General features: G+C 31.3%; 55 protein-coding genes, 8 long non-coding RNA genes and 1 other non-coding gene across 98 annotated transcripts; 26 read left to right on the plus strand and 38 right to left on the minus strand.

Moving 5' to 3' along the window:
• Positions 1 to 1,934: 1,934 nt before the first annotated feature.
• Positions 1,935 to 6,406, minus strand: LOC113404051 (uncharacterized). Its single transcript, XR_003369364.2, has 3 exons — positions 6,203 to 6,406; positions 4,652 to 4,807; positions 1,935 to 4,573 (listed from the first exon to the last, which is right to left on the minus strand). It is a non-coding gene; the product is annotated as an uncharacterized LOC113404051 (long non-coding RNA).
• A 447-nt stretch (positions 6,407 to 6,853) lies between these two features.
• Positions 6,854 to 289,057, minus strand: LOC113404070 (uncharacterized). The gene is made up of 3 exons (XR_003369367.2): positions 288,952 to 289,057; positions 286,713 to 288,840; positions 6,854 to 6,868 (listed from the first exon to the last, which is right to left on the minus strand). It is a non-coding gene; the product is annotated as an uncharacterized LOC113404070 (long non-coding RNA).
• LOC113404052 (uncharacterized) lies at positions 23,386 to 25,914 on the plus strand. Its single transcript, XR_003369365.2, has 2 exons — positions 23,386 to 23,753; positions 25,611 to 25,914. It is a non-coding gene; the product is annotated as an uncharacterized LOC113404052 (long non-coding RNA).
• On the minus strand, positions 24,476 to 28,016 carry LOC135194659 (MAGUK p55 subfamily member 7-like). The gene is made up of 3 exons (XM_064220402.1): positions 27,734 to 28,016; positions 26,317 to 26,489; positions 24,476 to 26,235 (listed from the first exon to the last, which is right to left on the minus strand). The coding sequence occupies exons 1-3, from the start codon at positions 27,834 to 27,836 to the stop codon at positions 26,059 to 26,061; spliced, it is 453 nt and encodes a 150-aa protein (XP_064076472.1). The 5' UTR covers positions 27,837 to 28,016; the 3' UTR covers positions 24,476 to 26,058.
• LOC113404046 (MAGUK p55 subfamily member 7) lies at positions 41,374 to 46,997 on the minus strand. 2 transcript variants are annotated; one of them, XM_026644788.2, is made up of 8 exons: positions 46,610 to 46,997; positions 46,152 to 46,426; positions 45,932 to 46,063; positions 45,552 to 45,581; positions 44,872 to 45,039; positions 43,777 to 43,973; positions 43,517 to 43,632; positions 41,374 to 41,795 (listed from the first exon to the last, which is right to left on the minus strand). In XM_026644788.2, the coding sequence occupies exons 1-8, from the start codon at positions 46,638 to 46,640 to the stop codon at positions 41,377 to 41,379; spliced, it is 1,368 nt and encodes a 455-aa protein (XP_026500573.2). In that variant the 5' UTR covers positions 46,641 to 46,997; the 3' UTR covers positions 41,374 to 41,376. The 2 variants fall into 2 exon arrangements, with proteins under 2 accessions (XP_026500573.2, XP_026500574.2); XM_026644789.2 differs by lacking the exon at positions 45,552 to 45,581.
• Positions 48,206 to 61,388, plus strand: LOC113404045 (uncharacterized). 3 transcript variants are annotated; one of them, XM_026644786.2, is made up of 10 exons: positions 48,206 to 48,304; positions 52,598 to 52,723; positions 53,194 to 53,370; positions 53,489 to 56,460; positions 56,552 to 56,720; positions 56,826 to 56,897; positions 56,981 to 57,158; positions 57,308 to 57,545; positions 57,948 to 59,102; positions 59,178 to 61,388. In XM_026644786.2, exons 2-10 carry the CDS (start codon positions 52,614 to 52,616, stop codon positions 59,630 to 59,632), a joined length of 5,526 nt encoding a protein of 1,841 aa, XP_026500571.2. In that variant the 5' UTR covers positions 48,206 to 48,304; positions 52,598 to 52,613; the 3' UTR covers positions 59,633 to 61,388. The 3 variants fall into 3 exon arrangements, with proteins under 3 accessions (XP_026500571.2, XP_026500572.2, XP_026500570.2); XM_026644785.2 differs by lacking the exon at positions 48,206 to 48,304 and adding an exon at positions 48,586 to 48,665; XM_026644787.2 differs by lacking the exons at positions 48,206 to 48,304; positions 53,194 to 53,370 and adding an exon at positions 48,344 to 48,665.
• On the minus strand, positions 65,092 to 78,253 carry LOC113404049 (vesicle-associated membrane protein-associated protein B/C). Of its 3 annotated transcripts, none has more exons than XM_026644793.2 (8): positions 78,078 to 78,253; positions 74,915 to 75,079; positions 74,727 to 74,830; positions 74,563 to 74,643; positions 74,107 to 74,193; positions 73,023 to 73,103; positions 71,288 to 71,401; positions 65,092 to 68,776 (listed from the first exon to the last, which is right to left on the minus strand). In XM_026644793.2, exons 1-8 carry the CDS (start codon positions 78,127 to 78,129, stop codon positions 68,612 to 68,614), a joined length of 849 nt encoding a protein of 282 aa, XP_026500578.1. In that variant the 5' UTR covers positions 78,130 to 78,253; the 3' UTR covers positions 65,092 to 68,611. The 3 variants fall into 3 exon arrangements, with proteins under 3 accessions (XP_026500578.1, XP_026500579.1, XP_026500580.1); XM_026644794.2 differs by having other exon boundaries at positions 74,915 to 75,067; positions 78,078 to 78,251; XM_026644795.2 differs by lacking the exon at positions 73,023 to 73,103 and having other exon boundaries at positions 78,078 to 78,252.
• On the plus strand, positions 79,141 to 86,291 carry LOC113404047 (pyruvate dehydrogenase [acetyl-transferring]-phosphatase 1, mitochondrial). The gene is made up of 4 exons (XM_026644791.2): positions 79,141 to 79,603; positions 82,005 to 82,143; positions 84,045 to 84,211; positions 84,293 to 86,291. Exons 1-4 carry the CDS (start codon positions 79,388 to 79,390, stop codon positions 85,277 to 85,279), a joined length of 1,509 nt encoding a protein of 502 aa, XP_026500576.1. The 5' UTR covers positions 79,141 to 79,387; the 3' UTR covers positions 85,280 to 86,291.
• Positions 88,948 to 267,083, minus strand: LOC113404050 (frequenin-2). 2 transcript variants are annotated; one of them, XM_026644796.2, is made up of 9 exons: positions 266,861 to 267,070; positions 190,628 to 190,753; positions 189,306 to 189,476; positions 96,067 to 96,091; positions 95,755 to 95,803; positions 95,293 to 95,382; positions 93,837 to 93,915; positions 93,637 to 93,725; positions 92,675 to 93,067 (listed from the first exon to the last, which is right to left on the minus strand). In XM_026644796.2, exons 3-9 carry the CDS (start codon positions 189,367 to 189,369, stop codon positions 92,900 to 92,902), a joined length of 564 nt encoding a protein of 187 aa, XP_026500581.1. In that variant the 5' UTR covers positions 189,370 to 189,476; positions 190,628 to 190,753; positions 266,861 to 267,070; the 3' UTR covers positions 92,675 to 92,899. The 2 variants fall into 2 exon arrangements, with proteins under 2 accessions (XP_026500582.1, XP_026500581.1); XM_026644797.2 differs by lacking the exon at positions 190,628 to 190,753 and having other exon boundaries at positions 88,948 to 93,067; positions 266,861 to 267,083.
• Positions 120,758 to 121,393, plus strand: LOC135194675 (uncharacterized). The gene has a single exon (XM_064220480.1). The coding sequence runs from the start codon at positions 120,776 to 120,778 to the stop codon at positions 121,391 to 121,393; it is 618 nt and encodes a 205-aa protein (XP_064076550.1). The 5' UTR covers positions 120,758 to 120,775.
• LOC113404048 (keratin, type I cytoskeletal 9) lies at positions 156,237 to 158,530 on the plus strand. The gene is made up of 2 exons (XM_026644792.2): positions 156,237 to 156,368; positions 157,225 to 158,530. Exons 1-2 carry the CDS (start codon positions 156,354 to 156,356, stop codon positions 158,170 to 158,172), a joined length of 963 nt encoding a protein of 320 aa, XP_026500577.2. The 5' UTR covers positions 156,237 to 156,353; the 3' UTR covers positions 158,173 to 158,530.
• A 57-nt stretch (positions 289,058 to 289,114) lies between the features above and the next one.
• LOC135194667 (uncharacterized) lies at positions 289,115 to 290,274 on the minus strand. Its single transcript, XR_010309891.1, has 3 exons — positions 290,047 to 290,274; positions 289,315 to 289,377; positions 289,115 to 289,230 (listed from the first exon to the last, which is right to left on the minus strand). It is a non-coding gene; the product is annotated as an uncharacterized LOC135194667 (long non-coding RNA).
• A 6,546-nt stretch (positions 290,275 to 296,820) lies between these two features.
• On the plus strand, positions 296,821 to 298,307 carry LOC113404069 (uncharacterized). The gene is made up of 6 exons (XM_026644816.2): positions 296,821 to 296,945; positions 297,305 to 297,455; positions 297,537 to 297,614; positions 297,687 to 297,805; positions 297,894 to 297,974; positions 298,053 to 298,307. Exons 2-6 carry the CDS (start codon positions 297,335 to 297,337, stop codon positions 298,116 to 298,118), a joined length of 465 nt encoding a protein of 154 aa, XP_026500601.1. The 5' UTR covers positions 296,821 to 296,945; positions 297,305 to 297,334; the 3' UTR covers positions 298,119 to 298,307.
• Positions 298,308 to 343,871: 45,564 nt separating this feature from the next.
• Positions 343,872 to 345,373, minus strand: LOC113404073 (uncharacterized). The gene is made up of 6 exons (XM_026644821.2): positions 345,222 to 345,373; positions 344,623 to 344,746; positions 344,451 to 344,531; positions 344,243 to 344,367; positions 344,064 to 344,150; positions 343,872 to 343,973 (listed from the first exon to the last, which is right to left on the minus strand). Exons 1-6 carry the CDS (start codon positions 345,258 to 345,260, stop codon positions 343,872 to 343,874), a joined length of 558 nt encoding a protein of 185 aa, XP_026500606.2. The 5' UTR covers positions 345,261 to 345,373.
• A 17,221-nt stretch (positions 345,374 to 362,594) lies between these two features.
• On the plus strand, positions 362,595 to 708,298 carry LOC113403416 (medium-chain specific acyl-CoA dehydrogenase, mitochondrial). Of its 5 annotated transcripts, XM_064220368.1 has the most exons (12): positions 362,595 to 362,609; positions 694,283 to 694,438; positions 697,893 to 697,986; positions 699,471 to 699,638; positions 700,417 to 700,520; positions 704,645 to 704,725; positions 705,798 to 705,928; positions 706,571 to 706,679; positions 706,851 to 706,991; positions 707,214 to 707,403; positions 707,718 to 707,993; positions 708,071 to 708,298. In XM_064220368.1, the coding sequence occupies exons 2-11, from the start codon at positions 694,421 to 694,423 to the stop codon at positions 707,951 to 707,953; spliced, it is 1,272 nt and encodes a 423-aa protein (XP_064076438.1). In that variant the 5' UTR covers positions 362,595 to 362,609; positions 694,283 to 694,420; the 3' UTR covers positions 707,954 to 707,993; positions 708,071 to 708,298. The 5 variants fall into 5 exon arrangements, with proteins under 5 accessions (XP_064076438.1, XP_064076440.1, XP_064076436.1 ...); XM_064220370.1 differs by lacking the exon at positions 700,417 to 700,520 and adding an exon at positions 700,040 to 700,140 and having other exon boundaries at positions 707,718 to 708,298; XM_064220366.1 differs by having other exon boundaries at positions 707,718 to 708,298.
• LOC135194642 (uncharacterized) lies at positions 370,741 to 373,554 on the plus strand. The gene has a single exon (XM_064220293.1). The coding sequence runs from the start codon at positions 370,741 to 370,743 to the stop codon at positions 373,552 to 373,554; it is 2,814 nt and encodes a 937-aa protein (XP_064076363.1).
• Positions 374,763 to 376,627, plus strand: LOC135194643 (uncharacterized). Its single transcript, XM_064220294.1, has 3 exons — positions 374,763 to 374,823; positions 375,158 to 376,338; positions 376,472 to 376,627. The coding sequence occupies exons 1-3, from the start codon at positions 374,763 to 374,765 to the stop codon at positions 376,625 to 376,627; spliced, it is 1,398 nt and encodes a 465-aa protein (XP_064076364.1).
• Positions 378,095 to 385,141, minus strand: LOC135194671 (uncharacterized). The gene is made up of 3 exons (XR_010309897.1): positions 385,016 to 385,141; positions 384,441 to 384,498; positions 378,095 to 378,312 (listed from the first exon to the last, which is right to left on the minus strand). It is a non-coding gene; the product is annotated as an uncharacterized LOC135194671 (long non-coding RNA).
• Positions 411,414 to 425,916, plus strand: LOC113403359 (uncharacterized). The gene is made up of 6 exons (XM_026643883.2): positions 411,414 to 411,531; positions 424,919 to 425,042; positions 425,134 to 425,214; positions 425,291 to 425,415; positions 425,496 to 425,582; positions 425,670 to 425,916. Exons 1-6 carry the CDS (start codon positions 411,493 to 411,495, stop codon positions 425,775 to 425,777), a joined length of 564 nt encoding a protein of 187 aa, XP_026499668.2. The 5' UTR covers positions 411,414 to 411,492; the 3' UTR covers positions 425,778 to 425,916.
• On the plus strand, positions 411,982 to 413,050 carry LOC113403481 (uncharacterized). Its single transcript, XM_026644054.2, has 5 exons — positions 411,982 to 412,128; positions 412,220 to 412,300; positions 412,376 to 412,500; positions 412,593 to 412,679; positions 412,770 to 413,050. The coding sequence occupies exons 1-5, from the start codon at positions 412,047 to 412,049 to the stop codon at positions 412,863 to 412,865; spliced, it is 471 nt and encodes a 156-aa protein (XP_026499839.2). The 5' UTR covers positions 411,982 to 412,046; the 3' UTR covers positions 412,866 to 413,050.
• LOC113403448 (uncharacterized) lies at positions 430,850 to 444,828 on the minus strand. Of its 2 annotated transcripts, none has more exons than XM_064220371.1 (6): positions 444,739 to 444,828; positions 431,594 to 431,717; positions 431,441 to 431,521; positions 431,242 to 431,366; positions 431,073 to 431,159; positions 430,850 to 430,984 (listed from the first exon to the last, which is right to left on the minus strand). In XM_064220371.1, exons 2-6 carry the CDS (start codon positions 431,703 to 431,705, stop codon positions 430,868 to 430,870), a joined length of 522 nt encoding a protein of 173 aa, XP_064076441.1. In that variant the 5' UTR covers positions 431,706 to 431,717; positions 444,739 to 444,828; the 3' UTR covers positions 430,850 to 430,867. The 2 variants fall into 2 exon arrangements, with proteins under 2 accessions (XP_064076441.1, XP_026499784.1); XM_026643999.2 differs by lacking the exon at positions 444,739 to 444,828 and adding an exon at positions 432,230 to 432,369.
• LOC113403464 (uncharacterized) lies at positions 436,232 to 439,127 on the minus strand. The gene is made up of 6 exons (XM_026644025.2): positions 438,972 to 439,127; positions 438,288 to 438,405; positions 438,115 to 438,195; positions 437,906 to 438,030; positions 437,739 to 437,825; positions 436,232 to 437,632 (listed from the first exon to the last, which is right to left on the minus strand). The coding sequence occupies exons 1-6, from the start codon at positions 439,008 to 439,010 to the stop codon at positions 437,534 to 437,536; spliced, it is 549 nt and encodes a 182-aa protein (XP_026499810.2). The 5' UTR covers positions 439,011 to 439,127; the 3' UTR covers positions 436,232 to 437,533.
• Positions 442,800 to 444,074, minus strand: LOC135194652 (uncharacterized). Its single transcript, XM_064220373.1, has 4 exons — positions 444,021 to 444,074; positions 443,800 to 443,939; positions 443,629 to 443,715; positions 442,800 to 443,530 (listed from the first exon to the last, which is right to left on the minus strand). Exons 1-4 carry the CDS (start codon positions 444,067 to 444,069, stop codon positions 443,438 to 443,440), a joined length of 369 nt encoding a protein of 122 aa, XP_064076443.1. The 5' UTR covers positions 444,070 to 444,074; the 3' UTR covers positions 442,800 to 443,437.
• Positions 448,973 to 451,786, minus strand: LOC135194651 (uncharacterized). Its single transcript, XM_064220372.1, has 7 exons — positions 451,526 to 451,786; positions 450,780 to 450,918; positions 450,627 to 450,678; positions 450,479 to 450,544; positions 450,238 to 450,380; positions 450,072 to 450,155; positions 448,973 to 449,969 (listed from the first exon to the last, which is right to left on the minus strand). The coding sequence occupies exons 2-7, from the start codon at positions 450,888 to 450,890 to the stop codon at positions 449,898 to 449,900; spliced, it is 528 nt and encodes a 175-aa protein (XP_064076442.1). The 5' UTR covers positions 450,891 to 450,918; positions 451,526 to 451,786; the 3' UTR covers positions 448,973 to 449,897.
• LOC113403458 (uncharacterized) lies at positions 460,340 to 462,612 on the minus strand. Its single transcript, XM_026644011.2, has 7 exons — positions 462,501 to 462,612; positions 461,596 to 461,754; positions 461,402 to 461,480; positions 461,237 to 461,317; positions 460,908 to 460,999; positions 460,706 to 460,798; positions 460,340 to 460,622 (listed from the first exon to the last, which is right to left on the minus strand). The coding sequence occupies exons 2-7, from the start codon at positions 461,713 to 461,715 to the stop codon at positions 460,536 to 460,538; spliced, it is 552 nt and encodes a 183-aa protein (XP_026499796.1). The 5' UTR covers positions 461,716 to 461,754; positions 462,501 to 462,612; the 3' UTR covers positions 460,340 to 460,535.
• On the plus strand, positions 469,067 to 471,044 carry LOC113403634 (uncharacterized). 3 transcript variants are annotated; one of them, XR_010309875.1, is made up of 5 exons: positions 469,067 to 469,219; positions 469,376 to 469,488; positions 469,726 to 469,836; positions 470,036 to 470,159; positions 470,260 to 471,044. It is a non-coding gene; the product is annotated as an uncharacterized LOC113403634 (long non-coding RNA). The 3 variants fall into 3 exon arrangements; XR_010309876.1 differs by lacking the exon at positions 470,036 to 470,159; XR_010309877.1 differs by lacking the exons at positions 470,036 to 470,159; positions 470,260 to 471,044 and adding an exon at positions 469,965 to 469,985.
• LOC113403380 (uncharacterized) lies at positions 473,267 to 474,048 on the plus strand. Its single transcript, XR_003369302.2, has 3 exons — positions 473,267 to 473,440; positions 473,513 to 473,629; positions 473,786 to 474,048. It is a non-coding gene; the product is annotated as an uncharacterized LOC113403380 (long non-coding RNA).
• On the minus strand, positions 494,075 to 497,423 carry LOC113403628 (uncharacterized). The gene is made up of 4 exons (XM_064220538.1): positions 497,376 to 497,423; positions 495,629 to 495,720; positions 494,367 to 494,462; positions 494,075 to 494,193 (listed from the first exon to the last, which is right to left on the minus strand). The coding sequence occupies exons 1-4, from the start codon at positions 497,398 to 497,400 to the stop codon at positions 494,089 to 494,091; spliced, it is 318 nt and encodes a 105-aa protein (XP_064076608.1). The 5' UTR covers positions 497,401 to 497,423; the 3' UTR covers positions 494,075 to 494,088.
• Positions 506,241 to 507,329, minus strand: LOC135194653 (uncharacterized). Its single transcript, XR_010309878.1, has 4 exons — positions 507,148 to 507,329; positions 506,768 to 506,884; positions 506,485 to 506,577; positions 506,241 to 506,393 (listed from the first exon to the last, which is right to left on the minus strand). It is a non-coding gene; the product is annotated as an uncharacterized LOC135194653 (long non-coding RNA).
• Positions 516,567 to 517,221, minus strand: LOC113403649 (uncharacterized). Its single transcript, XM_026644238.2, has 4 exons — positions 517,172 to 517,221; positions 516,998 to 517,089; positions 516,823 to 516,918; positions 516,567 to 516,741 (listed from the first exon to the last, which is right to left on the minus strand). The coding sequence occupies exons 1-4, from the start codon at positions 517,197 to 517,199 to the stop codon at positions 516,640 to 516,642; spliced, it is 318 nt and encodes a 105-aa protein (XP_026500023.1). The 5' UTR covers positions 517,200 to 517,221; the 3' UTR covers positions 516,567 to 516,639.
• On the minus strand, positions 523,220 to 524,467 carry LOC113403335 (proteoglycan 4-like). The gene is made up of 6 exons (XM_026643848.2): positions 524,350 to 524,467; positions 524,182 to 524,280; positions 524,002 to 524,089; positions 523,792 to 523,895; positions 523,408 to 523,713; positions 523,220 to 523,324 (listed from the first exon to the last, which is right to left on the minus strand). Exons 1-6 carry the CDS (start codon positions 524,413 to 524,415, stop codon positions 523,301 to 523,303), a joined length of 687 nt encoding a protein of 228 aa, XP_026499633.2. The 5' UTR covers positions 524,416 to 524,467; the 3' UTR covers positions 523,220 to 523,300.
• LOC113403373 (uncharacterized) lies at positions 528,671 to 529,571 on the minus strand. The gene is made up of 5 exons (XM_026643909.2): positions 529,411 to 529,571; positions 529,238 to 529,325; positions 529,102 to 529,152; positions 528,925 to 529,028; positions 528,671 to 528,800 (listed from the first exon to the last, which is right to left on the minus strand). The coding sequence occupies exons 1-5, from the start codon at positions 529,507 to 529,509 to the stop codon at positions 528,714 to 528,716; spliced, it is 429 nt and encodes a 142-aa protein (XP_026499694.1). The 5' UTR covers positions 529,510 to 529,571; the 3' UTR covers positions 528,671 to 528,713.
• On the minus strand, positions 558,723 to 561,978 carry LOC113403197 (uncharacterized). 2 transcript variants are annotated; one of them, XM_064220482.1, is made up of 6 exons: positions 561,883 to 561,978; positions 561,270 to 561,377; positions 561,091 to 561,184; positions 560,963 to 561,019; positions 560,784 to 560,887; positions 558,723 to 560,661 (listed from the first exon to the last, which is right to left on the minus strand). In XM_064220482.1, exons 2-6 carry the CDS (start codon positions 561,369 to 561,371, stop codon positions 560,578 to 560,580), a joined length of 441 nt encoding a protein of 146 aa, XP_064076552.1. In that variant the 5' UTR covers positions 561,372 to 561,377; positions 561,883 to 561,978; the 3' UTR covers positions 558,723 to 560,577. The 2 variants fall into 2 exon arrangements, with proteins under 2 accessions (XP_064076552.1, XP_064076551.1); XM_064220481.1 differs by having other exon boundaries at positions 561,872 to 561,935.
• On the minus strand, positions 581,888 to 582,995 carry LOC113403442 (uncharacterized). Its single transcript, XM_026643987.2, has 5 exons — positions 582,884 to 582,995; positions 582,674 to 582,725; positions 582,499 to 582,593; positions 582,329 to 582,424; positions 581,888 to 582,247 (listed from the first exon to the last, which is right to left on the minus strand). Exons 1-5 carry the CDS (start codon positions 582,896 to 582,898, stop codon positions 582,149 to 582,151), a joined length of 357 nt encoding a protein of 118 aa, XP_026499772.2. The 5' UTR covers positions 582,899 to 582,995; the 3' UTR covers positions 581,888 to 582,148.
• LOC113403139 (uncharacterized) lies at positions 587,546 to 605,646 on the minus strand. Its single transcript, XM_064220295.1, has 11 exons — positions 605,548 to 605,646; positions 605,058 to 605,218; positions 604,699 to 604,770; positions 604,488 to 604,600; positions 589,133 to 589,187; positions 588,768 to 588,883; positions 588,617 to 588,694; positions 588,453 to 588,540; positions 588,232 to 588,344; positions 587,977 to 588,117; positions 587,546 to 587,832 (listed from the first exon to the last, which is right to left on the minus strand). The coding sequence occupies exons 2-11, from the start codon at positions 605,206 to 605,208 to the stop codon at positions 587,821 to 587,823; spliced, it is 939 nt and encodes a 312-aa protein (XP_064076365.1). The 5' UTR covers positions 605,209 to 605,218; positions 605,548 to 605,646; the 3' UTR covers positions 587,546 to 587,820.
• On the minus strand, positions 616,135 to 622,497 carry LOC113403507 (GRB2-associated-binding protein 1). 2 transcript variants are annotated; one of them, XM_026644090.2, is made up of 11 exons: positions 622,285 to 622,496; positions 621,993 to 622,121; positions 621,620 to 621,818; positions 620,577 to 620,857; positions 620,295 to 620,502; positions 620,145 to 620,219; positions 619,944 to 620,059; positions 617,889 to 618,017; positions 616,853 to 616,960; positions 616,693 to 616,773; positions 616,135 to 616,599 (listed from the first exon to the last, which is right to left on the minus strand). In XM_026644090.2, the coding sequence occupies exons 1-11, from the start codon at positions 622,351 to 622,353 to the stop codon at positions 616,447 to 616,449; spliced, it is 1,548 nt and encodes a 515-aa protein (XP_026499875.1). In that variant the 5' UTR covers positions 622,354 to 622,496; the 3' UTR covers positions 616,135 to 616,446. The 2 variants fall into 2 exon arrangements, with proteins under 2 accessions (XP_026499875.1, XP_026499883.1); XM_026644098.2 differs by lacking the exon at positions 620,145 to 620,219 and having other exon boundaries at positions 622,285 to 622,497.
• Positions 624,473 to 626,705, plus strand: LOC113403327 (uncharacterized). Its single transcript, XM_026643835.2, has 6 exons — positions 624,473 to 624,557; positions 624,797 to 624,934; positions 625,022 to 625,170; positions 625,609 to 625,712; positions 626,142 to 626,305; positions 626,609 to 626,705. Exons 1-6 carry the CDS (start codon positions 624,496 to 624,498, stop codon positions 626,703 to 626,705), a joined length of 714 nt encoding a protein of 237 aa, XP_026499620.2. The 5' UTR covers positions 624,473 to 624,495.
• On the plus strand, positions 627,946 to 632,134 carry LOC113403318 (uncharacterized). The gene is made up of 3 exons (XM_064220477.1): positions 627,946 to 628,757; positions 628,917 to 629,048; positions 630,514 to 632,134. Exons 1-3 carry the CDS (start codon positions 628,034 to 628,036, stop codon positions 632,121 to 632,123), a joined length of 2,466 nt encoding a protein of 821 aa, XP_064076547.1. The 5' UTR covers positions 627,946 to 628,033; the 3' UTR covers positions 632,124 to 632,134.
• On the plus strand, positions 639,992 to 641,377 carry LOC113403310 (uncharacterized). Its single transcript, XM_026643812.2, has 4 exons — positions 639,992 to 640,118; positions 640,268 to 640,435; positions 640,832 to 641,059; positions 641,142 to 641,377. Exons 1-4 carry the CDS (start codon positions 640,041 to 640,043, stop codon positions 641,307 to 641,309), a joined length of 642 nt encoding a protein of 213 aa, XP_026499597.2. The 5' UTR covers positions 639,992 to 640,040; the 3' UTR covers positions 641,310 to 641,377.
• LOC113402830 (proton-coupled amino acid transporter-like protein pathetic) lies at positions 653,000 to 672,057 on the plus strand. Its single transcript, XM_026643165.2, has 9 exons — positions 653,000 to 653,167; positions 664,701 to 664,743; positions 665,184 to 665,269; positions 665,996 to 666,076; positions 667,115 to 667,265; positions 667,484 to 667,605; positions 668,531 to 668,615; positions 669,659 to 670,146; positions 670,321 to 672,057. Exons 2-9 carry the CDS (start codon positions 664,735 to 664,737, stop codon positions 670,730 to 670,732), a joined length of 1,434 nt encoding a protein of 477 aa, XP_026498950.1. The 5' UTR covers positions 653,000 to 653,167; positions 664,701 to 664,734; the 3' UTR covers positions 670,733 to 672,057.
• LOC113402965 (USP6 N-terminal-like protein) lies at positions 680,074 to 693,458 on the minus strand. 5 transcript variants are annotated; one of them, XR_003369273.2, is made up of 7 exons: positions 692,832 to 693,458; positions 690,336 to 691,164; positions 690,030 to 690,265; positions 689,653 to 689,714; positions 684,553 to 684,748; positions 682,072 to 682,209; positions 680,462 to 680,729 (listed from the first exon to the last, which is right to left on the minus strand). XR_003369273.2 is itself a non-coding variant. In XM_026643377.2 (6 exons), the coding sequence occupies exons 1-6, from the start codon at positions 692,972 to 692,974 to the stop codon at positions 680,357 to 680,359; spliced, it is 1,836 nt and encodes a 611-aa protein (XP_026499162.1). In that variant the 5' UTR covers positions 692,975 to 693,458; the 3' UTR covers positions 680,074 to 680,356. The 5 variants fall into 5 exon arrangements, 3 of the variants coding, with proteins under 3 accessions (XP_026499162.1, XP_026499153.1, XP_026499144.1); XR_003369272.2 differs by having other exon boundaries at positions 684,544 to 684,748; XM_026643377.2 differs by lacking the exon at positions 682,072 to 682,209 and having other exon boundaries at positions 680,074 to 680,729; positions 684,544 to 684,736.
• A 1,680-nt stretch (positions 708,299 to 709,978) lies between the features above and the next one.
• Positions 709,979 to 778,591, plus strand: LOC113403386 (nuclear hormone receptor FTZ-F1). 5 transcript variants are annotated; one of them, XM_026643938.2, is made up of 9 exons: positions 709,979 to 710,373; positions 754,167 to 754,460; positions 765,491 to 766,107; positions 768,910 to 769,168; positions 769,367 to 769,467; positions 769,596 to 769,738; positions 770,171 to 770,230; positions 772,476 to 772,525; positions 773,311 to 778,591. In XM_026643938.2, exons 1-8 carry the CDS (start codon positions 710,196 to 710,198, stop codon positions 772,522 to 772,524), a joined length of 1,701 nt encoding a protein of 566 aa, XP_026499723.1. In that variant the 5' UTR covers positions 709,979 to 710,195; the 3' UTR covers position 772,525; positions 773,311 to 778,591. The 5 variants fall into 5 exon arrangements, with proteins under 5 accessions (XP_026499723.1, XP_026499713.1, XP_026499731.1 ...); XM_026643928.2 differs by lacking the exon at positions 709,979 to 710,373 and having other exon boundaries at positions 753,587 to 754,460; XM_026643946.2 differs by lacking the exons at positions 709,979 to 710,373; positions 772,476 to 772,525 and having other exon boundaries at positions 753,587 to 754,460.
• Positions 778,592 to 779,473: 882 nt separating this feature from the next.
• On the minus strand, positions 779,474 to 781,548 carry LOC113403522 (3-hydroxyacyl-CoA dehydrogenase type-2). The gene is made up of 6 exons (XM_026644108.2): positions 781,315 to 781,548; positions 781,041 to 781,205; positions 780,798 to 780,962; positions 780,525 to 780,653; positions 780,023 to 780,131; positions 779,474 to 779,692 (listed from the first exon to the last, which is right to left on the minus strand). The coding sequence occupies exons 1-6, from the start codon at positions 781,321 to 781,323 to the stop codon at positions 779,502 to 779,504; spliced, it is 768 nt and encodes a 255-aa protein (XP_026499893.1). The 5' UTR covers positions 781,324 to 781,548; the 3' UTR covers positions 779,474 to 779,501.
• Positions 781,549 to 784,586: 3,038 nt separating this feature from the next.
• On the plus strand, positions 784,587 to 791,377 carry LOC113403189 (angiopoietin-related protein 7-like). Its single transcript, XM_064220374.1, has 8 exons — positions 784,587 to 785,109; positions 789,487 to 789,634; positions 789,714 to 789,809; positions 789,972 to 790,128; positions 790,212 to 790,476; positions 790,555 to 790,681; positions 790,920 to 791,079; positions 791,203 to 791,377. The coding sequence occupies exons 1-8, from the start codon at positions 784,668 to 784,670 to the stop codon at positions 791,347 to 791,349; spliced, it is 1,542 nt and encodes a 513-aa protein (XP_064076444.1). The 5' UTR covers positions 784,587 to 784,667; the 3' UTR covers positions 791,350 to 791,377.
• Positions 791,378 to 791,617: 240 nt separating this feature from the next.
• Positions 791,618 to 818,125, minus strand: LOC113402848 (polyhomeotic-proximal chromatin protein-like). Of its 3 annotated transcripts, none has more exons than XM_026643192.2 (28): positions 817,860 to 818,125; positions 815,718 to 816,387; positions 815,407 to 815,595; positions 814,853 to 815,062; positions 813,145 to 813,300; positions 812,201 to 812,326; positions 810,197 to 810,291; positions 809,062 to 809,209; positions 808,544 to 808,634; positions 806,855 to 807,024; positions 806,399 to 806,536; positions 803,970 to 804,171; positions 803,462 to 803,625; positions 802,538 to 802,647; positions 801,836 to 801,944; positions 801,572 to 801,659; positions 801,374 to 801,483; positions 801,090 to 801,197; positions 800,604 to 800,690; positions 798,010 to 798,126; positions 797,314 to 797,458; positions 796,602 to 796,768; positions 795,983 to 796,115; positions 795,730 to 795,821; positions 795,570 to 795,651; positions 795,233 to 795,405; positions 794,728 to 794,947; positions 791,618 to 794,451 (listed from the first exon to the last, which is right to left on the minus strand). In XM_026643192.2, exons 1-27 carry the CDS (start codon positions 817,892 to 817,894, stop codon positions 794,729 to 794,731), a joined length of 4,134 nt encoding a protein of 1,377 aa, XP_026498977.2. In that variant the 5' UTR covers positions 817,895 to 818,125; the 3' UTR covers positions 791,618 to 794,451; position 794,728. The 3 variants fall into 3 exon arrangements, with proteins under 3 accessions (XP_026498977.2, XP_026498969.2, XP_026498987.2); XM_026643184.2 differs by having other exon boundaries at positions 801,572 to 801,662; XM_026643202.2 differs by lacking the exon at positions 817,860 to 818,125 and adding an exon at positions 816,499 to 816,824 and having other exon boundaries at positions 801,572 to 801,662.
• Positions 818,126 to 857,018: 38,893 nt separating this feature from the next.
• On the minus strand, positions 857,019 to 864,488 carry LOC113403298 (uncharacterized). The gene is made up of 7 exons (XM_026643802.2): positions 860,173 to 864,488; positions 859,833 to 859,992; positions 859,540 to 859,718; positions 859,085 to 859,276; positions 857,789 to 857,907; positions 857,369 to 857,495; positions 857,019 to 857,253 (listed from the first exon to the last, which is right to left on the minus strand). The coding sequence occupies exons 1-7, from the start codon at positions 864,486 to 864,488 to the stop codon at positions 857,109 to 857,111; spliced, it is 5,238 nt and encodes a 1,745-aa protein (XP_026499587.2). The 3' UTR covers positions 857,019 to 857,108.
• A 2,320-nt stretch (positions 864,489 to 866,808) lies between these two features.
• LOC113402839 (uncharacterized) lies at positions 866,809 to 875,827 on the minus strand. The gene is made up of 5 exons (XM_026643172.2): positions 873,992 to 875,827; positions 868,778 to 868,883; positions 867,745 to 868,011; positions 867,513 to 867,653; positions 866,809 to 867,067 (listed from the first exon to the last, which is right to left on the minus strand). The coding sequence occupies exons 1-5, from the start codon at positions 875,810 to 875,812 to the stop codon at positions 866,874 to 866,876; spliced, it is 2,529 nt and encodes an 842-aa protein (XP_026498957.2). The 5' UTR covers positions 875,813 to 875,827; the 3' UTR covers positions 866,809 to 866,873.
• A 1,272-nt stretch (positions 875,828 to 877,099) lies between these two features.
• Positions 877,100 to 896,409, minus strand: LOC113403165 (uncharacterized). Of its 2 annotated transcripts, none has more exons than XM_026643631.2 (13): positions 896,194 to 896,409; positions 893,045 to 893,110; positions 889,654 to 890,567; positions 889,447 to 889,563; positions 889,277 to 889,338; positions 887,551 to 887,657; positions 885,099 to 885,224; positions 884,258 to 884,515; positions 882,041 to 882,150; positions 881,600 to 881,729; positions 880,206 to 880,309; positions 879,498 to 879,762; positions 877,100 to 878,168 (listed from the first exon to the last, which is right to left on the minus strand). In XM_026643631.2, exons 1-13 carry the CDS (start codon positions 896,239 to 896,241, stop codon positions 878,007 to 878,009), a joined length of 2,469 nt encoding a protein of 822 aa, XP_026499416.2. In that variant the 5' UTR covers positions 896,242 to 896,409; the 3' UTR covers positions 877,100 to 878,006. The 2 variants fall into 2 exon arrangements, with proteins under 2 accessions (XP_026499416.2, XP_026499423.2); XM_026643638.2 differs by lacking the exon at positions 896,194 to 896,409 and adding an exon at positions 893,338 to 893,453.
• A 1,328-nt stretch (positions 896,410 to 897,737) lies between these two features.
• Positions 897,738 to 910,752, plus strand: LOC113402988 (circadian locomoter output cycles protein kaput). Of its 4 annotated transcripts, none has more exons than XM_064220359.1 (14): positions 897,738 to 898,199; positions 898,938 to 899,086; positions 899,187 to 899,368; positions 899,446 to 899,563; positions 901,122 to 901,217; positions 903,449 to 903,509; positions 905,050 to 905,288; positions 905,456 to 905,603; positions 905,918 to 906,101; positions 906,729 to 906,914; positions 907,132 to 907,293; positions 907,609 to 907,731; positions 909,143 to 909,178; positions 909,383 to 910,752. In XM_064220359.1, exons 1-14 carry the CDS (start codon positions 898,162 to 898,164, stop codon positions 909,563 to 909,565), a joined length of 1,905 nt encoding a protein of 634 aa, XP_064076429.1. In that variant the 5' UTR covers positions 897,738 to 898,161; the 3' UTR covers positions 909,566 to 910,752. The 4 variants fall into 4 exon arrangements, with proteins under 4 accessions (XP_064076429.1, XP_026499198.1, XP_026499205.1 ...); XM_026643413.2 differs by having other exon boundaries at positions 907,615 to 907,731; positions 909,383 to 910,751; XM_026643420.2 differs by lacking the exon at positions 909,143 to 909,178.
• A 4,227-nt stretch (positions 910,753 to 914,979) lies between these two features.
• LOC113403069 (multidrug resistance protein homolog 49-like) lies at positions 914,980 to 928,690 on the minus strand. The gene is made up of 26 exons (XM_026643515.2): positions 928,542 to 928,690; positions 927,948 to 927,996; positions 927,591 to 927,787; positions 927,032 to 927,176; positions 925,814 to 925,914; positions 925,406 to 925,577; positions 924,860 to 924,984; positions 924,268 to 924,463; positions 923,963 to 924,187; positions 923,480 to 923,666; positions 923,207 to 923,349; positions 922,905 to 923,113; positions 922,305 to 922,399; positions 922,046 to 922,222; positions 921,279 to 921,394; positions 920,660 to 920,800; positions 920,385 to 920,567; positions 919,963 to 920,166; positions 919,228 to 919,357; positions 918,935 to 919,130; positions 918,648 to 918,810; positions 918,369 to 918,563; positions 916,921 to 917,130; positions 916,184 to 916,330; positions 915,488 to 915,596; positions 914,980 to 915,202 (listed from the first exon to the last, which is right to left on the minus strand). The coding sequence occupies exons 1-26, from the start codon at positions 928,565 to 928,567 to the stop codon at positions 915,114 to 915,116; spliced, it is 3,930 nt and encodes a 1,309-aa protein (XP_026499300.1). The 5' UTR covers positions 928,568 to 928,690; the 3' UTR covers positions 914,980 to 915,113.
• A 13,336-nt stretch (positions 928,691 to 942,026) lies between these two features.
• Positions 942,027 to 995,538, plus strand: LOC113402943 (dendritic arbor reduction protein 1-like). The gene is made up of 8 exons (XM_026643321.2): positions 942,027 to 942,202; positions 945,443 to 945,514; positions 992,788 to 993,225; positions 993,474 to 993,578; positions 993,720 to 993,876; positions 994,266 to 994,325; positions 994,585 to 994,823; positions 994,944 to 995,538. Exons 1-7 carry the CDS (start codon positions 942,152 to 942,154, stop codon positions 994,773 to 994,775), a joined length of 1,074 nt encoding a protein of 357 aa, XP_026499106.1. The 5' UTR covers positions 942,027 to 942,151; the 3' UTR covers positions 994,776 to 994,823; positions 994,944 to 995,538.
• Positions 958,946 to 960,732, minus strand: LOC135194656 (sodium- and chloride-dependent neutral and basic amino acid transporter B(0+)-like). Its single transcript, XM_064220395.1, has one exon. The coding sequence runs from the start codon at positions 960,724 to 960,726 to the stop codon at positions 958,963 to 958,965; it is 1,764 nt and encodes a 587-aa protein (XP_064076465.1). The 5' UTR covers positions 960,727 to 960,732; the 3' UTR covers positions 958,946 to 958,962.
• Positions 995,539 to 1,002,979: 7,441 nt separating the features above from the next.
• On the plus strand, positions 1,002,980 to 1,006,146 carry LOC113402928 (uncharacterized). Its single transcript, XM_026643295.2, has 7 exons — positions 1,002,980 to 1,003,266; positions 1,003,378 to 1,003,530; positions 1,003,615 to 1,003,745; positions 1,003,851 to 1,004,106; positions 1,004,193 to 1,004,377; positions 1,005,195 to 1,005,396; positions 1,005,945 to 1,006,146. The coding sequence occupies exons 1-7, from the start codon at positions 1,003,125 to 1,003,127 to the stop codon at positions 1,006,064 to 1,006,066; spliced, it is 1,191 nt and encodes a 396-aa protein (XP_026499080.2). The 5' UTR covers positions 1,002,980 to 1,003,124; the 3' UTR covers positions 1,006,067 to 1,006,146.
• A 965-nt stretch (positions 1,006,147 to 1,007,111) lies between these two features.
• On the minus strand, positions 1,007,112 to 1,009,564 carry LOC113402935 (prostaglandin E synthase 2). Its single transcript, XM_026643309.2, has 5 exons — positions 1,009,199 to 1,009,564; positions 1,008,434 to 1,008,643; positions 1,008,155 to 1,008,357; positions 1,007,858 to 1,008,070; positions 1,007,112 to 1,007,712 (listed from the first exon to the last, which is right to left on the minus strand). The coding sequence occupies exons 1-5, from the start codon at positions 1,009,463 to 1,009,465 to the stop codon at positions 1,007,454 to 1,007,456; spliced, it is 1,152 nt and encodes a 383-aa protein (XP_026499094.1). The 5' UTR covers positions 1,009,466 to 1,009,564; the 3' UTR covers positions 1,007,112 to 1,007,453.
• A 6,396-nt stretch (positions 1,009,565 to 1,015,960) lies between these two features.
• On the plus strand, positions 1,015,961 to 1,028,279 carry LOC113402874 (ankyrin repeat domain-containing protein 11). 5 transcript variants are annotated; one of them, XM_026643228.2, is made up of 16 exons: positions 1,015,961 to 1,016,088; positions 1,016,205 to 1,016,361; positions 1,016,439 to 1,016,594; positions 1,018,358 to 1,018,615; positions 1,022,064 to 1,022,246; positions 1,022,478 to 1,022,676; positions 1,022,810 to 1,022,981; positions 1,023,374 to 1,023,593; positions 1,023,674 to 1,023,822; positions 1,025,623 to 1,025,757; positions 1,025,872 to 1,025,932; positions 1,026,200 to 1,026,366; positions 1,026,452 to 1,026,636; positions 1,026,734 to 1,026,842; positions 1,026,983 to 1,027,144; positions 1,027,292 to 1,028,279. In XM_026643228.2, the coding sequence occupies exons 2-16, from the start codon at positions 1,016,226 to 1,016,228 to the stop codon at positions 1,027,463 to 1,027,465; spliced, it is 2,466 nt and encodes an 821-aa protein (XP_026499013.1). In that variant the 5' UTR covers positions 1,015,961 to 1,016,088; positions 1,016,205 to 1,016,225; the 3' UTR covers positions 1,027,466 to 1,028,279. The 5 variants fall into 5 exon arrangements, with proteins under 5 accessions (XP_026499013.1, XP_026499022.1, XP_064076309.1 ...); XM_026643237.2 differs by having other exon boundaries at positions 1,022,825 to 1,022,981; XM_064220239.1 differs by lacking the exon at positions 1,025,872 to 1,025,932 and having other exon boundaries at positions 1,025,623 to 1,025,761.
• Positions 1,028,280 to 1,029,641: 1,362 nt separating this feature from the next.
• Positions 1,029,642 to 1,033,048, minus strand: LOC113402950 (surfeit locus protein 1). Its single transcript, XM_026643334.2, has 5 exons — positions 1,032,750 to 1,033,048; positions 1,032,356 to 1,032,477; positions 1,031,075 to 1,031,272; positions 1,030,362 to 1,030,535; positions 1,029,642 to 1,029,919 (listed from the first exon to the last, which is right to left on the minus strand). The coding sequence occupies exons 1-5, from the start codon at positions 1,032,924 to 1,032,926 to the stop codon at positions 1,029,703 to 1,029,705; spliced, it is 888 nt and encodes a 295-aa protein (XP_026499119.1). The 5' UTR covers positions 1,032,927 to 1,033,048; the 3' UTR covers positions 1,029,642 to 1,029,702.
• Positions 1,033,049 to 1,034,742: 1,694 nt separating this feature from the next.
• LOC113402920 (uncharacterized) lies at positions 1,034,743 to 1,042,220 on the plus strand. Its single transcript, XM_026643284.2, has 8 exons — positions 1,034,743 to 1,034,873; positions 1,038,981 to 1,039,095; positions 1,039,305 to 1,039,475; positions 1,039,556 to 1,039,853; positions 1,039,941 to 1,040,141; positions 1,041,355 to 1,041,520; positions 1,041,695 to 1,041,822; positions 1,042,067 to 1,042,220. The coding sequence occupies exons 1-8, from the start codon at positions 1,034,850 to 1,034,852 to the stop codon at positions 1,042,194 to 1,042,196; spliced, it is 1,233 nt and encodes a 410-aa protein (XP_026499069.1). The 5' UTR covers positions 1,034,743 to 1,034,849; the 3' UTR covers positions 1,042,197 to 1,042,220.
• Positions 1,042,221 to 1,045,324: 3,104 nt separating this feature from the next.
• On the minus strand, positions 1,045,325 to 1,066,706 carry LOC113402909 (acetyl-coenzyme A synthetase). The gene is made up of 9 exons (XM_026643268.2): positions 1,066,312 to 1,066,706; positions 1,062,698 to 1,062,893; positions 1,061,286 to 1,061,522; positions 1,061,040 to 1,061,155; positions 1,058,813 to 1,059,005; positions 1,056,162 to 1,056,295; positions 1,048,662 to 1,048,851; positions 1,048,303 to 1,048,492; positions 1,045,325 to 1,047,946 (listed from the first exon to the last, which is right to left on the minus strand). The coding sequence occupies exons 1-9, from the start codon at positions 1,066,611 to 1,066,613 to the stop codon at positions 1,047,504 to 1,047,506; spliced, it is 2,001 nt and encodes a 666-aa protein (XP_026499053.2). The 5' UTR covers positions 1,066,614 to 1,066,706; the 3' UTR covers positions 1,045,325 to 1,047,503.
• A 1,382-nt stretch (positions 1,066,707 to 1,068,088) lies between these two features.
• LOC113402863 (membrane-bound transcription factor site-1 protease) lies at positions 1,068,089 to 1,084,955 on the minus strand. The gene is made up of 20 exons (XM_026643212.2): positions 1,084,466 to 1,084,955; positions 1,083,094 to 1,083,273; positions 1,082,588 to 1,082,680; positions 1,082,129 to 1,082,225; positions 1,080,521 to 1,080,741; positions 1,079,751 to 1,079,891; positions 1,079,388 to 1,079,546; positions 1,074,955 to 1,075,042; positions 1,074,208 to 1,074,389; positions 1,073,771 to 1,073,935; positions 1,073,306 to 1,073,455; positions 1,072,883 to 1,072,965; positions 1,072,034 to 1,072,239; positions 1,071,667 to 1,071,865; positions 1,071,531 to 1,071,594; positions 1,071,009 to 1,071,149; positions 1,070,746 to 1,070,886; positions 1,069,777 to 1,069,951; positions 1,069,333 to 1,069,521; positions 1,068,089 to 1,068,647 (listed from the first exon to the last, which is right to left on the minus strand). Exons 1-20 carry the CDS (start codon positions 1,084,688 to 1,084,690, stop codon positions 1,068,421 to 1,068,423), a joined length of 3,126 nt encoding a protein of 1,041 aa, XP_026498997.1. The 5' UTR covers positions 1,084,691 to 1,084,955; the 3' UTR covers positions 1,068,089 to 1,068,420.
• Trnay-gua (transfer RNA tyrosine (anticodon GUA)) lies at positions 1,078,001 to 1,078,089 on the minus strand. The gene is given in 2 exon segments: positions 1,078,001 to 1,078,036; positions 1,078,053 to 1,078,089. It is a non-coding gene; the product is annotated as a tRNA-Tyr (tRNA).
• A 1,228-nt stretch (positions 1,084,956 to 1,086,183) lies between the features above and the next one.
• On the plus strand, positions 1,086,184 to 1,089,042 carry LOC113403366 (palmitoyltransferase ZDHHC16). The gene is made up of 5 exons (XM_026643896.2): positions 1,086,184 to 1,086,410; positions 1,087,110 to 1,087,257; positions 1,087,586 to 1,087,777; positions 1,088,039 to 1,088,294; positions 1,088,390 to 1,089,042. The coding sequence occupies exons 1-5, from the start codon at positions 1,086,358 to 1,086,360 to the stop codon at positions 1,088,890 to 1,088,892; spliced, it is 1,152 nt and encodes a 383-aa protein (XP_026499681.2). The 5' UTR covers positions 1,086,184 to 1,086,357; the 3' UTR covers positions 1,088,893 to 1,089,042.
• A 4,553-nt stretch (positions 1,089,043 to 1,093,595) lies between these two features.
• LOC113403607 (T-cell acute lymphocytic leukemia protein 1 homolog) lies at positions 1,093,596 to 1,100,154 on the minus strand. The gene is made up of 6 exons (XM_026644194.2): positions 1,100,044 to 1,100,154; positions 1,099,757 to 1,099,932; positions 1,099,272 to 1,099,377; positions 1,095,089 to 1,095,209; positions 1,094,150 to 1,094,240; positions 1,093,596 to 1,093,965 (listed from the first exon to the last, which is right to left on the minus strand). Exons 1-6 carry the CDS (start codon positions 1,100,094 to 1,100,096, stop codon positions 1,093,847 to 1,093,849), a joined length of 666 nt encoding a protein of 221 aa, XP_026499979.1. The 5' UTR covers positions 1,100,097 to 1,100,154; the 3' UTR covers positions 1,093,596 to 1,093,846.
• A 5,145-nt stretch (positions 1,100,155 to 1,105,299) lies between these two features.
• On the minus strand, positions 1,105,300 to 1,132,868 carry LOC113403558 (peptide transporter family 1). 2 transcript variants are annotated; one of them, XM_026644141.2, is made up of 13 exons: positions 1,132,641 to 1,132,868; positions 1,114,225 to 1,114,303; positions 1,112,197 to 1,112,338; positions 1,111,621 to 1,111,707; positions 1,111,268 to 1,111,542; positions 1,110,559 to 1,110,641; positions 1,110,213 to 1,110,377; positions 1,109,301 to 1,109,426; positions 1,109,030 to 1,109,152; positions 1,108,621 to 1,108,955; positions 1,106,466 to 1,106,685; positions 1,105,674 to 1,105,910; positions 1,105,300 to 1,105,554 (listed from the first exon to the last, which is right to left on the minus strand). In XM_026644141.2, exons 1-13 carry the CDS (start codon positions 1,132,704 to 1,132,706, stop codon positions 1,105,396 to 1,105,398), a joined length of 2,097 nt encoding a protein of 698 aa, XP_026499926.1. In that variant the 5' UTR covers positions 1,132,707 to 1,132,868; the 3' UTR covers positions 1,105,300 to 1,105,395. The 2 variants fall into 2 exon arrangements, with proteins under 2 accessions (XP_026499926.1, XP_026499934.1); XM_026644149.2 differs by lacking the exon at positions 1,132,641 to 1,132,868 and adding an exon at positions 1,128,353 to 1,128,530.
• Positions 1,106,834 to 1,108,540, plus strand: LOC113403573 (esterase E4-like). The gene has a single exon (XM_026644160.2). It carries the CDS (start codon positions 1,106,834 to 1,106,836, stop codon positions 1,108,538 to 1,108,540), a length of 1,707 nt encoding a protein of 568 aa, XP_026499945.2.
• Positions 1,132,869 to 1,137,662: the final 4,794 nt, after the last annotated feature.

Genomic DNA, 1,137,662 nt, shown 5'->3' on the forward strand with positions numbered 1-1,137,662 from the left:
TATAAGCCATCGCATTTAATAGCAATTAAACAATTTGACCATTAAAAAATAAATCGAATTTCGAATTTAAACTATTCGACTACATATTAAGATAATAAAATGCACATAATACCAATAATACTAGTTTACAACTAGTATTATTTGTACTATGTATAATTTGTTTAACAACCTTAACTTTATTAACTAACGTTTTCAAGAAAATGAAATTATCAAAAATGTAATAAACCAGGAAAAGTTTTACCAAAAATTATTAGCCGACTGCAACTTACAGCGGAATTCAATACTCATCGATGGATTAAAAAATTTCTAGTACATCAAAATGAATTAAAAATAATGACCATGGAATCATAATTACGAATATAACCGACATTAAGAAAAAATGTATCAAAAGAATTAAGACGGTAAATATACTAAATCTGAATATATATTAAAAGTGAGTAAAGAATAAAATTTCGTAAATAAAGATAATTAATATTCAATGTAAATGTAAGCAAACAATAGTATAATTTATAATTAATTATAATATTATAACATTACGACTAAGTACTAATACTAATGTCACACTAATTTTTTTTTGGTTTTTATAGTTTTTTTGTTAATTAAATACCTATATCTACTAGATTTTAATGTAATCATGAAATTATTTTAAACATAGGCTACGTAAACGTAACTGTTACACGAGATATAATTATGGCAGTCCCCTTTGAAAAGAATATTTACCAAATATTATTTTTGAACAAAGAAACGAAGAACTCTCAAAACACGTTGTCTTCAGAATTAATTGGAAGCACTAAGATAGACGAACGAACAGAGCGAATGAACAGTTTAAGATAATGTTTTAATAATTTGAATACATAACATGCCAAGTCTGGATCGCAACAGTATTTGCTATCCGTTAATTTATTAAGATCTAAGTTCAAGTATCTAGCTAATATTTTAAAACCTCGGTAAACTGACTGTAATGTAAGTGACACAGACCAAATAACTCCAGACCTGTCTAGCAAAGAGGTTTGAATATGAAAAAGTATAGACAGAATTTATTGTAACATAATATGTAAAAAAATCAAAACTAATATTTGATTCGAAGAGATCGCATATTTCGGCTATATATAGCACGGCAAGGAAGACGTACATATTAACTAAACTTATGTTTTAATACGGTTTGGTGATTCATGAATAATGAGGATGATTATCATGAGAGTTAGCGAATTTAAGATTTTGCATTTTATTAAGTTTTCTTCGTGCTATACTCTCAATGCTCCACGTTTACAGTAAACAACTCCGATATTCCTATAATATAATACTCCGTCGCTGGCTTTCAGGTGGTGCTGTTATAGCGCTAGTTGAATTAACAAAAATAATTGAATTGCTTGATCCAAGTCCCAATTTTAAAAGAAAATTAAGCCCATAATTTAAATAAATCAACTCGTTGAGATATTCTTTTCTTTTTACGCTTTCCTTCATTTTAATACAATCTCAATTACACATACAAGTATTGGGTTAGTATTTTAAAGCCCCGACGAGCTGAATCCAATATAAATGAGTCAGACCATAAACGAACACCCGAGGCTATTTCTAACGAATAAATAAATTAGATTAGGTACGATATGAAAAACTATAGACAATCCAAATATATTTAATTGAAATGAGGTTGTTTCCAGTTTCAACTTTTACCAGTTCAAAATTTTATGTATCAGTGACATTTATACATTGTGGATTATTTCTCAATGAAATGGAATGAAAAAATAATTTGAAACCGTTAAAACAAGAGTGTTTACTGTAGCTACATTATTTTTACTGTATTGGAACAATACTTTTCTGAGATGGTCAGGAAGACGTCGTAAGGAAACCTGCGTGTAACAAATGAGATTCTGGAGAACACGTGTCCACTAAAGAGGGGCGTCTGTAGCTTTGGAACATTTAATTTCCATTACTTTTTTATTTTAGGAAACAACTCAATATTTTATTTTCGGTTTAAATAATAATAAAGTTTCTTATTTTAGTTTCTTAAATTAACATTAACTTCACTCGGATACAACATTTATCTAAATATCAATAATAATATTTAAATAAATGTCCGCAGCAGGTGGAATCCTTGGATATAAAATCCCTATTCTAAGAACTACGTTTTCAAGCAAATGTCGGAAAATTTGTTTTATAATATACATTACTTACCCTAAGATAAAATACTCTTGTACGAACTATGTATTTACAACTACGGTTCCTTTGCCTTTAGCGATAGAGAGTGCGGGGAATATCGATCACCCTTAACACGTTTACATACTAATTACGAAGATTACGATTAAGTAATATAATTACTTACATTACGAGAAATATATTATCTATATATTCTTAAAAGTGGAATATGATTAAATTAATTGAAATTAATGACTTGAATAAAATAAATTGATTATCGATAATATAATATTAATACTAATGCCAGATAATATTATTATATTATAAAGTAATGCAAAAAACTATTTTGTAATTTACTCCGAATATGTGAACCTTAAACTTAACAAAGAAAAATAAAATATATTCAATATGATTGTGGTAAAACAGAGAGAATGAAGTTGAACACTAACTAACAATATTAATTTTAATAAAACCATAAAATTATTTAAATACAAACCCTTGCAATTAAATGTACCCAAAGGATTTTTTTTAATAATACAAATTAAAATTAATTGACAAAACTAAAGTTAAAGTAATGAAAAATAATGGAACTTGATTAGTTATTAAAGGAAATGATTCATTAAATTAATGTAATATAATTAAATTATAAAATTACTAAAATTGAGGTTTTGCCCACAAGCCTCGACGGCATGCGTGAATATGGGGCTTCCTATTATTTATGTGTTCACTTTGTAAATTGCAAGATTCAATGTAATTATGAATCAGTTGTAACATGGTTCAAGGATATCGTACCTATAATACTTACTTTAAAATTAAATTAATCTTAAGAGTTAAACAACATCAACCTCACTCAGATACAGCATTTATCTAAATATCAATAATAATATTTAAATAAATGTCCGCAGCGGTGGAATCCTTGGATATAAAATCCCTATTCTAAGAACTACGTTTCTAAAGCAATTTTAAAAAATATTATTGTAATGTACATTACTTACCCTAAGATAAAATACTCTTGTACGAACTATGTATTTACAACTACGGTTCGTTTGCCTTTAGCGTAAAAGAGTGCGGGGAATATCGATCACCCTTAACACGTTTACATACTAATTACGTTAAAAAATAAATATATTATAAGATTTTTATTAAAGAAACGTATTGGCGCGTCTTTGAAAGATTAAATAGAGGCGCTCTAGTAAACTATAGGGCTTTGAGAGAGGCTCGTAGATTACTTATTACTTCGATTAAGACATTCTACTTTTCAAAAATTTATTCCAATAAATAAAGATCAGAAGGTCGCAAGTCCTACCGCGTGAGAGTACAGTTACCGAGACTAGAAGTAAAAGATACGATACAAGAACTAAGGGCTCTAAGAGTACTGGAACCATCGTGTATCGAGTTCTGATTACTGATAAGAATTGTAATACGAATAGTAAATAAGCTAATAAATATTGCAAACCGATACTACAACATCGTTACCAATACGTTACCTAATGAATATTTGTATATATCCTTAATTCTAGGAAATATATGAAGATTTGTGAAAATAACATACACGCGGTGAGCCAATCATCGGTATATAAAGTACTGGAGACAACTCGAAGAGATTTCGCGACTCAGTTAAAGAAGATTTGATTAAACATTTTGTCACACACATCATTGAGCATATAGCACGGCAAGGAAGACGTACTGATTAACTAAACTTATATTATCATATGGTTTGGTGATTCATGAATAATGAGAATGAGTATCATGTGCATTAGCGAATTTATGAGTTTGCATTTTATTAAGTTTCCTTCGTGCTATACGCTCAATGCTCTACGTGTAGCATTTGTAGTAAATAGGTCGGATATTCCTAGTTAAATGGCGTAACTTGGTCGTTTGTATATTTTATTATATTATCACTGGCTTCCGGTTAGTGTTGTGAGAATGTTAGTTGCATTTACTAACATTTTTATTATTTCCAATATCCAGAAAACCTATAATGAAGTTTATCAAAGAAATACATTTAAAATAAACGAATTACACTTATTACGACAAATATACCTACCGATTACGCCTTAATATACCTAAACAAATACATCTATTCTTATATAGAACATTTAAACAGTAAGTATATACATTTTTACACCAAAACCACAAAATAAAATATTACGAACTAATATGAATTAAAGACAAATTATAATGAATGAATAAGGAAATTAAACGGTAAAGTAAATGAATACGGTAACAAAATCATCTTACAAATATAAAATATAAACTGAAAATATAATAATAAATTGAATTGAACTAACTAGAGAAAATATTACATCCGGATACATCTCACTGCATTCAGACCGGCGACACCCGAAGCCGCCCATACTGCACCCGCCAGGCTGTTTCGACAAACGGTAGCCATCTTTTTCACTTTCTCCTCGTCTAAGTCTCCAATATTCTCTACCTGTTCAAAGTAATACAAAATACGTAACTAAAATTAAATAATAAATAAATTGTACGAAATAATATTTTTATTACCAACCATAAAATCTCTAGAGTACTCCGAGTCAAATATCGAGCGAGCGGTTCAGGTCTCAGCAGTAGCGTTTATTTTGCGTGGTAAAAATCAAAGTTAATTCCCGGAATGCGTAGCAACTTTAAGGCTTGCCAGTGAGAGGGCTCTGAATACAGACACATCCTGAAACAAAGATTCAACATATAACTACTATTATTAGTAACTTGTATTTTCTGATAATATTTAAGTTATGTTGTTTTTAGCTAGTATTGTAACACAATATATTATACCTCGATGTGTATTCCCGATATAATAATTGTCAATTACAAATGTTCTTTCATTAAATGAAATACCCAGCGAGAAAACGTTAAGTTAGAAGCGATTTAGAGTCACATAAAAATGTATTAAATGCTCTTGCGTGAAAAGACTGCGTCATGTACAAAGCGCATGTCGAAAGACTCATCGCTATAATATATAAAGCATATGCATTGACGCAGTGTCGTAGTCTTTAGGCGCATGTGCATTGACGTAGAGTCATAATCCTTAGAGCGCATGTGCATTGACGCAGCGTCATAGTCCTTAGAGCGTATGTGCATTGACGCAGCGTCATAGTCCTTAGAGCGCATGTGCATTGACGCAGAGTCATAGTCCTTAGAGCGCATGTGCATTGACGCAGCGTCATAGTCCTTAGAGCGCATGTGCACTGACGCAGCGTCTCACCTCTAAGGCGCATGTCCACTGACGCAGCGTCTCACCTCTAAGGCGCATGTCCACTGACGCAGCGTCTCACCTCTAAGGCGCATGTGCACTGACGCAGCGTCATTACCTCTAAGGCGCATGTGCAACGACGCAGCGTCATAGTCCTTAGAGCGCATGTGCACTGACGCAGCGTCTCACCTCTAAGGCGCATGTGCACTGACGCAGCGTCATTACCTCTAAGGCGCATGTGCAACGACGCAGCGTCATAGTCCTTAGAGCGCATGTGCACTGACGCAGCGTCTCACCTCTAAGGCGCATGTGCAATGACGCAGCGTCATTACCTCTAAGGCGCATGTGCAACGACGCAGCGTCATAGTCCTTAGAGCGCATGTGCACTGACGCAGCGTCTCACCTCTAAGGCGCATGTGCACTGACGCAGCGTCTCACCTCTAAGGAGCATGTGCAAAACTACATAAACCTGTATTTTCTAATGCGCATGCGCTAAAACGCAGTCTAACGCATGTGCAGTTGCATTTAGACAAACAAACAAACCAGCGCTGCTCATCGATATTTCAATTTATTCATTTATAATTGCCAACTAATACTCAGTTTGTAATGACTTTTTAAATGTTTTACAAGCAATAATGAAATCTGATACGGGTTCTTTGCCAGACACAATATATATAACCAATGCATGAACATTATATATGAAAAGAATCAACCACATTCATATACACTAGAAAATCGTCGCAATGCGCATCGCGTTGGCTTTAAACATTTATTTAATACTTTGCTTCGGGAATTTTATACATATTAATATTATCTACATTTAGTTTACCTTAAAATTATAAGTACATACATAATATGCAAAAAACTTACATGAGTTTACTAGTTTCCTCTCTTGCTGCTGATGTTCCACAGTCAGTCAGAAATTTGAAGGTTTCATTTTAGAATTTTATATAATCACTTTTTATGCACGAGATGTATCTGATAAGCAATGATTTGTAAATAATTACATATAAATTAAAATAATACAAATTAAAATTAAATCTGAAAACAAGTCCGAACTGAAGGAGAACTGAACTAAAAGTGAGCCCTGGGAATATCGGAAACGCATACCTCATGTTTTCGCGCATGCGCTATTTTATTGATTACCACTTTGTCCAATAAGCTGAGTCCACGTCTGATGCACAAAAAGGATGCGTGGGAAGGTACATAATGCATCAGGTATATGTACCTAACATATTACCGGGGAATATAAATGTCAAGAGTAGCATAAATTATAATTTCACACACCTTTCCCAGTCTATATGTCAAATCGACGAACTATGCACATTACTGCGATTGTTTCTCTCTTGGTTTCCATGCATAGGATTTCTCCTCCATTTTATGTCTTTCTTAGTTATCGAAGTGCTTGCTTTACTTATAATTACTTATTTAAATACATCGCTGTATTTAATGACAACATAATTTTACATTAAATCAAATGAGACAAGCAACAGCTTATATTATTATAATATATATAATAATGCTGTGTAATTTTAACTGATAACTTAACTGAAATGTACAGTTTAATTATTTATTAAATAAAATTTTAATTAATATGTCTAAGTTTCCCAAAAATTATTAATTTCTTTTTTTTCTTGTTACATGTTTTACAGATTAGAAAGGTAGATATTTTCTATTTTTACATTGTCAATGTGATTATTACAGCATCTGCCTGTACGCTGAACTGTAGTGTAGTCTTAGGGTTACGTAAAAAATTAACTAAAGTTTAAATGAAAAGACAGACATTAAATAATATTGAAGACATTGTCGTCAGAATTTATCACTGTGAAGCAATAAACATTTATATCTCAACTTTCTTACAGTATCTACTCCAACATTTAAACTTTGATATTCATGCTCTACCCTTGACATTCGTCCTCCCGGTTCTGAAACACGAAATCGATAAAGCATACCCTTCCGCGCATCCTTATTGCGCAATGGGAGTGGTCCTGCTGCAAAGGACCAACTAAGAAGGACAAAATGAAATAAGTCGTGTTTCATAATTAAAAGGGAATATTCTGCTTCACATCATTTGTTAAATTTATATAAGGAGCTTTGATTTAAAAGGATAAAGATCTAAGTCGAAATACAAAATATTTAATAATAGATAGGAAGACGGGGCACAGGTCACAAAAAAATAGTAAAAAAATAATGTATTATGCTTTTATTGTTTATTAATAAACAATGAAAGCATAATAAGCTTAGCCAATATCCTCACGCTTAATAATTAGAAGAGTAAAAATATTTTATTCTATGACCTTTTTACTAAAGACAAGACTGTCTAATAAATACAAATGAATTTGTTAGGAATACAATAATATGGGAATTAGCTGTAATCTTAGAAACCAGAAATGAACAATTGCTTACTGAGCACCGCTAATTTAGTTGGAAAGAACTCTATAACTCTTTATCATAATTTGCTGTTATTATAAAGTATACTTATTTATCCGATGAAGACTAAGAGTCAAGACGGCAAAAAAATATGAATTAAATTATATTTGTTAAATTTATTTTGTTGGAATATGAAGGTAGGAAAGCATGTGCTATTTTATTTGACAAAGGTGCGCCGTTGTTCTTGAGTTGACGGTTAGATGGTAGTACACACCCCATTTTCCGAGAGGATGTATTAATATTATTACCATTGTTTGTCAAAACACTTATATATTTTTCTCTCAAAGGTCATTATTTGCTTAATTATATACATAATAATAACAAAATACGAATAACACGAAACAATTTTATTTGTGGATATTTATGATTTCCTATTTATAATGAATATATTCAAACAATTAGGCTTTGAAAGTCTATTTTTTTTATAAGCAACATTCGCCCGAATAATAATTTATGCTACCCTTGACATTCACCCTCCCGGTTCTGTAATTTAGAAATCGATAAAGCATTATTTATCTTTCCGCGCATCTTATTGCGCAACGGGCGTTGTCTACGTACACAAGGACCAATTTGTACTCAATAAAATATGCTGCCCACTATGACTACCTCGTGCGTTTGTCTAGAGATTAGATATAAGGTCGCAGATTGGTGTTTGAACTCAGGACCTGAACCCCAAGCCGATAAATATCAATCAAATCAATCTCAATTGCTCAGTCTCACACCATCTCAGTCAACAACAACCACATCAAATGAAGCGCTACTTGAGCTTAAAACACCTACAGTTACCTCATAAGTCAATTTTAGGATTTCAATTTTCATGAATGTAATAATGTTCCTTTAACCCCAGGTGGGTTACTTTTATTTATAATTTAGATGTGACATGTAATGTTGCCGAAAAAGACCACTGTGACGTGCATTTGGAGAGGCCTATGTCCAGCAGTGGACGAATGTGGGCTGATGATGATGTAATTTAACTTCTCACATTATAAAACAAAAAGTTAATGAAGCAAAATAATTATATATAATGAGAAATCAGCTAATATTTTTTGCGATAACAATAAAAAACAAGAAAAGGCATATGTATTATTTTTCATAATTTTATTTTCTACCCTTCTCGAACAGTATTCTTTAAGAAAATTCATACAAATTTCGTTCGGAAAATTTTCCAGTATACTATTAGCCCTTAACATTCACCCTCCAGATTGTGGAACTCACAAAATCGATAAAGCATGTCCCTTAACGCGCATCATTATTGCGCAATGGGCTTGGTCTCACTGCAAAGTGGGAATTTATATTTCATAGACAGAATATACAAACGTAATAGACCAAAAAACTTTTCAATGAGATTATTGGATGCCTTTATTACTATTGATCTTTTATTTTTCTCGTAACGATTGGTTTTTTTTGTTACATATTTTTTTATTATATATAAAAAGACATTAAACAGAAAAATACAATTAATATAATCCTACTTTCGTAATGAGTATTTTTGTAGAGGTTTTTTTATAAATATTTATATATACGTGAGTAATATACAGTAGATAAACTATTTTCAATCATATATGATTTTAAATAATTACATGAGATTGTACAAAATTTTACGATATCCATCTTTGTACCACTTCGGACATGTTAACCTTAAGAATCTAATTGTTAGGTAAGGTATTTATGGCGCTTTGTAAGAGATCCATGGAAGGTACTCAGAGGGTTTTAAGCTTAAATATTTTTATGGTGAACAATATATGATGTTGATTACACTAGTAAAAGTTAAACAAAGGATGTATAATGCATGCAGGTATGACATCTGGATCATATTAAATTATAGTCATAAATATTTACACGCAAATATCTGAGACATATCACATCAGAATTTATCGTATATGAAGCAGTAAGATTTAATAATAATTTACTCTAAAAAAGTTCCTCAAACATTAAAGCTTTCAGACTATCTTCTATATTAGTTTCGTTTGAATATTAATTTACGCTATCCTTGACATTCACCCCGGGTCTGTAATTTAGAAATCAATGAAGCATTATGTACCATCCACGCATCCTTATTGCGCAACGGACGCGGTCTCAGTACATAGGCCCAACTGATCAATCAATACATTTGCGCATGTGAAACTTATACCATTAGGGAGGAATGCCACCGAAGGTGCAGTTAATAATTCACAACGGAATTTTTTACGATGTAATTATTACAAACAATAGATACAAAACCGATTTTTTTTATTCATGAAAGTAATAAGGTATTGATTTTTATTATGGTATAGTTTGGCAGAAAAGCCGCCTGATGGTAAGTGGTTCCCACTGCCCATAGACAATGGTACTGTAAGAAATATTAACCATTCCTTACATCGCCAACGCGAACACAAGAATACTGAGTACTGCTGTTTGTCGGTAGAATATCTAATGAGTGGGTGATACCTACCCAGACATACTCGAGCTGGATCGGGTCTTTTCCCTTCGCGCTCTGTCGTCTCCTTACGAGGAGGAGGTTACGGTCCTCTACTTCCAATTCCGCGGAGCAGCGCCGTCACGACTGCTTGCAAGGAGATGTCTCGTCCGTTCCCCGCCACGCTGGTGACAAATCGTCGTCACCCTAACACAGGTTTTCCCAAAACAATCGCGAACGGTTACATTAACAGTTTCAATTGGAAGGTGACTCATCGTTTTTGTTTAAAATTTTATGTGCGAATAATAATGTATGTTATGCCCTTGACATTCACCCTCCCGATTCTACACAAAATCGATAAAGCATTATCTACTAACAGGCATGGCTCAATGCATAGGTCGGATTTGTAATCAAATTTAAAAATGCGAGACAGAAAACGATATTATTTCAAATTTTTCTTTTTCCCTCAAATATGCCTGAAAAACAAAAAAAAATCATTATCAAACTTGTTGTGCGGATTATTTTAAAAACATAATCGTTTACTTAGCTTTCCGAAAATGTATAAAAACTAGAAATTTATTTCTAAGCAACCGAAATAAAATGATCAGTACCCTTAGTACGAGTTTGACAGTTTACTTCAAGTAATTTACTTTCGGTTTTCTTTTCATACAAATCCTATCAGCGCCCCAAGCGTAAACGCAGAGGAACTAAACTCGGTAGTAAGAGTTTTTATAATTAACGTTATCGAGTTTGAAGTCGAAATAACTGGCCGTTTTCGACATTTTGGTAGTACGAGTAACACTTTTGACAGATTTACGCATGTAAATTGACGTTTTCGTTAATTTCTTATCGAGTTTGAACTCACTTGATTTATTTAGGTGAGAGCAAGTGAAACTATATTTTAAAAATTAACTATTAAGCGTGTGAGGCAATATTATGCTTGAAGACTAGCTACAGCCGTTATGGTAGCCTTTTATATCAATAAAAAGCAACGAAATTTAATTCTGCGGTGAAATTTATCTTCAATTAGCCGTATTTTAAACTAACATATTTTCTTGAGAATTGCCTTAGAAAAAAAGTTAATAAGTATTTGTGTTAACACGTGAAGAATGAATAATAAATATTAATTTATTTTAGATATATTTACAAATATGATACAAACGCAAGGTGAGTCTAAATTTAAAATTTATTTTCAAATGGCATCCTAACACGATATTTAATTAGATTGAAAATAAATGATAATTGTATAAAATAATTTAATTTAACTATCATAATGCCATTAAATTGCTTAAAGTGGAGAACAAAATATTAAAATAAAAGATAAAATTGTGATATGTATATTGTTTAAATGAGTATTTTCAAAAACAATAAAAATACTTTTTTTATATTCATTGGTTTATGGCAGTTGAGAATGCTTTGAAGATATGATGGGGATCATGCATAGTATTATTAATTAACTATTATTCTTTAATGTAATCATTTTAAAATAAAATAAATATATTTTTCAGGCTATCGGTGTATCTATCCTTTATTTGGAGCAGATACGCTATTAATGATGATTTGGTGCAGACAACATCCAAAAAACAAGTGACCATGCATTGAACTGCAATTTACATTTCTACATAATTTCCTATTTATTTAATTCAAACAATAAATATACTAAAAAATGGATGTCTCTTTATTGAATATATGGTTCCTGTGATTTTATAAAATGAAATTGAATTAAGAATGATTTAAAAATTTTGCATCATTATATAAGAAACATCTATACATACATATATATAAATACTATTCACTATTGTGATTTGTTATGAATACTCTAATAAATAATCAACTTCAAAAACACTCTTATTGTTTAGTAAAATACTATGTTGTTGTTATTTATACTTTTTCAATAATTGGGTATATTAAAACAGACAAAACTATTAACTCTTTATTGTTTAATTGAAATAAAAAGTTTATGTACATATGTAGTACATTTAATTGTATTTTAGGAATAATAAAACACAAGTTATGAAATAATTATTATTTGTTTTAAATATATTAAACTATATTTTTACAAAGGCTCTTGAAGTTATAGATGTAGTGTCACACTGGAAAATGCAGCATGGATGTATTTGTAGTAGTGTCTAGGTTTGTATTTCTTCTTTGGAACTGTAATCACAAACAATATTTTTTTATTAAAACATTCACAAACATATAAAATAATCATGATCATAGAATAATTATAATCTAATAATAGAAATATTAGGTCTATATATTTAATGATAATTAGATATGCTTATTATTATAATATACTGAAACAATATTAAAAATAATGAAACATAATTGGGGTATTATCAATATAACATAATCATTTAAACATAAGTTTGAATTGGTTCAGTTTGATTTATTATGGAATTTTTCACACAAAAAAAGAGGATATTATCTATAAAATTAATCTATGTATGTTTGTTTAAATTAACACATAAGACACGTGGCAATTAAACGCGAAGTAAGCCACTTAGTTTCAAATTAAACTTTATAAACAAATTAGAACAACAATTTAAATATGTATAAGTATATCAACGTAAAATTGTAAAGAAATTAAATTTACAATACTTGTAGGTTAGGTTAGTTACAGTTTAACTCAAATTCCTCTATATTCAAAACAATATACACTGTTTATAAGTTTTTAAAACATTTATATCTCTATTATAAATTTACGGTCCTTACAATTATTACGGATCGTATTGTATATTAAGCGTAATAATAAATTTATGTTTACAAACTCCGATAAATTAATTTTTAAGCCAATCATGTTTCAATGTAATTTCTTCTTTTTTCACCGCGACTAAAACACTTACACATTAATACATTCACAGTTTTTATTTCTTTTAATAAAATAAACATTGTAAAATAAGATAATATAACCTTCAAAATTTTAGAGACAATACTTTGCGACAGATGTCAAATATAATAAAAATGGGCGAATATTTTTTTCTCATCTTTTTTAGCGCGTGTAAGTGAGATGGAAATATAAATTGTGGTGTAGTCTATTTCGAGTAGCTCGACGGTTATCATGGTTTTAACGCAAACGAGTAATGTCAAACTCATACTACCGAATACAAATACTTCATAAACGTTTTCGAGAAGTCGATACGTTATTAACGCATGAAGTATTGAAACTCGTACTAGGGGTACTGATGCATTTTGAACGCTTTCTGGAATCCTGTTGTAGAAACGTATAAATTGCCGCACAAAAGAGTTACTGACTCTATACAAGTTTGTGTTTGTTCCTTGTACCAATGCTATGAGTATCACATTTTCTCATAAAATCATTAATATTTTTCCGTACACACATAACATTACAGAGTATATATTGAGAACCAACAGTTAACATGTTGATTTCCTTAAATTTTTACCTTAATGATTCTTTAGCTCCTAGGTTACAGATTGCGCGAATACTTAGCCCTTTTCTGCAGCACAAATAAAGCACGGATAGCGGCTGCGTTACCCCAAAGCATAATATCGTAAGACATTACAAATGACATACTGTGAAACTAACTGTAATATACTAAGCGAGCCGTATCAACATCGGTAAATAATCTAATTTTTTTGACCGCAAATGCCGCAGAACTCAGTCTACTCGCCAATCCGTTAATATGGGCAACCCATTGCAACTTGGTATCAAATGTAAAGCCAAGAAATTCAGCTGATTCAACAATCGTAAACATGAATCGATTCCCCATTGATAAGTACATCTTGCACATACATTTTTTACATTTTGCACATTTGGTGTACTAAATTTTACAATTTTTCTTTTTTTATTATTTACGCTAAACCAGTGTACTATATCAGATAACAGCCCGGAGTCTGGAAGTTGATAGTATTTAGACTCCCTTGAAAGATCGTAAGCCGTTGGACCAGCGCCTGAACACTTTCCAGTCGCGTCGGTTTCACCGTCCTATCAGATTATGAAGGTGACGGAATAGTATTTGCGCACACACTGTGCACAGTGCACATTGCACTAATATATGTTCTACGTAATTGCCGCCGTGGTCGAAATCGGTTAGAACGACATCGTCATGACTTAAGGATTATTTAATGTCTTGTACTTATATCGAAATAACGATTGAAATTAAAAATATACATGAGGATTTTATTTATATTTTACAAACTTTTATTACATTAGACAGGTGTCTAAGAAGTAGAATTTTATTTTTAACTGCATTGCATGTACATTACTCTTATACTAATCTCTATCGCGCAAGTCATCGCCGATCTCAGAGCATTCACATGCTCGACGACTGCACGGTCGCCGTTGCTCTTCAAACTCCCCCGGTGCACATCTCCCGGATACGCAGTGTCGACGACGCGATATATTACCCTCGCCGCATGTTACCGAGCATTCACTCCATTTACCCCATCTACTCCATATTTTACGAAATTTTAGCACAAACTCGTCGTTATTCATTTCTAGAAAGTAAAAAACATTACACGTTCAGTTGTAGTATTATTGCATTTGTAAAGTTACAGTAACAGCTACTCGTATATCTCTCTAACTCTTATTTCCTAATAAGCACTCACACTATTTTATATACTTATTACCAGTAGTCGTTGTTTCATCCGGTGACTGTAGGCTTAAATCATTTGTAGGCAAATTTATATATATTTTTGTTGCGTTATTCTTTATTTGTTTGTTACGTACGAGGTTAATAAATTCATCAGGATTTAGCAAAAAGGTATCCTCGCTTTCATCGTATTGATAGCAATCGTAATTATTTATATCAATAGCAAAGATAATATTTAAAATATATATTAGACTACCAAAAATCATCTATGAAGAAAAACCCACTTCGAAAATAACTTGAAATGTCAAGAAAATGTCAGGTGTAATGTAAAAGTCTTCTTTGATGTTTTTTTTTTCAGATATGTAATCATAGTGTTGGAATAGTGTTAATCTTAAACAAATACTCTTTGTTCCTCAAATGTATCGTTAAATGTACACTATTGCCTTCTGACCGACCCGAGGCCGAACTGCATCTTGTATTACAGAACTAAGAAACGACTAGGTGATTGAATTAACATTAGGTACAATATATATTACAAAGGTATGTACAAAACCGCCTCCTGCGTTGAGTGTCATTGCAAATTAACGCAAAAACGCTATAAACTATAGTTTTAACCTTCTTGACCAGGACACCATATCGATGTAGCCAAATGATGCGCGATCAGTAAAATGAGCCGAAATTCTTCGCGGACAAGTTGAGACTATAGTTATTGGAGAAAATCGCTTAGATTTCATTCGTGTTAGTATGTATTGCAATATTTCTGATAGCAGAAATAAGATAATGAAACGAAAGAAAAATATAGAATATTAATTTACTATCGCTTTCGTTTTGAACTGGAGGAGGTCACTGGCGTCTTTTGTTGCGTGACCATGTCTGCGCAAACTTACCATTTATATGACGGTGACTGTCACTGCGAAAATTTGAGTGATTCTGCCCTATAGACCATTCTAGTTGTATAGTACATCTATAGTATGGGATAGCAAGGTGGGAGATTTCTCACTCCTGCAATGAGTGTGTTGTGCAGTGAGATATATTTTCTACCTCAACACAATTTTATTTATAACTAGCTCTTGTTGTCTTCATCCGCGTGAATATTATACTTAAACCCACAGGAGATTCATCAATAATCATATTTTTCCACATCCTTTATATTAAACTATCTTGTGTTCTCCCGGGACTTAAACGATCTCGATATCAAATTTCATTCAAAATTTAGCTCTTATGTGGCGTGCATTTAATAAAGATAAAAAGACACAACTACAATTCGGGTAACATTGAATACTTGTTGAGTTTGTTATTTATTTTATATTATCAGTAAGAGTTGTATGTGTACACAGCAATTTTATGGTTTAATTAGTGTTCTCATTAGCTTGTTTATCATACACAATAGAAAAAAATAATAAAAAAAATGATCATCTTCCGAAAATTTAATCTCAAATCGGGGTTATCAAAGCAACAAAATTCAAAGTTATCACGAATTGAATCATTAATTTTTGGAGACGAAAAATTTTTTATATTATATTATTTTTATAGCTTTAACGATTTTTGCTGTGCTAGACATGTTTTTATATCGTTTAATACGATAATAAATGTATAAGCTATCATATATCAGCTTTTTTTAAATATTTTGTTAGATGCCACATTCGATTTTTTTACCGTTGTAGGGTTTTTACCGTTGTAACAAAAAAATTTGAAATAAATCTGACGTACGTATTATTTTTTAGCACAGACTTGTAAACATATTATTGGTCGTTCCATTTTACGCATTCAAGGAGGAAAAATTTCAAAAAAAGCTTAGAAAAAATATATTAAACAGTCTGTTTCATTTCATTCAAAGTTACCCGAAATGACTGTACCTAATTAGCTCATATGGTTTATTTCAATAACGCATTCTACGCATTGTCTTAATATTGCAGCCTATGTTTTATTCTGATGTATAAGCCATATTATTGACAGTTTCATTAAAATTATTTCAGTAGTTTTTGCATGAAAGAGTAAAAAACATCCATACATCCTCACAAACTATCATACGTATAATTAATAAGAATTAAATATTACTGTATTGCGCAGATATGCCGTACCCCTATTTAAATGGGAGAAAGGCTAACTCGCACAATGATTTTATTCACTATTTCCCATTTTTTGGCCAGCCTAGCCCTTAGACAATGCCCCCAGTTGCCTACTCTGTCTAATAGATAATCCGGCACTGATGGTGCACCACTCTCGTGTGAAGTAGGACGTTTTCTGTACACCGGGAATCCCTCTAACATGTAGGTGGGCCAACTGTCAAAGCTTTACGGTAGCATGCGCAAGCGATCCTGTGATGTCCTCCTAAAACTCGGTATGGATATAGCTGAATAATTACTTATTAATCTGTACTTCATTGAAGTTCTTTGACCGTTTACTAACGGATTCCTTTTTTGGGTACAGGTTGAACATTGGCAGGAATTTTATGACTAGCATCTGAACAAATTTAAGAGAAAGGTGAAACAAGCGTGAACAGTACAAGAAACAACAGAGGCGGGCAATTCTGCGGACCAAATACAGTAATATCGTCAGGATCACTGTTTTAGATATTGCAACATTCTCGGAAGATAATTATTTTATTAAAGGAAAAACGCAAAAGCTCGTATATGTAAATAAAACTATTAATTATTTGTATTACATTTATTAACCGCCTGGTGATATTAGACAAAATGACTTCCATATATGTAACGGTAGTTAACGTTAGCAATTCGACTTTGCAATTGCAGGTAATGCTTCTCTAAATAATATCGTATCAGATCGCTACGTCTATATCAGCCGTTACACATACGGTTACAATTGTTTTTTTTTTATTACAAGAACAATGAATCGTTACAATATTAAATTTTAGAAATGTCAAATTCAGATTGTTTGGAAATAGGACTGATATTCAGTATATGAAATATAATATTCCTTCAATATCTGGACGAAATAAATCAGAGGAACTAAGCAGTAAACTTATTTTCTATTGAAGGTTGTCGATGGTATTCAGCATATTAATGAGGTAAATTCAATTTTTAGTGATATAAAATTTAATTCAGAATTAAGTTCAAATGGCTTGAATATATGTCCTATTGTTTAATTTAAATATTAAAATAAATATTTCATACAAATGTTGCGGATAACATTGTCTCCTTTTCTATAATAAAAAATTAAATCTATTAAAAAGCACATTGTGCGGTGGGAACAAGTTAAACACGACACAGTATCTAGGTGCCGACTGCCGATGAACCGTTGTTACATAACACAGATAAAAAATAAACAATAATTGACCATTAATTTAGGCCACAATAACCAAATCAACTAAATAAATTAACCAGACTATTATTTTATTATAATATAATTTAATTTGATGATAAAACGTCAACTGATACGTCACCAAATATATTGATAAGTTTTAATATTGAATGTTATAATTTTTACCATAAGTTCACCATAAGGAGACTTCTATTGTGCTCACATACCACACACAATAATAATATTATTAAAAAACATTGGGTAAAAGAAACTAGGTACACCTACGCTTATCTAAAACTATTAATAACTAGTTAGACCTCCGTGTTTGTTTTCAATAATAAACAGCATTTAATGCCTTAAAATTTTGTGTGACATTATCCATGTAGTTGCGATATAGTTAAACCTGTCCACAAACGTTGCGATCTTAGAAGTCCCGCGCTAAGTTCACAACATCGTAAAAAGTACCCCTTCTATATTCATTTGATTTTAGTCGTTTTAAGCAGAGGCGTGTTTTCAGCAAAAGATGCGCATTAAATTCTTTCATGGAAATATTGGCTAAATTTTTAGTTCAGACTTTTAAGCAGTAATTAATGTTTTTTTAAATAGAGTATTAAGCTAAATTCCTGTCTTAATTAATTAGATTGCATGTATAAGTAAAGTCAAATAGCAAATGTAGCCTATTAAAAATATCAATGAACAATCTTAGTTTAGTTGAAATATATTAATGTGAAATTATTAATTATGATAAAATAAGATCTTTTTCTCAGGTCATGATCAAAACTAATTTTTAACCTAAAATATTACTTAATATAAAATAGGTACAACGACAAAACCTTATGTTTTTTTTTTAAATTATCATAATTAATATTTAATTGAAATATTTTAAAAAAGCACAATGTCACAGTTAATTTAATTAACGTCATCTACACGACGCTCATGATGTGCACTCAAACATTAATTATTATATGTGAGTGCTAAGAACTGAATTAGCGTTTCTATTTAAATTAACAATTCTAGCAAGTTACAATTCTATATAGACACTACGTAAAATACCAAACTTTTGAGATCTAGATACGCCACGCTTCAAAAACACCACAGAATGTCGAATACAAGCTCCGCCAGAAAATATTTTTCTTGGGGAAGAAAGTGTAGAATGAATAGCATCGTAGGTTGAAAAATTGAAACGAATTTTCCCTTGGTAATTCCAAAAGAAAATAAAATCCTAAATTCATTTTTTTTTGTATGAAGGTCAAACCTAGTACAAAATCGAAGTTTCCAATACTTTGGTATACATAAGGGCCGAATAAAGACATTTTTTATTTAATTTGATTTATATTCATTGCATGCGATAGATATCAATTTAAATATCCATCTCATCCTTTATGGTATATTATATCCGCCGCTACAGTTTAATTCCACCTTTCACATAGAGAAAGTCAACTGAAGCAAACTTTCAGCTAAAGATAAAAGTTGAAATTTTAATATTCTATATAAAAATACACAATAACTAGTCACTCAATCTACGTATAAAGTAAATATCGTAAGAACCTATTCGACAGTCAACAGATGCTAAGTGATAAACAAGTCACAAGACGATAGATTCAGTTATAAGCTTACCTCCAAATACAATTTAATATAATTAGTATTTAACTGATACACGATGGCTCAGAATCGATAGATTACAGATATTTGAGATACGAACTTCCTACTTGTATGATAAAACATTGTCAAAGTTAGTTATTAAAATAATAATAATGATAATAATAATTGCCTTACTTATATTATAAATACGAGAGCGTCTCTGAACATTCGAGCTGTAACGACATTTAAACAACGACGGTGTTCTTCGACGTGACAGCGCTCCGGAATGATAATTTCGGCATCTTAACCTAAACGATATATATATCTACTATAATATTTTTCATATATTTTTGCTAGGTATTTCAAAAATAAGACATGAAACACACCAGCGCCGCTAGCTAACGATAGACTTGAAATCGTAGTCTGCAAGGTGAAAGGACGATAAGGAAGCACGAAAGCACACGAATATGATCACAGCGACAGCGAATCGTTGAGCCGACGACCTGGCTCATTAGGCGTCGGTGACGTAGCGGAATTGGTGTGAATTTGTCTTACCATTTTATCTGTCAGCAAAGGCACGATGTGTTGAGCACGGATGACAAAAAGCGAATTAAATTATTAAATATCAAATATCCGATTGACTTAACGATTTAGTATATTTTTCTGTGATTTCGAGGCTATACTCGTCTGTCGTAGAAGCTAAGATTACACGAAACGCCTTATAAACTAATTTTATATATTTTTATCACTTCGCACACGGTACATGCCAACGGTGCATTCCCGTGGCACTTACGGTTAGCACTAAATCACCCTACTGTGCGGATGCTCTACTTCGACGAATATGGAAAGATTAAACTTATTCTAGGAAAATACAAAGCAAACATTAAATACGTTTAATAATTATCATCTGAGCCTTTAATATATCTTTTTTCTATTTCATATTAAAAATAATAAGTAGATAATATTATTTTTAACTACATTTTACAAATATATCTCTATTACTACTAATCTCCCATATTGCGTTTAGGTTATTTGCGAGCCTCATCAAATCGTTTGTTCCCGCAAACGCGTTAATAAAGATGTAAATAGGTTTCAATAAGAACGGAGAAAGGAAATTTCAAGACAAATTTTAAATCCTACGAAAGAAAAACTCAACATAAGCGCCGAGACACGCGCGAACAAATACTTGACACAGACTCTACCTAATATGTGTAAAGGTTTGCTGGAACAAACTATTTTGAATCCTACTCACTTCTTATCTTATCTATCAAACTGTGTACTAACCTAATACATATTAGAGTCATATAAGAGTGCTGAAAATAATTTTTTTAAATTTCGAACCAAAAACGAAAATAGATACAAACAACTACTAGACATGCTCCAGTATGTCGGGTCACATACTGAAGCGCTGCCATTCCGTGACACCTCTATATTAGTAATACCCCTATTCTGAGATATAGATATAGCTACATTATTATATTCCCACTCGAGTTACACTAGAGACTACGACTAAAAACGGATGTATTGTGACGATCTGAGAAGCCGAAGCGTTCGTATTTACCGATTTCGCTTCGACTATTATTTTCTTATTGTATCTTAAACCGAGACAAACACTTACTCTACAACGGTGTCCATTTGTCCATCGAGTTAGTACGTCTAAATTACTAGTTTTTTTTTTTTTTTTTATACGTTTTCTATAAAAATCGCCATTATTATCTGTCGTTCCACAAGACTAAATTATTGTGACAAAAACAGAATCTACGCGTTAATAAATACCGCACGAAAACGATAAAACAGCCGGAACGATGAAAATCGATAGGAAGAATGCAATGGAAGAATTATAATTAGTGCCTCCGCCTCCGCCACACTAACACAACTTCTAAAAATGTAACCAACGAATCGAATGAAAAATCTTAGATTTTTTTTTTTAAATAAATAAATATTCAAACGAGTTAAACAACTTACACAAGGACAAGAACAGCAAGGAATACCAAAATTAAGCGCATATCAACGTTCCTATTTAAGACGAACGGAAAGTTAATTGTAAAATATTTAAAAAAAAAAAAAAAAAATTTAAACTAGGCAACATTAACGTCAATATACAATCGATAGTTTTACATTATATTGTATGAACTACGAGAGACTCATTTGAGACGAGGTGTCAACGAGATAATAATTTTGTTTAAAAATTTTACAAATACACCGAACATTACAAAGCATACAAGTGCATTATACTCGTATATGTGTATGTAGATTCTAATTATTAGTAGCCCTTAACGTTTTAATATACAAAGTTATGACCGTTGGAAAAATTCTAAAAAACGTGACATTATTTAAGGAAACAATAAATACGTTAAAAAAAATATTATTAATATTATTATAACATAGAATAGGTAAATACCGAAGCAAAAATGAAAACCGTGTATTACTAAAATATATGTTATTAAGAAGCCTTTACCAATTTGGAAACAACAAAAGATATCGCTTACTGAAATGCATCACAGCACGTCGAGAAACACTGGAGAATTACCCCTCATTTGCAATCATTGCAGTTCTAATATATAAAAATATATATTTAAAAAAAACAAGCAAAATTTGATTTTCTCTAAAATAACTGTTTTCATAACTACAATTTATAGTATAATGTTTTAACGTTATATTTGAGTACTCATAACCTATTTCTTCCACATTTATAACACCCAGTTACTTATTACTAATCTGATATATATCGCTGCCAATAAAACTTACTTTAAAAGATTCCTTAATATCAATTATATATATACGATTATGAATACGAAGAAACTTATTTCATATGTTTTTTTTTTTTAAATCTATCACATTATTCTATTCCATGAGATCGCATTGAAAAATAATCTAAATCTATTTGAAAAGAGTGGAGATAATTATCTATGATTATATCTTATTGACTTTCATTGAAATACTACTTTATAAAAAAATTGTAGGCCATGTAAGAACAATATAGATAAGTCTTTATGATAAAAAAAAAAAAATATTAAATTTAAACTAGGCAACATTAACGTCAATATACAATCGATATTTTTTTGTGTCCGTAGCATTTGAAATCACTTTAATATATATTACTATGTATTGAACTAACTGAAAGGGTTGAAATAAACAATGTTAAATTATTTATAGGTTTTAAAATTAAACGGAACTAATAAATAAATGAATGGATAAAATATGTTAAGTACATTACGTTAAATTATTTTAATGAACACCGGAATCGTAACTGCAGATTTGAAATTATAAGAAAATTTAATTATAACCGTAAATATATTCAATACAAATATATTGAATATAGGATACATCATCTAATCTATATGAACCTACATAAGCAGCAGTCCGGCCAAGTTAAAATTAAATTAGTAAAATTAAATGTAAGTATTCCCTAGGGATATTCTAGTAATGGAAGTTACGATTTGACTTTACATACTAATAACGTAATTGTTTTTATTATTTTAATTTTTAAATATTATAATCTATTTATTTTTTTTCCTTTTTTTTAGTTTTATATAAAATCTACTATTTCCTCAGATATTCTTCCCACATTGTATTGTAATAAACAATGTTGTTTTTTTTTCAAATATTTTACCGTAATAAGAGATATAATTATGGAAGTACCTTTCGAATAGAAAATTTACCGAATAATATGAGCAAAGATACAATAAAATTTATTAAAAACATCTCGACTTTAAGAGTTAATTGGAAGAGCTAAGATATACGAACGATATGACGGAGCGAATGAACAGTGCAAAAATGTATAGAATACAAATTAATCAGACCAAATAATATATAACCAATTAACTCCTGACTCTATATATCTAACGAAGATTTCAAAAAGGTCTCAATAAGCGAAGAGTATTCGTGATTCAGGTAAAGAAAAAGTACTTAGTAAATGCATTTTGTCACACACATCATTGAGCATATAGCACGGCAAGGAAGACGTACTTATTAACTAAACTTATGTATTAATACGGTTTGGTGATTTATGAATAATGAGGATGATTATCATGAGAGTTAGCGAATTTAAGATTTTGCACTTTATTAAGTTTCCTTCGTGCTATACGCTCAATGCTCCACGTGTAGCATTTGCGGTAAACAGCTCGGATATTCCTATAATATAATATAATTAAATATAATACTCCGTCGCTGGCTTTCAGGTGGTGCTGTTATAACGTTAGTTGCTAAAATTTTATAATTGCTTGATCGAAAATTTAAAAGAAAATAATGTTAAATAATTTTAATACATCACAACATGCCAAGTCTAGGCAAAAGCTTTATTAACTCGTTGAAAAGTTCTTATTCAACGGCACTTACGCTTTCCGTCAAGTTATTATATTGAGAACTACAGATACACGAATCGGCAATAAATAAATTATGAAATGAACTGAATATAAATGAGTCAGACCAAATGAGACGTATTTATAAATTATAACGTAAAGCATATTTGATCTATCATTGATATTTTGACCACACTTCTTTTCAAAATTAATATGGAATGAAAAAAAAATTTAATCCGTTAAAATAAGGGTTAATTAGTTTTTATTTTTGTTTAGTTTTCGCAATTTTCTTTATTCTCTTACTAATGATAGACCTCAAACGTATTTTTTTTTTAATTAAAAATTTAACGAGTTTTGTTACATGTTTATTGACTCCATTTATTTACTCTGTCCAAAATTTTAAAAATGGTGATCAAACTATTCCCGATTGAATACTAAATTCAAAACTTTATAAAAGAAAATTATTTTATTTTATTTTAGGAGAACCGAGATGGCCCAATGAAGAAAAAGTCGCGAGGAAACCTGCGTGTAACGGATGAGAATCTAGTATAGGTGGATACCACTAAGGCGCTCTAGCCCAACACTGGGACATTTAAACGCCGTATTTTTAAGAAACAACCAAAACTTTTAACTGGCTTTTAAATACAAATGAACTTTCTTATTATAGTTTACTAAAACAACATCAACCTCACTCAGATACAGCATTTATCTAAATATCAATAATAATATTTAAATAAATGTCCGCAGCGGTGGAATCCTTGGATATAAAATCCCTATTCTAAGAACTACGTTTTGAAAGCAATTTTAAAAAATATTATTGTAATGTACATTACTTACCCTAAGATAAAATACTCTTGTACGAACTATGTATTTACAACTACGGTTCGTTTGCCTTTAGCGTAAAAGAGTGCGGGGAATATCGATCACCCTTAACACGTTTACATACTAATTACGTTAAAAAATAAATATATTATAAGATTTTTATTAAAGAAACGTATTGGCGCGTCTTTGAAAGATTAAATAGAGGCGCTCTAGTAAACTATAGGGCTTTGAGAGAGGCTCGTAGATTACTTATTACTTCGATTAAGACATTCTACTTTTCAAAAATTTATTCCAATAAATAAAGATCAGAAGGTCGCAAGTCCTACCGCGTGAGAGTACAGTTACCGAGACTAGAAGTAAAAGATACGATACAAGAACTAAGGGCTCTAAGAGTACTGGAACCATCGTGTATCGAGTTCTGATTACTGATAAGAATTGTAATACGAATAGTAAATAAGCTAATAAATATTGCAAACCGATACTACAACATCGTTACCAATACGTTACCTAATGAATATTTGTATATATCATTAATTCTAGGAAATATATGAAGATTTGTGAAAATAACATACACGCGGTGAGCCAATCATCGGTATATAAAGTACTGGAGACAACTCGAAGAGATTTCGCGACTCAGTTAAAGAAGATTTGATTAAACATTTTGTCACACACATCATTGAGCATATAGCACGGCAAGGAAGACGTACTGATTAACTAAACTTATATTATCATATGGTTTGGTGATTCATGAATAATGAGAATGAGTATCATGTGCATTAGCGAATTTATGAGTTTGCATTTTATTAAGTTTCCTTCGTGCTATACGCTCAATGCTCTACGTGTAGCATTTGTAGTAAATAGGTCGGATATTCCTATAATATAATATAATTTAATGTAATACTCCGTCGCTGGCTTTCAGGTGGTGCTGTTATAAGGTTACTTTTATTAACATTTTACAATCGCCTCGATCCAAATTAACGTATTAATGATCATTTGTCAAAGGAACACATCTAAAATCACGCAGATTGCAGTTACGGGTCTAAAGCATTGGAGTTTTCCTGGGTTTAGAGATTACGCACACATAGGACGATTAATATTTTTTATAAATAAATATATCTATACCTAAAAGGGCACATAAATTGAATACGGAAAACACAAGTATATACATTTTTACATCAAAAGGACAAAAAAAATAGAAATACGAAAGAACGCGAAAATATAATGACTGATATTTTTTTTTGCCAGCGATTACAATAAAAAAAAAATACTAAAAGGTCTATAAATAATTAACAAATATTAACAAAATTATTCTAAAAATCCTAACTGAACAAAAATTTGACTAGAATTGAACTAACTTAAACTAACGTTACAACCGGATACATCTTACTGCACCCAAGCCGCCGGGACCCAAAGCGGCTCGGACTGCACCCGCCAGGCCATTTTCAGAAGCTGTGTGAGTGCGGTAGCCAGATCTTCATTTACTATCTCCTCGTCAAACATGTAGCCATACAGAAAATTTATACGATTCGATGACCTTATAATATCTGCGAACTCCTCTTCCTGTGAAAAGGAGATGTTTGTCAATGGATACGGTAACAAAACTCAAGAGCACTTGAACTTGAGACATAAATAGACACTAACTGTAAAAGCTCTCGAGCTCTCCTTGTCAAATGTCGAGCGCGCATTCGCAGCAGTCCTGGTTTCGGAAAGTGTCTTTAACGACGGTGGTTTTATAAATATAATGTACGGCCGCAGTCTCGGGGTTCGCAGCATCTTCAACGCTTGCCAATGAGGACTCAGAACACATACGCGCCCTAAAATATAATTTACAATTGTTACTAAAAATATATATATTCCATATTATACTATATAATAATAATATATATGTAAAATACATTAAATCAATATATATATTTATACGACGCTATAGAGGCAAGTACTTCTAAGAGACACATATACATACGTAAAATAAGTTACATATATGTTTCTAAGCGACTGATGTTCTGCAACGAATTTTACTGCCGCTTATATATTCTTATGTAATATGACTTAAAATTTCCAATATTGTACTTAATAAACGACATAAATCAAGTAATTTGAAGGATACGTAGCAATTATGGAATTCTAATATTAGAAATATCAAGTATGTGCCTTCGTGAGTAAACAGAACTATACCTCTTAATGTTACCTTTATTAATTTACTATCCAACTGCTTGTTTTTTTTTTCTTGTTTAAATTGAATATTCAATGTGATACAATTTAGAGTGATCAGTGCTATGATATTGTTAAATTACAAGATAGTCGCTCCCCTTTAAAGTTTATATATGTCGCTTAGTAATAGTTGCCTTTCAAGCGTCGATACAGGTATATAGAATATACATATACATATGTGTGTGTATCCACAATATGAAGGTAATTATTCGAATATCTCAATACGCCAGCAAGTAAAAACGAAAACAACCTACTAACGTAATTATAATAGTTTAAGATGTCAACGTGTTTGCGTTAAGGTCGGTTAATATTAGGCGCATTTACAAGACATAGGCGTCATGAATAGGGCGCATGTGCATTGACGCAGTGTCATTTGAAGAGTATATGCAATAACGCAACTTCGTTGTCAAACGCAAAACGCATACCCTTAAACGCAGTCAATCGAAGCGCATGTGCAGGAATACTGCGTCATTCACCAAGCGCATGTGCATCGTGCACCGTCAATGCGTCATTTACAATACGCCTGTGCAAGGTGTTGCGAAGTACATGAAATTAGTTTTACAAGCATGCGCAACTTTGGGAAATCGATATATTGCAATATTATTGATTATTATCGCGATGCACTTCGCAGGGGCTTTAGAAGCGATTCAGATGATTATTTCCAGTATCTAAAAAGTGGGATACTGATATTTTCTATGAAGTGAAAATTGTTTCAAAGTAGCTCAGATTTTAATACAATTTAATAATATAAATAAAACATAGTTCAATATAATTATAATATACTTATAATATATTACGTATACGGTATACATAAAAATAATTTATACATAACTGTTCCAAACCTTACCTGAGTTCACTATAGTTTCCACACTTTCTGCTGATGTTCCATACAGATTCCCTTTGTATTCCCCGTGCTCTATGAACTTCCCTTCCGAAATGTCTTGTTCCATTTTTTCACGCGTGACAAAAACATATTCTTTTCCATTTTGTTCACTGGTTTTTTGAGCACGAGATGTATCTGAGTTGTAAAGTTTGTTAAGTTATTAAACCATAATAACAGATAAATAAAAAAAACAACAAAACACAGGACCGAACTGATAGAGAACTGAACTAAAACTGAGCCCTGGGCCCGGGGAATATTAAAAACGCATTGTCTCAGGTTGCGTAGCACATGCGCAAATGAATTGAGTACAAGATGGTCCCATGCACGTAAGCCACGTCAGGTGCGCAGTAAGGATGCGCGAATGTATAATGGTTTATAGATTTCTTGATTTCAAGACCAACTAAGCTCAATGTCAAGGGTCATATTAATAATGCAAAATTTATGTATGTATTGTAGAACTTCTGATGCATGACGTTAGATTCATTGTTCGACACACACATAAAGTTCATGCTTATACAAAACTGTCGATACAAAATATTACAATTACTTTTTATTATTTATTAGAAAATGTTTATTAAAATATGCCTTTGTTGTGAATGTTCGTTTCAACACATCGCTGTAATACACATCAATTAAAACTGAAATAATTTTATATTTGCTTGAACTATGTTTGCTCATAACCCAAAATCATGAGGAAAGGTATGAAACCAATGCAGTCTTGAGGCCGATTTTGATGAGTATCTTTTTCATGTTTCCAAATTATAATGTAACAAAAATATCATATTCAAACGATTGAGTGTACTATAATAATGTAATATCTCACACGAGGATATTGGCAAGTAAGCTTTTTCTTCAATTACCACCATTTCAAATGATACCTAAAGTCGAGAGGAGAGACTATCACACTAACTATTTTAGTATCGAAAATGTATTACAATTTAGTTTAGAGTAAAATGGCGTGTTAAATGTATACAGAAGAAGCATTGAATCGTTCTATCTCTTCGTAGTTTTGGGAAAATATTATAATACATTTTACATAATTATTCAGCTAAATAGGCATTCTATAATCCGCACACATTGAAGTGCTATATAAACACGAGAATAAGGATATTTTAGAAATATTTAAATAGCTACTGATTACATTTATGAATTTAAAATAAATAAACATTTAAATTAAAACATATAGCATATAGTTCGCACTCACGCCAATTTAAAACATTCATATTTCATACTGTGATACATGTTGTGTCCAAGCGACACACAAATCAATATCTGCACGGTGCATGTATTTCAGTCTCTTTCGCACCTGCAAGACTTCGTATTTACTCTAAATAAGAGCATGCGTATTTGACAGGACCCGGACGAAGCTACAACTCTCTTTGTTTCATGATGTTCTTTGTTTGAAATATATTCGTCTACTTAATAAAATTTTAAAATGACTAATGTACGCATATCCTGAGCCCTATAGGTCTAGCAGAATGAAATTTCTTAACATAGAAGTTGATTTTTGAAAATAAAATTTCACTAATACAGGAATTTTCAAAATGTATCTTCTAAGGGAATGAAAGATTGTATGGAACTCGTAACATTTGATATTAGAAATACACAAATCTGTTTTTAGGCTTAATGAGCTATGAAAGAAGCATTTTTTTTAATTCATCATCTAATTGTGTGAAATTGCAATTGATGAAATATGGAAATTGGTATTAGCCTTCTGTTTATAAGTAAAAGAGAGCTGCCAAAGCGTTTTTGCAAATTTATCAGCCAAATGAATGAAAGGTCAGCGCAGTTCAAATGTTAGCTTAGAAAAAAACATTCCATAAGGCGGTAAATATGGGGTAGAAAGTTCGTATAGAAATTCCTAATTTTTTAATGTTTGAAATATAAAACTTTTATATTTCAAACATTTCTACTTTTAAGTAAAAGACAAACGTTGCTGTGGTTTCCGATGAGTTTTCCATCGGGTCCACATCTAATAAAAAATAAAAATATTTTAATTAATTAATTATTCTTCATTTTATATTCATAGGGTGAATATATATTTTTACTAAAGTGTAAAATAATCGTCTATGTAAAACGTAACGAGTTTTTACGCCGCATTTTGGTTGATCGATAACATTGATAGTCCATTCTAATGGTCACACTAACCACGTCAAATGTTTTTTTTTTTTTTTAAATATAATATATACACACTTAAAAACTTTTAATTGGAATTGAAAAATAGATAAATGACCAAAAGCAGCCTAACCGTAAGGATTGTCTTTTTGCTACTGGAATTATTTGAGCTACATATGTCCAGATAAGAGCGACATTCTATAGAAGAATTAATAACCGGAATTCCTTCATCATAAATCATGTTTTCATATTCCATAATAACAATTATTTGAATATCATCTTCAGAGATAGAAATTTTGAAGCACTGATAATGCCGGATGACATATACTGTACTTAGTGTTTGTTATGGGACAATATATTTTCCTCTACTAGAAATACATACTATTATCAGGAAAATATTTTTTATCTTGCATCTGGAGCACTAATTAAACAATTATTATTCTTGATTTATCTTTAAAATTCATTTGTTCATTCTAAAATCACCTAACGCTTTTCGTGATTGGTTTTGCCATGAGTATCAATAGTCTACAATAAACCACCCAATATAAAATTAATTATATTGTACTGTAGACTATAAATCAAATCATTCTTTTTGTCAAAAAGTAAATTATATAAGAGATACATTTTGGGTCATCAAATCTGTGTCAAACTACAAGGTATATACAATATATACAATTTAAATTGTGTAAAATATTGTATTATATTGTAGTTAAAAGTTTAAGCAATCATAACAAATAATCTCATAGCATATATTGCGTCGTAGTTCATTTCGGGGACATTAATCAATACTTATAGGCTATCCCGCTCATAACCCTTGTCTAGGCCGCCTACAGCGCAACGAGCATGCGCTATTTCGAATGCACTTGTACGCAACGTATACACGCAAGGTGCCTATTGAACGCTGTCAAAGAGCAAAGGTCAAAAGCTTGCAATATCTATATTATAACATCTCTGATGACGCAAATGAAAGAAATTTGTAGACTCTAGAACGTTAAAATAAATTTAATTATCAAAATTAATTATTATTGTTAGAAAATGATTGATAATTTTTTATGGCCAAATTACGAGAATATTTCATGTTTATACCTAAGCATCTCATGTACGATACGCACAAGCGTATCTACTCCCATTTTTCCTGATCTAGAAAAAGCAACATGTAGTTATACGTCCATGATAGTCAAGGATCCATGGTCCATTTTTGTACTTGATTACTATCAAGCTAATATGTCAATTTATTAAGATTTATAAGACATATTTTATTCGTGTTACCTCTGTTACCACAATCGAGAGTTTTCGTACAGGAATTGTTGGGCGTCTCATCAAAATGAAGCTACACACGAAACATTAGCTTGATAGTAATCAAGTGCAAAAATTGTGTATGGCTCCTGAACTATGAGTTAAGCAATCTTCCTTTAAGTCAAGTTCAACATATAAAGTTTATTTTTTTGACCTTGGTATTTCTAGATATTATTGGAAACCCTTAAATATGGAAGATTGATTTTTTTTTCTTCTTGTTTACACGTTATATTCCAGTGATCTTACCTAAAATCCATTACACGGGTTAGGCGGATTTAAATATTGCAAAATATTGAAACAACGACTAATTTTTTAGGTTGTGAGTCTGGTAGAACCGAAATTCTGTAAGCCTTACGATTCGATAAGACTTTAATAAGGGTTTTTGGAGCTTACCCAGTGAGCCCCTTTTTTCTGGAAGATTCTTTCTTTTAACATTTTGGTCAGAAATAGTAAATTTACTGAGTAATTATTTTTTGCTTGCTCAACTCCGAATTTAACTATGGAATCGTAACTCTAAAACCATTTTTTAATTTGGAAGATGACTCAATGTCCAATATTACAATAACATGGTAACCCTGGCCTGATGCTGCGGCATCATCTGGAATCTGCACAAGACTATTTTCCGTGGGCGACTTTGTTTTATTTATCGTCAACGTAGGGAGAGAGATGTTCAAAGTTACATTGAGGAGCGTGTTCTTTTTGGAGACGGTTCGTGTATAGTCTAGAGTACCATTTCAATGATCGGGCACACGGAGCCTGTGTTCATGGTTCGTAAAAACGGTAGAAGAGCTGGTTTACTGCACAACGCTTTATAACAGAGGTTTTTAAAGATCACATGGTACCTTACATGGGATTAATAGACGAAAACTATACTGTCATCCAATATAATGCACGACCCCACGCCACCGCACGAGTTAGACAATATTGCGAAGAAGTACGTACCATGTATTTGCTAGTACGCGGGCCAGATCTTAATCACATTGTGCATGTTTAGGACAGTTTCAAAAAAGTTGTTTATCCGAGAACAGTATGCCCATAACAGCGGCAGTACTAAAAACAGCCATTTCCATTTTACAAGAATGGAACAATATTATAACAGGATATCTAATCAGATCTATGTGGAAACGATTAGAATCTGTAATATGGGCACGTGGAGGCAATACACCTTATTAAAAGAAAAAAAAAACCTGTTTCAACTTTTTTTTTATAAAAACGAATTTATCAATAAACCGACCAATACCAATTTTTGTTTCCAGTAAACTTAAGGATATGATACTATGCTGTTATGAAGTTAACGAACCAAATTATACGTTTTGATTCAAATTTGTATAAAAAGTTTGAATACTTAGTTAAAATGTTTATTTCCAAGGCGTATTGAATATTGATGCAGGCTGAAATAATCTGATCTGAGATTATATCTTAATTAAGCCTGATATTTCTGATTATAAAAATATGTGGATGAAATGTGTGGATTTGACTCCTATTGATGGCCGGATGGAAATAATGTATTGTAATTAAATGCCTACAGATTTCAAATTAATATTGATTTGATTTTCTTTACATTTCTCTTTCACTTTGTTTAAGTAACGGTATTTTACTGCTCCTAACCCAACCTTAGTAACGTGACCCTAGCAAAGATGATTTTATTGTGCAAATATGCTTCTTGTTTCAAATGCTACACATGAGGATGTTTAAGTTGTTGTGACGGTCGTGTTGTAGGAAACCACGTTTGGGTTTTTTTGGCATTTAAAATAACGTCCCTATCGCCTCTACTTGAACATTCATGTAGGCCCTGTACGCGAACAACAGTGCATGTTTCTCGTACTCCTACCATAAATCGTTGCGGCAAAGAAAATGTAGCACCTGCTGGATGTGCCTCAGGAATGTCTTGATAAGTGGAAGATGACCGTCATCGTCAGCAAGAAAGCCGTTCTGCTCATCAAAGCTGCAAGACCTTTGCATCAGCTCACCCTCTGCGGCCAGAAAGTGGATTGGTAGACTTCAGTTTGTTACTTGGGGGTGTCACATTGACCATGGTCCCAACCGTTAATAAAGCGCTGAATCATTATGCGATTCATAGGTCGAAGCTTTACCCTCTTCACATACTGATCGTCGAAGAAGATCAAACTATTCATCTACGGAGCTTACGTCGTTCGTCTGAGTCGTCGTCTCGTTTGTGAATCTCGCTTTGCTTCCGATGATACAGATCCAGCAAAACCGATGCCTGCGAATGGTAGTAGGAGCCCCGAGATATATGCAAAACGATGTCATACATTGTGACACCATGACGCTAACGGTGGAGAAGTTCTTATGCCATCTCCCACGGACGATGTTCGCTTGAGCGAACAAAAGTATGTCCGGACACATTCACGGCATATCAGGCCTAAAGGATTGACGTTAGCCGCGGCTACCAGTGAAGAAAAGTCCGGATAAGTAGGAAATCTTCGAGGTTCGTACTCAGACTGGATTTATTAGACCAGTCATGAGGAACCCTACTGACTGGCTTCTACTTGGATGAGGCAGACGGAGTGATGCGATTTTAAAATTTCTAAAAGAATAATTCTAATCTAATCATTCTAGGAGAATAAAAAATTAAAAGTATTATTTTGAGTTTAGAATTAGATCATTATATAATTTTTAGAAATATTTAATAGGCGAGAGTAATTTTTAATTGTTTATCTTAAGTTTTATTGTTTTTATGTTGTTTGTAATCAGTGCCAGAGAAACGTTAGCAAATGATTCAAATATTAGTTTATTTTTATAAATAAGTTTTAATACAAATAAGCAGCTTCATCATTAATCCCAAGACCAAACTAATATGTTTTGATATAAGCTTTAAGCGATAAATATGATCAAATCACGTCATTGTATAAAACAAAGTCGCTCCCCGTTGTCTGCCTGTTCATATGTATGCTTAGATCTTTAAAACTTCGTAACGGATTTTGCTGCAGTTTTTTTAATAGATAAAGTGATTCAAGAGGAAGTTTAATAAGTGTAATACATGCATAACATAGTAGAGAAACACTGATAATTTCAGAGGTTTCTAATGTTATGTCGTAATTAAACACATTTTTTTGCATTGGAAACGCTGGCTGAACCTTACGAGATAAATCAAAATAATATACCCGCTGGTTGCGGGCTGCTCAAGACCGGGCGTTGTGGCGATCTTTAGAGGAGGCCTATGTCCAGCAGTGGCCGTCCTTCAGCTGAGAGATGAGATGAGATGAATATACTACAGTCCGCGATGGTATGTGTCTTTTTCTTAGGGATAACACAATATCCATTTTTTATCCTTTAATTTTTAAGAGAAATAATGGCTTATTATCGAAGCGATTTCAAACAATACAGCATTAATCCTTATCAAGTTAAATATCTTACATACATTGTATATTTAAAATAGATCAATATGATTCTTAACTGACTGAAAAAGCTGTGAACATTGTATAATAAGACATTCTGTAGTATATTTAGTATCAGCATTGCACCCGTGCGAAGCCGGGGCGGGTCGCTAGTCATATAATAAAATGTATGCTAGAACTCCATTCACTTTTTTTTTAAATAACTTGAATAAAAATTTCGATAGTATATTTCAATTAAATATCGTCAGTTTTCATCGTAGTTTTGTATAATTATTTATGAAAGCAACATTCACTGAAGCCTTTACAGTTGATATTGTAACACTTTTCATGTTCAAATTTGGACAAACGTTTGTATTTGAAATTACTTGTGTTAAAGTTTACATAATTACAAACACAAGAATAATAATACACATATCTATATATTGACTATATAACCAATGGTTGCATACAAGCAATTACCCAGCTCATAATCCTTCTGGCTACAATTACATTGCGTTGGTTTGTACCCATGTAGTTGTTCATGAGTTCAATCTCAACCTGCCGTCGTCGAGCATCGGCTAACACCTCTTAAACTTACATAAAATGGCACGAAACTGAATTACTATGAAGAAAAAACAACCATACCGCAACTACGAGTGAATATCAATGGTTCGAAAAGTGAAAAAGTCAAATATCTCAAAACTTTGAAAGGGAATTTCACTGTTCTTCTCCCTATCGTCGTAATTTTCATCATATAGTGCTGTGCTCGTACATCACCTAATTTGGCAACTGAGTATCTGCTACACCAAAACCTGTGCTTAATCTTACTTTGGAAAAGTATAGGTCATGTTTTTTAAGATACATTCTCCATCGTTTATGTTTAGACTTAGCCTAAAGAACTTTTGCCAAGTACTTCAAATTAATAAGTCTTAATGAATAGGCTTTAAAACAAACTTTATGCTTCCAAGAATATTGCAACAACAAAAGAAACACTTTAGTGCTATCCACGATAATATGAATACTCAAATGGTGTTAAAAGAATTGTTATTTATTAATTGATTCATAACCCGAACCCGTACTTTCTCATAGTTGAAATATCCGTATGTGAAAAGATTCAATGAAAACTAACTTTTACTTGGTGGTAGGATTTTGTGCAAGCCCGTCTGGGTCAGTAATAATCACAATCAGTAATAACCCACTCATCAGATATTCTACCGCCAAACAGCAGTACTCAGTATTGTTACGTTCCGGTTTAAAGGGTGAGTGAGCTAGTGTAACTACAGGGACAAAGGACATAACATCTTAGTTCCCAAGGTTGGTGGCGCATTCGATGCGATGAAAGGTATGGTTAATATTTCTTGCAGCGCCATTATCTATGAGCGATGGTAACCACATACATCGTCAGGTGGCCCATTTGCTCATCCGCCAACATATATCATAAAACAAAAATATGTACTTGTTTTTATAAACTGCTTCTTTGCAGGCAATTACTAGATATAGTGCACAAAAATTCGCCGGTGACAGGATCAGGTTTTTGTCACCATAAAAATACAAGGTTTTAGTAGAAATTGTGACGTCCTTATCATCAATATAATGAACAAGCAATAACATATTCATCAGATACCCGACAACAAACAGTAGATCTTAATTGATTCAATTTAATAGCTTTTACAAGAGAATCCTAGAAACCATTAAAAAAAATACAAGATCAGAAAAAAACATAAGATCAAGAATGTATTGAAGTCAGTGGTAAGCCTTGAAAAATTATTTTTTACACGTAAAAATATATAAAAGCGTGTAACATATGTAACATTAAGTAAACTAAGTAACGGTACCATATCAACAGAAGTTTACAGTTACTGTTCGCTACTTGAAGTCGTAGTGTTGAGTTATATAACATTCCACTACGGGAACGCGACTACGATCTTCGTATCAAAATTTGCGCTTCGAAAAACTAGATATATAAAATTTGTCATAAAAAAGTAAGTAAATTGGAAAGGACATCATTCGACTGCCCGTTTCGCCGCGAAAGATTTCTTTGATATCTGATAGCATTAATTCGAATAGATAGCATTATTTTTTAAATCTACATTAAATAGCCAAGGACAATAATTAATAATGAACGGGAGAAAATGGTTTCGCACATAATCTATATTTTTTATTAATCTATAATAGATAAGTTACAATAAATGTTTCTAAAAATATATGTGCGGATATGACATCGCATACTTTCCTGTAGGTATGCATGTTTAAGACCTCCAATTTCTTAGTACTTTCTTTTGATGTATCTCTTAAGGTTTCGCCAACGTTAGCCATGTATTGAATAAAATTAAGAATCACGAAAAATAAAAATGACAAAAATTTACGGATTTCTTATAAGCCATCATTTTTTAATTATTGGATAAGACTAAATATAAATTAATTAGTAATATAGTCCACTCACATTAGCAAAAATAAGTATCAAACTCGCAATGAAAGATAATATTGAAGTTTTAAATATGGTAAAAATAATGCTCAAAATTCTCATAAAATCATGCGTTCATGTCTTAAGATATTCAAGGTCAAAATTTCCAAAATTATTTTTTTTGTAAATATCATACTTCTTGTGCCTTAAATATGTGATTATTGAGACCTATTTTATTCGGAAACAAAAATACGTGTTCGTCTTCTTTGTGGTAGTAAACCTTGTATTAAAGGGAATTTAGATGAGCATTCTCGAAGGATCATAAGTCACATTAAATCATCATCACGATTTAATACATCACTGGCAGCGGCCCCTTCGCGAAGTCGTCAGGGCGGTAATCAATCTATTAACAACGTATCAAAATAGCACCGACACAAGCTTCAAGTGCATGCATGATACGTTCAAATACAATTTTTATACTGTATTTATTTAGTACATACATACAGTATATACAGACGTTTCAGTTATGCATTCGATTTTTTAATGCAATTTATTGTCGGTAAAATAGTTCAGACACGAAGCATAGCAAATAAACACTTTCGCATTTATAATATGTATTTATATTTCAAGTCCCTATTATGTTTTATGATGTAGCATAGCTTATAATCGGTTAAATGAATAAGATTAAAATATGACAAGCAATTAAATGGTTTGCCGATATTGATTGATTGATTGAAATTGATTTGCGACAAAAACAATCCATTAAATCATTTGGACAGCATTCAGCATACAAAGATTTAGCTTGAAATAAATAAAAATCAGGCTGCCACCGTTATCTGCTAACAATGTTAGACTGTCAACAAATTAACCAATAGGTGTCAGTCCGCTTATATTATAATCTGTCTGCTTAATAAACAGTCGAGCTGCAAAAGTATAGTAAATCTTTGGAGTACGTTTGTTTTAGAGAATAAACAGATATAATAATGCTCGATGGGGAATTTTATGAGGTTAGGTATTTGTTGATAAAACGTGATTCGATCAATGCAACTTATATATTTAATCTGCTGACCAAACTTAATAAAGGCAGTCGAACGTGACAATAAATGATTGATTGAGATATATTTGCTAAACATAAGTTACTAAGCAACTAGCAATTTTGCCAGATTCATAATAGGTTGGGGAAAAAGTAATCCCACTAAAAATATTTTCATATAAAGAAATGAGTACCTTGGCGGCATTTAAGAAATGTGTACGCTCGTTTCTTGAAGGTTCCGAAGTCGTATCGGTTTGGAGAAACCGCCGGCGAAAGCTGGTTCCACAGAGTGATTGTGCGAGGCAGAAAATGTCTTAAAAATCGCGCTGTTGTGGATTTTCGTACATCTAGGTGATGCTGGTGAAACTTGGAATATTGACGAGATATTCGAAGGTGATATTCAGCAGCCGGGATTAATACAAACAATTCCTCGGAACATTCCCCGTCAAAAATGCGGTAGAAGATGCAGAGTGATCCAACATCTCTACGCAAAGCCAAAGGATCAAAAAGAGATCGGAAAGGGCTTGATCGTCGATAATTCAAACTGCTCTGCGTTGGATACGGTCAAATGGAAGAAGCTGGTACTGAGAGCACCCGCCCATATGTGAGAGCAGTATTCCATGTGAGACCGCATTTACGATTTGTATAGTTTTAGGCAATAGGCTGATGTGCAATGCCGTCTGGTCTTGCTGAGCACACCGAGCTTTTTTGATGCCTATTTGGCTTTACCTTCAATTGGCCGCAGAACTGAACGAGGCTAGAAACATCGAAGCCAAGTAACTGTGGCGGCAATGTGAATGTTCTCAAACCGTGGAGATTTTATAGCGGTTAACGCGCAAACTTGTATCTTATTTTTATTCAACTTATTGACAGTGCAAGTCATGTGGTCTCATCTTGGCAACATTTTACATGAAAATGTTTTTGGTGGAATTTCAATTCTTTTTGTAAGTTTCTTTTGACAATTGACCATGTTTTTTTCTGGTGTTGTCTTGCACTTCAGAGGTGCCGTTTTAAAGCCCACTCCCTATCTTTGTGATATATATATATAGTGATAGAGCAGGGCGATAGTTGGCTCTTAAGCGATTATATTCAAATATAGCTGACTACTGTGTATTAATACTACTAAAGTCAATACTTATAAGGTGAACACTTTGCAAATGAATCACTCTAGAGAGTGCTAGAGAGCGTTCTCCTGTAGGCAAGAGAGAATCTGGATGAGCCAATATCAATGAGAGAATTCTTCACTTAGCCCTTGAAAGTTTGTGTATGGTGATATCATACGCGACGATACATATTGGAAGTTTCCACGGTGAAAGAATGCTCTATTAAAAATTTCATAATCGAAATATTCTTCTTCGTACATAGTTTCTATGTACGAAGAATATTTCGATTAAGCGTTTTTTGTGTTATTTATAATGGGTTACACTATTATTTTATAAGATATTTTTATTATTATTTATAATAACAAGGAGTCCTTATATCAATTTTCTCTCAAACTTGCATTCCCTAGTTTAGGGGGGTTTATAATTTTTATATTCTTTACGTACTTATGTGTTGTTTATTTGTTCGATTCCAGAAGGTCATATACACCATATTTTATTTTTTTTACTTCCGAAAAGGAAAAAGTGAAGCACAGGCTCATCGAAAATTGTTGGTTGTTTATGGTGACGAATGCTTAAGTCATGAGGCAACGAATAGCGTAAAAATAACGATAGCGTTCACAAAAAGAATCTTTTTGCACACCCTTGACCACACATCTTTAAAAACGCGCGAAAAATTGTAAAAGTCGCGAAAAGTCATATGTTAAAACGGCACATATATAATTGATTATTGACATTAATATTTAAATAACAAACAAAATGACTTTTTCTTGATCTAAATTATAATATTCTCCAGAGCAAGCAGACACTATATTATAAAGAGGTAAAGTTTGTTTCTTTGCATATTTGTAGAGCATAATCTCCGGAACTAATTAAGCAATTCTAATAACATTTTTCATTGATTGAAAGCTTCATTATTTCTGAGTTCTATAGAGTATACTTTATAATTATATAATTTTCTTTGCTAGAATTTTATATGTTATTATTCAATTAATATTTATGCATATTCTGAGATCCATTAAAACAAAGGTTTTAATTCCGTCTACTATATAGTGGACTTTGCTTGCTAGAAACTTTCATTACAACGTGGTATAAAGATATAAAAAGATACCCCAATATGAGTAAATCTCAAATTTTAGTGGTAATACATAATTGTTATCTCCAAATTGTTATTTAACAGTCGAATAAATAACATTATATAATAAAGAAACGCCAAACCGATTGATATGATTTCGTTTAAAATATATGTATTGGACGACATTCTCAAGTATGGGGACAAACAATAATATATCTATTCTTTTATATTATTATAAAAAATCTTGTTTCAATTTAAATATTATTAAATTCTAACGCAGTACGTGCGCTAACGTTTCCGATTTAAACAGATGTGTGCTTTTGAAAAAAAATAGTGTTATGCTTTTAATGTAACTTATATATAATTAAACATAATAATTCATGTCGTGCTGCTAAAATCTGCATATTCTTGAAGAAATTATAAGATTTATATCCGCGAATCTGCAGAACCATCTTACAATTTTATTTTCAGAACTGGCAACAGCTTCTGCCTCTCAACTTTACATAGAACTGTTCCCTTGCTATTTACTATTACGATAAGGTAGGTAATAGCAACAACATTCACACCGCAAAGCGTTGCAAGCTAATTGCATAGCGAACATAAAAATAAACATTTAAATATTGGATGGTATCAACAATGGGCCTCAAGGCTATTATTTCTATAAATAAAGCCTACGTACAAATGTTTCGCGGGCCACCATGTATATGAAGCCCTATTAATAAAGTATATATGAAAAACAAATCGCAGCATTAACCTTTAGAATTAACAAAGTATATTTCATTTCGTCCAAGGCAAAATAAGCTTACTAACATTATTAAGGCAAAATAACAACACAAGGTACTGGCAATGCAAAACACATATTACTATAAAATTTAAAAACTAAATATAGAATAAGTTTGTTTACTTTTTAAAGTTATGTATGCACATTTATAATATTTTATAATTAAGCTGACGAATTAAAGTATTGTAGATGGTATATTAATTTTAAATGTAAAAATATTAACATAAATGTAAAAATATTGTCTTTTATTTATATGTAATTTTAAAACAATTTTATGTGTATTCCTTGTTTTGTATTATTCAGCAATTATTATTTCTCGACAATTTAACATTCGCTGTTTAATTGTTAGTATATATATATATAATATGGTGTTATGTAGTGGTATCGAACTAATTAGATATGCTATACTTAAATTAATATAATTTTGGTTGTAAAATATTTTAAAGTGATAAACGTATAGTACAGTCACATCACGAAACAAAGAGTACTGTATACAAAGATAAGTGCACAATTTTTGCCATAGTAAAAATAATTCGCAAAATGTATTCGCCTCAAATAATACTTACAAGGTACTGGTGTGACATATTTCTCTGGATCGGTTGCCACCAGCCTCCTTCGCAACTCGTTGCGACCGACACCCGGAGCACCAACCAGCACGATGGGTCTAATGAGGCCTGGTCGTGGATACAATCTAGCGACCTCTTCGTACGTCGGAATCATTTCACGATCGAAATCATCATTTTCTTTTATATCGTATATGATTTTTTTAACTTTGGGCGTAGACTTGCAGGGCAATAGAGCGGTAGCGTTAGGTGTTGGTGAACAAGGAGTTTTGGGTCCACAGTCTGAATTGGCCGCTGATGGACTGCACAGGGCGGCCTTACCTTTAAGAGATAAAATAAATTATGTATGAGTAATTTTATTATGAATACATCAAAGAAAGTTTTATATTCATTTCATATTATCATTATCTTTTAAATCTTATTAATTTACTATAATAATAATAGAGCTACAATTTTCCGATGGAACATAAGATAAGGTCGCAAGTTTCTATTATAACTAATAAACGCAACTCTTATTTATAATAATAGTGATTATTATGCACAGTCTAAGGATTCTGTACCATAGTCTACCCAACCGAAGAAGTAGTAATAAAAAAACCTTAGATTTACATATTCCTTGTGATTTGCTAAATGCTCTATATTATTCATAAGCAATTCTTGACCTAAATATCAACTCAGTTCTCTTTCAAAGGTTTCAATAACAACTTCACCGATATTGAAACGTTATTGAATTAAGAATCACTAATGAATACCATAGATTATTCTTCACCGATAATGAAACGCCTTTGAATTAAGAATCACTAATGAATATCATAGATTATACTAGATATCCGCCAATTATATCACGTCAATTAAATGTCAAATTGTTTTTTTTTTATATACAGTGTACTGTATAAGATAGCTTGATCTTTTTGACAGATGTAAATTTTTCTGATCGACATAACTTTGCAATGACGAACATATTATTTTCTTAATTTAATGATTTTAAAAATTGTAAAAATGTTTAAAAAAATACATATAATACAAAAATTCCTAAAGATTCAAGCGTTATCCGAAAATTTTAAGACTGTTTCTATTATATATTATTGCTTCAAAGTAAAATTTTAATAGAAACACTGAAAATAATTGTACAATGAAAAACGGTCGGACGGTAGGGACGCGAATATCAGGCAGTAACTGCTACAAATATCGATTACAAAAATCCTTATTAATTCCTTCCTTCCTAAAAATCCTTATTAGTTCCTTTTGGTTGGGGTCTCTTTAGCTGGTATATCTCTTTTTAGAAAAATAAGTTAAAAAAATTGAAATCTAATTTGTATTACGCATTCCATCGTTCCATCAACTGTTATATATATGTTATATTTTCTGTTTCTCATCACTAGCCCGTCTGTCAAAAAGATCAAGCTAACTTGAACAGGGTATAGATGAACCATTGGCTTCGGCCAGTGTGTCAGACCATTGGTCTGCAACGCAATCCCACGATAACCATTTCAACTTTTTCAAATAAATATCCGTATTCATTGTAATTCTTCGCTGGCTCTAACGGTGAAGGGAAACGTCATAGGAAGCCTATATAATCCGAGATATTTCGAAAATATGTGAACTTTAAAATTTATATACTAAAATATAACTGTCTGCTTAAGGTTGTTTTAAAAGTATAAATGTTCAATGGTGGAGCCTTTTTATGCTGACATTGTATGGACTTAGATAAACCTGATTTTCTATTATTAAGATAGATAATAAACGATTTTTTTAATAATCAACTTAATATACATATATATGAATATGATAATGTATGTATAGAATGGGTGTTTGCTTTACTATAATATAAATTTTAAAAAAATTGGTAATTTTTTATACAACTTGGACACCTACAAACAAGACAAAGTTTGTTATAATTACACGTATTTTTTAACACTTTGTTATAACTTTCTAAGTAAATAATAGTTTATGTTCTAGTATAATTTATATAGATTTCTAGTTAGAAGACTTTTGACTAAATAATTCATCTCAGAGGCAAATAATAATTAATATATACTAACCATCTAAAGTTTGTGGATCAATTTGACGTTCGTGTATAATTCGCCCCTCTTGAAGAGCCCTTGATGGTATTAGCCCCGCCCTCATGACTCTATCGCCTTCACGACGAGCCTGCCACCTTTAACCATATAATAATTTTAGTAAAAATAACACAACAACGAAATTTAAGCAGTATTTATTATATAATTAAATTAAATAACGGGTTATATGTTATTATTTAAGAGTGGACGAGTAAATATAATAGGTATATCTTATAACTTACCAATAGGCATCGTCTTGAGAGACTATATGCAGGATGTCACCTTTTTTAAAATTAAGACCAGCTTCTTTGCATGGAATATATGGATCTTCAGCAGAATTATAATGGAATAGCGCTCGTACTCTCACTTTACTTTCTCTTGACCCACCTTTGCCAAAAGACGGTACTAACTTGAAAGTTATAGTCCCCTCAGAACTTTGCTGCAAACATTCAAACCTACATTACTTAAGTATTTAGAGAGTATAACTTATAATAATATTAATAAATAAAATAAAATAATTAACATAATTATTATTAATACTTCTAGTCTAAAGAAACTAAAATAACTAAATAAAGTTGTTTTTGTTTGCATCTAGGCACCCAATTAGATTATCTGTTGCACTTGTCAAGGTCCCTGGCATTGCCTAAAATGCTAATTTATAGTACATGGTAGACAGCGGGTAAGTTGTGTAAAGTAATTTATCACAAAAACTTCATTTTAATTGCTACATAATGTAACGCTATATGCTAAGCCAAGTCAAGCCAAGCCGAGGCAAGCCAAGCCAAGCTATGTCAAGCCAAGCCAAGCCTTGGAATTGAATAGCAGACCCATTCTTTTCCGAAAGTTACTCATTAGTTATGCAAAAAAGACTCGCCCATGGCAACCGATAGAACAGAGAAAGAAAAGACGGGCGGTAAAATATACGGAGTGGAAAAAATATAAAAGATTAATAAAAAAAATACATACAACATAGTTGTTGTTATTTCCTTTCGTTTCAATATCAATATTTTTACTACAGAAATTAAAAAAGTTAGCTTTGTTTATGTTGTTAATCTCTTATTGTTTATTTAAAATTCCTTGAATAAAAAAAAATCATTATACTACAAAATATTATATACATATAAATGGTGTAGCAAATATCCATGAGCGGTGATAGTCTCTTTCCATCAATGAGCATACAAGCCGTTTTCCATTCTATCAAACTAAAACAATAAAAACGCCTTAACAAGAGCAACAGATGGAATGGCAGTAGAGAAGCTCCCAGCAAAAAGAGAAGCACCTTTAAGTTTACGGTACAAACATATGAAGCCAAAACATTTTCTTACATTGGATCTTACCAAGATCGAAAGAACATCTGCTGGTGACTTATTCTCAACACTTATTCCATTAACCTCTATAACTTCATCACCCGCGTGAATTAGGCCAGAACGATCAGCGGCACCACCATGCATGACTCTAGCTATAACAATTTTTCCAGTTTCTTCATCTGTTTTTATAGTTGCACCCTGGAAATAATTTTATGTGTGCGATTTTATTAATGTAATGCATAAAATTAATAAATAACGTAAATGGAGTTCGCTTAGCATTTTTAAATTTTTAAACTAAAAAAAAAACAATGTATTACATTGATGTGGAAAATTGGTGATAATCAATTGTTTTTTTTTCATTGTTTTGTTTTAATTCACTTCAAAATCACATTCAAATAAATTTGGAACATACCAGGACCCATGTGGAAAAAAAATAAGGATATACAGGTAACAGTTATGCATTACTTATTACAAAAACATCTAGAGATAGCAGCTAGTAAAAATTGTTTCATAAGGTGAATGATATAAATAATAAAAAGAGTTAAGAATAGGTTTTGTCTAGTCAATCATAATTGCTAGTGTCTTAAATATAGATACTACGAGTCAATAAAATTAGTATGAATTAAGAGAAAAAAATTATACAACATAAAGAAACAATACAACAAATGAAAGCACATTGTTTAATAATAAAATTCAGCTTCTGGACTTACCACTATTGGCTCTGCACTCTGAGCACCACCCTTTTAATAAAAAATGAATAACTTAAATACATACTTCAAAAATACCAATATTAATAATTTATAACCTAACACTTTTTATATGAATAAGTATACAGAGTTCACCCTTTTTGCCTTTCAACTAATAATAAATTTCCTTTTTAATATATTGACTAAAAGGAATATTGGTGGAAGCAATCAGTTATGTGATATGTATATACAATTTACTTATATATAGGCCTAAATTTATACTCCTTAAATGCTATGAATATTTTATTATAATGTAGCTGCTATTTCTAAATGAAGATGTACCTATAAATACAGTTCATGGCTGTTTCAACATTTTGTCAAGCTAAATAAAAAAAATTACATACCAATGGTTCATCACTTTTAACAAGTTGAACAATTTTTACAGTTTCCTCTTCATCATCAGCATCAGCAGGTATGTCTGGTAAGTGAGGATAATAATCTTTTTGGGCCACTGCATCATGTGTACAGAGTATTGCCTATGCATTAAAATTATAAGAAATATTTTAATATTTAGTAAAATTATTTAATTAACTATTTCCAAATTCATTTTAAATAAAATGTTACCTGGAAATGCGGCTTCTGCAGTAATTTCAACAGCTCTTTATATTCATTTGAACTTATCACCACCTCACCAAACATTTCTAACACCTCCAGAGTTACTTGCATTGCATTAGAGAGTAATGGATAAAATTTATCATCTTTACATTGTGCTGCTACAATTTTATTATGTACTTGAACAAGTGCATGTAGCTGCTTAGACTGCAGCAGTTCACTTAAGAAAGCTACATCTTCTCCATCTGATTGAACTTCCTTAAGTGAAGATAAAAGACGAGTAAGAGCTAAAACACAAACATATATTCAGTTATTTCAAACAAAACAAATCCTACATCTACAGCTATGTGTTTGTATATTTATAATTTTTTAAGTAAAAAATTGTAAATATTTACACATGTTGAGATAAGTTTACCAATTAAACTAGTTATTTAATAGAAATGTATGTATATATTCCTTCATCAACATACCAGGGTCCCAATTGTCTGTGGAATTATCCATATTCACATAACATCAAAGTCGCTGATAAACTGCGAATCAAACTTCTCCTAAACCATTGTAATAAATATTTATTATCACTTATATAATAAACCACTTTATAGTACACCCTTGGATAGGTTGCTTTAATTTTATTGTCGTTTACTTACACCTAAGTAAAATAAAACTATACTTCATTTAGAATATAAAATTTACAAGTATCAACGTTTTAATAAAATGAAACAGTGTGTTTTTAAACATAATATTGTGCATTTTGTGAACAAGTGAATGATTTGACAGTAATAGGTAAAAAAAGTGCGCTGGCCGTTGACAGAAATTAGACAGTGAGCTGTGAAACCACCCTTATTCCATGATATAATATATGACATACCTTTAGATCTACAAGATTGACATAGACTGCAGATTTTACAACGCCATCTATGAATCAATTTCAATATTTATATTAACAAGTCTGTATTTATTATGATATTAATTTTGACTTATTATCTTTTTAATGTATTTAAATATTTAAAAAGACTTTTAAAATTATATGTGTCATCTTATTTTAAAGTGTACAAAATATGAAGCGTTACGTATTTCATATATTAGAGCGCCTTTTTTAAATGATACAATTTTATGACTTCATTAAATACTTCGAGGCTATTCTTAGCTATTTTTAAATCAAATAAATCAATAATACTCGTGCGAACAGTTTAAATCCGCGTCAAAAATATGGAAAGATTGAGGACAAAACAATTTAAACTACATGTTGTAGGTATGTTAGGCCTTGAATGAAAAATCAATATCCCTTCGAGTTTAAATATATGTACTGTACATTCTACGCCTGTCTCAAGTTGACGTCATACAATTATAAATACATGCCTTTTAAAGTTGCAATAACCACATAACTCATAAAATAATTAGTGTATAGTAATATGATATGAAAGTAATAATTTATATTTCACGAAAATATTTTATAACGCCTAGATACAATACTCTAGAAGCATTTTTTTTATAATGAAAAGTTAAATAAATGATCAAACAAAAATAAATTTGAATACAATTAAAAATTACACTAAAAATATTGATAAAATTGTGTTATAATGGCGGTGAAGAAATTTATTATTTTAATTATATTTAAAAATATTAAACATTATATGAAGGGAGTAGGCCGTAGGGCGCTCACACAAAGTGAAGAAGCTCAAGTCTATTTATGTGTGCGTCTGTTATTATCTGTATTTTGTAATGTAAACTACAATAATACAATCATATTATATTTAGCATTATTTGTATGCAAAGATATTAAAAAGTTCTTAGCAATTTCCAATTTTATTAAATTTGTAATTATCGTTCACTGAACGGTGCTAGTTCCTACTTTGAAACTACGGAGCCACGGAGAGGTCCACTAAAATACCACGTAGACAATTTCTGTGTTAGCAACTTTTCAAAGTAAACAGTAAATACCTAAACAGCATTGTTATGTATTTGTTACGTTTGTCACCAACGCGTGTTGACAACTTTCAAGTTGCCAATTTTCCTTTTGATGAGCTTTTTAATCTATGCTATGATCCTATTTTCTAATAATTAAATGTACGTAGATGTGCCCAGTACGCAGGCGTAAATACTGCCAAAGAGAAAAGAAAATCTTTGTCTCGTCACATACGTATCGGTTTTAAAAATATTCTAAGGTAAGGCAAAAAAACATACCAAAAATTCAGAATATTATCAAAAGCCAAAGTGACAAGTTTTATTAAACACCCGCTGCCGAGGTTTTATTTACTGGTGACAAATATACACAGATAAATCAAAAATACCGGTCTTGACAATGGCGCTAGTAGCGACTGCCGATCGATCGATAGTTGTGCAGAGGAGATTTTGCGCGTTTAACCACTTCCTAGTTAATTAAAACGTAAAAAAGTAAAAATACGTTTCTATAAAAGTGAACACGGTTGTCTTGTGAAAATAGTTTTCTCTTATTATTGTTATCATTTTCGTGGACTCACCACTCTTTAAAGTCGAAGAATTACTGCACTTATTGGAATCTTTTTGGTATGTCACGAGAATTATCTTGTTCTTTTTATTATCTAGTTAATAAATTATTTGACTTTCTGAGTTATTTTAAATAAATAAAAACTCTTTTTTAGTGTTAAGTTGTTATTATAGGAGACAAACTGGGCTACAAATAAAAAATATTATTGCATTTTTTTTATTTCTCTTGGCCTTTTATCGCTATATAATATGCTTAATCAAATCGCCTTTTTATCTTATATCTATATTTGAGATTTTTTACACTGCTCTTAGTATCCTATAATACTTCACACTGTTATTGTTAGAGTATGATGTCATATATTAGTAGTAGACAATAGAGACATGGTTTGCATTTAAATTTGATTTGAAATTTAATGACTTCATATTAGTGTAAAAAGATTTTTCTGAATAAAGGTATTTATGTAAACAGAATTGTGAAAATATCAAAAATATAAAAATATATATACTACCCTGAGGCAATTAAGATATAGTAACAAATATTCCATTTTTTTTATACAACTAACAAAATTTTACCTGTTTCTGATTGGAATTACTTTAAATAACTAGAAACTGAAAGGGATTTATTGTAACATGTCATATTGTGGTGAATCTTCAAAAGTGTAAAATGATTCCGCATGTAGCTTGAAGTAGGCATTAAAGTTTATATGTCAAAAATTAGATTCGAAATTATGAAGTGGATGATATACTCAGCACAGGATAATTTTCCCCGGGGGAATAGGTTGCAATGCTGATGGCAATTATGGATATTTTATTTAATGTTTATTCTTCATTGAGTATCTGGAGACTTATTAAGCAAAAAGAGCAATCATCTATATAAATAGATGGTTCTTCCCAACACAAGGGTTTACAAACAGTATTTGCATTCCAAACTAAGAGCAGTAGGCTGTTTTTATTTCTTTTATATTTCGTTACAATGCATACAAAACTTATTTAGTAATGTTTTAAAGCATCATCTTTATTCTTATTTTTTTTTTTTATGTATAGAGGAAACTCACTGATACTACTTTTCAGTTAAATATCCAGTTAGACTCATCGATAAATCATTGTTAATCCAAAGGGACGGCAATATGAGACACCATGAGAGTTCAGAGGCACAAGAAAACTTAAAGAAAATTATATATAATATATATTATCTTGTTTTTTAATATATTTTTGAAAATAGGTTATTTTATTAAATGTAATTATAATTTTTCTACCTACATATTCAAGAGCTCACATGTTAAGGTTTTCATGGTATATAAGAGACATTAATTTTTAAACTTTTCCTTGATCTGTTCTCTCATGAAAGCGTGTCTCTGCACAGTGTTCTGTGTGTATGAGTGATGCTCCTAAATGTGTGCTTGTGAGGACTAGTTAAAACAGCATAATAAATAAAAATTAGACTATGTATCTTTGTTTTAAGTTTGTTTTATTAAAAAGTCTTGTAGGTGTCTCCTTTATAACTACTTCAAAAATTTTATCCAACATTAATAAACAATTATGTTCCATTAAAATTAAACTCCAACAACCAACAACCACTCCGAAGGGTGAAAAAATACAGAATTGATTTTTATGGGCTTGATGTTTTTTTATAATTTATATAGATACATATTTTTTTAAGAATAACAGCCTTTTAAGGAATTGTTAATATTCCTATTCAGTATTTAACAATTCTAATTAAAGTAAAAGCACTGGGGACGACAAAAGCCTAAGGTGTTAGGATCTAAGCTGTAACCATTTACTTCGCTAGACAGCCTGTAAACTATTGCACTATTGGTGCTTAATATTAATATCCTCAGAGTATTTATGAAGGTGTTTATTTTATGTTATATATTTATTTATTTTGAGCATATCATATGAAAGGCAACGCAATGTGGGCAAACAGGTACATGTAATCATGTTGAAGAAGTTAAAGTAGAAAGAAAATATAATCAGAAATTAGTTTTGTAGTATTTTACTATTAAAAGAACCTTTTTTGCGTTTGGACCCTAGTGCTCAACACCACTTTACTCAAACTACACCTCTGAGGATGAAATAAACACAATATTTATGTAAAGTTACTCCAGTCATAAACTTTGATGACTGGTAGCTCATCTCAATCACGAACATTGCTTAAAACTATTTACATATATCATACCGCTCATTGATTTTTAAATGGTCATGAAATGACGAGGTCTTAATGAAATAATGATATTAGAATTTAAAAAATATGCAAAGGATGCATTTTAATGGCACAACTTGCCTTTCATCCTTGCTTCTTTGTGTTGTGAAGTTTATAAAGGTTGTTATATAATATGGATGGTGATAGAATTGTGTATTGCTAAAATCAAAAGACAAACTAAATTCGGCAACAAAAAAGTACCAGTAAAAGTAAAAGCAGAATGTGTCACAAAGCAAATAAAAAAAGATTTTAGAAGTGCCTTATAATTTTGGCGGTAGCTGGATATTTATTTTAAAACGTGTCAAACAATATTTATGGAGGCACCACTTAATTTCATTATATTGCTCGCCAGTAGACAATTTTATTATGAAAAAGTTTGTTAGAAAAATAAAAATATGACGAAAAGCGAGTTGATAAAGTGCTTGAAGAATCAGTGAAAGATTTTTTTTTGTGGACTTTCAGCAGATATCAGCGGATGATGCTTTTAAGCCTTCAGATGTCGGCGCTACCTACTGGGTTATTGAATTTAAACGAGGCAGATCGGGCTGTAAAGGTTCGGGTATCAAAGAAGCTATGGTCAAAAAGATGGACAATTTGTTTTTGAAAGATACAAAATTGTTGCGAAAAGCAGATAACATAATAAAAATTTGGCTGTGGATCTTAAACATATAATTTAGTACCATTCAAACTATTTATTATTATTTTTAGCTGTTTTACTGGTATCATGGTATTCGTAAAGTGTCAGTATCAGCGTAATCTCGAAATATTTTAACATGGCTGAAACACGAGTCTACTATTTCAATCTCGATATAAAAAGTATGTCTTGGAAGTGACTACCCCTCCGTTGTTGTCCAAATTGTGCTCTCAGTGTTCTGGGATGGTGAATATACCCTCTTATTGACTACATGCCAAAACAAAGACGATAACTTTAATTTAATTATTATAATGCGTAAAACGATAACAGACAGTCGTAGAAAACTGTAATTGGATGTGTTCTTGCTTAACGATAACGCTTCAGCTCATCGATCGGAGGTTACGCTCTACACAATCTGCAAATATTTTTTGGCAGAGTTTTTTTAACTTTTGTCCATATATGTAGATATAAACACAAAACAATAATTCAACTAATTTGTCAAAGACTATGCGCATGCTAAGTTTTACTTTCTCTGTGTTCTAATAGTTTCGATGATAAATACCTCTGTCGAAGTAGGTAATTAAAAAAAAAAATATTCAAGTTTACAGTTACAGTTAAACTGATATATATCAATTCAACTTTATGTTACGTATGACCGTAAAGTTCTATTCTGTTCGGTTCCGTCTGCCTCATTGAATGTCTTAGTTTTTTATAAGTTCATTTCTCAAAATATTTCCTATTATTTATATGTTTTTCATATTTATTTATTCATTGATAGTAGAAAATCCATACCTATGTTAATTTATAAGCTAAACTAATGATGAAAAGTAGAAAGATCTAGACCATGGGCTTAGAAATTGATTTCATGTAGGTAATTTTTTTTCTACCCATTTTTGTATTTCATAGAAATATTAAATTATCCAATATGTGTTTTTGTAATTATTTATTTACAGTTTTTTTTAAATATCATGAAACTGAACTTCAATGAAATATAAAATATAGTTTTAAAGCGAATTTAAAAAAGTAAAAGAGTGGTTTTTTGACTTCACCGCTTATTTCACCTGTTACATATTTTTGGTATCATTTATTTAAATTAATTAAAAATGTGGTATTTGGCTAAAGTATCGAATTTTAAAATATATATTATTTTCAAACAAGGTGTAAGAAATGCTTAATGCCGGACCCGAGGGTTAAGCCGGTGTCGGCAAGTGAATCATCTGCATCAGACGAAGCGTCAAAATTGGAACTATATCTTCAGAGACAACTTGAAGAGGATGTAGCAAGGTAAGATATTTTTTCTAGTCACAATTTCCACTAGACTACGCCGGCTTTAGTTACTAATAAATGTTAATTTTGCAAAAGTACTTAATAAAAATATTAATAGTTAATGCATCAACTTATCCAAACCTAACCGTATATATCGTACTTTTAAAGGAAATTTTAGGTTTTTATACAGATTTTTATTTATATTTTCAACTAATTTGAACTGCATGTTGCGTTATTCTAAGTCATATTGTTTAATTTTAATTCGTTAATTTGCGTATTATTAACCAGTAAGCTGATATTTTAAAGTATTTTGAGCAGTTTCCCTTTCATTTAAGGACTTTGAACTAGAGCTCCACTTCAACTTTTTGCCAATATTCCCATTTAAAAACAACAAGTTCACATTCTGCTACGGCACAAAAGTACCAGTTATCATAAAATATACAAGACTATATGAAATTATCCAATTACGAGATTTTATCTGTTTACAGAATTTTTGACGAATCGATTTATTCTGATCTAGAAGTGGCGTGTGGGAAACACCACAAAATACTAACTCATTCTTGCATACTAAAAGCACGTACAAACAAATTTTATAGAAAGCTTGAAGCATTTTTGCATGTTAACATCGAAAAAGAAGCTTTTGATGAGATATATTCGTTTATAAGGTAATTTATTGTATGAAATAATAAAATTAAAATTTTTGTTATTAAGTATTAATGAACGATTAGTGATTGAAAGAAATTATAAAAAATGGAATCCGTTCACCTTTTTTTTTGTTTTCAGCGATGCTTATACCGAATGCGATATCACAACCCAAGAAAAAGAGATATTAATTTTTTTGAAAAAAAACGTCTTTACAAAACGTAATTTCATTGAATTAAACAAAACAAAGGATGAAATAGATGATATTGACGTATTTCTAACTCCAAATTGTGCAAGTCCGTACACAGAAAAAAAAGGTCAACAAATATCGTGCCTAAGCCCAAGTACCGAAATAACAAAAGAATATTATGCATTAGTGCACATTGAGGGAAATTTATTGGAACAAGAGCTAATAGAACAAGATGTTTTGTCTAATGCATTTCAGACTATAAAAAAATCACAAGAATCAAACAAAGTTACACAACGCAATAAGCCAACTTCGTTGTCTCTGTTTTCTAGTCACTCTCCCAAGACCTTAAAACATTCCAATGATTGTGATATAAATAATAAATTACCGCATGATCCTGTTGTGTTGAACAATTGTAAATTTCTAAAAAAGACGGTCCGTAACGAATCCTTCTCTGAAAGAAACTTAGATCCAACATATTCTCCAGACAGTTTAATCACAGACGAGCCTAGTTCGTCTTCAGACTACTTGTCTGCTGTGTATACTTGTTCCCCTGCGTTGGGCTCTTCTGGATGCTTGTCTCAATTAAATGCTGAAGACAATAGCTTTAAAATGGAAAACATATTTACGTCATCTGATTCGGGCTTGGAAAATACTGGTTTGTTGGAAAGTCTCAACAGTCATAAAGATGTTACACTAACGGACATATCTTTGTCTGATAGTACTGTACATGACCGAACCGTAGAAGAAGGGTCCAGTCCAGAGGCCGACATAAACCAGGTACAGATGATAAGAATTCCTATAGTTCGCACTACACCGTTATCGATTTGCACTACTTCACAAAGTATAGATTATATAGAACAGAAAAATAGTTCAGAAAAAAAATCAAATGAGAAAGTTTGTGGTAAATCCTCTAAGGAACAGAAACAGCGACAGAATGAAGAAATTGTAATATTAGAGTCATCCTCGGTGTCTTCAGAAACTGGGTCCTGGGAATCAGTTTTTCCACCAAAAGTGACAGATAAGGAAGCTTGTGACAAGTTTATACAAAATGAACGTCAGAATGTTAGTCAAAATGTTGCCATAGTAGAAAAAAATAAGCAGGATAATTTATCGGATTCGGAAAACTTTGCACCCTTTTTAGTCAAAACGACACCTTGTTTTATTGATGCTGCAAGTTTGGTTGACGAAGAACACGTGTCATTAAGCTTACACAGTCAAATTCTGACAAAGAAGGCGAAAGCCAAATCTAAAAATATACCTCTTCCAAGCCAGCCGGTACCTTGTTCTACAATCAAGGGTCATGATATTAGCCCAGGGGATTGGTCCGAAAGTAATGATAATGAAGATTCATTAGAACAAGCAGATAATAAAGAACCTGATTCAATACAAAAGGATTTATCGCCGACTATTTTTGAAATGACTCCTATTACAGAAGATTCTTTAAGTGCAAATGATAATCAAGAATATAAAGAAATTTTTGAAACATGTAAAACTAGTATCATTGCATCCGCTCAACAGTCAACCAGTGCTGTTTATATGGGGACTACGCCACACAATTCTATTATGTCTTTAAAAGGTTCTTCTTTAAAAAATTACGATTCAGAAGAAAGCGAAAGTGATACAATAGTGATGAGTAGGGAAAGTCTTAAAAATTTTAGGTCTAACCGGTATAATGAATCTTCACTTACATCAGATTGTGTTTCTATGGAAAACATCAGTTCGCCTAAATTAGGGACCCAAAATAGTAGTCCATCAATTCGGAAAAAAATAGACAATATCTTCATAACGACGGAGGGGAGCTTGAATGATAATGAAAAGAAAAACTCTTCAAAACCATCAAAATCTGCATCAGCATCTGCCTGGGTGGTTGATATGTCATTAAGTCCTAAAGTAGCTGAAGACAGTAAAAACAATTCCAGTCAAAATGGTAATATAAAAAAACCTAGTGACCGAATGTGTGCAACTTTAAAAAATGAGTCAAAGGTCGGTAGTAATGACAGCTGTAACAAAAGTAGAAGTTCTGTGGACTCTGATAGCTCAGAAAAATCGGGCCATAAATTCTACATTGATTTATCAACTTTACCTGATCCCTTACCTCCAGAAACAACGAACGTTGATAAAAACAGCGAGAAAGGGAACATTTTTTCTATGTACATCGATTTGGGTGAAAAATCCACGCTAAAAGAAATGCCATCTCGACTATCATCTTCACTTAATGCTAAAAAGCAATCCAATGAAAAAAGCTCCACTTCATTAAAACATATTCCAGCTTCCAAAACTCCAAAAAATTCATATATTGAAAAACCTATGCCATGCAGTTCTAAGATTCACGGTCAGTCTGTAACCTTTGAAAGATATGAATCGTTGTGTAATGATCCTAACATCAGTATTTCTGATATAATAGCTATTCCAGAGTCTACCTGTAAAAAATCCAATAAGATATATGAAGCCGAAATTGAAATAAAAAATGACAGAACAACTCGACGTAAAAATGATAAGTCCTTTAAACTAGACTCGAGAGCAGTGATACGTGAGGAGACGACAAAATGTGAGGATACTGATCTATTTGTTAGGTTATCGGATTTGGATAAACCGATGCAAAATTCAGATGATTTCGATAGAGAAATTTTGGATTCAAGAATGACAAGATCTATACCTGATAATAATTGGTCAGAACAAAATAAAGCAGGTACGTCAAGGTCAAGTGAGGTCATAAGTTCATTTCATTCAGAGAATGCATTAAGCTTAAACAGGCTTTTTCCTCATCTGAAGAATGAATTTAGCAAAAGTATGCCCATATCACTTTCTGGACGAACACAATCTCCCTCGAGGCAAGGGTCGAGTGTTTGTGAAGTAGATGAGCATAATTCCGACGTGTCGGAACTCAGCAGTGTGCAAAGTAGTATGTGTCGGTCTGTCATTGGTAAGTCGATTTTTAAATATTTCATCAATTTAACACAACTGAAACAAGTTGTTATGATAAGGATGTTGAAATAATAATACATATTTTTTAGAGAATAGTACAACTGAAGAGACGAGTCAAACCTCCAGTTTAATAGGCAATTGTCAGTCTCGATTAGGTCAAGACTTGTTGCGAATGTTCCTAGAAGAAATAGCGCCTGATGTTATAGTCGAAGTGTCAGGGAAACGTATTAAGGCACACAAATGTATATTATCATCAAGGTATTTCTGAAAATAAATAAATATATATATTAATTAAAAACAATATTCTTTGACAGTTTACTTGCATACTTATAGAACTTCTTATTTAACATAAAAATATTTCAGATGTCAATATTTCGCCGGTATTTTGAGTGGTGGGTGGGTAGAAAGTTCTGGAAATGTTATTGTTTTGCCGCCGTAAGTATTGTAGTATGTTTATTAAAGTTTCAATTATTCCTTTTTGTCAATTACAAATACATTCATACATACTTATTTTAAAGGTTTTCCTTCAACGTTGTACACTTTGCTCTGTGCCATATATATTCAGGCCTTTCTAATATTCCCGATTCAATAAGCATTGTGGAACTGGCAACCATCGCTGATATGCTAGGTCTTGAAGGATTGAAAGAAGCCATAATGTTCACACTAAAAGCCAGATATTGTCATCACTTCCACAGGGTGGGTGTTTATACATTAATAATAATGAATTTAATTAATAAATTAATTTAATCACTTAATTGTATACTATAATTTTTAAAATAATAATATTTTTATTCGATCGAATAATATATATGCTTTAATAATTTGATTGGTATAATTGCTTTTAGCCGTGTCAAGTATGCACAGCTGGTGTGTTGGAATGCTTCCCCCTCTCATCGGTTTATGGATTGGATGATTTGTATCGTAAATGCCTAAGGTGGATAACGAAGTATTTTACAAAAGTGTGGCCTACTAAAGCTTTTGCTACGTTGCCTAAAGAGCTACTGGACAAATGTTATCAAGAGCACATAATTAATTTGACGATTGATAATCTTATCGACACCGTCTATGGATGTGGCATTACAGGTGCGACAACACGTCACTAATAATAAAGCTAATTTATAACATTAAAGATTACTATCGTATAGCGCTATTTCTTAAGACCTTATATAAACTTGTGTTGGGCGAAAGATACCGACATTTTAATTGCTTACTCCTTAATAAAACTAACAACGAAAATAGTAAATAACGTAATTCGTAAAAGATGTTTAAGGTGACTGTAATGAGTTAATTATTATTAATGTAAGACAGATACAGACGTTCTTAAATATTTTAAAGACTTATCGAACTATATACGAATTTGTTAAAAATATTTATATATGAAGTTCTGTGTGATAACAATATCACGACATAATATATTTTTTTAATACTCTTTGAGCTCGTATAGGGGTAGTAAACGGGTTTTTATCAACTAATTTATAATTTTAGTTGCATCACTTCAAAATAGCAGATGGGCAGAGAGTGTGGCGCGCATGTGTCGACGTCTGGTAAATGCTGCAGCGCATTTCGCAGCACCAAGATTATTGGCAGTGCTTGAAATTGTATCTACAGCCCCAGACGCACATCAATCGGCTAAACAAGCCCTCGATGACTGCCTGGCTGCCGCCATCGAATGGGCACCACCAGATGAAACTTGTCGTGTATACGCATTCCTTTCACATTTGGTTAAGGAAATGAAAAATCAAAATTTCACCAATAAAGATTTTATGAGTAATGGCGGTCAAAACTCTAGTGTCCCGGAGCTTTCCAATTTTCTACTTAGTCATGCGAGCTGCTGGCGCTTGCAATGCGAAGGAGCACTCGTAAGGGCTGCGCCTCGAGTTGTGGGCACTCAGGCTTTCAAGGATTTACCTACAGATCTACGCCGGCGGCTGCGAGAACTTGGCTGTATCATGTATGGTCCACAAGCTATTCCTTTGACAAACTCTCCTCTACAAGATAGAAAGAGCAAGAGTACCTATCAAAGTAAACCTCCGAAGACCATTAATTCTGCTACTACTCGCAGTTTAGATATGGAGAAAGTCCGAAACTCTTTCGTTCCTTATAAGCCGAAACCAATTGTGATGGGATCGAAAGATAAATTAATGAGCAGCGCTGAGATTCGAGACATCAAGAAGATCGCTTATAAAGCAAACATGCCCAAAGTCAGAACGACCAAAGCGCAAGAAGAACGTGCGAAATTTAACCAATCTAAAACGTTGACATCTCAAGATCGTTCCATCAACAATAAACCAGGATCAACCCGGATGTTTGAAAATACGAAACCAAGATATTTGGAACCGCGTTTAGCCAAAGAAAAGGAGAAAAAAATGCCAGCAAGAAAACTTGTTAATAAGATGGTTTCATCTAGTGAGTCTTCTCGAAATTCAAGTCCAATACAATCTCGAAACGTAAGGGCCAGTCGTATAACCAGTAACCAAGTATATGAACACAAGACGCACACTATGTCCCAAGACAGTCTCGCCACTTCATCACGGCCACGTACAGCGGAACCATCGACTGATTCGCTGAGCGGATCTCAGAACAGTAACAAATATGCTACATACACAAAAACGAAACATACTAGCAAGGGCTCGGTTGAATGTACGTTACATTTTTTTATATTTCACTTTATTATAATTGTAATTATTAGTCCTAATGATGTGTTTTGTTTTACAGCTGTGATTCCCAAATCCCAGGGTCATTCGACAGCATCTTTGCTACATTCAAAAATCAAGACGAAGATTCCCGTATATTATAATCAAAACTCCGTGTCCTGCAATGGGAACAATAAATCAAATGTCAGCGCTAAATCCTGGCAGGTAAGCAACGCTCTTGTATCGGCTAAGAGTAAGAACAAAACCTGCGAGCGAAAGGTGTCCGGGTCTTTGATGAATGCCACAAAATCAAGTTCAGCAAAAATCGTTCCAAAGGTAACTAAAGAATCACAATCCTCGTCGACTAAATCATGCAAGCAGCAAAAACATGCTACAAAACAAGCGTGCAACAGTATGCAGAGGCGGGAGGATTTCGATCGGGAACAAAACATTCCTGCTATGGAACGTTCGGGAACGTTCTTAAAGGATGAGCCAATGTTCAGTGATAAAAGCGCTGACATGGATAAGGGCCAGTAATTTAGTAAAAATATATTTTCTAATAACTGCAAGACGGTACTGTAATAAATAACCTTACCTTACTCAGTTCACCTAAAATTAATTCTAGGAAGTCTTTGTAGGAGATGTTATTTTATAAGTTCTTAATTTACCCCTTTTTTAATGTATATCATATTTTCTTCAAAATATTAATATACTTTAAAATAGGATTTTATTCTATTTATATACTTATAATTTCCAAAGGTTGTATACAAAAAAGATAATTTATAATGTTGTAAAAGCTTAGGAATATCCCAACTTATCAAAAGGTTTGTTTAAATGAACATGAAGTTGGAAGTGGAAAAGTTATAGATGTTGACGAACACATCGTAGTTATAGAGCCTACGAAGGCAGTGCACGTATCACAAATTTACCCCGAATTTTAAATCTGGATGTTTTAACTGGTATAACCATAATATATGTCGATGCATAATAATATCTTAAGAGTCATCGGTGTCAGCAGTAGCATTTATTCTATAACAATTAAATGTCGTAGATTAAAATTTTATCCCATATGTTTGTGTGCGTCCAGAGTGACGGCGCACCGTGCAACTTAGAAATACTCGAAATGTTTGAACCTGCCGAACTTACTGTCCGTGTCTGAGGTGCTGATTAAAGTCAGAATAACACGAATCGGCTTTAATCTGAACGCCGTTTGGACGCTTATTGCGTCATCGGTTTTGACAGATTTGTGACCATTCTGATTATAGCCAGTCAATCTGTCTCTCGCCAACGTTTCAGAAAATCGATGTTAGTTTTATAAATGTTACTTGCAATTAAACATACAAGTATTCGTTGTGAAGTAGCGGAAATAGTTATAAATGTATTTATTTCAAAACAGTAGTATAAACAAGATAACTTTTAGCGAATAAACAGTTCCAGTTTGGATTTCACTTTTGAAGGGCAAACACTTAATTATGAAACCATTTTCTCTCTCTATGAGCAGTCAAATATTAATATTTTGTTGAAGTATATGTAATTTATAAGTATACTCACCTGAGATTGCTATACTTTGCCACGTGCCAACTTTCATATAAACGTTAAGATGACAAAAGTATGTTCATCAGCGATTCCGTTTGAATTCAGTTGTGAAATCTATTATTGGAACTTGAATCACGCTCAATATATTAGATTTAAATTGCGCCCATGTATTGTGGTGCTGATTATTTAAATCCAAAAAGTAGAATTTCATTCTTAAAGTATACTCTTGTCTTCGTTCTAAGCAATCTCTTACGTTGTTACTTAACAAGGAACACAGGTACTTATCCTGTCTTATTAGATCATCTTGTCCTATATTTTATTTTCAAAAGATTTGTACGAATATAAGTGTTGTGACATATTTAAATATTAAGTATATCGATATTCATTATTTAATTGCTTTCGTAGCGAAATTTATGTTTACTAGTCTTTTATTTAATTTTTACTTGTTAATAAATATAGCCGTTTGTGTAGGAGGTAGAGTTCACGTCGAATTTTGTCCCCTTAGTAAAATTCCATGTAGTATTTAATATATGTGTATAAAAGTAATCATAATTGTCCGCGTTTTATTAACTCATTCATTCATTATAAGCTATAAATTATAGTCTACTATATACTTAGTGTTAAATGTTAATAGTTGGTTTCAATTTAATTTACAAAATATATTCTTGTACAGAGTAGTCTATTCTTATTTGAATGTATATATATATATAACTATATGTGTATATATTATATTTTTATTTTCAAATATTCTAATAATAATAATAATTTATATTTAAAAATGTATTATACATGAATGAGAATAAATAAAGCAAATAATAATAATATCGTTATTTGGGTTGCAACGATTCTTGAAATGCTTAGGTGCAAACGACATGCAGATCCTTTGCGGTAGATGATGGCAAAACTATAAGTTTGTGTCACTCTTTTCGTTCAACGAATTCGATGATATTTAAATGTATTTAATTTCAAGCGTCAATTTCTTTTACTATTTAGGACACAAGTAGCACCGTCTTACAGATAAGGACTTTGCTTTATTCACTATTAACATTTCGTTTGATTTCTCAGATACATGACAGAAATCAAATGAAGTGATTCCATTGCTTGTCACTCAATTGTTTTAACGTCTACCTCTTCATATGCTGTTATGTTCCATCTTTATAATAGATGATTGAATTTTATCAGCTGCGTTTTTCGTCAAGGAACACTAATCTACTATCACTTTTATCTACAGTAGCTTATAATTGACTTTGTACTTAACACGCTAATGGTACGCTATTATATTAGCGCTCGTCATAGCAATTAATTGAGAAAGGTTATCTTATTTCGAGGGTAGTAGCAGGTATGTATTTATTCAAGAATTAATCTTTAATTCGAATACTGTTCTTCCAGAAGTACAGCAAGGCCATACAAAATTTGTTCTTAATTTTATATTCGGTAACGTTACGATGATTTTGTGTTGATTACGTTTCATATTTTGATGTAAAGGTTAAAGACTAGACTCAATTATTTTATTTGTTTGAAGATCCAGACAGGAGGGGTCGGTTGACAAACTGGATAGTTCTCAGACTGAAGTAGGTACTTAAGAGTAGCCTGGACGTAGCGCTCGACTTACGTTCTCGATTCTTTTAGTGATTGTATTAAACTATAATATTACTTAATTCGTTTTTTTTTTTTGCGGTTTGAGATTAATTCTATATATAATTTAACGAAGGAATCTCCTCAGTATTGAATGAATATGATATGTAATATATATTACTACCGACTTTTTTTATCAACAAGTGTTTGTACCCTTTCGTCTAAAGATAAAGTATATATTATACAATTCTATTGTATAAATAAAATAGTGAGTTACTTATAATATCTATACGTGTACACGTACCCTTAATAACTGGGGATAACCCTATGAATGATCTCAATGATGCTCTCAGTATTCAATATTTACATTTCGGGTTTGCATCAGCCATTGTTAATGATAAACGTAAGCCATGATTATTTTTATATTTTGCTATGTTAATTACGTATAATATGTTAAATTAGAATTTGTATACTCAACTGTATTTTAATTTTCAAAAATGGAAAGTATTAAATTAACAAAAATGAAAGCTTCTGTTAATTTATTGCTTTAAATAAATGTAATTAATTGATGATTTTAGTAGTAGGTTTTCATCGCGCTTATAGAAATAAGATTATTATAGGATTCGACCAGGCTACTGATACGTCCATTTATTTTGTAATACCTGTACAAATTTACATATAAATCCTTCCTATGTATTTTTATCGAGATTTGGATAAATAACGTAACATGGAAACAGGCCTGCGAGTATTACATATTATACTTGGTACGCTCATTCCAGATATGTTATTTTTTAAGATATTTTTTTTTAATAATATGTGGGAACATGTCTTAATTGACATTACTATCATAATTAAAAACTATATGGCACTAAACTAATATCTCAAACGATAAATCAATCTCTTAATTTATATAATCACATTAAATGAATTAAATACATTTCTTATGCCAATTTTGGATACATTTTAAAAATTTGTTAAATTTTTTATAACACAGTATTTTATGGAAAACCGTACTTATGTCATTTTTGTTTATGAACTAGGACCTGCTTTGTCTCGAAAAATAGTTAGAAAGTTTTAGTCCCACCGATAATTATGGTGTTTTATTTTTTGTATATGGGTTTTAATCTTTAAGATATAAGTTATTAATTTTTTTGGACAAATAAGACGACTTACGTCATCTTACCTATCATAATAATTGTATTATTATTTGAAATAACGTTTACTTAACAAAAAATAATATTTATGTAATATAAAAGTCCTTAATCCTTTTATCTGTACTTTATTTTCATTACTTATGGTTTAATTTATTGCGTTTTTTTTTTACAATATATCTCTTTCGTTTCTTAAGTTTTGTTTTTATAATAACGTTATATTTTATTTTTAGTATTTTATTAAATAAATAAATGCAAGATATGCTATAATAAAAATAATATTTAAGCGTAAACTTCGAAATCGTTATAATTTTTACAGCACTATAATTTTTATATTATACACTAATAGTAACCCAGTTGATTAACTAAATTTTATAAAATTGAATGTGCTGGACATATTAGTACACAACCAGAATGTTTTGTTACTACTATGCGAATATCGCTACTTTATATAAATTATTCAATTATTATTTTAGAAACCATTCATGAAATGTGTTTGTGCATTCATAAATACATTGTTTGGAATTAATCATTCGGTAGCCTGTATTGTTTTTTAAATTATTGGATCAATTTTATTTAAATATATGCTGTAAATTTTCTTGTATTAAATATTTATGAATAAGTAAAAAAGTTGGTAACGCTTTGTTTTAACAGCTTATCTTCGATGCCTTTACCTTATGATTATATTAAATTCTCGACAAAAAGTAAATATGTATCGATGCTTAAAAATATAAATTGTTATTTGAATATATGAAAAAGAACTTTTTATCGTTTATTAAGAGTTTATTTAAATGTGTATATTGTTGGTAATAATAACTGTATTAGATATTTCCTTAAATAAAGTAATGTGCATTTATTTGGTTCTTTTATTAAACCCATTATTATTGTAAATTTTATGCTCAGCGAAGTTCTTTAAAATTCTTGATGATTATTATTTATTCGTATACAGAGTACATGCACACGAATTTGCAGGATATTAATTTAATTTCGAAAACTATGCCATCATAAACTTTACTAAATATCAGCAACAAATTAAAAGCCAGTGAACCACGATCTGTGGTATATATAGTACATGTGATAAATTTATATAACATACATACCTTGTTTTGCCTAATACAGTACTTTTATAGGCGTTTTGGTGTCGGTATTGTAATAAATATTAACTAACTAAACTATTATTTTTTTACGAACTATATGTAGTTCGTAAACATTATAATTTTATTACAAAATATCTGAATGATTTGCACGACAATGAAGACTTATGAAAATAAATATAGCCTCGCTAAAAATGTCTAAAGAAGTAAATATTGTATTTTTCTTGAAAACTTCTTAATTCAATTCTACTTTCTTGCGTTGTCATCGTCAATAGTGGATTAAATTCAAGCTTAAATTGAGTAGCTTGTTTAGTTAGAAGAATTATCCATAGATTCTAACAGGTGAACTTGTTAAAAATAAAAGAAATTTAAATCACTTTTCTTAACTGATTCATCTGAAAATATGGATTTTTTTAAACTGACAAATAGTTTTAAATAAATAAAAGATCTAGTATTATTGTTCCTATGAACCTGTACTTCGATATATTTTTTTATTTATATAAATATTACAAAGAATTTCCAGCACATCAGTACAGATCTGTATTATTATTTATTACCGTAAGAACTTACCTTCTGGCGTTTAAATAAATAATAGTGAAGTGGAAGAGAAAGGAAGTAGTAATAAACTGCTGACAACACATTCCAAATAAATTAAGTAATTTATTTCGGAAACCGATACAATATAGCATAATAGTTTAATATAACAACAATACCATACGGAAATTTAACTGTATCTATTGTAAAATAAAGCCCTACAGAATTATGCACAAATGGTTATCCCAATACATCATCTCCCATTAAAAATAACTTACATGACACCACCAAAATAAAATGTATATTGATACCACAAGAGGCGCTTATAATACTATTATTATACTTTCAAGCGATTTTTCTCACTGCCTTATTCATTGTGGCCGACGAGAATTACTAATGAAAACTGACAAATGTTTCATTACATAAGTGGATTGAAATATATTACAGTAAAAAATCTATGTCACACTAGAGAACGACACCACATTTAGTAACACTTATACCTTAACAGATCAAAATGTTAAGAGATTATTTCCCAGTAAAAATTTTACGTAAAAAATTAACATTTTTGTGTATAGTTTAGAAAATTTTATGAAATTTTGTTCCGAGTTTTGTTTATGCCTAGACAAAATTATATGAGGCATGGGAAGTCTTTAGGAATAAATACTGAAAAGTTCACGGAAAACGTTTTTTTATGTCTAGTTTTCTCTAGTATATATTTATAACAAGATGTAACCAAATTCGATAAGTGTCAATTTATTTTTAAGTAAACATTTCGAATGTTATAAATAACCAGCGTTCAACCCGGTCATAGGATGTCGGTGTGTGATGCAACTTTTGTGGTTTCATTTTGAAAATAGAGTCACCCATAAACAAAAGTTCTTTGTAATAAATAAACATATACGCCACATACTATCTTCTTATTATATACATACAATACAATACGAAATCCGAAATCAAATATTATCTAGTATTATATTATATTGACTTGCGTATTAGTTTGTAGAATGAATGTCGCATTCATTTGAGATAGTCATCGAGTTAAAAATATGTTTCACGATCATTAACGTCCGGCTAAGAGAAATGTACCTTTGTATAAACCAAGGCAAGGCATTTGATTAACAAAATGTCTATCAGCCAAAAAATCATATAAAAAAAAGTGGGAATTGCCTAATTGTCATACTTGGACAGAAAAGAAAAGCAAGAAAATAATTTTTGGGAGATCCTAGATAGAGATTAGCAAGTGTATAGTGCAACAGATTTTCGTATCAATCTAATAAAACAGGCAAGAATAACGCCTTGGGGCCAGTGACGGATTTATACCACACCATACGACATACATACACGCGTTTTGTTAAAGAAACATCATTAAAGCGATATAGACAGAAAGAAAAATAAATTGGTAATTTGGTGACCTCAATGGTTTTACCGCTTGGTTCTCCACTTGCGTGAAGCCGCAACCGCTAGAGATGAACTCTATCGGGTACGTTACGGAACATATTATAATATCTATTACTATACCTAAACAATATCTAATTCTAATTATGTTTATAACGTACACGTGTTCTAGTCGTGTCCGATATAATGACGGTTGGATACTTGATAATGATCGTGAAACAAAAATGGCATTAAACGCATGGCCTACTACTACCACTAAAGTCATCAATCGTCGCAGGTCATCTGTTTATTGCAAAGTATGTTGAATGAGCATAATGACTATGGCAGTTTCTTCGGTCTAGTAACAATACACACATTCGTGATTATAGCCGAGCACACGCAATCATATTGATACTTTTTTACACTTTAAAATTATAATTTAAAAAAAAATGTATGTATCCTTAATTATTCATTTTTTAAACAGTAACATATCGAAATGAACAAGAAAAGAATACATTGAAAAAAAAAATATCGATGTCAATCAATTACAAGTTGAAATTATTTTAGATTCAAATTTGCATATCGTTCGTGACAAAATAAATGTAATGTAATAATATTGATTACAATTTTTATTAAAAGAAAGTTACACCAAAACATTTAATTATGATATAATTATAAATTATTCTAATATACCTTATATTTAGTCTTTTTATTATTAAATGAACCAAGATTTTATATTTAAAGAACAAAATAGACCCATTGTCTACAGTGGCTCTTTGAAAAACATTGATTAAATAAGTAGGAACAATTAATAGAGTAAGTTGATTTTAGTTTTAAATCTCAAACGACTGCGACACAACGTCATATATTAATAGTAATAGTACAGACACAAATCGCTCAACGTCCATTTCAATAGAATTTGACAACGTACACTACCTGAAAATACTAGAAATATGACACAGACAAAAGAACTTTCATTGTTATAATATGAAAACGCTTGATGAATGATTGTCATAATATAATACGAGTTATTGAATATAGAATATTTCGATGTTGTTAACATTTTACCATACTATTTTCTATTGTTTCAACTGATTTCAATTCTTTGTAACTCACTCCTTACTATAATTATACATTTTGCTGTGGCTGTTTAATGATTCAATTTTATCATTCATTGTAATAAAAAAAAAAACGATTTTGTTTATTTTAGGGGAGGGGCCCAGAAAAGTTATTGAGCATATTTATCGAACTAGTAAGGTAGAGCATTTAATAATTTTGTCTCGTCTATGTGTAAATACTTTCAGAAACGACTGGAACGCTTAAAACCTTGATTATAATAAAATTATCTGAAGGTTTTACCAATCAAATAGATTAGACAGGATACTTATTCCACCCAATGGAGTTCACAGCTGTTAAGCAAACGTCTTAGTTTATTAACAATCGTTATTGGAATAAAAACACTAGACACTATTATATTCTTATAATATATTAAATAAGTAGTACACGTCAAAACAATTAACCGACTATAACTTTTAACCATGCTCTATACAGGCCATAAAAGTGTATTCGTTATATAATTTTGGATTATAAATATCAGATAATTTAATATCAAAATTTCGACATCAATAAATAATCTAAACTAAACGTAACCAATAAATCTGCTAGTCGAAAGTTTCTACAACAATATGATTAACCATTCACACTTGCACAATTTCTATTGTAATGGACTGTACAAGCTTACATCTCGAATCTTAATTATATGAAAGATTTACAAGTGATACAAAATATTGAAAATTTTGATAATAAATACTTGAAAAACAAAAACGATAATTGCATTTGCCTTCTTGCAACAACTTCCGCGCAACGAAAGTTAAAAATAAGATATACATTTTAAATAAAAGACAACATAATAATGACCTTAACCTTAAAGAAATTTCATAAAATAAAAACCTCTAAACAATCCGTTTCCTAACGTTAAGAAATACAAAGGCAGTAAAGTTCGTTCAATAGCTACGGGTAACAGTATAAATAGACTCTAATTAATACATTTCTTGATAGTGATGTGGATATGGGGAAGAAGTTGGATGTCACGATTTCCTAAAAACCGCGAAGGGGGCATCAATGAACGGCGCCCGATCGGAGCGCATCGAAGGTAGAAGTCGCTAGTAAGAAAAACGTTTAAGCTGCCTTGTGTGAGGGATGCGTTGGGAGTGGTGTAACAGCGGCGTCTGTGAGGTGGCGTCGAAGATCATTCACATGATGAACTTGCCGATGATGATGCCGAGCAGTGCCATGCCTATGGCGGTGGCGATCCAGGGCATCAGCGCGATCTGCTCAGTCTTCTCCGGCCCGTAGGAATGGCGGCGCGCCACGCGACCCTCGCCACCCACAGACTGGTGCAGGCGCAGCAGCTCTTCCTGTAAACAACGCCGGAACGTAATCCATCAGTCATCGTCACCACACATCGCATCGCCATTCGCTTGCCCTTATGCCATCTACTTGGAGACCGCCCTGTAACTCTGTCGGAATCAATCAGCGTAACGTCGAAATATAATTGAACTAATCTAAATTTTATAGTAATTTCATTGTCGCACGTGCTCAGAGTTTGGGTCCATTTTTTTTTATTTGTTTTCAATAACATGTTTAGTGTAATTGTCATATTGTGTAACAAATTGCTTAATTTTTTTTTTTTCGTTATGGCAATGTATGTAAATAAAACTTCTTATTAACTGTTACGATATAATGCAGTTAAATATGGCGGGTGTTCCTAATCAAAATAAGAATCTTCAAAACATGCTCCATCAAGAGTTCTGTTAAAAAATATATAAATATTTTAGTTATTTATTTAAAACGAACTAATGTGCTCACTGTATTAAACTTGTTTCGTATACACGTCGAGCAAAAGCTATAAGTTGAAGTTATAACGTGCAAGGTTTTAATATGATGTCTAAGTAGAATATGACTTTCCATATATAAATAATGAAAATATAATTTTGAGTACGAACACCTTGTTAATACAAAATATAATTAAACGAAGCTTAAACATTATGACTCTAAATCATTCGAGTTTAAGTAAGAATTAAATTTGTATCTCACTCGAGAAATGTTATAAAACACTTATATTTATTAAAGTCTATGTCGCATATCATTATAACATTTCGCGATCGTGTGGTGAATTACAGAATATCTCTATAGGTTACATTATATTATCATTTAATTCGTCGATGTTGCGAAAAGTATTACCAAATATCGCACAACGGTTGAATATAGGTCATCGGTTATATAATACAATGCGTATTGGGACCGGAAATAGAAACTGTACATCAATAAATTGTTAAAAAAAAAAACAGCGAAATCGACCTCAACGCATCTGGATTTGTGGACAGAAAGAACACCTAAAAAAGTTTGGAATAAAAAATTCAAACACGAATCCCTAGCGACGCAAACGAGTCACATGAAACTAACGATCGATCGTATAACTCCATGTAGTGTAATTAATTCCGTTAATAATTAATTCGACTAATGATGTTTGCGTAAGCTAGACGACGTCTCTTATACAATCCGATGGGAACATTTTATTACTATTTTATTATTATTGTATTTAATACAATCCATTTAATAAATATACAAATTTCATTTGATATAATACGAAAGACGTATAAGAGTAAAAAAACAACACAACACAGCGCGCAATCATATTAAGTTAAAGAACAGTCGCCGGGCAGAGATTATGTATTTTAAATTTATTTTCATAGCGCTGTCTGAAATTCGTTCGCGTGGACTCTTTATACAAATATGCAACGCGTGATCTGCACACAGAAAAACTATTGTAAATTATTTTGAGCTTTTATGTGGATCGTAGCAATAATTGGCATTGAGTTAATCATGAATTGTCGAAACAAACAAACAACTTGCAAACAGACAGTCTTGTATAGAATTATAAGAAAGAAAATTGTATCAAATTCATAAAACATGAGCGCAAAGCATTTTCGTTTATTATACTAAACATTAAATATTGATTTGTATAGTTTATAAAGATCGATTTTATTTGAATTCAATTCTTGTGTGTGTGTGTGTGTGTGTGTGTGAAACACTAAATTAACAGATTTATAAATACAGCTTAAGAAATTCGCTCATAGATCGATTAACAGCAACAAACAAAATATAATTATTCAGAAAGAAAATACATCTACAAGTTGAGATCTTCACTTCTCAACTATCACAAATAAAACAACGAAATATTATTAAAACATGTTTAAGACAATCTATAGTAATACTATACTCGTATTATACAAACAAACGAATCGTACGGAGATATAACTGATTTCTTTACAAATTAGTTATAAATAAATTCGCTAAGCAATTATCAACCTTAAGTACATAACACTATAGCAGTTCAGTACATATGTAATAATATACATATGTAATAAAGTTTTTCCGATTAATGATATTATAATTTATGAGATCATGTTAATCTTATTTTGTGTCTTCTAAAAACCAAATGTGTATTTTCTGTTTGTATGCGTGTGTGTGCATGTGTGATAGATACCATATAACATTCGAACTACTTGCAAATGCAAATATTTCGTTAAATAACGTTGTAATGTTTCTTCAATAAGCGTCGATGTTTTAGTAAATCCCTTGTTAAAGCTTAATATGTTGTCATACAAATTAACAAAAAATAGTATTTTTAGAAAACATCTTATTTTTAAATGTTTATTTAAAAGATTTTTTATATTGTAGTAGCTATATAATAAGAATTATTATAAAAAAAAAGTTCAGTATTAGTGTAAAGTAAAATATACAGGACAGACAGCACTTGGGTACGTATGGTGTAAGCAAGTAGCAAAAGTCGACACGCATTGCGATTTTATTTGACTCCCCAATCAAAAAGGTATTAAAAATTAAACCCAAAAAGTGGAACTCACTTTTAATCGAAGATTTTCATGTCGTAATTTGCTTTCCTCCTCCCTCAAATGAATCACTTCATTCGTCGCCTTTTGCAAATCGCTTTCGAGGTTCTCAGATTTTGGGAAATTAGTCTGGAAATATAAATAAAAATAAAAAAATCAAATAGATCTTATCTACAGTATTCAGTTTGAATATGCAAATAAAAACGAACATGCATTTGTATAAAGCAACATTTACATTCTACTGAAAATGAGTTGTCTAACAAAATATATAGATATGTATAATAAATATATTAATAATAATATATAATATAGATTCTAACTTTTTATACAAAACGTCAAGAACGGAACCTATTTAATTTACCTGTAAATATATACATACTTTTTTTTTATGTATGGTATAAAAATATCTATAAACCAAATAAAAATTCTGCATGTATTGTATTTCTGCCAATTTCTCGTATTATTGTATTATATTCATAAAAATCAAACAATTACAAGGCATATTTCTGAACGACATAATCTTATTTTCACTCCAAATTAAGCGTAAAGCTTCTGTAAGGAGGACTGAAATCACCAAATATATCTCGAAACAAATTTTGCACGATTACTCAGACACGGAGAACTCTTACACTGTTGAGTCTTTAAAATATAGATAGACATTAAATCATCACACCTTAGACCGTTAACAAATAACACTTACTCTCTGAAAATACATAATGTTATCACGAGTATTGTTATTAAAAATAATAACAATTATTAAAGCTATACGATTTATAAAAGACAATTTTAATTGATGAATCGACCTTCTTTCGTAATTGTGTAGTTTCATTTTATAATGAGAAGGCGGACGTTCAAATGAGCCACTTCACTGTTTGGTGACAATACGTTGGAATTTTCAAAAATTATACCATTCGTCGTCAGTGTCACGTCAATGCTATTATTTAAATTATTAGATAAACATAGTCTATTCCAATGGAAATAGGAAAAAAGATAAACAAACCTCTGATTTACGTATTTCATGCGATTTGCTAAAACTCGGCTATATTGTGCACTAATAAGTGTTTATGATTAACACATCTTTACATATAATACAATACTATAACACTTAACTACTTTAATCCAATTTAATTTTACTTCCAAAATTCCGATAACAATTTCGTCGACGTTCAAAACACCATATTGTCGTCTATAGAGAAATTCATAGATTAATAAAGCTCTCGAATAATGATATCGCGTCAATTTGCTGTCAAATGTTGTTTATTTGGCTTTTCTCCTGTTATGGTTGGAATAGAATATATACTATATTTAAGATGTTATGTGACTTATGCTTGTGATACACTAACTAGCTGACTCTTTAGCGAAATAGCGTGGTGCTTTCAAACAGCTTTGCACTAATCTCTACCAACTTATGTTAAACTAGATATATAAGTTATATTTACATTGAATTTTCACTTAATAATTACACTTTCTTGTTTTAATTTATGCAATCCACTGGTTATTTTTAATATCTGATTATATTCCCAATTCTTGAGGCCTTATGGCATATTATAAATACGTATAAAATTATATATTTATATCGTAAGTAATACATACCTCAGCGATATATGCTTTGATATAATATTTTTATTTATTAATTTATATTATATTAAATAATAATATATTGATGTTGTGTTAGTTGGTTATTTATACATAAGAAAAATGGACGCAGAACGTGTTTAATTTTTTTTAACGGATAATGAAAGCGTGGTACCGTTTTCGCGCTTAACGATCCCGACGTGAGGTCATCATCCTTCCTCTTTGCTTCATTCTGGATAAGACCTTCTACAGCATCCTGGAATATACATTCAACATGCCAAGCTTGGACTTACTCGAAGCCAATTCGTTTGAATCATTTCGATTAGAAGGTAGAATGAAGGTTATCACGAATTATAATACTGCTATAGGAAAATATTTAAGGAAAATATGGAATTTTATAAATCCGTTACATGATTTCAAGTGAATCCATGCTGTGAATGCTGACAAAATGCTGGCTAATGAATGTGTTACTCGTCCGGCACTAAAATAGTTATTATATTGTATATCGAAAATATACATTCCGATTCATGTAAATAAATTCTTATATACCGTGAGATGCGGTTACGACGATATCAAAACATGTAATCCGTTATGAGTAGCGACTTCTCTTGACGGTTCTTAAATGCTAATAAATAATTTCTATAATCACAGTATTGTGTGGATGTGTTTTATGTAATCTAGAAACATTAAGGTAAAGAAACGCTAATTTCTTAATATGTGATTTATGCATTGAACTTAATGTGGTATGTACAATACAATTTGATATAATTCGAGCAAATAAAACCCGAAAAAGCACAGCACAACAATTATTACAGTAGAAGGCAGCGGCAGGAGGAGCAGATATATAAACCACTTTGACTTCGAATTGACATGACGTAATAAAAGTATTCATTAGGTATCCGTAAAAAAATGGCGTTTAGAATGTCGGCGAATTTTTTATCAATACTTTAGAAGTAAAATTGGAACCCGATATGAGTCGTTCAGTGGAATAGCGTTGCGTTTCGAGTAATTCATCAACACGTACATAATATAGCAGAACTATAAGCGAATCGAATATGTGAATCTAAGATTTGTTTATCTCTACTACTCCTGCCATTGAATAGAGTATACAGTTTTATAATGTATCAATTCCATTTAATTCTCCTCGTTCTCTTATGAACTCATGACGAGCTGACCTTCGTAAGTATGTTCATGCCATGTTTGAAAGTTAGTTTTGTAAAAATATGATAATCATAATAATTGGTTATATCTATTATTACCTTTGTTAGTGATTTGACATCATCAGCTGCGGACACTGCGACTCTCTTCTTATTGACTTCGTTCTGGGCCGCGGTATCACCAGCATCCTTTGCAGAAAATTAAATTAAAACAAATGTAATCATAACATTAGTCAAACATATAGGAGTTATTATTATGCAAAACTGAAGAAACATTTGTATTGTTCTCACACATTGTTCGAAATGATGGAAATCGAACATAACACGAGAAAGAACATAGATTATACGTGCTTTCCGAAGCATAGGAGTGTAAGTGCCAATTTCCTGATCCCGTGCTGCCAATTAGAATTCTTGGCAGAAAAACCCAAAAACACTAAGAATAGGAACCAGGGCCTAGGCTCCTAGGCATTATAACCTTAGCAGTAGTCTTTACAGTAAATAATTACATTGAAATATATGGAACAAATTTTTATACGTAGGTAATTTTTTTATACTTACGTTAAGATTAGTTCCTCGAGGTGTCTCAAACACACATTTCAACTTGTAGTCCATAAGCTGATCAGGACTTATTTCCTTCCACTAAAACAATAAGTAATTTTAAATTGTGTCATTACATAATTTTATATGTAATAAGAAGTGAATAAACAAAAATTTTGACATACCACTTGATCTATGTTAGTTTTTCCCTCGGGAGCAATAACACTTTGCACCATAAACTTATGTTTATGTTTTTCATTGGGGTCCACATGGACAGGCTGAGGAGTAACTGGAAATAATTTAATGAAATCTCATCTCAATTTATTCTTTTCTATTAAGAAATAGTACCTATTGTTATCGTTTCGGTACTTACTTGCTATATCGACCTTGGAATTTGGTTCGAGCACCCCAGAGTTGGGACGAACGCAATATTTCTTTGGGGCAGTGGTCTTGATTTTGAACAAGACGGTATGCTCTGATGGATTTGTCAGCCTCATGTACGTTGTGTAGCCCAGTTCAAACAATCCTGAAAAATCAACTAAAATATTCAATAATAACGACTATATCTTTAAGCATAGTCTGCACCGCAAACCTAAGTGCGTGATGTTTATCTCAATATATATATTTCATGATTCAATCACAGGTCGAGAGATTGACATACGTTTTGTCGTATAAGTTAATCCACTCGAGAGTGCTTCGCATTTGTTTACGGTCCTACTGCTCGCGAATGATTTGATAGTTTACGTTAGGGTCTTTATTCGAGTGTTCCTTGTATAATTATAATAAGCTTATCTAGATGTATTTAGATTTTATACGATAATTTTGTGGACGGAGTTACAATTATTGAATTATTATGTCTAATAATAATAGGTACTAATTAAGCTTAGTTTTGGTTCTATTGCAACAAGGCTGGAGTCAATGAGATTATAAAAACTCGGTCAAAATCTATTCTGCGGTCCAGTAAAGGTACAGATTTCTCGAAACTAAGCAGTATCGAAGAAAAAATAACTCTGGAAGACTTAGGGGTATAGCCAAATTGACAACCTTTACAATAAAAAAAAAACGACAAAATGCTGTTAGAACAATTATACTTTTTGACATAATTGTACTATCTACGATCACCACCGATCTGGTGTTGAACAATAGCGCCGTTTAATTAAATCGGTTGTTTAAATATATTCATAATAGTATTATGAGAAGGAAACTTCGAAAGAAGAATTTCAGACTATACGAGCTAATAACAGGGCCACACATTAGCTTAGTTCATGACAATAAAAGACAGAAGACTTTATATGATCATCATAATGTAACACCACGACCACATAAACGTTTTAGTTATAACTATTTAAGATAAACCGTCAGTTATTGGTCTTAAAAGGTCTTAAAAATAAAATATCCCCTTTGATAGGAGCACTACGTAAGATTTCCTTATGTATACCTAATAAAATTCGTCCTATCATTTATAATTCTTTAGTAAAACCTCATATCGAATATCTTATTGAAATATGGGGAACTGCTGCGAAGTCTAACATAAAGTCATTACAAACTTTACAAAATAAAATTATTAAAGTTCTTTATAAATATGATTATATGACGCCATCCGTTGAATTATACAAAAAAACAAAATTTCTTAATATAAATCAATTATATACTTTAAAAACCTGCATGTTGATTAGAAAAATAATAACAAATAAAACACATTCACAATTACACTTTCATAAAAAAACACATACATACCACAGTAGAAAACGTAATAAACTAGAACTTCCAAAAACCAGAACCAACTATGGAAAGAAAAACATTTTATTTGAAGGAGTTCAAATTTATAATAAATTATCAGACTTAATCATTAATAGCAAGAGTTTTCCTATATTCAAAAAACGTGTAATGGAATATGTGCAAAATAATTTATAAGTTAATGTAACACCTACCTAAACATGTTTGTGTAACTACCCGCAACATTTTATTTTACTGTATATAATTCATAAGGCAGACTTTTAAATGTACCCTCAAGCAAAATTATTGTAATTTCTTATTATAAGTGAACTTTTGTGTTCTTTATGAGAAATAAATGTCTTTAAACCGAAACCGAAAAGTTTCGGAGTAGAAATTCATTGTTTGGTCTCATAGACCCATTATTATATCGGTGCACATAAACATAACGGAGATCTAAGACCATGTACTACTACATTTCATCTATATCGAAGTAAATCAATTTATTAATACAATAAGCAAACAAATTCATTATGATAATAGCCACTTCATAAATAATAAATATTTTTATCAACGAAAGCAAACAATTTTCAACACATTAATTGCTCTGTGCACAAAGTAGATATGGTAACGAGAGAAAACTAATTTTGTTTATAATAACTGCTATGTTAATAAATTCAATGACGAATTTGTCGATTCACATACTATCTATCAGACATCGACGAACCTCAAATTATAATGAACTATACTAGAAATTAGCGACAAGACATCAATAACTGTATAAGGTTTCTACTCAAACTGACGAATGAGTTGAGATTGTAAATTACAAGCAAAAACATTTATTTTTATATATACTATAGGTGGGGGTAGTATAGGTAGTATAGGTGGTTACTCTGCCGGCTTAATAAATATTGTTTATAACAATACAAAAATTCTTTCACTGTCCCGGACCACCTTCCATTTTAATAAGCTTTCATTAAACTTTTATGAACTTAAAACAGCATTTTCATATGATTTTACAGATTTATGTTGGTATAATGACAATTAACAATCATTACAGTAGTAATGATTGAATGAATGATAGTAGGTTATAACAAGTTGATTGTTTGCATTCCTAATGAGGCATAATAAAGTATTTTTATTTGACACAAACATGACAAAAATTCGTTATAATGTCTAAATAAATAGAATTCAAAATATGTTGATTGAGTCTCATATCACCATCAATATTTTTACAATTACCTACTAAGTTTTATTATAATCTTATTATTTTAATATGTAGGTAATTTGAGATTCTACATTATATTATAATTTATAGTTACCCTTCCTTTATTCCTAGAACAACTTCATAACTAAAAACAAAATGATTGTCATTTGGGATTTCATCATTGAAAATGTCATGTAAAATGTAGTCAATATGTAAAGCAATCAAAATTTTCTTCAAATAAAGATCAAGATGTAAAATGAAACATACAAAGGACATGTTTTAGAATCACATAGTGACTATACATCTATATATTAGCTTCAATTCACTATTGCTAGATGTTCGGAGAGGAGTACTATCTAATTGATAGATTGAACATATTTTCCGGATCGACAAGTTTATTCTGGTTTTGTACATAATTGCTCATTTTTACTAATATTACTAATCATTGTATCTTGTATTTTGCTATTATTAAAATAGAATATGTAAAACCGCACCCTGACAAAATGCCGATATCTGGAAATAGAAACTCCATTTGTCAGCAGCTAACACGAAGTCTACAGCTCGACTTGTAATGCGGCGGTTGCAGTTTTTGAAGTACAAAACGAAAGGCACTTACCTTTGAACTTCAGTTCATTTTGCGGCTCTATAGTTAGCACTTGGTTCGGCATTTTGTGTTAATTTTGTGTATTTCGTAAGCAAAATTAACGGATCAAGATTATCTTTATAATCGAGATGTCGGCCACAGTAAAGATGAATGACGAATTCGAAATGCGCATTGCGCATGCGTTCTCGTTCTTTTTATCTACAAGTGCCATATTCTGAAACTTTTATGTTGCCATACTAAATAGTAGTTAATGTTCACAATGCATGCTATCGATTAGAATCGTTCTTTATATAAAATCTTGTTTTGTTTTTAGTAAAAAAATAAGTTTAATCAACCTTTTTAGAAATCGATCAACAGTAGATGAGTATATAATAAAAAATACATGCATATGCTTTGAATTCTTATTTAATTCTAGCCGTATATTAGATATGATATCCTATCGGATAACACTGTAACGTTGGGATTTTATTCATAATCAGAAGTCCCTGTTTAAAACCTTGAAAAAAGAATCAAATTTCTATACAAACTTTTCCATATTTACAACTTTCAAAAATTACGAACTTTCACAAAAACATTCTTCCTGAGTCAGTCATTCTATTTAGTTCATAATTATTATTTTTTTAACATCTGTTATTAACTCGTTAACATATGCATAAACCTAATATTCATATTAAGTCTAACATTAGAAATAACGAATTTCCATTAAAATTTTCATCCATTTAATTTGAAGAAACACATCCTACATCTAATTTTGAGAAATCCTCTCTTAGTACTTAAGTTTTTTCATAAGGAACTTGTGTGCAAAATTTCATTCTGTTAAACTCAACGGCATGCAACTCAGATGCTTTATATTTTATTATAAAATTTATTAATTAGATATCTATTATACTGTTATGTTCTGTCAACTAGTCACAATTAGTTTTCAGAACAATAGAAATTTAAAACCACAGTATTCATTTGACAATTATATTGAAAAAAAAATACATGTATTTTCCTTTCGTAATTTGGAATACATATTCTATGGCAGCATATTAATCTGTGGCTGATTAAGTATCTACTATTATGCATTATCTGTAACTTGTGGCTGTATAAAAAATCCCCTGACCATGAAATTGGGAAATTGCGAAAAAAATTATCGACTTATTTATTTTTAGTCGTGATAAAAATTTTAAATGATGAATTGAACATCAATAATATTAAAATTTGTTATTGATAAACAATAAATACACATATTTTTTAAACAAATATTTAATATTCATGTGAATTCAAAAATCGGATATTTGGTGATTGCATAATATGCCCGGCTTATTTCTGTTCTAAATATGAATTATTCTAATATAAATGTAGTCATTAGTACATATTTAAAAGTAGATCGCAGTTTTAAGCAAAAGTTGTCTAATATTTGGTATAAGAGCTGCGCGTTTGACGATCGACGCCAATTTAAATATATTGCCTTGGGATCCAGATTCTTTCACACTTCACATGCAAGAAGACAAGTAAAAAAAGATGGTGTTGAAGTTCTTTTATCTCCACAAGAAGTAAGTTTTAAATGTTAATTCATATTTTATATATATCTCATAATAATCAGATTGCAAACAATTATAATATTATTATTATTTTGAAATTTTCCAATTAAAACTATATTTATATATTATTTGAAATAAAATTGTTATGATTACAGCATGTTATTATTTTCTATACTTATTTCATAAATAAATCCTAATAACATTAAATGTTCTTTAACATTTAAATATTCTTTAAAAAAGACATGAGGAGAAAGTGCAAAGATATGCTTATCAAATTATACTTATAAAATAGTAATTACAATAAAGAACACATTGGAGATGACTAAAAGATTCAGGATAGTGAACCGAGATATCTAGTTGAGAAGTACTGTTTCTAGAAAAGTTTCAAAAAGAAATAATTACATATACCTTAAATATTATAAGCATGTCAGTAATTACATTTCTTACTAAAACTGAATGAAAATTATCACAAACTTTTTTACTTATATTTATTTATTTATTAACATGAGAATTGCTAACAAAAATAATAACATATGACCCATTAAAATATATGCACTTATATACTAATTAAATTTTCAATTATATTAAATTTTGGCTTGCTCTAAAAATGAGTAGGTTATGTAAATATCAAAGATATAATTTTATGATCAATGTCTATCATCCAATTATATAAAAAAATATTAAATGTTTTATTATATTTTAATATATTAAAAATTATTAAAAAATTAGTAAATAAAAAAATATTATTATTATTTTGATTCAATTTATGAGCTGATTTAATGAATTAGAGTTCATAAATTATAATTATTAAATATTTTCAGTAATAATTTTCTTGTACATCTTAATATTGCTTTATTGAGATATCTTAATTGTTATCTGATTGTGAAATGTGTTGAAAGTTTGTAGGGTTGTATTCAATAGTTTTTAGATGGATTTATGTCTTTTGCAATCATTAATTTGTAGCAGTAGCAAGTTATATTTAAATAGGATATTATTAACCAATGACAGCATCAAAATTAAAAAGGATACATGCAACTTTAATGAATAGATAAGAAACCTATAGATAATAGTTTAAATTTTGATGTGAAGCTGTCTTGCTCACCATACAAAAGTGGAGCAAAACTATTCAAACTTAAGGTTGATCCTTAGAGGATTAGTCTATTTAATGGAAATTGAACTTAAATTGTCTGCTTATCTATTATTATGTAAAAAATGTGCAAAGCTCGTAGTAGGTTCATATATAAGCTATGTGTTTTAATAAAAAAATTAGAGCTGACTGCTAGGTTGTGATCTTGAATCAGAGGCCTAAGCAAGCATATCTTGATCGAATTTAGTACCGTATCACTGCCAAATTCTGAACTTATTAGTGTCCCTGAGCAATTTATTGTACAAGATGTCATTGGAGCCACTTGTCTGATACTGATTTCTCAGTAAGCGAAATAAAAAAAATTGTGGCTTTGCCCGTCTTGCACCTAAGAATGAACACTACGACCAAATCAATCAACAGGTCCAAGACAAACTACCAGGTCAGTCGCAGCTATAAAAGCATCGACTCTGTGTGACTGTGTCACAGACGATTTTGCAAAACAAATTCGATACGCAATTGGATTTTTGAACAGCCTTAACGTGTCAGGACTTTATCTCGCAACTTACAATTGAAAATTGGTTCAATTGTCACCCTGCTTCGTAACTTGTACCTGAAGCTAGGCCTTCTGAAGCGTCGTCAATTTCCAGTCAAGTTGGCATTTGCCATGTCGATTAACCAGAGCCAAGGAGAAACTTTGGACATAGTTAGCCTTTATTTGTCAAGCTCCATCTTCTCACGCGGTCAAATACATGTTGCAATATCTCGAATTAGTTCTGAAAACTCACTTAAGATAAATTGTCAACAACTAGCAGCATGGTGTTATTAATGGAGATAGATCATTCTCTAATTCACAGTTCATTGCATTGACCATTTATTAAACAAATTATTATTAAATTAATTTAATTCAAATAAAATATTTTAGCTGTAAATTGTGAAAGTTTATTCTAAATAGAATTAAAGTAAATTGTTATCAATAAACTCTAATTATAGCTATAATAGCGATATTCTCGAAAAATAATATCAGAAATTATGTTCCACATCACAGTATATGTATATGTATCATAAAGTGTTATCAAAAAAAGAAAAGAAGTTTAATGTGTGTTATTATAAAAATTGGGTTAATTATAAAAAATAATATTTTAATATATCAGAGCTCTTTTAAAAAATATTGGTATTTCAGTAAAGTAAACACCTTAAAACCTTGACAACTAAATACTACTACTACAACCTACTTGCAATTCTAAGTAACAAACATGTAATTTAAATAATATAGAGTACATAATTATTTCTTGGTATTGGCCTAACATTGCTTTCTTTTAACTTCAGGTTACAGTAATTCTTCGAAAAAATGAATACAACAAAGATTTTCCATACGGGTCAGTCAAGTCTTATGACTCTAATCAGCTATCTTCCAATGTCCCTATCGAGGATACCAGATGTGAGGCACGGTGCAAAATGACATCAGGTGAACAATTGTTTAATTATTTCCAAGTTAATTTGATTATATTTTTAATACTAAAGAAACCTCTTAGTAGCATCACTAGATAATTAGATATGATTCGACATAGCACAGCTAAAATGGTGTTTTGTCTGATATTTATTTAAATATAATTATTAATGGTATATATTTTAAAATTATAATTATTGGCCAAATTTATATAAATCATGTATATTTTGGTAATAATTATACTTTATGTACCTTATGTATTGTTACATAATATATAGTTAGTTGAATTGCTGCTAAACATGCCATTTTTACATGCTTTACAAGTGACCAACTTAAATTGGATTAGGATCTGCAAATTTACCAGCTACAACTATACAATATAAGAATAGAATGGTATATCTTAAGAATAACTTATATTATTTATATAGAGAAAGCAATGGGGTAAACAATTATATAAAATGAATAAATAATGAATGAACTAGCCAAACCAACCAAAAGCTAGCTAATATTTTATTAATATATAGGAGTACACAAAGTACTGTCACAGTATCTCGCCAAACTTGCACCCTATAGCTATCATCATCAGGTCATAGAATTTATGGTCTTACTTTGTTATGCACTGACAGTAAGAGTTAATTTAAAATTCTTTCATAACATGGCCGGCTATTGATTCTAAAATTAATGCTTTTTTATAGACTGTCTGGATGGAGGCTTAGAGAACACCGTGATAAAAAATTTAATGTATCATTATGGATAAGAAAAATTGAGACTATTTTATACTATTAATAACTATTAATAATAGCTAAGCCTACATCTAGAACTAATCGAATCGCTTGTTGTGTAAAATATTTTCTCTCTTTTAAAAGATGCTACTGTCGAGGGAACTCCAGGGTCAGAATAATATATAAATAAGTTAGTTTTGTATAGTCAATAGTCATATTGAATGAGGTTCTGTTATATCTGTATGTTTTTGTAATTTAGAATGATTAGTGACAGTTTTAGAGTAAACGGAATAAGTGCAAAATTCAATATGTTAGTTGAAAATGTTGTTTATACTCAACAATCATTCTTGACCCTTATCCTTAAAAAAACCTGTCGTCTATACTTTTATTTGTAATTGTGGTAAATATATATTTTTTTAATGAGATATTGGCCTTGATCTTACCTTTGGTTTACTCCCCCCTAACTTATGAAAGTAGTTTTGAATGAGATCTTTCCTAAAAAAAATGATTTTCAATATCGCGATGATATTAAGAATTCGACGAAATAGGACCTCTTTATCTTATTAATCATGTTAATTTCTCTTCACAAGAACAGACCTTAATTAAAAAGTGATATTTATATCAAACGAGATTACATTCACATTATAGTCTAGTCTATCTATAACGATTATATCTTGTAAAACAGTGTATTTATAGTTAAGGTGTATTTCGAATCATTCGTTCAATCTACTAACTTGTAAGTGTCTGGTAATTCGTATTTTTGTAGAAAGTAATTCGTTAGTTAAACCTGAACATTCGAACAAATAGGAACTGGCATCATCTCTCACCCCAATGGTTTGAAATCATTCACGTTGTTTAACGATACTTAAAGCTAAATATTTATTTTCTGTATCTGTAAAGCGAAAAGCGATTTTGCAAGTTATAAATATAATAAAAGGCAATATGACATTGGGAATTTATTCCATATTATTATAAGGGCAGGACGATGATGAATATAAAAGGCAAATAGATTTACTCATAGATAGACCTTAATCATGTAAATTCATTCACCCGAACAAAAATCTAAGGTAAAACCTCCAGGTGCTCCACTATTAATAAATATAATTCGAAAACTTTTTTAGAGATGTAATATTAATTGCATATATTATTATATTGTATATTTGAAGAGATTTTAATTATTTGTAATTTATTTTACAGGTTTTCTCATGGGGGTATTTGATGGTCACGGTGGACCTGCATGTGCGCAAGTAATATCTAAGCGGTTATTTAAATATATTGCTGCTGCACTACTGCCTCTACGTCTCTTGCAAAAATATATTAAACAAGATCCTCGAGAGTTGTTGATAGAAACTTTTAATGATAGAGTAAGTATAATTATATATATTTTTTTTTACATTTTAGTAATAATATATTAAATAATAATAATAATGTATTTCCCATTTCAGGCAGAAATTGTACAGGATCTTAAGTCGATATATGATAACAGTTTTAATAAATTTTTAAACAAACTGTTATTAACTGCCAAGGATGAGATTAATATTGAGGCATCTTTGAAAAATGCAATTATGGAATTAGATAGGGACTTATCCAGAGAAGTGGTAGACCTCTACAAAGAAAATAATACTGTTAATCATAAAACTCTGTCTGTAGCGTTGTCAGGTGCTGTTGCTTGTATGTCCTACATAGATGGTCCACACATGTATGTTGCTAATGTTGGAGACTGCAATGCTGTCGTAGGAACAATGAATGAAGATAATGAATGGTTTGCTCAAAAGATAACCAAAGAACACAATACAGAAAATTTTGATGAACTAAAAAGAATTTGGAATGAGCATCCCGATGAAGAGCGTAAAACTGTTATAAGAAGAGACAGGCTCCTGGGAGAACTAGCTCCTTTACGAAGCTTGGGTGATTATAGATATAAGTGGCCCACTGAAATTTTGTCTGAACTGGTGGTGCCTCTTATAGGACAGAAAGCCATTCCTGCAAATTATTATACACCACCGTATCTAACAGCAAAGCCTGACATATTTTACCATAGACTGACACCAAAGGACAAATTCTTAATAATTGCCTCGGATGGCTTGTGGGATATGATGACTCCACTGCAAGCTGTTAAATTAGTTGGCGAACATATGAAAGGAAAAGTGTTTTTCAATCCCCTTAAGCTTCCTAAAAAGAATATTCAGCTGGGAGATTTAAATGATCTTTTAATGCACAGGAAAGAGAGTTTAAAAAGCAAACCGAAGGATCGAAATGCAGCCACACATCTTATAAGACATGCTATTGGAGGAACAGAGTATGGCGTTGATCACTCTAGACTGGCTCATCTGTTGAGCCTGTCACCTGACGTTAGTCGCATGTTCCGAGATGATATGACTGTCACCGTAGTTTACTTTGATTCAGAATATCTGAGACAGTGTCCAGCTTGAATTTTTTTATGTTATTCTTATTATTGTGAACTATTATTGTGCCTTTCGACTAAACTGTGTACTCTTTGTCTTTTTGAGTAAAAATTACATGTCTGTAAATTTTTATGTTCCTAAAAAGATGAGTGATACGTGTACCTATATACTTACATTGTTGTGACTTTATTTAAATTAATTTTGTCTATTGCAAATGACTTATATAAATTTTAATTTATTTATTTTAATTTAATAGTTATGTTATATTATATTAAATTGGATTGAATTTTAATTATCACTATGAACAATAATTTTATCAGTCCTATATCTAATTGTAATTGTAGATGTATAAATCACTAGTCCACCAGATAAATACGTAATATAATTAATTAAGATTTGTAATGGTTCAGTGACTTATTTTCATTATTTTGTTTGTACTTAAGTGATGGTGTGTCTTATAGTTTGAAACATCAATACTGAAGGCATTTGTATGACGAAATGAAGCGGATGCGACCACGATTAGGGATGGTCTATAGGCATAATTATGGTCATATATATTTTGAATGTAAGAATGATACATACTTCATGGACATGGACCGTAGTTTGATGGACAATCTTGGTCGCATTTTGTTTTATTTCGAATTATATCTTTATCATCTATGTTAATGTACAAATTGACAATGAATAGTTTTTAACATATAATATTTATAACCATATTAACAGTCGCTGGAAATGGTTTTGAGTATATTCAGCCAAACACCAGCTCCGGCACTGGAGCAGCGTTGTGGAATAAGTTCTAAATCCTCTAAAAATTAAGAGAAGCCCTTTGCTCAATTGTGGGATTTGGGCTATTTACATGCTCTTGTTACTTTTCTTAGACTGACAAACATAAACTGATTATCTTTTCCTAAGCCTAACGATAGGAACTTATTGAATAGAATGCAGTATGATGTGAACTGACGCCTGGAAGGAGCGTTAGCAAAGCTAATTTAATTATTTAATTTTCTTTATATTTATTAATGATACATTTAAACCAAATTATAACAATGTGTATTTTGAAATTATTCATAGGCTGCGTTCGTGAGAATTAATTTTGTACAATTTATATCCCACTGATATCTTTCTTTATTAAAACGACCATTAAAAAAAGTACTAATAATTTTAAGATAATCAATTAGGGCCTCCTTTATTTTTATTTTTAACTATGTGTAAAATAGAGGGATCTCTTAATATAATTAAATGATCATATTATAACCAAGTACCTATAGCGTGTTGTGACGTAACTTTGTAGACTGTAGAATAATTGTTTCAATTCCCGGTGTTTTGTATAGTCGTACCAATTGAATGTGTGTTGTCAACTTTATACCTCATATTGTCATATATATACCCTGTATACTCAAATCTGTACCTTGTATTGTAAATTCTATACTTTTTTCTGTCAAATCAACACCTGTGTTGTTAAATCTATATTTTGCTCTGTCAAATCTATACCTTGCATTGTCAAATCTACATCTTGTTTTGTTAAATATATCTATGCCTTGTTTCCTTTCGAGATTAAATATTAGCTAGAAAATTCAATGATTATAATCCTTTTAGAACTCACAATTGATTTTTATTTTAATTGTGGCGTAGTTTAATGTATTTTTATATTAGTTTACAAATATTTTACATTTTCGAGAAAAAATTAGATCGTGATTGAGTATCTTATTATCTTTAATTTATTTTAGTTTTCTTTTAGTATAAACTTTCCACATTGTAGCCTTCCGCGTTATTTAGAGGTATCAACTCAACTTCTAACTATATTGTAGCTATAATATGCCATGTAGTATAAATATGTCAGTTATAAGTTGCTGGAAGTTGAGTTGACAAGGTACAGATAAAACATAAACCCATGAAATGTAAATAATGCACTAAATAGTTTTGTCAATTTTTAGACTGTATTAATTCAATCAATAAATTATTTGTGTATGCACGACGAAACTTAATATTGCTAGCTTTAGTGTGAGTTGCAATAAAGAAAACGAAAGGAACTGGAACTGTTTTTTTTTTATTAGGTTTGTAGGATTTACATTATAATTGCTTACTCGGACGACCGTCGAAGTCCAGAGACGCGCTCCGAATAAGTTAAAATAAATACCTACTGTATTTCGAGTATATTATGCGAAACTGGTAAGCTTATATGGCGTTCACCCTTTGCGCTCTTACAAATCATACGAAATTACAATACGATACTGAGTGTTCGTCATTGGTTGAAAATGCTAATATTTAATTTGCAATTTAATTTCTAAAATATGTTCAACGTTAATGTAACACTTTATTGGCTGAATTAAATTTTTATCAATTTAAAATCGTATTAGTTTTTATTGGTAGAAATGTACGTGTTTTCTTTGGACGAACAAATTGTAAATATACACTGAAATTATCTTATTGGTTAATTGTATTTTAAGTTTTTGTATATATAAAGACAAAGAAATAAATTCATACGGACCGACAAGCAAGTGTTATTTTATTATCAAGAAGAACTACAAGTAAGCTAGGGATCAGTACCCCTACAGGTTAATAATTATTTAATAAATGAAATTACTATTATAATTCAAGTGTTACTTATTACATATTGTTTTTTCAATTTGAGGCGAGATAGTCCAGCTAGAACATCATAATTTAAAACCAATCAATGCCGTGGACGCACATCCGCGACCACCTACTCAAAAGGTAAGAAGGTTTTAACCCAGGAGTAGGATAATTTAGGATGTTACTTTAATTTTTAATTTAGTACATTGTCATTGCGCCACCAACCTTGGCAACTAACGTTAGATGTTAACTTGGGTCTATAAGTACAGTGGCTCACTCAACCTTGGCATAGAACAATATAAAGTGTTTCTGCTCAGTGATAGAATATGTGATGAGTGGGGTACCAAGACGGGCACAAAACAAATACCACCATATAATCCATTACATAAATTATGAAGTAAATTTACTAAAATTATTTGAACACTCCGATGGGCGTCAGATAATATAATGCAAATGTCTCAACACCTACGGGCTACCTTTCAAATGTACGGTAATATGGCGTTACCGCACACACCTATTTTCTTGATGGAATCTAATGAAGATAACAGGATCTTCCGTAATTTTTGTAATCAATTGGGCAAGCCACCTAATTTTGCACACTAGCGATTCAAACTCACTTGTGACAAATAAACGTTTTTAATGTTTTATATGTAAGAACATCAATTTTATAATCTAATTTGTGTGTTTGGTATACCTACATGAACATTTCCTTAGAATAATGTTTTCATGTTTTCAGTATTACAATATATTCCGTGTCAGCTTAACTGTTGTTTAGGAAGACATATACGTATATTATAATCGTTACTTTTGATCAAATAACTACATAGAACAATTAAAGAAGATTGTTTCTTTCTTAATTTAATGGAATGTCTGCATAACTTTTTTCATATTTATTTAAAACATATTTTATATAATACAGAACTTCAATAAATAATAAACATATATGTATCTTTGTCTTAATAAGCTTATAGAATTTAAAAAGCTGTTAACACTTCGACTTCTAGTCGACATTAAACAGTCCCTAAATATACAAAAAACGAACCTGAACTTAATTTAAATAATTAGGTGATTTTAATTTCAAGGGATCTTTTCGTATAGTACCTAAGTACTAATAAAACACACCCTTCATTTCAACTTTGTTTATTATTAATCATTTATATTAAAAGTGAATATTATCATAGTATGTATTAAAGTAGGCGAATAGTACTTATTATTTACATTGAGACAGAGATCTACTTAACATTATTAAACGATTAAGTTTAAGGCAGCGAACTGGAGGAGAAATGAGTAGATAAATTATAATTTGTTCTAATCTTAAAACTATTCTCTGACGTCCTGTCCAAACATAATTTGCCTTTAGATCAATGCTTTTTCTTAATTTTTTTTTTAATAATATAAATAAAAAATAAATTGTTCAGTAAAGTAAACGATACAGTTCGTTACTACGTAACATATAAGGTTATGATTTTTTGAATATTGTAAATACACCGTGTATTCTCGTTTAATCTTTATTGTATTACCACTTCCCATCGTATTTAACATTTAATATTTATATATTTTAATATTTAGAGGATATCTATGGAGCAGATATTATTGTTTTATTTAAGTGGTTGTTCTGATAATGCTAGAGAATTAGATATTTATTCTGGCGATAATACAGCACTCCAACATCACTTCGAATTCGAGGTGTGCAAAATTATGTAAATAATTATGGGTGTTACTTTTGTTCGAGTTTTTAAGCAGATTATGTTTGTCAGACAAAGTGAGAAAATTTATAATTATTATTTATTAATATAATACTAAACATTTATGTAGTTCTGACTTAATATCATGGAACGTGACTCTAACATTTAACTACATCTAATAATAATATGATTAGTGTAAACATCCATCAGAATGTGTGAGCGGAAATGTGAATATGCAGCAACGAGGGCTTACACCTTGGACGACATTGAAGCCTAATCGGTATACAATGATAATCTTATTTCATACTAATATAATATAATTATGTATTGTTAGATTTACATGAAAATATTCAATGTATTGAAACATTAGAAGTAACAGTTAAAGGTCTTTGTAATTATAGAATAACTTGAGGTGCTCTTGATTATTCAGATTCCAGAAAAATATTATGCGGTACGTACGTATAGTTTTCCGCCCTTAACGTAGCACTAAAATTTCTGTAAGTTTAACATTACATAATTAGTTGACTTACTTATCTAAGAGTTGATTAAATAGGTAGATCCTTTTTAAATTATTAAGTTCGCTGCCGCAATAAACAATAGAAGAGTAAAGTTTCCAAAAGTTCCGACAGTTTTTGTTAAATTCTATTGTATCTACGACGATTTACAAAGGCGATTAATTAGAAAATTATTTTTAACTTTTGTGCAATTTAATGATGATTATTTACTTTACTTTTAAACATTTCCAAATTTATTTATATTTAAATATGTTAATCATTTTAAAATTGCATGGCGCGGAAACTTTTTCATTTTTTTGATTGAATTGTTACTATCATTTCTTCAATTGTATTATAAAATAGGTACATTTGTCTTTTTGCTAGTAAATAATATATTACTGGCAATATCTCATTTGGTAATATTAAATAATAAGTCTGGTTGTTTTAATTAATACCTCTGTTTAAAGAATAGTTAATATATAATATTAGTATTATTTTTTTTATATCCGAATGAAACAGTCGCATTGCGTCGCCATCGAATACTTAATTCTATATGAAATACACAGCCCAAATAATTTTTTACTCTATCCCATTTCAAGGACGCATCTTATTTCCTACAAGCCGATACGATAAATTGACTCGCGAAACAACCAGCATACCTACCAAACCGGTTACCATTTAAAATGGATTACATTTTATTCTTTCCATCAAAGTTTTAAGGCACAAAAAAATTATAAAAAATGCCATAGGGAAAAAAAATGTGGACTTGTGAACTATTCTAATAAGTTGGATTTTTTGAAATATTATTTTTTATGTCTATGCGGAACCAACTGATATCAGATGTTTCTAGCTCACAGCTTGGTCGGCGAGGTATAAAGAATTTAACTTCGTCTTAAATCAGAAAAAATATCTCTTTTACTTATTCGTAGTTGTTTCTCGCGCAAAACATTCCACAAACCTTTTGTAACCAAAATTAGCACATTTTATTTTTTTCAAACAGTTTACCAAAGTTAGGTGTTAATATAAATCAACAAACTATAATAACAGGATCACAAATGTACCTAAAACATTTCGAAGCGTTACACCTACGTCGATGAAGAATACTGTAGAAGCCGTAGAGGAAATTAAGTACTCCAATGTTTTAAAAGGCTCCACAATTTGAAGTTAAATGCATCGTTACACGTCACAATAAGCTTAAGAATTATTAAGTTACTTGTAAGAAATAGATAAGAAGTAACAACACTTAGTAATATAAATATTTTTATGTACCTATGATTTGCGAAGGTTATTTAATATTATTTATTGGTTTATTTGTAGTACTATTTTACTAAACTACGTCTTTTTAATAATGACTTTCGATTTTATATAACAACATTGTTTCGTGTTGACAGTAGGTGTCGCACAGTCCTACTCAACATTGCTGCTAAGCACGCCGTCATCATTAAAACATTTTATCAATTAATAACTATGGGGCTGTAAAAACCCAAAACGTTTGTTATAACGCCAAGTTTAATTTATTATAATTTATATCGTCCCAAAATACAATTTAACTTTAATGGGGCCAAGTCTTTAAAACCTATTAATTAATCAACAATCAACAATTTTTACTTTGGAAAATCGTTTAATAACAAAATATTCGTATTATAGATGAATACCTATGTCAGGAGATTATGGTGGTGATATGGATTCTACAGCTTGTGATTATTTGATTGAAATTGTTTATAAGGGGATGCTTTTTGATTTATTGAATTATGAAAATATTCAATTTTCTTCAATGTAGCACAGTCATGTACAGATTTTGATGGGTTCTTTTTCAAAATTCGATTTTTTTATCTGTTGGTGAATCATAATATTATCTCCGTGCTCACGATTTTTTCAGTTAACTTGTTAAGTATGATGGTATATTTTGTCGTGTAGGTAGGTTATATACCACGCAGTAGGCGGTAATGGATTACCGTGCTGCTCTCCTGTCTTGATCGGTTTATTAGAACAAATCGAATGATTTGTGAAATATCAACGTTGGTATTTTTACCAACGGTCACACTCTCGCACGAATTTATCTCATAACTCAAAAAGCGTTAGCTTGAATAAATTTAATTAGATAGATTTAAAGAAAAGGAAAGTTATAGAGATTGACTAGTGAATTTGCCAATACGAAAATTACGGAACCACTAAACGACTTTGCTTATATATTTATTAACCTTCTCTATCATAATTTCGTTATAGCCGCGTAGTTAAGTATTATATTTTTCATGAATATATAAAAAATATAATTTTACTTAAGTGACATTTACATTTATTATAATAAAATACATAATACTTGAATCTCAGCTTTCAAATTTTATCTGGAATCAAATTATACTAAAATTAATCAAATTCATTTCTAAATGATGCCAAAGAAAAATACAAAGTTAATATGAAATATTTTGAAAGTAAAATATCAAGGTTCTTGGCTCGTGCAGATGAAAAGCTAAGAACCGGTTATCCAATTGGCATGGTGCCTAGTATCAGATTTTTTACATTGCCGCAGCTGTATTAATCGACCTATTACTTGGTCAATTATTCTATTCGTCAATTTTTGGCAAGCAATTACGTCAACTTTTAAAAAAATCATAAATTAATGCATATGGATATAATATTCTGAAATATGGGTAGGTATATAATAGGTTAATTCAATATTTATTTTGAAATCTTATTGATTGTCTCATGTGCTTTTTTTATTGGCAAACTCAGAGTTAAATAAATTTGTTAGAAATTTAAAATAGAACATACTTCATTAACAAAACGAGAAGTGAACAAAAGTTAGGCATACAATAAAGTTTTCCGTAAAAAATTAAAGTAAAGACATTTTAATCTTCCGGGAATAATGAGAAATCCGGCGAGAGGATGATCGTCGATTAATCGCCTCCAAGTGAGAGCGCCTGAACAATGCGCGGGTCGGCCTTGCTGCCCTCGCGGAATTCCTCGAGGGTGAGACGGTCATCGTGGTTCTTGTCCATCTGGTCGAAGATTTTGTCGACGCGTTTCTGCGGAGTGTTCTCATCTTCCGGCTGTGGTGTTTGACCCTGAAAATATTATTACATTCCTGTTATATTATAAACAAAAAACAACAAAAGTCGTTAGTTCAGTCCAACTGGTCTGATATCAAGCCAAAAATAAGTTATTGTTTTTTTTTTTCTAAAAATTAATTTAAGATTTAAGTTGTGAGTTGTTTACACTATCTTGTCTTGGAAAGTAGCCTAAGCCAAATGTTAAATTGCCATCCTATCGGATTTTTAGTGTGAGGAACTGTGTTAACTAGTCCTTGAAAAAGGCTGCCGTAGCGGTTCTCATTTTTTTGGAATCACTCTCAGAGCAGGCAAAGTCCCTCCTACCTACTAGTCTGGCTACCAATAATTTTACTATTAACTACGTATTTACTTACTTAGCTTTTGTTTATAATAACTCCCACTCATTGGTGAAGAAAATATCAATAATAAAGAAAATGATTTAATAACTGCGGACACGTAGATTCTAACATGATGGACAGCATATTTAACAGAAAACCCTTGTCAGGTAAATAATGATTATTAAGGATTGTTCATACATTATTCATGTCATTCGTAGGTATAGTTATATTTATTGATTAACTTACAACCATCTGATAGATCGCGTCGACTATGTTGTACATTTCATCTCTTGTTATGTAGCCGTCGTTGTCAACATCGTATAAGCGGAATGCCCCTGTAATATGTTAGAATACTGTTGAAATATCTTCGAAATTAAGCAATTTTTTATAAGTTAAATACGTAAAATATCGTGTAAATAGTTATATAAGATTATTATTGAACTTACAATGTAATTTCTCGTCTAGATTACCGCGTGACGTCACCGATAGAGCTCTAATAAACTCTTCGAACTCGATAGACCCGTCCTAGAATAACAATAAAAACATTTTGACAAGTGGTCATTCTATCGGTAGCAATAATTATTACAATTTTATTAATAGCCCATATATACTGCCTGTAATCTATCTATAGATGTAAGTTTAGGTAGTACAAATATTAGTTTTTGGGTTATCGGAAAGTTAAATGGTAACATATTTAAATTCCTTTTAGTAGGCGTTCTGCAGTAAATATTGAATATATACTTATAATAATTATATTTAATATAAACTTCCTTAAGTTTCTTATTTATTAATGAACTTAAAACGCTATACTGTTTTCGTACAACTTCATACCAAGTTAATTTTCGTCGAAAAAAGGCTACGAACTATGTTGAGAATAAAGTTTTATAAGTAAATATAACAGTATTTTTTGTTCATAATTTACGTAGGTTTAAGTTGATTTAAGATATATTTAGGGGTTGGGGTTGAATTTTCTTGGTGGTAGAGTATTAACCCGTCTGGGGGCATCACCGCCACCGCTAATTCTACCATCAAGCAACCATATTTAGATTTATTGTGTTCTGGTTTGAAAGGATAATCAGCCAGTCTAACTACTTAAAGAACATAACCTACCTATTTTCAGTAATAATATAAAAATATATACTTACGACTAAATAATGTATTTACACATGAACTAAAACAAAATCCTAATTTAATTGACGACTTAATGAAAATTTTAAAGTTTGAATAATGTATCTTTAATGTAAGGTTCCAGGTTCGACTTCCGGGTCGGGCTATAAAAAGGTATTTGTTTTTTTCTTTATTTGTTGTTTGTCTTTAATGGAGCAATAAAGACTGTCTCTATATTTGCTCAGACACTTGAGTACTAAAATATCATCTACACGGTTAGTTAATTCTTGTATATGTAAATATATTTTAAAGTAAGTCATGATTTTTATCGAGGACGAGTTGATGGCATGGGAATATGAATTTATCGTCTAACGAAACATGTAGGGCTGTAGCTAACAGTGATGACATCGTCTTATGAATATTAAGCATACGCAAACTGTTACCTAACAAACTTGACTAATTTCTCTACATTTCGCCTTATTAGTAAATTATTTTGAGTTTACATATTCAGCTGAGCTACAAGTAACACGGATTGTAAAGGATTACAATTTATAAGAACATAACTGGGCTATGACTAAATAATTAAAACGAGATAAATATACGGATATAGAAAACGCATCTTTATTCTTTATTCGTATTTCAAGCAAAATTTTCTTTTATAAAATACTCTGAGACGGCTTGTTCTAATTGACCTACTTTTAAATAAATATAAATGTATGTTTTCAATAAGAGTTTACCTTAATATATAATTGGGTATTTCGTTTGCGAAAAATAAACAACTCCTACCATACTTACATTATTTTCGTCGAAGACCCGAAAGACCAGCGAAGCGAATTTGCTCGGGTCACCTTGAGGGAAGAACTGTTTATAGATCTTAATAAAGCCCTGAAATACAGAACATAAACGATTTGTTATAAATTGCGCTTATTTAGATGGGGATTTTCCCTACGGTTTGTGAACAATATTGCTTCATCGATTTTATCAACTTATTTAATTATTTTAATCAAAGTAAGAATTAAACTTCATCGTATATGTACATACATTACAATGTATCTATTTACCGCAGATTTGACCGAAATAACGATGTAGAAAAATATTTGCAAAAGTTTTTGCCTTCAACAGATAATAATACGGTATAACTTTCGGCATGGTTTTATTTATCGTAGAGCGAATATCGAATACAAATACTTATACATAAAGTAACATTAATTTTATAATCATATTATGTACAATTTTTCAACTACTACAAAAACTCACCTGTTCAGTAAGCAAACCATTCGGGCAGTCCTTTAAGAATCCTTTATGCCTAAAAAAGAATTAAAAATAGTATAGTTATATTTAGTTTATGATTCACCTCGAACTCGTCGATGAAAGAAAATATGATAAAGATAATTTCATGTATCGGATGTCAGTCTGTTACATGTGTATACACTAACACTCATTGGAGTGCGTGGTGGAATAAACCCCAAAAAGTGTTTCTCAAAAGTGTTAGCCTTCTCTTTTTAGACTTTTTTTATATTCGGTTAAATTTCCTTATTTGAATATAATATAAGATAAAGTTCAACTTACCAGAGCCTTATTTCTTTCTCGGTAACTGTAAAAAAAAAATAAAGAACTCATTAAAATAAGAAACTACTTAAAAATTTCTTCGTAAAACTTATAGTTTCTTTAATTAAGTACTTTATTTGGCTTCGAATATTTTCGCATGGCTACGATTTAAAAATGAAGAAAGTGTTTTTTTTTTTTGAGATCAGTAAAATATTTTCAACGAGATAAAAAGTATTTTTAATCCGTAAAGCTGCTGAGGTTAACTAAATTCCAATTAGTTGCTTCCGCATGCAGCTCGTACAGATAAACCAATACTGAAAATCTATTCACAAAATATATAATGCAAAACTGACTAAACGACTATAGATATGTATAAATTTAATTATATATTGAAAGTAACTATACACTGAACTCAATTTGTATCACTACATCTTATAATGTAAAGCTTCTCCACGGCGTCTCTCTGTATATAAATAGACTGCGATATGAAGCTGATTTTTAAATTTTTCGGAAAAATGGAGCGGACTGGGAGCTCTATTGATATGCATTGCCTTATGTGTTAACTAACGCTGTGGAATGAATATTACAGAGTATGTAATGCTATGTGTGTAATACCAAGTTAAATAAAACCCCCACAAACCAATTATTGCTATAAATCAACCACATAATATTTAAATAGGTAATTTGAGAATTTATCATTTTATACAATTAACATATTTTAATAAAGAACATTCGATAATTAAAGATATTTTGTAAAACACAAATATTTAACATAAATATAATAACTATTTATTAATCTACAAAAAATAAAGTTTTAGCCGCATTTATTGCAATTTAGTAAGAAAGTAACGACGCTAAATTCCATCATAAATGGATATTAAACTTACTCACAAATAAAGTGCAACATTGGTTTGCATCAAGCCGTTTACAGGGGAGGCATAAAAGTGTTTTCGATGCTTATTGGATAAGTTAACTAACCATCAACTCAACTCAATGAATTCGATCTCAATGCAAATATTTATTTTTAGCTTTCCTTCTTTCTTTTCTTTAAATTTTATAATATCACAGTAAAATAATTACAACATTTCAAAGAAATTATTTTCTATTACGGATATTAATTCCGTATAGTTACAATATTGAGTGGTGGTTCTGTACCAATTCAACACTTTCCCACTGCGTTCGTCTTGGTACTTCACCTGATCCGGGATGCCTAACGAGAGAGTACAGGACGTCATGCTATTTCACCCATATGAATTTCCCCATTTCCCCATTATAAAACTTATATCAAAATATTCCATTCAGACGGTTGACTCGAACAGTGAATTTACTGTTTACGTAATTCATAAATAAGAAAAAGTAATATGCATACCGTTTTTTAAGGCTAGGCTTTTAAATCTGCATTTTGATCGTTTCCTTCAGAATATTATATTTAAATTATCGACATCGTAATATTAGGGCTGTGTTCCACGTGGATCAATCAGCGCTTAGCGTTATAAAAATAAGCTAAGTTAATATATACAGAATTTATATACCTTTTAAATATTATTCATAGGTTGGTCATGTTAATATTTAATAAATATTGATAAAATAATTATTATGTTGATACATTCATTTATCATACAAAAGCTTAAGAGCCTGGCTAAAATATATACGCAATCAAACAAATGCCGGTAAATTAAATTCGGTTATAGCATGGAAACGCATGCCTTAATGGAAAGTTAATTGCCATCAATCTTATTTACAAATTTTATGGCGAAAGTATTTATATATAGCTAAGGGTTACGTTTACGTTTTAGTTTATTTCGTTGATGAGACTGTCAAGATGTCAAGATGTTTTTAACATATTATGTATAATGGTTAGTAGTTAAAAAATCGTGAACTTAAATATTCTTTAATTTGTTTATATACTAATATAAAATATATTTCATTTTAGGTTTTGAGTATATTTACTTTATTGGAAAGTGTTAGTGTTGGTTATGATTATCCAAAACCAATTGTACCATTCAGACTGCCGAATAATCAGCCAATTTTACAAGATTTTGGAGGTCAAATAGTGCAAGATATTTCCACTCAAAGTGGTCAGAAAACGTCTTATCCCGTACCTTATGGAGATTACTTTTACTCAAAGCTGTACGTGAACAGCGGAAGTGGGAATAATGTAATTCAGTCACCAGGTAGCACAATAAATTCAGAGCACCAAAACCCGAAGATAAGTACCCTTCAAGATCTTACTAGTCTAACGCCGATAACTATCGAGTTGAATGCAAATATTGAAGCCTCTCTTTCAATTCAAAGCTCTGTTGTGCACAGTCCTATCATAAGTGAATCCAAATCAATATACGAGCCTAAATACAGTCTCAGTTAGCAGAAAACAGTTCCACTGATAAATCTTCAAAGTACTGAATCCCAAACATTAAGCTCAGAAAATATACATAACGTTGATTCAAATTTATTGTCATTGTCAAATAATATACCATTGGCATTTGATATTGAAAACAGTAATCCCAACTTATTAAGTATTCAAAACGGTGCCGCATCCTTGTTAAATCCACGTGATCATCTCGCGTCTAATGTTCAAGACAATACGTTTCCGACATTGAATTTAATGTGCAACATTCCGACCGCATAAATGTACAACTCCCTTCATCAACCGTACAAGAAGCTTCAAATTATATACATCCTCTTATAATACACAAAATAGTTTTTCAGATAATAATTTAAATGTAAAAAGGAATCACTTTTATTGGAACATACACAAAGAAAAACCGCAATTATTAGAAACGCAAAATAATCCGGCGCTTGTTTATCAAAGTCAATTCGATAGTATTCGTAGCATTGCAAATCAGATTGAAAACAAACAAAATTCTCCAACGCCGGTGGTAACCAAGCATGTTTATTTTCATGTGCCACCCCCCGATATTGAAGAGGTACCAGTTGTTCAAGATCGACCAACGCCGAAAAAAATTTACAAGCTTTGTTATTTATAACTTTGCCTGCACATAAATCTAAAAATGAGGAGCTGCAAGCTGCTTTGTATAATAAAAGGAATCAGGTAGCATATAATGAAGATAAAACAATTATATATGATTTAGTGAACAATACTGACCCAGCTCAGCTTGTGTTACCTCAACCGAAACTGTCAGAACAAGAAGTTTTATTCGGAAAGTATAGAGATAACCCATCTGCTACTCCAGAAGAAGAAAGTCCATTCATCAAAAACAAACTCTGATGATTCAGATTTAGCAGTCCCATTAGGAGCTGGACGGGTAAACGGAAACCGATAAATGGTAATCTGTTTTACGATTATGCAGAACATTTTTTTTTCATTATAAACTCTTTTGAATTGTATTCGATTACTGCTTTGCGAAAGACGCAATTCCTTTATTTTAAGCATATACTTTACACAAAATATGTTTATGTTAATTCACAGAGATATAATTCTATTAAGTATTTAGCAAAAAGTCAGGTATATGATGTATATCCAAAGATATAGTTCTTTTTTTTTTTTTAATTTACACGTTGTGTTCGTCTTTACATAGTATAAAACAAAGTCGCTTTCTCTGTCCCTATGTCCCTTTGTATGCTTAAATCTTTAAAACTACGCAACGGATTTTGATGCGGTTTTTTTTAATAGATAGAGTGATTCGAGAGAAAGGTTTTGTATATAATACATAGACAATATAGTTAAGTAACACTGATAATTTTAAAAGTTTTCAAGTTGTTGTCGTAAATTTATACATTTTTTGCGCTTACATTGTAAACGCTGGCTGAACCCTACTAGATAGATCAAAATAATGTAGTACAGAATTATACACCTCAAAAATGTCTACAAAAAAGTCCACGATGGTATATGTCTATCTGTAAGTGATAACCCACAATAACATTTTTTTGTTATTTATTTTTTACCACAAATATTGGCTAATTTTCCAAGCGATTTTAACCTATACAGCATTAATCCTTATCCAATGAAACACCTTAAATACATTGTTGATTTAATATTGGTCTATATGGCCCTTTACAGCATATGATTTAAATGAATATTTTCGAAGATATTACAGATTTAAAAATTGCGGAACGTAGCGTTTGCGGTGGTACCGGCCGGCCTCGCGGCCGGGGCGGCGGGAGCGTGCTATAGGCGCGTCGGAGGCCGCGGTTCTCCCTGTAGCACTTTGAATTTAGCAGCGATCGGACGCGATTATCGCAGCTCTCTAGCGAGAGAAATAACAATCCATACTTCAATACTTTAATATTATAAATGCGAAAGTAACTCTGTCTGTCTGTCTGTCTGTCTCGCTTTCACGCCAAAACTACTGGACCGATTTAAATGAAATTTGGTACACAAATAGTCTAGAGCCTGAGAAAGGAGTATATACTTATTTAAGTCTTTCTGAATATTCTACCCCTACGGGGTGATATAAGGGTTGAAAGTTTGTATAGAAGTCCGTCATTTTTAAGATAGAAACATGAAACTTTATTTTTCGGATACTGATCAAAAATGAGTAGATATGTATTTAAGGGTTTCTAGATAATCTACCACTAAGGGGATGGAATTAGGGTTGTAAGTTTTTATGGAAGTCGTCATTTTTTAAGCTAAAAACATGAAACTTTATTTTTGGGATACTGATTAAAAATGATTATATACGTATTTAAGTGTTTCTAGATATTTTACCTCTAAGGGGTTTAATAGGGGTAGTACATTTTTTATACAGGTTAGTCTGGAAATCCGTCATTTTTTAAGTTAGAAGCATGAAACTTTATTTATGGGCTACTGGTTAAAAATGAGTAGATACGTATTTAAGCGTTTCTTGATATTCTACCTCTTAGGGGGTGAAATAAGGGATGAAAGTTTTTATAGAAGTCCGTCATTTTTTAAATTAAAAACAAAAAACAGTTTTTTGGGATACTGATTAAAAATGAATAGATACGTATTTAAGCGATTCTGGATATTTTACGCCTAAGGGGGGAAATAGGGTTAACATTCTGTATACAGGTTAGTCTGGAAGTCCGTCATTTTGAAGTTAGAAGCATGACATTTTATTTTAGGGCTACCGATTAATAATGAGTTGATTCGCATTTAAGCGTTTCTGGATATTCTACCCTAAGGGCTGAAATACACACCAATGTGGAATACAAAGAGGTATTACATTAACGTAACATTTTAAGTTAATTTGTAAATATATTTATAATCTATGCGGGCAAAGCCGCGGGTAACAGCTGGTATCTTAAACAAAAATCTCGTGTGTTTGTATGTAAATTACTTTGGCTTGCTCTGTAGCAGGGTTTAAATAATTTTAAGTAATATTACGAAGTGTTATATATTCTTGTTAGCAGATTTTTTTATCTCAAAATTATCAACTTTATTTTATGAAGAGACTAAATCCTATGTTATAGCCTCAAACTCAGACATGTTGAAATCTGTTTGACGCTACATAAATATCATTCCTCTTTGGAAAAAATCATCTAAAAACTGTAGGACCTTTTGAGTTTTATTCTCATCGAGCTTTTTGTCTAATGTTAAATATTTATTTTTAGTTAAAATGCACAAAAACCATTCTTTTATATTTAAGTTGGAACTATATGTATAAGTATATTTTATACTATTAGTAGTAATGGTAATAATATATATATAAAATAATTATCTTTCCTTTTACGTTTTAAACACGTATGTTCAAGATACGATACCACTGAAAAGCATAAGTACGTACGGGTTCCAAATATACAAGATATCATTGAGAATATAATGAAATAAATATTGTAAAATTATTCACTAACCTATCAACCATCACAAATATGTTAATAAGAACGTTTGAGGCTTTCTTTTGTGTTGTTTTAAGTAATAAAAAAATCACATAAAGTTTAAAAAATATCTACGAATTATATAATAAACATATATACGATATAAAATGTATTAAAATCTCTAAGTCAAAATCGATCGAAATATCAGTTATGAGATAATCGAAAAGTTATATAATTAATATGTTTTTATAGATACTTGATAAATTCCATATTCATAGTATAATTTACCAATAAATTTGGACATTTCGTGCATTTTAGTAGCATCATGCATATATTAAATTTTATATACAACAATTTCTAATTTTAGTATTTTGTGTTTATATCTAACAAAAATTAGTGGACTCTATCAATTAGTGTTATTTAAAGCACAATATTACGTCGTTTATAAAATTCGAAGTCATTTTTCAAATATGTTTGTGATATTCGTAAGATTATAGGTTTTTATTTAATTAATATTAATAAATGTGCTTCAGCGCTAACGATCACGGGTTCGATCCCCACTGTGACCAACTTTGAAGGGTTTAAAATTTGATTTTGTCGCCGTCTTGTCTAGCTCCGGAGTTATTAAAAACCTTAGGATGAAAATATCAGCGTGAAGGCAGTGTGAAACGGTAATATACCTATACTTCGTACGCATTTTATAAATACACTGACGGAATCATAAACTGCATCAATGTTCAAGACGCCTTTGAAATAAACATTTTAACTGACTATTCAAACTTTTTAAACAAATTTAAATTGAAACGTATTGTTTGGTTTGTTAACTTCATAACAGCGTAATATCATATCATTAAGTGTATGTTTGTATACTGGATTCAATCAATGTTTTGATCAAAAACTATAAGTAACAAAATGTTTTGGTTGGTTTATTGAAATATTGGTGTTTATAATAAAAAACAGGTTGAAGCACAGGTATTTTTTTTCTTTTAATAAGGTGTATTGCCTCCACGTACCCGTTAATACAGATTCTAATCGGTTGGGCGTAGATCTGATTAAGGTCATTAAACTTGCGTACCCTTAGGTATACTCTAGAAACCGTAGACTAGTTTAAATTTAAATTTCTAGTAATCGTTCGTTGATCTAAGCCTTCCGAAGTATCTATTAAAAATAATTCGAAAGTAATCTTGGATTTTGACGCAGTTTATGAGCCAGTAAATAAAAAAAAACGAATTAACTTGATCATTATCGCAACCGTAGGTTGTTTTAAGTGTTTTTGGTAATGTTAGAATATAAATAAAATTCCACATTGCTTAAAATACGCACAAAAGTACCGAAAACGGAAATAAATAAGCTTTGTAATAATTAGGAACCAAAGTTCCTGATTAGTCTCGTAAGGTTATTGTTACGTGATTTCGTTTTTTTTTTAACTGACTTGCTCAGGTGAGTTCCTTCGAGTATTTTTTAAGAGTTTTGAGGTTGCAGATATACAGTAACGATTCACACTTGTAATAAATGAATTCTGGAGTGTTCCTTACATAAACCAATTATATCGTTTCAGCAACTAAGGAATTGTATTATATTTTTCTCTAATTAAACGATTGATGTTTTTTATCTAAATGACATTGAAAAAATATATCCTGCATATATATGACAATTACTTTTCAAATCGTCAATTTGATGTGAAATATACAATGAAAGTGATTGATCTTATAACAAACTAGCTGTGCCCGCGACTTCGTGCGCGTTGTTTGAATTTAAGTTATTTGGATATTGTAGCGTGATTTTATTTTTATTCTATATATAATTCTAAAATAAAAGTAGCCTAAGTTACTCCTTATTACATCCGCTATCTGCCAATGAAAGTCCAGTCGAAATCGGTACAGCCGTTCCAGAGATTAGCCGGAACAAACAGACAGACAGACAAAAATTGCAAAAAATGTTATTTTGGTACGTATCTTATTCATATTGTTAAACGATAAAAGAGAAAAGGAATATTTGTATTGAAAATTTAATTTAATAATAACTAGTTTCTTAATCACGCTATCGTTTGATTCTAAATATATCTACGGTATTGACTTAAAAATATAATATTGGCATTTTTGGAATTGTGTTTCAATGTAATTACCACGTAGTGGTAACAAGTGTCAACCGGACTAACGGAAGTGGTTTTTTGGATCATATAGGTAAATATGTGTGTGTCAACAATTGTAGTTTTTATATTTCAGGTTATTGTTATTCGATAATAGTTGTCGCCGGTGGCTTTGACCGCGTTATACGGAGTGGTCGTCAGGTGTTCGGTATAAATTATACAGAACGAGTTACTTTCACATTCATAAAATATAGATTACTATAGATAATGAATTAAAAAAATAAGTGTACCGTAAATTTGGGCTCCACACCGGGTATTATCATAGGACCTATGCTACGCCACTGACCACAGTATCTATATATAAGTAGGCAAGACCAAACAGTTCAGTACAGTTTTCTCCTTTGTTTATCAACAGATTTTAGTTGCTTGGTTTATTCATGTGCTTTTGTGTAATCAATAAAAAATGATACAGTAAAAATAAATTCAACGTCGAAACATACTAATCTCATCTAAATCATGTACCTATATTTTATTCTAATTTTCAATAATGATTTTGGTTGGAATTTCAACCACATTTGAACGCTGGTTATTACGAATGTCTTTGGATTCAAAGTTCTAGTGGAATTCTACTGTTATTAATTACAGGTAGAGTCGACTCCGACACATGTGGTTAAGGAAGTTAGACAATTAATTAACATTGATACTGCTCTTTTAGTACAAGTTTGGTTATTTTCGTTGTATAATATCTTATGTAATATTAGTGTGGAACTTTTTTATGACATGGTGGTCGTGGACGGGCAAATGGGCCACCTGATTGTAGGGGGTCACGGAGACATTGGCACCGTAAGAATTTTTAATCATTCCTTACATCTCGAATGTGCCACCAACCTTGGGTGCTAATTTGTGCCCTTGTACCTGCAGTTACACTGGCTAACAAACCCTTCAAACTGAAACACAACTATATAAAATATTGCTACTTAGCGACAGAATATAGGACGAGTGGGTGGTACCGAATCAGTAGGGCTTTAACAGAGCCGTACCATTGAAACTATGAGTGTAACTGTTTAGATATAAACTTTCTTATAAAACGAGGTACAGTCATTCGGGCGTGTAAAGGGAAGTCAATACGGTAAAAAAAAGTGGTGCTCCTAAAAATATTTTAAGCATTGGTACATTTATCTAAACAACTAAAATTACAGTATCTATACAACTAAATTATTAACATTATGATTTTCGTAATATGGATGAACGGACACAGTTTTGCTGATCAAATGATCAAAGGGACTAGGCTTTTGTAACAGTAGGGCAATTCTGTAAGAACAAAATCAATCGAAAAAAAATATTGTGAAATGTAAAAAATGCCAAGCGACACTGTCTATCGTAATGATGACGTTTTATACGTAATAAAATGGCGTAAATCCATTTAATCTCCACCATTTCATGAGCGAAGTAAGTTTTTAGAGAATGGCACTGCTGCTAATATGTTAATGATGATCCGCATAATATTTATGTAATTTTGTTTTATTAGACACTAAACTATTTGTTTTATTACTTAATAAAGTTTCATAAGATAATAATAAAAAGCTTATATAATATCAAAAATACTTTTTATTTGATTTGCTATGCTTTTGGTTGACGTCGGGTCTGCACGCGGGTCGACACTTTAATAACTTATAAGGCTGTACATTGTACAGCCTTGGCTAGCGTCAAAGCTCAAATCAAGGCCGCGCTTTTGACGATGTCACGTTTGCTCGGCCACACGCCACAGATCCCTTTCAAGTAAGCTCGGGCGACCATATTGCAGCGAGTCTACTATTCCCCAACCCTCATACATGTTTCGCGAAAAACAACTTTTATAAAAATACTTTATTACTGGCTTCGCACATGTAAAATAACGGTCTACATAACAAGATTACATTGAAAGTTCTTATTTGGTCCAGGAAACTTTGCGTTCGCAGTGCTCACCAAAGTGTCATGACAATCGGATGCATGGCTTAGGAACACATAGACAATGTTACTAACATTCATTTTATTTATAAGAGAAAAAGAAAAGACATTTTTTTTTATTTATTATACTATTTATATCATATCATATTTAAATGATAATGCAAATGTGTTTTTTTTTATTTAATTTATCTTATTTCAATTTATAATGCTCAACGCTGAAGCCATCACAAAGCATAAAATAAGTAAGTAATCGTTGTAGAGAATAAACAGATTAACTTCCTCATTTAACTGTAACTTAGAGTATCTGTTTTATGAGCGTCCCATAAAAGAGTCGTTTACTGTAAGTGGTTTTAAGAGTGATACCATAAGATTGGTGGGGAATCATGCGACATTGCAATTGAACATTTGATTGCTGAGTTAATAGCACCCCTTATGTGCCGTTAAAATATGTAATTAAATCTTTTTCAAGGAAAACTTCTTTGTGCGTTAGTTATCGTCAAGGTCAAATTAGAGTGCAAAATTTTTGAATGTAAAGTTCAAGTTATTTGTTTCAGACGCAAAGGTACCGCTTATTTCAAGTGTGATATGTTTTTATAATATAAGAATGAACTAACGTTTTATTTTTGTTTAACAATTTAAGGTTAAACAGAGGTAATAAAAGAAGCATTTTTTAAAAGCAAGTAAGTTATAAGTTACAAGATTAGCTTTAGATCCTAACAACTATGGATTTATTACTTTCTTTGTTTTTTAAGTAAACACGATAAAATACGTTTTAACGACTTAATCAGAAAGTGTTGTACACATCAACACGAATTATAAATATTAAAATGAACGGAAGTGAAGTATGAATAATGGACGATAAACCGCAACAGATAATTAATTATAAAAAAAATATCCTTCTCCTCCAGAATATTATAATTATTTTATAAATATTGTATAAATAAAATACTAGTAAATACTAATATGTCTTTAATAGTAAATGTTATACCATATTAACCTTAGTAACCTTAGTAAAGGTTAAGCTTTTGAAAACGGAGAAAGGAGCCTAAACCCATCATAGACGTAAGTTTTGTGTTAAGCAGATTCATCAGAACCATCAGCACACAGCCAAAATGTTTAGGCGTTACAATACACTATTAAAGGCATATTCCTATAGACTGCATAAGGCAGGTTGGCTGTTAAGTCTTTTGAATATTTTTCTTGTAACGTCAATGAAGACTGAACCGGAACAATTTAAAGCGAATGACAATAACGATGATGGTGAACCTTTAATTAGGAAAGATAATAAAATATATTACAGTATTATATGTAAATAGTTAACAAATAAACTTATTTTTTCTATGGATTGCATTTCGTAAGATTTTTAGGTTATAAAATTGGCAGTATAAAGTTTCAGTAGATGCCAACAGATATTCTTTTCGAAACAGACAATTTTATATTAATTGACTTTAAAAGGGACGAATTTAATTTTAATTCGATTAATTATGTAACAATAAGTCAACAGTAACACGCTCGTCAGCATGAGCACAAGTATTATTACAATTATTGGCAAATTCTACTATATATTATCAAAGTTCAAATTATAGTATGTTCAATATCTGTCTATCTGACAAATCAAAACTTTAAAAAAGTATTCCGAAAGATTAAAGACGAACACGATAAATGAAAAAATATTTCATTTTTAAACTAGACATTGTCACTGTTTTTAAAAAATGTATGGAATATACAAACTATGACATATTTTGCTTCAGCTTTGCCATAAATTTACTTGTCGAAAACTGGCAGCAGACTGCAAGATAAATGGTAAGATCTCTTTCCACTTTTTAATTACGAAACCTTTTATGGAAAATAAAAGGCGTATTACTTCCCGTCCTAATTAAAAATGCAGCGGTTGAGAAAATATATTTAAGAAATTAATTTAAAGATACAATGTTTTTTGTCTATATGATTTACTAGTATTGCGTAACATACATTTATATAACACACACACCTATATAACTTTTAATTGAATCCACATTTTATAATGAATTTTGCATTGTGTAATACGATAACACTTTCTTGATGTATAATAATTTATACTTATTATCCAAATAGACTGCGGAACAGTGTTCTTGTATTAACCGCAGAACTAATACTCAACATATATATTTCGTATTATTCGCATTTCCTTTGTATGAGATCAAGCAGTTTAAAAGGTCAAGGTTACTGATATAACATCGACTAACATAATATCGACTTTTAGAGTATATATCTAATCACATAATACGAACTTTTTGGCAAGCTTAGGCATTATCTGAATGTTTTGGGAGTTGTTATATTCTCAGCTAACGGTAGAGATGACAAAAATATATTAAATATGTATATTTTATTAGAGAAGAAAAACATGATTCTGTTAAAAGTATCGGGAACTAATGAAATTGAATGTCGCGAATGATTTGTTTAGAACAATTTAAAAATTTGATCATAGTACAGAAACCGTAATAATTGTTGCGTTATCTTTATGTATGTGAGCGCATATGGATATATTCATATTATATAGATAACAGCTTCAGAAATCTTAAATAAGATTATGTAGTATAATATTCTAAAAGTCATTTTTAAAATACCAGTTCTGCCTCAACACCATAATGATTGAGAAGCAAAGGAAGAAATTACATAAAAATTAAGCATTTTTCACTCGGTTTTTAAGAGCGCACGGAATGTGACACTTCAGTGAATTTAATTAATGAAAAATGTGGCCGTCACGGCGCCTGACGAAGTGAAACATCGAAATTACAGCAATAAATAACTATGAATAAAAACATGGAGTTTTGTTCATAGAATAAAAACACTTTCCTTGATTTTTATTATAATATATACAACGAAGTGTATAGAATATACGCCATTGCACTCTTTCGGTGGAAGAGAGCAGTTGCTCAGAGTGTATGTAATTATATATACATACATTATTGAAGTATAGTATATTTCGACAATGTAATAAAGTCTAAGATAAACACGTTCACACGTTTTTGTCAATTAACTACCATATCGACTGATTCATCTGAAAAACTATTTTCATTTTGAATAAAATAGTTGCTTTAAAATGGAACAATTTTGTAATCGTATCGTGTAAATCCATGAATCAGAAATATTCAAAGAAATATTGTTAGATACGCCATAGACAACATTATCGTATGTGAAGTTACATAAAATAATTCTGAATAAGGCATATTCTTCGTTCAGATCAAAGCATAGGTGAAAGGCTTTCTAGCCTATACCTTAACGTGGATTTTATTACTTTCTGAAACGTATATTTCAATATTCCATTATTAATATCCTTCAGGTAACGTGTATGAGAAAAATCTTGAAAATAAAAATATCTTATAATCATATTGTAAGTTTTATATACACTACATGTTTAACGATAAATACGAAGGAGAAAATATATTTAGGAAAAATAAACGATAGCAGTGTTTTGTTTTTGTTATCTGTTTATTTTAGAGTCTTAGTACACCAGTGACTAGAACACGTGATACTTAGCCGAAATTTGCTAACCGGAACTTGGAAAGCCACTAGCTTTCGTATGCTCAATTTAGGTTTCATAATCACCATATTACGTAACGGGAGACGAAGGAATAAATTGTGAAGATGTCTGCTGACGTCAGATGCAACTCTGCCACATATGTATCCCCATACCAACATCGGAGCAGCGTGATACAATAATGTCCAAATCTCCTCAAGAGAAGATATCTATACCTAGCTGTGGGATACTTACAGGCAGTTCATTTACTGTAAATTTGCTTTATGATTAATTTTATAAATGAATTATTTTGTATTTGTTTTTACATAGAGGACGTAAAGCATTAATTGCCTGTGATAAAACAGTTATTTTAGTGATAAAACGGATATCTCACGATTTAAATATTATACTTAACGCTGACATCGATTCAGCAATTATCATTTCCCTTTAGATATTAGGTTAGGTCCCATTTTTACAACATCTCATTTCAATCGAATAACACAATGAATAAATTTTGCAGTTTTTTTTTAAATTTACAACTTTTTATAAAGATATATAATATATCTTAATAATAAAGTAAATATTCTATTAGCTTATGTAATGTATATTGTTTTAAATGATCTCGTCAATCAATCCAACATTGGCAGTGGTGGAATAAATATGAAACAATTTCCTACAATCATCCCATCTTTTTGGAGACCGTTGGCCCAGAAGTGGGATATTTATGGCATTACCCATTTTAGATCAACAATGTTAATTTTTAAAGTTTAAATTCTTATATATAATTATCATAATCATCTAATCGAAATCCGTTGGAAATAGGCATTTTTTAGTAGCCTAATGCTCCCGGTTCTGTGCTCTCCGAATTTAGTCGGGTTCCGTTATTATATACAGGTCATCCGTCTGGCGGGACCTAGATTTCGTATTTCGGTTTTCGGTTTTCGGTTTCTATAATTTAAATCGATGTGAACTTTTACCACAAGTGTTTTTTTTTATCTTTGTGTAATTTAACGCTTTCGCTAACTCGCTCCCTGAGGCAAAGTTTTTAAATAATCACTAATAAAGTTAATTTGAATTATTACAATTTTTCATTTCGAAAAATATGATAGTTCAAAGCATTAAGTTATCACGTCCGCGAACTTTAAACGGAGAGATATATTTTTAAACACGTAAATTTCTTACATTTTTGTATGATAATATTAAATGATTGATTTAAAGAGAAAATTAACTTTTTTTTAAATGACATACTGACATACAACGCTCGAAGCATTTAGTGTAACAAGATTAAATTTAGCCTTTTTCTTCTTATCGTATAGAAAAATCTTCTCCTAATGGAGAATCAAAATATGTACAGAAATTCTTCATTATTGGTGTCATAAATATTAAAATCTGTCTTAAGGATTTTTCTTATTAGTAAAAATGTATTTATTAATTAATTATTATTTTAATTATTTGATTTTATTCGCCATGTTCAAGTAGCAATACAATCTCAGTTAATATTTTCATTATATTATAAATAAGTAAATAAATAAATAAATTATATTTCTCGATAACAACATGGAATATTGTATTTCATTTAAGGAGTTTTTTCATTTACATAAAAATAAAGTAGCCGATAAGATATAATGTGTCGTAAACCCTCAGCTAAATAATTTTACCCCATCAGGTTAAGAAAGTATCTGCCTTTTATGTTGGGATATTATTTTTAAGAGCTACGTCTTCTTGCACTCGAAAATATAACGGCCGCGTTTTATTTGCCAAATTTCTGACTGATTCCATCCGATAATGATTAAATGGCTTATTAAAACGTCTTACGTTTAACATACAAATTATAATGTTTAGAGGTACAACTTGTTGCAACGATTTGTTTTGGGAGTAACACAAAAATTACTAATCCGATTGTTTAATTAAAGCACATTGAAAACTTATATTTTCAAGTTGGACTGCGAAATATATAATAGCAAATTTTACAAATTCTTATGGGAATGCACATAGGTATATCAAATCTACTAAAAGGTGGATAGTTTCAACTTTAAAAATCTCGGAAGTATTCCGCATGCTCCATCGGTTTTTCGTTCATATTCTGTTCATAACCTGTTTGTATTATATTAAATTCCGCTTCTTCGCGTGTCCACTAACACCCTTTGGAGTATAGCAGTGCTATGGAATAAGCTCCAAACTCTCCTTAACAAAAGGAGACCTCTGCTTAGTGGGTGATTCACGGGCTACATTCATTGTAATGAAATAAACGATGCAATTATTATTAATAATAATAAATGTTTTTTATAGTTTTAGGGTTATAAGTCATTTTGTATTAAATTGTGTGTGCGTCACACACTGTACAATATACTTCGTTGTTATATATATTAATAATGATATTAACGATGTTTTTATTTATTTTACTACATTAATTTATTTATCGGTATTTGAATTTCAATATATCACATATGACGGGCGTACTGTGTTGTCCAATTTTATTCAAAAGAATTATTAGAAAGCAAAATATTGATTATTCAATCAAATGCATAAATAGCATATTATAATTCAAAAATGCATATTAAATATGGATAATATCTTGTGTATATTGTTTACTTCCATCATACGTGCTTTTACTTAATATGGTCCTGTCTTCCTTCTTTTTGTATTACATTTTATTATGCATAAAACACATTGCGGGAGAGGTTTTGCTAATTAAAGTAAGTCAATTTCATTAAAGCAAATCAGGATACTTGTGATATTGCGGTAAAACTAGAGTAGGCGTAAAACTTGTAGCGTATTGAGTTTTATATTGTTTTAAAATCTAAAAATAAACATAATAGTTCAACAATTGAATGTTACGAGACCTCTACTTTAATAAAAACAAAGCTAAGAAACGTAAAATATCACATATATAAAATATTTATATGGAATAATAAAGAGGTTGCGAGTCGAGAGCCGTCAAGCGTAAATTCTCTCTCAACGGAACGGATTTAAATATCCTTAGTGCCTATATTGAATTGTTAGAGTGTTGGCGGTGGCATGGATTTCGCGTATTACGAGATTTTTCTAACGTGAAAATGTTTTATCTGTACGCTATTCTATAAAGCTAAACAAGCATAAACATACCCTAGGTTTGATGTCGGAATAAATTAAAAACGTGAATAGCTCTAATATAACTACGAAATACTACTACTGCTCAAAATTATACCATTTGCTTATCACCCGGCATAGACTATTTATATATTATTTGTCATGATTAATATAGCTTAGAATTAAAAATAATTTTCCACTCAACATGGTAGATTTTAAAATAACTTTACCTTTTATTTACTTTTTTTAACAAAGTAGGTGAATCGTGAGATACCTATAGGATATTTAAATATCTATTCTAAATTAAAAACGTCAATGGAATATTCTACCAGTAAAGATAGTCTGTTATAAAAAATTCGAAACTCAATGCAGAACGATCGTAAAATGTCAGAAAGAGATATGAGACATTTACTATTATGATAATCATAACTTGTAAGGGATACACGCATCAAATGGCGCATTACCATAAGGCTACTCGAGTAAGATACGTAGTTTTTACAGAATAGCTTGGCAGGCATAATTTTTGTGAGCCACCAGATAATAAATATTTTAATAACAGTTAATAAAACATTATATGGTTTGAAAATATTATATGGATTGAGAAAGACAAAGTATCGATAAGAGTCCTATTGCCCAATATATAAAATAACAACGCCAAAACAATTGTCCCGAGCTATCTTTAATTCATAACGGAAGCTACTTAGCTTAAATCTTATATATTAATAGACTAAGCCGATTTTTGTTCCAGTGATTATGGGCCGATGGCTGCACATAGAAGATCGGATAAGGTCTTATAATGAAGAGGTTTCTTAAATGCAATTTACTTATAGTTACGATTTCACAAATAATTAATTTTAGAGAGAGGAAAGTTACTGGCCGGGTAGAGAGAGGCTTGATTAGTAACAATTTGTCAATATTTCTGTGTACTCTTCTCATTTTGACCGACTTGTAATTTATGGACGAGAAATTTGTATTAACTGAGATTTTTTAATAATTCAAAATTCTTGTACGAGGGTATGTGGTGCCTATATATGTGTGCATTAGGTACTATGTAGAGTCTATCTGTACGCTCAATTTGTTTGTCGCATTTCGTCATAAATATTCGTTTTATGACGCACCGACATCAGTTTTACCATTTTTGAAATTTTTATCTCTCTGTCTGTAAGTCTCGCTATAACTCAAGAAACGTCGAAACGATCTTTATAAAAATTGGTATACAGTTAGAACATGTGATTACGCAAATGATAGATATATAATGCCGGTAAACCTCATGGCAGTTATAACAAAATTAAAAAAAAAATGTGCAAATAATTTTAAAATTTAAAAATTTCAAAATAGAGTTTAATTCTAACCTGACTTAAAAAATTTGAATTCTTAACAAATATTGATATTGAAATGTTCTATAATTTGTTTTTTGGCTAAATTGAAATTATCTTAGTAGTGAATATTCAATTAATTTATAAATATTTATTAATAAAATCAAATCGTTTGCATAATTGTTTTTTTTGAAAATCTCAACTTTCATGGCGGGAAGTTCACAAGTATTCTCAAAAATAAATTCGACTCTTCTGAATTCGATTGCAGATGGTACTTTGTTTTTATTTGTAAACTGAATAATATTCTTTCAGAAAATAAAGGTTCACTATCTGTTTATCTGCCAATCGTAAAAAAATATAATTGAGTCGGCATTACTTTTGTAATATATTTTATAATTTTAGTTATAATTTTTTGCTGCACGTGCGACTTCCTCCTTTTTATCAGCATGGAGCATCTTATTCGTATGTGTTTTCTTGAATTATTATTTCTATCTTCATGTAATTGATAAATTATTTTTAAATTTAATTTTTTAGTGTTTTTGTATTTAGCTTTTCGAAATTTCACATGCCATGTGTTTTTATGGAAACTGTATGGAGCTGGACTACGACATTTCGCCTTTCGACTTCGACATTTCGATTTTCGACGTCGAAAATAATAAAAGAGTGACAGTTGAGGCGGAGTCGGAGGCCGATTAAGTTTGTCTCGAAAATTCAATTTCTTTTTTAATTTGGATTTTCTGTTACTAATTTTATTATATTTAACTATTAATTATTATTTTTTTATCTTATATGTTCAATAAATATATTCAAAATAAAAAAAAGTATGGCTTCCATTTATAATAATAATAATTATTGTTATTATAAATAACTAATTTTAAATAAATTTTAAAACGCCCAGTGGAGGGGGTAGTTAACAGCTAGTCTATAAATAAACTGTTAATAAAGCAACAGCTTCACTTGGTCATTGTATAAAAGGCTCACAAAATTTAAAACACCGGACATAGTAAAAGTCTATTTTTCAGTCGTGTAGAAGGTACAGAATATATTATCATTCCACTACTCAAGAAATAACGGAGGAATCAGTTATTATAGTTAAACCTCTGCTGTACGGCAACATCGGGATTAGTGTATTTATTAAATAGACCTACAAACGCCACCTTATTTTGGAAAACAATGCCATATAATTTGATATTCCTAGAACAACAAAATCATGTTAACGAAAAAAAAACATCATGGTTTTCAAAGAGCTAACCAAAAAACAACGGATGCGATCATTCATTCGATTTCATCACGTGTAAACACAGTTACGGAAGCTGTACTGTAAAAGAAAATAAATCTATATGATAATGTAATGTATAAAAAAATATCTAAAATAAAAATTTTGGAAATATGTTTCATATAATTTGTTTAAAATGTTAAAGAACTAATTTATTACGCATATCGTTAAAAATGCATTTGTTAAATTATACTATATCATGAAATGTATTAATATAATTTGTTAAATTTCAATCAATTAAACACTTTTGCAATGTATTAAACACTTATTGACATATTTTATGAACCGATTGTTAAAACAAGATGACATTGATGGCGGTTGTAAAATTTTATACGCACGCACGTTCACTTGAAACACCGAAGTTTAGTACCTTGTAGCAAGACGTTACAAAAGCTACATTTTGCTAAAGTGTCGTTTAAGTATCTGTCTCTTGAACGACATTGATCCATCCATTAGTTTATGAAAAAAAAAACTCAACATTGATATATTGCAATAGTTTTTACAAAAGTAGATATTCAATCAAAAAATTTCTTTAATGCATGACATACATAACAGTTGTCTGTAAGCGGTGTTCAGGTATAGATATTTGATAAACGTTTGCTAGAGCGGATATTGAATCTGTCTCCTGAATACAAACACCCGATAACGCTCATATGATATGTCATATAGCTGACACACTTCTTAGTTTTTCACATGTACATGTAGTATATATACTATATATAAATGGCGTCACATAATTATGATTTACTGTTGAAACCAGATTTAAATAATTAAACGAAATCAAACAAACAGGGTGTTCGATTCTCATTGCCTCCACGGATGACACGAGGGCTGGTTCATATTTAGTTTGATATTGCGATTGACCAACGAAATGCTGCTATCGTTGTACAGTAATTATTTCTAATCGGAATTTGTAAGTGTAACTTATTAAAGTTCTTGATTTAAAAAACATTACGTAAATAAAAAGTATGTAAAATTTATATAGGTATATAAAAGTGTACATAAGAAGATCTTATTAAAAATATCAATCGATATGGAGAGTCATCTTTGTGAGTGTCGCTTTTAATTATCGTTCGTTATTTTAAATAGTTTTCTCTCTTTAGTTATTTATTTGTGTCAGTTGTGAGATAATTGTGCTTAAATTCACGTAATTACTACTAGCACGTTCTGAGTTTGATCAAATAGAATTTCCGACAGCGTGTAATCCATTGGTAAATTATTAGATTTCTTAATGAATTAAAACTAATTTGATAAATGTAGGCATGTTAAGATATCACATATTACAGTATTATAAAGATGATTAAAAAGCTTGGAATTACTATTTAATTTAATTTAATAAACGTAAGCTTTCAAAATATCAGACGTAAGAGCTAATTAGTGAATTTGATTAATAAAAATGAAAAGTATTTTTGGATAAAAATTGAGTCAAATCTTTTTACCTCATCAGAATTTCGTAAAGCGATTTTTTTTGTTAATTAACGTAAAGAATTAAAATTAAGGGTGCTTAATATTTGACTGAACGGTAATATGCTTAACTTAGCTTAAGAAACATTTTATTGAACATTGTAATTCTTAAGCACATTCAATCTCAAGCAAGCATTGCACTTTAAGTTATCACAAAACTCTTTAATGAATTTTAGCACTAGATATAAAATCAGTCTTAAACATATATTATAATAAGCTAACATTTCAAATTATATAAGCCTTCGCACTTTTGAATTGCGAGTTTTTTTTATTAATTATATTTTCTTTCTTTTAGTTTACCAAGATTTGTAGATTAACAGAAAATTTAAAACGAATAAAATGAAATTAGATATTAAATTGAATAACCAAAAGTTGAATAGTAGCAATTTTTTATTTTTGATTAATTTTCAAGTTAGATAATAAAAAGAAATTGTTCAAATCGCTGTTAATCGATTCGATATCGATCATTCGATTTACGAAACTAATGTTTTTATTTTTTTTATTTATTTATTGGTATCATTTTATCATAACGTAATTCAATAAACATTGATTTAAGGTATCATATATAATTATGTCAGATGTCTAGTGATAGTATATAATATGGTGATTTGTATTTTTAATTCGAACTAATTGTCAGTTTTTATACAGTTCTTTATACATTTAAAGGTCACGCTCGGAAATATGATTAAAATTAAAACAAAAATTTCGAAACATTTAAAAAAACATATTATTTCATTATTATTATTGCAAATGTGTTTTGTTTTTAGATAACATTCTCATATAACCATATTATTATAATATAAAGCTTGAGTCTGTGTGAGTAAGCGCCCCAATATTAAGAATCATCAGTAGAGCTATTCTGGAAGAGTAAACTCGAAACTCAGGACGTGATATGCGACATTCACTATAATATATACAAAAAGCTATACGATACACATATCAAAATGGCGTATTACTGTAAGACGGTCAACAAGAAAAAAATACGTCAGTATTTTTCGAGTAAGATACGAAATTAATTCTTACAGAATCGCACTGCAAATCGATTTAAATATAGTTTGAATTATTCCTATTACGTTAGATGTTCTATCTATCGAGGAAGATTGTAGACTATATAATATATACCTTCACGCAACGACACTAAGTAGCGGAGCAGTAAACATAAACGTCAGCTAATATGACAAATTGAATGAAATATTATACAAATTTAGTTAAGGAAGGAAGGTATGTAATGCTAACAAATGTAATAGGTATATAATTATAATATATGTAAAATATAGTGACTTAGTTCGTTCTGCAATTTATAAACATGTTAAAAAATATTAAATAATTGAAAATATTGCCTGTCGCTCCTCAATACACTATATTTGATAATGTTATGTGAGTTCGCGAAAGGATATTACATAACCAATGACTTTTAGATGATGACACACCTTGAGAATGAAACGATTGCCTGCAGGCCATTTCAAATACAAATATAATTTTATTAACCTTATTTTTAGAGCATAATTTCTTACTTTGACTTTGATAGGGATATGTATGTAGATGTACAATTAAAATTCCACCAACAACAAACCTCTGCTCATAGACATTGGCGTCGTATGAAATTTTAAGTTTTTCTTATAATGGACCTTGGAACTGAGATGTTATGTCCTTTGAGCCTGTTATACTAGTTTATTCATTCTTCAAACCCGAACACAACAAAAATGGGTATAGGTAAGTAAACAATTTTATTTTATATTAATACGTCAGATGCCAAAACATAATTTTTTAATTTCTTAAATGACTGTTACAACAAACTTTCATCCCTCTTTAATTCATTCATTTTTCATCTTTATTTTAAATTAATCTCCTATTTTGAAAAATCCGTTTTTGGGCTCACTTAAATCCCATAAGGAATTTATTTGCAAAATTTCATCCTTGTCTATCAAGTTTTACTTTATTAAGAAGATTTAGGATTCAAACAATCCTACTAAATAAAACTGATGCTTCAAACTTAATATATTATGATATTTAATTAGTTGTGTGTAACATTAACAAAGTAAAGTTATTTTTAAAAAGTTTTTAAAGTCTTGTTTTGTATTTTATAAAACTCGTTAACAAGTCGACGCAGTACTGCTGCATCGAGTTAGTCATAAATAACAGTCTTTTAAGTAGCTCGGAAATTTGCTTAAACGAACATTTAACACTTTGTTTTTTGTTAAATTAGTTTTTTATGACGGTTATACTTCGTTACATATATACGCACTATAATATAATCAAATAATAGATTTATAAACTACAGTTGTATGAATAGATAAAAAATGTAGTATGAACGGTGTGTCTATTTCTATTTAATATATACTAGAAAAGAAATGCTATGAAGTATCTTACAACAGTGGTTGTGCGTAAATGCGTACAAAGACAGCTGACCTGTCTATTCACCTACATTCATAATTCAAAAGTACAACAATCCGATACTTTAATCTGACGCAAAAATAACGGCTGTAGAATTTGAGGCATAACAGTGTAAACATTACCATCTCTGACCACTATTATCCGGGATTTTTCACAGCACACGTTGACACGTTTTGTTATTTATGATCATGTATGTTTTTAGGATTTGACAAACACGACAACCGTCAAGCGCCGGTTATTACCACTGTTTAAAAACAAATAATTTATTAGAATTTATGGTTATTTTCAAATCAGTTCAATAGGTCATTATGGAATTATGTCTAATAATGTGAAATTAAGGAAATAATTTAAAATTCGAGTAATTTCATTTAAGAGTTAATATTTTATTATATTTGTAAAAATCAAGCTAAATTATATCGTTTATTTCCACATTAAGTAACGCTCTATTTTCAAATAAAATCGTACTAATCAAATGAGGAAGAGAAATAAGTACCAAGCCCACCTTTATAAATATAGCCAAATATTCTTATAAATTTAATATAATATATAATTTTTTTTTAGAATAAAACAAAAAAATACAAAAAATTATTCATTTACCTGACCCCGACTTGAGCAAAAATAGATCGAATCAAAAAATTTTGATCGAATTCAAGCATAACGTAAAACAAATTTTCATGAACGGGACATTCTTGGAACGCGTCAAAAATGATTATTTGTTTAAGGTGTGAAATAAATTTTTCGAACTGTACTTACGACGTATTGAGAGTGAGTTACTTCTGAACTAACTATACAACTACCACTTCTATTAAAATGACGTAAAAAATCTTGACATAATCTGGGCATGTATTACAGGGGTATACTATAGGATTAGATTTATCTTTTCCTATACTTTATACGCGGTAATGTAATTCATGTTCTGTCGGAGGAGATTGTGATCCATTTACATCTCATTTTTAGCTAACGAAACAAAAACATTCGTTTTCGATATTTAAACGTGATTATGCTCGAAAATATTTTAAATCTATTTATTTTTCTTCTAATTTAGCTGACATAGCAGAGTGATACACGTGAATTTTAAAAAAAGATTGTAAGTTCAAAGCCAGATATGACACTTCTGATATTTCACATAATTAATTTGTGTTTACAATTCATCTCGTGCTCAGCGGTAAAGGAAAACGTGAAGGTCATATGTCGGATGAAAATTTTCTCCGCCATAGAAGAGGAGGCCTTAACCCAGTTGTGGGATATATAGCTATTACTTTTCATACATAAATACAGTTTCTTTTGTGATAGGTCGTCTGGGTAGGTACCACCCACTCATCATATATTCTAACGCCAAACAGCAGTACCCAGAATAGTTGTGTTCCGTTTTGCACAAGGGACATCACATATTAGTTCCCAAGGTTTCTGGGGCATTAGCGATGTAAGGAATGGTTAATATTTCCTACTGCGCAATTGTTAATGAATGGTGACCACTTACCAATAAGTGGCTCATATACTCGTCCGCCTATTTATATTATAAAAAAAAGAATAGTTTATAGATAAATGACGCTAAACAGTGTAAGAATTTTGTATTTTGGTTTTAATACCAAAATTCTCAACAAGAATACATTTTGTACAATACGGATTGATACTAAAGCAACAGCTACAATTTATGATCCGTTTGAAAACAGTTCCAATTTACGATGATAAGTGTGTTTAATTTTAACATTTGAAACTCTTAAACATCCTTATGCTTTGTCTTTCAAAACAAAACAAACAACTATAGGTAGCCTGCTGTGGAATTTGTTAGTTGATGGTCGACACTTATGAAATATGTCTCCAATTGTAATTCCTTTGAAAGACGTAGGTTTTCTTTATTTTAATATTATATCTTAGTGTTTTCATTTTTATAAAAGAAAATAACTCTTTTTCAGCTCGTACCTTTGTTTTATATAATAATGTTCGCCTTCGCAATACCTATTAATAACGGTTTAATAGTGAAGTTTAACGCTGTCTCAACGAAAGAAGAAAAACAGTCCAAAACGTATGGAGCAGTTTTAACTAAAACTTCACAAGATTTTAAACCCGAAGCGAATAGTGAAATACACTCTCAAGAAATTTACCCACAAGCCACAGAATTTGGAACGGGTAGCACGAATCAAATTGCGAAAATTCTATTTCCCTCAAGAGCTTATAGATTCAATGAATCTAAATCGCAAGCTGACACAAATTTTATCAAAATACCTATTATCGAACAGCACGTTAGAGATTATAAAGTTATTGTGGCTAACGCACCGAAGAACTTTAGAATCGGTAGTGGTCCTGATTCGCTGCCGATTGTTATTTACATCGTTTTTCCAAATGACGAACCCGAGGAACTTTCTTTTGGAATGCCTGCTATCTATTTTGTAAAAAAATTTAATGGATTACCTTTGCATAAAAATGATAATGTTGATCCTTTATTTATAATTGATACCAATCGAACCGTTACTGGATTGAAAAGTACTGAAATATTTAAATATGTAAAGTTCAAAAACCAACTTACAGACCGCATTTATAAAGCGATGCATCGATAAATCCGTGAACGTATTATTATTAATAATAATAATTACAATGGAAATCAAATACTAGTTTATGATCATTTATAGTTTTAAATATAACATTACTATTTTCATTATTAAATTATTTTAATAGATTCAACTTTCGTTTTATTACTATTAATCAGGTAAGTGTTTGGTATCTACGCTAATATACAAAGCCGAAGAGATTGTTTGATTTAAGTTTAACATAGAGTGCGATTTAAAAAATAAAATTGCGTTATGTAGCGAGCATTTATCGAGTTACTATTAAGTATATAACATCACGGGACTAGATGTTCAGCGTGAGTCAAATTGCGTAAAACATCTAGTTTCATTTTATATAAAGCAGGAGTTTAAATGGAATTATATGGTAGTTACTTAACTGATTTGAATAATTATTTCTGTAATCGACGGTACTTTGAGATAGCCTTTATAATTTCACACTACGACCTTAAGCAGTAATCATAAATGATAATAATCAATAAAGTACATTGTTTGAAATAAGCAAGGTGAATGTAATATATCAATTAAACATAGAGAAACAGCTTAGGAATCTGTCTATCTATAACTAATAAATCAAGATGCTTTTGTAATACCTAACTTAAATAACTCTAACCTAACCCCTGCATAAAACTTCAACCAGAAGATGCAGTTCGGAGAAACGTTTTTGTATGTTATATTAATAATAATATAAGCAGCTACGTTTCGCAGTTTCATCCGTTTTACGTTTGAGTTTCAAAAAACTATAGACAACGCAGGTCACCCAAAAACTAATACATAAGAAAATTCGAAGGGTTTCGGGTAGTTATGCACATCAAAATGGATTATAGTGAAAGGTGTATTAGTTATATATCTAGAAAGACTGTCGAAGCGAAGAATGTGTCCCAAAAATAGTGGCCAACGAATGGTTACTAAGTACACGCACACTAGTAAAGTAGTAGTACTATACGTTTGGCGTGTGTCAAGCGTAGTTACGCACACCGATTAAATAAAGTTGCCTCGTTTATTTTCGTTCTTTTGTAGTGCTACACTCAATCTTGATATTTAAAATAGATACCGCCTTACCGATTGTTAAAAAAGGTAACACATATTCCTATGTACGAGTGTGTATGTACTTTTTTAGTAGAAGGCTTTATTATCCACTTTGTTGTAACTCGCTAATAAATGAACATTAACTTCTACATCTACACAGTATAACCGATAGCTATGATGATTAGTATCAGAGGTCACCATGTGCTGGGTTTTGTATGTTATTTACACAATACATGCATTTATAGTCTCATTTTACAATTCAATGATTGGTAGAGTAATTATGTGAGTATTCACTTCGTATCTCACTCGTGAAATGTTGACAGCCGGCTTAAGGTGATACGCCATTTTGATACGGATACACGTATCAAAATTGCGTATACGTTTTATAATTATTACTTATTATAGTCAATGTCGTATCACACTGTGAAATTTCACGAATTTTTGCATTACACAGAATACTTTGATTTCCGAATGGTATACAATAACACCAATGGTATACAAATTGACATAATTTATGAAATATAATCGTGTTATAATTTCAAACGCATTGTATGATTTTTGTTTTGTTACACAATTCGATTGCGCGTCGACAAATCAATTGAACTGTTAATGCATTTTCATTGACTTTCATTTCACAATTTCCACACTTTCGTTAGTATAAAATAACCGGAATATGAAAATGGTCTGTTTCATCCAATAATAATTAAACTAGCACGCGTAACTTAAAGTCACGAGTATAATTTGCAATTTTATTTCGTTTAATAATAATGAATATGGTAATTTTTATTTGCATTTCATTACAGCATACATGACGGACAGTATTATATTATTTATGCCGATTACTATAGGGGCAGTCATTAAATTTGTCAGTTTAAAATATTATTACTTTATATTTTATGAGTTGAGCATGCATTTAATTTTGTGAACTTTGACATGAAGATTTTGCATCCTAACTATATTTTTGGATACTATCGTTTATTGACAGAGGATATTACGATATATTATTATTATTATCTAAGATTTCATACAATTGTTAAATTTGTGTAGTATAAGTTAAATTACACACACATGTTCTCTGTGTATTTGTTCGTGGGTGTTAGTTTGTTTGTGTTATACATAATAATCCATATAATCATGGTATTACACCGGTAAATTTATTTGTGAACATAAATACATAAGCATAAAAATATATTATATTAAATCCACAATAGCCCAAAATAACAAATTACATAAAAAAATTGCATGAAAACATGCTTCAAATAAAAACATAATAATGCTTAACAGCAAAGAAATTGAGATGGAATTTTGAGATATAGCTGAATACACAAGAAGAACTATCAAACACGATTCGTAAACAAAATAATAATACCTATACGTACATACAAATTTATATATATATATATATCAATTAACAGCCGAATAAACAAATTTTTTCCTTTGAAGTCGTTTGAAAATTAAAAAAGATATATTTGTCTATACTCGTATGGAAAGTAACGTAGTAGAATTATTCCGCATGTTACATAAGCAAAGACCCGGCAGAGTTATTAAGTTACGAGCCGATGGTTATAGGTGTTACTCTATACTGATCAGAGGGTCAGATAACAGAGAAATGAAAGGAAAGCGCCCTTGAGCTAAACAAAATGTAAATCCGATAACATTTGCTAAGGATTAAAATTTGCGTTGATTAAAATCAATCAGTTTTGCTTACGAAAACAATCCTAAATTTCAGATATCGATTTTACAGGCGTATCTTTATCTTTATCTTTTAACAATGAAAAAAAAAAGTATTTAATGTTATAAATATAAAGTATCTCTTTCGGTTTGTCTGTCCGTTAGGCTTTCACGGCAATATCACTAAAACAAATTTCATGAAAATTTATATGAAGCAAGCCTGAACATTAAGCAAGCTTTAGCAACTCAGATTAAGCAACCTTAAGCAAACCGACTAATAAAACGTAGCTAAACCCAGAGCGAAAACTATATATGCAGTTTATTTTAATTTCCAAGTTATAAAATATGCCCAGACGACCCTGTTAGTTATAAAATATTTGTATAGATGGTTCAGGCCACTAAATGCCGTCATATTACAACCAATTTAGATCTCCGACAACTTAAAATTGCAGAGTCAGACTTTAAAACGTACAATGGAAATCATTCAGTCAGTCAAGTTATACGAACCGTTTGTTCTTGAGTACGCTCATTTATATACGCACTACTGTATAGATTAACTTTTTCTCTGAGAGATTATTGCACAGCCAATCTTAAGTATTAAAATACGTTCTTTCTTTTTCAAACTAAGAGAATGAATTATGACCTTAATAGCTTTTTATATTTTATAAACGAATGAACTTTCGTTGAGATTTGTTAAGATATAGGAAATATTATTTATTAAAATCTCCAATAAAGTTTATTACCATATAAACTGCATTAAAGCAAACGATAAAGTTTTTGAAGATTATTGCATACGTACAACACAATTCATCGCATACGCTAAAATATATTCATAGCGTGCAATGGCTGCCTTATCGCTTCGATCTTTTCGAGGTAACCTTTGTAACAGAAGTTTTATTAACATATTAAAGAAGAATGTCCTAGTGAAAATAATTAGACTTAAGAAATTAATTTTAAAATAACGATAAAATTTTCATAAAAAATATTAAGTGATTCACTTGGTGGTAGGGCTTTGTGCAAGCTGGCTAGGTACCACCCACTCATCAGATATTCTACCGCCAAATAACAGTACTCTATATTGTTGTGTTCCATTTAGAAGGGTGAGTGAGCCAGTGTAATTACAGGCACAAGAGACATAACATCTTAGTTCCCAAGGTTGGTGGCGCATAGGTGATGTAAGGAATGGTTAATATTTCTTACAGAGCCTTTGTCTATGGGCGCTGGTGTCCACTTACCGTCAGGTGGCCCATATGCTCCTCCGCCAACCAATGCCATAAAAAAAAGGATTCCGTTGCGCTTAATAAAATATTAGGACAAAAGACCTGGTCAGGTGATGATGATTCCTTGGGAGCTACAAACACGATGAGTACATAACATACACGAGTTTTGTAGATAAGTCGACGTTACGATTACTGCTCCGCAAAATTATATAGCATTTCGCGTTGTCTCGTTGTTTTAGTAGCTAACTTATAACATGAGGTTCAAACCTCAGGTTAAACCAATTTAATAGCATTGGGTAGTTCTGTCAATATATTTTCAGTAGTATCCCAAAGATAGGAAAAAAATCGATAGCCGTCGTTTCTGCGCGTAAAGTCTCACCGGTCGTGTCGTATTAACGTCCCATCGTTTTATGTGTCACTACACATTGAAAGAAATATGAAGGACCGGGGCCTGAGAATGTCATAGCGAATTTTATTCTCTAATTTCAAATTTATATTCGTACTACTTGCAATTGAAACATTTGGATCGAGTAACAGGGCCACAATTATACTAACAGATTGACAGTTCATCGCTATCGAATCTACAAACGCAACCACACTGTTGCGGTTCGCTCAAAGTTGGATCGAAATATAACCGGGATAGTAAGTCGAATTGGTCCTCAAATACGTTTAAGTTGAGGTTAATTTTTGTAAAAAAAATAGTGGAAGTCTACTCGGAACAGAATGGAGAATGTATCATTATCGTTAAAAGTTAATAGAATTGGCCCTCAGTACAATAATCATGTAAACCATCTTATTGGCTCCACTAATGAGTCGAAGGCTGGTTCAGGTTTCGTTTAGCGAATTAGAATTGCGATTCAACGGGAAATTCTGATAGTAAGTTTTCCGACATTCCACGGGGAGATGATTTGTACATTTTCTTTTTTATTTCTATCTGTGTCTACTCAATTAAATACTAAATACATGATTATTATTAATATGTGAAATATTTATTAATATATTATAGTCTGTACGAGTATAGTTACAATTATATTTTAAAATGTATAAATATGAAATTGACATAACCTGTAAATACAGAAGTTCTAACTTATTATGTCAAAATGTTTTCATTTTTAAATACAAAATGTAAATTAAGCAAGTGCTCAAAGTTAAAGAAAGTATGTATTTCTTGAGTATTTCACTTTAACTTCAAAGCTTTTTTGTAAAATACACGTTCAACTTGACTTCGACATTGAATGTCTGCTTTATCTAAAAGTACTTTAAAGGGTAAAGTTCTTAATCAAATAAGTTAATCCGTAATCAAAGGATAAATGCAATATTAAACTTTACTAAAATTTATATCTTGGTTACATTTTGAGATATATTTTAAAGTATTAATCAAAGTTTTTTTTATATTTTAAAAGGTGAAATATTTAGATTAAATTTTAAACGACGGCATCAAAAAGATATCGATTTAATTTATTTATCAATATTTAACGGTTCAACGGTAACGGGATTTTACGAGTACGGTCACGTAGTCAACTGTAATTTATTGGATTTTGTTATTCTTTTTCCTTTTCCCATAAAAATAATACTTTCAAATGTTACTTTGTAAATATACAATCACATTTTCCCCCACACACCTTATCTGTATCTTAGAATATTAAAATATTTTTTTAATTAAATGTCGCATAATCAAAACCCAAAAAGTTTTAGAACCTATATCTTTATTCTTATATATTATCTTTATCATTAAATAATTGTGTGATTAAATAATAAACGTGATTGCGAAACCTGTGCCACGGACGAATAGTATTATTATGTTAATTGTATAAATAAATAAACTTTATGTTTAATGAAATTTTAATTTAGTCTTATTTAAATATAATTAAAGGTCATTAGTATAATCTTAATTTCGTTGCCACTAAAGTTTCGTTGCCACTATAACATGTTATATTGAATGACACCACATCCTAAATGTCTATGGAATACTTAACAATTTATTAAAACAAAAATGAATAGTAGGTACATAGACTTTAAAATATACTCGAATTGGGTTTATACTTGGTACATCCATTAATGAAATAAGTTTTGGACGACATCCAATAGAACTTTAGCTGGAATTTCGTACCACAAAAGTAAAAATAACCTACTTATGAGAACGGTCATGTTTAATTTGCTGAGATGAAATTCTATACCGATTTGAGAAAGTTAAATTTATAAGATAAAAATATTTAATTATACGTATTCATACAGACATACTAATTATTTAACCTCATATATATGTGATTACAATATAAGTATGAAGCTTCTTAAGCAAATATATTTTGTTATTGTCATTATTAAGAATAGTTAAATTCACGTGTTCATATTATTCTCAACTTAAAATTGTTATGAATATTTCTTGTTCTATATTTTAATACATTTAACTGAGTTAATAATCGAATAAGTCAAACAATACAGAATATTATGATTTATGTTTTACATATTTTTCAAACGTTTCTTTTGAATATTTTCTTATTTAAATTCGTGTTATCTGAATACAAAACGTTTGATAATTCAAGGTCGTCAGTTGAACGTACTAATTATTCACCGTAATCCAGTTTACCTATTTGCTGCCCCAACAAGATAATGCACTTAATGCTGTTAGTTAACTTGTACCCTTTATCTAGTAAATAGAGCCGATACATCGGGACTCTTGCCCTCATTGCGATCTTTCGACGTTTATAAATAGACTACTTCGCAGGAACTCAATGATTCATCCAATGTTTAAAATCGATAAATTGATTTTACGAAATGTAAAATGAGACATTTTTTTTTTCTTTTACAATAATCGTAACGAGATTCGAAAATAAACCAGTTGTCTTTAAAAATAAAGAAATATTATACAATTCAATTTACTACTTGTTTTTACGTGAAAACTACTATTGAAGCTGTCGAAGTGATCATTAATTAATCATTGCAAGTATTTGACTGGTAATTGGCCTTGTATCATTAACATTGTGTAATCACAGCCCACTTTATAACCAAATTATCTCACAATACAGGTGGGAATCGTTTTTCAATGACATTTCATTTTCGTAAGTTAAAACGAATGGTATTTGCATAAAAAAACCTATCGCTAGGTGATTAAACACATTCGGCTTTATTTATAACTGTTATTTACTGGGCTTAAACAATGCTGTTCCTATTTTTTTTTAAACTGAATGGTGACAGACCAGATGCTTATAGAAATCTGAAAAAAAAAAATTAAGAAGTTGAATCATAGTTTAATCTTTAATATATAATTACATCATGTGATCACGAGCAACGTTACGATGAAGTTATTATAGACCTGAACTTGCATCGAATGTTAATTTTTATATAGCCTTCGTAAAACTAAACACATGGGTTTAACTAATTTTCGAAAGTAATAAGATATATTAATTTCCGATGTTATTAAAAATTATGTAACTTTATTCCGTAATATGTGTATTGCATGCCATTTAGAAATTACGGGAGGTACAAGTTTTAATTGTAGATTACGATAACATCCATCGTTGAATAGTTTGATCACAATTCCGAAATTGATACAATCATGTTAAAGTTTAGTAACTTTTTGAATGTTTTCTATTTTTCGACATTAATTCGAACAAACTTTGTAGGGGTAATAAGAATCTACAAGTTAAACTGTTGAAATATTTTATGTAATATTCATAGTTATAAAATGATTAGACTGCCTCGCTGGTTTAGTTTGGTTATGGAAAAATATATGACGTCTTATCGTCGCCGGCGCATGCAGCTGTCTGGTCAATCGTTGATTTATTTTACTTCCTTCCGACTCACAGTAAACTGTTAACTGATTTTTTTTTTTAAAGTTAATTCTATTAATTTTGAACTTAAAGTAAAATTATTGTTATTTTATATATATTACATCTTTTGATATTAGTATTTTTCTATATTTTTATTTATCTTACGTCGTAATATAGACACATTGTCACAGTCCGTCACAACTAAAAAGGGTACCATTGACAATTAGTGTTAGGTTTTGGAATCCAACTTAGATTTCTCTCCGGTCATATTGTGTCGTCATCACAGTGGGTAAGAAGAGCAAGAGAATAAAGACTACATGTACTGTGTTTGAGTATCAATTTGTATACTTTAATATACTCTTTGTTGACTTTTCTCAGGAGAGCATCATCATTTATGAATGATGAATACTATAGTAACTAAGTAAATAGCAGTATCATAGCACATACGTGGATTTTACGAATGAAAGGGATTGAGAGTTATAAAAGTCAATGCTGATTACAGGGCCGTGAAGCGCAGTAAAGAGATTACGTAATATTGTTGAAACCGCATGGTTGGTAACATATTGACATAGAAAAGGGCTTCTTTTAATACCAAATAATGTTTGCATTAGACGACCATCTGCTCGTTGACCTTGTGCGTTAAACGCTTATTATTAATATATAAAACATAATTCACATATTAAAACTATTTTTATTTAATATGTGCTTTAAGACATTAGCCGTGACATTACCGTTAGTCTGTAACTACACAAATAAAAAATATAAATACAGTAACGCTCATAAATAAAGGTGTAAAATATTTAGTTATATATCTGAAAAATGTAATGTTTGTATTTGATGAATATGATTTACATATTCATCGTAAATACTTAAAAAGAACCTCGTATGTTATTAGAGATTATACTTTAAAATGAGCCTTGAGTTCAATTAGTATACAGAATCACTCGGTGTTTTAGTCAAACTCAATATCTTTATGCAATATGAAAGTATTGCACTCATTTATTGACTGTCAAAATATATCCGCCGGTTAGGTAAGCCAGACCTGAGAAGAACCGGTGTAAGATAATCAACGTGATTACTACAAGCTATTTAACTTGTAATATTTATTACATTGTGTAGGTAAAATCTTGTAATCGTTAGAAGAGGTTAATATTAATCTATGATTCCGAGTTCAAACCCGGAGAAGTAATATAATACCATTGTATTTTTCCTGTGCTTTAAGTGTGTTTATAATTTATCTCTTAACATCATGCAACATCATCATGACATGAGGCAACCTGTAAAACAACATGAGGCAACCTGTAAATCTAATAACATGTATTGGAGTAACGTAGTGAAGTAAGTTTCAAAGCCTGCTCCTCAAAAAGGAGAGTAGGACTTAGGCCAGCCGTGGGAAATTTAGGCTACTACCTATCTTACGGAGTTGTGCATAATGGCTTAGGTGCCACGACGATGCAATTTTATGATGGGCTGATTTTACAATCAGGATTGGTTCTAGACTAAGAAACTCCTCAACGTCAATAGCACAGATATTTTGAATTTTTTTTTAACCGTATCTTGATATTTTTTTATTTATAAATTCAACCTTGCTTGCTATCTGACATTATAAGTCATATCTACAGATAAATAAAACGATTTTATATTATAAATATTAATCGTAAAAATGTAGTCTTCAAACGATGAGAAATATTGGCAGGTATACTAGTAACTTTCCACATTTTATGTCAATTCAGAGTTTTTGTAGGGAAATAATAAAAGTTCTCTCGGCGGAAGAAGATATAAGACGGGTATTTTGAAAATAAATAACACATACTTATGGTTCAAGTGATTCGATAGCAAATGTTACAGACGTATCATTTAGCAGAAGAGACAAATGTCTAGCATTTTCCGCCGTGGATTGCTTTTATTGCTGCGCACATACGTGATACGGCGTTATGTTGCGGCCAATAGAATGGCTCATAAAAGTTACTTTATTTTTAAAATTACGAGTATAGACAGCCGAACAAATGACCTGCCTGATGTGGTTACCTTTGCGCCAGCGCCTGACGCCTGCTCGAAGATGTTTGCCATTTTTAGATTATTAATCCACTCCTTACATCAGCAATGGGCTGTCAAACTGAGATTTTTACCTTAACAATAACCCTAGTCCACTCGTTCTTCTAACTAAAACAAAATACTTTAGTGGTGGAATAATTAAAAATATTGTTAATTAAGAACAATATACATATATACAACAATATCCTTGCGAGAAAAGTGATTAAAATTGACAATCAATTACAAAATGGATGTCAGTGGTTTAAATTTTAAATAATTCTGATCTTGAATTTTATATTAGTTTTAATATCATAAGTTACGGTCACTTCATTCAATGGCGCTCGCAGGTCATAATGATTGAATATTAATGTGAGTATTATGATTAATAAATAAGTAAGACAGACATCGTCTGAATTGAAAGTAAACCTGTTTGTGAATTGTCTGCATCATTTCAATTTGACAATTCGAGAAAGTTGATTTACTTAAGCTTAAATTACTAAAATAATAATTTATTTCTTTATTCTGTATTAAAGTTTATAGTAAAATTGTGAAACGAATTCTGAAAAATTACCGTCACGACAAGATATCTGATGCGAAGTATTATATATAAGATAGTTCGTCTGTAGATGCTTTACTGCATTAGTATAATTATGTAAACTCGTCAATATTAATAATTATTGTTATACTAATTGGTACAAAATATTATTCGTTTATAATATTAATTGTTATGTTGTGTTATGTAAAATACAAGTATGTTCCTAAAGAACGTTTAACAAAACAATTCTAGATATATGTTCAAAAATCATCACAACCGATATTTTATAAATAATTTTATTAGGAGAACTAAAATTCATTAGCTAAAACAACATTAGTACAAAAATATTAAAGGGTATTAAATAAATAATCGAACTGTAAACCGTCGGAGGGATAAAATTAACTAAAAGCCGTATGAAATATAAAAGAGTCCCTCTTAGTATTCAACGCGTAAGGGTCTTACTTTTCGTAGAACACGTGAATTGCGCTATCGTTACATGACCACGACTGATTTATTAAAAATCAATGTACCGTACCCGAATATCTACTATCTACTCCAATGAAAATGTATATTTCCTGAAACGAATTCCTCTAATGGAAAATTTACTACGTTTATTCTGTAATATTGAAATATTTTAAACTAAACTGAGAAAAATACTTGAAATGAAGTTGTTGTACGTGTAAGCGGAGCTAAGAAGCGGTCGGGAATTCTTGGTTAGTTTTTTGGCCCTGTCTTATGCGATCATATTATACGTAATATATTTTGTAAACGTAGTCGGAAAAAGAACAGTACACTTACAGCCGAAAATAGTACATTATACAGTCTGTCAATCACTCAGTGATTACAACTCTGACGAAACTTCGAGCAATTTAAAATTTTATATATTTTTATTATAATATATATGATCATGCTACGAAACCGGATTTAATATTATATAAAATGTAAAATTATTATATCTTATGGTATGAACCATATGTGGATAATTGTAGATAATATATTATAAATTGTAAAAATAAGTGCTCCAAAAAGTGTTTTACTAAATATGATACATATAGTAATGTATGCTCCTGTCTTAGAAAACGTCGGACAATTTTGTTTATTCACTGTACCTAAACATTTTTCATAATTGAAAATTGTTTTATAAGCCTAAACGACGGCCGTCCCTTGTTAATAAATTAGGTACATTTATTATTAGCTGGCAGGGTCCAAAGTCACAAATTTTATTTATAAGCCACGTATATCATGCTAAAGGATAATAATTTGATAAAAAAAAAATACAAACACATTATGAACGGTTAATGCGATTAAATAAAAAAACAAACACAATTTATCTCATTATTGTTAAAAAATACACGGATAATTTTTTTTGTTGAACATTAATAAGATTGACGAGTGCAATCCTTAGCATGATCATCGACTATGTTTGTTCAATTCATTTCTTTGCTCAATATCTTTTATTCGACGTTTTGTTGATGTTATTGAAGTCTTATTATAAAGTTTTACTAAGTAGCGTTGTATTTGTTAACAGCAACACTTTCTGTAATCGCTGAAGTTTTCAACAAAAAATGCCACAGTATTATATGTTGGTATCATTTTGACTTAAATAATGTGTTTAAAATATAACAATATATGAACAATTCATTTAATAGTAAAGTTTATCTATACTTATATTATAAATGCGAAAGTAACTCTGTCTGTTTGTTTGTTTGTCTTTCTGTGTGTCTGTAGCTCTTTCATTGCCAAACCACTGAATCGAATTGTATGAAATGTGGTATGAAGCAAGTTTGTACTCCAACGAAGAACATAGCTCTACTTTTTATGCTTTACGATTAACGTGAGCGAAGTCGTGGACGACAACTTGTATTTCTTAAGGTGCTTTCTCATTTTTTATATCAACCGCCAATGGTTGTAAATTTCTTCCGGTATATATGTTTCACGTATCAATATCAATAAGATACTCGATAACGGCCAATCTAGAGCCTTCGGGTAAAGTTTCCTGTACGATCACAATAGCACTTATCTTCAGTAATTCTTTTGATCAAGCGCTCGTCAAGTTAATGTTAAGAATACAAGCAAACGAAATAAATATAATTTTTTGTTGCGATATCTCAAATGATAAACCAAAAAATACCTTTAATTATTGTCTATATAGACAGTCGAAGCGGAGCGGAGAACGCGTCAAGAAAAAGTAGCGGCCAAATTTTGGCCACTGAGTACACGCACACTAGTAAAGTAGTATGACATTAGCTTGTTGGTTTTAATTCCTTTGTAGTACGATACTCTATCTAGACATAAAAATATCTAAGGTATTAATGACTAGCAATGTTAAGGCACGGTCTCCTCTTGATATAGATGCATTGACGCTTGTGCAACTGTGAAAATTATAATATATACGAATGTCCAGGAACCATGAGAATTTAATCGAACAAATGATTCAATGCTAGAAGGAAATTCCATTATATATAACGGTTCTTTGTTACCTTTGTTTGTGTCATACCATCCGCCAGAACGTTCCGTTATCTGGAAATGCTCTAGCTTGTATGCACCTTAAGGAGATAAGAACCATGTCGGGCGTCTGTTATCACAGAGACAATTGTTAATAGCACTAGTGATTGCTTAGATAACAAACAACATTACCGTCGTAATACAGCTTCGCTATTAATTTAATATTGAATCATAATACAGTATAGTTACTTATAAATGCGGCTTTAAGGCTACAGGTTCAAAACCAGGTCGATCTAGTGAAGAACTAAAGGGTTTTTTCAATCTAGTAATTCTCCGTAGCGTATTCTTGAGGTTAAAATTGTTTACATTTGCGTGCATCGAAAACACGCATACTCCGCATATGTGGCAGTTGTTAGCAATGCGCCTGAACTTCTTCCGATCCCACCGGATTGTCGTCCCGTCGGATTATGAGTCTGGGAATAAAGTTGTGTTTGTAGTTTGCTCGCAACTTAAAGTATAATATGACCTGTTTAGTTAGACTTCTTTTTTACTATTGGCAAGCCTTCCGTACTAATGGGTGGGTTTAAATTATCTTTAAAATATATTTAATAATGACGAATAAACAATATTAGGACAAATTCTGTGTGCGTAAATTGAATATACAGCCATACAAATATACAACCTGTATCATGACATAATCGACTTTATGTCAAATTGAATTACAATTGGTATAGGCGTCGGAGCGCAGGTGAGGGATAACATTAAATTTAATGTAATAAAACTTTTACATTTATAATATTTCTTTTATATTGTTAGCTTATTTGTTGCCAAGTTATAATGGCCAAGTTGTTTGAGGACAAGAATCTTTTTCACTTGGTGGTAGTGCTTTTGTGCGTCTGGGTAGGTACCCTCTCGTCAGATATTCTCCAGCCACACAGAACTTAGTTCGTTTGGAAGGATGAGAAAGCCAGTGTAACTACAGGCACAAGGTACATAACATCTAAGCTCCCAAGGTTGTTGGCACATTGGGGATGTAAGGAATGGTTAATTTTTCTTACCGCGCCAATATAAAGGTGGTGATGACCACTTACTATCAGGTGGATCACTTGATTCAACTATATTCTAAAAAAAATCTTGTGGGTTCGTGCAAGCACTACTAAGCTCTAAGGTGCTTTGTTTCTGTGCATAATTTGGAAGAGTTGCGGAATAAGGTCCAAACATTGGGGCTATTGGAATAATAGTAATAATTACATAACCATTAAATAATTATTACTATGACTTGTGTAATCACTTATTTTGTATCACTATTAGTGACTAGTTTTCGACCGTGGCTTCACTCGCGTTATATGAGCTGGTCATCAGGTGTTACACTTAAAGTAGCCTTTTGCCTTCTTTGGAGTTCAAGCTCGCTTCAGACCAAAGGTCATCAAATTCGGTTCAGTGGTTTGGCTGTGGAAGAGCACAGACAGACAGTTTTGAAATATACAAAGATAATATGTTTTCCAGTTCTAATTAAGCCTGAGTAAGTAATTTCCTTACTAAAGGTTTGAATACTGTCAGCGAATATGAAATTAGGTTTGCGGTCGGTTCCGTTTAAAGTCGAATACAAACCAAGCTAACTTATTTACTGTACTTTGAGTTTTGCTCCTCAAATAAATTTCTTTACCAAGAGACGAAATGTTTTCTCAGCAATGTAATGTAGTTTTATTTTATCACAAAATGTATGTTAATTTATTTTGTAATACAAAACATTCTTAAGCAGTCGTATTGTGTAAAATTCTATTGTGTATATATTTTTAAACGAAGTAAGATGTATAATTCTCATATTCTTATAAATTATAAATACTGTATTTTTTCCGACACTCTTTTTTATTAAATATCCCTTAAATAATACGAAGCTAAAAAATATTAAAATTCCACGTATATTTGTAACTAAAATGTGTTTTTTTATTCATTAATTTGAATATCTTGGTTCTTGTCTTTATGTACTATAAAGAACTACTATAAAGAAAAAGAATTGCATCTATATGCTCCAATATAAGAAATGACCAAGATCTTATATATTAATAGTGTAAGCCGATTTTTGTCCAAGTGATAATGGGACGATGGCTGCATATAAAAATTCGGTTATGGTCTCACTTTGCAGAGTTCCAGCCGTAGATGTGCAGAAATATAAAGAGGATTCTTGATTGCAATTTATTAAATTGTTATGATTTAAGAAGGAACTAATTTTAGGGAGCGGAAAAGTTACCTACTGGCCAGTTAGAGAGCGGTACTATGGCTGTATAAGAAAAAGAAATGAAAAACGTAAACAAAATGAAAGTAAACTGTATTTGATATAAAAGAACATTTAAAAGAGGTTTCATCATTTTGGTGCCCAATGTAGATGAGTGACTTTAAGTTTACAATGAAATTAAATCAAAATAAAACATAAGTCAGCCGTGGGGACAGCAATAGTCCAAGGTGCTGAACCCGTCGTCCCCACCTGCGAACCTGCGACTTTTTATATCGCTGAGCGGCCCTTAAACCATTGCGCTACTGATATTTGTAATGAATACGTGTTACAAAGTTATCATGAAATTGTATAATAAAAATGTCTCATAACACTGTTTAAACGTATAAAAAACAGAATAGATTTTTAATACAGGACTATACAACTATATATACTCTAAATAAGGTTAATGAATAATTTTGGTGTCACATAACCACGAAACTATTTAAACTTTATCTCATTTGCCAAATTATGTTAGGTATTTTAGAATATTTGCGACAACCGATGAAAAATATTTCTACAATTATATTCTCCGCCGTAGTCGGATAAAACGCCATTGGACTCGTGTTAATAACTTAATTAGTTAGACTAAGTTGGCTACAGGCAAAGACATATTTATTTATAATCTAATTAACTGTATATTTAGTTATATAGTTCTTGGTATATTCAAAATAAACAAATTTGTCAGACTGAGTTACAGGGTAACTGTTTTGTTAAAATATAAATAGTAAAATGAACTTTAAAGTTGGGAACGTACGATCGAGTGAATGGACGATTACAACATATCTGAGAAAGGTGAGTCTAATAAGTAAATCTTATAGATATTCTATTAAATTAGTTATTTCAAAATATCATTACAAAATGCTTATCGGTTACGACTTTGTCAAAACACAAAAATTATATTTATCTCAGTCTAACATATGGGAGTTAAAAAGGATAGCAAGTCCTGTCAAAATTTATTTTGAAAATATAAGTACCAGTGTGATTTTAGAATATCGTTCTGTCTATAATCTTAAGACAAACTGTATTGTTATGACATTCACTATAATTTTATCTACTGTCTCCGTCTTCTGACTCGTTAAGTAAGCATATGTATGATAAATATCTAGAACAAAAAAAAAACAGTAGATTAATTAAATATTCAAAGTATTTGAAAACGTTTAAGAAACAATTTACAGCTTTCTTCATATAGTTTTCTAGTGTGAGTAGTAAAGAAATAAAAATGGATAACCTAAAATAATTCGTTAACTCCGTCACTGAAATTCATGCTCTCGCTTTGACATTTATGACATCGGTTTGCAGTTTTATTCGACAAAGGTCGAATGAGATATTTTTGGATCTATCGATCGGCTTACAATGAACACATTATTATGAGTTCTAAATTATTAATTTTATCATGTTTCAATGAGGCTAGAATGGTTTTTTAATCTAAGCAAATATTTAAGGTAGGCAGATTGCCATAATGTTAAGTGTTCACCACCGCCAATAAACATTGTGACCATCCCTCCCATACATCGCCAATGCGTCACCAAACTTGGGAACTTCGATGTTATGTCGGTTTTGCTTGTAATTACTAAACGCTGAATCACACACACACACAACAAAGCTGTGTAGGTTTCGCGGTGGAACATTTGATGTGACATTGAAGTGGTACCTTCCCAGACTGCTTCGTTGGTGGTTAGACTTATGTTCGTTGATCCCGAGGTCATGGGTTCAAGCCCCAGGCAGGGTCGATAAAAAGTTATTGGGTTTTCTATCGAAAGATTTTCAGTAACAGCCCGGAGTAATCCAGAGCCTCGGAAAATACGTAAAGCCGTTGGTCCTGCGCCAGAACTCTTACCGGTCGTGTCGGATTTGCTGTCCCTTCGGATAATGAGAGAGAACAGAGTGTGCACCTAAATCTACACACACGTGTTCACTATAATATATCCTGCGTAGTTAGCTGATCTTTTGGCTACCGTGGCTGAAATCGGTCAGGACGAAATCATCATCATCATCATCTACCGAGAGAAAATAGCACAAAGGTAGGACTTTATTCCTCAAATTGTAGAGCTATGTTGTAAAGTGTTAATGCTATGAAAAGATCCTTAATGAAATTAACTTAAAAACATGTTTGATCGTCACCTTACGCATAGCCTAACCCGGTAAGGCCTAAAGGTGAACCTAACGATATATTTATATAATTTTAGTGTACAAGATAAGTTATTTAAAAAGAATAACTATTTGCTCTATCTACTGTCTGCTTATTAGATAATTATGAATGATAATCAAGAAGAGAAAATAATATTGAAATGTCCCGCTGAAGGAAATATGCAGTAAAAGAGATTGTGCTCTTTTACTTATTACTTAAATATTAGTTAATAAGTTTTTAAAGTTATTTTTATCTATCCTATTTATACAAGAGTCCAAACTAATATAAAATAGTACGATCGTGTTATTATCTATAGACGTTTTATTAAATAGAGATTATTATACTGAATATTTAAGATGTGATTTCAAATTAACATGTGTTTGCTGAACAAATCGGAGGCCGTACCAAATTATTTGGCGTAAAACCATTAGTTACCAATGTAGATGAACTCTTGCAAGTTGAAGATGCAATACTATAATATAATACCGGGGAATACAATTATTGCCGCTCTAATAACAACAATGACTCAGCGAATGTAATAATTTTTTAGTATTCGACGAATTTAAATAAATCCATTCGTATATTTTATTACAAGTTACGAGATTAATGAAATGCATTAATATTTGTTGATTAAATTAATCATTGCGATTGTATCATAAAAGCAAAGTCAATTATCACTAAAAGTTTTCGGTCAAATAGCTAATGGCGAGGATTTCTCGCGTGCCATCTATTTTACTTGAACGGTATTTTGGCAGAAAACTTCACGCGCGTACTAAGTTATACTAAAATAATTAAGAGATTTTTTTATAAAAACTGACATTAATTTTTATTTAATATATAAGATTTAATATTACACTCTTTCACTTTTTTCATTGTACCGAGGTAAAGATCATTATTATGTACAAACAATAAGTAGCGTTTAACGACTTAGTCGTTAGAAACTGTTAATGCGCACAGTTGCTTAAGAAAATTGCAGAACCAGCGACAAATAAGTCAACTACTAACACGATTAACAATTGTTGAACCGTCTACTTCGGATAGATATGCTTTTTTATTTCTACTATTTAACGAAGTAATGTTCTTTAATCGAATATGAATTACTCTATAGTAAAATTGGTAAATATAGGTTTATTGGTCCAGTCGCTGTGTTAAAATTTCCTGTTCTTACAATATGAGAGTATGTTGAAGCAATCGTTCGGTTAGATGTGCATATTTGTTTGCTGTTAGTGAAAGGAATACTATATCTGTATAGATGTTTGCTCTTCTCTTAATTTCGTTAACAATTTAAATAAGTTGCATGTTTGTAATTTTTTAAAAACACAATTTCATTATTTGTATATTTATTTTATGAATGTTTTTGTTAATATGATTATGTATGTGTGTATTAAATAATACACTTACTAATATATATTCCTGAATGATTTATGATTATAATTTATAATAATAATAATACATATAATTCTATTAAAAAAGAAATTTATTTACAGTGCGTGATTAATATTTTTTGATGAAATCTTAAGAATGTAAGCTCTATTACGAAAAAATTATGATTCATTTAGTAGAACTTCTATTCCGAGGTTACTAAATTACTTGTTCATTATGTTATCAGACAGGTTATAAATTAAATTTACTTATAATAAGGCACTTTTTTATATAATTAAATTGTGAAATTTTTATTTTTAAAACAATTTTGCTATTAACTCTGTTTTAATTATAGCTTAGGTTATACGATCTCATACTTCTTGCATAAGAGCATAATATTGCGAATAAATTGATGACATGCAAGTGATCAGTACGAGGCAGTCGAGTGATTGTATCTTCACAGATCACCGCCTTCGATAAATGTTCGCGAAATAGTCCGCCTTAAAATATTTTACATATAATTCAAATCAATATAGGTTTTCAGATTTATTTCTTTTATATAATTTCGCAATTATTATAACTTTCGAAGACATATTCATAATTAAACTGTAAAAGGGGTTTATTTTGTGTCTCCTGCGCCTCCGCTCGCGTTTAAGAGGTCGGTCGTAAGGTTTTAGGTATAAAAAATAGTCTATATCCTTTTTGGGGTTCAAGCTTGCTTCATATCAAATATCATCAAATTTTGTGCAGTGATTTGGCCGTGAAAGAGTAACAGACGAGTTTCTTTCGTATTATGTATATTGATTCTATTATAATCGTTTAATTACGTTCATTTTTTAGAAAGAGAAAGCCCATATATATTTATATTTATTATTATTGCGCAATGTCCTGTTTCTAGATATACGATAGGATTTGATTCCTCCATAAAGTAGTATAATGGAAACCATTCAGAACTAAAATCTTGGGTCTGTTCCAAACATGATCTTATTTGATGATTTGTATACTGTCTAAAGCTTGGCTTGTGTAATCAACTGTATGGTATGACGCGATCCTGTGGGGCCAGAATAATGGCCAGTTTCACGTGCGTGGGCGATCCCGCATTCAATAAATTATTCAGTATCCTTCGCAGTTTATTTTCTTGTATGCTCCTTTTACTTTTGGGGGAGTACAAGTGGTCACGTCCTTGTCGGAGTATTAGTTGTTATGTTTCACGATTGCACATCTAATACGTGGCGAGAAGATAAAATACAATTTATTTAGTTAATAATAAGACATTTTAAATAAATTAGTAAACGCAACGAAAACATACAGACAAGTGAAGTAACGAACTTTTGTAATAGTTTTTTTTTTTTAAATCATACGCAAGCAGACGAAAGAAATGTGACATAAACAGGCATTATTCCAAAAGTGTGTGCAAATCGACGAATTCTCCAACTTGAAAGTCGGAAATAACGTTCTGATGCAAATTAATTTCGAGCGAAGAATAATGATTGATTTTGTCATGACGATGACATGTTGGAACTTCGCCAAATAAAGTCTTACGTTTGAAGGAATGTATCACTTACATAAAACAATAATTTTCGAGAGAATTCTGTGTTTTGTTTTTCAGATTCCGTGAATATATTTAACGTTAATGCGAATACGTTTCAATTCATGTAATTCGCGCTCGGAATTAAGTAAGCTTAAGACATGCCTAAATGAAAGTAAAATATGACCTTTTTTCTTCGGAATGCGGATAAAGTAAAAGGATTGATTTGATATAAACGTGGTATACCTGGTTATGATTATTACGCTTGATTTAAGTCATGGAACATGGCCAAAACTCTGAATAGGGTTAGTGTGTGGTCGTTTCCGAAGAGAGCGAAAGTGGATTTGCCACATGCGGTCATTTTTTGGCCTAGATCGGCAATTCTAGTTAAGGCACCGCCGTTCACCCGAAGAGTACGTCATTCAAACCCGTATTCGTTGCTTTGCGTAACACGCTAACCCACGGTCAGTGAATGAACATAATCCACCAAGGTTGTATATTATTTTATAATGATTAATTTTATATTGTAAAGTTATATTAAACAAGATTTTTTTTTTTTTATTTGAATTTTATTTCGACGTTTACTAATTATAGCGTGATAAAAATTCTGACTAAAGAAGTTATATAATCGTATTATAAAATTATTCTTACGGTTAAAGAAATTCATAGATGTTTTTCATTTCTTTTATTATGTATAACTGGTATATCATTAACATCCATTCAATAATTAAAATAACTGTTAACAAGATTAATAAAAGCACATTAAAAACTGTGTTACGAAATGGAAATCCATGTTTAATTAAAAAATAAATGATAATAAAACTCCGAGCTAATGAAATAACTTCGTTGCTGTTGCTGAGTCAGCTGAGATTAACGCTTTAGAATTTTAAGACGCCTCCAAAGTCATTCAACTTACAATATAATTAAAATAATATACATGTCATATTGAATCGAACAAAATAAGAAGTAAGACTAATTGGGTAGAAAAAAAAGCAACAATTTTACTAAATTCTAAATGAAATAAGAACATTATTTTTTAAATTTTATTTTATTACTGATGTAAGGCTTTGTGAAGACTCGTCTGTGTGTGTTACAACTAATCCGCTATTCTACCGCCAACAAAGTTTGTTGGCTTGACTGTACCTACAGTAGTTATACTCCTTATACTTGACTGTGGTAATATTTCTTCGTGTTCCAGAGTCAATGGGTGAAGGTGATGATTGCTGACCATAAGTGTGACATTTGCTCGTATGCCTATATAATTGTACTAGGTACCCATTTCGGACTTCACACGGATACGATTAGGATCTATAAATCTATCTATTACCTTTGAGATTGTAGGACAGACAAAAAAAGGAAAATTATTGTTTTTTCCGTCTAGGACATTTGAAATTGTCTATTCTCTACTATAATGTGCTTGTATTATACATTTAAACCACACTCTTGAAACACTATTTAATGATGAAAACCACAAAAAATAAAATAAAACGTATAAATAGACAGACGTCAGGAAGCGACTTTGTTTTATACTATGTAGAAATAGTAAATTAAATAATAACAACTCGAGGATGTATTACTTTCAAAAATATGATAGACATTCAATTAACTAACAATATATCTTTGAGCGTGAAATTGAATTATAATAGTCTAATTTATTTGTGTTAAGTGGACTTGAGCACAGTTTAAAATATCAAATTCCTAAACAGTCCGTTTACCTAATCTTATGACATTATAATTACGATGCGAGTCACGTCACCGACTACTGCACGCTGTTTCGAAAGAATCTCTTTGGTCGTTATATACATTACATAGTAATAAATATGTGATTTGTATGTACGATCACAAAGATTTACTTGGTAGAAAATTAACGTTAACGTTAACGTTTTTTGTTAGAAATGAGTAAAGAAGTAAATATTATATTTTGACTGATATGTAAGGCGTGATGTCACTTGGTATGACGCTCTCCACAGCTCTCTATGTATGCGTGCTGTACTATATACTTCGTTTGCTATTTATTATTATTATAATATTAATAAGAAAATTATATAAATTTATTTTGTCCTATAGTCCTTTATTAGTTTACTTTAATAATACATTTATTCAATACGCACGTTTTCGATGTGTCACATCTGCCCGACCGTAACGATATAACATTTTCTCATCAATATATAATAGGTAGTCAGGGTAAGGGCGCCAATTGTTGATCAGTTGTCACCACTGCAAGTATATATTGGCAGAGTAAACACTAATATTGCAATATACAGCCGATACGCCCCTAACGAAGGAGGCTAACGTAATTTAGGCTTCCTACCTTGTATCTCTAATTACACCGCCATAATAACCCTTGAAATTGAAACACTCGACGGTAGAGTAATTGAAAAGTGTGTGGTACCTACATAATTTTTTATTACATTAAATTAATTGTGTTATTTATAAATAAAATTGATTCACTCATATATTACATAATATATATCTGATTTAATTAATTCTTTTGAGTTTTTTTATTACTTATATAAGAACCAATGTTAACATATGTAACGTTACATACCTATATAGTTCTGTGTAATAGTCATATGTTTCGGTAATTAAGCAGAATGGAGCCGTAAACGACCATAAAAAAGTCGTGTAGTATAAAACTTATTCCAAAGAAACTTTGGCAATAACACATAAAACGGATTTCAACCAAGTATATAGATTTCTATTTTAGAAATTTACAAAGTAAATGATTCTAATATATTAATACTATTTAAAGTTTAGTAAATATATCATAATGCTTGGTAACTACGATAAAGAGTTGACTAAGGAAACTTACTATCAATTTCATTTAAAATTATTTATTATACATATAAAAAACCAAAAAAAACAAAAACATTTAAATTTGGAATAAAATAAAATCAGTTAGTTTGGTGTAGAAATGAACGCGTGATCTTCACCGAGTGTCAAACCGTTTCGTCATATTGGAAAGGAACTGCACCTATGGAATATTTGAGACGCATTTTATTTTTGAATTTGTTACGTGAGTACACTATAGGTCACCCGACGGTAAGCGGTCACCTCTACTTATGATCAATGACATTCATTGCCAATGCTAAGCATGGGGGTGAGACTATTTATAAGTTACTTATAAGCGGAAACATGCAATTGGAAAAAAAATCACAATAGTTGAAACAAAATTTGTGGCAAATAACATATAATGTTACCATAAATAAAAATATTCACAAGAACAAAAGAATATTGTTCAAATAAACTGAAAAATGCAAGCGAGGTATTATAATGTTTTTTTTTTTTATAATATATACCCGACAACATATTTTGATTATTACGCTGCACGAGTGTGGAAGATAAGAAACATAAATGCAAAGCTGACTTTGCAGTTTAACGCTTAACGTAACAATTCATTCGCATTTAACGTTTTCGCTATGAAAAATAAAATACCAAAGGATATCCTTTCGAATTTAATTTTTTAAGCACATATATCTTGGTGGCAGAGCTTTGTGTAAGCCCGTCCCGATATGTACCACCCACTCATCACATGGTCTACCTCTAAACATCAATATTTAATATTGCACTGTACCATTTGAAATGGTAAGAGAACTAGTGTAACTAGAGGCACACGGGACATAACATCTCAATTCCCAAGGTCAGTGGCGCATTGGCGATGCAAGGAACGGTTATTATTTGCTAAAGCGGCAGTTTCTATTAGTAACGGTGACGACCTACGAACACGAAGAGCCTAAGAACCTAAAATTAAAAAAAATGTACAACGTCACAAAATCTTGTAATTAATTTATGAATCAAGTTAAGGCGAAAACATCTATAAAGTCAATTATTAAAATTATTAATAAATTAGAATGAATATTTTATTGCAACTAATACTCTTTTTCAGTTCAGTTCTGTATGAAAGCAGAACGAACTAATTGACAGTATCTGTATACGATACTCGATAGAAAATAAAAAATGTTTATTCACGAGTTATTGACAATATTTTCCCGCTAGTTTCGGAATAAAACAAATGACGCGAAGTGCTATTGAGTTTGACATTTGTATTGAAGAAAAATCTAACGTTGACTGCCGGATGACATTTAAAGCTTTATTTTTGCGGAAAACTAGGGCAATTACTTGGACATTTCATAACCTGAACTAAGATTGTTTTATTTGTATTTCTTGGAATAAAAATATTATAATAATAGATCGACTTATCTTTATAACGAATAATAAAACATTAATATTGATTTTGTATTGATTTAGAGGCGAATCTAAATTTAGTTTATTTATATAGATATGTCATTTACAATTTTTAATTTAAAATAAAGAATACGAGAAGTTTTTAAATGAAAAAATACGTATTTTTAGACCATTCATATGAGCAATAATCAACCGGATATAAATTGTAAAAGAAATAATATGATTGCCCGTATGACGTAAGAGATGAAAGATTGCAACATATAAAAAAAATCAGACAAAGGCATAATTCTGCCATTAGCACTAGTCAGAGAATGTTTTAGAAAGGTCGAACCAAGGTTTATCTGAGACGGTTTTATCTCTGTTGAGCAATTAACCTCTGTATTACAAAAACTTTAAGTATAATAATACTGAAATATTGATATAATTTAGTTTATTATTATTATTATTACAATCAACTAATAAGTGCAAACACTGGCATTGCTTTCTATGAGTTAGTAACAACAAAACAGGTTTATATGAATATCTAAATAATTGAAAATATATTTAAATTTAGTGTCGATGCACATAATTATATAAAAAATAAGTTGCTAATAAAATTAAAGATGGACGGTAAATATAGTATTCAAAGAATTTTAGGAGAAATTTAACATATAAAAAGTTAATATCTAATAAATGTGATGTAACTTCGAATAGTTTTGTAATGACGAAATTTGACGTAGAAAATATATAATTAATTCGAAATTAGCTTAAAAGGTCTTATAGATATGACCAATGTATAGCAATTTCGTAAAAGTAAATATTAGTAGGAATGTCAATAAAAAAAAAATATTTTAAAAATATTTCCGAATATACTATTGACCCTGAATCGGAATAGTTCAAGGCGAAAGGCGCTTCAGTAATTGCACAAATCATTAGAGCCTATCGAATTATATGAAATCGTTTTCAATGACATATATTACTTGTTGCGATAACAAGACCGTCACTAACAGCTGACCGTCTACCGTCTACCGTCTGTTGATAATTTTTTTAAAGAATTCATATAAAATTTTACCAACTTACAACGAAATCTTGTAGAACTATAATATATCTATATATTTCAGTTTGATTTAGATTAAATAAATATTTTTATTATTAGTCCTAAAAATATTAATTTAATAATAAATTTTAAAGGCTTCAAAAATATTGTGTCTGAATTAAACGAGCTAAGCAAATACTATCTAAATATTTATACATTATTGACGCATTATCTTTTCACGAGCTGTAAAGAATCTTTATGCATATTAATTTAAACTCATAATCATACTTATATTATATTTAAAAAAAAATGTATCTAATTTCCTTAGTATGAGTTATTTTCAATTTGTAAGAACAGCTTTGACACTTACAATAAACTTCAAAGTGAATAATTAGCTCAATATATTTCTCGTAATTTTTAAACCAAATTTTTTTTAACATTAATTAATTATGTAATGTATGTATCTATTCCTTTACTCTTATAATCCAATTCGACGTCAAATCTGACACGACCGGAAAGAATTTAGGCGCAAATCCAAAGGCTTTAGTGCTCTCCGAGGCACCGGTGTGTACACACTTCTAACTTCCAAATTCCAGGCTGTTACTGAGATTTTTTTTACAGAAATCTTTTATCGTTTTACCCTAGGGCTTGAACTCAGTACCTCAGGATGTCTAGCTTTATTTTATAGAAACACGAGGCAGTATATTTTATATACCTTAAAGATGAACAGAATAAAAAACTAATAGATAGCGAATATTATTATTTAACAAATAAATATACGTAATGAAGATGAGATACAAGGAATTTCATCCATTAAGTAAATGGCGAAAGGTCTTAAGGAATTGTAATCCCTTCGAAGCTTTAAGTTGAATCATGAAAACTTAAGTTGAAGAGCTCAATCGCTTGTTTTACACCGTTCTGTTCGACGAACTACGACGAAACCTTACTCGTTGCTTAAACTAATATGAAAATGATTTATGGAACTATTTTAGTAAATGTTCTCAGCGTGTGCATATTTATGGTATTCATTGATATCGAATACTATATGATAATATAGCGATTCCATTTTCAAAATGTTAGAAGCCGTGACTTCGGTCTGTCTAAATTACGATGTAAATCTAAATGTGTTTGTTTGTATTTTTAATTTCAGTTATGTTAAATAATATCTGTCATATGAGCTTGATGATGATTTAATCCTCCTGACTCATTCTGATCACGTCGGCTCAACGAAAATTAGCAAATCGTAAATATTATAAATATTGCATTTTCCATTCCTTTACTTGTATTAGTCGATAAAATGGAAAAACATCACGAACGGAGAGAGTTCAGGCTCAGGACACAATGGCTTAAGTACATGTTTTCCAAGTCAAGGGAATGTTAGATCGTTCATAGAAAAACAGAATATGGGAACTTAAATACACCCTTGCAAAATAACCTTTCTAATATGAGTAATGTTTTCTTCGTGACGTTTTTCAAATACCCGAAGATTTCGTACTAGATGATCAAACCCACACTCTCGAATGTCTCGTCTCTATTATAGCTAGTCAAAATTTAAATAGTGCGATAAATATAATTTCGATTTTTAAGCAAAACAAATAAAACATCAAAGTAAAGTAAGTTATATTACTAACAGAAAATAAGCTAAATATACAAAAGTATATGATAAAATATAGATCATAAATTTTCAAATGTCTGCAAGTTCTATTAAATTTGTAGATGTAGTAGTAGTTGCGTCTGTATAGCTTAGGTTGTAACGATGAACCTGTCTGAATTTCTTTACTTATAGTAAACATTTTTAAAGTTATCTAATTATTAATTGCTACACATTTTCACAAATGTAAAATATTTCCACGAGAATGGCTTTTAGTAAAATGATAGACGTGACATAAATAGTTGGTGTTAAAATGCTTGCGTTAGTTGAATATTTGGTATGAATTAAATTATTGGCATATTTACGTAAAAGCTTCTGGGACAGTTAAGAGGGTTACCTCGTACCTGACGAGGTTAGGATCTTACGTCTTAGCTATTTTCAGTAAATAATGTTTAAAATTTATGGTGATAACATAACGCGTTTCTTTATGCGGCAACAGCTTAGATTCAGTCGGTAGACTATTAACAATATAATACCGTGCTTAAACTTTTATCGACATAAGTCAGTGAGCTAATAAAATCCGACCTAACAGTTAAATTCTAAGAGAACGCCCGGTAACTTTGTCGTGGCTGATAATTTTATCGCATCACGGATGTGAACAGTCTTTAATACTTTTACGGCACTAGACATCAGTCAAATTTTTTGGTCCTATAAATATGTCGGTCCACATGTATCTTCAAATATGTGAAAGTACTATGTCTTTGAATGATCAATGTGTTTTTATATTCAAGTCTGTGTTAAAGGAAAAAAAAACGTGAGAAAGTATGCACGAAGGCCATTAAACGATGGCACAACCCCAGGTTGTTATGATAATGTATTTTTGTTTATAAAAAGTATGTGGAAATCAGTTCACGTGGCAGATGTTAAACTCCATTTTTGTTGAATATGTTTCGTTTCGCTACACGTTGTACTAAATTCTAGCTTGAAATGATTTTTCTCATTGAATAAATATTGTCCGTAGAAATTTTAATCGAATATAACTCATTATATTTTTAGGAAAGTTATTCTATCTTCATTTTCGGCGTTGATTATTTTATTCATTCATTCTACACCCAGTCTTTATTTTTTTTGTTGGATACTATTTCGTTCCTATCAAAATAAAGAACACGATGTTCAACATTTTCGGTAAAATATATAAAGGAAAATAAAATGCCAAATGGACGCGTGCTGTGGATAGATGACCTTCGCTTGATATACAATGAATTATAAAATTCATTCACATTATTTAAAAAATATGAAAAGGCATATAATACTCTAACTTTACCTATAGAAAAAGACCTTTAATATTTTTAATATGTCATCAAAAATATTTTTAAACTTTCATCAGCTATGAATAATAATAAAATATAAAAACGCAAATTCTCATCTACCACCACAAATATAGTACATATAAATATATTAAATTAAACTTGAGTTTTATGCGAAAGAATTGCAAATGGTTTTCCCAATATCTTCAAGATGGAACGACCAATTTAAATTCTTATGTTGGTGAAGCCCGTATTTTCTAGCGTAGTTGAAGCCAAAGTGAATTAATGAGTCCCCAAACAAAAGAATGGTATTCTCATCGTGCGATGCTGAATTAGCAAACTGTCTCTAATCCTATTTACATTAAGTATGGTTGAAATTTTCATAGATGATCCGAAATGTTTTCGCTATATTACTTTAGGGAGAAACTTACAAATGAGATATATTAACATAAATAAATAACATAAAGAAAAAAGTTTTATAGTGGTATTTTATAGTGGTAGGCTTTATGGAAGCCCGTCTGGGTAGGTACCACCCACTCATCATATACTCTAACGCCATGCAGCAATACTTTGTATTGCCAAATCCCCGTTAGAAGGATGAGTGCGTCAGTGTAACTACAGGTACAAGGGACATAATAACTTAGTATCCAGGGTTGGTAGCGCATTGGAGATATAAGGAATGATTATAATTTCTCACGGTACCAATGTCTATGGGCGATGCTGGCCACTTGGCATCAGGTGGCCCATTTGTCCATCCACCAACCTATCTCATAAAAAAAGTAATGTTCCTCTCCGTTGAAAAAATTCACCAGGTGCTCTCTTACCATGCTGCACCAATGTGAATAGATGCATACAGGTTTCCTCACAATGTTTTATCATTCTTCGAACTCGATATGAACTATAACCACAAATTAAACATGCGAATTCTGACTCCGAGTGGTACTTGCTCTGATTGGAAACACAAATTTTCAGTTAAAATTCGGGTGATCATTGTCAACTCTTTCGGTTTACTAAATACTACTGTTTATAAATATATAAATACGCATTAGGGGACTTATCTTCTGATAAAGAAAAGATTTGCAACTTATTTGCAGCAAAGCACCTCTAGTTACGCCCAAGGGACGACTCTTATGATCGGAATAATATACATACATAAAGGCGAGATATCTTTTGAAAACTTTCATTTTATCTTAGGTCTTGTATTATACATCTTTAAACACAAAAACGGTAAAATTGGATAATTTATTTGAAAATTTCAGTAATGTCTATTTGGAAATAAATCCTTTAGTTAATATAAATTTGATAGATTAAAAACTGGGCCATCTCGTCGCGAATAGTTGAAAAAGATAACTTTGGTTATAAAGGCGACGGGGTTTGGAATTAAGTAATTGATATAGATATTAAGGTCACCATATAAACCAGTAAGAGTAAATAAAATTATACTGTTTACTTTTATTTTCATAAGTAACTCTGACCAATTGCAACCTTGCAGCACATATACAAGCTGCTCCACGCGGTTTTACCCGCGTTAAGCGTGCCTTTTCTGTGGGCGCGTGACCTTTGTCAAGAATTGGGCTTTCAAATCAGTCTGGTTGTTCTAGATATTAGAGCGTTCAAACAATATTCAACTTTATTATATTGTAAAAGTTATAAATGTTAAATTATTTAGTTATTACATATTTTTAAATATATTTTTTTCTATAATATTAGTGGTTAGCTATTTTTCGAATACCTACTGAAGTTCATCTGTTGATACTAAACAATGAGCAAGGCTATATTTTGATTGATTTCATAGAAAAATGTTTACATCTGTTATTATTAAATAAATAAATCACGTTTTGACCTTGTTAATGCCATTAATAGGCGTGTCATCGTTTGCTTGATGTTCGTTCGAATATTTAATAACTCACTTGATATTAATAGTTACGTTCTTTGCCAACATCACATAATCTTGACCTTTACGTGACCAATACTGAATAAAATAATTATAGTTGATAAAAATACATTGTCAATATGTTACTTAAATATAAAGTACCAAGTACAGGGGTTCTCAATTAAGCCATGAAAAGTTAGTTAGTAAAGTTTGAAATCTATATGACCATTTTTAAATATTAAATAAGTAAGCAAATAGGCTGCCTTGGATTCAGCGTCGTAGTAGTACTGTAGGTACTAGTACTGTAGGAATTATAAACCGCTTCGTATAAAGTTAGTGTCGCCAATTACGGATATTAATATGTTTTATATATTTTGCCTGAAATAAAACTTACTCCCTCAGACCGAAACACAGCAGTACCATATTGCTGTTTAACGCTTGAAATTCTGAGTGAGTGGAACTAACTATTATATAAGCAAAATCTTTAAACTGGAAGAAATCTTTTAAGTGGAGATACTTGTATGTAAACATTATTGTGTATTGATTTATAATTCGATAAAATAAAATACAATTGTATTTTTACGGACAGCTTTGTCAGCTTTGTTAAATATTTAATAAATACGAAACATTTAAATTTAGCCGTCTCATCCAAAACATTTTTAGTTTCGTTTAATATTTTGTATTTAGGATAAGATTCGTGATAAATGAATAGATATTTGTTAAAATCATGTTTTCAATACTGTTCTTACAAATATATAATTAAGTTTTATTATTCGCAACTCATCGATCAGTTAAAATATATTTATAGCTTAAATCAGTTCAGCGTGTTTGAATCAGTTGTTATATTTTTCTCGTTACTTTAAATTAGTCTTTCTCGTACAGTTAAGAAGTTTAATCATTTATTAATAAACGCTAACAGTCCCAAGTGAAACTTCTAAGCTAGAGTTAGTAAACGAGCTCAACAGAAACACAAACATCCAGACCTTGACTCCTACTAACGAGTATTTGTCATGAATAGGTACGCAACAAACAGTTGTGTTAAGGTAATTTTAATTGAATTGTCGCCCTCTTGGACCATACTAAACAAAGACAAACTAACTGTGCAGGACATTATATTGCAAAAGTGCATGTTCAAAAACAAGTGTATTTCCCATGCCACGGTCCGAAACGTTCGGAGAATATTTAGTCCTAAAGGTATTTTCAAAGGGAGTACAAACATTCCATTTCTAAACTGCGGATTGCTACTGAAAATGACATGTGAGAAATACAGAAATATAATTTTAATTGCTCAACTCGGTACACGCATTCAAGATAGACAGATTTCAGAATCTCTCTCTTAATATATAATACTATAAAACATACTCTAACGTAATATAAAACATAAAAACATAATATAATCTTAAAATTATATACTATACTATAAAACTGCATATAGAAACTAGACCAATGAGCTAGTCAAAATATATAAATTTTCGACTGAAATTGAATCAAAACATTTTCTGTTTTAATCTGAGTGTACTAGCAGCTTAAAATATTATTCGTTGTAATATAAATGATTAAATTTGGCTATAGTACTTTTTTAGGTTTAGAGGTGATTTACTAAATAAAGATGAAGTTTTTGAAAACGATGAGTGGTATTTAAATAAGATATTTTATAAATGTAAGATTTAGCTAACGTAAGCATCATCATACGTTAATAAAAATAATACGGTATAAATTGTACAAAATATTATTTCAACTAAGCGATACATATAAATAAAATATTTTTAGCTAATCCTGTTTTATTAATAATTAATTATTTTTTAAAGTTAAAATTTAAAATATATAAATAAACAGAATAAGAGTGATGGACTGCGTTCATTATAGAAAAATATCTCACTACACCTATACAGTTTACACAAAACCGTTCCTGCATTGCAGTGATTCAGTTTGCTATTAATATAACATGAGTTTACGTAATTTGAAATAAAATAATTTATTAAATTGGCAACACGCAAACGCTATAATCGAACGTAAAAGTATTATCTTTAATGTAGCGGATTTATTGAGTTAACTAAGGAAGATAGTATAAGAATTTTTGCTTTCGTACCTCTACTACTATTAATCATAATACAAATTTTTATAAATGCGCTGCCGAGTTGACTCTTAAAAGGGTTTTCGTGTTCTACATCATTAGAGGTGATTCAGGTGCTTTTAGTATCATCATTATTATCATAACACAAAAATTTAATTTTAAATTCAACCATTTTATGCTTAGTCTAACATAATAGAAAACTATTTTCATTTAAATGCAACTCGGTTTTTCCCGCAAAGTTAGTTTTTTTTATAGCTTCATGTTCAAAATGAAAATCTCATTTGTTTTTATAAAAATGTACAAAAATCGTAAATTTCTGATGGCAGAAAACCATACATTTGAACTGTTATTTACGTAAAAAGTGTACTTCTAGCGGCGCAAAGCTTTTCAAGTACCTAGTGGTTGTTTGTACTGCAAAGGTAGTGTACGTTAGAGCACAGGTCAAGCCTGGCAAAAGTCAGCCGTAAAAGATATCGAGCCACTTTTGATTTCGTTTTAAGATATGAAAGTTTAATCTCCTTTCACCTAATTCACCTCTTTCGGGAGCTATAGAGATATTGATTGAATAAATGCGAACAATAATATCGAATTTTAAGTTTAGCCCCTTAGGTCTTTATTCAGTTTTGATTTGTTTAATTAGTATTTTATTTAATAAGTATACTAGCGACCTGTCCCGTCTTTGCACGGGTGCAATGCTGATACTGAATATACTACAGAATCTACATATATAAAAATGAAAAACCACTCCACCACTGAGGGGATAAAACGGGGGTGGGAAATTTGTGTTTTATGAAATTCGCGGGGGTAAAGCCGCAGGTTCACTAGTATCTTTATATACAACATTTACAGCTTTTTTGTCATTAGACAATGCAATTTTAAATCTGCAATATATTCGAATATATTGCTTTAATTTAAATTATCAATCAATATTAAATGCTCAATACATTTAAGGTACTTAATTGGTTAATGATTAATGCTTAAAATTGCTTCGTAAATATGCCATTATTTCTCGTAAAAAGTAAAGGATAAAAAATAGTTATTGTGGGTTATCCCTAAAAGTTAGACATATACCATCGCGGACTATTTTGTAGAAATGTTTAAGGTATACCATACTGTAGTAAATTATTTAAAAAATGCAAATAAAAGAAGACAGACAGCGGGAAGCAACTTTGTTTTATACTATCTAGTGATTAGTGTAGCGTTACAAACAAATGTTTACTATCTTCGATACAAGACATTTTTATGAATAAATGAGAAACATCTCCGTACATCGACCCGTACGAATAAATTATAATAAAATACCAAACGAATTGCGAAAACATTTTGTATATTTTATAATAAAAGTACAATTTCTTATTTCATATGTAAAAAATCTTATATAGAATAATTCACCTTTAATGAAGTTTACTGCCAGGGAATTTTGTTAATGTTGCGCTAAAATACAATCATTTTTTTAAATATATAATACTACAAATACGTTTCGTTTTATTATTGACACATTTCAATATATTTGTGTATACACTCGTATTAGTAATAATACATTCGGAACAGAATATCCGACCGACCTTTATTCGAGGTCAAGAATCTAAAATATTTAAAAAATCTAAATCAATAATTAATATCGCTTAAAATATTTAATTTATTATTTATATATAAAATATATCTCATCCGTTTAATCCGTGGATGTATAGTAACATTAAAAAAAACTTTAACATAATAGATTTATTACAAAGGCATTTACAGTTCCAGCAAACGTTTATAATTTTTTTTTTAGCTTGTGATTCATGGTCTTATGTTGAATAAAGTAATTACCTAATTAACTGGATGTATATTATGTATTTACAAATTGTTTTATAATTTTGGAAGCATTTAAAACAGGCAGCAGAATGAAAATTTAAGCATGGTTCCGTTGGTTTATTGTATTTTTATTTTAATATTGTTTAGTACATTTATTTTAAACTTGAATTAATAAGTAGTTTTTCTTATTTTTTTTATTTGATTCTCAGTTCGTTTATGTATCGCTCAGAATGTGAATCGTATTAATATGTTTTCGTTCGCTTTTAATATCATTCTTCATATTGTTTTATAAATATAAAACTACTAACTACTGTTATAGTTGATTTTTTTATGTTTTAAGACGGTATTAAATTTATTAATGTAAGGTATATTATTTTGATACAGTTTTTTAGTATAATGCCGATGTTTAATTGGTATTATGCTTTATGCGTCATGTCGTCGATGGTACAAATATATTCGTAAAAAATAAAAAAATTAAAGCTTAACATGATTTCTTTTGTAAAGAAATGCGTAATGTACATATTTGAATTTATATATTATATACATTCGTTTATTTAACAAGTACTTTATTAACATTATTAAAAATATGCCAAATTCACGTGAATACTGCGTTACAAATTCTATTACCGCTTAACATATTAGAAGGTAAAATACGAACATTCTCTACTATCAAAACAAAAGAGCATCTTTCAGAAAAAAAAAAATATCGATATTTCGTCAGTGTTTTAATACGGTGAATGTGTACGAGCTAATATGAACCGTATCAATGATCAACTACGAGCAAGTCACAGCTTGGAGGCGAGTGGTGGACGCTAAGGCACCGTATCGAATGCGAGCGCGCCAACAAACGAACCTCGTCGAAAAGAAAGGACCGTATACTTGTTAAATAATGACGATAGTTGCACGTTACCAAGTGAAATGCTCGTAGGGATGGAGTGTTCTGACGAGATGAGCAGTTTAGTATTTAAGCGCGGGTCGGTGTGGCGAATGACATCAGTTAACACGAGCTCACTCACAAGGGAACATCTCCAAAAAGTGGGGTTGTTCTTACCAGTGATATTTAAGCCGTAGCAGCGAAGTCCTCCTAAGTCAGAGCCGTTTCAGCCACGCACAATATGCGCGCTTTCGTGGTAAGTTTGCTCGCGTGATCATAATATAAAAATAATATTTTTCTTCTTTTTAGTATTACTCAATACACTTTGGCACATGCGATTTGATATATTTTTCTGTTATTTTATTATAGTCATATATGCATTACAGGTATTATGTGAGTTTTAAGTGCAGTGATCAGTGAATAAACGATAATGGATCATGGATTGTAGTGCCAAATTGTGTTTGGTAACATTTTGTGAATGTGTTCTAGGGAGTGAAATAATGACACTCTTATCTAGAAAAGTGAAAAAGAAATGTCAAATATGTGATAACTGATTGTTGTAACAAGCATTGAACTTTTTTTATTCATAAATTCATCAAGTTCAAGTTTAAGTAGATTAGAAAAATATTTTCACTAAAATAATTTTAAAAAGTATATTCTTTTTAAAAGTAAAAAAATAAATCGTTTTGAAAAGAGTACATTTTATATGTTAATGTAACAACATTGGATGTTTATATTCAGTATCAGTACAATGTTAATTTTACCGAGTCTTTCACTATGTACTCATATTAACACTCAATGTATCACTCGTGGTAGTCTGAATTCTGTGTCTGTTCTTACTAATATTGATCGTTGCGTAATTCGGTTCACTAAAAGCACCGACGTGATGTAACAGTTCCTTATACTATGTATTCGTTTGATGGTTTAGATAAAATCTATAACATTGCCAAATTTATTTTATATTAAATAATTCTTGTCAATTTATTTTGCTCGATTAGCCAAAATGTTGTCCGTTTTGACATTGATTCATTAATCTTCTTACAATTATTAAAGAAGATTGATGAGGATACTTAACATTTTGATATACTTAATTTGTTTTTCTTCTTTTAAAGGTACTCGCCTGTGTGGCGTTGGCCTATGGCCGCCCTGAACCTCCCGTAGGATACAGCTACTCGGCTCCTTCTAGCAGCTATGGAACTCCGTCTCTTGGACTCGGTGGAGGTCATTCAAGCGGGCTTTCCTTAGGAGGTCACTCTTCTGGTGGATTATCATTGGGCGGTGGCCAATCTTCTGGCGGAATCTCGTTCTCCAGTAGCAGCCTGAGCGGTGGATTTAGCGGAGGACTCAGCGGTGGACTTAGCAGCGGATTGAGCAGTGGTTTCGCTGGTGATGCTGGATTCTCAGGAATCTCCGGTGGATTCTCTGGTGCCCCACTCGTACAGAAGCACATTTACGTTCACGTTCCTCCACCAGAACCCCAAGAGCAGAGACTTCCCCGCATCACTCCTGTGGCTCCTCCCCAGAAACACTACAAAATCATCTTTATCAAGGCTCCAACTCCACCCACTCCTGTTGCTCCTATCATTCCTGTTCAACAACAAAACGAAGAGAAAACTCTTGTATACGTTTTGGTTAAGAAGCCCGAAGAACAACCTGATATCGTTATTCCCACACTTGCGCCTACTCAACCTTCCAAACCCGAAGTATACTTCATCAAATACCAGACACAGAAGGAGTCTTCTGGTATTGGCGGTGGTGCTATCGGTGGTGGTGATATCAGCGGCGGTTCTATCGGAGGTGGTTCTATCGGAGGTGGTTCTATCGGAGGTGGTTCTTTCGAAGGTGGTTCACTCAGCGGTGGTATTAGCAGTGCTGATATTAGCGGAAGTTCCGGTATCGATAGCTCATCCTTAATCGGCGCTGGTAGCCATGGTGGAGCTGAAATCTCCTCTGACTTTGGAGCTAGCGGTGGTGATGCAAGCGGATCCATCAGTGGACACGGTGGTGCAACTAGCTCACAATACGGTCCCCCTGGTCACGTTGCTGGTCCCCTTCACTAAGCTATAACGATTAAGTTAGGTGGTAGGATACAACAACTGTTTACTGTATTTATTGCTGAGCGAAAAAAATAATTTAAACAATATTTTAATAATGCTAAAATCAAAAAAACTTATTTGGCCGTCTGCGTTTGAACGTATTGTATATAGTCATCTCTCCGCGTTCATCCGTAGATGATGTAAATGTTCTACCACATAGCTTAAGTAAAATGTTGTTTTGTCTCATTATCGCCTATCATGTTTACTCGTTATTAGTGCACAGTGTTAATGTTGTTCAAATTTAAGTATTTACTGCGACTGTTATGTTTATGTATTATAAATAGCTTTTTATTTTTAATAATAAAAAAATGTATGAAGCAATCTTGTTTGTTTTATAATGCCTAATTTGACACAATGGGAAGTTCGAACGTTGCGTTACGACTGAAAGTAGTCGTAAAAGGTTGTCTTGGCGAGACTGAAGGCGGTCTGTAGAAATTCGAAAGTCGTCTTTCCAGGCCTTGATCGATATTAATATTATCGATGTGTGAATATTGCGTGTAATATTATATTTAAGGCACAGGGAGTTGCATCATTTATTGAAAGCAATGTATTTGGGAGGTGAGAGGCGTATACCGAAGCATTCTCGTAAAACTGGCATTGCGGTTCCAATCAGCGACCGGTTTAATGGATCAAGTCAATAGTATCGTAGCTCTAATAAACCTAATTTTCATACGTAATAGACATATCAATTTACGTGTAGTTTGCTTATTCTTTTATGACCTCAAGTCGTAAAAAATGTTGCGACTATATTGTGATTATTATTGAAATTGGCAGATTAAAATAAACACTAAATATTTGGTATCGATATTATAAGTTAATTTCTACAAAAACAATTTGAGTCTTCGTAACTTCGTAATAAGCAAAAACATCTTCTACTAAAACAAGCATTTTAATCGATAATCGAGCTAATAAAAGCCTATAATTGCTTATATTTTATTTCATGACTTATTATCAGTTAGTTAATTTATATATATTTATTTTATTTAAAATATAAAACTAAGTTTTTAAAATAAATAAATAAACATGACAAGTAAATACTTTCGGACACAAATTCTATATTTGCGGAACAATTCCTGTATGTTCCGTGAAATAAATATCTCATAAAAAATATTTTGTTAAATAGTAGGTAATGTATTATATGAACTCAATTAATGACTTAATTTTATTCGTCGTCAATGTACAATTATTATCATTTATACGCTTTTTCAAACCAAAAACCAACAATATATTCATGTTTCAAGTTTCAATACTAATAATTAATATATATGATACACGAACCAAAAAATATGCACCCATTTTTAATAAATTTACGCGGACGGAGTGCTATGAAATTTGGCTCAGTTAAAGTTTAGAGATATGCATAAGAAATACAATAAAAACGACATTACAGACACTCTGACACACACACACTCACATTCAAAGAGAAACATTAACAATAGAGTTTATGTTCATACTGCTAAAGACAACACACGTCATTATTGTGTAATATCTTTCCTCTGGCATTACTGCTGTGATTTCGTGAAGATTTGATTTGACCAATGAGCGCGGGTGGTACTTGAGTTAGCCGTCAGTTGGTACCATCCTATTTTCGAGAGGATATAATGTTATATATATTATATAATGTTACTTAATACTACGGTGACATATTGGATGTTTCACATCTTATGCGACAAGAGATTGACTTATTTTATTGTAATAAGACAAGATATCATCCAGTTGAGCCTCATTTATCTCACGAATCAATGTATGTTATATTTTTGTTAGCAATGAATGATTGAGACCAACCATTGACCAGAGAAATATAACCTTGTTTAAATGCTTTTTTTATATTTGGACAAGTAATAATTGTATGTTGTCATGACGATGAAGCTCTAAGTAGATAAATCTTATCAAAGAAAGCCGAAGCTATAGATCACTTGTGAAATAATATACATATAAATTGTATTATATATTATCTCTTTCTCGGTCACATATTAACAACAATGTAAAAATATTCCCAAGCTCGTTTCACAGAATATTTATTGCAAATATTCAGGTATTCAATATAAAAAGGTTTATTCATCAAAAACCTTATTATGAACGATTTTATGGTTTTGAATTAAGAAATACATTCAAAGTTACGTAAATTATATATCTTTCATTTGCTTACCTAATACGGTAACACGTTGTAATACTTTATTAAGACTCGTTTGTAAATCATACACTTAATTTTTAAGTAGGTTTTCTTCAACTAAGTAAACACAAATTTGTACACGAATTATTAACGTAATTTATTTCAATAAATAATAAAAAGAGAAACGATGGGTTTACTTTAGCTTCGGGGTTTGATTTCATTGATACAACGACGAGCAAATTGGTCATTTGCTGGTAAGTGGTCACCGTCGGCTATAAAATAAATATTAACTTTTCCTTACGTAGCGAATGATAAAGAGAGCTAAGTCCCTTTTGCCTCTAGTTAGGCTTGCTCACTCACCCTTCAAACGGAAAATCATTCGAATTTTCTTGCTGTTTCGCGGTGGATATCTGATGAGTGGACTTTGTATCTACCCGTCTGGATAGGTACAAAGTCCACTCCCACCGATATTACAAAATATTTATAAATGTATTTTGGCATTACTATGAAATCAAAGTTATCATTGTGAAATGTTCATCAACATTGTTGAGCTTACAATATGATTATCGACAACAATAGTTCAGAGTGGCTAGGATTTCTGTTTTCCCTTGTTAAGTTTGTTCATTTCGCTGGTGCTAACTAAGACTTTAATAACTTCTTGACTTCAATACAAATTCTATTTCACTGGTTGTACTGTCTGACTTTGAAATCCGATTGGAAACTTCAGCTTACATCAACTATCTGCCCATGTACAGGTAATATACTCGATTTTAGCAACAGTTTGTTGAATTACTCTTGAAGTTCTTAGATTTAATTATTGCAGCAATGCAGACTGAATTAATGTATACTCAATTAATTTTTATAGTTATTTATATAACAATCTCATATGTCTGGTATATTCGACATATACTTTAGCACCATTTCAAATATTTCCAACATTTCCTTTCCCTTTGACAATATTTATTGGTAAGTCTCCACATTCTCGTTTATTTATGGCATAGGTTGGCGGACGAGCATATGGGCATATATATTTTTACAGTTAAACGATCTGCCTACAATATACATCTTGAGGGTAAAATCGATTTGTATGCCGTGACGGCAAACGGCATGATGCTCTTATAACTTTTGTTTATTTTAAATAACTATACAAGTTTTTACTGATTATATTTATTATTATTATTTATATTCAACTGTTATCCGATTAATTTAACAGCATGTAGTAAATATGCCATGGGCGATTACAGTTATATAGATGACGTGTTACATAAACCCAAAATGTAATGTTGTTTTACGTCTTTACAGAACGGTAGCGGGGGAAAACAATGAGCCGCTTTAAAGCGCTTAACGATAGAAAACCAAACATGTCCACGTACAGCTGCCGGTTTTCGTTTGTTTTGTGGTCTCATTTTTGCCGACCAGTTAAATGTTTTTACTTTGAAATAAAATACTACATGACAACACATGGCTCGCGTGATTTTTTGTTTATATCAAAAATATCGTAGTACAGAGCAGTATTATGCGAGGTAAATTAAACGATCATAGAATCTTATTATATCAATTGCAACTCAAAGTCAATATATCAAAAATACTATTTTTAAAAATCGATTTTTCATAATCTTAATTTAAAATAAAAAATATAAACTAAAAACTGAGGTTACACTCTAAACAGTATCATAATCGAATAAAGATATATTGAGTATGTACCTATTACATAAAGAAAATATTTTAGTGTTTCATGTATTATTCATCCACACACGCGTGAAATATAAATAGAACACCAGACTCACGTTATATTTGCCAATTGCGAACACACCCTAAACCACGATTCCGTTAAAACACCTGCCTTTGAATATTATTTAGAAACATTTCCAGGGTAAAGTCCTTTTTGTCAGATAATAGGATTGACACGAAAGGACATTAAATGAGCGTTGGTTTCTTTTCACCTAATTCATGTAATAGCGTTTTTACGTTGAAGTCGTGCACCGATTCGTGACAAAAATGTCGATTAACATCGTGACTTGAAAACTGATTAAGATAAAATCGAAAGTTAGTAACTTTATATTATTTTACTCGAGTCTTTTTCAAATACCAAACACTAATCGAATAATAAAATCTACAAATAACGTCTGATATCTCTGGGGGCTAGGAAATAAGTTTTTTATTGTTATGAATTGCACTGTCTAAGTGGGTTATGCTTTTGTAAGTCTAGTGCTCTTACGGATTCGTACAATGAGTCGTAGTGATGTAAAATGTATTTCGAATTTTTATGTTGATCCTGAATATACAACAGGGCGAAATTTGTTCTATCCTTATGTATCCTTACCTATCCTTCATGTAGTTCCGTTGAAAGGACACACCTATATACAAGATACACAGATACAGGGTATTGAAATTATCTAACTGAAATCTTGACACTTCCAAACATCGGACTCCTTAGAACTTTTAAGTAGGAATTTGTTGAAAGTTATAAAATAAATAAATTAAGTTTTCCATATAGAACTGCTTAGTGAATGTAAACAGAGTATCTAAGCTTAAATTAAAAGTAAATTGTCGAAGTCGATTTTTAATTCTGTTTAAAATTTAAATCCTTTGCAACACAGAAACGAATGTTAAGTGTAATAAGATTCCATGAATAAATATTTGTAAATTAATAAAACTAAATTGTATTTACATAATATAAACAGCTTTTTTTCAAATTTAAAGCTCAAATTGAAATAATTATCACTTAAATTTTCAGTCATTAAACATTACAACCAAATTTCGAATTTCATCGTTTGTTAAAGAGGAGATATTAGTTTGGAATTGTGCCTCTGGAGACAGTGACTTATGTTGTATTGAAGTAGTTAACCATCTCTATAAAGATTATTTAATTTCAAATCAAAGTGATAAAGAGATAATTTCAACTAATTTAAGCTTTATCAGCGTTCTGTATATATTTATTATTCAAATGATATTGTAAATCCTACATATATTAAGAGAAACTTAGATATAGTCTACATTCTACAGCTTGATCATTAAATTTGCAACACAAATGTTTTTTTTTAATTAGACAGTAGATTCTGACATAAATGTGTTCGAAGCAACAAATAACCTCTCTTCGCCTTTTTATTATAAGTAAAGTTTGGTGATATGCAGAAAGAAGAACAAAATTCACTCGGTATAAGTCCTTTCTAACTTCGAATGCGCTGAAACACAGTACAAGTTGTTTCGTTACTCGTACAGGTTATGGTAACCCTACGTCAAAGGAACTCAAACAAAGGAGTACAATAATTACTATCAAGGTAGTTGTATCTGCCTTTTGGACAGTTCTGCATTGTAGCCTTTTCAAATGGTAAGGCTACAGTTGCACTGTAAATAAACTATAATACAATTAATGTACGCTCAGATCGAAATCCGACTATAATTAGTATTGAAATTTTGAGTGAAGCATACGATGTGATTTTGCACGTATCGAGCACATTTGTCTTGTATCAATTTTTTTTATGTATAATTAAATTAATCGCTGTCAAATAAAAATAAATTTTCGGTCGACGAAAAAGGAGAAAAAGGCACTGAACTGTTTTGCTTTTGCTTAAATATTTGTATAGAGTATTTATTTTAAACACGCATGGGTTATGATCTTATATTTTATTTTGATAGCATATGTTGGTGGTTGGGAAAATTGACAATCTGATGGTAAGTGGTTACCACTGCCCATAGACATTGGCGATGTAAGAAAAATTTACCATCCCTTATATCGCTAAGGCGTCACCAACCTTGAGAACTGAGATGTTAGGTCCCTCGTGCCTGTAGCTATGATTACTCACTCACACTTCAAAGTTTGCACAACTCCCCAACCAATAAATAGTCTCGAATATACTGCCATATAAAAAATGAGATAGCGATTGTTACTATCTTACTCACCTAGATCTAAATCTAGATGCGTAAGGAAATCTCTAAAGACGGTTAATTATTTAATCCAGAAGTACATTGCAGTAAAATTTAGTCATAATAAATGACCATCCAGTATGGCAAATAGTCGTGATAAAGAAACTCTTGGAAGGCGACTGTCATAAAAACTGTACTCAGTAGATGCTTTTATAGCATAACAAACATACCTGTCATAATTTTAAATCTGTAGCACCCGAACGGAGGGAAATAGGTGATTAATGAGAGACCGTTATTGCTTGCAAGACTAACATTTATATTTACTTCATTGCTATTATTATTTTAAACATAGATAATATAGCACAATTAAAATATCAAAATAGATTTTGTTTTGTTTGTTAATGACGTAATATAACATTTAAAGTTAAGGTATTCTTATTTAACACTGTATAATATGTACTGGTTTTTTTTTTTAGTGGTATGGTTAAGCGAAAATGGTCTAACTGATGGTAAGTGGCTACCAACATTCATAGACATTGGGGCTGAAGAAATATTAACCATTTCTTACGTCGGCATGTATCACCAATCTTGGTAACGAAGATGTTATGTCTCTTGTGTTTGTAGTTACAATGGCTTACTCACCATTCTAACCGGAGAGCAATACTAAGTATTGATGTTTGGCGGTAAAATTACTGCCCAGAATGCCTAAGAGAAACAAGAGATTTCGACAAATTAGTTCGACAAATACATTGAGACACATAATAAAAAAAAATCTTTATACAAGTGAATATCAGATATAAATAAAGTAATAAACTTCAAGTATCGTTTTATTTGCGGTTGAGCAGTTCAGTTTAGTACAAAGCGCATCGTTTTACTTTTCAGAAAAAGCAAATTCATCATGAAACTTCGTCCGCTAAATAGTATTAGTTAGTATATTATCGTAAAAAGATAGAAAATGTTAAAAAGCGACATGATAATCATTTCCGTCTCCTATTCACTTCCAATTGACTGTATGTGCATGTATGGAATGAATGCGGCTTATTGAAGCGAGAAGGCAGTTTCTTGATTGCTCTCTAGGTTAGTTACCTGTTAAACCATTGTGGGCTGTTTGTTCAACACTCGTTAAGCATGGGATGCGGGTTCTGCTACAGCAGTTAAAAGAAATCGGGTCAAGTAACTTGTATTGAACTTAAGATTTGTACATATAAATGTTTATTTTATGATTAGCTTGGAAATTACTTTTACTAAAATTTATGAAGTTTGTGTTAAAGTAGAATAGTTAATGTTGGGGTTGAACTCAGTTTTATCTTCGACTACTGGAAAAAAAATATTTTTTTTATTATTAAATATTTTGTGTTTCTTGTATATTTAGTTAGTTACTTTAGAAATTTTAACTTCTTAGGTTTTGTTGTTATTTATGACATGATATATTTTATATTAAATATAATGAAGTTAATATTACTACTAACTATAAATATTTCAATAATCTACTAACCACCGTGCCTAGCTTTTCTCAATTTTAGAAAGAAAAAAAATCCTTATTTTTTCTAGAAAGTTGATATTCTTGGCTTTTCATACCATAATATGCATGTATTATATATATAAACTTTTATCTTGGTTAACTCTGTTTATTTATGAAAACCGCATTAAATTCCGATGGCTAATTTTAAACGTTTAAGTGTACAGACGATGGGAAGTGACTTTTATTTATACAATGTAAAGCTATTAAAGTATATTTCGGTTAAGACTTAAGATTTATCCAAAGTTATATGAAGTTTACATTTGTAAGTGAGGAAAGGTATTGGCGAAACCGGATACATTTAAAATATTTAGCATACACAAAAACTCGACTGCTATCGTTTAAGTGTTCCAATATTAATAGAACGAAACGACTATTATGTATTGGATCAAATATGAACTAGTTAAAAGTTCTATTTACATAACATAAGTGAGAAAGAAAAGTAATTACAGCATTGATTAAAACAAAGAGAGCAATAGAGCGCCTGTTAGCGTACGTTCGTAGCGTTGTGCCGATCGTTATCTGTTGTTCTAAAGATTTTTTTGTTTGGCGCTAATTATTTACCGCAATCAATATTTTTCGAAAGCAGAATTCCAGAATAGTCTTAAGAATAAAAGCGTTCAGAGGGCCTCTAGGCACGCGTACGTTAAGTGACAATTTAAGAGTCTTAGAAGGATCGCCCTGTTTCTACTTGTGCTCGTGGTTCCCTCTCGGTTATTATATCCTAAGAGCTTATCTGATGAGTTCAAAAGAGGTGATTTAGGGTAAAATATATAGATGTTAAAATGCCGCGGGCAACCACGGACGAAGTATTGGGATTGTAAAATGATACTTGAAAACACGCAAGTCGGTGTATTTGACAGGCGCCTGCCTGTATCTGTTTTATCCTGGCGCCATTTGATTACGAATGTATAGCAGTATTATTATTAATTTATTTATATTGTATCTCCAAGGAGACATTACTGTTGCCATCCAATCAAGTCCATCTTCAAAGTCAGAATCAAGTGTAATTTTATAAATCAATGCACTATATAATAAAAACAATAATGTAAAAAGGAGAATTATGTTCCACTACGGGGCTAACGCTAAATAATCTCGTATCAGCGTGCTCGGAATTGACCCTGTATATTCTACCCAAAAATATTCACGTGTTCTAGTCACTGAGTTATCTTGGCTCATACATAAAATAATCCTTTATAATCAGATACATCCCCTTTTTAAACCACTTTTTTATGATCTTAATTTCATATTAGTCGTAAGCAGTGGGGTTTGAAAGTCGTCCAGTTCGAAATTCTCTCGAATAAAATCATTAAGTAAGTGTTAAATAAAATTTGAGTGTTTGAGGAGTTCGTTGGAGTTGCCAAATTTTATTAAGATAAATAATAATCTCTGTCGTATTTTAACAAGAAGAAATAACTTTATTCAATTAAGGATATAGTTTTTATTACAATAAATAGAACATTTTGCGATTTTGTTTTTTTTCACATTTTAGAAGTTGCTCACAATTGTTCAGAGCGAAAGTTCTAGTAAAACATTTGTGCACACTTCTTATTATTCCCAAAAGTAAAAAGTTCATACACAAACATATTATATGTTACGGTGTTAAGCGTATTATAATTTTATACTAATACTATAATATATTTTACCCTAAACGGACTCCTGATGGTGGACAACACAGTTTATATGCATTGACACTGTAGGAAATATTACTCGTATCATCAATGTGCCACAAAACTTGGAAACTAAGATGTTATGTTCCTTGTGCCTGTAATGACGCTAGCTAACTCTCTTTTCAAAACGGAACACAACAGGACTAAGATTTGGTGTTTATCGGTAGAATGTCTGTATATTAATGGGTGGAAACTTATCCAGAGAGGTATACAAAGCCATCAAGTGAACATTAATTAAAGAATCGGAGTAAATAAGTCCAAGTTACATTTAAATAGGGTTATAATTTCATCCCATCCGTCGGAGTTCGATCCTCTGACGAGGCATATACATGGGATAGTCGATGTGATCTAGTCAACCATTAATTCTCGACGAAACTGATATTAATGGGTAACTGCTGCGCCAAAATGTAAAGGATAGGAGTTACGAACTTTTGGTTACCGTTCTCATAAATTCAATAAAGCAAATACTCATTTATTCATTAATCTTGTACCTCGTAATCTTATATGTCCTTTAGATAACTCAGATTTTTTAAATATTAAACTTATAATAGCTATCTTTGTTTCGTTTATTTCATAGTAACACTATTTTATCTTTATTTATAAATATTCGTCCTACCCTGTCATAAATATATAACAATACATCATAACTTCGTATGTATATTTAAGCTAGTGTAGCGAGAAAAAATTAAAATTCGAAACTTTTAAATAAATTGATGAGTTAGACCAGTGGCTAGAACGCGTGCTTAACCGATGATTGTGGATTCAAACTCAGGTAAGCACCACTGAATTTTCATGTGCTTAATTTGTGTTTATAATTCATCTCGTGCTTAGCGATGGATGGAAATATCGTGAGGAAACCTGCATGTGTTTAATTTCAACGAATTATACCAAATGTGTATCCACCAACCCGCATTGGAGCAGGTGGAATATGCTCCGAACCTGCTTCTCAAAGGGAGAGGAGGCTTTAGCCCAGCAGCGGGAAATTTACAGGCTGTTAATGTCATGTTGTTGTAAATATAAAGGTATAAACATGTACTAATATTTTCAACTACAGGCCAAGCGATTCCCACGAGTTCCTAAGTGGTCTACCTAGAGCTAATACATCCTGTTACATGACCCAAGACTATTTTTGCTAGGGTTATTCAGCAAGGATATGTAAAAATAGCAAGTATTACATACAGATCTAACGTTTAATATGATTAGTACAGAAAAAATATCATAAAACCTTTTATTCAATAGTACAAGGGCTAGTCAAGGTTGACAGAGCACCTTGACGAAGTCACACCTTACAAAACACAACTTTAAAATGCTAGATATCTTTAATATGGAAGTAAATAGAATTTGTACCGCAGGAAAATCATTAAATCGGTGCAGTACACCGGTAGGATGTCTTTTCATGTGTTTAAAAATATTAAAGACGTCGACCTAGAAATTGTGTGATTTCACCTGCCTTTTAATGTTGCGTTTCTTCAAAATGATACGACTCTGAGAAAAAAATCAGAACGACAACTTAATTTCAAGGATATTGTATTTGTACGTGTTCTATACACAGTTTACTGTAACGTAGAAATGACAATTAATGATTGATAATCTTTACGAGACTTTAATTAAAACATGCTTCTAGTTTTAGGTTCGTATTTTAATTATAGATGTCTATATGTATACCTATGTATATTTACATATAAATGTTATGTATAATAAATTAACAGCCTGGTAAATACAGAATTGACAGAATTTGTACACGTATAGATATCAAGTTTTCTTCCTTAGCTTTCCTTCACATATGAACACGAGAATACAGACACAATAGCGCTTGTCTGGATCAAAACTCGTGACCCTCGATTAAGAATCACGTGTTCTATCCACTCATCTCCGTTCTTTGTAATGGTGACATTGAACTTAAAGATCTCGACAAAAGAAGTTTGTCTTTTTGCATACATATCTTAAGTCGTTTTAATATTAAAGTATAATTATCTACATACTATACATCGAATATAAATAATTCACAATAAGGTTTGAAGCTTCGTGTTAATGTGAAATATATTACTTGTATTGTAATAAAAAAGGTTAAAACTTTAAAATATATTCCTAAACTGTTTCTCGAATGATGTTTATTTTGTTTCATTGTTAAGATAAAAGCAATTACAACTTCTAGTTTTTGTTTCTATGCTCGCTTTAGATCTCTACGTGACATGTTTGTTTATTACGACACCCTCGAGGATCGAGTACGCGAAAAACGTTAAAATATTAATATCAAAATATACATACATTTTTGTACCAGTATGTAATTATGATAAGATTATAAATTAAAATATTTTGCAATACATTAATAATGATTTTGATTATCATATATTATCATCCACTTCAAGGTTTTAATATAATGAAAATATTTTTTATAGCTTTATTGGATGTTTAATGCCACTATTATAACTATTTTGTTTTTTTTAATTTAGAATGATAAATGGAAATGGAATTCTTGTTTTTGTTCGTATTCTAAGTGTTCACGTACCGTGCCCGATCGAGTTAAAACTTTGTACAGTTTGTTGGCAATTGCGTGCCGCTTTCTGGCAGAATACCATCACCTAACAGGAGGTGTGGCGCGAGGCTTTGTCGAATTGACATACATGTTAGGTATTAGCTTGTATAAAATAAATTGTCAATCACATATAAAGTGTTCATTAATTAAAAAAATGTTGTCATATCAAAATATACCTGATATAATGAGGTTTTTACGAGCAATTTTGAATGAATATTTCACAAGATTTTTTTTTAATTCACTTACTGTCCCGAATGTAGAGTATCAGTAACTCAGTAATAACTCTTTTTCAAAGATGAAATTGTATAGAGCACTATTACAATCGAATTATTATTTTTCCAGTATGAAAATCAAGAGATACTAACTCCTAATTTTTTTTTGTTATAAATAGTATATTATATTATATTTGGCAAAATATTGACACGGCAACGGATTAATTATGTTTCTATGTATATTGGCTTATAATTGAATTCGTCAGCTTTAATAAACATAGCATTGAAAATGTAGTTAAATACCTTTCGGTATTTTCGTACGCGGAATCATTTTTATCACGTAAATGTTTTCAGACTGATTGGCGACTCCGGTTCTTCTCGGCGAGGACAAATTATTTTGGCACGTTGTCATCAACGTGTTTGTTTTTAATCAAGTGTATTTATCTTTACAAAAGGGCTCTCTTGAGTACTTTTAATTTGTGGTTTGTTAGGTTCAATGTAAGGTCAACCAGTAATGTCAACAAGAATGTAGATTTCCGAGAAAATCCAGCAAGAAACACTTAAGTACAGCAAGAAGTACTTCATACAAATTACATTAATCAATTTTAAAAACGTTGTTAAATGAACAAGTTATATTAACGTAATGTGATCAATATTAAAATAACAACTTGCGTAAAAATTTCGAACGCTTGGAATGGTGGCAAGAAATTCTAGGAGAAAATTAACCCACCTGTGTGTTCAGTGCAGGCAATAGTGTTAATGAATACATTTTATTAATATTACTAGGAGGATATATATTCGTATAGTATAAAATGAGGACGAATAAATTACGAACAGACAGATATGGTATAAACACCACAGTTATCACGCTAAAGTCCAGTAAATTATTTTGCTCCTACTGAATTATTCTGTCTCAAGTGTGGTTCCCAGTAATATGGAAATACAACAGAAATTAAATGTATAAAATATACACTTAGTAATATTGGTTATGTATAAAGAAAAAATATGTTTACACATCAGTTTTATAGTAGCGGCACGCTATGATGGCCGTTTTGACGTTTGCCCGCTCATGAAGTTTCGTATTTAATAAATAATTACATCAAAGGAGCAAATTGTTGTACTTTATTGTCAATAGTGACGTGCAGTTAGTCATAAAATTTATCGAATGTGATTTCTAAACTACAAATATTAGGGTACCGCGAAGATAACTTTTTTTTTTTTTTGCGTAAACGTGTACGTCACACTCTCACACTCGACCTCGTAGTCGGTGTTATATTTGTGTTGACAGTAAATATTTTATCTATTTTATAAATTATTTATATTATTTTATTTTATTTATATATGTTTATTGTAGAAAAAGATAATAGAAATAATATTAGTATTCAGAACAGGCAACAGAACGTACCTACGGTCGTTAGAGTAACCTATTTCTTGTATGTAATGTGTTTATAAAGTTATTCATTCTAATTCCAATTTTTGATTTAAATTGATTTCGTTCGAATATATTACTTTAACTTATTTTATATTTATTTTTATTAAACCTTTTTAATCAGATACTACTTGGAACAAAAACTTGAATTAAATTACTTGCAAAAAAACAAAGATTTGAATATATTATATCGATAATAAATTTACATTTCACATCACTTTTTTAATGTGTCAAAACGGCCATCGTATCTTGCCGCTAGTATAGTTACATTTATAAAGTAATTTCAACTGTAAATATCCTACTGACGGATAATCAAAGTCAATGTCAAAGTCAAAAATCTTTATTCAATATAGAAGTGTTTACACTTGCTCATTGATAGTCAAAAGTCTACCACCGGTTCGGAATTTAACACCTCGGACCTGAGAAGAACCGGCGAAAGAAACTCAGCGGGATATATATATATTTTTTCCATTTTGCATGTACAATAATAATTATATTTTAACTATTTGAAACAGCTTGGATCTCTTGAGAAGAAGGAACGGAGCTTATTAAACCACGCCGGTCTAATGCGGCTCTTTGGATACGTGTGTAGTAGATTATTACTACACAACCACTCTGTGGAACCAGCTTTCGCCGGCGGTTTTTCCGAAACGATACGACTTGGGAACCTTCAAGAAAAGAGCGTACTCTTTCCTGAAAGACCGGCAACGCACCTACAAGCCCCCCGGTGTTGCAGATGTCCATGGGCGGTGGTAGTCACTTTCCATCAGGTGAGCCTCCTGCTCGTTTGCCACGTCTAACATAAAAAAAAATATATATATATATATTTGGAACACGGAATTTTCTTCACAACGAAAACGGTTATTGTGAATTTCATATTATTTATATTCAAATATCATGACTGAGCCTCAAAAACGTTGTTTGTAATGTGTGAAAAAGTAGTTAAACAGTGATTTCTTACTTAATCTCATTATTGTTTTAAGAATCAAAAGAAGAAAATATATCATTACTAAACTAATCACTCACTAATCAAAATGAGTTCGTCTACAGATATCGTAATGAAATTTCATGAACTACATTATTTATGAATAAAGCTAAACGTCATGAAATGTATCTCGTGGTTAGATTGAAGTCCTTATATACTTATATTAATAACGTAATTATTTAACTTAAATTAATCAAAACGGCTACTGATTGCTTATTTATAAGCTTACTTTTTATACATTAGCGTATCAATATTAGGGCTTAAACCTCTTATAATGGCGACCTCTCCTAAATTATTAATTAAAGCTTAACAATCATGGCTCATTTATTTTGTAAGTATTTCTTGAATCGGGACAAGAGAACGAATGTTTTTTGTTGTAATTTGCTTTGAAAATTATTTAAATTATTGGATAAATAATAAAGTTTGGGAGGATATGAGGAGTTTTAATATATTGGTGACGCAGCATAAAGTAGAATATTCAATACATAACTCTTAATTAAAGATTAATAAATTACTCATTTTTATTATAGATAAATATTCCATTTGTAAAATTTAAAATTAAATTGAATTAATAGTAAAACACTATTTTATATACGAGGACTTCGAAAATAAATTCCGCTATTAAAAGATAAATGTTTTGTTTTCCAATATTATTCGCTGAAGTCTTTCACTAGCAGAAATCGTACGTACGAATATTTTATGTTTTGAATAGTAAAAAGGGCAGCCTGTTTTAGGAGAGTCGGGACATCGTAAAATATTTTATCTATGCAGCTCCTAGAGGGGTTCGGTTACGTGTACAAATGGATGACATCATGGTTTTATTATTTACTACTCCGAGGGACTGTATTCTCAATAGAGATTGAGTTGGAAATAAATTTATAAGCAAAACAATATAAGATAAAAATTGTGCCTAGATCATTGACGCAATAGTTTTGACGTGGACGGCTTTAAAACAAAACCTTTATCTATTTTTATAAAATGGTAGGCGGACGGGCAAATATGCCACCTGGTCACCGCTGCACATAGACCTAATGTCTATAAATTTAAACCATTCTTTACACCGAAAATACGCCATATTTGCTTAAAAAAAACATTAAAAAATAAATATGAAATAAATTCAACATTAATTTTCCACGTAAACATTTCAAAGGATGAATTCGAAAATTGCTTATCCTTGTCAAAAAAATACATTAAATAAATAAAAATCACTTAACATTCCTGTTTGTAACTCAATTTAAGTATTCGAGAATATCGAGACTTGACAGATATTGGTAAAGGAGACTCGCGTTATCGTTTATCTTCAAAATGGTTTTAAAATAAGACCATAATGCTTTTAACTTGCCTTTGTGATAAAGTCGGTTTTCGACATTTGTCAAACATACCTAACATACGTTCAATACGTCGAATGAATTCTATTTTATTTTATATCTAAATCACTGCAATTAAAAAAATCGTTTAATATATTTGTACGAATAAATTTCATTTTCCATTAATAATAAATTTTAACTCTACTTGAATCACAGCTACTGCATATTTCTCATTCTGTAAGGTAAGCTGGTATGGTGTGGTTTCGAGACGATCTGTTTCCTTCAAACCTTAAATTATATTCTGAAGTTATTTAAAGTTAGATAGGGTAAGTTAAACGTACACGCCTTGTAAGACTGCAATAATTTTGTCCCGTCTTGTTATGGAAATTGGATTTGTTATTAAATAAATAATAATAAAATTAAAAAAAAGTAATATATTATTTTATAATAATTAGTCAAATTATTATTCATTAAATGTCCGTTACTTTTTATAGATAAATCAGGTAACGTTTAAATTTAATTTCTAATTCATAATTCTCGGTCAGCATTTCAGTTTGAGCCAATATAAAAATAAATCGGTCAAAAAATTATTTTTTTTGTAAGATCTACTGTCGAATGTTAGAACTTTTACGTTTCTTGGCGTCCGGAAAACATGTTTAGTATAGACTAAACATGTTAATATATTATTATAATAATTTAATTTCAGTTGAAGGTAAATCAGACCATAGCGTCTGATTTACCTTCAAATCAAATTAAATTCGATATCATTGGACTCCAAGAGTTTGCGAAATACAGAAAACATCAAAGTATGCGCATAAAATTAGTGCAGAATAACATCATCTACGTAATATATAATCCGCTTAGATGGCCATGACCACGTCATACGAATGAATTCGAATAGTGGGCCAATGCAGTTACAAACTAGTTCCCTCACTTTGGACGACCAGATGAACCGAAAAGATGGCACCTTTGCGTAAAAGATGTGACCAGAAATAGCCTCTGATAGGGTTATGTGAAGCGGCCTTTGCCCAGCTGTGGGTCACATAAGGACTATAAATAATAACAATAATATACCTTGTTTCCGATGAGAAATGATGCGTGACAGAAATGTCAGAATTACATCACCACTAAGTTTGTTCGTTATTAATGTAGGTAAGTCGTATTACTTATAATCACCCTTGTCACTGTCAGATACACGTGAACGCGTGAAAGGTGAGAAAGAGACAAAGCTCGGATCACTGTTGCTCGTTTCGTTTTAAATTTATTAATGGAACGTCTTAATATGGTGAATAATGGCTATGATAAATGAGGCATTTGAATGAAAAATGTTTTATTACATTTGTACTTTATAGTATCAGTTTGGCAGCTTGCATTAATTTCGGGATAAAATTTTCCCGTGATTTATAACGATATAGTTAAAGTTCAGAATAAATAGAAACAGATACGATAGATTATTGTAATATCTATGTATCATATATTTTTCATGGTCAATCGGCGACTCTTAATTAAACAAATAAATAAGTATGTGTCTGCAATTCATTTGTATTTATAAATTCTTTATATTATGATTAAACAAATATTTAATTTTAAGACCCAATCAATAATTTAGTATATAAAACTTATTGAACTTTTTTAATATATATATATATATATATATATAATATGTTACTTATTATCCAATATTGTTTTGTTTGTGTTAGTTATGACTATCGCTTTGATATAAGAAATAAAGAAACATCATAAAATCGTTAAAATATGTTGCACAAAATTCGAGTCAGGTGAAAACTTTACGAGTATTTTTAAATATATTTTCATACAGAAATATACGACGTTCAAAAGCTCTAAAGTTAAAAAGTTTTCTAAATATATTCGGACTAGAAAAAACTGAAACTTTATTAAAAACACGTAGTAAATGCAGCGTTTTTAAGTAAATGGATTCATAGTTATAATACCTAAATAAATGCTGAATAATTTTAGACATGGTTCTATTGCCGAAGGAGATCATATGGCTGCTCTAGATGTGTTTGTGAGTCTCGCTGAATAGGGTAATTGACTATAATGAGAACATTTGCGAGAACGAGACAGTTATATCAGTACTTATTAAGCAGAAAACAATTTTTTAAAACTGAAAAAAGAAAATACTTAAATTTGTATACCACAAAAACCTTATACCGCGATGCAGATGATGCAGAGATGCAGCGAATTTCGGAGAAGACTTTAGGATAAAATCATGTTATATAAGTTACGAGAAATTCCTTAATTTTTTTTTATACGTAACGTTGATAGTCTATGTAAAATATAATTTACTATACATATTTTGTATAATAGGCAGAGAAATCGATAGTAATATTATAAACGCGAAGGTAACTCTGAATGTTTGTCTTACGCTTTTACAGCTAAACCACTCAAGTGATTTTGATGGAAATTATTATGTAGCAAGCTTGGAGTTCTCCATTGAACATAGGCTGCTCTTTATACCTAAAACTAACAACGGCTAACACGCGCGCACAATCGAAAGCAAATACGCGGGCGAATACTAGAAACAAATAAGTGTTTATTGAAATTTAAACAGTATATATATTATATAAAAATTACAAATAATATATATATTACCATAACTATTTATTGGTCTTTTGAGCAAGTCCATCTGGGTAAGCACCACCCACGTATCAAATATTCTACCGCCAAGCAGCCTAAGCTTAGCATTGTTGTGTACCGGTTTGAGGAGTGAGTAAGCCAAAGCACGTGCGAAAGGGACTTATCTTAGTTCCCAAGGTTGGTGGATCATTCGGGATGTAAGCAATAGTAAAACATCGGCCTAGTCACCTTATAATTTAAAAAAGAAAAGTTAGGTGTATAATTAAAATATTGATATAAAAATTAGCTACCGAGTGCATGAGAATTATGTGATGCTGACCTTTTTATACTAGAAATTCATAGAATTTTTAATCTTTGAATCGAGATGATTTGTTCGAGAAATAAATAAAGATAAATCCATATATGTTATCCCGCTCCATTACATAGATTGAATGTTAAGATATTTTTATTACAGTCGAACTAATAAGTCTTCTCTCTTTTATATAAAAGCAGTGTGCGTCATTGACGTCCCGTCTTTAAGGCTTCTTCAATGGCGGGCGACGTGTTTACAAAATAGGTTCACCATGATGCATAGAAATTTAAAAATATTAAGACTTTGGTAGGTGATATAATTGATATTTCTTTGAAATATAAAATTAGCTTAGTAATATTAATTTTGTGGTGTCTTATTTTATCTATTATATTTATAAATACGTAGATTGTAACGTATTTATTTGCATTTAAATATCTAAGTCAAATTTGTCATTGTCCTGGATTAGCTGTTCGTTACTTCGTTAACGCGATCTCTTTTTTTTATTATCGTTACGCGCATTCAATGAATCTGTTCTATATTTAAAAGTATTAAAAAAACACAGATGCTTATGATTACCTCTGATAAGGCCAAATATTTAAAAAGAAAGACAATTAGAATCTTGTTGGAATTTTTATGTTTCTTTTACAAACAAACTCGCAGCTCAGCCAAATCATTTACGCTGTAATAAATATAGAATAGATTATAAACGGTGCATGATTACGTAATCGTTGAAAGTAATGTTATAAATAATATATTGATAACAGGTATTATAAAGTCAGGTTTATATAAGAAATAAAACTTACATTCCACGATTTGGAATATGAAATTGAACGAGGAACCCATTAATCAAATTTATAAATTCAACTCCCAGAAATCGTTTCATAAAAACATCATATCAAATACTTGCATATTTATTTAAAGTTAGACTTCACCGATACTACAGTTTCAGTATCTTAAGCGATCGATTTGTTAAGACGGGGTTGTGGAGTGACAGGGAAATATCGCATTAATAATGAAGGCGTAACCGATGTCGCAGATAATTTTTAAAAAGATTGACCAATAAATGTCTAAATTAATGAAGATTAATGAACTCTTACTCGATCTTATATCAATAAATCCGCCAACTTAATCATTTATCTAGTAATCAATCAAAGATTTATAAGATATAACTAAGCAGGTAGTTCTCAGTTATCTTTAGTAGAATTAAAGGAGTAGTTTTATTTATGCCGTTAAAATACGAGTATCTGTGTAGCTGGAAATTTATGATAACTAGGAATTCTACATAATTCCGAGACAAATTAGTATACTTCCTGTGCAATGTGTTTATTTAGGATACTAGGAAATATATAAAATTAAACAAACCCCGCTCTTTTAACTCTGACTTTATACCTTATCGGTTTTACCCCTAGAGAGTTACTCATGAAACCAAGGCGTGAAGATAGTGCTGAACATCCCGTGGTGCCGAAGGCCACCTAGTTTCGAAATCTCAATACTAAAGCATTATAAAATCGTTAATTTAAGATTTCGAATAGTGACTCAAAATGGAACCCTTTGAAGAATATAACACCTTTTCTGATTGCTATTTAGCAAATGGCAATCGGAAATTAAATTTTTTAAAAATTTTTAATTAGCAAATTTCCTAGGAACTGTGCACAACCCAAAATAATTAATATATTTCCTGTATGTATTTTGAAAATATATACATTTCCTAAGAATCATATACAATGACACTTCTCCGTTAAAATATACACTATTCGATGTTAAAACAAAATTTCACCGTCATTTGAAGTGTCGCTCTCTACACTCATATTTCATGTGCGTAGGAATTGAAGTTCAAATACATATTGATCTGGTCGAGTCCATTAATGTATCAAACCGCTGCGTTTTTGAGGCACCTACAATGTTTTTAATGGTCGTTATAAAAATGTATTTCGGCAAAGTAATTTTGTCATTATATTATTATTATGTTTATTTTTAATCAACGAAATAATCTATTTAATCAATCGGTATCATCGAATGGTTTATACCATAATATATTTTGTAGATATAAATTTTCATAACTACTTCGAATAAGAACGAAATGGATTTTTTTTAAATTGGGATACGCTAGAGGTAACTTAATTAAAAAATATATGTTTTCAATTGCCTTCGGAGTATAAGTTGTCTGCGTCATCGGTTGAGGTTACAACGCTACCATGATAACACGTCATTGTTTCGTATGGTAATTAAAGTTATTAGTAACGTCCGCCTAATATGTGCTTAAGATTTGCTCTACGGCTCCTTTACTCAAATCAATATATGTTATGTTATACCTTTTCAGCGTTACTTGAATACTGAAGCAATTGCTTTGTTTAAGTTTACATTATATTTATATTTATAAAAAAAATTATAGTATAGTTTTGTGGCAGCCTGTCTAGATACAATACACACATCAGATATTCTAACACTAAATAGAAATACTTAGTATTTTTCCGGTTTAGAGAATTAGTGACCCATTGTAATTACAGGCTCATGGATGTGAGGAAAAGTTAATATTTCTTATAACATCAATTTCTGTGGGCGATGGTCACTTACAATAAAAATATATATATTTATGTATATATGTTTGGATGCGATTGGCTCTGCCATCAATCACGCCGTTTGATCTTAGTCCGAAGAGAAAACAATCATCTCTTTAAGTTATCTTATTTAAAAAAAATGATGTTCGTATATGTTTGAAGATTATTAGACTTCGAAACCCGATGACCGATCACAATATTGAAAATATTGACACATATTTATAGACAAGGTGATTGCACGGTCCAATTTTTTATCAATCACAACTAGATGGCGCTGCAGCATATTCAACCGCTCGCTGATAACTGATATCTATAATCACACACGTATACGTGCAGGACAATGAATGAGTTTTGCTTTTAAATAATGGTAACTCGTAAACAGATACTAATTCTTTATTTATTAATCGCATAGAAAGAAAAAATTGGAAACAATATAATTAATTGAACAAAAAATCAATTATTTAATCAATGTATTGAATAAAAAAATCTTTTATACTTTGACGTATAGTGCTTTGCGACTATGCAATTGAATTCTATATTCAAATATCGATCTTATTTTGGAACTACTTAATAGTTAGTAAGAAATCTCAGTGACGGTATATTTCGTTTTTACTAGAAGTCAAAGTGTGTTTTCAAATTACAAAAAATATATGCTGTCACGAAAATATTACAATTTATTTTCCTAAATACATTTAAGTAATGACACTATTTACTGTAAAACTAGCCTATAACACGTAATACAGATATTTTTTTTTTATTTTCGTGACAGCATATGTTCCTTAAAGATGATTTATTGACTCCCAAACTACTTCATATTAAATTTAAGATAGGTAGAATCCTTGTAAGTCGCGTTTGAGAGGAGGCCCTTTTATACAAACGCCAACGATATATTGATGAGGTACTCGTTTTAATATAAAGTATAATCATTAATCCTACTAGCGAATCCTCGCGACTTCGTCGTCATATTTACTTTTGTCAGAAAAAATCACACTTACTTTTTTATTGTCAAATTTAATCATGATCGGCTTAGTGGCTTATAAATTGAGATGACGTAATTTCAATTAAGGTAAATTGAGGTAAATTTAGACGTGACAGTTTACTTTCGAATTCATAATATTAGTTTCATAGTTTATATTGTTACAAAATAACTTTAACTTTACCTAGTAAGATTAATTAAAGTAGTTCTCATTGATTTTTTAAATCAATTTTACTTGCTTGTCCTTAACGGTTATTTTTCATTCGCAGGGTGCAGTCTCTGTATATTTGATGTAAAAACGTTACTTATTTACCACTAAAACTTTAAAAATAGAATAAATTATCTTCTATAATATCGACTTGAATTTCGGCCACATTGGCAAATATGAGAAGGAAAAATAGAAGCTGACTGCGCACGAAATCCAGATCTCACCTTGCTAAAAATTGCTGTTCTCCCTTGCGCTTGCACCCATGTTTTCAATTATTTTTTTAAGTTTGAGTGAACTCTCATTTCCTGTATCACTCCCATAATCTGAAGTGACGAATATTATTTTTTTTTATTCAATTAATCTCTACATAGTACATAAAGTCACTTCCCACCATCTGCAGGCTTAGATCTTTTAAAATACGCAATTGATTTTAATGCGATTCTCATCAATAAACAGAGTGATTCATGTGGGGTACATGCATATTATAGTAGAAAAAAAAGCCGAGAATTTCACCTTTCCCAGACGAAAAAAACAAGATTTTTTCTTTTTACATTCGTGCTTCAGTATATAAATAGTTTATAGAGGCTTATTGTACCCGTGGGAAGCCAGGGCGGGTACAGTAGTATAATAATAAAATAAAAACCATAATATACATATTTTTAAAAAGTTAAAACAAAGCATGCCTAGTTTAAATAGATTTATGACGAGGATCTGGTCCCCCATCATGATTCCATATTATCTGATATTGATTAAAATTGATATTAAAATAACAATATTATTTTATATCGTGTTACATGTAGACAAATTTTTGGGATCGATTTCAAGTTGATTGTATAATTATTTTTATTTATAATAATACAAATTACGCTCTCAATTATCCACATAATAATTGTACTACTGAGATAAACTATATAGTGAGATTATAATCGGGATTATCCTGCTTTCCTGAAGTTACCAAACTCGGAAGTAGTCTTTCCGACTTAGCCTCCGCTAAGTACGATTTATTTAGCAGAAAATTAACCTTTTTTCTGGCTTATTCCCGAATATTATCGTCGTATAATACATAGAGAATACAATTATAATAAATTATTCTACATTGTATTATTGAGTGACGCCTAATACTTAGAATTTAAAAATTATAATACTTTGAACCTGAGAACCAAACCTTTTCCAAGAATTTAGTGAACTGAAACTATTCACAATATTTTGTTATAGAGTTGTGCCCTCTCTCTGAAGCCCTTCTATACTACTGTGGGCGAGGCGTAGGATTCATTCAAACATTAATTTCGACGTAATTAATAATCGGCAGAACAAAATCTGCCATTTTTTTTTTGTTATATATATAACTTAACATGCGCTATATTATCAATGTGCTGGCAAAGGTGGATCCAAAATGTAATGTGTCTTATACCTGAAATATAGCAACACGATATTGACGTTTGGCGTTATCTTAACTTATGAGTTTATACAGCAGTGTAGGCGATGGTGTCATTGATAAACTCCCGTCAACCTTTATTTATGCTGGCATTCGAAATTTGAGTTTCATTGAAATATTTATATAAATATTTTATAAAGAAAATGAATTCTTGTTGCAGGATAAATTAAAAATATATTCGTTCACACATAACTCAACTTTTGTTCATGGATTATAATAATATGGTAAGATTGCATTATATAAGAATACTAAATCGAGTGGTGTTTATGTTTATTTTAGAAGTTCATTCATCTTCTTTCTTTAAATTTCTTTGCTTTCAATAAATAAATCAATTTAAAAAAATTGCGACCACGTCCTACACTACAATATATACCGCGTTTTGAGTTCAGAAAACCCTGTTATCTTTGAAAAAATACATGCATAATATATTCGTATATAATTATTATGACTAACCGTTGACTAAGCTTTTAAGAATTCCATTTGAATGATGTTAGTTTAAAACGAATGTAAGATAATATAAGTCAGCACCTTTTAGCCGTGTAATCCATTTAGTAATCCTGTGCCTGGCGTAGTACGTTATGGTACAAGATACGGTTTAAGAGATATATTTGTTATTTGGTGACGACAATGATTACATGTTAGAAAATATGTAGATTGATTGATCGCAAAGAGATTTTCTAGTTAAATCACGGGCCAATAATGTTAAATAATATAAAATGTATTTAACATTGATAACTTTCCCGAATAGGATTCGATGAAACAATATATTTATTTTCGAATTCAATAATCCTTGAACAGCGCTGCTCAATATGTGATCAAATGAGTGTATCGATTTGCCTGAAAATCGCTATAATTTCCAGCCTAGTTCTACCCGTAGATAATTTTTCTAACAAAATTACAACGCACACTGGTAAAATTTTATAACTGTGAAGTTGATTTAAAAAATACTTAAGTCTCAAAGCTAATCAATTAAAGTTTTAACTATACTTAACTTTTAATTTTATTATAAAGTCAACTATAAAATATTTTTGTATTAATAGAGCATTTATAAAATAATTTACTCAGTAAAATTTGTTTGATTATTATAATAATAACGAAGTACGACCATATTCGATTATATTAAATGAACAGACGGAAAGAATTAAATAAATTTACTGCTTGAAAGCGCTAGTTGGTACCGTGTGACTTATAAGACGATGGGGATTTGGTCTCCAAACGCAAGGGTAATTCAGGGACATATACCCCGCGGCAAAAGAGCGAACTCCACGAAATGTTGTGAACACCTTGCTCCGATTATGCCCCAAGACATCATTGCATTACAGCGCAATTAATCTTTATTTTAGTGTTCAGTGAAGTAAAAAAAAAATCTTTAAAACAATCTCTGTCAGAATATAACTTGTAAAATAATGTTAAAATATCTAAGGATAACTATTCAGAAGAAGTTTGTGTGTAAAGACCTCAAATTGTTGCTTTTGTATTGAGGTTTATTTAAGGGGTTAGTAAGTGTTATCATAACATGCACAAAGGAAATAAAATTATAGACCAAATGGACCAAATTAAGGTTCTTTGAATAAGGAATTTATTGTGGTATATATGCTTAGCATTGAGGTGAACCAATCTATAACTCTAAAAATAATATGATACAGAAGACTATGGGACTAATTCGAACGTAAAAGTCAACAATTTTTTAGTTCACACCGTGTAATCAATTTTATTACGTTATAACGATAACTTTGAAATGAAAACTTGGCAACGACCTGTATTTTGATTCGTCACTCCGTTCATAATGGTGTATTTATTTGTTATTGAAAGTCACGGTAGCATTCTGCTCTTTAAAGTGTCACGCTTTTAAGCCAAACTATAGGAGTAAAATAGGTCAGAGACAAATAAAGGGGTCATTGCTGCTTGCTCAATTGTCAGGCTTTTTTAAAAGGTTAATAACAAAAAGGCAAATGTGACTATATTAAATATAAAGAAAAAGTATTGGGATAACAGAGAAAAAAATAGAGAGATACGATCTTTACACTTCTTGGTTAAATTCTTACACTTCTAAATCACTAAAGGTTCTCTTCTAAATCCAAGAATCCATAAGGACACGACCTTCGTCCATCTTATGAATTGGTATAATTTTCTAATCAATGCGTACTATGATTATGGACAATTAAAAGATTATCATATTATATTATAGTAATTATTTTAAAAGAATCAAAAAACCGATCTTAATAAATATTCTGCATCAGGTATACTGATATCAAAAACATTATCTATAATAATATAATTACTGCGATAGTAAATTTTTCACTTTCGAATTTGACGAAATTTGTAATGAATCAAGCTTGGACTCCAAGGAAGTATGTAAATTTTTAATACCCAAAACTTGACGATCAACCCCTAAAACGCGTGCAATGCCACAAACGACGATTAGTAATAAGTTACGGAGTTCAATTTATTATTTGGTTAACTCAATATCGGTAAACCAAATAATAAATTGAACTCTGTCCAAATATCGAAAAAGTCGAACTTAACAAAAGAATATTTCTTTTGTTTCGTTCAAGAGATAATTTAAAGGTGGATTGGCTCAATTGAAGTAACATGTGAATTTGACTTAATACAGAGACATAACACATTAAGTTTAAAGAACCATTGAAGACTGAAAAGAGTTTTCAGAATGTTGGCAATAGTAAATTTTCAGGGGAGCGAACGCTGCCAAAATTGTACAATATTGCTTCAATGCACGTTTTATTTATTCGTTTGCTAATATGTACTCTGTGAGGCGATTGCAAGGTTGACCTAAATTTACACATACATTTATAAATTTTTCTAATGCTCAAAGTTCATTAGTGAGTCGTAAAGTGTAACTGCGCGATTCATTTAATTAGGTTTGGGATTATTTTAGTTCGTTAAATATTCATATTCATGCGCTAACTTCGTTGATGTTTCTTTGCCAGAAACCTTCATAAATTAAAAAAAAAACTAGCCGGTAAATAATCCCCAGCTGGAATAAGATCTCTTCTCCGTTTGAGGAAAAGATGAGGTGCTTATTCCTCCATACTTCTCCAATCCAGTTCGGTGGATATATGTGGTAGTTTTTTAATTGAAGTTTCCTCTACGCCGAGCACAAAATGAATTATAAACACTAATGAAATTTCAATCATGCTCATTCGGGGTTGAACCCACAACCTTCCGTTAAGATTTACCTGTTCTAACCGCTAGGTCATTCCGAGTACCCGTATGCAAGTATTAAAATAAATATACAATATTCAAATCCAATTCGATTGCAATCGAAACTATTCATTTTTATATAAAAATAAAATATCAAGAGTCTGCCAAAATTCATGATTGGACTTGCTGTGTTAGTTCTCTTCTTTTTTTTTCGAGGGAGAATGGCGGACGATCCAATGGGCCACCTGATGGTAAGTGGTGCCGCCCTTAGAAATATTAACCATTCCTTACATCGCCAATGTGCTACCAACCTTAGAAACCAAGATGTGGTTACACTAGGTCAACCGGAACACAACAACACTGTGTACTGCTGTTTGGCGGTAGAATGTCTGATGAGTGGGTGGTACACAAAGCCCTACAACCAAGTTTATATAAAACTATATTACATTAAATAAATTGAAAAATTTGAAAATAAAATATTACAAAAATTTTTAAGTTTATTATATAGATTATTAATATACTTTATCAGGCCATCATAGTAACTACCATTGTTAATTTTAACCAAATACTATTTATTTTTAGGAGATCCTATCTATTTTTCAGTATACATATCTCATTAAAAATATTGCCAAGATGAGACCATATATCTCGCACTGTCAAAAAGTTTTCAGATGTCAGGTAGAGCCATTATTAATGTTCAGATTTCTAGCGCCAAATTGCGGAAGTCTCATACAATCTTCCATCGCTTAGCTTAAACCCAAGTTATAAGGGTTCAAAAAAACGACGCGCACCTGGCGCCATGGCGGGGCACTGCCGTGCCCCCAGACGTGCTAAACAGGATGAGTGCAAAATATTTTACTAGATTTTGTAATAAATTTAGCGACAAAATATTGACACAAGATTGTAAGCTTCTCATTAAGATATCGAAAATAATATCTTAGGGTGAGATTCAGGGTTCAGTTAAACTAAACGTGGCTCGATGTTTTGTAATTAAATGCCCCGTTTACGATAATTCTTCAGAACAAAATCGAGCTGGAATTATTATAAATAGAATAAATCTAAAATACAGTAGCAATATTATCTTCGACGTGAAACCATTGTAAGCAAGCGAAATTCGTAAGCATACATTGTCGTCGAAAGATGTTTAGAGACAATTACGCTCGGAGATGTTATTGTAACTTCTTTCACCTCGAGAAACTTTCAGCGACATTCATCGTGTTGATACGTTAACATTGTTACAAAGTGAGGGTTCTGTAGGTCACCGCGTCGTTACTTATGTTACGTAGCCGTAGCGGCGCCGACTGACAAACTTCTTTACTAAACTAGTCCATAAAGCTAAGTTTCGAACTCGGAATTACATCAAAATACGAATAGTGCCATTCCTAAATGAACGCTATTAATTGAGATATAAATCTAAATTACATAATTCAATCAGTGTTTATGTAACCATTAGTTAATTGTATTGTAAGCTATACGTAACGCTATTATATTGGCCTTGGGAGAAAATACCTATTATTTATTTATTTGATAAGTTTTATAAAAAGAAACTTATTATTATTTTTTAAAATGAAACTTATAAATTCTGCTTTAAAATCTATTAGAAAAGTAAAATTAGTATCAATAAAATTTAAGCGTAATTTTTAATTGTATATGTGACGGATGTGTTAGATGTGTTTAAGTATGTATAGATATATATACTTTAAGATCAGCAGTGTTATAAGCAAGGACTATCTCACTCGTGATATGAAAAATTCGACTTATGATGACACGCTATGTTGATAGTATTGTAGGTGTGTTTTTAAATTATCTACGAAATAAAAAAAAAACCGATGTAATTCCAATTATTATCTGTACAAAAATGTACATATTTGGAGGAATTCAACATTACTGAAATTGAGAATTTGTGCGGGGAAGCTTTGCTGAGGGAGGCGTGCCTTTCATTTTATTGGTGTTCAGCACGCACAGGCATTTCATGAATCACGGTATTGTCGCTGTTACATTAATTGCTTGACAAAGCAAAATCATAAATTACACCGAGTTTGGGGGAGACGAGCAATACTTCGTTGGAAATTAATTAGTCCATGCAACAACCAACATCGTTATTAATTTCCACACCTATTTTAAAATTCAGATATTTATTTTAAGAATAGAATGTAATTAAGTAAATGTTAATTTAATACATTTAATAAAATATATAATATGAAAATTTTAAACAGAAATATTGGATTAAGATAGTTTTATATGTACTTTGCAACGAATGTGGAAGGCTACGATTTTAATTTATATTTCCAATTTCATAATATCTGAAATACTCCTCAGTAACACCGGTTGGTAAGCGATAAAAAACCGCAGGTACAATCAAGAATTTTTCGGAACATTGTCCTCTTTTCGAAATACAATTCAATTTCGTAGGGTACGATGTGTTATTAAAATATACGAACTTTAACGTGTAAAATGTTATAAAATATTTTAATAAAATAACAGCACGAGCTGAAAAACATTTCAATACATTTTTTAAATAATGTATGAAATTTGTTTATTAATCTGTGTATTTAAATTTTGCAAGTTTACTTTAAATTAATGTAACAATATTATCTTCCACGTTTATTGATTATGACACCTACTGCCAAATGCATAGGTATAAGAGACAAAACTCGCAGCAAAACACGAGCGTGAATTGTCAGAATGAGAGGTGACAATAGACTATAATAATTTGATTATAAAATTTTAGAATACACGATTCAAAATGGCGCACCGTAAGTCGATTTTCAACACTTCACGGGTGAGACGCGAAGTGAATTCTTACAGAATCACGTTACTTCAAAAAAGGGTTTTATATTCGACGCGAATGCTTTTGTTTGCGAATACCCCGCTAGCCTAATATGTAAATGTTCGAAAAAAGTCTTCAAGGACTTGGCACCGAATTCAGACAGCTTCGTTGTACTAATAATACCTTTTACTAAAAAATCCTATTGAGTTTTTTTTCATTTTTAGTTAATCTCCGTTATTATTAAAGTTCGTTTATATTTTTTATAACTCCATTTAAATTGGTTTTCGCTCTGAATTTTTCGATTGGAAGATTGTTGAAATAACTATTCATTTTTTATATTACAGTCAGAATTTTTTCCCGGTAAAAATTACTTCTAACTGGTGACACGCGAAATTGCCTTGACTCATTTTTTTCAAATCTGTAAGCGCGTCATCTAAGAAAAACGCATTAAATGACGAGAATTTAATACTATTTTCTACTAAAATGGATTATCCTACGACAAATTACATACAGACGGCAAATATACATAAATTAAACTTGACAGTTTTGGTGTATTAAGTTAACAATTATTTCGGTCAGAAGTATTTTTGACCATGATAGAATTATGCCTGCCATATAAATAAATAAATATATGTACGTAATATCAATGATAGAATATATATTCTCTTAGTGGCAGGAACGCCTCATTGAGTTACTTTGAGAGTTTTTGTATTTATTTATGTACCAATTTTTGTAATACAATAAATTAATAAAATATTCTAGTTTGTTTTGCGTTCGTGCAATGATGCTGACTTACCAGTTTGCCTGTTAAGAGACAATTAAAAATTGCCTATCATTTACTGCAGTCATTGTAAGGCTCGGGGACAGAGTGACGTGACCAAATTTTTTAATTAAATTCGGAGTAGGGAAATTTTCTTTAACTTTGAAAATTAAAAAAAATTTAAAGCAACATTTTGATAAATAGACATTTTATGATAATTAAAAAAAAAATCGTATATCAGTGAATGTCAGTTTGTTGGTAATGTATGTAAACCTATGATGATTCATTATTAGGTCTTGCAGCTATCTTAATTTAATTTTAAATTAAAAGCGGCAGTTGATGAATCGATTTCCACTTATAATGCCACTTGCCCTAGAGGAGGCTTTAGTCGGTTCAAATGCGCAATTTGCCAAGTCCCCATTCTGCGCTGGCAAATGCTACGCAAACGTAATTTCCACAGGGAGAACTATTTTGTTCCCACTCTAACAATAGGTATTAGATAAAGATAGTCTTTGTCCTATACAAGAAGCCAGCAAGTTTATTACAACTGTTTGTACTAATGATCCTTCAGGAATTTGGGTCGATCCGACTCGTTTATCATCTCTATTGTATTGAGTATAATAAACAAAGAGACGCTTGGAATAATAATAATATTTCTATGAGTACAGCTAATAATAATATTTGTTATGTTTTTACTCACAGTATGTTGCGTTAGTCAGCCTGTCGATCGTGTCTTGTTTTAGTTTTGAGTTCTTCTTGCCCATGGTTTTGGTGGCTTAGGTCAGTCGCTGCCGCTTAGGCGAAGTAATATGTAAGATCACGGTTCAGCGAGTTATTACATATTATTCAGCCGCCTTATGTCTGAGATGACCTGCAAACAGAACGAGTATTATTTTTGATTTCGTATAATTACAAATTTTAGTTTATTTACATATACAATTTGAAAAGTTCCGAATTTGATTGCTATCATTTATCATATTTTTAAATAAAATAGTTACATGTTTACGTTTTCGCTTTATTAGTTAGTTGATGTAATAATTATGTACTTAAAAGGATAACATACGAACACTTAATAAATTAATACATTTTTGTACATCATGTGAGTGTGATAAATATGAAAACAGAACAGAAGCAGTACATTAATAAGCGAATTTATTGTTTTAAACGTTATGACATATATTTTTAAACTAAATAAATACTTTATGAAAATAAATCTACGAGTATCTCGATTTTATTATCGAACAAAAAAAAAAAAAAAACACATTTGTTGTTATGCGTTGTACTTACGTATAACAAAAACATTTCAATTAATTTGCATTATATATTTTACAACAAAACGTTATTAACGACATTATTAAATATATTTTATCACGCCTTAACAATTAATAGCACACACACACATACACACTATTATATAAATTTGATTACAACGAAATTAACGTGGAATACGGAATACAAATGGTAATATGAATCTGGCGTAGATATGTCTGTGTTAGCAGTTAAATCCGTCCTCGCTTCGGCCGATATACTCGTAAATTATAGCTGTTTTCCTTGAGGACATCGTAGGGCGTAAACTGGCGAGAAGTAAACGAAATACTTATTTAGGCATATCTACGGGAAAAACAAGCCATTTGTAAGATGACAACAAATCAATTCTTTATTCCTGTTTAGTCGTTTTATGTTCGAGATACCAATGCAATCGTGAGTCAAATAACGGGGCTACTTCTTTTTATTCTATACATTTATATACTATGCTGAAATGTTAATATTAATGTCATTCAGTTATTTTCAAGATAAAATGTAACATGCGACATAAGACTTATTCCGTTATTTCTAGAAATTTATCTCTCTAATGTTATTAATGTATCTATATTAAACAGTCGAAGTAAAGATAAATATTAAAAAAAAAACCGCTATGGAATATTTTACGGTGCAGTACAATTGTTTTTTTTTTATTTGATCCAAAAGCATTGTCTATTTTGCAAAATACCTCCGTTTTCTAGGAAGAGTTTTGTTTATTACCTTCTCGTGCGACTATTCAGACTACCCTCCAGGATAGAATGCACATGCATACGCCATCACCCTCACAGAAACCACTACGATACGTTTTCACGGTCACACTCCTATTCTTTCACGATCTTTACGTTTCTGAAACGACGAAGAAATTGTCCCAAATCAATCAATCACAAACATCACTATCAAATAAATAAATTCGCTCTGCATTTATTATATCACGTGATATTTATATAGAAATAATAATAATATCTTGTTTATACTTACATTTCATATTTTATCCGTAATTAATAACACTCAAAAATTATGAAGTATTAACTCTATTAACAATATTCGCTGAGCAGAAACGCAAAAGCAATCAATTAAATTATTGCTATAATATCTTGTTATAAATAACTATGCTATATTATTAAATTCCATAAATGTTTGTTACTGAGAGCCAAAGCACTACTATAATAGATCAGTGTATAATCGCTATAGTTCGATTTGTGTCATTAGGTGTAAGTTTTTAAATACAACGTCAGAGCTATGCAAAAAGTATTTAGTTAAAAGTCATTTATAATATGTTTAATTATTTAATTAATAGATGTCACTGTACCGATTTTTATTTTATTTTTTTTATTTTTTTTTTTTTTTATGTTGGTCGTGGGAAACGAGCAGGAGGCTCACCTGATGGAAAGTGACTACCACCGCCCATGGACATCTGCAACACCGGGGGGCTTGCAGGTGCGTTGCCGGCCTTTCAGTAAAGAGTACGCTCTTTTCTTGAAGGTTCCCAAGTCGTATCGGTTCGGAAAAACCACCGACGAAAGCTGGTTCCACAGAGTGGTTGTGCGAGGCAGAAAATGTCTTAAAAATCGCGCTGTTGTGGATTTTCGGACATCTAGGTGGTGTGGGTGATATTTTGAATTTTGGCGAGATGTCCGAAGGTGAAATTCAGCAGCCGGGATTAATCCGAACAATTCATCGGAACATTCCCCGTGATAAATTCTGTAGAAGATGCAGATCTAAAAATCGCGCTAACGTTTGGTATTGTTATAAATACCAATGTTCGAGAAATGTTTGTGCATTCAGTTCAAAAATAATAATGTATACATACGTAAATAATAAAATATCAGTGTAAAAAGTGAAGTGTTTTAATGGTTCCCGAAGTAAGCTTATGTACAACTGTGCGGGTTGTACAATTAGTGATTTAGTTATCCAAATCTAGGTCAGTTAGGAAATAAATCTCAGATAGTGTGCATTTGTAGTAATATATATATGTGTATATATATATATATATATATATAAATGAGCCTCATGAAATAAATTAAGGTTTTTCGAGCGTTTGTTAATGAAAAGCTACGAGATAAGTAAATTTGTTTTATTTCTTTTAGTGTAGTTTAGAATTCAAATGTAAATTAAATGTGTCGTCTAAATTACCTCGACCGGTTTAATTAGGTCTCCTAGGAGTTTCCGTTACGTGATTTTCTTAGTTTGTTCTTATATTTTGACATGAAATGTACTAAAATGTAATAAAATATACTTGGTTTTTGGTTCGTTTGTAGAAACGTTCACAATCGAGCTCCGACTGGAATGACCGAAATTTGACCAAAACGGTAAATATTTTCTAGGATCATAATATATTTTATAAATTAATTATGATTTTAGGATAAGATTTTAAATAAAAATAAATGGTAAACTTAACTTAGAATATTTTTCAGTACGTATTAATACGTCATAATAAGATATTTGTCAATAGATGTGTGTTACGTAATAATCTTGCCGTGTTTTGCACTAAATAAGTCGAGTTTTGATGTTTATTGTTTTCGTACACGCTAAACCTGCAATGGAGATAATTGCAACGAATCGTGTTGTGTAAACGAGATATATCGAGCCGTAAAATATATTGCTATCATTAATAAATATTGATAAGATGGCCCAGTGGCATAGAATCTGTCGATCCAATCGGAAATCGCGAATTCAAACTTGGGCAAGCACCACACTCTTGTCATGTACTTTATAAGTCATGTCATGTCATGCTCAGCTGTGAAGAGTAAAATTATGAGAGAACGAGGTGCAAGAGAGGAGGAAAAGAGACCTTTGCTTCATACTTAGAAATTTGCATGACGTCACATGACTTATTATGTAATACATAATAGTCGTAGCTATATCTAATATATTATATAATATATGCATACATTAATCAAATTAAAAAGTAAACACAATTTATTTTTTTAAAACCTTGTATTAAAAAATATTTTAATTATTCAGCTAGGAGTATTTAAATTGTACCAACACATGACAACATTTAAAAACTGCATACGAATAGTAATTTTTAAATAAATTTCACTATTTAAATTGCTTCTCATACGCTCCGCTTGATATTTAGAGAACGCTTTACGAAATATAATATATTTTTTGTAAATATTTTTATAAGAGTAATAATCAACAAACACTTTTGGTGTATACGTTTGTTTTGGATAATAATATCACTCATAAAAATACTCTAATAAATGTTCCAAAGCTGGCCCAACGTTGGGGCCAAAAGTTGTGGGACAGGGTCACATCTTATTTTACCAATCAGCTCCAGTGTAGATTACTTACGACGTATCTATATGCTATGGTGTATATTATATAGCTATATACCGTAATAATTAGCCCGGCTGAAACTCACGATATATGAGAATATCAATATGTAAATATGATTGTCATATTTAAGTCATGAATAATAATAAATTACTAGATGCTAGGACTATTGAGCAAGCCGGTCTGAGCTAGTACCACACGCTCATCGCATATTCTACCGACAAACAGCATTACGTCGTGTTCTTGTGATTTGGTCCGAAGGGTGAGTGTGCCAGTGTTCCACGGCATAAAGGTCATAACATTTTCGTTCCCAAGGATGTTGGCGCATTGGCGATATAAGGAATGCTTAAAATTTATTTCGGTCAGTCTGTCAGTTTCTTTTGCAAGTTCTACGTCAAGAACATACTTTGTGAAAAAATAAATAAATGGAGGAACAGTTAAGGATTACTTGGCTAAATATATGTTCATAGTTGTATTATAAAAATTGACAAGATCACAAGTTTAAAATATAATATAACCATAATAAAACCAAGAAAGCATTGGACAAATGTTTTTCTCACAAACTTTGAAGGTATTGGAATGTAAAATATTTTCGCATCTAAATCAAGACTATTTTATTAATATATTGTAATGGGCATTATTGTATAATATTTTAAGATTCGAACACTATATAAATTCGTCCGTTGAAGTATTACGTTGGCTTGTGAAACAATCCCAATTTTGTGTTTATACTTTAAAATAAAACATAAATCAAACTCAATTATTATTCATTGTCGAGGAAACTCTATTTGAGCACAGTTTAACAATCGGACCGAGATTCGAACAGGTACTTGAAACATTCTCAGATCTTGAGATCAACACTTTACTTATTCTTCTACTGTTTTTTATTATTATTATTAAATTTTAGAAATGTAAACGAGCATTTGCTCGTTAGGGTCAAAAGATATTTTGAGGTGTTGACACACCTCAAAATATCACCTATAAATACGGAAACGAAGATGTAATTATACTCAACTTTTAAGCCTGTATTAATAAATGGTGTAGATGAGCAGACAGAGAAGTTGTGTTAATGCACAAAGCGCTACCACCAGTTTACATATCTGTATTTGATATTCAAAATATCAAATACAGATATGTAAAGGCTGTTTAGGTTAATGACCTGTGGGGTAGAATGAGTTTAAATTAAGAAAAAAAGTGTACGCATTTATTGTATAACTTGTCACTGTGGGTACATTACTTTACGTTAAAACTCTTTAGAACGGATCATTACCTTAAACCTTGTTTTAAATACTTTCTAATTTACTTACTTACTTTTGATATTTGTATTATTGCAATGCATACAACAATTTTTAGATCCGTTCTCCGTACCATTAATAACTTTCTAATATTGTATCAGGATTATTGATTGAAATACATCTTATTTGCCAAAATAAGCAAATAATTTCCATTAGATTTCAAACTGAATACACCATGAAGTATTATATCTAAGCAGAATAAGAATTTCCAAATTCAATTTAAGAGTAAACTTCAATCTTTGCTGCTACATATCAAGACTAGATTCAAACCTGAACAAGCCGATACGGTCTAGTCGAGTCTTTCGTTGGAGTTTTAATTTCAACTTGCCGTGCTTCTAACGCTAATGTGCAAATACGGCATAGACCGTCTCGTATCTAATACCTATAAGTCTTTCATCAGAGGCCGTTGAAGTGTCACTTGAAAAAGAAGTTATAATCTTTTGACTTCAAGTTACTGGCAAAGAATTTTATAGGTAAGAATGCATAGTAATTTGTACGATGTAAGAGGTGGCTAATATTACTTAGAGTGCTTATGTCGATGGGCGGTGACCATTAACCACCAACGCCAGTCTACATACCGAATTTATATAAATAAAGTTAAATATATATTTTGCTGAAGTATTCCTCAATATACGACATTGTAAATATTTGTACATGTACATATAGTCTTCGGTTCTAATACATAAACACTTGCTTTAAGATAAGTCATTGAATAAATAAAACTTCTCGTTACGATTTTTTAAATGATTATCGCCAATACACTTTCCAAGCGAGCTTGTATATTGGAATAAATTCGGTAAAAGTTGTACAACTCATTAAACACAGCCTCATATTACATTAGGTGGGATTAAGTAATTACTTAATGCGATAAGGGTAAGCATCGAGATGTTTATGGTGATTGCTGGACTCGACGCGTTCATTCAATTTTATGTGACAGACCAATATATAGTAAAAGTATATACAAAAAAACATATTCAGCCGCCAACTACATGCAGTATAAAAATATATCTTAATTATATAGTTTTATTTTATCTGTAATTAAATAAATACTTCATTATAAGTCGGACTAAATTTTTTTGCTAATTTTTTAATTGTTTATTTTTTTTGTGAATTCCAAGTTCCCTTTTATATTTTGATATACACAATGTTATTTTGAACTTTGGATAAACAAAAAGGTTTTATATTTTATGAAACAAACTCGATGGAAAAAAAATATAGGCCTTAGTTATATAACTGTTATATAACAAATGTCGCAGTAATCTTCATGTTTGTATCGTACGTTTAATTTCCGCTTGTAACAGAATTTATTTGGTCCAAACAGAGCTTATTTACGCCTTCTAAATATAAGTTTTCTATTTCTTTCTCCAATTCTATTATTTACAATTAGAATGTATTGAACAAAAATAAACGACAAATATAATTATTTTATAGATATAATTATTGTTTTATGATAATTGATAAAATAAATAGATCAGTAATATACATGTAACATAATTTCGATGTACGATATTAATTATAAACTCAAATCAAACACATGGAATATTAACGGAATCGAACCCGCTGTCTTCGGATAAAAGTCACGTATACTAGCCACTAGGCTATTTCGGCTCAATGAAATCTAACATAAATATTAATTTTACTATATAAGCAATGTGTATTCAAAAATAGACTTTTTCATTTTATAAATCAATAACATTTGTCATGAAGATTGATCAGTAATAGTATCGATATATTGAGTATAATATTGAGTAGGAATACAACGAATAAATATCTTACACGCTGAAGGTCATATTAAGATTTCCAGAGGACATTGGCTTAGGTAAAGTGCCATAAAAACTTAAAAGTAAAAGATACAATGGAGCTTAACGGGTCGCAGTGTCGAGAAGAACACTCGCATTTCGAACTCCACAAAGGCTTCGTGTAAATTGTGAAAAAGCTTAACAATATTATTTATTTGATGCCTCATTAACATTACACTTAACACCAAGATTATAGGATTATTTTTATGTAATACTCTTGTCTGGGAAATGTTTTAATGAAACTAGTTGGTCGTAATAACTTTCAATTCAAAAGAGTTCTTGATACTTTAGTGTCTTGGGAATTGAAGCAATTGCAATTGTGACGTTTTCGCTACTTATTTTTCTTTCTAGTCTATATACAATAGTGGTTCCGTGGATATAACAGTATTTATTCGATATAGAAATGAATACGATATAATAAAATAATATTTATTTTAATTTTATCTATATTAATATTATAAATCCGAAGGTAAATCTGCCCGTCTGTCTGTCTGTTGCTCTTTCACTGCCAAACCAATACACCGAATTTGATATAATATTGTATGAAGAAAACGGGAATTCCAAGGACATACATACTACACAGGCGTTTTTTATGCCTAACACCTAACGACTAACCCCTAAAACGCGTGCGAAGCCACGGGCGACAACTACATAGTTAAAATATATAAAATGTTGACTTGCTGCTTATTGTACACAATAAAATGAGTCATTAGATACAGCTGCGCGGGACATTAAAACTCATTCTTTAATTTTTCTTTGTCTAGTCAAAATTAATAATAATAATCTGTTTCTGTAGTAGAAAGCAATTTAAAAAGCAACTAAAGTAAGTTAAGAATATGTGTTGTCTGACATATCTGTATTTTTTAATTGGAGGTGGCTTTGTGCTAGCCCGTCGGGGTAGCTATATACCACCCACTTATCCGATATTCTACCGCCAAATAGCACAGAACGTACTTAGTATTTTTGTGTTCCGGTTACAAGTGTGAGGGAGCCTGTGTAATGACATAACATCTTAGTTCCCAAATTTAGTGTCGTAATTTCTAGTTGTTTGATTGAAATATATTGTACGATAAAGTAAAAATGTTTCAACAATTTGCAATAGCTAAGAGAGCAATCCGCAGACAAACAATATTAACTTACAATATTCTTAGTTAGAATTATATTTAACATAGAAGTTACGTGAAAATATTTGAACTGGTTATTGAGACATTTTTATTAATGCGACCTCGATTGAAGGCTATTTCTCGCTGTTAAATCTGTTTCATCACTTTTGGATCAAAATTCACAGTTGTACAGCCATACTCAGTATTTGTGAAGGGAGAGAAAATAAAGGCAATACATAACTAAAATGGGATCAGTTTAGTATCGTTAATATAACTTTGTGGAGAAACATTTTATTTTTATTACGTTCCCCGTAGCAGTTCGCTTATCAAACTGGTTTGTTTCGCGGAATTATGTCAGAGTACGGCTTTTAAATCAAAACCTACGTACGACGGTATGTTCATTTTATGATATTTATTTACGGTAGTCTAAATAAATAAGCTTATACGATGAATTGAGGTATTGATGCTTTGCTACGTCCATTAGTAAAATAACGACGTAAAAATGTATGTGACTTGATTTGAAATATTATTTAGAATATGAGGTGATATTCTTTTGTATCTAAGTTTCAACTTTCATGTTACTGAGTGTGTTCGTACGTTATAGAAACATATGCTCTACTTTTCATACTGCTTCTGTAATTAATGTTCAGCGATACCTTAATCAACTTTTATTTATATATAAAATTATACGGATATTTCAAATAATATTTATTATAACATAACATTTCATATTTTTTATTAACATAAGAATTATTAACATTAAGTGCTCAAATATATACAAATATGAATTAAAAATAGTTACTGTATAAATCTCGACCGCGTGGAATGGTGGCAAGAATGCTAGCAGCATTTCTACGTTGAATCGCAATTCCGATCCTCTGGGCTAAAAACGAACCAGCCCTCCTGTCACCAGTGGAGGCAATAAGGCGAGGTGTTACACTTTTGATGAAGCTTTTTGCACCACTACTCCAAGGACCAAGTTTTATTTCAATTGATAAAAATATAACTCAAAGGCCAATAAATTTAAATATAATTTAAGATGAATCGTTGATAAAATAACACTTAAATATTCTTGCGATTGTTATTATTAATATACTAGATGATAACCCGTCTTCGCTCGGGTAAAATAAATAAAACTAAACAAATATAAATATATACTAATGACCGAAATTATTATTTGGAACACACCCGTAAACGTCAAACATGGTCGCCCGTTGAACTGTCATGTCATTGAATTTCATGGAATTAGTATCGAAATATCTCGATTTTACGAATTTTGCGTATATATGTTATTACTAAAAAAATCATTATTTTCTAACCATCTATTAATGTGCATAGGTTTTGACTGGGTATATCGTAGACATGCATGAAATTATTCATATAGATAAGAATATTTCACAATAATGATTCTCGCGGTTTGCGTTCTTACGTAAAGTTAAGCAGTAGCAATTAATTACTTATTAGTAGTTTATGAAACCCATCTTGTCTTAGAGCTAGTTCAGAGCTTACATCGCAAAGGACATTCCAGAAATTACGAATAATACATTTAAAAAAGTTTTTAATAGCATTTAAAGGCTGATTGTTTCGATCAGAGAGATTAAAAAAATATCTTTAAATAAGATGTATTGCGCCTGTTGTATTCACTGCGAAAATATATAAAGTTTTAATTTTTGATATTTGTAATTGGGTGTTTGAATGGTTATTGGTACATCTACATCTAAAATTTGTAATTCTTGTTTGTTTTGGTTATGCGTATTGTTTTTTTCTTGTATTTTGAAAATACGCGGGAGTAAAGTCGCGTATATGAACTAGTTCATAAAAAAAATCAACTCTTTTTAAAATTCCATTCACGCATGACTTTACAGTTTACCGCGCTGTTTTCACTTAACAAATATTGAACATGAAAGGCAAAAATAAATAAAGAATACTGTAATCGTTTAAAAAAATCAAACAATTTCTATTTTAAATATGTAACTAAATAATTAGTAGGTATAATTAAAATTTTTTTTTGATTAAATCACAACTTATTATTTTTAATTAATGAAAACTTTTAAAGTTTTATTGCGACAAATATTGATTTATGGTAGTGAAATAATATGTAATTTAAATTCGAGATTTTTTAGGTTCTATTTTTAGGTCTAAAAATATACAATGTAGAATCTCTTAGGTTTTCAGAATACAGCTTCTCAGTACTGATTGCTATAACGCTATTTGAAAACAAACTTTGTGTTTCTATGTTTTATTGTTTTTCGTGAGTTCGTTGTTGTTCATAGTTGCCTCCATCCTATCTAATTAAAACTTCCTATATAAGCTTCCCTGTATTTCTCGTATACAAATTACATAAAAACAAAGTAATATTACATTTACATAACTGTTCAATAACATTAATTGAATTAAACAGTAGAAATAAATATTGAATTGATATTATCTGATTTATAATTGAAGTATTTCATTTCTTCTTTTTACAGTGGGGGGCACCGGCGAGGCCCACATACCCCACTTCTTCACGTGGGGGAAAAGGGTAATAAAAAACCAGCTTATATTGTACTTACGTAAATAATTTAAGTTATGCTTTATATAAATATTACGACTACGTAGTTTATTTTTTATATTACTAACATATAAAAAAAGTCTGTATACAATTAGACCATTATTGCTCCTCATAAAAATAATATATATTCAGTCGGTGAGTAAGACGCGTGTGCGTAAACACAATTTACTATAAATATGGATGCGCTCCACTCCTTCATTCTCATAATACAATGGGATGGTAATCCGTCACGACCGGAGAGATTACAGCCTTTGAACTCTGCTAACTATCAAATTCTGGGTTGATACAAAGAAACTTTTTATTGGCTCGACCCGGCATTTTAACTCAGAAATTTGAGATCTGCAGCGTTTTAAGCACGTCACTAGACAAAGAAGGAAGTTAGTAAGATTGTATTTATTATTCGAAACAATTCATTCAAAATATGAAGACTTCAAACAACCTGCAAGGAACGCTACAAAATTATATGAAAAATACTTATAAAACCTAAATTGTTTCAGTCGAACGAAATGTATAATTTCAAAGGAAATCTTTTCAAGGCATTTAGATAAAGGTGATCAGATATTTTTGTTGTTTTGCAGTGTGGTGTAACGAATTCGTATTTATGAAATTACAAATATTCGTTCTGATCCAAAATGATCATGACGTTATAAATGACTGTAAAATGTAAAGTGATGCTTTGTGAAAAAGTTACGACGGCGCTTAAAGCTGGATTTCCAATTTTGTAAAACTTTCAGAGCATAATCTCGTATTCAAACATGGCTTTTTGTAAGCTTCGTTAAAAAGCGTTAATTGATTTATTTTGGCGTGCCAATAACAGTTTTACATGCTTAACATTTTGTAGGAGATAATGGATAATTCTGTATAATTGTATTAATAAAATTACTGCAGTAAATCCGAAAGAAACTCAGAATACTTCTTTACTTTCTAGAGTTCAAGCACTAGGCCGATTTTGATAATATTTAATACTTATAAAGCATTAATACAGTTTTAAAAATTAGCATAACAAACAATGCAATAAAAATAATCAATAAAATATACTTATAAAAATTATAAAGAGGAGATTATTTTATTTCCGATTTTTATTATTCTTTCACAATTTGAAGCTAAAGCAATTCAGTACATTATCGATACCGAGCTGTTGCCCGCGGCTTTACTCGCGTGGAAGTTAAATATATTTACAGATTAACTTAAAATATTACATTACTTTAAGACCTCTTTTTATTGTGTGTGTTAATGGATGTATACTCAATAAAACGATCCTACTCACCAAATTTCATAGTTTACGCTCGTCGATGATGAATCAGTTCAGTTCAGTCATATTATTTTATAAGTATAATTAATAATTACATACACAATTTATCTAATCTTATAGGCGCAAAATATGAATTCTACGCGAAGTCGTGTTAATGCCTTGTGGTTTTATAAAAAACTATGTCTCCTACCTAGTATTTAACTGGCGTGCTACATGCGGTACGGGCGATACTACCATGCCAAAAACCATTACGTAGTCGTCTATAACAACTATACAAAGTTGCAACTCAATCGGATGAACTGTGCGTAATCACAAACAGTTCTAATAAAACTTTTTAGATGTTTATATCTAGTTATTAGCACTTACACTTTAATTACTATTTATATTAAATTTAATTTTTATTACCAATTATAATAGTAAAGTATAATTATTTTATTTTTCTTGGGTATTCCTGTATATCCGTAGATTTGTTCACGTTCTTTTGGTGATCTTTATGATATTAATCATCTCAGTATATCAGAAGTTAAAGGTAAGAGCGCTCTTACAAAGAAAAAGATATCTTTGTTTATACTTCAATTTTTTCTTCTATAGTTAAGTTTATTACTCGTAAGATCATTAGTGTATAACACAGAAATTTGCCTCAAAATTTCCTTTAATAAGCTTATTTAAGTAAAGTTTAAATAATAATGACTGACATAGTAATATTTATATTAAATGAAGCTGGTTACGTTATCCTGAGAAAAATCAAGTATAGTATGTCCAGCTATTACGCTTCTTATAAAACAGGGCAACGTATATTTCTGTACTAATCTGGTATCACAACTAGAAGAAGAAATAACAACAAAAAATATTTCGAAATGTGCAAAGCATACAGTTCCACTTTTTCAATGCGCTATTGTGTTACATAGAAGTGACAGTTATTACTTGTGCGAATGCGGCGCTACTTTAAACCGTGCTGGTAAATAAAACTCTTTGAAATACTTGCTTGTTATAACAGCTACATAAGTTAGGCGACACTTTTTATGAATCCGCGCGCTAAAGAATTTTGAGGGAAAACGTTGTTGGTTGGCTTAATGAATTGTCTTAGGTGTTTATATGTAGTGATGCTTTCAAATGTGTGCATGTGAGTGTGTGCGGCTGTGTAGAAGTATTCAAGCGAGTTCGTTTGTTTTAAAAAAATGTTACCCTACATTAGTATAAAGTAGTGAGAATTAAGGGAATGTAAATGCCCTACTACTGGGCTAAAGCTCCTCGAGGAGAAGGTCAGTCCCTTTAGCTACGCTAATGCGGGATGCTGGATACGTTTGTGGCAAATATTCATCACTCTCGTGAGCGTATATGTCCGCCTAGAATGAGATAATTATAAACACAAATTCAGCACATGAATATTAAGGGATGCTGAAAGAGGTTTGTACCCATATGTCTGATTGACTATTAATTAATTGATTGGATAGTAATGAATGATATTGATATATTAAATCGCTTAATTTTTTTGTTTCACGCATGCTCCTATGGATTCCTTCAGAAACCCGGGTCTGTGTGAAGGGGCCCTGGTTACGTGCGATTCTTGACCAATAGAACCACTGCGATCGCCGTCTTTGGCACGAATAGGAGATGCAGTGAGATCATGTCAAATAACTCTCGTGGTTGTCATATTTTGGCCAAGTTTCTCCCCAGGGACGAAGGTGTTCTGATCCTCTGTAATCATCACTCGTTTGTACGGCAACATATGGACATATCTTTGTAGCCGTTCGACCGGTAATTACTTACTTGGTCTGTCTGGCTTGGTACCGTCAAGCATTAATACTTAACACTGTTGTGTTTCAGTTTGAAAACTGGCTGAGCTAGTGAAAATACCAGAACAAGGGACACAGCAAATAAGTTTCCATGTTTGGTGGCGCATTGACGATGTAATGGCTATGGGCATTGGTAACGGTATATAGAAATTCACAATATTATATTAAAAAACTCCTGTCTAATTCATAGTCATCGCTTTCATCACATCTAAGATTCGAAAACTGGTGGATATATCGCTTAGCTATTTCAAGTCGATTCAATACTATCGTAAGTAATTGTATAGTCTCTTCCATTTGGTACTTCATTACCTAATATTAAGGATAATTTAAATTGGGTATAATCAATGTCGAAAATCTCCATTGTAATATAAATCTGGAATGGCAAATTATCATAATTTCATAAGTAGGTAAGTTATGTTCTGGCAAATTCTCAAGTCTCCGTAGCAAGTAATATTTCAAGAATCGAATTAGTAATCTCGTTGCTACCTAATTTCATTGAAGGAAAAATATACCAACTAAAAATGAAATTAATTGGATTAACACGTCTAATCTAAAGCGGTGAACACAGAGTGTTAACTATATAATTTACAAAATGTCAAAATATTTATTGTCTATAGATTTAATAAGTTTGTACGTCTCGTTAAAATTATGTGTCGCACGTAACATCGGCGAAATAATCTGTGCCCTCTCGGCACAAAAAAAGCCAAAATAAAAAAAAAAAATGTGTATGTAGTCGCTTTAGAAGGTTGGGTTTTGTGGTTTTGATACTCTTTCTGAGTACAGTCAAAAATTAAATGTATTCTTACGTCAAAAAGCTCGGCTACAGTAATGCTAATTTTAGTTTCAAGGATTTAGATGTTATATCAGGCTCTAATTCAATGACGTTTATAAAGTATTTGATTTTTAGTAAATATAAATATTGATTAAAATACTTATTAAAAATGCAATTTCCAGTTCAAAATGTTAAATGAATTGTTTTATATGTTAAATTTTTTATCTGTTAAATGTTAAATGAATTGTTTTAAAAAATATTATATATAATTACAGATGATAATTGAAACATAGAATGGTTTTTTTTTGGTTAACAAATAGACATATATCGTTGTTCAACTATTGTTTCACAAATATTTTATTGGAATAGACTTCTACAAGTACTTTCGAAACGTCAAGTGGTTATCAATGCAATGCAATACGGATTCTAATGAAAAGAACACAATAACACCGCAATTATTTTTTCTTTTTTATTAATGAAATAATTATAAATTGCGTGTATCTTGTTAATTACTACACGAGATCAAGCAAACTTCAGTAGATAGATTTTTGCGAAACAGGTATATCTATATACTGATCAAATTAAATAAAATATTTGGAAGGTACACTTAATATTATGCTACTTTATAGAAAGATATGTCTTTAATTATAAATTCACCACGAAAATAACTACTTTCTACACTCATTAACAAAACTGAGAGTTTCCTACTATTAAAATGTTCTCATGACTTGCCTCACACGCATCGTCTTCTTCGGTAGCATAGTTTGTAATATTATATTCCCATAGACTAGTATCATGGTAATTATCATGTTAAAAATTACCACGTGAGTTTCATTTATATAATGAAGTTTGGGTTTGAATTCAATTATTTGGAAAAATTCACAGATAAACATTATACTCTCGGAATACAATGTAAAGATATATTTAGCTAATTAGATCTTGATTAGAAAACGGGACTGTGTTAAATTTATTTCATATATAAATACATAAAGTGAATTATATTAACAACAGTTTTAACTTAATGATTTAAAAAATATATTATAACTTCAATGTAATTTAAAGTAGGAAAAGTAAAACTATGTAAATTTATTTACTAGGTGGTGATGGATTTGTACTAGTCAATCTGGGTGCCATCAACTCATTATATAATCTAAAGTCAAACCGCAATACTTAGCATTGTGACCCAGTGTAACTACAGGCACACGGGATATAACATATTAATTCCCAACGATCGATAAAAGGAATGATTAATAGTTCTTACAGTACCAATGTCTGTGGGTAGCGGTGACCAAACTGCCAGTCTTCCTACCTATGCCATAAAAAATCGTCACAATCATAATTGAATGAATTATACATTTATGACGTGCAGATTATTGTTAAATATTGTTTAATGAATAGCAAAAACATAATTTATAAACAATATTGTGTCAAAAATGACTTTGCATTGCTTTATTTAAAGGCTAAATATAAAACAAAAGCGATGTTTAATTAAATTTACTTCGAAGTTTTGGTTGTGAAAACAGTTAATCTCCGGTTTCCAGACGTGTGGCTTGCAAAAATTAAAATGATATTTAGCAAAATAAATTATTGGTATCAATAATACGAGACAAATAAAACTGATAAATATTTAATTACGATTAAGTGACGTGTATATTATAAATGTTACTTTGAAGGAAACATAATTAAATGAGATTGTAGTTTGTCAATTGTTTATGAAATTTCTAATTTCATCGAATGATTGATAGTCCATTGAAATGTTACAATTTTAGGGCCAATCTGAACATTTGCTAGAGGACGCTATTTTATTTGTGGGACATGTAGGGGGGTCAATACAACCTTAACCACAAGTTTGTGGGGTTGCCGCACTTGTCCCCCGCCCGCCATCTTGAAAAAAGGGGTGGAAACGTATTTTTAACTATTACTCCGAAAATATTAATTGTACGGAAAATTTGTAAAAACATAATTTGTAGCAAATTGTTGTGGCTACAATTATGTTTATGTGGCTTTTACCATGAACTTAAAAGTTAAAAAGTTATAAGAAAAAAGTGAGAAAATTTGCTCAAAAAATTTCTTTTTTGCTTAATAACTTTTTTAGAATGAACTTATAGAGCATGTCTTTTTGAAAATTTTGCTTTATAATTTTTTCATTTTGGTCAATATTAAACGCTGTACAGCGGTCCAAAGTCGACCAGATCCATCAATGCTCATGAAAACTCAGCCAAAACATCATGTTTACCTTACTTTTATGATCTCTAGTTTTCTAGTAACATATTTTCCATTTTTTTTTTTACATATTCTACAATTTTACTTGATCCATAAGGTGGTAATTGGTCCTTTATTCTCCAGCATGGTCAAAGCTTCTTCAAATTTTGTCGTTATCATTTCCAACAAAGGATTATTAATGGATTCTAAGACGTTAGTTCGATCAATATCAGTAATTGCATTATCTAGGAAATCGCGTTCTGCATCAGTGAACTCCATTGAATCCATTATTATATTGCTTATAGATAAGTGCACCAATAAATGTGCACATACAGCTCCACCGTAAGAATGTCCAGATATTATATGCTGAACACAGTTATCTGCATAAATTAGTTTCAATATATCCTCAAGTCCACTGCCAGATATTATATACCCAATTCCACCAATGAAAGACATGAGCAAATGAAACCCACCCAATCGAACGATAACTTTAGAAATATCTGGAGTAGGATCAGCCGCTGCAGTAATATCTCGAGCTTCCCAATATAAAGGTTGATCAAAGGTTACAATGCACGTTCTTTGATTAAAAACTTTACATTTGTCAATCGAAAGAAGAAGTGACGTTAAAATTGTGTCATAATCTGTTGGAGGAGCATTGATAAATTTTCTTAAATTTTTTGCTTATAACTTTTTAAATTTTAAGTTTATGGTAAAAATTTACATAGACATAATTTTAGCCACAACGATTTGCTACAAATTATGTCCTTTCAAATTTTCCGTACAATTAATAGTTTCGGAGATATAGTTAAAAATGTGTTTCCACCCCTTTTTTCAAGATGGCGGGCGGGGGACAAGGGCGCCAACCCCACAAACTTGGGGTTAAAGTTGTATTGACCCCCCCTACATTCCCCATACAAAAAATTGCGTCCTCTAAAAAATGTTCAGTCAATGTAACATTTCAATGGACTTTGAAGACTCTTTACTAATGTATATTGTATTTATTATGGACCCGAGATGGCGCAGTGGTTAGAACACGTGCATCATTAACCGATGATTTCGGGTTCAAACCCAAGCAAGCACCACTGAATTTTCATGTGCTTAATTTGTATTTATAATTCATCTCGTGCTCGGCGGTGAAGGAAAACATCATGAGGAAAACTGCATGTGTCTAATTGCAACGAAATTCTGCCACATGTGTATTCCACCAAGCCGCATTGGAGCAGCGTGGTGGAATATGCTCCAAACTTTATCCTCAAAGGGAGCTCTTAGCCCAGCAGTGGGAAATTTACAGGTTGTTAATATAATGAGAAAACAAATTATTCCTCTTTTATGGTATACAGCCAGTATTATTTATTTTAGTTACCCTTAAAAAAGTGAACAAAAAACCTGTGCTCCACTGCTAGACAAATGCTATCTTCTATGTCCTCTTCTTTAGAGTCGTTGAGCAAATTCTTGGTACTTATTAAACGGATTTGAAGTCACCATATTAGGTATGATTTACATGTTATAACCACTGATCCATCTAGTCTGCCCTTATAATACTTAAAATAATGCCACTATCATTTTAGTAGGTAAAAATATTAGCCTCCATTGTTCAATCGCGTATTAACGATTGAACGAGTTTGAATGACGTTTAATGAACCAAAGTATGTCTTGTGGAAAATCCAATAGCGATAGAACGTCTACATCTCATCGACTGGCTTCCAAACGCAAATGGCTATATCAATTAGTATATTAAAAGTCATTATTGTATGTTAGAGGAGATTTCTTTATAAAATAAGTCGTCGGTAATTACAAATGTATAAGGTACGAATAAGACGGGGAAACCTCAAGGATGATAATAACTCTTGTCAAATTGCGTGGGACGAGGATCGTTGCCACAACCACGCCTTCGAAATTATATTACATCTACGTAGTATAAAGTGCAAGAGACACGAATATAAATAAATATAGGCTATATTTAAAATGTTAAATTTATAATATAGATATTGTACACTCCAAAAAAATAGACTTAGTAACTTTTATTGATATATATGATTTTTTATGTACCTTATAAGTAAGCGGACCGGCAAATGGTCCACCTGATGTTAAGTGGTCACCACCACACATAGACATTGTCGTCGTTAGAAATATTAATCATCCCTTATCAATTAAAAAGTACACAAATTTTAACATGCAAAGTAATTTTAAGAGATATTCTTATTATATAACATACGAATGATATAATGTTTCTTGTAAATTATATTATGTTATTAACTTTTTACCTGTCTAAGGGAAGTTCAAATTAGGGTTTTGATTTTAGCAAAATACTCTATGTTTCTCAAAAAATCATCAGGAGGTGGATAATTATTCGTTTCATAACGCCGTGAGCGTATATCTTCCAAAATAATAGCAGCTGCATCTCTAACCTTCTGGAATCCCTCTTCTTGCGGATCATTTCTTTTATGAGATGATCTTTTATTTCATTCACGATTTTCTACAAATTATGTTTTCACAAATTTCCCGTACAATTAATAGTTTCGGAGATATAGCTAAAAATATGTTTCCACCACTTTATTTAAGATGGCGGGGGGGGGGGACAAGGGCGGCAACCCCACAAACTTGGGGTTAAGGTTGTATTGACACCCCTACATGTCCCACAAACAAAATTGCCTCCTCTAGAAAATGTTCATTTTGACTCTATAATTGTAACATTTCAATGGACTACGTAGAATCTCAGTAGAAACGAATATTATAGAGTGGAAGTTTGTTTATTTGAATGCACTAATACACGATTTATCGATCTGTTTCGAGAAAAGTATGGCAATACATAAACAGTGCTCAGGTTGGTCTGCGCATTGACGACGTACGGAATGGTTAATATTAATGGGCTTTAGTGACCACATCCCATCAGGAGCTCCATTTGCTATGGACCTACCTACCTTTATTAAACAGAAAAACATACATAGTTAATATGTTTCATAGACAAACTATGGCTAACATTATTCTCGAATAAAAGATCTATTATTAATTATAGTATTTACTATTAACACTGGAAATATTTCCAATATAATAATATTTAAAGAGCAGAAATGTAACGAACTTAAAAAGACTACAAATATCGTTGCGTTTCATTGGAACTGTGACGGAACATAGCTATAAAATCATGATATTTGCCAAGCTCAGTTCTCAGTCGTCTGGAGGCAAATGTTGTCCTTACAGATCAAGTTTCAGTATTGTGGTATTTCCTGTATTGCAAAATTGATCGATTTATTTATTTATCTCAAAGCAAATTTGCATTTATATATATTTGAAGATAATAATTTTTTTTTAATATAAAATCGACATTTGAAATGGCTCACTTAGGTAAGTGGACATCATTCAACGGACATCGTAAGATTTATTTACAATTTACATTTGAATTCCTCGCATTGACAGTAAATGCGACTAAGCTGCTATTGTTATTGTGTCTGTACTTACTTTAGCACATATCTTTAAAACAAAATAAACAGCAAAACATGGTATCGGTTTGATAATAAAATATTTTAGTGAGTACCTTAAGAGTTGAGCAAGCAAGGAGCAACCACCACGGACAAAGTCGTAATAATATACATCGAGACTCAATTTTCAAAACTAAAAGTCTATATATAGTTTAAGCTCAGCTTATGCAAGAACTAAAACGCCTCCGTATTCTCTATAAATAACCAACGAAGGAAATATATAATAAGATAATTAAATACCACGGAATATTCGCTATGCGAAACAATGTAAATTATGTAATATTTAATTATATATTTGCTTATAACTTTATTGGTGTTTATTTTGTGAAAATTTAATGAGATATCATGAATAATTAAATTTCTCTGAGCGCCAATTAATCTACTCGCACTATTGAATTCCTATTTGCCGATAAACGGGCCACTAGCGGTCTGAAAGTAACAAGTTTGATCCTAACCCCTGAGGCCAATGTCGTTTCGACTTCTAACATAACCTTAAAGTGACAACTAGTCGCTACGAAGCGTCGGGAGAGGGAAAAATAAAATGTATTTAATCCTTTGAAAAGAAAAGATTATTAAAGAAATATATATTCGCCTTTTAAACATTTTTTTTTCTTAATTCATATATACGAATAATTCAATAAACGAAACGGTTCATCCATTATATTACACGTCAGACGGAATATTTTTTAAATCAATATAAATGATTTCTTCTGAAATATCTGAGTTAAAATAATCGTCTTCAAACACACACGCATTCATTATACATATGAAAACGTCTTTTTAAAAATAACTGAAAGGAAAACTTACTAACTCAAGAGTTACTTATTTTAGAATTTATTTTTGACACATCTCTAACTCTTTAGTTAGATATGTGTCAAAAATAAATTTAGACTATGAACTAGAAATATGACCGTATCATTATTTCCCGAATGACGAGTGGATAAGATATTTTTTTGCTATTTAATTAAGCATAATCAAAATATACAATATTTATTATATACTAACTAAACAGTGTTCTCCTCAACGGGAGAGGAGGCCTTAGCCCAGCAGTGGGAAATTTACAGGCTGATTATGTTATGTATGTAACTAAACAGTTTTATTTTTTATTTAGCAAATAAACTCACGACTTATACGCTTACTTTTCGCATTTAAATACTTTGAGCATCGAATAATTTATTAATATAGTTTTGAACGGATAAAATTAATATTTTTTTATTACTTCAGTTTTATACACTTTGCTTGGTAAGCTTGCATCAGATACATACACAGCTAATGTCAAATATTTATGACGTTCTATCGTTGACAATTGATAGATTTTTTTATTTAATATTAGAATCACCAACAGAAATAATACTAGTACTAATTGTATTTCTTTTTATAGGTAAACACAACATGTATTAAACATTACGTTATTAAACTTTAACTGGTTTCCATAATTCTCAGGATTATTATAGATCATTTTTAGGACGCTTTATTAAGTCTCGGTACTTGACCACGTGTGTAGCTTTGCGTCGTATTGTGTTTAACTTGTACAGGTCCAGTTCTCAGGCTTGAATCACGGGTCAGTAAAATAGTTGATAGCGTTTTTCTATCAACAATTATATAGCCCGGTGTTTGATTTACGACAGGAATATGATAAGCTCGTTAAGCCGTTAGTAATGCGCGTAATCTCTCTCTTCTCGTCGGATTAAGAGTTAACCATTAGAGAGTGCAGCTGTGCTATCCAACGCGAAGAAGGTAGTTTCCTTAGAAAATGACCGTTGTGACCAAATTCTGTAAGGATGATATCGTCACGGATTGCGATACATAATTTGTCCGCCCGTTGGCACCAAATATAAAAATAAACGACTTGCATTGTCAATGTAAGTAATACATTAAAACGATTTCTAGTGGAATAAATACATAACTTTGTCATATCGAACATTTTAAAATGTCACTGTCATCGCTAATTTTATTCAAATCGAATTCAGAAATATTTAGGTTGATACGAAGAATTGGTACAGTTTGGTTCTATTTCGCTACAAAATGGAGCAATTATTTTTAAGTAAAACTTCTAACTGACATTTATATTGTTCGTTTGGTAATTTTAATTTTATAATATAGGTAGGCGGACGAGCAAATGGGTCACCTGGTGGTCACTGCCGCCACTAGCCATTGGCACTGTAAGAAATATTAACCATTTCTTACATAGCCATCAACCTCGGAAACTAAGATATTATATACCTTATACTTGTGATTAAACTGGCAAACAATGAGTTTTTTTATTCGGCGATACAGTATCTGATGTTAGTATCTACTCAGATGGAGTTTCACAAAGCTCTATCACTCAGTGGTTCTTCTCGGTAAAATCAATATTCCGTACCTGTGATACATTAATATTAAAATTAACCTCGCAAAATTAGATTCAAAACGGTTTGTATGAGCCTACTTGAACAATGTATATTTCGATTGTGGTATGATATTTACTGAAATAACGTTTTAATTGAAGAGATATGTCTGCAGTCTAAAAGCTTTCAAATTCAGATTTCACTTCAGACTTATTTAGTTCTCTCGAGGGATGAATGAGGATGACACATGAATGACACATGAATGACAATGAGGATGTTGAATGAGTCCTACTCAGTGGAAGAGTTAATATTGTTTAATTTAATACTTTGATACCGCTAAATAAATGTAAATATAACTTGCTATCCGTTTCAAAAATAATACCTCACACATTTATATCTATATACAAATTTTAGATTAAAGAACATACAAAGAAAGAAAAATTCTTATTTCTTTCCGACTGGGAGAGTTGAAATTCTTGGCTTTTATCTACAGTAATGTGCATATTATATATAAATCGATTCAACCAGTTTTGCTATTGCTGTTTATTGATGAAAACTGCAATATAATCCGTTACCTAGTTTAAAAGATCTGAACATAAAGACGGCGAAATGTTATTTTGTTTTATACTATGTAGAGATGATTTCGAACTCAGGTGAAGTAAACTTATGGATTTGCAAACATTTATTAGGCTGCAGATACGGTGGTTCAAATTCAATTAAGTTTTTGTTACTGTTAAATCTATTACGTTGCTACAGTAATATACGTTCTTGTAAATACTAAAGAGGAATTATTGATTGGGCATATAACTTTTATCATTTACAAATTACTGTGTCAAATATTTCATTTTGTTTTCATTGTTGATTTTATTTCTTACTTGATGTGTGTTCACAAATCCTTTTAACTATATGATATATTATATAATTGGATATTGGAAACAATGAGCAATTTCGATGACTTCTGCCCTGAGTGGACACATCGCACTCAAACACTTCCAGCTATATAATGAAAGAAATACTGAAAATGCTCCTGAGACTGACTCTTCTCAATCCATCAACTCATCGAATTATGAGTGGAATAGAGATTGCACCTAAGTTTGCACACACAAATAATAACTATTGCTGAAATCAGTCATTATTGAAGAATATGTTTATTTGAGACAAGGTAGCCTGATTGCTGCTTAGCTCTCGACAAGTTTAGTATTCAAAACGAAAACCAATTAATTGTAGATATAAGCTAGAAATAATAAAGTACGTACCAACGATGCGCGATCACATATAATACGAACAAAAGAAGTAATATTCCGTAATTAAAAAAATAAAATGAAAGGAAATTTGTTAAACGTAGGTATTATCAGGAATTAAACAGCAACGAATACCGATAGAATGCAGTCATGTTCCGTGGTAGTGTGTGACCTATATTTGCCTTGATTAGCACAATCTTGTATGTGGACTGGAGGGATCAATTGTATCTTTTTTTTATTTGCATTATACTTAACACAAATAGCACATTGTTTGTAAATATTACAAAAAAAATCTCAATCATGTACTTTCATAAAATGTGAATACGTAATACAAAGAGATTAGCGTAAAATGCTTGGTTAATAAGTTTTTCAGTGTTATATGTCAATGATTATCATGATAAACATATAGTTTGCTAAATCAACAATGAATAGTTGAATTTGGAAACCAGAGTTAACGTGTAATGTGGTCTGGATGATGTTATAATTTCTAAATACAGTAAAACCGTAACGAAGCTGCGGCTGTTCCTATATAAGTTTAATGTGTATAATTTTGTTGTATTTTATGAGGTATTTTATTTTTGTGGTCGTTGTCTACCACGGGAAAAATATATTTTGATAAAATTCATGTACATATTTCAGTATACTGCCCTCTTTTATCACAAACAAACGCATATTATGTTAAAGTGAGATAGAACACTTAAATATTAAATGAGGTTTGCGACTTCCAACCTGTTCCAGGTTTTTGGGCTTACTTTGTATTTCTAATCCATCTATAGTTCAGTGGTAAAGAAAGCCTTAGTTAGTAAACCTGTATGAGTAGTCAGATGAATTTCTGCTATTATCCTGCATTGAAAGCAGCGTAATGGAATAAGTTCCAACCCTTATTTTCAAGGGAAGAGGAGACCTTTGCCCAGTTATGAGGCACAGACTGTAACTTATTTTGTTGGATTCTTTTTTTTTTTCACATTCAACGCACACATATAATTCCCATGTAACACACTAGTGTTGCATAATATATACATATTCAAGTTATTACATAGCTAATATTAGGCTGTTCTGTAGTGTAGTGTAAAATTTAAGTTGAATATTTGTTAATTAAAAAATATGTATTCTAAAAAATATATATTGTGACAAATACGTTGGTATAAAATTCTTTACATGCTTTCATTCATCATCAAATGTTACAACTTTATCCCTGTGGTTCATAATTTGATGTGTAACATAGCACTTAGAAGATTAGTCTCTAACTTTTTTTTCTAATTGGCTGTCTATCATAAAAAAGTATTCTTTTTTGCAAATTGGATATAATATCGTTCAAATTAATAAATAAGAAATACTCTTCTACCTTATATTGCTACTTTTTGTCCGTGATTTTGGTCGAAGGCTAAATTTCACGGTTAAGTATTTAAGGCGTGAAAGTGTAACAGGAAAATAAACAAATTCACTTTTACATTTAAATTTATTATAGATATAGTTTACATTTAAATAATATAATATTTTACATTTTAATAACTGTATAATCATTTTCTATAAAGCCGTTGATTACATGAAGGTTCGACTTATACTTTTACGACTCAACGTAAGAACGACCATAATTTTGCTTGACTGCAATTATATAATATTGGATGTAAAAAGAGTTACAAAATTAAAACGCCTAAATTATAACCTAGGTTTTTCTTATATAACATAAAGCTTATATTGTATTGAAAAACAGCAATTAGTATCCAATAAATAAATACCAAATTATTTCAAATTATACTGGCGTTCCAATTTCATTCAAATAAATAAATAAGATAAAATTTATTTAATAAGAATGAAGTAATGAATGTAACATTTCGCACAAGAAACGCCAAGAAACAGATTTACAATGCTGTTAGTCACAATTTGTGTTCAATCAGTCCTGTGATAGAACCCATGCCTAAATCCAGGCGTTATTTTCTAAAAAGTATTCTTTTAAAAATAAACTAGATCTATAATGACTTTAGTATTCACAATTATTGTACGTGATGATTGATTGAGGTTAAATCCAATAGTCTTTAAAAAATTGTATTATTTGAATGAGTAAAAAGATTTTCGAATTAAATGAGCTTTCATGAAAAATTTTAAATTTGTTAAATGGTACATTATGGTAAGCTCGACGAAATGAGCGAGCTTTTGGAAGGAGAATTTTAATCTGTAGTGGGACGTTTTACTTTACTTCGTATATAGATTACTAGTTGACGCCCGCTGCTTCGCTTGCATTTTTGGGGTTTGTCAGGTGTTGAGCATAAAAAAGTAACCTTTGTCCTTCCTTTGAGTACAAGATTGATTCATACTAAATTAAATTAAATTTGATTCAATGGTTTGGCCGTGAAACAGCAACAGACAGACAGAGTGAGAGAAAGACAGACATAGTTACTTTCACATTTATAAAATTAGTATTGATTAGTAAATAATATACTTTCTAAATGTCTCGTATACATAATACAATATATAAGTTTGCCAAAAGTCATTATCTTCGTACAACCTAGTATTCAGAGATGTTATTTTATGTTTTCAGTATAGTATAGTTTTATGTTTATATTTTAATTATCCAGGTCACCCTCGACGCTTTATTAGTAATCCACATTCGTACTTACGTGAATGTAAGGAATGTGTGAAGGTTACATCACTTTACCTCAGCATTTAGTTCATTTTTCATAGAATTCATAAAATGTGATAGTCGTCTTTCATTTTAATAAAAAATATTCAAGTAAATTTTCCTGAAATGTTATCACGATGTACTTTATATTCTTAAACTTTTCAACTTGATATAAATATGCATACTGGCTTGGATGTTGACGTTTTTTACGGAATAGTTTCGGTAATTTTAAATTTTTGAAACGAGATGTTTTAGAACGTATTCTTCTTATTTAAAAAATAATGCCTCAAATCATGAGTCCACAAAATCTCACACTAATGTTATATTCTTAATTCACACAGAAATACTTCCTAAAAGTGTTGAAGTAATTATATTATAATCTACTAGCTGACACCGCGGCTTTCTCTTCTCTCACCCTTACGAGAATTTTAGAACTTAATAGTTTGAATTAATCTGGTTAATTAAAAATTTACAAACATTATTTAAGTCAACGAAAAGTTAAATTATACTGAGTTTCATGTCCCTAATTAAGGAGTGATTGATTCCCCATACAAACTTCCAATCCCTTATTCACACCCTTAAAGGATGATTTAAACTGAAAACTAACCTATATCCTTCGCGGGACTCAAACTATCTCTATAATAAATTTCACCTAAATCGAATTCAGTGATGTAAGCGTGAAAAGGTAACAGACAGAGTTCCTACTCTGGGGTTGGGTACTAAAGGATATTGTTATACAAAAACTTTGGATTTAATTGCAAATTACAAAGTATATTGGTGGGTTTTCCATATTATTATTAGGATTACAGATCCCTAATTAGTTTTACAGTTTTTAAATTTAGTTGCAGATGTTGAGTTATTCTATTACCAAATATTATGACAGCTAGACTCAACGTCACTTGACATAAAATAATCTTTGAAAATGTCAATGTATTGTAAATTAGAAAAAAATATCCTATTTAAAATTAATAAGAAGGCGCCACAGACGATTACATTATATTTAATAATTTAAAACACCATTCGGCAGGTCAGTGTAAGCTAAGTTTATATAAAAATGAACGAGGGTTCTTCACCAAATTTCCGATTACACGTGGATAATGCTAATATTTATAGGAATAGGCATGCCATCCTTGAAGTAGCACCAGCAGGAATCTGGACACACTCGATCAGGAAACTGCAGCCGTTCACATTTAATATTTCAGCTTTTAATTTCGGATTAGAAATTTAAAGCTGGTGCAATACGAAATATTCAGGTTCAATAATTAGGTAAATAACCAAAAGATACCTTTAACGACCGATATAAGCATTCATTTACCTTCTGGAGGTTCAAAGTCCTGCTTACTTCAAATGACGATTTCAACTCCGGAGAATCATTCTAATGGGTCAACAATCACTGTAAACTACAAATTAATCATAACTACAACTGTCTGAATTGCAAACAACGCATTTAAGCAAATGCTAGAAATGCAAATTTTAAAGGTCTTTGGGTAAAAAACTAATTTATAAACTTATTCTGAAAAGATTATTATATTATGCCATTAAAGCACTGAAATACTGATTAATCACATAATAAGAAACACGATTAATAAGGATAATTCACCGATATATTTAGTATATCCACTTTGAAGTTCGAATTCGGTGCTAAACTGATGATATCAAAATGCAAAAAGAACGAATACGAAAGTTCTTGAACCTTTGAGAGGTTTAGGGAGTGTGACCAGTAACACTACCAAAAATACCCGAAATCAATTAGGAATTATATCCATATTTAAATCAAAGAAATAATTATGGAATAATTATTTAAATTAATAAAAGCTAATTATAAGGCAAAATAAATATGTCAATAAATACTCCAGAAATTTTCATACAAATACTAACCCTCATAGTGAATGACAGGTACTTAATTGATCTGAAACGATGCAAAATGACTTCCAACGAATACAGCAATCGTATTAGATAATAAAATCTAATTGTAATAATTAATACATTGAAACCCTTAAAATAAATGTAATTAATTTTATTATTAAAATTTCAAGAAAATGCTAAAACGAAGTATTTAGTTAGTTAGCAGCACCAATATATTGAAAGTAGGAAATGGGTTAAGAGGACAGTCCTTGCGGAACGCCTAAATAGCGCTTACTATTTTCGAAATATCTTAAAACTGGAGCATTGATTATGGATGAAAAAAGACATTCAGTATCTTAATAGATAGATCTCAAGTTTCACCGCGTGATATTTATAAAATTTGTATTAATAACTCAGTAAATTCATCGTCAACATCACTCCAAACACTGAAATCGACCTTTTCTATTAGCGTTTTTTAAGCTATTTAGCTGCTAGTTTATACATGTATTTTTGGTTAAATGGGGACACAAAAGTGTAAATAATAAGTTCACCGTGTTAAATTTCTATTATATCACATAATATTATAGTAATTTTTATTTAAATATTGCTTACTTTTTGGCATTCGTCGTCCATACATTTTAGTATGGAGAAAATAATTTGACGGTTTTGACTTATTATTCGACATCGCTGTCAATAAATTTTCAGTCCCTCCCCAGAGCCCAAGGTGAGAGCACGTCAATTTTTATTTCGAGCCGACTCTTATAATTTCGCAAAACGTCTACGCACACATAGACAAGTTAGCATAAGGGTGGGGCGCGAGTGTCGTGGGACACAATTGTTAATTTTTATGTTGCGGAGCTGAGTCTTCCTGTCAGGGACGATAAATGAGGACTCCACTGAAGTTTGGAATCCAATGCTATAAAAAAAAACCGTAGTATTGGCTACATCAAGACGGTCACTATTTATAGATATATTATAATTTTGCTTTCTAAAATTTGGTAGGGTAAAAACTACACATTTTGTTTTTTGAGTATTCAAAATTAAATTATTTACTGTAAACCAATCGTGTATCTGTGATAATGCACCGTTCACATCGTCATAGTCAGTTTTTTCCTGTCTACCTTAAAAATCAGTGAAGTATCGTCAGCAAACAACATTATATCACAAATACCTTTAACATAGAAAGGAAGATCATTTATATATACTAGAAATAGAAAGGGACCCAAAATTGATCCTTGTGGAACACTCATTTATAACGTAGATCCAGAAAACTTAATGCCATTAATGAAAACTTGCTGGACTCTTTGACTTAAATATGAAGCAATGAGATCAAGAGCTTTACCTTTAATACCGTAGTATTTGAGCTTATAAAGAAGCGTCTCGTGTTCTACACAATCAAATGCTTTAGACAAATCACAGAATACTCCAATAAATAGCATTCTGTGATTTTTGTCAAGCATCGTAAATATGTTTAAGAAGTGCTATTCTCGCATCAGTTGTCGAGCGACCTCTTGTAAAACCGAATTGCTCACTATGAAAAATAGTATTTGTACCGAAATGGACGAGAAGTTGATTTAAAATATTTATTTCGAATATTTTACTTAAAAATAGAGTATTAAAAAAAATTATATTTAACTCCGTTATTTATATTTATAAAATTTAAGAAGTGATTATTTAATGTGTCTTTACTTTAATTTAATTCGGTATATCTACTAACCTTAAAATATCAAGAAAATAATTATTATTATTTAGTTAGACGAAAGCAGTTGAAACAATAAAAATCATAATGAATATTTGGCATCTTAATGCACTCTGACCGCACCCTATGCTAACAAATAATTTATAATTGCGTTTGCGAGTGACAACCTTATAGCTAATACATTACTCGTAATTAAATGTATTTTTATAAATTCTACGTTATGAACGCGCAATGAAAATTTAATTTATTCGTTGCACCGAAAACAAGCAACTAATTATCTCCGGGGATGCGTACGATACACTGCACAATGCAACTGTATTATTGAAAAGTACCTATGTGTGTGTTCTAAAATTAATTCCCACGCTTACAAACTACGCTCTTAACGACACGGATTCAAGTGAATTGACACTTTTGTGACGTTTTAGATAATTTTTAAAAAGTTAAAATTATAAAAATAATTTCTAATGTAACAATATATTAAAATAGTATACTCATAAATATTAATACTACTCACAATGATTGACGATGCAGTGGGCACCATCCACTTACAAATATTAACCGCTAAATAACAATAATTTCTATTGTATTTCATTTTGAGGGTGAGTGCGATGTGCGATGGCTCGCATCGCAATAGGTTTCGAAAATGTAAACTACATTTCCAAAAATGCAGTTATAAAATAATCTAAATGCAATTAACAACGTATTTTACACACACTTCTGAAGCTATCGTATAATGATTTTCATATTAAAGTAAAATAATGTATTTCCTAAGTCGTCGCATTGGTCCAAACGGAGAGACCGTAATGAACTCTGCCAAAGTAAACGCTAGATGAAGATGCGAATTTTCAAATTGAAACTGAAGTCGTCTTTTAAGTATTTCGGTCTTATAAATTACTTCTTTAATTAAAATTATATTACAAAAAAAAATTGATTAATCAAATATGAATAATTTAATATATTTTTTATTTTAATTTATTATTTACTATTTATTTATTTATTTATTTTAAATTATTATTTTGAATCTAAAAATTATTTTTACAACAATAAATACGAAACAGTTTTCTTAAATTCAGGGATTTTTTTTTAAAATGTTTGCTCGTGGAACGTTAGATTCGTTTTCGTATCGATATCCGTGAATGCTTTGATGGTAATATATAGCTGCTACATGAGTCCGATTGGATTGTTTCTATCGTCGAACAATTCATTGTAATTGAGCCTTTAAGTACTGACGTATTACTTAGTACTAAAAATAAATATATATTATGTATTCAATACAAAGAGATTTATGATATAATCAATATTTATACAATATGGAAGCGTTACACTTACTTATTGTTTGTTAAATTAAAATCTACAATCGGTTCGAAAAAGAAAATACCCTAACCCGAAAAGAACCTTAAACAAAAGACCAATTTTTTTTTAAATTTGTTATTGTGATCAAGATATATTCAATTTACTAAAGAAATTAACCATGAGGCGTTCGTTTCATTTCTAATACGAGCTAGCAACCATGAACTCCATTTGAATTTTAATAACCCTTTGAACATAGGCGTTCCATTATTTTATTTTTTTAATTTGGCAAGATCATCGTTTTGAATGTTAACGGAACCCTGTTGTAAAATCATATACATTGCCTCACAAAAGAGTTTACAAATTCATCATCATGGTCATTTACAGGATAAGAAAATATAAAAAAAAAAAAAAAAAATTTAGTAATCCGTTAATTCATAATTCTATTATGTTTTGTTTTTTTGACTCTATGCAGTTGAGTAACAGGAATAGTTCTTTTATTTTAATAGTTGTGTAATTAGTTTGGGTAATAATAGATTTATGGCACGTGAATCAAACTCGGGTATTGCTGAGATGTAATTAATTGTTTATGTCTCCGCATGGAAACATCACGAGGCATCCTGTACATGTTGTATGAACTTCAGAGTTCACATTGGACTATATTACTATTTATACTTATTGAATGCTGTATAATATTGAATTCCGTTTGGTCCATTTTCATTCTCAGCATGTTATTATGAATGAATTCTTATCAATTTTATAAAAAAAAGTTCCTAAACTTTTTCGTACAAAATTATTGACTATTGAAGGAACTTAAACGTATATCCATCGAGTAAACTGAGCTATTAATTAAGCAACATATTACTCATTGATAAATGTATAAATTAAGTAACGAAAAGAAATGAATCTACAGATCTCAATTAAAAATAACTACTGCCTACACAAAATATGAAACGCGTGGAACGATTAAAATAATACTTGAAATATTAGTCTATAATGGGAATCATAGACTAAGAATAAAATTTAAGCTCTTTTCCAATAAATTTAATGCGATCAGAATATAAATATTCATTATATTTTACATAATATTTATAATCTATTTGTATTTTCAAAATACAATAAATCAGATCAATTTGTAAAAGCATTCTGTTTTCTTTCCGTCTAGAAACACTGGTCACGATAAATATAACTATAATGGACGTTCGTAATAAATTATTTCAACAAATATTAAGTTTACTAAAAGATAGACATTGAAATGTCTGTAGTTATTTTTCCACAGATTGATTTTTATGAATTATTTGTTTACAATGGACGGTATTTTTTGGTGGATATATTTTTATGAGGTAGACTACCATATTGATCTCAGTTGTAAATAGGTCACATCGAGCAAACCAATAGAAATAGCCACTACGATTAATATAAAAATTAGACATAAACACAAACTTACTTTATGGTAGGGCTCAGTACAGGCTCGTCTGAGTAGGTACCACCCACTCATCACACATTCTACCACCAAACAGTAAAGGAAGAATGAGTCAGTGTAACTACACGCACAATAGAAATTAAAACTTAATTTCCATGATTGGTGGCGCATTGGCGATGTAATGGATTATTTCTATATATTACAGAGCCTATGTCTTTAGGCGATAGTGTCCATTAACCATCAGGTGACCTATTTGCCTGGCAACCTATATTAATAAAAAACTCATTTAAATAAGGCCATGTTACGTAACAATAGAATTGTTTGGAATATAGTACAAAGGCAAATTCTTGTCGAACTATATTTTTACTTAATACATTTTATACTACGAAAAAAATATTAATGGTATAATATATTCTTTATGTCTTTGTTGGTAATTATTGTGAAAGTAAGTAGAACAAGGGTCGGAAACAAAGCGTTGTTACGGTCACAGATATAATAGAGCCATTGTTTTTTATATCGTTACGAGGGGATATCTACACGACGAATCTATATAATTTATATTTAAATGGTCCTTTAAGCTTCGAGCCACCGAAAGTAAGTCTATGTTAAATCATTGTCACTGATAGGGGGTTTGACTCCCAGCCTCCCTAACCCCCGAACAGTTTATATGTTAATTCAAAACGTTTTTATTGTTTTACTGGCGTCAATGTGGAGTATAAAATGAATACTGCCCTATTGCTATTTCAGAAGATATTGGAAAAGTATAAATTACCTGAGGGCTACATGTTCAATTGATTTAATATACTTAGAAGCTGGAGTAAATAAAAACAAAAAAAAAATGTTTATCGTTAATAAACATAAAACAGATACTGTTTTTACTTGTTTCCGTTGACGATTTAAATAATTTTAAATTATCAAATTAATACAAACACTATTTTTAAAATTTGCATATAATATTAAATCATGAACCTCTTTTACTTCATTCATACCTAAACTGTCGGTATCTCATATAAATAATAATTTCAAATAATCAAAATTATAGTGTAAGTATAAAGATTTATAGTGTAATTATTATCATTTACGTGCAAACATTCCCCTTGCTGTATATTGTTTGAAAGGTAATTAAGCAAAACAACATATGACTGTTTATTTATTACTACTATAAATACTAATTAAAGCATTTAAGTTTTGAATGTTACATTCAGAATATTCTATAACAGAAACCGTATCGAGGTAAGAGTACACGCCCACTCACTTGTTTGTCCCACACGTAAAAGAGTCATGACTTTGAAAGAGTCACTTTGTTCGACTTGTGCCTTTGAACTTGTGTATAAATGTGTAAATTTATATTTATACAATAATTAAATTTCTGTAAGTAAAAAATCTTAGAACTAATATTTAGTTCCATTCGCCTACTGTCCTCATTTAGGTAGGGCTTCGCCCTGGACTTTGTATTGTATTTGTTTGGGTGAGTGAGCCAGTGTAACTACAGGCCAAAGGGAAATAAAATCTTAGTTCCCACGATAGGTGACGCATTGATGACGTAAGGAATGGTTAATATTTCTTAAAGCGCCAATGTCTATGGGCAGTGGTGACCACTTACCAATACCGATATTATGAAAATTTAAATTAAGCCATGTTGGTACATATTGCTTCAGACTTCAGACTTCATTAGAATGAAATACTTAATATTAAATATTATACGAATTATTGCTACAATTATTTTATATATGTTACAGGAGAATATCTGTCACTTTGTATAATAAATCATTATAATATTGTCTTTTTAATCTGGCAACATAAACATTGACATATACTCGTCATGGCGGGAAAGTTGATTGGATTTATATATAATTTTATTGGGCGTCGTGTAAAAAATTAACTATAATTATTATAAAATTACATAAGAATACGTAAGAAACATTGTTTAATTTTCTGAGCTAAGCAAGTTCTTTCGATATGGCGCATGTCCCGGTGCCTTTGTTCATTCGCAGAGCGAGCGCACCGGACATGACCCCGATCAGAATAGTCCAAGGATGAACGAGCTTGGCGAATGCCTGATCGACTGCATGTCGCCCTATAGAAGGTGGTACAAGTACATATATGCTGAGTGATGAAGGTAATTCTTTAATTTAGTGTTAGCATTATTCTCCTAGGGTGAAAAAACACGAGTTTCATCATAATACATAACAAAACTGTATATTTATCTATGTATCGATAATGTTATCAAAACGTGACAAATTATATAAAATTTGATAAAGATCATCTTAGCCCTCAAAATGTTCATATAACTTACGCACTTACTGCTGCATTACTGTCAAGAGACTACTATAAGCATATTACCAAGATCCAAAGGTATAATATACAAAGTTTATAATGACAAGACCTACTGATAATGTATAGGTGAGACTTTCAAGCGGGGGCTAACGACTTTCAGCAATTAGCGTACGTCGTTCGAGCATGCAACAAACCCCAGACGTCTAATTAAATATTCTTCAGCCTTTTGGTAGTCTTTACGTTCCACTCATCATGAATTAAATAGGCTTTCTGCACATTTTTGTCATCCTTACTAAAGCTTCTTTAATATAAACCAGAAGAGATGTAACTATACCAAAAGATGTAACTATACTCACTAGTATAGTTTTTCTAATACATATGATTGTTGGTGATTTTAATAGTTCTGGTTACTTGCAAGCCCGTTTGGGTAGGTACTACTCAGACATCACATACCGTCAAACAGTAATACTTATTATTTATGTTTTCCGGTGCGGGTGAGCCAGTGTAACTATATACAACTACAGACTCAAGAGATATTATTAAGTAATTTTATATTCTATATTAGCAAGGCTGACTACTGATGTATTTTTTTTTATTCATTTATCATAAAGGTACTTATTTTCAAGTAGCAAGGACTGAGGTTACAACGATAACATAATTAAAGTAAATAAAATACGACATTTTGCAAAAAGTATGTATAGCAATTTTATACCCTGATAGAAGTAATGATAGACACTTTATATTCATAATCGTTGGCCATATATTTGTATGCTATGATTTAAATATGGAAGGTATATTTTTTTTTAAATCGCAAGAACGACTTTTGAAGTTCTCGTTATGCCAAGACTATATTTTATTTCAGTTTCCTACTGCTGAAAGGTATGTGGTATGTTAAAGTTTTTATGGAATACATTATAAAATGTTCACTGGTTAAATGTAATATTGATCAGGAGTTTTTATTATTTTATTTAACATAGACTATGTAGGCAGATTGGCAAGTGGTGTCTGCTGGTTCGTGGTCATCACCACCCATGGCTTTGTCACTTACCAGTGGCAAAATATGTACCCTGGTTATTTATCGTTCAGTTTTTCTTTACAATATGAAAAAAGAAAAAGTATTGTATGCACACAAGAAAAAAAAAACGTAACAGGAGATTTAATAAGCACGCATTGATTTATTCGATTTAGGGTGTCCAAAGAGGCCGCATTTGTACAGCCTTAAGTAATCTATCTCTCTTTTTTATCTTTAAGCAATTTATGAGTATTTATGTAAGTATCTTTTTTGTATTAGCCTCACACAGAACCTTCTAATCAGATTTAAGATAGTGGTCACCGTGAGCAGGACTATCTGGCTAAATAAATCTGTGTGAACTCTCTATATCCGTTTCAAATTATTTCTCATTCATTGTTTCCCCCATAATCTTAATTCGCCACACGTACGCTGAAACGACGAACTCGCAAACATTTATATATAAAATATATTCGTCGTGATTGGCGAGTTATTCTGAAGGTTAGGTTACCTTCTAAAGTAAGATGAAATCACTTCTCCCGAGTCTTTCTTGTTCAACAAGCTGACGTTGATTTGTAAAGATTTGTAATGTATTTTAAAAATACTGTAACTTCAAGATATTTTAAAATAATTAATTATATATACTTAATTATGTTAAAGTTTCAAACATTTAATTAATTAATTATGTTATCGGTGCGATAAAGTGGGCCATAAAGTTGTAGGCTAGGCTTGTATCTACACGTACACATACGCACACACACACACACACACACACATATATGTATATACATTTTATAAATAACGAGTCACAGACTAAGTGGTTAGAGGTATTGTTGTTGTAAGAAGTTTATTTATATTGGAAATGGCTTGCCAAATAATGTTTATTTCCCTTAGCTTGTAAAATTACTAGCTAACTTTATTTTAAAACTGAAACATAGCAAAACATTGATGTTTGAAGTAGAATTACTTACAAACGAGTTTCAAGAGTTGTAAATATTTTATTCATGCTTTTCATAAAATCTATTTTAAATGTTTATTAGTTATAAAGACTCCCAGTATTATGGGTTATACATAACCATGTGTGTTTACTTAAATATCGTTTATATTTACTGTATTAAAATTGTAACATTATACGTTTTGTGACATATTATCATCAGATATAACAACACATTGTATTGGTAAAATAAAATCTTATAATGATAATTTTATGTTGTAAAAGCGGTGTTATTTTACAGGTGCCTTTTGTTGTCAGATTTATATAATGGCTATTTTAACGGTAAAATAAAAATCACACCAGCTTTATAGGTGATATGAAATATTTATTGTTAAAATATTCGCCTATCAAAAAAGGATGTACATTACAATAAAATAACTTGTTTTGTAATAATAAGAGTTGGTACTAAATTTTCCTTTAATTCCCGGAAAATATACTAAAAAAGTAAATAGAAGATTAAAATTTCTCACCAATTCGTCAAGTCACGTTGCCAAATATAAATCGTGAAGCATTGCTATTCAGAGCGGCCCACGATGAAATTTCAAAGTTAAGGCACTGGAATGCCGAAAACAAAGAACCAAGACAAAAGTAAAATCAATTTAATAAGTAAATTTAATAACGATTATATTTGAGATGGTTTCATTAGTTTAGAATTTGTAAAAAAAAACATTGTCAAAATACCATTACAAATTATAATAACAACGTCCTCCCGCTGCGTCCGTCTGTACGAGATTAACTTAATAAAAACCGTTCAAATGCGAGTAGGACTCGCACACGAAAGGTTCCGTAACTATAACGACAGAAAAAAAAATCATGTATGTTGTCTGGGAGTGCCTTTAAATATATATTTTTTTTCAAGTAGCTATTCTTATAGCGGCAACAGAAATACATCATCTGTGAAAATTTCAAGTGTCAACTATCACGGTTCATGAGATACAATCTGGTGACAAACGGACAGACGGACAACTGAGTCTTAGTAATAGGGTCCGTTATACTCTTTGGGTACGGAATCCTAGCTATCAAATAAATTATCATACAAATTTCACCAAATATCTGAGTGATTCATTACGAAGATATTTGTGCATAATTAATGAAAATTTTGTTTAAATTGGCCGAAAAATGTCGATGTTAGAAAAATAACATGCCGATTTGGTGACTTACTGGCGTGCGCCGCCTAATTCAATAGTTAGTTATAATATATTTTACGATACATACTTTTTGTGTACGATATATACGCTTATTCAGCTCGTGCGACGCCGGGACAGGTAGCTAGGTTATCTGTAAATTACGAGTGGAATGCTGCCAAGAATGCTAGGCACTTCCTTTGCATGGCAATTCCGATTCTAATTTAAGTTAGCACAACGTAGGTTTGTAAACAACAACTATCACTATGGATATATTTTATTAATATAGACATTGAACGACCTCTAAGAAATATACGAAAAACAACCATTTATATTAGTAATATATTATCAATGTGAATGTAAATTATTACTCTCGAAGAAGAAAACAAGCTAATGAAGTCGATATTATACCGAGTACATGTTTCAATTGGTCGTAGTTGGTTGTAGTTAGTTCAGTGTCCAAGTGTATTCAATGTATTATTTTTCAAGGAATATTCATTCTATTTTCATTTTTGTTAATAGAATAAGCTATACGCTGTTACGTAGGAGTGACATAAGCAGTGGAGACACTGAACCTTTTGTCTGGGTTGCAGTGATGTTCAATAGTAGATTCACTAAAATTCAATTCATACAATATCGCCTCGCATACTTTCCTTAATTTATAAATTCCAAAAAAATATTCTTAAAGGATACTAATGTTATAAAATAATCAAATGCTTCCTTGAATTAGTAGTTTAGACAGTCTGGATAAAATAAATTTATATATTTTTTTCAGATCTCAGATTTAATGTGCACACTAGAAAAGGCTTATTCACTCTTTAAATATACCCGGCTTATACTGATCAGGAAATACAGACGCCGGAAGAGCGTTTCACAGCGTGGCTGTTTGCCTCAGAAATGAGAAAACGAAGAACTACGTGCAATTAAACGATCCTGTCAGTGACGTAGGCAGCGATACTCCCGATGTTCCGAATATAAAATGGTATAGGATTAAATCGTGTAATTCATGTGCTCACTCTCGGTAAAATAAACAATTTGTATTTGCGTTAAATTAGATATTTTTACCATTTATTTTATACGTTCTCATACATACTTACATAAAAAAGGTTACGTAACAATATTATAAGGTAATATATTATACATTAAACCGCGGAAAATAGTCGTCAAGGTTCATGCGCTTCTTTGCGGGAAACATGTATCTTACAATAGTCTCTTTATATTCAAGGATAACAAAAGCCTGAGAACCGGATATATATTTCTTTACAAAATACTTTCATATACATACCTAAGGACACCAAGTTGACAGGATCTAGTATAGAGTCATATCAAGTCAGTTAAGAAGATATCGATATCAGAAATAGTATATAGCTGAATCGTAGCAAATACTTTTGAAGTTTGTAAAAAAGGCTATCACGCCAGATCCGGTCGAAAGCATTCAAGATGTCAAGAGAAAAGGTACCTTGCCAAGTCTCGTTAGAGCTTAACCCAAAGGTACACCTACTTTATCTCTGTAAATATGCCATTTAATCTCCCTTCGATCGATTTTATGTTTACATGAGACAATTTCGAGGTCAGAAAGCTTGTGATTTAATACACACTCTGAAGAACTATAGAGAATGGATCTGATAGTAATTAATCTGCTATTAATTATTATTAATACAGAAGCATCGTGTCGTACAATTATTTTAAATATAAGACGTAATTTTGTAACCTTCTTGACGTTGCTGAAAAATGATTAAGATCGCCTATTTTTCATATTGCGAAGTATTTTAAGAACATTGTTAACATTAGCCTTGGTATATACGAATTTGTTATTACAGAGTCGACTTATCAACTAAATTATGTACCTTCTTACTTTAATGTCTGGACTGGGGTACTGGGTACTGTTGCTAGAAGCAATGCTATGTTACATTATAATTTAGTAGTTGTCACTAAACAGTAACAGTACAGCAATTATCTAAAGAGTCATAAATGAATATTTCAAATATTTTTTATTTTTTTATTTTACAATGTTGAATTATATTTCCAAAAGTAAATCTACCATTCTAACCCCTGATATTAGTGTTACATAACACAACGAACATAGTTACCAAATCGAATATTTCTCCGTTAATTTCAGATAAATTATAAATCTACAATCTGTATATTTAGAACGTGTGTTTAAATAAATTCAACTATTTGTTATTATTTTTTAAATATGTCACATAACTGTCGGTATAAATAAAAAGTTTTAAAAAAACAATAATGGCATTCACATTCTTATTTAAGACATGCTCTTGAAAACCGAAATGCGATACTTAAAGGCTCCACTAGTCTAGTATTTTTCCAAGAACACTTGCATTGTGTTAAGTTTACGTAGACAACAATATGTCTCGAGATCGTCCTTGTAAGTGTCTGCGTTCAGCTTAAGTAAACACGTCTATTAAGCATTAGGAAGACTTCAGACAAGTAGCGCCACGTCCATTAACATTTATAATGCATGTTTTTTATCTAACTTATAAAAAATATACATTGCGAGTGTACGCAGCTTAACAACAAATTATGAACAAGCGTTATTTATTGTTATAAACGTTTTTATATTTATTTCATAATTGCGACCCGGCTTTGATTGCTAAGAATTAAAGTTCGATAAAAATCATTATTTATATAATGGACTGTAAGGTCAACTAGTAAAATTAAATGGTACAAATTTGAAAGTAAGAAATGCAGTAGAAAAGAAAAAAATAAACAAAAGAATCATACACACCTCTTTTATTTAAGTGTTATTGTAAAGCATTTCCAAAGTCGCTCGTATTAAATATATTTTTTTTATCGAGTAAATCATATTAGGTTTTTACTTATTCTGAAAACAATATCAAATATTTTACCTTCGTTACTTATAAATGGTTTTTGTAAATATTTTTAGATGCATATTTGAGATCACCTTTTATATTTAGGGTGCTTGGGAGGATGTTTTTTTCTTGATGTAGATTTATCAAGATAAGATGTAATTAAAAACATATTAATATAAATATTATACTATAGTAAATTTTTAGCTAATGTCAACCTTGAAGATACGGCCCATTGTTATGTATAGTTTCATATTTCTATATTAGTAACTAAATGTTTATGAAAGTAATACGTAACTTAGGTACAATTTACATATGTGCCAGTTAGTTGCTAGCATTCTCATATTTGTAATAACTGCTGTGATTTGAGATTATATAAGAATTTTCATCGAATCCTGAATGATTTTAGATGAACTGTAAATTGCGGTTTTGCGGTAAAATTGACACCAATGCGCCATTTCAGGGTTAAAAGATAAGTTTGTATGAACTCTCCTGGTGATTCCATACACGTTCAATCTATAATAGAGCAACGAACTTGAATATATTCAAATATTCGATGTGACTATAATTTAGAAAAGTCGCGAATATAACATTTATATTTATTTTATAGAATTATATTTTTTTATAGAAATTCATTGAATAAAAAATCACTCTTTGTAGTATTTTAATATATTTTTTTAAACTAACATATTCTCCTTTTGAAGAGAGCTTTTATATTTTTATAAATAATACGTTACATCATGATATTGGCTAGAATTAGGTAATAAACATTTTATCTTTGATTGAACGATTTTGTTCGCCTTTGCTTGAACGATTAAGAGCAAAGAGTCCAGCTTCTTGGGATAGTGGTAGAGAAACCCACCTATAATTCATATCCCTACACTACCTGCTTTATGGGAGAATTCTCACCGCTCGGTTATTTGTCACTATTGTGCCCAAGTCAGTCGCCAAATATTCTGAAAGCTAATTCATTTCTGTGTAATTTAAATATCCCATTAAATTATACTGACTTTATTTTCACGGCCTCTGATCTTACTTAAATTTAAATCAAATCAATAATACGCCTCTTTCAAGAAAGCATTACGATTTAGAATTGTATATATTATATTCATTTATTTATTAATAAAAATTTACTCAGTGTGCTTAAAGCACAACCAAATCGCATACCGAGTCTTAAATGTACACAACATTTAAAAATTATTTAATACTAATGTTAAACAAGTCTTAATAGACTTGTTTAACATTAGTATCAATCAACAATTAAATCATTGAGCAGCGTCAAATTTCGAAAAGGTGGTAATTTTTTTATAAATTTAGAATTTTGTATACCAGTGGCTTGCCCAAATATGAATTCAATGCTTTTTACAATATTATTTTAAATGAATCTAACGTGGATGTGATTTTAAATGAATTTAATTATTATAATAAGTATGAATATTATTAAGACCAATTCAATTTGCAGCCTCTGAATTTTAGATATCTCATAAATACTATCAATTATACCCCCATGTACCTTTGATATTAAAAGCTTGCACTGTAGCTCTAGCAAGTCATGTTGTCAGAACTATCTATATTAGTTTGCTCTTGATATAATTTTCTGCTCCCAAGAGTGTACGATTGAGTCGTATATAATCTTGCTTTTGAGTTTCATAAAAAATATATTGAGGCCGTATATCACTTGAGATCTTCCGCTAGTCTCGAGTAGAGTATTTCACACCGAGAGAGCTATTTAAAGTCTAAGGCTTCCTTTTGAGGTCGTTTCACATATTTAATCTCAGTTGCCTTTAAACTGATTTCACTGTAACAAAATCTATTTAAAAGCCAAAAATACTTAATACCGGATAAAGGTAGCTTTCTAGTTGTATCCATTTACATATTTAATATTATGACAATAAATGATAACAATATAATCTCGCTTACACTGCTCTCAAAGAAGTTGTATATGATTTTGAGACTCCTGACAAATATAGAATTTCTAATAGTAGGTTCAATAATAAATACAAGTGTAAAAGCCACCTCCTTGCAGATGTTCTTAGGCATCGATAGCCATTCACTGTCGAGGAAATCATTTGATTTTTTGCGGACTCAGCAATAAAACAAGAGGAAAGAACTAAAAGTAGTTCAACACTTTTATTCTTTTATGATCAATAAATTACTTTAATAAAAGCTAATCTAATCAGCATTCATCGATCTTAGTTAAAACCTAGTTATTTTTGTGGTATAAATAAAATTGAATCGAAACTATACAAAAGGTTAGGAAATAAACAAGGAATACGACTTAATGTACCCTAAATGTCGGTCAATGTTTGCCCCCTCGTCTTTTGAATTAAATTATATGTTGCGTGTTAGTTTCATTATCAACAACAGCCATTAACTTCAAATTATATGAATCAAATTATACGGATAAAATTATTTTCATCGGTATGTTTATACAGCCTAGTTTAAAGCTCTTAACCTTTAACTAATTCATGGGTAGCATTTGATTGAAATTACAGATTCTGCTTGAGCACATAATGTATTTACTCATATTACAAAGCTACAAACTATTTATCAATAGTAACTTTTCTTACTCACTTACCCTTTAAACCAGAACACAACGGTCCTTATTGCTATACTATCTTGCTGTTTGGCGATAGAATATATATTGTTGGGTGGTACCTACCCAGATGAACTCAAAGAAGCCTTACCACCAGCAATATAAAACACAAAGTTAATACAAGTCACTTTATTTATAAAATATTTTCCATAAAGCTTACAATAAACGATTTGCTTCATTCAAGGCTTTATTTGTTTGTTTTTATTATAAATTGATAGACTATTTCCCGACAATTTCATTTTGCGACAATCAAATAACTTTTTATCAGATCACAATGGCGGGTCAAATCTTGACAATGACCTATTTCTTTTGTAGATCTGAAGGTATTCTGGTTAGTGCTGCGAGTTCAGCTCGACGGGTTTTCGATTAATGATCGTGAAAAACTTTTCCTAACCTTCGTTTTATACTGACAAGCACCATTTGCGATGTAACCGATGTCCATGATCGAATTCTTCTTTTCGAAAGGAAACATGTTTTTAACTGTGAGAAATTCGAAACGAGGCGGTAAATTCAAACATGAAATTTTAGAAACGAACTTCTTTGGCTAGTATGTTCGAATACAATGATTATGACAATTAACGGCACAAAGTACATCGAATCAACATAATATGCGGCCTTCACAATTCGGAATCGAGTTTATTGCCGAAGGAGTTGATTTTTATATAATAACTCTGAAAACGCGTTGAAATAAAGATTCGATTTTTAGTGTGTACATCGGTCGTATACGAACGCTGTAGCAAAAACACGAGTCAGCTTATTGATTCAATCACTGAACGATCTACTTAATTGCTAACAGTTTTAAATTTTTCGATAATTAACAGTTTAACCCTTTCTCGTTCTGTAGAGTCTTAAAAAATATGTTTTAAAACCTGACACGACCCGTTATTCGCTATATTAGTATTTATTACATACGTTATTTTACTGTTAAAACTATATATATTCTGTAGATATAAAATATTACATCATATTTATTGGAAGCGTTATAGTTAGTTAAAATTTAAAGCACGGCTTTGACTTATGTCAATTATTAGTTTATGTATATACAGCTGTATATAAGGTTCACGTTATATAATAGAGATTATATAATTGCATTGTTACAAAATTGATGATTATAATCTATAAAATATATATTTGTTACATAAACCTGAATGGTTTAGATTAAATGCATAACATTAAACTATACTAATACTAGGTATTATTAATATTTAATGCATTCGATAACTACGCAAAGCCTTACTTGTACTTGCATTTAAAAAAAAATATTGAAAACTATGACAGTACGTTCTATATTAAAACTATATATTTGCTATAGGATACGGATATACGGATAAGTGGGATAAGTGGTTACGAATTTGGAAAAAAGAGCTGTCCTATTTTGCTATTGGGTATTTTTTTATTTTTTTTATTTACTTTATAACATCCACGGGCTCACAGTTGCCCGTGCCTTTTTTTACATTTTATTTTTATAAATTGTGCCGTTATTTTATATTTACTGAACATCAGCAGATTGGATGGACTTCGACCTTGTCGTCTTCTTGGAAGCTATTGGGTATCGTACGAGCTGATTTAAGAAATGTTTGACAAATTTATCCATCAATCCAGTATTTTTGCGTCACAGCAATACGTGTATATGGGGGAAGAGTCAATTCACCAACACACCCAAGAACGGTTGGCTTCCGCCAGGCGGGTTACCATAAAAATCAAAACCTTTTATCGTGTAGTTTGCACATGCTCTGTCTCCAGATAAATGGGATAAGAACTAGCGAATGATGATAAAGATATATGTACACGAATGTGTGCACAAGCGTATGCTGCCTTAAGTGACTCTAAGCACTGCAAAGCAAACTGTGAATAAATAAAGCGACTTGAGATGTCCTCGGAAATATCCCAGAAGACTAGACTTAATCTCCGGTTTTTCCATGTCTTTGGAGTGTAGTTTTTTAATTTGACGGGAAACTCAACTTTGCATGTTTTTATTTACAGGAAGCATTATAGTCAAAATTTTAGCAATCCAATTTTGATTGCCTGTTTCTTTATAGACTTTCTTTGATTCTAAAATTTTAAGTACTTTTTAATTTATTCGAGTGATCTAATTATTCTAATCAATAAAGATTAAAATAATTATATTATATATTTTGTCACAAATGTTTTTCGTAAAATAAATACTTGTACGCAAATGCCGAAACATTAATGGTCTACCTCACTATATCTATATAGTCGATAGGAACTAATGTATTTTACAAAAAAAAATATATCGAGATAAGCGAAGTATGCACGTTGTTAAGCGGCTCCCCATAAATCTTTTGAAAACATCTGAGGCGTAGACGGCCTCGTTTTTTAATTGAAAGCAGGTGTAAGTGATCTCAATTTCTTGCTTACCGTTGCACTTTTTTTTCGGAATACGGAAAAATATTTGTATTCTTAAAAAAAGAGTCTATTCAAAGCATTCAATTTTTGTCATGTAAAATGTATGTTTTTTATGTATATAGATACATCAGAAGTAAATTTGCTTCTTTAGGAATAAATGGTGGAATCGTGGATGGAATCGCCAATTGTTCGACCAAGCGTCACGTTCCCGCAACGTCAGCTTCGTAATATTTTGCACCCTAGAGCCCATATCTTTAGGCTTTTCCCTATGAAAATGGCCCTGGGGGTTAGGTCTCTTTTATTTTAAATGTATTATACACAGATATGATATTATATATTGTTACTGTGGGTATATATTACTAGTATATATTGAAAGATTTTTATCAAATTGATTACCAGATTGTATCGATGCAATGATGTAAATAATAATGTAAAAAACATAGACAAAATTGTTCAGTTTGATTGAAAAGACTTCTAGTGATTATATGAAATAAGCATTTATATAATCTTAAAAAAAAAGTTTACGAAGTAACAGTAAAATAATAATTAATCATCAAGAATGACATTCGCTCATAATATTGATTTAAATTTGTCCAATAAAATTGGTTTTTGCTAATACTACTTATAAATATATATATAGTATATATGTATTAAATACATTTAAAGCATTTCATACATTTTAAAAATGCATTAAATAAAGGGATGAAAATTTTAGCTGATAAATATAGTATATTTTTATACGAGGATTACAATCTTTTTATAGACACGCTGTGCTACGTACTTCAGGTTACGGGTTACGTTTTATTTGAACTATACTAGTACAAATAATATAAAATTATATTCCCACGTGTAAACCTAGTCTACCCTTTCGCAATACATCTTCACATAAACTCCGCATCCTTTTTTTTATTTATGCGTTCTTCCAAACATATTTTTATATAAATGACATGAAGCTACGAAACCTTAACAGGAATATATATTTATGACAAATGATCTTACTAAGTAATTTTGTTAAGATAATCATATAGAGAAATGTCTTATAATAGTATTTTTTTTTTAAGAATAGCTCAACATAAGATTGCGGATTTCAATACGGACAAAGATCACTAAGTTTTCATCATTTATATTGTGTTTTTAAATTATTTCGTTAACGTCAAAATTGTGAGCATAACGTAGCCGTCATCTCACAATTCTTCACATCCAGAGTAGTTGAGAACTCTGAATAGCTGAGGATCAGCTCGAGGCTGTTACTATTAACCTTTTTTAAAACTCAGTCGGATCATTTTTCTCAATCAAAAAAAGGTTATAATAGCAAAATATATCGCAAAAATTACACTATATATGATGGAAAATAAATTTAACGTTACGGAACACATTAATACCAATATTAATCGAAATACTAGTTACCTTTTTAAACAAATAATCAAAATCTATAGTTAATATTATGTCGTATATTATAGGTATCGAAAACTTAAAAAGCTTTGATATCTATAGTTTTATAGGTGGTATTAAATCTTTTTTCATATCACTTCTTCCAGTCTACGTATTACCGGTGGCTGGCGCCTCATTTCCTATGAAATCGAATGAATACGCTTCCATTATTGCTAAAGTAGACTAAAATAAATTGAATCTATTACATAGTCTCTAAGTCCATTAAAAAATTATCTTTCATCTATTCATATAATAAAATTGGAGTGTCTGTTTGTAATATTAAAATAACCGCTTTTTACTATAATATATGTATACACGGTACATATACCCAAAATAATTTTTTTTACAATTTTTGTTTGTCTGTCTGTTTGTTCCGGCTAATCGCTGGAACGGCTGGACCAATTTTGACGGAACCTTCAATGGCACTCGCGCATTACACCACTCAAACTAAAATCAAACGCGCACGAAGTCGCGGGCACAGTTAGTTCTTTAATAGAACTCAAATATCTTTACACTTATTAATAAACTATTAACAAAATGATGTATACTATTTTTATTTTTATAAAATATAAGATTTTAAGTTTCCTGTGATTATAGTTCATGTGATTGATACAATATAACATTGACATATACAACAGCTATTGAACTAGCTTGTATATACATCACAAATTATCTATTTATAGGTACATTGATTGGTCTGCGTGATTATTCCATAGATTGCGGGTTCATCAAAGAAAGAAACAGTGTGAGCTTTATTTAAAAAAGTTACGGTTGCTCTTGCCTTTAGATAACACGAAATTCCATCGGTGATGCCCGAACCGTTTCCGGTGTGTTGGTATTCGCCCCATCGGATTATGTGATCGAGGGAACAGAGGGTGAACTTGTGTTTGGTCGTTTGGCTAATCTCTCTTGAGAATGGCTGCCGTGAAATCCGTTACCATTCAAACCGAAACAAAGCAATACAAGGTAATGCTGTTTGGCAAAGTAATGCTATGTACAAAAGTATGTGCCAACCGCATAGTCAAAACCGATTTAAGTCAAATAAAATGCATAATAAATCAACAACCTTCTAATCTACATGAAATTTTATGACGAATGTTTTTTTTATTTATCGTGTTAACTATATACGCTATACGCACTAAGATTTTCATTAAAATCCTTTCACGAAGCGTGTCTTCCAAGAAGGGTGATGATACATTTTTTTTATATACTAAAACCGTTCTAATATCATTTTTAATTTAAGAGTTGCATATGTGATGTTACATTGCTATTGATTTTTTTTTTATATCCTTATCGAAGGACTGTGTAAGAATAGAATTCCAATAAGTTATTCAATTTGTGACCACAACAATAAAACAAAACAGGGGTAAATTAAAAAATATATATTGAGCCTTTTGCGTATTGACGTCTGCCAAATGCTTGATGCTCTCTATTCGCATGTTGTTCATTGGGTTGCTTTATATTGTTATAATAATTAGATAAATATATTTCATATTTATTTATTTTTATTTAATTATAAATTCTTGCAACAACCATCATTTGGGCATATCTCATCTGCTGGGTTTGCCGTAATGGCGACTGTTGTTATATATGTTGACAATTATAGTAGGTACTATTAAATACTATACCAAATTTCCCTTTCACTCGAATTGACTTTATTAAACGTAATGGACTGCTTATATAAGATTTAAAGCCTATTTATGTCACCTTATTGTTAAGATTAATCTAAGAAGAATCACGTATTTCATGTATCGACGTCTTACGTTAGTGTTACTTTAAATATTCATACATTCATTCATTTAAGTACATTCTTAGCTGAAATTGCCTAGTAGCTTAAACAAGATCCCACAATACCCGGTTTCCTCTCGGGTCTGGCTACCTTTCTGAAGTATTCCACTGCGTGAAAAAAAGTTAGCTAAAACAAGATAACTTAAACCTAGGCAAACACCATTTAGTTTAAGTTCATTTGCGTTTATCATTCATTTTACTATCAAGGCCCTTGTCCAGCAGTGGGAAATTTACAGGTTTATGCACAAACGTTACATAATTCTCGAGACAAAAATTATTCGTATGGTATGAATATAAAAAAACGCGGACACCGCAGTCAAAGTTTTCGTGATATTATTTATTACATGACGCAATCGTGAACTTTCGATTTATTTTTTTGTTTGGAATCTCTTTCTTATCTTCGTCCTTATCTGTTTGACCTCGTTCGAATAATTTGTAACTCTTTTAAAATAAATAACATTTACTTCTGTTCATATAAACTAACAAACATTTATAACCACATTCTATCTACTAGCCTATCACTTTAATTAGTTTAAAATATGTTTTGATGTGAATTAATGAATCGACCTTATAGTTACTACGAATAAGGTTCTTTTTCCTAATTTAATTGATACTCTAGATACGATAGAGTACGATTCTGTTCTTCTTATCTAGACTGACAAGTAACTAATTTATAAATGGAAATTGTTGCTCTACATTGAAGTGTAAATTATGAAATAACTTTAAGACCATTTTTACCGAATTATATTATTTTTTGATTTTTATAAGTATTGTTATTAGTATTTATTAGCGGTCTCGAAATGGTAGTTAAAGTTATAAAGACCAGAAAAATAATTACACTGCTTTAGGAAGATTGTAGTAAATGAATCTTGGGTCAAAAGTTAAATGTGAGTCGCTCGACAGTCTAAAGGAGTTAGCAGCGCTATAAAGATCTGGTTCTGGAAGAAAACTATGTATCAAACCGCAACACAATCGTTTTATGGTAAGTCAAGCGTTAAAAATCGCAAATCTTCTCATGTATGGGTGAGAAATGTGCAAATTAGTCTATGGACGGACGGCTTCTAACGGCCAATATACGCAGTCATCTAAATTACACCATGAACATCGAGTTGCCAGGCTTAGCTTTGCTACGAATTGTCCGTAATGGACTCCAGAAAACTGGATATGGTGCTATTCTCCGACGAAGTCAGAATATGTATGGTGAAAACCGACGTCGGCAACTACTATGTAGATGAGAAGAACGCTTTATAGAAGCATTTTTTGAAGTCATCACACCTTTTGATTCATCGATGATCCCATACTGTTTTAGTTTTCATAGAAAACGGCTCACTGACTGAACACCAATCTAACGTACGATCTACATGCAAAGCCCGTATTGACCGCTCTTAGCGAAAGCTCAATTTTTATGAACAACAATGCTCGCGCTCGCTGGTTTGGCGATGTTGAAGCGTATATGCTAGAGTTTGGAATTTGCCGTTTGGATAGGTCAGCTCGAGGTCCCGACCTTAATTCCAAAGAAATTGTCCGGACATTATGAAACGACGTCACGGCTATCGCTATGTGGGAATTCCTTACCCGGACCATCAATCAATTCGTTATTTTTTTTAAATGTTAATTGACTGATAGGCCGTCGATGCATGCTAAAGTACGTATCGTTGTTTCGTTCGATCGTTTTGCATATTTACATAAATGAATAGAGTTTATGCCTTTGTTGAAAATAATATATCGATTTAATTAGATATTTAGTTTAAATTTCGAATTGTCTTATGAGATTTCTTAAGTATGAATTTGTAAAACGTAATCTTTCGTCTGTGCGGTCATTAGATACATTAAAACGATTAAGAGTTCTTTCGAAAACGTTTGTGTGTCTTTGCATCATCAATTTCTTTGTCACAATAGAATAAATACATAAGGCTCATTAAAGTACTTGACTAAATATCGTAATATAATATGTGGGTTCATTTTTTAAGAAGAAAAAAGTTAAATACCTTCTTCGTAGCTATTAAGAGCCGCAACTCCGCTAATTTCAAATTTAGTCCATAAATTCGTTTTATACGACAAGTTAAGTTGTAAGTTTCGAACGGAATAATTTGGCAACTGAGAATTGTATTGAATAATTAATGTATATATCTATGTATATATATATGTATCTGTACTTTTTAATTATACTTTTAAGTGTGATCTGTGATATGTGTGATCTGAGAAACCCTTCGATATCGATATATCGATTTAACATGAAGTAATAAAAGAGTTGGCTATATAAAACAAGAATATCTTGAACTAAATTGACACATGTTTGTCATAGTTGATAGATCTCTAATTAATTCTTACACGAACAAAAAATAAATTTCAATTGAATTAAAATCACTCAAGTACATCTTAGTAAAATAAAAACAAAAGATTTATCTTTTAGTAGATGTGTCCATATCTACAAAATATCAAAACTACCATCAATGCAACTAAATCGAGTTAAAATTCTTATAATATTGGTTTAACCTTAAAGTCAATTTGTCATTACGAATAAATATAAATGTTGCAAGAAAAGTATAAATGTGCTGTGTGATATAATGATGAATTATGTAGTGACTTTGATAGATTACAGTTTTCGTCGTTTTTGACGTGGCAAGAATTGTGTCAAAATTCTAAAAGACCTCACGACACATTGCGTGAAAAAGTCAGTCATTCGATTCAGATATCTTCCATAACAATTAATTATACTTACTGTTTTTGTATTCAAAGCTTTCAAATTTAAAAATCGAAGGCTGACGTCACAGAGAAATATAATATCTTACATATTGTGCTTAAGAAACTAATGAATGTTAAAAACAAATACCGAAGAAATTATCTTTAGAAACAAAGGTTCTTATCGCACTTTACACTCAATACATTTGACCAATGAGATAGAGGTCGACCGCCAAAATAAGTGTAAGGCTTCAACGGTCACGATACTTTTGCTTTAGTACGTGTGTTTTTGGTTTAAGTATATTACTGCAATATAGACGAGTTTTTACAATAAGTTCTTAGTTTCAGTTTTTCTTTAATTATTATTATTTAAAAGAGTGAACGTTAAAATAAATTAAAGGTTCCAAAAATACTGAAATAAATAGGCGAATGACTGAGAGACTAAAATATATTGTAGATGGCAAATTGAAAATACAAATTTGTGTTATTAATCAAGCAAAACGAGCAGCATGTCAATTCTTGCCAACTTTTATGTTCTAACCCAACCATACAATTACACATACCAACATATACAGTAATCGCTAATTTCGTAATAAAGTAAAATTTTGTCGTCTTTTAGTAACGCATTCAACTAATTTTTAGTGATTTATTATTAAATAAATAAATACAGTAAATAAATATTTATTATTATAGAGACTAATATAAGAATTGATAACATTAAGTGCTTAAATATATATACAAATATTAATTAAATATAGTTACTGTATAAATCTTTACCGCGTGGAAAGGTGGCAAGAATGCTAGCAGCATTTCCCCGTTGAATCGCAATTCCGACCATCTGGGCTAAAAACGAACCAGCCCTCCTGTCACCAGTGGAGGCAATAAGGCGAGGTGTTATACTTTTGATGAAGCCTTTTGCATCATTACTCCAAGGGCCAAGTGTTTCGACAGCAAATGGGACAAAAAAGTAATTTGACATAAGACACGAATATTTAGATCTTTTTTTTGCTTCAGCTTTTTCCGTGGCGGCACCGACTCTTAACATTGTTTCTCGGATATGAGACGGAGCCAACGTGTCAACGCATGTAGCGCCCCACACAAGGGCCCGTCCTCGTTCCCAGGGAACCAATGTTAATCCATCAGGTCTCTTACCATCATCACGACTAATTCCACGAGGCTCAGTAAGAGCAGGAACGTCGATGGTGGCAAGGCCCTTTTTATTGTATCATTAAGATAACCGTGGCGGAAAAGCCTGGCTGAACTTCTTGGGCAAGAGAGACCATGTAAACCGAAAGAGTCCACCTCCTTTCCACACGAGCATCTGTGCTAAGAGCACAGAAATAAATATTAATTTCCCAGGTAAAACAATTTTTCACAAAGCAAATTTAACGCCGCTCACTTTAGCATTAAATTACTCATTCAAAATCGGCAATGATTTCTTATTCACTCTATTTATAAAAATTTCCCATTTTTAATAAGCCTTTGTTCACTACGAATTTGTTGGTAAAGACGTCAATTACCACTTTATATTTTATCCAATAGACAAAATATCCACAGAAAACCGTTGACAAGAAACAATCTTGGTAGATTGCTACAGCTGTGATTAAGTGTCTTCTGGCCTTATCATGTTAAAAATACTTAAGCCCTCCAAAATTGGATAAGCAGAATTAAGCCGCTTTATTGTAAATCACCCGTAATAATTCATACTTCAAATTCTTGATGTTTGTTTGAAGAGGTTGCTAAAACATCAACCGAATGAAATTATCTCATTTTCTATAAATTAAATTCTATTTTTAAAATTATTACAATTTTTTTTTAATTCTCCAATCTATATCAATAATCAAACGTCTAATTTATTCAATAACTTAGCTTACTAGTTTAAATGAGTTATGAAACAATAACTATATGTTTATTGTATATAATTTCTTGTTAAAATTTTTATCCCGTTTTACCAGCAAATTATTAAGTTCGATATTTCATTCCCTCGACGTATCGTCGCGCTGTAATAAATTAATATTTCATTAAAAATATGATAATTGTAACGGAATAAAAGATTGGTTTTATAAATAACAGAAATAAAATTCTTTTAATTTTATTTCTTAAAAATAGTTTTCACTATCAATCTTCATAAATACAATTTTGTATTCCAGACGCATAAAAATTCAAGAAATATTTCTGTTTGTAACACAATGCGATTACGGTTAATTCAATCTGCAGAAAAATCCTTTAGGAAATGTTTTATCGTTTATTATTATCTACATTTATTATAAAATATATCATAATTAATTGACTTGGTGGTAGGGTTTTGTGCGAACCCATCTTCGTAGGTACCACTCATTGTATTTCAATATTATTCAGTAATATAATATTATTGTGTTGTGGTTAAGAGGACGAGTAAACCAATGTAACTATAGGCACAAGGGTATTCTTTACCACAGTATACATAGCATATTTAAGGTTGGGTCTCTCTAGTGATACATACTCGTGTCAGAGGGACCACTCTTCCATAACATCATGTGTTATATAAGCAACTGAAGAATAAACAAACTTTTAATTGATATAAATAAAGTTAAAGAGAAAAAATGAAATAAAAATAAAGATAACTGAAATTAATAATTATTACAAAGTGCATTTTCTACCAAAAGTTTAAAATTATTGCAATCAGAATTAATTACGAAAGTAGATATGGTTTTAAAATACTGAACGAGACTAACGGTTTCATAACTTAGTATGTAATAACATAAGCGTTTTATTTAAGGCCAAAGTTTTAGTTGGTCGGTCGTTAGGTATTTTAAAAAAGCAATCCTTCGTTGGAGGTTAAGCTTGTTTCTTAACAAATATCATTAAATTAGGTTTGGCCGTGAAAGAGCAACAGACAGTTACTTGCACATTTATGATATGAGCATATTTTACCTTGATAAATATATGAAGAGTTATTTCGATGAATATTATATCAAGAATTAGTATTTTGTGTCAATGTTGTATTTTTAATCATTAATAAAAAGTGCTTACGACATTTATGTCGATGTTTCTAATTAAGTTTTTGGAAGATATTCAACAAAAATCGATCAGAAAACATTCGAATGTGATTTTTTTTTGGTCAGTCACTTTTGAAAACTTTGGTCATACTGATTTAGATCTTGCTTAGAAAATAAAATATATTGATTTTCTATATTACGTTTTTAAGCATAATCATATTGATTAATAATCTTCTTATTAATCAACAAATAATATACGTATGCTTGTCGTCTATATGTTCCTAAAGTATTAATTCCATTGCGATGAAATTTTGGTGATTAGTCTGCGTAGTCATACGAGTATTCTAGCTTGTCCTTAAGTATAATCGTTTCTCTATTCTTAATGCGGGTTGGTGGAAGCTACGGAGCTATTAAAATAATAAAAATAATTCGTGTGCTAATAATATTAGCAGACGAACTATTATGTTTTAATTATTTTTTTTAACTCGAATGTAACTTGTAAATAAACAATGGAACAGAAATATATCTACAAACTATAAAAGCGAGGTGACATTTATGAAACTAATTGTTATATGAAAAGGATTAACAGTTAAAGCTGTAGTCTGTGCTAGTTTTAAGCACTTCGCATATTTGGCGCGGATTCAGAACGTTACGTATATTCTCGACATCGATTTTCACTATACGAAAAAGTGTTCACTCCAACGCAAATTGTAAATCCGCAAGAGTTCAGAATTAGGTGAATATGAGCATAGAGTACACGTACTCTAAAAGTCATGTCGTTATTGCAATTGGAAAATCCAAGCAACAAAATTGAAAATTGGGTACGGAAATGTAAGGTTGTATTTTACTTTTTTTGTATGTTTTCATTCATATATCATGAGTTATTTCTTTCATACAAGTTTTTTAATTATAATACGAAAATTGTTTAAAATTTGAAAGCATTATCCAATAATTAATATTAAAAAAAAAATTAAATAAGAATACTTTATATTTGCATTAAGGTCTTAATTATATTCTAATAAAAATTAAAAATAGTTACTATACAAATAATTTGGAAATATTCGTTTTATTTTGGATTTATTTAAGCGATCACAATACTAAGGTATCTACACCTGAGTCTGCCTTACACTGAGATTCCATCAAAATCAATCATCATTTAATAACATGGTAAATAAATACAATCTTTACCAATAAATATTACTTAGAGAACACAGCGTCTCCTTCTTTCAATGGCGAAGCAAAGAAGACAGAAAATAATGTTTGTAAGATCGTTAGTCTTGTTATCAATTGACAAAGAATGAAATTGTTTGCATTGGCAAATAATTAATGATAAAATGCATATTAAATCTTGTTTTGTAATATTATTAACTATATTATTTGTTTTAAAAGGAAACTGTGAATAGGAAACTTGTAAGTAACAAAACAATTTTAACAATTTGGCTTGTGAATTAGGTATGTAGCCTATATCTATCTAACACTAAAATTTTATTTCGATCGATATCCAGTACTTCCTGAGATTAGCGCTTTCAACCAAACAAATAAACAAACTATTTAGTTTTATAATATTAGTATAGATTAAGAATTACACTATTTTTGTTAGTCAATTTTATTTTGTATCCGATGAGATTACCGTAAAGCATTTATTTCATTTAAAATAACTGAATTCCTGGATTAGAAACAGGATTAATATAAGATTTATATTATTCTAAGTATTATACGTATCGGTTGACCCACTTACGTTTGTGCTTGTATATGATATTCGTGCCTAAACACATCCCCAGCGTTACCGTTACCCTAAATTAATCAGGGTTATCCAAGAAAATAGAGGCACGTTTGAAAAATATGCTTTCGTATAAATCGCATCGTACCGTCTTATCTTTATTATTTGTTAGAGCTCGCTGGCACAACGCTTGGCAAAAAAATATCTGTGAATACAGTATCAAAACGTAACAGCCTGCTCATTTCCCACTGCTGGGCTAAAGTCTCCTCTCCCTTAGAGGTTTGGAGCTTATTCCACCACGCTGTCTACACATGTGGCATGGCAAAATTTCGTTAAAATAAGACACATGCAGATTTACTCACAATTTTTCCTTTACCACTGAGCACGAGATGAATTAGAAACACAAATTAAGTACATCAAAATTCAGTGGTGCAGTTTGGTTTTGAACGCGCAATCATCGTTTAAGATGTACGCGTTTTAACCACTGGGCAATCTCGGCTCTCAATAGCATACATTACATTATTAGCATACAATACAGTATTAGCCTTATAAAAAAATCACAGTATTTGTAAATATAGCCAACAGGAACATTAACACGATTGTCAAGTCAACAGTCTAAATTTAAAAATCCGTGTAATTGCAAAGAACTGCTTTTATAATCACATTATACACTTAAATCTTCTCCCAAACGCGTTGCATCTTCTTTTATTAAAATGTCAATAAAAAGTGAACAAAGTTTCAACTCAATCGAATAAATTGTTTTAAATGTTAAACAAACAAAGATATGTTACTTTGTTTGTATATTGTATAACTAGCTGAAACTGCGGCATTACCCGCGCGAAATTCATAAACCAATAGCTCACAAACCGTCACCCAAATAGCAGTAGTCTGTGTCCTTCCTCGGGACTCAAACTATCTCCCTTACCAATTTCATCTAAACCGGTTCAACGATTTAAGCGTACAGAGATGAATTTCATCTAAATCGGTTCAACGATTTAAACGTGCAGAGATGACAGACAGAGTTACTTTCGCATGTAGGTATAATATTAGTAGATATCTTTAATAATGTTACAATTGTGTTGCGTGAATTTGTTATATTATAACTATAGAATAGAAGAACCTCTTCTAAAATATATTAAATAAAAGTTGTCAGAGAGTCTGTTTGCTATTTTGTTTTAAGCATAGCTTTAAAATATTTGTCTATTTCATATCACATAACTGGAAAACATTTCGGTTTAATTTCAACTTGTTTTCAGTTTAAATTCTAAAAGTTTCGCTTACACTATAAGCGCTGTTTAATGAAAATATTTTCAGTAGAGTTTTAGCTCGATAGAACAAGCGTAGTAGTGTATATTGCGTTACGATACAAAACGATGTTGACGTGTGATTTTTTTTCATTCTCGTATGGGTCATGGTGATATGTAAATCGACTAGTTTCAAAATCTCTGCGTATGCCGTTAATTTATAAACGCTTCTCATGTATTATCAAATATATATTTATTGAGGAATATTCCATATATTCCTCAATAAATATAAGTCAGACAATCTTGAGTCTTTCCTCATTGCAAAGCTTGCCTTCAATTTATTATCTCTAATAGTGTCTCTGTATAAAGATTTATTTTCCACTGAATATAACGTTATTTTTGAATAATGTCATCATTTGTACATGGAAAAGTGATAACTAAAATTTGTTCTAGTAGCGTGTTATTAGTGAATTCGAAATCACGTCCTCGCATTCATTGTTAATTTTAATATCAATAACAATCCGAAATATCCGCAAAGTGCGACTTATTATCATGAAAAAGTTTTTTACTAAAAATATTTTTATCATTAACTTTAAACCTTATTAAAAGACAAAGGGATGCAATTAGTCTTACTATTGTAGTGACATGTAATAGTTTCTAAAATTAAAATACTACAAGGAAATTTGTAGTTTATCTCGTCATATAAATATTTTACTCAAACGAAGATGAGCCATTTGCCCAACTGTGGGGCATTTACATAATGTAACTTTTATTTTTAAAATTGCATTATATTTCCGATCTGGTTATATATTGTACAGAGTGTCAATTTTTGTAACTTGAGGGCGTATGCGCTCTTGACGTCATTGTATTAAACCATCAAGGCTAGTTCTCATAGTGGATAACTTTTGCGGAATCTATAAACTATCTTGTTTTGTGCATGTTCTATCTGATTAATATTTCTAAGTAGCAATCCGTGCATTTCAACAAGAAGCCTCAGTTCTCTAATAAATTGGATCGTATTGATGAATCGATTGTTATAAACTCTTCATAATGTTTTTATAATAAACGTTCGCACAATATTTTCCATATTAATTCTGAAACATATTGACCGTTCCGTAATCAATACTAATTTTAAATTTAGATTTATGGGATTGCAATGGTAAAAATAAAATTTAAAATGGTCTCAATTATAAAATATCTTTAAAACAGTGTAACGAGAACGTATGTAGGAGGGTAAATGTATATTCGCATTCTAGAACAAATAGAAGCACGTGAAATGAAAGTTTAGTTGACAGCTGCATTGCCCGAGGGTGGCAAGCGAAGAGTAGCCGAAGAGTTTTGCATTCAGATACACAATACAAGTTTGCAAGTAAAAATTTCAAACAGAATAACTTACGCCTTTACAAACTTATGTAAACAAATATTTAGTAATGATATAAAAAATATTTCCAGCTGACTTATCCAAAGTTTTCTCACGATATGTTCGTTCACAACCGAGCACGAGGTAATTAATTATAGAACCAAACTAAGCACGTGAAAGTTCAGTGGTTCTTATCCGGGTTTGAACCCGCAATTTTCGGTTGAATTTCACGTGGTCTAATCACAGGGCTATTTAAAATAGAGAGGTCATATTATTATTTCGAATAAAATACAATTTATTTCAAGTAAAACCAGATACTTAATAAATATTTGCAGTAGGCTTTTTCTTTCACAGATTATCACACCATTCAGGAATGAATGTTGCTCGTGTTTTATTAGATTTTTATTGTATGAACGAATTTGAAGTACAGTCTAATCGATGTCTGTTTTAAACTATTTCCAAATAGTCAGCGTAAGTGGTCTATCAATTTAAAAATTCGCATGCTATTTCTAAAATGTTTTAAAACAAAGATTGTTTATATCGATTTCTGTACCAGAGAAGTGTCACCAACAAAGTTCGTTTTATGTGTGATGTTTCCCTCGCGTTAAACTAATTGCTTGATGTTCACGCACACACGTTTTAGAATTAAACGAAATATTCGTATACCGTCACGTTGTATACCCAATTTACATTTTCAGGAGATGATGATGCACGTTAACATAAATAAATAATCCGTACTAAAAAAGATTGTAGAATGAAATTTTGTGTATACGAATATATTTTTGACTGGAAGTTTTTGGTAAATTCAAAAAAGAAGTCTTTTTGTTTCAAATAACCTTTATTTCACCTTGGTCTCGTTTCACAAAAAGATCATCTTTGTAACGGAAAATAAAGGAGATTAGAAGAAGAGAGATTCAACGTGAACGTTAAATCCCTAAAGCTCACGAAAAGACGCAGCAAACATCATTGTCATTGGTTGATAATATTCTCTGGTATTACATAAGGGAATACAAAGTTCCCTGAGCGTAATTGTCATCATAAATGAAAATATGGAAGAGGCTTAGTAACCTTCGTGACTGTCAAAATCTCAAAAGACGAGACTCTTTCTTTGAAACTGTCGCATTCTTTGAGTGCAACGTTTAGTGTGACGGCTAAAAGACATCCGACTACGGCTCGTTAGACATACGAAGGGAGGTTAAGAACAGATGTCAATGAAAGCAAAGCCCTTTCTCTTGATAAATAGCTTTAAAATGTTATAACAATAACATCAGTGTAAGTCGTGAATTAAAATATATTAAAATAACAAACAATAACATACGTAGTTATATGATATTTTATTATATATTTTTGTAAAAATTGAACTAATATTATTATTATTACAATTAAAAAGATTATTTTTCAAATTTACATACATTACATATATGTTAATATGGCAAATATCAGTAATGAATGTTCCAACATTACAAGCTCTTTGATAGAAAATAAATCTGCGTTGTAATATGTTAATTAAGAAATGGTTCGTCTTAATTACTTGTAATTAGCTTTGTGTATTTTGAAGCGATTTACACTCACGACATTTTATCACGATAATTAATGTCTTAAATTATGTAAAATAAGCGTTAATTTTAATTAACATTTAATTTATTATTTAAAAAAAAAAGATTATATTTAATAAAAAGAATAGCTTTCATATATTTCATCTAAGATTTATTTTGATGCAAACTATAATGACTAAATATATTTGTATAAAAATATTATATTTTATAAAACTTGTTTGATTAGAAAAGATAGAAAACGTACATTTTATTGAACATCGACATAGGTACTTGTGTGACTTACAGTTGAGACTAATTTGTCGGATTCAAAGCGACACTGCAGTAAAATCTCTGAATCAAAGATTAATCTGACTTAATACCGGACTAACCCACATTGGTAAGGCTCAGTATTACCCTGCCTAGTGAATTGGACAGTCGAACAGAAAGCTCAATATACACACGAAGTTTCACACAACTACACGTGTCAATAAGATCACAGCAAAGTCATATTCTGTGATAAATTTAAAGATAACTCATACATTTATTAGATGTAGCATAAGTGATTTATAGTACATTTCTATAGGATGTATGTAGGTATGATTTGCTTACAGAATTGCTCGGACGGGGAATGGTAACTCATGTCATTTCCGAACAATCTCCGCCTTCAAACACTCGGTCTCAGCTGGCGTAATTGATTTGTCGAAGGAGAATGCAAAAACTACAGATTTCTCTAATAATTCCTAAGAATGATTATTTTGGGATTACCTTAGTAACTTTGGTAATTGAAAATTAATTATTAATTGATGAGAGAGAAAAATGAACCTTATAAGTTGAAATATATTCTCGGTAATGTTTTACGGATTCTATAATTTACAAGGTCATTAAATAATACTCTCAATGCGTATCTGGTTGTGAACTTCAAGCTTTCAAAATTAAAATCAAATTCATCATGTTGCAGTGTTGGATAAATATAAAACGACCACCCGTTCGGAAAGCATATTCTACCGGCGAAAAACTCAGTAGTTACTCTATCCCACTATTTTAATTACAAAGTATTCCCGTAAAGTAAAATTAAATATTTTATGTATCCTGCCTAGAAATCAATAAATAATAATTCCACGTTTTTTTATCTTTCATATAAGCTTGTATTGAGTACCTAATATGCCTGATGTTGTTGTTGCCTTGCCTGTATGCCTGAATGTTTTTTTGACATAAGCTTGAAATTTTTTAATAATGCGTATCATCCATTTTATGTAATTTGTTTGTTTTTAACAGCACACGTATTATCTTATGGTCTTAAGATTTCTGTATTCAGTATTCCTCTTTCTGTATTTTAATGCCTTCCATAGAAATATCACGCTCTTCATTATATGACTATGACAAACTTTATTTATTAAAATAAAACAGATTCTCTTGTCTAGACAACTATCGAGGGATGACTTTTTACCAGAATATAGACACGTACATTGTAACACACACACATTGTAATAAATAAAATACGTATTCAAATATATATGGAATCATTTTGTTTTACGGTTCACTAGTGTTGCGTAATCCATCAAAATAACTCAGCGTTCAGCGAAAATACCAATAAGTACTCAATGCTTCTTTTTTATAGGGCTAATCTTTCTGAATCTGATATATTTATATTATATACTAGCGCCTCGGTTTTGCACGGATGTGGATGTGTAATTAAGAAATTAATATGATATCAATATAATTTATATCCTGCAGCACACAGGAATAATTAAGCTACAGGTAAAGAAAAAAGAATTGGATCATTAGTTCCGGAGATAAACCCCTACGTTCAAACAAAACCAAATAAAGAAATAAATATAGTCTTGATTTGATCTTAATTTTGTTTAAAATTTAAATAATTAAATAATTAAATTTGGCAATTGATTTAAGTAATAATTTTGGTACGATATCCAAAATATCAAAAGTGAACATTATTATTATGTAGTAGCTACATAGCCGGGTTCACACGAGCATTCTTGGAAAAAATACTTGTGTTATCTGGGCCTTCAGAACTTTCGCCGATATTCGCAAGAAAACTAACAAAAGTTTCATATCAATCAGACGAATGGTTACGAAACGCATAGAGGACAAACGTAGAAAAAAATATTTATTTTTATTTCATGAAGTTAAAAGATATAATTAATTTTACGACATAATATTTTAGTAGAACAGCGTGGCGGAATATTCTTTAAATAAATCTCATCAAAACTACTGAAAGTCTTAGTCAGTCGAACAGTAGGAAATTTAGAGGCTTTCTGTTACTTTTATTTTTATATTAAATTTATTAGAAGTATTGATGTTAAATTTCGATAGGCAATAAAGAAAATTTCAAATTAAACGAATATATATAACGTTGCCTCTGCACTAAATCGTTAATTATAATATGTTATAGTTCATCGTGTTAAGGGTGTTATTATTTAGACGTTATAACGATAGATAACGCTGGTAATGTTGTCGATTTTTGTGTGTACACTCGCCCTACTATATATAACTAATGACAGCCGTCAAGTGACAACACAACAATGGAGACAACTACTTCCCAACGTAATGGCCTTTGACGTGGACCATGGCATAAGCATCATAACATTTATAAAGCCCTTTCTGTTTTCACAACAAGCATCCGAACGACATGTATAGATAAGTGTCAGTATTCAGTGCTAGAAACATAATATACGTACGATCTATACTAATATAATAAATGCGAACATAACTAAACTTTCTGTTACGCTTCCATGGCTGAACAATGAACCGAATTTGATGAAATTTGATGTAATGCAAGCTTGAACACCAAGAAAGGACATAGGTTACTTTTTTATACCCAACGCCTGACGATTGACCCCTGAAATGCAAGCGAAGCCTCGGGTGACAACTAATATAATACTATCTAGTCTAAACGAACACATAGAAAATATAATTATTTATTGACATAATAATAATAATTAATAATAATATTTGATAGAGAATATCCAGATGCTGTAAAGTAAAATAGACAACTAGAAAAAGTGGCAATAAAGTTAAATAAAAATCAATAAAGAAACAAAATTACTTATCACGTTATAAATACGATAGCTTATAAAACTATAGAAATTGAAGTCTTAAGAAACCATTTAAATACAGAAATAATTACACGTAGTATACCAAGAGCTGAAGTCCAATTCAACTGCTGTGACTTTAATGAAACTATGCAGGGGAGAAGTGGCACGAAAGAGCCAGTTTACTAAACTGACCAAAAATGTATACTCTTAATGAAAATAATGATAATATTTTTCTTCAAATATTATTCATTTATTAAAGAAGGTAATTTAATACGAAACCACCTTAAATACTACGGAAAAATCAACAATATATTCATTTTAAAAAAGGCGTGTTGTTGGGCTCTTTCATAACATATATCGGTATTGAAAGAGCCTCTAAAAGTTATGAAAGAACCAGTTTGTTTTATAAATTATTATTGTTATAACAATGGAAAATAATAAGAGGTGAAAGTTAAAAGAATCTTCTTACAGTTATTTTTTTTAAACTAAGTTGTAACTATACTATAATTAACTTTTTTAAGATTATTTAAATCCTATCAGTCGTTTGATTTATTCAACAATGAAGGTATGATATTAATATACTAACCAGGTAAGCGCTGATAACAATGAAATTTTTTAAATATTACAAGTAATTAAAAAAAAAAGTAAACCAAACTGAACTTTTTTTGTTAGGGACCGTTACTATAGAGTTCCTATACTTTCCATATGCTCTCCCAAACAAAAACAAATAAATAAGGGTAATGAACATAAAAAATACAATGTAATTGATAAACTCATTTTTCTTTGAACTCGCTTAGAAAGGAACTGTGCCAAAACTTACAGAGTTTATCTTTGTATTACTATAATTAAATCAAGTAAGCACAAATTATATTTTACTATAGTTAAGAGCAAGCTCTCGTACTAAAACATGTTTTATAAAATTTGAATATATTTAAATAATTAAAAAAAAAAAAAACGAACTATAATTTACATATCAATACGTTTAATAAATTGATCGTTGTTACATCAGACCGAGTATTACGTCAGAAACACCAATGAAATGATGGGAATATGTACAATATTATATCAGAAGGGGTAGATCGGATCGATTTATTTTTATACGATGGGTATCGCTGAGTCGACGTGCCCGGGTGGCGATTCACCGCCTGCGACCTTCCGACGAGCTTATAACTTTACCCTCTACTCGTTATGAAGCAAGTTTAAGCTTTAAAATATAATATCAGTATATTTATAATTTCATTCCTGTTAAATTATTTCTAATACTAAGTAGAAACTTATATAATTATCAAGTACTCCTGGGTTTACATGCCTTTATTAGGCATACACGTTTAATCCTCATCAAGTTTTTATTATTTCAAATAATAAACATATTAATGTATATAATTTAATATCGACTTATAATTATAAGTTTCATGATATGGTAGCGCTTTGTATAAAGGCAATTGAGTGAGGTGCAATTAATATTAAATGAAATTAACTCTTGACCAAGGTGATATCTTTTTCTGTTCTTCTTCTTCTGATAGTAAGATATTTCACATGCCTCAAAACGTAAAGTTTTATTAAAATTGATTCATTTTTTTTGTGTTCTAGATATGTCAAGTGCAAATTTAAAATTTGTAAAATTTGCATCCATAAAACTCCGTTTGAAAGTTGAGTGGGCCAATGAAATTGCTTAGATGGTTTAGTCGGTTCGCTGTCAGTTGCTTGTCGAAAATCCTTAAACATTTTTGTAAAGATATTGTGAAACTATATTTGAAATTTTTAAATTAAATCGACGGCGAAATTGAAGAGAGAATTTTTTCGTGTTGAAATGAATATTTAGATTATTTGATGATAAAAATATACGACACAATTCAATGTATCCATAATTAATATCCAAAGACATGTCCCTTATTATGAAGCCTATAATATTATTTACCTTTAAAAAAAAAATAGCTGAAACATATGTATTATCATAATCACTCGACTAACATTCATAACCTGCGTCTTTGGTGTCTTTCTACTTTAACAACGTTACTTCCGAATTATCCTAAGCAGTTAATTAATTTTCTAGATAGACAAAACTAATACTATATCTAATCGGATACGTTACCATTAGATTTAAATGGAAATGTGTGCACCTTTCGTGAAATATATCAAAGAACTAGCTCTGCATATCCCCACAATACTTTATGCTGACCCTAAACGATATAAATGGCTTTTTCGAGACAGCTCTCTTCCTAACCCGAATTCCGAAAATTTGTCGCGTACACATTATTCTCACTGTGTTACTAAGTTAATTTCGTTCCAAATGGATTGGACCATATATTTCTTCTTATGTTTAAACATAATACATGATATATATATATATGAACATAATATTATACAAATACTTAACATAAAATAAAATAATGCAAAACACTACAGTACATTTTTCTACTCTGTGAGCCAACTGTGTTTTCTGGTTGTTTACCCTGTGTATAATGTAGGTAACTATAGTGTTGTTAATTTTAAAAAAATAGGACCAAGACTTCCAGTGATATTTTCACATAAAGACGAGTAGATTTTAAAACGGATTTATTTTGTATAAATTTTTGAGCTGACAACACAGTCAGGTAATTGCAACAACATATACCCTTTTGAATCGATAAATACACTGACATATTTAAAAAAATAAAATATAAAAAACTAGATTATTTTGTGGCTTTACCTGCGCGAAATTTATACAATTTTCCCTTAATTTTACCCCTCGAAGCGTCCTTCTCCGGGATTTAAACTATCTTCATACGAAATTTCTTCAACATCGGTTCAGCGGTTTAAGCGTGAAGATGTAACAGACAGAGTTACTTTCTCACATGTAATATTAGTATAGATAAATATTTTTTAAGTGTAACTTATATTTTTTTAATTGTAATAATTAAGTAAAAGTTTTATAAAAAAGTAATATGTGTGTGTGTTACATGATAGCAGGGCTTTGTACAAGGCCGTCTGGGTAGGTACCACCCACTCATCAGATATTCTACCGCCAAACAGCAGTAATTAAGGAATGGTTAATATTTCTTACAGCGCCATTGTCTAAGGGCGGTGGTGACCACTGACCACCAGGTGGCCCATTTGCTCGTCCGCCTACAGATATCATTAAAAAAAAGTGTTAGCGATAATTATGTCATAAGAATGCAAAGCGTGTTAGAGCCGTCAGTATTAGAGTATAAAATGTCGAGTTAATGTGCAGATATGAATTATTTGACGTTTGAGTTTAACAGTGATATAAAGTGAATGATTTAAATTTAGAAGCCGGAATGAATACCTTTGTTTTAGATTTATTGATTTCATTTATCTTAATACATTTTTTTAGGTTAAATTATGCAATTTGGTGCACTAGGAATGTGAATGTGAGATGTGAATTAAACCATATATTTATCGATATTGAAGCAAATATTTTTACTTTACTACGTGAAGTAGAGGCCAAAGTAAGTGATACTAAAAAATCAAGTTTTTAAAATTCATGTTACATTTGAAACTAATGTTTAATATTTTCATAAATTCGATTCTGTTTTATCATTAACAGATTTCTCTAATATGTTCTTGTGACGATTGCTAATTATATGTTGTATGCGTGAAACAATTTTTATTTACACATTTTATTCATTAATAAATTGTTTTAGTTATTTTTAAGGTCGGCGTTCGGAAGGTCGGCAAAGATCTAAGACTGATATGATTCAAATCTAATTGATCAGCCTTCAGATTTTGAAACGCTGCTCAATGTAGAATTAACTAACTACTTTAAACTGAATTATAATTAGTAGGTAGGAGCTGTTTAAGCAATAGGGAACCAATGAGCGTTGAGTGTGTAGCCAGATTACTAAATCTGACTTTGACAAGCGTTTGAGAAACTGGAACTCGATATCGTAAAGATATTTGTAAGTATATATATATAATGAGCTATCAATGTTCCACTACTGGGTTAATGTCTCCTATCCTTACCATTTTCATCTAAGAGATGCGGGTTTCCAACAAACACTAGCAATAACGACTGCAGTTAAAATCTCGTTCGCCTTGTTCGAACTCTTATAAAAACACGACATAAACGTTTTATATATAAAAAGAAAATTTGAGTGGATAAAAATGTCACAAACAAATTCAATCAGTTGATTTCACGTATGGATTAAAAAATACTGATGAAATGCACGGAACAAGTATTAATACAATTTAATTCGTTAGTTATATTTGTAAATCAATTATAAATATGCATTTTAAACTAACTGATACTTGCATTATAGTTAATGACTACACTTTTTATGACTTCCATGACAATTGTTATGAGAATCAGTTTCCTTTGTTCAAGAGTGATTGAGTAACAAAAACCCTGATGGCGGACGGACAATTGGCCCACCTGATGGTAAGTGGTCACCACCGCGTGTAGACAATAGGGCTGTAAGAAATATTAACCATTCCTTATAGCACCAATTTGGCACCAACCTTACGTCTACACTTACTCAGTTACCCTTCAAACCGGATCACAACAATACTATATATTTCTGCTTGGCGGTAAAATATATAATGAGTAATATCCACCCAATAAAATACCACATTTAAAAAGATCTATAATTAATGTTTTATTAATATCTTATTAATACATTTTTATTACTAAGTTCTACATACTACGTAATTGTAGAGGCTAGCTTAAACTTTCTGTAACCTGCACGTTTCTAGGTCCTATGTTCAAATCCCGAGCCCGGCCACTAAAAAGGTATTGGGTGTGCTCAGTTAAGTTATTCTCAGTGGCAGTCTAGAGTTTGAAACTTGGCAGTATTTACACTGCAGCGCTTCGGAAGCACGTAAATCGAAATTGGTCGGGAAATAACGACTATCACTTACTGTTATTATTAAAAAACTTTGTTATCGTCGAAAAAATTGTATAATATTTAATTTTATCAAACAGTATGATTTATATGTTATTCTGAATTTAAAATGCCAACTTTAAAGGTCGTTACGAATCTGTGCGGTAAGTACAAATTGCAAGTTAGCATTTTCAGAATTCTAGGAATAACTTATATTACATCGTTCGTTGCTAAAGTTTACACAAATCAAACTATTGTTGAAGTTTGTTCCGTAATAAGTAACGGATTTAACAAGAAAAGTATCATATTAACACAAATTACTATAGCAAAGTTGTCTAATTAATTTTAATTCACGATCAATATTACACGAGTACGTCAATTTGAGACTCAATAGTTTTGTTATATAATTAGTTTTCAAATAACACATAATGATGTTGTGAAAATAGCATACTCGACTTAACTGAATTATATTTGTTCACGCTTAAAGGGAATTCCGTGAGCAATCGACTGAGCTTACGTTGACACCTATAACACAATTTTCTCATTCGATTTCCTTTCTTTTTGCTCCGAAAAATGAATGATTGCCTCCAATCTTTTTGCTTAAACGAGCTCTTTCTGTACAATCAACACTCAACATTTACGCAACGTTTGATATCATATACGATATTGATGTATAATATCTACATATATTAAGATTCTACCGGATGCCCTCGCTCAGTTTATGTTCTGCCAATTTGGTAATGCCAGCTATCTTTGCAATTCGCTCTATTTTCGACCGTAATGAGAATATAGAAGTTTTTAAGCAGCGGACAAAACGACGCCGAGACCTGTTAAAGCTTCACGTCTATTAATTTGTCGATATTTTCCTATTATAATGTATTGCAAACTAATCACGTAAATGCATTTTAGTTTGTTTATTATTTAAGTTATGATATAATACTACTGATGGACACAAGCTATGTATTACGACAGAATGTTTATGATATTTCCGGAGGCATAATCGAGTTTTAAACAATTTACACTAATTTTAATTTATTTTTTGCAAAGTTGATAAAATTAAAAACCCAACGGGTTTGTTGTTGTTTTTATCTTTGTGTACAGAGAGGCTGATTTTAAGGAAAACGCAATTTGTAGGCGGACAAGTTTTTGCAATAACAAGATAATTCGTATGCAAGGATGTTTGTTTCCGAAGGAACCCTATAAAATCCACGCCACCCTTCCAAAGCAGTCTGTTCTTATTGCAGTCGTACTTTTCAACTCACTACTATTATAATAATTATTTATTTTTCCGAAGCAGTATTAGCATAAACAATAATAATTTAAGCGGTATATATGTAGATTACTACATTAAAATGTTGATATACTATATATTATATTATACTATATATTCATGCGAAATATTATTTGACGGGCCTGGGGGTAAAATCGAATTGTATGCCGTGACGGCGAACGTCATGACGCTCGCTTATGAAGTCAGGTATATCTGACAACGTGTATTCAATTTCATGATCAGTTGAGCACATAAGAGCTGAAAGCATAACATATAAACAAAGTCACTTGACATAGATAGACGAAATATGGTCTTTTTCTGCATAAGTGTAATGTCTAGTAAAATGTCTACTAAAAGTGTAAAGGCTGCGGAGCGGGCGCGTGAGGAGAGTGCCTCCGCGGATTCGCTCTGACGAAGAAGACCGGGGAGAAGGCATCAGCGCTATGCGCACCTTCTCCCCCCGCTGTAAGCGTCGCCGGGAGTAGGGGGGTTCTCTGTCGGCCAACCGTCGGAGCGTCACGGTAGCATGCGCAAGCGATCCCGTGATACCCCCTGTAAAGACGGAGTGGGTACCGCTGGTTTTGTAGTGGGTATTCCGGCGCCTTCAGCGCCGGCGAGCCCTACATACCCCCACATCATCGTGGGGGAAACGCGTCATGCGTTTTAACAGGGAAAAAAATATATATATACGAAATATATTTGAACCTTAAAAAGTTGCACCTTATATATTTGAGTTAAGTTAATAATAAAAATAAATAAATAAAATGAAGTAAAACGAAGAATCATTCAGTAGATAAATAAGCGTCATAAAGAACATTCACTAATAAAATCAACCTAGCGTTTAGACCTATTTTTTCCAGGTGAATGCTCCCCAAGTGATCATCAAAGCTATCTATACATTCTCGTAGGACCAAACACGATGTAACAATATGTATATGTATGTTTAACCCCAGACACAAGAGAGCGCTTTCAGTTTAATAAGATATTTGCAAACTATGCCACAGTAGTTTAATTATTGTACGATGCATTTCAATTAATACATATTTGTCCGCAACATGAGTTTGTTTTAATACAACTAATTCCACGCGGAAAAAAAAAATCTTACTAAACAGTTTTTTTTTTTTTTTTTTTAAATAAGATTATGAGCAAAAGAATCGTTTTGTAAGTTACTCCGTCCATAAACAATGATACTGTTCGAAATCTTAAATACTTTTTTCGAATTTAAATTATTATATAATTTAACCTATAAGCTTAGGCCAGACACCGTTCCATGGAGGATGAGGGGGAAGGCGCGCACTAGGCGCGCTGTCCATGAATATTCAGCCGCCTTACGGCGGCTGCCGCTGGTGGGGTCGCGGTTGCATGGCCTTGGCGATCCCGTGGCCTCACCACTCGGCGGCATGGTGGAAACCCGAGGATGGTTTTAGTGGGTAGGACAGGGCATCTGCCCTGGCACGGGGCATTACGCCCCGGTTGAGTCCCACATACCCGTCCCGGTCCCCCGACCGGGCGGCATGCGTAAATGCATTTCCTCCTCGTTAAACAAAAAAAAAAAAAAAAGGCCAGACACCGTTATACAAAGTAGGTATTGCTGTTTTGCGGTAGAACAGATCCTATACTTACGAGTATGTATGTAACGATGCATAAACATAAGTACTGTTATATACCTATTATATTGTAATTATAATTTGTACAACTCTGATAAAGAATGGAACAGATATTGCTTCAATTTTTAACAATAAATACTTTGATTTTATTAATGTTAGCAGTGATCCAAGGATCAGTATATTTACTTAAATATGATATGATATTTATACCATGATACGAAAACTATACGTCATAAAAAATATGTGTTACTGGCACGCGACGACCAACATCGAAAACGATGTATACAGAAAAAATATAATTAAACTTTAACTTCCAATAAAAACGTATAAAATGTAATAAACAAAAACCTTTATTAAAAGTATAAATCGTCTTATTGCGTCTACTGGTGACAGGTAAGAGTCCAATATACCTACATAAACTAAAACATTGAGTTACCCTAATTCAGGTTTGGTGATAGGGCTTCATGCAAGCCCATCTGGGTAGGTACCACATCATTTATTTTACCTAGCAGCAATACTTGGTACTGCTGTGTTTTATTAGGAAGGGTGAGTAAGCCAGTGTAACTAAAGGCACGAAGGACATCATGTCTTAGTTCCCATGGTTGGTAGTTCCTATGGGCAGTAGCGTCCACTTGCCATCAGGTGGCCCATTTGTAAAACTTCCAAAATCAATGACATAAAAAGATAGACATTTCTTTTTATTGTAATATATTTTAACAGGGTATATGCACCGCGAACGTACAATGAAATAGTGATCGTCGGGAGTTTGACGGCGTAAGACAGTCATGTAATTTGCTGTCAGACACGGATAAAAATAGTGTCAATAATATACACTAAGTATACAACTCAACTGAGCGACTTAATCGGTAACCCGTTGCAGTAAACATCCAAAATAAAAGACTAACGGTAACTTTTGTGTTTTTGCCGTCATCTTACTTAATTGTTGCGAGATATTGATATCGCTCGATTTTTCGGTATCATCATCTTGCATCTTTAAGTTCTACAAATCGGTTGCACAAAGTTTTCCTATATCTGTTATTGATTTGTCAATATTTGTCTGATAAGAGCCCGGTGGATGATTTTTAGATTTAAATAATAAAATATGTTTATAATATATTGATTCCATTTTTATTCAAAATAATAAAATATATTTCTAATAAAAAATAAAATAGATTACCAACAGAAACGGAATTATAATTCAAATATAACTTATGATATACATATACAATAACAATGAGATTAAGATGTGACCACTTTAAACTGAAACTGAACAAAAAATTAACAAAGCTCTCCTTTTTTTGAAGTCGGTTAAAAATTTACTTAAAATTTTTATAATTCTAAAATAAATGATATTCGTAGAAAAACTTGCCAACATTATTTCCATTTGAATTTAAGGATTTAATGGCGTCTCCAAGTCTCTCAAACAGCTATAACGTAAAGTGGGTAAGTAAAGTTCTGAAATATTTACCATAAAGTGAGGGGAAACCTTTGTGCAGTACCAGGAGCATTAAATTTGTTTGCATATGAAGGTAATTTTCATACCTCAAGAATACACCGAAAATTTTAGGGTAATGTCAGCTATGTTATAATATTTATACTTGCGAAAATTCAACCTGTTTTGTGAGTACGTGCTTACTATAATAATTTTTAACTAATAATAATTTAAGTACATAGTTCTGTCCATACTCGCAGTTTTATTATGACACGGTAATCTATAAAAAAATATTTTTTTTAACTGACAAACTCCTATATAAATTTATATAACATAAAGCTAACGATTATTTTCAGAAGTACGACCTGAACGGTCAATGTACAAAATAGGCTTTTGTTCAAATAAAAGTATTTCAAATATGAGCACTTTGATCTTCATATTAAATGACTAAATTGAATGTTAAACTCCTAGCGGTTCAGAAAGTAGATTCCACTTAAAATAATCGACAAGAAATTCAATAGTAACTCTTTTTCTACTGAAATTACGTGAAATATAATAAAATCTATATATCACTAGCTAGTAGTTCAATCTTGCTTCATAACAAGTTTTATCAAATTCGGTTAAGTGATTTCCCGTGAAAGAGCAACAGACGAACAGAAAGACTTAATTTGACATAGTTGCTTTCGCATTTATATTTGGAAAAAAAAACGATACTTATTTTTATATTCTGTAATATGAGATTTAAATTGATTTCTAGGCAAACTTAAAAATATCTGCGTAATTTTATTAAAAAAACGAATATTCCTTGCGCAACGTGGATGTTTTGACTTTACGGATTCGGAAATTCGATGGTATAAGTTTACTTTTACTTTTCTTGTGTATACAATGGTTTGCGATGTTAAAATTATCTATATTATTGTCAACATTAAAAACATTGAAGCCCTACTTTGTAAATAAACCCCGAAAGAGTCTCGAACACTTTGATGATAAACAGACCGCACATTATTGTAGACCGGTATTTTTGTAGAATTAAACCAATTTCAATGTATGTAGCCTGCATAACTAAGGAATGAAAATCTCTTTTTTTAGCGTCGTTGTTTGAAAAATACTAATTGAGCATTATAATAAATAATAATAACAATTAATATCGATTATTATCATATTCGTTGAACAGCCCGTTAAAATAGGTTTTACATAAAGCTATACAATATTTTGGTTAGCTAACTTAACATATAGTTGTATCTAAGCTTCTTGTAGTATTATTTTATTAAATTGAAGGTCGATTAGGTTGTTAAAACAGCTTTGTCAAGAGATTATTGTATGCAAATAAATGAGCATTCTTGGTCGACAGCGCTTGTATTGTTAGTTAACTGAAACCCGTTCGAATCAACTTAAGATGAACGTGTACGTCTTTCGTATCTCGGTAAGAAATAAACGAATTAAAAAAGGATAAGTTGAAAATAGGTATAAGAGAAATTTTAGATGTGTTTCACATTTCGATTGCTTCCTGTTGTATTGCGATCATTGCTCATATGTCATTGTTCCAAAAGACTTTGATTACACGATATTATTCTAAAGTGCAAATACTTTATAATCATTTATAAGGTCATATTCTAAACATTAATATAATATATTGTTTTAACATATGTTTAAATAGCACTTTAATTAGTAACAATACAAAATTAAAAAGAGCTATCGTGGAAACAATGACCTTCTGCGTGACTTTGTTTTAATTGGGTTGATATCTCGATTAAGTTATGACAATATGATTGGGAACTTACGTCAATTAAAGCACTACATCAAACGCGTGTAACAATTATAATCGAATCGAACTTCCTATAGAAAGATTGTGGAATTATCAGTAAAAAAGGTATATTTCTTTTTAATATTTTTATAAATAAACGCAAAGTAATAGCTAAACGTTTACCAGATTGCCGAGCGAAGTAGAAGTCGCGGGTCTAAACCCTTAGGGTATTGTCGTTCCTATTTCTAGCATAAGTTACAATAAACACTAGGAGCAAAAAAATAAATTTTACAAGAGTCTCGAGAACTAGCAGCTCTATCAAATAAAAAAAATATGATAAACGTCGTACTATTTATTTGTCAAAAGTTTTACTTGGTAGTACTTTGTGCAAGCCTGTCTGAGTCGGTACCACTTAAGCATCAGATACTCTTCCGCCAAACATGACTACTCAGTATTGTGGTTTTTTGGTTTGAAAGGTGCCTCAGCCAATGTAACTATATGCACAAGGAACATAACATCTTAGTTTCCAAGGTTAGTGGCGCATTGTAAGAAATATTAGCTATTCCTTATAAGTGGTGATGACCACTTAGCACCAGGCCCATTTGTCCATCAACCAAATATCATTAAAAAAAAAATTGGTGTGTAAACCAGATTAAAAGTTCAGTAATCAATCGATTGTTTAATTAAAGCAAAAAACTGATAGAAAGTATTGAATATTGTAAATGATTATTTGTGGAAAAGTAGGACTGACAGGGGTGTACCCAGTCATAGCTGTCAGGTTTTTTTTGGTAGCGGCGAATCGAGCAGCATCTATATTGAGACCATTTCTTTGATAATTGTTATAAATATTTTTCACTACACTTTGCTTTATTTTGCTTAATCAAATAACTTTATGAAATTTGGCTAAATGTATTTACTTTATTTTATTTCTTAGTTATTATTAATAGAACGCAATGTAAATGAAATGAAAACGTACACTAATTATATTGTACAATTGAAACCTTTTTAGAGATGCAACCCAAACGTTATACAAAGAAAAGTTTAAATTTCTTTAAGATATTTTGAAAACGCGACCTAAAATAAACTGTATGTTATAAAAAACAAAGTCCATTTTAGTAAAATTGAAACCAGTATTTAATATTAACTTGAATTAAAATATTCATTTATTAATTTTGTTAAGCTTTCTTTTAGAACGTTATCCTGGAATATGCTATTTCGACGAAAATTTTCTTGTCTTACACATGAAAAAAATAAAATATAAATATATAGATATTGGCCATATGGAGTTCCCGAAGCATTTGTAAAATATATGTAATCCAACATATTCAACTAAATTCTTCGTTATGTCAAAGTCATATTTTATTAAAAGATTTGATATATTTTTCTACTTAGTAATTTTTAAAATTTTGAATAAAAAACTTTATTATTCTGTATAATATTCATGAATTTAAATCGTTTTGCCGGTATTGCGAACGGGTCGTATTTATAATAAAGGCGCAATTTTTAATGCTTTTTAACAAATTTTCTATTACTTTGCCTTGTTTGTAAAAATTTTAATACTATGGAGTATATAATAAATTCGGTTACACCAACGATAAATGACCCAGGAGTCATACAGACCCATAGTCATCAGCTAATAAGACAAGCAATTTCTAAACTCTCGCTAAAATGGCTTCCGTCTGAAACCTGTAAAATATTCCATACGACTTTGCAGCATCATCAATACTACTGAAAATAAAGGTTAAACTGGAGATAGTGAAAAAGAAAAGTACTTTAATCTTAAAATCTTGGAGGCAATAATCGCAAAAGTTTAAGGAATTTAAAAAAGATTGATTCTTTTCTCTTTTCCTTTATACAATTATGAATTTGAAGTAATGCTTTCAGCACCTATTTAAATAATATTTTGTTCTAATGTTTTCAATTTATTATTTTTTATAACTACAGATAAAAAAAAAAATAGTAAAAATGAAATGAATATAGTTTATACTTATTATACGAATGTGATTCAATGGAATAAAATTGATGTGTTAAGTAAAATATTATAAAATGGATTGATTAATTTTTATTTAATAAATGTCAAAATAAATTTCATTAAATGTCAATCATGAAACGCGTATTCACTAATTTTAAGTTTTCCTGAATAACTTTTTGTTAAAATCAAAACTAATACCCGTTACAATTATTTACGTTTCGATGCCTTAAATAAATATGCATATAATATCCGGTGACAAAGGTCGATACCCTGTACTCCTCTTTTCAAAGCATTAATCGAGGAATGTGAATTTCAAGATGAAGTCGTGCATAAATGATTGGTACTTTATTAGGCATCTACGAGAATACCGACGGTCTACGAACTTACACAGTATCAGAATTTGCTTATTATATGAATATTTAAATAGATAATATTGATGTGTTTAAAAGTATTTATTGAAGTAAAAACATTTATAAATTTACATCAGATAGATTTATATAAATGTTTTTTGAAGTTTGTTATAATTATACAAATTGAAGTCTCAAGACTGCGAAATGATTTGGCCCAAAACACTTTATTCTGTCCAGTTTACTAACATAATTTTATTACACCTAGGTCACAAAACAAATATGTATATTTGTTTCTCTCGATTCAACGCCCGGTTTCACTTAACTTAACCTTTATGTAATATTGGAACAGTGAAAATATCTTTGAACCGAAAAGGCTACGTTACCAACACAGCCTTTTCTGTTATAAATATATTTTCTTTGTTACTTCACCTAATATTTGAAACAAGTTATTCTTTGTTTTTACTGTAAAATAATTTCACATCGAATAGTTAAACTTTCGAAAAAGTAATATCGCGTGCGGTTTCACATTTATCGTATTAAAATTTGATGGATTTATAATACATTGGTATGTTAGTATTAAAAAATAGCTACGTTTTTTTTTTAAATTTTAAATATATATATATTAATATTATAATAATATATAATAATAGCACAATAAGTAAAAAAATAAACAATTCGCACAGCAGATAACATGAAAACAGAAAAACAATGCAATAATGGTTGCAAAAAAAAATGTTATATAATAAATAATCTTGTGAACGCATGATGATATATTAAGTAATCGTAAATTTCGGCTTACCGCCTTCAGCGAAGAGATAACCAACAACTATGTTAAAGTTAAGAGCGTCGGTTTTTCGAACAAAAGCTATTTCGACGACGAAGCGGGGTAGACGCGGCGCGTCGGACGAGCGGTCTCGCGGTTCGCGTTCGGTGGTAATGCGCCGAGGGTGCGATTTCGACAGAGCGTGCGAGGTGACGCTGGGACCGGTCCGTGCGCGAGGGCGACTTGGGTAGGAATCGGCGTCACCCTCCAACAGGGTTACGTAACGCGCGGAGTAGCGCAACGCGGCCCGAACCCCGCTCCCCTCTTTAAGGGAAAAGATGAATGAGTAAAGTTTCCTAACGGACGTTAATCCATGGATCGCGCTTGTTTTCGGATCGGCCCGTGGTTACATAAAGCTACTTTGCACATGCGCGGTATTTTCTTGACACCGCACTATGGCGATGCGACCGTTTTTTTTGAACGCCCGCGCCGATTGTTTCAAATAACTTGCTCATAAGCGGTAGCGTATTAATTAATTCTATGGAGTCTCGGATTTTGTAGACTAGGCTCTAGTGTTGAATAAAATATAAATCTTACACGAGTAGAATGTAAATGCATTTGACGTGCAAGTTAAAGTCATGCTTCACTTTGCACAAACAACCTGTAATTTGTTTACTTAACGTATTCGTGGTGCTAGTTGGTTTGCCCTGACTCCGCAACGCGTCAGGTATGTTCGTCGTGGCGCGCGTATTTTCCTTTTATTCTAAAATGCGAACGGGGTGCACATCCCTATTGCGCAGAGTTCGGATCAGCTTCATTGAAATACTGAAGGTTTTTGCCGGCAAGCTCGATTATCGGTATTTGAACCACTGCAGTGTGGTTCTGACAAATCGGTTTTGACTTATTTTTACAAAGTTATAGTTTAAATGTACCAAAAATTAATACTTACAATGATGATATAAAATACTTTATTATATCATTGTTGTTGTAAAACTATAAACTAGTAAATATAACAAAAAAGTGAAATTGCATTGTAAGCAGAGTTACAAATAGCGTTAGTCTTCGGCTTTAGAGCGGCTTTTAAAATATATTTTCATAGGCTAAAATTTATAACATTTAAATTACAGAAAATAGCAATTTCTATAAAAAAAATATGTATTAATTCACATATTATACTCGATATGATTATAGTTTTGTGACAGTTATACTAGAAGTTTACTTCGTAGTGAGGAAAAATAAAATTCTCATTATAATATGTATTACGGTGTGAAACTGATTTTCTTTTTATTTCATTATAATTTCTTTATCACCTTTTTTCTTTATTTTCGGTCAACATATTTTTTTTTCTTTCATATAAATTTGGGAAAATCCCTTATAATAACTTTATAGTTGCATTCTTTTATTTCTATTATAAAATAAGTATGCATATTTTTTGCTCCATAAAAGTACTAATTCATAAAAAAATATTTTGTCTAGAATTATATGATGTAGTGATTAAAAACTAATACACATTAAAAAGTTTTAACGCTAACTGTTTCGGCCTGGCCACAGGAAAATCGCTACAGTGATATTCGCCCGGTAAACAGCGACGCGTCTTGTGACTGAAACGAGTGTATGAAAATCTACCAAGCATGCCCGTGACTTGAAAGTCGCGCCGCGCGATTTGCCGCTTCCGACATCGCCCGGCTCTTAGCACCGTCCGTTTTAGTACTCAGGCTGATAGACAGACAGAATGACATACAAATCGAAGTCATGTTGATCTACAAATGTGTGTTGCATAACATAATAAGTTTGTTTTATGACGAAGGAATTCGTTGAAAAAGAAAATATTTGTTAATAGTTTAACAAGTCTTGAAATTTTGTATAGAAGTTCGTAATTTTTGGAGTTATGCTTCTGTACAAAACTAATTAAAGTAAGCTATTGTGTAATTAGTTAAATAAGGGTGTTAAACGAGAAATAAATTTTATTGGGAAGTTAATGTGGAAGTTAGTGTTTATGCTTCAGCCTTGAAAGTTAGTCCCCAACATAAGCACTTTTTTACATATTTAATATTTCTTTTATCAAAATATTACAGTTTGAACTGACAAATAATGAACGATTGAACGATAAGAACTAAAGAAGAAGAAATATATTTTTTTTGTAATATACATGTAGTGGCTAGCTCACTAGGTGCCGAAGTCCTGGTTACGAGCCCCAAGCCGGGCCTGTAATAAAAGTCATTGCGTTTTCTGTTTAGCAGTTCACAGTAAATGCCCAAATTTCAGGAGACGGGGTTCAAACTACATTGGTAAGCACATTCGAAGTCGTTGGACTCTCCAATCGTGTCGTATTGCCATCCCATCGTCATTATCGATTTATCTGTGTTTATTGTTCATCCTGATTGGAACTAACAAGTGACTTTAAGTAGATATACATTTTTAATTTATATTCGTTGTGTAGATCTTGATAATGAGATAAAAGAGTATTCCAAACTGTTTTTCCCAGTGTGCTTATGGAATTTGCTTATTTCCGGTTTTCCGATTTATTTACCACGTGTTGTCTCTGCGTTTGGTGTGTCTGTTTTATTATTTGTATTTACGTTGTTTTTTAAAGAGCTGCCATGTTTTTATTTCCAGGCAGTGACACAATTTCTACTCAAATTAATCACCATTAGTGGTTTTTTTACATTTGATATATACGCAACAAGTGGCAAATTCTTTAATTTTACTGTTAGTATTCTCTCTTTAAATTTATACATGAACCCTTGGACAATAATAATAAAAAAAAATAAAATTGAATAATATATATACTAAATAATAATATGCCAATATCAAGGTTACATATAATAAGGGAAAAATAAAAGTTGTCTAAACCAAAACATCTCTTAAAGATATATTTATTTTCAAACAGAAATTGTACCCTAGTTGGCTTCTAAAATATTTTGAAGAAAATTCAAAATTAAAGAAATCAGAAAGTGGTAGGAAGACTTGAAAAGCAGACAGATCGTGAAAGGAATCCTTTGATAGTACACAACCGTACTTTGATACCTCAGTATACATTTACCATTACCTTAGGATACTAACCATATTGAACGTTGCCAATGCGCTACCAATCATGAAAGGTAAATATATACCTTATACCTGTATTATACTAGTTCACTGTAAGAATAAGTCATGGCATATTGCTGGCACCTTTACAAAGCATTTTAAATATATATATAGAACGATATAGTTAAACCTTATAAAGATTCATCACAGTACCACCGTATGACGAAAAAGACACGTGACAACTTTGAGACAAGCGACAAGTTAATTAAAATACAACGCGATGTTAAAACTCACTAACTTCATTCATTACAATGTAACGTAAGTAAGCAACCTTAATATCCCATATTTGGGAAAAAATATTCTGTGTTCTTAAAATGAATGTTTGTTATTCATTCCATTAAGCTGCTTCAATACCGGCTGGCAGATACGCATGTAGCACTATAATATAATATAATAATAACCGAGCTCGGGATTGAACCCAAAATCTTCAAGTGAGATTTACATTGTTCGACCCACTTATCGGCGATTCTAATAATATATTCTACATAAAAGTCTATAATAGGTTTAATTTCCCTGACGTGTGTTTATAAACCTTCCCTTATATATGTAAAGTATGTAGAATTCGCGTGGGTTTTCAAACGACTAGCAATATACACGAATAGAAGGCAATTTATTGACAGTAAAAAAATATTTGTTTAGACGTTTGTTTTATGATTCACTTAAAGCTTCACATCCTGGAGTTCAGTTTAAATCCTGCGTCAGGCAAAAATTATGAGCGTTTTCTGTCAAGAAATTTTAAATAGTAACGAGGAGTAAGAAATTTAGTTGGTAGCACACCGCCGCCGGTGTAATGTAACTATTCAATTCGTTCGTTCATGCAGACGTCCATCGCCGTCGATTTCCTGTACGTCTGAAAAGGAAATCGAAGAAAAATAAACCCATGGTAAAAGTTATCACTTTTATTTAAATAATATATAATATATGAAATAAGTTTTAAGTCTCGAACTATAACACTTTTAAATCTTAAGTAACTATTAGTAAGAGAAAGCAGGAATACTAGGAAACAAAAAATGTTTACAAAAATTTTTTTTTGAAAGATAAGTTACGCGTAACTCGTTTGATGAAGCCTTTGGAAATTAATTTAACTTTTAAATCTAAGCTATTATGTTCATAAAGTTAAATTGAACAATATTCTAACTAAACTTTTAAGACCTGTTGTCGGGATATCGATCCAACCCGACCACAGGTATTTAAGAAGATCAAATAGAAGACAAGAACAAAGTTTTTTAAGAAATATCTCTTAATCATTTTTTATTGTTAAAGTAATGATAAGCAAGCTTTACGTTTGATAAGATTTTAAAAATAATTTAGTTGAAATAATTTACATTTTAAATTGACTTTAATATTAAACACCAGAAAGTTCTAATTAAATATTTTTTCTAAAGACATGTAGCCGTTAACAAAGTGCAAGGTTAAAAATCTTATTTGTTTAATCACGTTTGTTTAAACTGCAAATCTATTTTCTTAGTAAGTATATCTTTTGTGTAGACAAACGATCTGAGATAAGTTTGAAAGACGAAGAAGAGATAGTTTAACAGGATAGCTCTAAGTGTGCTTAAAGTAATTTAGCTTGTCCTTTTTGTAGGCAAAAGTGTATGTTAAGTTTCAATGCGATTCGTCGGACAACAGAGCTGAGGAAACAAGATAAACAAACTTGCTTTGCATTATCTGAATACTAAATTGATTAAATTATATTGATATCTGGGCCTACATCTACTGTGCTCTATTCCAATGGTTATTAATATTTCATGTAAAATCAGGATCATTGACCAGTGAACCATGTAAGGGTCATGTAATGTCAATTGTTATAACAAATATTTCGTTATAGTAGGAATAAGTAATCATACTTACAATATTTTCTATTACATCGTATTACTTGCATGATTTTTGGTACAGTTGACGTTTTATAATATAAGTGTATTTGTCCCTTTTTTCGTTAACATCTTAGCACACGCACTAGTTGGCTTTTGTTCTTTAGGTTTGCTAACATGACCCGATTCAAATATTAAATACATTCAATTATTTATTACCGAATCTTAGGTCTTAAAAAGCAGACTACAGATAGATGAGTCCATAATATCAAATGTTTATCATCTTAATATTTTCAAATAACAGATTCTAAACTTTCGTAAAATTTTGAGCGGTGATTTAAGTTTTCAATTACTTTTCAATTTAATCTTTTGGCTTAATTTATTGATAAAGAAAAATTATATTATTTAAATATTACTACCCAATAACAGTTAGGAATAAAGAAGTTTTCTACTGGAAAAAAAATTAAGAATTAAGAATGGAACGATAACATATTATATTATTTTAAATAGAAAAACTTTTACATTTTGATATATACATTAAGAAATATTTAAAAAAAGGCAGGGGTATGATGTACGTCTGTACAGTGTATGCCTTTTTTATTACACAGGGAAAATCTTATATGGCACCCGGCTCCTTTGGGGAAATCCGGGTTACTTCACTCCTAAAGCCCTGCGATTGCCCTCCTTTGCTCGGACCGGAGGGGCGACGGGGTTGTGTTGACCTAATGCAGGTTGAACACCGTATTTATCCTGGGGGAAGATTAGGATTAAATTTAAATTTGATTACCGTCAAAAACCATGGGTTTCAATACTTGATCGACGGTGAAAATTTCATGTTTTTTACAAAATTTCAAATCATTACTTATCGATTATGTAAGAAATATAAGATATAGTATATACATATATATTTAAGAACAAGATTAGTTAGTGGTTAAAACATAAGAAATCTTCGTTCATAGTTCTTACCGATTAAGAAAAATGTGAGAATACCTGCATTTGTTGAATGAAAATCTATCACATGTGTATCCATTAACCAAGTGTAGAGCAGCCTAGTGTAATATGTGTGGTGGCTCCAAACATTCTCCTCAAAGGGAGGGGAGGCCTTAGTCCAGCAGTGGGAAATTTACAGCCTGTTAATGACTGACCCGGTCAGTTTATCTAAGCGGAGAAAATATAAACGTATACAATCATCAAAACTTATATTTTTTATCATAACGGTAATTTTGAATCATCATAACGTTTTTTACATAAACATAATTAAATAAAATATAAATACTACGTATATTTTATAACGTGATTTCCATTCATAACATCAGGTAACAAACTTCTTAGTAAGCATATTTCAAAAGTGTACGGAAATAGTTTGCATCAAGTAGCACGATTTTAACTTTTAAATACGCTACCCACATTCTAGAAACAAACTTTTATAGTACTATAATCTAATTACTGTTTTAATTCAGACTAGGCTTTAGTTGTGTTTATAAAAGGAGCTTGGTATTTTAAGCTCACTATGCAGTAAGGAACTCGAAAATATTTATTTACTAGACGAAAACCCGGCTTTGCTCGGTAGTCAACTAGGGTTTATACTTAAATTTTCAAATATTATACAACTTTTTCATAAACATTGATCTTTTCATAAGTTTCCATCGAGTCTGTACCCCTGCACGAAATTATTATTTGGAACACACTTTCTGAACGCATCCGCAAACGTCAAACGTGACCGCCCGTTGAACTGTCATGTCATTGAAATTTATGTTGAAATTAGGATAGGATTTAATATTATACGAATTTTGCTGATATATGTTGTCGACTAAAAATCATTATTTTTTAACGATCTATAATTGTGGATAGGTTTCTATATAGATTAGATTAAAAATAATTATTTTGTTCTTTAATGTTTATCTATCGTAGCTTATATTGTTGCGTATAAATATGGAACGTATTATAGCGAACTTAGAGAACGAAACAAGTAATTTTGTTCTAGCCTAGTTAATTATTATTTTAAGGGAAATTATAGAGTAGATGAATTAGAACTCACGTATTAGTTAAGATTAAACAGTATTATTATTAACATCCGAAAACAATGTCATATATTCATGCAGGTGGTCTAACTTGGAGTTCTCCATTTTCAATTAGTATAAATGCGGTATGAACTATATATTTAAAATATAATTTATGTATGTTCTATAAATAGTTTATATATACTTTTTTTTTCACTGTCCGTTCGTTCGCCATCTTGTGCTAAGCTACACATTTTCAATTTTTCCAGTTGTTTAGATAATTTGTTCAAAAATATTTTTAAACATTTGTATTTTTTTCTGTATAGTAAATTACACATCAGATTCAAATAATTTATGCAAGTTTGTTTGATTTCTTATATTTAATTAAAAATATAAATAAAATTAATTAATTAAAAATTTAAATAAAATAAAACCGAACAAGTTTAAAGCTGAAATAAAACAACTAGTTAACATGACCAAACGCGGTACTTTACTTGAGGTAATGTTCACGGATAAATTATAGTACGCTGCAATAGCGCTTCAGAATCCAATATAATTACTTGTCCGCTTTTACAGAATTAGTTTGTGAACCGAATAGCATTAAATCGTTGTTTACGTAATTTACAAGTCCTGTTAGTCCGTTCATCGAAAAGATTTCAGACCGTTTCTGACTTTCGTTAAAATTTTCATAATAATGAATTAATCAATTGTTAATAATTATTGTTATTATTAATCTGTACATAATGTTAGAATAAAAGTATATGAATTATTATTTTAATGGAATTTATTTGTGCCTAGAGGGCATAGATTATTTCGCCAATATTAATTTGCCAAACGTGCAATGGAGTAGACACGATGGAGATTGAACGATACGTTCGAGATTACAGGCTCGATTTTGAATAAATAACTAGATATATATAAACTGTTATTAAAACGAAATATAAAAACATTCACAAAACTATTTACAGTTTCATTTTATTACGTTCGATGTGTTTACATAAAATTGAGTGGACTAAACACAAACATTAACAAACATTCAACATTAATAGGACGAGGAACTTTAGTAGTGGTAGTCGTATATGGAATGGAGGAGTTTGGGGAAGAAAACAGTATATGGGATGAGGAACCTTCGTCTAGGCCACATTCACAAAAAGAGTGACCTCTACTCCTAATTTTACATAGATGTATGGGAGTACACGCATGTCCAGTGCGCAAGCGTCATACTTTGGTGGTGGTGACCCAATAATCAGATTGCCTGTGAAAAAATCCAAGGAGGTCTTGGAACGTTTAGTTGTAGATATGCATATAATCTAACTTACCTAGCCTACCTCTAAATTTTGATAATACTTACCAAACAGAGTTCCAGGATTTATACTGGTGATTTTTTGCTAGAGCGCACAAGTCCTGAGTTGAAATTTTAAAATGTTCAATTGATCCAGTTATTAAAGCAGCTCTAGTGAACGAGTCTGCGGCGTCATTATCGGTTATTCCAGAGTGGTTTGGAATCCAGACAAAAGAAATTTCCAGCCCTTTTTGATAACAAGAAAACAATGCCTCTCTGAAAAGGATTCTCCTTAATTGCCAAAAAACAACTCAAACAGACTGTCAGAATTACCGTCTGTCTTAGGTCGTGGGAGTGGGCTTATAGGATGGCATCTAATGCAATCGGTTTACCGGATAATATGGATGTTTCAGAAGGGGATTTAAATTGAAGGATAATTTTGAATTTGGGGATCCAACAGACTGAACCAACACAGCTATCTAGGTATATTTTAGAGACATCAGTAAAAAGTAGTAGTAAGTAAATATAAGGAGATGATTTGACCAGTTTTTATGAAAAATTCTTTGAAACTTAGAAATTGTATCATCTTTAATAAGACTAAGATCTGTGAAAGTTGGATTTAGTGAATTATAGACAAGAACTGTAAATAGTGTGGAAAAAGAGGATTTGACTGAAACCTTAACGTAGTAGGGCCTTTGGAAAATAAAAAAAAACTGTCTACTAATAAGGATGGACTTTTAGGGTAAGCATAGACTTGGGACAACTCGCTTAAACGGGATCAAAGAGGATGAAAGAATAATTGTAATGATTTTACCATAAAAAGGTCGCATAAAAATTGTCTTCCCAGTTAAAGCGGAGGTTCAATACATACAATCCCGCTGAGTTTCTTTCGCCGGTTCTTCTCAGGTCCGAGGTGCTAAATTCCGAACCGGTGGTAGATTTTTGACAATCAATAAGCAAGTGTAAACACTTCTATATTGAATAAAGATTTTTGATTTGATTTGATTTGATTTGATTCAACTTGCAGGACGTTAGTGAGAGAAGTCATAATTTCCCCTAACAATTTTTAACCCCATCATTTTGTTGCCAATCTTTTGTTAATGAAGGAATTGACCGAAATTAATCGCACGAGATGATTTTTCTGGACCTGGGTCAGCGACTTCTGGAGACACTTGGATAACGAAGGGACTTTTATCATCATCAGAATTAATTTTTAGAGGCGTCGATAAAAGCAAGATAAATATAAACCACTGGATAGATGAATGAGATGTAGTATTATGTACAACTGTTTTCTTCGAAGAGGAATAAGGGGTACAGGAATACTTATCACCCCTTGCGAGAGAAAGATTTCGATCGATTAATTTGTGTTTCTGATCGGGAGGATCGTTATTATTTACTATCTACCGTAATTTAATAACCAATATACTATAACTAATAATAAAATAACACTTACCGAAACCAAATTATGTTAGTATAACTCTAAAACCATAAAAACTAACTCTTTGCACTAAAAAATAATTATATTAAATTCAATAGTTATGGTTAAATAAAGAAACTCGCATAAATTCATAAACCCTAATAACATTAAACTCCGTTTTTGAGCAGTCATGTAAAAATTGATATTTATGATATTTACGAAAAAAAAAAAAAAACAAATAGGGTGCGTCTAAATTGCATGAAGATTACGGATAGTGACTTTTTAAAATTGTATCTATTGGTCGCGCATCGCACAAAAATTACATTCTATATTATTATGTCTTAACATTGATAAAACGATGTATTCTTTAGATAAAACAAGGTATTCTGTAATGCAGTGTCATATTATATTTTTTGTTGTTGTTTTTGTTTGTTATTTGACAAGCTATATTAATAAATGAGAAGACGGTTTTTGTGTTCCCTAGTTGAAAAAAGTACTAAACCAATATACATAAAACTTATACCAAAAGATGCGGGGCATTTTGAAGAATGTTTTAGCATATAATATTACTAGAAGCGCGCCCCGTTTCGCACGGGGGAAATTTATTAATAAAGAAAATGAGAAGTGCTAACCAGAAAATACTAAGTAAGCATATTTATTTTATAAGCCTCTATTTATTTATTTTTACTTGTATGAGTCATAAATGATAGATATGAAGAATCAAGGTCATTGTCATGTGCATGTTCTGACTTAAAATCCGGTGTCCGACAAAGCTACGGATTATTACCTACTCTGTTTCTTGTGCATTCTGCATATTAATTACTTGTTGCAAATCAACAACATACCGTAGACAACTTATACACCGGCTGTGATAATATTTCTCAGGAATAAGTAGACAAAAACCAGAACAAACTTGTGTCTCAAATCTAGACTTTGTTAAACAAACTCTTGGACAAAGCCCGGCCAAGCTTAGTCCAATTCAACCACAAAAAGACACAAGTTAAGGCGTTAACATTTCCCAAAGGCCGGTTACAAGTATCATTGGACGGTGGCAGTCGGTTTCCATCAAGTAAGCCGTTTGCCACCTTTACCATAAAACAGTATGAGTGGACGATATCTTCCCATATGTAATCGCTCAAAGCTTACTACCAAGTAAATTCCAATTTCAATGATATTTTTATATTAAAGGCAGTATTTAATTTTCATCATCTTTCATTTCCTGAAGGATTTCGCAGATTCAATTAAACATACCTAATCATATTATGTTACAAACAGAGATAAACTTTGGATTTTTTTGCAGTTGGAAAACAAAATTGTATTTATAAACCTGGATATCAAAAATTTATAGTTTTGAATTATATTTTTTATAATAATAAAAATAATTAAAATTATTCCAATCTCTTATTCCGTTATGATTATCATATTTTTAATGAAATATAAATTTATTACACAGCCTGACGATACGTCGGGGGAATAAAATGTCGAACTTATTAATTTAATGGTAAAAAGGGATAAAAAAATTTATACAAAAAGTTATTCTTTCGTAACCCACCCCTATTTTTGACCACGCTGGAAAGACGCGTTATGTGTTTCCCCCACATCGAAGGATCTGGGGCCTTGTTGTTGGATGTGAGACTTTCTGATACCAAGGATGCCTAGCACGCCCTAGTACACCAGACTACCCACTGAATAACCATCGATACCCTTTCCATCCAGCACCTCTCACTTCCTTTGCGTGTAACTGCGTATAGGTGTAATATATTCTATTTTATTAATACATTCTAAAGGAGGCAATCTTTTCGTTTATGTAGTGTTTACAGAAATAACTTACAACTTATTATTATAGGTGACACAGCGTTCAATTTAAAGTGAAATGTAGACATTTTTGAAAAAATGCATTTTCAACAAATCATTTTTCAAATATCATTAATGTTTTTTCAAGATTTGTCCTACTTTTTTGTTTGATGCTATTGCCATGCCAAAGCCAAAATATATCCAAATGGTAAACAACAGTTAGAGAGAACAATCTAAGTAGTCGTAACAACCATCAGGCATGAGCAATTTGACACATTGGTGGAAAATTTAATTTTTGTATCGTATTAAAACTAAACAGCGTTAAAAACGTTGTAGTATTAAAAAATATAACTAATTTATTATGAAATCCAAAAATCGACTTAAACGTCGATAATATTTAATTTTATTTGCAAAACAGTTATATTTTATTCAATAACAGTTAAAAGTTTGTCACACATAAAGTATTTTTTAAATTTATTGTAGCGAAAATAAACAAGAAAATATTCACGTATAGTAAATTGAATTGTTACACGTTTGTTTCATTATTTTTAAAGTTATGTTTGTATACGTTCAACGCAGTGTTTTCTGCATTCATAAATACAATGCTTTTTAAACGTTTATGTAGTTTTTTCAATTACGTCAAATACATATTAAATGCATCGTTAAAGGTAGTATTATTTTCGTTACACGGTATCGATTCAAATTTTCTATTATGAGCGGCATCCTTACTTAAGGTTAAGGGTTTTTTATACTAGTCGCCTATAGACGTCATAACAAGTACTCAGCTATTGTGTCTATTGTCCTTACTATCTTTGAGTGTGTCAAGTGTTGACATACTTATTGAAATAGCTCAGCTAAGATAGTAATTAATCTAGGAATAATTTGGTGGTCAAGTATTTAAACGCCACGAATCCAGCACGTCCTGCAAAAATGCTCAATGTATGTGTGAATTTACTAATAAAATAATGAATGATTTGTATTGTATATTAATTAACAATACAACATAAATTTTAATCAGTATTTTCAGATCGTCAATTTTTCACTGTAGCTTTACTTTTGTATATATTATTATATGTTATATCTCAACTTCAAATTCAAAGGTTGGTATTTTCAAAAATCATAGACTATACTTATATTGCTAATAATGGTGATTATAAAATACACCAATGTTTCTAATTTCAGTATTTAAGCAGTCAGTAAGTAGGTACAAACTATTTTATAAGAAAACACTACTGACCCAACAAAAGATATGCGGTTCAAATTGCAATAAATTTGCTTGCGATCTTTTTATAAATTCATGAATACTGTTGAAAATGTGTCAACATAAAAATAGATGAAGACAATCGACAATACACCGCTGAAATGCTGAAAATGTGTGATGTGCTTTGAATGTGGTCGACTGGGAACCGGATAGTTTTACGTCAAATATAAAAAGTGAGTTACGCGAGTATTTTTTTTTTCTGGTGATAAGTCGCAAACGAGCATGAGGCTCACCTGATGGAAAGTGACTACCACCGCCCATGGACATCTGCAACACCGGGGGGATCGCAGATGCATTGCCAGCCTTTAAGGAAGAAGTACGCTCTTTTCTGAAGGTTCCCAAGACGTATCGGGTCGGAAAAACCGCCAAGCGGCGAAAGCTGGTTCCACAGAGTGGTTGAGCGAGGTTGTAGATTATCTGTTATATAGCTGTTGCGGGTGAAACTTAGAATTTTGACGAGATGTCCGAAGGTGAAATTCAGCAGCCGGAATTAATCTAAATAATTCCTAAGATGCAGAGTGATCCAACATCTCTACGCAAAGCCAAAGGATCTAGTAGATCGGAAAGGGCTTGATCGTCGATAATTCGAGCTGCTCTACGTTGGATACGGTCAAATGGGAGGAGCTGGTACTGGGGAGCACCCGCCCAAAATAAGACACAAAACGTTCTATTACATTTGAGATCACAATTAATCTTACGATATTTTATTTATATTTAAATGACGATTGCGCGATATAACTAACCGATCAAAACAAAAAATGGTTTATTTCAATTGTTTGACAATACCATTTTGTTTGCGAACAAGCTACAATAAATCAATTGTATTGACGCATGAATTTTGACTCAGTGATTACCCTAGTGATTTGTTTACTATCATTGCGAATACAAACTGCGCCAGAAAGAGTATGCATTTAAAGCTGAATGACATATCTGGCGGAATTAATAAATGTGTGCTATTAAAACGTCTTTCCTTTAAATAATTACTTCTATGTTGTTGTTCGTTAGAAAGACTACTTAGTTAATATTTCGCATCATTATCATTACATTGTATAAAACAAAGTCGCTTCCCGCTGTCTGTCCCTGTGTATGCTTTGATCTTTAAAATTACACAACGGATTTTGATGCGGTTTTTTTAATAGATAGATTGATTCAAGAGGATGTTTTATATGTTTAATACAATAACAATACAGTAGAGAAACACTGATTTTATTTTAGAGGATTCTAAAGTTTCGTCGTAAATAAACACATTTTGTGCTTACATTGCAAACGCTGCCTGAATCCTACGAGATAGATCAAAATAATTTAGTACAGTATTGTACACCTTAAAAAGGTCTTCAAAAAAGTCCATGATAATCCAGGATAAACCACAATAACCATTTTATATCCTTCACTTTTTACGAGAAATAATGGCTTATTTTCGAAGCGATTTTCAGTAACTAGTGATTAATATTCCGAATTCCCGTTTGAGGTTGCGAGGCGACAACCTAGTTCTGTCGCTACGTTTTAAAAATCCGTTGGACGGGATCAACTGATTCACACATCATCAATTCGTCAACAATTCAACTTTGAATCTAGATTATTGTTTACATCAGTGTTTTATAGAAAAAATTATTTCACAAAAGTTGTTTCATATAAATAGTAATTATATTTTTGAAAAAAAAAAAAACATTATTCTGTTGGATGTCTAAATTGTTAATATATTCTTCGAAACCTCGTTATAAGTTTTGGTAAGTCTAATTAAAGGCGCATTTTTGTCTAAATTTGTTTTTTGTATTGATTGTTCGGAATAAAATTAATTTATATCTTAGAATTCTATATTCTTAATCGTCGTTAGGATGTAGGAACAGTCAATTTTATAATGAAACAATTTGTGCAAAAGATTGCGCCCACTAATTTTCTTTGCATGCCAAAGGATAGTAAACGATAATGACACACATTATGCGTAACCTTCTATGAGAAGCTTAAAACTTTTCTGCGCTCTCTTTCGCTTCTTTCTTCCATAGTATTCACATGTGTTTTGCGTTGAGAATTCCAGACACATAGAGGTTAAGACATTTAGCTTCTAACAAAGGAATTAAAAATAATTATTATATTTAACGGTGCTATATGTAATTCATTCGATTTTCTCGACGCAAATCCAAAGTGAGAAAGTTCAGTAATTTATTCAGGAACGGTTCGATGTTTAGAAAAGATTTCTCTGGACTCGTCCTTTTATAAATCCACGTGCATATGATCTTGATTTGATTTCCTTGACCACTTGGAACCAAAAAAGGGGAACTTCAAACATGCATTAAGTCTATCACAAATTCTATCGCGAAAGTACGAGTGCAATTTAATTCTGCAAGCGAATTCAATGTGAATGCAAATTCAATGTGATCCAATGTTAAGTCTTTCAGATTTTCTTATTTAATATAATCATTACTTGTACTGAAAATGAAGCCAAACAGTCCTGCCGCTCACCGACGAAAATCAATTTGGTTTTATTCATACAGATTAGCAAAACCTGGTACATGTCCGGACTGTGTATGTTTAGAAAAAGAAGTTCTAAAGTACCTTCTACCGGCGAGTTGCAAGAAAGCGTATAGCATAAAATGCGTCTTCTAAAAATGCAAAGTGATCAGTGATGAATTTAAACAGTTATTATATAAAATTTTATATATAGAAAATTTCATACCCTAACCGTTAAAATATCGTTTCAAAATGTTACATATATTCAATATAAATCTTGTAAGGGTAACTCATGACTCATCTTTTCTATTCAATAATATGCAAATAAGTTTTTCATCAGCATCACGAACGCTTCTAATACTTATATGTCAGATGCATTCACTTAGTCTAACGATATATTCATCTATGAGTATATTATATTATTATATTTTATCCTGTTATATATCCTATACTCGTTTATTTGAAAGAGTAATAAAATTATTTCAACTTGAACGGCATGTACACTCACATACATACATGGAATATTTTCATTAAAATATGCCACCGAAATATAATCAGATTTTTAAAATAAAAATATATGTCAACTATTTTCTATTTATAATACAAAGTATAATATAATTATATTCATAAACTAGCAGGTACCCGCGACTCCGTTCGCGTGACTTTAAGCCTCAAAGGTAAGGGTATTATACGGTTGACATATCTGTGTATCTTTGCGTCTGTCGTGGCATTGTAGTTCTCAAATGGATGGACAGACTATGATATATTTTTGATGAGATAACTTATTTGAGTGCTTTGCCATCGATAATCATCAAACCACAAACAACTGAACGTTTTAAATTTATAATGTAATCTTTAATATTTAAAAGTTATGAGGTATTTGTCTAATTGCGTAATGTATATTACACGATATTACACGTAGTGCCATCGGCGATTAAAGTTCAGATTTTTTTGCAGTTGCGAACACGCGACAGAGCCACGTGTGCACCAGAAAACTGGACTCGCTTAAAAGTAAACGATTTTTTTTTAATGAGAAGAATCCGCGGTATAATTATAAAATCATCTTCGCCGTACCATTTAATTATATCTATTTATTTATTTTCAAACACAAAGGGATGATGTAGCACCATTGGAACTTTTTAAAAAGGTTTTTAACCTGTTCAGCCCTTAATGAAACAAATGCTATGTTACCCCAAGGTTACTACAGTAAATCAGTAAAAACCGCATCAAAATCGGTTTAGTCGATTTCGAGATTAGCGGGAACAAACGAACAGATATGTAGACAAACAAACAAACAGGCAAAAATTCTAAAAATCATATATTTGTGATCAATTGTGTACTATTTTTTCTCAAATACTTTCCATGTACAAATTTCGATTAAATACGATTTTTTTATATGTAAAAATAAGATATATCTAATATATAGATATATAAGATATAGACTGTATATAGCGTTCCTATAGAGGATGCATTTCACATTTACAAGCATAATTACATTCATAATAATATTATTGCTTAAAATATTATATGTAATATTAATTTTCGATGATTTGGAAAATAATTTTCCATTTTATCCGTTACGATACTCTTAGAGACATCTTCCGGTCCTCATCGAAATTAAACTTTTGTCCCGCAAAACTGTATTCCGCTCGCATATTATCTCTTATGATTTTATACAGATGGCGCTTAATTTATGATTTTAAATAATTTTATCTATATATTTATATCTTGAAATATTAATATGGAACTTATATATATCACCATAAAAAAGGATATACAGTTAGATTATAATCATACCACACAAAAAAAGCCAAAACCGATGTACCTAAAAGGATACATTTTTGCGCAGGATTAGGACAGAAAATTAATCTCCTTAAGGGATTAAATAATGGGTGAAAGTTTTTATGGGAATCCGTAATTTCTGATATTAGTTAGACATTCAGAAATCGGTATATATACTTATACTTATATATATTTTCGCTACTTGTAAGATATTATGAAATAAATATAAACTGCTGTCTGAGATTTAAAGATGAAAGCTTGCGCTAGTTAACTTTTATCGCCTTCGACCCGCATTAGGCTAGCGTGTTGGACTATAGTCTAATTTTGAAGAGCGACAGCTTAAACAAGATTGATATTATTATTATTATTTAGGTATTTTGTGTCCTTGAAGTTATATTTTATCATTATTTTGCCAGAAATATGAATTAAAACAAATAATTTTGCCAGAAACCCTCATCCCCTAGTTTACTCGAAGAGGACATTAAAAAGAGGTTCAAGCGTAATCAAAAACTTTTTGTTATGGTAAATTGGCAAACAAACAAAATGATCACCTGATGGAAAGTGACTACCACCGACCAAAGACATCCAAAAGACCAAAGACGACCAACACTGGAGCGTTGAGAGTGCGTTGCTGGATTTAAATAAATGTGTAGGCTCTTTTATTGAAGGTTCCAAAATCGTATCGGTTCAGACAAAACCTCCGATGAATGCTGGTTTCACAGGTTGGTCGTGCGAGGCAGAAAATACCTAAAAATGATCGCGCTGTTGTGGATTTTCGGACATCTAGGCGGTGTGATTAATCCAAACAATTCCTCTGAACACTTCCCATGAAAAATGTGGTAGAAGATGTAGATTGATCCAACGTCTTTCCGCAAAGCCAAAGGTTCAAGTAGACATGCATTGAATTCAGTCAAATGGAAGAAGCTGGTACTGAGGAGTTCCCGCCCCGAGGTGAGAGCAGTACTCCACGTGAGCCCGAATTTCGCCCGCGTGTTGCGAGTGGCGATGGCCCGGTGTCAAGTACCGTATTGCCGTGCACACACAAAGCGTTTTAGCTTCACCTTCACCTTCTTAATGACCGAAACGCGACACATCTACGCAGTGTTAAGATACAGACTGTATTTTTAGCGGTTAAAGCTTGTGTCTTAATAGCCTATCGTTAGCCGTGAAAGCATAATGGGTGAAGAATTTTACATATATATATAACACTAGTAAGGTAAAGATTATTATTACATAGGTACTTTTAAAAAAATGTAAATTTTTCTATAGGGACGGCAAATCAGACACGATCGTAAACAGTTAAGGCTTAGGAGTATCCAATGTCTTTACGTGCTTCCCGAGGCACAGGAGTGTACGCACTTCCAACTTCCATAATCCTCGTGGAGATATTTTTGATAGAAAAATAAAACAACTCATACACGATCCATTTATTAACATACATATTGAAACGCAACACAGAGTTCTACTTGATTAAAATGATAGATAAATTAATTATAACAATAATATTCAGTAAGTATAATTTAAATTAAACGGAATCACATAATAAAGTAAAGAAATTATCTTTTAAAGAATATGTTAATTCAAACTCAATATAAATAAAACCTAAGGAACTTCAAAATAATTACGTAGTGAGTACAAATAAATAATAAATAATAATTACGTAGTGAGTACTAATAAATAATAAATAATAATTACGTAGTGAGCACTAATAAATAATAAATAATAATTACGTAGTGAGTACTAATAATTTATGTATGAAAGTGATAAAAGGCGTACTGTGCCTTATATAATACTACATTTAAGCATTTTAATTATATTAAGGTAATCATATATTACAATACAATAATATGATTATATCGATTAGAGATAAAATATATTAGTTGCACGAGTAAGTAAACTGTCTATTCCTTATTATGAAGTAAAAAAATCATGGTTGCTCTGAGCGATTTTTGAATTTTTTTAAGAAAAAAGCTCATGACCGCACTGGCTATGAGTATGACGTGTTGCGCTTGGCCAGCAATAGAAGCCTATAATATAATTGTTATGAATTATGTAAAAAGAGATCTTATGTTCATAATTATAAATAACTATTTGAAAATAATTGTTATTTCATTCCTAGAACTGACTATATTATTTCTATCTTTCTTTTCGACATCCTTGATCGTCATTTCTTGTATGAATGAGTTTCAACTCGTAGATGTAATCAATATTTAAGTAATTCTTTGAACCGTTTTTGTTCTACAATTAAATGATGTTTCATAGAAGGGTTCAAAATAACCGACATCAACCAGATAAGTCCAACTGAGCCGTTTTATCCAAAATTAATCTGTCAGTTCAAGATATAGAATGTATTTCTAGCTCTCGATATACTCTTTAACCTTACTATGTGCCTCCGATTTCATAAGCTAGTAATAGTCTAGCACGGCATCTCCGAAGTTCTTTAGCCTTCTACATAGAAATATCGAAAGTAACCGTCATACGATAACTAAAACATTTACTTTGTAATATGATTTGAAACATGTTGTGTGTTTCGTGCAATATTAAAAACTATATACGTACTATAGGATATCTAAATCGCTAAATGCAAGTTATGTAATATTCTCTTAATGCACTAAAACTTTGAAGTTAAATAAACACAATTATTAAATAAACATGTCCGACTATACAAGCTACCATATGCAAATGCATTTCTCTCTAGACCTGTTTTGGTTTCCTATAAACGAACTACGAGTACATCCCTACGAAGTATATAAATAATATGCATTACAATAAAAAGAAAATTAAAAAAAAAAAATAGTTTAAACTAGATTTAAAAAATATATGATATAAATTAATTTAATAAAGTGATAATTATATTAAATTTAATTCTAAGAATGCTCAATTTGTGTTGACACTTTGATTTACGCATATTATGAACACATTCGTTTGTCCTTGAATATTATCTAATGCTAAAAACGATTTCTACTGCAAATATGTATATCGCCTGTTGACATATTTATTGATAACTAACGCGACAGGAACGACCCGATGCATTCGCTTGGCCGATCTTCAGACAGAAGTATTTCAGAAGTAGCGCGTCCTTAGATTAGTCGTTAGATTGCTAATGCAAGCATGGGTTTGATTCCTGTGGCGTTTGTATATTTCTAATCTTAATCTAAGTAACGTATTTGCGATCTTGTAACTTCATTACTGGTTGTCCAAGTCATTGCCACTTACATAATATAAATCAATGACAGTGAGATTGCATAAATAACGAGAGAAATATTAACTTACATAAACTTTAGTATTAATTGATTTTTTGGTGTATTTTTCATTGATTTTCCATTTAACATAACAATATTACAAATAGCAACAGTTATAAATTTTTTTTAACGTCAACAGTAAACTGAAGTATGTAACATTGTAAATTCTTTTGTTCAAAATTAAAAACATGTTATATAAAAATAGTTTTTAAATATATCTCTCTATTGTCTATATAATCAAATTCAATCAAAAAATCAAATGATCAAATTCAACAGCTAAGTGATTAATTAAAAAAAAAAAGTTAGTGCAAAGTATAATAAAATCACTTAAATTAACACACACGCTTAAATAATACAGATTATTTAAGTTGCTAAGGTTTTTTTTAAAGACGTTGTGAAAATGTTGTTTTCTTAGGAGAATTTTAGAATTCAATAAACATACAAACTTACAATAATAGACATTCAACAGGAATTAAGTTTTTTTTTTATTTAAATTATAAAATAATTAAACTATCAAGAATCATTAAATCTAATTTACTACGTATTTACACACTACTTGAATCAGGCAAATGCTATTTAGGTTTTCTTGAATACCTTAAAAATTTAACGATGTAAAATAATAATAATAAATTAAAAGACTTATAGAAAATTACAAACTAACAGCTTATCTTTCAAACAGCTGCAATTATAAAGTAGCGTTTATATATACTCCAGTCGCCTAAATACTCTAGTAGGTTTTCACCTTTATCACTAAAAAAATAAATGCCGTACTACGCTTACTCCAACCAAATATAATGTATGCTAATCATAATAAAAAGCTAAAAACTAAAATTTTCAAGATATCTCTAGAAGAAACCTCATATTTCACGTCTCAATCAGCTGCATCGTATCTGTTTCGTTTTACGGAACTTGAACAAAATATTCAAAACAAATTTATAGAATATATTCTAATCTAATACAGGAAATATCTTAGAATTCTATAAGAGTTAAAAGTTAAAAATATATCAAATATAAGTGAGAAAATTGACGTTAATCAAGTACAAATAATAAAAAAATAATCTGAAATGAGAAATAAATCTCTAGCTCATCGGATAGACAGCTTCAAATCGATTGCATTTTTTTATATAAAAAGAACTCATAAGAAACTAATAAAATATACCGACTGAGAATTGAACATATCAGACTCCTTCTATTTTATATGTACAAAGACATCTTCTCTCTTACAAAAAATCTACTCATATATTTCTGTTATTACTGTGTTTACTTGAATTTTTTATTATACTTACAATTAATTCTACATTATCCATCCCAGTGTTTACCAATATTAATAAAATTGCAATAATTTATATTAATATTTTATGCCGTATAGCTTAGCTATCTATCTAAATATCGTAAGTTAATATGAAAACATGACAAAGAAGTTATAAATCAAATGGAAGTTTAAATAGGTAATTAAATTATAACAAAAATAGGCAGATGAAATTCATGTCATGTCTGTCTATGAAAATTTGAAAATATATGGAATTGTATTTTGACATAGTCTGTTATTGGGCCTCGATGACTCCTAATGACATTCTTATTTGAAAAGTACTACAATACTCGGTTCGCGAGTTTACCTACTAAGTTGCGATGAAGAGCGAGTTGTACGCACTATCTTACCAGGAAAATCTATTTGTTTTTCTTTTTTTTTTAATATATAACTAACTATAAGTAAATTTATCTAGCGTCGCTGAATGCTTAAGTTCGGGTCGTGTCAATTGTTGTTATAATAATTACTAATAAAATCATTCATTATACGACACAATTCTATGCACGTGTCTGGTGTCTGTTGTCATTGGTGCAAGAGTATCTTCGTCCAGAAATTTTCTTAGTGTCAATGACCGTTTCAGTTTCTGCAATCATGAAAATGGATGTTAAGTGTTCATTTATCCAATATTCTATAACAAATCTGGTATAAATCTTGAGATTGAATTTTCGTTATGGGTGATGGTTTGAATACTTACATCAGAAAAGGCAACAGTTTCGTTTAAGTTACAGTCGTCACAAGGTAGCATTTCTCGCCAGGTGTAAATACTTGTCAGGTAAAATGCGAGTTCTGTAGGTATCTGTAAAGTATTATATTGTAATAAAAAGTATGCAGTGTTAGAATAATATGAATGCATGATAATATTGACAAATTCATACTTGTTCGTGGAAGCTATCTTCTTCGGAAAATATTTCATCTACGTTGATATATGTGGCTGGAACTTCTGACGGAGTCGGATAAGAGGTTGTCGTGGAACCTGAAACGTAGTTTCTATTAGCTATTTATGGTATTCGGTTTGTATGAATAAAATTAATATTAAAATTATGAGATTATATCGTACCCTCTATTGATATATCAATCATTTCCATTTTTTTGTTAGCTTAATTCCGTCCGCTAAGATTTTCTGTAATCGTAAAAGATGAATTTATGTATCATTGTTATTATAATTCATTTTAATAGTCTATCCTAATTAACAATTGTTCAATTATTTAAAATCAATCATTCGCTCAATGTCGCGTACCGTCTAATTAATTGTGCTTTGGTGGTGCTGTGTAAAAATTATTCACGCAAATGCTAACAACAAATTTCGCATATATATATGTATGGACCTGTTTACTTTTGATAAAATTTGCGATATCATTCGAACTGAAAAGTACATTTTTATATAACTGGTAAAACTTAATTTTTGGTAAAGGTATCCAAATTAGTTGCTACTATATATTTATGTAAGAGTTCATAGCGCATGCGCGCGCCGCTTGCAATGGAAGTGCAGGTCGCTCATATCGAACCTTCCCGACTAAGCCCGCCGGGCGGAGGGGAAAGGGGCATGAGGTAAAGGGAGGGTCAGCCGTGCAATCAATTATTCATAATCAACTATGACCTTTTAGCTATAAATTAAGATTTCGTAATGATAGTTCCGTACATATTCGTAAATAAGTAGAAAGCATTATAACACGAGCAAGAATTCGCTTATAAAAAAATCAGCTCAGCTAAATTTTTATACAAAAAAATTAATTAAAAAAAAATAGCATTGAATATCCATAGAATAATAATAATAATAAGGAATACTCACAATATTGAAATGAAACAGCCGTGTTCACTGCACTCAGCTAATCGATAATATTATGGTGCTTAATTAAAGCTACGTTAAAATATGTTTAAATATGAATAATCACTAAATACAAGCAAAAAAAAATATTCCACTTATTTTAAAATGTAGTTCGTAATATGCGTCATCATAGTGTCAACACAAAAAGTGCATTGCCTAGATTTTCAGCTACAGCCGTGTTGAGCTGGCCTGACCGGACCGTTCTGCGCATGTGCAATCAATATCGCCCCCGTTTCCATGGTAAAACTTGGTATGGGTATAGGGTGATATTGGTAGACGCCTACCGGTATCGTGCGTCAACAGATTCTAGACCTACCAAGCGATAACATTTCTATCTAGTTTCGATGCAGCTACAGTTCGGTTGAGATTTATGAGGAATATGTTGTCGAACGTAACTGCATCGTAACAGTATCGCAACTGTTATTGTATAGTATTTCAGTGGGTAACAGAATCGTAACTACATCGTAACTAAACTGTTATCGTTGGAAAGTAGTAGAATAGGGCTACAGGTAATAAAACCAATCAAACCTGAACTATACACGTATTACCATAATCTGTAACAATATTATAAATGCAAAAGTTAGAAGAAGATAAGTCATGGGTGATGTTTGTTGTCAGGTTTTGGCGGCATATACGAAATATATCATAGCCTTCGCAAGTTCTAAGCCTGTTACAAATGAATTATAAACACAAATTAAGCACGCAAAAATTCAATCGTACTTGTCTGGATGTGAACTCGCAATATCTGGTTAAAATTCATGTTTTCTAGTGACTGGACCATCTCAGCTCTTAATGTACGTTAATACTAAATGAGCAATACTGAGTTGTCTTCCATTCTTCTTAGATGTTCTGAGTTATAATTAGTTATTATAAACACAAACTACAATTTGTGTTTATGAACATATAAGAACTAGCCAAGACAGACCTTAGGCAACAATATATTATCCTAAGTTATAAGAAGAAATTACATTTTATGTAGTTATAAATAAATTTTAGGAAGGACCATTGAACTTGGCACCCATTTAGATCTCACTTCTTTTGTCGTTGAAGTCAACAACCAAGGTATATATCATAATATTAGACTTGGCTCTCATTTTTACATTTATGTTTTTGATGGGATTATATACTTTGGCGGACGAGCAAATGGGCCACCTGATGGTAAGCGGTCACCATCGCCCAGAGACAATGGCGCTGTAAGAAATATTAACCATTCCTTACAATACCAATTTGTCACCAACCTTGGGAACTAAGATGTTATGTCTCTTGTGCCTGTAGTTACACTAACTCACTCACTCTTCAAACCTGAACACAACAATACTGAGTACCGCTGTTTGGCGGTAGAATATCTGCCCAGACGGACTAAAAAAGTTAGTTTATAGGATTATAATTTTTGTGTGCTTATATAAAGTGACTATTAGTGGTTAAAGTCCAGCAAGCACCTCTAAGTTTTGTATATGCATATGAATAGCATAAACTAATAAAATTGCTCTACAGTATATTAAATAATCATTCAGTTGACCAGTTGTTACCACACGTGAAGTTGAGGTTATAGTTATACCATGCCTGCAATTTAGTCTATTCCTAAAGTTTTGTATAATTTTGTGGTGGGGTGCAATGTAGGTAGGTGAGGAATCAGTGTGACTGACAACAAAGGAGGCAGACTGGTCAAGCAACCCCTAGGGGTGAACCCCATGATATGCTTTATAAATTTGCATCATGATTGCTAACTGGGTGGCTGATTAATACCTAAGGGAAAGAATTATATTCTAAACAACTATTTAAAATAAAATCAGATATAAGTAGATATGGGACGTTAATATCTCAACATTTTTAAATGGCAATAACGCTCTGAAAATATAGACCACTCCTAAGTACTCCTGTCATTTAGATTTTATTAAATGCCTTTGATGGTCGTATTTATAAGAATATTGTTTTACGATGCAACAAATCGGACAAAGAGGTGAATAAATAAATAGAGCCATTTGTAGGGATAAAACAGAACATCAGAGCAGTTATCATAATGGGTATTAGATATTTGTAATTTTCAATAGTTAAATCTTTGTCATATCTTTACGGGTATACTTTCAGTCGATTCATACATATTAAAAGACTCAGACTCAATTGGTTGTGATGAAATAAGTCGAAAACTGATACTCCTTACCCTTAACAATATTTAACCTACTTTATGCCATATATTTAATTATTCCCTGTCTACTGATACCTTTCCTTCTCTATGGCGCAAAGCCCTGGTAATTCCTATTCCTAAAGTTTCCAATCCCTCTCTACCTTCTCATTTTAGATCTATATTTGTTCTTCCTTTTCTCTCGAAGGAGCTAGAACGTGTAGTTCATTATCAACTCAGCCAATTCCTCTCAACAAACAAAATCCTCTGCCCTTTTCAATCTGGGTTTAGGAAAGGCCGTCTCTCACTAAAGTATGTGACGTCTTGCGCAAATCGTCACTCCAACGTGCCTGAGGACGTCCTACACTAGGTCTCCACTCTAGAACACGTTTTGCCCAACGGTTATTGATTCCACGACAAATATGGCCGGCCCACCAAAAAAAGAAAACATTTCTTACATATGTTTGGTAATCCTTAAATATCTAGTTCTACTGCTATTGATTGGTTCCACTCTTACCAATTTAATCGACAGCAATACATAGCGATAAATAGTAGGTTTTCACCTTATTTGGACATTCCCTCTGGTGTCCCGCAAGGTGTTGTACTCTTATCTCTTCCTCGTATCATCTATATGCTGATGATCTTCAAATATATGCTACCGCTCCCTTAAGCGGTATCGACGAGGCTGTAGCAACTTTGAATAATGTTTTGGCAAAAATCTGTGAATGGAGTAAATCTTACGGTCTCCAAGTGAATCCAAGGAATCCGCAAGTAGCTGTTTTTGGCAGTCTTAAGCTTTCCAATCATGTTTGATGACCACATACTACCGGTACAAGACACTGTTAAAAATCTTGGACTACTTCTGGATGCTTCCTTCTCCTGGGTACCTCAGGTTACAGAAATGAGCCGTTAGATATATGCCATCATTGGTTTTTTAAGGCGATGGAAAAATGTACTACCCATCAAAGCCAATGCTTTCCTTTTTCCAATATTGATTTATGCTGATGCCTGCTATAATGATTTAACTGAAGACTTTATAAATAAATTAGAAGGGCTGTAAAATTTGGCCATTAGATTTATCTTTGGTCTGCTTAAGTTTAATCATGTTTCGCAGTAAAAGTTCGGTCTCAGTTAAAGTGGCTGCCAATCAAGCTTCGAATAAACTTGCATGCCTTATCTCTTCTCTATTCTGTACTATATGTTGAACACTTTAAATTACTTGGGCCTGACAGCATGCACAACCTGCGTTCTAGTGCGGACAACAAACTTGTAACAACCTGCAGCCGAACACAAACCTACACTGTGAAAACTCTCAAACTCTGTAATGCACTACCCAAATACCCATATGCATACCCTAAATAATATGTAGTTTATAATTATGTATATATATTTTGATATATATTATATTTTTTATGTTTGTATTATTGGGATGTAGTTATGTGTAGTTTATTATTATACTTTAGTATAAATATTCTTGTATTATAGTTTTTATCTCTTGTCTCTATCTATTTCTGCACTTACCTGTTTTCTTTCTAAGCTTCTATCACCAAAGGTTGTCAAAGGGTTGCGAGATCGCTATAAGCGATAAGACCGCCTTGGGGAACCAATTAGCTATTTTTTCCAGCTGAGATAGGTAGGATAAATTTCACTCGATGATTGATCGACATCGATCGTCAATGCTCCGCAGATGAGGTGGGATGAAGCCTCCTTCTAGGACACCGTCATCATCTAGAAGGAGACAGCGGAGCGGAAACAGGAAAGTGTTGATTCCCTTCGACGGTGGTAACGAAAACGTCGACACGGCCCTCCCACGGCCTCACCTCACCTTGAAGCTTGTCAACCAAAAAGTGAATGTATTTCATTGTGGTTGTTTTATGGTTTGAAGTATGAGGAAGTGTAAATAAGCACAAACATAATATTTGATCATTTATTGATCATTCAAAGTCGCAATATTGGGAAAAAGCATTGGCTGCCAATCCGACAAGAACGGAAAGAGTTTAGGCGCAGGATTGTTTTACGTGCTTTCCGAGGCATGGCAGTTGGAAGTGTACAAATTTCCATCTTCCAGACTCCAAGCTGCTACTGAGAATTTTAAAGATTTTTTCGACTAAAAACCGTAGTAACTTTTTGTCGGCCTGGGGCTTGAACCCAGGACCTCGGGATCTGCGGCCTTGTATCCACTAGAGCAACAAGGCAGTCTAAAGTCACAAAGAAATAATTATGATCTCAAACATATTACATTAAAATATGCTTGTTCAATGTACATCGCCATAGAGCCGATTCTAAATGTAAAATACCTAGATGTCCTGAAGGTGAACCGGAAGGGCGAGCTCAATACGCATGCCCAGGTTGTTTGCAATCAATACCTTTTGAAATCGGGTGGCAAAGGGTTTCAGAAGCCCGGATTGAGCGTGTGTAGGCGGGAAAATGGATGGAGGCTGAGGGAGTTGATATTATATTATAATGTACCGTTGACAAAACAAACAATATAGTTTGATTTAATTTTAAAATATTTTTAGATGTTTTTCATGTAAGTTATCGAACTTAATTTTTTTTTAGTTGTTGGTTGGTCGACGGGCAAATGAGCCAATGATGGTAAATGGTCACAACCACCCATAGACATTGACGCTGTAAGAAATGATAACCATTCCCTACATTACACCAATGCGCTACCAACGTTAGGAGCTAAGATGTAATGTACCTTGGTAGCTGTAGTTACACTGGCTCACTCACCCTTCAAGCCGGTACACAACAATACTAAGTATTGCTGTTTGGAATATCTGATGAGTGGGTGGTACCTACCCAGACGGGCTTGTACAAAGCCCTGCCACCATTAACTTTTATTAATATATCATAATATAATAATCGATTTATTTTTTATATATTGTACCTTCTTCGAGATGTTTTTAAAAAAGTAGGAATTGTCACTGTTGCGTCACAATATATTTATGTGAATATTATGTATATTCACAGTAGCATTGATCACTTTGATAAAATCAGTGATAATCATTGTATGTGCACAAGAAGTAAGGACAAGCTTAGAACGCCAAGTTTCCGACTCCGCATAGTCAATAAATCATTCTTGGGGCAAGATCCGAAATTATCCGCTTCTATAATAAAATTCCGCAGACATTTTTAACTTTGCCGTTTCATAGATTCAAATCAATTGTAAAAATACATTGGTAAAGAAGGCATATTATTCGATACAAGATTATATTGATGATAAAAAAGCGTGGAGTTCATGCTTGTTAACTTCCAGGCAGGAGACATAATATACATATGTATATAATTGTATTTAACTAACATGACTGTATTTTTAGATATTGAAAAAGAGTAACTACTGAGTTTCTTGCCGGTTCTTCTCGGTAGAATCTACAATCCGAACCAGTGGTAGCTTTACTTTAAATAGTTTGTTAAATATCGATTAAAAAGTGCTTGTAAAAGCCTACTTGAATGAATTATATTTTGATTTGATTTAATAGCACGTTGACAAATATTTGTAGCAAGCTGTTCATATGTATAATCTGTATGTAAATTTACCATTTACTTAAGTAATTGGTAAATTCTATGTACGATAATTAAGTTAATACTCAATAACTGTTCTTTTTCAAATCTAGAAACCCTGTCTCCTCTTAGGAGGTGCTAGACCTACAACGCAGGTATTATAACACTACTCCTAAGCACGATAGGAAATAGTAGCCTTTTTGTACACTTACCGACCCTAGCAAGCCATGTAAGTAAGTAAGTTTGTACATGTGTAAGTGCTACCCATTAATTTTATACCGGTTTGAAGGACAATTAAGCTAGCGTAACAACAAAGACAAGGTACATTACTTAATTATTAAGATCAGTAACACTTTCAATGTAAAATAAAATGTTATTTTCTTTAATTATGTTATGTATTCCGGTTTTAATTCCGGTTTCTTACATTAACAGCCTGTTTTCTAAGCCAATTTCCCACTGCTAGGCTAAGGCCACCTCTCCCTTTGAGGAGAAGGAGCATATTCCACCACACTGCTCCAATGTGAGTTAGTGGATACACATGTGGCGAAATTTCGTTGAAATTTGACACATGTAGGTTTCCTCACGATGTTTTCTTTCACAGCCGAGGTCGGGATGAATTATTAACATAAATTAAACACATTAAAATTCAGTGGTGCTTGCCTGGGTTTGAACCCGCAATCATTGGTTAAGATGCACGCGTTCTAACTACTGGGCCATTTCGGCTCAATGGCTCCGGCTCATTTAATTCCGGTTTCTTAGTAGAACATAATCATCCCAACGTATCGTAATAATCCATATTGGTTATTAACAAATAGAATAACTGATTGTGGATGAATATAATTAATAATTTCCAATAGTTATATTTTTGTAGTAAATTAAATTTGTCTCATATAATATTTATAATATACTCTTTTAATATTTCAATTAAAAAAACATAGAAATACTCAGTAAAAAACACTTCGAAATGTTGTTGCTAATAGTTTTGTAATACTCGTATAAATGTCTATTATAGAGCTCTCAACGCCCCCCGTCCAGGGTTGAACCCCACCCTCATCCCATCTCCAGCTTGCGCAAGCGTACCTGACGCTTGTTAGTCCATCATTGTCGTCATATATTTTTGCATTCCATCTTGTGGCACCGGTAGAGTGACTACGTGTATCGTGCAAAGTTATAGAGAAGTGATTGCTTATTTAAATATTGAGAAACATACGCTGTGTAATTGGATTGACTCCGTATTGTAAGTTTTTTTTTTCTTTAATTAGGATTAAATTAATTGAAGGCATGCAATTATCTAAAAGCGAATTTCTAATATCTATGGTAAATTTTCTGCATTTTTTTCTCGCAGCAATATAGCGAATATATTTTTTTTATTTAAATTATTTTTAAATGATGCGTAATATTATGAATCATTGTTTGATAGACTGAGAGGTCCGAGTGCTAGCTTGTCTCATTTCAAAGGGGTAGTTGAGGTGGGGAGGGGCGTGTGATCGATCATGTTGCTTTGTTTGCGGGAGAGGATGGGAGGGTGAAGCTGCGCGCGCAAGCCTTATTATTGAATATTAATCAGTGGTTGACCAAACTTATTATGTATTTTAGATAAAGAACACAATAAGTGATCCGCAAATAATGATTGACGCGGAGGAATATAATGAAACTGCAGTGCAGCCGGTGGATCACCAATACGCCAAGGCGACTGTAGTAGATAATAATCCTACTATGGATTGCCAAAATGACGAAGAAGAACAGGGTGTGTATTATTTATAACATGTAAATAATAACATTTTGATAATTTATGAACAGTAATTATTGCATATTATCTTTTTAATAGAGCTCGTGGGGCCATTTACTGGAACTCCATACGATGAAGATTACGAAGACGATGAAGAAGAGGAGGAACCAGTGGAGTGTATGTAAATATAAGTTAAAAACAATATTGTTTTATTTGAGAAATATCTACAGTGATGTAATACTTTTACAGGGACTTCTCCGCCGCCCTCTCCAGTGCCACCGCTCGCGTTCGGGATACATGGAGATTTTGATGACGAGACTTATGAAGAAGGAAACGTCACCGATCTCGTTTATGGCCTAGACAACGTAGTAAGTATCCATAGCATTTCATTCTTTTTATTCCTTTTTAATCCCAAAAGTTTTTCTTACTTTTTTAACATAGAGTTTTTTTATGCAGGCCATCGATCAAACAGATGCACAAACAAACAATGAAGTGCATTATCTGGGCTTGTATAAATTTGTCTACTTTCTGTCAAAGGTATTTATGATGCGAATCAAATGCTCATTATTATTATATTAATTTGAACGTAACCTAATCAGTTTTGTCTATTTACAGGCGGAACAGGAATCATCTGACAATAATATGCAAGAGGCAGTAGCTACCGACCAAGATACACAGTAAAGTCGGGAGGAGGGAGAAAAAAATAATCAATCAAAAAATACACTGTTTATACTTTTAATTTAGAACATATAAGTAATCTAAAATGTTTAATCCCTAGACTTAATAAAATGTAATAATAAGTCTCATACGATAAGGTTCCATTTGTGATCCTTCTTAGTACTCTTTTCTACTTTGTCAGAAGAAATAATTTTGTCTTAGTTTATAATAATATTATTTATTAAAAAATTTAATCTACGTATAAAATAATCAATTTTATATTTAACATATCAAAGAAATGGGCTTATCGGGAAAGATAATTTTCATCAAAAATTATAATGTTAATTATATGATTTTAATTTTTTTTTTTTTTATAAAAAATATTTTAATTACTTAGTAATAGCGATTTATATAATCTTTTTAGAACTTAAGCATGTAGCACTAGACTAATATTATTGATAATATGTAAATCTAAGGGAGCGAACAAAAAGGAAATATGTGAGTGTAGTACTTTGATAAATCAAAAGATGTCTTTGTACATATAAAATAGGAGAAGTCGAATATTCTCTTTCATGAATCAGCATTATTTTATTTTACAATTGGAAATTTGTTTTTTATTACAACATAAATATTTTATTGAAAAGTTTTCAAACTATTGATTTAACAGTTGTTTAATTTTGATTATTTTACGAAGCCGTAATGATAAAACTGTGGCAGCTGATTCCATTAAGAAATATAAGGTTTCTTCTAGAGACATCTTCATTTTTAAGTTTTTAGCTTGAAATTATTACTTGCGAAATTTATATTATGTTCTCTTAAATGTAGACAATTTAATTTCCTAAACATAAGTATTGTATTAAGATGTTTATATATTATGTCACCGTGAAATTGTAAGTATCCTGGCAGACCGTCGTCCTTACAATTATACGGAAACATATACACATATGTTTAATTGAATGCTATCAAAAGATAATTTAATTTCATTTAATTTTAAAAACCAACAAATTATAAGACACAAAGAGGATGTATCTGAAAAATCTGATCGCATTTTTGCAATTTATTGTATTTTATTTCCTTATCAACTATACGCCAGATAGCATTCATTTTAATTTTGTTTTTTTTTTTGTTTATGTATCACTCTATCCTAGACATAATGAAAATCACAAACCAAAATACAGACTTTACAGCTGATTTTTAATTTAAAATGTATCCCGCTCATAGAAAAACTTAGTTGAAGTGGGATTAGTATTATTCATAATATTTTTAAATTGGCAAAAATTATATAATATTTTTGGTGCTTAAAATTGAACACTGTACTGTGGTCAGTAAAAAAAATTAAAATATTAGAAATTTTCTATAAGACTGGTCAATGGTTCTAACCTAATCTGGCTCAAAGCCTAAGCCTCGTAATTCAAAGAGGTGGTTATGAAAAACAACTTTTACTCAAATTTATTGTTGTAATATTTTGGGTAGATTTTCTTTTTTACTATTTTGATTTAAAGATTATTTAAGAATCAAATATAGTGAATGAAACCGAGTCAGATAAAAATATTTATAGACGTTTCAAAGGGTCAAATACGAAACCCAAAATTATTTTATGGTGGTTAAACTTGTGACTTAAGATTTTGGTTTAATGCAGGTTGCATTAAAATTCTCCTATTTCGAAATCAAATTTCGGTAAGGAACTGAGTTAGGTAAAGAGTTATACGGAAACGAATATTGAAGTTTTACTAACTGTGATCGTCGGGTTGGCACCTGTGACTTGAAATTTTAACGTGTGGGAACAAACGTATATAAAGATTGAAAAGGTAGAGTAATGAAAAAAAAAAGTTGCAAGTAAGGAAAGTTAATTTTTTAACTATTGTCGATAGATTGGTCTTGCACGTTTTGGGCGGATTGTAAGAGTTTGGAGTAAGATTTTTTATAAAAATAATTTATTTTAAAAATGTATCGTTGTAAGCGGAGTAATAATTCACGTTATTCACTTATTTTGCTCCATTACTTTAATAACATAACAGATATCACTTTAAGATTGTATAACTATAATATATATAATAAAATACTGAAATAATGTTTAGCACTTTTAAAAATGTGTACTGTAATAGATTTTTTTTTTTTTTTTTAATATATCGTATATAAGAATAATTTTGTACATTATCAAACAGATTTCGAATGAACTGGGGTTTACCTCGCCACATTTTATATAACTTACTGCTAAGGTAATTATCTGTTCCTTATTCAAAACGCAAAACAGAGTCATTATATCATTATTTTTTGCTTATTTATTTAATTTATTTTAGGGTATACTTCTAGTGTCATAAGGTTTATAATACTATAATGTGTATTGTATTGAGAATACTTTTACGTGTAGTAGACTATTGTCTTGAATTTACCACATAGTCTACTGCCACTACTTATATAAGGTGATCACGCATATATTGTGAAATTAGTATTAATCAATTGATCTCAGTGTCTATTACTAGCCAAGCTTATTTAATAATAAGCTTATTATTATTAATCATTATCTTATAATTCTACAATATGATATCCCATATACTGTAACCATTATTATAAAATAAAATAAAAACATTTCAATGTGTTTGTTTATATATCAAATGATTATCATAATCATTTGCTCGTCCCAGTTATTTAGGATCGACGGAATGCGCTAAAATATCTCTTGAATAATATTTAAATGTTGCGATGAAAACTAAATAATAATAAATAAATATATACCAGTTCAAATTACTATCACCCTGGTTAAAGTCAACGACGCAGGATTTGCTAATGAGTACTAGAATGTGCGCAAGCGCAGAAGCATTCTCAATACCATCACTATTAAAATCTGATCGGAAGACCAGTAGCGCACAGATCAGAGCTAAAGTCTTATTTAGGAATAAATCTCTTACAATATAAATCAATTCCTTAATAATCTAGCAAGTCTTTTGTTGGTTAAATTAAAATCTATCTACAAAATTGTCAAGAATCAACGATGACTAACTAACATTTAATGAGAGAAAAGCCAAAACTATAACACCCAACAGAGATGTACTTTAATATAGCAACCCTGTGTTCTAAATAAGAGCTGATAATAATGAGAATGATATTTAAAGTATATAAATACAGGTGAAGAAGCATCAGTACTGGCTTTAGGAATACCATTAGCCAATACCAACCTATCAAAAGACTGTTCATGCAACAACATATCTAGCCGCTGTTGTTTTTTTGTCCTATTCGCCTACCGCGAGATGAAATATAAATACTTTTTTATAGCTATAGGAGGTTCACCTTATGGTGTGTAGTCACCGTCGCTGATAACCTGCAGCGTAAGGGATGACCTAAATCGTCTGTTAGTATTGGATCGTAGTTAATTCAAATTGCTTAGCATTGGACGAAATTACGGAGAAGGAGCTTGTATTGTTGTGGTGTGCTAACCCAAAGATGATAACTACCACCCAGAAAAGATTATAAGAATACATGAATATGTGGATGATGATTTATGATAATAATTGGTGGTGAATGACTGCATTTGAACGTGTGTTCTTCGCTTAAGATCCATGTTTTCTATGGACCTAAGCAACACAGCTCTTATACCTTGTTCAAGTTGGCTTGATCTTTTTGACAGACGGGCTAGTGACGAGAAACAGAAAATATAACATATATAACAGTCGATGGAACGATGGAATGAGTAATTCAAATTAGAACTAAATTTTTTTTTTACTTATTTTTTTAAAAAGTGTTATACCAGCTAAAGAGACACCAACCACTAACCAAAAGGACCCCCGTTCGTAACAATAATTTAACAATGATCTTTAATAAGCATTTTTGTTATCGATATTTGTATCAGTTACTGCCTGCTATTCGCGTCCCTACCGTCCGACCAATGAAACATTGTACAAACGTCTATTATTTTCAGTGTTTCTATTTAAATTTTACTTTGAAGCAATAATATATAATAGAAAAAGTCTTAATATTTTCAGATAACGCTTGAATCTCTAGCAACTTTTGTATTATATGTATTTTTTAAAATATTTTTACAATTTTTAAAATCATTAATTTAAGAAAATAATATGTTCGTCATTGCAAAGTTATGTCGATCAGAAAAATTTACATCTGTCAAAAAGATCAAACTATCTTGGACAGGGTATAAAAACTAAATATTTGGCATGATACCAGAGTGAGGATAAATATTAACGCCATAAACAAGGCCCTATACCAAACTGAACTAAACTTAAATTTTGTTTTTCTGAAATTTGTACAAGTACATGGCCAAAAATACACACATATTATATTTATTATTTATATAAAGAGTTGAAGAGTTCTAGTTTTGATTCTAATCGTATTTTACATTTCATTTTTATATACATCCCCGTTTACATCTCACAGAACCTAAATTATTTTTTCACTGTAAACGGGACTCCTTGAAGATCATCATCAATCCCTGAGGGTCGATATAGGCCATTTTGGGTATCATTGATTTAATATACCAGTAATTATTATTAATTATAGAAAAATCTATGAGAGAAAAAAAAGAATTTAGACATTTTGTATTACCGCCAATAATCGAGATAATACAAAATATTTAGATACCTAAGGTAGCTTCATTATTATATCACCAGTTTAATTGTCAAATAAGATGTATTATATTTCAATACTCAATTTTGTATATATTATGTATTTTAAACATGCATTGCATTGTTTCTAGGCAACCTGGCTACCTTCCACCCATTCCAGACATCTCCCTACTCCTTCCGATTTTTGCCATGGAGACGGGACGGTATTGATCTCGATAGCACATGCGCAGATCTGAGCGAGCTACCTCAACCCGGTCGTAGCTGAAAATCTAGGCAATGCACTTTACGTGTTGACACTATGATGACGCATATTATGAAATTTTTTTTAAAATAAGAGCATTATCTTTTTTTTCTATAGTTAGTGCTTAGTATTAAAATTTTAAATATAGTCTAAAAAAAGAGAAAATATGTGCAGTGAACTCAAACACCTTTTGGATTTAAATATCGTGAGTATTTTTTGAATAATTTTATTATTTTTATTGCTATGTGATATATATTTTTTTTGGTATCAATTTTTATTTTTCCTTTGATATATTTTAATTCGTATTTAAATTATAATCATCGTTATATCTAAGCTGAGCTAAATATCGGCTGCGTATATAAAGCGAATTATTTCAAATTAATTAAGCAAAGACTTGCGAATTTTTTATCTGCCTTTTAATAGATGCAATACAATTTTATTGCAAAATGATAGAAATAAAAAAAATAAGCTGATAACTTATTGTATACTAATTATCAGTGGGGGTGGGGTCCTCCTTATTTCCCACACCCCACTCCCGCGGGGTATAATCGATAAACTACAATTTGAACGATATGTGCATCGCTTGTACTTGCACCTGCGATTCTGCAAAGCTGTTATTGTGAAAATTTGTTTATTGCGAATTAACTATTTATTTATAAATCGAACGCTATCAATTACAATACAGTCACTAATTGACAATGCCCGCAACTCCATACAACCTTTTGGAAGTCCAACAATTTTTTGTAGCTTTGTTAATGAGAACTAAAAATATACATTTTATGTATCTTCGGATCCTGAAATTAATGTTTTACTTGTAATTCTAACAATATAGACATATCTAGGTGCTGTCAATTTTTAAATATCTGAGATAATACAACGATATCCTAGGAGGGGTCAACTATAATAGTAATTAACTCAGTAGCTGTATGTTGAAAAAATATCCTTTAACACCCTGTTAATGTATGTAGAAGGAGCAATTTATGCAAAATCATTACGAAATCAGATCAAACAATAAAGAAAATCTATCGTATATTATATTTAAATACACAGAGATTAATTTTATTCATTTATAATAATAAAAACAGATTAATAGCGAATAACGTTTTACAGATACCAACGGTGTCCAGATCAAACCGTAACAACAGGCGAAAATTGCTGCATTGTGAATTTCACAACTTAAAATTAAAATTCGCTCATGTTCTGTAAGTACATATAGGTACATATATGTATTGTATACTATTTTGAGATGAAATTATTACAATATAATTAGTACATATTTGTCATTGCAGAAACTCGAATCGTCAAAAAACTTTGAAGATTTTTTGGAGAGAAAATATTCTGGAAAAGAAATAACCAGACATGGAAAAAAGCTTTGAGACGCACGGTAAAAAAATATTAAGATAAGAATACTATTTATAAGTATAATTTTTAATCTAGCTTAAGAATTTCATTTAAGAAACTATTTTTTATATAAAATAAAAAAAAAAAAACAAAAAAATGCTTAGATAGATAGATATACCACCTGTTCATCGACCCTTTTAATGTTTTACCAATTGTAATGTGGTCAGGTCTTACCGGTAACAGAGACAAGCCTTCACGCTCCACAACTGTCCCCCACTAGAGTAGCTACTCTGTCATTATTTTTAATGCCAAGACAGGAATTGTCTTTTAATTCCATTGGCCTTCTTTGTGAATTTTATTTTCTCATTTCTGAATCTTTATCATAGGTCTCTAGTCTTCTATACAAGTTAAAGTTATATAGTAGCTTAAGGACTAATCTTAATCGTAGTTAGTTGGGAATTGATTAAGTTTAATGAATTAACGGGAAGTTAATAATGAACATTGCGATTATATTGATATTGGATAACATCGGGTTGAATTATTTTAGTATTAAATATACAAAGTATTGAAATCCAAGTAAACACAGTAATAATAAATTAAGTGAGTAGATTTTTTTAAGAAAGAAGATGTCTTTGTACATATAGATATAGAAGAAGTCTGATATTAGCATTTCTCGATCGGCTTGATTCAAAAAACGACAAAGTTTGTCTCATTTTAAAATATTATTTTTAAAGTAATTACAATGAAGGAAGGCAAATAAATGATGCGGTCATCCGGAGAGTTTATGTCATTGTTCAACATTGTCAGTCACATTATTGGATAGAAAACAATTAAAAACAGTTCCTTTTTATTTTTTATAACTCAATTCTTTTGATACAGTTCAGAGAATAGTATCACTTACATCAGAAATAATTTATGTTTAAACATTTCTCTAATTTCTAAAATAAATTCACTTTATTAATTTAAATTGATATTTAGAAAATTTTAAATAATGTTTATGATGGGAGCCGTGTGTGGGTCATGAAATATGAGGTTTCTTCTAGAGATATCTTGGAATTTTGTGTTTTTAGCTTTTTACTATGATTGGCATACATTTCATTATGTTGGAGTAAACGTAGTAATGCATTTTATTTGCTCGTAATAAAGGTGCAAGCCTACTAGATGATAAGCTGCCGCGTTATCTATAAAAGAATACAAATATATTTTTTGAGAATTATTTATAACAATAATATTGTAATAGGATCAAAGTCATTATTTCCATGCATTTCATCTTTAACAATCAATTTGATTTGTTTTTCATTTACGGAACGAACTCAAATCTCATTTGCTCAATAAAAGTTGCAGATTCAAGAGATTGACCGATTTGGTCTATAACTTTGGCATAATTATGAACAAAAGTTATCAATCAAATTATTTATGAAGTTTTAGAAGTGTAATTTACTTTCATCATTAACACTTTAAATCGTTTGTATTTTTTTTTACGGGGACGGACTCAATACTCAATTGCTCAATAAATATTTCGGGTTCCAACTCCATTTCTGTTGAAATAATTTCGTTTCTTAACATTGGTTAAGCACGTTTGTTTTTGTTTCACGTTTATGTTTCACGAACTGAAAACTCAATTGCTCAATAGAAGTTGCGTATTTTCCTGTTCATAATAAGTAAATTTAAATATATTTGCTTATTATAGTGAAGAGTTTATTATAGGTAATAAGATAAACCATAAAATCAAAATAGCAGATCAAAGTAGTAGTTGCAGGTGGAAGTGGTAAGTAAGCATGTAAATAAATGTAAAAATTGCAGTTATTTTTAACGTTTTCTTTAATTTTTTTAAATTTTGTTATTATAGGGCTCGTGAATCTTAAACGAGTTTCAATTTGGTCTATAACTTTGGTAAAATTAAAAAAGAACTGCACGAAGTTCTAAATTAAAATTAAATATTATCCATAATTTTTTAAAATATTTTATATTTTTATTAATATCTATTAGAAACTTCAATTAATGTCATATTTCGTTTTGACAAAAATATTCGACTAAATTGTACTTTATTACGACGTATTGTACGTTTAAAATTCAAATTTCGCTATAAAACTAATTTATTAATATAATTTTTATTCCAACATAATCTTCGCATAGAAATTTGAAACTAAATCTGAAAATCATATTATTCATTTTATTAGAAAATTTGCTCTAAATAGAGATTCCAAACATTAATATTGTTTTAATAATATCAATTAGGTAAATAACAATTTCAGCTAACTGGCTGAAATTTTAATTGAACGTTTTTTCCAAAAACTTTTTTATTATTGACAAGTTTTTTAATACATTTTTTAAAATATTAGGAACCGTTAGACTTTGCTTTACTTTTTTTTTATTTGAAGACTAATTTCGTTGAAAAATGATTTTTATATAGCTTAAAACAAGTTAAAAGATCATCAGTTAGAATATCAGCCAGTATGTCCAAATATGTTACGTAGATTCTTGTTTCCATTTAATTTATTTTATGTAAAAAAAAATATGTTTTATAGCGATATGTTAAGAGTTAAATATTTTTAATTGAAAATAAATTTGCAAATTGTATTATTTAATTCATTATCTTAAAATTACATTGTTTCAATTATTTTTAGTTTGTTAATAATAATTATTTAACAAGTTAATGTTTGATTTCTAATCATATTTGATTAAGCATAGGTATAAGTAAGGTATAAGTGTTATGTTAAAAAGAAAAACAAGAAAAATCCAAAAAGAAAAACATAGAATAGAAATAAAAAACTCGTTATTAAAATTTTGATTTTACAAACTTTATGAATATATTTTATTAGGAAGTGATCGTAAAAAGCCATATTAGAGAAATCTAAACGCACAACTTAGTATAACTTAGAAATATAGGAAAAATAAACACTAATGCGACAGGAACCAAACTCGTCATACTTGCATTAGAATAAGTCTCAAAAACGTGGGTACGAAGATAACCTAAGCGAAGGCATCGGGAAGTTCCTGTCACATCAGTCACTCATAGCATTAATTAGGATTAGTAATTAATCTTATTTCAAATGCTCGTATTTCATAATATGCGTCGGTCATAGTGTCAACAACTAAAGAGCATTCTTAGTAAAACCGAATTTTTGAAACAATTAAAAATTCGAATTAATTATTGGAAAGGAAAAAAAAATCCTTTTGGAAATTAAAATATTTATAAAATTATTAAATAAAAAACATTTTTGGCATTTATATATATGAAATTATTTATGTATGTAATTACGTAGTGATGTAGTTTGTAAATAGGAACTGACAGGTCTAGAGAGAAATGCATTTGCATACAGTAGCATGTTTATTTACGAATTGTATTCATTCAACCTTTGTGGGTTTTAGAGAGTTAAGACAATTAAATAAATGTGTATAGCAATTAAGGCCATTTAAATATTTTGTTTATAATAGGGAACTACACATGTCTCATGTTCTGAAGATCAATTTTGGAATACATTAAAGACCATTCGCAAAGCGTAAGCAATCTTTCGATCAGCTGGTAAAATATTTGATTGTAAAATGTTGCATAAATTGGGCATTGCGCTCGGAGTTATATCGAGTAGAGGATACTCATCGGCCTTTCGTCCGAAATTCACCTGAATTCCTCAAAGCTCTGTTCTGGACGCATTCTGACAACGCTATAAGCCTTGCGTATTAGGAAGAGATACTCTCAGGAGATTGATCTCTCAAAGTTAAGCTAGGCTTCTAACCGTCGACACTAACAAGACCAGAGGACTATTAGCAATAATTTTCTTAAAAAAATGGAGCTCTGACTAGAACACGAATGAACAAAATTCTCGCAGCGTAAAAAATCGCCAAGTTGTGAACCTATGAAAAAGAAGAGATGCAGTGAATTTAAATTGTTGACATAGAAGACGCGCGGTAGCTTACGCATGCAACTTTAGTATTTTATAATGGTCAAGAGATGTGTAGTACCTTACTAATGCCAGGGCATTAAGGAATTATGTTCGATGTAGTCATATTACTGAAGTTAAAAAATCATACATAAATGAAAACTTTTTGATGTCTATTGGAAATATTATAGACGAAAGGGCTCTACTTTGACCCTCTAGATAAGGTTATATTAATTGTCTAAGTATGAACTTGTACCGTATAGCTGAGTCTCCACAAAAATTAGAAACAGGTATTGGTGACAACAATGTCTGTAATCAATTGTCACAAATGTTTAGTCACATACGAATTCTGCACATGTTTGATTGTTCTGTTAGTTCCAAAATTAAAAATACATAAACAGTAATTGAAAATTTTCGACGAATTAATTACATATCACGCGGACAAAACGAAAAATAAATTAGTTGATTTTGGTACGATTCGAAAAAAGTTTCAAGCGTGAATATAAACCATTCTAGTGGAGACTCATTTGAAAGTTATTGAATGCATATTGTTCATTGTACTATTGTAACTACATTAAGCCTCGAATACGCTAGGGAATAAATGGAGCAAAATGCGCAGCGTGACATGCCCTCAAACACCCTGTGGAATGTCCCCGAGACAAATGCCAAGCAACATTTCGTATGCCATACTAGTCAGTGTTTATAGAAATGTTGCCCGAGGAGGCTGTGGTGATGATTAGTACTATGTCCATACTTATTTATGGAGTGAAACCACCATGCGGGGCATATTGATGGGGAAGTTGCGTACCCGACTACATTGGTGACAATGTCGCGAGACTTGTATGTTTGCTGTCAGAGTGGGAGCAAGCAACAAATAATGTTGCAGAACATGTTGCAGGACACAGTGCAACGTTACAGCTTCACGTAGATTGAGTGTTGCGCATCATATTACGGGACAAAATACTCCTTAGTGTATTCGTAGCTTTATGTTAACAAATTAAACATATGCTTACGATGTGTTACGCTTAAAATGTTAGTTAACTAAGTTATATAAATACAATTTCCAAACCATTTATATTATTCCTGGCAATTATATATGTATATATTATTAAATGAGCTCGTTAGGATAGTCCCAGTTTGTAAAACTGTTTCTGTTGACGTTGCTATAGTTAAAATATGATTTCACCAAAGTGGATCAAAAATTATTGTGCCTACTGTTACGGTATTTGGATAAAACTATTTGTAATATAAAGAAAACGTAACATGATCAATTATAAGTGGTATATTATTTTAAATTGTCAGTTCAAAATTCTTGTTATTCTTGACGCTAATATACTGATTATATGTGTTTTGTTTTATTTATTCCATACTGATTTATTTAACATTGGATACATAAGTATTAAATAAATTAAAAACTTAGCTTAGTGTTCAGACCGACTAACTGTTTAGTTCAAGGATGATTTTCTTTAAGAACTAGTTAAATATTTATTTTACCTACCATTAGAGATACACTAAATTTGAAAAAATAATATCCGGCCTATTATCCGTATTTAAAAGTACGTCTGTGAAAACATATTTATGAACGTATCTTCACCACGCTCCGACCAACCCTGCTCCAAACTATGTCCAGAAGTGGACGAATATGGGCTGCTGATGAATGAATGAAATGTTTATTCTTTTATGAAATGATAGTTTCTATAAAATTAAAAGGAAAAGTAAAAATACTTTTCCCTGATTAGTAAAAACGCCTTCAACATAAAATGTAGACTGCAAAAGCTTATTTCATGTACATATCTTAACTTCGAATTAATTTGTGAAAGTATCTTATGAAAATAACCAAACTCTGCTAATCAAGTAGATGGGTACATTTTCGTGAGGACATACTACAACCATTCGCAATTTGATTTTTACCTTTCTAGTATTATGGTTATTAGCCGATATCTAGAACAAATTATCTCCTATCTCAACGTCGTAGACTAATATTAATCATAAATATTTCGATTCAAGTTTAAAAACACCAGTTGATTACTACTTATCAATGTACCCCGCAGCTGGGATGGACTAGAACACCATAATATGTTTTATAATTGTCCGCATTTCGATGTTTAGGGTAGATTTAAATATGCCAAAAAATAGCATTAATTAAAAGGTATTGGAAGTTTCTTCTAGGTTAAGGATTAATTAGGAAAATGCTACTAATATACTTGTGTTCAAAATTTAATTGACTTTGTTATCTTAACCGTATCGGTCAATCTCATTCGTGTCTTCTACATTCTACGTGACATTGGCGAAATAATCTGTGCCCGGTAGGCACAACCGAAAGCCATTAAAACTAAGAATTGAATTGTATTATACGTATTTGAACACTAAATAATATCCAACTTAAATTTGTTTTATACTATGTAATGATAGAAGTTTCTATTTCTTGAAGTATTCTCGTATTATTTTTACTAGGTATATTGTAGTGTTTCCTTGGCTGACACCGACACCAAAACTAACAATAATTGTAACTACATTATATTATCGTAAATCGACTTTTAAGTTTTTTTCATTTCATTTTACGTAGGAGAACTCTAAAAAATATTTTGATTATTGTTTGTTGTTCATAGGTATGTGTTGAGTTAGATTTAAAGTGGGTATGTACCCACCTATCTTCTCGCGTGGTAAACTCATAGATCGTACCTACATATTGATGAGTAGAAAAAGTAAGTTGATTATTAAGTTGTAGAAGAATACGCAATTATTTTTTTTACATTTTAGTGCATATCAATTTGTTTTGGAATAGTGTTTTGTTTATTGAGGATAGGTAGCCTGGGAAATCGGAGTTTCATTTTATTGCCGAATACAACTTTACTGTGTTTAAAATTTTTGCTAAAAGTTTTGTACTATAGAAAGTAGATTTGTATGTTAGAAACTAAAAAAATATCACTTTGAATAATGCTTAAAATCGTTTATTATTTGCAAGTAACTTGTTTGTGTTTTGATTTAGCCATTATATCATCGGTCCTTTTAAATTGACAAGGATCAGTTAAAATTAAGATTTAAAATGAAATGAAACAATATACATAATAGTTTTTATTTTATTTTTTTAGACGATGATAACAATCATTCTGAAACTGTTCCTTACAAGATTCGACGCAGAGTAATCTTTCGAAGTAATTAAATATATTTGTTATATATAAAAAAAAAACCATGGTTGAGAGAGAAAGGAGTTTTTATTTAATTACAAGTTACAAAATATGTACATTGATGAGTTTTACAGATTGTTAGTATATATTCAGATTTTAAATTTATAAATTATAAAGTTTTTAAATTTAGTTACAGTATTTGTTATATTTGAGTTATTCTTTAACTAAACATTATGCTATGCCATTAATTATTATAGATTCAGCGTGGGTCATTTAGGATAAAAGAATGTTTGAAAAATCAATGTACTATAAATTAGAACAATGTATCATATTTCAAATTAATTTAAGCGCCACTGACGATATTTTTTTATTTAATAATTTAGAACACCGTTTGCAAGGCCGGTGTAAATTAAATTTGTGCAATGGATTATATACATTACCAGCTTTTCAGTTACATATGGATAATTCTAATATTTAAGGATATGGCAACTTTCCACACTTAACGTTTCAGCTTTTAACTTCTAATCCATGTGGTATATAAAAAAAACATCCTGCAATACGAAATATACAGGTTCAATAATGATGTAAAATATAAATGCCTACCTTTATCGAGGAATGTAAGTATGATTTACCTTATGGAGATTTAGAGTGTTGCTTAGAATAAATGGCGATCGCGGAGACTTATTCTTATAAGTCAAAAATAACTGTAAACCACAAAATAAACTACGACTTTTTGAATTGCAAGCTAAGGCATCTAAGCGAAAAAAGTAATTAAAGACTTACAATTTTTAAAGATTGGTTTGCATGTTGTAAAAATGTTTATCAAACTTCAAAACTTAAAGCACTGAAACACTATACAATCGTGAATTAAGAAACTCAACTATTCGGATAACTCATCGATATATTCAGTATATCGAATTAGAAGTTTGAATTCGGTGCTAAACCGAAAATGTAAAAATGCAAAAAGAATAAATACAAAAAGTTCTTGAAACGTTGAAAGGTTTAGGGAGTGTGGCCAGTATCACTACCAAAAATACCCTAAATTAAATAGGTATTAAATCCACTTCTAAATCAAAGAAATAATTACTTTATTAAATATAAGCTACTTTTAACGAAAAATAAATGGCAAAATAAATAAAATCATAACAAATAATCCAACAATTTTCATACAAATACTAATTTTTATACTGGATGACAAATAATAAATTGATCTGAAACGATGCAAAATGACTTACAAATTAATACAGCAAGCGACTTATTTAATACAATCTAATTCCAATAATAATTTCACTGAACAGTTAACATAAATGTAATTTATATTATTATTTAAATCATAAGAAAATGACAAAACAAAGAATTGAGTTAGCAACACCAAATATGGATAGTAGGAAACGAGTTAAAGGCACGGATTCCAGCGAATTGACACTTTTATGTAGTTTAAAGGAAAAAAAAAAATAATTACAAATTATTTTTTAATGTAACACATTAGTCAAATTTATAATTCATAACTTACAATAATAATAGTAACTTATTTATGCGCCATAACTTAAAATAGATCGAGGCTGATATCGAGGGATCGCCAACTACATCAGTCTTTTGTTGTTTACACAACCCAGTTCGCGCCGCCTAGCAGATGATCCAGCAGATCTTTCTGCACTTCTTAGCGTTACTGTTACCTCAGATATACGATACTCAGCATTGCAGGTTGGCATACTTAACATGGAAGGATACAACCAAACATAAATAGTCAGTATTGTGAGCCATTAATGGGTGATGGCACAATTGCAAATACAGACTACTATGACTAAATATTGCTCTGTTCAATAAACTAGAATTCTATTACAATAAAAGAATTAGAACTGTAACGGCCAGCTAATATCCCACTTTTTATTATTATTCCCATTATCAAAATTGAACACATCTTAGTAAGCTTATATCAATGCATTAGGTACATGTCGATCGATGCAGCCAGCCCGGGGAGTCGTCCAGGACGCGACACTGGATAGCATTGCGCATGCCCAACACTATCAAATGAAAAATGAATACTTCTCGGAATAGTTCGAATAGAGTAATGTAGGAGTAATTAAAATGATTAAATTATTATATAATAATATTATTCTAAAGTGATATTGGTGTTAGTTTATGGATACTAAAAATGGCTAAATCGCTACTGAAAATTAATTCCTTACAAAGATTAGATTTGGTTTTAATTACAGAATGTGAAAATTTTTCTGTAGGTTACAAAAAAAAACTCATAGTAATTGGGTTCGGTAGGTTTTTGTATAATATTTCCAATAGGATATTCCATCGTGCACACGGCTAGTAACATTATAATTTTATATAGATATTGACTTAAACACTTTTCAATTTCAACTAGCAGTTTTATAAATATTACGAGATAATTAGAAAAACGCTGTTATGGTATAGTTCATTAGACGCTGTTTGATTCATTAGCACAGCAGATGGGCCACCAGGTCGGTTATCGAATGTTTTCGTCTAGAAGTATGAACGTCCCGAGTAGCACAAAGTATGTAATGAACTAAAACTAAATTCTTGTATATTTTTTTATATAATCTTTTTACATAATACATTCTGTTTGGTACCTTTTTCTATAAAATAATATCGATTGTTTAAAATCATTTTAATATTCTGATTAAAATAATTACAATCTCGTCAATTTACGTACATTAGCTGCATATTATACTTTTGTATAGCGGTCTATATTTAGCCGCGTCCAGGTGGGCGGTTCCAGGGCGTCGCTGTATCGATTGATATTCTAGTAGGTACTCACTCGCCATCCCACATAAAACGAATATTATTTCAAAACTTGCATCTCCCCGTATTGAACAGCGGGGCTGAAGTGTGATGAAGTTTTATCAAAAACAAAGTTTTAATACGCATACTTGGCTAATGCTTAACCTTATGAGATAAATATAAAAACATTGTTTTGATTTATTCAAGAAAGTTTTAGGCCTTAATGAGGCCTACAGAAAACAACATGTGTATATATTCTAAGGAATATTCATAATAATTATTTTTATCTATTACAAAGTCAAATTTATCTTATTCATTATTTATTAATTGGGTGTTTCATATACATTAAATTTTAATACATAGACATACCCACACTGGCACACACACACATAAAAATACAATAGCAAATGGCACCAATCACACACCATACCAATTTGTATTATTATTTAAATCATAAGAAAATGACAAAACAAAGAATGGAGTTAGCAACACCAAATATGGAAAGTAGGAAACGAGTTAACGCCACGGATTCCAGCGAAGTGACACTTTTATGACATTTAAAGTATATTAAAAAAATGTATATTTTTTAAGTTATCACTTATCAGTATAAAAAAATGTCGTTAAATTACTATAAACAAAAAAAAGCATTAAAAAGACCTGGAAATCTCCCACATTCTGTATTAGCGAAGAAAAGAGTCAAAGGTCCGTGCAACACAAGGTCTTGTAGTTGTCTTACTAGGCGACAAAGAAGTTGTATCGCGATTAGGTTATTTATTCTTTTTTTTTTTTTTTAATGTATCACATTAGTATCGCAAAGTGTAATAATTAATAATTAATAGTCAGTCGGTCTGGCTTCCTTTTCCCTTATACATTCTTAATTAAAATTTTGATTATGTTATTCTTAAAATTATAATTGTAACTAATTAACTAATGATATAATATATTTTGTAATAAATAAAATATTTTATTAATGAATAACCTTTCCTTGCATTATCATATTAATATTCATAAAATTTAAATAATAACCTTTATTCCCTCAAGTTAAACAATTTCTGTATTGAATGGTTTAACTTAGATTAGTTTAATTTTATATAATATTTCAGCCGTAAAAAAATAAAGTAACCACGACATAGAGAAACTAAATTGTACCATTGTGCATACAATACTAATAATAACGTAAAATAACATCTCTCCTTTTTTTTCATAGACAGGTATTATATAGATTATTTTGTAATAAACGGATAATTGGAGTTTTTCTTTAAATAAGATCCCTTTTTTTGCAAGATTGGGTACTTATAAATTTTCAACGATTCTAATTGAAGTTAAATACTTAGCTTAACATAATGCTAAAATAATAACTGTTCTTATGAATGCTAGTGATTATCAAAATTGAACACATCTTAGTAAGATTATATCAATGCATTAGGGCGTTGCCGATCGATGCAGCCAGCCCGGGGAATCGTCCAGGACGCGACACTGGATAGCTTTGCGCATGCCCAACACTATCAAATGAAAAATCAATACTTCTCGGAATAGTTCGAATAGAGTAGTCTACGAGTAATAAAAATGATTAAATCATATAATATTATGATTCTATAGTGATACGTAAACATTAATTGAATTTTTTACTAAATTTCAAACAAGCCATTGATGTAATACAATTTCACGTTTTATAAGTGGTCTTTAATTCATAATAAAATTAGTGGATATGTAAAAAAATCTCATAGTAATTAGGTTCGGTAGGTTTTTGTATAATATTTAAAATAGGATATTCCAGTATGCACACGGCTAGTAACATTATAATTTTATATAGATATTGACTTAAACATTTTTCAATTTGAACTAGCAGTTTTATAAATTACGAGATAATTAGGAAAACGCTGTTTTTATGGTATAGTTTATTGGACGCTGTTTGATTCATTAGCACAGCAGATGGGCCATCACATCGGTTATCGAATGTAGTAGAGTAGCTCAAATTATGTAATTAACTAAAACTAAATTCTTATATATTTTTTTTACGTAATACATTATGTTTGGTACCGTTTTGTATAAAATAATATCGATTGTTAACATTAATTATTTTAAATCATTTTAATATTCTGATTAAAATAATTACAATCTCGTCAATTTACGTACATTAGCTGCATATTATACTTTTGTATAGCGGTCTATATTTAGCTGCGTCCAGGTGGGCGGTTCCAGGGCGTCGCTGTATCGATTGATATTCTAGTACTTGATTTTTCGTACTAAAACGATATTTTAGTGAAGTAAATAGACATAACAGATTTTACGTATTATTTGAAGGTTGAAGTTATCTGATATGTTTAAAGGTTTATCTGTTGCAAAGCTCATTCAACTTATTATTAGAAATCTGTTTTCGATTTATTTGTAAGTATTATAAGAAAAACTAGTCTTAGTTGTCCGAACACTTATCGATATTACAGTTAAAAAACCCAAGTAAATGTTTATAAAGTACGTTATTTATTTAATTTAATTTAATATTTTTATATATATGTATATATATTATAAACACATTGTTTTGATTTATTCAAGAAAATTTTAGGCCTTAAAAAGGCATACAGAAAACAGCATGTGTTTATATTCTAAGGAATATTCATTTTCAAAGTCAAATTTATCTTATTCATTATTAATTAATTAATTCATATACATTAAAATTGAATACATAAACATACCCACACTTGCAAAACACACGCATACAACTACAATAGCAAATGGCTCCAAGTCTCACACTTATTTCGACCTAGCTCACATTTTCAAAGAAACTTGTTCTAGTTACTTATTCTAATCCGACTTCTTAATTAGACACAATACATTACTACTACACAAACTCTACACTTTACAAATAGAAAATTAAACGTAGAAATTGACTAATATACGAAGAAGCACTGGACAGCGATATGCACTCGACACGAAACACACAACTCAAATTCGCCGATTTACACTGTTCACCCAAACGAGACTTGTTTTATGCAGCGTACATTATTTTAATATCGTATTTTATTTTTAAGATAATTATTTGTTTTTTCTTCCTAAATCAATACAGACCACCGAGAGGTTCGACTTTTCGGATCACAATGACTCTACTTAAGAGAAGCTTTTGATTCTACATATACATATATGTAGGTAGGTACATATATGTTGGTAGGTATAGTAAGTGACGAAGGACAGCATCATTCTGCTGTGCCAAAATGTACAAGTTGTAATGAATATTTTAATAACAAATTACTGGCTTATTCATTGTCTAATTTACATTAAAATGCAGTTGATTGGTTGGTTCGAAATAATTAATTAATAAAGTTTTGTTCAGTTTAATTTATTTGTAAACTTATAAATAAAATTAGTTGATTTAAATTAATTAAATTTATTTATTAAGGTGATGCTTTACTTTCATAAAAATATCTTTTTAGTTTAAAGATAAAACTAATAATGCAGATAGCATTATTTTTGGTATGGTTATATCAATGCATTATGGATCGATGCAGCTAGCCCGGGAAACGTCTAGGACGCGACACTGGATAGCTTTGCGCATGCCCAACAATACCGAATGAAAAATGAAAAATATTTGTATTACTCATATTTGTATTACAATTTATGTACTTTAGTATTTTTGTGTTCCGCTTTGAATTATTTAGTAATTAAAGGCACAAGGGACATAACATATCAGTTCCCAAGGTTTGATAGCAAATTGGTGATCTAAGGAATGTTAAAAATTTCTAACGGCACCCATATTTTTGAGCAGTGGTGACCATTTACTGTCAGGTGGTGGCCAGCGCATGCTATAAAAAGGAAAAACATAAATACTATAGAATCATTTTGAAGATGTAGTCTATACTCAAATATGAAATATAGAATAATATTTTAAAGATATGACAATCAAATTAAAAATAATCTAATTTTAAACTTAACGCAAAAATATAAAAAAACGATGTTTCTATCTTCTATCTTTATAATTATGTGGTATATATATATAATTTATGGATATGAACGTATACGCAAACTTGATTAAAATCTCTTTAAGAACGTCCTTTATACAACATAATCTAGACAGTAAATATTATTTAGCTATATCTATAAAAATATGCAACAAATGAACATACTTATAGCCTATATCTGAAATTAAAGCGATAAATTAAAATAATATGAAAGTTACATATTAATAAAAAGATACATAAAAACGGAAAAAGAGCAATAGAAGTCGATTCCATTATCGTATTAATTATTGCTTAACGTTCTAATATGTATGATGTCGGGGGAATGATACTAGTATCATTATTATCATAAATTGTTACGGGTCTTCATGGTGTCATTCGGGTTGAATTCGAACATGAAATATAGTAGTAATATTTTCGTACCATTTTAATCACTTTACAATTATTACTAATATTAATACTCAACTCAAGAACACAATTATTCATTATGAACTCTCCCAATTTTAAATCCAGTTTGTTGTCATTTCGGTGTTTTCAATCTCGCCACAAACTACATAGCGACTACGTTATTCCCGCCAAAAACTTCAAGATGGCGACTCGACCCCGCTCGGCCTACACTTTACTCGGATTTGTCGTGACGTATGAAGTAATATTCAAAAAGTAACTTTAAATGATTTAGTCATATGTTACACAATAATAAATTTAAATACAAATAATATTTCAGACACTTTTTAAAACATAAATTCTATTCCGTGACTTGCTGCGTTATATTTAAGTATGAGAAAAATAAATGGACCAGACTGGAATGACTAGTCGGATATATTTGTATAGTCTTTTCTCGTATTATAGTTACATAATTAAAATAATTTTAATTTTATTCGGATTCCAAAAATTTTATTATTTTGATCCTCTGCACTCTCTTCTGATTGGCTTAATCTGTGGACGGATTGTAATGTATTGATTGCAAAGAGCTACGCATGCGCACATCGATCTGTTTTAGCTTACACGAAACCAAGACATACTAGTGCTTGTTTTGACACTAGTATCACGTTTATTTTAATTTTAATATTGTGTTTCATTTTTAAAGTAATATTTTTTTTTAATCCATTTTAACAGAACGTGTATAAAAGCAATAACTTATTAAGCATAGTTGTTTGAAAAATAGTAAGTTTATAATTATATTGAAACATTTACATTGCATTATTTTTATTATTATCGTTCGAATTTGTTTTTTGATTGATATGATATGTGATTTTGTAATAGAAATGTCATGTAACTGGTTACATTAGTGAAAAATACATTATTTGTTTCGGATTAAAATTATATTTCGGCAGGGTTTAATCGTATACATTTGTCAACATATTTAAAAATTATTATTGATTTCAGGCTTAGTCCTCCTTTAATATGAGATAAAGACAAAGGAATGTGTGTGAAGCTGCGCAGTTTGAGACTGAGATGACGATACAAATACAATTTTATTTATAAGGTATTTTTTTTTTGTCTTTATACAAACGAATTAAAGATAAAACTAAAATATTCAATTTTAATTTATGAAGTTAATCAAATATATTAATTTTGATCCTCTGCGCTCTCTTCTGATTGGCTTAATATTTTTCTAGAATTTTACTAATGTATTGTATTTTCTCTTTTAAGGTGTTCGATGTCAGCTTCTTCATGACCGGTCTGACGTCCATCTATACGAGTTAGAAGTTATCATCTAATATTTTAAAGACTTTTAAATTAGTATAGTATACGCATTCAAAAAAAGCTAGCCTTAAGTGTAAACCGAAGGAATTACTGGCACAAGGGATCGGCTATTTTATTACCGTGCGTATTGTTATTAATTTAATGCCATTTGTCGTAATAATTATTTAAACCTATTGATTATGTAACTGTATAATATTTTGTAGTGTTAGGTACTTTTATGTATTACCCTACGGTTAGTACTATAAGGACTAGTACTTAGGACTAGACTAGTAGTTATAAAACATGTAATCGTCATCTTCGGTAATATTTGGAAAAAAATATAATAATATGTTTCATATGTATCTTGTTTTATTTAATCCAACTTTTACTGTTGCCCTTGTTAATTTAAAACGACTGTCATAAAATATATTATTATTACTAATAACTTGTTAACTTTTCAAAGTAAGGATCGCATCCTTTTGCCTATAATAAATATAATGTAATATAAAATACGATAAAATTATATCAGATACATAAAAAGATTATTATATAATTAAATCTACATGTAAGGGATGTCAAGTAAGAATATTTGTTGATGTATAGTATTTGAGATTATTGTAACGAAATATATTAAACATTTTAATTACGATGTGGGTTAAATAAAACCCATGTGGAGTGCCAAATGTCCAAGAGTATATTCATTAAAAAATTTACTTAGTATAAGCAAATTATAGTAATATAAAAATAACACTAACCATCTAAACGATAAAGAATATTAAAAGTAAATGCAATATAATACTGTATGTCTTTTGGTTTTAGTATTATAAAAAAAAATAAGAGATATATTTTCTTGCTGATCTAACTGAAGTGACTTTGTTAAGTTTCTTTAAAGCGTAAATATATGTATGTAAAATAAGCTAATTTTTTTTGCATTAAAACTTTTTTTTCCATTTATCGTTAACGAAACAAATTAAGAAAAAGAAAATATAACTTTTCCTCTTCTCTTTAAAAGAAGTAATAGTGATAAAGAAGCAACTCTCTGTTCGTAATTTTTCTGTTTTTGCTCCTAAGCTATATACCATAAGATTATTTTATTGACATCAGCTAAATGAATGAACTCATATAATCACAAATATGATACAGAATAAATGACGAGTGCGAGACGAAATATTGTGTTGAAGGGAGTTGTGATACTTTTTGTAAACACAGCGCTCAGGTGGTGCGACGTCTGGGCGAAATATTCATCGGTAACGCCCAATCGAGCAAGTTTAATGATATAACCTTCCTCGATTATCCTTGCTGTGATATAATGACATATATCCATCTGATCAGGTCAACAATATTACTGTTAGATTAAATATTCATTGAATTAAGTTTACTAAAGAATAACTTAAAAATTACATAAATTAATAATACTTAAATTTTACATAGTATATGGAAATAGAACGAACTTTTCTTCTTTTTGAATAGATATAGTCTTACAAAAGAAATATTTTTTTAGACAGGCATTTAATGACCTTCTACGCTACACCAGCTTACAGCATCACTATCGTGCGTTTTCATGATCTCATTTAGACGACACAAATCAGTTTAAATCAGTGCGTATTCCTAACAATATGTAGATATGCTCTTTAAGAATTTGGAAAGAGGTATTAGTTTCCTTTGTCGATAGTATTTAAACTCCCAGGACATGATTCAAAGTTCTTAATTAAAATAACAAAAATAGCATAATAGCTAAATAGTTAATGGTAGGGCTTTGTGCAAGCCCGCCTGGGAAGGTAGCACACACTCGTCAGATATTCTACCGCCAGGAAGTAACGGCAGTACTGAATATTATTGTTGTATTTCGGTTTGGAGGATGAGTGTGCCCGTGTTACTGTGTTGCTACAAGAGACATGCCCTCTTATTTTGGAACTATGAAGGTTGGTGGCGCATTGGCGATGTAAAGAATGGTTAATATTTCTTACACCACCCTTGTTTATGGGCGGTGATGACCATCCAACATCAGGTGGCCCATTTGCCCGTCCGCCTACAGATATTTAAAAAATACAATACCGTTTTACAGTTACACCGTTACTGTGTCGAAGGTATACATATTTTATTTATTAATATATTTGGTGCTAAAAATATTTTAAGTTAAAATATTAAAAGATTTTATGGCAAAATTCTTACAAATCATCGTGTTTCTGTTGTGACATATGTAACAGGGTTATTGGTAATTCGACGTATTCCCTTTAGGAGGTGATAGGGGTGACTATTTGCGATAATTTTAACTCCCATATGCATACTGCAAAAGTGAACCATTTTTGAGTTATCGCGTTTTTTAGATTTTTTCAAAATAAGTCAAAAATGCAACTTCAAAAATGTATTTAAAAAAAAGTATCAATTAAAATCTATTTTTTTCTTCTGATTTATAAAAACGATGAAACACTGGATATTTTTCAATATTCAAACAATAATTATCGGTCCAAATTTAAAATTGCGAGAGGGAAAACGATATTATTTCAATATTTTTAATTTAGAAAGTATGAAATTGGCCACCAAAATTAGGTAAAAATTATATTTATTTAAATTGACTTTAAAGCTAATTCATGAGTTCGTCTTCTAATACGTTTGTAGAATTGTTTAATTTTATTACATTATTGTAGGTGTTTACATGGATACTTTTATCAAAGTCATTTTACATACAAATAAAGACTTATTTATATTAATTAATTTGGTTTCTTTATAAATATTACTATTTGATGTTAGATACGGGTAGTGAAAAATAATATTAATAAAATATTATTCTTATTATTTTGTGTAGGTAGCTGGATGAAACCTCATAATTTAGTTTTTAGAACTTTAATCCTAAAAACCTAAAATTAAATTTATAATAATTAAATTAATTCAAATGTCTACATTTATTAGGACTTTTGAATCTAACAGATTAGATACTTGTTACCTTATCAAAAGTTTTTAAATAACGTATCGTATTTCACGAAGTATCTACATCATTTAAAAGTTATATAGTGAGCCAAATAGAGACGAAAACTTACTTCTAATAGCCGATAAGCTAGTATATTTTTCTGTAATTTTTTACAGTCCATATACTTCTATATCATAGATTTTAGGTGTTTCGCGTGAAGGAATAGTTATATTTTGTTCTTTCAATAAAAAAAAAACATTTCTTCTAAATGTTGATAATTAAAAATTTAGACTGAAAGCATAAATACTTGCTAAGATCGTGTTAAGCTTGTGTTGTCGAATCATGTATCGATTAATCTAAATAGAATAGATATGCGTGTTCAATTAGTGCGAGTTCATGAATTTTAATATAATTATATAATAGAAAGAGCAACGGGCCTAGCATAGAGCCTTGTGGGACTCCGCAAATAAGTACTGTTCCTCACTTACTACGTTACTTTTATAATAATTTATTTTAACTACTTATAATTAGTTTTTTTTTAATAAGTTTTAAATAATTCTAAGGCACATGTTCTAAGACAGGTGTTAGTTTTGTGACTAACGATTTCAAAAGCTTTTTAAGACTATGAAAAAATGTTTTTACCGTGTATATGAAACTTATTTAAATTTAGTTAATAACAACAATAATTGAATCCATTTTTGCTGCAAAAATGTTTTTTCTCACATTCCAAAATGCCATAAAATAAGTTGTTAGTGTCAAAGTATTTTTCTAATCTCTTATGTAAGATGTTTTCCAGTATCTCGGATAATACAGGCAATACAGATATATGGGTCACTAATTTTTTGGCTCTGTACTTGGTCCCGAATTATGAATCGGTGTAATAGCAATCCTCAGAAAAGAAAAATTCTCCATTGACCAGTAGTTTAATAAAACTGTTACTTAGGCTTCCTGCTATTATTTTTTTACTGTAAATTCCACCTAACCCTATAGATACCATTATTAAGATGGATCTTCTTAAATATTTAGTGTATATACAGTAGATAATGCATAAGCCTTTGAAAATTTCGTTGTAAGGCTTAAGATAACTTATTTAGACAAATATTCAGTATTTCATTGGATATTGAAAGTAATGTACTGAATAACTTATTCCCTTATCCTTTTAAATTGCTCTTCTAAATTATTTTTATCATTTCACTTATAAATAATTCCCTTTCTTTGATTTCAGCGTAATTATTCTTGTTAATCGAGTTTTTGTGGTTGGTTTAAAATGTAAGTTTTAATTATTTTATTTTCGTCATTTGATTTTTATTAAAATATATTAATAAATATAAATGTAAATAAATAGCCTTATTATTTTTTGAAGTTGAAAGTTAGTGAACAATTAGTATCTGCGGCGTTTTATACAACAGCTAATAATACTAATACTAATACGGAAAAAATATGCTCTTGATGTTATATTTGGCCAGTTTTATCCATAATAATTTGTGTTTCTATGTTTTAAGTCTTTGCGAATATATTCTGAGACTCCCTTGGAAGTCTTTTTTTGTGTGAATTACTAGTTTGAAAGTTTTAATCATGATTGATCATGTTTGTGTTAATGAACTCAAGAATATTTATTGTAGGGTAGGGTTATTTCTTATATTTGACGGCGAGCTCACTTTCTTAATTGCTTTAGCTGATATCTTAGGATTTTTAAGCTCTTTTGCTGTGCTGGAGATTGATCAGAAAATATTTTTATATTTAGTGGTAGCTTATCATGGTTGCGTAGAAGTAATTTCACGTATTCTGATGAACTATAGCATGCCTTGATTCGTCGGTTCTTTCCTGGAATGTATTGACCGATTCTATAGACTCTAATGGGTTTCGGAATGTTTTTACAGACCAAAGAAGTAATACTTAATATATCAGCTTCATCTTTCACTAGTCTTTCGTTAGCACCTCGGTAGTTTTGCTCCAATAAGCCCGCAAATATAATATTATTTGCCCTGTTATTGCATTCGTGCACTTCTTTGCATATTTTTTCATTCATACATACCTGTTGCTTCAATTTGGAGGTTGAAGATTGAGGCGTGTTTTTAAGGATGCCATTAGATTGGATGGATGTAGATTCAAGAGTTTCAATTCTATTATCGTCCTGAGTGGTTTGTTTTTCTATGGGTTTCTCGATTATCTTTATATCTTTTTGTTCGTCTGTAATGTTATGTGTAGATACTTTTATTTTGTTAATATGCGAAACATTTTCACGGATCATGTTCAAATTTTGTCCATTAGAAGACTTCAGCATGGTTATTTGTGTTTGGACCTCTTTTACACTTTCCTGCATTTTATTAAGTATTTGCTCGTTAGATCCAACATACTTTTCCAATAATAAGCCGATACGCATCAACTCTGACCGAATTTCTTTGATTTCATTGTTACATCCGCAGGTTTCATTTGTGGTTTGTTTTCTTTTTCTGAAAATGATCTGTGGATCAATTGCAGCCACTAAACTTAGTTTAGATAAGTCTGGATGTGAGCCACCGCTGTATCCAGAAGCTTCAACGGTCGAACGTGGCAACGGTCGTCTTACACTCATAATAACACCAAAGTACAACTACAAGTCCAAACAAATTAAAGTCTGCGAAATAGGCAAGCTGTTATTACTGACAAAGTTGAGTTATACGCCTTACGGCGGAGTCGGTAAGTAAAAGAACTACGAAACAGCAATTGTCTTGCTTCCACGGGGGTGAGGTACAACACAAAGGTGCGCGTTTCACTGTTTATATCGGGTAATATACAAAAGAAAAACAATTTAATTAAAGCAATAAAGAAATTTCACTTCAAATTCAATTGGTCATGTATTAAGAGTCATTTTTAAACGGCACTAATGAGTATATTTTTAATATGAATCGACACACGTCTATTCTTGGTGACTAACGAGCGACGAGTTAGTATTATATTGTTAGGTATTTTCTAACTATATTGATATTTTGCAACTACGGCTTTTTGTTTAAAATCCTTATAAATCGAAAAGTTACTTAGAAGATTATGTGCTATGTATTATTAATTATTATTTTTATAAAACAATATAATTATAAATTTGCTTAAAAATGAATATGATCTTTTTTAAAAATACATTTATTACTTTATTTTAGATTGTGATAATTCAAAACAAAAGTAATCAAAAATATGTAATTATGAATTATAGATAGGGTAAAATCATACACGCTAATTGATTGCTATATTCGCTAATTTATATTGTTTTACTTAGTACATACATATGTATTACTAATTTTATACTTAATCATAATTGAAGATGAAATATTTCATATAGAACTTTTATCAAGATTCTACTTAAACGTCCCTCACATTAATTCCCGTAATATGAGTCATTTCTTTTCTACCAGATTACATAGAACGCAATTAGGAAAAAAATCCATCATATCGAGATTATCATTGTTATATATGATCACAGTCAGTAATCAAGTAAAAGATTTAGACGTATGTCACGATAGTCGCCCTCAGTTCAATCGAAAAATAAAGAATTTAATTTGTGCTGATTTCTAATTTTATGGTATATCTTATTGGTTTTATTAATTACACAATATTTAAAAAATGTATGATACTTCCTATCTCTAATCATTGGTTATATTTAATTTATATTTTTAATACATATTGTGCAATAAGATAGTGCATGATGAGGGTACCTGTAAGTAGTAGACCTTTTGCCTAGATAATTTTTAAACGTAATTTTTATTTTTTATTTTGATGTATCTACTGTTGGTTGTCCTAACGAAAATAAATAAATAAATAAATATAGTACTTGAGTAAAACAAGGTAAAAATCGAAATAAAATTATCGTACAATGAATACTATTACACAATATGATGGTATATTTTATTTTTAGTCGATACTGCGGTAACCTCAATCTTACATTATTATTTCACACTATCATTTAGAAATGTATGTGATGATGTCATCACACGTGTCTCTTTCCCATGCATGTGAATTTAGTTTTCGTTGACAAAATATTGAAAAGTTTGCAGATATATTACCAAACGTTAGTTTTTTAATTATATTAATGTGCAATAACTTTCGTTTCGCTTTCATACAATATGATGGTGTGATTTAGAGTAAAAGGGACGAAAGTGTTTAACAGGTGGTTGGGTTTTGTGCAAGCCCGTCTTTTTAGGTACCACCCACTCATTAGGTATTCTATGCCAAACAGCAAAATCAAACTCAAACTCAAATTCCTTTATTCAATATAGAAGCATTACACTTACGTATTAATAGTCAAATTAAACACTGTCACCGGTTCGGAAAAGATAATACCCTGACCTGAGAAGAGCCGGCGAAAGAAACTCAGCAGGTCTTTTTTTTTGTCAAATTTATTAAATACATATATTGAATATGCATAGAAATAGCCAGGAGGCGATCATTTCATTCCGAAGGTGTGCTGCTATCAATCATAAACTCTATCAATTGTACAATAATAATAACCCTTCGCAAACAAGCGTACCTAACATTTTTTTTAAATTTAAAAGAGAAGCATTTTGAACGCTTTCTGAGATCGTGTTGTAGAACTTTATACATTGCCCCACAAAAGAGTTACTTACTCTATGCAGTCGAGTAACAGGATTAACAAATTTATGTTTGTTCCTTGTACCAATGCTATGAGAATTTTTGCTATCAAATTTTTCTCCTAAAATCATTAATATTTTTCCGTACATACACAACATTACAGAATATATACTGAGAAGCAACAGTTAATATGTTGATGTCTTTAAATTTATAATTTATGATGCTTTAGGTCTTAGGTTTTAGATTGCCCTTTTCTGCAGCACAAATACAGTGTGTAAGATATTATACTGTGAAAGTAACTGAAATATACTAAACGAGCCGTATCAACATGGGTAAATAATCTAATTTTTTTGGCCGCAAATGCCGCAGAACTCAGTCTACTCGCTAATCCGTTAAGATGGGGAACTCATTGCAACTTGGCATCAACAGTAAGGCAAAGAAATTCAGCTGATTCAACTGGATCCATGATACTCGTAAGTACATCAGCTTTTACATTTTTCACATTTGGTGTACAAAATTTTACCATTTTTGTTCTTTTTATTATTTAGCCTAAGATTATTTACGCTAAGCCAGTGTACTATATCAGAGATAGCATTGTTTACATCGTCATATTGGACCTGTTTTCTATTAATTTTAAAAGCTAATGAGGTATCATCAGTAGACAATACTATATCATGTTTGTTCCCAACAAGAAGTTCCCGTTTGAAGGGCAAGTGAGCTATTGTAGTTAAAGGCACAAGGGACATTATATCTTAGTTCCCAAGGTTAGTGACGAATTGGCGATGTAAGGAATGATTAATATTTTTGATAACGCCATTGTCGTTGGGCGGTGGTGACCACTTTACCGGTCCGCAAACTTATTAACACGGGATCTCCTGACATGGCAGCGTCCTCGCGGCCTTTGTCAGGTCTCGACGATGGACGCTGGTCCAGCCAGCGTTTCGTTGTATGGACTTCTCTTCATCCTCCTCGCAACATATGTATCAAACAAAGTAAACATAAAAAATACTATAAATATATTTCGAAACATTTATTGCGAACCCAACTCTCGCTAGTATAGGTTCACAGTCAGAAACCACAGAACCAGAACCACTCAACGGTTATATTTACATTATATTTACATGATAAAAAGGAAGCCGGGGAAGCGCGCACTTTTCCATTTGACCAATGAACGGACGCGGTGACATAGTTGGCCATCCCATTTTCCGAGAGGATGTAATGTTAATGTTACATATTACCGAGATGAGATGTTAGATCATATTATCATCTCATATGCGCCAAATGTAAACTCCCTCATTTTGAAACGTATTATTGCATTGTTTAATTTGTTACGTAACATTAAAAATTTGTTGAAAGTACCTCTAAAGAAATACATAATATCATCGACAAAAATGTAATAATTTTAGTGCATTCAGAAAACTTCAGATAAATACCCGATAAATATTTGCTACTATTTGTATTAGCGACTTTTTGCAATTATTCAAAAAGTCACTAATTCTTTGTACCCATTCTCTAACTAATATAAATCTTCTACCATTTACCTTTATATGTTTTATACCAATACCTTTTTATGTTTTATAATCGAGATAAAGTTTACCGAGTCTGTGTCAAAAATAGGCGTTCCACAAGTATACATCTTTTGACTTTTTTTAATTTTGGTATACATAAATGATCTCCCAAACTACCTTTGTAATATTGTATTATTTGCTGCGAATACTAGACATCGGATTATATGCACTATCAAAATGCCAAAATATGCATGCAAATATTCACTAAAAAATGGTAAAATATGCACAATAAAAAACCATTTATAATTACAATTTGATGTTGACTATTCTAAATATTTTTTTATAAATATACCAATTAAACTACATAGGATATATGTATTGCAAGCTGAATCTACAGCTTTACTTGTGAAGCTTTACATGTAGCTCACAAGCCGTCAAAACGTCATGTTATCACTTCGAGGGATAAATTAAAAAAGTAGCCTTTGTCCTTCCCTTGGACTCAAACTATCTTCATACTAAATTTCATCTAAATCCGTTTAGCTGTTTAAGCGCAAAGAAGTCACAGACACAGACACAGAGTTTCTTTTTCATTTTAAATATTAGTATAGATTATAAAAGAGCTGTGAGTTACTATTCGTTGATTCATTCAACCAGGATATATGTATAATGGTAGTATATTGTATATAATTTTATACATATGTGATCGCTACATCAACATTTTCTTGATTGATTAAAAATAATCACTTATGAAAATAATGACTTGAAGAATCTGCCGAACCAGAAAAAAAAAACAATATATACAATTTTAATAAAAGTATTTTTTTTAATTGCAATGATATTGCATTATGACAGTTCAAAAATTCTTCTAAGACAATTCTTCAATCAAGTAATTTTAATATTTTGATTTATTTTTTATTTTTCATATAATAAGAGCATTCCAATGACTATTTGTAGCTCTCGTATTAATACATTACATATAATTTTTGCATTAAAACGAAACATTTGTCACCAAACATTTTTTCTTTGGGTAATCTCAGCTATACAGTACAAATAAATAGAGACAAAAATATTTTTCTTCAACTTGAGAAAATCTTAATAGACAAATTTTATCAAAAAAATTTTGAGCCAGGCGTTTTTTGTATAACAATTGCGTCGGCAATGCCAAAAGTAGCAATTCTACTATTTTATGTTTCAATTATTAGCTAGTTCCAATACGAGTTCTATGCTTTCCGAATCAATTCCGGTGCCACAACCTTCTTCTCAGTATCGGACCACCTGACTATACGGCGCTCTAAGCTGCATTTGTCGATCTCTGCTCTAGGACTTGTCTGCTAGAATGGCTCAGGTATACGATATATGTAACCAGCTCGCTGCTACTTCAGTCCTCTTATTGTGCAAGTTGTGTTACTCCGATTCTTTTCCCAGAAACCACTTTTCCGATTTTATTCTTAACTGCTTTTGTTAAGTATAAATCAGAAATATTAATGATCAATTTTGTTTGATATTGCGGTATCTACAGACTACTATTGCATTCCGCGAAGTCTATTGTTTATGTTTGTCAAATTGTTACTTTATTTATATGATGCTTTATTTTAATACGAAATACTGCTTAAAAATTATTTATAATAAAAAAATATAAGGTTCCTTTGTTCTTTAGTGCCGACATAAATCAGTACATATAATTTTGTTCGTTCTTCGTAGGTGTATCAGGTATGCAACATCCAATGGAGACCGGTGGAGTGTGGTGGCAACGAAACCCTTTCCCATACCCATACAAAAATAGGGAGATTTAATGGTGATAGGACGCTAAAATCAATACTGCAGTTGTAGGATACACTCGAACTTTCTACGCAATTGCACATAAGTTTGTCTCACTCTCGCCAATTTGGGGTGGTACGCGACGTGATATGCGCTGATTAAAGAGAACAACCAATCGACGTGTAACTCACTAAAATATTTCGGCGCACTAGATGAAGGAGGGGGATGAGGGGGGTGTTGTTAGTGGCACAAGCAATATTGATTTATTTTAAATCTGGGAAAGGTCATTCGGGAATGGCAGGGCGTATAATTTTGCAGAGTACTAACAAATTCTGTGTATTCTATTTTTACATTGACATTTAAAATCCGTACGCCCGCAGCTGTTCACTGTGTTCTTAATGGTAACTAAGATTAAGAATTACGTTATAATAAAGAATCTATATTGCATAATTATTTGTCTATTTTACAAAAGTTTTTCATTGAGTTTAACTTTTCAGTGTTAAACTTTTGGTAAATATTTTGGTATCTATTCAGTACTACCGTCCACATCCATCATTAACAAAAATATAAAATCAATCTTCCAATAATAATAAAATACTATAATGAATGAATGAAGCGAATTTCCTCTGATTTGATGCCCTGGCCACCACTCGCTACTATAAAAGTGATCCTCCAATTAAATACTACTTCGAAGTTACAAAAAAAATTTATATTTGCAAGTGATTTAAAATTATATTTATAAAAAATAAAAATAATATATGTTTATAAAATGAAAAGAACATTTTTTCATGATATAATATGACGATGGTAACGCCCATATGGAAATTTTTTATTCTTATGGGCGTGACCAGTTAAACGCTTTTTACTCATTACTGCGTCACTGGGTTAGACTGACATGCACAATTGTGGCCTGTAATCAATTAATAATAATAATAATACCTCCGACTAATAATAAAATGAGTGACAAAGATGACGTTATTTGAATTGATGTGTTGATAATCACATCTTTCTTATACACTTTGTTTATTTGTATTCGGCGCTGAACATCATAAGGGAAGATGTATGACTTAGGTAGGGTGTCTGGTTATGGTACTCAGCCCACTAATCATAAGCGGTCAAAACCACAATAGACACTGTAAGAAATATAATTGCCATTTAGCTTAAGCCATTTTAAAACATTTGGTAACTGTAAAATTGTATTAAATTTTCGAGGTAACGATTTATACAATGCTGGGCATGCGTAAACTTATCAGTGTTATGTATTAGGTAGTATTAGCTAGTATTAGGTAGTATTAATTTGACAAAAAAAAAGACCCGCTGAGTTTATTTCGCCGGTTCTTCTCAGGTCAGGGTGTTACTTTTTCCGAACCGGTGGTAGTGTTTCATTTGACCATCAATAAGAAAGTGTAATGTTTAATATGTTGAATAAAGGAATTTGAGTTTGAGTTTGAGTGTGAGTGTGTGAGAGAGTATTTAGATGAGCCCTAGATTATTCCCGGGCTCATCTAAAGCTGCATCGATTTTTCTTCCTTTGTTAGTCTATTATTTGTATTCCGCATTTTATGTATCTTTTATATTTTATTTAATGTTCTTGAATGTGTTATTTGGCATATGTTAATGAGGAAACAACTTCCTAACCTAACCACATCTGGAGTGGAGGCAGGTAACGTTCTTTCACCTCAGCTGTTATATCAGTCGCGTCATTTCTTTCTTGTAATGAACATATTTATTATGTCAATAATTTATTTATTTATTAAATGCCGCACTCAATAAAATTATAGTAGAGTATGACACGTCAGATGAACTTTTGAACGATCCGACGCACTGCTATGATGGGCGACACACCAATGGTCAAAAATTAGTGAAGCTGAATTTTTTTTTATCCTCTATGGCTTTGCACTTTAATTACTTAAAATTTAAATGATTAAAATTTAAGGACCATTAGTAATTACATTTTTTGGCCGTTTTTGGTTCTGAGACCTGGAAAATACTTTAAGGTGCTACTTAAAACTAGAATTTCCTTAAAATATATTTCTCTTGTGTCATATATGTATAATTATGTTGATCTTGTACAAGTAGACAAACATAATTAATAATTAAAACATAATTAAATTAATTTCGTACATTCTAATGCTGTTATATGACCTATTTGCTCGTCCGGCTACCGATATCATAAAAAAAATATTATTGGTTTGGCTTATGATTTCGTCTATTTAGTTAGGATCCATATATCGTTGATTTTATGTAATAACCGTGTTTTTTTAGAGCGTCAGAGATTATAAGTTCGATCGACTATAGAGGAGACCAAATAAAACCAAGTTTATCTTTCAAATACCTACGTTTTAATATAAATATTTTGTTTAATTAATTTAAATAATAATAATCGGATGTATGAGATACTGTTCCCATTTCCTTTAACACCTCTTACGAGCTGAAGAATGTCGCACCTTCCCATCTTTATATATTTAACTGTTTTTGAAAAATATAAAATGGGGAGGAGATTGAATTGGCCCCGCGCCCGCCATCAGCTGTAGATTCCAACAATAGGTCGTTGAACCTTCCTCGAGCATGGGATCCATTTTATAGTGTCCCAGCACTTTGTAACATAATATATAAAGTGGAACTAAAGTCCACCAGGTATCACAACCGTAGCTGAAGTTTATAAAAGACTAAAAGTCTTATTACTATAAACAAGACCGTAGTCCAGTAGATAACAAAGTAATAACTGCGGTATTTAAATCGACGCTTAGCTTATCAATAACCCTTAAAACTAGACCGTGATCCAGTGAGTTTCACAGTCATAGCTTTAGTGTTTATAAAGTAGCCGATGCCACAACATAATTATAAAAATAACGGATAGTCCCATAAATGGTCAATCAGTCTTAGCTGAGGAAATCTGTTACCAATGGGTTAAACCCTGGATTATCATAGCATTAAATCACTGTTTCTCATACCAGTTCAAGTGCACAACCGCCATGCGGCCTAATAAAAAAGGTTAATATAACGTCATTCCTTTTATTATCTTTTTTATTCCGTGTATATGTATACATTTACCATGTAATCTAATCAATGTACCTGTATGTATGTATATATGGATGTAAACTCCCCAAAACAATTTGATTAAATTTTAATATGTGCTTAATTGGGTCTACGTGCGGCTTATATTTAACCCGGTAGGTAGCGCTGCGACAGGATTACAATATAAATATATATATAATTTATATATAAGTATATGAAAATAATAATAATTCATTCTCCCGTATAATATTAATCCGTTACAATATTTCTAGAGATACGTCTCATATCTTTGAAAATATACAGTCATTTGACTGAAATACTCCCAGTAGCAATCGTTTCAAATCGAGCAAAATATAATATATCACAAGAAAAACGAAAAGAGCCAAAAAGAAACAGTTTTTCATTTCTTTAGTTTCGCGCTCTATATCTCAATAGTCATTAATGGTAGGTTATTTATAAGACTTCAATTGCAGTGCGTAAATGTAGCAAAAAAAAGTATCTCATTATAAAATATATACATAATTCTCGTATCACGACTCATAGTCCAGTTGTTGCAAAAAAACGAAATTGTACCCTATTCTATTTCTCAAGATGGTCGAGAGCGCGTGTAGGAAATCCAGGTCGACAATTTCAGGTTAACCTTTTAAACCTAACAAATCAACCTTTTCGGTTAATTTGCATTTGTCGGCCTTTTTTCCTATATAAAAACTGAACTAATATTAATTTTCAATTTGTCTTTTGTAATATATTGATTGAAAAACGTTTCGCATGCGCAAACTTATCTTTTTCTCGTTTACGCTGGACCGGGCAGTCCAGATATTCTAGAGCTTGTTTTGATACTAACGTAATAACGTTCATTTCAATATTTTTACTCGTAGTATTTAATTTTAATTACATATTATCATCCCCAATATCTTAAAAATCGTAAGTGTAAATTTATTGATATCATAATAATAATGTTTTGTGATTTAATATAATATGATTTATTTGGAATTAATTAAACAAGTGGTAAAACTATTTAGTAAGACACCGATTATAGTTTGGTGTTATTTTTATTTTGCATGGTGTAATCGAATTAAGAACTCGAGGTATAGTTTTATATTTGTCAAAAATGTTACTATAAAGTTAATAATAGCAACGAATTCATAGCTACATATTTTATATACCCAGATGAAATATTTAGTTTTACAACATATTAAAATTATTTTGCCTAATAATTTCAGTACAAAGGGTCGAACAACGACGTTTTCTACGTTTCGACAAGTAAAGGTATATCAGCTAATTGTCGAGCTGCTGGTTGCTGGGCGGCTGATTGTTGAGCAGCTGGTTGTCAAGTAGCTGATCGAGCACCTTGAACATCGCTGAGTTAGGAGCGTGAGACAAAACCTTCATATTATTTGCGTAGACTGTTCCTGTCGGAAATATGATTGTGATTTTTTTTTTCGATATGTGTTACTTATTAAAGCGTAGTTTAAATAAGAAGTAAATAAAGAAAAAATAATTAGAAAATAGATAATTCTTGATTTCGTCAGTGGAAAATTTTAAAGTTCAGTTATAACCAGTTTCTATGTTATATTATGGACTCTACTCCGTCCACCGACGAAATGAACCATCGCTGACTGAAAGCAGGTCCACAAAATTCGATAGGCAGCAAAGACAAATTATTTTAATGCTTCTTATTTACGATTCACATTTTAATAAAATGGTAAGGCACTTTTTTCTCGTTCTGTTAAACTTAAATTAATACAAAATTAATTGGCAAAACAAAACAGTAAAGTTTGATCACCTAATTTTCTTTTTATTATAATATGATAGCTGTTAAACAGGCTTTAGGGTTATAAATAAAAAAAATGGTATTAGAGTAAAAAAAGGCTAACAACATCCAAACTCATTTGTTTTCCCAAATATCGAACCCTGGGCGAACACTATTGACTTACTAATATAAATCTGAAAACCATTCCTTATTTTATCAGTATCTTGTCGGTGTTGCCAGTAGTAGCAAGTCATTTTCAAATAGGAAATCAATTAGCACGCCCAATATTTATAAGTAGTGTATTATAATAAAAAGCATAAAATATTTCTATTTATTTTAAAGCATTTTTTTTTCATTTTTTTTCCAGATGTTCGGCTTCCTTATCACTGGAGAATTGGGCCTGCTGATCTTCTAGAGGCGACACCGGGCCGTGGAGCACGCGGCAGTTGATCATATTATGCGGCCGTACGAGATCGTCCTTGGTTTCCTACATTTCAAAATTCAGTCTATGCAGTTACTTAGAATAATATAGAACGTTCGTACCAGTTGTTTTTCTTTTGTTGTTCGAATGAGGGTACGAGTCAGAAGGAGCACCGCGGCGGATGCTCGGCTCGCTTGTCGCTGGAAAGTTCGGCTTGCTGAACGTCTCGAGGTGACGCGATCGCCTTGGCATCATCTCGCTACTGCCACGTCAACAACGTCGGTGCCTCATTCGTAGTATCAGTGCCTTGACAGCACCATGTCGGCAGCGTTGGGGCCCCTTCGGCAGCGGCGGCGCCTCGTCAGCAGTGTCAGTGATTCGACGGCAGCGGCGACCTCACCAGCAACTTCGGCGCATGGCACGTCTGGCAAAGTGCATGTTGGCTGACTGGGATCGTTGATGTGTTTTGATCTTACGTACCCATCAATGCACGGCAGGTAACTCTTACAGTAAGGTGAGACAAAAATTACAAAAGAAAATGAAACGGACAGATATCGTACATTTCACCTTTAATGTCCTTCAATGCGTATGGAGCAAAAATATAAGGTTAAGAATATGCTCCAAACCTTCTCCTTAAAAGGAGAGGAGGCCCAGCAGTGGGAAATTTACAGGCTGTTAATGTAATGTAAAAAAAAGAATAATGACATACGCGAAATGGTTATTATTTCAAATACATGTTGCTTTACACATAAGTACAACTGTTTCCGAATATTTAAGCTGCCATAAAGATAAAAAATATGTCACCAATTTAATTTTAAGTGAACCGTTCCATGTTAAGTTATTCAAATAGGATGTTTCAATTAATTGCATAACGCGATCGAGTTACCGACATTAGAATTAAACAGAACTAAAATAGAGTAACAAATAATTACCACGACGACATTATATGTATTTTGTCAACCTTTTAATAAAAAATACAATTAATTTCAGGCTTACCCCTCTTTTAAAATCTGTGGAAAGGCTGTGAGTCGATGCAGTTGCTGGACATGAAGAGATGGTGCAAATAATTCTGATAACTTTGGAAGGTATTTGTAATTTTTTTTTTTTTAATATTTTGATAAAAGTCTTAACCATTGTACTAAGTTTCAATTTATATACCTAATGTGAAAAAACATGTTCTGTTAATATATTATATCTTTCAGGGTTCTTGCTTCTTCGTTCTGTGTGTGGTGGAAATCTGACTCGGTGACTCAACTAGATTAGACCATGGCCCTGATTCTGTATGCCATCGAAAACACAAACCAGCTTATAACGCTCACATCGCGGTATTGGCTAAAAACTACTTTTAGCTAGTATAAGTGTATTATCTATGCTCTCGGGCGTGATCACGACTCCAGTCGACTCAGCCGCAGTTACTGCCGCCGGCTGCAGGATCGCGAAGAAGCGCTGAGGAAAGAACAGAAGCGGGTTCGCCAACTGGAGCTCGAGCTGCAACGAGAACTAGACGTGGAGCAACATCGTCAGCGGAGCGTACGCCGCGGGTCGCCACAAAGGGCGACGCGGGAGAGCCGCAGCCGCGTCCGAAGCCGCAGCCGTGGTCGCAGCCGTGGCCACGAACGCGGCCAACACCGCAGCAGCAGTCGCGTACCCGAGGGGGACTACCGAGGAGATTCTAAAAGGTCACGTAGCCCATCCTTTTTTTCTAAAGACGTACCTCAAATACTTAAGTCTATTAAAGATATCTTTCCGTCACAGCCGAGCCATTGCACACAAATTTCGAATAGAGATAGCAAAAACATCATACCTGAGTTTAACCCTTCGGCGAAAAACCAGCGTATGGATATTTGTTTATATATGTCTCTTGCTAATTTATTGATGATGAATAAATTTTAATTAACGGTTAGTTTATTATAATATATTTGCAAATACAACAAAAATGCTGTAATTATTATAACGAGTACTATAAAAACGAATATTATTTGAATGCCTCGTTCTGCCAAGTGTAAGGTTTTATATGGTTCCACCTGGTGCATGCATGAGGACATGCATGTCATCAGGATGGTCGAGTGTAAGGTTTTCTAATGATTATCCTAAAATTAAAGTAGCTTTACCGAGTAAAATTTTTTTTTTTATCAACTGGGCTCACTGGTGGCCGCTCGGTGGGGCGCGGCATCAAAACGGGGTTTGGGGACCTAGCGCGGGAAGCGTGCGGACATTTTGAAGTTACCTAAATAATTGTATTTCAAGAAATATAGTCCTTGTCAGTTTATTATTTGAGTTCAATTATAACCTTCGTCGACACGTGAGTGATATAAAGGGGATTTATTTTTACACTCGTACCTATATGCAATTAGAAGACTTAAAAATATTTTACTTTAAAAATTAAGTGTGCATTAAAATGCAGGATATAACAATACTTGTTAACTGTTTTATAATCTAAATTGAGTGATTAAAAGAAGAATAATATCAAAACATTAAGAACCTTAAACAATTTAATATCCATTCAAGAATGTAAAGTAACTAAAACTAAAAATGTTTCCAAAAATAATTATGACTGCTTGTAAAGAAGGCACTACGTGTGCAGTCTATTAAACATAAACTATTTTTATAAGAAATGGTGGTGATCCACAGAAAAAAGGAATACAAGTATAGCAACTTTAAAATAACAGCGTAAAATTGAATAAATAATTTAACATTAATCTCATAAAAATGTTTTTAGTTTTAGAAAAAAGTATTTATTTAGGTATTTACTTAGCCAGTTAAGTTATGCCATAATCAAACTAAATAAATTGATAAAAGGTTTTGATCTTTTGAATTTCAATAATAAGATGAAAATAGAGGAATCAGTATAGACTTTCACTCCTTAAAAATAAATTTATGTATACTAGATATTAAGATTAAATTATGTAATATTAAGACTCCAAATGTTATTATTTTCAACACAATTATAATTAAAACTTTCTATATTTAAAATGAGGTGAATATTTTAAATGTATATATAATGTATATACATAATTTAAATTTATAAATAGAAATACTGTATATTACTTATGTATAAATACTTCAAAAAAATACAGTAAATTTAAATTAATGTAAAATCAGCCCGTGCAAATATGAAATAACAGATACTGTGTAACATAGTCTTTCCCTTTAGTTTATAAGATTTTATTACTCAGATAGCAAAACATGTATGTTAGTAATATATTTTGTAATTCTGAATTTCTAATAGATTTATTTATTTTTATCATCTATCAGTTAAATAATATTTTGATAGCAATATAATTATGCAAAAATATCAACAAAGCATTCCTTTATGTTACACTATGTAATTTTATACATTTAAATAAGTATGTGGTAGATGTTATGACTTTCTTTGCTTAATAAAATTCTAACTAAGTTCTGTTTAAAATTATGTAACTAAATTTATTCATTGCTATTTGACATTACTTATTTACCTATTTTATTAAAATATTGAGGGCATAAAATAATTTAAAAACCTACTTTTTTATTTTACCTATAATATAAATATTTAAAATATATTAATGAAAGACTTAAAAGAAATGTCTTTAACTTCAAATATATTTATTTGTTAAAATAATTTTCTCATAATTATTACATTTCTAATCTGATAGCAACATCTAACATTCTCTTTGAATTAGAACTTAATATTGCATAAACAGTACCTACTTACCAGACAGTACTAAGTAATAAGTTCAGTTAAGTTCAATTCTTTAGAAGTTATTTATTTTTTTTAAAAATGCCTCCTTTGAAAATGATTCCATTTTATCCTCATTTTCAGTTGATTTCATACCAAGGTATGAGTAAGGTTGGCACGATACACGGATTATTAGGTATTAGTCCCTTCTTCAACTCTAATTTAGTAGTCAGACTAAGAGCAGCTATCCATCAGTGCCCAATCCATTTTGATAACTATCCTTATCCAGAAAAAATGCTGTATAATTGTATATTTTCTAAAAGAAATGAGCGATATATAGATATGATACTATCGATAGTATTGCCACTATCGATAGTATTGCTCACGGAGAGCTATCGATAGTATCGATAGTATTGATCAATACGATACTATCGATAGTACTATCGATATCCTGAATAGTTTTCGAAGTCAACTATCGATAGTCAAACTATCGATAGTTCTGCAACGCTGCTGTAGATAGTATCGCTAACACCTTAACTACCGCTTGGACTATCACTTGTCTATCGATGTTTTAGTAGAGTCTAATACAATTCGTGACCTGGGAGTAATAATGGATAGTAAATTAAACTTTAATAATCACCTAGACTCCATAATATTGAAGCCATGGAAGATGTTAGGTTTTTTGAAACGCACCGGGCAGGACTTTAAAAATATATCCACTTTACTTTACGTCTATTGTTCCCTTGTACGGTCTCACCTCGAATATGCCTCTTCAATTTGGAACCCCTCTTATAAAATTAATGTCGTAAGGTTAGAACGTATACAGCGTAATTTTACCCGATTTTTAGCTTATAAAGATCGCAGTTGTTCTTATCGGGCTACCTATAATACGAGGCTGGCTCACTTTAAAATTATATCGCTTGAATTGCGCCGTAAAATTACTGACGTCGTTACCTTATACAAACTAATTCATGGTGACATGTCTTCACCTGAATTAATCCAGCATATCAACTTATCAGTTCCTCGTACTATTCCTAGACGTCCAATTAAAAAATATTTTTGTACTCCAACATCTAAAACAAATTTAGGTAAATATGCACCTCTTAACAGACTAATGAATTCGTTTAATGACTTGTTATCTAACGGCGATATTGACATCTTTCATAATAATAAAACTAATTTTGCTAAACATTCCAAAGATCTCATTGTTCGATCTCATACCTTATAAGTAATATATTTAAGTTTTGTTTTTTCTTTTTTCTTTTATAAATCTTCTAATTTGCTTTTATATTCTTCAGTACGGTATTTTTTCTTTGTTATCTTAATTTCAATTATTATTTAGTTTTTAAAATTTAATTTTATATTTTATATAGGTTAGTTTGGCTTATATAGTTTCCTATCAAAAATATTTTTGAAGGTTAATGTTGTTTACACCTTTAAAGACGTATCACTTTGTATGTTATCCAAGTCAGATATTAATTTTAAGTGCTTAGTGATAAGTTGATGGTGTAACTTTTCCAATAAATAAATAAATAAATACTAATTTCAATACGTTCCGAACAACTTACAAAAAATACCTAAATCGTAATTTTTTAAAATATGTGTATCAACTCGAGTAAATTATTTATTTATCACTAGTAGGTATTTATAAATAAACAAGTCTTAGTAATATTTTTATGTTAAAATATTTGGCTTTAATTAAGAAAAAAACAATAAATTTACGTAGAAAAAAAACCGGTGCTAATGTTAAAATATAGGAAATGAATTAGATTGTAGGTACTTCGTGAAATCTCTCAAAAATTGGCCAAGTGCGAGTCAGACTCGCGCACGAAGGGTTCTGTACCATAGACTAGGTAAACAACAGTAGGTACACTAATTTCATACTGTAACCTTTTTTTAGTTTATCTTGTCCCGGTTTCCTCTGTAACCATGGAGTCTGGCTGTAACCAAATCTTAAAAAGTAATATTTGACTCATTACGTGGTTTTTGGCATGAGAAATAATATAAAGTAAGTATATATTAGATAAATAGATATGTAGTAGGACCGCCCAGTTTTGTTTATGACTTTAAATTTAGTGCCTACATAGTTACTTAATTTTCACGCAATTTAGATAATAAAAATGATTCCTCGATTTGAAATTGTATCCATAAAGGGCTACATATATAATTAAACTAATAGTGCTAATATTTGAGTAACACCCATTGTAGTAGCACCACAAGGAAGTTTGAATTTAAACCAATATGGTCAAAATATTTTTTATAAGTGCGTTCTGATTATATTCCAATAAATCTAGATTGAAATTCTCGCATACTATAGTTGGAGTGTATATACTACATTGGCAGTATTCAGAATATTTATTAATTCTAAAAAATTGTTCCAGTTACCAGAGCCGTCTCAAGCTATGCTGGGGCCCTTGGGCACCCATGAATTTGGGGCCCTTTTGGTAGATATTTATTACCATGTACAAATAATTTGCTTATGGTCAAGCCTTAAGTATTTCTTACAAATATATCACTTTCGAAAATATACACAGCAGTCAACGTGAGCACAAACGTGTGAAGGAAATTGTTGGTTCTTTGGGGCCCTCTCAGGATAGGGGCCCTGGGCACGTGCCCTATGTGCCTTATGGTAAAGATGGTAATGCCAGTTACATCAAGGGGATCTATAAATGCCAATAATCCGAACTCTTTTTAAATCAAAAGAAATGGCTTCACTATGCCCTTTCCCACATGATGTTTGTACTACTGTTGCGTTGAATTCCGGGTTATTTATATTTTTTAATGCAATCATACCCGGGGTTTAGTGTATGTATTATTAAATATACCATTGGTACCATTTAATGATATCGAGCAAACGTAGGCAAAAAATGGCGTTTTTGGTAAGGGAGGGATTATTTTGTGTTTAGTATTTGTTGTTATAGCGGCAAAAGAAATAGATAATTTGTGAAAATGTCAACTGTCTAGCTATTGCGGTTCTTGAGATACAGCCTGGTGACAGACAAACAGACGGATATGTCCGTCCAAGCATAGTCAAGCGAAGTATAAATAATAGGCGTTTTAACTCTTTTTTTATGTTATAGGGGACCAAACGAGCAGGAGTCTCACCTGATGGAAAGTGATTACTACTGCCCATGGATATCTGCAACACCGGAGGGCTTGTCTTATGGCATACAGAATACCATTTTAAGAAAACATAAATTGGTATGTTAGGTAAACACGTTTGTTTTTCTTAACGTGTTATGATGTCACTCGTTTGTGTGCCATATATTATAAAGAACTGTTTATGGTGCATACTCGTATAGCTAATATCGAATCGCATGCAAAACGTAAATATCAGGTTTGTTTATTTTTATTAATTATTTGAATTGTGATCCTAGAATTCGATAGCAATGAAATAAACAACGAAAGTTTAATTGATTTTTATTACAAGTCCAATATAATTGATGACCTTATAACTTTAATGAAATACATCTCAGTATTCTAAAACTACTTAATAATAGTTTGATTAACTTTATGATTCTACGAGAGTAGTAAATAGACACGGTATGTTTATTTCTAAGCTACACATAAAACATTCGAGACGAGATAAAAACTCTCTAATGCCGCCTTTTAGCTTATGCTCTTCACACTGGAATGTTTGAAAAGTCATATATATTAGTTCCATAGTGCGATATACATAGTATATAATAAAGATAAGAATAAGAGATAGAAAAACTTTTAGGCGGAAGGTATCTAAACGTAATTTGTTTTATATAAAATTAAAAGATAGTGTAGTTATATAATTACAGTTCATTCCTTACGATTATATATATTTCTTATTTACACACTACCATCTTTATATTTTATATTAATTTCCTTATGTTGCTCCACATATATATGCCTCGCATACAGTAGCCATGTTTGATCTTCCGAATTCAATTCCCTATAATCTTGAGAGCATACATTATCTTTTTCTTATTTCTATAAAACAATTTCATGACTACGATTTACCCGAACATAGTAAAATGCTTGCAAATCAAAGTTACAAGCAAAAACGAATATCGTGAGATATCTCTAGAAGAAACCTCATACTTCTTTATGAAATCAGCTGACACTATCAATATTCAACTACGAGGGTTACTGATTTTAAAATTATTTTTTATCAATAAAAAATATTTTGCAAAATCACATTATTATTTTTATCCTTTAAAATTTTAATATCAAACTATAAATAATATAATAAATAAAATGAATATTTAACTCTTCATTATTGTAGTGCCGCCGATGATCTTTATGTGAATAAATAATATACTCATATATAATTTCCATCATTACTGTGTATATCTGGTTTCGTAAGCCCAATAAATATACCTTCATTTTTAATGCATGAAATATGAAAATTTTGCTGGCATATTTGTATGACAAATTATTAAATAATTAATATTTACTCATGATATAATGTTAAGAAGATTTGAAACTAATTTAAAAAATATATAATCTAAATTATTTTTCGTAGAATACATAATCTACACATATATGTATATAACACTCCAATGTCGCATTGCCCTACTTCCAATTGGCTATACTTGAAAGGGCTTGTAAACAATCCAAAATAATATGGTATCCATTAACAAAAAATAGTTCAAATACATATATATTTTTTTAAATAAGTGCGATGAAGTACTGGTTCTTAATCAGCGGAGGAACAACTTCATCGTAATCAATATCAGCGTCATCGGAGTCATCACAATAAATTTTTTCTTTCTGCACAAAAAAAAAAATTCGTCAATAATATATTTTATAGAAGCCAGTTTGTTTTATAAATTTTAATTTAGATAGTAAATGAAACCTCACCCAAGGAGTTTTGTTCCACAATTTTTCTCGTTCCGGTTCAGTCAAGTGTGGCTTTACATGCGCGTACCAAAGAGGACTGTTTACGACCTGTTGATTATTTTTTGAATTAGTATTCAAATATCAATCGAACATATTTAAATTATAAATAGCCTCGATAAATTACAAATGAAAAACTATACCAGATGATCCAAGCCAGCAATTTCGCTTATGTTGTTATCTATATCAGATTCTTCAGATTCGTCTTCTGCGTAGTTATCAAAAACAAACGGCAGCGGTGGTGGTTGCGAAGAAGACGATGGATTCACTGTAAAAGTTAAATTTAATTTCAACATTGTTCGAACGAATTAATATAGTAATATTTTTTGCGTACAACAGATTTTTACATACAATCATCGTAGTCATCATCTTGGTCCGACTCCACGGCTAGATTATACATGTTGTCCGCTAGTGACTCCGCAGTGTCGTTATCTGTGTAAAAACATAATTCATTTCAAGTTTAATAGAATCTTCCAAATATAGTTAATGAAAATGTAGTCGATGTACTAGTACATTATCTTACCATAATAATATTGATTTAAAGCGTCAGCTGTTGGAGCCGATTCGTCTTCAGATGCCGACTCGCTGCTTGAATCTGGTTGCATGCTGATCTCCTCTTTACTATCGTAGCTCTTTGTTTTGTGGTTCTATAACAAAATTTGTCGCTATTTACTTCCTTACCTGTTCAAATCTGTCAAGTTACAGTTAACATAGGTCAAGCGTAAAATAAATCAATTGGTATGAGAGAAGAAAATATTTTCAGCTCAGTGCGCAGCTGCGAGCTTTCCCCCTTCCCTTACCTCAAACTGCGCGGACACGCCTTCCTCGGGGTAAGGAAAGGTGGGACGAAATCAATAACATATCTTAAAAAGTTTAGCTCAGCTATCTTAGCAGCCTTTTTTATTTCCTTATATATGAGCAAAATCATAAAAATATATAAAAAATTCGCATCAATGTTGTGCAACTTATATCTAAATACCTTATAAAATAGGCTAGCATCAAATTATTCGCAGCGGTTCATATTTATAAATTTATTAATATATTACATTAATTATTGTAATAATATTTAATTCCGACATCTATGACATAATATGTACATAAATAAATATAATCAAAACATACGGTATCCGAGTCGTTCTCTGGATCACAGTATAATAACATTTTCACGAATTATAACTTTTAACACCTTGAATTAAAAACAAACAGACACAATAATTGTGAAATATACGTTATCAATGCCCCGATGCAGGAGCTCCAATGCCTAGATTTTACCCGGGCACAGCAGATAGCTAGATTCCGATAAGTGTGCGCATGTCTGAATTGCACTTATGCACTTACTATTTGTTTATATGAAAAAAATATTAAGAATTTAACAAAATTTTATATAATGTTGCTAAAAAGGTTTAAATAATCTAAACAAATAAATAAATTTGAAGTGTTTGTGTCTAGTATCAAAATAATATAATAATAAAATATGTATATGTGTAAGTAATTAGTAAAACTCTTAATGCTTATATTTGTTAGAAATACTTATTTATACAGTTACATTTATATTATTTATACTTATATTTAATAAACTTAGATTTTGTTATTGTATCCGATTTCATGAAAATAAGTGTCATCGATTTCAAAACGTCATTCAAATTAAAATGGCGTTTTGAATCGTCGTTCAAATTTATTTATTATTATACTCATTTTTACGCAAGTCCATAGTGAATATCATAGATTAATCAATCTCTCGACCAATGATATCGCGTCAATTTGCTATCAAATGTTATTTATGTGGCTTTTTCCTGTTATGGTTGAAAGAGTATATAATATTAATACAAAATGTTTTCCCGCGTAAAAGTAGAAATATTAAATGATGGTCACCAATTTAATGTAAATAGAAGATTTTTGACAATTATCAGTTTATTTTAACCGCAGAATTAGAAGGTTTATAAAATAAAAGAAAATAATTTTCTGTGTAGGTACTGGTGTATTTATTATCAGAAGTGGGATAATTTTTGTTTCAATAATGCCTCGTTCTAAACGACCACGCGATCTTTTTAATGAGCGAAAAAGACAATCTGGTGAAGACGTTGATACTTCTCATAACAAGAAAAATTAAAAGTAGCACAAAGAATTGAAGCTTAGCAACGAAATAATATGGCCTTGGAAGAAGATCGAGCTATTCTGCGACCGGACGAGATATTATTGTGACTTCAAGAGTTTATTCTGCGACTTCGTGTTAACGGCGAAGGTGAGTTCCAGAGTGGAGATTCCTGTCCAGTGTGGATGATACTGAATTACAAGCCCATTTTTCTCCGTAGCCATCGACCTTGCCAAAACGCATGCCATTTAATACATTAGGTGAGTCAGATAATTTGAATTCCTCGAGTGCAATACTTAACTTTAGTGATTTAGCTAAATTGGTTCAAACATTAATAAGGCCTAGTTTACCGCATAATAATAACTTGTTATCGGAATTTGACCCATCTGTAAAGAATCATCATATCGATTTCTGGCTATCAAAGGTAAATGAGTGTGCAAAAATATATGGATGGAGTGAATCTCATATTGTACATTTTGCTTTACCTAAGTTGTTAGGTAATAGGTAATGCCAAAAAATTGTATAATAGTCAAAATACTGTCTTGCATAACTATCAGATTGTAAATATTACTTCGAAAAGCTTTTCCGACCGAAACTAACTTCGGAGTCATTTTAACAGAAATGCTTAAGTGAATGGTTGAAACAATTTTAATAGGCCTATATATAATATTAAATTTAATATAAATAATATTTAAGCAGTATAGCTCTCTATTTGAAAAGCTCCACTGAGCTGTATTTTATGTCATATGTGAGATTATATGGAAACAAAACATTTTATAGGAAATCCATAGGAAGAATAAAATTTAAAAAAATCAAATAATTATTAAAACAGAGATTGAATAAATTATTATCAATTTTGCTTCATAAGATTGTACATAATTTAAATGGTTTAAAACATGAAGACATTAATAATTTGTTATAGCATGTGAGTAAGTGGGTAAGGATAGTTAATTTATTACTATTTCAATCATTATGATTTAAAGTTAAAATAAAAATCTTATGTTTCTATTAATGATTAATTTTAAAATATTATCATAGTTTAATTTCATGTTAATTATTGACTAATTATCAGTAATTAAATTTGACATTGAATAGTTCTTCATAGTTTAGGTTCATAAATGTTGAGTCAAAAAAATATATAATGCATCTACATATTGAATTTATTTATTTCAGCGAGTAGGTATACCATTGCTTTAACCCTTAACCTAATTATAAGGTTATTTATGTTTATACACCACGTGGAAAAATGTAATATTAGCTTTAAATTTAATACAGTAAGTGTAAGTGATGTAATAAGTTCCTTCAGATCACTAGATATTAAGAAAACGGCCGATCTGTGGGGGATCTCTGTCAAGGTAGTCAATTCAATAATTGATGTAATCGCACCCTACCTTGTCACTATATTTAATAAATGTGTCCTTAGTGGCGTGTTTCCTGACCTCATGAAACATAGTAGAGTATTACCAATATTTAAGTCAGGTAGTACATCAGACCCCAACAACTATAGGCCCATCTCTGTACTACCAACTCTTAGCAAGATCTTTGAAAAGTTATTACTAAATCAAATGCTAGTACATTTTAACAATAACAAGTTGCTACACAAGAAACAATTTGGATTTACAAGGGGTCGCTCGACAACTGACGCTGGTGTTGAGCTCGTTAAAAATATTTACAGGGCCTGGGAGGAGTCACAGGATGCCTTACGGATATTTTGTGATTTATCTAAGGCCTTTGATTGCGTGCAACACGAAACTTTGGTCAGGAAGCTACGTCATTATGGAATTAGGGACACTGCACTCAGTCTTCTGATTTCGTATCTGAGCAATCGGATTCAGAGGGTTGATGTAAATGGAAAGAGATCTCCCGGGTCTCCAGTTACTGTGGGGGTCCCTCAAGGATCAATTCTTGGACCATTCCTCTTCCTTGTTTATATAAATGACCTGCCACATCTCCTAGGTGATAAACTCGAGATAGTATTGTTTGCTGATGATACTTCTTTAATTTTTAAAATAAAAAGACGTCTTTCAATATATGACGATGTGAACAATACTCTCTCTGAAATAGTAAATTGGTTTAGTGTTAATAATTTAATGTTAAATAGTAAAAAGACTAAATGTATTAAATTCACTACTCCCAATGTAAGATGTATCAAAACGAGTGTACGCTTAAACGGGGAAGCATTAGATGTTTTAGAATCAACAGAGTTCCTTGGTATGACAATAGACTCTAAGCTCCAATGGGGCCCCCATATAAATAAGTTGGCGAATAGACTCAGCTCTGCAGCCTATGCGGTAAAAAAAATTAGACTTTTGACTGATGTGGATACGGCTCGCCTTGTGTACTTCAGTTATTTCCACAGTATAATGTCGTATGGCATCCTACTCTGGGGTAATGCAGCTGACATTAATACTATTTTTGTACTGCAGAAGAGGGCTATTCGTGCAATTTATAACCTGGGCCCAAAAGATTCGTTAAGAGATAAATTTAAAGAAATTAAAATAATGACTGTCGCTTCTCAATTTGTTTTTGATAATGTTATGTATGTACGCAAAAACATAAACGATTTTCCCAGAAATTGTGACGTACATTCTATTAACACTAGGAACAAGAATAAACTTGTTATTCCAAGTACCCGATTACACAGGGTTAGTAACTCTTTTTTGGGGCAATGTATACGTTTTTACAACAGGATCCCAGAAAACGTTCAAAATTATTCAATTATAAAATTCAAAAGAATCGTTAAAGAGTGTTTGTGTGCTAAAGGATATTACAACACTAATGACTTTTTAGTTGACTGCACACCTTGGGAATGAAATGATCGCCTCCAGGCTGTTTCAAATAACTAAAATATAATTATTATTGTACATGCAAAATGGAAAAAAAAAAAATATCCCGCTGAGTTTCTTTCGCCGGTTCTTCTCAGGTCCGAGGTGTTAAATTCCGAACCGGTGGTAGATTTTTGACAATCAATAAGCAAGTGTAAACACTTCTATATTGAATAAAGATTTTTGATTTGATTTGATTTGATTATAACTTGTGAGCTAAAGCTATTCTTTTACATTCTATTCACCAATCAATGAATAGATATAAAAGTACCTTTTTTAAATTATATTATAAAATGCAACATATGATCAATAAGTCATAATATTTATGAATTGTTGAGATGTAACTTTAAATATGCAATTCATGTTTTCTTTGAGTAAATTAAAGTTTGCTTAATATAGTATATAATAACATATTCACCATGCACATCACATTTACTTGCAAAGACAGATTGGACGGGGTCAATAATAAACACAAATTAAAGGACTTGTGATCATATTTGAATAGCTATTAATGTGTATAGTATTTATATAGTATGTATATTGTGTATACATTAAAAAAAAAAAATATATGAAAAGGCTTTTTTATTGATACTACATATTACTTAAAATATAACAATACAATATGACATCATTAAAAGAAATATGTACTTGGTTTATATTTGCAGTAATTGGAAATATAAAAAAATTTAAAATACAAATTGTTACATTAACAATTGAGTAAAATATTTTAACATTATATTTCACAAATTTTTTAATACATTGTGATAAGTTCATATCATTTATTTGATGTTATGATCTATACTTTCAATGGTACGTGATTTAATGTCAATTATAAAATTTAAAAGCATATTTATTAATAAATAAATAAAGAACAATTAATACAAGATCGACGACCTCCGTGGTCGAGTAGTGTGTACACCGGTTTTCATGGGTACGCTACTTTGAGGTCCCGGGTTCGATTCCCGGCCGAGTCGATGTAGAAAAAGTTCATTAGTTTTCTATGTTGTCTTAGGTCTGGGTGTTTGTGGTACCGTCATTGCTTCTGATTTTCCATAACACAAGTGCTTTAGCTACTTACATTGGGATCAGCGTAATGTATGTGATGTTGTCGAATATTTATTTATATTTATATATATTTATTTATATTTATATAAGATATTATAACTAAATCTTATAGAAAAAGCTATGAATTTTGTGAAAAAAAATTATTAATCAGTCCCTAACTTATTTTTAAGCTTATATAAGCATATTGTAGCTTCATATAAATAATAGTAAATCACACATTAATTTCATTCCCTAAATAATATCCATAAAAATTGTAAAATTATTACGTATTAAACTTGCTCTAATATAGCAAAGGATAATTTTGAAAATAGGAACTTTTTGTGGTAGGATTTTAAAATATTTAAGGTAGCGTTTTAATCATTTTTAACTATGTAAATAGTAGATTATCCAAACAAGTATATTTTCATGAGTTGTTTTCCAACAATTGGAATTCATATAACAATCTCAATTGTAAATTGTTAGTTTATGAAAATCAATGAAGTAATATGTAAATGTTTTATTTTATTAATAATGTTTATAAGTAGTTGAATCTGGAATCGAATGTTCATTTTATTTATCGATTTATTTCTGAATCTTAGGATTTTTTATCTATACAATGAAGAATTTTGTTGACAAAAAATAATCATTCATAACTGGTTAAATTGTAAGTAAAGTGCAATTTATATAAATAGGTACCTATATGTAATATTTTTGTACTTTATAGGTGTATTTTTTATGAATTTATTTTTACTTTTAATTCTATTAACTTATTAGATTTATTTCATTTCATAGACAGAATTATTTCAATAATGAATTCAAGAACCAAGCGAGCAACATCAAATTGCCTTTATGGTTACTACCATAAACAACCATCCCGAAATTGCGAAAATGTACTTGACCAACTAACTCAATGCAATGTCGACTGGAGATGGAAAAGTTGTGGGAGCAGCTTGCATGACATTTCATGCTTTAGGAGGCACCATAAAAAGTATTTCAAAATGGAAACAGGTATTCGTTAACTTTTAAGACACATTCTTATTTTATCCTATTTATTTAATAAAATTATATAATGGTCAATGTACAAATAAATTTTAATGTGTGATTTAAAAATAATATTAAAAAAAAGACAGTTTACAACAAGGCAGAATGCAAAAGCACAAATATAGGGGAAGGTTCTCCAACAATTAAAGAATATTCGAACGTGGATGAGCTAATATGGTCAATTATGGGTCCTGTGGCAATTGATGGGCTAGATGAGATAATGACTACTGAGGTACAGTATATGATATTGGCGTTGCGTAAATAAATTGGTCAATAAACAACGTTAAATAAGAAATTAATCAAAATTATATTTCAAGGAACTCATTTTTCAGATAGAAGAAATAAACGTGGCTAGTAGGGTTACTAGTGCCATAATACCGGCAGACTTATCACATTCAAGGTAAAAAAAAACTGCCTTCTCCTAAAACAACGAAGCGTAAAGTAAACCCCATTTTTTTTTTCTTTCTCGCTGGAAAAACGCCTTGCGCGCTTCCCCCACGTGATGGAAAGTGGGGTGGGGGGACTCCCCGGAGCCCTGGACGCCGAGTGCGCCCATGTACGCCGGGTTTACCCACTAAAAAACCAGCGGTATCCTTTCCGTCTTTCGGCGGGTGCCACGGGATCGCTTGCGCATGCTACCGTGACGTCCTGACGCAAAGTAAACCCCAACCCCAACCCCCAAAAAAGAAGACATATTAAACTAGTTTCGTCGATATGATTCTATGCTGATGCTGATTTGGTCATATTATGCCATAGTAATACAAATAAGTAATTCTTAAACCTTCTAAAAATATTATATTTTAAATATATATATCTTTGTACGTACGTATGTGCGTAGGAACGTGTCTATGTAACTGAACTCCTTTAAAGTTTGGGGTACGGGACGTGCAGCTACATAATCTTTAAAATGCTTGCAAATTTCAGATATCTTTTATGTAAAATTATTAAGATTGGTGGAAGAAAATTTTAAAATTTTATTTTAGGGATGGGGCGGGGGAAGGGCGCTTCAGTAGAAGCTTACCAAGTTTGTGGGGTTACAACCCTTGTCACGCGGCCGCCATCTTAGAAAGACGGGTGAAAACTAGACATCTCAGAAAAAAAAAAATTTTTTTTTAATACGTTCAATGTTTTTTAATAATTGTGAAATAAATAAATAACCAATACACTTTTCATAATATTGAACACATTCCCATAATATAAAACATCCACTATATTTTATATATAGTACACCTATAATTAGTCCATTGAGGTGTTACATTTCACCTTGCGTTTCTCAGAGGACGCAATTTTATTTTAGGGATGTGTGAAGTTTGTCATTATTTTTGGTATTATATTTTTTTTGGCTGATCTTAAATATGAATTTATATAATGTTAATGAATGTAAACTGAAAAAAAACATGGTAATATAATAAGACTTTTATTGTTTGGTTTGTAACAAAATATGATTGTGAATATTATATTTGGTTTTAAAAATAATATATAAAATAAATATAAATAAAATAAAAAGCCTTTTATTTCTTGCATCAGAACAGATTTAAGTTAAGAAACATTGTGCATGCATTATTTATATGTTTAATATATATATTTATTTTTTTAATGTTATTTATTATTGCAAGAACCACTCTCGATGGAAGGTGAAGGCCTCCTCCATATTGTCGAAACTTTTTTTAATTTTTATGTATTTTTTTAAGTGCTTTTTAATAATAAAACCTTCATATAATTCCGGTGTTACTCCAAAGTAGTAGAAAATAAATTGGTCGTGTTCCTCTTTTCTTCCTTCCTTCTGTTGCCGAGTTTTCTTACATCTGAGAGACCAATAATATCGTACTTTATGTTTCCTAAGGATTCTGTTAGTTCCAGTAGACGTGAATAAATCGATAGTTATATATATATATAACTATCGATTAATTTATCGATAGATGATTTCGGGTAGGTCGAAATATCAACAACTAAAAATTTTGCTCTTAAGTTTTTATTTCATTAAAATTACATTTTTCTTTAAATAATAATTTATGAAGTGAAAAAGTTAATATAAGTTCCCACATTACCTGGTCCACAAACAATTCTCAACATTACTACAAGAACAATGGATTTACATAGCCAACTCAGCAAGAATATGGATGACATTGTTAAAATGTTTGAATCCCGTATGGATCAATTCGACAAAATGCTCTCACTGACAACACAAGCACAAGGAAGCACTAAATCACCGTCCACAACCATTGGAGATATTGGTTCTCTTGCCTCCGACTATGCCGTTTTTAAGGAGGTGATTTGGAAGACACTCGGTATGCTTCGTCAGCAATTGCAGCTGCTTTCAGTGGGTTTTGATGTGCAGGAAGCTCGATCTCGTAGCAGAGTACTGCTATTTCATGGTCTGCCGGAGAGTACTGATGAGCAAGTGGAGAGCAGGATTCAATCCGTGTTGCACAATCAATTAAAGCTGATCAGTATCGATTCTTCACACCTGGATATCTGTCATCGTCTTGGTTCAAAGAAAGAAAAACCAAGACCTATACTGGTTCGTTTTATCGCTACAAAGCATAGAAATCTTGTTTGGACTTCTAAAACATCTTTAAAAGGTTCTGGAGTTACTATATCGGAATTTTTGACCAAGCCCCGGCAGGAACTATTTATTGCAGCTCGAAAACACTTCGGTTTGAAAAATTGCTGGACATCTGACGGGGTAATTATTGTCGCGCTTCAAGATAAAAGCCGCAAAAAGGTCATTACGTCTGCCGAATTACAGGATCTTTGCGAAAAGTTTCCTCAAGTTTCCAGTGCATCGGACCAGAAAACGAGATCTCGGCGGGTTAAAATTACTACAAAGTAAAGGTTTCTCATATATGTCCATAATTCCTGTCTACTATCCATTACGTCACTCGTCTTTATATATGTGTCCATATAGTTGGCGTTTCGCTGCCATTTAATAATAAGTTATTTTTATTTTTTCTTATCTGTACGTCGGTAGTTTAAAATCTCTTCAAATTCTTTAAATTGTTGTTAAATTTAAATTTACAGCACCAATTAACCTCAAAGATACGAATGACAGTTTGACAACTGACATTGACGCGCCGGACAGCAGATTAGCGTTCGGATATTTCGTTCAGTAATGTTTATATTTTTAAGTTGATTGGTTTTTTTTTTTATTTTTAGATATCTATAATTTCTCTCGTTGTTATTCGAATATTTTAAAATTATTATATGTACTTATTACAAAGAATTTCATAAAATTTGTGCTGTCTGAGTTGTTTTTCTTTTATTATTGTTAGATATAATTCTTAGATATTGTTGATGGTTTTTGTATGTGACAAACACTGTTATGGTATATTTTCGATGTTTTTAATAAGTTTTGGCCAGATAATGTGGGAGATTAGTTGTATGTCTTAATAGTTTTTTTTTTTTTTTCTTCGTTTGTTATTTTTGTTATTTTCTTGTATTTAGGTTAAGGTATATATATACTTATACATATATATTATATTTATTGTATATCTATATGTCTGACTTAAGTGATGCTTGTATTACTGACGATTTCTTTTCATGCTCCTCTGATGATTTTCATAGTGTTTCCAGCCTTAATCAATCTTTTGAGAGTGAAGTTCCCACCCTCGATTCACAATTAAATTCAATTTTTACCCCCAATTCTAACTGTCTCAATTTTGTACATATAAATGCGCAAAGCATTCCGGCACATTACTCTGATCTTCTCGCATCATTTAGCAACGTGCAGGTCGATGGTATCCTTGTTTCCGAATCATGGTTAAAACCTTCTCTTCCTTCGACTCTTTACTCTTTACCTGATTTCACTCTAATACGTAATGACAGAGTTTCTTATAGAGGGGGAGGTGTATGTATTTTCCTACAAAATAATATACCCTTTCAGATAATAGAACAATCTTCAAACCTTACTCCTAACACCCTTGAATACCTCTTCCTAGAAATTTCTTCCCATCACTCCAAACTCCTCTTAGGTCATCTATTGTCCCTCCTTACATATTAATTACTTTAACGTTTTTGAAGAACTCCTTGAGAAACTATCTCCTTCATACGAACATTTGATCATAATGGGTGACCTTAACACGTGTCTTGTGAAAAATGACCACAGAGCGACAAAACTTAAATCTATTGTATTTTCTTTTAATTTCACTATTCTTCCTCTCTCGGAAACCCATTTCTCACCTAACTGCACTCCGTCTCTCCTTGATGTCATTATTGTTTCCAACTCTCACAATGTGTCAGCTCATGGTCAGCTGACAGCTCCTTTCTCCTTCCACGATTTACCCTTCGTTAGCTATAAGCTCTCCTTCTCAAAACGCAAGATTAAAACAATTTCAAGACGCAATGTGAAAAATATTAATATGGCAAATTTATGTAACGACGTTCTTGGTATTGACTGGTCTGATCTTTATACGCTTACGAATGTTGATGATAAGGTGGCCTTTTTCAACGAAACCGTAACAAAATTATATGACAAACACGCTCCGATAAGGTCAATTAGGGTAAAACACCTACCTGCACCTTGGCTAACTCAAACTATTAAAAATGCTATGGTAAAACGTGACAAAGCCAAGAGAGTCTGTAAAAGGAATCCTACTGACCTCAACATCGCGACGTACAAAAAATTACGAAATCTCTGCAATAGGATGTGTAGAGATGCAAAACGCCGTTTCATCCACTCCTCCGTAGATAAACTGAGTACTTCAGAGATGTGGAGATTTTTTAAATCTTTGGGCGTGGGTAATCACTCAAAATCTTCTCAACATACATTTGATCTCAACTCTCTGAATAAACATTTTTCTACACCCCCTTTAACAATTTCAGACTCAACAAAGGCTGAAACATTGTTAAAGATGGCGAATGCCATCACGCCTGATTGTATCCCTTTTAATTTTCATACAATCACAGAGAGCGAAGTCAAGAGAAGCATCCTATCTATCACTTCCAAAGCTGTTGGTAATGACAACATTAGTCGGGATATGTTAATACCTATCCTCGATTATTTAAACCCTGTTATTACCCACATTTTAAACTTTTCCTTAGAATCCAAGACCATTCCAACAGTTTGGAAGTTAGCACATGTGATTCCTTTACCTAAAATATCAAATCCCACTTCTCTTTCACAATTTCGTCCCATCTCTATTTTGCCTATCCTGTCAAAGATCCTTGAAGACGTTGTACACAAGCAACTGTCCGCATACCTAACACATAAACATCTCCTTAGTCCTTTCCAATCCGGTTTCCGTTCCGGTCACAGTACTTCCACCGCTCTGCTCAAAGTCACTGAAGACATTCGCTATGCAATGGATAAAAGAGAATTTACTATCCTTATTTTGCTTGACTTTAGCAATGCTTTTAACTCAGTTGACTTTGATGTATTGCTTGGTATCCTTCGCTCACTTAACATTGCTCTGCCTGTGATTGATTGGTTCCAATCTTACCTTCGTGGTCGTCGGCAGATGGTAAAGTCTGATGAGGCTTCCTCGGACTGGGCTGATCTATCTGCTGGTGTTCCGCAAGGCGGCGTACTTTCTCCTCTTCTGTTTTCAATTTTCATTAACGAAATTTCCAAAGTTATTTCTTCTCATTACCATCTCTATGCAGACGATTTACAACTTTACAAGCACACCACCTTGTCAAATCTATATTCGGCCATACTTGACGTTAATTATGATCTCGACAGAATTAAGAACTGGGCTGAATCTTTTGGGCTTCTTGTTAATCCCTTGAAGTCAAAGGTTATGATAATAGGTAGCACACAATTACGTAACAAAATTAACTGGGACATTGTACCATCAATTGTCTATGATGGAATTCAAATTGATTATAGTGAGCAAGTAACTAGTTTAGGGTTAATCATAGACTGTAATTTATCGTGGAGAGCTCAGGTTAACGAAGTCAGTAAACGTGTCCACTACTCTGCATTCTTTAAAACGCTTGCAGAATTTTCTTCCTTTCCAAACTAAAATTTTACTTGCAGAATCCCTCCTTCTTCCTATCCTAGACTATGCTGATGTTTGCTATCTTGATGCGAATGAAGAGCTACTTGACAAACTAGATAGACTTCAAAATTTGTGCATTCGTTTCATTTACGGTCTGCGCAAATTTGATCATATTTCTCAATTTCGACGTCAGTTAAAGTGGCTCCCTATCCGTCTTCGCCGGAACTTGCACATATTAACGCTTCTTTTTAACATATTAAACCATAGTAGCCCTGATTACCTACATGAGCGTTTTCTGTTTTGTCCTCCTCGTGAAAGACTAGTACGCGCATGTGTGGCATCGAAAACACTGGAGGTACCTTTTTTTAATACCACGTTCTACGGTAACTCCTTTACTGTTGTTGCCGCTCGTCTCTGGAACTCTCTTCCGGATGATATTTTCCACAATAACGTTACCATAAGATCTTTTAAAAACAGAGTAAAGCAGCACTTCCTTTCTACTTAAGTTAATTTTATTATATATTTATTTTATATGTATGTAGTTGTATGTATGTATATTATAAATATGTATTAATTTATGTATTATTTGTATTTAGTATATAATATAATTAATTATAGTTAAAAGTCTATGTATTTCTTATAAAATGATACTTGATATTGTACCTACACCATAATTATAATTTACAAATAATCTCCAACAGAATCAGGGTTTCTGGAAGAGATCTCTTGTTAGAGATAAGTTATACTTTGTACACGTCTTTTGTCTATGTAATTGTCTATATATTTGTTGGTACATAAATAAATAAATAAATATATATATTAGAAACTAATTTTGAACATGGATATATTGTAGAAAATATAATATAAGGAAAAACTAGTCAAAAATGTATACGTAGAAAAAATATGTTGATTGCTGTGATGCTGAATTATTTCTCGTAGAGAAGTTTCACACGGTCACTCTGATGATGAGGGGCAATTTGAGATAGAAGAGAAAAGATTTTTTATGGGAAGGCACGCCCGGTTGTGATTGCGGGAGTTAGTTAGCACTGGTGGTTGGAAAGGCTCAAATAGTAACAATGTGTTAAAGGTTAGTATTTTACCCCTCGGGTGAGATGCTATCCTTGTGGTGAATTTAATGTAAAGAAACCACCGGTTCGGAAAGTAGATTCTATCGAGAAGAACCGGCAAGAAATCCAGTAGCACTCTTTTTCACCATTTTAATTAAATTGTGTCTCATTGAAGTACAATTATATATATATCCTGCCTATAAATCAATAAATAATAAACTACGCTTTTTTATCTTTCATATTATCGGAGTTAACAAGGTTTCTTTTTTGACATAAGCTTTAATTTTTTTTAATAGGTAAAGTTAAAAAGAACTGTGGTATCTTAGAATAGAAACGAATATCGTGCTTTAGGATGGATGTACTAACTTTACGAATTTGGAAACTAGGTGATATTGACAAAAAAAAAACTATAGACGGATTTTTATTTTCTTTAAGTATAAACAAAACTGCGCGAATTGTAATTGCATATTCTTAGAAATATTAAATCTGTTCTTTCATGTTCATCTGTTTAAAAAGGTAACTGCATTTTTTTAACTTTTATATTTTACAATTATTTGTCCGAGTCTATTTAAAAAAAATCAGTTTTAAGTGTCAAACTTAGTTCAAGTATTTTTTTCCTATTAGTATTGTAAATATTAATAAATATTTTAGAAATATTTATTGGAATATCCTCTTGCGAGTATATAGCCGCTTTCTGAAATTTCTAAAATATATTAAAATTGAGTAAATCACGACTTTAATCTTTAATATATATAATATAATGCTCAAGACGAAAGTTAACGCGTAATAAGTAAAAAATACGCAGTGATATTTAACTTTTAAGAAGTTAGTACGGACAGCTAGTTCAGTTATATTTTAATCCAGGCAGACGGACTGCCGATGGATATTTAAGTTAGTGTAATTAAGTTTATAATTGCTGTTAATACAAATCCCATCAAAACATAAATGTGAAATGAGAGCCAAGTTCAATATTATGAAATAGGCGTTGGTTGTTGACTTCAACGACAAAAGAAGTGAGATCTAAAGGGGTGCCAAATTCAATGGTCAGTCCTGAAATTTATTTGAATGCCCGTTCTTCTTAATGGAAAACTGCCTTTCGCCGGGCGGTACAATGATCGAATTCAATGCTACAATAATATTAAGTTGAGAAATTAATTTTAATACTTTTTAAAATAATTATGTTTAGCTCTTTAATCATTGATATTTTGATAAACTTTACCATGTACATTATATTATATGAATAAAAATGTAACTTTAAGAACTCACGTTTTATGTTAAGTGCAACCTAAGTGCAACATAATATACTTATTTCCTTATTATGTTTGTTTAAGCTCTAGAATAATTTCATATCGTGTTTTGCTTAAGATTAAATGTACTCATCGAATTTTTATTGGGACAATTGTTTTCGAAAGCAAAGCGCTCTTCAATTCTCGATCTGTTTAACTTTTTATTTTATTTATGAGTCACAAAATATACACAAAAAAATACATTCTTAAGATAAAGCATTAACTTGAAACTATATGACAATCTATCACTACATGTAAATTGTTTTGTGCAGAAATATAAGATTTACATAATCTCATCTAAAAATACGGTAACTATTTGCCTCATCCTTTCGTTATTCGGAGAAATAATTTTTTGGAAGGTGCTTTGGAAAGAGACGAAACGGACAAACACAAATTAAAAAAAAAAACTTAATAAATAACAGATATTAATACTTAATATTAACACGCGTCTGCTGCTTGCTGGCAGTGCTGGCAAAAATGTCGGCGGGTGTACTTAATTAGGTATAACTTGGACAAATCAGTTTTAGAATATTGTTTTCCTTTTCGCAAGTCATAAAATTTTGTTTTTTTTTTTTTGATTTTAGTTCACTAGCTGTTTCTAATTTTGTAGTCTGTTTAATTTTTTCATAAATTATTTTTATCTTGGCATGACACGATGCCGCGTTTCCAGATAGGTCGAAGCTGCGTGGACATCGACGTTAAATGTCACCGTCAAATGTATTACCCTATCCTTTCACGAGTGACCTCTCTCTCAGATTTTCATATCATCAATACCCGTGTTCCTAGCGTACTTATTCTCCCTAGTCCCTACCTCTTTATTATGTTATATGTGAGAGAGAGACGAACTTATGTTCAATTACATAGAAATTTCGAGATATCCTATAAGCGTCCACCACCCTCCACCTGATGCACCTACGCAAAACGAATAAAATCAATACAGCTACAGCCGCCTATGTGCTAATTTATATAGATAACTAGCTATTGACCGCGACTTTGCTCGCGTGGAAATTGATTATATTACAGAATAATTTAAAATATTACGTTGATTTAAGACCTAATTTGTGGTTTGACTTTCGTTTGATACACCAGACTGCTTACAGAGCTCTCGCTCGAACAGGCTATTTAGAGCTGTCCATACGAAAAACAGTCTTCTCTTATATCTACTCCGGCCATTTTATATAAATAATATAAAAAAAAATTATATAAATATATAAAAAATGAGGAGCTTCAAGACTAACCTATATACGAAATTTCAACCCCTATTTTAACCCTTAGGGATAGAATATCTAGAAACGCTTAATTACATATCTACTCATTTCTCATCAGTAGCCTAAAAATAAAGATAAATGCTTATAACTTCAAAAATTACGGTTTCCAGTCTAACCTATATATAAAATTTCAACCCCTATTTCAAACCTTAGGGCTAGAATATCCGGAAACGCTTAAATACGTATCTACTCATTTTTAATCAGTATCTTAAAAATGAAGTTTCATGTAAAAAATGACGTACTTCCAAACGTTCAACCCCTATTTCACCCAAATTCATTATTTCACCAAAATTCCTTTCTTAGTGGGTGTTTACTCAATAAAAAGATCCTACTCACCAAATTTCAGGGCCCTAACTTTAATAGTTTACGGTCGGCGATGATGAATCAGTCAGTCAGGATATATAGATAGATAAAATACTCCAATAATATTTACTCGGTCCCCTATCTATTATACGTTAATACTACCCAGACAGATTGTTTTAAATTATTCTGCGTGTATTACGTCGCTCACCTACGAAGCTCGCGAGAGAGACGCAATATGAAATTCCATAGAAAGTTCGAGTAAATCCAACAAGTGCAGATATAGATTTCAGCGTCCTATTTTTTTAAATCTATTTTACATAAGTATTGAAATGAAATTTAATCTTTATTAAATGTCCCTGGTAATTAATATTTTTATCTGAGTAAGGATAAATAATGGATTATGGGTAATTGTTTTGCTTTAGTTATAATAATTTTTAATGGATAAAAATAGTTATTACGGATGTACCTTAAAGGATAGACACATAATATTGCGGACTTTTTGTAGGCCTTTTTAAGACCTTATTTTTATTACTGAATCGCTTCGATGTATTTACTTAGGCTTAGGCAGCGTTAGCTATGTAAGCAAATATAAAAACAGTAATTTTAATAAAATAGTCACAGTACACCCTATTTGTATAACTTATATATATATACGTCGCTTATCGCTCTTTTTATTAGTAAAACCAGAAGAAGTTAGCAGAGTAACATATAGAAACAAAGGGATTTAAAGAAACTCTGAAGTTAAAAGTATTCTAACGATATTCTAACGAGATTCGGTCTGCTTGGCAAACTGAAAGCAATGATAAGAGCTATGCTTTGCTTATTTTATATTTCGCTTTGCGACATAACTGATAAAGAAAATATCAATAATATTAATTCATTATTACAGCAAGAGCCTGGCAACCTCCCACTCTACCATATAAGCACCAATAGGTGAAGCGATGAGAGGAACAACGCGCAGTGCGCATCGCACATGCGCCTCAGACTGCATCTCTTAAATCAATACATATGAAAAATGTAAGCTAACTGCAATTCTGCCACAAATTTTGCGGGCACACGAAAATTAAAGTATGAAAGTAATTTAAGTGTATTTAAGGTGATTGAATGAACCACATTGATGTGCGAATCATGTGTACGCTGATTTATAACGCCGGCAAGTGTAATAAACTATTTTCCTTCTCCTAGCCTACAAAAACTATGACTCATTCCTTGGCCCGTGTTTTTCAGGAAGGCCAAAGGAACGCTGTTACAAATAATGGTGTTTTCATAATTACGAGCTCGGTTTCAGTGATATCACTTACGTGATTTAAACTTACTTTTACTCAGTTTGAATAATCATAAATTATAATCAATTTTAATCTCTAAAAAGTTATTTGTTAAATTTGTTAAAAAAGACATATTATGGACGTAAATGCAATTCCACAGTTAAGTGTAGTGATAGAAACAAAAACTTAAAACTTAAGGTATGCTTGTAGAAAGTGTAGTGCTCTTAAGTCCCAGTTTAAGTGAGAAGTTTCCGGTGAGTAAAGAATTTAATGTTATTTGTACACCATATTACATATACTTTATATTTATACAGTATAAATTCCGACCCAGAGCGTCGCAGGCAAATATTATTTAGACCATCCTTTAACAAGTGTTTCATGTAACCGATAAGTAAAACTACTATATTGTTGCCATTGTTTACATATTTAAGTTTGTACTTGATCGACTTGATGGAGTAGCATTCAATACTAATGTGAGCTTCAAAGCTACCCAATTTTAAAGAAATTGTTGTTGATGAGTTTATGTTTGATAGCACACTTTGGGAATGAAACGATCGCCTCCTGGCTGTTTCTATTCATATACAATTATGTATCTAATTAATTTGACAATAAAAAAAAAGACCCGCTGAGTTTCTTTCGCCGGTTCTTCTCAGGTCAGGGTGTTCCTTTTTCCGAACCGGTGGTAGTGTTTAATTTGACCATCAATAAGTAAGTGTAATGCTTCTATGTTGAATAAAGGAATTTGAGTTTGAGTTTGGACAATATTAGTGAGCATAGCACAATTCAACAATTGTCAACATGAATATCTTGTCCTTTGAACCCCATCCCACCACGGAGTCACTCACTTTAGTATAAACACTCAAGACGCTTTATACACTATACTATAACTAAAACTATACTATTATTAAGTAAAATACAAAACCAAACTATTCACTGTCCGGGAGCGTACACACTAAAAAAATACTTAAACGATTTTAATTTTAAAACGATAATACCACTCCGCAACTCAGACTAGTGTAGAAAGATCTGAGTGGTTAAATCGAAATTAATTCCAACAAAAAAAAAGTTTTAATAAAACGCCTTTCGTTTTTTATAATACTTATTATTTTATGTATTATCCTTTACGTCACTAATAATAGACCAAAAATTGTTAGAAAGTTACTCTGATGTTAACATTCCCCGCGGACTGTTCTTCGCGTGGAATGTTACACTCAGAGCTATGAACTGAAGCAATAAGAAACCAGTTTTCAGTTTTCTAACATTATACTGACTGGCACTCCCTGGCTCGATTAACCACAAAAGTTTTATATTGATGAGACGATCTGCTTATAAAAGTTACAAAGCGACTGATTCTGCTACTGCACACACGCAAACACACGTAAGATACCTGATGGATTAACATTGGTTCCCTGGGAACGAGGACGGGCCCTTGTGTGGGACGCTACATGCGTTGACACGTTGGCTCCGTCTCATATCCGAGAAACAATGTTAAGAGCCGGTGCCGTCGCGGAAAAAGCTGAAGCAAAAAAAAGATCTAAACACTCGTGTCTTATGTCAAATTACTTTTTTGTCCCATTTGCTGTCGAAACACTTGGTCCTTGGAGTAATGGTGCAAAAAGCTTCATCAAAAGTATAAAACCTCGCCTTATTGCCTCCACTGGTTATAGGAGGGCTGGTTCGTTTTTAGCCCAGATGAATTGCGATTCAACGGGGAAATGCTGCTAGCATTCTTTCCACCATTCCACGCGGTCAAGATTTATACAGTAACTATTTTTAATTCATATTCGTATATATTTAAGCATTTGGTTATTAATTCTTATTTTAATAAATGAATATTCTTCGAATTTCGAAATGTGTAAATACGTTTTATTGTGTCCGTTAGTAGCAGTAATCCGAAAGTAGACAACATCAACATAACCACGCTCAGAACTATCGGACAACAAATGAAGCTCAATCAAAGCTGCATCCGTGGATACAAATCGGTTTTTTCTTGAAAAGACTAAAAACGCATTAGTACATTTTAACCACACGCTTTTAAAATCAACCGGTAAAGATTCATCCCATGACAAACCATGCACATATAATTGTTGCATCATACACTTAGCGTCTGTTGATTCCAACGCACACTTAACACTTTATGACACTTTCATCTTCTGCTGCAATAAAATTTATACTAAACTCCTTACCTTGCTCACTTGCGAAGTTCGAAACATCCACTAGAACTAGAAATAAGGCTATGAGTTCATCCTTTAATTATATAATATAATAAACACAGCCAACATAATTCACAAGCCACATACATATTCAAGAATTGTAACTAAGAATATAATATATTTTATAATCAATAAAAGATTTTATTAATAAATAACCTTTCCTTACATTATCATATAAATAGACATAAAATATAAGTTATAACCTAAGCTATTCTTAAGTTAAACAATTTCAATATTAAATAGTTCAAGTTCAGTTGTCACTTCTGTCTGGCGTCCCGAGACGCACACGATTTTTTTAGCCTCGTCCATTAGACCCGAATCCAAATAATCCTTCATAAGATCACAGTATACCTTTCTTAAAGCTAATAAACGTCACAAAGCGATATCCCACGAATTACCTTAGTCGCGTCGATCAGTTTTAAAAGGAAGTCTAATTTTATATAGTTTTTGTCACGAGAATGAATTGAAACTAAATGCTCTTCAAAGCGCTTCTACTCCAGGCTTGATGATGATGGTGATGATGTCCTAATTGACGAATTCGTCAATAGCGAATTTGGTTCGTGTGTTGCGAAGATCCTTGAAACGCCACATTTGGTTTTAAACGTTCTGTGGATGGAATGACAAAACAATTGGCCTTTCTTATTGTACGTGTAGCAATACGTACGTTTGAGATGGATCCTTTTTAATAAGGCGATTGGTATCGAGATCATCCAAACGGTTTCACTCGAATATAGTAAAAATCTTAGTAATAGTATTACTCCACACGGGTCTCTGATTAGCGAGCGTTTCCCAAGAGTTCAGCGGTATATTATAGGCAGTCAGGACTCGCTTTAAAACTTCCTTGTATTGAAGGAATTGGCCTCCAGGTCTACGGTTTCTCTCCTTTAGCTGTGAATAAAACACAGATTTAAGTAGTCTGGAGTCGTTTTTTCGAACAAGGTAACAAACAAACAAACTCTGGCTCTCAGTATACCAAAAGATGCCGACGCCTTTGCAATACAGGAGGAAATTTTTGAATCAAGGCGGTTATCGTCGCAAATAGCTACCCAGGTACCGAAATAATCATACTTCCTCCAAAGTCTTGTCGTCTAAAGATATTGAGGTAGTATCCTGTGTATCGCCACGTGCGGATTGTTTCATTATTTGGGTCCTTAAGGTGCTGATAACAAGTTCAAAACGGTTACTCGATTTATGAAGGCGGTTTATAAGTAGCTGCAGATTGTGAGCGTTGTCAGCTACTAAACAGACGTTGTCTGCGTAGAGAATATCATCAATCGATACGTATGCACCATGCGTTTGGACCTGAATCGTGTCAAGTCAAATGCACTTATCAGATCTTATTTCAAGAGAAATATTTTCTGTACAGTTGAGTCTCGCAGGACTGCAGCAAAATAAAAACCAAAAAGAGTCATCATACAATTTTAAAAAAGTTATAATTATAAAAAATATTTTTTAATGTAACAAAATATATACAAAACGTCATTTATAACCTAATACATATATAATTTTAGTATAAACACAAACACTAGCATATTAATCAGTATAGTTTGCCAGAGAATCCTCAGCTCAATATTAACACCGTTAGTCGAAGCGCTGTGGGGAGCATGCGCCCTTCACCGTATCTCATTAAATAATAGGTAGGTCTAAAATATGAAACTGAAAGTTGTCCTGGCGGTATCGCTCGACGTGGCGAACGCCTTCAATATTTCTATTCCCCTTTCTAGATGATACGGGAGGCACCCCGATACCATGAGTTGCCGATCTATCCTGAGGAGGCTGCTGGAGGCGTACCTCCAGGACAGGGAGATCCTCTGGGCGGAGGTCGATGGGAGGCTGGTCCGGCGTCGTGTAGGCTGCGGCGTTACATAGGGGGTCGGTTCTCGGCCCAATTATCTGGAACGTCGGTTTCGACTGGATCTTGTGAGCACCCGTCCTTTCCGGGACGTTGGGCTGTTGGGGGTGTTGTGCTACGCTGATGACACCTTCGTCACGGCGTCTGGGCGGGACTTTTGGAAGGCGGCTCGCCTCGCCGAGGTCGGAACGGCTCTCACCGTGGACCGCATGGGAATGCTGGGCTTGAGGGTCTCCATATCTAAAACGGAGGCCCTCCTTTTCCACGGTCCACGGAAAAGACCTCCATGAGGGGCGAGTATCATCGTCCAGGGGACGGTGATCAAGGTGCAGGCCCGGATGAAGTATCTGGGCTTGATATAGACGGTCGATGGAGCTTTGTCCATCTCGGCCCGAGGCTCATCAACGTCGCCTCCGCCCTCGGTCGCCTCCTTCCGAACGTGGGAGGGCTAGGGTCATAACGCCGGTTACTCTATGCCGGCGTAGTGAGGTCGATGGCGCTGTACGGTACCCCGATCTGAGTAGACGCCCTCACCGCCGATAATCGGGCCCTGCTGCGGAAGTCGCAGAGATTTTTTATATAAGATTTTTTATATTATTATTCTTATATTATTATCGAATTTGGAGGTATCTTATAAAATGACTTTTTCACTGGATTCCATACTTTTGACAGTTGAAACCAATCTTCAATTTTTCAATTTCAATGGCTTCTCGTACCAGTCGGGGTATGTACATTACATACCCCCCCACCCCCCGAGAAGAAAAAAGTTATGCAAACCCTTGAATAATAATATAAAAAATTCGCGAATCGATACGGTGAGTTTCGTTTGTAAAACACGGGATCGAGTTTCGAGTGTAAATAAAACAAATAGTAGGGCTGAAAGTGACAGTGGTAGTGGTAACCAGTGTTTACGCAGCAAACGTACGAGAAAGGAGGTAGTCCGATATGGACACTTCTAATGCCGTCAACATCTACCCGCAAACGTCAGTCTCGTGAACAAGACACTCGTAGATAATGTCGAAATATCGAGCTCCACCAAATAAAAATAAAAAACATGGTAAATATCCCGTTTTAAATACTGTTAGTAATACATAGGTAGGTAGTTGAATAGTTATTATTATATCCATAAAGTTGATGCAAAAGTCCACAAGAGTGTGTTTCGTACTCCTATTATTATTAAATAGCAGTGGGGCACTATTAATAATAGGAGTACATAGGATAGATACTAAGAATTATTACGTAATCGCATCATTTCCTGGTAAGCACGAGTATCATGAGGATGTTTTAACAGTTTGATAGGGTTTAGTTTGTTTTGTTTTTTGTCTGTTTGTTATTCTGATGCTACCCTCTGTGTTACGATACTCCTTTTTTAGCAGACCTTATCGATAAGGTTCCCCCAATTACATTATCATTCGAATTATGTAAAAAATATAGGTACTTAATTTTTCACCAAATTTCCATAAATTTATATTTCAATAAATTAAGTGTGGACACATTGCCAGCCATGCCGACGCGGGCGGCACGTGCGGTGTGCCACCCGCAACCCCCGCCCCGTAGCTAATTAGGTCAGTAGGGCAAGCGCCACCGTAAGGTTCGTATGTAGGTGTGCATGTTCGCCTAGCGATCGATCTTATGCATATACCTAATCTGTCGTGTGTGAGTTTGGTCCGTCATTAGTAATAAGGTATGTCTTATCAATACATACTACGACATTAAATAGATTAGATACCAAGACTACGACATTTCAGACAATTTAGTATTTCAACACATGCCCAAGGAAAAGTCTCGTGTATGTTACAGAGTATGCAAACAAAGGAGTTGAAATTAAAAATCACCAGGCCTTTTCAAGGAGACTCACTTTGAACATTTGTTAAGTTTAGTGAAGTTATGTAGATAAATACGTAGTTTAATGTTGAAATATCTTGGTATTTTTGCCTGTCCTAAGCCAGGCTTAAAGTATGAAGGGGGATTGGATCATACTTTTTTATCAAAGGTAGCCTGCTACCCTGTTAACAAGTGGGGGCGTTTAGGTAGGTAACCGTGCGATAACTAAACCTACCTACATACTAGTTTTGTCTTGACAGCGCAGCTAGGGTGTCTACACGACGCGTATTTAATTACATAACTATTGATTAACTTTACTTAAAACTTTATTAATATTTATGTTATATGTATTTTTTTTTGTCGTAATATATGATCGTCAAATATCACGTCCTTAAATATCGATAGTATTCAAACAGTCAGTCTGTATAAGTGTCACGATGTTTATCCGGGATGAACTCCGAAACTAATGAACCGATTTAAACTTTTCTTTTTTAAATGTTCCATAATCATAAATGTTCCAACTTAAGGGATAGGTTAGTTTATATCTCAATTTATAATTTAAATATTATTTTATTGGGAATTATTTGCTTGTTATCTGACAGAGTCATAACTTTCTATTAGTTCGATAATATTCTAACAGATGGCGGTATAAGGTAGTTAATTGGTTATTATTGTACAGTCGGGTTAAGAAAAGGTTCGTCACCTTAAGTTCTATTTTCGTGTGTATCGGTGAAGCAGATTATCGCTCAGTATGAGCATCTAGCAAAGTTACTCTTTATAGCGATTAAAAGTTATAATAATAATAAGAAGAAGATAGAGTAAAATAATATATACTCGCATCTAGTAAGCCTCTAATTGTTCCAGTCGGCTGTCGGTCGCCGTCAATCGGGATGATAATTACCAACTTTTCACGAAACCTTCGTGAAAGCTCGTGTAACATCGGAGATTAGGACATTGTCTTATTTCTTATAAAAGAGAGTGCATAATAGTAATCCTACTTCCTACTAATATTATAAACGCGAATGTTTGAAGTTATGGATCTGGCTGATTTCTCTGAGGTATGGATGGATGTTTGTTACTCTTTCACGTAAAAAATATTGAACGGATTTGGATACAATTTGGCACACATATAGAATACGTACTGGAATAACACTTTTTATCCCGGGAAAACATAAACGCGGAACGCGGTTGAAACCGCAGGACGGAAATAGTAAATAAAATAGTAAAAATAAATAGTAATTATGGTAAAATTTATTCATTTTGACAAATGTTATTTATTTTATTAAAAACGAGTATATCCGCCATTCGTATCAATCACAGCTTGTAGTTGCTGTCGCATTGATCCAACAAGGCGAGAGCATATGTCGGTTTCTCTGAAACCCTCCCAAACACTTCGGCAATGTTCTACGACAGCTGCTTTGGTTCCTTCGTTAATCACTCGTCACGTCATTAACTGTCACTCAAAATAACGGCCGAATAATTTTATAAGCGTTTTTATTCTATGATTGCAAGATATTGTAAGAAAGTAGTAGTAGTAGTTATCATACTATGTTAGTTTAATTTTATATGCAGTGGTCTGTTTAGTGCTTTAGTTTCAAAAGGTACTAAGAGTTTACGACTTGATAAAGGAATGAATTTGAAAACTGACGAAGGTTTCCTTACTCTGACTGTACTTACTGTTACAATTACATCAATTACTGGATATTGGAAACGGTATAATCAGACTATATCTAAATACGCAATGTATCCGATTGCCAGACGACTTCTGCTCTATTCTTCATTCAAAAAATGAATTAATTGAGAGTGTATCCTCGGATATTCTTAATAATCATTAGTTCATAATTGACTCTGTCTATGTGATGAATGTTGATGTCGATGAGATTAACTATCAATTACAAAATTTATTGCCAGGCAATCTGATAAATTTTGAGTCAATCGATACCATTGCTGATGAAAACCAGATCTTCAATATCCCAATTGAATTTTTAAATTCTTTGGATTTACCAGGACTGCCGCCACACAATGTTCATGAGAAGAATTAACGGAAATATACTTGAGGCAACGATATTGACTGGAAAGTTTAAAGGCGAAGTCGTCCTGTTACCTCGAATACCTATGATACCATCAGAATCTACAATACCTTTCAAAAGGCTACAATTCCGATATTTGTGGCTTGGAGAATCCGTATTTCTCCCATGGGCAACTGTATGTTGCATGCTCACGTGTTGTAAAACCATCTGTACGGTGAATGACCGTACATTCGCGTCAACTCAGCAACAAAACTATTTATATTAATTACTATCTTAAGCAATTAGTTAGTTCACATATAGTCTCGCAGGTGTGTGGACTCATTAGCATTTATTATCATATTTTATTTAATCAATAAACAGTTTTATCAATTATATTATTTCTTATATCATTGAAAGTTGTGTGGAACACCGTACAACTTTATGGTCCTTCGAGCCACGAGTTATTGCAACTTGTGAGGCGAACACTAAGTGAAACGTGGAACTTACAGTGACACTTACATCTGAAAGCCTTTATTAACATTTATCATAATCAAACAATCAGTGTTTATTTTATCAAGTGTTCCGGTTGTCTTATATCATTTTTGAGCAAAAAATGGAAGATATCATTTCCACGCAATATCAGCTTATGCAAAGCATTGAAAATGTTCACACCAACTTTAAAAAAGATGGTGCTGAACGGAAGACATACTCTAACATCCAGAGGCGTATATCAACTCTAGAAGCATATTGGAACGAATTTAACGGCAATCATATGCAGCTTATTGACTATCAAAACGTTGAACATGACTACTTCAAGCACAACTGCTATCAGAAAACTAATGATTATTATCAAGACTTGGTAAGGTACCTACATCTGTACTCCTTATTTGCGGAAAATCCTTCTGTTAACCAAATGCCCGAGAAACCGCAGTTTGGCAAGTTACAATTATTTGAAACTTATATTCTAAAGCCATCAGCGTCGCCTGCTAGGAGAAGTGGTATAAAAACGTTAGCTACCGCATCGTCAGACAACGACGCCTTGGGAGATGTTCCTGAGATACCAGTACCGCAACTAAGACCACAACAAAGCTCTCGTTCAAAAGAAATGAAAAGCAGCAGCACCTGTAGCAAATTAGACGAAATGCTTCGCAAGCAAAAAAGTAATTTGAAGGCTTTTTCAAGAACGATCGCTAACATCGACTTCAACAGCATCGCTGAAAAATGGGAATTCGAAGACACATTAAAGCACATCGAATCACGCTGGTCAACTATAGACAATTTACACTGGGAAATCGACAGTGAGCTGTATGAAGAAGATAAAGAATATGAGCATTCCTTTAATATTTACGAGCGGGAATATACTGAAATCAAAAAGGCTTTAAATCAAAAAATGTGGTCAGCATCGTTTAGAACACAATCAACTCCAACTATGGACATACCAACCTTCCACGGGGATTATCATAAATGGAATTCGTTTAAGGATCTATTTTTAGAAACTATTCATAAAAACCGTTCCATGTCTAATGCGCAGAAAATGCAGTTCTCGAAAAGCAAGGTCAAAGGAGAAGCTGAAAAACTCATACAACATTTAAACATCAGTATAGAAAACTATCAAATTTGTTGGGACATTCTGAGTCACCGGTTCAACAACAAAAAATTAATATTCAGCTCTCATATCAATACCATATTAAATTTACCAGCAATGTCAATTCAAGCAGCAGCATTTATCAAGAAAATTCACGATACCGCCAATGAATGCTTGAATGCCATAAGGTCGCTTGGAGTCGACATCACTACGTGGGATCCTCTAGTCGTTCATATACTTTCTCAAAAATTAGACCAAGAGACACATCAAGATTACATAGAGTCGTTAAAAAACCCTAGAGAATTACCTACGCTGGCCGAATTTTTCGAGTTTTTAGAAACGAAATTCACCTCTCTAGAAGCTTCGAAACGTAAGCAAGATAGTATTGCGCAAAAATCAACCTCGCAATATTCGTCAGTTAGGGCAAAAAATCATAAGCACAATCAGCAAAATAATTATAATAATTACAATAAATATTTTACTAACAACGCATATCAACCGAACAAACACATTTCGAAATCATTACTTGTTTCGTCAGCAGTGCAATGCCCTCAATACAAAGGGAGACACGGCATTTTCAACTGTAAAGAATTTCTAGAAATGTCAACTGACAACAAGTTAAAGACTGTCTATGGCCTACGACTCTGCGTCAACTGTTTGCATGATCACAAGGGAAGCAAATGCATCTCAACCAGGACATGTAATAAATGTACAAAACAGCATAACACCTTACTGCATAACGCGTTCAGCTATTCGTCACGAGCAGAAGCCGGTCACTCGGACAAAGTCAATGTATCTCAGCAGAAAGCAGCGGGAATCCTTCTTGCAACAGCATTAATCAAAGTTACAGCCGTCGATGGTACGCATCACATCATGCGAGCGCTTATTGATCAAGGATCTCAAATATCTCTCATCACTGAGAACGCAGCGCAGCGACTACTATTGCCCCGTCGTCGTTGCAAAGGCGTAGTACTTGGACTAGGTTCTCAGGGAAATAATAGCAAAGGGTCCATACAAATAACAGCATCAGCAATAAACAGCGAATTCACGTTCAGCACGACAGCAATCATAATGAACACACTTATCAGTAATCTTCCGAATCTGTCATTCCCTAAACCAACATGGTCGCATATAGAGCACATTCAATTAGCGGACCCCGAGTTTTATATTAGTAAACCGATAGACCTGCTACTAGGGGCCGACATTTATTCCCTTATTATGATGGGAGGATTGATTAAGGGAGATAATGAATCACAACCCATTGCGCAACAAACTCAACTTGGCTGGTTGCTATGCGCTAACGTTAAAACTTATCAATGTAATGTGATATTAACAAACACAGAAGATATACAAAGATTTTGGTCAATCGAAGATATCGGGAGTACTTCTGGAATCATTTCATCGGAAGATCATCATTGTATCAAGCATTATAACGAACACACAACACGTCAGCCAGACGGTCGATACATCGTAAAACTCCCTATGAAACCAGACGCCATGGAAAAATTAGGAGAGTCTAAGCAGAGAGCAACAGCACAGTTTCTTCGGTTGGAGAGGAAACTTACAAAGAACAAAAAATTATTACACGAATACTCGGCTTTTATTGACGAGTACATTACGTTAGGTCATATGGAAAAAGTAAGCAGAATCGACAGTAATCAGAAACCGTCGTATTATTTACCGCACCATTGTGTCATTCGCCCCGACTCCGCTACGACAAAACTGCGAGTCGTTTTCAATGCGTCATCACCTACGTCATCGGGACTTAGTCTAAACGACTTAATGTTCAGCGGCCCTAACTTGCAGAGAGACTTATTATCTTTAATTTTAAAATGGATATAGCATTTACAGCAGATATAGAAAAAATGTACAGGCAGATCAAATTACATCCTGAAGATCAAAATTTACACAAAATAATCTGGAGAGAACCAATCGAACAACAACCTCGATACTTCACCGAAAATCCGAATATAAATTATCAACTGTTACTTATGGTACTAAGGCTGCGCCATTTCTGGCTATGATGACGCTGAAACAATTAGCAAAGGATGAAGGTCACAAATACTCAATCAGAGCTAAGCAAGCACTAGAAGAGCACTTCTACATGGATGACTTGTTGTTTGGGAGTGATGACGTCATATCTGCTTCCAAACTGAAAAATGAATTGATAGCACTCCTCAGTTTAGGTGGATTTAACCTTAGGAAGTGGTCCTCCAACAGCAGCAAATTATTGACGGATCCTGTCTCAAAGCAAACATCATTCGACTTCAAGCATCATGAATCAACGAAGGCCCTGGGTTTAAAGTGGATCCCTCAGGACGATGTTTTATCATTCCGATTCGATTTAAGCACTCCCTCTAAATCACTGACTAAGCGGGTACTTTTGTCGGAAATATCCAAAATATTCGACCCGGTAGGATGGCTGTCTCCCGTTACAACTAAGCTGAAACTTTTATTTCAAACAATATGGCTACACGACAGCCAGTGGAATAAAGAATTACCTGAAGAATATAAAAGGGAATGGCACATAATTCGGGATGATTTAGAATCTATCAACGAGATAAAGGTACAAAGATGGCTGAAAACTCACGAATTTGACACGATCGAGCTACATGGGTTTTGTGACGCATCTACCAAAGCGTACGCCTGTGTGGTGTACTACAAAATAAATAATCATCAAGATCAAAGGTGTACAAATAAATCATTTATTGTCATCGGAGCGGCGAAAGCAAGACTAGCACCTGTGAAGAAAAAGTCACACTGCCACGACTCGAATTAATGTCTTGCCTGTTACTATCAAAGTTAATGGATGTTGTCTCACGCATATTAACTGACTATAAAATAAAAATGTTTGGATGGACGGACTCTACCGCAGCATTAGGGTGGATTCAAGGTGATTCAAATCGTTGGAAGTCGTTTGTAGCAAACCGGGTTAAAAAGATCAAAACCGTCATGCCATCAGAATGCTGGCGTTATGTAAAATCACAAGACAACCCAGCGGACTGTGCCAGTAGAGGAATCACTGTGAAGCAACTACAGCAACATCCGCTATGGTGGACTGGGCCATCGTGGTTATCCTCGTTCAATTCAAATTATCAACAGGAACGCGAGGTTTACGTCACAGACCAAGAAACAAAACAATTAAATAAACATCAAACAGCTGTTGCTGTTACCAACCAATGTAATATAATTAATGATATAATAAGCAGACACAGCAATTTCATTCATGCAACTAGAGTACTCGCTTGGATACTACGTGTGGTGTCACGTAACCGAGACTTATCAAATAAACAGTTTTATTTATCAATTAAGGAATTGTTACGATCAAAACATATGATTATAAAATATTATCAACACATCGAGTTTGCGGAGGAAATAAACTGTATTTATAATCAAGAAAAAATCAGTTCGAAAAGTAAAATTATTAACTTAAATCCTTTCTTAGATAAAGAAGGATTATTGAGAGTTGGAAGTAGAATTCAGCATGCGAATATTGAAAGTGATATGAAGACTCCGCTAATCATACCTCACGAAGGTCATTTAACAAACTTGCTAATAGACCAAGCGCATAGAAATACATTTCATGGTGGTACAAGGTTGACTCTATCACGCCTAAGACAGCAGTACTGGGTGTTAGGAGGGAACAGAGCGGTTAAGAAGTATATCCGCAAGTGTGTTACCTGCAGAAAGCATAACCCCGATAAGCAATACCAACTTATGGGTGATTTACCAGCAGCCCGCACCAATCCAACCCGGCCGTTTTACAACTGCGGCGTCGACTTCACTGGCTACGTTGACGTCAAATACAACAAAGGTCGAGGAGCCAAGACGACCAAAGGATACATTGCCGTATTCGTTTGTATGGTGATAAAAGCAGTGCATCTCGAGCTTGTCTCCGATTTATCTTCGTCAGCATTTATATCAGCACTTCGGCGGATGGCAGCTAGACGTGGGGCACCGCGTCATGTATACTGCGACAATGCAACAAACTTTGTAGGCGCCGGTCTCATCTTACAGAAAGAGTTCTTGAACTTGCAACAATTATTAGATCAACAATTTTATCACCAAGTCACTGACATGGAAATAGAATTTCATTTTAACGCGCCATCTTGGCCCAGTGCCGGCGGGCTCTGGGAAGCAGCGGTCAAGAGCCTTAAGCATCACCTTCGAAGAGTACTTGGAGAACAAAAACTCACCTATGAGGAGTATTCTACATTATTAGCACAGATAGAAGCATGTTTGAACACTAGACCTCTGTGTGCTATCATAGAAGATCCCGAAGACATAAATTTTCTCACACCGTCTCACTTCTTATCAAGTGGCCCGACGCTTAGCATCATAGAAACCGAACGAGATGAAAGGACAAGATGGCAGCTAACACAAAAAATCTTTAATGATTTATGGAAACGTTGGCAAAACGAATATCTGTGTCAATTATCAGCTCGCAGTAAGTGGCAGCAGCTCCAGCAGAATCAACAAATAGGCGATTTAGTCATCATTCATGACACGAACTTACCTCCCGGCAAATGGCTACTTGGCAGAGTCGTCGATTTGCACCCTGGAAAGGATGGGCATGTACGGGTCGTAACAGTCAAGACGAAGAATGGCAACATCCAAAGACCAGTCGTAAAGTTATCAACGTTGCCTATTAGTAATAAAGGAAGTTTACTACAACAATCTAAACAATCAACTTCATCGTAACTGGCATCACCCTAGCTTGGCGCAGATACCGTAGCTGGCGCAAAACTCATACCGTCAGTCTATCAGCAGAAGCAGCGTCCGCGCCGAAGAACGCGACAGGAACACCTCTGCGAGCAATGCAGTCAATACACACATCGTCACCGCCGCCATCGCAGGTCCCGCGCGCCGCAGATCGCGTGCGCTCCTCAGCGACATCGGGCAACTCTACCAATGATCATGTTGAAATGAGCGATCTAAGATATGCCCAGATTGCCCATAAAGCGACGTCTCCTAGTTTTATCAATCATTTTACAAAATAATGTGCTGTGTGAAATTTTTAGTAACTCATATTTTTGTTATCATAAGTAACTAAATTTTTGTATTATTTTAACAATATTTTAACATTTTAATTAGCATTATGTTATTTAAGACTTTATCTAAGCGTTTTGTAGCATATAGTTAGTAGTTCATTTTTTTATCCTTAACTATTGTTAACCCTGTTCCGCATCATCCCTTCATCTCCTGTCCCGGAGCATGTACAGTGAATGACCGTACATTCGCGTCAACTCAGCAACAAAACTATTTATATTAATTACTATCTTAAGCAATTAGTTAGTTCACATATAGTCTCGCAGGTGTGTGGACTCATTAGCATTTATTATCATATTTTATTTAATCAATAAACAGTTTTATCAATTATATTATTTCTTATATCATTGAAAGTTGTGTGGAACACCGTACAACTTTATGATTTTTCAGCGATGCTGTTGAAGTCGATGTTAGCGATCGTTCTTGAAAAAGCCTTAAAATTACTTTTTTGCTTGCGAAGCATTTCGTCTAATTTGCTACAGGTGCTGCTGCTTTTCATTTCTTTTGACCGAGAGCTTTGTTGTGGTCTTAGTTGCGGTACTGGTATCTCAGGAACATCCGGCTCGAAGGACCATAAAGTTGTACGGTGTTCCACACAACTTTCAATGATATAAAAAATAATATAATTGTTAAACTGTTTATTGATTAAATAAAATATGATAATAAATGCTAATGAGTCCACACACCTGCGAGACTATATGTGAACTAACTAATTGCTTAAGATAGTAATTAATATAAATAGTTTTGTTGCTGAGTTGACGCGAATGTACGGTCATTCACCGTACACCATCGAATTTATTTATTTTAACGAAAGACAGATTAACAAGAATACAAGTTTATCGCTTAATTCTTGGTTCAATGAAAGTAATGATTATTAAAAATTAAATTAGGTAAAATAATTATCATTTTCAGTGATGAAAATCAGCATTATCTAACTCATTCATTATATTAATAAAACTTAAACATTTTCTATCCGTTGAAACTGAATTTAAACTTTTCATCATTCACCTATCACTTCCTTAATAATACCAATAGTAGGTACGTAATAATTGAATGAAATACAAGAAAATCACAGAAACGCGTGGATGGGTTTGCTAGTAATAAGAAATAATTCTATTTTAAAAATTAAGAATACTTCTATTTTAATTTAATCCATTAAAAACTAAGAAATAAAAATAATTTATTAAAAAATTAATCCGACTTAACGAAGTTAGAAACTTTATTTTTACCAACAATTTGTACCCATGCAAAGCCGGGCGTGTTTTTAGTTAAATTTCAAAATTAAAAAATAAACTTAAAATATTATAATAATTTATTCACTTGCGAATTCATAATTATGATATTCCAAAAATATCTGATTATTAATTAAACTGCTTATAAAATTGAAGGAAGTGTTATAATAATTACCAATTTAATGTATTTTTATCACTCCTTGATCTTTATCAGCTTAAATACATAAAATTACATTATTTTTTAATCTTGTTTGCCGCTATGTTCTGATTGCATCACTGTAGTGCGCCATCTGCGTAGATAGACGCGCGCAGTAAGGGCCTGAAATTAATAAGTCAGGTTAAAATTGATGAGGAAGTATCGTTTTTGAATTAATATAAAAATAATCATACCCATCTCATATAATAAACTCAAAAATGGATTTATAAAATATTAATTATCCTATAAAAAAATATATTGATATATAAGCTAATTATATTCTATGAGATGGCCCAGTGGTTAGAACGCGTGCATCTTAACCGATGATTTCGGGTTCAAACCCAGGCAAGTACCACTGAATTTCATGTGCTTAATTTGTGTTTGTAATTCATCTCGTGTTCAGCGGTCAAGGAAAACATCGTGAGGAAACCATCATGTGTTTAATTTCAACGAAATTCTGCCACATTGTATTCCACCAACCCGCATTGGAGCAGCGTGGTGGAATATGCTTCAAACCTTCTGCTCAAAGGGAGAGGAGGCCTTAGCCCAGCAGTGGAAAATTTAGAGGCTGTTAATGTAAAATGTAAAAATGTAAATTGGACAAATAAACTTTCAAATCGGATGCAAGTTTATTATTGGACATTAATTGTTTATTAATGGCATATTCCTATAAAACATTGTTATCTGACATTGTTTTGCATCGTGTTTGTAGGAAAAAATATTAATTAGTATTCCATTATTAAAATACAACTACCAACAATTTTTGGATGAGAAAAACCGTTGAACCCAGTTGCCAGTTGTAAGTCAACCCTGAACTGGTTCAACAATGCCGCTAAATCGGGCAAGTTATGAGTGTAAGGATTACATGTCTAACACCAGATATAAGACACTAACATCCGCCTTAAGGCTCATGTAGGTGATAATAACATAACAGAACGAAGAAGTTGTTGACTTTTTTTCATTGACTCAGTTGTGGATCAACTATAAAAATGCATCAAATTCAGTGCCCCGTTCAAAGCTCCTAAAAATCCTTGAGCTGCACAAAGTTGACGAATGCATAGGGAATTTATATACAATTTTTATATCCATGGTGAGCTGTTAGCGGCTGCCGATAGCCGAATAAGGGTACGACGACATCGTCGAGGAAAATACATATTTTCCTTTGCTTCCATCCAGGATTGTTTGAATCCGCTTTGGTTTGGTCTATATGTCACAGAACTCGCACAGCTTACTACTAGAAAGTTCAGAAATGGACTTCTTCGTAGAGGAATGACAAAAGTGCTTCCCCTTTTCTACATAGATGACCTCAAAATGCTAGCAGACAACGACACCTACCTTCAAGAATTGCTGAATATCACATCTGAATTCAATGATTCCAGCATGAAAATGAGGCTGGATAAGTATGCAATGTTAGATGTGAAAAGAGGCAGATTACTCATTTGGTTGAGATTAACCTCACGCATTCGAACTTGAGGCTTGAAGCGATTTAAGGCTGAATCATATCGGCATCAATAAAAATAGTTCGTGTAGTGGCGTCCCAGAATATAGTATTCATTTAGCTAGTACATTTGAGTTTTGAAAACAGTAATTCATTTGTTTTTTCCTTATAATTTTTTTCTTTGGCATTGCTCATTACCGCACAACGGAAAACGCAAATCGGGATTGTAAAAAAAACTTAAGCGATGGATACCTCAAGAATTGAGTTAAGCGAACTTATAAACACGCGTTGACTACTGTGTTACTTTGCTCAACCGACACAATAATCAAGGGATTTTAAATCGAATCGTTACTTGTGATGAAAAGTGAATACTTTACGATAATAGGAAGCGCTCGTCGGAACGGCTGAACCCTCGAGACCCAGCCAAATCCTGCCCTAAACGAAAATTGAATCAGAAAAAGTTACTTGTCAGTGTTTGGTGGACTAGCGCTGGTGTCGTTCAGTACAGCTTTCTAAAATCTGGCCAAACGATTACGTCAGATTTCTATTGTCAGCAACTGCAAGCCATAAAGAAAAAACTAGCTGCTAAACAACCCAGATTGGTCAATCGCTCTAGGCCACTGCTGCTTCACGACAACGCAAGACCACACACTTCACAACAAACAACCCCTAAGTTAGATTTGATTGACAATTGGATTGTAGGCGACACCCACCGTACTCCCCGGACCTTGCTCCAACAGATAACCATTTTTTATGGAATTTGGACAACTTCTTACAAGGAAAAAAATCAACTCTAATGCGGCAATCCAAACTGTCTTCAAAGAGTTTATTGATTCTCGCTCACATGGTTTTTTTAGTAAAGGGATCAATGAACTACCTATGAGATGGCAAAAGTGCATAGATAACAACGGTGCATACTTTGATTAATTAAATATATTTTACAAAAAAAAAAACTTTATATTCCTCCCGTACAAAATTTCATATGTATCCTTACATATAAAATTGGCATTCTGTACGGCCGGTCGTCTGTCTTAGGCACCAAAAAGAAGGTAGAAATGAAACTGGGACTCTGTTCTCATTTTTGATTACCGTGTTTTCAACATTTTCTCGATCTGGATACTCATATTGATAAAAGTTTTCATTCTGTATCTTTGCATGAATTTGTAATTAAGATTATTATCGAAGATATTTATTGACGTTTTTAGAATGAATGGAATGCGTGCATCATTCAATAATTTGCTTATTTGTCTTAGTGGACCCATATTGTTCCAAACTAATTGAATATTTAGGCAACTCCCGTAAAATATACGACAGCCATCCCTGAGACTTATTTTTAAAGCAAGTGTATAATCGTTATTTTTGTTTATTACCTTAGTTGCCCTGTCTATTTCACTTGTGATGGGACAGTCGAGGAAGATGCTTTTCTCTTTTGTAATAGGGCTTTGTCGAAAAAAGATCTATCACCTTTCGGAGACGGTTTTTGAATAAGGATAAAAAACCCTTTCAAATGAGCTTGAAGGGCAGATTTTACATAGATAACAGTATAATCAGTTTTTCTACAAACTTTTTGAAAGTAGTTTTAATATAGCTCCTCGTTAAAAACGTGATTTCGAATTTGGAGGTATCTTATAAAATGACATCGCGATGATATTAATCAGGAATTTGACGTAGTACAACAATACAACAGATACGAACACAATTTGTAGCAGAACATCACTCACTTATTTACTTTACTATAAGTGGATTCCTTCGAAAATAAGTTTGTATTATGTTTGACAATTAATGTATCTTTAAAATAATTTGCCCAATATACGAAAGGTTGTAAGTATCTTTAAATTCATCACTAACCTACAGAAGGACATTCCACCAAATAGGAACAATCGGCACCTTAAGTTCAACAAAACCGAGGACTGCTAAAAATTTATACAGCGAAAAGCATACCAATCGTCAAAATTGAATCCTTGTATTATTATTTTTTAGATATTTATGATTAGATTTCGAATATATAGTATATTTGACAGTAGTATCAGATCATATCAGATACATTTAGTTGGTTACTTTATTATGTAGCTTTCTTTTCGCCAGCGTAAACTTAGATCATTTCATCGTATTGATGGGTTAATTTTTCGTTATTAACTTTTATATTATCATTGTTACTTCAGATAAGGCTTTTAAACAAGCAAAAGCTGGCCATTAACGGAGAGTATTAAGAAAAAGCTGATTTAAGACAGAAAGATAGGTGCTTGACTCAAGATGAAATCCGGATATTGAAACAAAACAAATAATATAGATTGTCAGTTTTCTTGTGGTTAAACAAAATTATTTTTATAACAATTTAAAATTAAGGATTATATATTTTAAATAAGGTATTATAGTATGAATAAATTGAAAATTAAAGGATAATGTATTAGTTAAATAAAAGCCTAGGATTTATGTAAGCTTAGAATTTCCAAAAAGGCGTCTTACCCCTTTTCACAGCAATATTAATTTTATATGCTCGTAATATAATCTGATCATATCAATAATATGATATATATATAATAATCTGATCATTGTTTTATCATTTGGGCACTAGGGTCTGTAGAAATGGTTGTTTCAATTTCTCGATACGTTAGATGAGTGATTGATCACATCTCAAGTAATTTTATGTGTTTCGTAAGATCCCATGGTGGGATACCATTCTGCCATTTTTGAAGTGTATTTTTTAAAACTCTGTCCTAAACAAAGTAATTTAACATTTGCCTTCACCTAGTCACTTATCCACACAACCACTGGTACACTCATTCACTTGCTTACTTGTCCTCTTGATCACTCATCCAGTGGCAGTGGCAGAGTCGCCCAGTCACAGACTCATTATCTCACCCATTCACCTAATCGCTTACTGATTCATATAGCACCGATCCACACGTCTACTCACTTGCTCTAACACACATTCACACATCCATAATTTATTGTCACTCGCCTATTCGCAAAATCTACAACTCACTGTCTCACCCAATCACTCAACCGCCCCTCTCAATGAGACTGTGGATAACATACTCACTTGTCTACTTACACTCACCCACTCGCTCACACGCACACTAACTTCCTGGTTCACTCCCTCACCCTTTCCTCCATCCATCGGAATCATGGGGACCCTTACAATGGACCACCAGTACACTCGTTCACACAGACCTTGGCATATGGTACACTGGTTTACACATATGCTGACTCATAGTACATCACGAAGATCACGAAAACCTTGGCATACAGTACACATTCTGGCTCATATAACACTGGGTCATCCATGTGTTGGCTCACAATTAAACCGTATTTTGGATCATTATACACCGGTTCATCTGTATGCTGGCTCACAGTATCCTGGTTTACCCGTACACTGTCTCATATAACAATGGTTTACACGTACACTTGCACACCTGTACACTGGCTCACCCATTCTTATTCCGCTCCCTACACCCTACTTTCGCTCCCCACCCTACTGGCCCTCCTCACCTTACTGGCCCTTCTCCTCCCTATTGTCCCTCCTGTCCCTACTCCCCTTCACAACCTACTGCCCTTTACACCCTACTGCCCTTCACACCCTACTGCCCTTCAGACTCTACTGCCCTTCCCCTCCCTACTCCCCTTCCCCTCCCTACTCCCCTTCCCCTCCATACTCCCCTTCCCCTCCCTACTCCCCTTCCCCTCCCTACTCCCCTTCCCCTCCCTACTCCCCTTCCCCTCCCTACTCCCCTTCCCCTCCCTATTCCCCATAGCCTTCCTACTCCCCTTCCCCTCCCTATTACCCTTCCCCTCCCTGCACCCCTCACCCACCCCACTACCCCTTCCCACCCTTCGCGTCCCTACCTCTTTTCCCGTCCCTATTACGCTTCCCCTCCCTACACCCTCCCCACCGTACTACCCTTCCCCTCCCTGCACCCATTCCCCTCCCTACTCTACTCCCTTCCCTACCCTACTCCCTTCCCTACCCTACTCCCCTCCCCTCCCTACTCCCCTCCCTACCCTACTCCCCTCCCTACCCTACTCCCTTCCCTACCCTACTCCCCTCCCTACCCTACTCCCCTCCCTACCCTACTCCCCTCCCTACCCTACTCCCCTCCCTACCCTACTCCCCTCCCTACCCTACTCCCCTCCCTACCCTACTCCCTTCCCTACCCTACTCCCCTCCCCTCCCTACTCCTCTCCCTACCCTACTCCCCTCCCTACCCTACTCCCCTCCCTACCCTACTCCCCTCCCTACCCTACTCCCCTCCCTACCCTACTCCCCTCCCTACCCTACTCCCCTCCCTACCCTACTTCGCTCCCTACCCTACTCCGCTCCCTAACCTACTCCCCTCCCTACTACCCTCCCTACCCTACTCCCCTCCCTACCCCACTCCCCTCCCCTACCCTACACCCCTCCCCACCCTACACCCCTTCCCCACCCTACTACCCTTCCCCAGCCTACTCCCCTTCCCCACCCTACTCCCCTTCCCCACCCTACTTCCCTCCCCACCCTACTCCCCTCCCCACCCTACTCCCCTCCCCACCCTACTCCCCTCCCCACCCTACTCCCCTCCCCACCCTACTCGCCTGCCCCTCCCTGCACCCCTCCCCTTCCCTACTCCCCTCCCCACCCTACTCCCCTCCCCACCCTACTCCCCTCCCCACCCTACTCACCTGCCCCTCCCTGCACCCCTCCCCTTCCCTACTCCCCTCCCCACCCTACCCCCCTACCCTACTGCCCTTCCCCTCCCTGCATCCCTTCCCCTCCCTACTCCCCTCCTCACCCTACTACCCTAACACCTACCTTTCTACTCCCCGCAACACTTACCTTTAAAAATCCTTCTTCTTCACATTCAGCATCTTCCATCAGGTATAGGGAGTTCCGCCTGAAAACAGTAATTTATGTAATATTAATAGGATATATATGCATGATGAATTAATAAAGAGTTTAAATCGTTTGTAAGTGAGTATGTAGTTACTTTCACTAAAAAGATTAAAACAATTTCGAAAAAAAAGTGTTTATTTGGGTCTGTGATTGGTTCGGACAGGTTCTGTTTAGTTAGGTAGCGCTGCGATCGAGGGGGTAAATATAATTCTCATTTATACCGGACGAAATGAAAACGAATGAAAAAGAAAGAATGGCGTGCCTAATCTGTATCAAAATGTTCATAAATTGTATGGATATCTACCTACAGTACACTAAAAGTCTGCGATGTTTTTTATCGATAAATTAACAAAGTGTATAATTATAGAGCAACCATTAACCACCAACAACTATATTTTATAAAAAACAGTACTTAAAATATAAATAAATCGAAATTCCTAAAAAATATTTTCAAAAAACGCGTAGTTTCGCGGGAGACCCACTAGTATTAATATGAAAGAGATAAAAATAACAATTACCTTCCTTCCTTAGGTCTCTTTGTTGCACCGTCGTCGGCACGCACAGCAGTTCCATAGTGCGTGAATCATACATTCCAAACCACAAAAACACACACAACACAAAGGATATTGTTTTTGTTGTAGTTCAAAATTTGCTTTGATTTAGTTACTTTTAAAATTAAATACTTTCATAAATAATTATAAAAAAAAAGATAGTAACGTTCTGACGGTGCTAAAATCAGTACTAAACTGCCTGAAATCCCGGAGTTCAATGTAAGAAACAGACAGCGCATTGCGCATCTCATTTGCGCATGCGTAGCTTTATTCAATCAATACAATGAAACGTGTACCATCTACAGACTACGCTCGGCGCTAGATTTTATACGAATACACTAATATTATAAATGCAAAAGTAACTATGTCTTTTACGATTTCCCATTTAAACAACTGAACCTAATTCGATGAAATGGGCGTTAACTAATATTTATATAATGCAAAGATAATAATGATATGGAATAACAATATTATTACCGAAAGTAACACTAAAATACTAGTGTACTGTACTGTGATATTGCAGTTCAGATTTAACTATATTCCGTCTTTTTGACGCACTTACGGATGACCTTCCTAAACAGGCTTCCAATACCTAAGGAATTGCCTGGGGTACGGAGTACCCCTTCTTAAAATACGAGTATATTGTTAATAATACTATAAATTTTGTTTTCTAATAAAAAATATAATCAATTAAAGCATGATCAAAGCATGCCAAGTTGCAGGTTTCTTTAAAGGACGCTGGCAAGACACGTCGTATTAATTCCGATCGACGGACTGAGTACAAAAATGGCAGAAAGTATAAAATATTTTTTGAACACCATTCAAAATACGTAAAATTGAATCGGGCCCAGGTGTGATCCTTATTATATGCTCGAAATGATAGACAAAATTGACGCTTCTTAGCTATGTAAGATGTTTGTGGATAATAGGAAAACACGTTCAAATGCTTGTTAATTTATTGCTAAGAAGAATGTTTCCCATAGCAACCCGAATAACAATAAATACGAATACGTGCATTAACCATAGCAACACGTATAATATATCACATTTTCCCCCTTATTCTAAGAACTTAAACTGTTATATAAAAAAAAACAAACAATAGCCGAAATATTCAACTAATTCATATCTGGAAACAACAATCAATACGTTTACTATAATTATTATATATGTATATTGCTATTATAGCAATATACATATACAAAATAAAATTAATCAAACACTATTCCATATCTTTTAAAACCTCTCAAAGGTCTAGGTCTCAATCCAGATCTAGTGACATTTACTTCCAGAACTGTCGGTGCTTCATGAGTGTCATTCGAGCAAGTAGGAATCACATGATCTCTGGCACTTAGTATAAAAAAGTACCTTGTAATGGTAATTTACAGGTAGTAATCCATTTACTTTTTATTTGATCAACATGTCTTTTAATCGGTGAACCGTTCTCTCCTAGCACCTCATAATGCCTTGAACCTATTTCTTTCTCTATCTTCCCTTGCGACCATTTCTTTCCCCCCGTATAATTTCTCGTCCAAACCTTATCACCTAAATTAAAATATCTCATCGCTGCACCTAAGTCATATCCATCCTGCATTGTTTTTTAATTACTCTTTTACACAACTTAAACGCTCCTTCCGCCGCTCCATTTGATGCCGGATGGTATATCGCAATATAGGTTACTTTAATACCGTTGTTATATTGTATAAAATCTTAGTATTCGCTACTTGAAAATGGTGGACCATTATCTGAAACTACTTCTCTTGGTAAACCAAAACGAGCAAATGTCTCTCTTAAAACTTTCACCACTGCTTCTGCTGTAGTTCTTTAAATTTAGAAAATTTCATTAGCAATTTTGAAGTGGAATCTATCAAAACTAAAAAAGTTTTACCATGAAATGGACCTAAAAAATCTAAATGTAATCTAAACCATGGTTCAGATGTATATGGCCACGGCTATATAGCCGCTCGCGATGGTGCTATACTAACTTCAGAGTATGTACTACAACTCCGACATGTACTTTCTATATCCGCGTCTATGCCAAGCCACCACATTATTGCCATTGCTTTCATTTCAAAAATATTCATATGGCTCGAATGTAATTCTTTTAATAAACTATTTTTTTAACGTACTAGTTATAACTACCCTATATCCCCATACGATACAACCCATATCTATATACAATTAATTACGACGGCTAAAATACGGTTTCAAAACATCATCTTTATTTTCATTCGGCCAACCGTTATGAACTTAACTGAAAACTTTACTTAATACCACATCTTTACTGACATGATTTTAAATAACTTCTTTAGTGATAGGAAGAAAATTTTGTATAAAATGAATATACGTTTTTTCTTTTGTGCGATTTTTAACTTTACCAGCGGTAACCTTGACAGCGCGTCAGCTGCATTCTTATCACTACGTATATACTCTACCTCATAACTATAGCCCGAAAATAAAATAGCCCAACGCTGCATTCTACTAGCTGCCATAACTGGTAACCCGATTTACTGCCAAATTGCTACTAACGGCTTGTGATAAGTTCTTAATGTAAATTTTCTACCATAAAGATACTAATAATTTTTTTTTACGCCAATAATATAGCTAGTACTTCACGTTCAATCTGAGAGTAAGATCTCTCGGTTGTGCTCAATACTCGTGATGCAAAAGCAATCGGTCTTTCACCTTCCGAGGTGATGTGTGATATCACTGTACCAAGTCCAACACTACTTGCCTCTGTAGTAATTATTATCGGTAAATCGAGTGAGTGGTGTACAAGAACCATATTTGATATCAACATATTTTTAACTTTGATAAAACTTTCGTTACATTCGTCTGACCAAGTAGAAGGTATTTCTTTTCTTAATAAGCGATATACACTTAAATTCGGTACACATTTTGCGTAATACATAATTAATCCTAAAAAAGATCGTAATTCAGTAATATTACTAGGTATAGGAACGTTTTTAATGACTTTTATTTCGTTTGGACATGACTGTACACCCTGATTGCTAATAACTAATCCTAAATACGTAACTGAGTCTGCGAAAAAAGAACATTTTTCTTTTTTAATTTTTAATCCATACATTTGTAAACGTTTAAAAACTTCATGAAGTGTATTAATATATAATATCGTCTAAAAATACTCCAACTCCAAGCATATCACCGAATAACTGCTTCAGTTTCCTTTGAAAAAATTCCGGACTTGATGCCAATCCATAAATTAAACGATTATACATAAAAGGGCCTTAGTGCGTTGTGATAACTGTAAATTTCTTAGATTCACCTAGGTCAAACTGTGCGTAAGCCTGTGATAAATCTGTTTTAGTAAATTTCTGACCATCATACAACTATTCTAAGTCCTCGGGACGTGGTAAAGGAAAACAAACCACCTCAAGACATTTGTTTAAAATCAATTTAAAATCACCACATGGGTGTTTTTCAGAAAAAATGACCCTGTGACGAACAGGAAATAAAATTTTGGTATAACATGAAAGTATAAAAGTACTTTCTCTGTTATTTAAGCATATAATAAACTAGCTCAATATACCATTAAAATTAAAATTATGTTATGAATATAAGAAATATCCAACTTTTTCTGGTAGCCTATGATGCAAAGCGTTCCTGTACGTCACAAAATATAATCAATCAGAAATAAAACTACCAGGTTTTAAAACAAAATCAATTTATATTAACATAAAGAAGTCCTTAATATCTTTCAAAAAATAACAAAAAGATAGCATATTTCTAACATATTAATAAATAATCAGCGAAATAGTTTCTTGTTCGTCACTTCTTGGACAGATCGCACTAGAAAAATTAACATTATTAATGATACGGGTTTTGAATTCAAAAAGAAAACAAAGAGAGTATTTTTTGGCAAAAGAAAAATACTGTTAGTGACCTAATAAATACTGTAAAATAAATAACATTTATTTTAAAGCGATTTTTGTATCCTTTAGTATATGGGACAGTAACTATTATGAAAATTGCGTGACGAATAGGAATAATTTAAGCACCGTCCATACTGCCGGTTTAAAAAACACAATCATAAAAAAATCGTTAATTTAATATTATTAATGATTCGGCTGCTAGAAGAATAATCATTAACAGACATGATAAACGCGAAATATGACCTGAAACAAAAAAAAATTGTGTCCATGTTTATTTTAATATGATTTAAACATTGATTGTCGTAGTCAAATTGGATAATAAGTAGTATATTATTTACTGAATTCATGAATCACATCGTGCTTTCTTTTTGCAAGTTGCTTTTTTATCCAATGAATCATACAAACAAACAAACAAACCGTGTTTACTTCTTTACAATACCCATTAAAAAATTAGTAAACACGTAGGTATCTCTACTAGGTACATGAAAGGTAAATTAAAATTTTAAAACATTTCATTGTACATTAAGCTTTAACATTCAAGTTCGTCACGATTTTTTCCGGTAGTATGTCACGTGACGCACAGGAGGTGACGATATCATACCATTAAACTTTTAAAATAAAAAATAACTAGTATTTTTTAATCATTACTATTCAAAAATAGGTTAGTTTATTGTTTTATATACAATATAATAAATTAAAGAAGACAATTTTATTTACCTTTTACATTGGTTACTATCCAGAAAACTTTTTCTGCACGCCAAACACACCGACACTTTCGTCTCAGATTTTGTCGCAACTGACGTTCTGATAGCAATGACGGAAGTATGTTACGATCATAATGTTGCCAGGAAGACAGAAAAAAAAAATTAATAGATTTTGTCTTGTGTAAGATATCAAATTTACCGTGACGAAACCGGATACTAGGGTTTTCGTAGGACAACATAAAATAAAAATATTTTTCATAAATAAACTATAAATTTATCATATAATGACTGCAATGACACTTTAAGACATACAGAGACTACGTTAAAACATTTAAACTTACTCAAAAACTAATTTTCTAGAAGTGAGATGTATTTGAAATCCCTGAGAGCGCCGTGGGACACACGAAATGTTCACTTCCTATTTTGCTTTTTTTTAAATATAAAAACATTTATGCGCTTTTTGTGGTAGTTTTTAATTAAAATCGATTTTGAAACGGTTACCTAAATCATACAAAATATCACTTTCATATGTCCTATATAAAAAACTATGCCATCTTTCTTCATAACAGGAACAATTGGTGTCGCCCAGTCCGAAGTACTTACTGGCGTAATAACGTTTTTTACCAATTCATGTAAAGCTTTCTCAACTGGTTCGCGAAAAGCGTAAGCTAACGGACGTGCTCGCATAAATATAGGCCGGGCGCCTGGTCTTAAATTAAAACCAACAGTTCCGCCGGTAAATTTCCCTAGACGATTCGAGAAAACCTTAGAATATCTAAAACTAAAAGATTCCAAATCAAAATTTTCATCTTTAATATTATGACAATTTAGCATAGAATAATTTATTTTTAACTCACTTATCCATTGCCTGCCTAATAAACTAGTTTTACCACTATCTATGATATATAAATCTAACATTTTACTAATATCTTTGTAAGAAACCAAAACATTTCTTTTACCCACCGGCTTAACAGTTTCACCTGTATAATAACGCAACGTTAAATCACATAATTGAATCTTACAATTTACAAAATAATTATTGTAACAAGCCAAACTAATGCATAATATTGCACTTCGTGTATCAATTTCCATATTTAATATAACGTTATTTACACAAATGTCAATAGTATGATGCAAATTTATTAAATTTTTCGGCCAGAAATTACTGACCTCGTCCTTACTGGCTATACTGTCTTCGCTGCTATTCGAGTGTAAATCATTATTTTTATTAAAATGATGAACAACTATTCTCTGGTCTAAATTAGGACACATCTTCCGTAAATGGCCTTTATTATTACACACCCGACAGGCGTACATTTTATATTTACAAGAAACATCTTTATGATGTCCTCCGCAAGCTCTACATTTACTCCACCCATTGTCACCCTTATATTCCGGGTCGACCTGATGAAATAACTTCGCCTTGCTTTGTTCTCTCGTACACTTCACGCATTCCACTTGGACCCGCTTCAGAGTTGTCTAGCCGTCTATCTACTCTAGTACCTCTCGTCTAGCCTGTAGTCGATCCAAATGCGTAATTGCCTCCTTCACTTTCCCGTTACCAATTTATACTACGTTTCTTCCGACGATACTATGTTTCTTCCATTTCGATTCTGCACAAAATCCGCATCAGCTTCTGCCGCCTCCTGATATACTGATTGATAACTTAAACGCAGAATCGAACGTGATATCCTCTTCCGTAAAAAGTATTTGCCTTATACTTTCACTGGCTATACCACAAATAAATTGATCTTTTAAACTCTCTTTCAAATGAGCTGATAAAAAACTACAGTTTGCGGAAGCTTTTTTTAATGCTGTAATGTAATCTACAATGCTTTGCTCGCTTTTTTGTATACACTGCCTAAAATTTAATTCGCTCAGCTAGAACACTAGGTTATGACTGCACGTGATCTTTTATTATAGCGACTAAATCTACGAAGGTTTTTTCTGATGGTTTAATCGGTCTACACAAGTTTACCATAAGCTCATAAGCTTCATTTCCTATTAAAGTGATCAATATCGCGACCTGCCACGCCGACTTAACGTCGTTTACGATAAAAAATTGTTCTAGTCTGTCGATATATATTTCCCAATTACCGCTTGAGATATTAAACGAACCCATTTTACCGACAGACATTTTGGTCGTATATTGTATTCAAATAATATTTATTTTAGTCAGTTGAGAAAAAGGTTTTGAGAATGGATGTGGATGAATATAGAGGTCCTACCTCTATATTCGACGTAGGACGACCAAAGAAACGATGGATGGATTGTGTGAAAGACGATATGGTTAGAAAGAATGTCCGACAGAGAAGCATGGAATAAGGATACATGCTGCGCCGACCCCAAGTAAAATTGGGATAAGGGCAGGAGGATGATGACGATGATGAGTCAGTAAATTAATTTAAATGCAATACGCAATAAACTCGCCTGATTGCTTCTTCGCTTATATTTGGTTTCTAGTGGTTTTTTGTCCTCGTCGCTATTGAGATGTTCGTGGATAATAGAAAAAACACGTTCAATTGCTTGTTAGTTTATTGCTAAGTGGAATATTTCCCATAGCAACCCGAATAACAATAAATACCATAGCAACACGTATAACATATATCACACTATGTAATACAACATTTTACCTGTAAATAGGAGGCTCAGTATTTCAAAAGTATTCTTTGCAGTACGATTTACAGAAGTATTTTGCACGTAATGATTTTGTATATAGTAACATACTATGGCAAGTTTTTCGTGTTTCTATTTGATCTACGGGGCTTCCATGCATTTTACATATTATTCTAAATACTGGTTTTTTTCTTAACGTTTTAATAATTGCCATCCAGTCTATTCATACCAAGATAAACGCCTCGAGCTGTAATGGGCTGGGATGATTTTTTTAATTGCAATAATATTTATTATCACAATTTGAGAGACGTTGAACAATCGGAAAAAATAATAATCCAGTTTATGTTATTCCGTTTTTGCTCTATAATTACGAATTTTCATTGCCTTTAATTATAAAGTTGTATTATTTAAAAGATATTTGACTTAATCTAACAATAGTGCATAGGAACAATTTGTAGCACATAAACATAATTTACTAGCGCATAATTTCGTCCTGGGCACTGAGTGCAAATCTAGTGCGCAATAAGGATGCGCGGAAACGTAGTGTTTATCGATTTTTTGAACAACCAGGAGGGTGATTGTCAAGGTTAGCATAAATTATGATGCGGATGAAAGTTGTATAAAAACCATTATAAAAGTAAAGCTCAAGCTAAATAAACAATAGTAACATTTTTTTTTATTTCCTACAAATCAATATGAAGTGTAAAAATCTGTCAGAAAAGTTACATTTTGAAACATTTTTCATCCTCAATTTCTCGTTCTTGACAATGAACTCTCACGACGTAGAATAATATTGATTGACTACATATGACGTATAGTCCAGGATTCAAGGTCAATTTTTGCACTTGATTGCCATCAAGCTAATTTTTCGTGATTAGTTCCATTTTGTAGAGACGCCCAACAATTTCGTGTACGAAAACTATCGATTGTGGTAGCTAACACAGGTAGCAAGGATAAAATTAATCGATTTGATGCTTCTAAAAACCTTATTATTAATTGTTTTTTTTTATTAATTCTAAAAATTATTATTTAAATTATTTGAAAAAATATTTATAAATAGCCCTTTTAATTACAACATGGCATTTTGACAGTAAAATGTCTAAGATTCCCTTTTAATACTCGCTAAATTTAAAATAATAGACTCAGATAATGATGTTTTTCGTAATTTCTAAATAAATGAATTTTTGAGTTCTTAGAATACGCTGAAGGAGTCATTATTGTTATCTTGTAATGCTGATGTGTTTATACAATTTGTTTTTCAAGATTCGAATAATCATATTATGATTAAGTGGTTTAAATGAGAAAACATATTATGATATAAGTTTCATATCAAAACGGTAAGCATTTGTTTTATATACATTCAAAATTATCAGTTTGTTGCCCGAGTCGATAAAGAATTTTCCAGAACGGAACAAACGTAGATCCAGATGCGCATGTCCGACCTTTCCAATGTCGATCAATACCAAACCCTAGAGCACAGATAGCTAAATGCATCTTTTAATATTTTTCTCTTACACAGACCTACTAAGTAATCTATTTAAGGTAAAAAAAAAACAACTATTGTCGACTAATCGAAGTTGCATAATGAGCTTGATTTTACTTAAAAAGATAAAAATCGAGTACCTAAACTTTGTAATTAATTAATAGTAATTTAACTTATTAAAAAATGCTTAATTAAATATAGCTTCTGTTTGGATTAATAATTATTATTAATGACATTACATTATCAACCTGTAAATTTCCCACTACTGGGCTAAGGCCTCCTCTCCCTTTGTGGAGAAGGTTTGGAACATATTCCAACACGCTGCTCCAATGCGGGTTGGTGGAATACTCATGTGTCAGAATTTCGTTGAAATTAGATACATGCAGGTTTCCTCACGATGTTTTACTTCACCGCCGAACACGAGATTAATTATAAATACAAATTAAGCACATGAAAATTCAATGGTGCTTGCCTGGGCTTGAACCCGAAATCATCGGTTAAGATGCACGCGTTTTAACCACTGGGCCATCTCGGCTCTCAATTAATAATAATGCTTTAGTATAATTATTGCAAGAATCATTTATATATTTTACTGAACTTTGCTCTTAATAATATTTATTATCAATTAATTTATTTTATATTGCTTATATGATAAATTAATATAATGTATTAATTTTAAATGAAATACAATTTGCTAAATTATATTTACATGTTCCTATATTATATATATATTCATAAATTCGAAAGAAACATTGTCTGTATGTTACTCTTTCACGCCCTAATCACTAGGGCGATTTTGATGACATTTAGTACGAAGCCTCAACCCCTATAACGGTCATATGAAATTGGGTTTGAACGGTTATATGCAATCTCTTCAATTTGGAAGTTAATAAAGATATAAATGAGTATGTACTCGTAGACTATTGAAAAAGGTTACAAAATACCTTTATAAGGAGTGATAATAAGGAGATAAAATTAATAGTAAATACTGATTTTGATATTTAGCAACATCATACACCAAACCTCAATGGAACAATGTGTTGGAATATGTTCTAAAAATATAAGACAAATACATCCCTTAAGAGATGACCCGGTCTATATCCAGGTCTATATCCAGGTCTATATCTATATATAATTTGTGAAATTGTGAATTGTCAACATTTTGAGTCTGTATCTTTTGCAAACGGAAATTAGGAACTAAAAGTGTATTTTCATTTCTAGTATTATAAGTAGTAGCAGCGACATATGCAAGTTTTTTTTTTTTTTTTATTTAAAAAGTATCAAGATTAAGATTAGTCGAATATGTGAATATGCAAGACGCGACTATTTAAATCTATACTAATATATAAAGCGGAAGAGTTTGTTTGTTTGTTTGTTTAAACGCGCTAATCTCAGGAACTACTGGTCCGATTTGAAAAATTCTTTTTTTGTTGAATAGTCCATTTATAGAGGAAGGCTTTAGGCTGTATAACATTACGCTGCGACCAATAGGAGCGCAGCGACAGTGAGAAATGTTGCAAAAACGGGGAAAATTATTCACATTTATGGACTTTCGATGCGTGCGCAACATAAACGTTTTAAGTTACTCAAAAAATGTGTATGAAAGATATATTCCTCTTTTAATAATAAAAAAAAAGTCCGTGACACTATATGTCTATTTGTTAAGAGTGTGCTAGCAGGCGGGGCGCGGCGGCGGCTGAGGGGGAGGCGGGTCAGCCCCGCCGCCGCGCTCGCCACTCTCACCCGCGAAGTAGCAATACACATAACGACTTAAAAAAATTAACATTCGTAATAGTTAAATTATTTATCAAAATTAGGTTTTGTTATCAGCTTATTTGCTCATTATTTTTTATCGTTTAAAATCAGTTACATTTAAATCATAATCTGCTGTAGTTTTAACTTACGATATAAGATAAAATTTCAATGAACATTCCTTCGTACTTTGCAAGTAAACAATTCAAACGTTTCACGGTATAAATAAGGTATAAAAATTACATTACACACGTAAAAAAGTTCAAAATGGCGAGCGATACTTTCACCGATGCAGATTAATCATCACTGAGAAAATAAATTATGCAAATAAGCAAATAGGTGAATATCGTTTAAAATGACTACACAAATAAATTAGTAGTTCAATATTTCAAGTAATTTCTATTACGTTCAAGCATATTCAACACGGTTGTACTATAATCACCTTATGAAATAATAACACCAAAGGAGAAACAATCTAAACTTCTTATTGTTCGGTTTGTTTATCTTATTACGTTTAAGTTAATATTGTTTGTTTTCAACCGACTTCAAAAAGGAGGAGGTTATCAATTCGTCTGTATTTTTTTTTTATATGTCTGTTACCTCATAACTTTTCACTGGATTTTGATAATTTTTTTTTGTTTGAAAGGTAGTGCTTCCCGTGGGGCCCCATTTTAATTTTATCCTGTTACGATGATGGTATCCTTATGAAAACGATATAAGTCTTAAATGTGCATTATGTATGTGCGCGATAAATAGGTGAATAACTCAAAATTGTGCCAACCAATTTTAATGATTCTTTTTTTATTATAAAGGATATACTTCAAGGGTACTATGGTGAAAGTTTGGTAAGGTTCTGAGCATAGGATCCATGACAAAGTAACGGTACGGAAGGGAACGGAACAATTCTAAGGAGCACGTTAGCGATACGCGGCCGAATCTTTTAGAAACAAAAATTTTGACAAAAAAAAACCGACTTCAAAAGAGAAAAAAAATAATATGCTCTAAAAAGTAAAAAATAATTGCTTATTATTCTACAACTTAATAATCAAGCAACTTATTCTACTTACCAATATGTAGGTACGTTCTGTGTTTCCACGCAAGGAGATAAGTATGTACCTACCTACTTTAAATCTAACTTAACACAAACCTATGAATAACAAACAATGATCACAATATTTTTTAGATTTATACTATGTAAAATGAAATTAAAAATATTTAGACTATTTAAAAGTCAGCAAAGTTATTACGATAATATATTATAGTTAAAATTATTGTTATTTTTGGAGGCGGTGTCAGCCAAGGTAGGTTTGTAAATATATGATATACTCCAAATTTGTAAATCTGGTCTCTCGATAAATACACTTCTTCTTGATGTTTTTTTAAACCCTATACGTACATAGTGGTCCTATATAATGACAGAAAATTGGAATCAAAATTGAGTGTTTAAGCAAACATGTCTACCGTCAGGTATTACAATTCATGAACTTTTCTCCTAATCCAAGACAAAGAAAAGTCATTCAGATTTACTATTACATTTCCTGTTGAACGTTTTGTTTGTTTTGGCAGAGTATGAATTTTGTTTGTGATTTATTTATTTACAATCGACTTTTTCTTTTGTCTTACATCCAGATGTCGATACACCTGCATCGAATTGTTAACAAAAAAAATATTCGCAATCGTACACTATTGTACAATATTTCTTTTATGTTTAAGAAAAGGGTTGTCATAATTGGCCGTATAACAATAAGCAATAAAAACACAGATGTTGGTAATTTATTTAGACAAACTTTACCGGTAATTTTAAGAGGAACTAGAGCAGACATTGTAAGGTCTTGCCTTAAAAGTTCACCGTTATGGAAATTTGTCCATACCTTAAAACTATCTACGAATATGAGAGCACATTTGGGGGAAGGAAGTACAAATTTTCCTTCAAAGTTACTTTTAATAGGAGATGGAAAAGTACCTCATTCTGAAAACAAAATTGAAATTGATCGCGATTTAGGAGAAAAAGTGACTAGCATAGAGGATTTAATATCAAAAGTTTACCCTAATATCGTCGAAATAGAAAATAAAGATTACCAATGGATGTGTCAAAGGGCAATATTGGCGGCGAGAAATAGTAGCGTTGACGAAATTAACGACCTAATTTTAACCAAACTTCCAGGCGATATAACTACCTACACATCTATTGATAATGTAATGGATCAAGAAGATGCTGTCCATTACCCGCAAGAGTTTCTCAATTCTTTAAACCCGAGCGGCCTTCCACCACATTCCCTGAAGTTAAAAATAGGTGCTGCGATAATTTTACTCAGAAATCTTAAACCACCAAATTTATGTAACGGGACCCGCCTTCAAGTAAAATTCCTTCGCAATAACGTGATCGTTGCAACAGTTTTGACTGGTCCGGCAGTTGGTCAAACAGTGCTTATATCTCGCATCCCAATGATTCCAAATGATTTACCTTTTAATTTTAAAATAATTCAATTTCCCATTAAGTTATCTTTTGCCGTAACCATTAATAAATCACAGGGCCAAACATTTAAACACGTAGGAATCGATTTACGTCAAGACTGCTTTTCACACGGCCAACTATATGTCGCGTTGTCAAGATCGGGTTGCGGGCAAAATCAGTATGTTCTTCTACCACAAGAAAATAAAACTAAAAATATAATCTACGCTAAAGTACTGTAAAATATATTATTAAATCTTATTGACGATTGTAATAACAAAAACCAACGTGAGCAATCAAACGATAATCATGATAGTGTTTCCGACAACTACGCGAACGAAGTCGCGGGCACAGCTAGTATAGAATACATTTATGTACTCTGGAGACGATCTAATAATCTAGAAATAAATACCACCCCGATAAAAATGGTAAATTTTACCAACGTACAATAGTATCCGTTGTACCTCGGATAGTACTAATATTATTAAATAAAAAAGAAACACTATTTTAAGAAACAGTACCTTGCCTTATATTTCTTTTTACCAATAGTACCTACAACAATGGGTTATATTATAAATCTTAAATCTGTAAAGTTTTTGCCTTTAATTTCATTAATTTTAATTTCCAAAAAACAATACGATATATCTACTGTACGAGTGTTTTACAAAAGTCAGGTATATAATAATAATAATTTATAAAAAATTTAGAAAACCATTTTCTATCGAATTAGTATATGTCCAAGTTTGCATTGTGAACACTGAAAATCACTACAATAAACTAGCCTAGCGATGCTTTTGTTTGTATCTGTTGGTTTTTATTTGGTGGTCGGTTTTCTTTGTTCTCGCTCACCGATATAAGCCAGTACATTGCTGGCTACAGTATATTGATTTTATCGGCTTTGCGTAGGTGCATCAGGTAGGCAACACCCTATGGAGGTTGGTGGAGGGTGGTCGAAACAGACCCATTTCTCGAATTAGTATATGTCAAAGTTTGCAATGTGAATACTGAAAATCACTACAATAAATTAGCCTAGCGATGCTTTTGTTGGTGTCTGTCGGTTTGTGACTTTCCGAATTGATTTTATCGCATCAATTAAGCTACTTAGCTTCCCTGCTAAGGCAGATAAATAAAGCTTGGATTCAAGACGAATTCCTAGGAAAAAAATGAAATCCAGAAAATAAAGAATTTGTTCAAGAATAGGGCAGACGAAATTCATTTAACATTTGGCAACGAAAATAACTTTAATTTAGTCTTATATATATTTAGAACAAGAATATATTTCTCAAACAAACATCGTGAAAGCGTCTTCAATCTTCAAACCCCTTTCACTAAGTTAGAAATGTATAAAAATGAATTTAAAACCTTTATTTCCATAGTATCTAAAATTTTCTAAAACACGTCACGTTGAAAACAATTATTTTCAGTCACAAAAAAACTCCAACGGCTTTTTTATGATTTCTTTGATTATTATAATATTTGTCAAGCGAGCAAGATTTTGTCAAATATTTTTTACTTAATTATAATCGAAATTTAAATAATAGGATTGTTTTACCAAATTTCAATAAGTCTTGAAAAACATCAAATTGTATACATTTACTAAAGACTATCTAAATATAGAGCCGAATCTTCAATTTCATTGTTTATAATCTGAACGGATTAGTCCCGTTAATCTCGTTTTGCCTCTCTCTAAAATTGTGATGTCTCAAGTAGTTTTCATCATATTTTGTATTTTTCGTATGTAACGATTGATCTGTTGGAACAAGTTTTAATGTTTTGAAATATTTGTTGGTGAAAGTAATACATTTAGAATTACGGCATATAATGATAATGATAATGATAGACTACTAAATATAAATAATGGTTATGGCCCAGTCTCAAAACTTCGGCCTGGCATTTATTAATCGTGAATAATTCGTTTACGGACACTTAATTTATAGAACTATAAATATATTCAAGTGATATATCAATTGTTAAATTTGTATTTTTGTTTGTATCAAAAGTGAAGTATTCCCCTTTGATTAGTATTGCGAACTTTGTAAATCTTTATTGGAACGTAACGAAGAAATCTCTCATAATAATTTAATATTTGTCAATAGTTAAGTAAGTCGTATTGATTCCAAAACTCCATGTGACATTTTAACATATGCCTAATAAAAGTAAGTTAAGCTTTAACGATTTTTGAAAAAAATTGTAAAATTATTTTCAAATATTTTCTCTTTATATACCTAACATTTGTATAAATTATTCATTTAATTAAATAATGCTTAACGCAATACATTATAAATAGGAATTATAAGTTTTCTTTGTTCTCATTCAACGATATAAGCCAGTACATTGCTGACTACAGTATATTGATTTTATCGGTTTCGCGTAGGTGCATCAGGTAGGCAGCGTCCAAGGGAGGTTGGTGGAGGGTGGTCGAAACAGGCCCGTTTCTCCATACCCATACCAAAATAGGGAGATGTAATTGTGAATATTCAAGTCAATATCAGGATTTGTAGAATGTACTCGACCTTTCTATGCAATTGCATATAAGTTTGTCTCTCTCTCTCGCGAGCTTGTGGTGGGAGTGTGGCGGTAGGGAGGTAGACACATTGATTTATTTGTAATTTGGGTGAGGCTACTCGCGAAAAGTCAGGGTTTGGGAATTCAAAAGCCTTTTTATATAAGTACTTTTTTATATTTAAAATAACAAACAAAATCAAAACAATACTTAGCATTGTTTGAGCCAATATAACTTCAAGTCCAGATGACATAAAATTTTGCTTTCCTAGGTTGGGTTAGTGATGTAACGAATTGTTAATATTTCTTACGATGCCTATGTATATGAGCGGAGATGACTGCTTACCATCAGGTGTCCAATTTGCATGTACGCTTAATTAAAAAAAAAAAACATTTATCACTCAAAAAGATGACGAAACTACACGAAGTCGCTACTCAAAAACTATTTATCAAAGCGTAAGATATCTCGTATACTTTCTACATATTTCAGGATATCATATATAAGAATGATTTCAACACAGAGAAGATAATTTTTGTATAATATTGTTAGATCGAAATGAATACGCCGAGTATATGAATTTAACTAATCATAAATTTTATTTACATAGTAATAAATAACATTCCTTAAATATATACAAATATGAATTAAAAATAGTTATCGTATAAATCTTGACCGCATGGAATAGTGGCAAGAATGCTAGCAACATTTAGCCTATAGAGAGTCAAATAGAAATTTCAGTGTATTAGTATACTATATTTAAAAAAAAATACGATATCAAAAGTATAATGTATGCACGTGGTTAAAGATATAATTATATTTTGTAATTCCTTGTTATTTTTGTGCCTCTTCTCTTTCAAAAGTTGCCCTACAGCGCTTCATTTAAAGATCAGTCTGATCTTTGCTACACGAAAATGTTGTACAAAGTCTTTACCATTGCATTCATTGGTGTTTCTAATCCACAACTCTCCAAGCTTCTGTTTTCCCTTATTTTTGACCATCGTGATGTTTCGAATGTATGTAATTTGAAGAGAGTATTTTCTTTTATCGTGTTAGGATATTGATTAATCTTTGCATGTGGATGAAAATAATTTTAATAATTTTTCCCTATTAATAACTTTAACAAATACCAAAGGTTTATTTTTATGGGATTCCAGCTAACCCCATAAGAATTTTCAAAGTAGGCAATTTAGTTGTTTAAGCATAACATACATAACTATTTTGTAATCAAATTGTATATACGTAGAATGATATACTTCAAAATATTATAATAGACATTCAATATATGTTGAATCAGTAGAAAGTTTCCGAGTCGGCAAGGAATTTTCCAGAATTGAGCGTATGCAGATCGAGAGCGCATGTTTGACCTTTGCAGTATCAATCAATACTAAAGTCCGGAACCGCCTACTCGATGTGTAACATACCTATTAAATATCGTCATGTTTTATTTAAACTGTAACCTTAATTAGGAAATAAAAGTATCTAAATCCCATTGTTAAAATTGATTTGCATTGCTTCGGGAATCATTGATTACCTGATAAATTTATTAGTATCATATGAATAGAATAATACGACTTTACGATTAAAACTTAAACTAAATACGTCACGTCGTACGTGCTGGATCCATAGCATGGATGCACCGCGTAAACAACTGTAGTTAAGTAATATATATTATATTATTATATGTGTATTATTCGGATGTAGTTATGTGTAGTTAAGTGTAGTTAATTATTATACTTTAATATCGATATTCTTAAATTATAGTTATTATATACTCTTTCTATCTATAAACATTTACCTTCTATCATCAAAGGTGAAAGATCGCAATAAAAGTTAAGACCGCCTTTGCGCACCATTTGTTATATATTTTTCGTTTCTCTTATGTACTCAATATTTTTTGTGTAATATATGTCGTGCAATAAAGTATTATAAATAAAAAAGAATTACATTTTAACTATGTTCGTTTTACATCAATAATGGTATAAAATTTGAACCTCGCGCCACGTTCTGATTGGCCGTAACATTCTACAGACGCGTCCATATTTCAATCTAGTGATTGGTAATAACCTACGCATGAGCACTGTGGACCAGACATTCTAGGGCTTCTTCTAGCACTAAAGGCTGTAAAAGTATTTAATTTAAAATGTGCGTAAATCAATAATTTATTGAGCAGTTGCTTTTAAAAATCGTAAGTTTACTTTTATTGATATAATACGAATTATGTGTTATTATTTAATATTATATGAAAGCTTAAAATTGATCAAAATGGTGAAACCTGTTACATCTTCTTAGTAACATTTCAGGTTTCTGTTTATGAGTATAAAATATTCCTTTGTTTTATAAAAGTTATGGCTTAAGGAAATAGTTTGGGTTAGAAATTATTAAGGGAAGTTCAACTTTTACCCAAACTGTTTATTAGTCGATAAGGATTTAGGAATTAGTCCACAGGCAACGTAGGTTACCAAAAATTTCTGTTACTTTAATATATTACGGGGTTTTTGCATAAATTAATTTAATAAATTACTTACGTTTCGTGTTAGAGTTATAAGTAGGAGAGGTTTAATCGTTTATTAAAGTTTGAGTAAAATTTGATACTTTTTTGGAATATATTTGTCAATGTATTTATTAATTATTATCGATTTCAGGATTACCCTTCCCCTCCTTTAATATGAGGTAAGGAGGGGGAGGGGGTAAGGTTGTGCAGTTGTATGCGGCGGAGATGGTGCAACAATGAACATATCTATCAACAATTGTCATATACAATCTATATGACAATTTTTGAAGGTAAAACAAATAATTAAGACCTTTAATGACATTCTGACCTTCATCGATTCCGATTCATGCAGCATCAAAATACATAATATAATTAATTTAATCGTACCCACACACACACACACACACACACACACTCACACACACGCACCACACACACACAGCTTAAAAAAGAAAAATAATGATATTTCGGTACTTTTTGAAAAATATATAAAATTAAATTTCTATTTAATTTTAATATAGGTATATGTTTATTATTTTACACTATATTTTATTTCTAACCATATCAAATTGTATGCACTGCTTGAATTGGACATCACCAAGAATATTTTAAAAATATTTATGGTACTGATACGCGCCCTGACTGTAAAATGCATGTATAAAAAGTATGATACTAAATAAATCAAGAACTTATTGAATATGATAATTATGAAATGATGGCATTAAGTACAGTGATGTTATTATTATTACAGGGTCCCAAGCGGAGCCTCGTTGATTGATATCTCAGGCATCAATAACGGTTCTGATGATGATCCATTTCAAGACGGAAGCTAATCTTCTGCGAGCTAATCACTATTCAAATAATTAGGTATGTTATTTTTTATTTATTTTGTGTAAATTCATATTTTGGTATGTTCTTTTAAATATAAACTCATATAAAAATAGTATTCATTTAGATATTAAAATTGTTTCGAAAGATTTAATATGAGGAATAAAATGAACATCGAATCGATTTTTTTATATCTTGGTCGGTGTTAAGATTAAAATGGGTTTCAATTGATTTCAAATACAATAACCACGCGCTGATTTGTTTCCCTAACTTGACGTCTGCCTGTCACTTGTTTTTATAACAAAAAATGTGTTTTAAATTTATTCATTTTTGTTACAGATCAACAAATGGCCAATGGCCGGCAAAGTGGTTTACATCGACAATAGTAGATACATAATATTATAATGTAAGCTAAGGATTTTAATTTTAAATACTTTTAATAGATTTTATACTCCGAATATTTTATAAAATCTATAAGCAAATTCTTCAAATACACACATGATATTATATTAATTCTAATATTAGCTTATGTAAGTCTAAAAGTGGTAAAACACTAAATGGTAAAGGTCATAATATCAGTAGATTTGTTAAGATGAAAAAAGATATCTCTGTATATATAAAAATAGAAGAAGTCTTATGACTTAATTAAAAAAAAAGATGTATTTTAAATCTGGTTTGTGTGCTTTCGAGAAATATTCCAACCACGATCTATTAAAATAATTTTATAAATAAAATAATTATAAATTTTTTGATAACATTTAGACTTGATTTGATATTGATTCATGAGGTTTCTTCTAGAGATATCTTAATATTATAGTTTTTGCTTAGAGGTTTGATTTATAGGTTTGAGTTATAATATGATTAAATTATCTATCTTAAGATATAATATTATAAGGGAAATTTTACTAGGATAATGTTTAAATAATGTTTTAAGATTATGATTTTCACATATAAACTCATTGCCTTTGTTTAATGAGTTACATTTTCCTTTATAAAATTAAACAAAAAATATATAAGATCTTTCGTACATTATATATTATAATATTGGTATAGCATAGTTAAACTGTAAATTTGAAATTAATTTACTCTAACCATGTTAAATTCTATTAAATTATGATATAATATTTAACATATTTACAAAAATCATTCATAAGGTATTGCCAAATAATTAAGCAAGTTGAACTCATTTTTTACATTTTATGTCAATCCGTCTATTTGCAATTATTCGACTGAGAATAGTAACAGCCTGTAAACACCCTTCTGTTAGGCTGAGGCCTTCTGTCCATTTCGGAAGGCTTGGACCTCATTCCACCAGTGGTGGTGGATGTACATGTGAAATAATTTGAGTGGAATTACACAGATGCGGATTACCTCAAGATGTTTTCCATCACCACCAAGCACGAAACGAACTATAACGCAAATTAAGCACATGAAAATCAGATCAATCTCGCCTTCGGCTGGAAGTTTATGGCAAAACGATCAGCACTAACAATTATTCACGTGAAATCTGTTTCACATTACGACTAGTTCCTTATAAAAAAGTTGTATTCGTTTAAAATATATGTATGTTATGTATTTTAAAATGTCACTGTCGCCGTTCAAGTTGTGATATCACTATGTTTGACGGATAGAAGAGTAGAAATATGGATCGGAGGAAACGTGAATTATATGCGTAAGGGGTTAGATTAATGAAAGGTTAGTAGAAATGCACAAAATGGAATGGTTTCATAATTATGTAAATCTGTGCATGGGCGATGTACAACTGATTGTAGCTAAGACTTTAGTTATCAATATTTTTTCGTGAGAACGCTTGTCAGAAGATTGTAAATAGATGGAAGGCTATGGGCAAGGTCTTAATTGTACGGTATAGATTAAGAATATAAAAACTCATTAGTTACTATACTGTGGGAGATCTCTTTGGGAAAAAAATATGTCATAACAAAAGTAGTTGTAAATTTATATTTAATTATATTATTACATTTATATTAAGGATAGATCTATATTGTTTTATCAGCACTTGCAAGCTTGCGAGTTTTTTTTAATCATAATTACAAAGTTATTAATTAATTTATTGTTATGTATTAAATTATTAATGGTAATCGATTTTTATTTATGGTTGAAACGAAATTAATTTCGATTATATTCTCTTGTAAATTATCCTTTTATCTGTAATTATTATTGTACATTTAGTTAAAACTTATATTATTAATTTTAAATATTTGTGATGTAGTCATATTTTTAAATGAGATAATTCAATATAATTGTCTAACATTTATAAATTACAACTCGAAGCAATGATGTTAAAAAAAACAAAAGTAGTTATTAATATAATCATATATTGTTACTGTATAAAGTTAGAAAATCTAACTGAGTATGTGTGTGTGAGATCTAATTAAGTATGTGTTTGTCAGTTTATTATTGAAATGTAGGTTTCGTCTTATATACTATTTGGATCTTGTTAAGCAGAAATGTACCAACTTACACATGAAAAGTTTCTAACATTTAAAAAAGAAAACTAAAGTAATGTTATTAAAAAAAAAGTAATGAAATGTATTTAACATAAGATAATAGCTATATACATACATAATTTATCAGGATTACCTTCATTCTGAAAGTGGTTCTTTTAAATATTTACAATTTTTATTGGTCCTTTTGATTTAATCTGGTTGGTACATTTCTCAATGAAGTTATAGTCTATGCTATAATTGAGAAATACATGTTTAATATTCAGAATTACGATTCAACTTAGAATTATTTTAATTTCAAAATCACTGCTTATATTGTGTTTTTTAATATTTACACAAATACACTTTATCAAGTGGTTGAATTATGAAAAAATCCAACGTACATCATAAGGAAGGTCAAGTACATTCTACAAATCGAGATATTGACTTGAATATTCACAACATAACAATTACATCTCCCTATTTTGGAGATGTAAATGGTATGGAGGAATGGGCCCGTTTCGACCACCCTCCACCAATCTCCCTTGGATGCTGCCTACCTGATGCACCTATGCAAAACCAATAAAATCAATATACTGTAGTCAGCAATGTATAAAGTCATAACATAATTTTTTTTCATTTTAACTGCTATTTTACAAAATTTATGAATACACTCTCATTTGATATAATGTTCGTAACATGTTCATAACAGGAATACTTTCTAGAAAATAATATTAGAGTACATGTTATAAAATTGAAAATTCAATAATCTTTAAATATATATATTTTTTAAATGTCACATAAATAAATTAAGTTTCACAAGCTCCGAACATATTTGTAATAATAATAAAAATGACAATTCATAATGCAACGAGTATTATTTATTAATTATTGTTTTTTTTTTTTTTTTATATTGAACTAATAAGGTAACCGCATTTGATAACTAAGCGAAGTAGGTAAATCTTCATACATAGTATGTAACGTAATTACATCAAATTATTTATATTCGTACAAACCACTTCCGTATGTATCTGTCTTATGGAAATAATCATTATCGTTGTAGGTATATATTTTTTTAAAACAACTAGCGATCTAAGAAAAGGTCTGGCCAGACTTCAAAATGTCCAGATATGCAAGGTTCTTATACTCAACATTTTTATGTTCAATCTATTATTGTTATTGTATTTCTACTTCAATTAGATTAATAATATAAATCATTTCATTTATAGTATATATATATATATATATATATATATTAGTATAAGATAAGATATGATATGATATATAGTATAAGAATTTTAATTTTAGAATCAATATTATAGAATCGATATATCATGTATTTAGTTTATTAGTCGCATTCAATAAATGTATTTGTTTCGCAATATGAATTTTATTTATTAAAATTTCCGTCTCTAACTGCGAAAGCAGTTGCTTGGATAATTGCAAACCAATAACCACATTTACATATATAAAAAATCGTACGGCAATTCAAGAAATATGGTAACCTGTATCTTGTGTGTCCGTATCTAAAGTAGAAAGTATTGAGCAAATATGTTCCGACTACTTTAACGCCGGCACCATTCGCCATCTTAAAACCTATTTCATAAAAAAGAATATTACTACTTATACTTGTATTAATTATCGCATGACCCCTTTTATAAATCGTAGAAATATTACCAATCTTATATTTCTGCGCATAATAATACGCACAGTGATAGATTGTCAGTTAGAGCTTCAAGTTAATGCTGTATATTTATTGTTATGTATGTATATATTTGTGACTCTTTTTAATTTTTTATTGAATTAAAATTAAAATAAAATATATGGTTGAACAGATCGAATTGAAGAGCGCTTTGCTCTCTAACACAATTGTCCCAATACAAATTCGATAAATACATTTAATCTAAAACAGATATGATATTATTTTAGAGCTCAAAAAAACATAATAAGGAAATCTATTATGTTGCGCTTAGGTTGCACTAAAGAGAAAACATGTATACCTAATTATTCTAAATATATTTAGGCATATTTGTCAACTGCATTATTGTAGCATTTAATTCGATCATTGTACCGCCTGGCAAAAGGCAGTATTCCATTAAAAAGTACGAGCAAGAATCTCAAGGATTGCAACTTTTTGTTAATATTTCTCTGTTAATTCCTTAGTATCACGTGCTTCGACATTTAAGATATTTGTGAAACATTTAGCTGTACTGGGTGCCTGCACTGGGATTTCTAATGGTTCAAAAATCAATGCTTTCTCAATTAGAATTAAAAGGTTTTATTAGAATAATAATAATTATCAAGTTCACTTTAAAATTAGTAAGAACTCAGATGCTTGGGATTGGGGTCCTTATCCCTTGAAAAATTCCATCGTCTCGAGCATCAGATAACTAACGTTGTAGTACAACGAATTCTAGAATGTTACAATTTATTATTTAAAAAAAAAAACACAGTTTTCTTCCGTGGCAAAAATCAAATTTAAGTTGCAAATATAATATCCTCGTGTCCTTTTTTACAATTGTCCATAGTTTTATTAAAGGATTTACATTGACATGTGAATATTATTAATAATCCTTCATTTATTCAAAAGATCATAGAGTTAAGCTGTTACGAAAATATTTGCTGCCGTGATAATATTATATGTAAATGTAGTGCCTTGTAACTTTATAAACATATTATTAGACGCAAGAATAGTCACAATTATTCAAAAACGATATATATATCTGTTTTTAAACTTTTTCTTTCTAAGTAAATCAATGCGTTGCAGTTAAAAGGGAATATAGTATAGTTTTATTATTAAACTTCTCTAAAACTAATCTGTTAACTAATTGAACACGAAGTTGTATTCCTTGTTTCTCAGTCCGATGTGACGACCGCTGAGATCGAAGGCAAGGGCAAGTAATAATGTCAATTCACTAACCTCGAGCTGCTACCGTCTATTTAACCTAACCAGGTACGAGCAAACCAGTAAATAGCTGTTAATAGCTACACGCGTTCTAACCACTGAGATGGTCCAGTGGTTAGAACGCGTGCCTCTTAACCGGTGATTTCGGGTTCAAACCCAGGCAAGCACCACTGAATTTTCATGTGCTTAATTTGTGTTTATAATTCATCTCGTGCTCGGCAGTGAAGAAAAACGACGTGAGGAAACCTGCATGTGTCCAATTTCAACAAAATTCTGCCACATGTGTATTGCACCAACCCGCATTGGAGCAGCGTGGTGGAATATGCTCCGAACCTTCTCCTCAAAGGGAGAGCAGGCCTTAACCCAGCAGTGGGAAATTTACAGGCTGTTTATGTTATGTTATTATGTTATTGCTTATACATGTAAAGTTATTAATAAGATGATATTATTTGAAAACATGATGAAGATGCCGAGGGAACTATCCTTCGCCAGTCCGTCTGCTTGGAACAAAATATAACTTAACTAGCTGTCCGTACTAACTTCTTAAAAGTTAAATATCACCGCGTATTATTATACTTATCACGCGTTTACTTTTCGTCTTGAAGATAAACAGCATTATATTATGGGTAGAAAATTAAAGTCGTGATTTATTCAGCTTAAATATATTTTAGTAATTTCAGAAAGCGGCTAAATCTCTAATGGGAAGAGGATTGAAACGGAAGGTGGTCCAGGACGGCGAAAGAGTTGTTGTATTGTTATAAACAATATTTATTAAGCCGGCAGACTAACCACCCTTTTTTTCTTTTTTTTTCTCGCTGGAAAAACGCGTTACGCTCTTCTTCTACGTGATGGAAGTGAGGGGATATGTGGGACTCGCCGATGTCCAGGGCGTCGAGTGCACTCTGGTCAACGGAATACCCACTAAAAAACCAGCGGTACCCTCTCCGTCTTTCGGCGGGCGCCACGGCATCGCTTACGCATGCTTCCGTGACGCCCTGACGGACGGCCCGCCTATGCGGGCCTCCAAAACCTAAGAGGGATTCCCGGGGTACTGTGACGCCCCATGGTCCCTGCGGCGCCAATTGAGGCGGGGGGAGAAGGTGCGCATATCGCTTCTTTCTCCTCCCCGGTCGTCTTCGGCGGAGCGGGTCTGCAGCGGCATCCTCTTCCCGCTCCCGCTCCGCGGCTTCCTTCTGCGAAATCACGTTCTCGCAGAAGGAGCGCCATCTCCTACCAGCACTTCTCACTGCCGAGCATTTCGTTGACGATGCTCGGCAGCGAGAGGTCTCCGTCCATAGTCGGCGGCAAGGAATGCCTCTGGGGCCCCCACGCAGCACACTCACTCAGGGTGTGGTGCGCCGTGTCAGAGTAACCACCCCTATTGTTTTTTTTTTTCTCGCTGGAAACACGCGTTACGCGCTTCCCCCACGTGATGGAAGGTGGGGGGGTGTGTGGGTGTTAGTTCAACAATAATTGTAATCGTTAATTGTAAATAGAAATACATCGCTATTTATACAAAATTCAAATAATAATTAATGTTGGTAGACGGTAGATGTAAAAATCATATCACAAAATTAAATAACATAGAAACAAAATTTAAAATCAACTAAACTTAAATAAATATAAGGTTCTAAATATAAATACTAAATTATATGCGCGTTGGTCGTAGCGATGATTTTAACAGGATATTAAGATAATATTTTAGAAATATTTATTTCTATTTGAGTTTTTGAAGCGCCTGTCAGCTCATAAGATTAACTTGAAAGTCGCCATACTTATAATAGACCTCCTAAGAAATATAGGCCCACCAAAACTATGTAACGGTACCAGATTAAAAGTGATCAATTTGCAACGTGACAGAAGCAGACATTTTAACAGGGTGTGGCGCAGATGATTTTATGTTTATACCCCGGTTCCTCCTCATTCCAAAAAACTTTTCGTTTACTTTTAAGCGAGTCCAGTTTTATGGTGTATGCTTTTATTTCCGATTGTACTACGTGTAATATCTTGTAATATACATTACGCAGTTAGATAAATACATCATACATTTTTAATATTCCAAGATTAAATTATAAAACTAATTGTTCGGTTGTTTAATTTTTAACATTATTGGGCGAATTATTAAAGCTAATTTTTTTAGCCGTTTCGGAATTTATTACAAACAGACAAACTGAACATTTTTTTTCATATAAACAAATAGTAAATGCATAACTGCAATTCAGACATGCGCACACTTATCGGAATCTAGCTATCTGCTGTGCCCGGGTAAAATCTAGGCATTGGAGCTCCTGCATCGGGGCATTGATAACGTATATTTCACAATTATTGTGTCTGTTTGTTTTTAATTCAAGGTGTTAAAAGTTATAACACGTGAAAATGTTATTATACTGTGATCCAGAGAACGACTCGGATACCGTATGTTTTGATTATATTTATTTATGTACATATTATGTCATAGATGTCGGAATTAAATATTATTACAATAATTAATGTAATATATTAATAAATTTATAAATATGAACCGCTGCGAATAATTTGATGCTAGCCTATTTTATAAGGTATTTAGATATAAGTTGCACAACATTGATGCGAATTTTTTATATATTTTTATGATTTTGCTCATATATAAGGAAATAAAAAAGGCTGCTAAGATAGCTGAGCTAAACTTTTTAAGATATGTTATTGATTTCGTCCCACCTTTCCATACCACCGCTTTCCTTGTCCGCGCAGTTTGAGGTAAGGGAAGGGGGAAAGCTCGCAGCTGCGCACTGAGCTGGAAATATTTTCTTCTCTCATACCAATTGATTGATTTTACGCTTGACCTATGTTAACTGTAACTTGACAGATTTGAACAGGTAAGGAAGTAAAAGCGACAAATTTTGTTATAGAACCACAAAACAAAGAGCGACGAAAGTAAGCAGGAGCTCAGCATGCAACCAGATTCAAGCAGCGAGTCGGCATCTGAAGACGAGTCGGCTCCAATAGCTGACGCTGTAACCCAATGTTATTATGGTAATATAACATATTAGTACATCGACCACATTTTCATCAACTATATTTCGATGATTCTATTAAACTTGAAATGAATTATGTTTTTACACAGATAACGCCATTGCGGAGTCACTAGCGGAGAACATGTATAATCTAGCCGTGGAGTCGGACCAAGATGATGACTACGATGATTGTATGTAACTAACGCAAAAAATATTACTATATTAATTCGTTCCAACAATGTTGAAATTAAATTTAACTTTTACAGTGAATCCATCGTCTTCTTCTCGACCACCACCGCTGCCGTTTGTTTTTGATAACTACGCAGAAGACGATTCTGAAGAATCTGATATCGATAACAAGATAAGCAAAATTGCGGGCTTGGATCATCTGGTATAGTTTTTCATTTGTAATTTGTCGAGGCTATTTATAATTTAAATATGTTCGATTGATATTTGAATACTAATTCAAAAAATAATCAACAGGTTGTGAACAGTGCTCTTTGGTACGAGCATGTAAAGCCACACTTGACTGAACCGGAACGAGAGCAGTTGTGGAACAGGACTCCTTGGGTGAGGTTTCATTTACTAGCTTAACATAAATTTATAAAATAAATTTGCATCGATAAAATATATTATTAACGAATGTTTTTTTTTGTGCAGAAAGAAAAATTTTATTGGGATGACTCCGATGACACTGATACTGATTACGCTGAAGCTGCTCCTCCGCTATTTAAGTACTACATCGCACTTATTTAAAAAAAAAAATGTATTTAAGCTATTTTTTGTTAATGGATATCATATTATTTTGGATTCTTTACAAGCCCTTTCAAGTATAGCCAATTGGAAGTAGGGCAATGCGAAGTTGGAGTGTTATATACATATATGTGTAGATTATGTATTCTACGAAAAATAATTTAGATTATATCTTTTTTAAATTAGTTTCAAATCTTCTTAATAATGTTAAAAATGTTAAAAAAAAATCTGGCATTTTTGTATAACATAAATACCATACTCGTGATATAACTATGTATTAAAAATATATATATAAATATGCATAATTATATATTCGTAAAATCCAAATATACACAGTAGTCATGGAATATATATATGAGTAGAGTATTCGGTAAGCAAGAGATGTCTTTGTGTTTATATAAATGGAAGAAGTCTCATATTCGCATAAAGATCATCGGCGGCACTACAATAATGAAGAGTTAAATATTCATTTTATTTATTATATTATTTAAAGTTTGATATCAAAAATTAAACGATAAAAATATTAATGTGATTTTGCAAAATATTTTTTATTGATAAAAAATAATTTTAAAATCAGTAGTTGAATATTGATAGTGTCAGCTGATTTCATAATGAAGTATGAGGTTTCTACTAGAGATATCTCACGATATTCGTTTTTGCTTGTAACTTTGATTTGCAAGCATTTTACTATGTTCGGGTAAATCGTAGTCATGAAATTGTTTTATAGAAATAAGAAAAAGATAATGTATGCTCTCAAGATTATAGGGAATTGAATTCGGAAGATCAAACATGGCAACTGTATGCGAGGCGTATATATGTGGAGCAACATAAGGAAATTAATATAAAATATAAAGATGGTAGTGTGTAAATAAGAAATATATATAATCGTAAGGAATGAACTGTAATTATATAACTACACTATCTTTTAATTTTATATAAAACAAATTACGTTTAGATACCTTCCGCCTAAAAGTTTTTCTATCTCTTATTCTTATCTTTATTATATACTATGTGTATCGCACTATGGAACTAATATATATGACTTTTCAAACATTCCAATGTGAAGAGCATAAGCTAAAAGGCGGCATTAGAGAGTTTTTACCTCGTCTCGAATGTTTTATGTGTAGCTTAGAAATAAACATACCGTGTCTATTTACTACTCTCGTAGAATCATAAAGTTAATCAAACTATTATTAAGTAGTTTTAGAATACTGATATGTATCTATGGCTATCAATTATATTGGACTTCTAATAAACTATTGTTGTTTATTTCATGTGTATGGGAAAGGATAACAATTCGAAGAAGGAATAAATATAACCAAATCTGAGTTTTACTTATTGCATGCAATTCGATATTAGCTATATGCACACACACACAAACTGTTCTTTATAATATATGGAACTCAAGTTATTCCTTCAAATGTGTCAAAATGTGCCATTTACGTTAAAGTAAATCAAGTCAGTACTACCATTACGAATATGTTATAGTTTCGTTAGTAAAAAAGTATGACTTAATATCTTAGCGCCACGTGGGTAGGATAGTAATAACTATGTTTATACCATAGTTAGATAGTAGGATACTTATAGTTATACAATAGTTCGTTAGATATCTCCTCAGGCCAGAATATACCAAGTATCCGTCAAAGGCATCGAGTTTACGAGGATTTAGATTCTCTATGGCTTTTTCTTTCCTTCAGATCAGTTTTATACCACGTGTCAGTTTTCGTTACAGCCATACAGGTCTTAGTTGCGCGAAGGTAGCCTTGGCCTTCCCTTTTTGGCTACTTCTTTTTGCAGGTCAATCATCTATAATTGCAAATCTGCAAGTTTGTGTCTCGGGGCTTAGCAAAGTAGAAGTATTGAATGCTCCACCACATGTCATTGTTGAAACGATATATAGCCACGGAAGTGTGCGCTATTTGTTTTTACCAATGGGCGCGCATGATGCTACAGTTTGTCGGCAAATACCAGTCTATCGTCCGATCCTTTTTTTCTATAGATATAATTCAATATTTGTAAACACAATTATAATTGATTTTACATAATTTAAATGTTAATTTTTTGAAATGTAAGTTACTTTCTTTTGCTCCCTTTTCCCTTTCAATTTAAAGAAAAATTCCCATTTTTGGTGTAGTGCACACAGATCTATAATAACATATTAATTAGTATTAGATTTATATTTTATATAAATATATAATATCTGTGTATTTATGCATTTGTCACCTCGAGTGACACACATCGCGAAAGCGCAGGAAAATATAAAAATGGGCCTGCGGTGAAGACGGTGTGTGTGCACAGCGAGCTGATATTTTATTATACCTTTATTTCATCATCATGGTAAATCGGCCTTACATGTTAATATTACACTTGGTATTGGTTTTTCTCGCGCTCGTAAATAAAATAATACCATAGCTATGTTATTTATTTTTCAACACGCCTGGCCATCGGGTAGTGTGCATATCGACGGACTTTAGTTTGAGATAAAAATTATCCTAATATTGATTAAATGTATGTCAGGTACAATTACAATACATCACATTAAGTATTGCAATTACTTCCAAATTAGATAAACATAATAATCAATATAATGTACATAATATTCACAAATTGTAACATGTAAACTCATTGTAAAATATTGGAAAAACGAAAGAAAATATTTCATATTTTAAATTGAAGTTTATTTAAAGTTAGTATAATTGATTGATTTAATCAGATTTAATTGATTGGAATTCCGAGATAAGTTTTAATTAAAAATTAAGTATGGCAACCTCTACCAAAAAACAAAACAACATGCTGTCCGTCAGTGTCCGGCCAAATCGGCCATAGTGAGGCATAGTGTTGTTTATTGTTTGTTTTAATGAGTTGATTGTGTTTTACTCTCCCCTCAAGTATATATATGATATAAAATATATTTGTTGCATTAATAAGATTCTAACGTTTTCATTAAATTTAGTTTGTGTTTCCTAATATTTAGTGTGTTTCCTAGTAGATAACTCTTAAGTGGTGTTGTACTGTTTATTGAGTACCTACGGTTAACAACTTAAGAAAAATATCTTAAAAATGATTCGATCAATTAGAAAAGTCGACCTGAAAAAACACTGTATTAACCGTATGTGTGTTTTGATAGGCATCATATATAGGATTTGTAGGTAAAATCGTCAAATGCATTTCTTGGAACAATCGCCTACTCAATTAATAGACGTATTTCCCATAGAGGTAAGCAGATTTCAATTAAGTTCTTAAATGTCTATATACCTGACACCTTTCATAAGACTGTTTTTTTTTTTTAAATAGCATTATTATAGATTTACATTAATATGTATTAATTAGAATGTTGTAAAGGACCTATTAGGAAATAGTAAAAATATCTAAAAAAATCTGTTTATGTTTATTTACTTTTCTTATATAGCTATTACTTAATACAATTATTGCTTATTTTATTTTTCCTTACTAATATTATATTATAGGAATTTAAAATTAAAACATAGTTATCTATTAATGTACCTTATGACAAATATTTTTACTATAAAATTGTGAAAACTAAAAATTAAGTGTATCTATAATTTAAAAAAGGCATTATAAAAGTATTGAAATAAATATTACATATATAATTTTAAAAATATGAATTTACATGAAAATAAAGGATTGAATTTTTTTTGCAGTTGTGTTCAGGAAGCATCATTTTGCAAATCGAGTAAACATAACAAGTGAAGGAAGCATTTTGCATTTGCCTGGTTTTGGACATTGAAGATTTTGATTTCCTCGTTGGACTTCTATTTTACAATGAAGAACATATTATCCTGTTTGTGAAGACCACCAAGAGAAAAATATTTTAGAGAGATTAAAATTGTTTATAATTATTTTATTAATAAATATGTTTGTGTCAAATACACATATTCAAAATCTTTTATTTATACAGGTATTTTAAATCATAAGTAATGCCAAAATAGCTATTTGGATTAATTTTATTATCTATTAATATTATAATATCTGATGAACAAGTTATTTTAAATTGTAATAAATGAATACAATTTTAAAATTTAAAATAGAAAATGACTTATTATTTTAATGAGTTAATTTAATTTAATTGTAAAAACACTCTTATCTACTACACATTATTTAAATTTCATTTATAAAATCATTTATATCATGAATGAAATACTGTTTTAGATTTTTTTTTTATTGCACTTACTTAAATATTACATTTTTATATATTGAATCACATGTCAATTTAGATTGGTTATTAAATGCTTTAGAAATTACTAATAAATTACAATATAACTAAAAAAAATAGTTTCTTCAATAAATATATAAATATTTGTATAAGTTTATTTGAATGAAAAAATGTATTCCAAAGAAAATAATTTCATTAAGTTATATGTTAGCTGAGAAATGACTCATTTACAGCAATTTCAAAATAATATGTATAATAATTTGTTTATGACATATACTTAGGTAACAATGAAATTAAAACTATGATTACACAGTACTTAACTATCACCAATTCATAATATTACAATGTCCAATGGGCTGAATCTACTGGCATATTCACAACTGTTTACAATATGTATGTAAATACCATATATTAAAATATTCTACTCATTTAAAACATGTAAAGACTTATATTTCAAAATAGCAAGTTTACATAAATATTCTTCACAATCATTCAGTCATTCATCAGCCATCAGTCATAAATGTAAAATATAATAACTAAAGTTCCTTGGCTAATAGAACTTAGACATTAGTTAGATACTCGGTTTTATTTAAAGCATCTATTGATTCTCCTATTTTCATATTATTGAATTTCTGAAGTTCAAATGATATAAGTCCTTATGGTAGAAATTGAGTAGCTTTTGCTATAACTATAAGTATAAATACTACTATTTAAAGGTGCTCGTCTTCTATACTCTGTGCACCACCACCATTTATAAAAAAAATATGAGTTTCCATATTGACTACGTTATGTATAGAACTGTTGGCAGTGTGTACTATACGACTGCCCACAGTTCACTTGGAGTGCCTTCAATACGTCTCGTCTAGGCAGTCTTAGGATTGTTATTAGATATGTTTCCAGTCTTCGCTCACTTCACATTATTGAACGAAATACCTATATAATTATTTAACGTTCCTAATGATTTTGGATATTATTCTTCTTTTATATTTTAGAATATAACACGGTTAACATGTATTATATTATCTCCCATATCCACTTTCTAAAGTAAGACGAACGAGCATTTTTTTTAAATAAAGATAGATGTAAAAACTATCAATGTAAGTACTTACTTAAAAAATCACATTAAAACATCTTATGACTTTTAATTATTATGTCAAATGAAATCCACGTTTTCAAAACATGAACCAATGAAAAGCGTGGAATTTTGTCATTTTTATGCGTGGTCGGTATTTTTGTATTATGCGTCGTAACTATAACTTACGATTATGTGCGATGTTTCATATTAAAGTCATATCCTTCTACATCAATAGCTGTATCGAAGCGTAAGAAAACTATTAAGTATTTCTCAGTTTGAACTAATTCTAGCAGGAATAATATAGCATTGAAGGTACCGGTATGTAAAACAATGTTTTTAAACACGCTTTCTTTTGGCGAAAGGAAATTTCAGATACCCGTAGCAAAGTGGTCTCTTGGAGGTGGGTCTATATCTCCTTATCGTCGTGGGGGATTCCGTGCATGCAATAATAGAGAGAAATGAAAGAAATAAACCCATTTATACACCAGAACAATGCTATACTTTAGTTAGACGGTCTTAAATTAATCTACCATATAATAATGTTACTGAAAGGAGTGTAACAGATTTTTATAAATTAAAAGCTTTACTTGTAGTTAAAAACTTGGCCAAAAACTCTAGAAATGAGATAATATCATGGAATAAAATAAAAGTGGTTGTCGTAACATGCCACGAACCACATATACTTAATACTAAATTATCGCTATAATTTTGAAGATGAAAATACAATGCAATTGATTACTCAAAAAATATATTCATTTCGAAGGATGATACATAAATGACAAAACCATAAGAGAACTTGGCTTTAATTAACTTTAAGAATTGTACATAATAAAGTGACATTACATTTGACAAGATAATCGAATACTATAATTTCTTCATAAATTACACGTCATTCACCCCCTCTAACATTTTCTAACACGCAGCTATAATCTTTTAAATAATATGGAGTTCGTCTTGTCCTTTCGGATCTCCTAAGATGTTGATCCTCAGACGTACTCGGCGTCACAGATTGCATCTCCTGAACATCAATATGCTCCGCATTTATATTTCGGTCTTCTGAGTCATAAAAAACATCTACGATATCTTCTTGTTCTTGCTGTCTTTTTGTAGTCGAATTATTTAATTGTTCTTCTAAATTTTGATCTATGTAGTGTTCTATTGGAGTGGGGAGTGGAGCTAAGTTCCGATTTGAAACTGTTGATTCCCGCCCATTTTTATGTTTCACAAAAGAGTAATAGGGGTTACTTTGTAATAGTTCAACTTCTTCAACATATGGATCGTTTTTATTGCGTATATTTTTTTTCATTAGCACAGGTCCAGGAATTAACCAAGAGGGTAACGATTCTCCATGAGGTGATCTACGAGGATGATTAAATAGTCGTTCGTGTGGAGTTGTATTAATTGGTATACAAAGAAGTGAACGAATTGCATGTAAGGACATTGGTAGAAATTGCTCCCAGCTTTCAATTGGCATTTCTCTTGTACGAAGAGCAAGTTGTAATGTTTTCCACAAAGTACCATTGAGACGCTCGACTTGACCATTTCCACGTGGATTATAAGGCGTTGTTCTGCTACATGCAATCCCCAAGGGACTTAGAAATTCTGTAAACTCTTTAGAAATAAAAGCAGATCCTCTATCACTATGAATATAAAGCGGTGTTCCGAAAGTGTAAAATAAATCTTTTAAACATCTTATAACAGTTGCAGTTGTTATTTCCTTACAGGCATATGCAAAAGGAAATCTACTGTATTCGTCGATTATTGTTAATAAATACTTATTTGGAGTATTCGATGGTAAAGGTCCTTTAAAGTCAATGTTTAATCGCTCAAAAGGTGCTGTTGCTTTTATTAATTGACCTTTAGATTTCATAAACCGAGGTTTAATTTCTGCACATATTTGGCAAGACTGTATAAGAGATTTTATATCATTCACCGAATACGGTAAGTTTTTCATGCGAACCCAATGCATCATTCTTACAATGCCAGGGTGACAGAGGGAATTATGCAGTTCACGTAATTTATCGACATTCATATGAGCACACACTCTTGATAAAGCATCAGCAACTGTGTTTTCTTTACCCGGACGATAAATTATGTCATATTTAAAACAAGATAATTCGAGACGCCATCGTTCAAGCTTCTCATTTTTTATTTTACTGAAATGATTTTGGTTAAACATAAATGCAACAGAGCGTTGATCTGTTAAAAGTAAAAAATGTTTACCAATTAAATAATGACGCCATTTGCGAAGACTCTCTACAATAGCGCATGCTTCTTTTTCGATTGACTATTGGCGTTGCTCTGAATCTGAAAGTGTTCTAGAAAAAAAAACTATAGGTCGCCCCTTTTGAGATAGCGACGCAGCAATCGCAAATTCTGATGCATCAGTCTCAACAGTAAGAATATCATTATCATCAATAACGGCTAAAGTTGATTTTTCTATTTCTGATTTTAATGATACAAAGCAATTTTTTGCAGTATCATCAATTGGAAAAGATTTAATGCCAATCAATGGTTTTATTTTTTTTGAAAAATTATTGATCCATTTTGCATAGTGAGCAAATAAACCAAGTGTTCGTTTTAATTCACTGTTATTCGTTGGGGGTGGCAGGTCTAATAATGGTTTTAATCTATTAGAGTCAGGCTTGACAGTATTATCTTTAATATTGTATCCAAGCAGATTAATAGGATTGACACCAAATGTAGATTTTTGTTCATTTAAGGTTAAATTATACTTTTTCACAGCAGCCATAAAACAATTTAAGTTTTGATCATGATCACCTTTATCCATTCCACAAACTGTAACATCATCTAAATAGCAAAATGTACCTTTCAAATGTTCTGTTTTAATTATAAAATGTAAAGCTCGCTGGAATGCTGCTACTCCATTTGTAACTCCAAACGGTATTCTAGTAAATTGATATAGATTGCCAGAAGCTTCAAAAGCAGTAAAAATTTTTTCTTTTTCTAATATTGGGATTTGATGGTAGGCACTTTTTAAATCTATTTGACTGAAATAATTATATTTTGCAACTTCAGATACTACATTTTCTATATTTGGTAAAGGGTATGCATCTAACAATGTAAATCTGTTAATAGTTTGCGAATAGTCTACTACCAAGCGTTTTCTGTGAATTCCTCCTCCAGCAACAAGGACTTGGGCACGCCAAGGTGAAACGCTGGGTTCAATAACTCCGTCTGCTAAAAGCTTCGAAATTTCAGTATTAATAAAATCGCTATCTTCTTTACAATATCGTCTAGATTTTACCGCCACAGGTTTAATATCAGATGATAAGTTAGTAAATAAAGGCACTGGTGGCACAGATGCATTCATAACGTTACATATTTTTAAAGGCCCTCTGTTACCTCCAAATTTAAATTCCAATTTCGAATGATCTTTTAGTATGTCATGGCCAATAATGATATCTGCACAAAGATTGTTAACTATTAGAAGTTGACGTTGTTGATAAATATGATGTTGTAACTTAACTGTAGCATGGCACATTCCTTCTACGAAGGATACATGAGTCAACGATGCTAAAGTAATTGTCTGTTTACAAGGTTTTATTTTTAAATTCATTATTTGTACTAATTTCTTATTGATAAAACTGACGGAGCTTCCTGTATCTATCAAGGCATCAGCGCGTATATTATTTATAAAAATAGGTACGGTAGCATTTTGTAAGCTACTAGGCGATGCAGCTAAGAAACTTTCATGTAAATAATGTAAGCATGTGTCTGTAGTAAGAACATTTACAGTTTGTTGATTACCGCTTCGACAAACCTTAGCAAAATGGCCTTGTTTAGAACACAGTTGACATGTGACTTTAAAAGCAGGACATTTTATTCTTTGATGTATGTTGCCACCGCAAAAGAAACAGCGTCTCCGTTGTGTAGTAGATACAGCCACATTTTGATTAAAATCATTTATATTATTAGAAAATGCATTTAGTTGCGAAGAATTTGTGTTACCAGCAATTATTTCTGAATTTTTTTCTGCCGTTTCTAATGATATAGCTTGATTTAAAGCTTCATCCATAGTAATTGTAATATTTTCTAAAAGACGCTCTCGAATTTTCTGAGAACTTATACCTGCAATAAATGCTCCTCTAATCGTTTGTTGTTCGTGTTCTTCGGCAGTAACATTTCGGAAGATACAGTCATGAGCCAAGAGTTTCAAAGCTCGTGAATATTCGCAAATTGTTTCTTCCGGTCGCTGTTTTCTTGTAATTAGTATGTGCCGTGCTAGAACTTCGTTTCTAGGTTTTATGTAGATACTATCAAGTAATTTAATAGCATCTTCGTAAAATTTACAATCACGAATATATGAAAAAAATGTTGGAGCTAAATGATTTACCAACAACATCAGTTTCATAGAGTCAGGAGTATTAGTGGAGATTTCTTCTGATAAAAAATTTGTAAATGTAAATCGCCAATGAGTCCATTTTAAGTCCGAATTGCTAGAATTCGGTTCTATGTCAAATCTGTCAGGTCGGAGATAGCGAGACATTGTGCCTTGTGAAAATGAATGTGTAGTATCGACAGAATCCTCTTGAGACATGTTAAAGTTAATTAAATTGATACATAAATGACAAAACCATAAGAGAACTTGGCTTTAATTAACTTTAAGAATTGTACATAATAAAGTGACATTACATTTGACAAGATAATCGAATACTATAATTTCTTCATAAATTACACGTCAAAGGAGAGACCACATAAATTTAGAAATTTTAGAGCAAAGTTATTCAAATCATTTACCTTTTACTGCAGCTAAATATAACGATTTATAAACTCTTTGCCAAATGTATCTAGAGTAGACAACGGAGAGAATGAGACACACCTTGATATCGAATCATCATATGAATCTTTAAAAAATATTTACCAATTATTATTATTATTTACATGACTGATGTTTCATTTCACAACGCAAGAACTTTTTTGTAATAGTAAATATAAAAGTTTGTATAAAGTTTACTGATACTACGTTCTTATAATAACTGTCGGTATCTACTTTTTTTAAAAGAAAGTACAAATATTATTATTTTTTTATTTATAGTATTAAGTTACGAGACTGAATGTCTAAAGGTTGATTATTGCAATGCATCTCAATAAAGTTGATTTAAAAAAAAATTGTTTATTTTTCATAGTGAATGTACGACTCCTAATTTAAGTTATATAAAAAATCAGTACACAGCATAAGTCTTATGTCTGAAATACTACCTTATTCGTAATGTAATTGTTCTGTTTTTGATCAGTATAGGTCTTACCAATTAGAGACAATCTTGTGACAATAAGTATAAAGTCGTAAGTTTGCCTGTAGAAGCCTCATTGTACTCTCTTACTTACAATCATAGCTGTTATCCAAAATCAATCACCGACTATATTTGGCGGCTGAGCAATACAAAGGAGAAAGTTAAAAAGCTCTCTCCTGAAAAACCACAAATTTGATCTTACGACCTAATGGGTTGGATGGTGTCGTTATGGTTTTACTTTTGACAAGGTCAAGCGGAATACTATTTATTCAGATTATGTTAAGTTTCTAAGATAACTTCAGAAACTGGGCGCTGATATAAAAATAAAATTTCCTTAAATATATTGGTCGTATAATACAACCTTAAAAACAACTTAGGATTTGATGCAACATAGGGCGGGGTTCCATACTTCAATGTGCATTGTCCTTTGTCATGTGTGCAATGTCAATTTAACTTAAATTATTGCTTTGTAGCCAATGTAAGCGTCATTTAGTAATAAACAACTATAGAGGTACAAGATTAGACTACTACAAGATTAAACTCAAAGCTTATCGCAGAATACGAGCGTGAAATATCAGAATTTAATATGAGACCTTGACTATAATAATTATAAAATTTATAATTATTTATAGCAGATAGCAAAACATATCACGAGTGAGATACGAAATGAATTCTTACTGAATCGCATTGTTGAGTGAATTATTAAAGCTAATTTTTTTTAAGCGGTTTCGGATTTGTTTGTATTAATGTATACATCAATACGTTTGCTAATTATATATTATTTTGATACTAGAACAGACACTTCAAATTTATTAATTTGAATAGGTGAATTAAAATTTTAAAAATCTGTATATTTATTTCATGTAAACAAAACATAAATACGTAAGTGCAATTCAGACATGCGCACTTATCAGAATCTAGCTATCTGCTGGGCCCGGGTAAAATCTAGGCATTGTAGCTCCTGCATCGGGGTTCTGATGACGTACATTTCACATATATCGTGTCTGTTTGTTTTTATATTCATGATATAAAAAAGTTTTAACTCGTGAAGATATTACTGTATTGTGATATTGTGATTCGGAAACCAGCTCAGGTACCGTATGTTTTTGTATATATAAGATTATAAGGTTTATGACATCTGGATTAAATATTATTACCTATAATTAATTGAATACTTTAATAAATTTATAAATATGAACCGCTGCGAATAATTTGATGTTAGCTCTTATAGTTAGATATAAGTTGCATATCATTGATGCGAATTTTTGATATATTTTTATTATTTAGCTCATGTATAAGGAAATAAAAAAGGCTGCTAAGATAGCTGAGCTAAACTTTTTAAGATATGTTATTGATTTCGTCCCACCTTTCCTTACCCCGAAGGAGGCGTGTCCGCGCAGTTTGAGGTAAGGGAAGGGGGAAAGCTCGCAGCTGCGCTGAAAATATTTTCTTCTCTCATACCAATTGATTTATTTTATGCTTGACCTACGTTAACTGTAACTTGTCAGATTTGAACAGGTAAGGAAGTAAAAAGCGACAAATTTTGTTATAGAACCACAAAACAATGAGCGACGAAAGTAAGCAGGAGGTCAGCATGCAACCAGATTCAAGCAGCGAGTCGGCATCTGAAGACGAATCGGCTCCAACATCTGACGCTTTAAACCAAAATTATTATGGTAAGATAATATACTAGTACATCGACCACATTTTCATTAACTATATTTCGAAGATTTTATTAAACTTGAAATGAATTATGTTTTTACACAGATAAAGTCATTGCGGAGTCACTTGCGGAGAACATGTATAATCTAATCGTGGAGTCGGACCAAGATGATGACGACGATGATTGTATGTAACTAACGCAAAAAATATTACTATATTAATTTATTCCTAACAATGTTGAAATTAAATTTAACTTTTACAGTGAATCCATCGCCCTCATCACAACCACCAAATCAGCCGTTTGTATTTGATAACTACGCAGAAGACGACTTTGAAGAATCTGATATCGATCATAAGATAAGCAAAATTGCAGGATTGGAACACTTGGTATAGTATTTCATTTGTAATATGTCGAGGCTATTTATAATTTCAATATGTTGAATACTTATTTACAAAATAACCAACAGATTGTGAACAGTCCTCTTTGGTACGCGCGTGTAAAGCCATACTTGACGCTACCGGAACGAGAAAAATTGTGGAACAGAACTCCTTGGGTGAGGTTTTATTAACTATCTAAATTAAAATTTATAAAAAAAATTGGCTTCGATAAAATATATTATTTGTATGTTTTGTTTGTGCAGAAAGAAAAAATGTATTGGAATTGGGATGACTCCGAAGACTCTGATGCTGACTACGATGAAGTTGCTCCTCTAATATTTAACGACCAGTACTATATCGCATTTATTTAAAAGTTTTTGTTGTAGCTAATTTTGTTACGTAAAATTATGATTTTACTTCTTAAGATACTATGGCGTCTTGTAATTTAAGTTTAAACATATTTTATAAACCCTTAAGTATTAACAACTTGCAAGTGGGGTGATGCGAGATCGGAGTGTTATATAGATTTAGATTATGCTATTTTCTATTAATGGATATCATATTATTTTGGATTGTTTACAAGCCCTTTCAAGTATAGCCAATTGGAAGTAGGGCAATGCGAAGTTGGAGTGTTATATACATATATGTGTAGATTATGTATTCTACGAAAAATAATATAGATTATATATGTTTTTAACTTAGTTTCAAATCTTCTTAACATTATATCATGAGTAGTAATATAAAAGAATTTGTCATACAAACATACTCAAAAGTTTTCAGTTTTTATGTATGAAAAATATGTATATAAACATGCATAATTATATATTGGGCGTAAGCCCTTATGCGTTTTCTTACGAAAACAGATATACACAGTAATGATGGAATATATATATGAGTAGAGTATTCGGTAAGCAAGAGATGTCTTTGTGTTTATATAAATGGAAGAAGTCTCATATTCGCATAAAGATCATCGGCGGCACTACAATAATGAAGAGTTAAATATTCATTTTATTAATATAATATAATAATATTATTTAATGTTTGATATTAAAGCAGTTAAAATATTGATAAAATTTTGAAAAATATTTTTACTAGATAACAAATAATTTTAAAATAAGTAAACCACGTAGTTGATAGTGTCAGCTGATTTCATAATGAAGTATGAGGTTACTTCTAGAGATATCTCACGATAGAAATATATATAATCGTAAGGAATGAACTGTAATTATATAACTACACTATCTTTTAATTTTATATAAAACAAATTACGTTTAGATACCTTCCGCCTAAAAGTTTTTCTATCTCTTATTCTTATCTTTATCATATACTATGTGTGTTGCACAATGGAACTAATATATATGACTTTCCAAACATTCCAGTGTGAAGAGTATAAGCTAAAAGGCGGCATTAGAGAGTTTTTGTCTCTGTTTGTCTGTTTGAAATAGACAAAAATAAAGTTAATCAATCTTTTATTATGTACGTAGTTTTAGAATACTGACATGTATTTCATTACAATTATAAGGACATCAATTATATTGGACTTCTAATAAAAATCAATTAATCTCTTGTTGTTTATTGAAATAATTATTGTGTATCGTATTCTAGGATAATAAATCTAAGAAGGAATAAAGATAGCCAAACCTGAAGAAATCAGCTATGCACTATAAACACTTCTAGATGAATATATGTATATTTATTTATTACGCCACACTTATCCACTTAACTACTTATCTTTTTCAATTTTAAATTTATTTTTAATATTCTAAACCATACATACACAACATAACTTAATCTCTTGACCAATGATAACGCTTCAATTCGATGGAATCGATTATACCGACCTATTAGATCTTAGTTGGCGTTTGAGATAATTTTATTTAATGTCTTATTGTCAAAATGTGACATTTACATGAAAGTAAATCAAGTCAGTACCTATCTGTGCCCTGTGGCACAACTAAAAGCCATTAAACTAAGAATTGAATTGAAGTCAGTACCTTCACGAATGTATCAGTTTTAGTAAAAAAGTAAGTAGTGCAATAGTTCATGAGATATTTCAAGCCACTTCACTTCACTTTCACTTGGTGGTAGGGCTTTGTGCAAGCCCGTTTGGGTAGATAACACCCACTCATCAGATATTCTACCGCCAAATAACAGTACTCTGTATTGTTGTGTTCCGGTTAGAAGGGTGAGTGAGCCAGTGTAATCACAGGTACAAGGGACATAACATCCTAGTTCCCAAGGTTGGTGGCGCATAGGTGATGTAAGGAATGGTTAATATTTCTTACAGCGCTTTTGTCTATGGGCGGTGGTGACCACTTACCATCAGGTGGCCCATATGCTCGTCCACTAATCAATGCCATCGACTTTGGATTCACGAGGAGTTGGATTCTCCATGGCTTTGGTAATTCTTCAAATCAAATCAAATGTATTTATTAAAGTAAAGTGCACAATGAAGCGTTTTTGAATTGTCAATATTTAAACACTACCACCGTTTCGAAAGTAGCCTCCAGCGAGAAGAAACAGCAAGAAACTCGCATTGTTGCTGTTTTCAAATAAACAGATATACAATACTGTTATTCACAATTAGAGTTCAATCAGTACTGTGATGGAACGCGAGCTTAAATCCAGGCCTTTTTTTTCTAAAAAGTATTTTTAATGAATAATAAGGTTTATTGATTAACTTAGTATTAATAAACTTATTAAATTTGTTGAATGGTAAATTGATTATATTTTCCGGAATCTTATCATATATGCGTATATTGGAGTCAAGGGTAATCTCTAAAAAGACCGTCGACTCAACAAATTGGAGTCTTTCATTATTGAAAATAACCGCAGAATTTAACTTGACATTTGGCAGGGAAAATAAAATATATTTATTATTTTTTGCATTTAAGACTAAATTATTTATGTCAAACCAACCAAGAACCTGTGACAGAGTACTGGTTACAATGTCATAGTTCTTTATCTTTCTGTCAAGTTTAAAAACAAGGGATGTATCATCTGCAAACAGTTTAATGTGGCAAGTGTTATTAAAAAAAAGAAGATAAATCATTTGCATATATTAAAAACAGCAGAGGCCCTAAAATGGAACACTGTGGTACCATTTATGCCTTAGCGCCATTTATTTTGCACCGTTAATAACAACCTTCAAAACTCTTTCCTGAAGGTAGGAGGAAATTAATTTTAATGCAGGGCCCTTGATTCCATAATAATTAACTTTTTGTAGAATAATATCATGCCAAACCCAATCGAAAGCTTTGGATAAGTTACAAATAACTCCAATGGCATTTTGTGACCTCTCTCTCCCACGCATCGTAAAAGTGCTCAATAAATGCTACACCCGCATCAGTAGTCGAACGACTTTTAGTAAAACCAAATTTTTGAGAATACGATAGCTTGTTCAAGTTAAAGTATAACTATTGATTAAACATGATACAACATGACGGCAAAATTGGTCTATAGTTGGTTGGGTCATTTTTATCACCGGACTTAAATAATGTTAATTTTAAATCCAAAGGAACTTGGCTACTTCTTTTTGCAGGTCATTCATATTTACTTTCTCAGGCCTTAGAGGTACATGCAAAGTAGAAGTATTGTATGCTCCATCGCATGTCCTTATTAAAACGATATGTTACATAACATATTATGAAAGAAAATAGAACATATTACTATACTAGAAGTAGGTATTAAAGATTCGCAATAACAATCGTTTGTAAATACTTGAATGATTAGGGTATTTTTAAGCTTTTTATATGCTGTGTTTTATGGGCGTTTTTACACCATGCTTTGCTATTTAATTCTACTAATGAATCAAGAGACTCATTATTTATTAAATTTATGAAATACAAGTACTGTTATATGTAAAATATTTTAACTTCTCATTTTCATGGAATGTGTCATTTGATAATTATATAATGTACGTTTAAATTATGGACTAATAAATATATCAACCAAAATCTTTTAAAAAAAAATCACGTTTCTTGTCGGAAAGATTTTTTTTTGTCATGAAGATAATATGTCGATCATTGATGATTACAAAGAAGGTACGGTCATTTGTTAATTATAAAACTTAAAGTGGATTCACATCAATATTACAAAAAATAGTTAGTTACATATAAATGAAATAAACAACAAGGGTTTACTTTATTTTTATTAGAAATCGTTTGATGTTCTTTTATCTTTAATGTGATACATTTCAAAGTTCTAAATCTACTTCATATTATTTGGATTGTCATTGAGATTTGACTAGAGATGTAAATAAACATGTTATGTCAATTTCTACGCTATACATAAAACTTACAACGACATTTATCAAACGAGACAGAAATTCTTTAACGCCGCCATTTTGTTGATGCTCTTCAGACAGGAATGTTTGATGTTTCAAAGCGCGCCAAGTTTACAATATTGATTTCTACTATAAAACGCCATATATATTCATTCCATTGTGCGGTACACAAAACATATAATATAGTTAAGAATGAGAGTTAACGATTTTGTTAAATTAAAATAAAAAAAAACGCATCAAAAATCTAAATTTTTAACATAAGTTTTGTTTATATAAATAAGAATAAAATGTATAAATGTATAGATAGCGAAATTATATAATTAAATTTGATTTCTTAGGATTATATATATTTCTTACTAACAGACTACTTTGATAATATCCTTTCGGATCATCCTCATATTTTAACGATTAATTTACTTAAGTTGATCGTCATATGTTTGACCTTCCAAATTCGATTGCGTATATTCATGGGAGCATAATACATTTTTCTTACCACTATAAGAATGAATATAATATAACCATCAATACACTACGATATACGTGAACGTAATAATTTGCCTGCAAATCAAAATTATAAGCTAAAAACTCATATAATGAGATATCTATAGAAGAAACCTCATATTTCATTTTTAAATCATCTGGCATTGTCGCTATTTTACTACGAGGCATATTGATTTTACAATAACTTGTTATCAAGAACTTCTTTTTAAATACGTCAATATTCTCTCTCCTTTAATTTCTAATATAAAATAATATAATAAATAAAATGATTGCTTAACTGTTCATTACTTTAGTGCCGCCGATGATTATTATGTGAATAATCAGATTTCTTCTATAGTATATTCACAGAGACATCTCTCCGTTACCAAAAACTCTACTCATATATTATTACCATCAATACTATTATTATTCCATACATGAAACATTAGACTTATTCTGATAAATACCATTGATACGTTTCATAAACGTGATATATAATATGAAATAGAACATATACTATTTTGCTTAGAAGGTAAAATCCAAATATATATAAAACTCCAATTTCGCATCACCCTACTTGCAAGCTGTTAATACTTAAGGGTTTATAAAATATATTTAAACTTAATTAAAAGATATCATAGTATCTTAAAAAGTAAAATCATAATTTTACGTAACAAAATTAGCTACAACAAAAACTTAAATAAATGCGATATAAAACTGCTCCTTAAATAGCGGAGGAGCAGCTTCGTCATCATCATCAGCTTCAGCATCAGCATCAGCATCGTCGGAGTCATCCCAATAAAATTTTTCTTTCTGCAGAAAAAAAAACATGGATAAATAATATATTATCGAAGCCAATTAATTATATAATTTTTTATTTAGATAGTAAATTAAAACTCACCCAAGGAGTCCTGTTCCACAGCTTCTCTCGTTCCGGTACAGTCAAGTGTGGCTTCACATGCGCGTACCAAAGAGGACTGTTCACGTCCTGTAATTTTTTAAATTAAATATAGCAATGTGTCAAAAAAACAATAGTTTTATAAATAGCCTAGATAAATGTAAAACTATACCAAGTGTTCCAAGCCCGCAATTTTGCTTATCTTATGATCGATATCAGCTTCATCGAAATCATCTTCTGGATAGTCATCTAACATAAACGGCTGTCGTGGTGGTCGAGAAGAGGGTGATGGGATCACTGTAAAAGTAATTTTAATTAGTAACGTAATAGGAACAAATTAATATAGTAATAATATTGCGTCGGTTACATACAATCCTCGTAGTCGTCATCTTGGTCCGACTCCACTGACAGATTATACATATTCTCCGCAAGTGACTCCGCAATGGCTTTATCTGTGTTAAAAACATTTAATAAATGTTTAAATAAATATAATCTTTCAAAATACGTTAATAAAATGGTATTACCATAATAATATGTGCTTAGAGTGTCAGCTGGTGGAGCCGATTCGTCTTCAGACGACGACTCGCAGCTCGAATCTGGTTGCATGCTGACCTCCTGTTTACTTTCGTCGCTCATTGTTTTGCGATTCTACAACAAAATTTATTAGGTACTATTTATTTTCTTAACAGGTCAATCTGTTAAGTGACATTAAACGTTCATACAGCATAAAATCAATCAATTCGGAACAACAAATATTTCAATAGTAATGCGCAGCTGCAAACCTTCCCCCCTTCCCTTATCACAGAACTGGGTGGAAATTTCCAGGCGTCCTTTGTTATCCTCTCTCCACCCTCCTCGGGTCGAGGAAAGGAGGGACAAAATCAATATCTTCTATTTAAAATGTATATAGCTAAGCATACATAAGCAACTTAATTACGTATTTAGGAAAAAAATTATCAGTAAGAATAAAACATTGCTCATTCACATGATCTGTCATAAAAAATATAAGAATTCGCTTAAATGTCATGAAACCTTGTATATACAAAATACGCTAGCGCCAAGTTATTCGCAGCATAAAATAATCATAAATTAAATCTGTCCTGTATAATGTATATTGATACTTTTATAATATACGCATTAAAGAAAAAAAATGTTCTTACGGTTTCCGAGTCAGTCTCCAGATCACAATATAGTAACATTTTCACGAATTAAAACTTCTTTATAGCAGGAATTTACTGTCACACACAATCAAAGTGAGTTATACGTCAACACAGCCCCAATGCAGGAGCTACAATGCCTGGTTTTTCCGGGTCATAAGTTTGCGCATGTCTGAATTGCACCTACGTATATTTATATGAAACATTGATTCGATGTAGTCCGTCACAAATTAATGTAGATTATAAATTAATAATTTTAACTGTTAAATAATAAATGGTAGAGGAAACATGAAATATTATTTAACATTTTTTTTCTAAGTAGTAACCGCTCATTTGTCGAATTTCCACTCGAATATATTATGAGACCTTGATTCGAAATATAGGAGAAATTAAGCTCAGCTGGACTATACCTTATCATTATTAATATAAAATAAAAAAACAAATGACAAAAAATACTCTTAGATTTTAAACCTTGACAAAATGTATTTTGTCATTAGCAGTATGAACGTAAACTTTGAGTGTTTCATATTAAATATGTATATAACGTGGATGTGTGTGTCAAACGTATGGTAGTGAATGTAATGTTTTTTTTTTATTACTTTAATTTATTTTTAATGCATATTTATAATGTAAAATTACAGCATGGTTTATCTTAATCAAGGTACTTTTATTACTATTTATTCAATTTGTAAAATGCAAATTTATTCAGTGGAATTTTATAAATTGAATAGACTTATAATATAATAAATTTTCAATAATTTTTGTAATGCTATTGATAACCCTAACCTTTTCAATGCCTAATAAATCTATCGACTAGTACCTACCTAGGTCTTAAAAAATAATTTTCAGCTATCTCTACTGATAAGTAATTTTGTTGTTTATTTAATTAGATTCATTACCGATATTGATACGGCTCCCCTAGTTTATTTCAGTTACTTTCACAGTATAATGTCCTACGGTATTATGCTTTGAGGTAAGGCAGCCATACTATATTTATGCTGCAGAAGAGGGCTATTCGCGCAATGAATAACCTAGGAGCCAAGGAATCATTAAGGTATAAATTTAAAGAAATTAAGATATTAACTGTTGCTTCTTAATATATATTCTGTAATGTTTTGTATGTACGGAAAAATATTAATGATTTTATGAGAAAATGTGATACTCATAGCATTGGTACAAGGAACAAACACAATCTTGTTACTCCTGTTACTCGACTGCATAGAGTCAGTAACTCTTTTGTGGGGCAATGTATACGCTTCTACAACAGGATCCCAGAAAGCGTTCAAAATGCTTCTGTTGCCAAATTTAAAAAAATTGTTAAGGAACGCTTGTGTGCTAAAGGTTATTATACAATTAGTGAGTTTATGTTTGATAGCACACCTTGGGAATGAAACGATCGCCTCCTGGCAGTTTCTATTCATATTATGTATGTAATTAATTTGACAAAAAAAAGACCCGCTGAGTTTCTATCGCCGGTTCTTCTCAGGTCAGGGTGTTCCTTTTTCCGAACCGGTGGTAGTGTTTAATTTGACCATCAATAAGAAAGTGTAACGCTTCTATGTTTAATAAAGGAATTTGAGTTTGAGTTTGAGTTTAACTCCTTAGAAAAAAAATTATCTTTACAATATATTAAGATTAATGTATGTAATATTAAGACTCAGAATATTGCAGTTTTTGACACAATGATATTTGCCTTTTTACATGTTTAAATTGAGGAGAATATTTTAAATGCATGTTACATTATACATAATATATAAATAGAAATACTACATAATAGTATAAAATACTCTTAATAATACAGTAAATTTAAAATCATGTAAAATGAGACCATGCAATATTATGAAATGACAGATACTGTGTAATATAGTATTTTCCTTTAGATTATTAATTTTTACTATTCTGATAGTAAAATATGATATTCCTAATAAAATCATTTATTTATATCATCCACCACAATTACACAATTATTTTCTCTGGTTTTTATATTTTGATAGAAATAGTTTTATGCAAAATTTTAAAACAAAACATTTAAAAATAGGACTCCTCTATGTTACACAATCTTATTTTATAAATTTAAATATAATATATGTGGTAGATGTGTGTGTGAGATTCTCTTGATTACTTAAATAAAAATTGATTTTCTATTTTAAATTATGTAACTGAATTTATTCATTGCAATTTGACATTAACTATTTCCCCGTTTTATTTAAATATTCAGAGGTAATATAATAATTTAAAAGAGGTATTAGTATTATTTTACTTTTAATATTGAAAAAATAAAAATTTAATGAAAAATTCTGCATTTGACTTAAAAATATATTTGTCGGATTTGGGCGTTTTCGGATACGATGGTGGGCAACACTGGGGTTTGACAGCGGGCGGTTTTCAAGGATTGATGTGAATTGCACGTATAGCCAACCTACGTCCAACTTCGCCGCGTTTCCGGAAAATACAATGGACAAAGAGCTGAGAGACGAGGATCATTTCTATTTTATTTTGTTTCTATTTTCTAAATATTTATAATACAATATTCCCACGAGTATTACATTCTTAAAACAAATAGATTTTTAGTCTGAAATCAAAAACATCCTCTTTTAAACTCAATTGGAACTTAATATTACATAAAAAAATGCTTGTAATAATTTTACATTACCTACTAAGTAAGCCTTCAATTATTTAGTGGATTATAAGTATTAAAAAAAAAAAAATTGAAACTTATTCCATGTTATCTTTATTGCACAGATCCTCATTCTCAGTTGATTTCACACCAAGGTATGAGTAAGATGGCAAGGATCACTTAGTTTTAGGTTTAGGTTTTAGTGTTTGTACTTTTAGGTTTTAGTGTTAGGTTTTTGTCCATCACCATTCCAACTCATCATCTAATGCTAGTTAGGGAAGATAATCATCAGTGCCCAAACCACGTCGATAATTGGCCTTATCCAGAAAAAAAAAATTGGTGTATATTATATAAAATAAATAAATTATATATTAAGGTTAGATTTAAGATAATCTATAAATCAAATTCTAGTTAAAAATATCACTTACTTAGATAACATTGTTTCTGTTTTGTCTGTATAGTGATGCTTTCATATATACTGGAATATTATTATATTATTATTGTAATGCAGTATCTATAGTGTACAAAGAAGAATTTAATAATTATATCCAATTTACGAAAAGTTTAAAACTTGAAAGTGTGTTACGAATCGACTACGCTTCATTTAAATACATTTCTCGTTCTGATGAATTATAATATAAGAGGAATTTAATATAAGTTATATATAAAAAAATATTTAAGTAAATAAATATGTATTATGACATGTTTACATTTAATGTGTCAAATATTGTTAATAATGACGTCTATCTTCATTTCAATACGTTCCGAACAAATTACAAAAAAAATATATTGTTTTATTTTTTTAAATATTTATATAAATTCGAGTAAATTATGTTTTTATCGATATATTCAAAATATATACATTTATAATATTTTATACAAATTTTAGTAATATTTTCGTTAATTATTAATACGTTTTGTAACTCATTTAATAAAGTGAATAATACTGCTCATTGGCTCGGAAGTTTTGGAAAGATTCCACAAATGAACATATCTGCAAACTGGATCAAACTGAAAACTAAAAAAACTGATTAGAATGTCCTTTCTAGAATTTCCAAAGACGGAGTAATCTTTGCGTAAATAAGACATGCATGGCAGTAAATAATGACGTGTCGAAGAATACTGAAAATATTCAGGTGTAAAGTGAATATTTTTTTGTTATACTGTATTCCGGACTGGACCGGTACTCTGGACTGAGAAGATAACTAAAGAACAGTTATTAGCAACGAAACACCAATAAAACTACAGATTAGGCCGCAAAGAATGCAGTACCGTACTGGTTCTGGTGTACTAGTCTCTTAAGGTTGTTGTTGTTGAAAATTGTTGGCACTCTTGCGCCAACTAAAAAGTATTAAGTAAGTTAAATATATATTAAATAAAAAACAAGGGCTTATTTGATTTTTATTTGAAGTCCAATATTGATGTCCTTATGACTATAATGTTATACATTTGAATACTCTAAAACTACTTATTATAAATTTGGTTAAAGTTAACCACAAGAGAAATAAATAAACATGGTATGTCTAACTCTAAGCTACACATAAGACATTCAATGTACTACAACGTCGTGTACCTAACGAGACAGAAGAGAACCGCTTAGCTGTTAAAGAGAACTAGCGCACCATGTATACAATATTGAATGCTACTATTGAACTTGATATATATTCGTTCCATTGTGCGATACACATATTATATAATATACCTCAGAATGACAGATACGTTTTAGATGGAAGATTTCTGAATTATATGAGGAAAGTTAAATTTAAAAAACGAACCAACAATAATATTAAATAGTAATAAAAAATAAACAAAGTAAATTGTTTGAAGTAGATTACGATAAAATTAGGAGATACAGAAAGTATATCATTATATTTTATATTTACAAACTACCTTCATTTCAGATGAGCTCCTTATTTTTATATTAATAATGTAAATTCACTTATGTTGCTTGTTATCTAACTATTATGTAATCTTCCGAATTCGATTCCGCATATTTGTGGGACCATATTTTCTTTTTCTTATTTCTATAAAACAATTTCGTGACTACGATTTACCCGAACATAATAAAATGCTTGCAAATCAAAGTTATAAGCTAAAAACTCATATTATGAGACGTATCTAGAAGAAACCTCATACTTCATTGTAAAATGAGCTGGCACTGTCAATGTTCAAAAACGAATCTCTTATCTTAGAAACATATTTGCTATCAAGAAAAAAAAATGACTCAAAATAACATCAATATATTAGCATCTAACCGTTCATTTCTAATGTCAGATTTTAAATAGTGTAATAAGTAAAATGAATGTTTAACTCTTCATTATTGAAGTGCCGCCGATGGTTTTAATGTAAATATCAGACTTCTTCTATAATATATTCACAGAGACATCTCTCCCTTACCAAAAACTCTACTCATATATTATTACCATCATTACTGTGTTTATCTGGGTTTTCACGTCCAGTATTTATATCTTATTATATAAATTTTCAATAAATAAATAATGTCAAATTTTTCTGATAAGTTTCATTGACACGTTTCATATAATTTTAAAATATTTACCAATCTAAACATAAATAACACTCCAATTTCGCAACGCTCTGCCTAGAAGTTGCTAAACTTGAGAGGGTATAAAGATTGTTGAAACGAAAATACAAAATACTTTAAATTAAAAGAAAAACTTGATCATAAAGTTTTAAATAACTGCGATATAGTACTGATCCTTAAAAAACGGAGGAGCAGCTTCATCATCAGCATCAGCGTCGTCGGAGTCATCCCAGTAAAATTTTACTGCCTGCAAAGACCAAGTAAACATATTAATAATATATTTTATCCAAGCCCGTTACAGTAATGATATCCTTTTTTTTTAAATTAATTTTTAATAATAAATAAAACCTCACCCAAGGAGTTCTGTTCCACAATTCCTCTCGTTCTAGCTCAGTCAAGTGTGGCTTTACATGCGCGTACCAAAGAGGGCTGTTCACGACCTGTTGATTTTTTTTTAAATTAGTATTCATGATATTTCAATTATAAATAGTCTCGTTAAATTACAAATGAAAAACTATACCAAGTGTTCCAACCCCGCAATTTTGCTTATCTTGTTATAGATATCTGATTCTTCAGAATCATCTTCGGAATAGTTTTCAAACACAAACGGCTGTTTTGGTGGCCGAGAAGAGGGCGATGGATTCACTGTAAAAGTTAAATTTAATTATAATATCGTTAGGAATAAATTAATATATATATATATTAATATTTTTTGCGTTAGTTACATACAATCATCGTAGTCGTCATCATCGTCCGACTCCACTGACAGATTGTACATGTTCTCCGCAAGTGACTCCGCAATGGCTTTATCTGTGTTAAAAATATATAATAAATAAAATCAATATATTAGTATCTAACCATTCATAGTTATCTTTCAAAGAACGTAAATAAAAAAAAATGACCATAATAATATTGAGTGTCATCTGGTGGAGCTGATTCGTCTTCAGACGACGACTCGCTGCTCGAATCTGGTTGCATGCTGACCTCCTGTTTACTTTCGTCACTCGTTGTTTTGCGGTTCTACAACAACATTTATTACATTTTATTTTCTGAACAGGTCAAATCAATAACATCAACAATACGCATAAAATCAATCAACTCGGAATTCGATGTCAAAATGGACGACAGCAAATTAATATTAGTGCGCATAGCTACATATGTATCCCCATCCCTTATCATGAAACTGCGCAGACTCGTCCGTGTGTCCTTTGCTAACCTCTCCCCCCCCCGCTCTTAATTTATTGATCTACTTTCCTCACGCCCTCGGAGTGGGGCAAGTAGATCAAAACTTATTATTTTATGAATTATAATTTGTTTTATTTTATATTTATCTTAACTTGGTTTTCGTAGGTATGAAAAGTTTAATGATAATACATATGAGCGACACATTTTAAATATTTTTTGTTAAAAAAATATATATATAACATTCGCATAAATCAAATTCAACCTTAGATCTATTTCATGAAATATACTGGCGCCAAGTTATTCGCAAATATAAATATGTACCAATCTATTATTTTTTTTTTACAGACATGAGATTTATAATAGCAATACAATGTACATAAAAAAAATAAAAATATACGTACAGTTCCCGAGCCGGTCTCTTGATCACAATATAATAACATTTTCACGACTCAAAACTTTTTAATACCACGAATCTAAAAAATCAGACACAATAGATGTGGAATATACGTCATCAGGGCCCCGACGCAGGAGCTACAATGCCTAGATTTTACCCGGGCCCAGCAAGCAGCTAGAATCCGATACATTGCGCATGTCTGAATTGCACTTACGTCTCTTTATACGACTTTTTTTATTTTCATACATAAAAAAATACTCATTTACGTAATGAATCATAAACATAAATAAAGCTACTTAAATATATATTTGCAATTTATTAGGTAATATATTTTCATCTCGGCTTCACACGGGTCGAATAAAGGTCTACATATAAACTTTCTTATTTTAATAAATATAAATATAAATATATTGACTTAACTAAAGGTAATTAAAGCTTCCGACATCTTGAACAATCGTTTTCATCTTTCAGCCAATTTACACATACTCTTTATAAATTATACACATAGATCTAATGAATCACTTTGTCTTTTGTTTCAAATCGTATGAAAATTCGTAATTTGTGATGTAATTTTTATGTTTATCACATTCAGCCAGATAGGCAGATTGATATATTTGGGGTACTTTATTTCAGAATTTCATATTCATCAGATCGTTTACTCAAGACAGTGTTATGGTGCCATTTTATGTTTGTTTTTCCGGTTTAACGTAAAATATTAATCGTGTTATTAATATGCCAAGTTAATAAAGGAAACAAAGTAAACCCAACGTTCCACAGAATTTTGCTGAGAACCGAATGATTCGAATTCTAGAGTGGCTTCATTTAATTCTATAAAAAATGTTGTAATGCAATTGCTGATATGCGATTTATAGTATGCGTTAACCTTTGTTATTCCTTGATAATCTGAAAATGCCACTCTTATTTGTAAGTTTGCATGTTTAACTATTTTGGCCACTTCTGTATATTCAAATGATTGGATAATACATTCATTTACATTTAGGATCAATTATTATGGTGAGCATTTTTCGGATGCATGCGGATACGCATGTTTGAATTGAATTATTGATATTGATAATATAAATCTTCAGCATTCATAATTTTGCTCATGAATACTGTTATTGTTATTAATGGTGATCCACATCATACATTGGTTTATCAATGGGTGGCGTTACCTTTGTTTATGTAAAAGATCAGCTGAGAGTCTATAGTTTACTACTTCTCTCTTCTTTTTTTTAATGCTATTGTTGGCTAACGGGCACGAAGCTCACCTGATGGAGAGTGACTACCACTGCCCATGGATATCTGGAACAACGAGGGGCTTGCAGGTGCGTTGCCGGCCTTTAAGAAATGTAGTTTATTCTTAAAAGTCTATCTAATCACTCATTTCTTACAATTACCATGAACGGATGAAGGAATGGAGGTTCATTTAACCTCAAGCTAAAGCTCAATGACTTCATTTAACATGATGCTCATATACTGTAATGACTGACAGCTTTTATTGAGCAACGATTTGGCTGGCGCAAAAATTTTCGCGTCCGTCTCCAAATCGGGCACTTCTGTTGAGGGGAATTGCATTTCAGAACTTAACTAACTACCATGTAAAATGAAATGATTTATATGCGCAGCTTATTATGTATATGTTGTTACATTAAAAAAAAAAAAATTTTAACTTTTTTATAATTATCTAAAACGTCACAAAAGTGTAAAATCGCTTAAATACGTGCCATTAACCCATTTCCTACTTTCCATATATTAGTGTTGATAACTCAGTACTTCTAATTGGCTTAAGAAAATGCCATGAAAGAAATTTTAACAATGAAATAAATTACATATATTTTAAGGGTTCAGTGAAATTATTATTCGAATTAGTTTTTTTTTAACTAATAGTTTCGTTTTGCATCATTTCAATAAAATACCTGTCATTCACTATTATAAAGGTTAGTATTTGTATGTAAATTGTTGGAGTATTAATTATGACGCATTTATTTTGCTTTATAAGGCTTCTATTAAATTAAATAAATTTTCCATAATTATTTCTATGATTTAAATATGGATATAATTCCTATTGATTTAGCGTATTTTTGGTGTTGATACTGGCCACACTCCCTTAACCTTTCAAAGTTTCAAGAACTTATGAATTCGTTCTTTTTGCATTTTTATATCATCGGCTTAGGAACGAATTCAAACTTCAAATTCGATATACTGAATATATCGGTGATTTTACCTAATAGTTGAGTTTCTAAATTTGTGATTGATTAGTATTTAAGTGCTTTAACAGCATATATCTTTCCAGAATAAAATAATAAAGGAGTTTTGAGGTTTGATAAAACTTTTACATGTTTTATTTATGATTTACAGTGATTTTTGACCCATTGGAATGATACTCCGAAGTTGAAATCGTCATTTAAAGTAAGAAGGACTTTCCCGTTAAAGCTATTTATTTAATTATTGAAACTGTGTATCTAGCATTGCAGTAGTTTTTTTTAATGCGTACCGCACGTATTAGTAATTTTAAGCTGAAATATTAAGTGTGGACGGCTGCAGTTTCCTGTTTGAGTGTGTCCAGATACCTGCGGGTGCTACTCCAAGGATGGTATGCCTGTTCCCTTTAATATTAGGATTATCCACGCGTAACTGAAAATTTGGCGATGTACACTCTTATATTTTTATAGTTCACACCGGCCTGGCAACGGTGTTCTAAATTTTTAAATATGAAAAGATTTATCGTCAGTGGTGCCGAAATATTATATTTAAATAAGATAAATTATTCTAATTTATAGTAGATTGATTTTTCAAACGTTCTTCTATCCCAAGTGACCCACGCTGAGTAAAGCTGGCATCATTTTTAGTCGTAGAATAACTCAACAACTGTAACTAAATTTAGAAACTATAATACTTATTTAAGCTCTGCCTCGGCCGACAAATGTTGAGGAAAACTTCAAGAATACAACTATGCAGTATTTCTTTGTAACTGGAGTGCTTTAATTTAATTTAGTGTACCAAATTGGCGTATTGCTGTGTCGAGATTGAATATTTGTTTTAAAAAATATATTTTCTTTTTTACTCCCGTACACCGAGTCAGATGTTATTATGTTAGTTACATATGTATAATATAAACAACAAGAATTTCTTTAATTTTATTAGATGTCCAATATTTAGTAAACTATAATGTAATTATGTCAATACATTTCAATATTCTAAAACTATTTTATATCAAATTTATTAACTTTGTAATTCTACGAAAGAAATAAACAAACATGGTCTTAATATTTCTAAGCTACACATAAAACATTCCACGTACTACATCGTCGTTTACCTAACGATACAGAAAATCTCTCCTGCCTCCATATACCTGATGATCTTCGGATTGGAATGTTCAAGATGTAGTGTGCCATGTTAACAATAATGAATACTACTATTAAAGGTTAATTACCTTTTATATTCGTTCCATTGTGCGATACACAAAATATATAATATATCTCAGAATGAGAGATACAACGTTTCAGGCGGAAGATTTCTGAATAATATGAGGAAAGTTAAATAAAGAAATAACCATCAACAAAAGATATATTAAATAATAAGGAAAAATTAAGAGATACAGAAAGTAGTAGAGTAGTAGTAAAGTATATAATTATATTATATTTCTTACAATTATATATATATATATATATATATTTTATGTATACACTAGGTGATATTATAATTTCTAATAATTTTCATATTTTGGCGATTAATTAATTTAATATGTTAATATGTTGCTTATTATAAAAAAATTACCATCAAGGAAAAAAAAAAATAACATCAATATTATATATCTTTCCAAGTTCATTTCTAATGTCAAATTTAAATTTAAAAAATAAAATGAATGTTAAACACTTCCTTTATTGTAGTGCCGCCGATGATTTTTATGTAAATATCTGACTTCTTCTATTATATATCCACAAAGACATCTCTCGTTTACCAAATATTCTACTCATATTATGACCATCATTACTGTGTTAATCTGGTTTTATATTCCAATATACATTTATTATCTTATATTTTCCATACATGAAACATTAGTTATTCTGACAAGTTCCATTGACACGTTCCATCATTTCATTACGATCATAAACAACGTATATTTATCATTCTCTATATTTTCAGTGTTGATTAAAAATTTTAATTAATAAAATACATTTATTTTGAGTTGTGAATGTGCAAGAGTCGTAATTCGATTGATGTACTTATCTACCCACTATTTCGACAAACAATTGTTTTGATAATTCTCATTGACACGTTTCATAAACGTAATACAATATTAAAAATATTTCAAATTCATTTGGGGAAAATTGATTTTTTTAGAAGATAAAATCTTAACATATATTATACATTGCGATTTCGCATCGTCCTTATTTTAAGCTTAACAATACTCGAATATAATAAAATAATATGATTTTAACATTAAACAATATTAGCTAAACAATTTTTTTTTTAAAAAAGGCCCATAGAGTCCTCTTCCGTAAATAAAGGATGATCTGACATCGGACTATCGTCATCGGAGTCATCCCAAAACCATTTCAGAACCTGCGCAAACAAAGTAAAGATGCGATATATTATCGAATCTAATTTCAAAAAACATATCATTTCATTGAATTATATCTTAATGCCAAACAAAACCTCACCCAAGGAGTTTTTTTCCACAAATCTTCTCTTTCTCGTTCTGTCAGGAAATGTCTTATTTGTGCGTACCAAAGTGGATTATCTACGACCTGCAAATTTTTATAAGGCATTTAAAAATATTTAAGCAACAAATAGCCTTAATAAAAATGGTCCTGATAAACAAAAAACAATACCAAGTTGTCATTGTCCTCTATTTCTTGTATAATAATATTATCTTCGGTTTCAGAATCTTCGGAATCATCTTCTGTATCGTCACTTGAATCAAACGGCTGTGGGGATGTGTGACAAGAGTCTGATAGGCTACTGGATAGTGCTGTAAATATAATTTAATATATTTACAAAATTATTGAGAATTCATTAATTTATTATATTTTTTTTTGTGTTGGTTACATACAATCATCGTCGTCGTCATCTGGATCCGAATCCACAGATAGATTGTTCATATTTTCCGCAAATGACCCTCCAATGTCGTTATCTGTGTTAATTGCACAAAAACATTATTATTTTTTTAAATAATAAAATATATGAATTTTTATATAAAAATCATCTTACAATAATAATATCGCATTATAGCGTCAGCTATTTGAGTCGATTCGTCATCTGACGACAACTCGCTGCCCGAATCTGGTTGCATGCTGACCTCCTGTTTACTTTCGTCACTCATTGTTTTGCGGATCTACAACGAAACGTATCTATGTTTATTATTCAGGTAATGGCAGAATATTCTGCTATTATTGCGTTGTTGCAACCCTTCCCTTATCACAAAACTGCGCGGACATGTCCATGTCCGCGCTTCCTTTGTTGACCTTTCCCCCGCCCCCACGTGTTGGTGAAAGGATCAATAACTTCTGTTAAAAATATTTACCTTAGCGACTAATTTTCATTTACTTGAAAAAAAATGCATAAAAAATAGTGCGCATACCAAAATATTAAAAATATGTTCGCATAAATGAAATGCAACCTTTAAAATAGACTCGCGCAGCGGTAAATATTTATTTTTTTCATTTCCAAATGATATTAAATTCAGACATCATATACCATATAAATACTTACATACTTTTTCCTTGCTGGTTACTCGAACAAAATATTTCAACACTTCAACGAGTTAAAACTTCCTTATAAAGTTAACTAAAAAATCAGATTTAATTCATGTGGAATAAACGTAATAAAAGTTCCCATTTAGCAGCTACAATACCAAGATTTTACCCGGGCCGGGTACCGGCTGGTACTGCCGGGCACAGCCAGATTCAGATAAGTTTGCGCATGTCTGAATTGCACCTACGTGTAATCAATACCGTCGAGCCTGGAACTGTGTACTGCAAAACAACGACGCAACTTTTTCTTTAAATTCTAATAGCCATTTTAAATCTAAACAATATTTTTTTTATAACTGCTCTTGCTGAAAATTAACAGATTTTAATTCTTTTTTTTTCGGTCGTATTTAACTCAAGGATTGTTTTAATTCATTTATTTTATACAATATCTAAAATAAGTTATAATCAAGATTTAGATAGTATAATTCACAGTAGAAATTGTATTAATTTTTTTAGGAACTAAAGGACATCGATTTTTTTGGGCAATTGCATATGTAAAGAAAAATAATCTGTACACACTGACGTCATATTGTCAAAGTCACTGAATTATGAAGTATAAGTGGCAACCGTCACATTAAAGGAACCTAAGGTAATTTGAAGAAAACTAAAAAATATAAAGCTCCTAACATAACTTACACAGTTTTTTTTTTCAATATTACTACACCAATGCACATTATTGAAATAAAAAATATTTAAATTATCACAAAACTCGTTTACTTTTTTATTCTCATAATATTGTAATTAATATTATTGTTTCTAGATTGTTTTTGTCTGGCGTCTATAGTCCGTTCACAGGTATTTAACCTCTGGCTATTAAGTTGGCTAACTTGTGCAATGTGTTGCTATAGATAGTTTCCAAAATCCTTTGTATAAAATTAGGAAATTGTGCTAGACAAGGGATTATTCAGTGGTAGTGGCAGAATGATATGAAGCTGCCCTTCATATAACATACCTATTTACTTCTTGTACCAATACTGCTGTACCCTGTATACATAAACATATTATTATAACTATATAATTATTTTTTGGTAATAAATAAAAACAAGTACGGATTGGTCAAAGCTTTTATTTAAAATAAGAATGACCTAAATAGACATCATTAAAAGAGAACGAATAATCAGAACTGGTATCAGACTCAGTATCCGAGTCCTCGATTACTTGTATAATATTTTTTTCAATTTCATCGTCTACGTATTCATCTGTTTGGTAAAATATCTCTTTAATATGATGAACATGTTTACATTGTGTTACCATTCCTCAGTTGTAATTGATTGGAAAGTTGCATCGGTCAGATTTACTGTATTTTCTACTAATTTTTCAAGATGTGGAAGCAGCAATTTCACCTTCTTTAGTAATTAATGGTGCTGATGGTTTTCTCAGACACACCTGAAATTTAAAAAGCCTTAGTTAATAAACCTACAACATTTAATTTACACTTATACATAATTTTCAGCATTAATTTAACGATGTCACTTGTACGCACTTAGAAAATACTTTTACTATATATACTGTATGCCATGAATGGAAGGTGAATAATAGCATGACGCATATTGGTACAAATCTATTCATTTGTAAAAATTGTAATTTTATGTAATAATCAATAATCTTAAATTATAATATTTCACTAAAGTAGAGAATTATTTTTCAAGATACGGGAATTGTTTAATAGCAGGTAACATTATTTTACATACCTGTCATGACAGCTGCCCGTTTAAAACGGAATTACAGAACCTTTACTAACTTTTTCCTTTTCACAAAATTCACGCACAGCTAGCACGATCTTTCTTCCACTAATCTGATTTTTTTTGGCATGATTAAATGTAAATGTAAAAATGTAATCACTGAATTTATCATATAACTCGAGGAGCTCTACAGAATTAGACAGTCAGTAATGCCAACCTAAAGCGCAGCCTCTTTGATAGATGTCAGAGGTAAAATAACTGTGAACGGACTGTAGTTGATCTCTAAATATTCTGTATATGTCAAGAATTAAAGAGATGATACATATCATGAGATTAATCGGGTTAATGTTTTGAAGTGTTTAATGAAGATGAGTAGTAATTGTAATACAACAGTAGATATCTAGAAAAACGTGATAATCAATTCAATCAAGATCAATTTAATTGATTAATTAAAGGTATCGATCACATAAATAAAATAAAAAAAAATTACAATTATAATTTAGTTTATTTATCATAATGTATTTCGTTATATATGTATTGATCAAAAGGGGATAAAATTAATTTCAGAAGTAATTTCATATTTTAATATTAGATAATGGAAGGTCTCCAAAATTGTACGCCTCTTTTATTTAGTCTGGAAACTTAAACAATTAAAAATTACATTATCAATTAAAACTTCATCTTTCATTTCATTAATTTACAAATAAATTATCATTAATTTTGATAAATGAAATGAATAATCTCTTAAACGAAGCCGACATTTTGTAGACGTGTACTTATTAGTAAATTAGTATACTTTGGCACTACGATTCCATGCATTGGATATCTACGTTAGTATAAATATTCACAAACAAAACCAACAACCGAGAAGTTGAAATTGTCGAAACGTTTTGTTTCATTATTGATTTCGTTATAGAGTATAGTAAATCAAAGGAAAGAAACCTATTATCGTGTTGATACTTTATTTGTATTAATAATAATTTGTTACTGTATTTGATAATATAAGCAAATTAAAAATAAATAGAAGTAAAACAAGTGCAGAGCATGATATTGTGTCGTAGTTCTAGTAAAACGAAACGTTCAAAAAAGATAAGATAGGTTTGACGGATCAAGTAATCTGTCATTGGTTAATACTCTTTCTGCGACCGTATATCGGTATCACTATCACTGTATGCATCATAATCTAATATCATTCGAAATAATTCTACGTCACTGTCATCGCTGCTATAATATTCCATAATTAATAGAAATTACTCAGACTTTATTTTAGAAAAACTAACGCTATCGGCTTGTTTTGACAGATAAGCGAATGACGTTACTAGAGATGTTTTCGTTTATTCGAGATACTTTAAACTGTGTTTAAAATGCTTGTGAGCACGATTTGTATGAGCGTTCCTATCTATAGTAAGCTATCCGTCCTCCCGATGACATATGGCTAGTTTCGATAGAAAATGCTAGCCTTTGATAGGTTATTGAAAAGAAAGTAAGGGAAAAAAACACAGATTTGGCTATATTTAATTACTGAAATTAGGGATAGATAAGTTATGGAAAACGGCCGTTAGATGGGTTATATTATCCAAGATAGTGTAAAGCACACTTTGTTCTATTAGAAATGTTTGCAATGTCGTAATACAATGTTATCGGCATGATGTAGCTTTATACACTACTGACTGATTTATCAAGATTTCTTCATTATAATATCCTATTTGACAGCTGTCGCTCTGCTGAGAATATTTTAAGAATGCTTCAAATAGTTTTAACTTAAATTAATTAAATCAATGTTTTTCCAAGATAATATTTTTCCGTTCAATATAAGCGACATCATCGGTATTATTGTTATATACATCATCGGTAGTATTATATTTTTATTCTTTAAATTCGAAAACAAATTCAGGGAATTTTACTAGTTTTGTTCGATTTATAGCCGTTTTACGTCTTTTATTTATACAATTCACATAAACACACTATTATTATTGATATTTCTATCCATAATAATGTCCCCCATTTTTCCTTATCGATTTTAAATTATAATATATAATAATATGTACGTCATCTCCGAGCGGAATCGGCCTTTTCCGCCCTAAGTCCTCCCTCCCTTTCTGCTGTTTCCTTCTGAACTAAGAGGGTCTGATAGAATGAGGCTACGGCCGTCTACGTCAGTTCCCTACAAAGCATCGCCGACAAGATTGCTCGAAGGGAGATGTACAGGAACTGCTTCTCCAAGCTCCACAAGGGGAACGTATTAAGCTAATGCTGGGCCGCAATGGTGCCACACCGTTTCCAAAACAACCGTGATTGGTCATTACCAACTCGTCTCGTGACTCGTCGCTTTCGTCTCATCCAGGCTTTGGAGGACGGCGGGATACCTTCGACAACGTATTATATATACGCGGTAGGTTATATCTGTTTTTTACAGCGTTTTACATTTATATTGGCGGTGATGACCACTTACCATGAGGTGGCCAGACTGTATTAAAATATGAGTAACCTTAAATTAATGAAGGATAAATATACTAGGATAATCTCTTGTGAGGTATTAAATTATGACACAATTAGTTGACACCATTGAAATCCTTTATTTTTATACTCATCATAGAACAAAACTTAATACTATACTACTATATTACTAAATAATACATATTTAATTTTTTGCAGAACATAATAAATATAAGCTTAAGATTGTGAGCGTATCTTTACAAGGAAAACCTGTTGCTTAATTTTTTAATGAGGCAGAATTAAAGACGGATATAAATACAATTATTTTAGGAATAAGTATACAAAATATTTTAAAATTTCCATATTAATAAAATACATAACCAAACGTTTTCGTTTCATATTTTTTATACAAAAGATAGATGTTTAAAAATAGTAGGTACTTAAAATTAGTTTGTCGAAAATTACAATATCAGAAGTTATAAAATAAATGAGTAAAAACAGACTTTTATATTTTTATATAAACATATATTTTTTTCTTTTGTTATTTTTGTATTTCAAACGTTTTTATATCTTAAAAATATGACATAAATATATCCGAAATATAACTTAGTTTCTTAGGATTAGCTAGGGTTTTGTTGGTATGCAAATTATATTCAATTAATTTATTAAGTCAAGTTACGTTCATTTCTTATGAGCTTACTATATCAGAATACATATTAATCTCTGAAACTCATCATTATATTGTAGTAGATGATGATCAAATTTATTTGATAATCTTTACATTTTGAATAGTTATTTAAAGATATTATATTATCTTGGATTGGGCGTACCTCAACACATAGATGAATATATGGCTAGTCTAATCTGAATACCTGAAAAATAAGATGCTTAACTTGATACTTTAAGAAGAGCAGACAATCCACGTTAGTGATCATCTCTGATTATAGACATCGATATTTCTACTACGAGAACCCTTTAATAGGTAGTATTATTTGATATAAATTGAGTATAATTTAATAGACACTGATGAGTAAAATATTCGCTTTTAAAAGCGTCAGTTTAACCAGTAGAATTTGAATTGACTGGATGTTCATGGATGTGATACTCCAAATCCCAAACCAAATCGTTGCTCTGTAAATAGATAAATTATTTTTTAATTAAATTAGTATGTAAAGATTTCACTTAATTCTGATTAAAGATTTTTTTCTAGTAAATAATATTAAAAATACATACCCCTGCCACGAAAGATACATATTTATATATGTTCAGATCAAAGACGGGTATAGGCTCATTTATGAAAGCAGGCTTATTGGTGACCTATAAAATGCACAATATGTTAGTTAAAATCTAAATGATTATAACTATAAAAATGAAATTGTAAAAAGTGCTTAAAACATACAAGGTCATCCAAAACGGTCATCAAATCATTGTAGTCGTCATCATCGATCGGTTCGCTTGTCATTTCTTCTTTTATTTCAAACGTCATCGTGGGAGATGGCGGTGAAGGCGGAGATGGCGGAGATGGCGGTGAAGGCGGTGGCGCTGTGAGATTTATTGGTGTGTTACAGTCGAAAAACATTATTCCAATCAAGTAAAATATGTAAAAAATATAGGAATATTTAAATTAATTATGCTCATACAATTATTTTCCTCCTCGGACTCTTCCATCTCCACATCTATTCCTTGTAATGCGTCCATTTGCCTGTCTGTAAGCAATTAATAAATAAAAAGTAATTATAAAAACAATATTATTCATGTGTTTTATTTTTGTAATATAAAAATATTTACTGTAGTAGGCTTTCAGGAAGTTGGTAGCATCCTTGACTTCTTGTTCGGTGAACTAAAAAATAAAATAAAATGTGATTTAAAATTCTTATTTTTTTTTTTTTTATAAATGTACTTGGGATATTAAACTATTTTGTAGTTTTTTTTAAGACTTACACTTTCGCTGCCTTGCGATGTCTCCGGAGCAAGAAGCCCCTCGTTATTGTCCGAATTATCGTGTTCTTTGGACATAACGATCTTATAATTCGTCTGATATACGAGATGCATCGTTATCGATTTCTTCGTTGTTTTTAAACTAAAAAAAAAAATTGATTTATAAAAAAGCGCTTAGAATATATTCTATTATATTATAATCCTAGAAAGCATTTTTGTATTTCACATTTTATAGAAATCAATAACTTGTGATGATAGTTGGGAGGAGGCAAGCCAGCCGCAGTATCGGAAATGCGCGGACACCTCCTCACCCACTCAATGCAGTCGGGTGGCGGGGGTGGGGTGAGAGGTAAGAGGTGGGGGGTAAGAGGTGGGGGGGTAGGAGGTGGGGGTAAGAGGTGGGGGGTAAGAGGTGGGGGGTAAGAGGTGGGGGCTAAGAGGTGGGGGGGACATCGGATATTATATTGATTAAATTGATATTGAATAAAAAATCCATCAAATTGTGCATAAATAATGATATTGTCATAGAATACAATAGAAACAAAAACAAAATTAACATAATATGGATATCGCTCAACATTAAATATTTAAATATATGTATTTATATATTTACATATTATTCCAAATATTAAATTCAATCAGCTCAAATTTATTATAATAAAGTCTTATCAATAACATTCACATTGCAAAAAAAATATATATTTTATAATTGACTATTTAATTATTCATAGATATTATTAGTTACTTACGATAGCCGAAAACTGCAGACGAAATACTCACCTGACTGACAGTCCCGCTAGTACACGTTGGTTAAGATGAGCTAATATGCAATTGTACCTTTAATATGCACTTTTTACCGAGCAGGCGTGATTCTTGCACCGGTGCAGAGAGCTGAATGCCTAGATTTTCGCCGGGCGGAGCTAGATTCAGGTAAACGCGCATGTCTAGTTTGTCTGAGAGCGGAATTGAGATACAAATGGAAGTGATTTACGGGTTGAAACGAGCAAGGTAGATGATTTAAAAATAAACATGCACCGGGGTCCATTTTCCAGGGAATTTGAGAGAGGGTGGGAGTCCATGTTCGAGATCAATACCGCCATTTAGGTCATAGGTTAAATGATAAAGGTTACTTGTTGACGCATATTCCGCCCACGTCCTGATGCTGGGAAACGAGTGTTAAATATAAAGAATCATGATTGCAGTCCGCCAAGCAACCTTAAAGTTTAATGGGGGTTTCATATTATTAGTATTAGAAATGCTTATAATAAATAATTAAAAAACAGAAGATGTTTATACAAATTAGTTAATACCTATATTTGCATTTGCGAGCTAAGCTAAACCATTGAGCAATCTGCTCTTTTCGTTGTCTCTGTCATTCTCTACATCTTTAGTTAGAGATCGTGTTTGTTATGATTTAATGCACGCAAGTGAAATAATCGGTTATGTGTATTTATTCATTGATATAAATAGGATTAACAGTTGATTTAATTCTATGATTTTTTAAAGTATGTACATTCACAACTGCTACAGAATTGTTTTTTGTAAAATTAAAAATAAATGACTCGTAAATATACCACTACTGGAAAAGGTCTCTGATCTCGTGGTAGAAAAAGTTTTAACCTCCGAAAGGGTTAGCAGGAAATTTGAACTAATCTACCACGTTTCTATAGTGCGGTTCGGTAGATGTACTACATGTAAAATATAAATTGGAAGAATTTCATCAGAAACATGCAAATTTTCAAGGCATTAAGCATGAGGTTAACAATAAATACAATTTATATTAAAAAAAAAGACGCTGTTGTCTACAGTTGTAATCCATCATGGCTCAAGTCTGAAAGATCTTAAGCAATAAAATTATAATACTGGCTGTGTTTTTGGAATCCCTAGGTTGGAATACATCTTGACAATTTATTCAAATTTTCCTACGTATTGAGTATTTGAGCCGAGATGGCCCAGTGGTTAGAACGCGTGCATCTTAACCAATGATTTCAGGTTCAAACCCAGGCAAGCGCCACTGAATATTCATGTGCTTTATTTGTATTTAAAATTCATCTCGTGCTCAGCGGTGTAGGAAAACATCGTAAGGAAACCTGCTTATGTCTGATTTCAACGAAATTCTGCCACATGTGTATTCCACCAACCCGCATTGGAGCAGCGTGGTGGAATATGCTCCAAGACATTCTACTCAAAGTGAGAGGAGGCCTTAGCCAAGCAGTAGCTTTCTGGCACGCAAAATCTTGTGCCGACGAATCAAAAACTTGAAATCTAATTGGCGTAAAATTAAATTTAAAAATATGTCAAGTTATAACATAGTGAATATGATAATAGCAAACGTAACATTACTAATAATTAAATAAAACCTTATTAGTAGTAAGCTCAATCAATTTAATCGAACATCAAATATTCTATTTCTTGCTTAAAACCTTTGTTTATATGTAACTTTTAATAAAAAATTAAGTTAGATCGGGTATATTTGTTTTATGTTGGCGTTTTCGTTTTAGTTTTCATCATCAAGCGTTTTATCTATACGCATTGAAATCCAGACAAATGTAAAAAAAATATAATTAATTTATGTCCCACAATAAAGGTTTTATATATCAAATAATGCTACTGATATTAACTGTCAATAGATTGGAACAATCGCAAATTGAAAGCGGAACAGAGTATATGTTATTGTTTTTAATTTTTTTGTTCGTTTCCTGCCATACTTTACCAACCTTGGGGAATTTGGTAACTAAGACGTTATGCTCTTTATGCGGGTAGTGTCACTCCCCACTCACCCTTCAAACCGAAACGCAATAATAATTAATATTTCTGTTTAGCGGTAAATTATTTGAGCCTTCCCACCATGTAAAATGAGAAGTATAAATTTAATTAATCGAAATATAAACCTTTACTGTCGATAGATTTTAGGTATTTTATTGGCAGTTAACTGTATCCTCTGTTGTAGAAATCACAATGACGAGAATCAATGAACTGTTCGTACGAGTCACTATTATAAATAGCATCTTTTCAAAAGGACTACTTAAGGTGTGACTCGGGAATCCATAATCCACAACACTTACAAATCAGAAGTTATAATATATATATTATAGGAATTCTCATATGGCCAATAGCGATATATAGACTATAGGTTAGGATGAATACCAACCGTCCCAGCCTAGGAATCCCACTATAATCATTACATAAGGAAGACAACTGGCAATAGTGATAATTGCACCTGGTGTCATTTTCAATCCGACTAGATCTAAATAAATATGTTATTTAATTATTATATATTCATAATATTAAAATTATATGAAAATATGGTATTTTCATCAATCCGGTCGATCAATTCAGGATATACCCATTTCTTTTCAAAATAAACACAGTGATTTCACATAGAATATTTACATATATTAAACACGAAATTCCAGAGGTATTTGATTAAAGAGATTCAAATACATAATTAAAATATTTTTAACGTGAATAGTTTAATATTAATTACTCATTAAGCACAATATTAACTTATCAACCCATAAGTGTCCAACGGACACAATATTTATGTTTATAGTAATAGTATGGTATGAAAATGTGGTGGATTTGTGACAGCAAAACCAGTTACCCTCTATTTGGTATACCACATTTGGGGAAAGAAGGACAAAATAGAGAGGATAATTTGGCGTACACTATATAGTCACCCAGTTTATGTGAACCGTATTTTCACAGTAACAGAAACGTTACTGTTGACAATTATTTTACAATCATTGATGCTTGCAAAATCCTTGGCAGAAAATAGTCTAAAAATAGTACTATGTGAAACTGTAACTATGTGAAAAAATTAGGCCTGTATACCTCCAATTTTTCATCCCAACATGACACGTGACATCGAAATTAATATCTTTGGTTTTTCTAAAAATATGATATAGGTATCATTGGTATGTACCAAAGAAAACCCGTGCTGTTATTTTCTTGTCTACAGTGCATCGTACTAAAAAAATAGATGTGAGCAATAAGAATAAATCTGAAATAAAATTGTACTATAACTCCACCTAGGAAAGTGTTGATACACTTGATCAGATGCTTCATGAATATATAGTTCGGCGTAAAACAAACAGATGGCCTGTTGCATTTTTCAAAACATGAAAGACTTTATAGGGATTTAATTCTCTAATTATATATATAACATTGTATCCTACTTGGAACCAACGTAAAAATAACATCCAAAAGTCGCAACTGAGTTAGTGACACCTAATATATAGAGATGAAACAAAAAAGTACTGACGACTTATCACTTAGCAAATATCCAAGAGAGTAAGTATTAGGATCTGATCCTACTAAACAACAACGAGCTGCTCAATCTGAACCTACTGCAAAAAAGAGAAACGTCATATTTGCCCTTCAAAATATCCAGAACATCTAACCAGTGTTGCGACATATGCAATCGCAACGTGTGGGCAGAACACTCTATAAAAGATTTATGTAATATCTGTTCTGATAAACAAATAGATTAAATAGTAAATATGTAAGATACAATTAAAAAACTTTACTAAAATTCACATTTCTCTTTTCTTTCAAATGCCCTCAATTTATTAAAGCATACTGGGTAGTTAATGGTTAATTGATTTACCACATTTTAAGTACTTACTATAGTTTATAGTACGCAAATGTCATGATTTTCATGTTTTATTCGTTTTTTAATTGTAATTATAATTATCTTCAATATAATTTAAAAAGTAGTATTTAATGGAGTGTACACTTTTCCAATCTGTAGATGACATTGAAAATTTGTCTACAAAAAACGAAAAGACTTTTTGCTGACCCGACCCGGGATTTGAACCCAAAATCTATGGCTTTATACCTATCCATTCACTGGACTAATGAATCAGTCGAAATATTATATATTATATCGTCAGTCTGTAAATATGCATTTTATTTATTCTTATAAGCTACATCTTATGCGAAGCGAGGTATTGCGGTTTGTGTGTTGACAAAAGTTGAACTAGTGATGTCCAGCAACAATAAGCCCCACCGAAAGTAGAACAATTATTATAAACACAAATAGTCTATTATTATTTGAAGAGAAAGCTTCCAATAATTATGTAAAGAAAAGCCTACGTTTCGGTCCTTAAGGGGAAAATTAGATTAGAGAATAACTTATATGCTATTCAACGGATCATTGAATAAAAATGCGCATATGGCATGAACATTCGAAACGGATACTTAGAATTTTCACGACGTTCCTAGGCCTTGTTTCTGCTCAGCACCATTACTAACCATTAAATCAATTTATTTGAAAACATTTGCGACAGTGTGATTTTATTAAAATGTATTTTATTATTTTATTTTCAAGGTAACCTTTAAATATAATGAAATCATTCAAATCGACTTTTGTGTTTAAAATTTCTAGGTGTGAGGCATAGAATTATAAGTATGTGCTTTCTTTTCCGCCTTCCTGGTGGTTAAGTATAGTTCCTATCAAATTTCATCAAATAAGTAGCAGTTTGGCTGTGAAAGAGCAACGGACAACCGAGTGTTTTCGACATTTGTGTATTTTTTATGAAAAAAATAGATTTTGGAGTAAGAATAATGAAAGATGACATTGATTCCATTTATTAAAGTTTACATAAAATATATAAGTAAGAACTGTAACACAGTATAACATAGTATTTAAAAACAATCAATATAAAAAATAAACAAGGTAAATATTATCTAATAATGTTAGTAACAGAACTGTTTAAAACTATATCAGCTAAAGATAAAACAGAGTTAACTTTATTTAAAACAAATTGTAACCGAATCTAATAAACTCATTTATTATAAACCAACTAACAAATGATTCATAAACAATTCGAATTCTTACTTCTTAAACATCTATAATAATAATTATGTTAAAATTGAAGTGTAACTTCTGAACTACTACTACACTACTCGTAGTTAACGGCTATAAACTAAACTACATACACCGAGATGAGAGATTAAAATCTAAAGGTCACTCTTCAGAGATGATTATGACACTCCCACGCACACACACAACGATGATCACACGAATATACTTATTATTGACGTAAATCGTAGGGTTGGCCTTGTTTTTTGTTATCATAATCATCTTAGAAGTTTCGTGCGTACTGAAGCGTCGACATCGAGCTAAGCCGGAAACGCCTATGGAAATTATACTACAAGCTGATTCAAAAAATTGATGTAATAAAACATCGATGTAATATTTAAACAAAGTTAGTGATAGAAACAGTTTTGCTAAAACAGATATAACAAAGTGATTTAAGTCAAACTATCGTTTCTAAGTTAATACAAAATATTAGAGCCCATTAAAACAAGATAGAGATGACTGCAGTTATGCAGAGAAAACAAAATTAAATAAAAGCAAGAAAGAAAACTGGCTCTCCCTTTACTCTGTTACCCGATGCTTAAAGCATCTGCTTAGAACAGGTTTTACCAGGAGGGTGGTACTAACCCAGGCGGACTCGAGCGAGCCCTACCACCTATGATGATCTTCAACAAATTCTACACCGCACGGACCAAGGAACCTTCTTAAATCTGTCCCAATATTTACCAGAAGCCCAAAAATTATATAACAATAAGAAAGACTAACTTGACAAATATTCAGCCTCGTCAGACAGTGCGCAAATCAGCCCATTTGCCTAACACTTATATAGAAAAAATATATTCATACTGTCTCCTCCGTTATATATAACAAATTACATAATAAAAATTATATATATTAAATCACAGCTTACATTGGCGTCAAATAATATTATACATAATATTAATTGTAATTTTGAAATTGTTGTGAAACCTTCAAATTCACTCCTTGTAATGTTTTTTTTTTTTTAACATAAATGCCTTAAGAATTATCTGTTCGACATTATGATTCCGCACATTATTTATCTTACATATTTAAATATCTCTAATTATATTCTAAATCTAAATTGGGTAGCTTTGGTTGTAAACTAACGCGACAGAAACTAGTGCCGTGCATAGGCCAATGCTTCTCAAAACGTAAGCTACGATGATCTACAGAATATTTGAAGAGTTGCACTCTTGGACTATTTCGTTTTAAGCAAGACGTATTACCGGTGTGCTACATTTAATCCCTACAGGCCAATGTTAAGAGAAATAATACTTTGGATCTTGTCGCGTATGTATGCGTTTAGTTGAACTTTGCTTGTGCGTTTATTGTACTTTATACAGCTTGAATTTAGTTATAAAATATTATGAAAGTATTTAAAATGATCGACCTTTTCTTATAACCAGTAACTACAACTACAGTAATACGGCCTATAATAAATAAGTACCACGTAGGTACTGACAAACTTTCATTTGATCTAAAAAAATATACATTTTTCTCCTTAACAAATAACATTATAAAATCTTATTTACAAAATAACGAATTATTTATTAAGAATATTATGATTTAGTAGATTTAGTACATTTCGGAATTGTGCATTTATATTATATTATTTTATTGAACAGAAAAATAACATATATTATTAATAATTTTTTTAAGAGATCTCATATTGTGTCCAAAAATTTGGAAGAAATATCTAAGTTTATCAACCATTTTCGTCTCAATTAACGGTATAAAAATATTTAAAGAAAAAAAATTATATATTACAAATTCTTATACAAAATGAAGTTACTTTTTCCTCCTACGATAAAAAACTACTGCAGTATATATCACATAAGGACCAATTATATAAATTCATAATTAAAAATGAAAATTAACAAATTAATAACTATAAAAATATTTAGTATTAGTAATAAACGCGAGAAAAAATGAAATTAATTTTAATTTATAAATAATTCATTTAAAAATCATAATATTTATTTTAAATGCAAATAAGAACATTTTTTTTTTTTGAATAATTTTAAACTTAAACGTCGTTCGATTTATTAATTTTCTGTTGTAATAAATAATTTAATAATTAATCATTGATTTCAGAATGAAAGTAATAAAATATAAATGATACTATAGACCTAATCTATTCTAACTCTAAGTAACTACGTATGTACACGCTACTCGTTTTTGCCTCATGAGTGACTTATTTAATAATCGATAAAACAATTTCAATAAAAAACCAAATATTAGTCTATTCTTATCGTTAGATGCATTAGCAGTATTTAAAGTGTTGGGATGGCCCAGTTTTTAGAATAACTGAATTTCAGCTGAAGGCTACAGTTTTAAATCCGGGCGAGCATACAATTTTATTTTGTTATAAATTTCGTGTTCGGCGTTGAAGGAAAACTTCACGAGGTAACCTTATTTTCGATGAAGGATCTGTTACTTATGTCAATTAATATTAAAATTATTAATAAAATTATGAATTCGTCATAACTTTGCCAAATAAGTAATATACTCAGGGCGTATAAATATACGCTCTTTGAAATATCAACAACATAATAATCTAATATATAAGATCAAATAAATATATAAAGAATAATTATTTATCTGTGCAATTTAAACACTGCTAATGAGCCCCTTATAATAATGTATATCTAAATTGAAATATACCGAGTTATACGAAAAACATGTGGATTATACATTATTTTCTAATAGGATTTCATACGAAAAAATGACACAAAAGTAGTAAGTGGTAACTAAAGGTGGTGGAAAGGAATAATTAACTATCGTTACGTGCTCGCTTTTATTTGTTTCGTTTGTATGGAATTGTCGAAGTGAGTTTTATATTGCAAGAAAAAATATTTGGTAAAATTTGATGCCTCAACCTTTTAGAAAAAGTTTATTATTCTTTCGTCACCATTAGTTGTTAATCTAACAATACAAAAAGATGTGATTAAATGGTGAAATGGAGTAGCTCTATTCTACACATCCCGTAACCATATGGCTGAATGCGAATCCAATTATGAGATACCTACAAAATGTTGTGTCCCATATGCTCTATACAATAATACTGTTCCACCCATTATTTTAATAGAAATACACGATACCAAATTGTGTGTATGTGAATTTTTTTGGTGACCAGATAGCTTTAAGTGTGTGATCAAAATACTACTTCCAATGTATATTCATATAAACTCGGTACATTCTCGTACAATATATTCTTATGTTTAGTTAATTTACTTTCTATTAAAACATTATAAAGGCAAACTATAATTTTAAGCTGTATATTATCTCTAGAAGAAACTTGGAACTTCATATTATGTTTAAAATATTAGAGGATGTTTTTAAATTTCAAAGGTTGTCTCTCTTTTCTATGCAAGTCAAAATTGATCCATCAAGTGTCCATGGGAACAGTATCAAGTTTCGGTTTATTGTAATATCATGTAAACAAATCCAACGATTACTATACGAGAGTAACAAGCTTCTTCTACCATATATATTTACAGAGATATATTTTACTTATCAAAAATCTACTATTTTTTTTTTGAGCAATTCATGGGATTAGGCAATTTTTCATCCCCTAATCTCATGAACAGATAGTTTTATTTTAATTTATAATCTTAAGGTAATCATAATGTCGAACGGATCATTGAGATTTAATATGATTCAAATTGTTATTTTTAAAATCTTACTTTATTACAAATTTTTATTCTTTTTCCGAAAATCACTCAATTTAACTTTATTTTGATATGCCTAAACTGTAAAAAAAAAATCAATATTTTTTTTTAAGAGACTATACATTGAAAGCTTCCAACGATTCTAAGTTTTTATCAACTTACGTCTAAGTAAAAATAATTTAAAAAAATACAAAATATATGTATATAAAATTAATATGTGCTTGGATAGTGGATCGGAAATCCTTAAGGTGCAGGAGCTGCATCGACTTCTGAGGAATTGAAAGATTCTTCACTCAGAAATTCATCGGATTCCCAGGTCCAGTTTTGAACCTGTAATTGATTGCATCGAATTAAAATCACTTCAAGTTTCAAAATTTTATTGTAAAATTATTAACAATGTAAAAAATACTTACATTTGACAATATAGTCTCATATTTAAACATATCGAGATCAAGATAGTCGACAACTCGCGTTGCATCACAGCTTAAGTTGGACTGAGACCTTATCTGCAAATTAAATAAACAATATCTATTATTTATTTCAATGTATAAATAAACAAATACATTTAAAAAAATCTAATAGTCATGTACTATATACTAGTAATATGTCACATACCATGTTATCCAAAACATTAACTAGATCGTGAATGTCCTCAGCGAATGGGTCGTCTTGTGAATCTGAACTTGCTTGCGATGGCGCCGGAGACCCTGAAAAATTAAATCATGTACATGTATGTACTCCATACAGCTTTGCGTGCTAAAGCAATAAAACTAATCACTTCTTAGTTGATTGCACAACTTGGGAATGAGATGATCGCGTTCAGGCTGTTGTAACGAAAATATAGATGTAGTGGTAGATTATTGACCATAAATAAAAAGTGTAATGCTTCAGATTTTTGACATTGGTCTACAATATGTAATTGTTAATATAAAATAGATACTTACAATCCTCTTCTTCATCATCGTCACCCTTCTCCGACTCTGGTGGTAGTTGAAGCAAATGCTCCACCTCAGACCATTCCCTTCCTGTGTCATAATTTGAAATGTTACTTTTATGTTAGCGAGCAACATGACATATGTATGCATATAAGTGATTTTAAATTCACTCACCATGATAGAACTTTATAATGTTGAAGGGTTCGTTTTCATCTGTTTCCGGCAGTCTATTTTCAGGTATATTGTTTCGAGCCTGTCAAAAATATACTGTAACTATCTTGTGATTGACAAATTTGTTATTTAATTATCTACATATTACGTTTTGTTTAAATAAATAATACAATTAATTGTATATATAGTGTACGCACCAAGATGTTGGCATCGTCGTTGCGTTCAATTATGGGACTACGATTCGGAAATCGCCTCGCACGCTCCTGATTATGGTCGTTACCACCCGGTGGCATCTTTTGTACGTTTAAGAATCTCATGTTTCTCTGTTTTTGTTGTAGTCACTCGAATCTTCCTTACTGAAACGGTGTCATCATTATCATGGTGTGATATTGTTTATTAAATTCAATTATATTATTTAGTTCCTAAAATTACGAGCGCACAGATAACTAAAGAGTTTAAATGTAACTACATACATATAAAAGAACAGGCACCCACAATGAAATTAGTAGAAACACACGGCTTGCAAGAATGAACATCTACCTACACATAAATAAATAAGATCGCACAGCTAGCAACACTGTATAAAAGTACCTACACATAAACGCGTAAGGGCGCACACCCAGTCTTAGTGCAATAGCAATAATTAATACGAGCGCACTGGCAATATTGTATGTTTACACTTAGTTATAAATTATATTATGACGGGCGCAGAGCTACGAATAGAGTATACATAAATGTTTCTTCATATAGATAGTTTAGCTTAGCCTGCGCAGAATTAAATTGCGCAGTATTGAACTGCGCAGGTACCTCCTTTTAGCTTAGGAACAAAGAGGTAACACATAAATCGATACAATTTCATCGTCTTCTTTAAAAAATATATATTATTTTTTATTTTTATCCCTTAACCCTAATCTATGATTATGAAGTTAGCTAATTGAAGATAATGTTATCATTTATAATATAAAAAATTTAATTACGCAATACATGCAAAAAGTAGTACAAATATAAGAAAAAACAAGAGTGTTATAATTCGCGCATACCATAAGAAAATAAGTGTACATTTACGTTGAATATGGAGCTAAATAAGAAAAATAACACTTACCGTTTCCACTATAATCACCAAAATTGTTTTTGTTTTCACGGAAAAATTATAATATGCAATAATTTTATTAAATCTTACAATTTTTTTTTGATATTTTGTCACACGTCACCGTTGTTTCAACGCTGGAGGTAGAATGCCTAGATTTTCCGGGCGTAGCTAGATCCAGGTGCGCATGTCTGACCTGAAGCCTCTCAAAGATTCGATCAATACCAATCTCTAGAAGCATCCATTGTTCCGCGAAATATGCATTTATAAGTCTATATAAAAATTATTTTTGTTATGATTCTTTTAACACTTCTTAATTTAATATATATTTAATAAATATTTGGTTTCACTCATAATAATAAGTAACCTGCGCCCTTTATTTTTATTTTTTTAAGATACAACTTAAACTGATCACGCCGGCGTCGTTTGCTAATATCATTCCAAATATCTAAACCTTCACACTTATCAAATAAATCAAAACATTTAAAAAGTACATATAAAATAAAAATAAGTTCAGTTTTAAATATAAAAGATAAAGAATATACGTGAGTTTTGTATGAAATGTTAATAAATAATGTTACAAAGAAGGATATTTTTTTTTCTGTTTATGACAATGCTTAGACAAAATTAAAAGCAATAAAAATTGAATTTTGTAATTTTTATTTTATTTTATTTTCAGTAGGACAACCAACAGTAGATACAATATCACATGAAAAACAAAATTATACTTCAAAATTTTCTTGGAAAATATTGTACTATTTACAAGTAGTCTCACTAATATTCAAAATATAAATTAAACATAATCAATGATTAGAAATGAGATTTATGATACATTATTTTACCTATTATATAATAAATATTAATCAATAAACCCAATAAAATATACCATAAAATTAGGAATGAGGACAAATGTAATTCTTTATTATTCGATTGAACTGTGGGCGGCTATCGTGACATATATCTAAAGCTTTTACTTAACTACTAATGTGTAACAATGTGTAACCTGGTACAAAAGAAGTTACTCATTAGCAGCCTGTAAATTTCCCACTGCTGGGCTAAAGGCCTCCTCTCCCTTTGAGGAGAAGGTTTTGGAGCATATTCCACCACGCTGCTCCAATGCGGGTTGGCGGAATACACATCATCATCATCATCATCCTCCTGCCCTTATCCCAATTTTACTTGGGGTCGGCGCAGCATGTCTTCTTCTTCCATACTTCTCTGTCGGACGTCACCTCACTAGTAACATTCTTTCTAACCATATCGTCTTTCACACAATCCATCCGTTTCTTGGGTCGTCCCCTACCTCTATATCCATCCACATCCATTCTCAAAACCTTTCTCACAACATGGTCGTCATTCCTCCGCATAACATGCCCATACCAAGACAGCCGGTTTCCAGATAGCTTCTCGGTTACCGGTGCCACTTTCAAACTTCCTCTTATGTACTCATTCCTTACTCTATCCATTCGCGTAACAACACACATTCCTCTCAGCATTCTCATCTCCGCCACATGCAATTGTCTTTCAGTCATCCCTTTTATAGCCCAACACTCTGATCCGTATTCGATCCTTTCTTTTCAAAATCAATCCCCTAAGGAGATTAAGATTTGTATTTTAGGGGATGAAAATTTGTATGAATGTTTGTCATTTTTGAAAGTTAGAAATATGGAAATTAGTATGTAGGCCTCTGTTCATGACTAAAAGACAGATTTTAAGCCGCTTCTGGAAATTTATCAACCAGAAAGGTGAAGTTGAGGATAAAAATTTCTAAAGAAGTTTGCCTTTTTTCAATAGTTGAAATATGGAAATCGATATTTAGGTTTTTTTTAAAAGCTTTTATTTAACTTGCAATGTAAATATGTACGTGTACTTGCAACTCAATTTAGTAGCAGATATCTTTAACCGATTGAATTAAAATTTTGTATACACGTTCAGTTTGGATGACAATGCATTGTTAACTATTTGAAGTCATTTTTAAACCCACATGACAGCATACCCAAGATAACGGACAAAATATTTTTAATGCACTCCTACAATATGGGTATGAAATAAAAGGGCTTGATAAGTATAACTCGGAAAATACTGTAAAGTCACTCGTAATTTAATATGGCAGACTTACTTAAAGCTTGAAAATCAATTTTGAAGGAGATATCTTTAATTATTGAGCTGAAATTTTGTATACCCGTATAGTCTCGATAACAAGGCATGGTTTATTGTGCGACGCCATTCTAAATCCTGCATGGCGAAACACCCAAGATGGTGGATAATTTTTTTTAATGCATTCCTATAATATGGGTATCAAATGAACGGACTTACTGAGAATACTAATGCGAGTTTAATTACTTAAAAGTAAAAAATAAATGAAAAGAAAAACACTTTTTCAAAAACAAGATTTTATTTAAATGCAATAAAACGAAAAAAAAAAAACTTTTACTGTTAACTTATAACGTCACAATTAATGTTAATTCGGCCTCACATGGAGTTCTGCTCTCACCTCTGGGCGGGTACTCCCTAGTACCAGATCCTACCATATGGCCGTATCCAACGTAGAGCAACTCGAATTATCTAGACGATCAAGCCCTTTCCCATCTGCTTGATCCTTTGGTTTTGCGTAGAGATGTTGGATCACTCTACATATTCTATCGAATTTTTCACGAGGAATGTTCCGAAGAATTGTTTGGATTCATCCCAGCTGCTGAATTTCACCTTCGCACATCTCGTCAAAATTCTAAATTTCACCCGCACCACCTAGATGTCCGAAAATCCACAACAACGCGATTTTTATGACATTTTCTGCCTCGCACGACCACTCTGTAGAACCAGCTTTCGCCGGCGGTTTTACCGAACCGATACGACTTGGGAACTTTCAAGAAAAGAGCGTACTCCTTCCTTAAAGGCCGGCAACGCACCTGCAAGCCCCGCGGTGTTGCAGATGACCATGGGCGGTGGTAGTCACTTTCCATCAGTGAGCCTCCTGCTCGGTTTCCATCTATCACATAAAAAAAAACGTCATTTCACATTTAACCTTCCTATACCCGCGCACATGTCTGTGAGACCGACGAATATTCATCAATATTTTTTTTCCAAAAACTTTGAGATTTTGCGCGTTCTGCTAGCTGCCTGATTTGGGTCTAGCTTCAAGTTAGTACGCATCAGGCAGCCGTGCGAGTAGGACGTGTAGGTCTACTACGGCCTGATCGGTCTGTGACACCGACGTATATATGGGTGCAAGTCGCCATTTATCGGCAATGGTTTAAAATATTAATAATATAAAATAATAATTATATATTGTCAATTATCATTTTAATGTTTATATTTTATTATGTAAATTTCTAAAACAATATTATTCAATAAGTAAAACTTAATTTGGATTCGTCTTGCAGTGCCACCTGTAATGTGTCATAACGGACTATGTAATAAAAATATTATATTATTTTTTTAAGTAATTCAATTGTAATTAATTAAGAGCTATATTTAATAATAAGAACCAAATAGATATTCATTTTTAATATTAAACTATATTTTAAGAATGAATTTGCAGTAATTGCATTAATTTTATTATAAAAAGTTGTAGTTGTGAATATCCTTTTGATTCATTCGAAGAGGCGCGTTAGAAACGGGCATTGTTATAGCAAGGCCATATTGCATTGACACATTTTGTGAAAAGACAATAAATTGTTAACATAACGAATAAAGATTCTTTAAATTGATTGCGTTTCACTGCGATGGAAGCTGTAAACCCGACTACTTCTCCGACATATACGATCAACTTTTTACGTAAGTTATATGTTTTTGTTTATGAATATTTATATGTTATTTATTTGTTTTTATGTATAGATTTGAACTGCATTTTATTAGTTTACAACTACTACGATTTATGAAATTTTTAGGTTATAAATGCTTCAAAAATGAATGATGAACGTATTCGATTGTTGTTGGAGGAAGAAGGTTCAGACTCTAAATACGATGATGAATTTGATAGCGAACTTGAAGATTGTAGTCCACCCCAAGAAGAAACAGGTGATTCTGAAGATGACATTCAATCTACGGACCGGGAGGATGATTCTCAATCAGAGTCAGAAAATCCTGAAAGTAACAGAGATTATTACATCGGAAAAGACGGGCGGACGCGGTGGAATAAAACTCCTGGGTCAAGCCAGGTTAGGCGCCGTACGAGAAATCTCGTGACACAACTTCCAGGTCCTAAGGGTAAAGCTAGATACACGAAAGAGCCGCTAGAAATATGGAGGTTATTTTTCTCAGAGAGTATTTGTATTCGGATTGTTCAGTCCACGAATAGAGAAATAAACCGCCTAAAAGATATGTTTTCACGAGAAAGGGACTGCGTAGAGACGGATCAAAAAGAAATTGAAGCGTTGTTGTGTCTCTTACTCTTTACAGGAGTCAGGAGAAATAGTCGATTTAATGGCAAAGATTTGTTCTAAACTGACGGGTCTTCCCCGGAAATATTTCGACTAGCTATGAGCTGGAATAAATTCTATTTATTACTACGGTGTCTCCGGTTTGATGACAAGGATACTCGTGCAGAACGCGCAGCAGTGGATAAGCTTGCTCTCTGATGAGAGTTGTTTGAAGAGATTGTAGAATCTTTCAAAAAATATTACAGCTTGTCACAGTATGTTACAATAGACGAAAAGTTGGAAGCTTTTAGAGGTCGCTGTGCTTTCAAGCAATATATCCCATCAAAGCCAAACAAATATGGAATTAAAATTTACGCTTTGACAGACGCTAAGATGTTTTATACAGCAAATATGGAAGTGTATGTAGAAAAACAACCTGAAGACCCCTATAAAATTGATAACTCGGCCTTAGAACTACGAAACACTGGTCGTAACATCACATATGACAATTTTTTCACAAGTATTCCGCTGCTGGATAAGCTCAGTCACGAATATAAGCTGAGCCTGATTGGAACTGTGCGAAAAAATAAAAAGGAACTACCCAAACAGTTTACTGAATTACGAGGTCGATCTGAAAAATCCAGTGTATTTGGACATCGCGGCAACTGCAGCCTTGTATCCTATATACCTAAAAAAGGCAAGAATGTCTTACTTTTGTCCAGCATGCACGATGATGAAAATATTGATGAAGAGACAGGTAAACCCGACATCATCATGGATTACAATGCGACTAAAGGCGGAGTTGACACGGTCGACAAAATGTGCGAGACGTACAATGTCGCTCGAGGCACAAATAGGTGGCCTATGGGGATATTTTACAGTTTCATGAACGTGGCAGGAATAAATTCGTTTGTTTTATATCTTATAAATAACGCTAACAAGAAAATTAGCCGCAGAACGTTTTTGGAAACACTGTCTTACGGCTCGCTAAATCCTCACCTCAGGCGACGAGCTCTCACTCTTTCTCTGCCAAAGACACTGAAGTTTAGACTCATTGAAATATGCAAATTAGATGGCCCTGAATCTGCAGCTGCATCTAACAACAATAAAATTGGTCAATGTGGATATTGCGTATCAAAGAAAAATAGAAGAACGCGGTACAACTGCGCTGCTTGTGCCAAATATTTTTGTTTAGAGCATGCTGTTATGGTGTGTTCTGACTGCTTTGCAAACTTTAATATTTAACTAAATATATGTTACAATGATCTAAAGATATGTGATTTTTAAGATTTAAAAGTTATTATATGTTTGTTTTTAAAATAAAAAGTTTTATGTTTGTTTTTCCTAGACTATAAGAAAAAATGTGACTTTTTTAGGTTGTTGTGGAAAGACTGATAGTCATTAAAGTAATAAGTAGTTCATGCTAATAATTGATATTTTTTGGTTTATTACATCCTATAGTTCCTGTAAAATAAAAATAAAATATACGGTCTTATAGAAAAATAACCAGGTAATAGGAGCCAAAGTTACGGTCTGTCACACCGTGCACGGGTATAGGTGTTAAAACACTTGGCGCGGGTATAGAAAGGTTAACACAATTTATCTAATAATATTCTGAGAATATTTAAAAGCTTGTCGCGAGATTTACTTTTGTAAATAAACAAGAAAATACATTTGAGGTGAATAATTTTATATATTTTCCAATTTTCAAACTATGTAAAAATGAGTACTTAATCTTTCTCATTTTTCCAATGTTTTAATGACACATGGATTTGCCCAGAAACTTTTTTGTAAGATATTGGAAGACGGACGCACAGATAATAATGCTCCTGATATATTGGTATATCTATACACTGGTCACTAATGCCCGTAGATATTGGCGCCATAAGAAATTTTAACCATTTCTTACATCGATGTTACATTGGCCGGTCCACCTTTGTCTTTTTTGAATAAAATGTTTATGTATATTTGAAGAATATATTTTTATCTAAAACTCAAGGTTCAAGATCATACATAGTCAGATTTTTTATAAATTGTGATAAGTTAAATGATGTCGTTTTATTATTTATCGGTACATTACACAAATATTGCATTAATTTAAAGACCGCACCCTATGCTGCCATGTTTTAATTTATTGATTCAATAAGCTACGCATGCGCAAAGCTAACAGGTTTACACTGAGACTGGAAATCTAGACATTCTAGTTCTTGTTCGACACTCAGACTATCAACACGTTTCATTGGACAGTTATTTAAATTTTTTTCATAAATCATTAGTTCTTAAAATAAAAGTGCTTAAAATCCTAGTTTCCTTTACATTTAATTCGGAATGTGTGTAAAAATAATAACCTAGAAGGCAGTTGTTTTAAAAATTGTAAGTGCATTTTTATATGAAACTAAAGATTTTTCTAATAATATTAGATTGCCTAGTCAAAAGTCTGATCCATGGGTACTCAAATTTTAAATGTCAAATTTATGTGATGTAGCTGGGCAGCTCAGTGCGATTTAGCAATGTTGTTATTGATTTCAGGTTTTGCCCTCCCCCTCCTTTAGTCTTATATAAGGAGGGGGAGGGGTGTGAAGCTGCGCATTTGTTGCACTCGGCGAACGGAGTAGAAAAAGTATCTCTGATGATTTTTGAAGGTATTTTATAATTGTTTACACCTTTTAATATTCAAATACTATAGTTATATTTTAAGATTTAACTTGCATAATACTTTAATAGATCAAAATTTATTAAGAAGTCAGAGTTATTTTTAAGACAGAATATAAAACATTGAAAATTGAATAAATTATAAGTACTTTCATATAGTCCTTCATTTTCCTAAAAAAGCATTACATGGCTTTGCGTTTGAAAAAAGCATATTTAATTGATTTCAGGCATCCCCCTTCCCTTTTCGTAAGTCTACGATAAGGAGGGCGTGGGCTGTGGGGCGGTGCATTTGCTGCACAGAGGTTACGCGTACCAAATATTTCTGATGGATTTTGCTGGTATTTATTTTCATTATAATTTACTACTATAACAATATGTATAATATATTGTAACTTGTAACTAATTTATATTTACTTTAATTTAACTAAGTTAATTTTTATTTATATATTATTATTTCTCTTTCTAGGTCCTCGGTGCTTGATTCACGTTTTAAGTCGAGGAGTCATAGAAAATATTAAATATTATTTTATATTCCAGGGTTACTCCCCCCCTCCTTTAAGATGAATTTAGGAGGGGGAGGGAGTATATAATTGAGCAGCTGTGGAGCTCGATGGAGAACGCGTCACAAGTACCTAACAAATGCGTACTTGTCACATAGAAGGTATTTTATTACTTATATTTCTATTTATAATGAAGATAAATATTTCAGTGTATAAAATTGAAAACATCGTGTAATAATGGACTACTTTTTCTCTTTCTAGGTCCTCGGTGCTTGATTCTTCAGCACCTGACGGGCGGTTCTGTGTTCTGTGTTGTGGCGCGTTGGAAGTTTTCACTTGAAGCTTCAGAGACTTTTAAACTAGTATAATACGCGCCATCTAAAGAGACTGGTCTGAAGTTAGCCTCTCTACTATATAACCTTTAAAATATAATAATCAACTAATTTCTGACCGGCCAACTTAGATCGCCCGTATTGTAATTAAGATAAATTAAATGTTGCTTTGTTAAATATGTTCATGTATCTAACAAAACAACCGGTTATTACCACTGTAAGTTACTATTATATATAGTTCAGGGCGGGGACGTATTCACTTGACGATTCCCAGACCTTGACTCTAGTATTATACGTACCAGTTATCGACAAATGTTTGAAATCGACACATTATTAAGCCACTAAACATCAAACATAAATATTGTAATTAAGGTTAACTTAGTGTAAGTTGGCCCCAAGCCAGTACTGCATGTTACTAATGTATGCGGTATTACTAAGGTTTTCCCTGCGCGTAGTAATGTAAGCAATAGCGAAGGTATGCCCCTCGATTTCTTCGCTACTATTGAATGCAACGTATGTTGCAATTAAACCATTAAGTCACTAAACATCAACGTTAAATATTGTAAGGTTCATTTAATGTTGGTTTGTTAAATATAGCCAAATATTTAACAAATCAACCACCATTAACTCTCGCCGTAAGTTACTAACTAACCTAGTATTGTAATCGGTAGGTATGGTATGCCCTTCGATAGGTAATTTAAGGACAAAAAAAATTAAAAATCTTAATAAAATGTAACAAATGTTGTTTCATTTAATTTCACTTAAATCTTAAAAGGAACTGCTGCATTTTTAAATTTAACTTGACTAACATAGAATTTCTGATAATTCAAACTATGAGCTACAATTTTTACACAATTAATTTGCAATATACTTATAAAGTATTCTAGATCAATCTGTAGTAAAATGCCTATACATACTTTAAATTTTGGAATAATGCTTGATTAGTCTCGTTTGGTTACATTCATTAGTTTCATGATACCGATTATATATTTTGGCTAACGTTATAGACGTTTAAACTGTTTTCAATATGTACATATATGTAATTATGTTCAGCTCTCGATAGACCAACTGTCTATTCAATTTTTAATTTTCAAGATCGAGACTCCTTTCGTGATATTTGTAACGAAGTTGGTATTCTTACAGTTGCTACACACAATGTTTACAGTGATATTACATTCGGTATTTTTTAAATATAGGCAGATTATCATGTGGGCCACCTAACTTAAAAGTGTGTGTGCGAGTGCAGGAGCATGACTTTACTAAATCTTTTTTCAACGTTGCTTTTCGCTAGCAATTGAAATATAAGTTTAATTTAAATATGATAAAAAAAATATTATAAGATTTCAAACATGGAAAGGGAATTCAAAAAGGAAATGATATACGCCGTAATTGAAAGGATTTATCCATATCTATCATTGAATTAGAATCAGTAAGTTAGAAATTAGCGTTTCTCATGCTTATTTTTATGTATGTAATTGAAATATTGAAATGAGATAGGTACAGCTTAAACAATAATATGAACTTGAAGAGTATTATTATTTCTCTGTGTTTGAATTTACCTGAAAACAACATATTTTTTATTATTCACCTACTAGGCTAATATATACATTTATATAGATAAAAATATTATTTATGGATATAAAACAAACATTGGTTTCGAATGTTTAAAAGAATAACGATGGTCATGCCAACAATTATAAACATTATTATATTGTCGTAAGCCAATCATTCTTTATAATTTCATCAACGCGATGCTAAAAGATATGTTGCCATCGTTACAATCCACATTGCAAAAAGTTCAGCAGTGGGAAATTTATAGGCTGTTAATGTGTGTTAATGTGCAATTGGTATGTTACTGAGCTATCTGACTTTATAACCGAACCCTTTAGAATATCGTTCTATTACAATATAAAAACCCTAAAATACATCTTAGCTAAAGCTATTTAAACACTGACACCACTTAAATGTCTATATTGTTCTTGGATTTACATGTAAAATATAAATTCCAATTTTCAAAGCATTTACATTGATTATTAGTTCTCCTTAATTAGGCTACAATAAAATGCTATATAGGTATGTATGCTTGTAAAACCTATTTTTCGGATGTGGCAAAGTTTCAGGCATTGACAGTTAGATGATCAAAAGGCTCTCTTTATAAAGTAGGTACAAGTGTAAAAGAAAGTTATTTGTTAATTAACTGTTGCTAGTTATTTGTACGGTGTATTTATATAAGTTATATGTATCACTCTCGAAATTAATTAGTAACAATACAGTAATGTAAGATAATGTTATAACAATGTTCCCGGTTCCAGCGTATCCAGAAAAGAGAGCTTAAATTTCCCGCCAATGTTTTCTTTTTTTTTTAATGTTGCCCGCTTCAAAAATCGTAGCGACAACACAAGATAAAACACTGCGTAACAAACGACAATCTTAAAGAGTTTTTCATATTAAATATTATTTAAATCGCTAGTGTAATTTCAGTAGTTCGGAATGGCAAAATAAAATTGTGTTTTACAATGATGCTCCAATCTCTCTATATTTCTTTACAATCCCTCACAATCATCCAATTGTTTTCCTTATGACAGCTCTATCATTTTTAAAATAAGAAATAGTGTTAAATGCCAGTATTAAATATTATTCCATATAAAATAATATTAACTAAAGTTGTACAAATTATTGATCAATTAATTACAATAATAATTGTATATATTTATAATATGCAATAATAATAATAATGTGATATTATTAATGATATAATTAATTATGATATCCTATGACGTAGCACCGTATTGGAGGCTAGGGCTAGTCTCTAACACTAGGAATTTTAGTGTTCAAATGTAGTTAACTGTGAACGCTCCTTTAGTATATTGATTGAGCTGAACCTACGCATGCGTATAGCTATCTATTTCTAGGTTCCAATGGACCTGGGAGCCCAGACATTCTAGTGCTTGTTTCGTCACTGTTTACACGTTTATTTGCATATTGTTTTTTTTAAATATTTAATAATATATAAGAGTTTAGTTTTAAAAGTAACTATATTATAGTTTTAGTTCATTTCATTAAAAACGTGTATAAAAGCAATAACTTCGGTAGCAGCTCTTTTTTAAATCGTAAGTGATATATTACATAGTTTTATGTCATCGTGAACATGTATATCTTCATTAAAAAAAAATATTTTTTAGGTTTACCACTCCCCCCCCCCCCTCCTTAAGTCTGAAGTAAGGAGGGGGAGGGTTGTGAAGCCGCGCTGCTGCACACGTCCGAGATGGCTCAACAGATACTTCTGACGCTATTAGAAGGTATAAACTTATAATGTTACTTTTTCTTACTTAATACTTTATTTTCAAAATGTAAGTTATCGATGACGATAAAAAAATAGCAACAAATTTTAATATCATATTACTATAATTATAAAGGTGTTGTGTTCTATTAACATGTTACCTTTTCTTTTTAAGGTACTGGTGCCTGCTTCTTCGGCTCCGGGTGGAATGAAATAGAATTTTAACTTAATTCGACAGACTTTTAAGATAGTATAATACGCGCAATCTAAAAAGATTGGTTTGAAATTAGACTGTCCAAGATGGTACTAATTTCTGAACGGTCAACTCAGACGTGCGCGTATTTAATTTAAGTTAAATTTAAGGCAAGAAATTTAGAAATGTCATCGCTTTCTTCGGTAATATTTGCACAAGTATAGACAAAATAAAATAATAAAAATATTACTGTGTTTCATTTTAATTTAAAATATTTTTTTTTATATACTGATCCTTTTTTCAATTTAATTTTAATAAAATATAATTTTTATTAATTTAATTTTTAAAGGAAAGCATTTTAAAAATTCAAAAATTTCAATTCGTGACTCCAGGTGGTCCAAGGATTCAATATTGACAAAAGAATCTTATTTAAATTTTGAAGTTTACATTAAATTGTTAATTTTGTTTCCAAATTCTTTATTCACCGACTTATAGCACACATAATAGCACTTTGTTTTATTTTAAAAAATCATTAAGGCTGTTTCCAATACATATATCGGCGGAAAATCACGTATTTAAGAAAAACTCATGCCCGGAAATTATTGTTTTAATTATTTTTAATAATTGAAAACAGTTTGATTATTAAATTAATAATATTTTGTGAATTTTGAGTTGTTAAATTAGTTTGAAATATTTTACCATCCATAAATAGGTGTTATAATTGAGTGAATAGTTCCCCCACCTATTTTTGATATAAAAGGCCGAACGCTGCCGATATCGAGAGGATCTAGTCCGACACATAGACGTCCTAAGGACGTTCTAAGTGCCCCTGCCGATGCAATCACATCGGCGAATGCTACCCCGGTAGGAAACACAATTAACACACACCGACCCCGCCGGCGGGGTCGAGGTCCCTCCCATCGACCCCCGCCCAGAGGACCTCCCTGTCCTGGAGGTACGCCTCCAGCAGTCTCCTGAGATAGGTCGGCACCCCATGGTATCGGAGTGCCTCCCGTATCGTCTCGAAAGGGAGACTGTTGAAGGCGTTCGCCACGTCGAGCGACACCGCCAGGACGACTTGCCCCCGGGCCAACGGTTCCGTCGTCCGAGTCTTCAGGGCGTCCAGGGTGTCGACCGTCGACCGGCCCGCCCTGAACCCGTACTGAGCCTCTGAAAGACCCGGACCGACCTCCTCGAGGTGCTGAACGAGACGGGCTGCGAGAATCTTCTCGAAGAGTTTGCCCGTCTCGTTCAGCAGCACTGTTGGCCTGTAAGAATATATTAAGCCATCTGGTAAGTCCACTTAACCACCTGAAAATATCATGTAGACTTACCAACTAGGCAAAAAAAAGCTGCTAGAGGTGGAGTTCAAAAAAGCTGGGGAGCTCATACGACAACGACATATTCCAAGTCATCAAAGGGAAAATGTCGAGGTCGTGTATGGCTGCCTACAGCGCTGCGAGAGAATTCGTGGGCTAAGTCAAAATGGAGGGGCGGGAAGACGCACGCCCCAGGTTCTTCACATTGGCAGGAGACCCAGTGGTGGTACTGGTCAGATGCACAAGAAAGCGTCGACGCATCTCTCATGGGCTGGGAACTGCCACAGTTATTGTGAATAATTGGGTACCAGGAAAGACGACTCACAAAGTCAGAAACTTCGATTTAGACAACGAAGTAGTAGTCACCACCACAATCGAAGCCGTCAAAGACCGAAAAAACCACCCCTAAAGCATCGATTTGATGAAAAAGTCAAATTAAGGTTACTGACTATAGCATGCGTTAAACGAATGGGCGCGAAGTATAACCGAGTGACAGACGATAAAACCCTCATGAACCACTTCGGAATCATAGTAATGGTAGCATACTGTCCGGAGTTATCGAGGTGATCCTCATCGGAGACATTAACCAGTTACCTTAAATCGACAGAGAAAATTTGTTCGAATTGAGGCACAGCCGGCCATTCCTGACACCTAACATCCCCGTGAACTGTCATTTACCTTACGAAATCAGAATAAAAAGGAACCTTATATCCACACGCAGGATGAAAAGAAACGCTGATGGACCAGGGATATGGAAAAGGTGAAGGGTCACGCATCATGACCATCCAATAATCCCAGGGAAAGACCTGCAATGCAGAACTCTTCTGCATGGTAACAGAACTCTCATTTAAGAACTCTCATTGATCTGCTGAACAATGATCTGCTAAGTTCACACACATCTGTGAGCCCATGGACGTTGTTTAATAAATAAATAAACTTTTTTTTTGCAGTTTAGTTTTCAGGATAACTTAAAGAAAACTTTTTTACCATAATATAACAAATACTTAGTAAAAATTCCTAAAATAAAATACTTATCAGGTAACCACTTCAGATTTTTATATTAACTGGTATGATATCTAAAAAGAGCATAAAATGGAACTAGTCTGACTGATCGCGCGATTTACTTGTGTAGAAAAACAAATAAATTAAAAAGGAGGAGGTTATCAATTCGTCTGTATTTTTTTTATGTTTGTTAAGTCATCATTTTCCAATGAGTGAACCGACTTTAATGGTTTTTTTTTAAAGCTATGTCCTTATATATATATGCTTATGTCGTTTCAAGGTTGCAGATATTGTCACAGTATATAGTCGTATAAAAGTTAATTTGTAAAAAAATATATTTCTTAAACTATTCTCGTTTTATTTTTGCTAGGTATATTGTAGTGTTTCATTGTGTGACACCGACTCCAAAACTAACAAAAATTGTAACTACATTATATTATCGTAAATCGACTTTTAAGTATTCTAATATTTTTCATTTAATTTGTCTTAGGAGAACTCTAAAAAATATTTTGATCATTGTTCATAGGTATGTGTTGAGTTAGATTTAAAGTGGGTATGTACCCACCTATCTTCTCGCGTGGTAAACTCTATGAGTTTCTATCGTACCTACATATTGATGAGTAGAAAAAGTCAGTCGATTATCAAGTTGTAGAAGAATAAGCAATTATTTTTTTTACGTTTTAGTGCATATTAATGTGTTTTGGAATAGTGTTTTGTGTAAAGTTGTTTTTTTTTTGTTAAAATATTTGTTTATTTTAAAACCTAACATAGAATGCTATTTAACAATGCATTTGTTTAACTATTGGCTTACATTATTGGCAAGTATCATGATACTTATCAATAGTTTAATAAAATGCTATTAAGAGTATTAAGAGACGCAATACTAAACAAGGCTAAGCCCTCTTTTACATGAAATAAATACAAAATTATTTAGCTATTAGGCCTGGATATTTTCTATTGCTGGACTTAAGCCTCCTCTTATCTTAGGGAAAATGTTTTTGATGCTTATTGCACCAAGTGAGGGTTGCAAGTTTCTTATACTTACTTACTGGATACTTTACTTCGCGTGTTTTCCCTTCTCTTTACAATTCGTAAAAATAACCAAAAAAAAAAATTGCATCCCATATCCTTTGGCTAAGACACTGTCAATTGGCCACCTTGAATCCTATAGAATATATTTTTTTAAATGAGGTTGTTAACGAATATTTATTATGAAATAATGGATGCAGATAACTTACCAAATCTAGAACCTAATGCTGAGTGTTCACCGCCGCTCACAGACATTGGGGCTGTCAGAAATAAGTTATTTTTTTAAGTTAAACAGATTTCAAGCTTAAATAAAAAAAATAAAAAAAACTTTTTTTATTGGCTTAACAATTTTATTTTTTTGTATTCTGGCACAATATTAATTTAATATTAAGGAGCAGCAGCAATTCTTTTGCAAGGTCTCCATCCTCGAAGGACGTGGTTCGATACTGACTTTTTATTTATTTATTAACTTTATGAACTCGATAATATTTTATTACCGTTCTGGCTCACGTCTTTGTCATTGAGAGCTTATTTGGTCCCTAAAACGTTAAGGCATGCAGTCACAATTTTGAAGCATGATAGCTTAAGTAACCCTTAAACTTTATTGTCCAAGTAAACGCCTCTATGTACAACGTTTTATTGCAACAAATCGTATTTGAGTTTGTTGGGCACTTAAAATGGCACCCCTCATTTCTAAGATGCTTGCAATTAAGCAAATAATGCGATATGTGATTGAATTAAACAATAACATATGCTTCAAATATATTCTAAATATGAATTATTAGTTTTCTTTGTTCTTTATTACCGACATAAATCACTACATAGCTGACGCTGATGTATTGATTTAATGCGTTTTGCGTAGGTGTTGCAGGCGGACAACGCCCTATGGAGGTTGGCGGGGGATGGTGAAAGCGGACGCTGCCTCCACACCCCTAACTAAATAGGTAGATGCAGTGGGGAATAATAGGACACCTAAAATCAATATCTGCATTTGTAGTATGTACTCGATCATTCTATGCAATTATACATAAGTACCTCTCCCTCTCGCGAGCTTGGGGAGGTGCGCGCTGTGATACACGCAGATTAAATAAAAGCAATCAGCATGTAACTAGGGAGAATATCTAGGTACACTAGACAGGGGGTCCGAGGACCGCTGTATTGATTTATTTAAAATCTGAGAGAGGTCACTCGCGGAAGGGCAGGGCGTGGCATTTTCCACAGCCTTAACAAAGGATTCTGTATTCATGATAAGAGACATTTTTCATACATAAAGATAGGATTGAAGTCAAGATAAGTTCAATGTTAATTTGTTGACTTCTATTTGCACGGATTATATTTAAAAGCATGCCAAAAGTCAATATATAATTTGAACACATGGTTGAAGATCATATCATTCATTCTCTTTTGTGATTTGACTAAGGTTGGTTTAGTCATCGTGCATTGTTACTTTTAAGGTGTAACATAAGCAAGTGGTAGGCATTATTAACAGTGATAATTTACTTGGTGGTAGGGCTTTGTACAAGCCTGGTCGGGTTAGGTACCAACCCCTTATTAGATATTTTAACGGCAAACAGCAATACTTAGTATTGTTCTATTCCGATTTGATGGGTGAGTACGCCGGTGTAAATCAGCCACAAATAACATAACATCTTAGTTCCCAATTTTGTTGGCGCATTGGCGATGTAAGATTTATAAGTACTTTCGAGAGGGAGACCAACAATCCCAAGGTGGCGTTGGGTTTCTGGTTAATAAGTCCCCAGCTGACAACGTTGTGGAAATCTCCAGTGTGTCGAACAGGGTAGCGTACCTCATTGTAAAGCTCACCGAGAGGTACAGCCTCAAGGTGGTGCAAGCGTACGCATTGACCTCGACACACTCGGACGATGAAGTGGAGGAAATGTTCGATGACATATCTAGGGCTTTCTACTTCTCCACGAAAACCCACTACAACGTTGTCATGGGGGACTTCAACGCTAAAGTGGGAGTACAGAATTGTCGGGAATCGGTAGTAGGACCCGATGGATTTGGAAGCCGAAATCATAGGGGGCTAATGATTGTCAACTTCCTTGGACGGGAGGGGCTCTTCTTGATGAACTCTTTCTTCAAGAAGCAGCCCCAAAGGAAGTGGACGTGGCAAAGCCCCGACACTATGACCAAAAATGAGATCGGCTTCATCATGACGGAGGCACATATTCAGAGATGTCTAAAAATAACTAAGGTAGATAAGGCAACTTATTTGCAGTAGCTTTAAAAATTTGAGTTTATTAAGTTTATTGTTCCTTCGAAGTTTAAGAACGCCTGCTATAAATATATTTTTTAGTTTTATTTTTAACATACAGTTAATTTTATATTAAGATTTGATTCCAAAGAAAATACTGAATATTAATGTTAAGATAAACATAATTCTGTTCCATAATAAGGCCAGGGTATGGCCTTATTATGGAACAGTGGTCGGAAAAAGACACGGAAGTCTCCTTAAAAAAAAAGCTTTTAGTTAATAGAAAATATTTTTTTCTGAAACAAAATTATGTTTAATACATTGATTATTAAATAAAATCTTAAACAAACATTTTTTTTTATTTAATAATTCATAGTGTTTTTTTTGTACTAAAAAACAAATAAGGTAGCCTTACATGGGTCACGTACCTTATATCACAAATAGATGATTCCAGGTATTGGATTTATCGATTGCAAAGTTCAGACATGCGCAAGTCTATCTGGACCTAACAGGGCCTGGAAATCTAGGCATTCTAGCCTCAGCGGTCAGTCTATAATCACGTGTGTTGTGCAATTGAGATTTTTGATCCAGTAGAATCAGTGAAAACTTGTAATATTTTAATTTACCAGTGTGTGCGAATCATCCGATTGGATTTCGTAAGTATTTAAAAATATGTATTATTTGTATTTTACTAATTATGCCCCAAGGCGAATGTGATCAAATATTTGTGTAAATAAATAATAATAATCATAATTATAATAATAAATAAAAATATTAATAAAGTAATTTTTACTAGTAAATTTTTACTTAAAAGCGAGCGATACTTTATTTTTATTTTTTTACTTTATTAACATGGATTTGAAGCGAGCTTAATATAATTTATTAAAATAATGCCAATTTAAAAATCACAATAATGATGTATAATTTTATTTTGCTGTCGATTTATTGCCCATGCGATTGATGCTTTGATATTTATAAAAGTATACACCCCACCCTTCTCCCTATGGGAGGAAGTGGGGTATGCGCAGCTGCAATGCAAAGGGAGAGGGGCGAATATTTTGTTCCCATGTGTACGTTTATCTATAAATATGATTTTAATTCGGTGCGAGACGCATGTGAAGTTCCAATAGTTCGAATCCATGTTTATTCCGTATAACAGATCCATGTTGATAAAGAAACATACTTTGCTTAATTCATTTATTTTTATTTAAGGTAGATTTTTATGTTAAGAGAAAGTACTGCTGGTGCTTAGTTCTAATGCAGCGAAATAAATCTTAATACAATAGATTTTGGTTCTTTTATCAGTCGTTTAAGCTGTGTGAGTTTACAATTTACTTATCCGTTAATTAAAGCAGTTTAATTTTAATATTTCCGTCGGAAACAATTAAAAAGAATATTTATATTTCTTTTTAGGTTACGAGATGTATTGACAAGTTCGTAAACAACGCGTTCGTTGGAAATAAATTCTTAATTAATAAAATGTTCAACATCGACGAGCACCTGCTTAACTCTCCGCATATCAGCAGCTTGCGAAGCTTTGCGAAGCCTTGGTACATGCATTTCATGATATCAGTTTTTTGATAGCAAAATAACATTGATTAAGTGCTCAACAAGTAAGAAATAAATATTTGTTTTTACGTCCAGATCTCCACTTTGAGCGATAGTGACGACGATTTGCTGTTTTTCTCGCAACCACGCTCAAAGAAGAAAAGATTCGGTAAATATATTGCAAATTAGTACCATTAATGTACTAAATTATATAAGAAACTAAAGTTGCAAACTATACTTTCAAAGGAAATGCCGGACGCTGCCAATCCTGAGACAGCAGAAGCCGACAGAGAGGGTATATATCAAAATATATTCTTATAAACTTACATTAAACGTTTTCTGTAATCAAATGAGATGTTATATTATTTTCAAAATATCTTTTCAGTATTCTTCCAACAAGCGCCGCGGCAACGAGATGAAGAGGATGGATGCACTTATTGGTATGATTACAAAAATAGGTGACACGGATGAGGTATGAAATCAGCATATATACTAATTATTAATTATATAAGGCTTTTTGTTAAGATTCCTCTCATCTACGTATTTTCTACAATAGTTCATATTTTTCAGGTCGAAGTGATCTGTAAATCATATGAAGACTATGCTTTTGCTAAGCGCATGGCTCTAAGAAAGATAGGTTATTAATACCGACTTTAATGTCTTCTGGAATTTTTCGTAATAAACTGAATATTAAAATTGATATTGGTTTTTTATTATATTTATAAATTTTATAAATCTATGTAAATTGTAAATGATCGAATAAAGTGTGATGTAACAGTAAAAAACATTTTTTTAGTTTCCTAACTAACGCTCGATAAAAGTGTTAATTATCATAAAATGGATGATACGGACGAGGTAATTACATCGAAATATACGCTAATGACATGAATTTCATGAGATTTTTTGTTACTTACCTGCTACGACTTTCCTTATCTACTAAGAATCTACTTTCTATAATATTAATAATTATGTTTTACAGGCTACGGATTTGTTGTGTAAATCCGAAGACTTAATTAATATTAATAAACACAACACTGCAATACATATGAGTAAAGGTAAATTTTATCGGCGAGATTCAAGTAACCTTAAAGGCTAGTTGAATCTCAAGTAACCTTAAAGGCTATTTGAATCTCCCAAATTCTGTTTTTGTTATTTATAAATTTTATTTTATTATTATATGTTAGACGTAAATATACATATATAAATAATTGTATGGAGTCGAATGATATAATATTTTTTCAGATTGTTCGGTACAAATCCTGGCAGATGTTGAAGAGCAGCCAGCGCTTCCTGTAGAACCCTGGTCACCTGCAGTAGCTCCCGAAGATATGCCAGCGATCGAAGCATATTATAAATGGATTGAGCACTACTTCGGTCACTTTTTGGCTAAACAAGAAGAGGCTGCAAATGATGTAATTGTTATCGATTAATTTGTCTTAATCTGAACCGTCACCTGAATACTTTAATTTTAAGAATATACTTTTAACTGAATAACTTTTAACTTAACTTTTTAACTTTAAAATAACTTTTAACTGAAAACTTTTAAGTTATGAATATACTTTGTACAATCTTGTCAATTATAACTCTTCAAGTGTTGACTTTATTCCGTTTATAATGTTTTTGTTTTATTAAAATATGAGAATCACACATTGCTACCAATGGAATAATATTAAAAAATTTGTTAAACTAAATTTAATATGAGTAGATTTATTGCTAAGTACAAGATGTCCCTGTAAATTCAATGTTAGAAGCAGTTTGATGTTTTCATCCTACGAAATTATGTAATTTTTGCATGACATAACATGGTATGACAATTCTTTATGTACGATACATACTCATGGAAAAAATTATGAATGTATATTATTATCAGGATTAGGAAATCTAAGGATTGATAAGTAAACACAGATAAATGAGATGTAAACGGATAGCTGGAAATATTTAGCTCACGAACTAGCGATAAGGTTATATAAGATTCTGATTTGTTTAATAAAACTCTAACCCTTCCCATTTGTTATGTATATTAAATATAAGTAAATTTTCCAAAGACGGCTTGGTAAACATGAGTTATTTACTCACTGTTTCAGTTTGTACCGATTTAGAACATTGTCGTGAAACAAAAGTGAGAGTGAGAAAAGCCGAAAGCATTGTCACTTTTTGAACCCTAAAAATACGTTAATATTTTCCACATATCTTCAACATTACCTTTGTTAGACATTTGTATAATGTAGTATAATTAGTATTTAATGAACTTTTTTTGATATCTCGATGTTTTAACATATCAATGTGGTTGATGCTTATATTATTAGGATTTTTAAATATTAACTTTGATTGTAATGTAGTTTTTTGCTTAGGACAACATTTACCATTATACAAATAGATTAATTAATATTTAAGGAATTTTATTCAAATTATAATCATCTAAATGTATCTTAATGTTGTTCATCTAATTGTCTAGTAATATAATTCCAATATGAATGTTTACATGTGTAATAAATGTATTAAATGTCTATGTTTTTCAATTCCTTTCGAAACTTTTCTTTGGATTACTATAAGCTTGTGAACAAGACATTCGTAGATAATGTCGAAATATCGAACTCCACCAAATAAAAATAAAAAACATGGTATATATCCCGTTTTAAATACTTATAGTAATAAAAATAACCATTAAATAACAAAAATAAAATAAATAAATAAATAAAAATTACCATGTTAATTAAAAAAAATCTTTGGATTTTAAAAATATCTGCTTTAAGCCCATCTCAAGACCATTGCAAAATAATAACAATAAAAATTTAATAATATTCTAAAAGTTGTTTTTATTTTTACCTATTTTCTACGTGTAGAAACATATTGTTAAATTATTGTCAGTACAAATTTAAAAACCATTTAAAATAAATTTGTCTTTTCATATGCACATATTAATGCTTGTTCGAATCCAAAGTTTTAGCGATTCATTCTATTAAACTGAATCTCAGTGGAGTTATTGTTGATTTTGCTTCTGCTTTGCCTGACTTCCATTAACGTATAATAATATACGCTCGAAATATATTTGATGAATGATTTTACTTTAACTGTTATTTGCATTTGCGAAAAACCAATTGCCATTGCGATAAAACAAAAAAATAATTCAAATATTCAAAGATAACTTTATCACTCATTATATTGATATTGCCATTGATTTGATGAGAGGCGACTCATGAATAGCAAACACGAAAACAGACAGGCCTTCAAGACAATCTTCCCTCGAGAGGGAGAGGTAGCCTTAGCCGAGCAATGGAGCATTCACCGGCTGTTACTTTACTTTAAGCAGACAGGCTACTCAAATACTTGCTTTTTCAATTATTTATACATCAAAAACCTATTTTTTTAGATATTTTAGAAAATCTATTAACAACAAAACTAAAAGTTAGTTTGCATGAAACAATTTTAGTGTTTTTACAGATAAACACACATACTAGCCATAATACAAACAAAGTAAATCTCAAATAATTACTTCACAAAAATAGTTATAGCTCTAAAATTTGAAAAGAACTGAAAATAAATCAAAATAAATATGAACAGATCTCGAAAACTACAAAAAATCGCAGAACTTACATGGGGGTCCAATCGATAGGTATTAATGTCCCCAAACCACAGGCCTCCGCTGGAACAGGTTTCCTGGGACACCCTATATATCAAATGTTACTTATGCATTATGTTAAAATAACTTTCCTAGTTTTATTTTATTGTAAAAAACATGAAATTTGATAGCACATTTATGATGTCTTTAGCGACTATAATGGACCACCTAACGTTGAGCCAGTGATGGCAATCAGGTAGCGATAGATGGCGCTAATTCAATCAACAGCATTACATATTTCGAACAAATCTGCTACCTAATTCAAATTCAATAACATAGATTGAAAACATTATCCGAGTTTCATTCGCTCAAGTAAGTAATACAGAGCACGCCATGACATTAGAAAAATTACAAAGCAATTTTAAGATAAGAGCTTAAATATTTTTTTCAATAATTTGCAAATTAATTGTTTATGATTGTGGTTAAAGGCGCATTGTTGGACGAAAATTGTAACTTGGATCAATTAAATTGACTAGTGCAGCGATTACTTAGATATCAGTTCAATTAAATAAAACAACATTTGTTACATTTTATTAAGTTTTTTAATTTTTTTTGTCCTTAAATTACCTATCGAAGGGCATACCATACCTACCGATTACAATACTAGGTTAGTTAGTAACTTACGGCGAGAGTTAATGGTGGTTGATTTGTTAAATATTTGGCTATATTTAACAAACCAACATTAAATGAACCTTACAATATTTAACGTTGATGTTTAGTGACTTAATGGTTTAATTGCAACATACGTTGCATTCAATAGTAGCGAAGAAATCGAGGGGCATACCTTCGCTATTGCTTACATTACTACGCGCAGTGAAAACCTTAGTAATACCGCATACATTAGTAACATGCAGTACTGGCTTGGGGCCAACTTACACTAAGTTAACCTTAATTACAATATTTATGTTTGATGTTTAGTGGCTTAATAATGTGTCGATTTCAAACATTTGTCGATAACTGGTACGTATAATACTAGAGTCAAGGTCTGGGAATCGTCAAGTGAATACGTCCCCGCCCTGAACTATATATAATAGTAACTTACAGTGGTAATAACCGGTTGTTTTGTTAGATACATGAACATATTTAACAAAGCAACATTTAATTTATCTTAATTACAATACGGGCGATCTAAGTTGGCCGGTCAGAAATTAGTTGATTATTATATTTTAAAGGTTATATAGTAGAGAGGCTAACTTCAGACCAGTCTCTTTAGATGGCGCGTATTATACTAGTTTAAAAGTCTCTGAAGCTTCAAGTGAAAACTTCCAACGCGCCACAACACAGAACACAGAACCGCCCGTCAGGTGCTGAAGAATCAAGCACCGAGGACCTAGAAAGAGAAAAAGTAGTCCATTATTACACGATGTTTTCAATTTTATACACTGAAATATTTATCTTCATTATAAATAGAAATATAAGTAATAAAATACCTTCTATGTGACAAGTACGCATTTGTTAGGTACTTGTGACGCGTTCTCCATCGAGCTCCACAGCTGCTCAATTATATACTCCCTCCCCCTCCTAAATTCATCTTAAAGGAGGGGGGAGTAACCCTGGAATATAAAATAATTAAATATATATTTAATATTTTCTATGACCCATCGACTTAAAACGTGGTCTTAATTGGACTATAATTATTTTTATTGATCAAATATTATCGACACTAACTTCAGCCAGCCTTTTCAGATTGCGCGTAATGCACTAGATTCAAAGTCTCTGAATTGAGAACATTCAACGCGCAAGGCACCATCCGGTGCTGAAGAAGCAGCATCGAGGTCCTAGAATGAGAAAATATATATCTACTAAAATGCCTTTATAAATTATAATAATAGTATTATAGAAATTTACAATAAGTCATGAGTTATATTTTTTTCAATAATTTGGTCATTAAAATAATGAAAAAATTAAAATACCTTATACCGTTGTACACAATAGCCGTTGTACGTTCACATACCACCGCGTCCAGCAAATGCGCATCTTACACCCCTCCCCCTCCTCACATGACTGAAGGAGGGGGAGGGTAAACCTGAAATCAAAAATAATTTTAAAAATACTGGTAAAAATAAACCTAGTAATAAGTAATACTAAATATATTTAACAACAGGGCAGGGCTTAGTGCAAGCTCGTCTGATACCACCCACTCATCATATATTTTACCTTGAAACAGCAATACTTATTATTGTTGTATTCCGGTTTGAAGGGTGAATAAGCCAGTGCAAATACAGGCACAAGGGACATGACATATTAGTTTCCAACGTTTGCTGCAAATTGGCTAGGTAAGGAAATATTAACATATTTCTTACAGCGCCAATATCAGGCGGTAATGACCACATACCATCAGATTTCCCATTTGACTCTCCATTTTTACCAATTTTATTTAAAAAAATATATTTATGTATATTCATGAATGTAACAAGTTTGTTCAATTATAAAGCGTCATATTATTGAACACAAAGCGGAAACTAATGAATACAAAATAAATTACATGAAATATATTTTTGACAAAAATGTACGATAAAGCTATTCAATGAAAAATGACACTTACGATTTTTAAAAGGGCTGCTACTGAAGTTGCTACCTTTTTCACTTACTTAATTAATTAAACGAAAAACTATTAATTAAAGATTTAGTTACTTTTCAAAATAAATACCTATTAATTGTGTAATATTGAAAAATAATATCTCAACGTATTAATAGTCTCGAATCAAGTACAAGAATGCCTGGATTCCCGGATTCTGGAATTAGTTAGAGGCTGGCTTGCGCGTGCGTAGCTTTATTTCAATCAATACATTAAAGCAAATCAGCGTTCAGAAACTACGAAGGTAAAACTAAAATGACGCCAGGTCCGAATCTATAAAAAATAACTGACTGAAAAAAAAAGAGCTGAAATAATGCAATCTTATTTTGAAGATAATATCTTAATAATATTTTTATTATAAAAACAAAAATAAACACGTTTTAAAAAAAAATTATTATATATTAATTGTAAAATTAAATTAAATTTTAAATCTTTTTTATTTCCGCAAAAACGCTGTCAGGCATTTTGGCGACGTCACATTGATAAAAACAACAGTTGTGTATGGCACTCATTCAACGTTAACAGTTATAAATATTTGGTGTTTTTTGGGAAAATAATGAATTACAATCGCTATCGTTGGTGTGTAATGTACAAATACTAGCATTAGAACTCCAGAAAAGTTCTTTATCAAAGTGTCAGATGATATTGAAATGACAGTTTTGCCTATATGACGCAACACCATGGCGCCTCCTGTTTTGGGTCACGTGATATACAGACTATAAATTACGGCTTTTAATTTTAATATAATAAAATAATAATGCCCTTTTATGACTCAAAATCAAAATATTTAAGTATATATCTACATATATTTTAATTTTGATCAAATTTCATAATTCCTTTTTACTACCGAATTACAATATAATAATTATATAAATATATTATATAGTATTGTAGTAATATTTAACCTCCTTGTTTTATATAGTGGTAGTGCCACACTGCATACATTTGGGTTGCAGCCGAATGGGCCGGCACGCCCGGGGAAGTACCACTCTCTCACTCAAAATCGGCGTAAAATGGAAGCTATGCTACCGCGTTTCGTCCGGTATCTGAGAGTCCCGGAGGCCCGATCCGCCTCCCCCCCAAAAAAAACATAATGGTTGTGCAGAATTTGGTTTCATTACCCCAGGAGGATACCATCAGTGACTGCGGTGGAGAATCCCTCTCTGGGCATCCATGCTCAGGACGTACACCACCTGAGCAGGGATGCCCAGGCTGCCCTCCGAATTCTGGGGGGGGGGCAATTTTGCGCTCGCCACTGTTCCGGGCAAGCGGAGCAGGCATCATAAGGCAACCCCTACCACCCACACTGTGGACTTCTGCAACATAAGGGGACTCAACTCCAACTTGAACCCCGTTCACTTTCACCTTGAGACGGCGAAGCCGGCCTTGCTCTTTCTTACCGAGACCCAGATATCCTCTGCTGCCGATACGACGTTTCTTTCTTACCCCGGGTACAACTTGGAACATTCCTTTGTATCACGAGCTGGGGTGTGCGTTTACGTCAGAGATGATATCTGCTCTCGACGCCTCGGCAGCCTTGAAGGGCAGGACCTATCGATTATCTGGCTGCGTGTAGACTGCGACGACCATCCGCGAATCTACGCGTGCCTTTATAGGTCCCATAGCGGTAATGCCGAAACCGACCGACTGGTTGAGCACGTCCAAGTGGCTACAGATTCCGTGCTGCAGCAGATCCCATCCGCAGAGATCGTAATTCTTGGCGATTTTAATGCCCACCATGCCGAATGGCTTGGTACACGCACTACCGATCATGCGGGTAGATCTGTTCTCGACTTCGCTTTAGCATACGATGGGATGTGGTCCTTCTTTGCATTCTACCCATGGGGGCAGGTTTGTTTCTCGCCGGATGATTCGAGCGTTGTTGCTGACTCTGTCGCCGACGTGGTACTTCAGGGTATGGAACTGTTCATTCCGTATTCTGCGGTCCCCATCGGTGGCAAGTCCCAGCCCTGGTTTAGTCGTTTATGCAAAACGGCTTCACGCCGAAAATGGGAACACTACCAAGACTGGGCTAACGCATCGGCGTCTCGTGATGTAATTACCAGCGCATTCGGAAAGGAATATAACTCTGCCTCTAGATCCTTCAAAAACGTGATTGCTAAGGCGAAGACGGAGTACATTAGCAGAATTAGCGAGAGACTGGTGCGCCTCCCTTCAGGAACACGTGCGTTCTGGTCTCTCGCTATGGCTGTCTCAGGGAATTTCTGCCAGCCCTCTTTTCCATCTTTGCACAGAGACGGTGAGTCATTACCCCATACCTCGAAGGAAAAAGCTGATCTTTTAGGCTCTCTCTTCACGGCGAACTCGACTCTAGATGACCGAGGAAAGTCACCACCAACAATGCCGGGATGTGATACCGGAGGTTACATTCCGGCAAAGTGCAGTTCGTAAAGCACTTCTTTCCTTGGATATTCATAAGTCGAGTGGACCCGATGGCATCCCTCCAATCGTGCTACGGACTTGTGCTCCCGAGTTGGCACCGGTCTTAACGCATCTTTTCCGGCAATCCTATGCATTCGACGTCGTCCCGAACTCCTGCAAGACTACTTTGGTGCATCCGATTCCTAAAAAGGGCAACCGCTCAGACCCGTCCAATTATAGGCCTATAGCCATCACCTCCTTGTTCTCCAAGGTAATGGAGTCCATTATTAACTGCCAGCTCCTGCGGTACCTAGAGGAGTACCAGCTGATTAGCGACCGCCAGTACAGTTTCCGTCGGGGTCGCTCAGCCGATGATCTTCTAGTTTACCTGGCTCATAAATGGGCGGAAGCAGTTGAGATCAAGGGGGAGGCATTAGCACCCAGTCTGGACATAGCGAAGGCCTTCGATCGCGTGTGGCACAAAGCGCTTCTTTCGAAGCTTCCTTCCTATGGGCTTCCCGGGAAATTATGCAATTGAATTACCAGTTTTTTAGCAGATCGGAGCATCAAAGTTGTTGTCGACGGTGTATGCTCCGACTTAAAATTCGTCAATGCTGGTGTTCCACAAGGCTGCGTTCTATCACCCACTCTGTTTCTTCTGCATATCAATGACTTGTTGCAAATCAGTACCATTCACTGCTATGCAGACGATAGCACCGTAGACACCTCATACACCGGCCATGCTAATATTTCTCGGTAAAACGTCGAAGAAAACCGGAACAAACTTGTGTCTGAAATCGAATCTTCGTTAAACAAAGTTTCGAACTGGGGCCGGCTGAACCTAGTCCATTTCAACCCCAAAAAGACGCAAGTTTGCGCGTTAACTGCTAAAAAAACACCATTTGTCGTATCTCCACTATTTGAGAACATTCCATTAGCCGCCACAGCTAGTATAGGAATACTTGGCGTCGATATTTCAAGCCTCGTTCAGTTCCGCGGTCACTTGGAAGGCAAAGCCAAATTGGCATCAAAAAAGCTCGGTGTGCTCAGCAAAGCAAGACAGTATTTCACGTCGGCCCATCGTCTAAGACTCAACAAGGCACAAATTCGGCCACACATGGAGTACTGCTCTTAACTCTGGACGGGTGCTCCCCAGTACCAGCTCCTTCCATTCGACCGTATCCAACGTAGAGCGGCTCGAATTATCGACGATCAAGCCCTTTCCGATCTGCTTGATGCTATGGCTTTGCGTAGAGATGTTGGATCGCTCTGCATCTTCTACAGAATTTATCACGGGGAATGTTCCGATGAATTATTCGGATTAATCTCGGCTGCTGAATTTCACCTTCGGACATCTCGCCAAAATTCAAAATATCACCTACACCACCTAGATGTCCGAAAATCCACAACAGCGCGATTTTTAAGACATTTTCTGCCTCGCACAATCACTCTGTGGAACCAGCTTTCGCCGGCGGTTTTTCCGAACCGATACGACTTGGGAACCTTCAAGAAAAGAGCGTACTCTTTCCTGAAAGGCCGGCAACCTGCAAGCCTCCCGGTGTTGCAGATGTCCATGGGCGGTGGTAGTCACTTTCCATCAGGTGAGCCTCCTGCTCGTTTGCCACCTCTAATATAAAAAAAAAAAAGTTATAACGAATGTCATATGACACTCTTAAGAATGATGTCCTTTTATTATGTAGGATAAAACCACCTATACGAGGTGTTATCTTATTACAAGTATAAATCATTTGTCTGTACATTACTACAGATTATTTAGGATTTTCTTTCATTACTTATACCTACTTAATACTTACTTACTAAATATTTTTGTGTTAATTTTTATGAAGTCACTGATTAACATTTGATATATATTCTCTTTTCGAAAATCTGTTTAAACGGCAAAACTACTAAGTAACTAGTTTGCTAGTGGAACAATTCTTGGTACTTGATTCTGACGTATTACAGGCTCGTCTGGGTAGTTACCAACCACTCATCAAATATTCTACCACACAACAACAAAATTTAGTATTGTTGTGTTTCCATTTAAAGGGTGAAAGTCAGTTAAATACAGGTACAAAGGAGATTTTAATCTTAGATTTTTGGATAACAACTAACATACTCTTTAAACACAAAAATAGCTCTGCGCTTTATAATTACACTTTATTTCCAAAAGGGCGGGAAGTGAGGAAAAACAAAGTCAGAAATACATCTTTATTTAAAAGAATAAACTTAAACGATTTATAACACATCAAAGACAGTAAGTATTACAATGGATAGCTGCTATGATAGGATATAGATATAGATGACGGGATATTTGCTAAATACATATATCTACTGTAGATATTTTATATAGAACAAATGGAACCTGTCGCCAACTCAAAAACTTATATCTGGTATGTGTTTAGATGAATGTTTACAACAATTTAAAACGATGTATTCCAATATGCTTAAACATAACTTAATTCCTTCCACAAAATGATTCTCGAATACTAGAACTACTACAAGTTATACACCTTATAACATATTGATTACATATTTATTTCATCATTTCCGTGAGCTTCCCTGACAATACATGGGTCATACCCAACCGCGCACGACGAACGATCTGACGGACCGTAGATATAACTATAAGTTGGATTATTATATTTAAATAACAGCCTACGGAACAAACTACAAGCCGATATTAAAACAACAACACGAGCATTAATTTCGAAGAACGAGAAGAATGAAGAACAGATTAATTGGATTAGATAAATAGCTTAAAGGAGAAGACAGAGATATACCGCTCTTAAAAGAGCTGATGAGATGAAGGAGGAAAAAAAAGTTGCGAAAAGGAAATAAGAAAAATGCTCTCCTTATACTCTATTACATAACTATAATGCATCTATTCTCAACTGGTTATTCCCAGGGGGGTTGTTACCCCAGTCGGGCCGAGTGAGCCTTACAACCTTAAATATTCATATGTTGTACAATGCTTCATAGGACGACAAAGTGATATACCTTAAAATTTAATGTTTGTGATTAATTTGCATGCTTTTGTGAATCTTATAATTAACCATATGTAATTAGTTTTATAACGTGTACATTGGCATATTGATACAGTTGAGTAAACATATACATACAAACTACATGAATGCTAACACTAATAGTTATTTTTTTTATTAATTTAAATAAATCAAATTAAACTACGTATGATAGATTACTAAGATAAATGCGTGTACTTTATCCTAGCATATTATTTATCAAGTTTGTAATTAAAGACATATTGAATAAATAAATTAATTGATAAATATTAAATCATTAAGCTTCCCTAACAATATTTCAATCGATGTACATATGTGTGCGTGTTTACTGCGTGGTCTACCCTGTGGGCCGATATAATATGCGCAAGCGCCGTTTATAAATATTTTCCGAAAAACAATATGTGTTTTATAGTTGTTATGTACCAAAATCTTTATATCAAAATCACTATAAATATCTATAAAAATTTAAACAGAATTAATAACCTGACCTTCATCTTTACTTAAGTAATTTTAAATTTATCTTTAAATATAAAGCATATTTAATAAATATACTATATTACAACAAATTATACAATAATATAAAAAATTATATAAAAATACAAAAATATATTTAATTGTCGTTATGTATTACTTACCATGGTTATATTAACACATATCCTATCAACTTAAAATGTAGACGTTAATTTAATAATTTTATCCAAATCTTAATAAATAAACCATATTAACAAACCAGTTAACAGAGTTGAGCAATATACATATTATAATTAATAAGTAAAAGATTAGACATATTATAATTGAATATCTGTACGTTACCTAAGATTCACGTGAATTACAGCTTGTTCGCTAAATATATCCTTATTCAGGTTTTTTTTGTAAACTTTAATACTCCGTTTATACAGGTATTAGAACCCTGCATTTTTTTTTTTAGTGCCTATCCTACAAATATGTAATTTTTAGTTTTTTTAGCACGTTGATATTAAAATGAAGCATTGTCACAAAACCTTATAGCAAAACGAATATTAAGAAATAAGGAAAATAATAATCAAACAGCGTTCTCTCTACATCAGAAATAACACTCATAAGTTTAATAAACTTTGCAAATCAAATATCAAAATAAATAACCAAAACAATGCATTTAACTCATGGAATATAAATAATTTTAAATAACATAGATGTTATGTTAGACAAATAATAAAAAAAAAATGACAATTCCTCATCTATCTAATTTTAAGAAAATTAACATACTTTGGGATCTTTATAACCCAAACATAATAGAATTTGAAAATTATATTTTTTAAAATATAAGTTTACTTAAATTTTAAAACTGAACTTTAAAATAGTGATTAATTGTATCAACAAATCATACGTAAGCATACGTACGTACATACGTAGTTTACAAAACAATAAATATATCTTCTGACGTCATAAACTTTGAATTTGTGTTTGTCATACTTAATTTGAATAAAATAAATTTACAATTTTGTTAATAGAAATGCGTTAAAAAATCGAATTTCCAAATAATATGTGAAGCATAAAAAATATTAAAATGATCTTAAGCACCGAATATTTAATTTGGTTCATCTAGTTCATCTAGACAGTCTTCTCCGGCAGGTTCCTTCGGATCGGCATCTTTAAAATTCTCTTGAAGGTCTTCATAATCCGGCACAGGCGTCTAGAAAACGAGTACATTATATTCGCATTTTTAATAGACTTCAAAAATAAGGAGGTTATCAGTTCGACATTTTTGTATGTAACATTGTTAGAATTGAATTATATTTGAGTATGATGATCAATGTATTCATATTTATAATTGCGTATAGTAAACTTTGACATTTAAGACTGTACCTTTGACGTAACGCTATCCTTGCATGTTTGAGGAGATTGTTCCAGCTTATCCTGCGCAGCTTTGCCGGCTTCGGGAGAGGCGATTATAGATATCACCTGAAGAATACACTTTATGATCAACATTTATGTTCAGAACTAATAATATTATAACAATATTTGAAATACTTATAACAATATTTATAATACTGGTTTCATCTTACTGGGGTTAATTCCCCTGTCTCAAAAATTAAGTAATAAACAGAGACAACAAGTTAATATTTTATTTTATTACTTGGTCGGCTATTGAGTAAAGATGGCTCAGATAATAGATCCTCCCGGGCGCTCCATTAAATTTTCAAGAGCTTAATTTATGTTTACAATTTACCTCGATCTCAGCGATGAAGGAGAACATCGTGAGAAAATCTGTATACGTCAAGTTTTATCAACTGTTTATGAATCTAAATTTAATTTTAAATTTGTATTCAGTAAGTAAGTTAAGTAAATAAGTAAGTATTTTTACATTGGATATTATTTTAAATCAATTTTGTGGGAATTTTAAAGAGCGACCTTTAGTACGAATTCGGTCATGTTCGAATACGAATTTCCACCAGCGTCCTTTCTGAATATTTTATTTCGGTTGCTTTGAAATAAATTCCTAGTTTTTATACATTTTCGGAAATCTAATTAAACGATTATGTTTTTAAAATAATATGCAGAACAAGTTTCATAATTATTTTTTTTCTTTTTCAGGTATATTCCAGGTAAAAAAATAAAAAAAATATTGAAATAATATCTTTTCCGTCTCGCATTTTTAAATTTGGACCGATAAATATTGTTTAAATATTGAAAAATATCTAGTGTTTAATCGTTTTATAAATCAGAAGAAAGAAGTAGATTTTAACTTTTTTTTTAATAAATTTTGAAGTTGCAATTTTGACTTATTTTGAAAAAATCTAAAAAACGTGATAACTCAAAAATGGTTCACTTTTGCATTATGCATATGGGGGTTAAAATTATCGCAAATAGTCACCCCTACCACCTCCTAGCGCGAATACGTCGAATTACCAATAACCCTGTATATATATTATACTATTTAGATAATACAATGTATTATTATTTGTAAAGAGAAGGGATTGTATAATTATGAATATATTTGATACTGTAATCAAACAAACTTTCTATTCAGTTTGTTCTGCATGATGAAAATGAAATAAATAAATATAAAGAAAACTTACATATCATTCTGAGTCCTCATACAAAGAAAGGAAATAAATGAGACATACCGTGGCGTCTACGGCGGCAAACAGCTTTTTAAGTTTCGATAAGCCCTCATTTATTTCATCCTGCTGTGGTGGCTCATCGTCCTCTGAGAACACTGCAAAGATAGAATTAAATCATTTTACCTATTTCATTATTTTTTTTATAAATATTCAGAATCGCTAGAACATGCTATGTAAAGATAAACAATGACGCCATATTCTTCAGTTTTTGACAGTGATCTTTCAAGAATGTGGATTTTTTTTTAAATACTTTTGTAAAGTACATTAGAAAATCGACTAAATTTATCTGGATATAAATCAACTTAATCAGGATTTCTCATTATTAGATACCATAGAATATATATGCATTTGTCCAGTATCAATATTCCTTCTTTTATTTAAGTTCGTGCACAAATCAACGACACAATGTGTGTTAAGAAAAACATTTTAGACATCAGCTCTGATGTCGTGTATTCAGTTATCCTTAGCCATAAAATGAGAATTTAGATTATTCACCTTGTAGTTTCCTTCATTAGAGCTATTTTCGATTCTCAATATAGTACTGTACGTGTCCTACAATAATATTCAACTACATTCCTTATCAAAATAATAATAGTATTTCAGTGCCTTATGTATCAAAAAACGATTCTTCTTATTTCCAAATGAATTCTATGCAATCCGTTGTAATCTTAATATGGCTATTGCTATAGTTGAAATAACGAACGCATATATGGACAACAACTAATCAAAGCGTTAACATTTCTGGGTTTCAGTAATGCATTAAACACTGTAGATTTTGACATTTTACTAGCAATACTATTAACATATCTTCTAAAGTGACTGATTGGTTTCAGTGTTACGGTAACGGGCACATAGTAATTATCGTAACGGAAACTGGTATTTGCTCAGCGGTATCATCGTCGTCTCCTATATCACTAGCCACATTTATTATCTCTACCGATGGTATGTAGACGATTTCCAAACATATTCACAAAACCCATCTTAGCAAGATCTCAGACAATATTGTTTAATAAACAAGGATCTAGTTTGCATAATTCAATGAAGAAAATCATACGGCTTTAAGCTGAATTCTACTAAAACAAAGGTTATATGTTGCCAGAGCCTTTTATGGATTTCCCAAAAAAAGTACCACCAGTTCTTCGTATTTGGCTTTGATGAGGATCATTCTTGGATTCCTCAAATAGATAATAAATATTCGCTGCCATAGGCTAACTAAGAAGGCTGAGTAACTTTCTACCCATTCTAACTAAATTTAAGCTAGCACAATCTCTCTTCTATCCATTATCGACTATGCTGTACTTGTTATGTTTTTCGGGTTCGTCACTCGGAGGAAAATTTTATTATCTCCGTTCATTTAAAATGTTCTTTTTTTTATTCCAAGTCTTTAGCCTCTAGCTATAAGACGCGCTCAGTCACTAGGCGGTTTTAAAAGTATGATTAAATATTATTATTGGTTATTTTTATGTTTCTAAGCAACCGTTATCATTGTTAAAATATTATCGCGTTATTATAATGTATATATTTTATACATTTATTTATTGTCATAGTATATATTAAAATTATTGCACCCTTTCCCAAATATATATTTTATAATCAGCCTTCTGCCCAAAGTTTGCCTGGAATTGCTTGGTCATTAGCGATAAGACCACCTATTACAACACCTCATGCAACTTTTGTTAAATGTATAAATTGGTCTTAGTATTTCTGTGCAAAAAGACTATATAAATAAATTATACTTTTATATACATACATTCCTCATCGAGATCCTTGTCCATGATTTACTTTTTACCGGAGTTTCCTGAAACAATCATACGATTTTATATTTTATACTTGATTTATAATAATAATTTAATTATTATGAGTGACCATGGTTCGACGGCGTCTCATGCAAAATGGCGGTCATTAATACGATGTGAAACTAATATCAAATAATAAGACAAAAGCTGCAGAATAGTGCACTCAAAGGATGAAATAACGTTGATCTAATACTTATTAGTCGTTAGGAGTTAGATTCGGTAAAATGAACGGAATATATATAACAGCTATACTATTGATACTATGTTACAATGGTCCCCCATTTATGCGCAGTAAGCTGTCGCGGTGCAAAATAGCCCTAGCGAAGAGTAAAAAATGAAAAGATTTGATAACAATTTATTCGTCTAAATCGGTGGAGGCGTTTAAAATAATAGTCAAAAAAAAAACTCGCATACATACGTAAAAATCACTCCTTTTTTGGATAGTCGAAGCAGTAGTAAAAATAATGACCGTTGTTTCTCAATACTTTTTGCAATATTTTTAAGAAAAAAAAATAACAATTTTCAATACGATAAATTATGATGAAGATGTGACTAATTCAGCTTATCACGAAATATTTGCCATCATGGAATTTGGACGTTTACCCATTACTTTCATAAAGACAAATTATTTAAGTTATTCAAAGCAGCAATAGTCTAGCATGGAGACTGTTGGACTACCAAGCAAACGTTCGATCCCACGGCACAAACTTCTTTTTTTTCGAACTTATGTCTTGCCTTCACCCAGCACTGCATGGCTTCCCTCTCTCATCGATTACAAGAAACCCGTTCCTAGCAGTGCTAATTATTAAAAATTATAAACAATGACGATACTATCATAATGATTACGTAGGTTATTTTAATATCGTTCCATCGAATTAACGTTTTTTCTATATGTATAATTTTTATATAATAAAGAACGGAATATTTATGATGGTTCAAATTTTAATCCTTTAAAACAACATACTAATATAAGTTAGAATTTTTTTTAATCGTAGTTAGATATTTTCTAGTAGTAGTAAGTATCAAGATATGAGTGTATTGCTTTTATTTATAAAGCATTACTCTTACATCTTGATACTTACATGTTAAATGTATAAATATAAATTTAAACGCCATGCGGTCAAGTACTCAGGAGTTTGTCATACGCTTTGTCTCCGTTTACATTTTATTTCGACAGCGAAGAGGAGACACCGAGAAAAACTCATGAGCCGGAAGAAATTCTGACATGTCACATCATCCTGCCGGAGAGTTTCATATGGATATATATATTTTTTTTAACAATTAATACATACTTATTATTTTTATTTTCATTGTAATTTGTAATAAAAAATATATATATTCATATATATAAAATTTATTAATAGAAATGTCTACTTACGGTTATTTAAGCGACTGCTTTAATACTAATTATTCACATTATAATTGAAAACCAAATTAAACTATTATTACATTAGAATCGAGCACTTATTTGCACAAATAATTCAAAACAGGCACTAGGACGTCTACATTGCCGGCCTCCGGGTAAGCTAGAAACAGATAGGTTTGCGCTTGCTTATATGTATTTATTTCAACCAATACAGTGCAATATGAAAACATCAACAAACTACGACGTTCAAACACCCGATTGGCGCGAGATTCAAAACAGATAGGATATTTGTTACAGGTAGTTAAATTAACATAAATAAGGTAAATACCAGTTCCATCTGCATCGCGATAAAAGTAGTGTTATCGAGATTTAATCGAAATGAATTTAGTAGAGTAAAATAGCTCCGTCGGATAGTGACAATGAATGTAGCCGATTTGAATCGAAAAACAGCTGATGAATTATGCAAAAGGTTTCAAATGATACGAATATAATAATAGAATGTGGTTCAAATAAATTAGTACTTATTGTTTGTAATGAACTTTAACTAAATATGGGTATATTGTTTATTTATTTTCTTTCAGAATACAAAAGTACGTTCACCGAATTTATGAATATGTAAATACTGGTATAAAAATAGAAACCATATTTACATGAAACGTTTTATATATATAATCCTTACTATTCCTTATGTGGATTATAATTCTGACTTTACTTTAATATAATAATTATTATAGTTGATATGGCATTTATGACTTTCTGATATTTATTTCCACGATAGTATTCCTCGATGAGTTTTAAATCTTCTTGTAGAATAGCTGATACATGTTTATCTTTTTTTAGACAAGAGTAATCAAAGGAGGTTCGTTTTTATTTATTAATCTAAAAAAAAAAATTACATTCGTAAGATTTTTATTTATTAATTCTTAGTCATCATGAGTAGCTTTTCAGTCTTGTCTACTAACACCTCATGCCTTTGGCTGGACTCCGAAATTAAGAAAATTACAAATATTTACAATTTACATTGCTTAATATATAAAACAGGAGGTCATTTTATAAATTCTGTTCACCAGGGATGGACGAGGCGCTTTATCGCTTTATTTAGGCGAAGGTCATCCCCTTCTGAGATATTACCGGAACATAACTTACAATTCCAAAGTGAAAAAGATAAAACATAGTTTTTCTAAACAATTTCTACATAGTTGGCGAACACTCTTTTCAAAAGCTAACACCTACATTGAAATTCTTAAACGAAAATGAATAAGATAGGCGTTGGAGTGAGTTTTAGTGATGTAAGATTGCCGTATAAACTTTATCGATATAAATATAATGTTACGTGATGGTAGTATTTTAATTGAGCTTGATTTTTATTAAAAACCTTTCTGTTTACAATTTCATCATACGATGGTACCATTATTTAAATAATTAATCTTAAATTTTAAAATAGTTAAACACTGCTAGTTCAACAAGTATACAATTATTAAAATATTCAAACCCTTCAATTTAATATAAAGATATACTTATTAATAAATATTATATAAACTAGCAAAGTTTTTGTTTTTTTATAATTTGGCATTCTATTCATTGCTCGATACAAGAATTGCTGGCTCTATGCAGTCGAGTAAGAGTTATAACAAGATTGTGATTGTTCCTTGTTAATCCTTCTTATCCCTTATTATTCTTTGCTATTGTTATAATTTTACAAAAAAAAATACATAAAACTTAACTTCTAACAACCTGGTAAAGACTTTTGCAAACTATGTTCTGGAAAAGTACTCAACATGTATTATGTTAAATGTAGAGTACACGTATTTTGCATTTTAAAAAGAATAACTACTGAGATGCTTGCCGGTTCTTCTCAGTAGAATCTACATTACGATCTGGAATTAGTTTTATATTAAAATTCATCATTTAAAGCATATTTACTTTGTGAAACCAACACTGACTGGAATAAATTCTGTAAGAATCATAAATTAATTAGATCATATAATTAAAATGTGTCAGAATTATTGTTGTACGAAACAGATATCTATAAATTTGTTAGTGCAAGCCATAGATTTTTTGTGAGGGGGAGTTCATTCGATGTAAAAATCGCATCCATTTTCGTTTTATAATATCATAGCTGCTCCGCGTGGTGGCACCCGCGTTGAACATTCTTGTTCTGCGTCCTTGGACGCAGTATGATGTTATCATGTTATATAATAACACCATACTCAAGATTTGGACTATCCAATGTTAAAATATTTTTCAAATTCGAATTATAGTTCTTGAGATAAGCGCCGACAAACAAAAAATAACTTTTTATATTAATTATATTAGATATGTGAAGACAAAGATCATGACATTAGTTAAGCTTACCGTAGTTTAGCACACGTTGCTAAACTCGCAACACGACAAGAGCAACGCATTGGTTGGCTGGTACACCAAACTAATTTAGTATTTAATTTTCTTTCTAGATTAATCAGTTTTCCTTACTGTGGAGCGTATCTACCCAAATATAGATTTACAGGAAACCTAAAGGTTATTAACCTGACCAGTTATAAAACATATTATATATACTTTTTTTTTATTTAAATCTCTAAATCTGAAATATAATATGTCAACAGTAAGTTATATTGTATAAGTTAAATAAAACTACATAAATATTTTATAACATTTGAGTTTATTATCTTCGCTTTATAGCAAACATTACGTTAGAAAAAATGTATGTAACTGTAACTTAAATGTAACTCAATTTATACATATAAATAATCAGCCTCCGTGTGTTTGCGCTTGTATTACTCGATCGATTGACCTGAGATTTTATATTTCAATTCGAGCGTATTTACAGTAAATTAAAACCTGTCACAATTTTTCACTAACGCGCATAACTTAATGATAATAACAAAATCATATCTGATAAACTACTACAATTGATGAGTTATTTGAACTTAAGACCAAGAATAGGTTACACAGAGGCGAGCTTACACATTTTTTATCTTTTTATTCTCATATGGTCGAATATTTATACTTTTCAATTAAATATATTCAAACTCAAATGATATTGTCGAAATATTAACAAAGGCTATTCAGCACATTTAATATGTTTGCTATTTTTAAAATGTATGTGATGTAGTGAAAACGTCGCAAATGTGCAGTGGCCCGGGGGCCAATTCTAATCCGATTCTCTTTCCATGCCTACTCATAGACATAGTGGTAGTGTTTAATTTGACTATCAATGAGTAAGTGTGATGCTTCTATGTTGAATAAAGGAATCTTGAGTTTGACTTTGAATTTGATACATATTTGGACGTATAATTATCATTAATTTACCTTTCAACCAGTCACGGTTTACGTATTTTTGCAAATATAACATTTGAATTTATATGGTTACATCTACTGCACTAAGGACAGGACTTGTTAATATAAACCTATTTTTCTTTTACCCATATACCCAACTTTTTTCATCTCATCTCATTCACAACTCCGCTGCGTGCGACGACCCCAGTTCACACCGACTGGTACAATCAATATTTCTTTGTTTGATGCCACAGCGAATCGTCTCTATGGTAGCTGAAATGGTATTTAATATAATATTTTAAAATAATTTCCAAATCGAAATTCGTGATTTTATCGAATTAGGAACCGTACAACGTTTTTAAAGACAAGCGTAGTTTGAAAATTTAAATACATCTTGATTTAAAAACTCTTTCGATTAGTAAAGGGTCTTTCCTATCATAATATATATAACAAAATTTAAAACAAAGAGGTTGTAGTGCCTCGCACCCACCGTTAACTACAGATTGCGACAATATTTCGGGGGACTTTTTTCAAACCTTAACAAATCAAATCAAATCAAAATATACTTTATTCAAGTAGGCTTTTACGAGCACTTTATTTAAAGTAAAGCTACCACCGGTTCGGAATGTAGATTCTACCGAGAAGAACCGGCAAGAAATTCAGTAGTTACTCTTTTTCAACGTCTAAAAATATAGTCATGTTAGTTAAATACAATTATATATGTATGTTATGTCTCCTAATTTTATAACGCAATTTAAAGAATATATCACGTTGGTCTATGATCGAGGTGGTAACCACAGTTGATTATGTGGTTTTTCTAGAGATTGAAGTGTTATCAGTAAATCCATGTACTTTGGAAAATTGTGCAGGGACAGCTCTAGCTGCGGTGTTTATACGCTAGCTTTAGGTCAATTCAAACATCAAATGATTGTCTTACCTGTTACGTGGATGGAATCCAATGAGTGTTCTAAACTTTCCTTCGCGTTTCTGTATTACTATAACCGCTACGTTCAGTAACGCCCTGCAACATTAAGTCGTGATTATGGTACTATTGACTAACGGAAGACATCTGTATGCTGACCTCATCTTAATGTATATATCTATAAAATTAGATAAATATACTATTACTGAAAACCATTTTTTTGTACTGGAAATATTTCTTACATAATTCGGAGATAATTCATCAGGCTGGTGAAAATTAGGACTACAAGTAGCATTATAAACATCATCGAATTTCCTGTTTTGAATTACTATAAAATAGATCAGACCCAGCATCCCAGGAGTAAATCAAGCTGCAGTATGTCTAAATTTAGCGAGAAAACTGCAACAATCTACTCTAAAAGTTAAGGCAGTAAATTTCTAGTCTATAAAAACAAAAATTATACTCGTGCAATAATAATAGAAACGATCAACATTAATCAATGAACATATGCATACATTCACCATATCAAGTCCTGATTTCAATTAAATTATATTTTCAACTCCAGGAAACTACTCAACTAAAATTAAAACAATAAATTTCTAGTTTATAAAATAAATTCATTCTGCAACATAAAATATACTAATTCAATAATAATAAAAATTACCAATAACAAATTACATTTATATATAGGTTACTTACAATAAAATTATTGTTTCAACTCCAGATAATTACTCCACCAGGTGAACATCACTGTAAATAACATTACAAACATGACTACAAAACTCGAAAATTGCAAAATAATACCTTTATGTACAATTTTATATTATCAGTATAAAGTTATTGTATAAATTTGTATAAAAAATTCAATATTCTATAATTTTTAATATATGTCAAAATATCTACTAATAAAACATTAAAATACAAAGACCATTATCTATCTCCCAGATTTAAATTTGGTGGTTCAACGCTGAAATATGTAATAAAGAAAACAGATAGATGCAAATTATGACAGTTTGAACGAATTGAAAGCACAGAACACTTACTCAATTGAACGGTCTATTGAGCACGCTGGGTGACCAACATAAAAATAAAACTCCTGTCCTGTCCTGGAGTTCATTATTTAGAAAATCTCACAAATAGGTAATTTTGCAGTGCTATACGTTCTTAAAATTCTATGATTTTCAAATCACGATTACCTGTCAGTCAGTCCTCGGAGTTAGAGGTTTTTAAACTTGGCGATTCTCTTGCTCAGTCTTTAGATTATATTACATGTAAATTTGGTTTTTAAAGTATACAACAAATGCCGAAAAACAAAATACACCACAAAACATTAAAAAAAAATGTGCCAATGGACTATTGATTTAATATCTAAAAACCAAAAGTATTATTTTTGTAATTGTTTATTCAGTGGAATAAATAATTGCAAATTAAAAGTGTACACAGTAAATTTTTATTTAATGTGTACACTTTTTATTCGCTTAATTTTTAGTTAACTCATTGGTAACTTATATTTTGAATCTGGAAGCATTCACTTTAATATTTATTAAGGCATACATTAAAAAACACTGGTTTTTTAATACATATTTCTCAATATTATGAACGTTTTTTTTTTTTATAAATAAAGATGTTGTGAAAAAATATAATACACATACCACAACACAAGGATAAAAACAGAAAACTTTTACTCCTGTTATTTGACTACACAGAGCCTGGGGACCACGTTTACGATTTTAGAACATGATTTAAGTAATCTGTCTCTATTGCTAAATTTAAAAGAACAGTAAGGAGAATAAGTTCATGGTTTATTATATTAAACACCTTTGGGAATTATTAAGCTGTTGTTTTCTTAACCATATTGAAAATTATAAATACATAATTAGACAAAAAAACAGATTACGGATTTCTTACGGTGGTTCCTTTCAAGTCAGGGTATCTTCTTTTCAGAACCTATAATATTTATTACTTTCATAAAATAAATTTACTTGCGCCTGAGAGGAATCCATAATGCGAATTTACAACGGCAGCTTTGCTTTGTGAAATGTTTATGTTCACTAATAATCATGGCCACTTTGATTATGTACATAATTTGTTTTTTATGTAGACCTTTTCTGCCATGATAACGGTACTCTGCAGTGAAATCTTTTATTTTATAAACTTGTTGCATCTTAAAGGTATTCCGGACGATTGTTTTCAAAACTTGAGTCTATCTTTCGTGTTATTGGAATCAACGGAGATTCGGACAAAACAATCTTCTCGAGATTTGGACTTGCCGTAAGAAATTAATATTAATAATTTAATCATTTACGTACGTCGCTTATATCTCAGTCCACTTAAATTGACAAGTGGGACAGTTAGTTTTAAGATTTAAGTGAAATTAAATGAAACAGCATTTATTACATTTTATTTAGTTTTTTATTTTTTTTGGCCTTAAATTACCTACCGAAGGGCATACCATACCTATCGATTACAATACTAGGTTAGTTAGTAACTTACGGCGAGAGTTAATGGTGGTTGATTTGTTAAATATTTGGCTATATTTAACAAACCAACATTAAATGAACCTTACAATATTTAACGTTGATGTTTAGTGACTTAATGGTTTAATTGCAACATACGTTGCATTCAATAGTAGCGAAGAAATCGAGGGGCATACCTTCGCTATTGCTTACATTACTACGCGCAGGGAAAACCTTAGTAATACCGCATACATTAGTAACATGCAGTACTGGCTTGGGGCCAACTTACACTAAGTTAACCTTAATTACAATATTTATGTTTGATGTTTAGTGGCTTAATGTGTCGATTTCAAACATTTGTCGATAACTGGTACGTATAATACTAGAGTCAAGGTCTGGGAATCGTCAAGTGAATACGTCCCCGCCCTGAACTTTATATATTAGTAACTTACAGTAGTAATAACCGGTTGTTTTGTTAGATACATGAACATATTTAACAAAGCAACATTTAATTTATCTTAATTACAATACGGGCGATCTAAGTTGGCCGGTCAGAAATTAGTTGATTATTATATTTTAAAGGTTATATAGTAGAGAGGCTAACTTCAGACCAGTCTCTTTAGATGGCGCGTATTATACTAGTTTAAAAGTCTCTGAAGCTTCAAGTGAAAACTTCCAACGCGCCACAACACAGAACACAGAACCGCCCGTCAGGTGCTGAAGAATCAAGCACCGAGGACCTAGAAAGAGAAAAGATAAAACGTTATTAACAAGTGGAATATTTTTTTTGCAAATAATTGAAAGAAAATAACACATTCAGTACCTTTAAAAAAGTTTCAAGTACTTATTGTTGGGTACTTTTTACGACATCTTAGTCGCGTTCTGCAGCTGCTGAGATTTAGACACAATCCCTTTAAGTCAGATGATAATAACACGAGGAGCAGAGGTAAACCTGAAATCCAAAATAATTTATAAAAATATCTTTTAACCGACATTATATCTACTAAAATTATCTTCATATTTACTTGCATAGTTTAAACTACCTTATAAAATCGTCAGGAGCATTCATTGTTTTGCCAACTGCTTCAGTCAGGTAAGGAGGGGCCTTACCTGACTGAAGGAGAGGTAGGTTAAACCTGAAATCAATAATAATTTTTAAAATACTGTAAATTGTACACTAAAAAAAAAACTAAACTAATATCAAAATTATCTTTGAACTTTTCCTAAATCAAATTAACATGCAAATCCTTTGGTTTCTAAATCATGATTTCATGATTATTACAAGTTTGACCTCAATTTCTAATTGTCATATTATTATATTCCTACCTTATGAAATCGTCAGGAGCATTCATTGTTCTGCCATCTGCTAGTACTGCTACGCAGAACTGCGCAGCTTAACACCCCTCCCCCTCCTCACCTGACTGAAGGAGGGGGAGGGTAAGCCTGAAATCAATAATATTTTTAAAATACTGTTAATTTTATACTAAAAAAAAACTAAACTAACATAAATTTTGTCTTTGAACTTTTCCTAAAAACAAATTAACAAGAAAATCCTTTCCTTTCTAAATCATGATTTCATGATTATTGCAAGTTTGACCACTTTTACTAAGTATCGTATTATTATATTTATTTATAAATTATTTTTAAATTTTATTTTGATAAAAATACTATTTAAAACACTTCAACAAAAACATATAGGTACTTACGATTTCTTAAAGAACCGCTATAGACGTTTTTGCATTTATACACGTTCTAAATAAAACAGGTGAAAAGTTAAGATTTTGTTACTTTCTAAACTACCATTAAAAAATACAATATATCCAATCCATGTTAATAGTATCGAAACAAGCACAAGAATGAATGGACTCCCGGGTTCAGCTAAAAATTGATAGCTTTGCCCATGCGTAGCTTTTTCAATCAATACATTGAAACAGGAAAGCGTCCAGAAACAACGATGTAAAGGCATGGATACATTTAAAGTCCGCTTATTTGTGTTGCATTAAACATTTTTTTGTCGTAATCTCGATAACGAAATTCAAAAATTGTAGTAAAAAATATATATTACATATAATTTTAAAATGCTTATAACTAACTTTATTAGGGTGACTATGTTTTTGAAATTTAATATTTAAAAAATACTAAATATTAATGAATCAAAATATTATACCTACTATATGTTAAGAAATGAAAAAATATCAAGCAACGATGCTGATGACGATGATGATGACGGGTTTCCATTTGATTTACCCGTCATATGTGTTATGTGTTCATTTAAATGATAAACTTATAACATTTCGCTCAAAATAAATGATTATGTCATGGAAATTAATAAGCAAACCACGTGTTTTCGTAATTATCCCTATTCGCCCCAAACCTACTGATCACAAAACCAAAAGAGACGGTTCTATATAAAAAAAAACGATATTATGTACCTTCCGGAAAACACAGCATTGCTGCGAAGAAGAAGTTGTATACTTATTTTAATCTGTGGTTGATTGTTACTTTAGACAACTTAGCTCACCTGAATGTCACTAGGTGTCGTTAGGTAACCAGCAAGTGCGCGGGAACCGCCGCCATTTCCCTTCATAGCATTGTGTACTTTCACCAAGTGGCCGAAATTCTACAGTGACTTAGTTACAATGAACAATTCATGCATTTTGTGAAATTTTATAAAAAAAATAAATAAAATAACTAACCAAGTGTTTTCGAAATCATAACACATTGTGTAATTTCGACTTTGAGTTGATTTCTTTTCAAATTATGGATCGCAATCCAACTAAACCGCGGAGGTTGGTGATTCGCATGTGCCTATTTCGGATGGTGTTTCTATCGAAAAAAATCAATGTTACCAGGATGACGATACCTCGAATTAAGCAGTTCAAGCGACGATGACGAAATTGAGGATATTCCCAGCAAGAAACATCGGCTGGACTCCCAGGTAACGGTAGATCCAAGAATCGACGCGTTATATGACCAGGTCAGTTTTCTCACAAATTTAATAATGCATCAACAATGTGGACGCCGCCATATTCCTTCATGGTCTTCACCAGGAAGTATTATCTGCAATGCTGTTTGTTTTCCTCTCAGCACATAATATCGGTTTTATATTTATGTAAGATCTTTATATTGATGTGCCTTCCGGAAAACACACAGGATTGCTGTGAAGAAGAGTTTGTTATCAGTTTGTTACACTGGTGAAGTATGTATTGTTTTAAGCACAATGCTATGTATACATCGTATCCCTAGCTATTCCAACTTTTGTGTTAGAGTTAGGACCAATTTCTGGAAATTCATTTTCGAACCCAACAATTCCAAGTGTCTTACGGGTTCCGCAGCCTGAAGATTTTACAAGGTTCGGTCTTGGTGTATCAGAAGGAAGATAGATTAGTACTCAAAAATCTTTCGCACGCAGAGTCTCCGCAACCCAACTGTGATGTGTGTATGTGATGGAAGAGAAAATTTGCGGAACAGAAGCTAGACCGAAAGGCAGACAGGAAAAGTTTTGAAAGTGTTTTGTTATTACATATTTGTTTAGTTCCTGTAGATCAAATATCGGGTGCATCGATCCATTTCTTTTCTTCCAGAGAAATTTTTTTCGAGGTGAATCTTGGAGATTTTGCTCCGACTTCTTCAAGAATATTTTGATCCACTAGTTCGTGAATTACTTGAGTCATGGCAGGTGAAGTTTTTGTTGCATACAGGTCCATTATAGTTCTTGTAGGACAAACAAGGGACGGTTTTTTGAATGGGTATTCACATGATTGTCATCACGATTAATTTGTTTGCCTCCAAAGCCTGCCATTTGGCTTTGAACTGTACAGGGCGACTTTGAATGATTATGTAGGATGGTCATTTTTTTTATCTCTGTTATGAAATGTAAAGTTTTTTGGTATGCCTGTTGTTGTAAGTCTTGCTTTTGTATTTTTGTTTTGTTTTTTATGATTTCTTATCTGAACTTTGATAATAATTGATCCTGGTGGAATTATATCTTAGAGGTGTTGAGGGTTCATTGAGCTTCCTTTTCAGATTGCACTTATCTTTTGGTTTGAATGCTTGTGATTGTGATTGTGACAACCAGTGTTGTAGGCCTCCGAGGGACAGAAGCTTTGTTTTGTCAAAAAGAGATTCTTCGCTGGATGGAATCTTATAAAAAGCAACTTGTTCACTTTTATTAGGTATTTCTGATATGAGTCGTTAACGTCTAATATCTACATATTCCGCTCACTTGCTACAAACGATTTAGTGTGCGTTCCGAACTTTTGTAGGAGGCGATGGTGTAACTCTTTAAGTTGTTTTAACCTAAACTCTTCGACGGGTTTCATGCATTTTTTCTCGTCAAACTCCGTATTGTAATTTCCTAGTTCGATAGTTTTTGTTGGCATCGAAGGGTTGGTTAAAAACGAACTATCATTTTTAACTTGGTCTGAGTTCACGTGACTACTGGATTTGTTGCTATCGGTTCCACATTGCTGCATTATAACATTTATGAGAAAACTGTCCTGGTCATATAATCCGTCGATTCTCGAATCGACGTTTATTTTTTTTATTTACGTTATGTTTTTTCTTTAAAAACACCATCCGAAATACGCACATGCGAATCACTTAGTTATTATTTTTTTTATATATACATATATAAAATTTCACAATGTATATACATGAATTGTTCTTTGTAACTAAATGACTTTAGAAATATCTTTGCGAATTTCGACAACTTGGCGAAAGTACACAACGCTATGAAGAAATACGGCGTCGGTTCCCGCACTATTACTGGTTAACTAATGCCACCTAGTGACATTCAGGTGAACTAAGTTGTCTAAGGTATCAATCGACTACAGATTAAAGTAAGTATACAATTGCTTCTTCATAATAATGTTTTCCGAAAGGCACAACAATAAACTGTGATATTACATTTTAGAAAATATAATAGTAATTAATTTATATTTCGAACCAATTATCATTTATGTTTACTGGAATCGAATTTTCAATTTAGTAATCGATTTATGACCGAACTTCGTCTTTCATTATCTGTGCAAAAATAATGGGTTTGGCGGGCTTTTACAAAAAAAACACACGTATGGTAATAAAAATGGCGTTTACTATTATAGTGTTACTTCATGTGGTAAAGTATTGATAAAATAATAAATTGTTCTCACATTGTTTTAATGATTGAAAATTTCGGTAATTGTGACTTTTTAATCATTATTAAAATAAATTATAAAAGTAACTGAGTGAATGTAAAGTACCTAATGAGATTTTCTTACATATTAGAAGCCTTGATATAAAACTGTGTGTGTGTTAATTTAATAAGAATAAGGTCAGTGGTATTTATTGAATATATAAGTAGTAAAGCGTGCTATATAGTTGTAATATGTTCTGAAATTCAAAATAGCGTTTAATTCAATCATTCATTCAAAACGTTCAATATCCAAATTCAAAGCGTAAACTGCACAGATTGAATTATATGTTAACTATGACAAAACTTTTTTGAAAAATTAATCCTTTGAAGGCACTTTTTGTAATAAGCCAATTTTCAAAATCATAAGTGTACCAAGGGTTTTTGAGCTGATTACAATTCTGCAATAAAATTATAAAATATAAGCCGTCGGTCACAAAATGCGATTTTTAGAAAATACCACTTGTATTTTTTGTAAATTTTAGTTTGAATTGCACAAACAAAAATAAAAATATAGAAAAAACCGTGTGACAAATGGTAGACATAACTAATGTATATAAAAAATATTCTACAAATCCTTAGTAGTAACTACAGATTATGTATAAATTATACTGTAATTGTTAAAAGGTTTTAATACGTGCCGTCTGAATTTGCGCGTCAGAAGTTGATCAAGTAACATTATAGTTAGTCTTTTTTCACGAATATGTCACGCCCTTTTATATAGCATATTGTATTGGTTAACCACTCTCTGAAGCTTAAAAAGATAAATTAAACATCTCTAAAACATCCGTTGATTAAGATGCAGCCTTCGAGAACTTGAAAGAGAAACGATAATTTATTAATAAAACATGATATTTCATGAAACAACAAATTTTATTTTTTTGTTAATTATTTCTTATAATTTGTATATCAAAAAGTATAAAACATCTTTTTTTAAATATTGTAGTGTACAAGAATTTGTTATGCCCTCTGCCGTCAGATGCAGGAACTGAGCATGTACTTATCTTCCTTTAATTACATAGGAGAGGGATAAGCCTGAAATAAATCATTATTATTATAATTAACAAAAATGAGAGTTTTACAAACGTCATATACTGAATTTAATATTTATTGATTATGTAAAAGATTAAAATAGTCATTAATGCTAAAATGTTATCCTTCCATCTGCTTATTTATTTATCCACTATTAACTACGAAACAGATCTTATTAATTGTATTGTTACAGGAAGCATATCAAATTCCCGTTCATTCTATTAAAAGTTTTATCAATTTAAAGTGTCGTATAGATCTATTCGAAGACAAACACGTTGAATTATTCTCGGCGTGTATTAGTATGAATGAATGTCGCTCGAGCTTACAAGATATCTTAGGATACGTAAGACGACTAAGAAAAGTATGAATTAGATAATATGTGTTCAGTTTATTTTATTAAAAAACATTATATTTAATGTGAAGAGGTGCCTTCGTGTGTAAATAAATATATACTGCTTACTGCGATGTTAGGCATATAAGTGCGAATGCCTAACACTATATTCAAGGTTATTGAAAATCCTATGATGGGAAAATTTTACTTGTCTCTGTTAATTTACTTATGTTTTAGTTAGATGACCAACAATATTATCGGAATTATATTAAATACATACAAGAAATAAGTGAATTTAAAATTGGATGTTAGGTAAAATGTAGTCCTTTTATGAAATGGTTACTTATATTTTATATTTACTTATATTTTACAATACTTTGTATTTTTGTGTTTTAGTTTAAAGGGTGAGTGAGCCAGTGTAACAACAGGCACAAGGGACATAACATCTTAGTTCCGAAGGTTGTAGGCGCATTGGTGATGTAAGGTATATTCAATAATTCTTAAATGTCAATAAACGGTGGTAATCACTCACCATCAAGTGGCTCGTAGTCCGTTCTGATTTTCCATAACACAAGTGCTTTAGCTACTTACATTGGGATCAGAGTAATGTATGTGATGTTGTCCAATATTTATAATTTTACATTTCACTTTAAAATTGCTGATTTCACATTATATTTATATCTTAGTACTTTGAAATGGTGGGTAATGAATAAACTAAGTCATAAACACACATTTATTAAGTAGAAAAAACTTCAAACCTTTATCCAAAGTACATAGTAGTTGAAAGTATTATAAAAGTCACCTTAGCAAACATAATATCCACGGAAGATATTTAAAATTAAACAAATAGAACATGTATCTAACTCACAAACACATAACTAACATATTATTAGAGATTTTTTTAAAACAATTGTTAAAATTTAATGGATATAGTAGAATAGTATTTGAATTTAAATAACTTAAATAATATATTAATATTACAAATACGAAAGTAACTCTGTTTGTCTGTCTGTTGGCCTGTCGGTTGACACTTAACAAAATTTGATGGCATTTGGTATGAGGTAGGCTTTAACTCTAAGGAAGGACATAGACTACTTTTTATGACTAATACCTGACGATCAACCATTAGAACGCGAGCGAAGCCGCCGTTGACCACTAGTAACACCTAAACAGTAAACATCGAGAGTATACAGAATACACATAGACATCAATTTAGAAGATTTAAGCGTTGCTTCAATAACTTTTCCAAGACGTTTGAACCTTACTTCCGGCCGCAAAAATATTCTAGAATCCCAGACTAATACTAGTCGTTTCTTAGTTACATCTTCATCCCATCTCGACTGTAAAATTTGAGTAACACACAACCGAGCACGTCGAACAAAGCTGACGGGGCACAGAGGTACCTATAAATTGGATTATTATATCGAAAGATTAGCCTACCGAACAAACTACAAGCCGACTGTAAACATTAATACTGGGACATCGACACAACGTTAAAGTTCGAAGAATGGCAAGACAGAATAAAGAACAGATTAAAATGCACCTTATATTGAGGTTGAAGAAGACATAAGTCACAAGAGATAGGAAGGAGGCAAGGAGGTTTTAAGGGGTTTGGGAGCTTTTAAGGTTTTAAGAGGCAAAACTCACGAAAAGGAAGTATGAAAACTGGCTCTCATTTCACTCTGTCATATGACTCTAAGGCCCTTTTCTCAGACAGGTTTTTCCGGGAGGGTGGTACTACCCCAGGCGGGCCGAGCGAACCCTACCACCTTAAATATGTATTTATCCTAAAATAATGACAATACAAAGAAATCAACTTATAAATCTTATGCATTTTTGAATCCTATAAATAATGAACCATTTATTACTAATTAATTGTATATAAATAGTTTATAAACTACCTTATACATAGGTGATTAACTATATAAACACTATCTTGATCTGCAATAGTGTTTTTTCCTAATTCAAGCTAAACTAAATATGTAGCTTACGCATGTTAGATTACTATAATGAAATACGTGTTCTTTATTCTATCCTACTATTTAGCAACTTTACAATTCAATAGCGAAATAAAAAAAAAAAAATAATGACAACAAATAATTTTACTTTCATAACAATATTCCAATCGATGTTTATGTGCGTGTTTACCGTGAGCTCTACCCTGTGGGGCGATATATGCGCAAGCGCCGATACTAAAAAGTTTTTTATTTTTCAAAAATAATATAATATGTTTTATCGCCGTTAGGTACCAAAAACATTATATCAAAATTACTATAAATACCTAGTTATATATATTTATAAAAATTATAACAGGAATTATAACCTGACTTTGATATACCCTAACGTTAGTTATTTTATATTTTTCTGTAGACCAGACTACTTTTAAAAAATATTCAAACCTAAAATAATATTAATTTATATATAATATTAATACTAGTCAAGTTTTATGTTACTCATTTTATGTAAACACATAATTATGTTATCAATTTGGAAATGCAAAGTTGTCTTATTGATTTTAATCGCCTTTCAATATATAAAACAATATTAATAAACAAGTAAATAATGTTAAACAATATATATATATATATATATATACATACATTTGTATAATTGGTTAGTATAACACCTCACGTGTTGTCACGTCACATTCAATAAAATATTATCATTGATATTTTGAAATTTGACTGTTTTACGTACAATTATACCCTTAATTAGTCACCAAATAACCCTAATATAGTATTATTTTCGTATATTTTAATACTCCGTAGATTAGGTATAGGACCCTGTCCCGAAATTCAATTTTATTATAATTGAATCCTATATTAAATTTTTCCATAAAAAGTCATTTTTTTGAGTACCTACATATAATTTTATTTAGTAGATTTATAGTATAATACAAATCAATTTCTTAATTATTAAGAATTTAAGGACTTCAAAAAATTTTACATAAAAAAATGCGTATAATTATTATAAAATGGATACGCTTGAACAAAGAACAAACTAGGCTGATATGATGTTATTACAGGCAATAATAATTGGTCAAATTGATTGCCCTAGCTTGCTGTCTGATTTTTCCCTGTATATTTCTTCCTTTAGACTGCGAAACAAACAACTAGAATATACCTAAATCAATCATAAACGATGCTGGAAATTCTTTTATAATTATGAGCAAATTAAACGTAGACACAAATCTTGTGCAAAATTTCTAAACTGAATAATTCATACATTTCATGTAACGAAACATATTTTTTTATATATAGTTCTTATTCTAACCAATTAAGTTATTTAACCTAACCTTATCTTAAATAAAACAGAACATACGAGAAATTTAGTAAGCTATAACTAAAATTATAACAAATCTAGAAAATTCAAACTTCTAGACAAGAAGAAATTTCGTACTTAATGACCAAATCAAAATTCAGAGACTAGAATAAAAATTGTAATATACACATAATGTTAATTTTAATTAATGAGTAGATGGAAGTGTAATTCAAAATTTTATCGATTCGAAGACGTTAATGAAGAAAAATATTCGTGTTAATATTTTATAAAGTAGTATGAAAATGTATTTTTATGAGAGATGCGATTATTATCCTATCAAGTATATTCTATGAATCTATTTACGAAGATATCTTTTCTCTTATTCGAACTATTATTTTATTTTCTGAGCTTTTCCAATGATCTAAAAATACTTTGTCACAAAATCATACGATAAAACAATTTTTAGTACTAAGTTAATCACATTATTTTAATTAAACAAGAATAAAGTAAAATATAGAAATAGAAAGAAGAATATACAACTAAAAAGGCTATGAAATAACATTTCTAAACAATTCATACATTCCATAAAAAAAATCATATTAAAAGATATAATGTCCCTGAAAAATCATAATAAAATGTAATAATTCTTATTCTACCTATTTTACTTAATCTTATCTTATTTTATTTTATTATTTTATTTATTTTATTTTTTTATTTTAAATGCTTTATTTTAGGAAAATAAAGCATTTCTGTTACTAATCATAACATAAAATAAGTAAAATTATAAAATATCATTAATTCACAGATTATAATTAAAAGTATTAATAAATAACTAACTCATGTGTTAAAATATTTATATATATTGATTTTAGGCAAGTATAATTAAAAAAAAGTAACATTTTAGGACGTCATTGATAAAAAAAATAGCCGTATCAACGCACTATCAAATAAAATAAATAGATGTAAGATCTGAATATGGTTTAAAACGTTAAGTGTCTTTTCTTAATAATTTAACAAAGACACATTTTACTTAAACAAATTGTACATTTTATTTCATTGATGTAAAACAACCTTTATTTATTTTGTTTTTACTTTTTAATATCCTGGTAATATTAAAATTACATTGTAATTCCTAAAACATTTGAATTTTTAAAAAGATTTGTCAAAATGGTAACTATTCCCACAATTTTCCTGGGTATTTGGTAATTACTTCGAAATAAACATACATACATCATTAAAATAATGACCGAAACATCTATGTAACAATCATATGTGAGACAGTAATTTTGAGTTTACGATAAAAATATTGTTGATTGATATTTGTACGAAATAAAAGTATAATTTTCTTAACCTAAATGCGGTATAAGGTATAAATAATACTTTTCGCTTAAAACCGAATGTTTAATCTGGTTGATCAAAGTCGTCTTCTTCTGTAGGCTCCTTCGAATCAGCATCTTTAAGTGACTGAATATAGTCTTCATATTCCTTCACAGACTCGACTAACTGGAAAAATAAATACACAAATATTAGGTTTTAATATATTAGTCATTCGATTTAATAGAAATTGTTTTTTTAAAAGCGTACCCTTGTCATAACACTATCTTTGCATGTTTGGAGAGTGAGTTCCAAGTTTTCCGGCGTCTCTTTGCCGGCTTCTGGAGTGATCATTATGGATTTCACCTGTAAAGTCCACATGTTTGAATTAACCTATACACAAATTTGAGTACGTACCATATGAACCAAAATAAATGTAACATACTATGGCGTCTATGGCGATGAACAACTTCTTGAGTTTATTTAGGCACTCGTTTATTTCATCCTGCTCCGGTGGCTGAGTGTCGTCTGGGAACACTGCAATAATTAAATATACCATTGAACTTATGGAATCGTATTTTACTATCATTTAATAACACCATAGGTCATAGATACCTACATTGTTCCTCGCTATGATCCTTATCCATGATGCACTTCTTACTGGAGTTTCCTGCAACAATCGTATGTTTGTATTTAGATTTGATTTATTTACAATTATTTATAAGAACGCGATTCAATCGAAATGCAACTCATGATATCTGGGTTCAAATACACATTGAGTCAATAACACTTCGTGGTTATTGTGCTTTATTTGGGTTTAAAGTTTATTTCGAGATAAGTGACGAGGGAAAATGCTAGAAAACACCACGGACCTACAGAAAATCTGATCATGTTCATCAGCCTGCACATGAGAGCTTTGTCAATGAATATATGTCTTCTTATTTCAGTCATTCTTTGCAAAATATGTACCCAAAACTCCCTAATTTCATCTCTTTTTTCTATTAGTAAAAATCCTGTCAAAATCCTTTGAGTGGTTTAGAAGAAGTAAGCAGAGATACAGACAGAAACAGAAGGCAATGTTGTTTATTACTAATTAAAGATTTTTGAATAAGAATATAATATTCGCTATGCATCAAAAAATTCGCCATATTAATATTTTTATTATTTACATAAAAAATATTTACATTGAGGACTAATAAGTATGTTGGATCAGAGTTAGAAAGCCTCAATATAAATAAGGCCCTTTTGGAATGATGGAAAATTCCAGCAGTATTCATAGCAATTCCGATTAGTTTATGTGATATTAACACGTGAAACTAAAAATGTTTACCGCTGTTTATGCATATTGTGCGCACGGGCGAGTGAGATTTGTCATAAGTAAAGTTTACACGGAGAAGCATTGCAGAAAACCAAAATGTATTTATAATATGTATTATAAATATGTAATATTTAAAAAAGTGAAAGACTCATAGTTTACGTTCATACTGCCAACGATAATTTAAGTTTAACAGGTTGACCTGTCAGAATTATCGCGTTTAATAACGCGATAATAAATAAAATTCTTATACACTTATGAACGGTTCAATGAGTTACAGTACTACTAATGACCAATGGACAACCTCTTTTTATTATTAATTAGCATCCATAAGTTACACATAAGGAATTATAAGGACGACGACATATATCTTAAGCGAAAATAAAATGCGCGCGCAAGCTGCAAAATGTGCATAGCGCACGCCACTGCAAGGATTTCCGATTACACCCGCTCCTGCTTACCCGCTCCTACTTACGTAGGATGGCTACCGATAGCAATTATATAGCCGACTATTGACTAACATTTTTTTTATCAACGGAAATTTGTCTCCAGGCCCAAATACGCACAGCCTTAAGTACAAATCGCATAAGTTAACTTCACTAGCTTTGTCAAAAAATTCTAGAATTAAACATTCATTGATTCAGTTAAAATAATATATATAAATTACAATACAAACATAAAATCTAGAAAATTAAATTCCAAAATATTATATTAATGATTTTTAATTACATATAATTAAAAACATTATACATAAGATACTTACTCTGTTTCCAGTAGATTCACACTTCACACCTCACACTAAGTTAATTTCAAAGTCAATTTAAATCACTCTATGCAATTACTTCAAAAGTCGGTACACAAAATATGTCCTCACAACATGAATGCAGAAAATGCAATGCCTAGATTTTTACCGGGTCCAGCGAGCTAGACCCAGATCAGCTATCTGCGCATGTTTATTCTAGAATCAATACACAATAAAGTTGCATATTGGTGTGGGAATAGGGAGAAGTAGGGATGTAGGTGTGTCTACCCCGCACCCTCTTTAGGAACATTTATATGTGTTAATAGTATTATGCATAATTTTATGAGCTGACGAGAACGATTTAAAAAATGAAACGAATATTCAAACGAAACATAAGACATAATTAGTGCATCGATTTTCTAATGATAAGATTGTCTAATTATTTACCTAATACAAAATCAAAAATCTGCCGAACGTGAACTAAGTGAGGCTCAGCATGATAGTTATCGAACATTATTTCATATCCTATTAAAAAGGTCTACGTACATATATGTATAATTGTATAATAATTCAAAGTCTAACACAAATACAACCTAAATATAAATAGATCTTTAATTAATAATACTATAAAATAACATAATTTGGTTACATTTAATATTTCCTATTTTTATACAAGTTGAAGAAACACCGGTCGTATCAAATAGCAAGAAATGTGAAAAATCTATCTAAACGTCTATCTCTATCTATCTAAAGGGATATTATCACATGCCTCGTTCACTTTTTTAACGTCTGTGATTTGACTGATTTTGATTTTAAAATTTAAAAAATAAAGCTATTTTTGTTTTGTTTGATCTGCCCTTGTAAGGGCAATTGTAAATTTCCTCAAGGCAAAGCCACCGAATGGGAAGAGGTGCTTAGGTCCAAAAATATTCATCTAGAGATAACTCTAGAATTTTTTGTACAGAAAGGTCTAAATATATGTCTATTTATGTTTCCGTTTAACATTTAGTCGTCTAAAAGCATTGCAAGATTCCTAAAAAGTGTATATTAGACATAATTTAAATGCCAATTCTCTATCAAAAAATCATTTTAAAAAATGCCAATGCACTGTTAACTTTGGTAGACTGTGTAAAACACGTTTTATATTTTTTGAAACGTGTTTTATACAGTAAAACACGTTTCAAAAAATATATTAACAAATCGATCATTATTTATAGATCGTTCATTAATCAAAATTGAATCATCAACAAGATCAATTCCTTAAAATTCATCAAACACTAAAGATAAGTAATTAGTCTAATTCATGACATAATACCCAACCAAAAGCTGACATTTTGCATACTTGAATAACAAGGATCCACCTTAGTTCAAAGTCGGAGTGCTATTTTTAGCATCAATAATTATAAGTCCTAGAATTGCAGGTACCAAATACCTCGCTAGACTTGCGCATGTCCGACCTATAACTAAATGAAATCGATGAAAACCGACGCTGCCCACCTGGATAAAATATCAAAGGTCATGATAGCGGTGACGGTGATGTATCTAGCCTTCCTAGGCTAGGATTATTTATCTTTATGTGACCACTACTTAACATTATCTACATGATACCACTTAGTTCTTACCTGGATGTATGTCAGTATCGCAATGTATTAACAATTATTTTTTTGGTTATCTACTAAAGAAATATCTATAAATGTAATAAAATGTTTTAATGCATTTTTATGAAGTTTTGCTTAACTGTAATGATAGTGGTTTTAAAAAAATATTTTTTGAAGCTAATAATCGCTAATGTCACGCCTAGATTATGGGTAAATAGAAATAATTATTCATTTTTAATCTTAACAACCAATAGTATCAGCAATACATAAATAAAAAAAAATCGTGATTTTTCGTACCCAGAAATTTTATTCTTTTATGTTTTTGATCAAATATATGAAATTATAATATAAGTCAATGTTATAGATGCAATTTTTCATTTCAAACTATCAACTGGATTCGCACTTACAAAATTAAGTCATAGATTGGCAATTTGCGTTTTACCCGCTCTTAAGAATAGATTTCTTTTTACTTACATTAAATAGTAAACGACTTCCATAATAGGAGATGTAGAGGAAATTTCATAGCAAATTGATTATTATATAAGTAGTTCTAGTAAGCTGTTCTATAACTAACTGAATCAATGGTTTTGCGATGTGGCTTCTAATCTTACCCAATTATGAATATAATATCGGAAAGAAAATACCGTAAGTAAGTTTTGATAGTATCCGACCTAAACTTCGGTTTCGGCTTCGGCCACCTTCGGCCGAAAAATGTTCGATCTAATCTTTTTCAAGGTTTCTAATAATCAACGAAATAAAAATCGTTGCGCGAGAGCGCAATGGTAGAGGTCACGCTTGGGGTCATATTGAGTCACGCATGTCAGATGCCATCCCCAGTAGAGTTAATCAAAATAAAACGTTTGTTTTTTAAAGTTCGTACGCGCTAAGTTACATTGCCTAATATTTTATTTAAAAGTTCTCGAGAAGGCTTAATACAAATATCCTGTAACGAACTTCCTTTAATGTGATCGAATGAAGTTAAATAATTGTAACTGGCAAGAACTGATTATTATTAATAATTACTTTGTAATTATTATTTTAATTTGTAATTTGCTCAATTTACAGAAGATGAATTTTTAATTTTATTGCTTTATAAAAGCAATATTTAGTTTAGTTGTGTTCCGGATTGAGGGGTTAATGAGCCAGTGTAACTAGGGGCACAAAGGATGTAACATCTTGGCTCCCAAGGTTGGTAGCGCATGGGCTATGTAAGGAATGGTTAATATTTCTCACAGAGCCAATTTCATGGGCGGCAGGGCCGGACCGTGAGTTTAGGGGGCCCTGGGCTAATACTAATTAGGGGTCCACCTAAGACACACCTGAACGTAGATTTTAATTAAATTAATGGAATGGATTTGATTAATTGCAGGATTCGCAGGGCTGCAAATACGATTTATGTAATTTAATAAAATTAGGTAATTCTTTCGCATTATCGTCTATTTTTGACTTTGACTTGACTTAGCTGGGGGCTCCTTGATCTAAGGGGCCCTGGGCTGAAGCCCAAAAAGCCATATGGTAGATTCGGCCCTGATGGGCGGTGGTGACACATTATAAAAATAAGTAAGTGGTACTCCATATTTTTAGTGTACATAATGTTACTGTTATCATTTAATATTTATGAATTTCAGTTAATTTATCTTTACATCTAACAATGATTAAAAGTAATACTACCGGTTGGTTATGATGATGTTATAGATGTTATCCATCAAAATAACCAAAACTAGTGTTCGCCTCGTGGTCGAAATTCGATCAAAATCAATATTGAAAATTTGAGGAAATTTGACATGTTTCGAACCTTTTAAAATGAACGCTAAAGTTTATCAATCGCTATCAATCAAAGAAAAGTCGGTTAACAAACAGTATTTAGATTTCGCCTATTTATACATATATACCTAAAAGTAAATAAACATGATGGGAACGTTAATTTACACATTGATGAGATTAAAACCTTTATTATACCCAAAAACATATACATACATATAAAAAGATAAAAATAGAAAGTTTAATAACTAATTTATAAATTTAAAAAAATAACATAATTATATCTTTTTTTTTTGTCATGATATGACATAATTATTTTTTTTACATTTTGTATTTTTTTAAATAAAATCATCTATTAAAATAAATATTATATAAATATATTTGAATAACAATACAGTAAAGGTAGTTTTAATTATTATTAACTATGGTCACCAAGTAACTAGGATGACTAGAGAGTACACATCGAATACAGACATCTATATAATAATTCTTGATTAACAGTCACGTTCTGAAAAGCACTTCGTTTAAGGATTAAAAACAGAATCATTGATTCGCTTAGTAAAATATTAAAACAGCATCTCATATCGCTATAGAACGTTTGAATTAAGCTAAAAGATGCGCTTTTTAATTTTATCTTAATACATATACTATTATTCAATCAATTAGTGTTTTTGCATTTAGATAATAATCTACAATTTAGGTAAATACTCTTCAGAATCTGACCATTAGTCTAACATTGATTTGATTTAATACATTTAGATTTAAATTCAAACTACACTACGGGTAACTAGAATACTAACACCAATAAACATTTAAGAAATATAAATTAACATTAATTAACACGGTAAGTAAATCGCACAAGGTTTCAATTGAAAGATGATTGTCACTAATTTAAATTTGCCAGAAAGAAATACATTACATTGGCACATATTTTGTGTCCGACCAAAACGTTTTTGGCTTCGGCTAAAATTGACAGTAGTTAGGCCTAAGCAAAAGGTTTGTATTCAAAACTAAAAATTAACAAACTGTCACGATATTACGATAGAATACTATTGAGATAAAATTGTAATATATTTTTATAAGAAATTTTATTTTCCATGTTCTAATTAGCTATAATTTTGTAAAGAAATTTATAAAAAAATTCAATGTTATTTATACAATTCAAATATTATATATAAATATTGTAGATTTTTTTTTCACAAAAATATTATTTTTCAGTAGGGTCCTTGATTTCTTTAACTTCCTGAGTAGATAAATAAGTAGATGGTTATTAGAGCGAAGATGTTCCTCGAAAACTTTCCGACCTTTACGAGTTATTCTTGAACACAAAAATTACATCTTCATACCTCTTAGTAACTGTAAAATAAAATAATATAAAAATTCATATGTATTTGTTCATTTGGACGCATAAAGTTAGATGTGTACACATTATACAATACCTTAAATAATTTTTTGTTATAGTCCTGTTCATCGTCTTTTTGTGTGTCTTGCGGTGTATCTTGCGGTGTATCTTGCGGTGTATCTGGCGGTGTATCTTGCGGTGTATCTGGCGGTGTATCTTGCGGTGTATCTTGCGGTGTATCTGGAGGTGTATCTTCCGGTGTGGCTTGAAAAGTGTCTTGCAATGTTGCTCGTGGTGTATAAAGCATCCTGTCAAGCGATGTGCCTCGCGGTGCATCTTGCGCTGTGTCCTGCTCTGTCTCTGGTTCAGAGTCGGTTGGAACCGTAGGTGTTCGCTTACTTAGCTGTAAAACATTGCTAATATTATAAGCTATCTATGTATCTTAATATTTACGCGACAGAAGTTATAATATATGCCATACTATATCGTCCAATTCTTTGAATAATTTGCGAATATTTTCAGTCGCAACTTTTGGGTCCAAGCCATCTTTTATTTCAAACGGAATGGGGCAATCTGGAGTAGGTCCTGAAATAGTAATAATACTTTTTACTTATTATTTTATTATATATATATGCCGTATAATATTTAATTACTTCAATATTAAAAATAAAGTAATAACTATGTTTTTTACTTGGAGCCTCGTATTCTGGATCTCGTACCCAATAGCCATAGGGGCGTAAGAAATAAGATTTCCCCGACGTCAGAAACGGCTTTGGTACCTATAACACCATAAATATATAAACAATATAATATTTACTTCGTAAGTGTTTTATTTACTAAATACAACATTATAATAAATTGAATTCGTTACCTTTGCGACTCCACTTATATATTTGTATCGATGAAAATGGGTAGCCAGATAATATTGCCTATTTCGCAAAATATCAGCTTGCGTTTTTATCGGCTTAATCTTAAAAAAAAAAAACATAATAAATTATCTCATAATCAATGAATAAAAAATTAATAAAAACAAACATACTATTGCTTCCAGAGTTTTGAATATACAGAGAATTCGATGTAAATCTGCTGGATCGTCAATGCCCATTTCATGGAAAGGTGCCTCAGGTGATGACGATGACGCTGACGATGACGCAAAATTTGGGTCTGAAATTGTAATTACATATTTAGTCTACTTATATTTTAGTTAAAAAATATTTATATATAAGCACGTGTATATACCGTTCGGATTTTCAGGCTCCATCTTCAACGCCTAGCCTTATTTGATAGCTTACCCTGAAAGTGGTCCATAACTATCAACATGTTTTATTCTTGAATAGGATAACTTACCTACTTAATTTGTGTGTTGCAATACAAAAGTATAAATATACAATAGGACCCTGAGGTATATTTTGTTTAACGTTTTATATATTTAGTATGTTTGCTACGGCATGTCACATTGTAATAATATTGATGATAAATAAGGAACAAAATAAATCAAATGTTTCATAGAAGTTTAATTTTGCAATGCAATATTTTTTGTTTTTCCATTCTTTGCTTATATAGATATAAAGATTATCTGGTTTTTCTTAGTGTGGTATGTGTTCCACAATGTGCATCGATTTCATCTATCATTACCGATGAAGTGCATTTAAAGTAATTTCTGGTCACTATGCGAGGATAGGAGAGAACTGGATTTTTGATATATTGTTCCTTTGATTTTGACTATTGACATAAATTAAGCAAACACAATTTCCGCAACAAATGACAATGCAGCAATTTCGAAGCAAGAGTTATATTTCTTGATGTTCGATAGGAAATCCTTCGAATCCGCGGAAGATGATGATTTTAAGAAAGTAGCTGGTCCAGAGTAAATACACAAAGGAAAGGACAGCATCAAGTAGTCTTAAGAAAATTAAAGGCCTTTATTAAAATACAAGCTGTTATGACTGAAGAATGTGAAGAAAACAATTATTTCCAAGTATATGTACATATTAGCTTAAAAACTTCTTTTTCTCAATGGAAAATTTTAAATATTTTGTTATATAGGTTGCAAAACATTGCTGTTTTGCTTAACCTGTATAACAAATTATAAAGGCTTATTAACATTTTATTATATCATTATGTAAATAAATCTTTTGTACGTATGTAAATGAACTCCTCCTAAACAGTTGCCGATTTTGATGAATTTTTTATTTTATTTTATTTTGGATATTTAAGTCCTTAGATGGTTAAAATTAGACCTGGTAGGTGGTGCTGCGATTAGGAAGTAAATAAAAGTCTTTGTTCTCCCGGACGACGCTAGCTGGTTCTTATTATACTCACGATATTTAAAATCTGACTGCCACCAAACGTGAAAATAGATAACTGTTATTTATTAAGTGCAGGTATATTAATTTTCACTTTTACAATTTTTAGTAGAGTTTCGTGTGTGCGTCACCGTACTGTAAAACGAGCAATGCCTAGATTTTCCCGGGCTCATCAAGCTAGATCCAGGCCGTCTCTCTGCGCATGTCTAACTTTCAATCAATAAACGAAGGATCAAAACTACTATAAAGTTCTGGCATTTTCCATTGTTTGAAATATGCATATTAAAATACATTTTCCTCAAATTTTCAGCAATGATTAATGATAATCGATTGTGGTCCAATTTCGATCATAGACACAAATTAACTAACCAATAATATAAGTACTGTCTGGCTTCTTAAAATACTCCTTGAAATATTTTTAGACTTTATTAACCATCTTAAATGCTAGGGTAAGCAATCATATACATACATGTTTTATAACATTCTGGTACTATTCATATTAGTTTGTGTGTTTGTCAAGGCAGACGTCGTTGCCTAACTTAAAATTAAATAAAAGTCATTATTCAATATAGAAGCATAGCACCTGGTTCTTGATTGGCGTACTAACGGTGGCTACAAAATAAATTAGCCAGAATATTATGTATATCTATTATTCGATAAAATAATATTAATTATTTTGTACAGACAAACAGGTTAAGATTATAACACCAAGCTTCCATCTCCGCAACTTCAAATTGCGCTTTAATACCTTACTTGATTCTGATGGATGCAGACTGATGAGCAGATGATGGCTGCTAATGCCTCCCCCTTGCTCTCAACTGCTTTCGCGTAACTATGAGTAAGGTAAACTAGAAGATCACCGGCTGAGCGACCCCGATGGAAACCGTAATGGCGGTCGCTTATCAGCTGGTACTCCTCTAGGTACCGCAGGCTGGCAGTTTATAATGGACTCCATTACCTTGGAGAACAAGGAGGTAATGGCTATAGGCCTATAATTAGAAGGGTCTGAGCGGTTGCGCTTTTTAGGGATGGGATGCACCAAAGCAGTCTTCCACAATTCGGAACGACGCCGAATACATTGGATTGCCGAAAAAGATACGTTAAGCCGTTGCCGGAATTTAACCTCCGGCATCGTGGTATCACACCGCGGTATTGTTGGTGGTAGTTTTCCTCGGTTATCCAGATTCGAGTTCGACGAGCCCAGAGGGGGATCGACGATAACCTGGTAGCCATCCGGATGGGAAGTTAGCAGAAGGTCCAACATTGAAGGTGTATGATCCTCCACATCCGCTATTCGCGTTGGTGAGGTGACCTGTTGTTTTATATCATATGCTAAATCGAGAACAGATGTACCTGCATGATTGGTAGTGCGTGATCCAAGCCATTCGGCATGGTGGGCTTTAAAGTGGGCAAGAATTATAATCTCTGCGGAAGGGATCTGCTGCTGCACGGATTCTGTATTTTTACGTGCTCAACCAGTCGGTCAGTATCGGTATTACCGCTGAATATATAAAGCCTCGCCTCATTGTGGTGTAGTGAGGGCTGATTCGTTTTTTGCCCAAAGGATCGGAACTGCTATTCAACGGGGAAATGCTACTAGCAGTCTTTCCAACATTCCAAGCGGTCAAGATTTATGCAGGACCTTACTATTTTTAATTCATATTTGTATATATTTAAGAGCTTAATGTTAATAAATAAAGACTATTTATATAAAGGTGGTAATAATAACAATTTTAAATATAACACATTTATTAAATCTTTAAAATTCTATTCCCTGTCTCCATTCCTTTAATATAGTTAAGTACAAGTTGTAGAATAATAATACAAGATGTAAAATAGTTATTTAAAACAACATTTTAGCAAAATTATACTATTTTGTAACAAATTAAATGAGTATAGTACGTTTTTGTTAAAACAATTCAATTGTCAAAAATTCTATGTAAAAAATAAATATATTCTAATATTTATTCCTAATAATAAAGATATAAAACTTTCTAATAATACGTAGAAGTCTTTCCCATTAATTCTGTCCCCGTCTTTTAATCGTTTCGCTTAAATTGTTATAAATATACATAATAATAATGTAAAACATACATTAGAGCAACATCGAATAAATATGACTTGAAATGTCTTAACTTGCCGACTATAAACTACTAGACGAGTATGAACAGCTATACCTTAATACATCCATACAATCAATTTATCAATCTAATACTAAACCTATGAAGTAAAGTATAATTAGTTGTCTATTTAAAACACATATACATATATTAAAAATCCGTTAATGCAATCAAATATATAAAAAAATTAACCTAAAGGGCTGAAATACGTGAATATGACATTGGTACAGTAGGAGTAGTGATAACTTTTTACTCCGTTACGGCAAATTTAGAGAGCAACCGCGGGAGTAAGTAACTAATCTAAAGGGATCGAGAAAACTCTTTCGCCTGTAATAATAATAGTATTTTAGAAATACAACTCGAATATAAACAAGTCCATAAATAAACTTTGATTTTAACTTATCGCTAGTTAGTAATCGTATTCATTTACACGTTACTCTGTTCCACAAAGTTACCTTCAATTTTTTTTTTTATTTATTACAATCATATGTAATCATATTTTTTGTTAATCAAATGAATGCACAACAAGAGTCATTGTACATTACATCATATTAAACTAAAATGAACGAATCCCAAAACAAAATATTTTTTGCGCTGGTAATTTTGTAGTAAAATTGTGTCTTTATGATTGGAACATTCTATATTATTATACTATTATCCTGTGATTATTATAACATCATTCATACGAAGAATCCTATTACGACCGAACGTGTATGTGAAATATTATTGGAACACCACCAAAAAACAATGCCGTAAGTACAACCGATTCTATAAACATTATAACCAACAACTATGAACATTGATGAAGAAGTTGAATTAGTACATTCAGAATATTTTATAACTTACTGCTAACAATGAGTTTAATATCCTAATAATAGCTCTGTATGTAGACACAAAGAAGTATAATGAAAATTGGTTTTATAATATAAATATTCATAAATCATACTTGATCAAAACGAGTGTTTTCAAGAACGAGCTTAAGGCTTACTATAGGTGTGATCAGTTCCAGTGTGCGGGAAGCGTTTCTCACGTTGAACATCATCGTCCCTCCACCAATCTTCCTTCTGTAAAAAGTAAATATTGTTTATGCAATTAATTTACAATAAGTGGTTTAGTTTATATCACTGTCTCTAATTTTTATTATTAAAATCACATTCTTCTTAAAACTGTGAGTTAAGATTTCATTACCTCTTGTTTGTATTTCTTCTTGGATTTCTTTTCATATAAGAAGTTGCTCTTTTCAAAAGGTCGTGGTGCATTTGGTGGTGCCGGTGAGGAAGGTCCCGAGGACGCTAAACAAAAAATAGAGTTTAATATTACAAACTAATTGCATCTTACACAATGTTTAATGTACAGAACACTTACTGTTGCTCTCGTCTTCCGAGATTTCTATAACAGTAGAACCTGAGCGTTGATCTGAAATCAAAGTTTACAACTTCAGTTATTTACTTTAGTTACCTGACAATTTTATTAGAATAGTAGGCGTTTGTTTTGTTCTTACCATTTCCAGAATTGTTCTTCTTTGGTTTCGATTTTCTTTTTAGCCGGGGTTGCGACGGTCCGTCATTTTTATCAATCAATTTAGCGATCTGCAAAAACCCACATTTGAATATTTCTTAAATTAAGTTACTATTGTTTCTTATCAACTAACAAAAAATCAATAATCGCATATACCAATGCTTTGCAGATAATGTTTGGATCCGAAAGAGGTTTGGGTGACGAACATGGTTCAGCTCCCCCAGCTTCCTCCTTTTGCTCGTCGCTGTTGCTCATTTTTTTGTTTTTATTCTACAAATTGCGAAATTGTATTACACAAATTTGTTTATATTTATTTATTATTTATTCTTATTTTTGTTTCCGATTTCCAATTTAAAGATAAAAATATTTTTTGACGATAACTTATCGATGTGAAATATATTTATTGAATGTCAATAACATGTATATGCGCAAAGCAAATGCAGGTAAATGCAGCTCCCCACCTCGCCAGGTTTTGCATCTGCGCAGATCCCAACATCCTTTTCTACTCTTAAATTATCCTCAAAATCAATAACAGGAAGTCATAATCTGGTAAATACTATACCGGTTCGGTAAATTATCAAATGAAAATATTATGAATAAAAAACTGCTCATTAAAATTAAATTTGAGTCGGGTCATGTTTTTTTAATATATAAAATGACTACAATAATATTTATAAATAATATAATACATACGCAAAAAATAATATTAAGTAAAGAAAATTAGTTATATACTGAGTATTACTCACTTGTACGATTTATTTAAGTCACTGATCACTGCTCAACACGAATTTAGATTATTTTTTCACCATTAATATAAACTATATGTTATATGTTCAAAATATTTACTTGTAAACAAGATATGTCACTCTTGCTTGATTCCAGAATCCAGAATGCTAACATAACAATAATGACTTTTGATTGGGGATGTCGTCTAAAAAAATGTGTCAAAGTTATAAATTCGCGAATAAACAATTTATAAGGATATTTAAATAAAAGTTTAATATAATATTAAGAATTTCGACAGAACTGTATGGTATTTTCATAGAACTTGATTTAACTTTTTAATTCGTAAATAAAAGACCCCATACACTTGACGTGTGATTTTAAATATTAATTCTCAAATTTAAGTTTATGTAGTTATGGAAGCATAAAATATGTATAGTGTTTATAAGAACAGTTTATTTATCTAAAAGATTAAAATGATAAAAATAGAAAAAATATCCGTCCGACAGAAATAATTAATGAAACTAATCTAAGTTGAACTATTTAATATTGAACTCGAGAAAAGCTTAGGTTATTACTTAAATTTTATGTATATAAATATGATAATAAGGAAAGGTTATTTATTTATAAAATCATTTATTGATCATAGGCTGTGAGTTAGAGCTTAATAGAAGGGGAAGCTAGACCGACTGGCGCCGTAACACGCTACGTAACGAGGCGGGTTACCCATCCATGAGAAGTTAGCTCTTCAAATATCATAAACACAAACTGTTTAAAATCATAGGAGCCAAGAAAAATTTTACAATCGGCAACCCTATATCATTTGACATTTTATGACAAATTACTTTGAATGTTGACTCAGATTACAAAATAATGTCTTTACGACATTCTCCCTTCTAAAGTCCCTCGTCCTGAAAATGTTGAATCTTCAATTCAATTTCAATTTTGTTTATTCTTACGTAAATATAATAAAATTAAGCTGTAAATAGTCCAATTGAGTGTCATATTTTATTGTATATAGTTTAGAATACTAAAAAAATAAAATAAAATTAATAAAAATAAAGACTTACAACTTTATTCTAGCTGTTACGACCTTATACCGATAAAAACAGCGAGTTTTTTTATGGCATAGTTTAGCGGACGAGCATATGGGCAAATGGGCCACCTGATGGTAATTGATCATCACCGCCCATTCACATTGACGCTGTAAGAAATATTCACGATTCCTTACATCGCCAATGCGCCACCAACCTTGGAAACTAAGATGTTATGTTCCTTGTGCCTGTAGTTACACTGTCTCACTCACCTTTCGAACCGGAACACAACAATACTAAGTATTGCTGTTTAGCGGTAGAATATCTGATGAGAGGGTAGTACCTACCCAGACGGGCTTGCACAAAGCCCTGCCACCAAATAATTGAGGTTAATAAAGTAGTTCACAAGTCCCACATTCAATAGCAATAGTCCTCTAAATTCCTCTAAATTATTATTTTTTTATAATAAAAGATATCAAAATTACCGTGGGGATGTCTTTCATTATTTTTATCAAAATTAAAACATGGTGTAATTTAACGTCTTTCTTTACTTTAATTTCTCTTTCTTTTGTTTTTAATATCCTTTGCTTCATTTTGTATTTATTCTTCAGTCTTTACATTTTAATTTGCCTTTGTATGTATGACATTCATTACATATGTACATCTTCTGTTCAACGATCAGGAAAAATAAATCCACTTCTAAAAGACCATTTCGTTAATGCTGTCTGAAATGTCGTTTCGCCAATGGAACGCGTGTTTAAAAACATTGTTTTACATTTAACCTTCAAGGGTATATTTTTTCTTAATAGTTTCCTTGCACATATAGAAACAGCTTATATCGGCGTAGAAGTATATTCTTCTCAATTTTGTAAAGAACTGACTTGTGGTGTTGTGGTGAGGTTTCAATGAACTTGAACTTGTGAAATTCATTGTTAACGATGCCATAGGCAATAGATTTACAACATTTATAGATAAGATATAAATATTTTCAAATGTATATATATAAATGTCCTTGCCATGTCTAGTTGCAGCTTTTCATTTATTTCTGTTTCCTAATTTTTCGTCGAATTATCTAGTAGTTGAATTATCTTAACATGCCATCTTAACACTCAAGGAGCAAATACTAAATACTGAACATGACTACTGAAATACTATACTGAGAACCTATACATCAACTATACATTAAAACAATGAAATAAAAGAATTAAAGCAACTGCTTTGTTTTATTTCAGTTGAACGGCTGAAATACATTCTCTTAGACAGTTACATGACAAGTGAAGCGTCGGCCAGTTTAGAGAGTGTTAAGCTTTGATCAACCATACCACGGTGTAAAGCGAGTCAATAACTAATCTAAAGTGATCCAGAAAACTATTTCGACTTTAATAGTAATAGTCCTTTAGAAATACAACTTGAACATAAACAAGTAGGTGCATAGTAACAAACAGGGCCGGATCTACCGTATGGCTCTTTGGGCTTCAGCTCAGGGCCCCGTGGGTTCGAGGGGCCCCCAGCTAAGTCAAGTCAAAGTCAAAAATAGACGATAATGCGAAAGAATCCAACATTTTATTAAATTAAACAGATCGTATTGTTTGCAGCCCTGCGAATCCTGCCATTAATCAAACCCATTCAATTTAATTCAAGTCTACGTTCAGGTGTCTTAAGTGGGGCCCCTAAGTAGCCCAGGGCCCCCTAAACTCACGGTCCGGCCCTGATAACAAACACTGTTTTTGACTTATTTACACTATTCTGCGCCGCACATTTTCTTGTTATGTTTGTTGTTTATAATATTGTTTTAATTATGTATAATCATCTAATGTGGAACACAAATAATATCAAAATAAAGTCATTTTAAAAAATTTCGTACATCCAAATTTAATATAATAATATATTATCCATTACAGCTGTAACCACTGTGAAGCTGATTACTATTATGCCTTTATAATTTTTTTTAATATTAAAAAACCTATATTCTGAATTTGTACATATAATAGTCAAAAACAAACCAACGAAACTTCAACATTAAAATTCCACAAGGAGGTTTTAGATTTTATTCTTATAGAGACATATTTTTTTTAGCAAAAAAATCAACTCATATTTGGTTTTGCTAAACAAAATTTGACAAAAGTTATCGTATAGACATATATATGTAAAAAAATGTAATCCTATAGAAGCATTGATCTATTTCATACAATTAGTAGTTACATACAGTATATGCTACTTAAAACTATACCAACTGCTTCAATAAATATAATGTAGTAGTAGTATAACAAAATAAACTAGATTAATAAAGGTAGATTTACAAAACTTCAGATTCCGATGAAATAATTTCAGCGAATTAAACAAATATCAATATTAAAAACATTTACAAAATTAAAAACTACAAATATAAATACAACCAATTCTATAAAAGATAGAAGTTCTAGTAAATTCAAAATATCTCTTAACTATCCCTTCAATATTATAATAACAACTCTACGTAGACATGAAAACATATAAAATTAACATTAATTTTAAATTTCGACGACCTCCGTGGTCGAGTAGTGTGTACGCCGGTTTTCTTGGGTACACAACTCCCAGGTCTCGGGTTCGAATCCCGGCCGAGTCGATGTAGAAAAAGTTCATTAGTTTTCTATGTTGTCTTGGGTCTGGGTGTTTGTGGTACCGTCGTTACTTCTGATTTTCCATAACACAAGTGCTTTAGCTTCTTACATTGGGGTCAGAGTAATGTATGTGATGTTGTCCAATATTTATTTATTATTTAAACTTAAGATATTCGTAAATCATACTTGATCCCTGACGATAATCGAGTCTTCAAGGTCGACCTTAAGGCTAACAATAGGTGTAATCTGTTTCAGTGTCAGGCAAGCGTTTCTCACGTTAAACTTAGTCACATTATTACCAATATTTTATCTGTAAAAAAATCAAACACTGCTTTGGAATAAAATTAATTTTCCGAAAAATTAATATACCAACTCAATCATTTTCAAATTAACATTACATGTCTCATCATCATGTCATCAAAAAAGGAGTCGCGAGTCAGTGTGAGTTTACAAATGTAAATCTGACGCCACTAAAGAGATAGCGTTACCTCTTGTTTGTATTGCTTTTCTTACAAGGAGTTGATCTTTTCAAAATGTCATGTTGCTGGTGAAGATCGTCCAGATGACACTGGAAAAATAACAAAAGTATAATGTTACAAACTAATTGCACCGAAAACAATATATAACGTACGATATACTTACTGATGTTCTCGTCATAGCAGCCGTAATCTCTATAACAGTAGAATCTGAGAGTTGACCTGAAATCAAAGTTAGAACCTTCAGCTGTTACTTAAATTTGTTATTGTTATTAATTTGTCCAAATTATTTTACTTACCTTGTCCCGAGTTGGCCTTATTTGCGTGTGACTCGATCTACAAAAAATAAACTACATTTGAATACTTCTTACAAAAAGTTAGTATTGATTATGAAAGAATAACTGCATATACCAATATTTTGCTGATTAGACTAGGATCCGGGTGACGAACATGCACCAACATCCTCAGCATCCTGTTACTTTTAGTCATCGTTGTCGCCCATTGCTTTGTTTTCACTCTAAAAATTTTGGATCTTATATGACTATGAAGATAATAATCTGTGTATGCGCCAAGCAACAAGGTTAAGGTAGACCCCATCTCGCCAGGTATTGGTTTCGCAGTTCGTAGTAAACATATTTTTGTATAAATAATGTAATGAATAAAGTAAATACGAATAAGAAGAACATATAATAAAGCATTACTTACGATTTTCATTTAAACACAACAATGTACACTTAATTAAATTAATTTTTCACCTTTTTTACAAACTACACATTAATTTATTTAAATTATTAATTTAACAATTTACGTCACTATGTTAAAAACATAATTTAGAATAAATTACAAACTTATCAATAATAACTATCGATTCGAGGTCTCGTCTAAAATACTTCTGAATAATTGCTCTTGATTATAAATCATAAATTGAGCCAATAGCAATAATGGTATTTGTGAAAATCTAAAATGTTTACAAGACGATGAAAAAATATTATTCAGACGAAAGTTGAACACGAAGTCCATTACCGTTCTCTTTTTCTGTCTGAGAAATTTATAATTCGGTTTATACATTTATGTTAGGATTGACAGTACAAAGAGGAATCTTTATTTGATTTATAAAATAGTGATTATTAACAGATGTATCAATAGAAATGATGATGATGACTCATGATTTTGATAACTATCATAATTATCAAAATCATATGAGTCATCATAACTTAAAAAATTATGAATGGGAATTTTATGAATATTATAGAGCCGTAAACTTGAATAAATTATGACATTCAATATGGATTTTCATCGAATATGTTAAGTGGAATAAAGTTGTATTATAAACAAAGACATAGATCAAGAATTGTTAGTGACGTACAATATCGCTGAGCTATTAGCAAATTGCATAGATAAAATAATCTAAAGTTTGTTTATCTTTCTTTGATTGGAATAGACTATAGTAATTTTAGAACGTTAAAAATGTTTTATCCTTTATTACATTCTTTAACGTTTAACATGTTTAGAAATAATTTTATAAAATAATGGATGCCTGCCATCTAGTCGATAAGTTCTAGATGGACAATGAATGTAACAAACATTGTGAAGTTAATAAATTTGTACCATAGTCATGAATCGATACATTAAAATAAAAGCAGATTATTTCATTGTAATGATTTTTATTTATTTTAAGACATACATTATTTCTAATTTTTTCCTTAGTAACTATTATTTTAGTAATTAGTAACACTAAACAAATTATGTCAATCACATCGCTGCAATCTATTACGGAACAATACCTCATCGTTACCAAAGGCTACATAAATGACACCGAATTTGAAGAAATACGTGAGTTTATGTTCGCGATAATATTACACATTAAAGCACAATTTACAAAAGCAATAGCAAACTCACCGTACAATCATTTAAAAAAAAAATTAAATAGATAAATAGTCACTTCGTAATTATGCATTAATTAAAATCAAGAATGTTAATTATAAAATCGTCTAAAATAATAACTACATAAAAGTATTGCCATACTTAAAATATATTTGTAAAATATTTATTTACTACTGTAGTGTAAGTGAATATTGCCCGCACTGGATATTAATAAAATAGATACATAAATTTGTCAATTATAAAAAAATATCACTTAATTAATAATGAGTTTTATAAACTTAAAGTAACAACCAAGTTGCTTGCAAGTCACAAATACGTTTAATTTATCTGAAATGAAATAATACACCAAAATAAAAACTGACATTTTACATTCACTATGATAAACAGTTTCTATCTGAATTCATTAAAAAAATATATAAAATATATAGAAAATAGTGGTCATAAATAATATGACAGTATCCAAATATTTATGCTGAATTAAGGAATCATTTTTTCGCGCAAATACCAAATCGCCAGTGCGTATACATACATAGCATTGCAAGTCATGGTATCTTTCGCAGTGCGGGCCAGCTCTTATTCTACGGTTTGTATTTAATAAAATACTATAAGCTTGCCATTATTAAAACAATGTAATAATTAAAACATTTATTAAAATTAAATTGACTTTCCCTGTCGCCATTCCATTCATATTAAATTTAATAAGTTCAAACTAGTTTTACAAAAAAAGTTTAGCAAAATAACATTATACTAACAGAATAATTGATTAAAGTTTTCGTTCTAATAAAAACAATATAGTTATTTAAAAACACTAATGACCTCGTAGAACTATATCACTAACAACATAAAAAAATAGGTTCTATGACTTTCCATATCATAACATTTTTGCCAAAAATGGATTTTCCAGTTTTTCTTCTTTTCTCGTGCGTTGTAATTCACGAAAAATAGGATATATAAATTTTCAAGCTCAATGACATTTTTTTCTGTATAATTATCATTAAAATAATTACCTAGATCTTTAACTCTAACATCGTATTTGTTATTGTGTACATTTTTATAGTATTTTTTTATAGTGTAAATTGCGAGAAGTTGTTAATATTCAGAACAATCAATTTTTAATTATGAAAATAAAATAAATCTTTAAGTCATAGAACCAAGATTGTTGCTTATGATGTCAGTAATATGGTCAATTAACCCTGTATACATAATAATTATTAACAAAAAATATAATCCTAAAGAGCACTTATTATAAAAAATAAAGATATACAATACTACAAAAAGAAGTCTTTCCATTTCTCGCTCGATTAATTTCTAAACACAGTCATTTCTCGGGACAAACCTTTATTAAATATTAGTCGGATTATCATACCGTGCGACCAGCCTACGGAACAAAGAAACAAACCGACACTAAATGCATCATCAATACGTAACATCCATTTTATTACTAATGTCAATACCCTACCAATTAATATATACATATAGAGGTCAAGTTAAATAAAAGTATTATATAATAATAGCAATAAAATACGTGAAGATGCTTTTGGTTTGTTGTAGCAAAACAGTCTCTCATGACACGTGAAGCACCGACAAAATCAGAAAACGCGGTCACCGCGCGATAGTAACCAATCCAAATTTGGATCGAGAAAACTCTTATTTAAGAAAAACAATACAAAGATACACTACATCATAAATTACTTTTTATATTAACTTATCACTACTTAGTTAACATCAATACACCAACAATCGTAATGTAAATACATCAATACACCAATTATTATTAAAGTCGATTAACTACATGTTAAAGTGTAATTAGTTGTGTATTTAAATAATAATCATTTAAAACAATGGACCGTTTGAGCTATAAAATAAGTCACCTTAAGGGTCAAATAGGTGAATATACTTTTGGTTTGTAGTAAAAAAGTGACACTCTAACTTTGTTACATGACGCTTGAAGAGTCAACAAGGTTAGAAAGTGTTAACGCGTGAATGACTAATCTAAAAGGGATCGAGAAAACTCTTTCGCCTGTAATAATAATAGTCTTTTTGAAATACAATTCGAATATAAAAAAGTCCATAAATACCCTTTGCTTTTAATTTATCGTTAGTAAACTTTTTATGTACATTCTACTCTGTGCCACATAGTTTCTTATAATGTTTTAATATTTTTATTAAAATCTTGTATAATCATAATATTTGTAGATCAAAAGTTACAGGATTAGTAATTGTAACTAATCCTGAAATAAGCATAATATTTACTCTGGCAATTCTCGATTTAAATTGTGGCATCATACGATATGAAAAATCTGTATGATCATAATGACCTTACATCAAAGTACCTTGTATTAATCCGATTTTATTTTGGTAGATCGTAGAACTTGTGCTACGTTAAACTATTAATGTTATAATTTTCACGAATCAAAAATAGAAGCTACAAACTCGTATGCTAAGGAATAGTAGTAACTTGATCCTTCATCAAACTAGACATGCGATTTTCGCTATGAAATTTATTAATACAATGACGGAGTAGTGTATATATTGATTATAATTTTTTTTTTAACTAGTTACATATCCACTAACACGAGTATAATATCTTATCTTCAAAATAGAGTCCTACATCAAAAATCCACTTAGAGCTTCTTAGAACTTAATATTTAAAGAGACATATTTTACTTGGCAACAATTCTACACTTTTTTTTCAATAGACAAATATTAACCTACTAGTATCTTTGAATCTTTATCAGCTGTAGCTGTGTAATATATGCTACTTAAAAAATACCAAATAATATATAATAATTACTATATAATTATGTATATAAAATAGTTTTAATAACTTAAACCCATATAAACAAAGATTGATTAACGTTATTTTGTATCAAGATTAATAATCCCTATTTGAGCGATTTTATTACGTTAATATATATTGTAAAATTTAAAATGAAAAAAAAATATTCCCTAAATACAACCGATTCTATAGAAATATTGACATAGAAGTTCTAATACACTGAGAATATTTTTTAACTTATAGCTAACAATCAATTTAATACCATTGTAAGATCTTGAACATAAAAGTAAAATTGATTTTAAACTTAAAATATTCATAAATCATACTTAATGAAGGGACGAGCATCGCATCTTCGAAAACAAGTTTAAGCTTGATCATCGTCGTCTTGCTCCGAATCTTCCTTCTGCAATAAATTGTTAAAAATGAACATGAGTTACACAAGTAAATAATATTCATTGTACTGTGAAATTGAAAATAAATTTTATAAGCCGGAGCTTATGACGTAAAGCAAATGTCATTAAAGATTGAAGTACCTTTTGTTTAAATTTATTTTCATACGAAGAGTTACCCTTTTCGATAGTTTGTGAAGCATTCGGTGGTGCCATTCCAGAAGGTCCTGAAGACGCTGGTATAAGATAATAATAAGATAATAATATTACAAACAATATCGTATCACACAAATACTAATGTTAAAGGATGCTTACTCTCATCATCCGAGATTTCTATAACATTTGTATCCGATGGTGGACCTAAAATCAAAGTTTAAAATTTAGTTGTTTTCTGTCTTAGTTGTTAAAACTGTATAAAGTTGTTTTATTGTCCTTACCCTGTGAATTGTCTGGCTCTGTTTCTGTTCTAATATCTGACTGAGACAGTCCATCGCATGAATCGATCAATTTATTGATCTACAAAATGAAAATGACAGATGAAGATTCTTAATTTAGCACAGTATAATTTCCTAACAAAAACATAAACAAGAAACGTATTTACCACTGCTTGAGAGATCACATTTGGTATCAGAGCAGCTTCCTCAGTTTCTTCTTCACTTTCTTCGTTCCTGTTACTTAACCTGTATGTACTCTACAAATTTGAAAAAAATATTATAGTAAGTGCATTTTCTGTTGCAATTGCTTAAAAATATTTAGAGTAAACGAAGAAATTAAAAATGAAGCGTTAAAATAGACATTATGGGTACTTGGACGTTTTGCTACTCAGACTAAGTGATCATAAGCCAACGTTATTACAGGATTAAATTTTGTAATTATCAATTGAATACATATTTATAGTCCATTATGCCGATTTCGAATATCGATCGTGTATCGAATCATTCTTCAATGGTTAATAAAGTTATAAATTTATATTTGATATGAATCAGTTTAATAACATAATAAAACTTTGTAGGCTGATATAACGACACATGAGTGAGTAAAATTTGTCGTATACTTAAAATATTCATACATCATACCTCATCAGTAAAAAAACACATGTTTTTACGAGCGAGCATTAGTTTTAACGTATAGGAGTATAACGTCATTTCATCATTATTCATTCTGTAACAAACGACAAACATTTTTCTATAATAAAATTAATTTATGGTAAACTATTTAACAACAACGTACAACAACGAATTAAAATCAAAAGTAATTCGTTTTCAAATTATTTTACACTTCAAATTAAATTATATTTAAAATTAAAGTCTACATAATACTGTGCAAAATTAGTAACGTAAAACTGACGCCATACGTATTATCGATCGGGCGTTGTGCATTAGTTGATGCCCGAGACGAAGGTCCTGCTGCGGACGCTGAAAAAATTAGAAGATAATATCATTAAATATAATTGAATCTCAGGCGATGTATAGCGCACATTAGACTCACCATTACTCTCCTCATCCGAGATCTCTATAATAGTAGAATCCGAACGCTGATCTGAAATCAAAGTTCACAACTTCAGTTGTTATCTGACTTTGTTAGCAAAATTATAGATTATTGTTTTATTATCCTTACTCTGCCCAGAATTGATGTTATTTGGGAGTGGCCTATTTGTCAGCCAGCATCGTGCTTTGTTAATTTGTTCCGTCAATCTACGGATCTGCAAAATAAAACGTTTGAATGTTTTACTATTATATTTATGTCAACAAAAGACAAAAAAAAAATCAATAATTGCATCTCACGTTTTCATTGGACTGGCGGGTCACGTTTGGATCTGAAACACTAGCCGGCGACGTATGTTGTCCAGCTCTCCCGGTGTCCTCCCTATTCTCGTCGTTGTTATTTATCGTAGATACAGTCTACAATTTTGTAAATGTATTTATAAATATGTTAATAAAATGTGCATCTATGTGTCAATCTATTACATGTAAAATTCCCCCCTGACAGGAATTATCATGTGCTGTTACTATAATAATGTCCGCGAAAGCAATAAAATTAATCACAATAACAGTCACTTAACTCCTATTTACAAAAAATAAATGAACGTAACTTTTATATTATGCTCAATATTCCAAAGTAATTTTAGTGAACTCAATATTAATATTAATGTTTAAGAATATTTGGAAAATTTATTAAGATTTTAATTAAAATAAAATAATACCATCAATACCTACAACAAATTCTACAGAATTATAGTCCTTGAAGGTGTTGCTACATTCCGAAAATTTTATAACTTTCATCCTAATATTCTAATGATAACTCCTTTGGCAGATAAAGTCGTTTTTTTTTTATGGCATTGGTTGGCGGACGTGCATATGGGCCACCTGATGGTAAGTGGTCACCACCGCCCATAGACAAAGGCGTTGTAAGAAATATTAACCATTCCTTACATCGCCTATGCGCCACCAACCTTGGGAACTAAGATGTTATGTCCCTTGTGCCTGTGATTACACTGGCTCACTCACCCTTCTAACCGGAACACAACAATACAGTGTACTGTTATTTGGCGGTAGAATATCTGATGAGTGGGTGGTACCTACCCAGACGGGCTTGCACAAAGCCCTACCACCAAGTAAATATAATTAAAATTAGTTCCCAATTTAAAAAAAAAAACATACCTGATCAGTGACCGTCGAATCTGGTGGAATTAATTTAAATCTTAATTTATAAAGAGTCATAACACCTCCGATCTTCCTTCTGAAAATAAATAAATATTGTTCTAGAAAAAAATTAATTTATGGTAAATTGTGTTAAAATTAACATCAAAATTAATTCGTTTCCAAATTAACATTACAAGACTGCATAAAACTGTGTGTGCTTAGTAAGGGAAAGATGACGACATTAAATATTTCATTACTTTCTTTCGGAGTGTAGTGCTGCATTCGAAGGTCCTGGAAATAAAATAAGAGAAATATATTACATATAATTGCATGTATAACTTTAGACGATGAATTACGAACAAGATACTTACCATTACTTTCCTCATCCGAGATCTCGATAATAGCAGAATCTGAGGGCTCATCTGAAATTAAAGCTTACAACTTCAGTTCGTGACTTGGTTATTAGTATTGGAGATATTATGTTTAGTATGGTCCTTACCATGACCAGTATTGCCTGATTGGCCTGATTGCTCTTCCGTTGTAGATTGCGAGGGGCCGGCACTATTATCGACCTGAAAAAAAAAAATATAACTTACGTTGCAATTACTATTTATAAACAACAAACATATAAATCAATAATTGCATATACATATACCAATGGTTCGATCATGTTTGAATCCGGAACACGACTCGTTGACGAAGATTGTTCGGCTCTTCCATTGTCGTCGTCGTTGGGCGTTATTCTGTTACTAATCTATAAATTAGGAAAATGGGGTGAATTATATTGGATCAATATTAATAACTATATGTAGCGTTCTGTGTGGATATTTCGGTCCACTCTTTCCCATTGTACACGACCATTGGCTCCCTAGAAAGATAACCTATATACTGATCCGTAGTTCATATTGATTGGGCATCCAAGAACATTCGGTTTCTTTCCAACATACTCGCCATTATAAAATCCATAAAGACACGATTTTTGCTGATCATTAACGGTTATTAATACATATGCGTCAAACATCTATCCGTTTTATATTCATAGGCGTGCTACGTCTTCTTGATCAATGTTGATCCGCGCTTGGCACTTGAGCTTAAACTTAGGCACTCAGGCGCGGCGGGCGGCTTGTCAGTGCTTAATGTGGTTGTATTCTTACGTGTGTGTTTTTTTAAGCTACCACGGATAAGCAATTTATTATCTAATGTTGGGAAGTTATTCGAAAATAATTTTTCATGTTAAATTGAATAGTTACAAATATATTACCAGTTACATTTATTATAAAAAAAAATTATTTATTAATGCGTTTATTATCTACCAATGTTACATACAATTGAAAACATTTGTTATCGACTTTATGAGCAAATAGGTATGAATTAATTTTTAATTTACGTATAACGTGTGCTTAGAGATGTTGATAATAGTGATCGATAAATTGGAATTTAATTCGGACAGAATCGCCAGCATCGTCCTACCCGTAAAACATAACCAACTTAAAATTACGTTACCTTAAGTTATGGGGTTGAATTACTCCGTCGCGACGGAAAAAATATTCGCCACAGTTTCGCCTGCAAGGAATTGCGTCGCTGAGACAAACAGGTCCTGAGTAATTATGTGTGGATGAATACATGAGGATGGCTATGGTTGCAAAAAAGCAGTTCAACGCCGGTCGTCTGCTTGTAGAATGGAGCTCGGCCAAAATGTGGGTACCTAGGCACCCAAACCACCACTATGTTACGGACGGCACCAAGTTAAGGAGACAGCAGCCATGTCAAGATTAGTGACGAACTCTTCTTTCTCCAGACCAATAACAACCTTAGTGCAGGGGCTTAGGATCTACTATTGCAGTTCATGGTGGAGTGGAAAATCGATCTGGCTATGGCCTGGTAATCTAGTTATGTTTCTGAATTGAGAGGTCACTTCGATATTTTTCTCGATTCTATCAGAGATCTTATGGCAGTTGCCGAAACCGATGGTTGTTCTCAGTTACTTCAATACTAAATTGTGTGTCTGGGGAAAAGCTGCCAAAAACCCTAGAAAGAGGGCTGCCAAGCGTGGCCACCAGCCTGTCTGTTCCCAACAGCAAAGCAATAAAAGAACATCGTATTTGACGGACCCATAGATGCCCCGTCCTTCCCGGTATAGTGTTATGCTATACGGTGACAGAACATTTCTAAGAGGCGACCCACTAGGCTGGAATCAATCTTCTGCGGAGACTGCAGAGAGTCAAAGGGGTCTGAGCGAAACGAGCTTACCGTACGGCGTCGTGGATGGCGGCAACATTTCTCGCCATTGATCCACCCTGGGAACTACAGGCGGAGGTACTTGCGGAAGTGTAAAAGGAAATGTTAATTTTTCGGTTGGAAATGAAATCAAGCGGTAAACTTTCAGGGTTGGGAAAGGAAGAGCACAGATTAAGCCCTTAATATAATACAATCGAATTGAGAACCAAATTCTGGTCATAGTATTTTATGCTTGTTAACTCAGAACTACTTCATTTATGAATCGATTTATAAAATACTTCTTTTATTGTAAAGGATAGACTATAAATCATATATTTATCCAAGTCTGACGATGGTATTCGTAAGGAACTGAAGGAACCTACAATGTTGTAATCATACGTATAGCAGTTTAGGCATTCTTAACGCAACATTAGGCATTTGCATTTAGAAAGTAAGTGAAATGGAATTGATGATAAGGACCGCAGATGGTCAATGGTGATGATGGACCCTCAATTATGGATTAGTAGGCATTTCAGTGATGTGTAATATAGGCTAAAGTAGCTAAGTGATTATGATGAAACAATACAAATAAATAGTATTCATGGAAAAACTGATCTAATGTCCCTGTACGGGCGCCAGTTTTGAAGTAAGGTCTCGTTCATATAATATAATTGAGTTCAAAATTAATAGGCTTATGACGATATATAATTAGTTTAAGGAGTTTTGTTGGTCACCTATTGGCTGAAGAGTCCAGCAGGAGTAAAGACAAAAACTCAAATAACAAGACATGTTGTCGTCGCTACGAAATTCATTAAAACTGTGACGGTATGAGATATTTTCTTATATTCAGATACCAAATTATCTATAATGTCAATCCAAGTAATATACTATGTATATATATATGTAAAGAAAAAAATGTATTTTTCTTTAATTTTAATTCCGCGCATCAACCGTCATCGAACGCGCAGTGACATGACAACTAAATTTTGTTAGCCATGAAAAATATTATCAATCTCGTAATTGTAAAAAGTAAAGTATAAAGTATCTTGTGATTTAGGAACAGACATTGTTAATAAATAAACATTAAATGTCGTTTCTCTTTTTACAGGTATGTAAATATTATTTTTGTAAAAATTCGTAGGTAAATACAAACTTTTATTTTATTCTTTCTTATTGTAAAATTAAACAAATAAATCTCTTTTTACAGAGAAACTCAATTGTGTTTCATTAACTGTGTCGTCCTAATAAAAAGAATACTAGAAAAAAACTTATATATATATATATACATAGTATATATATATATACATAGTATATTAATCTTATTTCTCAAAAAATATTTCCTATAAAATTGTATAATATCCTTAACTCCTATTTACAAAAATACATGAACGTAATTTTTATATCATGCTCAATAATCCAAAATATTTTTAGTGAACTTAATATTAACGCTATATGTTGAAGAATATTTGAAAATTTATTAAAATTTTAATATAAAAAAATAATACCATCAAATTCTATAGAATTATAGTCATTGATGGTCTTGCTACATTCCGAAAATTTTATAACTTGTATCCTAAAATTCTAATGATAACTCAAAGACAAAGACGTATAATTAAAATTAGTTCCCATTTAAAAAAAATCATACCTGATCAGTGACCGACGAGTCTAGTCCGACTATGTTAAATCGCAATTTGTATACCGTCATTCTCGCAGAATACAACCTCCTGTAAAAAAAAACAAAAAATATTCTAGAATAAAATAAATCTATAGTAAAATGTTTAAAAATTAACATCAAAATTAATTTGTTTCCAAATTAACATTACAAGTCTGCATAAAACTTTGTGAGCTTAATACGGGAAAAATGACGCCATTAAATATTTTATTACTTTCTTTCGGCGGGTAGGGCTGCATTCGAAGGTCCTGAAGATGCTGAAAAAAAAATAGAAATATATTACATAATTATAATTGCATGTATAACTTTTGACGATGAATTACGAACAAGATACTTACCATTACTTTCCTCATCCGAGATCTCGATAATAGCAGAATCTGAGGGCTCATCTGAAATTAAAGTTTACAACTTCAGTTGTTTTCTGACTTTGTAAATAGAATTTAAGATATGTTTAGTAGTTTCCTTACCATGACCAGAATTGTCCTTATCTGGGCATGATTGCTCTTCCGTGGTGGATTGCGACTGGCCGGCATTATTATCGACCTGAAAAAAAAGGTATTTTTTTAACAATTATTATTTATAAACAACAAAGACATAAATCAATAAATGCATATACCACTGATTCGCAGATCATGCTTGAATCCGGACGATATTGGTTGGACGAACATTGTTCATCACTTCCAGTAATCTCCATAATCTCGTCTTTGTCGCTCATGATTTCGTTTTTATTCTACTGAATTAGAAAAAAATATTACGTTAATTTTTAACATATACAATTTATGTTATTTGTTTCAAAGTTGAAATCAAAAAGGTTTTGGTTCTCAAGGTAAAATATATTTTATCGATGTCAATAATATGTACATGCGCAAAGCTACTGCAAGGTTAATGCAGTTCGATGAAGGTGCTACCTTGCCGGGTGTTGCATCTGCGCAGACCACCCCGTCCTTTTTGTACCTATATTATCCTCGACGTCGATAAAATTAACCGTAACCAAATCAATTGCATTATTGGTTTGAATGTTTTAATAGTCGAATGGAAACCTTAATATAGTTATTTAAAGCTCGAGTTACTCAAATAATAAAAACAATAAATATTTCTTTTAATTTATAATATACTGAACTATCTAATAAATATTATTAATAATTAATTGAATTAGAATTGTTTTTAATTTATAATATGAATATATTAAGCAAAACTATATTTGCAAATAACAAAACAAATTAAGTACAAAGACGAATACCAATAACATTAATAATAATAGAAATTTAATAGAAATCAATTACTTACGATCTTATTTAACCACAAACACTTTGTAAATTATATTGTATAAATATATATACAATCAATGAATTATCACCTTTATTTCAAACTGCACTTTACAATGTTCTACGTATTAATTTTACGGGACCTCGCTCAAGACTGAATATGGAACCAGAATGCATATGTTGCACTTATTAAAAATGACTATCGATTTTTAAGGATGTCATATAAAAAAATTAGCTAAATTTATAAAATATCATTCTTTCATAGACAATGTAATAAGATGCCAAAAATAGAGCATTATTTTACCACTTTTTACAAATTATTATTTTGATTTCTATAACAAGATGTAAATTTAAACGTGAACCGATGAAAAAATAAAGCCATTTAAAATAAGCTGATTTAAATTTGATGAAGATATATTATTATTTAGAAACAATTGTAAGCCTTTCCTTCACGTCTCTCTCAATCTGATAATTATTTATTAATATATATATATATTTATTCATATACATTTTTTACTCAAAAATAAAATCAAGAGTCCTCAAAAGAAACGATAAAACAGTGATTATTACCAAAAATATCTAGAATTGATACTAAATGACATCATTTTATGAGTAATAGATCTTGTTAAATCAAGATTAAAACCCTTATATGCAGCTGGGCAAATAATTAAAAAAAGCTCTAATATTATTTGACAAGCAGTGACAAATGACAATTACTGACAGCAAGATTTATGACTTTTTTAGTAGTTCTCACGATACAACAACTTATCAAAAAAACCGTACCGAAGGAAATAAATTATACTATATCAGAAAGAAGAAAAGTAATTTCATGCTGACAAAAAAATTTTAACTCAGTGCCATACTAGAACGGCCATTCTCCTTTATTTTTAAAGTGTTCATTTCATGACATTATGTTTCAGAGACACAATCACTCATGACCGGATTTTCCCGTAGTTCTTGGAAAGAAACAAACGTGATCATACAGGTTACATTACCCGTAAGCATATTATGTAAATCACATCGCTGAAACGGTGTTCTCGTCGTGGCCACGGGCTACAAGGATTTATTGATTCTGAAACGTCATGCGTGCGCACATGTTCCGTTTCACGTTTAAAAATCACCAAATTAAACAAACAAATACAAAAGTGAATGATAATATTTAAAAACTGGGAATTTTAATTATATATAAATCATGTAGAAATTCAGTTAATTGAATAATATCAACGAGGTAAACTATATTTTTCTTTAATTAAACCAAAAATTAAAGACTCATAATAAAAAATAAAACAGCAAATACTTATTATACTTATCCTTCCTTTATTATCAGTAAAATAATCTTACTAGAAAATATTATTATCGTAGAATTTGGTGTGACCTAATGCTATCAATAAATGGCAACGAATAATTTTAATGGTAACTTTTATCACATACATTAAAGGTTTGAATCGAATTCACATCACAAGAGATTGTGATGTCTATTTCATTTGCAAATACTGCTGCTGCTGTACGAAATCATGAGGTTAGTTCGCGCCGCAAAATCTCAAAATCTATATTAATCTCGTTACTGAATTTCACGCTACATGCGCTAGGCATAAAATCCTTTTCAATTTTCGACTGAGACACATCTAAACTGGTCTAAGCTGGACTGTAGAAGTAAAGTCTTATTTTATCTGTTACTGAGATCTTCATCTCAGATAACATACTGAACTCTTAACGACGAGGCCTTTTAAATATATATTTTTTCTTATATTTATATCGCAAAACGGTGCAGCATGCAAATGTGTAGAATATCATGTAGCTGTAAATCTATGTATGCACAATATAGTAAAAAAAATATGTGATAATGAAATCCGCATTTTATCGCATTGTATGGAATCACTTTATTCGTGCAAAAATTAAATCGTCAGTGCGTGTACGTTTTATATTTATAGCATTACAATTAACGGTACTTTTCACAGTGCGAGCTAGGTCATATTCGAAGATCGTTTACAAAAAAATAATGTTTCTAATTTTTTTTTTTTATAATCATTAAAAGCGTTAAATTAATAAAATAATTTTGTATTTAAAACATTTAATTAATTTATATTATTTAAATAAATGCTTCTTTTTCTCATTTCTGTTTCCATTCATGTTATTAAAATGAATTAATTCAAAGTAATTAAATTGTTTTTAAAACTTAAACTAATTTTAAAATATTTTATTTACAATATGCAACATGGAACAAATCGCCAAATTTCCTACTAAAATGTGCGAAATTGATATTTTCTTATATATATAATTTGAATTTAAATATGCAAAATTATGAAAGAAATATATTTTTATATATTGAATGATGATATGTCATGTACATGCTACTTACAAATTATAAAGAAGGAGAGTTCATTCTACATTTATTTCATAGGATTTTTAATCATAGCACTTACTTCGAGAGATACAATTACTCAGAAACGAATACCACCCGAGAGAGCCGAGATGGCACAATGGTTAGAAAGCGTGCATCTTAATCGACGATTGCGGGTTCAAACCCAGGCAAGTAACCTGTCTCTAATTTCAACGAAATTCTGCCACATATGTATCCACCAGCCTGCATTGGAGCAGCGTGGAGGAATATGCTCCAAATCTGCTCCTCAAACGGAGAGGAAGCCTTAGCCCAGCAGTGGTAAATTTACAGGCTGTTAATGTCATCTATATGTATGTTTCTTAGTAAGGAGCGTTTACAATAAGTCTTAATACATATAAGCATATAATCTCAATAAGCCGCTGAAGCTTACTATGCATCTGAGTACCTAATCATTGCCACAAAACAGCAGAATTATTGAACCTGACCCGACAAACAAGCGCAAATGTTCCGTTTTACGATTAATAATATAAATTTAAAAGTAACTAACGGACACAAAAGTAGAACACAATAATTTCATAACCAAATTTCATTCAGATCCGTGTGGCCGCTTTGGCGTGATTGATTAACAAACGTCCATCCATCCTAACTTTCGCATTTTTAATATACCTAATAATAGTAAGATACTTAATACTGACTAAGTACCTATAAGGGTGCGTTATCAAGCGATATCGTGTTCATTTTCGATGTGAATACGAATTGCAATTAATTTACACGATCATACGTAAAATAATACGGGCACAGATATTGGCTGTTTCGTTAGCTAGATATAAGGCCATTGATCTTGAGGTCCTGGTTTCAAACCCCAGGTCGGGCCGATAAAAAGTTATTGGGTTTTTGTGTTGAAAAGTTCTCAATATCGATCCGAAGTCTGAAAATTGGAACTGTTAACATTCCTTGCCTCGAATAGAACGTACAGCCGTTGGTCCTAAGCCCGAATTGTTTCTGGTCGTGGCGTTTTTACCGCCCTGTCGGACTATAATAGTGCACCTATGTTTGCAAACTTGTGCACTACAACAAATCCGGTGGAGTTGACTGGTCGCCCTTGAGAATACTCGTGGTTGAAATTAGTGAGGTCGCACTGTGTAATCACAAGAATTTTATTTGAATCCCTTTCCTGAATTCACTTTACATCATATATTATAATATACTATAAGTACATTATTATTTTTAAAAATAAACATAAAATATACAATATATTCATAACATTTAAAAAAAATCGTATTGCAAACAAGCTCTTTTACAAACACATATAGTCTGGTTATTAGTTAATTTTTGTTTTATATTATTATTATAAGTTTGCAGATATTGAAACAATTTTACATTCAAAACATTTATTAATATTTAATTTCTCGTTCCCTGTTTCCATTCCATTCGATTATACAATAATATTTGATAATATATAAAACAATACTTCATACTAATAATAACAACATATAGGACGAAATTATTAATTCTAGTTAAAACAATTTAAATATCAAAAACCTGATTAAAAATAAATAGTTTCAAATTCGTTCCTAATAATAAATATATATAAAATTATATTATGATTTCTTTTTCCATATCACACTTGCCCTGCAAATGTAATCGTATCCCCTAAATCAGAAACATGTCACATTTTACACATATAAGGTCAACAACAATATCTTAACACATCGATTCATTAATATAATTATAGGCGATTAATTACATGTACACTTAGTTGTTATGTTAAATAAAAATATATTTAAATAACGAACCGGTAAGGAAATAAAATGTGTAAAGTAGATTGATGATATGAATTTATGACAAAAGTTGAAGATTTGTAATAGAAATACTGACACCCTCTTACACCGTTACGGCTAGTTTATAGAGTGTAACCGTGGTAGTAAGTAACTAAACTAAAGGGATCGAGAAAACTCTTTCGCCTGTAGCAATAATATCCTTTATCAATACAACTCGTATATAAACAAGTCCATAAATAACCTTTGATTTTAATTTATCGCTAGTTAACATTTAGACACTACTCCGATCCACATAGTTTCCTTCAATATAGTTTTTTACATATTATTATAATCTTGTATTCATACTTCATACACTTTTCAAATCAAAGTCACAATAATAGTCATTTTATTATAGCGTTTACCATATTTAAAGAAGTGTATTGTACATTAAAACTTTAACTTCTGCAATGATCCACATATATCGTAACATTTACCACAAAAGTTCTCTAAATAAATTGTTGCATCATACTATACGAACAATCTATAATAATCTGTAATCTGATCATAACGTTCATATATAATTATTCACTCAGAAAGGAACTCCCTCCACGTTAAATAATCGGCGTTCATTTTATATATTGATAGCGTAAGCCGATTTTTGTCCCAGTGATTATATTGGACGATAGTTGCACATAAAAGATCGGTTATGGTCTCATTTCGAAGAGCTCCAATCGTAAATGTGCAGAAAATTTAAGAGGATTCTTGATTGCGATTCACTAAATTGTTACGATTTAACAAAGAATTCATTTTAGAGAGCCGAAAAAGTTACAAGCCGGTTAGAGAGCAGAGTACCTACAGCGAATGCATAAGAAATGTACAAAATGAAAGTAAATTGTTTTCGACAAACTCCAATTCTATATGTGTCTGTAACTATTTGACAGTAAAAAATTCATTTAAATAAGGTTTCATAATTTTGGCGCCAAATGTAGATGAAGTCTTACAGTTTACAATGAAATTAAATCAAAATAATCATAGATTACAAAATTTCTAAAAAATCTTTTGAATAATATTTGAAGTTTCGCGGGAGACCCACTAATTAATTATTATTGAGGGACGTTCGTGCTTACAAAGTGTCTAAGTGTACGTGAGACGATTAAAATAAGAGCAAAGACAGCAAGAAAATAAAAAAAGATCATATCTTCGTAATAAACCTTGCTTTTAAGTTTCACGTGTAGTTTAAAGTGGAGGGACTTTCGTTAGTAAATACGATACGAATACGATCGCTTCAAAATATCCAGTATCATTCCGTTCTTACGTATATATAGAAACAAAAGAAGAACCCGAGCTGATAAAGATCGGCTAATCATGCGCTGTTCCCTACGAAATTTCTAAAGATGGTATATGGAATAGTTTTACATTGATAAAAATATGTTCTTTAAATATTACTATCAATATCCACTTGTATACAAAAGTTATCTCCAAAATAGCGAAACTCCAAAATCGACAGAGAGCTCCTAACTTTATACATACACAGACATATTTTTCTTTGTGTAATATTTACTTACACTATTTATACTTCACAACATTTTAAAATTTATCCTATTCAATAATAGTAATATAATATCCTACTTTAAAATATACCAAATAATAATATATATAAAGTATCTATAACAACTTAATTCTATTCAGTGTTAACAAAGTATAGTTTAATAAATATAATAAACAATATTTATAATTTAAAAATTAATACTGAATATAATAATAGAGCTGAGATGGCCTAGTGGTTAGAACGCGTGCATCTAAACCGATGATTTTGAGTTCAAACCCAGACAAGCACCACTGAATTTTCATGTGCTTAATTTGTGTTTATAATTCATCTCGTGCTCGGCGGTGAAGGAAAGCATCGTGAGGAAACCTGCATATGTCTAATTTCAACGAAATTCGGCCACATGTGTATTCCACCAACCAGCGTTGGAGCAGCGTGGTGGAATATGCTCCAAAGGGAGAGGAGGCCTTATCCCAGCAGTGGGAAATTTACAGGCTGTTAACGTAATTTAATAACATTTCGAAACAATTCGAACGAATTAGATACCAATATTAAACAAAAACTCAAAATAATGATGTATATAATAGTACCTATAGATGTATATATATAATAGACCTTATTTTATACAAACGTAGTGATAGAAATTTTAGTACATTCGGAATATTTTAGAACTTACAGCTATCAATCAGTTTAAAATCTCGATAGACAGTTATAAATACGATTTTAAACGAAACTCAGTTTTTAATTATAAATATGCATGATCATACTTGATCAAAGACGAGGATCGAGTCTTCAAGGAGGGACTTATGGCTTATACTTGCGATCTGTTTCAGCGTCAGGCAAACGTTTGTCTCGTTTAATATCATCATCTCTCCACCAATCTTCCTTCTGTAAAGAAACATACATTGTATTTAAATAAAATAACTATCGATAAACTTTTTAAAAGTTAACATCGCAAATAACTCATTTTTAAATTATGTATGAGCTTAGTCATGTAAAGCTGAAGCCATCGCCATTGAATAATTGTTTACCTCTTGTTTGTATTTCTTCTTAGATTTCTTTTCATATAAGAAGTTGCTCTTCTCGAAAGGTCGAGGTGCATTCGCTGATGCCGGTGACGAAGGTTCTGAGGAACCTGGAAAAAATAATACGAAAATACTAACACATACTACAATTGAGCACACACAACCTGCTTATGTACAAGATACTAACAGTTGCTCTCGTCATCAAAGATTTCTGTACTTGATAATTCCAAGAATTTTCGTGAAACCAAAGTAAAAAATTTAATTGTAACGATGTCTTGTTAGCTCACTTTGTTGGTCGAATTATAATTTGTATTATTGCTCTTACCCTGTCCAGAATTTTTCTTCTTTTGGAGGGATTTCAACCGGCACTCCGGCGGTCCGTCACTTTTATCGATCAATTTAGCGATCTGCAAAATAAGATCGATATTTATATATCTCTTACATGAAGCTATAAAATCAATTAAAAATTGCATAAATACCAATGTTTTGCCAATAACGCTTGGGTCTGGAAGTTGTTGGGGTTGTTCAGCGACCCCAGCTTCCTCTTTCTTTTGTTCGTCGTTGGTGCTCATTGTCTTATTTTTATTCTACAAATTATCAAAAATGATTACATTAATCGGTGTTAACTTTTTTGATAATAATTTTTCAGAGCGAAATAAAATTTAGGAAAGTCAATAATATTGTCTTTATGCGCAAGGCAAATGCAGGTGAATGTAGTTCCTCACCTCGCCATTTGCGCAGAACACCTCATCCTTTCTGTTCCTATATTATTCTCAAAGTCAAATAAGTCGTAACTTAATAAATTTCAATACAAGTTTAAACGTTGAATGTAATTTTATTCGAATTACGTGATATTTATATTGATAACTTGAATATAGTTACACGACAATATTAATAAATAAAATATGAACATACGAATAACAAACAAAAACTAAATTGAGTAGAAATATATTACCTACAATTCTTATTTTGATACAAAATTAAACATTAAAATAATATGTTACCTTGTTTATAAACTGCACTTGAAATATGTATGTTAAAAATATATGAATTCACAAGACGTCACTCCAGTCTGAATGCAGGACCCGAATGCATTGTAATATAGGTATCAAAAATGAATATCGATTAGGGATGTCGTCTAAAAATATGAGCAATCTTTTCAAATTGTCTTATAAATTATCGAAAAAAATACTCAAAATTTAGTAATTTTTTCAAATGTTTATTTTTATTTGTAGTAAATGTAAATATGAGCAGACATTATATTAATGTTTATTTATTAGACCGAATTATAGAACGGTGTGACTTTCCCTTCCCTCTCATAATTATTTAAAGATGTATTCATCATGATGTAAATCACAAAGTGGCGGATTCGTTGATAACATTATAATCATTACCAAATATACTTTGTAATAATTACTAAATGACACAGATTGAGATCTTTTTAGGCATGTTTATTTAAAAACCTTTACAACTAAGTCAATCATTTGAAAAAATATATATCTGTATTATTTGACAAGCTATGCCATTTTTTTTTTGACAAATTGACAAATGACAGTTAGTGACAGCAACTTGATTTTAAAAATAATTTACATGTGTGCCCACTGTGTGTGTGTCGGCACAACTAAAAGCCATTAAACTAAGAAATGAATTGAATTGAATAATTTACATGACATTGGCAGCTATTTTGTGGTTAACTAGCAGATAAAAGCCAGAAAGAGAAAAAAAAAGAATTCAGATGATATTTCAACGTTGTCCGAAAATTTGTGTATCGTATGAATACAACAAAGAAATATTCTATAAGGCTCAAAAGCAAACTGTTATAATATATCAATCTTCTATGGGTCAGTACACTTCCTACAATCTTTCCTCACTACCGTCATATCTACATTCTTCCATTTCTTTACAAAGTATTAAAAAGAATTATTCTCCACCATCTGTTCTTGTTCGAAAATAACATTCTCAATATATTCCAGTCAGGCTTTAGGTAGTCATATTAGTAATATGACCACCTAAAGCCTGACTGCCTCGTAACAGTCTGTGACGATATCAATTGATTACTGCCGCGGCGATACTAGACTTTAGTAATGCCTTTAATACTATTGATTTTGATATCCTCTTCGCTGCTTTAATAAACCTCAAAATTACCTCCGGTGGCTTCTGCTGGTTCCATAGCTATTTGGACTAACTTATCGCAGGGAATACAGTTCTGGATCTTTGTACATTGATTAAAAATGTTGGCCTACTTGTTGATAGTACATTCTTTTAGACACCATAAGTTGCCGAAGTGAATAATAAAATATTTGCCACAATAGAATGTTTAATTCGGTGAAAAATTAATGGTGAAAAATTCTTCCTATTAAAACAAAAATACTCTTCCCAGTACTCTTCTCCTTCCTATTATGGACTACGCAGTTATTTTCATTTTGTCTCTTTTCTTCACAAGACTCCTTCTCCTGTATATCTAAAAAACGTTTCTGTCACCTTGGGTCTGATTGTGATTTACACATGAACCGATCCATAAATGGATATCGGATTATGGGAGGAAAATTATTTAGAATTACAATGTTGTAAAACGAATGCTCACCAAAACCCCTCTACGGATAAGTCTGTAAAGCTGAGGAACAGGCTGCAGGAGGAAAATCGTAATACGCAATCCTTACCAATTTTTAAGAGTCATTTACAAATTTATTATTTGTCATTGCAGGCATCGTATTCGTTTATATATTTATGTTGTTGTACTAATTTTACGGTCATTTAATTCAATGTATGAATGTGTTTTCTGTATGTACATTTAAATACAATATATGTATGTTATTATTGTTGTGTTTATTTTCTAATATAGATTTGTCATATACATATGTTTTATAAATGTATTATATCATATATGTACGTATAGTATTTACGCTATCCTGGTTATTTTTTCCTTTGTTAAAGGTTGTCTTTAAGGGATTGTTTAAATCAAAAAGGAATTTTTACACCCTATATCGGATCAATTTATAGTTTATTAACTATTAATAAATGTAATATTTTCCTGTTTTGTTTTTTGTGTGAAATAAATACTTTATTTTTTCCTAATAAGGTGACATAGAATACTAATATGATTTTTTTAAATGAATACCTGTCGTTGAAAAAGCACTAAAAGACAAATGCGTTTTAATAAATAATTTTTAAAATTTCACTATTTATAAGGAATAAATGCACAAGTTTCTTGTGCAGTGTGTTTTGAATAAAATCCCATTTATTGCAAGTTTTCATCTACTTCCCGATCCTGTGGTAACTTTACATAACATTATTATAATGTTTTTATTTTAGACTGAGATAGTTGTCTTAAATTGACAGTAGAACTAAAAACTTAATTTACCTGTAAGAGAATAATCATAAACGGCTAGCGACTTTAAGACCTACTAAGGGATGTATTTATATAAATTATGTAGTGGTTCTTAAAATATATTACATTAATTGTGTGGTACCAATACTATCACAGCGGCAGACAAAAAGCGCGACAACAGTTCGCATCCGCACGTCATTTTTATTTTAGAATACGGTGAGCAACATTCTTATCTACGAAATAGTTTTACGTGGTTTTAACTTAAACCACGTTTGTTCGCCTTTTTCGCGCGAATCGCCAGTGCGTGTACATTCACAACATTGTAAAGGATTGTAATTTTCGCAGTGCAGGCTAGCTCTTATTCTAGGATCGTTTATAAACACGTATTTTATGTATATTTAATATTAAATCAATAATTTATTAAAACTTGAGATTACCGTACGATTTAATAGAATTTTGACAAAATTATATGATTACTAGCAAAATGTATGAGTACAGTATTAATTATAGTCTAAACAATTTAAACGAATATGTAAAGCAGATACCTGGATGGCTCAACTACGGGAACGTACGTACGTATCGTAAATTATGCTATTATCCATGAATTCTTATGGCATAATAAATTTTGTCACATTTAGCAACAGAGCCAACTTGAACGCTTTCCGGTCCACTGTGGTATATATATATGGTATATATTACTAATACCACAAACGATTTACTAACTCTACGTAGTCGAGTAACACTGTTCCTGTAAATTTTTCCTGTTATAAGTTTTTTTTTTATCCTGGTAGTAAACTCTGCAAAAAAAACATTTAGATATATCTTATATTAATTTACTATGATTACTAATTAACTATTAAAAAACAATAATTGTATATGCCAATGTTGGGCAAATAATGTTTGATTTCAGAATCGCTTGTGTGACGAACGAGATGTATCTTCTTCCTTCTTATGCTTTGTTTATAGTATCGATATGAATAAAAAACGTTAACAACGTGTACATTTCTCAAGAATATATATTTTAATACTGCATGAGATTTGAAGCACCAATCGCATCACAGGATTAAACAAATCTACAAATAAAATGGTTTTTTTTCTACATTATTATAAATCAGTTGATTTAATTGAAGTTCGTTCAAATTGAAGATCTTTTAAGATGATATTTGTGAGATGTGGGAAAATTTCACGTTTGGATACATAATTGACCTCAGGTGAGGTATATGGTAACGATAAATATATTATTACATTACATTTTTTAGTATTTTCAAGATTTATTTACTTATATATTTGCTTTTCAAGATTTATTTACTTATATATAAACAGGATTAATGAAATTTATTCAACTTATTTTTGTTTAAGAATATTCTGAATAACATATTATTACATCTACTAAAATATCTTCGTCACTTTAGTGCACTTTTTATAACATAAGTGCTATATAAAGTCGGAATATGTTAAGCCGAGTTAATCAAGGTTTTAGTGAATACTTCCTATCTGCGGGGCTGAGGAGAGGTGTTACGTAATCTATAACCTTTTCTGATCTCCTGATATATGTATACAAAATTACATAATGGTCATTCAAATCGTAGCGTAACAAACCTTTGTATAAACAAACTCATTTCCGCAGTTATATTATTATATATTAGTTAGGATAACATGACACTACTAACATTTCCTTTCAAGCTGAGGCAATGCAAGGCCTGCTTTTAGAAAAACAAGTGTTAGGATACACACCAAACTTCTATCTATTCTGTAATAATATCATGAATTCGTAGTAATTGAAACAGTTTGACATTTAATACATTTATTAAATCCTACATTGACATTCCTTGCGCCACTCCAGTACATATTAAGGTACAAGTTTAAGATAAACTTATAAACAGTTTTTTAAAAGAACATTTTAGCAAAATAATGTGTTTACTAACAAAATATATGAGTATAGTACTCGTTTTAGTTAAAACAATATAAATATCAAAATTCCTAAATTTAAAAACAAATACCTTTAAATATTCCTTCCTAATAATAATAAAGATATAAAGATGTATATATACATATAATATGTATAAGTCTTTCGCTTTTTTTTACTTGACACCTTCATGTATTCGTTTTGAATTGTAACTTAAATTATAACCGTGATACGTGAAGAGTAATCTATCTAAACACATACATCGAAAAGATATGACTTGATCTTACTGTGCGATCTGTCGGAAGAACAAATACTAGAAGACGACACTGAACTCCGATACATTGACACATCAATATGTCAATTAAAGTCAAAGTTTTAAAATATAGATAAAGTTTTCAAAACAAACAACAATATTATAACAATGAATGGTTAAAGATATAAAATATGTTAAGCACATACCTGAAATACGTGATACTTTTGGTTTATAGTAGGAAAACTGACACCCTCTTACTCCGTTACGGCAAGTTTAGAGAGCGACCGCGGGAGTGAGTAACTAATCTAAAGGGATCGAGAAAACTCTTTCGCCTGTAATAATAATAGTATTTTAGAAATACAACTCGAATATAAACAAGTACATAAATAAACTTTGATTTTAACTTATCGCTAGTCAGTTGACGTATTTATTTACACACTACTCATATATGTATTTCATTCCGCTCTTTCGCTTAATTCTTGGATTACTTTAAAATTTTCATTAAAATCCAAACAAAGTTACAGTTATATTAATTTCAATATTTTGCGTTTTCCAAATTTAAAGATATACATACCAACTATAGAAACTGCGAAAATGACTTTTTCAAGTCAATATTTAAATGGAATTTCCCAATATTTACTTATCGATTTTATTTATTCTCTTAAGTAGGCGATTTAGTACCCCGTCGTTGATTTCGCGCACCCTAACGAACCACCTTATCAAAACCTTGTATTATTCCATTCTTAAAGAATCCTCAGATAACGAACTCTACTGACTATACTTAAACAAAGAATATTATTTTTTTTTTGCAAAACTCGAAAGAGAAGCAACATACATAAATATGAAGATATCTTTAAAAGCGACCCGATCGTTCATCTGCTGCAGCTTCGCTGCGCGCTTACAATACAGTGCTCTCATTACTTCAAAATGAAAATATCAGGTCACTTTTAATTTTATATTTACAGAGACATTTGTTACTGGACGATAAATCTACCCACAATATCATAATTTGACGAAAATTGTCAAAAAGTTATTATAGCTAACATAACAGCATTATGAGATATACCAACATAGAAATGCTAGTCAAAAGTATACCAGACTATACAAAGTATATTAAAAATACAAATGTATAAAAAAAATATAATCGTTGTTTTGATATTTGAAGTCTTTTTAAAAAGAGACAATTTAAATAACATACGTATACATAGAATTGTAATTAGTTTCAAATTGTGTAATCAAATGTTAAAACAAATAATTATTCAAATTAAGGTTAATACAACCAATTCCTTAGTAACCTTACAATGTTACAGAAGCTTCTAGTACATTCAGATATTTTAAAAATTACAGCTAAACATTTAAGGTTAATATTTTAATAGACACATGAAATGTATATTTGATCGATCTTATTCAAATATATATGTTATTAGATAAGTCGAGATTTGGTTGATCAGGAAAAGAGAGGTTCATTGCTCCAAGAATTAGCTTAGGGCTGGTATGTGTTTTCCGTTTTAGGTATAGGTAAGCCTTCCTGTTGAAAGTTTTCAGCGTTCCACGAAAATTCCTCCGCCTGTAAAGGTTACAAATAATTTTTGTTTACAAAAATTTTTTTTTTTATATAAAATTTATATTAACTTTGTCACGTAAAAATAAAAGCACGAATTTGTAACTAACGTAAAAATCTTGAATTACCTCTTGTTCTTTTTCTGCATCGGTTTGTTTTTCGTATAAATTATCACTTTTCTCAAACGCCCGTGGTGCCTTCAGCGGTGCCGGAGAAGGAGGTCCAGAAGACCCTGGCCAAAAATGATAAGAGAATAATATAACATACAATTGTATCTCCCATAATGTATAATGAACAAAATACTTACAGTCGCTTTCGTCATCCGCGATCTCCAAATTATCAGAATCCGAGAGTTGATCTGTAACTAAAGTTTAAATCTTCAGATGCTACCTTACTTTTTATTAGAATTATAGGCATTCGTGTCATTGTCCTTACCAGATAAGGAGTGGTCCTTAATTGGTCGTATCGGGATCAGAGGCTTCGGTTGGGACGGCGACGGTTCGTCACTTTTATCGGTCAATTTGGAGACCTACAAAAATCCAATTTGAAACATTGTCTAACTGTAGTTATTAAATCTCTTATCGAGTAATAAAAAAAATCTTAATTTTATATACCAAAGTTTCGCATAATACGTTGGTATCTGGAGGAGGACTATGCGATGAATAAAATCCAGCGCCTACAGGTTTCTCCTTCTTATGATCGTCGTTGTTGATCATTCTGATCTGAAATCAAAATGATTGAAGATGATGAATGATGTTTAGTTTAATCGATGCGAAAAATACGAATATGCGCATAGCTGTTAGAAAATAATGCATTCCCCCTCCACCCCGGGTATTGCAACTGCGCAGTTAACCCATCACTTCCGATTCTAGAATTTTCCTCGAAATCAATAAAAAATTGTTATAAATTAACAATTACGAGTTTCAATGTTGAAATTATCTGATGAAAACATTATTAATTGTATTTCAAATACTTCTCTACGGATACTTCTTGTAAGACAATATTATTGTACGATCAATATAATAATTTGAATGCGGACCAATTTTTTTTTATATTAATTGTAATTTTCATCAAAACAAAACCTTAATCTAATATAAGCAAAATAAAAGATAGATTCAAATAATGAAAATTATAAGAAAATAAACATGCTTAGAGTTACTTACGAATTAAATTTAAAAACAACGACCAACACTAAACCAAATCAATGATTACAAACCCTGTTATTACAAACTGCACTTCAAAATTTTCAAAATCCTAAATTCACAATATACGTTTCTCGATGCTGAATGCAATATCCAGAATGCCTAGATTTCTAGGCACAGCTAGCGCTGCGCATGTCTGACCTTACGGTGAATCAATAAAAGCTGAAATCTAGGTGTACGTATCACGACAAAAGTGATTTCATTGCAAATTTTAAATGCACCTCATTTTATCTTAAGTTTTATTTACGTTATATTATTGTGTTTGTTGTTGAGACTTTCAGGTATAACTTAAACTCATTGGGTAGCCCTAATCTTATTTATAAATTATCTCGTGTGACTTCAACTAAATATATTTTGATTTTAAAATATTGCTTGTGATCCATCCTTTTAAGCTAAAATATTGAAATGAGCCACTCTGAGTAAATAGTTTGTCGAACTCGACTGAAAGACAGGTCATCGTAAGGAAATTTAAAAGAGGTTACGAACCTTTGACTTTCAGCTGCTTTCGAAGTCAACATTATAGTTTGAGAAATTACCTACATTTAATAAGTCTCCTCAAATTTTAGGGTACATAGTAATTTGTTACAAAGTACACAAAGGCATATAGATTATTTAAAAAATATATGAAATCGTACAAAAAGAAATATCTGATCATACTGCCTTGAACGACTTGCATGACATAATTAAATATAACAGAGAGCGAGGTAGATAATTTTGTCTCACTTACAAAAAAAATATTTGTGTTGATATAGTGTTTCCATCTTAGTCTGGTGTAACTCATAGCTGCCAGCCATCTTTCATAACCCATCATAATTCTTCCAAAAGTTATACTAAAATGTATAGTAATGAAATGTAAAGAAATATATTTAAGGCAATAAATATACTTATTAACTATCGTAAGCTTAGCCAGACCAGACCATTATTTTTATTCAACGGTACAATATATGTCTTCACTAATATTGGAATCGGTTCCAAGTTTTTTAAATAAAAAAAAAAATAGATAGCTGGAGTATACTATAACGTACTCAATAAGAATAGTGCACATTATATGCATCTGCTCATTAATACTATTAAACCTACTGCTTAGGATTTTGTTTAATAAACAAGTGACAGAATGTAATCGGACAAATGGATGTTTCAACACGACAATTACAGAGTACAAGGTGACTTATAAACCCATATTTAGTACATTAAAATTCAGAAGGGCTCGCCTCGGTTTGACCCCAATCTTCACATAAGATTTACCCGAGATGGCCTTGTGATAAGGACAGGGACACGAACTTAAATTAAAATTTAAATAAACATAAAGATGTTGTCTTTCTATTGAATAAACCATTGTAGTTGCCTGTGCAGAGTATGAGGCACTATTGTATAAGGAAACAGACCTCCTAGAGGGTTTTATGAATACTTTGGAAAATATTGAACATTTCTGACTTTTATAAATATATTATTGTTTGTGGTGATATCAATAAAAAATAAGGTAAAATAAATGTGAAAATTGTATTCTTATTAAATGCACGTAACCATTTTGATTTAACCTTAGAGCAAATTACAATAGAAAAATTTAATCTATGTATACTACATCTCGGAAAGAATATCAATAATATTTATACCAATCATTAGGTACCATATCAAAAATTGATATATAAGGGTTAGCACGCACTATTTATTGAGACCAATTTCAGCTGAAATCCCCAATGACACTGTTGATCCAAAATTGCAATGGTGTATAGGAACATACTCCACAGATTGCGAAATTTTGGACAATGACACCCTGTGTGATTAACAGAAAGTGTTCCAAGTGATACCATATATCAAGATACAAGAGATCTGATAGCTGACACAACAATGTAATGGGTATTTTATAGTTAGCGATCAGTTATGGATAATGGGCGATTTATAGTTTTGAAAGTCAGAGGACAAGATATTGATGTTGACAATTCTTGGATTGTGCTGTGCTCGCCAACATTGTGATCCAAAGTTTTGAAGCTCACATTATTGTTAAATACTACTTCGTTAAGTCGATCAAATACATGTGTAAATATTTAAATAACATCAACGATATGGCCCTGTTCAAAAATTCTAATGGCGAAATATCTCAGATGAGTCGCTGTGCAACGACACTTCGTTCGGTACATTCGGTACATGGTTTCATTTGCGATTCACGAAAGACACCCTGCTGTAATATATTTGACAGTACATCTGGCACGCAGCGGACAGATCGGCACGGCCATCGTGGACATCTTTCGAATAATGTCAATTTCATAGAAATTAAAAACGTATTTTTCTGCGCTATTTTAAATTGAAAACTTCTTATGGGGAGGGTAAACAGATTCGTTACGTAACGCTTTACGGCGCCAATCTGTTTAGCTTCAATTTACAATTTAAATATTAAATAGTTATATTTATTTAAGTTATAATTTCTAACGGGCATCCAGAGACGCACACAAGTTTTTTTTATCTAAAGTGATCACCATTTTAAATATTTTTAGTGATAGTAACTTTCACAGAGATGGGGTACATTTTCTGTTATATTTATTTAAATATATTTTATATCTAGAAATATTTTCAGGTAGGCAATAAAAAGTGATTAATTACTATATATCATATGCATAGATCGTTAAAAAATATTTATAAAAGTATAACATTTAAAAAAAAACTCCTGATGACCTTATTCATTGACTAATATGAAAGAAAACCCGTCCTAAAAAGATGTGGTCGAAACTCGTTTTTTATAGAATAGACAGACAGCTGGTTAATATAATAGTATAGGGTGAATGATACAGATAATAACCTTGTAATCAATTACAAGGTTAGGTTTGTAAGCCTTGTTTTTAGGGTTCCGTACCCACTGACTCCGCTGTCACCAGGCTATATCTCATGACCCGTGATAGTTAGACACTTGAACTTGTCGTGATGGATATTTCTGTTGCCGCTATAATAAGAAATACTAAAAAACATAATATAATGAATATTTAACGCACGGGTTACATAGAAACATTGTTCAAAAGCATTGCGTCCGACACAATAGTAATTAAAAACTTTATAGATTTACTTTTAGTAATTTATTCATTATCACAGAACAAAAAGTAAGACATCACGGGATGCCCAATACGACGAAATTTAAAGAAAATCATTAAATACATATGTAATAAAATAAATAAAAAGTAGAGTATCGTTAGTAAAATAAATATAATTATCTTATTTATTACATAATATATAACAACGACGTATATATAGTGTGCTCGCCATACAGGGGATTAGAGAGAGGTGGCGGAAAGACGGAATGAAGAATGAGGAAGACGTAAGAAAGCGTGATGCCATTTTTTACGTTTTTATTTACAAATTAGTTAAATTAGTTTAAGAATTTGTTAAAGAATACATTAGTTTACACATGTCTGTTTCTTGAAATAATTTTCAGAGTTAAATTTAATAAATTTCCAGGGCTCATAATATATTCTAGGCTGAACTGAGATTTGTATTGATTTGAACTTTAACGTATCGACATCGTTTGATTTCTCTGAACTTCGAACGACTAACGATTTTTATAAAGAACATATAAAATATTTTTCGATGAAAATTCTATCGTAAAATGTTACCAAGTGATATATTCAAGTAAGGTGCAAAGAAAACAAATATTAATTAAATTGAATTTCGACCTAATTGCTAAATTATCCTTTTTAAGATTCTCAATTATATAAAATTATTTATTATTTAATTTATTGATTAATATGATAATTTATTGCTCTGCTACTGATATTTTATGAAAAAGATAAGTTGGGCACTTAGAGAGGCTCAAACCGAGACTCAAAATTATTTGTAGCAGCGATACATTAAGGTCCTAGACCGACAAGACAATAAAACACTTAAAATTAATCATGAAACTGCATCATATACTATTTCAAAAAGCCATAATCGAATATTTTAATTACATTCAAATACGTAGCTTGCTGACTTCATGATAAAAATAATATCATAAATATTACGATAGTAAGTTAAACACTTTAGTTCGCATTAGCAAACACTTAATTATTTAAATTAAAAATATTTGATAAAGACATTAAGCATCTGCTGTATGACATAGTTATTTTTAATCGGAATATGGCGATGAGGTGAAAATAATATTGACATATATTTAGAAAGTTACTTCGCTTAAAACATTTGTCTATATGCGTACATATACACAGATATATGAACACTCAATTCGTAATAAAGAATACTATACATTAGTTATAATGATTATTTATGGTTAATTTATATTATTATGTAGCTGTTGCTGAAGCTAAAGGGTTGATATATTCATTTGAACGCGCTAATCTCAAGACCTGCTAGTCCAGTATTTATTAAGAAATTTATTATAAAAAATATAAAATAATCCTACGTATAACGCTGTCTGGCAAAAAAATGCAACTACATTAAAATAACATTATAAAAATTAAATATATATATAATAAGGGCACGGAGTCACGGGCAGCACAAAACATAATGCTACGACCCACGGAAGCAGCTGTAGCGTTTAACGCGGGCGAAATCGCGAGGAGGGTTAAATGCGCGAGCAATTTCCGTAATTGTACCTAATCAAAGATTAGCGGATACTTTATACATCCTTAATAAATCGCCTAGAAGGTGGAACTAATTTAGACCACAAATATATATTTTGCAAAAAGAAACAAGTCGTCCTAAACAGTTTTAAGTATTGACAATTCACTACGCGCATAGCGTTAAATGCAAGCTTCATCGTCAAAACCTCGCCTTTCATTTAGCCATATACATAATTATTGTTAAAATAAAAAATAGATTTTGCTTAATATAACATTAATATTTATATAAAAAAAACTAAAAAATACTCACGATGTTCAAATCCCACAATCACTTTACTTTACAGTTACGTTTCAATTTAAGAAAACTTCTTTATTTAATTACAAGCAATTAAATATTATTTTTGCATCTATTAAAACCCAGCGCGTAATGTACGTCTTTCTACTACCAGAGTAGGACAGCAAACTCCACTAAATATGTCAGTCTGCGCATGTCTAGCCTAATATCGATTAAAGTTGCGATTATAAATAAGTTAGCCTCTACTTGTGACCTTAATTGACTTCTATTCCTATGTTTTTAAGACTTTATTTACAAAAAAAGGGGGAATATACATCAGGATCAGCAGGAGATGTTTATTTTTTTATTTCAATAGTCTGATCAATTTAGATATTTTTATTTTGGGACTGCGCATTATCCTCTATTTAAAAACGTCTGTAAAATTAAAAAATATATATATTTATTTAACTAATAAAAGACGTAAAAATATATTTTTATGATTAAAAATTTGATACATGGCAATTCTGATTTATTTATGTTCGGATACCTTTACTGGATTGAACACTTTAATCAAGCTCACTTTATAGTTTCAATATTCAATATTTTAGAAAAACTATTTTGTATTTTGCTTGGACAAAAATAAAGCTGCAAATAATTGTTCATACTATTCACTCACCTAACCTATAACCAATAAAATTTCGATATAATTTGTCAAGTCCTTCAGATAAACACATGCTCTAGTCATCCAGCCAGATGAAGCGACGACCTGAAGAACCCAACCGGACATTTTAAAACTGGAACATCTGCTACCAGTCGTTACTTTGTCAGCTAAGCCTGTTAGTAAATAAAAAAACACGGAAATAAAATATATGGTTCAGTTTCAGTGAATTATAACAATTCAAACTTACGCGTGCATTTATGAATTTACTTGTGCTTTATTTATTTTTAATTCATCTCGTGCTTGGCGTTGAAGGAAAACATCTTGAGAACATCTCCATGTGTTGGCTGTAAATCTGCTGCGGGTGCACCCATTGCATTCGAGACACGTAATGAAGTAATTTCCAAAATTTAACCTCAAAATTTTCAGATTTTTAATTAAAACAGTGTATAGTATGCTGATAGTTAATATTTTATCTTTTATATTATATGATATAAAAGACAAAAAAAATCTTACGATCCAAATCTTTAATCAGACAATTAATAAAATTTAATTAGATTTAAATTTTATCTCTTCAAAATGTCTACGAAAAAGTCAATGAGACTAATTAAAAGTAAAAACTTTTTAAAAAAAAGTACTCGTATTTACTGAGTTTGAAAATATTAATAGATAAAATTATTTACATCAAAATATTTAATTAACATGTTTATCTATACAAGTAAATTAAATCATAGCGTTAAATGTGTCAAATGTGAAATTACGTTATAAGTTAACAGTAAAAGTTTTAGTGTAAAAGTTATTTCTTTTTCTTTTTAAAAAAAATAAAAGCTTGTTTTTAAAAAGGTTTTTTACTTTTAATTAATTTTTTACTTTTTAAACTCGCATTCGTATTCTCAGTAAGTCCTTTCATTTGATGCCCATTTTGTTGGTATTCATTAAAAAAAAATCCGCTTTTTGGGTGTTTTGCCATGCAGGATTTAGAAAGACGTCACACAGTAAACCATGCATTGTTAACCAAATTGAACGTGTATACAAAATTTCAGCTGAATTGGTTTAAGATTTCTTCTTCAAAATTGATTTTCAAGTTTAATAAGTCCGCCATATTGAATTAAGAGTGACGTCACATATTGTAGGACTGCATTGAAAATAATTGGTCCGCATACCTTGCAGCCATGTTAGATAACCATGCATTGTCATCCAAACTGAACGTGTGTACAAAATTTCAGTTTTAATCGGTTAAAGATCTTTGGTTTAAAAAAAATGATATTACATATATCATGAAACGTTTTTACTGATAATCGATAATTACTTAGGTAATAGTAATTATCGATTACCAATATAAACGAAGTCGAGATAATTGGCTAACTATGGACAAGACAATGAGACTTGTTTCTTTGAACTAAAAATGTGTTTTTTTTTTTATTAATCTTAATCTAAATGAATATTTCTATGTAATCTTCGCTTGAAGTTTCTGTTTGTTTAAACAAGAGAACTGAACTGAATATTTTATTAAATATTATAATTTGATCGTTGAATATAAAATCTTATGTAAGCGGTAATAAAAATAAAACAAGAAATACACTCACGATATACAGGGTTATTGGTAATTCGATGGTATTCCCATTAGGAGGTGATAGGGGTGATTATTTGCGATAATTTTAACCCCCATATGCATGATGCAAAAGTAACCCATTTTTGAGTTATCACGTTTTTTCGATTTTTTCAAAAAAATTGCAATTTCAAAAATTTATTAAAAAAAAGTATCAATTAAAATCTATTTTTTTATTCTAATTTATAAAAACGATTAAACACTGGATATTTTTCAATATTTAAACAATAATTATCGGTCCAAATTTAAAAATGCGAGACAGAAAACGATATTATTTCAATTTTTTTTTTTTCCCTCAAATATGCCTGAAATACAAAAAAAATCATTATGAACTTTGTTCTGCAGATTATTTTAAAAACATAATCGTTTACTTAGCTTTCCGAAAATGTATTAAAACTAGGAATATATTTCAAAGCACCCGAAATAAAATGATCAGAAAGGACGCTGGTGGAAATTCGTATTCGAACATGACCGAATTCGTACTAAAGGTCGCTCTTTAAAATTCCCACAAAATTGATTTAAAATAATATCCAATGTAAAAAAAAATTTTTATTTACTTAACTTACTTAAAACAAATTTCAAATAATTCAAATTTGATCTAATTATTTTTAATTAATAGAATTAATATACAAAATATTCAATACATAAATCAATTAAGAGTAACGGCTAGCGCACATCTAGCGCAGCGCAGAGCAATTTCTAGCAATCAATTAACAAAATTTCGCACATAACATAAACCCCTATATAAAGTAAATACACATTCTAAACGAAGTTGAGATTCAATTTTCACTTCATACAATTTTGATTCCCCAGATAGTATTTGGATTTTGTAAAATTACACAATGCAATAACGTGATCTTCACTGCAAGATAGATCTGTCGTCTGCAGAAAATTGTATTCAAGATTAAACAGATACAGTATAGAGTTATTTCTCTTAGAAGATATTCGCAGTTAAATATGTCCTGTTGACATTTATATTGAACATAAATTGATTAATTAAATTCCTATAATAAGACATCTACGTTTACAGAATTATACAAGTGCCTATAGACATTAATGAACTAAAAACTTATGGACTAAGACTAATACAGTAAAAATTTTGACAAAAATATATTGTAAAAGAAAACTACATCTACAGAAGGAATAAGTATGAAATTATTCAAAATAGAGATCAAAATATTCTTTCGGATAGAAGCAAAATGAGTATAATAGGTGTTGCCTTCCTTAGATACTCATTCTACAATTACAGTTTGTCTTATTTCTAAACATGGTATGAAAGCATAATTTTATAACAGAGTCAAATATAATGCAATAAAGACAGAACTACAAGAGACACATTACAAACTAACACTAAACACCGATTATCCTAACATCGATACTGATATTTAATCAGAATAAAGAAAATATAGAATAATTAACAAGACATGAATTTAATAAAGACAACAGAAAAATCGAATGAACCCAATTACTAGTTAGAGAAAGATGCAAGAGGAAATAGAGAAATAGTAAAAATTAAAGTATAAAACTGACACTCCCATTTCTCTGTTGCACTCCACTGAAAGTGAAATTGCCCTTTATTTTTAAATTGACAAAGTACATTACAAAAAAGAAATATTTCGAAAACATTTCAAAATCTTTTACTTTAAGGTGTTAGCCAGAGCTTTCAATTGAGACAAAAAGTCCCAACTTTCATTGGAATTAGTCTTTTACTCATATTTCGGCTTCTTGCAAAGTCGAAATTGAATAAACATTGCTACCGAATTTTCAACGATAAATATCCTCCATAATATTCAAAGCTTCAAAATATTGTAAGAATAACATCATTCAAGTCCTATTCTTACAATATTTGAGTCAATTGTTTCTGTTTGACACTATGATGTTCGCATAATTATTAAAATAAGACTATCTGCCAAACTCAGAGACATTCAATGGATACTTAAGGTGATACCATTCTGCCGCGAGTACGGTACGCCTTCGAACACAGCGCGCCACACTCTCGTGGAATTTGCCACTCGAGAAGCATTAGAGAGCATTGCCCGCTTTTCTGTAGCGGTCATTACCGGTGGAGACCTCTTGCTGCTGAGCATGGACGCAGAATCAGGCCGTGGAGTGGATTCGTGAGGTGAGTGCCACCGCTAACTCGCTCCACCCCAGAAAACCGGAGACAAGGCGACGACGCTATGGGCACCTTCTTCCCCAGCAGTAAGCGTTGCAGGGATCAGAGATTTCTGTTCTGTTGATGATCAGTTTTTCTGTACTCCGGGAACCCCTGGATTGTCCTTGAGTGTGGCAGTAAAATAGATATATAATATGATACTTAACCTACTGTTAATCTATCAAGTAACTAAAGCGAAATAAATCTTAACCTAGAGATCGTTCATCACCGCTTAAAGGCGAGTCGTATTTAGTATACTTTAACGAGCATTTGTCGTAAATATACTAAATACGAGTTTTAACTAACCAACTATTTTTAAAACTATTCTCAACTTACATAAACTCTGCATTAACTAAACTTTTCCGTATGTTATTTTTATTATTTTTAAACTTTTTTATTATTTTTTTGTATGATTTTTTCATTTTTAATTAGATAAATATATTTATTTTCTAAGCTAGAACTATATTATATAATCCATTAATTATTAAGCAAATATACTATTTCGTCCCGTAGAGCGAAACATCGATAATTTTGTGGGCAAAGAAAGATCATTATTTAAAAATTCATACATATTATGGTTTGGGTTGGTTGCGTGATGATATTGATGAAGATATATTTTTTGTTTGGTTTACATGTTTCATAATTTATGATCTTAATATATATTTGTAACAACTTAAATCAAAAAGTTAAAAAAAATTTAGGAGAGTTTTATCACACTTTAACTCAATATTGGAATTCTAGGATTATGTGAATTTTCGCTCTATGGGGATTTGTGGTATAATTGCATTTCAAGAAGCTTATTTACAATAATTATAATAGCAAAAAATGCTTACTGATTCACCTACAAATGATTTTAGGTGGTGATTAGTAAAATATAATTGTCTTCTTCCAATGCATCATTGAAGACATTGAGAGTGAAATCTACGTTTAACTAAGCACCCGCTAAGAAACATTTATAAGTAAAAACATATACGTCAATTACAATTAAACAAGAGATCGATTACAATTTTTAAGAGTGAGTTTCGATTTTCTTCTTACAGAATAGCTCTACAGAGGCAAATGTACCTCTTCATAAAGTACGTGAAATTTAATCAATTAATTTAATACTATTTTTTGATAACAAATAACATTTATTCATAAACAGGTGTGACAACTGTTAAACTCTGAGTATCCCACGAAAATAATTAATAGTACAAAAAAGTTACACTACAGATTCGAAATGCTTCTGATATAACATAAAAGTAATCGATCACTTTGAACAAATCAATAAGGTATTATATACAGAATTAATCTATCACATTTAACTATTTATTTACAGGCTACTCATTCTTGCTAGATCATCCCTTTAGACCTTAGCAGAATTATTAACCTAGGTCATTAAGACTAACTTAATTATTTAATGTAACGCTTACCTAAGTATACTTGATAAACTTAACAATAGAGGTAGTCGATTCAGCCACACAGGAGATACATTTTGATTGTATATATTGCACATAATCGTTAAAGTAACATTATTTTTAGGTAGTTCTTTTGTGATTAAAATAAAGTCACAATTTAAATCATATAAACACATACGAAACTCAAAGATTAAGTAATGTTCATCACGTATATAATGAGTAATTAAACGATAAAACGGAATTGAAATCTGGATATAATGTAACGCGTGAAATAAAAAATCAAAGGATTGACATAAATAAAGCATGTTTATAAACAAGATCTTTAAATATTTAATCGAGATAATTTATTATGTGCAAACTGCAGATGCTTTGTTTTTTAAATATCAGTCTGTGGATCGCTAATATACACTGCAAATACCACCACTGTGCCGCCTACTTTTATTTAAGACTAATCTTAAATGTACCGAGTACACGAGGCATATATTTAAAAACATATTTCCGATATGAAAATGTTGTATACAGTTTGTAACACTTTGAACCCCAAAAATGTGAAAATTCTTTCAAATTTATCTCTTTGTATTTTTGATTTTCATTCAAGTTTATTCCACTAAATTTTTAATCTACAATCACAAACGGAACCCAAAAGTGCCGATGAAACTTCTATCACATACAAAAATATTGTTTTAAAACACATGTCCTCATGACACAACAGTACATTGATCTTAGACTAAAAAAAAAGATACTACGTTTAATATGAATTTAACAGACGATTTGCAAGTTAAGATGTTTATTAATATAATAAGAAGCTAAGAACAAAAAATGTCCAGATTATCTCAGAAGAAGCCTCACATTCTTTGATATAATCAGCATTTAAAATACAACGCAATATTAAACCAAAACTAAAAAAAAAACCGTTTTTCGTTGCTCTAATTGCTGAAATCTACGTAATGACAGAAACAAGTAATCAAACTAACATAAGTGACCACTAATACTGACCAATGATTAGACTTACCGAAACAACTGATTTCAAAGTAAATGTCTGACTTCTCCTTTATCTATATGTACAGAGATATCTTTTTCTTATAAAAATTCTACTCATTAATAGCTAAGTGAACTTTGTTTGGGTTTACGACTAACTTACTCTTTATATCTTATTACTATATTACTATTGTCTTGTGAGACAATAGCAATGTTCATAACAAATAAGCCTCCCAGCCTGTATTATATTATTTCGTTTTTTAATAATCCGGATATCAAATTTCAAACTCAACTATCGTCCTTATTTGTTTGACGTATTAACAAAATTTCTTTTCACCCAATAAATATTATTGTGACAGTATAGAACGTTGTTATAAAATACAATTTAAAATAAGAAATCCTGACAGTATGCTTTTTGTCTTTTTATTCAAAATTATAAGTATTGGGTACAAATATATGCAGGCTAGTAAACTTTTTTGTTTTTTCCTACTAATACTTATCCTACATTATATCAAATGTTGTTTTCGTTCGAAGTTTTATAGATTTCTCGTAGTTCCTGTGATGTATGTGAGATATTCAGTAAACTTCTTGCGAGCTTACCTAATGGCAACTGCATCTAGAAAACACCATTTTTCAATTTATTTATATGTTCATGTAAAAGTTAAAGTATATTATAGGTTTAATCTGCTGTAAACTTTCTTAGTTACCTACCTTTACTGAAATGGTTTCTTTTTTTTCTTTGAAAGTGGAGTAAAGGTGTTGATGTAATTGGGTATTCGGTCTCATGTATGCCCGTTTAAAATCTCTCATCTGTACTGGGTTTTTCGTCCGATACAAAAGAAGGAGCATTTCTCCCCTCATCTCCCTTATATAAAAAGATATATATATATTAGAGTACTTTGTATACAATAAAAATATTTAATTCGATAAATTGATATGGTATGTAGGTTAGATACAATTTGTTAAAAATATTTTGTTCACATAAAGTGAGACTGGTCTAAATATTTGTATGCCCGTTATTGAACAGTGCCAGTCTCGGCATTTCGCTGTAAAATATAATATTAAATATATAAAATGTATATCTTAAATTATTATTACAGCTTTATTATACAGTGTTGTGTGTGTTGCACCTACTACGTTTTCATCCATCCCTCATCACCCATCATTTTATTTTAAGCTAGCAAAGAATTACGCCTCATTAGAAAAAATAAAATAAAAATAAAAATATCCCTAAAAATACATTTAAAAAATACTAGTTGTCGTACGCGCCTTTGTTGCTCAGGTCAGACAGTGTTTGGCATAGGAAAATTGCTATTGTCCTTCCTTTGAATTCATTACATGACTTCATGCCAAATTTAACCAAATTCGATTCATGGTTTGGTTGACAGAGTTACTTTTGCATTTATAATATTAGTAAAGAAAATTGTACGGATAATAAAGTTACAAACGATTTAATTATCATCTATATATTATATATTGAGACTGGTCTAAATATTCCTTTAATGAAAATTGACGTTAAACATAAATACAAAGAAGTACGTCTCGATACAGTATCCTTACATATGCATTCATAAAATATGACCCCATATAACCTAAGGCATACAAAAACCAGACGCCTCATCAAATATGAATAAAATGATACTCACACTAGAACACTTATCGACATACATATTGCCAGACGGAAGGATGAATTCCTAAAATGACAAAATCGTACATTTGAAATATGAGACTTGAAGTAAAAACTTTAAAGCTCATTTCCCAATAGTACAGTTTTGGCGGTTTAGCTTTTCTTCCTTCAAATTGATGATATGTATTTTTAATGAATAAAAAGATTTTATATATATATAAAAATATATATTTTTAAACTATTTAAAATTATTTTAAAAAGTATACTCACGAATTTCACTGATAAACTTTCACACATAGATCACTTCCTTTAAATACTACGTTATTTTATTTTATTTTTATTATTAACACATATTTATTTTTTATTAAAAAATATATATATTATACTTCATCATAGTGTCAACGCAGAAACAAGAATGCCTAGAATTTCAGGTAGGGCTAGCCCAGCTAGACTTGCGCATGTCACGTACCTCCGATACAATCGATGAAACGCTTCCTCCCCAGGGAGGGATATATCAAACTTCATTTAACATGTTTTGATTGGCACAATCTCAGTACACGTGATAGTTAAGCCCCTACAATATATCTTCTTACTTTCAAAGAAATTTTGAAACTTACAATAACTTACTTATTCTTGCCTATTGTATTAATTTTGATTGAAATTTAATACACTATTTTTGGACTTTTTCTGTATTTCAAGGTTTTGTAGGGTTGCTTTTAATTGTATATATTAAGCAACCAACAACAAGTTATAAAATAATAGTATTTAATTGAAATACCTACGTATATTTAATTTCATATCACAAAGGCATACATTTCAGTATTTTTTTGTCCTTTGTTTGTCCAATACCACTCACATTATGTACGCATATTCAACTGAATACGATCAGCAGTCGTGGCCGAGAGGTTAAGGCGCCTGAATTAAACCAGGTTCCCTTTGGGAGCGTAGGTTCGAATCCTACCGACTGCAAAATATGTCCAAGTGCTACTCTTTTTGTTTTTTTTTTTTATCTTTTTAGTTAAATCATTTCCATTACTCCAATGGTAAAAAGTCTACCGTCATTCATTAAATTTAAAAGGTACAGAATTTGATATCCATAAATAGCCGTAAAACAAAACCCTGAAAATTTATCATTGTTACGATAATTCAATCCAAGAAAATTTCTAAAATCTTTTATTGACATTTAAGTCTGATATTCGCATTGTGTCGGTATTGGCGTCACGAACATAAAGTATGAACGTTTTGATTTATTTAGTATAATGTGTTTGTATAATATAAGTTATATATATATAGAAAAATCTCTCATCAGCGCTTCTCCATATAAATTAGGAATAAAGACATGACGACACCTTCACTTTTCTCTTCACGTATCAATATTATACGGTTTAGGCATATTTTTTATATTATCATTTAATAACTTCAAATTTTAATGTTGTTTTCGATCCCACTTTGAAGCCAACTGAGCCACTTTTAACGTTTTGGCCAGTAACTATAAATTTACCAACAATTGATGTAACTAATTAAAACTAGTGTTCGCCCAGTGCTTAAAATTTGACCATAATCATTTCTATTGATATAACGAATACTTTGCTCCGAGTGGAATGATGTGTTGAGTTTATTTTTGTTAATGTTTAGAAAATAATTTATACTAACGTTAATTTATTTAACACTTTATTATATGTACTAGAACAATAAAATACAGATATATAACGAAGGAATATGAGGACCTCGTTATAAGATTCGTAATTAGATGGTCATGAGACAGTGTATCAAACTCAAATAATATTTTACTCTTTTAAAATCGTTTATTCTCTTTTTAAAAATTTGATAATTTCTTTATTTTTTCAATTACATTACATTAAACACATATTAAGCATATTAAGCACATTACACATATTAAGCACATGAAAATTCAGTAGTGCGTGCCTGGATTTGAACCAGAAATCATCGGTTAAGATGCACGCGTTCTAACCACTGGGCCATCTCGGCTCTCATTTTTCAATGACGGCTGACCACCCGTGACCGACGCCCATCCAGTCGCCGCCGCTCCATCTACTTCACTCCAACGTACTAAAGACGATATTGACAATATTTTAAGTGTCAGATAAAGCAATAGATGGCATCTGTGACATATATATATAACATATCAAAGAAAACTTATTATAAGGGGCCTGCTTACCCATTAAAGATTTTTTTTCAATAATACCCAAAAAGGAAATATATACATATAATTTAGTAACAAATTCAGTAATAGTCAGACAAAGTTTATAAAATCTAAATAACAATGTAAGTACATTTGATGGTTCATCAATAGTGATTCAAATCAAATAAATATTTTTGATACAGAATGCCCAGTGCCCATTTTTGCAGTTTTTATGCCCAGTGAAATTCAGTGGCTTAGGAGTTATGTCACAAATAATTAAAATAATAATTATACAAACACATTATACTAAATAAATCAAAACGTTCATACTTTATGTTCGTGACGCCAATATCGACACAATGCGAATATCAGACTTAAATGTCAATAAAAGATTTTAGAAATTTTCTTGGATTGAATTATCGTAACAATGATAAATTTTCAGGGTTTTGTTTTACGGCTATTTATGGATATCAAATTCTGTACCTTTTAAATTTAATGAATGACGGTAGACTTTTTACCATTGGAGTAATGGAAATGATTTAACTAAAAAGATAAAAAAAAAAAACAAAAAGAGTAGCACTTAGACATATTTTGCAGTCGGTAGGATTCGAACCTACGCTCCCAAAGGGAACCTGGTTTAATTCAGGCGCCTTAACCTCTCGGCCACGACTGCTGATCGTATTCAGTTGAATATGCGTACATAATGTGAGTGGTATTGGACAAACAAAGGACAAAAAAATACTGAAATGTTTTGTTTAGGCCTTTGTGATATGAAATTAAATTTACGTAGGTATTTCAATTAAATACTATTATTTTATAACTTGTTGTTGGTTGCTTAATATATATAATTATAAGCAACCCTACAAAACCTTGAAATACAGAAAAAGTCCAAAAAAATGGGTATTAAATTTCAATCAAAATTAATAAAATAGGCAAGAATAAGGAAGTTATTGTAAGTTTCAAAATTTCTTTGAAAGTAAGAAGATATATTGTAGGGGCTTAACTGTCACGTGTACTGATATTGTACCAATCAAAACATGTTAAATGAAAAGCTTTTCTAAGCCCCTCCTACAACATATCCAAAAATCAGCCTTCTCGGCTTATTTATATTTCTCGGCCCGTTTTTTTTTCTATAATGACTGGACTAAAGACTTTGTAGCCACAATAGACGGGGACAAAGACTGCAAAGATCATCAGCTAGGTGGAAGCGGACGCGGCAAAACACAGACAACAAAAATCACGAAGACAGACATGTATTTTGTGATTTTGACTTAAGCGGTTTTTCCTGACATCATTTTCGTAAAATTGAGCGTTTGAATCTTTACGCCTGCATCTGAAATGCATTCTTGATGTCGCTTTAAACATTCAGACTGCACCTGAAATCCATAATGAATGTGGCTTAAAACGTTTATCCAGGATCAAATATTAATTCGAATAAGCCCTTAATACACTTTGATCTTTAATCCATTTTCGTTTTACTTGATGGTATAACTCATTTTCTTAAATCAATTCAATAATCATCTGTCATATCTGACATCACAAAATTGTAAATGGTGGAAGTTCAAACATTTTTCCTATACTTGAATTACGCTTTCAGCTAAGACAGTGTTTTTGGCGACGGCAACTTTAAACAGCGATTCTGTAAGTATCGGAGCGAAAATCAATGAAAATTGATATTTGTTAAGTCACATTTATTTTTTCAAACTTTTGTCGTTCACTGCTGGATAAAAGCCTCCCGATAGAACGCCAACCATACCTATCTTGGGCAGCCCGCATCCATACCGTACCTGCTACCTTTTTTAACTCGTCCGTCAACCTTGCCACAGGGCTTCTTACACTACGTTTACCTAAGCGTGGTCTCCACTCTATCACGTGTCAGCTCCATCGGCTATCAAGGTGCCTGGAGACACCCATGACGCCCTCTCCCGTGCAGTGCTTCGCTCGTGGCTCGGCGAAGCTCTCCTCAGAGGGCGAATTCCCGTACTCCGCATACCTAGTGCATACTGCAGCACGTGACCATCCCTCCTCAGGGTCGTCTTTAATAGGAAACGTGAAGCCCCCATGACCATAACGGTCTCACAGAAGGAGGCTTCGGCTCTCCGCGTCGATACTCTGTGAAGCATCGCGGACACGTTTACTCACAGGAAGAGGTCTCGTCTAACCTCGTGGAATAGGATCTGCCTCACCGCCCCAATACATTTCACCTACCATAACTTACGGTGAAACGTGGATACTAACTGCGGTTATACTTCGAGCTATGCTCGGAAAGCTTTATGAATAAAATCGGATATGCGGTTATCCGAAGAAGAACCAGAGTTACCGACGTAGCTTGCATTATTAGTAGAATGAAGAGGCAATTACTTATTTCGAAATTTGGAGCAACCGAGTCCATGAGTGGAGACCGCGGATCAGCAAAGTTTTCATCATCGGTATGATGATTTGAAGAAGATGGTATGACCCGATTGGAAGAGGCCTATATCAGAAGTGGATTGTGATTTACTGATGTTGTGTGTATTTATATATTTATTTATTCATTTTTACATTTTACTGAAATATATTCGACAGATTTTATAATACTGCAAAATCTATTTATTCTAGACGCCAATCTTTATTATACACACTATTTTACTGTAATTTCAAACAATTCACTTTTATTGTGAAGTGCTAAATAAGTCATTTTGGTCTTTTTTATGATACTTCGGGTGATTAAGCTGATTACCCTGATCCTTTTTTTATATCAATGAATTGTTAACTCATTTATCCTTACACTATAGTACCTAAATGCCACTTAAATCATTATATGTATATTACTTATTATTAAATATTATCCTGAACCAAAAATTTCAATTTATGGATGCTTGAATAATTAAGCCTGTTTCCGAATAAAAGCGAATCGAAGTCATTTTGTATCAAGCAACCGATATTTCAGGTAAAAACCGATGTAATCAAATGAAACCTAGACTAACTGGTTGTGATTTCTTCAAGGAAAACAATATAGAAAAAAATTTAAACATTGTTTTTTATGTTTTATTTTCCAGAAAATGAAACTTTAAAATACTCTTCTGTATATTTACCAAAATGTTGCTTAATCATTCTAATATAATCTCTGGCGAAATTGACCCCACCTGAGTCGCGAAGAGTCACGGCACAGTGACTTTTACTTACACACGATAATAGCCAAACGAGAGGTATCACGCTCATATCTTGGTACATCTGTTGACACGACGTGCCACAGCAGCTCCAGCGCAATTCCTTGGCGCCAAATATTGGTGGAGACCTCGCACTGCCGAGCATGATAATGGCATGCTTAGTAGCGAGAGGTCCTGGAAAGAGGTGATCTGGTTCTTGGATGGTAGAGAGTTTTATTATTGTTTTAATTATTATCAATTGATTTTCATAGGAAAACCTTAATCTCTTGTAAAAAGTATTTTATGTATTTTGCTACTGGCCACTAATACTTACTTCAGTGTATTGTCAATTTAATATTTTCTGCAACAGTCTCTTAAAATATATATATATTTATTCGGTGAAATAAATTCAAATTGATCCGAGCTCGCTCTTTTATTTTATCCTAACCTCCTTATTGACCTACTCCGCCAAAAAGACCAAAGAGAAGGCGTTGGTTCTACGCAATTCTTCTCCCACGCTATGAGCATCGCCGGGGCTAAGGAGATTTTCTGTACCCCGAGTACCGCTTAGATAATGGACTTAACACAGGCGAGTTAACGGTTAACGGGATGTCATGGTAGCATATTCAAGCAATTCTGTGACGACTGTTCCTTGAAGAAACGGAATGGGGTCAACTGGTTCTTTAGTAGGTATTCCCTCATACCAACCAGTCTTCATGTGGTAGAAATGTGTAAACGCATTTTTGAAACTAAATAAAAAAGGGACGCAAAGCAAAGTGAGATACAATATATTAAATAATATCTGACAGAGTAAAGACTTAGTAGAAAATCACTTAACATAAGACTTAGCTTACAAGAGCTTACTAATACTAAATGTTGGTATTTAGATCGATTTTATTGGCTGAGTGATAAGCCGACACTCAACACAATTTGTTGCTAAAATACATATATTTTAGCAGAGAGGTAGAAAAGTAATATCTCTGCTAAAGTATCATATACGGGCAGAAATTTAATTGCCATTAAGAAATCTATAATTGATTATCGTCTTATGCAAAGAGAACATCACGTAATGGGATCAAGGGTAAAAATTGAGACGTAGAGTGTCATGTACATTCGCCAGTAATTCATTTATGGATAAATGTTGATAAATTTAGCACTCTACACTTCTAAGAAAACATTTATTCTATAAAATTCTTGCTCAAAGGTATAGCATGGATAATAAAAACATATTCATCATTCGCCATCGCCGCCTTTTAATAAATCAATAAAACTTCTAAGCTACTCTTTTTTAACTACTCACTACTAATAATAAAACACACTAGGTACTTCAATTTCTAACATTCTTTTTTACAATGATAGTAATTTCCAAATACTTAATAATAAATTTATAAATGTAGTTGTAAATATAAATGATATCGGTGCCTTAATATTTGTTTAAAACATTTTTCGTAAAATTTTATTAATATAATCAAAATTTTGAAAAACTTTTAAAAATATACAGACATAAAAAGTTATATATCTCAGGATTATATAGAAAATCCGAATTCCAAATATTACTATAATTTTTAATGTAATAAAAAAGTATATTTTTTAGAATATCCATCTTGTTGCTAAATTGGCTCAAGATTCACTGTTTACACGGTTATAGAGGTGACAGTTTGAAGACAAACCTAAGAAATTTCTGAATAGTACGAATTACAATTTTACCATCAAAATCCACTTACATCCATTAATTGGAAAATCTTCGTACCTAGTACATTTCTTTTTAAACAAATAAATAATTAAGTATTTATTGTTGATACTGAGCCGGCAGCTTGGTTGGGTGCGCCGGCAGTGCATTCATCACCCGTCACTTGAGACATCTCCATCGCCTTTAATATCTAAAAAAAATACACGTTCAATCAAATTTCTTTTTTTTTTCTTTCTATTACTATAATTTAATTAAAAAGCACATAATATACCTTGCTCATGACATTGTCTTTGCAAATTTGGAGATTAGCGTATAGCCTTTTTTTAGTTTCTTCGTCAGCGTTGGGAGGGATAACGGCTGCCATTACCTATAACATGAAACATATTTTTAAAAAAAACCTATGCCTATTTCATACATTTAACAAAAATAGTTCAGACATACTTCTTCTTCAATAGACTCAAACATCTTGGGGAGATTACTGAGGTATTCATTTATTTTAATTCGATGCAGTATCTCTCCGTCTTTGGCTCCATACCCTGTAACAATTGGTTCAATGTTTTACTGATCTCGTGTATTGACTTATTTTATATAGTTACACTTTTTGGAAGATACTTACCCTCGTCTTTATTTTTACGATCCATGCCCCACTGGGATTGATCGGGAGATTTCTGTAATCATTACAATTTTCTTATTAAATAATTTATGTTATAAGTAATTTATACCTACAACTTAACGATGATCTAATTCATTTGTAAGTAAAATCTATTTCGCTCGCACGCAAATAAAATAATTCCGATAATATGCTATAATATATAATAATACTCACGACGGTGAATTCCATCTCTCAATACACTTTAGGAATTTGGCTTCAAACTGTTTATTGATACGATTATTAGATACCAAGTATAATAATAACACGATCAAAAACGTCGTCAAAGACTCAATGCTGAAAATGTATTGCCTAGATTTTTATAGGTAGTTAGGTTCAGACGGCATAACTGCGCATGCCTAACAAACAATCAATACATTTCGAAGGTCCGATGACATAGGTGTATCATAAATGTGATTTGTTGAACTATGAGGGTTGGCCGATGATGATGATATTGACATCTTTCTTGACATACTTGCATAATTAAAATTATTTTTTCTAAAAATAATAATAATACTATTTTTATAAAATAATAATAATATTTCACTTAAATTTAATAATTTAATATAACATTTCCTATTTCAATTTAATTAAATATAGTATCATTCATTAAGCAACTCATTGTACGAAGTTCATTTAAAGATTGTACCGTATTTCCATCGAAGAAGAAAAAATTATGAACAAACCTTAGATTTACGAATTCTATGAGATTTTCCTATAGCTCTGCTATTTTGCATTACAGACAAATTTTAATTAATGCAAGTTCAGATCTAATGCAACAGTATTCCATTTCACTACTTATAACCACTTCCATTTCACTTTAAAAATACAAAAATTCGATGAAAACTTCGCTGAAATCCAAAACACGTCAAACCTCACGTCAAACATGGTCATTAAAATTACAATACAACACGTACATAGATACAACAGATTTATAATAATTAATTTATAGTGTAAATATGTAATATAATAAAAATGAAACACTTTTTCTATATATTTCTTGACATCGTGGATCTGATCAAGCAAGAATATCAACCATAGAAAGTGCTCTGACGTAAGTTGGTATGTAAATTTGTTTGTTTGTCGAGATTTTTGCGTATCTATAAGATTTTGTATTTCTTGTATGGGTTACTAATCGCTACATGATAATCTTTTTGCCTTTTATTACCATTGTATGTTTTCTTTACTTTGTATGTTTATTATAAACTCATGTATCATATTTTATTAAAGCTTTTATTTTTTTACTTGTTCCTGTATGTCTCTTCTTTTCTCATTCTTCTTCTTCTTCTTCTTCAATCTTCCTTAATATTAATAGTAGTTATCACTCAGTAGTAATCCAAAGGGATTTAGTTTAGGTTTTTCCCGAGATTTGACAGCGTCGCAATAAATGGATTTGGTTTCTTCTGGTGATTCTCTGTCTTTTTCCTAAATAATAAGCTATGAAGCCAACGATTTTGATTTTTACTAATTTGGAATCAATCAAACAATCAAAATATACTTTATTCAAGTAGGCTTTTACAAGCACTTTTGAATCGTAATTTAACAAACTACTTAAAGTAATGCTACCACCGGTTCGGAATGTGGATTTTACCGAGAAGAAACGGCAAGAAACTCAGTAGTTACTCTTTTTCTTTGTGCTCCTCAATCTAATCCCATCCCATAAAATTTTAGCCTTTGTACTTGTTTATTAAATAGTTTACAGTTATGCTATCACTCTGGTTCAATATTAATAAAATAAAAAAATAGCCTACTAGTTGTACAAGTATTCTAAGCCTACGTCAATTATGATGTAAAATATCTGAACACACGACTATGGCTGCAGATCTCAAAAGCCCTTATTCAGAAAGTGCGTTATTGATTCCAAAAGGCCAGTTTACAAAGACAATTGTTTGCTGACAGTTAAAGGCCTTGATGAGTATAAATATGATGTTTCCTGACCGGTTGCTGGAGGACCCAATAATCGACTTTAACTGGCCGACGTAAAGTTTATAATCAGGACCTCAGGATTTGTTAGCCTTATATCAAGTCTATAAACCAGCTAGGTAGAATATCTCATCATAACATCTCTCTGTCGGTAACTTGACTAAAAATGCACCGAATGAAAAATAAAGTGTGTATCAAAGTGTTGTCCTAGAGACAAATTTCTAGATATTTTCTATATGATAACGACACTAGATTATTTGTTAGTAATCTAGATGTACAAGTATGATCAAAAACTATAGTGGTATCTGGTAACAAATAATTCCCCCTTTGTAAACCCCTTTGTTTTGTGTTAGACAAAAAGTATATTCAATCTGTCCATAATGTATCATAAACCAATCAAAAGTCCCCGCCGACGCACACAAGCAAATTACGTATACAATATATCCGACATGTATTCACACATTCAAACACATATTAAGTGTACACATGCATAAATGCATTCGCTGTCCAGGCACCAGTAAAATCAATACTTGCTTGCTACCGTATGTTTATTATATAGTATTTAATAGCTATAGTACATTATAGTTACTGTACATTTGTGTGATTAAATAGAGTCATACTAGAGTTATAGTTTTGAAAACTTGATTATTTTGGTCAAAGTACTTTTCAAAAGAATTGAAAAATACTTTGACAAAATAATCAAGAAGTTCAGAAACTGAAAGTACCACAAACCAGCGCTCTTCGGTTAAGACTTACTCACGGGCTATTCAGCTTTGGAAACTCATTAATATATAAGAAAATGTATAAATCGATAGTTACTACTATCGCGTCCTTGTTTAGAGGTTTTGTTACATTATATGTATATCGTTTTTGTTTATAGATACTGTACATACAATTTCAGCTAATTCTGATATTTATAAAATCAATAACCAATGAAAAAGTCTTGTTTTTCTGAATATTTGTTTGAGAGATTAATTAACCTGATCTATTACCGGCTGATAGGAACCACTGACATAATAAAAGCTAAATTGTTAGATTTAGCTTTATAGCTACATCTAACAATTACCATATTATTAGTGGAAGGATTTCATAATTTATTTGTGTACATCTGGAATCCAAATACATTACAAATTATAAATTGTGATTACAGACATTTTTTTTTATTTTCTTTTTTAATTTTATTTTTTTTATTTTTTTTTTTTTTATTTTGCTAATTTGAACTTTTATTTATGTTATAATTAGACAGACGCCTAAATGGGCCACCTGTTTGTAAGTGGTCATTATCACAGATAGACATTGTCTGAAAGAAATATTAACCATTCCTTACAGCACCAATGCGCTAACAACCTTAGGAGCTAAGGTGTTATGTCACTTGTGCATGTAGACTCGGTTGCTGACTCCCCATTCAAACCAAAACACAAAAGTACTAAGTTGTTTGACGGTAACATATCGGATGAATGGGTGGTACCTACCAACCAACCTACCCGTACTGGCTTGCACAAAGTCCTACCTTTTATTTATAGTTTTTCTAATATTTTATATTTTTATTTCATTATCATAAATTAAAATGTCAAAATAAAACAATTTATGACACTTAGAGATTTAAAAGTTTATTACCTAAAATAGCTTTTAATTATTACAATAAGATACATTTTATAACATAACATAACATAGAACAATGATCAAGAAATAATTATAATTTTCAAATGTTTACAAAGTTATACATATATATTAATATACATTGATCATCAAATAGTAAAAGCTAAGCTTTTAAAAAGGTTTATGCTAGAGGAACATAAAATCATTTTAATGATGTTACTTAATGAAAATACTATGCATGTAGTATTTTTTATACTTATAATTTTGTAATGAGTAAATAGAAATGCACGTAAAGAATAACTTTAAAAAAAAAGTGTACATAAAAGTAGTTACATTTAATACAATATAATATGAATACCCATTTTAAAAGTGAATTAGTAACTAATGACTACACAATATTTGTGCTACATAAACTAATATAATGAGTTTTTGGTGGTTATAGACATTTTTTTTATTTTCTTTTTTTATTTATTTTTTTTTTTTTATTTTCTTTTTTATTTTATTTTTTTATTTTTTTTTTCGTTTTTAATTTTTTTTTTCTTTACATTTCTACTATATTGTAACCTATGTATGCATAACATCAAGTAAACACTACGATACATATTAGAAATCACAAAAACATCCATTATACGAGCTACACTAACATCGAAATGAATACATGAAGTTTAAATAAAGTTACTGGTTTAAAGTGGTTATAACTGAAATACTATATTATTTTAAATCCAAATTACGAAGCCGCCTCCTACATTGCGAGCGCATCTTCAGGTAACAGCGGATTGATGACGAGGCGATATGTCTCCAGTCTGTGAAAAAATATAATATTCAATGTATTGGTTAATTTTAATTGCTTTCATTAAGAGGTGGATATACGTCGTTGATCTTGCTCGATTAGGCGTTACCATCACATCCCGTGGCCTGTAATTGCGGAGAAAAATCCCTTTCAGCACATAGTTTCATCCCACACTGATTGATTAGGCAACTAAGCTGATTGCAAATTGCGCATATCCATTTCGTAAAAAAACATTAAAAAATATAAGTTAAGGTATTCTGCGAAAATAAGCCCAAGTCTACTGTTGTGTAACCTGACACTCCTATGTAAATAAAAACAATTTTCGAGCTTAGGAAAAATGAGAAATACAAATTCAAAGGAAACTTTGCATATTAATTTATTACTTCTAACAGTTTTTATATTTTTGTTGTTGTTTTTATTGTTTTTATATGTTGTTATGTTGGATAATATGAAATGCTAATAATAATAATAATGTAAGTTAGCATATTTATTTTTTTAAGTTTTTCCGATAATATCCAGGAAAAAAAGAGAACAATCTCAAATGTAGAAATTTGACGTATATCCACGACTTAAAACGCTGCGATTTCCAACTCCATTTTGACTGCTATTTATATACATCTTATAGTAACTTACCTTTACAGAGTAAGAAATATGTAGCTTTTAGTTCCTAGAATGTGATTATTTAAAAGAGGGGTCAATTTCAAAATTAAGTATAACCAAAAGTATAATATCTTTGTTGTTGTTTGTTACCGTGCGATGTAGCGAAAACAAACGAGATTAAAAAAATATCCTATTCCGTCGGCTAGCTTGGTGTCTGTAAGAAAAAAAAGATATGATTACTCCTTCTCTACACAAAATCTAGACGAAATAAATATCTTGAATTAATAAGTTGTTACCGATTCCGTAAGTACGTGATGTGTCTATTTAAAGACTTGCATTTAGAACAATGTATAATTACTGACGCAGGAGTAATATTCAGATTTCTCATATCACGTCGAGGGCGAGTCGACGTCGAGGTCGAGGCCGTATTCGAGCCACCGTGACGTGAGCTGAAGTACATCGGAGGGCGATTTATCTTTATGTTGGGCTTACGGTATATCTGTGAAACAAAATTTATACTTGAAATTACAAACAACAACCCTTCGTCTACGTTTTGAAGATATCTAGTAAAATATTAATTGTTGTGCATTAAATTATATGAAAAGATACATACTACATTATCTATGTCCTTCACCAAAGCATAGATCTTGTTGACAGCAGCCTCCCGGTCAGCACTGGTTTTTATGTCACACCCATTTCTTGGCTGCGGAGGAGGTGACGCAGCCTCTGAAAAATTAAGATCTTTTACTAATAATTCATTCAACACAATTTTAATATACTACTGTTTATTTCGTTCTAAAATTAAATATATTTTATAATTTAAGTTTCGTTTACGTCGTCGTGGCTCCCTATATTTGTGGAACCATTCATAGTCGGGGCATTTATTTTGGTATTCTTGATTCTGTCTCGCCCATGCTTCGGCCTGTTAAATAGAAATGGTTTGATTATTTTACATATTTACTTTGAGCAATACAAATAGTAAGCCTATGTATATTTACCCTTGTTTGTGCGATATCGCGATCGGGATCATCGACCATTCCCAAATATTCGCGTGGTTCTGGAGTGTTTGGTTTAACCTTTGAAACATTATTGAAATATTTAAAGTTATTAAAGTATTTTTATGAGCAACTATTATAAAATGAGACGTACGATTTCGTCCAGTTGTTTAAAAACCCTATCCAATCTCTCCATGATCGGAAGGCGGATGTTATCCTTTGTATCATCCGTGTCACTTGATGTTGCGGAAGAATTGGACGTCATCGTAACTTGAATCATATAATTTCATTAGTTTTATAAAACTGTATATATAAACACTGTTAATTGAATATAAGAATGACATGAAATTTTGCGGTCAATTTATATGGACACACTAAATGCTATGCCAAAAAATATTAATAGCCTTAAAGGTCTTGTTTCCAATATTTTTTCAATAAAAAATATGTATACTATATATAGTTACAAATATATTTCTAGTTATGAATACCTTAACATATAAAATGTACTAAAATGCATACCGTAATCATCATCAGGAAGCTCCTGCTTCACCTCTACTATTATTCGCGGCATTTTCTGTAATTAAAAATTAAATCGTCAATTTTACGGAATCGTACATCAATACGAGACATCGCGCAGCCTAGCGTGTTCGCGTAGTGATACCGTTTTGTACCCCATTTACATTACAAATACTTGAATTTAATAAGCAAATAATTAAAATATGCCATATATATTTTGCAATGACAATGAAGAGCTACTAAACGAAGTATGGCAAGTATATTTTTGTTGTTTGTTGTATTCGTGCATATTAAGCAAATATAATAAAGCCGGTAGTATATTATAATATCTCAATCGTCAAACGTGTTGGTTCAAACGTCACAAACATGCTATGTCGTGTAACGTGCCTCTTATATACAAAGACAAACCAAGATTCGCGCAACAAGTACGGAATAATCAATTCTTTCGTCTGCAAATTTTTGATATAAATCTCAAAACGCATACGTACTCTATCTAGGTATATGCAGAAAGATTACCGCTTCAGATTATTATATTAAACAAAGGCATAGCTTAGGTATTCTTATTTATATTAAATAATTTCATCTATATTGACGATTTAATAATAATTCGCAATTTCTAGATCTATCTGAATAGATTTCGCAAAAGGTAATTTCACGAGCCAAAATTATCAAATCGAAAGTCAACGAATATTTTTTTAGTCAGATTGATAAATCTTAGAAAGATAAATCTTTAAAATAGATGTTTATAATAAAGACAAAAATATCAATTTTGTATTTAAAAATATATGTTGTTTTTAAAAATCACAAAGTCAATACTTGCAGTATTTAAATCCAACCGTCGCTAAGCGTCTGCCGAAGATAAAAGCTTATTTGAGGTTCTTTTTACTATTAGGTACTCGATAATGGTATTTATTTTATGCACTAATAAAAACAAGGGAAAATTTAACCACACGTCATCATACTTTGAAGGTCGAATGAGCAATCCCTAGATTTTCACCGGGGCTAGCGAGCTAGACCCAGGTCGTCAGTCTGCGCATGTCTAGCTTTAAATCAATACAATACAAAGCAATCTGAGGGCGGAAAATTGAGATATAGTTACTTATTTGAATGTCATATATAATATTTCATTACGTACTTCTAAATCTGCGAATGCTAAAAACAAATAAAGCTTATCCATCAAGCTTGTATTCTGCGAACAAAAGGCTGCCCTATACTAAAATAGTTTGCGACCGCGGCTTCTCCCGCGTGTGTGGGGTAGGTCAGGTGTTAGGTACCCTGTATCTTCTTTTCTACGCCTAATAAATTTACTTTATTAAGGGTACTAATTATTTTTAAATGATCGGTTGAGTAGTTAACACGTGAAAGTGTAACAAAGTCACTCAAATTTATTAATTTATAATTAGTTAGAATGAGTTCTACAGTGCAGTAAATAGTCGCGGATATTATTGTACTGAGTGTTTAAGGAATATCAAACATTCTACATCTGTGAGTCATTAAAAGGTTAATTAAAATGGATTATAATAAATATTACTGTTTACTACACAATAAAATATGATATATTTAAGACAGTTGTTGAATTTAATATAAGAAAATCGTTAGTTTAGTTTATTTTGTATTGACTCGTCGTCAATAGTAATGAAGCAACAGTTGTATTTTATCACAACAATATATGCTATTATTAATGTTATTTGGTTTGTTGTTGTTGTTGTTTTAAAATTTATAACTTTAAAAACTACGAACAGAACAGCAAAAGACTATTAAGATCAAAATTTCTGTCATTATGAGTACAGATTTTTATACAGATTTTATTACTCAACTACCTGTCTTAAGAACCTTGTCTGATCTTTCTAATTCAAAGTAAACCATTAAATCAGGCAATATAGTTCATCAGTGTACAACAGTACACACTTCTGACCATACTAAGCAAGTCTAAGTAAGTCTTTATACACATTTCCACAAAAATACACAACCTGCTTGAACCTGGGACAGAACGCCGCTGCTCCTTGTTGAATATATAGCTAGAGAACGGTTACTAGGGGGTGCAAGATAACGCGCAGGCGTGAGACGAACCGGCGTGGGACGGGCGAGCGTGGGACGAGCAAGCGTGGGAGGGATTTCACATACTCTGTTGAATATGTTGCTCTGCAATCCGATCCGTGATGAACTCTTAGATGACAAAAAAAAAGTATCTTATAGAGTTAATGTATTTTATATGTCTCTCTCTGCATTATAGTTTAATGATGTCTAAATAGGTGCGGGACGAAAGATATCCAAAGACTATTTTTTAATCAATCCACTATTAGCAAACATTCACGAATAGTTGCACACTAGTGTGTTTCGGTCATTTATGAACTCATCATTTAAATCTTGTAATTTGGATATTTTAGCTAATCTCCTTAACTCGAAAACATACTACTCAACGGAAACTATACTTAATTCCTTAAGGGATATATTTCCAAAGTAACATACACAACTGACAATTATTTATAAATATAAGCCCAAACAATAATTTGCAAACTGTAACTTTTTACTTTTAGCTTCAAAAAACACAAGCTTCTATATTCTTATACTCCAAATTTACCTTCATCAAACCAATCGTTTGATTGTTATGACGAATATGAAAATGGTGATTATTATCGAAAATGTCGAAAATAGGCCGACTGCGAGTTTTACAGGCGTGCGCCGCCTAAACCATAAGAGACATATGTTACGTACTACGAAATAAACGTTTTAGTTAGACCTTTATTCTATCCGTACAAAGTCGGGATGAAAGATAGATTCAGAGTGTATTTGAGAAAGATTGCAAAGCCCAGCTCTTACGCTAAGACATTTACAAGCTGTTATAAGTTAGAAGAGGATAAGTGTATAAAATATTAAGTGTTCCATCCATCCGCTCTTAAGGAAATAATATTTATATATATTTAGTCGTTTGATTATCTCTTTTAATAGTACATAAACTATCATATTTGAAATAATAAAATTATTATTTATTGAGGAGAGCCATCTAGCGGTACATTGCGGAACTGACTATCGGTTTCATAATTTTTTAAACTGGTTTCAGCCCACATTAACTTTCTCGAATTCATATTTAATTATGGCTAAGTAAACAGTGAATTGTCATGTCATTGATTTATACAGTATAGAATCAATAACTAATTATCAAGAAAGACATTTGAATGATTTCAATAACTTGTGACAAATTATCTGTCAACTTCTGAAACGGCATGTGAAAAACTCTCACAGATAAAAAAGCACTACATTAAAAAAACCGTATTGTTAATTCAAGCATTTGTCTTATTTATTACTTTGTGAAAAAAAAATGTTATTTACAATTTGACAGTATGACATAATTAAATCGTGATAGAAAGATAGACTTTATTGCTCATACATCTATAGTCGCGTTAAGATTTGTCAGTGGTCGACCGGTTTATTTATTGTTAATACAAAACCATCGATAGACTTTGGTCTGTTTGATCATGTGTTATATTCTAAAACTTTGTCCGGAATACGCTGCTTGTTCTGTTATAGAAAAGTTTTATTTACATTGGTTTAGTAACCTACTAATGGTGATGTGACTGGTGTGTCAATTAGGCAACACAAAAAAATATCACTCATTTATGTATTCTTACTTTATTGCTTAAAATTCAAATATCACCAGTCATGAAATAAGTAGTGGAGTAGAGTAATAATCCTACCCGGTTGAAATAAAAAAAATAGTATCCGCAGTAAGCTCACAGATTTAATTCCACAACTAATCGTAAGAAATAATTTCCAAATTGTAAAGACGCTGGTAATGATGATCAATCAAGTGATTTTGTTATTTTATTTAATTTAACAGTTAACAATATTTGGTTCAATAGTGTGTGTGTTTGTGTGTGACAAGAACAAACCTGCCAGCACCACTCAAGAACATAACTCGCTCATTTGTAGAACCGTAGAACTACGGGCTACGCCCAAAAAGCGTAGCACTTTGATTTCATTTGACCGTTCTACGGGTCGTAATTAGCGTACTACTCTATAGTATACTCTCAGTTTACTTTTGTATTTACTTTTTTTTAAAGTAATATTCTCTCTTCGAATTGTCCCTAAACACATAATTGTACAAACACGTATAACCATTTTTCCTCTCTCTTGTATTTCAAGTTACTCTCCCGTAATCATCAATGAAGCATTATTTAAATGAGAGTCAAAGTGATTATTTTGTGTGAAAAACTAAAAACATGCGATGTCTTGAGAATTAAACAATTTGTTTGCGGACTATGACAAGTAAGTGTATGTATGTGTGTTTCGTGATGTACTTCGTATTTATTTGATAACGAAATGATGGGCTATAGATGTATAATATATAGATGGAGGATTGAGGATGATATTTACCAAAAAATAATTTAATTGCAATGTTAATGGTAAGGTAATAATTTTTTTTATAATAAAAATATTTTTCCAAAGAATATACTATATTATGTAGTAGTCTTTGGTTATGAGAGTTATCAATTAATAGGTTAATTCGACCATTACTGGGAAAACCACAATAAGTTACCATATGTATTAAAGATATTTGCTTCAAAATTGATTTTCAAGCTTTAGAAGTCCGCTATATTGAATTAAGAATGACGTCACATTATTTTTCGAGTTATACTTAGCAAGCCCTTTTATGTGAAACCCATACTGTAGGAGTGCATTGAAAATAATTGGTCCGCCTTCTGTGGTATGCCGCCATGTTGCATTTAGAATGACGTTACAGACTTAACCATTCATGTCATCCAAACTGAACGTGTATACAAAATTTCAGCTCAATCGATCAGTTATAGAGATGCTACTAAATTGAGTTGCAAGGTTTCACCGGTACATACAAGTTATTAAAAGCATTGCAAGTTAAATAAAAGATTGTAATATAAAATCTGATATTTTGATGAAATAAAATTACATTTACTGTTACTGATTAAATAAAGTCCATCTTTTTGTTTTCCTGTATTTTTTTTTGATTCAAAGACACGTATAATGAAATATATTAATACTAAAGTAAGAAATCGATTTGATCTTGAAAAGGTGATAGCCACATCTAGTTTTAAGATGAAAAAGTATTATTTTATCACTTCACCGCAATATCATGATTTGAAAATGGAATTACTAGAAAACACATGATAATCAGAAGTCAATATGATTATCATATCAAGACCAATCAATCATATGTTGAGCAAAATATTTTTTCTCGCCCTCGAGATAAAATAAATAAAGCTAAAAGATATTACAACTTAAAAAAATCCTATAACTGGTGTGCGGTTTCCAAAGGAAATTTGAATAAAACAACTGAATATATTAGTAGGTATTTTTGTTCTTTTTGTCATTTAATATCATTTCAACAGAAGTACAAATGTATAACACATATTTTTTTTAAACAAGAAATATTCCTACTTAGAAGGAAACAATAGAATAAAGCGAATTACAATAATAATTAATAAGTTAAACATAATTCTTCATTCCTACGTAATAATACAAATTAGAATACATTAATCCTTAAAATCAAACAAATCATTTTATTTATTAATGTCAATCATTCCAAAGACGTTATCGAGGATATGGAATTTCCATCACGATATACTTACGAGTAATACAGCTCGTATTTAAATTAATTATTTAAAATGTAATTGATAAAGTTCCTATACTATTTCTTATAAACTACCAGTATCATAATGTTACTGATTTTGTAATATATACGTTAATGACACAAAAACAACGATACCGATGATATATTCACTATAAATACTAGTACCACAAGGTGACATTCATAGGCCTTTAGAACGTGTACATCCTAGCTTGCGGTATGAGCCGATCGAAGGAAAATATTTCGTGAATACGAAGAAAATGTATACTTACTAGAAATTGAATAAGTGCGCGTGGGTTATATAATTATAGGTATATAATAAGTTAAATGTCACACAGATTACTGTAAGATTCGTTTATTTTATTAATTATATCTAATACATACATATAGACATTGATCGATTAATACTTTAATAGATACAATTATATTTTATAATGTAAATACCCACCAAATAGTATTATTTACATCCTTTCACGTTTGAATGTTTTATAACAAATTATAATTATTCATACAATATTAGATACAAATTGTTTTATAATAATTAAATAAAAAAATTGTGTCTCAAATTTCCATTTTCAACATACGTTATACGAAATAAATATATATATTATACATATAATTCAATTCATTACGGTGCTATAGCGACCGTATTTATAATACTCAAATAATACATTTTTAAAAATTCATCTAGAAACATTTGATAACTACATAAAATCCTATATACACTATTACAAAATTTATGTTATAATTGTAAAATTCGTATACAAATACATTTTATGTAATCAAATATCGGGTAACATGTTAATAAAAACACACACGATCATTTTATTTTAATTAATTAAACATTTAACTTAGATCTTTTAATTTTAAAAAGTCTTCAGATTTAATTAAATTATATAATATAAAAAATTCAAGAATTTAACCATTCGTTTTGATTGTACACTAACACAATATTAAGAGTTTAGATTAGCGATGAGTGAGCTCTGCTAAAACGAAACTTATCAAGTTACGATTTAAAGTTAGGACATTTCATTGCAATTTAGTTATAAGAGGTACTTTAATTGCGAAAAACATATAAGTTATTATCAGAATTCAGTGAAATTAATAAAAGTTGCATAATAAACCTTATACATTCCTCATTTTTATTATCAATGTGGTTATTGTTTTTATTATCATATCACGTATACAAAAATATATTTCAAGTAGGAAAAACGAATACGAAGGACGTAATACATATTTTGATTTTACGTAGTAATCTTAATGTCTTACCGTTTCCGTCCATAGACATATTATAATAAGTTTGATCTGAATAATTTCGCATACCAAAGTTACTTTGACGATTTCTATAATATTTCCATTAACGATTCGATTATAAAGTCAGTTTCAGCTGTTTCTATTATAATATTTTTAATTTCACTTGTGTTACAAGATCATACAGTTTAAATTTTACAGTGCGAATATCAACGGGCGGGTGTGTCCTCTTACCATCAGGCGGCCCATTTGCATGTCCTACCTATTTTATAATAAATAATATATGAAAAACATATCAGAGTTAAGGAGGAATATATTTAAAAGGAAAGGTTAATGTTTCCTCATGTTAGGTAATATTTCGAAACAATAATTTAACACAATTTTAAATATCAAAGACAAAAGTTCCCGAGGAAGTTTTCTTTATTACCATCTATTTTCTATCACTAAATAAATATACTCGATGAATATCGATATCGATTTTTTTTTGTTTTTTTTTTTTTTCAATGTTCGAAGAAGTACGAATGTTGCCAGTCCTTATACACACTATCACAAGTTTTATATGTAAAACTTTTGATAGGAGTACAGACGAAAATAACTTGAAAAGTGTGGATCAAACCAGCGACATCACCACAAAAAGGGTCATCGACATCATCACTCAAACTTATTTCATAATTAGACTCAGCGAGTGAGTAACTACACAACTCCACAGAGACCAAACAGTTACTTTAAGGATTTACATTAGAGACAGGAGACTTCAGTGTAAATGATTACTTCTGTCTTTATAGATTTCTAACATCAATACATTCCATTTGTGGTGTGTTTCAGGTGTAAGATATATTATATAGCACCATTAATATAAAAAGCTGGTTTTATTCATCATTAATCAACACAAGCGGCAAGATATATAATCATAATTATAAGCTAACAATACAAATTTAGATATATCTATAATAAATACTAAGATGTTAAGTGAAATAGTACCTGTAACCATATTGGCTCACTCAACATCACTCCACAAAGACACATAGTGTGATTGTGTATGGAATAAATCATATTCAGTGAAGGATACCTCTACCCAGACAGGCCTTTAAAGTACTCTAAAACCGAAAATCCCTTGTTTTTTATCGTTGTTGTTATATTTAAATATATTTTAAAATAATTACGGCAAAAATATTAAGTAAAGACAATTTTCAAAACAAAGGAACATCTCACATATTATTTCCACTGATAAACTGTTGTTCATGTTTACGTTTATGTGTAGTACACACATGTTCTTGTATCTTGTATCATAGTGGCTCAGTTACCATAACATGACCTGCTTGTGAGTGATTAGATCCAGAACAATTAGATAGAGACTATTTACCTGCAATATAAGATACAACGCGTGATGTTGCGAACGAGTGAATTCCACAGATTTACCGGCGCCTGGACCGCTTTTGATAAAATTTACTTCGTGTTTTATGACATCCGCGGTTTGGAGATTTGGTGCCTCCATTTTGCAAAAAACACAACGTACTCAATGATGTATTTAGTTTCCATGGACGTAACGATTATTTCGAAGATATATTTACTATACTACATGACCTCTAAAATGTGACTAACTACATTGTACCTGTGATTAAACTGGTTCACTCGCTAAGTTTAAGATGTTATTTATTTATGAGAGTGCTAATAAAGACGACATATACGGAATTCTGAGTCATATTACCACAAACAAGAAATAAATAACCAACAGAACCACTAATACTCCACGAACTCCGAAATCCGTCCATGGTATTTCCGAAGGACGATAAATGGAATTCTTCTTCAAAAAGCTTTTCTCTATGACGTTTGAGACGTTGAGTGGCTTGTGTTTATGCAATATCAATACCCAAACTTGAATTAGTAATAAACAGTTAGTAGACATACAATACGTCCCGTCAGTATAAGTTAGATAGATAGTTCTTACAATCGACTTATTGGTCTTGTCTGCAGTGCCTGTAATTATACTTAACGGGCCCATTCATGATTTCGGATTGAAAAAATACAAACACATTCTTGTGTAATGTGTATATTTAATTAATATAAATATATGAATCTTCGCACAACTTGCATAAACATAAACAGATAACATCGATGCCATGATTACTTTGAAACATATTTTCGTTATTAAGTCTCACTCGATCGTATAATCAAAATTTAACTTGATAAGCGGTACTTACTAGTCGCCTAAGTCATAAAATCTTATAATAAGGAAATAATATATAACGATATACCTTTAAAAATACAACACGTTTCATCCTCTCATAACAACGACTTACTTTAACTATATACTATACGCGTGAATAGCGTTTTAATACTTAACTCGAATTCACTGCTAATCGTGAGTAGTGAGTGGTGGGAATAACACACTCACTTCCTACTATTTATGCTAAATTACGGGAGATTCTATTAATCTTGACTTACAATGTGGTTGAACAATGATCACAAAACGTATGACATTATACCCAAAGATGAGATTTTTCTAGAAATACTACATCAATGAGAACTCTGATCTAAATTGATTGCATATGGACAGTTGAAACTAAGCGAGAACGAAGGTAGGCAGATTTTACATCCCCTAAGCCGTTCACAACCGCATTCGGACATCACCTCTAAACGTCAAACTGGTATAGACGTCGTCAGTAATATTAAGAACAGAGTTTATAGATAATTGCAGTGCATTGCTTTGCATTGATAAATATGCGCTTATATACTAAATTCCCATACGTTTTCTATACTTTGTATTGCTTGTTGTTCGACGGTACATAAATGTAAGCTGGTGGTACCTACCCAAGCAGGTTTCCTCGAAAACCTATCGGGTTTTTATTGCTCTAAAATATATCTCTTTTAATTTAACAACATATATTAGTTTCTCTAGTTACGAACTACAACGCAAATAACTTATACCAAAGTAATGAAAGTCGAATAAAACTTCAGGATTTCAATATAAATATAAACGAAAAGAACAAATAAAAGTATTATTAAATAAATAATTTATTTTAAAATTAAATTAAATAATTGTCTTTATCAACCGTAGCAACCGTAACTATTGGAGCGCCCAATCATCTGCTTTAGCTGTACTATGCTTAGATCATAATTAAGCCACTATGGGTTTCCATAGACTGCGCATGTTACAATGGTAAAATGGAACGAAATCAGTTAAAGAACGGAGATTTCCGGAGACAATATTAAAATTTTCAAAAATAGTTATTTTAAGTTCAAAACCTTTAGAAAATTTTGGTTCAAATGTTCTGCTTATATCTGATTGCGTATATCTAACTGATGTTTAAAGGTTTTTTAGCTGTTAACCAAAGTAGCTCGCTTACTCGGGTGTTTAAAGTAGAGTGTGTAATGACACAGATGGTGAGCGTCGAGTTCCGTTAGGATTATAGAAAGACTATTTCAGTGATGAAAGTTAAAATAAGTTGAGGTAATACTAATAAATGCACTGGGGACAGAGCATTGACCTTTGTCAGGGGTAAAATTTAAAAATGATTAAAACATGATTAACTACCTACAACTATTTATTATATATAATTACCTATCTTTTCTTATCGCTAATTTAAAAAATATACATGCAATTATTTTGCAAATATACTTTCATAGAAAGACTAGCCTGAATATTATTTTGATGTCACTGTGAGAGGCGTTATGCAGTCTCTCGTGGTCGAGTCACATCAATGCACGATATTGCTCGACTCGACAGTACATTATCCGATAATCTGGTGGGACCCACCGGGGCAGTTCTTCAGAAAGCCCCACCACGAGTAGTTATAACACGTTCTCATATATATCTACTATTTAGTGTTCCGTTTTTGTTTTCATTATAAGTATTTATGAAATAGTAATTATACTACTTCGTAAGTACTTACTTCACTACCGCTTATAATAAGAATATAATTAAATGGCAACACGTTTTGGCGGGTGGTATATCCTCAGGTCAAATCGATTTAGCTTAATTTATTTCTACTGTATTCATCTTAATCTTGATATCTAGTAATGAAGAAATTTTCGAGGATGAAATTGCCAAACAAGAATAGTCATTGTCAGGTTGGGTGCCTGTATATATATATATATGACGAAGAAAATTTAAATACCCTTTTATTACTGGATCAATGTTTGCCTTACGCAGTGGAGTCCAAAAATTTGTGTAAAAGTTTTCTTGTAACATAACAATTCGCAATCTTAATTTCCTATTTTTGATGATATAGTTTTGATTTTTTTTTATTTTATCCGCATAAGGCGAAATCGACTTATTTTCGAGTGTCGGATTATTTTATTTGGTGTTTATCACATGTTTGTGCATGTGCATGTTTCGTAATAAATCTTTTTTTAATACAGCTGTAGACAATCGATTGGGACATTAGAGATAAGGAAAAACTTCTCAACTTCTCTTCGGAAATAGATTGCCCGCCGTCGTGATAAACCGACGTATGGTGTGTGCTTACATTAACATTAACAGCATGTAAATTTCCCACTGGCTGGCTGGGCTAAGGACTGCTCTCCCTTAGAGGAAAAGGCTTGGAGCATGAATTTCGTTGAAATTAGACATATACAGGTTTCGTCACGATGTTTTTCTTCACCGCCGAGCACGAGATGAATTATAAACACAAATTAAGCACATGAAAATTCAGTGGTGCTTACCTGGCTTTGAACCCGTAATCATCAGTTAAGATGCACGCGTTCTAACCACTGGGCAATCTCGGCTCACAGGGCCATCTCGGCTCAAATTTGTCCTAATATAAAAGTAGATTAAAACAAAAACAAATATTTTAGTGACTATCTATACTAATATTAAAAATGCAAAAGTAACTTTGTTACCTCTTCCCGCTTAAACTACTGAACCGATATAAGTGATATTTGGTATGGAGCTTGTTTGAGTCCCGGGGAAGGGCATAGACTACTTTTTGATTCACATCTCGAGGAGCCACATGAGGGTGACGGTTTGTGTGTTATTAGTAATAACTGATACAAAATAAAACATAGAACATAAAGTTTTATGAATTTCGCACGGGTAAAGACGCAGGCTCAGCTAGTATAAATGAAGGCACTTCCAATAACTTGATTCACCCTCGTACAAACTCACACACTCAGACTTCTGTAACTGCATGATCTTATTAATATTATAATAACTATGTACTACATATTTATTGTATATTTTTAATTTTTGTATTTTGTATTTTTTATTTTGTTTTTTTTTTTTTTATATAAAAATTATTGATAATTATAACTACTTAGCTAAAAGGTTAAGCTAAATATACAATAATATAATACACCCATAATCGTAAGTGGTAATTGTATTAAGTATGTTAATTACATACTATGCTGAATCTCAATTCATTTTTCTTTACGTTATTGAAACATATTATATGATAGACATTAATCCCTATCTGTTATAAGGTTCGTTGCCTATATTACTTTTAAAACAATATTTTTTTAAATTAAAGTTATTGGATTGTTAGATCGATCGTATTCGTAAAGACGTACTCATAATCCTAGATCCTTCGGGACGTTTTTCATCGTTGACTGTGAAAAATCTTTCAATATAATTAGAAACTAGCACTGCTGGTTAGTGCTGGTTGAAAAGTATAAAATTAAAAACATAAATATATCGACTTACTATTCTACAATAAATCGTCCAAATGTAAAAAGATTATGTTCAATCTTTATTCAATTGTCTTGTCGGTAATAAAGAGGATACGTGTATATAACTGTTCTTGAGGTACTTGATATGTACGCTTAATGTCAATGAAAGAGCAAATTAAATAGTACTTAAGACGAAATTATGAAAGCAAAGGGGCCACCTTAATGTTGGGGGACTGTCTATCCAATAGGAAGATAATGCTACTAATAGTAATATGTTTAGTTTAGCCAACAACTCGTTAAATAAAAATTACAGAACTTCGATTCAATTGCAAATATTCAATATGAAATGAATTCGAAATATAAAAATGAATGATTGTAAAATGTCTGTCGGATATTAACAATAATCCAATCAGATTTATATACAATATATGGATCGTCTTAGATAACATAAAAATATAATTATTGTAGACAAATATCTACAGTATGAAAAACATATCAGAATATAATATTTAATATGCATCTTGAATTCACTTTGACGTTCGATGTTTTCAATATTTAAAAAAGTACGTATACATAATGCATAAACCAAGATACGCGTTTGCGCACCGCGCGTGCGCAGATAACCGTGACTTGACGTAAGAATATTGTCATGACCAGCTAAAACTACAAACAATAAATTCTAATTGAATGGTTTTCAAATTAAGAATACACCCGTATTGTCATTTCAAACTGATATCGCTGTCATTCATATGATCGAAAAGTCGAAAGTAACTTTGGTACGCATGTATAGTATATTCAGAGTATATTTATAGTTTACGTTACATAGTACCTACTACATTTGTATTACACTGAGGTCAGTTGTTGCAAATTTTACTTATACATTTTCCGCATAAGTATATATTCAGTAATATTTAAGAGTAACATCATAATTGCAATAGTCATTAATCTCCAGTTTAATACAATTTAAGTACATCAATATGTTACTAAGCTCTATTAGTCTTATACCTATTGATAAATATACAAATACACGAAGAAAACTAAAGATGTTAACTGATTAACACATCATTAATTACAAATATAATCCATTGAAGTAATTACTTATCTGCTTTGAATGAACTATTAAACAAAGCTGTAGTTTAAGATGCTGTGTTATATCTTTTGTAGTTTGGTTCTTCCATTGAAAGTATTTAGAAGATCTGTTTTTTATTTAATTAAATTGCGCTGATTTCTTTCGCCAAATTCCTTTCTGGGTATCCTTTTCAAGCCGGTCGGTTTTATTAATCTACAAACGAATTTATTTACTGCTTAGACATAAGAAGTTATATATCTGTTTTTATTTCAAATATAATTCTGAAGAGTCAATGAATGAATTAACAAAAACCCACAGATAGTTACAAACATCATTATTTTTTAAATGTTCGTGATATTCAATCATAACTCCTAAATATCCTAATATAATAAATGTGAAAGTGACGCTGTCTTTCTGTCTGTTTGTTCCGCGCGGCCAAGGCACTGAACCGAATTTGATGAAATTTAATTAAATGTAATCAATTAACGTAACAGATTTTTTTCTATTTCACATATATCATCGGCTCAAATCATATACCTTTGATGATTGATTAAATAAAACCATCGCTGCGTATGCGCATCTAGGCATCATCATAAAAAAATATGCTTGTCACGTCAAAATTGAAAGCGGAAACTGCTAAGTTTAGCAGCTTATAGAACGATATTATATACGTATTGATATTGATTTGATATTATATACGTATCTTATATATATTTGTTTTTATTTATCTTCTGGTCAAAAAAAATATAATTTTAAATGTTAGTTAGGCTTTAGAAAAAAACTTCTCCTTATTTATTGCTACAGATTGATACTTCTTAAGGCGCGTTGATTGTATATTTACGGCGAATCTGACGTATCGCAGATCGCAATGTGAAATGACGTCAAAAAAGACACCACGATAATACATAAATATGACGTAAAAAACCGAATTTCTTTATAATTACCTAAACTCGTACTACGAAGAACTTTTAACGCATATACACGCACCTTATTATTTAAATATGCGAATATTTTTTTCTTATTGATTTTTATTATTATTGATTACAAAAAAAAACCCTGTACTGCGTGCTGCGATTTTGTTATTATCGAATATAACAAACATGAAAAATATAACAGCGAAATCGTTCATTGACTCCAATCATAATGATAGCTAGTTGGTGCGCTAATATTGATTAGATAGAATTAAAAACGTCCAGCTAAAAAAATACTTTCACCAACGAATATATTTTCAGAATTTCTCGTGGAGAACTGGTGATTCTATTAAAAAAAAGGGATAACGGAGGCAGTAAGTATAAATACCTTGTATCCTAATTCGTGGAGGCGCAGACCGCAGACTTAATGTTTGGGCGCGTAGATTGCCGCAGTACCTTAAATTATATAATTTGTTAAGTATTTAACATTAAAACAACTACTATGAATAAAAGGCACTTTATTTACTATTTATGTATTGTTGCCAAATGGTAAACTAGAACGAATAATTACAAATATATTTATTTCTGGCCTAACAACGTTGTCGAGGACGCTTTTCGGTGTCGCCACGCATTGCACGCCAATAAAACCATTGTCTCCAAATTTAATTTATTAATATAAATTTATATTTGTTATCTTAAAAGATATCTTGTTCAGTACTTGTAACGAAATACTCAATGTACTATATTCTATGGTTTTCATTTTCAAGACCCCTGCAGGTACAGATGGATGGATGATCAAGAGATGACGGTTGACGAAAGACATATACTGTCTTAGCAGCTCGATAATCCATTATGTATATATATATGTGTGTGAGTGGGTGTCTAAGTGTATGTGTGTATGTGTACAATACGACTTACTATATTGTCAAAAGCCGTGACGAGATCATTGACTTTTCCTTCGACAATTAGGTGATGATTGTAAGCAGCCATGCTGTATATTTGCCGTGCGGGATAAGGGGATGTCGAAGATGCTGTAAGAATTACCATTTTAAGTAAAATTGTCTATTTTTTTTTGTTTTTGAAATAATAATAATAACATTCATAATATTCGTCCTCTAAATATACATACATGGAATTTCACCATCATGAGCACTCCATTCCATAGCCAATTGGTTGAAATGCTGACTTGCAATCGCTTTCCCTGAAATAGATAGATGTTTTTATATTCTGCGCAAAATCAGTGAGTGATCACTGAATGTTGAAAACTTTGAACTACTTTACTCAATGATGATGAATTGATGGCCTTTATTCCATGAAAATATTGCAATGTAAACTTATTTTGCAATATCAGCCCAGAGATGTATTTATAGATACATGACACGCGCATGCGCATACGTGTACTGTAAACTGACAGGTGTGTGACCCTAAGGATATACGCATGCGCGCTTGTCTCTGTATTATATATATATATATTACAACGATTTATACCTTCGCTATTCCTCTGGTATTCCATTATCTGCTGATAGCTGACCAACATTCGGTTAAAGTCGGCGGTGCCAGTATACATAGTATGGGTTATATTTCGCTTAGCGGGAATGATCAGTTTTTTGACAGGTTTCTGTTTTCTATAAACTGTCATTTTTCTCGACCTAAAAATGAAACGATTGTTAATAGCGACCGTCTAAGGACGAATAGTGGTGACAAGAAATAAACGATCAAAGCAAAATAATACTAAACTACATTTGTAACTGGCTTCGCTATAATTACAGGCGTTTGTATTGTAACGGGTTCCGTCTGTGTCAACTTAAATTATTAACTTTTTGACATGAAAATATATTCGCTAGAGCGGCGTAATCTCAAAAACACAGCAAGCTATTAATTCGCAAGATTTAATGCACCCAGCTTATATCGAATAAGCAACAGCAAAAGGAATTTAAATATAACTTAATTAAATTATATTTTAAACAAAAATACTTACGATATCCTAAACCAATTATCACTGAACTTCAGTACACTTATTTGTTGAATTTACACCATGTAATATCCAATATTTTAAACAATTACACGTCAGCACTTTGTGAATCAGATACGTAGAATGTCTAGATTTAACCCGGGCATAGGTAGGTCCAGACATGCGCAAGTCTAGCAGAGCGCATTATATAAGTGGGCGGAAGGCGATTGGGATGGAAGTGGGGTCGGGTGGATTCGACTGTGGGTGGATGGCGAACAGGGTGAAAATGGGGATTTGATATAAATACAAATATCAATACTCATCTGTTACTGGGCCCATGGTTATACGATAAAATATTGAAAATTAAATAGAAAACTCAGTACACGAAATATTGCTCTAAGTAGAAAACATTTTGAAAAAGTTCCTATGTCTTGTAGGTTTTGGATCCACCAAATTATTGTAGTTGGAAAGAACGCAATAGGTGAAGTAAGAACAGTTTTTACTTATAAAAAGTATCAAATAGATGACACTTAAATATTCATTAAATGCGTGAACGATAACTTTAGCTTGATGTTTGAAAATAGCCATGGATTTGGTTTACATATATTTTACATAAAAATGACACAAAAATCCTTGAAATATTGCTTATGACACATATGTACATGCTACATTTGAAGAATAAATATTGTTCTAGCTGCGGAATTGGTAATATTTAGTTTAAACACAAAGCAAAGGCGAAATCAAATTCAAGTTAAATAAATATGCTAAAAAACAAGAGACGCTCTAATTAACTCAACCTTCGGACGAAATTTAAAAATGTCAGGCAGAAATTTCGCTTCCACTTTTCAATTGAAGTTAATTTTTGCCAGCTCCATAAATAGCATAAATCAAAGTCACTTTCTGTCCCTCTCTGTTTCTGCATCTAACTTCTTCTCTACGCTTACGCTGGCTCTCAATCTTAGGTGATACCTCAAAACGATGTAGTAATAAATGCAGGTCTGTAAAAGATCGATAGAAAAGTCGCCTGGATAGCAGAAAAATAGCATGGAACCATTTTTTCAAGGTACAATCTTAATAGCAATTTTTATTATAAATTAGTAAAATCTATAGGTTATTTTTTCTTTAATTTATTATTAATTGTTGTTGAGATAAATATTAGGAACCTTTGACAGTTAATATAGATTAAAATTGTTTTCTACATTTAACATTTTTCGAATGAATACTTTATAGTAGACTGGTCACGTATGGCGTAAATGTAGGATGCCCCACCCAGGTAACCGATGACCTGAAGAAGGTGGCGGGACCCGACTGGATGCGGAAGAATTGGGAGCTTTGGCGCACTTTGGGAGAGGCCTATGTCAAGCAATGATTTGTGATTGGCTAATACAGACGTTAGATTTTTCAGAAGACACCATTTCAGTAATAAAAATGTTGTCCTTGATCAGTGTTTCACAACAAAATAACAACTCGAACTATTCGTTACATGATGTGTATTTCATATAACACATTACGACATACATAAGCCGATAAATAAATAAACGTTTTAAATAATCACACCAAAGCACTTCATATTCTCTTACTAAATGCACTTCTCATTTACTTTATTAATGAATTGCAATTGCAATTTGGGTCGAGCCGGTGGTATTCAATAAATTAGAACTGTATAAAATTCTAATTCTAGCGGATGAATTCTAGATGTGAAGTTGCCTTTTTAGGTATTAGACCATATTTGAAAATATGGTCTCTGAAAGATTATCATGGTAATTCAAACATCAAATCGTAATAGGAAGAACTTCAAGAATTTCAAAAATTTCTACCAAAATTAAAATATTAATCACTCTAATTCTTCTCATACTGGAATAAAATAGCAATATACGGAATCAACAGTATTATGTCCACATCAATAGATTAGAAAAAGTTTAAAAACGCTTTCTTTACCATCTCTCTTTCAGCGAAGTACAGACTAAAAAAATCACGAGTTAATACGACGGACTTAAATATTATCACATGACCTCTTTCAGAAATTGTAGAAACATTACAGATCTTATATTTCTGCGCGAAATAATACATGGTGTCATAAATTGTAGTAATCTGCTATAAAAGTTAATGCTCCTTCTCGCATGCCCTGTATAAAAGCATATAACCTATTTAATATTCCTACATTTCTATTAATATAGAATATAACGCTGCTGTTCCAAGGCCCTGTAGACAATATAACATGCTTTCTAGTTAAAGCTTGTCCAAATTCAGAGTGTGTCTCACTAAACTTTTAACCTAAAACAAGAATAAACGTTTAATTAAAAAGCTTATTCTTAATTTTAAGGTTCTAATTTATAATTGAATTTTACTGCTATATATTTGTTTACTTTTTATCTTAATTGTATTAAAATATTTTTTGCTTCATAGTGCATTCTGTGGTCTCCTATAAATGAAGGAACACACAACTTGTAATCCTTATATTGTTTAATTTTAAGAATATGTATTAAGTGTGTATCTTTTATTTATTTATTTAATTGGAGAACATACAGCCGTCGATAAACAAAAATAACAAATACTTAATCAATATTGGGCCAATAAAAGGTCTCACATATAACTTTAAAGAGACTGAGAATAGGAAAATAAAAGAAAAAAAAAACAAAAATGATAACAACAATACATATAAAACTAAGTGTCTGTAATAAAAAAGCCAGGGAGACCACAAGTTAAAAAGTTAAAAATTACTATGTCATTGCAAACATTTCTGTCATGTATTGCTTAACATTATTATGCCTTCTGCAGAAAACATCAAAATCTTCACAAACTTCGACAAGCTCATTAAGACTAGCAGACGCTCTTATCAGAAAAGAATAAGTAAATAAATTTATACCAGAATATACAGGATGTTTCGGAGAAGTATATAATATTATTTTATACGTAAATTATGTTTAAATTTAGACTATCGTCGTAACAATCGCCATGTATTATAAAATAAAACAACTTTTCACACTACAATATTTATTTCAAGGATAATTATTCACTTTGAATGGTACATAATAAACAAGTCAATTTCACTTACAATATATATATATTATATAATAATAAACAATTATAATTATAAAGCTCAATAACAAAGTACAACTTAAATCATAAAAATGTGTGGTCCAACTTACTTATAACTAATTACAATTCGAAATAAATCCGCGCTCAAATAAAATTAATTAATACAATTCTTGCCCTTATACTAATCGAACATATAATTAATAATAATTAATTAATAAATAAACAATACCAACATTTAATAGTTTGCTAATCACCTAAACTACTTCATTAAACAAATATTTTGCTATCGAACAACATTAGAATTTAGGCTGCTGAAAATCTGTTTTTTTTTTTTTAATTAGACAACAAAATATATGCTTACGTATTACATACTAAAAATAAATAATTACAAAAATGCAAGTCAATTTTAATGAAATAAAATATACAGTTGACGTTTTCAAAACTAAACTAGGTCGAAATAAAATAATATTAAATAGATATTGTTATTGCGGCATCAATAAGTGCTAGTCACATCAAATACATCGAAAATCACATTTATAATATAATTTGAATTACATATAATAAGAAACAGTAAGCATCACCTAGACCTCTTAATGAGAACATTTAAAACACGCAAATTAAATTTTCATAAACGATTATGGAAGATATGGACATACTTTAATAGTCAATACTATAGACATTTTCAGAATTATTACTAAATAATAATAATACGCGAAGTATTTTTAACATATAATACGAAGAGTGAAGATTAAAGGGTCAAGAATTTATGTTACTGTAAGAGCTCTAACTACGTAAATTCCTAAGATTTTCCAGTAAAACCTAAGATTTACCAATTCTTGATGATAAATGTCGAAAACGGTTTCGGATTCGAACTTTTACCACCAATCACTTGGTAAATCTCAGGATTTACATCAAAGGCACGCTAAATGTTGAAAAAAAAAGTACTATCGTTTGATACCCATATAATAATAAGTACCTAAGGTTTTGACGAATAGTTAATTGAAATAAATGATTAAGAATTACTCTTTTTATTCCTAAAACCAACATCTAAAAGCTGAGAGCGGTGAAACCTAGTACATACTGAATTCGAAGCGTAAAAGCCCGAAAAAATCATCCTATTTTCAGAAATACTTACATTTACCAAGTCATGTCGGTAAATCCTAAGACTTAATCTTAAATCTTGAGATTTACCGTAGTTCGAGCTTTTACAGTAACATATATACTAAATAGAGTAAGTCCTAACAGGATATATTTTTCTATATCAAACAGCGAACCACAAATATTAGATATTGCACAACAACTTATTGGACTACTAAGATTACGATTGTTTATAATCAATTTATTCACGTAATTTATTAAACTTATGCAACGGTATGTATCGTCTGGAATCCCTGTTTATCGCTTGTCTATTTAGACGATACGAATTTAACGATATTGCAATGATTTGAGCGAATTATAACAATCTTATGTCGTTATTATAATGTCTCACGTGGTATTATTCATATACGTTTATCCAATGAAGAATCATTAAAATTTTACACTGGTAATCGTTTATTAAAAAAAAAAACTTTTTATTTTAATATTTCGAAACGTATTACTTTTTTTATTGAATTATATTCATTTATATTTATGTTCCAAACATGACATGATAATATATTAATTCCGATGAAATTATTAATTTTCATTTTTTATTTAAAGTCGTAAAGCTGAAGTAAAGCTGCTATTCATGGGACATGTTATATTCACAAAAGCATATACATATATTATATTTAATTATTAAACAGTTGCACCGTTAGTTCCGGAACGAACGCCTATTATTAAATATTTTTCTAATATTATTAACATTATAATAAATAATACAAGTTCTAAAGTTTAACAACTAACCCATCCAACGAAAATGTCATGATGTTTTAAAAAAATTAAGTATTAATGCTACAAGCCCCATGGTACAATTAACCAATTAATTTTACTAGATTTCAAAAGACTAATACTACACACACATAGTATATTAGTAAATAAGTATTATGGGAGACGTTGTAACGTGTCTCACACAATATTAAAAATATCTTAAGATTGTGCGTAAAAAAATCGATTCTAGTCTCTTTAAAAAACTCGAAAAAAAAATTATGGTATATCTGTACCGCGTAACAAATTTTTCTAAATTAATTTTCAATTTCAATAGCCAAAGATCCATAAGATCACTCGTAAGTACCGAAAAACTGACTGAGACTGCTTCATAGATTCTAATTATCCTGCATTTTTTTTAAATAACTTGTATTTTTTGTTTAAAATACCAGAAACAAGGTAATTAAACAGTCAATTCATAACGAACCTAAAATATATGTAATACGAGAATAACTCGTAACCGTTGAAAAAGTTTGTTAATAAAAATATAAGATACATTTATTCGAAAGAAAAAAATGAGGCTCAGTTACACGATACCTTTTCAATATTATAATTTAAAAAAAAAAGAAATGTCAAAAAACGCGTTATTGATTTTTAAGTTTAACATAAACTATTAATATTTTAGTTCATTAAGTATTATATCACACATAAAAACGTTTTAGTTTTCTGAACAGCTTTTCCCTATACATTTTAACTATAGTAAATTACACACACCTCTGTGCACACAATTTGATTAAAAAGTGATACAAAGTTCATCACGTAAATAGATTTGTCGACTTATAGTTCTTAACGTTTAAATGTTCTATTGTGAAATAGTCAATTTGGAGTAATACTGGAGTAATACTTATATACAAAAGTATAAATAGAGTTTAGGCATATTTTTATGATAAGTGAATACTTGAACATACATATATTATGTGTAAAAGGTGAAATATCAGATATATACGATATAGCAACGTTGTGCATGCCAGCGATTGGCATTCGCAGTTAACCTAGACGAACTTATGTTTCGTTCACCTAATTCTGTGTGTATTTATTAATTTTAGACTAATATTAGTTACAGTTTATATACAATACATCACGTATTCATTTCATTCGACTTTTTAGTTCATCTTTATTAAATTAATCGCATATCATACAATACAACACGCACTCGACAAAATAATATATTGATTACCTAATATATAACGCGACGATGATAGTTTGCATAAATCTGTTACGTGTTTTTCGCAGCGTATAATTTAAGACAAATGTACACGCGCTATGCGATCGCGGTTCACACGAAGACACTACAAATTGACGTACATAAATTGCAGTTTACGCTTTACAATAATTGTACGTATACTCGACAAACGTAACTTATTTTATTTTACATCTTTTAATCAACATGAAGAAATACATATACTATATGGTATATTACAGTATTATTTTTTTATTCTGAATTTTAGACAGAACTATGTATTGCGGCCTACGAAACTATTGTACGCTATAAGTCAAGTCTACTATTTCAGAATAACATAGACATACAAATATTTTTAAGTACTATAGAATTGTTGCTCATCCTCATTTCTATCATTAAAATTGTAAATTTAAATGTTATATATACGATATAAGATTTAAGATTACTCGAGATGATCAACTGGAGTCTGTACTACTGGTGCTCCCTTCTCTTCAATAATTTTATTTTACGTTCTCTACTAGAGATGAATACTCGTATCGTTTTCGACGACCCTACATACGCATCGTTTGGGATTAAAAAGTTAAAATCATCGGTCAAGAATCCGTATAGAATAAATAAACCGAGATAGACTCGTTAATGATCGGGGGCATATCTGATATATGCTATCAAAACCTACCCGCTTTCGGACTTAACAACTTCGAATACTAAGTTTTTAATCGTGTAGGACATCATTTATGTACGTTCTACAAAACTATCCCTAATTTATATTTTAAACTTACTATACACACTATTCGAATTAATTTGGTAGAACGGTTGTATAGTTTTCGTCGATATTATTAATATTATAACTTTTACACATCTGTTACTCAAATACAACATTTTCACTTTTTCATTTATATTTACATAAATATAAACTATAATAAGAGCGGTGTATTAAATTTACAATAGATAGAAATGATACTAACATACCTAAGGCACAACAATGCCATATAAACCGTGACATTATTTTAAGATAATGATTAGTACCTATACATTTATAATATACTGTTATATATGAATCTATTTATTAATTAGATATAACATGAATAATAATAGATTCGATAGTATTATTATTAATAATGTAATAAATATTAACTACATATAATATATAAGTTTAAAGTCTGACCATAAACATCGTGTGAAAACGAAAAACTTAGTGAAGCAACAAAAATATCTGATCAAGTATTTTGTTTCATTTCGGAGTTATTGGGATTTTAATAAAAATAAACTATAAGGAATATATGTGAAAAACTCCAATCTTTAAGAACTTACATTTATAAATTGCACATGTTTTCGAATTTCACGACATTAAATAAAATCGTGTTGGCCTTTTCCAAAATCCATTTTGTCATAATATTATGTATTGAATGTTATTATTTATTTTATTTTAGTCACCTGTATCCTGAACCTAAAAATGTATAATAAGCCGATTGTTAAATATATAACGTCATTATACATCTACACAATAATTTCAGATATATTTTAATACCGTCAAAAATCGCTTTTCAACGTAATATGAACGTAATTATATATCATATACATAGATCGATTCAATCACAAAGGCGCTCCTCTCCACGTTAAATTTGTATCGGCGTGCGTTATACAAAGAGGTATTCGTGTGCGTGAGACGACTTAAACGTAAAGACAGCAAAAAAGTACAAATTAGATTATATTTGTTAAGTTTATTTTATTAAAAAATAACAATTAAACGTGGACCGGCGAGCTTCTGGAGTGATTAGATCTATATATATAATATATATTGTCCTATGATATTAGCGCTTTAATATTAATTACAGTATATAAGTATACAGACATATAAGAATATTCAATTATTTAGTAACACACGAATTATGAACTACAACATTTATAATACAATATTTCATATAATTTATATAATAATATAATGATTTAAATGTGTATTTTTGTTGTACAAGTATAGTTTAAAAGACTTTCAAAGCGACAAATATATAACTGCGAGTAGGTATATAGGTAAAAATAGAGTGTATATACTGTACTAATAAAATATGTATAATGTTTCAATGTTTGTTTAAACATAAAAGGAACGTCACTGGCAACACCTTGTCTCACAGATACATAATGATTTTAATTTAAGAACGTTGCCATCAAACCATTCAAATGCGATGAAAATAAAAAAACGCTAGCCGAATTTTGTATAAATATCAACTAACTTTTTGTATAAATATCATTGTCAAATAACGTTTTTTAAAAGATTATTCTTATCGTCCGAAGTCATTTAAACCCGAGGACTGACTGACTGAAATGACAGTTTAAGTTTAAATATCGATTCAACCTAAATCTCAGAATATAAATCAAAATAAAATTATATAGGAGTTGGTAGTGTCAAATGTACTGATATATAATAATTATGTTATTGTTAGATTGTAATCTATCTCGCGAGATTGTAAACTGTCGAATGATTGGGAACCGTAACCTACTGCTTACTAATTTACGAATCATTTTTAGTATATTATAATCCACCGAAGTGAATTAGATTTTAAAAACTCTAACCTAACCAAAAGGTGTCGTATAACGACAACAGCTATCGAAATTGTGTACGTTTTATTGTAAGCTAAATCATCGTTCATAAACTTTTGATAGTTCACAATCTCGCGAGTTAGATTATAATCTAACAATATTTACAATTTTACGGTGAAATATACACATGAAAATATAAAAAAGTAACTGATAATTAAATATTTTTACAATATTATTATATATTTAAAGTACATGCGCTTGTTATTTTCTTTAAAATACTGAGAAATCGAAGTGAATATCATTGTTTTATCTGAGTAAGTCTTTCTGTGGTCTGATCCTAAAAGGGCCGATATCAATCTACCCTTACTTTAGTGTTATCAGAACAAAATAAATGTCTGTCCATTGATTTTATTCTGATAACTATGTTGGTTGTTTACATAACTTAATGCGTAATATAGTTGTTATTAGTAATGTTTTGGTTATGCCATATAAGCATAAATATATGCATTATCCTTCAAATGATTTGGCAAATGGAAATATGTGTTTTAAATGTTACACAGAAATATACTTTGGCCCTTTTAACATGAGGCTACTGATTTGTAAATTATTTTACCTCTGTAAAGGCAAAATTAAACTAGTTTTTATTAATTTACTTCGGGCGCATGAACAGTACCAATGCAATAAAAACGCATAGATCGATACGAACATTTTATTAGTTGCTCGAAACAATATTATACAACTACCGGAGGAGTCACTTCAGCTACCACGTTAAAAAGTGAAGAGACCAAAGTCATATAAGATCATTTTATATAATACTGAAACATTTTCTTTTGCATAGAATTATTATCGATGGTGTAAATAAACAAAAATCGTCATCAGTTTTCTATTAAAATGGGATAGTTGCTGGAAAAAAATGTCCGAACGTAAAAAACAGGCCCAATGTTTTAATATGTTTTTTTTTTAGAAACTTAATTTTGTGGAATCGATTTTAATTAATACGATTACGCGAGCTCGAGATAAGAAAATGAAGTAGATTTTAGATCGATGTTGTTGCAGTCCAAGCGTTCGGAGTTCATTCAATTATGTAAAACGTTTTTTTGCACAATCGCCATTTCGTGTTTGAATAATAGATTTAAAACCTTGTTCCGTTTTAACTAGAATCTATTTTTATTCAGTCTGTTTGTTTTGTATTCAATGATTTGATAAAATAATTTGTTAGTGAAATTGTCTTGTAAAATATTTAACATATCACGAGAACATAAGGATCTGGATGAATATCCTGCCAGCTACAATACAATTTGAACAAAGAGAAAGTTTATAATAAAAACTGGGAATTGCTAATGAAGAGACCGTTAAAAGCATTTCTTGTATTCAGCGAGTAGAAGCCAGAACTGAAGTTGCCCATTAAACGATGTTAAATACGCCATCGTTTATCTTCCACGGAATATAAAAGCATAAATCATTTTCAGTTTTGAATTTAAATATCGTTATTTGATAATAAAGAATGTTTTAACATTAAAAATTATTACTTAAGAATCTTCAACAGATCTAAATAAATATGATGCTATACTACAATGACACGAAACTCATTATCCGTTCTTTAATTTACACTCAGTCAAATTGTCATTGAACTAAAAGTGCTTAATATCGAAGTGAAATATCAACATGTCCGAATATGTAGAGAGAAAGAGAGAGCACAGATGACGTCATAAATACGCACTAATAACAATTTGCCCAAACGAGAATCAAAGACCGCGTTCGCAGTATAAAATTATAGCCGAGTAACAACTGAATTTCGGAAAAACAAATGAGGAACATAATCCAAGCACATATTACAAGTAGTATAACACGTACCTGATACAATTTCGTATTGTAACAGACAAAATATCACGGAAACAAAAACCAAACGTGTCGCTTATAAATGACAACATATATTTCGTTAAAATACATTCTGTGTAAAATAAAGTCGACCAGATTCTCGATCTTTGAATATCATAATGGACAAAACGCAATTAGTGCTGTCCTAAACTATGCATGTCGATAAACATTTACACACATGTAAAATAATACTTTAAGGTATCTCGTCGGTATAATAAAACATAAAACTTACAGTTGCGATCGTTTCCTCGCGTTCGGTCATATCCTATATTTACACAACACAAGTCCAAGAGTTCGTCTCATAGTCAGAGAGCGTCCATCTCTTAACGTATGAACAAGTCATTAGGGTTTATCACTAGTTTATAGATCCTACCCATGTCAGGGCTCAATCATTGTTGCACGCTCCGAGAAGCTTCAGCATCCTGACGTGTGATGTTGAACGCCTCTGTCTTCAAGAAGTCCACGGTTTTATACGCAGAATCCGCATCAGCAGAGGAATGCGATTTTCCGTGTATAATGCTTAATTTCTTGAAGTCTTGCGACTAATCAAAATAAAAGATAATATCAGTAAGTTTCGAGTGTATAAAAGAGTTAATAAACTTCATAAACGTTTTTCTCATGTTATAATTACTTACATTAGACGAAGGAGGTGTAGACGTATGAAGATCGAGATCTAAATACTGCAATACGTCCGGTTTCGATTCGTCACATATTCCCTGTAAAAGCAACTCCGATTACTTGTTGGGTTCAAACTATATTTTCCCAAAAAAAAAAAATTAAAAATATAAACATTACCAATCCAGAGAAGTTGTACATATTGCCGATGCTGTGACTTGAATGACGAGGTTTTAACGCCCTATCGACAGCCGGCGGTAGCGTCGAAAGATTACAGTACTGCATTGACTGCAAAGATATACCTATGTCAGTAAACCTTAACGAATAAGGCACACGCAAAACTGAAAATATACTGAATAACCAAGTGCTTCTGTCAGCGGCATCAAAACCACTGCAAATCCAACACAAATGCTCAAAAACCCACAGGCTTACAGAAACACACGTAAAAATACGATACACAATAAAAATACAGTACATTTTATATATAGAACCAAAAGATGAGTAAAGTCAAATAAACAACTTTGACATCGAATCGACGCGATCGACATCTTAAATAATGGATAATATTTATCGGGGATGTTACGGATATATGTATATGAATAATATTTTTCCGGTTTCAGATACGGTTTCGGGCAGCTCTAGTTACAAGATTATTTAGAAATTGTTAAAGAGAAAATTCCAAAGCAACAATTTCACTTTATTTGTAGGCTACTATTTGGTATTACGTATAACAACAAAACAATACAAATAGCCTTTAGAAACAATTACTACAACAATATTCAAAACATATATTTTTTTTATAATAAACAGTATTTTTATCTCATTCGATTTTGGATAGATTTTTATTTCGTATATCCCTGGTTTTCGAAAAACTTACGTTCAGAACGTCGGCGATGTTGCTATCGGAATTTTGGAGACAAAATTAAAGTGGATATAAGGATTTAAGGGGAATTGTTGTAATATAAATAGAGAATAGATTAAGATACATTGATCAAGAACTGTTTGTAATGCATAATATAGGAGAACTATTAGCAAATCCAATGAAATATTTAAATCTTGCATTTATCTAAACGCCTTCGTCGTCGTGGAATATAGAATATACATAATATATGCACATGACGCATTGAGCACTTCGTGTTACCACCATCGATGCAGTGCTAAAGACTCTTCATTTTATCAAAAACCAACTTTTAATAATAATAATATAACAACTCACATGTCCCATAGCGGCATCATCTTCATCATCCGTGGTCCGGACGCAGTGGCTGATGACGGAACGGCCGGGAGACGACGGCGCCGTGTTGTGGTGCGTTTGACGTGGCAAGCAAATCCAGGGGAATGGAGACTAAGGGATGACCATCGTTGTTAAGACTGACATTACGATTAATTAAAAAAATATTCTTTAAAGATTATCCAATTGTTTGGAGATTGGCTTTGTCTAAGCTGAATGAGAAGTATTTGATGAACTTACACGGTGATTGAGAGGACTAGTGCTAATGGTATTGAAATCAAATTCAGAGAAATCACGATCCGATTATCGGACCAAATTATATTAGTTAGACTTGTTGACGTGTTAGCAATAATCGATTTTTTTTTATACTCATCAGTTATAAGTATTTCATTGATCTCCAGAAACTAACGTTTAGATTTTAACGAATATTGAAAAATAATCTAGGATTTAGAAACAACAATAAGAACTTAATAAAGATAAGGACAATTCATTGACCATTGAGTATTCTCCGCGAGAAAAGGAACCGCATTTTGCTAGAATTAAAACAGCAATCGAAACCGAATCGATTAATTTAGTCGATTCCTAAAAGACATATATTATTCAAATTATTACCACTATAGAGTATTTGAAAACATTCTGCTATTCGCCCGAAATAAAGTAAATTCGATTATTATTAAGCTACGAAGACTTATGTATTTAATTTGGTGAAATTGAAATAACACTAAAGTAACACAAAAAAAGAACGAATAGAGGACAAATGTGACATTTGTTCTCTTCTTATTCGCTGAACACAGCTAAGCTTTCAATTACGTTCCGAAGAACGAAAAATCAAATTTTAAACGTTTATATACATTACAAATTCTAAAAAGAAATATTAGGGGGACTAGTGAAACTTACCTAACCCTAGCTTAGTTAACTTATAGCATCCTAATTATTACATCGCATATTCGAAAACCGAATCCTAAACACGTGAATAACATAAACCAATGACGAACTAATAAAAATAAAAAATAACTATCTATCGATATCGATAAACTTAAAATACAATCAGATATATAAGAAAACAATGTTGAGCGAAAAATAATTCAACAAAAACCGACCACGACTATGAATTCTAGCTAGAAATGAAACTCGACGTAGCGCTGAGTAACGTCACGTCGAGTTTTATTTCAAAATGAATTTCTCGAACTGCCTGCATCTTTACATATACAGAAAAAAAACACACAACACCATTTATTATACCATTAATCAATATTGTTATAACGAGATCTCCGTGTTGGGCAAGGGAAGACATTTTTAATGAACCACTTATTTACAATAGTGCCTATTATTTTCAACGTGACAGTTTCGTTGCAACGCATTTATTGAATTATAGCACAACGACATGAAAATACTACATTAGGAAAGGGGCAAATAATAACATTTATACAAAATAACTAAATATATATAGTTTAATATGAATTTAGCCGAAGTAATATATTTTTTTTAAGATAAATAACTATCATGGTCTGTAAAATTAAAGTACGATTTTTAGTTATATAGAAGCAATATCGAGAGTCGGTAAATACAATTAAATTTTACCTTAATTTATGACATTTTCTTTCAATAATTAAATTATAAACAATAATTTTCGATCCAGGCACCTTCACTGAATCTAGTTTCCGAACGAACTGTGTTAATCTTACCGCTCGTAAGCCTCATTATGCATTTATTCAAATATCTTGTTATGTCATAAATACTGACCCAAATCAGAAAATATATATGACAATATTTTAAAGCAAAACTCTTAAAAATTATATGTCATTTACAAGGACAATTTGGAAAGTTTTCATACCAATTTTGGTGTAAACATACATTTAGGCTTTTTCTCAATGAATATAAATAATAGACATACACAAATACTGCAATCTGTCATAATGGGAAAGTTCGATTTATAAACATCATCGATTGGATAAGCAGGTTTAAATTGAATCCAAAAAAAAAACAATCGAATTTTCTCTCTTTAATATTAATACTGAAGGTATACAAGTTACTACTTACAGTATTTTCTTGAAATTCGATTGGTTCTTGAACTTTCGGTCCATGGAAAGATTCACGATGCGCTAAATCTTTGTTCAATGAGAACGTTTTCGGTGGACGCGGAGGTACCGGCGGTCCTGTCAGAGATCATTCGTAATGTAATGCAACTCATAAATCTCACTGAACTATAATTTTCTTTACATTATTAGCTAAATAATATACCATCATCACCAGTTCCATTATTGCGTTGTGAATTTATGTTCAACCTTGTGAAACTTTTCGCCACCGTTACCTCTCCTAGAAAAATTCATATAATTATAAAACTGGCAATGATATTAAAATAATATGGATTTGTATTGAGTTTTTTCTTACCTATGTTATATTGACTAGCGTTCAGTGATCTACATTCGTCCTCACTGTTAGAATCGTTTTCCGATTCAACTGCAACATTGTTAATGCGTATCTGAGGTGTGCCGTGATACGAATATGTTTTGAATTTGTTGCTAGCGTCAGACTTATCAAAGGTCTTTGTGCTGGTTACAATATTTTTAGGATCAAATGTGAATGCTCTTTGAGTATCCTATAAAAAAATTTTATCTTACTATCAAGAAAATAATTTATAGATATCCAATAATGAAATAAAAATTTATTTACCGGAGCCCGAACACCTGTAATGCATTCCGATATTGGTATATATGGTCCAGTGCTTTCACCACAATCATATTGATCATTTGCGAGGGCAATGGCAATTTCTTGATCATTAGATACCAAGGAATTATGTTGGTCATTCGTGGCTACGGCACTGTAGTGAACATTATTTACAGCAGGTGATGAGCTAGCCTGACCATTAACAGCGGGTGTTGCAAAATTTGAATTACTTCTTGACCTTGCATGCGGGTGATTGTCTACAGCCACTGCATGGTTTTGGTATATGCCTAAAAATATTCATTTTCACTTCTTATTCACATTTGGCTAGTAATAAACAATAATAACAAGCTTTATAATAACATTTCAAATTCCATACTATAAATTTAATTCGCATCAAGCCAAAAAGTTCACCATGAATCATATTGAACATGTTTTTAAATCTATTTCTTAAATTCAGACACACTGTATTCATTTAAGATATGCAATAGCAGAGTTATGCATCTTTATCTTCAAATATACACATATTTTGAAAGAGCAACAAGTATTTGTTTAATATAGAACATAAAATAAGGTTAGTAACTTTATTCACTTGCAACAAATAATATTTCATCCATATAGTTTGATGTAAAAGTCGCAGTAGCATATCTTAAAATATAAAATTGTCAGATAGCTATTAACTATACATTATTTACATTTTGTAAAGAACAACTTACTTTGCAAATAAATTAAGTTTTATATTCAATCCATTTTTATTTTATTCCAACTTTTCCATTGATATTTTAAAAACAAATCAGCAAAAATCATCAAAGCACGCACATTAAATATGAATATGTTTTATTTAATAGTAACCAAACCAATATTGTTGTAAAGCTCAATTACTTTATAAAAGTTTTATGTTGTTCATGTAAAAAAACCAAGCCTGATACTGTACATATTACGTTTAGTTCAATATTGTTTTACTAATAAACACTTCTAAAACAGAATTATAGACACTTCTTTATATAAAATAACAAATCTTGAATAGAAGAAATTAATATATTATAACTTACCAGAGAAACTTGGCATTTCATCAGTTGCACGTAAACCACATACACTACAGATTGCATCGACCCATTTTTCCATTTCGGATTCACAATCAGCTTCAAGATGGTATGTTCGTGTTTGCGTTTGAATTGTGAATACAGAGCCACGTAGCTTTGGGTCTGGTGCTCCTTGATTTGTACGTTCCATATGCAATCCAGCATCCACCTACAATAACATTGTATAGTAAACAACTTTATTCAGATAATATGATTTCCATATACTAAAGTCATGAATAAATTCTGAATAAATAAGTATTCTTGCTGAAAATTTATGCACTAAGCATGAACTATATAGCTACTCATACTTAAGTTTAAATGTGTACTGGTTACTGATAAGTACCTGCTCACAGAAATCTAAGTTGATCGTACCCTTGAGCCGTCTGCAATTACGGTCGGCATAATAATCTAGGAAATATTGCCCTGGGAGCTCACCCGACTGTCGCAAGGCAAACCACCTTCTCCGCCATTTCTGATTCAACAAAAAATGTATTAACATGTAAATTTACGTAAAAAAATACTTTTTTTTTTAAATAATAACTTTTTCCTAAAATGTAAATTACCGCAAGTAACCAACTAAATTCCAATCTGTCAACAAAGTAAAACATAAAAAGAAGTGTATTAAAATTACTTACAGTTCTCCAAATACGTTTCGAAGGTGGTGATTTCGTAAGCCAACCCTCGAACACAATGTTTTTAGACATTTTTTTTTTAAAAAAGCCTATCCCGAATTTATGAGTCAGAGAATAAAATTTATTTACGTACAGTATGATAACGCACACCAATGAATGGATTTCCTTTTACTCACGAATCTAGACACCGACTGAATTTAACACAGATAATTATAAACTTTCCTACTTAAAACGCAGGCACGTTACAGGCAACATAGTCTAATGTCAACTTTTAACTACCGAATCAATAATAGAATAACCGGTAAAATCTAAATTTATTAACAAAAGTTTAGTGATGTGGTATATTAAAAATTATTTACGATTAATTGAATTTAAGACAGCATTTTTTTTATTATTATGTTGTTTTATAATTCTCTTTTAGCAATATTAAGTAAGTATACTTGTCCTAACATTATAAAACAATATGTTTAAAATAATAACTATACATATTATAATAGTGTCAATTTTTAGTACTAGTAATAGAAAATTAACGTGTAATAAATTTACACTATAAACTGAGCGCGAATGGTTTTGTAGGTTTTTATAATATCCCATCACTACAAGATATTGCTATAAGACCATTCAATCTCTTAATTCCAAATACTTAAACTTTCGCTACTTAAGCTGGTTATTTTATATATTTCATTATTGTTTCTTTCATGGTACTTAAATAATATAATTTGTTATTTTTTCAGGCACCTCAAAAAGTGTGGGTTTTTAATTAATAGCTTTCGTTAAGATACTTCCTTAATATAATTTATTACATTTGTTAGCATTAAGTACAGAGGATTTTATTTAAGTTTAACAAGAACTTCTTCTACTACAATTTTATTATGGATATCTATAGATTCACGAGAAAAGGATGAATCACACTCTCACAAAATGAGGATTTAGTAAAATTACATATTTATTCTATATTGCTAATCAGCGAGCATAGATATTAAATTCACAGTGTAGCTTTTATTTATATAATCGATTTATTTTACATATTAAGTATTGTTGTAATGTCAATATAATTAAATAGTCATTAAAATACGCTGTGTGTCAATGTCACAACTCCACAGCAGGTCACATAGCGAATCACAATATGATATGAGGTCGTTAATTATGTGCTTCGGGCACTCTTCAAAATAATTATAATTTTAAATTTATACCGCTTGACAGGAATGAAACAATACCTACTACTGTATAAAAAGTAGGTCCAGGAAACATCCAGGAAAGGTAATGGCAGTGCGTACATCCGTACGATACGACAAGCCCTTATTAGTAGTTGAATAGTGACAGTAGCGTACATTTTAAAGCATAATGTTAAACTTTTTATAAGTTTTTGATTAGATTTTATTTTTTTATTAGTTTATTTTAATAAAATTTTATTGGTTATTTTTTTTAAAATCTCACATGGTAATTAAAGACTACATCGGTTTCCGATATCGATATTTAATTAGTATTATCTGTATTATTCAACTGCAATTTTTCGGTTTAAACTTCAAATTTTTAATTTCAGATAACATTACTTCTAAAAAAATTTATTTTAACTTTGTAGCATGTGATATCTCACGTTACGGTGCAATAAAATATTTCCTTTTTAAATATACTTGGGCTAAAATCGTACCGATCGAATTTCTGACAAATTCGAGTACCTTTTTTTTGTTCCAGACGCCATAAGCTAATAAAACTGCTTCTAATGACTGGAGACCAACATATAGAAAGTTGTACCAATCCGCTGGTATCGGCAACGATCAACAATCGGTAAAATTTGATCGGTACAATCATACCCCATTGATAGTCGTACTCCAAACCCAATTAATCCTACTCTTTTTATTTGTATGGAGCTTAATTTAAATTCGTGTCAATTGATCTACAAATAAAATAATTATAGAAAAATGATGAGCATTTAGTTATTCAGTAATTATCAAAATAGGATCATTTGTTAGGATTGTTGAGTAGGTACATAACGTTCATAAAAGTCTTAACACAGACAAAACATAGTCAGTTAAAATACTTTAATAACTTAACGTTGTCTTTATTAAATTTGCTTTCGTAATTCAGTTATATTGCGTTAAAACAATGTTAAAATATAATTGTAATATCCAATTTATACATGTATAACATATATTTTAAATTTAATTTTAATTTTTTAATGGTCAAGTATAATTAGGTATTGAAATCTCAACAATGTCACATCCAAGTTGTCCTCGCAGCAATGTATCGAAGTTTAAAGCTTATCATCCAGAAAAGTAAGTATAACTTAGCTTTATGCATACAATTCAACCATATTTGTGAAAATTGTTTATGCTAACCTGCCTAGCAAATAATTACAAATTTAAAATAAACAATATTTTTGTGTTAATAACGTAAGATCATAAATATATCGTACGCATTTTATTAAAAAAAAAAAGTTAAAACTAATCGACGCGCGCTACTAAAGCGCACAGTATTATTAATATTAACTAATAATATAATAACAATACCACAGATATGTTATTGATGATGTTTCACCAACCTTGTGTACTGATGAGAGCTTGACTCCGAACCAACCTCCGTCGTTGACTCAGCGCACCATCGGAAAATTTCTGCAGCCTTTAACTAGAGAACTGGTAGAGATACCACCAAGGTTTATATTATATTTAAATAAGTATTTGTGTCTGCTTTAACTGTATTCTTACATAGAAAATTAAATTATAAAACAAAAAAAAAACAGACCAACCATAGACGAGCTGCCCGATGCAGTAATTGAAAATATGGTAAAGAAAGACAAAGCATTTTGGGTTGATAAACCTGGTGCCAATGCATACAATCTTCACGATGCCTATTACAATTATGGTATGACCAGTGAAAAGGAGTCGACTCGTAAGTATTGCAGGAACCATTTCTATATTATATAATTTGGACAATATTAATAATTCTTTAGAGTACAAACAACATAGAATGAAAGAGCAAGCTCCATTTTGTATAGGCCAAAAACTTCGTTATGATGATTCGAATGTACTCACCCTACAATCAGTTTTCCAGTCTCATTTCTCTTTAATCCAAAACTCTTTTACTTGATCAAAAAAAATGAAAGTAGTTGAAATAGGTGTTTATATTAGGTACATAAATAATGTATCAATGTTAAACATATTATAAGCTAAAATGTAACGTTAATTTTAATGCTTCATCTAAATATGTACTTAGGTAATACAATATGAAATGGTAACTAACTGTACACTATATTATACAATTAAATAATTATTTCCTTCCTTAATCCTATGAGGTTTTCAAATTGTCGTCACAATTATTATTTAACAGCTCATCAGGACGTCTTTCCTCATTCTTATCAGTATGACCTTGACTGCGTTAAGTATAGACGTAAGCACGCTTGTGATGGATTGAAGCAGGCACAGGGAGTACAGGTTTTTACATATTCTATTGAACTTAATGTTAAGATAAATAAATTAGTTTCTTATTTTAATAAATTTTGTTTACGCTAGCATTCTGTAGGTAAATAGTTTGTTGTATTGTTTCTAGAAAAATGTGAATCGCTTTTTATTTTTGAAAATTACTTCGTAAATCCATCCAAAGCCAAAAAATATTGCAGCTGATAAATACAAAGGTACATTACCTACATACGAAATGTTATTCAACTTTTTTGCGTTATAGTTAGACGGATTAGGAATTAGTCACTACTGCCATATGCACTGGTAGTTTAAGCAACATTAGTTATCAATGGAATATATATTTCATGCCATTAATTAAATTCTGCGCCGGATGGAAAACTTCACCAACAAACTTGACTTAAATATTTAGTAAGTAGGTAGTGAATATAGTAGGGTATATTACAGAAGCAAGCCGCTGCATATTGTCGGGAATGTGATAAAAAGATTGACATTAAAATAGCACCATCTCCAGCGTCCACTTCAGGCTCAACGCAGAAGCGATGGAGATATTATCCAGACCTGACGAAAACATTATCATCTAAGGAAATTCGAGAGCTGATGATGAATGAGTATGACCAAAATTATCGAGAATTAACAAATGTTTGATTTCATACTGTAAAAAATAAGCTAAGGTTTTCTTTAATTAATTTGTATGGTCTTTTTTATTTCCTTGTTATTGATAAGAATAATTTTGGCTTATTTTTGCTGGTACGGATTGTAAAATAATTTTATAGGTTTTATTAAAATTAATAAATATGATGGAGCACAGTTCATATTTAAAGTAACTATACTTATTCAAACTAAATGCTTTTATTTAACAAAAACTAAAAAAAAATATTTAATATCTAAATTGCTTACGTATATTTTTTCAGGGTTGGCAGACCGTTTAAGAATGAAGCTTGTAATTGGTACAATCAAAATTATCCCTCAGTAAAATATGATTGTATAATACGTAAATTTTCTAAATAAAAATAAAGCTATACTTACGCGCGTAATTTTTCATTTCTTAAATAACTTTTACTCCTAATTTATTTTTCAGTTCTTTGAATTTCTTTGGTTGGAAAAGAAAACTATAAGTAGTACAATTCTGTCATATGAAATATTGGAAACTCCATGGGTTACGATGTTGAAATTTTATAAGGTTATGATGTTATATTCTTGAATTAAAATTGCGCTAGGCCTGACTAGGTTCAATAATACGATACATTTAATATAATTACTCTACATACATACAACTAAATAAAAAACGGATAAGCTGAGCCTTTATTGCAACACGACACGATGACGTCTTCAGCTAACTATTGCCGTAGGTTGAATTTATTTTTTATATATATTTTTTAATTTTTGCCGACCCCAAATTGGGATAAGGGCAGGAGATGATAATTAATTTAATGATCATATGAAATAGATAAAAATAGACACCACTCATGACGAATAACAAAATAAACTGTGCCGTGTTTAATGAAATTGCTGATCAAATGTCGAAGTGCAATCTAATAAGTTGTCACCACTACCCGTGTAGTCATTGTAAGCACTTGCGTCTAACAATATTAGAGCTTGTATATTTTATACAATATAATTTAATATGATATTAGTGTAATTGACATACATTTATTGGATAATGTCCTAATTAAAAACATTTAAGAGTTATTTTTATCAAAGTGAGCGACCATTCTGATGTCAACTAAAGGTCACTTTTGCTTAACATACTTTAAAGTACATTTATTAAAAAGTTTAGTAAAATTACGTATATTTATTCAGAATAGTCAGATACCATTACTGGGAACTGCTGCTATATATTGGGGAAAAAATATGAGGGTTTATCAGATTCTTTATTCAAAGCAGACAAGAAAATCTTACAACTAATATTCGAGACTTTGGTATAGTCAACAAGCTTTGGTGAATAACATTCTAAACTGGCAACTATATAAATTTCAATCAATTGCAAACACTAAATAATAAAATATAATAATATTTAATATCTAATAATATTTAAGGGAAAGCGCTCCGATTTCTGATTCCGTCCTAACTTTTAAGTGCGACTTAAAGATAAATATTAAATTAATAATATTAAGATATAGGTATGTGAATACCTAACTGCACCTAAGCATATGCAACCTTAAGTTTCATTTACGATAGAACAATATATAACATTAGAAGAAATGAAATTAAAAACAATGTACGTGACGTACTATTCTTTTGTTTAACTATCAATTTCAAAATTTTAAGTATGTCTATAAACATATATTAATAAATCAAATAAAATATAAGATCCCATCCCCAAAATAAAACCGAAAATGACGAAACAGAACGATGGACTTTTCCTCTTAGAGGTCCTTATTGATAAAATAATTTTCATTAAAAGTCCATGTTTTTCTGATAAGGATTTTAGGACATGTATTAATATCAAATGTCCGGGAGTTGAACCACTAGAGATCTGTGACGACGAACCAGGAGTTTGCTTAGTGAAGAATACCGGCCCATTTATCAAATCCTTTAACAATGGGAAATCATGCCTTTTTTCTCTAAATGAATCTGAAATCACTACTGCTATGACTAAATATCCCATAAATGTTTGTGTGTACAAGTCTCTCCCGTGTGGATGTTTGCCGACAAAAATAATAATGGGGGAATGTGAAATTGATTTGACAAAAGAATTTGTTGAAGCACGCAAAACTTTTTTGGAAGATCCAACCACTGTCAGCTACCAAGCTCTTAAAGATTCATTTCGAATCGTTGGACCTGATGGTTCTGAGACCGGAGAAATCGTAATGTTTTTACGTATATCCTGTTTTGGAAAATTAATTATTACTAGATTTCAGGGCCCGGGTGGCCCACCAAGTTTAGCAGCCGGTAAAAATTCAGCAATCGTAGACAGATCATGCACTCCTACAAGAGAATTTCAAAGCATCCAAGATCCATGCGCGTGCGGAGCAGCACGAGGCAATATTAATAGTGGAGTTGCAGGTAGCGCAGGAGCACCCTGTAATGTTGGTGGAGGAAGTGGTATATGCCCACCAGGTAAGAGTGAATTATGAATATAAATAACATATTTGAAATGATTTATTTAACCATATAAACATTGATTATATTTAAAAAAAAATGCATATTCTTTTATATCTTAACACAAAAAAAATATTAGTTTTAAAAAGTTTATTTTAACTATGTGTACTATTACAGCTAAAGACCCTTATAATAGTATGCCGTGTACGGACCTTGACGACCCTTGTTACTGTTCTGGACCTAAACCGCAACCAAAACAACCGATGGTTTGCAGAAATACTGATCAATATTGTTTACACGTACCTAAAGGTGAGCATAAATAATTAAGTTATAAGATATTGTTAATAGGATATTTAGGTATGAAAATCTTTTGATGACCAGGTCGCAGTAAGCAATTCGAAGAAATAGGTACAAACCTTGGTGGCAACGAGCTTAAGATAAAAGTCCCTGCTAGTGCTTCTATTATAAAAAAAATAAGTCAGACACATTGCTCTATGCAATGTCCTTATTCCAAAAACACAGACACTGGACCTTGTGAACCACCATGTGGGAAAAACCAAATAAGTTTAGCATTGCCTTGTGAAGCCATTTGTTGTGAAGGCGCACAACCTACTGGCACACAATTCACCTGTTTAACTGAAGGTTGCCTTCAAGCGTCAAAACACGGTCAACAAGCAGCTTTGACTCGTGGAGATGTCAAGCAACATGAATTAGCTAACCGGGATGTTTTTGTATTAAAAGTAGCCAAGACAGCCGTTCTAAATGAAAAGAAATGCAAATTTGAACTGGAACTAGCAACTCCAAAAGGACCAGATAAAAAAGCACCGATAACGAAAATTAATACGTGTCTACAGTCCGACCTTGATTGTGAATGTTGTGTTCGAAGATTAAAAAAGCCAAAAGGAAAAAAAAAGCGATAATTTCATAGGATTACCATATAGTTTATTTTTAGCTACCGAATGAAGTTGAACAAAAAATGTATTAAACAGTAGGGAATATGCATATGTCATTCTCTAAACCTTTATATTTATTACACTAATAAAATAGCAGTGGTCAGCTCGATATCTGACACTTAATATTTGTAGCAAAATATAGCTTAATTTTTTTGTAATCGTTCACATGGACCGTGATGGAGTTAAAATGGAGTTAAAATTTACCTATCTATCTTTTTAAAAAATACTTTAAAATAGTAAAATGAATTGCTTGTAAATTGTAAGTATAATTTATTTTTATTTAAATTATAAAATGCATGCATATTCCCTGTTGTACAGATTGCTGTCCGACTGGAAACAAGGTTGTTTTTCAATTGCCTTCGGATTCGTGTGACCTCGGCCACAAACAAAGAGCGCACTTCAAGTTCACTTCAGATGGAGTAGGTGACTTAGCCAGAGATGAGCCAGGTCAACTTACCTCAACAACTTCAGAACACTACCCAGGAGTTGTATATGATTTCCCTAGACAAATAATAAAAATGAGAATCGGCAAGACGATTGAAATGCCGGGAAGGAAGTCAAAACTTGAATATCAATTTATAACACCAGTGATAACACATGAAAAGATAGTGCCAGTAAGAGAGGCGCGAACAGCGCAGTGTGCACAAGCGTGTACTAACTGTTGCTCCTTTAATACTAGAAATTAAAAATTCCTTAATGCATTCACGTTTCTTATTGTATTTTTTGTAAGAAATGTTTGCTAAATTAATAAATTATATTTTTATGGTTGTGGTTTTATGACTTGTTTATTTTAACTAATGGTTTTTATTAATTTATCGTAGGTAATCTACAAAACATGCTGGAACAGACAAAGGAAGTCGGCGAGTTTTCATCGAGGAAAATAAAATCTATCATTTATGATTTTGAAGTTTTCAGTAAACAATCTTTTTCATCAAACTCGACAAATAATGCTTCGGTGAAAACTAAAATATCTGAAACGCATACTGATATATTTTTTAACAACGTTAAAAGTACTTGGAAATCGTGGGGTTCTTTAAAGGATCTAAAGGAGACTGCCTTATTTGGAGTAAAAGACACGTCTGTTTACATGTCTCTTTCTCATAATTATGGCCGTCTTCAAACATTAGGTACACAAGCTACCGCTTCCATTAATAAATCTTTTCAAGTTTCTGAAGAATGGAACACATCATTTAAAAGCGAGACTGAGACTACTTCAAATTACTGTTCAACCTGCTCATTATCGACTGTTCCTTTTCGTAAATATAGAGATCGAGTATCTGGAAATTTACTTCATCCTGAAATTTATTTTTTTGGAAGGAAGAAAGAACGCTCTGATAAAACGGGGATGGGATCAAAGGAGTCCTACGCAAAATTACATAAAACAAGTCAGACTTCAGGTACTGCTGTAAAGAGTGGTTCAAAATCAAGTGTTCAATCCAGTTCAAATACTAGTATTAAAAGGCGTAATAGTTCTGCCGTAAAGTCTAAGTTCACACCAAAAACTTCAAAAGGAGCAACAACCGCTTCATGTAATTCTAAGTCCGTTACAATAAAAGACGAAAAATCTCAAAAACCTTGTCCAGCATTGGGAGGAACTACAAAGGGGGATATGACGGCTACTGTTTCGCATATAAAAATTGGACCTAAAGAAACATGTCCCGTGCATGGAAATGATCCTTGTCAAGGTCCTAAGTGTGTATTGGCTTCTTCGGGAAAAGAACAGGGATTAGTGAAGGTTACTAATATAAATAATCCTAGGAAAGGTGTCTTTGAAATCGTCATTCGAAAACTTACAGGGGCACCTTTAGCAAAAAATGAATTAATGCTAGAATGGACGCCGCCGCCGTCTCGTACAGCGCCGTGTAATGTGCCTTGTCCAATATCTTATATCCCATCTCGATCTTGTCGCCATTCAAAATGCAAATTAATAGTATGCCGACCTTCACCCTGTAGACCTAAATGTTCCAGAAAAAAGCCATGTGGACAGACAAGTTGTCGAATACTTCCATGTAAAAGTTGTTGCAAATCTACATGCTGTGGGAGCCCCTGTCGCCCGTGTAAGCCATGTCCTCCACAACCACCATCGTGTTGTCCAGTCTCACCGTGTAGTCAATGCGTTCAACCTTGTAAGACGCCTTGTGCTATACCTTGCAAAAGTTCACCATGCTTGAAACCTTGCCCGATTGGGCGTAAACGTCCCCGTAAATCACGAAGTCAGCCAAAGATTAAATCTCATCGTAAGAAACTTTCTCCCTGTTATAATCGTGTAAAGGCCTGTCCTGTTGTTCGATGTCGCAGTATACCTGGGCCGTGTACTATGTACTGTGGTATTCCTCCATTTTGCTTACCACGAAGCTGCAGTAAAGCTCTTCCCTGTAAATTCCCGAGTCTAGAATGTTCTTTAAAGAGCTGTTCTTCCTGTTGTGGCTAAATAAATAATTTTCTGCTCAACCCTTACCCTTTTATTATTTATTGCAATTAGATCAACTATCACTTTTATTAAAATTAAGGTTACAGTAATGCTACCAAATGCTTGATTTTATCACAATTCACAAAGTTGTCATAAAACTGCTACGTAAAAAATAAAACAGGATAGATAAAAAATAGTTCATACATAAAATAACATAACATAATCAGCCTGTGAATTTCCCACTGCTGGGCTAAGGCCTCCTCTCCTGTTGAGGAGAAGGTATGGAGCATATTCCACCACGCTGCTCCAATGCGGGTTGGTGGAATACACATGTGGCAGAATTTCGTTGAAATTAGACACATGCAGGTTTCCTCACGATGTTTTCCTTCACCGCCGAGCACGAGATGAATTATAAACAAATTAAGCACATGTAAATTCAGTGGTGCCTGCCTGGGTTTGAACCCGAAATCATCGGTTAAGATGCACGCGTTCTAACCACTGGGCCATCTCGGCTCAAAAAATAGTTCTCGTTAATAGGCTCGGATAAAAAATAGTTCATACATACATGCATATTTATAAATAAATAAATAAAATGTTCTACTTCTGAGAGGCAAAGGAACGCAAGGACGCAAATTAAAGGTTTTATAATGTGCGAAGTAGTTTTTTTGATTTTTTTCTTAATTATTAGAAAGATAGAAGTTAGAATCGCAAGTTTATTGACTTGAAATTAAAAACTAGTCAGCAGTAGATTCAATTCGTATCTCGTGAAAAAGTGACAATGGACTTAAGGTGATAGATGCGCCTATACATTTTATAATTATATTTGTCGGGTATCACATTCTGGAATTTTCCGCTCGTTTTCTTCAATAAGTTTCTTCTTATACATAATACCTCTCCAGTTCGGATACTATATTATTGGCATCGTGTAACAAAAGACAAATAAACAACATTTGACGGCGAAATGACGCGAGATTCTTCGAGAGCTCAAATAAACAACGATATTCATCGTGGATTAGTGGCTTTTTAAACGTTGACAAAGTTGTTAGCGAAACTTTGAAAGTAAAATTAAAGTCCGAGTACGTTGTTATAACGCTATCTTGTTTATATTGTCCTTTTATTTATATATAAAGGGGGCAATTTGAGAAGTAATAAACTTTTTTTTTTTGTTTTATTTGAATATATATTGCAGTCAGCGTCAAATAATTAGAGATGCTCAGGGTATTCAAATAAATAGACGCAACCAAAAAGTCAATAATATCGGTACAAACAAAGTTTCCTTATTGTTGTCAACAATATATGCGCTCAAAAGGTCGAGACTTTTAAAATGTCATATAGATCGTTTCAGTCAAACCGCCATAAATATGGTTACAGTCATCTCGCCATTGGTATCCAAGGATTCTAAGTGTTCAAAAATACGGAACAGATTAGAAAAATAAACTTTACTGCTATATATTTTAAATATAATTTCTCACATCAATTAATATTAAAATATTTATGCAGAAAATGAAAGGGATAGAAACTACTGCAATCCTTTTCATTTTAAGCGCGAGGTCATAAATATGTCTTGTTTTTAAAAAAAAATCGTGCTTAGTCGTTTACGATACTTAATTCGCAAACTAGCCAAATCTATATGAGTAAAATTTTCAGGAGGCACTTTAAACATCATAATATTTTTAATAGGGATTGTTTAATATTAAAAAAATACGAAATGCTATTTACGCACGGAATTCTGATAATTCTGGAATTGTTATTTTGCGAATATCTAAATAATAATCTGAAAATGATGCTGGAGCGAATCATTATATCTATATCTACCCCATCAGTATTATACCATACAGTTCACAGTTATTGTATACTAGATAACTGCAGAAGTAACTAAAAAAATCTTGGAGATTATTCAGAGCAACATTTTGCCTTATTAAGACATATAATATTTATAATAGGTTCGACTGTATATATGTCTATATTGTATATGTCACTGTATTAAATAGTTATTAGCTCCAACAAGTGGCAAATCTTTAATGTCATCATCGATTTTTAGTTAAAGTACCACTCTGAATCACATACTCTCGTTAATGTGATGTAACTTACTTAAATAGATATGCACCTAATGAAAACTTCTTCAATAATCAATACTTAATTGAGTAAATTGAATTATCCGGTCGGAAGTAAGAGGTTGAACTGGGTCAAAATGATGAACCTAAATCAAAAGATAATTATACTATTATCTTAAATTATGGTTGTATATTAAATTTTATTAAATAAAATGCATTAAAAAATGATCAAATAAAAGAACTAATGGTAGCCCATTGTTCGAAATTCGACCGTAATTAAAAACATAAAAAATATTAGATGCATTGATTCGAAAGATAAGTCGGAAAAATGAGGCGTTACTGGACGATACCTTGACACTACTAAAATAAAAAAAATCAAATGTGAAAAAATGTCATTGATTTTCATCTTTGACATGACGTGGGTTGTCATTAGTATGAAAGTAAACTATAATATATATATGTATATGAATGTTTCATATCAAATATTTTGTATTTATTTTTATTTATTTATTGGAAAAGTTACACCATCAACATATCACTAAGCACTTAAAATTAATATCTGTTGGGTAACATACAAAATGATACGTCTTAAAGGTGTAAACAACATTAACTAATTGTAGATAAACATGTTGTGTTAAACGTATCGTAGTGTGTGTAAAGCTTCTTTTATTATTTAAATGTATTTCTAACGCTAATTTTATAAAAAGAGTAGCTTTCTGCAATCCTCTCCACATAAAGTACCGAATTTCATACACCTCCGTCCGCGTCTTTTTGGTAAATTAGGGCTACAAAGTTATTGCTTCACGTATTTATATATAGATATATGTTGTTACTATAATATTAACATCATAATTATCATATTAGAGGAGCAAAATGCAAATGCAAAATGCATTGATATTTTGAGGATTTTCATAACATTTTCATACCTGATAACATTGCTAAAGTTGTAAAATTTTTATGCATTTTGCGTGGGAAATCTGCGGAACTGATGGACTCAGCATTGAGCATATAGTTTATGCCAGTGATGAAGTATATCGGGTCCAACCCATAAAGATATTTTTGAGGCATAGCTACCTACCAAAAGACCTGAGTACTGTTGTTGGAAAAATACTGGAAAGGCTCTTGCAACCCGAATTGATCATGGCCAGTTTGGCTTTCGACCCGGCCTGTCTACGGATTCAGCTATTTTCAGTCTCAAACATACTGTAAGTTATATTATGTTAATAGAGAAACGTCAGTATATGCATGCTTTCTCGAAATCAGCCTAGATTGTGACCTTGTCTATTACAACATCCTATGTAGTAATCTTTCTCGATATATACCCAAGGTACTAGTAGAGATTTTGGTACGAAATCCAAGCTAAATATGTGAAATGGGGTGACGCACTATCTAATTAATATATATTAGACTGTGGCGTACGCCTAGGAGGGCTGACATCACCGGACCTTTTTAACCTTGAGAGAAATTGAGAGGTACCAAAGTGGGTTGTCATATCAGTAACGTGTGCGTTAACAATATGAGCTACGCTGACGACGATAATTCGAAGTCCTATTGACTTCGAAAACTGCTTAGTATTTGTGACTCAAATACAATGAAGCGAAAACAGAAACACTCGTTTATAAAGCTGTTAGGAATCCAGTGACGGTTCCGCCAGTATTTTTGAATGCATCGTCAGTTCGGATTATCTGAAATACCTAGGTCATATTCTGACGGATGATTTAAAGGATGACAGAAACATAGAGAGGGAGCACGGGGCAGGGCTCAGGGCGCAGGGCTCTCTCAGTACGGGTGGGGCTCGCATGGGCACCCAGTTTGACGATATCAATAATCCTTATATGCAGTATTTTTCAAAATTGCGTCCTTATAATGCAATTATAAATTACATTTTATTTTTAGGCAAAAGTAAACACGTTTTCTGCATATATCCTATAACAACAACCTTAAATACAATTCAACAATTATATCTTCCAAAAGTAGATGAAGTTGATGTTGAAAAAGCTGAATCAGAAGATGACGAGTAGATTAATCACATATCAAAGCCAAAACACATCAAGTCGGCACAGTTCAATACTGAAAAACGCATCACTTGAATCACAGTTAAACACCGAGATTACCGCCTGTGACAGTGGTTTAGAAGGCAAAGATATAAATCAAAAGATAAAACACAAATATCTAATTTAGAAACGGAGAAGAGAAAACTGCTTTCGCATAAACGATATACTGTGTACCAATCCAAATATAGGAAAAAAATAAAAATTTTGCTGACAAAGATTTCTACACAGGATCCAAATGTTACAAAAAAAGTAACTATCCGATTATTTAATTATTTATTTGTTCAAAATTTACACAGTCAGTCCTGGCCGACCAAGACTCGAAGAGGATCGATCTGAAATTATTAGTGCTATTCACATACAAAGCATTCAAATCGCACTCTTGGTCTATGGCCTACATCGAGCTCTTCTTAAAGAAGGATTCGAATTATCTTAAAGTGCCACCTATCTTCGTTTGCAACCCCACAATTCACGAACAAATGAAGGAAAAAAAATATGTAAAAACGACTTTTGTAAGACTTAGAGCGACAAGAGATCTACTAAATACACAAATCATAAATGCAGTGGCAAATTCGCTTTCTGAGTTGGTTCTGAGCCCCTGGACTGAGAATATTATGTAGTGATAATATCTAATACTTAAAATGATTCCATCCCACAGGATTGTAAGCGTTCCTGAAAATTGCTACTTTCAATAATCATTAAACAAGGGGGTTAGCCTATTCTTATATTTTCTTATTTAGGAGGAGATGGTTAGTAAAAATATTTACCGTGTAAATAAAACAACTGACTATAAATTTTATTAATACTCAGCGCGTGCTGAGGTCAGCAACTGACCCAACGTAAGCCTTCATTTAAGTTACTTAGGTTAGTATGGCTCAGTAGACATAGTTGAACTTACCCATAGATTAGCACATCAGGTTCGTTTTTGTTGCGGAAAAAAGAAATTTGTTGCTCACAATTTTTCTCCAATATGAAGAGTTCCTTACATAAATATGTAACATTTTGTATTTTGTGGAAGGATATTAGGATAAAACATTCAGTGTTGTGTCAAAAATAGACTAATAATAGTTCTTTATTCGATGTGTAATTGCCTATTGAACAATTGATTAATTATTTTTACTATATTTGAGTCGGCTGACATTTATAAGAGTAGTTTAGATTCTTTAAATTCATTAATCTGTGGTAAAGAATTCTCATATTCGTCGACAGTTTTGTTTATATTTCTACAGAGTAAAAAATTCAAACAAATATTCTCCTTGATGATATCAATTTGACATTTGGCAGAAAATTTAACACACAGGCATGGGCTAACACACGCAACTTAAAAAAATGTTATTTGATTACTGTCTTGTCTTCTAGAAATAACAAAATTTAGTAGTGTCAGTTTTTTATTCACAATTATTACCATCCCTCCTACTAACACAATCTTGAACTGTTGTATCAAAATTTAAGCAATGAGCGCTAAGGGTACCCAAGTCCAAGCCAAAGTCAAGCAATCTTCAACTAAACCTGGACTATGTCCGTTCTTATGTAACCTAGTTCCCAAAAATGTACCTGGCCCTGGAGTAGCACAGTCCGTCTTGCACCCGAGAAAGGATGTATTTCTATTAAAGGTAACCAATGTAAATGATTATTCATTGCTTTTATAATTTGTTCAACGATTCTCAAGATTTGTTGTTTTATAAGGTAGCAAAAGTGGGCCCTAATGGTGACCGTCGATGCAAGATGGAGCTGGAACTGGTGACACCCAAAGGTCCCGATAAGAGTAGCCCATATCGTTACGATACTCGGGAGACTCAATGCGAACCGGAATCGACGCCTTGCTGCTGTGTAAAACAAAAGAAGAAGAAAAAATTATAAAAGATTAAGTAACAAAAGTAATATATAATACGAGACAATTTTATTAAATTATTTGCGCTATTTTCATTCATTTTCATATTTAATTTCGTAAGGGTTTTGTTATGATTAACTTTATAAGTCCGTCTCAGTCTGGCTTCAGTTGATCGATAAAAATTCTACCTACACAGTCTGTCTATTACAATGTTCAACAATAAACATAGGATAATCCTAAAATAACAATGTTCTATTTTCTTCCTGTTATGTTTTCTGTAATAGACATTATGTATCGTATTAATAATATTCGAGTTGATTTGTCACTCGTAACTTTGCGATGAGTGGTTTGATTACAAATATATTTATATAATAGTAATAGTTTTATTCCTAATATAACTGGACCGTTTTATGTAGAAAAAGTACCAACCTACTAAAGCAATAATAAAAGTTTTTAGATCTGTGGTGAATTCTACACGAAACGGCGATTAACAAATAAAATTAAAACTCCTGAATGAGTTTTATTCAACGAATATATATATTTTGTTTAAAATAGGAAAGCGAATGCGTCAAATGTACTATCATTCTGGTAACCATGTTCCATATAAATTACAATAAGAGCTAATTCTAACACCAGTTCTAACATTTTTAATCCGTCATCAACCATGGGAACAAATATAACATTATTTCCCTTGTCACCAAGTACATACTCTCTCTCAAACTTAACGCAACACAGCTGTACATAGTGTATATGGCTCTATAAGTGGTTATAGAATAATTGATTAGTGGGTGGTACCTACATTGACGACCTACCACAAAACCCTTTCACCAAGTATACATATATATTTCAACTATGAATATAATTATATCATTGTATAATATTTGCAAATAATCACTCTAAATGTAATTCTAAAATTTGTACGTTTTTATTTTTTTAAGATAAATAGATAAAATGGATATTTTACTATATTTTTTTTATAAATCACAGTATTTGATCGCTTTATTACAGTCAATATTAGACGTCGAGACGAATTTATATGCTTGATGTAGCGATCACTCGTTTCGATCCCAACCCACCTCAATTAAGATATCCGTGGTACAAACGTAAAGTAGATTTCCATAGCGAGTTCTGACTTGATATCATATCCAAAGTGATGAAGAAAATCTCGATATACTAATTAGAGAAAGTCTTAAGGCACTCGAAACCAAACATTAAATACTTGCTCGTATTTCCCCGGAGTCTTCTATTCCGACTCGTAGGCGTCCCAACGTCCTCAACCACCCTCAGAATAACAACCAACAATGATAACATGTTTGTTTATTACTGTCCGTAGACGCTTTGACGGTGTAGTAGTACCTAACACTTTCTGACCCCTTTAGTGGGCTCCTATCATAAACATTTTTGAGTCCATCGTCAATGACCCGATTAGGCAAAAAAATTATTAATTCAAGAACATTTTCAGTGGTGTGTAAAATAATAAAGCTGTACGCTTTAATATTCTATTTCAATCGTGTTCAAACGGGGCGATCAAGTTAGAAAATCTCTATTTCTATAGGGAATGAAATAAATATGCTGCCACGGTAATTTTAATGAATATAATTTAAATGTACACTATCTTGAGATAAGGGGAACGGAATATAGACAAGTTCTCGTAAAAATTGTAATTAAAAATATTGTTATTTCCCAGAAGTATAAATTTTGTTCTATTTTATATAGTATATTTATTATTGTATTCAATTTTCCATTGTAAATTATGTAAAAAACTCACTGAGGGCATAAGTATTTTCTTGGGTAGACGGGTAGAAGATATTTTTTCCGAAGCTTAATATAAAAATGTGTATTACTTCCAAAAACCTTTTTTTCGCAGATAAAAAATAAATTTATTCTGATGTTCTTAATTCTGCTCGTACTCTATGAATATCATTACCGTGACATATTTCATTAAATATCCTGTTGGCTCAAAATTACATAGTATTGTTTTTTTTCTAACATTGACTACAAAATGATGGGTAAAGCTGGTGATGGAACCCAGAGAAAAAAACCGTATGAAGAAATCGGCGCTATATTTAATGGAAACGAAGTATGTAATATAAAAAATATTTTGACTTCATTACATTATTTATCAATATAATTCGTAAATAAAACAGTGATTTTATAAAAAAAATACATTAGTAAGTATAGAATTACGAAGGATATTATAATGGTAACTGCATGTTATCGTTTTTAAAGGTCAAAATAAGAATTCCGAAAAGTACTACAAAGCCGCCAAAACTGACTCCTTCTCAAATGAAGTTACAAAACCAGTGCACCTGTGATGACGACAAATCAATATGCTCGGAGACGTGTGGCTTCCCGGGAGAATATGACGGCGGTCCTGCTAACAGGCTAAATTTTCAGGTTCAATTTTAAAATCATTTTAAAATATGTGGTCATATTCTGATCGATGATTGTAGTATATCCTAAGTGGAATCTATTAAAATCGTATTATTGAGGTATATAAAAGTAAAAGACGGGAACATATGATTTGCATGAAAATTCCAAGCCCTTGGCTATTAATAAGATACTAACAAAATATTTTAAGTGTGAAATTAGCCTTGTTGCTGTGGAATTATAAACGAAAATCACGCATGTCCATATAAATATCATCAGATAATTTCTGTGAAATTAAAATTCGAATGAATAATTTAGTAAAAATATACTAATTTATTTTTGTAATTTTGACGTTTGGAATTTCCTCGAAGGAACGAATGTGAATTGTTCGAATATTTTTAACCTTCGTTATCTTGTTCACAGATTCCTGACGATATCTGCGAATCGCTTACTAACAGAACTGCCCTTAATTCAGAACTTATTTATAGCAAGAAAGAGGAACACGATAATCTATGTAACGTTTGCAACGTCACGCCTAGTGATGCTCCAAAGGGCGTTCAAGCACAAAAAGTACTACATCCAGATAAAGATGTATTCCTGCTTAAAATTGGCAAACAAACCGATGAGCCAAACCGTACAGGCAATATAGAGGTATCAGAGAAGAAATAATAATAAGAAAATTTATTGTATATATGTGTTTATTTGTCTTATAAAATACAAATCATTTTTTCAGGTAGAATTAGTAACCCCTCGAGCACCGGCCAAAGCTAAGCCAGCTAGTCACGCGTGCAAACAAATTCAATGCGAAGAAGATGAAATACCCTGTTGCTTGCTATGCAGAACATGTCGTCGTGTCTATCCTAAAAAGAAAAAGATTAAACAAACCAAATGTTGTTTCTAAATACACAGAGTATATATCCATAATTTAAAAAAAAACGTAATATTTGTTGTTACGTTATATTTGTACAACAATTAACTCTGATAAATGAATTTAAATAAATCGATTGGAACATAAAATTATTACATACAAAAAAAAATATATAATTGTTTCCTTTAATTTTTTCTAGAAAAAGATATTCGTTTTTAAATTTATAAGACAGTTGTATTCATAGACATAATAAATCATGCTCCATTTACACCGTTACTATTCACTGATCTTCATAGATTCATAATTGACACTTATAGCTTGGTCAAAGAAAATATATATATACAAAGTGCTATAGCCAGCCTTGCATACTTTAATTACAATATATAATTTGAATATATTTGTAACTAGTTATTTTTTATTTATAAACATTAATACTTGATAATCGAAATCGTTAACATTTAATAATATCGTCCGTCATTTTGTATAGGAAATAAAATTAAATCGAACAATAACGATTGCAAAACGATTGCAAACTTAACGCAAATCGAACATATCGTCATTAAATTACAAAAGAGAATGATATGATCTTCAACCACGTGTTCAAATTATACATTGACTTTTGACACCACATGCATTTAAATATAGCTCGTGTTACCAGAAATCTCAGCCTTGATAAATTAACAATGAACATTTAATCTCGACTTGCATACCATCCTTCGTGTATGAGGCTTAATGTTTATTATAGCTTAACGGTAAATGAAAACAAAAAAAAAGTATCCATTAATCTATTGATACTTACTTATTTGTCTCGGAATTGGGACAATATATTCATATAATAGTAGCACTTCATCAGCTATTATGGGTATTACAATTTAAACATGCTCGACTAACTTTGAGTCACGACTTGGGTCGGTTCCACAACTTTTAATGTGGTAGATATTGTTAAAAACAGTCTTATGTCCTTGCCCAACGGTTCTGATTATTTCCTTACCAAATTGTATCCAATCGGTTCAGTGACCTAGCCCTCAATATGCAACAGGCAGGCACAAGTTACCCTTATATGAACTTTAGACATCATCATAGCAGTACCATCATCCTTATAAAAAACTTAACAGTGTGCATATTATTCTTACTGTTAAATTTAAAATTCTACAACGTAATCATTTAATGTAGGGCTTTTTATCAAAATGTTGTCGTTGATTTTATAAATCATTTAGGAAATAACGACTTCAACATAATATAACCTTCAACCTTATTTTCATCTTTTGTTTTATGTGATACGTAGAAAGGCTGCGTGGGTTCAGACGTTAAATGTCCCTATGAAAATATAGAATGTACATCCTTTGTTACGGCAGTGGAAAATACCACGCCTTGTCCTTTAGTGAGTGACCTCTCCCAGATTTCAAATAAATCAATACAGCTGCCCTCGGTATCTAGTGTACCTAGATATACTCCCTAGTTACATGTTGATTGCTTTTATTTAATCTGCGCGTATGACGTCGCGCACCTCCCCAAGCTCGTCAGAGAGAGACAAACTTATATGCAGTTGCATAGAAATTTCGAGTACATCCTACAAGTGCAGATATTGATTTTAGTGTCCTATTACTCCCCATTGCATCTCCCTATTTTGGTATGGGTATGGAGAAAGGTGTCTGCTTCCACAAACCTCCACCGACCTCCATCGGATGTTGCCTACCTGGTGCACCTACGCAGAATAAATAAAATCAATACATCACCGTTAGCTATGTAGCGATTTATGTCGGTAATAAAGAACAAAGAAAACTCATAATTCCTATTTAGAACATGTTTTAAGGTTTTAAGTTATTCTTTTCATTTAATCACCTAACGTACTATACCAATTATATTATCTGCTGATGCAAAAGATGCATCGAAAAATTATACAAAGTTATGATTAAGTGTAAACCTAATTAATAAGCAGTAATAATATATAATATACCTGATAGTAATATATGTATATTTTTTCAGTTTTTAACTATCCACTGCTGCACGAAAGCATCCCTAGAACGCCAACTATCATAATCTTGCGCACTTGCTGCACGTGCTTAGAAGTAGTGATCTTGAGTGGTCGGGGTGGGGTGTTGCTAAGATATATTAAGAGGCCCCAGGCCAAAGAGGAGAACAGTTAGTTAATTAGTAAAGTTACTTTTGTTAAGCAGTGTTCCGGCATGTAACAACGACATCGCTTTGTTTAACAACCCAAGTTTTATTACAGATTTAAAGTTAAATTAGTAAAGTTAGATATGATAATTTTTAACGTGCCACGATCACTACTTCTGTGATAAAAGCCAATAAAGAATATTTTCAAAAGCCGCAATATTTAACAAGAGAGAATATTACATTAAAAAAATACAAATTTAATAAACTATTAAGTATCAATATGACCTTCTGCTGGACATTTACAGGATAGTTCTTTGAGCTTATTCTACCACACAAGTCCTTCATTTTGACTACCCTTCATAGTAATCATTAAACACACGAAAACTCAATAGTCTGGCTCGGATTAGAAAACGCGACCCCCTTCGGTTACATTCCGCAATATGTTAGTGTTTTGATTTTTTAACCCTCGAATATAATAATAAGATACTATCATAACATCAATAACATCAAACGCGTCGTCCTTACCGATTTCGGCCGCGCCAGTCAAACCCGAGGGAGATCAGCCAGGGCCAGGGCATATTACAGCGCAGAAATGTGTGCGCAATCACAGGTGAGGAATCCGACACGACCGGAAAAAGTTCAGGCGCAGGATCAACGGCTTTACGTGCTTTCAAAGACAAGGAGTGTAAACTTTAATTGGTTCAACCCGGAGTTTACAGCCAGTCGCTCGGGTACTTCTCGGGGATCTATCAGGGACCTCCAGACCAACGACGCAACAAAATGTCTGTATTTTATTCTCCATTCAGGCCAAAACTGGAATAATCTAAGAAGGTGGTCAGTCACTTAAATACAATTATTTCCTCAATAATACTAACACTTAATAACTAAGCTTCCACATAGATTCCCATAAGAAATTATCCCGAAGAAATGCAAATTTTACCTTTAAATAAGAAGTAGAACTAGTGTTACTACTAGTGTGTTGCAGGTTCCGGCCAAGACTTATAGGAAGCTTAATAGTTTAATAGAATGTAAAAAACGGAAACATGGTTATATTTGCCATAGCAGCATATAAACCGAATAGCAATAGTCTGTAATCGGTCAATTTTGTTGAATTGATTCTTAATAAGATATTACTACAATGCAACATTAATGGAAATTCAATTTTCTCCGTTTTTTGTGACAGAGCGAATGTTAACGATGAAAGTTAAACATCCATATTCGAAGTACAAATTAAAGCTTTTTGATAAAACATTTGATAAAAATAATTACGCATTTGTTTTACTAATGACTTATCAAATCTTTGCTAGTTGAAATAAGCAAATAAAAGATAAAAAATATATATTAATACTAAATCATATTAAGATTAAACAGTAAATACATAATATAACTAAATTGTTTCGAATGAATATAAAGCCTGAACAAAATTTTGGGCTTAGGAGTTCTTAAGGGGTCTTATTCAAACACTGTCCTTAAGGTTCACAATTAATTTGTTTATTAAAAGTTAAATTATCACTTAAACGTTCGATGCGGAATGTTGCTTGCGCGATCAAGTGATACAAGTGACGCCATCTGTTGACGACTAGCGTCAGGTTTACATTGGACATACCGCCCACCAAGAACTAGGTTATGCCTTGTTCTTCAAATTACATTTTTATGTTCTTAATCTTAAGTTTAGAAAAATTGCTATATGGGAAAACATAACAATGATACAATTACATTTAAGTTTATTCGGCAACAGGTAAGATACATAACTTTTGAGTTGGCCGTTTTATAACACCACCCTTAGTTTTTATATCTACTACTCGGACTACGTTATCTACACCTGGATAGGTGGCGATCACTCTGCCAAAGAGCCAACGCGATGGAGGTAAGCCGTCCCCCCTGACTACTACAACGTCATTCAATTTTGGTTGAGGATTGTGCTTGTTCCATTTGCAGAAATTTGTTAAGATACTCGTTTGACCATTGCTGCCAAAATGATTGAAGCATACGTTGAGTGTATTGCCACCTCCTCAAAGAACCTACGTTCAAAGACCCAACTTCATGATCTGGCGCAGTTAGTAAAGTAAGTAGTAAGTAAGTAGCTCTGGCTTTACTAATGCGTGAAGATATATCTCCTTCAAAATTAATCAAAGATTCCATTATAGTAATTAAAATGAAACGTGTAAATTTTAAAGTGACAAAACAGAATAAAGATACAAGTTATTTTTAGTGAAAATTTTCTAAGTGTTTTAATTTATTTAAAAGAGTAAAAATGGACATGGGTTCCCCGTACCTTCGTTTTTATTGAAATTATTCTAAGTCTTAACTAACATGCACATAAATTTTCTAAGTCTCAAATCGTTCAAATTTCTTCTATGTGTTGAAAATGTTTTAATTTTTCTAATTCCAACTTTTTTAAGCTGATGATTTTACACTTTCACTTTTATCTCGATGAAATTAAGGTTGAAAATTGTATAAAAGTACTCACAGCTGGATAATTCACTCACTGCACTGACGGTGATGCCACTGTGCCGACTCCTCAAGCACTGCTGATGATGAACTGCTTCCTTGAGCGGTTCCCGCCCAACGTGACTCCTGAATGCGCCTTCCACTGAAGGCACTTTCTGAAGCTTCACCCGCGTCGACCCGCTTTAGTACTTGCGTTTGCAACGGCAAACCACCGTCCGCAAGTAATGACGTCAAAAATCGGACGAACAATCGTATCCGGCTCGAAGGACCAAAATGAACAAAATTTTGGGCTTAGGAGTTCTTAAGGGGTCTTATTCAAACACTGTCCTTAAGGTTCACAATTAATTTGTTTATTAAAAGTTAAATTATCACTTAAACGTTCGATGCGGAATGTTGCTTGCGCGATCTAATATACAAGTGACGCCATCTGTTGACGACTAGCGTCAGGTTTACATTGGACAAAGCCCTTTAAAATATTGACAATTATAAGAAAATAACGTTATCACTTTTTTTTAATAACATTGACGTTTACATTAAATCTGATAAACCGCATCATTGCAAAAATCTTGGATGATTGCAAAGGACCGTCATAAGTCGGCTAGTCGGCTGTAGACACCTGAAAGCTGGGTAATTATTATAATTGAATTAAAACTGAAATTGCAATTCGTTTTTAATCACAAGTTATAGTTTAAATACAAAACAATCAATATCTGCAGTTGTGTTGAATAAACTGAGTATGATCCTCTAAGCATTTATCGTTTTTTATAACATATATATGATCATATTCTTCGCTGTCCTTCGTAAATAATCAAATAGTTTCGACTGCGTGTGCGAAAGTTTAAAAAATATTTTTTTTGTGATTCGATTGATTTGTCGAAGAGGTTCTATCTATGATGCCTTCTTGGAATGCAATGCCTCCTTAAATCAAGGGCTCCATGCAACCGCATTCTACTCATGCGGGCCGTAGACGCTAAAGAGAGAAGACGGCAGCCGGGCCGGCCTCACCTTATACTGATAGATTTGTTTCCTATGGACTTCACTTTACCTACATCACGCCATGCGCATAATTGCATTAATAATTTGAACACGACAACATAAGGACAAAATGTTTGATTATATTTGCTCAAATATGCCAAAAACCGTAAATAGAAAATGTATATATTTCCGTTCATTTGTAAGTTACAAAGCACACTTCGATCTGTAGTATTTTTGATTGTAACAATATTTTGACAAATTTTCGGTTCATGTGTAGTCATAGGGTAACAACATCGCTAGGCAAACACGTCCATGTTTTTAGCTCAGCTCGATAGCTTAGCTAAGATAGTTTTGACCCTCGTCGACTATATATATACTGTACCTAGCGTCTAAGTTATTACGAATTTTGTATACTTTATTTATATAATATTAATATAATATTTTTAATATTCCTTGTATAATATTTTATATCTAAGACGGCGTGTTTGCTATATCCTTCTAGCGTAACTTTTTATAAGCTTGAGCTCTCTATAATTTCTGTAAAATCTTACAAAATATTAATATTAATTCGCATGGTTACAGTAATACTTTGAAGTTCACAACAGACAAATGAACGGTATCTTTAACGTGAATAATGTATAAGTATCGAGGAGTAACAAAACGCAAAATGGGCGAGAAGTCGTAAGATCAGCGATTCGCTTTTCAAGAAGTCATCACCATTCATGCTCATTCAAATTTTGCAGCCTTTGTGAACTTATTTGTTACGCAAATAATCGGATTCATGAAGAGAAAAAGGATCCTTACAAATACATCACAAAGACGCTTTGTATGCGCAATAGAAAATAATCTTATCAAAGTATACTTAATATAAAAGGAGCTTTGAAATTTTGCGCAACAAAATTTTACGATAACATTCTAGATTGTAATCTAAAGAACAACAGAAACCGTGTGAAACGTCACGCGGTGATTTGGTGTGGAATTATTAGTTTGCGTATTAAATGTACAGAGAGAAGACTTTGGCTAAAAAATATTACAATTTTAGTAAGTAGGTACCACGAATCACGTATACTTTCTCATTTGCGGGCGGTAGTGGGTAGGTAAGGCTAGATTTACGCTGCGGTTTAAATTCTAAACGCTGACGATTTGTAAACTGATGAAATTATATTATCAAGTATACAAGGAATTTTACGAAACTTAATTTGCATTTTTTATCTTATTTAATACGCATTTTTTAAATAATTTCATAATTCCAAACTATAAAAACAATTGAAATAAAGTAAGGAACATTGTAATTACATTTTTTTAGTCAATTGTAGATGGCACTGGCGACTAAATTAGTAGCATTTTTTACAGCGACACCTCTGTAATTTTTTTTGTACTTTGAAATACTAAGATCTAAAAGCATTTAAAATGGTTCGTATCGAAGTTAAAATAAAGAGTCATAAATGAAAGTAACTTTTCACCTACATATTATTTACCTATAGATGTCATCGTAGTCTAAAGGAAAAAATTAAATTAAAGTTATTTTATAAATATTATCGAAAATTATATTCATTATATTTAAAAAAAAATTAATAAAAGATTGCTGACTTTATCGATTTGGCATAATTCTAATAAAATAAAAAAGAAATTACATTATATTTTTATAGTCTTTAAATTTTATTTTAAGTATTGTTAAAACATCAGGTTATTGATTGATTATATGTGATTTTGTATGAAACAACAATTATTCCCAAAAATTAACATTCACCTTGAGTAATATAAAAAAGATGTAACTGCTTGCTTCGCTATGTAACATCCTAGAAACAAATAGCTACACAATAATTAAGTACTTTTATTAAGCAGGCATGCGCGAGTTAAGCTTAATCAATACAAGGAAATATATTCTATGTTGAGCGCAGTCATAACTTCTTTATTTGTTATCTTGATACATATAATTCTTCTGTATGTGTGTATGTTATTGAACTTCTAAACGGCTCGACAGTTTTTGATGAAATATTTTTTGTGTTTGCGTGGGGTAATAGATAGTGCACCCAGCACTGCGATGGTGTCACAAAATTTGATTTTTTAAAAAGAAAAATAAGTCTTATTTAATCCATACGAAGCCAGAACAGGTATTATATAGGTATGGTTTTTAAACATCTTGAATACGCAATTCAAGTCAAAATATTCTAGCGATCCCCCGATTATTTATTTTCTTTGCATATAATTTAATTTCATAAAAATTAATATTTTAATAAAAAAATATATATATATTATCTATGATATAATTGCCGAGATATGACTTATCTTCTTAATGACTTTCTTAAATATACGTGACCAAATCGTGGTCACTATTATACGTATAACGTAACGCTTTTCAAACTAAACAACAGTTGTTCAAAATAATTTGTAAAGACCCATGACTCATCACCTCTGATGCTCAAATTATTATGAAAAATAAACAGGCATAGGCTTCACATTAAAATGTTATTTTTATTGCAGTGTAGGAAATACAAGTATTTTTCTTTGACCTGCGACCCGCCGAGCAACGCTTCGCGACCTTTTAGGCTTTGGAGTTCGGGCCCACATTTTCAAAAACACTGATAGATTGATACCACACCTACGTACAAATGAACAATAAAGAAGAGCTTAGCTTAAGAAATGCTTGTGTGTGTCATTGAAATAACAGTATCATTGACAGTAAACATTTTACAACTAATTGTACGTATAAGCATTCTTAGCGGCGACAGTATTCCGGCTTGCGTACTTGTGATACGAATACTTAAAGACATTCATCAATAAGACACTGTGGTAATTGCATTGTATTCGTAGTACCTACATTGATTTCTCTTGTACAGTATGTATCATTCTCTACTCCCGACGTCGTGCCAAACAGATAATATGGGCTACATAATTTTATACATCTGATGAATCTTACAACTTTTTGTACTATTATTGTTTAATTATCATTTGTGAGTTCATGGTCTTGCCTAACGATTTTTCGCACTATAAATTGATTATTACAACATAATACCCCGACATAGACTTTAACGTAGCCTTCTAGAATACTGTCAAATATTATATATATCAATGACAATGAGATTTCGACTTGGACAATTTACTACTTTTAAATAATATAATATATTTCTTAAAGTAATAACATATTTTATTCTTCACAGCGGTAATATCTCATGCGTCGAGGTGACAACCTTAATAGATAACCTATTTATTAAAAAAAAATGTTTGGGTGCCTTTTTGTTTACCCAACAATCGACTTCCCATTTCAAGCTCTGTGGTAGTTGGTGTTTTTTTTTCTTTTTTTTAAACTTCTTAAAACGATAAGAAAATTGTCTTCTAAAATCTTGTAGTACACCTCAGAGTATACTAGATATTTCGTTTCATTTGAGACTGTAATTAGATAAATTATTTGTTTGTATAAATGTGTGTGCCCGTGTCATTCAAGGTTATAGAAATGACCCTTTTTTAATTTATAGAAAAAATGGATTTTAAGCAAAGATAGCATCTTCAAATCAATTACGCTGTTTAAGCTGCAGTTTTATTTTATAAATAAACAAAACTGAACATTAATTTAAGCTTCCTGCTCGTTTGCCACCTATCATATATATGATAAAAAAATAACTTTTCTAGAAAAATGGTAACCGGTGCAACAGGGATGAACTGAGTCATGTATTTACTTTTATAGCTGATGCCCTCTAGAATAGCAGTGAATTGATATACGGCATTAAAATATATTTAAACAATTAATTCCATACATCTAAACCAGTGCTATTTAAAACATAATAACGTCACACACATGACATTATTATATTTAGATTAATAAATAATAAAAAAGCAACCTCGTATGGCATTTAGATTTATTTTTATTTCTCATTAATAAAGCTAGAGTGAAATGCGATTATGGTATGCTTGTCTTTTTTTTCGGGCGGAGAAAGGTTCTTTAGAGTTTCAGGTAATATCATTTATATTTATAATTCATTTTTTCATTAACATTCTTCATTGAATGTTGCCCAACTTATATCCACTAACTCGCACTGGTGCGATAAGCTCCAAACCTTATCAAGGGTTGAGTCATTATAATTGCGAAAGTAACTCTGTCTGTTATGCTGTCATAGCCAAACCAATGAAATGAATATGATAAAATTTTGAATGAACTAAGCTTGAACCACAAGAAAGGACAAAGGTTACTTTTTTATACTTAACACCTAACGACCAAACCTTAAAACGCAAGCGAATCCGTAGGCGACCACATATGTATTTACAACCAAATCTATTTTAATAGTTAAGACGTACCTTTATTGTAAATTGACGTCGCATTTGAAAAATATATTATTATTCAAAATAGACTTCAAGATAAGCACGTGGAACTTGGTAAATTATTGAACATGTTGGACGTAATCCGCTGTTATATATTTAGAAACTCTTGACAGGTTTATTATATTTACTTAGTTGAACGTCAGACGAACGATTATCGCTTTAATTGTGATATAACATCGCTACTGTTATTGTCATAGATAAGTATTTTTATTTATCTTTATTCATTTTTAACACATACTAAATCAGCCATCGAGCAGACAGTCATTGTATAGTTTTTTTCTGATACACGTCGAGCATTCCTCAATTAATTACGTAAGTGTAAGCTATGTTGTTATTTTATTAAAACTAATATATTATATTAATCTTAGAAGTATCAGGTTAAGTAAAACAAAAAGAAAACAATCAACGCTCTACAAATATTCACACGTATAAGTCACACTTATCGTATTTAAATATATTTACAGAAAACCGCTTTTATCTTCACTATCCGGACGGATATCTAAGATCGCATCTACCATTTTATGTTTTACCACAGTTTTGTAATGTTCGGTACTTGTTCTTGTTGCATACAATAGTTGTTATTACATGCTTATAATAATTATGTCTACCTTATACATCATATGAATATTAGCAACAAGACTAGTTAACGAATCTTACCGGTGCTCAAAACTGATTTAAGTGTATAATTAGTTATGTTCATCAATTGCAATCATCACTTAACATATTATTTATAAGTATAGTATAAAAAAATATATATATATAAATAAGATATATATTCCTAACTAATTTACCAGATAGCTTTATTAATAAATCTTAACCTTATATAAAAACAAAAAACAATCACAATGCAGATAACGGAAACATGTAAATTTTTTATTGAAATCGTATAACATTACGGGTAGAAATGTTTAAGTTGAACTTAGGTGCACGCCGTGAACCGAGGTGTACGCCGAGGTGACGTTGTAATAATTAATTTTTCAACCCCTAAGCTTTATCCCCCATTCCAGTGTACGTACCGAACGGCTTGAACTTGCAAATGTGAATGTTATTGCATCATCGTCCATAGACTATGCAATAGCGCAGAATGAACATTCCCTGACCTTCAAATAGTTACCAATTTGTAAATACTGCCCACGCTGTGGCTTATCTGTAAACTTTACGCACGTAATCGTCATACTTAATTGCTTTATCTGCATTTTACGTAATTGTTTTTCACGTTCCTAAGATAAAAATGTATTTTACATATTAGATATAAAAACGGAATCAATTTAATATCAGCTGTTGATTATTTAATTCGTTTTAAACCATACGTTATAATAAAGGCTACATCTTTTACCGGTTTAAAATTAAACACAATGACTAATACTAGATCTATTTTAGTGATCCTATTAAAACTGTGCCAACATGCGAGTGTAGCGTTTCTTGCTAACTGATACTTACTTCATACTTTTTTACGGCAGAGTTTACAATATACATAAGGTTAAAGTTCAAATGTAATTTGTAATTAAATTTGTTACACTTATTTTAATAAAATATTGAAAATAACTCATATTTGACTAAGTAACCATAAAAGAAAAATATTAAAAGATTTCGTAAAAAGTAAATAAAGAGAAAAATGATTTAAATACATTTTTGATAATTTAATTACATTCTATAAAATTTAATAGATCAGACATGTTACAGCTTTGGTCATCCTAGAAATTTTCGCAAGTTCAAAGCTGTGTGTATAAGATGCATGTCAACAAATCCACAATGTAGAGTCGCGTCGCGAGGCGCTGTGTGTCAGAGCCGACTCCCTACTCTTTCTTTTATGACGCAACAATCGGTCGCACTTGCTTGAGCCTTGCATGTTTCGCATCTATGCTCGCTTTGGCTTCCATCGCTCATTCCGATCGTAACCAGCGCGTTGGCTGGTCGCGTGTTTCTCTCTATTTTTAAAACACGTGGCTCGTTGAATTGTTCATCGTTATAACCTATAAACTCCAAAACTACACAGTTATCAGCTGCTGGGTGAGACGATAAAAAGTGAGGTAAGTGTTTCTGTCAGTAATTTTGTATTTTTAATAAAATAATTCGATCGATGCGCTCGTGTTCGGTGTTGACATATTACTTACGAGGCATGGACGTGGTGTCGAGGTGTTATATTCAATGAGCTTTTGTACTTACTGAAGAATGTTTATAAACGTAAAACTTTTTATTACATTTTAATTGATAATAAATTGTAAGTAGAAAGAAAATGATCAGCAAAGATGATTAAATATCGAACTAGTAAAATTAAACAGCTGTCCTAAATTGAACCTTAACTCACAATACCTACGTGTAAATGTCAAACAAAATATGTAATCTCTATATAATTTGCCCTATTTTTTTCTTATCTATCTTCTCATTGTCTGAGATATTTATCAAAAGCTTAATATTTAGAAATGTGTACCGCGAAACTCGGTATACATAATATACGAGTGCGTATTGCCTTCAATGAAATTCACTTTGTATTTCAATATTCAGAGAAAAGTTGAAGTGAAAAAAAAATACTTCGTCTACTAAATAATGATAGTATAAATATATTATAAATGTCATAACATATATTAGTGTTTTAATAAAACATAATGTTTTATATGTTATCGAATTTGACAAGAATCGGTAGTATAATATGTAATTACATAAAATTCAGTATCTATGTAAATTTGAATTATTTATTTATTTTCGAATTAAAATTATACTAAGTATTTCAGACAGATGCAATATTGATATTGCAACGATTCATTGTTATTATTATTTTAATGTTTTGTTGCACTACATTTAACTTTTGTAAACGTTCCAGTGACTTAAAAACCTTAACTATCTATTTACCTACAATTGACGGAAACCAAGAAGTATGCGCGAGTTTTCGCAAATACCCTACATCACATGCGACTTCGTTTAACCTAGTTGCACTTCGTTGTATGTGTGGCGCCAAATAAGGCTAACACAAATAAAGTTAATAATTGTAGATAAGTACTAAAGTTAGGGAGCAAGAGTAAGGGGTTTTTATTTATAAATAGATACAGTATAATTTAGAAACATAATTCTATTGAAGTTACATGACATATATTTCATACCACTAAAACTATCAGATAAATTAAAAAGTGTTACTATAATCTATCGCAGTAGGTTAATAACAATAGTAGAGGTCAATGACATTCACAGCCCGTCGGCAGTCCGTCATAAATTGTAAATACACCTTATAAACTAACTAACCGACATTACACTACTTTCATTGATCCACTTAAGGCGTCGATATACGTATAGAGGCCTTATTTGAGTTTCATTATTATCTTTTTTTCTCGGTAATCTTTATTTATAGCAATTTCATTTCATAAAAATTTGAAAACGTCTAGGAGTAATAGAAAAAAATAAGCGGTACCCTCTGTTTACATAAATATTAGCTATTTACAGTTTTGAGGTAACAATTACCGAGAAAACGATATTTTTAATGCAACTGAAACAAGGCCAGTTTACGGGTATCAATGCCTTAATAACTAGCGGACATATTAATTATTTAACGCGGCTCATATTTGGGTCAGTTCATAAGAATATAGATGTTATTAAATGTTTTGTCTATACATTGTCATTATAAGTTAACAATAACTGTCGCTATTCAAAATATTTTTAGTTAATTATGCTTCTGTACCGCGATTTTTATTTCATACCTTATTATAGATTGCATGCACCTTGAAATCGCGATTTTGACGTGTGGCAAAGAAAAAGTGACTATTATGACTTTTATAGCTGATTAAATAAAACGCGATAATAGCTGCATACACATTGTGTAGATATAAAATAACGATTTGTAATTAAATATACCTATATAAATGTCAATTAACAGATCATATACCTATTCTTGTTCTGTTTTCATTATTCGAATGAATGCAATCTTAACAAATTATAATAAAAACTTTGCTGCAGTTTTGTCACCTTTAAAGTACAACTTATTAAATAGTTTTCTGTAATTAAAATACTAAGGCAAACATGCATAATCCGTAGTTTTTATTTGTTCTTTATCGTAATTTATCTGTACTGTACGATGGGTGAAACCGAAAAGGTATACTTTTAGTTTTTTTTATACAAAAAATAGGTATAGCCACGTACATAAAACCATCCAGACAAAGCTAGAAAAAAAATAGACGACATTCATATTGCTTGTATAATCAAACAGCTCCGACACACGTGTGCAACATACGTACCTACGCATAATGATGTATTTCTACATGTTGTAGGTTAAGTGGAAATTTAATATCTTGCACAAAATCACCACGATACCTCAACCATATGGAACTGTATCAAACTCCTTGGTTTATTGATTTCCACGCCAAAGCCGAGATAAAAACTAGCATACCGATAACAGCAGTGTAAATATTATTTTGTATTATTTAACAATAACAAATATACGTCAATATTAATTTTTTAAACCAAGTATATAGATATTGCTTGATTGTAAAATGCGGTACCTACTCTGTATTTTACCGATAATAATTTCATTGCCACAATATTATCAGTAATAAGTGCATTGAACTGATTTTTATATAAATATAATTAATTTACTGATAGATATGATAGAATATACATTAAGAGAATTGTTTCCTTTATTTGCAATGTTTACGTTATAATATTAATATTTCTTTAAACGTTAAACGTCAGGCGTTAGTAGTAAAGACCGCAACCTATTTATATATATAGAAAATAAAAATAAAAAACTCACTATATGACTTCACATAGAGACAGTAGACTGCTACACAAATACTTAGTATTAAATATGTACATCGTGATCGTGTCATTACGTTGCTAAAATTACAGCTCACTTTATTATATTATTAACTTTAATTTCTAAGACACATTATGATAAGCCATAAACTTAAAATAACTTATATTTATACTATGAATACGTTTCTATAAAAAGTTTTTAAATATTTAAACAATGACAGTTTAAACATTCACAACACCAATTGAAACAAGCCTTCCACAATTTGATTGATTTTGCTACTTCGCAGAAACAAAATCGTATTAACTATAGGTATTATTTATGAAATTGTACAATCATTATATTTGAGTAGATGGTTGCTAAAACTAATTTATGTCAAGCCAAAAATATAGTGTCGCTTCAGCAATCTCTTTTAAAAGTGACCTACATAATCGTTAACAAACGTGCATTCAAGTCACCTGATTTATTCTACACATTTCATTTTAAATTATTAATTAAAACATCATAATAACTTTAAAACAAAATGTCACGGCGTCAATACAGTAACGTCACTCATATATTACTTAACATTAAAGAAACGAGTCGAACATAATAAAGAAATAAATATTTAAATAAGAGTTAATAAACGTTTCTAGAATTAGTTTGATAATAATTTATAAATATTTGCTAACTAAATACCCATATAGATAAGATATATTATGAGGTGATTTAACTGTCATAAAACTGACTAAAACTATTGTAGCGTAAAATAGTTGTACAGCAATATTGTACTAATATGTACTTAACGTGCAGAATAGTACTACAAAAGGTTACGTCTAAAGCTTATTATACGATTAGTGAGTTTATACTAAGTATATATTACAGAAAACCTTGGACATTAAACGACCTTGACCAGACCAGTTCGTACATGTATTACAAATTTTAAAAATACATAAACTGGATATAAGGAACTGAGAGTAGTGTAATGCTTCTATATTAAATAAATATATTTGAACTTGCGGTCGTAAGCTAATTAAAACGAATGTAGGTCACCACGCTTAAGTGAAATAAAAATATCTATTCAACACATGATTGGACTCGTAGATCGATAAGAACAATTGACTAATTAAAAATGTACATAACTTTTTATAATACTTTGCCGCTGTTGTATTTAGACACAAGCAAGCTTACTAAAAATTGGCGCTACGCGAAGTAAACGTAGCGCCAAAGTATGATTTCATAATTTATTAACGTTGTCACAAAATCTCTAATCAATAAACTAATATATCATCTTTACTTATATCACTTAATATTCAAAATCAATGAGCAACAAGTAATAAGTTAGACCCATTGAATGTTGTTAAAGGATTAACCATAGTGACCGTTTCTACTCATATAAATTCCAATTTAATATTACAATGTATTATCTACCTCTTATATACAACCAGCGTATTTAAAACTCGATAGAAAAAAATAAGCACTGATACTCATAAAGCACTTTGGTCGGTTATTAAAACCCTTATTCTGAATAGTAATAAGATCTCAAATTCGTCTGTTTATTCACCAAGGATAAAGATCAATACATGCATATATACAGGTACCTGAGCAACATTGCATTACGTAATACAAATAATACTTGGGCTATAATTTATACTGTAAACCTTTCGACGTGATTTACAATTATAATTATAAAACGAAGCGCACATCACCGCTGTACTTGGATGTATCGAAATCTTATACTGAGCTACGTATAAGAAACTTTTAATGAATATAATCTCTGGTTTCTGATTTCTGACCGTAACATAACATATGCGTATATTATTACCACTAAAAAAGGGTGTACACTGATTCCATTGTAGTTGCAACTTGCAAGTATTTCTGAGCTAGGTATATCGTATTTCATTGAGTAGCAAAACATGATATTTTATAATCATCTTGTAATATATGTAACACTTACATTTGTTTGAATTCTAATTACACACTGTTGATTTTTATCACCTGTTGTAATATTTATGTTTATATAATTTTATATGCAATTTGTTTTAACTTCAAATAATACAATAAGTGATGAATGCCAAATACAATCCAAATATGTTTCAAATACATTTAGCATTGATCCGAATTCGAGTCTTTTTCAAAAAGTACTAATTTTTCCTCAAAGGGAACTTCAACACGATACTCTATATTTAATACCAACTCCACGTGCGATTGCGTAAACCACATAATATTAATTATTTATGGAATTATACATCACTACGTTTATGTAGATATAGCTACGTATATATTGAACAAGATAAATATTTTCATTTTAATTAGTATTTTTAATTTAGATAAATGTTATTTCAAAACCCCTGCCAATGACAATCTCGCAAGTCAAGGCGATTTTGAGTAAACAACGTAAGTGCTGATAACTGTTAACAGTTAATAACATAGTATGTATGTGTATAGTGACATATATATATGTTGAATATATATATACACGTATTTTTATTAATCTGAATTTACAATAAATAACAATTTAACATAAAATATTTGTGTGATAATAGAAATGTAAAATGAAATTTTATGTAAGTATAACTTTTATATCGTGCTGCAATAATTATCGTTAATAAAATGTTGCAGTCCGTCGCTTACCGGTCAAGTGTACTTTTGGCGAAAAAAAAAAAACTATTTAAAATACTTTAAACATGTCAACTGGGTTTGTCTAATGTATTTGAACAAGACAATCTAGTCGTTCCACCTTTGAATCTGTCTTCAATGAATCGGCAAAACTTAATATTTGTACGTACAAAATAACAACCTTGAAAAAATAATACTCGTATGAAGGATCTGATTTTAAGAGAAGCAGGGTGTAGTGGACCGCGGTATATATCAAAACGCCTAGAGCAGCAAAGATCAAATCAAATGGCTATATCGCGTCTTTAAAAATACTTTGACCGGAAAATTGTTTATCTGTAACATATAAAAAGGATTTATTAAAAGTATCACGAATTATACACAGATACCAAGGTTGGTATATTTGATTACTAATTTAATCATACAAATCATAAGATCCCGGCAAATAATTCTCGTTTATGTTACCAAACATATATTTTATTGTATCTTATATAAGTCGTTGTGTGAATAATAATGTATTATAATATAATTATAATGTAAGTTGTAAAAATATATGCCTTACTTATAACACCTTTACTTAACAAAATGCTTGGTATAAATATTTATTCAGTTCTTGGTTTTTTATTTGCATTTAAATATTCATATTTAAAAATATACAAACTTAATAAAAAATATTTTTAACTTTACATACAGATTTAAATAAGAAAGGAATTTATGTCAGAAATGTGACCGAATTTACTTTAGAATCTTTTAATTTACATATAATATAATTTCTACGCTTTTCTATTCGTTTTCTACAAATGTTGCTTCTGAATCTAATTTTAAAGTAAATATTATGGACTATGGACAATATTATATACTAATTATGGACTAAACCATAAAATATGATATTAATAGTATTTATTTATTGGTAATGTGTAACTATTGTGTTACTGATTATCATAATTTAACAAACATCTTTAAGATTGTTATTTTCTTCAAAGCTACAAAATCTGCTACGAAAATAACAACTAATTTTGTGTCTAGTTTTTAATTATAAATTTGATAAACATACATTATAGCAAAAAGTATCATGTTAGGTTTTATATATTACTTTGATATTTATTTAGACGTTTCTATTAAATGACCTATTAATATGTTAATTTATTAATATTTTAATTACATTAATGGATACGATTTTTATTCACCTATCTCGAATCTCTTCTTTCAATATCGGTGTTGTTCAGAATAAACTAAAAAAGGAAAATTAATTTATTTCGCCAAATAAATGACTATCTGTAAAGTACGCAGTTTATCTATAAACAAAATTTATTATATCGCCTCTCGATAGTCAATAATACCAAGATAGTGCGAGTCACAAGAGACATAATGATAAAAATGTAATAATCCGACTAAATCTATAAAGGAAAGTTGGAACTTTAATTAATTTATTACTAAGTGACAATAATACCGATCTATATACCATGTTTCTACTCTTATCGATCGCCCTTTGGATTCAGTCGTGATGATGACAAAAGAGCTGGACGACTGAAGGTCATTTTTTAAGAACAACGTCTTATTGTGTCTTATAAAATTCGTTGGCACATTCGTCCCATTTCATGACTGAGAATCTTTTTACTGAAATTATAGAAACGAACGGTATGACTATACGCAAATTCCAAAACGTATAAAATAATCGATTTAACAATAGGTAATGTACATAAAATTCACATAAAAGGAGTATTAAAATTTTCCATTTTAGAAAAAAAACAAGGTGCAACACAAATGATCGATTCATAACATGCAATTCGATATTATTTGACAGTATCATTGTAGGTAGAATTTTTTTATTTAAATAAGTTAATCACTTGAATCTATTAATTATCAGCGTTCTATATTTTTAAACATTATTCATCTGTTTTTGTGTTTGTTGTAGCATATTTTGGAGTGACGTTTTAATTACGATGACTAGATTTTAAGATAGGACGGAGAACATTTGTTATTGTTAAATTGCATGTCATTAGTAAATTTTAACTATTATTTACGAAATGATAAGGAAATAGTTTAAAATGTATTCTCTTATGGAGTTTATAATTGCCTTTGATTGGCATTTACTATGTTTATTTATATAATTGTCATTTTGAATTTTGTTAGGTATTATTACAAGATCTAAAATAATGAATGATTTGTTTGGATAAAATTATGAATAATTATTTGTATTCTGTTACCAACTACAATTCCTAACATGTGACTTCTCTAAAAACGTTCAATCATCAGGTCTATTAATTTGAAATAAAAAATATTTAAAAAAAGGTAAACGTTTTTATCTTGCTTGCTATCGATGTAAACTTCAGTGATTTAAAACATTAAGGTATTCAACTGTCAAAGTTTTGAGACTACAATAATCTTCACTTTGGTATCAATGTCCCATGCAGATTGGCGGAACTCTTATATCCTCTGATGTGTGTAGTGTACAAATAATGAGTCTGACGGTTATTCTAAAGCGATTGTGACTACCGCCATCCAGTGTTATCACCATGAACAGCATGATGACACTAGATAAAACTGATAAAAACAAACGTTATTATAAACACTCATTAATGTATTTAGTTTATAACGGCTTATTGTTTAACCGTAATTAGCAAAACACAGACGGAGTACATATTAAATTTTATCATCGTTGACCTAATATGAAACCTCTTTATACAGTATAAAATTAAAAATAAATAAATATACCAAATAAAAAAAAATGTAAGTTTATAATTTGTAATTGAATTTGTCACATAGCTTGACAGCTGTGAACGAAAGTTAGTTTTTTTTCTCTTTTGGTTGAATAAGAAATCAATGAAATATTTTAACAACACAATAGAAATATTTAAAAAAAAAAACGAATTTGTTAGTCGAAGCGTAACATCTATTATAGCTATATAGGTGAAACTATATAGTTTGCTTCAACCAGTCATAAAAAGTGGTCACTTATAAATGACAGCTTTTGTAGGTATTATTTATTTGTAATATGACGAATTCGCAGAAAAACGTATCTAGGTTAAATGTGAAATGCGAAGTAATAAATGGACGATGCTTTCATGCATTCTGCATTGGAAACAAGCGTTCATATGATAATTACTAAAATAGATACTTAGGTATATACCTACATATACTGTATCGTTATATAAATATAAGTACGATAATCGCCGTACTATCTATGCAGATGTTTTTTAACACACGTCCCTACATATTTAATTTACATTTCGATTTGTATCATTCTAATATTAAACATTATAAATTGTATATTCTTATTTGTAATTGATGTATCATTTTTATTGCACGAGTATTTGATTTAAGTAACTAATTTGCAGAAGAATTTTTGCTAACATGTTTCGATACTTTTTATACAATCTTATACAACCTTACTGCAAGAAAGTAACTTCATTTCTTTAAAATATAAAATAAATTTATTTCTTTAATACTTTTGGTCGGTATTTGCGTTATAAAAAATGAGGTACAGTTTATCACCTACATTTTAAAAATCAGATAGATTCCTTCAACCGCTTTGAAATGAGTCCGACTGTTTTTGTTTTAAAATTTCAATATTATTTGTCGTATTTTATTAAAATTGTTGAAAAGTATTTTTTATAATACATAGAAACTGACATTTTACATCGTGGAAGTACGTGGTATAATTTTAGGACTGATAATGAACGATAAAGGGTATAAAGAAAGATTTCTTAAAGCATCGGAAATCTTAGTACGCGGTAGACGATCCAAACACGTAAATGTGTTGAATTACAAAACAAACGGTCAACGGAGGTTAACACTACCACGTGTTAGTTATTATCAGAACATAGCCGTCTTTGAACACTAATACATCGCACATTATACGTATTTATATAACTACAGCAAATGTTATTTACACATGTTAAATATAGCTATAAGATATAGTCATCTCGTAAGCAGCATTTTTTTTTTACAAACAAATACTAAAGTAATTTAATTTAACAAATTTTATTTATTTTTATACCGCTGATATGTAAATTTTCACTTTGATAATAATTTATCGCAGTGACACACGGGCTTTACGTGTACATATGTATATTAAGAGAGTGATTACTTAAATAAATGATGATAGAAAGAAATATATCACTGACAGAGAGTTATTCAATAACGAAGGCCGCGCCTCCATATCAAATTGATATTTTACTTAATTTTTTTGTCTTATTTTTACTCTCACGCACACTTAAACCTCTTTTAAGCACGAGCGTCACTCACTCATACTATATACATAATAATTATATAATGTACGTCGACAATAATTTAAAGCGGAGGGGCGAACCTTCTTGAGTGAATAGTTCTATAAACAACGTTTATAAGCAAGGTCGTTACTTTCAACGCAGGTAGTAATCAACTTAAACTTTGTACTTAACAAATGATATGTTAAGTATGAGCCTTACAAATATTTGCGATGGTTTTGAATGATTTTTCACAATCCTATATTGTGCTCATCGAGAGAGCCTACAAACTTGTACATAGTTCAATTATTATTTTAATCCTCACTTTATCTTGTGTCAATCCATCAATCATGTGTCAGTATGTTGTATGTCGTGCTATGTATATGTAAATCTATGCCAATCAATTATTAAACGTCTTTATAAAATTATTTAATTAACAGATAACATTATACAATTATTAATTACAACAAGCCTTAAGAATGAAACGATCGCCTCCTGACTATTTCTTTCATTTATTGAAAATATTAAAAAGAAACAGGTACGAATTAAAAACACAGGTGATTCCCTGGATTTACCCCACTGCTTCAGATGAAAATAAAAATACTTTAAGTAACACCGAAACACAATGAAAAAATTAAATATATATGTTCAAAGTAATAAAAGGAACAACATTTGAGATTAAATGATACTCAGCGCACCTGCCAGGAATTTATAATGTCATTAATATTGTTATAAGTGCTCGATTAATATTGTCAACAAAGTAACTCTTCAATTTTATAATTTTAGCATAGATTAAAAAATAACGTAACTGATGATGAACAAGTAACTTACCTATTTACCTTATTTTTAACGCTGATAACAAAATAACAACAGATTAAAATAAATTAATGTAAAAAATAAAATATAGATTTTGTTTTTATGAGGTACTTTTCTAAAACACAGGTAAGCTTAAATAATCTTTGATATTACATTTTCTTTAACCGCCTTTCGGGAGCTTAGACTTCGTTAGACTATAGTATAGGTTATACCTATATTTTATATACATGCTGGTTTCAGAATTAATCTCCCTCAAGCTTAACAACTAAAAAAATGATTGTTTCCAAATAAAAGAATATTTATAAAACAAAGCAAAAGTATCTTTGTTAAGGCTATAAGTACTTTTGCTCTTTTATCAATTTCCACGAAAGGACTAACTTGAAACACCACAATTGTAATTTTGAGAATTCACTTCTGACAAAAGTTTATTTTATTTATAAGTATTCGAAGTTTTTTTTTTTTGAGAACAGTACAATGAACAGTATTCACGAAAAAAATCTTAATAAACTCCCATTATTTCAAATATGCGTTTCAACATGAAACCAAAGCATTTCGCGGTAATTCGTACTGAGCCTTTCGTTTAAATTGCTTTATTATCAACGTCTTCCAAGCATACACTAAATAAATGTTACCCAACCAACATGCAAGGTCCCAACTACAAACTAAATAAGAAGTAATGAAAATGGGATAAAATAATAATAAAATTAAGATATAAAATAAAGTTATTCTAAAGGTTCTAGACATTTAATTATATAAGTATGTATCGAATGAAACCGGTCTTGTGTCAGTGTCATTATATTATGTTATTGGGATGTATACGAGTCGAAAATTAGTAATGCGAATGTATGTACATTACTCGTATACACATACATAGACATTTTCAAAATAAACATTAAAACAGTCAACATTTCTACGTATCTGTCTGTACTTAAGTAATATTTCTGTTTTTGTGTGATTAGTTTAAACTATAAGATATATCAAACATTTGAAATCAATTGCTAAACCATACACAAAAAATAAAAATTTTAATCACACAATAATAAATTAAATATGGCAATACTTTAACCAGGAATCATGACCATGTGGAAAGGTGACAATAAAAAAATCCTAATCGACCGCATATTTTTCAATGTTATCTAATAATAATAATGACATAATAAATATACACGATTTTTATTATATTTAAATTATTTTAAATTGTTTCAGATCTTCTCTTACGGCTTGACACAAAAGCAGCAAAATGGTTAACGTAAGTATTAACTTTAATTACTATAATTATTAAAATTGGGTAATTTCCAATTACATATTTTTGTGTTACCTTCTCCTGTGAATTGTAAATTTTCATTTATATCATACAATTGCCCGTGCAATGTTCTCGTGAAAAGATTTTTTTTCCTGCTATTCAAAATTCGAAACTAACATTAAGTAAAGTTATTCAATTCGGTTTTCTATCAAAATTGTATTCTCAATATATAGAAACACCAATCATGCGAATTTACTTCCTAAAAAATCTCAGAAATTTTTCGATACCCCAAACATGTAGATAGCATAGTTTTTTTTTATATATATGTACAGCGGTTAGGTCAACATCTACTAACGAGTAAACTCATCATTAAAATAATTCAAATAGTATCACATATTTTAAAAATGTATCGATCGTACTAATATCAAAACATTGTATTTTACTAGGAAGCCAATGGGAGTTTACCTCCGCCACAGGAGATGGAATCTTTTCTACCTCAAGATGAAAAAAAGGAACAGATAGTCACCAAGACGTAAGTATTTCATTTAGGTTTATAAATATAATTTAACTGACAATCAGGGAAATGTTCTTTACAAATTATGTTTACTATGTTTTTGAATTTTGTTTTTGTTTACGGTTAACTATGTAAGTAATTATGTATAAAATTGTTGCTGACACAGCTACCTAACAGTTTTATTGGCTTCTCGCGAATGTATGGCCTCATTCCTATTATGTGTAAAGTATCTACAAACGTGCCAACGTCGTGAAATATAAATATATTTGAATATCAATGTTTTAAATTAATACAAAAGTATTACATTACTATCTACTATCGATATTTTCAATATTAAGTAATAGATTTTTTTTTACAATACTACTGCGTACCTAATTATTTTTTTGAATTTATGTTTGTATTTCGCTTATACCTTACAAAGGTACTTACTTAATCATTTAATTTTCACCCAGACGTGATTTTTTTAAAAGGAGCCCTTCCAATTCTAAAAGTTTTCAAAACGACTATTGTTTTTTTACTGTTGTTGATTGTTATTTGTTAATAAGAAAATGTTAAGCAACTAGAACCTTTTTGTTTTTAAAACTCATATTTTTTTAATTATTTTTGAAGGATTTATAAGCATCTCAATTTTTGTTCGATGTTCGAAAAACTTTTTTTTATTATAATGTACGTATTTAAAAGTTACATTTAGTTCAATTTCGCTCCTTTATATTAATAAATGTATTGTTTATACTTTATTTTCAGATACAATTTAACCAAAGAAAAAGATGCGGAATCCGGAGATTTTGATCCTTTCGCAGAAAGAAACTTGGAAAATCCTACTTCGTAAGTATTTTTTAACGAATTTGCGTTACATTTATGAATATATTATTTATATCTTAATTGAAAGTTCGTGATTAGTGGAAGACAATATTTGTATGAAACAAAAAGCAAAGCGATGCAAAGCGAATTTGAATACATACTTATCTTTTTCTATTGCGAAATTTTACATGAAAGTGTTAAATTACACATGTTTAAGAATATGGTTAATGCAAAGTTATTTGAAAATTAAATACTTATTTATTAATAAAACAACAATATTATAGTTAGTATAAATCAAGTTATAAATAATAGAATGACGCCTCATAGAGTCCACAAAACTGATAAGGAATTATGTAATAAAAATAAACCCTGTACGAAGACTTTATATAATATAGTGTATATGATGGTAAAAAGGCTTGTAATGTACTTAAATTTTAATTTGTAAACAATTTAGACGCGATAGACTAACTATGAAATCATTTATTACTAACGGATTTATAAAACATAATAATAAATATTAGTATCACAAATTATCATATGATTCTTTCGCAAAATATGTCATGTAGTAGACAGCTCATTGCGATTTTGTATGGCTACCGAACTTTAATTGGCCACTCCTGATTTGAAATGCAAAATACTTAACGTATGTATAGTAATTTTTACATTTATATATATAATATGAATAAAATAATATATGAAAATACAACAGCTAGCGGTCGTAAGTCGTCTAAGAAAAAAAAAACATAGATTCAAATATTTTTGGCAACACCATTCTAACTGTACCCAGCAGCCGTACACATTTATATATCTTGCGTCATAGCTCGTACAACAAACGTGCTAAGCATGTGTGCAAATACACAAAGCAATAATTATTATATTCAATTGTTTATTACGCACACGTTTATATAAACAACTTATATTTACGTACAATAATATATGTACAATTATTCACATAGATACATTCATATACAAATGATGCGACTGTATATTTAATGATGAAAATGATTTTGTAAATAAAATTGGTGAATAGGGACTCACTGTATATTTATTTTTATATTACAGAAACATGGACACCCTGACACATTTGTTGAAGGCTTCTCTAGGCACGGGAATTCTTGCTATGCCTAAAGCTTTCAAATGCGCGGGCTTAATATCTGGCATCTTCTTTACGATCTTGGTCGCAGTTGTTTGCACACATTGTTCATATGTCCTCGTAAGTAAAACATTTGCTTAGCGATTAATTCAATTTGCATGCCCAATATATTAATATTTATTTTAATTACATGAAACGACTTTATTTATTTTTTATTTGCATTGCGAATAAGTAAGCGACCCAGCTATGCGACTTTGATGATTTAAAATAATAAATTTAATAATTTCATTTTAATCTTTATTAAATGTCACTAATGAATGATATTTGTACCTCCTCAGATAAAATGCGCTCACGTTCTTTATAAGAAGACGCGAAAATCGACTATGAGCTTCCCAGAAGTTGCAGAAGCAGCCCTCGATAACGGGCCCGTAGGACTCAGAAAATGGGCAAATGCATTCAGGTAGCTATATTGTTTATTCCTCAATATCATACATATCTTTATACAATGTAATGAAATTTATCTTAGATATGTTTTATTCTTATCTACTTTGTATAATTTTATACCACCTTGCTACTATTTAATTGTACTCAGTAATTTATTGACTAACGGGAACTTTATCTTATTTAAGCGCTATGTTAATTGCGTAAATAAGATAAAATCAACCTGCACGTATATTTTTAATTTTATTAAATTTAAGAAAACATCATTTTCTATGGATGGTTATAGTTTAGCCATAAGAATGAGCTATTATATAAAAGTAAGTAGAAATTTATCCTTAAGAATCAAAAAATAAAATTTCATCTTAGCTGAAGAGTTGAATTACATCTGTTGGAATATGTGTTAAGTCATCAAACTACAATTAAAGGCGAAAAGAGGAATTACCGGCCAGTAGCTTGTTTATAAAAAGTATTACATGACATATAATTAATTGTGAGCTGTCCTCGGTTAGATGTCGTTACAATATAATTATTGTCAGTAAATTCAGTTCCTCTCTCTATAATTGTCTGATGTCAGTTTTTACCCGACTTCTGAAAAGTAACTCGCACAAAACAATTATAATCATAAAGGAGGATTTGAAAGAAAAAATACAAATATATTTATATATCTGTCTCCCAGCCTTACAGGAACACTCATTGGGAAGAATGTTATTTATGCGTTGGCTATCAGGCACCACAAAGATAAAAAAAATGAACGTGTTCAATTTATTAATGCGCTTAGCAAAATTTCCCTACTAACTAATTTAAGCTATTAATTATTAACTCTATTCGAACTATATTCTTAATCAATTATTATTTTCCATATCAAATTTAATAAACATAATGAACGCCTTCAAAATTATAATTTCTAACAAAAACAATAAAACATAAATTATAATTGTTTACAGAATCTTCATCCTCGTAAGCCTGTTTTTGACGTACTTCGGTACTTGCTCTGTGTATACAGTCATCATTGCTAAAAATATAATGCAGGTAAGCTATAAAAAAATTCGATTAATTAAATATACCGTATAGAGAACCGATATCCGTTATAAAGAAAAGTGAAAAAGAAAAAGAATTATAGGAGATTATTCATAATAACCTAAGCCAAATCAAAGCCTAAATATCCATTCACTTAACCAGCCCTCCTAATTCGATGGCTCAGGTTAGAAACAAGGAGATTTAGCGCGGCAACTCTGATGCCACAATTACGTAGTTTCCAGATTAATATCTTATGTTGCTCAAGATCGAACGTCTTCGATAACTCACAATCACTGTTTTCAAACTTCAGTATTTGTAGTGAACTCAACAGAATCTTTTTTTAAACCTTGTATTAGTTATGACATAACTTTAGTTAAAAACATCAAAGATTTGGTAATATTGAATTAATTAATGTTGTTTACACCTTTAAAGACGTATCACTTTGTATGTTACCCGTCAGATATTAATTTTAAGTGTTTAGCGATAAGTTGATGGTGTAACTTTTCCAATAAATAAATAAATAAATAAATAAATAAATAAATAAATAAATAAAAATAAGTCTATAGGTAGTAATTGAATCTAGAGTAGTCATAGTAACACATCGCTTACGTCTTATATATAGCAGTTACAGGATTTTATGTTACATTCCTATGTGTTATTATTAAGTAAAAATTCGTTAACGACGGGAAATAAAATAAATCATTGTCGATATCTTAGTAAGTTAATATATAGTGATTTTTGAAAATCATTTACGCTCGAAGGTGATTTTGATTCATATAATTTACAAAATAACTGAAAATAAGATAAAGAGAATAACGAGAAGCACTAAATTAAATCTTAATCTTATATATTTTTCTTAAACACCATCGCCCTTTTTAATTACTAATATTTTTATTTATTCTATTAAGCGTCATGTTTTAAGAGTGTGTACGACAATAGCCCAATATATTTAAATCGAACCTTCGAGCTATTGAGGCTTCAAATGTTCATTAAAAAAGTATAAAAAAGATCAAGATTAATCTCTTATTAACGACAATAATTTCTTGTTGTAACAGGTTGTACTCCACTACATGGAAGATCAAAAAGAAGTCCTTGGAATACGAATATTTATAATTATACTTCTTGTACCTCTCATTTTCATGGTTTGGATCAAAAATCTGAAGTACTTGGCACCGGTTTCGATGGTAGCAAATCTGTTCATGGGTCTAGGTCTCGGAATAACATTCTACTTCCTCGTTGGAACCGGTGGACTCGATTTTAAAAAGGTTGAGTCTGTAAAACCACCAAGTGAATGGCCGGAATTCTTCTCATTGACGATATTTGCTATGGAAGCCATCGGTGTAGTTATGCCTTTAGAAAACTCAATGAAAACACCGCGTTCTATGCTTGGTTTTTGTGGAGTACTTAATAAGGGAATGTCAGGCGTAACTCTTGTCTATATTCTCCTCGGATTCCTTGGATATCTGCGCTACGGAGATGCCGTTGAGGATTCCATTACTCTGAACTTAGAGCCTCAACCAGGAGATCCACAGATTTATGAAGTGTACGTATATCAATTTAACTATTTGTTTATGGAACTGGTAGAATGGTGTTAAGCATATAAAATTTGTCTTTTTCGATTAAAATATCGATTTCGATATCTAAAAAATTATAAAATTATCTTTATTTTATAACTAAGGAAGCAATAAACTGCAACACAATGTTTTTTTCTTTACAGGTTGGCTCAAATCGTTAAAATAGCCATTGCCATTGCAGTCTACTGCACATTTGGTCTCCAATTCTTCGTCTGCATTGAAATCATGTGGAACAGCATCAAGGACAAGTTTACCAAAAGACCTGAACTCGCTGATTATATCACTCGTACTATAATGGTTACAGTTAGTGTATTACTCGCAGTAGCTGTACCAACTATTGGGCCTTTCATGGGTGTCATCGGCGCGTTCTGTTTCTCCATTTTAGGGCTAATTGCTCCGGCATTCATCGAAATTATTACATATTGGGATATCGGTTTCGGACCTTACAAGTTTCTTATTTGGAAAAATGTAATTGTTCTTACTTTTGGTCTATTTGCACTTATTTTCGGTACCAAAGACGCCATAATAAGTATAATAAATGTTTATAGCGCGTAGGAACGAGGGAACGAGACTGGAAGTCTTATGTTATACTAACGTGTGATAGTTAGTTGTCAAGCTTAGCAAATCATTAAGTTAATTTTAAGTGTTTTAGACCAATTTTGCGATGACACGCTTTCTTAACGACAGTGTATCAGCGCTGTTACGAAGTGGTGCTATTATATTTTTTACTCATAATAGAACATTCTCCAGCGTTGAAACATGTGTTTTAATAAGAGTATTAAAGCTTTCTCGCGCGTAACAGTCTAAATAAGTGTGTATTGAAAGTATTTAAAAAAATCTATTGCATTCCCAAGTGGCCGTATGAGTGTGAAAGATTGTAAAAATAGGCTTTGGACGCTATGTGTATTTTGGTTTGCCTTTGTGTATGCAAATTAGATCAAAATGTAATTTAAATTATACAAATGAGTATAAATCAAAGGTCAGATATAAAAGAGAGACAAAAGGAATGTTTTAAAACATAATTTGCATATAATCAATTTGTCAATAAAATCTAAATTGTAATTAAAGCATTAGTACAAAAAGATGACAAAGCAAAATTAAAATACTTTACTGATCACTTCCTAAAATGGGTATTTTGGTATAGTTGGTAGTTTTATTGAACAAATCAACTCATTATATTTAAAATAACAAGATTTTAAAAATATGTTTACATTGCATTTAATTTTTAACATAATCTATTAAGAAGGATATATCTTAAAATTAAAGCGAACTCGGCTAGTGGTATAGTAACGTTTAATATATCAAGTGAGGCCTTGTATTTTACTCAACCCATTGAATTACTATTTGAATATTTAACTATCTATAATTGCATAATACTAAAGAATGAAACATGTTTTACACGCATATGTATTGTTTATATAAGTTTTAATTTTTACACTTAGTTTAAAAAAAATATATTAGTCAATTCTATGTAATTCTATTTGTATGAATGAAGCGGGTCCGACCCACAGTAAAACTACGTTATTATTATAGCAACGTTCATAAATTTTATATGCCTTTAAATGATTAATATATTTTAACTAATAAAGTAATGATTACATTTTAATCAAATACTTCATGACAATCTGAAAGTTTACGAACGGGGTCCAAACATTGGGTGCCTTATTACAGAGGTATTTTATTTAGTTTTTATCGTATACACATAAATTGTATACAAAATTTTTTAAGCATGTATTTGTATTAGTTATTTATATGATATCCATTAAAGTTCCTATATATATGCTAATGTGTATTGAATTATACCATATACATTTTGTTTCTTTCATTATAATGTAGCTCTTATAATTTGTTTTACAATTACAGAACAGTTCCACTTGAAATGTTTGTTTATTTTCTAAGCTGTCTTATACAATTCTGAATCTAACTCTATGTGAATACTTAATTTTATTATCAGTTTCCTAAAAATGGTAAATATTTTCAAACGTCCACTGTTATAAATAATATACAAAGACTTTTTTGTATGTTTAGCAAGGCTATGAAGTGTTTTATAGTTTATATAGTTCATTTTGACCAAATCACCGATTTTATCACATCAAATACTTGGAATCGTGTACTGTTTGAAAAGAAAGAATATGCTTAGAGTACAAGAATCAAATGATTTTTTATGTGATATACCAATGCGCCCCCAACCTTGGGAGCTAGATCTTATGCCCCTTGTCCCTTTTTATTTTAATTTAATTTACAACATCCACGGGCTCACAGTTGCCCGTGCCTTTTTTACATTTTATTTTTATAAATTTCGGCGTTATTTTATATTTTTACTGATCATCAGCAGATCTTCGAGCTTGTCGTCTTCTTGGAAGACGTGGCCTACACTGACATTTTTTTTTTCTTTTTAAAATAATATATAATCCCTTGTCCATTGTACGTAGCTCACTTACCTTTAAAAAGGAAGATAACAGTACTAAGTATTGTTGTTTGGCAGTAGAATACCTGATGACGGGCTTGTATCTACCCAGACGGTTTTGCACAAAGTTATCACCAAGTAAAATGACTCACTGTTTTTAATGTATCTATATGTTTTTTAATACAATATATTATCAAATTATTTTTTTATACAATATTTATATTGTTATTAAGTATAATTTGTGTTCTACGACAACACATTTTTTGATAGATTGTTTTTTTTTCTGTTAGTGCACTAATCGTTGCCACGTTTAATATGGGAAAATAAAATAACATTTATAATTTAAATGTAAGGTATAAAAATGGCCAATAAAATAACATACGATTAAATTTATAATTTATTTAAACAGTATCTATGATGCCACCTCAGATAAAGCTCACTGAACTTATCAAACCATACAAAACATCAAAATATTTCAGATCATAACAATCAATATCTCTCAATCAGTGACTACGCTAACTCTCGTGATTAAAAATACCCTATATTACACATAAGGTACATTCATGGTTACCATTTAAAAACACTAATCTATGTAACTACTAATGGAGCTTAAACAATTATTTAAATTATAGAAGGAGCAATAAATCAGATAGTCCTGGTATTAATTTATACAACTTAATACTTCGAAGAGGTATGTTGCAGTAGGTTTAATCAAACCAATAAAAAATAACTTACAAATAGTGCACAGACGATCTAGTTTAAAAAGGTACATAAGGCTGTTAACAGCACGGTTTGCTGGGAAAACATTATCTTGACCAGTACATTAGAACCAACCCATGCGGCTCACGTTTACAATCGCTTGTAAACACGAACGTTCTATCAATATTCAGGACACCGCAGGCTTTCCAAGCAGCGAACCGTGTCATTAAAAGCGCAGCTTACACTGAGCAGTTATTATAAATGTTAGTAATTATATATACTTCTTAGGGAAACACAATATACTTAGGTGTTAAATCCCTCTGTATATGAAATTTTAATAAAATATATTTGAAATTTAAGTTAATGATTATGAATTTGGAATAATCAATGATAGTCTATGCAATATAAACAATGCAGAGTATATTATGTATTATTAGTAATAATGTCTAGAATCATCTCGAATAAAATATATATAATATTAATTGGATAATTTATATATTTTTTTTATATCTAGCACCTCTTAATTATCTATATGGAAATGACAATATCATGACTACGTTATGACGCAGACAGCGGTCCCGTGGAAATAATGAAGGCGATTATATCAACAGTGTGGGGTACGGAAGTTTATTGTTAAATGGTGTAGGCCGTTGTTTTAATACATCAGTTGACGTGTTAACACGAATGAATCATATGATTAGTACTAAACACTACAATAATATTAAACTACTGTTGGAAGTTAAGTGATATATACATGCAACAATTTCTAACTAACGTTTCTAACATATGAAATTACGTACTAAAGTCGAAATTTATAAAAAGAAATGTATTTAAAAGTATTGCTTTTTAGTTACTGCCGAACGGTTTCGTAACGGTTTTTACTTTTGTAATTGTTTTATTAGTATTCATTTCTTAATGCTACGTGTACGTAATATTTATTTAAATCTTTGTTATACTATAAACGAAACGAAAGAAATTTGAAAGTAATTGAAATTCTATAAATTTATTTGATACATACTTAATACTCGTGCTATATAAATGTATAATAAAATAAATTGTAAAATTCAACATTTTTATAGTAAGAAAAAAATTATTTGAAGTTATATATTATAAGTTTGCAAAACAAGAGAGAGGAGTCAATGATTTTCTATTTATTATGGAGGATGAGAAATATTAGACTAACAAGCTCAAGCATACAACTCAATTAAATAGATAATACTTACATTGATTTGAAAATTGATAAAGTACTAAAATTTATTTTTCTTCGGATTCGACTAGGTTTTTTTTCCTAGTGGAATAGGTATAATATGAAATTGAATTACAAAACAAGTCATTTAATATTTCATAAAATCTGCCGCCAAAATTTATATTTCAACTGTTAATTGTCGGATAATTACATAAGTTTATAATATTAGATTATTTATATATATATGTATCTACGTAATAGATTTAAAAGAAAGAAAACAGGCTGTATAATATATTAACACTTATCTTATCATTATATAGTAAGTATATATTTAAAAGCAATTATATATTTAATAGATTTAAAAAAACTTAATGTATTTTCAAAAGTTGACATTATTAGCATTGTTCAATTGTTTTTCTTTTTTTTTCATGGCAACATAAATACGATATATTTCTATGGCATACAATGGTTTCCTTTTTTTCTGACTTATATTTTTTAAATCAAAATGGAATTTTGCTTCAAATATAAATTAAATACGTAGGTTACATTATTAACGTATAAATATAAAAATCCAGGCAACTCAACAAATAACCAAGATGTATATATAGTTATAGAATGTTGCAACAATGATATCATACTCTTATTGCGCCAAAAGAAATTATAATTAGAAAAAAACACATTATTCGCATATTATGTGAAACATCTAATCTCGCATTGGTAATACGGAACATTAAAATTAAATCCTCACTTAGAGTTCCAAATGACAACCAAATATGCAAACACGCACATTGGTCAAATCAAATAACGCGCGCTTCCCGCCTTCCATTTACACCAACCATACACACAGATTGCACAAAAGTGAAAGGAAAGACGTTACAGATTAAAAAGGTGTTGGTTACATAGTAACAGAAACGGGCGAAAAATGCTTTAACAAAATTACAAAAAAAAAAATTAACTACCATTAACATGGCTTTATATAACGTGCATTGGATTAAAAATGTACACCTTTTGTTTTGAGAAGACATTGTCGTTGTTAAAAAATATTTTCTGTGCGTACTTAATAATTATAAATGTAAATATATACAGTGCCTGAGGGTAATCATTCAATATACTGTGAAATTTATGCTGGGGCAGTAAGAGTAGTCACAATTAACAAATAGCAACTATACGAATATATTATTAGATTTTCCTAAAACAATGATGACATCGAATTTTATTCAAAATTATCAAAAAATATAATTGTACTTTTACACGTTCTTTACATTTTCCTGTAGATACAACCGTTTGTATAAAAATCATATTATCAAATATTGAAATCGATAAATGGCACAGAAATTTTCTTAAATGGAAACTTGGACGTACGTTTCAATTTCTAAACATAAACAACTTACCAACGAAAAAGTTTTGATTGTTTTTTATTTAAACTAATATTATTAACATAATATTCGTACAAAATGGTTTGTGCAAGATACTATTGTTATAAAGCAGAATAGGGAATATGTGTAAGTTTTTTTTTTAAATAAGTTTGAATGTGCAAAGATTAAAATTATAGAGATAAGTACATGCAACATTCCATTTTACTCTATGACCATTGACCCCATATTTGATGGCCTAAATAGAGACCAATTTGAGGTAACAGTTGCTAATGTAACCTTAAATTAGTAACTTCAAATTAAAATCAAAGTAAATTGTAAGCTCAGAATTAACATAAATTATCAATAATTTGTCAAGTCCAACAAAATGCACTAATCGTAATCGTTGTTTTCTTACAAATTACACAAAATGTTATGTAATTTTCAAAAATTGTAACACTAAACGTCAGATACAAATGTAATCTTAATTTTATCTAATATAAAAGAAAATGTTCTTATAACATAATTATATTATATATAAATAAATACATTCCCTATTTTTAATTTAATTAGATAATTAAAAATAGCGACTACGGACATTTTGTAGAAGTACTATAAACTATGGAAAATATTTTAAGCTGTAAAATGAGGTTGAATATGAATACTAACAATTATAAATGTAAAGCGATCCTGCTCGAACTCGAGAGCTAAGTAAATGTATACAGGCCTAGAGGACTTAGACCTAGAGGACACGTGATCAACGAATTACGAATAAACAATGATGTAGATAATGTTATGTCTATACATTTATTTCAATCTGTTTTATAAAAGCAACGTCGTTCCTAAAGATTATTTAGACATTTTACAAACAATTTATATTTGTCTGTTGACTTTAAACTGGATATCAGTAGAGCAAATGAAGTAGATAAGAATTGCCTTCGTCAATTAACCAACGAAGGCAATTTCTCTAGTTTGCTGTTGCATGTAACAAAAGACATTTGTTTTATATTTAAACTGATCTAGAGATAAATTAATTCAAAGTATTATCAAATCGCGGACGGTTCTCTCTATATAATCATTTCCATTGCAATTACGACATCGACATCGACATTAGGGGCGAGATTCAACCAATCTATCTCAACTATAACGGCATATATATAACCTGCTGCGATATACAAATTATACCCCTACGACTTCGCCGGATATGTCTCAAAAACAATTTTATTTCAATATTGATGGCTATCTTAGAATTAGACTCGCTGCCTACTAGGTGCTAGAAATAGCCGCGTTTGATAACTATCAAAAAAATATTTCAGAGAAGCAATTTCACGTTGTGTAATTTGTTTTAATAATAAAGGATGAATGTTATAGTTTAATTACATCTTATGAGCGTTCCGTAACAGACATTTCAGCAACAAGTTCTTTATTTTTATCGTTTTCACCGACAACAAATCACAATTACGTATTTGCATACCTCTATTATGAGGATTATTAATAACAGTTTACTATTTTTATTTCGTTCTTTTGCACTGTATCTGCAATGTGCAGTTTATCGTATACATAGATTCAAGCGTGGACGTTACACACGAATAATAACGTGCGACAAAGCACGTTATAAGCGCTGTCCTGCTCCCGCCTTTAATTACACTATTGGCAGCGGGTCTATAAAGTACCTCTAGCTTCGATCAATTGTATTACACAATGATTATTACTTTTATTCAAAAGCGTTTGTAAGATTTATATATGTAATGAAGTAATACTTCGTAATACTATACGTCTATTTTAGAGAACGAAGGTGAAATGAAAATGCATATATAATAAAATAATTAAATAGGTATTCTACGTAAGAGTTAAAGGAATAAATTGTCATATTATTGCATGAACTTAGAAAACACAACAATAGAATATGCTTAACAGTATTTGGAATCACTTTGGTTGTAAGTAAATATTAATAAGAGAGAACTATAAGGTGCCTTGGTATTGGATTATTTTCAAATTCAATTTATTACAAATTGAAAGTGGTCTACCTACACACATAATGTATAAACGTATTAATACATCAGTCGGATTTTAATCGATACCTGAAATTTTCTATGAATTTAAAAAATTATAACTTTATATTTGAACTTGGAAAATCTAAAATACATATTTTTTCTATACTGTAGAAAAAATCATATATTTCTCTGGGCATACATAGCAATGTCATATTAACGAATCTGATTCTAAAAATATCAGCGCAAAAGTGTTTGACAATCTAAGTACATTTCAATATGTATTAAACGAATATTTATGAAGTATAATAATATATTTTAATAAGTAAATAATTAAGATAAATATGTCGAAGCAAATATTATCTGTAAAAAATATATCTGTATTGTATCTATACTAATTTTATAAATGCGAAAATAACTCTGTCCGTTGCTTCTTTTGTTAATTTGGTGTTGAGAGTCCCAGGAAAGGACATAGGCTACTTTTTTAAATCACCTGTCGAAGGAGTAAAATTTGAGTTGACGTTTTATAAATTTCGAGCGTGTAGAGCCGCAGGTTGTATTTGCATTTTATATCAAACTCAAATGTTCTCAGTCAAATTGTTCAATAATTTTGTAACGTAAAATAAAAGCGTATTTCAGCCGTTTTTTAAATGAAAGTTTAGATAATAAATAGCTTATATTTTATTATAGGCGGCTTAATTTTATTGGACAGTCTCATTACGAGGTAATTCAATAAAATATAAAAAGGCCGAAATTTCATTTATTTTCTAAATTTTCGATTTAAAACGATCTTAAAGACTTAAATTTGTTACAACGCGATTGATCCGAAATGTTAAATAAAAAAATATTTTATAGCAACAACGTGACGGCAGGAACTTAAAAGAAATATGAACACGCTTATGTGTGTTGATATTTCAATAAGTTATCCTTGTGATAGTAACTTGATGCTATAAATGTTACGCATGTTTAAAATATTAATTATGATTCAATTATACTTTCTATCCTACTGGATTAAATTATACAGAACATTCCCTAGAGCAGATATTTAGCAATCAGATTCTCATAATACTATATACATATATATAATTATATTTCTGAACGATCTCACGTGGTAACATCGATATTTAATGATACATCTATTTCTAATTACCTTAATAAATTTAAATAATTGATATTATTGCAATTCTCACTGTGAGTTTGAAAATTACTAAAAATATACAATATTAAGAAGAAACACATGACGGTACTTTAACAATAATTTACAATAAATTTTACACATAGAATATATTTAGTTAATTATTAGGCAATTGTTATGGTACTCGATTTTAATCTTTGATCTTATAATATCTAGCTTTCAGCTCAATTATATAAACTTATATTAGAAGCAGAAACCACCAATAGCATATCTCTATCATATTTAATACTTAATTGTCTTTTCTGTATAATATATTATTTAATGACACGGGCCAATTTATAATATATATATTTTTATGTCTCTCCGATCAAATTAAACTCCTTGAGTAATTATTATGTGATACTAAAAAAAAGAATAAAAAAAATATAAGTTTTAATAATAATAAAATAATTCGGACGACTTTGAGTAAAAGCATGCAGGTCTGATTCCGTAGTCATCATGTATATAAATGGAAATACTTTGTCATTTTGTATGGGCTTTGGGACTAGACAACGATAAATATGATAATTAAATTTACTCATACAATTTTTAAACTCCTAAATTTATATTTGTTTAAAGTGCATAGACGACTACGGAACCTCTTAAATACTATAAGTTAGTAATTGGTTTAACGCCATTCAGTGTGCAGATTTTTGACGATGCAAAACTTTGGCACTAAAATACGTATTCTTAACACAAGGATATTACAAATACAAATATAAGTCTGAATCAGAATTTGAAAAACCTAATCAAACTAAATATCAAATTTTACTTAAACCAACCAAAATAAATAATAATGTATGTAACTGTTTTAAATCTACTCAATTCTATTCATGAAAAATTTGCGAACATATCTAATGTCTAATAAATACTTTACATTTGAGATTCTTAAATCACTATTTTTTATATCAAGATGGGAGTCGTTTACTATAATGTTTTCGTAATATTTGAAGCCATCTCAAATGTCAGTCCCTACGAGGGATACGCACTTGGGCAGTTAGTTAGCTGACAGATACTCTGTCACGAGTTAGTAAAACAAGAAAATAATAAAAAAATAGAAAAAATAACATAAATAAACACAATAAAAAATAAATCCAAATTGATATTTTTATTGTCGTTAAAAAAAACGGAATGCTAATATACAAAAAAAATATGGCATCATTTCAATTGATAGAGCAGATCGAGTTAAAAAATAATAAAAATTAATTATAAGAAAATAATTTAAATCTTTCATACTGAATAATCGCTAAAAAACGTAAATTCGAGTAATGTATCACCTTTACATTTTAACTGGACAAAACTCGACACCCTAGTTCGAGGTAAAATAAATATCCATTAAAACCGAGTATTCATCGATTACATTGATCAATTCAATTAATATCGTAGATCCCTGCATGAGATTCTATGTAACGTTGGGTTATGATGCGACCGGAGTCGACCACGGGCGTCAGTAACTCCTCGGACGATACCTGGATCCTGATTCTATTGTCCGACGGCAGGTTCGCGGCGCCGTTAGTGTAGAATCCCAGTGACATCGGCTTGTGGTGTTCGTCGTATGCTTTGTACTTGGAGGGACTGACTGGTTGTAAATGCGATGGACTAGCGGCCAGGGGGTTGTACGTGACGTGGATGCGGACCACGTCTTCGGACTGAGGCGAGACGGAGGGCGGGTGTGGCGTGGCTCTCGGCGTCGAGTGGGAAGTCGACGGCGCCCTCTGTATGCTCAGGCCACAAATGCCCGATCTGAAACATTTTACAATTTCTTTAATAACTTCATTATTCAACATAAATACGTAAATCCATAGCCAGCGTGATTACTATAAACAGTTTTTGCTCAACTAGATAAATGCATTAGCTATCTACCATTTAATATGTTGTATACATTATGTTCCCAAATGTCGCTGGTATGAAGATGTATTATTTAAATATTTAAATTGTGCTAAATGCACTTGGATAACTACGAATATCGTAAAAAAGGGCATAATGATTTTGCGATATTCTGATTTTAAGGGGCAGTTACGGCACGTTTTGGTCATAGCCGTTACTAAGACAGTTATTATGGTATTGGACTTGACGAACGTTTCGCGATACACTAATACATATTTTTTATTATCCGCGAGCGAAGCGGCTACTTTTGAATAAATAAATAATAATTCGTGTTACAATAGATCATTATACAGTTCGATATTTAAAATAAGCAACATATTTATTTTTAATATAATACGGTTACTAGAGGACGAAGGCACTGATTATAAATTATATTTCTTTCCATTCCAAATTATTCCGATTATAACTCACCTAGAAGGATTTTTATTTTAACTAAATCCTTATACCAGCGACTGTCGTTTAAAAATAAATAGGTATTATCAATAAAATATGGCATAAGCAGTGCTATAAACGGACACACTAAATAAAGAGCGGCGGAAAAGCTGAGCCTATACATCATATATATTCTATTCCATAGTGCATAATATGTTAGTCCTTAATAAGCTAAATATTGTTATTCTTCTAGTTTCTGTTCATTATATTGTATATAGAACGAACTTTATAATTCTTTTAAACACGACGTTGAGAACATGCGTTTCAAAACGCAACGCGATTCCAGCGAATACAAGTTCATATACATGAATATTAAGTAAAACTAAAATTTCCCATATGATGCACATATAATATCAATCTTATAATCTCGAAATAATTTTCACTCCATTTCTGTTATATTTAAAAAAACTATAACAAAGTTCTTTATCCATAAAACATATAACATGGATATAATATATACCTAAATATAGTTCCTAATGTATCATTATTACCACAAATAAAAATCGTAATAAAATACAAATAATATGGCAATTTTATGATATATATTGATAGTCAATACTTAATCAATAAAACTGTCACGTGGTACGTACTCAGTTAATTTTATAACTATGTATACCAACAAGTTTATGTAAAGACCAACCGCACTACAGGTCATGATATAATAAATCCATAAATAAAGCAATCTTTAGCATATTGATATGAGTCGCTGCGGCATGAGCTTGAGTTTGAGTAATGTAGGTTGCAGGGCAGTGAGCGAGTGACCCACCTTACCCCTTAACACAGCTTCGGCTAAATATTCAGTCTTTATTAACACCTTGAAGTCGAAGGTAGCTAAGTATAGGTCTTAGTTTGAGATCGCCAGCTCTGCCACCGGTTTGCTTTGCTGCGGTCCCTTTGACCCCACCTTGAGTACCGTATATTTATTACGAATAAATATTATATTACATATATAAAAGCAAAATATACAAAATTATCTATTTAAACATATTTTATGTGACTTTCTACGATATTAAATAAATCAGGTAAAATTTGAAATTAAAAATAATTGTCAAATAAATTTTATATACTTAATACTTAATATACATTAAAAAAATATAAGTGTCAGGAAAGCTTGGGTAGTAGGTTATGCATTATACAGTTAAGTTAAAGTATAAGTTACCGGACCGAAATTAATATATAAATATATAGGTGAAATATTTAATTAACAAAAGGCAGAGGTGGAGATCGACTGGATAAATGACTGCGTGGATAGTGGAAACTTGCGCAAAGCCCAGCTCTCCGAGTTGCCACCAAAATAATGAGACAATTATACAAAAAAAAAACGATTTTTATACGTGCAGTCAAACGTTAATTAGGAATAAAAACTTATTTATCATTTAATTTTATAATTTATGTACAAAATTTACAAGTTATTCAATTCAATAGATTAAGATGCGAAACGTTTAGGTAACGTTCTACTTCAATTAAAATTTGTGATAAAAAATACTTTATGGATGCTTTACGGGCATTTCTCTACACATTGGAAAACGACTGTAGACCATATTTACTTAAAGTGTACTGAGATTTGTACATATTTACTACTACTAAGACATAAGATAAATAACATCATGGTAGCTTTTCTTGGGACGTCATAGCTCATATGTAATAACTTGATACTATGATAAAATAAATCACATACAAAAATATTAAATCACAGTTCCCTCTAGATTTATGATAATTATATTTAATTAGACAAATATTTGATGTCAATTCCTATTTCTGATTAATTAAAATTTCTATTTAAAACACGCATGACTTTCTGCCACCTACATCACCTTTTTATTTTCTGAAGCCATTATTTTCTTTAGTTTCTGCAATACAGAATATGGTATTTTAATGCTTTACAATACACAATGTCATCCAAAATGAAACGATGGTAGGAAAAAGAACGCCGGTGCCGGCTGGAGAATGAAAAAAATATTGTAGTTTAAAATAAGAACACAAAGCTAGTTACAGAAGTAAAACGACGCGAGTATAAGATGACAAAAATCACAGACAGCAAGACAAGATACATAGCAATACGTACTTTCGTACACAGAAATTCCGAGATTAGAGTTGGGAGTCACCATTTTAGGTATTGGACATGATTCAGAGTCATTCTGTATTTAAATTCAGGCGCCAGAACAACGAGAACCAAATAAGAATGGACACACCGGCTTCACATGTCGTAGGCAAAAAGTTTATTAATAAATTCAGGTATAGTAAGTCACGCAACGCTGATTTGTTCTCGCATTGCCAGTTAACATTGAACAGTGCTTATCTTTCTTCAAGAACTATAACAATACCGAGAAGCCCGGAATGGGCTTATCACACCATATGGTGTGGTCTGAGCTTAGAGCTTGTTTTATTTGCAAGTACTGTTGGCCGTGTTTGTCGTGTTTTGTTAGGAGCCGTCATAATTAATATAATCTGGAAAATCTGGAAAGATCATAACAAAACGTAGAATAATGCGAAATTTGGCTTCAGATTGATTCCTGTCTTCAGCATCAAATCCTCAGTTTACTACTATAGTGGCACATCGGTTTATGCGTGTATCTTATACTTAAGCCGTGCGTTTGACTTAGTTAACATTCAGCAACTATGGCAATAACTAACAGTTTCTTATGCACGACCTAAAACAGTAAATCGGTTGAGGACTGACCTCACCGGACCTCTATAGGTAAGTACAAGATCTGGATGCCAGATAGACAAAACGTGCGTAAATAGTATCTTTTATGCTGTTGACATATTTCTTCTAAGTCCCCGGATTAGAGGATTAAGGAGATTATTGACCGAAATGTATGCGAGTGATTGTGTTCTAAAGTAGTATGTCTTTGTACTATAAAAGAGTAGAACAATTTACATAATTGAATGGGGCTAAACTGCCGATCTATGCGACAACCTCGACATAGTAAATTAACTTAAGTTTTTGATTGTTAGGAGGAACATTATCACAATTCGGTGCTGTACAATGTTAAATAGACCAGTGTAGTTATAAGAGGAATATGTGTTGACTTTTTAAAACCAATGAAAACTGGTTTTCTTAATAAAGTCATGGTTTTTCACAAACATATAATTGAGATAGTGTCTTATGGAACATTTTCCAATGAGTAGAGAACCCATATAAGTAACGCGTTTTGGTGGCCAATTCCGACGACGATAGAGCTAGTCTGAACTAAATATGCAAGGGACGTGGTATAGTGCGTCTACATAATCTCACCCATCTGACCCAGTGCCGTCGTCGCTGATGTTGCTGTGCGTGTCCAGCGAGTTGTCCGGCGCGTGCGACCGTCCGCTCGAGAACACGCTGAGGTCAGCCGTGCTCGTCACGCTCGTGTCGGCGAGCGAGCGACGCGAACCAAGCGCGGACGTCGAATCCTCGCACCGAACGCCGCTCGCGACCCCGCTGTGATCTGAACACAACACTATACTTACTTCGAACATTGCCAACTATTCATATAATACTGCATAGCTTAAGATTTTTCATTGCGTATTTGAATGATATTTATGCACTCATTAAATTCAAACTATTGTATACGCGAACGCAGACATTTTATATCACTTCCATCTTATAGTTCAATGGACCGAAAGTTAACGAAATAAACTCGCAACGTTTATCAAAATTCGAACTCGAGCCACGAGATCTGCAGCATTTGTACTAATTTATGTCTCATTGAATACGATTTAAAAACATTTTTCAAAAATTAATAATAATATAGTATTGATTTAAAATAAACAATAATAATTTTTCATTCAAATACCCAATGACTATAGATCTTTAAGATTCCTGACGTTCGGTGCTTCGTTTGCGGATTAAAAATTAGTTATGAGTGAAGGAATGATATTCAAATATGAACTTGCTATTAAATATGTTAGCGGAAGCGAACATCGGATAGATAAGTTACAGCGGATGAGCAATCAAACAAGTAACATGCAAAACATTACACTTACCTCGTGTTACGGTCGGGCGTACACACACATTTCAAGCAAACAAAGTGCCAATAATCTCATGCAAATGTAACAAAAATCTCTGCTCGTAACCTGAATCAACTCAAAGGTACTTTATTACTTATCGGTTATTTACATAGCTACTAGTAAAACGATTCGTTTTCAATAATGTTTCCGACGAGTTCTCTTTACATTGTCACTCTTGACGAGATAATTGTAGTTTTCGTTGTCGTTCTTGATCGAATAGCGCGGGGCGAGAGGGGGGACGTCTTGAAGGATGTTCATAGAGGCATGGGAGGTATGGAGGGGAACCGCGTTGGTTATATTTTCGCCTGAAGGCAAAAAAAAATACTACTTTAAAATATTAAACAATATTTGTCTCGTTAATTTATTTTACCTTCAAGTATGATACAATGGCCGTTTTAAAAAGCTTTAATTACAAGACATCGAATAATCTATGATTATTTAGAAACTGAAGACTGAACATGTTTCAAAATGTTTTTTTTTTTTATTGTTCATATAATATAGTGTGTAAGGCGGGTGACATAAATTATAAAATAATATTCCAAGATCATTAAGGAAAGCATAATAGGATACATTGCGGTGCCGTATCTACTTGTGACACATAACCTATGTGATATCTAATTAATAATACGTCTACAACATACCATTAATAAGGTATTTTGATATGAACTACGTTTTGGTGTCTTCATACCACAACGGGCGGCAAAACTAAAAATAGAAAACAATTTTATTGTGCCAACTTCAGTACAACAACCGTTACTAAAATAATTTACTTTCCATAACATGACAGTAAATGATACATCGTTACACGAAATACGTTCTTATCATAATGTGTCTTCACTTTCTAAATTCGACCTAAATCAATAAAACGTACGCTAATAAACTTAAAACTAATAAATACAAAATATAAACAATACCATTAAAGCAACACCATGTTTTATAACTGGATGATAGGGGTGGGTTTATGTAGAATAAATATATCAGGTTTGAGCAGAGATTTACTCCCAAACAGTATTAAAGATTAAAATAAACAAATACAAATACTAGATCCGTATGCATGAAATGTGTGTCCGTAACAACCAATAGTCATTAATTAAAAATTACGTACAAATATATATGATGTATGAGCAAATAAATTACATGACATAAAAACCAAAAAAAAAATAACAGAGAATAATAATTCTAAATAAACATCGAGCACTTGAAATAATGTTTGATTAGTATCAGTAACATTTTGGTTAGATATAAAACTTAAAATTCTCAAGCAAAGAATGTTAATGAAAAATGATTTGCACATTGTTAAACATGTCATAAACCCACCGCCGTACCACCATGGCCATGCTAGTGCGCAAAAATAAAAATATATTATAACACTAGGCTTTATAGAAACTATGTGCGGGAAGTGATGAACGAAGAATTGGCAAGCGCAACGCAGTGTCAAGGATGTCCATTAACTTGACACTGCCTGGACCTAGACTTAAGTAACACGCAGCAAAACGGCGGGTTAAGCGGATATTGTACAAAGTCACACAAAATTCAACCTGAGCTACAACGATGCATCGTTTTGTATTGTAGCATATTTAACACGGTACCGCATCAATTCGTGCTTTTAGAACTTGTTTTGGGTTAGTCACAATATAAATAAGAATTGCAATTTTACATTTTATATATATAATATATTTAATTTCGTTGTTTAAACTAAATTATCATTACGTTGATCGAATATATTATTTTAACTAGCACCCTCATTCCGAAGTATATTGTCGATTCAAATGTTTTAATTAAAGCTTATTATTATGATAAATTCCCACAGTTAGTAAGTAAAATGTGCTCCGTTAATGCCTTGGAAGCTATCACACCACGCTCCTACTATGCGTGTTGGCGGATACGGTTTACTTTCGTTTTCTCACGATGTCTTCTTTCACCGACGAACATGAATTGAATTATAAACACAAGTGTAGCATTTGCGACGCCTGTCTGAATTTAAAATTGCCACTTTCTTGTAAATTTTAAAATGATAAACATTTTTTTAAATATTATTATATTAATATAATCAATTATGTAATAGTGCTATATATAGCAGCCGCTTTTTCAAACGACACAAAAGTAAACAATAGCCGCGTTCGACAAACTTCGTAACATAAACTAGAGTTCACGGGTGTAGGAACCCTTTAGTTCAATATAAGTATACGATTCATTTACTTATATGAATTACTATTTATCAACAACAAATAGCAGCGATGAGTATTTAAAGGGATCAGGAAATCGATATTATTTGTGCTCAATATATCAACATTTTTAAATATAGTATTATGATTGAAAATAGAAAGTTGTAAAACTCTAAAGCTTTGTCATATTGTAAAGTAGGTCCTGGACGTAATACTATTTTCTTTTGCACTTAACATAATGCAGTGCAGATTGTTACTATTTGAAGATAACTGCAAACGAATTAGAGATTGCTATCGTGTTTATTTTTGGTGTCATTTGAAAGCGACTATACATATAAATAATGCATACGCGTAAGGGTGTTCGTTTTAGTCACAAATAAATATCAGAGAGCTGCAGTATTGTGAAAATGTACAAAAATTTAAACGAAAATAAAAACAATATATTCTTAATAATACACTCTAATTGAGTGTAAGGACAATAAGCACTAACGATATCCTTCAATTCTTTAACAATCTTAAAGGAAGAGGATATCTGACAGTATAACTTAAATTTGATTAAAAAAAAACTGATTTAAGCGTGCAATTTGAATACAATAATCTGCATCATAAAACCGCGTATATTATTAAGGAACCGTCTTTATTTCGTGTGAAAGACATCTCGCACATTTACTACTAAACAAAAATTATAAAAGTTGATATCATATAATTGACATGTCGGAAGAGTTAGCCGATTAAGATCTAATTATCATAACGTGTCTGATTACCGACTAGAAATCGAGACTAAACAACATTAAATGTAAACTTTTCATATTAAATGTTACTTAAATATACATATAGTTTATAAAATCCATCAATTCTAATTCAGAATAATTAAATAAAGTATGCAAAGGATTATACATGTTTTCGAAATATTTCTACGATTTAACAAGTTGTTCGAGCGCGATTCGATAAAAAATTTCAAAAAAACTAGTACTTACGCATTCATTATATGTGAGCAAAATTTAATTATCTGTGTCCATATATTTCTAATAAAAAACCTGGTACAATTTTGCTTTTTTATAGACTATTTTATAGACTAATTACTGAGATCCTTGCTGGTTCCCTCAGTAGAATCTACATTTAGAACCGATAAGATATTTACACTGAATATATTTAAACTTAGATAAATCAAAGTGACTGTAAAGGTTTTTTTTTATCGTAAGTATTTTAATAATTAGTCGTCTGAATGAAATGTATAAATAACTAAATACTATTTTAATAGAAACGATTTCCAGAAAACTCAAAACGTGAATTATAAAAAAATTGATTTCAATAAAGACGAAAAACACGTAAGACTAAAATTGAATGCAGTCAGGGCCTTACTAATGAAATTGGAACAGCGAGTGAATAGTTACTTAATATTGGTCTCTTTCTGTCTTCAGTAAGAAGACAATCGAAAGAAAAAGACAAGGCATTGTGTATCCATACAACCGCTACACAATGTTATTTAGTAAGGGAGTTAATGTTTTATAGACTATATTCGTTTTAAGTAACATTTATAATCATTACTAAAATGATTTAATTGTGCAGTTCAAAATATAACTTATTATAATTTCTAGACTGTGTTGAAACGGCTTAAAGTTATTATTTACAGATTCATTTAAAATATCTGAGTACTAATTTTATTCCGATGATATTCGCGAAAAATATATATAATAATAATAAAATGATGAACTTTGCATAATTTGCATTTTTCTTATTTATATATTATATTTTACATAAGTGTGTAATAAAATGTGCTGGATTTGTTTAAACAAATTTGTACTTTTAGGTAAATCACATTGAGTAATAAGCAAAACTTAAAACACAATAAATCTCGTGCCGCATACATGATCGTGGTATGAAATAGCCAATAATAAATCAAAGAACATATGAAACGAATACTTCAACGTACACTACATGTACACTCGAATCTATACGAATAAATATAGCTTACTTTACACAAGGCATACACGGCAATTATTGACTGTCTATTACTTAATAAAAAAATAAATAAATAAGAGTAAAAAGGCTTCAATATTTTAAATAGGGGAATGAATTAATTCGGTGACTTCGAGTTTATACACAAGTTCATAAATGCGTAAATTGATCGGAACCGAGGCTCTCGTCGGACGTGGTTCGCGACGTTGGCGGCGATGCCTCCAAATTACCTGAAACTGTGTCGCTCTGTGACACTCGAAGCTCCTGCAACTCAAGAGCCGCCTTTTCACGCCTAAAACAATACGAGTAACATATTATAATGTAATCAAATAACGGTGTGAAACAACGTGATAAAATTAACCACCGATTTAAATATTGTTATGACTTATATCGTATTCTGACCGCACGAATATTACCCGCAAAATTAATACGAGAAAACAGCTTTATCAGAAACATCATTAAAAGTCAAATGTTAAAAAAAAGGCCGACGTGAAAAGTTGTTTTAAAACGAAAGCATTGCTGCCTCTTGACCCACTTCTTCATAAGTTATGCAAGTTCTGATTAAACCATCTCTCAAACGGTTTGTTATTATTTCGTATTTTCCTACCTTAAAATTACTGTAGCTCGAGCATGTTTTTCGGTTTCAGAGAAATTTTCGGCTCTTTGGCCAATTTTCGACTTTTTGTCTGGTTCCACGAACAAACCGAGTTGACGCTGTGGCATCTCAGAGGGCGGCGGTGGACCAGGGTAGTCGAGTTTAGCTCGTTTTAGTTCTTCCATGGATCGTTCTAAATGATAAATAACAATGTCGTCCTCAAAGCCAAAGTCTTTATGAAGTTTCACCTGAAAAGCAAGTGTTTCTTTAATTAACTAATAAATTCCTTATAATATATATCATATGCAAAATATATACCTGAATAAAATTAACAATAAGATCCATATCATTTAACTTCATAATAGCTTTTTTATGGAGCTTAAGAATAGTATAGGCCATAGCAGTAATCACTCGCTCTCCATCAAGCAGATATATATCCCACACCCTCAAACATAAACTGAAGGGCACTCGTTCCACAAAGCATACAAAGAACCATTTGAGAGAGTAAAGTATGGCATCAAGACCAAACTTATCAAAGTGATGTTTCAGCTTTGGCATAAACTTGATCAAAATTTTATCATGATGTTCTAGAAACCTTGTTAGTTTTGGAAAACCTTCAACATACAATCCGTGCATGGCATATTTCTTATCAGACAAAAGTATGGCAAGTGCCCAAAAAGCATCTTCTTCGTCCATATACATGAGCAAAACACCAGCTAGGCCAGACATGCCCTGACAATAACCCACTTCAGAGTTATACATACTGTAAGCACACAAAACATTGAACAATGAGCACTGCTTTTCTGAATATCTTTCTCTATAGAACTGGTGTTCTCTGAACTGTCTATTCACATCTGAATCAATCTGCCTCACATCTGTAGACCATTGCTTTGCAAGTTTAAGCATCTCCTGAAACTTCCCAGGGTTATCTGATTTTATGGTATTTACGTTTAGGAGTTTGCACCATATCTTAATTCTTAATGAGTTTGGAATGCCTTTGTATATTCTCCTGTGCAACTTTTCCTTTGTAGTGGCCGATTCCCAGGATCCAAGCATCTTGACCCATTTCTTCTCTCTTTCAACTTCCACATTAACTTTTTGTGGTGCAGTCTTTTGTGTGAGTCTCTCATCATGAATGAATCCATATCTACAAAATTATTTGTGTTATATTTATTACAGATGCTAGTGTGACAATGCAGATAACAAATATGTAAATTTAAAGTTATTTTCTTTGTATAACATAATATTATTTTTATATAAACAACAATGAAACAAAGAATGCAGAAAAGCAAACATTTTAGAAAAAAATAATATCAAAAACATTCACATAGCAAATTAAATCCATATAATTCAGTGTTTAAACAAAAATCATTACTAGATCAGTTTTTCCACACAACTACCCTAAAAAGAGTTGAATATTTTCAGGATTTATGTATATACATGTGTTTCTTTATTCTGCCATAAATTTTAAATGCCTGAATAGATTTGGACATATTTTTAAAATCATTATACCATCCCTTGACATGGGATATAAATGAATTAATTAATTAATTCAGGGCAGTTGTGTTTTTTAATTAATAATGTATAAAAAGTTGAGATTTTTATTGCATATAAAGTAATATAAAAAAAATTCAAAAAGCAGCACTATTCATGAATATAAAGGCCTAGCAAAGCCCAGCAGATAATGTCCGGACCATGTATATTTGCACATATATTAATAGTCCTGGTGATTGTTTAACCAGTATAGACGATTGTATTGAACAATGCGATTTATACCTTGTTTTTCTATTTCAGTTGGGTTGCCAGTGAACTTTACAGTCGTGGATCAATGTATAGGCAAGGGAGATAACATTTTAGGAGCAGATAACTTGCTCTCCACCACTCGTAAAAAAAGGTTTCGACTTCATCGAATTCCAACATTCATTGTCAATGATCATATTATAATAACATTGATTAAGCAATTCATATCATTTTAAAGCCTTTACTTAATTAAAATAAGGCTGACTCAGCAATTAAAGTGAAGAAACTATACTCTTATAATTCTAAAGTTTAATAAAAAAAACATGCATTTTTACAAATGTAATGAATTTTGCATAAAGAAAATGCTTCATATTTTGTTTATTTATACTAATGTTTGATTTTAAAATGAAACATAAACTTATTTAAGCAAATACACATGAGAACAGTTTATTTATTTTCATTTTAATCTAAAATGTCTTTACTAACATGACTGTACTTTCACAGCCTTAGCTAAAATACATATACTACATACTTTAATTAATCTAAGAGAACTTAATGTAGAAGTGCTACAAAGAGATTTTGCTAAAAATGCATTGTAACAACTCATTTATAAATGACATCTATTCATGAGTAAAATAGGGGGTGAAGTAACATTATTAAAAGATTGTCTGTCATTTGTTTAATCTAGGTTTTTTCTAATCGCTAAGTACTATAATCAGGTCATTTCCTAACACTGGAATTTAGATACTAAGAAAAATATGAGTCAAATCAGCAATCAGGTTAACCTTAAAGTTGAGTAGATCTATAAAACATTTATTAAAAAAAAAAACGAAAATATTAAACAATATAAAATAATACTTTAATATAACTGAGCTCAGACTTACAAACATTACCATTTTGCAAATGTATAAGAAAAAAAATCGCAAATGCGTAACACTAATTTATACATAATTAAAGAATGCAGTCAAGTTAAAAAACATATAAATTCGCACTGGCCATCATATTTAAACACATATCCAAACTTCGGCTACAACCCTAGGTTTTAAGGCATATTTAATGAAAAACTTAAAATACCTATCTGTTTTATGGTAATCCTCAAATTCAGGATCTTCCCAGGGATCTATTTGACCAGCGAGGTTCTCTCGCCCTCTCTCGTATCTTTGGAAGATACGCTCCCGCTCTTCGGAAGCCCGTGCCAACAGAGCCTCCTCATTCATAACACTGCCTGATTGTGCCACATACCGATCGAACACCTACACGACCTAAAATCGTTTAACCGACCTACTAAAATAGTGCTAATCCTTCTGTATTATTAAAATATCGAAAACTTAGATGTGACTACATTGCAATGTAATAGGTTAATTTGTTTTATTACATATTTCTTATTAAGTCTTTAAACCTTTGAATAATTAAAAAATTCTCCGACGCTATTTTGAGCAATCTGACCACAGATCTAAGCAAATGCAATAATTTTACATGCCAAGGATAATCAACTATTGCAGTCAGGTTGTAAGTTCTGTTAAGTAAAGAGTTCATTAAATACTTTCAAGTGGAATGTTTTTATTTAAATTAAATATAGTTAACGAGAACATTTCGAACACAATTCACACACATTCAGTTCAATAATACACTAAAAGGAAATAGTTGAGAATTCAGATCATCTGAGAAAAGAAAAACGCCCCCTTTTTGAGATGACTATGAACGGCGTGGACTCAAGTATTTTAAGTTACACTTTTATAAATGTAATTTATTGTCTAATAATACAGTAGAACCAAAGTTTACTAATATTAAATATTTAATATGAAAAGTTTACTAATATTTGATTGTTTTTATTTTGATTATACCTATTTGTAATTAATATAGTTAATCAGTAGATGTAGGTAATACATATGTATTTGAGGATATAAATATGTATTACCAACATTAGATTAGACTATAAATTATTTCTCAAAAATTATGTTAAAAATTGATATGTGAATGATAACCGAAATATAAAAATAGAGTATTGCAGAATAATTGGTACTTTTGTATATTAACTAATCTTTGGAACTTAAAAGATTGTTTAATTTTTTTTAATATTTACTATATTAAAAAGAAACTAAATGCTAGGCTAGCTTGCAAAATACTCTCTTACCTAAAACACGTTAAGGATTTTCGTTAAGGATTTTCATACATTTGTATAAATCTGAAATACATTATTATTTCCTTTTAATATTCGTTTTATTTTAAATATTTTCTTAAAAACGTAACATGCGGCGACGAAGGATAATATGTATTCTTTTATACCCTTCCAACAAGTAAAAAGTACCACCATAAAATATATGAAGGCAGTCAGAAATATAAGTTATTGTTTTTAGAAAAACTTTGAACACTTTTGTTATGCTAATATGAACGCACCTTATACATCTGTCGAATTATTCTTGCAGCTAATGTTATCTTTATCTTATCTGTGCATATTAAAAGACGAAGCACGAACGAATACGAACACTTCTTGCACTGCTCAGTGCTCAACACAATAGCAAGAGTTTGTTTTGGAAGCATTTAATTTTTTTATGATTATTCGACGTGGATTGAGTAAGGTCGTTATAATATTATAAATTTATTAACGAGTCGAAAGTCTAGCACAGAAGTCATCTTTTTACAAAAGGGCTGAAATTCTAACTATGAATCCTCTAAGCCAAGTGAGTAAACTTTTCCATAGTTATAATATTATTATTACTTAAACTACAAATAGCTTTAAGATTATCAATTTAACTTAAATAATGTTTCACATTTTAATATTCCGCCCATATGACTAGCATTATTTATATTTTTAAAGTTTCTATTATAGACACGAGTCCAAAGTTCAATGTACTGTGTACTGGCTGAAGTTCCGTTTATCCAAAGTACACTTTGCTTTTGCATGTAGTTTTGTATCCTAATTTTTTTTATGTAATTAGCTAATACTACCCTTTTATCATCTATTTAAATTTAAAAAAATATTAGTCTTAATAATAACAAAATATTGTTTTGCTGTTCCCCTTACTTTTTTCTTCAAATGATGTTACATAAAAATCACGAAAATGGTTTATTTAAACAAGGTGTTTGAATATCGTTGCAATTTTTTGTATGTTATCTATCTGTTTAAATTTGATTAAAAAATCTTATTAAAAGGTTTTGCTATGCAATACACATAAGTATTTAAAAATATGCACTTCAGGTAAAGGGTCAGTATTATGCAGTTGTGTACAAAATGTTAGGTAATATAGCTATATTAGATAGAATGGTTTATGTAAATAATATTTTAAATTTACCAAAAAACATAAATGTTCTACCTACATCTATACCAATTTCTAATTTTTTTTTTATGTATTTTTATCAAAGTAATATTTTTTGTTTTCAATTTTATGGCCTGAAATATTTGCATTATTTTCAATTTCTTTCATCAATTTTTGTGTAATTTCTAAGTTTTCATTTTGAATAAGTTGAAAAGCTTTTATGCAATCCAATCCGATTAAAAAGTCATCGTTTGAATATCTTCACTTACACCTACACGAATGCATTCAGCTTCGAAAATATCCATCCACTGTGTAACACTTGATGTATTTTTTGTGAATTTTTCTATTACGAACTTTTCAGATAAATTCTTTAAATTAGACTGCTTAGTTTCCTTCTTTAATTCAGCAAAACTTTCAAGGATTCTTGTAAGATTCTCTGTTGAGGTTTTTGATGTACTCTCCTCCAGTAAATATCCCTTAAATTGCATATTTCCATCTTCATCCGAATAAGTATCGCGTAATTCTGGTGTTAATGAAATCCATACTTGTCTTTTCTCGTGCCTTCTTTGTAAGGTTGCTTTTACTTTTTGATAAATTTGAGTTTTGTCAACTCATTATGCAGTTTTACCGGTTGTAATTGTTCCGGGATTAAAAACAAATTTTTATCGGCATTCATAATTGAGGTTATGCATATTACATTAGTCTTCGGGTCTTCACTCGGCTTCACAACAAATTCAAATTTCAACTTTTCCATTGTTTCCAACAGCTATAATTAATGTTGTTTTGTAATATGTTGTTTATGGAACAAAAACTGTAGTTGTTGCTCTGTAAAGAGAAATTTATTTTTGAAAGTTTGATACAATGAATATTATATTTGCAAATACAATTTACGACTACTTATATACCTAGTACAAATTAACATTATATTATTTACTAACCTGTAAAGAGAAACAACATTAAAAGCTATTGCTTCAATTTCTATTTTAAACAATCGTTATTCCTTTTCAAAAATCTTAACTTCTAACTTAAAATGTACAAAAAACCAGAGAGCCTTTTTCTACAGATTAAATTATCTAATGAATACAGAGTAAAAAGTGCTGCCACTATAGATAATAAATTATAGTAAGTAATGAGCAAGTGTAATTATCTATTAAATTAAATGAAGAGTAAAAGAGCTTCATTTACATATATAAAAAAACTAAGTCCTTCCTTGGAGTTCCAGCATGGTTCATACTTATAAAATGAATACCAAAGTAACTCTGTATTAGTATAGATTGTTTATTACCTGTTTTTTCAAAGTCTGAAATATTAATCTTGGAGTGCTTTATATCCTAACAATTTAAAAAACACACATCATATCATTAAATAAATTGTAACTTGTAAAATATTATTATCATTCGTAAATATAAAACTAATATATACATGCAAATATAATATTATGCTATAACAAATATGATGTAAGCTTTGTTGAGCATTTATAACTACTTATTAACGGAATGTGTGTCATTAGTTAAAATATATAAAATAATCATAATGGGCTACAGCAGATTATTAATATAGCTTAAGTAAAAAGGCTTTGTAATTTTATACACATAATAATGTTCTTTGGTTAAAATATGCAAAAAAGCTAACATTTCAAATGCTGTGATTATCATTAATTCTAATTTATGAGGTATATTATGATGTTGTCGTTTATCTTATACTATAAGTATGTTTTTGTGTATACACTTTTTTTGCCTAGTACAAAGAGTTTTTAGAATTATATTTTTTTTATAGTGTAATAAAATACAAGCACATTTTTTTCAAAGCTGACTGTGTTCTTTATAGTACATTTTAGAACCTTCATTAGTTGTACTAATTTTTAAAATAACTTGCGATGGAAATGTCGTAACTTTTTGTTAAATCAATGCTGAGTGATAAAGTTAGCTTAATATATATATAGAAATTATCTTATTAACTTAGACTTAAAATTGAAATAAACCTATTTCTAATATGTTACCTTTGATAATGCTGTAATAGCAGGAGTACTAGATCTAATGTAAAAATAAACTTCACAAAAACACATAATTTTCTTAAATGTGGGTGGTTTTTAAACTATGGATGGTTGATGCAGTTATGGATAATCACTACATAGACTCCAAATGCAAGTGAATCATTACGATAATGATGATCATATACGCTTCAATGTTAAAAACAGTGTCAATAGAAAATACTCAATAATATTGTTCACACTTTAAAGATAATATCTGAATATTATTTTTTCTTATGATTATGAAGTATGTGATTACTATGTATCTAGTATGATTTGTATATGAACTTGCGTAGAATAGTTCAGTAAACTCATATTTATTTATACTTTATAGAACTTTGAACCTATTAGCAAAAATATGTATAGATTGTACAATTTGAAGGTCTACCTTTAAAGGCGTTATCATAGTTAATGATATTATAGAAAAATATATATGTGTGATAAATTGTTAGTACATAATATATAACCAATTTGTCAAAAATATATCTTAATATAAAAATATATAAATAATTATATTACATTGTCTAGGTTATATTTTAAATCACATAGTTAAATAAAACTAAAGATATAAATAATTACATAAATACATAATTTAATTTCAAACAAGTCTTCCTTATTATAAATAAAAAAACATCTTTATTTCCGTTTTGGAGGCTAACAAATAATTACATTACTGATTTTTGCCACGGATGGCTACTAGTAAATATTAGACAACAATCAATCAATCTATCTATGGTACTAATATTATCCCTGCACATCCAGTGACGTCACCTGCAAGGGTCGCGTCGTATAAAAATATTAAATACGTTTTGTAGCAATCGTCAAAATTAATCCTACACATCTTTTCAGATTGTACGCGCCACGCGCCCTATTTATCGTAAGTTGTCGACCACGCCTGTGGCGTCATCAGCGAAGCCCATTCCTACCACTGGCATGTGCTTCGGTAAGTTATTTTATTAACAGCTCCGTTCTCCTTTTAAAGAATATAATAGCTTCAAAATATGGCAACAAGTTGGTATTTATTTGTATCTGTTAATCGTTGCTAAGACAATGTAATACATAATATTATGTAATTGTTTATCAGATGTTACTGTTTATCGAACATGAATTTGGGTTTAATTCTTAAATTGTTTACCTCGGATAATAACTATATCTTTAACTAGCTATCTAATCGACTTCATAAAATGATTAAATTTTTTAAATGCGAATGTTACATTGATAATATAGATACTCATTCCATCACTAAGGGACATCTAATAATAACGCGAGGCGATTAGGTGGCAGGTAGTTACAGTAGGTCGATGCAAACCTCACCCAATGGGAGGAGAGTGAAAAAAAAGATAAACAAAAAACGTACGTCAACTTATTTTAAAAAAATTGTATTCAATAAGATTTTATCTCTTAATATTATGTTTATTATTCGACTACTCTCTACACAGTGTGGTAAAAACTCGACACAAGCCGGCACAAGTTACAAAATTTAATCTATTAAAGTAAAAAAAAAAAAACTAATATAATTATAAATATTCATAATGACAATTTGAACTCGTTAAACTTTACCTTATTGTATTCAGGCTATGAGAAACTTGTGCTATAATAATAAATTGACCGTCGATCGAGGAATTTGTGCATAAATTATAGTTATTGACAAACACTACATTATTGGTTTTTGAAAAATACTGATAAACAAACACACATTATTTAATCACAAACTGCTTCGCGCCGAACAATCATTTTAAAGCCCAAAGGCCGTAACTTGATGCTAAATAAACTTTACTCGAGATTTAGAATGTTAAGTGCAAACAGAATTTCTTAAATTCTTTGTTAAAACAAAAATGAAACAAACTCTTATAGTGTCTATATTAATACAATGAACCTGACATTGTTATGGTATAGATTAAATAGCATAACATTTTGAAGAACCTTTACTAGGCCAGAATAACTGTAAACCTTATAACTTTAATTAGAAGCTATTGAGGCTAAATTTGCGATACGATTTATAGTACTTATAATAATAATAAAGTAATATTTATTTAGCAATGTTTCTTACTTTGTCACTTTAAATAACATAATTTATGGCCCGACGGTCTGGAGGCCCCAAATTTCGGCAGGAGCCGAGATCTGGAGTTTCCGGCCTACCGTGCTGCATACCCTCAATACTGTGCCTTACACATATCGTTAGAGTCGATCCTCGATCACACAGCAATTACGCTCGCTTCGTACGAATAAAATGTCGTCCACGATTGGTACCTTTTGAGCCTGAAATCACCCGGGCCCTTGCAGTCCATCCGACCTTCGTTGAATATAAAATGGCGACGAATGTATGACCAGCCCGAGGTGATAACGCCGGTCTTGGTACTAATAATGTAAATTTAAATATATATTTCCATACCTACTTACTTTTACATTATTGAAACGATATTTCAGAGTTAAACGATGAACAAAAAGCGCTGCAAGATCTGGCTCGCAAATTCACAAGAGAGGAGATCGTGCCAGTTGCCGCTCAGTACGACAAAACCGGCGAGTACCCGTGGCCCATCATAAAGAAAGCCTGGGAAATCGGTCTAATGAACGGACACGTTCCCGAGCACTGCGGTAAACTTATTTAAATTATAATTCTTAATCTGTAACTTCGCTACGAAACCACTCTAATAACTCTTTGCATCCTGAAGTAAATTTGTTTTGTTGTAAAATTATTAATGTCATGAAGAAATGATCTTATAACTAGTAGTACTAAGAGTCGCTATTTTTTAATTGTTTTCAGAAGAAGGATAAACAGTTGTAGCAACCATTAGTTATAATTGTAGTATTTAATATTATGAATATATTTTTTTTATTACTTCTAATTTACATTTACTGTATTTTTATATTACTTAAAGTGCAAATACTAAAGTTAGAAATCAGCCAATTTATTTCTTCCAAACGATTAAAATAATTAATATAAACTTAGAAAGGTTAAGCAAAAGTGCTTTCGAATATTAACTGTGATTTCGCAGGAGGAATGGGTTTAGGAGTATTGGAGAGTTGTTTAATATGTGAAGAGACAGCTTTTGGCTGTTCCGGCATTATGGCAGCGATGTATATCACTGACGTCGGAGTGAGCATTACGGCTTTATATGCTAGTCTTGATAAAGTTTTGGAACGCATGCGGTTTTTATTTATTTAAGGATTTTTTCATCATCATTATTATTTATTCAATTATAAAACGTGACTGAATTTTTGGAATAATTATAACTATTTATTTCAACGGGCGTACAATGCGGGTCCCTAGTCCGCCTTTAGGTAATAGTTTCCCGTAAAATAAACCAAATATAAAATAATTCTAAGTGAAAGAAGTGTATCTTGAAAATTAGAAGAAAAGGCTGATTTTCAGGGGGCATGGGAAACTTTGGAGTTCTCGACGAGTGCATAATTGGTGAAGAATTTTCCTTTGGATGTACTGGTATTGGGACAGCCATTGGCGGCACTGGCCTTGGAGTAAGTCTGTAAAACGGTGACTATGATTATCCAAAAAAAAGAAAACATTTTTAACAGTTTACGGCTTAAGGTTATTTTGTTTAATCTGTTATGTAATCATTGTAAATAAATTCGTAGGTAATTTCTATTTAATGCCTGTAACATGCAACAGTTGACATTCATATCTTACACACACACACACACAGTTTTATAATCTGTCCTACCCACGCAAAGTTAAGGCATTATGAATTTGTCCTTTTTAAAAAATAAATCTATTTATTGTCCATTTAACATTGTTTATCACTCGCAACAACCTCGACTTTATTGACAAAACTCGCGTTCAAATTAATATTCATGGTTAAACAGATAGAAGGGTCGTGAATGTTATAGCTATTTACATTATGGCTATTTACGATTGCAGTTATTTATTGTTATATATGTATGTATATACATTTTTAGTTTTTATAACTCATTTTTTTATATTTATATCATAAAAGTAATATTTTAAATTAAATAATGTTAATTTCATATCTTTGTATCGTTTGCGATGTATCGTAAGTATATGAGATTCGTATATAACACCATTATGGAATATTATGTTTATATAAAATATTTATCAAATCGAAAAAAAAAAACAGAATTTATCACCTGTCCCGCTTCTTGATCATGTACGACTGACGTCATCACTCGGCCATGAAATAATTATGTTTCCCAAAGAAACTCAGAAATGTAGAGATTTTTAAATATATATATTTTATTCACAAGCATTATATACATAATTATATTAATTAAATAATATAAGACGTCCAAAGAAAAGAGTTAGAATTTGGATTAAAGTATTATTTTCTTCTAATTTGACACTGGCTATAATTTACTGCGACTTAAAAACTTAAGTAATTTGATGTTAATCGGTATACAAAATTATTTATAATAGTTATTGGGGGTACTGCTTTGGGCGTGTTTTGGGTATATATTTTACCATCACAAATTTACTGCAAGGTTGTAAGTGTTATGAGCACGAGTGTTTTTTATATACTTATTTATTTATACTATTCACTGTGTAACCACTACTGTCCGACTGAACCTTCGGCTTCGGCCAGATATGGCCAAAGTTTTGCAAAGGACGCTAGGAGATGTTTAAAAAAATAATTATTTATATACAGTTACTAAAAACTTTAAAAAAAATACAACCATTTTTTCACTTTTAGACAATCTTAAATTAAATTTCTCAGGGCTATTGTATCTTTGGCTGAGGCCAGAAATCGACGTTCAGTCGGACAAGGCTCGTGTCGGCATGGCCGATACTCGGCAACAGTAAATTCGGTCGTAGAAAATAATTTAGCCATATACTCGAGGTATTTGAGTTGAAGGATTTTCTTCCGAAGTTATTATAATTTCGCTCGGTCGGTCAGTATGATATGGAAAAAGCAATGCTCGATATTTCACCGACCGACCGAATCATAAAATCCGTAGACACTCGAAGATAGCTGACATCACCCTTCTAGGGTTAGCATGCTGAAATAGTTATGAACAAGCCACATCACTATAATTGTTTGGAAGAAAAAGTCAAATGGGGAAACCACGCAATAAATGGACTGACTTCATAAAAATGGCAATATACGGTATATTGCCATAAGAATAATTCTGTGGTCAATAAACAAAAACTATTGCTATTATTTTAGTTATAGTATAATTGCAGCCATTATATACAATATTATTATATAGAGTCAACATTAATTTTTAAAGACGTTTCAAATTATACAATTATTATTCGTTTCGTGGTTGTTCACAAATTATAATTATCTTAGTACATAGTATATCAGATTGGCTCAAATACTTTTTATATCATTTTAAATCGACTCGGATGTTCGAGATCGACGTATATAAAGTGCATTTCCAAACGATGCTTATTTAATGAGAGCTTATCATTAAAGAAAGGAAAAGCTTTGTATGAAATAGCATTAATCAATTCTTAACCAAATGGATTGATACTCATTTAATTGTGAACGTGCGTTTTTCATTGGTAAGCGTTTTTGTCAATCACCTTGTAACTGTATTTCGCCACGTGTCATCAATTTCACAGGTGGTTTGGATATGGGGATCTTTGATGGGTGTATGGTAGCAGAAGAGCTGGCCTACGGCTGTACTGGTATCATGACAGCAATGGAAGCTAGTGGTCTAGGCGTGAGTCGTTTATTATTAAACGTTACGCGTCCTGTCAATTTTTTTTTCCTTGATGTGAAATAAACAACCAAATTAGGGCTTTTGAGAAATAATGCCTTTTTAAATAATTGACTGCATCTAAACCTCAGCAGAACTGTTGCAATGTGTGGTGTGCTAATGTGTGGTATGTTCAATGTTCGCATTTTTCAAGCTTAACATTTCCATTTTCGATTATTTTTCGATTGTGTTTTGATAACAACTCCTCGAATACTAACGAATGAAAAGCCGTTTTAATTTGGCTTGAAGCAATCGAAATACGATCGATTTTCCTTTGGGCGCTGTTAATGTTTTAGCAAAAGCATGTTTAATTAGTGTTTCCTTAACAATTTTTTTTTATCACTTTACACTTGTAGACAATATTATTTAAATTAAAAGTTTTAATTATTCTTGTTACTCCTTCGAAACGTCTAATGTAAACTTAATTTTACATGTTTTAGTAAATCAATTTAAATTAATAAACTAAATTTTCGCTTCGAATACTAATCGCTTTTCAACTAACGATACTAAAACTATATCGAATGTAAATTTATTCAATTGAATATCTCTAAACGATTTTCAAATAATCGAAAAAATAAATCCATGATATTTCTGAGTAATTTTGAAAAAAATAAAACTGTGTCCAATATTTTCATCATTTTTATAATAACAAAAAAATCTGAATCGCCTCTTGACAAGAAAAGCGATCCCGAAGGAGTCGAATTATGTATTTAATTTCATGAAAAAATTAGTTATAGTACTGGTCGTCGGGCTTAATCGTGGGAAGTGTAATCGAATTTGCGGGATGTAAAACGGGTTGCTCATCGTATCAATGACAACAAGTAATTTTACTCTGGTAATTATTTTCACTTACTTATTGGTAGTAAACTCATCAGATATTGATTTTCTTGTGTTCCGGTTTGAAGGGTGAGTGAGCCAGTTGTATCTACAGGCACAGGGGACATAACATCTTAGCTCCCAAGGTTGGTGGCACATTAGCGATGTATGGAATGGTTAATAGTTCTAGGTGGCCCATACCCTTTACCCATACCACAGAAAAAGGGCCAAAACCGATGTGCCTAAAAGGATACATATTTGCGCATGATTAGGACCGGAAAATTCCTTTAATCGTCCTTTGGCGATTTAAGGAATGGTTAAAATTTCTTACAGTGCCATTGTCTATGGGCGATGGTTACCGCTTACCATCAGGTGGCTAATATGTTCGTCCGCCAACGTATATTAAAAAAAAATCAGACTATGTTGATAGTAAACGTCATGATAGTGCAAAGAACTAGATTGATTGATTAGGTACGAATTGATTTTTCGTGTAAGTAGGTCATGGACGCGAATTAAACCGATATGAAAATTACCTCGCGTTTATTTCCGTGCAATTACACTTTTTCAATTAATAATCATTCGATTACGCTCGACGACAAGGGCTATACCTATAGCCTGTGAAGTAACTTAACCCCCGATGACAATCCGTCACTATCTACAGTAGAACTATTATGTTAGAACAAGAAAGTTAATTCGAGATGGATTATAATAATCTAAACTAAAGGAAACGCATCAAATAAGCGCTTTAGTAAAAGTCACTTATCAAAATTTAACAAGTGCGATATAAAGTAAGTTCTTATTAAATAACACTGCAGGAAATATCAATAAAGTCAACAGTAACGATACATTTTTAACTTAAATTATATTACATAATATGTACAAACATAATAACAGTCAACTATAACGGGAATTGTCATTTCAAGCGCACACTCACAACTATCATTCTGTGTAATAAACAATGAAATTTGGCTACGATTTATCTATAGCTTATGCAATAAAATATCTTTTAAAATGACACAGACACTTGAATGGCCCTTAGTAAGTCACATATTTTTTATAGTTAAAATAAAGCGCAAAATTAAATTAAAATTTATAATGCGATATTTCAGCAAACTCCCGTTATACTGGCCGGTAATAAGGAGCAGCAGAAGAAATATCTCGGTAGATTGATCGAGGAACCAATAGTTGCTGTAAGTTTGACTTCATTTGGATTATATTTTTTCTTTTCTTTATTCACAAATGATTTTGGCACCACTTGTTCATCAGATATTCTACCGCTAAACAACAGTACTCAGTATTGTTGTGTTCCGGTTTGAATGGTGAGTGAGCCAGTGTAACTACAGGCACAATGGACATAACATCTTAGTTCCCAAGGTTCGTGGCGCATTGGCGAAATAAGGAATGGTTAATATTTCTTACAGTGCCATTGTCTATGGGCGGTGGTGACCACTTATCGTCAGATGGCCCATATGCTCGTCGGCCAACCTATGCCATAAAAAATGCTTAAACACGAGGTCATTTGATTATAATTTTTTAGTATGAATACAAAGGACTTCAACTTAATTGACTTTATAAATGAAAGTAGGTAAAAAAAAAATTAAGCTTTGAGGAACCTGTAGTCTAATTGGAAAAGGTACATTATTCTAACTTCAAATAAACAATTAGATTCAAACTGTATCTAAGTAACTGTAACCAAATACTAAAATACATTTTCTGTTTATTTATCTTACGATAAATACTTCAATAACAATTTGTGGATGTGGATTATCTCTATGGTGTCGTAAAGCGACTAAAGAACAAACATCTATATATTCTATGAACAGAACATCCAGTTCAAATCATAGCATAATGGCTGATGCCCGGTTATATGAGGTATAATGTAGTCAGATGATTAAGCAGTATGTTTGTCAGGCATTTAAAATGGATTCCGTGGACACACTTCGTCAACACGTCACGTGGTCGTTAATTGGAAAAAGGTTATGTGAATGACGACTTGAATACAATTTTGGTAATTTGAATAAGTATTAGTATCGTAGTTATCGATATTCGATTTGATTCATTCCTAGTCGTATGTTAAAAATGATGTTGAGTAGGCGTTTAATTTATTGTTGAATTGTACTTTAGTACTGATAGTTTATAGCGTTAATTGTATTATTAAATCGGATTATTAGTTATTTAATATATGTCACTTTGAATATGTAATTCAATGTCGCATAATATTATGACTAAGTACAATAATTCATGTGAAATGTCCCACTCTAGGCGTATGGTGTCACTGAACCCGGTGCTGGGTCGGACGTAGCGGGTATTAAGACGAGGGCAGAAAAGAAGGGCGATGAATGGATCCTCAACGGACAGAAGATGTGGATCACCAATGGTGGTGTTGCCAACTGGTGAGTAGACGTAGCTATTATTCCCTGCAACCGGTATCCTATAAAGCAATCTCATCCTTCATACATTGCGTCACTACACATTACGTAATCACCCACGAATACTTGCAAAGATTTTAGTAATAATCCTAAGACCTAATATAACCTTTTTGTGTTTTAAGATAATGTATTGATAAAAACAATATCAAATATTCAAACAGTGCATTTTATTAATGTACAAACTACATTAACATATCATCTAATGAGTTCACTATGTCTGATATCGCTCACGGCTTCTAATCTCAAGGGAGACTAGCTAACTACGCATACTACGCAGGGCATGTTATGCGCAAGTTTGCTCAAACACTGCCCTCTCTATTCCCCTTTTTCTCGACGCAGGACCATGCTGTTTGCTTAATTTAAAACAACAACAAAAATAATTACTAAAAATACTATTAATATACTATTAATTAATAGTAATATATAAAAAAATATTACCCGTGTAATATATAATACCTTTATACATTTTATTTTATTTATTTTAATTAACACGCAATTTAATATCCTGCACATATTAAAAAACTAAAAAGATATACCTATATTAAATTATACACAATAGCACTAATGATATAAAAAATATTATAATTTTTAATTTCGTTGGTGAAGGTACTTCGTACTGGCGAGGACAAATCCGGACCCCAAGTGCCCGGCCAGCAAAGCCTTCACCGGGTTCATCGTGGAGAGAGAATGGCCGGGAGTGACCCCTGGTCGTAAGGTAAATTAATAAAACATATCAATGCAATATGAATATTGTTTATTATAATAAAGATTTGTCTTTATTTCATAACGTACTCTACCAGACCAAGACCTCCTTTCCTTTTTGAGATTTTTTTTATAATTAATTTTACAAAAATATGAAATATGTTAAGTAAATATGTTTTTTTAGGAATTGAACATGGGACAACGCGCCTCAGACACTCGTGGAATTACATTCGAAGATGTACGCATTCCCAAAGAGAATGTGCTGATCGGAGAAGGCGCAGGATTCAAGATAGCCATGGGCGCTTTCGACAAGACCCGCCCACCTGTAAATTGAAATATATTTTTTATATACAATTGTGACTTAAAAAATATAACTCAACAATGTATTTTAAATAACTATGAAAATTTTTGAGCCATTATTCTAATTATACAATTTACATAATATTGCTATAATTATATGGAAATTGGTGCATATTTTAGCAACCATCAAAATAACATAATGATGTCTAATAGATCGTAATTTAACAACAAATTTCCCTTTTTACAGGTGGCGGCTGGTGCCACAGGTCTCGCTCAGCGAGCATTGTACGAAGCTACTAAATATTCACTCGAGCGTAAAACATTCGGCGTTCCCATCGCCCATCACCAAGCTGTAGCGTTCATGTTGGCAGACATGGCCGTCGGTGTAGAAACAGCACGTCTCGCCTGGCAGAAGGCTGCCTGGATGGTCGATCACGGTATTGTAAAACGCATTATTTATTTCGCTTGCTTATAAAGTCACTATAATACATTGAACTTTAACATATTTATTTGAAGCCTTATTACTCACCTTTTTATAAAAGATTTGACTTTAATGGGCAGCCGCCCCTTTCTGAAGCCAACCCTCCTTAAGAATGCTTTTGTTGGAGTTTCTGGCTATTTGCTTAATAATATTGATAGATTTATTATAAGAAAAAACCGCTATAAAATTCGTAATTAACAATTTCCAAAAAAAAAATTTCTTACGTGATATTTATATATAATTTTAAAATAAACCATTTTCAATTCACAGGCCAGAAAAACACCGTGATGGCGTCTGTAGCTAAATGCTACGCTTCCGAAATTGCTAACAAATCCGCCTCAGATGCCGTACAAGTATTCGGTGGTAACGGTTTTAATAGCGACTATCCTGTGGAAAAACTCATGCGTGACGCGAAAATTTACCAGATCTATGAGGGAACATCGCAAATTCAAAGACTCATCATTTCCCGAGAAATCCTCACAGCAGCTAAGCAAAGCAACGCTTAAATCGTCACATGTTCATTTTTGAGAGTATGTTTGATGAATGGTTGACTATCATTATACTGATTCGATACCTATATATTTTTATTGTTTTGAGAGATTTTTTAAACCATTAAGAAAAAGTGCCTTAACAGTTAAGATACAATTTTATCCTTTACAATAAAATATTAAAGCAGTTTAATGTCACATGTGCTTGGTTTTTTTAATAGTCTGTGGTCCTATTTTTGTATGTTAGATGTTGTACCTATAACTTAAGATTCTTTATTGAAATAAATTATATGGCACAGGTTACACAATTTATTTATAAATATCTGTTTCTAGTTATGTTTCAATTATAATATTTTACACAAATCAGTAGTGTTTTATTTTATTTTTCTTTGCTTATTGTAATTTGGTGATAACGCCCTCACAACAATTACATTATAGTTACAAAAACCTTTTACCTCATATTTTTTATACAAAATAATAAAATGTATTTATTTAAATTGACGTAATGAATTGAAAAGGTAAGATACGATACTTAAAATAAATATAGATAAAGATATTTATATAATATGAATTGGAAAACGTACTCACACCAACGCGAATTATATTTTGTTTTCCTGACCAAAGCCGTATACGAAAACAAATAAAATTGATTTTAAACGTTTTCTTTTAAATAACACACATTTTGCAATTTAAATAGTTTCAGAGCTATTACAAGATATCGCTTATTCCGTTTATTCATCCCAAATCAACCACAGGTGTGAGGCGTTTTTTGTATAATTTTTCTGTATCATTTTTGAAATAATATCGTCGATAAAAACATTCATTTTATTCATGCAATCCGAACGGGTATCTAGTTTATATGTTAACAATATATCTTGTAAAATAAGAAAAACGTAGATAAGGCTGTTAATATTTCACCTGTTCAAACTTTAAATACTTTTAAAACATATTTATATGTACTATAAATATGATTTAAAGCAAGTACTATGACATTTAATATATTGGAACTATGTAATTTAAATGAAAATATTGAACCTAAATTAACGACTCGTGAAACTAGTATGGAAAAGCAATTGTATGTGCGAATGTGGGGTGGTTCCGAGTTTTTGGCAAACTACAACTTTATTATAGCTTAAACTCATATAATGTAGTATTTGAATTTAGTAATTGAAATCAACTAATATTAGTTTCTTTAACCTGGACTAGTCTAATAAAGTCGTCAAAATTCAGGCAATGTAGCAATTTTTGTTAAGTACTTAATGCTTTTCACTTTTTACGAGAAAACATTTTAACTTACTAGTTCGTACTATAAACGCGCTAGCAAATACAAGTAGACTTTTTTTTAGTATTTACAAATATTTTCTTGACTCGGGTACTATTACCTAAAATTTCGTGCGCTGCGGTTAATAGAGCCTCTGTGCTAAAAACGATATATTATAGAGTAAGTAGTGACATCTGTCTTAGTCGTAACAATGTAGGGAAATATGACGAAAATTACATTTTGACGTTGTTCTTTATCGACATGGTAGATGGCGCTTACTGCAACCGGATGTTGTAATCAGTTTAATGTATTTTAAAAATAATACTTTATAAACTTTATATAAAATCTTCTATAATTTTGAATATTGCGTCATATTGTATATGATATTTTGCAAATATTTTTTTTCGATCATAAGTTAACTCACATTATGCCGAAACTTTGTAATCGCAGTCAAACAGATTGACCTACATTCGAAGCCCTTGTGAAAGGATTGTGCAATAGAAACGGTCATTTATTACACAACTCAGCGTATTCATAAGCAAATGTATTCATTTTGCACTATTTACATTATTTTTTTAAGCAACTAACAGTTATTTGAATTATAGACATTGAAGTACTCTTATATACTTTTACTTTTTAATTTGTATTTTGACGTTTGTAATACTCTTAAAAAACATTATTTGATAGAAAAATATTTAGTTGCTTTATTTTTCTAAAATAGGCCATGACACACTTTTCTAAATTGGGTTAATTTCTCACTGCCCTTTACCGACATATTTCAATGTCAGTCATGAGTATGGGAGCTCTATTGAACCCGAGTTATGTCGGAATATCAAAGTGTAAGTGAAGTGGCCTAGAGACCTACATTTAGTGTTTTATAAGGAATTATTGATATTTAAGTACAAAATTTGAGATAAAATATTTTCTTAAGCAAAGTAGATGATAATTAACAATTCCTGCGGACAGCTAAATTTAGTTGTTTCGCTCAACCGTCCGTAAATGATGCACGAAGAGTCTCCGAAAATGAGTGTTGCGCAGGGTCTGGCCGCTTCTACGAATCAGCCGAAGAGTGATATTGTGTTAGATGGGTCTGCGGAATATGAGATGAGTTCCGCAGACTCAAAACCTGAAAATATAGCGATGGAGATAAAAATTTCCTACATGGATCCCACAAACGGTATGTAAGATATCACTACTCTACTAATTACATATTAGTCACGTATAACTATAATATGTACGCCTTAACAGATAATTATAACTTGTGCCGGATACGCATTTAAATAATACTATAAATGAATATTTTCAATGAAAATAATATATGTAAAGAAAGGTATTCCATACTCAATGTTTGTCTTTATAATATTATGTATAAAATGTGATTTAATTCGTATTAGACTCTATTTAGATTTACTGTACACAGTAAAACTAGTTTTGAGACATGAGGCCATAGGATATATTTTATAAATACTTATATTCAAAACAGACAAGTGCTGGTTGTATAATAATTACATTGTATGCATTGTGTAGACTAGAGGCTACCTGCCCGTACACTCGGTCGCACGGTGTGGCAACGTCGCATTGGCGTTTCGCGCGATCCAACAATGGAATGGGTTGTATGAGATTACGTTTTAAAGTTTTTTAGACGAATAGTCAGTGACTTACGAGTCACCATACGTGTTGTAATAATAAATAGAACGTATATTTATATGAATCGACGATGAATGGACACGACAATTCCATAGCTATTTATTCAGTGGTTGATGTCACTTTGTATTCCGATGGGAGCACGGCGATCTTCTTGATTTCGTTCGGTGTCAGTAGGGCACGTTCGTCGTTCACTGCTTGCGTTCTATAGTGCAGTAGAGCTACGATACCAAGATCATTAAATGGAATGAAGCAATTGGCCTGATGTGAATAATATATTGTCCTTATAAAACATCAGTTCACTGAATAGTTACAGATAGCTGACATGATTTTTAAATCATGAATAGAACACATGAGTCTTGGTTCTATTAAGAATCTAACAAGTTGAGTAATATATCAAAAGTCAAAAGCTTTGCAATGTGTAAAAACTAGATGGCGCTTGCAACGCTTATTTCCATAAGATACTTAATTATATATGAATTAATTATAAATGAGTTATTATAGTCACCTTAATTTTCTTCTTTTGTTTTGCTATAAACAAATAAATACATATATTTATCTGCTAATTTTATAATTCAAAAAACTATCTTAGTTACTGATCTCTACATTGTGACGTAAAATGTATAAATGAAGTTATCTGGTTTAAAAAATAATTTTAAGAATTACTCTTATAAATCTTACTAACATTATAAATGCGAAATTTTGGATGGATGAATGTTAGTTACTTAATCACGTCAGAACGGCTGAATGGATCTGAATGAAATTTGGCACTGAGCGACATTAGTCTGCAATAGGTTATTTTTTATCTCTAAAACCTGCAACCCAAACACGCTGGCGAAGCCACGGCTTGAAACTAGTATATCTTATAGTCTATTGGCTGTTTACTTGTAATCGGAACTCAATACGAGGGATTAATGGGTGATGCACGTCTTTGTCAAATTTGATTACAGATAAATTGACTTGATAATAATTATATCAAAGGCGATTTTTATATACACATAAGGATTTATATAATACATAATATTGGCATCAGTTATACAACTTGTTGCTCAGTAAGTAATCCATGTAATATTATTGCCAAGACATCCTCGGCGAATATTTAAATTTCGCATTATGTTATTAAAAATGACCCACTTACATGATTTTTAAAATATTTTAATGAAACCAAACCAGAAAAAAAAAACTTACATTACGGTATGATATAACGGGTAGTTAGTTACTTTGGTTTTGATTACAGATAGCGTTGATGCTCTACCAACGAATAAATAATAGGAATAGTCGAGAATAAACATTAATGTGTATTATTATTACAGCTATTAGGTACATAAAAATCTCGAAAATATAATCTAGATACACAATTAAAGAACACAAATAAAGAGATCAACGTCAGCGTAAGATATAATATATAATTTATGAGTCTAGGGATTATTGTATGAAAGCTAAAATTTATGAGCGTCAAAAGTCTATTGTTAGATTTTAATGGAGAAAAGTAACCATTGTTTTAAATAAATTATTTATTTAATAGCTTTTAGAAATATATTATTCCATATTCCTACTTTTAATGAAATATTTATAATCTTTCGAGAATCATATGGCTTGATAGGAAAGCTCTCTTAAAAAGGATTGACAGATATCTCTAGTTTAGTAATTGTGTCCAATTATCTAAGTCCAAAATCGTTATTGGGCTGCATATTGCAGATCGATTATCGATTAGTAAATAATATCTAAGAATGTTTTTAGTATAATAATTAAAAGGACACAGATGGTAGTGTTACTTAGGCGCTACTTTTAATAAGAAGGTTCACCTGCCTGCATCGTCGTCTATCGGTAATGGGTAATTCGGCGTCGAGTAAAACTTCGCTGCAATGGACAAAATTACTTTTAATTATTTTTTTTAACTATTTTATAAATATTTTAAAGCTAACTTGTCTTCGTGTGAGTAAAATAAATAAACAAAAATTAAAAATTATATCAACTGAATAACAGTATTGTGCAAGATTGGTTGACATTTAGAGTCGCTGCTACTAACCAGATGCTTAGGTTGGAACTTAGAGTTAAAGATACCATATAACCTTTAACACAAAATTATTTTTTCAAATTAAACTTAGCATTTTCTAATCGGAGAGCGTTCGAGTTTTAAAATATTAGTAGAACAATATTGTCACAAATGAGCGATATTTGGCGCAAAAAATATAACTCCGATTATAACAAATAGAGGGGAGTTACAGTATTTAAAGTATATCAATGCAAATAAATACATAATTATGTTTGAGAAATCTTAAAAACACAATTTAAAACTAAACGTTAGTGGTGCGCGGGTCACGAATTTGAATGAAATTACCGCGAAATGACTGAAAAAAAGATGTAATTTTAAATGTGTAGAGTTACGAAAGGATGATTAAAAATAAGCATTTGACTAACGATGATTAAGAGCTTTTATGAAATGATACCTTCACCTTGTATGCACAGAAGTGCAATATGTAGAAAATATAACATTTTTTTTTTATCATAATCTATTTAGTACTTTCTGAGGACGACTATTCTTTGATAAAATGGTAAGCAGCCTACTGAAACTAGCACATCATATCCATACCATTTGAAAATCGATTTATAAAGAACAAAGAACGCTTTCGTTCTATTTAAACTGACATATTTCTCAGAATATTGGTTTTATTTCAACACGATTATTTCACGGTAACTTACAGTTGTTACAAAAGATACGTTTTTTTAATGGAAGAACATAAAGTTAAACTGTATTTAAAATACATGGAAATATGTAAATTGAATGTGTAAAATAGATTCATGATACACAAAAATAATAATTATAGTTATGCTATATGATGCTTCTGTGAATGTTTTAAAGATATATACAATTTTAAACATAAATTATTACAATATATATATTTAGTTTTGGCAATGTACGTCTATTAATCTGAGCGTACAAGCATTTTAATCTAAATTTCGACTAACTGTGTAGGAGTTAGGATATAACTTCAGTTGAAGCAACCAGTACTGGTCAAAAAGTAAAACTTCTAACATTTAATGCTCCAGCATTTTAATTTTGAGGTTTTTCGAATTATTTTATTAATCATTAGAAAAACTTTTCGGTTCTTAAAATGTTTGACTACTAATAGTGATATGTTTATAATCTCTTACAAAAAAAATTGGATTTTATAGTTATTTGTTATTCGCTTTTGTCGTTAGATAAAACTATAAAAAGCGCCCGGAAAAGAAAATAGGGATGAATTTCCCCTATTTTCTTTCTGAATATAGCCTATTTAACCCCTATCTAATCTGAATATAGCCTATTCAACCAATCCAAATTTGATAGTATCAAACCTATAAATAGTCAAAACTTATAATAAAAACAATTATAATTAGTGTATTACTAATTATAATTATGTTTTTATTATAAGGTGCTATTTCTTAATCAGTGAGATATAAACATTTACCAACCGGTCTATTCGCTCGTACATTGCTTTAGTTAAATTTTAATCTAAATAACACGCAATATTTCTAAAAACATTATTATTTATATGAATTATATACACGAAGCTTTTAAAATTAATGTTATTTATTATTGGCGTTCGTTTTATAACCTTTAGTATATTCCAATCGAAGAAGGAATAAAGAAAACAAGCCTTTGCTAAAAGTATTTTTCGAAAGTCCGTAATGAATATCACTGATTATTCAAACTCGACCAATTATATCGCACAAATGTTGTAACGACTATACGTCCTGGCAACCGACAATCTTCATATTAAGCTGTATCTTAAAATACCAACAAATCTTATGACATACCCAATATGTATAATTCTACAACTATAATTATTAAAAAGTTGAAACGACTTTTCAAGTGCAGTACCAAGTGCAGTAGCCATTTATATTTAAACTAGTTGTTGCCTGCGTTTCGCTCTTGTTTTAGTCCTTGGTTATCAGAGCAACAGACAGACGGGGTTACTTTTGCATTTATAATATTACTATAGATTAGTATAGATAAACTAATCATTTTAGATGGTGAGTAAAATTAACGATCCAAATTAACAAAATAAAACGTGGGAAGGCAATAAGTAAGTAATTAAAAAAACACAATTAAAATCAAAACAATGACAATATTTCAAAACTTATAATGGTAAAACTTCTTACCCCTTCACGTTTTTTCGTTGACGTTTACATATGACATGCATAAAAAACTATGTTAAAATATTTACAACAGGTTTATTTTTAGTCAACGACTAAATATTGCGGAAAACTTTAACAATTTGTGTAATACTTTTCTATTAATAATTTTAAAGATATTATTATTTTTATTTTTACCTGAATAGTACAAGTTAGAACAATTTTTTTTCATAGAATGGTTAGTAATGAATCGAATATTGTCTAGATATAGTTCTCGAGAAGGTGGCAATAACAAGTCAAACGTCGTGGCTTCTAGGCAATGAGCGTCTCGGTCCCCTCCACCCTTTTCTAACTTCCCAAAAAATATATTTATTCTACAAAAACACAATATTGTTCATAATAATTACATTTTTGTACTTAGTTTTAAAACCTTATCTCCCTATTTATGCCTAATGGATAACTGGCTATAACAGTTTAATGGCTTATTTTGATACTAAAAATATGTTTAATTTATATACACAATAAGTATTAGGCTTTATGTTTTGTACCATATTAATAAATAACACATAAAAAATAAAATATGAGAAACAGTGAAATCGAAACTCGTGGCTAAAAGCTGGTTATATTTTGATTTTTTATATCATTGAAGTCGAAACACCATAGGGTTAAACAAAATTTTGTAACTTATTTGATTAGTTGCAAGTATATATATTAAAGTAGTTACTTTTATATTGATTGTTATACATATTCATTTATATATTATCTTGCATAATATATCAATTGCACTCGTCTATATCACCAAAAAATCTTTTGAATTTAAATATAATATGCCTTTTGAATAATGTCTTCACGAACAGTAATTTTTTTTTCGGGAATTGACCTAATTTGTCACATACACATAGTTGCGTTAAAGAAAATTCAAAACTGAAAGGCTTAATGCTTGTTACAAATTGAGATTGTTGCTCAAAAGTCTAGTAATATTTGAACTCGCTACTAATGTTATTGCAATATAGAACAATATTTCACGAGAGAATTGCGCACTAGGTTTATATGCAAAGCGTCAACTCTCGCCTATGAAAATACAGTTTGCATTACTAATTTAACACGAACGGAGTCGTCTGTATTCGAAACAATTTCGTAATAGTTTACTACTTAATCATCGGATGTCGTCACAACTTTAGAATCAGATGCGCAGATTGACTTTGCGCGTGTATCTCGATAACTTCGAAATTACTGTTTAAGTATGTGAGGAATTACTCAATTTTGTGTTTACATAACATGCGAGCACATATTTCTTAAGTAACATCTTAAACCATGACAAATATTAATCTGGAGATACAAGTATCAGGCCATGTCGAAAAAGTTTTTAGTTACTTGTTTTAATTGCGTTCGCATATTTGACTCCAATCAATGTACCTTCAACGAAATAGCTAGATGATTCGATACAGTCCTTATCGGGTATCGATTCTTGTTTTGTTAAGACTAATTGTTATTATTTTTGTGGAGCAAGGCCGATGAATCCGTTTTTTCTTGATCAGAGCTAAACTTTTCTATAAACGATTTCATTAATTATTTAATACTTCGTCGAATTGTATTCGAGATATACTTGAATCGTATACTTATATATATATATATATATATACATATATGTATCATATAAGATATATACATGCTCTTTAGAAACAAATATACTTTGGGAAACAACCGGTCTTTACTATCAGCGGGCCTCGTCTGTGACCCAGTGACCCAGTTGCGCGGCAGAGTAGCTATCGCTTATATCGTCCACAAGTACGTAATACTCTGTACTAGCGCAATGCGTTTGTATAAAAAAAAATGATAGTAATTGAAAATTGTCGTTAAGAAACCCCGCATAGAAGAATAATTCTGAATAAAACACGACTATTAAATTTAGCTTAAAATATTTGATAATGTTTTATATCAGTTATTTATAATACGAAAACTCACAGTCAGACATAGGAAGATGTTAATTTAAGTATTTAGTTATATATATAGTCTATGCCGATAAACATCTTATACCACGAACATTTGTAAAACGAATGTTTCATCAAATTTGGAGCAAACAAAAAATACGAAATAAGTAACACTTTTTATTTGGGAGATATAATTGACATGAAAATTTGCATTCTTATCAATTACTACTCGTATTGGCTTACAAGTAGTACTTTATATAATGCTCAATACATTAAAGTGGAAATTAAAGTCGTAAGCGAGCCGACCGATTTCATTTAGGTACTTAAGAATCAAAGCCAATGTATACTATACAGGCTCATATTAATATCTTACTTAGGTTAAGTATCTTTTTTTTTTGTCGATGGCGAGGGATTTACTTCGTGTTTAGTACCACGCCTCAATCATTTAATACCTAAAAACCAAAATATTGCATACCCATTAAAAACGAACCAGGATTATATTTAAGGGATTGAAGTTATTAGATCCCAAGATTGCTAACGCTTTGGCATTGAAAGGAATTTATTGTTTATGTTGCTTACAGACTACAGTGTCAATGTCTACAGGTGGAGGTCACCACTTACCAATACACGGGCAACTTGCTCGTCTCGAATCATGTATTACATATAAAAAATGAAAATTGTGACACAGCAGTGTTACGTTGACTTATAATTTGATCTTGAATATTTTTTGAGTATGTGATACCTATACAAAGCCCTACCGCAGTGCTTATGTCATCGGAGATTTCTAGGGACCGTTAGTTTATATTAAATCTAACTCCGTTGGTTTACACTTAGTAAACCAACGAAATCTTTTATTTTTTAATTAAGCCAATTTCAGTTAAATTATTAGTATCGAAAATATTATAATCAACAAACATACTATGTATTTTATTGGTAAATGATATATCCAAATAAGTTCAACATTTTTCATGGGCTTAGGTTGTCGCTTTGAGGTCCTGACAATTGAGTAAAACAAATAAAAAAAATGTTTTAAATAATAAATACATTTGGTTAAAATTATATTTCATAATACGATCTTCATACGAACTACTGAATCTATAAATAGTTCATTTGACAAACAATTGTTGAGGTTATTTGAGAACATCATTTATTTTAAATTAAATTTAAAAATTCAGAAGTATTCGTCGAATTATATTTTATATAACATGTTTGCAGATTAATGTACTTGTCACCTGAATATTTAATCGAGCGATTTTGTAAAATGATGATTCGTCAATCATTTTTTTTAAACATTCCCAACCCGCTAAAATATTAACATAATTATAAAATGTTCTTAAGGCTTTAATTCTCCTGGCTGATATTTAAGCGTCTCGTGTACTAACACGAGCCGCTTAAATATCACAAATACGTAGTTTATATTAAACACCGTCGGAGAATTAAATATATTAAACCTAAAGAAATAATAGTGTTCCCGCTAATGCGGGTTTATCATTACTATTCTAGGCACTGTCAGCCAAAAAAAATTACTTCATAGTAATGAGCGATGCGTGTTATGTAATATAAATATGTAGATAATCATAAAGCTGAAATTGAATAATCTTGTAATATTTAAATATATGTTTCGTGTTTAATAGACATTGTTACCAAGCAATAGAACATAGTAACAATAATAAGCACAAAACGAATATATCGTACCCTATTGCATTATTGTCGAATTTGTCGTTTTTATGAGGTATGTAGTCATATACACAATGTATATTCGACGAGTTTTATTAAAACATATTTTAAAACAAAACTATGTTAAAAGTATTCATATACATTGGGATGAGACAGCTTAAAAGAAAATCATGTCAATAAAAATAATTCGAGTGACGCCAAGCCCAGTTGACCTGACACACATGCCGGTGCCAACAACTGCGACATACTTTCAGAACTGAAAATTTCCTAATTTACTGAAAGTTGGAATTAAAATATATTTTTTTTTAAATATTTCGTTCTACTCATTCACACTACTCATACACTGTGCTATGCGGTGATTTTTTTAATAAATTTTAACATTTACAATACATGATTTTGCTAAAATTGGCTTCATATCGTATGACGTGTTAATTAGATAAGCTTTTAATTACCTCTTTTATTAATAAATACATTAATATATGTTATATTTAACAATATAAGTTTATTTTTATTAAAATGGCTTTTATGTTTAAACTTATAAAACAAGCATTTATCGATGGTATGGGATTTAAGTTGACTGACAAAAACTTCATTATATGACTAGGTCGTTAGATCACTTATCATAAAATCTGATTCTTAGATTTTTATAGACCGTAAGTCAGTACATCCGTCAGAAAAATAATATCGAATAAATCATTTTCTGTAAAATTAGTATCATTTCAATAAATCAAAACACAAAATTGAAGGAGGTTTATCGATACCAAACAGGCAGAGGCACTCGGAAAGATGCCCGTGTAGCAATTTCGTTATATGTATAGCTATTTACAAATAATAAATCTTAATTAGTTAATAAAATAAAAAATATAACTGAATTGTACAATGCCAAGTACAATTGAAACTTCATTGTCAAATTTACTTCATTTCTGATATGTAGGGTTAGTATATTATTTTATTCAACATTCCGGGAAGTATTCAAATGAAAGTCGAAAAAGGAATTCGCAAAATATCACGTTTACGGACAGGGTATAAACAAAACTCTAATTTGAATAAAAAAACCAAAAGGATCTTCATAGTAGTTTTCTGGAGCGTTTTATGTTTGAAATTTAAACTAGACGACAAAAAAGGATTTTCATAGCTTTGCTGGAGTGTTTTTTTTTATTAAAAGTCAGTTTAGTGTATACCCCGCCCGTAAAAGTGATATATACATATTCTTTTTTCGAAATCAATTTGAATATTTCCGCGCAAAAATCATTAATAATTTTACAACAAAACTTTTCTTCGGTGTTTCATACCTGTAGTACTTTTTTATGTGCTTTATACCTGTAATATAATTATGTACATTCAGTTTGATCTCAGATTTTAAACTGTTTAATAGTAAATATAAACTTTGATTTTTAATAATTATTGTTTGACTGTACTTTTCATTTCAATATCTCGTACTATAATGAAAGAAAATGAAACAATAAAAGTTGACTTCGCTCTTCTACTTATTCCCTTTGTTATACACCACAGGAAAACATGTTTAAATTAAACGATGCGGGTTCAATACCGACATTTGTTTACGCAACTACGTGCTCACACGTGTGACTTTGTTTTGTGAAACTATGTAACTGTCCTAATTGCGTATCAATAGCAAATGTCTATGAAATTAGAAGCGTTTTTATAACAGTACGAACCATTGGATATTTAAATATTTCTGTAATGCAAAATTCTAAAAGCGGCATGGTTTAATTCTTCAAGATATAAATATACTTATAAATTAAAGGCGTAAATACAATTAAAAACCTTTTGTTCCAAAAATACATTTATTGTAAAAAATAATAAAAACATTAGGTGTTTTACATTTAAATTTTATGATCTGAATTTTGAAAGTAAGCCAATTATTTATTGGTACCACATTGCTCCAGTTTGTAATCAATAATTACTAGTCTCGTAGAATAATTACTTCAATGGCACCATTTATATTATACTTTGAGACTTCTACTTGAAGTTTTTATCTTTGTTGCACGCACCGTTTAGTACAAGCGATATATAATTGTTTAGAAATGTGAAAATTATATACTCAAAATTCATTTTACTTTCCAGTACTGCTGTAAAGTTCAAAAATGACTATATTTTAATATTACACAATCATATGATATTTTACTAATTATGATTCAGACCCTATATAAGTTAATTACTCTAAAATAATTATGAGTTTTATACATTTAATGAATTGATTATTAAATATTTTATTTAAATAAAAAAGGTGTCATAAAATTTATAAAATATTAAAGTAATTTAGGTTAGTTAGGTTAATGTTTACGTTTTGAATGGATTATTATTAGAAAAATTGGTATAATTTAAAAAAATGGTCATATAATAGTAGTAATAGGTTTCTTATATTCTATGATAATGATCCAAATATAAATTAAAATTAAGCAAAGATAATTTTACTAGTACTTTTTTTAACTAGTATTTTTTTTTATCATTGTATAATATTGTTTAAAAATAAGTATGTTTTACAATAAACGTTTGTGAACATGATGTGTTTGATCTAGGGCAATATAGAACATAGTGCTATAACAGGGCCATCAAACAAAATAAAGATCAAGGACGGGCATTCCTGTCTAGGCTAATTCAATAACCTGTTCAGTATATACAATTCTACCCCAAAGCGTAATTGGACGAAAGACAAAAAATATCGCATATAAATAGTCATTTATATAAAATATCTCTTGCTCACTTGCACCCTTCATTCTTCCAAACGTTTTATTTTGATGGATCAAATAAAAAAGTAACGGAATACGTGTTGATATACCATTATTTCTGAATTGCAATTTCAACTGACAAAGAATCTCTGGAGCGAGTGTCATTCGTATAATAGAGAGCCATAGAGCTCTTATGGTACTAACTTTTTTATTCTATATATATAGTTCATATTTAGAGCCATATATTTATACAGAGCATCTACATAGAACAATATATATATATAGATAGTATTATAGAACTTAATGACATACTACTAAAAATAGGTCAGGTCATACCGATTTCGATTGTACGATATAAGCTCTTCTAAGCCAATAGAATGTGCTTAAGGTAACACATGAGCCCAAATTCTTCGATAACAACATCTGGTGCCGGTCGATGTAGTCCAGGTGCGAGGTAAGGTCTCTTATACTATGAGTGAGAAAGTGAGAGTAAATAGGCAAATTACAAGCATATTTCAAGTTATCTTATGGCTGCTATATATATTTTTAAAGTACTATGTTGTATGGTCTAACCAGTGAAGTTTTTGAGGATTTCGATCTTTCTTAGTTTAATTGCTGTAAATATGGAAATATTTCGTCATTTTCTGTCATAAATGAAGAGTCATAATTTCATTTTATGTACCGCGTATATCTTCAGTGTTTTCACATTCCTATATTTATATATTTTATTCAGATAAAGGTTGTCTGAAAGAGATTGCTTAAACCAATAAGATGGCTTTTTTGAGACACTTTAATAAGCGTATTATTTATAATGTACTCTGTCTTGATTTTTATGATGTATGGAAGAAATTATTTAATAAATCTTAAGAATGAAACCTTAATTTAACACGTACGCAGTTATGTTACGTGAATACTATATCCATAAATGCTTAATTTTATTTATAAAATATGTTAATATTGTCTATCTTGTGTAAATTAAATAAATCGGTTTAATATTTTACACAAACATATTAACTTATGACGTAATTCTCCTATATTATAATTAAGTTTGTAATTATTTTTTATTTTTAAATTAATAAGACGGCAAGCAATAAATTGGGTCATATGAATTGGTCACCTTAGCCTATAGACTGCCATAAACACATGCGATCTAATATTTTATATACGTTTCTCACTTTCCCTTCAGTCTAAACACAGTGTCAATATAAGGGATCTAAGCGTCAGAATAAGGGACGAGTTGTTGAAACTCACCCTTATATTCCTAGGAACTCAAATTAAAATCGTACTTTGATTAAAGTATTTGTTATAAATTGTAATGAGTAGTCGTTAACATGCACATGAAAACTTTTCTGGACATTCGTCACATCTGATGATATTAATATAAAAATCGGTATCAAGCTTTTATTATTTAATAAGTAAAAGACAAGTTGTAAGACCTTTTTTGAAAATTAATCATCTAAAAGGGTAAAACTTAGAAAGAAAGTTTGTTTCGAAGTTCATTACTTTTCGATATTTAAAGCTTATGCGTAAAACCCTTCGATGTTACAGTGTTTTCGAAAATTCCTCCAGTAAGGGGTTAAAATATCGAATTAGGTGTTTCGGCTTCTCTTTATGTTGATTTGAAGCAAGCTTGAACCCCAAGGGTCCTTCCTTAGAACGCGAGCGGAACCGCGGGATAACTAGTATTTTAAAAAAAGGTAGCTGGAAATTTGTTCCTTTCACTGTTAACTATCAATTATAGATTTTACCATAAAGTAAGCTTACTTAGGCTACATATTTCTTGATAATCTGTATCTAAATTACATAAAATAAATTATTTAAAATTCCTTTGGACTTCAAGCTGGTATTTTTTATTTGTCAGTGCTATATTGAAATAATTAGTTTAATTCGGGCGAATGAGAGTTTCAATAACATATTAGAAAAAGTTCTATGGATAACCTCGGCCGTACGTGACTACTAGTCAGCAGTCCACACATTTGGTGATTTTTAAATTTCAATATTATTAAAATGTAATAAAGGTTTATTTTTAAGAGTAATTTAGTAAAGAGATACTTCTAGAAGTGTACGGAGATATGGACATGTTAAACAAGAGTCGATTTAAAATAGTGAAGGCTGCGTCCGGTTTTTGTGTATTCAAAACGACAGTTTGAGCACTATCTGTGTCAAGGTGTGGATCGACTCTTGCGCAAACCGTTTTTTAATACTACGCTCGGTTGCGAGGTAATTAATTCGATTCGGAGTGTCGCAACAAATGATACTTGCTGTAGTTTTCGTGTGTTTGAATTTTATGCCTCTTTATGAATCGACTTAAGTTTTGAAGGTTAAAACTTAAAATAACACGCAATGTGCTTTAGAAATAATTAATAAAAGAAATAATAAACATTATAATTTGTTATAATGGAGCATTTTTCTAATGAATCATTCAGTTTTTCATTAATTGTAATTGTAACAAATTCTTATTGGAGAGACTAATTATTATAGTTCACTTTAATTCATGAGAAAATGACAAAAGCCTTAATAAAGCGTATGTCTTAAATATGAGAAATTAATTTAATCAGGCCAATAAGGTCAATCAATAAAGAAACATATCGAAAGAAATTATCAACATATATAACGTAAATTACAATTAAAAATGGCTCAACAATGTCCCCATAATAGCCTGGTGGCCCTGCTCTCGATAGCTCTCCTTAGATGGCTCCCAAGCAGACTAGGTCGAGGAAAACAACTGCGATGTCAGTGTCATAACTCTACTCGACTATATGAACACAATTAAGTTTTCTTATCCAATGCTTCCTGGTGACAGCTCGACACAAACAATTCAACAGAAAACACGCAATGAATATTGATTAATTCCATATAATGTATTGATTATTTGAATGAACCATTATTGTAGGAGGTAAGGCTGTGTGGTCAGTCGTACATTGCATACGTACTTTTGTGCTGTTTGCTTGATGTTTGTTGTTGCGCGAATGGCCTTAAGTCTCAAGGTGCCGAAAAAGTAAATGCTACAAAATTTCCATAATATAATCCAAACAACTAGAAACATGAATTGAAAACAGTTGAACGAAAATTTAATCGTTTATATTTGTTATAAGTACATATGAGAATGTATTTCTATACATTTTAATTATACGACTATTTTTTGAAAAAAGACGGTACTATTAGTGACTAATATGATACTTAAGTGTTAAAAAGTTGTCAATTTTTGACATTAAGTTGTACTTTTTTTTAATTATATACCTAGACGACTTAAGCTAAACTTGGTTGGTACACATAAAATACTTAGTTCTAAGTTACACCGTAAGATAGAGCCGAAATGTCCCGTCGTAGATCACGTCAATTTGATCCCAAGATCGCGAGATTTAATCCTAGTGAGCAACGGTCAATTTATACGTGTTAAGTTTATTTTACATATATAATACGTACAATCTAGTGCTCAATGGGTTAAGGAAAATATCCTGAGGAAACCTTCATATGTCGGATGATATTTATATTATTATATACAACATCTGTTTTCACCATCCCGCACTGGAGCAGCGTGGTAGAATAAGGTCCAAAGTTACTCTTTAAGAGAAGAGCTGAGGGACTGTTTCTTGCTGTTGGACAATAGATCGAATAAGATATATATTTAACATCCAATATCCCGTAATTGAGCTTCAGTATGTACCCGGTGTTTTATTAAAAACATATCAAGTTACATTTAAAAAAAAATCCTGCTACCTTGTAAACATTGTTAATAAGTTTTTCTATGAGAAAACATAAACTGCACATTTTTTTATATATTTTTTATATATGCATTGCATTGCTAATGCAGCTTGCATTTAGGTAAGCGTGCAAGAGATGTATCTTATAAAGTTTAATCGGGCTAAGCCGCAAAAAGCTTCTTCTTACGTCTTGATTTCGCAACTTTTTGATTCAATGAATGTATTAAATGCCCTTCTGAAATATTACCCCTAAAGTATGAAAAAACATTGAAATCAATTGATTATTATTATTGTAATGTAAAAGGAGTTAACACAAAAACAACCAGGTCGAAAAAGTGACATTTTTTATAAATAATTATTTAACGATAAAGATAAGTGCTGATTTGCGCGAGTAATGACGTGTGACGTCACCAAAACGTAGTACGTCAAACAAATTAATAAAAACTGTTATTTATTCTAAAAAAATAACTTAGTCCGTTTTAAGTGGTAAATACGGGACAGTTACACTGCCTAATGCGTTATGTTACATTTTTATTTTTCAGATCAGCTTCGTGAAGTTACAGTATAAACTTATCCTCGTGATAAGACGATATCAGACGAAAATATCTTCGAGATTAGCACGTACATAGAGAGAGTCCGATACTTTTGATTCTATTAGACTGCAAAACAATAATTATAAGGTTACATTTATAACAGGATTAACTGTTCATACTACATAGTCTTTGTCAGTCAAAACGTAATCGCTTCGTATTGTTTGCTAATTTCAGACAAATAATACCTACGTTTATTGTACACATGATGTCGCAACACGTTATTTTAACGATGGGAACGTATAAAAACGTTTTTTATTCTTACATTGTTTCTTTGGTTGAACTATATTTAAATTTCTTCCCATTGCCACAAAATTCAAATGAACTATGAAATTAGGAAATAATTGTTCGTTTTATGAAAATATACTTTATTTTAATTATTTTAATCATTATGTATACTTTATTTTCTTCATACTACTAACCGACTACTTCTGATCCTTTTATATTTCATGAGTAAGGTCAAAGAGTGTTTGTAATATTATATGGTGTTTTAATAGACTCGTAATCAAAATTAGGAACCTAGTCAAGACCCAAGAGTATGTTCGAATTAAATGTATTGAATCCATGAGATAGTTGCGTTAAAGCATCAGTAGCCTAGGCTCTGTACAAGCAAGCTGCTTATCTCTAGGTGTAACGTGTAACGTCACTTCACGTCGACTACAATAGCGCCTGACCTTCGCCTACTTACCCGCTCGTTTGGATCGAGCCTCTCGGAATCTTTTAAAAACATTCATCTATTCATCTCGCTCTTTATTTTACCTATGCTAAGTTTAACGTCTCGGTTCAATATGTTTGTTGATTGTGACAAATTTATACGAAATTCATACGTACTTACCTACTTAGACTGTCAGTTCTAAATGTCCGGAATAGTCCGGTATTCATTTCGAATATATTTTGTAATTACTAATAAAGCTAAACAAATTATTTAAAATAGTATTTAACTGTGCGTATCATCAAAAAGGTTTTAAAATATAATAAATCAAGGAATAAAAATATTGGAGTTCGTTAACAACAACAGAGTATTTTCTTACAACAAGGATTCTAGATAATTTTGCATTTTAATCTCATCAAAATAAGTTGTCCCAACTATTTTGGTTTTGTTTTTAATTTATTTTCGTGTGAAAATTATACGAATAAAAACTGAAACTAGGAAAATAATCCTTAAATCTCTTTTGAATATTTATTACTCGAAGTAATTCTCTTTACAATCCATCTAAATGTATATTTTAAGTTTATCTTTTTATGTCGTAAAAGCAATTAATATTGTTATCAATTTATTAAACTTAAAATAATGTAATAATATACTATAAATAAGACTTGACATCTGTAACCTACATAAAATAATGTCAACTGCAGTTCTGTTATCCTCTGCCCTGGATTTTATGAACTTGACCTAGTTTTAGCCGTACGTGGATGAATAACTAATAATTTATATAAATACTTTAGTTACTGCAAACATTACTGTTTACAGCTCCGACATGTATAAGATGATCGCAAGGGTAAAGCCAGCATGAAAAACATATTTCTAAGTGTTACAAAGTTCTATAATAATAATTATAATCGTAATGAATCATTATTCCGATTATTTGATTTCTAATTGTAATCTACACTCAAATATCTTATGCTGTAATAGTTTAAAACGAATTATGGTTACATAATGAATTAAAAATTTAAAAACTTTTAGAGAAATATTTTTTTTTAAACTACCAATATTTATTTTACTTTACAAATTGGTATTTCCTATATTATATATTTTGACTACTGATCTACGATCACCTCACTCGCGCACTGCGATGTCGTGTCACCCTCACCCTCGCCCTCCACTGCATGTTATTTATTCCCTTTGACCCATTTTCGACTTGATCTTGATCCGCTCGACCTAATTTCCTTGAATTTATTTACAAATTGCTTTAGCTTGCAGTTTCACTTGTGTTAGACACTTATTGTTAATTTTTGCTTCTTTATTATATCGTATTTGTTTTTATAAATATAGAAATAAATAAAAATATTCTTATTATTCCTGAAAATAATATTACGTTTAAATTATCCTTAGTTCGAAACGCATGTGGTTTGACTGAGGATAATTTAAAAATCAACTACTATGTAATTACGAAATTGTGATTTATTTTAGTCGCACTAAACGTTGATGTTGTTCGGCTAAGGTGCCAATACAAATAAACACTCCACGGTACCAACTTTTGATAGAAACTACAAAAATATCTGTAAGGAATGACCGCTTAGCTTTTAGTTGTTAAATCCCCCTGACCTAGTTTTGTGAACTTGGCCCATATTATTAACCCTGGATACTCTTTTGACTACATTTCTTCAAATAAAAGATGATTTCAAGGAATTTCTTGTTTTTTTATCTAAATTTTTTGTTTAGTCACTCAATAAGATATTGTCAACAACCTTGACACAGTTTTCATTATTACAAGAGAAGTCGCGAAGCATTTCTCGCTTACAATGGAAAAATTAGATAAACAAACCTTGTTACTGCACCATTGTATCGAGGAACCTCGACGACTGCATCATATTTTTTTTATTTATTATTGTAAATAAAATATAATCGTCGATTAGAATATTATTAAATTAGAAACTTAAAATAATCTACTCTATACCAACTTACATTTATTTATTTCGCCTAATGCGCATATACATTTATGAAACTTTTATATTACGAAGTTATAAGTAATGGGAATATTTTAGAAAAATATATAGATTTAAACAGAAGAATTACTTGAGGAAAATGCAGATAGTATTCTGCAGACAACTGTGTCGAGGTCACTGCGTTCTTGAAAATGAATCGATATTAACATTACTGTGTAATCATTATTGGAAACTACACTATCCCGCAAAATATAAATATATATGTTAAAATACTATAAGGATATCGGAGAAACCAAACCACGGTACTTCTTTGAACAATTCGACCATGTCGACACCGGCACCTTTATTTATTTCCATTTTCTCCAACTGGGAGATACGACGTGACTCATTGGTTTTTAAACTTTCGCATCCGCATCGTAATCAGCGAATCCTTATAAAGACTAACTTTATTTTTATTACTGATTTCCACATTTATCATTAATCCCAATGGGAGACAAGTTCAATAAGTGCCCTTGTATTAATGATTTAATAATTTGCTCGCATGCCAAGGGCAATTATGGAACAAGATTATCGCCCGAGATTCAACACATGATTTGATCCATTCACACTGTTCCCTTAAGACTAAGGTCGATTGCTATGTTATTGGCGTAGGTTGTCCTGGTAATAACATCCATTAGCCAGTCTTAGTTGAATTATTAGATAATTATTAATGTAATTTTGTTTATTTTTTACGTAGAATGAAAAATAGACTTAAAAATAATTGTATTGCACAATCCTCTGTAAACCTAATTTAGTCCGTCATATTTGGGCGTGATGATGCGACCAACGTACAAACTTTCACATATTAGTAAGATGCATACATACGCAATTTTAACTGATTTTTAATAATATTTAATTGGCAAAATAACATACAAGGTGAGTATCACTACGTATTTTTCCTTTCATCTCTACGCAATACTGTCAACCTTGACAAAAATATTTCATCAATTATAATTTACGAAACCTTGAGAAAACTTACTGAAACTTGAAGTAATAGTTATTTTAAAAATACTATATTTTTATAACACGATTGAATGGAAATCTAAGTTTGTGGATGGTTTAATTGAATATTTTTTAAAGTACCTAAGAACTATTAATGCCCACTGCTGCACTAAGGCCTCTCCTTATTGAAGTTTAGAGTTAAATTAATCCTTAGTTAAGTAAGTAAGTACTCGATATATGCATTATAATCATATAAAACTAATATTTTTAAAAATATTTCCTGAGATATCGACGCGATTAGCGAGAGAAAATTGACGGTACAGGTCCTTTCGAATTGAACGCTATAAAAACTAACATATATGTAGGTACCTTCGTATGTCAGATTTGTATAGATCTTCAAAACATTTACAGAAATACTATACTAAGTAGATAACACTCAGGAAATCTATCTTTGAAACTGAATGTGGTAAAATAAAAAAAAACAAATGGAACTATAGTTTAATTTCTTTGTCACAAAATATTGATTCTTATAAACATAAGTACAGTATTAATTTTAAACATTTATCGTGCTTTCCGAAGCACGGGCTGCACACACTACAAACTCCGAGCTTCCACTAAAAAAAAATCAGCAGTAATCCCAAAAGCCTTTTATCGGTCGGACCTGGAATTTGAACCATGGATCAATAAATAAAAGATATAAAAAATAACCTTTTAATCAACTAATTTTTATCGCTTTGTTTAATAATGTATCCATATAGCCAGAAAATAAAACATTTCGTATAATTCTAGTGTATAAACGTGTGTCATATAAAGCGATACGTTTTAAAACATAAACTTATTGTTTTTAACGGAAAAGTGAAAGAGGTTCTTATTTAAATTTACGAAGATTGAATTTTTTTTACAAATAGCTTATTATAGAGAAGGCGACTATTACATATAATTTCATATTTAACTGATAACAATTAAACTTGTTGTTTATGACGTTATAATCTTAATATAGAGCCTACTTCAAATTAATAGTTGCGTGTGATGTTTTTATTTAAGTAGTTTTTTAAGATAACAAGTGACCTAAGTCTGTTGTAGAATGCAAATACTCGACTCTCCTGGGAGAGTCTTGTTATTTGAGCCAAATCTTATCTATTGTTTTTTGAGCAATCATATGAATACTCCTCACTTTAAAACATTAATACACAATTTGCTTTAATAATCCACAAGCATAGATACTTATAGATATTTGATTGTATTTTTATCGTTTGTTGATGTAGCCAAAAATAAAAAGCTACTTTCGAAGATTAAAATAGATATAATATAAGCTTCGCATATTACGTAGATTATGTTTATATAGAGATAAACTATATTAGATTAATAGTTGTGAAATTAAGATTAAAAAGTGAATGTGAGTGAGATATTAAAAAATACTTGCAGCGACAATGAGATCAAGCTCTCTTTTAAATAAGAATATTCATAATTCGTGCAAAAGTTTCATAACAAAGAACGCGATATAAATCAGTGTTGCTAACGCGTGAATGTCACGAGACGTTACGTTGCAAAATTATGCGCAAGTCGCAACCACAACGTATTCACTCTACGCTATAATGTATTTTTATGTAATACCGCTTGTATATCTTTATAAGGTTTCGGTTTCAAATAAACAGATTGCATGATACCATTTAAATTGAGTTCATTTAATTTACAATCAAATTTATATTCAATTACTGATTGTTATCAGCCTCTCAGCAGAAAATTAGAAATATGTTATTGATCTTTGAACATTGCAAAAAATTCAACATCAACCGACTGAAATAGATTAGCAAAAGTAAAGGTTGGAGATTGATAGAATAATGCTTTTTTTTATAAAGCTTAGAGGAAATGTTAACCAGTTATATGTCAAAAGGTCGAAGAAAATACCTGGAATAATAATAAACTGTTATGCCTCATAACTGACATATAAATTTTTAAGTTACGCTGTTTGTTTTTGTACAATATAGAGGTTACATGCAAGTAAGTCGATCAACAAAAAGCGAATCTGTTTATTCCTCGATATGTAACTATACGTAATAGCGCATTGGATCAAATGGATGTTGGTCGTCCGGCGTCCCCTACGTTAGAATGGCATAGACTATACATATAAATGCACACGTAGGACGCACCGAGCGACCTCGTCGGACCAAAAGCAGTACCACTGTCACTGGGTAAGTGTGTCAGTGTGTCAGTAGGACGCGCGTCATCTGCGACCGTGCCCCCCGCGCCCTCGGCTCCCCGCCCTCTCCTACCGCTCCAAGGTCCCGAGAGATTGCAGTTGGGTTTACTCAACAAACCTACATTTTCTTAATGGGCCAAAGTGCTACTAGGTGATACGTTCCAGTCAAGAGCCACTTGTCGTTCTAATTGTGTATACGTATAATTGGCGAGCTAACAGATCATGAAACTACAAAGTAAATTGGCTGAAATAAGATTTCCATTTTTATAACATATTTCTCATATGTCCTAAAAGACATTTAACGATACTTTGCATACCAATTTGAATTGGTATTAAAAAGCTGGTATTACTATGTCCATTTATCGGTGTAAATTATTTACTAAAAAAATACTCTGTTACAAAATACACGAGTCAATCATAGTATATAATAACAAAAAGTACATTTGGAAATGTCACAATCCTTAATAATAATGCTGGCCGATTAAGTAGAAAATAAATTATTATAAATAATTAATCTGGGAAATAGGTCATCCATTGCATGTGCCAATCAATATGTAAAAGTATACTATTAAACTTTTGTTCGGTACGCCTCTATTTTAACTGAAGAAAATAACGTATATTAAAAACAAAGGTGGATCATTTGTGAAGATTAACTTCGATACAATATGTAACTATTATCTTGTGCAGTCGAAATTAGCCATTTTCATGTTGGTCTGGTAAAAAATGTAATTTCTGGTTAATTTATCCTTCGTTTATAATCAACAAATAAATATAAATGGTATATTATATATTATTCGCTTTTTCTACCTACGTAATTTTAAAAGCGATAACGATAGTATAACTCATCCAAACAGACAATTTTCTCAAAAACATTCAGAAGCTGCGATTAATGCTAACATCGCTAACAATAGGTTTTGTCTTAGTAAAACCTCGTGTAATCTCCATGCGAGTTGATCCTGGTCAATAATGTTTCTAATGGAAAATAATGTTACTAAGTCATGTTAGAGTATTAAATTAAATACAAAGCTACAACCAGTTCGGAATATTGATCAACGAATATTGATACTTTTATATCATTCTTTTGTTGAGTAACGTCTTATCGATGTTTTTTAGATTTATAAATATGGCTCAGTAAAAAAAACCACGGCCTTTTATTATATAAATAAATAACATGTATTTTTTTGCAGGTTTAAAACAATTTGAGTAACTATTGCGTTACCTCCCAAAGAAAAATATGTACTTACTGTTGAGTAGAAGAATAATTTAATATCACAACTCCTTTAAAGTGACTCCTACTCCATATAGCTACATATACTGTGAGCAATAATGATGCTGACAATAGATTGAAAACATTTAATTTGGATTGACATTTCAAAATAGAGTCTGATATCTAACAATTCTCAGAAAGTATTTTTGTTACATTCAAGCTCGCTAGGTATGTTTATGCACACTTTTTGCTCTTAAGTTTACTGGGTATTATATTAAATAATAATCTAGAAATAATTTTCATTCACTGATTATGTTGACATATTTTATATAACGTGATAATTTGAGTACCTGAAACTAGTTAAGTTATTTTATCATAATAAGGAAGCCGGTCCTTGCAGTTGTTTCAAAAGAGTTAATCATAGATCAATTAAGGGCAACTATTATTAAATTAGACAGTTATATTCAGCTATTTTTCAATATAAAGTCAGTGTTTGTTGTTTTACAAAAGACAAATCGTTATATGATTTGGTCATGGTTCGTAACGATAGGATTCAAAGTTCAGATCAATATGAATCGATTTGCTTCGGAGAACTAAAGTGCCACGTGGCTGTTTTATCACATTTCAATGCTTCAAGGGTTTAAATTATTTACTTAGTCCTTTGCTTTGTCCTTTTTTAATAAATACATAGAATTAAGATTTAGATTACCTACATATATATAATTGAAATTACCGACTGCTTTGTTATTATTTGTTTTCATTTAAATTTCGTAATGCTATTGAAAATTAGCCCTAGCATGGCAACAGGCACATCGATTTCATTCATATTAATAATGAATCAGTCCTTGTGGCGCGCTCAAATAATAAAAAATTTAAAAATGCTGATGCATTCGTTCAGCAAAACATTGTTCTTTGGTCTTTTCATATTGCTTTTAAGCAATTTAGGCCTTATTGTTTGTAATCATAATTAAACCTGTAAATATAACTTAGTTTTAAGAAAGGCTGAACCTTAGATCCGACCATTATCCTAATTATAAACGCGGCTCTTATAATCCGGTCAAATTAAACTTAAAAACAAGTGTGAAAATAAATAAACTTACAACAAGCTCATAATTGGTAAAATTGCTCAAAATATAATTATAAATAAAACGTTGAAGTTCCCACCATTCCTGTGTATGGAAAAAAATTACTCAAGGTCAAAGGTAAAAAGAATGAGTCTCACGTGTCAAAGTTAAATGTCGAGTGTCGAACAGAAGCTACTTTGCTATTTGTTATTTGTATATTGTCGGATTTTTGTTTCTTTCTTATACTTGGTGGTAGGGCTTTGTGCCGTGCCGCCAAGCAGCAATACTTGGTATTGTTGTGTTCCGGTTTGAAGGGTGAGTGAGCAACAAGCACGAGCACAAGGGACATAACATCTTAGTTCCCAAGGTTGGTGGCGCATTGGCGAAGTAAGGGATGGTTAATATTTCGAACGGCGCCAATGTCTATGGGCGGTGGTGAGCACTAAACATCAGGTGGCCCATTTGTCGGTCCGCTTACCTATTACATAAAAAAAAATTACATATCTATGTCCAAAAAATAAGGTGACATTTGAATTTAAACTGCACGCGTCAAAGGATTTGGATTTTTTTTTTTTTTATGTTTTTAGTACTGTCAGTGACATCTATGTCAAATTTACATGTCAAAATATTCATTAGTGATTGAGATACGCGTCGTTTTGTGAGCTGCTAAAAGTGAATTTTCGTTTTTTGCGATGTCGAAATTTGTGGAGCAAAGAATTTGCATTAAATTTTGTTTGCGGAATCAATTTTCTACTGCGGATACGCTGAGGATGGTGCAGAAAGTCTTTGGTGATGAGGCTATCTCTAAAAAAAATGTTTACAAGTGGTATAGTGAGTTCCAAGCAAGCCGTGAACGTGTCGAAGACGACGAGCGTCCTGGACGACCATCAACCTCAACCGACGAAGCTCACGTCCAAAAAATCAAAGATTTGGTGTTGAAAAACCATCGATTAACGATTAGAGAACTTGCTGATGAGGTTGGCATATCGAAAGGCTCGGTGAATACAATTTTAAAGGATGTTCTGGGCCTCAAGCGCGTCAAATCTCGACTGGTACCAATAACATTGAATTTTTTGGAAAAAAGGCGTCGTGTTGAAGTGTGTGAAATGCATTCCGACTACCAGGATAAGATGGAACGCATGATCACTGGAGACGAGACTTGGATTTATGCTTACGACCCCGAAACAGCCGATCAATCGAGCGAATATCGTGCCAAAGGAGGGTCGAAACCAAAAAAATCGCGCCAAAGTCGCTCAAAAATCAAGGTCAAATTGACTGTTTTCTTCGATTATCGTGGTGTTGTGCATTATGAATTCCTTCAGCCGGGCCAAACAGTCAACAAGGAATATTATTTGAACGTTATGCGTCGTTCGCGTAACGCTATCCGCCTAAAAAGGCCGGAATTGTGGAAAGACAATTCTTGGTTTTTACACCACGATAATGCACCATCCCATACTGCACTTATAATTCGTGATCATTTCACCAAAAACTCAACCCACATCGTTCCGCAACCACCGTATTCACCCGATCTGGCGCCGTGCGACTTCTGGCTGTTCAATAAGCTCAAAAGACCGCTTCGGAGACACGGTTTTGATACGATAGAGGAGATTCAAGCCGCAGCGAAGACGGAACTGAAGGCCATCCCGGAAAGTGACTACAATCAGTGTTTCGAAGATTGGAAAATCCGTTGGCATGATTTGGAAGAATAAATAAAAAAAAATTCAAAATAAATATCACCTTATTTTTTGGACACAGTAGCATACATAAAATTCTTGGTGTATATTAATTATTATTAAATGATAAAAAATACAGAAATTTTATTTACTAGTTCTCTTTATAAAAGGCATCTCGAGTCGAAGCCAACATAACATCATATTAATTTAACTGCCATTACATTTAATCAATTGATTTGACAAACACGTATAAATATATCATTTGTCGTTTTTAAACTACCAATTTTTTATTTCTTGGATAACCTTCTCTTTGATAGTAGAAATTAAAATACCATCGTTTCTGAAAATAAAACATTCCAGACTTTACAAGTACCGGTTAAAAAAGATGCACGAAATATTTTTGTCTAATGTTGTTTATTTGAATTCGCTTGAATGCGATCATTTCATTCTCAAGGTGTGCCTTGGTCTATAGGCTAGATAATTATAATAAATAACGTCCAACATCGCGCTGGGCAAGTTTACCGACATCGCCAAACTCCTAAAAAGAAGAATCGGCAAAATACATTATGTCAAAGTATGTAAAATGTACGTGGCGTACGTTTAATGAATGCTACTGGAGTAGATCTCGAACTGTGAATATATTTTTACCTTTGACGAGGAGATACTATGTAGAATGAATTAATATAAACGAAACCGGCTAGCTAATTCTAGGAATATTGTCTTAATCGTGACGTGTATGCCAAGCCTAAGAGTACATTCCACTTCCATCTAGCAATGATAATTGAAACTTGAACTTTATAACAATAAATTAATACCAAAGAAATTACTTTGGTATTTACACGGCGGTACGCGATTCACCTGCTTTCCGTCTTTGATTGTTATTTATCATATAGTATCACAAACATAAAGATGTAATATAACCTGGGTAATGTTATAGAAAGAAAACGAATTACTGTTTATAGCTATCAACGTATTTGTCTTTCCCCCAATTGTAATATCGTTAAATTAAATAGTCTAGAAAAAAATGGGGCCAACTGGGCAATAAATGTTGGGAATCCCAGCTCTTAATGTCACCACCATAATATTTATTTATACTGTTAATTTAAACAATTGTAATAAATAATAAGTTACTGAACGAAGGAACATATAATACAATATGAAAAAGGAATACAATAGGAATTTCATAAGAATATATTACTACATATCGAACATTGTAATATTCTACTTTTAGTACATATGTTTATAATCAGAACATCCAGCTATATTTGTAAACTAGTCTGTAGTACTTTTAAAAATTGACTAAAAATGACATAAACATATTAAACCATACTAGATATGAATAATATAATTGTTATTGTGACGATTATAGTTATATATATTACATATTAGTATAAATTCGAAGATTTTGCCTAGGTTATTACATTTATATAAAATAAAATTTAAACTTAATAATTATTCAAAACGGAGAGTACTATTCAAATAATATTTTCCGTTACGAATGTCGCTGTCATTTCTATTAAAAAAAATGTATTTTGAATACATAATGTAACATAAGATGGCATATAAATATTGTATTTAATATTCACGTACGATTCGATCGCCCTTTGGCAAAATTGAAATTCAATTTATCTCCGTAAGTGGGACAGCGCGATTATTTCGCAATGTGTACCAATAAACGCATTGAGAAGACATCATGGTTCTGTTTCTCCGCCTCGAAAACTCTTCTTATTTCGAAAATTAAGTGTAGACATTGTTTTATTAATTTTACATAAACATTTGACGTTATTAAAACCTAAGCCAGTCTGTTTTATTAATTTACTTTCAAACTGATATCAAGATTATACGAAAATATTAACATTAAACATAATTATCTGTATAATAAAAAGGTATAATGCATTAAATTAACTATTGTGTAATAAAATAAATTTTATTATTTTAGTAGCGGTGAGGAAAATATACGTCATGTCGAAATCTTTTTTTTGCCATATTACACGGTAATATTTTGTAATTATTATTTTTTCATTAAATGAAAACTTTGGATATATATTTTAAGTTCATAAATATGTATTCGTAATTATATAATCGTAAGCAACCTATTTGTAAATAATCATAATAATTTAATTTACAAAGACATATAACAGAATAATTTGAATTATTTAAAAAATGCCTAAACTGGAATTATTATAACGCTTGGTACAAAAACACCATCGTTATATTATAGAACAAAGATTGTAAACAGTGTTTACAAAACAAAAAGTTATTGTTGTTAATTAGAGTTCAGCAATAATCATTAACACAAATATAATAATCAGCCTGTAAATTTCCCACTGCTGGGCTAAGGCCTCCTCTCCCGTTGAGGAGAAGGTATGGAGCATATTCCACCACGCTGCTCCAATGCGGGTTGGTGGAATACACATGTGGCAGAATTTCGTTGAAATTAGACACATGCAGGTTTCCTCACGATGTTTTCCTTCACCGCCGAGCACGAGATGAATTATAAACACAAATTAAGCACATGAAAATTCAGTGGTGCCTGCCTGGGTTTGAACCCGAAATCATCGGTTAAGATGCACGCGTTCTAACCACTGGGCTCTCATTACATAAACCTAATTAATATTTTTAATAACTAAATGTACATTATATTGTAATGTCTTCATTATTCTGGGGCTACTTCTGTTGCTCAACCTCACTGTACGACCTTGCCGAGTTAGTCAATATATAGCACGACTCAAAAATGTGTAATTAACTTTTTATTTAAATTGCAAATATATTTAATTAAACCAATTTAAATACATCATTAAATATCTAATAGGTTCTGTATTATGAAATTTACTAATTCGGTTCAATAAGCATGTGAAAGTTTAATACATAGAGTTTAAACACGGTATCCGAATTTACTTTACCCAAATGAAGCAGCTTTCTGGCAAATGATCGGCTTCCGTTGTTTCCATACTGATCGCGCGCCAGCCCGCGCCGTTTCTACCAACAGCCTTGTGCCACTTCCACGCGTTCTGTATATTTGTATGTCTGCGCATTATGCGTTGATCGGTATGTATTGATTCATCGAATCTTAAACGGCTGAAGTGAATAAATCGTATAGGTGCTGTAAAAATGGGAATTCATGAATACACTTTGAGGTATCTAAAAATTTCCCTAATTGAAAATGTTGCAATTTTTCTTGAAGAATATTAGTTGTATTTTTTTTTTAACATGGTTGATGATTTTTGTCAGGACCTAATGTGATTAATATAACGATCGGGATAAGAAAAATAATAAAAAGTTCAGTTTCGTAAAGGAAATGTTAGTCAGGACAATTTAAACAATTAATGCTATTACAACAACTACAATAACTATCTATCAGTTTAATATGAAATCGGTGCATGTCAAAGCCTGTCGAAGCCAATCTATATAGATATAAATGCATCATATTGTTCTGATTGGTTTGTCTTGTTTTCCTTGCTTCGAATGAAGCCACCTTCAACAATAACTGACTAGTAATGTGACTTTGACTAGAAAAATATTTATATACATATGTAGATACAATTTATATGCAAAACCGTTTTTTTTATTTTATAATGTATGTTTATTTAATTTCTTTTAACTTATAAAGGAAGTAAAACTTTTAGATATAAATATGAAGTGCTTTTTTTTGTTAATTCCCTAGTTTTCTACATAAAATCTAATATATATATATATATATAATATAATCGGGAACGACATACTATAGAATTAGCAAATACATCTTTACATTTGCATATATATATACGAGTATACTTTGACTGTAATATTTATTTATATTAAGCTCTTCTACATTATCACACACACACATAAAAAATAGTAATAATATCGCAGGTTTCTTGTGAATGTGAGGTAATAATTTGGACTTACCGCTTTATGTTATTAGTTTGACTAGTAGGTATGATAAAAAAAATGTGTAAATTAAATTCGATATATCTTCGTTCAATTTGGTTATCGCTTTTAATTAAATAAGTAGGTTGGTTAAAGATAGGTCCTTATTTAAATACATGATATTTTTAATGTCTGTCTTTAAAGCACTATTAACAACTAGCGACTGTTGCTATAAATATATACATTTAAAAATTTGTTTAATATGTAATACTTCATTCGATAACTTAAATTTATTTCGGATTAAATTACCAATAAATATTTAATATTAAATGTAGTATTTGGTGTGGCTGAGGGAAGTTTTGTTAAGGGCATCCGAAACAATCGAGTATTATGCGACCCAGTTACAGAATAGTAACGGAAACCCAATCCTGTAATTTATTGAGGTAAAATAACCTTACAATCAAAATTGTATAAAATCGAACATTAAACATCGTCATGTCTTGCTAACGTCAAGACCCCTTCAAGAGGAGGGGAGAACCTTTCAAAAGAACAATTCGAAGTTTTATCCTCTAAGCTGTCTTGGAATATGCTCATATGATATAAATTACATTTTACGATTGGCATTCATGCTAGGAAAAAATATATATTTTACATCAGTGAGAATGCCAGTTAATTAAAGGTAAGTAAGTAGAGCCACATATTTGCCATATTATTTTATTTATTAGTAAATTGCACCGGTGCGATGCCGGGGTAGGTCGCTAGTATGTACATAAAGGTAATATTGCTTTTTAAAATATAATGAAAGATTTATTTAAAGTAAATTATTAATACATATTATTGTAAATAATATATTAATTTTAAACGTGTTATATAGATAAAAATTGGCATTTGCACTTTGCAATTGGAACCACTAATTTTAGTAATATTTACATATACATATGTAAATGCGTGAAAGAATACATGGGGATCTGATCTGCAGCGTGTGCATTAGCACAGTTGTTAAAAATATTTTGGGTATAAATATTATTTTTTCCGTACAAAGTCGGAACGAGCAGATAGTATGATTCGGGTACATACTCCTGAGTGTAAATGGGTCTTTTAATAATTACGGTAACCAATGATACCTTTTTGACGGCTTCACATTGTGTTTTTGAGCTGACAGATAAGGTTTACATCGATTCTTATTTATTTATAAATTCTTTTGTTTTACCGCTTATAAATTTTAAAGTCAACCTTTTTTTCCTTGTATGAAATGGTTATTGTACAGTAAGTTACAAAGTTTAAAATTAAATCAAATTTCGTAGTAAATCCTCCAGAGTCATGTGAGTCATTGGAACGTTTTGTAATAACGCTAAAATCGTGGTAACGAGGTCAAGGCTCTACTTATTTACATGTACGTGAGAAATAGCGTTCTCAGTTTGAGCGTTATGGTATAATACCATAATTTAAATATCTGCCACATTTAAATACAGTTGAACTATCTGTAAACTGTCATTCTGATCACTCCCATTACATTGACGAAATGTGTGCAGATAAATGTTGCAACCGACATCTCGTGTCGTAAGAAACATGCGAATTTAACATTTTGAGGCCATATTGCTTAACAATAAACCAGGACAAAAAACTGATCCTTGGAATAAAAATGGGAGAAAACCTTGGTTAGTATTATAATCGTATGATTGCTCCAAACCGTCTATAAAACATTCAAAATGTTGAAGTAATTCTAATTCAAAATAACCCCAATATGAGACACTATTTTCTACTTGAGTATAAATCATTCACAAGACGTTTGGAAATACATCATTTGTTACTTTTCTTCAATTTAATATTTTGTTTTTCACGATTATAATATTTAAAAAAATTATATATAACATATTGTAGAGTCAATCTCTCGATAGATAATAATTTCATCAATTTGCTTGACTTCACTAAGTGGGTTGTAAATATACATATGTATATCAACCCGAAGAACAATTTTCATTATCGTTGCCTCATTGATAAATATTAATAACTTATAATTTAACGCCATGTTGTCGGATACATGTAGAAATTAAAGAGTCAATCAGCTGCAACTTGGATCTTTAGTCCTTCTCAAAGTTATTGATGTCGAAATTCAATTAATTGATTGACAATTATTAACAATTAAATGGTGACAGAGTAACAAAAAATAATAAGGTACCATCACAAAGAAAACTATGTCCTACCTACAGCCATGCATTTTCACTAGGGAAAATCCACGGGTTCTTGTAGCTGTCGGGCAATTGACATCAAATGCTTTATAGTTTGCTTACACTGCAAATAGACTGCAAACTTAATTAAAACTAGAAATTATTTAAATTGAATTGAAATAATTTCTTATTTTATCCGAATTAATATACCAGATTCAATTACCTAACTACAGATATACACGAAAAAAATTGTAGTTCTATCTCGCTCTTTATCTTGTTTTGTTGCTTTGTTGCAATTATTGATTAAAATACTAAATATACTCTACGATTTAATATTCGGTCAGTGGTAAATATTAATGAAAAAATACAGATCTAGTTTATTGCAATAAATATAATATAAAGGTAATACTGTCTTTAAAACTTAGACATTGCTTAAAAACTCCGATGTTAGGCGGAATTTTCGTTTACATATGCAAAAAGGTTAACAACTTATCAATAATATATATCCGATGACACTATTAACTAGCTGTGCGTTCATGCCGTGCAACGTATTGGCACATTATAATACATACATTGTCTCTACTTATGATGCTTGTGTTGTATTTCGTAAAATTGCTAAATAATATGCGTAATGTTACATTGATTAATGTTTTCGGTAGGAGAATCGTATTTTTATTTATACACCCGCGCATTCATCGCCTCGGCCTGTGATAAAAAAGTGGGTCAACGCCTAATCAACGCCTAATCATGCTGAATTTTACCTACCGACTTATACGTTGCATTTGATGGATTTATGCTAATGCATTCGACACGGTGTCGCTCGCATTTATTTATTTATTCGGGTTTACTAACAATCACTTACACAAAGAAACACTTGTGATTAAGTAAAAGTATACACATCATGGATATGGATAATAAAATGTATTCATTCTAAATAATATGATCGATCGATATATAATCGAAAATGAAAGACTATGTTATAAATTAAAACAAAAGAGGTTTATTAAAATAAAAACAAGATTATGATTTTAAAATTATATTAATTGTTATTTATCTTCTAACTACAAGAGATGTAATGTTTATCTTACTATATTTTTTTGTGAAGGGTTATTAAATAGTTAGATAATTATATGAACAATCTTACATATTCAAGTCGAAGAACATATCGATTGAACTAACCTATTTTCGTCGACCAATTTAATTTTTATAAATATTCTGTATTGGATAGGTATATTATTTCCACTGCTAAGAATGTAATTTCACAAAGTTGATGTGTAACTGATTATTTGATTGTAACAGAAACGTTCACGTTAAAATATCACCTGTTTTATATCTGAATAAGGCTGCTTATAAGCGGTTGGCAATAAGAGTAAAACGAAAAAAGTAGTTAAGGAGACAGTTGTTCCGTGTACCGCCAGTTGACCTTGAATGCCTTCCAGAACATTCATTTATGCATTTATTATATGTATTTACTATTTTATTGCTTACTAATAGTTTGATGTCATAAAATAAAACTAAAATGTTGACACTTTTTGTATTTTTTATATATAATAAATAAAATTTATATTTTATGGTAAGTATAAAATAATTATTATAAATATCACAGGCAATATATCAATCACAAAGGCGCTTGCTGTAGGTGTTGTACATAATAAATTCGTGTAAATTTCGTTTTCTTTGTTTAAAATCGGATTAAGGTTATAAAACTGGAGTGCAGCATGCATAATTGTACAGCTACGTCGGAGAGACTATCTTTGGACTGACCAAGAAATTTATGTCACCAAGATATAAAGTTGGGATACATTCAACTACGTACGAAAAAAACTTGGATAAATTGTAAACAAAACGCAATGCTCTGCTTTTTGATGATGTCGCATCTCTGCATTTTGCCCCAACATTCCGTTTTGTATTTTGCACGAGCAATATAACGACTAAAATATAAGCAAAAATAATTAATTATGTTAATTTTAATGTATCTTACAATAAGTTATCATTAAACTATGCTTTCATTGCGCGGTTTACATCGCGGCTGTGAAGTAAACGTATTTAGGTGAAACCATTGTGGCATACATAGGTCTTCAGTAACAAGCACATACCGGACCGGAACCTGTAACGATGTGTACTTGCTCGGAACGATTAGGTTTTATTTTATAATTAATCTAGTAAAAGGCAAAGCGAAGATAAAAATATTCGTACCATTTTAAAATGTAGATTGAATCAAAAGCCACCTCGGCATTAGCATTAATTGTACAAAATTACATTCATAAAATTGATTAATGATAATTATTTTCTTTGAAATCCTTCTATCACACCGTATATTTTTATTCGGAAATTTATTAATCTTAACTTTATGTGCTATTAACTACTTCTAGATATATATAAAAAATATATTATTTAGTAGTTATTCTCAATGCTCATAATTTTTTTCATGATACGGTTTTAATGGTAACTCTCGGTCGATATTTGGATGAGCAAAGAGGATTGTTAGAGAAATATTTCAATATAACTATTTGGATGAAATCCTGATCGAATTGAGAACAAAACAAATATGTAGGTAAATTTTAATCGTGTTGGTATTTATTCTGCTTTCTACTAAAAATATCAACAAAATATACAATTTTCTTCAAGTAGTTCTTAGAATAATATGTAAATAATAAGAAAATATATCATCTCGTTACTTCTCATTGTCCCACGTATTCATATATCGATACTCGTTAACATACAGCTTCATTAGAAAATCTCCTGCCTTAAGTGGTCTTAGACGACCCACTTCGAAATACTTTGCGAAACTAAGAAAATTCAAATGAAAACAAGATTTCATGCAATGTTGAAAATTTGATTCGGAAAAATGCTCAGAATACGTTTGACGTATAAAATTATTATAACCTTTTTCAAATATTTATTTTCATAAAGAGATACAATTATTGGTTCAGTAAATAAATAAAAATGCGTATTTCATTGTGAATACGACGCCTAAACAAAAAATATTTTGCTACTTTGATAATTGAATATGTTTGAGTGAGTTACAAAAAAATAGAAACGTAATTTATATTATAATTTATGGTTCTTGAAATCTTATTAATTGATTATTATTCATAGTAATTTTACTTCGATTGATGTTTTTTAGATGTAAATTTGCTAAATGATATTCGGGGCGAGCAAAAAAAAAAAATTTAAATCGTCTGTTTTTTTTAAATATCGTGAGCCTAGATGTCTGCCACATTGACTGTGTTCGTTTTTATAAAATATATAAATAATCCTCCAAGAGCAGACATGAACATATAATAGGACTTTTTTTTGTAGCTCTGTATATTGCAGACGCGGAGGCAACATTATACTGTCACAATACTAGACTAAATATAGATTTTTGAAATAATAGAAAAAATCTTGAAAATATGTTACTATAAAAGTCTGCACTATTAATAGCGCAGCGTTATAGCGGTGACGGACGCGGCTGTTAGCTTTTTTTACTTATTTCCACAGTCATCACTGTTAATAATGTCTGCCACATAAGCATATCATATGGAACCACATGCACTAAACCATATAGAGACATTTGTCTCGACATTTTATATATATATAGAGTATTTAAATAAATATGGTCATTCTTATCTGAATTAGAAAAACGCATCGCGCTGACATCGCACTAATTTATATTTTTTTTTAGTTTCCGTGAGCGAAGTCGCATCAACGCGAATCATTTTGCTGGTAGTTTTTCTTCGATCAACCACAAAATCTCTATCTCTTCATATATAATGGCAAATCTTTCACATAATAATTATGTTATGTTAATATACTTTATTGTACACCACAAACATAAAATACAGAAATCGTAGGACCAAACACAAAAAAAAATATATATATTTAATTTTTTAAACAAAAATAGAAATAATACTAAAAAGAAAAACTAAAATATGAACAAATATTTGATGTGTTGTACAACGGGCGGACTTGAGGCTCATTAGCTATCTCTTCCAGAAAACCCTATCTGAGGGATTTTTTTTAAAAACATCTGGGTAGGCAGTGCTGCCGTTGACTTACATACAATAATATATTTAGTAGTTAAATTTCAGCTATGTTGTAATAAATTGTAGATTGTATATACATATTTTCTGAGTTATTACTAGTCGTCTTAAAATTTTCATAACAAAAATTGTCGGTACGGACAATTTGGCGCTGTCAAAGCGGATCGTCTGGTTATTTTTTTTCATTGTATATTATATTGCTATATACCAGCAACTTAAATACTAATATTATGTCCAGCTTTGTTGTTAAATAGTTTTTTCAATTAGACATCACAAAAAATGTCTCCTCATGTAATAGTATAAATAAAATTTTACTATATTTGACACAGCGCGTTCGTCATCTCTTTCGGTCACATTTTAGTTAACCTTTTGAAAAATATAGATACTATAAAATTCCCGTTGGGCGGGTCGCTAGACTAAAATATATTATAACAAGCAATACAATAACAATTAGAGATAATTCTCGCGATGATTTTTTTTATTTATTGTGTCTTTTTCAATTTTATTTCGCTACCTGAACCAAACCTATACTGTTATTTATTAAGGTTGTTGCCAAACGGTATATCTTAACCGAGAAGCTCGGTTTCGTCATGTTATAGGCATGAGCATTTCATATTCAATGAACATGTAGATATATTTCAATTTTCTGTTGTGCAAAAATAAATGTGTCGCGGGCGAATTCAACAATGGTCATATATTTAGGTCGAGAATCGAAATGAGTTCAATGATCAAATATTACATTTACGTATTTATAAAATTTATTTATAAATATAAGGTTCGTTTTAATTTATTACTTTCAAATTGTTTTATATTAATAAAACTGATGTTATAATGTGTAATAAACTGAATTGAAACATACTTTCTGCTCTTTAATGCTTTTCTTTCAATTATTATTAAGTACAGCAACCTTGTACCCATACTATGAAATATTTTTGGTCACAGCATACTATTCGAGTGCAGGGTTATACGACAGTAACAAAAAAAAAAATGTCTGCAATGAATCAACTTATCTAATATTTTATACCATGAATTTACAGAAACTGTCATAAAAACTAACTGAAATGCGACTAAAATATTTAATTTAATTGTATATGCAACGATCTCTAAAATATTGTTGGATACATCATAAGCTTTAATTCAAACTTCACGAATTGGTGTTAACTATAATTACATATATGTAATACCCAGGCTGGGTATATTGTATAAAATCTCGCCTGCTTTATTAAATAACAACTCATAATAACGAAGCTGCTTCTACTAAGCAGTTTTTAATTATTAAAGTTTAACAATTGGAACTCTATTTAAATAGATGCTTCTATTTTTATCAATAACGTGTTTAATTTGATTTTACGTCATCCAAACAAACGTTCATTCTTTATTTTAACCTTTTAAGATTTTTTTTTATTACTTCAAATGCGTATGTAACGATTTTTATACTTCTTACAACTAAAGTAGTAAAAACATCCATACAAGTTTACTCAAACTTCACCGCCTTAATGGGTGAATTTTCAAAAACACTATACCGGCAATCTTTTACTCTTATGAGTCTAAGTATCGATTTCCACATTTCAATCTTTGAAAAAGGAGAACTTATATGTATTTTTAAAAATGTTGTAAGTATTTTTAACTCATAAGCAGAAAACGAAACACGAATTTAGGTATATATTTCTAACTTTTAAAAATGACGAACATCTAAAATCTTTCATTTCATCACCACCTTATGCAATTGATCTATTCTAACGCTCTAACGACGACTGTGTTTTACTTTTAAACAGATGCCTAAACACCAATTTCCAAAAATACAATTTCAAAAATTAAGAAATTTTACTTATATCTCCCTGTACTTTCATTTCTTAGGCGAAGAATTCCCTAAAGCAATAATTGTTGTAATAACTGTCTTTAAGTCATGAATATCGATTTCCATATTTCTAACATCATAAATGGCGAACCACGATACAAACATTCATCCCCAATTTAACCCGTTTAGGTGAACATTTCCAGAATAGCTGTAACATTAGTATTTTACTATTTGCAGAAGCTTATTACCAGTTTCCATAACATCATCTTATATCAAAAATGTCAATCTGATCTATCAGATCAAAATATTCTTTATTCAAGTAGATTTGAGTCGTCACGTTACAGTGAATTAAAAATAAAGCTACCACCGGCACGGGAAGCAGATTTTAACGATAAGAACGGGCAAGAAACTCTGTAGTTACTTTTTTCCACCATTGTAATAACTGGGTATGATATTAAAGTACCATTTAATTTATATATATGCTGCCTAGAAATCAATAATTACTCAATCAATAAGTCCACGCTTTTTTTATCATGAATGTAATCCTGTATTGAGTGCCCTATGTTTTTTCGACATTAGTTTCAAATATTTTAATAAACGAAGTTAAAAATAACCGTGCAATCTTATTACAGAAACGAATACCCTTAGAGGGGTGTATTTACTTTGCGCAGTCGGAAACTATACAATGTATGTCACCGTTTTTTTAAAAATAAGCTCTATATTATTGTGAATATACATAATATTGTTCTAAACATATTGAATTGAATCACTATTAAAAATATCCCGAAGGGAGTCTCGATATCCAAGATTATAAATAGACCGGACAGGTCGTTTTTACAGGATGTAAACACTTTCAATATCAGTAGCCTTACTCCAAAACAAAATGACCGCGTATACTTCGGTGCTGAGCCTTCCTGTCAGGGACGATAAATGAGGTTTTCACTCAAGTTTTCAATTTAAAGTATTCCCAGAAATAGTGTAGTATCAGTTACATTTACACACATAAGGTAAGGCAAACAGTAGGCATTTTGTCTTTTTGGCATTCAGAACATATTTTTTTTAAATCTACTTTTTAGCAGTTACAATGCATTGCTTAAATAGTTACAATTAGCTTGTTTCCTATTAACTTTAAAATGTAATGAGGTATCATCAGCAGATAATACACTATCCATATGTAAATAAATACCTTTAACAAAGAAAGTAAGATAATTAATACATAATAAAAGAAGTGATCCAAAATGGATCCTTGTGGAGCACCTATTCTTAGTACAGTTCAAGAAGACTTCATTTCAATAATTGAACCTGAATCTGTTGAAGTCTTTGATTCAAGTATGAAGCAATGAGATCAATAGTTTTACCATTTACACCGTAATGTTTTAGCGTTACAAACGCTTATACTTATGTGCAAAAGCTTATCTTATCTAACTGTCATCCTATACTTTACCTCTTAAGGAAACGAATTTCAAAAAATGATCTCTTGGTTCTCATCTGTGTTCCATAAGGATTTCCTATGTGCCAAAAAATTATCCTTTTACACCAACGGGCTCAGGCGGTGCGTTGTATATCAGTCATTTTAAAATTTATTTTTTATTTTATTTAAAAATATTAACTAAAAGATAACGTACATACAATAAATACGCAAATAAACTGTAAGTGTTAATTATATTATTAAACGTAAATGGAATCCGGATTCTATAATAACGATAAGTGGTCTATAATAAAAATAATTTAGTTGTCAATGAGCAAGAATATAAAAAATCGAAACATGTTAGAAAAATTGATAAACAGTTTGAAACATTCAATAATTCACGAAAGAAACAATACTCTGATAATATCAAGAGAATAGGAAATTTTGAGGGCGAGTGAAACCGACGAATCTCGGAATCGGGTCGCCTGCGCCTTTGCAACTGCTGAGTTGGGTAATGCTGCTTTGTTATTCCGAGCATCTATATTGGAGCAGAATATACATACAAGTTCTTTTGTCTGTCTAAGTAGGTGAAAGCGGACTTGGTAACAAAGAATTGAACTACTTCTTTAATGTTTTAAAACTTGCCTAATAATAGTTTCGACCAAAAGAAAATATATTGTAACGTAAAACATTTTAATAATTGAGTATATCCCCGATACCTTTACTCACGACGAATTTAATAAAATAAAAATAAATACTATACAGACAAAATCAGTAAATATTATAAGTAATATAAATGAAAATATTACCTTATGTTATGTTCGCCGTGATTAGTTACTAAGTACTTTTGAATCACCTACAAGTTAAACGTGACCATAGTAGAAATTTGGGTGCTAATGTAAAAACAAAACCTCAGCAGTGTTTTAATTTTTAATTTTATTATTAATATAATTATTATTTATATTAATTTGTACATAACTGGCATCGAATTCAACAAATACCAACTCCACGAATTTTTATACTCTATAAAATATATATATATATTGTTCTCCATTATTCGTAATCGTATAAGTATATCGTATTTTTAAAAATATTGTCGAAAATTAACGAAATAATTCTTCTCCCATATACATTTTAAATAATATTGAACAATAGCAAAAAGGTAATTAAATATTAAAGTTAGGTACCTTTCGCGTGACGTACACAACGCTGGCCCGAATAAGGCCGTGGCGCTATCATTGACCCACTAACCCACTGCACTTGGCTCGGGATCCCCAAATCTACCCCATCCCTCCACACACCTCAGCCTCGTCACGCAAGTTCGTTTCATCGATTATAATGACCCCTTTGTATTGAGGATAATGTGTGAATATAGGACATACTAATTCTTATAAGAACTTTTAGTTGGAAACTTGTTTTAAGGAAATACGACTTCAATACGATGTATGATAGAATAGCGATTGTTATAAGTACCAAGTTTATTTAGTTTCAATAACTATAACGTTTGCAATTACGCTTTCGCACTATAATTTCAATACGTTTCAAAAAATGTGTTTGCATTAAATTATGAATGAAATATCATACTAAGCAGAAATACATAAATAAAAAAGCCAACTGATATGAATGAATGAGAAAATGCTTGCGACGTTTATAGGTATCATGACATAGAATTTCTTCCATTAAGTTTGTCTTCAATTACTCAAAAATATATATTACTAAATTGACAGAAAAAACAGAGGTGCTTGTCCGGATTTGAACTCGACCTTTGATCCAAGTGCTCTTTCCTGCTTTTAAAGCTGATTATGACTAGGAGTTTTGTCGACTTCTTTTGTACAGTTGAATTTTAGACATTTTCTGTCGACGCTTTCAGTACTTCAAAACCGAAAATATTTTCGAGATATTTTTTTGTTTATAAACCGATTATAATTCCTTTTGCGTTGTGTTCCATATCGCTTTAAGATTTATCAATTTAATTGCAAATGTTGCAATTTTTTTTAAGTACATTCAGGCAAGTTTTTAGTTTAGTTTTTGCAAAATGTTTATATAAGCAGCGCAATTTTCAATATTTGCCTATGACTCGATAAACTCGGTGGTCTAAAAGAAGTGATTCAAGTTATATGATAAACTAGCGACCTGCCCCGGCTTCGCACGGGTGCAATATTGATACTATTTATACTACAGAATGTCATTATATACAAAGTCCATAGCTTTTTGTTATCAGACAATACAAACCGCTAAGTCCCTGCAGTTGAAATCTGTATTATTTTCGAAAATATTTATTTAAAATACATACTAATGTACATACATGCAACAGTGGAAACTTTTTTTGGCATATGTTAGAATTATTTTGGTATTAATTGTATGTATTATACTATGCTGTATGTTTCCCTAAAATAAATAAAATAAAAATACTGTAAATGGCCATATTGATATTGATATCTATATGAAATGCACAATGTATTTAAGGTACTTTGGATAAGGATTAATGCTGTATAGCTTAAAATCTCTTCGTAAATAAGTAATGGATAAAAATGGTTATTCTGGGCTAATCCTAAGAGATAGACATATACCATCACGGACTTTTTTGAAGACCTTTTGAAGGTGTACAATACTGTAGTACATATTTTGATTTGTATTTTAGGGTTCAGCCAGCGTTTGCAATGTAAGCTCAAAAAAATGTTTATTTACATCATATTAGAAACCTCTTAAATTATTATAATTTCAGAAACACTGATGTTTCTCTACTATATTGTGCACGTATTTACATATAAACCTTCCTCTTGAATCACTTTTATCTAAAAAAAACCGCATTAAAATTCGTTGTGTAATTTAAAAGATTTAAGCATACACAGGGAAAGACACACAGCGGTAAGCGACTTTGTTTTATACTATGTAATGATATAGCAAAGTAATTGGTCAAAACCAAGTTCTGTCACATGGCTTCGCCCGTGTAAAGTCAGACGTAGCTCTACACTAAATCCAACCTAAATCCAACCAAAAAGTCAAGACAAAAATACGTATACATATATTTAATCAAAATCGATTATTTCACTATCACACGAACAAACATACTTCATTCGTACTACACATTGCTGTGTTCTACTGTTAAGAGAAGGTAGAGGTTTTATTATTTAATATAGCATTACTATAAAGGTCAATCACACTTTATTTTAATTTCTGTATTTTTTTATATCTTATCCCACATTAATAGGTCACGTAAGTAAATCTATGATAAACATAAAAGTTCAACGAATAATGAATAAAAAAAGCCCGCATAAATGTTTACGTCTACCAATAATTTGCATTGTCACGCGATAATACAATCTACAGCCCGTCTATTACTACACTGTATTACGATGCGTTACATCAACGCGCGTCACCGGACACGGGGGAAAGTATGACGTCAGATGCGCGCATGCGAAGAAAGCAAAGTTGCGCTCGCGCTTCGGAACACTCTTGCTTTCGTAGGGGGCCGCGACGTCTGAGCGATAGCGAAAACGACACACTTGCTTTACCTACCACCACTGTCACTTTTTCATCCGGTATTCAGGTCTTGATTATGAAATCGAAACTTATTGACTCATTGTGGCTTATACACCTTTTCTCGACTTGGTCGCGGATATTGAGGGCAGGTTGTCTTTATGCTTATGAGAAAGAAACGTGTCATTAAACATGTTTCATAATGACTTAAGAGTATTTAATGAATATTGAAATTAGAAATACCAACATAATTTAATTGTAATACTAATAGAGATTTTTTTTATAAAAAAACTTGCAATATTTAAATGTTCTCTTACGTCATTACAAAAATTACATCGAATATGCATGCACCATAAATTCAATTTTTTTCGCTACAATAAGCTTATTTTGAACACATATTCTGATTTAAAAATAGATTTCTAGATATTATCCATTTATTTATAAAATACCAGATTAACTTGAGTGATTGATATAGTTTTGTTCTATTAATAAACTGCTTTAATAAAGAAATCATCTCAATTTTTGCAATTCGTAATATGCGTTTGGTTCTTTTTTACTCGCATGTTAACAGAAACATGGGGTTTTCTCCGGGGAAAAGTATTGTATCACGTCTGAATATGTCATTCTGGTCACGTGTTCGTAATGTGCAGTATTCGTTTAGTGCATTAGGACACGTTGAAACATATTACATAGCGAGCACAAGGCTGTCATAGCCAGTCACTCGTTCGTGACCCGTTGACTGATTTTTAGCAAAACCAGGTCAAGATCTTTAATTTATTTCGCTTTTGATATTGAAAAGAACTCAGTACACCTAAAATTATCAAGTAGGTTTTAGTAAAGACTTATTATTAGGATTACGACTAGAGTCATGACGACTGTCTTTAATGAAAACATTGTTCTTCTTATTTATTTTCAGGTAATGTATACTTAAGGTGTATTAAGATCAAAAATAAATTATAGTTACCTATGAAAAAATATTATGAGGTTTTAATTCGTTGAGCGCATTTCAAAAATGCTAGGTAATCATGTAAATATTGAGTAGTGTTATATATAGTGTATTGTAGTAGAATTCAAAATTTGTATTTAGTTGACAGAACATTTTAATGCAGACATCTCAATACAGCAAAGTCAAGTATCTAAAACTTGACATTGCACATTCACGACTTCCTCGTAAGTGTAACTTGCTACAAGATGTTCAGTAGTTTAGATGTCTCGAGTTATGTTAGGCGGAGCAAGCAGCTCTACGGCCGTAGAATTGTCGTTAGAGTTTATAGTAGCTGCCGAGCGACATTTGTTATGCGAACGTAAACATAATCTCTATGTTCGCGGCAACCCTGCCCTGCTGCGGCACCGCGCGCAAGTGGGTCAGTGGGCCGCCCCCCGCGCCCGCCGCGCCGAACCGCCCGCGCGGTGGCGCAACCGCGCGAACGCGCACTAACATAGACCTGGATCGCGGGAAAGTGGGTCACCGACTCACTTTCACTTATTACATGGGCTCCTAATCGTTTTCCATTGTACGAACGGGCGGGGGTTTTGCGGGTAGCGGCGGGGCGCGCATGCGGGAGGCGCCGGCACGCGCGCCGTTGTCGCCGGCCGGCCGCCAGTCGATCGCGGAACGTCTCTAGAGCCGTACGTGTGCTGTTGTGACAAAACACTCGTTGCGATCGTAACGACGCGCGTCGTAAACAAAATTGAACCGATTTTACCACACCGTTCGTTTACGTTTTACTCTTCTCTTAGCGTCTGAACCCTTGTTATTTACCAAACTAGAGTAGGAAAAATGTGTTGGATTTATGTGTCTTCTACAAAAGTGATTGAACAGGTGCAGCCCGCGAGCGGCAGATAGTGTTGCGGTCAGACCGCTAGTGAACTCAGTGACTGTGTGAACGTTGTCGCGGTTGAACGCCGCTGTAGGGATTTGTAACAAGCAGCCGCTCTGTGCGGCCGAGCATGACGATGGACCAGCAGGCAGGCCTCATGTCTCTTAACATGTCCCCGTTCGATCTAAGTCCAGGCCCTGAGGGCTCGGGCTCGGGAAGTGGACCCTCGGGAGCCTCACAACAATACGTGCCTCAAGGCGCAGCGTACCAATGCACGTCAGACCAACAGCCTTTTGGCTACGCAAATCTGGATGCTTCTTATTTATTTCCAACAGGTACAGGCAGCGAACCCGGGTCCTATTTGCCAACAGCTGGCAACGTTTGCGATCAAACAGATACGAAGGACGTGATCGAAGAACTGTGTCCTGTTTGTGGAGATAAAGTTAGCGGCTATCACTACGGCCTGCTCACTTGCGAATCCTGTAAAGGCTTCTTTAAAAGAACAGTACAGAATAAGAAAGTGTACACCTGCGTCGCAGAACGAGCATGTCACATTGACAAAACACAGAGGAAACGTTGCCCTTTCTGCCGCTTCCAAAAGTGCCTCGATGTAGGCATGAAACTTGAAGGTAAGTTTGTTCTTCCATTTCACTTAAAATATTAATCATTAATATAAATACGATGCAAATGTTTGTATCGTTAGGAAACCTTCTTGCTATAAATTCATGTATGTAGGTCAGTTGCGAAGAGCCCAGATATATTACATCATCTAGCGTAAGCAAAGGCAGCAAACATTGAAAGTTCAAAAACAGGCAACAGAAGAAACTAACGCACGCAAGCCGAACGAATTTAAATCTTTAATACGAGTGTTTGACAATCGTCTAAATTATATATACTTACAGAGAACTTTTCTAGCTGGATTTCAGAAAATACTTTCAAGACATGCAATCTTGGCAATTCAGTAAATAATGGGAACAAAATTGGCTCATGATGGGTTTAAATGTTAGACGAAGGGGTCGTTTTACATTCATTAATTTATCAATGGTACTAATTCTAGATACAATATATTTAAAATTACATGGGTTTGATTCGATTAAACAAATATTAAAATGTTTGAAAAACTATTTAAATTTACATGACTATGACTTTACGCGAATCCATAATATTTACGAATTTTTTTCCACTTAATTATAATAAATTAAGACGATTGATAATCATGTACCCCAAAATTATCTCGACTCATAATCAGACTAGTATTTGTATAATCCATATTATAAATAAACAAGATGTGAGTTTATCACATTCTATCTCTTCAATGTACTATTTTCCCACAACCCATTCGTTTCAGCCAACACTTTTTGATAGGACAAGCAATAGTCATAAAACCAAATATTAATTTAATTTAATTTTACTTGCTAATCTTGTGACATATAGACTAATTTTAATTGTAAAATTAGTCCAATGTTTCGGGATGATATGAAATACTATGCTAAAGTAGATAATTTTGATACGATCAAAATCTCGTGGAATTTTATCGTGCAGTCTCGGTTTAACTTATTCACCCAGAATTCTTTTCTTTTCTGACTGAAATTGTTGTAAACGTATAAGTCTTTTTGTACCAATTCTACCTATTCCGATATCCTTTAGTATCACGAGTACGCAAATCATAAAAAAATACTTCATTGTAATGATATACGATATGATTTTGAACTCATTTTAATATCATATTTTAAATGTAAATTGATTAGCGGCCGTAATCCTTCATTCCTATTTTGCACGGATCTAGATCTTTGTTTAATGTATAGGTACCACTAAAGCCAATACCAAACTTAATACATTGTATACAGTTTGGTATTGCTTTTTTTTTTAAATAATAGGTAGTTTGTGTTGAAGTAATCAAAAGCAGTAGTAATCAACTTTTAATTTGTACTAAACAATCCCACTAATTAGTAGTTTTCATTTGGTCGTGGCATAGACATGTTAACAACATATGTTTATACCGTAATTAATCATATATATCGTTGACACACATTCTTAATATCAGTTTACTCACTTACCAAATGGCCTTTGGTAAGATTGTGAACTAGGTCTATATACATTATTTAATATTAAAAAACTTGAAGCTTCAATTATAAAGGTGTACAAAATGAAATATATTGATAATCGAGTAAAGGTATCGATTTAAAGGTTAATTTATAGTTAGGTGATCGCGTGGGGCGTAGTTTGAAGTGCAGATCGTTCTAAATTTAAAACGCGCGCGGCCGCAGAGCGCCCTGACCTACTTGCAAGCGGGGCCGCGATGCGGCGCGCGCGCTGCCTGCTGTGCGTGCATGTACGCAACGCGAGGTTGCCGCTGTGTGCGTAAGGCATTCGCGATTGCGCGTTTCGCCAGATGCTGCGATGTTTGCAACATTCATTACTTACACTTCGAATTAAACACTAAATTGTGGAATTTTTGGACAGAAAAGTATAATATATAATTATCCGAACTTTTACAGGGTACTAAGTTTAAATTTAAAGTCTTGAGATGCCCCAAAGACGTCACAGAGACGATAGCATAGAAAATATCATACATTCCATTCGCTACACATATTATCACTCAATAATTTAACATATTATATGTACGTAATGAAAGTGATATAATGGGTACTAAGGCGCTACATTAAACAACAAAAAAGCGTCGATCTATTTTGTTTGTTTTAAAAAATAGCACTGCTATTTTTAAAGCATACATTCCACGCAAGCCTAGCCTACACTTATATAGGTGCGGCGCAGTTGGCCTCAAACTTACTTCTCATTGAGAGGTTAGTAGATGACTCAAAGCCCATTAGTAATATTCCAGCTTATTCTCAGACAAAAATCATTATCACATTGTACTTATTCGTTAATAAGGTAACTGAGATGGTCGGTAATTTTAACGAGATCGGTAACTTATGTAAGACTTTATTGCATATAACTTCTGTAATCCCACATAATCCACTTATAGAAAAACTGTTTTACGACAATAGGCTATTAGGTTGAATTCATTACTTTTACCTTTTAAACAGAAAATTCATTAACTTAAATATGTTAATGAATTTTAAAATGCAACTGAGTTTCATACCTACTGCTGATTTTTCGAATATGAATTTAGATTTTTCAGCTTCTCTAAAAAATTTTCAGAGAAGCTGAAAAATCTTATAAGATTTTATTAGTTTTCAATAGATTACATTATAATAACATTTATTTAATGTTGCATAAAACCGACAATTATATCAACAGTTTGCAAAACATGTTTTATCAGACCATTCTTGATTAAAATTTGATAAATTTTAATGAAAGTAGTTATTAGCTAATAATAAAATATAAAGAATATTTATGCAAACTCACATATACTTGCAATCAACAAATTTCCAGTGACGACGGATGTTATATCCGCCGCAATTTACTTTTCGCGCTCAAAGCATTCTAATAAAGAACGTATTATGATAGGGTTGTCAACACTCCTTTTTTATGGTAAACTGTGGTCATTTTTAAGAATTTACGATATCATTATTAAGCGAAATCACTTAACTTTATTATACTCTGTCTTCTCAAATATATGTGAAACCCCACTATCTCACTTTTTTGTAACGTTTAAATAATTTGCAGAAGACAGCCCTAATATTAAACAAACAACATTGATAGTATCATAATTCATAAATCAATCACGTAATCTCTATTTAATTGTCCAAAATAATGATTTAAATTTACATAAAAAAAGGCTTTGTACATTTTCATCTCTTGTAAATATGTAATTATACAAATTTCAATACAGCGTGGATTTTTACATAAACTATTCACATTTAGTATTTTATTTTACTATATAATGTCATTTTGAAAAAACATAATACTTTGAAGCATATATCTCAGGGTAATAGTTTATTAAATAGCTAGCGTCCTATATATTATAGACAACTTCTATCAAAACATTAAAATATTTTTAACTAAGTACAGTATATTTTATTTCATATGTAAAAATTGCGGGGACCATTATTATAATAAACATTTATTAATATAAATATTATGTATATAAATATTATGTATATATTAATAATAACGATTGCAATAAGACGTATGTCAGATGGCACAATTCTCACAAATCGCTTACTGACCTCAATCGCGGCTGTTGCGAGAGGCTCGCAGTGCCTGCTCGACCTGCAACGAGCCTTGTGCAATGCCAACGCGCAGCCACTCGCCCGCGCCCGCGCCCGCGCTGTCTGCACCACCCGCTGCTCCGTCCGCAACTTATCACTACTACACCAATTACTGGTGGAAAAAAATAACCAACATCAAGTTGTAACGTATGGAAATAATGAAAATTTTGTATAGAACTTATTTAACGATGATTTTTAAACTTTCTTAAACTGAGTAATATAAGATGATAACATCTTAGATGATAAAACAATTGTCTGATCCTTTGTGCATTGTATCAAATGCCAATGTACAAACTTTGTAATTTCCAAAGGTTCTTTCATACACGTTAAAAAACGAATTATGTTTTTAAAGGCGTTAAATATGAAACACATAACCTACGAATTATATAAACGTATCTGCGTCAGTGTCATACAAAAATGTTTAAAATCTGCTATTGCTTAAGAAGTCGAGACGCATTTGTAATTTAAGCATGACGTTAGTTGATTGAATACATTGACCATTAAAATTAAAAAGTTAACATTTATTACTTAATATTAATACGTATATAGTCCGATAGACGTAAGACGAAATCATAAAATCTTTTAAATATAATTTTATATTATCGGCAAGGGTTGTTGCGCACTGGATCTACTCAAACGACTATCGTGCGTTTCGACACAATAAGCCGCCGACGGTGGGGTGCGCTGCGCAAGCGTCATTTCATAAGACGCCTCGTTCGACCTGTCGCAACGGACTACCCAAATGTGACCTGAACACGTATCACATTACACGTCCACGGGTACCGTACCGAATCTTCAAACATTCTACTATTTTAAATACTGACAATGGCAGTATTTATTTTGAAATTTGCGTTTCTAATTTCAGTATTCTGTCTGATTCGAAGAACCTGGTTGTGCCACATGTCATTTTTGATGTATTAAATCTAATTGGGAAATAAATAGACGAAAGTCACTTTTATTTAGAATAATGTCGTAGCTCTAATCATGAAATTGTTGTAACATTAATCTTGCGATGCAAGATCAAGACAACAATGATCCATACCATTCATCGTTCATTTCCGTGCCGTAGGTTTATGATTGAATTCGTATTCATAGAATGATAAGTGCTGAAGTGCAGTAGTCCACGTGTTACGACGCAAAACTGGCACCCGCAATCAGTTCCCCTACGTGGACAACGTTAGCGCAGCGGACCGATCGAATTCGACGATAATCATTGTTGTTACACGGACCGCTGCTCGCCTTGTACACGCCACGCCGCCTTACGTAATCTACCGCCATCGCCATCGTTCTTATGATCACTAATAACTACTAAATTACTACTTATACGAAGAAGTACCTATTACTATTTGACTTTTATTTACTTTTTGAGTATTTTTTTATTGTAACATTGTTGTCAAGCAATTTGAATTGCAGGGAGCATTCGAATCTTGTTAGACTCCCTTTGACACGTAGCGCATACATTAAGTCTAATAGGAAAACTTTGCATCAAGAGTTAAAAATATATGGCGGGGTCAGGCGCTTGCGGCTCACGACAGATGTTAGATCACAATAAAAACGCGCGCGCCAGCAGACTATTTCGGCGCGCTGCCTTGACCCGAATCGGTGTTTCGACAGAGCGGCCTCGCACACCGGGCCTTTCTATTTTTTCGGCATTACCTGTCTTATTATTACGACAGCTCTATAGGCGCCACCATTTTAAAAAGATTTTGGTGCGCGGATACCTAATCCTTGCTTAATATGCTGTCTCAAGCGTTAAAATAATGTTACGATGTTCATAGTCTGTTGCACATTATTTTTGTTATTTTTGCTTGTAGTCTATTAACATAATGAGTAATGACTATAATCGAATATAGATCTAATAAGAATCGTGTTTGCATCTCATATAAGTTGACTGAAATGTATGGATAAGATCTTGACATAGTTTGGTAGATCATCGCGGGTGATGATTTATCTCGGCACTCTCGGCAGTGTTGTGTAATGACGGCGTTGCCGCTATCTAGGCGCACGATCGGAGTACGTACGGGCGCGGGCGGTCGGACGCGCTCGGCTCGCTTCGGAGGCGACCGCACCGAACGACGCGGTGCGGCGGGGGACGCCTACAGCCTTGACCAAGTTTCACCGACTCGTCGGTACAAGGAGCGATCCCCACCTCTTCCCGTCCTTTCGGAACACACTATTTTTTATCTCGTTGACACGATTACTTAATTTAACGGTTGTAGTGCATGAGCCAAGGTCAAAAAATATTCAACGATTTGATTTGATAGTATCTTAAAGTTAGCCCTTACAGAAAGAGCTCGTTACAGTGTAATAAATCCCGACTAGTACAAAGCTTTGTAGTACCGCCACCGATATCGATCGATACCGACCTTGACTCATCTGTAAACTGTAACAAGTGGGCCATGGATACAAATAGCTACAGAATGTAAGGTAAACTTACTTGTATGTCTATTTCTGCACTCTACTTGTTTGTCACCGTGTCGTATGTTTTTGATTTGTAAAAATGACCTTGACCTTGATCTAGTTTAGTCGTAATAAACGACTGACCTCGTTTACCGCATTATCGGCTGCAATCGCGTGCTCATTATAATAACATTAGATGATTAAATTCATTGGAAGTTTTCTTAAATATTATTTTTAATATCTCTGCCAGTTTGCTTATTTAATCAACGAAGCAAAATATTAACGCAAATAGCCTGTGCCCATGTTTATTTCATTTAAAAAAAAAATTGTTCAGATAATAGTTTTCTTCTGAGTGGCAATGTGAGCTAGGTATAAAACATGTACGAAGACTTTGTCTACTTCCCAATTTCTTAAATAACTTTGATTTATTTATATTCTCTCAGTTATCGTTACCCACGAATATTATATACTAGATGAACCCTTGGTTTCGCCCACGTCTCTGCACAGGGACGGTGAGTCATTGGCCCATACCGAGGAGGAGAAAGCTGATCTTTTAGGCTCTCTCCTCGCGTCGAACTCTACTCTGGATGACCGAGAAAAGTCACCACCAACAATCACGCTGTGATACCACGATGCCGGAGGTTAAATTTCGGCAAAGCGCAGTTCTTAAATTCTCAATTGGATATTCATAAGTCGAGTGGACCCGATGGAATCCCCCCAATCGTGCTATGGACATGTGCTCCCCAGTTAGAACCGGTCTTAAGGCGTCTTTTCATTAGGCGTCATCCCGAACTCCTGGAAGATTGCTTTGGTGCAACAGAACCCTCCCTGTTCTCCAAGGTAATGGAGTCCATTATAAACTACCAGCTCCTACGGTACTTAGAAGAGTACCAGTTGATTAGCGACCAACAGTACGATTTCCGTCGGGGTCGGTCAGCCGAATCGACACGAGTTTACGCGTCAACCGCAAAAAAATTGTCGTATCTCCACGATTTGAGAACATTCCCATTGCCATCACAGCTATTTTCGGAATACTTGGCGTTTATGTTTTAAGCCTCGTTAAGTACCGAGGTCAATTGGAAGGCAAAACGGTACTCCACGTCGGCCCATCGCCTAAAACTATACAAAGTGCTCTATAGTAAGAGCGGCTCGAATTATTGTCAATCAAGCCCTCACCGATCTGCTTGATCCCTTGGCTTTGCATAGAGATGTTGGATCACTCTGCATCGTCTACCGCATTTTTCACGTCTCCGAGGAATTGCTTGGAATTGATCTAAACTACATCAAAATCGATTCAGTGGTCCGATCGTGAAAGTTTAACAGACAGACAGATATATGGAGTTATTACGCATATATAATATTAGTCCAGAGGTCGAGAATGTGGTACTCACTAGACAAGTCTGCAAACAGACCTATGTTATTTAAATGAGTAATATTTTTTTAAATACATACACTATATTACGCACGATCCTTCCCGTACATTACAAGCGCGACGTCAACTTCATGCCCAAATATTTTTGTATTTCATTTATTATTCATTTGCGTGTCGAAGTATTCATTATAATAAATTAATTTATATATACTAAACTCAAAAGTATGTTAAGGGATTGATAATAAAATAAAATTCACGTTTGATATTCAATAAAAATAATACATTATTAACGTGATCAAATATTAGTCATTACGTGCTTTCATTATTTGACGAATGACTTGTAAGTGGTAATGTCTGTCATTAGTCATTATATCCGGCTAATAGACACGGGTAACTAGCATGCCGTTAGCTCGTTGTAATTTTTGTAAATTAAAAAAAAAAACATATATATATATATATTAAGTAAAGTATTTCTTAGTTTTATCGTGTAATAATAAATACACATTTATGACTGTTTTTTTTTTAATTCAGTTAAGTATTTAGTGTGTCAATGTCCTATTTTTACACTTTCTAGAGGTATATTTCATGTGGTATTTTGATTATGTAAATAATATATATAAATACTAAATAATTTAAATAGCCTAAAAAAATTCCAGCTATTCTGAACATATCACCCAAAAAAATATATTTTTTTAATTAGTTTTGCCGGTAATTATATTAAATACGATTAAGCAATGTTTTGAACGCGATTTGCAATTGAAATACCTATTAATGAAACGCATCCTTAGTAACCCGCCCTATATACAGGTGGACTCTTTTTAATCGAGTAAAATAAATACACAGACATACAATGATCTGTTTAACTTTTTAAAATAAATAATCATAACCAAATCTCTAAAACATATTCATTGTACAACTCGCAAAATTTCATGCAGATCGGTCAAAATGTTATGATTGTGTTGCAGACTTCCTTTTCCGGATCTGACTAAGACCAAACATGCGTAATATATAATTAATTGTAAGCGGCAAGTGCCTATGTAGGGACTTTTCGTGTTTTTCCAGATTAATATAACGATATAATTAGTACTATATGATAGATATCTATTATAAAAATAACAATCTAAAAATAATAATAAAAAACCACTCATGGTTCAATAATTTCAATGAATTTACTATAAATATATTCGAAATATTGAAATATTTAAATTTTGGGACTTGCGTGAAACAATACCCGTACTAGTAGAAGCAGATGTTTAAAATGCTTTTTTTAGCTACCCGAGGACTCCTTTCGAGCGTGATAAAGTAAAAAACAACCGAACACAAAAACTTTCTCGTCTAAAATATTAGTAAAATATGTATTAATTAAGTAATGCATTTAAATGAATGTGTGAATATACCGCGGTCGTTTGTAATACTCTAAAAGCATTTTAATACTCGTGTCACGTGTTAAAAATTAAATGTTATTTAAAAAATAATCTTTTGTAACGTGTTTTCAATTTGATATATAATATTAATAATATAGAGTGATTAACGTTTAGGAAATTCACTTTAGGTTTTAAACTCTACGAATTCTTCATAAGAACATAAATTGTTTCATGAAACGACTTGCAATACGAAACTGGTGGAATTGCACACAACACTTAAATCCGCAACGCTCGGCGTCTCTTTTAGATCCTTTGCCATGCCCTATAACTGTGTCTTTATCACACAGAGGCGCGCTGGCTACAATAAAAACTGGTTGTTATTTTTAACTCGTGGGTTGGGCGAGTCGACAATTTACTGAAAGCCCCCTTCCGTTCCTGGTTCAGATATTTATTTACAGTTCACAATCTAGTTCTTTGTACTTCATGCGCCCTACATGACGGCACACTTAGTGTATTTGGGAAATTACTAATTTTATTTACTGAATATCTAAACCTAAACAAATATCTTAACCTCATTGTTAATAAGCATATTTTTTATCGTAAAAATGATGTGATGTCTATATGAGTATATGATTTTCAATCCTAACGTAAAATCTAAATTGTTTTTATGTATGTATAAACAATATAGAACGTTTTTTTTTTTTGAGACGATTAATTTTGTAATTTTATTTTATTTCATCCATATTCGTGAGGAAGCTTTTACTCGTAAAGAATCAGAACAAACATAGAGTGCAGCGATCGCGAGGGTTTTACTTGAAATTTGGAATTCAGCCAAAACCGTTGAGTAGTTGAGTCTGTGTGCGTTAGTAAGGCCGGCGTCCTAAATTTCAAGCCTACGTTATTAAATATTTATTGAACAACATGTGTAGGTACAACAGTCCAACCTAATATACCCGACTAGATGTGCGCATCGGTATTTTATCGTTTAAAAGCTGATAAGCAACGTATCCCAGACAGTAGACGATTTAGGATGTTTATATAATTCTCACGGATGCGTAACTTAAACGATTACAATATATCATATATTTTCTTTTTAGAAAATACCCTGAAATTAATACGTCATACTGTCGTGGTGCTATACCTAAAATTTGTTTTCTTTGTCCATTACACAATGATTATTTAGTTTATTTATTGTTGGGTTAAAGAAAATATGTTATACACTAATTTCATATTTGTATAGTTAGCTTCGAGTCCTTCACTAAAAAATATTATGAAAATAATATCGCAAAGAAAATCGTAAGCCGAAGGTTATTTGGTATTATCCGGTATGCTGATGACAATTAAAAAATCTTATAATAAATAGCTAAGTAGCAAAAAGCGAATAATTACGTATACTACTCTTATTTATTTCTATTACTTCTATTGTTTTTATTTTTGTTTTGTTATTTGCAGGGGAAATTCTATTAATGTTGTTAATTTAAATGTAACATATTTTTTTTACTTTTGTGGATATTTCCCGGGAAGATAGGTCACATTCAGTATATCGCCGCCTCAAGCGATAAGACCGCCTTAGTACGCAGATAGGAAATATTATATATTTTAATAACTATTAATGTTTCCATTCATATATATAGACTCAAAATTTTAAGTATTAGTACTTGTTATTGATATGTATGTATAAATGTGATATTTACTTGTTTAACCTTTAAGATCCATAAATTGTTTCACACAAAGTGTTGGTTTATAAAAGCTATCACGGTTTGTTGTTCTAGAGCAATTGTATCAATACTTACTAAACATACATTAGTATATTTTGGGTTTTTTAAAATATCTAATTATTTCAATAGACACTACTAGGCCCAGTAAAGTGTGACTGATTTTTTCTACTATGGGAACAATAGATTTCTTTCTCATGGAATATATTTGTCAAAAAGAGCTATTATTATATCAAAGATCGCCTATTGGTTAGATGATGAAACATTCGTATTCGTGAGTAGTTTGACATTAACAGACTGTTACTTAACTTTTTACTTTTATTTGTTATATATATATAAATTTGATTGTATTTGAAAAATGATGAAATCGAGAAAATAAAAACAAACACGACGTAAACTCGATGCTGTAACTCTTGTGTAAAGTTTGCTTGTTTCAAACTCTATTTTAATAAAATTTCGTAACATTTGTCTACGTTTTCATTGCAATTTGGAGTACACTTTTATATATTGTTCATTACATAACTCAAAAAGAAAATAGTTCACTGTCAAACTCTTAATTGTCAACTCGTAATGCTCCACGACTTTTTTTTTTTTAAAGTAACTGTTTATTAATTTGATGATCTCTTGTTACAGCTGTACGAGCGGATCGCATGCGAGGTGGTCGCAACAAGTTTGGTCCCATGTACAAACGCGATCGTGCCCGCAAATTACAAATGATGAGACAAAGGCAAATAGCAGTGCAGACACTACGTGGCTCTCTAGGTGAGGGCGGGCTTGTACTTGGATTCAGCTCGCCGTATGCTACTGTGCCTGTAAAGCAAGAAATTCAGATACCCCAAGTTTCGTCGTTAACGTCATCACCTGAATCTTCACCGGGTCCAGCGCTGCTGGCTGCCCAAACCCAAGCGCCGCAGCCACCGCCTCCCCCGGCTCACGACAAGTGGGAAACTCACTCGCCGCATTCTGCGTCACCGGACGCATTCGCCTTCGAGACGCCCGCGACCACCACACCCTCCAGCACCGCCGAACCTACCAGCACCGAAACTCTTCGAGTTTCACCCATGATTCGCGAATTTGTTCAAACTATTGATGATCGAGAGTGGCAAAACTCCCTTTTCGGACTCTTGCAGAGCCAAACATACAACCAGTGTGAAGTCGATCTCTTCGAATTAATGTGCAAAGTGCTGGACCAAAACTTGTTCTCTCAAGTGGATTGGGCGAGAAACACCGTGTTCTTTAAGTATTTAAAGGTGAATTTCCAGATAAGTATAACTTCCTGTCCCGAATCCCACTACCTAATCCTCGGTGTACACCAATTTGCTAGCGAATGTTAAATTGCGATGCTTTGCGATATCTGTATTCAACACAGAAATTAAGCTCTGCGATTTCTTTGAAATTATTTTTTGCCCTACAATTAACACGTGATTAGAGTGTAGAAGCGCGTGTGACGCATTGAGCGGCGCGGTGTTGGTCGCAATCGATACCCTACTACTCCCGCGCCCCGCTCACCAACTGGGTCAAGTTCCCACGATTAGCGTGCTGCCTACCGTTGCCATCGCTTTTTGGTATACTTTAAGCTAACGTGCAACGTGCCTTTTGACATAGCATAACTTACAGAATTGCGCAATATAAAAATGTACCGATTCATCAAAACGAAATAACGTGCCTAATCAATCAAAACGGAAGTTGTGAATAGAACTCAGGCAGTACAGTAACTTGAACCCTCACTTGCAGAAGTTCTAGTATTTCATAAAGTAAACGTTTTTATTGCCATTTGATAAATATCTTATGCTTCGCAAGGGTTAATCGATCTGCAAGAGTTACCTAGTCGATCGAGGAACACCGCATGGCGATGGCAAGTCTCCGTATCGTGGTTGTCGTATGCTTACGCAAGAGCCGCTGCCGGTCACGTGGATACGCGACGTTGCCGCTTCGTACTACTCGCCTCGTCTCACTCCAGCAGACAGCTTCCATTCCACCACTAGCAGTTTTCATTTGTTCTAAATGACGCCGCTTGTTTACGACCCATTCTCAGAATTAGGACAAATCGCAAACGTTCATGAATCTTGTTAGGTTATTTATACGATCTGTTTACGGAAGACTTTTTAATACTTTATCTTTAATTCCATATCCCGATGTTTATTACGATGTTTGTTGCGGGTGTTTAGTATAAACGTCACGAAAAACTTTTTACGTACAAACAAAACAGCGAAGATGCGAGAGCAATGTTGATGACCCGCGCTTTCTCCAGACGGATATGATGTAACGGTATGGCGTACGGGGCGGCAACGCAGCACTTTCGTCGGCGCACTTGACACATTGCCCGTGGCCGAGTTGCCGCGAGAAAGCACTTTTTACCTCGCGCGTAACCGCCGGTAACGGAGAAGCCACTAGTGTGCGTTGCTTTCTCTTACATAATGTCTTATGAATTACGATTAGTATGTCGCGTTTCGGCAAATTGTATAATATTGACATTCTTTACGATTTTCAAGATTAAATAAATACACTGTTTGTTTTGTTTTGAAATACAATTGACAAAATTTATTAATATAAATATAAGCATTTTGCAGATAAAGCTTATTAAATTGTTGTGTGTTTACATGTTTTACAAAATAAACAAAAGCTTTTCTGGCTCAAAATTTAATGAGGTTGTTCTTAACTGAGGTTCAAATTATAAAATATATTTCATAAAATTATAAAACTTTCATAAGACGATAAAATCTCTGTTTATTATCATCTTTTAATTCATTTCTTAATTCTAATTTGTGACAACTAATAATTTATTAATCGAATTAGTGTAATAAAAATCTAATAATTCTAAACAAAACCAAAATATCAACTAGGTATATCACATACAGACTTCCAAAGTCAAAAACGATAAAATATCAAATTATAATATGATTAGGTGCTTCTTTAAAGTAAACATTAAAAGTTATGATTAACAAAGTATCTGTTTATCAGATTTTGTTATAGATTTGATACGATATCCAAAGGTATCTGGTACGCGGCGAGTCGACGTGACTTTGACCCACATACGATATAGCGAGTAACAAGCAGCGATGATTACTACGTTAACATGTCTGTCTGAGGGATTTTAAACTGTTCCTTGAGTCCGCATCATTTTTATTGGAATCGAACAAGTAAATTTAATTAATAAAATATGTGTTGCCATTACTAATGTGTTACCTGAACTATACTTTCATAATTATAATTTAATATATTAATGGAGTTTCGTTATGTTCAGTACCGTCTTCAATAAATCCTTGAATATCGTAGGTTAAATTATAAAAAAAAAAAAAACAAAAATGGCGATTCGAATGGAAAATGTAATAAGTAATAATCTAATCAGTCACCATAATCGATAGATTAGGTTGTATGATTTTGACAATCCAATCTCGATTCATCGTTGAGCAAGCGGCGTGCGATGTGGCAATAGCTCCGAGCACTAAAATTCAGTTGTAACATTTCGTAAACGGCAAATTTAACGCGCTCGCGCACCGCCCCGTGTATTCTAATGCAACTCTAAATGTGGGTCACGGAATGACGCCGCGAGCCGTGAGCCGCTCGCGACTTGTCAGATAGCGGTGTGGTTCAAGATAACGTATAGAAATTGCTAATGTAATTGGCACGAGCATTTATAAATACATACATCGAATATCATTTGTGTGGATAATAAAGGCCACAGCAAAGTACCAGGCGATTAACGGCAGGATGCACTAATTGCTTCACACGAGACTCTACCGCGTCACTTGTTATGATGTTCTTATAATTCAATTTCCATTTGGAGCTAGGTGAAAAGCGATGAGTTACGAGGTGTAGTGTCCCGTTAAACGTTATTTTTAAGGTATTATGTTACGTTCTATGTTTTATGATGATGTCTACTAATCGCAAGCGAATACTTTCGTTGTATATTGCTCTGCAACTCACTTCGTACTCTAATCGCTCCAAATTGGTTATGATTGCAGCTCTATACAAAATGTTGTTAAACATCTTGAGAGCAATTTTACTATCAAGCTTGCCACGCGTTGCAATGTCGTCATCGCTTGTTATAGGTCGATGACCAAATGAAGCTGCTGCAGCACTCGTGGTCGGACATGCTGGTTCTTGATCATCTGCACCAGAGGATGCATAACGGGTTGCCTGACGAGACCACACTTCACAACGGACAGAAGTTCGATCTTCTCTGCCTGGGTCTCCTCGGTGTCCCCTCCCTCGCTGAGCACTTCAACGAGCTGCAAAACAAACTCGCTGAATTGAAGTTTGACGTACCGGACTACATCTGCGTGAAATTCTTGCTTTTACTTAATCCTGGTCAGTATACACTATTTCTAAAATAATAATGTACCTTCGCCCGTACACAGTAGTAACGTTAAGCATGCGAATGAAAATATGTCAGCGCGTATATCTCATGTCATATAACATGTAGTGAGTTAATCGTTTGTCCGCTCATTGGATTGTTACGAAACTTCACTCTTTGTGTTTGTTTGAAGAGTTGTCTTGGGGTTTCAGAAGTGAGAGGCATTGTCAATGTAAAATGCGTCCGAGACGGCTACCAGACGGTTCAAGCTGCTCTTCTCGACTACACGCTTACCTGCTATCCGACGATACAGGTACGTATGATGTGAAAGGCTTTAACTCTTTAGAGTCAAAAGTTGATACCAATAGAATATTTGAAAAACAAAGACGTAAATACGACTGTTTTGATAAGTACTTATCTGGTTTATATTAATGTTTTCAGGATAAATTTGGAAAATTGGTGATGGTGGTCCCAGAGATACACGCGCTGGCGGCCCGGGGAGAGGAACACTTATACCAGCGGCACTGCGCCGGCCAGGCCCCCACACAGACGCTCCTCATGGAAATGTTACACGCTAAGCGCAAGTGGGTACAAATTTAACTTTTATCAAGTTATAGCCTGCGCAACACTGTGTTTACGAAGCGTAAATTAATATACGCCATGGATCCATCATCAATGGAGGAAGCCAACACCGGCATTACGTCGCCGGCGCGTAATGAATATATTGCCCGAATGAATGACTGAATTACCGAGTAATACCGAATTCATTTTAGGAAGATACCTATTCTAACAAACGAATTTACGCTCTGATAAACATATACGCCTACTTTACTTTCTTGTGTCATATAATTATATGTACAATTCTTGTTTAATCTCCTTTTGTGTATTTTATTTATACCACTATATGCTCATACACATTTTTTCATTTATTTACCTATTCAAAATATAAAATATATTATTATGATACATACGGCTGTGTATTTATATAAGAAATGCAGTCAACTGTCTCGTTCTAGGCCCAATGGAGCCGAAATGGTTAACCGGAGTGCGGATCACACCTCGACTCTAGACAGATTGTACGTTATTCTATATAATTATATTAAAGTATCATTTAATCATTATATTATATTATATATAACAGCACCTTAACACAATCACTCGAGTTTCCAGTGTTTCCTTGTAAGATTAAGTTTAATATGCACGAGGATAAACTGTACAATATTTGGTCTATGGCGATAATTCATATATATAAATCAATTTTATTTTTACTTCCTTTGAGTTGGATCAACAAATTGTATTCTTAGAAAGTACAGAGGGAGCTTTCATACAATTGTTGTGGCATTACAATAGCGCGCACATATAATGTTTATTAACAAATAAGTAAATTTATGTTAATTGTAAATTTTCAAGGAGCATTGGTCCTCAGAGAGTATTGTTTTCATTTCAAGGAATAAAATATATATTTTCATCAATGCTTTGCTTTTCTCGAAGAAAACAAATATAATAATTATTGAGTATTTTCAATAAAATATTTTAACGCATTATAGCAAAACAAGTTGAAATTTCATGCGTTTTATTTAAACCGTAAATCGCCATAATGCCGCAAGCTGTACAGTTTTCCCTGATATAATTTTTAATATTCACTAAATATTTGAAATATCTCTGGCAACTCATCACTCCATACTTTATCTCATATCTTTTAATTTTAACTTTTATGTACAGTATTATGCCGTCTATGTATATTATTGTAAAAACTTCATTTTTTTTGGTCATATAAACATTTATTTCCTTTCTAAAAATAATTTAAATTATAAATATACACTCGCGCTACATAATGCACATAGTACATTCCTTATTAATTTATATATATATTCAATTTTTTTTTAAATCATTTTAAATAAGTAAATATTTTACGAGATGCACGTCACTGCATAATATATGACAGATAATTAATTTTCCGGTTTATCTAAATTACCCAAAGTAATTGCATTATTTTAAACTGCAAAATTTGAGTTGCCTTTAGTAAAAAGTCAAGGATGTATCATATATTATACATCATCATGATCGTTATGATTGATTGAATTGATGAATGATTTTAATATTAAACGTTCATATTACGAGTGTTTATAATTTCAAGACATCGATAGGGTTATATTATAGTGTGTTTCAAATTTGATGACCCAGATGCCATTTAACGCACGTTTTAATAGTTACACAAAAAAATTACATTTCTAAAATGTTTACACTATAGTCAAGACTTTGAACACATATCTATATTTTATAGATATGTCACAAGCACATTTAGTAGAACAGAAAAGACAACCTGTGTTTATTTCATTTTATTAATTAAACTATTAATGCAAATAAAATAAATACAAATTACATACATATTATGAATTTTAAGCATATTGTGTCAATTAAAGTTTACATTTTGAAAATAGGATCATTGATTTCGCGTGTATTTGTGAAAAACGTAGTTTAAATCTAGTTGATCTATGATACAGCTTATCATAGATCAGCGCAGGTGGATAGATCGCTCGATTCAATAAGAGTTTAATTATAATACATATATGTTTATATTTCTTTATTTAAATTTTAAAGCAAAAACATCGATTCGCAATCGGGGCGAGTATCTGGTTCCAGTACTTTATTTAAATCTTGATTCTGAAGTTATTTTAAGAAGTCGAATATTTGTTTGTGAACTTCAATTATTTTTATTTGTATATATTATTATCTATTATATATATATATATTTAATATTGAATACAGATTATATTTAAAAAAATATATTATTTTAGATCTTGGTACAGCCATAACTCTGTTCTACGTTTCTAGTTTGAGTGCGTAATTATAATAGTGACAATATACATTATGTAGATGTAGACAGCAGTAAATAAAGCATTAATGTCATTAAATAATACTATACACAAAAAAAAACCATGTTTTCAGTTTAAAAGTCCGTATGTTTAGGTATATTTCAAAATAAACATAGTCTTATATTTATAAAGTGCTTAAGATGCAGTTTATATAATTAACTATTGGCTCGCTTAAATAATGAATAATATCCAAATGGTGTTCTAACCAGAATGCAGATTTATAGATATTTGTAGGAACACTGTATTATTATAATTTTATTTATATTATACATTCATTAATTTTACTAATTAATCTTTAAACACGTAATACATGTCAATGACAAAATAAAGTTTGGTTTTAGTTAGATTAGAACATTTGAAAGCAATAGAGAGGGATACGAACAAGTGGTCGTATGTTCATACAATTGGGAATAAATGTTGAAGACATTTGCTCTTTGTGTGTCAGGTGCGGTTTCCTGCCGAACGACACGATTGAGCCGCATTCGCCCATATAGAGTAAGCATTTCACATCTGAGATCTAATTCCATGCACTATATGACTGCACATTGCGTATAACTTTAATTCTTGCACATTCACAGGCAAATTGTACGCACACAGTAACCGAGGAATATGGATAAATCTAGTTGACCTCTAGAGGCGTTGTAATGCGGCTTAATCGTTTACTTCTGCACTTTGTAGCCGTAAGACACATATATTATAGCTTTCTTAGTCTCTACTAGAACTAAATAAAACAAAATATATTAAGACAACTTAGTCAGTTATTATTTTAAACGTAATTACACTATTAATATTAATTAAATAATTATAAAGAAAAGTTAAAATTATTTAATGAATTATACTTTATTTAATTTTTAAAACTATATTCAATTATATATTTTTTATTCCATCTTAGCTATGTATATTTTATTTATATTTATTTTTGCTTGCGAATTAAAGTCAATTTATAGTCAATTTATCTACACTTCATAGGGTGTTAAATACACGTAGCAAGAATATTTAAAAAGCTGAACTGATAGAAAGAAATGATTTTTTAAATTATCTAATTTTATGACATTCATAAACTAACGTTTGTCACGAAGTTATAAAATAATAAGTCGACAAGGTGGTGGTCAGAGCTGTCAACGTCGAAAGTACTTCGACTTTTAAATTAACACGATTGTCTGAAACGGGTGTGTGGTAATGTTGTGAAAATTATTGTATTCGGTTATCCGGTTGTATTCCTTTTCAGTAATGCCTGCCATCGTTTTGTAATTCATTTTATATAAAGTATATTTTTGCAGATCCTGAAACACCAGTGAAGAGTAATTGGAGGATCGCAAACGCGCCAAGCGCGCCCCTACACCTACATGAATTATCATAAAAATATTACTTATTATTTTAGGTTTAGACTTTAACTTGGTGTGTGATTAAACGTAATAAGTTATTTTGCGCCGAGCGCCTGCCGTCGGCACTGCGCGCCTAGTCCCGATACAGATAAGACCTTTGTTTATCTGCATAATCTCTGTAACATAAACATACAAAAAAATATTTAACAACTCTTGTAGCTACCATTAATTTATTGAGCAGTGTAAAAACGGTGTATCGATATTTCATATAAGTACCTACCTATGTTAGATAAACTAGCTTGTCTTAACTATGATGCGTGTAGCGATGGAAAATATTTCAATACATATTTTAGGAAAGCGTCTGTGATTATAAACGAAGAAATTTGATGAACCGTTTTAATGTTAGTTGAGATGATCATGTTATGTATAAATAATAGTTTTATGCCGATGTCGTAACGCGGCGAGGCTCGGGGGCTCGCCGGCCTCGCCGCGGCGTTTCACTTTACTTATAAAAACACAATTGTTAAATTGAGACTTAAGCAGTTAAGGTTGGAATGTATGAGCCATGTTTAGTTTACTTGTCTACTAGCTGTAAAAGTTCAGCGTGTTTTTCGTTCGTCGACACGCATGCATTAGTATAGCCACTTTATATTTCCAGGGTTGCGAAGGACCCATCGTACACGAAAAAAAAACCTCATTTGATTTTAAAATGTTTTGTATACAATATAATTTACAAATTGTATATTGTTTGTTAAACTATAAATTTGATTTTTGGACGAACGGGTACCGGTACTTGTACATATGAGTTGTACCACGAGTCTTCCCTCCGACTAGACCAATGCACGTGTGTCACGTAAAGAATCGGCAGATATGTGTTTAATATAGTTATTGGAATGAAAATATTTAAGATTATATTGAAGTTGATGTTTTAACATTAAAATTCTCTATATGTATATCATTAAGACGTAAGAATTGCATCATGAAAAATCAAGTTAAAATTTACAGTTGTTTCATTAAAATGTTTATCTAAATGTTATGAAGAATTATCTGTATTGATTTTATCGGCCGTACCAGTACAAATAATTATTAATAAAAATCTCTGTAAATATGATAAATAGAACGTAACAGTGATTAATGCTACTTATATTGTAATTATGTAAAATATTTCTCAAATACGTGCAAGAAGCCTTAAAAATCATAGATTTTTAATAAATATGGGTACTAGCGTCTACAGGTCTTTGGACGGAATGGACGATGTATTTTTATAAAGCATATTGTTCTTTATTAACATATATAATATGTTAACTGAAAGTACATTATTTCGTATTTTTCTAAAATAAATATAGTAGTGTACGTATTTAATTATATTGATCAACTTTTAATGTGGAAACAGTTATACATACTGTATTAAAATAATATTATAATATAGTGTTATCATTGTGTGATACCTGCGTACATATGCGTTACAAATTTGATTTGAGAACGTTTTATTTTTATATTTAGGCAACAGTTGATAGGAAAACAAGGGCCCGTCAAGCGCGCTCGAGCCGTGAGTCCAGCAGAGTTCATTGCTAATATCACTCGTAAATCAAAACTCGTTCTGTTAAATACGCCACCGTCGGCTTCATAGATAACTATTTCAATCGACGATTGAACTTGACGAGGCTCTTGTACATTTGGGTACTAAGGTATGTGATTGACAGTTTGCGTTTGAAGGTAATGTTCACATATTATAATTATGAAATTTATTTACGGTATTGCCGCACCAAGTGCGAATGTTTAGTTGACCGCATCAACGAGTTTGTAGCATGATAGGTTTATGAGTAAAATTTCCGTTTATTTTAATCTAGGCTTGAATGATTGTAATTTAGAAAAATGGCACCATCATTTATCTTTAATACCGTCCAGTGATAACTAATTTTAATGTCACGACTTAAATAACATTTTTTATAAATTGATTCAACTAGCATTATTTTATTAATCACGTCGTTCGATGACAATTTGAATCGGGCTGCAGTCGCGTCGTACAGACAATTTATTGTTAGAAGATAAAGTTGGACAATAGAATGGAAATTAGTACCTGGTGTATAGTGTAACATATGAAATAAAACCCAACTCTGATAAAGTTCCTTGAAATGTGGTGATGTTATCAACGTTTAAAAGTAATTTGATTCGTCGACACTGTTTCAATAAGTGCATAATTTTTCATCGTATCGCTTTTGTTTTCTTGGCTTACTCATCTCATATCTTGGCTGAATATGTGGCTACGGAATCGCCTAAACCCCGCGTGTGCGTCTTGATATTTAAACAAATAGCCTATTATAAATTAAGTGAAGCTGCTGTTCTTTTTAGAGATAATATATGTGTAGAAGGAAAGTATAAGTATATGAATGTTTATAATTCGTCCACTGTTATTTGTTTCGTCCCGCGCTTCTCGTTTATAACTTGTAACAATTCTGACGGACAGACTACGCACGCAGCTTCACAAGCTTTAGACGCTTTATCGAATGCAAAGCTGATCTGTGATGGTATGACATAGTTAGGTACATATAGGCTGTGTGGGTTTTACCTGTCCGTACTTTAGGGGCAGAGCGACATATTGTGACCAATTATGAAATAACTTCAACTTGTCCATATCCGCTTTAGAATTTGGCTTATTCTATACTAAAATTTGTTGATATAAGATAAAAGTGGCTCTTTTTTTAAATATAAATTAAGTTTCATTAATCTCCCTATAAAAACGATGTAATTGCATAGATGACCATGTTGTTAGATATATACTTCCCACATTACCATTTTAGGTTACCATTTTTATACAGTATTTATATATTATATTTATACTAATATTGCTATTAAAAAGAACATAATACAGTATTATTATTTTTTTGATTCTTGCACATTTGAAATACAATTGTAGTCAAATGATCGCGCCACTAAATATCGAAGAACTATATCAATATTAAAATTAACTGTTACCATTTATGTATATTCGTATTTTTTATTTCGCTTTCACGTATTATATATTTAGGTTTATGTTATCAAAGGCGAGTGTTAATATACTCAAATCAAATGATATCATAAAAACATGAAGTATGTATAATTGTCTAATTAGCTTAAGTATATTGCCGTACATATACATAAGTAAATATTTTAAACGAAATAAATGTATTTTGAATTATATTCGACACATCAGTGGTGATACAAAATGAGGTCTTGTGCCATTAGTTAAGTGTTTTGTACAGGGTTAGTAGCCGTGGTCTGCCCTTCCGGCAAGCCAGTCGCATACAACGCTTTTTATTTAACGTAAATATTTGTTTACGTTTTCATTTAATTTATTAAAGATACTTAGACAATAACAATTTTTAAGGTGCCAGTGTTCAATATTTTATATCCAATTACCTGTCCGATCGCTACTCTGTGTCACGCGTTTCATATATACTTTGACAAACTAACAATCATAATACTATTTATTGAAATCAACATAATTATACATATGCTTATAATGTTAAACCTACTGTCTACTTTTAAGGTTAGGTTGTAATATACAAAATATGTTGTACTTTAGCGGTCGAATAAGTAATATACATCTATATTTATGAATTTAAATTGATAAGTATTTTGAAGTGGTAAGGTACACGCTGAGTGTTATTTGTAAATGTAAATGTTGGTGTTAAGAGTTTAGATAGTCGCACACGCGAGCGCGGGCGAGCGTTGGGTGGCGGGCGAGTCACGCATGCGTCGTAAGCACCGTACTCGCACTCGCCCACACCGGCCACTGTTTCTTCGCTCAGATTCGTTCGCGCATTCGTTGTGTCCGGTGGCGGTCGCATTATTTCTACACTTTAAAACTTTAGTCTCTCATCATCACATATTTCATTCGACGATAATTTACAATACTTTAGGCGATCGGTTACTGGATGGGATTGTATGCGTCACACACATTCCAAAATAACACTGATAGTAACGCTTAGTGACGCTCGACGTACGCGTTACAATTTGTAAGTTAACCACTTTGTTGTTCATTAACGATAAGTTAGATTTAATCTCAGTCGATGTTGTTTATTTTAGTCTGTGTATAGTATTCTATCGGTTTAAGTTGATGTGAGGACGTGAATTTGAGCGAATCGACAGGCCAAAGCCTGAAGGGTTCATATTAGTTGTAATTTTTATGTACCTAAGTGATTATTTCTGTTGCACCTAACTTTATTTTGCGAGCCGTGTTAGTTGTATTCTATTAAGTAATTGTACATATAGCTAGGGCGAGGTAAACAGAGTTTTGAATCATCGTAAATGGTTATCGTTGAATCTATGGGGCTGGCAAAATACCAATGCAATGTCGCATTTGCTGTTAAATAAATCTATCTATAGATGTAATACGACTATTTATGTTTCTTCACTGTTTATAAGGCAACCGTGAGGCCACAATTCTGGTGTTCGGGCTCTGGTTTTTTGAAGATGCGTGACAGCTCCGTCTAATTTATACGCAGTGCGAAAACTGTTAGGTTCATTTAGTTGCCAGAGCACCTAACATCGAAAACACGCAAGTCGGAACGCGTCCCTCGCATCTCGGTCCAGTGACCTTTTTAATTATTATTGTAAATTTATAGTACATATATTAAGTCCCCACATAAAGTAAGCAACAAAAGTAAATGTGAATCTGCTTCTATATTAACTGAACACAGGAAACAAGAATCTGAAATTCTTATTAAAATTGTTCAACAAACTGACATCACCTTAGACATCACTAAATAAATTACTATTGGAAACAGCGCGAACAATATATTATTTTTAAATTGTAATTTTAGCGACTTTAAGTTTTAATATTATGTTCGTTTGTACGCTGAAGGGGCGATAGAAGATACATGAGCTGTGTGAAGTACTTACTAAAATATGTGTCGTTCAGTTAATACTGAAGCAGTTAAAATTACCTTAACATTGTACCGCGTCATTACCTCACATATTATCTTTTGTACATTTCAAAATAATAGTTATTGTTGTCATTATATTTTAAACTAATTTTATTGTCTATTTTATTTTGAAGTTTCAAATTGAAAACACGACAATGATCTATTTTTAGAAGGCCACTTAGATACATTTATATGGCGGTGTCACTCGTGTATCGTCAGTATATTTATTTTCTTTGTGATTAATAAATATTGTGAGACGCACGTACGCCGGTGGCGCTTGCTCGCGCTGCCGACCGTTATTGTAGAAATAAATAATATTTTCGTTTAAACTATTGTTTTCTTGATATGATATTAACTGACCCAGGTTGATACCCATATGAATTGGCCTACTTTGAAGGTTTTACTATATGTAATATATAATATAAATTGATGTAACTTGCAATGTTTGTTTGTTTGTATATATCTAGTAATCTTGCAAGCTGGAATAGAACCGCTTCTTCTTACCCTAAGAAGTGTGATATTACATGTTGGTTGAGTTCCGACGACGGTCAACTAGACACAAAACGATGTATTGTCTTATATATTTAAAACTGGAAAATTTCCATCGAACACATGCAGGATTCCTCACGATTTCCTTTAACACAAATCACGTGATGAATTGGACCGTGTTGTGCAGAAATATACGGAAGCACTAATAAAAGTTGTTCAGATTTAAACAAGAAAACCAGTTATATAATTAAAAATATATATGAAATGTCTTTAAAATATTACCTATGATGTTAAGTTGTACACATCTGTGCTAATATTATAAATGGGAAAGTAACTCTGTCTGTTGAACTGAACCGGATTTGATGAAATTTGAAAGGAAGCAAGCTTGAATTCCAAGGTTGGACAATGGCAACTTTTTATGCCTAACTCCTGACGAGCAACACCTACAACGTGAGCGAACCTGGGGCCGAACTAGTATTATATAATTTTAACAAAGTTCTTATTTTAAAAATATAAAAAGTGAAAAAAAGGATTCATTCCAAACAGTCGCCCCTTATGATTAAGGAAAAAGTTGAAGTCTTATCCCATTAAATTAAATGGATTTCATTCAACAAAAGCAAATGGTTTAAAGATACGATACATAAGCAAATTCCGAAACTAAAGTTAATTTAAAATAAAAAAGCAATATTTTTCATAGAAATTTATTTTGTGCCTATTACTGGTTAGTATAAAATTGTATTTCTATAAAAATCAGGGTTGCATTCTTAGTGAGCCATCCAACCGTATAGTCTCGCCGTTAAGCATGGGATTCTGTATGATGCTCTGAACTAGCAACGCATATTCGTGTGGGTGGCCGAGACGAGATGGGAACGGCACCGAAGCTTCCAGATTACGAATTGCATTTTCAGGCAACAATTCTAACATCGGTGTTCGGAATAAACCTGTAACAATATACTTTTTGGTAATAGATATTATTACGACACTCCTTAAATTACTTCACAAATCATCCATAAATCTGATAACCCCTTCAATGTTTTTATTGAAACTATTTGAAAATTAGTTGAAAAGCGGCTCCTCTTGCACAATAGTTATAAAAAATTTCAATTATATTATAACTTACACCCCTTTTCTTTTAATAAATATACAGTTCATGTATATATATATATATTATGATATTTGTGGACCAGTGTAAATAGTAAGTTATTTTATTAATAATCAGCAAAGTATATCCCTGATATATTTAATTAATTATTAAATAAGTAACAAAATACCTGGAGCTATAGTGACTACTCGTATGCCTTGTTTGGAAAGATCTCTGGCAATAGGCAGTGTCATTCCGACAACACCAGCTTTAGATGCTGAGTAAGCAGCCTGACCTATCTGAAAAAGTTGACAAAAGAATATCAAATAAAAACTTAATTATGCAGAACCTAATAGCCATTGCTTGTTTGTAGATTCACCTTTAAATAAAGGAAATTACCTCAGCATTCAAGTACTTTAATACTGTAAGGCTATTTAAAGTAAAAATAACAACTATAAATTCTACTTAACAATGCAAAATGAATCAATTCTCAACAAATTAATAGAATTACTACTATTTTTCATTGATTTGACGGCATGAAGATTAGTATGATTACATGATTATTAAAGAATCTACCACTGGTTTTGTTATAATTAAAACATAGCAGTTACATCAAAATAAAAAATAATTTAACCTGTTTATAATATGTGAATAAGGAATTATTTTATGAACTTCACATTTAAATTATTTACCTGTCCATCAAACGCAGCTACACTGGCAGTATTGATAATGACCCCTCGCTGTCCATCTGAATCAGGTGCATTCTTACCTATAAGCCCTGCTGCTAAACGGATTACATTAAATGTTCCTATAATGTTAACCTGTAAAATGAGAAAAATATCTGAATCATTGTACATTAAAAAAAGTGCCATTAAAATGTTTATTTGCATTAATATATTGTTATTAGCAGAAAATCTATATTTAGTAAATTAAATGCTTTTCTCTGAATTATAAATTAAGGTAACCTCTACAGTTTTCTGAAACATCTTCAAATCAAAGGGTTGATTTTTCTTAAAATTGTAAGTCCTACTTGATGTTGCAATTCCAGCACAGTTAACGACAACATCTAATCGGCCAAACTTATCAACTGTAGCTTGTAAGGCACCCTTTACATCTTGTTCTGAAGTCACCTGTTAAAATAAAAGGATTTGAAGTGTTATATGTGATTAAAATAAAATTATTTTGTGTGTAATTAAATTTCTTCATACATCAACTGGTACAAAAGCCACATTTTGACCTAATTGCTTTGCAGTTTCTTGACCCTTGCTACTAGGAAGATCACAAATGACAACAGATCCTCCTTGCTTTAAAATTTGTTCAGCTGTTGCACGCCCCAACCCTGATGCTCCTCCCGTTATTAATCCAACGAGACCCTAATAAAAAGGTTATGATAAATATTTAAGAAAAAAATATAACAAATAATTAACTGAATGATAAACACTTAATTTAATAATTTTATAACTTATTTGGTTTACTATTTACCTTGAACATATTTATTATTCAATGTTTAAAATAAAAGAAATGTAAACGATAAGTTATTCAAAGCAGAACGAACTACTGTGCGTGAGTTGTACTTCTGTAATTATGTAACAACCGTATCAGTGAACAAATTATATGGTATTCAAAAAAATCTAAGTCATAATACCATCATTAGTTCTCACTACTATTTATTTAAATTCATATCAAATCCCAGTTTAAATTGTGTTATCTTATCAATTATGAATTCAGGTCATTTAGGGTTACCAGCTCGGCAAAATAAAGATATTTAAATTAATTCTGCCTGTTAAATATTTTAATAGAAGGAACGTTACAATATAATTTATGCATATAGGGACAAGTAAAGTAATTGATTTGCATGAATTTATGTGTTTTTAAAATCGGATACAAGCACATAGGAACACAAAATTGCTTGTTTGTTTGTCACAGTATAGTTTATAAGAATACAAATAAACTATGTAGTTTTTGTTATATTTGTAACCCGTTGTACCAGTTATTAACTTTTTGACAATTACCGTAACTCTTGCGGATTCTCTTATGTTGTCGGAGGGAGATCGATTATTATATATTATAATGTATTTCAACTGTCAATAATTGTTCTTGATTGAAATAAAAACACCTCAAGTCAGTGCCAATTAAAGATTTTTTAAAATTTTCTATTTTATTTTTACACATTTTCTGATTAGTTATTCATAATTAGATTAACAAAACATATTTTGGTCCTGCTCTTACTTTTTCATTTAATATTAAATTATTTAGTTCTCTTACGGTGGCGGAGTAAGATAACTTTATTTATACCTTTGCTACTCTTTCAACTGTTGGTTATTTGTTCTTCATCATTCGATCAACTCTTTTTTATTTTGTTACTCATTGTAGATTACCCATGAATACCATATTGTCATCAATTTTTATTCATTGATGTATGGTATGGTAACAGAACATGCAGATACATTATAATACCGTAGATAAGATATAGATAAAATACACTAAAGTCACGGACAACAATCTTTGAAGATACTATATATATTTTGAAATAACCCCCTTGTCTTTTACATTTGCCGGAGATTTTCCTGTGACAAAACATTGTAACAGCTGCATGGGATACCTACGCTATTGTGTAATTGAGTATGTCTCGTCGCACTTTTAATAAGGATCTGTAATTTAGTCACTGTGCCTCATGTATCGTGAGGATGTTTATACCTTCTCAGTTGCTGTTCTTTTTGCCCCTTAAGGAACTTTCTGTCTCTGTACGTTCTTTTTCTGATAAGTTCAGCGTTTAGGCTGGACCTTGGAGATCGCAACAGCGCTGTATGGACTTTAATGCAGGGACTTTATCATTTCACTGGATAAGTATATGCCTACATAAACTTCACTAAGGCAGTACGCTACATCAGTAAATAAATTTGGATGAATATATGAAATTTAGAAGAACATTTTTCTTGTATGATGTTTGAGAAAATTTGATTGAAGTCTTCAATGGGTGCTCGAGTTTTGATGATATGCATTATTATCACGCCTAGAAGCCGTAAGCACGATATTCGGTCAGGATTACTTATTAAAGTATTTATTTAAGTTTCATGGCAGGTATAATTTACGAGGATCGACGCTATTGAATATCAATTTTCGCCACCAATTCTTCCGAGGATGGAGTCATCAAGCAAGGAAGTTGCTGCATTGAAAGATCTTTGTAACTTGGAGTAGTGTCACTCGTTTGACTACCTTCTTGAATCTTGCCTTTTTGGTTCATTAAATAGGGCACAACAGTACTCGTGTGTACCACATATCCCCAAACTCTGATCCCGGTTTTCGTTCCTATAACTTAACGAAGCCTTATATGCTAATCAATAAAAATATTTTCAATTATCTTTGAAATAATTATAACAGGTAGGAAATAATTTAACGTTTTCAATTATTTAATTTTACTTTTAAAAATATTATTAGATCTTGCGGTATCATAAAAAAAGCAGGATATTATTACCTAAATTACTGCATGCTTTTGACAACTATTATAAACGCCACACTCATACAGCGGAGGTAGAAAATCGAATCGAAAATAAAAGTGTTTCTTCTATGTAAGTCTACGAACTTTTAAAGCCATCGGTTCCCAATACACACGTTTGCATGATATAGTAATATCTTCTATACATTTAATAAAATTGGAGTGTCTGTTTGTAATATTAAAATAACCGCTGTATACTAAATGCATATGTATTTATACACGGTACATATACCAAAATAACATTTTTTACAATTTTTGTCTGCCTGTATGTTCCTGCTAATCTCTGAAACGGCTGGACTGATTTTGACGGGACTTTCACTGGCAAATATAAATACTTTGTTTTTTATTTTAGAATTATATATAGAATAATAATAAAGTCACGCTGCAATGTCCAAATTCTGTCTAGTATCGCGCGCAGCCCTCGCGCCGCCGCGCCGTCACGTTGGGTTCCTCCCACCAATTACTTAATATCACAAAAGCTGCTTAATACAGAATGCATATGTTATAGTAAAATCTGCGAACTGACTTTAATTTTTTGTTGATGAACTTAACGCGCACGAAGTCGCGGACACAGCTAGTTAGAAATAATAATCATAAGATTTTGGCCCCACCCCCAATGTAACTTCTAAAATAGGAGAAAGATTAAACTAAAAAATATATATGATGTACATACCATGCAAACTTCCACCGAAAATTGCTTTGAACGAGATTTAGTAAGTAGTTTTTTTAATACGTCATAAATTGTTAAAACCGCTATTTACCTGTCATTCAATCAACTTAAATATAAATTGAGTTGATTGAATGCAAGTGTCACTGCAGAATAATATTTATATTATATGGGCTCCCATATAGTTGATCTAAATCCCATCATTAAGGTACCTAATTATAATGTTTACATCGATCAAAGTAACAATGTCCGACTTGCACTTGGCCGCTTTTTATATATCTATTATGTTGTGTATCTATTTATATTTACGGGAATGCGTGAAGAAAGAACTTTTCTCTTTAAAACTACAATTAAGATTTTTTTAAGCCTTTATGAATGTACTACAAATATTTTATAAATTGAAGAAAGGAATAGATAAATAAATATTGTGTTTTTATATTCCGTAGAATAACAATAGATACTACTTGTGGAAATTTACTCAAATAGCGATACTAATTTTTTTCTTTTTTCATCTGTTTTCACTGATTAATACTAATATTTACTTAAAAAGTTCACAACAATGGAAAGTATAAGGACAAATGTTTTAAAATAACTTACTCATATTTTTAAACATTCCATTCAAGATCATTTTATCTTGTTCGGTGAGTCTGGGATTAATTCGAAGTGGGTACGATGTGGACGACTTTAATATTTATTCTTTGGATTAACGGCATTTCCTCTGCTCGGAAAGAACTGCCACCAAAACGTGGAGAGAATTATGATGATGAATTAGAAAACATTTTTGCTAAGACCAACTATAACTATAGTAGGCTGCCAACGACTACAGAACGTATTGCAAAACCTGAAGTGGTTGTAGAAAAGTTTGTAGAGACTTTGATGGCCAGCGAAAGGTATTTGAAATTGATAGAAACTGTCGAGGCTAAGGTAGTTCATTTGGAAACGATATTTCAAGAACGGACAAATACTATATTGAAATACTTGACTGAAGTATTAAGAGCTATCAAAACTAATCCAGTAGATACACTTCAGAGTTCTCTACATTCACTTAAAAATGATCTGGATAAATTAAAACACGTGGTATCACATCAAAAGGATGAAAGTCCCAAATTGCGAGGTAGAGTATTTTTTATTTAATATGAAACTAATATTAAGTAACAAATATTAAACAGTACTTACATATACATACACAACAACACAAGGGTACAATTTGCCCTCATTGTCAACTCTCATTTGACGTCCTTAGAGTTGAGAGCTGAATCGCTTATTGTAGGTACTTTAATCACATTTTTTTAACTATGCCATATACATATGCTGTGATTTCAAAAAGCTCCAAATTAATGTAGTATGAAACAGGCGCCGGTTGTTGGGTCATAGTAGTCAAATTCATTTCTCAGTAGTAGTACGGACTCGAGATGGCCCAGTGCTTAGAACACTTGAACTTTAATCGAAGATTGTAGGCTTAAACCAGGTTGTGCTTATAATACATGTCATGAATTGGGTGACATATGTTAAAATGGAAATCTGTTAACATCATAACATTTGGTGAAATAAGCTACTAACATTATCCTCGATTTTTTTTATCGGGCTGTGAGAAATCGGAAGCACACACAGTATTTGACACATGTGCATTTTTACTCAGCTGGCTCTTTGGTATCTGCATTGATAATGGCAACCGTTGCAAAAATCTAGCAAAACCATATCATCATTTCCTTTACAACAATAATTGTCCTGCCTCTGTATATCCAGAGTCATGGCAATCGGTGGAATGGTATAGAGGTTGAGGTATCAAAGGGCAAGTCGTAGGCCAAGGCAGTTCGACACCTGTTGTATGATATCGATTAGTCGTTCTGTATGGTTTCCACTTTCAATAAGGTTTTGAATCGCACTGCGATGGCCCGGTTGAAGTTGCACACCCTGTTTACACCCTGGCCGCCGACGAAAACCAAATTGAGGATCTAGGGTGCCTAAGTCCTCTTGCACCTGATGAATGAGGCCCACGGCTTGTACACACTCTGCTTAGTGTAGTACGGCTCCGAATCGATGCTTGCGCCCGATAGTAGGAGCTCAGAGGTATCAGACGCCACCATAGAAGATTTCGTCTAACATTTCACGCACACAATAATCGTAATGGCGGACATCACGAGATGAACGACCCCCTAACGGGCTAAGTAAGCTCCTGCTGTTACCGATCATGTGCCTGACGACGACAAAATCAACAAATGATAGACAGAATAAATGTTATGTACCCAATATATATATATATATGACTAATTCGGTAGTTGAGTCAAAACTTATGAAAATAATGCGAGCGTAGCTGAGAGAGCGTAGTAGGCTGAAATCCAAAATGTCTTACTTAAATTAGCTATTGAACTGTTTCTGTTTCTAAATTTTTTTTAAAATTTGTATTTTTGTTTTTATTTACATTGGGTATTGTTTTTAATAAATTTTGTGTTAATTTTAAAGAGCGAACTTTAGTCTGAATTCGTTCATGTTCGAATACGAATTTCTACCAGCGTCCTTTGTGGTCACTTTATTTCGGTTGTTTTGAAATAAGTTCCTAGTTGTTAGACGTTTTTGGAGAGCTAAGAAAACGGTTATGTTTTTAAAATAATATGCAGGACAAGTTTCATAAAGTTTTTTTTTGGTTATAAGGCATTTTGATTCCGTTTCGGCACGGAAACGTGAATAATTATCACCAGGTATTAGATTTAGTAGTTCAAACAAATATACTTCTATTAAATCCCTGAACAAATGGAAGTTAGAAGAAGTGTGATACATTAATGAAGGCAATTGGTGATGGAAATGGTGGTTTATATTTCCTGGATGCCCCTGGTGGAACTGGTAAGACATTTCTCACGTCAGTAGTTTTAGCCGCTGTTCGTGCGAGATCCAACATTGAGGTTGCAGTTGCTTCTTCTGGAATAGCAGCTACTTTGTTAGAAGGATGCAGTATGGCTCATTCAGCATTAAAATTGCCATTAAATCTTCAAACGATTGAAGAACCAACATATTACAAAAAGTCCGCAATGGTCAAAATTTTTATCAGCATCGAAAAACATAATCTGGAACGAATGTACAATGGCACATAAATGTGCATTGGAAGCACTTAACCGAACATTGAAATATCTACGCAATGACTTGAGATGTTTTGGAGGTGCAACGATTTTAAATACATACATCATACATACATACATACATTTGCTGATACATCTGCTGAAGATTTCTCGGAGCAATTGCTAACTATCGCTAATGGTTGAGTACCTGTCGACGAATCTAGCGGATTGATCTATTTTTTTCAGAATTTCCGTAAATTTGTCTCATCGAAAGATGAACTCATCAACAAAGTATTCCCAAACATCTTTACTAACCACAAAAATAATGAATGTTTGAATGAGCGAGCAATTTATAAAGATGTAGATGATTTAAACTACATCATTTTCGATCTCTCTTACATTCACAAGGCCAATTTTAGAAAGTTTGTGGTCCGAATCTAGATAATTCATGTTTTTCCCATGGTCAACTATATGTGGCATGTTCACGGGTCGGAAGACCAAGTGCGTGATTTGTTCTTGCGCCTGATAATAAATCAAAAAATGTCGTCACTAAGTGCTTCACTGAAGAGTACAACCTATGCACCAAAAGAATCATTAAAATACTTGATATTTTTTATTTACATTTATTAAATTAATAAAAAAATTGAACTTAAAAAAATCCTAACTCTGCTCATTTATTGCATCAGGCGGAACAAAGTTCGCCGGGTCAGCTAGAATCTAAATATATATGTTGATTCTCCGCGACAGAATTTACATTAGAAACCGGTAGAAGATTGACTTGTAACGTGACCGCTTGTCAAGATGTTCCTATCTGCAAGTGGTACTTATGTCGGGAAATGAAACGGATCTCGAGACATTAAAAAATATAATAGAAGGATCTTAATCTCCTGTAAAATCTATTTGCTATGTCATATGTCAAAAATGTAAAGTAACTGTATGTAAACATGCGAAGTATGATTCATGAATAGGTAGTTAATTTTTTTGTATACTTTCGTATAGCCCTATTTACAATTTATAGATTCAACAGAACAGTAGCTTGAATCTTATTATATAATCTATTGAAATTTATTTCTATAAAATAACTAACATAAAATAAAAATTGTTAAATTTATAATTATACTGTAGCTTTACCTGTATTAATTCATATGCATACATATATTGTGACTAACGAGGCGATACCGGAGATATCGGGCAGACAATATTACTTTTACTCTTGCTACAAAATGCGGGGTATGTTATGTTTATAAATAATGTGGACGAATTGATATTATATTTGTTTTACTTTTATAAACAATCGCGGGAAAATTATTGCCAATTCACTCACGGATAAGAAGTATGTGTATATGTCAAAGTATACAATTGGAGCTGTTTTTGTTTAGTTAACTATAAACTTTTCACGGCGATGAAGATGCGGCATCGCGTCAGTCGTTTTGAATGATTCCTTTTAATTACATCTCAACATGGTTTCAAATTATAAACTATTGTCAATAACCCTTGTCTTTAGTGTTGTATCAGGAGAATTCCACCGGGAAAAGCATGGTAAACGAAAACAAGAGCGGTTCGACAAAACGTTGTGGAAAAAAGAATACGAAAACGAATTAAATGAGGCAATGCTAGCTCCAAATAGGGCAAAAAACGTTTCTAGATTTGCTCAATCAACGACTGATAACGAAGTTGTCATAGAAAAACTTATGGAAACAATAACGGCAAGTGAAAAACATTTAAAAAAAATGGAAAGTATCGATTTCAGATTAAACAGATTGGACATAGAAGTTCACGAAAAGACAGATAAAATATTAAAGCAGCTGATGGATATTACAACCGCTATAGATAATCTAAACTATAACGAAAAAATGGAAGCTGTATTAGGTCCCTTTAGAACTGATATAGAACAAATAAAATCGATGTTAGAAAATCAAAAACGATCTTATGTTAGAGATTCAAATGGTACGCTCATTTATGTGCTTAATTTAATGTCTAAAATTAAATTGCGTCGTAATAATACCACAAAATGTTCATGTGTTTAAATTGCATTAATAATATATTTCGTGTATAGCGGTGAAATAAATATCGTAAGGAAACTATCTACCGGATAATAAATAGTCAGTCCAGCAGCTTAAAATTTACAGGGATTTAGTTATTTCTAGGAAAAAATAAACATTCCTGTATTATTGTATTTATATTTATAGTCCTATTTTTATTAATTATTGGATGTTTCAGAATTTATAGTTTTATCAAAATGGACACGTATCTTGGATACGTACGTACATATTCTACCTTAGAAAAAAATCAAATTACTTTATATTCTTTTAAATAACAATGTGTAAGCTTAAGTCATTAAAACTTCATGCCTCGTTATGTGGTGACGACACCCAAACAAATAATAAATTGTACTACAAGGTGAGGTTAATTGTTAAAGATTGTTTGTAATGTTTCAGTGGATACAGACTGCCATTTGGAGACAGCTTTAGATAATCGTCTTTCGTTTTTGGAAATGCACATGAAGTCACTTGCGAGCAACGTGGAAGTTATATTGAATGTGATATCGGAGGTCAAAAATAGACAACGTTCTCGAAATATTAATGAGTATTTCTTATTTTAACTTTTTAATGTATCTTTAATTATGATAAAGGTATATTCAAAATAAAAACTCTCAATTTAACAGTTCAGATCAAATTGGACATACGCTGGACCCTACCAATTTGATTATCGAGTTCCGACGAGTTTTACAAGAGCAAAAATCTAAAAAATGCGATTGCAGGTTCGTTACATTAACTTTGATTCAAATAATTTATATTAAGAGTACAAATCTATATTGTATTATTAGTATTTATTTAAGAGTTTTTATTAAAAAGTAACCTATCACGCATTAGACACGAGCATCTTACTCTAAGGTTGATTCATTTGTCTGTTTATTGTTTAGGTTAGGCCGCGTAGACCGTTCAGAACGATATCCAACCGATTGTCAGGAAATTCAAGCGCAAGGATTCAATGTGACCGGTATATACAAGATCAAACCTGATGATACAGAACCCTTTTACGTTCTTTGTGATCTGAACTCTGCAGGCGGCGGGTGGACGGTAATATAAACAAAATGCCTAATGTTGAATTTGAATTATACAAATTTCGATTTTAAACGTAAACAAAATATTAACATTCATAGGTGATACAAAATAGATTCGACGGATCTCAAGACTTTTACAAAAATTGGGTAGAATATAAGCACGGATTTGGAAATCTTGCAGGCGAATTTTGGCTCGGCTTAGAAAAGATATATTATCTGACAAACCAGAAGTTGTACGAGTTGAGAGTAGAAATGGAAGCACAACATGGACAAGAAGTATCTGCTACATATTCGGTGTTTACGTTAGGGCCGGAATATGAAGGATATCGTATAAGCACACTTGGAACATTTCGTGGCAATGCTGGTGACATATGTGTAAAATCTTAAATTACTTAAAGGCCAAATAAAACGGTATATATTTATGTTCGATTTACGCTTGCAGGTGACTCACTATCATACCACGCGGGACAGAAATTTTCTACATACGACTCTGACAATGACGAATGGAAGGATGGATCATGCTCTATAGAGCACGGGGGAGCTTGGTGGTATAAGGAATGTGACAAGAGGTAAGAAAGTAAAAGGTATTGCATTGAAATATAAAATAGGTAAATCTTTAAAATGTTTTGGACTTACCTACTCAAGAAATAGCGCCAATTTTTTGTCACCCCAGGACAATACATCAGTACGCCTAATCCCTCTTTTTATTGTAATATCTTAAAGCAGCGTTACAACAATACTCCTTAAGTCCTTATTTTTAAAATCGTTCATAATGGTATCCACTCTTATTAAGCTTTTTACTTCTAGTAATTTGAATGGCAAATATTTAATAACTGCCGAGGAGAGCAATGGGCAGTCTATTTACTGGGTATCCTTCAACGGCCCCACATCGCCCCTCTATAAAACCCGAATGATGATCAGGCCTTTGCCAGCGAGTCGACCGATGGACTATAGCGAAAAACCACGGGTAAATGATTACTATAAATTAGTTCCTTTTCGATCCAGTATGATTTTAAATATTATTCTTTTATGGTCGCGTTTATTTCAAAATTTTAAAGGATTTATAAATCAATTATAACAAATGTTTTAGATTAATTTGGACAGCCTCAAATCACAAAACGACAAGAAACATGTCCGCGGGAAGGACGCGAAGAACTCGTACGATGTGGTGCGCGGCCGCGTGCCTTACCGCTACGACGTACTACACCCCGACGGATTCTTCCCTAATTATACATGATCAAATACAAAAGTAATTAATTTGAACAATGCACAACATTTGTCATTTAGAACATTAATATTTATCTACCTTTAAAAAGAAAAGACTTAATATCAAGATTTTTGTACTTTCAGTAGTTATCAGTAATGAGCCAGTTAAAATGACCTACCGGTTAAAATGCTTATGTGATGTAGATTCGGTAATTTAAACTTTAATGTCGTATAAATGTTTCAATAATTATTATGAACATAGATTAAAAAGGAGGTAATACGAAATAAAATAATAGAAATCAGTCTCATCCGCTTTATTAATATTACTCCAACGTGAAAAGTTCAGCTCCTAAAGAGTTGAGCAATGTGAACTGGACAACATACAAATATTCGCATGTCTTAAGACTAAAAATACTTAAACAGGAAGTATAACAAAACTCCTCATGATTATTACAGTCGCACATCGCAGACGTCCTTGCGCTGGCAGCCGGCTCCGATGTTCACTTATAGTATCACACTGACAACTACGTGTTATTATCATTAACCTCATGGCAGTGCACAAGCTGTTGTAAGAAACATTCAAAATTTACAGACAAAAAGTCACTACGACACAATAATTATATTTAAAACAACGTTTTGTTATATCACTATGTTTGTTTCTACACATAGATAATTATTATTTAATAAGAAATGAATCAATCGAAGTCAACTACGAAACGATTAATATATTTATCTTTAACAATTTAAAGTAAGAACTTAATAATAACGAAAATCATTGATCTCCAGATTATAGGGAATTCAAAAACATTTTAACTTTACAATCATTATTACGAGACTATCTTCCAGTCTGCGTCGATGCGACCAAAAACAATTTATAAGTCTGTATGCTCTACAGATTTCTCCAATTTTAAATGATAAAATAGTTTTAATTTCCCGTTCATTTCGATCATAGATTTGTATTTGGTACGTGACGCCATACACTGTTACCTGTCTTATGCGCTATGTAATAATCAGTTTCTTGTAAATTAAATATTATATTAATCCACCAATTCTATGATAAAATCTTTAATAACGTCCACTGAATATTTGCATTACATTTCTAACAATCATTATTTACACAATATCTATTCATCTTCAATACCGGATACACATTATTTATTATCATAAGAAATATACAATTACTATAGATATATTTAAATTAATAAAACTAACGTAAAAGTAAGCACAATAAAAGAAATAAGTAGCACCATAGATTAAATCGTTTATGCCTTTACCAGATTGTGAAACAAATTATAAACATCTAGAGAATGTGCCATTTTCAAATATTGGTAAACGATTGCACCTGCAACACCTCACTCGCGAATCGTGTTAACATCTAAACTAAATAGGTAATAATATCAAATACGATAACCAAATTATAGTTCAACATCTAAGTAATTACACATATTACTATTACTTCCGAGACTACACATGTATAATCGAATATAAAACAGACACAGTATGATGTGATTTTATGTTACAATTGATTGTAATGTAACATATATAACATTATGACGATTGTGGTTTAATTAAATAAATTGTAATTTGCATTAGTGTGATGATTATTTAAATATAATCTTAAATATATTATTATTTTAAATAGATTATGTATGTTATTTAAAGCAAATAAATTAAATAATATGCCAATGATTTAGTTATTACTTTCAGTACCGCTATAAAAAAATTAATTTGTACACGAAGTATTATAATAACTTTTATGGATTCATGTAGAGTTTATCACGATTTCTGAATTGACGCCGATATTTAAATATTCGTATCTTGACTTTATACAAGGTTTAACAAATTACTCCGTCAGATCATCCCATAAAAGAAATGTCTAAATTAAGTTTTACTTAGTTTTTAAATCACACATACATAATTATACTTTTTAATTTTTATATTCTCGTTCCGAAGTTTTTATCAAGGTAATTGTGATAGTTATATGATTTACTAACTCATTCCGAGTATTCTTACACCTTGTATATATCGTTAAGACTATGACACAAATAATAAAGTTACATAAATTATGTCTAGGGACATGCACGGATACTTGCGTAAATGTAAGATAAGTTAAATTAATGAATATACTAGAGATTCTTCACTAAAGAGGTAACAAACGAATTTTTCCTTTGTGCAAAGTTTTTCATAAATTTCCATAAAAAAGAAAAAGATTTTTTCCTGCTCAAAATGTTCTGCCAATCTTTTGAAAGGATTTCATTACCACTTTAGATATCTCCGAAACATTTAAAAAAATGTATTTCACGTGATTACGCAAATTTCTTAGCACTAAATAGGCGGAACTTTCGACATAGTCCTTGTTTCTCGATCGCTTCATGCGATTCGAAACATCATTACGTCCGTATAAACAAAAGTTTAGGTAAAAGCCTTTGCATGCTTTGAAAGGGAAGGAGAAAACAAAACGTGTTTGGAAATCAACGATATACACAACATTTCCGACTTTTGGCGTCCATTTTTTAAACGTGATAATTTATCGGCAACAATATTGGTATATTACAATGTCGACTTTTGTTTATGCGTAATACGGATATCCATCAACTTATAGTAAGTCATCATAACTTAAAACAATATTTATACTATCTCCCCCATCGACTTTAAGTTATGCTGCTATTCTGTAGACCACCCAACGAAACACCAAGATAGTCCGTCATGGAGTCGTTTCACATGCTTCGTATATTCAACAAAAGTAATAAGAGCATTAACAACAGAAGTATATTTAGTATTATAAACAAACATGTTGTTAAGTAGATTACAAGATCATTACCACATCTTTAATAATCGTATAATTTTCGTTCGTAACTGATATCCTTCGAAGTTCCTAACGCGTCACTTATATTTAAACCAGCGGATGTTGGCGCACCCGTTAACTCTATCGTTCAATATCTAACATAGTCTAATATATTTACAAAAGACGTACTAATGAAAATTATATCTTCTTAGGCCAACCTATTTACAATTACTGTCTAAAGTATACATCGTAAACAGTATCAAAATCCTTACAAAGTATGAATAGTTTTAATGAACACTCTTGTGTCGTATCTTGGGTCTATTTATAATAATAAACCTTAAAAAAAATCTGAAACAAAAATATATTTTTTTAACATTTATTGTTACATTAATAAGGCATAAGTTGGTAAAACAACCGATTGGGTATTTCAAATGGCGAGTGTGACTCACTAATTCGTTGCTGCCAAACAGGAATATTTTGAATTTGTTTCCGGTAAGGGAAAATGATTTATCTTTCAAGACTTGACAAAGCGATGCAACAGTTAGATTAGGAATGGTCAATAGCCATTTGCCGAGGTAAAGGCAATGTATATAATTTAAAAAATAAACTATCGAATATATTCACCTCAGTCGTGGTCGTTATTAGATTGCTCACTCTCTGGGCGAAGGGAGTCGATGCAGGCGACTATTTTGAGTGCAGGTCCAAGCTTCATAGACAACGCCATGACCAGGTGTTCGGGTTTGATCAGCAGCAGCGCCTCACCATCCACTTCTTGCATGAGGAATTCGTCTGCGTATCCTGCGCAGCCGGGGATGTTGCGTATGAAGTCGCACACTTCAGCCACCTGGAAATATGATCATTGATTATTGTGACATGTTCCCATATCTTATGATATTTTCAGTCACTTATCAACCGTGCTTTTTATAAATAAACGTACCGTTACTAAAAATATTGTTTTATTTCATTTTTATCGTACAGTTCACGTTATAAATAAATGATAAAAATATCTTAAAAGAGGATAATTTTAATAGAAAAACCAATCAGTAAGGAGGATTTACAGGCCAATTTAATTTGCAAGTATTATACTAAGTTAATATGAGTTGTAATTACTTAATTATGAATTACTTACAGTCCATTTATTGGCATTGGGAATCTTCGCCTGAGCGTCGTCAGCCGTCGAGTCCGATGTTTCGTTCATTGGCACCTCGGACTTCGAGCTGGCGTGCTGAGTCGGCTCGTTCGATTCAATGCTCGAACTTATGCGTGGAAGGCTCGTTCCGTTATCTAACATTTGTTTCTTACCTATAATAAAATTATTATTTAACATAATTATTCATTAGCATTAATAACAACAACAAGAATAAACATTAAGTAATATTTGTGACATTAAGACTGAGAACAGGTGCCGCAGAAAGGTAACATTTATTTGTTAAAGTTCATAAAATGCCTTTCAAAGTATAACTTACGCGGTGGTTCATCCGTTGAAGGCAGCTTGTTCTCCTTGTCTTGTTCTTTGTCGGAAGACCATTCCCGAAGAGGTCTGTTGACCTGAAATTGTAATTATTGTTAACGAAACATTGTAGTACTCTTTTTAATACTGTATAGTTAGATATCTCTTTTACTCACAGCGAATGGTTCACCAGCTTCTTGAATGACATAGCCTTCAATTACATGGGTCAAGATATTTGGTTTTACCATAGCCTTCGGTAGGCCTTTATCTGAAAAAATAAATTTAATTATCAATTATTTATATTTATCACATTTTAACGAAAATATTGTATATTTCATACATCACAATATAATGCTAAACAGCTAATTTTATTAATTTTTATTTAAAGTATCTTTAATAATGTTTCGATATTCATTTAAAAGCACATACCGTGAACAGCTTGCTGGTTCATATGCCTGCTTGAAGATTGCGAAGTCTTGAATAGTGCTGGCGATGATCCAGGTGAGCTGTTCGCTGACGTCATACTTGCAGAGGAGCTCGAGCATGCTGTGGTCGTCACGACCTGTGTGGATTCAATATTAATGTTTCACTGACCTCACCTCTATATTATATATATTGAAACAGTTTTTTTTCTAATTTTCTAGCATATGTCATGCCCGAAGAAGTCAGACTTGGCATGTTTAAAGTTAATATGGGGAAGCTATACAAATAGCTAAAATATATTTGTGATGTGATGGTGATGTGATAAGAGTACACTACACATTAAATAAAACAAAAACATCCATTGTTCACATCCATATAGTCAGTATTCAAAAATATGAAATTACTTTACAAGCACATTTAACACAATATTATAACTATTAATTTATTTTTTACTACAGAATTGATACAACCAAATAATTGGCTTAAGTTAAGACCAGTAAAAGAGACGTGTTAGCTTTCTGCGAGTCTGCTCCCAGAGTGAGGTTAAAACACAAAATTAGTGTGACAAGCGGCAAGATCGAATAGTACATTAGATTGAAATCAAAAGCTGTATCCTGTCTTTTACCTGCGGCGCGATGGAAGTAGTGTGTTGCGCACTGCTGGGCACGGGGGCGGAGACCGACGATGGGGTGCTCCCTGTGGACATCGATGTGGACTCGTGGACCATCATCGAGGCGCCCTCCGTCCCCTTCGCAGGACTCGACTTTGACATTTCCGTTGGTGTGTTTGGTCCTAAAGAAATATATAACTAAGTACTACTGAGTGACTCCATCACACTCCTTCCTGGCCAAAATGCGGCCACGGCGGCCAATCACAAAGACTGATGTTTCTCGTCATCCAGTCTTTGTGTTGGCTGGCTTATACAGCAGATCTTGAGGTCGCGTGTTCTTATCCCGAATAGGACCAATAATTTCCTTTTTTGTCAATAATTTCTCAGCAGCAAATCCAAGTCTGAAAGTAGACAGTGTTACACTCACATACCTCATGGCCCAAGTAATGTCGTCGGTCGTACGTCTGTGACCTCTTTCTTTCTTCGCTTCAGATCGCCGTTCCATTAGACAATGAGAGTGCGGAAATAATCAGTGCTTGCACACACGCCCGAACTATAATATATCCTCCTGTTGGCTAGTCACTATTGAGAATTGCAGAAATCGATCAGAATGACATTATTCTTTGATAAGCCAAAATGATCTACATTCTACAAAACTCCTTAACGTTGCAATGGGTGTCAGACACTATCGGTGAGTTCATGGTGGAGATCAAGACAATGTAGTTACCGGTAGACGTGGTAGTGGAGACGGCAGCATCCGCTGTTATATTGGTCGCGGACGTGCTCGGTGTGGCGGCCGTGGCTGATTCTGTTAGTGATCCCTCGACAGTCTGGTTCTGGTCTGGTTGTGAGAGTTGCTGCACTACTGCCGTCTAACAACATTAATAACACTTAAACAGATGTCAATGTGATACAAATAAACATTTAGAAAACTCATATCCTCACACACACCAATCACACAAGGCACACCTCAATCACTATAACAAAATAAAAGAGATACGTATGTATATTTCATTTGTAATTAAAATCGATAATGAAACTCATGTCGAAATTGTCCTTTAAATGGCATATATGTTAAAGGATATTGTCATCATGAATTTATGTTTTTTAAGCGTAGCTTTTCAATTCTTTTCTCGATAGAAATCTTACAGTATCCCAAGTGCCACTGTCATTTTTTTTAACTGTTTACATCGATTTTAGCAAGGCAGTCGCGCTGTTTATTTTTCAACATCATTGGCGTCTGTAAATCTCGTTATTAAGAGATTTTAGTGTTTTCGCGATTGATGTGTCCAAAACCTTATATTTGTAAGTATAATATAAAAATTTTAATTGGCATCGGTTTCAGTAGCTCGATTAAGATTGTTAGACAATCAAATTTCGTACACATGGCTCGGTGACAAACGGCTGCGGAATCGGATCTCACCTGTGTCATCTGTTGATTCTTCTCATCCTCGTTCTTAACGTGTGTGACAAGCGTGGCCTGAGGTTGCAGCGGTAACACTGATCCTTGCACCGGTGTGGTAATAAGTCCCATGGTACCCTAGTCGAGATGTAATTCCGATTAGTCAGTTTCATTTCAATGTTTATTAATAGTAAAAGTAATAATTTTATTAATATGTTTTCGTTTCTATAATTATTTTATAAAAAAAATACTTTAACATATACAAGTACTTTGTCTATTTATATATACAAGAGATACGATCAGAAACAACTGTACTTAAAAGAAAGTTTTGAAACAAACCACAACATATAGGAGAAATTTCAGGCACTAATAGTTCTCAAGCAAAATAAATAAATTAATTTTTTTTTTCTATCAAATTTATTCTGTCACTACAATAATAATTGATTTCAAATGTCATTTTAAAACATTTTACAGTTATTTTTAAATTAAAATCGAATAGCCGTTGATATTCGGAAAATTCTTAATTAAAAAATATTCATCAGACATTTTTGAGATGTAAGAGTTTTAATTATTAAACGCGAGTACAACTATTATTGTTGTTACAATAAAAACAAAGCCGGCAATATCTACTATTGTGCCTGCTAATAGATAATGTTTTAATTGGTAAGAATAAATAATATCATATATAAATAAGCAGCTGCAATCAGTACTTCGCCATGTAAATATTTTTGATTGTAAATAACGTAATAACACTAAATAAATCTATATAAACTGTTTTTAATTTTGTTTAACAAACGTTTAATTAACTGAAATTTAGAAATTGAGAGTTATTAAATTTAATCATTTTTGGGTTCCATATAAATTTAGAATGTAGAAAATAATTTTAACATGTGAATAATATTGAAACGCCTAAAAGCCATACTTAATCAAGTATTTAGATAAAATATATATTATCTTTAAAGGCATCCGATGCAAGGCAACTAAACTATACTTTTTTGGAGAATATAATTAAAGTAATAACTTAATATATTAAAATTTACTTCAACATCAAATCCAATCGATAAGATCGTTAAGTGTTTAGCGCTTTAAAGAAATTATATTTTGATCGAAAGTATGCAAAGGAAAATAAAAAGCATGTCAACGAAATAAGAAACGTCAATAAAATCTTAACAAAACAATTCGTTCAGGAAACACATAAAAGTAACGTCAACACAATAAGTGCATGCGACACGTATTTGTCAAGTATGGTATTTGACGTAAGCACTATGTGGCTACCTCGTGGTGCATTAACGGCGTGTCCTGCACGAGCGATGGATGCAGCAGATAGGCTTGTTCGAGCGCCAGCGCGGGCTGCCAATCGCATCGCATCGTAATGCCAATTACCATCATGAATACCATTTTATTTAGGGTTACCCATTGCTGTTATTGTTGGGTTTTCACTAGCCTGGCCAATAATTATTTACTCAATAAGTACAAGTTCAGCGGCCGATGTATATTATAACACCAGAAACTACTCATGAATGCGGAATGTAAGGATTTAGACTGTTTCTCATTGATCGATATGTAAATGCGAGTCCTACATAATATTGTTTTAGTATGAAAAATAGTGTTCAAAGTTCGAAGAAAATAAAGCGATATATGATCTACTATTATAAAATGTTTTAATATCGAAATAATTTATATTTGTATTATTATACATCTGTTAATACAAAAATAAAGACGACACAAACCTACAAAAAATATTCACGCATTTTTCTAGTATTATGAAAGCATCAAATGCAGCCTCCGTTAGTATAGCAAGCAATGCATTGAGTTGAAAAAATATACTGCAATGTGTCTGATATCGGTCATAATTTGGAGTAAAATGGCGACTAATAAACCACGTACATTTACAATCCCTCGCAGGCTATGAACGCGATGTTTGGACATCACTTTTACAATACTCTATAATTTTAAGTAGTACGTATGTAAATAATAGTTATTAATAAACATTTCCGAACAGTGTCATTGTACACGAAGACGTATTTTCAATAGTTTTTTCTCTAATAAAAACTCACGTCAAAGTAATTAATTTTACTAGAATAGTAATAGTAAATAACGCAAAGTGTGTAGTGTAGAGGTTAAAAGGTCAATAACCTATTCTTTCCTATTAATAAATGCCACAACAATCATATTGCTTCATTAAAATCATTTAAAAAGTGCACTCATGAATAAAATTTTTGACTATACAAGTGGGCAACGTTTTCCTAAGGAAGATTTGCTTTCCAAAGCATAGTAAGACAGCAATTCAAAATATCATGACAAATTAACATTCGATTATCGACTACTAAATAATAAGCATTTATATAAGAATATTTAAATAGATTTACTAATTTTACAAGAATATCAGATATATATATTATAGTGGTCTCCATTATATTTGACGACTAAGCTACATATATAAACATAAGTTACATATTATAAATCATGTATGAGCTTCTTTGGGATGCACGCAACTGGTTAATTTGAAAGACCATATGTAGAAGGAGCACCGGGAGGGGCATTAACAAACGGGAACAAAGAACGACAAGGGAATGTGAGATGTTAACAAAGACAGTGTTAGGAGTTATACATACTGCTTGCATCTGTGTCGCATGGTTTAGTACGGGCTGCTGCACGGCCATACCGACGGAAGTTTGTACCAATCCGTTCCCGACTAAAGTCTAGAAAGACAAACGAAAAATAAATTACTATTTCAACATTATATAACAAGTTATCTTTAGATTATTCTTTTACTTGAAATTAGGTATTAGTGTCCATCTTATCTATATGAATATTATACATTTGAGAGTAACTCTGTCTGTCTGTCTGTCTGTCGTTCTTTTACTGCCAAACCAATGAAACGATTTTGATGAAAATTGGTATGAAGCAAACTTGAACTCCACGGAAGGACATAGGCTTGTTTTGCCTAACACATGACAACCAACCCTCTAAAACGTGAGCGAAACCGCGGGCGACAAATAGTATCACATATTTTGAGAAAAATCGAGTACAGTTTACTTTAAAAATTGTGTTTTTGTTTTTTATAATAAATGTTAAGGTTATAATAATACTATTTTTACCTGTTGCTGTTGTTGTAATGTCTGTACTTGGGCGAGTGAGGCGGTTTGTTGATTTTGGTTCGTATTTATTTGTCCCACAAGTGTACCCGCTTGAGCCATGCTACTTAACTGTTGATAAAATGTACATGCTTCATATCTTTTAAAAAAGTATACCTTAATTAAACATTTGTACAATTATATAATTACAAATTGAAAATTTCTGTTCATTTTTAATACAAAAAGTATTTAATGCGTCTCATAGTCGGGATGAGTATTGAATTATTATTTTTTCTGGTAACACTTACAGGATGTATTTGTTGTACCATCGATATGGTCTGTGGCATCCCCGTCATAGGCAATGCTTGTGACACAGAACCAACAGGTAGAGTGCCCTGCTGCATACCCAGCGTCATACCTACAATACAGTTATGTATATTACACCTGTTCACAATTAAAATGATACAAAGTTTTTCGCCATACCACAATTGTGCATAGAAACTTACCTTGTTGCTGGTAATGTTGAACCATTTGCTGAGTTTGATGCTGTTGATGAAGTAACTGTTGCTGCTGATGCTGTTGTTGTTGCTGCTGCTGCTATTTGAGAAAAGATGAAAATAATATTACATTAGAAATACTTGTTTATAATTGAAACTTGTTAATATTGTTGATAATTGAACTTCAGTCAGTCTTTATTTGTTAATAATTTGTGTATGTCTATAGATATGTCATTGTTGTTTTTGTTGTAAGTACATCAATATAAAGGTCACCTGCATAGCTTGCTGCTGCAGGATCGCCTGCTGCTGGATGCTTTTGGCGAGCGGCTGCTTGTCCGTCGTTATCTGTGTCATTTGACCGCTCGAGTTCATCACGAGCAATCTTAAAAAACGATAATAAGAATTTTTTAATATTAAATTAGCTGACATTGTTATTCAACTTTTTAACAGAGGACAAATGGTTTAATAAGTTGCAATAATTTGAATATATTAAATAGATATTCATGATTTTTATACAAAAACCCCTCGTTTTATAATGTTGTCACAAAGTTATATCTTCAGCTTGAAATAAACATCAGAGACAAGGTACAATTTTTTTCCATAATTTTGTTTATCAGATTCATAATTTATCATGCAAACATTATTCTTGTTTATATATTTTAAGTTAGTTTTCAATCTGATTACAATGAAAACATGTTTTATTGTGAAGTGAGATTCAAAGCGAATTATATTATTGATTAGATTTAATTAACTATTAGGTTTCAGAAAAATAATCTCAAATTAGAAGTTTGAATAAAAGTTGTCGAGAACACATTGTGCTAAATGCTTAAAATACTATAAAATTATTACTTTATTGAATCCGTTGTACATATATTGCATTTATATTGCTTTGGGTGTTTTAAGTATTAGTATTATGTTATCTGTGTAATTGCGAGGCTGAATGAATAAATATTCTAGCCTAAGTTAAATATTTACTGTTGTTTAGGTTGTTGCATCTGATGCTGCATCTTATTAGTTTGATTGGCAGCATCTTGCTTCAACGTCGGCGCCGGTGACCGTACACCCGGCTTACCTCGCTGTTTCGCCTGTAATAGTTTTGTTTAAATAGTCTACTTACAAATTGACATTGAAATACTAAAATTAAATATAAATATTTACGCATAGGACCTTGTTGATGAGTCATTGACCTTGGAAAGAATTAATTAATTAGTTCGCATTTACATTTCTATACAATATTGGGTAGTTAGTATATGGATCAGTGTTGGGCCACAAAAGGGATGAACGAAAGACAACTGCATGTAGCGGAGATGAGAATGTTGAGAGGAATGTGTGGTGTTACGCGAATGCATAGATAAAGGATAGAGTACATAAGACGAAGTTTCAAAGTGGGACCGGTAGCCGAGAAGCTGCGTGGAAACCGGCTGTCATTGTATGGGCATGTTATGCGGAGGAAAGACGACCATGTTGTGAGGAAGGTCTTGAGCATGGATGTAGATGCATATAGAGGTAGGGGACGATCAAAGAAACGATGAATGGACTGAATGAAAGACTATATGGCTGGAAAGAATTTTACTTGTGAGATGACGTCAGACAGAGAAGTATGGGAGAAGAAGACATGCTGCGCCGACCCCAAATAAAATTGGGATAAGGGCAGGAGGATGGATTGGGTAGATCGTACAACAATGACAGGATCGTTGATTAAATTAGAACTAGTAAACATGACATGTCCGTATGTCAATTGACAGATGTATTGGTCATATTGTCTACCCGGTTGAATGCTAAAATGTATACCGTTCGTTTGATGTATCTTAAAAACATTCTTATCACGTTCTACGTCGGACTGCAGCGCAATGTCGAGAAGAAGATAAATAAAGAAGTTAATATTGAAATCATGTTTACCTGGTTTTGTGCCTGGTTCGCGCTCGTCTGTGTGGAGACGGACGAGGCAGGACGAATGCTACCGGACGGCAGGATGTTGGAGAGCGGCCGAGGATTCTTCGCAAGCCCGTCCGACGACGCACGAGGTTTGGCCGAGCTGCCGGTAGCGCACGTGACGCTCGCATCTAAAAAACATTCGCGAATAAAACGAGTGATTCATATACATACATACTTTACATAATATTAGATACATAAAAGCGATGTGATTAAAATAAACAGTAATACTCACATAATATATGATTAATTAATAAATATCCTTACAATACCAGTTTAATTTATTTGACATTTTTTGTTTATAAAATATACATTTCCATTCGCAATGCATTTGCAGCACGACACAGCACAACACAGTTTAATCGCATATTACAGACAGAATAAATCTAAACAGATATAAACACAGACTAAAACTAAAGTAACGCTTATCATAGAAAGACAAAGGAGATTTTAAGAAGTGTAAGCATATACTTACTGGTATGTTGTAAATTGTTCTGTGGGGAGTGCTGTATGAACATTGAGGGTTGCGAGTCCGTTTGGGTGCCCCTTATGAAAATGGGGTTAGGGGCCAGGAGACCCCCAGCTGGCAAGGTACCCGCTTGCAGACCCCCAGCCCAGACTTGAGGCAGCGCGCCTGATATCTGCCATGGCGCGAACTGCATTGTTTGACTCCCAGTCTGTAATCAATGGCTTGAGTTTAGTATTTCTTTTATATAAAAACAATTATACAATCTAATGTTAAATTGTGGTATAGTAATAAGTAATTAGGTTGCTTAAAACTAAGCGTCCATCTCTAAAGTAAAAAGGATCCCTTTTTACTATATACAGGTCAAAGTGGTAAGCAAGGAACTATTCCAAATAAAGTGTGTTATTTTAAAGTAATTTACTTATAAACTCCTCAATTCGCTTTGCTTTATTTATAATTTGCTTTATTTGAAAAAATCTCGAGCTTCTTTTATAATTTTTAATTAATTAGTAAATGTTAGTTTTTTGACGTAAAAATATCATCTTAGAAAAACTTGAGATGTTGCAAACGAATGTTGAATTTTTTTTAAATATGTTAAGGAGAAGTTATAATGTTAACGTTAGTTATATTTATGAAAATACTTTTAAATCATAAGACATCATGAACCAGATATCTTCGGAAATATCCCTTCCATATTTTTTGCACGTGAATAGAAATACTTGTAGCATTTCAAACTCTTTATATAATAATAGATCTGTATGGCTCTATGAATGACCATAGTGGAATGTTGCACCTCAATTTCACTCCGCTTTGGACTTCCGATTAATTAATAATTTTGAACACGTCAGAGACAGGTGTTATTTAAAAATACTACCAAGCAACTCCGCATCGAAGTGTGCAAAAAAATTTAGAACGTACAAAGTTATAAAAAAACACGGCTTCAATGAACTTTAAGTGAAAAATGAGTTATCTTTAAGTAGATATGTAATTATCCGTTACAAACTGTGGGGTGCTTGATGTTTCCATTTAGTATTACACTGGGTTTGTTTTTATTATCAGCGAACGTGTATTTATCTGCATGTTGTAAGGATGCATTCGTAATGGACGCTTAACTTTAATGAACATAACGTTTTACTTACCTCACTACACTAAATGTGTTTCGTCCGCACCACTGAAGGACTCTTGTGTAAATTCACATTGTCGACGTCAGCTCAGAACTGACTGAACTTTCTTTTGTGATTCTAAATGTTTTTTAATTTATAAATAAATACTTTTTGTTCAATTTATTTATGCAAAGACTCGTTTACACTTTATATATTTTAATAAAATATATTATTAACAATCATTCTCATAATAAAGTGTAAATAGTCGGAATAAGTCATAAATGATAAAAAGTTTGAAAACATATTTAAATAATTTTGAACTAAAAGTCAGAATTTTTTTTATATGTATTATATGAGTTAGGTGTGTTATAAAATATAAAATAAACAAATGTTTATAAAAGATCATACAAGGTAAGCTGGGTGTCAGTAAATTGAAACAATTTCAATTCATTGCAAGAAACCAATAACCATCGCTATGCAGCAGCTTGCTTGTTAATTTCAATTCGCATTGGCACATCGTGAATCGTACACTAAAACAGAGCCTCGTTTATTCGTAGCTCTGTTATTCAGGCGTCAAGTAACGATTTCAAAGTCCACGCGTAACTTTAGACTAACAAGTTATGATAATCCCAATCAGCGCGTTAAATCGGACAACGCCTGCATCTTGTCCGATTGTTATTTGTAATTGAGATTATTTTAACTTGTTTTACTATAATTTAAATATAATGCTGATTTCAAGTAACCAAGGCTCCGTTTTATATTATGCATAAAATAGTTCAATTTATAATCACATAAATAAGCATATCACGCAATACTCAAAGCCGGGAAACCCCAGCCATTATGGTTAATGACTGCTGGAGTTATTGTCAGACAATTACGGCTGACATTTGATTGGTAATTGGTTTACAGTCTTAATAAAGTAGAACTGAAAATGTTATTTTTTTTGCCGTGTTTATCATCTACAGGGAAGACAAATATAAGGGTTATAATATTTATATAAATAAATATAAATATTTAATAGTCTCGAAGACCGACTGCGTAGAAGATCGTATAGTCCACAAGTGTGGTCACTCTTAACTCCCTCACCCTTATAGTTCTAAAGTAGAACAATCCAGAACTGAAGAGAGTTTAAACATAGGACCAACAGTTGAACAAGCATTTCGAAGCTTGAGAGTGTTATACTGCAAAGTTAGGGTACGAGTCGGAGATTTTCTTAAAATATATACTAAATATATATTATGATATGACCCGAGTCTGGAACCCAGAACATCGGCACTGGAGCTTTATAAGCCACTGGGTAAAAGTTAGTATAAAGAGGAGGTGGTGAAGGTTTACCTGTAACGGACTGATGATCTGCGCCTGCGGCTGTTGTCCGAGCACCGGCTGGGAGACTTGCACGCATTGAGCTTGAACGGGAACAGTCTGTGCGCCGCCGCCTACTTTGGTCGCCGTCACCTTACCACCGCTCATAACCTATTTAAAGTTATAAATATGTTACCTACTAAATAAGTATATTATAATAATAGTACCAGGAAAGCGTAAACTAGACATATTTTCAGGTTTATATACAATGCGTTTATGAAAACAGATGAACAATGGCTATATCTTCATCTCATTTACATACGTGACGTGTGTTTACGTGTTGTCACGTTAAATGTGTAAAAATCAACTCTACTTGTCGATTCAAAGTCGACAAGGTTTTTTAAAAAACACTCGGTACATACTTTAGTAATAATATTTTTTTTAAGCGTATGATTTTTTTCGTGGCTGCACACGCAATAAAATGATTACCTTATGCATTTCCGAAGGTTTCTGTTGTTGTCCAATACCGGAGACGGTCGGCTGCGAGTGTGCAGGGATTATACTCGGCTGAGAGTTAATAACGCCCAGGGGACTGAATACAAACGTCTGATTCTGAGTCGTCGGAATCGCTGGTATCGTCGTATATCCGGGAAAAGGTGCTGTTTTAAAAACGATATTATTTAATAACTTCGCTCAAATATCAAAAGAACATATACAACATCATCTCTCAAACAAACTAACACTTTCACATACACTAGTTGAACTGCAAATTAATTTGGTGATCGAATAATGGCATTGAATATTTGTCAATTTTTTTCATACGTAAACATTTTACTTTTTTTGTGTATAATAAAGCTCTCTTATTTTGCACGAAGTGTACGTTATATATATTTAAAGATCGACCTTACGTATATTTTCTTTTGAAAAATAAAATATATATTGGAATTGAAAGTTATATCACATTTATAGATCTTGTAAGACCACGTTCATGAATAAATTGTTTCGTAATCCACTATGACTTAATGCTTGCCCATTCGTTTGATTTGATCATATAAATAATTCTTACTTATAAATTATTACGACTTTGTACGTGTGTTAGTTTTACAAGTTTGTATTACAAGTTAAATGGGGCTGTTATCTGACAGGTTTGATTTGATCTGTCATACTGAAGTACGTTACGTAGTTTGTAAATAAATTAAATAAAACTTTTATGTTTGTTACTTTAGAACGTATAAAGTGAGGTGTAAGATCATTTCCAACTTTTAGCTAAATTATTTTATAGTGGGCAGCCTTACGTAGTTTTGAATTAAAATTAAAATTATACGACTCTCAGTAAACGAGGACACTTACCGCTCGAGTGCAATGTTTATTGTGCATTTTTTATTTATTATTTAGCACTCGTATTCAATGAAGACGACCTTCATCTTAAATGAGTCAAATATAAAATTATTAACTATTTTAATGAAATGATTACATTGTGATAAATAAAAAAAATATATCATAACGTTAAAATGCGTGAGAAGCTTAAACATAAAATCGATTAACTACTGTTCAAAGCATATTCTAACCTACAGATTGCACTAATATTACTAATTCAAACGATCCTATAAAAAGCTAGAAACAAACTCGACTCGAAAGGCCAATTAAAACTTAAATAAAGAAAAATTTATTCCCTAAACAAACCAAGACATTGACATACAAATGATCACGAGACTTTAAAGAAATAGTTAAGTCATGGGAAACGTATTAAAACCTTGTTCCTGATATGCAGTGAGACCTGTAAAATTAACTGTAAAACTAAATAGAGTTACAGTTCACGTTCGGATAAATTTTGTTGCACTAAATACAATAATTAAATTAAATCATAAATTAATCAACTACATTTTACATTACGATAGACATATTGAATATTAAGTAAATGGATTGAACGAGAACGCCCTAATGAAACACATTTAAAGCGTAATAATGTACGTTGGAAGGGCGCTTACGCGGACCTCTATCGTAATCGTATAATACCAATATTCATTAAATTATAAGGGAAGATACATGGAACGTAAGCTTTGGTGGTAAATCCAAAGTCTATATACTATTATTGGAGCATGGTTAGAATACAGGAATGCAATATATAACGTGTATTTTATTTAGAGAAAGTCATGACGAGACTCTCACTTAACTTACCGGCTTGACCTTGAAGAACTTGTTTCCCCTGCGTGGTCAACATGTGGGGAGCGAGTTGGCTACTCTGGAACGGCTTACCGGCGGCGATCACCTGGAACAAATTATTACGACTGTATTTTCAGACAAATATATTTTTATACGCCGAGTTTATTTCGCCGGTTCTTCTCCGGTCGTAGAAATACATTTCCAAATCTTATTTATATCGAATAAAGATGTCCCATTCGTAAAACGCAATTGAATGAAAAATAAAATATAACAAAACGTTCAAAACGATCTCGGATTTAAAACGAAGTCCACGCAGACTGGCGCCGATTCCTATTGGCAATGCAAAACTTCTAGTCGCATTTATACATTTATAACAATGTACTGTAATATTGTATACCTTGTGTCTGAATATTATTCTCTGGTATGGAACAAATCGGCTTATAAAAAAACTCATTTAAATAATCATAGGTTTGACGTATAAATTTGTAATAATGAAATATTAAAGGAATCGTGAACAAATCGGCTATGCCTACCTGTATTTGCTGCGAATTTATTCCTGGATGCAGTGCAATGTTTCCAGGCATCAGAAGGGGCCCCTGGGCATTATACAACTGCTGCAGGTAAGTGCTGTTCTGAAGGGGTTGCTGAATCACTTGCACCCGGCTGTGGCCCCACTCAGCACTTAAATCAAACAAGTTTCGTTAAAAAAATAATTATATACAAAAATAAAAAAATCGTCAGCGAATCCATGTGCACATAAAGCAGGCTTGCACATTTCGTAATTAACACAATAGTAACAATATTTACGTACTTTCACACCCTTTTGATATATATTATAGATATTTATACAAGGAATCTATTCTCAAACCTTTTTGCGTATTTTTGGCCTGGCCACGATACGTTCGTCAACATTTATGTAGTTAGTAGGTACTCCCAAAAGAAAAGTTATTGGGAGAAGTTTGCAAATTACCAAGAAATCACATGGTTTGAGTTACATAAATAAATTAATCTAAACATTTCTCTTTAAAAACATAAGAATACTTAGAGTATTTCGTTATTATATTCTACCCCATTTTACCCCCACTGAATCATTATGAAAGGAATATTCTAGAACCTCTCATGATCAACTTAAATACTAACTTTTCTCAAAAGCCTCCATACCCACTTGTTTCAACATCACGATTGAAGACAACTTGCACGCAAGCCCTAATTAATCCCCCTATTTTACAAATACAGGGGTGAACTGAAAAAAAGTAAACGAAGTCATTTCTTGGGGCTCAAGCCGCGCGCACAAAATTGCATCTAAAACACTCCCGTGGTTTACCGCGAAAGCGTAACAGACACCCTCGTAGTTATAATATCCGAATGGATAGGTTGATTTTGTCAAATTATCACTCTATAAATCGAAATGATGTGAGAAAATCCGTAACTATTGAGTAAATTATCTAAAAATGCACCACAAATAAATATAAAAATATATTCTATTATCGAATCAAATATTCTCAACTGAAGTATATACTTACCACGTTTTATCATTATTAATTTTATTGATACGAATATTTATAACGAATGATGATCAATTAGGTACGTTTATTTTAATTTAAATAATACTTTAAAAATATATTTAACTAATGTTAATTTAATACATATTTTAAATGTGGATGGTACCTTATTTGCTGCGGATGTTGCGTGTTGGAAGGTAAGCTCTGTAGAGGCGGCATAGTCGCTTGCTGCTGTATACCGCTCGTTGCTTGCTGCTGGACCTGAGACCACAGTGATACTACAAATCTATTTACGGCGATTTTGCATCGTAAATGTTAATACGAGGTCAGAATTCGTTATCTCCACTCCACTCTTGCAACGCTTATGGTAAAATATATCTTTAGGAAACCAGAATACATCCATACTGATCGTGGAATTACACCAGAGTTCTTATGTAACTATGTATGGTAAACACTATTGACCTAAAAACTTATATCAAAATTGTAATATATGTTCACACACAAGACGAGTTCCTCTAGAATGTTCGAATTTCAGTATAAAGACTGTTTATATAAAAAACTTGGTAAATGGGTCGCGTCTTTTTAATTCTTATGAATTTTGTGCCTTTCAATATATTTAGAAATATAAATGTCAATTGTGATTGTAAAACAAAACTTTATGTGAAAATACATATGTTTTGTGTAATTAATGCATTTTTTTTTTATGCAATAAGATTTATTTATTTTACTGAGTATCGTTGATTGTAGAAAAGCTTTTTATCATGTCGAGTTGGGCGACTTTACAAGGCAGAACATTTTGCCAGACAAACAAATGTTTAGGATTATGTAGTGCAATTCGGATTGCTCGATTTTGTTGTTGTTATGTTTCCGTTAATTTACATTTGCGTCAAATATCAATCTATCTATACTGATAAACGAGGACACATTTTTTTTGTAACGTCTAACTGAAAAAACTACTTAATAATTATACATAAAACTTATTTCAGCTTCTGAAATACGGTTTTAGTGTATAATATTATTAAATAAGTAGCTACGTTTCACTCGCTTTACATTTAGACTATTTACGTGACAAGTGAGCTTCATTAAAGAATGAATAGAAAATATCCCATATCCATATCTCCAATTTAGAAAAATATTGCGCGTCTAACTTTGCGCAAGCTTAACTTTGCAATAGTTATTGTTCTAGAAACGTATCGATCTTTGTTTTTCGTTCAATAAATATTGTTACGACGATATTTGTACTTATGATTTATGAATGATAATAAAATTATTTGTCTTCTAGGTTTTATAATAGAAAATATTTATAACGGTTGTTTTTAAATAAACAGTCTAGTATTACACTATTCATATTTTCTTATATTTTCAAGGCAGGCGGACTGGCGGCCATCTGTTAGAAATTTGTGAACGCGTCAATACTTCAAACAATAGCGTAACCATTTTATGCTTGTGACGCGGCTACGTAGACAAACAGAAAACAGCACGTGATGATCTTCTAATTAAAAACGTTTGAGAAAGAGGGCCTCTTTTTGTCAAACATTTTGAAATAAGGGATATCTGATGCGTAAAGTCAAGAAGAATTGAAAAATCGAATGTGAGGCGGCTTAGTCGATATTGGATTAATTGGTAGTTTGTGTCTTCGTAAGCGATCGATATCTATGTATGCGTTTCAAGTCTTTAAATAGAGGATAATATATCAAACAAAAATATATTAAGCACCTATAAATTTCACTCAGAGGGTGATTTGTTAAACAATACGAAGTCTTTCATTAAATGTCAAATCAATTATAACAAAAACAAGAGAAATCAGTGTTTAAATATAGAATAAAAAGAATTTATGAATGCGAAGTGATTTTTTCAATTGCCATAGCTTATTAAATCTACTAGTTGCTGACCCGGAAACCTTCGCTTAAGATATGCGTATTCCATTAAGTAAATAATAATAATATTAACTCAATAAAAGCAAAAAAAGGAGTTAATTTACACACATTGCCTTTTCAGAGTAAAAGGCGGAACTGCATTTATCCAAGATAACAAAGGGTTCTGCAAGACAAATGTTTGATTGGAAATAAATAGCATCAAATAACAATAGATTTTTATCATAAAATGATAAAACAAGTATACTTACAATCGTAGTTAAAAATTAAAAGTATATATGAAGCTCATAACTTACTTGGTGCTGTGCCATACTGCTCGGCATAGAGGAAACAACTGTGACCGTTTGATGATGCTGCTGAGTCGGCTCGTGTTGCGACATACTGATCTGCTGTTGTACCACTTGTGATTGACCGTCAACAATCTGCATACACACAACAATCCTTTTTGTACTTTAAATTGAAAAAACTACTAAAAAATAAAACGAAAAATAAAAATCAACATAAATGTCTTTTCAATTTAAATTCAAGGCGTGAATTGAATCTGTGACAGTTATGTTTAAATGTACATACTGTTCCAACAACAAGAGGACCAAAAGCGAAATAAACAACATTTTATATCGAATTGTCGCGATATCATTGGTTGAATAATCTATGATATTCTTTATGGATTTGCGAAAAAATTGCGTTTTGAACGTCGACGAAACAGTTTTATCAGTATTAGGAAGTAAAATGATACTGGATATAAGTAGTTAAGAGGAAAAGTGTTGTATTATACATAAATAAATATTAATCAAGAATTGTTAGTAGCAGGGCCGGACCGAGAGTTTAGGGGGCCCTGAGCTAATACTACTTAGAGGCCCACCTGAACTAGTAGACTTGAATTAAATGAATTGAATGGGTTTGATTAATTGCAGGATTCGCAGGGCTGCAAACCATACGATCTGTTTAATTTAATAAAATTAGGTAATTCTTTCGCATTATAGTCATTATTGACTTTGACTTGATTTAGCTAGGGGCCCCTTGGTCCACGGAGCCCTGAGCTGAAGCCCAAAAAGCCATATGGTAGATCCAGTCCTGGTTAGTAGTGTATAATATAGCTGAGCTATTAGCAAATTGCATGGAATACATCATTCTGAGGTGTGTTTAACTTTATTTCCTCATCGATTGGAATAGGCTATGGATAATGTTATCAATACATAGAGTCAGTCAGTCAGTCATTTGAACAACTCGCTATACTTACTTGCTGTTGCTTGATCTCACCGCTCATGCCGGTTTTCTGGTTCTTGTCGAAAAGAAGGTTAACGTTGTTTTGAGGTGACGCTAGGAAGCTGAGATTGATTTCACCGATACCGGGTACGTTAAACTGCTGCGTATGTAACGGCTGATTGTTTACAACCTGTGAAAAAAAATTAAAATTGAAACTAGAACGTAACTCAGTAATGAAAGCATAAATACTAAAAGTAAATTGTATAGATATAAATTTGTAATTTTTTTCAAGCAATATCAGTACAATATCTTTGTTTATAAAAGGAGAACCACTTTGTCTCTGGTATGAGGAACATTGCATAAATGTTACGTATACTTATTTGAATACTATAACATTAAGAGTATAACATTCTGGCAGAATAGATACGATTGGAATGGTAGGTACCCGTATTTTTTTCAAAATATAATACACTCGTGCAAGTATATATATATATATATATATATGTATATGTATTGACTTTGTATTTATAAGTAAGATGTCTGCATTAAAGAAGCTATTTCTATAACAAATTGATTGCGGTACGAGTGCGAGTGGTGCGTTGCAAAAACATTCCACCTGCATTAACAGCGATCGAAAATGGTTTACAGATCAAGTGTGATGATCCAATTATGATGAATAAAGATACCTAGTCCAATATACCAAGAGGAATAAAGATATTGTAAAGATGTTTGTCTTTTATGAATTTTTATATTACTGGTGTGATTATTTTTGTTACCTTTACACTGGGTTAATGAGTATTTGGCTGGACAATGCTTTTATAACAGAAATAATATTTTTGCAATTGCAAAATTTAATAAATTTATTAAGTAATGTTTGATTTTCAAGCTTTTATGAAATACACATTGGGAATGAAACGATCGCCTCGAGAACTTTTCGAATAGAAACATAAACAATTGAATTGTTATTATAATTGTTGATAAAAAAAAAAACTAAAATTAAAGAAAAATCATTTTGTGTTTCTTTCGCTGGTTCTAGTCAGGCTTGAGGGTTTTCTATGATATGATTTTGGATACTTTTTTAAATTTTTTTTTTTTGTGTGTTGGGCACAGGTAGGCATAGGTGTAAGGTTATTTGAAGTTACGTTTAATCGATACGGTTATTAAAAACAGTGAAATCTGTTAAATAAAATATTAATTTTAATTAGTTTAGTTTAATTTTTACTAAAAAGAAATCAAAAAGTTAGTTGTTAAATATTATTTATAAGGGCGCCCAATAGAGTCGACTTGCTATTAGGGGGAAAAGTAAAGCATTGAGCATTTTAATTGTGTTAATTGAAGGAAGAAAAATGTTAACTAAATAGTCAACCTGTAGTTAAATTATAAGCATCTATAAGCGATTATTTATTACACCATTGTGTCGACAACCATGGGATCTAAATATCTATATCCCTTGTGGCAATATCAATGTTTCACAAACCTACTTCATGGATCATGACAATTGCTAATGAATGGGCCGTATCAAATGGTTATGCCACCTATCAGCATTGAACTTCCAACAAGTTTCAGTATCAAGCCTGTATAATATTTATGTATGTCAAAACACTTAACATGATTAAATATTACTACAATAAGAATATTAAGATATATATTATAAAAGATGTGCTGTATAAATAACTATAAATAGTTTTAAATTTTTTAAGTTTAAAAATATCTAAGGCATAATGAATAAAAACTTAATGAACCTGTAAAAATTTCTGTTGCTGTAACTCTTGCTGTTGAGAGTGTTGTTGGATTTCTTGTTTAGGCTGTTGTGATTGCTGTTGCTGTGATCCTTGTTGTGTTTGCTGCTGTTGAGGTTGTTGCTGCTGCTGCTGCTGTTGTTGTTGCTGCTGCTGCTGTTGCTGTTGTTGTTGTTGCTGTTGTTGCTGCTGTTGTTGAAATTGTTTCTGCAACTAAATTGAATGAAAAAAAAGGTAAAGTGTGCATGTTTTGGTAATTACATATTATGAATTTACTACTTAGCACAATATAATATCGTGAATGATTATATAAAGTAGTAAGTGTTGACTATGGGAAATAGGATTTGATATTATATGAATCAGCAGCTCAAGATTTATAGATATGTATATATGTATCTTGATTTGCTTATTACAATTATATTATAACATAATAAGAAATTACATTTAGAATAGTGAGTGATAAATATTAAGACAATTCAGAACTTTATTATGAAAAGAGTGTAATAAAATCAATAATGATTCAAGAATATGAATGAATAAAAGCAATAAATACTTACAATCTCTTGCTGGTCCTGCTGATTTTTTAAGTGTTGTTGAATAGCCTGATGCTGGCGTTGCAATGCTTGCTGCTGCAATTGTTGTAATTGCTGCTGTTGAAGCTGTTGTAGTTGTTGTTGTTGTTGCTGCTGTTGCAGATGCTGTAACTGTTGCTGCTGCTGTTGTTGCTGTATTATTTGCTGATGTATCTGTTTAATGAGAGGTAAATCTTGTTTTTTAAATTATCAAATATAAATTTATACTATGTTTTATAGAATATATATATATTATTGTAGGAAGTTATAGCTTAAATATTTAATTAGGTCCTTACTTGCAACTTATCATCCTCTTCTTTTTGGTTTCTGTACCTAAATTCTTCACCTTGTGAGTGATTATCTGGTTCTGATTTTGGCTGTTTAAGCTCAGGTCTGCGAAAAGTATTATTCTGTTTATCTAAAGCAAGTAATGTATTTGCAGCTTCGTATTTGTCTTCAAATGTTATTCCAGCTTTTTCAGCAAGAGTTTCCAAATATTGAAGAGGCCTTTTAGTGCCTTTCGATGCACTCTTAGATTTATCAACTTGACCACCTCCCGGTGACTGCTTTGGTATTGTCCTAGTTATTGTGATACTGTTTTTGTTGCAATCATCTTTCTTTTCATTTTTAGGCTCCAATGTAAAATAATTTTTAGGATAGTTATTGTCCTTATCTTTTTCTCCGTTGACGTTGTTCTCAATTAATGTTATTGTCGTAGAATTAGCAACTTTTATAGTCTTGTCCTTAGCATCATCTTTTGACTGGACTGGAGACCCCGAGCCATGTGTCGGCGAAAGTAGCTGTGTTGGGACATGCTGCGTCACTGACACATTCGCACTTTGTATGTCTGAATTATGTATCTGTTGTTTATCGACTGGCTTTGCCAATTGTTGTTGGAAATTAGGGCTTTGAGGCTGGTCTTTTTCTTGGTCCTTCTTTTTTTGTATGTTATCTAGTATTTCTGACCTAAAAGTAATAAAAATTGCATGTGAAGTGAGGAAATATACAAGAAAAAGATGCATATCCAGTAATTTTAACTAACTTCAGTCATTTCATAACCACTTGTCGGTAATGTACCTGCGTAAATCAGCCATTACTCAGGATATATACAGTATAAATCAAAACTAGTGTCTATTCTACTGGTAATATTTAAACTCTTACAAAATATCATCTAGTTAAATTTATATTGTAACTATCACGTCCGACAGAAGGAAGCACTCTTGTATGTAAGGAAACAAGATATGTACTAATATATTTACAGTCTCATGTTTAATTTTAACCAAAGTTTTGATTGTGAAATCGTAATAAAATGTAAAAATATCACGTTGATCAATTTACGAAAGATCTACAATAATAAAAACGAAAGTATAAAATGGACTATTGTCAAACGTCAATGACAAGTTGACAATTGGCAATATTAAAACCACAGGTATTCAAAACATCTTATCTTTGGATTGTAAAACCTTGACCATAGAATACATCTTTACTTTATTAGTTTTACTAATTAATAAAAAAATAGAAGCTTAAAGATTTTAACAGTTATTGTATTTCATTAAGAACGAAATATTGATAGGTTAGAAATAATAAAATAAAACTTAGATATCAAAAAATGTCGGTGTTTAGTTACTAAATATCAAATTCGTAATCATATTTTCTGATTATAGTACTCTAATAATTATATATCTGCATGCATAATTTTGGTTAAATCATTTCTTAAATTAAAAGATTAGTTTACTTTCGTACATGGCTATAATTAGTTACAGATCCATGCCACATGTTTTTTTCCATACTATACTTACCATCTCCTTTATAAATATAGAGCTATGCACCTATTTAGGGACAGATACCTAAATAAAAACGGTCCGTCTGGCATTATTTCACAAGGGGAAGCAAAAAATAATGAAAATGTGCGAGTGAGAGGGCATTATGCAAACGCGTGTGGCGAAAGAGAGAGATTTATGCAACGCACTAGGGGAGCTGGAGAGCGAACCGGTTCTGCATGTGTGCAGACAGACGTTACCCCCTCTCCCCTCACCAGTCGACCCTCGGCTCCGAGGGCCGTGTATTGTCGGCTTTTCCCCGAAGCGTTGCAATAATAATAATAAGAGCTTACTCCCCTCACTGAATACTCAAAAGCTCTTGGAACGGTTTTTTATTACAATGGTATGAAATTTCTATTGAATATATTTCGATTAATATATATATCCCAAATGGATATTATACAAATGATTATGAACATGTTTTAATTGATGCTTTTTTTGTTATATTGTAAATAACCTTCCTTTATTTAATTATGCTAAGGTACGTAACGTTGGTATAATTAAATAAACGCGATTCATAATAATGACGAATACATTTCCTAACCCACCATCTAGCCACACGCGATGCACTCAACCACACTGATTCGCAATTGTAAAGTAAAAAATAACATAAAATACCTTTTGGTGTAAAAACCATAAGAACAACGTTCCATCGTTTCAAAATAAAGGGTTAACTTAAACGTAAGCGCCGACCCATGCGGCAGTAATTAAAAGAAATAACAAACAAAAAGGTAAGGATTGAGACATTCGCACAGGTGAAAGTGAACACAACACTTAATATCGACGAAAACGACATACAAACACACTTTATCGATAGTCCGGTTCCCGTCTCATTGTAATAACAACCTTCTTTCCGAATGGCGAAATAAGACTGTAGAGAATCCGTGTAGAGCGCGTTACCACCGTCACACCGCACCCATTCCCCTCACCCCTCCGCATCGCAACGCTCTCTATCATGCATCTCCAATGGTACGCCCGCTCGAAATGCTGGCCTTTCATTGGTCGATTCATTTTACGACCGTTCCACAAACAAAACCGGTTGCCATGAACGGTTCGAAAGGGCGCGAGGAACGAAATTAGCGTTTCTGCATTATTATTATTACTACTACTGCTTTCTCGCTCTGATTTTTTGTAGTAGATGAGAAGGACAATTCATAACGCTTTTTACTTGTTTTGTATTGTGATTTACTATTATTATATAAACTTACGCAGGTAAAAACATGGTTTTATACTTATTGTAACAAATACTTTTTAATTTACTTAAATACTTGTAGCAGGTACTTACATTGATCCTAAATTTACAAATTAAATTTACAATCTAAACTGACTTTTCCCTTGAATATGTTCGTATCTATATGGTTTCATTGTATCGTTCAAAAATGGCTTCTTTACTTCACCCTTATAATCCCTATTTAACTCCACCGGGGTAGAAGCGACTCTACCTATATTTCATCAATATATAGGTATAAATATTCGCGTGTTGCGTATTTGCTATAGTTATGGGACATATCGTAGTTAGGTATATTTTTGCTTAATATATGAAGGATTTTAGACAATTATACATTTAAAGTGTTGCATCTATGCAAAATATCACTGTAGCAGTAACAGAAACTATTCCTATACCTGAATATTTATTCCATAAGTATATTTTTATAAATGAATGTTTAACTTGACAATGAACCTACTTATATAATAATTTTGGAAAAAAAAATTAAGTTTATTTACAATATGGTAAGTTAGTTTTAACTTGTTAAGTACCTACCTACAATTAAAAAAACATTTTAATCAATCGTATTGAGGAAATACCTACGTATGTATATATCGCCGCATTACCTGCCATTTTTATTTGTTACTTACAAATAAAAATGTCAGGTAATATAATGGCATATTTTTTTAATACCTTTCTGTAGAACTGGTTCAAGTTATGAAATTCAAAAGACAATTGAATCTACATACTTATACGTTTTTTAATATGTCATTTAATATATTTATCAAGTCATATATCATATTATTTTATTGTATTTAATATACCTAACGATTTAATTGAACGTCAAGTGTCTAGTCTAGTTAATTAGCATGTTTTCCTAAAATCAATTCTCACCTCAAAATATGAAGCATAATTATCTGTTACAACGAAAAAAAATATGCTTCTGGACTGCCATCTGTAGTCGTCTTTGTGAATGAATTCAACATGCAAGTAACGCCATCTACGGCGTGCTAAATAAACTTTTACACAAAAAGTAAGATATCTTTGCCTACTAAGTTTGTTGGTGTTCAACTAAAAAAATTTGTGTATGATTTTTTTATATAAGTCGATATGAGCCACAAAAAAAAAACAGGCAATGAAAAAGAAAAGGGTCGATAAACAATAATAAAATAATTTACCCCTTTAAAGTAACCTACCCCTAACTTGTGGTACCTAATATGTTTCGAGAGTAGCCAAATAAGTTGAGACACCATTTTTGTGTGAAATTGTATGCTATACATTTCTTATTCAAGCTTTTTTTGAATGTGAGTTTTTTGCAATTTATTGAAAAAAGTAAAATATTTTGTTCTGCTCCTCTTGTGTATTGTTTTTGGTGTTTTTTGAAGACGCCACAATTTATATAGATATTTCTATAAAAAAATGACTATGGCTTAACTTTCAATTTAACTTTTGTTTACTGGAATTATAGTACAAAGGCGCTTATATTATATTGAGTTTATATGGGTGTTCATTAATACATCTTAGGTAGATGAAATTATCTAATGATTTCAGTAGTTTCGAACATTAGATGTATTCGGTGTATAAATATTGACAATGAGTATCTACCTAAAATGATCTACCTAAATATTAGAGATACAAAAAAACTGCGTTCATAATAATATGAGATAAAAACTTAGTTCTAACACACTTGTATTCAAAATCTTCCATTTATTTTACAGTTACTAAACCATTTGTCTGTCATTGAAGTTGATGTTGAAAATCATCGTATAAAAAAGAAAAGCCAAGAGGTATGGCTACACCAACGTCCGTTTTGAAAGTGTAGAAAAAAGCCGTAAGTAGGTAGGTACTAAATAATTTGCTTATGATTTATGCTATAAATTACTATAAATTTTATAGTATTCGTTTGTCATTTGATACATTAAGGACTTACCTAATATGGAAAAAGTGGCAACATTTCTGATAAAAAATTACAGGCTAAAATTAAAAACAAAAAAATGTATATAGCAAAGATCATATTTCACTGTTCAACCGATTTTATATAAACTTTTGATAATTATATTAATTGATTTTTGTAGATTCGTTCCTCAACTCTTTGACCCGCCAGTTTCTCTATTTTAATTTATCTTTATTCAATCAATCAATGTATGAGGGTCTAATCTTTGTGTGCTTCAACTAAGCTGCTACTTATTTTTTTGCATGATTACACTACAAAATTACAAAGGTCAGAGAAAGCCTGTGTGTGATTTTCTTCGATTTTAAAATTAAGTCTGAATGTTCTTGATGGTAACAAGAGTGCTACGTATCAAGTGATAAAGGCACGTTACCATGGTGACAGACGCGGTCATTATATATCTAATGGTACCTATATGTATGCCCCATGGGCTAACTATATAGAAATTTTGTTCGCTAGCTACCTAATTACCTTAAAAAAACTACGCCAGACTCTGTCATGCGTGAACACGATCGATCGAACACGCTAATTCGTAATTTCTCAATGTCTGGATATTTTGAGAACTGGATCTTAAATTCTTAATCCTTGCAAAATCAACAGCGATCTCGATGGTATTGATGTAAATACCAAATATCGAATAGGATTTATCCAAGGCAAATAAGTACTTATTTCAAATTATTGAGATATCAATAATTTAAATATTCGAATACCTATTAATAACAACATGTCTAACAGGTATTGTATAAAAAAAAACTCTAATTGAAGAGTATTATAATGAATACGTGATGAATGTGACTTTACTATAGTAATCTATTCGCAACCGCAATTAAGAAGAGGGTTTTATTGTTATCATTTATGGTGAGTGTTTTTATAATGTAAGTATTAAGTAGTTGTTTAAGGTAGGTTAATGTACAAATCTTCGATTTTGTTTTTAATTTACGTTCGGAAGCATGAACTCAGGCTGATCTGCCTAAAATTTTAAATACTGAAAATATTGGAGTAATTTATTGCCTACACTGTATAAACAAAACCGATAAAATAAATATATTGCACCTCTTTAGTCTTTGCTTTCATCGAGGGTGACTCTCAGGTATGGGATTGACGTTTTAGTCAGCTACTTATATGATTCAAAACGAATTTTAAATTATCGATCAACATTATAACGATTAGAAGAATGTTATTAAAGATAATCGGGATACTTAATCCACAATTGTTCACTTTTTATTTGATAGTAAGCTTTTATTATAAATAGGTTGTCAGCTATAAGCCGGTTTATTCATCATATCATTACAATGTCATACTAACGCTTGTTACAAATACCTTTAGAACTCTCAGGCAGGCTCAATTATAGGTCTGTTATTAGAAGCATTAGTGCGATCCAGTCTAGAGCAGCTGTCGAAAGTTGGCATCCACAATTTGATAATTGTGGTTGCCAAAATCAACAGTTATTTTAACCTAAGCTAAAGACAAAATACTTCATCAGATTTCGTGTTTTTAAAACTTGAGTGTGGGTATAAACTCTAAGGATATAAAATAACCTTAGGTCTTATCTCATAATCTTATAGTAATTGAAACACAATCATTACAAGGTTAAGTATTATATGAAATCAGTATCAGATTTTATATATGTAGGTAAGTAAGTAAATAAAATCTACAATAAATTTCTATTCTATAAAGGACGCCAAAATTTATAAGTAAGTATTTTTCATTTTCTTTCAATGTCTTTCTTTAAAAGCAGGTATTATGTACCTGAAAGGGAAGAAAGTCGAAAACTATCAGGCACAGAATCAACAGTTTACATTCTTACAGAGGTATAGGAGTTTAACAATGCCAATTTTCATACTTCGGGCTAACACTGAGAATATCTTGTCTGAAAACTTATAACTTTTTATTGGCTCTGCGGCCTTAAAAGCTGGCCACTAGACCAATGAGGTATTATATTTATTGAAATATCGATTTTGGATAAAATAAAATTCAATCGTATACTATATATTATTAATATAACAAAATATAACTGCGATATAAGCATTGGTTACAGTTGATTTGGCAACAGTATGTAACCTCATCGACTTCAAAGTTTATACGATTTTGAGTTATCTAAAATAATAAATTAAATTATACAGTCAAAATAAAACAAAACCAAAAGATAAAAATAATTTGTATTTATCGAGAAAACAAAATATGCAATTTTATTAAAATCTAACAAAATGCTATATCGTGACGACTTTGGTCCTATCTTCATACGATCGCGTTGCATTGAAATCACGATCACAGAAGTTTTTTGTTTGTACATGTACTTTACAACCTCACAATACCGACATTGAAATGATAAAACAATGATATATAGCTACTTGAGTTGACTTATTGAATTAATGACTGCGAAGATGACGTTCGTTCACAAAAGGTCGGCTTTAAATTGAAAATAATTAAAAGATGTCACAGTGATGATATGGTATAGTATTATTATTTTATATTGGTATTGTAGTAATCATTAGCTAGCTATTAACCAGTGCTGCTTAAAATGTATCTAAAATTATATAAGTGTGCGTCTCGGTATCATCTCGGTAATCACACTCGATCAATATTTGATCACACTAAACTCACTCAAAGACATTCGTAGAACAAAAACCACACTGTAGAATAGTAAAATAAGACTAGAGTAAACAAAAGTCTTATAGATAGAATGTGTAATTCTAAATATATAGTATTCCAAAGCTTTTTATAATTGAGATACCTATAAAAATATTCGTTCGTTCAGGTCTGAGGTATTTATTTCAGACCCGCTGTTAGATTTTTACCCCCAATATGCAAGTGTAACGCTTCCAATATATTTATTAAGACTTGACTTGTTTTCATCCTAAAGTAATTTAAACCTTTTTACAATAATATATAATACGTAATTGTTTCTTGTATTATATTATTATAAAGTCAGTAACTAGCCGAACAATTCATCTGTTTGTAAAGTGTATATTCATATAGAATATTAATATTAGCTAACCCCTAACCTCTAATTTAAAATATCTTGTAATATATTTTACTACAGGGTCAAATTTGAAAATGTAAATGGCAATTTTTTTACAGAAAATACTCAAAATGTTGTTTACTTTAATAAGGTTTCCTCAATCTACTGTGGAACAAATAAATATAACTGAAATCAAATATTTTATAGCGATAAAAATAGTCATGACTAATCTTTTAAAAGTAGATACAGTCTGCTGTTGCGGATTTCTCTGTGAACATTTTGGAGATCTACGAATGTCACAAACACATTTAAGTTATATTTGTTCAAGCTTTGGCAGTGTTCACTTTAAAAAAGCTTGGGTACAACAATTTCTTCTTGGTCTAAGTTGACATAATAAACTACATTAAAAAAATATATAAAAAAATATATACATATAAGTCTATATTCGCTCTGTAGTTTAAATCTATCATAATGTCAAAGTTCCATATAAATTAAATTAGAGTTTTTTTAGATGAATGGAATAGCGAATGCTTATTGTAGAACCCTTATTTTAACCTCGTGTAAGTTAACAGCATGTATAAAATGGGAATTTTATATTTACTTCTTCGAAGAATGCCTACTAGGATAATGACTAACATCAAAAGACCTGTTCTGAGCTTCAAACTTGTAAATAACAAATTAATTTAATTTCTGTCGACGTGGAGATGACTCTATTATTTTCCTTCGAGCAGCGACTATCAAATTAATCTTCATACAGGTAATCGTTGATTTATGTACACATTTCAGGTATTTATGAGGTATACAAATATATCTTTTTTATCTTAACGTAATAATCTTACAAAATATTATGTTAAATAAAATTCTACTTTAGCGTCACTTGAAAACATTGTGCCCTATTGCTTGTTACAAATAGATAATTGGAGTTTTTAACAAAGATTTAATAACTACGAAGATACTATAAATATCATAGAATAATCATTTACCTATACGAAATATTCCGAGCTCTAAAGAACATTATATGTTATGGAGGATGTTAGTTAGACCTGTTGATACCAATATAATTTTTGAAATAATCTTATATATTAATAGCGTATGCCGTTTTTTGTCTCAGTGATTATGGGAAAATAGCTGCATATAAAAAATTGGTTATGGTCTCATTTTGAAGGGCTACACCTGTATATGTGCAGAACATTAAAGAGGATTCTTGATTGTAATTTACTATATTGTTACAATTGAACAAATAATAAATTTTAGAGAGTGGAAAAAAGGTAATGGCCGATTAGAGAGCATTACAGCTGTATAAGAAAATAAAATGAAAAACATAAACAAATTAAAGTAATTATTTGACATAAAAAACTGTTTGATAATTTTGCCGCCAAATTTAGATGCGTGACTCGCAGTTTACTATATAAAATCAAAATATTTTGAATCAACGCGAAGTTTCGCGGAGACCCACTAATAAATAAATTAATAGCAATTAAAAAATCATTCGTATTGACGTTCAATCAATGCTATTGTTACTATAAAAGTAAAAATTCGATCGATGAGGGGCTTCCACATAAAACTCTACCTTCTTAAACTTGACCACACTTAGTTAATAACTTTATTATTTAGTATACTTTTCTGCTTTTTATTACATAATCAAGAGCTTTCGAGACCTGTTTGCATTTAATCTTGAAAATCAATGTTTATTTATAATTATAAGTCGTTTATAAATTTTATTGAAATTTATTTGTGCAATCTTGAATATTTTGTTGACTATTACAATTAATTACAAAAAAACTAAGTAATAACAAAAAATATATGTGCGCTGCATAGAATTAGAAGTAACACAAGATGCGATCAGTAGTTCCTTTTCATTATTATTCTACACCAAACGGAGGTATTTTTTCTGTTTCTTCCTTCATCCATTATTCTTGTTATATCCCTCTTACACACGTAAAAGCTAATATCATCTTTCTCGCTCTAAGGCGTGGGTGTGGGCCCATCGGCCGATGAACTTTACAACAGCTGTTTTCGTTAACTAATAATAATTTAGTTATTTAAGCGAAGGCTTTTTATGTTATCTCCATAAATATGGAATAATTAATGATATATAAATAAATACATAATTGAAACATTTGTGCGTAGCTCATGGAAAAATATGATCGAATTCTTGCGTCAAATAAAAATTATCATTTTTTCCTATAATGAAAAACTCGAATAAAAATTAAGATCCAAGCCCTTTAGTCATTATGTGATACAAACGTACACAGCACAATAGCGAATACTTAATCGAAGAACTACTAAAAGTCAAAATTAAAAACATACCAATAATTATGAAGTGCAAGTAAGTCTGCCTGTCTGCTAGGAATGGATTTTAAGGATATTTTGTATATAGTTTACACTACAATTTAGACTCAGCAGTAGGTGCCTAGTGACAGGATGATTTATATTTAATATTATAAGTACTTTTAAATTTCATCTGCGCAACTGCATTATATTTTCAAATTTCTGTTATATGTAAGTGTATATAAATTAAGGGTATATTTAGATACCACATATAGGTATAAGTGTACAAGAATTATAGCTTTGTATAGAATTAGTAGCCCTTTAATAAAACTATTATTAAATTATTAAAATCGTAATCACACATTACCCATTAACAGCCCGTCAATTTCCCACTTCTGGGCTAAGGCCTCCTCTCCCTTTGAGGAGAAGGTATGGAGCATATTCCACCATGCTGCTCCAATGCGGGTTGGTGGATTCACCACGCTGCTCCAATTAGACACATGCAGGTTCCTCAATTGCTTATAAACACAAATTAAGCACATGAAAATTCAGTGGTGCTAGCCTGAGTTTGAACACTCAATCATCGGTTAAGATGCAAGCGTTCTAACCACTGGGCCATCTCGGCAAAATCGATGAAATGGTAATCACGATCAATATTTTCAAGCAAAAAAACTTAATAATAGACTTTTTAAATTACAGTTTTACATAATTAAATAAAACACACATATAAACAATAAAAAGCTGAACAGTTTAGAACAATTATATTTTTACATTTTAACTTGGTTACTCTACTTATTCTATAAAATGACGATCCAAAATGCTTGTATCAAGGGCCTACTTTAATAACTTTATTACTGTTTTAGATCAAAAGGGATCAGGATGCAACTGTATATTCGTATTTAAATTATATTAATAAATTTAATTTATTTTAAAACATAAAATTGTAATACAAAATGGAATTTGTACAGAAGAAGTTTTTCTTTTTATCTGTTTTTTTTCTCCTATTTCCAAAGCTAACGCATTACACACTGTTGTAATTTAAACGTAGCATCTACAAAATCATCTCGTGATCACGATCTGCGGTTCGCTGGGGCAGTAGGGACGCGGCTGAATCGATCGAAGGGTGGCGGGAACCCCTTGCAGAGTGCGCTACGACACCCTGCGCGCCGCTCCCTGTCGCGCCCCCGACGTTATTACCTACGTAAAAGGTGATTTATGTTCATAAAATGACGTGAAACTGACTGAATTTGTACAACTTCGAAACTTTGGTCTGAAACGATTTTGGACATTGACCAAGTTACACAGATTTACATTGATTATATATATTTTTTACTTAATTTTAAGTGTGACATAATATGCTTCGTCTTCACTGAAGTAGTTGTCGATTCCTGTGTTGGCAGCTGTTATCCTAATCATCCATCTAAACAAATAATTAAATACCGTTGCATCAAATTCGTTTACAACTTAAGGCACAAACTTTTGTAAACGATTGCTGACAGTCCAAATGTTACGCTTTACTACCTTTAATTTTTTAGACAAAACTTTAGTCTCGAATAATTATAATTATGTTTTCACTGTGCCTAACTGGAAAAAACGACTTCCTCATATACATGAAACTTATACCAGAAGATGTTGCCCTATATAATATTTTATCACACAAGTAGCTGCGCTTCGCAATTTCCACTTTATTTTTTTTACTTTTAATGTGACAAGCGTGTACTTCATATATTTGTACGAAATAAGAAATGATTGCCAAAGAAAATGAATTAAAGTAGAATGTAAGAAGTCCAAAGTGTGCAATCTTTGTGACAATTAGTAGTCACCAAAATTCTATTGAATTTTTTACATTTACCAATTTTCATTGTTTTTTTAACATATTTTAAAAAGTCCTAACGAATCCTTAGTCTTCAATTGATATTGATTGGTGTCATTGAGCAATTTCAGTATGGGACTGACGTGATTTTTAGTAAACCGAAGTGTATCCATGAAGTTGCTCTATAAAATAGCGACTACTTCTAAAAGCAGATGATTCTTAAAAAAAATGTTATCTGCATAGTTATATACGACAGAGCAGGATCGATATATCGAATTTTTTCGTTTCTAAAGATACCTCGACGCTGATCACACTCAAACAAAGAATTTCTCACATACAGAGTTATACTGTCATCATAATCATATTATTTGTACGCCTTTTTACAAGAAAATTTAAAAGTAGGATGCGGGAATGAGTTCATGTGTAGCTTACACTTATTTTGTATTCTGTGATAGCGCTTTGTCATTATTGTACATCTTATAGAACTATTTAATAAAAATAAAAGTTTGTTATTCTCTCTAGTAAAAGCAACACTACTACTTTACTTTTTCATTTTATGTAAGTATGACTAATAAAGTTTCATCTTGTAACCAATCGAGTCAGCAGTTGTGTACGTATTGTCATTTGAAAAACTTAAAAGATGAGAAAGTGCATAGTTTCTTTATTATTTAATTTTTTTTTTTTAAATGTACTTTTAAAGTAATGCTTTATGAAAGTATTTCAATGTACATATTTTATATAATTTTTAATTTGTTATTTTTGGCTCACCTCGAGATTTTATACTTAGGTAAGGCGAGCAAGATGAGACGAAATATCAAATGTAAAAAAAAAAAACAAATTCCATGTTATGTCAATAAAAGTCGAATGGTGACCCAATGGTAAGAAAAACAAACACGAAACTCGGAACACGGTGTAAAAATGATAGAAAGCAATAAGTGACATCGATGATAATAATTATAAATATACTTTAAAATAGTTCACGAGTATTACGAGTGAGAAACGAAGTCACTTCTATATTGGGCCACAGAATAGCAATACAGGTATTAATAATTATCGTACTTTTTATTACGATATATTTACTTATTAAGACAAATGAATTACACGCCAGTTGCGTATATCGTCTGGATCAGTACTACCCACTCATCAGTTATGCCACCGCCAAACATCAATACTTTATAATATGTACCTATTGCTGCTCCGATTGACGGGTGGGTGTGCCGATGTAGTTACAGTCTACAGTCCAGGAAATTCAATTGCCTTAAATTTATATTGTATGTAGTTACTTTCTAACGAATTCCCGCAACGTCGACGTGGGGTATTTATGTCGAAAAAGATAAGCTAAAAAATATTTATCATTTACTGTATTTTATCACTAGATTTTTCATAATAATTATTAAAACAAAGAATAAAAACTTTTTGCGTAACGCACAAAAAGAGACATGCATGTGTAAAATATAATTAAAATAATTGAGTGCTCCTCAAAAGACTTTTGTTACGGAGTCGAAAGGTACATTGATACTCGTTGCTTAGTTTTGGATAGAATTTCAATAATCTACTCTATCATAATACACTAGATACCGGCATGCCTTTTTATTTGTGACTAAGAAGTGGATTGGTAACACTGCTATACAGCGGTCGTATCATTGACTAACGCTACATATTATACTTATTTACTGTTATTCATACAGGAAACTAAATGTACTATGTTAAATATGTTATAATTGATATTATTTTGAATTTTCACGTAAGTTTTATTAAAATATATAAATTGCTATCCATTTTAAATAACTTACTAACTATTGCAATCTTGAGATAAAGTATTTTATATATAGATAGTAAGAAATAGAACGTCACGTTTCTCATGTCGCCACGTGGACTGAGCATGATCTCTTTACTTTTCACAGAACTCTTTTGAAATTATTTGATTTCTGTGAATTGTTTTCATTTCAAAAACTCATGTATGAAATTACTTTTTATTTTAAATGAAAAAACACCGGAATTCTGATTTTATATATATTTTTTTAATCGCAACGATTGAGTTTATTAAAATGTATAGCAACAAAAAATATTTAACATTTAGGCAAATACATAAGATTCCGGATTTGACTTTAAACTTTTTACATTAAAACTGTTCTATTGAAATCTATTGTATCGACTCAATTATTTTAAGAAAGCCTTTGTTAGGTATTATGTATGATCGGGAAATTTACCAGCTGAATTTAATATAAGTAGGTGTACTTACTGCCTTATTCTAAAAAAATATGATGATCGTCGTGTAATATTCTCGTTATGTACGTTTATACTTTGACTTAAAAATTTAGCAATAATTTTAATTCAAGTTCTAACATAGGTAGGTAACATATTTTGAATTGTTATACGAATTGAAAGTCAAAGAAAATTATACTTTGGAAAAGAAAATCAAAAACAGATATAAACAGAGCATGTTTATTTTAAACAATTTATTCCTTTACATTCGTTAGCACAAATATTAAATAGAATGAAGACGACGGTCTATAAACAACACAACTAAACTTTAATTGTATACAAACAATCTTAATTTTATCATTTTAGATTAGCAAAGGAAACTGTTTGGATGTTTTCTGATTTCATAGTACCTACTAATTGACTCCTAAACATTTTGATAAGTTTGTACAAACCTACACTACACAAAACGAAATATGTTTCTTAGGTTGATAATGACGTTCATTAATGTGAGAAAAAGAGCTTTATGACTTATATTAATCAGGACGTGAAACATTTCGCTACATTTGACGTATTATTATTTTCTTAAAAACAAACTGCTCATAAATATTCTGAATTAATTATTAGTATGTAATCTTTTAAAAATACATTTACAGAATGCATGTATATATTTAAATTTGATTAACGCTAAATGAATTATCATTAGACAATTGTGGTAACACATCAAAATATGACGTCAAGATTTTTCAAAGCACGATATATCGAAATTAGTTCACATACATCCTTTTGTATACCTACTGGATTTAACAGCTTAGCTTTTTATTTATAAACAAACATGTGTTTCAATCATAATCCTTATTTCATTCTTAATTATTCTGATATAAGATGTGAAATTATATATTTTATTAAGAACAATAGTCTACGTTCTGTTTTATTTAACATAGTAATAATAACAGCAGCTAAATAATAATAATAAATAAAAATCTTATGAGCTAATGAGAAAAGTAAGTTTTAATTTAGATTTGTATTATATCAAATAGTAATAATATCAGGAGTGTTAAACGATTGGGTTAAACTAATGGAAATTAGTTAAGACTTTCTCATTCGAAATGTCAAGATAATTGCGACTTGTTAAAAATAGTTTCGTATTACTATCCATATTTTTTTCCGACTATACGAGGACCTTAATCATAATAAAAATTAGACTTCTGATCCATTGATCCAACAGGGAATGACACACGCAAAACGAAACGAAAGCTATCTTCGGCAGATTCCGGGGAAATAGTCGAGCGAATCAGCGCACTGAATGGGTTAATAGATGACCAAACCAAGCCAGGATTATTAATAAACAACATAAGGTGTTATGTCATTGTTTTGGGATATAAAAATTCCTTATTTTGGTTAGAAGAAATGGTTCTACCAGCGTTGAAGTGGCCATTTAACATCTAAAATGATGTAGGTAACTATTTCATTAGTACTGAATACAGTCATTAATAGTTTTAAACTTAATATTATAAAGAGTAAAGGTTCTTCTATTTCTAATCGCTAAATAAAGCTACTGAACCGATTTTACAATAACCCAAACTCATAAACTTTTGTATTTAGAATATTATTTAGGAATATTTGTGACTTAAAATCATTAAGATATGTAAATATAACGACAGTGAATAAAAGTCGTATTAATTACCGTTGTGGTTATCAAATTGTCTATATAAAATGTTGTAAAATAAAGCAGTTTTATTTTCATAGCTTTTCACATTGGTGTAGATATTTGTAACTTGTTTATAATTGAATGTTTGTTCTATATGAAAGAAATCAGAGTAAATAAAATACTAAGACAAAAAATATGTCATAGTTAAATACAACAAGAATTTTTACAAAATACTTTTTCTTTTTAAACACGTAATTTTTCTTATTTCCTTTTATAGTAATAAGTTTAAATTTTGGTTTAGAATCTGCTAAAGCCAAAGTTTAGAAAAAAATAATTATAAGATTGTTGTAAGCAGTTAGTAATTTAAAACTATCCGGCCATCCCAATTCAAAACGTACGGTCGTGGCAACAATAGTAGATCAGGTAAAAAAGAGACCCTGTCGTCCTTTCGACCACGCTCTTAAATCTAACCTCTCACGAAATATTTGTAGAAGAGCTTCGATTTGGCAACGCCGCTGTCACTAGCGGCCAAGCAAGGGAGCGTCAAGCGTGGCAACGTCGCATAGCAAGGATATGTTCATATATTATGTTCCACTCGGTGATTCCACTCATCACATTAATGATTAGTAGTTACTATCGTAGTTATTGTTGTCACTTTTAACGTGTGTAATGACCTGAAAATGATGTAATGACAGACTTGAAACTCGAAGTAAAACTGGACCGTGAAATGTCGATAAGGATAATATTTAAAGGATACACACATCGAAATAGCGTAGTAACACTGTCGATTTTAACCGAGCGGGTCGAGTTTCGAGTATCATTGTTTCTAACAGAATAGCTTTGCAGTCTAGTTTCGTTGTCAATTTGTGACAGTCAACAGTCGTTTACACAGACCAATTTATAGTGCGAACAAATAATGTTTTTTTTTTTATTTAACCAAGTCCGTTTGGAGCGATAAGTGTTTGTGTAAATAGAATTGAATATTTTTAGTATGCATACCACTTTTGTTGGCTTCATCATATCGAGTTAAACAATAACGTGTGGAATATAGCATTTAACTTTGATGATTTTTTTTTCCAACTCTTGCCTCATATATATTTATTTTATTTATCTTCATATATACATTAAACTTTTCTGATTTTGTTTGTATTAAAATAAAATTTAGTTTTTCCTGAGAGGGTGTAGTTTTTTATCTAATTTGGTAATTGTAAAAAAATAATAATTAATTTATATTTTTGCGAGACTGTTCACCACAAATAAAAACGTGATAATTCTTGGAAAGGGATTTGAAATGCTTGAGGGCTAATTAATTGATTCGTAAAGACATCTACAAAATAGGCTTAGGTTTAGAACTCAAAAAAATAAATAAATTTAAATTTAAAGAATTAAAGAAAAAAAAGAAAAACCCTTTTTAAAAACAAGCTTTTATTTATATGCGCTAAAAAGATACACGAACGATACACAAACATTACTTACAATGCAAGTTAAATAAAAGCTTGTAAACGGGACCTATTTATTTGCAAACAAGTATCTATTAAATTAAATAGTAAGTATTAAAGTAAGAGATGTTTCGTAGAAGAAGAAATGTCGTCGGTACTTAGCTTTATTACATTTCTATTACTGTTGAAAATATAACTCTGCGCGGCCTATCCGGCTCTGTGCAGTGTCTTTACGCCGCCTTTCAAGGGTTGTTGCTAATTATATCAAACGTCAATATGTACATATTATACATTCACTTAGCATAACATAATATAAAAATTGTATTATCCAAGTCGTATAATTGATAAGCGAAATAATAATCTGCTGTTATAATTGGCATTGATTTTAACATCTTTAGTGAATATCTATTTTTTATCTTTATAACATTTGGATTTGTTTCTTTGCACATTACTCTAGAATTCGTAACGAATCCAATGAACCTTTGCGAGTATTTTAATTTGTATCAACAATAAGTGTCGCTTTTTTTAACTTATGATCATAAAATTAAATAAAAATGTTAAATTACCACAATTAACTTTACAACGGAGAAACTTTTAAATAATATGTACCTATAAAAAACCAATTGAATTATGTTTCATTTGACTTTTCAAGACTTCATTTCGTAGTAGTGCTATTTTAGTTTTTTCTTTAATTTCTTACTTTTAATTTTGGTTTTTACTGTTCTTTTTAAAGGATTTTTTAATCGATTATTGAATTACAAATTGCAGGCGTCAAAAAGGCAACAAACTCAAGCCTATTTAAATTAATATCTTCAATGAATCGCTCTAGTGAGATCCACCCTGAAAGTGTTACTTAAAACGTGAGGATATTGAAGTTCTGTAAATTCGTAGTCTTAACGCAAAAAAGTAGAAAACTTTCGAAACGTTTCTATGAAGTTTATAAACATAAAAACGATCGTCTGGAACGATCGTGAATTTCACATTGTTAGAAATAATTATGAGTTGAGAATGAAACAGAAGTGAAAGTAAGTGCAATGTAATTACTAACTGCCAGGTATACATAATAATTAAAAAAGTCAATTAAATGTAATTAAATTAAAAAAAAGTATGTATTTAAGCCTCATGGTATAATTATATCATTTACTTGCTTGTCTATGCCTACGTATCAAGGGTGGTACATTGTGGTGCGTGTGGTATTTCTACCGTCTTATATACATTTATAATTTTGTCTAATTATCCCTATGCCTATATATGCTGTAACTTATTACTTGAACACGTAATCCGATACATAGTTGAGGCATTTTATTCGTGCTTTACGAATAACTTGGGTAACTTATAAATCACTTGACAATTTACACAATTTATTTGTTTCGTCGAGCCAATTGCACATTTTAGGATCAACAACGTATTGATGTAATCATTAAGTAACTTTTGATTTAAATTTATGTATTAAAATGAATCATAGTCATAATCATATAAAATGTTCATCTCTTGCTAAAAAGGAAATCCAAAGTCATGATGCGATCAAGTTATTAAAAAATGTATAATTTATATTTTCTGTTTTGTTGGCTATATAGACTAGCCTTTTTATAGTGTTACTATATGGGTTTAAAACAGGTCATAGCGTTTAAGACTGCGTAAGCAATATTCGGGTGACATATAAAATGACCTTAGTTATTAATAACTCCTATTACGTTATGGTATCAAATAAAAACGATTTATCAATAAATAATAGTTAAGAATAAAAGTGGATTTAACTATGTATACCATAACTTATTGGAGAAACTTGTACTAACCAAACAGTCATTGTAAGAAAAACACTGTGAATCGAAAATATTTTTACATTGATATTTTCTCAAGTAATTTTCAAAATTTCAATCCAGCTAAATAAACGTCGCAATGTCGCATATAATTATAGAATATGAAAATGCCACATTCAAGTAAAAATAATTTCGAAGCTATTTAACTCGTTGTAAACTTAATTGTCCTCATAGTAAATGCCCAACAGGATGTCATGTGACTGTTAAATAAATTACTTTAATAAATGAGAAGACTTTTTTTGTTACGCTTAACTGAAAAAATTACTAAACCAATATTAAATAAGCAGGTTTCGAAGACGGTTTTAGTGTATAAGCGGCTCCGCTTCGCAGTTTCACCGGCTTTAAATTTCGACAAGTAGAGTAACAACCTACAAATTTAATGTTCTTGTATAAATAAATCTATTCGAGTAAATTTAAAATAATCTCTTACCAAACGTATTTAAATGTTTCTCTTTTTTACTTCTCTAACTAATTAAATCCTAGTTCCTTTGAGTTTAGTCTACTATTTAATTCTTAATACCTATTTCAATTTAAAAACATATATCGTACAATTACATATAGTTACTATATAGTGGTCGTCCATTTATCGCAATTCGGCCGTAAATAATTGCTAATAAAAATATACAATACATTAGTTCGAAAGAGGCTCAACTAGGCCAGATACCTAGTTATCTTGTCAGTATTAATTTGACTTAACGTGTATTGTTGTTGGCAGCATTGTAACACATATTATAAATGAATTTCTTTGAACTCTATTTTTCCATATAAACTTTAACTATGGAAAATCTCACAATTCTCAGTGCGCTCAATATTTTATTAAAAGAGATACAAAGTTTCCTTTTCTCGTATTAATATATAGAAACCGAAGTTTATAACAAAAATTATATGATTTAGATTTGCTCTTACACTCGGGTGGCTGAATCGAAGTATCAATGTTAAATATTAATGATTCATTATTATAATTTCTGAAACTTGAAGTCTAACCAACATGTGTCATGTTATACTAATTGTAAGTTTTTAATGTACTTATATATATTCCCGGAGTATTTTGTCAGTCTGCCTCTTCATCCTTTATTCTATCGCATTGCTTTGTTTTGGATCCAATTATTAGTGGGCCAGTGGCGTAATCCTAGGACACATAGCTGCGCATTGTGTTTGTAGGGGATGGCCTTCTCGTTGAGAATATGGTGTTTATAGATAAAGATTAGTTTTTATTAGTGGTTAACTTTATTCACGTCTTTTGTTAATTTTAATTATTCAGTAATATAAATTAATATAACAATATTATTTCATTATATCCAACGGCTAAATAACAAAAAAAAAAACTATATAGTTATTGTTAGGGCTCTATTAATTACAACAAATATAGTATGTAAATGTCTACTATCATCGTTATCATATAATGTCTCGAAACACGTATTTATTAATTTTATTATCAATCTAATATCTATGCTATGTACTCTTGTATCTCAATCATAAAAAATACACCTGGTCGCTTTCTAATACATACAACATACTAGGGCCATGTTGTCGGGCCAGGGTTGGCAATTAAACTTTTCTAGTCATACCTACTAGTCCGCTTCACTGAGCGTAACTCAGTGATTATCGCGTACGTTTCACGGGAATTAACTCCTGGGATGGTCTGGAAGGACTTTTTTTTTTATTTCCAATTTCAGATATACCTACGAGTTTAATAGCTATAATTATTGCACCCCATATTATGTCATAGTCTTAGCGATAAGAGCAATAAGAGGCTACGGATAAAATCCAAGCCAAGGGAGCGAGGGCTAGCTAGGAGGATGTGGTCCTCTTCTGTTAAAACGTAATGTAACAGAAGGAGGCCGCGGAGCGAAACGTATGGACAGCGTAATTTTATTATAAGCTATTGATTAATGATTAGTTCTTCACACAACTTTCATATTAAAGTTATCAGTTTCTTGCGTGAATGTAATATATTAAAAATAAAAATTTAATTTAAAACTAAAATATTTTTGATCACTAGAACCTACTTAAAGTATTCGATGCCTACTGTTAAATTAGGCTTTAAACTATTTAATGTATTTATTTATTGAAAATATTATTAAATATTTATGTTAAATATGTAATAGAAATATTTAATCTCGTGCTCGGCGCTGAAGAATAAAATCGTGAGAAAACATGCATTTGTATGAATATCGGCATCATGTGTATCCATCAACCTGCATTTGAGGAGCCTGGTTAAGCTCGAAACACACTCCAGAAAAGGAGAGGACGGACATTAAGTCGGACGCTGTACAGATTACCTAACAACTTACTACTTATTTCTTATAAGAATCATATCATATAGCAGGAAGTCTTACATATTATTATAATATATAAATATTATACATTATTAATAATAAAAGCTTCTAGTTCTAAATTGATTGTATAATGTTACATTTTTTTACACGAGTTTCATAATATTCTTAATTGAATGAATGACAGCTTATATATTATGTATAAAGTTATGAATTAATTGTGTATTTAAACATATAGCTATTATTTTATTTATATTTTATACATATTAGTATTTGGAATATTTGGTGAATGGTATAAATGCTGAGTACTTATGTGTTGACAACGAATACCGATGTACGGATAAATCCAATAGAGTTTTTTCACATCGTTCTTAATACAGTACAATATAAAATAAAATGTATATTTAATTAAATAAATAAAATAATATCAGGTGATCACTAAAAAATATATTATTAAATCTAGCAATTGTTATTAGTTTGTTATTAGTAGCTAATCTTGATCAACTTCGTGAATATAAAATTCGGGTAGGACATTTTTACAATAAATGTATTATGAGTATGACATTAATAACAATAAATTATAATGAAATGGCTAAATTTGAATAATTTAAGTGCAATTTAAGTGTAAAGGTATGAAAAAGCCTAATACAGAATATGGCACTTGAGAATTTTACACTATCGAAACCATTAAATCGTTAAAGTACACTCATTAAATAAAGTAGAGGAACAGTGTGAAAAAAGCCGCGTCTCTTATTATTGATAAAATCAAATCATGAAGACTTACATTGATACAGGCCAGCCAACAATCAATCAACCTCTACATCATATGTCATGTGTCTCATATTGAATTATAAATTTGTTTTAATTAATAATTATTATCTAACTCGTTTTCTGTTACATTTCAGTTTCTTTAAACACTTACATTTGATTTTATATTTTGATTATAAAAAAATCTTCTGATTTAAAAAAAAAATCGACGTTAACGTACGTGGCGTAGGAGTATTGTTAGTCATCATCATTCGGTTGCCCTTATTTGGTGACGACTAAATCTTCAAACTAACTATCTTGTAATTTTTATAACGTTTTACAAAAAGATTAAAGTTTGAGTGACTGCAATTTTTTTTCGTTTTATAAAAACCAATTAATCTTGACTTATTTATAAAATATAATGCTGTTGCAGTCTGAAAAGTTTCTGAGATCCTCGAATATTATGTTCTAATATTGTAATAGATCCAAGTCGTTGGTCAATATTCGATAGAAGAGCGCTCCTTCCGACACAGGCATATTCCGGAAAGCCGTTGAGCCGCAGCCTTCTCTCCATCCGGTCGGTCCGAATTGCTGTGCTATCGGTTTATGAGAGTGAGAGATAAAAAGTATACCTGTGTCTGAGCACTCACTCCAAACTATTATATTTTACTTGTACCTGTAAATGTAACGATTTAAAAAAAATACACTAAGGCAACCAATCATAGGATTATTCGCAGGTTATAATATAAGTTGTTCCCTTTTGTCTATATTACTAAGTGAATAATTTAAAAAAAACCGTGGCGGCTGATTTTTATTTAAGTTACTAAAATCCAATAAATGTAACGAATGTAATTTAACAGTTGTTTGATTTATTGGACTGCATGGGGAGTTTGAATTAAAAATTCGGTACCTTTTTATATTATTATTATTAAATTATTATTATATTGTTATTTTACTTTTTCTCTCTTATGAGGTAACTAAATCCTACACACACGGGCCGTAGCCAAGCGCTAGTAGGAGCTAGGTAATGGCAGCTGAGATGGATGAAGTCGTAAGGAACTTGCGGGTGAGGCGGCAAGTGTTGAGGATTACTGCCTTTTGGAGTAAATGATTAGTGTGATGAGGAATGTGTAATATGTCAAGGCTGCGTTGTAGGCTTTTGGGTACAACCCCAGTTGATGAGATGACTATGGGAACAATATGGATGGTGTCTGCACGCCACTGACGTTTCAGTTCTATTGCTAAGTCTTGATATTTACTAAGCTTTTCGGAAATTGTCGACTGTATGTTGTGAGTGTTAGGGATAGCTATGTCAATAAGATAAACATTTTTTTTAATTTTGTCATGTAGTGTGATATCGGGTCTATTGAAATGTATTGTTTTATCTGTTATTATGGTTCTATCCCAGTATATTCTGTATCTGTTATTTTCTAGTATGGTGTCAGGTTTGTATTTGTAGTATGGGATCTTCTTATCTATAAAATTATATTTGTGTGCGAGATGTTGGTGTATAATAGCGCTCACTTGGTCGTGTCGATGTTTATAATCAGTTTGCGCAAGGGCTCGGCAGGCAGAAGTTATATGTTGAATGGTTTCAGGATTAGAATGACAGTGTCGGCATGTATCTGATTGTAGATTAGAGGTGCGTATTATGTGCTTCTGGTAGTTCCGGGTGTCAATGACTTGATCCTGGATCGCTAACATAAAAGCTTCCGTTTCAGGAAACAGTTCACCACGCCTCAGCCAAGCGTTTGACGCTGCTTTGTCAACATATGATTGCTGTAAATCGTGGTGGTGTCTTCCGTGAAGGGATTTCTGTCTCCATAAAGCAGTTTTTTCGTTCAAGTCAGTAATCCGTTCGTTTTTTTGCGGGTGTCGGTCTTTAAGGTTTAGTGGGGTGAAGCGTTTGTCTGCGAGCGTTACTGTTTCATGAAGTGGAGAGTATACTGAGCGTTGATGGAAGTAGTGTCTCAGGGATGTAATTTGCTTGTTATGCAGATTGACTATATCTATTAAGCCTCGTCCGCCTTCACCTCTGGGTAGAGTCATTCTTTGGACACAAGATCTAGGATGGTGTTTTCGGTGGGCAGTTAGAGTAGTATTAATCATACGTTGAAGGTTGTGGAGCTCACATTGGGACCAGTTAATTATGCCGAAAGAATATGTAAGTACCGGGATTGCGTAACTATTGATTGCTTTAAATAAATTGTGGGAGTTGAGTTGAGATCGGAAAAGGATATTTAGGCGATGTTTGAACTTAGTTTTAAGGCTATTTTTTGTTTCTTTTTGGTTAATATTTCGAGCTTGTTGAAAGCCTAAGTATTTATAAGTAGTTTCTTCTTCTAAAGGTTCAATAATATTTCCTGATTCTAAGATGTAGCTATTTGGGACGATTTTTCCATTTTTGACCGAAAATGTTTTACACTTATCTATTCCAAATTCCATGTGTATGTCCCTTGAGAAAGTTTGGGTGATGTCTGCAAGGTGATGTAGTGATTGTATAGTGTCACTGTATAACTTAATATCATCCATGTACATGAGGTGTGTGAGAGTTGTGTCTTTGTGTGGAGTGGTAATAATGTAGCCGAGATTGGATTTTTGGAGCATATTGGAGAGAGGGTTTAGCGCTAGACAAAACCACAGTGGGCTAAGGGCGTCGCCTTGAAAGATTCCTCGTCGTATTAAGATGTCAGGTGTTTCAGTATTAGCATGTCCCGTGATTTTAAGAGTTGTTTTCCAGTTTTGCATAGAGTTTTCAAGGAAATAAATAAGTTGTGGGTGAATTTTATAGTGTTGTAATACATAAAGAAGCCAGCTATGTGGTATGGAGTCAAAAGCTTTCCTGTAGTCTATATACATGGTATTAATATTTTTTTTCTTAGAAATAGCATGTTTCATTGTTACTGAGTCTATTACGAGCTGTTCTTTGCAACCTTGTCTACCTTTTCGGCATCCTTTTTGTTCTTCAGCAAGAATATTGTTAACGGCAATATGTTCGTGTAGGAGTTCAGTGATACATCCTGTAAGTATTTTGTAAATGGTTTGCAGGCAAGTAATTGGACGATATTTAGCTGGATTTTGTTGGTCAGTGTCTTTTGGTATCATGAAGGTAAGGCCCTGTGTAACGAAGTGCGGCATTAAGTTTGGTGTTTGAATGAAATTGTTCATGTGTTTGTGTAGTAATGAATGGGTTGATGTGAACTTTTTATACCAATAGTTGTGTATATGGTCGCTACCAGGTGATTTCCAGTTGTGCGCCTTATTGAGTACTCGCATGAACACTTCTACAGATATATGTTCAAAATTCATAGGTTCGATAGAATTAATTACTTCGTGATATGTAGCTAGCCACGCAGCGTCTGTATTGTGACATACTGGATCACTCCATATGCTAGACCAGAAAGTATGTATTGCATTGGCTGGTGGTGGTGTTATGTCTTGTGTATTTGTACTTGTGTTGCGTTGTGTGGCAGATGACAAGATTCTATAAAACTTTTTCTCATTATTAGAGAACTGTGTGTTTTGTGATTTTCTAAGAGTGCAATTTAAATATCTTTTTAGCCTACTAGATGCGGCATTTAGTTTTTGTTTGAGGGTGTCAAGAAAATGTTCGTTACTTGAGTTAGGTTCTTCATGTTGAGAGTGTATTTTGTATTTATTTTTTATCGCTTCTACTAGTAAGGTAAGCCTATTTGTCTTATTACCGTTAATATGTTCTGTGAGTCTTCCGATGTCTCTTCTGAGATCCTGTATCTTTTTCTGTAACCTTTTCTGCCATGCGGGTACTCTTTTCTGGAGTTGGCAAGGTTGGCTGGTTATGTCCTTAATGTTAGTTCCGTTGCAGGTAGCCGCTGTGTAGGCAGCACAGTAAATAAGAGTATGAGTGGTCACAAAATCTTGTTCGACTGAAATATGTTGAGGCAGTATTTTGGTGTTAATGACATTAATAATTTGGGCTAGTTTTCTTGAGCTGTTTTGTTTTGGTATGTAGGGACGGCTAATTGGGTTGGTGTTTTGAAATTTTTCTAATGTAATGTTATATTGTTTTTTAATTTTTTCCACATCTAGATAATAAGTGGTTTGGTCCTGTTCAGCTATGGCAGAGATGTCTAGTATTGGTTGTGTTTGTGGTGATATATGTGGGTGGTTGTTATTTTCTGCGGGTGCCGCATTTTGTGGTATAGTCAAGTGTTGTGGAGTATTTTCAAGATGGTTACGATGCAAACGAAGATCGTTTGATATTTCTTCACGGATTTCTTTAAGTTTTTGATCACTAATCATTTTGTTATTTAAAATAACTCGAAGCTGATCTGATATTCGCTGTTCACTTACTTCTGATAATTCGGGGTGTTCTGCGATTACCGCTTGATGAAGGGGTTGACGGTAAGCTGATCTATTTTCTTCTAATTCTGTAATTTTGTAGTAGTTTCTAATAATGGTTTCATTATACTCAGTGGTCCATCTTCTTCTCTGCCTTATACCTTGTTGGTGGCTATTGTGTATTTGCATGCTTAAATTAGTTTGAATATTTTGTGTTCTATCTTGGTTGTTGGTTTGTTGTAGGCTCTCTGTTACTTCTTCTTTTATTTGTTATAATATTTCTTGGGGAAGTAATTTATTTCTGACTATAGCTCGGCATTGGTCACCCAGTCTCTGTCTAGATGCCTGCATCTGGGGAAATTTTAGTGAAAATTCGTGGTGTAGATGAGCTAGGTATATTTTACTTGTGTTTAATTTTGTGGCAATGAGGTACGTGCGCCAGATGAATTTATTCATATCTTCTGACCATCTTTTACGCGCACGGTTTGTGCCTGTGGCGGATGTAGGTTCAATGGCATGTGCCTCCTGCACAACATCCACAGACATAGGTGAAATTATGTTTGAACTTGATGAAACCTGGTATGAAAGTGGAGATGAACTAGGTGATTCATATGAATTGAAGGGTGAAGGTGAAGCTGAAATTATTTCGTTAAGCATATCGGAGTCCTTTTCGTGTTCTGCTTGGGTCATATGCTGGGGGCGAGTCGAAGGGGTATTTGTTTCGTTGCCCAAGGGGTCGGCTGTAGCTTCTACGTTGTGAGTCCGCCTGTTCAACTCACAGCGACCGGCTGTAACATTTGTGTTGATGAGTGCCCGCCTGCTCAGCTCCTCACCACCGATGGTTCGCATGCTGTAGCATCCAGCATCGGCTCCAGATGCGCCCCGGCGAACCCCGGGAAGCGGCCGTAAATTGTATTCTCTTTTACTCATCTCCATTTGGGTTTTGGGTTCGGGACCGTTAGTTGTGAAGGGCATAGCCAAGGTATTAGCGGCTATTAAATTTATGTATCTCCTGTTTCGTTTATTAACAGGGTATATATGGTTTAGTTCTTGATGACCATTCATACCTTCCCTTAAGCCCCCCCACCACGACAAGGTGGTCCCCTGGGGGGGTTATTATATTTATTATTATTATATTCGATTCTTAAGAGATATCCATACAGTTTCTTTCTGATAATAATTAACGGAATTCATAAGAAACTTGAATAAGTACGTAGGTATTACCCACACAGATTTTGGTATACAAAGGAGGCTTACAAATAAAAAGAAATAGAAATATTTTATTTAATACTAGTGACTCGCGAATTTTCCATTATCTATTACAATAATAATTATAATAATATAATAATATTACAATATTTTTTCTTTGTTTTAAACCTTATTGATCAGGAATAACACTTCATAAAGTATTTTAACAAAAACAAAAGTAATTAAATAATAAAATCATATTTTTTTGGCTTTACTGAAAATGATACCTATTTGATATCAAGCGAGTGTCTACGCACGTATAAAGTTTCTTTATACCGTACCGTAGTCTAGTCACATTCTAAAGGCGTGATATAATTGTAACCTCAACCGTGTAACATTAAGATACTGGAAGATTATTTTGATGACAATATTTTTGAATTAATGAAATTGTATAATAAAGACAATAATATTATGCACTTAATAAAAAATTAAAAAGTAATCATGATAGTCGTGTTATCTAGACAAAGATAAATATTATGAATTATCTTTTAATGATAGAAATGAACAAACAAAAGCGAAAGCTATTTTCAAGGAAAATACCTGCTAACTGTTAAAGCCTTGAAGTGTAAGGATATAAAATCAAGAGGGCAAATTTTATTTCGAAAGCAACTTTAAATTGTTTTGGTCTCGGAGCATCAGTGTAAGAATAAGGGGTCGTTCGCGCTGGAGTTATAGGACACGTTGCGTAAAAAGCTCTCAGGGATTACTTTACTGCTTTGCTCCAATGCTGATCAAACGTGCGTTTAAATTCAACCTAAACAGCAATAGGTATACACAAAACACAGTGTTGAAAGTCAAAAATCTTTATTCAATATAGATTGACACACACCTCGGACCCAAGAAGAAGCGGCAAAAAAATTAAACTAAGCTTGACTTTTTTAAATGTCATATTTTAGTAGACCCGTTTTATTTGTGACATGTACTCTACACGTCACAAAGTGTAGAAAAACCTGGAATCTTAAGGATGAAAGTGAACAATTATAATTTCTAACCATTGCTGGTCAAAGATCCACATGACGGCATATAAAGTGCATATCTCTAGTGAAAGTGGTCGACTAAACTTCCTTATACAAATTCAATGTTGCATGTATTAGAGGCGGTTTGTGCTTGAAGTTTAAAATAGAGCGTGGACCGATAAAAAACTTCCGGAATAAAAAAGCATCGACCTGCGAACATAGCCGAGGTCCATTGAAAACGTTAAAAATAACGCGCGTTAGAACATTTAAAAAGTGCTCGTGCGAACGGTGTGTTGGTATTGGTTGGCGTTAAAATAATTGATGAGTATGGATTGATTGAACGGATTTGAAATTGGCGAGAGAGTAAGGCATTTAATGTTATTTCTAGTTTTTCGCGACTGTACACAAAACGAATAACAATGCATTGGTAACACAATTAAACCCCAATCTTAAGAAATAAAGTCGCAAGTGAATCTGTTTAATAAACAATTTAAGCTGTATAGATAATAAATCAATATTCAATATTTTTTTTATAGTTATGTTTGGCCGTAGATGGCGATATTGTTTGATGAGAAAGAAAAAGTTTCGGGTTTAGCTGGTTCTTCTCAATATCATTTACATTTTATTGGATACTGATGATTTAAAAGTGTTGTAAGAACCTACTTAAATGAAGTTTAGTTTATTAAGATATCGATTTAAGAATATAGCTGATGAGTAAGTTGTACTCGAACAGACAAAAAATAAAAATAAGAAATATTATCAAGAATCACTCATACACACCTTAGTACCAGATATTTTATTACCTGCACTTTATCAATTAAGAAATTATAAAGCGACTGACTGACACAGGAACTCACGGATCATATGACAATATGCGAGTAGTGAGAACAACTCGTCACTCGAGAGCCGCCGACAAATAGACCTGCTACGTTGGTAAAGGAAGGAGGTCTTATAGCAAAAGTGAGCTTTATTTGAATGTATACAAGAATTAAATTCGTGTGAAATAGATGTTTTTCAATGCAATTGAATTGGTCTGTTTCTTCGCTATAAAACGGTTAGTATTTAATAGATGTACTTGTATTGATTACTTCAGGGTACATGAGTGACTGATTAATCTAATAAAATAATTTAACTGTAATCTAACTGTAAAATAACTTTACTGTAAAATCAGTTTTTACAAATACTATATAGTATTATAATATATTATAATTGACTAATAATAATAAAGACTATTTTGACAATTCTCACCAGGAAATCATTAAGCTCCAGCTCGATTAGCGCAGAAGATTTTTAAAGTGGTTTGGTTTGTCTAAACGCAAACACACTTATGACTCAACAATCTGCCACGACCGGAAAGAATTCAGACGCAGGACCAACAGCTTTAAGAGATTCCCGAAGAACGGGAGCGTAAGCATTACCAACATTTCGGACTGCTGACGAGAATTTCTTGACAAAAATTTTCCTGTCTCGAGGTTTGAACCCAATTTTTTATTCGAAATAAACTTAACAAATAGTTTATTCTCAACCTAAAGAAAGGTATATTAAAATTAGCAAGTATATTTTATAAAATAAAATAAAAAGTGATATGATACTTCAAAATAAATTTTAGTGTCTCCTCTTCCATAGTTCCAACTAATGTAATTCTGATAAATAGAAAATTAACTAATTTCGCAGTTTAATTGGAGCATTAAGAAGAACTAATTTATTTGTAAGAAGTACTTTATTGGATCAGTATTAAACTTAGATTGCATGAAAATACGTAGAATGACCACGATGAACGGCTCTGAAATTTTGTTCCCGGTCGTATCATGTTAAATCCTAGTAAAAGTTGCCTTCAGGGACTCGATGTGATGTAGTTTGAAATAACTGTGGATGCAAAGATTGATTTTACTTTCATTCAAATATGTTACAGCGAAATGTATTTAAAGAGAAATAAAGAAATTACTAGAATATATTTTGTCACAGTTATTCGGCTTTATCAAGTCATTAGAGACTTATTAATTTTACAGCAACGTTAAAGCTAGACTACAGTTTCAGTGTGATAGCTTTCTAGCATTTGCTGCCTCAATCATTATAAGGCCAGGACAGACGGATACATTTTAATAATTTTAGTTAAATATTAATGTGATGATTCGACTCAAATAAAAAGTCCCTATGACGACTAAATTGAGACGTTTATAAATTATGTAGATAGCAGTAGCCGTATTTGTTTTTCATCCATTGTACCGGTTATATGATATTCTTACCCACTAAAGCCTTTATCGGCGTGGATTGGAGAGGCTGCTGGATCGTGTTGATATAACGCATCCATGGCTCTTTCCGTGCTGTGCTCCGCTCGTGGTTCGGCGGAGCTCTCTTCAGAATACAACCATACCCCCAAACCCCACCTCCCGAATCTATTGCTAATGCGTTCGCGTCAATGCAAAGGTCTTTGTTAAGTTGAAGACCCGAAACCTAAAACTCATCTACGCTTCCAAGGGTACGCCCTATTTTTCAAGCACCCAGGTATTGGGGCTGTTTGAGCGGTTTTAGATAAAGAGGCTACGATCGATTACCTGCGGAGCATTACCGATATATTTGCTCACAAAGGTCTCGTCCGATGTCGCGGACCAGGATCTGCCTCTTCGCGTTCCACGCAGGGCACGCCTCGAGCATATGCTAAGAGGTATCCCAGAAATAAATCGTCGTCGCTTCGCGTCTGTTCTTACGCAGGCATTTTCCATAACAACTACAACCGGTCATTACCTGTGTAAGTCGGAAGGTGACTCGTCGATGTAGATTGTAGTAGGTTGAATTTTATTTTTTATTTTTACATATATTAAAATAACATACCCGTTATTGTACCTCACAGTTACGGATATAGATATACACTTAGTATGTATATTCTGAAATACTCGATGACGCGCCCTACTTTTTTCGCTATCGCTATAGTGCTAGTGTGTCTTGTAAGCTGCTACCCTGTGAGTTCTACGCTTAGAGTCTATCCATTCCATCTAGATCTATGTCGGCACAAGCACACTAAGTTAAATGACGGAAGGGATTCGTAGTCAACTGGAAATATGCTCTACTAGATATAACCAATTTTAAATAACAATGCTATTTAAAATCAATGTTCTGTATTGTTCTTTTCCAGTAATAGTTATTTCTATGATTGAAATCCGAAACCCCTGTACTGAATAAGTTTATTAGGATTATGGCAACATATTTTAACACGTAGTTTGATAATTCAAGGAAGGTAGGTAATTAATAACGATAATATACACATGATTTTATAAATATAAAAAACCTTTGTATGTACCTATTTAAATTGTACTTATGTTTGCATCACAATGTATTTTCGTAAGTCTGTTGTCCTAAATAATGTCAAATATTTTTCTTTACTTATATATATTTATATGGTACAGATTAATCCAAATGGCTGCTTTTTTAATAAAAATTTTGGTTCAGAGTAAATGACATGCTTTGTCAAAGAATTTCAAATACTCATCTTCTATTTTTTTGAACGTGCTGTAGTGACTTTGACAGTGACTTTTAGTCCAATACACGTATTACTGGACTGGTCACTTTTTATTTCATAAAAAGCTTAATTTTAAATAGCGGTTGTTGAAGTATTAATTTTATATCATTCTTTTTTTTTTAAATTAGAGGGTATATTTCTAGTTATTTTAATTGCAGAAAACCAATTCTTCATTTAGGTCTCTACTGTATATTTCGGATTCTGGTAATTTAAATATAAAAACATCATAGAACAAAGAAAATAACCAGAGCAATTTTCACGGCGACTCAATATCCACGGCAACGTGAATTAAACTGGCCATGAACACAGAGCCGCTAACGCTTGGGTTGAGCTTCCGGCACTCTGCGCTTTTCCCTCGCGTAAAATAGTGGGGCGCGTCTTCTTGCATGGAACTGACATACCTACTAGAGACGATATTTTATCATCATAAGTTTAAATATAACTTTATATAATGAAAAAAAAAATCCTTTTCTTACATATAATTTAAGTTAAGAATTTTAAGTTTAAGTTATATAGTTTAAATTAAATTAATTTATAGATAGATGACTATATATATGTATGTATGAAATATCGTATTATCTAGAAGAATAATCGGTTAAGAATTCGTTTAGACCATACACTGATTTGAGATTTAGTATGCATGTGTTTTTCAAAGCACTTGTAATGAACATAATATTCAAAATATCCAATGTTACTTTTAGTTCTTGTTGTTCGATGCGTGTTTTCGAATAATGCCAATTATTTTTAAGAGAAATGAGATTTTCCAAAATATATATTATAACATACAAATAATTAGACATATAATGGGATACATATGTATACCAAATTCAGATCAATCAAATCAATCAGATCAATAAAAAATGTGTTGTATATTTTATATTTTTTTACGAAGTGTATACAGACAATGTCTATTCTGTATTATTATATTTTTATATCATAAATTATTATTTAATTGTTAATAAATATTTTTACGAAGAAATTTTCACTTATTTGTATACTAATAATAATAAATGATGATAGTCAGAATCAGAAAAGTTTGCATAATTTTAAAGGAACTGGTCAAAAGTTAGCTAATTAGCAAAAAATTACATGCACATATGTATTTACATATACTAAGGCAGGCAGGTAAATAAAAGCCTGACCGAAAATGTTAAAACGCTGATCAAACCAAATTAAATAATTTAACTTTAATCTACCGACATAGAATACACACCTCAATACAGTATCCTAATACAAGATACGAGAAAATACGAGACCTATTGACTGAGATATATTAAGGGAGCAAATCAGCCGAGATGGCACAGTGGTTAAAAGGCGTGCGTCTTAGCCGATGATTGCGGTTTCAAATCCAAGCAAGCACCACTGAATTTAATGTGCTCAATTTATGTCTATAATGCATCTTGTGGTCGGTGGTGAAGGAAAACGCCGTGAAGAAAACTGGATGTGTCTAATTTCAACGAAATTCTGCCACATGTGCATCTACCAACCCGCATTGGAGCAGTGTGATGGAATTAATATATTTTGCACTTTTTCCAACTATTATCATGAAAAACACCTGTGTTATCAGCACATGTAAAAATATTTCCAATAGTAAGCGATAGTTGAAATAAGTAATTAATATAGGACAAAAAGAGACTAGGTCCAAGAATGCAATATTTTTTGAGGAGGATTACCTAGAGGATTATTATTTCTTGATCTACCAGGTCTACCAAAAAGTTGAAACTTAGTTAGAATCTTTGTCAATAAGCGTTTGAGACACTTTGCAAAGAATACTTGAGGTAAAAAAGTTTTTAGAACTCATCTTCATTGTTAATACAACGTTCATTATTGTGTACCAACATTAAGATCAGGATAGCATCAGGTAATTTTTAATAGCATACGGAGTACGTACGTACATTATAATTTATTTAATTGGTGGTAGGGCTTTGCGGCTAGCCTGTCTGGGTAGGGTAACACCACCTCATCATATATTTAGTTTAAATCTTAAATGAGCCACGTTAACTTCAAGCACAAAGGACATAACGTTTACCAAGGTTTTTTTACATTTAAAAAGGCGCATTCGTAATATGAGAAATGGTTAATATTTTTTACAGAATGAACGTCTATGGACAGTGGTGACCACTTACCATCAGGTGGCCTATTTGCCATTCCGCCAAGTAATTCTCCTTCTTTTTGGAGTTGATTAACAACCAACATAATTATGATGTCAGATTTCATTTAAGATTAGCATTTATGTTGCTTAAAACTAACTACGTAAAAATCCTTGTAGTTAATAATTTACTATGGAAATTTATACGTAAAATTATAATACAGGAACACTAATTGGATGATAGAAATATGTTAATTAAAGCATTTGGTTATATATTATATATAACCCCTACTAATGAAAAAATACGTAACAAAAATAATAAGGTCAATATGAACCTACGAAATTTTAATTTACTTTATAAAACCTTTACGGATTACATATTTGAAAATAACATATTTTTTAAAAATAACTAAAAATGTTTTTTTTCTTGTTATTGTTTTTGCACGTTTTAAACCATATAATTTTAGTTCAGCCAAATTAGCTAGCTTTCTGAAATTCCATTTACCTAAATACAAAATTATTAGATCCGTTAGGATTAAGCCCGAACATAGCCTGATGACATCATATCTACCTATACAGCTTCAGTGCATATTAATACTAAACTCCGCAAAAGTTATCATTTTTAGGGTTCCGTGCCCAAAAAGTAAAAACGGGGCCCCGTCACCAGGCTGTATCTCAAGAACCGCAATAGATAGGTGAAATTTTCACAAATTATGTATTTCTGTTGCCTCTTTAACAACAAATATTAAAAATAAAATAAACATTTAATTATTACTCTTTTTGCCGTTTTTTGTCCGCTATTAAAATCAGCACCACCAAACACTTGAAATAATCACAAAATATTTAGTTTTATTTAACAATTAAATATTTTACAGAAAATTTACTTATATTTAGTGTGTCCCGTTATGCACTTTTTTAGGGTTCCGTACCCAATATAAATTTTTTGTACCTACTGTTGTTTACCTAGTCAATGGTACGGAACCCTTCGTGCGCGAGTCAGGCTCGCACTTGGCCGGTATTATTTTAATTTAGTTTATATTACTCCAAGTACCCGATTACACAGGGTTAGTAACTCTTTTTTGGGGCAATGTATACGTTTTTACAACAGGATCCCAGAAAACGTTCAAAATTATTCAATTATAAAATTCAAAAGAATCGTTAAAGAGCGTTTGTGTGCTAAAGGATATTACAACACTAATGACTTTTTAGTTGACTGCACACCTTGGGAATGAAATGATCGCCTCCAGGCTGTTTCAAATAACTAAAATATAATAATTATTGTACATGCAAAATGAAAAAAAAAAAAATATCCCGCTGAGTTTCTTTCGCCGGTTCTTCTCAGGTCCGAGGTGCTAAATTCCGAACCGGTGGTAGATTTTTGACAATCAATAAGCAAGTGTAAACACTTCTATATTGAATAAAGATTTTTGATTTGATTTGATTTGATATAAATTAGTTAACGTAGATAAAAAAACTACACTTATTTATCATAGAAACAGGTACTTCTTCAGTACGTAGGTACTATTCAGAACTTATGTATATTGTTAATAGGTATTACCTACTCCCAAATTCAAACTCAATATATGTTTGTTTTACTTACAACTTGAATTTTAAATTTTAGTATAGATAGTTTCAGTTTAGTATAGTACGATAAAAAAATTAAAGAAAAAACTCCTAATATAATAAGTACGATCCGAGTTAAGTACATCGTACCTTAATACTAAAGAACTTGAGGATTCTATATTTGTAATATCCATCAACAATGCAATTATCAATTATTAACGCTCCAATGCGCAGGTTTTAGAATTACAAAATGTTTCTTTTCCCTCCAACCACTAATGAGATCAAGAATAATTGTAAATAGTATTTTAGTGAATTCTGACAAAGCATACGAAACATACGTGTCAATTTTAAGCCTGTTGCTTGGGTCGCTTAATTTTGATTATTAACACCTACCTGCCGCCTGCCTTCTTCATTTTTATCCCCTCGGTAATGGATTTTCGGAAAAGCAATTAAAGTTTAAGTTTGGTAATGGTTGTAAAATTGTTTTTACGTTAATGGAACATCTATGTCAAGTTTCAATTCAAAACGTTTTAAAGTTAGGAAGCGATTTTTTATCCCAAAAACTCTCGCAAACATCAATAGCAGTTAAAATTTGCAATAACCTGAAGAACTTATCGAAAAAAATGCAAAATTTTATAATATTGACAACAAAATACAACACTACTTTGAATCAACTTCTGGTGTTGACTTTAATCAGAGCAGTTGCATAGTGCAAGCAGTGTTCTGCCGATCTCACGTCCCTACAAAAACAATTTTAAGAGATATTTTGGGGCACGTCACCTATGGTGTCAGATTTGACCAATTTGGTCGAGGCGCCCCGTAACGTACGGCGCTTAAGTTTTATGTACCCGTCTAAACCCAAGGAGCAGCCTTGCGTTGTTTTCACCACTATATCCATCGATAATGTGTGTCATAAATAATTGCTCAGAAAGCTAAGTCACGACTGTGATATATAAGCCATGCATAATCTTTTGTGTGAGGGGCAATTGGAAATAAATCAATTAGCACTCTAGCTCTTTTTCCATTTTTATAAATAATATGCTTTCTCTGTTTTGCATGGAAAAAAGAAATATATTAGTTAGTTAATTCGAGAGCACGATGTCATACGCTATTGTACTTTTGGGTACCTAACGGCCGATACGTATAGGTACGACCTTTGTTCCGTAGACGAGGGTCGTTTACGTAATTTATTACCTGGCTTAATAAAGCTTCGTTATATAGAGAATAAAAAATAAACGTATTGCTTGTTCTGCTTTATTTTGATGATATATATATTAGAGTTAATTATTCTTAGGGATTTCTTAGGGACGCTATTACAACAGGGAATGTAAAAAAAACCAAATAAAGTATGTATGAACGTATTATAAAAAATATTAGATATTTTTTGTGGTAAAGGTTATAGTAGCTAATTTTGATTGTATATACAGGCCTTAATGTAAATTATTCTTATGTTCCTTCACAATAGAAGTTAGGACTTTTTTTTAAAGTGTGTAAAGACGACTTTAGGGCTGAATTGTTATAAAAGGAATATTCTAAGATATTAAGCAAGTATTACATTTTACATTGTATAAACATTTCGACTTTGACTCTACTCCGCTATCATGTCTTAGTTATAATCAGAGCTGTCTCAAGCTATGCTGGGGCCCTTGGGCACCCATGAATTTGGGGCCCTTTTGGTAAATATTTACTATCATGTACAAATAATTTGCTTGTCAGGCCTTAAGTAGTTTCAAATAAACGGTGCGGTAATTTTCGTAGATTCGTAGGAATCTGATTGATTGTACAATCTTATGATTATTTTATAGCCTTTTTTAATAAATATGTCAATTATTTCTTACAATTATCACTTTTGAAAATAAACATAGCAGTCAACGTGAGCACAAACTTGTGAAGGAAATTGTTGGTTCTTCGGGGCCCTCTCAGGATAGGGGCCCTGGGCACGTGCTCCATGTGCCCTATGTTTACCATACGGTAATGATTGTAATAAATGACTTAAGAATTCATATTTTTATACTCAGTAAAGGTGACTAGAAGAGTAAGTACTTTGATTCAAATCATTAATTTTATTTTTTAGTAATTAGAAAGCATTTTTTAAAGTTATTGTTTCCATTATACATTAATACAAATTGTACTGATAAGTCTTACAAGTATTTTTTCTAATGAAAACAAAAAGTAAGGATAAACTCTGATTTTTCTCTCTTTCCTTTTAATATATATTTAAGATTTCTTTCATATTTTAAGCCTGTCTCTTTTTTTAATGTTGTATTGTTTATTGTATGTGTGTGATTGTGTATACAAGTTACAATACGACGCGAGATACGCAAGCGTTAGCCGTACGTTCGGGTCATTAGACCTTCTTGGTGACTAGGACTACTCACAATGCGTCAGAAGTCAAGTCTATGTAAACGATATATTGTATTCTCTTAGAAAAATATGAGTTTATATTTATAAAATCGGTATAATGTAAGTATATCAGAAAATATTTTATAAACTTCGATAGTACTAAGCATATTAGTTTGGTATTTTACCTCGTTTTTTTGGTATATCCCTAAGAATATTTTAATTCATTTATAAACATCGAGGGAATTATAAGTTCTGCCTTCTATATTTATATTGAAATAAATAAACAAGAGGCATGCATTCGATAAGTTGTCAAACATTGTGACCGTACATTACAACAGAGTTTAGTTCAATGACATGACTGGTTTAGATATGCATCCCAGCGCCATCTATTACCATAGCGCGGAAACAGTTATTCCATTAAGAACTAACTACTCACGTGAAGAGTATACTGTTGTTTAATGCAACACGTCCTCAATCTTATAATCAAATGCACATGCACACACAGTTATTAGAGACATTTGTTTGCGAACATATGACAATCCATGCAAATCACGGAAACGACACAATTCTTAGCAAGGGCCCGGGACGGACTGTGAGCAGTGAGCATCCGGGCATCAGCACGATCCCTTTCGTGCTTAGGGCCGATATACGAACGGCTCCACATTGGCCGTAGTGTGCACCAATCGCATCGCTCGTAGCTCTTCGTCGCCACTGGCCCGGCGTCACAGCGGAAAAAGCGGTGGGGAAAATCGACAAACGAATTCGCCTATGTTGCTTAACACTTCTCCCGCCATTCGAATTACACATAAATTGGCTGACGAGGCCACACCGCTCTATGTAAGGACACCAATCGGCTGCAACCATTTAACTGGTTGATGAGGAAATTCCAATAATAAGGCAATGTGATTTATCATGTGAAAAAATGCTCAGGTTGTCACTTTCGAAATCCACTAAAACAAGCTAAAACAAGTCTTGTAATATGTATCTACATAATAGTATTAAAGTATAATTTGTGTAGCTTATATTTGGATCTTCTTATTTACTTAAAAATTAATTACGGTGTCTCTACAATAATTTTTATATTAGGTACGCATACAGAATATAGTAAACATGTATAAAATTGGTTTATATATAAATACGAGTCACTTTATTAGGTAGCTGTTTATTGAGAGATTATGAATTATGAACATTGTTAGCCCACATTATTGTTTACGTTATTGAATACCTACAGCCCTATGCAAATAATTTAGAGCAGCTAGGTGATTCTGACTCTACATATTTAAAAGTATTTTTTATTTAAAAATAATTTAATGTAGTAAATCAGGCAACAAAATGATACGGTTATTATAATATTGAAACCTCGAAAATAATTGACACCAATAACTATTTCAATAGTTGTTATACTGCATACCTAGTTCCCCTTCAGTTTCTGCCTAAAACTTCACAATAACTCGAAATCTCGATTGACATTTCTTGACTATAAATTAAATAAGTATATGAAGAAGGTTTTTTTGAAATTCATCAAAATAAAGTGTAATTCACTTTTCGTTCGTAATTATATTACACAGAATATTAGTCCTAAAAAGTTACTTCGTAAAGTTTTTTACATGTTATGTATATATGGAAATACAATTTAATAAGAATGCTACGTGAGTATTTGACTTACTGGAAGCATACCTAATGGTATGTAGACAAATAACAATAAAAAACCCACGCATTTAAAATTTTATTGTTTTATTTGCTTGTTGACATGTTAGGAATTTAAAATACTATTTCATATTGTCTTTTAATTCACTATGTACTTGTATGTGGATCACTAAATACGTAGGAAGATATTATATCCAAGAATTAATATTTATACACATTAATATTATACCCATCAGGTACCTACCCTAATACCTATACCTAAATACTTAAAGATAAATAAATACAGTAATTGGCTCTGGGATAATTTAAGTATTCATATATCTAACTGTAAGTACCTACCTACTTATATTTGCTACAAAGCTAACCTGTGGAGGGTTTAATGGCGAATGTCTAATAGATATATTAAACACTATTTGTTACTTATAAAAATATAATATACGTTTTTAAAACTTTATTAAACGATTTAAATTGTGCAGTATTTTTCGTAGAGGCATTGCTTTCAGATATTAGGGTTTATTATACCTACTTAAATGCCCTTGTTTAAATTACACATTGGCACCGATAATCGGTTGTCAGTCGGGACACGTAAGCTACATTCCTAAGTTAGGAGGATAATAATAGCAGACAAACGATATCTCTCTTAACAGATACAACCGTTGGGTATATTTATGTATGGAAATCATGCAAGTAGGTACTCGATTGAACAAATTTAAGCATAGTGTTCTTAATTAGATGCGAAGTGGATTTTTTAATAAGTAGTGCTTATTTTAATGACCTTTCCCTTCTTACTCATTAGGTTTCTCACAATACCTATTGTAAATTCCCTCTCTTTAGAAATTTCAAAATGCCCTATATAGTTATGTCTAGATAGATCGATAAAATTAATAAAATAAAATATTTTATTCATAATTCATCATTTATTTTTGTAATAAGTATTACTAATATATATTAAATCATCAATCAAGTAGTTAAAATTATGTCACGAAATTCTTAAGTAGTAGAGTACTTTTAGTTTTGAATTATTCAATAAACAAACAGTAAAGGGAGTGCTGAATGCAAATACAGACATCGAGTTTAAAGTCATAAAAGGTCGTATTGCTAAATTTTACGCCTTGGGCGAGCTTAGTTACAACCCCAATGTACCCAATAGGAAAAACGACAAATAAAAACTCTCTCCAGCTCGCCCCAGGCGATCGCTCCCTACGCTCTACTATTCTCATTAATCAATACCCTTTAATGATTTATTTATATAGATACAGCGTTACACAACGCGAACACCTACTACACAACATCCTACATACCTCAAAAGCTCCGATTGATAAATCTTGCAATCTTGATTTAATAATTTTTTTATTCAATCAAAACTTTAATTTACTGTACAAAAACTGTGAACATGGCGTTGAGTAGCGCACCTATCTAATTTTAGTTTACCTACCGATGTCAAATATTTTTGGAAATTTGCACCAAAAACGGTTATAAGACAACTTGGCTGATATTTATTTGTTTGCAATAAATAATCAAACAGAAAAAAGAACACTGTCTCTAAATGTTCAACAGCTGGACCTCTTCTTTTGTTAGAGGAGCAGGGTTTATTTCACTATGCTTTTCCAATTAGGGTTGGAGGATAAATACAAACAGGTTTTGCATTTGATACTTGCCAAAGTATCTGCAACCTTTTGTTAAGGTACCTTCTCGTGTTCTAAACATTAGCCCATTTCGGTCCAGCGAACCAAACAGTATATAGTTAATTAGTTATGCGGGAACAACTTGAGAACCAGATTTTCTGTAGGACATTATGAAACAAAATAATGAACTTTAGTTATGGCAATAGATAATATAGAAAAACTACTCTTCATTACAAACACATTTCATATGACGTCTTTCCGCTTTTGTAACTGCGTCGTCCGCAGCTTTGCTCATATGCCACCAAATTGCTCCTCCGAGTACATTACGGAAATATGGAGGAACGCTGCCCTCCCGAAGAAGATATCTGCAATATCAATTGTGTTAGACTGGTGTACTCTGTGTCTCTATAAAATAAGTAATCTTATATATATACACCTAATACTAAAAAGCGCTGAATATAACATGACAATGAAATATACTTATAAAACTGCTCCTCTTTGAGTTCCTCAGCGCGTCGGTTCCAATAACGTTTCAGATTGATAGTCGTTGCCTGCGCTGTTTCCGTTTCTTTTACGTCTCCCTCCTTTTCTTTAAGTATTTTAAGCTCTTGGATCTCTAGAACACCAACAATTTATTTTAAGGATTTCATAAGACAAAACAAGGGATATCGCATCGGCCGTAAGTACTACACATCAGTTAGATTACTAACTCGCACTGATTGACGTGATACATCGACCGATTGTAACTGCTACCTTTTCGGGTCTTAATAAAATGTAAAAAATATTTAAAGTCGTAAAAATAAACGATAACCATGAAGCGTAGTTAAAGCACCGTCACCTTACTCAAATGACTTAATTACGTTCAGCTTTGGTTCAAGATCGTAATTGTGGACGTATTACCTTCCTCGGATTCTTCTTCGGACATATCATCAATAGTTATACTAGGTTTCGTAGTAATCGTTGGTTGTGCTCGACGCTGGCTTTCCTCTGCCAGGCGATCTTTTAAATCCTTATATACCCTATATAAATATTATTATTCAATATAAACTTAATGGAGCCTGCATAGTATAGTGATTAAAATATTTTGAAATGAGTATCTATCAACGGCTTTAAATATGATGATACATGTTGACTAGAGTTTAACTTTTTAAACAAAGCTGTGCCTTCTTCTTCCTTTGAATGTCATAATTATTCATCCACTAAAAGGCCATACAGACGTCATGATTCAGTATTGAATTAAACATTAAGCGGCTCCGAAAGTAGATTTTAGTGTCAAGAACCTAAAATAAACTTACAATTGGAAATTAACAATTACTAACTTCATGCTTTTTGTCATTCATATTATATAATCTTAAATTAAGTATAATATATAACTTTTTATTTTTTGGCTTGGATGAGATTTAAATTTATTAAAAGTTCAGGTTAAACATAACTAAGGAATCGTAGACACGAATATCGTGTCCCAGAAAAGATGTATGCGAAGTCCGAAACTAAGAGGTGTTATAAGTTTACCTTTAAAATATTTATTATTGTGTAAATACATATTGAAATTAATCAGTTCATTAAAATGTTATAAAAAGCTCTCATGATTCCATGGCTTCAATAATATAATTCACAGACAGATACTTTGCAATTCTCAATCTAAAATTTGTGCTAATTTTGAATATATTCTCATATTCATTGAAAAATAATTTAAAGAAAGATAAACTTTAAGTATCTACCTATACGACATTAAGTTTATCTAGATTTTGTATTGTTAATTCGAACTTAGGTATTTAGACTTCGCAATATCATTAAAACAATTATTTTTTAACTATTTTTTTTATGGCAGTAAGTGGTCACTACCGCCCATAGACAAAGGTGCTGTAAGAAATATTAACCATTCCTTACATCACCTATGCGCCACCAACCTTGGGAGCTAAGATGTTATGTCCCTTGTGTCTGTGATTACACTGGCTAACTAGGTAGTTAACTGTTTTCGGTCGTCATATATTTTATGGAAATAAGTTAGGTATCTTCTACAGAAAAAATTGATTTGATTTGACTAAATTGTCACAATTTTTCTGAAAGACGTTAGACGCTTTCTAACGGACATATCATGTATTACAAAATACGCTGCCAGTACACGTAGAAGTCTGGCTTGTTATCATATCACTTAAGGTTTAGGTTACATTTTGCGATATCGATAATATTAACCTGTTTGCAATAGCCTGCACCATATCGTCGGTTTTGCTTTCATTTTCTGAACGTCGATCTTCAATCGGTACTTTTAAAATAGTGTCCGTATTTGCCTCTAATCGGTTCCGGTAGCAGAGTATAGCCTTCGAAAGTTCTTTAGCACCTCTCAATCTTTCCCTTTGCGAGTCATTCCACTGTTGTTCTAAAGTTCTAGTGAATATAATTTTGCAACATATAAATTAACAAATATTACGTAAAAATAAAAACCTCTACAATAAATTAGAAAAAATAATAAAAATTACATAATGTGATACGACGTATATAAAGGTGGGTAGATTCTGATTTTAACATTTAGGTAAGTTTTAAATTTTTTATTTTAAAACTAATTTATTTAAAAAATACTATCGAGGCTGGGAGGCAACGTTAGATACAAAAAAATGCTACTATATCTAATAAATGATCAATATAACAACCGCAATACGAAGGCTCTCGGTAGTCTTTCCGGTAGGACAGGTTTTGGCTTAATTGGTTCCGGTTGAAATCTCTTGTAAGGTCGCATCCAATGATAAAAACCTTTACCGGAATCGTTAACCAGATCTTTATAAGCTAAGTTTTTTGGTTTAGATGATAATTTCGACTCCATCAACCACTTCTGCTTTCGATTATTGAAGAGAAAAGAGAATATCAACAACAGTTAGAGCAATTACTAATTATAAAGTTCGCAGCTTTCAGTTAGTAACAATATAAAATATACAAAATACAGTACCTCGGTTTCGTTAAGATGTATGGGAGTGAGTATGGACCAAATGCTGCGGTGGTCTCCGAACGTATCGAACTGGTTAATAGAACACCATGGATGAATGTGACATAGTTCCTTATAACTTTCGATGATTGCACGATGTATCAGCTCAGAACATGTTAGATCACTGAGAAATACATAAGCAAGATATTTATTTCTATTTTCTTTACTAGTTTGAAAAAATAATTGATAAAGAAACTTTTTTTACTAACGACGACCTTCCTGCCTCTCGAAACATTCAAACCCATCTTTTAAAAAAATATTAAATTTGCCTAGAAAAAATTCAACGAATAACAAACCAACTTACCGTTTAAGAACAAAAAATTTTAATTGTTTTGATTCCCACATTTCTTCACATTTAAGAGATTCTATATTTTTTTCAGTGATTTTGCCGTCATTATTAAAACCCCTATGAATTTGATCATTCAAATCACTAGAATTTCTCTCTTGTGACATTTCATCGTTTATATCTTCTTCTATAACATTTATATTGCCTTCTTCATCAACAGATATTTTTTTACAAGATGTGTTACATGAGTCTGTCATATTTAACCAATATTTTTGGAATTGGGTCCCACTGTTAATTTCTCCAGATTTCATTTTTACTTCACAATTTGTATAGAAATTAGATTCGGGACACACATTATACTTTATTTTCAATGTGTTTCCATCAAAATGAGCTGAAGTTTGTTTATCTAAAGTAAATTCATAAATATTTTCTGTGTCAACTGTAACGCAAGTGTTATTTGGCGATTCTATAGAAATTTTTTCATTAAATTTATTAATAGTAACTGTTGTAAAATGAGCATGTTCGATTGTATAAATGATATTAACTGAAATGTATCCATCTTCCCTAGCAATGTTGTTATCAACTTCTTGCAATTTTGTAGATGCAAAATAATCTGAGCTAATGCTATTAGTATGTACCAAGTTATTTTGATTTATATCACTCTCTGATTTTATACTACCTACATCGGGATCTAAATTATTCATTGCGAAATATTCTATTTCCTCTTCAGTCCAATCTGGGAAAATTTCTTCATCCTCTACAATAAAATTTGTAATTATTCTTGTATTATTAGGAAAAGTAACAACTTGCACTCCATCCTTATTTAATAAAATAGTAGTTCCGTCCATACGTTTCGAGAATATTTCCCCTAAACAAAAATCTGTTGCTGTCTTTATTAGCAATTTTTCTATATCTAATTTGTTATTTTGAGTCCACTTTTGTCTCAATCCATTACTTCCTATAGTTTCAAACTCTTCAATAATTAGTTCATATTCTATTGATCGTGTATGAGTGTTTTTATCATTTTCTATCGACATTTTTTTTGATGGCTTAGAAGAAGTTTTACTCTGTTTGTCTTTTCCTTTCTTGCTTTTATCAGAATTCGTTTCAGTTATTAAGCTTTCGGGATTTTCATCATTAATAATCTTTTTTTCACACTTTGTAGTCCTAATATAAGAGGAATCTGGTTTTAATATCTCAATTTCATTGTTACTTTTAAAAATAACAACTTCTCCTTCTAAACTTATGCACCGCATATCTTCATTGAGGTTTTGCAACGAAGTAATATAGTGTTGCTTAATATGGGAAATTTTGGCAGAATTAATTTCGTGGACACTTTCCGTAATAAGTCCATTTGGCCATGTGACAAACAAAGAATGAAATGATTTTGTTTCATATATTTCTGGAATTACGTCGCTCATATCGAATGACGGGGATTTTTGTAGATTAGCTTTATATATCGTCTCGCCTGACTGACATTTTAGGGAACGCACAACTTTATACAACTGTTTTTTTACGTACATAATTAACTGATCTTTGGTGTGAACTCTGAATGACTCGCGGATATCAACTGTTCCTAATTTAATATCTCCTAATTCGTTATGAACCCAAAACTCATTGTTTAAATTTCCTGGAATTATATTCAAGTTAACAAATTCTAGATTCATAGGTATCACTAAGAAATATGAACTCGAAACACGAGTACCATCTTTAGCAAAATATGTGGAATCTTTTCCAAAAACTTCAACTCTTCTATCTCCTAAATCATAACCAAAAAACGGCTTTTTTGGTAACTCAATATTAGCTTCAATTTCCGAATCATTGCGTAAAACTTTTGGCGTAGATATTGCTGGTGACTTGTTTTTCTTGCCGCTTTTAGTGGAATCTATGTCCGTAGTTGATAAAGGAGTTTTTTTCGTTAAAAATACTTTTGAGTCTGATGTTTCAACATCGATTATTTCATCATTCTTCATTTCTTCATACTTTAAGGAGCCTTCCATAAGTAAATCCACCTCTACTTCACTATTTTCTACACACGATTTTTCAGTTAAGAATAGTTGAGTATTTTTGAATTCCGATTGCGATTTAAGGTGATTGTATTCATCGTAATTTTTTTCTTCATTTTTTATCCAATCGTAATGCTCTTCTAATACAAAGTCAAAAAAATCTTGCAAGCATAAAGGTGTTGGCAGATGACAACGCCATTCATCTCTAGCGATTCCGTCTTTATCGTGACTATTATAAAACATCGTAACAAAACAGTCAGTTACTTCACAATACTTATAGTCGATGCAGTTGTAATTGTTGAAAGCATCGAGAACAATTTGAAAGGCGCTCGAGCCTGTGAAATCTTCAAAAAATTGATATTCGTCGATCACATGTTCACTTGGCTTTTGGTTTGTTATTTCCGTTGCTGACACTAATTCGGTAATATCAGGACAATCGAAAAGAAGTCTTATGCCGCGTGATACATCGTCTTCGTCGCTAATTATCTCATAGGATTCTTCTCCTTCCACTGCTGAAGAATATAACGAAGAAGAAATAGAGGTTTGGCATCTATAAGAAGAATATTTATTAAGGGGTTCGGCGAGGATACTGCGTTTCAAAAAATATTTTTTAAATTCGGCTAAGGTTGATGGTAATATGTGTGTTTTTTTTAATGAACTCCTATTATTGTATAATTTACGACATGTCAAAATATGTATTAGTCTACATAATTCCGCAGATTCCACGTCATCTCTATCGAAGCAAGATAAAAGCATGTTAACATGAAAATTATTTCTCGCACGTATCTCTTCTGTTGGTTTATTTCTATTTAGCCACAGTTTATTCAAAGGGATACCATACAACATGGAATATACTATATTATCCAAGTTTATATTGCCTAAATGAAAGGTTTTATTTTTACAAAAGTCACCATAGTTTAAAATGACTGGTTTTTTGTGATCTACATATTCATCTCCGTTTGTAACTCTGTATTTCATTTTTTGGGCATCACCCTTACAGAATTCATTGATTAAATCTTTTACAAGTTTTTCAGATTGATGTAATCTAATTTCTTCAATGTTACTTTGGTTGACTGGAACTATATTTGACGTGTTTTCTAATGACGAAATATTAGTACTGCTGTTATTATCGCTAGTGTTGGTTTTACATACGGTTTGAAGAACAGCATCAAGTACCAAATATGCAGAAAGCGATTCTATTGGTATCCCTTCTAAATATTTTGAATAAAATAATTTATAACTATCTATTTTATTTTCTTCGGGAATAGTAATGATATTCATGTTATCCAAATAATGCATATGTTGTCTAGTCAAATCTTGTATGTCGTACATTAAATAACATATTTCATCGTAAATTTTTTCAGTACATCCAGATATGTTTTCAGTATCCCAGTAAGGTGGTGTAAAAACGACAAAAGCTGTATTTTTAAAATCATTTGCCGATGCCTTGTTTATACGTAGTTGTTGTAAGTCTTCCCAGAATTTTAGAGATTTCTCGGTCAATAATTCAGTTTGACTTTGTCCTCTTTTTGTAGCTCGAAATAAACTGGATGGCATAGATGAGTGTGTTGAATCAATGCGAATTTGAATTACAGCTGTTAAGGGAATGCCAACTTTTATAAGACATCCCGCTAAATACGGTTCTAAAAATCCCGTTACAGCAATATATAGATTTGGACCATCTGTTGGGTAGTCATCGATATATATTTTATCTCGCCATTCTTCTCCTCTTACTCTTAATTGTGTACTGTATTTTTTATTCTCATCTATTTCTATAGAATCAAGAATACTATCTGGTTCCGTTTTTTTTATATTAGAAGATGGGGCGGCATCTTGTGGCTCGGGTAATTTTACATTAACTGTTCCTTTAACTTCAGCTCTATTAATCATCGTTGCAGATTCTTTTTTCATTCCCTCGCGTACTTCTAATCTTTGTCGCTTGATAAAAAGATACTCTTCCTTCATTTTAAGAATAAGATGTTTAATAATAAGAGCCATTATTTCCGGCGGCACATCTCTTTTTTCTTTTAGGTAGCTTTGACCTTCCTCAAATACTCGAAGATTATCATCTTTAACTTTCTTTTCACCACCGAGTTGATTAATCATGAAAATGGTTTCAGTTTTACAAATATTTTTTATTACAAATCTTCTTTCTTCAGCGGCATAACTTTCAAATTTATTTAAATAAATACGATCATGCTCACTACCAGCAGCTTCTATTAAAATTACTTTAACAGTCCACGTTTCATCATCAAGCGGCGTATCTTCGATGCATAATCTCCAGTAATTTTCATCGTCTGTTTCGTTTTTGGCTTTTTTAGGACCCATTTGTGTATTGCTCCTTTTTTTAAGACTCAATATTAATACATTACTTTTCAATAATAAAATATTAAAATTAAAATTGATTGGAGATCTTTAGCAAATTAAATTTTAACGTAAGACGTAAAATATATAGCAGGCGTCAATTTATTATGTTTTCTATCTGACTTTAAGGTCGTATAGGTTGAATGTAGTAGTAGTATGTATAAGACGAACTTCTATTCATTAATTTAACGAAAATTCGAGAATATATCATATATATTCTCGAATTTTTGTTAATTCATTAATTAAGAATACATTTTTACTATTTATATTTACATAAGAGATAGAGATTCTAATGTTCCATTTAAAGTATGAAACTATTGTCCTACATACCTATATACTTAATTATAAAATTTCAAACATAATTAGTACCTAACAGTTATTTGCTTAAAAAATATTTTGTTACAAAATTTTAATGAAATTCGTGATGAGCGTAGAAACTGAGAGGTAGCTGAAAACTTGATAAATTGGAAAAGTCTGACCCAACCATCGATATTCAGCCAAATGGGCCTAAGTTTTGGCCGAAGTCGATGCGTCGAAATTGATCAAACTGTTATGATTTCTCGAAAGGGCAATGCAAAAGGCGATGAGAGGGAGGCGGGACACACTCTGAGTTGCGCCGCTTACCGCTTTTATTAATTTACAATAATAATTTAAAACAAGACGAGTTGGTACTCCTATTTGATTATATAATCAATGTAACTTTAATAAATATGCTCTTGTAAATGCTGTTCGGAATATATAAAATAATAAAATAAATATGTAAAATAATCTATGTCTTTGATTAGTTTTATATTTTACAGTACACCATAAGGCTTTTATTTTACAAATATATAACATATAAATACAAATTTATGTGTATATGTGTAGGGTCAATGCCTAATAACTTTGATATAATAAAAATTTTTAAAGATGTAATTAATAAAAAATACACGACTATAAATTTAACAGTAATAATAACACAAAGGCTAGGTATTATGTTCTGTAGCGAACCTCCAAAAATATGATTTAATGATAAGTTAAATGTTTGTCACTTGTTATTATTAAAATGTTGTTTTAATTAGGTAACTAAGTATTATATTATTCTAATGACTATATTTATTTTTTAATTTGTTTATTTAAAAAAAAATCCTTTAATTGACCAAAGTTTACAAAGAGTAGATATATTGTAAAAACTGAAACACATTGTTACTATTAAATGACTTAAGTAAATAAATATTATAGTTGACAGATTTTTGATAAGTTCAACCACTAGGTAAATTATAAATTAGAAAAAAAACTTATTTTATTCACTTAAACTCAATCTCAAACATCATCAAACATTCGGTATCGGCTTTGGCCGAAGGTAGTGGCTATAGTTGATCAATAGGCTTAGGTTTAGATTTCGGAATCAAGAAATCGATTTTCGATCTGGTACTATTAACTCTAGACATTTTTTTTTAATTTTTGTAAACTAAGTCAAAAGTATGTACAATTTTCTTCTTTTAAAAATTATTACAATATACTTTTATACCATACATGGCAACATCATAAAATTTTTATTTGACAATCTTAATAATTTTATAAAATTCCTTATCAGATTTCAACTTTGACAGAAGGGCGAAATTGTATTTTAAGAGCTACCAGTTAATCAAATGTACTTAATTTTAGGGAATACATCAATTATTATTTTTGAATTAAGTCTAATTAATAGAAAGTGAGAATACCATCAATGTTTAAAAAAAACTTAGTATCAGAATGAAAAAAAAAAATTATCTCTATTCTTAATATTTATTAACTTCTTCCAAAGCAAATATCTTTGACTATTGTTGAATGTAACTTTAGAATGTTACATCGTTAAGCTGTACTAGTATCAGGGAGGTATCATTGTCTACGAAATGGTTCATATCTAGAAAAACAAAAAATGTAGTTCCACGAATGAAATATGTTCTCCATTAATTAAACCAAATTGTCGCATGCACATCGTTTCCAACGTATATCGAAATCAATTTTTCTTAAGTACGAAAGTAAACACCCGAAGATCACAAAATATACTTTCTGTTATTCTATACACATATTTCATAAAACTTAGTGCATCAGTTATTATGGATAGGAATTTAGGATTCCCAATTTGATAGATTAGATCTGTTACTGCACTATCAAAATGTGAAACTAGACACAATGTCGATATTCATTCCCGATTTCGGCAATGAGCCAGAAGATCCTTGTCGGACTATATATAATATATACACATGATGTTCCAGTGCTAGATATTTGAGAAAACCCTGGTATTAAAAAAGAAAAAACGTTTAAATATAACCTTTTTATTCCGATTTTGTCTATAAATAACAATTTAAAAACATATTCTTATTGTTATGAATTAGGTAACAACTTTTCTATCCAATCCTTGATAATGTGTAACCCTTTTTTGTTGATTGAATGCCCCAACCTCTCCATAACATGAAACTCTCCTTGTACTCCAAGAGCTTTGAGCTCATTGAAGGTATTTTTGCCCCAAGAGGTAGGCACTAAGTCATCAATGTCCCCATGTATTTGAAGAAGAGGTACTGTAACTCATAAAAAATAAATATTTAGTTTGAATTTAGTAGATGACTTGGCTAATTTAAAAATTTAAATAGTATGTATTGAAAATTTTATCATATAACTCTCTTTAATGTCCATATGGGTACAAAATAAATTATCTTCTTTAGAATGTCATATTACAAATGACAGGAAGAGTGAAACCACTGCATAATCAATAACTCAAATTTACTCTTATATACATAATAATGTTATGTCTATTCTGAATCCATTTACTTACAATCCCGATGTACATCATGTACATACAGAATTAATTAAGATTAATTTAAGTGTTATACATAATTCAATAAAAAATAGCATAATTAAAAATGTTAATGTAATGCTTATGAATAATATAATTTTTTTTCATTGACTGAGTGTCGTGATCATATTACTTTAGTAATTAGTAGATATGATTCTTTGATTCCTTACCATTCTTTTGCAATTTTGTAAGTTCTTTATATACAAAAGAATTATCATTGAGAAAGGAACTAAATGCGAATGCTCCAGCTAAGTTAGATTCCCATCTGTATGCCGTGTGAAGAGCTAACGCACCACCCATTGAAAAACCACCTACATTATAGATAATGGGATTAAACAAATATATAAAATGATATCACAATAAATAAACAAATAAAATTATAAAGGTAATAAGCAATATTACCAACTATGATTCTGTTGTTAGGTATACCAATGTCATTTTCGCTTTTAATTAAATTTCTGACATGGACCTCAATGTTTTTCAGTGATTTTTCTATCTCTGGAACTTTTTGACTAATATCAATACGGTCAAACCAAACATTGCTCATTAAACCACCTGCAGGAGTGTAAGGTTGCAGTGGGGCTGTCGGATAAAGAACTTTGATATGTGGAAAAGAAAAATTTTTGGCCATTAAATTTACCCATTCCTGCATGTGATCACCAGCAGCACCTGTAATTTTTCCAAATAATAATAATTATATTTATCCACAGGCTTTAGTGACAGTTTCTAAGAAAATTGACTGTTGATATAAAAATGCAATATATTTTTTTATAAAAGGTATACCTATTTACAACCTCAATATATATGTTATCATAAATTCAAAAAAATTACAGAGATTTATGTGTTTTTTGTTTCATTGTTTAATAATAAATTTAGTTTGAAATAACCCTAATGAATTCATTTCTGTAGTTACATAATATGTAATTATGTAATTTATATACTTAATAAAATAGCACATTAAAAGCATATATATCTATACAACATTTAACCAATACCATCAATTAAATTTTGTACTATTTTTAATTGACAGAAATTGACGCGATATCATTGGTCGATAGCTTGATTAATCTATGATATTCATTAATCATTATGAATTTGCGAGAAAAATAGCGTTATGAACGTCGACGAAACTGTTATCGGAATTTTGGAAGGAAATAGTTTTGTATACATTTTGTATAAATAAAGATATATTAATCATAAAGTCTTAGTAGTGCACAATATAGCTGAGTTATTAGCAATACCTATGAAATACGTAAATTTAAGGTTTGTTTATCTTTTATATTTATTCCTACTTCGATTGGAATATACTATATATCTTACCTTTTATTACATATAAACCAATAAATGTAATTTAAGCTAGGTTATTAATATTACACTAAAGTCATTAGTTATCTACACATGTATTTAATATTTACATTTCATTAATATTACGTACCTGAGCCGTGAAAAAATATCACTGTTGCAGTATGTTTTGCTCCTGTATTTTTTGTTAAATGTAAAGCTCCTAACGTAGCCATGATGGGATATGAATATTTCTCTTTAAATATTAATCAGATTTACGAAATTATCAGTAAATAATAATTTCCTGTACAATAATTATACACTTTATTTGGCTTAGTTTTGTAACTATTGTCTCTATTTACTTATTTTAAATTTTATAAGCAAGAAACTAGAGATTCGAGAAAGAGTAATCTCTTTCTGTTTTATCTAACGTTTAGTTGTTTTATTTATAATTTATATACTTCAATCGGTAAAGGCAAGGGTATGTAGAAATACAGCCAATACATTTCTTAGCATCATTATGTGAAGTTTAAGTTACAATAACCTATTATTTAGTATAAAATATGATAATACAAAATAATGAAAAATACTATAATATATTATGAAAAAAACTTCTGTATCTTAAATAACAAAACTGTATCACGATGCTGATATTGAATAAATGAGAAAACTGTATTTCAGTCAAAAATTACTGATACATAAATGACAAAACCATAAGAGAATTTGGCTTTATTTAACTTAAAGAATTGTTCATAATAAAGTGACAATATATAACATCTGTTAAGTGTAATCAGTAGATCAGGATGACTAAATAAATTCAAGCTTGATAATATCCCTCGCAATTCAATTCATTATTTCTTGTGACAAAAAAATCTTTTTTAAAAAAAATTACGTATTTTTGCCAGTCTCAAATATTATGCCACATAAAATATTATTAGAGCTTAACAAATTGTTAAAGAATCGATTACAATAATAATTTTATATATAATAATGTAAAATAAATAGTTTCGGTATAATAATTATAAGTAATAATTATATGATATAACTAATGATGACATCCTATGACATAGCACCATAGAGGATAGGGTTACTCGTTAACACTCGGCCACATCTGCGTTCGCATCCCGCGACGCTCATTATTCTTATCAGCAGGCTCCCAAGTCTGACAAACAAAAGAAACTGCAGCAGCATATTAATATAAATTATGATAACTTAAAATATATGGATTATGTTAAGACATTTATATTATAATTAATGTTTATATTCAAAAAAATGAAAAAATCATGTATTTTATTAACGTTTTATCAAATTTACATATATAAACAAGTATACTTACATATATATTTTTAACGACCAGGAGGCAGGAGCTTAGACATCTACAATACAGGGGCATGCAGATGCGATGCCGGCCTTTAATAAAGGTGTAGGCTCTTTTTTGAAGGTTCCCAAGTCGTGTCGGTTCGGAAAAACCGAGGGCGAAAGCTAGTCCCACAGAGTGGTCGTACGAGGCAGAAAATGCCTTAGAAATCGCTCTGTTGTGGATTTTCGGACATCTAGGTGGTTCGGGTGAAACTTGCAATTTTAACGAGATGTCCGAAGGTGAAATTCTACAGCCATGATTAATCCAAACAATTCCCGTAAAATATTTATTTCTCCATTTATCTGTTTATTTATCTTTATCAGAGATTTTGTTTGTGACACAGATAACACAGATTTTGTTTGTCATATAGATCACACAGATTTTGTTTGTCACACAGATCACACAGATTTTGTTTGTCACACAGATCACACAGATTTTGTTTGTTATACAGATCACACAGATTTTGTTTGTCACACAGATCACACAGATTTTGTTTGTTATACAGATCACACAGATTTTGTTTGTCACACAGATCACACAGATTTTGTTTGTTATACAGATCACACAGATTTTGTTTGTCATACAGATCACACAGATTTTGTTTGTTATACAGATCACACAGATTTTGTTTGTCATACAGATCACACAGATTTTGTTTGTCACACAGATCATACACATTTTGTTTGGCACACAGATCACACAGATTTTGTTTGTCACACAGATAACACAGATTTTGTTTGTCAAACAGATCATACAGATTTTGTTTGTTACACTGATTACACAGTTTTTGGTTGTCACACAGATTACACAGTTCTTTATTCGATATATATTTATTTTTATTATTTTTATAAAAAACAGAAAAATAATAAGTATTCGATATATATATAGCATTGGATAACTTTCTAGTCGCTCTGGCATTATTGTCTCTCGCAAAACCAGGTGTACCAAAGAATGCTTATTTTTCCCATCTAATCGTTCCTTCATGAACACCACATTCCAATCTATACGTGACTTAGCGGCCACATGGCGATCATTTAGTCGCTTCGTTAGTAGGATACGCAAATAACCGAGAGTTTTTATGGCTAAGCATCAGTTTGAAAGTTGGAAAGCCGGTTCAAAGCGTTCAGTATAGCACGATTTTCACGTTCGACCTGACCACCTTTGCAAAAGTTAGCTATGGCAAAACTGAAGGCGAACTGATAACAAACCCGAATAGCGCGAGTAACCCTATCCTCCACGGTGCTATGTCATAGGATGTCATCATTAATTATATCACATTATTATTACATATAATTATTAAAACCGAAACTATTTATTTTACATTATTATAAATAAAATTATTATTGTTATCAATTCTTTAATAATTTGTTAAATTCTAATATTATTTTATGTGGGATAATATTTGAGACTCGTTTAAATACGTATATTTCTTCTTTTAAAAAGATTGTTAGACTGTCACAAGAAATAATGAAATGATTACGAAGCATTGTAAAATATATTTGTTGGAGAATTACTATCAAGTTTGAATTTATTTAGTCATCCTGATCTACTGATTACACTTTTCAAATGTTATTTATCTTCTTGTTCTTGCTGTCTAAATAAATTTTGATATATATAGTGTTCAATTGAAGTGGGGAGTGGAGCCAAATTACGATTTGAAACTGTTGGTTCCCGTACATTTCTATATTTCACAAAAGAGTAATAGGGATTACTTTGTAATAGTTCAATTTCTTCAATATACGGCTCGTTTTTATTACATATATATATTTTCATTAGCACAGGTCCAGGAACTAAAGAAGAGGGTAACGATTCTCCATGACAGAGGGAATTATGCAGTTTACTTAATTTATCAATATTCATTTGAGCATACACTCTTGATAAAGCATCAGCAACCGTGTTTTCTTTACCCGGGCGATAAATTAGATCATATTTAAAACAAGATAATTCGAGACGCCATCGTTCAAGCTTTTCATTTTTTATTTTATTAAAATTATTTTGGTAAAACATGAATGCAACAGAGCATTGATCTGTTAAAAGTAAAATATGTTTAGCAATTAAATATGACGTCATTTGCGAAGACTTTCTACAATAGAGCATGCTTCTTTTTCGATTGAAGATTTTCGTTTTTTTGAATATAAAAGAGTTCTAGAAAAAAAGTCGGCCCTTTAAAGAAAGACACGCAGCAATCGCAAATTCTGATGCGTCAGTCTCAACAGTATGAATCTGATTATCATCAATAACGGCTAAAGTTGATTTTTCTATTTCTGATTTCAATGACAAAGCTAGTTTTTCAGTATCATCAATTGGAATTAGGAAAATATTTAATGTCAATCAATGATTTTATTTCATTTTGAAAAAATATTGATCCATTTTGCATAGTGAGCAAATAAACCAAGTGTTCGTTTTAATTCACTGTTATTCATTGAGGGTGGCAGGTCTAATAATGGTTTTAATCTATCAGTTCTATATTGACAGAATTGTCTTTAATATGGTATTCAATATGATTAATAGAATTGACACCAAATGTAGATTTTTGTTCATTCAAGGTTAAATTATACTTTTTGACTGCAGCCAGCAACAACACAATTTAAATTTTGATAATTTTAATTACCAAATTTTAAGTTCGTTGGAATGTTGTTACTCCATTTGTAACTCCAATATGGTAAATTGGTATTCTGAAAAATTGGTATAGATTGAAATTGGTAGACAAGCTTCAAAAGCAGTATTTTTTTTCCTTTTTCTAGTATTGGGATTTGATGGTAGCCACTTTTTAAATCTATTTGGCTGAAATAATTATATTTTGCAACTTCAGATATTATATTTTCTATATTTGGTAAAGTATATGCATCTAACAATGTAAATCTGTTGATAGTTTGCGAATAGTTTACTTTCTAAACGTTCTCGGTGATCTCCTCCAGCAACAAGGACTTGGGCACGCCTAAGTGAAACGCTGGGCATGAACCAGAAATTTCAATATGAATAAAATCGCAATCTTCCTTACTATATCGTCTAGATTTTATTGCCACTGGCTTAATATCAAATGATAAATTTGTAAATAAAGACACTGGTGCCACAGATGCATTCATAACGTTACATATTTTTAAAGGCTCTCTATTACCTCCAATTTAAAATTCTAATTTTGACTGATTATTTAGTATATCATGGCCAGTAATGATATCTGCACAAAGATTGTTAATTAGTAGGAGTTGACCTTGTTGATAAATATGATTTTGTAGGTATCTTGACCGTAGCATGGTACATTTCTTCTACAAAGGATACATGAGTCAACGATGCTTAGGTTATTCTCTGTTTGCAGGGTTTTATTTTTAAATTCATTATTTGTACTATTTTTTTATTGATAAAACTGACGGAGCTTCCTGTAACTATCAAGGCATCAACGCATATATCATTTATAAAAATTGGTACGGGAGCATTTTGTAAGCTACCAGGCGATGCAGCTTAGAAACTTTCATTTGGATAATGTATGCATGATAATATATGCATTTGCAGTTTGTTGATTCAATAATCAAACGTTGACTTCGACAAACCTTAGCAAAATGGCCTTGTTAAGAACACAGTTGACATGTGGCTTTAAAAGCAGGACATTTTATTCTTTGATGTAAATACCCACCGCAGAAGAAACAGCGTCTCCGTTGTGTAGTAAATACCGCTACATTTGATTCAAGTCATTTACATTATTAGAGAATGCAAACTGGTTTTTTCGTATTCCCAAACTGAAAAAACTATTAAACCAATATACATAAAACTTAAAGCAGTAATTGCAGAGCGTTCCAGAGTGTTTCATATATAAAATATATAGCTGTGCTAAAAAGAAACTGACTTTCTATTAAACATCTGTATCTGTAAAGCCAGCTAGTATCTGAAAATCTTTAGAATATTACTAAAATAATACACCGTTAATTTTCTTCGTATATAATTTTAATTATGAAGTGGCTCCGCGTTAATTTTGAATCTTAATGCAATATAACAATATTGCATTATTATTTAATAGTACTGTTTGACTTGTTTGGCGTAAAGGAAACAACGTAATAATTTCGTTTGTTCAGTTTCAGTTTCGTCTGGCGGTGGCTGAGTATTTTTTATATCTTCACATTTTGAATATTCAAAAACATCTGGTACATCTAATAGAGCTATAGATTTGTTTAGTAATATACCTACTTGTTCATCTAAACTTAATTTCCTTTGTTCCGTAGGAATCTTCCAGATGTATTTATGTTTATTTTTGACATTGTTTTTCAATGTTTCATTGTAAGTAGTTAGTATATTTTCCAGGCCTCCTTCAACGTTATATGCATTAGGAGCAGGAGTTTGTGTTGCATGGGAAGTAAAACGTTCGGATTGACATATTGGGCCATTTCTGACGGCAGGCAAACACTTTTGTTTCTCAGCATTGTAGTAAGCTGGACCAGGAGTCTTATTCTGGCTTTTTACGGGTATCCAATTAAACCAATTTTGAAATCGTGCTTCAGATGAATAAAAAGGACAATTGTACTGGAACTGAAGCAGCCTTTTCTTAGTTGATCCACGTGAAATAGGTAAATCGGTAGGTCTGGGTTCAAAATTCATTTTAATTAAAGGTTTCATTCGAATGGTTTTTGACTTAAATACCCATGTGGGAAAATTAATTTTACTGTGAAGTTGGTCTTGTTTTGTAGAATCATTTTCAAAATTTTCATCATCATAGGCTTGAGTATCTTTATCAAAGCTATTTTTAAATCTTTTCGAAAGGGAACCGAATGGTGCTTTATTGCAATGTGTAATTTGACATAGTGGATTATTTATGGTATAGCTAGCTGGACTTGGTCCTTCTCCAGATCTGTATTTAAATCTACGAGCTTTTACTCCAAACGGTGCAGGAATAGGCAAATTCGCAAGACAAGGTTTAATAGGTGAACTATCAATATCGAAATCTCTTTTTATAAAATACGATGTAGGATTAGGTATATCATCACATTTAGAAGGCAAAAATCTCTTCGCTTTAGGTCCAAGAAAGTTTAAATCGGTGCCTTTCGGAAACGTAGGTCTATAACTAGCCGGTCCAGGTAAAGCATCTAAAATATTTTGACGTTGAACTTTTTCAATAAATCGAAGTTGTTTAGAAGTTTTACGCTTTAAAGCTCTAATCTTTTCGATGCACATAAACTCGCGACTGGCTGGATGTCCATCAATATTGTAATCTGCTGGCCCGGGATTGAGTTTCATTGACTTGTCACTTCTTTGCGATGTCCATTTACTCCATTTACAACCGTGATAAAAGGCAGTTGATTCCATAACCCTTGCGTCGTAAAATGGAGGACAGTCTTCTTTAATCGGTTTAAATATACGTTTTTTGGAACCGTTTGGTAATATATTAAATCCGAAGTCCTTTTTAGAAGGAATCGAAAGTCCTTCTTTTAGTGCTGATCTAATAGTTTGTCCTTTGAATATTCGTCTACGAACATTTTTATGACACTTTATTTCATCTTCAATGTCAGTTTTCTCTAGACCGACTGAACAATTACATGGATTTTGTGCTCCGCATTGACATAAAACTTCTTCAAAGTCTTCGTTTTTATCTTTTTCGTACGCAAACCGCGGTGTTATTGACGAAATCGTAGTGCAATTAGGAATTTTCGGTTTAATGTCCCCAAAATAAAGAGCATGTGTCCATATTTTGTAGCCAGATTGAGTATTACGTGGTACTTTTGAGAGGAATGCTACTTTATTTGGTTTTACTGGTAACGAATTCACATTTTGATAGGAACCAGGATCTAGTAGTTGAATTGGCTGTTTCACTTTTGGGAATCTTTCACATAAATTGTATGCCATTTTGTATTTTTGCTAAATAACTGAAATTATTAATTAGTTCACAATATAATTTCTAAACCATTTAAAAAACTCATAAAAATGTATTAAAAATTGACAATGTCAAATTGGTTGTTAGGTAACTACTAATAAATAAAGGTTGTAATTCACTACATAGTATAAAACAAAGTCGCTTCCCGCTGCCTCTATCCCTATGTACCCTATGCTTAGTTCTTTAAAACTATGCAAAGGATTTTGATGCAATCCAATTTAATAATCCTTAATAAAATTGGTTTTGTATGATAATCTGATGTTAGTCACAGACTATAAAATAATACGAAAAATATGCAGACATTTCGGAAAGTCTTACGATATCGAGCCACATTTATTTTGAAAATTAAGACTTACCTATATATCTAAAAAAATATACGGAACCACAAATGTTTTAAAATTTCAACATCGGATCTGGGCAGACCACAAGTTTTATTGTAAGCCTTTAGTTATTCTGCATGAGCTTCAAGGCAATATTACTCCACAATTAGTGAAACAATCTTGAAGGGTTTTATCGACTATTACGTTATTTCACATGAGAACTTTTTAGCATTGGCAAATTATTCGACTGAAATATTAATTTAGTTAATAGCACCGATGCCATGAATTTTTCAGCTTGTTGTTGTGTTTGAATTAAGCCAGATAAATATCAATTTTCCCTAATTTGAGCGGTTCATGCTTCGCTAATCATGGAATTAGTAATATGCAAAATTGTCCTTTTCAGTTAATGAGTAGTGTACTCCTAGCTTCAACCTTCTTTCCCAAATTAATGGCCACATTAATATTACTGTCTCCTTTGGCTACAAAATCGACATTTTGCTCCCATTGACAATTCAACTGACTTGCACGAGGTTCCGCTTCTCGAATCACGACATATGTATCGGTTTCGTATCCTTTTCACAGAGGTGTGCCATGGCTCTTAGGCACAATTTTTAAACAAATAGCAAAACATAGCAAACAGTGAAATAATATCAATAAATTCGTAAAAGTAAGTTATATATTAATAATGCTACCAACAAAATTAAAACAAGGTTTGTGACTTGCTGAAGGTTTTTCAGAAGTTGCAAACACACACACAACATAAGGAAGAATCACGGTACTTATTTTAATCAAAGGTATTAAAAGTAATTTTATCGCTATCTTGTTGTTGCTTCTTTAAATAAATACTATACTATTAAAATATTTAAAAAATCGATATCTTTATTATGACAATAAGACAGTATAAGACATATAAAAAATAGAAATAGGAAAAACCAAATCAAAAAATTGTGTTTTTATTATATTAAATATTAAACAAAAAAAAAATCATTCTTACGGTGACATAAAAGTTACTAAGTCCAAGCTGTATCAAAAAATATACTTAATAATATGCTTAGAGTGATCACAGCAAACATTTCAGCTTTGTTGAACTGACTTTATACAGACAAAACAAAAATTACAAGATTACAATCGTGTTGGACTTATTTTAATAATATATTTTTACTTTGTATTCATATCATTCTTACTGTGTGAACCTTATGCGATAATTTAATTATAAATTGAAGAGATCATTAAATAACTAAATCCATATGTTACATTTATTTTAATGTTCTTAATTTCAAAGGAAACAATACTTTAAAGAAGATAGTTACTTAAACCTATATGTTCCCATAGGAAGGCAGATCATACCACCATGAGATCTTATTTATATCTCTCTATTAAATAAGAAAAATATATAAATTGTATTCAAATCATTTACAGGTAAAGGTAATACTTAAAACACAAAATTTACAATATCAATTAACTATTTAGAATTATTTATTATTTAATAATTTATTTACTCGTATAAAAAAATTTACAAATATGGCTGTAAAATTGTAATACACTATTTTAAATTAATGTTGAATTAAATTTTTAATTCCTATTTCATGATAAGATAAATATACATGTGTCAAATGAATATCTGCAAAAAATGCAAGTAATATTTACATTAATATTTATGGAATGCTAGCAAAGCTTAAACAGACAATCGATCTGTTAATCATTTATAAAATAATTTAAATTAAAAGTTTTGTAATTTTATTTAAGCTATTAGTAAGTGCTTTAATGTAGCATTACATAATTGAATGCAATTTTATTCATTTACATTATTTAATCATCACCAATTACTTATAATTAGTCTTAAGTTTCACCTATTTCGGTTCAACCATTCTTGATTTGTGAGCTCGTTTAGAGGAGGTTCACCATCTGATTGATTACTTGCTGTAAATGAGTCTGAGTCCATAACATCTAGCGTGCGTGAGACTGCCAACATGCGTTTTAGAAGACTGCGTGTTGATAGAATCAATATCTAAAAATAAAAAAAAATATCATTATTATATTTTGTTAATTTTTATAAAATATCGCTTCATTCGTGGGCAATAAATTTATAACGAGTCATTATATTTTTTAATTGGAAAATTGAATGGCTGAAAATGTGGAAGCATTGATATATTCTCTATTGCAACTATAACAGGAAAATAGCCAAATAAACAACCTTTGACAGCAAATTGACGCGATATCATTGGTTGAGAGCTTGATTATATCTATGATAGTCACTAAGGATTTGCGAAAGAATATCGTTTTGAACGGCGACGAAACGAGTTGTATTATAAATAAAGGTATATTAATAATAAACTCTTAGTAGTGCCCAATACAGCGGAGCTATTAGCAAATCGCATGAAATACGTAAATCAGAGATTTGTTTATCTTTTTTCCTACTGCCATTGGAATAGGCTATACATTATCTATCCGTGTACCCCATATGATATCCCATCGGAAAGAACTGTAAAATTGGTCATGTCAAACATCAACCTTTTTCTATTTCTACTGAGCTGGCTCGTGTCGTAAATCGAACAAATCATGGTAAATTTTATCTTACTCTTGTAACAAATATTATTAAAATAATCATGTGTTTTTTTTTAAATGAAATTTTCAATATATTAACATTAATAATGTATAAACTTTATTAACATATTAAAAATAACAATGAAATAGAGTGCAACGTGCAAGCCTTCAAATAACTATAATATCCTCGCATTGATCAACCAATTATTTCAACACAATGCTCAATTTAACAGAAGAATGAGTAGACTCGAAGTATCGTAATGGAAAGTAAATCAAGCAGTACCGGGTCGATTACATAATTATTATAGTAACACAAAATCGCTTCAATTTAAAAATAAATTAAGTATTTTAGACATTAAAAAAATACTAATAAATTCTCCGTATAACTGATAAAACAAAATGTATCTATTCGTACGAGATTACAATTACTCTAGTAGATATTTTCTACATAGTTTAGTTTACGACATTAATGCATTGCATTGTACAAGTTAAAGAAAAACATAGCAAGGCTAACTCGCGTTATCTTTCTCAATATATTTATGTAACTTATAATAAGGTGATATTTTAATAATTATTTTGGCAATGTTGTTAAATTGGTAAAGAAAAAGTAATTTTTGAGTTTCTTGATGGTTCTTTACGTCAGAATGTAAATTCGGAAACGGTGTTAATTTAAAGTTTTATATAATCTTGTATGCATAAAATGATGATTCAAAAGTGATTGTGTGCAAAAGCGGATTTGAATGAAATTTATTTCGATTAAAAAAAAATTAAACAAGTTTTAACAGGACATTACCTTTATCTCAGATTTAAGAGGTAATATTGCTATTAGCCACCATAACCAATTTGGTCCGTCGGAGGTTTTCCACCATTGGTCAGGTGTTTCATCATAGGGAAGGGATCCAAATGCAGTCTCGATTTCCTCTCTTACACTCTCGTCCATATTCTTAAGCCATGTCAGCGCCTTACAAGATATCTGACCAGCCAGTAAATGGAGATCTTGGATTTCATCATCCGTTGGAATTATATCAGTCAAAGGCTGGATGCGGGCAACATCACATCTGCGCAAGAAATATTCACAGACATTAATTATTTGATTTCTCATTTATATACCTACAGAATGATCAACTCAAAAAAGTATATTAATATTTTATCATTTTAGCATAGAGATTTAAATAGGCAATAATATATCCACACAAATCATGATAATTTCTTGGGCTATTTACTATTACTTATTTTTGGAAACGTTTATCAAAATCACAATTATTACGAGATTAATTTTTATTCAAAGAAAAAGCTAAACGCGTATTTGATTGATATAGATAACTATCAATACAGAGTTACATATGCAAACACCTTCAGTTGGCGTTACTCTTTTGTTTTAACTTAAGTATTTTTTGCAGACGTTTCAACAGAATCTTCCAACACTTTTGTATTCGTTTTACAAATGTTAGTATTATTGTAAGGAAACTAAATATATACATAGTGTAGAATATAAACTCACCCATCCTTCACACGCCTCTCGAGAACCCTAAATCGCGAGACGCCAACCGTTGATACAATACAGCGGCTATCTTCTAAAACCACGCAATCACAAATTTCAAGGACCTGTAAATACAAAAATTGATTTTAACATTTATTATTACAATCATTCTCTCCTGACGTCTCGAGGGAAAATAGTCAATTTAGCAGGACGCAATATAGTGCACAAGAGTCTGCCTCAAACAAAGATACACTATCTATTTCCTCACTCTCATATGAGATGGGACGGCAAAACCGACACGATCGGAAAGACTTCGGACACAGGATCAGAATTTGCGTAATTTCTCAACTAATAACTTTTATTGATCAGACTTCGAATTATCATAAAACCCTCGAAATGATTTAGAAACAGTGCAAGCTTACGGTGGCCTTGACGACTACTTATTCAAACCGTCTTTATGAGCTATACGATTAATTCGATAATAAGTATAATGTAAAGCGTTATTTCACGCTGAGACTTGTTTCATTTTTGGACTCGATATTGGACACTTATATTTTATTCCATGTTTAGAGACCACGTATATCAATGGAAATGCTTAAAGGTCGTCTTACATACGATCAAAATATTCTTATATTGAAGCAGAGGCGCACTTCATTAGGTCGCGTTGCAACCTCCGAAACAATTGCGCATAATTATTGGAAAATATTCAAAATGCCAAATTGTCATGCTAAATTGTAAAAATTGGACAACCATCATAAATATATACAAGTACAAGTGCTGTTACGCCGGCTGTTTGTAAACAATTACATTACTGTATCTATTTTTAAAGTATTTTTGGCGGTCGATTAACATTTTGTTGACTTCGTAGTGATGCGCATTTGAGTGTATCGACATTTTATCGTCTCATTTAGTATCATACTTAGGCTCAATAATTATTTTTTGTACTTTTGCCTCATTCTTAAGGGCCTTTTAAAAATACTCAAAAGTTGAATAACTTTTTTTTAGTTTTTGTTTTTATGAATAACAACTGCTTTAAAACAAAAAGTCTATGGTGCTTTAAGCGACATCAAGAGTAGATATCTTGCCGTAACTTCACATTTTGTTTTAAAAAAATTGCCAGTATGAATTTACTTTATTTACAACACATCATAACTAAATTAAAAATTCTCCTTATGGAATAAATCTTTGACATCGTGACACGAAGAGATTTGTGAAAACTAAATCATGATAGTTATGAGCATGTGGTCATATCGAAAATTTAAAACCGACCTCAATTTTAAACAGCACCTTTTATAAAACTAACAACATTTTAAATTTCGAACCGTTATGCTCCATAGGTATGTGGACTACCAACATAACATTTTCGTCATTATTACATAAACGCTTAAAACAAAACTGAAGTGCGAAATACTTACAGTTCCATAATCGGCAAACGTATGTCCTCTTTCGTAGGCGAGCATACCGAACCGTCTCGATCCGGACTCCAGAACCCGCCGCACCATCAGCCAGTAGCGAGGGTCGAAAATGAACAGTGGACATGGCATTCTAAAAAAAATATCACTGTTACTTACACGGTGCCTAGTCAGAAAGGCAAAATGAATTTTAATTATTTCGTTACATATATTGCACATCCTAATTTAACAAATAGAAACTAGAATCATTCTTTATTTCACCTTAAAAGGATATCATTAATAAATAATAATTTTCAACAATGTATGCTTGTAGATAATAAGCGTAATTTCCTAGGTTGATCCGACTTTGTGATCACATTATAAGACTACAATGAAGAAATTGACATTGTTGGCTAACAGTGCCCATTTCACAAAGCAACAAAAAGCACAAAAAGATTTACTCACCCAGGGAATGCTACGTAACAGGTAACAACTGGTATGACGTCTGTTTCTTCTGGCAACGGTAAAACGTCAATCGATGCCAAAATTGATGTTATGAACTGTGTATCACGAGTCTGGAAATATGGCAATAATCATTTGTTTATTTGAGATGAATGTCTAAATCGAGGATATCGATAAGTATTATTTTTTGTTACACATTGAAATGTGTCGAAATATTAAGGAAAATAAATGTCTGGAAATGTATCTTTAAGGCTTAAATCTAATGGGCAAAGGCTATAATTTCATAAATTCTCCGCATGGTGGTGTAAAATGGTATTTAGTAGTAGTGGTAATATTAGGGGAATATTACCTTGTTATTAGATAGCAACTTGAACTAATATTTATGGTTTTCAGCAGCAATTAACAAGCAGATTTTAAGGTTTTTTTGAAATAAGACCCAAATAGAGATTAAATATATAAAGTAGTGGGTTATTACATTAAATATATAAAGTATATATTTAATGTCATTCTACAAAATAGTTTGAAATTTATAAAAAAAGTATGAAGTTTGATTCGTTTCTAAAGCTAGAAATCTGTGTCATCCATAAACATTAAAATTCTTTAATATAAGAGGAAAAATTAGATAACAATATAAATAACTATTGAAAGCAAATTGACGATTGATATCATTGGCCGAGAGCTTGATTAATCTATAATAGTCTCTAAGGATTTGTGAAAAAATGGCGTTTTGAACGTCGACGAAACAGTTATCGGAATTTTGGAAGGAAAAATTAAAATAAAGTGGAAATAAGTAGTTAAGTATAATAGTGTTGTATTATAAATAAAGATATATTAATCATAAAGACATAGTAGTACACAATATAGCTGAGTTATTAGCAAATCGCAGAAAATACGTAAATCAGAGGTTTGTTTATCTTTATTCCTACTTCCATTGGAATAGGCTAAAGGTTCATAGCTGTTGTAGATGAGTAGATCGATTTTTTTTAAATTAATTTAGTACGTATGTCAAGTTTTATAAAAAAATCAGTACCGACGACCTGTTTTGACGTTTTATATACAAAAACACGTTCAATCAACAAACACAAAACTATTTGTTGGTTGAACTAATTATTTTTAATCCTACGTTATGAATAAGTGACGCACGTGTTTACAAGATATCTTAGTGTGTGTGTGACACGGCCAAAAGTAAAGACAGCAAAAAAGATACAGTTTATTTTATTAAAACACTGATAATTAGATGGATGGGTGCACCTTAAAATCTTTACACGTAGTTACATAAATAATTGGTGCTTTAGTAGTTTAAACGATGGTCACATTGCATGTGATTTATTCCCATTTAATTTTAATGAAAAGGGAATCACGTGTTTGATGATAATTATGCAATTATGTAATTGCCGGATAAAACTAGTAAAGTCAAAGTCATTAATTGTACTCCAGATATGCGAGACAAACGAAATAAATACACGTACGTACACACCGTATGTACGTACATATTACATACACGTACCAGCGTCTTTGAAAAAACTAATCGAAGTCATGACATATCGAGATGAGAAAATTATCAAAGTGCCTACCGAATACAATTTTGGACCCATTCTAAATACCCATTTTAATTATTAGCGTCAAATTATTCTCAGTTATAAAGCTTTGCAAATGAGAGATATATTCGTTGTTAATTGTTACAGTACAAATAATGTTGTTTGTCTTGTGTCATATATGAGTATGTGTCTTTACAGTAACTGCAATAAAGTATTCATTCGAGTAAACTCGAAAAGGACTTAATAATTAATAGATGGCTTCGGCCTGAACCGGCCTGAGTCCAGGGTGTATAGTATACAAAAATATAAACGGGTATTGCCATCGGAATTGGACCAATGAAATCTTTTTTTAGAAGATAAATGGCAGATCGCTAGAACATTGCTTATCTGCGTGGGCGCATGTCGTGCTAAAGGCGAGGCTGCCTTCGACTTTTTGTACATCGATATAATATAAATATTCTATTGAAATGAAATTCAGGTAATATAAGCCGTTTTTGTAGATGTATTGGAAACTGATGTCGGTTCAAATAACTGGCCTCGGCTTAAGTTATATAAACGGTGAGTTCCACACGTATTGTAACTTATAATTAACTTAAATTGATTATAACACTTTGGCGTTTTCAGTTTTAATTAATGTTGATGGATAAACTAGAAATAAACAATACAACGAAACAATACTCACCTCGGCGAGTCTAAAATTTTCCAAAGGTCCCAAGCATAATGCGCACTTCTTTTTGTAGTACAAGGAACGTTCGATGCAACTTCGACAGTATGTGTGACCGCAGGGCGTCGACACAGGATTCGTGAATGTATTCGTGCACAGCACACACTCCAGATCCGAAGGACTGACCCAGCTATGCGCAGACTGTTCACGGACCGACTGGCAGAGCTCACGAGTTATGGTGCGACGTTTCCGAAAGTTACACATGGCGCTGATTGTCTGTAATACGAGGATTATTCCCAATTAGATTATCTTTGGTTGCAAATGTTTGCAATGAAAGCCAAAAATCTACGATTTCATTGGTCTAATACCATTTCAGTAAAAGTTCTCGCTGAATAATCTGCCAAATTATTCAGTCTTATTTGGATTGAAATTTTAATATTAGTTAGTTAGGTCTAAAAGTATTAAAATATTCTGTATTCGGTGAGTGAATCTCACCGAATTAAAACCCGATTAAAGAATAGAAGCAGAATATTAGTTGACATTACTTTAATCATAATTTATAAATAATAATAATAATAAATATTGGACAACATCACATACATTACTCTGATCAAAATGTAAGTAGCTAAAGTACTTGTGTTATGGAAAATCAGTAGTAACGACGTTACCACAAATACTCAGACCCAAGACAACATAGAAAATTAATGAACTTTTTCTACATCGACTCGGCCGGGAATCGAACCCGGGACCTCAGAGTAGCGTACCCATGAAAATCGGTGTACACACTACTCGACCACGGAGGTCGTCATATATAAAATACAAATACAAATAAATATAAAAATGTGTAGCAATAATGTACCTGCATCAAGTGAACACGTGCGACACGCGCGTATGGCTCCGTAGAGGCAGCAACGCGTGCAAGATGCGGTGCGGCTTCTAGAAACTTTCCCGCGCACAACAGCTCACGCGCTCTGCGGTGCCGAGCCTGACACAGAACAATATTACATATTATAAACTTTGTATGTATTACGTTTCTACATAAGATATACTACGATCAAAACATTGCGTTTATTTTTAATGTTAAAATTAACAATGTAGTTAACATTCTCATTTATCAGTGACGTATCGTATATCCACAATAATATTGATTCTATTGATGGACATAGTGACGTTGTTTTATGATGTAAACTTAAGATTAAAACATAACGTAAAGTTTACAATTGTTTTCATTCGGATTAGGTATACCACAAATCCTTTAATAGATTTTAAAGTGAGTAAAAAAATTTAAAAATGTATAATATCAGATGGATTATCTAACTCGAGATTAGCCAGAAGAAGACATAACACCGTATAAATACGATCGCTACGCAAAGTTTGTTAGTACGTGGGTTAGTATAAAACAGAATCTACAATTATATTCATATACAGTGAATTTCCTTTATAACATAACGACATCTGTTGTAATGACGTATAATATATACAACCCAAGTCCCTTGAATTAGACTTAAACTTTTAAAGGAAAATAATTTGGATGTAGAAACCTAACCCACAAACAAACATAAAGAATCATTTACAAAGCCATATAGGTTTTTCTTAAATTTTGATTTCGTCCACATCAGCAGTTGTTTATAAAGGTTTAGGCGGGTGAAGTTAACTCTCATAATCAGTTGCAAAGTAATATTCGGGGTGTTAGCTTGTACATTTAATATGGATCTAGTGTCTAGTGTCGTGAGTTTTCTGAGAAACAAAAAGTGAATACTTCGTAGAGACTGAAATAGAATAAAGCTATTTTGACATTTGCTTATTTTGCATTTAGGTGAACAATGTATCTAAACAGGTAATGTTTTATTAAAGATCGCTAGGAAAATACATTTAATCTCAATACTAGATATACTGATTCCTCAACGTCAAGAAATTATTTACATTCGATAATGTTCTTATGTATGTAATTAAAGTTTAAAGGTAAATCCGTACTTAATAAACCGTCAAAAGATAGAATTGCCTTAAAGCAACAAATACGGCTGGGAAAAAATAGATATAATTAGTTACAGAGAGCCCTATTGATAGGTAAAGCGAAAAACTTAGATGTTTTTAAAATGACTAATCATCCGTACCAATTGATTAAACATCGTTACAATTGATTGAGAAAATCTTGAATGACGTCAGAGATTTTAGATAAAGTTTTTTGTAGATGGGATTCTGTGCTAAGAAGAGATAAAAATAAGATAATTTTATTTATTGCCAATAATTTTTCTTTAATTAAATTGGTAAGTTGATGAATACAAAACCGGCTTATCACCAATTTCTATAGCAGTGATTCAGTTCATTCACCAAGTAACAATTTAAACTCTTAAAAGCCATCATCGAAAGAGAACAGAAGTGCAGAAAGTAATAAACTCTATTGAAAAATTAAACGGGGAATCTTGTAAAGATTCTGGATGACATTTAATTGGTAACGACACCAAATGTTCTAGTATCTCCAAAATTTTTTTAAAAAACTCTTTTAAGTAGACGTTCGCCTTTAGCATTGCGTGGCTGTTTTGTTTAACACTAAATATTGTTTTATACACACGGACATAGCGACGGAATCGTGGTGGTGAACACAGAAATCCAATACATTTGAATTACCGATATCATTCTCTTATTTTATTTGTAATTCGCTTAGCAATTTATTATATACAAAGACATAACTTCGCAAGAACTTATATAACTACAGTCGTAGACAGCGGGATAAAAGAGAAATAATTAATAAACAAGCCAGACCAAATCGCCGCATTATCAACGAGCACTACAATGTTTCTTTTGTTATATAAAAATAAATAACAATGTAAGATAAACTTTTAATGTCATCTGCACTCACTAAAGCAATATTATTAATAACATGATAAATTTACATTGTAATAATAATTATTGTAGTTTTAATGTTCCAGGATCCACATTCGTTTCTAAACAAAGGGAGCAGTGCAACTGCGCCTCTCTGATAGAATGAATTCCACATTGAAATTCAAAAAATATTGTGATATTCCATGAAAGGTGAATAGGTGGTGTAATTTATTGTATATAAGCCGACGGACATGGCTTGAATAACCGACGGAGTGCTGCGTATTACCAATGGTAGATATTAATGAATGTCGGTGCATCTTTTGAAGTATATTAAAGTCAAATTACGAGTCTATTCTAGGCTAATCTAATCTAATTTTATAAAAAAAAAAAATATTCGCAATGCAACAAAAAAAATGTGTTAAAATAAATTTTCTATAGCGTCAAAAGTTAAAATAATAATTAAATATATTTAGACAGTGCATAATCACCTGTACAGTCATCGGGACGCGCGGCCGTGAACCACTATGAGCACAGTTCACATGTTCCCTGCTCGTACGATTCTGCAAACTGCGTTTTATCGAATAACGTGGCTTGACTGTTGACAATAAGAAAAATAATTAAATACATTAGTGATCCCATCAGGTTTCAATTTAGCAACCCTTCAATCCTATTAATAATTTTATTGATATTTCATAACGCTTAACTCTACTATGACTAAAATTAAAGTAATATGACATAAATCGAAACGACAAGAACAGTTAAGCTGGTTATACAATATATTAGCAAATGGTTCTATGGATTTAAAAAACTAGAACTATGTAATTCAAAGCAGGTCGTGTTATATATACTCGCCTTTTTACAAATGATCTAATAAAATATGGATAAGAGAAGCTGAATGTATCAGCGACATTTAGTCCGCAAAGCTACATGCTCTTATGTGGCGAGGTTACGTAATTTTGAATGAAGTCAGAGTTTGAACTACGTTACATAACGACATTAACCAAGCGATGAACGGAAGCGGTTGTCGAATTATCGCTTGAATTATATTAATAATAAATAATTTAATTTTAACGCGACATTGAGATAAACGTCCTCACTGAGCTTTCGAACGCATTCGAATCTAATAAATGACACACTGGTTAGTTATATTTGCTCTATAAAACAATAAAAGTATTTTATTATTATTGAATAAAATAGAATAGTCAAATTATTAAAATGTAACATAACGTTTTTTAAACATTCATATTAACGACGAACGAAAGGCAAATATATAAATGAAATAAATTATATATATTTTTTATACTGAAACATAAAACAGATAATTGTTAGAAATAAATAAAATGTAACTTTACTTTAAATAGTTTTTATATAACAACGTACTAATATGGCCTTGACTTAGTAGAATAATCGCCAGTCGCTTCTATCGTCGGCATATTATGGACTATATAATACTATTCAAGTTCGCCTATCGTCTTAACCACTTACTAGCCAACGACCTAACTTTAGCGCAAAATAAAACTTACTAAATTAGGTGACCTTTCACTATAATACAACTCAAAAACTAAAAACATTTTGTAAATAATTTATCTATGTATATTAAAACATCTGTTATCGATATTATTGTTGTAGCTAATTCTAGAAACTGTCAATGCAATTCGTTTTTGCAATTCTTGATTAATGAAAACGTTTCACTGTATGCTCAGTATGTAATTGGCGAGACGTGATTAAAAAAAATCTTGTAGCCCACGTGGACTTACGTATCTACGAGGCTAACGTAACCTGCGACCCGACGCTCTCCATTGCGTTGTCGACAATGTACTTATATAACCGCAATGTAACAAACAAAACGTCGATTTACATAATACTTGTCGGTGCGCAATTATTATTGTTCACGTTCAGATGTGTTATAAAACTTCATTTTTGCAATAAATAATATATAAATTCTTTCCAAATTTAATATTGGCTAACTTAAATCAAATCAAAACGTATTTTATTCAAGTAGTCTCTTACACATACGTAATTATATTAATTAGTGTAAAGTTACCTCCGCTTCCGAGGATAGATTCTACGGAGAAAGACCGAAAAGTAACTTACTAATTCCTGTTTTTGTCTCCTTATTTTTTAAAAATAAGTAGTAAATAGTATATAATAAAGTATCATACCTATCATATTGTTTTATGCTAATAAGAGTTCGAAGAAAATGTATATCCTTACCTCCGATTAATGGAATAGTCCTTTGCTCGGGCGTTCTTGTAAGCGATCCGGGATCTATTATTCTGTCACAAAATTAATATTATAATTAAGTAATTTTGGTGATTTATTTCATACACTGTGAGAGGAAATAGGTTCAATGACGATCATATTAAGTTTTAAAATCTTTGTACCTTGGCTTTTTTATATATTTCATCATTTTTTCTACTATTTCCCGTACTATTGTGTTTACAAACAATGTTTTTGGTGCATTAACACCACAAGGACAGGCCCCGTTCAATAGGATGCATCTGAAATTAACGAGAAAAAAAAACAAATGTATAACTAATGACTTTATACAAACATGTACACAATACTTAAACAATTTAAAAATATGTTACCTCATACATCTCGTGTGGCCACATTGTCCTGTAACTGGTAAAACAGGAATGTGGCAGCAGTTCAGGCAGCAAAGTTCATTCAGATTTGGAGACTTAAGGTAGCGCGAGAGTTTTATTAAGTTATTAGCTAATTTTTGGGCACTTATTGTAGGTAGCGGTAGTTCAGGAATGAGACGTAAGAATGGTGACAATGGATCTTCAGTGACATTACGATAATACTTCGTGCTGTTTATTACTTTTAACGTTCTTTTACTGTTTGATTTGTGATTATGTGATTCTTTGCTGTGGACATGGTTTGATCTAAAAAAGGAATTAAGGAGTGAGGAAGAAACTGGCTCTAAGTATATTTCATTTGAAGAATTAGAATTTTGGTGACTATTTTCAATAAGGGCGGTGGGCGAGGTCGACTGTACAGGATATGATTGAAAACGAGGAACAAAATTTTCCATTGAATCAGAATCCTGATTAGAAACAGATGGCACAGACGTAACGTTATTATTCAATGTTATTTGTAACCGATTTTCTGATAAGCTGTCGTTTTCTAACGGTAAGGATCGGTTTTCTCTTTCTTGCTCGATATTCGACAAATTCTCAATGCACTGGCCACGACGTCTTCGCTTCGCTAAGGCTCCAAAGGATTCTACTTGACTATCACCACTTGTAAAAATTTCTTCAGTATTAGCTAAATTACAATTCCCAGTCTGTACTCCGAATAATAAATTAATATTAGGTATTCTGTAAGGGCGGAATCTTTGAGCGCCATATGTTCTTCTACGTTGATTTCTAAACCGTGACGGTTGAATATTTGAATTCATTTCTAACAAAGTGTCGTGAGGCAAAAGTTGTGTCACAAAAGAGGAAGTGACGTCAGGGATTCCATAACATATTAGTGTCTGACGAGAATTGGGCAATATCTGTAAAGGAAAAAATTGGCATAATTTTACAAGCGATTACTCTCAAACGTACCAATATCCGTTTTAAATTAAAAAAAATAAAGTTACTAAGAGATACTGAAATAAAAATTTTAAGGTATAAAAAATGGACTTGGTATTATGCGTAATTGGGTACACATCAGCTGATAATAAAAATATTGTTGTAATGTCTCAAATATTTTTATGTTAATCTAGACTCTAATTGAGTATATTGAAGTTTAATAAAAACTTCAATGAAATATCTTTAAAATACGAGAAGAGGGCAAAGTAGGTAACTAGAAATAGATCTGTCACCCTCGACTGCTTATATAAGATTATTTATTAATCAGCATCAGCTCAATACGAGATGTATTCAGATTGACATTAACAATGATTTATGGTAATTAAAAGTTTACTTTAAATTTGCAAGTTACAATATTACATTTAAGTTGTTGTTTAAATGTTGATAAAAGAGTGTTGTTTGCAAAGTTTGTTTAAATGTACTTTATTTTCTTTTATTACACATAAATATCGAAAACATTTCATGGAGTTTGGCTTTGTTATCGCTCAATATTAATAAAAAAGAGTTCGTTAAACTTATCTTGAATTTATCTAAAGATTCGTCTGGAAGTGGTCCGTTATATTATATACTTTCTAGATATTCACTTTTTTAAAATACTTTATCATTTATTTATTTATTATCTAAGTATATTGGGTCAGGTATCTCAAATGTACACCATCTGTATTTTATTTAACTTGTCATATTCAACGATTATATCACCCTCCTACGGCTTGGGAGATATTCATGACGTAATAAGATATCGTTAATTCCTATGACGAATTCTTACACATCAATTTTATTTTAGTATCTATAAGTTAGCGTATCGTTATTATGATTAAGTTAAAACTTTGTGCAAGAGGTTACTGTTTCCACTTGTGATACGGTTTCCGAAGTACCGCTTAAATGAAATAGGCGTCTCACCAGTTATAACTGATAGTTGTTTACCAACAAAAATGAGACATAGCGTATTATCTAGAATCGTGATGATGGGGTTTTCGACTAATTTCATAAGTAACAAATAACTTAAACTTAAAGTTTATGTTCTTATTTAACGAATTTGTAATTTGACTTTTTCTAATAAAACCTGTATCACCGTTCCCCACCTGTTAGTTCTATTGTCTACATTGACTTAAATTCAAATTTGTAATACTAAATCAAATGGACTAAATTGGTCCCAAACAACATATGTGCAAATTCTGACAACGAGCGAAACTAGTATATATTTTAAATTTGACTATACTATATTTAACGACGCAAAACATATGTATTAAATTTCAAATAAAACAATATTTTGTAACGCCGTTCTGGCACCAGCGCATATCGAAACTTCAATTTATATGGTTAACGTTTTCATTAAGAAGTGCTGCTATAAAAACAATTAAGAAACAATCTGTCGCAACTTTATTTCAAAGCAGCGAACTAACAGATACGCTTTTTTTAGTGTCGAAATCTGTACTATTGTAATAGATGAGATAACTACTACTTAAGTTAAATAATAAATTTAAAATAATAATAATATCCAATATCGATTACAGGCCTCCTACTTACTACGACGTAATAAATGCACTATTACTAACGTTTATAGACACAAATCAATTTTCTTAATCAAATACTTATTAATAGTATATAAGAGAGTTTATCTAAACTTATTATTATTAATTTAACTCGCCTAAAATCAAATATACACTTGAAAGTTTTATTTTAAAACAGCAATAAAATGAATGTTTAACTTTAAACAAAATAATAATTATATAAAACTTTGCGTTAAGCCATATGATACTGAGAGACGATTGTCATTATTACTGACTTAGCTTACCGAAGGAATACGTAATAGTGAACTTGGCCTAGTAAAAGTAGACCGGTTGGAAGACTGCAACATGCACGTAACAGAACGCAAATTTTCGGCTACGTTTACACTTTACAATTTTTCATCAACTTACTATCATCAATAGCGTTATAGTGTGAGAGAATAATGTAACACAATTATAACAGTAACAAAGTAGGTAAACGAGTCAATCGCGTAGTAAAAGTTTGATTAGTGTTTCGCCTTTAGCGTACGCTTAGTCATAGAAATGTTTTGTTTATGATTACAATTACCAGAAAGCTATTTTAAGTCATTGATGTCATATATTTGATACATATAGGAGTAATGACATTTACCAATCACTTAAAGTATTACAGTGATCGATATCAATTTGCATAAGTGTGTGTGTCCAAATTACGAAAAGTAACTGTTTCTCCACAACGCTTTGGCAGTGTAAGCATATCATACAATTTTGAGGAAAGTGATAATAAATTTATATGAATTATATATATTGATATTGTCAAAATATTAATATTAAACAAATGTGAACGTTACATTAATAGAGCGTAATATGAAACAAGTTTTGGATTAAATAATATGAAGAAAAAAACTTACACCATCATTTGGTGAATCTTGTGAAATAGGAGAATGGTTTGGTTCTGCTGCCAGTTGAATTGATACCTGCGTATAAAAAAATGCGTAAGTAAAATCATAACCGATATATGAACAACAACGAAAGTTCCTGTAGAATACTAATTAAACGTTATCAAATAATTTAATAATCAATCGTAATGCATTATTTACAAACTGAGCAATAAAAAACTAACATTAAATATAAATTATTAAAAAAAAATCAAGGTCATTAACATTTATTCTAGTTTAGTAGCAAATGTCGAGAGTGTATATACCTTCGCACCAAAGAATGGATGGCTAAGTTTAACTTCGATGTGGTCCAAAATAACACTACTCACAGGCAGGCGACGTACAAGTTAAGTCATCGTCTGGCTGTGTATTGCTTACGACGGTTCTTACGCAAAGTGAGGTGAGCGGGGGGCTCTCTTACATAACGCGACCTACTGGCACAGTGACTCTGTAAGTGCATGCGCTTGCACTTACTGTAATCTATTTTTTCTTTGTCAACGTAAACACAAAAGCATTTATTAGGAAGGTAAAACGTACATCGAAGTGTATGTAAGAAAATATTGAGTAATGATTTCGAATTCAGTAACGACGTCGGAGCCCGTTATAGTAAATTTTGTTAAAACTTTAAATTAAATATGTTAAAGAATGTTAAATAAAAGGTATTAAATAATCTAATTTAAAAATTTATTGCAAAAATTGTAATACATTTAACTGTCTCTTATTAAACGTCTTACTTTGGCACTCTAATACTCTTGTTTTTAAATCTAAATTTGGCTAAAAACCGTGTCGTTTTAATTTGTTTTTTTTTTTAAATTAAAATTGCAATAAAACTTTTTAAAATAATTAATATGAGTAAGTAACTAAGGTACACTTTTTTAATTGTAGACATTACACGAATACATACTTTTTGGTACTTGGCCTGTTGGCTAGTTTTAATATGTAATTTAGGGTCAAATAGTATACGTATAATTACCTACCCTTAATAAAAAAGCTATGACACCATTTTTATGCAAATTATATCATATTAAAATATATTTATGTTTTCCAATTATATACTTCAGAAAACTATATTGTCATAGATCTAACTCTTTTCTTGAGCGTTGAAATTTATTTTTGCTTACATATAGGTAAGTATCGAAAAGCTTATCCTGGTTACATTAAAAATCAACGGTTATGAGTTAGCTCAAATCGATCAATCAAATACGATTAAATAAAATTAAAATGTAAAGTATCTCATGTATATTACTATCATCTAAGTGGTGTATAAGATTATAATATGACATAAATAGTTACGACAATTCAAACCAGAACCCACGTGTAATTGAGCGCATCATTGGGTTTGAGCGTGGTTTTTTCAATGATATATATATATGTATATATATATTGGAATTCACCTACATCATTGAATTGCGTTTAAATTAATTACATAACCAGAACGTGGACTCTAATATCTAATTTAACTTTGATATTAACCAAAACATATTATAAAATAATCCTCCCGCCGCGCCTGTACTCATAAACTCAAAAACGACTGAACAGATTTTTATACGGTTTTCACTAATGGATGGAGTCATTAAGATATGTAATTGAAATATGATGATGATTTTTAAGTTGTCGGATAAAATAAGTCGACTTATGTGACGAGATGAGAATGACGAGTATACGAAAGAAACGGGTCTATTAGCTAGTGATTAATAATGAAGATTATCTCCTCGGCGTCGCAACCGCTGCTTGTTAGGCGCAATTTCTGTCGATGAGTATACTAGAGATCACAAAGCAGTAAGGCATTGTAATCATTAGTCATAACTATATCAGCGTCTGTTTTTAACAATTACTAATTCAATTGTAAATTTTTACTCATAAGTTGCAACAAAAGTATTACTCATAATGTAGTAGTAGTAATATTGGTCACATTGTTGTGATGATCACCTAAAGGCAGTGTAAGACAAGGGTTTATTTCATGTTCTTTAAAAATAGTAATGATGATGTTGGGCAATTTTTTTTTATAATGATTATGAATGAAAATAAAAATATCTAAGACATGACATAAGGGCAATATGAACAGCAACATGACATTGACTGTCGTATAATATAGAGAAAATTGAGTAGTGTAACTAAATTAGTTTTATTCATATACATAAAGGCAATCCAATCTGGCTATAGCACCGTGTACATAAAGCCTAATAATTTAAACATAAAACAATAATCAACTACAATCATCACTTAAATATAGCATGTGTCTATCGAACCCACAAGCAATTGGAAAGCATTTGTGGCTAATATGTGTTACTAGTAGAAATACCGATCAACCTATATTTAGAGCAACAAAGTTACCACAAAATATTCTCCTTGGGATGGGAGCAGACCTTTTCCAAAATTGAGACATTTATATTATTTTTGTATGTAGTGGTAAGGTAAATTGTTTTGCCAACCCCCTTTCACTGATACTTTATTTAAACTGAGACAGAGCGCAAATTTGAAGTGTAAAATAAACAAAATGTTTTGTGGATTATTCATTTTAGTAGTTATGTAATATATGTATGGAGTAAATTAGTAATTACTAAATTCATTAATAATAAACAAACCAATATTATAATAGCCCCTGGGTTTCATGGTAATTTTAAGTTGGTAACTCTAATTAGGTTCCTCTAAATATTGTCTAGTAAACAAATAATTTTATAATATTAGTACTTACTAATATTATAAAAATATTTTACTAACATTTAAATACCAATAGTTACGCAATTTATTTATGGTTGGTTATGAGAAATAAGCAAAAATATTGTTCTGACATCATAAAAACTAAAACACAATAGAGAATGAAAACTAAATACTCTTGTTGTAAAATTGCATATTCAGACAGAATACTTTTTAAATTTCTTTGTTATAATGTAATCTGTTAGGCTCAAGAAAATTCCTATCCTTCCACTTCTTATATAATTGCAAACTTACGTAATAATTGCAAGGTAAGGACATCAGTATTTTCATATCATAAAAAGTTAGCGTTATAATATTACATAACAAAACACCAGAAAATATAGTGACAAGCAACATTCCTACAAAATTATGTTGCCGGCAAAGAGATGTAAGTTTTTTTTAAATATTCGTTTCTTTCTCCTTACCTCGTTTGTTAACGAAGACGGAGAATATAAGGACGATGACTCCCACATATTCTATGCAATATTTTTAAAAAGGCGCCAATTCTTAGATAAACAAATATTCAAAATATCTTGCAACAAAGACACAAACACTTCCCGCCACGTGCACCGCACAATTAAAATTAATGCGATATTTAAGCTCGTAAGCCGATAACTCGACTGATTTCATATTGAAGGACAGTACATTTGTCTTTTGACAGTTTGACACTAATATAGTGTTTCTAGTTAAAAATATTGTTGTTCTTGCAAATAAAACTTCAAGTCTTCAACAAATATAGCACAAACTAAATAAAACGATTTATTACAACATTTAAATATTTGATAAATATATGAAATCAGTAGGTAAGTTATTTATTTATTGTTTTATCTTGTCTGTTATGAATAATCTACATAAAATTTATATTACTTGTTTTAAATTAATAAGAATTATTTTTGTTATGTAAGAACTCTAATGTCGTCTACATTACGTGCTAATAAATATAAACTAAAAAACCTCTTGCTTAAATTTTTTTTATTTATAATAATCAACACTATTCCACTCTAAATACTTACAAGTTTTATGTACTTTAATTTTTTTTTTCAATGTATCGATATCAATTTCAACATTCAAAACACAATGTCGCAAATCTACAATAGATATCATAAATTTTATTCAAGATCTCGACCATGATATTACGTTAATTCAATCAGAATTGAAATATAGTAAAGTATAATAATAGTTAAAATTTTGTTTTAAAAAATTTATAATTTCGAAATATGATATGTATATTTATATTAAAATGTCATTATAAAGTTATGTAAAAGAATAATTATACTCCTTTTCTTAAAGTCTATATCATTCTCTTCTTAAATAACTCTTAAATTAATTAAATTGTTATACTAAACTGTTATTTTTATTGTTTGGTTTGATTTTTCACCAGATTTATTTTAGTTACAAAATTAATGGGTTTTAATTTTAATCAACATTCATTTCTTTACGTTTAATAATAAATTATAAAATGTCCAGTAAATATTTTTGCAATCTGCCTTTTATTTTGAAATCGGAGTTTAAATATATTTACGTAACTGCTATCATTAAATTTAATGACATGAAACATCATAATTAATGCCCAAAATAAATAACGATATACCTATAAAAAAAAAATTTTGCAATTGTACATTGAAGCACAGTTGACAAAAGCTATTAGCTAAAAAAAAATAAAAAAAAATTTTCACCGTAAGTTAAGGAGCCGGACATCTATCATATTTAAACAAGTATGTAGTTAAAGATATATACATACTTAGTTTAATAAGAACATAATCTTATATTATTATTTGAATATAATTTATTTATTTCAGCTTGTTTATTTAGTTTTCTTAAATTGTTTAGAGATTTATTATAATTGCAACTGTTATGATATTATAAATTTAGGAGTGAAAAATCTATATTGGCTTGCTATAACGATTACCGATTTTTCCAAGTATATTAATTTCAGTGTTGCTACTTCATATAAATCAATTTCAAGGACTATTTTTCATCGAACCACAACTGTTATACTTCTAATGGGAATATTATCATTTTATCAAAATTTTCTTATATGTTATTGGTGTGTTTATTAAAATAAGTGGCTTGTTTCCTTTATTTCGTTACGTATATTTTATATTAAAGTTAATTTTTAAAAGTGCGTGTTTATAGTGAATAATACATCAGTAAATTAGTGCTCTTTTAACCGCTGTCCCTAAAACATTGCCTTCAATTTCCAAAGAGCATTTTGCATATATTTTAAACAATACTAATTCTCGAAATCGAATTATCTGCCCGTGACGTGTTATCAATAACATTTAGTTTACAGTGCTTTATTTTCTTGCAATATTTCACATTATGTCGTTAGTATGTGATGTGTCGCTACTGTCGTACAATTGATCGACTTTCGTAGACAAGGCAAAAGAACCATGGACGACGACGGAGATGATAAAGATGACTCGAAAAGGTATTTATTTACTAGTTATGTATATTGAAAAATTCGTATGAAATAAATCATTTCATAAATAATGTAAGTAAACCATCAAAATTTTCCGCGACAATTTCTGTTATACAATCGTTTCCTATTTAATATTTTTGTAGATGTCAACTTGTTATTCATAGGCACAGCACTATTAATCAATTGAAAAGCGAATATGGACTAAGGAGTTACTACATTTTTTAACCATGAGATTAATCAGTGTTTATATTTGAAACTCTTGTAAATCTTAAATCAGTTTGTTATTCTTTTATTTAATACTGTAAATTTTGTCATAAATGTGAATCTAAGTTATTAAAAACATTTAAGGAAAATGAGGTGAATTTTCAGACAATTTTATAACTTTATATCAATTCTAATTGAACAGATTCTGTTCTCTTAATTCCAGCTAAGCAAGAATTGTGTTTCAATCACTTTGATTACTATGATTTATTATTTGATCATCATATATGATATTTCTGTTCTTAAATACAAAATATTTGTTTTAAGTGAATGTCTTGTGGTTTTTTGTTTTCAGACTTTTTAGATTTTATTGCTGTTAGATATATATAATCGTATTGTTTGTTGCTTCTTGTGCTACTATTTATGAAATACATTTTGTTTTATGTAAAGTAAATACAACAGAAATATTAGGAAACTCCTAAGAATTTGTTGAAATCTGATCATTTCATTTCATATGAAAATATTAAGGAGTAATATCATTTTTAGGAGGACACGTAACTTGAGTGAAAAGAAGAGGCGAGACCAATTCAACATGCTTGTCAATGAACTTGGATCCATGGTATCAACAAATAATAGAAAGATGGACAAATCAACTGTCCTTAAATCTACAATTTCTTTCTTAAAGAACCATAATGGTAATAACTATATTTGTAATTTATATATTTTATAGAAATTTATTTAAACACATTGAGTTGTTTTTAATACAAATATACTGCATATGTATTGATTTTATAGAAATAACTGTTCGCTCAAGAGCTCATGATGTGCAAGAAGATTGGAAACCTGCATTTTTGTCAAATGAGGAATTTACATATTTGGTATTGGAAGCATTGGAGGGATTTGTAATGGTATTTTCGGCATCTGGGTGTATCTATTACGTCTCAGAAAGTATAATGTCATTATTAGGACATAAACCAGTAACTATATATTTCCATTATTAAGATTATTTAAAATAGTATGGTATTAGTATAGCATTGAAATTTAATCATTTCAGAGTGATATGGTGAACAAAAGTATATTTGACTTGGCATTTGATGAGGATCGTTCTAACTTATATGCCTTACTTCAAAACCCTAGTTTGGTGATACATCCTAATCAAACAATATCATCAGGTTTGTTTCTTCCTATAATGTTTTATAATAGAGATAATATAATCAAATATATTTACTTTAGTAGTAAAGTACATAAATGATATATAACTTTTTATAATAATAAATCATAGCCTATTTCATGTTGTACTTTCCTGTAATGCATAGCGAATTATTTATAATCAATATTTTATGTCATTATATATTTAAACTGCTGCAGTTTTTTATGCAAATGCTGCTTATTTTTTGCGATATTTATAAATTGATTTGAATGAAAATGTTGTTTGGTTTTAAAATTGAGGAATTATTTTTATTTAGATTATTATTATTTTGTGTTAAAGTTTTTTTTTCTATTATCAGTCTCAGTATCAGTGAAGACAAATCTTAAATATAACAATTTAATAAGTATGTTATTCTTATACATTTTGGATTGCATCGAATGCTGATATTTGTCTCCAACCTTAATTAGACCTAATTTAATTTAGTATCTAATGAAATAAATATAAAAAAAAATTTTTTTCTGAAGTTAAGATTTGGCAGGTAAATATATAATGTCTTTTGTCCAAAGATATATAAGACGAAAATATTAATCTGTTATAGTAATATGTCCATACTTTAATATGTTATTAAAATTTAAGTCATGTAATTCGTTCGTCGTAACTTATTTTCGGTGCCTCTAAAATTTTGTTTGGGATCTCTACCCTCCCTTCTGTTTTACGTAATGGGTTAGGGGCACATTTTTGTTTTCCTTTATGGCGAAATCAGAGATTTACCAACTTCTCACAATGCATTGCATGGCTTTTGCATATTTCAATTGAATTAACAATTATAAAATATTTTGGTTGTATCGCAGCTTCGAAAGTTAGTCAACAAAATTAAAAGTTTGAAAGTTTTGTTACACGTTTTTACGACTTCAAACAATTTATAATGTTTTGTTAGCCTAAGTGGCTTATAACACCGAAACTTATTTTTCGGTCGAACAGTGTTTTAAAGGTTTCGCGTTACTTGAAATATACTATAATAGACACTTGCGATTTTTATTTGCGATGCAAAGTTCTTATTTCGTGTGGCTGTTGCATATTGGGACGAGAAGGCCTCGTGGCTCATATATATATATTTAATTTGTGGTTTTTTAGATAAGATTGCGATTTGCGAGTTTTAATTCGTGCAATGTACAAGTATTAGTATAATTTGTACTTTTATATAATATGCACATAAGCATAGATTTTAATATTTTTATGTCTAGGCGAATATTTTATTATTATTGTTACATAGAATGTTTAATGTGTAAATATAATTTCATTTTTTAAACCACACCTAGCTTCGCTTGATATTTAAGTTTTTATTCATTTATGACTCTATGTGACAGAATACAACAATACAAAGCTGAGTTTATCACTATATATATACACATGTATATAGATTCTGGGTGCTTACTATAAACATATAAAAATAATAAACAAAATTGATAATAATGTCAATAAAGTATAACAAACAAATGAATAAACATTTCTGTTTTCGCCTTTACTTGGGATTATTTTCTGAATCGGTGTTAAACATTTCTGTGTTTTATTATTTTCAGAGAACGAGGTACGGTTCCAGTGTCATTTACAACGGGGAACACTGGATTTTCGAGATGATATCACGTACGAACTGGTTCAATTCAAAGGACATTTTCGTAAGACACTACGTTTATTTCATCTAAATGTGCTTAGTAGAAACAACATCAATTAGTAAAATGTATTTGATGTGTAACATCTTTCCTGTCTCTTTCCTACTAACTGTGGTAATGATTTAAAGAAATGGGACGGAAGTGTGTAACAGGAAGCCGGTGAAACGCGCCTATTTCTAATTTGATCAAATAGGGCGCAGTGCTAGATTTAACCGTCAGATGGTTTTAGCCTACCCATGTTTGAGAGGATCTAATGTTAACAATGCTTATTATTAAGATGAGATATCAGTTGGTACACATCATATGCGACTACTTTAATATATAATACTCACTCATTTTTTTAATTACTTACATTTATATCTCGAAATTGGTTAATTCTTATTCCTATTATTAACGTTTTCATAGCCTGATTTATTTAATAAAGACCCTAAAAGGAACTATCTTTAGTAGCGCCTTTTTCGTTTTTGTTTTTAATTATTTTTTAAAATGTTTAAACATATCAGGAAGAGATCCTCGGCGGAAGTGTATTTCTTATTCGCATTAATAATGTCTTATATCTGAACCAACATTAAATTATAATAACCAATGCCTTTGTGCCTTGTGTCGTTCTCTCTAAAAATGTTCTGTTAAAAAAAAACAAGATAGAACAGTACTAATATATTCTACTAGTTGTCTATACTATAAATGAGAAAATAGCTCTGTCTGTTACCTCTTAAACCGCTGTAGCTATTTAGATTAAATTTGGCGTGTAGATAGTTTGAGACGCGGGGTAGGAATTGGGATCGACTTTTTTGTTTATTTTACCCCCGAGGGGTTTGTGTGTGCTATGGGTAGTTTTATAAATTTCGTGTGGGTAAAGGCGCAGGTTCAGCTAGTTTACAATAAAATGTAGTATAAATATGGAAAACGCAAAAATGTCGTGACAAATGATAAAATCTGAATATTTTTATATTATTTGTGTTTAAGAATCAGTATGTTTGTGCGTACACGCATGTGTCTGCTGAATATGTTTTTGGTTTAAAGCTCTTTTTAGTGTAGGGTAAGGCTTATTAGGTTTCACGATCACGGTTAAATTGAGTTTTAAGAAATCCAATGACTTAATAATATATTTTATCTGTCAATAATAAATTAATTAATTTTTATTTTGGTTTGGTTTACGTTAATATTTTTTTGTTATGTTTAAGGAATAGCTTTCATAATTTAATGTGGCTTATCCGTAAATAAACATACATTTATAGAATATTAATTTGACAAACAAAAATATTTGATTGATGTGCTAAAGAAAATTTTATAACTAAAAATTCTACATTTCTTATTATGTGTTTAAATACATGTAGCATTAGAAAATGGAAAAAAATGTTATTTTAACACACAGTAACGTAATTAACGTTAAAGTAATCAAATGACTTCTTAAATAAATAAAAAGTTAACATTTTCGAAGTTTCTTTAAAGCGTACATTACACAATATATTTATAATTAACTGATGCAACGTTACAACTTATATTGAAACATTAAAAACAGTTGAATTTTGAATTACAGGTTGCGCTCTGTAATACTAAGTGCCTGTCTCACTCATTTATGTGTTGGTCGAATCGGCACTGTCACAATACAGGCAAACTACTAAGACTGCCTTAAGAAATAAGTGTAAAATATATTATCAACTGATCGGAGAATTTTATTTTATACGAGTATGTTTGTTAAACTATTGAATATCTGTGTAAATTAAGTGGTATTCATAATATTCATAATATAAAGCAAATCGTGGTTCTCTACATAAGGCGCACCTTATATTTGTACTTCGAAATTATCCTTTTACGAAACGACTACAACAAGATCTTTGCAGATAAACGATGATATATAGGTAACTTGTCAAAAGTACGGGCGATAAGTAACGTTACACCGAGATGTGAAATTATGCGAGAGTATCTAAGTTAAATACCGATGCCATTTTACCTAAGATTATATTCAGAAAATTAATTTAAGACTTATAAATAATTACGATACTAATTTCACCTGAAATCATTTATAATTTCTCTGCACTATAAAATAATAACGATTAAATTAAATTACTAATGTTTTGTTAATAGTCTTATCAGTGCAACTATTTTTATCCTCGTCCTAGCATTCCAATGTACTTTCTGTACTTCTTTGTGATTTTATTTAAAAATATCGTAAAGTATTTTCTAAATAATTTTAAACGTACGGATAAAAGTACAAACTATTTAACATGTTGCAGGTACATACATGGAACAGAGCGATAGTTCCGACATCTTATACCAACAAGATCAGGAGTCAAGGTAATAAAAAGTATTTTATGATATTACTAATTTATTTCATGAAAACTTCGAAATCGAATTGCTATTTTTTATATTGATATATTGTCATGAAATTTGTACCATTATATTCAGCGTGTTTAAGGGAAGGTTTTTTTGCTAATACTAATAACTATAGGAACATATACATAATATCTCAAGTCCATGTCAATATTGGCGCAGGGGACTAAAAAGCAGTTGAATATTATAAAGTTACTAAATTAAGTTAGTAAAGATTATTAAATAATATATTCCTTGTCTTTGAGATTGTCGAAATGATCCAGAACAAAGAAAATCTGCATATATCAAGTAATTTGTAAAAGTGTAAATAAAATTTTCTGACTTATTAGTTAATCGTTCCAGTTAAAAAGGAACCCTTGTAACATCATTTCGTTGTCGTGTCTGTCTATCTGTCTATCCGTCAAGACCCTTTTTCTAAGGAAACCTGGTAAATCTTTTAGCATTGTGTAGTGGTAGATAGCCCTAATTGCGCGAGTCCTACTCGCACTGCCCCGGTTTTTTGTGAATCTTTTAAAACGAAACGAATTAAGTTTAAGAAGCTTATATTGAAACAATCAATATCCACTTTCACCGGATACCCATGTTGTGAAACCAGTTGACGATGCCTTTTCCAAAAAATATTTAAGTCATCTTCCATTGGAACATCAGTAATATGAATGTGTCAAGAATACTTTGTGTGCCAATTATGAACATCAGGCAAATTTAATAGACAAAAATGAGGATTTTATATCTAATATAATTTAATAGACAAAAATGAGGAGTTGAATATCTGTATATTCAATTCCTCCTCGAAATTGCTTTTATTATGTTAGGCAAAAAGCTCGTAATATGTTTTTCTGTGGTCTTTCATATAAAATCTTTAAATTCATCAAAAATTTCAGAGCTAGGTAGAATGCGTGCATTTCAATTCTTTTTTTTTTTAAATAAAATTTAACTTGAAATTCATAATATTCGAATTAAAAATCAAAATGTGTGTACGGTATTCTGTTAGGTAAAATTTTAGGCAAAACAAGTAAACAGTACAAAACAAAGAGGCTTCTTAGATTTTCCGTCAATGTTTCAAATTAATGTTTTAAATCGGAAGAGAGAATGCCCGGATAACAATTAAAACGAGTGACGCATCCAGACCGTATGGCAAATGGGGAACGCGAAAGGGAATATTAAGCACCAATTATAAATATAAATAAAATATAATATAATATAATATAAATTGCAGCCGTTCCAGGCATTCAATTTGCAACGTTTTAAATGACGATGTCAGATCGACCAGGGTGGCTGATACAAATAAGTATTATGTTGTATTGCAATATACGCTATTATTGTGGAAAGGGCAGATTTAGTTTTTACGAGATTATGAAAATAAATTAGCCCGAGATTAGAATTGATATATATTATAAGTATTAAAATTACTTGAATCCATCTTCATAAAAAATACTCGAATGACATACAGTTAATTTATGACAAAAATATTATCAGTTATGTTGTAACGTTCGTTTTGTTTCAGGCTTCTGTTTGTCTGCACCGGAAAGCTGTGCACGCCTCAACTAATCCGAGATGTGTCTTTAGTTGACACAAGCCGTAGCGAGTTTACATCGCGTCACAGCTTGGAATGGAAATTCCTGTTCTTAGACCATCGTGCTCCGCCCATAATAGGTTACCTACCGTTTGAAGTGCTTGGCACTTCGGGATACGATTATTACCACTTTGATGATCTGGAGAAAGTCGTGACGTGTCATGAAGCATGTGAGTTGTAATTATATGAAACATCTATATATATTTAATATATGTTGTGTATTGTTACGTTGATAATACAATAGTCCTGTGTCTGAGTCATAAGACTATTATCATTTGTATGCTGATTGTTTGTACATGTCGGTAGTTCCATATTTATACGAGTATATTATTTTCAGTAATGCAAAAAGGCGAGCTTACGTCATGCTACTACAGGTTTCTTACCAAGGGTCAGCAGTGGATCTGGTTACAGACCCGTTTTTATATCACTTACCATCAATGGAACTCTAAGCCAGAATTCGTTGTCTGCACACATCGTGTTGTGAGGTGTGTTGAAACATCGAAATGTATGTTTGCGTACTTATCTTCTTCTATCAAGTTGACTTATTCTGACATAGTCCAACTATCTTGCCAGTGCGCTATTACAGTTATTATTAATAACAATCAAAATATCAATAAATAAAAAATAGATTTCATTCATACTACCGAATCCTATTTAAAATTGATTTAAGTCATATATCATTAAAAATAGATCATTTTATTAACCAGATTTTTGAATGGTTAGGTTTTGAAACTGCCCTCGTTTTGTAAGCTATTATAATGTAGATTAAGTATATTATAAATTTTATTTTTCTATTTAGTTATGCGGATATATATAAAAACGCGAAGCAGGAAAACATTGACACTGACACCGTAAGCGAACCAGAACCCAATAGAAGTGACTTGAAGGAGACATCTTCAGAAGATGCCATGATGGCTATGTCACCATCTTATATGTCTGAGGCCAGTGATGCTTTCGGGAATTCATATCATTCTCTGTCGCAGGTATTATATTTTACTTTATTTATTCTATTAAAAATATGTCTTATTAGACTATTGCGAAATATGTTAATGTAATTTGAGTACATACATGTCTATCTCTTAGGGATAGTCCATCATAATCATTTTTTATCCTTTACTTTTTACGAGAGATAATGGCTTATTTGCGAAGCGATTTTAAGCAATACAGCATTAATCCTTATCCAAATATTCCAAATATCCAATGCATTTTGCATTTAATATAGATCAATATGACCTGTTGGATTTAGAAAAGTGTATTAGTTAAATGTATTATGTTGCTTGTTTACTCCGTAATAAACATTAATCGAAGACACAAGTCTTTCATTGTCGAGAAACCAACTTAGGAAATTAAACCCTATCAATGTATTGAACATGACCCTTTACAACATGTAATTTAGATGAATATTTTCGAAGATATTACAAATTTAAAACGCAGGGACATAGCGGTTTGTATTGTCTAACGGCTGCAAAACTGTGAACGTTGTTAAACATTCTGTAGTATATTTAGTATCAGCATTGCACCCGTGCGAAGCCGGGTCGGGTCGCTAGGTTTATATGAAATCCTTTCGAAGTTGTTAGTAAGGGTGCAATATTTTCGTTGTTTGTTAACAGCCACTATCGGTGAAGTCGGCCGCGACGTCAACTGGCAGTACTTGCGCCACCGTCGCGACCATCGGCACGGCTACCACTGCCACTGCTTCGTGGCCCACCCGTGCCTCGCAGGTGCTGTACGCTCCAGGATCCGATACAGCCTCAGTGTCGGGTGATTCGCGATCGTCACGCATGACCGCGCAAGAAGTAAGTCATATGTACTTGCTTGTACTCGTTTTAAATTTGCCTCCCCTTCGAGATTTACAATCGTACCTATACTTATATAATAAAACTGAATAACATGCTTGTCGGCTATGAAAAATCCTTTCTCCCAAATCATAAGGAAGGAAGGTTTAACATCATACTACGGACGCATAGTGCTCGTGAAGAAGGATTGTATGTAAGTTTAAAACACTTTCCGCAGACGCCACGGCTAGCTGAACCGGCGATAGTACCTCAGCACGGTATCGGCGCACAGTACTTGGAGCCGGCGCCGTACATTGGATCCGTCGGTGTGTCAGGGGTGTTGTCGCTGCCGCTACACTCGGTGCCGGTGATCGTCAGCCCGGATCAGGCGCAGTTGCAGGTGCGTCTTACATCAGTTAAATTTTTCAAGATTTATATACGTTTTATTAATACAAAAATATCTCTCGAGCTCCGTAAGTATGGCGAGAGTTTTAATTCTTTATTTGCGATTCTATTATTTTACATTACATTAAAACTTTAATTGGATTGATTTCGATAACTGTTTGTATTCGTTTTCGTTATTTTGATTTTTATTTTGATTGATTACTATTATTTCGATTAAATGATTATTGAGTTTATGGCTATAACGGGGAACGCAATCGAGAGGTCGGTGAGGTTGTTGGTATATCATGATGCGAGCTAGTGGCCGCGGCAGGAGCAGTTGCAGCGCACACATCGCGAGTTACAGCAGATGATAGTGCGCCAGCAGGAAGAGCTGCGGCAGGTGAAGGAGCAACTCCTACTCGCACGCCTCGGTATCTTACAACCGCTCATTAACGTGAGTAATTGGCCGTTACCGGCTATGTATAGCCTAGCGTTGCAGCTTCGACGATAGGTCACGGGGAGGCGGACATCACGCTTTCTGTTTCAAAATGTTTATATATGTTATACAATGATTATCATTTTCATATTCATAGGTAGTACTGTTAATACTAAAAGTGTAACAAATGACATGGGCGGTGTGCTTTTGATTCACGGCTTCGGTACTGAAGAAGTTTATGTACACTTATGAATAAAAGTTAAACTTCAACCTTTTGTCACGCAAATAGCTTGTGGGGGTAATTTTGATTTTGAGAGAGTAATGTTTTGAAACAGTAACATACCGTCAATACAGGTACTTACAGGAATTTACTTGTTTATTTTATTAGAAAACATTGTGTTTTTTTTTAAATAACTGGATGATATGAAGATATTTTCACATTAATCATATTTATGGGTTTATGTTTTACAAATATGTAGTACGTGAATCAATTATTTTTAACCAACTTTTAAGGATTCTGAAGGCGAATAATTTCCTCTTAACCGGGTTGTAGTTTTTTTCCCATTGAATAATTATTTTTATTTATTTTACCGAACAATAAATGTCAAGAATTATCAAGTCCTTCTAGTATAGAAATCGTCTTAGCAATGTGATCAAAAATCGATAAAGTTTGTTGTAATTTGTAGTACGTCATAAATGACATATTACATCACAATTTATTACGATGAAGAGAAGTTATAAAAGCATATATAAATAAAATATATTACATGTATTAATCATAATTATTATTATATATATTTTATATTCGTCGCTTCGGTTAATTAATTTTAAATTATTAAAATAAATAATTATTCCTTCTTTTATTTTAAATAAAAACTAAAATCTAATAATTAATTGTTCAACATAATTATTAAAAAGGGCCATTGTTTTTAAACAACAACAGCGGAAACAAAACACATGTATCACATTCCATGGTCACGCATAAAAATAGAGAATACATTAATTATATATAAATATACATATACATATGTTTAATTTAACTAAACTCTTCTTAATGTACATATTCTACTCAGTACTAGGTAGATGCTGGTCATGTCATTTGTAAATTGCATTAAATACAGGTTTAATTTAAAAAAAAAAATGCCTTATTATTTTTAATCACAGCACGCTACTTACTATCTGGGATATAACTACATAATCGTTTAATTAGTTTTTAAGTTTTTTATAAAATAATTTCCCGCATTGCGATTTTATGTGTAATATATATTATATGATGTGTATTGATTTAACAATATATAAACTATGGCCAGATGGTGCTGGCCCGAAAAATGTCTAAGTTTCGAATCTTTGATGACTTAATTAAATTTTAACCACTTGTGTTTTACTAAGCAATAAACTACATTTTTAATAACAAAAGTTAAATTGGCAGCCTTCCAGCTCATCAAATACCACATCAATTCCGATGGTAAATATCCCACGAGAATATTCACTAAAATTTACTATAATCTATAAAAACTGCATTTAAAAAAAATCCTCTTGTATATACACTTCCCTTAAACTTTGTTTTATACAGTAATTTTGTTATATTTGCAATAATCATAAATATTCAATATATGGCTAATGATGCATTTTGTACATAATATACATTTGAATCATTTGAAAATTTTAGGTTCAAGATCCATTCTCACATACCGAACAAATGCAACAAAACGAACGAGCACAAATACTGTACGACGGAACAGCGGCTAGACCAGCGCCTAGCTATCCTCACCACCCGCCACCGCCGCCGCCGGGTGGTCACCACCTCAACAGACATCAAAATCAAAATCATCATATGCCACCGCAGCAATAAGACTCGGTACTTCGCGACGCATGTGGGACGACTTATCTTAGCCCGGATCTCATTTAATGATAAAATACTTCCTTTTAAGCACAAATATATAAAATAATCTTTTCAATGTTATTTACCGTCTCTGTTGTGGATGTAGTTTAGTTTTTCTGTAGTAAAATGATAAGGCAGGAATGCGTGACGAGTACGTGTTACAATACAAACACAAACGTTTAATAATATTTAGGGAATCGCTTGAGTCCGTCACTTAAGAACGTGTTTCTCATAATATATTTTACGTTCTTTTTATATCTCGTAGAATTAGTGTTAATCTCAATTAGTTTCGATATATTTTTATGATATTTGTTATGATATATTCGTACTTCTAATAAGTGGTTATGTTTTGTTGAAACTACTTGTACATTAACTTTAACGAAGTAGAGGTTGGGACTCTATATCTTAACACACTTAAATTTAGACTTTTCTTAGATTTATTGAAAAAAAAAAAAGTTAAACTTATGTAAGATTCCAAACATACATTTTTCAAGGTCACCGTATTCGTATAAAATGTATAGGAAATATTCTACATTTCAAGTACTTCTTGAGGTTATGCTTAAGATCTATTCAGAATAATTAACATTGATAAGAGTACTTAATATTATTGTTTTCCTACATACGGTTTAGTTAAAATTAAAATCAACTTTATCGACTTAATGAATTATTATTTAAAGTCGGGGTGACCTTAATTGTGATGCAACTAAATATTATTTTAGTGTAACGGCATTTCTTATTTTTGTATTTTTGATCGAAGGGCTGTGCAATTTTGTATATAATTATGTCGATAGGTACCAGATAACCATTATTTTAGTTTAAATCGAATGGACGTTACGTTGTCTTTAAAATATATTTTGATCTTTTACTCCGTTCAAATAGATTAGTTTAAAGATTTTGTACAACACAATCGGCTACATAAATTGTATATTATTTGGTTTTTATAGTTTAAATTTAATAAAACGTACCTTCTGGTTATACAGAGTATACTAGCGTGTAATGACAAGTTTTAGAGAATGTCTTAAACCAGGTAGTTTTTAAAATATCTATCATTTATGTTTTGAAATGAATTAGCAAACCAAAATGGTCTACTCAAGTAAAGCCAGTATGGCAGCTTTCGCATTAACAGCACGACCTTCAATTATTTCTACAAAAAAAAAATATATATATATATATACCGTTTATGTGTACCTAACATAAACGGTACAATTTGAAATTTTAGGAAGTTTAGTCCAAATTTTTAACTCTTTTTATATTTAACTTTTTATAAAGGATTTTGATATATTTGTGCAGTGTCATATCACTGATACTATTGCATTTGTTCAACTTAATGAAACCCAACCAATTAGACGGAGGGGCAATGTTCTTCCTTGTAAAATTAGCTTATAAGATTAGCGAATATGTATCACTAAATCGAAACTTTCGCAATATGGTTGGGTAGCCTGGTCCGGTTTTTGAAATAATTATCAATGTCTGATTAACTAATTTGATTTGAATCTGAATGGTCTTTGGTCGGTGGCAGCCGATGACGTAATATTCAACCAATGAGCGTTCAGTATTTAATCAAATCAATTTATCTTACTCACCTCATGTTTTAATTTAATTCTATAAGAATTTTTAAAATCTATCACATCTCGGCCATAAAATTACAAATACAAGCAAATATAATTAATAAATGTATAGATATTATTGAATAAATTTTAAATAATATATTTATTTAAAATTTATCCTTTTCTATTTCGAAATGCCTATTTTAAAATGTAATGATGGGCCATTATAATATATTTAGTTTTATTGTCATAGTTAGTAAAAATATAGAAGAAATTTATTGTTACATTTGAAAAATGATTATTTATTTTATCTTGAATATGTTTTTATATATACATTCTATTTTTATTAACAGATTATTTATTTCAAATTTAATTTTCTTATACAACATTTGTTACTGTTACGCATCTTAGTTTTGTTGTATTTTTTTATAGATTGATTATTTATTTGGTTGTGTACATATTGTTATGGGGACTAACAAGAAGAACTTTGGCTCTAGGTCATATTCTTTTTTTTTACTTGTCATGTTAATACAATAACTGTTTTTATTTGATACACTGTAAAATGTTAATTACATTACTTTTATAGTACTACATTGTACGAAAACAAGTTATAACAACTTGCGAAGAAACCAATGATTAAAAAAAAAGCAAATATTAACTTATGTATAATATTAATAAATGTTTCTGTTAAATATCAGTTTCGTTTTGTAATTATTTAATCTATCGGGTTTCTTTGTCTCTTTTAAGACACTTTTGTGGCAATAAGGACCTTCGATTGTTTGAATTAAAAATAAAATACATTACCTGGTAACTGATATCACTTAACTGGTAGAGACACGCATACTTAAAGTCACTTACGTCTGTAGATAAATGGCAATAAATAGTTATATTTAGATAATTCTGCATAAGGGATGCAGATTGTTTCATTTTTGGAGAAGACCTTCTTTCGTGTTCTTAAAAATGTTTTTTGGTAATTTATATAGTAATAATAACGTCCCCGCCTCTCTTATGTGAATACTTGATGCTTGATGTGTAGTTGTGGTTGATGTAACTCTTAAGTATATTGAATGTTAGATCGCTGTTAGTATTTAATATCTACGTGATCTGTAGGAGGTTTAACGTTGCTAGTACAATATGTTTGTATTAAGTCATAAAAAAATTTCAGGGACGGCGTTTAATGCATCGTGGGTTTTATTTCCGCCTATTGTATAACATTTCTTGACTATTTTACAACTAAATTACCCGTAAGTTATTATAATTTTATTATTATTAACAATACTTGTTTGACTGACGTTGTTTATCGTGGGATCTTCGCTAAATATTCAGCGTCCCTCGATAAGTAACGTACTGATGATATATTTCAAATGAATCTATCGAAGGCTCAATTACTTTTTATGACACTAAAATCAAAATACTCCGGTTGCGTAGGTAATGTGAGTTTGTAATGAAAATTTTCAGATTCATATGAAATAGTTAAACCAAAGTGTATATTAACCAATATATATAATATTATAGTTTATATTTCGTTATGTGTCTAAATGTTATACTGTCAAAATTGAAAAAAATAAAATGTTATTAATTTTAAATTAATATTTTTGTAGCTGTATTACGATACCGTCTCGTACCGTTTGTTATAACAAACGTATATATTGTGTTGCTAAATTTAAGCGATGTGCAACCCTACACGTCCCTGTTGCACGTTCTCGGTGCAGATTGTGTGTGCCATACAAGTGCCATCGTTTAGTTCGGCGTCACATGTTTTAAATCAATCAATCGTCAATTTACTTATCATTCAGACAGTCTTACATATAGAAATAAATATAATATTTTTTACTATATTTGAAAATATTATACACTTATTTTATGTAGTTAATAATTTAATTTAAAAAAAAAAGTTATAAATAAAATTGCATGATTTTCAGTGAGTAATAATCATGGTGCTCCTGTTAAATTTTGATCACGACATTGTTAAAATGATGATTGTAACGGGGGCAGTTTTTGATGAAAATTGTGAATAATTATAAATACCAAAAAATATGGCGATATTAAATTTTTAGTACAATTGTCTCGTTAAAGTTTTGTAAGTTATAACTAAAGAACCCACAGAATGTCCTCTAGAATATTAATTCGATTGGTATACCTAATTATTGCTATATTCATAATTATAATTATTGTTGCTCACTTAAATTCACTGGAATAAAAATGTTGGCACTATAAATTAAGCTATAATTTTAGCAAATATTGTTTTGTAAAGTGCCGCACCGAAAGTCAATTTTAAATATTATTTTATAAGTATGACATAATTAAAGTTTTATATTCTCTTGCCATTATAATTTATCAACAAATAAAACCAAACAAATACAGACCATTGATATGTTTAAATTTATAAATATTACATTAAATATGTTATTTTAATGGACTATGTCTGCATAGTGCAATAAAACTTTTAGAATATATAATTGTGTCTATGTTAGAAAAAAAATAAGAAAAATATATCGTCATCCCAAACTTTGCTTTACGATATTGCCTCCTGCTACTGGCAAGGTTTGGTGCCATTTGAATCTCATTCCTCGTAGCGTTAAAAAACCTGGCAAATAGCATATTACTAGCATGTCCAATCGTCAATCTACGATAGATTTTTGTAGCAGCAAACCGTTTCGTTAGCAAGTGGCCTTTCCTGTGTAAACGTAAGTGTTGTTATAATCCCCACCCTTGTGTGAGTTTTAGAGACTCGCTGTCTCAGAAATGATTCGCTGAGCGTGTATAAAAATGAAGTTCGCGTTTAAAATTCAAATAAGGAATCGGGAAACATTGACTTATCTAGAGGTTGTCTAAGTAAATCGTGATACGCACGATGTTACCATTTCGTTTTCGTAGCAAATAGTGGGTATGTAGATTTAAAGATTTCAGGGGTTGCGATAATAACTGTAGCTTTCACTACATTAGCACATGGAACTATATTTTGGCAGTTATAAGATACCATATACTAATGTTGAAATAGCTTAAAGTAGCACAAAAAGCTACTGTTTGAGAAGAGGGCTATTCTGATTAAAAGGAATACAGGGTAAAGCAAAAAAGATGGAGTTAGAGTGATATTGTTAGTAGTTCTCTTTCTGTGCAATTTAAATATTAATATGATTGTGAAAAAATAAATAAAATTATATAAAAAAGTTTCTTTTATTTTATTTTCTCTTATTTTAATACGTAATATTGATATTACGTTAATGTCTTTGATTTATGTCCATTGTGCCTGTAGTTACACTGGCTCACCCTTCAAACCGGAACACAACAATACTGAGTATTGCTGTTTGGCGGTAGAACATCTGATGATTGGGTGGTGTCTACCCAGACGGGCTTGCACAAAGCCCTACCACCAAGATTTACTTATATAAAAAATCTTCGTAAATAATTAGTACCTGCTCAAAAATTGCAACAGAGTTAAGTTTAATTTTGCTGTTAATTAAACTTGTAATTGAAATGAAATTGAAAATTATATATTTATTTTAATTTCATTTAGAGAATCCTATGATATGCAATTACACAATTTATAGATGAAAACTTAACTCCGAATTAGGAGTATTTGTATATCACTCAATTTGAAAAATCGCTTTAAAAATAAAAAGTCAAGACAATGCTTTCAGTTTTAAGTCTATTCATGATCTTATCAAAGAAGAATCTATTTTATAGAAACCACGACTATGGCGTCATATATTTTAACATGCTAATATTAATAGTTACTTTATTTAAAATATTTACGAATGATACTATATTTAATTTTAGTCTGTAAATATATTATATGTAAATATATGCAATTAAAGTTATATACTTTTTCATTAATAATAAATTTATTTAAAAAACTTAAAAAGTAATACATTTCGTATAATACTTGATTTAGAAACAAACAACTTAAAGTAGTTACGACATTTGAGAATTCTTATTTGTAATGCGATCATATTATAAATATGAACTTATTAAGCTACATTTTGTCCTTTACACATCTGCCAATAATAGCTCTTTAAGTTGATTAATTCTTTGTGTGTTCCTCGCTCCACGATTTTTCCTTTAAACAAAAAATAGCTATAAATATTATTGATAAACGAAAAATCAAGATTATTAATCAATCATAGTCAGATCCAAAAACGTTGGGTCTGACGTATGGCCGATATATAATTCAAATTATTTGAAAACACTTATAATTTCCTGTTTTTATTACTGTACTAATTATTAGTTATTCTTAATATCCTAAATACTTTAGATAGATTATTTTTTTGTCCAGTATATGTCATGCATGAAGAAGACTGAATAGTATTAAACTAAGGGACTTTTAGGAACGAAAAATAAATACCTTTATCTAAAACACAGATTAAATCAGCATCTTTGATAGTTGAAAGACGATGAGCTATGGTTATACATGTTCTTCCTTTAGCTGCTTTCTCCAGGGCTTCCGCAACAGCCTGCAAAGATTATTAATATCAAATAAAAAAAAATGTTGAATTAAATTTTGGTAATTTTATATTCAAATCTTGAAGTTTACAAAATTATCGGTAACTATGTATGCTGTCTATAGGTACACTTTAAATTACACCCTAATATTGTAGGGTTTGTTAGACACAACTTTGTAAACTCTTTTTATCATAAATTCTTTATTAGGTACATTACACCTATAACACAGACATACAAATGAATACATATCTATATACAGCACATATAGTTCTCTTTTTTCAGAGAAAAATGAGAGATAGAGCGCCAGACAACCTTACATGAGGTCTAAATAAATAAGATCAAAATAATCAAGGAAATCTTTTGAATACAACAATAGAACACCTAAACATTCATTCGTATGCCTTTTTAATATACGTTCTGTGATATCAGAGTAAAAACATCTTGGGTTAATTTTCATTCATATAGAAGTTTAATTCGTATATAAATTTAGTACTAAAATTCTATAACAATAAGTTATAGAATTTTAGTACTAAATTTATAATCGTTGAGCTGATTCAGTGTTACGGTTATTTCATTCAAATACTTAAATAACCCTTACTCTTTCGCTATTAGCGTCCAATGCAGACGTCGCTTCATCGAGAAGAAGCAGTCGTGGAGACCTTATGAGCGCTCTTGCAATGCACACTCTTTGTTTTTGTCCTCCAGATAGCTGAGCGCCACTCGATCCTAAGTTTGTGTCGTAGCCCTAGATAATATTAAATTTCAACTTAATATTTGCAATTTAATATAAAATAGGCTATTGATTCGCATTCTTGAGTCATTAGTGTCATGTCTTCATTTAACAATTTTAATTTTATTTTATTATTGAAAATATTAAAAATGTGATTAAATGTCTGTCTAAGTCTTTATTCCATAATTTATGTATCAATCTTGTTTTTAAAAATATCCAACATAAATAAAAATATGAGTATGCCTTTATACTATGAGGTAGATTAAAAAGAAATGATAAAAATAATAAATTATTGTAACAAAGACTAGGAATTATAACATATTTTTGTTCTAGTTTTTATTTTATTAGTTTTTATTTATATATAATTATATATAAATAAAAACAAAACTAGATATCGTTTATCTGATTGAGTAATAATTGTTGTTGGCATTTGCGAAAAAACTCCTGCGATAGGAATTAATATCAGCACACAATAGATCCGCATGTCGTATTAGATGAATACTTTAACAAAAAAAATAATCACATGTCGGGCATCAAAACATTAGTGTTTTATTAATTTTGTGCAAAATAAAAAAAACAAATATATGTTAATGGAATTTACATACCTTGGGCAAGGACACGATGAAATTGTGGATATTGGCCGCTTTAGCAGCTGTGATGATCTCGTGCGTTGTGATCTTACGGTTGTTATCTCCGTAAGCGATATTCTCTGCAATGGTCCGGTCGAAAAGTACTGGCTCTTGCTGAACAACACCCAACTGACGACGCAGCCTTGTTAAAGTGAGCGAAGATCGTGTGTCACGCCCGTCCAATTCCTGTTTGCGAAGAACGTATTTGTTATTTTTTTTAACTAAATAAAAATGTATAATATGCCAGCTCATATTATAGATTACCACTTTCTGCAAAAACTAGGTGCACTCTCTATTGAGGGACTAGATATACTTGTCGCTCAATGAGAGTGCACCATGGATATATAATCCGACGGGACGGCAAATCCGACAGAATGTTTCTGATACACGTGAGTGTGTCAATGAAACACTACCAACTTCCAAACTTTGGGCACCTATTGAGAATATCTCGACAAAAACCCACTGGGTGTAAATCTGGGACCTCAGTTTCTGTTGAGCATAGCTAGCTACTAGAATAACGCGGAAGTTATATAGTCATTTAAACATCATCTATTATATAATACAGTTTACTTAGTATAATTAGATAATAAAATACTGACTGTACAAACCATCCACCAAAAATCGATATACATTTTTAGTAATGTTAATTATTTAAAACGAAAAACTAATATTATTACCTACTAAGAAGCCATCAATTTAAATAAAAACACGTTTAAGGTGTTGTTTATATATTATATCAGTAGATTTTAATACTACGTAGCATTATAAACATCAGCAAGTACTAGGAGTATTTTTAATTCTTATTTCCCGTTCTCTTAATCTTCTTTCTCTTTCAAATTCTTTCATTCTTAGAACATAATCGTCTTTTTCACAGTTTAAGTATGCATGCTTCTGTTCATGGCATCTATAGAGTAAAGGCATGTGTTTATAGCGACACACTTGATAGTCCAAGAGGTAATGAGCGCAATAGTCTCGATACTTTACGGGTATACGTGCAGACACAAGGTGGTCGTTGGGTGCTATCATTTCGCGCTTTGCTCGAGCACATCGAAAACCAACTTTTGCATCGAATGTAGGATAATCATCACTTTTTAAATCTAAATGTCTTGTTTTTAAAGTTCCCATAAATTGTCCCATTATATATATTTTTAGATAAAGTTACTATTATTAATATATAAAGAATTGCACTTGTACAGTGTCTAGTCAATGTGTTCAGTGTCTTAATGGTCACCTTAGAAAAAGCTGGGTAGTCACGATGAAACTGACAGATGTCAAAGACACTTTGAAATATGAAAATAAAACATGCAAAAACTTTTTTTATATAGAAATATACCGACAGCCAGGAAACATATTACACATATATTAATACATATATAAAAATATATTATAATTATAAAGCCTTTCTATTACAAGTATATACTTACAATATTGCCAGTTTCAGGATCGTAAAACCTTTGCATAAGTTGTAGGATGGTAGACTTGCCACAACCCGATGCTCCAACCAGAGCAATTGTTTTACCAGCTTCAACTTTTAAGTTCACCCCTTTCAGTATTCTCTGGTGAGGTCTTGTTGGATAACTGAACTCCACATCCTTGATGCTAAAGTTTCCTGTAGCGACCTAAATTATGTGTTTATTATTTGGGTAGTGTTATCCTTATTTAAATAATAACGATATGATTTCATTGAAAGATCTATTGCTTACCCAATCTTTTCTGTCCCTAATTCCGGTTTCTGTTTTCACCTTAGGTTCTCTATTAATAATCGATAAAATCCTCGCTCCACAAGCTTTGGCTGAGTTGAAACTGGGAGCGTAAACTAGTGATTGTCCTAACATATATGCACCATACATGAGAGCTTCGTTGACCCTGGAAAGTAAAATTGTCTAATAAATATTTGATTTGACTTTATACAAATACAAATTAATTTAAATTATTTAATATTTATTTCAGATGAGCTATTTCTAGTAGGTAGGTTAGGTATAGGACTTACAGCATAACATATTTGTATTCGACTTCTTCATTAGCGACAAGAACCGCGCCATAAACGGTGGCGCTGCAATAGGACATGAACGGAACGTACACCCCTAAACCCAGTACGAGTCCTCGTAATCTCGTCTTTTTAGCGACGGCTGCGCACGAAAGTATTAGCGCTTCCTTGAATTTTTCGAGGAATACATTTTCCACACCTGTAATATTTCAAACGAATAAACGAACTTTGTACTTGTAGATTTAAGTAAATAAAAAAATGTTCGATATAAATAAATTATTCGAAAGGTATCTCACCTAAGCTTTGGACAGTTCTGATGCTGACCACAGCTTCCGTTGCAATTGACGTCGCCGATTCCATTGCGGCGCGTTCGTCAGATTGAGATTTTTGCGAAATTATACCTTCTAACCAAATACTTCCGACCATCTATAATTAAAACTTAAGCATTATTTTTAAGATTCAATAATAGTATTTTGGTTATTTCTTCTAATAAGTAGATATGACCATCATGAATCATGTCATGTTATCAGTCATGTCTTAACCCTAGGGGCGAAAAGTTGATGGCGTAGCAGTCACATTAGTTACAGCTACGCCGTCAGCTTTTAATAAAGCGGGATAAAAATAATATAAAATCAATTAATTAAATTTATGACGACGATGAATTCTTTCTAAGTGTTTTTACCCACTACACACACACTATCTATTTCCTCACTCTTATAAACCGCTGAGACGGTAAATATGTAACGACTGGGACCGTTCCAGGAGGCACGTTAAAATAAATACTGTCGATTTTCAAACTCGTTGATGCTCCTGAACATTTCTAATAAGGTAAATCTAATATTCTTTGACCCTGTATTTGAGCCCAGGACTTATAAGCTGTCAGACAAGTTAAACGCCAGTATATAAAAATATAAACTAACGTAAAAACAAAACGTTTTCAATAAATTTATCTAATACCAGATCAATTGAAGTTCTTGAGGTTAATATGTGGAGTTTGCTTAAAAAACAATAAAAAAAAATCATATACTAACAAGAGGTAAGAATGCAGTGCCGACAAGAGTTAATTTCCAATTATAGCAAATGGCCATAATAAACCCGACAACAACCGAGCTTGTTCCTTGTAAAATCAGTCCAATTCTCAAGCCAGTTGCCCCTTGGACCTCGGCTGCGTCACCACTTAATCTTGCACATAATGCACCCACTGTATTGGATTCTTTATCGAAGAAAGCGATTTCCTTAAAACAAATAAACAAATTCGCATGTAGTGTATTTTGTTATAGATTTATGCAAATATAAAAAAAATCTATCTAAATTTATTAAAAATAAAATAAATTTGTAATGAAAAAAAAATATTTTCCATTTATTCATTTTAGTTTTATATCCCAAAACAATTACAGAATAATGTAACAATTGCATTACGAATTATTTATATGTTATAAGTTAAACTATATACCTGTCTGAGTAAAGCAGAGAAATACTGTTGTCTAAGTCGAGTAGTCATCTTGAGTCCAGCGTTGGTGAATGTCGTACTTTGGAGACACATTGATAAACCAGCGACCGCGGCTACCACAAGAAACATGCCTGAATAGAAGTCGGCATAGTAAACAATATCGTCAGGGTCAGGCAAAACGAATATCTATAAATGTAAAAAATATTAAAAATAAAAAAATATTAATAACTGCCTTTCAATGGATTTCATTAATATCGTAGTCATTTTTAATTACGTACCCCTGAGGTATATCCAAATAGTAAAGCGAAAACAGGGAAACATGAGCCTTGAATAAATGCAGCAATTGAACCAATTACTATGTATGGCCATTCTGGAGCGTTCAGTTTTAGGAGTTGCCAGTCGCTAACGGACTTAACTTCCTAGACAACACATTAAAATATAAGTATATATAAAATAAAATAACAGCCCTATTAGAGAAAAAGTTTGCCAATATCACAGGTTCGACTCGTGCTGATTTCGTCATAACATTTTTCTTAATCGCCTAATACGAGATGATTTCTAGATACAATTTAAACACATGACAGTTTGCTTGTCCGCCATCTCGGATCTCTTAAAATAAATAAGAAAATTGTATCCTATTTTATCTTGTTCAAATTATTCGTTCGGTGTAAATTTAGGTTTTAAGGTATTTTAAAGTTTCATAACAATAAAATGTTAATGATAAATCAACAAGTCAATAATATCGCGTAAGATCATTTGTACGGCTGAAATATTTTACGTTAGGGTTACCGTTAAGTTAAAAACATAATCGTACACTAACGAGTATATTTTCAACTTATCGTACGTATTTTCTCTTTATTATAATATACATATTTTAAAAGCTTCAGTACTACATACTTCATCGTCTTCTTTTTCGTCTCCAGAGTCATATTCAGCGTTATATACGAAGCTCTGTAAGCCGGTAGACATAACGGATGTTATTGATCCACGAGGTGTCATCCAATCATGCGATTCTAAAATGAAGTAATCAATTAAGAGTTAAACTCTATGATATAATTGAACTTGATTAATAAACGTGAATTATTTGCTTTACACTGTCCAGTACTTTATAAAGTGCGAGGGTTTTGAAATTTGGTGATTTTTTTGATATCTATGTGCTTTTTTCGAATTTTTACTTTGCTACTTTGTTCTGTTGTTGTATCATTAGAAATACAATGTTATGTTCATTAAATACAATTATATATAATATATCCTGCCTGAAAGTCAACAAGTATTAGGTCTATGCTTTATTTTCATCTATTAATATTTCTAACAAACGATTTCAAATTATGAATCCACAAAGTTAAATATATATGCGAAATTTTATTATAGGAACGACATACAGAATACCTTGCCCCAAGAGGGATTTATTGACATTGCGAAGTCGGAAGCTTGCCGTTATAAGCTCATCCTTCTCATGTTCATACAATAATGATTACTGATATAAACAAAGTTATCAATATTACTGTAAATATATATTGATGCAACTGTCAGTTCCTTCATTGTTAAAAGCAGTCTCTAGCTCCAATATTATGCATAGACCTGACCTCTCTGTACTACTGTTTTTTGATTTTTATGTAATTAATGTTCCATACATACATTAATATAGAATGAAAGCATATTACCTCTTTTAGTAGAATGGTGCCTAACTAATCTTCTAGTTGATCGTCGTTTAACTTCCGTCCTGGATACAACAGCCAAATCTCCAATGTCAGCATCTCCATTTTCTTCTTCAGGCAAAGTTTCTATCACATCGGGTTCTTTATTTTCATTTCCAGTGGTCACAAGTTTGTAATAAAATCCTTTACACACAATATTTGTTCTTAAGAAAATTAAAATATTATGAACACAATGCGTAATTACACCTTATCAATGATACTATACCTTTAGCCTTCATAAGCTCTTCGTGAGTTCCTTGTTCAACGATAACTCCTTGGTCCATACAGATAATACGATCAGCATTTACTATTGTCGACAATCTAAAAAGTAGTAATATAATTTCAGAAGAAAGAAACAGATTGAAGGAAACGAAAACTTCAAATTTATTTCTTCTTTTCATTTCAAAGAACTTATTATAGTTACGAATATGTATTGTACCTGAAATGTATTTTAATTTATTTTCTTTTTAATTTAAATGTGAAAGAATCCGATGAAATATCATAATCGAAAGAAACGGGTAAAACGTGTACAATATCTTAGATAATTATTGCAAAAGATTCACAAATATATTTGTAGCAACAACTCGTGATCACAGCCGCGTGTATAGTTATAAAAGCCTTCAATTTCATTATAATTTAAAATGGATTTATAATGTAGAGTTCATATTCAAAATTAATTTTAAATTATATTTTAGCTTAACACTGATAAGTTTATATACTGCGTCGCATTGTTAATTATTAGTAAATGTATTACTTTGTGGTGGATAGGGTGCTATTGCAGGTTCATTAGTTAAGGATTAAGAAAATATATTACAATAATAAGTACCTGTGCGAAACCATGAGAGTAGTTCGACCTTCACTAGCTCTATCCAATGCAGCTTGCACTTGGCGCTCTGATTGATTATCGAGCGCAGACGTTGCCTCGTCTAGTAGGAGCACTGCCGGCTCACGTAGCAGAGAGCGAGCAATCGCGATTCGCTGCTTTTGACCACCAGAGAGGGACGCTCCTCTCTCTCCAATAAGAGTGTCGTAGCCCTTTGAAGTAAATGATAAGATATTTTTTATTACAATCATATTACTTTTATTCTATTCAATTCTATATCATATTTACGTAAACATAACACTCACATTTGGAAGATGTGTGATAAAATCATGTGCGTATGCTATATCAGCCACTCTTTGAACATCCTCCCGAGTCGCCTCAGGACTGCCTATAGCTATGTTGTCATGAATTGTACCTCGGAACAGCACCGGCTCTTGACCCACCACACCTAAATAACTCACATGTAATTTACTCACGCCTATTAAAAGGCATTGTAACTAACACATGTCATAAAAGTTTTTATACATTCGTGTTAATATAATGAATACAGATTTATATTAATAAGCTCGATTATTCACCCAAAGACGACCGAAGCCACCCCAAGTTTAAATTTTTCACGTTTTTCCCGTCAAGTTTTACTACACCAAGCAGTGGATCATATAATCTTTGCAAAAGTTGAAGTATTGTTGATTTTCCACAACCCGAGGAGCCTACAAGTGCCACGCATTCACCGGCTTTAATGTGCAGTGAGATCCCTTGAAGAACCTGGAATCACACGTTACATAATGGTAATTAAATTGATTATTTTATTATTTTCCATATGAAAAGGATAATGCGATTTAGATTTTTACATGAATAAAATTTTGGAATTTTTCTTTCTTTTTTATTATTATTTTAAAATTTTGCCTCATGGCCCTGACAGGCCGGTAATTAAACTTCTTATTCATACATTGCTTAATTAGATCTAGTTTTACAAACATATATTTGTATGTTATTAAATGTAATTTTCTTAATTGTTTTTTGAAATTACTGAGGTAAAATCACATTAAATTATATCTTACTTTGACATTGGGTCTTGATGGATAACTGAAGTGGACATCTTCTAGTGTGATTTCTCCTAAGACTCGCCTAGGCGATACTCCTCCCTTGTCAAGAGCATCGATTTGAGGTGTTCTATCGAGCAGGGAAAAAATACTAGCGGCAGCTCCACGAGCAGCGGCAAATATCTCTGCATGAGGAACACAAAAAGTAATCGACTGCGTAGCCATGTAAACACAGAAGAGAATCTGTAAAATTATTAAGATTTTTAACGATAATCCCTAGCACCAAACATGATTAATAATAGAGATAGTTTAAATATACTAACGCTGAATACAACGCCAACGAGATATTTTCGCTCGTCAGTGGGTTTATCAGCGTCGATGAGAACAAGCCTCGCGCCATACGTCAGACCGATAGCGTTAAGGGAGTATGTGAGTACCCAATTAAAACCTGTACCCAATCCAGTATAGAGGCCACGTTTACGACCATACAATTCTGCAGGATCTAAAAGGCGACGATACCTGTAAGATACCATAAACTCTATTAAATTACATTTCAATCAGCTAGTGCTCGGGGTAGAAAGAAAATTCGAAAGCGCGTATGTAGATAAACTGTATCACACATATATAGATCTATCTATTCACTCATGAAGGCACTATACTCATTAAACTCCACACAAAACTAGATAACATAAAGGTAATCGTAATATTTTCCTTTTGTTGTCATTCCGATAACAACAACAACAACTCCGATACTATAAGTGTTGACGTCTTATGGCGCGCTTTCGTGAGTGAATAGATCTAAACCCAAGATTCAACCTCTTCTCCTTAATAAGTTGTTCTCTAGTACTCTTCTGGACGCACTAGCAGTAAGCACGATTAATTTATTGATTAATTATGAATATTAAATAATTTAACCTATGAACTTCTTTATCTTCTCCACCAAATGCCACTATGGTTTTTATAGATTTAAGAACTTCTTCCGCTTGCTTGCCAGCTTGACTGTACGATTCCATTTCTCGAATGGAAGATTTAGTTTGATACTGAAAAAAATAAAATGAGACACTATGACAATTGTGTGTATAATAAACAAACATGTACATATAATATACGTATTAGCATAGTTAGATAGCATAATTCATTATCACAAAAAAAATATATAATAATATTATTCGGTATACAAAAAATAATCTGTACTACCAATAAAAACTAATTACCAATAAAAGGCTCATATTACTAAAGTTTATGTTTATATTATTCTGAATCAAAAATAAAAAAATTAAATTAATGCATTTGATTTTAACGATGAAAGATAATACGTAAGAAAACGTAACAAAACTAATAAAGGCAAACGATGAAGCTTATTATCCCGTGTTATACCAGGATTTAATAATACTATAAATATTAATCATAATGCAAATATTTTATGATAACATCTTTTAATACCACTTCATATATGCTTACGTTAGATAAAACAACCGATGCTGCTATTGAAAATGGTACAACACTGACACACGCGAGAGTTAATTCCCAGCCCATTGGAAAACTCTGACATAGACAGATTATAGCTGTTCCGATAAGATTTGAAACCACTCCAATCTTCTCTCCCATTCCTTCTTTGAGTTTCATCATATTCCTGTAATTAATTATGCATATTTTTAATTGAACTGTTTTTAAAGTTAGTAAAGATTGCCTAAGAAAATGGTATTTTATAGATAACCCAAAAATACGTTGAAATACGAATGGGAGAACACCACTTTACACCCCTGTACTTATTGTACAGTACTTTTCTTCTATCGTTAATAAATAAATAAAATACAAAGATAATCAGTTGATTATTGTGTCTACTTTACATGAAAGAGGTTTACTTACTCAGACATTTTAGAGGCCAAATTAAATTCATTATCTGTATCAAACCACGCCATGTCTTGTCGCAATACTGATTTTAAAAATAGTAGACGTATTCTTGTGATCTAGTGAAAATAAAGATTTATAAAAAAATACAATATAAAATTGATTAATGATTAAATATAAAAAAATAAATGTAAATGCCTGTAAATGTTCCAAATGTGGACCAAGCCCTTCTCTTTTTAGCATCGAAACATATGCCACCATATCGCTCAATATACTTGTACATTGTACAATGCTCTATGTGGCAGGATTTCATCCGACACATGCTTGATTTCTGACGATCTTTTCCTTCACCACCGAGCATGAGATGAATAATATGTACAAATTAAGGATATGATAATTAAGATGTGCCCAGTTTTGAACCTTTGCAGTTTTTGGTTAAAAATTTTCGACGTTAATATACGTAAATTAAGCTGTACTTTAGTAAGTAAAAGTGATCCTATATAAAGAACTTAACTATTGTAAGAATTGCACGATGACTAGATGCAATAAATCTTTAATGTTCGATAACCTTTAAATAAAAATTAGATCTTACTACTTGAGTATTTATTAAAATTTGTACTTGAATTATAAAATATTCATAGTCACTTTAAATTCTTATACCAATTTCTTAAGTGAATTGATATTAAATTTGATGGAAATAATCTTAACTTCTGAAACCTAACCTACACCTTTAACATTTTACTTGCAAAACTACAACTGCTACAAAATTATTACACACCTGTATTATTTAAAAAAAATCTCGAATTGACGATGTTTATGTAATTTTATCCGAAACATTAATTATAATTATTCGTTAAACTTAAACTTCTTTCATTAAAAGATAAATATTATACAATAGATTCGTTTAATAAAAAGGATATTTATATTAAAATAATGTAGACTTATATAATATTAACAATTTGTTGAAATTGTAATCATAAAGCTTCTGAGACAATCCGAGACAAGGTCGTCAATCAAGACAATTAATTTTGTTTACAGTTGCGCAAAACTATAGTAGAGCATTGTGTTCAAACGTACAAGTAGGTATCGATATTAACAACAGTCGAAGGCAATTTTACACTCGCGATTTACACCGACAATTTACCGAAGCGCAATTTTAGCACTAGCTACGTTTACAAAATCAACAAATATATTGTTTTATTATTTTTTAATTTATACAATTAATATTGTCAATACCTGTCGCAAGGCGCTCCAGCTTATAAGAGATACAGAGAGCATGCACAATATCAAGGATATTCCAATACTAATGAACATTCCTATTGCCATTGCGGTTGCATCCTCTACGAGAGCTTTCATATTTTCTTCGTTCGAAGCATTACATCTGAATTGAAGAATAAAATATGGATATAATTTAAGTTCTCTTAATATTTTTAAAAAATATTAAAATTTAATAATTAAAAAATATGTGTAATCATATGAAAATCTATATTCCCAATAGTTATGTTAGTGGCTTATCAGTCGATAATTTAAAGGAAAATGTACTCTTGAAGTGAATACAGTCATTATAGTTCATATCAAGTGACTATATTATTAGGAACGATCTGCTTCAAGTTTTATTGATTCCAATCAATATAACCAATATGACAAATACTGACTAAAAATATATAAATTCATTATTTGTCAAATTATATATTTTGTGGCTGACTATACTTGTGTATACACTTCATCACACCCCATTATTTTTTGTAGTTTTAAGTTTTATAGGATAGCTATTACATATTTTAAGGAATCTTACAGCCTTCGACCTCCTCCAAAAAAACTCGTAAGAGGCATGTAACTCGATAGTTGATCTTGCTGGGCTGTTCTCTCTACGAAAGCAGTGCTTAACTCGCCGAACTGTACCAGGTTGTAACAGACGCCGCCTCCGCTGAGTAGACCGGCTAATATACCGACGATTGTGGCCAGCAATTCCGTGCATGTTGCGTAGCGAAACTATTGCAATTCAATCAAATGTCAAGCATAAGAAATATTCAGTTGCATTGCATATGTTTGACATTATATATAACATAGAATGAATTAATCGAAATATATTTTTATACTTTTTGATATTGTTCTTAATATTAGAATTATTATAAAATCTACCTTTACTTACAATTTGGAAATATGATAACTTTAGGTCTGGTTCGTTATCTGGCGATTTTCTGTAAAAAATAAAACACAAAATAAAATTTATTTAGTTGTGAAACATAAGAAAAAATAGTGTATTTAAATGACATAATTAAATTTTACTTTTTTTTATTAAGCACTGCTGTTCAAAATTTTCTATATATGTGTTGTTTAGTTTGATAGAAATATAAATAAATTGAATAGAATGATTATTAATCTCCAAAACCATAATTTATCCATCATGTAATACGAGTTGATGTCACAAAGCTCTTTTTAACATATATTAATAAAATATTATAATTTTACCTCAAAAACATAACATTTATATGAAATAAAAGTTTTAGAAAGCCAGTTATAGAAAAATAATAATATATTAATATGTCGCAAAAGCTTAGAAAATGATTTAATAGTTATGAATATTTTCTTTCAATGTGCATGTGTGCAATGTTGCTTAAGATATTATATTATTTATAAACACTGTTTTCATTTAAAAATATTCGCGTAGCACTTTCCCTCTAGTCAAATAACTGCCAATATTATTAATATATTTAAACTAGTTTTAATATAATATAAAACTTACTGAGGCATTTTCTTTTTATCCCTCATAATTTTAGCGGTATGTTTTCAGCATATATTACATCAGATAAGATTCTTGCGTTCGTAGCGAGAGTAACCGCTGAATTTTCAATGAACTCGCGGAGATTCAGGCGGCGTGCACGACCGATAGTTTATTATTAAAGACGCGACTCTCCGAGACTCATGTAATATACCCGTGCTCGGGCGTATCATCTCTAAACACAGAGATAATATAATTGCTTTTCACTCGTAACATAATAATATATTAGACCTATAAATTATTAAATACTTCATTTAAAAATGAGACATTATTGCTTTATTCCGATACAAATTTTAAAGACACGTCCTTAAAAAGTCATTTTGACTGGCAACGCGGTACGAAGGACTTTTTACATAGAATGAGTTCAGTTTATTCATGTAAGTATGCCATCTAGAAGATGGGACGCAGAACGTGCAGTCCTTGGCACGCTTAATGAAATGTCATTTCGGTCAAAATTATTGTTGAATGTCGGCCAAAAGAAAAAAATTCGGACGTACATACAATTGTTTTTTTTTATATATAAAGAGCTAAATTAGACGTTGAATTAATTATAAGGAACTATTATGATTATGTAAGCAAGAATTTCTGGTCTGACATTTTAAAATAAACTTTCATTTAACTAAATCATATATTTAAATTATATGTATGTTCCCAATACAGTATATAAGGCTCCATATACTAACTTTTTAATTAACGTATAAAACAAAGTATATATTTATTATTTTCTATATAGTATAAAACAAAATGGATCCCGCCGTCTGTACGCTTAGAAACTACGCAACGGGTTTTTATGCGGTTTTCAACAATAAACAGAGTAATTAAAAAATAAGGTATATACACATATATATGTATACCATATATATGTTTTTATGCGGTTATATATGTATAACCGCATAAAAACCTGTTGCGTAGTTTCTAAGCGTAAAGACGGCGGGATCTATATTGTTTTATACTATATAGTAGCAGAGAAAAACAAAAAAAATCTATTTTTTTTTTATCCAGGTATATAGAGATTGTTTTTTTACTTTTTGTTCTTTAATCTATAAGTTATATATACCCTTATTGTACCCACGTGAAGTCGGGACGGATGACTTGTCTTTATAGTTACATACATTCACGATGTATGTACATAGTATATAGTTTACACGTCACGAGTCATTAAAGAGGGGTTGTGACGGCAGAAGTTAAATTAATAATAATAGAGCGTGAAAATAATGTTTACCGTCATGACATACGAATCGGCCGAACTTATCCCCAAGGCACATCAATAAAAGTTTCATATTAATAAGCATTTTCATAATTCATTCAATCAGGAATTAAAATAAAACCAGGTATTTGCTTTCAAGATTTTTTTTTAATAAAGTTATTCTGACGTTACATACATAATATCTTAAATTCTATCGAATTAATTTCAATTAATTGTTAATACAACTGTACCATAAACAGTATTGTTTGTACTAATAATCAATTACAGATTTGATATTCATGAAATATGGCTACGCTGAATCTTCCGTATCAGTTAAATGAAATAGGCATGAGCGTGTCACTAGTCAATTGATAATAAATTGCGGAGACGTAAATTATTTGTGTATTGACTGCCATAGCCATTTCAATGATTTGCATTTTTTTATATTTAAAACACTTTTATGAGTTCTAAATCTTATCCTGAGTTGTTAAAGGCTTATTATTGTTGCGTAATATTTTTTCAATGATGATAAGATGATGATTCATTATGACTATCAACAAATCTAAACAGTGCAATTTCTGTAATATTTATTTATCTATTATTTTATGAGGTATGAGGTAGCCCTGGGCGAGGGTTAATAATTAATGAATACTACATAACAATAGTTCTAGCAGTTGCTACCAAGATTATTACTATAATATAAAACATACAATATTATTTTATAATATTCTAATGTCATTATGATTCGAGGTAATATATTTTTTTTTTTAATATTATTTACATAAGAATTATTTTCACACTCGATACATAAGTAAAAAAGGTTGCAGCTGAAAAAAATTAGAACTTCTTCCAATTAAAATATTATATCGATAATTAAATAAATTCCAGACTATGTGGTAGTACATATTAAAATATATTAAAATTCATATAACATGTTTAACCTAACCTAACATATTTCTGCCACAAACAAATCATTGACTTATAAATGTCTAATATATATAATATATAATAAACGTAAATAACAGACATCTGTTATTTACTTTACCAGAACAAAGACATATGTGTCTTCACTTCTATCTCTCGGCCAAATGGAGAGTATTTGAGATCACACACTGCTTCAATTGCTTCTTGTTTATGCATCGACATATTACATAATTTCAGTTAAGGTAAAGATTAGTTCCGAACTTTGTAATGATTCTGACTATATTTTTGACTTATATCATTGCACAATATACAATACTTACAATATTATATTATTTTTCATTTTATTATATATGTCAAAAATGTCTACGGCTTGTAATATTTTAAATATTAAAAGCCTAGGTAGGGCTTTGCGCAAACCCGTCGGTACCGCCCACTCATCAGATATTCTACCGCAAAACAGCATTACTCAGTATTGTTGTGTTCCAGTTTGAAGGGTGAGTGAGCCAGTGTAACAAAAGGCACATAACATCTTAGTTCTCAAGGTTGGTGGCTCATAGGCGATGTAAGGAATGGTTAATATTTCTTACAGCGCCACTGTCTATGGGCGGTGGTAACCACTTGCCAGTAGTTGGCTCATTTGCATTATCATGAAATTATCTTAGCATCATGAAATTTTGCATATACATTGTCAGGGGTCATCGGGTATTTAACACAGCCCTCCTCCTCCCGATGCTTTCGGAAACTAGTCTAATATTAAAAAATAAAGGAATTAAAACGTTTAAAGAGTTCTAATTAAATTTGATAAAAATAAATATTTAAAAGCATTTAACATTTAATTATTTATATAGATAGATAGATGAGTGTCGAACTACTAGAACTATAACATCCGAGCTAAATTTCTTATCTTGGTTTGCATGACAATACGTTATCGTAATTTACTAGTGTTTTATACATACTTAGTCCAACTATTGGCCAAAAAGCAAGTGTGGCATGCTTTTTTGAAGTTTATTAATTTCTGTTTTAATGTTCCTGAAGAGAAGATGAAGAAATTGTTCTAATTAATTTGTAAAATAATTACTAGAGGCCTCCTCTCCTCTGTAATCCCAAGGCCTGAACTTCTTCGTTTTGCTTTGCTTGTTCTTTCCAAATTCACGCAATAACTAGATTCTAGGATTGATATCGAATTTTCATATTAAGATTTTAGAACGGACAAATGAATTCCATACGGCTTGTATCGTATTCTTTTCAAAATCTGTAGTCGATAATAGAAATTGATACGTAAAATTTTTAGATCTCTAAAATGTATAAGACATTTCATTTCTTTCTAATCTTTTATATTCTTTTTTATTTTATCTTTTATTATTTTTTTACCCTCTTTCATATGAAAGAGAGTTGTAGATAAAATTTATATGGAAAAAAGGTGACGCAGTTTACTACAATTTGTTTTTTGAAGTCAAAAATTTTAACTGGCGGGAGCCTGGTCTTGAAAACTTATATGAGAAAATACCTCAAGATAAAAATAACATATAGTTTTACATTTATAAAATATTCTATTTGTATTCGCTTATACCAATATATTATATTTTTAGAATATTGATTAAAAAAAATTGTAAATAAACACAATAAATATCGCCAGAATCACATAAAGATTACATAGATTCATTTTAAAATGATGCGTTGTCTAATACGTTTTGTTATCACACTACAAGCCTTTGTTACTATATGGGCTTAATACAAGAAATCAATCAAGTCAATAATAATAACACCGTCTAATTTATATAAGACCAGACAATTGCCAGCTTCTTCTTTCAGTTTACGTAGCTTGTGCAGCACTGGACAAAGGTTACATTATTACCAAGTCCTTGAATACGCTTTAATATAGACAATGACATCAATAAGATCTTGTTTATTTTTTTAACAAGCGATGCGCGTCTCCACGCTTCGCAGTAGTGATTTTAATTGTCACTTGCATTTAGAAAACATATCAAATAATATTTGATAGGAGAACTAAACGATTAGTTTTTTATTAAAATTTGATTTAACCCTTTAGGTAAAATTATTTTTAACTCTAAATATGGGTGATATGAAATAAATACATTTTTTATACATACCTTATTCTCTTAATAATTAATATATAATACACACGCCCATTAGAGCCGAGATGGCCCAATGTTTAGAACGCGTGCATCTTAACCGAGATTTCGAGTTAAAACCCAGATCAGCACTGATTTTTCATGTGTTTAATTTGTGTTCATGATTCACCTCGTGCTCGGCCGTGAAGGAAAACATCGCGGGGAAACCTGCATGTGTCTAATTTTAACAAAATTCTGCTACATGTGTATCCACCAAGCCGCATTGGAGCAGCGTGGTGAGATATGCTCCAAACCTTTTCCTCTAAGAGAGAAGAGGCCAGCAGTGGGAAATTTACAGGCTGTTCATGTTAATGTCACGCACCCATTGTTAGGGATAAAAAAATACCTATTCCCGATCCCGATTATCTATATCTGTAACAAATTATATCAGCGGTTGGGTTGAATAAGTAACAAACATACATCCAAACCAAATATTTGTTTTAAGTTTATTGTTTAGTTTTCAGCAGTTTCGTTTTTCATTTAATGGTAATTATGATTCAGTAATTTCCTAATCCCAAAAGGAATTTGTTTCCTGGTTCAAATGCTACGAGATAATATCTTTACGATCTGATGAGCCGTAAAACTCGTAAAAGTTTGCCTACAACTCCATCCATAAATGATTACATTTGCAAACGTCGCCTTATCTAATTTTACGTTTACATATGTATCTTTCTATATATATTTTACAGCAGTAACGCGTGTTATACTTTAGAGACGGTACTTACAAAGGAATATCAACATACAAAAACATTTTATAATCATAATAAGATGTGATATTTTTTTATTTCATTTATCATAATTATAGCTAGGTATAAATACCCAACCTAACCTACCTATGTGATAAATCAGAAGAGTCAATTGTTGGAATTAGGATACCTAATATTTAGATATCACGTTACGGAATGTTATGTCCTGCAGAAAGATAGTTCACGTCTACCTTCATCAGCGAATAGGTATGAAAATAACACAGGATTACATATGTATATTTTATGATAGACACAATTGAAATTGTTTAAGCAATGCGGAAAGTGATTAGAAAAAAGCCGAATTTGCTTAAAGCCTTTGATTACAATTAAGGCTTAAGGCTTTATTCGATACCTTACACAGATAAGGTTTCAAGTTTTATAATTCAATTTCATGTTCAAAATGATGAGGTTTGAACAAAAAAAACGTACTGAACGATTCGAGTACTAGTTGTAGTAGTAGTAGTAGTAGTAGTAGTATTCGCAACTGTAAATATTACAAATGAAGGAAATTTATAGCGAGGTTATTTGGATAAAGAAATTCAATAAGTATGCGTGATATTACACAACATTAACATCTCGAATACGAAGAAAATATTTCATAAAGTTATTTCACGCCCATTTCCTTATTAATCTGACATTCGCCACTATAAGGAATGTCTTATCAGACAAGTGGCGTGAATGATTATGAGTGCATGGTAATATTTTTATTACACTATGATCTTTTGATATGATTATTGATATGTTAATATTTTATAAAACATTAATTAATGATTCAATTATTTATTAGAGATCTAGATTAAGAGAGATATAACAGATCGAGTACAGATCGAGATAGAATTTTACTAGACCAAATTCAATAATTTGATGTGCTCATTTTAAAGGTAATACTAATTATTGTTTTATATGAAGAGTTGCGATTTTTTAATATAGCTTAATTAATATCTTTTTGATGTTTAAAAATGAGAAAAATATTATTATTTATAGTATTAAGTGTTCACTATAAATAAGAATGGTAAGTCAATGGCCAGAAAAGTTGATTTCAATTGTCTGATAAATATGAAACATAATTTACTCTCATAATAATGAATAGTAATCTTATCAGGTGTTCATTGCGCAATTATTAAATGAAATGGATTGTACTTAGTTGCTTCGTATTTCTTGAGAACAAAATATGATATTATCATCATTCTTGGATACATATGTATTTCCTTAAAGCCCATAATATTTTGTTCCTTGATATTGTGTACGTATACTTATGTATTTTAATCACATTTTTCCGTGAAACAACAAGCTCTACACAAAAAAAATATCGAAGAAAGACAAAAATAAATACTTATAAACATAAACGTAAAAATAAACATAAAAAACGTTGTAATAAACTTGAAAAAATAACTCATAAACATTGAAAATGAAAATTAGTAAAATTGTGTATCATATTCGTAAACAACGCGTCGACATACATACATACGAGTATGTGTACGAAAGTACAGATTAATCACAAGAATCGGCATTTCGGAAGTACACTCTCATTCTTACCTTCATATATATGCTTAATTACTGTTGAATGTATTATAGACTATGTCCAGGAACGAAAAAACTCTAAAAAATATGGAGTTAAAAAAACATTATTTGAATTGTTGACTAATTGACAAATGCTGTCTGACTTCAGCTACGGCGACCATTCTTCAATTTTTAAATATGTGGCTCGCCTGCTTTGTATTTTAGACATAAAACCTTAATAATATTTATTGAATATATCCAGAATTTGAAGCCTTGAACTTGACTGAGCTAAGAAGACTATTAATTTAGAAAGCCAATGATAATAGTTCCAATGGAAAGTGAGTTATAAGTGGTATCGCTTGACGATTCAAAAGTAAATACATGTATAATTTTATTGAAATCAATATATTTTGATTTAATTTGAAATACAATTTCCACGCTTTTAAGTAAATAAAATGATGACACTAACTTCAAAATGTGTACTAGGAAATTAAAAAAGTTAAAATAAATACAAACTTTTAAAGAAACTGTACCACAGTGTTATTTAGGACACGACGGCACTCTTTGCTTAGGGCATTTAGTCGAATACAGTATCAAAATTTAAACATTTGCCATTAAATTTATTAAAAACTAGATAAATAACACATACATCTGGTCAAAAAAATATATAATAGGGTTAAAAGATCTTTTTACGACCACTTAACGCGAGTCAAGAATTCTTTGTAGTTTTTTTTTTATAGCAAATTAGTACCAACATACAATAATTCAACTAAAACATTTAAAGGTTTTAATATTAAACCATTCTCCAAGTCCTTAAGAAGATTTCTTAAAGGTTAATATAAAAATATACTAGTTGCACCTGTTTGCAACCATTTAGAACAGTATTCGAACGCAGTTGTTAAGTATATAAGTCATTACATTTAAAGTAGAAAATTGAATCTTATGGCTATAGCAATGTAGTTTGTTTAATGTTGGAAAAATGACACTGGTAAGTCTAAATAAGAATGGTTTAAACGATCCACATTATATTTTCGGATGCTTAAAGTATTATTTTTGTTTTTGCTGTAATAATAGTAATAGAACATTTTAAAAATTAATTTTGTGTCTTTGCTGTTGAACGTTGAGGAGTTTCTCTTTTAATCCTAGATATAGAATTAGGTCCTGTCTATGGGAAAAATGTATTGTGATCGGAAAGCATCGTAAAGCAATATGAAAAATTTAAACTCCGCACGATATGAGTGTTTCTAATTCAGCTTGAAAGATTTGATCTTAACAAACTATCGACTATTGCAAGTGAAATTAGATTTTGTTAATATTTTCACATCGCACCTGGGTTATGCGTTACGGGTTATTAGCTATTAAAATATGTTTAGAAGATATTCATGTCAGTACAATACATACTTTGATTCACAAAAGCGTGGCGTTAATCTTGGTGATTTTTTTTCTGCTTTAATATAGATCTAAAACACAGTATATTGATTTATTTCATCTTCGTTTCCCTTGACTATCTGTGAATATTATTAACAATGAAAACAAAAAACATATTCCCCTACACCAGATTGGTCGTCAATAGACCGAAAACGACCAGACTGACAGTATCAAAATTGCTGATGAATAAAGTCATTCTCATACTGTCACTACCTCTTATCGACTAATAGTAGTATTTATTATCAACTGGTGAAAACTGAAAGACAAAAAGTACAATAAAATGAGAACTTATTTAGGTAATACAGAATACATTTACGGTATATTGTTAATATAGTATAAAGTACTTGATCTTAATATCATATTTAAGTATAATAGGAAATAGCCAGTTTTCGATCTTTCCGTCAAGTCATGCTGTCTTCTAAGAACTTTCATATTTAATTGTATTATATTATTACTATTTGCACACGAAATTTCTATACGATTTTATTAAATTTAGCAATAAAGGCAAGTTGCGTTATTTCTGAAATCATATTGTAAAACCATAAAAATTAGTAATGTTTACGACTGTTGTTCGACTAAATAGCTACCGACTCTGTGTTGTTGTCTTGTTCAGTAGCAGGGATTATTCTGAACATATGTTCATATAACATTAGAGAATAATTGTGAATTGCAAGTACGGTAAAGCTACACTCAACAGTCAATATTTTTGTTGTATTTAAATTAATACCTTCAATAGTATTTGCGCACAGTATTAATAAGAGCCAGAATTTTTTATTAAAAATGAGTTTACTTCAAATGGTATAAAAAATATATGTTTATAAGAAGTACTAGGAAAATAAGGATAATAAAGTCGAATAGCGGTCTACCTTTAAGCGTGCACCAGAATTATTTACCTTTAAGACAGTAAAGCAGGAACATTCAAGATATGTATGTACGTTTGGTCACAATCATGAAAATAAGAGAAATAAAACTATTATTACCTGAGTAAAACTAGAGAGCAAAATCTCGTATCATCCGAATTTCTAATTTATGAAAATTTCAAATGTATTTATTGGCCACAACATATACAAACAATTGCATTAATTGGACAGTCATTATTCTTATCAATATTTGAAAATGGATAATTATACGAAGTATTGGTGTAATCTCTTATCATCAGATATGTACGAATTACCACTCAGCTTATACTTCACAAGAGTTTGGCAATAACAAAGAAGATATCAAATATTAAATATTCGACTTGGCTTGTACCACAGTACGCACCCAGCCTGTGAGTATAATTAAAATACGCCACCTTTTAGCACATAGAGTAAATTAAGCTTAACAGAAATTTTAAGAAACGATAATGGACACCCGCGCCCTTCATAAAAGGATACATGTATGGAGATATTTCAAGGGTCGAATTAATAAAACGAAAACAGTGGTCAAATAGATCTTCCGGGCGTTTTTAATTGTAGAAGATTAATAAAACTGGGTAGATGAAAATATACTTAGAAAAATGATTTGTATAAAAATGATTGTATGAGTTAACATTAGTGTATAACTTAATTAACTTATGTTAAGGAAATTAATAATAACTTTATAAAATATTAACAAGATTTTGTATTGAAAGCAAATACACTTGTTTTTAATTTTGCTTGTGAAAATATTGTAGGTGCTTTTAGTTACATGACGAAACTGTAATTAAGAAATAAATTCATTAAGTAATTAGAATTATATTACTCATTACCATGTCAACTATTTGTGTTCCATATACTGATATGTACATATTAAAATGACTACGCTCGAATCAGTTTGAAATGAATACTAATTTAATTTGTGATGACATGCTCTTGAGTATAACGAAAACCACTTTCAGTGAAAAATTAAAGATTGTTTAACGTACAAATAACGTTATACTAACAAAAGTAATCACAGTTCTAAAAATATCTAGTAAGGCTTATTACAAAAAAGTATATCGAGTAGGGTACTCGTCTTTTAATTGTTACATTATAAGTTTGTTAACAACTGTACGTAAAATGTCTACAAGGTTCTAATTTCTACTTAAAAATGCTAACTAAGATGAGGATGAGAATGTGACCTTTAGCTTTTTTTTTTTGCAATATTAGTTTTAATCACATACTTTTTTTGAAGAGACAGTCGATATTTTTTTTGTTATTCTGACTTAGGCTTTATTCAATATTTATAATATATTTTTGATTGTTAATATATCTTATATATTCATACAAAATAATTATTCGGATAAATCTTATCTTCGAGATACCGAAATTAAAGTTGACGTTACAACTTTTTTTATTATTTATTTTTATAACAATCCTAGAAAAAAAATCTAAATTATCGAAATCATCATCATTACATATTAAAAAACAAAGTCACTTACCGCTGTCTGTCCCTATGTATGCTTAGATCTTTAAAATTACACAATGGATTTTGATGCGATTTTTTTAATAGATAGATTGATTCAAGAGGAAGTTCAATGTATAATACATGCACAATATAGTAGAGAAACACTGATAATTTTAGAGGTTTCCAAAGTGATGTCGCAAATAAACACATTTTTTGCGCATACATTTCTAATTCTGGCTCAACCCTACGAGATTGATCAAAATAATATACTACTGTACTATTGTACACCTTAGAACGTTATTCAAAAAAGCCCGGGATAGTATATGTCTATCTCTTAGGGATAACCCACAATTACTATTTTTTATTCTTTGCTTTTTACGAGAAATAATGGCTTATTTTCGAAGCGATTTTAAACAATACTTATATTGTGCATTTAATATAGATCAATATGGCTCTTTACAAAATGTAATTTAAATGAATATTTTACGAAGATATTACAGATTTAAAACGCAGAGACATAGCGGTCTGTATTGTCTAACGAATGAGAAACTGTGAATGTTGTAAAACATTCTGTAGTATATTTAGTGGCAGCATTGACCCGTGCGAAGCTGTGGCGGGTCGCTAGTGAGAATATAGTTAATTCAAGTTATTTTTACAAATGCTTCTGAATTGACATGTTACGGGTTTAAAATAAACATATAAGTAGTTAGCACTGGTTAGGAATGTAAGTTAATCCTTTTCGCCAATTAAATTTATACATCCTGCTCAAAAATCAATTATTAGCTCTTATTTTTTATTTTCATTTTTTGCTTTTACTATGCTTTATGTGTTGAAGATTTTTTTATATAACATGTACATTAGTGAATCGGCTAAAATTATCTGCAGCATTTAATTATTTTCCTTATAGAAGGACGTACATTGACTTTACGGGGAAGTTTGGAGTTTATCTTTACTACACTTGCAAGCAATGTGTGTTTCAGTTCAAATTAATCCAAATACCAAACAATCAATCTAAATTATTAACTAAATATAAAATGCTAACATCCAAGAATACAATATCAAAAATATCTATAACATAAAGAATTTTTTTTACATATATATATTTAGGTAAAAATGAAAATAATACCTGTGAATAAAAACTCTCTGAATCACCGTTTTCACAAAGTAGTTAATATCTCTATTTAAAATGGATAAGATAAAGAAATAAAGTAAGATGTTTATAATAGAAGTTTGTAACTACAGGGTTGAAATTACACTTTCAATCTGTAATCGTTGTTGCGGTTATAAACAAGAAACAAAGTGGTTCAAAACGATAACAGAACCTCAATAATATGTGAGGGAATCACAAATACTTCTATATTCGGTAATTATTTAAATATAATATAATATAAATATTAACGAAATATTTAAACAACATTTGAGTTTAATTTTATTGATAATTTTAATTTAACACTGATTTCAAATTTGAAAGAAAGTAGTAACTAATCAAAATACATAGAATATTATAAATTAAATAACCGTTTACAAGGATACGATGAGAACATAATGATAGATATAAAAAGCATAGTTGTTGTGCATATAACAATAATTTTATTAATTTTAAATATCCATATTGTTTTTTAACTTATTTGATTATTTAAATAGTTTCAAAATATTATTCTAAATCTTATTAGATTTATGACACAATTAAAGAAAATATTGAAAGAATAATTAAGAAATACCAACATCTTAAATGTACGTTAGTGTTGGTCAGTAGCCCTTCAAATTTAAATACCATTATTAAATTGATATGTGATAAATTAATTATTAATCACAATTATTATGGTCTTAAAGCAATATTATTTAATAATTAATCTTAATACCATAAATTTACGCCACTGTGAAGCGTAGAACGTGAGCAGAGGTTTTATGATTGATGTCAGGACAAATATGATTACATGAGAATCTGAATATGAACTATCTTAGTCAGAAAACCAAAAAGGAAAGAAAATTCTAAAAAATATTTTGAAATATTATTTTAAGTTTAAATGACGGAAATGTATGTGAAGGTATGGAAACGAGTGAGACGTAATCGAAGTTTATTATTAGCAACCCTCTTCCATTGGTAAGGTTTGATAATATTCTATATATTATATATCAATTCAACGGATTTGATTTATTTAAGGTTAGTCAAACTTAAGAGGACTTCGAATAAGAAGAATTCATTTTACTAATCAGTTGAAATTTTAGAATACTTGCCTGTTTTACTATTTTATATATTTGATCGATAAATATTTAATGATCGAAATTAAAAGAACACATTTCAGTCAATAACACTAAGTTATTAATATATTAACTACTTCTAAAATAGATAGGGCGAGATTAAAGTAATCGCAAACAGTATTCAAAGTTACATAAAGTGTTGTTACTGAATTCACCAATTTTACTAAGTTCAGATGTTTTAAACAGTAAATTGTTTAGTCTAACCAGTCTTATGTAGAGAGTTTGTTAGACCTCTACGTGTTCACAAAAACAGCACCAGCACAACGACGAACAGTGAAAGCAGGAATGAGAAGATATACAGATATTATATTAGTGTAGGTAAATCCATTATGCAGGTACTTAACAAACGGGTCTGCTCTGATAAGAAACTATCAGTTCTTATAACTGATACGGTGAGAGCATGTGTGCATGGTATTTTAAATTTCTCTCATGATTGCAATAAATATAACGGTGTATGTGTTGTGTGAGTATGTGGTTTTATTTACGAGGGTTTATGCTTATAACGTAGAAATAACAACGATAGTGGTCTTGACTGTTTATAAACTGGATTGTTTATTAATGTTGGAATAAAGGAATTATCTAGACAAACCAATCGTACATTTATTTTTTAAATAAAATTTACATACATATAAATATTTATATTACAATAAAATAAATGTTTTTCTGTATAATGAACTGATTATTAAAGTTGTTTTATCATGAACAATTTTGTATAATAGTGCGACTCGTTGCAATTTCATCGTACTAGTTGTAATAATTAGCAATAATATACATAGCAGTAGTGCGGAAATAAGGTGTAGGCTGGAGCGAGGTGCGAGCCCTCGTTATCAGTCGCGAGTCGCGCAAGAGCCTAATCACTTTCATTGCAACCCTGCGAAGGAGGTCGGTCGGGCTGCGCTATCACGCACGGCACTACGGCAGTCGGCGAGTCGGCAGTCGGCACGCAGTCGGTCCCGCGCAGTGGGTGCGCGCAGGCGTGCGCTGACACCGCGCGCGATCGCGACCGTCCTTACGTCCTCCTCTCGTGACGACACCCGGCCGCAGCCGGGAATGGAGGCCTGCTGCGCGATCACACCTGCCGAGGAACTCGTGGGCGACCAGGTACGACTCGCGTTGGACCACACAATCCTCAGTGCCAAATTTGATACATTATAACAAAAATATGCAAGCCCAGCAAAGTGTACAGCCTGTGCCGTTTACTGAGAGTAGTGATTGTTGTTAGTTTGATTGTGTATTCGACCTGTCTCGTATTTTACATATAAAATCATCGATTCAAAACACGTGAAACGTACCAGTGGCGAAATTGATGGTCCAGTGCGGCTACCGACACATTTTATTCTTTTGAAAATTAAATTAAATATTATATTAGTATAAGAACTATTTAAATGTAGACACACCTATGCCTGTTTAATGTTACATCAACCCCACATAGACAGAGTCATATTGTTAAAGTATTATTTAAGTACAAAATTGGCAAAAAAAATATGTTTTTACTTAATTATATCATCAGTAATTTTAAGGGACTGCTACCCATATTAATAGATTGGAATTCAAGCGTAATATTTGTATAAAACCCAGCGCAGAAAGTTGTTTTCCGCCGGCATTGTTTCCGCAGGAATGCTCGGAAAAACTGAGGTGGTTAATCGCCCTTAAATTATTATTTTTTCAATAATATCTTTATCGAAATATATTATGAATACAAACATATCGAAAAATATGTTGTCCTCAATTTCATATATTCTTAAAGACTTTTCTACGTAATCTCCAGGAAATAAGTAGGAAAAAAGTCTCAGCTTATGATTTAATTGCAATCGTATTATATGTGAATAAATACATTTCTTTAATTTCATTTCAATTGACGGATGAATGATATAAAATTAATCACGGTTTTTCTTATATTTTCAATGCCATCAACTAATATGAAATAATAACAAAATTTTAGAGAATTATACACTAAATATTTAATAATTTTCGGTGTATTTATTTACATGGCATATTTTTTTATGTGTTTTTTCAAACATTTTTTTTCTATAGAGGCTATAAAATTTTTAATTAATGATTACAATCCAAAGCTTGTGTGCATAGAAAAGACATCAACGACTACCGACGGGTTTACGACCAAGCGAAACGAGGCTTCGAGAATTTATATTTTGTTTCAAAGTTTAATTACCTTTTACATTATATTATGCAACCTCGATTCAAATAACGTAATAAAAAATAAAATTCCACTAAATTAAAAGCCTTTTGAAGGGTTTCATTCATTTCATTTCATTTGGAAATGAACGATATATTTGAGTTAAACTTAATTATAAAAGTAAAGTAAAGTAAAAATCTTTTATTTTGAAATTGCATTTGATTTTCGGTTTAATAAGTTTGTTTTGTCACGCTGTTGTTGATTATATATTAAATATATATTTTTTTTTAATTTTAAAGCACACGTAATATATTTATTGTGACTAAATTGTCAACTGCTAGAAATATTATTTATAAACTATTAATAACTTAAAAATAATTACGTAAATAGTTTTTACCGGTGACAATTTATTTATGTAATATGTAACTACATACTTACGTCCCTAAATACTTTTTGTTTTTATTAAAGGTTCCAATTGTTTCTAAATACAATTTTATCATTTAAGTCTCCATAATTATTTGTAGCTATTTAATTATACAAATGAAATACACACATAATATGTTTTAGTAATTATTATCCTAAGACGTGCACCATCAACGTGTTGTATTATGTAATCACACAACAGCAGCTTCTAAATACACGTGCTATTAGAACTAATAGCCAAGAGAGATTTTAAGCAAGTAATACCACTTGATGCCTAACATAAAGTAGTCTACAAGTAATAAATGCAAGCTTTAACATATTTACATATAAAACCGGCTTTTTATCTATAAAATTAATTATAACTTTATAAATGTACGATCGTAAGGAGCACAATTTCGTCTTACGTCTACGAGAACGAAATTACACCAGCCAGTGAAAAATATACTTAAGTATAATGTTGTAAGAAACATACAGGTATATCTACTGTCTGAGACTTTTTTGACATAAATTGATCTCTAAAAGCAAAAATTCAAGTTAAATAAACACGTAATATTTATATATATAATAAAAGTACAGTTATAATCGAGTAGAGGTAATCGTTTATCCACAATAGGCTCTTGAAGCTTTCCTATTCTTTAAATTAGCATATTAGCTGAGAAATCTCGAATGTATTGGATGTCAGTTGTAAATAAAACCGGCGATGCGATGAAGAGCGATGTCAAGTGGACGTAACTTAGCATAAAATAAATCTGATCGTTACTGTCGTTCATCGATGTCCATATTCGGATTTTAAAAAAGTTTAATTGATTTTAACGCACGGTCACGGCCTCATTATTAAAGTATACACAAACATTTATTAAAAAAAATAAGGTTCCAATTTCAAAGTAAACTATATAATGATTTAGTAGTCACTGTTTACTGTAAAATTCCCAAGTTCTAGCGTGTTTAATATACTAACTCTAGCAGCTATTTTGTTATTAATATTATTTATTTGAAACCTTATACCACTATTTATAACAATTCAATATAATCATGAATGTATGTATACTTATAAATTTGACTATATATATATTTTTATTTGTGAAAGCTTTCATTGTATTATGATAATGGTAAGGTATCGTATAGGTAATATTTGATCAAATTTTAATATCCTTGATCAAATATTACATCGCTAATCTCTTTGGAATTAACATTTATTATTTATTCGTCAAAATAATAACGGGAATAGAATGCTTTTAATAGAGACTGGAAAGAATTTTTTTTTTTTTGGAAAATTTTGGTGTCTTCTTTGTCTGGTCATAGATTGGACCATAATAGAAAATTTTATATATAATACATTTAACATTGTATTTAAGATTAGAATTCTGTATATCTGGATTAATAAGAATTTATTTTTATTATCTTAAAAAATATGTATATGTATAATATGTATTTCTATGTGAGCAGCCACACCGACGTGTTTTTAATAAATCAGATTGATCGAATGAAGCGCCAGCAAGCGTCTTCTAATCGAATCTCTCCTACGTATTGCAAGTAGACAAAAGCAAATGTCTGTGTATTGCCTTAGGTATTTTAGGTTGGTCTAGAATTTTCTATTTAACTTAAGTGAAATAAACAAATCAAATCAATATATACATAAATGAGATGAGGTTTTTCGGTATAACTTTGACCATGAAACAATAAATACCTTAAAATCATAATGAAAGTACATTTTATAATAATATTAATACTAAGAATTAATTATAAAAACCGTAATCAATCTTAAACAAAAACATATTTTGCAGATTGTCCCGGGCGGCGGCCGCTGGGGTGCTCCACACGCCACCGGCCTCCTGGACTCCTGGTTTCAGATGCAGGTCTGTTTATGTTATTTCTAATTATTAATCATTCATCATAGTAAAAATCAATACAAGATACGTTTTTTACGAGTAACAATAGATTTGTTAGAATATTCAAAAGAAACATTTTCATTCGAATCGAATTCAAACTTACTCATTATAAAATTATAATCCCTAGGAAATATTCAATACATGCCGTTGTAGAACTGTCAAGCATGTTCATTCAGAATAAAAACATTTAAAGAACGAATCGTCAAACTTCTTTGATATCTATATTTTAAAGCTTAAACTTTATGACGTTGGTATAAGGGCAACTATCAAATGATTCGATTGTAATGTTATTTAGGTGGCGGCTTGTACTTATTTGTATGCCGCATGCAATAATGACATTGTCACGTATGAGCGGCATGCCATTTATGTGTATATACTTACATCTGTAATAATCTGAATGATAAACCGTTCAACACTATTAAGATCAAATTCAGTAAAAAAATAATTAAACTCATATAAAATAATATTCTTAACGCTATTTCAAGGCTATTTAGATTATATATGAATATATGACCAATTAGTGAACTACCTAACTCCTGAATTTGATATAAATCTGCGTTATAGACGCCCATACCTCTAACACAAAACTACTGTTATTTTATAATACTACGAGTTCAACCCACGGCTTATCCCTCTTGGAATTCAGTTTGTGATGAAAATCGTAACATTACCAAAGGGAGAAAATAGTAGCCTACATCCGTCCCTGGGGTTCAAGCTAACAACGCAAGCTTAAACCCCATGTTAAGTATTAAAATAAGCTAACGAGCTATATGTATGTGAGATGAACACATAGGTTTTAAAATTATTGCAATGGGAATGATAAATCATTTCTGAATCACTACATTTCTCCTGATAGTTATAACCATTTTACAAATCCAAATCACCAATTACTAAAAACTCAACTGCTTCCACAAGTATTTTTTATTATTAATGATTCTAAAAATATGTTCCGATTTATATACCTAATTATTTACATTTTATTTCTATTATTTATTTATTTAATCGCCGTCTTTTAGGAAATAAATATCATGAAATACTTTTGTTTATTTTGAACATACATACATTACATTTGGACCATAAACAATACATAGAACATTTTAGCGGTAACATTGAATGACCAAAATGTCATTACGATGAGGGAGGACTATCTTCAACAAAAAGTTATAATATGCTTTAAAGTTTAAACTATAATACACTGTTTTTTTTTTCTTAAATACTTTTGAACACGACTTGGACAGCCTTAAATCATATAAATTGTAACGCAAGGCTTTTTGATACAAGCATCGCTTGCCCTTATCCCTTTTGTTTGGGCTCGGCGTAGTGTATAAGCTACATGCCTGGATTGGCTACGACTCAGCTTCACAATCCACCCTCGTTTTCTATTGCTTTTTTTATAATAAATACGATACCAAGAAAATCATATTAAATCTACGTATGCGTAATCTGAATTTGAAAATAATCAACGGCTAATCACATTATAATTGCCAGCGATTTAGGTACTTAAATATTATGAACTAATTTTCCGGTCGACCTGAAGTGCATATAGTTTATATCATTTCTGGTGGACAAATATGGAATTGATTGACTGTATCGTAACAATTTACACGGTACATATCGTGTACAGCATTGGGGCTATTGTCAGGGACCAGACACCGTGTCGTGCATGGGAATTTATATCAAGATAGTATGGGGTAAGAAGCAGCCTTCTAAATATTAAAATTTGTGGTATAAATTTAAAATATTTTAGAATACAATTTAATAAGATTTCCGGAGGATATTTGTAATGTTTAAGCAATTAGTAATAGACTATATTGATGATTATAATTCAAATTTTAAGTAAAAATAATATTAATTAAGTGACTTGATAGAACAATTATTATATATAGGTAATTAGAATTATTTCATGTATTGTAATTATAATAAAAATCGTATTTAATTACTTCTTGTACTTTTAGATATCATGTATATTTTTTGCAATCAAATAAAATTGCAATGAAACGCAGCTAACAATTGATTTCCCGAATGATGTATAGTTTGATAAAGCAAGAAGACCTTGTACGTAACTGCTTTGTAAGTAATGCCTTCTGTTATCAACGGACACGACGTACACGCGAGGGGTGCGTACACGCATGAATGATGCCGATGAAACATTTTTTTTAATCCGCCAGTAATATATATGCGTCTGTTATTAATGTTAAATAGAAAATTTTAACTTAATACTAAATATTCAGGGATACTAATGTTTAATTTATAACCAATTGCATCATAATTATGTTCTGATTAAGTGTTATTGAATGTTAATTATATATAAATTTAGACGTCTTATTACCTATTTCTGAAATTATTATTTTGCTAGCTATCTTTTCGCGGCTTCGCCTGCGTGTGAAAGTGGGCGATGGGAAATATAAGGTAGTCTTTGTGCTAAGTCGGGGAATAAGCTATTATAAGGTAGGTTTATTCCAAATATCATCCTAAAGCCGTCCAGTCGTTTTTGCATGATTGTGTAATAAACATCCAAGTAAACCAAAAAAATCAACTTTCACATTGACAATGTTAGTAGGATAACACAAAGTATATAAAGCTTATCCAAATATAGATAACCTTTTCATTTATTTCACTATGCTGCCTCAATGCACCAGCGCTCGTTGAGGTTGATTGGCGAAATATGCTCCAAACATTCTCTTTAGAAGGTGGCCCATCAAAAGAAGGATCCAGAATGACCCAAACTAAAATGAGACCAACGTAGAATAATTCAATTGATATTAGTTTGAGGTTTTAACTTTAGTAATTATGACTGAATTTTCGCGATGTGTGTTTCCAATAAAAATGAAAACTGAACTGATCAGTCATCGGCTCAAAGGGGTTTAATTTTCTGGAGTCACCTTAAAGCTTAGGTTGACACACAACTGCCTAAAATTAGATATCGGAGATATTTGAGACGTTATATTTGTGAAATCATTACATATACATATTAAATAGTTTATCAGTGTAAAACGGAATACAAGAAAACTTACTAATTTAATGATTTTATTATTTAATGATATTTGGGTACTAAATTGCACATTACGCAATTTGGTTCAATGAAATTATTTTTATATTATAAACATTACTTTATATTTCTACTTAAATGATTTTGATACTTTTTTATTATAAAAGGATGTTGGCCTTTAATTGAAGTATTGTCCATTTCAAACTGCGTGTAAACTAATATTAAACGCATGATTTAAGCTCCGTGTACTGTGACACAACTGTTTTATTTTTGTATTATATTTTATCTAGCGATGTTTTGTAATTTATTGTTTAACAAAGTAATTCAACGGATAATTTAAAAAATAGTATTATAATAGCGTTTAATTAAAAAAAATTGATCATGGAAAATATTATTGTGTTGAACAAGTTGATTTAGATGATTAATAAGTGTTTTACCACCCATGCTTATAGATATAAATGTCTGAAGATAATATTAAATTGTAGATTAGTACATTATCAAGTTAAACCATCATATTGGTAACGTTCAAGAGATATGTTAGGCATTCAGTATGAAAATTTAAGTTCCATCGTCCCCAACAATATCAGAGTCAATTAATATTACACACCTCAATGACTTTACTCAGTTGCGTAAGCGCAAACGTAAATGAGATTCATGTAAAGAAGAGGGTCGGGGGAGAGAGGAAGAGGGAATAGTGACAGGATTCACGGTCCAACTGACGAATACAATGATCGCGCTCAATACGTGATCGATTATGGCTTTGTAGATATGTATATGTTTCATTATTTGTTATTTTGAGCGCCTATAGCGCAGTACGGTACAGTCGGACGAAAGTTTTATTCATTATATCATTATATACTGGCATTTTTAAATTAATATAAAAAAAATCCGAAGTAATCTCCATGACGATCATGATAACATTTCTGTTATTTTAATTACGAGTGTCGATTTAAAACTCGGACAATTAATTCGTTCCGTATTTGCAATACAATATAGTTTTATAATTAAAGTTATTATAAGATAAGTTTTAAATGTTTTAATATAATATCCAAATATATATTAGACACAAGAACATGAAATTCACGTTTGTTACGTCGGTAGCTTTGAAGCGGTTGAAAATGCGAAGCTAAGCTACTTATATACTAATATTATATACTAAAACCATCTCCAAATCACGTTGCACCTACTGGTATAAGTAAAATGTGTTTTCGTTTAGTAGTTTTCCTAATTAGATATTACAAAGCGATAAGAATGGATAATAAAATCACTATGAACAAAACATTCCACCGTTACCAATCCTTACCAATCTTTACGATACATATTTCGGAACGGGATGTTGTTTATACTCATAATATGTCTTTTTAATAATTTTTGTCTTTTCAAATATTGAATACTAGCTGAAACCGCAGCTTTACCCTTGCGAAATTTATTTAAAACTTAACTTATACACAAACCGTCAGCCTCCATTTTACACACTGGAGGGATTCTAAATCCCAGCCTACCTACCTAGGTTTCAAACTAAATTCATACCAAATATCATCTAACTATTTAGATCAGTGGTTCAGTGGTTTAAGCGTGAAGAGGTAACATTTAAGTGCTCTCAACGAACATAATATTAAAAAAATATATTAAAAGCATTTTTTTGTTACTTAGTGACTTCAAATTGATGTTTTATATATTTTCATGGCTAATATAGAGCTATTACCGTCACTAAATAAATATAAATGTAATTACTCGCAGGTGTCTTATTTGTAGTTCTTTATATATATATATATATACTCAAGTCAAAACGTCATAATAACAATTAATGAAACTCATTTGTAAAATTGTTTTAAATATAAAACTACTTAATAAACGTACATATTTAGTCTGTGACCATTTAATCATGCAGAAATTTTATGTAAATTAGGTTATTAATTTACTTCTTTATATTCTATTATATTATTATTATACAAGTCATATAGCATGACTTGTGTGACTTGTGACGAAATACTGGCATGGCGACTTGGGACAGTTGTAAAACTGTCCCAAGTCGCCATGCCAGTTCTACTTTGGATATTAATTAATAGTCTTAATTAAATTATTACTACAATGGTCTGTAAGCTTTATCGTATGTATATGTATTGTTTTATGACGTAATCATGAAATGGTATTACTTTAAGAACGATACATAAGACATAGAATAAGTAAATATTAGGTATCCATCGATAATGCTAAAATCCGCGAACGTAGTATATACGTAGTATATCAGTAATGGTGTTCAAATAACGATTTACGACAGTGTACACGTACTTATGAATCGCTGGAAACTTATCATGATATCAATAAGTAAACTAAATGAAACCTCGTTACTTTGAATTTATCTTTTCAGTTTTGTAAGCTAAGTATACGTTTTTTTAAATGTAACAAATCGAACGCTCGTTTTACGGTTTCGATATTTAAATTTTTTTATTTAAATTATATCTGTAGTTGCAATTTATACCGGAAGCTTTTGCATGTTATCTCATACAATAATTGAAATTATGTTACCTTGTATAAATAAATATTTTTTAACATTCATTGCGATGCGATATAGATTGCATTAGAAAATAAAATATTAGATATTTGAAACGCTTATTAAATATTGAACAGAAATTTAAACGTAACTGAATTTTTATTAGAATATCAATCAAACGACACACAATAGTTATTCCACATTTTTATTACTCCAACAATTTTTTACTCGCATAAAATATAATCACCTTGACTAGTTGTGATCCCCAAAAGCAAGCTTTTAGACAATGAAATATAAAATATCTAACGTACATCATAATTTAGTTTAACTGCTCGCTAACGAGATAGTAGTTCGACTTCTTCAGGACTCGTAACTTATGAAAACACATAATTTTTTAGTGAATGACTCATTAACTCCCAGCCTATTATTTTTTATTGCTGTTTTCGAGACCCGTTGTTCTTTTCTAGAAACTGTTATATAATCGATTATAGGAAAACAATTTTTTTATAGGCTATATTTTATAGACTGCCAAATGGGCGACTTGATGGTAAGTGGTCACCATCCCACAAACATTGACACTCGCCATCGTCAATGTGCCGTAGGAACTAACATTTCATGTCCGTCCTGCCTGTAGTTACCTACACTGGCTCAATCACCTTTTAGACAAAATATAACAATAATAAGTGTTACTGTTTGACAGTAACAAAAATAATAAGGGGATATAACCTACCAAGATGAACTTGCACAAGGTAACACCGAGTAAATAAGTTTTTTTTTTAAATTAATAATTGACATTTCCGTAACATTTGCGTCATGCTTTCAATGATAGTAAATTAAAAAATAATGCATAGATAGTCAAATATTAGGTAATAAGAAGAGAATATTCTAAAAACAAATTGTACGTTATGGAGTAACTATAAAAACATACTTATTAACTCACCAGAAATTATTTAATAATTTAAATTATTTTTACTACAAATTAAGATATCATATGTTGTTTAAAATATGCATAAGTCATACGAAATTCGAAAGGATATGTCTATAATAATTATAAAGATACAATATAGATTTTACTTCAATAAATATTGTATTGTATATACAACATAAGTTTTTCAAAAATATTTTTGCTTTATATTTTGAATAACTTAGTTTTTGAGCTAGCAAACTTTATGTTTAGGCTAACAAGGAGCCCCATTTATTATATAATCAGTTTTTTTATTGATAAGGAATTAACTTGTACTTACGTCCTAGACTTCAGAATTTATATATCGATATCGGACAATCAGACGCAATATATTAAGTGCTACCTGCGCATACCTATAAAAAACGCAACGAATTATTCATTTATACATAAGTGCGCCACGCTTTCTATACGATTATATAGTCCACTATTGCTGTACATACACTATCTCGTTATAATATTATTATTTTGTAATATTACGCATGTGACATGCCAATTGAATATAATTATTAATAAATAATCATAAATGCTATCAACGTTTCAATTTGGTTTGATCCTTTCGCTATTAATTAGTTCATATAATCAAATTATATCAACTTGTCTAACCTCAGACTACCTGAGATATCATATAAAATAACAATTATTGAACCGTTGATAACAAAATGTTATATATGTCTCCTATGATTAATGATGCACGAAACAAACACATTACAATAATTATCGAAGTTGTTGGTTAATGGCTAACTGTGAACCGTGTAACCTGTATGGAATTAATTAATAATTTGATTTAAAGTATGCTGCGATCACAATTCATGTTATTAATTTAATTGCCACAAAACGTATATATATTTAATATAAGTATTGATATCAACGTTATTATAAACAAATTGGTTAAAACCCAATTCCGTAACTTATACGTAACGTTTTTTTTTTGTTTAATATTAGTCTTCGATAATTTTATGTGATTGCGTTTAAAAAAAAACGTTAATTCGACCTTATCAAGAAAACTCGGCGTATATTATATTGCTAGTACCGAAATATATAATTAATCCGGTCAGTACAAAATCTAGGTTAGGGCGACGCGACCCAAAATCTTTGTCGTACGATAAGTGCGAGAGAGATAGCACTAGGTGACCTAGAGAAGCAGGTTGGGAATCCGGAAGGTACGAAGAAACCGGCTCCACGATGCATTTTTCCATTCAATGGAAAGCTCTGCTCTTTACTTCGCAAACCGTTGATTTTTTCGATAGTACGCTGACACGATAACATAATGTTCTCGTCTTAACTTAACTCGCCGCCATCAATATTCGTAATTTTAATCCGTTAATTAATTTTACAATCAATTAAATAATTTAGTTATGTAAATACGGAAAGGGTGAGACTAAGAAATGAGAAACTTTACTGTTGTTTATTTTTTATTCTAAATGATTAAAGACGGATTTTTCGCCTACCTTACTTATTCGGTTACTTGTTATTGTAATTTAACGAAATTTACAGTAGTATTCATATTATTACTGCAGATATATACATCGAAAATCCCTATTAAATCGTGAATACTTACTAACCCATAAGTACAAAATCAAAATTATTTAACTTTATAAAACATTTTATTGAAATAGTGAAATGTTTTTCTTTTTTTATCATTGACGATAATATTATCGATGAATGTATACTGGGAACAGTTACAGACATTATTTGAGTAAAATATTAGTTTAAATTGACAGTTTATATTTTTTTATTTACTTTCAGGCAATTGAATTTATATTTTTGAAGTAACGCTAGCTCATAGAAATGAATTAAATACAATAAATTAACTGCAAAAATTGGCCTGAACGATAAAATGTACGCAATGTCCATTATCAGTGAAGGGAACCATCAAAATCGTTTCATAAACATAAAAGTTATACCGGAACATAGACACACACATACATATATACGAACGAATTGAGAACCTTCGTTTTTGAAGTCGCTTAGACCACATTATAAAATCCTATCAGTTTATATGTTTAATTGAATAATGATTGAATTATCTATCTCGACCTCGTACGTCCTATTACCTGTAAAAGGCAGGAAAATGTCATCCAAAGGGCTGGTCCGTTTGCGCGAGCGAGTCGTCATGTCGAACGGTTGCTTTCTACCCCGCGGCTGCGGCCCCTTCTTACATTCCAAGCTTGCGGCAAATCGCGGCCTCAGCGTATGTCACTGAATACTGCGGAACTCATAACAATGAAATTTTCTTTTCTATTTCTTAGTTAAACTTACTTTTATTTAGATCGTTGAAATAAGTAAAATTAAAATATATATATACACGAGCCGATGTACTGAACTAGTGTAAGAAAGTGTAGAAAACTAATGTAAAAGCTTAAAATTTTAAAGTAAAATTAAATACCGTAACAACAACAACGAAATTATTAATATTTAAAGTTTCTAAAAATACTAAATAATTATGTCGAAGTTTTCATGTTTCCTTTCTTGTCCCAGTTAAAAGTGTCATCGACTTAGTATGTTATTTGCGTTGGTTATCTCTTATTGACACATTCAAACAACTTATCGGTCGACGAGTTTCAAAAACGACGCTTAGAGCTTGGTGTCTGTCTGGTCGAAATAAATATTATTAAAAAATGTGTTCCAATTTTACTGAAATTTAATATTATTATGCAATACATCTAACTGTTTATGAAAGATCATCTATAAACTTAACTCCTTAAAAGTATGTAATGGAATCATTAATAAACATATTTATGAATTAACGTTGAAATGTATCAGAATTATACAAATTAGTTTACTTACATTCAATTCGATGATTTTGTAAATTTGATAGGAGTGAGTTGTAGCTTCAACATTTCCTTTATACCTATTTAGAGTTTTGTTTAACAAAACGCACCGTTACATGGCAGCGTGACGTCAGTGAGACGGTGGCGAGGCTGCGGAGCAACGCGGGGCACGCGGCCGCGGGGCGGGGCACCTGCGCGCGCGCCGTCGAAAGTGATCAGAGTTGTAGACCACGCAATTTGCAGAAACGGCACAGCCTGCGTATACTATACCTGTATTAAAACATACATTATTTATATTACCTTCACATTGCAAGCAACGGGTTCATTTTAAATTAACTAATACTAACAAAACTGGTACACTTGTATGTATTTGGTATAATTCAATAATGCTTGTATGATTTATTGATAAAAATAATGTTTTACGATTTATCTTACCTATAGCGCGATATACTATCGAAAATATAATTTATTTATGACTTTAAGACTCTAGATATTATTTTACTGTTGACAATATGCAGTGACACTTCTGTTTGTGTATTGTAGTCGAATGCGATCGAATGTTGGTCATGCGGACTGCGGAATAGGACAGGTTAACGTGCCCGATAAACACACCATCGTAATTCCATTCAAGTTTTTAAAGCCTTTTTAGTCTCTGCCCTGAAACGAATAATTCAACGTACTGATATGGATGCTTTGTCTTAGAGAGTTAAAATTTATTGTGCAATTGCTGTCTGCTTGCTTTTAGCTAAGTGTTCATGTCATGGTAGCGATAGCACTAAATTAGTAGTGACGGTATTTCCAAATAAGTGATAAAACGATAGTCAATGACGACATTTTATTCAAACTAAACAAACTAAGCTATTTTGGGAGAGCCAGTAGCGGACTAACAGGGGGCGGAAGGGGCGGCACGCCTCAGGCCTCCAGTCTCGGGAGGCCCCAAACGCATCCGCGTTCCCCTGATGAAATCCTAAACAAGACTTTAAAAATGTGCTCAGTACCTATATAATTTCATCAAGATCAAAAACTACCCTCTACAGCCATCTAGACTTTTTACAAATAAACATAATTATATATATAATAAACACATAAATGTAAACTGAAAGCTTGTAAAATTACATTTATTTTTAAAGCTAGGGGCCTCATTCACCTTTGCCGCCCCCGGTCTCTGATGGGCTTAGTCCGCCACTGGGGAGTCCGCCTTCGATAAAGCAAGGGGATATTTACGCCTCCTCTACTTTTGAGGAGGAGGTAAGAGGCTTACTCTACCATGCTGCTCCAATTAATGGATGACAGACACGGACAGACATGTGGTAGATTTTTATGCGACACATCCAGTTCTTTGCAAGATATTTTATTTCATCTACGTCCGTGCCTTGCCTCTTCGTTTAATATTTCGGTGTTCTAATCACTTGACAATTTTGGATTAAACGATTTTTTTTACATACTTGTATCAATTTAGAACAAACGTTATTGGAAAAATATTAAAATATTTGACGGATAATTTTAAAACCAAACAACTAGATTCCAAAGAAAAGTATTCGAAATATGCTTAAAGTAAATTTATTATTATCGATGACGATTTAAATTCTCATAAAATGTAAGTAACTTTACAGATATATTCATAAGCTGCGTGCAATAAATATTTATTTTCGCAACAGTGAGTCATTTTTTTATGAATGAAAATAGTAATAAACTTTTTGTTTAAATTATGCGCTGGAAATATTGGCGTTAAATTAGTAATTGTTTTTGGTTTTATTTTATAAACTAAGGGTGAGTGAAACCGTTACTCTTCACAAAAAAAATATGGATATAAATGTATCGAAAATGAAGTGACACGTTTTTCTTTAGAGATCGGGTGTTGTAAGTGGCAACAGTGAGCGGCAGAGTTGTCGTGACAATGGTTGGAATTCACGCAGAGATGTCGGTGGCGGAGCGCGGCCGTAGAGTCGGTTCTAGCGCCGGGTCAAACATTCTAATGTATGACGCAATGCCACAACTGGATTTGCACTCGTCTTACTGATACTGTATGTTAATCGCCTTTTGGACAATCTAAACTTACCGCGTTTAAACCCGCGCTAATATTTCAATGTCAATTTTATTTTATCTCATCAGTACCGACTCTTATTAATGTACTATGTACATTAAACAATTTGTCTCTATAAAAAGCAGTGAGATAAATTTATTTTTATAGACTCAAATTGTCGTGCACATGCCGTTAATAAACTTCACATACCTACTTTATAACCGATGAACAGCGATTACGTAGAACATTTAATATAATTATCTCAACGCTCAACGAAATTTTGTTAAATAAGCAGGCACGTGAATTCCTTAGATGGTTATTACTTTGAACTTTTAAAAACATAACTACTTATATGGTAAGTCAAATTCAATTTTATCTTAAACTTAAACGCTAAATGACGCTTGCAAATCACACACATTTTTAATCCAGACTACAGGAAGTATTGTGGTAGAGTAGTCGATTCCTCACTTTAAAATAGACCTTAAGAATCGTAAAAATAAATAAACAATAACCATGCAAGAATTATACGTTTTCAATTTTAACACAGTATGAACAGTAGCTAAGTAATTGTTAAAATGTCTGAGGGCGTCTATTGTTCCAGCAACTGTTAACGTGAAATAAAAAGTGGCTTAAGAGACTTTTTAAGAATAATTCGTATGGTATAGAATATACAATAAATCACCCTTGTATAACGATATAATGTAAAAGATGGACTTACCTATAAGCTTAATACTTTTAAATTGCGAATAAAAAACTATTGACGTTTTTCTATTGTATCACGCATGTGGGCGAAATTCGTTTTTATTTAGATGAAATTCGACAATTTTTTTATAGCCATAGTATATCTGTAAATATGTTTTAATATCCACGTTCCATTAATATATACAATATCCATTAATATATACAGATACAGAATGAGTTGTATAATTGAAACATAAATAGTTTGAATAGTTTAGTATACATCGATGCACACATAAGAGATATTATATCATCTTCTTGTAAGAAGAGTCAGTGCATATGTTTCGTAGCAAAAGCTCTCGTGTGTATATCACGTTACTGTGGCATCGTGCAGTAAGCAGACAGCTTGGCGCGCCACTTTTTTTTAAATAAACCTATTTCTTTTCAACAAACGTCAGATGACTGAGTAGGCGGCTGTCGAGGCGGAAACTGTTGACTTTCTTTTTTATAGCCTCCAAGAACATAACGCGAACATCAAAGTATTTTAATGTTTTATACTATACTGTATGCGTTTAGTCGAAAATGACAGCTTCAATAGTATTTACTCAATAATTTCTTAAGTCTACCATAGAACAACTAACAAAACATGACCATCTCAGAAGATAAGAATGTTTAAGAATGTTTTAAATATTTAAGAATAATAAAATACGAATATAATTTTACCTCGAGGACGAAACTTTAAATTAAAAAACTTGAATGAATAACAACTTTAATAGTATTAAAGTTAATGTATTGTCACAATATTTTTAGCGATGAATCACATGACTTCTCAAATTACGTAATAGTTAATACTAGTTTAATTAAATATAATATAGGTAGCATATCATTATATTATAATGGGATGAGTCACTAATATATAGCTCACGTGGAGTCATATAAGTGTATTCGACAAAGGTTATTGGCTTCCTATGGGTTTCGTTTAAAATGTTATTATAATAATTCACAAGTATCAATTTCACGATAGATTTTGTGCTTAATTTGCCAAAACTTCATAGGTATACTAATGTCATGTAGAGTAACTTTTAGTCTCAGTTTTCTACAAAACTTATCTTAACAAAGTTAACTGTCGCCCAAATTTTATATAAATGTAACAGAAATAATTATAGCATATTGAAATTATTATATAATATTTTAAAATACTATACCTTCTACATTTAACAAAAGGAATGAACTATTTATCCAAAACAAATATATGGTATATTTGTTCAATATCAGCGGATATTGAATCATAAAGTATGAAGTAGTTTTGTTGTTTTACTTTTTATTTTTATAGACCGTCCGTTCCTCTATCATATACTATTTTACATTTCACTGCTATATTTTTCATACATATACTATATCAATAAATCATATATAAATATGACTCACTATCAATAATTTCTTAGCGAATCATAAAAACGAGTCATGAATTTTATTTTAAACGTCAATCGTTCCGTCTATCGATAACATACTCTCTTGTTAGCGTTTTTTTGCCTTGCCATGATACCAGCCTGAAGGCTGTATTGACGATAAATGTATTCTTTGGTCATGGCTTGCGCGGAAAACATAGCTCTACTTCTCTGCAATAGATCGTTAGTGGGACCCCACGAAGGATCCAGTGATAAATATTTGACTGCTTTATTTTTACAAACAGCATACAATATCCTTATAACAAAAATAAAAATCAGAATGCTTACTAGGAATAGAAGTCCATAAGTAGCATAAATAAAATTGGACTCGGTCATCATTTGATAGTATACCTCGGTACCAAAAGCATATATCAAAAAAATTATGGATAATATCCATGAAACTTTAATACAGTTTTTTGGTTTTATACCTAGCATAAAATGAACATCTTCGGCAAATTTGTTTATACCATACCAAATTAGGAATACTAAACATTCTAATATAGCAAGAAATGTTGAGAATAAACTGATATAACGTCGGAAACACATAGCAACGATGTTGACACCATTATAACTTAAAAAAGGAATTGTAATTATAAACATGAACACAACAGAACAAAATGTCGTTAAACCTGGATACATCCGAAGTTTAGGACATCTTTTTAATATTACTTCGATTATATTAAAAAATAACATTACACTCGTACAAATACCTAAAGTGGCGTTACAACTAAACATAATAATTAGATAAAAAGTTTTGTCTTCATATAGATATAAAAGTCTGGGAAACTTTTCGAAATTTAGTGTCATAGGAGTTTTGATTATAGCCAACGTTTGGACACCGTATTCAAAGGCATAGGGACAGGTCATCATTGCTATAGTGAAAACAAACATAATTGAAAATACTGTAAAAAAAACCACTGCTATTACCATGTCTGAGAAGCAAGGGTTTCGAAATGACGTACTTGATGACAAAGTGAATATAACTCCTGTTCCAATGTTCAAATTAAATACTACTTGATGGATGAGGTTTGACAGACGAAATTTATTTTTAAAGTTAGTAAAGTCTAAATCCAACGCTTCCTCAAATTTTACCACCAATCCTTTTTGTCGCATTGATCCTATTAATAATATCATAAGTGCCAGCATTGGATAAGCTGCAAATCCACCAACCAACCACTTCAACGATTTGGATCTTTTGAAACAGCCAATATACACGACGAAACAGATTAAACCTGATGCGAGGCATACTTTCCAAGCAATCTTATAGCCAGCGTTATCAGGTCTCACTAAATTATGTCTCCAATATTCATATTCCGGGAATGTTTTGTAAAGATTATCACAGTAAGGGAATAAATTTTGATATTTAATACAATCTTGGTTAACAGTGTAATTAGTAACCAGACTGTTACAAAATTTGGAGCTCCATGATCCACATGTATAAAACGGTACTGGACTCTCAAAGCTTATTAAAAAGTAATGTATCAAGAAGGACGTAACAATATGGTTGAAAATAAGAATGATCGCTTGCCACAACACAACCATGTAGCCAATATAAGAGAAACATGGACGGATCTTCCAAGCATCGACACAGTCTCGAGTTGTAAACTGGCCAACTACAGATTCCATGTAAAGTATAGGTATACCCATAAATATGTAGAAAACTGTTAGAAATATGGTGTACCCAAATGTTCCTTGCAGGAGTGCATTGCTTGGTATGCTATTTACATTAGACGTTCCTAAGAACTGACAGATAAGCACCATAATGTAGACTTTTCTTGAGCTCCACTGATATTCTACTTCCTCACTTAACATTTTTAAATAATTTAGAAATAAGTATTTCAGCACCACATATATTATGATTTAACCAAATTTGTCAAATAAATCCGGAGCCAACGTGTTTACTAAATATTAATGTTAATATCACTTCTAGATTTCAAATAAATCTTTCGTGATACATCGATAGGTAGTTTTTATAAAAATATATTTTGTCCTTTACAAAAGATTACGCCAATCGATAAGTGACCTGTCAAGACCCACATACTAAGCTACATACCCACATAATATATATATATTTATATATCATAATATGTTAATGTTATTAATAATTCTTAAAGATACGGATCAAAATTATTAATAATATAATCTATTATGCATTCGATTTCTGCGCCTGGATTCTCTCCGATCGTGTAGGATTATTGTCTCATGGAATTATGAGATTCAGGGAGAAGAGAGTTAACTTGAGTTTTGGGTACACACTTTGAATTACTCACGAATGATCTCCGGTGATGATGGCAGACGGTCATCATACGCAACGAAAAATGAAAAAAAAATTAAATAAACATCGCAATACTTCAGTTTATGCAAGGAATTTCTGCAATAAAGTAAGAAGTCTTATCAAACCATAGAAAATCATACTTTTATATACTCTACACTTTTTTTAATACAGTCTTTGACCCAAACATGTACTTAAGATACTTAAGGTTAGTTTCTAGAAGTGTATTCGGATTACTTTTTAAAAAATAACGTGAGGTCCGAGGTATACTTCAATTGAATGTTCACGTCATTACCAGAGATATCTGAATGTTCCCGATGTTAGCGAGTTGAACGGATATATGCTTATTTAGACATGTGCTGTTTAAATTAAATGATATAATTATGCAGTTAGCTTTTAATTCTTGTCTTTATAAAATTCATTTAAAATACAAACAATAATTCATACGAAATATTCTTCGTTAAAATAATGCATTTTAAATTTCGTAATGTTAACCTGTTGCTCAAATTAAAACCATTAAGTCGATATTCAAATTGCAGGATCAGTTTGACAAAAACTTGCAGCCAGTCTTCTTTCATATCAAGCTGATCATCGTTATTATTGCAGATTGATTTCAATTTCGATCCCAAAATACAAGAATAATCATACACGATTTAACATAATTTCATGTGATTCATTTGATGGGCAGTCGCATAACAGATATGAACTATATTCTATGTATATATGTCTGTTATGCGACGCCACACTATTTTCTATTAACAGCTATTTTATATCATACTCATTCGGTCACATGTACAAACAATCTGTTACAAGATCTGTATGTCTATATATGCTTTCTTCATTTATTTAAAAGTGCACTATGAATCTCGTCGAATATCAATACGATTCGATTGGACCATTCGTTGATCAACCGGTATTATCGAAAGCTAAAAAAATTATAACAAAATTCATTCATAATTTGGAATCGTAGAATTTTTAACTGGATGTTTGGCATTGGGATAAGGTTTTTCCAAAAAAATATTTAACTTGCCGATTTTTTCATGAGCAACGGCAAATTTGATTCAACTGAAGTTTATTTTACAATTAGAATGGTTCGTCTTATGTCTCTCTTGAACATTCTATGTTCTGAAACAACGGCTATCATCGCAAAATGTTGGAGTATTACTCAATACAGCATTACTCGAACACCTTATCCTTACATGCTGCTTGTCCCCTTTTGTATGTAGAAAATTATTGTTTATAAAAATCCGCCTAACTAGGTAGATCGGCCACCTTATGGTAAGTATACACCAACGCCCACAGATATTAGTCCTATAAAAATGATCTAACATCACACATGGTTATTTTTTGAATAGTACCTACCTAGACGGGCATGCCCAAAGCTAACAACACTAACTATTTATTTATTGAACGTTGTTTAATTATACCATCAATTATAACTTTTATAAATTTGTAAAATTACAAAAATAAAAATAAATTATAATTAAATTAGTCAATTCTTTATTGAAAAATGACATATTCAAAACACGTATATTAATTACATTCGTAAAAATATTTTAGTAGTGGAATATCAAATTATTTAGTATTGATAATTAATTATCCTTTTAAAATATCGTTTCAACCTGTTGGTTAACCTGTTGGTCATATTAAGTGATGTTTCACAGGAGGTTAATTTCGACCTTATTATAAAAGCGATTAAATTAGATGCATAAGAAACAAATAGTGATATTGCGACTAGTCGCAGCGAATTCGTAGGCTAGCAAGGCAGGTGTCTGCCGTGTAATGAAATTGCAATTGATAAACGGCCCGCAGTTTCACTTTATACGTTTAGATACTACCAGGACCCGTTCTTGTTATGTTTCCACAAGGCTTTCTTGTTTCACACTCGTCGCGTCGTGTGATCCAACACCATACCTAACGTTTGTGATTTAAGTTAATTCAATGCATTCGAACCGTATAACGTGACATAACACGTAAAAGTGCATTTAATGCATTGAATTAAAACCGGAATCTTGTATTTTTAAAATATGGAAAACACAAATATGTGGAAGATCATATTTATTTGTTTTATTTTTTTCTGAAACATTACTAGTTTTCAATGAATTTACAAAAAATTCAAAGTAATTTTCGAAGTGTTATCGGCAAAAAATATGCATCTTCTATTTAGTTTAACGTTTTATCTATTTGTATTATCTAATCAATATTTCTGCAACGTACCGCAGTACCAAAAGATAAAGTGAAAAATATACTATTTTGCCAACCCCACCTTTATTTATTGACCCACATACGATTTTACTGCAATTATATTATTTGACAGTTATTAATGATACCTAGCACTTAAAAATTGGATAAAAGTAACTCAAGTAACAAATTTAATTCCCTATTACTTAATATCTATTGATCATCATTTTGTCTGTTTGTATAGAAATAATATATAGGTACATAATTCGTATTTAGTCTGCAGTATTATTAAATATACGACCTAAATGATAGCAAAATTAAATAACATTGTAATATTCAACCCAATAATATAACCTTATGTATTTTAGAAAGGAAGTAAGACTTACACATAGATGTAACTAATGTAATCTTGATAAACAAACTTCTTCTATTAACATATTTAGGTATGAATTAGCACGACTTGTCTATGGTATATTGTTTAAATAGATATACCTTTTTTATGCGTATTAAGATATTACCATATTTCTCACAAGCAAAATCGTTGCAAAGATTGTGTTGCTCAACTATACATTATATACTAAACTCCATTACAAGTTTTATGTACCTATATGATACTTTAATAGTTTTTACAAAAAAAAAGGTCATTTACTTGTAGATGTAGATTATCAAAATATTACCAAGTGAAGTCGGTTCTGTTGACTATGCTATGTATTGCTGAATGCAATGTTTATCATTTTATCGTGATTCGCTAGTGTGACGACGACACTTGCTAGATTACAAATTCTATAGTGTAAAATCATGCGTACACATTTTCAAACGTTTTATTGAATGATCATAAACAATCCGTGATGACAATTGAAATTTTTGATATAAATGAGCATATTGTTAAAATATACTAGGTGTCTAGAAGATGTGTGTACCCAATGTGAAAAATAATTCTATTACAAAAATGTAAAAGTACCTTAAAAATATGTAAGTAGGAAAAAGGTTCTAAAGTGGATACTTGTCGCAATAAGTGTGGCCGTTACATTTTCTGTAATTTCCGTATAATCGTAGTACGTTCTTGTAGGCAAACGGTGTCGTGTTATCAGACGGTGTATCTTGAACAAACAGCTCGGTTGGGACCATAGCGGCTCGCTATTGATTTTGACTGATTACAGGCTACAAGTGCCCGTTATTTAATCTACGTTTACGGTTCTGTCATTCAAGGGCAAATACAGGTCTTGACATTTAAGTTTTTAGGCATTGAAACAAATGCATAAATAATGTATCGTTAAAATCTGTATTTTTTACAAGTACTTGACACTCTTTTTCTCTTCTAAAACGAAGGCTATTTTTAGCCAAAATAATATTATATTTTTATGTATTCAAATTATTCAAGCGAAAAAAGTGATTTTTAAATATTGACTATTAGAACGCAAAGAAATATATGCCTCGTATTTTCCAGCTGTGTGAATAGTTTATATAATAGTATTTAATAAAATTAATATTATTGTTAGATAACACAACACAAATGATTAACAACAATGAGGTGAAATACCGACAATCTCAGAACAGAATATCGAAATCGTGACTTTAAGGTAACGTATTTAAAATAAACTTTAAGTAGAATTATTACAGTCTCATTTGCATTATCCGCTTATCTCGCCAACATTTCACTGTCGATAGCGCTATCCCTCTCTGCTATTGGAGGCGTGATTCGCCATTACAAATGGAATTACGTAGCGTAGCTTTGTAAAATATATCCGTCCTGGTCTATCATTGTAGCGACCCTTGACCTAATGGATCGTTTTAGTGAATGTGACTAGTTTGTTGTACGAATCGATTAGTAATTCAGATTAACCAGATCGCTAATGGACGGCACGAGTCAGAACAAGAACCCGATATGAGCTACTCAAAAATTGCTGTTAAATAAAACGCGATATAAAAACACGTAATTATTAACATATTTTCAAATAATAATAATCCCCGACACTAACGCCTAAACTTACATCCGATTGCGATTTAACAGGACTATAATAAAAAGCACATTAACGACAAGTCTCAAAATAAAATTGTAAATAGTAATTGTACTGCCTTTTTTAACATCTAAAATAATGATGATCTCCTTCGAGATTTAGGCAAAAGTAAAAACCTCACAGTCACTTTATTCCCACAGCTGGGCAAAATACTCTTCTCTCGAGGAGAGGGTTAGATAATAACCTACACTTTCTTCTCTCTCAAAAGGAGGGCTGCGCAAAGACCTTTCTCAAGATGAGGGTAAGAGCGTTTTACACAACGCCGTTGGGTGGAAAAGCGTGTGGCAGTGTCATCCGACACGCAACGCAAATCACATCATGATCGAATAAAATTTTAGGATGTAAATAAAATTGTCGACAGGATAAAAGCTTTTCTTAATAAGAAACCGTAAGAACTGCAATTTATTTTTATAGGAATTATATATACATGTCTACGTTACTTAAACGGTATTTGATTAATTCAACTACTGAATTTCCATAACAAAGAAAAAAACGAAATAAATAGATATTAAATGTCGTGAACTTTCCTTTAGCAAAGTTTGGGAGCAAAAATTGAAACCAGCATTACTTTCAAATAAATTTATCTATTTAAGCAGCGCAACCGAGGAAGGCTCGATATCTTTCGACTTCTGCAAAATATCGAATTATGACGTTCGATTATTTGCACATTATATTTATAGAAAAATTATATACTTAAATCTACCTTGGGAAACATTCTTTGTGTATTGTGGATAGCCAAATAAAAATCCAACAGATTTTCTGAAGTTAACGCATACATACATCCAGACAGACGTAGTGGATACTTTGATTTACAATATACATTTATTTTAAAAAAATTCTATATGTAATTCGTCAATATGATCATTATTAATTAAAGAATATTTCTTTACAATGAAAAGTTTATATATAATTAAAATAAAATAAAAACAATATGCAATTAATCATTATTACATTTTAGAGAAAAATCAAATATTAATAATTTTGAAATAATTAAAAAAAAATTACACATTCAATAATAAAAATCATAATAATCGAACTACAATTTGTCTATTTCGCAAACATATAATTAGTTATTAAAGTAATTCTCAAATAGGTATATTTGTTTCTTCGAAAATCATAACGGAAGCTTGCTTGTGCGAGTATAAATCACGAGAAAGACACGCATGGCTTATCTCACCATGCTTCCGCGTCCCGGCAGTTAAGATTACTTACTCTGATCAAAATAAGCCTTTGTTATTAAGATTAACAAATTATTCCCTTCACTGAGTTGTTTAAAAACGTTAGAAAATTACAACCCTGCTAGACTTATTCCTACAGAAGTATTTTATAAACTGTCAAAAACGTAATTAATCATGAAGTGAGGAATGCAAGTTGAAAATTTTATATGTAAATATTGTATTTATTTCACTGGAGGTACGAAGTTGAGATGTAACTGCCATTTTTTATTTTATTTTACAAATAACTCATAAGAAAGATGTTTTGTTCTACCGGAAGCAATGTTTTGTTTTATGTGTTCAATTTTATTTATGTTAATTTTCGGCAACGAAGTAATAGCCCCGTAAAACAAGCGACACCGTGCGTGAAATAAGATCATGCGTAAAATGATGATGTGCGTAAGGTTGGATTCGGATTCATACGCCCATTATGACTAACTCAAAAGTATGGCCTTGAAGTGCTGAAACCCGATGCCGGGTTTCACGGTATTTCCATATCTTTTAAAATGCTATTGATTAATTTCAATAAGCGCAGTATTTCATTTAATACTGATGCAAAATTGAGAACTAGATTTTATTTTTTACGGTTAATCAACCGATATTGACTAGAAAAAACTCGGTACTCACAAAGTCTTGAAAATCTCGGTAAAAGCTAGGATGAAGTTTTAAGCAACACGGGAAAATACATTATTGTTGAATTCGTTGATAGTTTACATTAAAAATGAATCTTTCCAAAACAATTTAATTTTTTTTTATTTCACTTTTAAATTATTGTAGAATACATGTCACATCAAAACACTAAAGCATTCAAGTCTTCAGTTTTAATACCTCTTAACACGGGCAGCCAATATTCTTTTATGTCCTATAATAGTGAAATACGTCCATTGCAGGTCATGTACGTCGTTAATGGATCAATTTGAATTGATCTTTATTCATAAGATTATGTAAAAATAAATTGACACCAGTTAAAAATCCACCTTTATTTAAAACTATACTTAAATATTAATATAATAAGTATTATTCAAATTATTTTTAATAAAATATATTATATTTTTTATTAACATACTTAAACTTAAAGAATATGTTCATAATATAAAAATCAACTAAAATGAATTGAATAACACTATACAGACATAATATAAACTAAAAAAAAAACACACACACCATCGAAAAGATTGTCCTGTATTTTGAACCGCGAGGCTCAGTCTAAGAAGTCTAGTCTAAGTTTAAGCGCTGGCTCGAGGATCAATAGTGTTTTTTGTATAATTTCCCAATTAAATATTTAGTTTAGTATCGTCTAATATTAAAATTAAAATAATCTATAAAATATTCCCGTGTAACATAACCGAGTCTCAGAAATTATGAGCCGTTGTGGATTCGACTAACGTTGACTATTATCTTTTCGATGACAAATGAGCTCAAACCTCTGCATACAATTGGGATAACAATCACACAAAGGCTTCATATGAACTGAAATGGAATTGCATTTACATTGCTGCGTTTGATGATCCGTTAGAAAACAAACGGCTATCCTACCTGGCGATGTGTAATGAGTAAGCGATATTGACGGGAAAGAACCACTCTGAGTAAAGAACTAAGCCGATTTAGATATAACTGATACAAAGAACGTGCATGACGCTCGTTCAAAATATAATTTTGTGCTTATGTACACTAAATAATAATTTTGACTTCTTAGTATGAAAATAACTTGTCAGGCTGACTGATGATGATGACGATATTCTTGTTTATGATATCTTCCAGCCTCTTAAACAATAAACATATATCTTGAACTAACAAAGAAAAATACACTGTCGAAGTATACCAGATCCTTTATGTTGTAATTTAATTCGAATACTATTTTTTTTTATTAAGTTTTCAGCAATTCACGATATACCAAAGGTATATTGTACTATGTAGCTAAGTACTGTAACCTTCTAATTCTACAATAGTATTTTCGCAATTACGCTATCGATGTTTACCTGTAGATAATACACATTAATAATACGTTTAAATGAAATAAAGAGATCAATGCGGTCGGGTCGGGTGAGGGCCATAGAAAGTGGCGCGGCCCGAGGGCCGGCTCCTCGCCCGCGGGCCACGCGTCCATCTGGGACCGGCTGTACTCACAAATAATGTATTCGTAGTCGAATCGAATAACTTCATCTTCAATTTTTCTCATAGAAAAGTGTGACCTAATAATATGCCCTGTAAAATTACAATACATATAAATATATTTCACGATTCCAATGTTTGCCAATTATTTCAAAACATATAGTTCTAGTTGCTCAAACTAAAACTGCAAGGCATGACGTGATATTTAGACTAGATCATGTAAATTGTATAAACTCTTCCCTTAACATGTAAATTGTATAAACGATATAATTTAACAATCAAGTAAAAATCAAACAATTGACCGTGAAATAAAGCAAAAATAAACTGAAATAAGTGTTTGTCGAGAGAGAACGGAACTCTAAAAGCCATCAAAGCTTTGATCAATAGAGCTACGTTATCTTCCAATCAATCTCCCCACCTGCACAGTTCAGTAGTAAATCTTCATTATTGTCAGTTTTTTTACGAATTTACTGTTATACTGACCATTCACTAATATCGAATCGATGCTCGCTTAAACCATTGCCTCGAGACGTTAATGACGAATTGGAATGCTATAAACAATGAAATGCTAAATATTTTATTAATCTCGAATCGTAAACACGATGGTTTTAGTATCTATTAATTATATAGGAGACAATATCATGCTGTGAATATGTACGCTATAGTACAGTACGGGTTTATATTTAGGTAAAATGAGTATCTGTTAATTCTAACTAAAGAAAATAATTACATTGATAGATTATTTGTAGAGTATTTTTGATCAAGATCCGAGCATTGTTGCTGACTCTGTCGCCGATGTGGTACTTCAGGGTATGGAACTGTTCTGTATTCTGCGGTCCCCATCGGTGGCAAGTCCCAGTCCTGGTTTGGTCGTTTCTGCAAAACGGCTTCACGTCGAAAATGGGAACGCTACCAAGACTGGGCTAACGCATCGGCGCCTCGTGATGTAAATACCAGCGCAGTCAGAAAGGAATATAACTCTGCCTCTAGATCCTTCAAAAACGTGATTGCTAAGGCGAAGACAGAGTACATTGGCACAATTAGCGAGAGACTGGTGCGCCTCCCTTCAGGAACACGTGCGTTCTGGTCTCTCACTAAGGCTGTCTTAGGGAATTTCTGTCAGCCCTCTTTTCCATCTTTGCATAGAGACGGTGAGTCATTGGCCCATACAGCGAAGGAGAAAGCTGATCTTTTAGGCTCCCTCTTCGCGGCGAACTCGACCCTGGATGACCGAGGAAAGTCAACACCATCAATCCCGCGGTGCATTTCGTAAAGCACTTCTTTCCTTGGATATTCATAAATCGAGTGGACCTGATGGCATCCCTCCAATCGTGCTACGGACTTGTGCTCCCGAGTTGGCGCCGGTCTTAACGCGTCTTTTCCGGCAATCCTATGCATTCGGCGTCCCGAACTCCTGGAAGACTGCTTTGGTGCATCCGATCCCTAAAAAGGGCAACCTCTCAGACCCGTCCAATTATAGGCCTATAGCCATCACCTCCTTGTTCTCCAAGGTAATGGAGTCTATTATAAACTGCCAGCTCCTGCGGTACCTGGAGGAGTACCAGCTGATTAGCGACCGCCAGTACGTCTTCCGTCTGGGTCGCTCAGCAGGTGATCTTCTAGTTTAACTTACTCATAGATGGGCGGAAGCAGTTGAGAGCAAGGGGGAGGCATTAGCAGCCAGTCTGGACATAGCGAAGGCCTTCGATCGCGTGTAGCACAAAGCGATTCTTTCGAAACTTCCTTCCTATGGGCTTCCTGGGAAATTATGCAATTGGATTACCAGTTTTTTGGCAGATCGGAGCATCAAGGCCGTTGTCGACGGTACATGCTCCGACTTCAAATTCGTCAAGGCTGGTGTTCCACAAGGCTGCGTTCTATCACCCACTCTGTTTCTCCTGCCTATCAATGACTTGTTGCAAATCAGTAACATTCACTGCTATGCAGACGAAAGCACCGTAGGCACCTCATACACCGGCCGTGCTAATACTCGGGAAAACGTCGAAGAAAACCGGAGCAAACTTGTGTCTGAAATCGAGTCTTCGTTAAACAAAGTCTCGAACAGGGGTCGGCTAGCCTAGTCCATTTCAACCCCAAAAAGACGCAAGTTTGCGCGTTAACTGCTAAAAAACACCATTTGTCGTATCTCCACGATTCGAGAACATTCCGTTAGCCGCCACAGCTAGTATCGGAATACTTGGCGTCGATATTTCGAGCCTGGTTCAGTTCCGCGGTCAATTGGAAGGCAGAGCCAAATTGGCATCAAAAAAGCTCGGTGTGCTCAGCAAAGCAAGACAGTATTTCGCGTCGGCCCATCTACTAAGACTATACAAGGCGCAAATTCGGCCTCACATGGAATACTGCTCTCACCTCTGGGCGGGTGCTCCCCAGTAACAGCTCCTTCCATTTGACCGTATCCAACGTAGAGCGGCTCGAATTATCGACGATCAAGCCCTTTCCGATCTGCTTGATCCTTTGGCTTTGCATAGAGATGTTGGATCGCATCTTCTACAGAATTTTTCACGGGGAGTGTTCCGAGGAATTGTTCGGATTAATCCCGGCTGCTGAATTTCACCTTTGGACATCTCGTCAAAATTCCAAATATCACCCGCACCACCTAGCTGTCCGAAAATCCACAACAGCGCGATTTTTAAGACATTTTCTGCCTCGCACAACCACTCTGTGGAACTAACTTTCGCCGGCGGTTTTTCCGAACCGATACGACTTGGAAACCTTCAAGAAAAGAGCGTACTCCTTCCTGAAAGGCCGGCAACGCACCTGCAAGCCCCCCCGTGTTGCAGGTGTTGTCCATAGGCGGTGGTAGTCACTTTCCATCAAGTGAGCCTCCTGCACGTTTGCCACCTCTAACATAAAAAAAAAAAAAAGTTATAAAGTATAGTAAAATATTTAAATAAATTTCCGACTGCTGGATAAAGATCTGATCTATCTCGTGAAGAAAAATATCTGAATCTTACGTTGCCCCAGTGAGGCACTATTGAAGAAATAATAATACTTATGGTGTTTTATAAATATCTACGCGAAGATATTTTACATTTGCTTGAGGGCTTTAAGTGAATAAGATCTATGCGGATGCCCTTATAATATTAAATACAGTAATAATGAGTAATTAATAAGAGCCAAGGCCCAGTGGTTAGAATGCGTGCATCTTAACCGATGATTACGGGTTCAAACCTAGGCAAGCACCAATAAATTTTCATGTGCTTAATTTGTGTTCATAATTCATATCGTGCTCGGCGGTGAAGGAAAACATCGTTAGGAAACCTGCATGTGTCTAATTTCAACGAAATTCTGTCACATGTGTATCCACCAAGCCGCATTGAGCAGCGTGTTGGAATATGCTCCAAACCTTCTTCTCAAAGGGAGAGGAGGCCTTAGCCCAGCAGTGGGAAATTTACATGCTGTTAATGTATGTACATATGTATGTATGAGTAATAAATAATCGAGACTAGAGGCTTAGTGTGCTAATAATTCAGTAATTTCTAAGTAAATGATTTAGACGTTACAGCAAAAAAGTGTGAAACACATTTGAAAGCTTGTATACGTTTTTGCTTTCGCCTCGTATCTTCCAAACGAATCCAACTTCCGTGGCCGTAAGCACTAAGATTACTCTACGCATGCATTGCTAATTACTCGTTAATTTAAAAATATGAAAACCAGTGTGGTTATATAATAAATAGTTGAGTCCATGAGAAATAGTCAATTAACAAATATTAATTACATTTCTATCGCGGATGTTTTAATTATTGTGTATATTTTCAATTTTCTCTCCGAAGCGATTTGCTCTCTTGATATCGGATCAGATACGAGACATCAAGTTACAATCCATCAAACTGGTTACAAGGTAAGACTGACTCGGAACGTCATTAAATGTGACCGAAAAGGATTTGGACTAGTTTTATTAAGGAAAGCTTTAGCTAACTCTGGCAAAAATATCTATTGCAGTGAGCATTAGTAGGCTGGTGACGCTGTATTGTGCCGTTGTTAACGTCACGTTTTCAAATTTGGAATCCTATAATAAACAAGGTTTAACAGGCACTAGTCAAAACTTTCGAAACAAACTTGCCCTGTATGGAAAATGCCAGATTAATATGTTCACGTACATATATATATCACAGTAGCACGATAACTCCTAATCTATTTCGATTCGCTGATTTGATAATTGCAAAACATTAATAAAGATAAAACTGATATTATTATATTTTTTATGTTACAAATATTATTTAAAAATTAATGTTTCGTATGCTTCATATTTTCTTTCAGCTTGAAGCATGAGCAATGTGGAGCATTTTTAACTTGAATTTTTAAATTAAATTTATAATTATATATTTACATATTACAATATTTTTTTAGCCAATTAATTATATTATTTGTTGTATCGCGACCATGTACTGTCGTTGATGTCTTATACACTTATAGATTCAATTTATTTATTGACTTTTAAAACTTACGACAGTTTTTATAAAATACATGTAAGAAATATATAAAAAATGAAGCGTTAATTAATTATGACTGATAGAAGTCTGATAGAAACAGTTTCTGGAATCAGTAATTGATGTTATAATAATCGTTTCGAACTATTACATGACCAATAATTGTTTCAACTGCAAACGACACAAATACGTAACATTACGAATACGAATTGAGAAAAGAGAGATCGTATAATTTACAGCATTTTTTTTTCTAATAATATTTCTAGTTACATTTATTTTTTTAATTACTTGTATACATAATTAAATCTGGACTTCGATATAAAATAAAATAATAATGGACTCAAAAAAGAATTAGAATTGATATTAGCTCCTTGGAGTGACGATGATGTCACGGTATATTCAACGAGAAAATATTTTGAAGTGAAAGTTCGTTGTAACTTAATATTTAAAAAGTAATATATTTTTAAAATAATTTTAAATGAGAATTATAAAATGGTTTGCTTATAACACTGCTAATAATTAATAGCTTCACCAAATCAACGTAATAAGTTATAAAATATATATAGTATAATTAAATTAAACCAAAAAATACTTTATTAAACTACGCTACTAAAATCTTTTTTATAGACATCAAGAGTTAGTGATATTAAAATTTTATAAATTAAATACATTTGCAAAGTGTTTACGGGAAAATATAAAACAAAAGTCTTGCACGTGACTGTACCTGCTCTTACGGCGGCGCGTGGGCGGCCGCGTCGTTTTCCCGCGACCCCGACAGTTATATCAATATGCCGACTGACGACTCTCATATTGATGGCATTCTCAATTATGCGCATTTTATACGCAACATACCTCACAGCTGATCATATTCTGATACTAAAACTGCGAGCTACTCTAAAAGAGGTCGCGTGTCTATATTATTTTTGCCCGCAATAGACTTTTATTGTACTGTGGCTGAAGATTTATGTGTATAGTTTTGAAATTGTTTAAATTTAAATAATAGTTTTACTAAGTTATCGCTTTCGTTGTTAATCTATAATTTGTGTTGCTTTTGATATATGTAACTAGGAAATTTAAAATAGCCCACCATGGTTAAATTGAATTAGTATTAACCGTGGCGTGAAATAGACTCACGATGAGGAAGCCAGGCATGAGGTATGATAAAAAATACTTGAAAAAATATGTACACATGCATAATATCTGTAAAGTGAGTTATATAGTCGCCGCCGATTACTGTTAATCTGGAAGCTCTTGAGTGTGTGTGTTGATGTGCTCGACGCGCCTCGAAGCGCACATCGGTCTAGTTTACTGTTTGTGATTATAAAAGTGGACATAAATCATTAAGTCGATAGTTAATAATAAATTATTCAACATGTTTATATTACTGGTTTGCCCATAAGAATTATAGGACTTCGATGTCAGAAATGACGATTAGAATAATAATAATAATAGAACCCTTCGTCTAATAATTTAGAATCGCATCTACGTTGTTGGTTCCGATAAAATATCTTATATTTTTATAACTTTCTTTCTGTAAACACAAGGATTTTTAAAGTTAATTAAAGTTACAATCTTGTAATAAATCCTCATATATGATTATTATCATACGTGAGCCGTAAACGTAGGTATAAAAAAGTTGCAGATTTTTATGCCTAAATATTTTCAGTATCAGCCCGGTGTTGAAAGTTACAAGTTTTTACTCCCGTTTCTTAGAAAACACAGAAAGCCGTTTGTATTGCACTCTTCCCGGTTGTGTCCAATTGAGATTGCACAAGGGTAGTCTCCCTTGAGAACGGCTGCCGTGGTTTAAATCGGTCAGGAGGTCATCACAATAAAATACTTCTTAGTAATATCTAAAACTAACACAATAATTCCACCAAGCCGAGACGCCGTCCAATACCAACGACGGTGACATCACCACACAGCCATTTTCATTCTGAACTCAATATAAATTTCTCGATTATGTTGAAATGAATTAGGATTTATTTAATAAAAAAATAACATAAATTAAACATTACAAAAAAATAATTTATATCTGTTACTATTGTGGGTTTGTGAACGAGTCTCGTCGGTTATTTTTTGCGTGACACATACATTTGATTGTGATTATGAATTAATATACATAATTCCAAAAGAAGGAATAGTAAAATATCGGTTTACATGGCTTAATCAATCAGTTTATTATAGAGTTACTAATTCTATTGCAACCCTCATTGGACTAAAGATATCTCTTTTAAATTTTAATATGAATATAATAGCATTCGCTTAAGCATTCATTCAAGTTATTTAAATAATACAACCGAATCCTAAAGAAATAATAGTAATAATCCGAAGCTGGCGTTTAATAATTTACGATCAATGCTAAAGAGGTATCAATAGCTAAAGTTCCGTTATGATATCGTTGAGTTGCAGCAATTCAACTTCATTCATAAAAAATCGCGAACGTCTAATGTTACGAGCAATTTGATAACGCATAAAATACATGATATTTTTAACAACGTCACATAATTTGTGTATTATTTATGTATGATATCAAAATAATATTTATGACATTAGTAACCGATTTCTCTACAATAACACTCAGGTTTCCTTTTTTTTTTTTTAAATAAACTTTTAATGTAATTGTTGTCGTAGTACAGATATGTACTTACTGTAAAATTATTAATTGCTGTCAATTTATAACTATACCCATTTTTTTATAAAAGCTTAAATGCGATCGGATCGGATTTTAGACGTCTTTTCAAATGAAACAACTCGTACACATAAATTTTATAACCAGTTACATTGATGGCTTCTCAAATATATTATTTTTCTGTGGTATGAATTTAATTCATTATAATACTATTTTAAATTATACTGTTGATGAAGAAACAGAAAAAATATGTTAGGAAACGGGAGAGTTTAATGTAAATTAAAAAGAAAATAATTATTACCATTTCATTACGAGATTACGCGTTGTTTTTTTGTCTAAACTGTATGAAAAAGTCCGATTTGAATTCATTAATGATTATCGTGTAATCGCTCTAGTTTCAGACATTATATAAATTTTTAGTTCGCGTAATTTATATCAGGATTTGAACCTAAGTAAATGAAAAGTTGTTTATAGTTACCGATTACGTCACAGCAGAGTTCGTGATGAAGCGATTAGAGCTAGACTGACACTCGGAATCGACTGGCACGCGCTCTCGGCTAAGTAGCTACTTTTGAAACCGCGAAACAACGGTAAAATTACAATACTAACGCTCATCAAACTTTTCAAATGTTTCGTCATAAGCTTGTATAATATACTTTATGAACCTCTTGATATTAAAAATTAATTGTTAGAAGTGTAGTAAAAAAATTGGCAATTCTGTTTCAACTTTATATTGTCAAGAGCCGTTAGTGATTAAATTATATATTTTTGAAGACTATAAAGAAATTCTCACCATTAGACTAACATTTGACAAATTTTCGATTATCTTTCTTATCGTTGTCCAGGCTCCTTTTTTGTGAGGCAATAAGTGCACAATTCCTCCTAATGACGGAATCGTGAGTAGCATGCTAACATAAAGTCTCGATAGCATCTGTACAATATTTCCGGCAACGGGTGGGCGTTACGGGTTTGTTTTCCGACCGAAAATGTTTAAAAACTTACATTGCACACTTAACCAAGTAACTTGCTTTTAATAACGGGCAACAACATTTCTAGCTACGCAATTTACCTTTTCAAATGTAAATCTACAATTTTGAATCTTATTATCTTCAAGTTATGGTTCTTTTTGATAGAAAAATACGTAAAAGAATTTGGATATTTGAGGCATACCATTCATTGAGACGACTAACGGGCAAATAGTAATCTCTCATCTCGACATCGCCATTCAAGAGACTTCGTACAGTCGCGTTCAAAACTTTAACGTTGATTCAAAAATAATAAAAATTGTTATTACCTTTAGATACAGAATGATTTTAATCATTTAAGTTGATGTTCGTGTGACTTCAAATTTATCTATCTATAATAAACAGTAGGTTATACAACAAAGTCGTTATCTGCTTCAGCTTGTATGTCAACTTACTTTAAGCCACTCAACGGATTTTGATACGGTTTTAACTAATAGTTTAATATATTATATAATTTGTGAATATGACAGTGTTTTATCCAAAACTGTTTTCGTGCGGTTACATGGCTACGCTAGCTAAACCTTAGGTATTAAAAAGGCCAAATAAAAAAGTCTGCAATAGCATCTATCTATAAACGCATAATAACTATTTTTATCTATTAAAAATTAATAATAAACTATACTATATATATTAATCCTTATTCAGATAAATATGTTAGTTATCTGGAATTCAATATAATATATGTATAACTAAACTGCCTCTACACTATGTCATTTGAATGAATACTACAGAATATATCACCGATTTCAAATAACGTGCAACCAAAAAAATCGTTCGCATAACTGCCAATTCAAAAATGTTTACCTCAGCAGTTAAAATTACACTAATTTTCAATAATACTAATAAACAATGAAACTAAGATTCGAACCAATTTTTATATCATTCATATTTCTCATTTATAATATAAATTAATATACCTAATTAATATTAATATTTTATTGCGAAGCGCATTTATTATTAAATTGGACCCGTGCGAACCCAGGGCGTGTTGCTAGTTGTACAGCAACAAAAAGTTAAGTTTTCGCCACGTCTTCAATCTATGTCGTACTTTTGAGACTGATTCGAACGTTTGAGGAGGTGAGGTTGTACTAATAAAATTTATCAAATAAGTAATTATTTCTCACTTTTTAATTAAACTTACATCAAAATACTTAGGAATTACTATGACACTTTTGCTATGTAGGTACATCTCAAAGATATCCATCGGTCTATTGGTATAAAATATTTTCCGTTCAGTGTTATAAGCTTTTTTTTCAATGTTTACCATAATTCAAGCAGACATTTAAAGTGAGCTGTGTGAGTAGCAATAACTTGTTTTGTCTGTGAGTGTATTATGTCTACATGTGTATTTCGCGTCTTATGTGTGAGAGGCGCGTGCGCCACATTCCTACTCGTACTCATTCATACATACAATAAAAGATTTCGAACGTACAAAATTAAGGAGCATCATTTTTATAGATTTAATTATATTACCTGTATTTAATGCTTATATATTTAAATTATATTCGTAAAGTCATGATAAATTATCTCAGTACCATTTGCTTTTTTTTTTCAAAAAATTATCCTTTTGTTTGGTTTGATATTGATTAACGAGAATTAATTATATGTAAAAACTTTTGGAAACATAATAATAACCTACATATTTCCCATGAATAAGTGTACTGAATGCAAAATGGGAATTTATGTATGATTTGCTCATTAAGAAGATGTTAAAAGAATAATTGTACCATAAAAAACACCATGAACCGCGTCTGCCATGTCGATATCGTTGCCTGTTCAACTGACAGTATTTGAATTTTGTGTCAATAGAGCTACTTTATTATTCAATCGTAAACATTAAGAAAACCGAAGAGACAAACAACTGACAGGGCTGTCTTCATTAGTGACACATTATTAAATTTTTTTATGACTAAAAAAATACCTTCATTAAACGCACTCTTGATGCCTGTGTCAGATTTGGATTGTTCGATTCAAATTAATCAGTCCCAGAAGAAGATACAAGCACATGAGATCAGTTATTGTTTCTTGAATTTAAAACGCTTTAACGCAAAAAGCCAATCACCTTGGACTTTATTTCATTGGACCAAATCTATTCGTATTGATCTGAACTTTAATCCCAATAGAAATAAAACACGACCAAATCATATAACGAAACGTTCGCCAACATTTCAAAATAAAATGTCATTTTATAATTAATTTAATAATTTGTGTCGCTACTTATGCCTTACTGAGGCTCTATTAACACTTATATTTTACTTTTTTTATACAATTATTTATAATAAGTAGGTCAAAGATCCTTTAGAGAAATTTATTTGATATTATAATTGTATACCTACGATATATAAAGTTATATAAAGTATAGGAACTTTACAGTTATATAACACTTAACAAATAGCTAGTCCACTAATATGTCTACGATCGGTTTTGGATTAAATACCTAGGGTTGTTCGGAGCCCACATCGGCATTGTATGGAAATTTAAATAAGACTAAAAGCATGCGCGCGCATTTATTGATGTGTCACTCCACCCTTACCCCAACAGCCCGCCCTGAACCGTGATTGGACGAATACTTGGAAAATGTAACTATGTATTGCTATAAATTGCTATGAATATTAATTTTACATAAAACGACCATAATTTGAAAGCTTGGCTGAAATAAGTCCTGCGAATGAAAAGTATTTTAAATACATGCATAAAAGATTTCATAAATCAAAAATATTATGCGTAAAACATAATAGCATAGATTAAAAATAAAATTACTTCAAATAATAATAATATATATAAAATATAATATAAATAAAATAAATAGTATTTATTGTTTTAAAAATATACCTAAAAATTTTATAAAATTAACGTTAAAGGCCAAAGGCGATAAATATTTACGTTTTATAGAAATAAAGAATAGAGTCAGTCAAACCTCTCAATTATTTGCCAATACAAAATAGAGAAACGAAAATACTCAAACGCTGAGCAATGTTGTTGAGTAGAAAGGTTACTCTGGCACGGTGGCTAAAGGTCGTATAAAACGAAATATATTGAACACGTCACAGTAAGCAGTCGACGTCGTCGGTTTAATGTCAAAACAACATAATAGACTGCGATAAAAATATTTTCTATGCTAAATGAGACCTAGTATTTAACTACAACTATTTAATAAAAATATAGTTCATCACAGCGTCATGGACTATATCGGTGGGCTATAATAATATTTTCCTCCATTTCCTGTCTATATTTAATCCTGTAACACTTTACGAGCGCTTCTTATACGCCAAGCTAAAATGTATCATATCATTATTAGCTAAAAACATCAGTCTCCTGAGCCGACAATGCCCCCACAACCCCCACGGACCCATTCAATTACGCTGAACAAGTTATGCGTTTTTTATTGCACTCGTCTATAAAAATGATGCCTCGATTATTAAGAAGTGCTCGTATTTAAGACAATATGCCTGATGTTTATTTGATGGGAAATTAATGTTGTAAATATATTTTGCTTTCGATAAATATTATAGAAATGCTTAACTAAAAATACATGAAACTTATAAAGATGTATACAACGGAAATAAATGCCAATTTATACAACCAGTATATTTAATACATTTAATTGTATAATTTTACAAATCGAATCGTAGTTTTTATGTAGTTTATTTTACATCTTAATTTATTTATAAGATATCTATAATAACGTTGTTCATAATCGTTGTTCATTTTACTAATAATATTTATTACCCTTCAGACAATACGTATTCCCTTAAATGTCAACAACCGATGATGAGTTATGGCAGTAAAATTGATTAAACGGTCTTTACCGATCATAAAAAACGTTTATTGTTTTTGGCCTTTCTGCTGTTTTAAAGACTTAAAAGATAAAACGCAACAGTTTTCAGGTGTAATTTTTTTTTTTAGTACCAATTAATTTACGTATACCACTACATATAAACCTACGGTCTATATATGTACATATATATAAGCGAAATAGCACTTATCATGATATCTCCGATATTATATGTAGTTATTAACATCTTGTGATAAGTGATCAAGTATTGACTTAATAACAACTAATGATTACGAATTTGTAGACAAAAAGTCATCATGTATATATACAGATCGAGTAATTCAGGATACTGCTAATATTTTATTTATTATTAGACGAAGGTTTCATCATTTAGTTCAAGCTAATTCTGATGAAACTTGGTGCTTTTCTAGTTAAATAGCGCTCTGATGGACTCGAAACAGTATAGATTTTAAGTTGTAAAATACTTGTATAATAATATTTTGTTGTTTAAAAACAATTCAAATTATAAAGATTTTTTTTCAGAATACGGTTTTTTGTCATTAATATTCATTTCAATTTGTATACTATTCATTGAATGTTTTATTTCTGTACATAAATATTTTCCTAATATAGATCGCAGGAACAATATTATTGTATTAAATAACACTTACGTTCTCATGGAAGTACATTATCACACAGTAGAGCTATTCTTTAAAAGCAAATTCGAAACTTAATGCCGAACACAATTGTGAACTACTTCTGACATATGTCAGAAAGTTACTCACATATGCGACATTGACTACACTAATAACAATAATATTTAAAGGAAACTCGCAACAAAATAGCGTAAGAACATTAGTTAACTTTTAACATTTTACGATGTAGGGTACAAAACGAGTCCTAACATTATCCCTTTTATGAAATATTATCAAACGGTTGCATGAGTTAACGATATTCTACTAATGGTTACTAATACTCTATTTCAAGATACTCATTTCTTTCTGACGGGTAAATGAAAGGTTTTCATAATTCAGCGAGTTAATATATTAAATCTTCAAATACAACATTGATGCAAGCTTATGCAAAGTTTATTGTTTTCGTGTTATTTTTAAGATTAACATTCAGCCAACAAAATCTTATATCTAACTAACGTTACAACAGTTTAAAAAAATAAGACGACAAATCTTCCCCTAACGTTAAAAGATTTTAAAAATGAGCGCTGCGATTTAATTAATCACATCTTTCATAAGCTTGTAAACTAATGTAATTTTCATTTTAAATTCAAGTTTTTATACATGTCTAATATAAACATTTATACCATTGCTAAAAACTATTTTCAATGATAAGAACGAAATCCGAGATGTTCCCGACGGCGAGCGTGCCACAATCCATTACAGAGCAGCGTAGCGGGTCGGAGGGTGGCATCACTCGTCCATTAGCTAATTAGCGCTACCAAAACCCCCTTCCCGCCAGATTGCTAGCGCGCCGTGTCTTTGGTTGCTAATTGATTGTCGTAATAAAATATCTTACAGTTTTCAGAAAGACTAAAAGTTAATTTACGTCAATTCAATATTCAAACAAGTTTCCAGTCAATCATAATGTGTAATCATAACCTGGTTTATTATAAAATAATATAAAGTGCATTAGAAGAAACAAAAGTCGTATGGACCCCTAAAATAAATCACACCCTTGCATAATGCAATGTGTTTCACCACAATGACGCCATCAAATTAAAAAGTTAAACTTTCCCTAGCAGGGGTTTGTATCATCACGACTATCTAATGAGGTAATGGTCAACTGTGGGGGCAAATCGACACGTGGCGCACACGCGACCCTGGTCTTCAAATAATTTCATTATTATAATAAAATGGATTCAGAAGAGTATAAACGTGTAACACGTGATAATTGTGACCTCGTGACACCGAGGCGCTTCGGTTTAGCCCCATTTCCGTGTGAAATTATAATTATTAATGCGCATGATGTAAATTCGGTAAATATTATTTAAATATTAAATTTATATTTGTATAAAATTTTATTTATATACTTTTTTCCTACGTAAATCGTAACAAAAAAGCTTGTAGAGAAAAACAATTCAAATGCCTCATTAATCTCTTAAATACCTGATTTGGTCTTGTTATAATTTTCGTTATGTAATTAAAGAAAGCTTGAATTGACTGGAACCAAGATGGTTCAGTAAATGAAACGCGAAGACTTCAAGTTTCAATATACCACTGAGTTTTCCGTGCAAAGTGTATTAGACCAAAAATACATATATATGTACTTGATAGATTTAACGCAGCGAAGTAAAATAGTTATCGCAAGGGATCCTGCAAGTGGACAAAATGATACCACATTAAATATACTTATCGATTATTGACGTGTGTGTAAGTTAATGTAAACTCTTGTCATGTAATTAATGCATTATGAACACTATTTTTATTTTGACAGCTTACTTGTACTTTAATATCACCCGTAACACATTTTTCATTATCCGGTAACAAATAGAGGATTGTCATGACAGTTAATTTATAAAACGATGAGTTACAAGCATTACCCAAAAACTGCTCAGCGGGTACAATAAACATTATGGGCGCATTCATTAATAGCTGGCCGCTGACAAACGGTGCCTTTGCCCCCCACTGCCCTCTCTGTACCCATTACTCCTATAAGCCGCGGGCCCCCCCTGCCCTCCTCCTCTGTATCTACCCGACCACCCCGCTCCCTATTCGACCAGGTGTAAAACTGCCCGGTCACGGAAGACAGACATGCAATGCGGCTAATATGTTTTTATTATTAAAGCTATACGTATTGCATCCCTCTGACGCTAGGGGATGACCCATGAATATTTATGCGGTGATTTGTTTATGGCGCTAAACGCTTCCTGCGGTATGTAGATATTAATATACGAACATTTTTATTACAAACAGTGATGAAAAGATCGTACTCATAGTAAAAAGCTTGAATGATGACCATTATGCTAAAATCATATACATAAATGATTCGCAAACATGCTACTGATATTTATTGTGTTAGATTATTTAGCCATAGAAGTAGCTTATATAAAGTAGTATATTATATACATACAGTTGGTAATAGCGGGTCCAAGATACGGCGCGTCAAGAATTACAATCCAGCATAGGAAGCATTTATCAAGATACAATCTAAGTAATCCGTCACATACATGTTATATAATAATAAATAATCCATGAGGTACCAATGTACGATGATACGTACGTTTCGTTTTATCGTTGTCTCGTTATAAACATTACGTATCGGTAAATAATGATTGTAATATGGTTTTCAGTATACTATGAACTAATTCTAAAATGACACCTTCCGATTGGTTTATAAAAAATTTATGTCCGTCGAGGTAATCACAAATATTCTTTTCAAAAACTGAATATTACATTTCGTGACAGAACAATACTGTACGGTTATATCACTGTCGGTGAGTCAGGTGTTTTCTCAACGAAACAATCTTTGTAATATGTTGAAAGCTGATGAGTAATCAGTAATGTGCGAGTTATGTCAAGTTTAGTGCCGAGTTATCTTTATGCTTCTATCGTCGGAAAGACCCGCTTCCTTCTTTATTGCAGGATCTGATTGTGGATACGATAACCATTTTGCGAGGGAATGTATTGTATTATAATAAAGTTATGTACAATTTATTTCCCATAAAAAATAAACCTTCACAGTTCTCCCATCATATCTTGACTATTCTAAGGTTATAAAATAAGTTCTAAATGATTTTGATACAATTTCAGTTTGAACCAAATCCTTTAGCATTGTTGATTACTTGTTGAACTATAGTGTTATTTAAAATGAATATTTTGCTGTTTCATTCGTAGTCTCTTGTTGAACAAATAAATTATTAAAGTGTTTGAAATCACAAAACATAATAGACGTCATTTTGAAATAAACGAAATCTGAAAGCTGAAAATAATTACATCTAAAACAAAATGCCAGAACATAAAATGATTTCGCTTATCTCTCATATTTATAACATTTGAGAAAGCTAGCGTTCAAAGTCACGGGTGGTAACTAGTGTGGATATGAAGGTTCATACTGTGGAATGGATTGTGTCGTAATTGTTCGCGTGCTTCGCGGTCGGTCACTAACTGACGCTTTGGGAGCGCTCACTACAGCTTTGAAAATATTAAGTGAACTGTGACACGATAGGTAACATTACATAAAGCCTTTTTCTTCTTAAATATTCGATTTCACATAAAATGTATACGATTTTACGTCAATACTAGTACATTAATGATTATTTCATCCGATTATTCGTTACATTATTCGAGTTTTTCTAAAACAAAATATCGGTAAAGCGAATGGAGACTATAATACTGACAATTTTTTTCTATCGACATGCTTCCCACCCTCGACCCATCGTTTACCGAAAATTATGGGAAAAGCAAACATTACTCGAATTACAATGTCTTTTGCTCCACCATATAGCAGTGTCAGGGGACTTAATGTGGAAATTATTTTATTAGTCTGACATGTTTGCGTTACGCTTCATTTAACTCTACTTTTATTCGCTTTTTTGTATTTTTTCGACCTAATTTTATAAATATTATTATTTTTTGAAAGTATATAGGTAGTTAGTTTGAAGTATATGTATTTATTTTTTTATTCAGCTATTTCAAATTTTCTCGTCGAAATGAGATGATTGCATTACATTATACAAGTAAGTGGAAAGTTTTTTAAGAGATTACAAAAATATTTGCACATGTTTTTACAATTTTTTATTTGAAAAAAAATCCTGACAACCAATTCTTCACCTGACGGTAAATTGTAACCTCTATATAGTTACTTATATTATTAGAAGTAAAAACGAAGTAACAATAGTCAAATAACGTGTACCTTGTGCTTGTATCTCAAATATAAACTCACTTTCTTTATAAAATAAACCAATTAAATTTAAAATATTCGTATTAGTCAGTTGAATTAATACTCAGATGAGCGTGCAGAAGTACTTATTATTAAAAGAAAGGCATATTTGCTTCAATACCAAAGACTTCTAGTATTTTCTCATATCCTTCAATATTTTGCGTGAGTCATTAATTTTTAAAAGCATTAAAATACCACAATAACAATCTACTGTTTTTAATGAATACTATTTGTACATTATTGACTTATATTTTATTACTGAAATTAAATATGAATGCAAAATATATGAAAGCTTACGAGATATTTATATACTTAATACTTGACTGAAGAGTTTAGTATCAACATATACAACATACGACTATTTCGATAAAAAAACGTATAGAAATGATTGAACGCTTATATCTACGCTATATTATCAAACGTATTCCTCCTTGGCTTCTTTTATCCGTCAACAAAAATAACCATATATCTTTGTTAATGTGTACATAAAATATCGTAAAATGTTTTTATAGACATTTTAAGCATCTATAATAGGTGTTTTCATAGGTAGAAGGCCCCGTTTCTAGTGGGCGGCGTTTAATATCGATCGATGTCCGCCCTGACCGCCGCCCGCCTTGTATACTTTTTCATTACAGAAAATACCTCAACTGTAAAAGTCTTAAAATACGATAAACAACTAAATATATATTTTTTAAATTCTTGTTGTACACAATTTACCGATTATTAAATATTTATATAAAGAAGATTTACTATCGATGATTGATGATGAAACAGGTAATTAATAAATAAAAAAAATTAAATAAAAAACTGCCCTGAATTAAAAAAAAATAGGGATGGATTCATAACCGAATAAATTGCCGGTACAGTACGAGTTTAGTTCATTGACCTTAATGAACTATGGAATACTTATGGTTTCTAGTTCTTGATTAATCTACTTATTTTGATTAATTAAAGTATAGAGTAGAGTTACTTTTTAATATGTTATATATATATATATATAGGTATATTGATTAAAGTATAGAATAGAGTTTTTACTTTTATTAGGGAGTTGCATGTAAACGACCCACTTCTGGTCTAAGTCCTACATTCCTCTCGAGGAGTTCGAAATTTATTCCACCACGCTGCTCCATCGCATATCGTTGAATACATATGTGGCAAAATTTCACTAGATATCTAATTTTTAACAATTGTAATAAAAAACTTGAAATTTTTATGGTATTGCGATAAACAGCAAAGCGTAGCATATTCGCCTTTACTTATTACTAAACACCAACATAATTATGAAATATACAAGATTAGAACAAGATTTTGTTAATTATGTATATTTAAAAAAATTTATAAGTACAAAAATCTTTCGATTGTTTTAAATGTCACTGTCGATTATTATTATAGGTGACATGAATTTAGCGAATAAGGTGCTAGCATTTTATTAGGTTTAATAATTTCTGAAATAATTTTCCTATCTTTAATACTCAAAATTATGTTTAAATAATTTTGGATATACTTTAATATTGTTACATATTAAAGTATATCCAAAAATACACAACAAAATAAAAATTATAAATAATATACTAGAAGAGTGGATACCTCCAGCGAAGCTCTCTATAGTTTCATCCTACAAACGTTTCGTTTGCAATTTTAACTTTGTGAGTTTGTATTTAGTTCAAAATGTAGACTCACGAATGCAACATGTACTGAAGAATGAGTTAGCGTGGGTGTCCAGTTGAATTATGGAAATGGAGCGTCGGCACGAGCCAACGTGCTGTTCAAACAATGCCGTAACGGGATGGTACGGCAAATTTAATTCCTTACGAGAACATATCATCAAAAAAGTCACATGCATAAGGATTTTATAACTACAAAGCTATTCTTATATATTCGATAATCGGTGCTAATACCAGTTTTTAAAAATGAATATCTATTATATTTTAACCTTAGCGACAAATCCCTCGTGCTATGTTTTGAGGAATCGTCGAAATATTCCATAAAAAAATGTGTTTTATTAACTACAAAATAATTATCCTCTAATCAGTACTAAATCACTGGAATTAATAAGATATTTTTTTTATACAAATTTCTGTTTAAAATAATGTAAAGTTGAATAATATAATTCGAGTCGATATTAACTGTCACAAATGAGATTGCATTCACTTACGATACAGAATCAAAGTAGCCTAGCAACAAGCCTGACCAGTTAATATGTATCAACTATTTTCCGAGATAGACCAACAACAGCAGGCATTTATAAAAGCGAGAGAAAATTGCTTTCATATATTGCGACGCGTCACGCGAACTGCCTCTGATTGGTGGACAAACGTAGAAAAGGCAGCGGAAACTCGGAAAGCTTTTTGTTCGCGATAAGCGTTTTAATTCTCTTTTTTTGTTACCGGTAATTGGAACTCTGTGTGATATACCCCACCGACTAAGCGCTCAACTTAGAGAGTATGGACAAATTAATATTAAAATTACATAGTCATGTTGCACTAATGTAGGCTATTTAATAGTGCTTGAAAAAGAAACCCAGTGGTACGAAATTAATTATTGAAGAAATGAGAAAACATATTTGCATTTGAATGTTTCGGATATTTATTGCCTACTCGTGTTGCCAATTTTCTTTATTAATAACACTGAGGCTCGTCAGTGGCAACAAAACAAAAAACGGAGGGACAAACAGAGGAGCAAAAAATACTGAATTGTTTTGTTTTTGCCTATTGTATAAAAATTTGAAATTTTGATTATTATTTTTTATTATATAAAAACAAATAAATAAAATAATATATATATTAAAGCCTATTATTTCTAACTTTTAAAGTTAATTATATTTAATTCTGGTGAAACCGAAGAATTTTTATTTTAAATAAAGTAAATGAAAATAGCATAAACTTTATTTGTCTGATTGAGGATGCTCTGTTGAGGACATTTGGATAAAGTTTTATAATAATTCTAAAAACTTCCTTAGCAATGCCTTGTATATCATACACCTTCTATACCTATACTTAAAAGAGTACAGTTTTAGTAACATTGTCAAGAAAATTCAAAAAGATGCTCTGATTTATAAAATGCTCGTGATTTCGACACACCGGACAAGGGGTCAGGATCGAACCTGTGACTTTTTACATCGCTAAACGACCCGTAAAGCATTGCATTAAATTGATTAAACAACATGTTTAATTATTAAACATGTTAGAAAATCTAAATTATTATTATTCGAAACGATGTAGTGTATGCAGCCTAAAGCAATTGAATAACATTCCTAATGCTAATAATTGTCACCTGGCTCTGATCTTGTCTTCGTTTTCACTAAGTGTTTATGGTGTTAATCCTTTAAGCAAACTTGACACCATCCTGCTTTAGCTGTAGAAATATCATCAGGTGTACCTAAGCTAAGCTAATAAAAGTTGAAAATTGAATGAGACAACGACCAGATAATTTGAAGACATGCAACCTTATATGTATGCTTATCAATAAGCATACCCTTAAAACAAGTTGTTACAACAACAAGTAAGCCAAAACAGATACTCCGTTTTGGCTTACTTGGTCCTTAATATAAAAGCCTTGAAAGGTAAACTATCCTAGACGATATAAAAAATTTAAGAATCCTAGAGATTACGACTATTGATTTTTTGCGTACCACTTGTGGACAGTCCATTGACAATAATAATTGTTAAAAATCCGATAAAACTGCAGTTGAGGATCATTATTTCTTGAAACATCAAATTCAATTTTCAATATGCAAATGGAAAAAAGTTCATAGTGCTATGCCCAAAAAAAACCAATGCCTTGGCGGGACATAAATATAACTAAAAAGAACGTTGCTGTTAAAAAAAGGAGCCCTTAACCAAGGGAAGCTATATACCGGTGCTAACAGAATTCCTTACACATTTATACGATCTTATGGGTCTGCATTATGTGACCCATTATTATATATTCTTTAATAAATAATTTCTGCCTTCTTTTCGTCATGTTTGTAAATGACCTCATTACTAATCTAAATTGTCCCAAACTTCTTTTGCGGATTACCTTAAAATATTTCTGACGATTGGAAGACTGTTTTCGACTGTTACTCGAATCTTATGTTTTTATATTGTAACAAGTGATATGTGTCATTCACAACATTAAACTTTAAAATATTTGTTAAGATTTTTCAGTCGAACTATGCATCAAAAATCTTATAATGTTTATGTTGTTGATGTTTGCCTTTTTTATTTGAAAAGTGTGCTGATCAAATTGTCATTAAATAAATATTATTTAAAAAAGGTGAAGCTGACTTTATAATATTCTCTGAAGGACGGCAGCTTCGAAAGCTATGCGATTCACTTGTTATTAAGTTTCAATAGATCCCCCGAGTAACAAATAATAGCACATGCGAACCTGTAGGTGGTTTTTTATGGAAACAATCCTGTACATCATATTCCGATATTTTAGTCCGTGCAAATTCATAAATATAATTAACATAGAATAATTTTAGGATACTAAATCTTTACTATAAATTCCATATTAAACAGGACCTGGTATCCTACCTAAATATTGAACGTAACCGTAACGTTATTGTAACGTAACGTTTTGACTTACGTAACGGTTTGACGTTACTTTAGTAACGTAAAGTCGTAATTCTTATCGTATATCGAAAGAGCCCTTAGTTCTCAAATCCGATCTAAATAATTCAATAAAAACTACGCGAATCTGATAAAACCAATGTATTTTTTAGCAAGTAACGGTCGATAATAGTTCTTCAACTTAATTTAATTAAGATTTTTATCTCATATATGAGATAAACACTACATAAAATATACGGTTATCCATGTATTTTCAATAAAACATAAATTCCTTTATTTTGAGTTATCGTCAAATATTGAAGATAAATTGGATTTTGATAAAACAAATAAATAAGTAGTATCTTGATAGTAAATAAACATAAAATGTTCTCGTATATTACGAGTTTAATCATATCATTGCTATTGGATGAGTTGAGCGGAGGCGTCGGCGTCGTCGAAATCGTCACATCGCGTAACTACATCGATTACAAAAATGATTAATACGTCAGCCATCATTATCTTTATACCAACCAATCACATTGTACATACTACGAATACTTAAATCTGAATCTATTAATCCGTAAGTTAAGTTACTTTTTTAACGTTTATTTACCTACCTAATTATTATCACATTCATTTGCAATCTCTTGTAGTCTTTATTTATTGCATACAAAAAAATTTGGATTACTTTAGAGGAAAAAGTAAGTTTAACGTTTAGAAAATATGGCTTTAAAGTAAACAAAACTTAGGAATCTTGCTGAGTTGTATAATCGTATAAACTCTTTGAGATTGATGTTTTGTCATTGAAATTGTATAATTGTACATACGAATGTGTATACTTTCGTATAACCAGTAAAAAGAATAGAAATCGGATCATTTCATACCTACATATTACACGGTAAATATTTTTATTAAGTAATTATTAAGAACATGCTAATATTTAGGTGCCTTCAACTTACACATCTCTTAAAACTTAAATATCTTAGTGAGATTATTATTACAGCACTTATCCTAAGCTTTTGCTTTTTCAAGAATTGACTAAGCGACGCATGTTAAACAGACTACTGCTCAAGGTAAAGATGAAGAAATATATTCTAGACTGTCTCTTTCAATGATGTATTCTGTTTATTGTAAAACAATATGCGTTTATTTCACTACAAAGCATAAATTAAATAACAATCTTTACAATACATTCTAAATAATTAAATTACAAAAAAAAAACATATATTTGTATAATCATTAAAATAAGTATATCGCATGATAATAAAAAAAATATATGTAATTGTTGGTATGAAGAGATCATTAATAGAAAGGCAATCAAGAGAGAGTCGTGTATTTATAAAAGCTGGTGTTACAAAGGCCCAGCCGATCTGTAACACATCTAATCTATGTTGCAATTGCCTAAGCTCGTCTAGCCGTGGTGGAGGAGACGTTGGCGCAATCATTTCGATCCGCAAAGGTCAAAGAAGGAATTTGCGCGGTCCGGCACGCTTGCGACACCACTCTGTACGAAGGAGGTTCCACTGCGCAAAGGGTTACCGATCTAAATTGAGCCGGAGCAGGTTGATCTGATATTTGCTCAATAATCGTTTCAAATTGAGCGGCATTTTGTGGCATGCCTTAGTTGTCTATTAATATTTAATGACTATATAACGAGATGGTTTATTATATTCAATGTCATATATAAAAGTATATGTAGTTTTTTTTTAGGTTTTGGCTAACAAATGTTTATAATAACTACTGACATCTCTATAATAAAATTAAAAAAAATTAAAACAAAACTCATATTGATAAAACTGGCAAAATTAAGGTCTGAGTAGCATGTACATTAAAATAAGTATAAAAAGTTTGAAGTTAACGAAAATCACATACGAAGATGGCAGTTTATAAAAGCAATTCTTAAGACGCGCCTCGTCACCTGCGTCTTCACGTGGGCGCACTACATTGTATGCTAATAGGCACTGGCTGGTCCGTCCACACTGCGCGGAGAAATTGAACAAGAGCCATTATTGTACCATCAATTCTCCAATATTTCTTAACAATCTTAATTTAAACTAACATTAACTGCTAATGTGGCGGTGGACTTAGTTGTCGATGCAACCAATATAAACATTTAACAATATATCGCTTACCCCATATTTAAGAAAACCATAAATAATGAGGTGAATAACTGCTTTGAGGGCACGACGTCATCACGAAGACACAATTATTTAAAGCTCGTTCAAAAAACCGTTCTTAGTTTAATAGGAAACAAGTAAATATTAGCGTTTCAATGTTTTACGTGGTAATTAAATAAAATCTATGTAAGTAAATTATTATAGTAGTAAAATAACTGTGTCTAGTAGAAAATATAATTAATTTATAACATTTACAGAAAATAAAGAAATCTAAAATTTAAAAGTCCAAGTCAAAATCACTTATTTACAATCAGAACAATATCTTTGTTAACAATCTCTGCCTCGAGAGCAAACATAAAAGTCAAAGCTGTCCTTTTAAAATACACTGCCTCATGGGATTGGTCTTAGCGATCAAAGGATTTGCATTATAAATTTGTTGAGGTATTTCTTGGAATAAATCAAATATAATATACAATAGTTATAAATATTAACTCATTCGTATTAATTATAAATTATATTTTCTATATGATGTAAATATAAATTTTGTTTGTGATATCATTTAAAAATGCTTCTAAACATTTCTAGACTAAGTCTTATAATGAAAAACTCATGTCTTTTATAATTATGTATCTATATTTACTTCCACAGACATCTGAGCTAGAGTCGCTGCTTTATAAGCAAGAGGGCGCTTCACTTGCGCCCGCCCACATGGACCTATTCGACGGAGGAACAACTTCGCGCGACGATGCCTTTCTTCGCCCCGCTCTCTGGGAGGACATCGCCTCTTCCATCAGAAATATTGACCCTGAGAATGCAAACATGCTGGCTCCACTTGGAGCTACCCATGTTAAGCTCGAAGCTGACGATGCATTACTCGAAGAATGCGCTACACCTCTACTCAGTCCGTTGGAGATCAAGACGGAGAGGCTTTGCGCACCACCTACATACGCGCATCCACAGCCTCCTCAGCATCTACCAATGCAACAGCCGGCAACATCTTTTTCAAAGTATCCGTCGAGACTAGTCTATATGTCTCCACTGACTCCACCCGGGTCAGATCAGGGTAGTCCCGGAAATACAATGCAGGTAATTAGACATGACGCATTTGGCGTTAAAGCTCTGCGATTGCTAGCGACTTTTTGATGGTACCATCTCATGCAAGCGACTGTATTGTAATTTTTTTCTGCGTAATCGATTGTTTACATACAATGCTCAAAAAAGCAACATTTAAACCTAATGACGTCGTAGTTTAAAATATGCTATATTTATTTAAATTGGCATTCATTTTAATTACAAAATAATATCGTACATATCAGATATCATTGATATTACAGGGTGGACCGCGCCGTACACCGCCGCCACCATACCACCCTCCGCCGCATCTTCGCGCACCCCATGTACCTCCGCATCCAGTACCGCAAACCCATCACCATCCTCAGGTAGACTAACTCAGTAAACTCCCAACTTGGTCATATTTAAAGTTTCATTTAATTTTTACAGTTTAAATAAATTAACAAATAATTAAATAACTTTTACATAAGTTTATAAATAAAAATATATTAATATAAAAAAATCAATAGGGTTTACAACAATCTTTACAAATGCCGCCGGTACCTGCGCCTGCGCCGCACCAGCATGCGGCTGCACATCCGCGACTTGCGCCTCCTTCTGTTAAATACAACAGGCGAAATAACCCAGAACTGGAGAAAAGAAGAGTGCATCACTGTGATTTCATAGGTATTTTATTATATTTAAGTGTTCCGAAATGATAAGAGAAAATTCAAACTCATATTTACTTATTTAATCTATCAATACAACCATACTTTTATGATCCTAATTATATTAATGAAAATAAATGTATTAAATTGAGTACAGTACTTACAAATTAAATATATACTAATATTATACAGCTGAGGAATTTGTTTGTATTTATTCGAATGCTTTATTTTCAAGAGCTAAAAGTTTTTTCATTACGGAAACTATCATTAAACATGAAATAGCCCATTTATTGAGAAAGGTTTTATAAAATCTAGCTACGATACTCAGGGACGGAGAAATAACTTTGAATGCGATTGAAACCGCGCGAAACCAATTGTAACAGTGATAAAAATTATTAAAATTTTCAGGATGCACAAAGGTTTACACAAAAAGTTCACATCTTAAGGCTCACCAGCGAATACATACAGGTAATATTAAAGTTACGTAGTATTTAAAGATTAATATGCATTGCGATTACTACACTGCATCGGCGAATATGATTATTACATTATAATTACTAATATATTAAGATATTATCTCTATTTATTTAACAGCTAAATTTGAAAAGTATAAAGCTTTATGTCTTATGGTAAACAACAACTAAACAAACAATTACGTGCAAAAGCGAATGCCGATTGCGTTTCAACTATAAATTGTTATAAGTGTTAAGTATTTGTATTTTCATAGGAGAGAAACCTTACACTTGTCAATGGCCGGAGTGCGAATGGAGATTCGCGCGGTCGGACGAGCTCACTCGCCACTATCGCAAGCACACGGGCGCAAAACCATTCAAATGCGCTGTGTGTGAGCGGTCCTTCGCCCGGTCTGATCACCTTGCGTTGCACATGAAACGTCATCTGCCCAAAACATCTAAATGACACCCGAGGAGAGGCGCGGACCAGACATCCACGCCTCACACTGCTCAGGTAAGTAATCTCATCATCATTTATTTATTTAAATTACTTTATTTTATCGACTGAGAATGATTTATTATAATTTGTAAACGAATTGAGAGTGACGACTACAGTCTTTTTTTCGTGTTTCAGGAAGAGAGCAGTGATAACCTCTTTTTAGAGTGCGATCTGGAGACAAATTTAATGGATACGTTCTACAGCGTGCTGTGACTTCGCAGCTGGAGTGGTAACCACGACAACAATACTTAAATTGTATGCTAAAGCGAAGCTAAAGATAAACCTATAGTTTTAACTATAACGTAAAAACAATAATCCAAAAACGCGAACTGTACATTCACACATATGAAGCATGATATTAATATTAGATATATAAAAAAGATTTCGTATTGAAGAATAATTCGAAATTGTGTACCATATAGTAGTCCGACAGTTAATCTTAATAGAAATGACTTATATGATTAAAAAACAATAGGTACAATCATTACCAAGGAAATCGCTTTACATATCTACATACTTACTTTATTATTATTGTAAATTGTTAGTAGAGTCATCTATTGAACAAACCCAAATTATGTTATTATAAGGTATTTTATAAATATTTATGTACATTAGAAATGACAATTATTTTAAGTAAAGCGGAATGTTTTGTGGCACCTTGTTACCGAAGTATATAACAAGACGAAATATACATATAGTGTACACGATGCATAGTTAATTAATGTAAAAATATTTTGTCGATTGCATTTTGTTTATCTTATATATTAATAGAATTAATTTTAAAATCAAAAGTATGAAAATATTATTTATTATATATTTTGGATCTACCATTACGTCACTCGAAGATTTTTTTTTATTAAGTCAATTTACGTTAAAATTTTGATAAATGTACCTACAAGGCAAATTGTTCTCGAGATTTTCCATTTAAGTATACTAAAACCTGTCTTTTTTTCTTGTCGTTTAAATGAAAACGAATACAATAAACTTTAATAAGTAGTTCTTAACATTTCATTTTACAACAGCAGTTTAAAGATCGCGATTATAGTATTGTGTAAACAAAATCTATCTTTCACAAATTACGCATATTGAAATTTGCTCAGTGTTACTGCAAGGGGTCACAAATATATCGCGTTGTAAAAGCTCTAAGTATTCATTAGATATGATTAATTTATTGTAAGATTAATTAATAATAAGAAAGCAAGGAATATCCAAGATATTATAGATATTTTTATGTTATAATTTTTAATAATATTGGAATTAAGAGATAGTGGTTACTTTTAATTTTACTGAAGCGTTGTCGGATTTTACGACCTGAGTTTTTATAGCAAACAGTGAATCAAATATAAGCCGATTAACATCTGTATCTGGATTAATCAGATATTTTATAAACATTTAGTGATTTAAATTAATTAAAGGTACTGAAAATATGCTTTTTATATTCTCCGAATAAATTCCTCCGACTAAGATGGTCGAACAAATTTTCAAAATTTTGACTAAGAGCGTGGTCTTTAATGGAAAATAACCATTAATTCTCCCTATATATAGAATTTTACCTTTATATTACAACAATGAAGCACTTTTACAAACTTGAAGACTGCCTTTTAAAGTACAGGCAAAATAAGCCGTTAAATAGGGTATTTTTAATGGCAAATTTCGAAAAACACGACGTCACGTTATGTTGAATTAATATACAGTAGCCTAAACATCATTTTCAATTTTTAACTTCAAAAATGATCTATTTCGACGTAAAGTTTCAATTATTAATCCATAACGGGGTTAATATTGAATCATTCTTATTGCTGACCTGGGTTAAAAGATTAACCTCTACAAATGCCATGGTTCTAGTTACACCGGCTCAGACTAGTATCAACAGTAGTTTTTGAAGCATAATAATTGCTAATTCCCATTAAACAGGACCTAAGTTTTTAAGAATGTATAAATGGAGTTTTAGATACTCGTTTTATGTGTAGTGTAACCAAACGCTCTTAATAAATCTGTTTTTAATAATTTTATAGATCATCAAAATAATCCGCAACTATCAATCGTACTATCAACATTGGTAAATGTTATTTATAAAACAATTCAGGTCGTTTTATTCGAACACGCAGCTACACACTTTCTAGTCTCGATTTATAACAGTTTTGTTATTTTATATGCACGTACACAATAACAATCGGTTTTTTATGTCAAACATTTTTTCGCAGTTCGTATGAAAACATATCTGAAATTAACAAGGCCGCTTTTTAAAACGCACATTTTTGTCTTTAACATAATAAAATTTTAATAAATTTAAATTAAAGACATGCTTTAGTATTTTAGGATGAATAGTTGTACTTATCCTTGAACTAGCCTTATTGCCTCCGTCCACTGTAACATTTTTAAATATGTACTCAAATGGTACAAAAACGTTTTGATAGTGCTTTTTAAGCGTGACCCACAAGAAAGCGATCTTTTTACCCGATTACAAGGAAATAAATAGTTTATCTATAATTTTCAAAAATACATTTCGTATGCCTTTAAACCATTCGGAATTATATTATTCTACGTAAAAAATGTTGAAAATAAATGAGTTTATTTGCTGCTACGTCGATACAACAATCTTTATACTAAGATCACTAGTCAAATTACATAGATAGTCTGAAATATAAATCAAAAGTAAATTGTGTAAAACTGACCATAAAAAGATTACATCGTAAGTGATATATTTGAAATATTCCAATTTCTGAGTTCGGGTAAAAGGTTGTTTTTAATTTAAATCTAGTTGTATGAACATAACTTTGTCGCAATTGCCATCACATATAGTCACTAGTTGTGCTAATGTAAGTGCCTACTTATTGTTAATTAAAATCTTAAAATTATTGTAGTACATAATAAATGTTTTAAATAATGGCTTCGCAAATATTTGCTATTTTATCGTTGTTTTTTTAAAATTATTTTTTTTCGTTATCTTGACTGATTAGTAGATCGTAACTATACAGCTTACTACAATACTAATTTCAAAAGAGAATATTTGTCGAGTAATTTCCGTTAGTTACTTCTTACTGAGCCATTAAAACTGTCACGCAATATAATACGCAAATAAGCGATATTAAATTATGTCTTGCCACTTTTCTTTGCATTTAGTATGATGTAAATTCCTATATTTAAATAATAATATTTGTGTAAATTTTAATATGAGCTCTATTTAGAAAAAAAATCACATAAACAAAATTGCCATAAATAAAAAATATCGAACAACACACTTAACATTTTTTTTAAAACATTAACATTGGTCAAATTTTCTACATAAATTAAACACGTTTTGTTTTACGGTCATAAGTCTTTTTTTAAATCAATCTATTATGGTGTTGTGCATTAAAATATATCTGAATAACTGTTGACAAAAGAAAATTCTGACAGAAACACTGCAATTATTTTTACTTTTTTTTTTAAATATTTTATCTTTAAAGGAAATGTTTTCGTTGATGAAGCATGTTGTACTTTATGATCCAATTTCATTAAAAAATAATGTATTATAATGTTATGTATTAAAATATATCTGAATAACCGTTGACTAAGAAAGTTCTGACAGAAACAGCAATTAATGAAGACCTAGATTTTTCTTGGGATTTTTCTAAAGACAATTATAATGATATTATTCCTTAATTTTTTCCATAAACCAAATTCGTCTACGAGTCCTTTGTCATTATAACAATTATGATTTTCTTAATTAAAGTTTATACATATATTATGGCCAAAACCTTCTTAATCGTAACATATATATATATATATATAAAACAACAACTTACACATCTTGATAATAGAGTTTCGTGCCTTCTGAAAATGATGAGATTTTAGTTTATGACCAAGTAGACAGAATTATTACTTCTAAGAACAGTTTTTTTCATTAATATATTTAATTATTCTTTCGACAGAACTAATAGTTTGCACTAATAGACCGCCTAGATTTTTTATTTGTAATTTTGTAGGTTGTAGAAAAAAGTAAAAAGTAATTTGAACAAAATTGTAAATACATCTTTATTAATTTTTAGAAGTGATCGTAAAAAAATATTTTTTTACGATCACTTCTTAAAACTGTTCGAAAACTTCCTTATAGTAAACAAATACAAAAATGACCTTTTTAAAATATATATAATATTATAAACTGTATTACAGTTGATTTCCTTTTCAATAATGATTTACCCTAATATTCAGTAAATATTAATATCTTATATAACCTATATTGTTTATAACATACAAATGTTTAATGTTTTTTTTTACTATTGGGATATATAGCCAAAGTACCTATTGTTTCTCCATTTTCTGGCGTGCATCTAGGCTATTGGAGCGGAAAATATTCTGACAATGTCACGTGTAAATGAGATGACACACGCATCAGAGATTAATCGGTTTCAAATATTAAAGAGTCTATTAATCTAAAGTATTTATAATGCTTAAATAAATAATGTCATCATGATTGACAAGTTTTTACTCAAATATCAGTTGCAAAATGAATATTTTTAGTTGAAAAATACAACTGCGAGGAAATCAGCTATCAGTCATCGCCTTTATCTTATTTAAAATAGAAAATAATAAAACTTATCTAAAGCAAGTAATATAACAACTATCGATTTTTTTAAGTTTTGCCATAAATTTCAGGAGATGCCATAAGTTAGGATCATATTTATAATAACTTTATAAATAATAGTTTTAAGCTTAAATTTCTGCGTAGAGAAAATATTGTACCTCACTTTTATTCTATACTTGCTAATTTCTCGATATACGTACCTACCTATTTATATTTCTTTATGCCTTAAAAGTTTAAATAATAGTTTAATTAATTTTTCGTTAAATTTACTTTAATATGTTTAGTTGTATAATAATATGTTGACTAAGTCACGAAATAATTTATTACCAATGACATGCTTTTGATTTCTTTTATGTATGAATATTTACTATAATTATACAGTTTTGTTAGATATGTAATACATAAATTACGGATAGAGGTACAGGTATACCGAGATAAATTTATTGTCACATAAGTGTTGCCAGATGAGTGATTTACTAACTTTTTAAATTGTATATTATACACCACACTACACAGTATGTAAAACAATCAAACATGTCATTACTTTATAAACTTTTAAATCCTTAAAAGTATTATGCCGATCCAGTTATTGTCTGACCTAATGGTAGAAGCTTAGATCGTAAACATAATATAAATATTGTAACTATAACTTCATTTATTCCGATATTATGTTGTAAAGATTTTAAAAGAAACTGTGGAACTAGAAAAGTATAACTAATATTTAAGTAGTTTTATTTCCAAATATTGTAAGTCACTGTGCCATACATGTGTATGATTCTTTAAGTTGTTGTTTGTACCATTATTTTGTAAATACACTGTTAATACACTACATTATGTAATAATAGTAAGCTTTCATTATTTGCACCTTTTGATATCTACATTTTATTTATAAACAACATTGAATGTTTCTGACATGAAATTGTGTAATCATTGACGTTTGCTCATTCAAAAAATCACTTAATAATTTATACATAAATTCGTATTTCTTTGTCTATAATGGTACAAACATACAACAGTTACTTAAAATTAAAAATTAGTATACTCTTTTCTGTTCATTTATTCTATTAAATATCTGATACAATTTTGTAAAATATTTTGCTACAATATTCACACTTCAAACAAATTAAATATAGTCACTTTGAAATTGTTTTTCTTTTACTGGCATTAAATATTATTATAAATATAATTATATAATTCATACAATATAAAATTCGTCAGAATTCCTTTACCCTTTATCTATTACCTCTCTTAACATAACGAATCAAGTATTTTGGATTTATCAAAAAATTTACATAAATTATGTAAAAAACGATTTTCATAATAAAATTTACCTTTTCTATCCTCGCATCTTAATAGAATGCATATAAAAAGATTTATATGAATTCCTTACGGAATACGAGTATATAGTCGCACCCTCAGGTCGTATCAAAACGAACTTTTCGATTTCCAGCTTGTAACAAACATACTACAAAAAAAAGTATTCTTATTCTCATTATTTTTTAGAATCATTCTTATTCTATTTTTACATAGATACATTTACGTTGTCTGCTTGCGCTCTTACTAAAATTATGAATGCGAAAGTTTGTGTATCAAAAATCTTCGATACTCAATCACTATAGAACGGCGATACAAAATACATTAAAATGATGCAAAGAAATAGTTTCGTCGTGAAATAGAATAATAATAATTCGTCGTAATATAGTATTTTTTTACGATTCCTACGTTTTCGAGCATTAAGCCCGTCCTTAAGGACACGTCACAGCGAATAGGTTATAGTTTATTAATAAAATAGCTGTATAGAATAAGCTTTCTTGTCATTACCGTCTTTACCATAGGGCTCACGGGGCACGTGCCCTGGGCCCCCATCCTGAGGGGGCCCCGAAGAACCAACAATTTGTTTCACACGTTTATGCTCACGTTGACTGCTATACATTATATTTTCGAAATTGTCATATGTGTAAGAAATAACTAACGTATTTATCAAAGGGCTAGTGACGATAGTCGATATTAAAAGTAGAAAGCTATTGACGTACTCCTCATGAAATAAATATAGCCTATAACTATAGCCATATGATTGTACAACCAATCAGACTCCTACGAATTTACGAAAATTACCGCACCGTTTATTTGAAACCATACTTAAGGCCTGGCTATAAGCAAATTATTTGTACATGGTAGTAAATATATACCAAAAGGGCCCCAGCATACGGCCATGGGCACGGCACGGGCCAGCAGCTTGAGACGGTTCTGTTTATTGTTACATGCTTTGAATTCTTATAGATTTAAATTTTTATCCAATTGTTTGCATATATGTGCAGAAAAAAAAACATCTCTTCCTCTTATTTAATTGTATTTTGCGCTATAAAAACAGGTAAATATAGTTTGAAGAAAGTAGATTTTGGGAGATTTTTTCTTCGATATTTCAACAAAAACGTACCAATTTAACGGGAACAAAGTAGTCTTCTCGCAATAGTGAAGATATTAAACGTATTCCTCTACCCTTACACTGTGCAGTTAAGCAGTTACGAATGTGTGTTAATGATGTTTTATTTAAGATGATTTTCTTCACGGCTTAGCAAGAGATGAATCAAATTACAAAAACAAATGAAGCACATAAGATTTCATGAAATTGCCGAATTCTTTTGTCCAATGGGCGAATATAGCAATTCGCGTGTAGCCTGAGCCTATTAATATTTTAGTTTTATGATTTTTTAGCAAATATATTTAAGGGGATGAATAAAATTGATGTACCTACTTATATGCACCACCTACATTTGACGATTTATTATAGTATAGTATTTGGATAGTTTCTTACATTTATATTATCTTGTTATTATCTAGCACTCCTATAAATGTAAGATAATTTTATATGTACATACAAGACTAAGCCGAAAGTTGTTTAAAAGTATAATAATAACAATTTTTGTAACAAAGTAGGTCAAAAGAATAAAAAGTTGACTTCAATCTTAAATTGACAGTTGCTTTTTTTCTGTAGAAACAATTTTAAAATTCGTCGGTCATTCGAATTCTATTTACATTTGACCTTTTTAAAGATTAAGAACTAGTGACGGGATCTGTCTTCATATGCCATACATACGCTATACTGTTATTATTGTATATAATCATATTATTCATAAATATTTTGATTTTAAGTTAAAAATTCAATTCAAGCTCTATTAAATTGATAATTTTCAATTATTATATCAAGCTAATATTATCAAGAAAAAAACTGAAGAGATAAAACGACATATAATTATACAACAAAATAAAATTAGAGGAAAAAAGTTCTCTTATATAATTATTACAAAATGATATCTTCCGATAAAAAACATATCAAAACACAATTTTTTTATGATTCTCGTCGTCATTTCTAGCTAAAACCACTGCTAAGTGGTGGCTTAAATAATGGAGTTTTAAGAATATACCATAGAAGAAGACTTGTCTTATCTATTACGTTGTAGGTTACAATGGAGAAATAGTACTGTGTCACCTGTAAGCGCTAATTGAAGAACGGTAACATCCCTAACAGTTTCCTCAAATAAACAACCGTTATCACCCACTTTATATAAGTTTCATGATTGACACGACTATTCTCATTATGTGAACGACATTATAGTAGGCAACTTTTCAAACTTTAAACATTTATACAATGACCCATTTTTGATACGTTTTAAGTTAACAAAATATTTAAACCGATGTGATATAAAGATTCTGTAACGAAAGAAAAGTTTAAGTGAAAGAAAAACAAAATGACTGAAAAGCTTTTTTGGATATTTATAGCGACTTTTTTAGTGGCTGTTGCTTCTTTTACAGTTTACGAAGACAATTTCGACGACGATACGTACGATGTCGATGACAACAATAATAACGGCGAAAGACAAGGAAAAATCTGTTAGTTAACAGTTTTTTTTTATATTATGTATATTATATTTATATAACTGCTTCTGGGTAGCCAATATTTCGAAAAATGTTTTATAGAAATAACTATATTTTTCGTTTTAGTGTTTCCTTTCGTCAGTATAGTTCGATTTGCGAACGTGGATTGTGCCAGTACAAACACGATGAATGGCACATGTCTGGCTCGACGAGAGTGCAATAACCTTAATGGAACTATTACTGGAAATTGCGCTGCCAGAAGAGGAAGATGCTGTATCGGTATGTTGTATTGCTAAGCTTAGAATGGATTTGTCATAGAAGTTCTCCCATATGTTTAGTTTAAGCTTAAGAGAATTTTTTTAGTTTCACGGGCATGCGGTACTGCAACAAACGTAAACAACACCTACTTCACCAGTCCAGGTTATCCAGCAGCTTACGCAGGTGGACAGGCGTGCTCAATTATTGTAAATCGTTGCAATAATAACATATGTCAGGTAAAAAGGCGATAATTTAGTATCAAATAATACTTTAAAAACTTTACTCGCAAAGTAACTGAATTATATTATGCCTGACAAATAATAAATCTTGATAAATTTCAGCTTCGTATAGATCTTCTAGATATGGTACTCGCTCAACCGAACGGTGACGGTGTGTGCGCAACCGACGCTCTTACTATCACAGGAGGTAACACCATAGTTCCCATTCTTTGTGGTGACAATACTGGACAAACACTGTTCGTAGACTTCAATGGTAACGCAGCCATTACAATCAGTGTCACAGCTACTCTTGCCACCACATTTACGAGACGATGGAACATTAGGTTGACTCAACTTGGATGCGACTGTCCGGGCTTAGGTAATTATTCATATATATAAAACATTCTAATTCATCCAAGCGTTTAATGAAAAATGTAATTTTAACAATATATTAAACTGTTGTAGCTCCTAACGGCTGCTTGCAATATTACACGGGAGTAATGGGAACAATTAGAAGTTTCAATTATGGAACTGCTGCAAACACGGCCCTTAGTGGGTCTTTGGTGACGGGAACGAGACAGCTGGCTAACTTGAATTATGGAATATGTATAAGAATGGAGGCGGGATTCTGTGCGATACAATATTCACAGGTATTGCCGGTGCCCATCTTCAAAAATAAAGGGGATGTACAGGATTGCCACAACTATAGAGGGATAAAGCTCATGTCATGTTACGGGAACAATTTGTGACCCCCGTATTCCCCTTAAACTTAAGGGGAAGATCTATAAGACCATGGTCAGACCAGCTGTTCTATATGGATCAGAGTGTGGGGCTATAAAAGGGATGACTGAAAGACAATTTCATGTGGCGGAGATGAGAATGCTGAGAGGAATGTGTGGTGTTACGGGAATGGATAGAGTATGGAATGAGTACATAAAAGGAAGTTTGAAAGTGGCACCGGTAACCGAGAAACTATCTGGAAACCGGCTGTCTTGGTATGGGCATGTTATGCGGAGGAATGAGGACCATGTTGTGAGAAAAGTTTTGAGAATGGATGTGGATGGATATAGAGGTAGGGGATGACCCAAGAAACGATGGATGGATTGTGTGAAAGACGATATGGTTAGAAAGAATGTTACTTGTGAGATGACGTCCGACAGAAAAGTATGGAAGAAGAAGACATGCTGCGCCGACCTTAAGTAAAATTGGGATAAGGGCAGGAGGATGATGATTCCGAAGTCAGACAGGCATTATAGAGAAATATATAGTGTTTTTTTTATTAGTTCTAAATTTATACAACAATCTGAGGCTTTAAAATTAAATATAAATTGTTTAATTTTGCCGTTATCTTAATTTGATGAAAAGATCATTTCCAGTGACGTAAGGAACTTTCCATAAAATCTTCAAAGACTGATGTCGGAGTCGACCGTTATAAAAATATTAAACTATTGCCATGTTGTTTATTAGGCTGCAAACGACGTGTTTTCGTTTACCGTCACGGGTGACGTGGAAGGAGCTGACAACACTGTCTTAGGTACTGCGGTAGGAGCAGTGAACGGCGCGGCGTGCACCACCGACTTCGTGGTCATACCAAACCCTATAGTTGTGGGCACCAACTTAGGCGCGGGGACCGATCGGTTTTGCGGATTAGGATTCGTTCCTGTACAATGTAAGAGACACATTTCACTCATATATATATATATATTTATAAAATATAAATACTATGTATGTCTGCTTGTCTGTTACGCTTTCGCAGCAGAAACAATATCGAATATGATAGAATTTGGTACGAAAACAAGCCTGAAACGCAAGATAAATCATAGGCAACTTTTTTATACCTAACATTGACGACCAATGCTTAAGACGCGAATTTATTTATTAATGTTTGATAAATGATAATCACATTATTTAAGGAGTAACAAAAAAATATCTAATATAATGATAGGATATGTCTCGGGTTTCTATCAAGATCATGTCGAAGATTTATATATATATATATTAATCAAACATTTTTTCAAACATGCGCAAGCACTAATGTCACAATTTATTTTATATTTAGAACTCAACTAGTGAAGGCAACGGATAATTCCTAAAGAAATCGACCCGATTGTTATACAGAACAATTACTCTAAGATTAAACATGGAAAAAAAAATTCAAAGTACATAAATTTTACATAGGTACATTTTACATAGTTTTAAAAACAAATATGTTTTCAGCGGGAGCCAAGCCATTCGTCCTATACGTGGTGACAGACGCCAACGAAGGTGCTACCGCCATTACGCCGCCGGATATTGCCAACAGAGGATTCTCTCTCGCCTATACTCAAATAGCTTGTTAGAATACAGTCAACATAACTTTAATATACCAAAATATAAATAAATTATTAAACTTAATTAACAAGTTTGTATTATAAATCGATGGATATACCGAAATGTTTAATATAGATTAGTTATAGATTAATATTTATGTAAAATGTAAAAATTTAATACGATTCGAAAAGATAACTTCGATGTAACAATTCTTAGTTACAAGTCTTACATTATCGTTTTCTTTTTGACCGTTTTAATGTAGCCAACGATAAGTGGTTTGAATTTGTAATAAAAGATTCATCTATAAGAACGTTTTATTAATCAAAGAATAATATACCTACAATACATATTCTATTCTTATGACAGTTTTCTACTGCAAATATAAATACGCACTAGCGAGGATTAATCTAATATATAAATAAAGACCAAAAATTCATCAACAATCTGTTAATATTTATGAAAGAAAGACGTATGAAACCATTTAATACGTACGCAAATTATTGTTAATCGCAAACATAAATTAAATATTTTAAAAAACATTTTTAAAAAAAATGATTATTTTTTTATGGGAAGCATCCATCTTTATGAATTTATGAACTTTACCTACCTATTCTAGAAAAAAAAAACATTTTAATATAATAAAAACAATAAACCGATAAAAATTCGCAAATCGACACTGAATATGTTTTTAATCGAATTCCAATAATACAACAAAGTAACAACTCGCAGGCAACATAGATATTCTAAGTGTCATGTTGGTACTGCATCGTATTCAAATTTGTATCATAAAAAATAATACACAAATATTACGATCAATCAAAGCAACACTACGCCAAGCATCTCTCGCGCATAAACTGAAGGCAATACATATGATTTTTATTATTATGTACCAAAAATTATTCTTGAATAAATTACTTTACTAACTAAAGAAAATTTACCGTTGTTCCAATATTCTCTTTCACAGACTTGGTTAAAGCCAACTAATATAATCTTCATAGGCTTCGAGTTCAAAATATATTGCATAGATAAATATATTAACAACAATAGAAATACAACCACATTTTTTTTTTTTTTTTAATTTAACAGTGCAGTTTTGCCCTAAGTCAGTCTTTCAGAATTGTTTCGCTATAAAATATTCGCGCTTTTTACACATATTCCATAAATATAATGACTGTTGATAAACTTTTGATAATAATGATAATTACAATTTTATCTACCAGATATTTATGTTATAAGATTGGCTTGCTCAATAACTTCCATAAAGTATACAAATAAGAACATCAAACCAAAATTATAATTTTTATGTAAGAAAAGAGGAAACTAAAACTTTAATATCACTTAGCATGAACTATGGGCACTGAAAACCAAGTCGCATCTGCAGTTTCATATATTGTAATAACAGTGATCATCTTACTATTAGACTGTTATAATTCTTCCCCGAGTCTCCTTCATGTTATTCTTCATGTTATCAAACCATTTACCAACATCTGTATTTTCCTTTAAATCTTGAAAAGCTTTACAACCTTCAATGCTGCTCAGTATACCATACACTGATATATCGGCGAGATTAGGTTTTTTACCTCCAAGGAATGGCATTCCTTTTTTATTAATGACAGTCATCCAATCATTAACTGCATTGTACAGAGATTGACGGACATCATCTTGTATATTGTGCCTAAAATTATATAGATAGTACAGATAAATGATTCATAGATTTAAAAAAGAACTTGAATTTAATTAAATGACTTCTTTCTTTTGTTACACTATAACTATTGTAATTTAAGTCATGTTGTAAAAAAAGGGAAAGTGAAAAAAATTACCTAGCCTTTAATCTTTTAGCGATAATCCACATAGCTGCGGCACCAACATATACCATCACTGCACATTCCCAGCTGGGGAAGTTGTTTCTCCACCCACCCGCTTCTTCAAACCATTTAAATGTTTCTAATGATTCACTAGCAGTCCTGTACACATTTGGTGATAAAGTGTGGACAAGCACTCGATCTGCCCATTGTCGCCATTCACGTTCTTCACTAAAACATTAAAGAAGCAAATTATTATAATGTGTGATTTCAAGCAACTGTTATTAATGTTAATAAAATTATTATATAACTTACATCTCAGAAACACGCTGTTTTTCATCTGGTACAGCACTATTGTGCATAATAAAATATTTATTTGTAACATCTGTAGTAGGTTTTCCTGAATCATTTTCAAATTTTGAGACCGGGTAAAACTTTACAATATCACGCAAAGAATAGGTCTTGTCTCTTATATGTGTTTCCAAAATAGACAAAATTGCAGTGCTATCTAAAAGTTGCTAAAAAAATTTATTTAATATACAATATAAAAAGTAAATAAATTAAACACTTTTCAATAAAAGCTGCAATTAGTACCTGATATCCTCCATCAACTTTAGCCAGTAATATTGGCACTTTTTTATAGCCTGACCATTTAATAGCTTGGCGAAGAACAGCATCAACTTCAACTATCTCATAACTAATACCACGAGCATCTAAGTAGGCTCGAACTTTACAGCAAAATGGGCAAGTCTGATATTGGAATAATACTAGTTGTAAGTTACTAGAGTCAGCTTCATTAATTACCTAAAATCATAAGTTACAAAATGTAATCATGTTTCTATGATCTTGTTTGATTCTTCAATCTTATGGAATGGCCATGCACACTTGATAACATTAATAAGAAGTTTATATTCAAATTAGTAATATTTATATTTTTTTAATATAAATGCAAATACAATACAAATATTTCAAAATATGCACTAAATAAATACTTTAAAAAAATATCAACATTCAATATATTTTTTTTTCATATATTTTGGCCACAAATAAAAACTAAATTATAATAACTAATTTTCATGCCTTTGTGGAAATATTTTTTTATTCATTTAGTAATTCCTTATGGTTATTAGTCAGTTTTTTGCCAATTACTCATAACTATAGCAACAATTGTAATACTTTCTGGCAAATATGAAAACTCAGTTGTTAAAAAATATATTTGTATAGTATACCTTATTAACAATTTTATTTTAAAATGATTATAGTATATAATGTTAAAAAATATTTTAAAAACACATGGATTCTAGATTGTATATAATACATATGCCTTACATAATTGTAAAGATTTTATGAAAATCTTACTTTATAGTGAGACTTATATTCTGGTGCGTCTTTCAAAAATGCAAACTCTTCATCCGATGAACTAGACAATTTCTTGGTATTTATTTTATAATGTGTATAACCGCCATACCCTGCTCCTACCAAAATACCGACACTCGCACTAATGAGTGTTAGCTTAGCGGTCGACCGGGGAGTTCGGCTTTTAGTAGTGTACAAAAATTTAGATAATGTAATATTTTCTTTAATAGAAGATAACACAACTCTTCGTAAGATTGTAGGACGCCACATTTTAGTGTTATTTAATATGCATTAAAAGCTAATTTTTAATTTTAGTTATTAAAATTACACTTGACAGTACTGACACTTCTCAATGGTCAATGTTGAGTTTTGACATTTAATAATGTTGATTGTTGACAAGAAACTCTGATAATACAATGTACAATAATAATTATTGTAACTTGCAAACAAAGGTACTTCGATTTCATAGTAATAACTAGGCTACATAGAGTTGCAGTAATTTTTACTATATTTTTTTGTCATTAAAATATGCTTGATAATAACCGTTTTCATTTATTGAAAAAATTTAGTTTTTATATTATTAGGTGCTAAAAGTTTTTATTTTGTTTACCAACCGCGCTTTTGATGCTATCCTTAAGGATAGCAATTACTCATAAACAATTGAATTCATCAAAATTATCAAATAAAATGATAAACCGAAATTGTATCATAGTGGTCAATCTGAGGAAACACTTAACTGTAAAAAGTAATAAAGTGCAAACAACAATACAATGCGATTCGATACGACCCGAAACGACCATTGAAAGATCAGATCAGAGACTCGACTGTAATGGGTGTTTAAGTTATTTTAAAAAGTCAGCGTACTAATAAAAATGTCTTGATAAAACCCCTAGGTACTCTTGCAGCACTCTTCTTACACTTATATTCTATAACTTTAATCTATGATTTTTATTTTTTACTCAGCTGTAGGTTTTGATATTATAATTATTATTATTCTACGAGAATTGTAATATAATTTTAAACTAAATTGTTTATTGAGTTTCACTAATTAACGAGGCAATCCCGTCTTTCGGCAAAATCTATGAATTTTAGTTTTTTTAAGAACATGTATCATGATTAAATAACATACCTTATACTATATTATTGTAATAGCATACGGCGCCCACTCAATGGTAAAAGACATGTTCGAAAAGACGGAATATGTTCGTTTAAACAAACGAAATAGAAAATGCAGCGCAACGACGACATGATGAATGAATGTTTAAGTAACAAAGTTCAAAAATAAGTAACACCTTGATTTTATCTCATTTTTATTTAAATTTATGATATGATATGATATTAATAACTATATATATATAAAATTACTTATTATATTTAAAAAAATATATAATATATATCAATTTGAGATGATACATTTCTTACATTGTAACGATAGCCTTTAGACTAGCATTAATAATTTATGAAATAAACTGAGACTCGATTTCAATTCGAAACATCGTATTTTGTGTTTATGGCTATGCCCTTTGCTCTTGTCTATTACTAAAATCAAAAACTTGTATTACCTATGGTTGTCTGTCGCGATGTCTGATTCAGGGGCATGCAACTCTAGTACATTAATTAGAAAAAAGAAATATATAGAAACTAGCGCCATCTTTTAGTCAATGCCCCTAAACTTACTTAAACTTTAAAACTGTTGTTGTTTATGTGCTCGCTAGATGACATTAGCATAGTAGTAAACATTAAGATCTAAAAATATTTTAATAATTTTTTTAATAGGGTTTATTATTTAGTAGATGTTTCAAATGACGAAATGATTTTATTTCGACAATGCTTCTGTTTGTTGTCATATAAAAAGTCTAATAATTTCATGGTGCTGGCAGCATTTTAAATTCTCAAAATTTGTAACGACTTTAACCAAACGGCAAGTTTAAAATTGTTTGAATCGTTCGGTGTGCATCGCGCTTACTTTTATTTGACTTGTGAAAATGCCATCAAACTCCCTATTCAAGTGTCATTTTGTTTGTAAAAACGATGGTGAGTAATTTAAAACTACTTTGGTTTATGTTTGGGTAAAATATTGGCCCAGTTCCTATCACTGGTTTCATTTGATGAACTTCATAGTACATTTGAGGATACGTAAACTTTCGGACAAAATCAAATATCTTTTATCTATATATATCTATCGCAGGCCCATTGCATCGATTTCCTAAACCACAATACCCACATCTACAAAAATTTTATGTATGGAAATCTGTCCTCGCTTAAGATATTCAAGACAAAGGAGACATTTACATTTATAACCAAATTCGAATATGCTATCGCCACTTTGAAGAATGCTATTGTTCACAAAGCCACAGACTCATAGCTAAAGATGTTCCAACGCTAAATATTGGTAAGTTTTTATGTTATATTTTTTGTATAAGATAATATATTATTATTTGGCCTACTTATTAATAAACTTGGACTAAAGTATTATTACCTTTAGTATTATAAAAGTATTAACCAATTTAGTATTACTAATACAGTATACCGTGATGGTGTCTCACTTGATTAGTCTTGCAAGTTAATTTTACATTCCACTATTTATACTTTCAGGTTCATCTCAGCTGCAACCCCTGACAACTGATGCTATTGAACATGTGCTTAATGTAATGCAGCTATCAACTGCCCTCACAACAAAGGATGATCAGGGTGAAGGTACTTGCAAACAACAGCAAATTGATTTTTCAGAATTATTCTTAGATTTTTATTTAATATTCCAATGTTATGTACATCTCTGAACCAAATTACAATCTGATCCATAAATAATCCTCACAATTGGGCATTTTTATTAATATTATAGTTAATGATTTACATACATATAGATAGAATTATGAGTAAGAAGTTATAATGAAGAATAGTTCTTACTCATAATTAGAATTATGTATATTTTTAGGTTCTTCTTTTAGGCTGCATTGTATGGAAACTGATGTTGTTGAACATGTGCCTACTGTAATCCAGGAAAGAACTTCTGCTCTAAGTACAAAAGATAATAATCTAGCCAAACAAGCTAATTTACATATAAGTACCTGATATTCCTTTGATATAGTATATAATATGAAATTATGTATGTTTATATTTATTAGTTCGTGTGCTCTTTGACAAAGGCCTCCTATCCTTTCGAATCATTTATTTTTGTGTTAATTCATACCAGACTATTATAATATATTAATTTTAGGGGCTTTGAAACGTCGTTTCAATATTAATAAGATTCAAATACATAAGGAGGTGGCTAAATTAAAACAAAGATTATTAAGGCTTAGCCTTAAACATAAATCTCAATCGCTAAAGATATGTGCTGCAGAAAAATTATAAAAGTCAAAATCATTTTTGACAGTGATTGACAAAATGCCAGATAATATTAAAACTTTGACATCACTGCAACTTAAATGGAAGACAAAGGCAAGAGGGCGACGCTATACTCTAGAAGAAAAAATAATGGCCCTTTCAATTTATAAACAGGGCCAGAAGGCATAAAAACTTATGAAAACAATGTTTGTTCTTCCATCCATATGCAGTCTTCTAAAACGCTTAAGTGGTTTTACTTTAAAACCTGGATTAAATCCAGAAATCATGGTAAACCTTAAAACCACAGTCACGAAAATGTCCAAAGAAAAAAGATTAGTTACATTAATATTTGATGAGGTATCTCTGTCACCAGGTATTTTTTATAATTCAGCTTTGTGCCAAATAACTGGATTTGAAGATAAGAGACATAAAATAATAGCCGATCATGCCCTTGTTTTTATGATATAGGGCGTAAAAAGTAAATTCAAGCAACCCATTTGTTTTATATTCTGTCACAGCTGTGCAAAAAAAGCAGACTTGAAAAGTCTGCTCATAAATGTTATAAAACAAATTTCAAGTACTGGCTTGACAGTTGTTGCAACTGTATGTGACCAATCTTCAACAAATGTAAGTGTAATTAAAAGCCTAAAAGATGACACTTAATGTAAGTATCTTAAAAAAGGAAAATAACACAATACATTGGCTTTTGAGTTGGACGATCTAAAAGTTTTTCCACTGTTTGACCCCCCACATTTACTTAAGGGGATGCGAAATAAGTTGCTGTCCAAAAATTTAAAATTTTTACAAAATGGTAAAACAAAATATGCTAAATGGGAGCACTTAGAAATGCTTTTGAAAGTAGATGTTGATGAAGATGAAATTAAACTCGTAAAAAAATTGACTGAGACCCACATAATGAAAGAAAAATTACCTAAGATAAAAGTAAAATATGCTGCACAGGTGTTTAGCCAGACAGTATCATCAACAATGAGATTCCTTGCAAGTAAGTTTAACTTGAGGTATTTATTTAAATTTCATTATGCTGACTTCAAAATGGACTAGCTTCAAATTTAGCTTACAAATACTAACTCCCAAAGAAAACGAATCCATTCATCCATCCGATCCAATAATTCATTTTATTTTTCTTTATTTCAGAGCACAAAATTCTTCCAGCTGAATGTGAAGAAACTGCAGACTTTCTTCTTATAATGGATAAATTGTTTGACTCTTTTAATGGTCACTCCTAACAAATTGATGCAAAAGTTTACAAAGGATGCTTAAGAACAATTCTACGCACTTTGGGTTGTGGAATGAACTTGTACCCATTTTCAAATCAATGGAATTCATAAAAATTGTTAAAAAAAATGACACAGAAGAAATAAAGTTGGAGAAAGTGCCTTCTCTTAAGAATTGGGTTCATAATATGGAAACTTTCAAAGAAATGTGGCAATACCTAAATAAAAAACATAATGTAACAAGTTTATTAACAAGAAACTTCAACCAAGGCCCTCTAGAAAATTTTTTTTGCAACATCAGGAGTAATGGTATTCGAAATGTAAATCCATATGCATTCAGTTCATTACTGCATTTAAAACATTACTCGTCAAATATTTAAATTCGCCACACTCTTTGGGTGCTAACTGTGAACAAGATGATAATAGTGCATTACTATCATTAAAATGATTTTACAATCTTAAGACATTGATCAATTATTAATATTAATGGACGAAATAAAAATAACTACTCAAAGATACATGAAGAATCAAAAAAATATGTAGCTGGATATGTTATTAAAAAATGTAAAACAAATATTTTTAAAAAATGTAAAAAATGCAAAAATGATTTTATAAATAATGAAGTAGACGTTAATTCTTTTATCCACGAAATTGATTATACGAAAAAGTCTTTATTTCACCCTAGTAAAAAAATTGTAAAGTTATTAGACAAAATGTACTATATGATTGTGGCTTGTTTGCGTGATGCTCCTGAATCATATTGTCCAATAGAGAAAATGAGATTTTTTATAGATTGTAATTACAACTTTAATGTAATATCTTGTGAAAAGCATAAAGGCTCATTAATTGATTATATTAGTAATCTAGCAATAAATATAATTCACAGTTGGTGTAAAAATGTAAATAGAATTATAGATGGAATAATAACGACCTTTGACCAGACTGATCCAACTAAAGTTCAAGCATTTGATTATTTTAAATCTCACAAACACAAGAAAACAATAATAAATAATTTAGTTTTGAATGCTCAAAAAACAAAATGTGTAGCTTTTACCCTACCCAATGTTAGAAGGCAAAATTATAATATATCTTTAAACGGTGGCCGTCTTGATGTAGCCGATACTACAGTGTTTTTGGGAATAGAATTGGATTCCGGATTTCAGTGGAGTACTCATTTATCGTCCCTGACAGAAAGACAGCTCCGCAGCATAGGCGGTCAGAAAAGTTAGACAACTTAACTGATATTGACACCGCTCGTTTAGTATATTTTGGTTATTTCCACAGTGTTATGTCGTGTGGCATAATACTTTGGGGTAACAACGCATTGTTTTTATATTACAAAAGAGAGCAGTCCGGTCTATAATCTTTGAGTTAGAGACTCTCTTCGGGATGTTTTTAACAAAACATTGCGTCACAATATATTTACAAAAACATTATGTATATTCATAGTAACATTGATCATTTTGATAAAATCTGTGATAATCATTCTATGTGCACAAGAAGTAAGGATAAACTTATAACGGCAAGGTCGCTTCGCTAAGTCAATAAATCCTTCTTGGGGCAAGGTATTTATAATAAAATTCCACAGACATTTTTAAATTTGCCGTTTGATAAATTAAAATAATTTGTAAAAAATACATTGGTAAAGAAGGCATATTATTCAATTCAAGATTATACAGACTACAAAAAGTGGAATTAATACTTGTTGTCTTCCAGGCAGGATATATTACATGCATATATAATTGTAATTCACTAACATGACTGTTTTTTAAATGTTGAAAAAGAGTAACTACTGAGTTTCTTGCCGGTTCTTCTCGGTAGAATCCACTTTCCGAACCGGTGGTAGCTTCACTTAATATAAAAAAAAGTTGTTAAATGATTCAAAGTTGCTTGTAAAAGACTACTTGAATAAAGTATTTTTTGATTTTGAAATAAAAATTTAAAGGTCAATCATGCAAGTCTTTCATTGTAAAAATATGTCAAATAAATGTTAAACGACAAATTTACTAAATATGTTGAATTTGTGGTTTTTCAATTTTCACAAACTCCTTAAATAAAAAGAATATATATAATATATTTAGGTTAATGCCATCTATGGGGCTAAACAGAAACCAACAACCGCCATCTAGTGGCCGAGGCCCGTAAACTTTTCTTTTAAATCTTGAGTTGCTTATCTATAGCTAGTATAAGTGTATTATCTATGGTCTGATTGAAACATTAAAGTTAATCTGAAGATGTTTAATTTTGGTTTTGTTTTTTTTTAAAATTAATGTCGTAATTTTTAATATATTGCATTAATAAAACGTAATTCTGGTTGGGGTAAAAAGAAAGGTGGGTACAGTAAAAACAATTGCCTTGCATTGTGTTTTAGCTGTTGCCGCGTTAATAATCCAGACTTTTAAAGTACTTTTATTTCACACTGTGCAATGGGTTTGTTATATGTGCAGAAGCGTGGTTATGCTCGAAGCATGCCTTCGACGTCGCGGTCGCGGGGCTCAGGGCGCGGGCCTGACGGCGCGCCACGGATTCAAGTCTTAGCGCCCATGTCGGAGCGGCAGCAGTTGGCTCTGGTGATGCAAATTTCATCCCAGGATGCCCCTCCAGGTAAACAATAATAGTGTCATCAGAAACATTTTGTATTATGTAGGTCAAATGCAACTTCCCGCCATTTTTATATTCAGTCGCTCCGACACCAGCTGAAGAAAGAAAACGGTCCAGGCAACAACGGAATGAACGAGGAGAAACCCCTTTACATGTAGCATCTATCAGAGGAGACCATGAACTTGTTAAAAAGCTTCTTGGTCAGGGTCAAGATCCAGACGTACCTGATTTTGCAGGTATTGTAAATAATATACTTAAACATTTAATATAGAAGTTTAAAATGAAGGTTTATTAATTAGGGTAACTACAAACTTTCATTTTTTTTTATTGAACTATTTGTTCGAAGTCATATTTATTAGAAATTGTGGTATTTTCTAAAATTTAAATAGTAATATTCATTGCTATAGCAGATGTGTAAATCAATTAACAAAAGCTTCTTAAAATAATATATATATTTATAAATATATACTTAAATACATATATATACATATTTGAAATAAAAAATACTATTATGCTGAGCTCAAATGTTGAAATCGCTTGTTGCTTATTTTGTATAAGTGACTTACTTACTAATAGCAAAATTGTGAGTATGAACAGTTTATTTTATTATGAATTTTATTTGGAACATTTTTTTAAAGATTTATTGTAGCTCAATTTCTTTTTCAAGACATTCTTCAGCCTTGTCATTACTACAAGATAAAAGTTTCATATTATAAATAAACTATTTATTTCCAATCTTCTGACTTTACTGTGTTAAACTTAAATTTAGCCATAAATATAAGTGCAGTGCCCATAATGAATTCATAAAACTAACTAATTTAAATTGGATTCCTTTTTGTTAACTTGGGGTAAGTAGATTCTTAATATTTATGTATTTTATAAAGTAATTTATATATTTTTTTCTATTTTTAGTTTATTCTGAATGTGATTGCAAAAAATTGCTTCATTGCTATACAAAATTATAAAAAGTAACTATAGTATTTATAATGAGTAATTTTCGAACTCTTTAATTATAATTTACCTTATATTTTATTTACTAACATAATCAATATTAACATTTTCGGTCCTACTAACAATTATAAATTCATACTGCTATTTATCAAAATATTTGGTAGACAGATAGTCGGGAGCCTATATATTAAATATACATAGGCTCCTTTTTTGTTCAATAAAGTATACTAAAGCTTTAGATAAAAGCTTGTACATGTAAAGAACTCAATATAATGTTCCCATTATTAAATAAAGTTTTTTAAGTTAATAGTTTTTGTGATTGCTTATTGTTTAAACATTTACTGAAGAATCCCATAGATATCAGTACAAAGACAGGTACTTGTACAATAGAAAAATGAAATAGTCATATGTAGAGTAAAAAGTTTTTGAAACATATAAATATGCTGATAAAGTTTAAAATATTAAAAAAGGTTGTCGGAGCTCTGAAACTAGGTAAATTTGTATTTTGGTAATACTCATTATACTAATTGCTTATATATAGTAAGTAGTCTGTATAGATAGATATATTAAATAGCATAATATTATTAACAAATGTAAAATGATACTTCCTATCTGTAAATCATTACAATGTCTTATAATTTGTTCTCAAAATTGTTACAAATGTGAAAATGTGTGACAAATATCCAATATTAAATTAAAATTATAGTGTAAACAAATATTCAAAACAACACAATTGTAAACTTTGCATTTAATTTGTTTTGTGCAATTTTTTGGATTCATTTATGCACACTTATAATATACTATATATTAGGATAGATAATCTATTACTAATATATAAGTGTACCTAGTTAAATGAAGTGTAAATTCATAAAACTATTCCCAATTTTAACAGTAAAATTATGTTTTGTTTATTATTTATTTTGTAGGCAATGCTTACTTTGTGCTAGTATAATGAATTTATTATTTTCGTTTTTAGATTTCTGCCTCTTTTAAAAGAATGTTGTAGTAATTTGTATTTGTTTTTTTTAAATATAATTTATATTAACAGGTTGGACAGCACTTCACGAAGCATGTAGTTATGGTTGGCTGGATGTAGTAACGGTGCTTGTTGATGGTGGTGCTAATGTCAACGCAAAAGGCTTGGATGATGATACGCCACTTCATGATGCCACTACATCAGGCAATCTAAAAATGGTGAAATTTCTTATTGAACAGGGAGCTGATCCATTTGTTAAGAATGCAAAAGGCAAAATGCCATCCGACTATGCAGCTCCACATATTTTGGAATATCTACAAACATTAAAAGGTAAGAAACAGTATTATAACTATACAGTAATTTTCAGTATTGTAACGATTTCTGTAAATCAATTAATAATAGATCTTTAATGGTAACTAATTTGAATATAAAGAAAATTCTCCAAAAAATTTTGGGAGTGGCATTGTTGACTTAGAGTACTCATTAATTATTATTTAGGAAAAAAGTTTGTGCTACCATTATTTAAAAATTTGATCTTGATAGATTAGAAAATAAATTTAGATATAATAATAATCATTCTCTTATCTTAAAACTTATCCCAATTTATAAAAAATCTTAAAATTATCATTAAATTAATTTGATAATAAATGGTAGAAAAGATCTATAGAATAATATTTAAAAACCCTTTGCCATTTGATAATTATGCATGTACATTATTACTACTTACTACTATATATAAAATGATTGATATTTGTGTTGCTTGTCTAATTAAACAAGGCTAAAACTACATAATGAAATTAAACTAACAATAACTGAAATTTCAACATCCTTAAACTCTGAAAGCATCTTCGTCTCATTGTCAGTAAGTTGCTCTTTCACAACCAAACCGCTGAACTCGATATAATTTGTTATGAAGAAAGCTTGAACTACGAGAAAGAACATGGACTTCTTATTTTATTCTACTATAAATAGTGTCAAAATTAAACTCGCAATTGTTGTAATATGTTACACTTTGTGCATTATTTTGTTATCCGGAAACTTAAATGATTATATTTATGTTGCTTAGCTGCCCATAAACATTAGTGCTGTAAGAAATATTAAACATTTCTTACATCACTAATGTGCCAACAAACTTAGGAGTTAAGGTGCCATGTCCTGTGCCTTTGACACTGGCTCACTCATCTTTCAAACCGGAACACATCAATACTAAGTATTGCTGCTTAGCAGTAGAATATATGATGAGTATACCTGTTACATTGACTCACTCACCCTTCAAACCGGAATGCAACAATACTAAGTATTGCTGCTTGGTGGTAGAATATATGACGAGTGGATGGTACCTAGCCAGATAGGCTTGCAAAAACTCCTACCACCACGTAATATTAATTATTTATATATTTATAACTTCGTTTGGTAAATAGAATGACACTTAACGGGTCGAATGTATTAAGATAAAGATGGGGGCGGGGTTCATCATTCCCTTTAAAATATAAGTTAATTTTTTGCGACACAGACATATGTATGATAAAGGAAAAAATAAAATATTATTATTATAGCAAACCACGATTTCTGAAACCACTACGACGTATTGTAGTATTATAGTTATAGCCCGTAAACTATAAGTTTTAACGACATCAGAACTTCTTTCGGTGTGTCAAAAGGCATATCGATGTGTTTGTCAGGCTTCATAGAGGAGCAGTAAGGGTTCAAAGCGGTTTATTTTACCGTAGTCCTTGGTGACTTCAGGCTTAATATCAATGACAATGTAGGCGGTACCTATAGAAGAATTGGTCCTATTAGTGGCTAACGCTTTCAATAGTCTCCCAATTCGTGACACGAGGTAAATGAAGCGTATAAAAGCGAAATATTCTAATCTGTTAATTATTAAATAAACTAATGTTTAGCTCAAAAACATACATTTGTATAAAAAGAGCCCAATTAGCTTCGATTAAAATAAAATACTAACTATAGTAATACTTAAATATAGTAATACTGTAAAAAACAATTTCGCGTTTACAAATTATTTCGTCATTTTGAGTTTCCTGATTTTTAACTCTATTTCATTTTTGATTAAAATCATCTTATTTTTTTATCGGATAATTATTGTATCATAATGATACATAAAACTGACAAGAGGTAATATAATTTATTTATGTAATCTTATATTTTGAAAACAAGTTGAATGCCTACTATTTTAAATATAATTATATTTTACGGCTTATCCACCAAACCGCGTTAAAGCAGTATAGTCTATACTTTCTTAAAAAAAACGGAAGGTTTAATTTTTATGCTAATATTTTTTTATAATCGATCACGTTTTTTTCGTCTTAAAATAATTTACGTTTACTTGATAAAGGTGTTGCCATTTAAAAATATACTTCCGAAATAGTCAAATATAATTGACATGACCTTAAATTCTTTCTCTGTGGTCCGAATAAATACTACAATTATCTTCATTTAAATTAATAGTGGTAATAAATAGTGGTAACTGTTATTTTTAATTATTTTATAATAATACAAGTGTAGCGCGAGTATTATTTGTCTATAATAAAATATGTTACGCTGTTAATTTTTTACTTACTGTATATAATTTATCATTATTAATAAAGTTACGACACAATAAAACTTATTTAATCTGTTTTGAGACAATTTATTGATATATAAATTGATATTATAAGCACACATGCGTGTAAAGGAACGTGCAGGGGCGTGTTGCTTAAAACATCGCGATGGCCGCTTCGTAACGTCAACGTCGTGATGTTGAATTTTCGAAGTAAAATTTATAGTTTCGTTTAAAAAAAAACCCTTTTTCACCGGTCTGATAATATTCTAACTTGTCGGGCATCGTGAAATGCAAAGAAGAGCGCTCGCGCACAACAAAGGGGAGTTGATATTGTTCGATTTGCTTTTCATATTCGCGTAGTGTATATTGCACGCTGTATTTAAATCACGATAAGATGCTGTGACCCTTTTGTGAAATACTTAATGACCTCTCTGACATGACAAGCTAGTTTAGACATCGAATTTATTAATTTTAGGTAAATTTTCAACGTATTATGACAAACATTGGATTAAGTACTGGGTAATTGCGTTCAGTATTTTAATTATGCACATTTTTAAAAGCTATTGATGTCACACTTATGCTTTTATATTGTAAAATGATTTTGTATAAACTGCTATCTGCAAACATTAATTTGTACATTGTAACTTAAATTTATATAACCATTTACAAAGTAACATATACCTATAGACTTGGAAGCTATATGAATCAAATGAATAAACATTGTGCCCTGTAGATTTTCACTTAATATTTTTGCGATAGTATACAAATTGATATAAAGCTATATCATATGAGATGAAAAAGTTATTTAGTAAAAATATTAACATTTACTTAGCGAATGACCACCAATCGATATAATGATGATAAAATTCAATATCTATTCATTATTTTATATCAATAATATTATAGATTACAGAATTATGTGATTTGAGATTAATAAAAGATTGCAGCATTTTAGAATGTAACTAAAAATTAACTAGTATTTTGTAAGGATTACCTATTTGCTGTAATTCCATTAGCTATGTTTTCTGATAATATTCATTGGGACAGCAATTAACACTCATCTTAAAATATCAAATCTAGACTGTTTATGATTTCTATGTAGGCATGTAATAAGTATAACCATAAAACATGTCAATTTAACTTGAAAAAAAAGGTCTGTTATAATATTATTGTTTTTTCATCTTTTAATATTACAACATTAATTTTTAAATACAGATAACGCGAGAACTGCACACACTGGTCGATCAAGGGATGACAGCAACAAAAAAGGTTGCAATGCAAGTTCAAACAGCCACTCTAACAAGCGAAGCAACATGGAGAGCCTAGCGCAGGGCGAAAATTTTGAGAGCAAGGAAGCCACCTCTCAAGAAAAAGGCAATAATGTTGAAAATAAAGATGGTAAAACATACTCCTTTAGTGGTCTGACTGGAGACATTTGAAGTTATAAAGAATTAAACTTTATAATATTTTTGTTTTGTTACAGTTTAAGATGTGAAACATAATAAAAAGCTTGTGACTTAAACATGTTTCTGTTATTAGAAACTATTATATATACTGATCTTCTCTAATGCTGCCATTATCTTAATAATGTAAAGTTCTTTCAGTTTCAAATATCTTTGATTATTCTAGATGGAGCACAGCTGAGTAGTGGAGTAGTATCATCAACACAAGACGAAGTTGGTTCAGGCTTAAAAAGGTCATATGCAGAAGAAGGTCAAGAGGCAGAAGCAACAGAAGATGAGATATCAAAACGGAAAAAACGAAAAGATAATGAAGAAAAGGAACCAATGGCGAAACCGGCTCCTGTAGCAAGAGGTGGCACTGGACGGTAAACACTAAATTTTTATTTATATATAACTCGTAACTTTTGTGTGTTAAATATTATCTTCAAAGGTGATGGAAAAGGGTTATTGTTTAAAAATAAATTTACTTATAAGGTGGTTTTGAAAATGATTTAACAGAATACTAACTGGTAGCAAACCACCGGGACCCGCAAGTAAAACCGGAGCAGTGCCATTGGGCAAAGGTGGAACAGCACAGAATAAAGGAGCCGGTGGTTCTTCAGGGAAAGGTGCGCAGGCGCAGGGCAAGGGAGGCGGCACTACGAAAGCTAATGCGCAAAGTACACATCAGGTAATATTTGAATACTTGTTAAATATTGATTCTTATGAAAAAGGTTATTTTTAATAAGTTATGTTAATAAGTTAATATAATAAAAATATTATGTATATTTTTGTCAATTTCTTTCCATAGTAATATTAATATTATTTTGTATATTACTAGTTACTACATAATAGTAGAGTGATATTGTTTATACATATAAAAAATAGCCAAAAGAATAATTTTGTGAGTTAATCATTATAATTAATGAATTATGTTCTTAAAGAAACCTATATTAAAAACAAACATAAATGCTGTCTATCTAAAGTAATAAGACGTAAATATATATAATATACGTAAATATATAATAATAATAAACTAATAAGAAGTTTCACAAGAATACATTATTGATTTTCAAATATCAGGGTAAGTCAGCAGCGAAAGGTGCATCAAGTTCACAAGCCAGCAAACAAGATAGAAAAAGTCCAGTAGCAAGTCCAAAACCAAATCAGGGTAAAGATAATGACTGTGATAATGAAGAGACTAAGAGCCAGGAGTCTTCTGCACCTAAAGTTCCACCTCTCAAAATAGTCATACCCGGTGGGGCAAGTGGATCTGGTAGCCGTAATGAGCAAGAAGGAGAAGGTGAAGTCGTGCATTATTCACTTTTAATATATATAGTAGTATTGGCATAATAATTGTGTAATGCTAAAATATTTAAACAGGCGGTACTGGTCAGAGAGGCAGCGGTAAGGGTAGGGGCGGTGCTTCAACGCTGCCTTATGTGATACCATGCACTAGTACTGACACAGGCCAGACTTCGGACAGCTCTGATGGCGTCTGTGAAGAGAAAAGAACTGGAGAAAGCAGCAAGGTAAGTAATATCTTCGCCATTTTTTTTTATATTGAGATTATAATTTTGTGACAGTTTCCACAGTACAAGGTTAAGAAATTTTTAAAACTATTACAATCTAAGAGGCGTGGTCAACCTGTTCAGGAGGATAAGGGTAATTAAGTTTCTATGACATGGTCACATGATATCAATATTTATATAAGTTACACTCAATCCAAAGTTATTTCTTGGTATTTTTTCACAATAACTATTTCCTTAATCACGAGGTCTCTAAGCTAGCTATCTATCCGTAAGATTTATCACTTATAATAAAATACCTGAAATTGATGTTCTTGAAGGAAAAAAATGCAAAAAATTATGTTTTTATGTAGCATTGGTTTTGTAAGTTCATTGTTTTACCTACATTTTTATACTATTATTACTTTATTGCCGAGCCGAGATGGCCCAGTGGTTAGAACGCGTGCATCTTATCCTATGATTTCGGGTTCAAACCCAGGCAAGCACCTGAATTTCATGTGCTTTATTTTTGTTTATAATTAATCTAGTGCTCGGCGGTGATGGAAAACATCGTGAGGAAACCGACATGTGTCTAATTTCAACGATATTCTGCCACATGTGTATTCTACCAACGCACATTGGAGCAGCGTGGTGGAATATGCCCCAAACCTTCTCCTCAAAGGGAGAGGAGGCCTTATCCCAACAGTGGGAAATTTACAGGCTGCTAATGTATGCTAATGTAATGTATTACTTTATTCAACTATATAATTTGGATATTTTTTAAATAAATACATTTTATAACAAATGAAGTTACAAAACAAAACTAGCACTCATGGTCGAGTTGTGTTACACGAAGAATTTGTTCTGAACAGATGATGTATGCAATTAACCTCTAGAAGATATATGACTGAGATGACATTTTCTCCATACATATTTCTTTATTTTTCAGTGGTGTTTTACTCCATTCTGGATTTTTGGCTTGGGGATGATTATAGCGATAGAACCATTAAATGTTTTATAGAGGATCATTTTGTCTGTTTTTAAGATGTGATTATGTCAGTTACTCGACAGTTGTATAGTTTTATAGCTAAAGTTATGTTCAAAGTTACTAAAAACATAAATTAATATAAGTGTATAAGTTCGCACGAATATTTTAAAATAACGTGTACTATGCAATGCGATAATTTGCGTTTTTGATTTATAACGTCTCGTCAAATTAAAAAGGGATCGTTTGAAGTATCACCTGCATAAAAAAAACCGATTTGACAGTTTCAGAGATTTCGCGTAAAATAGCGCGGGACACGATGTACGAGTTTCCATTAAAGGGAAAGCGAGGAAAACAACATTTGTGTATCTTTAGTTATTACATTTTAGCTTAGACATTTTGGATGGTGATAGAACATATCCCAGTCACCACAATGAGGAACTCCTATGGGATTACTGTGTTTGACAAATTACTAAATACTCAGAAACAACTGAAGACCTTTCATTGCTATTCGGAACCATGTTATGCAAAGCAATGAAGTAAACTAGATCGTAAACTAATGTGTTAAAATGTATTGCTTAAGACGTCCATCGTATTATGAAAAGATTAAGTATTTGCCTGATAGTGTACAAATTGTAAAGTGGTCTTCAATTACGTCAGCTATGTCCCCATTGAGAGTGTGTTATTATAAAGCAATGATCGCGAAGATTACTCGTTGTCGAAATTGTAAATCACGGCCTAGCATCGACAAAAAATGATCTAGAAGTATGTCTTTAATTAATAAGACATTACAAGTAGAAGTAACTAGATCCAAAAAATATTAAATACTTGTCTTATAGGCAGGGCAAAGAGTACTTCGCTCCCACAGAACGAATGACGGTGATAAAGATAAGGGGAGGAGTTCTCCGACAGGGTCGGACAATCGCTCAGGACACAGTCAGGCTTTGAATTCCAACAAAAGTCCGCCGCCCTCTGTAAGTACTCTTGCCATAATCACGGTAGAGACCTTAGATGTTTTAGATAATATCTGTCTCGGTGTTTTACACTCTGTGATTGCCTTTCATTTTAATTTTGTAATTTTATTGCAGGGACATGACGGTGAGCACGCAACGTCTACTTCATCTGGTTCGGGTGGGAGATCTGAATCAGGTGAAGTGACAATATACAAAAAAAAAAAAAAAATCTTATTAAATCTTTAACTTAATTACGTCGAATATGATATAAATATTATATCGATTTTCATATAACTTTATTAATACTCATGAAACAATATTTTTATTTGATTAATTATGATAATACATTACAAATCCTTGATTTTTCTGCATGCTGTCTCTGTAAAATTGGAGCGAAATGGTAAGAGAAAACAATAATAATAAAAATAAGCAAGATCATAAACTAATCATACGTTTCTTATAGCTCCAGGGCCTTCTGTGGAGTTGCATCCGAGGAAGCGTAAGATCAAGTCTTCTAAGGACAGCCACTCACGGGAGTCGAAGAATGAACAAGTGCCCGACAGCACTACACTCACTCACAACATCACCCATTCGAACCCGTACCAGATGTACATACATATACGTAAACAGGTAATTTTAAAAACCAATCCAAATGACTCACAAAAATAAGTTCGCTGAAGATGGTCAATATAAGTAACTTTAAAATTATTTTTAGATTGAGCGGCGTCAGAAAGGCTTGTTTCCAGTAAAACCAAAACCACCCAAAGATTTCAACAAATATCTAATGAATCGTTGCACATATACCCTACAGAACAACGTAAATCCTGAGCCACAAGTCGAAATACCAATCAATTTGCCTACACAAATGGTAAACGAATTTTTGGCTCAGGAAAAAGAGAGGTAATATATAGAAAACAAACTATTTTTTTGCTATTGTTAAATAACATCACATAAATAGTATCTTCTTAATATTAATATAATACAATTTTCAACACAGGACACGTTTGCGTATTCAGCATCTAGTTGAGAAAGAAAAACTTGTTCTGGCCGTCGAACAAGAGATACTGAGAGTTCACGGGCGCGCCGAACGCGCTGTGGCTAACCAAGTAATATACCTTAATATTTTATTACCATATTGTAATATGAATAAATTCGCTATAAACTTATCTCATGTAAATTATATTTATTAACTAGATTGTAAGAATAATTTTTGTTGATTTGGATGCTAATTATTACTAATTTGCAGGCTCTTCCTTTTTCGGTGTGTACAATATTACGCGACAAAGAAGTTTACAACATTTTAGCGCCGGATCAGGAAGAGAAACGCAACGCGCAGCGCTCTCGCTGCAATGGACGGCAGATCAACTCGTGGCTGCAGGAGGTCGATGATAAGTGGGAGAAGATCAAGGTGATGACTCGTTCAAACTTAAAAATAAAAACGTGAAATGTCATTATCCTAACATCCTTTTGCAACCTAAACATATTTTAAGTTAAAATTTGGTACAAAAATTTTAAGGAATGAATAGTATCGTTTACAAGTCTTGTTTGATTACAGGAAGGAATGCTTCGACGTCAACACACTGAAGCAGAAACATTGCATGCGGTACAAATGATGGGATGGGAATGGAAGTTAAAAGAACATGGTCTGTGCGATTACAAAACAACGCCTAAAATCGAACCCACGCATGTACCACAAATTCACGTGTCAAATTTTGACTTGCCCGCTTGAATTTTAAGTTCATATTGCCTGTGTTTATATAAGGCTAGCACAATTATTGTGCCGGCATAACTCTAAGTTTTGTCATTCTAACGATCTCTTAACACTTTTATAACATCGATTGGTAATACGACTCAAGCGGAGCTACGAAATTGGATTATAACGTTTCTAAATTTTTCGACCGTCGTCGACCCTTTCTAAGGATTCTCCTGCGCCCCGCTTTCCGGTATAGGCTGACTCTGGACTTAATAATAAAAAAATACCATCTACTAAAAATCAAGAATTAAAGCAGAATCAATCGCTACCGGAATTCGGATATAATTTACTTATAATTTCCCATTACGCATCTGATAAAAAATCAGATCATTTTTTGGCGCACTAGCCCTTTTCTAATGTGATAAACACATTTATAATTGATTTTAATTAGATTAGGTATAAAGGTACAATTTATTTTAAACTTTTAATTTCAAATGTGTATATAAAGTCGTTTTTATTCTTATTTTAAATAATTTAGATTTATGTCTCTGATGATAAATATTCAAATTATGGATTTAAAAAAATGGTACAGTTTATATTTAATTTTAATTTTAATGACGTATTTAAATGATTATTTTAATAATTAGCTGAATTTTATAATCATGTGTTGATTGTATTTCTTAGGATAGCTATACAATGAATGTTTTGTGATCATTTCCTTATATGACATAATGTTTTATCATTAGTTTTATATTTTTATTATAATAATTTTACTATCTTTTAAATAAATTTGCGTATCGTATTATTTATTTATGAAATGAAATGAAATTATAGATCTCAAAGTACCCTTCTATTGCATTTTTATTTGATCTTAATTCCATTTATACAATTGAATCGGTCATTCAATAACTTATAAGTCACATAATTAAAACTTGAGAAATAAATAAAAACTGTTTCATGCATAAACAAATGATTTTTTACAGGAGTTTTTTGTGCTTAATTTAGTATTTGAGTCGTAAAAAATATAAATAGCGAATAACCTTCACAGTTTAAAAAAAATATAAAAATTCCTGAAAAACTGTTCTTGACTTTGTTGTTTTAGTGAGATAAATTTTACATGTATTAGTTAATGTCCGACCGAAAGTCATTTCTCTTGGACGTTCATTCATGTTCAACTTTTGTAGTTGCTAAAAATGTTGTTCTTTCAAAATGCTATACTGGACTTGCTTTAAATCGTCTATTTATTTTTTTATAGATTTTTTGGGCACTTTTAAAACATAAGCTTTGGTTGATGGAAGTGAAATAGAGGTTGTAATTTTTTGAATGATTTTTTTTTTTAAATTTCATCCATATAGATGGATTAAATTTAAAAGTCAAGGAATAGATATGCCTTGGCTACGGTAGTAGTACCTTTTCTATCTGAATCGTACTGTCGAGAGTGCAAATGACTTGTTCTTTCACGTATGGGAAAATATTGATAAACAAATGGTTTAGAGTCTGTCAAAGCAAACATAAATCTCAACAATGTATTCTTGTTATTTTGAAGATTTGAATATTGTTCCTACCAATCAGAACAAAGCAAATTTAAAAACGTCGAATAAGCTTCTCCCGCTATCTAGTAGTGCATGCAAAAACATATTATGTCACTGACTTATGTCATATGTGCAATGAACGTCTTCCAAGCGGTATTATTTGATGAGGAAGGAATGTATCGACTTACGTGATTTTTACCTAGAAAACGCATCTACCTTTAAGGAACCATTTTCAGTAAAGCATTTTGGTAAAAAATGTGACTTAAGAGGTTTTTGAGATGACATGCGGTAGAGTTGAGAGTATTCGTGTCAGTGCAATAGAGAGTGATGCAATAAAACACTTATATACATGATACCATATATTTTTTACATGAACCTGTATCTACTTACTTATATTATAAATGTTAAAGTAACTCTGTTACCTTTTCAAGCTTAAGCTGCTGATTTAGATTAAATTTTGGAATAAAGATAGTTTGAGTCCCAGGGAAGGACATAGGCAACTTCTTTAATTTACTCTTCGATGGGGTAAAATGTGGGGTGACGGTTTGTGTGCCATATGAAGTTTTATTAATTTCACGTGTATAGAACCGCAAGTTCTGTTAGTAGAATATAAAACATTTATTGTATTCGAACTAATTGAAATAATAAATATGCGTAAATAAAATAATAAAAATATTGAATACTGATTAAACATACTTTATTTTTAGCTATTAATTCTTATATACATAAAACTTTATTATTTTATAATAACGGGAGTTTTCTTATAAAGTAACGATGCCACATTACTGCTGTAAAAGCTGATAGCATATACCACGTCACGAGATACGAGAAATGCTCGTTCCTCATGGTTATTCTGGTTTGATTCGGTAGAGGCCAACCTTCAGGTGGATCTGGGATACCCTTAGCGTCTAGCCAAACAGGCGCGCAATTAAAGTAAGCACTCATTTGGGACAAGTCCCTGAAAATCAACAATAATAATTAAAACATCAAACAAATTGTATCATTTTTATCGTATATTGGTTTTAATGTAATAATATATAATTTTATTCAGATGTGATTTTACGCGTACTTTGAATTTTTTATACTGAGAAGAGGCTCTTGCTCAACAGTGGGGCAGCTCACAGTTGGAGCAGCTTATAAACAGGGCTGTTTATAAACTGTCCCATGTTTATTAGGTAACATTCAGAGGTAATAAAACCTCTATGTATAATTTTGAACATAGTAATAAAAGTTAAATAGGATAATTTGATTCTCAAAGATACATAATCTATGATATATACTAATTGTACAGACTTTTTCTCTAGGAATTATTAAAATGAACTGTGGATATTATAATCATGTTTATAATTATACAAGTATTAATTTATTAAATTTGTGGTATGATATAAAACATTTTGTACCTGTACAGCCAAGAATTCTTTTCAGGATTATTCTTGGGCATGAAAGGACTTCGATTTTCAGTAAGTCGAACTACCCCAGTTAGTTCTACTTCACCCTTTACCATAGACGCCTGTCGTTTCTCTTTAGGGCGTAAACTTTGAGGTATCCAGCCACGATTAATTAAGATAACTTCTCTGAAAATCGCATAAATTAATTCACAAACAGTTGCTTTTCCAAGACAAATCTGGCAAAACTATAATATACAGGAACTCTTTGATGATACATTTATAAATCTCCAAACTAAAAAGATTGCAACAAAATAGATCTATCTTTTATAGATAAGACACATTGATAGATAGATAGTAATTATTGTTAACACAATAAACAACAGATTTAATTTATTGTATTAATACATCCAGTTATATAATTATTCAAAGCATTTTCTAATCTTTTAATTAGAGTTACCATTTGCAGCACTAAATCTACCATTATCTACTATTATACAAATTACAAAAAGAGAAGAATCCAATAAAAAAATAAATAAGGTGTGTGGTAATGTGTATTACTGTACAAGTTCAAGTTGATCAATTAATGTTTATCTTGTTTGATTTTATACATTGTTTAAAAAAGTCTGTCCTAAAATCATAATTTTATCCGAAAATAAAGGGACAGAGTGAATTTATAAGTCATTATTGTTGTATATTAAAAACTTTAAATGATTTTGATGTCTTACCCACTATCTGATAATTTAAATGGAGTGATAACTAGCCATCCTTGATTTTTTTTAGGATCTGATATAAGGGATCCAGTTCTTTGCATAATAACATCATTTTCAATGAGAGCACGAGGTCCTATGAGGATTTCCTTTTCGTGAAGAAACTCTCCCTTTACTTTAACAGGTCTGTATTCCATCTTTTCAAGTTCTTCAAAACTGCAACATCAATATTTTATAAAAATGAATTAGTGAATGATTTTTGAATAAATATTGTCCACATAATATTGTTTAAACATCTGAAGTTTTTGTTACTGTAAATAATTGCTTTTTTTTAAATTTAATACAAAATTTACTCTTTTTCCGGAAGATGCACTTAGTTAGATTTATTTTTATAAATTGACCAGGATATTGAATTATTCTCTGTTGCCTGTAAACTTTTGACTAATATTACCATACTAACAAATTCAGTGAAAATACTCTTTTACTTGTACAAGTCGTTTTGACAAAACATAAATTGGAATAGGCCTAAAGCCATAATGATGGAGTAACTTGCTATAAGAATCCATTCTTATTGATATAATGCTTACTTAAGCATTACTAAACTTAATAATTTGAAAATATAATGACATTAATTGTTTTTAAGCAATTACCAATTTCAGGCCTCAACATTTTATTTTGGGACATTTTAGAGAAAATCAGATCATCAACTGGATTTATTTCTAATTTTAAGAATCTTATGCTCATCAAACAACCAGTGAATACTTTCAACCAATGACATACTATCTGTTATCTGATTTTGAGTATTATTAGTATGCCGATGCAACAAACCATTCTAATATAAATTCCAAACACATTAAAAGTATTTATAGACAGAACAACAAATATTTTACATCTTAGTATGGGACATAACTGTCTGAACATAACTGAGCATAATTTGACTTTGAGCTCATAGAACAATTAAGAATTGCTGGATATATTGGTTTAAGAATAATTATATTAGCTAATATCTAGAGCTAGAATTTTTGTTATCTCTATGTTTTGAGAGACCATCTTTATTCTAAGTTACCAACATTGTTCTACTTTTATTTTTCTTTTAGCATTGTACAGAAAACTTTGTGACCAGTAATAGATTTATTGATAAGGAAGATCCCTTTTTTTTGGTAAAAGTGGCAAAGCAAGATAAAAGAGGTGGTACATATTTTTTATATTAAAGGAATCAAACAATGTGCTATTAATCTATTATCATCTTGGGTTAGGTCAATAGCAGGTCAAATGTTTATAGTAAAATGAATATCATACTCATGCGGCATAGGAACTGGTGTTGAATTCGATTTTGCATGGAGCATATCTATTAGCTCCAGCTTCCACTGTAGTCTATACACTTGCCAACAGCCCAAGCCAAATGATGTTGTTGGTATCATCTTTCATGTAACATAAAAATTTGTTTTTAAGTCTCATCTCATATGTAAATATATCTCAAATAATAATGTAGAATGGGTTTTGTTATCATAGTGTAATAAAATAATGTTTAATTTTATTATCTATTTATAAGAATCTTCCCAGGGTTAAATTACGGAACCGTCTGACATATTAAAAAATATACAGTCCAAATGGTATGAACATCATTCGAAACAATTGTGAAAGACTGATAAATAAATTTTTAAAATGCATGCATAAAAAAACATAATCTTACCAATAATACCCATTTTATTAATTCTCCTGGATCCTGAGTTTTGGGTTTTTTCACTCGAATGGAATGAGCAAAGGTTTTATTGTTTCTTACAATATTTACGACAACATTTTTTGAACTGTTGCTATTTAACAAAGTATATAGTTTACATATTCTAGGTATACCTCTTAATATTGTCATTTTAAAAAAATTATACCTATACTTTGTATTCACTATTCACAAGTCTTTATTTCAGTTTCAGACTTCAGCTAATATCCGTTTTGTTACGAAATGTCAATCACAGACGACATTAGACAGAGTCACAGATGAAATATAAGGTGAAGTAGTAAAATGAGAAATTTATTGTAACAGATAAAACATCGTTTTTCTTAAATTGTTGTTTATATACTTGATTATTTTAAATAAACTTAACTGTAAGTTAAGGTGTTATGGTTCAACAAGCTTAAATATTAATCTTATAATTTGCATTTAGACTAACTACGGCATCTATACAGTAACAGGTTGATGAAAATAATAGGTTAGTTAAAATAGTAAAAATATATTTTTAGTAAGGTATAGCAGTTTTGTATAATAGATTATATTGCAGTGTTGGCATACAGTTGGCAGTGTTTAACAATACGTAAGCTTACATCAGCCTTACAGATTAAACGCCATGTATTATAAAAAAAATACAACGTCCGACGGTTCGTCTATACTTATAATATTAATGATTTTTCGATTTAAGCTAAGTCTATGTTTGATATTTAGAAAGAAATCTTTTCTTTGATTATTTATTTTATTCAAATCGACTCAAAACATTAGCTACTTTGAAAAAATGTAATACATTAATACTTAAATAATTAATATGATATTTATTATTGTTATTATTTATTTCATTTAATTCCATATGCCGCGAATGTGTCACCAACCTAGGTGTACCCGTGGTAAGAAAAGTATAGATTTTGAGAAAGCGATAATCTTAGAGGTCTATCTATTATAAAATCTGATATCATAAATTCTGTCTCACAGTCGACAGCTATGGCAGATATTGATAGTTTGCTAAGTCGTTACGTGCAATCAGAGAAAGACGTAGAGCCTGAACGTAAAATCGCAATGGAGGAAAAACAGAATCGTATGAAAGAAGCACGTCTTGTAATCAAACAAATTTATAAGCTACAGAATTCGAAACCTACTATTTATAATAGTTACGCAGTCTCCTCAATAAGCGATCTCAAAATGCGGGTGACAAAATTTACTTGTCCTGAAAATCTTCGCGAAAAATATGAAGAGAAAATCGTAGTAACCGAGAACGACTGCGTAGACTGCGCCGCGAGGGCGGCGCCACATGCGATGCGCACGGGGCCTATACCGCCAAGCAGAAGTACTCAGTATTGTTGAGTTCCGGTTTGAAGGGTGAGTGAGCCACTGTAACTACAGGCACAAGAGATATAACATCTTAGTTCCCAAGGTTGGTGGCGCATTGGTGATGTATATGCATAAGTATAACCTTGACCACGACATTTTTTCTATTGTTATATTTATGTCTCTACAAGTGGACAGACATGATGTCCTTGCTTTTGGAGTAATTTTTTATTTGTGTTATTTATTTTAGTGAATGCATTTTTATTAATATTTACATCATCTGAACTGCTTATATGAAATTAAGTAAATCTAATGCCATTGATGCGGTTGCGGCTATTTTCAAAATCAGGATTGATACTACGGCTATTGAACAATTGTTCGGTTGCTAAACTATGTATTAATATAACGTTAGATCAAAATAATAATTAAATGTTAGGCACGAAATAATCATTAACAACAATTTAGCTAATTTAAATGACAAAACATGATGCATAAAAATAAACTAGTATTATTTTTACAGAAATGGATCAAAACGTATTAACAGTATACCTATTCCCACGATAATTTTTTTTATAAGTATCTATATTACATATTTATATCTCGTTTAATGAAATGTGATGAATACGGACGGTATATATCGAAAAAATATTTAATATGAAGAGTGAAAAGTGTATCAATATTTGATTTTTCGATGAACATGGCCAGTTTTAAAGATAAGATATCCATTCACTCGTATTTTTTGTCATATCGATACATGTAACAATGGCGGCTAGTCCTAATCCAACTGTGAGTATTTTTTTATTTTAAATCATTTTTTCTTGAAATAAAATTATTGTATAATTATAATATAATGATTGCATTATAATATAATTAATTATTCTTATATAATTATAATATACGTTGCAATGTCATATTAATAATGTTTAATAGTTATCGGCGCCAAAGGTTAATTATTGTTGGATTTAGTGATAATGAGTTTTTTTGGCTTATGTTAGTTACTGTTACTTTTTTTTCTTCTTTTTAGATTTTTACCGTACATACGAATATGATAGTTTAAGAAAGTGTATGTTAAGTTAAATTTAAAATTAAACGAGAATATTTAATTTGGTAGGCTTACCTACAAAAGTTTTTATTTGCTCCAAGGCATGTAATAATTTTTTAATTAATAAAACGTCTTTATTTGCTCCAAAGCAAATAAAGTCTTTTTATTAATTAAAAAATGATTAGGCTATTGTAATTTTTAATTATAAATGTTGCATTTGATTTATTTTAAGGCCGTTGAAATCTGTGCCTATTGGCAAGTTCATAATATTATTATTAAAAATTATTAAGTCGATTTTTTCTTTTTGTCTCGAAATTAATATTATGTTGATTAAAGGTTTCGACAAACTAAACGGTGTGTAATGACGATCAAAAACATGGAGTTGGTACCATGAGAATAAGAATGTTCTTTTTGGCTTGAAAAGTATGACGGCGATGTTAGGTTAACCTAGTCCTAAATCTATAATTGATTCCAGTACAATAACTAACATGTTGATTCAAATCTTTCGAGATTCTAGATTCCATGATAATTATTGTGATAGTAAGATGTACGTTCGGGTCGATTGGTAAAATAATTGCTCGACTCACCACTTTTTTACGGATTGAATAAATTGCCTAGCAAATAATATAAGTTAATTGCTAGTAAAACCAACTATTTATTGTAAGAATTGATAACATTAAGTGCTAAAATATATTTTTTTTATTTATAGGGTAGAATTTTAGTTGTCGCAGTTTTATTCAAAATTAGAACCTAAGTTATGTTCGAACATTTTAGATGAGTAAATCCGCGTAGTTATGCAAAACCTAGTCGCGTTTCAAGTTCAGTGAGGATCAAAGATAACGAAGGTAAAACTTGACCCTCATTTTAATTTTATTCGTATATTTCAAAATAATCTACTACCAAAAAGAATTTTTTTTTTTTTTTATATTATAAGTGCAAGGATATTTTTATTTAGCCAATGAGTTATTTCTTGTAACCCTGATTCAGCATGTGCCTTTACCGCATCCCAGTTCCATAAAATATCAAAGCTGTATCATCTGCAAAAGTAAACACTTAACACTTTCGGTTTCACTACAGCAAATGCGAACTTCTACAAAAAATGTTTATATATATAAAAATTTAATATAAAATTACGTTTCATTTTAATGATTACTAATAATAATTATTTAACAAAACTAAAAAGTAATAAATATTTATTTGATTATTTATTTTTTTATTTATGAAGTGAAAATTACGAAATTGACTATGATGAAAGTGGAAATGATGATTTATTTTTTTAAATGACGCGATGCGAGCGAGTTCTATAAAACGAATTTACATATTTATTTCGACTATGTATGCTTTTGCGTGTATTTATGAAAACTTTATAAAATTATTCTTTGAATATTGGAATTTTGTATATTTATATTTTTTACATTTAAACGAAATAGGTATTTATTTGAAGTATGAGTTAATAAAATATGATTTTGTTTATTATAGTCCTGTGTTGTGAGTATTTTTTACAATCGTAATTGTTAAGTGTATAAATATTAAGAGTCTTATTTATTTTATTATATAACATGGGAGTGACGTAACATTGAAATATAGTAATAAATTTTGTTTTGTAAAGAATACTTTGACAAAACATTTCGTCTGTTTCAACTTGTATGTACATACATAACAGTCTCTAGGATGTATAGTCGCCGAACAGACAAAACATCACAATCCGTGTAAAGGTTGAAAGTGGAGTACATGTATGGTTTAAAGGTCATCACCGCTGAGCTCTTTCTAATTTCAATAAATGTGTCTTACGATCTCCAACCCAAGAGGCTATACAATAGCTTAATATAGATTGCCCCAGTGCAAAGTCAATCGATTTGAGTAACGAAATGACCGCCACAGCACTTAATTTTTTAAAAATTAAAAAAGTTTCTGAGTTCGGTGTGCTATTTGTTTGATATGGACATGGAGCACCATGACAAAGTTTCAACGAGTAGAACACCAAGATAATTTATAGTCTTAGTCCGTTATATGTATCTGCATCTACAACTTATGGTAATTTTATTACAATTATGTAATTTAATTTTAAGGTGGTTTTGCATTCGTAATGATCGGCTGCTATTACCAAAAAGAATAAGCTTTGTTTTTTTGGCTATTCATTTTCAGGATATTTTTATTTAGCCTATGAGTTATTTTTTGTAACCCTGATTCAGTATGTGCATTTACCGCATCCCAGGCTGTTCCATAAAATATCAAAACCGTATCACATGGCATGATCTATACAATTTTTATCTCTAGTTGGATACAAGTGTCCTGTCCTGACAATGGCTGGTCAACAAATTCAAATAATCTATTGAGTATCTTAATTTTTTAAATAAAACTTACTAAAGTTTAATTAAATCACCAATAGCCTATTTGACAATGCGAAAAATAATTATTGTAATCAGTATATATTATGAGTTTTAAAATGGTTATTTATTAACGAAAGTTGAAAATAATAATTTATTTATTCAAAAATCCATAAATAAAAATGCATTTTTTTAAATATTTGTCACGTGACACAAAACGCTTCTGATAGGTCGGGTTTATGATGACTTCACTTGCTTGTTAACCTCGTTTGCCTACTATATGTGGATTATATGTGCCACAGATTACAATACAGGCAAGTGACGTCACCGACCCCATTGCAGCGCCATATTTTCAAAGTAGTGTTTTCGCGCGCTATTTAAATATGGAATTTTTAATTTGATACTTTTCAGCAAATATGTACTAGAATTAAAAAAAACAACTTTTATCGGGTTCCTTAACCTCTACTAAATAATATAAAATGGATTTTAAAAACCAGTCGAATAGCCCATTATAATTATGTTGTTGCGACTTTTGTAAGAAGTATCTAAGTAAGTTATCTAGCGAAATTATGAAATTTGTAAAGCTTTTACAACACGGAGATCGGTAGATAGCTATTACAACTACTTTATTAGGAATCTCAATAACTAGACAAGTAGCTAATAATACTTTCTTTAAAGAGTAATCTAGCGCTTGTTTTAGAAATACGACAATTCCATCATTTTGATTAGGGTTATTTACAGAGCGATGAGTGTTGTAATTTTCTAACGATGGAAAATTTGTAACTTTAAGAGTTTCGGGTTTAATTAGAACAATAATGATGTCAGATACTACATCTAGTCTATTTATTAAGAGTACAAAATTGGAAAAAAAATTGTTTATGCTTTTAATATTTTGTGATAAAATTTATATAGTTATTTGTAATATGGTTTGAATTGAAGATATTTTTACATCATTCAGGACGACATAAGAAGGCTGAACATGCGTTAATTCTAGCAATATTATCTGCTAAGTAGTTATCGTTTAGAATATCGAATTTTAATATAATCTATCATTTACACAATTGAAGTATATTTGTTTAAACATTTATGTGCACCATACACATACATAGATTTTTCCACTATAATTGTTTGCTTTTGTAGGCTTTTGCTTTTTCTAACCTAATTAAATATGGAGGAATTAAGAACCAGTGTGGAGAATAACAACTTACCAAATTATATATAACATATATTATATATAACTTCTCCATCGATTTATTGTCATATTAATAAACAAAGATTTATTACAACGACGCATTTATTTATCGCCACGTCCACAAAAATTGTAAATCGATATATTTTTGAAAAAAATATATAATTAAGTTAACTGTAATATTTTCAAGTATTTTATAAAAATATACATATTAAAATATATCAAAGGAATCTTTACCTAATACGCCTATGTTCCAAATTCACCCATAATACTTATTTGTGGTACGGTACATAACCAGTATAAAGAAAATTGAATATACCCATTTTTTGTTCCAGTGGTTGCAATGGCTGGTAACTACGAATGATGTTAAACAATTATGGGCAGCTCAACCGACTTTCTTGATCTCACAGGCGGTCTACATCCTTGCGGGTGTTATAACTTTGATACACGGTAAATCACTTGAGTTATACAAAATTTTAGATTATTTTTCCATTACGTGAAATGATTACATAATTATGATTATATTAAATGATTATACATATGTATTAATATTCTATATGACAATATTTAGTCAGTTATCAATTACATGTAATAAAAGTAAAAAACCGGATAATATTGATATTCATAAAAAATTACCTACTTATCTTGATATATTTCAGCTTTCCGCAAGGGTGGGCGGTGGCCTTACTTTTGGCTGGGGACCGTACTGCATGGAATTTATGCGGACAATTTCTGGCATTTTGTTCTTCCCGAATATGACAACTTCTGGCATTCGCAGACGCCTATCGTGTTCCTTGGTGCTCGTCTGCCCTTACACATCATTCTGTTATGTAATATTTTTTATCTAACATTTGCGAAAATATATTTAAAAAAATGACATAAAAATTAAATATCGGTTAATTTTTTACAGATCCAGCATTCATTTATCATGCCGCATATGCGGTGCATAAACTGAATTTACCAAGGTATGCGCAACCGTTTGCCGTGGGCTTGATAACAGTGTTAATTGACATTCCATATGATATAGTAGCTGTTAAATTCGTACATTGGACATGGCACGACACGGACCCGAATATCTTCGATCGTCACTATTGGGTGCCTTGGAATTCCTATTATTTCCATTGCACATTTGCATCTAGTTTCTACTTCTTCTTCGATTCGAGTAGAAGGTGGCTGGCGCCTCGAGTGGCTCAATGGTCATCCGCTACGTAAGTGATTACGTCTTAAACGAAATGTAGGTACCTAAATATTATTTCATTATGCTTAAATAAATTTTTGATATTTATACATTACAGAAAAGGAGTCGAATGGAAGTCTTTGTTGATAGCGACACTATTGGGCATGCCTGGTGGTGTTCTATTGTTTATTCCCATTTATCATCCACTTCATGACGTGTACAAATTACACTCTGAAGTTACTTTCTCTCTATTATTCTCTATTTATTTCGTCATCGTCGTGCTAGGCCTTCTAAGTGACCGTGAGAAGAACAAAGATAAGTAAGTACATACTAAACACACACATTTTATAATCCTGATGTAACATATTGTTCCCAAATATATAATTACGTGTTTATAAAGCACACGACATTAAAACAATTCAATAGTTATTTTCGAATTGTCTCAGCTGTTCAAACCGAGAACCGAACCGAACCGAACCTGATCAAACAATACACGATATTTTAATGAATACAAAATTTGAACAAACTAATGAATTAAAGTTTTAATTATTACTTTTTTAAAAATGTATTAAGATAAAACGGTTAACGGTTAGCTAGAATGTCTAGTTAAATATGTTATTGTAAAGACAGTTATATAATCAAAAATACGAAGTTAATGGTTTATAAATAACTCAACTTTTGATAATACTTTTATAGTTGAGCCGCGTAGATCCTAATCTAGGTAAATATTAATATAAACAGAGAATAATACGGATTTACCTAAGAGACTGACAGATAGGTTTACCAAAGAGTTGGTTAAATTAAAAAAATATATATTTATATTGTCTGAAATGTTATAATAATGACATTATCAGATTTTAATATTAATGTTTTTTAGTCGCCAACTTTAATACTAATAGCAGTACATACTGGTTGTTTGGTGGTTAAGCGGCATCAGTTAATTCTAATTACCTAGTGACCAAAATAACAATTCTACCTAGTCACATCCGCTCTTGTTTAAGTCATTGTGGGTTCATTCCTTATTGCTGATTGAAGTATGTAAGCGTGCTCAATCTATACATATAATAAAAGTGTCTGTTTGTAATATTAAAATAACCCATTTTTACTAAATGCATATGTATGTACACATACACGGTACATATACCAAAATAACATATTTTACAATTTTTGTCTGTCTGTCTGTCTGTTTGTTCTGAACCCATTTCGACGGGACTTTCACTGGCTGACAGCGGATGTAATAAGGAGTAACTTAGGCTACTTTTATTTTAGAATTATATATAGAATAAAAATAAAATCACGCTACAATATCCAAATAACTTAAATTCAAACAACGCGCACGAATTCGCGGGCACAGCTAGTTAATTTATTATAGAATAAAACAGACTAAAATCCTAAAATCGCCCCATACGACAATGAGATGGGCTCTTGGTTACAGGATGATTTAAACGTTTTTTTTCTACTTTGATCTCTATATTTACTATCATTATACATACTTTGTTACCTATGTTATGTATACCTACTTATGTTTTCAGGCTCACAAAGATCGATTATGTATTGATATTACAACTTGCCGTTCACTATGTAATTTATTGGGTGTTTGTGGCGTTTTTCAACCCTGAGAAGGAATGGTCTACAGGCTTACACGAGCCGGTCGGCCCTTGTAATGAAGTGGCTTCGTTAACGTCACCCTTTGGACAGGTAGATTTGATTGATCATTTCAATTTTTTTTTTTATATTTGCTACGAACAACAATTACGAGGTTTTTAAATATAATTTATTTATAATATCACTTTGATTCAATTTTCATTGCTTGAACTTTACTATCTAAAATTTTTAAAGGAATCACGCGATGAATACTATTTTTCATTACAGACTTTATACAAGAGGAAATATTTCTGTCCTCAAGATTATAATGAGGATTATTTTGACTTCCATTGTGTCGGTGGCAAAGTGCCACCAAATGGCGCCAACTGGTATACCATCTGTGGAACACCATTTGAGTAAGTATATATTTTGAATCTGTATAATATGTAGTATGTTATTAATTGTTATTTAAGTTAAGGTAATATTTACTTAACTCAGAGTAATATTACTTTACTTGAGATAATGTAAAATAGGAGCTTCGAATGGTATACAGTAATAGTCTTTATATAGCCTGTTATAAAGACTAGCACCATATTTATTAACAATACAAAATTTAATAACAAACATTAAGAATTAGTAACATTATTATTTTCTTTTCAGAAACCGAGTTGAATATATAACTGTGCTGTCAACTATACTTATTATGGCGTCTGGTGTATTTTACGCAATTTACTTCAAGACAACACAAACGCTAGCCACGCCTGCATCTAAAAAAATTAAAACAAAATAGGAAAATAACAGAAAATTTTCACTTTATTTTTCAAATTTCTTATTTATGATATGTTGTTTAATTGTGTTAATATTTTATTTACCCAAAATAAAATATAAATATGTATATCTTTTTTTCAATATAATGTATAAATATAATAATAAATCTTGTTCAATCATAAGACGTATCTTTTTTTTGTAAAGTATGATGTAGTAGCTTTAAAACCAATAAAAAATCGATGTTTTTTTTTTTTTTTTATGTCATAGGTGGCAAACGAGCAGGTGGCTCACCTGATGGAAAGTGACTACCACCGCCCATGGACATCTGCAACACCGGGGGGCTTGCAGGTGCGTTGCCGGCCTTTCAGGAAAGAGTACGCTCTTTTCTTGAAGGTTCCCAAGTCGTATCGGTTCGGAAAAACCGTCGGCGAAAGCTGGTTCCACAGAGTGGTTGTAAATATTATATGGACACGATATATGTGTATCACTATCACCACCAAATAAGAACATTGGCAACGATTCTTTAACTCGGCATGTAAAGTAGAATCAACTAAAGTGTTCAGTAAATTTATCTCTTTGTACGGCCATCGGTTCGTCACAGAATCTTTCTTTGCCTTCAATCTACAGAATTACAGCCGTTTAAAATAATATTTGTTTATAAAAAATAAAAAATATTATCACGCTGGTTTTTTTCGGTTTTGAAGAGTACGTATTGTAGCTTTAGGTATTTTCTCTAGCGTTAGTTGGACGATTCAACATACAATTTTGTATTATATAATTATTCTTTTTATTAGTCAGATTAAGTTTTTAGTCTTATTCTTTTTTTAGAATTTATCAATGAAAAACGTTCCATGCATTTATTATTATTTATAGTCCTCGGCATTAGTTTTATTAGGTTTCTACGTGAATGTGCAATGTATGAATGTTGTTAATAATGATGTTGTCCGACTATAGCCATGCTTGTATTCAGCATAAAAATATCTGTTAGATTAGCCAATTATGAAGGAGATATTAAAATCCGAGTGTGTGCATTCGCTATTCCACACTTTCATAATCAGACGTGCGTACATCTAAATTTCGGGTTGATAATTTAAAAAATTACATAATAATAATAGTCTACTTTATAAAACCGATTCTATAGTTAATAATGTATTTGTTTAAAGTTAATTTATGAAAGTATTTGTTTTTGTCAATATCTCAGGAACAAAGTATTTTAAGATAATAGTACCGGGGATAGCTACCCCGTCGTTCAGGCATCCGAATAGCTGACGTAAAGCAATGACAGCTTAAAGTGTTCATACGAAATGTAGGCAGCATCCTTAACTTACGTTTAAAATTCGTGGCAATAGTAAACGTGTTAAAGATTTGCCACCGCGGTGTAGATAAAGATTCAAAATTAGCCCAACTGGGGGACATTTATTTACTTAATTACTACCACCGATGTGGAATGTAGATTCTGCCAAGCCACTCAGTACTTAAGTAATGGTTTTTACAAATTAAGTAGCCCCAAAAATTAACAAACATTTTTGCATATAAGACAGAGAAGATCCATACGTGGAAAGTTCGCACAGGGCGCGGGACTGTTGTCGTTGCCCTTGCTCGTTTGGGCAAGGGCTTACAGAAATATATGCCGCGCAATATATCTCACCACCCTGATATTGCGCAGAAAAGTTTCACAGGTTTTTTCTTATTAGTCGACAAAGGGGATCAATTAGGTTAAAACATTTTTTTGAATTATATTATATAGATATTTTGCAAAATTAAGCCAAAGGTAATATTGTTTTCCAATATTCCAATGTAAATAAAAAATATGATAGATAGTTGAGGAATTAAAAGAGAATAATAATCAATTTAGAGGATATTACAGATAAGTAGTTATTACTTTCACTTCTAATTTTTTTGGAGAAGAACAGTACCTAAGCGCCATATTATATAAATGATGTAGTTTAAGATATTTTTGTAAGTTTTCCCGGAGAAAATGAATCAGTGTAAATCAAATTAAGCCACTTCAAGCATATCCATACCTTAAGATTTTTTTAGGAATTTAAAATAAGGAACTGAAAAGATGTGTTGTGTATGTAAATGAATGAAAGAAAAATGAGTGCGTGAACAAAATGGTGGTTTTATCGAGACTGTGTCGAGAAAACATTATCTTATAATTTTCCTTGCAAATGTATTGACTTGTGACAATTTTAAATTATTAATAGCAATACTTGTTTGATTTTATTTATCTGATATAATATATAGACTGTCAAATCTGAGAACGTGTATAAAAAATAATAGCCAACAATTGCTCCACTAAATACACGCACGCTAATAAAGGAGTATGACGTTCGTGTCAAGCGTAGATGTAACGCACACTAAGATAACAAAGTTCACTCGTCTGTTTTAATTCCTTTGTAGTGCGACACTTTATCTAGATATTTAACTTATGTAGCAATACAATGTATGTTTTTAATCAAATAGTTACTTTTATCCAAAGGGCCATTATATTTATTTATTATTATATTATATTATAATTCAATTATAATGATAATTTGAATAAAACTTAAATCAACTTAGTAGGCCTTTGTGCAAGTCCGTCTGAGTAGATATCGAATATTCTACAGCCTAATAGCAATATTGTTTTGTTCCGATTTGAAGGGTGAGTGAGCCAGTGTAACTACAGAGACGAGACAGATAACATCTTAATTCCCAAGGATGATGATGCATTGGCTTTGTAAGGAATGGTTATTTTTCCTTCCAGCGCCAATAACTATGGGTGGTAGTGACCACTTACCATCACATGGTAACCGCCTACCTACATCATAAAAAATACTGATTAGTTCATGTTTATATGACGTTTATATAAACTTGGTAAGATGCTCGTATCGGTAGCATTCTGCGTTCTTGAACTTAACTTCCATAAGATAGCAAATTATATATTTTCACATTAATATTATTAAATGGCACGGCTTTCCGGTTTGATACTTGTTTAAATATATGTATATTTTAGATACTACGATCAAAGGATTATTTTTTAAAGTGATTTTGGCTTGAGATGTGAAAGTAATGTGATTGTATGTAATTATAGAATGGGTATTGAGTGTAGTTGGTCTTGCAAGTTTGTGTAGAAAACTGATCCTGAATGGATAAATAATTGACAACCAATTGGAGTAATATATCACTTTTAATGATATGTTTGTTTCGACATACAATCACAATTCCATTCTTAAATCTAATTTTATTAGATTACACATACCTATTTAATTTTTTTGGGACAATTTTTTTTGTCTTCAATCTACTAATAATATTTAATACCCATCAAATCTACAACACCAGCTTTACTACTTAATAAAGTGAATATAAATCTATTATTCGCGTAGGTACTCAATTTTCATAACATTTTAATGGAATCCCATAGGACGGCCTTCGCCAATACATATAATGGTAATGATTCGTGTATCACTTTTTTTTTTAATAATTTACAATGGTATAATGAAATTTTGAAACAGTCAAGTGTTGTTTTTTTTTTTAATTTAAACACATTGTGTTCAACATATTTGCTTTAATAGCATTTTTAAAAATAAGATAAATAAATCGTATAACTTACGTATAACAAAATCGATTCGAAGCACATCTTATACAATTACTAGTAATTTATTGCCATAAAATTTAATATACTTTTATAATACATTCTGAAAAATATATATAATTGTGAACATATTGAATATCTTTACATGAACAATACGGGATGTTTTGTGTAAATACTTATTGTAAGTATTTGAATTTGTCACTGTTGAAGATAACGTTTAGTGTTGAAAATAATTGCGCTTTGAGATTACCGAATATAAATTTATTAAAAAAAAATTAAAAAATATATATAAGTAAATTCGCGAACAATAGATCGTAAGTTAGAAAGCGATTAAGCTACAACATGGCCTTCCTATGCTACTTACAATAATAATAAATTCACAAATATTTCCTACCTTATGCATCATCAAATTGTGCTTCACAAAGAGGTGCAGTCGAATCCGTCGACTGTAATTACAACTACACATAGATTACATGAACCTAATTATCCTAAAACGTGGCCACAATTATAGAAATATCAATCCGTGTGCGTAAATATTCCAAGGAACTAAACATTTAAATTATATAAAACATCGCTTAAGTTCCTTACAGCTAATATCGCCTGCAATATCAAAACAATAGGAACTTTACATTAAAGTAAACTCATTGTATACAATTTCGTATTCAAGATATAAAATGCTGTTAATATTCTTTTTTAAATGGCAACGGAGTAAGATATGTTTGGACAATTTTAACCGTTTAATATGTAACCGAAGAATAACCAGAACTAGTACAAAATAAATAGAACCCCTAACTAAATATACAACTGATTATTATGCTAAAGAAATCCCTGTTAAAATTATAATGATTTGTGACATTACAATAGTATACCAAGCATTGGAACCATTTGAGACAAACTTTTAATAGCATCCTAAATTATAATTATTTGTATGAATATTAAATAAATTTAACTCAAATGATAGTTACAGATTCACAGTAAGTTATCTAAAACTAATACATTAATTTAAAGGCTAGGCACACAATATTGTTAAAAGTGCAGTTTTCCCAAAAACTGTTTGGTATTTTGGTAGATATTTCAAAATTGATTTTAATTATTAAAAATATTGCATATATTCTTAAATTACAAATATAATCATGCAACATCGTACTTTGTTATTCAGAGATAGATATTACGTGTTTTTACTGAGAAGTTTTATTATACGGCTCGGACAAAAGGTAAACATGAACCTTCATGGATATTATGATTTCACGAAATATATTTCGTATAGTATTAAATATATAATTTAATTTTTTTGAAAGTTAAAATATGAAATATTATAAGCATTTATGTATCCTAATGACTACGGGTGGATTCTATGGAATGATTTTAATTCGGACTTATTTTAAAATGCTCAATATCGTAACTCTTATACCAATTGTATATTTCGTAACGATATAACTGTAAACCTGTTTGTGTAATCCTTTGTAAGGACACAGTTCATCATGTTTCTCAGTTAAACAACCCGCGGGAACAAAGCAGTACTAATTATATGACTTATTATTTTAATAAAACATTCTTATTAATATTACAATAACAATATATCGATATAGAATTTTGTAATTATTTTTAAACAAACAACGAGGCCATGCTCAAATGCGTTGTAACAAATATTGTGCATTTTAATCAACATTCAACTATCAATATAATCTAAGCGGCATACGTCAGTGACGACAAGGGGATCTAGAAAATTAAATAGGAACTTAAAAAGTAGCCTATTTAAGCTTTGGGTCTGTTGTTCAACAGTTCTTCGACGATTGACGGATCGGCCAGCGTCGAAGTATCCCCGACATCTTTTTCTCCGAGAGCAATTTTCCTGAGTATCCTCCTCATAATTTTACCGGATCTCGTCTTCGGCAGCCCGGGCGCGTACTGGATTATGTCTGGGGCTGCGAACGCACCAATTCTATTTCTAACGCGTTTCTTTAAAGCATTGACCAAGTCAGCGTCGAATCTAGCGCCCTCGTTGAGTATGACGAAGCAGTAAAGTGATTCACCCTTCACGGGGTGAGGTTTAGATACTACAGCAGCTTCAGAGACCCTGGGCTCTTCGGTGAGCACGCCTTCCACTTCCGCCGTCGACATCAAGTGTCCGGATACGTTCAGCATGTCGTCGATACGTCCGGTCACCCACAAGAAACCATCTTCGTCACGCCTAGCGCCTATTTAAAAAAAACGCAAAATGACATGGGTGTGGCTTCTCAATATATTGCATTTGCATTTTTAATAAACGTGTAAAGTGAAGTATCCATTGATCTATTCTCATTCGTTATTTCTTCATATTTAGTTTATATCAAACTTTGCATAAAAGGAATACATACGAATACGAATAGTATAAAAACTTGCAAAATGTCTACGTAATCATATCAACTCAATAACATTTTTTAGGTAATTATATGAAATTTAAGTGTAGATATCCCTAAATTAGAAACTGTTACAGTTTATTATTGGCATTTGTTATTTCTTGCCCTATATAAACTTTATGTTATAAAGTTCAATAAATAACAGATTTACAAACCGTCGCCAGTGCAATAATATCCATTGAATTTCGAGAAATAGACCTTTTCATATCGGTCATGGTCTCCAAATAGGGTCCTCATGGTCCCGGGCCAAGGCTTGGAGAAGACCAGATATCCCTCGCCGACTCCCTCAATCAATTTTCCGTTCTCATCGATGAGACTCGGCTCCACTCCAAAGAATGGGAAACCCTTTTATAAATAATGAATAAATATAAAAATTACAATGAAAGTACTATTAATACGAAATCAATATTAAAAATTCTTCGACGGTAAAATCAACTACTTACTTTACAAAAATGTGAGATTGAATACGGTACTACTATATTGTTATTCGAAAATGATAAAGATGATATCTTACAGCAGCCCCAGGTTTCATCGGAGTAGCTCCAGGGAGGCTGGTGAGTACGTGACCGCCGGTTTCAGTCTGCCAGAAAGTATCAACGATGGAACATCTACCGCTGCCAATCACATTGTAATACCAAAGCCAAGCTTCGGGGTTTATAGGTTCTCCTACACTTCCCAAAACTCGAAGTGACGACAAATTATGCCTAAAACAAAAACAATAATAAGTATGTTTAAATTATATATATGTTACTGTAAAAGCTCGAACAACGGTAAATCTTAAGATTTTCCAGTAAAATCTAAAATTTACTGATTATGAATGGTAGGTGAATATCCATAAAACTTTGGGATTCGAACTTTTACCATCATTCACTTGGTAAATCTTAGGATTTACATGTTAGGTTAGAATGGTAAAAGTCCGAAAAAGTAGTCCCTTTATAATAAATACTTACATTTACCAACTCATGTCGGTAAATCTTAGGTTTTACTGGAAAATCTTAAGATTTACTTTAGTTCGAGCTTTTACATTATATTTGCGCGGTATCAAAGACAAACACAATTTTAATGTCTTCTTTTTCGAGATATTACATATTAATTCGTCAGAACCGTTATTATATTCTTTTAAATATTTTTTACTAATTTCCGTCAAGTCCGTTAAGCGTCGAATGAAAAAGTCTTCACATTTATATTATAATTATAGGAAATAGAAAAAATAACAAAAAATTGATTAATCTCGCCATCAAAATAATTAAATCATCAAGCAGTATCAATGTTAGTTATTTAACTTTGTGAACGTTGATGCTGTTCAGCTGAGCCAACCTGTAAGGTTATATGAGAATTTAGCTTAAATTTGATTCAGAGGTAATTCGTCAAAATTCTTAGGTGTATTTTAAGCTGAGAAATCTTTTGTCTGATATAAGATCGACATTACATTATTTTACTCTAATTATATTTAGTATTTTAGGCATAGATGACGAAACAGTTTTTAGTATATTCTGAAAAAAATAAAACCTGTCAAAACTAATTATGTGTCAGTGATAATTATGTTGTTTACGTGTTATAAACGGTGTTTTTCCTGTCAACTTAAAGTAAAATAACACAAGAGAACAATATAATATAACGCATATCGGACCTAAAACCATCCCTGCGGAACACTTATTTTTAGTACAGAGTATACAATATTTTATTTTACCTTTAATAGAATTTGAATTTTATATGAATTACTTCCAATGACATTACAGAATAAAGCACTAGTTATGCGCAAGCGCAATTTAATATTATCTAACACAATCGAACGCAAGGTCAAGTACGGCCGTTCGCATAAAAGCAAAGCAAGAAATGTACAAACAGAATATCATTAAAAAATAATTTAATTTATTTTTAGGAATTGTATCATGTATTAGAATTTATTTTATTTTAATGAGTTAACTATATTTTTACAGAAGCAAAGAGATAAAGTACAAGTTAATAAATAATCAAAAAGAATGATATAACGATTATCGGAAATATACATTTTGTACTTATAAGGTCCAAAAAAAATTTCCTACACTCTAGGAAATGTGCTATTTTTAACGTTAAGGTTATTTTCTAATAATAATCTGATAATCAATATAAATTATTGGAAGCAGTGAGTCTAATGTGGAAATAGACAAAAATCGGATCACGCAATTCTAACTTTCCGAAGATATATCCTGCCCTCAACCGGCACTTTCCATAGCTGAGAAGTGGCCCGTGCTCAAATAGATATGTATTATATTTAAATACTAACAATATATTTATTTAAAAACGAAGAGGATTTCATACTTACTTAAATCTACCTAGATTTAAATTACTTTAGGGTGAAGTTGACAAAAAAGATAAATATATAGTCATATTTAAATATCTATTTAACTAAATAAATGCATTTGCTCATTCGTCACCACTACTCCGGCTACTCCGTCATCACCACTCCGGTACAGACCGGAGTAGCGATTTTGTTATTATTTGTATGCTCTTGTAATTTTTTTATTATTTTGTCATTTTTGAAGGTTATCGAAATTCCTTTCGCAATCCAGAAAATTTTCTTACAATTATTTAATCCACTGATATGACTTTTACTGGCTGTAGTATCTATCTTAAACAAAAGTTAGCAAAAACAGTACCTGCGAGTTTGTGTTATGTGTCTGATCTTTAGAAATATCTAGCGTTCGTCTTATCTCTATTCTGAGAAACGATTTTGTGTTACTTTCCAGTTTCACAATCTTGAAAGCTTTCAAACTTGCCACGCAATTTTTTAATAATCTCAGGACCCTTAATTACTTTGATATTCAGATACTTAATCTTTGCTTCATATTAGGATGTACCATATGGCTTTATGGGCTTCAGCCCAGAGCCCCGTGGATTCAAGGGGACCCACCCAGCTAAGTCAAGTCAAAGTCAAAAATAGATGATAATGCGAAAGAATCCATAATTTTATTAAATTAAACAGGTCGTATGGTTTCAAGTCTACGTTCAGATATGTCTTAGGTGGGCCCCTAAGTAGTGTTAGCCCAGGGCCCCTAAACTTACGGTCCGGCCCTGCTTCATATCAAATTGTATTAATTGTGAGAGGCTGTATTTTATGAAGTGACAATTATTTTTAGAAAATGGTCGCGTGATTGTTTATTTACGAGTGGTTAGCCGACAACTTGTTAAATAGAACTCGTAATAATAAATTAAAATCGATTCAAATAGCAATAAATATTAACGGCAATTTAATTACGTTCATATTCAAGCAGTGTGCACATAAACATTTTTTAAGGTACATGGCAATATTTGTTGTTTTTCAAAATAAGGCAAGTCGTTGTTTATCGTTTACTCGTGACCGCTGAAAATATGACGTTAATTTCTTGTTGACCTCCATTGAAGGCATTGCATAATAAGTAGATATGTTTACTAAAACATCATTATGTGAGTGATTTATTTATTAAATATTATTATAATCGATATCAGTTATTAGAAAAGGGGAAAGGCCAGTGATTAACAATGAAATCAATATGGTTATATAATGTTGTTCGAACAAATTAATCAAAGAGTTGATGAAAGAGAGATGAAATAATCGTTTGAAATGAAATGTAGATTGTTTATAATATTGTTTCGACGACCGCCTGGACCTCGCAGCTCTGACGGAGCTGAGGAAGATCTCGAAATCCGTCAGGCTGCATTTGGGTGAGAAATACGTTCCTACAACTACGTACTCTCCCTACCCCGCCACTACGTAGCCCGACCCGCTCCGTTCCGAATTAGGATCGCGACATTGCCATCCAAATCCTCTACCCAGTGAGGTAGGGAAGGGATGAAGTAGGGCTCGCAGGCCACAGCCAGGTCGATTTGCCACTCCACCATGGACTGCAGTAGCAGGTCCTGAGCCCCGGCACAGTGGTTGGCATTCGTCTGAAGGAAGCTTAGCTTGTCTTTCATGATGACATGGCAGTTTCCTCCTCAGCTTGGCGCCGTCCGCCGTTACTGGTGGTTTGGGTGCCGTCGACCACCTTTCCTTTTGTGATGGGTGGGTTACACTCCCTTGACCCCATCAAGTGCTCGAAGGGCCTGCAAGCGTCGGTGCACACTGCGCAGTGCAATTTTCCGGTGCAGGTAGCTGACTTGTGTCCTTCGAAACCACATCTGAAGCACAGTCCTCCTCGTTCCACCTTAGATGGGCAGAGCGCCTTAGTGTGACCAAGACCCATGCACTTGAAGCAGCGCAAACGGCGTTCCTCCAATACGTACACCTTGGCCGAACTCCAACCAACCAGGAGACGACCGACATCGGACAGTGTTTCGCTGCTATTACGGGGCATGTCACCTTGACCATGCCCATAAAGCTGGGACCACGCTGTATATTCCCGCACCTAATCGCCTCTGGGGAGGAGTACCCTGCGCGTGCTACTGCGGCGACGACCTTCTCCTTTGTGACGGAGTCGTCCAAGCCTGTCACTTTGAGGTCCACCCGCTTCACGGGCCGTACAACGTTGATGATTCCGTCCAGCACAGTGCGGGGCTTCTCGGTTAGCTTCTCCGCCTGCTCCGCCTGTGCCTTCGGGAGTTCCAACACCCTGGCTCCCGTCGCTGTCCTTCTGACCTTGAGTCCTCCGCAAATCCCTAGATCCTGGAGATTGACACCCTGCTCGGCCCGCTCCAGAGTGTGGGCATATGTGATGCCATTTTCCTGCGCCTCTGGCTGCAGTGTCACAACTACTGCAGCCGTGCGAGGGGCTACTATCTTATTTTTTTTGGCCGCCTGTGGCGCCTTGGCTACTGATGGTGGAGCTGTGGTGGCGGCCTCTGCCAGAGTGGGAGTTTTCGTACCCTTCCTTCCCTTTTTAACTACTGTTGACCAGGTCGTCTCCTGGACCCCTTGTGGTGTAGGCGTCTCCGGCACAATAATAGCACCCGATGGGCCTGCTATCGATGCCGGCGTGACGGCTGGAGCCATCCGCTTAGGTGCAGATGCAGGGTTCAGTGGCGGAGTCTGGTGAACTGCTTGTGCCATATTCTGCACCACAGCCTGTCGCTTGTCCGCTGCTAGGGGTGGACGAAGGATTTTTGCCGGGGGGAGGCGCTTCTCAGTCCCCGCTATTCGAGCGTTAAACATAGCCCCGAAAGATGCGATAATGGTTTTGAGCTCCTTCACAACTTGCGAGACCATTAGAGTGCTCGCCGACTCATTTCCCGTGCCACCGTGGTTTTCATCTCAACAAACTCACGGCGGTGGGCCTTTAGATCTGACCTCTGACTGTTCGCAGCCAACCTCGACTCCGTCTCCGTATCGGAGTCGGAGTTAAAAATAGATAGGCCATAGGGCCGTTTCCTTCCAACCAAGGCATCGGACGACAACTCAGTGTCGGCGTCCATTGCCGAAAACAACAAATAGCAACAACAAAAAACGAACCGACAAAGAAACAAACAAAACAACCAGCTATAACAATAAACTAGGTCTACAAAGACCTAATCCGAACAAACAAAACAACTCATTAGGCGAAACAAAAGGCCATAATCGAAGCAAAAATGACCAGATGTGTCGCATTAGACATAACAAAACAATAACAAAGAACCAACAAACGATAACAAAATGCTTATTAACTTCATCAATTCGAACAATCTTATCGCAGTAACAAACACAACCTCTCTCAACGACGTCCGAAAGACGAATCTCGGTTTAAAAGATCTAAGCGTACAGACGTCAGGACGCAACTTTATTTTATACTATATAGAGAAGTACCAATGAAGACCAATATAATCAATATTCATTTGAAGAGTCGTCTGATTTTTCCACTGAAAATCAAGATCACGTTGCAATGAATACAATAAATTGATGACTGATAAAACTAGCAGTAAGATATTTTGTAAGAAATAAATACTCTCAATCACTAAAACTAATGAAACCCGAATTAAGCCAATACGCTATTTTGATGCATTTGCCCTTTACATTACAATTATATTGTAATCGCATGATGTCAAGAGTCGAGATGGCTCAGTGCTAAGAATGAAGTTCTGCCATATATACTTACTAACCCGGAATTGAGAAAATGATGAGAGTGTTGTTAGGAACGGATATATGGAGGATGCCATAATCCAGTCGTTTTCAAGATTTTGCCGAGTTTCGAGTTTGTTAACTGTAGTACTTATATCATTATTTTCAAAATTATGTTTTTGTCCCATTTGTTGTTGAAACACTTGGTTCTTGGAATAGGAGTGTAAAATGCTTCATTAACAGCACAACACTTTTATCCTAAATGCTTTCAATGGTGATAGGAGGTTTGGTTCGTTTTAAGCCCAGAGGATCGGATTTACCATTCAACGAGGAAATGCTGCTAGTATTTTTAATTCATATTGATATATATTTAAAGATTTAAACTCAATAACTCTTATGTTAGTAAAGATTTTTGTGCTCATAGTAAAAAAAAATTCACAAACAAAAGAATCGGCTCGCAATCAAAATAGTGTTATTCTTTAAACGTATCTGAGATATATTTATTAATCTTTACTTATATGGACATTCACTCTCTCAAATAAAGCGCTGTAATTATTATATTTAACATAATTTCTTTGAAATAAATCATAGAATATTATACCACAATTATAATATTATCAGCATCCACTAATACCTTCTTAGAATTGAACCTGCCTGCTATCAGCAGAGTTACTAGATATAGATCTAAGATGTTATGTCTTTTCAGCCTGTAGTAGCATTGGCAAATAATAATCGGAACACTAAGTATAGTTTTAGAAAATTAACTTTTAAGGGTGGTACCGATTATAATAACGTAGATATATTGAAAAATAAATACGTCATTTTTATTATATTTTTGGCCGATAGAGTATTTTCCTGCAGTATTATATTTCGAAATGGAGTAAAGGGTAGTATTAAGGTTGTTCATGTTTAATTTAAACATTTAATTTAGTTTAATTGAATAATGTTTAATTAAGATTCAATTAAAACTAACGATATACTTTTTACAGTACAACTAAGAAAGATCTTAATTTCATAAGTTTACTTACAATTATAAAAAGCGAAAGTGTGTGGTTAAGCAAACACGCAAGAACGATTGGACAAAGCATTTTTTTAAGTAAGTATTAAATTCACCTACCATCAGAAATGAGATCAATTTTAAAAACAAATTAGAGTTTGAGTCTGGACAAACTTACAATCTCTGATTATTATCCACGTGTTAACGTCTATACTTTCGGTCGACTCACCTCATCCTGACATTAGTCTGAACTAGTTTGAGACTCGTTTGTGAGCAAAGGAATTAAATTCAAGTAATAATAATGTGACAATAAATCTTAAGTGACTAATGCCTTTATCAGTAAATGTCCGATTGTCCTCGCTCATGTAAGCGAGCCCGTAGTAACGAGCGACAAGCGACTAGCGGCCATGTCAAACGCTTACCGAGCAACACAGAAAACACTTCCTTGGTGTCAATGCCATGTCTAAGCTCGGTTACACCTTGAGCTAAGCGGCTGTAGCGTTGCCGCTCTGGTAATTCCGCTTCAATTTGGAGAAAGTCAATGTTATAAGCGTTTCATAGTTCGCCTTTCATGTTCATTGTTTGTGCAATTTATATTTAATTTTCGCTGTATTAAATACATATATTTAGTCAGTATGGCGGCGAATATTGGCCGTTTTAAAGTTTTTATTGTATTGCAATTCATATCATGCCTTGCCGTCTCGGAACTCATACCTAACGGAAGTCACTAACTGAATCAAAGGATGTACGACAATAGATGTACAATATCAATATACATTTTCAAAATTTATTGTTATACCACAGTGTTTACTCTCTTGTCATTATACGGGACATTGCTAAAATTGCTCCTAAACTCAGTTCCCATCGTTAATCTTTAAGGACCGTACTGACTGCACTACTAAACTAGTTTGAACATATTTTCAATATAGTTTTCTTGATAACACGTTCAAGGCTAATGTAATTAAAACCGAGTCGAGGTACAGATGGAGTCGTTATCTTTACACTTAATAAATATATTTAGTACTTACTGTCTGACAATATCGTCGCCAAATTTCATGAGCGACCTTATAGCAGTGGGAGCGGTGTAGAATTGTGAGACTTTGTACTTCTGAACCAGGGACCAGTAGCGGTCGTTGTCCGGATAGAATGGAGTGCCCTCAAACTGAAAAATAAAGTAGAAACGTCTTAGTATCGTTACAAGTTTGGCTCATTTATTCACTGTTGTAAGAAAACGTTTCATATTTCGCGGTACGAAGGCAATTATATAATAATGATTCATCTAGTCTGTAATAGAAGTATTATATAATTTAGCGTATTATTTTGTACCTAGAATTTAAATCTGTTGTTAATTTGTTTAGTGTTATATACTTTCACCTTTTTTATTTACAGGAGCTATTTTTGATCATAAAATTAAAGTTCTAACGGTATGTGTAATTTATTTTGAGACGAACTTAGTTTTTCATTATGCCAAGCTACAGTTATGCTCAACTTTCTCAAATATTGTATTCTTCTCGAGATACAACTTATAATATTAGTCAATTTGACTTCTAAGAATTTTATTGTATTACCGCGAATTATTGGCGATTACTGATTAACTGGAACTAAGTTATCATTTAATTTTAGTCAAAACAATGTCTACATTCATTTATTTATTTTTTTTGTTTGATAATTTTGTTTGATAAGTCACTTTATACGTTCATCATAGTCGATTATATTAACTTAATATACAGTGATGTTACGTTCGAAGCAATTCGACAATTATACGTATCTCGTGAGGCAATCAGTTCATGGCCTGCTCACTAATTAATTAGCAAAAAAGTCAATGGAAGTTGAATAATAATCCAATCGTATTCAATTAATTCGATAAATATCATCAATTACATTTTGTACAATGTACATTTTTTTAACATGGAATTCTAATATGTTTAGTGTTACGCTGAGTATCCACTGAATTAGAGAGATAGAGATAGAAGAAGAGTAGTGGAGTTTTCAGTGAAGTTAATCGCAAAGAAGACGGAATTACAATATCCCATTGATTAAATTATTTATGAAAAATAACATTCTAAACCAGCAACGCTGTGGTGATTAAAATAAATGGATGAACATGAAAATTAAATGTAAAAAACATTTAAAAAATAACCAAATCTACGTACGTAAAGAAAAACTATGCTATTATATTTACAAAGTTAATCATTCTGTATTTTCTAAACACAAATATACACTTAGGTTTTTTTATCATTATAATGATTTTTATTTTATTACGTATGGTACATGTTATTATTGAAGCGTATATTTATATATATATGATAAAGAGAAATGGTTATGTAATTATAAAATAAGAATCGTTTATATAATAATTTACAGTAATTATATTTTATCTTAACGATTGATATTATCATTAGGATGCTGCTACTGATAAAATCGTTTGAACTTGAAAGATAAGAATTGCCTGCTAACATATTTCTATGATTTGATACTTAGTTTGCAAATTGATAAACACAGGTTTGTTTCAATTACCTACTCAATGATAAATAATGTTAAGGTGATGCGCGAAAGTTAAGACACTGCTTGACAGAGTATGTCTAATGTCGTTATAAGCGTTTTTTTTAATTGTAACGATTTTTGATGTTGTTTTTATAAGGGTTTCATTTCAAAAACTCGAATTTATGAAATATTCGTGTAACTTTCAACATAACGGTAATGAGGTATTGTTACGTATCAGGTAATGTTATGTTACAATATATTTGGAAATTTGTTACAAATATAAATATTATGTAAACAAAGTTAAGTATTTCAAGTTGAAATAGCAGTGAGCCATTAAGCGTTTCTAAGGCTTTGTGCACACGGCGACGCTGCTTCAAAACGCTACGTCGCAGGTTTATACTATGTGAGTAAAAATTGCGTGTCCGTACGCTTACGCCAAGGACGCAATTTGTGTTAATTTTAATCATTACGGTTTCATAAGGCCTAAGCAGTTCACATGGGGCATTCGTGAAAATGTTGTCTTAACATCGACCGAAGAAACTTCATTCACGATATTAAAGTTTTATATTAAAGGAATAATGGAATTATTTACATAATATAATGAGTTGTAACTTTTAATATAATGTTTATGACCTGAATACATAGTTTACTTTTATTCACGTAATTAACATATCCCAGTATTGCGTAATGTGTAATTGAATACAATTTGTTAATTTTATTAAAATTTATTTAGATATTTTAAATAACTGTTGGTATGCATAGCCTAACTAACAGTCTACAGTAAAACACCCTTTTTTCAAGAGTAGTTTCATTTCGACAGTAAATTCTCTTAAATTTTCGCTCTACGAAATTGTCAATTGTGGTACATGCATTTTTATAATGGAATTTCGAATCACATATCAGATATATTTCTGTTACATCTGTAGGGCTACCCTGTAAAAATTAATTCGAAATTCATCACAGACCACGATCGTCAAATGTCAGATGACATGAGACATTAACTATAACTATTATATTATAACTTGTAAGCGATACGCATCAAAATAAAGTATCACCTAGATACGGATGGAGTTCTTACAGAATAACACTGTAAATTAATTTTTAATAGTAATAAAAACCATCAAAATCGAGATAAAAATTTTAACACATTTAATTCATTAGAAAAAATCGTTTTATATCATGTATGTTATCTTACCATGACGGAAGTGGCGGCGTTGGCTAGGGGCGAGTAAACGACATACGTATGTCCGGTGATCCAGCCGACGTCAGCGGTACACCAGTAAATGTCTTTCTCGCGGTAGTCGAAGACGTAACGGAAGGTGGCTGTGGCATACAGCATGTAGCCAGCTGTCGTGTGCAACACGCCCTTTGGCTTACCCGTCGACCCGCTATTGAAACACACCAGTAATTAACTTTAAATATAACTATAGATATAATTGGCACGATGGAGCGATGATGTACGGAAGGTGGCCGGTAGAACGTGGATGTGAAGGGCCGAAGATCGGGCTCAGTGGCGCTTTGGGGGAGCCGTCCAGCAGTGGAATAATACAGGTTGATCATCATGATGATGATGATGATGATGATGATAACTATAGAAAATCGCTGATGCGATCCTGACCTTTGGACTATCAACTTATCCACTTAATACAATACTTTACTTTCAAGGAGAAGGAACGAATGTTGGTAATTTCTTTGACGAGAAAAATTTCGAGTAGCTGCTTTGTAAAAAAAATATATTCCACCTCTATTGTAAAGCTGGGTCATAATACCGATTATAGCGTTGCAATATCGAAGTTCATAGCGTTAAGTCAATATGCTATAGAGCTATTAATATGACTCGAGACCTTGTTCGTATTGACTTAGTAATATTGCTAGTTATTTCCAGCTAAAAATTCTATTGACATTTCACTTAAGTTTAATAGTATCTATAATAGTTGTATTTTAATGGAAAATATTTTCAGTTCGAAGATTTTTAATATATAAGCATTGACATATTACGACGGGTTGTTAAAGGTATTTCCCGAATAAGTATATACCACATTGCTTAAATGTCAGCAATTAATTCAGTAATTTCAAGTATAAATGAATACGAAATTTTAAGTAAAAATGCAATCATTTTACATCTGTCATCGGGATGTAAGTTACATAAATTGATGTAATTAAGAAGCAATAAAAATAAGCAAACAATATTTTAATTGTTTTTAGTATCTATAGATATATATAGATAGATATTAAATGTTTCACATAGCGAGTATCCGGTACTAGAAATTGACTCCAGCTTGTTCAAGGGCGTTTTGATGATTAAGAAGTCTATGCTAGATGGATGTATTGTGATTAGTGTCCGACCGAAACTTCGGCTTCGGTACCATCGGCCAAAAATAATAACTACAACCAAACCTTTGGCCTCGGACAAAAGATTTGGTAGACTTGTCATATTAATTTTTGACAAATTACACGATGACTTTGATCTTGTACCTATTGGGGTTTTTATATACCAGTTACCATAAACATAACATAACATAAACTCTTAACCAATCTTGGCAATCTCAAAACTTAATTGGCACTTCAGACTAGTCACGGTTCAAGCAACTAAAGCTGGACAGAAAATATAAGTATATTTTTATGCCTCAGTAAGAGGCATTCGTAAACTAGTTTCTAGAGAAGACGATTGTGCTCTACATTATATGGAAAATATAATAATTTTAAGCTAATAAGTTTTTTCCAAGATAAGCGGCCTTGAATAAGGAAGTAATTTTTTTACTATAAAAAGTTTAGGCTAGGTTAAATTTAGATATATTGCACCGCAGTGACTCCTTATGTCATTTCTTTTTTTCAAACTGCATCACTACATAGGCCTATTTGCATAAATGATTTACATAACAATAAAAAGTTATTTTGTGCCGAAAGAAACCTTAACTTTACAGGAAGACTTATATTGAGCACTAGAAAGATTCTCGTGCTCAATTTAATTAATACGTTAGGGTGGATCTCAGGTTTATCGGCGCAAATGATTTCAGCTTAAAGTAAATGATGGTAAAAACAACTGTAAAGGCGAGTTTTCACTGAAGCTGCGTTTTCTTTATCGCATAAAAACAGTTTTGCTGTTATGTACCTAAAATGTTTTTACAAATGCCTTTTATACTTATTTAGTTAAAGGGATAAAATTTATTTTAACCCTACATTACAATATTTGTAACAAAAATATTGAAGTCTAAATAATACACATTACCTAAATTTGTTACAGCGTCATCGAGTTTGTTCTTTTTTCAAATCAATTTGTACAGAATTCATTTGTAAAACAGATAAACAAAAAACTCATAAATATTTAAACACCTGAATGAATTGATAAAATTTTTCGTAAGCACAGAATGCGTTTAAATAGTCGCGTGGACAGTATTTTATAAAAATGAGGTAGGACGTACCTCGTATACAGCATGAACAGGGGATCCTCAGCGTCCATCCATTCCGGCGGGCAGATGGTCGATTGGCCCTCCATAATATCATGCCACCAGACATCGATGTCGTCGTTCCATTCATACTGTAAATATTGACTACTGTTGTAAAATTCTTAACTTTGTAGGGACTTTGGAATTTACTTAAATATAACAAATCATATGACGTACCAATTACACATAAACTACCGCAATATTAAAATAAATTAATATTACCAGGGATTTCGAGTCAGGCATTTTTCCACAAGGCGTCACTCTATTTAAATGAGATACAACGATGCACTTGTTCACTGTATGGTTGAAGTTCTTCTTGGCTTTTCCCAATGCTTCGTCACATGTCTTCTTCAAGACCAATAGCTTTTCTCCTCGCCATGCGCCATCCGTGGTTACAAGTAGCTTAGCCTTACAGTCGGCCATACGCTCCGCCAAAGAATCCGGCGAGAAACCCGCAAACTATTAAAGATACCATTATTTATTTATTATAAATTATAATGAAAAGTACTTGTTAATTTTAGAAAATTATTATTACGAAATAGTATTTATGTTAAATTGATTTACTGTTAACGGACGTCCCTGTAATGAGACTTATCGCGTATTGAATATCATATTCCAAATTGAAAAAGTACTTGTCATATTTAAATATGCTGAGTTAAATAACCTAAACAATGATGAACTCCTGTCGGATTTCGGTTAAGGTGGTGATTCTCAACGGAGAGTAGTGAACGACGCTGGAAGTAATATAGTGCTCGAGAGTTGTGCAAATACAAATATTTTATTATGATACATGATACATACATCAAAGAGGCCCTGCGCCCCTTAACAAGGAAACCCCGTATCTTAGAAGCTAGTGACTTCCCAAGCATTGCTTACATAAAACATAATCAGCCTGTAAATTTCCCACTGCTGGGCTAAGGCTTCCTCTCCCGTTGAGGAGAAGGTATGGAGCATATTCCACCACGCTGCTCCAATGCGGGTTGGTGGAATACACATGTGGCAGAATTTCGTTGAAATTAGACACATGCAGGTTTCCTCACGATGTTTTCCTTCACCGCCGAGCACGAGATGAATTATAAACACAAATTAAGCACATGAAAACTCAGTGGTGCCTGCCTGGGTTTGAACCCGAAATCATCGGTTAAGATGCACGCGTTCTAACCACTGTTCTAAACACTGGGCCATCTCGGCTCATCAAGCATTGCTTACATTTGTTAAACTTTTAATTGAGTTTACATTTTACGTTTAAATATTTTAAGAAGATATAAAGAAAATGAAAAAAAAATGAATACAAAAATAAAGCTGCACTGTCTTGTCTATTCCTTTATTCTTAATTCGATAAGATCGCAACCCCACACAACCGGAGAGAGTTCAGGGGCGGGACGAAAGGTTTTGCGTGCTTTCCAAGACACGTGAGTATTACACTGCCAATTTCCAAACTTCGGGTTGCTACTGAGCATCACCTGACAGAAAAAACCCAATCACTTTTTTTTTTTCTTGAATCGGTTTTGAACCTCGAGACCTGCATCCTTATGATCTACATAGATACTAGAGCTACGAGACGGGCAGACTTGTAATCTAAGCAATAAGGTGACTAAAAAAATATATTTATGGTATATAACAATTTGCCTTACCACTACGGAATGTATAGCGCCGATCCTGGCGCAAGCCAACATGCATACAACAGTCTCCAAGATCATGGGCATATATATCGAAACCCTGTCGCCCTTTCTTATACCGTTTTCGCGCAAAGCGTTAGCTAACTGACAAACTAAGTCCATCAGTTTTTTGTACGTAATGCGGCTGTAGTCGTCGGGATGATTTCCTTCCCTAGAAGATGAATAGAGATTATAAATACGAACGCATTTATTGACCTTGCTATTTAAGAGGGATTAATAAGACTAGTTAATAAATTTTTGATAAAACATAGGATTATTATAGAGATAGTTAGAGGTAAATGTTATTATTGTTTATTTTTCCGGTTACTTTGATTGATATGGAACTTTCGTATTATATTAGTTTATACTTTCAAGTCGGTCATAGAATGTTAAAATGTATTTTTTTTTTATTTGTCGGAGAGAAAATTGAAAGTCCAATCTTATGAGATTATCAACAGATAAAACAGCGCCAGCATATAGGTATCTATATTTTAAAGGTAACACACAATATCTTTTTTAAAGGAAATAATAACGACAACAGTGTGGTTAAGTATAATAATCTAAAAGTCAAATTATTTTCTTATAAAAATAAGATATTTTTCAGATATACATTGCCATAAACATACATTTTAAAATTCGAACTGTAGTTGTAAAAAGTAGTAGTTCTGTTATTTTAAAATATTACGATATTTAAATAAACGGATGAAAAATTACACTTTTATGATTATTGATTAGTGAAATAAAAATACTTATTTTACTGGTATGAAGAAGGGGCTGGTATGGAACTTAGACTTATAAAAAAATTAAAAAAAATGTCTGTGATTCATACTTTGTTGTTCTCTATGATTTGACTTATATGAAAAGATAAAATAAGCTTTTGGAGCTGATTAAAGTATTAACTATTGAGTATATTTGTTTTATTTTAGTCTAAACGATCATTGATAATGCCATTGCCAAATTAGTAAGATTGTAAACAGCGTGTATAATCTGTCTAACAGCTAACTAAGGCCTCCTTGTGATGAGAAGGTTATTGTTAACCTTATTCTACCACGCTGCTTCAACGCAGTATGGTGGATACTCGTGACAAATTTTCATGCGCCTCATACATGCACATGATGAAATAGAAACACTCATTAAGCATATACATAAAGTGGTGTATGTCCGGGTAATTTTAGTTCATAATTTCAGCCACTGGCTCCAGAGACTCATTATCTAGCTATTATTTTTAACTCATTACATAAAAAGTATATATATTTTTTAAAATCTTTTGACAAAAGTTTGATGACTGCGTATAACAGAATAAGCGCCATTATGTTTTTATTATCTACTAATTATCTTATAACAACTACATACTTATAAGATGTCAGTTAAGAAAGTCATTAACTTTCTGCTTGTAATAAGACCACTTGAATAAAGTACACTGTAATTTTGTTACCGCGCGACCTTTGTTACATAAATATTGAGGAAAGTAACAAAAAGGAAAATACTATTTTTGTTACAAAGAGCCTATAATATAAATCTAAGCATTTACTATACTATATAGAAATACTAAATTTAATTTATAAATTGTCTTTCTAAGATAATCATCTTTGAGTAGGTCAATGTAAAGGAGGATACGCAAGGGTATTGAATTTACCGTAAATACACTGACGTGTATGTACTTAATGTATTTGTTACGTGAGTAGTCAGTTATAATTAACTTAAGTCGTTTGCAATAAAACATGCAGCACCTGTAGGAAGGTAAAGATCAAATATCGATTATCTTGGATTAAGAAGTTATAGACAATAATTGAGCCCTATTTGTTTTTTGAAAGCAATCAAAATTATACGTTGACACCGCAATCAAATTTATTTTTATTTTAGTGCATGCTTTTATATTTTCTAGTGGTACAATTGTAAGACGTTTGTACTATTAATATATGTATAAGAATCATAAGATATTTCATAGTTATATCAGTACTTAGGTGTTTGCAAATCAATCATTTTAATTCGTTTTAATGTGACGTAATCCACTCTAACAGTCGTATGTTATCATTATATTTCATATAACTATTTGTTATCAACAGTCATCTGCCTTATGAACTGCTTGTAAAAATCTATTGCAACTTATATAATTAAATGCATATATGCAATGCTAGCACTCATGTGACCCCAAGTTGACCTTTATATAATAAAATTGAGGTGTTTCCCTCAGTTAAAGACAAAATTTTGTTCTATAAATTTTGTAACCATTTTTTTCGTTTTTATTATTTTTATGAATTCTTAATTAACGAAGCTCTGTCATATGTTTAAAAGATACATTTTTAAAATATATTTTAGCCTATTTAGGTTATCTGTCGATCGTCGAGCTTTGCTGCAGCATAAAAAAAGATAATTCTGACAAGAATCTGCCCTTTGTGATGCACTCTCGCGCCATCTTTGTGTCTCATTTAACACATAATGGTTATTATTTGATATGTATATGTATGGTTATTATAAGTATATATTACGATGGTTTCATACTCTATCAAGAACACTTTAACATAATTATTTAATTCACCGCTTTTGATTATATATGTATATATATTTTTAAAATATACCAAAATACTTATTATTAAAATCAACGAAACAATAATTTGAGATTCGAGTAAATCAAATGTTCTAAAATATGCCAGTATTCGTGCAGTTTGTGGCAATAAGAAGTTTTCTTTCTTATTTGTCAAAAAATAATACCTACTTAAATAAAAATATATTTATAATATATTTTTTAAAAAACTTGTAAAAATATATTACAAAATTATAAGATTTATGTCATTAAATGCAAAATCACCGCATAATTTAATCATACCTAAAATTAGTCGTTAAAGAATCAACTGCAATGCGGAATCTAGACCCTCGAGATGTTCTCAAAGTCTGTAGATTGCGCAGCGTTATGTTATCTGAAACAATCTTAGAGGTTCTAGACTTCATGTCCGACCTTTTTCGATTCCTTATGATGGTTTTTTTAATAAAGCATAGTGGTGATTTTCGAATATTATAAAATTCAAGTATCTATATAAAATTCTTATAAAATAAAATTATACTAATTGGGACAGTTGCCGTTTAGTAATTTCGTATGATATAATTAGCGAATTATATGTAAGTAGGTATATATTATAAATATAAAACAGTAACTTAAAGAAGAGAAAAGCAATTTATACATAACTATTCATCGATAAAACGTTTCGAAAGATAGATGAAACACTTAATTAAATTAATTAACATATTATTTGTAATTGATTTAATGAAATGTCTAAAGTACCGTTTAAATATATATTTTAAATGACTAATACCATCATAACAATATGATTCATTACGAGAAATAAAACAATAAAATAAATCGTCAACAATTTCGCTAAAATTTCTATTAAAATAAACGTAAGCGTTAAGTAATTACTCTTAGGTAATAGTGAATAATGCATAAAATAATAATAATACGTAATGGTCGCAAATAAAACAAATAGGAAAATCGTACCAAAAAAGAAAAATCAATACGTTCGCGCGCCGTCTCAGTGCGATGCATTCGCTCAGCTGACTATTGATTATTCAATGGCAATTGCAGAAATACTTACCAGTAGTAAGCGATCTTGTCCCCATGACCATTTCTTACGTTTCGATCTAAAAGGTTAAAGCAAACATTGGTTACAGCCCCTTGCAACCATTTAACAAAAATGTCCCCTTTGCTGAGATCGAAGTTGTATGAAAGGAAATTTCCGGGCTGAAAAGGGGTCTGCCAATGGAATTCATTAGCTATTTCGGTCCAAAATCCTTCTGGGTCTTCAATAGATTTTTTGTGCATCTCTTTGTACTTCTCGAAAGTGGGCAAACGCGATTTTTCGACTACATAGTCAGATGGTCGGTAAACGCGCGACATATTAGCAGATTGCGCTAAAAAATCGCGCAGTAAATTGTACTTGTCTTACCAAGACGCTGTCCGCGCGGTTACTGACTACTAAAGTGAACAGTGTAGCTAACTTGACGTTTTTGGTTTGACAGTTCTCATTGTCAGTACTTGTGCAGAAACCGCGATCTATAATATTATGTATAGTGACGCATGCGTGAAAGACACGTGCAAGTCTGGTAGAAATTTAATAGTACCTCTAATTATTATAATTAAACAAAGAATTGTACAATTGACTTGAAAAAATATTATTTATATATACATATAAATATATATATTTAAAATATTAATAGGAAATAGACGATATTGTAAAGACACTGAATCCAAATACAATTGTATTTTGTACAAATATCAAGCCTGAGTAGGTACTTACAAAAGGTTTCATAAAAAAAAATGAAGCGACCTTTGTATCAAATCTAAGTGATTTATTTTTATAATGATAATTGAGTTATATATTATCGTCATCTTCAATAAGTATATAAATGACAGAAATGCAGCACTTTTCCGCTCGAGTAATGTATTTTAATAGATCTATAAAATAGAGATAAAACTAATAGTAGGTAATTGTTATGAGGTAATAAAAAGCCTTTGACAATAAGAAGTGTTTTATTACAACAAAATATTTATTAATAAATAAATAATCACCTTGTTGATTTAGTTCTGTATCTGCCAGATCAAATCCCGAAGTCCTGGGTTTCAAAAAAGATAATGAAGATTTCGTGTAAATAAGTTAACTATTACCAGTAGAGAGTTTAGGAATGTATACCCATCTTCTACATTCAAAAAAATATTCAAAATCCCACCTTTAATTTGAATACTGATTTAGATCTGAGCAATCATTTTATTCGTAAATTATTGGGATCTTACACTACTTTTATCTCGAAACCTATGTACATATCTTCAAATTTGTTTCTATTCGGAATTCACAGCTGTTGATTGATTTCTCTCCGGTAATGTCGAATCGAATTATTTGAGTGAACATAGAGTGCACTTGAGCTATTAAATCCGGAAAAATCTCGATATATAATGTAATATACTATATTAACAAAAGTACATAACAATGACATAAGTCACCTTGTAAACACGAAGCTACACTATTTACGTTATTATAGTTTGTATCCGTTTCTAATTTATAGCCCTATATAATATAATGGTATGTATTTAAGTCCTCAATTTCAGAATTAGTTTTCTTGTGTCACAATTTATGGACACAAATATAGTACACCGAATAGAATCGTTATTTTTAAATTGATATACTATGCTATAAATATTTGAATTAATAAGACATTTTTAAACTTTAATAAAATAATATAACATTTACTACTTACACTACTATACATTTGATAAATATCAAATTATGTAGTTAAATTCAATAGATTGCCACTTCTTTTAATTACATTACAACTTAAAATTAAAACAACATTACCCACAATTCATTTACAATATATACATAAAATTTTAATTAACCATAATTACATAAAATTGACGATATATGCACTGCATGAAATGTTCTATGTATATTAATTAAGTCATATCACTTTAACAGTATTGTAATGAAAATGCCGTTAAGCGTTCAGTCTTTTTTGTGCCCACAGATCAGGCGATACTTATTCACCATCGTATCTGCATATAATACGCCTTTGTAGGCGTGACACATATCTAGACACAACGTCTAGTTACGCGTTACGCCTATTCGAGCGTTTCGCCTTTTCTATCCGCGTTTAATCTCTCTAAGTGAGTCCGTGAATTCGCGTCTGGTTGGCTTAGGGGAGGCCTTATGCTAGGTGGCTAACGAAATCAGTTTTCGTCTTCTAATTTTTCGTCCGCATCGTTTCCAGAAGGCATGTAGACAGTATATGATGACGATAATGGAGCAAAGTGTTAACATTCGACCGGCGAAGATCGAGTGGACGTCGTCGATGTCGTCAGCGTGAGAGCGCGACGGAGCGGCTCCGGCACCGCGCCAAGCACGCGGTGCTGCTTCCGTACCTTCCATGTCTGGAGCACCTTAGAGAGTCAACGATTTCTCATTAAGTTTTATTTAAAAGTACTGTAATTATAAAAGGAACCTGTAAGTAAGTAAGTACGATATTGTCCGGCTGATTTCGGCCAAGTCTCATGGGAGACCAGCCAACTACGAAGGATATATTGTAGTATAAAAGAGTGTGCGCAAACAAAATTGTACTTTTCCTCCCCTCATACTCATAATCCACTACACACACAGACTAATAAAGGCAAATACGACATGACCGGAAACAGTTCAGGCGCAGGACCAACGGCTTTACGTGCTATCCGATGCACGGGATTGTACACACTGTCAGCTTCTCATTCAACTTCCAGACCTCGGGCTGTTACAGATAATTTTTCGACAGAGAGACCCAATATTTTTTTATCGGTCCGACCTGGGGGTTTGAACCCAGAACCTCGGAATCTGAGGCCTTATATCAAGCCAACGAGGTAGTTAAGTAAACTTTACTTTCAATGGCAATGAATATTGTTGACAAGATAATTTCTCATATTATATTTAGATAGATAAACTAACTTATGTCTAACTATTCTACAATTTAGACATATTAATTTAAATTGTATAGGCAAGCATTTGATTTCTTGAGATTTAGTTATATAAGTATTTTAAGTTACTTGTTAACGTATTTAAAAACTCAGAAACAAGAAAGCTTGTATGTATAAATACCTATACTCTTTGGATCAGTAGGTTGATGTCTGGGGGCCAATGTCCTGGATGAAGGTGGTGCATGGACAGGCTGAGGGTCCATTAGTGGAAGAGAAACACAATCGGGCACGGGCCGAGGTCCACTGCCGTCTGGTGAAAGGACTCTCGAATATGCGTGCAAACGTCCACCTTCCGCACGTTTCGGTAGTTCTATATAAAACAATGTAAAACTTACTTCCATGTGGGAGATTGTAAGTACGCTTATTTTTAAAATTCTTTCAGGGTAATATTTGTAATCATTGACTGAGTGTGATTTTGTAAATCGAAAAAAAAAATCATTTTATTGTACTTGTCGGTTAAGTATTTTGTGACCGCTTAAAGTATTCATATAAAATTATGTTATATATTAATTAATTTAAAAATACTTGATTTACGATAAAAAATAAGCTTGTTCGCTTTTCTCACCCGATGGTATGATCTGTACATCGCGGTGATGGCTGGTAGCGGCTGCTTCTCTGAGCGAGGTAGGTACGTGTCCTACTAACGCGTATTGTAAAGCAGCTAGCAGGAGCCAATGGCACGGCCGAGCTGCGCCACCCTCCAAGCACGACGAGTCCCCGTAGACCACTAGCCTGCCAGCCTGGTGAGGAGAATTTTAATTATTAAATATTCCTTCACATTACGTCAGTCAGTTTACACTCATCCGACGCTGATAACATTATAGGAATTTTCCTGTTTAGCGATTGTGTAAGACTAGTGGTTGTTTGTGGAAAAAACGTGCGTTCATCAAATTATTTCATTTTTCGATAGATACCTTCCAGAACTGTGACCTTACATGACTTACAGCTGAATATGAGTACAGGTACATACTACTACGTACAACGGAAGATGGAATAACAAGGCGCTTTAGCGTACGAGTTTTTGTAACGATATTGTTTTACGCGACTCACAGTAGAGTCAACTGGCAGAAATTTTGACGAAGGAAAAAACGCTATTTCCCTCCAGGTTACCTCCCCCTTTTTTCCCTTCCTCTCTCTCTCTTTCTTTATGTATATGGTTATATATCATATTAATTAAACTTATTTTTTGTTATTGTATAAATTCACACGGGAATAACAATTTCATCATTTCCTTTAAATAACTCTCAAACGTTGTTAATTTATTTTATTGTATCTGTATGTATGTTAAATAATTTTTATAAAGAAAATGTAAAATCGTTCCAATCAGGTCCCACGAAAAGACCATTTTTTAAAAAAATCATACTTAGCCTAACGTGATTTATATTATATATTGTATTTGTTTTTATTTATGATTTTTTACTGTATTGCTTCATTTATCGATCTGATAATTTCCCATCAGAACAAAAAGAAATGTTTATAATTCTTCCATTAGTTATATATATGAGCCTTAATTACTAGGTATATTAAATCAAACCTTAGGTAACTTGGTATTAGTGTCGTTCGTGTAGTCACGTGATTCGCTTTCCGTTTGCAATAGCCCTAGTATGGGGACGTCAATTTTTTTCCCGCCTCCAGACGAATCGCCCGCTCCATTAGCCTTTTCTCCTGACATTATCTGTAAAACCAATTGATTATTACGTAAACTGAAGTAAAGTAGAAATAGTTATTATAAATATTTCTTGACATTCCCTTTGAATAAGGAACAAATGTGTTAATTTGAAAGAGAATTATTCTTACTTGTTGACCTTGGTCCGACAATTTAGCCTTTACTAAGACACCGTGTTCGGGGAAGCTGTGTATATGCGTCCCACTCGCGTAGTACATGGGGTGACCGGCTAGTTTATATGCCCCTTCGAACACTCGATCTCCTAAAGCCACCTAAACATCACAAGCGAAGCATGAGCAATACTGACCTATTTAGAAAAAGCGTGGTAAAAATAATTATTCATGTAAGAATATCTTATATATTAATAGCGTAAGCCCATTTTTGTCCCAGTGATTATGGGACGATGGTTGCACATAAAAAATCGGTTATGGTCTCACTCTGAAGAGCTCGAGAAATTAAAGAGGATTCTTGATTGCAATTTACTAAATTGTTACGATTGACGAGTGACTTGCAGTTTATAATGAAATGAAATCAAAACAAAATTTGTCATAGGTTTCGAATTTCCTAAAAAATATTTTGAATAAACGCGAAGTTTCTCGGGCGACCCACCAGTTACAGTTTAACTATTCACTATAAAGTTGAAGGTGAAATACCTGGAACATGCCAAGGAGATCGTTTAAGGCCGGTACATTAGCGCCGCCCGTTTCCGGTATCCACCTACATACCACATAAATGTTAGTAAACCACAAGTAACTTTAAATTATTTATTTAATAAATAGATAACATTACCACTGTCTCGTATTTTCGTCGTAGAATTTAACGTGACGCAGTAAAGACGCATTATACCAATCGGCGAAAACTATGAGGGAGAGGCCGGAGTCCACGGCTTTCTTGAGAGCTGCCATTTCTTCGGGGAAATACTCGTCCTCTGGATCCACGAGTAGAAGAGCGCCGTACAACGAGGTGTCAATACAAGTTAATGGACTTCCTGAAATACACAATTAATTAATTTCAAAGGGCGAATGAGACAAAAAAGATTTAACATACTATTTGACATTATTGGCGGCGGCTTGGCAATGCAGGTTATAGGCGATTGTAACCATACAGTGAACAATTGCAACTATAAATTAATGGCTGACTGTTACGTAAATCTTACCCATGACTTCCAAGTAGAATCCATGTTCTCGTAGGCGGCGGTACATGTCGCGGAAGTTTGTGTGCACGTGATCAGCGTGCCAGTCGAGCGGGTCGTGTTTGGCGCGCAGGTCGTCACGAGGGAAGTACCCCCCTGGATACCGGAGGCTATGGAACTGGTCCCAGAGAAGACGACGACCGCGGACCGGGACGGGAATAACACGGGCACTGTAAAATATTATCTTTTATTGTAGATCATCGAGCTAGCTTGTATAATTCTTCTATTGCAAATATAATTGACTAATACTATAATTTAAAAAAAAACTATTTTAAAAAAAATGTACATTAAATTGTGAACACGACAATATTTTTGAGTTAAGAGCTTTTATAATTTCATAATAAATTTGATTACTTGACGGGTTATTTTTTTGGTCCGTTATAAATGTAAATCTCAAATGATCTGCTGTTAGAAAACTCTGACTGAGGGTGAAAACTGACTCAATAATTAATAACCTGAATTCATTTAAGACAGGTGTAAGACAAGAGTGCTAGCAGTACGCCGCAGTTAATTTGGATTCAGAAGGAAAGGAAAACTGTCAAAAAAAATGGACAGAACAAAAAGTGTTTTGCGTTTTTTTTATCATTGCTCTAGTGTTCAGAGTTTACGCTATTTGTGATACATGTTTCTAAAAATGAATTAGTTATTTTTTCAATGGCAATCATTTTTAATACTAATATATGTTTTATAGGTAGTTAATTAAAAAACGTACAACTTGCAGACAGAAATATATTGAAAGCGAAAAATGGTTTTGTATTTTTTACTAACTTAAAACTCTCGTATCAAAATTGTAATAGTACAAAATATATTTACCGAATAGGTAACATTAGAGTCGTATTTTTCATGACGAAATCGTAGACCACATCGAAGCTCTCGATCGTGATGTTAACGTGGCCCTATTATTAACAAAGAAAAAACAAACAAAATATTAATTAGTATGTATAGTCTATTTCAAGCATAGGAGGAGTAAAGACAAATAAACTTAGACATTTAATTGTCGCGATACCATTGGTCGGAATATTGAACAGTATGATATTCATTACGGATTGGCTAAAATTACGTTATGAACGACAGCGTTTTTTATAAGTCGTATATTGTTTTATAACAAAATAAAGATATATTAATCAAGAAATGTTTGTAAAGCATAATAATCTAAGGTTTGTTCATCTTTAGTCCTCCTTCCATTGGAATAGACTAGATATTTTTCTGAATAATAATAATTTCGATTCAACTTACTTCAACGACGCCGTCAAAGTTAGCACCACTCTCCAGGACCGAGAAACTTATAGCTAACCAACCAGACCACGGCCAAAGTATGTCGATGAAATCCACCGATACTGACAATATTACTCCGTGTGGCAGATGGGGATGCCAACCTACTTTTGTCTATAACAAAAATAATACGTCTATTATACGATCAAAGTGTTATTAGGATAGAACCTTTTGGAATTGCACTCAAACCAGATAAAAATTCATATTTTACACAATCAATACGCTAGCGAAGTTACTTTGATCATTCATGAGAAATTAAAACAATCGCATGGCGCTGACGCATAAGCACAATCATAACACCAAAAGAAATATATCATCTATAGTATAGTATTTAATTTACATATAGATATATAATTAAATCACATAGCAATAGTACAGTATCTTAAAAAACAAACGTATTTGTTAATATGTAATTGATCAGTAACTCACGACTTTGCCCGCCACGCCGAGTCCGTTGATGACGGTAACGTTGGCTATCGTGGGTTGGGCGCTGTAATACAGTGGCTGGGTACAGTATGGCCACATGTACTGGCATTCCGTCAGATCTATGTACGGGGGACTTAGGCTGGCTTGAGGTTCATATTCACGGAGGAACTAAAACAACATTTATGCAAAAATTAATAAAAACGTAATTCATGCTTATGTAATATTATTTTTATGATAAATGATCGAGATGACGTAAAACGAGAATCTTACCATCGCGAGTTCAAATCCGGGCAGCACCAATTTTTACGTGCTTAATTTATGATTATAATTGATCTCGCGATGAAGGAAAACATCGTAGGGACATGTTATATGAGGATGATGACCCAACCCGGATTGGACCCCTAAAATGAAAAGCCATAATCCAGTGGGAAATTAGTTACCTGATAAGCACTGATAAGATCGAGTTTTCCGTGACCCTGTTCGAACATATTCGGCCCAGGCAGTCTCCTGGCAGTTATACAAAGCGCTTGTTTGACTGAAGCAGGCGAGAGGTTCTGACGAGGTACACCACTCGCGAGCAAAGCTATCGCTCCAGCAACCACTGGGGACGCTACAGATGTTCCTGTAAACATTTGAAAGAGAAAAAAAATAATTTCAATAACTTCTTAATAACTACTGAACTGTTTTGATCTATTCATGGAAATTATTCTCTTTACAAATTTAATGACGAAGTCATGAACGGATCGTTTTTAAGATACGACATTAATATATGGTTAACATGATCAATTTACTTGTCATGTATCTACAATTCTATTGTTTGACGTTTATTTTCTGTAACAATATGATAAGGAATGTAAACGTCATACTGTAATTACGACCAACGCAACGATCTTTTGCATGTATAAAATTTAATTATCAAAAATATTAGAGACTGAACGAAATTAGTTCGATTAAAAATATTAAAATTATATATATCTGAATATACGTATATATATATACATGTATATTTATCTGAACTCCTTCTAAACAATTAGACCGATGATGATTTTTCAATGTGTATTCAAGGTTGAGGATGGATGTTTTAGATTGGACCCTGGAGGTAGTTGCGATCGAAAAGTAAATAAAATTCTTATTTCATCAGGACGAAGCCGGGAAAGGCAGCTAATTTTATATATAAATGTACGAACCACTGAGCGATTTACAACCGCCGTTCACACTCGACCCTCGAACGCCGCTTCCATATGTAACGATGTCAGGTTTCATACGGCCATATCCCTGTTCAAAAATTAAAATTTAGAATTAATAGTAGAAGCATTACGCTTACTTATTGATTGGTTCAGAAAGTAATATCGCAGCCTGAGAATATCTCTTATACTGTCAGTTTCTGGGACCTTGACTGACACTTTTCTCTATATATGATATATTCAGCTATATCTCATTAAGGGGACTACAAGAGCTAAGTGCCCTTGAGAATTGCACGCACACACTTACAAAATCGACAAAAACGGCAAGCCCGTGAACTAATGGTTAAGCGAGGTAACGAGGTTACGCCCAAATATTCTAATAGATGGCGCCAAACCGAGCGAAGTAAGATCAATCATAAATCTCATAAAAAATAGATAGGACAACAGAATTGTTTTTATTTCTTTCGATGTTAGTTAACGAATGATTATAAAAAAAACTGATTCAATTAAACTTACAATATTTTTATTTATATTTTGTACACAATAAAATAGACAGTTAGTTTTAACCTTTTTTTCTTTTATTTATATTATTATACCTACCACAATTAGTTCTTATACTAAATATTAAAACATACCAATTTTTAATATTTTATAAAAGTTTGATAATCTATTTATATAATAAAATCGTAAGTGTTCGAAACCTGTAGTGTAGTAACCGTGGGGTAACATATAGCGTAGTGTTTGTTCGTTTTATTAATATCGGTTCACAAAGAAAAAAAAAATCAATTAAAACAAAAACATCTAAATATTTACAAGACAAAAATGTCGTCAAGTCGATTTGGTTGAATCATTGGTTAACTAGGTTAATCATACTAGGTTTAATTATAAATCTCATAAAAATAGATAGGATATTAGAATTATTTGTTTTGCTTTGGACTGTTATTCGAAAATGATTAAACAATAAAACTGATTTAATTAAACTTAAAATATTTGGATTTGGTACTACAAAAAAAAAACATTTAGTGTTAATTTTTTTATTAAAATATTTTATTTAATTTCACTTGTATGTATGAATGTATGTACGTATGTCCTGAAATCTTGCAATCAATATTACACCTACTTCCATTGAAGCTATGGAGCTGAAAGTTGGCACACATATTTAGTCTCGATGACAATCCACGATTCATGAATTGCTTCCATTTTCAATCTAATATGGCGGACGTTACTAAAAATTACAATTTTTGAATTACGTACAAATGACACTTCTAAATATTCTAGTTCTCTGGTTCACAACAATTACATTATTTTTTTATTATTAAAATTAGTTCATACATAACTTTAATTCCTATTATAAACAAAATCGATAAAATTAAACTCTTACGCAATATAAATAGCTTCCGTGTTATTGTTTTCGACTTTCTTTATTCTGTAAAAAATAAATATATGTTAGTAATTATATTTTTATTAATTATAAAATTATGTATTTAAAAAATATGTATCTAAATATGCCCCATAGTACTTTTAATGAAAAATATCAAATTGCTTCGAGATCATGGGGATCGAACGTAGTCACTCTCAATTGATTTTTTCCTTACTTTCACCAAATACTCTATCATAACATTTGAAGAACAGCTCGAAAAATCTGATTCTATGCGAACTGCTTGCACATTTTTTCTAATAGATGTTTTCAATATTCATAATTTATAAAAAAAAAATATGTTTACTAAAAAAATACTCTTACCTTTTAATATCGTTCATAAGTATGTTCGGCGCTTAATTTATATAAACGTTTTTTAGTTTTCCTCACGCGTTTCACTTCATTTCCCATATTTACACAATTAAAATTTATGACAAATAATATAATAAAAAACAAATGCCTAATTACTACTACATTATTTTAACTTAATATATTTATCTACAAGAAAGAATAATATTTATTATAAGAAAACATGAAACAATGAATTTACAATTAAAATTACAAAAAAATATTTTGTTACGTAATGAGGCTCGTAACGAAAAGATCGACACGTCTGTATAGCATCAGGCCTCGGCCGGCAATGTCTGTACACGGCGTTTACGCACACATGCGTACGAATTTTGTTCGAAAATAAGAATATCTGATTTAAAAAAAATCTATTGAAGTTATTAAAAAAGTGACGCAGAGGTTAAATAATATATTGCTTGTAGAATAATCTGACAAAAAACCAGAATTATTGAATGTATATAAGTATAGTTTTTATTTATTAAAAGATTTTTTTAGAGGTAACTTTGTGATTTTTTTCTATCGTACCAAATTAATTACATCATGTTTTCAAAATAGCAAATAACTAGCATGTATCCTGAAGATTATCATATATTTTTTTCATTTGGTTTACTGCATCGGATCTTATACTTTTTTGCATTATAAAACTTGCATTTAGCTCATGTAGTCCCCTTAAATATACAACATATTAATCACTACATTACAGTCTTTGTCCATTATAAAACTACAAATTTAAATAATAATTTCATTTTCCATATCCATCGAATCAGGAGATTTTAGGTAATTCTGGGAAAAAAAACAAAACAAACAGACAAACGGAACTTACTTACTTCTTTATAATAAGGTTTTGATTATTAAGGTATATATTAGAGATTAGCTACTTGAATTTTTTTAAGATATTCATACCGTCAATCGTCATTCAGTTCTTTGAATGAATTATTCGATAGACGTGATTTAAAAATTGTGTTGAACTTGCTTGTTAAGTACATTTATTTAAGAATTTAATTTTCTATATTTTTACGTATATTTATGATCTGATTTAAGTGTTTTTGAATTAAAATTTATATAATAATTATTATTATTTATACATATTTATAAATTGATTTATTTATAAATTTAATAAATTTTTTTTATAAATTTTAACCATTTAGCTACTAAAATTATACGTCAGCTTCAATTGAATTATAAACAAGACCCTGATAATAATTTATTAATCAAATAAATTATTAAAAAAGAGAATAATAAAATAATATACTCAGAAAGTAAACTTTTAAAATATAAAAGAACTCCTTCGAGCCGGATTTGAACCAGCGACCTATGGATGTCTACAACAATTACACTACAGTCCACCGCTCTACCAACTGAGCTATCGAAGGTATGGGAGTAGTGTCGAAATTATGTTACAGTATATAAAAATTTTCGGATTACAAATTAAACAAGTGTTTATTAGAATTATATGTACGGAATATATTGTTATGCGAATAAATTCACTGTAAAATTACATGCTTATAATTATGTTTATCGTTAAATAGTTTAAAAAATAAAAAAAGAAGTAATTTAGAGACAAAAGTTATTTAATCGTACAAATGGTATATGCATTATATACTATCGCGGTTTTTTTCTCCAGGTACACGTAATTACAATGTTTTCTACAGATAGGGATAACCTACCGATAAAATCGGTGCAAACGGTGAAAACTTTCGGAGTAATTCTTTATTGATATAGTAAGCATATCTAGTACGTTTTAAAGTTTAGTAGATAATGTAGTAATGTACTCTTATAATGCATTTTAACATTGCTTTTCTACTGGCTAACTCATACAGGTTAGTTTAGATCTCGAAATCGAATGCTATTTAGTTTTTCTATCAAAAAATTTACTTGTATATTGTCAACAAATTCTCGGAATTATAAAGTCGGTCGAGTTACGTATAGCCTGGCCCCTATACCTGATCTCTTTCCGGTCACGCTTACATAATTTATATGTATTTGAGATCGAATCTCTGATACTGTCAGCATACTATGCAAAAGGGCATGTAATATACAAAACAACTAACATTCGCTCGTAGGTTAAATTCCGATTACCAATAGTAAGGATAAAAACTGAAATATACCGTAGCAACAAATAGGCTTATTTACCAATTATTTATTTACAATGCAACACTAATTATATTGACTTGAAATTCACTTCAAAGTTCCAATAACCGTTTAGTGGACGTTCAAAACGCCATTTTTTCGCTGTCTTGTATATTGATAGCGTAAGCCGATTATGGGACGATAGTTGCACATAAAAAATCGGTTATAGTCAATTGAAGTGCTCCAGCCGTAGATGTGCAGAAAAATAAAGAGGATTCTTGATTGCAATTTTTTAAATTGTTATGATTTAACAAAGAATTAATTTTAAACAGAGTAAAAAGTTACTGGCCACGAGGAGACCGGCGCTATAGCTGTATAAAAAAAATCAAATGTAAATCGTGCGAACAAACGTCGTCAGTTTACAATGAAATTTTGAAATTTTTGTTGAATAAACGACAAGTTTCACGTGCGACCAATGATATCGTATCAATTCGATGTCAAATGTTATTTATTTGGCTTCCGTCTTCTTGTGGTTGGAATAGACTATAGAACAAATAATACCCATTAAAAATCTTAAAATTGTGATGTTAAAGAGACTCACATCTGGTAGTTCCCACGTCGTCATCCCTCTCGAGGAAAACTTCGCGATGCGATCGTCAAACCCAATTCCACCGACGCCAATAACGTCCATTTGGTCCGCTGGGTTGTTCAGGGTTCCGTACAGTGGCCCATCGTTGCCTATCGCTGATACCATGATCACCTGTTGATGTTAAAATAAAAAATTATAGCTTAGTAATATCTATCTTAATGTTACGCAAGTGGAGATGTATGGAGATTTTTCATAAAGGATATCGTTATTATCTCAAGTCTTCTCTCGTATAACTAATATCTCGCATCATATCGTAGCTTCAAGGGAAGGCTAACTATTATTTTAAAAAGAACAATTAAAATTACAATCACTAACCTTATTAGCACTCAGCTCCCAAACTTTATCGACAAAAGGGTGATCCATGAAGTCGGGTCCGCCGATACTCAGGTTGAGAACGTCAATTTTTTTCAGTATTGCGTAATTGAAGGCGTCGAGGAACCACGACGTATAAGATACCTGCATAACAATTGTGAGGGTATTTTAGACCCAGTTACAACCGTTTCCTGTCAGAGTTAGTACTCTTACAGGAAACGGTTGTAACTGGGTACACTAGGGGTACCTTTATTATTGCTTGCTACTTGCAAAACATTCGGTCTAATAAAGACGATTTTTTTGAATACTTTTAATTGTAAATAATTGTTTAAACGAACAGTTTTTTTTTTCAGTGCTATAAGAACAAAGGATTATTCAATATTTTACTATTTCTATCGAAACTAAAAAAAATAATAAATTGATATCACAGTTCATGGCTGAAGTTCAGTACTAGGTATAAGAACTTATTACTAGCTGTATAATTATATTATATATTGATAGAAAAATGTCAAAATTTATTCACATACATACATGATAGTCTCAAAATTAGATTTGGAAGCTTAGAATTTTTTTTCACGTTTTTATTCACGAACCATTAATATAATTAATTCATGTCATCGTACATAACACAAAAATCTATATTGAAAATTGGGTCTTTAGTAAATAATTGTATAATATTTACTAAAAAATACGAAAATAATGCCGTTTTTAATGTGAAGAAAAATCATAAGACTTTATGCCGTTTTATAGATACATTTCAAGTAGGTACACACCTGGTTGTCGGTGAACACACGGAATATGTGTAAATCTGCGTCCGGCGCGAAACCGAGACAGTCAGCCCTGGAGGCAATGACCCCGGCTACGAATGTTCCATGACCCAGAGCATCGTCCAGGGTGTTTTCGCCGGTCCAGTCCGTTCGTTCCCGAACCCGACCGAAGTGCGGGTGATGACGCGATAGGCCCGTATCGAACACCGCTACTTTGATTCCCTCCCCTGACAATAAAAGTCTAATTTATTAACACGCAATATAAACCCTCAATAAATAATTCAAATAAAAAAAAACCGTTAGACTATTGTCTATTTCATGTTAATTAAACATCTTAATTATGAAAACGTTTATCATCAGTATCGCATATTAAATAAACAATATAAACTTGAATTATATTTGATGTTGAATTATATAGATGATGATATTCGTATTCTGAGAAGTTTCACTACTTCCTTACTGATATCAAAATATGTCACTAGTTCTATTAAGTCGACAAACATTTCTCATTCGATAAAATCTAAAGATGATATCAGACGGTTTCACTTTGAAGACAGTTCACTCGTGTGAATTTTCATTTCTATATTGTTAGAATGATTAATATCAAAATTAAAGACGGAAATGAACGAAAAAGTAACCGTCTGATTCCACCTTAATGTCTTAGGTGTAATCTCAGTGAGACTAACTACCATTAAACGTAATTAAATAAATATATGTATGTATAATAATGTTATGTAGTATTTAAAAGATCAGTACCGAGACGAGTAATTTACAATAAAAAGATTACGCAATACTTTGTGTATTTAATTAAATACCGGCTAATTGTAAGGATCGTTAGTTTACAATGAACCTAGTCAGATTGAGAACCGTCGAAAAATTATGAACAGAGCATTGTTTATTTTCAATATAACGGACCGGTTACAGTCAATATTATAAAAACAATAAACTGACCTAACTGAAGAAATTATGGAAATTTTATACGTTTTATTCTGAATAGATCACAATCCCAATTAATCAACAGTTCAAAATCTTACTTGGTGGTAGGGCTTTGTGCAAATCTGTCTGGGTAGGTATCAGATATTCCGCCGCCGAGCAGCAATACTTGGAATTGTTATGTTCCGATTTGCAGGGTGCGTGAGCCAGTGTAACTACAGGCACAAGGCATCTTCCCAAGGTTGGTCCCAAGGTTGGTGGCGCATTGGCGAAGTAAGGGATGGTTAATATTTCTAACAGCGCCAATGTCTATGGGCGGTGGTGACCACTTAACACCAAGTGGCCCATTTGCCGGTCTGCCTAACTATTCCATAAAAAAAAAAATATATCTCGATTTATTTTAAGGTTCTCAAAATTTACATTAATGTATATAAATCTTTACTGTGTTTTAATATATTATGTACCTACGTTATTTATTTTACGTTACAAAAGTTAATTAGTCGGCATACAGATTATATTGGGAAAACTGAATTAAGCGAGTAGTAATTTTCACCAATCATATATATGTAATAATCATATTCAATTAAATCTTAGTGATATAACAAATGATATATGGTTTTCAAAGGCAAAATAAGATAGCATAGCGAAGCAAAGCATCCATACTACAACGATAGAACTAACCCGTTACCCCCAGCGACCACAGCAGGTCTGCCTTTAGAACCGAGGTTATCTGCCGCGGAACCGTCCTTAGTAACTTTCTAGACGAGTAGCCATCATTCTGTAAATAAACACGTACCAAGTCTGCTTAGATATTGACCCAAAATATTAGTGACATTTCCCTTACGGTGTACTATATTTATTTATATAAATATGTAAATACGTAATATTTTTACGGCATAAGGATCTTTATATATAAATAAATATGTTTTTTACTACTACTTATTGATATAAATATATTCATTCATACCTATTTATATATTATATTATAAACTTCTAACTGATTTCACTGAATGTTGGTTAGTTCATTTGTTGTAGGATTATCCACACAAAACAAAAAATTAAAGCATATTGTTTTAAATTAACCATTACTAACAAATAGTCAACTGTCAAATAGAAAGCAATGAACAAAAATAACTCAACCTCTCGGAGCTTTCTGAGTGAATGAAGAGCACGAGATCGACGTTTATGATTCCTCCATCCAGAATAGAGACATCCAGCGGGCCCGCAATCGTCCTGTACATTACCTCATTGCTTTAGTGACGTACATATTATCGCCCAAACAGAAACAGACATAGACTAAAATTATAAATTAATTAAGCAACTTTACTCTTTCTTTCTTTTTCTCTTTTCTATATAAACAAATAAAAAGTAATTCGGAAAATAAAATGAATCAATCTTTACAATTTAAAATATTATTTCTTAAGTCTATGTCTAGTCTGACAACACATAGTGTCTAAACCATAATAAAAATACGTATTTCTATCGAACGCTGTTTAACGAATGCGAACACCGTAGACTAATAATTACACCAATTAATCTATTTAGTCTTTCAAAGGTTAACATATGAAGGAATAGTCTTGCTGAGTGTTATCAGACACAGCACATAAATATGAATAGCTGATATATGTAGTACAATATTCTCTGACCTCTTTCACAAATTTAATAGTACGTAGGACTTGACGCTGCGCTGTGACGCGACGGACAGCGGGATGGTCACGTAGCGCTTCGATACCATCCTTCATGTCATCTCCAAAGGCAATCACATCGAAGTCGCTTGGGTATTCTTTAGCTGCATTATTTCGCTGAAGTATTGTCCAGTTTGAAATCTGAGAACAAAATTTTAGATTGTCAGTTTATATGTTGTAATCACAAGACAGTAACCATGCCGTACCGTTGGTACTATACTGATGAGTTTTTCAATCAAATTTATGCAAAGTGTTAGCTTTTAAATATTTATTTTTTATTAGAGAAATAAGAATATATTGAATTGAAAAACTAATCACAATCAACCTACAAATTGTTCACTGCCATGCATAGGCCTATCTTTCTCTTGAATGTTCAAAGCAAGTTGGTGGATAAATATGTGTTAGAATTACATATTACATATGCAGGTTTGCCTCACTACTGAGTAAAAGCCAAACAAAAACTCAGTAGTAACTTTGTCACAATCTCACTCTTTATTGTCCTAGTGGTTGGGTGATGCAATTAAATCTGTTACATAAGTTATTATGAGAGCAGAAAGAATCATTACATAGTATAAAACAAAGTCGCTTACCGCTGTCTGATTTTGATGCCGTTTCTTTTAATAGATAGAGTGATTTAAGAGGAAGGTTTATATGTACAATACATGCACAGTATAGTAGAGATACACTGATAATAATTTTAAAGGTTTCTAATGTGATGTAAATAAACACATTTTTTTGTGCTTACATTGCAAATGCTGGCTGAAATACCAAGGAGACACAGAACCCTAAAAGATAGATCAAAATAATGTACTACAGTATTGAACACCTTAAAAAGGTCTACAAAAAAGTCTGCAATGGTATATGTCTATCACTTAGGGATAACCCACAATAATCAATTTTTATCCTTGATTTTGATGAGAAATAATGGCTTATTGTTAAATGATTGAATGTTATTTTAAAAAAGTGTATCATAATTTAGATATAGCAATATTAATTTTAATTTTCAATAATTACCATAAATTACTGAGAAATTATTTACACAATAGTTGAATGGTAGTTTTGATGATACAAATATTGTCAAAGATATATGAATCAAATTATTCCTAGTTCAAAAAACTTTGTTAAAAGTATACCACCTCATCAACAAATTTCTAACTACATTTATTCTTCTTACATTAGGATTTTTTAATTGATACATTTCTAAATTTTACCAGTTTTATACAATTAAACTAAAAGACGTGATCAAGATAAAAAATAATAATGACTTTTTTATCATGGTGATACAAGACTTAAATACTTTATTAAGATCTTAAATTATCAAAAGAATACTTACACCAGCATTTTTTAAAGCAGATTTCACGTAATTTTCCCTAGTATATTTGAAGTAATAGCCTCTGAATGTTATTATATGTTCACTGTTAACTATATCAGTAGTAAATTCATATTGTACACCTGCTGTAGATGTTGCATTACACTTTGTATCATTATCGAGACTAAATACGAACACATAGTTGGAATAACCAATTAAAATCAAACAAACGAAGCGGGTCAAACTCATTTTTCTTGATAGAATTGATCACATTATATTTTAAATTAAGTTTTGTTTGATAAAATCGTTGTAGCCATTTTTAAGCACTACAAAACCCGGGTTTAATTTTTGACTACATTTAACAAAACTTGGATAATTGGTTTAATTTTTCTCAAATTGCTCGATTGATAATATCATTGATATTTGTGGAAGACTAAATACATAGTATTTATATCTTGGAGGTCCAAAAATTTACATTTGTCAAATAGTACGGTTCTTTGACATGACTTCACAGAGTCATAAACTATTTGTTATTCAAACAGATGAGCTCCACTCATTTAGCTCGTCATCATCTATTAATGTATTATTTCTATATTAATCGTTTGATAGTGTATGATAGATTATTAAAATGGTTTTATGTTCATAAGATTATTTACTAACAGAGTGTCTATTAAGTAAAATATTCCTATATTTATATTTTATTTAAAAATATTTCTTTTCATACATCTATTGGTCAGTCTGCCCCGACTTTCGGTATCTCGGTACATTCATTCAAGGCGATGGCGAAATAGATCGAACAGTGAGGCACAGGATTAACACAGGGTGGATGATATGGCGGCAGATTACGGGATTAAATTTAAGGGGAAGATCATAAGACTATGGTCAGACTTGCTGTTCTATATAGATCAGAGTCTACAAAAGGGATGACTGAAAGACAATTGCATGTAGCGGAGATGAGAATGTTGAGGTGAATATGTGGTGTTAAGCAAATGGATAGAGTAAGGAATGAGTACATAACAGGAAGTTTGAAAGTGGCACCGGTAACCGAGAAGCTATGTGGAAACCGGATGTAGTGGTATGGCATATTATGCGGAGAAATGAGGACCATGTTGTAAGGAGGGTCTTGAGCATGGACGTGAATGGATATAGAGGTAGGGGACGACCAAAGAAACGATGGGTGGACTGAGTGAAAGATGATATCGCTGGAAAGAATTTTACTAGTGAGATGACGTCAGACAGAGAAGTATGGAAGAAAAAGATATGCTTCGCTGACCCCAAATAAAATTAGTATAAGACAGGAGGGTGATGATGATGACTTTCAACGAGAAAAACCCAAATTTTAGGTATATTAGAAGATAATTTGACAAGGCTTTCACTTGGTACTAAAACTTTATACAAGCTTTTATGGGTATGTATTACCCACACACTAAATATTGTACCAAAAAGCAATACTTATTAGGGTTTTGATTCGGTTTGAAGATTGAGCGCTACCAAAACAGGCACAAGGAACATTGCATCTTAGTTCCACAGGTTGGCAACGCGATATAAGGATAATTATGAGCGATGATGGTCCACTTACCAACTGGTAGCCAATTTGCGCCTCCACCACATATTATATATATTTTGTACTTGTTATTCTTGCATGGGAATGCATTTACTTGTATTATTGTTAATTTTTGATATAACTATGATATTTTATTTCCTGATGTATTCTATGTCTGTACTCGGAGTTGTAATCTATAGGCTTTTGTCAACGTCAATGTTATGACATGGATACATATTTTAAAAATAAATATATAAAAATCTTTATAATGTTTGTTTAATAAGTGAATGAGTTTCATATTTTGTCGGAAACATTATATGTTTTGCCTAGATTTTATAAGAAATGTATACATTGATACAAATAATATATTAAAATGGTAGTATTTCAATGGCGGTTTCAATGGAGAGGACTCTACGGTAGAATAAAGTAAGTAATTGTTGATTTCTTTTAAATCTAGCGTAGATTTGTGTAAATAAAATAAATTTGGCGTTTAACAAATATGAGGTCTTATAATAACTTAATGTTAAAAGTATGGACACATACTCCACTAATTACATTTCATTGATATTGTTTACCTTCTTTTAATTATCATATAAATGAATGGTTACATATTACTGTTTTTTTCTCAAAATATTATTGGTATTAGGCGGTATTGGTTTCATATATTTTAATTAATTATAGTATAGACTAAGATAAAAGTATCATAATTACCCACCAATTGGGTAATTAATTACAAGAGAGGCTGGAATAGAATGGGGATTAAATCCAACCGTAATTTAACTCCAGATAACTTAAACAAGATTTATTTATTTTAACAAGAAGAAAAAGAATTTCTATACAACACTATAAAATATTCTTTCTTAATTTTTATAGACTTCAATGAAAATCTTTTAATTTTTTCCCAAATTCAATTTTTTATCTTCATAATTTATTTTTTAAAAGTATTAATTGAGACATTTATGAAAATTAAAATATCAAGTATCATTTTGTAATATTTAGAAAGGTATGAATAAAACACTGCAACATAAATTCTAGACTGAATTTAATGAATATGAATTGATTGAATTAATTATTTATTCTTTACTATTCCTGATTGCAAATAAAATATATTATTTTTTATTTTAGGGATTATATAACATGGAAAATTTCCCAAATTGTGTTGACTTTTTACACTCTCACATTCAACACACACATGGACCAGAATTATATAATTGACTGCCTCTTGGAACCAATTTTTTGGTTTGTCGATAACTTTGCTGGTAACTTAGGAAAGGTATGTATATTCATAACTATTTTTAATTTGAAATGAACAGGTTAATTCTTTTGTTTAATATAATTATGTAACAGTTGTAATACTAGCTGCAAAGTGAGTTACATTTTAATAAACACACAAAAGCAAAAAACAATTGCAAATAATTATTTAATTATTATAAAGAAGTAGAGGAATGAAACAGTTAAAATGAATAAGTTCCTGAATATATTTTTTTTGTGTAAGTTTTTGTGTAATTTTATGTTACAAATAGGTAAAAATTTGTGTCTTTGTGTGTAAGCAGTTAGATGATTCCTCACGTATAGGAAAATAATTTAATTATTTATTTAAGGTTTTTGTATTCTGTGTAACTGTTTTAACAACAGCTGTAGTAACTATTGCTTACTGGGTTGGATTGCCATATTGGTGGCAAAAAAATGAGTATATAACAGTATTTTTGGTGGTTTTCGGCAACTGGCTGCTACTGAATATTGTATTTCATTACTACATGGGTGTTTCAACTCCTCCAGGATATCCACCTCATGTAAGATATTTCATTTGATGATGATATTTTTATGAATAATTTTTATTGAGCAGTAAATAGAGTGTATGATTAGCCTCAGTCACTCATCATAACTATTTGCAAAAAATATTACTTTAAAAGGTTATGCAGAGTGCATTGAGGGTATTTTATTAGAGAACACATGAAAAACCAGAATGTAATACTTAACAATATATAACATTTGAGTGTTACGTGATATTAAAATAATAATATTTAGTATCTGCAATTTCTTTTAATTTTTAGGGTTCGATGATATCAGAAGCTGCAAGTATTTGCAAGAAATGTATTTCTCCAAAGCCACCCCGCACTCATCATTGTTCAGTATGTGATAGATGTGTCCTGGCAATGGACCATCATTGTCCCTGGTTAAACAACTGTGTGGGTTATTTCAATGTGCGTTACTTTTACCTCTACATGGCTTACATGGTAGCTGGAGTCGCTTTTGTCATAATCGCTGGTTTGGATTTGGGCTATCAAGTTCTTTGGGTTAATGACACAGGTAATTGGATTTTAATTCTATTTATTTTTTATTTCTTGAATATAAATAAAATAATGAAAAGTTTACTTTATAAAAATCACCATTGTAAATTTTAGGTGGGTTAACACAGGAACATGATCCAGATCTTATAGGGCATCCAGTTCGAATGAACCAAAGTGGTGTCCTTGTACCAGTTCAAGTTATCGCAGAGTATGATTCGGAGAATTCACCTCGAGAGCATCATCTTCCTACGCCTGTCATAACTGAGGCGCAGCGAATAACTGCTCATCCATGGAAAAGAAAAGCAGTTGTTTTCATGGCAGTTACGTGTTTATCAGTATTCTTCGCTCTCGGAACATTAATCATAATGCATGGAAAAAATATCAGTAAGGGTGAAACAAGTGTGGAGGCTCATATTAATGCGTCACTCAGAAAACTTGATAAAAACCAATTTAGGAATCCCTATAACTTTGGGAGAAAGAAAAATTGGAAATTATTCCTTGGTTTGACCCAAGGGAGGACATTTTTCAGGAATGTTTTATTTCCATCGAAGCATCCGCCATCGGGTAATGGACTTACATGGCACACGATTCACAACGCAATTGAAGATTGGCCGTAAATATTTATAATAGTTATAATTCTCTTCACATTAATCCAAAATGGTGTGACATCTTAGTACTTTGTGTGTACTTAATATTGAAAGGAATTATATTAATATTTAAGATTAAAATAAAATGCGAGATTTACACTAAGAGCAGTCTAAGATTTTGTGCGCTCATATTACAATTTTTTTTTGTATTCATGTAGGTGAAATTTGTATGTTGTAATTAATATAATTTAAGTATACTTATTTGCCATAAAAAATATGATTGTGCTATTTTTATAAATCTTTTTTTATCCTATTATGTCAAAGTTCCAAGTTTAATTACTTCGATCTGTCAATATCATTCCAACAATAATATTTGTAATTATTATTTTGCTTTTAATATTTTGTTCTACTTCTTGCGATTTATATGAAATATGTTGTTTATATGTTATTTAAAGAAATCAACCGTCTTAAGTAATCAACTTAACATTAAATTATTATATTAATATATTATAACTTTACATTAATTTAAAGTCAATGTCACTAGGGATGATGAATTTTATTCAGGCATTTAAGTTACGGTGAATAATGCATCTCGCATACTTTTGTGAACCTTGAAAATGTTACTGTTTTTTGGGCAGTCGAATAATAAGTATTAGATTATGCTAACTAGCTGTGTGTATTTACAAAGCCCTGTCCTCGAACATTAACTACATAAATCAGATTTAGATGCGTCATTATATCATTGATTGCAGAATATGAAAAGTGAACGCTGTATCGGCATTTTTATTTCAATCACGTCATCAACTCGAACCGCGACTCCGTGACCCACGGGACACATCCATGGCGTTATCGTCATCTACGCACTGTTAATGATATCTTTATGAAATAGACGTCGTCTCTCAGACTATTGACTTAAAATATTGGTATATTATTGTCATAGTAAATTAAATACGATAAGTTAATACATGTATTTATTTTTCATTATAAGCTAATCGGCACATTAACATTATAAGCACTAACATCTAGTCTCAAATAAAAGTGATGAAGAAATCAGTTTTTTATTTATTTTTTGTTAAGTTTTTACCCAATAAATAAATAGGTATAGCCTACAATTTACACTGTTATTTTAGCAATTAAAGGTTACAGGTAAGTTATTACCTGTATAATTCCACAGGTAATTCGTGACCGTGTTACGTTGTTGTAACTAGTCAACAATATTAGAAGATCAGTCCAAAAGTACGGCGACTGGCTACTAGTCGGATCATTCTGCAACTGCTTAATCAATTTAGGACCATAATTAATTATTCACTTTGTGCCAGCCTAACTAGGGAGATGGCCAGCCACGCATCACATATTCTACCGCCAATCGGCTATACTTAATATGTTTGTGTTCCAGTTCAAAGGGCGAATCAGTGTAACCACATACACTATAGTATAACAAGACATAACTTCTCATTTCACAAGGTTGGTGGCGTATTGGCGATGTAAAGGAGGTTATTTCTTTTTTCGGCGCCATTGTATATAGGCTTTGGTGACCACTTACAATCAGGTGATCCATTTGCCATTCCGCTTACGAATGCCCTAAAACCCGTATATATTATATGCTCTAAGCTTGGTGTCGGAATTTATTTGTCTTACATCTTTAAACTGCGTCAATATTGATACTTCAAATTTCATATTTCAGCCAAAATACCAGCGACATTTTTTTTAAATCTTATAACATTAATTGTTTTAGACTTGGTAATAAGAGTTACGTATTTATAATGTTAGGTCCGGTTGATGAGCTTTTCGGCAGAGTTATAAAAACAAAAAACATATAATCACATCTTTTCCTAATTAATCAGTTGATTCGATTCTAATAAAAAGCTTTTTTTAGAAGTAAATGGATCTGCTAGCTATTGAGAAGTATCAATTTCACACGTAATTCCGCAACGCAATCGCTTCTACTTGCCTAGAGCGTGTTGGTATGCTCGATCCTAATGTTTTGCGCCGGTCATAAATGCCACAAGAATGATTTCTAACCGGACATGCGCAGGGCGTTGCGGCGATCAATAGATGTGATGAACGCCCTGCTTCTTTCACAATCTTTCAATAGATAACATGTTGTATCCGTGTTATTTACTGTATGTTACGAGAGTTATAAGTTTAAACATTTTAAGTTGTAAAAATAAAAAATAAAATATATACAGGGTTATTGGTAATTCGACGTATTCCCGTTAGGAGGTGATAGGGGTGACTATTTCACTAGACTTAGACTAGTAAAAAATCTTCGTAAGCTGCAGTATTTAGATTACTTTTTTCACTACAATAATGTTTATTGTGGTAGTTAGTAATACCATCTTGATCAAATTTGAATGTGTCGGTCCAGAGGATTTTTTAAAAAAAGATGCATCTTCTAAATCCTCATTAAGCATGAATCTACAGAAAGCAACTCTTCTTTCAGCATCCTCTTCGTAAATAACGTGCACAGGATTAAAATGATAATACAAAATATTTTTATTGTAACTTAGCCACTGAACTGTTTATGAATCTAAATTTAATTTTAAATTTGTATTAAGCAAGTAAATTAAGTAAATAAGTAAGTTTTTTTACATTTGTTATTATTTTAAATCAATTTTGTGGGAATTTTAAAGAGCGACCTTTAGTACGAATTCGGTCATGTTCGGATACGAATTTCCACCAGCGTCCTTTCTGATCATTTTATTTCGGTTCCTTTGAAATAAATTCCTAGTTTTTTATACATTTTCGGAAAGCTAATTAAACGATTATTTTTTTAAAATAATCTGCAGAACAAGTTTCATAATGATTTTTTTGTTTTTCATAGGCTATTTCATGGCATTTATATTTTATATTTCATGGCATATTTGAGGGAAAAAATAAAAAAAATATTGAAATAATATCGTTTTCTGTCTTGCATTTTTAAATTTGGACCGATAATTATTGTTTAAATATTGAAAAATATCCAGTGTTTAATCGTTTTTATAAATCAGAAGAAAAAAGTAGATTTTAATCGAAACTTTTTTTTTTTAAACAAAATTTTTAAAGTTGCAATTTTGACTTATTTTGAAAAAATCTAAAAAGCGTGATAACTCAAAAATGGTTTACTTTTGCATTATGCACATGGGGGTTAAAATTATCGCAAATAGTCACCCCTATCACCTCCTAACGGGAATACGTCGAATTATTTTTACTACAGTCTTCAATTAAAAGCAAATAAAGAAATAAAACGCATAATAAAAATTATAGAGTAGCTTTTATTCAATAATAATTATGATCACATAAGAAATTGGTATTGTATTGTAAAAACACATTTCATCTAATTTTCTAGCTGTTATCTAATTTGTATTACATCACTTAAATACTATATTGCACCTTTTGACTATATAAAAAAACTACGCGATGTGAATTAACCTACTTTGTATTAATACGTTTTATAACGATATCTATTGTTCAGTTTACGTTGGCACTTGGATATTGTAATTATGACTATATTATTGTGTATTAATTATACATAGGCAGCTTAAATATTTTTAACACTCAGTTGTTATTTAAAAACAGTTAAATAAATAACTATATTTGTTACGGATCAGATATATTTTAGATTATTTTTTAACACAAAATAATGCGTGAATAAAAAGTGTGACACGTACTGAGCTTCATAATTTTTAACAAATATTTTAAAAAAATGAAATTTATTTAATTGCAATATTTAAAATACAAAAAATATAACTACCTCAGTTAGGTATTTAAAAATATATTCTTATATAAATGGTTATTTCTTTATGATTAATGTGAAAAGAACTTGCAAATGATCGTGTTATTTTATATCCATTGTTCCTTGAGTATAGGTAGGTTGTATATCAAAAGTATTTTGAAATAAGTATGTACTTACCTAGTTAGATAAGACATAAATGCCATTTTGTTAATTTCTTTTCATTAAAAGTTACTACTCATACAATGAATATTAAATTTTAAATGAATATTTACCTATTCCGTATAAATAAGACCGCGGCGGCCATTAGATACCTTAATACTGTTGTAAAAATATATTTTTAAATGTATGTATGAATCTATGTAACAAACTTAATAAATAATAACAAAATTAGATACATTATTTTCAACCAGCATGTTGTCGTTTTAAAAGGTTAATAAGGCGAAAGAGCCTAGAATTGGTGTGTTTTTGTGTATTGTACTTCAGTAGTTTAGGCGTAAGCCCTAATTGTAAAACCTTTGTTTTACCTCCAGTTTCTGAAATGCTGATCTGTCTGATCGTCAAATTATCTTAATTGGCTTTAATCGGTCTTTGATAGGTGGCAGCTAATGTCGCTATAGGCTAACAATGGGCGATCAAAATTTAGCATTCTTTGAATAAATTTTTCGATTTACCATTCATAAAAAAAACTCAGTTTCAAGACAGGATAGCGTTCATCTAACGTTCTCCCCCATTGAGAAAAACATGTCAGCAACAGACTGCGGCTATCAAAATATAGGTATATTCCAATTGAAGAATCAATATTAGGAATTTTTGTTTTGCAAAATTTGATATTCTTTCCCGGATTAATATTTCTTTCTTACGTATTGATTTCTTGACATTCTGTTAAGTAGGCATTAAGCCTTTATGAATAACTTAAAAAACGATTATATATATTTTTTAAATACATAATATTTAAAATTATACCTACTCAATGTCCAGTACGTACTAGTAATTTCCAATTGCAACAAAATAGTTACATATTATAACTTTAAAAGGCCAGAAGCAACAAAACTATTAATCTCGTTTCATTAAACATCATTTTAAATATTGAGATATACAATTTCACTATACGTTCTAACTAAACTAGTTTAATAAATATTAGTAATTTAGAATATTTATTTGAATATTTATCATTAAATTATAACAATGTACGAATGCTTCACTTTTATAAGTACTTTTAATATACCAGAAATATAAAGGGGAAGAAATGTTGCCTTGAAAAGTGTCCTTTTAATTGTGAGTATATTGAAGATTGTCAGAACTGAGTGCCAGTGAAGTTAGGACGCTTCTCCGCTGTGGATTTACACCAAGATTCTCCCAGTTGATCCACGATAGTCTAGCTGTTAAATCTGTACAAAAAAGTTTAAGAATCAGCAATTGATATTTTATTAACTTAAATTTTAAACAAAAGAATATCTCTATGACCCTATAATTATGTCAAGTTGCATTAAATAGCCCCTAAATGTATATTTATTTTGAAAAGTTAATAATGGAAATCTAATATTAAATGGTTGATTGTTGTTGTAAACTTACCACTTGTATTCCAATGAGCTCGATCTGCTTTGATTTCGCCGCGAAGACATTTTTCTACGTATGTCAATGGATCGTAATCTGCATCCAAAACCTAATAAGTAGCAAAATAATGTTTTTAAAAATGTACAACGATCAGTTTTCGTACATGTTGAAAATTATACAAACAGGAAAGTATAGAATGTTCTACGTCAAATGGTTAAGTGTAATAAAATGACCTACTCATAAATTGTTTAGTAATAAGTACGTATGTATCAAAAAGCGTCATCAAACTTAGTATATTAATTGAGTAAAACAAAAGCTAGATAATTTTGAAGACGGCATATTAAACTAATAAAGTAATAAGTACATATCTATATGATAAATTGCATAGTAACTAAAAATATTTGTAAGTAAAGACAATATAATACATCTGTTCAGATTACATGCTGATTATTATGTTGAGGCGAGTTTCCCCGTTGAATCATAATGTCGATCCTCTGGGCCAGTGGAGACGATAAGACTAGGATACTATTCTTAATTTTTATTTGTATATTTTTAATTAAGGCTCAAGTGTAAATAAGTTTTATGTAAATAATAATTTAATGTAGGTAAGTGTAGCCTTATGCAAGGACTAATGTAAACACGGACTTGAACTCTGATCTTTATACAAAATGTATGTAGTTTTTTAAGGTATTGTTAATATAGGTATTTATTTGCATATCTAAGCAATTGAATAGATATTCAATTTCATAAGTAGAAATAACGCTATATTTGCCCTTATCTAAATATTTGCTAAAAAACTTCTTTTCAGTATACTTTTTACTTATAGCTTTATTATCTACATTTGTTTAATTAAAAAAACCTTTGTAAATACATACATATATCAATTTTTAATAGTAACAACATATTATATAGATCACAATTATTATTTTTTCAATGTTAATTTCTTGTAACACTTACCTCTCTTAAGAGCGCTATGTAGGCAATGGCAAGGCGAAGAGTGTCAATCTTGCTGAGACGTTTCTCATAAGGAAAAGTCGGCACATGCACTCGCAATTCGTCGAACGCCGAGTTTATACTGCTAAAGTCAGAATATCACACACACATTTTAGTAATGTCGTCAAATATAATAAGTTACTAGAACAATAATTGTAATATTATCGTTTCTGTATGAAATAATACATTTTCGATTAAGTATGTATTCGTAGTTCGTACATACATATATACGATATATATATAAAATTTGGAAAAGAGATCCTAGTAAAGTCAAATCCTAGTAAAGTAAAAGTAAAATCTTCATTCGATTAAGCAATTTTAGTCGTCATTTTACAAGTAAATAAAAACCTACTACCGGTTAAATATGTAAATCCCGATATTATGTTGGGAAAAATGATGTAAATGCATGCATTAAGAAGTTGAATTTTATATATTGTGTAGTGTATTTTTAGTATGAATTGAAATGCCAAGAATACCTATGAGAAATTTGAAAAATCTACCGAATCGATGGAGTTGCGAATTAATATTTACATTTTTGAGGAAGAATGGGTCATTATTTTTGATATTGTCGTTTAACCGTCTGTAAGGAATTTGCTCTAATGATAAATCTATCAAGATTCACCATTTTGCTGCGTTTTTACGCTATTCAATTCAGTTTATATGAATTTTTCACTGTTAATCATTGTTGAATTAAATGAGAATACAAAAAAAAACAAATTGAAACTAGTTAATGGCCGTATTCTTTCTCAATGGGAACTTCATCATTTAAAAAGAAAAATTCCTAATCTATGACTTGTTTTTACAGGACTAAATTCAGTTTCAATTAAAAATGTATATATTTCAGGGTACGTACTTATCATGACATGAAAATTTCTAGAAGAAAAAAAATTGAACTCTACCACTATGTGAACTCTTCAAGTACTCTCTAATTTTTATATTTACACATACCTAATCGACTTTAGCGAGTTTTTGTAAATCGACTATATTCATATATAAGTATTTTAAAAAATATTCCAATAAAAATACAAAATAATACAACAACTATACGAAAAAAAAAATACCTATGGTCAAAACATATCACATTAAATGGGCAGGTAAGCGACACAGGGAAGAAAAAAATATATAGTGGCTTTAGGCGCATTCTTAGGATATTTGCAACACCCGGTACTTCTATGTTTGCAAGAAGACGCATTCGGCGCATTAAGACCCTCGGCATCAATAACCAGCCATATTCTATACGGTTCCGACTTATTCTAATGTAGTAGATTATTTTTTCGAATATTACTTGATATACAGGCAATGAATTCGGAAAGGACAGCTTACGTTTACTCCTCGTATATACAATGATTGTTACCGTTTCTATCGAAAAGATCTATATTATTGGCAATATACATAATAATGTTGTAAATATATTGTGAAGAATCTGTAAGTATACCCACTTTATTAAAAATATCCGAAGGGAATCGTGAGCTCCAAGATCATAAATAGACCGGACAGTTATTTTTTGCAGTATGAAAATAGTTTCAATATCTGTAGCGTTTCCCCAAAGCAGAATGCCGTAAGACATAATACCATAAAAGTAATCAAAGTATACTAATCGAGCAGTATCAACTCTCAATATATAATTGATTTCTACTCTAACTTCTTAAATTAATATAAAACATATTTCAAATTAATTTGATATTAATTTGAAGAAAGTACTTAGTATAAAGTTTATCTGGCACCTGAGTCATTAATTTCAAGTTAGGTATTTTAGACCTCACGATATCCTTAAAACAATTAAATTTTTTAACTGTTGTAGATGTACATATTATAATTTTACTTGAATAACTTATTATTTTGTAAATGTAATACATACATTGTCAATAGACATAGAGGTCTGGCTTGTTATCTGAGTTGGTTCACAATGTTATAATTGTGGTATTCAAAATTCGGATTAGAATTACAATACAGTAGGTATGGAATATATTTCGATTAATAGAAATTTTAATCTAATAGTAATATAGGGACAGCTGTCCTATAAGAAAAAAACTTGAAAGTTACAGAACAAGATCGACACCAATAATTATAATATTTGATTGTAATGTTGAATACATCAATCCATCAAGTATATCGCCGATAAAATAGTTATAAAATTACGTTGTTGCTTAGGTTTACTACGGCAAAATATATTGAAGTTAAGCGGTCCTTTAGCGAATAACATTTTTTTAATTATCTAGGTATTACGATAAATTATTGTGATACCAAAACCACAACTTTGGAAGTTGTAGAAATTTATGAAATATTTTTTTGCAAAAGGTTAGTTTTAACTCTTTCATCAAATAGAATTGTTATAGCTACTTGACCCGCCCCGGTTACACACGGGTGGAATATATTAAATATACTACTGAATGTCTTACTACGTTCACAGTTTTTTAGTCATCAGACAATACAACCCGCTACGTCCCTGCGCTTTAAATCTATAATATCTTCGAAAATATTTATTTAATACTATAAAGGGCCATATTGATCTATTTACGACATCACTTTAGAAACCTCTAAAATAATCAGTGCTTCTCTACTATATTGTGCATGTATTATACATATAAACCTTCCTTTTTAATCAATCTATCTATCTATTAAACAAACTGCACCAAAATCTGTTGTGTATTTTTAAAGATCAAATTATACACAGGGACGGACTGCGGTAAGCGACTTTTTTATACTATGTAATGCGAAATCATTATTATTGCTACTTTAAGAGATTTAGATCTCAAAAATGTATACAGAAAAAACAAAATAGCCTTTTTTTAATGGAACAACTGGTATTTTTTTTTTGATATATTAGAACCTACCTACCATTGACGCAATGACACGTCATAAAGGGATAAAAAAATTAAATGTTTAAAATATTTACGTTTAAGCTCAGTGTTTTTCTAATAGGATAAATTAAAAAAATGTGTACAGCAGTTGTCATTATTACAAGTTTATTCTTATTATGTTATCTTTTTTTAAAGATAAATGAATTTATTTAGTGGTAGAGCTTTGTGCGAGCTCGTCTGAGGTACCACCCAGTCACCAGATATTTTTAAGCAAATATTGCTTAGTATTGTCTATTGACGGTGGTGACCACTTACCATCAGGTGGCCAAGTAGCCCGTCCGTCAACTAATATAAACACAAATATAAATACTCTTCTCCAAACAATAACCGGCTTCATAAATTTGCCTAAATATACACCTCATATAAAAACTTAACAATATGCAATACCAATAATATTGCGACGGGACCAACTTACTGCTGCACAGAACCCGTGAACAGTAAAACACAAAAACAATAATTATAATCGGGTCATAAACAAATTAAGATGAAGTCGGTTAAAATAGAGATATAGCCACTCGCAGTGTTATGTAGGTAATTAGTACATATTGTACGCTTGTCACCTATAACGCCTACGCCCTAAGCGTTAAAAATAAATATTGGTGAAACAGATTTTTATAATTCATAAATTTATCATAACCCAGATAACTAGTTATGAAATATACTTAATAATTATCTATTGAAGTAATCTAAACATTCGTAACTGCTAAATACCTAATTAGAAATAGCAGTCGTCTCGCAAAATGAAAATGTAGGTAAATACTTAAGTAAAAGATTTGAAGAAACATTGTAATCAAACTTAGTAATTCTTTGACTAAAATTTCATTCGCTCAATAGAACCTAGCAAGGCCCTGTACCTCAATAGAAAAGAAAAATTAAAATAATATTGATAAATATATATTAATGTAAATATATAACTAAATAAGAACGCAAAATACATCTACTTAAAATAGTTAGAAAGCAGTAATCCACTTTATAATATTTATTCTAACGTTTTACTCTAAGTATAAAAAATGTTATCGGCATAGGCTTAACTGTATAGGTACAAGAGCATGAACCTCAAAAAATATTCAATACAGCAAAGAAAATGTTGATTCTTTAGACGTTATATAATTAGTTGCACGTTTTAAAAAACTCGTTAAAAGTTAATCTTATGAATGAAGCATGAAGAAATAACTCAAGAATTCTGATTTAGTTAATGCTCATCTAGCTGCTATACTAGTTACCCCTGTGCCAATAGACTTGCTATACACAGATGCAAATGAAAGTGGTACCCATTGGGTCCGGACCTCAGCATCCGTCGTCTCTCCCGAACGTTAGCAGCAGCTCGCTGCACGCGGTATGGAGACCCACCGCATTGATAGTCCGTCTCAACCGATGACTCCAAAAGCGCATCTACACAAAACATTCACCATAAATAGCTAATTTATTAACACAAATACACATCGAAACATGAGGTTCGCATAGCTTTCGTGGTACAATTTTATCTAAAAAAGTCTGTATTTCGCCTGCTAACTAAAAACTTAGAATATATACATATAAAATATATATCGGAATCAGTTCAGGTAGAAATAATGCATTCGCGATTACCACAATTTAATTATTCTTTCTAGAAAAACTTTACTTAATTTTGTCAACTTAAAATAAGTTTACAGTTCATCAAAATGGATTGCAATTTTATTATTGAAATAATTATATTTAAAATAGTTTTCTAACAAACTACCTAACAAAAAAAATACGTTAAATAACAAATATCATGTAGAAAATAATTTACCTGTATGTAATTGTCTGGAATGTTGATGGACGTAGGCAGCAAGAGGCAGTTGCAGCCTAGTCCTCGCAGCTGCATACACACACGAGGGTAGTTCCGTGGTTATAGAAGGACCTTCGTCATCGGAGCCGTCGGCATAAGCGAACTTGAGCCCCGAATAACCCAACCGCCTATTTTCACTACAATATTAAATATAAAATTATTTTTTAAATGAGTCTATTTTATTAACATTTGCAACATGAAAAATAAAAAACGTTTTCATTGCTAATACTAAAATAGCTTAAAGTAACCTCAAAGGCGGTGAAGTCGAAGAATCGGCAACCTGAGTTCTTGTTCCTGACATATTTTTTTGTTAATTTGCAAAATTTGTTTTCCTATTTTGTACTTTTCCTTATCCGCTTGTAATGAAGACTAACCGTTCACTGGGCAAGACGCATAATTTTATACCACTAGGGGTGGCCATTTTGCGAAAACTGTATTTGTGTGATGGGAATGTGTGTCCAAGTAAAATGTTAACCCCTAAAAGCAAGAGAATAAGGTCCATTTTATGGTTTAAATGTGTGTTCTGTAGATACAGAATTTTGTTGATGGGGCGGAGCTTTTGAGTAGTAGGGCGGTAGGGGGTTGGTCCTTGTCGACAGTTTAGAAAAGAGGGTAAAGTGTTTATATTATCTTATAATATTTTTATTTTTAATTAATTTGTATGAAAATTGAAAATCGTTTACTTGAATCTTTCTTTTTAGTAAATATTTTAAGTGATAATATATTTTAATTATTATGGTTTTTACATATACTCTATTCATTAATAAAGTAATTTCTGCGATCACATAGTCCCTAAAATTCGGAAGTATCTAATTTACAAACTAATTAAAAAAAAAAAAAACTAAGTTACCTCTAGTACGTGAGGGTGGTCTATTTGTTTCATTTTATTGTACAGTAGCGGCGGAAAGCTGAACGGGTCGATCCTTCACAATCTCTCTCATTGGCTGAGAAGGGAGAGTGTGCTTGACAGAAACCATAAAACGCCAACCCAACCTTGAATAGATTCTCTCTGAGTACTCGATGCTTAGAAAAGCATATATATATCGCGGCAAACATGTTTAGTAATATTTCAATTTACCTATAATTAAGGAATATATACAAATCTATTGTTTTCCTTTGTCTAGTAGAAATCAAATTTCTACTAGACAAAGGAAAACAATAGCATTGTCTTGATTAATTATCTTTTGGAAATATTTATCTATGAATTTGAACACGTAATTTTCATAATGTAGGATGTATGTTTAATAAAATGATAAATACTCGGTAATATACATTAATTTAACATTTTTTTAAAATAACTAATATAAAACACCAAAAAAAGGTCAAATGCATTAAAAAAATATATTGTTAAATATATATTTTTTTAAATCTTCAATTCTTAATTGACGAATGGCTGCAACGCGATAACGTTATAGATAGTGGTCGTAGGTATAATTGAGGGGATCGGATAATCGAGGTTCTACTGTCACATTAAAAACTTCAAAAATGCTTTTACACCCTGTGACTTATTATTACTATTTATTACTTTAAGACCAAGCTATGTATTGGCAAATAAATCCGCCTAAATTGTATCTTAATTAATCGTATCAATAAAATATATATGACAAAATTACTTTTTTTTTATCATGCCTTAAGGTGGTAGACGAGCAGTACGCTAACCTGATGAAAAGTGATTACCCGCCCATGGACACCTGCAACACCGGGCTCGCAAGTGAGTTACCGGCCTTTTTTTTCTTTCTGAGCTTCAACTTTTAACATAAAAATGACTTTACTCTTTCTATTAATTCTGGCTCTAGGTATCTGTAATACAATTTACAATTTTTTACTAGTTTTCAATTTAATCGTTTCCAATAATGAGAGAGCTATTCATGGAAATAGCTGCATTTCACAGAGGAAAACCAGTAACCTTCTGGTTTTCCTCTGTGATACGTTGAACGTTGAACATTAACTCGTATTATCTCTAGTCATTAAAGTAATTTTTGTCTAATTTTGATAATATTGAATTTCACAATTATTGTGCCATGGGTCAAGCTATTTTTGTTGTTTTACTAATAAAAAAAGATCTTTTATTATTAAATTTTCTCATTATTCGTTTTATAGTGCAAGTAGATATATTTGATAAAAATTTTAAATATATATGGAATATAATTAATTTATACTAATAAACATTATTTATATTAAGAACTTAAATAAATAAACTATTTGTTAAACAAAATAAAAAATATTATAAACATGCATAAAAAATATATTCTTAAAAGAGTTCCCATGGCGAGCGTTAACATTCGCATATATAAATTAGCATCCCTCGAGTACAAACAAGTAATTTTTACAACGACTATAATTTGGTGCTAATTCCCGTTCGGAAGTTGTGCCCTAGTCGACCCTGTAATTGATTTGTCGCGGCGAGGGTAGATGCTTTAGATCTGCTAGTGGCGCGACACGCGACAGCCATGCGACCCGACCACGCCCAGGGCAATCCGTTTCGTGAAACGTCGTGACCCTCCAGATTCTAGCTTCCATCACTTTTGTTATTAAGCTAACCGAAACATTAATTTTAACGGGACCATAAAATATATCGTCTACTTCGAGTTGTTCTTGTTTTCGCTATTAAGTTTAAATCAAATAATTTTAAACTAGAAGTAGGTACAAAATTTTAATTGTGCAGGCAGACATACCTACTTTATTAAATGTTCAACGTCAGTGTTAATAAAATAGTGGCTATTTTACAAAGAAAAATGAAAGAATGTACCTGTAACATAATGAAAATCAAGTGTCTTATTATTGAGTGATTTGTTCGTATTACTTTTATTATGAGACATTGTGTTTAAATGTTAAGTGCTAAAAATGTACCTAATTTGTATGTAATAACTGTCTATATTCATATAGTAAAAGAAAAAATATGAATGAAAACAAAAAAATATAAGGTGAGACTTTTTTACATAAGAGTTTTGTACTGCTTGTAGCGATTGTTTCCTTAATTGAACTGTACTGCAATAGCGGGCCAGTCAGTTTATTGTTGTTAGTAGGCTATTCTGTATACCCAACCTACGTCATAATTATATAACTGCCTTGTGAGTGGGAGCTACCTCCACAGACTCCATAAATCCTATGAATAGCTATATCCGGAGCTTAACCAAAAATCTAATTTTCTCATGATTATTAATTTTAATCCAACGATTAAAAAGAAATGCGTCATGCGTCTTTGGATATCGGCTCCAGTTAATTTATTTATTTGGCTGCATATGCTTCGTGGAGATCATCCGGGGAGTGCGTGCACGTGGGTTAGCTGCGCTTTGTGCCTCGGCGAGCGCACGGGCGCGCGGGTCGCCAGCTCGTCAGGACACGCGACCTCACACGTGTCGCTCCAAGTGCTCGGAACATGTACTGACGCCTTCTTCCACAATGTTCCAAGCTCCACTTAATTAATCCGTGTCGAGTATTTCCACAACATGTTTCTGAATGTCATATTCAGCAATGTCGATAAATAGATGTATGTCGTGTGTTTGTGGTTATACATGTATATGTGTGCTTGGCGTGTAAGTTGCGACTGCAATTTATGGCTCTTAGTTTTTAAGTGCCATGATAAGAAAGTACCGAGATTAAAACCGATTACAACTTTTATTAGATTGCTTCACGAAAATACCTACACACATTTTAATTTGGAAAATCGTTAGGCAAATTTTAAATCATTTCTGTAATCTTATCGTATTTCAAGAGTATGTCGATTTAAACACGAATAAAGTTATGGGCAATAGCTATTTAGATTAAAATATATATTTCAGTAAAAGGTAGAAATGATATAATAGTCGATCTGCATCGTTGCAACCCCTTGCGCAGGAGGGATTACTCCTTGAAAATTAAAAATATAAATTTGTAAATATACATAAATCTTTTTTATAAGCAATCAGTGTTAAGAAAAAGGTTTCCACTTTTTGATGTTTTTGTCAGATTGCGGATCCCGATATGTTTAGTTCTTTAAAACCATTATTGTCAATAGCCCATAAACCAAATAGTCCCCTTTATTTAAACACCCCAACCCGTATTTGTCTGTCTGTTTGTTGTATTTAAGCATTTATTATACGCAATTATTAACAAGTCGTCTGCAGACTCGTGCTACGATGGCACTGGTCAGTGCTTCCCAAACTTTTCTTATTTTTTAAACACGCGCAAATACACAGTATGTCTTATCAATTTAAAAATACACTAGATCATGAAATTATGACCATAAAACAGATAAATAGTAAAATTAATTTTGTTTCATAATAAAACTATTTACAAAAAAATATGTAGATACGTTTATAAATGACCAGAAACGATTAATTTAATTAAAAAATTAATAATAGTAAATTTAAGAAAAAATAAATATACAAAATATTTTTTAAATTAAAAAAAATATTTTGTAAAGTTTGGCAAGCACTCGCGTCCAATTGAAAATAAAGCGGAACATGGAGGGTTAACCGACGTCACACGGCTCATCCCCACAGAGTTCCTACTACGCGATCCTATGGGAATAACACACAAATTATCCAAAACTAATTGTGTAATATGTTCACGCCATTTAACTAAACAGATTGGACATTATGGGCAATGACAGATTGTTTATTTAGTATCGATTTAAGAGTTTATAATATTTGCATTTAACTTGATGAGTTTTAAAATATATATATAGTTACATACCTCATTATTTGCTTATCGAAATCAAAATGTCAATTCTGCGATCCTGCGATAGCAAACTCATTACAATAAAAGCGTACCTACATAAATAGATATTCAGGAAACACGAAATTCCTTTTGACATTACTACTTTTGTATTACGTAATTTCTATTCATTTTCATTAAACACTGTAAAATTCGAAACTTATTAATCACATCACATTGAGATCTCTTTTAGATATGACATTGGCAGAATATTTTGCGGTCAACTTGCGTAGATACGATACCAGATATACAATAAATATATATATTAAAGTATATTCCGTTAATACCCTCTGATTTATGTGTAACTGAAACCATACGAGCCATATCAAGATTAATATGATTGTTATTCTAGTAAAACATAAAATGGATCAACTTTTTGTATTCGGCAAGTGCAATCTAAAGGTATTCGGCAAGTGAACAGGCAAACCCAATCTAGCCCACTAAATATAAGCAAATGTAAAATTAAAACAGTTATTAATTTAAGCAATAGTTTAAAGTTCTTCCGTGCTTGTAAATTACATAATATTAAAGTCCGAGAATCCAATTTGTGTGAATTGAATGTATTTTTAATTAGAGTTCGGTTTATTCTTCCGTCGTTTTAATTAGGTCTTAAGTGCCGCTCATATCAGTCTTACGAGTTTCCAGTAATTTATTTTTTCATTCTTGGAATGAAATAAGCTACGAGTTTTATAATTTATATCTAGGTAAATGTCGGTACGTAGTTAATAAATATTTCTTAAATATAAAAAAACATATTTCAATAAACAAATTTTTTTCTACGTTTAAATAATTTCATCTAAATATAAAAAGTAAATTTATTTATTTAAAAACATGGTTTGTTCATTTTATTATATTAATAAGTTACATAATTAAAACAATGTTTATTTAACAATATATTATATCTAGTTTTCTTTGATCATTTTGTCGGGTAGTTTTATTTCTTCGATGGCTAAATCCTCAGTACTTGACTTCAGTTCCACGTATTTGTATCTTAACGCCATTGTCATAAATATTAACATATCAAGCAACATGAGACCCGCAAATAAGAAAAATTCCTTCCACTGAAAAATAAACGTGATTAATTAAAACAATAGTTGTGTATGGAAATAATATCGATAAATGCAATTTAATTTTTCACAAACACATTGAAGTACCAAAGATTTATGAAATCGATGTATACCTGAGCGTTTAAAAAGTTTCCTTCTACGATGAGGACTACAATAAGATTGCCGAAGGCAACCGTAAGTAGCCAGACTGATTGCAGCACAGACTTCATACTAGCTGGAGCTTGTGTGAAAGAGAACTGGAGCCCAGTTACTGAGAACATCACCTCGCCCATCGTCATAACCACGTATTGTGGAACTAGCCACAGAATGTGTACGCTATTCGGAGGAGTGATCGTTACCGCTTCGGCCATCTGTAAATAAGAATTAATTTAAATTACTTTTGTTTATTTATGTTTTGGCATATAAGTGGACATTAAAGCTATACATAGAATATATATATTTTTGTGTAAACCTAAAGCCAAACTCGAAGACTAGCCCAAGATATTAGTTATACAATGTATTAATTATATAAATATTGAATTAGTGTACAAGTAAGTAGCGTAGTGGTTTAATGGCTCGACTCAATTTAAACTTTGGGAATGTTCACGTTAGTCGTTATTTGGTCATGAGGACTCTATGATTTATTTTATATACAACTCATATTCTCCATTATATCTCCTCCATTATCCTATTTAATGTATAGTTATGTTATGGTTTCAAACTGCAATATTAAAACAAAAACAATAGCTTGTAATATTATAATATTCAAGCGGTCATTCAATTACTTTACACGTATTTGTAGCTTCTAATAATGCCGTAGTAAAATTTAAGAGAGATAAGAAGATTCATAGCGTTTGTAAATATCGCAATTTTTATATACTCACTATAATTTAATCGAATCTTTATTCTATAATTTTAATACTTACATAAGAGCCATTTTTTGTTTGGTGAACAATAATCGTGTATACAGCTCCTGCTTTAAATTGGAAGTCTGGTAACACCGCAACTCCATCTACTGTAATGTCGTAAGTTCCCTTCTCTATAGATTTTTGTGTTCTGTCTTCACTATTTATAAGTAATGATGTTCTATTCTTCTTATTATTTTGAACGTTAATAGTAACGGGCGTAGTAACGTGAGACAAAAATCTGTAGGAAATAATTTGTGTTCCAATTAATCTTGTAGCGATAAATTCCCTGCTTGAACGAGGCATTTCATAAACAAAAAATGTATACATTGCTTTTTATTATACTTACTAAACGATAAGATTTTTAATTAAAATTATAATTAAATAAAATGTTGACGGGATTCCTTTTTTTACTTTTATTATTAGAAATAAGAACTTTAAATGTAAAAGTAAATGTTAAACAAGGTACTTTAATAGGAAATAGAGAAATAACTGTTTTTGGCGAAAAGTTTTATTATGCGTTTTATGGTGTGCCTTACGCTCAAGCTCCAGTTGGAAAATTAAGATTTGTAGATCCAAAACCAGTTAAGAAATGGACAAAACCATTAGATGCATCAACGGAATATCGCGGAGCTTGTGCACAAGCTCACATTGTACATAAACAAGGACAGTACGGATTTGAGAATTGCTTACATCTGAATATTTACACACCAAATCTGCCTAAATATAAAAAGGAACCTTTAAAGGCTGTAATCGTTTGGATTCATGGTTACGCGTTTGCGTCCAGTTTCAGTCACCTACACGGACCAGATTTCTTGATTGAAAATGACGTATTGTTCATTACTTTAACGCACAGAATAGGTGTATTTGGATTTTTAAAAATTAATGAAACAGATTCTAGTGCGAACATGGGACTTAAAGATATTGTTTTAGGACTTAAATGGATCAAGACAAATGTTGACCAATTTGGTGGCGATAGTAAGAATATAACGGTAATGGGAAGTGGATCTGCGAGTACATTTCTGTCGCTATTGCTGACAACGAAACACAGGAACATATTTTCAAAAATGATTTTACAAAGTGGTTCAATATTCTCTCCTTCTTTATACCAAGTTGATCGTGTATTAGAGAGAAATAAATTAGAAAAAGAAATAAAGAAAGGTGGGTTTAAGAATTTAAAATCTGTTCCAACGAATAATATTATTCAAGCTTATAGAAAAATATATAGCAGTAATGATTTAATAAACTTTCAAAGGCCTCTTATTCCCTTTTTACCCACAATAGAAAAAGAATCAAATAGGTCATTACTAATTAAGAATGCTAATCAACTATACAAGACTATTGAAAATATAGACATAAAAATCCCAATTCTTATTGGATTTACGAGTCAGGAAAGTATAACAGAATTAATACCGTTCATTCATAATCCATATTATTTAAAATCATTCAAGTCGTTTTTTAAGTACATGGTCCCATTTTCAACTGGTTGCAAGTACGAATACTCTACAAAGACGTACAGAGCAATTTCTAACGAAATAAAAAATCAATACTTCAGGCGTGGCATTTCAGAACACTCTATTAAAGACTTTTTAAAATTTTCCTCCGATCTCCACAAATATCCGATATATAAATTTATAAAATCAAGATTAAACTTCGGAAGTAAAATGTATGTATATAAATTCAACTATGTTGGAAAATTTAATCTCGCTAAGGCAACTGCGTTATCAGGTGCGAACATTAAAATAAAAGGTGCAGCGCAAGGAGATGAAATTTGTTACATCCTAAAGTGTGATCCACAATGGGAATCTTACGTGAAATTGAAGAATGACAGTTATGATAAAGATAGAGAATTTATAAAACAGATTTCTAAAATGTGGGCAAATTTTGCAAAAACAGGCGATCCGACGCCTTTAAACAGTTTTTCTAATTACACGTGGCTTCCAATGTCCTTAAAAGACGATAATGTTTTTCTGTTTGACAAAGTGAGCAGATTGACAGATTCCAAGCCGGAACAAAAAATGTATACATTTTGGAATGAACTTTTTGATAAATATTATGCGTCAGATAAATGTAAATCTTTTGAAGATGAACTCTAAGATTAATCAATTGCTTTATTGTAACTAAAATCGATTATAGTTACCTAAAATTATTTAATAAATAATTTATTTTGTCTTACCTTGCACTCACACCATCAATGGCTTTATTATTGTTATCAGTGAAATTGTATAAATCATCTGTTATAAAGAAGGAATTTGCTGTTTTCTCCTTCAAAGAAAATATTTGACTGTATGTTATATTTTCACATTCACTATAGGGCATTCCTCGGAGGGTGTAGGGAAGTTGAATAATTTTATTGGCTTCAATGTCTAATTTTTCATATAATCCTAAAGGTCCAATTGTAGTATTGTACGATGTATTGTCATTAGTTATGTTTAATGCGAAGTCACAATTATATCCGTTATAAATTCTTAGTTGTGCGAAACCTTCCGATACCGGCGTACCATAAGTAGGCTAAAAAAATTATGCATGGAAATTTAATTGGGCACATTAATTGAACTTCATAAACAAATTATATGTATACTCACCAGCAGTTTGAGCTCGACAACACCAGATATAATGAAAGCACAAGCAGCCAGAATTCCTCCCCAAATCATCTTGTGCAATGGTTTTCTCACTAATTTACACCATGTTAAAAAGGGATATATTGCCTAAAAATTTACATATACATTCATTGATTTTCTCGATTTATATTATTAACAAATGATAAACATTTAATATAAAAATACAATAAATTATTGAGTGTTAAGATCTAATTATTACATGATATGTAGTTGAATAATAAAAGAGTATACTTACTACTTCGAAAAGCGGGATGAAGATTAAGATTAGCAGAGGATTAAGTACTTGCATTTGATCAGCCTTTAAAGTCCACCCGGCGATATCCTGTTCCATTCTGTCAGCCTGGAATGTCCATCTCGAACCCTAAATTACGCAAAATGTTGTTAAAAATGCTAAAGTCAAAAATATATTTTCTTTGATGTGTGCCGTTTTTTTGTTAGCAGCTTGTGTGTGTCTACACTAAATGTTTTTTCAATGTGGCGTTAAAAATTTCATTACAATTAAGAATTCTTCATCATCATATTTTTTTTAATAAAAAAATAAATATATATTCTTTTTTGCCATATGCATTATTCTATAATACTCCCCACCCCGCACCCCGTGTACTGTGCGTGACTGTACTTTACAGTAATTTAGAGAGTGTCAAATGCAGTGTTTGTTATATTCGCCGATCTAAGCACTCGGTAGTAGAAAGATAAACGGTTCGGTGCTCTATTTCGACTACTTACATTGCACACATTATATCGTATAGTTCCAATCTGTACAGCATACGTTGAGTATAATTAAAACAAATATAATTATTCAAACGTATTCGGTGAAAACCAATTAAATCAATAACATGTCATTGATTTGATAGTCAAAACGTTTTATACGGTATAAAACGTAAACATATGTCTCATAAAGCGCTTAATTGTTTTCGATGCTTTTTGTAAAATGAATATTCACGTCAAGCGCGGTTTATGGTAGCAAAAACAGAAGCATGTTCCTGACAGCGTCACTTATTAACCCTGACATTGGGATAACCAATGAGACTGAAAAATAAAAAACTACACATCGATTTAAATATACCTACGTACATATTTTGTATTACATACATTTATTTTATTTTATAGAACTTGTGTTTAGTTAGTTTAAAATTTTGAAGCTTACTTGTTGATCAAATAGAGCCCAAAATACTGGTAGTGGTATAAATAACACAAGTACTCGGAGAAGAGATTTGATATCATCGATGAGGCTTGAATCATATTTGTCCTCGGCGTGGTCCAGCCAGTGTTCCCTCTTCTCTTTGCTCTTGTAGGACTTTATCACGGCATGCTATAGCAACAATATTATACTGATACACAAATTATCAAGTAAAACGAACATTAATTAATATTTAATTATATTGAGATGTTCAGATAATAAACAAATAATATGAAGACATTAGTCACTGAATATAACGCGACTAAGAGGTTTTAAATATAAATTATAGAAATGAAATTTTCTAAATTATTACCCCGATGCAGGATGAAACCTTCGTGAACACGTTTCCGGTGGGAGTTTTCATGATGTACAATCTTTTACCAGCCACGAAAAATACTGAAAAATATTATGAATATATCTATAGGTAAAAAAAATATTGGAGTTTCATTGTTACCTACTTTAAACATTGTAGGTAACAATGAAACGTCAATTTTTTATATTAAATTTAAATTTAATAAAGAATTAATTGAATTAGAAAAATCAATTATCGCTTTTGATTGAATCGTCATCTTCTAATCTAAATAATAGGGACGGCATAATATAATAACAGACAACAGAATATTAACAAATATACTAAAATATATATTTTCTTTGTAAATTATTTTATAAAATCAATTTATATATTATTAAATACAACCAATACTCTTGAATTATAATCACATATGAGTTTTATGTGGCATTTTACCAATAAATAATATATTTGCATAGGCATATTGCTGATTCACTGTGTATAAACGATAAACGGACGTCTTTCAGAATAAAACTTTGAATTAGGCGTTATCGTTATATTTATAGTACTTCTTAACTGCTTCATTCTCTAGGCGTAATTTACTCTGTGATATACTTGCTCTTTATTCAAACTCCTACACTTTTTATAATTAATAATATGTGAAGTAAGCTCCATTCTATTCCATTACTTATAATGACATGATTATTATTATTCTTGAAATATATACACTTACTTATAGATATGATCATGAGAATACCGGGAACACCAAACGCCAATGAATAACAATCGTTATCACCGAAGCAATGTACATCTGCTCTTAGTATCGGTGTGAGGAAGGTGGATATCAAACTTCCCGCATTGATAGAAAAGTAGAATAACGAGAAGAAATATCCCAAGTATCTCTCTTGTTCCGGCAGCTTGAATTGGTCTCCGCCGAAGGCCGATACACAAGGCTTGATACCACCGGTGCCGAAGGCTATTAGTAAAAGAGCTACAATTGTGAATTCCCTAAAATGATTAAATTATTGTATTATAATTATTTTTTATCATTTAGGATAGATCGAAAGTCAGTGTTTGATAACTCACAATTGCGGCAAATTTACTGGTGGCATTGCTGCGACTGATATAAGGACGCTCCCCGTCGCGTATACCAAAGACAGATAAAGTATTGTCCTAAAATAAAATAATACTTATATTAAAGGTGTTATTTAATTTCTGTACATGAATTCACAGTTAATCGATTTTGATATTAACCAATTAGTATTTTTAGAATGTCAAACATCAACCTAGTTAGGACAAGTTGGTTGGCAATTTAACGGGGCCTTGTATCAACACTATAACTGGCTATTAACATATTCAAGATAAAACTTTATATATACATATAAATATTTAAGACTGATAATAACAATAATAATGACGATTAACGAACCGAGTTTCTTTCTTAATTTGATAGCATCATAATAAGTTTTCAATTTAAGGTTTGACTTAAAAGGGAGTATAATTTTATTAAATATTATATTGAAGATTAACATAAAACCTGTCATCTATTTGTGTCCACTAGAGGAGTGGAGGTTGTTTAATAATGACGATTTGTACAGTTGCTACTTTTGATGGCCTCTATAGGTACTTATTGAAATCCTCAAAGTATAGTTAATGTCTTACCTGAATCTTCCTAACCAGCCGTCAGCAATCATGGCGCCGATAAGAGGGAAAAAGTACGCAAACATCGTAAATACATGGTATATGACCGTAGCACTGTCATCTCCATACCCGAGTTTGTCACGCAGGTATAAGGACAAAATGGCTGCAAAAATAATATAGTATTATTGTGGGTTTGGTAAGAAATAAAAATCATAGTAATTTATGTAGAAACATTCGTTTCTATTTAAAACAGATTAAAAAGATACATTCTAGACGTCGCAATGAGGTTGTTGCAAGTGCAAGGACAAAAAACTGAAAGCAAGCTGCTTTGTATTCTATTTCGAATTTGAGAATACAAATAAATGGCAAGACAGTTATCAGGTAACATATACGTATAGGTATATTGTTACTCCACGTGTAGAACAAACGTATACACACATACGCATGAACCAATTTCACGTGGTATTTTAATAAGAATCAGTAGACCTATTCTGTATGAACACACTCGATGTCGATACTCACCGCAGAACACGAGCATTAAATGTCAGAATATGATATGCGAAATTTATACGATACACGTATCAAAATGGGTTATCAAAGTGTGTTAGCTGTCAAAATTTCACGAGTGAGCAGTGACTGCAGCTATTTTATTTTACTTCAAAACCATTTAGATATAAAATGAAATTATAGGTAATCAATTAAAAATGCAACAGTCATATTTTACCATCATTACTGTAATTTTGGTACGTACAGTTGTGTCTCAACGATTACCGAGTACCGACGTTGTTTGACAAAAAATGTGTTTATGTATGCTTCATATAGTTATCTTAAAAACCCGGAAAGTGGCAATTATTCACTACCTTAAAATTGCATTCATGGTTAGAATCGTCTTATGAGCCTTGGAACATAAGTTTTTAAAACATACTGAAATCAATAACAATCTTTCATTCAAATTTATTAATAAATAATTATAGATTATTAATTTTAGAACGACGTATAGATAAAACAACTATTTTAAAACTTACAACTCTCAGATAGTGAGTTAACGTCATCGTTTTAATTTTCTTTGATGGTTGACGAAGTGTATGAGACGTAGTTAACCATGTGTCTTATTGAATGATTAGGTATTTTATTGTATTATTAAATATACTTGTACATTTACGTAAATATCACCTTTGTAATTATTACATTTCGTTAGAAAAACATATGTGTGTTCTGATTAAAATTAACAATTTTCGAAGCAAAGAATTTTAATTCTCTTATTAAAATCATTTTTACCATTGTTTTTCGTCTTTCGAATGTACGTATATGTCTAAACAAACATTACGTGTCCTATAGAACACTTCTGTATTGTTACTAATACTTTTATTTTACTAAAAAAAAAAATTTTCGATTTTTTTTATTTAACTTAATAAGGGCTAACTTCTTGCGTTGTTTGTGGACGCATTGTGTAATATAGTCTATTTGTCTAGCTTTATTTTTGTTAAATAATATATTGCCTTTATTGACTGTGATTTGTTATATGTGCCAAATAAATGATATATCATAATTAATTTAATAGGTATATGAATTATACTTTATATATCGCGTATTGAAAAGGGGCTTTTCAAGTAATTTTTTATTTAAATATAAATTGAAATAAAAATAAATATACCTATTTATACAGTCTACAATATAGATGGTAGCTGAATAGCTTAGCAAACACTGTCAACGCTTTTAGACGATAACAATATAATTGTCTATTTACCTTTGTAGGAAAGTTATTTATACCGATAACAAACAAGTGTTATAAGACTTCTTACTTTTAAATTCGCAAAACATTCTCCATTAACTTGATCGTATTTATGAACAAACCTAATTCTTAGGAACACAGCTTAAGTGGGAATAAAATTAATCTTTTCATATAAATTATAATGACAATTCGAAAGTATTTATAATTCTTTTATCAATCAAGGAATTAACTAGACTAAGAATTCTCTATTTATAAGAAATATTTTTATTTCGCATAAATTGATACTTTTTTAAAAATAATATGTCAAAGTTTCATACTTCGCATTCCATAGTAAGAAAATCGCTCGCAAAACTCATTTGTGACGATGAACCCCACTGCCTTCGGATAGGGAAGTTTCTGAAAAAAAAGAATACGTATATACACACAATGCAAAAAATTCCTAATGTATTTTATTTACAGTGTTTTTAATTTACCTACTAAAATAAATATTATATTAACTAAGAATATTTGTAATCTTATTATAAGAATATGAAACAAAACGTGTAATTTTTGCATGAATAAAATTTAAACATCTCTCTTCTCTTCCTATCACATACGCGTCGCGACAAATGGCCGACAGATAGTTCTCCATTGCGTTTTGCCCATTACCGCATGTTTCACTTGATTAATCAATTCATCCATAGAATTGAAATGATAAATTGTCACGTCGAGGAAAATTAATCCTGCTCATCTGGCATCGGCCATATCTTTGTCGATGTCGAAACTCTTAATACGATGCTTCTGATCAATTTAGTCGTATTAAGCAATCTATTGGCCCATAATTGATTAACTAAGCAAAGCCATTAAACCTATCGAGGAAAGTATAAACATTTATTTATCTAATTATATATTTATATATATTATACTTTTTTATTACATACTTTCAATAGCTTTAAGGCAGAATTTTATTAATGCGAGTAAAGTAACGTAATTCTGTCCAGCTTGTTGGTTCCCCATCACGACAAAAATATTAAGCTGTTTGTATTAAATTAGACGTAGAAGTAAACTGGATATGGCCACAGGTATATAAATTATGTGATTTATAGGAAAAAAAAACTGGTTGTATTTAATTGCCACAAGTTTTACCAGCTTTTTTGAACAATTTTGTTGACTTAAACAGAGACTCCGTCTCTTCGATGCAAGTTTGTATGTGATAAAATAAACTTTTTATTCATGTAATATTACCTATTCTGGCTCAGTTGTAGTAAAAAGGTTATCATAAATCCATTGTAAACATTAATTTGTAAATAATTTTATATTCCATGTAGCTCTTTAATTTTTAACGCTTATTAACAATTAAAAAAAGAGTTAATTAAAAAAAAATAATCTTTGCATCTGCACTTAAAATAAAAACTGCAAAATACTATTTAAAATAGGCAGTAAGGGAATGATCAGTTTAGTAATGCTGAGTTTTCTTCTTTCGAATGCAATTTATGCTACCAAAGAGATATAAATGTTTAACTAAAAACCCGCTAAAAATGATATTAGTAAGACCGGTATGGTTCGTGTCGATATCAAAGTAAAACAAAACAAATATTTTTATATATAAATAACGAATACAAATTTAATTGATTAGGTATTTTAAATGTATTTATATTATGTGCCATAAAATACAACGATGATTTCAGTTTAAAATATAACAATGGAGTAATTTTATTTGTTTTTTATTTAAGCCGGATCTTTGCTTACTAATGTTTATTAGAAGTACACTGTGTATGAACACTGTACACAACATAAATCATACAAATATATATATACCTACCAAATTTTATTTAAGTGACAATATATATTTTAACTACGTTTTTAAAATACTATTATGTTCAGACATAAAAATAGCATTTTACTGCTTAAAATACGTAATGCGTCGTCTTATAAGTTATCATTGTATTTAACGAGAGTAGTATCTTTTAATCTAACAAGTCAAGAAAACAATCAAGAGTATCTATGATATCATTATGACAATGAAGATACTTCGTATTCATTGTCATAATGACTTATCATAGATCATCACCAGTAAAACAATTATTTAAATCGAGATTTAAGCTAACGTGCAATTTTTTCTATAAATTTGAGTCAAATAAAAATATTGAACGATAAAAACTTATTTTTAGAGATAAAATGGTATTTTTAAAAACACAATAAGAGCAATCAGTGAGTCGTATGGGGTATTCAATCTATTCGCCCGAATAGATTGAATATTTTTTATTCGGTGTTCGATCAAATAGCAATCCTTTTCGGTCAAGTCCCAAATACTTTTATATCATCCTCATGTAAAATCCTATTCTCTAAATTAATTGTTTTGTATTGTTTTCAGATTTAATATACTTAAAAAACTTAATAATTAAAATCGTAATATACTCAATAAAAATAATAACTTTGATTGCCTTTGAATTGCAATTGAATAAATAAAAATAAATTACTTTGATTGCTTGAAGTAAAAAAAAAACCTAACAAAATTAAAGTTACACCTAACGTACGGACAATGCATCTGTTGAGACTACAAAGACATTTTTAAAATTCACATAGCGGTAAGGCTGTGTCAGCTCGTCTGGGGAAATACCACCCACTCGTCATATATTGTACCGCTAAGTACCAATACTTAGTATTATGATGTTCTGGTTCGAAGGATGATTGAGCCAGTGTACCTAGCGGTCATCACATGTCAGCTCCGAGGTTAGTTTGGTTGCGGCGTTGTAAGGAATCATTAAATTTTCTTAAGACACCTGTGTTTATAGTGGTAACCACTTAACATCAGGTCCACTATTCCGTCATCCGCATATTTTGTGTATCATATGACATCTTACGTTGGTAATAAGCAATAATAAGATCCTCTTAGAAAATAGTTGGAATGCTTGAAATGCTATTAAGATATATATATATAGAACAAATAATATATATATATATATATAAATATAGAATAAATAAATAACGTATCTAGTGTGTAATACGAATTAAACAAATAAAGTATAAAATAATGAAATAAATTATAAAGTTCCATTGCTATATTGTCTTGCAATTTCTAAAACATTGGTCGAACTAAGATTAACTAGTTCGGCCATCATCAACAAGTCGTCGTCATCGATGAAAATTCAGATTAAAGCCAAATTATTCAATTTAACTTATCTTGAGAAAGGCTAGTCTATAAATGTCACTCTGAACTTTCTTTTATCGGATACATTTTTCCAATGTCAATGTTCCAATCGTCCAAGATATGTTTATTTTTATAAATACACGGTCAATATGTTACATGTTGACTTTTACCGATAAGTTTTTTTAATATAAAATAATGTGTGACAGACGGATAACATGAAAACTGTAAGAGTTCCGTAATCGGCTAAGGAACCCTTAAAATTGTAGAGCCACAGTTAACGACAAAATAATAACGTTCAATTTAAAATAAGTACTTCAATGATTGAGTTATATATAGGCCAAGCCTCAAATTCCTTAACTAATGCAAGCGACGTCTTTAACCGCTTCAAACTGGATCATAGTATATGTGCCATGTGCCATGTATTCAATATAAGTTATTTTTATCTCACTGTGATTAATTACCTCGATTTAGACCATATCAATTTTGTTCATTGCAAAATTAATTGATCATTACCTACGTACTTCTTTTGTATTTACTGACAAGTTATATATAAAAATTAAAAAAATATATTATAAAAATTAAAAAATATGTTGAGAATGATGATGACCCTCTGACTGATTTTGGCCATGACTCCATTTAATGAGACACGAGCACACAACTGTGCACACACACGGATGCACTTTCACAACCCGATGGGACTCAAAAACGTAGGCCTTTGGGATGGCGACCATTTATATCTAAGCACTATATAAGCGAGGCAGTTTATTAAAAAAACTAAAAAATACATAGATATATGAAATATCACTTCCTCATACTGACAAATTTACTCTCATATTTTAGTGAAATGTAGTCTGTTTCACTGAAATATTAATAGAGATAATAAGATAATAATATATTTGTCACTATGAGAAACTAATCTCACTACATAGGACGTGGGTTGTAAAAGCTATTTACAATAATGTATACCGAAAAGGATAAAATATTAAAACCCCGAATCACATGAGCACACTATTCGGTCACAATATGGATCGATCGAAAGATTTCAATCGATTCATATGACCGAAATCGGTCTGGATTCTTTGAATCTTTGATTACGTCACACATCATTAAATACCTCTCTCGTTGATTGCCGTTTCTTTGCGTTCCTTAATATTTATTATTTATATTTTCCGCTATTATATTGTATCGAAACACGAATAAAAATGTTTGCTTAGTTTCTGACATAAATATCTTAGGACGCCACTCAACTTATTGCTATATTGGTAGTTATAAATGTTTTGTGAGATATGTCAACGTACGAGGACCTACAAGAGTAAAATGTCGATACGACCTCCGTGGTCGAGTAGTGTGTACACCGGTTTTCATGGGTACGCTACTCCGAGGTCCCGGGTTCGATTCCCGGCCGAGTCGATGTAGAAAAAGTTCATTAGTTTTCTATGTTGTCTTGGGTCTGGGTGTTTGTGGTACCGTCATTGCTTCTGATTTTCCATAACACAAGTGCTTTAGCTACTTACATTGGGATCAGAGTAATGTATGTGATGTTGTCGAATATTTATTTATATTTATATTTATATATATATTATTTGTAAAATCATTGTTCACATACAGTATAGTGAATTTTCTTCTTTTCTTAAGATACGGACTCTTTGTGGGCGATAATTATTCTATGTATGTTGCAGCGTTATCTTCGAAAGCATTCGGTTTGTCAATTCTGCCTACGACTATGGTTGAATAAAAATAAGAATATAAACAATTTTACGAACTGAAAATAAACGAAACATGTATTTTTCTATATATAAATATAAGCAAAAGAAGATCACAAAATGCATCATCCTTGCATTCGTTTATGTAATGTCATGTCCCGGTATCTATCTATCTAATAAATAACTTGTTCTACGTGACTTTGGAAAAAGACAAAGTAAATCTAAGTATAATATACTTCAAATATGTTTATGCAGAAACCTTATCTCCTTATAAAATTAAATGATATTGCTAAAAAATAAGTGTTGTAACCATATAAAATTTGAGATATTACCAAAAACATTATATAACATCAACAACAAGTCGAATGAGGTACTCATACATTATTCATGTTCAAGTTGAACGATTCGATAATATTTATATATACAACGCGTTAAACATTTAATAGATCTTCAACTGAATTAGTACAGCTTAAAGTATTATCACTTATCGTTATTAATTACGCAGAAAATTGAATGTATAATATTTATTTATATACAATAAGACATTCTGTTAACGTCAACCCTACATAATTTAATAGCGTTCGAATATAATTTAAGCATTATTGTGTAGTGTGACGTTTTAAATGCAGTTATGCATGGTATTTGTGTGAAACTAAAAAATATAAAACTGAATACTTAACTCATCGAAAAAAAGTGATAGCTATTGATACGATATCTACTATTTTATAGTTAGTGTGGCAATACGTTGTTTTTGTATGTTCGACCCAGATACCTCGACTATTGCACAACTTATCCTTAAATGTTTTTACCAAAATATTACAAATTTTAAGTAATTGAATGACAGTTTCGTCATATTATCCTCTTGAATGTTGTCCAAACTTGGCGCTGATACGTTTGTAAATTTCCATTTTTATTTCTATGTCGAAATATGTACCCTTTTAACATTCCAAATAAAACTAATGAGGCAAAAGTTATTCAGCAGTGATATTTCTAATTTTAATTATGTGTTCCTTTTTTATAAAATATTATTTAATAACCATTATTTTAATTATGATTTTTTTATGAAATCTTTATTCGGCTAATAATACGCGGGTAGTTTTTATTATATTTGATTTTAAGAATAGTAAATTATATCATTTAAAAAAAAAAACTATATCATTATTTTTTAAATGAAATGAGATTCATCCCAACATCTAATTATTATTTGAGGATAAATATGATTTCTTAATTCATCCTTCATTAAAAATATTTATTTATTTATTAATCTTAGTGCTATTTTACGTTATTTTATTAAAATAAACAGTACCTACTTACTCGTTAATTTAATTTATTATTAATAATATTGCTATTTTTTTAAATACCATCTCGTTTTACACTACTCGATGTAGCTTCATATATACGTTTTTTCTTAACTTTAAATCTAACTTTTAACCTCGGCAAGTGTACATGAAGATCTGCTTTGTCTGTTAGAAGGAAAACAGTCATGACGTTCCATTCGATCAAGTCGTTTTCACTGTATCGACCGAGTAACTATGTCAAGGCAAACTGTTTCGTACAAAATGAGATTCTATGAAGGTAATCACTGCAATGAGCGATCACTGTTAGACATACCGTTTACTATGCATGACAATCACTGTGTTAGTGTTGCATTATTTTAATGTTGCTGTATAAACTATTATCTATAAATTCAACACTTAATTCAACACAAGTTGCGTTTACAAACGTAAAAATGTATATTGTAATAACATTATGATAGAATTTTAATCTTATTCTTAGATAAAAATCACTGCAGTACGCAGCATATATGTGTCTTTGATAAAATTGTTTTATTATTATTATTATTCAATTCACAGTCACTTTAACATAACTCATAGCAATATTATATTTTGTATGATATTTTTGAATACTATGTTATAGAGGAAGTTTGCTATTTTGGCGCTTTTCCGATTAGGGAAAAAACATGTTAATTATTACGAATAGTATTTTGTTAAATATGTATTTATAACGTCTAAATAAATATTCGTCGAATATATAATCCATATGTTGAGTGATCATATTGCAAAAATAATAATAACGATTTTCAAAATAAATATTACCTTTATCTATATTATAGACTTATTAGTTAAAAGTATTGTTAAAATTTACAATCTATACCTGTCCTTCAAAAATACATACTTCCGAAATATTTTTGGCGTTATCTATGTACAATTATAATTTGTAATGTGCTTACCTATATTAATTCAATAATTTTTTACAATATCATAGCTCTGAACGTGTTTTAGTTTAGATTATACATTTAAAAAAATACCTCTTGTGGTTTTTTTTCTTCAATTTTTCTTCGAAAATCGATTGTCTGAATTCCAATTTTTAGCCAACAATATTTTTTATAAATACAAAAAGGAAGTTATACGTTTGACGCGTTCATTATATTGTTTGTACGTCGATTAGTCATAAACGACCCCTCAAGTGATCCCATAGCGTTTTCTATGTTATAGTTAAGATAAATCATGTTTATTAGACTGTGATCAATGTAAGCTGTTCATCGATTTAGTTTTATTACTCGATATCGTGACAACCGATTTTAATGTGACGAGTTTTAGGGAGCCAAATACGTTTTTATGGTAAAGTCGGTTCAGTAGTTTCTCAGTTATATGCAAATACAGCTTTCATTAACGCACACCTTTCGCCTACTTAATGTATTTACTATAAGTATTTTTTGACACACAGTATTAATCTTTATCAAAATTAATGACATATTAATTTAAAATGTTCGATCATCATCATCATCTCTCAGCCGAAGGACGTCCACTGCTGGATATAGGCCTCCCCCAAAGATCGCCACAACGACCGGTCTTGTGCAGTCCGCAACCAGCGGTTTCCGCTTTTAATTCCAATTTTTAACCAATTTTTTTTTTTATAAAAACAAAAAGGAAGTTATACGTTTGACGCGTACATTAAATTGTTTGTTTAAAATGTTTACTTGAAATAAAAATAACTTTTACACTTCAGATAGTGCGAAACGGTGCACCTTTTTGTTAATACGCAAAAGGTGCTGTGATTAAATTTTGTATTCGCTTTTGTTGCTTTAATATAATATTCCTTCTGTATTATAAGCCGTGGTTCACTGTTGAAAAAAAAAGATAGCTTGGTGAGTGAATCCGTTTAGCTTGTGTTAAGAACAATAATTCAACAAAACATTCAAAAAATAAGATTTAGTAGTGTGAAATGATATACCTTAAAATCTTACAAACACATAAAGTATTACTTCAAATCCAAATGGTACATTTGGATAGATCGTATACGATATCGTACAATCTTATAAATTATAATAAAAAAAGATAAGGAATAGAGTTCATTCATACATCAAAAATACTATTTATTTAAAAAAAGGAATAAATATTTTATTTTTCCAAGTAAAATATTTTAAAATACATATCTATCTACTTTTGATATATTTTGAATGTTGAACACTCTCGAGATAAGTACAGCAAATCGATTTTTATCACCATCTTTCAAGACCTGTCATTGTACCTTCGGCCTCGAGCCGAAGGATTTTTCGGGAACCTCTTGTAAAGTGATTGCCTTGTATTTCTATATTTTGTATAAAGTGATTTAATTTTACAATCAATCAATTTAGAGCAATTACATGTAACTTAATTGTAATTACTTTAATAGGGTAACGATGATTGCTATCAATTATTATTCTCTTAGTATCGTATAATAAACAAGTAGAATGATGATATTATAAAAAAGTTAAAATTAAATTTAAATACCTACTTAAAGTTTTTTTTTTAATTAAAATAAACTGATATTTTTGGGTTACATAAGGCGATCTAGGAATTTTTAATTGTCCCAAGATAAATTTAAAGCTACCAACAAAATCTGTCAAGAATCTTAATGATAAAAAAAACAAATTGCATGGAAATAGTTTCAATTATATTTGAAATTTTACTATATTTACTTTGTATTATATAACAAAACTCCTATATATAACAAAAAGCCTATATTATTTTAGCCGATGAGATAATGTTGTACAGTGTTGTATAACACCACACACTGTAGATCACATTTACAGCTTTATAAACCTCTTCTAAAGATTATTATTATCTAAAAGCATTTCAAATTCCCCGTATACTATAATTCAATTCAGAATCATATTCTCTTTCAATGTTACATATCTTTAAATTTGCAAAAAATATACAAGATTTTTGTTTATCCATTCCAGGTGATTTGTGCGGGCCGGCAACACATCTCCTTTATAGGTAGGTTAGATAGGTACCTATATCCTGTTTGAAAATCAACGACTACTATCTCGAACCTATTTTGAACGGAATAATACCTATAATTTATTTATTCCTGTTTTTGTAATATGACCTTCAGATATATTAACTCATAAATTTAAATCCACAAAAACTTTGTAAAGAATTTATACATACCAATTTTTTACTTCTGTGTCCGTATCTATGAACATTAGTTGGTATGGTACATTAAATACAGTAGTAAAGTCAGGTAACTAGGTAATCGCATTGATTGTACATGTGTATATTTAAATATATATATGTATAAAAATAAAAGGTTTCTAAAGTATTTAATTTGTAATTATTTTTTAATTAATTGTAATTACGTACGTCATATTGTATAAATTATTACACCTTACCTTTTATTATTTTCCTCGCTTTGCCTTAAGGTTGCCTGGTAAAGATCGCTGTCTTAGCGACAAGGCTGACTATTGTAAAATTTCCTTATTTGTATTTCATATTTAACTAGCTACCCGGTTTCGTATCAATACAATAATAATGTATATATCATAATATACAACAATAACAACATATTTCATTCAATTTCCATCATATTTCCATCATATTTCAGCCAATTTATACAAAATCTTAATAAATTAGACAACTAAACCTTATTCATGAATCACTCCGTCCATGAGTAAAAACCGTATAAAAATACGTTTGGTAGTTGTGTTATATGATTATTATAATCGTTTAGTACTTAGTATTTATTATATATGTATTGTAATACGTAAATCGTAGTAAACTATAACAGTCAGATAAGTCAGTCAGGACCTCTAAATGTGCGTCTTAAGTAACGCGTCACGCGGAAATGTTTGGATCTGTCCGGACTGCGAGTTGCCGCGTACGCGACCAATTGGATCATGCTGGCGGTGGCGGATCCGCGTGCGCGGTGCGCCGTCTCTAAGGACGCACACTTAGGGCGGACACACTTAAATGAATGATGGTCAATTTTTACGACCGTACTGTGAGGAGATTATTGCTAATGTCTATATAACCGTGAAGCTTGTAGGACGCACTGTCTTGTCGACTACGGAACGTAATGAAATATATATTGCTTTTACTTTTTTTATAAAAATATTATGTGATTATAATAAAAATAACTTAAGTTTCAAGTCAATCGGATGAACGACGCGTACCAGCACAGACTATGAACAAATAAAAGCAGGCATTCATTTTTATAATATAAGATCAACATGTCTATAACAACTATTCACAACAACGTCTTAGGAAATTACGTAGTTCGCAGTTTGTTATCAACTTCACTACAAAGGCGGTGCTTGTACGAAGTTATAATCTAAGTTGTAGTATAATATATCGTCATGTACCCATTAAGCATCGTCTACATTAATGACAATTAGTGAATACCATAATTTATTTCAGGGCTCTTGATAAGTACATCCTATTGTAATAAATCATTTCTGTCAAACCTGTATTTTTAAAGCGTTAGATACACTCAACTTTATTCTGATATGGAATGAAGTTTCGTTAACTTTATTATTATAATGACACATGACAGAGTATTTGACTGCTTGTGATTGTCATTATCTCAGATAAAGACAAAAAGATAAAGATATAAGAGTATTTTGTAATGCTTAGGAGTGAAAGATGTAGATATACGCAAGATAATTTCTCTTATCATAGAATTTTTGACACGGTATCTTATTTTTTGGGATTTATGTATTTATATCTTCGTATCGTTTACTGAAATATACGTGTTACTTAAAAAAGTTCTTAAATTTTAAGTAGAATTGCATTATTTTAAATAATTTTTAATCGATAATTGAATACATATAAAACAAACACGAGTTACATTGTTTATGGTCAAATTTAAGTAACAATGCATAATTTAAATAAATATAGTACAGGCTAGTCAATTTTTAATTTTCGAGGGTTCGGTCGGGCAACGCTTGTTGTCTATGCCAATTTTGTATATCAATTCGCTCAAGATCGATACATATTTTTTGTTACATTGAACAATCCGATCGATTTGCCTCAACAACCACATCGAACATGACGATCGAAGTTGATCGACTAGGTAGAGAAACTTAATACAAAAAACTACAACTACAGTAAGCTAATATAATTGACGACAAGTCCAATGGCCGCTAGTAATTTGTTGCCCGGAGCCAAACGTTGATTCCCTCTTATATTTTAAATTTAATGCAAATTTGATTTTGGCAACGTCGCGGTTATTTTCATTTACGGTTGATACATATTTAAAAAATATAATATTTTATGTTTTTTTTTTATTCTTTCGAATCTTTAAAATATTAAATGTTGTAAGTGTTTTTCCTGGATAGCTCATTATAGCTTTATGTAAAACTGCTCGTTCCGACTTCGTATCTGTAAAATATATAATTTATCCCGTACTATTTTGTCAAAAGACTGTAACATTCATATAACATCATCGTGGTCATATTTTATAAAACCCTTTTCACTATACAACAAATCCTATATAATATATTCGTCCTAAAACTATAAACAAACAATAAAGAATATTAGGTATATCTTTAAAAGAATATTATTATTTACTTAAAACTTTAAAAATGAATATACCTTTTTTTTAAATATAGAAAGATTTATTTGTTATATATAACAGACATATGTATATGCCTTCGCTGACTTTTCTGTAATTTTGGAGACACACAAATCTATCATATGAGATTTTTGTGTATATGTTATATTTTACCGTTCGCTTCGAAAGTGCTTGGATTTTCTCTTCGAGTATGTCAGCATTTTAAGTTATATCTTAAAAAATATGCAGTATATACTTATTATAAGGCCTGAATATAATATGAAACTACACACTACATTAATATAAAATCTCAATGTTAATCGAGTTTGTAGTTTCAACGTAAATCAGAAAAAACAGATGAAGTATTTAACAAATGTATCAAATACATGTTGCATTTTTAGATAAATAAATATATATCTTTTGCATAAAGAAATGTGCATATTTTTATTCGAAATTATTTTATGAATATAATGAAGAAACGCAAACTTTTTATAAAAGGTAACTTGATTTTTGATCTTACCGTTACTTGCATCGCGGCATTAAGTGCATCGCATTAAGCCATATCGCATATTGCGTATTCAGTCAGTTAATAAATTTCCTTAAATTTAACAGTTTTTATTTTGTTATTTCGATAACGAGTAATGTTTGTTGACAAATAAGTTCAGCTTGAGTGTTATGTATGCGTAATGTGTATGTACTTAACTATGAAATAAAATGTTTTCGATTTTTTTGTGTCTAACGATTTTCTTTTCGTTTCAAATGTTAAAATGTATATACAAAATACTATATTGTTTTTCCAACCTATAACTTTTCGTTATCAGTTGGTCTTGTAACTTTTGTGTGATTTGCTAAGATTATCTACTATCATTTACGTCTTATGATCTCTGTCTGAAATATGATAAAATGTAAAGAAAAAAAAATATAGATTGTGGTCAGATACGATTCTTACACTGTTATTGCATTTATACTTGGTATACTTTGAGATTTTTCGTTAGTTTCATAGATATTTTGTGTTTCAATTTCGCAAAATGTATGTTGATTAATCGTTTATTTATAAATAATCAAAATAAAAAAGAACATACATTTTCACGTAGTTAAGGTTGTGTGTTTTGTTGAGCATTATCTAAGAAATGTACTTTTGATATTTCTGAATGCTGAAGTGACGGCGAGAGAGCGCACTGATTGTGACATTCTCTTCAAATCTAGATCAAATTATGTTACGTAAGGAACACATAATATTATTTATATATAAAGCTTATCCGTAAAATATTATGTCAAATTATTTAATAATAATGTAATTTAATAAGTAAATTATAATTGTAGTATATATTATAGGGACGATATGAAAAATAAACTCTACGATGGCGTTCTTGGCAAAATTCTAGTAATATCTATTAATATTACTTACTTACATACTATTTTATATTTTATTTATAGGGAGTCTGTAAATTTTAAAGTATTATTGAACGTATTATTTTTAAATGAATCAAAACTTAAGTTTAGAAATCGGGAAAAATTAACGAGAGCTTTTATAGAAGAACAATAATAAACCTTAAAAATAAATATTTAAGGTATATGATCTAAATGATTATAATTTTAGCCGTACAAACTTAAAAAAACGATAATTAATACGTATTTTATTAATCATTTGTATGTGTTGATCAAATGGTAGTTAATGAATTTATATTAGAAATATAGGTAAATCAATATTTATTAACAAGCTGTGCCTGCGACTTCGTACGCGTTTGAATTTAATAAAAAAGCGTGACTTTATTATTATTTTACATATAATTCTAAAATAAAAGTAGCCAAGTTACTCCTTATTACGTCAGCTATCTGCCAGTGAAAGTCCCGTCAAAATCGGTCCAGCCGTTCCAGAGATTAGCCGGAACAAACAGACAGACAGACAGACAAAAATTGTAAAAAATGTTATTTAGGTATATGTACCGTGTATACATACATATGCATTTAGTAAAACGCGGTTATTTTAATATTACAAACAGACACTCCAATTTTATTATATGTATAGATTAGTATTATTCAATACGTGTGACAGTATTCGATTCTTATCTTCAATTGAAGCTTACGTATTTCGCAAATTGCTTAAACTTTTCGCAAAGCAATGAATTCTAAAGTCAATGACCTAGAAATATTTTCATGCACCAATAAAATCGAAAAAATAAGTAGAACGTACCATAGACAAATTAGTAGATATCAACTATATTTTATAAGAATTGTATAACAAATAATTAGCTTTTTCATTAATTTATATTCAAACACTTGCTATAGTTTTGTTTATTCATAACTAAGAGGTAAATGACATACGCAATATTAAATTCGTACAAGGACATAATTAAATACTTTCGCCTGAGCTTGGTTTATAAAATATCGTTAAATAAATGTTTAAGCTGTTTAACATTTCAACGTGAGTTATATTAAAAATATATTATTATTATTTTACAAAATTATATGTACCTAACATATATTTTTTTAAATAATATATAGTCACACATTTTTATCAAATAAAACTTAAAATTGCCAGTGCATTTAAATAAAAGTACGTAGCAGTTTAAAATTTTGGCTACCTTCTTAGTTCTTTTTTTTCCAATTTGACTTTTTCGAATATGAGAACTTGACAAAAATAACGTGAATTTAAGAACTGAACATAAACGAGTTTGCGATGCATAAAAATAATAAGTAAGTATACAAACATTCGAAAATGCATTAATGTTCTACTACAACCGTAACATTACAATGGAGTATACAAAACGAAAGTTAATAAAATGATATACCAACCCCGGATGTTTTCTCAGCCATTATGTCTTATAATCAATTTCATAGGAATAAAAAACCTTTCACCGTTTAATTTTAATGTCGGTTAGTCAGGCGCGAGATATTATTTAACGTAACGTCTGCGCCTGCGCAGACGAGCGCGCGAATAGTAGTCGCGAACACAACTAACTGACAAGTGACAGGTTACCATAATCATTATCGCGTGTCAATCGCACTCCGCATTGAAGTTGGTCATTTGAAGATGGCTTACGTATTATGAATCATGAAAAATCATTCTTTAATAACGTTGGAAGATATGTTTATATTTTGACCTAGGATTTTACAATCGAGCAATCCAATGCTGGTCTTATTACATCACGATGCTGGGATTTCCCCAATTGGATGTTTAACCGCAATTACGTTTGTGTAAAAAATAATCTTCATTTTTTACTTAAATATGAATTAATGATCCTATATGTCAGTTCGCTTGACTGATTTTGGCTACGATGGCATTCTCAAAGGGAGCCTAACTAACTGCGCAGAATATTGTGTAACGAATAAGCATTTGTGCAGTACATAAATGCATTCTATACCTTTAGGCTCATAATTCGAAGAGCCGACAATCCTACGTTAGCGTAAACAGTTTAGGCACAGATCTAACGCCTTCAGGTGTTTTCCTAGTAAGTGAGTGAAAACACTGCGTTATTACCTGTAATATGATGATGCGGATGATGATAATGATTTTATAACTAATTGATCAATCGTCAATTACGCACTCGCAAGCTGGCCTTATATGATCAATTTATTTTCATAATATAATGTACCTAATATATCATAATTATGATGTAATTATATATAATGTAATATAATCATGTATTTATGTATTAATTCTATAACTTATTTATTTATTTTCGTTTTATTAAGTACCGTCATATTATTTGGAATAAATTTTAGAGTTTTTATTTTATTTATTGTAAATTGCACGAAACGTTTTTTTTTAATTAATATTTTTTGAAATATTATACATATATACATACAACACCACATCCGAAAAATCGATTTTACAAGCGAACATTTTATTGTAATCTTATTGATGAAAAGTGATAACTAAACTAATACCCAACTGATCATGCCTGTTTTTATTACTTGTAAATCTGACATAAGAACAATAATTATATTATAGTAGATTATATATATTTTTTAAAAACCCAGTATGTGAATACATACAGTATTATGATATATTTATAACGTAAACGTAATATAAGTAAGTAATATTAAACAGCTAATGCGTTTTCCACATTAATTAATTAATTAATTATCGACTGTTTATATGTAACTTATTATTTACATCCACCTCAACCTCCTTTATGAAAATTTATATTAACTATTTATGATAACTTCTTAAATATATTGTACACACGGTATTATAGCATATGTAAAACGTTACATAAATACGCTAATATGCATGTACACGTTGCAATTCTCTTCATTTTGCAAGAAAATTCTGCATTGTAGGTTGTAACGAAGTCAACTCTTCTAAGCTACTGTTGACGCACAGGTACTAATTTATTTACTTCAACATCATTAACAAAATCAGTTCAATCAGTAATACAGAAACCATTAAAAATACTTATATCTATTTCGAGCGACTTAACTCTTAAATGGCAGTTTCGTAAGCAACTTCATCATCTAAAAATTACACTCATATTTTTTTCATAACGCGCCTAATGATGTACTTATAACTACAAAAAAATGGTCGTGAAGATATAAATTATATGTATATAAATACAGAGTATTTTTTTTTTATTGATATGAGAGAGAGAGACATTTTAGCAAAAAGTTAATAGTTTTCCTGATAGTCAATAATGAAAAAAAAATCGAATTTTCGTCAATTTCGTTTCGTTATATAACGCGAAAAATCGAAAATAAATAAGAACGATTTGAAGACAACGTTATAATGTTATAATTATTGTCTATTGAGATCGTTAATTTTAACGTACATAAATGAAACGTAGGCTTACCATATCTATGGAATATAATAAAATAGAATATATTGTGTAATAGATTATATTGTTCAACAAAGGTGTTAAAGAAACGTATAGTTAGAAACAAAAAATAATAACCGTAGGTACGTACAAAAGGCGATATCGCTGAGTGTGTGAAATCGCTTTCAGCGTTCAGACAATCTTTAATATACCCTTAATACTGGTCCCTGTCCCGTCCTTCTTGTTTTTCTTATGATTTTATTAATTACATCTGAAAATGGTTTTTTGATATAATGAATTTTTATATTTTTAAATTAGTACTTTTAAAATATATGTAAAAAAGAGTTTTATAAATCGGCGTTCAGACTTCCTTTCCTAAATAATGGTTAATCTAAAAGGTTTAAATAGAGGTTGATAGTTTATATGTATGTGTGCCTGCTAGAGACTCCCTCTTCATTCTGTATATGTGTATGTACACGGAACTGATTCCTCTGTTATATAATATATTGTAATTTTTAATAGACGGCAAACAGAGGATAAGAGCAGAGAATGTTACAAAAAAAAAACTGTAACATTAGTTTGTTTTAAATAATATAAATACTTATTAAGCCATTTGAACATGAATTAAGTGACAACTAGTGACACCCCCCTTCGCACGAGTGCAATTTATTAATACAGAAAATAAGTAAAGCGCTTATCAAGAAAATGTGAAGTTAGTATATTTCTTTTATTATGTTTTTTTATTAGCCTTTTTTGTATGTCATAAATGAAAAATATGAATACCTAATATAAAAATTGTTTTGAGTCGTAATTTAATTGTGAAATATAAGTACGTCAAAATTTGTCCACGGCTTATAGATTCCAATTTGGATAATTTTAATTCGCACAGTCAAAGTTATATTATTAGTTATCCGATCACCCATTATGCAACGATCGTCTTTTTTTTTTCGTTGTAAGTATATAAGTAGGAAAAGAATATATCTTCTAAAATATTAATTGGAATGTTATGTGTGATATTTTTATCTGGATTAATTGCTCAAGTTAAGTAACATAATAAGAATAAGGATTAATAATGAATTGATGAAAAAAATTCTCCCTAACAACCTATAGTTTTAACTAAGTAATTTGTAATGCATTAAAATAGTTTTGACCATGTTGACTATGCTTTATCTATGCTACGATTTTTAGTACATTGTATTAATATATCTTCAAAGATTTAGCCTGCGTTAGCGATGTGAGCATACGAAAATATTTTTATGGATAAAACCGTGTTGTACAAAATATTTACAAATGATATATTTAAACATCCTCGCTTATTGCTCTTTTTGTTAGTGAAAACCGTATCAAAATCTATCGAGTGGCTTAGAAGAAGCAAACGGAGACTGAGACAGTAACAGAAAACGACTATGTTTTAAGACAATTATAGATATAAATATAGGTACCTATATCTATAACGGCTATAAATCTAAACATCTTAGTATACCTACTTAGATGTTTAGATTTGGATTGAAGTTATTAAAACTATTTAAAGAGTATGACAGTTTAATTTTATGAAAACAATTTTACAATGTTGATTAATAAATTTACTATTGATAAAATTACGATTAGATGTTGAATTTGTAAGTAGTTGAATGAAAGTTTTGTTCGAGTGTATGTTCCAATAGCACACAAACCGCTAATCATATACACAAAGAACTTTCACAACACAAAATAGGGTTTCCGGAAGATAATACACTGTTTACAGTCTGCATCGTGCTAACGAGTTGCGATCTGCACCCGCGGCCCCGACCATGCTGCTGGGGGAACTATAGTTCTGTTCTAACAAAATGAAAATCCCTACGGTAGTTCTGAGTGCATGAATATACATACAGATGAGCCAAGTTACAGTTGTGTATTTCGAGATATCTATCGAGAAAATGTGATTGGCCAGTTTTTACATAAAAAGTTACCGAAGCTTAACGTTTAAGTTATTTCACTAAAATTATATTAAAAAAAAATCAAAACACAAAATTTTTATTAAATATAATATAGATAAAAACGGTAAACGTGCTAGTATATAAAAGTTATCGTTAAGTATAGAAAAAATTCATTGTATCGTAAAATACCATACTCGTGAATACTTTACACTTATTTTATAAAAAAATGGCGCTTGAGCGTTTGAGGTTATTATGACGTACTCGTGTTTATAATGCAAAACTTATCAGATTGATTATTATATCAAAATATATAACAGTTTCTATAAAATTCCTTAGTAAGAAAATTATTATTTCATAAACACGTATAAACAATAAAATGCAAATGTATAAAAAACATATTTATATACATACATGTTTTAGTTTTCCTTGTTTCAGCAGACTGCACTCTGGTGATTGAAGGATATCATTACACTCCATATTAACTTTTAATGAAAAACACTTTTAAAATCAGGACATAGTAAGTGTTGTAATGAGTTAGCGTAAGGTTAGATAAAGACGTAATTACAACGATAACTCTATTAGTATATCGCCTCTCGTGTACATAGCCTGGAACGTAATAATTCTTTCACGGAAAAACGGCACGTAGGTAGGTGTTCAGAGCTGCAACTAATAATAAATTATAAGTACCGTAGAGTAGAGCGTTGTTCACTTAAAGTCATTCAGTGCCACGCGAAGTTTGAATTGCGTGGTTTATCAATAAACTTGACCTCCATTCCATTTTGCTTATTAATCTTATCAGGGCGGAATAAAATTTCGAATAACGTATTATACAATTTCACACTGGTATTTTACGATTTATTGAAATGGTTGAAAATCTAGTGTTATCGAGTCCTTTAACAGTAATAATAAATAATAATAATACTAGTTACAAAGGCTCCTAATTAGTTACTCCTAACTAGTCACAAAGGCTTAGTGTTTTAGCAACACTTTTATCTATTTTTATCTAAATAAAACCAATGTAATATAGTTCATTATTTTTTTTATAAAGATAAATTATATAGGTACCTACATATTTTTTAGATGAATAAAACTCAGTACTATTGGAACTAGATGCATTTTATTTACAGCGCAATTATAAAATAAAATTTGTATAAAATAATAGATATAAAATAATATATTTCTATACACATATTATATAATAAAAATATATTTTTGCTATAAAATGTCATTGAATAAAAAAGTTAAATATTAAATATAATAAATTAAGAATTTTTATTTAAATACATTCTATGTACAAAAACGAATAAAATTTAGTACATTTAGATTGATTGACAGAAACATATGTGTACAAATTTACAACTCAAAGTAAATTACTTACTATATGTTATATTTACTCAACTTGGGTAGAACTGACCTAAAATTCAGTTTCAAGATGTTAACAATATACTAACAATAAATACTTGTAAAAAAAAAACTAACGAAATGCATTCCATGTTTATTCAGTTACAATACTCCGATGTATGATCCAAAGACGTTTTCGAATCCTTATGAAAAATTATAAGAGTTGTTAAGTCCGAAAAACCATAAGTTAAATATTCCGTTAAATACATAAGAGTTTGTAATAAAAAAATGTACAAATTTGAAGACATCTTGTGGCAAAACATTAATTTTATCGATGATCCTAAAACATTTCCTAAGGATCTGGCAAGCATTGTACTAAGTAAATGTACCAACGGTCTTGTTTTCCTCGATGGACAATCTTCAGAGCGATTTTGCATGATATATCAAAACTGTTATTAAGAACAATAGTAACAACAGGCTCTTCTGGGTGCGGCCGGTATTAACTTTGTTGGATATGTCTGAGTGTAAACAGTTTTCTTCGTAAACGGATTAATGGTCTCTGATATTGCTTGATGTTTTACTTCCATATTAATTCGAGCAAATCTGTCTCCCTTTTCTTCTTCTTTCCTAATAAGAATGTAATAAGGACGAAAGTCGTTTGAATACATGTTTCTGGGGATTATTTATATTTTTTTTAATTTTTTTCATTAATATATATTTGCAATTTTATTACCTGACATAAATGATGATAAATACCATGAGCTTACTTTTTTCTTTTTGAAACATATATTTTGAAAGAAAAGAGGTAGTATGTACCTACATTATAAAAGTCATTGTAACATTTTTCAGATATGTTCTAATAGTAATAACCTAGTTTTAAATTAAATAAATACACTAATTAATATTAAATCAATCAATATTAATTTTACAAAAGATTATTATATAAATATATAAAGATTTTGTAATAAGTTAGATTGCCTCAAAATGGCTTATAAATTATTTTGTTCTTTTATTGAATACTGTATAATTACAAAATAACATATTGGAAGTTAAAGTACTAAACTAGACTTAGAAAAAAACAGTTAATAAAACGCAAATAAATTCTAGCACATAAATATGAAATTAAATACTTAAGCTTCATTCAAATAAAAGCATCATACCTAAATATCCTTTTTAATTATTTAGCTTTTGTAAACAAAACGAAACAATAAGAAAGTTGTACAAATGAAAACTTTGTCACTAAGAAATTTGAGTTTTTTTTTTTATAATTCATTGTACTAAGTCGTGTCACTTCTTTCTCCGTCTGATTTCAAAACATGTCTCTTCTTCATGTACTTTATATAACAGCATTTTTTTCATAATAATAAAGCTCGTGAATGTTCAGTCCACGTGACGGAAGAGAAGCATTTTAGTTTCACTTAATCCATATACGCGTATATTTTTTTAGATACGTATTTTATAATTATCCAATAATATTGTTATCAATAATAAAAGCAAATTTCTCTCAGTGGAGTGAAAACCCCCATATATAACCCATAAGCAAAATAAGTAAATATTTTGAGGTTGCACTCAAAAAGACTGAAATTTTGCCGTCATGGAAATCAGGAAATATCACTTAAAATAAATTAAAGAATTTTTATTGTTAATTAACAATTTATAGTCTCATGAATTAGTATTTATTTTTTCTGCAACGATGACAGCGGGCAGTAGACGAAGTGTGAAAGATCAGCTTCAATTGTTGTAGAATTGTTTCGCGGTAAGTCTCGTTATAAGTTGGGCTGTCGTTGATTTGTTGGAAGATTTCTCGTATTTCAGGGGCCAATGACGTCTTTTGTCTATCTAATGTCTTTTGAACTCTTCCAGATAATTTATTTTGAGCAAACTTGCGATAAGCCTGTTAGATAAAAACTCAAAATGTCGCCCAATCAGTTACAACATTTTATGAAAAATTAAATAATACATGGATTGAAATGTTTTTAATTTGTTAAGTAATATTAATAAGGGGATGTGCTATTCATCAGTCGAACGATATATTTTCTTCGAGGAATGGGAACTTTAACATATTTTGCTGAACCATCTTCTCCGATATCACGTGCATTGCATATGAAGCACTGTAAACAATTTTTTTATTCACTATAGACATAAAAGTCTTTCTGATCGATATATACGAGAAACATGGGGAATTAAAAGAATCTGTATTTTAATAAAATGCGCCATCACATAAATTTCGACGAAAAAACAGTCTTTGACTAAAGCTTTCCTGTTAAATGAATTTCATTTTCTTTCGTTTTGATTCTTAAAACTGTCAAGTGATTCTTTAAAAAGTTTCCTAAACTCATACAATTCTTTTAAAATATTATGGTTTGGCTCTATCGTTTTCGAATGTTGACTTTTAAAACTCGAATTTTCCTTGCATGTAGTCTATGAAGAAAGAATGCTTATTATATTTAAAATCGTGAATATCTTTATAAAGAGTTGAACACTTTATTTCCTGATTGATACTTACAGCATTGGTGAAACAAAATATTAAAAAGATAAGAACCCAGTAATATATACCAAATATCTGCATTCTAGTCTGAAAACTAAAACGAAAATAATTGTAACTTATATTGCACACGAAGTTTTCTACTTTATTTTATTGGTAATAAATATAAAACAACTTGTTATACATTAGTAATAAAAGTCTTTATACCTCTTCCCATTTATATAAAAAATACTATTGTACAACTAAATTGAGCAATTGTTTAACTTTGTGAAAAAAACGTAAAAGGAAGAACAACAAATTCAGATGTCCTCTATCATCAAGCGTACATTTGCTGCTTATATCCCAGTATAAATAATTACTAGAATAGACAATAATTCACCAGAATTCAGAATTACTAGAAAGTATGCATAAGAAGAAGGAAACTAAAATGTCGTCGCATAGCATTATTTTACAGTATCCCTTCTTAAAGTAAAATCGATAGTCTATTAACGGATAGGATAAAGCTAATAGTAGGTCCTGTACCTAAAACCTGCCTTTTTTAAGACCTGTTTCAGAAAGAAGCATTAATTCAAGTGTTATGAATGAAACCGTTAATATTATAATGATTTATATTATATTCGTCATAAATATATAAACAATAACTGCGTAACAATAAACATTACAAATTTTAAATTTATACAGATAGATGTCAACGTCATATAGGCAACTACGCTACAAGGAACGCTTATTTTATTGAGTAATTAAAAGTAGTTGAAAATAAAGCGTTACTACTGCAAGATTTTAATTATAAATTAAGAATCAAAAGTACTTATAATCCATGTTTCAAGCATCCGCGTTAAAGCTTAAGCCTTGTGCTGATAGTAAGTCATTCAGAAATTTCCTTTTATATTAACCTACAGATATTATTGAAGATTAATGAATAAAAATTATTTACATAAATAATTATAGTTACTATCATGTTCAATCTTTCATCTGCTTATCTGTGTTTTTACAAGAAAAAAAAAACAATATTTATTTACAAAATATTTAACTGATTCCACCTGTTTATTAAAAACAGTTCACATGATTAACATAGAATATGCAAAAATGTTTATACGTAAGGCATAATTGAATAACGTTTCCCTTTGTACTGCCAGGGCTATCGACAATTCTTAAGTTACGTAATTTATCAACGAAAATTAAATGATGTTATAATTTCATGAAATAATAAGTTTATATTAATAAGTGTTTTAATAACAAGAAACATCGGATTTAATTTTTTTTAAAATACAGATGACTTCAAGATGCAGAAATTATTTTAAAACCAATATAATAATAAAAAAGATTATCTGAGATTAATTTTAAAGAAAAATAATTTTACTATAATATAGGCAGCATTTATTTTTGTTAATAACCTCAGAAGGATATGATTTTTTTTTTCAATAAAAATTGACAAATGTTTTAGTAATAAAATTTAGATTGATGAAGAATTTTCCATGGAAGTTTAATATTCTATTTTTAAATTGAATATTAAAAATTATAAATTTAGTTTGTAAACGTCTCTCAATCCTTAGGAAATATAATATAAAAGCTTAACGATAGTTAAGGACACATAAAAGTAATTTAGT

Source organism: Vanessa tameamea, chromosome Z, assembly GCF_037043105.1.
Source record: "Vanessa tameamea isolate UH-Manoa-2023 chromosome Z, ilVanTame1 primary haplotype, whole genome shotgun sequence".
NCBI classification, from domain to species: domain Eukaryota; kingdom Metazoa; phylum Arthropoda; class Insecta; order Lepidoptera; family Nymphalidae; genus Vanessa; species Vanessa tameamea.

Excerpts from the sequence above, each read along its gene's own strand:
- LOC113402988 (XM_064220359.1), top strand. The coding sequence starts at position 898,162 with ATGGACGACGACGGAGATGATAAAGATGACTCGAAAAG. Across the intron at positions 901,218-903,448 it reads TCAATTCAAAGGACATTTTC|GTACATACATGGAACAGAGC; the intron begins GTAAGACACTAC and ends AACATGTTGCAG. Across the intron at positions 905,289-905,455 it reads CGTGACGTGTCATGAAGCAT|TAATGCAAAAAGGCGAGCTT; the intron begins GTGAGTTGTAAT and ends TATTATTTTCAG.
- LOC113403607 (XM_026644194.2), bottom strand. The coding sequence starts at position 1,100,096 with ATGTCAGGAACAAGAACTCAGGTTGCCGATTCTTCGACTTCACCGCCT. Across the intron at positions 1,099,378-1,099,756 it reads TTCCAGACAATTACATACAG|ATGCGCTTTTGGAGTCATCG; the intron begins GTAAATTATTTT and ends TGTTTTGTGTAG. Across the intron at positions 1,095,210-1,099,271 it reads GAGAGACGACGGATGCTGAG|CAGTATAAACTCGGCGTTCG; the intron begins GTCCGGACCCAA and ends TTCTGACTTTAG.
- LOC113403069 (XM_026643515.2), bottom strand. The coding sequence starts at position 928,567 with ATGAGGGATAAAAAGAAAATGCCTCA. Across the intron at positions 923,350-923,479 it reads GTGGCTTCGGTCGTCTTTGG|GTGTGGTGGGTCAAGAGCCG; the intron begins GTGAATAATCGA and ends TGAGTTATTTAG. Across the intron at positions 915,597-916,183 it reads TGGACGCTAATAGCGAAAGA|GCTGTTGCGGAAGCCCTGGA; the intron begins GTAAGGGTTATT and ends TAATCTTTGCAG.
- LOC113403464 (XM_026644025.2), bottom strand. The coding sequence starts at position 439,010 with ATGTTATTATATTGTGATCAAGAGACCGGCTCGGGAACT. Across the intron at positions 437,826-437,905 it reads TTGCGGGGTTGGAACACTTG|GTCGTGAACAGCCCTCTTTG; the intron begins GTATAGTTTTTC and ends AAAAATCAACAG. Across the intron at positions 437,633-437,738 it reads TGTGGAACAGAACTCCTTGG|GCAGTAAAATTTTACTGGGA; the intron begins GTGAGGTTTTAT and ends TGGTCTTTGCAG.
- LOC113402863 (XM_026643212.2), bottom strand. The coding sequence starts at position 1,084,690 with ATGAGTTTGACCCGCTTCGTTTGTTTGATTTTAATTGGTTATTCCAAC. Across the intron at positions 1,079,547-1,079,750 it reads GGGAGCTGAGTGCTAATAAG|GTGATCATGGTATCAGCGAT; the intron begins GTTAGTGATTGT and ends TAACATCAACAG. Across the intron at positions 1,071,866-1,072,033 it reads ATTCTACTTGGAAGTCATGG|GAAGTCCATTAACTTGTATT; the intron begins GTAAGATTTACG and ends TGTGTATTTCAG.
- LOC113403386 (XM_026643928.2), top strand. The coding sequence starts at position 753,962 with ATGACGATGGACCAGCAGGCAGGCCTCATGTCTCTTAACATGTCCCCG. Across the intron at positions 754,461-765,490 it reads TGTAGGCATGAAACTTGAAG|CTGTACGAGCGGATCGCATG; the intron begins GTAAGTTTGTTC and ends CTCTTGTTACAG. Across the intron at positions 766,108-768,909 it reads TGTTCTTTAAGTATTTAAAG|GTCGATGACCAAATGAAGCT; the intron begins GTGAATTTCCAG and ends CGCTTGTTATAG.
- LOC135194659 (XM_064220402.1), bottom strand. The coding sequence starts at position 27,836 with ATGGAACAAGACATTTCGGAAGGGAAGTTCATAGAGCACGGGGAATAC. Across the intron at positions 26,490-27,733 it reads GGAAACTATAGTGAACTCAG|GGCGCGTATGTGTTCTGAGT; the intron begins GTAAGGTTTGGA and ends ATTATATTTTAG. Across the intron at positions 26,236-26,316 it reads AGAGCTCGAGAGCTTTTACA|GAAGAGGAGTTCGCAGATAT; the intron begins GTTAGTGTCTAT and ends TCCTTTTCACAG.
- LOC113404050 (XM_026644797.2), bottom strand. The coding sequence starts at position 189,369 with ATGGGCAAGAAGAACTCAAAACTAAAACAAGACACGATCGACAGGCTG. Across the intron at positions 96,092-189,305 it reads GCTGACTAACGCAACATACT|TTACCGAGAAAGAAATAAGG; the intron begins GTGAGTAAAAAC and ends TTTTTTTTACAG. Across the intron at positions 93,726-93,836 it reads TCTAGACGAGAAATTACATT|GGGCATTCCGCTTATACGAT; the intron begins GTAAGTTCAATA and ends AACATATTACAG.
- LOC135194675 (XM_064220480.1), top strand. The coding sequence starts at position 120,776 with ATGTTCGCCTTCGCAATACCTATTAATAACGGTTTAATAGTGAAGTTT.
- LOC113402874 (XM_026643228.2), top strand. The coding sequence starts at position 1,016,226 with ATGCCTTCGACGTCGCGGTCGCGGGGCTCAGGGCGCGGGCCTGACGGC. Across the intron at positions 1,025,933-1,026,199 it reads GGGTGGGAGATCTGAATCAG|CTCCAGGGCCTTCTGTGGAG; the intron begins GTGAAGTGACAA and ends CGTTTCTTATAG. Across the intron at positions 1,026,843-1,026,982 it reads AACGCGCTGTGGCTAACCAA|GCTCTTCCTTTTTCGGTGTG; the intron begins GTAATATACCTT and ends ACTAATTTGCAG.
- LOC113402920 (XM_026643284.2), top strand. The coding sequence starts at position 1,034,850 with ATGGCGGCTAGTCCTAATCCAACT. Across the intron at positions 1,034,874-1,038,980 it reads CGGCTAGTCCTAATCCAACT|TGGTTGCAATGGCTGGTAAC; the intron begins GTGAGTATTTTT and ends TTTTTGTTCCAG. Across the intron at positions 1,039,096-1,039,304 it reads TGTTATAACTTTGATACACG|CTTTCCGCAAGGGTGGGCGG; the intron begins GTAAATCACTTG and ends GATATATTTCAG.
- LOC113403558 (XM_026644141.2), bottom strand. The coding sequence starts at position 1,132,706 with ATGGAGTGTAATGATATCCTTCAATCACCAGAGTGCAGTCTGCTGAAA. Across the intron at positions 1,111,543-1,111,620 it reads CCAGTAAATTTGCCGCAATT|GGAATTCACAATTGTAGCTC; the intron begins GTGAGTTATCAA and ends TAATCATTTTAG. Across the intron at positions 1,108,956-1,109,029 it reads TTGTCGAGCTCAAACTGCTG|CCTACTTATGGTACGCCGGT; the intron begins GTGAGTATACAT and ends TAATTTTTTTAG.
- LOC135194652 (XM_064220373.1), bottom strand. The coding sequence starts at position 444,069 with ATGAACAATCTATCTGTGGATTCGGATCCAGATGACGACGACGATGAT. Across the intron at positions 443,940-444,020 it reads AGATGACGACGACGATGATT|CACTATCCAGTAGCCTATCA; the intron begins GTATGTAACCAA and ends TTATATTTACAG. Across the intron at positions 443,531-443,628 it reads TGTGGAAAAAAACTCCTTGG|GTTCTGAAATGGTTTTGGGA; the intron begins GTGAGGTTTTGT and ends TTGTTTGCGCAG.
- LOC113403359 (XM_026643883.2), top strand. The coding sequence starts at position 411,493 with ATGTTATTATACTGTGATCCAGAGAACGACTCGGATACC. Across the intron at positions 425,215-425,290 it reads AGATGATGACGACGATGATT|TGAATCCATCGCCCTCATCA; the intron begins GTATGTAACTAA and ends TAACTTTTACAG. Across the intron at positions 425,583-425,669 it reads TGTGGAACAGAACTCCTTGG|AAAGAAAAAATGTATTGGAA; the intron begins GTGAGGTTTTAT and ends TTGTTTGTGCAG.
- LOC113403318 (XM_064220477.1), top strand. The coding sequence starts at position 628,034 with ATGACGAAACAGAACGATGGACTTTTCCTCTTAGAGGTCCTTATTGAT. Across the intron at positions 628,758-628,916 it reads AAGTGGTATATGCCCACCAG|CTAAAGACCCTTATAATAGT; the intron begins GTAAGAGTGAAT and ends GTACTATTACAG. Across the intron at positions 629,049-630,513 it reads TTGTTTACACGTACCTAAAG|GTAATCTACAAAACATGCTG; the intron begins GTGAGCATAAAT and ends AATTTATCGTAG.
- LOC113403522 (XM_026644108.2), bottom strand. Across the intron at positions 780,132-780,524 it reads TAGCTGCGTTTGATGGACAG|ATAGGTCAGGCTGCTTACTC; the intron begins GTAAATAATTTA and ends CAACTTTTTCAG. Across the intron at positions 779,693-780,022 it reads AGTAGTCACTATAGCTCCAG|GTTTATTCCGAACACCGATG; the intron begins GTATTTTGTTAC and ends ATATTGTTACAG.
- LOC113404045 (XM_026644786.2), top strand. The coding sequence starts at position 52,614 with ATGCCGGACCCGAGGGTTAAGCCGGTGTCGGCAAGTGAATCATCTGCA. Across the intron at positions 52,724-53,193 it reads CTTGAAGAGGATGTAGCAAG|AATTTTTGACGAATCGATTT; the intron begins GTAAGATATTTT and ends ATCTGTTTACAG. Across the intron at positions 57,159-57,307 it reads ATTGTCATCACTTCCACAGG|CCGTGTCAAGTATGCACAGC; the intron begins GTGGGTGTTTAT and ends AATTGCTTTTAG.
- LOC113403310 (XM_026643812.2), top strand. The coding sequence starts at position 640,041 with ATGATGGGTAAAGCTGGTGATGGAACCCAGAGAAAAAAACCGTATGAA. Across the intron at positions 640,436-640,831 it reads CTAACAGGCTAAATTTTCAG|ATTCCTGACGATATCTGCGA; the intron begins GTTCAATTTTAA and ends TCTTGTTCACAG. Across the intron at positions 641,060-641,141 it reads ACCGTACAGGCAATATAGAG|GTAGAATTAGTAACCCCTCG; the intron begins GTATCAGAGAAG and ends TCATTTTTTCAG.
- LOC113402909 (XM_026643268.2), bottom strand. The coding sequence starts at position 1,066,613 with ATGTCGCGCGTTTACCGACCATCTGACTATGTAGTCGAAAAATCGCGT. Across the intron at positions 1,059,006-1,061,039 it reads CTGTTCATGCTGTATACGAG|CGGGTCGACGGGTAAGCCAA; the intron begins GTACGTCCTACC and ends GTGTTTCAATAG. Across the intron at positions 1,048,852-1,056,161 it reads GGCGACGATATTGTCAGACA|GCATAATTTGTCGTCACTTC; the intron begins GTAAGTACTAAA and ends TTTTTGTTTTAG.
- LOC113402839 (XM_026643172.2), bottom strand. The coding sequence starts at position 875,812 with ATGGCATACAATTTATGTGAAAGATTCCCAAAAGTGAAACAGCCAATT. Across the intron at positions 868,884-873,991 it reads AACAAGTCAAACAGTACTAT|AAAGAGAAATATTCATATCC; the intron begins TAAATAATAATG and ends TGATTAATATTT. Across the intron at positions 867,068-867,512 it reads TACAAAATTGCAAAAGAATG|TACCTCTTCTTCAAATACAT; the intron begins GTAAGGAATCAA and ends TATGAGTTACAG.
- LOC113402950 (XM_026643334.2), bottom strand. The coding sequence starts at position 1,032,926 with ATGACAATATTAAGAGGTATACCTAGAATATGTAAACTATATACTTTG. Across the intron at positions 1,032,478-1,032,749 it reads TAATAAAATGGGTATTATTG|ATGATACCAACAACATCATT; the intron begins GTAAGATTATGT and ends GTTACATGAAAG. Across the intron at positions 1,030,536-1,031,074 it reads TTTAAATTATCAGATAGTGG|AGAAGTTATCTTAATTAATC; the intron begins GTAAGACATCAA and ends TGCGATTTTCAG.
- LOC113402965 (XM_026643359.2), bottom strand. The coding sequence starts at position 692,974 with ATGAATGAGGAGGCTCTGTTGGCACGGGCTTCCGAAGAGCGGGAGCGT. Across the intron at positions 691,165-692,831 it reads GATTACCATAAAACAGATAG|ATATGGATTCATTCATGATG; the intron begins GTATTTTAAGTT and ends ATAATTTTGTAG. Across the intron at positions 680,730-684,543 it reads GACGGCACTGGGTCAGATGG|ATCGGGCATTTGTGGCCTGA; the intron begins GTGAGATTATGT and ends AAAATGTTTCAG.
- LOC113403458 (XM_026644011.2), bottom strand. The coding sequence starts at position 461,715 with ATGAGATTCTTAAACGTACAAAAGATGCCACCGGGTGGTAACGACCAT. Across the intron at positions 461,318-461,401 it reads CATTATAAAGTTCTATCATG|GAAGGGAATGGTCTGAGGTG; the intron begins GTGAGTGAATTT and ends ATTATGACACAG. Across the intron at positions 460,799-460,907 it reads TTAATGTTTTGGATAACATG|ATAAGGTCTCAGTCCAACTT; the intron begins GTATGTGACATA and ends TTTAATTTGCAG.
- LOC113403481 (XM_026644054.2), top strand. The coding sequence starts at position 412,047 with ATGCAACCAGATTCAAGCAGCGAGTCGGCATCTGAAGACGAGTCGGCT. Across the intron at positions 412,129-412,219 it reads TGTAACCCAATGTTATTATG|ATAACGCCATTGCGGAGTCA; the intron begins GTAATATAACAT and ends GTTTTTACACAG. Across the intron at positions 412,680-412,769 it reads TGTGGAACAGGACTCCTTGG|AAAGAAAAATTTTATTGGGA; the intron begins GTGAGGTTTCAT and ends TTTTTTGTGCAG.
- LOC113403649 (XM_026644238.2), bottom strand. The coding sequence starts at position 517,199 with ATGGATAAGGATCATAGCGAGGAACAAT. Across the intron at positions 517,090-517,171 it reads GGATCATAGCGAGGAACAAT|TGTTCCCAGACGACACTCAG; the intron begins GTAGGTATCTAT and ends TAATTATTGCAG. Across the intron at positions 516,742-516,822 it reads AAGATAGTGTTATGACAAGG|TTAGTCGAGTCTGTGAAGGA; the intron begins GTACGCTTTTAA and ends TTATTTTTCCAG.
- LOC113403573 (XM_026644160.2), top strand. The coding sequence starts at position 1,106,834 with ATGTTGACGGGATTCCTTTTTTTACTTTTATTATTAGAAATAAGAACT.
- LOC113403507 (XM_026644090.2), bottom strand. The coding sequence starts at position 622,353 with ATGTCTAAAAACATTGTGTTCGAGGGTTGGCTTACGAAATCACCACCT. Across the intron at positions 620,858-621,619 it reads TGAAATGCCAAGTTTCTCTG|GCATATACCAAAACCATGCA; the intron begins GTAAGTTATAAT and ends GAATATTTTTAG. Across the intron at positions 620,060-620,144 it reads TAATGGAACTGGTGATGATG|GACCGCCGGTACCTCCGCGT; the intron begins GTATATTATTTA and ends GATCTCTGACAG.
- LOC113403327 (XM_026643835.2), top strand. The coding sequence starts at position 624,496 with ATGTCACATCCAAGTTGTCCTCGCAGCAATGTATCGAAGTTTAAAGCT. Across the intron at positions 624,935-625,021 it reads CTGGTAGAGATACCACCAAG|ACCAACCATAGACGAGCTGC; the intron begins GTTTATATTATA and ends AAAAAAAAACAG. Across the intron at positions 626,306-626,608 it reads CGAGAGCTGATGATGAATGA|GGTTGGCAGACCGTTTAAGA; the intron begins GTATGACCAAAA and ends ATATTTTTTCAG.
- LOC113403335 (XM_026643848.2), bottom strand. The coding sequence starts at position 524,415 with ATGGGCATTGACGATCCAGCAGATTTACATCGAATTCTCTGTATATTC. Across the intron at positions 524,090-524,181 it reads ATATAAGTGGAGTCGCAAAG|GTACCAAAGCCGTTTCTGAC; the intron begins GTAACGAATTCA and ends ATGGTGTTATAG. Across the intron at positions 523,714-523,791 it reads TCAAAGAATTGGACGATATA|CTAAGTAAGCGAACACCTAC; the intron begins GTATGGCATATA and ends AATGTTTTACAG.
- LOC113403139 (XM_064220295.1), bottom strand. The coding sequence starts at position 605,208 with ATGACAGTTTATAGAAAACAGAAACCTGTCAAAAAACTGATCATTCCC. Across the intron at positions 588,695-588,767 it reads TTAAACAACTGGACGAAATC|GTTAAACCAAACACTCCAGA; the intron begins GTACGTCTCATT and ends AATGTTTCAAAG. Across the intron at positions 588,541-588,616 it reads GCGATATCGCACAAACAAGG|GCCGAAGCATGGGCGAGACA; the intron begins GTAAATATACAT and ends TCTATTTAACAG.
- LOC135194643 (XM_064220294.1), top strand. The coding sequence starts at position 374,763 with ATGGTGGACTGGGCCATCGTGGTTATCCTCGTTCAATTCAAATTATCA. Across the intron at positions 374,824-375,157 it reads ATTATCAACAGGAACGCGAG|ATAAAGAAGGATTATTGAGA; the intron begins GTTTACGTCACA and ends ATCCTTTCTTAG. Across the intron at positions 376,339-376,471 it reads GCAACATCCAAAGACCAGTC|TCTATCAGCAGAAGCAGCGT; the intron begins GTAAAGTTATCA and ends TCATACCGTCAG.
- LOC113404047 (XM_026644791.2), top strand. The coding sequence starts at position 79,388 with ATGAATTATTCTAATATAAATGTAGTCATTAGTACATATTTAAAAGTA. Across the intron at positions 82,144-84,044 it reads ACGGTGCAAAATGACATCAG|GTTTTCTCATGGGGGTATTT; the intron begins GTGAACAATTGT and ends TTTATTTTACAG. Across the intron at positions 84,212-84,292 it reads TAGAAACTTTTAATGATAGA|GCAGAAATTGTACAGGATCT; the intron begins GTAAGTATAATT and ends TTCCCATTTCAG.
- LOC113404049 (XM_026644793.2), bottom strand. The coding sequence starts at position 78,129 with ATGCCGAACCAAGTGCTAACTATAGAGCCGCAAAATGAACTGAAGTTC. Across the intron at positions 74,644-74,726 it reads AAACTAACATAGATCAAGTG|TGGAAGGAAATAAGTCCTGA; the intron begins GTATGTCAAAAT and ends TTATTGTTTTAG. Across the intron at positions 68,777-71,287 it reads ATGAAAATCTTCGATTAAAA|GAAGAGCTGCTGCGCCTGCA; the intron begins GTGAGTTCCACT and ends CGTTGTTTACAG.
- LOC113402935 (XM_026643309.2), bottom strand. The coding sequence starts at position 1,009,465 with ATGTGGCGTCCTACAATCTTACGAAGAGTTGTGTTATCTTCTATTAAA. Across the intron at positions 1,008,358-1,008,433 it reads AAGTTGATGGAGGATATCAG|CAACTTTTAGATAGCACTGC; the intron begins GTACTAATTGCA and ends AAATTTTTTTAG. Across the intron at positions 1,007,713-1,007,857 it reads GCTAAAAGATTAAAGGCTAG|GCACAATATACAAGATGATG; the intron begins GTAATTTTTTTC and ends ATATAATTTTAG.
- LOC113402943 (XM_026643321.2), top strand. The coding sequence starts at position 942,152 with ATGGAGGCCTGCTGCGCGATCACACCTGCCGAGGAACTCGTGGGCGAC. Across the intron at positions 993,226-993,473 it reads GTCCCGGAAATACAATGCAG|GGTGGACCGCGCCGTACACC; the intron begins GTAATTAGACAT and ends TTGATATTACAG. Across the intron at positions 993,877-994,265 it reads GCATCACTGTGATTTCATAG|GATGCACAAAGGTTTACACA; the intron begins GTATTTTATTAT and ends TAAAATTTTCAG.
- LOC113404073 (XM_026644821.2), bottom strand. The coding sequence starts at position 345,260 with ATGTTATTATACTGTGATCCAGAGAACGACTCGGATACC. Across the intron at positions 344,747-345,221 it reads CAGAGAACGACTCGGATACC|AACCACAAAACAAAGAGCTA; the intron begins GTATGTTTTGAT and ends ATTTTGTTATAG. Across the intron at positions 344,151-344,242 it reads TTGCTGGCTTGGATCATCTG|GTCGTAAACAGTCCTCTTTG; the intron begins GTATAGTTTTTC and ends AATAATCAACAG.
- LOC135194651 (XM_064220372.1), bottom strand. The coding sequence starts at position 450,890 with ATGCATCTCGTATATCAGACGAATTATAAGATCGTTATGTCCAAAGAA. Across the intron at positions 450,545-450,626 it reads CTTCCTGAAAGCCTACTACA|ACAGGCAAATGGACGCATTA; the intron begins GTAAATATTTTT and ends AATTGCTTACAG. Across the intron at positions 450,381-450,478 it reads GTCCGAGGAGGAAAATAATT|CGCCACCGCCTTCACCGCCA; the intron begins GTATGAGCATAA and ends TAAATCTCACAG.
- LOC113403298 (XM_026643802.2), bottom strand. The coding sequence starts at position 864,488 with ATGGGTCCTAAAAAAGCCAAAAACGAAACAGACGATGAAAATTACTGG. Across the intron at positions 859,993-860,172 it reads AAATTTTTTGTTCTTAAACG|TGATCTAACATGTTCTGAGC; the intron begins GTAAGTTGGTTT and ends TGTATTTCTCAG. Across the intron at positions 857,496-857,788 it reads CGAAGAAGAATCCGAGGAAG|AGCTTAAAATACTTAAAGAA; the intron begins GTAATACGTCCA and ends TAGAGATCCAAG.
- LOC113402848 (XM_026643184.2), bottom strand. The coding sequence starts at position 817,894 with ATGGAACGTTGTTCTTATGGTTTTTACACCAAAAG. Across the intron at positions 807,025-808,543 it reads AGTTCTTCAAGGTCAAGCCG|CACCTTTTCCCGGATATACG; the intron begins GTAAGTTAAGTG and ends TTTTTAAAACAG. Across the intron at positions 801,484-801,571 it reads TCAACATTACCAGCAACAAG|GTATGACGCTGGGTATGCAG; the intron begins GTAAGTTTCTAT and ends ACTGTATTGTAG.
- LOC113403448 (XM_026643999.2), bottom strand. The coding sequence starts at position 432,268 with ATGTTACTATATTGTGATCTGGAGACTGACTCGGAAACC. Across the intron at positions 431,367-431,440 it reads AGATGACGACTACGAGGATT|TGATCCCATCACCCTCTTCT; the intron begins GTATGTAACCGA and ends TTACTTTTACAG. Across the intron at positions 430,985-431,072 it reads TGTGGAACAGGACTCCTTGG|AAAGAAAAATTTTATTGGGA; the intron begins GTGAGTTTTAAT and ends TTTTTTCTGCAG.
- LOC113403373 (XM_026643909.2), bottom strand. The coding sequence starts at position 529,509 with ATGAGCAACAGCGACGAGCAAAAGGAGGAAGCTGGGGGAGCTGAACCA. Across the intron at positions 529,153-529,237 it reads GAAGAACAATTCTGGAAATG|ATCAACGCTCAGGTTCTACT; the intron begins GTAAGAACAAAA and ends CTTTGATTTCAG. Across the intron at positions 529,029-529,101 it reads CTCGGAAGACGAGAGCAACA|CGTCCTCGGGACCTTCCTCA; the intron begins GTAAGTGTTCTG and ends TTTTTTGTTTAG.
- LOC113403366 (XM_026643896.2), top strand. The coding sequence starts at position 1,086,358 with ATGGTAGTATTTCAATGGCGGTTTCAATGGAGAGGACTCTACGGTAGA. Across the intron at positions 1,087,258-1,087,585 it reads TTGCTGGTAACTTAGGAAAG|GTTTTTGTATTCTGTGTAAC; the intron begins GTATGTATATTC and ends TATTTATTTAAG. Across the intron at positions 1,088,295-1,088,389 it reads TCTTTGGGTTAATGACACAG|GTGGGTTAACACAGGAACAT; the intron begins GTAATTGGATTT and ends TGTAAATTTTAG.
- LOC113403197 (XM_064220482.1), bottom strand. The coding sequence starts at position 561,371 with ATGATCAACAACGACGATCATAAGAAGGAGAAACCTGTAGGCGCTGGA. Across the intron at positions 561,020-561,090 it reads TAAGGACCACTCCTTATCTG|TTACAGATCAACTCTCGGAT; the intron begins GTAAGGACAATG and ends TTTAAACTTTAG. Across the intron at positions 560,888-560,962 it reads CGCGGATGACGAAAGCGACT|GGTCTTCTGGACCTCCTTCT; the intron begins GTAAGTATTTTG and ends ATTTTTGGCCAG.
- LOC113403189 (XM_064220374.1), top strand. The coding sequence starts at position 784,668 with ATGTGGACGACTTTAATATTTATTCTTTGGATTAACGGCATTTCCTCT. Across the intron at positions 789,635-789,713 it reads CGTTCTCGAAATATTAATGA|TTCAGATCAAATTGGACATA; the intron begins GTATTTCTTATT and ends TCAATTTAACAG. Across the intron at positions 791,080-791,202 it reads ACTATAGCGAAAAACCACGG|ATTAATTTGGACAGCCTCAA; the intron begins GTAAATGATTAC and ends CAAATGTTTTAG.
- LOC113403165 (XM_026643631.2), bottom strand. The coding sequence starts at position 896,241 with ATGTGGGAGTCATCGTCCTTATATTCTCCGTCTTCGTTAACAAACGAG. Across the intron at positions 889,564-889,653 it reads GGCCACACGAGATGTATGAG|ATGCATCCTATTGAACGGGG; the intron begins GTAACATATTTT and ends CGTTAATTTCAG. Across the intron at positions 879,763-880,205 it reads GAGAGGCGTGTGAAGGATGG|ATGTGATGTTGCCCGCATCC; the intron begins GTGAGTTTATAT and ends TTTCTTGCGCAG.
- LOC113403416 (XM_064220366.1), top strand. Across the intron at positions 697,987-699,470 it reads TACCACTGGCATGTGCTTCG|AGTTAAACGATGAACAAAAA; the intron begins GTAAGTTATTTT and ends ACGATATTTCAG. Across the intron at positions 706,680-706,850 it reads GAGTGACCCCTGGTCGTAAG|GAATTGAACATGGGACAACG; the intron begins GTAAATTAATAA and ends ATGTTTTTTTAG.
- LOC113402928 (XM_026643295.2), top strand. The coding sequence starts at position 1,003,125 with ATGACTGAAAAGCTTTTTTGGATATTTATAGCGACTTTTTTAGTGGCT. Across the intron at positions 1,003,267-1,003,377 it reads CGAAAGACAAGGAAAAATCT|TGTTTCCTTTCGTCAGTATA; the intron begins GTTAGTTAACAG and ends TTTTCGTTTTAG. Across the intron at positions 1,004,107-1,004,192 it reads ATGCGACTGTCCGGGCTTAG|CTCCTAACGGCTGCTTGCAA; the intron begins GTAATTATTCAT and ends AAACTGTTGTAG.
- LOC135194642 (XM_064220293.1), top strand. The coding sequence starts at position 370,741 with ATGGAAGATATCATTTCCACGCAATATCAGCTTATGCAAAGCATTGAA.
- LOC113402830 (XM_026643165.2), top strand. Across the intron at positions 665,270-665,995 it reads GAACAGATAGTCACCAAGAC|ATACAATTTAACCAAAGAAA; the intron begins GTAAGTATTTCA and ends CTTTATTTTCAG. Across the intron at positions 670,147-670,320 it reads GATCCACAGATTTATGAAGT|GTTGGCTCAAATCGTTAAAA; the intron begins GTACGTATATCA and ends TTTTCTTTACAG.
- LOC113404046 (XM_026644788.2), bottom strand. The coding sequence starts at position 46,640 with ATGGATAATTCCACAGACAATTGGGACCCTG. Across the intron at positions 45,582-45,931 it reads TTAAAAGTGATGAACCATTG|GGTGGTGCTCAGAGTGCAGA; the intron begins GTATGTAATTTT and ends TTTTATTAAAAG. Across the intron at positions 45,040-45,551 it reads AGAGTGCAGAGCCAATAGTG|GGTGCAACTATAAAAACAGA; the intron begins GTAAGTCCAGAA and ends AATTATTTCCAG.
- LOC113403628 (XM_064220538.1), bottom strand. The coding sequence starts at position 497,400 with ATGGACAAGGATCTCGATGAGGAAT. Across the intron at positions 495,721-497,375 it reads CAAGGATCTCGATGAGGAAT|TGTTCTCAGAGGACGATGAG; the intron begins GTATGTATATAA and ends CTATCTTTGCAG. Across the intron at positions 494,463-495,628 it reads TTGCCGCCGTAGACGCCACG|GTGATATCTATAATCGCCTC; the intron begins GTATGTCTCATT and ends TGTATTCTTCAG.
- LOC135194656 (XM_064220395.1), bottom strand. The coding sequence starts at position 960,726 with ATGTTAAGTGAGGAAGTAGAATATCAGTGGAGCTCAAGAAAAGTCTAC.
- LOC113403442 (XM_026643987.2), bottom strand. Across the intron at positions 582,594-582,673 it reads TCGTAAAAATAAAGACGAGG|GGTATGGAGCCAAAGACGGA; the intron begins GTAAGTATCTTC and ends CAATTGTTACAG. Across the intron at positions 582,248-582,328 it reads AAGACAATGTCATGAGCAAG|ATATTAAAGGCGATGGAGAT; the intron begins GTATATTATGTG and ends TATTTTTTTTAG.
- LOC113404069 (XM_026644816.2), top strand. The coding sequence starts at position 297,335 with ATGATTGACGCGGAGGAATATAATGAAACTGCAGTGCAGCCGGTGGAT. Across the intron at positions 297,456-297,536 it reads AAATGACGAAGAAGAACAGG|AGCTCGTGGGGCCATTTACT; the intron begins GTGTGTATTATT and ends TCTTTTTAATAG. Across the intron at positions 297,806-297,893 it reads TTTATGGCCTAGACAACGTA|GCCATCGATCAAACAGATGC; the intron begins GTAAGTATCCAT and ends TTTTTTATGCAG.